This window comes from Phalangium opilio, unplaced genomic scaffold (genome assembly GCF_054372755.1).
Source record: "Phalangium opilio isolate 3A_F unplaced genomic scaffold, DU_Popi_V2 ptg000082l_1, whole genome shotgun sequence".
NCBI lineage: Eukaryota > Metazoa > Arthropoda > Arachnida > Opiliones > Phalangiidae > Phalangium > Phalangium opilio.
Window position 1 is genome coordinate 4748026 of NW_028324189.1, and position 1096954 is coordinate 5844979.

A 1096954-nucleotide genomic window follows, 5' to 3' on the forward strand; every position below is an offset into this window, starting at 1 on the left:
GTTATTTGAATGCGAGAAATCGTAATGAAGACTTTAAAGTAAAATTAAATTTAATAAGTGATGAATAAACGCATTTAAAGCTCTTTGCATTAGACAATGATAGAGTATAATCGGTTTTAAGGGGTTTCTCATTTTAATTAATGATTAAATTAGGAAATTAAAATGCCGAGATAGAAGAAAGTTACTTATAAAATTATTTTAAATGTGATTGTTGTGAATTTATGCGCTACATCGTTCGGTACAACTAGCAAAACGATTTGGTATTTGAAAACAATTTACTTAATTAGTTAGTTAGCTTTAAATAGGGTTTTTCTGGAAATTGCCGAAAGTGTTGATATCATATTTTACCGCCTGTTTTGGACAGCAATTTTTTCATTGTTTTCTATTGTTTTACGGCAATGGGGTTGCCATCTAGGCTCTAGAGTAGGCAACTGACGTGATTTTTGTAAAATGCCGAAAGCGGCCATACACTAATTTACCGCCTGGTTTTGGACAGCCATTTTCCTATTGATTTGTTTCACGGCGATGGGGATGGGGTTGCCATCTAGGCTCTAGAGTAGGCAACTGACGTGATTTTTGTAAAATGCCGAAAGCGGCCATACACTAATTTACCGCCTGGTTTTGGACAGCCATTTTTCTATTGATTTGTTTCACGGCGATGGGGATGGGGTTGCCATCTAGGCTCTAGAGTAGGCAACTGACGTGATTTTTGTAAAATGCCGAAAGTGTCCATACACTAATTTACCGCCTGGTTTTGGACAGCCATTTTTCTATTGATTTGTTTCACGGCGATGGGGATGGGGTTGCCATCTAGGCTCTAGAGTAGGCAACTGACGTGATTTTTGTAAAATGCCGAAAGCGGCCATACACTAATTTACCGCCTGGTTTTGGACAGCCATTTTTCTATTGATTTGTTTCACGGCGATGGGGATGGGGTTGCCATCTAGGCTCTAGAGTAGGCAACTGACGTGATTTTTGTAAAATGCCGAAAGTGTCCATACACTAATTTACCGCCTGGTTTTGGACAGCCATTTTTCTATTGATTTGTTTCACGGCGATGGGGATGGGGTTGCCATCTAGGCTCTAGAGTAGGCAACTGACGTGATTTTTGTAAAATGCCGAAAGTGTCCATACACTAATTTACCGCCTGGTTTTGGACAGCCATTTTTCTATTGATTTGTTTCACGGCGATGGGGATGGGGTTGCCATCTAGGCTCTAGAGTAGGCAACTGACGTGATTTTTGTAAAATGCCGAAAGCGGCCATACACTAATTTACCGCCTGGTTTTGGACAGCCATTTTTCTATTGATTTGTTTCACGGCGATGGGGATGGGGTTGCCATCTACGCTCTAGAGTAGGCAACTGACGTGATTTTTGTAAAATGCCGAAAGTGTCCATACACTAATTTACCGCCTGGTTTGGACAGCCATGTTGTTGTAGCGGGTAATTTGAATGAGATAAATCGTAACGAAGTCATTTAAGTATAATTAACTTTGGTAATTAATGATTAAAGGTGTGTCTTTACATTTGCATTAGACGATGATGAAACTTAATCGGTATTAAGCGAATTCTCTACTGAATTGATGTTTAAATTGGAATATTAATAATGATTAAAGTTAATTATAAAATTATTTTAATGGTCATTGTTGTCAATTTATGTGCTACGTGGTTCGGTACAACAGGCAAAACGATTTGGTATTTGAAAACAATTTACTTAATTAGTTAGTTAGCTATATATACGGTTTTTCTGGAAATTGCCGAAATTTAATTTTTTTTGCGTTAAATGGTTCGATAGAACCAATAGAAGTTTTTTTTTTTTTTCTTTTGGAAAATGCCAAAAATGAAGGGACAATTTCACCGCTAAGTTTTCGCGCTGTTATTTTATGAGAGTAAACGTTCGAATTTACGTTGATTAGTATTATTTAAACGTGTTTAAATGGCATTGCGTTAGACAATGGAGGAGTTTATTGGATTTTAAGTATAGTTTTCCACTTAAGTGATGTTTAAATGTCCGAAAATTTTGAAAGAGCATTATAAGATTAATTTAAACTTGTTTAAGTCGTTAATTAGCTTTAATTTTGTTTTGTTTCGAAAAATGCCGAAAATAAACACACTACTGTACCGTGTTTCGCAGGCTTTTTTGTTGAGAGAAAACGTTTTAATTACTTTGATTTGTAATATTTAAACGTATTTAAATGGTCTTGCGTTATTATATTCAAATGAAGTCGTTATTTAGCTTTAATCGTGGTTTTTTGGATTTTACCGCCTAGTCTTTTGATTTGCCGAATTACTACTCTATTTTACCGCTTAAGTCTAAAGCCAAGTCAATCTAGCCAAAGGGTGTTTTCTAGCAGACGACGCATAGTCGGAAAAGTACTATTTTACTTTCGGCAATTTTCGGCAGATTCCAAGTTGGCGGTAATTTAGGGATTGCCCTAATTATTTAGTGCCTTTGTAAACGGACGACTTTTTCTAAGCAGACGTCACGACCCATTATGGTGGTATAGAGATCGGCTTTTAATTTAATGATTTTTTTTGAAAGCGCCATCTACATTCAAATTATGAGACTATTTAAATTAATTAAAAATGTTTTTACTTCGAAATTAAAAATATCAAAAATTGCTTTAAAGGAATAAAATTAGTTTTATTAGTTTATAATTTAAATTTAAAGCAGTAAAAATTATTTATTATTATAGTTGAAGTATGTTTGCATAGATGGCGCTTTAAAGAAATTAACAATTTTAACAAGAATAAACAGTCTTTAGAAATGGAGTAATATACATTGAGACCCTGTAGCGATTACCAAAAGTACAGAATGGGAATTTTAAAATAGTTTAGGGTTGAAGGTAGCAGGCATGTTATTTCGTACCATGCAAATTATCAAAATTGCATTAGTTTCGAACCACACACATGATGGAGTCTGAAAGATTGAGTTTTTTGATCCATATCACTCTGTAGATAATTTAATGTCTTTGATAGGTTTTGAAGATAAACGTTGCTTTGGAATAAATTAGAAATTGACCCTCTGATTACGGATGGGCCTCTTCTTTGACAGTTTTTAAGATGTTAAGCCAGCCTAGCTTCCTTTCATATAAAAACTTAAATTGAGGTCGAACCAAATTGCCACCGGGCTATTAAGATGATGAGAGTAGAGGCATTTTATATATATATATATTTTTCTCATCTAGGGGTTATTAACGCGATCTCAATTTAGCCTCTGGGAATGAATATATACGAATTTGTTTCGGCCCTTAAGACGAAATCGAACCAAGGTTGATGTATAAGTCGGATCAAGGCCGTACATCTTATGAAGCCAAATTAATTGGATTTTTCTTTTTATTGTCGGTTATTCGTGGGAATAATTTTATCCATAATCCATACCTTTGCGTGTAGGCTTATGTCACCAGTCCACTGTTCTTGCCGTGTATATGTGTTGTATCGTAAGTTCATAAGAAATGTTCCATAAGTTTGTCACTGGTTACAAACTTGTCATGAAGTGACGTAGGTCATAGATTGTCGTAAAGCGACGCCTGGTGAGGCACTGTCAAAGGTTTAGTGCATACTAAATAGGAAGATGGATTGCAAACACCGAGTGTAGGCAATTCTCGCTTGTCGTTCTAGAACTGTAAGTTTCTAGCATTACGAATCGTATAGGTAGTGTCACAATTATGGAACGTACCTTATAAACTTATGATTTTAGTCATTATAGTAGTCTCTGATTAATATGAGTGACGGGCCCCTCGCTTAAATGAACAAGTCACCTTATTAACCTGGCTCGCGCTATGATTACACATACAGCGAATTATTACCTTATTTATTTTAATCTTATTCCACTAGAGTGTAAGACAGTATAATCAAATCCCCCCAAGGTTCGTGTAGACACCATAACCAGTTGTCAGAATTCAGACATACGATTCTTGGGATTGTTAAAATAATGCGGGAAACAAGCAGGTTTTTGGGAGCTAATTATGTAACTATATTAACTTCGTCCTGCGCGCGCAACAGGGGAAAAACCTTCATTTCAGGCCTACTACAAGCTCGTCAAAATTAAGGATTGTTTAAGCGGCGTTGGTCATGGACGAAACTAAATAAAAATCCGGGGAAATAAAATGAGAAGGGAGGGATGGTAACGAAGACCCGTTTCGAAAAGGTAGCCTCCCTGTAAGAAACTTCACTTGGCCTAAGATGGTACCCAGTGACGGTGTTTGGAACATTGGACCGCGAATGACTTAAGCGTGTTTCGTTGAATTCCTTGTGAAAATGGATTTACAAAGTTGCTAAAATCATCGGTCGCCTGTTAGATAACCACTCGGTCATCGTGGAAAGGTTTTCGGACTCTCTCTTGTGTTCAAAATCAGTGAATTTACGATGAATTTGATATACCGATTCGGAAAAATTCGATAGTCAACTAGAAGGTTTCCATAGCGGCAGGTGCATTTTCTGCTAACCGAGAAGAATATCTCTTCAGCGCCACTGTGCGGTTGAACCTTTAGCCGTCATGGCTACTTTAAAATACCATTGGAGAGGTACTCGATTGTTTTGTTTTCTGTTCATCACCGGTTTGTTGTCAATTGGTAAGTAATTGGAGTTATTTGGTTTTTGTTATGAATAATATATAGTATAATGAACATGGAGATTGTGGTTGCACTAAAGGGGCTAGAGAAATTTCCTCCCCTCGTTTCTTAACTTTAACCGTATGTGCTTCATGGTTGCCAGACGTTTGTGAGTGCGTCTCCTTCAGGTTTGGAACTGAACGGAACTGAAAGCTTTTTAGTATGTTGTAGATAGCCATTGAATTGTACTCACAAATGATTGGCAACACTAGTCCGCACACTATCTATTGAGAATGTACCTTGCACAACAACGGAAGTAATTAGGTTGGTTTACCATTCATACCATTTACACCAGGAGACCGGGCTACCTGGAGGACAAAAAGTAGACGGATTTCTGTCCTCCAGGTAGCCCGGCCTCCTGGTGTAAATGTTATGAATCCTCCATGTGTGAAAACTATCTATACACTATTATTGCGATGACTGTCTACTGTCTTACGTCAGACATAAATGGGATTTTTATTTCAATTTTCATAAATTCCTTAATTCATTGAAGTCCCGCGTTACACCGGAAATTCTTGCATTCTTTACCCATTTCCAAAATGCCGGGATCTTTCAGTTCTAATTTTCGAGTAATGCTGGAACTCTACCCAAAATCCTCCGCGCCGGATTTTGAGATTAAGGTGTAAACAAAATTTACACCTTTTCCTTAACTTCCATTTAATTTACTTTTTAAGTTGAACCGGAATGAATTGTATAATTACTTCCTCTTTTTAAAAATCATTACGATTCCCCCTATTTAAAAAATTACCTTAATTTGCATAAAAGATAGTTCTGTTGTTATCATAAATAATTCCATCGCAACTGGGTTAGAATAATAGCAAATCAAACATAAAAACTCAGGAGCTCTTCATCAAAAAACTTGTTTTCAAATTCATCTTAGGCTTCCTAACAAAGTTGAACCACTTTTTCATAGAACAATAAAGTATGTTAGGATAGAAAAAAGCAAGCCGGAACAGATCTTGAAGTTTCAGTTGGCCCCTGAAAGAATGAGGTCAACTTTAACTTCATATTTTTATCTTAGGATTATATTTAAAAACAAGGGATACGTATCCGTATAGATTTCAAAATTTTGTGATAAGTGATAATAACCGTGACCTTTCTTTTTTTTTTTGCAGGGCAAGGTTTTCCCGTCCAAAACACCCCACCCGTTTTCGATTTCAAGCGTGAATGGTTAATACCTGAAAATGAACCAGTTGGTAAGTTCTGTTTTTGATTAGTATTGTTAGTATATAGTTTAAATCGTAGTTGGTTTTAGAAGGTGAACCACTTTGGGTGCGGGTAGTCGTGGCATACACCCAAAAAGTTGAACAATCGTGCCTTCTCGCGCGACGTTACCTTAATTATATTTCCTGAAATTGATAATGGGGTGTTCACGAGGGTATTAAAACGTTAAAAACGTTGTATTAAATGCGTCACAGTTCGCACTTTAGCTGAACAAGTTTTGTCGCAGCTTGCACTTTAGCTGAAAGATCTATTGGTTGCAACTTGCAATTTACGTGAAGAATCTATTTTTCGCAACTTGCAATTTAGCTGAAAGAATTTGTTGCAAGCTTGCACTTCAGCAAGTATAAGTACAGCCGCAATTACACGAGGCACTTTAAACCGTTTTCAACCGTTTTGGGACGGTCAAACTGTAACATTTTGCTATTAAAGATAGAGGTATTTTATGTGAAAATGCTACTATTATTATTAAACATGGGTTAGGCCTTCCTAAACAGTGACAAGGTGTCTCGAGTAAGCGTGGGTTATTTGTCACAGCCTACACTTTAACCTAATAAGTATTTGTCACTTAAAACGTATCTCAGTGTCAATCCCAAGCTAAACAAAACTTAAAAATTTTAAAATATCCGAACCGGGTTTAGTTTGTTAATTACATAAAATGGTCCAAATTGAATGACCTTCAAAGGACGAAGAACTATACTAATTTTCACGAAAAATTGCGAGGTTTCATAATCTAGTTTACTCGCACGAAAACACAAGCTAAATATACTCGTTCAACACGATTCTTAACATTAAGGGAATCCCTGATTACCTAAACACTCGAAGAAAAATATTCTTCTTTTCCTAAGGCAAAACTTGCGAATCCAGTTTTTGCTCGCGGTTGCTATTTTCAGATAAGTATACTACTATAAAAGAGGTTCTACTTGTTGATGTATCCAGCCTCATTTTGGAATTTAAGACGTGATCGAATAACCCCCATAGCAAAACTGATTCCTCCATAATACTCGTTTCTCTCTCTCTCTACTTCACCGTGGATGACCCGCACGTTATGGGAAGAGAAACATCCCTCTTTTTTTAAGTTATGTGGGTGGAGAATGAATCCAAAACGAGGAAAAAGCCGGCAGGTAAGGCGAAAAATCCCTATAGCCAACCAGCTAGCTAGGCCGGTCGCTGACTCCAAATATGTGAAAAAACATTTAGTCGAACAAAATATTTTACTCTTGAAAAAAAATCACCAAAGCTTATCGAACTTGCTTTGAAAAGAAGAAAAAACTATCCGAGGTTTCTGGGGCAAACCTCGGAAAAGGAAATTTATGGTTGTCGATTTGAATGTGGGCTGAAGGTAATGGGTGCTTTTTCAAGGTCGTTGGTGCTTGACAATGACCAAGACGGACGGTACTAAAGGTCTTTTCAGGCGATACAGCATTTGATTCAACTAGATTGGTCAAAACGTTGAGTCGGCAAACTGACCAATTTTTAATTTGGTGATTGAACTTGTCCAACTTCTGTTCATACGTCCCAATTAGTTTACGCGACTCAAGTTGACTCATCTAAATGAGTCAAAAAATTGTATTATCTGAAAGGGCCTTAAGAACGTTGTCAACTTTGGATACGAAATATGTTTAATTCCATTCTCAGCATAGACGATGGCTGAAGTTGTCACCCTAGGTCGACTATTTTAGCAGACACTGTACTGTATTTTATAACTTCATAACAATCACAACAACAGTACAAATCCTACGGACATTAGGAACAGTAGCTACAATCCCCCTAAACCCCTGATTGAAATAAAGAGAAGCTAGCTATCATTGAGAAGTTTGGAGACTTAGGACCCAAGGTACAATCAAGAGCGTCACGCTGGACCGCGTGAGACAAAAACGGTCCCAACAACCAACTATTAAAAACTAACGATTGCCATCCAAGAAAATTAAGAATAATCGTTCCCGGTGATTATCTACACTTTATTTCTTTTGAGTCCGTAATTAAATCAGTCTCTTCTTCATCTAGGTATATAAATTTTCTTTTTTTTTACTTTATCTACGCGTTCATAAACGTAAACGTGTTGTTAAAAAATCTGAGGCGCCAATGTTCCATTCCTAAGTCTGGCTAAACCTCGCCTGTATTTCTTTTTTCGGTGCTAGGGGATGGTTGGTTGTATTTGGCGTAATATTCTTGCCCAGGGCCATTGGAAGGGAGAATATTTTCTTTTGGAGACTGTAACAGCCCCTTAATAACTTGTTGCGTGGCAGAAGGCTCGTTTTGTAAGAGGGGGAACAGGACATCGAGGTATCTAGCAATTAAATAGAGATCAGAACTGTTTTTTTTTCTTCTCTCTCTTCTTTCGAATTTTGCTTAGCTTCCATGCTTTTGAGGCCGGTTTCTTTTATATGGCATTTTTTTATTCGTAGAATATATTTCTTACCTAAGGTTTATTACTACTACTACTACTACCAAGAATGATATAATGAAATATTATAAAAACCAAATGGTAGCTGGGAATTCCAAATATTTCTTGGTCTTTAAGCCTTTTTATTTGTATCTTGTTTGAATATTTGGATGCATTCCATGTAAAATTCGATGCATTTCACGTGAATTTCGATGCGTTTCACGTGAATTTCGATGCGTTTCACGTGAATTTCGATGCGTTACACGTGAATTTCGATGCGTTACACGTGAATTCCGATGCGTTACACGTGAACTTCGATTAAAAAGTGGATTTTTGCAAGTGAAACAATTGTGGAGTCGAGAGAGGGCTGACTATTGGTTTATTTAAATGGATCAACTTTACGCTTCTCCTTGAGCGTCACTGTGCGATGGGGTAAACGTCTTACAGGGTTTAAATGACACTTAAAATACCCATAGGTCCTGTAGATTGGTTTCACCGCAGCGTCGAGCAAAGTTTTATCGAATTTCCACCAGTAAAAATTTAGGTATAATGTCAAAGTATAGCACACGAATTATGTCGCAAAGGTCATTAGATTGATTGTTCACAGATTTCGCGAATCTTTTGGGGCTATCCCAGATTTGACGCGTGACTTGCCATTGGAACGCTATTGTTTATAAGGGGACATTGCACGGGGGAAGAAACTTTAAGTTTGAACTAAGTTGCCTTGAAAAGGTCGTGATCTACTAGTATACGGAAATATCTGTGCCGGTGAAAGAAATTAGGGAATTTTTTTCTTCTTTTGACCGCGGTTAAAATGGAGTCTAGTCGAACGGGCAGGGCCTCTTTACACGCGCTATTTCGCCAGGTGAAGCGAAACGAGCATACCAGTCCTATCGCACCATAGATTTGGAAGCTAAAGGCATGATACAAGCGCATCTTTCAGAGATGGATACCACGATTAAATTTAGTACAACCGTGCGCCACAAAAATTCGAGTTAGGTTTAATTTTAAGCGAAACTTTTTCCTAGTATCATAAGTTCATAAGATATGTTCCATAAGTTTTTCACTGGTTACAAACTGGAGCTTTGCATGAAGTGAGAGAGGTAGGTCATAGATTCGAGGCAAAGCGACGCCTGGTGAGGCGCTGTCAAAGACTAAATAGGAAGATGGACTGCAAAAGCCAGTGTAGTCGATTCTCGCTTGTCGTTCTCGAACTAGCTCGAGCAGTAAGTCTCTAGCATTTCAAAGAATAAGTAGTGTCATATTTATGGAACATATCTTGTAAACATCTGCTAGTATAAAATGAAAAATGGTTTCTAAAAACTGCAGTTTTTGGGGAAATTTTAAATTTTTGTAAGAACGATCTGTCAATTTAAAGATTTAAATAGGCGTTTAAGGCGATATAAAACCCGGTGAAACTGGACGTGCGCAGTGGAGTGTGGAAAGCGCACTATCTCTTAAAGGTTTAAGTCATCTATTTAAGTGGACAAGTTTTTTTTTATTATTATTCTAATAAAATTGCCGGTTCAGTATACGGGGTATATATTTTTCGGAACCGCCCTTTTACCCGGGCTTTTTTAGTTCCGGGACCTTCCTATTTTGTATATAGGCGTACCGTACAAGTTTATAAAAAAAATCTTGCCACGTGGCGTACGTCTTCTGACTGTGTGCTATTATAAATTTGAACCTATTTTTCTTTCCTCACAATCTTACGTACAAGCTCTTGCTATACTCATATTAATCAACCTGGAGATGCAGTCAGTAACTTTCGACCGAAGATTATCTTGGTTGATATCTGAAATTGTAAAACCGCTATCCAAGAATCCTCTAGAAGGAAAAAAGTAATTTGAAAGAAAATTGCTCGCGCCTTCTTAAAATTGGAAGGTGGATAGATGGACAGGACCTACGCTGATTTTTTTCTTATCCGGGTGTGCGCTCGCTCGAGTTTGTGTGTGCTTTTGAACGTAATTTTAGCCTAAGGGTGACTTAACTTATACACTGTATTTTAAATTACAATTTAACGCAAAGTAAAAAGGGGAGTTTCGAACATGGAATTGTATTATTATATGCAAGGAGCTATATATCAGCTGTCACTGTAGATGTTATAGCTACTGATATAAGTAATGTAGTCGTCTATAAGTGTGACTGTAGTAATGAAATGTTGTGGTTTGTTTACAAGTATAATATGACTTTCATAAAAGCAAGGTTGTTGTCGGAAATTATGTCCTCGGTCCTGAAATGTAGCATTACTCATTGTAGCATTATTTATGCTCCTAACTTGTAGCATTATTTATGCTCCTAACTTGTAGCATTATTTATGCTCCTAACTTGTAGCATTATTTATGCTCCTAAGTTGTAGCATTATTTATGCTCCTAAGTTGTAGCATTATTTATGCTCCTAACTTGTAGCATTATTTATGCTCCTAACTTGTAGCATTATTTATGCTCCTAACTTGTAGCATTATTTATGCTCCTAACTTGTAGCATTACTTATGCTCTTGAAATATATTATTTAATTATCAAATGCAATGTAGTGTTTGTTGATTTGTGCTTTATTTCTTTAAAATACAAAACAAATATTAGGTGATAGCGAACCCATCTTCTTCACGGAACAGAATTTCGAAGCAAAAGTTTAAAAATCGTTCATTCGAAACGATAGAAGTAATATTACTGACCCGAAACGAAACTAACTACTGCAGGAAAGCGAATAAAAATATATTCATTGCATAGAAAATAGCATCATTGGGGTAAATGTAATCATGTATAGTTGTACATAGCAATCGGATTTGCAAGAATGTAGAAAAACTTTTGGTTTACCCGCTATCTGTATAAGTAACGTTGGCAAGGAGATTTCACCTTCTTTAAGTGGGAGCCGTCCCGTCCATTGAAACTGCATACGTTTTAAGAAACACCACCCAGTCGTCTTTCCGTCTAAATTTAGTTAGATTTCAAAAACAAACGATGCTCAATTTTTAGGCGACTGTCTCTGGTTGATCACCCACGCGTGAAACGATATAGTTTGGCGGGAAACATATCCTCTCTTTCAATTAACCTTTTGTTTTTTGGTCATTTTGAGTCATGACTTTTAAGTATCTATAGCCCGCCCAATTTTAAATTGCCGCATATGACCTAGAAAATAATGTCATTATCCTCGTTAAAAAGTAAAGTTCAAGAACTGGATTATCTCATCTCAAACGGTTTATATTACGTATTGCCTTAGGGGATATTAAATTAAGATTACCTATGTTTTCTTTAATTGCTGGTCTAAATTAATTATTTTATTTATTACAGGGAGTCGAGTTATCAGCGTGAGAACCAGGGATGAGGAAAGAGATCCAATTGAATATGGAATTGATTCAGCTGCCTTTCTGGATGGGTCCAACTTTTTCCGAATTAATAAAAAAACTGGTGACGTCTTCTTAGCAAGTCCACTCACCGGTCTTGTAAGTTCAATTATGTTTATTTATCAAATGTTCAGAGCCTAGCTTACAGTCTACCGCAATAGACCAACTCTTGTTGGTACCGAATTAACTTCGATTGGAGTTCGTCTCTACTTACAATTATTGAACCCCAGATATTTTTTAATGCGCTGGGTTGTCTTATAGTATTGTTTGCAATTTTGGGTTAAAATCTCCGGACAAAACGCTTAAACATTCTAAACTAAATTCTAATGAAAGAAAAATAAACCGTTTATCATAGGCTTTGTCTGGTTTTAAAATATCTCAATCCTTAATCCCCAGGCTGATCGATAAACCTTCGAAAATTCATGACAGCCAGACTGAGATATAGAGATTATTTAAACTGGGCATGTTGCCAGTAGAGCCTGAGAACTTTAATTAAAACACTGGACATTGACCACAAGACCAGTAGACCCCCCCCCCCCAGCATTTAATTTTTAATCTGGCCCAGCTAACTTATAAAGCGGACATGTGTACATGCCTTAGTCCTCATCCTGATGCTAGCACATCTGGTTTTTGACTACCACTTGAACTTGTTTCAAGTATTGATTGCCACTTTTAAGTCGCAAGGTCACAAATTGTGACTAATCACGAATAAAAACGCGTAGTATTAACTTATGCAAATATTTTAATCTATTTTATTATCGAATTCGCGCATCTGGAGACACATATTATGAAGGACACTTAAAATTTAATTTCGCCTAATTTTTTTTTAAAAAAAGTACCTCTGGTTTAATATTAATGATTCTAACGTCACGTATTTCCCCCTCGCGTCTCGACGACTCGTTCGTTATATTCCGCCCTAGCAACGCATAAATTGGCAATTCCAATTTGCGAATGTAATTAGCTGACCAGATTTTTCTCTATCTTTCTTTTTTTACTCATTAAAAAAATCTGGCAAGTAGAACCTCCCGCCGGGAATGAATTTAGAAAAGAGAAAACTCCTCTATCTCTCTCTCCCTTCGTTAATAAATTTTGTTGAGATTCTTGTTATAGGAGTTAACTGAAATGTAAGGGGGTCCATCGATGATGCTTGTCGAAGGTTTTTCTTAAGGGGGAGTTAATTACATCGACAAGTATTTAAAAGAACTCATTTGGGATGGTAACTAGCTTAACAAGTTGGTAAAATTCTTAAGGTTGTTACATGGAGGTCTTGCTCAACTTGTAAAGATATAATGAGAATTTTGCTTTTTAACTTAAGAAAGCTTAAGCTATGATGGTTCGTATCATTGACAGAGGTTGACATATTCCCCAATTTTACGTGTCCTTGAATGGGCCAAATACCCTCTCCCATCCTCTCTCTCTCCCTCTGCAAGATGTAGATAGTGTGTGTCTAGTTTTACATAAATATATATATATAGTTACATGGAATATTTTTTTAATAGATTTGAAAGCGTGCCTACTAGAATACCAATACTTATTTAAGAAAAAATAAATCTTGATGTGGCAGCATTCTTAAGTGACAACCTTATCAATTGATTTAATGTTGGGAATGTTTTTTCTTTAGACATGTGGTTAGTAATAGTATAACCACACCCAAGAATGTCGTGTTTAATAAAAGAAAACCTTCAAAATAATATAGACCAGATTCTGGTCTATTGTAGGCCCAGATTCTGGTCTATTGTGGGCCCAGACTCTGGTCGATTGTGGGCCCAGACTCTGGTCGATTGTAGGCCCAGATTCTGGTCTATTGTGGGCCCAGACTCTGGTCGATTGTGGGCCCAGACTCTGGTCGATTGTGGGCCCAGACTCTGGTCGATTGTAGGCCCAGATTCATAACATTTTCAAGTTATACTCGCCGATTTAAAGTAATAATCTTCAATTGAAACAAAGAGTTTGGAGATACATCTACTGAATAAATGAAATAATGCTCATATCGACTTCACATATTTCAACCCAGTGATCTTAAATGATAATAGAATCTCATTAAAACTTAATAATCAATTATGAAATTAAATTCTGCACTCTAGCCACAGCCACACCTGAGAAAGTCAAAACGATTGAAAGTTCCATCCTGGTGCTTCGCAATAACAGTCCCCTAGACGTTTTGTGAAAATTGTCCATTGTTTTAGTAAATTATCTTCATTTTCATTATGTATAATGAAAAAGAATCCTGCATGAAGGAAAAATCTTATAGAGATTCTAAGTCGTTAATAATTCTTGCGTAACGAAATTCTTATTTTCACGCATGCCAATTATTGGAACCTCCGGCTTCCATACTACACGTCTTTTCTCTAAGATATACCGACGCGTTCGAGAACACGCTATAATTAATAAACATCAAGAAGAGACAATAGTATTAAAAAAGGAAGGTAAAAAAAATTATAGTTAGGGTTCGGGAACTATGTAGAGGGGGGGGACGAGGAATCAGTGTATACTATACTTTCTCTTCACAATATAACTTAGAAATATTGCCTCTATCCATATCTTTAGCTCGAGGCAAAACATGAAAACCTTTTTTCTCGTTCAGGATGTAGTCTTAGCAGTCTATATATATAAGATAAAGTCAGTTAAGCCTTTTTGTGTATGAAATTTTAGCTGGCGGTTTCAGGGGAGCTTATAGTCCGGGTTCAAAGTAGACACGTAACTTAGGGCTACTTTCCCTGACCATTTAGATTGATGTTTGGCGCGTGTGTTGTTGGGCGGAGTGTAGAGCCAAACGTATCCTGGGGATGACCTTTAATAGGGGGAAAAGGTCAACGGGGAAATGAATCTTTATCTTTTTTAAGCTAGATTGATTTCGCATCAAATTTAATATTGATTTTTATTTTTATCTCCAAAAGGGTGCAATAAACGAGGTAGTCACGGTAAAACTATAGTTCAGTTCAGGAATGCATACAGCTACTTGGAATCATTACCTAGCGCATTTTCCCTTAACGTATATAGGCTTCTTTTGTTAGAAAAGCTAGACTATTCATTATGTATGACGAATTTTACCTCGCGTATAATTTATCTCGCTGCACGCAGCTGACCAGGCGTTGCTACAAACCAATGAAATCACAGTAAGAAAGGCGTCAGTACTCTAAGCCGGCCCACTAAACCCGCATAGAAATTATCATGGGCGCACAATGATTCCTTTTAGTTGTATGCATTCCTCTTCAGTCGAAATAACTTTCTGCAAGTATTAACCGGTTTTTTTCCATCATCGAATTTGATACTTTCCAATAACCCAAAATTACAATATAAATCAGTTGTTCGCATCATTTCGATTAGTTTCTTTGCCGAAATTTTAATGGTTTTGATATAATGGATTAATCCAGGATCTTATTTTACAGTCTTTTTATATGATTTTGAGTTTGGTATCGTGTTGCTTTTATAATGCGTCGTTTAATATACAGAAAGGTATATACCTTGAGGGGCGAGAATGGTTTTTTTGATATATACTATATCAAGATCCGGGGGGCCTCTAATATAAACTTGTAGCCATAAATTTAAAATAAAAATCATATCGGGCATTGCTTGCACATAAAATATGCAGAGTATGATACCGAAATACTTCTAAGTATGGCTATTTGCAGTAAAATTAAAGGGCAGGTGGGTGCAAAATTATTTGAAGTAGGTCAGAGGCACGTGACCAAAGAGGCGTGGTTGAAAGAAACCGTACTCTGTTTTATTTCAAAAATTAGCCCTTCATAGAATTGGAGCTGCAATCTCGCGAAAACAAGGACTAAGTGGCGTCACGTGGTGCTTGTGACGTATCATTTTTACCCACCCACCGCTGCCTTCTTTGGAGATCCTTTAATCTTGGATGAGACTGTAATGGATTGGAAAAGTTCGGTACCTAAGCTCGGGACACGTGATTGCGCAATATCGTTTTTATTTCGGTCGTCGTTTAGTGCTGCCATCATGGAGAAGAATTTTAAATTTGAGAAATTATTTCACCTTGTAAATGACGTAGGTTCGGCTAGTTTGAGCAGACTGCGTTCTTATCCCTCCGTAAATGGGATATTTCGTGAATGAAACTGTATAGTTTAATTTTGAAATGGATGAGGAAGCTTATTCACAAATTTATGAAGAACATAGTTACAGTTGTGTTTCGAACAAAAGCTGCCCAGATAAATAGTTATTTCTTTTGCACATAATTTGGTCAAGATCAAATTTGTCTCTAAGCCTTGAACTAAAAATCCTAACTCAGACTTAAATGTTCATCTACATCAAATTCAATAATTTCTTAGTACATACTGAAATGAATTAATATTTTATACCGTTATTAAGTTAATATCTCTTCAAACCTGAGACTGAGACAGTCTCATCCAAGTTAAAACCGTTAACACTTCACTTTTAAAAAAGATATTGTGTAAAAAGCAGACGAGTTTTGAAAAAATTCTACAGTAGGTGTCTCTCAAGTCGTACGACCGAACTAAAAACCCCCAAACAGCCCCCCCTTCTGTCCCGAGGTGAGGTACCCGCCGCCCGTGTTAGATGTATGCTATATTCCAATCCATTACAGTCTCATCCAAGCTTTAATTATTTACTTCACATTAGCAGTAACATGAACATGTGCAATTTACGTAACTGCCCAGAATGCAAGCTTTTATGCAAATTTTAAAAGCCTACTCCTACAGTATATTTTTACCCTTTGGGCCTTAACAAGGATAATTTGACATCTTTATTAAGATTTTTTTATAAGGAAAGTATTGCCTATATTAACTTCAAGTTCTTATTTAGATATTAGCTAATATTTCTGTGGGGATGTCGACTGCGTGTCACTTCTTTTAATATAAAAATAATTCCACCCTTTCGAAGTTTTGATGAACCCCTCAAAAAAAAAAAGAAGGGCCACCACTATTATATCATATAAATTGCTGCTCCCAAAGCTGTCAGACGCTTTGCCATTTGGCGCCAAAGGCTAAAAACGAGTTTATAAGTATTCCAAATATAAAAAGAACATTAAAATATATCCATCCTACTTAATGTCGCCTTGGCAAATTACTCGACATGAATATATAAAACTATTGGAAGAAGAAAAAATTGATATTAAATTTAGGCTTAACTGTTTTATAACTTCTTTATAGTTTCGCGGCATCTTTCTTGTTCTTAAAATGAAATTTCACTGCTGTAAATTAAGGTCTTAAGGTCTTTAAACTTATTCCAAGGTTCGCCTCTAAGTGCAAATGCACATTTTTGTGACTGGTAAATATGTTTATATCGAAAAAGCTTGAAATTAGCATCTGGTAGGGTGTTTTTTCTTCTTCTTATTCCCCAATTCCAATTTTCTGTACAGGTGACAAGTCAACTGCTGCACAGCGCATGGGCAATGAATTTTAAGATGCACAGCGTCTGTTAACTGTTAATATATGGAAAAACTTGCTCGATGTTTTAGGGGCGGTCTGTTGAAACTTTGGCAGCTTGCAGGGCGCACTAATCTTATTTCCTAAAGTATAATCAATAATCTTTCAAACCGTTTTATTTTCTTCAAGGGGAAGCGTATCATTATTAATAAGTTTTTGGTTCAAGCGGGTACGGTGTTATTAACTGTAGAGGGGAAGATTTGAAAGCAGGGCTGGCTATAGGGGTGTAACTCGTAACTACGAAGACTTAGGCCTATAGTGAAGGAAAATGTCCAGGCGGCGTTCAATTTTTACCATAAGTTTATGATATATGTTCCATAAGTATGACGTTACCTATACTTCGTAATGCCAGACTTACAGCTGGAGCAAGTTCGAGAACGACAAGCGAAAATTGAAGTATAGTACACTCGGCGGTTAATTTTGCAGTCCATATTCCTATGTAGTCTGTACTAAGCCTTTGACAGCGCCTCACCAGTCACCAAGCGTCGCTTTACCTTGAATCTATGACCTACGTCACTTCATTACAAGCTCTCAGTTTGTAACCAGTGAAAAACTTATGGAGCCTATCTTATGAACTTATGGTTTTACAACATGAGACTTCAGCTAGTGCCAGGGACGACGGTGTCTCGCCGTGTCTTCTGGAGACTTAACTATAGTAGCTGTACTAAAAGAAACTGCCTCCAGGCGTCAGGTGTGATTAAAACTACGATGGACAGGGTTTCGTTTTTAGTTTTTGCCCCTGTCAGCTATAGGCCTCACCGAAAAGTCAAGTTTTCTTATTTTGCTTCGACTAAATTGGGTGTGTGCTGCAAGTAATCGATGCCGTGTTTTTTTATTACGCTGCAAATGGTGCTGGATGCTTTGGATGTAGCAAGACTTGATGCGTGTAGTTCAAAAATAGGCCCCCAAAATGGTCTTCGTGGGTTTAAGAACGAACCTTTTTTGGTAATAGGTAATAGTTGCGTGTAGGTTTCTATAAGATATTTGATATTTTACGCTGATTATGACAGATTGTAAAATAGGTCTACTCTACTCTCTGTGTCTCTTGTCATTTAATGATGTAATTATGATAGAAATTTTATTTATAACGATCAAATTATATCGAAGCAGGGTTTAACCTTTCGTTACGCAATGCAAGCAATTTAAATGGGTTACAAAAACGTTTCTCCCACTTATTTAAATTGCATGATTTACTTTTTAGCGTAACATCCGCGTTGAAATATATACCATGGCTTTTGAGGGAAAATCCTGTAAGAAAACGAGATTGGTTTGCTAACCACAGTGAAAGTACCATCGCGTTCCATTTAGTCATTTATTATACAGCAACGCGAGTACCACTGCTAGAGTTGAAATATTATTATTTCAGAATAGCTGCGGAACGAGTGAACCAATTACATTCTGAAAGGAAAGAGTTCCTTAGTCATATTTTATTTCTTAATGCACACCGCCTTTTGAATTCTATAGTCAATATTTTGTAAGATATTTCTTTTGCGCTCATGCTCTGTTATTATAGAGTTCTTCAAGATCCTTTATTTTTTATCTTCGTGGTTCCGAGGGTAGGGTAAGCCAATGGGGAGCGATAAGGGTAAGAGCGTGCTGCCTGCCATGCAGGATCTGGGCATCGACATCCCTGGCTGGCAGATCCAGAGTTATCCAGCGTATTCAACCACTAATACCATCTAAAGAGGAGGCCAAGAGAGATGCGCGCGTTCCATGAAGAAGAAGAAAGGCGCCACCAGACAGGAGCAGGATCGAGCAACAGACACGTGCCATAACGCCACGCCCCTCCCCAGAACTAATTCTGCCCGGGTGGTGTGCCTTTAGCGCCTTCTAAGCTACCACTTTCTAAATAAACCCGGCTCTATCATTACCACCAATCCTTTCTAAGGTTGATCTACTGTATTACAAAACGCCAAGTGAAACAGGTTACTTCCCGTAATACGTGATGAAGGTTATATGGGTTGCCTCGACCACTTTCATTTTAAACTGACGTTACCAGCGAAACCCATTCCGGCTTCGCGTCTTGGCAAGGTCAAGGCATTGCTCCGAGATCTTTTTGGCGTTCTCGCTTCGAAGCCCTGGATGCTGTAGTTACTTACCATCCACCCTGTTTCTTAAAGTCCCCGTTCCATCGGGATCGTGCCGTGTAATAGAAGCTAAATAATTTTCTCCGAATTTTTTCCCGGTATATAAGGGAAGGTTTCATCCCACCTTACATAATTCTGAAGAAGTTAACCTACCTTAGTGTTTTGTACTAAAAGTATTTCTAAAGCTTTGAGAAGAAGAAAAAATGCGCAGTTTTTTTTATCTTCCATGAACATCAAGTACACGATAGTTTTCCGTATATCTTAGAGATGGCCCCTTGTTTATATTAATAAAAAGTGTCTTTGTACACAAAGACGCAAAAAAGTAAGAGATAAGTGTAGAAAATTAATTGTTTGAAGTAACAGATATTCAAATTTTCATTTTTGAAGACGTGATTATAAAACATCAATTATTTTAAAAAATTTCTTATCTTAGTTTTTTTCACCAAAAATTCTTTAAGTAATATATTTTATCCTTAAACATGTGCATCATTTTAAAAAAAGAAAACGTATGCATTTTATTTTTTTTTTTTAAATTTAGAGATAGTTAGAGTATTCGGGCCTATAAAGAGAATAAAATGGACAGAAAATCGTTCATAGCAGACAAAATAAAATAAGCATGAAAACTAAACAAAACGTGTTCGTTAATTTTAAAGTTTTCGAGTTTTCAAAAATTGACGTGTTGTATCTTTCTCAAAAGATCACGATCAAGCTACATATCCTTTTGACTCTAATAACTACATCACAGTCAAAGGGCGAATGTAATTTTCGGTTCGCAATATTTTCAATTTTAAAATAAAAAAATAAATTCTTTTAGCTCTATTTTCCAGATATCCGAGTATTGGAACTTTCTCGAAGCAAATGTTTCAAGAAAATAAACAGTAGTATCAAGGTAGTTTCTCTGAAATTTTTGTGAAAAAAACTAAGATAAGAAATTTTTTAAAATAATTGATGTTTTATAATCACGTCTTCAAAAATGAAAATTTGAATATCTGTTACTTCAAACAATTAATTTTCTACACTTATCTCTTACTTTTTTGCGTCTTTGTGTACAAAGACACTTTTTATTAATATCTGTCACTTCAGTCTTAATATGAGTTAAAACTGTTTAGAAACTAGTATTTTAAAACTTATACTGAAAAAGCAGGCGCTCCATTTAAGTCTTGTGGTGTTGCTCGTTTATTAGTTACCGCGTTTGAACTAACAAGGCCCTAACCATCTATTATAGAAGTATTAATCTTGATTGCTTCAACGCCCAGTCCAACTCAAAATGCCTTCCCGTCGTTTTCACGTGCAAAGCACAGTGGATGCAATAATACAAATAGATTCCGAAGACTTAGGCTAAAAAATTATTACGTAGACCTGTGTACAAAAACAATCTATACACCTGTGCACAAACATATTCCATAGACCTGTGCTGGGTGACCACATATCCTAAATTGTTTCTATTTTCGGATGTCTTCCTATTAGTTCCTATAATTTCGATAATTTCGATAATTTTCCTATATTTTCCTATTTTTTGAAATTGTAGATATTGTAGTACCTACAAGCACCCACAAGTACCTACAAGCACCTAATAGCACCCACAAGTACCCACAAGTACCTACAAGCACCCACAAGCACCCACAAGTACCTACAAGCACCCACTAGTACCTACAAGTACCTACAAGCACCTAATAGCACCCACTAGTACCTACAAGTACCTACAAGCACCTAATAGCACCCACAAGTACCCTAAGTACCTACAAGCACCCACTAGTACCTACAAGCACCCACAAGTACCTACAAGTACCTAAAAGCACCCACAAGTACCCACAAGTACCCACAAGCGACCACAACTACCCACATGTACCTACAAGCACCCACAAGTACCTACAAGTACCCACAAGTACCTACAAGCACCCACAAGTACCTTCAAGCACCCACAAGTACCTTCAAGCACCCACAAGTACCTTCAAGCACCCACAAGTACCTTCAAGCACCCACAAGTACCCACAAGCACCCACAAGTACCCACAAGTACCTACAAGCACCCACAAGTACCTACAAGCACCCACAAGTACCTACAAGCACCCACAAGTACCTACAAGCACCCACAAGTACCTACAAGCACCCACAAGTACCTACAAGCACCCACTAGTACCTACAAGCACCCACTAGTACCTACAAGCACCCACTAGTACCTACAAGCACCCACTAGTACCTACAAGCACCCACTAGTACCTACAAGCACCCACTAGTACCTACAAGCACCCACTAGTACCTACAAGCACCCACAAGCACCTACAAGCACCCACAAGCACCCACAAGCACCTACAAGCACCCACTAGTACCTACAAGCACCCACTAGTACCTACAAGCACCCACTAGTACCTACAAGCACCCACTAGTACCTACAAGCACCCACTAGTACCTACAAGCACCCACTAGTACCTACAAGCACCCACTAGTACCTACAAGCACCCACTAGTACCTACAAGCACCCACTAGTACCTACAAGCACCCACTAGTACCCACAAGCACCCACAAGTTCCCACAAGCACCCACAAGTACCTACAAGCACCCACAAGTACCTACAAGTACCTACAAGAACCCACAAGTACCCACAAGTTCCTAAAAGCACCCACAAGTACCTACAAGCACCCACAAGTACCCACAAGCACCCACAAGTACCCACATGCACCCACAAGCACCCACAAGTACCCACAAGTACCTACAAGTACCTACAAGAACCCACAAGTACCTTCAAGCACCCACAAGTACCTACAAGCACCCACAAGTACCTACAAGCACCCACAAGTACCTACAAGTACCTAAAAGCACCCACAAGTACCCACAAGTACCCACAAGCGACCACAACTACCCACATGTACCTACAAGCACCCACAAGTACCTACAAGTACCCACAAGTACCTACAAGTACCTACAAGCACCCACAAGTACCTTCAAGCACCCACAAGTACCTTCAAGCACCCACAAGTACCTTCAAGCACCCACAAGTACCTTCAAGCACCCACAAGTACCCACAAGCACCCACAAGTACCCACAAGTACCTACAAGCACCCACAAGTACCTACAAGCACCCACAAGTACCTACAAGCACCCACAAGTACCTACAAGCACCCACAAGTACCTACAAGCACCCACTAGTACCTACAAGCACCCACAAGTACCTACAAGCACCCACTAGTACCTACAAGCACCCACTAGTACCTACAAGCACCCACTAGTACCTACAAGCACCCACAAGCACCTACAAGCACCCACAAGCACCCACAAGCACCTACAAGCACCCACTAGTACCTACAAGCACCCACTAGTACCTACAAGCACCCACTAGTACCTACAAGCACCCACTAGTACCTACAAGCACCCACTAGTACCTACAAGCACCCACTAGTACCTACAAGCACCCACTAGTACCTACAAGCACCCACTAGTACCTACAAGCACCCACTAGTACCTACAAGCACCCACTAGTACCCACAAGCACCCACAAGTTCCCACAAGCACCCACAAGTACCTACAAGCACCCACAAGTACCTACAAGTACCTACAAGAACCCACAAGTACCCACAAGTTCCTAAAAGCACCCACAAGTACCTACAAGCACCCACAAGTACCCACAAGCACCCACAAGTACCCACATGCACCCACAAGCACCCACAAGTACCCACAAGTACCTACAAGTACCTACAAGAACCCACAAGTACCTTCAAGCACCCACAAGTACCTACAAGCACCCACAAGTACCTACAAGCACCCACAAGTACCTACAAGCACCCACAAGTACCTACAAGCACCCACAAGTACCTACAAGCACCCACAAGTACCTACAAGCACCCACTAGTACCTACAAGCACCGACAAGTACCTACAAGCACCCTTAAGTACCTACAAGCACCCACAAGTACCTACAAGCACCCACAAGTACCTACAAGCACCCACAAGTACCTACAAGCACCCACAAGTACCCACTAGTACCTTCAAGCACCCACTAGTACCTTCAAGCACCAACAAGCACCCACAAGTACCTACAAGCACCCACAAGTACCTACAAGCACCCACAAGTACCTACAAGCATCCACAAGTACCTACAAGCACCCACAAGTACCTACAAGTACCTAAAAGCACCCACAAGTACCTACAAGCACCCACAAGTACCTACAAGCACCCACAAGTACCTACAAGCACCCACAAGTACCTACAAGCACCCACAAGTACCTACAAGTACCCACAAGTACCAAAGGCAGTTGGTAACATAATTTATTAGTGTGGGGGACCTTTTCCAAGTTAACTTGTTAGCTCACACAAAGCTAGGTCCCCTTGTTTTTCAACCACCACGAAATTTGAACCAAATAGCTTTAAAAGTGCTAACATCATAGACTGACTCTTTACACTGCTTAAATATCGCAGATTGGAATGGTTTTGAAAATTTAAATTTAAACATACTTAGACTTAATTATAGTCAATGAAAATTGCTTAGCGGAATGTTAGGTGTTGTACCTTCCATTTAAAACCGTTGTCAAGTCTAACAAACGTGTAGTTTTTCTAATATCGGGGCCACAGGATCGTTTTTTTCAGAAAATTTCCCATGTTATTTCTATGGGAAAAATTCCTGTTTTTCAACAAAAGGTGTGATGAATTTTATGGAAATGAAAACCACCCTTAGCAACTTTATTTTTTATAAAATTAACTAATTAATGGATCTTTTTGAAATTTTAACCACATATTGTGGGCCAGAATTGTAGTTCTGTGGAATTTTTTCAATACAGTTAATGCAATACAAAAAAAGTTACATCCAACCAAAAAACCCTCCTTATACATTAAGAGCAGTATGAAGTCTTATCTAAGAGAGCTACCGCTCTCTCAGAATTTTCGCCAATGGCGAAATTTATTATTTATGGGGCCCATAAAATACATTTTTTATACTTTGTATTCCCGTGGGGCGTATTAATGTTGCATTAAATTTGATCGATTTTATTTTATGGAGTGTTAGATTTTTTTGCAGTGCAATATGGATGAAGAACTTAGAAACATCGTTATTCGAAACTGTTTTGGAAATCCCGGCATAGGCTGTTGGTTTAGTTTCGAGGCATAGAAAGTTTCACACCGTTAAGCGTAATAAACCTAGATATTTCGTACGATTTCATTCAAATGTGAAAATAGAAAAACCCAGTGCGTATATAATCTTTTCAAAATTGGGGTCAATTATTTTTGGTTTGTATCTCGGTAAAGAAAGTCCATTGAAATTTAACGCTGTAGGTTGAAATGAAGGGATATAAATTCAGAAAACGTATCAAGTTCCCCATTTGGATTTAAACGAAGAGAGAAAAAAAAACCTTTTATTATCTATAGAAACCTTAAACAAGTCTTAACTCAAGCGAGTTTATTACGAGAGTTTAGACAAGTCAGACTGTTTTCCAAGAAAGTACGTACTTTCAAGGAAATACTGTAGGTAATAACTGCCCTGCCCTGTCGGTTTTTCTCAAAATTTACAACTCACCGCGACGTAGCTAAATTTTTATCACTAATTTACTTTGCGGGCGTTTCCTTAAGCCGCCCTTAAAACTTTTAAGTTTTTATTGACTCGAGGGTAGAGGTTTCGGTTAACTGTCAATAAATTCTTACAGAACATAGGGGCCTGCAAGTACTTGAAAGAGAAAAATGAAAACCCAATTTTCCAACGGAAGCTTAGATTCTTTAAGTTTTTGGGGGAAAACGTCCCAGTAGACACAATTCCCCTGGTTTTACTTAAGTTCAAAATGTGTGGGTTGAAAATGTTTTCAGAAGCTTTCGTGAGTGAGAATTTGCGCGTGGTGTTGTCTTTACATCATCCCCAAGACATCGCCCATAATTACTGAATCAGTCGCTTTAATTTACACTTCAAGATTGTACCAATAGAAAGGTACCAACCAATGTTACCACAAACTCTTGTATCTCGGCTTTGGCATTGGTATTGTGTCAGTTTGAAAAATAAACCCTTAGCGTGGGGTTTCTGTGGAGACAAAATGTTAATCAACTCTTCACATATTTTGGGTTAAGGGAATTTACACTTGTAAAATGCAGGCACTCAAAAATGTTTTCTTTTGTTAAACTGCAGAGGTGAGAGTCACGAATGGTAAAACGAAAAAACTGGAGAAAGTTTCGTTCCTGAGAGAGAGAGAGGACATGACCTTTTTATTCTCACTTTACGGTTTTAGATCTTTTTCTTCGCCAATTTTGGGCGTGTTTATTTTACAAGTGTTTGCCGGCACGACGTTTCGGCGCATGGAGGTTTTCTTCCTAAAGCTATGTAAAGAATGAACTTTTCATTGTAAGAACCGGAACTAGCGCCCCTGTTACGGGTATTGTGTTGTTTCAGGTATATAAACAATGCCGAAATGACTCCCAAAAATACACATATATCTTTCCCCGGGTTCAATAAACGATAGAGCAAGGGATAGACGTAGTCCTTTAATTGTTTGTACTTTCTATGACATTCATATTGCGTTAGTTTCTTACGGACCACTGAACGGCATTCATGGTCACAAGGGCAGAAAAATGTTTTTATTTATAGTGACCTTATATATCTTGCAAAATGTTTTGTGGGGTTGGCCTAGGCTCTGAACATGACTGCCAAAAAGTTGTGTACTTCGTGTCTATCTTCAATTGCAAAATTGCCAGTCTTAAGGTAAAGTTTTATTTTTGTAGGCTGGAAACGATTACTACTTGTTCGTGACAGCCAATGATGGGCACCAAACTGTAAGTATTTAGAGGTACTTATTCGATTTGTGAGCGAATGACTGACTCGTCTTGGTAATTGGTAGGCCAAAATCGAAGTATACGTTCGGATTCTGGACCCAAATGGGAGTCCAGAAGAAGGGTTTCTCGATGTCCCTTTCAGTACCAGCCGTCCACCATCGGCCGGTGGGACCCGTTTACAGCCCTTTCCGATTCCCCCGAGGTCGCGTCCTTCCCACTTTCCCGCCGCACCTTACCCCCCCGCCTCCGCCTCCCCTGCCACCCCACCCCAACAGAAGGTACGTCCCGCCTCGAAGCCCCAGAACCCCGCACCCGCCGCCCCCGCTTCCACCACCGTCCCCAGCGATAACGGAGCCAATACGATACCGTCCGGATCGACGTCGGGGAATGACGGCGACGGATCAGCGTCAGAGGGAAAGGTCGGCGTACAGGATGGCGGTACGAAGGCGAAGGAAGGCTTCGATGTCACTGCGATGATCCTACCCATTGTCGCCGTCTTGGGTTTCGCCCCACTCATCGCCCTCATCTTCTGGCTTATTCAGAAGAAGTGCCACAAAGAAGAAAAACTAAAACCGGTTGGTACCACGTAACCTTGAACTACCAAACAGAACGGAACGGACACTAACTATTATTGGTTTCCAGTTGGGCAAAATACCCGAGAGGACCGAGAGTGACATTTCGGATGACATCAGCATTAGTCGCCACCCAAGTGCTTTGTACCTTCCACGATCCAGACGAGCTTTATCCAACAGATATGAATCTGCAGATTTTACTGGGGTATGTGACCCTTATCTTTAGTCCTCAGTTCATGTACGAAATAACACCACTTCTGTTTGAATATAGAAACCATTGACTGAGGATGCTAAATGGGAGTTTCCCCGACATCACCTTCGGTTTATTGGCATCCTTGGTGAGGGATGTTTCGGTCAAGTCTGGAAATGCGAGGCCATGAGCGTAGAGAAGAAAGATGGCACATCCGTTGTTGCCGTCAAAACATTGAAAGGTACATCCCATTGAATCCCTGGCCATCTTTGTAAATGACCATCCTTAATGTAAAATGATGCCGATTTTGTAGAAAATGCTTCTGAAAAAGAAAAGAAGGATTTGAGCAGTGAACTCGAAGTAATGAAGCTTCTTGATCCTCATCCAAACATTGTAACTTTATTGGGGTGCTGTACAGAACGTGGTAAGTGTCACGTACACGCTTAACATCATATTGTGGTTTCACGCTAAACCATTTGCGTCTTTCAGAACCAATTTTCGTCATAATGGAGTACGTTCCATTTGGAAAATTGCAATCTTACCTAAGAGAAACAAGAGCTGAAAGGTTCTACGGCAATTTACACGGTAGTAGCAAGAATCTTTCATCAAGGGACCTGACTTCATTCGCTTACCAAGTTGCCAAAGGAATGGAATACTTGTCTTCCAAAGGAGTAAGTACATTAAAACTGGAAATTGAAGCTTATTAAAAACCAATTGCGTCAATTAACAGATCATCCATCGTGACTTGGCGGCCAGAAACGTACTGGTCAATGAAAACAAGACCTGTAAAGTTGCTGATTTCGGTTTTGCCAGGGACGTGGTTGCCAATCACGTGTATGAAAGAAAATCAGAGGTACGCGACTAGTATTTTAAAATAAACAAATGTCCAAGTGCTTAACATGATTATGATTTCCAGGGACGATTGCCAATTAGATGGATGGCTCCTGAGTCCTTGTACGACAATATCTTCACCATCAAAACTGACGTTTGGTCATTTGGTGTTCTGATGTGGGAAATTGTAACTCTCGGTAAGATAACTCCATAATTTCTATACCGTGACACGGTAAGTCAACTTAACCATCAACTTTAAACACAGGATCAACACCCTATCCTGGTTTGGCCGCCGCTGAAGTTATGCGACGCGTTCGCGATGGTTATCGGTTGGAAAAACCAGAACATTGCAAACGAGAAATGTACAACATTATGTACTATTGTTGGGACAAAGACCCGGCCGAACGGCCATCGTTTAACGAATTAGTTCGTTTGTTGGACAAACTACTTATCAGTGAAAATGAATATATTGAGTTGGATAGGTTTCCTGATCATTCATACTACAACATCACGAATCTTTCCGGGGAAAAACTATAATAGAAACAACCAAAATCTAATAACTAAGGCAAAGTTAAACAACTAGTCTTCCAATGGAACGTTGTATGGAACCGCATCCTGGTTCCTAGACTAATGGTACCAAACGGTATACTTGTAAGAGAATAATGTACTGGTAATGCCAAAAACAAATTACAGAAATAATATTAATTATAAATACAAGGAGCTGGTAATTAAAAATAATATAGTCGTGATCTCAAAAACACGTATACGGACATTGAAAAGATAGAGGATTTTATGAATTACAACTTTAAAACCATGAATATTTTTGGTTAATACGCGAATATTGGCTCAAATTTAATTTTTCAGATTATCAAAAAAAACAATATAATGTAAGTTTTTCTAAAAATTTAAGAAGTTAATTTTTTTCTACATAGAGTGCGGTTAATGATATACAATTAATTAAAATTAAGGAAAAATTATTTTCTTTTTATTTAGAGAGAGAAAGTGAGAGAGATTTTTTTATTTATATTATATTTTTTTTCGCAAAAGAATTAATTAATTAACAAGATTTAATTTTGGAAAATTAATTGTATAAACTGAAATTTATTTGGTGAGAAATGGTCTTTTTGAAACTGTTTCATCATTTTTCGCGTATATTCTTTTGTATTTCTTTCTATTTTTGTAAATAAACACTTTGTACTGGAATTATAATTGTGTGGGTCACAATTATTCGCCATCAGAGTTTATTTTCTTTATTTTAAAACCTCTACATTGAAAGAATCAGTAAAATCGCTCTATTTTTCAAAGCGAGTCGAAATTTCAACGCGCCGTTCAAAGTTCGTGGTGCGGGGGAAGTAAATGTGGTGTAGCCTCGCCCCCCCTCCGAAGGAACCCGGCTCTCTTTTGTCTATTCTAGATGACTCATTAGTGCCACGTGTGAAATTGGCTGCAGCATAATTTTAAGTCGCGTTGAGCCTAAACGTGTCTTAGGTTAATTCGTCTACTTGCAAATACTTCGTTAGGTAATTTATATTTGTGGAAAGCGAAAGTTTAATATTATATTTAATTAATTTAATTTGAGTATTTAGTGAAAAGGTTATGGAATAGGTGAATTTGTATGATTACAAAAACTTTAATTGAACGTGTTTTAATTGTCTGCAGCATAGTTTCAAGTCGCGTTGAGCTAAACTTGTCTAAACGTGTCTTCAGTTAATTCGTCTACTTGCAAGCACTCCGTCAGGTAAATAATATTTGTGGATAGTGAAGGTTAATATAGTATTATATTTTATCAAGAGGGAGCTAACAACTGGCTAAGGGGAAGAGATAGTCTGACGTCACTCAGCCCCCCTCTGGTTGGCATTTTTGCGTGTAGAATACTGTTTCCAACCCTTAGGGGGATGAAACTCCAGTAAGAGATAGAAGGGTGTGACGTTTCAGGGTCAGAACTGTTAGCTCCCTATTAATTTGTGTATTTAGTGAAAAGGTTATGAAATAGTCGAGTTCGTATGAATATAAAAACTGTAATTTAGTATTAATTCACATTATCAGGCCTTGGCTTGACAAGAAACGCCCTTGAAGTACCCTCGTACCTTACGCCGTTTCTATCACGTCCGTAGTGTTTAATCCTGTATGTCCCTGGTGTAACATTTTCCTCTATATCCCATTCTACTATAGCTATACTTGTACCCATGAGGATGTTGTCTTTTCTCCAATAGAATCTATAGTTAGAATTAATTTAGTATAATTTCATGTTTAATTAACGTACTATTTATGCCCAAAGTACCTTGTTTCCCAACTGGCATCAGTCGCAATCATTTTCCAAGTACCTCCCGGCACCAAATACTCAACGCTTAGATAAGTCCATCCTAGTTCAAGATTGTTTCTTGGATCAGCACTTTTAAAGACCACCACGACAGTATCTCCCTGTTTGTTAATTATTAAGTGTCCAAAATTAATTTCTAATTGGGTGGTCAACGGTGGTTTTAACTTACGACATAGTACTCTCGTGCCGCATTCTGCTGCACTTGTCCATAGCTACTAAACAATCCGGGAAAGTCCAGAAAATTACCAGGTATCATTGACCAAGGAGACGGGTCTAATTGTGGTGGTTTAGGACCTGGAGGTAATTTGGTTCCGGACAGCATATTTGAAAGTAGTTTTGAATATTGACTTAAAAACGCGTCGAGAGTGTATCCGCCAAATATATTTGATGCCCCTTCGTATGATTGCACCTTTAAGTGTAGTTAATTACGTGAAATTATTAGAACTAATTAGGTTTCATTATTGAAAATTGTACTTTGTATTCTTCTAATGTATTGACGTAACTGGCGTATTCGTTGCTGAGAGATTGTACAATAACAGTCACGGGTTCGGCAAAAATGTTACTTAACCTGTAATCCTTTACTTTAATTGGTTAGTTTGAGCAGTTAATGAATACAATAGTATTATTACCATTTGGATCTTTTGTACCATCCTACGGCCTGCCATGGTACTTTATATAAAAATTTTAGGATGTGTCAAACGTTCATGCAATTTAGACTAAAGTATTTAGAAATACTTACGTAAACTCTGCAGGAACTGGGGCTATGATCAATTGGCCTATTTTAATCATTTGAGTTGGTAAAATTTCGGGGGCCCAGTGATTAGTAAAAAAATTCATCTAAAATTAAATTTATAGCTAGAGTTATCGATACTAAAAACTTATACTAAAATGGAAAATATCGATGAGTATAGATTATTACATTTGCCAATGGCAATAAAATAGGTTTATTTTTTTGACACTCTTGCGTTTCCTTTCTGGGATGGCCCAATATGTAATTTAAACCTTTTCCAAGAATTCCACCCAATGAGAACGTTTCTACGCGTCAAATACACTTGTCAATATGACGCAGGTGACGTTTAATTATTTTGAAACATGCCTTGAACTTGCTCGAACACTTCTCCCGCCAAATTTCTCGGCGTAGCAGACCCTTTATTTATATTTTCAAAATTTTTTAACTTATTAGTTGAAACCTTGGATTTTTTCACCCTAAGTGACTTACCATTAAAGATACGTTCGGCACTACCTACGGCAATATCAACAGCGCTTTTAATTATGTCTGGAGGATCCGTTGTCATTCCTAATTAAGTTTAAACATTAAAGTATCTTCATGAAATATAAATTTATACTCAAGTACCATCCATATACCTTCGAAAAACAATTCTTCCGCGAATGGTATCCCTTCTCCAACAACCCCAGTTCCACCTGCAAAACTAGATCCCAAAGCTGATCTGCACGTCTTGCCCTATATGATTTAAAATAGCTTATTATTCATCATTTATTAAGTTGGGGGCAAAATTATAACTTACCCCTAATCCAAATAGATTTAATAAAGACGAAGTGACATAGCCAGTGATGTTAACATGTTGATGAATGTACTGAATGTTTCCAGACAAACGTTCAGCTGGACTGTACAATAATTCCTTTGTGTGTATAATACATTTGAGTAATTAGATTATCGTTATGAGATTAAGTAAATTTACCAAAGCCTTCTCTGCCATTCTCCCTCCGATGACCACTATATCGTCCATGTCATTGTTCGTTGGTCCCTGAGCTATGCAAGGTCCGACCTAATTGAAATTTATGGCTGATTTATTTAACTAATTTTCCGGGGAAATTTTAATATCCATAATTAATTACCGAACATTTCTTGGTAAGACGATCACATGGCTCTCCTGTTTCAATACAAAGGTAACCTCTAACGTAGGGTGCCGAATCACCGTGGTTTGATTGAGGAAATGCGGCCACAAAAGGTCCCTAACATAAACCAATTAGAAACGTCTCAAAGCGTTTATAGAATTTGTTAACATACAATTCCTGGTAGAGATGTGTTTCCATTCATCGATTTTTCCAACATCAACGCGGCAAATCCGGAATTGTCAGTATTAATCAGTGTATTATAAGCATTGGCGCTTGTTGGATGCACTGGAAACCATCTACAGATAGTTTATATTTTAATGAAGAATGTATTTATTAATGTTTTCTATTCTTCAAAACATTAATTACATTATGGCCCCCAATGGGTTTAGTTGTAGATCCGTGAACTTTAGAACCGTCATTGTTTTATCAACATTGGATGGATACCATATAGTTCGATACCATGGATTATTTTCGTAAGCTACTGGACTTCTGTTTATGTTACAATCGAGTAACAATCCAGAGTTTAGATAAATGTACCCCGGTTTTAGATTATTATGGGCCTGTACTATGCTCTGAAATATTATTATATTTTATTTCGTGTAATTACAATATGGTTTTGTTAGATTTTATCTTACGTTATATACCCCTTCCACAGCCGCTGAAAACGCTAAGTTTGAAAAACCAAATGTCAATACAGAGTATAATGTGTAGTGAAAATATCCACCCGGAGCTGAATGTGTATGGGTTGCAGCCAAGACCACATTATCCATAGTGTAGAGTGACCCATACGTAGCGTTCAAACGTTCTAAAACCTATGTTTTTTGTAAAGATAATTACTAAATCCGGGATTACTTAGTCCCTAGCATTACGAAGTATAGGTAGTGTCATTCTTATGGAACATATCTTATAAACTTATGATAGACCCTTCTATAAACGAAATTATGTAATCACGTGATTCGATATCGCGTGTTCACATAACTCTCTTTAACCATAAACATTCTGGAAAACGAGAAACATGAAGCAATTTATAACACTAACCTTCATTTTCACTACTTCAGAAATTGCACCGATTTCTAATGTTACGTGTACAACTCGCACACCATTCTTGGCGATTATGAAAGCCCGGCTAAACTGTCTTAAACGTATTCCTTCCCCGGTTTGGTTGAATGTAACGTATCCAAACTAATTATTGAAATATTTAAGTGAAGTAATTAACTTGAATTAGAGACAAATTTTGCGATAATCTTGGTACCAAGGGGTTATAGGTCAACTATAATCTCAGTTCACTGTATGACTATCAAAATATTCTTTGAACTTACCATTTGAACTCCAACACACGGTCCAGTCATATCCGCAATTCCAACACCAATCTCATAATTACTCTGATCATCGTTATTGAAAAAATCAAAGGGCCAAAAACCGTAAGATTTTTGGACACAAACAAGACAGATTATTGCCGAGTAAAACCACCACGATAATCCTCTCATTACGTTATTTTCTGATTATTGAAAGCGAGAATACTGTATCGACCAGGCTTAAAGCATTCCAGCCAGATGTATTAGCGTTCAGTCAACAATCCCATCAGCGTTGTGTACTTCCGCTTTTACTCCATACGACCTATATACTGATGTTATCATTTCAGTTCATACTGTCATTCGTGTTAGGTTCAATTACATCGCATGACAAATCGTTAAAGAGGCCGATGTTGCCGATTTTTTCATCGGTTACCAATAATTTTAGACAGGATTTGTATTTTACAAAAACATAATTTTATTATTTTTAAAATCAATTTGCGTCACAATGTTTTCAACATTTATGTAAAATTTGAGCTATATTCAGTTTCAATTATTGCGATGCCTTTGGATATACTTTGAATGAACTAGAAGTTCCACTGTATTGAGATATCTTCTGGAAGACGCCTTTTTTAGCCCCAAAATGACGTATTCTATAAACACCTGGTTCAGTGTCAAGTGGGATTGTCCATTCAATGGTGGCGCGACTGTATCCAAATAACATGTTTGTCCTTTCCCAGTGGAATCTAAGAGAAAACAACATTAAAATTTACAGCTGTTGGACCAAATTAAATTCCAATTATAAACTTACTTAGTTTCCCAGTTTCCATCTGTAGCGATGACTTTCCAACTTTTATTGTCTTTGTTAAACCGTTCAACGGTTAAGTATGTGCTTCCCAATTTGAGATCGTTTCTAGGATGGCCACTTACGAATGTCACAGACACTGTTTCTCCCTGTTACAACAGCGCACGCATTAGTTAGTACTTGGCATTGACCCCAAGTGTCATTTCTGACTTACCGGCTTGTATTTGCTGGAAACGTCTTTCGTTACGTCACCAAATTGAAGTCCAACACCTGCGGAATCGTATACAACTCCAGGTTTAACTACAATTTGTTTTGAGAGTAGATTTGGTGGGTCTGGTCCCTGAGAGATTGGTTTCCCATTCAACATGTTTTCGGCCAGGTACTCGTATTGCTCAATGTAAGCCTCTAATGTGTGAGGACCGTATATAGTCGACGCTCCTTCGTACCTTTGAATCTGGAAAGTGGTTAATTGTTTTAGTCATAGCCATTGCGCAATTGGTCAAGGGAAACGTACTTGATATTCTTCAAAAGTAGCAACGTAGGAGGAATATTGGTTACTTAGGGATTGTACAAGAACTGTAACGTTCAAGTCGGATTCTTTGGCATAGATTTTCTCGATTGCCTTTACCATTCTTCTTCCAGACATTGTCCTAATATATTTCGGAATTATTTTACTTGATAAGGAATGTGCAGGGCCGTCGAGAGGGTTTGAGGGCCCCGGGGAAAATGACTAAATGGCAGAACCCATCAAGACAGCCCTAGAGGTGGATCGGGTGACGGCCCTGGTCGAACGTCTATTCATTACTTACGTAAATTCGCCTGGAACTGGTGCAATTACAAGCTGTCCGATTTGTACAAGTTGCGTAGGTAAAATTGCGGGTTGCCACTCGTATGGAAAGCTGATCTGTGTAGATAAAAATTTAGTGTTGTATTTGTAAACATAATTTGTGATGTAACAAAGTATACCTCTCCAGTTGCGAGTAGGACCGGTTTGGGGGCTTGACATATCTTTATGTTTTTCGATGGTTCTTTTATGAAAAAGCGAATGAAGTTGAAAAAAGCGTTTTCTTGGGTATTTCCTTGAGTGAATATGCTAGCACCAGGTCCATCGGTAGTTCCGGCAGCGAAGCTATACCCCAATGCGGGTTTACAAGTAATTTCTAGTTTTCCCGCATTTTTCGAATCCGGGTTGCTCGAGTTTAACACGTGGTTTGTCATATCGATGTGTTGGTGGATCACTCTTAATGGACCCTTTACTTCTTCCGTCGCTGTATTGTACAGTTCTATTGCCTTTTCGTATTGTCGGCTACCAATGATTTTCGTGCTTTCAAACATGTCTTTGCCTGGACCCATAGCGATGCACTTGTCGTTCTGTAGTATAATTTGAAATGAATGTAATAAACTTAATTGAAGTTTATTTTCTTCGCTTACTTTGCCGTTGCAAGTACTTGTTAAATAATCACAAGGTAGTCCAGTATCGATGCATCGCGAACCCAATATGTTTGGTGAAGTATCAGCGTGGTTTTGCTGAGGGAATACAGCTACAAATGGCCCCTATGTATAAAAAAATTAAATTTTATTAAACACTCCTATCGGATTGATAAAAGTGTTTCGTTTTAGATAATCTTACCGCTCCTGGTATGCTATCGTTTCCGTTAAATTCTTTTTCCATCATCATTGAAGCGTAACCTTTATTATCCCCACTTACAAGTTTGTTTGTGTTATTCATGCTTGTGGGATGTACAGCAAACCATCTGTAGATTTAGTAGGAAATAGATTTTTGAAATTATTCGTTACACTTTCATTATATTATATCTTACGAAAGTGCTCCGATTGGTTCCAAATCGGAATCAGTGATTTTTAAAACCGTCATTGTTTTATCCACATTATATTCATATCTGAAACAAATGAAATTATTTAAATGTTATTCTTTACGAGTCGGTTCTCTATTAAAATAATTACTTACTGTTTTCGTTCCTCCTCGGGGTTATTGTCGTAAGCGCTTGGACTTCGATTATAGTTAGAGTCCAGTAAAGTACCAGAATTTATAAACAGTCTAGCTGGTTTTATATTATTATGGGCTATCTCCAAACTCTGTTAAGTGTTTGAACGAACTATTTCAGTCTTGACTCGTAGAATTTATTTATCATTGATTGCTATCATACCTTAACAATTCCTTCGAGGGCCGCGTCGAACGTTTGTTTAATGAAGCCCTCGGATGGTATGGTGTAAAGAACGTATTGATGTAGGCCACCAGGACCCGAATGAGTGTGCGTTGCTGATAAAACGACATTGTCCATACGATATAGTTTACCATATTTTTCTTGTAATCTTTCTACAACCTTTAGGGAAGTTAATGACTATATTATGGCGACGAGTAATATTGGGTTCCAAATATAGTTAAAAATATTCAATTTAGTGTCAATGTTTGTGGGCGAACAGAGTTTAGTTTTTAATGTCTGAGCTTTTTCCGGCAGATGGTATAGCATCCTCTAACCATAGGCCGGTTTGCGACTTTATCTCCCTTTTCTCTGATGCCCGCAATACGTGATGCGTTTTACAGGTGCATAAATGCATCGTAATAAGTCTTTACTTAAATACATTACAACAAATATTTGCCAAATAACCTACAAATTCGAACCCCCTGTAAATCTGAGACTGATTGTAACTTAGCGCGGAATGTTTCTAGGGACTCTTCAAAATGGATTACTAAACCCTAAATCTCACCTTGACTTTCAAAATTTCGCTAAGAGATCCGAGATCCGTCGTTACTAAAGCGACTCTGGTATCTCCTTGAGTGACAATTACCGTTCGACTGTATAATCGAAAGTGAATACCACGTCCGGGTTGTTTAAAGGTGGCATACCCCCACTGTATGAAAAGGGAAATAAAATATTAATTTCTTAAATATGTCACCTTGACGGGGCGGAAGTGTTTGTTTAATTAATTAAAGAAATAATTTTCCTCGTTTATACGTACCAATTCGACTTCCGCGCTGGGTCCAGTAATGTCGGCGATACCTACGCCTACATTGTACCCTTGTTCTTCGGCCTTACATGGGACGTTATACAGAACAGCGACGCTGAGTACAAACAAAAACACCACCTCAGTCGTTAAAAACATGATGATAGCAATGACGGACAATTGGAAATTTCCAAATTTTCTTGTCGCTTTATATCATACGATAGTTTCGATTGTCAGGTGCAAATATTCTCACACTGCAAAAGATAGAGTTAATTGTATTATAGTTAAAATAATATGGCTTTGTTCTAATTCCTTTAACTATCTCAGATAACGAATGATTAGATACGCGAGATATTTATCGCGATGACCTTTACGCTAAATTGAAGGTTACATAACAAATATCTAAACGCCTTATCTTAACGTTATTTGCGAAACTTGACACACATGTTTTAATAAGTACATTAGAATTGGTAAAACGTTTTTCTTTACAACTTTTATCTGATTAAATACGTTTCGGTTTTTTTTAAAAAAATATTTTAAAGTGATTTGAAATGAGTAATGTTTTGTCTTACTTGCAAAGTTCGAAGACAGTATTTTCAGAGTATCGATGGGTGAATGACGAGTTTCGAAAGGGTTAACTCTAGCTCGACAATACCTCCCTAACTCGACCGCTCTATGTAGTTTGTAAATTGAACCTTTTAGAGTTTCAAATATATGAACTGAAATATATTGAAACCAGGTGAAAATCAGCGTCATAGGTCAATGTAAAAGCATTTTAAATCAAATAAAACCGAAACTGTGTCATATGAATAACTAAACATCAAAATATTATTTGTGATTAAGCAATTATTCAGGGTTAATCAAACTTTAAATATATGCATTAAAGTCAATGCCATCTTGTAATAAACAACAAACACTGGTCAATTAACATTGAAAATACTTAATTATATACTTTAACGGGAAACCCGACCGGTATAAAAAGCTAAATCGTTCCATTTGAATTAGTTATTTTTACACTCGTTTCCTGCTCTAATGAAAATACTGACATTGAAATTTTAATTTCCTTGTACTATGGACGGAGGTACGAACGTGATCGTATCTATAGTATTGTATCCATACAAAAGACATTAAATTTAATAAATTTACTCTAAAGGTTGCCATAGCCAAGCCCATTAAAAGCAAGAAGACGTAGAAAGGTTTATAAAGACGATTTTCTATAATTTTAAAGATAGTTTAATCAAGATGGTAGGTATTACCTTTCACAGCAGGCGAAGTTAATTTAAATCCTTCCGTGGCTACGCGGTACACATCACTGTAGTTAGTAAAGCTAGGCTTTGTTTTTTCAACAAGTACTCTATTACTTTTACATATAAACGACGTAGTTGATGTTGACAAGCATTCTAACTCTTTTTTTCAAATATGAGATGCATCCTCCGTACCCTTTAAAACACCTTTGCGCAACCATTTCGCAATTTCGCTCATCGCGAGCGCTTTCTGTTTATAACTAAAGTCCACACACAGACGCTGTGTAAGACAGCGTGTTGTTTTCATGTATGATAATACACTATTCTATACGCTCCAACGAGTTTCTTAAAGAAAAACATTTTGTTCATTTATTTCTTGTAAATACTTCCTGATCAACTGAGGCTTCGAAATCCATACGCAACTCCCGCCCCCCTCCTTAGTTAAAGGTTAATATTGAGGAGAAAGCGTTTTTTTATATTGTTTAGTTCGATAACTAATATATTTAAAACTCATTAAGAATACAATTAATTTAATTTATTTTTATTGTATGTTAATGAACTTCCTGCCCTTACTTGCCATGCGTGAAGGATTCAGTACTATGTTTTTTTAACACATGTCTAGGTTGACTAAGTACATACTCGAAAAACATTCTTTCAAAATAGGCACAATAATTTATCTAGTGATTGTTTAGAATGAATTTTATTATTTAATACAAGGGTTTATCATTTAGGTTTTATTTAAACGTGGCGTTAGATCTTGTGAAGTCATTGAAAATAAACGGTATTATATGGTAATTATATTAGAATAGAATACTTATTAAACGATGAATGAAACAATCAATTTCAAATTATTCTTTAAACCATAAGTTTATAAGATATGTTCCATAAGTATAACAATACCCACACTTCATAATAATAGAGACTTACTGAGAGCTAGTGCGAGAATTGACTACACTCGGTTTTGCAGTCCATGTTCCAATTTACTCAGTACTAAGCCTTAGACAGCGCCTCAGTCACCAGGCGTCGCTTTACAAGAATCTATGACCTACGTCACTTCATGACAAGCTCCAGTTTGTAACCAGTAACAAACTTATGAACATACTTTATAAACTTATGTTTAAACCTAGAAACGTTAGTTTCTACCATAGCCATTAATTGAATCCTTTGACCTTTGCACGTCACGTGATCACTCAAATGTATAAATGATTAAAAGTGTCAACTTTAATTGTTTACAATAGAATTAAAATCAAAAAGTGTCGATCTTTTGCTATAATCCTCTCTCTCTCTGATTTGGCCAGATGTGGAAGATAGGATGGGACGCAACCTGCGTCACATGACATGACGACTAGATAGAACTTGATAGGGACGAGAGATAGCAGGTGGGGAAGAGACCCTTACTATATTTCAAAAGACATAAAACTCTCCAACAAAGCTAGATAATAGAGGGTAAAAGCGACCCGGGGAGGAAATAAATAAATCGATGGGATGGCCTCACTCAAACTCTACTCTCTAGAATATTAAAGAGAGCCTAAAGAGGAGTGCGCTGGTTTCACGCCGGGATAGGATTATCGGAGGATAGGTACCCTCAGTGAATTTATTAAAAAATGTTGGCATAAACCCCCTCATTTCCCGATTTTCCAAAACCGTTGACCCTAATTCCTCTTTTTAACCCCATAGCTTCCGAAATACCCCCGAAGTAATCCTATAGGGGTGATCTCGTGGGGCAGATTACTACATTTTATTTATGATTAAGAACTCAACCCTTATCTCATTTTCAATCTTGACTTCTTGATAATGTCCAAAATGTTATTATTATCATAAGGTCATAAGATATCTTCCATAAGATTGTCACTGGTTACAAACTGGAGCTTGCCATGAAGTGACGTAGGTCAAAGATTCTCTTAAAGCGACGTCTGATGAGGCGCTATCATAGGCTTAGTACAGACTAAATAGGACCTAGATGGACTGCAAAACCGAGTGAAGTCACTTCTCGCATCGTTCTCGAACTGAGTATTAAGATTAGCATTGTTATGATGTGATGCTCATTCTACTGATTGAAATGCCGAAAACCATCTAATGAGGTTAAATGAAACTTAAAACGCGTTGAATTACCTGAGATTCCTTCTTGGTCTACCAGCGGGGATTCGCAGTATGCTATTACACCGGAAGTGATGAGCACCTCGGGCAATATCCTGATAGACGGATTTCACTTTCATCCGGGAATATCCTAGGAGAAGGAACTGACTCCGGGGGATCATCCCATTGTCATCCTTGTCTATACCGTCCGAAATAAATAATTGGATTAGAGATTCTATAATAGAATCAGAGTAGCGGACGAAAGCGGCCTTATGACGTAGCGACTTTGCTTATTAAATATTGGTCTTTTAAAAGTTATATCCGTTTTACATCAGGAAGGCCCAACGAGTTTATAGTTTAAAACCTTTTTTACGATGATCTTCTTATTATGATCGAGTTATTGAGGATGAAAGTAACTTTCTTCCGAGTTCTCACTCAAATTTTTCCGCGAAAGAAACGAGGTCAAATGATGATTTGGGTCACGGTTTTTGTATCAAACAAAATAGGAAAAGTGAAATTCGAGTCGTGTGGTTCGAATTACGCTAGCCTCGGTATTATTAAGGCAAGGAGGGACTTCGAGGAGTCAACTTTAGTGTAGTGAGCAGCCAGCCATTAAGGAATTTCTTAAACACACTTTTTTTTCCTCGTTTTCGTGAACTTCAGCTTTAATAGGACCTAATTTTTAAGAATGATAATTGGGGCTCAAACTTAAGAATTTCCATTATGTTTTGTAAGTGTTAGTTTATGTTACTTGTGCAGTGAAATATATCAATTAGAAATGTCAAAAGAGAATCGACTTGGATAGCGGAAGCTAGTCTATAGTGGCTTTTTCTTTGAGATCACAAATCATGGATAATTTGAGGGAAGTTAGTTTGAAGTTTTGGATAAGATCCAGCGCCTCTGTCGTGAATATAACGAACTAGTAACGATAACAGTCTAGGCAGATATTATATGATACAGGTTTCTTTTATATATTTAATGAAACTATACATAAAATAACAAAACTAGGGTTCCAATTTGAACAAAACATTTAATTTTTACCGTTTTTTTTACACAAACCATCCCTCTGAAATTTGAATAGATTCTGAAACAATGAAAATCTGGTCCCCTCCCTCTTGATACGAGGGTCTAAGAGTTAGCCAGAGCTGATGCCTCGATCATAAAGAAGCAATTGGGCCGCGGAGAGCGCCACTATTTTAAATTACATTTGGGCACATTTTTTTTCTTTCATGCATATTCGTTCATTCTTTAGCGAGACCCTCTCTGCTCGTTATTCGGAAGTCAAGCGCGATTACGGGATACGCGGACAAAAAAATTCTTGATTAATCGTCGATGGAGTCCCGTATAGCTTCTACCATAAGTTTATAAGATATGTTCCTTCCATAAGTATGACACTACCTATACTTCGTAATGCTAGAAACTTACAGCTCGAGCTAGTTCGAGAATTGACTACACTCGGTTAATTTTGCAATCCAACTTCATATTTATTCCGTACTAAACCTTTGATAGCCTCTCACCAGGCGTCGCTTTACCTCGAATCTATGACCTACCTCATTCACTTCATGACAAGCTCTAGTTTGTAACCAGTGACAAACTTAGGGAACATATCATATGAACTTATGGTGCTACGGTTCTAGGGCTCAGGGACCTGCAGATGCGATTATAATGAGAGCTATTGGAGCAAAAACCTCCGAAATATTTTTGGGCGATACAAAAAAATGTATAGACCCCTCTAGATCTATTCGATTGATTCACTCTTTTTAGCTGCATGATAAAGAAGAGGGGGAAAATAGTTTCCTAACGATCTCTCCGATATCTTTTGTTTGCTTTTTTGTGTGTAGTTTTGACCCCGTATATCCATAAATATCAACTTAGCCAAAAACCAATTCTGCATCAATTGTATATCACCTGCTAAATGTGTTGAGTCAAGTTAAAATTATAATATTAGATTAAATAATAAAGTGACAAAATGTATTTAAAGCATCTATTAATTAATATGCAAAATAATTAATTTCATAGCATCTCTTATGATTTCAGCTTCACCAATAATTCAGGCCTCAGCAATATTCTTGACGACACATACACTTATCTTTTACCTCGGTTCTGGAAACCATATTGGGAGTCGTCAGATCTTACAATAAGCGTCTTCGAAGTAAAAAGAGGGTAGGCAACTCTCAGTATTGGGACATAAAAGGGGGTTGACCCATAGCCGTCACTGCGCAAGCTCTGAACCCAAAAAGCCTAGAGCGCAGGCGCCGAAACCAAAAATGGAAGGCGAAGTTTTACCCCCGTGTCTTTCCCTCTTAGTTACATCGTAGAGGCTTATAGAATATAGACGTCACGTGATTTTTCTCCCTAGCTCACTGTATGCTCTCTTATCTTATTAATCTATCATTAGTTAAGAAGTGCAAAGATAAACACTTAATTGTTTACCAATTTATTTCTGAGACCCATTACTATGAAACCGCATTTAAAAATTGATAATAAAATAGAATATTTCCTGTAAAAACAAAAATAACAGCTCATCCGTATCATGATGCATGCACATCGTACTCGTTCCAACTTGTTTAATCCCCAAGAAAATCCTTCCATTCTTAAGATTCTAGGGAGACTTTTTTCATACTTTAAGAATTGGGGGCTCCCAAAAATACTTTCTCCGAGGGTTTTAAATAAGAAAGATATTGAAAAGTGCTTTTTCCGGCGGCAACTTATGGCGTCAGTTAGTTCCTTCCTTCCGTGATTAGTTACCTAGCAATTATAAAACCCTCCGCCAGATTTTATATAATGGTCGTGTTTTGGCTGGAGAGAAAGTTATGGGAAATTTATTTGATGGGCTAGCGATCTTTATGGCTGTAAATATTTTACGCTTTTATTATAAAATACTGCTTCTGCTTGAGTGAGTCGCCCGATTTTCTTGATAAGAAAGTGATTTAGATATTAGAATCTGAGAGAGAGAGAAGAGAGTATTTTCTTTGTAAGCATGCAAGCTCCTTTTTAAGGGCTTGTTCCGGAGAGATGTGAAAATATCTTGCAAAAATTACTATGAGAAATTGTGCTCAAAAATTAGGTCATGTATTTTCAAAAGATATTCTAAAGTCTCTCTTGAGAATTTCTCTTTATAAAAATTTGATTTACAATACACATAAAATATCTTTAAAAACATTGATCGGGAAGTTAATTTTTAAATCGTAAGCTGTTATTTTTTTCATTAAGAAATTGTTTGCAGTTCAAATCAATTAAAGTAATTAGGTGTGACTAATTATATTCATTCATTATGAACTATATGCCACCATTTTAATTGTTTTATTTACAAAAATTCAGTATGAAATGCATTTATTACAAAAACGTAGTAAGTTATATTTTGCAAGGCCTAAGCTAAGCTGAATTAGGATACATTTCAAAGGGAATACTGCATTTTGGCAATAAGAATGGTCGTGATAAACGGTCATTGGGGTATGAGGAAGAAATTCAACAAAATTCAGAATCAACACGAATTATTTTTCCCATTCTATGCATTGCTTGGTTCGCCCGTATCAAATCGAAACTACGCAATTTTTCAGGCCAAAAATGTTCAATATTGCATAAAAGCGTGTCGGAAAACACAAAAGAGTTGTAGATATTGAGTTTTATTATATTTGTACAAAACGATGGGGATGGTATCTCTTCTATTTCACGCTTATACTGGACTCCCAGTTACGTTACGTATACTTCCGAGGTTACGCTGCAGGGATTGCAATAGGCCGGTCATAGAGGAGGATAGTGTCCTGGGCTTATACACAAACACACCTGGTACTGCTGGTTCATCCCTCTCATTAATTCCTACTATTACGTTTAAGAGTATAATATTTCTGTTGGAAAAGATGCGCCATGGTGGAACTAATGGGATTAAAAAGTCGTCAATCGCGATTCGCGAATCCGTTTGAGGTTTGCTTTGACGTTATACATAGAATCATTAATTTTAAATTTTAGAATATTCAATTAATTTTACGTCATCTGGGTTCATTAACTTTAATTATCAGTGAATGCAATAAGCTTTTTATATCCTGGTCAAACTGGCACCTTTATCCTGGACCTCAGGATTCCGTTTGACGTTATGGAACTATTAATTTTCAGTATTGAATATTCAATTAATTTTACGTCATTTGGGTTCATTAATTTTATTTAACAGTGCCTGCAATAAGCTTGTTTATCCCGGTCAAACTGGGCCCCTATAGCTGGACCTCAGGATTCCGTTTGATGTTTGCTTTGACGTTATGTAATCATTAATTTACAGTTTAGACTATTAAATTAATCATAGGTCATTTGGGTTTATTAACTTTAATTATCAGTGAATACAATTAGCTTGTTTATCCCGGCCAAACTGGGCACCTATAGCTGGACCTCTCGATTCATTTTGAGGTTTTCTTTGACCTTATGGAATCATTAATTTTCAGTTTTATAATATATATTTAATTTTACGTCATTTCGGTTCATTAACTCTAATTATCAGTGAATTCAATAAGGTTGTTTATCCTGGCCAAACTGGGCCCCTTTTTCTGGACCTCTACTTAGATATAAGTAAACTACTATGTTACTTAAAAACCCTTGTGTGCATCTTATTTACCAGGGAATTTTAAAGGAATTTATATCTAAAAACGTCATATTTTCCCCCAGTTTAGAAAGCATGTCTATTTTGTAAACTAAAAGCTTCCATTGAAATGTTGTTTTTGTAAGTTATGTACGTGTATACAACGAGGAATAACGCGATATGAACGCCTGTCGTTTCTCTATTCAAATACATATTCGTGATATTATCGCAGCTGTCCTTCGTCGTCCGTGTCTCTGATATCGTGACACTAAAATGTATGGAAAATTGAGCATTAAGGAAAAATAGCAGGGTTCTTATCCTAAGTTCCCGACTCTCTCTCTGTACTCACGTATTTTCAAAGATGATGCATTAGCCTAAATATGATTATTCTCTTGTTAAGCTTGCCGGTGTAATGTGTATATGGGTATGCAGTGAGGGAAAAATTGTAAAATTTTGACAGATCAGAAAGCAATTTTTGCCAACCTTTAAGATTGTGTAAACTAGGCCTATTTGGTAGAGTTTAACCTTTGCAATTTCACTGAACATGGACGGAGGTTATATTTCATTGGTGAACACTGATGGTACAATTTCTTCTTCCCAAATTGTAAGTGTTTACGATACTTCTTTTTATCTTTGCGTTTGAAAGTGCGTCCACATCGATCACAAATGAGTAGGTGGTTTGACAATCTTTGAATGTGTTTCTGAAGCATAATTTTGGACGAAAAATTATTACCACACTGAAAACAATTGAAGCGTTTACAACTGGAATGATGTAAACAAGGCTTATCAAAACTCAGTTTTGTGCTAAAGGTCATATCGCAATGTTCGCATAGATAAGAGTCTGATTGCGGGTTATCTTCTTGCCTCCTTTGCAATTTGTAATTAGAAATATTTGCTTTGCTCTTTAAGTTTTGACACTGAAAATGTTCATAACTTTCCTCAACTTCGACACTTGGTGAGAATGATTTTATCTCATCAGAAAGAAGTTTATTGTTAGTTTCTATACCATTTCCGCACGTTTTATGTTCTAGCTTTGGGGTGGGCTGGATATGTATTTGTCTGTGATATTTCAGACTGTCTTTATGGGTAAAAGCACAAATACATCCGTCACATCTATACAGTTTAATCCGACAATGAACCAAATTGTGCTCATTGGGTATGGATTGAGAGCTAAAGTTTTCGAACTCCTTAATACAATCAAGTGATTTTCTGTACAAACCATTGGCAGTTTTTGAGTGAGGCTCTGCGGTCGATTCGTGCTGGACTTCGTTTCGGTGATCTGAATTAAATTTCTTATCTATGTTTGAGAGAAAATTTGTGGATTCTTGGGTAGAGTTAATCATGTCATCCATTTCATTTCTTTCAAGCTTCACTTCTACCCTTTTTAATTCAAATTTGGAATACAAAGTGCTGTTGAGTTCCATTTCAGATTTGGTCAGCTGTAATTCAAAGTTGTCGCTGATGTCTTCAAATGGTTCTTTTTCTTGACTAAAGTCGTTACTCTTCCGCACTATATCCTCTATCAGTTTACTGTCGCTAAAATCTGTCACTTCATTTGAAATGTTTGATTCAACTTTATCCAAAACTTCACCACAATATGGAGTCAATAATTCACATTTCTTGGTATTAGTGTTTTCATCCGAATCGTCACTATCTATGTCGTCTTCTCGATAAACCTCTCTTCCAAAATAACCATTTACGATGATTTTATTTCTACTTCCCCTTGAATCACATAATGTGTTAAGAAATGCATCCACAGTTTCAGACTTTTCTCGAATAATTTGACCTTCATCATTACATTCTTGGTTCACGTTGGAAGTTTTCACCTCTTCTGTACCATTTTGATGATTAGCTTCGTCCAGGAACTCTTTTATGAGGTCAATCTCGCCTTTTTCTGCATCTTCGAAAATACTTCTTGTCTGTTTTGTATTCTCACTAAATTCCGAACCAGATTCTAATAAAGAAGAGTCAGTACCATTCTCAACTGTTGTTGGCAACGCTCTGCCACGTGATTCAATCTCGTCACCATATTCTTTCGGAGGTTGACGCAAGTACTGCACTATCAAATCTATCTCAGATCTTTTCGTACCTTCTTGGTTGTTACAGCAATTCGTTTGCCAACCTATATTGGATGTGTTCGTATTATCCGATCCATTATGACGTGAACTTGACCTCGCGTTCATTTTAATATTCAAACCTTCGTTTGTTACTCCATTTTGTTTAAGTTTTACCTCGTGGCAATCAATGGCAACAACTGCTCCGTATTGTGTACATTCTAAACACATATTTAAAAGCGCGTACGAAAAACAAACTACCTCCCTTCTCGTTCCACATTCTTTCAAAACTAAAAATCCTTGTATTCACTGAGTAAACTAACAGATCTATATTGTACCTCAATATTTTTTGTAGTTGTAATTTTATTTACTACCTTTACTGCGCAAGTGTTTCGTTTACCCATACATTCTGCAACAATATCAGAGTGATGTTTGGTAAGGAAGTTAAAAGGGACGTATAGCCTTTCATGGTGGTGTTAAGCAACATTGACTTGGAGTGGGTAGCGTCATAGCGTTTAAAAGCTTCATATATAAGCAATTTTTCAGCTCGGTTGAAGCGTATCCTAGCTTCGACAATTTTTAATTCACGATATAATTAAGAGTATGAAACCTACTGAATAATTTGGTTTATTATTTTAATAACAAAATGTCTAATACAATACATAATGTCAAAATGGTAAATAAATCCTAATGGTATCAACTTTTTATTACTCGAAGGTCATACGTATAGATGTAAGGTCAACTGTTAGGGCTCTGATGAAGAATAGGGGAAATTGACTCGTCGATGTCATGGATGTTGACCTTGAAATATTTCAATATCGCGAAAGTGCACCCCAGTTTCCAATAACACGCAATTTTTGATTGAAGAAACGGCGTTAAAAATTGATATTAAAAAAAGGCGACGAATTGAATATATAACGTAAAGAGGGCCAGGGACAGTTTGATTTTCAAGGTGAATCGTCTCGGCCGCATCGGGGCGAGTGTGACTAAACATCTGCTTCGTAAATCACTTTCGCCGCGGAGCGACTTTCGATTTTTTGGCCAAATCTAGCTGACCTTTTGTCCGCGTCAAACGACAACAATAGGAAGACGCGGACACCATCAGTCCTCCCTCCCGCTATAATCCTCCTTTTGCCGCTGGTCCGTCGAAGTCGGTCTTTGAACCAGTTCAGTTCTAATGAAGGGATTCCCCCGACTATATGGCCTGCAAAAAGACACCGCGACCGTCTCTCAACTTGGCGGCTTATTTAGCGGCTCTGTGGACAGCTGCCCCGTATTTTTAACTCAACTTGGGGAGGAAATAGCGATTCAACCCACCCTCGTTTTGCTAGATGTCCTTTTTTTTTGAATGGACAATTGATAAAAAAGTATACGTTCAATGTCAAGGTCTTTGTCTACCTTCCCTCCTCCGCACGTGGTTTCCTCGTTATGCCATGCTTGGGAAATTACCCGGCTACTATTCAGGCACGTAAACTTTTCACGCGCAATTTAACAAGTCGTTATTAGTCACACACCCATCCCCTCCTTGTATGTAACGTGTGTTTTTCTTGAATGATTACGTTTCTGTTATTTCCGATTATGGACGAGTTGATTTACTTGTTGATGTAAAATGATTCTTGACCTTCCAAATTTACTATCGAACTTGGAAAAACACGTAAACATATTCTTAATATTATCAGAAGGGGATAATAGAAGAATACTTTCGTTATGTAACATGATTCTTCCCAGGCTCACCCTTTTTTGTTTGCACTCCTGCTCATCAAACTTCAGATGGCGAAGGAACTATTTATCGCGTATGTGATTCGGTTTAGTAAACTTGAGCACTCCAAATGTAAAATGATGTTGGGAAGAATCATATTAAAATTACTACACTTTCTGGTACATTTCTCTTGAAGAGAAGTATTATTTACTTCTAATATCATCAAGCTCCATATTGGGATGAAAACATGAAGTCTCTTTTCCATGATCTTTGCTAGTCAAATTTTGAAAAGCAGTGACCCAAGACATTCTTGAGCATTCAAACCTTGTGCAGGATAAAAATTCAGCCATACTCTATTCGCGTTTCTTTTAAATTTTAAAGAAGATCAAGTTCTCGTGGGTGTCTAACAGTCCCTGAAAGTTGCTCCGGTTTGAAAGAAAGAAAGAAAGTGAAATCTGGTTTCTTTTTCATCTTGCAAAGTCGCGCTAAGAATATCTGGTTAGAAAGTATATATAATTTTGCCTAATATATAAAACACGTTTTACCCCCGCATTCTTAAAGTGACATCCAGACCTATTTATAGAAAGAGTCTTCATTCTTTAATATATATAAAGTTAGGGGGGGGGGGTTATATACGTAAGATTATCGTTTCTGTCTAGCGGACTTAACTCCCCTATTTTAAGTAACAAATTTCGTAGGGATAAAAGAAATTCTGTTCCTCTTTTTTTCTATATAGACATAAAGGACCCCGGTGCCCCATTATGGACCCATGCAGGCGAGGGCCCAAAAACTCTTTTTCTCCAAAAGATGGAAGGGGGACACGCTATGGTTCTACTACTGATCACACCTGCCAAGACGCTAAGGATCGCTACTGAACTTTCAGAAGCCCCAGCGTGGGGAGCGAGACGACTCTCTCTCTAATCGGACAATGCGCTTGATATTCCTAGGGTAAGTTATATTCTTGAATTCTTCGCTCGAGCTACTGGATTGAAAAACATTCCTAGGGGGTATCACGTAATCTTAACCGTTCCTCGAAAAATGTTAATAGTTCTACCAACTGCCTTGTATTATATATACGTTTTCTAATTTATGGTCCGGGATTGCAACGCGGACTTAAATCAAACTTAAACGAAAGGGATGTGGTGGTGGTGGTACTACACTACATGTAGAAGTTAAAATAAGTACACTGGGGTATTCTGGATGTTTAAGGGTCCGGGGGGTAGCGAAAAAATGAAAGGATTCAACTCCTTCACATATTCCTCTGTCCCATTCGGTCGACTGGCTTTTTCAAACAAACTTTTATGCAACTCTTTGTTGTAAATCGCAAATGGAGAATTTTTCCTTCGTATATACCATTGTTATTTGAGTTCAGTAGTTCAACGCGTATCCTACAAAACCAACCTACCCCGGAGTGTAGTTCCACTTAGTAGTTATTTGAAATCTAGCGGGTGGGTTTTGATGTAGGTAAAAAAAATATGAAAATATTCCCCCCTGTACCGTACGCGGATAGGGGGACGGTGTCAACCAGAGAGACTTGTAGAGGTTGCTATTAAAATGTCTTGATGCACGTGCTCGTGCCCATTGTGGAATCTCCCGCGCTAAAAGTTGTTTTTTGAATAAAAAAAAAGACTTTCAATGAAATCAAGGGGTGGGTTACGTAGTAAAAATTTGGGGAGAGTAAAAAGCGCGCGAATTTGCGAGCGCGTTCATTCGTTGAAGCGGAAAACTTAGACCAGGGGGTATCGACTAGGACATTGTGTAGGAGTGTTTCCATCTCGATGGGCACGTGCCGTTAAAAAAATTCGCTCCGTACAAGCGAATCTGACTTTGAACAAACACCATACATCAGTGTCAACTCCGGTATTGGCAGCGCGAAGCTAAATTGACCATTTTTTACGCCCGACCTGTGTACGGTACATGGGCGTTAACACTGTATCGGACCTGCCGAGTTCTAATGATTTTCAACCAAATTATAACCATCCATAACTCAAACAATCATTTATAAATTCCGAAAACCATCAGTTTCTCATATTTGAAGTGTGACGATACTTATTTAGGATCATTTTTCAATTTTATTGTTGGATATCAATCATTACTTGTCGACTCCCTGTCCTAATGATGTCTCTAGAAGAATTTAATCGTTATTAATGACAGTAAAGTAAATAATTAAATTAGGATATCCAAACTAGTTATTTGTGGGTCGTGAAAGCACCGAGTTATACTTCCTGCTGCAAGTACGACTTCCATCTGAGTTTCCGTGTTGACCCAAGTTTCTTGAACCCGTTGTTGGTGTCAAAGGTCATATTTCTGTGTTTTTTTTTCACAAATTAAAGCTTTAAAACCAATTTTAAAGGATGCACGATTCTTTCTGTAAACATAATTTCTCAAAAAATTCTGATTTTGTTGTCTGTCCTTGGTCAATGAGAACGGATAGACGTACTAAGAGATATAAAGGTCCCATCATTGGGGAGAGGGAGAGAAGGTACAAGAAAAGGTTTCACGGTTTTCAATCATGCACCCTGGATTTAAAAAGGATGAGTACAGACTATAGGGTGACCCGTTGTAAAAATAACACCACGGGTTGTCCCTCGCTGGGTACATTGGTCAATGGCGTTTTACCGGAGAAACGGGTCTAGGGGAGAATAGTTATATTTGAATAAGATTCTGTGAATGACCATGCAGAGAGAGATAGACCAGACAAGGAGAAATAACGATCCAAATTTTTGGTGGCCACCAAAAAAAGTCCTATTTGTATCCAATTTATTATTGGATGAAAAGAAGTCGATCGGAATAAAACTGGGATTGGTGCTCTTGCGGTTTCTTCGGATTCATTGTATTTTTAGGTCAAACATTTACACGCGTATTCTTCAATAATAGCCAAAGGAACTGGAGTTTTCGTTTGGAAATATATTCACTCAATGGTCTAGATTCTAGAATATACAGTATACATAGTGTGTGTATTATTGGAAATCGTTTGGGGTTGAGAAAAAGCTATTCAAGATAAATTGACCGGAATTTTTACGAAAAATAAACATTTCTTTTGATTTGTTTGTTATTTTTCAATTCGTTTGTGAATGAAGTATTGTGTGTGAGGGAAAATTCAAATTATTCCGTTTTCTTCTATACATACGAGGACATTCAGTTTAGTTCAGTTTATTTTATGGTGCAGGTCAAATATTGGCGACGGCCGTAATATTTGTTAAGGTTCTTTTCAAGGCATCCATCTTTTTCAAAATATAATTACATGATGATAATGTGATCGAGAGTTCAGAGTTGTCAATTCGTTAGTTCAGTTTATTTTATTGTGAAGGTTTAATATTGACGAAAGCTGTAATATTAATATTTGTTAAGGACCTTCAATGCACCCATATTTTTCAAAATGATAATGTGATTGACAGTTCAGACTTCTCAATTAAGTTTAAAATTTCCCTGTTTTGGGGGCAATTATCCCCATAATGCTTGACCCTATAGCTGCGACTTGTTATGACAGATAAAACGGAAACTATCTTAAATAACACGAAAGATTACAACAATTCTGTATACACAGCTACTTGAATTGAATTTCTCAATTTTGGCCCCAAAATACACGGTGCTTTGATTCTATTGCTGTTCCATCGACCATAAAATTTTTCCAATATACTCCACTTCCAAGAAAACGGAAATTGCATATAATGAACAGAACCCAACTTCCATAAACCATAATTTCAAAATATATACACACATATACACTTCCCCTGAATTCTTCTACATATACTTAATACAAACCATATGGTGGGCATAGACCAAAACTCTTTCTTTGTGTTATACCACGGTATTATAGCCCATTTTACCCGAAACTTTTCCGTATTTCGAAGGCCAACGGTTAAACTCCATCCTTTTAAAAAATCTCTGGTTAAAAAAACGCTTACTTCCTTTAAGGATTATTCAAGAAGTTCATAATTTTTTCAATTTTTGAGGCTGTGATTTTTTATATTGGCCATCCGCTATTTATATTGTGAACGAGGCTTGGTTATATATTTTTTTTCTAATAAAAATTTTTTGACCCTTTCGCGATGCATGATGGGTTTAAAAAAACGTTCATGGGTTGGGGCCTGCGACCATTATAGGTTTCGGATCTCTGCGGACGTTTTTGGTTGGACAATGCAAGACGCACGCGCTCCCTTAGATATGAAGATATCAAATTCACCCCTTTTGATTTTTTTACGATGCTTGGCATTACTTCCTTTTTATTGGTCGTAAGATTTCACCTGTTCATCTTTTCGTTTGTATAATGAGCCCAAGGTTTTCTTAATGGCCAAAAATATGGCGTGATCCAGTAATAATAGCAGACGATGTCGTGTTTTGGAACACTTTTCTAACCAATTAAAAAATCGAAAAATTATGAAATTTGCAGTTGAACGTGCACGAGCTGCACAACAAAACTTCATGCGCGTGCAGAATATCTTCCTTTCTTTGGAGTCACCTTATCGATAATTGCTTATCTGTCTCATGGTTCTTATATCTGAATAAAAAAATCCGAACGGTTTTTTTACATAACCTTTTGTAAATCGGTATAAAAATCGAAATATGGGGGTCGTACGACCCTATAAGCTGGGAAGGTCCAAGGAGATGCTTATTGTAAAATGGGTCCCTTGATATTTTTTTTTTTTAACCTTTGGAAGGGAAAAAGGTCCTTTAATAAAATTTTTCGGGGATTCCGCTGCAGCAAAAAGGGGAGTAACTGCATGCGAGTGTCTCGTCAAAAAACGTCAAGAGAATATATGGGAATTATAATTCTAAAGCCTTATTCTGTAAGGTTTTTGACATTTTTTTCCATATATATAGTATTAGCGTTATGTAAAAAAAAATAAAGCTTTATTATTGACAATTTCTACCGGGCTTCCTTTTAAGTTTCGTTTCTGATGTCAAAGAAACCGAAAATTCATCTTTAGGGACGCTTTTTTTTGGTAAGGTACCGTTTGTACCGTCCCGTCCCTGGGTACCGTTGCTTTTTCTAAGGGTTTTCTACATCTTCTTGACTTGACGAAAGTGAAATCGCACTTTTTTGAGCTGTCCATCAAATTTTTTTAAAATTTTGCACTTACACGAATTCAGATGCTTTCACGTTGACGCCTTTATATAAACGCTGGTTTTGATGCTAAAACAGCTGCAGTTTTCACTAAGCCTTAAGTGCACAAGAAAATTTTAATTTCAATGGTTTGTTTATAAGAATTTCTCAGCGTGGTTTAGAGCAACCTTTTCACCAGTTGAATTATTATTGTCTGCCATATACTATATATCTAGTTACTCCATCTTTGTAACGAATTAGCCTACTTTTGTCATGGGTGTTTCACGATGCCATCATAAATCCTAAGCTTCTTTGTCCAATCAACCAAGTTCTGCATTTTTATCACTATATCTATAGTGTAAATGATACCTAGCATTATCACATTTTTATATCTAGTTTCAAAAAGTTCCCAAAAATTCGTAAAAATATACGGAAATTTTATTACAAAAAGGTAAATCTTTGACCCTTTCAAAATATTTCCTATATTGTGAACAAAATTCATGATGGCTTCGACCTTCGGATGCCGTATTCATTGGATATCAGTTCAGATCAGACGTTGCTTTCGTGCGTCAGGGTAAAAAGCGACGCGTTTCATGGAACTTTATCCAAGTACTTTCTCAAAAGACGTTAACAATGGACGTCGTATATTCTTTTTTACTTCTTGGACATCGGAAGTCTTATGTTCCTTAAAGTCGAGGACTGCGAACCAGCGGATGACCACAATAGAAGACCCCGACGTGGTCAACACGTGTTTTCGAGGTTACCCTTTCATTGTCCTTGCACCCTTCGCGAGAAACCCATTCAGTGTGTCACCCACGCCTGACCACAATCGCATTGTCCTATAGGTGAACCCTGGGAGATTTTTTAAGGTCTAGAAATTATCTTCCACCTTCTCGCTCTCAAAGTTTGAAAACTTCTTGGAGCAGCGGAACGAAACTGGACAAAAGTTGACAAAAGGGTGTCATTTCACGGTGCGGTAGTTTTCTTTTCTTCCAAGTAGCCAAGTAGCCTCGTGGTTTTCTTGAAGAAAGTTTTTGCGTTGCTCTTTTTTGGGGCCAATATTTTTTTCTCGCGGCGTGGCTAAAAAGAGGTTGAATATTTTCGTGGTCCGGCCATTGTTTGACCATATTCAAAGGGTTTCCCGTCATTGAGAACCTGTCGTCGGCACTTTTTCCATCAATCGCCCTTGTGGAAGCGATGAAGGGTGAATCCGCCCAGGATGGCCGCCTCGCCACTATCGTTAAACCTAAGGTATTGTCGTTCCAAGCTTAGGTTCGTGGTCAAATTTGCATTATTGTTAACGGTTTCGACGTATTTTTGAGAAACGCAAAATCTTTCCATTATGGAAGCGTGCGGCCTGACAGGAACTTGAATTATAACTTTCAGGGTTGTATGATAAAAGGGGTTGTCTAGACTCAATAGAAACAGCGGATTTCGGTGATACTTTTGACATATATACCTTGAAAATCACGCATTCAGTTGATGTCAGAGTTCCCGGTTTGAAGCAAAACGTCTAATTTTGAATAAATTTTATAAACCTTACTTCAACATAAGTCAATTCTGGCGTCTTTCTCGAACTAGCTCTCAGTATGTCTCTTGTATTGCGAAGTATAGGTAGTGTCATCCTTTTGGAACATATCTTATGCTTCAATTTATAAACACCGAGATAAGGTATATTTTCCAAGTTACTAAAACATCTTGTACGTCTAATCAGGTGTTTGATCTTGCATCCAAAAAATTTCAATCTTGATCAAAGAGATATTTTTCCTGTCTAATGTTACCCAAGAGTAAAAACTACGGTAATATTAAACCAAAATGTAACCACGCAAGTTTACCAAGGCCCCTAGGGCACAAACTGTACAATCACAAAGTTCTAAAGCCCGAACGTAACATGGCTATAGGTCATGTCACCCCTTGATGAAACACGATCCTTGAGTTAACACGGATAAAAGGATAGAACCTTAAACCCAATACTTGATAATGCATGGCAAAAAGCATTTTGATAATAGAAACCCAACAATTAACGCGAAGGGGACATTTTGTCCGAAAAAACTTAACTGAATAGTGTAGCATCCAGTTTCGAGGTAATCCCAATGGGAGAGTAGTTACGTTTAGCCTCACCAAGAATGCCAGCTCACACAAGTATACCCAAAAAAGTAGTTTTCCAACGCAAAAATAGGGTGCGAGAAAACGTAGGGAGTCGATCATGTAACTAGACCAGTTTACTTGATGGCTATCGGTTGTCAAAGACAAAAAATTGAAGTTCACGTGCGAGGATGTTTGGATTTGACAAAGTTAACAGTGGTAGAGCCGGGGTATTCTTGGGCATATGGTCGCCAAAACCGAGGTAAGAGATGGGAAGGTGTGACGTCACGAGAAAGTTCGTAGTAGCAGACTGTAAGCTGAGAGTAGATCCATGCCTTTCGTTTCCTCGGAAAGAGGATGCAATTTTACATATCACACCCTCGAAGTCTTTGTCCGTATATTATGACTACAAACGTTTTGGTTGCTCTGAAGTTTATCTATGCTCTGACCCACCTTGGAACTGAGGCCAAGGAAGCTAACCCTATGCATATAAAGTCTGTTTTGGTAGCCATCAACGAAAATTCTTGCATGTTGACTTGAAAAACAATTTTTTAGTTGGTGAGACCTTATTTTTGTTATACTTTAAAAAGGAAACATTTTCTTTTATATTTGAGGATCCTATATCCTATCCTAGGAAAATCCTTTTTTAATTTTACACGTAATTTTAATTACGGTAAAATTTAAGAAACGGCACCAAAACCCCTGTCCCTGTCCCTGTCCCTGTCCCGGACGCGTCCGCGAAACGAACGCTTACGATGAGAGAGAGAGGGAAACCGGTCGCGTCCGCGAAACGTACGCTTACGATGAGAGAGAGAGATCGCTAGCGTACGCGGTGGCGATACGAAGCTCCGCGTAGAGAGAGAACTGCCTGCCTGGTATATTAGTGAGAGGGGGAAGAGGGAGAGGGGGCATCCCGCTCGGAGAGAGAGGAAAGAAAGGTAGTTTAAATCTCGCGGGCTTTTTTGAGTGAAGGGAAACAAGATGATAATTTTCGTGCACTACTGCACTTTTTTAATTTTACACGGAATTTTATTCCGTTAAAATTTAAGAAACGGCACCATGCGCGTGATACATCAGAGATTATGCTGAATGGTTAGGTTAGGTTAGGTTAGGTTTCGTAAAATAGAGGGGACGGTTTACGGTCATAGTGATTTCTGGTTTAGGGGATCCAGGATTTGGTTTTAGATACATTATTTGATTCGTATGGTTTTGAAAAATTATACTTTAGTGGGGTGCACAATTTAGTTTCATTAATATTATTTGAAATGTGACGTTATTAGAAATTAAGGGGATACACGATTGCGTTTCAGAAATGTTTTTAGTTGTACGATTTATTGGAGATCAACTATACGGGGGGTCACGTGAGCCGTGTAAAATTACTATTAAGGCCCAGCCCTTGGGCCATCTTGTTTTTTCTTATTTTCATCTCGGGGTCATGGATATATGGTACAATATTTTTTACCAAAGGAGGAAGGGTCCTCATCTTTCTTCTTGTCTTCACTCGTACGCCTCCTCCTAAATCTTGTCCTATTCTTCACTCTCTCTTCTTTTGACTCTTCTTCCACCACCCAAATTCATCGATGGGAGGCCTTAGTACATCGTAGATCATTTTTTGTTCATTTTTTTTGGGCACCGGATGATTCTCGAATCATTCTTCCTGTTGAGTTTAAAGTCTTGTAACGTACGCGTGAGTTTCGTGTCCTTCTGGTGTCCCTTTTCTTAAAAAAAAAAATAATAATAATAAAAAAACTGAGGACAAGACAAGATAGCGTTTAACCTTCATTCGGGGCCGAATTTTTTAATTTTCATTCTAATAAACAGAAATAATTAACATAATTATGGTAGATATTTTTCATTAACAATATTGATATCTAGTCGCTGATTGTCTTGTACTGAAAAACTAGTCACCCATAATTTAGCATTCCGAGTAAAGTCTGTGTTGTTTTTATTGACTTTATGCAGGAATACATAAAACTAATTGGAATCATTTTGCAACGCATATCTGCCATGTTATTTTCCATGCGGGTTTTGTGGACCGGGCTTGAATAATATCCGTCACGTGTCTTAATTCTGACGTCTTTCTAACCGCGATTTCATTGGTCAGTAGCAACGCGAGGTCAGGCGCTCAAGGTTCAATGCGCATCGAGGTAAAATCCATCATGTGTAATGATTAGACTATAGCTCCACACATAAAATCCGACTAAATACGTTAATAAAATAGCTACACAATATTTTCTATTAGCATATACTTGCTTTCAGATGCATAAACTTTAAAAAAGCCCAAATTAGTTTCTGACCATTGGTTTGGTGGTTTTACACTTTTTAAATCCGGAAAAACCCGCTTTTAAAACTAAACTAACATAGAGTTACCTATCGTCTCTTATTGAAAGACATCTACCTTCGGTAGCAAAACCGCAAAAGTCCCTCTATATTTTTAACCATAGACACATCTTTCCGGGGAAGACTGGAGAGATCTTAGAGAATTCTTCTTTTCTTCCATCCCCCCTTGCAAATCTTACCTCGTGCACCCATGAGCCTGTCTTTTCTATTCAACTCGTTCCTTACAGAGCGTCTGGAATTTTGTCCGTTGTATTTTACTCGTAAATTAGCCGGCAACTTGGTGACACTATACTTGTTCGTTGAAACTAGTCTTCCAAAATCTTTTAATGGGCTTTAGGCCTACTGGTTTTTTTTTCTCTTGCGCAAAACTAGATGCGAAAACGGATTAGGAGAATAATAAGATATACTTTAATCTTGGTTTATGTGTTCGGGGATTTTTGTACTTAAAGGATTATCCGTCCTGAACAATAATTTTACGATGCTCTATATCATTTTTATTGCTGGGAAAGGGTTATTTGTTTAATTGTTATACATGCATTATTATACACGATGTTGGTTCTTGTATGTAAACATTTTAACCATATAATAACATGAATGTATATAATTTATTTTTATGGATTTTGCGGTTGTATAGATTGGATTATAAGTTAGATAACTGCTCGTAAGTGTGTGCAGCATATGGTTGGTGTCTGTGCCGTTAACATTATTTGATATTTAGGAAATAATGGATAACGTTTATACAAATGATCTAAGACACAATTTTAAATAAATGCCAAGATGCTTACGTTATTTACAATTTAGAAACTTGACCATATCGTGTTGTCACCAAAATTTCAATAGTTTATTCTTGGTACGTTTTACCCTTTTAAATCAAGAGTCATTTAACATGGATAGGCTGTTTACCCTGTTTAGACTCTTTAAATAAGCCTTCTTTTGGCGAATACTTTTACTTCCTGTCATTAAATATTATAGTTACTTGTTTCTTAACCAAAGAAGTACTTTTCTATCGTTATTAACAAAGATTTATTGCAAAATTCAACGTAATTCATGTCCTATTTCGTGAAATTCTTGACATTAAACCCTACATTCAGTTCGTACGAAGCACATTGATACGAAACTCTATAAAAAGAACCGGAATAGCCCTTGTATAAACCCTATTTTATAGGTTCATGAAAGCCTATTTCCGTTTGAGGACTTGACAGCATGTTGAAGAGATTAAAACCTATGACCACCCTCTCCCAGGCCCGCTTTTATTAAGGGGTGATGTTCACCAGTTATTTTCAGTTCAATAAGAAATTTCTCGACGAATATACGGTTTGACGCATGCAGGTTTTTGGTCAAAAATGGAAAAATCGCGGCGCTGAAAGGCCGACTGCCTTGTTCCCCAATACGTGTCACCAGTGGAAGTCGGGACGTATATACTCTTTTTGATTGAAACCTGTCGATGATACCGTTAGATAAGCGACCTTCCAGTTATGAGCGGCAAACAGGGATGGGTTCCCATGCAGGAGTTACATTTTGCTTTTGTTAAGAATAGATTTGATAATTTTTTTCAGTGATGGGAAAGGTTAGTTCCACGATGAGATGATTATCGTAAGTCTTATCTTGAAGCTACGAACTTTTGGAATAGGCCTAAACTTCCAGATTTAGCACTTTTTGATATTATTCAATTATGTGCTTGAACAGATGTGAATTAATAACTTTTAATAGCTTTCTTTTTTCTGTCGATAAAATCTGAATATAATTTGTCTATATTCATCACAAAGTTAGTGAAACATTCAAGAATAAGCGGAATTATAGTGGTTCATATCTTAAAAGTTTATAAGATGTTTCATAAGCATGACACTACCTATACTTCGTAATGCTAGAGACTTGTAGCTCGAGCTAGTTCGAGAACGACAAGCGAGAATTGACTACACTCGGTGGTTAATTTTGCAGCACTTCCATCTAGTCCTATTTAGTCTGTACTAAGCCTTTTTCAGCGTCTCACCAGGCGTCGCTTTACGAGAATCTACGAACTACGTTACTTCATGACAAGCTCTCGATAACCAGAGACGAACTTATGGAACATATCTTATGAACTTTGAAACTGAATATTGTAGTTCATATAAGAAAGGAACTCATTTTCCTTGGGAATGGAATACGCCTCTCATTTTTACCAATATGATCGTACGAACATTGAAATAAAAATGTATATTCGGTCTCTTTAAAGTAGGTCAGTATAAAATAAGAATGGCGCCTAACACGGGTAGTTTTGAATCAAAAATTCGAATGAAAGCGATAGAGAAGGTACATATAGTTATACATATACGACCCGAAAAAAATCTGATGCCATCTTAGAAGGTTTTTTCTACTTCTCCTTTTGGACGTGACGTCTCTGGTAGAGTCGAAAAATGTTCTATTGAAACTGGACTGAAGCGTTCACTTTCGATGCTATAGGAGTGAGAGAAAATGGTTCCCATTTGAAGCACCTGTTGAGAAAAACGGGGCTTCTTGGTAAAACGGCACAATGAACCGACCTAGCTACCGATTCGAATATATATTTGAGAAATTTCACCAGGTAGCCCCTTAGCTATGGGCAGGAAACAGATCTCGAAGACAAAAATCACGCCTACTTGAGCAACTTTGGCTCAAGAACGTATTCGTTCTAAATTGAATACAATAGATCGAGGGTTAGTTTTTTTTGTACGTTGACACTCTCTCCAAGACGTTTCGAGAGTTCTTTTAACGTTCTTCATTCGTCTGAGAATTCATCCAAGTGACCCTAGTCTACGCTATTCAGACATTGTGTACGAAAAGGACGCTAAGAAATTAGCACCGATTTACAGAGCGCTTTCTTTGAATTTGACAGTTTTTTTCTATGTTCCTTGTCACCTTCAGGGTAAACATCACGTATCTCGAGTTACCCCTAGTTAAGCTAAGTTATAAACTAAGTTATCATCTTGGTATTGGTACCCATTCTTAATAGAAAACAACACGCACGAATTTTAATTCGACTTTAATGATTCATTTTAATTGAAATCCTTAAAACCAGAAGTTCAAAAGGCCATGTAAAACATACGTGATTATGGCAGAAAGATTTATACTCAATGGTCTGTCGTTTTTCTCCATTACCGTCTTCTCATTGATGACAATAAGAAGGAAACGAAAAGTACAACTGTGTCCCTGGAACACTGTTCTTCCCATTTTTTAGCCATATCGTAGTATACGATAGGCTCTTAGTTTGACCCGAGCCGTCGTAGTAGTAGTAGTAGTAGTAGTAGTGGCCGGGGTTGTCGCTTCGTTATCGTCAGATTTTAGCTTAAAAGGAACTTTATATTACCACAACCCACCCATAGGGGTTACTGGGCTCGGTTAGAGATTTAATTTTAATTAAAATTTTTTCAGGTTAGACCCGGGATTCGAACCCGGGCCGCTAGTTTAGTAGACAAACATTCTACCCACTCAACCATAGAGACTTGATAGAAATCTCGAGTTTTCTAATATTTATTCTTATCTCTAAAATGTGATGTGGGGTGGGGTACCTCTTAATCTGTGGGGTCGGAAACTTTTGAATTTTTATCTGTGGGGTCGGATACTTATGAATTTGTATGTTTGGGGTTTTTATATTTTTTTTATGTATGTGCTAATTAAATAGATAACGATCTTCCCCGTTTCCTACCTCGCTCCTTATGTGTTTCGTTCTCGTTCGGTAGCTATTGTCATCAATGTTATGTTTGACTGGAACGTTTTGGCGGTTAATTCAAATGTGGGTTTAGATAGAGCTAACATAGTGTTAAATGGGCGTTATGCGTCTGATCATTTTAGCATTGCTAAAGGTAATTCGAGGGGATAATCACTAAAATGCGTAATCACTATAACTGAACTTTCTCTTTCAAAAGTTTCTGGGCATAAGTCTATGTTGTAAACTCATCGAGGGGATTATCACTAAAAACTATCTGTTCTTCGATTCGCCGGAATATTAGAATTACAGCATAAGTAAATTTATACGGTTATAATTTAATCACTGTTTAGAGTAGGGAATCGAGGGGCTATTCACTCTGATTTTATGCACGGTAAATCATTTAAGCATTGAAAAAGATAGCGCTATTCACTCATTAGGGTAAGGTATAGAGGGGTTATCCACTCGTTAGGGTAGGGTATAGAGGGGCTATTCACTCGTACGATATGGCTACTATTACGAGCCCTTGGGCCGTCTTGTTTTCTCTTATACGCAACTATTATACGTGACGGAGGAGTTACGGGTCTTTTAGCGCAGGCCAGCTCTTGAGATGAGCTCTTTTCTTCGTTTGTTGCTTATAGCGGTCGTCTCTTCCGAATCCTTCATTCGTACTTCCCGTTCATGGCTACAAGGCGAATTCTAGGCCATCAGATTCACTATACTAAGAATCAAATGTTTCCTTTTCAACTTATATAAATCGTAAGCTCCCTCTTCAAATCTCGGAGACGAAAAATATCAAAAGGTAAAAATCAGTAGAGTGATCTTTCCGCCCGTATGATCTCAAATACCATATAGAATTCCGAGTTTAGGGCGTTGCTCTAGGCCTACTTCAGAATTTACGTTACTCGACACTCCTCTTTGTATAAATAAATTAATTAATAAAGATAGGTAATGAAAGAATTAAAATACAGTATTTGGTCGACATATGTTGAAATAAATATTTTAAAGTAGAGAACAACCGCGAAAAATTAATACTAAATCACTTATATGGTTTATGGTATCGTCTGTTGCTATTGCGTCTACATAAATTAGAATTTAGGTACGGTTTGTGGCGCCTCAACCAAAATATTCCAATATAAAAGGTCTTGCAACTATAGAGAAGGCTAAACAAGCTTATTTAAATATTTTTTACGACGTGTTAACGATTTATATACCGCATTTTAAAACGCAGATATTCAACAAACCATTTCTTAAATATCTTTTTAAAAAAAATTTAATGGCGCTACAGAGTTTAGCATATCTTTAGTCATAGTCTGGGCAAGGTCTACCGTCAAATCGGTTCCTTTTTTTCTATCAATTTGGACGGGGTGACCAAAGCTGCAGCCGCAGAGTAAACTATGAAAGCATAAATTTCTTTTGAAGCGGTGTTCCAAGAAGCGTACAGATCCCAACGGGTATCCGAAAAAGCAATTTCCAGAAAGTATTTTTTATGTTTCGCCTGGCAGTACGCGAAAGAAAATGAGTAGGCTGATATTCCTTAACTTTTTATGGCTTGTCATCTATTGAAATCGGAATTAGAAGAACGTCCTCTATTATCGGAAAAACCGAAAGAACGTTTTTTTACCTATACTGAAAAAATCGTCCATTGGGGGACAATTTCTTACGGAGCCCAAAAAACAGGGAGCTTAAAAAATTCAATGGTCCTTTTTTATCCATTGTGACCTCACCGGACCAATTTTTTTCCTCTTGTCCCTCGACCCATCATTAACGCGTGTGGCTCACTCATGGTTCATACACTCTCTGGAATGGTTCATACCATAAGACAACTTCGGACGCAATCTTCTCTTCTGTAGTTCAACGTTGCACAAGCCAACCACTCAACCAGATAGACTATGCACCCTGACAGTACAGTGGCAAGGGAGAGCCATAGCCATGGTATACGTCTGGGGGTCATTTTGGAACAGTGACTACGGCCCGTTACCTTACGCGCAGGGGAGAGTTTTTTACCTTTGGTGGCGTGAAAAATGGCAGGACCTTTCTTGCGTAAGTCGCGATGGCACTTTATAGGTAGGCAAGAGCTAGCACGCAGGTTGAAAAGCTAAAAAACTTTATCGGGGCTTTGTGCATTATTGGCTCTCATCTCCCGCAAACGGGAAGGTATAACGCAAATTTGAATGAGTAAGTCAGTGGTGATTGTCAAACGCACGATGCCATGTCCGCTTAAGTCGGGAACTAGTGCAGAAATAACTACAGACAGGTTGTTCAGCACCGTCCTGGTGTATAAGGAAAGAAACAAGGCAATCTATCACAGGACGCACTGGGTCTTGGGTGCTATCCCCGAGGCGTCCAGTAGCAGCACCCATTATTACGAATATCCCCAAAAAGTCGGGGTTGCCACTCGCGCAGTAGCGATTTTCCGTCCTTTGACCTCTGGGTCCTATATATATATATATATATATATATATATATACCTTTCTTTAACAGTATTCAATCTTTCTATTGAAATCTCGCCTACTTTTTCCTCCTAATAGCCTGAGTCTTTTAATGGAGAAGCGATTTATCTCTTTAAGATATGCTTGTTATTTTTGCAGGCGTTATTTTTCGTTCGCTAGCTAGCTATCCAGAATGTAGGGCAGTTTAGCTATTACGTTATGGGGTAGGCTTGAGCCAGAAATGCCTTTTGCCATAATATAAAGCGCGTGCTATCAAAATTCGCGAATCTAATTTGACAATGGTTATAAACGTCGCGCGAACACACCTTGATTTTATACTGATACGCGAAATACTTTGGAAGTATTCTTATAGGGAGGGTTAATGATTGAAGACTGTTTTTGAATACGATGCAGACCTACTTTTTCTTTTTCTAAAATGATGTGAAGAAGTAGAACTTGAAATAACTACTTGCAATTAATTTTTAATCAATATTATTAAACCATACAAGGGGAATGTTATAATTAAAAATAAGCCTTAATTAATTAGCAAGAGGTGTATGCAGGTAGAAACATTTCTATAGGAGCTCATAGAAAATTTATGGAAATTTTTTTCCTGCATTCTGGCTTTTCCCTGAGCACTGATGTTATGAAGAGTAAACATTCCTACAGGGGTGTATTGTTTTAAGCTGTGATTATGTGATATTATTTTGACAGCGCCTCTACAGGCGTGAATCTATGATCTAAGTCACTTCATGACAAGCTCTCAGTAACCTATGACAAACTTATGGAACACATTTTATGAACTTACGTTTTAAACTGTGATTATATGATATTGGAATAACTATTTTAAATCAAATGAATTTCCAATATTTATTTTTTTAAGCGTATCTGTAACCAATTTTCAGGTTTTTTTAAAGTGAATAAAGTGGGTGCTGGTTCATTGTAAATTTATAGGGTAGTTTATTGCCTACCGTTGTGTTGGAGGTACAGTACGCGAGGAAGGGGAAGACCACAAATCCGTAGCAAATATATGGATGAATTTAGATCCCTATACTCTTTAATCCGTACTGCGCGGGCAGAGAGCCTACGTATAACCTAGGCTTCGGCTTCGCCTTTCGGATACATTAACCAATAAAATAGCAGATTTTCGGCCAACCTATTAATCCGCGAAGAGAGACGAATTATAATGGCCATAATATGAATCTCAATGAACTCTACTGTACTGGCTACCCGGGCTCTATTCCGTCTTTTGTTCATTACTGCGACCAACAATACAGTGAAAAGATTTTCAATAAATATATACGCGAATACTTTTTTGGAATTCTTTCGGCATTGTGTTGTTACTTTTTCATTTCGAGGATTATTGCGGTGAAATTTAGTCCTTCTTTTATATAAGGATTAAGCGCTTTTTTTCTTTCTATAAAATAGATTTGCAATGAATTTCATTATGTAGGCCTATATATACCGTATTGGAAATTTAATTCGATGTTAAAATATTAGCATATGAATATAATTCGATTTTATTTTTGTTGCTTATACATTATTCCAGCAAAATAATGTACTGATTTCATAAATTGAACTAATCAGAGTTGGATATCACTTTTTGCACTCGTAAAATCTATACGCAATCAATCTTAAAGTGAAATATTCGTCATCAGCAGGTGAAAGTAAAAACTAATCAAGATCTCCTTAACGCTTTTGTAGTATCCATAAAATTTACTCGGCCTTTAACAAAAAAGCAAAAAAACCGTGGCGATTCGGGTTACCCATTGTAGTGGGTAAAATGTGTGACAGCGAACATTGCACGGTCGTATAACCCTCCAAAAAATGTAAAACTATAGCACCCAAGGCTTAAAAAAACCCCACGACAAAAACCTTCATCAAATGGCCTTTTTCTCCTTATCTCCCACCACCTCGAACTTGGCCAGGGCGCAGTATGAGCTAGGACGCGTAGTGGGTTACCCTAGCTAGGTTGATGCGAGGGACCCCGCCATTTTTGACCAGGGCATCTGTATTACTACGGCCCTAGTTGACGGTGAAATGGGCCATTGGGCACCCTCTCTTTGGGTCTTTTCAGTGAACGGAGCAAAGGCTTATTCGATGAGGGTGTATCCGCAGCGTTTCTGTTTCCGAAGACCCCGCCAACTTTTGATAGAAGAGGGATAGGGATAGTCTATTGTGACGTTACGGAGGAAAAAGAATTGTATCCCTTAAAGCCGCGGTGGCTACAATGAGTGGATAACGAAGCTCTTTTGTATCGCAGCTGCATGCATACAGTGATGTCCCGAGAACGTCAGAGTTCGAGGTGGAATTCCTCATTTACGACCCGGTCTTGTCGACTCATTGAGTGATCGTGGCTTGCTCCTTGCGGAAGATTCGAGCGCTATCAAATACGAATCTCTCCCTATTTTTTAACCCACCCCCGTGTAACTAGTGTAGATACTTCCTCTATATTGTGTCACGCTTAATGCGAATTCTATGGTCGGTATGTACGATTAGAACACGTGGTTAAATAGATTTTCACGCTTTTTATACGGATTTACACTCAAAATCTTCATTAAACAATTTTCTTCTTATTCTTTTACAAGCTTCCATTTTCCTCACAAAATGTTTGGTTGCAGAGTGAGTAAGGTCTGGCTCCATGCGACGAAATATCTCATATCAATTTAGATAAAAAATAAAAACTGCGTTCTTGGTGGGAAAGTAAATTTTAGTTGGCAATTCTTTTCATTTCAATATTTCTATGGCACTTAAAAGTTACCTAACCAAGATCCAAAACGCCGTCCGCATATTGACGTAACTTCATCAATTTGCTTTCCCATGGAAAAATATTCATTTTATTCATCGGAAGTGTCTCCAATTAGTCAACAAAATCGCGTGTCGTCGGCTCATAAAGTTTATGAAAACCCCATTTCGTAGCTAGGCATGCATGCGTGCATTACTTCTTATCTGCATGGCGCGACTTTTATCGTTCCCAAACAAAACGCCTATCAAATATAAAAGCTTTCCGAGTGTTTCTCTATGAAGTTCTGGCCACGCGCCACCACTCTCTTGTCTTTTCCTCTTTAAAGATGAGGAACTCTTCGGCCTCGTGGCCTTTCGAGGCGTCCCCTTGATTCGGGAGGTTGGAAAAACCGGCACGCGACCATCCCGCGGTTCATTTTGCTAATGCACCTACCAGTCGATCGGGAGATGAACCTCAGATACCAAGCGACTCTCCATCCGCTGCTCCGTTATCTCCTGAGAGACGAAGCGTACGTATACATCACCCTTGTTCCCGAGTTACGCGTTTGATTTTTTTGAAATGTTGTTGGCCTAAACTCACATGCACCGAGGGGGTGGTTGGTCTATTTTTTTTTATCACGGAAGGAAAACTTTTCTTCCAGAGGTGTCAAGTTATCATTCTTTCTATTTGACGCACCAGAAGTAGTCGGGTTTAGTTCGCATTGTCTTTGAGTTTATAAGATGAAACGGAAGTGATAAGTTTATCGGAAGTCGGGGTCGTCTTTTGCAATCAAATTAAGTAATAACAGGAAGGATTAGAGCGGAAATTGTATAAAGTACCGCGAAATTGGTGCAATAAGGAACGTGAATAGGTTCAACATAAATATATTGAGAGAAATTAATGTTTCAAATGGAATCTACCTGTTACTGTTTTTCACGTTAAGTAATTATTCTTTCGACTGTTGGTCGAATCTCGCCAATTTGACTTCTCGACGAACCCAAAACTCTTCCGGGGTGTCAAGAGCGCCTCTTCATTCCTACTCTACATCGCACGTGACTGCGGGGTCCTTTTCTATAGAGAGACCACCGCTGACGGCAATTAATCCACCCTCGCATTAGCCTCACTTCCGCGGAACAGAACTATATAGGAAGTGTCCGACGCCACATTTACTTTTTCGGAAGAAATATTTTGGGGTTCCGTTTCAAGCAACGTCAATGGCTCGTGTCCTGACACCAGTCCTTCCACGTGACTCAGACGTCACATTTTAACGCCCTGTTAACCCTGACTTACTCCATGCTTTCATTTACGATTTTGCATGTGGTTTATGAATATTTAATTAGAAAGAGAACATTTGAAATGATCAGTTAACTTTTTAAACCCTTTGTTCAATGGAGTACCAAGGATAGCATAGCATACATTTTGTTGTCGTACTACTTGTAAGGTTTCACGCGATCTCCAATTTCTTAGACGCATACGCCGGAAGCGGTACTTCAAAAAAACAAAACTACATTTCCCACATTTCAAGGATGCAATGAAAGGAAAACCCTCAAAAATAGAACACTCAAAAGCGGTAAAAAAAGACATAAAAAGCACCCAACCTTCGGCAAATACTGACCGTGATTGGGATTTATGGAAGAAAAAAGTGTTGTGTTCCTAGAACTTGATTTTTTCTCACCCCGACATATCGAATTTCTAACAGCTACAAATTTCTGATTCTTCTGTTACGATTGTGGTAGGCCTATTCTAGAGCTAGAGAGTGCCAGGCTATTTAGAGAGCTTTTCTTGTGTACAGACCCACTCGACGGGCTGTATCTTTCCAGCCTTGAATAGGCTTTTTTCACACCATTTTCATCAGATGTAGCCGAATATAACTCTTACCCGATCATCTAGAAGACATTTGCAATGGAACTGGATATTCTATAGAAATTGTATCGAGATGAGAATTGAAAGAAATTGAATAGAAATGGAAAGGAAAACGTTAATATATTATTTCACCTTCAAGTACTTCTGGAGAGGAACAGTGGTATAAATTTTGACTTGGTAAAACGATCGGGAACTTTGGAAAATTTGTTCACCAAATTAAAACTTTTTATTTTAAGTTCTATTGCTACTTCATGGACTTATCTTTATTCTTTTCAAACAAATTAAAGATAAGTTCATGAAGTACCAGTTAATTTAATTAACCATGGAACAAGTTTTTAATATTTACGAAAACAATATTACCATCAAAAAATTACATAAAATCTTATAAAACTGTTAATTCGATTTAAAAAACCTAAAGATTCATTCACTGCATGAGCCATTCAACTACTTGATGGTACAGTATATCCCCATTTTAATCCTACACATTTTTAATGGAACCATGCAGCCAGCTATTTTTTGTTATGAACTTTCTTGGTCAAAATTCTGTTTTTTCCTGCTTTGGGACTAAGTTTTTTCTCACGGTCTCGCCTACGTCTTGGCCTGTGTATAGACGACCGAAAGGAGGTGTATGTATGTAGTATCAAAAGGAAAAGGTCCATGCACGGTTCCCTTCGTCGTCAACCTTAACTACACTTGACACGCGAATGCTCCTGGTTTCTTTCCTCCATCGGAAGAAGTTTCCGGTGTATTCTTTCCAGTACCAGGGCGTGAGTGTAAAGTAAGACCTACTCGAGACTAGGACCCATTCTAAGCCAGCCAGCCAGTAGCGCGCCGTACCTTAAAATCCCCCGCTTCAGTCTTGATTGAAAAGCGATTGATGGTCTATTTCCGAGGAACTTCTATTCCAACGACACTTCTACACCGTTCAGATTGATACAATCAAAAAAGGTATTGGCTTACCTTTGGGTGCCTCTGCGTGATATTTTTTTCTTACCATCATCCATTGTTTGACGTTATTCGGGCGACATTGAATGGCTTTAAGATGTAGGTTAAGTCGCTGTTGATGAAGTGACTGCTACTGTTTACTCGGGTGTCGCGCCCATTCTAACTCCTGAGTTTTTTTGACGTAAAGCTTGCGTTTTTAATGCACTGAACAATTGTTACCAATTCTTTGTGTAACTCGCGCTTCTAAGACCCATAAGTGCTTGTGCAAAGTCTGCGAGCATGACGGCGTGTCAAGAAATTTTAGGAAAAGTTAGTTTTTTACGGTGACAGACTGCTGTTGAACTCGTTGTTTGGTTTGTTAAATGAAAGCGAAACACTTTTGGCATTGAGGTCATCAAGCTTTACTTCGTTACTTTATAGGCTTACTTATATGTTTTTAATATCTATTTAATTTTAATTTTAATCCGAAATTATAATTTGGGATTTTAAAATTAAATATTTATTAGTTTAAATATTGTGCTTAAAATATATCTCGTGATGAAATACATTCAATCATTCAAAATTATAAAAAAAATTTATTCACGGGTTAACAATACGCGATTGAATTTCGGGGAATGATTAATAACCATAATTTTGGCATTTATTAAATTTTTAATTAAGTTCCAATCATACTTATAGAAAAAAATTATTCACAAACACATAAATAAATTGTTGAAGGTATAAAAATAAAAAATATTATCACATATACACTATTGGTTTTCCAAAAAAAAAATAATAATAAAATACAAAATATAGATGCCATTATTTTTCATAAATGTAGAAACTCGTCATTTATTTAATTCGTCATAATACTTATTAGATCTTATATATAAATGTATAAAAATATTATATGACTATAGTATTTCATTTACGGTAGCAAACGTTAAGTTTACGCAATCACTTTGCTGGGAGAAAGGCATTCTTTGGAATTTTCACGATACTGGTTTCTAACTTTTAAATGTACGTATACTTTTCCCCTTACTCTCGATTTCGTGTTAGGGAAAATGTTATAACATTAGTATCAAAAATATTATTGTCCATTTCTTTATATCTACACGTATTAAAAATTAGTACAAGTTCCGCTACTACGATTTTTCGTGTAGCGAGAGCTCCGCGCGGTTGAAAACGCGGCCAAGCGATACGAAATTTTTTCGCGAATTGTATCTTTATTTGTAGAATTCTTTCGTGTCCGACTTTCAACCCTCTTTGGAGAGCGTAGCACCGTACGAAAACGGGTTAGAGAAACGGTCTTTGTATTTATTTGTATTGGGCTTATAAGAATTTTTCAAGGCGTCTCCGGTCATAAATGCTCGTAAGTCGCGAAGCCGCTTTCGTCCGAACAACAAGAGGACTCGCTGTAGTCTTGGAAACTGCCATTGCGCGACGGAGCGTCTAACTTTCCATTAGTACTGGACCAAAAACCGGACGCGTTCGAATTGGGCGAATAGTAACTTCCGCAAGGCGAAGATGCGGAATTCACGCCGGATGGAGTCAATGACGCGTTAGAATGGTAAGGTACCACCGCGTCTCCGCTGGTGTCCATGGCGTTATCGTTAGGCTTCTCAACGACGGCCCGTCCGTCCAACATCTTTACCGTTTCCGATAATGCCCAAATATAATTATGAGCGAACCTGAGGGTTTCTATCTTGGTTAGTTTGGTTTCGTCGGGCATTGAGGGTAAAATACACCGAAGTCTTTCTAGCGCGTCGTTAAGGTTATGCATTCTATTGCGTTCCCTGTCGTTTGCTTTGGTTCTCCTGGTTTTTTTGACCCTCATGATGGCTTGCGGACTTCTGGCTCGTACCCGTGATTTGCTGTAGCGTTTCTTTTTCGGTCCCGACGTACCGTTGTTACCTTTACTTTGGCCTTTATTCCCCCGTTTTGGCGCGTCTTCCAACTTGGCGGTGATGGAGGGTGCGCTGAGGATGGAGGCGTCGGACGTCATAGTGATGTTGGAGTCATCCTGTTGTTCATCGGGTTCGGATTTGATGCGCGTACGCAACATACCGTTCGTATCTTGGGACGTATCAGTGTCCCAATCCAAATCGGCCACCGAGGTACTGTTGGAGGCGGGACCGCATCGACTTCCGAAAGCCGAGACGGGAGAGTCTACCGACCTCGGGTCGTAGACGGATACCTCCGAGGAATCCACGGTGTTTGAGGACAACTCCGCAGTCATTCCTATTTCGATTCCAACATACAACTGTGGAAATACAAGACAACGAAACACGACCATATGTTAATATTTTATTCGTTTCAGCAAAGACCAGAAAAAAGTTACACTAGGGATCTAAATATTTTTATAGGAGGCACTGTATCGAATTGTTCCAATCAGGTTTTTAAGGCGCTACCACCGTTTCCCCCCCTCATTTTTACCAATTCCCAATCGCTTGAAAAAAAGGATCGAAAAGTTACCATGTCGGGGTTTTGACTATCCCATCTTAAAGAAAAGAGACGAAGGGTTAGCTAGCTCGGCAAAAAGTTTAATATTTTCATTTGGGGAGGCATTAGAGGCGGGCCTCTACTAACCCCTTATGATGTTTTTTATTCCATGATTCAAAGATATACGACCTTGCAACGCGGTCTTTATCTTCCCATTTTCTTGTTTCGAGCTTCAACGCGGCCGGACAAGTAAAGATATGTCTGGTTTAATGAAAAAAAAATATATACCCTCGATACCATAGCCGCCGCATCGAGGGCGCTGAGATCTTTGGTAAATTCAAAGATCTCTCCTATAATAATATCAATTCCGCACCAGCGTTTTCTGAGTTTTTTAAAACCCGCGGTGGAGATCTCTTTTAAATCTTTGGGCTTGAGAAGGTGAAAAAAAAAGTTTGGAAAAATCTTTGAAAGAAGTTTTGGTTTCTAAGGGGGGAGACGTAATCCGGGCTTGGATTTTCACTTTACCATCCATTCCAATAGGCATTTACTTCCCAACACGAATGATCTAACGAGCTATGAGAGAGTGTAGGCTTTTCCAGGGTTATATCTACTGAACAATCAATGTGGTACAGTTTTCTAGACGCATCTCGCAACGGCTCAGCGGCTTTGGGCTTGAAGGAAGAATTCTTTCTTTGGAGCGCAAGCGGGACAAGAAGGTCGATCCGTCTCCCTTTCAGGACTTTCTTTTCTTCTTGATTTGATAAAGGACTGTCTGTGCTATGGATACCATGATCCTCAGTAGCGTTCCCATTATAACAATTAACCTCCATGAGAATCTTTGATTTATTAAGCTTACTAGGAAGTTTTGGAATGCAACGCTATCATGATATTCATGAGGAATTTTAATACGAGACCCTGATTTATTTCTAACTTATTTTTCTCTAGTATTTCTGTCAAAATGCAACTGTTTTTGGAAAGAATATTGTAAAGGATTTTCTAAGCTAAATTACAAGTAAAAATATGTGTGTAAGTCTTGAGTGAATTTTATCATGTGGGACAAAAATATCTTAATCATTTTATTTTAGTTAATTTAAATAACCCTTCACCCTAGAAGAAGAACGGATATATTAATATGATTTCAGCTTGGGTTTTAGGTTCTTTCTTAAAGAAGAATGAAGCTGCAGAATTGGGGTTAGGCTTAAGAATTATCGCTTTGATGTACTGGACAAGAATTATTTCAGAATGTCACCAAAACTTACTACGCATGTCAAAAATTATGACCTGTTCTTTAAGATCGGTCGTCTTTCAACAACCCGGTAAAAATGATCTATTTTTATCTGTAAGACGTACGTGTATACGCGTTTAGGTCTCCTTCCAGGGCGGAGGGTGAAAAGGTCAAAGAACCTATTCTGGACTTTCGAAAAGAGCCAAGGGTGACCGTTATTATAAGTTCCCCGTTCCTCCTATATTGAGCTCCTTATACCTCCCTAGAAAATTATCCGACGAAGCCTAAAAATCTTGAAAATCCCTTAGAATGAGAGCTATTTCTGAAAAAGCGCTCGCTCTTCTAAACATTATAAAATCTCTTCTCGGATGCTGCAAGGGGGGATGAAAAAAATTTCAGAATTGAATAGAAAAAGTCAGGGAACGGACAAAATCTTGTTTTAGATCCGACCATCCAACGTGGAGCTCATGAACTCTACTTCGTAAAGAGGGCTGAACTAAGGGCACGGCTCATTGAAAGAAATTCAGCAAGCGACACCCTAGTATCCACCCGAGCATAGAGACTCTCGTGACCCCGGACGGGTCAAACTTTAGCACCCCTAACCCCTAAGGTCCCTCTATGGGGATACCGGGGTATATCTTACCTCAACAACAAACACTCGAACCGAGTAAAGCTCCCTAAAGTTTCGCGTCAACCAAAAGGGACCCGAAAAGAGTTTTTCCGCCGGATTTTTAAAAAAGGGGTCCCAAAAATAAAAGAATTTTTATAAAAAGTAGTCTACTGTGAAATTCACTACGTCTTTTCTATTGGTAGTATGCTGGTTCGTAGGGTTACTGGAATGCATTAGGATAAGCTTGTACTTTAAGTTCTTTTAGATTGGGATGAACTATTTCGAAGTGATGAATCGAGAAGGGCTTATCCAAAGAGCGGGAAATATCTAAAAGGGTCGTGTGCCGGGCGGACAAATAGAGCTCACACTTTTCATATGGGAAAGAATTCAAAAAATATTGGTAAGTTTTTTAGTCGTAGTGGGGTTAAAGTTTCGCGTACATCGTGATACGGCAGAGGTGTGGGCTTTATGGTATTAGAGGCTAAGGTAAGATAAAGGGAGGTGCCGTTTTACCACTCTTATTAAAAAAAGGGTTGGCGAGCGATTAACCCCGCGCTGCTTCTTTCGAATCGGAGGCCCAATTTCTCCACGGATCTGGTATTAAAGCTCTGATAATTCTTAAGAATGGAAGATTTTTGCCTATAGCTATGACAGAAGGTATCGATGAAGGTTCGTTCGATTTTTTTCTTTTCACGCGTATCGTGAACTGTGGAAGAGGTTAATGCTGTTTTTACTCATAGAAAACTTGGTGAAATGTTTGACGTTTCAATAATTCCAAACTTGGTCTGTCAGTTCTCGATAAGGAAATGCTTTTATATATTTTTTAAAGACGTTTATCCGGATAGGTTTACTTGCGAAGACATTTTTTATATGGGAAGATTTTTCTGATTTAATTTTAACCTTTAGTTATCATGCTAGACTATGCATAAAAAGTGCATGGGTTTTTATTTAACTAATGGATGCATGCATTTTTTAATTTGGTTTAGTAATGTGATATATCAGAACAGTGATTAGGGCCATAAACAAACAATTGTACAATACATCTTTTTCAGACGAGGAGGATTAATACCATTTATCTGGAGTCCAGGCTACTTGGTACTGCACTTAGTTCGCCAAGTAGCCTGGCCTCCTGCTGTAAAAGTATAGATCCTCCTAGTCTGAAGACTATGTATACCTCCTATTAGTAAATGAGGTGAAAAGTCCCTCAATTAACTGGTCAAGATAATTTAAGACTTTTTGCAAATCTTTGAAAAAATTTGAGACTTTTTTAAATCTTTGCAAACAATTTCATTCACTTGTATTTAAACTTTCCAAAGCCCTCCATTAGTGAACAATTACCTGAATTCAGGTACATACAGCTTACCTACATTGATATCTATCTAACTACAAGCCTTACAAGTTTCATATTCTCAAACTAGTCCAGAACTCCAGATATAACATTTCCAAATTTTTTGACATTGCATGCAGCCTTTGGATAAAATATATTGAAAACTCGCTTCTCCGGACTAAAATTCTTTGAATGTGGAAATTTTCCGGGCATTATTAAGCCTTAATCCAATTTGATGGACCAATCTGCGTTTATTCAATGTTTATATAACACAGACGTCATATTTGACGTCTACGAGAAAGGTGTCTGATCCCTTAAAGGCGAAAATGAAAATCCCCTAGGAAGGAAAAAATGGATTTAAACAGAAAACTGGTTTCTTATCCTTTGCCTAAATGATCGAATACCTTAATCTACAACCGCTATTATATAAAAGGGCCCAAAAAGATGAAAAAAGGGGACACCTAATGTTAAAACGCCGACAGTTTTTTTTCTTCTACCGCGTTCCATCGTTCTCTTTAACCAAGAATTCAACTGGTCATCATTTAAACCCTTTTTTTAAAACCCCGAGCTGAATTTTTTCCCTCTCCCTCATTGTTGACTTTTCAAGTACCGGTCTTTCGATTGAAATTCTCCGCGTCAAAATACATAGAGCCCTCCTGTTCCCCAGTAGTTTGGCGCCCAAAATTCCCGCCTCAAAACGTATTACTCCTAGAGTGTTGTTTTACGTTCTTGAGCTTCATGTTTTAGGATAAGTATATTTACAGGGGATTACGATTGGAACAATTTTAGAGATAGATAAATGTTTTGGATTCAAAGTAAATTATATAAAAAAGGACTTGGTTTGCCCAAGCCTGAAAAACAAAACGATAAGAGTTTTTTCCAGTTGACTGAAGCGCGGATATTTTATTTTTCTATATAATTTTAAAGACAATCCGTATTTTACTACTCTTTAGAATTTAATTCAATCTCCTGATTTTACTGGTAATGTATTTATTTCCTATAAATTAATTGAAATAAAAAATTACTTATCTCAGATTTTTCATGATTAAATTTTACGAAAATGGAATTGTTGAAAAATCTGAGATAAGTAATTTTTTATTTCAATTAATTTATAGGAAATAAATCCATTACCAGTAAAATCAGGAGATTGAATTAAATTCTAAAGAGTAGTAAAATACGGATTGTCTTTAAAATTATATAGAAAAATAAAATATCCGCGCTTCAGTCAACTGGAAAAAACTCTTATCGTTTTGTTTTTCAGGCTTGGGCAAACCAAGTCCTTTTTTATATAATATCTGTTCCTTCAGTCTGCATTTGTATTAATCTATTATAAAACAATTTTTTGCCTGAAATGCGAAATTTTTCACTTCTAGGACGAGATACGGCTCACAATTCGTTTTAGAACCCGAGCTTAATAGTCAACTTCAAAACCAACATCCTGCCACGATTTTTAAACTATCAAATTCGTATCTTTTACAGTCCACTCTACGATTACAATTATCCATGACACTGCGTTCACTGCCCTTGTACGTTTACAGTGAGTGGCACCGTGGCCAGTTATTTTAATTAAAATACCTAGGCCACAGGTCCAGTTTTAAAAAAAATCCTTATTTCAAAAACTGATCCATCTATCCTTATGCCTTACTGAAGGCTACAGTGAAATATCCATGAAGCGTAAGCTTCTATTATAAATCCATGGCCTAAGTAAGGCAACTTAAGCCTTGGTCGAAACTAACATCTAAAATATAAATTAAAAAGGTATCTTAAGTATAGAATTTCAACCGAGACACATAATTAAACGAAAAATAGACCCGCCAGAGAAATTTTTAATAAATATAGTGTTATATTTATTGAAAAATATCAAGTTAAAGATTCAAGGCGGTGAAAGCCTGAAAGGGCAAATTAGCGTCGTCTACTGTAGAGTAATGAACAATTAGCGTCGTCTGCTGTAGAATAATCTTTTGAGGTACTTACATTTTTAATTAAATTAACATACTTAGACTTAATTAATTTTGATGAAACTTGAAAAAGGCACACCTTGAATAGTTACTTGTTAATTTGAAAGTATTCCGAAACGTAACTTCGCTTTAGTTTTTAAATGATTCAATGTACAGAAGCACCAAAAACCCCATGTTATTCCTATGGGAAAATCGGCGAAAATCTGTGAATTTTCATTTAACATTACGGGAGGGTGTGGGATCTTATCTAGAAGGGCCTACCGGCCCTCTAGAATATGGAAAACCATCCATGTGGTTTTGAGGCCCAATATTTGTTAGGCGTATTTTATTATGCAATGTTTTAATTATGGTTGCAAATGAACTTTTGTCTCTTTGCAAATCATTAGGATCAAATATTTTTTTTGTTCATTTTGCCATGCAAACTCTCAAGAAAAGGTCTTATTATACAAATGACCTCATATTGATATAGCAAGGGCAATTAAGATTGCAAATGAACATTTATCTGATAGCAAATCCTAGGGGTCAAATATTTGTTTTTGGATCATTTTAGAATGAACTTATTGATATGGCAAAGGCTACAAAAAAGACGATATTGTTTAATGCACATTACAACAAATACAAGGGGGTTTCTAACTCGAAGAACGGTACAACTAAACTTTGATTATGGTGTTGCATATTAACTACTACCTTACCCTTACAACTCCCAGCTCTAACAGCTAGGGTCAACCCTAGACAATTATAATTAAGCATTCAATCGCCCACGCATTAATTTTAAAAATCTGGCGCACGCTTACCTTATGGTATTCCGGAGTTTCCGTTAGAAATCCAGTCGGTTCGGGATTCTTGTTAATAGAGCCTACAGCAGCCTAGAGCCTGGGAAGTAGCGTGCCAACCCGGAACAAGTTTTCCACAATTTCCAACGGAGATTTATAGATTTTTTTCCTCTATCTAGTTTTCTATCGCGTCGATGCACGCTCGAGGTATAAAACTGACACCGACCGTCCCTGGTCGTGCTGCTATGGGATATGGTAGCACCTTTGGGAGAGAACTGGGGTCTACTCTATGTATATGAGACCGTGTCGCGAGGAACCCTCAGGCTGGGTCCTTCTCCTGATCAAGCTAGACTAACCTATGCCGACGGGACCTTACCGACGCCGTGCTATATGAATGACGACCCCCTTTATCCTATACGGACCCCCGTTCCGTTTATGGGAGGGATCTATGGGAGCGTGGATAAAAGAGAGAGACTTGTAGGAAAGTCTAGCCTGAAGGGGAAATACGCATGGGTTCGATTTGGCGCTTGCATGCTGCACTAGCGGAGGTACAACCTGCAGACCATCGGAAAAGTTGCCTTTCCGCCAGCTACCACGCGAGTGCTGGGCATGAACCAAAGTATATCAGTTGACGTTCTTGTTGAGACGAATTGAAGTCTTGGGACTTGGGTACTCATTGACAAACGAAAGATGATTAACATCCATAATAATCTTCATCTACGCCCCCACTGGGGTACCTAGAATCAAAATCTTCACCTGACTTACTGAGACAAGCGGGAACTATGACCTACGTCAAGCTCTCGGTAACCAATGATAAACTTATGGAACATATCTTAAGAACTTATATCAGCGTATTTTCTTTATCATCATTACAAGAACTATGATGGGTCCTTGCACTCCATGAAATCCACTTCTGGTATTTGCCCATCTCATCCTACCACGCGAATGGGAGATATTTTTTGAACTCGGGACGGCTTTTTGAAATCGGAGATGATGCCTCGAACTCCTTTGGTCTTTCCAGAGCACCCTGAAAAGAACGTAAAAATTTTGTAGGGAAATTTAATACGCCTTTTCAAAAATACAGGACCCAAGAGAAAAATTTTGGGATGGAAGGGTTCGGATCCGAGCTGTACTTTCATGGTTGGCGCATCATGCAGCAGGGGCAATTTGTATATATTTTCCAAAGGCTTTTGATAAGAAGTTTTAATTTTTGATGCCCACCTTTTTATCCGTTTATAAGGTCTCTTTTTCACCGGATTATCGAAGACTGGTTCCCTCTTGGGTCTAGTTTTTGTTTACGACCGTGAAATAGACGTATGTGGGCCTCCTAACTCTCTCTCTCTCCATAGCTCTTTTTGTGTTTTTAAATTTTTAATATTTTCTAAAGACGTTTGTACGTTGCCAGCGTACGTGTTCTTTGGAATCGAATCTTTTTAACAAATTTTTTCCAAGATTTTATAAATAACGTATAAGTAACAAGATGGCCCAAGGGCTGGGCCTTAATAGTAATTTTACACGGCTCACGTGACCCCCCGTATAGTTGATCTCCAATAAATCGTACAACTAAAAACATTTCTGAAACGCAATCGTGTATCCCCTTAATTTCTAATAACGTCACATTTCAAATAATATTAATGAAACTAAATTGTGCACCCCACTAAAGTATAATTTTTCAAAACCATACGAATCAAATAATGTATCTAAAACCAAATCCTGGATCCCCTAAACCAGAAATCACTATGACCGTAAACCGTCCCCTCTATTTTACGAAACCTAACCTAACCTAACCTAACCATTCAGCATAATCTCTGATGTATCACGCGCATGGTGCCGTTTCTTAAATTTTAACGGAATAAAATTCCGTGTAAAATTAAAAAAGTGCAGTAGTGCACGAAAATTATCATCTTGTTTCCCTTCACTCAAAAAAGCCCGCGAGATTTAAACTACCTTTCTTTCCTCTCTCTCCGAGCGGGATGCCCCCTCTCCCTCTTCCCCCTCTCACTAATATACCAGGCAGGCAGTTCTCTCTCTACGCGGAGCTTCGTATCGCCACCGCGTACGCTAGCGATCTCTCTCTCTCATCGTAAGCGTACGTTTCGCGGACGCGACCGGTTTCCCTCTCTCTCTCATCGTAAGCGTTCGTTTCGCGGACGCGTCCGGGACAGGGACAGGGACAGGGACAGGGACAGGGACAGGGACAGGGGTTTTGGTGCCGTTTCTTAAATTTTACCGTAATTAAAATTACGTGTAAAATTAAAAACCTGACGGATTAAAGAGGCCTTCATTTTGGTTTTCAAAATGTCACAAAAGATGTTATAGTGGCTAATTTTTTATTTCTTATAATCATTTTTGATTCTATTTTTATAAAATTATTATTTTTAATTTTAATGAATGATTGAATTATATCTGTATTCATTCACAAGCGATCTGCAACGCTTGATCTTTTCAGTAACCGTTTTTCCTTAACAGTTTATCATTTTTTAATAAGGTTTCCTTCCGACCAGTTTCCTGTACTGACGTATAACATCTTTATTAAATAAGGCAATTTTAATTGTTGGTTATTCGTACTGAAGCGTTTAGGAATTAGTTTAACGTCGAGGTTAAAGGTTAGGACGTAATTTTAAATCTAAATCTGAGATCTACAGAAAAATCAGAGGAAGTGACTCTAAAATTACTCTCAATATTTTCATTGTTAAAAAACGGTCAAACGTAAGAAAATCACGAAAAATATTTCGACTTGTAATATTTTCTGACATTCATTCATTCATAAGCGTATCTCCTTTAAATCTCTTGTCCAGAATTCGTGTTTTTCTCGCATCTTTTCGCGATATCGTAAGTAGCCTTCACAATTTGTTGATTCTAATCGGTTCAACTTCATCGTTTCAGCTCGGATTCCATAAGGTATCCCCTTCTTCCCTCCAATGTTCATTGAATATATCATAGAAAGAAGAAAAAAAATGATGTACGAAGACTAGCTCGAAGAGCACCCTTTCTTAAACGAAAAAGCGCGGGAACTTTTTATACTTAGGACGCGCTCATGGTTAGGCAGACTTTTTGTAAGAATGAAAATCGTTGGGAAGAAAAGAACATAAAAGGGTGGCCGGGCTCGCGACTCGGGGGTGGAGGTCAAACAATGGCTCGTGGCGCGCGCGTAAGCCATGGGTCCCCGGAAAAAGATTTTTGAGAGACTTAAAAGCCGGTTCCAATGGGACGCTATTCACCTACCCGGCTTGGGGTCTCTTTTCAAAGTCCTAACTATACCTGGGTGCATTTTTCCAGAGAAAAATGAGAAGAGAGAGAAAGAGAGAGAGAGAAAACGCTCAAGAAATCCCGCCTGCATGAACGAACTTCTTGTTCTCCTCGGCTTAAGCCAAAGCTTTTTTGGGAGCCAAGCCTTACTCCCTACGCGATTTTTACCTGATCCAGAAAACTCATTGAGCGTGGGTCCTTGTTCCTGGGTGTAGATGGCTAAAAAATCCGAGCCCGACCCGTAGCGGTTGCCCCGGTGAAGTTTTTTAAGCTTATGGATCTGGGTCACTCGGGTCCCTGAGTTTTTCGAATCGCTTTGGTGTCCGTTCGCCAGTGAACAAAAAAATTCTGACAGGGAATATTAGATACCTTGGTGTGAAGAAAAAAATCATTTGAATGAACATTTTGGACATAAATCTTGCCCGAGTATTTGCATAACTCTTGGGTTGTTAGATTATATGAGGCGTTATGATACGATGAAGGGTATTAGAGTATGTAGATAACTGAACTATGTATTGGAATTTTGTTGGTAAATAAGGTATTTGCATCTATTCCTGTGAATATTGAATTACACAGGGGTGAATTTTAAATTTCTTGTGGTTTTATTATCATCTTCAACTACAGTCATGTCACTGCTGGCAGAAATTCAGAACGACGTGCGTTGGTTGTCCGTAAGGACTATGAAAAACTTAAATAGAATAGCCTTTAGCTTCAGTGTCCTTTAAGATTATAAGTTTTCTACAGTGTTATTGGTTTCTGCCACTGTGCTAATTGGAAAGCCATACTTAGGAAACCTAGCAAACGACAAGCGACTGAAGGGCTAGAGAAAACCATCTGTTAAACTTGAACCCAACGTGCTTGAAGAAATTTATACTAGTACTTTCTTGTATGGGTTTAGATTAGTAAATTAAACAAGATCGCTCTTTAGTTTAATACTCTTTACTCGTAAGGGTCTAGCAGCTTGCACGGAGTTCAAAGCGAAGCGGCGACACGACTCGGATACGAAATCACAGGTGCGTTTTCCAATGCCAAACTGTCCCGCCCACTTGTCGCCTAGCGATACTTTGAATCATTCTTTACATAATTGATAATGTTAGACGCCATACACACTACTTAAAATATTATTTTACAACGCCTAATAATACTTATTTAAACACGGAACTTATAAAGTCAACTCTTTCGGTTCAAAGATCGAGTCCTTTTTATTTCTTCTCGAAATCAGTCCCTAATTTTTTCGCATTACACCGGGAAGTCGAACTCGATGGGCGAGAAAAAGAGGGGTTACCCGGGCAACCGACGGCGATAATCGAAGCCAACAGAAGCTAGGTCTAGGTGAGGGGCTCGTTGTTTACCTGGCGTTCGCCAAAATCCAGCCGAAGCTCTCCAAAATCAGGGTTCAATAGGGCCGCTCGTAGCAAACAAAGTCGCGCGTTACACTCCACCCCGTAACCCTATCCCGGAGTGATCAATGACTATAAAAATCGAGCCCTTTAAACCTTTACGACATTAATAATAAGAGAAGAAAGGTTTTCCAATGCCCAATCAAAGAACCGGTGCCAATGGAGCGCGCCGAATGGACCCCCCAAAAATAGATCTCGTAGTTGGGCTTTCCTCGCAGGCAGACACGTGCCGCAACTACTCCCGTATAGCAACGAGTGTAGAGGAGAGGATGACTTTAAAGCATCTTAATTCGAACCCCTGTTACTCCAAATACGTAACTCGAGGTGAATCAGGACCCCCAAAAAGGGTATGGAGCAAGTTCTTTTCATTAGGTAAACACGACTATTACAGACACGCGTTCAATTTTTTTCTTCTTCCGAAGAGTCAAAAAGAGGTGCTGAAAAGTAGCTGGGTCCTCGTGCTATTTCTTTGCTTTACCCACGCTTTTTCACGCGCTTCGACAGATGCCCTTACCCAAAACCCCTATCGCTTTAAATTTTTTGAAATACTCTTCATCAAATTTTAAATTTATTAGTTTGTTTAATGCGATGGAAATCGATGGATTGAGATATTCCCATAACTGTCAGTAACAGAGTACCTTGGCGTGTGCCTAAATTTACTTAGAAATCCTTTCAAACCCCATACTTTTAATAAAATATAGGCTTACATTCATGTGTCATATCCTTAAAACTTTCACCTATACTCCACTTCTCGTTATAGTTAGCTGTAAATTAATGAAGAATAACTGTTTGAATTATAAACAGGCTTTTAATGCAGTCAATTATACGCGAGTTGTTTCCCCGAAACCTTTTTAATTTGGAACGCTTGTAAAAAGGGTTTTTTCAGGTGTTTAGTCTAAGGAACATCAAAAACGTTTAATAGTTAGTCGGGGCTTGCGTCGGTAGTTTTATCCGACCTCAAAGTTGGCCATATGGCCTAGGGTTCACCGTCTCCGCTTCATTTTACGCCGAGGGGCTCGGATTTATACTGAATGAAACAGGCTATACGTGGATAATACTCGCGAGTACAGCACAGAGCTCGTGCAAGGTTCGCGCGGAGATATACGCGAAAAACACGATTTCGCGTGGCACAGGTTCCACTTTGCACGCGATCAAAATCCCCCTCAATCTCCGATTGGAAAACCCCATGGGTCCTCTACAATCCCCCCCCTTACTGGGTGCTCTGCCCCATTTTGATCGGAGGACCCTTTAGGATCCCTTCTCCATTCAGGCCTAATCGACGACCTTCTTTTAGCTCGGTAAGAATCGCCACTCTGAAAAATTCAATTTTCTAAATCTTTTGTTCGACAGAGAAATATTGAAAAATGAGGTTTTTTTTCATACTTTCATTTCGTCGAAATCGAATTTGCATTATTAGAAAATTATGCATTTTTTCCTATTTTCCTTTCACAATACCGATTTTTAGAACGTCAGGAAGTTCTTGTATGAAGTGCAACAGCGACTTCCATTTATATAAATTCAGAGTTCTATTTGAGTTTTTAAATAAACGTTTGCGTTTCGAATTTCCCTCCGAAGAAGGTCTGATTTAGATATGACTTTCATGTAGGCCTACTAAGTTTCTTCACTAAAATATACCTTATAATAATCTGAGTTGTGAAGAAAACGCATGAACCCTTAAACGTCATAATCCCATAACGTAATTAGGACCCTTAACCTCCAGGCACGTGTTGAGGCCCTTCGGGGTGAAACCCATCATCGACTTAGGCCCCAAAGTGAAATTGGCTTCTGAAATAACCAATAAGACTTATATAGCAAAGCTTCCGTAGTCCCGTGAGGTATAAAATATCGGTAATTCTAATGTCTCCTGGTCCTCGGTGCCCTCGCTCTTCTTTATGGATTACGCGGAGGGATGAACGATGTTCCCTCGGGGCTGTCTCTCTGTAACCTACGGTCCGTCCCTTACTACAAGCGATAAATTTAGTTAGCCCGGGTAATCACTGGACCTATTATACGCAAAATGACTTTACGGCATCGAAGACAGATGTAGCGTCGCTTGAACTCGGACATTTCGATTATAAAAGAAGGGCCGAGTAATTTTTGAACATTAGGACGATGGTCAAAATTACTCCCAAATGAGATTGACCTACGTCTTGTTAATGGTTATGGGGATTCAGTTGAATAATTTCTGCATCTACATTTGTGAATAACTCAACTTGTACACATAATCTTCACTCTCTTATTTGCTCTCGTAGCAACCTTCGCTTTACACGGAAAAGTCAAAAGATGCTCCCAGTATGTATGAATGACAGCATCATCCTCGATTATATTTGCGGTCTGATTCTGTTTACCCGCACGAGCGTCCGCTACCAGCACGTGCTTCTCTTGTCGTAAACAAGACAGGGAAGCTAGACGCAACAACTTATAAAGAGAATACCATGCGCGGTCAGAACGGAAATCTACAATACGAAGGGGACAACCTCGAACTTGAACAAAAGAGAAAATATCGATAATAGAAGAAGACTGAGTTCCGTGGGCGCGAGCTTGACTGGCTGCAGGGAAACACGCCCCTTTCTCTTTCTAGTTATCGTTTCCTATTGAAGGAACTGCCGGACCTTTTCCTTTGAGTGAACGATATCCGTAAACATTCGGTAAGGTAAACAAGGCCCTGACCCAATATTTGGGTCCCCTCTTCTTTTTCTTCTTCTTAGGGCGTTTTTTGGCTTTTCTGGTGATAATACCTTTAAGGGGATCTATGGGTGCGTGAAAAATGAAGGAAAATAATAATACAAAAAAGAAAAATGTGGGGAAAAGTCAAGAAATTCCAACCGAGAAAGATTCTATTTACTCTTATTTTATTTATTTCTTGTCCCTGAGTTTTTTATTCTTTCTATTTCGTAAATATCAAGTGCTGTATTTCTGGTAGTGGGTCACGATTGGGATCATAAGCTAATGTTTCATAAGCTTGGGTTTGGTTACGGTGAGCTAGCCAAGTGTAAGGTATCCTGCAGTAAACCGGCGCCATTTTTAATCCTCTTTCAATAAAATCTATTATTAAGCGTTTAAAGACTCTCCAGGGTTTTGAGTGAGGCCTTTGAAATCGAAGAATACTTTTATTAGTTTATAAACCCTTTTAGCAGCCCCCCCTCCTATACGCCCTTGGTAATTATGAATACCGCTATTCGTCATCCTATTTTGATCCCTTCTGATGGTTGAGTGTCCAGCATTTCAATATAAAATCGGATTTGCAGAGACCCACCGCGAAGCAACGCCATTGTTCCTCTCGATTTGAATGGGATAACCCTGGCTGGTTGGAAGGAATATAACAGTCTTCCCTTTTCTGTGTGCCCAAAGGATTTTTAGGGAACTGTATGAATATTGACAATTGATTTTGGCTGCATCCATTTTCGAATCTCAATCTAAATCTCAGTGATGCTGGAAGGGTCAAACGTATCTAGTGGTTTGCTTACTTGGTGAATCCAGAGGCAGGTGCTGGGACGATACAGTCTGGGCAATCCTCTAACGTTTTAAGCGAGTTATCGCAAGTGATAAGTATCCTCTAATGGGTTGGTGTCAACCTCGTGCGTTCTATGAGAGCGCGATATCTAAATTGGTGATTAGTCTTAATTAGGTGTCATCAAACCTTGAACGAAAAGCGGCGGATGTCTCGTGATTCCCCTCTTGACAATCCGTTTTTGCTCGTGCTAATAAAAATTAATGTGGTCAAAAGAGTGATAACTTAGCAAAAGGGTTAAGCTGCGGACGAAATTAAGGTTAGAAGCAACATCGAATTAAGACATCAATTAAGGAAAAAGTGCATAAGTATATCTGGCTTTAATATACAACGATACCTTACCACTTTTCCCATATATTACATCAATATTAAAGGTCCCTCTAATTCCTTTCTACGCTTTACTTGTTTAAAATTAATTCATATAGGAAACTGAAAACAAGAGTTTCGTTGCAAATGTTTTCATGCGAGACGTCTCCCATTGCCGGTCTAATTTAATAGGGTGTCCCACCTGCGTCGTAATAATCAGCCGCTCTTATTAATGTCGGTAATGCCCGAAATTTTCATAATAAAGGAAGCCCATTACTAGGTGGACGCCGTGTCATTAACGGGCCCTGATTTAACCCCAGCATATTCGTTAAATGTTCGATTGGAAATTCAAGCCGCCTTTTTCTAGCCCCGGTATAGCACCGGGAACACGGCTCTGGTTTCGTGACATCCGTCGAACATCGGTGTCGCTTACGGAAACTGGTTTGGAAAAAAATTCCCCTACCAGGATCGACGGATGGACGCGTGCCGACAAGGAAATGTTTGTTCCGGTTTATTCGACCGGAACCTAATTTGGCTATTTGAAATCGCGCCTAGTATATAACATTTTTGACCTAGAGCGACGGTGCTGGGAAATTTAAGCTCCAAAAATTTGATTTGACCAACTATAGACCCTACATATTTTTCAAGTGTGGGAAAATGCTTTCGCTTTCTTTTAGTATATAAATTAACAGCTCACGCGATTTGCTTTGTTTCTTATTAATTCTTGCTTTATTGGTCGTGGGAATTGCTCTGATGTTTTTTCATTAGGTTTTTTAGTTAAATTTCAGTTAAGCTTCATTGTGATATAATTTTGGATTGACATATGCTTTAATTCTAAATTGTTTACTCACGATATATAAGTTGCGGTTTCTCACGTACATTTTGAACTAAAACCAATTATGTATTCAGCTTTATGAAATAACTTTTAGTTAGTTTTAGTCTAAGCTATACGAGACGTTTTCGTTTTTCAAGTGCCTCTTCTTGATCCTTCGCTATCCAAACGCGAATAATGTTTAACAATACACTATCAGAAATTCCATAATCTCAGAGACAACAAGAATTAAGCCTTCTCTGTAAGGGAATATCGGAGAGGTCGGATATGATCTGGGAATCGAATAAATTAGGCATCTCAAGAAATATCTTTACAGTTAAGGGATCTTGAAATTTTGAGAAACTTTTAGGACTTCTTAATTGAACATCTACATGGCAACATTAACCAAAAAATTAAGTAATTATGTATTAAAACGTCAGTGATGTCCAGCACCTCTATTTCTAATCAGACGTATAGTGTTCAAACTTCCACATCTGCCTTCCCCTTGCAAAGAGATTCGAGTTTGTTTGGAAATACTCAACCGTTTTCGAGGATCTACGCGTGTCGTGCATGATGTGATTGTTGTTTCCAATGTCAAAGCCTTGTTAAAATTGTCAGAGACTAAGCTACCTAATTTAGATATAGAAAAGTTTTTTTTAGAATGACTGCCTTCTCTCTCTATACTTCAACTTAGAGATGTGATTTCCTCACTCGCCCACACCCAACATCCTTAGAACTAGTTTTCATGAAAAGTACTTGTAATATTTCTTGTTAAAAATTAGCGTTCAGTCAAGTTAAAAACCATGGGAAAGGTTGGACGGTTCGATGAGATTGGTGGGTTAGTTAATGCTTAGCGAGAAACCGCTTCTTCGTTACACTCCTGAGCATACCACGGTGGTTGGATGCTAATGTTGAAGGAGCCCAAAGTACAATACTCTCTCATTTCTACGCGATAAAATATATTTTTTGTAAACACTCGATGATCGAAACCCGTTTTTCGGGGCTCTTATGTTGACACCTTCGAACTGTTTTTCTCTTCATCACAAACTGTATGGGCGCCGCGCTCTCGAATATCTCTCGATCAAGATCTCTTGCCTCCCTAGAAGGAGGTCCCCGCTGAGGATTAGTACGGACAAAATGCTAGCTGGGATGTACTCGAAAGGCTAAGAGTACCACCACGTTCCCTGGGCCTCAAAATGTTGCCATCAACAATAACAATATACCCAACAGCGAAAAAAAAAAGAATCGGTTAAAAAATAACCGAACGCGATCGGTAAACCAGTTTAGGATTATAAGATGGACGTGACTACAATAGACCATTTTCACAATCGCGTAATTTCTATATTAGTTTACGGTGCACTGCTCGCAAGTTCAAGGAGAGTCATATATATATATTTCTGTGAATATGTATGTTCGTTTCTGGAAGACCAGATTTCAATTTCTTCCAAAAATTATACATAGTTTTCAGACTAGGAGGATAGAAACCATTTACACCAGGAGGCCAGGCTACTTGGTATCTGGACAAAGTGCAGTACCAAGTAGCCTGGCCTTCTGGTGTGAATGGTATCAATCAATGTTTTTAAGGAAACCGAGAAACTTTCAAGCCTCAAAAACCCAGTTTCTAGTGGAAGAAACCATTGACCACAATGAGGCTATTTTCGACCACAACAAGCATATATGGGGTATCTCCTTTCGTGGTTCACATTGTGTAATATCTTTTATACCAACAAAAATAAGAGAGGAGATATGACTGGGGATTGATCGGGTCTTTGTTGATAGGCCTATATCAGTTTGCGGGGGTGCAATTGAGTCACGTAACATTGTCCAATAGAGATTATAACAATTAGGATAGCTTGCCTTCATTGAAACTAATTCGTCAATAGAACCAATCAATATATTGGGATTCAATATAGGGTCATCGATGTATGAAAAAAAATAGATAACCTACGGAGTATGCTCCCCAAAAAGATTTATTTTTCTCTGATCTAAACTGTATGCGAAAAATGACAAAACCATGCTTGCCTTAAACGTGGAATGCGGGTGGGAAGGAAAAAATGGACCTCTTTTAATGGGCAACTCGTATAGTAAAGTACTTTATATACCCTAGATGACTTTCGCTCTCATTTCGATAACATGAACTTGGCTTTCTTTATCGCAAGGCCCGTTTCCGGCCATCTGTCCATCGCGGTAACGCGAAATATTTGGGGTGATTTTTATATCATTCCGCCCTCGCCCAGCCCCAATTTAGCCAAAGGTCACGATCATTGTGTCATAGTGACACCGAGTGTCACCTATACGGTTATAATCTCCTGTTTGTTTCGTTATACTCGGTATAGACGAAAACGCGCCAAAAACGGTATCACGAAATGCACCTGGTTCTATTTGATTAATCACGTTCTAAGTTTACACCTGTGACTTTGAACCGCATTTATGACTTAATTGTTAAGAGGTCATCTTGAGATTTCTTAATAAAATGAAGCAGATCCTATTGAGTTTGCCGCCATTATTTTTGCAATAAAATAATCGTTCGACTGTGAAGCGTGCTGGGCATGAACGGGGATGTAACGTCTTTAGGAACCTTTAAAAATAAAATCTCATACATGAACTCTTTCAAAAGTAATTAATGTAATGATAAAATGTTTTCGAGGAAAGGAATTGTTTTCGAAAAGAAGAGATAAGTAAATTTTTCAAATAACTGAGAGGGACTAAATTAATTACCAGTAAAATTAAGTTTATTAAATGTAATATCCGGCAACAGAACCTTTTTCTTACGCATGTCTCTATGTTTTAATTAAAGAAATTCAATATCTGACCCTTCAGTCAACTTTAGTCTTGGTTCTATCCAAGACACTTTTGATTGTTTGATGAATTGGGTTGGATAAACTTCATGAGAACATAGAGTCAATCTTCCTCCCACGTAATATACGTGCAATTCAAGCGGAATCGGAAGGTGTTACGAATTACCGTGTAATTATCGTAGGGGTTTCCCCAAATCAAAGGCCCCCGCACCCCAAGCCCCTCTTAATCGAGACACTAATCTCTCTACTTTTCCAATGAGTCAGAAATTCGGTATTATAAAATGCTACATAGCGAATCGAGAGTGCATGGGATGAGGATGAATATATCTTCTCCATCCTTCTTTGACGCGTGCCGAACGGAGATTCTAGAGCCCTCTTTCGCCTCCATCAAGAATGAAACGAATCAATTCACGACTGTCGACACGGGAAAATGTTTCCTTTTTCCAGTATAGTTTAAATAAGTTTAGAATCAAGCCGGTTAAATATTGTGTTAATTATAAATTTATATTCTTCTGTTTGCACTTGAAAAATAGAAACTGATATAATAGCTAGTGCGAGCTTCGGTGCTCAGCAGGCAAAACATTCTACAGGGGCTCGTAGAAAATAAAGGCAACAGATTCACCCTGTAAGTTGGCTTTATTTTTTCTAAATATTAGTGTTAAAAGAATGCAACTTTTTCACAGCCGTTTAAGGTTCGTTTTTTCTCAAAATGCATTACAAAGTACACTGAATTATAAGCCCTTCCGGTTCTATCCCCAAGAGGCTTTAACCATAACGCTATATTCAAATAATGCACCGTAATGACTAACACTAAGTATATAGATAGCATTGTTGAAAATATTAGAATTAAATCATTAGGGCACCAGTTACTCTGAAATTCTGATGTCCCCAGTGGCTTACAGGTAGGCCTATAACTAAGCAAACCATTCACCACCATAAAATATTTATAAGGTTTCTATTCTATACAATAATGACCCATATTTATGTCATACTGTAAACTAAATCGCATGGGATACCTAACGTCATGGAATATCCCACGGTTTTGAAAATCGTATACTGTTATATTCTTTGATATCTTAATTTTCCCTTAAAACCGAAACTAGGCCTAGCTACTGCCGGATTATATTGGGATTAAAGGCAACAGTTTTTGCTTATCGCGTGTCGAAAATGAATACCTAATTCCTAAAAAAGCCCCTATTTAAGGCCAATAAATCCTTGAAAAGTATTGAATGACAGAATCTTTTAAGCCTGCAAATGTAACTCGTTGGGAGGTTTGTGGACCACACGCGGACGGATTGAGCAACCAGCAAAATTAAGGGTTCGAAACCCATGCTAACGCCTTCGATTTAAAGCGGGGTGTGAGACGGCGTGGTTCTTGTAATGCCTACGCGCGTGGCGACTAGGGGTGATCTAAAATCCCGCGTTTTATGTTTTGGCGAGAACGCGTGGCCTCTCTATAGTGATTCTTACAACGGCACGCGGCCGACTTTATACGTCCCTTCCGCTAAAAAGTTCTGAAACATTTTTCTCGTCTCGACTCCAGGGATTTGTTACGGAAACGTAAATGTTGTAGGGGATTAGCGACGTTTCCGATTTGGGACGGAAGTATCAAGCTAAGGACACGTGACCACCATCCTCGTTTTTACGCTAGTTTGGCGCCTAATTTCGGCTCGTCATGCGAATATGCTAATGAAGATCGGTTTAAATGAAGTTTAGTCAATCGTGTAAAATAACTTGCAAGCCGAGTGCGTTGTACTTCTACTTATATGAGTTGCCAAAAAGTTATAAACATTGAACAGAAATTTCGGTTTGACTTTCATATTTTGAGGTGTAGGTCCGGACCGTCCGGTTTAATAGCAATGGTCACCTTTACTACCAGCTGCCCTTTCGGTCTATGTAACGGCTCGTTTCCGGCAACCATGCAGGGGGTGTCACGATTCAAAACCTTTATGGCGTCTGAGGGAAACGTTTTGAAAAATATCGATACGTTACTTCCTTCCCGGGAACAGTAGGGAAAAATCAATGCCCCATTAGCAGTTCAGGGAATTCTGTCACACTCAAATTGACAACCGTGGTTTTTTCAACCTTCCAGTACATTCCAATATATTTCTTATTGGTAATCGACGCTGAAAGGGTACCGCGTGAAGTTTGAAAGACATCGGCTTGAATCCCCTTTGGTTCACTCCTCTTCTTCACGCGCAATTTCAATACAGTTCATTATTTATAAATTTAAAGGGTTGTTTTACGAAGTATTGGCATCTTTGGTGGTCTGGCTAACGATTTAATAGATCAAAAAAACATACCCGCGAATCCCAAAACGCCAACTTTTCAAAACCCAGATAATTATAATTTATAATTTGACAAAACCAAAATATATCTACTTTCAAATGGTATGCAGGTAAGAAGTGATATCTAGTTTATTAGAGAGAAGTTATAAATTCGCCTCATTTCCAGCCTTATCTCCAGTCCAAACGTAGGTCCGGAGTTAATCCCCGCCTCTAAATTAAAACTAGCATCTCATTGGTTCTTGAAAACTCACGTCAGCGCGACGCCAATGACGAAAATTACGTACTTTCCGACTGAGGAGAGGCGAAATAGCCCGGCCTCCTTTTACGTCCCCCCTTGTATTTTGAAAGGGGAACTGGGACTATGGCGCGCGAATACTTAGGCATCTTATACCTTCCCCCTAGTAAACTGGATATCACTTCTTCATGCAGGTATATTTTCACGAATTTAATTTGAGAAAATTCGATATTTTAACAGTTGACCTAGCTGACTGTACAATACTGGCGAATTATTTAGATTTGACGTTTATAAATTTACCTTTCGCTTCAAACCATATATAAATTTAGAGTATAAATTTCACCTTTTGCAAAAAAGGTATTCATTCTATATATTAGTTGCGCGATATAAAATCAACAGAGATAATTATATTGAGCGTAAAACGACCTTCAGAAATATGATTGTTATCGGCGACATAACTGCGATTCGAGACAGTTTTCCCGATGTCCGGAAAAAAGATGGTTGCATGCACAAAAACGGTCTGAAAATTTATGAGCAAATACGAATAAACGGAAATAAAAGGTTTTTCTCTTTTTTTTTCACCCTTAACATTTACGGGGAATGATTTAACGACCGAATCCCCCTATATAATTTCAATGGCAAGAAATACGGACCTTTACATTCAGACCAATAAAAATAACTAGCCCTACAGTCCGTCCAACACCCACCTCCCTATTGCTGGGCGCAGCTAGTAGCATCTAACCCAACACTTTTATCGTTTCTAGTTGTTTGTTTTTGCCGTATTTGGACGAAACCCTGGCGTATATATGCCGATCTCACATCTGCCGCTATATCGCGAAGGACAACCCGAAATACGATTTATGGCTTCCAAATAAGCATAACCTACTGTTCCCGATACCGAACTAATTTGTCTCCTTGCGCGTTTTTGAAGGAAGGCACTTTGTCAAATTCATGATTGTTTTCTTATTTTTACTATATAAGTTCATAAGATATGTTCACCATAAGTTTGTCACTGGTTACAAACTGGAGCTTGTCATGAAGTGATTGAAGTAGGTCATAGATTCGAGGTAAAGCGACGCCTGGTGAGGCGCGGTTGAAGGCTTAGTAATGCAGACTAAATAGGAAGATGGACTGCAAAATTAACCGAGTGTAGTACTTCAATTCTCGCTTGTCGTTCTCGAACCAACTGTCAGTAAGCCTCTAGCATTACGAAGTATAGGTAGTGTCATACTTATGCAATATATATCTTATAAACTTATGTTTTTACAAAGGTCAAGGTTGGGTCGCTGCGATAAATTTATTTCGAGTTCAAATGTACCGGTAGAGATTCTCAAGAAAGTCAATAACAACTGTTTTCAATCGGTTTACCTTAAGTTTAACTTCATTTTTATTTATTCATTTATTTTTTTTTTTCAATCAAAATTAAGGCGATTTAGCAAAATAAATTTTAAGAATCCATCCTTAGAAGAGGTAGAGTAGAACGTAGGAAAAAGTATGAACCCAACAGGAAAATTTACTCTTTCTAAGGTTGTTTTATACTATAAAGGCACGTTTCCTAAAATTTCAGCTAGGAGGTCTTTCTATAGCTTGTAAGCACTTGAAACCTATTTTTCGAACGGCCATTCACATTTTTGTCGTCGGGTCAAAAATGTCTAGAACTTTCGTATGGCATGCCAGAGAAAGGTTTGAAGCATTGAATTTGGGTATAAAGCGACGACGCACTGACTGTTCTCTATTTTCATTTCCCCTGAAGTGATTTATGGAACTTCGATGCTCTTTTATACTTGCATCGGACCCACACATTGTGAAATAACCTTTTTTTTTTTTTTCACGATAAAGGGGTCTTTGGGGGGTCAAAGTATGCCCGACTACTCCCCTTTCTGACAATATTCGGAAATCAACATTAATCGTTAAACGGTTTTGACTTTAACCAAAAACATATCATGATATATGCCATGATAACAACGCTCGCTAAATTTTATGCAATTTTTAACAATGCTAGATCGTTATCCCTGAACGACAGATAAGCGATTAAACTATTTTTGGATGAACAATCAAGATATTTTTAGCAGCAAAAAGATAACGTCAAATAAGGAATATTCAGATATGGTTGTCCCACAAAATATTAATTAGTTGCAATGAAAATTGTTTATTTAAAACTACAACCACCCGTCAGTTGGTTTTAGGGCCGCCATTTAAAAAGATGGCGGAAAATCATAACACAAAAGCCTTATACCACGTCTATAGATTACAAGGAACCAATGTACTAAATATTAAATAAATCTGTCGAAATGCGCGGACGTTATTCCTAAAGGAATTATTTTTTACTTTTCAAGCCGCCATTTTGCAAGATGGCGGTAGATTAGAAAAAATCTTTCTTAAGTGTAACGTCCCTGCAAAATATTAGCCTTCTAAATAAAGCGGTTTAAGCTGGGTATTGATTATCAGTCAATAAAGACTCTGAATTCTATAGATATAGATTAATATATAATGTAGAAGATTCCAAATAATTATTTTTATTTATTTTTCAGTTGGCTGAAATACAATTAGATCCTTCGACCAGACCCCTAACCTCTACATCTCATTTCGCCAACTTTCCCCAAAACCTCTAAATCTCACTGGCCAAACTTCCATAACAGCGACGTTTCTCTCAGCTGAAGGAGCTGTCTGCTCTTAAGTAGATCTTTAAATCATTGTGAAATTAGTTCAAGGAAGGAACTGATTATTGGTTACCGTTGTTTTGGATGATACATATTCAGATTTTGGAACATAAAAGGTAAAATTTTAATTTAATAACATATAAACTTAATGCATGTAGTTTGTGTGTTGGATTGTGTCACATGTAACTATTATTCAATATCCAAAAACCAAAATAAATGATTAACTCTGCCAAGGCTTAGATATAATTTTGCCTTAAGTTATCAGCTGTTTTTTTCAAGTTCTCTTACACTGAAAAATCTTTATAACGATATAATTCGCTTATTCGAATCATCATTGTTCTTTAAATAATTAAATTGGATAAAGGGTCGAATTTAGTATAATAGTGAATAGATAATGTTGTTGGAATGCAGCCAAATTTTCTGTTGCCTAGCCCTTTATGTAAGGATTCTTAGGAAACAAGTGACGTTATTTGTTGTTTTGTCAAAGCTTCCCTAGAAATTATCTCGCGAAGGTCTAAAGAGCAATCAAAGAGAGGCAGATAAAAAATAGTTAATCATCACTAGAGTGTCACATGATTCTTTGTAATCAGTAGATTTAGAACAAAAACTGAAGTGGAAACTTGAAACTATTCATTCCTAAAGGAATTTTTATTACATTTCCTCGTGAAAATGGGGCCAATGTACGTTTTTCTGGTTGCTTCCTTAGCTCTGGGTAAGAAATAAGACCTTTCTTTCTTAAACAATATATATATGTTCTTTTACTTAAGCCTATGACTTCTTTTATTATAAAAAGTTACTTGTAAATCTGTACCATCGGAGATTTCCAATATCCCTGATACATGTAAAAATTTGAGCTTTGCCTGCCAAGATCTTCACATTGCCCGTAAATGTAAAGCTGTAACAGCTTGTATTGAAATATGGGAGACTATTAAAGTACCCAATGACAATGTAAGTTGAAAAAAACAATATATATTATTCTTAAACAGTGAGGGAATTAAGGTATCTCAAATATTAGAATGAAATTTGCGATGTTTGCCTTGAAATGGTTAAAGAAGCCAGAGATCAGCTTCTTAGTAATGAAACTCAAGAAGAGTTGAAAGAGGTTTTTGAAGGCAGCTGTAATTTGCTTCCAATCAAGGCTATAGCTGCAGAGGTATGTAAATTAATTATTTTAATTATTAATTTTTATTTAATTGCATTAGTTATTTTAATTATTAATATTTATTTAATTGCATTAGTTATTTTAATTATTAATATTTATTTAATTGCATTAGTTATTTTAATTATTAATATTTATTTAATTGCATTAGTTATTTTAATTATTAATATTTATTTAATTGCATTAGTTATTTTAATTATTAATATTTATTTAATTGCATTAATTATTAATATTTATTTAATTGCATTAATTATTAATATTTATTTAATTGCATTAATTATTAATATTTATTTAATCGCATTAATTATTAATATTTATTTAATCGCATTAATTATTAATATTTATTTAATCGCATTAATTATTAATATTTATTTAATCGCATTAATTATTAATATTTATTTAATCGCATTAATTATTAATATTTATTTAATCGCATTAATTATTAATATTTATTTAATCGCATTAATTATTAATATTTATTTAATCGCATTAATTATTAATATTTATTTAATCGCATTAATTATTAATATTTATTTAATCGCATTAATTATTAATATTTATTTAATCGCATTAATTATTAATATTTATTTAATCGCATTAATTATTAATATTTATTTAATCGCATTAATTATTAATATTTATTTAATCGCATTAATTATTAATATTTATTTAATCGCATTAATTATTTTAATTATTAATATTTATTTAATCGCATTATTTTAATTATTAATATTTATTAAATCGCATTATTTTAATTATTAATATTTATTAAATCGCATTATTTTAATTATTAATATTTATTAAATCGCATTAATTATTTTGATTATTAATATTTATTTAATCGCATTAATTATTTTGATTATTAATATTTATTTAATCGCATTAATTATTTTGATTATTAATATTTATTTAATCGCATTAATTATTTTGATTATTAATATTTATTTAATCGCATTAATTATTTTGATTATTAATATTTATTTAATCGCATTAATTATTTTAATTATTAATATTTATTTAATCGCATTAATTATTTTAATTATTAATATTTATTTATTTAATCGCATTAATTATTTTAATTATTAATATTTATTTATTTAATCGCATAAAATATTTTATTTATTAATATTTATTTATTTAATCGCATTAATTATTTATTTTATTTTGTTATTTCAGTGCCGAAGTGTTGTTGATGAAATTGTCCCTGAAATAATTGAAATGTTGGCATCCAGAATGGATCCCAATCAAGTTTGCTCCGTTGCTGGTCTTTGCAATAATGGTTTAATGAAAAGTCTCATTAAGGTAATTAAAATTTAAATAATTAAATTAACTATCTATATTTTTTTAACACAATATTAATATTTTTTACTCCATAGAAACAATATGTTTCTGCTAAACCCTTATCTCTACCTGATGTTAAAAACCCAGGAAAATGCAAAACATGCATCAAAGGAATGACATTTATCAGAAAAGCTTTGAAATTCATCCCAGAGGTACGTGTTTTTTTAATTAAAATTAATAATTAATTATTATAAAAACTAATTAATTTAGTATCATCTGAAATTTATAATTAATAATTATAGAATGACTTCACTACTCTGTTACTTAATTCATGTCTTGAAGAGTTCCAAGGAAATCATGCTCAGGTAAAGTAAAATAGATCTTAAGTCTATTTTAATTAAAATTAAAATTAATGCTTCATTCATTAAGTAGAGAAAATGGTTTTTGCTGGAATAATTTTAATTAAAAGGGTGGGATTTTATTTAATTTATTTAATTAATTAACACGCGTAACTAATTAATTAGTTTTGGGGGCTTTTTTTGTGCTTTATGGTGAAGTTTTCTTTAGTAATCTAGGATTCTAGGTGCTGCTGAAAGGTCAAAAGGTTAATTAATTAACCCCCTTTGCTTAGGTGAAAGGTGAGAGAGAGTTTGATGATTTACATTGGTTGGGGTATTTTTGCGCATGAATGGTACTTGCTTATTTTCTTTTCTTTTCTGTTTAGTAAAGCTTAATTCTATCCTATTTTTGATTTTTGTGGACCTTATTTATTTATGTTCATAAATTAACCCTGGCCCAAAAATAATCTAGATACTTAATTATAATTAAAATAAGGGACATTAAGTATTTGCCAATTTAATTTTATTATTATTTTTTTTTATTTTGGTTTTTATTATTTTTCTAAAATTTAAATATGAAACCATCTAACTCTAGCCTTTACCAGGGAGCCCTATTCCTTCTTAGAAGGAAGGAATAAGTTCCACCTCTTTATAGATTTATCTTCCTGCAAAATAGATTAGATTTCCTGCCTAATTTAATTTTTTTTTTTTTTCACTTAATTATAAATCAAATAAAGATGCAAAATATTTTCATATTTTATTCATTATTTAAAAGTTTGTTATCGTTATTCTAAAATTTATTATGAAACCAACTAATTCTACCCTTTTCTTAAAATAAAAGAAAGGAATAAATTCGCCCCATTTTTAGCTTTATTTCTTCGATTTTTAGCTTTATCTCCTGGATTCTTAGCTTTATCTCCTCGATTCTTAGCTTTATCTCCTCGATTCTTAGCTTTATCTCCTCGATTCTTAGCTTTATCTCCTCGATTCTTAGCTTTATCTCCTCGATTCTTAGCTTTATCTCCTCGATTCTTAGCTTTATCTCCTCGATTCTTAGCTTTATCTCCTCGATTCTTAGCTTTATCTCCTCGATTTTTAGCTTTATCTCCTCGATTTTTAGCTTTATCTCCTCGATTTTTAGCTTTATCTCCTCGATTTTTAGCTTATCTGCTCGATTTTTAGCTTCTTCTCCTCGATTTTTAGCTTTATCTCCTCGATTTTTAACTTTTATCTCCTCGATTTTTAACTTTTATCTCCTCGATTTTTAACTTTTATCTCCTCGATTTTTAACTTTTATCTCCTCGATTTTTAACTTTTATCTCCTCGATTTTTAACTTTATCTCCTCGATTTTTAGCTTTATCTCCTCGAATTTTAGCTTTATCTCATCTCAAAATAGACCCCGCCTCCTTTAATTACCCTTCCTACCGAATTTATTCCTTCCTTCTCTTTAAAGATATGGTTCCCTGTCTTCACTGAGTAAAAAAATAAATAAAATTATAAAACTTTGGGATGACAAATAGAATCCTTTAAGTCACCTGCGGAGTCGTGGACCCCACGTTGGGTCAAGAGTTGAAAAAGACATTTATTTTCTTTCAAATGACAGGCGCGCCAAAAGAGGCGTGGCCAACAAATTGCTACTTTTAGTGGTTAGAGAGGTTAAGCAAACGCGTATGTAGAAATAATTGGTCAGATTTTCCCCGACCTTCATGTTGATTTGTTTAACAACCTGTTTGACAGGGAGATAAGATAACCTTCGCGCCAACACGGGAATTTTAGGTGTGGCTTAAACTGTCGCTATTTTAACACAAAGAGCTGTTTTTAAAATCACTGCGAGGCACTAAAAATACACCGTCTATAGAGCTATCTCAGAAGCCTTAGTGTGACGTCACCCATGCTATTTGCCCGTAGAACCGAAGCGGTACCAAACATTACCGCCCACTGCCAAAGCTAAGCCTGTGACATTTTACCTAGGCACTGACGTCACAACTGATATAGCTCTATAGACCTTTACGATGTAAATAAAGGGGTAGGCAACCCTCAGTATCGGAACATACAAGAGGGTTAATACATTACCATCTCTGCGCAGTCTCATTATACAAAAAGACTACAGCGCATGCGCCAAAAAGCGAGATGGAAGGCAAAGTTTTACCCCCTTAGTTACATCGAAATGGTTGATTCTAAGAACGAAGCGCACTTTACGCAAGCAAGGGGCTGCTCACGCATTTGATAATTTTCAGGATATTTTTTTAACCATTATTAAAACCATCAAATAGTTAAGATTATCTATATTAATTTAATTAACTTTGATTGGGCCACGGGTTATAAGGTCTTAATTTTCCTAATCATATTTATCCGAGGGGTCGGACGTTTGTCAAAATTCCGTACACTTCGTTTGAAATCTGTTTAAAATCTCTCTCGAAAATCTCGAAATCCCGAAATCTCACGTCAAAATCTAAAAATCTTAAAATCTCGCGTCAAAATCTGAAAATTTTAAAATCTCGCGTCAAAATCTGAAAATTTTAAAATCTCGCGTCAAAATCTGAAAATTTTAAAATCTCTCGTCAAAATCTAAAAATCCTAAAATCCCTACCTTAAAAACTGAAAATCCCGAAATCCCTATTTTAAAATCTGAAAATCCCAAAATCTTCACCTAAAATCCCGAAATCTCACATTAAAATCTAGAAATCCCGAAATCTTAACGTAAAATCCCGAAATCTCATCCTAAAATATCAAAATCAGAAAATCTCCTCGAAATCAGAAAATCTCCTCGAAATCTGAAAATCTCCTCAAAATCTGAAAATCTCCTTCAAAATCTGAAAATCTCCTTCAAAATCTGAAAATCTCCTTCAAAATCTGAAAATCTCCTTCAAAATCCCGAAATCTCCTTCAAAATCTGAAAATCCTGAACAAAATCCCGAAATCTTCTTTGAAATCTGAAAATCGCGTTCAAAATCTGAAAATCTCCTTTAAAATCCCGAAATCTTAAAATCTTGGACTAGATTTCCAGATTTCTAAAATCTGAGTCAGAATCTCAAAATCTGGGGCAAAATCTCAAAATCTTTGTCAAAATCTTGAAATCTCAAAATCCCGTACACTAAAATGCCGAACGTCCGACCCCTCGTATTTATCTCAATTAAATCAATCAAATACATGTATAACTTAAGTGTTTTTTAATTTATTTTAAAGTGTGTCAGTTTCGTAAACAATATGGTATCATTCTTCAGATTTGCCTTAAAAACTGTAATTATTTTTATTTATTAGAATTTAATTACAGAAATTAATTTTAATTACTTATTGATAACTAACTCTCCTTGATTGAAGGATGAAGCGTCTTTGTGTGCGCCACTCGGACATTGCAAAGCCTATTTACCAGTAATATCATTAAAACACGGGTCTACATAATTAAAAGGCAAGATTGTAAACTTTTTTATATTCTTTGGGGTGTTAAAAGGGTGTGTCTAAAGAGGAGTGCCAATTATGCACCAAATTTATCGGAGCCGCTAGTGAAATACCAAAATCGGAAAAAACATTGGTAATTAGTTAATTTAGGGATAGATTTAATTTTAGAAGTAGGAATGGAGAACAGAGTAATGTGGGTGTGCGCGCGTCAAAGTCCCGAACCCACTTTCCCGGGACGGGGGGAGGGGGGTATGAAAGAAGAGGCGGGTGGGTCATAGCGACAGAGGTAAAAAGGAATTACGTATTATATTTTTCGCCGTCCCCGTCAGCAACGTCATCAAAACGTAACTTAAGTGAGCCAATAAGATAATTTAAACTTTTCGTTACGTGTTGGAGGGTGGGGCTCTATACTGGGATACGAGTCGGACTGAAATAAATACTAACCGTTCTCCATTCCTACTTCTAAAATTAAATCTATCCCTGGTTAATTAATATTAGGAATTTTAATTTAGTTATTAAAGTATAATTATTGATAGGGACGTGTTAAAAACGCTACATTAGTTTTATGTTCTAAAGTAACTTCGGATGATCAAAATCGGCAAGAAGTAAAATTATTAATGATTAATGACTAATTAATATTTATTGGGTATTGTTTTAAAAAAACGTGTTGTTGTTTTTGTAGTGTTTAGATGTAGTTAATAACGAATTTAACACCGTAATTGACTTCTTATGGAGTAACGAAGTAAATTACACGTTTTTATTTTAAAAGCTAGCATAAGTTTATAAGATATGTTCCATAAGTTTGTCTCTGGTAACTTAGAAACTGGAGCTTGTCATGAAGTGACGTAACCATGAATCTATATAACTATGAATATACAGCTGCGTTACGCTGTCTAACCTCTCGATAAGGTTTGGGCGGGGTTTCGCGAAAGGAGACATCAGTCACGTGTCTGCTAGTGTTAGGAGCGGGAGAAGGGAGGGGGGTGTGTAAATTCGAAACGTCACTTCCTCTTGTCTTGTGATTGGCTACGCAAAGCGCGTCAAAGCTAGAAGGGTAACACCCAAACCAAATCGACATGATAGAAGGGGCATATGATAGAGCTGTATATTCATAGTTATATAGATTCATGACGTAACTCATAGATTCGAGGTAAAGCGACGCCTGGTGAGGCGCTGTTGTCAAAGGCTTAGTACAGACAGACTAAATAGGAAAATGGATTGACACTACCTATACTTCGTAATGCTAAATTGACTACACGCGATTTTACAGTCCATCTTCCTATTTAGTCTGTACTAAGCCTTTGACAGCGCCTCACCATGCATCTTTTTAAGAGGATCTATGACCTACGTCACTTCATGACAAGCTCCAGTTTCTAAGTTACCAGTGACAAACTTATGGAACATATCTTATGAACTTATTATGATAGTAATTAAAATAACGTAAGTATCGTGTTCAGGATCCAAAAAGTGTTTGTGCTAAACCATGCGGAGTTGAAACTAAAAATTTACCGGTGTTGCACTCTGCAGATGTTGAGGTTAGTTAAGTTCAACGGGTATTAGCCATCATCCAACTTAACTTATATCAAATTAAACAATAGGGGGCTAAAATTTGTACCGTATGCGAGACAGTACTTCAAAATATTAAAATTGACGCCGAGTATCCAATTGTCAAGGTTAGAATTTGATCATTTTACCAACTTAAGTAATTCATGACGTGTTTACAAACGTTATACTATAATTAGGCCGAAGTTCAAAAGGAATTAACCGCTCTTTGCAACAAAACCGGCAACTTTCAATTATTGGTACTTTTTAATTAAAATATTAGCGTTTGTAGACGAGAACACAAAAATTACAGCTGCAACTTAATTCTTTAGTGCACTATGTTCATGGATCAATATTTTGAAATGGTTTACGATACTGTTATCAACAGCGTGGTAAATTTGTTGACAACAATTGAAATATAGTCCCGGTACCAAATAATTTAATGTTAAACAGAACCCAAGTGGTGTATGCAAAGTTTTACGCATGTGCAGTTCAAATTCAACATCGGATGAATTAATCCTGGACCCTAAAAGTGTCTGTGAATTTTGTAGCGTTCAAAAATCATTAGGGGATGACGTCAATAAGAAAGTGGCGCATAATTTAATGGTATATTGATGAAACAAACTATTTTGTTCATTTTAATTAAATTAAATAACTTTTCGTAGACTTCCTTCGAAAAAGGATTGCATAAACAATGTCAACCTGATTTTGATTTGTTTGACGTAAGATATTGGCGGGAAAATGTTTGGTTTTTTTTTTTTCATATCAGGGGTTAAAATTATCCAGCAAAACCATTTACTTTACATTTTTGAAAGTTTATGTATTTTATATTAGAGTTTTAACTTAATTTTACATTTGAACGTAGTGTAACGCGTTTGTGAAACAAGCCGCTCCAATTGTCTACAATTTCTTGAGGGTTGGGGTATGATTACTTTCGTAATTACCGTTAATTCTTTTGAGCGTTAATTGCATTTAAGTGGTTAAAAATGTGTATATAGGATCCCGGAGTATTTTGCAGTCACATGGAACACTGCCCCGCATTAAGTGTAAAATAGTGTTAATATTAATCGAAAATGCGTATAGGTATACCAACATTAGAATATTTAGGTACCACCCCCAACATTTGGTGACAACATGACATGCGAATTTTGCGAAGATTTGGTTCAATATGTTAAGAACATTGTCACTTCGAAATCAACCGAAGAAGAATTTAGAACCGCGTTTCAAAATATGTGCAAAGATTTGAAAGAATTCTCTTCGGAGGTAAGTTAGTCCGTCTTCATTTATCGCGACATTATGTTGCAATTGCAATATATACATTATTGTAGTGCACTACTTTGGTTAACGAATACTTTGACCAATTCTACGCTTTCTTGGTAAAAAACCTTGAACCATCGGCCGTTTGTAGTACATTAGGTCTTTGCGATAACAGCGCTGTTAGGGATCGTATCATGTTGCAATTATCACCCTTGAAACCGGTTGTACCAATTTTGTTAAGCAAATCAGAGGAACGTCAAAGAATGATGAATAGCAATAGACCAGTTGATATTAAGGCCACAAAGTTAACTAAATCAACCTCGGTTAAACAACCAGTTAAATTACAACCTGCTGAAAAGATTACTTCCGGAATTGAAGTTGAAGAGAGTCACAATACAAAGGATAGACGTCTTCATCGTATTCCATTGACCAGGATTGTTGAGTCGAACAGCATTGACGCTATGCCCGTTGGTGGACCGAATGCCTTTGTACAAAATGATATTGAATGCTCTCTCTGCAAAGCCGCCGTCATGTTCTTGGAACGAGGTTTGGAAAGCAACAAATCCGAGGAGAGAATCCGCAAAGCTCTGGACGAAGTTTGCACTTTGTTCCCATCGGAACTCAACGGCCAATGTCAAGATTTTATCAACGCTTACACTGAAATGTTTGTTGCTCTTATTATTCAGGAAGCGAATCCGAATGTTGTTTGCGCCATTGTCAAAGTTTGCACCGGTTGGTTTGTTGGTTTAATATTATTCAACTTAATGTTGAAGAAATTTACGCAATTCAACATTTTTAGTTGAAGATGCTCAATTACCCAGAGATTTTAACGAAGAGTATGTTAAGGAAAATAGAGTAAAATTTGTGCAATGTGAATTATGCAAGAAGGTTATGGAATACATTGAAAATTACGTTGGAAGCAATAAAACTGAGGCGCAAATCAAAGCGGCGTTGGAAAAGGTTTGTTCCGAATTGCCTGCAAGTTATAGTGACAAGTGCAAAGCGTTTGTTGACGAATATGCCGACATTATCCTGACACTTTTAACGAAAGAAGTTGCACCTACCATGGTTTGCGCCGCGCTTGGTCTCTGTCCTGGTGAAAATGGTAAGTACTATTTTTCTTATTGGGTTTTTTTATTAAGTGTGGGTTGCTATTTGGGTTCACGTTATGGTGTTGGTTATACGTTATTAGCACCTAAAGGTGGAGGTGACGTCGAATGTACCTTTTGTCAATATGCCTTGCATTATTTGCAAAATCAACTAATGGATAATGCCACCGAGGTGATTAGCTAAAATTGTTTTGCCAGTTTTGTTGATGTTGGGTTGTGAACTAGGGTTGTAAACTTTAGGAGGAAATTAAGGAGGCTGTTGAAGGAGTTTGCGAAAAGTTACCTGCCAGTTTGGCCGATAACTGCGAAGCATTTATCGAACAGTACGGAGCGTCATTAATCGTCATGCTTGCCCAAAAGTTAGACCCCAGCGTTATCTGTGTCGACTTGAAATTGTGCCCAGCCCCAGCCCCGCCGCCAAAAGTTGTGGTTCAACCAACAAGTAATGTGTTTTATTTTTTACTTTATTTGTGCATGCGAAGTAAGGTTAAGTTTGGGGAATTGGTTTCATAAACTTTTTGAAGGTTTTATTTGACAAAAATTAGTTCTTGTTACAGCAAGGCATAACGCCTCTATTATTTTGCTCTGAAATGCAATATTTTGAGCTATTTTTGGTTGTGCGCATAATTCCACGTTTACAATTCCATTTCATGCACTTTATTCGATGTTTGATTCCATTTCACGCGCATAATTCCATACTTCCAATTCAATTTCGTTCGCATAATTCCTCGTTTCCAATTCCATTACATGCACCTGCACATAATTCGATGTTTCCAATTCCATTTCGTGCTCATAATTCCACGTTTCCAATTCCATTACATGCACATAATTCCACGTTTCCAATTCCGTTTCGTGAGCATAATTCCACATCTATTCCATTTCCTGCATATTGTTCCGATTTTCGCACACAATTAAATTCATCGCAAATAATAAAATTCATGTGTTGTGTTTTTGTTTATTGAATTTACACGATGTGTTCAACATAAAATACATGTCATATTTTAATAAATGACTTAGCAAATCTTCCGAAACTGGGAAAATGTGACACTTGCGAAATGGTTGTGAATTACATGGATAAAATCTTGGAAAACGATGATGTTGACAGTGAAGTCACCAAATTGGTTGAAAAGATCTGTACCATTTTACCCATGTCTGTCCGAGAGGAGGTAATTACGCAATTTCTTGCGCAGTTCGCAAAAATTATTGTAAACAAAATGCGCCAATTTCCATAGTGCGCTGCCATTATCGATCTCTATGGTCCATACATTTTGCAAATGATTGGTCAAGTTACTGACAGCAAGGCTGTTTGTCAGGCTATTGATTTGTGCTCGCGGTCAGAGAAAGTGCAAAAACTTGGCGCGGAAAAATGTACTTACGGCCCTAGTTACTGGTGCCAAAGTACTGTTCACGCTGCTACTTGCAATGTAAGTTTACGAAATTCCTGTCGTTTCTAGACGAAGGAAACTCAAATATTTGGGGCTAATTTTGTTTTAGGCCCACGAGTATTGCAGACAAAAGGTCTGGAAAATGTAAAGCAAAAGGTCAAATCGAACAAATCTTTGAAAAATATCTACTTTTTTAAACGCTTATATCTCAAAAGATATGAAATTATCAAACCAAAGCAATACTCTATGGAAAACCTCTACAATTTTAGTGATTCTTTTTAATATCAACTCCAAACATTAGCAGCTATCATAAATAGCTTTTCGATTTTTGTTATCTAATATATCATTCATATAATTAGTATTTTGTAATAATAAAGAAACTTAAAATTTGTCTACAAATTTATTTTGAAATTGGTAAAATAACTAAAAACACGTTTTCAACACTAATTAAAACATTTAATATCATAAAAATAATTTTACACACAGCAACATTTAAAAATGTATAATACATAAAAGTACTTGCTTTCGTCATGACACCTTATAAAGTTAAGTAGTTCTTTTTAAACAATATGGGAATTTGCTATTAGTATCCAAGTACTGGGAACCGGTTGCTTGTGTTACGTCACTAAAGTACCCCATTCTTCCGCAAGTATTGTTCAAACCAGTACAAGCTTTGCATTGGTGGTAAGCGACTCGCGGTCCGCATGTGTTACTTCGAAACGCGCATGTTGACAATATGCTCTCCGTGAAGAGGTACACAGCTCGGAAATGATCGCAATAGAAACCGAATAGAAAATCTGCAACATGGTAACGAAAGCTACAGGTAAAAGCACTTTACCTGAGATATAGTTCTACTTACGGCAACCTGGCTGATTGTATCCACCATTTGGGTAGTAATCCACGTGTCCAATGGGTTTATTAATTCCAACACTTCCTGATAAAAGGTTATGACCGTAGCTTGTGTGTATGACGTCCACGTAATCGGCGTCATCCTTTGTTAAGTGAATGTCGTTCCCATATCCTATGAACAATGTAGCGGCTGGGTCTAAAGCTGCGAGGTTTAAAGTAATTGTAATTGGCAAGTGTCGATGGTTTGTCTAGATGTTTTTATAATACCGGATATACGGGCAATGGTAATTGAATCCCATTTTTTTAACTGACGTCCTATTTGTCCTGTTATATGAGCACCGAGGCTGAAGCCAATTGCGTGAATGTTTTTAGGGGAAAATTGTTTAAGTTTTATCAACTGACTGACGAAGTAAGCAGTTTGTCGTCCAACTAATTCGCTATTGACTGCGGCGTATAAGTAATTACTTAAATGAGCACCCTCTCTCCAGTCCACCATAATGACGTTAAAATCCTCTTCCTAATATACGAAGTTATTGATCAGCTTATTAAAGTGAGACTGGTAAACAAAGGTAGTTTCAAAAGCAAATAGAAATAACTGAGTGAGGTAGTAAGCAGAGCGTTGGTGATGTGTAAGCAAACCCAGTTACATTTGTATTTACCAATCAGGTTTGAAAAAAGAGTTCCATCATTACCAAGGACCAAAATTATTAGAATGTCTAGAGCTAGTTCAAGAACGACGCGAGAGTTGACTACACTCGGTTTCGCAGAGTGCTGTTTAGTCTGTACGAAGCCTTACCAGGCGTCACTTTACGAGTATCTGTGACGTTTCACCACCGTCACTTCATGACAAGCTCTCAGTAACCAGTGACAAATTTACGGAACATATCTTATGAAGTTACGATCATACTGTTCACTGCGAAATTCTTTCGTTCACTTCCTTTTACTTATATTTGCTTTTGATTATAAGTAACTTTCTTACCAGCCTAAGGAAGGCATTTTTCATGCTTATTAGTTTCTTTATAAATGAACTCTCGGCGTAACCGTGTATGATGATTTTAAGCTTATTCTTGGGTCTTAGATACCGGCTTCTTAGGATGGACTCCGGTTTCTCATAATAAAGAATTTCCGGAAGGGTCGGATTACGTTTTGTGTATAGTAGGAAACGAGTTCGTACTTGAGCCGGGGAATCAGGTAGCACGGACACGTGACGAAAAGTCTCGTTACGACGGAAACAACCCACGTAAGGGTAACACGCTGAACTGTCTCTCTTTAAAAATTTCAACCCCAATCTAATAATAGTGGCAGCGTTGAATATGAACAAACCGTCAACGGTTGTCAGCAAACTTGACATCAGCAAATAGCCCAAAGCTATGGATTTAAATTACTTAGCAAGGTTTTTAATTAGAAAGTTTAATCTACTTACGTATTAATTTTAATTGCCTGTTTAGTCGCACCATATTCTAATTATTATTATTAATTATAATAATTTTCTATTAACGAATTGAGACACGCTTTAGTTCAGTCAAATGCTATTTAAAGATAAGTCTCTTATTTAAATTAAAATGGCTAGTTTTCTTTTTTAATTAAACTGTTATAAAAACATAGTAAAAAGAAGTATTTTTTATTCATAATTGGAGACAAGATGGTAAACTCAAAAAATTAAAACTTCGGAAAAAAATAGCATAATTCATCAAAACTATGGTTTAATTTAGTTCAAATATTTACATTTAAAACTGCTGTTACATTATTATTTTTTTAAATAAGACTATTAACAAAGTTTAGAAATAGTTGTGTCATTGAAGACAATATGGACTAGCATTTCGTGTGGTCAAGTACAGAGTTCCTCTGCCCTTGGAAGTACGACTAGAATATCCCACAGTACCACATCCGGCACCACAATCCTTGCACTTGCCTTCTTTGTATGCCTTGTATCCACCAGAACATGGGAAAGCAGTCATTTGGCAGGTTTTTGAGGGTTGTAATGATTCGGTGAACAGCTCTACTGATCTTTTATGACTGCAGGCAATCGCAACTGAAATATAAATGAGTTAAGTATGGTTTATGACTTCACTTATAATAGAGTAGCTGCATACATAAGCTACAGCCAGGTTGATTGTTTCCACCATTAGGGTAGAAATCCACGTGTCCGATAGCTTTCTTTATGCCAAAATCCCCAAATATTATGCTAGTGCCAGCGCTAGTGTGAATGATGTCCACGAATTTAGCGTCATTTTTCGATAAATGAACTGTCGCGTCTCTGTCCTCGAAGCTTGGACCAGCTGGATCCAAACCGGTAATGCGGTCCATTTTCTTATTGAAGTTCTTGATCATGTTCTTTCCAACCATTCCCATTAAATGAGCGCCCAGACTATAACCAACTCCGTAAATCTTTTCAACTTTTAATCCTCTCTTTTGAACGAGTAGTGTGAGTATGACGCTAAGTTCTCTGGCAACCAGTTCCGAGTTTACAATGGATTGTCCGTAAAATGGTAGAACGGCGCCTCTGCCCCAGTCAACCACAATCAAATTACAGTCTTCCTGAAATTGACCACGTAATTTGAGACGCCGCGTTTATATCGGATCATAAGTTTATAAGAAATGTTCCATAAGTGTGACACTTCCTATACTTCGTAATGCCAGAGACTTGCTGGGAGCTCGTTCGAGAACGACAAGCGAAAAATTGACTATACTCGGTTTTCTAGTCCATCTTCTCATTTAGTTTGTACTTCATGACAAGCTCTCAGTAACCAGTGACAAACTTATGGAACATATCTTGTGAAGTATATCGCATGAAGTGAAGACTCGAATATCTTTACCTTTTGTAAAAAGCTGTCCTTCATTTGCTTCAACCAATCCTTTGTGGAATCTTCGTTAAATCCATGACTGATAATAACCGTTAGCTTATTGGCATCGAAGAAACCAGTACTTATGGTATTATGGTCCTTGTAATGGAGCGTTACCGGACTGTCCTTATTGCGTCTAGTATACAGGAAGAATTTATTTCTCAGTTTTTCCGGGTTTTCCGGATTCAGATCGATAAATCCAAAAGGCCCGGTGATTTTTGAAAAACATCCCAGATCTTCGTAGCAAACTTCGTCTTTGGCAGTTTTGGCATAATTGTTTAATAAAGGTTGCCCTTTCGAAATCAATTCCGTGTCCTTGGCAACGGCCAACGCTTCAGCTCTCTGAAGAAAACTGTCCTCGTTTTTAAGGTAAATTCCATTAGCGATGACCAAAGTAGAGGCTATAATATAGGTTATATGTATTTAATTCCTGGAATACTTCGTAATATTCTTCCAGAAAATTTATAAAACAAACCTAAAATAAACCCCAGGAGAGACGCGACTCGCATCTTTAATAAATATTACAAATTGCTCCGAACCAGCAGAAGATAAATGTCAATTTGTTCAACAAACACACCTGAACGCTGTATTTAAGTTTTCCAAAACCAGGATAATTTTTATAATTATCAGTTAAATTTATTATCAATTTACGGCTATTAATCCGGCAATTAACGCGGAACTTGATAATATTCTCTGGGGCTTAGCGTTTTAATATCACACCATCCATTGTATGACGTATTTTGTTATCTGTCATATGGATTTACCGTCTTATTTTCCCAAGGGACTTAGGATTAACGGTTGACAAAGACCTCGTTAAATAATAGTTAATTTACGAAGCGAAAATAATCGTTGACAGTTTCAGTTTACAATTTTCAGATAAATAATTTTATTATGTCATAATTTAGTTTACAGCCCACATAATTCCTGTCAGTTATAAAAAGACTCTTTAACCATGACCTCTGTATGGTTTTTCTTCATGGGGCACTTGTCCCAATTGTTTTTCTTTATGATATCGAAAACACAAGCGTATTACCATGGTATCAGCCCCTCCCAAAAAAGAAGCCTCTAGATTTAGACGAAAACTAATATATAAAATGTGTCCACACCCCTTTTCAAAGTACACGTATTATCGTATACAGAACACACTCGAAATATTCCTCATTTTCACCTCAAACAACAGAGACACCGCGAGCTTTGTGTACCGTTATGTTTGCGCAAGATAGAATTCGTCGCGGGTATTTCCGTATTCTATTGTTTTATGGAATGTCTCAAGGTATGTTGATCAGTTTTACGTTGATAGTCGATTCCCATTGAAATAACCAGAAGGGGATAATAGAAGAAGGGTGACACTCTGTATCCTCTTAATACTTTAGTAATGTAAAATGGTTCTTCCCAGGGCTCACCGTTTTTGTTTGCTCTCCTGCTCATTAAATTTCAGATGGGCCTGGCACCGTGCTAGGGGGGAATTCTATAACTGTTTGGTACTAAATCCTCAGCAATTAGCCAACAAACCTTGATTGTCTTAACGTGGGACAAAAATCCACAAGCGCATGCGTACTTGCAAATAGCGCTAATAGAGTATAATGATGAGGGAATTATTTATGGCGTATGTAATTCGGTTTAGTAACCTTGAGTACTCCAAATGTAAAATGATATTGGGAAGAATCAGGTTACAATTACCCCGCTTTGAGGTACACTTCTCTCGAAGAGAAGTATAGAATACTTCTGATATAACCTTTAATGTTAACGTAGCTGTCTTTGGTCAATTTTACTTCGATGACTATTTTAATATGACGGATTGTTTCACGTGCTTACTGGATGTCTCCCGCGAGCCTTATAATAAAGATCACCCTTGCCTGGTACCTACCGACGAAAAGGATTTGGCCCGATGCAGCAGGAATGCCCATTTTTGTCAAGTAAGCGGTAAAGACGATTATTTCCACTAGAGTGGATAGTTTTTTGTAGTTTCCGCTTCGTGAGTTTCATCCATTCACGAGTGTGTGACGGTTTCCGTAATACGTAATTTTACTTCTATTGACAACTACTCCACTTAATTTAATTACGTATCCGAAAGATTAATGATAGCGAACGTTGATTTTAATTATAACCTATTTATTATTTAACAGTAACGACAAAGATTTTTAATAATTGATCAATTGTAGTCCTACGAAAATGAAGGGAGTCGAAGCACTGATGGATTCAAAGTTATAGAGAAACTCGTGCTATGTAAACTATGTCCCTAGACGCAGTAAAACTCCTTTGAAATACCTCTGACCATAAGTTTATAAGATACGTTCATAAGTATAACATTTTCCTATACTTCGTAATGCTAGAGACTTAATTTACTGAGAGATAGTTTGAAAACGACAAGCGAGAATTGACTACACTCGGTTGACGTTGCAGTCCATCTTCCTATTTAGTCCGTGCTAAGGCTTTGACAGCGCCTCACCAGGCGTCGCTTTACGAGAATCTATGACCTACTTCATGACAAGCTCCAGTTTGTAACCACTGACAAACAAACTTATGGAACATATCTTATGAACTTATGGTCTGACAAATAATGTACAATTCCAGCTATTTTGGCTTAATTAATTCCAGTTTGGGAATAGTTTAAAAATCAAGCGTGCTAGTGAAAGAATATTGTTTTAATTAGATGCAAGGTAACGTTGTGAATAAATAGTTAAATATGTTTTTCCGTTTTTCCATGGAAGATAATTACTAATTCATACGCAGACGCTATATTCGAGAGACTTAACTTCGAAATGGAGAAACTTAGAAATTTGTCTCATCGGATTCAAAAGGGTTTTCGTTATTTTGAATTTTTCATTCGCTTTGAACTTAGGTTGACGTAACGAGGGTCGGTGGAGCTTTGGTATTGTTCGAAAGACGCTGCGCGACTCAATGCCAACCTGGATGTTTGGAAAAGGGGTTCGGTATCGTCCGTAAAATGTGTACGTTCTGTTGCCCTGACGACCCGGCTTGTGGCGAAGACTATTAATTCTTAAAAAAAAGGTACATATTTGACAACTCTAAATAACCGGCGCTACGCAACTAGAACCCGCAGTTAGAGAGGGTGAATCTTACTGTCTTTAATTATTCTAAGAAGAATTTTCACGCACGCGTTGCGCCTCGTTTCAACGTGAGTCTCCTGAGATATCTTAATCTCCCGCAATTTTTGAAAACATCTCCCTACATCCTACCCACCTTCACAAAAATAATACTTTTCAGTTTTAAAATTACGCGTCAAAAGCAAACTAATTTTCAGTGAAAAGGTAATTAAAACTTGACTCTAAATAAACAATCAACAGCGGTACTGAAATTTAGTACAACCATAAGTTCATAAGATATGTTCCTACCATAAGTTTGTCACTGGTTACAAACTGGAGCTTGTCATGAAGTGACGTAGGTCATAGATTCGAGGTAAGGCGATGCCTGGTGAGACTCTGTCAAAGATTTAGTACAGACTAAATAGGAAGATGGACTGCAAAATTAACCGAGTGTAGTCAATTCTCGGGTCGTTCTCTAATCGAACTAGCTCTCAGTGTCTCTGACATTACGAAGTATAGGCCTAGGTAGTCATATACTTATGGAACATATCTTTTAAACTTATGGTACAATTGAGCAGGAATATAAAGATAAATTTAGAATATGGGAAACTCAATTTGATTTTCTTTAAAATTTACTAATTATATTTATTTTAATTCCAATCAATTTCGTTATAAATTGCCTTGCGATGACGTCTTTGAAATAAAAAGACAAGAGATTTACAGTAAACGCGTAATATTTATTCATCACAAAACTTAAAACTCTTAGATTAATATATATACAGTACATATATAGTTTTGTTCATTTCGGCTAAATTCTATATCATCTTGTTGCGTTTTCAACAATATATATTTTATATTGTACAGTTTATATTACACAATATAGTTTTGCAATATGATATATTACCTGTATTTATATAGCGATTTTTCGTTGACTCCCGTGTTTATATTAAAATCCAATATTCCCTATACATTGATATACTGTCTTTAAAAGGGATATTTTAAATTCAATACAGTTCTGCTGAGTTCCTTTCCCGAAAAGTGCACACGAGTTTAAGAAAGAGAGTAAGAGAGATGTAGGTTTTCTTAGGATCGATATTCAGTTACTTTTAAAATATATACTAAGGAAAACAATCCTTCCTTATTTTTCTTTCCAAGGAAATCACATTTTGGAAATTTGGTAATGTTGTTTGTTCTCTTTTTTTTTTTGACCGAAATAGAGTTAAATCTTTTTAAAAATTTCGATTTTTTATCTTTAATATTTATTTTTAGCTATATTGTTGTATTAAGTATCGACACAAGTAAAAAATACTAAGTAAGGCAATTGTCCATTGTCCTGGTTGCACCGCATTTGCCGCTGTACCAGTACCATTATTGCAAAGACTGCCTCTGCAACATTGCCGGCAGAAGAATAATTTCGTTCGTTCTCCCAATGTAATACATCCGCTATCGCAATCTTTAGCGCAATTGCGTTCGATGGACCAAAATTTTCTAGATTTATCTTCACTTTCCAAACTGTATTTTACTCTAGTCACCTGGATAAAAAAACGCGACAATACCTTATTAATTTTTATTATATCTATTCAATTAACTTCTTTGAAATATTTAGTTCATTCTTGGCCTAGAAGAATAATTTTTCGAGTAAGCAAATTAAATTTTTATCTTTCGTCTTGTTGGGTTGAAACGGCTGACAGTGTCATTGGGAACTAAAAAGAACCATTAGGGAGGAGGGAACAAATAAACTTCTACATAAGGAGACTGTCTGAACTTTTAAAGAGGTGGAACTATAGAGAAGTATATATATACTGAAAGGATCGATGGGAAGGAAATAAGCCTAGACAGAAACGTAGACGTTTCCAATGTCAGCTGTACCCCTAGGGCAAGTCTTCAGATTAGTGCCAACAATAATAGTAATAAAATCCGCCTGTCTTATGCATTGGCTACTAGCATGGAGAAGTACAATAATATAATGAAATTTCTAAATGGAAAATGGCATTAAGCTATGGTTCATAAGTTTATAAGATATTTTCCATAAGTATGACACTTCATATACTTCGTAATGCTATCTTGAGATAACTAGTTCGAGAACGACAAACGATAATTGAAGTCCTACACTCGGTCGGTTAAATTAATTTTGCAGGACTTCCATCTAGGTCCTATTTAGTCTGTGCTAAGAATTTGACAGCGCCTCACCAGGCGTATTCGCTTTACCTCGAATCTATGACCTACCTCACTCACTTCACGACAAGCTCCAGTTTCTAAGTTACCAGTGACAAACTTATGGAACATATCTTATGAACTTATGTTATGACTAATATATTAATGATTAATTTCCCAAGGCGCTAGTCTGAATTAAATTCATAGATGAATATTCATTAGTATATGAATCTTTAGCTGGGCCGAACGTCTAAGCTTATTTTTAGTTGATGACTGGGAGGGCTTATTTTATAGGCAATTGGAGGAGAAAGTTGCTTATTTGGCAGCTACAACAACACAAAAGTACCATTAGCTAAGCCCCTTCCTTTTAACTCAATTATCGCTTCTGACTTCCCTGTCAATTAGTTCCAAAAAGGTGCTAATTGGATGATGAAAGTGCGATGACTTTTGGCAAAGAGGAAATAAACAAGATAAACAAAGGGGAACTTTTATTTTGGATATAAAATAATAAATCTATAGAAAAGGTGACTGCGTGGTTTCAAGTTTTCAACAAATTTTGGCCCCAAACCAAGCCGCTCAATGACAATAGAATTATAGTAGAACCGCCCTTGGAACAGGTAAATCTTCAAGTATATAACTTGTTTGTTCTGTAGTAAATTCTGTACTCATTCCAAGGTTGGTTTCTACTATATAATATATTGTCTCTATAGTATTTGAGCTGCCTTTAAAATTTCAATAAACTAAACCAATTTCTCAATAAAAATGACACCGCTGCAGTTTTATATATTTGTTAGTTTTGCCCATACCAATCTGCTCAAACGGTATAACACAAAAATCAATTTCTCAATAAAAACATTTAGTCAATTTTGCAGTTTTCATTGGGAATTTTTGCCCCTACCACTCTACTCAAACGGTATAATAAAATAAATAAGTAAATAAAATATCAATTTATCAAGTCAAGTTTTCACGTCACGCAAATGATAAGTAAATAAAATATGAATTTATCAAGTCAAGCTTTCACACAAATGATAAGTAAATAAAATATGAATTTATCAAGTCAAGCTTTCACACAAATGATAATTATCAAATTGAATTATCAATTTTCCAAATGAAGAATTGAACATTTATTTATTGAAACACTTACCATGCAAAAATCTTCTCCTTGTTTACATTGTTTTTCGTAATGACTGGAAGAATTTAGCGTTTGACAATCGCTGTGAGTGTTAGAACTGCACGTGTAACAGGTCAAATTTTTTGGATGGGTTATCAAACCACTCACTAAGTTTATCACTATACGCAAAAAGAAAAAAAAAAAATGTGTCGGATTCGGTTGGTCGAATTTTCCAAGGTAATATTATAATTTTCTTTTTTTAATATAATATACCTACCAAAAGGCGTTGCGACCAAAAGAAGAAAATGATTAAAGTTGAACTTCATTCTATAGCAAATTTTTCTAAAGGTCTATGGACCCTTACATTACGTATATATATTGACATATATATTTTAATCTAATCTAGAGAATGGAAAATATCTGCACTGCATTTATCGTCGCGATGCGCTATTCTTCATCTTTTCGTTGAATGAAAGGTGTTCTAAAACCCACGTTGAAATCAATCGCATCGTTGTTCAAATAACTAACTGAACTGAATTATATTTAAGTAATGGAGTGAGTTACCAGGTTCAACAGACAGGGACAGTGCCGGTCGACTTCTGAGAAATCACACTGTTATCTATGAATTCAGGTTTTCTGGCTCAGGCTCAAAATAATACCCTGCTTTAACAGAATCGATCCATGCTATTTATAGATTATATTCAAGCATTAAACGCCATCCTTCGTTTAGTTTAATTCCCTTTGTTATAGTAGTTGATTAGTTTAATCGGAATTAAATACAGTTCTTTGTTCGTTTGCTATGATACGTGTATTTATTGGTCTGTTTTTGTAAGGGTTTGCTGTGTCTAGACTCATGAGTCACTTCAAACACATGGTGAAGTATAATAAATAATGAGATAGGGTGACAGCCCATGTTATTTTCCTCTAAAATTTAATGTAGTCATAGGTAGGGAGTGCCGTTTCCGTACTAAAAAAGTTTTTCGTTACTTTTGAAACATTTTTACATGTTGAAAATAGGGAGGAATTTAACACGAGTTTGTAAAAAGAAGTTAATTGTAATGTTATCAAAGATTAGATATAAAATTATATTCCAGAAAAATCGGGAAACATAACGAAATTTCCACAAACGATTGCAGCGAGAATGAAGTACATTCATCCTTAATTCTACGCTGTCGTTTACCAATCCTTGTTATCAACGTATCTATGTGACACGTCAGCCAATAGGAAAGCGCCAACTAGTTTGACGTAGCCCAATAATAGTTCGCCACGAAATCACTAGCAATATACGCTACGCCGCCGTGTTCTTCTTCAAAAGTCAACGTGAACTTGGTATCTCGGTACATTTTCATTATACTTCGCTCTAGATTGTCGTGTTTAATTTCGCTATCCAAGTTTACTTAAAGAGTACAGTTATAACTCTCTACTGCGAACAATATCATCATATTTAAGCTGTGGTAATTATAAATTCATTTATAATTTTTTTCAATTTCGCGGAACTTTGACTTTACCGGTAACAAAGGCTTAGATGTGTAACTAAGAGTGACTCAAGTGACAAGGGTAGATTTGCCATCATCCTGATGAGTATCATTGTCAGGGGCGTCAGGGTAGCGGGTCAATTGGTTTGAGGGGTACAACGACCTATTTCTTTTTGGAAAGAACCAGAAATTTTTTCTATTAAAATTAGGGTTATATCGAAGGTAGAAATTGACTTCAAGTACTCTGGGATGTTTAGGTCTACAATTTCCTCAGGACATCAAAATCCTGGTTCGATGTATAGGCCTTAGGCCTATTATAATTAACTTGTTAATTTCATTGTGAGAATATGTTTAATTAGATATGTAAAATTCAAATTTTGATGATAGCTAATCTAGCACTAAGTACAACACTAATCAAGTATTTAGTCAACCATATGGGTATTGGTTATTGACCCCTATGAGTTGTTCATTAGTGAACAGATGTTTAGTCTTCCTTTAGCAATATTGCTTCAGGAATTATCTTGTACGTTCCAAATTCCAAAAATATGTTCTCATATTTTATCAGATTGAAACAAAAAATAAAGAAAATGGTGTGCAGCACAAAATCATTAGTGATTGCCTTGATGGTAATTACCTTGGCTTGGTCCAAGAAGGAGGAGGACAATAAAAAGGACAGTGTTGGTACAGTCATTGGGATTGATTTAGGAACTACTTATTCATGGTAATTTTAATTTAAGGTTTTGCCCATATGTGTGTAAGTTTCTAATGTAACCTCTTAACAGTGTTGGAGTATTTAAAAATGGCCGAGTTGAAATCATTGCCAATGATCAAGGAAATCGTATCACTCCATCATACGTAGCCTTCACCCAAGAAGGTGAAAGATTAATAGGCGACTCAGCTAAAAATCAGCTTACTACTAACCCTGAGAATACAGTCTTTGACGTCAAGCGTCTTATTGGAAGAGAATGGACAGACCCATCTGTTCAACATGATATTAAATACTTCCCATTTAAAGTCATAGACAAGAACAGTAAACCCCATGTTCGAGTAGAAACGTCTCAAGGAACCAAAACCTTTGCTCCGGAAGAAATTTCCGCCATGGTTTTAACCAAAATGAAGGAGACTGCTGAAGCCTACCTTGGAAAGAAAGTCACCCACGCTGTCGTCACAGTCCCGGCTTACTTCAATGACGCTCAGCGTCAAGCTACTAAAGATGCTGGTATCATTGCTGGTCTGAACGTCATGAGGATCATCAATGAGCCCACCGCAGCCGCCATTGCTTATGGACTTGACAAGAAAGATGGAGAGAAGAACATCCTCGTTTTTGATCTTGGTGGAGGAACCTTTGATGTCTCTCTTCTTACCATCGACAACGGAGTATTTGAAGTAGTTGCCACTAATGGAGATACTCATCTTGGTGGTGAAGATTTTGATCAACGCGTCATGGAGCACTTCATCAAATTGCACAAGAAGAAGAGTGGCAAAGATATCCGTAGCGACAACCGCGCTGTCCAGAAACTAAGAAGAGAAGTTGAAAAAGCCAAGCGTACCCTGTCTTCCGCTCACCAAGCCAGAATTGAAATTGAATCCTTTTTCGATGGCGATGACTTCAGTGAAGTTTTAACCCGAGCCAAATTTGAGGAACTCAACATGGACCTCTTCAGATCTACCTTGAAACCAGTTCAAAAAGTCTTGGAAGATTCTGATCTTCAAAAGAAGGACATTGATGAAATCGTCTTAGTCGGTGGTTCAACCAGGATTCCCAAGGTTCAACAATTGGTCCGTGAATTCTTCAATGGTAAAGAACCCACCAGAGGCATCAATCCAGATGAAGCCGTCGCTTATGGCGCAGCTGTCCAAGCTGGTGTATTGAGTGGAGAGGAAGATACCGGAGAATTGGTTCTCCTTGATGTCAACCCCCTTACCATGGGTATTGAAACAGTTGGAGGCGTTATGACGAAACTGATCCCGCGTAACACAGTCATCCCCACGAAAAAGAGTCAGATCTTCTCAACTGCCTCTGATAATCAACATACAGTCACCATCCAAGTCTTTGAAGGAGAAAGGCCCTTGACCAAGGACAATCATCAACTTGGAAAATTCGATTTGACCGGCATCCCACCAGCTCCTCGCGGAGTTCCTCAAATTGAAGTCACTTTTGAAATCGACGTTAATGGTATCCTTAAAGTAACTGCCGAAGACAAAGGAACTGGCAACAAAGAAAAGATCACCATCACCAATGACCATAACAGATTAACTCCCGATGACATTGAAAGGATGATCAAGGATGCTGAGAAATTCGCTGATGAAGATAAGAGGATCAAGGAAAGAGTTGAAGCCAGAAACGAATTAGAATCTTACGCCTACTCTCTAAAGAACCAAATCTCCGATAAGGACAAGTTAGGAGCCAAGTTAAGTGCCGAGGATAAGGAAAAATTAGAAACCATCTTAGAGGAAAAAATTAAATGGTTAGAAAACAACCAAGAAGCCGACATTGAGGAATTCAAGAAACAAAAGAAGGAAATTGAAGACATCGCGCAACCCATAGTTTCTAAATTATACGCTGGTGCGGGAGGCGCACCACCGGAAGAAGATTCTACAAAGGATGAACTCTAAATAAATAATTTTCCAAACCAAATTTTTTATAGAACTGATATAAATAATACTAAGGGACAGTTTTTCCTATTTAAAAAAGAGTCATGATGGCCTCGCGTTCCGTCAACCCATTTTCAAATTATTTTCCCCGTTACCGTTTTTTCAATTTCAAGAAATACTGCGAGTATTGAACACTTAACATTAAAAATTGTATCATACGTTTCTTAAATTGTCATTTTTGAAAATCTTTTTAAAATGGGTTTTAATTAAATTAAATCTGGTTAATCATGAGACTACCCCACTCCACCTTCCACCCCAAACCCCCAGCTCTACAAAAGACCTATTTTTTGTTCGCTGGCTTTACTTTAGTTAACGAAAGAAAGACGTAAATAGACTTAAAAAAACAAAGATGATGGTCGGTTGTTTTTAAATACAAATTTACTGATCGAACATTATCTTTGTGATCATCATTTTTGCCTGTTGAACATGGCACCTTCATTTTTTTGGAAGTTTAATGAAGAAACTATCTGTTAATTGATAGTATTTTGATGTACAGGTGTATGAAGTATTTATATTTGAGTGAATTAAATTTTTTTCAGAAAATATCTTCAGTTGTCAATTCATTTCAATTCATTTTATTTTAGGGTCTACAACAGTCGTTAATACAATAAAAAATAAGTACAAAGTGTAATTATTCAATGTTATTCTCCAAGTAATTCCTTTTCTTTAGTTTTTAACAGTTTGTCGCCTTCTATCATCCGTTGCTCTACCATAAATTTGATCTGAAATATTTTAATAATAATTTCTTCAGTGTCATATGGTAAATTATCTTAATTAGTTCCAATTAACAGGGTTCATACAACTTTTGGAAAACAAATTTCCCTGAGATTTCCAGGTTTTTCCCCATATACTTCCCTGAATTTTCCAGGTTTTTCCCGTATATGGAGTATCCTATGGAGCAAATTTTAACGAAGGAGGGGAGGCGGGGGCAAATATTACTATTACATAATCAAAGAACATCTCTGTATCCCTAGTAGAACCAGAGTTACGAGCCTCCAAAGTACAGTGTAATGTTAATCCTATGGAGAGGGTTGTTTGTTTAAGTTTTGCTTAATTACTTGGCCCCTGTATGTCGTAGCCCTAAGTTTTTAGTATGGTTAGATGGGTGACAAATTGGCCTATAACATACTCAAAGGACATCCCCGTATCTCTAGCAGAACCAGAGTTACGAGCCTCCAAAGTACAGTGTAATGTTAATCCTATGGAGAGGGTTGTTTGTTTACGTTTTGCTTAATTACTTGGCCCCTGTTTGTCGTAGCCCTAAGTTTTTAGTATAGTAGGATGGGGGACAAATTGGCCTATAACATACTCAAAGGACATCCCCGTATCTCTAGCAGAACCAGAGTTACGAGCCTCCAAAGTACAGTGTAATGTTAATCCTATGGAGAGGGTTGTTTGTTTACGTTTTGCTTAATTACTTGGCCCCTGTTTGTCGTAGCCCTATGTTTTTAGTATAGTAGGATGGGGGACAAATTGGCCTATAACATACTCAAAGGACATCCCCGTATCTCTAGCAGAACCGGAGTTATGAGCCTCCAAAGTTGGTTGTAATGTTAATCCTATGGAGGGGGGTATGTTCACGAACATTTTGCTTAATCACTCGTCCCTTGTTTGACGCAAATTTCCCTGATTTCCCTGAATTTTACTAATAATTCGCAATTTCCCTGAGGTTTTCGTCAACTATTTATTTCCCTGATTTTTCCAGGTTTTCCAGGTTTGTATGAACCCAGTAATTAAGATGAGACTTGCATTTTCTTGAATGTCAAAAATTAAATCCTCCGAAAATGAATCTTTCTTATTCCTGACATCTTTAATAAATTTATTCTGAATATTTCTCATGTCTTCTTTGGCTTGATTTAATAAGACTTTGGCTTTTTTAGCCTGTGTTTCACGGAATTCTCGCGTCACTCTGGATCAAGTACAAAAGTGGTTACCCTTTTAGAAATTTTCTATACACTCCATGGTCTATTTAATTCGGACAATACTTTGGAAGATTCATATAAATCATAGTTCCGTCTTGTTGAAGACTAGCGTTTACGCCTGATGATTGAATAGCTTGCATGGCTGCTTTAATAGCCTAAAAACGTTACTTTATTAAAATATTAATTTTTTATTTTTCTTAGATAGTCCGTAACTAACTTCTGGGAAGTTTATCATATTAACGACAAGAAGTTGCGGACTTTTCTTTAATATTTGCGCTAGTTCGTTTAACGGATATTCGTCACCTTCTACAGGGACCATAATTTTTTCTATAGTACCACTAGCTAATCTAGATGACAAGTGCTGAGAGTAATTTTCTTTTAATTTATTTAGGGATTGATCTAATTGATTTTTTAAAACGTCAACCCTGATAACTTCAGTCATTTCTTCATCAGTTAATTGCACTTTTGGTTTGGATTTACCTGAAATTGTAGTCCTGATTATTACGCGGGTAATGTCAGTGATACCTGACATTACCTTTTGATTCTTTACCCATTGAGAGTCGTTTAGCCTCCAAACAAGCTGTACTATAAATCCATCTGTTACTTAAATCATTTTTAAAGAAAGGTGAGTGTATTTTATTTGATATTGATAGATTTATAGCCCGGTTTTTTGTTGAAGTTGTTATTGTTCTCAGTAGGGCTAGTTGTCGGTAAGTATTGATGTTGATAATTAATTTTAACGATTTATTCATGATTTTATTTTATTAATTTTGCAATATTTTATGATTTATAGGCGTCTTGCAAGTTGCAAACAACACGCTATGGGCACGGGGCCGTCACCTATATCCTCTCCTAGTCGTCACTAGTCGCGTCACCGGCCACCCCCATTTTTTGCATAACTCCATGTTAGAAAAATCCGGGAAAACGTTGCCAAAAGTAATGGCATTTCCTCTCTGACGCATCCCATGTGCGAGTCCTATTCAGACAGGCCTATTCAATCGTTATATAATCTGCACCTGGCGGTGGCGGTTAGCTTTGATACCATTGAACCCTAAGCACGCCGCGACTCTATCTAGTGGTCAATTAGTGAAAAACAATATAGAATGATATAACCTGTATAGGAGTGGGGAGACAGGTGGAAATAACGTAGGCCGTAGATCGAGTGGGTGTAATAGTTTTTAATCTTTTTTTAATTTAACTTAACTTATTTGTGCCGTGTTTTAAATATTCCGTCGGTTTTGAATTTATAATTTAAGAAATATAAATTTAATTGCTGAAATGTATTTAGTATTAATTAAAAATGCGTTGAATTAGTGTGAAAGTGAAAGGGAGGAAGCCAAACCGAACACCGAAGCCAAGCTCGCTCGGCGAAAAAGAAGCCAACAAGGAAGCTATGCATGCCAAGGCTTAACGATTGACAGACCGTGCCATTGCAATGGTTAACTAATAATAATAATTTTAAACGGAATAATTGCGGAAGATTTCAAATATTAAGCAAACCGGACGTAATAAATGAGTTGCTCATTTTTATCTTGACATTTTACAATTACAAACAACTCCAGTGTTTGGAGTTTGTTTACATACAATAGACATGCGTCTATCTACAAATTTATCAACGATGCACTCGCTAACTTGTACAAAACATAGTTTTATTTATTATTGTGAGTATAAAAGTGTGTTTTTGATGTTTTCTGTTGGTGGGTTTCCTAATTAACACCTTCTCTGTACTCTTTTAGTTTTATGTACTGCCTTATTCCTTATGAATCATGTATTAACTCAGGAAAGAACGCCTAAAGAAGGATTTTTTAAAGGACCTTATTCCTACGCGTTATTACCCAATTCTATTTCATTGAACAGTCCGATTACATTTAGTTTTCGCACTTGTTCCTTCGGGGAGTTTTTATCGCAAGAAGGAAAGAATGGGGATTATTTAAAGATAGAATTAGCGGAATCGGGTCATCTTCGGTTAAAATGGAAAGTTGGTGGAGTAGAAGATACGTTGGAATACTCTTCGCCAAATTTAAAGAACAATTTGTGGCATAATGTGGAATTGAGACAAGAGTTTTCTAATTCCGTCCTACTTAAAATTGATCAACTAAGTTCCCAAATTGTGTCAAATTCTACAACGAGAACTAATTTATTATCCATTGATTTAAACAACGATTATCCAAACCTTTATATTGGCAAAAATTACACTGGTTGTATATTGGAAGGATCTTCCGTGCCACTTAATGACCCGAGAGTTAGGTCATCAGATGTAACGTGGGACAGGTGCCCATTACCAAATTCACGAAGTTGTGGTCAGTATTTTAAGGGGAATTGCGCAGGGGTGTGCGAGTACTCGACTCGATACTCGATAACAACACATTGAGATACTCGAGAAAGATTCGAGTAGCTTTTTAACATCTTAAATACTCGATTCCGAGGCTTATAACTATAGCAGACGATGAGTTCATGAGCATTTATTTTGAAAATCACCTGTTCAATGTTTAATTGATCACGAACAATCTTTTTGAACTAGTTCGATATTAGATAATTGAAAATCTTCGTTATTTTTAAGAAATTTACAAAATTGCTACTCGACAAGTCAATATTTGAGACTCGATAATTACTCGAAAGAACAAACAAAATTTGACCTATCTAAATACTCGATACTCGAAAGTATTTTTGAGACTCGGCTCGATACTCGATAAGAAATTAGTTACGATACTCGGACTCGGCTCGAAACCGAAAAAACGGGACTCGCACACCACTGGAATTGCGATTGCGACCAGTGTGTTGGAAATGTTTTAGAAATGGAAATTTCATATATGTGTAGATGGCTATGAAGCTGATTCCTGCTTTAGTAACCCTTGCCGCGCTCCAAGTACATGCGTATCAACACCTAATGGGTATAAATGCGAATGCACCGCGAGATACAGTGGTGAAAATTGTGATGTTGATGAAGGTACACGTAGTTTGGGGTAAAAAGGATCAATTGCAAATTGAAACTCATGGCGTTACATTGTAGGAGCACTTTGTTCGAGACCTGAATTCAATTTGTGCGAAAATAATGGGGAGTGTGTGGAGGATAGCGCGGGGAATTTGACCTACTGCGTTTGTAGACCAAACTTTGCAGGATACCATTGTGAAACTCCTTCCAATGGTAGTTTGTGTGAACAAAATACTTGTAATGGAGGGACATGCATTGCCAATGGAAACTCAATCAGATGCATATGTCCACCTGGTATGATTTCCGCAACATCATTTCAATTTGGGGGACGTCAATTAATTTTTAAGAGTGTAAAAATAGGTTTTGCTGGAGATGATTGTTCATTAAATATTAATGAATGCGAATCAAACCCTTGTTTGAATAATGGAACGTGTATTGATGAAATTGGAAGCTATTTCTGCGTGTGCAGAGACACTGGTTAGGCTAAATGCTTACTTACCCTTTCTCTTTAGAGCTATTCTATAACCAAGATATATATAAAATTTTAAAAGGATACAAAGGACCAAATTGCGAAGAAAACATTAACGAATGCGTAGAACAGAATCCATGTAGTTCAGGCAGTACTTGCTTCGATAACTATGGAAGTTACGTTTGCGTATGTCCTCGTGGTAAAGGAGGCAAAGATTGCGATGTACCACTCGACGATTGTTCTTCTCAACCGTGTCAAAATGGAGGAACGTGCGTTGCTAGAAACAGTGGATACGATTGCCGATGTCCTCTTGGTTTCGAAGGATATTCCTGCGAAGTTAACGTCGATGATTGCGCCATTGCAATGTGTCCACCAAACTCTCATTGCATCGATGGAATCAATAGATTCACTTGCGAATGCGATGAAGGCTTTACTGGGAATCCACCAAATTGTTCTCCGCTATTAAGTCGCATTATTGAGTCACCAAGTCCAATTTGTCACACGTCATCCTGCTTCAATGGTGGAACTTGTCTAACGGAAGATGGAAAGAATAGTACGACGTGTATATGCGCGGCGGGATTTACTGGACATTTGTGTGAAGCAAGGTGCGAGATACAGTGCAGTGAAACTGGAAGGTAAGTGCGATGTGTAATTGATGGATATGGAGGATCGCGTTAGTGAGACTAACTATTAATAATTAACATTATTAGTTGTTCTCCGTGTAATGCAAGTGCTTGCGCTTCTAATCCTTGTTTAAATAAAAGGGCTTGTAGAAGTACGGTAAGTTTTCGAACAACTACGATGACTTTATACAAACTTGTTTTTATGTTTTGTATGTTTTTATTTGAGAGATATTTTGGAGTTAGGTTTTTATATTGATTATTTCGAGCGTTACCTTTACCTTAGAACAATCATTCTTACATCTGCGATTGCTTGCCCGGTTGGAGTGGCCGTAACTGCGATATTCCTAGCGTTCGCGCATCTCGTTTAGAAGATTGTCAATCCCAACTGTGTTTGCATGGTGTTTGTTCTAATCAGAGATGTGTCTGTGATGTTGGATATATTGGTAAGGATTTGGTTTGGTTTTTATAGTGAATTAGGCTGATAACATTATGGTTCATGGTTATGGGTACAAGAAAACTTTGAAATTAATATGAACATCGATATATTACATATATACTTATTATTTCATGTATTGGTTTTGAATTTTTTGAATTATTGCGACATTTAATATGAACATCGATATATACTTATTATTTCATGTATTGGTTTTGAATTTTTTGAATTATTGTGACATTTATTATAATTGTGATGAATTTTATGTATAATTTTATGATTTTTTTTTATGTAATAAGTTTGATTTGTTGTAATGATTTTTGAATTGAATTGAATTGAATTGATTAACCGAAAGAAAGAAAAAAATAATAACAATAATCAGTTTATTAATACTTAATTAGTAATTTTGTTTTTAATTACTTTCTAGGTGAACGATGCGAAACTCCAATTTCATCGTGCGAATCATCACCGTGCTTAAACGGAGGTACTTGTGAAAGCCAAGTATCATCATCATCATCAGGTTACACTTGCAATTGTCCTCAAGGTTTTACTGGCGCAAATTGCGAAGAAAACATTAATGATTGCCTTGGTGTGACTTGTCCACCTTACCAAGTCTGTTACGATTTAGTCAGTGATCATAGATGCAGGTGTGTATTGTAAAACCACTTTCCTACTTGCTTTTCTTTTGCGTTATTAAAACCCGCGCGCCGGCAATTTTAGTTGTCCGGATGGATTTACCGGCAATGACTGCTCCGTAAGAGTTGACTCGTGCTCGAGTCAACCTTGCGTTAGAGGAGCGTGTTTAAACGGAGCAGGGACATACACTTGTCTTTGTCCTCCCGGTTATACGGGAGTACATTGCGAGTCGGAAATAAACGTTTGCGATCCGTCTCCCTGCGTATTTGGTATTTGCCAAAGCTCAAATGGCAGTTATAAGTGTTATTGTCAACCTGGATATACTGGTCACAATTGTAACGTTGAATTTAACGAATGCTTATCGAACCCTTGCCGCAATAATGGTACTTGCCAAAACCTCGTTAACGATTATAATTGCACTTGCGCACCTGGCTATACTGGGAAAGAATGCGAAATCGATATTGACGAATGCGCTTCGTCTCCTTGCGTTAATGGAGCCACTTGCTACGATACCATAAATCAATATACTTGCGCTTGTCAGCCAGGGTACAATGGTACGCGATGCGAGATAGATATTGATGAGTGCGAATCGAGCCCGTGTTTTCACGTTGAATTTGGTGCCAGGTGCATTGATAAAGTCAATGGGTTTTTGTGCGATTGCGAAGATTCGGGATTCACCGGAGAGTTTTGCGAAAAAAATATTGACGATTGCTTCTCGGATCCTTGCGTAAATGGAGCTAATTGCGAGGATCACGTTAAGAACTATACATGCCATTGCTTAAAAGGTTACAAAGGAATTAATTGCGAAATCGATGTCAACGAATGCGAATCGAACCCTTGTCAAAATGGCGCTACGTGTTTCGAAAAATCCAATTCATCACTGTATCAAGTTAACTATTTAGGGAAATTTCCTTCTTTCTCATACGCGGACGCATCAGGGTATTTTTGCGAATGTCAGTTGGGTTTTACTGGAGATAACTGCGAAACAAACATAGATGATTGCGAAAATCACGATTGCGTAAATGGTACTTGCGTAGATGGAATTAATAACTATCATTGCGAGTGTATACCTGGTTTCGAAGGAAAGGATTGTTCCATCGATATCAACGAATGCGAATCGCAACCGTGTCAAAACAACGCCACATGCGATAATTTGATCGCGGATTACTCTTGTAAGTGCCATTTCGGGTATGGCGGAAAAGACTGCGAGATTCAACTTCTCGGGTGCAGAAATGACCCTTGTGAAAATAATGGAGAGTGTATTCCGTACTTGGATGATAATCAAGAGCACCAATTTAAATGCCAGTGTCCAGTTGGATTTGCCGGACGTACATGCGAACTTATTACTATAGTATCCTTCAGAAATGGGTCATCAATGGACGTTTCCAACAGTTACAAATCCGACACCTATTTCTACACCTACAGTCTTAGATTTCAATTCCGTACGACGTTGAGCGAGGGAATTCTCGTCCATTCAACTGATTCCTATAACAACTTATTCATTATCATCTATCTGCAAGATGGTTCCGTTAACCTCGCGATTCAAAATTACGGAATTTTGAAAAATATTAAGGAAGATGAACGCGCCCCTACACGCAACGATGGCTTATGGAAAGATGTCAGTATTAACATTACTCCTAACAGCGCAAACCTTAGCGTTTCAAACTGGATTCAAACTGACGTAGTTAACTCTGAAAATATTGGAAATCTTAATGTAACAACCTTTGGAGGGGGATTGCTACCACGTAACTTTGCTGGTTATCAAACCTTCATTGGTTGTATGCGCGAGATATACCTCAATGAACAACTCGTTGTTCCTGACAACGCGACGTTAAAAGGAACTGAAATCGGATGTCATCGTGAAGAGCAATGCTTGGAAGATACCTGCTCAACAATTGGACACTGCAAAGATTACTGGTTTTCCTACAGTTGCTTTTGTCCAAGGCCTTACTTCGGATCTACTTGCCAGTATTCGGTCACACCAGCAACATTTGGCTACAAAGATGTTCAGAGTTACGCCAAAGTGGAAGTACCTGAGATAGAGAGGGTTGATTTAACACGTTCAACTAACATAACGTTGTTCTTGAGAACCAGGCAAGCTGATGGCTTCATATTTTACCTGGGACCGAATCTTTTCGGAGAGAATATGCCAGATCAGTATGGCTCCGAAAGTCACTCCTACAATAATACCACTTTTGTAGCTGTGTTCTTGGAAAATGGATATTTGAAAGCCACAACTGGATTGGTTGAAAATAAAATTATGGAGAAGAAATTAAACAATGGCGACTATCATTTCGTTAAGGTTTTTCGCAACGCTACTGTCTTGTCGTTGAGTATTAATGAAACTACGCAGCACGTCAACATTCCTGAAAATCCATTAAAGATGGACGTGATATTCATTGGTGGATTGCCTAAACATAACGGTGAAACGAGAGTGAAACGACAAATAGATTTTGAAAGCGAAAACAATGCCGCTGTCTATAATACTCATAGCTGGGAGAATATCACGTTTTTCAAGGGGATAATACAAGATTTTAGAGTAAATGACATGTTACTTGACATTTACCCAAGCGCGAAAAGTTACGGCTTCCAGGACAAAGCCCCCGAAGTTTTTCCAGCGACTGTTGAGGCTAACAGCGTTTCGGAAGGTGTACTTAGCGATAATCCTTGCGACTCTAACCCATGCACTAATGGTGGAACTTGCATTGACACGTGGAACTCTTATTCTTGCAAATGTTCCGAAGGTTATCGTGGCATTAATTGTTCCGAAAAAGAACCGTGTTTTATCCATCAGTGCCCCGCAAATTCAATTTGCCGCAATTTACCAATCGGTTACGAATGTCTGGCTGATGTGGCGTTGAAAGGAGATTCCGTCCTGAAGTACAAACCAAATTTTTCGTCCAATGTTACAAGCAATAGTATTAGTTTAAGGTTCCGTACTCAAACGCCTGGTGGGACTTTGTTACACGTTGTCACAAATGGATTCAACAATAACCACTTAACCATTACCGTAAGCGATTCTGTAATAATACAATGGAAGTTTGGATACAATGAAAATATTGGGACGCTACTTGTTGGCACTAATGTGACGAACGGAGATTGGCACAAGGTTACGATCTTTATGAATGAAACTATATTGAAAGCGGTAATGGATACGGATAATTCAGAGAGAATTGCCGAATATTCCAGCGTTATATCATTGATGCAAATTGTCCAAGACGCTGATTTTTATGTTGGTGGTAACACTAAACCCGATGGATTTTTCAGAGGTAATATAGTGAAGGAGCCCCGTCGATAGACAGTAGTTACCACGTACGTTGTTCGCTTTCAGGATGCCTTGATGAAATTCGTGTTGGAGATGTGTTGTTGCCATATTTTGCAAGAGATGCCTTACAAAATGACGAATCTCCTAATCATTTCGACTTGGTGTCTAGTTCAGAAGGTTTACACATCGGATGTATTGTGTGCTGGGATGACCTTTGTCAAAATCGTGGAAAATGCCTTAATGCCACAAGTGATTTTAGTTGCAAATGCTCTGAACAATATTCCGGACATTTCTGCGAAGAGGACGTGGATGAATGTCTAGAATCGCCATGCGAACATGGCGCTTGCGAAAACATGTATGGAAGTTTCATGTGCAATTGCTTACCATTTTATTCTGGCCAACTGTAAGTTTTCTTAAGTCGCGTTTGCAAAAGTGAGCGAAACTCGATTAATTTTTCCTTAACAGATGCAATTATGAAGTTAATTTGTGTCACAGCAATCCTTCGCCTTGTCAAAATGGCGGTCAGTGTATATCTAGTTTTGGTAATTACAGTTGCAATTGCGATGAAGAGTACACTGGTCCCAACTGTGAAAAACGAGTAAGTTATTAATTATCATACATTAAAACGCTACGCATTAGACTCATAAACAACAACATACATTATCAACTTTCAGAAAGTGATAAGATGTGACAATGAACCATGTGAAAATGGAGCCACATGCTTTCCTGTTGCGAGACATGAAAATATAGAGGTAAATGTTTAATTTTTCAGTTTTCTTTTGCATTTTCAGTGTTTCGCGTTGCACACGAGCCTGATACGGTGTTTTTACAGTTTAAGTGCGAATGCAACGATAGATACGAAGGAGAAAAATGTGAAAAAGTTATCGATTACTGCTCTTCAATTGGTCACCAGTGTGTCAATGGTACTTGCGTTAATACACCCACAATTCCTGATCGCAAAACTACTTGCAAATGTAACACCGGTTACGAAGGAGAACTATGTGATACGGAAATGAACCCGTGCCTTCCAAACCCATGCGAAAATGGAGCAACGTGCGAAAAAGTGGGATTTGAGAATTACGCGTGCATTTGCGCCATTGGCTTCCAAGGCACGAACTGCACAGACGATATCGACGAATGCCAGTTATATCCTGATCTGTGCAAGAATGGGGCGTTTTGCACCAATTTGTTTGGTAGTTACAAATGTAATTGCTCGGAATTGTTTGCACCACCGCATTGCATCGTGGAGAATCCGTGTTTGACCTACAATTGCGAGAATAATGGCGAATGTTTGCCGCAAGCTGATGAAAAGAATATGACGTCATCGCCTATATGTCAATGTGCGCATGGATTTAACGGAACATATTGCGAATTAAAAGTAAGTTTTAATTAATTATGATTTAATTAATAATTTAACTCGCGAGTGCAATAAATATTTCTTAAATTATGACAGTTGCAGGGAGCCCACCGGTCCTATAATTCCTATAAATTCCTATATTTTTGAACCAGTCCTATATTATCCTATAATTTCATGAAATGTCCTATAATATCCTATATTTTTGACTTAGTCGAAGTTTTCGTATAGTTTAGCATTAAATTTATCAAAATTTAGCTGTTTTTTATCGATATGACATTTGAATAGACACTGAAATTGCTTCAAAGGCTCGCTTAGGATTTTTTATATATTATATTATATTTTAATTAAGTTCTTCTGAGTTTTCAAAGTAAAATCCAATTAGTTTTTTTGTTCTTTTTTGAGATTTTTCTACATAGTTTAAGCCCAAAATTGTATTATATATGAGCATTTTTATCCCTATATTTTCCTATAAAAACACGTGATTTTTTCTCCTATAAAATCCTATAATTCCGGAAAAAAATTCCTATTTTTCCTATAAGGAATTTAAATTTAATAAGAGTGGGCTCCCTGCAGTTGCAAATTATTTCTTGTAGTTAAATCAAATGCAAATGCGTTTTATTTCAGTTGCCAGTTCCAAGTACAACAGATACATTAGCTCTCGCAGTTGGTCTGTCACTAGCCATAATTTGCGTAATTTGCATCATAGTTGCGATAGTTATTTTCCTGCGAATCGCTAAAAAGAAACGTGCCACTAGGGGAACTTACAGTCCCAGTCGACAAGAAATGTTCGGGTCCCGAGTCGAAATGAACCACGTCATGAAACCACCACCCGAAGAAAGACTTATCTAATAGAGAAAGGTAAATAACTTAAATCTAATTAGTAATATTATTATTATTATTAATTTCAACAACCAAATGCCGGAAGGATAAATTAATAAATATATAGTAATTGTATTATAGTTAATAACCCAGATTACGAGTACCAACCAAATTTATAGGTTTTTAAATATTTTATTTACCCCCAACCAATATCGTTGATTGTTTAAAAAAAACTAACGAAACGAAAAAGGAAGATAGAATCCGTCCCTTATTACAAATATCAAAAACGGATTTATGTAAGAAGAACGTTGAACGTAGCAAATTCACTACCCATCCTCGCATACTTTATTGAGAAACTTCGTCTGCTTATATTTTGACTCCACCCACAAATTCTGTATATAGCAATTAGCGGTCTTATTCCTGATCAGCGCCACCTACCCATAGCGGCGACTTTGAGAACTACTGTAAGCGGCAAGCCAATCAGATATCGCTAAAATCTGGTGACGTCACTGACTGGCACTCTCGGGTCTTACCAAAAATGACGTCACCAGATTTTAGCGACATCTGATTGGCTTGCCGCTTACAGTAGTTCTCAAAGTCACCGCTATGGGTAGATGGCGCTGATCAGGAATAAGACCGCTAATTTCGAAAAAAAAAATTTAACCGCGAAAATAGAGATAAGAATGACATTTGACATTTTCGATCTCTAGAAGTCGATATATACAGAATTTGTGGGTGGAGTCAAAATATAAGCAGACGAAGTTTCTCAATAAAGTATGCGAGGATGGTACTAGAGGCTAAAGCTACGATCAGACGTTCTTAGTACATAAATCCGTTTTTGCAAATATCTATTTTTTATAGAATGCAATTTAAGTAAGAAAGTAGTTTTTTAGCTAATGATGAAATTTAACGATGTTTTTCACAGCAAAAATTAGGTCTTTTTAACAAAATCCCACCGTGGTATTTAGACCCTATCTTTTGTATGTATGTTAATTGAATGCGTAATTAATTAATTAATTTTTAAAATTTTTATCGTGTGTTGTTTTTTTGTCCTTTATTATCTACAACAATTTTTTTTTAATTACACTCCCATTTATTAATTGGGATATACAATTTTAACATCTATTTAATTAATAATAAGTTATAATTTCCTGTTTAACTTAATTATGTTTTCTCTGTCCATTTAATTTTTTCACTTAAATGTATGAAACATTCCAATATCTATTTTAAATTCATTTATAGGTTTCGTTTCCTTGTCTTATATTCATTTTAATTAAAAAATAAATATGTATAGAAAACTGTGTTTAATTATTTGTCTTATAAATAATTCATTGGGGGCAAGAAAATTGCGGGTTTTGGCTCAATTTTACAGCTATGTTTAAATTTAGGCGCCTGGAAGTGACGTAAGTATAATTAGGATCTGTAATTTTAAAAGGGCGGGGGGGGGGGAGAAAAAGTACGATTTACTCCACCACCCCTACGATCTCTGAGACAATGGAACGCGCCGGCCGGAAATAGCTGCTTTTCTTGTCCTTTTATAAATGTAAAGTCCATGGTTTCAACTTCAAGATTTTAATTGCGGTTCTTTAAAGATTAGTTTAATTTTGCATTCAAAATTGGGAACAGTTTTCGTTCAAAAATTTCAATAATTAGTTTCGATAATTTTTTTACCGTGGATGACGTCACGTGGCCTAATAATTGGTACTTCTACATCGTTGAACTTGCACCATGAAATGATGACTCATCGGATTTCTTTTTTTCGGTGGCCCGAGTCAACGTGTTCGGTACGGAGCCCTGTATACCGAAAATGCAAAGTTCCTCGTAATAAGTAAGTATTTGCGCTAATTCTTGGTTCTTTTCTGATTATCTTAACTAGAATTTAAATACACTAGGCCAATATAAGAAATTGTAGACGTAGACTCAGTCAATAACCACGTATAATTAGTGTAGAAGTATAGAACCATAGATCTTACTGCGTAAATTGATCCAGTGTTACTCTAGAAATTTAATCGGTTATTTGAGAAATAAACTAAAGCAATTAATTTTTTTAATGATTTATTTAAAAACAAATGGACTAAACTCGTCAAAGTTCATAAAAACGAGTAGAAAATTTTGATCACTAAATCTTAGTTCATTTTTTCGGATGGTAAGGCAAAAATGTTATTAGATGTTAATGTGTTCCGTTTCAAGGCACGATCTGCAATTATTTTACATTCCAAATTTCCAAAATCTGTCGGGTTTTATTTCGTAACCGGGTTGGTACATCGACAAACGCAACACGATGGGAAAAGAAACCAATCCATGAAAATGCCCTTGCAGTCGTCATCAGGGTCGTAGGCTAGCAACCGGTGCCACTTGTACTTTTGTTCGCAGCTGCAATCGTTGTTGCATTTCTTAGTTTGAACGGACCTGCGGGACGAAGCATTTCTAGGCAGAATTATTAGGTATTCAAGCGAAGATACATAGTTTTTTTACAAAATGCCTTCGTAGCGAAGGTTTAATTGTTAGTAAAAATGATTTAACTTACTGGCATACTTCTTGCTGTATGGCTTGCTGTAGGTGCTGCGTATTAACTATAGCTCTTATTTTCCCCGCGCTATTTGATGCCCAATATGGGGTCACGATTTCCACCGCGGACTCGCAGGCGTCCACTCTAAAAAATAGGCCAAATTACAATTAGAAGTTTATCGATAATCACTTTATAATGTCATAGCGTCTAAGGTTATATAAGACGACAAACCAATTAACCATTCAGAGGACCATCCCATTTAAAACTTTGTTAAAGTTAATGGACTAGTGTCGTTAGAGAGGGGGTGTAGATTTATATTCCCCCTCTAGGCGCGCTCTTGTAAGAGGGGATGACACTGAGCTAAGAGATAGGAGGGTATGACGTTTGAAAACGTAGTACTGACACTACTCAGTTTGCGCGTGTTGAACGAATTCGATCGTAACCTGTTGATCGCCTGGCTCTGGCGATTGGGCCTTAACCTTGAATTTAAAAAGATGGTGGAAGAGAGAGAGGATGGAAGAACTGGCGTCGAGGATAAATGGTAAGGTAATCGTACGCGTATTTATTTTCTGTTTGCGCGCGGGGGCGTCTCGCTTTCTATCTTTTGGCTCGAAACTATAAAGGGGATGGTGGTTGTAATGAAGGCAGGTGGTCCCTTTACGCTTCCCACCCCCAGCTCTGATTGAAGTCGTGCCTCAGCTTTAATTGTTCAGCTCATTCGGTGGATCACGATTCGCGCATCAACCAGTTCAACTAGTCTTAGAAAGCCTACAAAAATTCCTTCTCCCTTATTATTTTCATGGCCCCTGTGCTTTACGTTCATTCGAGAAAAAGGGAAAACACGTTAATGGGCTGGAAAGTCAATTCCGATATGGAGCCCGTTTCCACTTAAATATAGATATACCTGATAATAAGATGGATACCTGACTAACATTCCACTATAGTTTGCCTAGGGACATAAGCTTTCTGTAACAATTCAACCGTAGGGACAAAAAATACCGTATAAATGAAACCTAGGAGGCGAATTCCTTGGGGTTTGACCCATAGGATAGAGCTAGCGCTAAGTACATTCCCTCATAGCAGAAGTATATAATACTTCTCTTCGAGAGAAGTGTACCATCCACAAAGCGGAAGGGTAATTGTAACATGATTCTTTCCAACCAACATCCCTTAACATATGGAGCAAGGTTACTAAACCGAGTCACAAACGCGATAAATAGTTCCCTCATCATTATTTGTTTAACTTGACTGGCATTAAAAACACTTACTTATTGGACGAAGTGCTGTAAGACGAAGATGACCTTGACCTCTCTGATCTCGTGTGTACCGTATGGCCATCGTACGTCTCGTAATGATCCCTGGGATAGGAAGACGCCATGTTCTCTTCGGGTGATAGATTATACTCCCCGAACATTCTCCTGATCAGAGCTTTATTTTCGTCTATGAACATGTCGATTTTCTCTCTGCCGATGAGAAAAGGTTAAATTTATTTAGTTACAACCCATGCAAAACTACTCCCCTTTTGCGCGAGTTACCTTGAAAGCTATTTTTACGAGACAACTGAAATTATACTTCTTTTTACATGTAGTTTATTATATTTATACATTTTCAATCGAGATTAGAATTATGGTAAGATCTCACGCGTAATACCATGGTAATACTTAATGCCCGGTGTACTATACCTTCTTAATATTGCTTGAAAACCTTGCTCTTTTGCTCAAAACGCTCGTTCAAACATTCCGTAACGATAAGCTACTTCTACACTTAAGTTTAGAGTCAAACCTGAACAGGCACATGCATTATAATTATCCCTATATAATTGTAATTAATATAATTTCTAATTGAAGCATTGCTTTAAATTAATGTTAGAATAATAGACTTAAATTTCCTCACCTTTTAACTCTTCTGGATCTTTTAACGCCATCCGTGTCAATGTATTCGGTGTAGTTTGAGTTAGTGGCAACTGTGAGGAACCTGCGCCAGCCAGCAACAATAACCCCCAGAACGGGAAACGATAAAAAAACAAAAAAAGAAAAGGAAAAAAGCAACCAGCTCAGTGCAAATTTCAAGCATATATACTCTAATTAGCTCATTTACATTGCCTGGAAGCTTTGGAATAAACACGCGTTTATCTATTTCGTGCAGTACTTAAAACAAGCTCTTCCCATTCCATGCTTCCGTGCAATGCAGATGTACTCATTTTGCGTACACCGGGCGTTTTTTTTTTATTAACTTTTCTTAACGTTAATGTACAATTTAATTCTAAATGTTTTACTCACTTGGGGTAGGTGTTACCCGGTGTTGGGCAATAAAGTTGGTTTAGTCTCTTTATGCAAGGATAACCTCTGATTATTTCTCCTCTAATTTCCAAACCAAATACTATTGATAAAGTTGTGAGTACTATCTGTTATGAGACAAAATGAAAAAAGAGATTTTTTTAGACCGTTTATAAGATTCGAAAATTCACATTCTTAGAGGAAAAAAAACTTATTGCGTAATGGTTTTAAGTCACGCTTTAATACCTCTTATATATTTAAATATTTTCTATAAAATTTACGGTTTGATATAAATTGTGTTCGCTTCGAACAATACTGATATAAAACTTGATATATTTTGGGTAATATATGATGTAAGATGGGGGCCACACACCTTGTTCGAGTAGAGAGGCTGTTAGATTTGCTAGGGAGGTAACGACGCCATTATAAATCTAACCATACTGCACTCTTAATTGATAATGTATACAGAATTTTGTCCCATTATAACCGCCCCTAACAAGTCGCAAAAATTTTTGTAGATCTTTTAGTAAATTTAGAAAAGCTGTTTGTGCAGGGTTTACACAAACCTGGAAAACTCAGGGAAATATATAGTTGACAAAAAGCTTAGGGAAATTTCGAATTTTTAGGGAAATCATGGAAATGTGTGTGGTTTGAGTAAGTTTGCTCTGAAGAGGTTGCTTCAACTATAAAGAAACCACTCCCGTTGTTATTACTCAATATATCGGGAAAAAAACCTGGAAAACTCGGGGGATATATGTAGGGAAAAAACATGGAAAACTCAGGGAAATCGGTTTTACAAGAGTTGTATGAACCCTGTTGTAGTTCTTCATGCAGCATGCCAGGAAAATCAAGAATGGTTTTAAGTTATGTCCAGTTTTGTTTCACCAGTTATAATGTCACTGTTTTTCAATAATAAGTAAAATAATGTTCATCGTAAATAATAATGCTAAAGTTCTTAAGATGTGCTGGGAAATACCCCCACTTAAAAGCTTCCCAAATCTATATTTCTTATTCTGTCTTTGCTCACGAGCTTCCACCCTTTTTCTAACTTAATCAGCGTCGTTTTTTGATTCACGACTTTTCGGCTTACACGTGTTGAAACGATGAAACGGGCAATGAAGACCCCTTAAACACCCACCTAGTAACGTAATTTTCTATCTTTGCTTATATATAGTTGAGACTATACCGATTTAACCGAAACACGTTCTTTGAAAAGAGAAATTGAGGGAGTCAAGCTGATTTACAATTCAACTTTTGACTCAACGTTTAAATTTATGTCAACTCTTTAAATTAAAACGTAGCTTTTTTCTGGTTAAAATCTGCGTAGGAGTATTGCTTTTTTTAACACGGCGGAAGGTGCATTGCCTCCCTCAAGGTCTTAATTAGTTTAATTTTCTGGTTTTAATTGAGCTGAAATATAATGAACCTTAGTAAAATTACTTAAATGATGAAAATTGTGGTTTCACCAATTTAATTAGTGGTTTTCTATTTTTTTCTGTTTTAGTTCTCGGGTTGCAAGCTAACACATGAAACACATCGAATAATGTGCAGCAAACACGGTAGGAATATGTTTCATACTTTTATGCGTTCCACAAAAGGGGTCTATAATGTTGGCTCGAAACATGTGCGATTTACAACTCCTATTTATACATGTTCAAGAGTAAATTAACTAGGAGTTAGGAAACCTCATAATGGGTATGAGAACAGTCGGCCGTCCACGCTTGACATTTACCGACCTCGCGAATGTCGAAATGACCTCGGGACTACTAATTCTAAAAGGTCGAGTTCATTATACTAGTTGACTTGAAATTGAGTTGAGGTATTTGTAACGGATTTCACTCGCTTCTCGGTATGAGCATAGACCAAAGCAAATTTGAATATTTCGCAGACTAAATATTACTACTTGGTATGTTTATGAGGGTATTAAGAGCCCATTAATGTCGTCTGCGATTTTACTGAAAAGCGATGCTTATAAATGGGTTTGAAGACGTTACAATGTATGTAGTTAATCCTTTTAAGGGGACTTCTCGATTCTCGCAACCAAGAATGTATCCTAAAATCTTTAAGTTTGCATGCGCCATTGATATTGTCATAAGATATATTCCATAAGTTTGTCAGTGGTCACTGGGAGCTTGTCATGAAGTGACGTAGGTGAGGCTTAGTACAGACTAAATAAGAAGATGGACTGCCAACCCGAGTGTAGTCAATCAATTCTCGCTTGTCGTTCCCGCCCGAACAAGCTCGAGCTGTAAGTCTCTAGCATCACAAAGTATAGGTAAAGTCATACCAAGAAGGGATATCTAGTTTACTAGGAAAAGTTATAAGATGCCTAAGTATTCGCGTGCCATAGTCCCAGTCCCCTTCTAAAATACAAGGGGGGACGTAAAAGGAGGCCGGGCTATTTCGCCTCTCCCCAGTCGGAAAATACGTAATTTTTGTCATTCGCGTCGCGATGACGTGAGTTTTCCAGAACCAATGAGATGCTGACCGTTGTAATTTAGAGGCGGGGATTAACTCCGGACCTACTATACGTTTGGACTGGAGATAAAGCTAGAAATGTGGCTATTTTATACCTTCTCCCTAGTACACTAGATATCACTTCTTGGTCATACTTATGGAATATATAACTTATAAACTTATGTATCGTCTACTACTGAGTTCCAGATAATCCGCGTTGGTATATATGTTTAACGTGACGTGTGACTCAAAGTGAAAACGTCACGAGACTCCCCGCTGCATCCCCTTGACTTCCGGCATCCGATAGTTATTAGGCAAAGTCTTTTCCGCTTCGGAATTCAATATTCATAGCGTATACGACGCGCTATATTAACATGGAGAAATCTATACCTCTATGTAGAGTATCTATTTCTTTATTGTAAGGATTCATTCAGAGCCGCGTACGTGACCGTCAGAGGCACTTACGAAACTCCCCAATGAAATACTTCTTTATAAATTAACGTTAATTCTGCCTGTTAATGAAGTCGAAAGAAGAAAAAAAGTCAAGGAGAGTATCTGCTGCAGACTCACGGCGCGTCTTGATAACTTCATTTGTTTAGACCAGGTTTTTTTTCCTTCTTGAAAACGCCGCCCCTCATCTAAAATCCAGACTCGTTCATTTACATCTGCATGTCTACATCAATGAAACGTTGATTTACGTTTTTAGCTCATTTGCATTTCGATTTACCGTTACTATATATTTAGTTTTGAGACATGGAATCCGCCATCTTGCTTTTAGAGAAATAATAGCAAACTTATGTAGAGCTCTGTCGTTTTTGTTAGAAACCTTATATTTTAATTGTGGAAATGGATATATGCCTAAACATCGAAGTTTGAAGTAATTTTTTTTAAATAATTTGTGATGAAATCAATTCAAATGAAAACGTTTCGGACAAAGTTACAAGTACAGTTTACCGGACACGTTATTAAATTGAAAATTTAGTTGATATTCGTGTATAGCAAACTTATGAAGCTGTCGTTTTCGCGTAGAAATCTGATATTTTTTATTGTGGAAATAGATATAAACATCGAAGTTTGAAGTAACTTTTTAAATAATTTGTGATGAAGTCAATTCAAATGAAACCAAAACGTTTCGGACAAAGGAACAAGTACAGTTTACCGGACACGTTTTTAAATTGAAAATTAAATTGATATTCGTGTACAGCAGTCTCAAATTAGCTAGAAAACAGCACTATCTTAACCTAACCTGACCTGAACTTAACCTAAATCAAAATTAAGATAAGCTAAACGGCTTAATAAAAAACTTCTGATAATTGTTTTTACTAACCAAAACTTTTCTCGACAAACAAGTTTCATTGTTTTTGACTAATTTCAGGGTGCTTAAGACGAATATCAACTTTATTTTCAATTTAATAAAGTGCCCGGTAAACTGCACTTGTGCCCGATCAAACATTTTAAAGCTTTTCATTATGGAGTTAATTCAACTCCAATGCACGATGAAGTTCACAGTGCATTTGTTCCTCAAATTATGATAGATATATTTAAGTTTAAAACTAACAACCATATCCAAAATACTGAACGTAAACTAATTAATATTCGATTATACAATTACAAATAAACCTTAGGTTTGATCTATCACTTTTAAACAAGTATTACATCATAAGATAATGTAAATGGGTAATTACATGATTACACTAACTACAAACTCGCGCGTTCAAAAGAGGCCAAAACCGAATTTACTCATCAATTGAACCAACAGTTTGTTATACACCTCTTCTTAACAAAAAATATATTTCCCAATTGAGCTATCCCCTGTTAAGAATGATGAATGGTTAAAGGCGCTATGGTACAAAGACACGCGGTACCTTTCAATTTAGAAATGAAAAGGTACAAAAAGATCTTTCGAGCGTGGCCATTAGATTACGTAAGGGAATTTAAAGAATAAAAAAAAGTTTAAAAAAACCAGTGCTGACCTGACAGACGACCCAAAAGGTGACGGTACCCGCTGTACCTCCAAATAGGCGAAAGGTTCTCCAGCGCCAAATTTTTGAGATGATTGACTCCATGAAGTTTGATTTAATTTAGTTATTGTTATATTTATAAATAAGTTAATTAATTATTAGTAAAATAATAATAGTCTATGAAGGGGGATAACTGTATTACGGTACAATTTTTCTGGGGGTTTTGGTCAGGGGGGCGGACTGTGGCGTATTAGGATAGCCCGGGAAGTTTCCGCGGTTTCCTCGATCGCTCGCCGGATGGTGATTCCGAAGATGTCGATGATGAGAAGAAAAGTCATTCTCTAGAAGAGCCCGATCTTCTAAACCCCCTCTCGGCCGTCCCACTGCTTTTCAAGAGACGCGCCGTCGAAAGCGCTCTTCGCCGCTATTAAAACGCCAAAATCTGGTTCCATCCCCCTTCCGACCAAGGGTTGGATACTTTCCAAAGTTTCACATAATTATCTATTCGCTAAATATTATGTTACTATAGTAGGAACGAAAGATGGTGGCATATTTTAAGCCCATACTACTAAATATATTATTTCTGTGGGCTATTTAGTGAAAAGGTGTGATTTGTTTTTCATTTAACGTTACGGAAGGGTGTCAGGTCATACTGGTCCTGTAGAATTCATATTTAATGTCAGAAGTTGAAACTTTCGATGCTAAACTGTAATAAAGGGTTTTTCCCCAAATCTTTGGCCGCCATTTTCCAAGATGAAAGCCGATTGCAAAAATATTTACAACAGAGTACCTCTTACTTATGGGTAACTTGCCTACGAAATTTTAGATTCGTAATTCAAGACTTTTCGTTGATTAATAACTTTTAGTTAAATAGATATATAAATACTTATAAAATATTTAATCAAGGTAATATGTCAAGTGCCCGACACCTCACCTTCCGCCCTCGCAATCCCACCACCACTACCCGAAAAAATCTTCATTTTCTCCAAGAACATTTGAAAAAAAAAATTATTGTAGAAAAATCTCTTCATAATTCTCCCCATCTTAAAAACGACTTAAGAGGCGAAATACTTTGGGACCACACAGCATTTTACGTCTTTGATTTTTCTTTTTAAAAAGTTTTTACCTTTCTCTTTCTCTCTCTCTCTCTCTAAGAAATGAGCGTAATTTATCATTTCGTTATGCATTATTGGAAAATGTTTCGCTTTTATAGCCCTCTTGAACAAAACCCCCCAACATGTTTTATATTTTACGAGGAAACTTGTTAGCGTCTTCTCATAGCTCTCCAATGAGTTTCAGCTCATCTCTCTTATTCCATAGGTGTGGGTGTTAATTTAAATGTTTCAAAATAATAAGGATCCTTTTGTTACACTGGCTTATTTAGTTTCTAATTTTCTCCTTAAACAAATAATGTTGCATTAGGCTACGAGATTTTTAACTTCTCTTAGATTTTTCTGTAAAATTATTGGACGATTTTGTAGGCCTATGTTCGCACGTGAAATCACATATTAAGAAATTAACCTGAAACGCGTGGGAAAGCGTCTCGCGCTCTAGACATCACGTGAGATGTATTTTAAAGTTTGGCGCGAGAAAGTAGCACGTGTTTTTATTTAAATTTTGATTTCAAATTAGGCTTAGCTCGTAAAATTATTTAACCCTAACGAAATTAAAATGCAAAACATCTAGGGGAAAAACTTTACTTTAGCTCGCGAATTCAAAATTCAGTTTTTCCAATAAATATCATTTCTTGGAGGTTAATTATGTGATAATCAATTACATTTAAGTCGCGGAAACTATTTTAATCAATATTTTCATGACCATAAAAACCCGACCAGTTCCTTCTTCCTAGCCACCAAATACCATAAAATATCTAAAAATATAACCTAACCTAACCTAACCAAACCTAACATATGAAGGATAAAATATAGAAAAACATGGAAAATATATATTTTAATTAATTTCTGCACCTTAATTTTAACTAATTATCCTACAATTAACCTTGAATTAATGATATTTATTGAAAAAACTGTATTTTGAATGTGCGAGCTAAAGTAAAGTTAAGCCCATCTGGGGAGCTACTAATCTTTTACGGTAAGTTTCCTAAACTTTCTAATTGTAAGAACTGGCATGCACTCAAGTGTTCGAATATCTCTTCCTATATTTCTATATTTTTAAATCCATTCAAGTTTATTTCTAAACATCGCCTTGGTAATTCAAGGCTACGAACACACAAGTAATTTGTAAAATTTTAAGTACTCCTTTTTAACAAACTAGTTCGGTTCAGTTAAAGTTAATTATTATTCATATTCGTGAGAGTATACTTATTAAACATGATTCGCGAACCAAGAGTCGCACCCCAGCCCTCAGGGACGTGAGAAAAGGGTAACATTTTTCAAATAGGATATGTTATTAATTTTTTTTTCTTCTTTTTGTTTTTTCACTTTTCATCAGAATTCTTTTTATTTTTTAAGAAGGGCGCGAGGACCCGGTAATCTATGGCCAACCAAAAACGGGAAAACACCCCTTATCTGCCCAGTTTTATAAAAATTACTTTTCTTTTTTCAACCAACCTTCTTAGGTAACCAGTAACGTGGGAATTTTAAAAGCGAGATTGTAAATTTCCACAGTCCAGTAAATTTTAACTAAATAGGTGGGGGTTTGACTATTTAAAATTAAGGATTGGGAGTCGCAACTTTGCTGCCAAGTTAGATTCCTCCACCCCTAACCAATTAATTGTAGTAAAGTGCTTTTAGGATATTTGTCTACATGAAAACAATTAAGGTATAACCAAAATGGGGCTCATTTTTAAAGGGAGGATAAGATCTATCTTCATAGTGAAATATCCAGGAAATACCTCCGAATGATTTTAAAATTCAAATTGTTTGATAATTTGAAATTTGCACCATGTTTGCACCTCCGACCAATCGCGTAACACCCTACCTTCTTGTTTTGATAAAAATTGCGCGCGATGTGACAATTATGACGCGAGATTTTGTTAACAAGGAGACAAGGCGTCACGCGATAGGTCAGAGGTGATAATTTCAAATCATCTATGAAAACTCAAAATAATTAGAATTTTAAAATCATTCGGAGGTATTTCCTGATTGTTTCGACCACTATATACAAATTTGTCTTAATAGAATAAAGAAATCGCTTGATTTTCCTTTTCACCCTCTCTTTAAGATGAGGACCAAGTTTGGTTATACATTGTTTTCAGGCGGCTATGAGGATCCATACAATTTACAAAAGGAGTAGAGGCTACTTGTAGGACAAAGTTGTCTGCACTATTGTCCTCCAAGTTGCCTCTACTCCTACCATTGTAAATGGTATGGATCCTCCTAGCCTGTTGTTTTAGAATAATCGCGTTTTCGTAATCATCACGGGATTGGGAATAGAGGATTGAAGCAGCGCACGTGCCTCGGTTTGATGTTAAGTCGCTGGCTGCGGAAATGGGCGCTGTTCCCCTCGAAAAGCTAAGGGTGAAAGCCGAGGGCCCTCCGCTGAGTTCCTCTCTTCGGGGGTTCCGTTTGTCGTGCCTTTCTACGCATTATCGAACCAAAATCGACTTGAATAATTGGCCGTTGTTTGAACCCCCAAAGAATGCGCCACCGACGCGTTCTTCATCCATTATGATGCAACGGATCAGCTCCCTACTTTACCCCATCGTAACCAAGCTACAGTTGACTTACGTAAAACAAAACTGACTTTTTCTTCTTCCTATAGGAATGTCGTTCCCGTAAATAGAACATGCAAAGTATTTTAACAAGCGAAGCTTATATATAGAAATGTTTAGATGTTATAGCTATAGGGGGCCCATATTGTATTTGGTAATTGTTATGGAAGATTTTCGTTACACCCAGAAGTTTTCAGACTATGATGCCAGTCTACTTGGTGGACATAGTGTGGCACCATAAGCTTATAAGATATGTTCCATAAGTTTGTAAGATACGTTCCATAAGTTTGTAAGATACGTTCCATAAGTTTGTAAGATACGTTCCATAAGTTTGTAAGTTATGTTCCATAAGTTTGTAAGATATGTTCCATAAGTTTGTAAGATATGTTCCATAAGTTTGTCAGATATGTTCCATAAGTTTGTGAGATATGTTCCATAAGTTTGTGAGATATGTTCCATAAGTTTGTAAGATATGTTCCATAAGTTTGTAAGATATGTTCCATAAGTTTGTAAGATATGTTCCATAAGTTTGTAAGATATGTTCCATAAGTTTGTAAGATATGTTCCATAAGTTTGTAAGATATGTTCCATAAGTTTGTAAGATATGTTCCATAAGTTTGTAAGATATGTTCCATAAGTTTGTAAGATATGTTCCATAAGTTTGTAAGATATGTTCCATAAGTTTGTAAGATATGTTCCATAAGTTTGTAAGATATGTTCCATAAGTTTGTAAGATATGTTCCATAAGTCTGTAAGATATGTTCCATAAGTTTGTCACTGGTTACAAACTGGAGCTTGTCATGAAGTGACGTAGGTCATAGATTCTCGTAAAGCGACGCCTGGTGACTGGTGAGGCGTTGTCAAAGGCTTAGGACGATGGACTGCAGAACCATCAATTCTCGAGTCGTTCTCGAACTAGCTCTCGGTAAGTCTCTAGCATTACGAAGTATAGGTAGCGTCATACTTATGGAACGTATCTTATAAACTTATGGTACCATTTATGGAAATATTTGATGGAACTTGTTGTAAGTAGGGAGAGAATTTTACATTTTCGATGCCCAAGGGTTTATTTACGAGGGCATGGGAAAGAGCACCCATCGAGAAATTTATTTTTATTAGTTATAGTCGTTTTTTTAACTTGTTTATCTCTCGTATCAATCGCCAATCAAAATACACCTTAGAAATTATATTTAATTGATGGGAAGAGACAAGGAAGTTTGGGTTCTCTCCAAGATTTTTCGCTCGCGCTTTTGCAAGCCAAGGTGAACTGTTAATTTCAACAAAACAAGAAATAGCGGTCGGTTTTTATTATTGCTAATGTCTCGAAACTGGTTAAACGTATTTAAAATTATTCTCGGGTCACGTCTTCACGCTTTTAATCGGATAAATTTCAAAAATGACAATTATTTATGCGTAGAACACTTCGAGAAATAAATAGTTGTAGTCCTTGGTCAAATTAAGATATTATGTTTTGTTAATCACGAGTTAAAGTATTTTTAATTAGTCATTTTAACAAAGGGATAGATTTAATTTTAGAAGTAGGAATGGAGAACAGAGTGATCTGGGCGCGCGTCAAAGTCCCGGACCCCCTTACTCGGGACGGAGGGGGGTTTGAAAGAAGAGGCGGGTCATAGCGACAGAGGTAAAAAGGAATTATGTATTTTTCGCCGTCCCCGTCAGCAACGTCATCAAAACGTAGTTTAAGTGAGTCAATAAGATCATTTAAACTTTTCGTTACGTGTTGGAGGGAGGGGCTCTTTACTGGGTTATGAGTCGGACTGAAGTGAACACTAACCGTTCTCCATTCCTTCTTCTAAAATCAAATCTATCCCTGCTAAAATTAAATCGTATTCAATCTTACGTGCGAACGGAGCTTGTTTAAAAAGTGAATTTTTGGCCACAGCAGCCTAATTTGGGATTCTTTCGGCGTCTCTGCCCATCTATATACTTAATAAAAATGAGCAAGGCCCTTAAGCATTTTTTTAGGGGGGAGTTATATAGTCAGATGAACTATTTTTTCTCGCTTTCTCTTGAGTCTTACGGATGGGGGAGGTCAAAGACTATGGTGGAGGAGGGGGTCAAGACCTTTGACATTAACGAGGTCAAAAATGCATGGGAACAGGTTGCAGTTGAGGTGGAAAATCTTCCTTACTTTAATATTTACATGTAAATGATCCCCGTAGATGAGTGAGATAGCTATAGCACCAGCCAGTGCTATCTCTGCTAGCCGCTCGCTCCATTACGATACAAAAAATATATATATATATAATGAGAATTATATGGATAAAAAAATAAACGAATTATTAGAAGGAGCAGCTATAGCGCTTTTTCTTGTGAAGGTAAAATTGCATGTGATCTCTGTGCCTGCCTGGATGTGGGCGTTTAGACTGGATTTTGTAATTAGATTTGCTGTATAGGGAACTGTTTCTGAACATTCTGTTTAGGGTTAAATATTGCGCAATTATGTAACTCCTTCCTTAAGTGATTGCGAGAAAGTTATGGAACTTGGAACATGATTAATTTTAAAACTTTCTTTTTAAAGATACGCTAGATGAATAGGCTGAATTGTTGATTTTTATCTTGTGGAAATCGAGCTTAATTTTTTAATTTTTTGTTTAAATGCTAGATTTTACAGGTGCCAATCTATAGCACCTGTAAAATTCAGCTTATTTTCTCCTAGAGCACCTTTGCACTTTGGTTTAAACACTAGGTTTTACAGCCAAAAATATATATATAATATTTATAATATTCTTAATGAAATGTATGGGGTCATGAATAAATACTCTGGACAATCTTAACTTGAAAACAGTGGCCCTGATGGCAAAATGGAGATAGAAGTTAACATTTTCGACACAAAATCGTACACCCAAAGAACATTCCTCTTAATTTATGGCAGACTTATCAGAAACACACTGTATAAGAAACCATTCCGGCGATTGAAAAAATAGTATTAAATCGTATATTTATTATAAAACTGCAGCCAGCGGTATATAAGATTATGTATAATACGGTCGTGACTGTTGGATCATTTTTTAAAATCATAAAAATCCACCAAATTTTTATATCCATCAGAACGCGCTCGGTTAAATCGGCTTATATCACAACAAAAGAATTGCGTTTTAAAAATTAATGGTCTTATATAATACCAAACCGTAATAGTATTTTAGAAAAATGAATTATTTATATAAATGGTTTTAAGGAATATACGCTTGCTAGCTATAAGAAGATTAAGTAACGCTCTATAACTTTTCGAACTCATTAGCGATATTTAAACTTTTCAATAAAAGCGCGGGAATAATAATTAAATCGGGCTTTTTAAGTACGCCGAATAGTCACACTCTCATTTGAATATTTTGCCCCAAAAAATGTGAATTATGTTACGTTGTAAAAATTAGGAGAGAAAAGAGATAATATTCATGCAATTTAGAAACGGATGGGATGTTAGGGGGAGGGGGGAGCATGACTTCCGCTCTAACTCTGCATACACATAGTGATATGCCTTAGTAACAGTGCATATTGAAACGACATTTTGTAACTGAAAAAAAAAAGAACCACTAATGGAATCCATCATTGTGTCGAATGCCATTACAAAATGAAATTTTTTTACAAGTTATTATAATTTAATAGTAATTTTATTCGATATTGAAATTAGATTATGGGTAATAAATTAAATTATTCACACGTAAATGTGTCTCCATCCTGGCGGTCTCTACGATTTGCGATTATCACTGGCGACATAACTCATTTGAATGACGCGTTTTATTTAATAGTAATTAATATTATATAAGATCTAAAACCGCACCCCCTTCTCACCCATACACAAACATTTGAGTGAAGCCAAAACACATTCAATTATTTTTTTTGCTCTAATGAACCAGCGGGTGACTTTCTCTTTTAAACCATTTTGCCTCGACGGCTTTACATATAGCGGCGAGCCTTTTAACAGATCCAACGGAAATTAGTTAGTTTCTTAATTTATTCATAATGGATTTGCATTGCAATGGGTTTAAGTATAGCGACTGAGTGTTCAAATAGTTTTAAATGCTTCAATGAAACGTCTCGAATCGCGTGCGACTTAGTTCAAAACGTTAAATTAGTGTTATAAAGGTCTGGAAACCTGGATTAGTTTCATGTCTATGCCCACAATAAACCCTATTTAGGCTTTAATTGTCGTGCCTATTAAATATCCGAATGAATTTGATTTTTCATCTTCAAAATTCAATAAAACGATACTTTGATTATAATATATTACTGTTTGTTAATTTGAGAATGGGATGTTGAAAATGCGTACTTTAATAACGCGTACTATTTTTAAAATGATGCACAAATTTCATAATAAAATATTTCTTCTAAAATAATTTTGATGAAAAATACTAAGATAATAATTTAATCATTTTTAAATAATTGGTTTTATATAACTAACCATGTCTTTAAAACTGAAAATTAGAATATCTGTACTTCAGGCACATTTATATTTTACTTTTTCGCGTCTTTATCTACATGCAAAGACAGTTTTTATTAATTGTTTTAGAAGATGAACAGGTAAAGAAAGGTGTGGTGAATTGCATGCTCAATCATTCAGTTAGTTATTCCTAAAATGGTTACCGATATAGGTGCGATTTAAGGAATGATTGGAAATTTTTTAAATTAAAATCGTTTGGTTCAGGCAAAATGGCTCCCTGGGGATCGTGAGAATCCGCTCGTAGGTGTTAGCTAGCGCGGATTTTTAGGTTTTTTGATGTGAGTCATTTTTATAAGTTACCCAATGTTTTTACGCTTACATCAAGGTTGGAAACTAAAAACTTTTAACCTTAACATTTATAGTTTAGCTTTGGGCCATAAACCAGTACCTAATTTTCTTTTAGTTTTTATTATGAGGCGTTAAAATGCTGGTTTCTGTTTATAACGACGTAACAATACCAGTTTTTTCCGGTAAAACTATACGCTTTTGTCTCGACACGTTATAAAGGCTTTTAGTAAACCCGTTGAGATAATAAATATATAGCCTCTATACAACATCAAGACCTAGACCTATATATGAAATTCCTTACGTGCAAACCCCGATTATGCAAATTTTAACTAAGCTCATATGGACTACTTTTTTTTCTATTAGGTCTATGACGATAAATTTCAAACTAAGTTGAATTTTAATCGACAGTTATTTAAATTGGCACAAAAAGTTTTTAGAATTCCTGTTTATTTAGTATAATATTTTCAATTAAATAAAATATAAAGATGATGCGATGTGTGACCCATTTAGTTTAATATAATAAACAGTTTTAGCTCTATTATTTAAAGATTTTCAAAAGTGTACTCACTTGATATTGCTGCATTTTTAAAGTGGTTTATATTTTTAAACTTTTTTTTTATAAAAGTTGTTCTCTCCGATTATTTTTTTTATACAAAAATTACAAATATTTATTTATTTATTTATTAAATAGTTTTATTATTTATTTATTTTTTTCGCGTTCTACGTTCTTCCACATTGACACTGCCGCATCACATAATCCTTTACGTAAACGTATTTAGTCCAATCAATCCCTTGAGTTTGAATACGAAACTTAGATAACGAGTAAATGAAGATGGAAATCAAATTGTGTGGTCACGGGATGCGATTGGATTTGGGATCTAAAACGAAATGATCATTTTTGAAGATGGTATGCTCCTTTTGTTGAAAATCGTAATTTTTTTTCTTCTCGTTCTTCACCTTAAGCCTGAAAATAAAAGGCCATAAAATGAAGGGGGTGGGGAGTAATAGTTCTTTAAAGAAAAATCTCTCTCTCTCTCTCTCTCTCTTAAAGGGGGGAGTAAGTTGAAAATGATGGTGAGGATGAAATCATTTTTTTTCTTCTTTCCATCCTCCGGAAGGGGCATAAAATCTGGCCAAAAGTAGCTATCACGAAGTTGCAAGGGAGTGTCCTTGTCTGCTCCGAGTTCGAAGGTAGTCGGGTCTGATTTAGCCGGCGGCGGTTCTCACGTGGTGCCTTATGGCCTCTCATCCACCGCGAGGTCACGGGGGTCAATTCCTCTCGCTCTTTTTTTTCGGTGATGGTGGGGATGCCACGCATCCTCGGGGGGGAAGGAAGGACTTTGGACTAAAACAGGTATATGTAATGGATGGTTTAGACGATGTTCCCTGGATGCGAGATTAGTACTTCATCCATTGTCCAGGTTGAAGTAATAAACGCAACCAAAGACCGCTGGTTTTCATCAATACCACAACTCTTCAATTGACATTTCCTTGCTCCACTATAGGGTGCTTTGGCTTTTGATCATCCTTTTTCATAGCCTCACGCTAAGACACCAAAGGCCGTAGCTTTCTTTTCAACAATAGACAAATTTCGATGTAACTAATAGGGAAAGACACCTTTGTATCACGAGAGTGCGCTTAAACTTCGATGTATAACCTCCGATACTGAGGGTTGTCTACCCCCCTTTTTACATCGAAAAGGTCTATACCAAGTCGATCATTATCTGTATCTATAAACTAACACTGCCCCCATGCTCAACTAGGGTACTCTTGAATTTTCATCCATGCTCAGGCTAACATGATAGCGGCGTACTATTGACATACATGTTGAACGATTATTAGCGAATTTATATTTGGGATAAAAGAATATTTATATGTAGCTAGGGAATATGTTTTAGGGGGAATTAAGTTTCAAATCTCGTTACTTTCATCTTGTTCGCATCTTGTCTCTCTCTCTCTCGCGATACTTAAGTTACGTGTCCAAGGGGATTGGTGCTGCCTGGTGCAGGTGTTCCATAGGTCATCAGGAAATATTACCGATTCTATATTTTATTTTGAGAAGAAGTCTTCTTCGATGCATGCTAGTTCTCGTATAATTTATTTGGATTACGGGATCGTGATTAGGGGGAGAGAATAAGGAATGTTGTTAAGTTGCGATGTCGATGCGCGAATTAGGCGCACTGCATTATGATATGGAATGTTGATTGTTTTAAATTCCTTTTCTGTTTTCCTCTAACATAATTATATCGAATATATTATACAGGGTGGTATTAACGAAGTACAGTATAGGGGGTTGCTATTGGGAATTCATGCAATTTTGAGTCTAAAATGTAACTTCTATGATTGATGACATTTTGACCTAAGGAACACAATTAGTACTGTGTTTTAAAGATGACCCCTTAAACTTTATTAAGAAACTGATTTAGACACTATTTGCTGATTTAATTAAGGGTCGTCCCTAAAACACTCTTTAGGGTGGCCCTTAAGGGCGCAAAATGTGATAGAAATTACGTTTTCGTCTCTGAATCGCCCATACAGTACTTTACACCCTGTATAATAGGGATTTTTATCCAAATGATTTAATAACACTTTCTGTAAATTAGGATAACTGGAATCTTTTCACAAATCCTGAAGGGGTTTTCACCTTTTTTTAAAGCTTATTTAGGTTGAGTGTCCGATATCCGTTTTCTGTTGAAATTCACTCAGTTTGCGAAAGGATTTTAGGTTATGGGTGCGTCTTTTTCCGCAAACTGTCATGAAGATTCTTGGGAATTTCTCTGTTGAATCTATCTTTCTTGTCTTATTTACTACTACAAAGAAATGATCTCATTGAGAAGCTAGAGGCGCTGCGCGGTGAAGACGAGGGTGGATGCTTAAAAGAGTCGTGCCACCTGCTCCTTCTCGAAGATTTCACGAAGGTTTCAATCCATTCCCATAACCTTCTAAACTCGATACTGTGTATACCCCGTCCCGTCCTCGAGCTTCTTATATTCCACTAATATTCTTCTTATAATAGAGATTTGCCGCCCCCGCCTTTTTCGCTATCCGCGCCGCTAACAGCTATTATCTTTCGGCACGACTCGACCGTCACTATACGGTTTTCCCCCAAAACAGACCCTTGCTAATACTGACTGATGAAAACGTGCCAAAGTTTTTACGAAAAACAACTGATTTTAGTAGATAATTACGTAAACCCATTCTTCTGCTGCGTATATGCCTGAAAGATGCCTAGTCATTTTCTCTAAGCGCGGGTTTCCCGATATTACAAAGATTCGAATGAAAATAAGTTACGAGTAAAATCTTTCTTCATCCATGATGAAATATATGTGAATTATTTTGATTCACAGGCTCGAATTAGACCTAGAAAAACATGCATGGCAAGATTTGAAAACAATCATTTGATTGTATTGATTTTACGACATATTATTTGACCAGTTTCACGTGATATCGTGGTAGACCAAGACCAACATAGCAAGATTTGAAAACAATCATTTGATTGTATTGATTTTACCACATATTATTTGACCAGTTTTGCGTGATATCGTGGTTGACCAAGATCAACATGACAACATTTGAAAACAATCATTTGAGTGTATTGATTTTACGACATATTATTTGGCCAGTTAACAGTTCCACGTGACATCGCAGCGACACTTGGCCAGCCTTTTCCCCAAGCAGTTAGTGTGAACAGTATCATGTCCGAAGGTGAACGGGTTCCCCGACCTCGAATTAAGATTTTGGTTAACTTCAAGATAAAAGAACTAAAAAAAAATCTTAACTCTGCATTCGCTATCGCGGGCTAATTCATTCGGTTTAAGTTTTTAACCCCGCAAATGTTGGAATATTTAGAAAGAAGCTATTATATAGGGGTTTTAGAAATTTTAGCGTCCCCCTGGTGGTGCGTTATGTACCAGCAGTCCATATACTCTATAGTGTGTGTAAAAGAGCGAAATTTGACGGAGCGGGTCGCGGACCGTAATTACAGGCTGCCGAGGAACGTCTATAACCTCGAGGGAGTATTATTTATTTCGCCAATGGAGTACCATACCGCGGGGGAAAGGGATGGGGGATGGGAAATACCACTCTACACTGGCCCGAGATTGCGCGGAGCTCAGCTCGTAGGTGGTGAAGGTGGCGAAACTGCCTGGGAAAAAATGTTCTTTCGCGTAGAAGAGAAGACCCCTGTATACTATAAGCATAATTTGTGGCGTCCGAGGATGAAAAAATACAAGACGGCCCAAGGGCTCGTAATAGTAGCCACATCGTACGAGTGAATAGCCCCTCTATACCCTACCCTAATGAGTGGATAACCCCTCTATAACTTACCCTAATGAGTGAATAGTGCTATCTTTTACAATGCTTAAATGATTTGCCGTGCATAAAATCAGAGTTAATAGCCCCTCGATGCCCTACTCTAAACAGTGATAAAATTATAACCGTATAAACTTACTTACGCTGTAATTCTAATATTCCGGCGAGTCGAAGAACAGATATTTATGCCCAGAAACGTTTGAAAGCGAAAGTTTAGTTATAGTGATTATCCCCTCGAATTACCTTTAGCAATGCTAAAATGATCAAACGCGTAACGCTCATTTAACACTATGTTAGCTCTATCTAAACCCATACCCCAAAGATACAAGTTCAGAAGTATCCGACCCCAAAGATACAAGTTCAGAAGTATCCGACCCCAAAGATACAAGTTCAGAAGTATCCGACCCCAAAGATACAAGTTCAGAAGTATCCGACCCCAAAGATACAAGTTCAGAAGTATCCGACCCCAAAGATACAAGTTCAGAAGTATCCGACCCCAAAGATACAAGTTCAGAAGTATCCGACCCCAAAGATACAAGTTCAGAAGTATCCGACCCCAAAGATACAAGTTCAGAAGTATCCGACCCCAAAGATACAAGTTCAGAAGTATCCGACCCCAAAGATACAAGTTCAGAAGTATCCGACCCCAAAGATACAAGTTCAGAAGTATCCGACCCCAAAGATACAAGTTCAGAAGTATCCGACCCCAAAGATACAAGTTCAGAAGTATCCGACCCCAAAGATTCAAGTTCAGAAGTATCCGACCCCAAAGATTCAAGTTCAGAAGTATCCGACCCCAAAGATTCAAGTTCAAAAGTATCCGACCCCAAAGATTCAAGTTCAGAAGTATCCGACCCCAAAGATTCAAGTTCAGAAGTACCCGACCCCAAAGATTCAAGTTCAGAAGTACCCGACCCCAAAGATTCAAGTTCAGAAGTACCCGACCCCAAAGATTCAAGTTCAGAAGTACCCGACCCCAAAGATTCAAGTTCAGAAGTACCCGACCCCAAAGATTCAAGTTCAGAAGTATCCGACCCCAAAGATTCAAGATCAGAAGTACCCGACCCCAATGATTCAAGTTCAGAAGTACCCGACCCCAATGATTCAAGTTCAGAAGTACCCGACCCCAATGATTCAAGTTCAGAAGTATCCGACCCCAAAGATACAAGTTCAGAAGTATCCGACCCCAAAGATACAAGTTGATTATAGTGATTACCCATTTTAGTGATTATCCCCTCGAATTACCTTTAGCAATGCTAAAATGATCAAACGCATTACGCTATCTAAACCCACATTTGAATTAACCGCCAAAACGTTCCAGTCAATCATAACATAGATGGCAATAGCTAGCGAACGGGAACGAAAAGGGGAAAATCGTTATCTATTTAATTAGCACATAAATAAAAAGAAAATAAATATAAAAACCCTAAACATACAAATTCATAAGTATCCGACCCCACAGATTAAGAGGTACCCCACCCCTCATCACCCCGACATTTTAGAGATAAAATAAATAATAAAAAACTCGAGGTTTCTATCAAGTCTCTATGGCTCAATGGTAGAATCTTTGCTTACCACGCCAACGACCCGGGTTCGATTCCCGGCTGCGATCCGAAAAAAATTTTAATTAAAATTAAATCTCTAACCGAGCCCAGTTACCCCTATGGGTGGGTTGTGGTAATGTGGAGTTCCTTTTAAGCCAAAAAATAACGATAACGAAAGCGAAAACTCCGGCCACATGTACTACTACTACTACTACTACTACTACTACTACTACTACTACTACGGCTCGGGTCAAACTAAGAGCCTCATCGTATACTACGATGTGGCTAATAAGTAAACGTAAAGATATGAAGAGGGGTGAAAAGATGACCTTTGCGGCGCGGTTAAGTCGTCTTCTTCTTCTTCTTCATCGTATGTTGGTTGGAAGGTATGGAGAAGAAACTTAAAAAAGTTTAAGTTGAGAAGGAGAAAGAAGAAAAAGAAGGTCTCTCTTATCAATTCACAAATCGCTTTCCGTTGGCTTTTGGGGGCGGATTTGTACCGAAAAGGTAGAAGGAATGGGCTCCACGGTGCGCAAGAACACTCGTAAAACCCTGTAAATGATTAGTTAGGAACGATTCTTCGCCGTATAATAGCCATTGGCTCTTTCTCATGATTAGACGACGTGAGGCGCATTAATGGCCTCATCGCGCGGGAAAAATACTTATTTTCATCTTCGCATACCTGCTCCTAAGGTGCACCGAATCTTAGCTACATAAGTAATGAAGCATATAATACTTCTTTTCCAGAGAAGTGTACTACAAAGCGGGGTAATTGTAGTATGATTCTTTCCAACTTCAGAACATTTGGATCAAGGTTACTAAACCCTAATGAGCAGGGGAGCAAACTGGGAAGAATGATATTACATAACTAAGAGGATACAGATTGTCATCCTTCTTCTATTATTCCCTTCCGATAAGTACTATTTACCGTAGACGGAATATAAATTAAGATTTTAATTCTGCTTAAAAAATCATAATTACGCGTGTTTTGTCATTGTCCAATGTTATGTTCAGATCAATAATCTAGTTGATATCCAAAATTACTTTCAGTTTTCCTTTTTTTTACCAAATTGCTTATAAAGCATGCGTATTTCCAAGTCAAGTTTTATCCGAGAAAGTATTAAAGATCTTGATATTTACTGGGAAGTATGTAAAGAAACTTACCTTGGGGAAAAGGTGAAATAGCTTTGAGTGTCTATGAGATATGTCGTGCCGAAGTGTGGTGAATTTTAGAAATATGGAATATTTCTTCTCTTTCTTCCTACCTGGTGAGAACTGCACAGTGGCACTCGAAACGAAAGGTCAAGAGGTGACCAAGATGAAGGGGGAGAGTTGGGTGAGGAGTGCCATAGCGGGGGTGGATGACGATGCTAGAAGAAAGATGTTTGGCGGGAAGGGAAAAAGAGAGAGAGAGAGAAAGTCGAGGTTGTGCGGGTTACGTTTTTTTCTGATCACCGAAGGGCGTGGCTTGTTCGGCGGCTTTTGGAAGGTCACTAGGGTCAGTCCTGTCACAGGTGCCTCCAGGGAATCGGCTCTATAGCGCGATTGAAGCTAGAGAGAGAGATGCTCGTCCAAGATAGTTAGTTGTCTGAACAAAACCTCCTGATTTTGCTCTTTTATACCGTGGTAAATTTCTTTTCAATTTTGTTCCTTATATTATACATATAAATATATATTTTTCATAAATCTCAAAAATATAGTCATTCAAATTTCGAAGAACTTAAAAAAGTGGGTATTATTTTTTTTCTAGTTACCTACATAAAGATAATTTATTTGGCCCCCAAATGAAACGATAGCAAATTTTTCTATTAAACAAACTTCTATAAAATGAATTAAATTGGAAAACTAAATTGAGTTTCTTTCATAGACTGCAATGCAAATATCTGTTTTTAGTCATGATCGTAGGCAGCAATCAAATATTTAAATGACATTAAAAATAACACACTCCCCCTACCTCTTTTACCAATCAAATGAAAAAGAAGAAATTTAAAAAAAAATCCTTCCATAATTTAAGCATTCCTTTGCATCAATGATGTAAGAAACTATCAGAGGCATCGCCATTAAATAAAGTCTAATAAATCGAAACATTAAAACCTTTAAGATTCTCGTATAAAATCTACAGCAGTAAATTAAGCGTTGATAAATCTGGGGAGAAGAAGAAAGAAATGTTGCTGAAAAAATGGCTTCCTTTACAAATAAATTTCGGACGTTCCAATGCTGCTGGGTCCCCCGTCCCCCCTCTAATGTCAGGCCTCTGTCGAGAAAAACTGGGGTATCGTAACATTAAACCACTAGTTCTTGTCGACAACGAGAATAAAAGTTAATTCGTCCCCCCCATCCCATCGAACATGGATGCCTTTATCTTAAGTATGTCGAGAAACAAATCAATCCGAGATAGTGTCTCCGTCTTGTTAACCCTTGTTACGACCACAAGGCATCATCGGTTTACCCCCTCTAACTAGTTTTTTAAACGGTTTTACGTCGTTCGAATATCTCTACCTGTGTCTTAAATCCATGTGGATCTTTTTTTTTTATTATTTCTTTAGTAGAGGTTTACCTTTTGATATCAAGTATCTCTGTATGAGCAGCGTGTGTGGTGTGTAATGTCGTAAATCAATCAGATGAGGCACTCTCTTTTTTACCCTTAAGCTATATCAGGGTCGCGATGATACCTTTAACGATATGTCGCGTTCGTCAACTCACCGATCCCTTTATCAATTAATATGCATTTTATCCTTCCTTAATTGGTTCTACGTCATTAGTTACAAGGTGCAAATTAATACTTCCCTTAATTTAATTGCAAAAATCCATTAGCACATTCTCTAATAAAACATGCATGGCATGCAGGATAGGTCACACGGTTTTGGGAGTATTTAATTTTTATTAATGGACAGACACCATGTCGGACAACACCAGGTTGCTTAATGTAAAGTTATATGTTCCAATTTACATTTACCCTGGAGTTTACGTGTACAAAATGCGGTTGATTTATTGGCTTGATCAAGATCGCCAGTAATAAAAAATTGCGACGGAGTTAAGGCAGTCGTCGTCTTGTGGTAAGAGTTAGAACCGTTTTTCCAAGGCGGCAGATGAGCGTCAGCGCCAGAACGTCCGAAATTCCGTAACGTCAACAGTGATACCTCCTCCTCAATCTTAATGTTAAGCCTATTTTCTACGCTATGAACTAACTAACCGCAGCTTCTTCGCTGTCAAGCCGTTTTTTTCAAGTGGGGAAAATTATGGAATTGAAGGTGGCTTCGATTTAAGCGTACACCATTTATGATTATCTCCATGCATGCCTTGCTCTCAAATGAGGAGAAAGAAATAACCGCGCCATTAAAGACTTTGTGAGAAATCTTAAGATTTATTCAGATGCTTCGGCAGTCGACTTATGGGTGGTCAGGTATGCGTATATACCGGTATACAATTCATTCGGATTTTTATTTTTTTTTTCTTCTCCGTGTCAACTAAATCATGGTAAACCTTAAGTCGATGATCAAAATTTGCTTCTATCTAGCTATAAATATAGTGTTTAATACCACAGCTAGTGATTCAGTAGCTTTACGGCACTCCTCAATTAAAAATATTCAAAGATGCCTATTTGAAAAGCTACTTGCATAGGTTTATAAGGTATATGTTTCATAAGTATAACACTAACTATACTTCGTAAGCTCGAGCTAGTTCGAGAACGACAAGCGAGAATTGAATGGCTACACTCGGTGGTTAATTTTGCAGTCCATCTTCCTGCACGAAGCCTTTGACAGAGACTAACCACCAGGCGTCGCTTTACCTCGAATTTATGACCTACCTAACTCACTTCATGACAAGCTCCAGTTTGTAACTAGTGACAAACTTATGGTGAACATATCTAATGAACTTATGCTACCTATAATAATTTAACCCTTTCACTAAATCAATTTTTAGGACTCTATTAGTAGGCAATTAAAAATTCCCGTCTTAAAAAATAAAAAAGGACTTCATTTCACCACTCCTTAAAATCCTATCCATCAATATTAAGTTACGAAATTTTTATGGTTGTTTGAAACGGTTGGAAACATTCCATTCCGTTTAATTTGTATCTTTTAGTAAGTAGTTAAAAATGTTTATATTAATTTAATTTGAATCTTATCTTGGCTGCATGGCTACAGACGAAAAAAAGGGGATCGTTAAAGACCTTGATTAAATCTTTAGGTGGTTGACTTTATCATAATTTTTAATTCAGTATTAAAATAAGTCTGCGAATTGTTTTTTTATTTAATATTTCGTAAAAGATCAGAAATGAAGACTGTTTCTCGATCAAATATGAAATTGAGATAATATTATTTTAGGATTTAAAGGCGCGACCCTTTTTTGATGTATTTAATAGCGCGACAAGCCCAAATTTTTTTATACTTTAATTAAATCTTTATATTTGCCATGTATGTCTCTTGCAAAAGAATGTTCCCACGTCTGAACAAGTGCTATAGCTGACCTTCGTATTTTCTAACTACAATGTAAATAAGAGCATTAATTACACCATCATATCTCCCATATTAACACTAAGGTTAAAATAATGTTCAATAGATATACCTATCCACTTCGTATGGGTTTTCACAAGTCCACTATAGGAAATCATATACCATAATCGAGGAAAATCTTTTAAAAGTGTTTTAAAAATCATCTAAGGCTGCTATAGGGAAGCGCTTAGAAAACAAGAGAGAGCACTGTGCCCACTGGAAGACGTTTAGCGGCTTTGAACGGCTTATGGGAAGATTTGGAACCATTTCAGTTTCACCCCTATTTTCAATTTCGTTTATACTACAAACCATCCAAACGGAGTGCAATATACGCAGTTTTTAGATGGAGTTTCTGCTTTTACTTCAAGATGAGGTGGTTTAGTTTATTACCTCGTCTAACAGCTTGTTTGTTAAAAAAAAAATCTAAAAGTTTTAAAGGTTTTTTTTTTTTCGTTTCTCCCATTCTCGGATTTAGTATTTTTTTTCCGAGGTACATTTGCGCACTTCAATGCTAGGGATCATTCAAATTCTAGAGGGTGGCTGAAATTTTTTTCTTCTTTCTTTTACCACCACCATCACGGTTGGTATTCGGATCAGGGATCACCCCACCATCCAAAATAACATCTCACTCTAAAGGATTATAGAATCTATTTGGAAAATTCTGAAAAACCCCCTTAGCAAGTACGGCTCGTTTTCCGACGATTGTAGAATGGGTAATGTAGCAAATCCTTTTAGGTGCATCGTGTCTTCTTTTAACCATGCATTTGCATTTCATTTATACTTTATTCGGTGAATTAGAACTAGTACGCTGGAAGGCAAGGAAACTTTACTATCCGCTTTTTATTCCCTCTGTTTTAAAGGAAGTGCAATAATACTGAATTGTTTCATCATAAATATGAAATAAGAGTTTAGATGCGTTGGAGGTAGTTTCGTGTACATACTTATTTCTGTTAAGAATGAATTTTAAACCAAGAAAGTTATTGCAATCGCGCTGTGAAAATTATTTCTTTGTGCTAAGTATCTACACAGAATAAAAATAAAAAAAAATTCAGGTGTAAACTTATGGTTAGAAATTTATATAAAAAGCCTTCCCCTAAAGGCTTTTAATAATGCTTTTAAAGAAGTTCGATTTATTGTAGCAGTTTCGACTGACTTTTATTCTGACGTACTTGAAGCAAAACCCAGCAAACCAACACCTGCAGTAAAGTGAACGAGTTGGTTAAGTCTCCACTGTGTGATAAGCTGGCTAAAGGGAAAACTCTATAGGCAACACCGGCTGCTATATGGAAACGTCCTAGTGTATCAAACAATGGACTCCTTGGCGAATAACGCGAAAAGTTACCATCGCGTTTCCTAAGTTGAAAGCTTGGCCGGCAGTAGCTTGTTTAATCAAAGGGGTATATACTAAAGAAAGTAAAAATCCCTGTGGGGTGGCGAATTTACTCAGCTAAAAGGTCTCGTCAAATACCTTTTTTCTTCTTCTCTCCTATAAATCCCGCTATTAGCGCCGAATATCTAGGCGCAAAAGGATTTCCATCTAAAGAAGAAACTTCAACATTGAAGCTATATAAGCCTAGTGAGGATGGTGAATCTCCATCGTGTTTGTCCACGAGGCTAAATGTCTATTTACTTCTTCACGGGCATTATACAGTCTTCTCTCGCTGCGGCTGCGGCGGCGTTCGAATTCCTTAATCGGATTTGGGTGGCTCTTAACGCTATTCGATCAAGCTCCCGCAACCGCCCCCGATTTCTATCCGCAAAAACCACCCCGAAGATAGAGAAAAGGATTTTTTTTAGAATGGAGAAAAAAGCCGGATTATCCTCTCGCATCGTCTTCTTTCCTCCTCCGATTCTTTAGCCCTCGTCTTTGTCAATCATAGCTGCTACCCCATCTTTTATTGGTCTGTTTCCCCTTAAAACCTTAACCAAAAAACGCGAAGAGTAAACCTTTGGGGACCCGGGAAAGAACACCGTTAGAATACTTTGGGATGTTTTGGGGCATTCGTTCGCTATCTCGAAACCGGGTTAGACGTATCAACACACCCATCTACATGGTGAGTGTTTCTATTTCTGGGAATGATAGCGATATTTTAATAATAAACAGCGTTAGTGCTTTCAAACGTAAGAAACCAAAGCCATCACTATGTAAACAATGATGAGATAGATTCCTTAATGGTATACAAAATTATAAAGTTATGATATTCAATACTTGTTACAGCAGCTTGTAAAATTGAACGTGTAGACATCATAGAGTTAGGCGAGGAAAACGACCCCATTTTGGGGCTTTTCATCCGCACCGAAAAGCTAAAAAGTCGATTTTTGATTTTGAAGAGCCGAAGCTGTTAAAGAAATTTTCAAAAGCGTTGTTGATGTGAGAGTCGACCCATTAACGCTTTCTGATCGGCCGCGGCCACTTGGGAAATCCACGCTGCTCGGCCAGCTTCTGCTCGTAACGTAACCCGATTCGTTCGGAAGCGATTCGACGACGACACAATTCGGTGTCGATGAGAGTTGTAGGCTAAGTATTCCATATCGTACGAGGTCGGTAATAAGTGGACCCTCTAACTCTCTTACAGAACTAACCTCAGTCGCATTACTCGTCGGTTAAGCGTAGCTCGCTTACCATATGACGCGATGGTAAGGTTCGAACGATGCGAACGGAGCAATCTGTAATCCGAGTATTTTAGGTTCTCCGAATATACCTTAAACTTTTCCATAAACGATTTGAGCTAGATCAACACTCGATTTTACCGTATAGCATAAACGTTGGCTTCTTGATACAACTAGCTCCGTTGTTAGCATTGTCGTATCAAATGTCGTGGGTTCTCGCCGTTGAAGTACCGGCCGCTTCCTTTACGTCCCTCTTATCCAAACAGTTCTCTTATGCACGCGAATCACTTTTTCGGTGTGAGATATAATTTTCAGAGTAGGCCTAAGGATAGCCAAACCAAACTTGTATAAATCTGGCAGTTTTTCTCGGCTCTTTCCTATTCCCTATTGAGCCAACATAATGTCAGGATCTCTATCTTTTACATCCTCAACTGATAATGGTGGTACGGCTTTTTCTCAGGACTTACCAGGAGGAACTGGCTTTTATCGACCATCTTTGCTACCTGTAGCCGATTTGTCCTCATCTCGGACATCGAGCTTGCTGTCGGACACCGTATTAAGTCATCAACAGAGTTTGCCTTTTGCGATATGTTGGAATTCACCTCATCAGTTACCATGGCACGCTCGGGAGAGATTATCAGGTACATTTCTAAAAGCTCCCGTGTTGAGAGGTTAGTGTAACTTACCTGAAATATTCCATGAAATTTAGCTGTAGCTGGATTTCCTTCCATGAGTTGGGCAGCAGCTGCTGCAGCGGCCGCCGCTGCAGCCGGTGTGGCCGTAAGAAAACAGAGACGTAGTCGAACGGCTTTTACTCATCAGCAACTGGACGCTTTGGAAAAAACTTTCGCGAAGACTCAATATCCTGATGTGGTCACTCGTGAGAGGTTAGCTTTATGTACCGCGTTACCAGAAGCTAGAATACAGGTACGTTTTATTGTTTTTAACGAGACCAGCCCAGTAATTAAGTAAAAATGTTTATTTATTTTGTCTTGTAGGTCTGGTTCAAGAATAGAAGGGCCAAGTACCGCAAAGTAGCGAAAAATAAGGATAAAGTCAAAATAAAACTTCAGGATGTATCCAAGAGGTCTCCGGTTTCTGTTCCAACCGAGTCATCTAACCGAACGGATGTGGAATCGAATAACACGAATCAGTCTCCAGCTGGAGAAGATAACCACAACGAAAAAGAGTGCTATTCCAACGCCGAATTTGACTACCAATCCACTGAAAGGACATCAGAAACGCCTCAAAGTAAGTTAATTTTCTTTATGTAAGAATCGCTATGATAAATCTCTTTGAACTGCACGAGAGTTATGCTATTTCTGGCATGAAACCACTTTGTGAACTTAAGGGAAATAGTTTGGGAGGTTATATAGACCTAAATGGAATTGGTCTATTGCACGACACGGCATGAACATCTTCGTTTATCTGACCAAAGTTAAACTAAATAAGCATGGCTTGGAAAATTTCGACTTGTTTTTTTACTCGCAAAAATATTTGGGTCTGGTTGATTTTAGAGCACCACCCAACATCGGAAAACTGGGACGGTGTAAACCCAATGACTAGTCGCTCCAATATGACGTCACTGTCGTATCAAGATGTGTCTTCCTGTTCTTCCCAATTGGGTGCGTTCCTTTATGGACCTTACCCCAAAATGGACACAATTTACGCTATGAGACTAGGTCCCAATTGGCCGACACTGGTGTCAACGTCGCCTACATCGCCCTTGACGTCTAACAGCGTTCATCCTTTTCCTTGGTCCTGCGTTCCATATAGCCATAAACCGGCTGATTTTAGTCCACCGAGTGACTTTCCATGGTGGTGTCCACCCAGAGTCTACGCCAGTGCTTCCGTAGCACCCACTTCGTGTTCTAGTCCAACAGAGAAATAAATGTTTTGTAAATTTCATATTTACACGAATTGTAAAGAAATTAAAATTTTATAAAAGTCTTAATTATTGGTATTGGGTCTTCCGCCGTGTCCGGTACGTAAAACTATGGGTTTTACAAACAGTTTACATTGAGAAAAATTTAAAAATAATAAGTTTAACTCAAAGTGGTTTCATGTGTAAAAGTGTTACATAAATAAAATGTGCGTCAGTAAAGAGTTTTCGCACCATTTGCCCAATTTTTAAGTATAAGAGCAATGGGCTTAAAAAAAGAAGGCGGAAGGCGGAGTTTCCCCCCCCCATGTTCTTCCCTCTTAGGCCTAGCGCAATGGTCTATTGGGTGAAACATGTTGATGAATTTAAACAACAGCGAGAACTCCTAAAATGACTTGGCAAGGATGATTGGTTCTAGTCCTCCTATTTGTACACTCTATGGTATCAAGGTTCTTAAACTCGCATCCGCTTATATAGGTTGGCTTATAATGGGGGGTAATTTTTCGGAGTTTTGGAACGGATGGTGGGGGGGCACGACACCTATGTTTTCCCTAGGAGAGACGTCACTGAATGTCTTAAAAAATAAAACAAGACGTAGCGTTTTTGCCCTCGATTTTTTTCCATTCTCCTCTCCTCGCCTCTCCCATCCTCTACCCGAGAGCATGCTGACAGTCTCGAGTAGAGTACCCATCAGCTTCGGGCCTTCGGCTCGGCCGCCGCTCGGGTTCATGTCCGTTGCATTTCAAATGTATTAAAATATAATGATTGACATAGTTTAACCAAGGTAAATAATTGCCAATTAGGCTATTATTTAGTATTTAAATAATTAGTTTTCACACTGTCCATGTCACGTTAATTTTAGACTGACAACCAATGTAATCTAATTTCTAAAGTGTAGTTAACCAAGGCTTAATTCTTACAGGTTGATATTTTGTATTTGATTGGGAATTTCCTAAGGCAAATAATGCCGGTTTACACTGCGCGGTTTAGCAAACCTCAGTTGAAGCAAATAAATTTTTAAAATATCCATGGTTGTGTTTTATTTAATATAGTAAGGTATCAATTCACTTTTAATATCTCAGTTGAAGCAAACACCCTTTTTAAGTCCTAAGTTCAATAGAGACAGACAAAGTCATACATACTATGAGCCCGCCTTACACGTTTTGGAGCTAATCCTAGACATTCAGCTACGTCACTCACCCCATGCAGGCTCGAGTGCGACGAATTTCGGAAGAAAGCCCAAAGTTTGAGAGAGATAGTCCCCCCTTGCTATGGTATGGCATACAGTGAAGCTCATGTTGGGCATGTTGCGTTTTATCCAGGGGCGTGCCAACCTTTTTACTGGAGCGGGGGCAAAATCCTACACTCGTAGAGAAAGTTGTGTAAAAAATTTTGCACTTGTGTAAACAACTTTGAGCCACCTTAACCTCTTTCCAAACTCATATAAGAGCAAAAATTATTTTGCAGTATTTCAATGTTGTTCAGCACTCATCAATTATCTAAGGCTATACAGTATCTCGCATGCGCTGTAAAGTTATGAAGAGGTCCGCATGAACGTGAGATTTAATGCCTGACCAATTCAATACTCGTGGGATACAGTGGCCACGATTCTATAAGGTGCCATTTCTAGAGTAGGATACATTTCTCTCTTTTCGTAAATCGTAGAAAATAGTAAAAACGCAAAGAAAATATGTCTTTATAGCCCTAAGTCCATTAAATTAGCCTAGGCTAATTTAATGGACTTCTGCTTTAGCCTACCTATTCTTTCCCAAAGTTGATAGCTACAATAATTTGAAGCGCGTATCGGCTACACGGTTACACCCTTTCTCTCTTGGAGCTGGCAGTTAATCAGCTCTATGATTAGCCACTGTTATATGCGAAAGAATTCGAACAATATACTGTATAGAAAACCGTGGTTGTTATATGTATGTGTAAAGAAAAAATGGTGGAAGTCTGGAACGACACATTCTTGAGACTGTCAAACAATGCGAAATTCTTCATTTCCAGGACTAGTTTAAAAATGATTCTACATTTCTACAAAGATACGACAACCTGAGCTTTATACTCAACTTCAAAACCGTCCTCGAGCGACGATTTTTGAACTATCAAAGCTGTCACTTTTACCAATCCCCTTTAGGATTGCAATACTTATGGAATCACGTGCAATATCTATTCGCATGCATCACACCAAATAACTGGGCATCAGCCCATACTCCATTGGTTATTACATAACTCCACGGAGTAAAAATTGAAGAACTTCAAATAATTTATTTATAAATATTACGAATATGTTAATGATTAAGACCTGTATTTTCTTAATCACTTCCAAAAACTGACTTCCTCTCACAACAATAGTACACTGGGTAATGAAAATTTCACTTTCAATGAAACTTTTTACTATTAAGACTCAGTCACCAGAGCGGGGGCCTTTGCCCCCGCTGCCCCCGTGGTTGGCACGCCCCTGGTTTTATCAAACTCGGAGACTGACTAAAACTCGAAAGCGCACGCTAAATTAATCGATTCAATAGATCTGATCCGAAAATACTTTCTATCCATTTAAGGTACTACTTTTTAAGCTAAACTATTAAGTAGGTTAAAAATGTATGCTCTGCAATAATCTTGATGTTGAAGTTTATGAAGATTAAATCACAATCGTATGCGAAACGTTTCACTCATAGAGGGCGCTATATATTTTCCCTTCCCAAATTTTTCTCCAAATCTATAAGACAAGCTTGACTTATCTATAGATCTATCTCTCTCTGGCAAGAGATAAAGATAACCAAGGTTTTCTTGATGTACAGATGCAGTTCTGCTCTCTAGCGGTATTTCTCGCAACTTCTTATAATTTTTGGTTGGGAAAGGCGCGCGGTTGAGTTTGTAATATATTTTCTTCACTCTTATAAACCTATTCCAAGTGCAATAAATTAAGCCTGACTCAGTTAATATTTTAGCAGAGTATTAAACTAATTAAACTATAAAATATCTCTCAAATATCCTCCTACATTTGTACGATAGATAAGAAATAATTTGTTCCCAGGACCATCCGTTGAATTATATTTATTGTCCCTCATATGGAAGTGTCGATGAAAATCTTTTTCTGACTCACTGGTGAAACGGAATATGACTTTCCATCGTCACAGTGCGCGTGCTAAGACACGCGCCAGTCAACAACCCTCGTAACCCTGACTGAACCCATGGTGCTACTTCTAAAGTAACTGGACCCTGCAAAGTTTGGATGAGGCAGAGATAAATTTTTATTTCGGACACTAAAATAAAGGGAGCCTCGAATATAATAATAGTTTGAAAGACTTAACAAATCTAAATAGTCGCGTTGGCTGTTCTTCCTTCCAACCACCCCTCGGGTTCTAAGAGTACCAGCAGGGCCAGTCAGGGTCGAATCGGGGGTAACATCCCCATTATATTTGGACGGGTCCAAGGGGATCGGTGTCACGATTGACGGCGACCACGTGCTCGCTCCTCTACGCACCCATCTCTCGCCCCCCCTACACCTCTCGTCTTTTACGGAGTCTCCCGTCAATTTTGTCTCGCGGACTTCTCCGTTTTTCTAAATCCCTTCTAATCCCTTTTCCGAAGGGGCGCCAGGATGAAAATAGGTCTAGAGTAGGCTAAAGTGCGAGAGAAATTTTCTCCCTCTTTCTATATGTATATGTATATATAGATATCTTGAGAGATGGGCTGAAAATTCGATGTTATAAAGGCCCCAGCTACAATTTTCCTCTTATATTTTTATTTGTTGGGTTATTTTCTTCAGATATTTCGCCCAGAACAATAATTTTTCCCGATTCCGAGTGTCTGTTCCCTTTTTTATTGGGACCGTGCATCTATTTAAAATATTAAACAAGATACAATCAAATGTGTGTTCCAGTTTTGAAATATTCAATATTTTACAAACTGTTCTTTCAAGCAAAATTAAAAGAAAATGTCTGGGTCTTACCTTTAAAATAAGTAGCAAGCTAGCTAGCGACTCTAAATTTTTTATATTCCATTATCTTTGTAGGTAGCTTAAGCAGCAGTATTAATGTATTTAAAAGTGACAAAAAATCTAGTTCTAAAATTGAAATTTTCTGCCAAAAGATACACGTCAGTAAAGCCAGCCGCATGCAGAAACGCCCATATTCTTGGCCTTATTAAAATAGCTACTACCATCGAGTTAAATTAGAAAAGCCTGCAGCAACATTTCGCGCTAAAAAATCTGTTAAAAAGTCATCAAGTCTTATCATTAGCGCCTTAATTGATTTTCACCCAGGGAAGGGAATTTAAAAATGCAACAAAGTGTTCCTCGGTCATGCAAATCTAAACGAAAATCTATGGTCCGCTTAATGCTTTAATATAGCAGTTCGGAGATAGACCCCTATAGTTTTAATAATTCAAGGTATTTTACCAAGGCCCACGGTACGTGTAGCTCCTTCCCATCTCCACCCTTAACGTTATGACTTAATTGCCTTTTATTAAAGCTTAATTAACCGCGAGAGTTGGCAGCTGGTTTCCTGACTGGCACGCGCCTCTCACTCGCGCTCGAGATCGTGGTGTCGGACCCATAGAAGGGCCACGATTGACCCGCCTACTTCGTCTATCATTTAAAGAGGACCATACTACTCAACATTACCACACACGAAGTTAGGCTCTGCTATTGAGATTCGTTTTTTATTAAGTTGATAGCCCACCTCCTCGATTTGTTGCTAACACCTTTTAAATGTTAAAACCTGATGGTTTTGTTATACTGCTGTCCGTTTATATCGGTTTTTATTACGAACTGGTCCAACTGCTCAATGAGCATTCGAAAATGCAATTCGTGAATGCGTTTTAAAGGACCAGACTACCTATACTTCGTAATGCTAGGGACTTACAGATCGAGCTAGTTCAAGAACGACGGAAGCGAGAATTGACTACACTCGGTTAATTTTGCAGTTTATCTAAGTTCCTATTTAGTCTGTACTAAGCCTTTGACAGCGCCTCACCAGACGTCGCTTTACGATAATCTATCACCTACGTCACTTCATGACAAGCTCCAGTTTGTAACCAGTGACAAACTTATGGTGAACATATCTTATGAACTTATGGATATCGTAACCCTTCAATGGATTAGAAAAGGATATGTGAACAGGGCACGCTTCGGAATAGTAATTGTTCCCTAATTGAGATGTATGCTGCCAATAATAACCGCCTGCCGTTTATTGAGGTGCAATGACTGTTAAATCTCCGGTTTTGCTCTTTTAGCTTGATACAAAAGCAGATGTTATCTCCAATCTCCAAAAAATTCCCCGTAATCGTGCCAATCAATTTCTCACGCCAACGCCAACTCCACCACGTGCCCCTTTGTTTTTTTTTATGACTCCAAATAGATCAAAGTTATTAAAACATTTGGTACTCGTTTAGACAAACCTAACATTCCACATTAAATAATTTTATATTTACGAAAATCACTGAAAATGCCCTAGATGCGTGTTTCTCGCTTGAACACTTTTGTTCAGAGGGTAAAACCTTTCTACAGGAGCTATGATGAAGTTGATATAATTTATTTCAAATTCCTATCATTATTAAGGCCTATTTCTTATTAAGAATAGTGCTAAGTATTCTACGCCATGTTTGTTACGATCTCCATTAAGAATATCTTAATTTTCTGTCTCATTAATTCTAAATATTTTGCGTTTTTGTAAGATTTCTCTGTTCACCCTGTAAGCAGGCTTCTCTCCCTAAAATGTTTCTATTATATTTTCTCTTATGTTATTCAGTTTATTCTCATTTAAATTTGTATTGATTTTAATATACCCCTGATCCAAAAGGGGTGCACTTTGTGCGGCTCACGATTAATTCTGTAAACTTCTAAACCTATTAATCGAGGATTTGGCAACGGACCCTCTCTCTACCTTAGGACGAAATCTATTTTGTAAAATTGAAAATTCAGACTGCTAGAAAATTTTATGTTAGACGACTTATTCGGTTGCAAAAAAGGGAGAAAAAAAACTGTATTTGGATTCCGAGTCAGCCAAATCCAACGTTGAACCGAAAAGCGTATTCATCAAGCGACCAGAGGGTTCCAAGAAAGATAAAAAATGGCCGAGAGAAGAAAAAAAAGACCATGGATAGAATACTAATCTTGACAGGGTATTTCTTCTCTTTATACCCGAATCTTCCCAATATTAGGCCGTGAAATGGATGGGGCATAGCGGCCAAGCTCGTGCTCTGGCCATTGGCCCGAGACGCGCTCTCATATCATTCATTCTTGGAGATTTTTCTTTCTTCTAACGTTCTAGCCCTGCGTAGATGGGGTCCCTATTACATATACATAGTTATATCTCGTACCTGCACGCTATGTTTTATATAAAAACCTTTAGCACTCTATCTTCTTTTACTAAATCTTATCACTCTATCTTGAGAAGGGACCCCTTTAAAGTATCAGAGTGTGAGGGCGGTTTTAGGCTCAACCAGGCTAGCTAGCTCTTCGGTAAAAAACATTAAAGCCGGATTTTCCAGCGATATGTCAGCGCCAGAATACCGTTTTAAAATGTGTTTTAAAGGGATTTAGTCCCGTATATTATTTGTTTTTTGGAAGTCGCTTGTTTCCAAGTCATACATTATTTTTCTTTTTAAATTACTAAACATGGATGGTGAAAATTTATACCTCGATACATAGACGAAAAGAATTATTGTACATTGTATACCCATCATGATATGTTTGGAAACCGAATGAAAAAAAAAAATCCCAATAATGTTTCAATGGCTTTGCTTGTTGTTAGGGGTCTAAGGATTTCAAAGGAAAATTGGGAATAATGTAGGAAGGGGTTATGAAAATCTGAGTGTACTAGTAAGGTGGTACGCGAGGCGAGATCGAATGGGAAGGTCCCCGATTACTGAGCCTAGCTAGCTCTTAAGCTCGGGCTAATACCGCGGTCTAAATCCCAGTCTATACGTGGTGTAGGCGTATAAGGGTGGTTGGTATATACGGTAAAAGAAAAGTAACCCACCCGGTTTGTTATTTATGATCATACGACTAGCACCGTACTCTGTTTTAACTTAAATTAAAGAGGAAAATCTGGGAGCTTTTCGCGGGCTATTGGGGAAACGATCCTAGCGCTGGAGGACTCGAGTTTGGTAGGTTTTCTCCCATTCGTTTTTGCCTGGATGGCGCCAGAGAAAAGAATATATGGTAAAGAGATTGAACTAGGCACGGGGTATCTGAAAGAAGAGATGGGAAAAATAGGGGGTGAGCGGGGGGAGGGGGTAGAGGGGCCAGGAAAGGACGTTGGAAGGGGGTGGATGGGGTCGAGTGAAAGCGATATGGAGTTCTCGAAGAGCCGCAGGTAGGCCTATTTCCGCAAACCAATACGGACACGGCAAATGGGAGAGGGCTCTGGCGAAATCTCGGAGGCTTAAGCGATTTCAAAAAGGCTTCTCTTTTCGCTTCCAATGGGCTTCGGTATCCCCCCTTTCTCTCGCCTTTTTCCTCGGTACTATTTTTACGGAGGGTTTTCTTCGTATGTAGAGAGGACCATCAGCGGGTCCGTTATAGAAACACAAACCCCTCGGTTCTTCTTTTCTCCCCGCAGCCGTTGCTGGGGTTTTAAAACAAGGGGACCCCTCTTTTCCAACTTCGTATTTGGCTCATTCGAGACGCTTCCTAGGTAAAAGACGGGTTTTCCTTTTTTCCCAGATACTTTCCCTTTTTCCCCGCATTTACATACGGACTCGAGATCTAGGCTTCGGACGCGGCACCCCTTACGCGTAAACACGCCTCGCTTCTTCTACTACTTTTCCCTTCTCTTTTTTTTTCGTATCAAGGAGGAGTTTGTTTTGATAGAAAAGTGGAGATAGCCCGGTAATAGACACTATATATCATTGCAGGATCGGCATCGTTGAAGAGGCTGGGATCTGCCAGGTATCGAAGGGCCTTTCCCAATCTCCCTGGAATTTAGAACGTCTCTTTTTGTTCTTCATCCTTTCCTTTCTCTCCATTTGAGAATGCGTAAAACAGACTGTGCTTAAAGCGATACTCCACATTCCGCATCTTGACACTAGAAAGGACATTTCGCGAAAAAGGTGCCGGCTTGTTACCCGACAAACGTCCCGGATTCGGTATTTCGAACCGGAAGAATACCGTACTAACTTTGAAGAAGACGTCATGACGACGACCAACTACCAGAGACACTGTCGTATGAGTGGCTTTGACGCGTCCACTTACCCCGCTGCTGCCGCAATCATTTTCTCTCGTTCATGGGCCAGGACTACCAATCCCAAGTCTCAGAATCCTGTTGTGGGTGAGTGAAAGTTGACTTCCACTATTTTTCTTAAAGATAAGGCAAGAATGTGAAATTTCGCCCATTTGAAAATTCGCGCTAACTCACCTTTTGAATTGATCGGTATTTGATATACAATTATTTTGGTGTATAGTGAAAGGCATTGAATTTTGGGTCGTTTATAGTTCTAATTGATGAGTTAGGTGTCTGAAATGATTCGGATTCGAATTGACTAATTTAGCCCTCAAGAAGCCCGCTATGGTATACTGTCAAACTTTATTAGTAAAATCGATTGACTAACATTAACTTAAAGTTAACTACCAAGAATAAACTTCCAAATGGTTTTTCCAAGAAACGGGGCGAATGAAAACTTGGCAAGACCTGTCGCCCGGAAATCTTTAATTGGAATAAAAGACCGTCAACATCATTGTTTACGAGATTAAAGAGGACGCGCAATTTCGACCTCTGGTATATACCAATATCTGAACCTAGAGCTGAGCGTCGATCTTATATAGAAGCCTATGAAGCTTTAATAGAGGTAGGGAGTGGTGTTGGTTGTAGCTTGTAGACAGAGGGAGCTACTGTAGTAGGTTGGGATTGTCGCAATCAGCAATCACGCCGTTTCTCCTCCGTCTCTCATCCATCACAACCGCTTTGCTGATTGTGTCATCGGGTCCCCTAAAGGTGATATCGTCCTCGTAAGGGGGCGCTGTTGTAATTTCGGATATAGCGCCACCTCTCTCGTTGCTGCCGATAATTGAACATTCTTTTATCGGAAAAGAGAATCACCAAATGGACGTCCCTAAAGATGGCAACCTCCCGTTTCCTCTCTTCCCGCACCCACCCCAACTTCTATCGCAATTATATCTAGCTATATGGACGCTGGAGACAATTAGAGTCTAGTGGTCGGAGAGGGGGGTTTTGACGCGCCTCTCTCTCTCTCTCTTCCCCAATTTTCGATTAAAGGGGGGAGGACAACGACGACGTTATGTCACGTATTACCATTGCCCTCTAGCGGTGGGGTTATCCGTCCCTTCGTAACTCCTAAGAGCATCTACTACAGCCCCTTAAATCGCTTCTAGGTAGGCCTACAGTGAATTATAGATTGGAAATTGTATCCCCCAACGTTAGTTTGGTGTATGTACGGATAAAGCGGGGTTCATCCCCTTCATAAATCTGCTTCTGCAATTATAGTAAACATAGAGAGAGAGAGAGTTATCACCTCCATCGGATCTACTGCAGCTATGTAAATTCGGGCTTGCTATAATTAATTTTGCAGGAAAATGTCCCGTTTGAAAAAAATTACGATTTAATCTCTCCATCTTTGATTAGAACAATTTTTAAATGTTAGTTGAAAACTGGACTGGGAGACGTGCATGGTTCTCACGCTGAGTGGATAGGGATGGTCAAGCTCTGAAAGTTTATTTTTATCGATTAAGTTTCAGTGATATTTACCTTTTATTTAGATGTTTATTGCTATGCGGGTTGATAGATGGCGTTTAAAAGTATCAGTCTTTGTCGTTGAATTTAGTTGAACATCCTCTCCAGTATATATATACTTTCTTGGCATTATTATCCAAATTTTCTGTTTTTAATTGCGTACTCGTCCTCAGCCGATAACTTGAGCCTAAAAATGCAACCCAAAAAAGTTAATAACTTAGCATTATTTTGGAGTTAAAACTCCTTAAATTTTATCGTTGAAAAATATTTATGAAAAAACTTTAAAAATGGAAGGTGCAAAATAAAAAAAATGTGAAGGCATGATAGATTACTGTTTTTGGAGGAAGGGCGAGCGATGTGTTCTACGCCTCATTAAAATGTAAATACTTTAGCAGCACCTAAACTAAAAGGGGCGAAAATATAAACGCCATAGAATGTGTTATAGAGGTTGTGGTAGGCATGGAGAAGGAAGGAGCTAGGGCTCTGAATGCGGAGCACACCTGCTCTAATCCCACGCCTTGGCCCGTTATTCATACATTCAGAACGCGCTTAACCCCCTCAGACCCATCCCTTCTTCGCCGACGTAATTTATGGTCCGAAAGAGATTATTGTTATCATATCGTCAGGAAGACGAGACCCGGCCATTGAGATGCGCTTTTCAGAGCAGCCCGAGCTGAAGCTTCTTTTAATATATTCCTGAGTTGATGGAGGCCGACAAAGTCGCCCTTTTCCCGCTCTCTTTCTCTCTAATGGCTATGGCGCCGCTAACTTCGGTTAAATACTCAACAGGGTGTATGAGTACATAAGGAATACATAGAGCTGTAATAGGAATTATTGTGTAGCCATTTCTTCATCATATCTAGGAGGGTTTTGTGGGAACATTAAGTATGATGAATTTTACCACGCAAATTATTTATCTCGCTACGCCCATCCGACCTCGTGTTAGGACGAATGATGGACAGTACTCAGGCCCGTATTGAAATTAACATGACATGTCAAGGGAACAATGATTCCAATTAGCTATATGCATTCCTGGTACATATAATCATCAAGACGTTTCTGACTATCTTGCACTATAATGTTTTAACTTAGCTGAAAGGGCATAAATGATCATTTAAACATTTCAAGTACAAACATTTAAATTCGAATGAAATATTGCCTAAAGATGTAGAGCAGAAAAAAAAACCTCCTAAATATTTCCTCTAAATACATTTCTTTAAAGTTTACGCGTTTCATGCATTGGAAAAAATCTTTGATTTAAAAATGATTTCCGTAGTTTTCATTCCATCGGAATAGTAAAACCGCATTAAAGATACTCTCCGTGGGAGGTCGCTTTTCACAGGGCCTGAAAGAGAGAGAAGGAGAGAGTGAGTGTTGCGATGCCTGTCTTGCCTGAGAGAAAAATGTAAATACGTTTATGGAAATGGGTTTGCAACCGTTCCTTATTTCTCCCGCCATTCATGCACGGACACCTGAAAGCTCGCCCCACGACACGCGCTTATCTCGTCGTTTGTCACGGGCACGAGTAAAACGCCATCTACCCGCGGATGACTCTCTTAATGGAGTCACCCCGTCGTCGCTCGATACATTACTAGCGGTGTGTCCTGTCCATTTTCTTTTTTCTTTTTTTTTGATCCGAAAGGAAGACATTTTTGAGGAGAGAGAAAAAAATGAAGTGGATAGGTTATATCTGAGCTAGGCCTTGGCTTATTAACACTATGAAGACTTTAAAAACCATCAAAGATATAAACGGAAAGAAAAAGTATAGTTTCTACGATTGATTATAGCATGCAGTCGATTTCGAAATCATTTAGAGGTCTTTATGCCCTTTCAAATACATTTTGTATAATAGATTTTTTTGCTAGCGTCTTTCTAGATGCGGAAAACGATTTTTTTCTCGCCTACTCTTAGGTATTTAACGCCACAGAATAAATGTATTTTTCCGCTAGAAATATTTTCACTTTAAGGGATTTACTAAAAGATTTCGTGTGGTGGTGGTTGGGATATCGATAAGTAGATGTTCGCTTTTCCTAGATTTGCTTAGTCCTAATGGTCCGCTCTTTCCGTATCTCCGAGTATTTTTCTTTCTTTTGGTTTTGTTGCTACGGGGAATATGGGTAATCCTTCTCTATACCAAATCATGGAAGTTATACTGAGCTCTCCGAATCAAAATACCTTCCAATGTAAACACATGGGTTATGTTTTGTTTTATGGTAGATAAAAACCTTTAGATTTACTTAGTAAATCCGCAGTATTGAATTTAGGGTTTTTCACAGATTTTAAGAGAGAAATAAGTAAACGAAAATGGTATCTAAAACTTTCAAGCAAAGCCCACTTTTAGGGGCAAACGATCCCATGTATTTCCTACGAGCGCCTGTAGAAATGTTTAACCCGCAGCACACCAATGTTCAGGGAGAAGCATCCCACCAGGGGCTAATATGTAAATATTGTATTTTAATAAGTATTTAGGAATTATTTGATAAAAATTAAGTTTTAAATAGTTTTAATTGACTTGTAGAATGTAAATTAGAGAGGTAAGCAACGATGTAAGTTTTTTTCATAAACTTACAAAAATATTCTCTTTTTTTTAACGTAATAAATACATTCTCCTTGGTTATAACTAACCCCCTTTTGGTGGTTGGGTTATCTCCATGATTGAAATTTTCTCATAGTCCAAATGGTAAAAGATAAAAAACGGTTGAAATAAGAGAGGGGAAGTAGGATTTTTTTTACGAGGAAAAATAAGAAAGAGAAGGCTGGAGTAAAATTGATTGGAATAAGGTACGTTTTGCCAGTGAAGCAATTTTCCGGTCTTTTGGGTCTCCCTTCCTCTCCATCTTTCCTCCTAAACTTTTTCTCTCTTTTTGTATACTCGACAGAAAAAAAAAAGAATCGAAGGAGAAGTAAGGGGGAAGAAAGAAAAAAAACTCGAATTTGAAGTCAGCCAACACGAAGGCAATCTCGATTTTCCTTTATTTACTTTATCCCTCCTCCTTCCCATGTCTTCCTTTGACCCCATCTTCTTCCTTCGTTGGAAATGTGTTCTACCCCCTGTACCCCCTCCCCCGTTATCCGCCCCTTACTCTACTCATTGTTCTTTAGAACTAGAGGCCCCTTAGTTTCTTGCTTCTTCTTCTTTTTTTTCTTTTTTCATTTCGTTTCTATTCCAGCACGTATACGTCTTTATGTCGCTACTGTCCTGGTATGTACGAGAGACTCGGAGGGTGGATAGGTTTGGGGAAGGTGTAGGTTACGTTTTACCAAAGAGAAAGCGAAGAGAAAGAGAGAGGGTGGGATGTGGAGGAGGAGAGAGAGAGAGAGAGAAATAAAGCATCGGCCGCGTTCCAAATCCAGTAGTTACGTCCTCAGTCTCAAGTTGAATTCCTCGGAGATCCCAGCAAATCCCAGCCTCTTTCGCCTCGAGCCCACCAAGCTGATTTATCCTTTAATTAGCTTCTAGATGCTGCGAGTTTCCAATATAATTAAGTCGTTTCATGCGGCGGCATTAGAAAAGCGTTCGCGGGGTTATATACCCATCCCAATCTACCTCTCTCGTCTCTACTGGAAGCTACGTACCTTCTCCGTACGTATCCTTTTGCTTTTCTCATTGCCTAGCCCCCCCCGTATCAAAGTCCCCCTTTTTGGAATGACTGGCACGCTCCCTCTTCTCCTATAGGATATTGCGCAGAAATTGTCGACCCACTAGGACGTACGGCCAATCTTATAGGTTCTTCCTTCGGCGATGCGGAATACGACTGGCGGTGCATGGAGCCACGTTATACTATAGTGTATATCTCGGAAGGCCAAGGCCTAAAATTGTTCTCGAAAAGGGAGGAGGAGGGGGTCTAGCTAGAAGGATGCGGGAAGAGGAAGGTTGGAAATGGGAGTCTATCCCGGTACGCCTCTAGCTCTCTCGTGCTCATCTCTTTAAATCCAACGGGGCTCATGGGCGCGCTGCGGTACCCGCTACAAACGACTTTGTCTAATGCCGCTTGTGGCTATTTGTCAAGGGCGGAAAACCCTTTCGGATTTCGAAGGTAATGCGCCATATAACTAAACAAAAGAGCGGGCATTAGGAGAGGCTTTTGTAGAAATGGGGAGTAAAACCCCCGAAAGAAAGCGCCAGGGAATGTACGTTGCCCGCGCCGCCCCGACCTTTCTCCTTTTCGGCCCGCGCTTTCTCTTTCGCTCTCGCCTCTCTTCTCCTACTTTGTTTAAGATTCTGAGCTGACCGCTAAAAGGCTAAAGCCCTCAGCAGGTATATACCATGAATAAGAAAATAACCCTGGCCCAGACATCATTTGTACCCTGGCTCAGGCTGCTTACCTCCTGGCTTTCCGGAACTTTACTATATGCTAGTAGAGACTTATTAGGGGATATCACAAAACACCTCTTGTTTTTTGGGTAGCGTTTTCATTCTGTTGTTTGAACCGGAATACTACATTAATATCTTAATAGCAGCTGAAGTTAAATTAACAAAATAAATATTTCATACAAATAATCTTAGGCATAAAACTGTTTCGCTTTATCGCTTAATTAATTTGAAGAATCAGATATTTAGATAAATATATAAATGTGGAATTATATGTAGAGCCTATCCCATGAAAAAGAAAACCGATTCCAAATTTGCAGAGCCAAAAAAGTCAAAATTTCTGTGTAGTCGCAGTTTCTTTCCGTTTGTGCTAGCGTAAGAAATTTTTGCTCGGAGCGGCCGTACTAGGGCAACGTCAAAAATAAAGCTAGGGATCTAGGGAACTTCTTGTATACTTTAAAGCCTATAAAGCGAGGAACATCCTCGGGAACGGCTCGTAGTCCTCGAACAAAAAAGAGTATACAATAGGAAATGGTATAAGAAAAGAAAGTTGGGTGCCTATCTACCATCTCTTCCTATAGCTCCCCGAAAAAAATGGGGCAAGGGTTAAAGCTATCCTTCGATTCCAGGCAGTTGAACCCCGACTCAATTCCACGGCTGAACACTCGCAATCTGATCGGTCATATTTTTGTCTTTTTTTTTCTATTCCTCTCCCTCCGATTTTTGTTTCGGCGCTCATGCCCCGAACTAAGGGTCCTTGCCCATTCTTTCAAGGTCCAAAGAAAGACCCGCGCTATCTGCCGTAGCGCTGGTTGGCCCCAGGAAAAGTCGGGCGCCCATGAAGATCAGAATGCCGTAAAAGGGTCGGTAGCAACTACGTCAAACTCTCGTTGCGACGACAAAACTCCATGGATCACCATTGGAGCGAGAGGAAGGATATATAGCGTGGAACTGGAGAAGACGCGCATGCAGTCAAAAGGAAGCTATTTTTCCTATAGGAAACACGCTTATAAAAATTCGCTGGATTTATTCTCCCCTCTGTTATAGTTCGTACTGCACTATGGGGTTGCTTCGAGCTGTACAGAGAGAGCTCGACTTTGGCTTCATTTATCTTTTATTAGGGTAGTTAATATTTGTAAGGATGTATACCAAGCTAGCTTGGCTTTTCCGCCTGGGCTATATATATAAGGAACGGACAAACTTATGAATTTGTTAGATTTTTCATGTAAGCTGTCTCCCACTAGCTAATCAGCCGCGAAATTGGCTTCCTACGGTTAAGTGGATTACGAGATATAAATTGCTTTTACTCGAGACGTGGACAGTGTATAATTTAAATTGTTTCGAAGCCCTGTTTTTGTTTTTTTGTCTTAAATCTTCAACACGCCCACTATAGTCTTATTCCTGGAAGAACCAAGATTCCAGGAAAGTATCCCTACGTATTTTAAAGAGAGTATGAAGTAGTTTGTACTTTGGCGGATAATGTTTGTAAGTCCCAATGAAATATATTGAACTGATAATTCATTCTCCCTTTGAAAAAACATCGCGCCAAAGTTCGGATTAAGAATGCGACCTGCGTCTCGTCACGGAAACTATATACGCTTATTTCCAGTCACTCCTGACAGTTATAAAAATCATCCTTCCCACTATTCCGTTCGCCTGCCTTCTATGAATGAAGAATAAGGTATTAAATCTAAGCGAAAACGCCCATTTTTAACTTTAACTCTATTAATCAATACCACGCGAACACCTAACCCAGTCTATGTTGTCATAATAGAACACCCGCTGTGATCTCCCATCTCTATCACATTCCATCCGGTCATGGTACGTCACGAGACGTGGTGGCGTTGGTCTCGTGTAGACGTTAACCCGCTGGTACTAGAGTAATTTCGACCCTTGCCCAGACTTTGAACATATAGTGTCAGGGTACAGTGATTTTTGCACCGGCATACTAAACCAGCGGGTTAGAGTGTTGTTCCGTAGAATTGGGGTGAATTTGGGAGTACGTCTTGGGTGCTTACCACGAGTGAACCTTATATTCTATCAGTATAAAATATAGACTTGTTTTTCTCTATAGTTTAAATGTATATATTTATTTATTATATATGAGTGAATACCATCATCCTGATACGTTACATGCGACCCATATAGAGAAGGATACCCTCTTAAGAAACCTTTTAGTCGTAAGCCGCGAATTTCAGCAAACCTAAGCTCGATATCTGAGACTTAAAAGGAGCGAAGGCTTTTAGAAGAAAGGTTCAACTAAAAGGATAAATATTTCAATATTACTTTATATATATATTTTTAGAATCTTTTAGTATTGTTATAACGTTTGTTTGAATACGCTGTAAATATCGTTTCCGAACTACAAAAGCGTCTATAGTGCATGATATTTCAAGTTTGGCGCGAGAAAAATTCCCTTTTTTAAAAAACATTAGGCCTAACAATTAAAAAACGAAATTGAATAGTCGGTTAATTTCTTAAACTCTGTATTGGAGTGTCTCATGAACTTTTGGAGTACAAATATTTCACCTTACTTGGGGTCATTACCAAGTATTTTATTTAGTACTTCGTTTTCCACAGAACATCGCTACTATTTTGAGATATTCTTCGTAAAAGGTTAACTGTAACTAACCCTAAAATAACACAGGGTAAAATAGCCCTTGAAACAAAAAAGGCGCGCAATCCTTCAATGAAGTGAAGCAAAAAAAAAAAAAAAGGTTCTGTACCATATCAAGAGCTAGTTATATTCTTTTGACATAATACCCGTTTCGCGACCCCGGCCGGGGAACTCGTGATCTTCAACTTCACATCCTTGGTTATAACAAGTGGCATAGAATACCGGGGGTTCTTGGACACCATTACATCCATGCATACGTAAGTACGCTTCAGAAAGAGTAGAGGGTGCGCGCTCGCGAAAAGGAATATCTTTCAAAAGAGAGAGAGAGGCAATCCCTCACGAACTCGAAAAAAAAAGAAGGGTGGGATGGTTTTTTAAGCAAAGAATATCCAGGTGTGCTTTTTCCCTGGAAAAGATATTCGTTCACCATGCGCGGGAGTAAGCCGTGAATGCGAAATTAACTCAGGGCTGACCAAAAAAAATCTGGCGCAAAAAAATATACAAAAACTTACCCAACATACATGGTGCGGTAGTGTCAACCAAGGGCGTAGAGTGGTACCATAAGGTCATAAGATATGTTGGCCATAAGTTTGTCCCTGGTTACAAACTGGAGCTTGTCATGAAGTGACGTAGGTCATAGATTCTCGTAAAGCGACGCCTGACTAAATTGGAAGATGGACTGCAAAAGCGAGTGTAGTCAATTCTCGCTTGTCGTTCTCGAACTAGCTCGAACTGTAAATCTCTAGCATTACGAAGTGTAGGTAATGTCCTACTTATCGAACATATCTTATAAACTTATGGTGGTACGTATAGCGATTACCGGCAATCATACAATGCAAACAAGTAGACGTGTTTGAGAGTATGTTGTCTTTGCTCCCTATGGCATCAACGGGATGCGCATTCTATAAGTGGTATGGAGGGGAGATTCGAATCTCTTTGTTTATGCAAGTCTTATATAGAGACACCGTTATATAGCTACTTAATCCTTCATACGTCCTGTGAATGGCGTTTTTTCTCTATTTTTTCCCCCACTTCGTGAGCGTGGATTAGTCAATTTATATATTGAAAAATCCCTCTTGATTATGCTTTTGCTTCTTTTCATTGTTATTTTAGTATTTTTTTGCAAGGGTAGTTCTTTTCTTGTTTGAGAGGGCAGGGATTGTAGCGATTAACTATAACTCTCAAGGTGTAACCGATTTTTTTTATTGCCTTAAGAGCAATTTTATGAATATTCAACGCCTGGCCTCCTCTTAATGAAAATTATTCCATTTTGTCAAGTTTAAAATTCTGTGTTTGAATAGAGATTTTTTTCGAAAGTCTACGTGTATATTCTGCCTGTTGGTTTAATTTATTTAAGGTATATACCCTTAATGACGTAATGCTTATATATTTTTTTTGGTATGGTATACATTTTTAACATTATGGTTCCCGTTAAAAATAATATCCCTGATAAAGAAATTCAGTACAAAATATTGTAAGTAATTTTAGGTTTTAGAATACTGTATTTTTCATTATCAAAATAACTTTATTTAGAACGGAAACCAGCTCTTGTCTTTTCTTGAATGAAAATCGTTTTCTTATCTAAAGGTTTTAAGCTTAACATCAAATTTTTTCTTCTTATATTTCTCGTTAATACCTTATCATACGTTATTGAATTAAAATGCTGCCGAAATTTCTTTTTTTTTACTGATAATGTATTTAATAACTGAGTAAACAGGGGTCCCGAACAATCCCCCCCCCGCATCATGTGACCCAAAATTCCCAGCCACCGGTGTGGTGCGCTTTCACTAGACTCAATGGAGTCACGCCACCATGATAAGAAACTAACTTCAGCGTTCTCATTAGGTATTTTTGGTTCCTGATCTTAGCTTTTCATACAGTTTCAATAATGTTTGAGATTAGTGGGAACAGAACCTTGACTGATTGGAGTTTCCATTGTTACTGTTTGGAATGTTTAATTTTATCGGTTACTTATGGTTCAACGAATAGAAATAAGGGGGAAAGAAGGTATTGATTGTGCAATAAATTGGCGCAACGCAGTCTCAAAAAGGCAAAATATCTAATACTCCTATCGCCGCCTTTTGTGTTCAATTAAAATTGATAAGCGAGTTGAGATATTCCTTCTCGCTAACAATTCGAGTAGTTAGGCTTAAGTATCGTTTAGAATTTTACAGTTTATTTTTTCACTTAACTTAACATTGATTAACTTCATCAAAAAATCTGAACTTATCTTTCATTTATTAGACCCATCCAATAATTGTATTTCTATTATTAGGTGGCCTCCCACATTGAATTAAAACAATACACGTAGCCTATAAAGAAAAAACGCCTATCATTGTAATTACGCAAAGTGAGCGCCGCGAAATTAGAAATGATAACGATAAACCAAGGTTGTAGGTCAAAGTGCTGATAATAGAACAGAAGCTTGCGCGCTGCCATATCTGCCAAAATTGAAGTTGAAAAAAGGAAAAACCTAATCGAGAGCTAGGCAGCGCTGTAAAGGTTACAGCGTTTACATTTTGCAGTTAGTTAGTTGTATAGTTTCATTTTTGAACGATAGCTCAAAGTTCCAGAATTATGACATGCTGCAGGAAATAGATCCTTACGAAGCACTCGAAACCAGTGTCGGCGGCGCGTTTGAATCGATCTATTTATCACTCTATAACCTAAGCCTATCGTTATTGGCGCTATCTCCCCCTTTTTAAAGAAATTGTTCGCGGATGCGCTGCCAGCATTAGCGAGATCGAATCTTTATCTAAATCTTTCAATTTTTATTTCGAATAAAACAAACCAATTGGGGTTGACGAGTCTTCCATTAAACTCTTTACCAAAAACACGTAGGCATCGATATCATGCGCCTATAATCGATGTGGCCTATCGGTCTATTGTCGTCTTTTTAGATATTTTTTATACCTAAACTTGTTCGATTCAAGCAGAAACCTCTTGAAAAAAAACGGCCACTTTACATTGTTAGAGGAACGACGATTAAAGGGATTAACTTGAGCCTAATCGCGCGGCGCGAATACTGAGGCTGTGATTGTTACCTGAATTTGTGCTTGCATCCCCCCAGTTTAACGAAATTTGTACTCGGGCCTAATCCCTAAATGAAATGAACGTTTTTCGAGGGGAGGCAGTTGAGAACAGGTGTGGAAAAGTATGGGTACTTGTGATATTATGAAATATTAAAGGAAAGGTTCACCATGTATAGAAAAATTGGTTTCATCATAAGTTCATGACCATGTTCCATAAGTTTGTCACTGGTTACAAACTGGAGCTTGTCATACATTCTCAAAAAGCGACGCCTGGTGAGGCGCTGTCATAAGCTTAGTACAGACTAAATAGGAAGATGGACTGCAAAACCGAGTGTAGTCAATTCTCGATCTAGCTCTCAGTAAGTCTCTAGCATTGTGTCATACGGAGCATTCGAAATAATGAAAATTTCAAATGTGGTTATCTGCAATATTAAATTGCAATCTGAGTCTTCGCGTTTGGTCATAATAATAAATCTTGGTGAAAATTAGGTCTATTTTAGGCAAGAAAAACATCACGATGCAGAAGACTATGACTCATTAAACTTTACAGAGCTTCAGTTCAGAACTGTTCAGAATTTGAGGAATACTTTCATATTTAAGAAGAACGTTTCTATTCCTTGCGTAGCAAATCGCAAACTATACACCTAAACCATAAAATTGAAATATATTTTCCAAACCGTCTAACCCATGCAGAAACTGACTCCTATGCATGCATGTCCAAGGTATCACGCGGAGGAACTAGGATACTAAAAGAATGACGATATAGAACCGGGAATAGCAACCCGTAGATGGATTAGGATACCACAATCCCTCTTATTTGTAAAAGGCACGGTAATCTTCTCATTATTATGCTAATATTTCCCAACCACACCGTTTGCAACGAAGTGAATGTGATACGGATGGGTCGCTTGTTGTAAAAAGAAAAAAAAAAGAACTGCGTTTCTTTTACCGTCGGGGGACATCGTCTGCGTAAATGACTTTTTTTCCAACCCATATACAGTATACTATAGAACAACATATATGGTATATATTTTTTTCTCTCCTAAATACGTGTGTGTAAGACACCAAAGTCAGCGTTTACGGGGACAAAGGCGAGGGGCCAACTGAGTTTTTAGCCAACGTTGTCTCCCTGTGGTGACCAACTTCGCTTGATGCATTTAGATGACTATTATTTGGAGGCGCTTTTACGGGCAACTGAAGTTCATATGATGATGTAATAGTGTTAGTTTTGTCCCCATTTTTTCAGAGCTTCCGGTTACACAGGGATTGTATAATGTAGACCTCTGATTCGTGCAAACCCAAGTGTTTAGTGTCTTTGATTTACTAGATTACATCCTCAAAGCATTTCCCCTTCACACATCCGACCAACTTTGACTCTGGTAGTCTGTAATAGAGTTTTTTCTTCAAATTGATTCAAGGAAGCAAGTCCAAGTATTTGGTATCGTTGCATAGAGAGGAACTTTTAGCTTAGTTCTAAACCCATTTGAATATACATGGAAGAATGGTTGTGTTGTTGATATTTATTTACACTTCAAAGAATGGTCTTTGTTGCGCAGCATTCTCCTCGCCTCCCACTTTTAACCATTTCATCCTTACCCAGCACACCTCCTCAATCTAGCCGTCACTGCTCCCGATTTTTCCTTAGGGACCATAAGGGAGAAGGAGGGCTAGACAGGGAAGACCTACTGCTAAATCCATCTATATATAACCCCTATACTGCGAAACGGGAGAGCTTGCTTTAGAATTTACCCATCTTCCTCGACGCTCTTCCTCTTCTCTTCCCTCTTCCCTCATCCCCCAATCTTTCCTTTTCTCCAACGCGACGCATGCGCCCCTTCAGTGAATACCACCATCATCCCTCTCGCCCTACCCCTTCGCCCTACTAAGGGCAGCAGATTACGGTGTAACGCGTCCGCCATCTTTGGATGCTGAGGCCGCCCTGTATCTTTTCCTTAAATCCGTCCGCCTATTTATTTAACTGATTTAGATACCATCGCGTCCATTGCAGCATGCAGCAACGACGCTAGAGCCACCCTTCCTTCGTTCGAGGGAAAAGTTGTAAATTATGTACGCTTGGTAATTTGGTAATTTATTATTTACACGAGGCTATCTGTTCTATAAATAATATGGAAAATGCCGCGGTAATGTATTCCCGTATAGGATTAAATGGATTAGGCAATGTAGGCAAACTGGTAGGTCAAACGTTCTGCGTCGTTTCCTCCTAAATAATATACTATTTTGGGACATTATAGTATTTTCATATATACTCAAACTTACAATAAAATTCATTTGTAAAAATTATTTATCCTTTATATCATTTAGATATTTGCTAAGAAACTTTTGAAACATTTTGCGCGCAATTAATTTGGTTTACAAAGTAATCAAAATGAACTTTGATATACTTTTAAGTATATATCTCTGAATTAACGGGCTTAAATGGATATATTAGTGGGGAGTTGTTAGAAAGAGCTTAGGGTACGTTATTGAGTTACTTTAACGAAGTACTGAACTCTTAATTCAATTTATTCAGAGTTATTAAAAGTTTTTATTTCATTGTGTATAAAAGTAAAATTTGAAAGTGTGGTAGGGACGTGGGTTTAACCGCAAAACCGCGACTTCGAAAATCCCGAGAAAAGGTCTTTATGTATTTGCTTGTCATATTAATCCCATAAGCAAACGTTTTACGTTCAATCAAAGCTCACTCTTTCACACTCGGGATTTAGCGGGCTTTCCGACGTACACCGCGTATTAAAGCGTTAAAAATCTATACGGGCGCCGAGAGCCGCTAGCGATTCTAATAGGCGCTTTCCCTTAGCGGCTGACAGCGTCTCTCGGCTACCTCGGTGTCCCTTCAGAAAGGTATAGTAGACGGGCTCGGTTTTAAAAGAGAGAAGCTGGCCCTGGCTTCTCTAGGAAAAATAAAGCGCAATACGGCGCTGAGCGACTAAACGGCTCCCGAGGATGTGTCCCGACTAATTACGAGGCCGCACCGCGCGCATCACCTTTTGATAACGTAAGCCTTTTCGGGGTTCCTACGGATTTAACAAACTATCCTTTGACTCGGGACGCTGAATCGTCCTAATCCCGGCCTAAGCTTACCCCCTTCCATCCCGCCTTCATTCCTTTTACTCTGGCATACCATCCTCTTACGGCACACACACTCTCTCTGTCTCTTTCTCTCTACTTCTCGACGCGTCTATTTTCCCCACACCTGATCATACTGAAAAGAAGCGAGCATATAGCCAAGGAGCCTCCACATCACCGAAGCTTCGGCTTCCTTTTGGGGAGAAACTGGCGCTCGAAATGTCTTTGCTCGTCTGTGTAAAGAAAAGCGAAAAGAGAAAGGCAAATAGAAGATCTCTTCTCCTCGTGAGACTGTCTCGCCTCGTTTCTAATTGGAAGCCTCTTTTACCCCGAGACTAAGAGAAAGGTTTGGTGCGAGAGATAGAGAGAGAACCTTGTTATATGGGAAAGGGAGAAATAGGCTTTTAGTTAACTTTCAAAAAGATAGACCTAAAGACTCGCAGCGGGATTCGGCTCTTACTTAACTAATGCCATGGTGGCCAGTCATATTTTTCTCTTTTCTTGCGGAAAATCTTCAATGACCGCTATATGTACAAAAGGGTAAATTAAAGGGTGTGTTCTTATAGGGTCAAACCGAGTTTTATATTCGAGCTTCCGTTAACCTTGGCGTAGATCTTCTGTGATTTACATTTTTTAACTTCATTAACTTAAAATAAAAGGGATAATATTTGGTTTGTTGATCATTATAACTATGATATAAATTATATTACACGCAGAGATCTGCCTACATGGTTTGCAAAATCTAATTTCGTATAAGGCATCCCCATTAGACTACAAGAATTCTCGAGTTATTTTCATACGAAGAAGCTTTGCTTATCGACAGCGTCGGTCGAACGGTAGACCAAGCAGCTTTCTCCCATACCCAAGTTGGATGGATTTACGTCCAATCTAAAGTAGGAAAGGACGAATGTTATGATGGCGTCTCAGTCGCCAGGAACACCTGAGACTCGCTGCTGCATGGGAAAGGGCTCCAAAGCATCTTCCCTCTATCTCTCTCTCTTCCTCGGCTTCTTTGTCTCTCCCCTCCATTCCCTAGCTTCTTCCGTACTCCTGAAGTATCGGCATGCACTCGAAAGTAAAAGCTAGCTTCCTTCCTTTGGCCGTTTCCGATTAGTTTCCTCTTCCGTGGCTGTAACGTTCGACCCTCCGACTTTGAATACGCGTTCTGGATAGAGAAATTTCTCTAGGATTGGGGCTTTCCCTTATATATATATTTCGTCTTGGCAATCTAATCTTATAGAAACGAACGTTATACTTCTCCGTACGTAATAGCTCTAGCCGCCATTCGTGTTCGCGGCTCACCGACCAAGATTAGATTTTCGGGAAGCTCAACCTCTAAATGGTTGCATTTGAATTTATAAGGATTTCAGATGGGCAAATATAATTTTTGGGTTATGATTACGAGGAAGTTTACTGCGAGTTTCTCATTAATTTCCTTTTTTTTCATGCGTTTCACTTTGGAATATAGTCATATTTACTACTTATATATATTAGATTATTTAATACTGGTTTCAGTCAAGATTTATATTATTAAATTATCATGGATATTGATGGCTTCATTTAGAATCTGAAATTGATAATCTCTAGCCCCTGCATTAACACTTTTTCGCACTACAATTGTGCTCAAGAAGAAGCCGATCTCAAGGAAACCTTTTCCAAAAAATTAAAATAGGCCAAAGTCAACGTCGAGAGGTATAAAAATTAATATTTTTTATTTCTTCAATTATCTTTGGTAGCTTTAAACTAAGGGAAGAAGAGCCTTATAATTGGCATTCATCGGTTATATTTTTATCTTTTAAATCGGGAGGAGGGAGTAAGAGGTTTCGACGGTATTTGGCCTATTATTTATCAGCGATAACCCATATCCATTAGAAACAATGCTTCCAGGGAATAGAACAAAAGATATAATGCCTTAATATATTTAGAAGACGAAGGGGATCTGGAGCTATCGTGTGCGGAAAATGCAATTCATCAGGAAGAAAAGGGGGGAGGAAGGATAAGAAGGGGGGGACGAAGTCGATGGGAGAAAAAGAAATCACTGTAACAGGGGCCTGATATAGAGCCCGTATAATCAGACTTACCCGGAAAAGGGTCTCTCCTTTCCTCCGCATCCTTCCCAATGCAAGCTCTTCCAGTGGAGAAGCCGCGCCCGCTCCGGATCACTCCTATTCCTGATAAGCCCATTCCAGTCTGGCAATCCTGCCTCCGGGCCACGACGTCACAGAAAGGAGGAGCCTGAATGGATCGAACTCGGGCTCCCTATCTTCCGGATAAGAGAAATAAAGGGGAGGGTGAAAGTGCCGTTTGGGGGTTGTGATGAATAATGTAGATAGGAGTCGAGGCGAAGAGGGTGGGATTGTAGAAACACTAGATATCGCCATATAGCTCCTCTGATATAGACCAGCATGGCCGACATCGCTCCGAAAAATTTCTAGTGACTCCGTCGGATTTAGGCGACGTTCAGCGAGAAGCCCTCTGGAGAAGGCTAGGACTATATTCCATTCCGCGCGACACAAGGTACCCTGCGCGAAACGCGTTATCACCCGGCGTCCGTTTGGGGTCGCTTTTAGCGAACATCGAGTGTACTTTCGAACAGAAGCGAAAAAGAGCAGCACCACCACCACCACCTCCACGTTTTTCGGTTGTACCGGTACGAATCGTCCCGGGTAATAGAGGGCGCGAAGAAACGAGTGTCAAATAAGGGGGAAAGGAGTTTTAGATAAAGGGGGTCTACGAGAAGACAATAACTTTTTGGTCACGAAATATATTTTACTGTTACAACTACTACTACATCTCTACGCACCGATATTGTCTGTATATCGCGTATATGTTTTGTATACCCGGGGGCCGATCCGTATCTTGTAACGTCATTTCGATACGTTTAACCTCATCGCGAAAGGCTCGGGTCTAGAAGCTAACGGGATCTAGGCGGTTCGGCTTTAACCCAAGAACTCGACATCTAGAAGGGGGATAGTAGTTGTAAATCTTGAAAGGACACGCTAGTCCGACTGGCTTTCTCCTCGAGTCCTTAACATTATGAGGTTGACAATCATGAAGTCGTCTCGGACACTCCGCGACACGACTTAAAACGCGTCATTCAAGCCGTCGTACCTTATCGAATCTCCTCGAGTCGCGAGACTAAAGAGCGAAACCTCGGTCTTTTCGAGGCTGCTTCCGAGATTATTAGGTCCGAAACGTTTTTTCCGTCTTTCTACGAGACCGACGCCGCTGTCTAGTATTACCGCCCCCTCCCCCTTTCGGTCCCTTTTGGCCAACTGGAAGAAGTATATAGCCGAAGAAAATCTAGGCCGGCTTTAAGTCCTAAGTCCATCGGATCATTTTCGCTCGATCCAACGCGCACGGCGTAACGGGACTCGGAAGACCGCTAAGCCGTTATTGCCCGAAGAGCTTAAACTCCTTTTCTTCGTTTCGACGTTAGCGGCGCGGGCCGGGCCTTACTTAAAGCCCCGATTTTATCCCTTTCGTAAATCCGGGATTTAGTTTTCGCTTGCAGCGGGCGTTAATCCCCCGCTTTATAATTGATCAATGGACTCATTAACGGATCCGTTGTGTTTGCAAGACTTGGTCGTCGGCGTGGGATCTCCGTCTCACCATCACCATCACCACCACGATACCGGAATGGGGCACCACGGCCTGGGACACTTAGGATCTTTGCACGGGCCCCCAGTGCCCGTTAGTTTAACGCACCCTCACCCGCCCCCGCCTCCGCCACATTCTGGCATGGCCCCGCTTTCGGGAACTCACGCTGCCGTCACCCTGTCCAGGAGCGTGGTCGAAACGGCTTGCGTTTCCGTCACCACGTTACACGACGGCCACCATCACCACGACTCGAAGAAAAGAGGTAGGCCCCAAAGAACCTTCCCAGTAATATACTTAATTCATAGCGTAAATTACCTTTGCATTCAGTATGAGCGCAAGGCCTAGCTAGTTGTCAAACTCGACCAACATGATTTATAACTCGAATGCGTACTTTTCTTTCAATAAGACAGTCAATGTTGATAAATATGACCCTAAGGTCCATAGTATGTCAGTCTATTATGCTTCAAATAATTGTTTACTTTATAAATAATGCGCTATTAATTTTCCATTATGTTTTAACCTTCTTTGCATTTGTAATAATATTTAATGCGTTTGCTGTATCGGTTTTCCTAAGGTAAATACTTAGAACGACTGCATATAGTCAACAATAAGAGGGAGTAAACCCCCTGGAGAGATGCTTTCTGTCATAATCATATAGTAATGCTGTAATATTCAACATTCATGAATCGTGACCATCTCTTTATAATTAAATACATAAATCACGGCATCCTTTTTGTCGCGCGAATAACGTTTATTAAAAAACCGAGCCTGGTATGATTGTAAGTTGACACGCGGCCCTTGGGGAGTGTTGGGTGTACTCCGGGAGCCACACCATCCTCAACCAGACCGTGAAGGTATCGTCCCCACTCTGTCCCCTCACCCAGCACCAGGAACCGCGCTAAAGGCTCCAAAATGCTCTTTGAATTGCCTTTATACCGTATAGGAGGGTGGAACCCCCGAAAAAACCCTCTTGGACGAATTTGCGGAAGCGTCGACAAGCCAAAGGGAAATGAATGGGTCCGGTGTCGGGCCGTGTTTAACGAAGTGATGAAACAACCTTGGGTTCCCCGACTTGACCCGAGTCGGCTACGGAGCCGTTCGGAGAGCGCGCCCCGGCATCGCATCCTTCTTCATCTTCCCTGGATTGAGAGGGGAGACACCCGCGGAATATCGCAATTTCGCGTCTGAACATACCATAGCCAGCTATAGAAACCTCTCTCCTTCTGTTTTTTGAAGAGAAACTAAACGATTCCGCAGTGCCTCATCGTTTAATTTCTGTCATATATTTAGAAAAAAAACCTCAAAATAAAGGGGACTTGCAGCTGTGATCAATGCGAAGAACTAGCAGAGATTCTCTTGTTGTTACAGGTTTCGCTTGAACGCCAAAATTATCGACATTTATTATCGAAGTCCATTTTTCATAGTTGTATCTCGGTGGTATCACCAAGCGTGCCTTCGTATGACAAATACAGTAAAAACCCCTAAATGGTGAAGTTTTCCATATAAGGAAAGCCGATGATAGCTTATGCATGGGGATGGAGATGTTTTGATTTGCTAGTTAGAGGGTGACCCTCAAAGTTAACCTCAAGTTGACATTTCGAAGCTGATACTTGATGATAATTAATATCCATTTCTTTTCAATCGTTGAAAGTGGGGGTATTTAGCATTCATTTTAGGTAATAAATACAAAACTTTAAAAATAAACATTTGGTAAGATTAAAATAAACATCTTTTGCATTTTACATTGAATTTATGACCATATGTTCGTGTGTTTTTGATTAATTTCCAAATATATCATGTCACTTGACCTTAGATTATAAGATACTAAACGTATAAAATTTAGATGAAAATATAACCCATTTCATAAGGCCTAAACTACTTTATAAAAATGTTTTGGTGTGGTTTTTGATGGAACCACTGATTTCGATTGGGTCTTTAAGGTGCTGACCTACAAACGTTAACCCTTGTGAGAAAAGGCGAAACATTGTAAAAGTCAATGTTGACAAGGCGAGAGAGAATATTGGCAATCTAACAAAAACATTGTAGGGTTTTCTATCTCCTACCTACGGGCCTTGCCGGGTAATCAAGAAGACAATCGTCTTGGGCAGAGAAGAACTAAAGTTCCCTTGGGATATGCTCTTCTCGCGCAAGCATTTTGGGAAAAACGCCTTGGAGACGATTGTCTTTCTTCATTCCCGTATTATCCCCCATTTTCTTAACGCAATTTCTTTGGCCTGCCTTCTTTACTAGGGATAAAACAAGTCTCTTGGGTTCACACTTTTGGGGTTGCGAAAACCTAATTTTTCACCCTCGTAATTGCGCCTTACCAGGTTTCTTTTTGTACCATGGTCTTTCTTAAAGCGTTTTGTTATTAACATGCGCGTTTTAAGAAATATTTAGTGTTAGCAAGTTTTAATTGAAATATTTGCCTATTTTTATGCAATTTTTGTAAATCATTAGGCCTCTTGAAAATTCCCCCAAAAACAAATGAGTCATTTACTCCTATGCGATAATTAGCATCATTAATAGTAGAGGGCGGAGCGCTCGGGCACGTGTCGTTGGGATTACTAGGCCTAGTGTTTACAGTTTGTGTCTGGATCACGTTACACGTAAGACAAAGGATATTTATAGTAGCTGTGCAATTGAATTAATTAAGTTTGCAATCACGATGGTTTTATTACATTTAATAGTAATTTAAATTAACCATTTCATTTTTGAATTATTGGCAAGAAGGAACTCTTAGAATTATTTAATAATCTTCTAAGATTTGCTTAAGAAAAATATGTTTATTAGATTATGTTTAATCCTTTTTTCAGATTCAACGTCGTCAGGCGACAAAAACGGCAACGGTAATCAAGATGGTCAAGAAAATGATGATGACCCGAAAAAGAAAAAACGCCAAAGGAGACAGCGGACACACTTCACCAGTCAACAATTACAAGAACTGGAAGCCACCTTCTCTCGGAACCGCTATCCAGACATGTCCACACGCGAGGAAATCGCCATGTGGACAAATCTAACCGAGGCCAGAGTCAGGGTAAGCCCAATTTTCAGGATTAACAAACCCCTACCAAAACGCTACCCCATTATCAGTAATAATTTGCCATTAGTGTCTGTACCAATTAAGAAATTAGACACAAACTCCCCGTTATCTGGTTAACGTAGCCCTAGTTTAAATTCTCATAAAGTATTATACTAAACAAACATACAGTCGGGCGTAATATGTTTTTTATTTGGACTATTACGTAAGCATCAGGGGGCCCTTTTGCTTAGTCATTTGTAGAACACATCTTAAGTCCATTTTTCTTTCAACGAAGTCTCGGGAGACCCCGAGGAACCCTCGAAAATGAACTCCTTATAGAATCTTGATCGTGTCACCGATATTTTTGGTTAATAAATTTCTCCTGGGAAGGGGAGGTCTATGTCAAGATTCACTAGAATCATGTTGCCGCTCACGTCGCCCTTGCAGCCTTCCTAACTTGAGGGAAATCCTCTTGGTTTCAAGAAGCCAATGACGACTATGTTAGGGTCGGTCTCTTAGTGTGGTTTTCAAACCACAGTTTTTAGGAACGTCTTACAATGAGAATGATTCAATTAAATTTTAGCTACCCAAGGTTTAGGTTCGTTGTAAGCTACATGTGGGACGGGGGTGTATGTCCTCATAGACGTACTTGTTGACCATTCCGTATCTTCGAGGTAGACAAGATGGCCCTTATCTAAGATTTACGATGGGACCGGAAGAGTGTAAGAAATCCCGATGACTCCCTAACAGAACAGGGTGGATTTGGGCGGAGTTTTTTTTCTTTCGCGTTTATTTCCTAACTTTTTGGTTAGAAATCAGAGAGACTTTGCTCCATAAATCTGTCCCCCTTAATTTTTCTTACGTCCCTTCAGACTGAATGCCGTAAATTGTCGCAAACTGTTTCCATACACTTCGGCTCGAGTTATCTCAACCCTTGGAGAATCCCTAGACAGTATCTTTCTTTAGACGCTCCCCATGAACTTTAGTAAATACAACTCATGTTCGTTTAGGGTGTTGATTTAAACTCAAGGAAAATATACTTCCCTTCGTTTTCCTCGAATTAAATGACATAACGTGAAGCAAATCAGTTGACGTTTTGCTGGTATACTACTTCACTTTTTAATGAGCTGACGTAAAACAGACTCATGGGATTCTTTTAGTCAAAGCATCGGTTCAAAAATAAGTGTCAATCATCTCAGTTCTTTAATTATTTTGTTGGTTGTTATAGTAAATTAGTTGTTTACAAACAAATATATTGAGGTTAGCTTCCTGATTTAACTTAAGTTCGAAAGTCGCTAATTTAAAATACAAAGAAGCGAGTCTGCGAGACATCCACTGTGTCCAGTGTATATTTAATCCTTAAGTTTAAAACCCCACCACATTCATTCCCTGTAAGGTTTTAATAATTAGCGAATCCATTCTAAGACATAAACCACAATGAGAATTCCCTTAAGACTCGGGTGGCTACAAAGGGTAATTTATTGTCTCTCTTATCGTCGTGGAAAACGTCCATAGTATCACGCTCCTATGGTTATGAGGTTAATAAATTCTTTGATTAAAACTAGAGTTTATATCGTAACACTGACGATAGCGGGCTCGTAGTTATAAATGATGAGCTAGAAGGGGAAATATTCAAGCTCGACTCCACGAGCCGTATCCCGGTCTGATCGTAAAGCTGGTTATTTTTTAGAAAGAATGGGAGATGGGTCTGGAAAAGGCCATAGATGCTCGTTGCGCATTCACGGGGGGATTCTGTTATTACGTATCGCCTCGTTTGCCATTTTGACACATTGATATAACCCCCGGTAAATGAGCGGGGAAGAGACAAAAATGCAAAATAGGAGCTATCATAACGCCCGATTTTCAGCTAGGGTCCAAATGACGTGTCGTCACTATTGCCCTTATGGGTAATGCGTTTTTTGTGGGTTTTCATTTTTGTACGCTGGGTACATTCGGCTATACGTAACCAAAGATAACTTTCCTGTAAATATTTCCAGACAATATGCTGTTAAAATTTAAAACAACACCGCATTATCATGATTCACCAATTAGTAGTCTATAATTATTAAATGCATCTTTTTACGTCATTTGTTCAACTAAATCAAATTGGTAGAACAATATCAAATGAATAATTTTATCGCTTAATTCGAGCCAGGCATTCGGTGCAAGTCATAGCTGTAACAAATTTGAAACACCCTTATCTTTCGACGTGTAATATTTCTGGTAGCATATCGGTATCACTATATGGTTAGCGGAAACGCGGTTATAGGTTATGCGTAACAAAGTAAATATTAAAACCCTGTCTTATTGATGAATTTACAACCTCCACGCCTCGGAGTTGCAACTTTTTCTTACTACCCACTGATGAGATATTTGACATTTGAAGGAGAGGCCGCCAATGTAGAGATTATCGCACCCAGAAAAGTTGTGATAACTTTTTTTAAGCAATATAGAGTAAATTTAACTGCGAAAACTTTTGTAATTAAGTTATTTTCTTAATTATCATTTGTTAGATTAGGCCTAAGGGTTAACAATCTTCAGGTGAAATTTGATGAAAATATATTTATAATTTGAATATTTTTCATCCATTAAGTTGCAAGGATATATTAATACAGAAAATTAACTTCATTAATCATTCGTAACTTATATTATAAATAACCAATGGTTAATATAATAAGATTAAGTTCATAATTGACCATTTGGGGCCCATGATATGATACGTGATAAAATTAAATTAAGTATTTCTATACCTTTATGGTTTTCGGGCAATTAATTAAGATTTAATTGCAATATCCTTGATTCAAGCAATATATAAAGGTGCAGCTGTACGTTAGAAAGTTCCCTATGTACCTAAATACATATAGTAGGCCTACGTGAATGTTTTACTATAATATCATTACTAATTTTGTTCGTATATGCATGGTTTTGTCCAAAACAATACGAACTTGTCAATCTCATTGCCATCGTACTTTTTAACCTTATTAGCGAGTGATTTATACGTTTTGAATAATAATTTATTGCCTTAGCTAATGGGCAGGCATCCCCCCTTTTATTGTAATAGCGAGGGAGTTTCTAATATCAACAGTAGCCCTTTTATGAAGCGGATTGTATGTAGTTATTAAGTTCGCTTCGATGCACAGAACCGTATTATGAGAACCAACGCAGCTTGCCACGAGTGCCTTTTCCCGTGTTCTTGTAGCTTCTGGATGTATATGTAGCAATCGAGAATATAAGTTTTATGACTTTATTTATTACTCGCGTACTACATTACATCCGCTGATAAAAATTCAGATAATTGACATAGAAATTAACACAGTGTGTGCTCGCATGCATGCTTAAGATGCATAATTAACGTTTGATAATTTTCATTCAATTTTGAGGCATGGATTAGACCGACAACTCTTAATTAAAAATCTGATAATTTTTAAAGATATAAGTGTTTTGTAGTATACCATACCGTAATCTCATGTTTTTGTAGCCAACATGACAAAAATAATTCTAAATATGAGCTCATATTGGTAAATTTTCACCTAAACCGAAAGACAGTGATTTCTCATTTAACTAAGGGGTTATCCCTAAAACACTCAAATCACAACTCAAAACAGTGTCATAGAAGTTACATTTTCGACTCAAAATCGAGCCCAAAGAATATCCCTCTTAATTTATGGCAAACTTATCAGAACCACCCTGTGTAAAAAGACTTCTTGTTAGATTGAAAGATGAAATTACAGGGGCCAGTGCAATTAAAAAGTGTGGAAAAATAATATTGCATAAATATTAATATTAGAACACAAATAAAATCACAGCATACAGTCAACTTAATTTAGCGTTTAATTTAGGGTTTTTCAAATAAATCTTTCCGATGGAAGTAGTTAAAAACCAATTTAAATTCTAAGGAACGCGTTAGTCTTTTCTACAGTTTATGGGTGGTGGAAAAGGAGTGAGGAATTAGTGAGCGCGAAGAAGGGTGTTTCGATAAGAGAGAGAAGGCTGTTGGCCGACTATTCATTAAACTAACAATCGCTAAGACTTCATAAGCCAACAAAGGCTTAAGAGGAATTTACTCTTGTGTATTTTAGCCTTTGCCATTTGTCAGAAATCATCGGGCTCAAGCCCGTCGGTTGCCCGCTACATGTACGAAAAGCAGGTATGAAAAGGCTCCGATTCCAATCACGGAGATTGGGGCTTAATCTTTCGGTGGTTTTGCGCTAGAAAAGGGCTTCTGCTAGTCGTATTAAGCCGCGTTCTAGCTATGGCTTTCACTGATCAATCTAGATCTCTATTGAGTGAAGGAAAAACATAATCATTTCTTTTTTTTTTCGACTCCCGAAAGTGATGATGTGTGAAATGTGTTGCAAAAACACGACTAGTATACTGTATATTTTGTTTACACTTAAAATACAAATATTTGTTAGGTAGTTTCATTGATAATGAACACCATTTTAAGTTATCTAAAGTTTATCTTAATTTATTCAGAATATATTTTAAAGGAAAAACTCAATCATATTTTTGAGTGATATCAAGAAATTCAAGGGTTTTCATACACTTTATTGTTAATACTGCAATTACTGAATTCTTTCACGTATCACGATATTTCCAAATTTTTAACAGCGCCCCTGCACACGATGTTGTTTTGAACTTAACCGCCTATTAGTATATCTTAGCTCTGAACGACCTTTGTCTATCGCGTACTTCAGTATTAGACCAAAAACTATAGATTACACAATATTTTTGTCGGATAGTTAAAGAAGGACCTAAAGAAAATTTGAAAGGAGCCGCCATCCTGTATCGAATCTTCCATAGACTTTCACTTGTTGACTAAATATGAAATCTCTCGAAAGGGAATCAGTTCAAGTGCCTTTTTGTTTGCGGAAAGCGAAACCGACTAACTTAACTTTTGACCGATTCTTATCATTTGTCGCCAGTTAACTTGACATTCAGACGTATGTTATATAAGTAGAAAAATATTATGAATTCAAAAGATAATTTTTTTTCCAAAGTCAAGGTTTCTTTGACAATATATAGTCGCACCGCAACAAGGTTTATTTTCGTGGTAATCAATACAGAAGTATGTAATACTTCTTTTTGAGTGAAGTGAAATTGTAACATGATTCTTCCCAACAATAAAACATTTGAAACAAGGTTACTAAACCAGATAAAGAGTTCCCTTATGGAATTTTGTACCACGTACGTCAGGAGTTAGTACCACCAAACAGTTATAGAATTCACCCTAGCACGATGGTTACCCATCTGAAGTTTGATGATTGGGAGAGCAAACAAAAAGTAAGTATAAGCCTGGGAAGAATCATGTTACAAAACTGAAGTCTGAACAGGATACAGAGTGTCATCCTTCTTCTATTATCCCCTTCTGGTATTATGGAACATTATAAGCGAACAAGTTTAGACGAAATATTTTTCTAAATATTTCAATGTGGCGCGTTTCACTATCAGTCGACTCCCAAAGTCTCACTATCAATATAAAATACCATATAACGCCCTATATAATGGTTTCTTTTGATAAAGGTGATGATTTTATTACTATATTTTTATCTACCTGTAGAGTTTTTTTCGCGATAATAATTGCTACCGATAAGCATATTCCCTAAGGCGGTCCGTTATGTATATATATATATATTTTTTAACGCTTGCATAATTTTGACCACTCCCATTTTGCGATTCAGGCTTTTTAACTACATCTTGAGGGAAAGATTTCCATCGTGAATTCAAAATTGATTGTTATTTCTTTTAGTAATTCTTTTTCAATATAACAAATCCATAACCTCGAATTTATTTCGCAAAAATCTACATCCCTATTTACAACTCTAAATCTCTAAGATTCACCTGAAATCCAAATACCATTTCAAGAAACCCATCTTTCGCTTGAAACAACTCGAAAGCTGCGAAAAGATACCATCAATTCCAACCCCAAGTGTAAACTTGAAAAACCAAATATTCTGGTGGTACTACTATACGAAAAAGTGAAAATACGACGAAAAACTAGAGATACGACTTTGAAATAAAATTCCCCAACTAGGCGACAAACCAATATCCGAAATCTGAAGAAGTATACCGTAGGGCCATTGGGCTACAGTACAGTATTTTTTTTTCTTTTTTTAAATAGGGCGCCAAGCTAGACGGACTCTAATATACTCGTGCTTTAAAATAAGATGGTACCCTCACCCTCGTGAATAGAGAGATATTAGGCTAGTGTGTGGGACCGTTTTCCAAAGTTATAACTTTTCCCGAAAAATCTCCCATAGGACCTATAGAATAGCGAAGGTATAAAACATTTTTTCTCTCGCTTACTCTATCTAACGTTCAGTTGGCTTTCTTTAAAAAGAACTAAAGTTCTAGTGAGGGAGCTGGGTTCGAAACTCGCTAGCAATGTCGACCCGGAGGCTATGCTTCCCCGCAGCGCCTTCGATCCTGACTGGGAAGCCAAAGAGAAGTTCATAAATTGAAGTTTAATAGGATGGGGAAACGTGTATTTCATTGAGGTACTGAATCTCAAAGGGTAGGGGAGCTTAAAATATCGGGGGTTTGTTTTTACGACAGTTTACGAGCTTCTGGTGGGGAAGTATAGTGGGAAGGATTCCCCGTCGAGTTAGTCGGTTCCGTAATCAGGCCCAAATGGCAGGACGCCGAAGCAATAACTTTGGGGCAGTGTCGGGGCTACATTTATCACGGGACCCGTGTCACTTCCAATCAAAAGTTAATATTTTTCTCGTCAGGTAGTGGCGTACGCCGAGGGGTGCTTTTCACTCCTCTATTTCCTCTCTTTCACACTTTTTGCTCGAGCCTTCTCTTTTCATCCGCGAACCCAAACTTTCCCATCTTCTTTCTCATCCCTATTCCAAACTGTTTTCAAAGGGGAAATAGTCTGGATCCCTACAATGGATAAAAGAAGGTAGAAGTACACGCGTAAGAAGAAGGGAATTTAATTTTGAGAGTCTGTAGAATGTTCTTTCCACAAATTTCAGCCCCTTTTCGACAAATACAGCTATTGGTTGTTGACAATCAATTTCCAATTAAATTCCAGCCATAATCGTGAGTTTAAAAACAAAATGACGTACGAAAGTTCCCACTCAAAAAAAAAGGAAGAGCCTTCACATCCCCTTAACCCCTGGATTGAATTAGCATGATAAGGACCTTTTTTTCTCTCTTCTTGCGCATTTTGTAATTTACAAAAGGGCAATAGCGTACGTTGTAGCTATAGTTCGCTTAGAAAGCATCTGCTCTTTCGGAGCGTGCCGTGCAAGCGTCGAAACGGGCGCGAGATAGGCAGTCCAAAAAGAGCTAGTCGCGTGCCATCATCCAAATGAAGGGGAAATTGAGGGAAGGTGGAAAAACTAGGAATGGTCCGTGCTGAGGGCGTCGCGCCGCTTATTATTTGAGTAGGTGTTGAATTACATGGCTATATAGAGGCAAAACACCGAAGCTCCAAATCGTGTTAAAGTTGCCAGAGATATTAGATTCCCTCACGAATAATAGAGGAGGATTCTTACCCATTTCTCGTCAAATACGTCGACCCCCTAATAATAGCCAGGGTCGAGCTAGACCCCGCGTGATACCGGTCATCGATGGGGAGAGGACGCTTGCCATATACCTTTCCTTAACGGATTGCGTGATCTCCGGGAAGATGCATGTTATTTTTATTTCATATATTGAATCTGATGTTGTCTTGTTGCCAAAACGTTCTATTGCCACTTTTTGATGGCAGGTGCAATCGGGTGCATTTTTCCTTCACTGAACATTTATTGATATAGTTGAGTGGTGTATTGTAATTCAAACTCAATTTTGAGCCAAAATAGACACTCAAAAAGTCATGACTCGGTCTTCTGTAAGTACGTACAACTCTAGAAATTTGTAATCCCGGTCAGCATCTGTCCGATACGTCCGTCCTCTTGACCATCAAATGACCACTCGTCTGTATTTTAATATTAATGGTTCTTCACTATCTCTTCAACCCAAGTGACCCTTTGTATCTATAGAAAAACCCTGGTGTTTTTGAAATTGATGAATGAACGTATATAGTAAATCCCCACAGTTGTCCTTATTAAACCCTTTCGGTCCCAGTACAACTGTTCAAGTCTAAAGTCGGATACGAGTCAGATATAGTCGATCGGTACAGGGTTGGAAAAAAAAGAGGGACATTTTCGATTAACCGCGGTCCCAAATTCGACCGCGAAAATCATTGTTCTTGTATACTCTCTCGTTACTTCCCCATCAATATAGTTGCCGAATATGAACCGTCAGTCGCGTATAATACAAGATGGGGGACCCTAAGGGAAAGGGGCCTTGGGTCTAACAGGGCCGAGACCTTCGATATATCATCGCCACTGTATATATGGGGGGACCCCGTGATATTATACGCGCTGGGTAACGTAGGTTTGATTAGTAAATAAGTATGATAAATGAGATCGGGTCGCGACAAAACCGCCCCGCGCGACTTTTATACCACCAACACTAGCGACACGTACATACACGTAGCAGAATTCAAACCCCTGACTTTTTGATATAAAAGGAAGATGGGTCCGAATTGGCTTGCCGGTCTGCCCCATACCAGGCGCCACGGGTGTCACGAGGGTGTGAGACTAGCTCGGCGTTGACACTCTCCTTTTTTTCTCGACGCGCGACGTCCCGAATTTTCGTCGTCGTAGTCGTAGTGAGATAAATAATGAAACTCGTGACGTTAACTGGTTTCACCAGCATCCGCTCTCGCTCTTCTTTTCTGCTTCTTGACATCCCTCGCTTGGGCTAGAAATCATTAGGAGAGCCCACCCGCTAGTTCAGAGTGTAGTCTGGCAGCTCAAGCGCTAATAAAAAGATAGCCCGGCCTAAATAGCTTGCAATTTTTGTGTCCGCGCCTTCCAAGGGAATGAAAATGCTAATGTCTATTGCGTATGTAGATATATTGTCTTTTCAGTTTAGGTTGCGTCTTGGCCGTCGCAACTGTATAATGAAATTTATTCTAAATTTACTTCACTTTATTAGTTGCATCATAAGTTCATAAGATATGTTCCATAAGCTTGTCACTGGTTACTGAGATCTTGTCATGACGCTTGGTATGGAGCTGTCAAAGGCTTGGTAGAGACTAAATAGGAAGATGGACTGCAAAACCGAGTGTATTAAATTCTCGCGTGTTCTCAAACTAGCTCTCAGTACGTCTCTAGCCTTACAAAGTATAGGTAGTAATCAATTAGCTCTGTCGTTATCTTCCAGTGAAACACAATAACAAGTGACTGCATTTTAAAGAAAATTTAAATTTAACAAGATATAGAAGTAATAAATCTTCCAGTGAAACACAATAACAAGTGACTGCATTTTAAAGAAAATTTAAATTTAACAAGATATAGAAGTAATAAATTGAATATAAGTAGATTTAAATGTTACTAAATAATTCCCCAAAAATAGTTATCATAAATGTAGCTTCATTTGAGTGTATATATACAAACAAGTTGGGAAAACCAAAATATTACCTCTCCGAGTCAAGAGGTCTACTACTACAAACTTATTTACCTAGATATGGAATTATTTCTCTTTTTTTGAAGTAAAATTTATGAAATATTGAAGCAGTATTCCAAGCATAGCGAATATACAGTAAAGCAGACGACATTTTACATCCAATAAGAATAAATCTCGGACACATGGAAATCAGTCAATGGGGAAAAGAACAGGAAATGAAGTCTACGCTTCAGCTGTTTACCGTTTATTCTGATAGCTACATTCACAACTGGTTTGCAGTGTAAACACTATCGTCTCGTCTCACCTCAACAATATTCTTAGTTTGCCAACATGAATGTTAATGTTAAATAACACCAAAGCTAAATTGTAGCTAGACGCACTAATGGTCAATGCGCACCATAAAGAGAATAAAAAGTCTGTAGCTATTACCCGTTTATCATTAGCCCTTTTACTATTCTAATTGCCACCATGATCTTTTCTTCTATTATAAAATCTCAACCTGATTATTTAAGAGTGTATTTAACTTTCGGTTCACTCTGAACCGTTAATGTCTCTCCATTATAGACACGAAAATCAAAGCCCAAAGTTTACTTCACCTCAGGCCTCAATTATTTACTCTTTGTTTCACTAAGCCTATTGCGGATAATACTTGATATACCCGCTGGAGTCTAGGTCTTAGTTTTCTTCATAAAATCACTAAATCAAGGATTATTCTATATACAGATGTAGTAAAGCTTAAGTAATATATAAACAGCCATTTCAAATAACAATATTAAAAACAATCTTTGGAATATCAAAATGAAACAGAGCTTTAAAGCTACAAAAGTATTAAACGCATCATAATTACGAAAAATACTTCCACATATTCACTTTATATTATGGAAAAGGGATTAGTAAGGTTCTGTATGATTTCTTAACACATCAACACAAGGCTAACTGCTAACGCGACGCAGCTTTAAAGCTACAAAAGTATTAAACGCATCATAATTACGAAAAATACTTCCACATATTCACTTTATATTATGGAAAAAGGGATTAGTAAGGTTCTGTATGATTTCTTAACACATCAACACAAGGCTAACTGCTAACGCGACGCACTAGTGTAACAATGGACGGACACACACAGACAAAAACATAAACTTCTACTTTACTCTTTCCGTATTAATTCTGAGTTGAGAAACAGGATTATCTCGAATACTAAGACAAGGAAGGATTATAAAATATGAAACATGGAGTGGAAGCTGTATCCTTATTACTCAGTTTTTTATTAACTAACGTTATCATTACTTGTCCGATATTAGCTTTGCAAAAGAGTTTCCGTGGTTTGTAATACTCGCTCTATATTGACTATGAAATGTGTATGGTGTTTCGACTTCATACGCAATCTTCATTACTCGTCCTATATAAAATTTGACTAGAAATTTTTGATTGATAGAGGTTTTTCTTAAACAATTTCTTAAATTTATTTGATATTAATCATTATCTTCGTCAGATATTTGCTTTAGTTATACTTACATCGTTTTAAGAAACTTTATTCGTAATATCGTTTGAACTTAAACTATTATTTTGGTTTCCCCGCTAGCGTACTGCCTTTGCCAAAGTTTTGGAAATCTAGGGTATATATAGCAATCGTCTCCCAGTAAATAATAAGAAAGTACGCAATTGCGAAAACCTTCGGTGGTGATCCCACCTTAGGGAGGCTAGACGTTTCTCGTAACCCTAGCTGATCGCCGCGTGTATCTTAACCCCAACGATGATGATGGAGATAAATAATAAGAAAATGCGCATTTGCGAAAACCTTTGGTGGTGATCCCACCTTAGGGAGGCTAGACGTTTCTCGTAACCCTAGCTGATCGCCGCGTAAATCTTAACCATAACAGCGATAATAGAGTAGAAGCTAGTGTTGCAGATTAATGTCTATGTGGTATTGATGAAAGACCAGTTGATGGTGATGTTAGAAGCCAATGTTGCAGATTGGTGTCTATGTGGTATAGACGGAAGACTAGTGCATGGTGGTGTTAGAGACCATCAAGTAGGGACAGTTTTCCGAATTTCTGTGAACTGCGAACGCAGTCCGGAAACTAACAATACGTTTGCTCCGATTTCCCAACTGCGAACGCGGTGACAGACACACACACACACCCACACACACACACACACACACAGACACACACGTTGAGTGTAATACCTCTCCGTGACATACGTCACTCGGAGAGGTAATAATGAAGGGTTTTCTGTTTATGGTTACGTTTCAACTTATTAATATGTTTAACTACACGAATAAAGTTATAAAAATGTAGCAGAACTCTTCCACTATTTCTGGTTGGATGAATCTGAGAAATATTTCTGGTAAAAGATGAAAAATCCCTAAAATAGTCTCTCGTGTATATATGTGAGTAAATAGGAATAGTGTAAACCCATTTTTGTAACCGCAAACACTTTCGCCCGGGGATTACACCTTAAACCGAGCGTAAAAATGTAAGAGCCAACTAATTGCCAGATATCGAAAACCCCTTTAAAAGAAAAAAGAAAAAGATCCCCTATAAAATTAGGGCGCTTGAATCGTAGGGATTGGTTGGGAATCAAAAGTCTTTGACGGGAAATCTCATAATCTTCTTCGGTAAGCCCGGAGCTCAACGGCCAAAAGAGAGAGAACGAGAGCCGTCTACTCCGTAGTACGTCGGCGAACGAAGCGTGTATCGGTGACTTCGTAGGTAGATTTAACACTGTTAGGCCATGCAGATTAGGGCTTTGAGAAGAGGGGTTGGGGGCGACCCTAGTCTGGCCTGATGCTATGACCAGCAAAAGGTGGCTGCTGTGGGCTTTATAATACCTTCGACGAAATAGCCCCGGGTTTCCACGGGTTTCCTAATCCCGTTAATGACTGTAACACGAGCGGCTAGCTTCTTCCTTATTAAGTCCCTTTCACCCCTTCTTTTTCGTGGCCCAGCGCCATATACCAGTATACCACTAGTCAGCGGGATACCTAAGCCCTCAACCAGCAACGCGTTTTTCCTCAGAATAAGCCCTATGAAATACCGAAAAGCTCACCTAAGCGTTTCTGCTAAACCCCTACATGACACTTTTTTCCAATTTTTTTTTCTGTTATGACTTTTGCTGAGTGTGGGTATTTTTAATTTCACCTTCTCCGCTCCGTGGGACGCTTTCCTGTAAGCTTTTTCTTACCCTTAAGGTGTCTCTTATGTTGGACAACGACGGAGGTAGAAACCTTAAATGGTTAAATACAGAAATACGTAGGTTTCTTCCACTTGGAGTCTCTAAGAAATTTTAATATCTGATTGGAGTTAAGGGGAAGGGCTTAAAGCTTCGTTAAATGGCGCGCTCACCGTTGATCCAAGGTCTACTCGTTCACACGACGCACAGAAAACTTGTTTGCATTCGGGTTCGACACTCGATAGGTTGCCGGAGTCTTGGCACAGATCACTAGCCTGGTCAATATCACTTGGATTTTAGTTAAAATACACTTTGTATGACGTCAGTTGTGACGATTTCTACAACTCCTCCCTTTTAGTTCAAGCAGAAAGAACCAGGAAATGACCCTGTTAAAGATTCCAAGTTGAAGAAATCGATGCATTCCTGTTAAAATCTAATTGTCTTAGTGTATCGGTACGGTACCGCAATTTAAATTTCTTTGAAGTTTTATAAACTGAGGCAGTCCTTTTCCTGAAAATCCTTTTGATAAGTTACGTATACTCTATAAGAAGTATTAGTTATCTGAAACGCAGGTTTCAAACCATCTACCCTAAAATAAGAAGGGTATGGTTGTCTTAACCTCCGTGGAAAGGGTCTTGACGCAGGCTAAATCCTTTGAGACTCAAATTCAACTAACCATTTATTTCAACACCCAGCAGTTTTTATATGTATTTCTCTTTTTGCCCCCAAATCCTCGACTATCTTCCCCCCCTTGCCTTTTTCTTAAAGCGTACCCTCAATATGATCCAGTTTTGGAGATTACGTTTTTAGTAAGTGCGGGAAAGATTGGTTAGGCTATGATGGGTATATAGTGGCGTGCGCGTTGTCGAATGGCTTTTAAGCCAAGGATTTTTTGGCGCTACGGACAAATCGCCAAGAGCTTCTTTACGCTAGGCTGAAGGGAGAAATGGAGTGTCACGCTAATGGGCGACTTTACTTCGAAGCTAGAATGGGGGAGGTAGTTGGAAACCCCCATAAGATCCTACCTGGATAAAATGCGGATTTGGACCAGCTCTCTAGTCTTCAACTTTTTTTTTCTTTTTTTGAAAAACTCCCTTTCAGACTACTAGGTTTTTTATATCGACTTTAGGCTTTGCTTGGCGTCTCTAACTGTAAGGGTCGACCCCCTTTACGAATCAGAGAGCCATAACGAAGGATTTTGGACGACACTCGTATAGCTTATGGTAGCTAATAATTTGCGGAAAGTAATGCTGTTGCTTTATCCCTACCTCCCACATTTTCGAGGATGAAGAGCTCGGGTGGTTCAAATACCAATGTCGAAAAACGGAGCTTTAAGAGAAGCTTATTTTAACTGTCGGGCTATAAGAGCCTATCTTGATCGGTTCGTCCCTCGTTTTTTTTAAGTGACATATCCTTCAATTGAGTAAAGGCTTTAGAAAAACTGATTTTCTTTTCATTTCGAAATTTTCTTATTTCAAAAAGATTGACGAAATTTTAATGATTTGTATCTAATTTAACTAAATGGAACTGCTATTTACTTTATTATTTATTGTCACTACATCTAATCTAAATTGATTATACGAAGAAAGAAATTTGAAAGCAAAACTTTAGTTTTTAAAATTGTGGTTTATTTTTGCGACGACGTGTATGAAGTATTTTTGGTTTTACTGGAAACAACTTCATTTTAGGTAATTTCCTTTGAATTTCTTTCAAGATAGCTGTTAAAGCAAGGGTCTTATAATCAAACCGAATGTTTTGGGTGGCCAAAACACAAAGATAAAAAAGTTACGAGTGAAAAAACAACACCTTATAATTAAATTTCACTTCAGATCCCCATGGGAGAATACTTCCTCGGTTAAGGAAAAAAAGAAAATAAAACTCATCGTGAAACTCCAAAAAGAGCAATTTTTTTTATGTAAGGAAGGTTAAAAATCTTCCAGCCCCATGACGTCAATCCTTTTTTCCATCCAATCAGAGTTCTTATTTTGTTCCTTCTTTCTTCATCGTCCCACGAATCCGTTTGACAGACAGATGGTTCGGACTTAAAATCCCATTAAAAGAGGGCCAGAGAAGATTCTATTTCGATTATAGGAAACCCGGAAGATTCGGCTTCGCGGCACGAAGCCACCATGGATGGTCCTAGCTCCTTCCCCCCCCCCCCCCAAAAAATAAAAAACCCCGCGGAGAGAAAGCTTTTTTCTTCTACTCTTATTCTCCGCTTACATCTAGAAAAAGTACTAGAAAAGTCTACTGTGAAAACGCCCTGAACTTATTTTTGAGTTTTCTTTATCTCTTTGGGGTAACCTTAATTTTACTCGGGATACAGGCCTAGAGCCCTAGACAAAATATGTTGAAAGTATAATGGTGTTCCTTCCGAAAAACATCATTCTTCGTTGAAAAATGAACTCTACATTAACTAAATTAACTTATTATATAAGTTTGGTTTTAATACACCCCTAGAATTGTACCATAAGTTTATAAGATATAACTACCTATGCATCGTAATGTTAGAGACTTACAGCTCGAGCTAGTTCCAGAACGACAAGCGAGAATTGAAGTCCTACACTCGGTGGTTAATTTTGCAGGTCTTCCATCTAGGTCCTATTTAGTCAGTACTAAGCCTTTGACAGCACTTAACCAGGCGTAGCTTTACCTCGAATCTATGACCTACGTCACTTCATGACAAGCTCCAGTTTGTAACCAGTGACAAACTTATGGAACATATCTTATGATGGTACTTATGGGTAATGTGATATATTGTGTTTACATCAACGTTTATGCTAAATTATAAAACCGTCTAGATGTGTGGTTGGTTATTCTTGCGGGGTAGAAAATTCAAAATCGATGTCGATCGATCGATAACCCGTATCTCATCATCTTTTAAAAATGTATTCATAAATCATTTTTGGGTGCGATATATTTTAAACTTAAAAAGGAGGGCGACCCTTTTTTATAATGGGGTACTTTTCCCTTTAGGTTGATTAAAAATTTACAAGAATTGCGAGTTGGGGCCATGGCAGTTTTCTCTCTCAGGAGAGCAATAAATAAGAGTCCCGATTGCCCGACCGCATTATAAAAAACTCATTGCTGTATCGTTGCTCTTGCAATATTTATCGCGTATTCATGGAGGACAAACTATAACTGATCCATACAGTACTCCCGAGACTATTTCCCATATTATTAATCGTTTTATTTGAAGAGACCGCGTTAAAACACTCCCTTTTTTCGTTAAGTAACGGCCCGTAAGAATCTGCGACAACAGTGGTCGTGTTATGATGATTAATTTTGTCTTTTAATTTACATTTCTTTTAGGTCTGGTTTAAAAATCGCCGAGCAAAATGGCGCAAGAGAGAACGGAATGCCGCCGCGGAATTGAAGAATGGCTTTGGCTCTCAGTTTAACGGACTAATGCAACCTTTCGACGATAGTCTGTATTCGGGCTATTCGTCGTACAACAATTGGGCAGCCAAAGTACCGAGTCCACTCGGAGCGAAGACCTTTCCTTGGCCCGGTTTGAACTCCGTCAATCCGCTCACTTCCGTCGTTCCTAGTCAAGGTATGACGTGTTTCAACGGTTCCTCACCTTCCGGCATCAGCAGCGCCAGTATCGTCCCTTCTGTCAGTATGCCCGTAAACAGTCTAAGCAATCCCACACCACCTTGCCCCTACGCCACGGCCACGCCGCCCTACGTCTACCGGGAGCAGTGCACAATGTCTTCCAGTATCGCGTCCTTGCGACTCAAAGCCAAACAACACACGGCTGCCGGACTCAACGGTTTCGGCTACACTCCTATGTCGCCCAGGCAAACGCCCACCTTATCTCCTTGCCAATACGCGACTGTGGATAGAACGAGTGTCTAAGGTAAACTAGTGATGGGAGCAAAATAAAATTAAAAACTAACACTCGAAATTAATAGTTTCTTCGAACGTTTAACGAAGTCCTTACTACTAACACTCCTGGATATTAACGCTCTATAATTATTTATGAAACAAACAAAGTACTACAACTACTACTACCCAAAACGGCGGCGTATCCTAGGAGCTCTCGCGTTGTGCGTGAATTGAACGCTTTAACGAGACATTTGAAATTTATGAACATCGCAGTCAGCCGGTGACTTGTAAAAAGGAAAAAATATAGTTTTTAGATCTTTATTCTTTTTCTGACATTTCTTCTCCTTCTTAAACCACACGATTTCTCCATTAAAACTTCGACTAACAAAAACTAACGCGATTTCGAAGTCTTCTTCAATCTTTCAGACTAATATATACGCTTTCTTCCGTCAACTTTTCTTTTACTATGTGTACATAAAACTCGGACCATTCATTTTCTGTCAATGTTTACTACCCGATGTTTTTTTTTAGTTCAAAATCTATAACGGGACACGAAAACGTCTCTATCTTAATAAGCACAATACGTTCTTTCGTAACTCGAAAGGAAGATTTTGTGATCTTTTTCAACACTGAACGCGCAAAAACCAAAGAAATTTAATTTAATGTTCGATCGCTTAACTTCATCCCCATAAAGACTAAGACGATTCAAATAGTTTCTAAGAAATTCTAGTCCTTTTTGAAATACAAAAAGTATACCAAAGTTCAATTATAAATAAAATCCACTGTATGAAGAATACGGAATCATCATGGATATGTAGGTCAAATAACCTAATCCCTAAAACCAAAATTAACTAATTAAAATATTAAACAACATCATTATGATGATTTCCGTTGATACAGGGTGCATTCAGCGGTTATATTCGCTGAACGCACTCTGCGGTGGACTGTAGTTCCTGGTGTGTTTCCGTAAATATTGTGTAAACATATTTGTCGTATCGCAATTTCAGAGTCCTAAAAAATTAACTTTTCGAGAAACCAAAAGAAGTATACCATTATATATAAAAAATGTCCATAAAATATTTAAAGAAATGCTCAAATGTGGCTGCATCTCTCTCATTGACAAAATCATTTTTTCTTTTTTTGGTAGAAATGAAAAATTAAGTTGTAGACCTAAAAAACTAACAATGAAAAATCAAACCTCATTTGAGAGGGAATCTATACTAACAGAAGCAATCACTTTTTTTGTTGTGAAACACATTTATTAAAAATAAAAATTCAGTTAGTGCAATAATTAGTTTTGTTTTCGATTTTTTCAAAAGGTTCTGCACGTTGCATGCATGCTTTTTATATCGAGTGTACAGAAATTTTGAAGACAGGACGATTCTATCAAGTTGTGAAAACGTCAAGTCTGGTCGACTAAAGAGGTAAGTAGATTTTTGGTTAAATTTTTGGGCGTCGTGCTAGAACGTTATAAAATGAATTTTGTGGGTACCAAACAATTTAACAGCAAGTATAAAACTTGTAAACAACATTATATAATGAACTTTAAGGATCCAAACTCCAAAGTATATCGATTCAAAACTACAGAAACCATAAATCAACCTGACTAAAGATATTCGTAACAGAGTTTCCAACGCGATTTGACAAACTAGCAGTAAAAATGAAAACTCAGTACAAAGCAAGCCGATGCTTTTTACTGCTATTAGCTATATATAACCTTACGATTTGATATAATTGGTATGTAATGGCTCTTTTACACAATCTTATCTAATAACGCCAAGCGTTATTACTATTAGGTAAAAATGGGCGGATTCCCGATAACACTTCGACACTCAAATGAAAATCGATTGTACTACATACGGGATCTTTAAAATTTTGCGCATCTGATAGAAAATATTTAAACAAGTGTTATGTTTAAATATTTGAAAAAGGGGAATCCTCTTTACAAGTTCTCATCTGTAGAGACAACAACGCATTTAATTACTTTCATCATTAAGTATGAGTTGTTATACTCTTTCTTTCCTTTTTGTCAGTTAATGACTAATTAAGACTAGGTATTATTCCGCTGGATATCATTTATAACCTTTTAATCTCGAGGACTATTTTTCACGGGAGTTTCTAGCTTCAGCAACCCCCCTTTTCGACCCCTTTCGGAGTCACATCCCATCCTATATACAGGGGAAGTTTGTGTTCCCTTAAAGGGGAAGGAATTTGGGAAACGTCTCTATTATGAGAGTTAATCTCTGTTGTGGCGGTATGTTATCATTATTTGGTAGGCGACAGAGGATTACGCAATCACTGGAGTATGCATCCCGAGTATTAAATCCAGGTGTCACAAAATGACATATCTCGATTTGACAGTCCTCATAATTGCCTTTGAAATCCCTTCGGAGTTTCGCGCTTGGCTACCGAACGTTCTCTTTCACCCTCTCTAGCCTTATCCTCTATTCTCCAGCTACTATCCTCTCCAAATCCTTCGCGGAATAGCTAGCAACCATCCTCCCCGCTCTTATTTCTCTCTCGCTCGAGATGGCGCCCTATTCCTGCAGTTCATTCAAACGCTAGCTTTCCCCGCAAGGCAGATGGGCAATGCCTGAAAGATGACTTTCCCTATAGAAGTTAGGCTAGTTTCGGGCCAGAAACTTTATTTTTGGGGACTGCGTGCCTTTTACGTCGGCTTTGCTTTAAAGGTGACGTTATCATCTTGAGAAATTCATTTCGTTTTCTCTGTCATTCTTTTAAATAGGGTTTTGTTAGATTAGCGAAATTGCTGGGAGGGGAGTGTTTCCTGCAAAACTTTAGGAATGTCACTTTTGATTACGAAGTTGGAAGGTTTGGGTTACGTTGCGAGAAATGTGATGGTTATTTATTAGATTTTTGGAACGGGATGATATTTAATTTAGATTTATACAAATTAAATTGAGACAAGCGAAGGTTATCGAACGGAATTTATTATGTTGAACGATGTAATTTCGGAAAGGACTCTATGTCTCTATCTCGAACGGTCTATTTTCTTCTAGAACATAAAATGTTGGATGGGCGATATTTCCGTATTATTTTAAGGGGGTCACTCTCGGGGTGCTTGGCTTGGCTACACTTTAATGATCGGGTCACAATTCAGGCAGAAAAGCTGCAACACGACCCTCTTTATTCGCTCAGACGTGCCCCGCTTCGGGAGAGGGTAAAAGTGTCAGAACGGAGGAAAAGGGGCACGAGGAAATACTATAGCTTTCTTCCTTCCAAACGAGAATTGTTTACAGTCGAAGGTTTTTTTGCTCCGAGAGAGAGAGAGAGAGAGTAGGGGGATACCCTAGAAACTGTCCAGGGTTACCCGAGTATTAAAATGTCATCGAAATGCCTGGAAATTCTCTCGCTCGGGTGAGTCCTATTGTTTCCATTGACACCACTTGACACCCGTGTTTTATTGGGCGACCGTTGAGAGTCCGTTGGACCGTGCTCCCCGAGTTTCTCCCTTCTGGCCACCGCGGAGAATATTTTTTGCCGGCCCGTCACGTCGCCTTTTTCTTGGTGGACCCCCGTTTCGGGGACCAAAACGTTGGACCCGACAAAATAAAATAGCGCCGAGTCGCGGCCAAGCGGCAGCGAGTTTCAGCCGAGCGGATAACGAGGCTATCCGGGCGTATTTACATCAGGAACTCCGTGGTCCTTGTAAAGGAAAAAGAATAAACACACATCATTGGACTAATACGGGACTCTCTCTTTTTCCTTCGGTACAAAAGGCCCTCTTTGAGGACTGACTGCCTTTATTTTTACAATGGGGTCTCCCATAATTCCACGCGTGATCGCTGACGCCCGTAAAGAATGATACTTCTCAATTACGCAGTGGCTAAAAAATAACAAAAGATGGTATGGGTGCCCCCCCCCCCCCCGAGAGGCTTCGGAAGATGTGGTAGCTCTAAAGGGAACGGAACACTCCGAATGTTATTGCAACCGATACGCGTCACTTACATTTTATTTCTTTATTGTTATTAGGCTTCTATTGTCTAGGCTTATTTTTTCCTTTGACAAATCGGCTTGAGGATGTATTCCAACATTTGTTCGATATTCTCTTTTTATCCAAGCCAGCTAACCCGGGGATAAACCTGCCTTTATGAATAAGACTATATCAAGCTCCACTTATTAAACTATCGGGCTAATAGTTACGACATTTCAGTTAAAAAAATAGGCCCGCACAATTGATAGCTTTTTCCTACGTGTATTTCTCCCATCTTGACCAATATCCTATAACTGATCGTTAGTCAATATTGAAATTTAGAAATTGTGTTTCCAAAGTTCTGTTTGAGGTGGAAAATATATAGTTTTAAATAAGAAATAATTAACAATTTACTAAAGCATATTTAAAAATACACGCGTCCAAGCTATGCAGACGACGTTCAGCCACTAAAAAGTAGAGTACTATCATTCCAACCCATTTTCCGTATCGCTCTCTACAATGGCCTTTAAAAAAAAAACTCGTTAGTAAAAAGGGAGTTCCCTTAATGGAAGTTTGCAAGACAATATAAAGACGGGTTTTTTTTTCTTTGCGACGCTAATACACCGCCAGTATCATTTATCAGCGTTTGATGGCGCACGTGAGACTAAATGTAAGCATTAGCCCCATCTCTTTCCACTAGCTATACAGCTTTAATATCGTTCTTATAGTATGATGGTCTTAATCCGCTCGAACCCGAAAGCGATTCGAGCGTGTTGCTGCTCTAGGAGGTTGGGATCCCTTTCCAGGGGACTCTCAGATCCTCGAGTAAACGATAAGAGAAGGGCTATTTCTGGATAGGGCGGAGGTCTTTGGGGTTAAGAGGGCCGAGGACGTCCATGATCTAATAAAGAACCTTTTTCTTTCGTTTAACGAAGACAGTTTGGCCTATCCGGCTCCCTAGCCTACCCTATGTAGTCTTACAAGCCCTGCGGATATTCTTGGGATACGTACCTAAGGGAGTGTCGCGATAGGGTCATCTCCCTATGGCACACGCCTATATTGTACGGCTTATTAAGCCACCTAATTCTGGGTCATATCGTCCATCAACTACCTTGTACCTCTATATCCTATCCCCTCCTGGAAGAAGCAAGCTGTAGGACTCAAGGATCAAAAAGAAAATTTGTCTCGCAAAGAAGGGGCGAGGTCTTGTGTTTTTCTTAACTCTTTTTCTTCGTATCAGGGGTGCGAAGTTACTTTTTTTCCTGAATGATTGATATATTTAACACAATTTGCAAGTGCAATAACTAAAATGAAGTTAACTCGTAAAATTTAATAGTGTGAACCCTTCATTATAGAAATTATTAAGTTTGGTCAAGTGCCAAAAGACGTACATAAAGATTTAACATTCTTAGCATGTCTATTTTAAAACCCGTGTCACCAATGAAATTTGTTATTATAATTCAATTAAAACTCAAACCCTCGCATTTTAGTAAATTTTAAAAGTATTTAAACGGATGGGTGGAATTTGGTAGAAGTCACTCCCTAAATCATTCTATCCGATAAGATAAAAAAAAAAACACTACCTTACTAAAGCCGATACGATATCTCAAAGCGGTGTAACGTACATGGTTTCAATTAGGAAACTTTTCAAGACTTGTAATTGTAAGATTTGGAGTTGGAAGGTTTTTTTTTCTTTGTTCGTACTATCTGTGTGCTAGACTTTTTCGTAATCGTATTCTTTTCGGCTTGACCAACTTCGGGTCGAAGTACAAACTGGTGAGGGATAAGGGTCCAGTCGTGTGGCACTGTAAAGAGAGACGTGATTTTTAGGGGTTCAAACCCTAAGCGAACCTGACACTCGGATTTCGGGGGTCCTGGCAGATATTCCGACCCAGTGGCTCGATTGACTCTGATGGCCCGGATTTGGCCATTTGCTATACAGGAGAAAAAAGAGGGGAAACTGAAGAAGAGAGATTTCTTCTTCGGACATAACTAAAGTCTGAAACAAGGTTGCTGCGTCTCGAGAAAAGACGTAAAATGTCTTGTCTGTGTACAGATATAACCGAGACAACCGCTAGGGTTTCTGAGCGGATTGATACATTCGTGGGATTACGATTTGAACTCCTTTTAGATTTACTTTGTCTTGCACGACGGAATCCGAATGTCATCTATTGATTTTCTTTTGAGGTTTCAAGGGAAAATGATATTGATTTTGGTAACCATTGTGGCAGGAATGTGAAAGTAATTTCATATACTTTCGATGATTCGGTTTGTTCCTAACTTTAACATTCTGAACAAAAGATTGGGCCCAATTCGAACCCCAATAGGGATTTTATAGTAGCTGCTAAATATCAACAGATTTGTTTGTGAAATGCGATAGCTAGTTGGGCCCATTTCGTAGGGTTATAAGAAGTAGGATGTCAAGGAGTACGCGAAAGGCTAAAGTAGTAAAGATTCCCGTAGCCCGAGCACGTTCTCTCTCTTCTTAGCAAATTTGAAGCCCTCGTTGACAGGACCTGCCACATAAACTGTCCACGCATCTGCCCTCTCGAGCAACAAGAAACAGTTGCAAAAAGTTTATAGTTTTTCCCCTGCTCTCAACATTTGGTCTCCTATTTCCGAGTTACTTTCTACCATTCCATTATATTACTAGAAAAATAAATCAACTTCCGCTCCTTTTCTCTTCACTGGCATCTAAGAATGTCGCTAGGGTTATCTCTTAAGTCTTTGAGAGTACCATTTTATCTTGAAAACAAAGTCCCAGCGCGTTTGTTCGATATTCCTTCGGATACTGTCGACTTCATTTGTCGGGGCGACATTTGAAGATAGTTTCACTAACAACGATTTAGGAGAAGTTGCGTAGACACGGCGTAAATCAAGAAAATTTAAGAGTGTGGCTCAAATTTGGATGTTTAAGTAACACGGACGAGATGAGGATTGGCTCTTCGTTGTAATTCACTGCAAAACTCGTTATTTGGCGAGTAAATGCGACACGCAATGGTACAAAAGCGTTTCCTGTTTTTGTCCCCGCATTTTTTAGGGGGTGAGAATGAGGGTACTTTCTTAATACTTAAATGACGTTAGAATCTAAATCCCTAGAAAATTATGACGCGGCTTGCGTTTTTACGATACTTTGATACCAGACAGAAGTTTATTACATAAATTTCGGAGAAAAAAAAAAGGTCACTTCATGTTTTCTTCATTTGATGTAAAAACTGTAGTAAATCAAAAGGGTCTTTTATTTTACTCATTTTAAAAGCTTCCGTTTTCTCTTTTCCTTTTAAATTACAGCGACAGTTAGAGGATGAGCCCTTCCATTTTAAGACCTAGAGATTGAGAGAAGTGTGTATACTTTTTTTCAAGGCCCTAGGACTTGGACTCGAGCTCGCTCCGCGCGCATCCGATAATCTCCGGGAGCTCTCGTTGGGCTCAACGCGCTAATCTGGCTTCCGCCTTTAATCCGATGCCAATAACTAAATCGAATCACGTAGTTTTACAATCAGGGTAATGGGGCAAAGTGTACGGGTAACACCCTGGGTCCTTCGAGTCCCTTCAACTTTTCCATTCAAAGCGGATTTGCGACACGAACGTGAAACCGTAGAGTGTCAGGATTAAAATGAGATACTTTTATTCGATTGAGATACACTTTCAGTGAATGGCCTCCTCTTTTAGTTATTCTTTCCGATTTCGATTAATTTAATTGCTTGGGTGTTAAGATAGCATTCGATTCGGAATCATTGCTAAATGATTCTGCTATCAATAAATATTACCATAAGTAATGAAGGGACTTACTGAGTGCTAGTTCGAGAACGACGCGAGAATTGACTACGTACACTCTGTATTTAGTCTGTATTAAGCCTTTAACAGCGCCTCACCAGGCGTCACTTTGCCTCGATTCTATGAACTACGTCACTTCATGACAAGCTCTCAATAAACAAACTTATGCAACATATCTTCTAAACTTATGATATTTCTCGCCAAATAAGTCTTTTTTATTTGGTTTAAATACCGCTTATTAAAACAGTTTAAACTGTATAGGCCACCTGTCGCGTTAAAAAACTATAACCAAGCCATAATAGACACCATAAAAAATCCAACAGAAGGTTAATATTTCCCTACATCCCAATAGTTTGCTCATGTAGCATTTTAATATCAAAACCATAACGGAAACGCGACATAAAACAAGTATTAATCCACTAGTCAAACAATACGGTCAGATTCTTTCCGCAGTCTTTATACACGGCGAAAATCCCTCTCTAGAATACGCATTATCTACAGTGGTGTCATATTTTGCTAAAGGGAGATTCCCTATTGTACCATCATATTGTAGGGTATCTTCAATGTCCTCTTAATAGTTACACCGTGTGCCCAAATAAACCATTTAGACGTGTATTATTATGCACCCCTTATCGTGTGCGGGCTTTTTCTGGACCCCATGGTCTATCTATTGTGGGACACTGACGGTCCCTATCCCGTTGCATGCATATTCATGCTTTCTTTGTACGGAAAGAATCGCATCTGCCTACAGCCTATATAGGCGTGGAATATATCCATATTATTTACAACCAAACGGGACTTGCATAAAATAAAACCTGTATCTAGATATTGTTCATAAGCCTTTGTACGAATTTTTCTTTCTTTCTTTTATAAACCAAGGTCCCTAAACTTAACTATATATTATAAAAAAAAGAAGTAATTTTTACACGAGCGGGCTCGGTCCCTATACCTTTTTAACTCTATAAATCAAGATGCCCGATTGTTGTCTGTTTTTAAAAAGAAGGACAGAAAATATTAGTGAATCGTGGACCCTTTAAAGTCACAAAGCGTGAGTTTCATATTGAACTTCGACGTAGTTATGTAGTTGTAGTTATACCTTAGTTATACCAAATAGTTTGACTGGCTTTTTTGGTATAAGTTTGTCACTGGTTACAAACTGGAGCTTGTCCTGAAGTGATGTAGGTCATAGATTCTCGTAAAGCAAATACGCCTGGAGAGACGCTGTCAAAGGCTTAGTCCAGACTAAATAGAATAGGAAGATGGAATGCAAAATTAACCGAGTGTAGTACTTCAATTCTCGCTTGTCTTTCTCGAACTAGCTCTTAGTAAGTCTGTACCATTACGAACTTGTATAGGTAGTGTTATATTATGGAACATATCTTAAAAGCTTACGGTTTAATTAACGTATTAATATTTTTAAATGAATGGATAATTCTGAAGCGCGTGGAAAACACCACCAAGCTGCTATCTTGGTATTAGTAGTTGTTACTATTACATGCGGACTTACTTGTTTCATACGCATACATTACCAACTATCCACAAAGCCTGTTAAAAACGTTGAATGAGAAAAAAAAACATCCTAGAGTTGGAGAGGAGGACGGTAGAAGGATCTTTTTAGAATATTTTTGGTTGGGATTATACCACCGAAAAACCATTTGTCTTGATTATTCCTCACTTTTAGCTAGCTAGCTATATACGTTCAGTCCCCATCTCCCCACAGAGGTTTTTTTGTTACCCTGGTCTTACACGTATTGCAGAGTCATTACCGGGACTTGTTTTTAGGCTTTAAATCTAACGTTGTTTAGTATCAAAAGAGTTTCATGTATATTTATGCAAGACAAAGGGATGAAAATTAAGAATTATGTACTAATTTACATATCAGTGAGCACTGTATTTAGTTTTGAACTGTAATGTATTGCACCAAGTAAATCATACTCTTCCTATGCATTTTCTCCTTCCTCTGTACATAAACGTTTCTTTATTCCTTGAAAATATGCCTTTATGAAACCGGAATGGTGGATGAGATGAGGATAGGCCTATTTTTCATAGGGCTTGATCGATAGAGACGCGAACTGGTGCAGGCAGATCCAAGCTCCGTATCAATCTGGACTTAAGGAAAAGATGCGGAGGATGGAGAATGGAGGATGCAAAAAAAAAGGGGGACCAGACAAAAGCACCTGCCTATTTCAAGGGGACGTAGATCCAGGCAATTTGTATTCCCTTAAAATTTAGCGCTTTCTTATACTACGTAGGTACTCTATTAAACTTATTCATTCTGCCTCTTACCATCAGCGTTCTTAGCTTCAGAAATATTTAAGAAGCGTTTATTTTCTTTATATATATATATTTATACACATACAGGGTATTCCTAATGGGTGGTAGGGCCGAAGTAAAATAAGTTCAATTTGATATCAATTTTGAGTCAAAATTGTAACTTCTATGAAATTTTGCTCCCTAAGTACCACCGTAAACAAGTTTTGATTGAATTGCTTTACGGATAACCCCTTCAATTTAATTAAGAAGCTGAAAGACAATTGATGCTAATTTAATTAAGGGGTCGTCGATAAAACAATGTAATCATTACTTGTTTACGGTGGCCTTTAGAGAAAATTGTCATAGAAGTTACATTTTTGACTAAAAATGCTGCATAGAACACCTTATGACTTATCACTTTACTTGCAAAGAAGTTGAAATGAGAGTTATCTTTACATGGATGATGTTTACTAGCTGCATCTAAATACGCCAAATACCCCATACCATTTTGTCTGCTAACCTTGGTATCGAGAATTTTCCATAGGTAAGGGGAAGTTTTTTTTATTTCTTCCCAAAGTTGAGGAGCGCGTTCAGGAGTGTATAACAACCCATTCCTCTTTCGCGACCCTCCCAACCTGGTCGTTTTTTTTTTGCCCCTTGATGAAGATAGATTTGGTAAAAGAGGCATCTTTGCTCGCCACCCACCCAACGGAATGCTAAGTCTTTGACGCCATTTTTCATCAACTTCTTTTCTACGAACGGGTGATGGGGCTATAGCTATAGTGGGTGGGAAAAAAAAGGGAATGTGATGCTGGAAGCCCAAGAGTTTCCATCCTTTTTCCACCATCCTCATCGAGTCCTCCGCTGCCTTTTCCTCTTCCTTAATCCCTCTTGATGCACGGTCTTTCAGGAGAATCGCAAGTCTCTCTCTCTCTCTCTTAGTTCTCTCTTGCGTCTCTTTCTCTCTCTCTCTCTTAGTTCTCTCTTGCGTCTCTCTCTCTCTCTCTCTCTCTCTCTCTCTCTCTCTCTCTCTCTCTCTCTCTCTCCCTCCCTCGCGTCTCTCCTTTCTCGTTCTATGATTTAAATGGGGAAGGAAGGAAAAAATAAAAAACAAAAGTGAATTAAATGAAAGAGCGATTTTTGTTCAACCTACTCTTGATTTCCTTCTAATTATTTTTGCTTTAAATTAAAGTACTTAGATTTATAATTGCATTATCACGGTTTCAGTAAATATTGCGATTCGATAAAGGCGTTTCCGTGAAATTATACTAACACATTTTAAGGTAATGAATTAAGTGTAACTGCCATTAAATTGTAAACAACTCCAATAGCAACTCTTTCTTTAAATGATGAGTGAAGAGTGTAAGCAAGAGTCGATAATCTAGCATTGCAAACCGTATTTTTATATTGATGGAGTGATGTAATGGCGACATCTATAGCTGGTGATGATAATTTAATTTAATGAATATGTTTAAATTCATCGCAATGAATTAGTTTTGCTGTTGAGAGTTAGGTCTATTTGGATTATTTTAATAATCAATTCATGAACTAAATTTATCTCATTTTAAATTGATTTATTGAGAATTAGACTTTGGGTTATTTAATTTAATTTTATAATCATTGCTTAGTTTCAAATTAATTATATTTCTTTAATGAAGAAACTTACTTATAGAGAATAATTAGCATTTATAAATCAATATTTGGAGTTAAAAATTGCCGTTAGAGATGGCGTTAACAACTGTTTGGTACCCGGATCTCTTATCATGCTCTGTTTCTTTAGCTAGATCTTCGATATGTCTATATATCACTTTCCGTTTATCGATTAGTACCTTGTCTAGCGTCAACTTTGGACCGATTTTTACATGATTACAATTTGTACTTATTCGTCAAAATTTATCGTAAATGATTATTTGTGGTCTATAATATTTTAAATGCACAGTGTCGCTATTTAATATTTGATTTCAATAATAATAATACATATTGAGTTTAGCTCTAGAATATTTCTTACGATGAATCGGTAGAAAAATTAATGTTTAATTTCTATAAACCAATAGAAATATAGAAAAGTATAAACCAATAATACAAACCCATCTGCACATCGAAAGTGTTGCTCGAAAAGTTTGTTTTAATTTACTAAGGATGGCGTAACATTAATACGATTTAGTCAAATCGATAATATTTGGAAAACAACCCGCTTAGAACACACAAAGCGATGATAATTAATAATTAAATTTCGCGTTAAATTAAATTAAATATTTGCAAACCAGGAAAAAAATAAGAAATATGCAAAACCTTCGATTATTACAGTTAATATTTTGATTGTTTTTAAGTATACGTGTAATTGATACCAAATCAGATTGATTACCGGTACAATTAAGTCTATGTATTCTTAAAGCGGAATTTCCTCGTTGGTTTTCAATCAACGTGATAGGTCAAAACTTATCATTTGTAATATAATAGCTAGCTTTGACGTTAACCGGTTTATTGCGCAACGTTTGCGTAAGGGACCCGCGGTAGTGCGTAAAGCATATCGTTTAAATATCTAAGGGAAAATATAATTGTGTGAAAATTAACCGAGCTTTTTGTTTCTATCCCTTTAAAAGCTTAAGATACATTAGACAATTTAGAAATAAATAAATAAAATGTAGGAGCATAGCGACAAGGTTTTCCTCTTAAATGTTAATGCATTTAAGATGGACGTTTTTAACCAATAGGATGTTTAATTCAAAGGGGCCTTGTCTAACGACGGACCAGGAGGAAGGGGGGGGGGAACGAATGATATTAAGTCTCTGTCAAATATTAACTCACCTGCACTTGGTTGGCAATATTTAGAATTCAGCATCGGTTTGTCTCTGTGGGAAATATTGTAAGAGACGTCCGTCGTACAAGGATATGTAACCTTTAACATTAATGAAATGGCTGATTTAATACGTAAGTTATGAATTTCAATATGAATTTAATTCAAAGATATACATATATGTTTATTAGGCTATATAGCGGTTCCCCTTAACTTAAGTCGGTCAAGAGGCCACTTTTATATATTTACTGTACTGAAAAGTGTCGGAAATAATACGAAGGTCGTATTCTAAGGCTCGTTTTTCTAGTATGACCCGGGAACCTTGGGTTTTAATGCTGTCTCACGAACCAATTTTCTTCTACATCAGAAAAAAAGTCTAGGATCAAAGAAGGATGAATCAGAGACGCTAAGTTTAAGAGAATATTTCAAAAATGATATTTGGCTAGCTAGATTTGGCCGGTTTAAGGGGGTATTCCCCGGAGTTTCTTATTTTCAAGATTGCTTCTAAACGAAGATATTTACTTAAGCAAAACGTGTAAACAAATTAGAACATATATACTCATAGAGGTAGCATTCCAATTTAAACAGCAAATATTAGATTTTTCTTATGTTTAAATGTAACCTACTTTAAGTTCTTAAAGAGTTATTTATACTATAATCACTAGAGTTATTGCTCCCCTAGTATTTTTCCCTGTATGAGGTAAGAAACGTCACCTAAGGACCCGTTCTATATGACGTCATTAGATTCCATCCGTGAGGATAGATTTTTACTTCAGGCATTACATAAACGAAAGTGGTGTGAATTCATTTTCTTTCTTGGCGCATTTTACAGTTGCCATCGCTTGAATGATGGTCAGCATTTTCGGGCCGGTTCAGACTCGCCGTAGTAATGGTTCCCATCGGTATCATCGCGGTATTTCTCCTCACACCATTGACCGCGACACGGATCTCTATCGAGAGACCAGTATTATATTTGCAAGGATCTGCCCGAGTTGACGGTAATTCACCCACGAGTTTTAAAGAAGGTTCCTTGCTGTGTGACAGTTCCACGAACCAATGTTCTTGTTACGGACAGACTTGTAAAGTCATTAATAAGAGCGTGAAATTGTGTAATATAACCGTACTTACAATGAAGGATACAACGTTCGATAAAATATCACCGTATTCATTTCTTGGTTTAAAGAGACTCGAAAAGTTGGAAGTGATGCAAGGAAGTTTGGTTCGTGTTTTCCCTAACGCATTCGCGACGCTCTCGAACTTGAAGGAGTTAAACTTGGCTGTTAATATGATTACTACGCTATACCCTCTTTCTTTCAATGGTTTGAGAAAGTTGGAACGAATTATTCTAATGAAAAATGAGATTAAGAATTTGGCTTTGATTATACCGTCATTGGTACCGAGTTTGTTACCAAAGTTGGCCCATATACATATGGGTGGGAATCCAATTAATGTTCTAAATGAAAAGACCTTCGAAGCATTATCCCAAAGCGATATCAAAACTTTGGAGGTAATAATGTGCGAATTACAATACGTTCATCCTAATACTTTATCGCCTTTAAGTAAACTCGAAGAATTTTACTTGGGTGGTAATGATAAAATGCGTACTGATAACTTAGTGGCTTTGTTCGAAAACCTCGTTAACACTTCCTTGAAACTGTTGGACATTTCCTCTATGAGCTTTTCCGATATTCCCGTATCTTTACTGGAGGTTGTAGGTCGAAGTAACGTTTCAATCTTAATGTTGGCCAAAACATCAATGCCAACTATCGCAAATAATCAGTTTCCTTACATGCCGAATCTGGAAACATTATTACTTTTCGGAAATCGAGTACAATCGGTGGAACAACACGCATTCGCTAATCTACCCAACTTGAAACATCTCTACATGCAAAAGAATGTTATGACCGTATTCCCACCTGGTTTGCGATTGCGCGGTTTGGAAGAACTTGACGTGGACGGATTCTCTCATTTCCCCATTCGATTTGAATTAAACGAATTTAGTTTCAGCGAAATGAAATCATTAAAAGTATTGAAGATTTCGTATAAGACGTTGCTGGAATTGAAACGTAATACTTTTAAAGGGTTATCGAGTTTAGAAGAACTGCATTTAAGAAGCTGTGGGATTACGTCATTGGAGGATGGTGTTTTTCAGCATTTAATTTCGCTAAGATTACTAGACATAAGTGAAAATCAAATATTGGAAACGAAAGCCAATGTTTTCGCCGGATTAAATACGGTACGACATTTAATTTATCAAAACGCCCAAGCGACAGACGTTGAGGCGAAAGTGTGGATGGACTTGCGTAATGTGGAAGTATTAGACCTTTCGAGAAACTCTTTCGTTCAAATTAAACCCATATTACTTCACTTGCAACGAATTACAAAGCTCAATTTAACCTCGAATAAAATTCAATTTTGGGATAAATCTGTTTTAAGAGAAGACAACACTTTGCAAGCATTGGATTTATCAGGGAATTACATCAGAAGAGTGTCACCGATCATGATACGAGACTTTGAGAAATTACTATTCGTCAATGTAACACGCAACCCGTTCAGATGCAGTTGTGATCAATTACCGTTCCTAAGTTGGTTAAGTACGACCAACGTGTCAGTGTACAAGTACGGGTACGCTCTCTCGGAGTATAACTCTTGCCACGAACCCACGGCTTACTCCTCCCTTTCCTTACGAGCCGCTAAAGAAAACTTAACCCTTACGTGCCAAATTACCGAAGAAAAACATCAAGCCCCATTGATCGCGCTCCTATTGACTGTGTCTCTGATATTAGCTCTGTTGTTCTTTTCCGTCGTCAGTTTTTACGTTTTTCGCCATAAAATTCTCGCCAAGATAATGTCGAGTGAAGTGAGAGTTTCATCGGATAAAGGGTTTTTGTTCGATGCCTTTGTCTCTTACAGTAATTACGATTCCGAATGGGTTTTCAATGTCTTTCTACCCGCGATTGAAAATTCTACCAGTAACGCGAAACTGTGCGTCTACGACAGAGACTTTGTGGCTGGGAAAGCCATCACCGATTGTATCGTGGACGGCATTAAAAAAAGTCGAAAAACAATTCTCATAGTTTCCAAACATTTTCTTACGAGTTCCTGGTGTAAATTCGAGACAAACTTGGCTCAAAGCGTACTTTCGGAAGAAAAACGAGAAGGTTTGGTTATGATCAAACTGGGAGACGTGGATATTTCGAAAGCCGATAGCGGACTTAGATTTTTACTGCAATCGAGATTGTACCTCACGTGGAGTAACGATCCAACCAGGTCGAAAGACTTTTGGAGAAAACTCGACAAGGCACTCGAGAAACCATCAGGAAAGACGCGACAAAAATCCATATTGTCATCTTTGCTATAAAAAAAATTGTATTTCCGAGCTTTCAACTAAAGTGCATGCACGCTCAAATTTCAAAGAATGAAGTTTTTTTTTTCGTCAAAACTTGTATTTTTAAAAAAATTAAATAGTTTTTATTTAAAATGTTACAAAAAAACAACACATTTTTTGTTCATAAATCACCACCTCTGTTAAGTATTATTAAATTAGGTATTTTAATTTACACGGGTTCTTTTAGATGGGGTTTTAGACCTATAGTAAATGGGTTACCAGTTCTTTCTCGTCGTAATAAGGAGACGTTTCTCCACCAGGATGTGTTGAAGATGAGGCAGCGCATCGCAGCTCGTGATAATCTGGGTTCTGTTAATTATAAAAGTAAAATTCGTTGTCTGAATGCTTTTGACAGTTTACTCTGTCTAAGCACACGTGCTTTTAAATTTTAACAGAAGTTTTAAACAGCTGGTGAAATATTAACCTTGTATATTAATAGGGAAGTTTACCCCATGTTATCTGTATATAGGCATGATAATAAATTTAGGACCGTATAGGGTAAAGTCACGAAATTTGGACACTGTCTCTATTTCTTCAACTCAATCTATCTCTAGAGTATAATTTTATTGCGCCCTTTAGCTCTGTATATTGTATACGTGAACCTTTTCTGTTTCTAGAAAGTGGAAACAAAATCGGTTTTGAACTTTTATCGAAATTCGCAATATATATTTTTTATTTTAAATTTTGGATTCTCATGACGGTAATAAAGGCTATGGAAAGGAAATAAAACGAAAACCGGGATAGATGTGGAGGTACTGTACTTTAGATGGGGTTTAAATACAAGTTAAAGTAAACTTTAATAACACGAAAACAAATGTTAAGAAAAAATGTCATTTACTTCCATTGGAGATTATAAATAGCTATTGCTCTAATTTACTCAGCTTTTGAATTTTTATTTTATTTCATTTTTCTCAATCAAAAACATTAAATAAAATTTAAAATACGACCTATATAACCGAGATACGTAAGTAAATATTAGATTAAACTCATGGGACTTTAATTATGTAGGATAATTACGCATTCAGTTCAAAGGTCTTGATTAAAAATTTAACTGAAGAACTTGAACGAAATTGAGATTTGAAGGCAATGATTTACTTTGGGAATACAAGATATCAGAAGGGGATAATACCCTCTTAAGGTTACAATTACCCCAGCTATGTGGTAAGAGAAGTATTATATACTTCTGAAGACACGCAATATTAACTTACATCCGAAGGTATTTGTTGCCTAGGGTGGGATGAAGATTGGTGAAGATCCAACATACTGGGTACCCCTTTAAGCGTGGCGTATTCGTTCTTATTATTCGTATGAAAACCATCCAAATGACTTTCCGCACCCATAATGCTATTGGTTGTACTTCTACGTAATGTTGCGTAAACTGCGCTTTGATTATCGTCTGGTATATGAACCATTGATTTGTTATCAACACCATCAGGTGCCACGCTCATGCTTAGTTCTTGTTCTTCGTAGAGTTTCACTTTCCTGTTTACCGAAAACATTGTTTTTGCAATTTGTCTTATATTTAAACAGTGACTCTCGACTTACTGTTCAGTCCATAATGGGTTTTCGCTACGCATTAAAGAATTGAATAACAATTTTAATTGTTTCTCGTTTAAAAATATAAAAGTATAATGGGATATTTACATTGTATTCTTTGGTTTGACTTCAGGTTTTGGGCAAGCAGCTGCTAATACGAGAAATACGTATTAAATTTTCGAATGTATTAGTTTAATCTTATTTGCATAGAATGTACTTACCATAAACCTTTTGTAATTTTACCACGTACCTGCACGTGAAAAAGTTAGTATATCAGCGCGAGAATTTGTTACGTGTATGGAATAAGCAATGATAACTTACCACGACTTTAGGCAGAAACAGCAGATTATCATGGTTATTAACCCCACTCCCAATACAACTAATAACGTTATTAAAACAGCCAATGAAGGGTCGAATTTATTTTCCATAACCGTGACGTAAGCGGGCTGTAACAACAAGTACCGTCAACTTCTGGTAAGAATTGTGTAACGGTAAACTAATTACCACAATGTTATGTATTTGTAACATATCATCTCTCATTTTGAGAAGTTCGGCGTTAATATCCACATTATCAAGTACTTTGTTCAATGGTAACATTCTGTCTTCGTCATCAGCAACGTAAACGTATAAGTCAGTCCATTTGCGTTCAAGTTTGTTACCATATCCCACATGATATCTAATAGTGTCTATTATCACCGTACCACCCATGGCATTCTTTAAAAGTCTGTAGTAAAAGTAATGTGGTTTAATGGTGGTTTACGCATAAGAAATAATCTATAATTACTTTTGTAACTGCTTCTTTTTCTTATGAACCTCTTCCGGTGAATGAGTTATCACTACTTTTACAAGTTGGTCAGGATGGTACACCCATACCTTGACAATGGCTTTGGCTGACCTGTGAGGGGCGCCAACTTCCGTGGCGGTGACTGCTATATGAAATCGCGATTGATCGTATTGCGACATAAACTCTGTTGTTGTGATTACGCCTGTCTGCGAAATGTTAAATGGTGATGGTACTGGTCGGACACTTCCCGGGATACCGACTCTAAACAAGTTAACGTATTCAATGGCGTAACTTAGGGTACCATTTTCGCCCTCATCATCGTCTTCGGCAATTACATGTTCGACCGTGTCTCCAGGTCCGGCCGTGTACCGTAGACCTTGAATTATATCCATAGAGATTTTGTTAAATACCCCAAATAGTTACAGACAGTTCAAACAGAAGTCACTTACCAACGTTAAATAGACCTTCTTTAAAGATTGGAATATTGTCATTCATGTCCGCAATTCTGATCTTGACTAATGCTAATGTTAGATCTTCCGATTTGTATGTCCTTACCATAGAGTAACTATTTCTTCCACTGTCAGGCTATTATAATTATAATTATAATATGTTTTATAATTAAATTCAGGTGAACTTTCACTAGTGACTTACTTGGTATTCCATATAGTCCGCGTTACTAGTAGCCTTGACGACAAATTCGTATTCTTTTCGGGCCTCCCTATCGAAAGATGTATTGGTGTAGATATCGCCATACATTCTATCAATTTTGAAGGCGTTTTCCAATACACTCTCTTCGAAAAATAATTATATTTACGGTCAGTAAACGGCTCCTATGATACGTTTAATATACAGGGTGTTTGTGAAAGGTCCATCAATAATGAAAGGGCGTATTTATTGGGCCATTTTGAGTCGAAAATGTTCTATGACATTTTTCCGTTCGGGCCACTGTTTTCAAGTTATGATTGGAGTAATTTACGGATGACCCCTTAAATTTAATTAAGAAATTGAAAGACAGCGCTAATTTAATGAAGGGGTCATCCCTAAAATATTCAAATCATAACTCGAAAACCGTGGCTCGGACGGCAAAATGTCATAGAACATTTTCGACTCAAAATGGCCCAATAAATACGCCCTTTCATTATTGATGGACTTTTCACAAACACCCTGTATAATTATACCCGTTATGTAATAATAAACGACGGAGTTATTGCCCTGGTCCAAATCGATAGCGTTCACTCGGCCTATTAGTTCGTTAGACCCTAAATTTTCTTGAACAGTAAAAACGTAAGGGTCGGTTAGTTGGGTTCGGGTGAATTGGGGTATGTTGTCATCGACGTCTTTCAGGACGATCGTTAATGAACTAAGGGTTTCGTAGAAAATTGGTTTTCCGTTGTCTCTCGCCACCAAGATTAGCTGTTAACAAATAGCGCTCCATTAATTTAGTTTTCCCTTTAAAGACCAAGCCGATAAATCGATGTTGTACCTTGTAGAATGGAGTTTTCTCTCTATCGAGTATAACTTTAGTTCTTAACTCGCCCGTTTCGGAATTCAGAACGAATTCGTCCGTTTCGTCCACATTCTGATCTCCGACCTTCAGAAAATAGGATACTCGACCATTTTCCCCGCGGTCATTATCGATAGCTTGTACGGTCATAATTAAGTAGTTACGTATGTTCTGGTTCTTTTGGGAAATAGAGGATTATATTAATTAAGATCCCCGGATCCTATGGGTTTACCAAATGACAATTTAAAGCTCCACGAGTAAAACGTTAATATTAATTAAGACTATTGATCCTAAGGGTTTACCCAATGACAATTTAAGGCTCTATAAGCGCAATACCCCTACATTGTATAGTAGCCATGAATGACACACAAAAAGACAAGTGCAGGTGGCTAAAAGGTTAACGTCAGTTTGTGGTGTAATTAATGTTAGAATAAGTTTATAAGATATGTGCCATAAGTTTGCCACTGGTTACTGAGAGCTTGCATTCAATTCTGGCGTCGTTCTCGAACTAGCTCGAGCTGTAAGTCTCTCAGTAGCATTACGAAGTATAGGTAATGTCATACTTATGGAACATACCTTACATACTTATGATGTTCGATTTTCACGTGTATAGTGAAGCTTTTAATTGTTTTTCCCATCGGTATTTACCTCGGGTATTTCTATGGTGGCATTAACCGAAGCCGGGAAAATGAATCTAGGTTTCTCTTGATTTATCTCGAGTACTTTGATCTTGACGTTGGCCTCGTCGAAATTGTGTCCATCGCCGGCTCTGTCACCAGCACGAACTCTCAACGTAAATTCTTTTAGATGTTCGGCTATGGCTTTGACCGGATATATAACTCCGCTATTGGGGTCAATTCGGAATGTATCTGTATGTAGAGGAAAGAAAGAATATATCAATGGATCGAATGTTGGGCGTTTATTTCCAATACTATTAAAGAAGAAAACCAGAAAAGAACGCGAACCTTCTTTATTTCCCGAAACCAGGGTATATCGTATTTTAGCGTTCAATCCTTCATCGTCATCGTTGGCTATTACTTGAGTTACTGAAGAAGGAGGATTCAATGAAACGTTGGCTACTATAGAAGCTTCGTATTCTCTTTGGGTAAACACTGGTGGGTTATCATTTTCGTCTTCAAGATCAATGTAAACCTTATAGAATGAAAATAGATCGTCGCTTAACTCGCGAATTTTTTTTATATAGCGAGTATGTGTTTAGGTACCGGAACCGAACGCGATCTTCTGGTTGATATATCCCGTCCTTGATCGGTTGCCACTATTTGTATGGTTATTCTAGGGCTTATTTCTCGATCGAGAACCACGGCGGGTGCAATCCTTATTGATCCCTAAATATTTTATGCGAGATTTGATTTTAAGCGCTTTATTTCACAAAGTCTCTGACAAATCCCTACATCTTGGTAAATTATAAATTCAGAGCTTCGTTCCCCGATGACGGTGTATTGTAACTTTCCAAATTCCCCAGCGTCGGCGTCATTAGCGCTAATTGTAGCTACTATTGTTCCCTCCAGTGAATTTTCGCGTACTTTGGCTTTATAAGATTCCTAAAACGATAATACGCATTTATATAACAATTAAAGCCATATATAGGACCATATCGAAAATATTGTTTAAGTTTTCTCTAATGGTTTAAGAGGTAATAAATTTTACTTCGGAAAACACGGGATCATTATCGTTCGTGTTAATGACGTTGCAAGTCATCAAAGCCACGGCGGACAATTGAGGAATTCCCGTATCGTACGCGACGATGTTCATTCGAATCGTTTGAATTTCCTCGTAATCGATTCTTCCCTTTATGGTGATAACGCCGGTATTTTTTTCCACAGCGAAATACGGGTTTTCAGGCATGATTTCGTAGCCCGCAATATTTGAATCGGCGTCCGTCGCCACCACGCTTCCAACGACGGTACCGATTGACTGCTCTTCCATAACGTCCAACTCTATGTTAGGATTCTCCGGCGTCCAAGGAGGCGCGAAACTAGGGGCCATGTCGTTACGGTCGATTATGGTAACGACGATAGTTCCTGATAAAACATAGGAAGATGAATTTCATTTCTGTCTCCTATCTTTTCTTTGGAGGGTTTTCTTTTCAACTTCCACAGCGGTTTTCTCCGGGATCCATTTCTACTTACCCGTTCCAGTTTGACGGGGCGTAGCACTTGTATCTGTTACCGTAACAGTCATACGAACCACCGCCGCGGTTTCTCTGGTTACTTCGTTCCCTACTCTAACCTCACCCGTTGCCGCCACGACATTGAAGAATTGCTAAATGGGTTGATTGATATAGTATTTAATCAACGTTTGTTCTAATTGGGGTTTTGGTTATTACTTTATAAGATTGTTCTGATAAGGGTACAGCCCGACCATCTTTGTCTAACGCGGTAATTGGCTCTATAACCGAGTATCGTAGTAAATCGGGTGAAGTAACATCTGGGTCCTTGGCAATCAGTTTGTAAAACGTGTAACCTATCACAGCTCCTGTTTTTTGTTTTACAAGATGAATTTTTCAGTTCGATATATTCAGAACAGGAAATCAATGAACAAACCTTCTGAAACTTCCGTTCTTTGAGTAGTTGGTGTAAAATATGGTGCTTTATCATTGTTATTTATTAATTGCACCGTTACGGTTGTAGTACCAGTGTGACTTGGAACACCAGCGTCAACCGCTACAACTTCCATTACATATTCCTTTCTTTTATCATAGTCTAATTTAGCACTTGGTGCAACAGTAATTTCACCAGTACTAGCATTGATGAAGAAATCATCAAAACCACCTCTATGTATCCTATATGTTAATTGGGCATTTACACCCGTATCTGCGTCTGTTGCGGATACTTGTTCCACAAAAGTTCCTTAACAGACAATAAACAACATTGAAATCTTCGAGTATGTTAACTTCTGTTAGTGTGAAGTACCTGGTGGAGCTGCCTCCGGAGTTGTAGCTAGATATGATTCTTTCAGAAATATGGGACTGTTGTTATTAGAGTCCTGTTTATATATTAAAAACATTTTACTGCTAGTTCGAAATTGAACTACTTAAGTAAGATACGCTTACCCGTACTGTAATCTTTACAGTGGTTGTAGCTACTCCTTGCCCACCATCTCTGGCTTGTACAGTTAAAACAATACTATAAAACGAAAGGGAACAATGTATATTGTTAAACCCATCAAAATATACAAACGCACTTACGTCTCTGTTGGTAAACTAGATACATCCAAATTATCATTGGCATTCGCCAAAGTAATCTCTCCTGTCAAAGAATTAATCGCGAAGAAATTCAGATTGTTTCCGGCTATTATACTATATTGGGGTACAGAAGTAACGTCCAAATCTTTGGCCTGAATATAAGGAAATATTCTCTTAGATACATTCCTCTTTGCCTGTATTGATTAATCGAGGGAACGCGGATTGACTTCCTACTTTGACTTGCAGTGGAGGCTCAAACTGCGATGATCCTTCGTTGATTACCGCCTGGTACAAACTCTGAACAAAGTAGGGTGGGTTGTCATCCGCGTCTTTTAACGCGATAGTAATGGGTACGACTGTTGTATGACCGGTTCCGTTTTCGTCGACAGCTTGGTATGATAGTAAATATACAGGATGGGCTTCGTAATCTAAACAATTTCCCGATCCTGGTGTTTCACAGGGTGCCACTGATATAACTCCCGTTGTTTTGCTCACTGTAAATCTACAAGTGTACTTGCGCATGAGAAACCATTTTCCTATGATCATACACGCTTTGCAAACCTGTCAGCACCATTTCCGAATAAGGAATACACTATTCCATTGACCCCGTGAACTCCAGAGTCACGATCTTGTGCCTGTGAAATAATTAGATGAATACACGTGACTTTTCACGCGTGGTTATCACTGTTTTACAGTAATTGTAGATACGACTGTTCCAGGTGGTGCAGTTTCTGATATAGTGGCTCTGTAATTTTCTTGGTCAAATTGAGGTGGGTTATCATTTACATCCATTGTAGTTATGGAAACAGTAGCGGTGCTTGAAAGTTTTTGGGTAGAAAAAGCCTCTCTCGCTATAACCAATAGTATAAACTTCCTTTGGTTTGGATTTTCATAGTCTAATGGTCCGTTCGCAATTCGAACACTGACTGATGTTGAACCAGTAGCTAAAGTAGGTTCTATACTAAAGATTCCCGATGGATCCATTACTTCCAGATTAAACACAGAGTTGGTTCCCTGAGTTTTATTACAACCACATTAGTATCTTTTAACGATTACCCCCGAAAACTCTTCATACTATATCCAAGTCTTGCACGAACATATCCAATCCAGGTAATGGCGTGCCATTAGGTAAATTTTCATTTACGTTTACGGAATAGCTCGTTAAGTTAAAGACTGGTGCCTCGTCATTAACGTCTTTTATTGTAATTGTAACTGTTGCGGTGGAAGAAGTTTCATCACTATAGTCCGGTTCGAAATTTACAATTTCGGACACTCGAACTTTTAAGGTCACAATTCCATTTGTGTCCAAAAATGCCTCGCGGTTCAAAGGTCGCCCAGTTTGAATTTCACCCGATTCAGAATCAATCGTGAAGTATTCACCCGGATCTTAAGAACCAACTGCTTTTAAGTACTTTCAATAAGTAATTGGGAACATATTGAACTTACTCGTTAACAATTCGTAATAAAGTTTTCTGGGTTTGGCCTTATCACCATCGACTGCTTTTACAGTCATTACTTTACTGCCCTAATTACCAACAAGCATTAATAAGGACACAGATTTGTATTTAACGCGTTACGCTTACAATTGGAGTATCTTCGCTAACTATGGCAACCATAGAACTGATAAAAGTTGGAGGTTGGTTTTGAACGTCACCAATAACTATGGTTAAAGAAGTTGAGCTAGTATGAGCCCCATCCTATATCAAATGTACTTGTTCATTAGTATTCAGCCCGCGTACGCGGTATATCGAAATTAATTACTTCTGCTTGTAATTGCAACTGGTACACGGAATTCTTGGAATAATCCAACTGTTTAGCTAAGACAACTGCCGCTAATGTATTTGTTGTTGATAATTTTAATGGAGTGACGCGAAATAAGTCGCAGGCATCTGGAAACTATTCAAGAGGAGTTACTATATTGAAACTCAACTCATTCTTTTTCAAACGTACATCGGCATTAAAAACACATTTAATTTCAAGGATTGATCCAACAGCGTCGACGTCTGTGACGTTTATCTTGTTGAATATTGTGGTTTCCACGGCAGTGTCCTGAATTATGGTTCAAACTATGATCAGTTCTAATCTCTATTGAATACGCGACACGTTCTAGGGAAAATTCTAACCTCGCTGACTTCGACTTCGTAAGGTACTTGATGAAATCTTGGCGCGTTATCATTTTCATCTAAGATGATGACCGTCACCGGAACCCGGATGACGTTATTATTATTGCCCCCTCCGACCTCGTCTTCGAGAGTGACCGCGAATGATAGGGTATCGTTGACCTCGCGATCTATGGCTTCGGCTACGGTAACGATCCCTGTATGCTTATCAACCTTCAACTTATCGGTTCCATCTAGCCCGTAAGCAACTACGGAACCTTCAGGATCGCGTCCCAATAATTGGAAAACCGACGCTCCTGTTTGTACGACAAAAGTAGTTACTTCGAGATGATGTATTTGGCTAATTTATTATTTTTTGTTGTATTTTTCTCACCGATTGGTGTATTTTCGGAAACAACCGCGAGATCGATGGAGTTAATTAAAATTGGAGGTGAGTTTCCTAGAACAACTACATAGCGAAGGAAATTAGATTTCTTTCTTGGGGTTTTGTTACTGCAATTCTACTCTCGGATGAGGGTATTTATATAATATAATTAATCTCACCTGTTACACAAGTAAAAGCTAGTATAGCACTGAGAAAATTAGTTTTGGCCATATTTTTATTGGCTTCTTTCTGTAAGGATATTTTTGGAATCTTGGATTTTAATATTAATTAAATATATTAAAGCGCGTGCTAAATTATATTAGACACTTTAAACGCCGAAAGATGTGACTGCTTCCGACCGGATTAAGTATAAATATCGTTTGGGTATATTTCAGAGCCTTAGTAAGTAATTAAAATTAAATTGGCAACCCGGGTTAATTTTTTTATCTTGTTATAAACGGGCATTGAGCAAACCGCTCAGACGCTACATAAACCAATCACAGTATAACCATATTAAAAGCCTGTGAAGGCTAAGCGAACTAGTGCGAGAAAAATGAAGTGGAACAGCCCGAGCGGGTTCCTTTAAATAACAATAAGACAATTGAACATCGCGACCTAATTGGTTAATAATTAAAACCTACATTAAATTAAATACACTAAAATGAACAAATTAACGTCTATTACTATGGTTTATATAATTTTACACGAATTAAAATAATTATTAAACTATAAAGAGAAGTTACTGTACGGACCAAAATAGCGGAAACGTCATCATTCAGACACGATAAGCCTTTTCGTTGCAGGAAGGTAACAATATCATACACACACACCTATACCCGCATACCAAACCAAGCATTACATCTACCACAAAACCTTCGTTTAATGCTTGGAAAAGAGCATTAATCTTAAAAAAATGTTGCGGACTTACTTGGCATAAATGAGCTGCGATGCAGATACTAATCATGATGAGCTAAAATTTGATATTTATCCTTTTTAAAAAAAGTCTAAAAATTTTCGATCATAATTCGGGCCTAACTCTAAGATCTTGGCGGAAGGGAAGGAGGCCCTCTTTTGCCAAGCTGGCTATGTTTCGAATAAAAAACTACCTACCTGTACAGGTATGCCAGTTACCGGTTATCCTCGGGGGGTGCCAGATGCTACGTCACCGTAAAAAAAGCCAGTCTGGTGGCTCGGAACTTGGCTTCTTAAAGAGACCCCCTTTGACGTTCAATGCACCTGGCTTCATCCTTAACGCTAGAAGACGTTTCCTCTTCTACAAGTTCTAGCGCCACTTTCACTCAGGCTGATGGCTAGGAAGGTCCGAGTTGGCTCGCCATAGAATTACTACTGGCTCTGGGTAAGCTTGAACATCTTTGTATTTGTATTTACCCGCGTTCATGGTATTGACGCACTTACACGCGTTGTGGTAACTGGTGCACAAGTGACTGTCTACCAATGCCTTCACGATCTGCACGCTGTGTTTGATTGTCCCGCGTGAAATACGCGTCATACCGAGACTAAAACCTAGATTAGGGAAACAATTAATATTCCCGGTTACTGAATAATTACAATATCGAAACAACGAATTAGATGAAATGGTATTGATAAAAATTCGACGCTAAGTGGTTTGTGTTAATGGTTTTTTTTCTCTTCTGTATCGGAATTATATGCACGCTTAATACCATTAACTCTCTCAAACACGTAAGAAATCGTGTGGTTTTCATTTTCATTTTTAAATGGGCGTATTTTGGGTGTGATATTCTTATGATCACCACGCCCGAACGTTATTAAGAACATTCTTTTTTATATATAAAGGGTTATGCCAGTGAACAATATAGGTTATTTTCTTCATTCTGCTTGTAAAGGATGAAGTTTTAAAAGTATGAAACCCTCCTTCAGAAGTTCAGAGCGCTAGATGAATTCCCATTCAGTTCATTTGCTTTTAGAGATAAAAATGTCTGTTGTCTTGGATTTGATCTGTATCACGTTTAATACCTTGCAATCAAAATATATACATTATTTTCTTTAATTGAGAAAATGCACCGATCAGTTAAGGGTGATTTAGATATAACAGAGTGATTTTAATTTTTATCGATTGACTCTTAAATTGTTACGTAACGATTCTCCTTGGGGCGAATACAAGGGAGATTGAACCCCGAAATAGTTTTGGAACTCAGGAAAGCCTGATAGCGTTTTAATTACGTGTTTTTAACATGGGACCACCGCTATCACGATTTACATGGCAGGAAAATGAATCGTGACTCCTGTAAAATGATACATCCTAGTGTAAAATATTTGGAAATTAGTGAACAAGGCGGAATTCTATCTTGAATAAAGTAAATCATGATTTTACTAAAACTAGAAGTTGATAAAGGGATGTGGCATTGCCCATCTTGACCGTGTTAAATCGATGATGAGAAAACTTTGATAATTTTTCGTATTTACTCGAGTCTTTGTTGCATTTTCGACTCAAAATCTCCCAAAGAACATTCCCCCGAATTTAAGACAGACCTTTCAAAACACCCTGACGATGCGTAACAATCATACCTTATTTTATTGTTCGTTACCTTATAAATTAATCTATTTTCCTCACATGAATTAACATTATACTAAATAGACTACAAAACAAATCATTACATGCCAAGGAAGTTACAAGTTTCATCGATGTAAACCTCAATAGAACAATCGGTATGGATCAGATCTAGTGACGTGACGTGAACCGGAAAATTTTCCAAATACATTGTGTGAAATGAATGAAAAAGTGTTTCCCGATATTTTTACAAAGTCTTTCACACGTTTCTAAATCGAAATCTTATCGTCTGTGGGTTCCGTTTAAAAATTGTCGGGGTTTTCCCCGATTTCTTTTTTATATTAAAAAAGGAGAAGAAAAATCATTCTTATTTTGGTATTAAAAGATTCATCTCTCTTTTTATAAGCTATTTAAGAGCAAAGCGGATAGGGGGTAAAGAAAGAAAGAAAGTAGTAAATGACAGATCGTGGCGAAAGAGTTATGGGTCTTTTTACTGTCAGGATTTTGATTTCTCTCGCCGCCACTGAGGGACAATGATAAACGCGAAGAAGATTTATATAAAGAGTATGGAAGACGCGATTAATCACTTCTAATACTTAACGCGAGCTTCGTAGCTGCGCCAACCATCCAATAAGAATGAACCATCCTAGAAATAAAGTTAGAAAAAGTCTTCTATAAAAAGCCGATTATTCAATCCACCTATTGATCCGGGCGAATTCAGTCAGTCAGTGGGGATTTCGGGCGAAATTGTCAGTAGGTGTTTGGCATTGAGCCCACTGTAAGCGTTTCTACCTTTTTTTTATTATTTTTCTAAAGAAAAATTTTGTATTCTTCACAAATGGAAACTGCCCAAAAATGTTTCTTAATTATCCTTCCAATGATGTTACGTATGTATGTACATCTACCATCTATATAAGAGATGTTCCATAAGTATGACGCTACCTATTCTTCGTAATGAGAACAACAAGCGAGAATTGAAGTACTACACTCGGTTAATTTTGCAGTCCATCTAATCCTGTTTGGTCTGCACTAAGCCTTTGACATGCAGTGCCTCACCAGGCGTCGCTTTACCTCAAATCTATAACCTACCTCATTCACTTCATGACACGCTCCAGTTTGTAACCCGTGACAAACTTATAGATGAACATATCTTATCAACTTATGGTATCACGCGTTCGATGCTTGCCGGATCTTAATTTAAATGCCAATATTCCCTGTTTGTGAGGCAATAATTTTGAGGTGTGATAGGCGCAATATGACGTTAAAGGTTTCTCCTTTGTTCTACTCTTTAATTTTCCATTAATAAGCTCCATTTGAAAAGATTTTTGGAATTTGAGCTTCGAAGTATAGGTTACCTTCATAATCTCATTTTTTGACGATCATCCCTTAGATGGAGGAAGGGTTTATGGGTCATAAGGGATACGTCTTTAAAGTCGTTAAGGTGAATTGATAGCTTTCTTTCTTTTCTTTTCTTGTCATTTGATCTATGTGAAATATATGGATCGAGATTGGTGGTCGCTTCCAAGGAACATTGTTTTTAAGAGACATTTTCAGAAGCCTCGGCTTATTCAGTTAGGCCATGCACGTAGGGTTAAATGGACGTCATTGAATGACCTGTTGACCTCCCATTACGCTACACTGGTTGCATTGATTTTTTTATATATATGCGTTGAAAAGACAATGCAAGAAGTTTTCCAGACATTATTCAAGCCATGGGCGTACATGTATTGAATTGATAGTTTCCAAGAAAGTGTAAAATATTGTCAGACCCCACGAGACCAAATTGGTTGGATCTTTCTTGAGTTTAGGCGTGAGATTTTTTTTCTTTTACATCCTTAGGACTCATTTTTTCCATAAAAGTGTCAAAAACTGAGGCAAAACGTCAACAACGCCTTTCTCGGCAAAAAGAAAAGAAAACTTTAAATATATTCATAAAAAAAACTCGCAGAAAAAGTTTCCAATAATTTTTTTTAAAAGAAAATTTAAAAAACCTCAACTTTTATAAAATTTTGACTTCAAAAATGAAAGAAAAATCCCCAAAATTTATACCTCACCTACACGTAAACTTCGGGAAACATTTCAAAGACGGGGGTACGCAAACTTATCAATCTAAAAAGAAAGTTAATTTTCATTTCTCTATAAAGAACTTCTCTGCTAAGTCTGCCATAAATTAAATGCTATGTTATCTTATGATATTTTGAGTTGCAAAATGTAACTTGTATAACGGGCCAATGATTTCGAGTTATAATTTGAGTGTTTTAGGGATTTTATAAAGCTTCTTACTGAGATATCTTGTTGGACGATCTTCAGTTCATTCGAGGGGCTAATCACTCAGCGTAGACGTACCTTTGACTGTAAAAAGGGTACGTATCCCATAATCTTTGTACAATGAGTTTGAGAGTGAGTAGCTCCTCGTATTCTATTGCAAATTTAGCCCTACTTATAGCTAGTTGGACGATCTTCAGTTCATTCGTGGGGCTATTCACTCAGCATAGACGTACCTTTGACTGTAAAATGGGGTTAGGTCTTAACATTTATCCCATAATCGTTGTACTATGAATTTAAGAGTGAGTAGCTCCTCGAATTCTATTGCAATTTTAGGCCTACTTATAGCTAGTTTCCAAAAATATATAGCGCTCAGCGATTTGTTGGGTGTAAGTGCTATAGAAAAATGAAAAATAAAAAATAAATTATCAAAAAATCTATACAAAAAGGGTGGGAGAGTATACTCTGTTCTGTCATGTTTGATATTTTACGACCTATTCAAATGTATTAGACTAAAAGAAAACGTCCTCAATTCGCCCCAATGTTTGACAGCTCGAATCTTATATATATTTTCTCTTCTTGTACGCATGTTCTTTGTCGATCTTGTAAAGACCTAGCCGGGATACTATTGTGACAGATGTTACTGATTAATGCCAGGAACTTCGGTGGGATCGTGAATACCTTTTTCTTGTTTTGGTGCATAAATTTTGTCCGGACAAAATCAGGGTAACTTTAGTCTATTCTGAATATATACAGTATCTTTTCTCTTTGGGGTATATCGATTAGAAGGACTAGTTTCTGGTCGGGTAACCAAAATAATTGAGCTTAGTTTCATAAATCTATATTAATATCCAATAATGCCTTAATATGCTGGAGAATATGAAAATATATTGCGTTGGCGTTGATAGGTCAGTTTTAATTTTTATTAACGTGAAAAGATTTTCTAGCATTTAAAAAAGAAAATTTTGAAAAAAGACTAAGTTCAATAATAGGCCTTGTTAACAGATGCTAAGACTGTATAGCTTAACTTGTGAATGGTTCAAGCAGCCCTGGAATTTTTCAAAGAACGTCTTTAGCTTTTGCCGTAGTCCTTGGTTACTTTATTATTTTGGGCATCTGAAAAGGATTCTTTATCTCTATATATATAAATTATTAATTTTTTGTGCGGCGACAGAAAGATTTTCTCTTATCATTAACATTGATGATGCAAATAGGTTTTTCCCCGGGTTATTTGTAGTTACGATTGAATAAGTGCTTCTGTATTGATTAAATCAAGTTATACTTGTAGATATTTTAGCTACGAGACCGTACCATACCACAAGCCACATTCAATTGCCGGCTAACAAATTGCAAGCCTCGAGGAAAACCTCTGCCATGAACTAAATAAGGAGATAAATCGAAGGAAAAAGACTCATCCTTAAGACAGGATTAGATGAAACCTATCCTGTATGTTAGAGTGTACAGGATATATTGTATATGTATCTGTAATCCTTAATACCATAGAATTAACGACAGCATGCTGGCCACAAGGCGGAGTCTATTTTATACCAAAGGCAAATATGAGTAAAGAAAGTAAGGCACTGGGGAGGTAAATGATATCACTCCGTCTCAGTGTAGGCCCAAGTCTGACTTTCTCTCTAACTTCTGTGATCAACCAATCAGAGCTCTACTAAACGACGTTATCTTTTTGATTTTTCCGACGAAAATAGCTATAGCTTATCTTATTGCACCTCACTTTGCGTTACATCTATCTGCGTTTGATAATACTATACGTTACCAAACCCAAATCTTTTAAGACTTAGAAATAACGGTCAGATGAAAATCAGACAAAATCGTGAGCTCCATGGACTGGTAATATCTTAAGTCTCCCAAAAATAAAATAAAATATATATATATATATATGTATACCTATATACAGGGTGTTTCTGATAAATCTGCCATAAATTAAGGGGATGTTCTTTGGGAATTCAATTTTGAGTCGAAAGTGTAACTTCCATCTCCATTTTGCAATAAGAGCCACTGTTTTCAAGTTAAGATTGCCCAGAGTATTTTACGGATGACCCCTTAAATTTAATTAAGAAACTGATTAAGACATTGATTTCTAATTTAATTAATTAAGGGGTCATCCCTAAAACACTCAAACACACCTCGAAAACAGTGTCCCTTGTGCAAAATGGAGATGGAAGTTATTCATTTTCGACTGAAAATGTATTTACCAAAGAACATCCCACTTAATTTATGCCATGGACTTATCAGAAACACCCTGTATTTCATGTCATTGTTATTGCCTTAAACCTATTTTTTTTCTCATTGCTAATTCGATATCACGAAAAAGAACGGAAGTTACTATTACTTATTTCTATTCATTACGACCGAGTTCGCTTTAGTCCGCAATCCTTATACCAAAAATGGACTTATAAAAAACCTTGAATTGTTTTTTTCGCGCTATTATTTTAAAATTCATTAGTATTATTATAAAATATATTCATATACTTTTTATTTAAGAAACTCAGGGTCGTATAAGAACGTTTAATTTAAATTTTATGAAAGCATTTTTCTAGTATATCAACAATACGCCATCAAACTTGTTTGTAATTTGTTTAGACGAAGTTTGATGGATAGATTTGACAATACGCCCCAGAAAAATCATTTTAATTATTAAGGATAAACTATTTAGGTTTACCTACCTACACGAAATGCTTGGGAAACTTAATATAACTTTCATATTCATAACAATTTCACACAAAAGGTATATTTTTCCTTCATCTATACGTGCCTCCACATAAATTCGGCTGCGTTATCCGAACTTTCGATCAAATTTATTATATGGAAAAAGTTTGTAACAAAGACCCCCACATCGCATTTGTGTATTTTCCCAAAAATTTACTTCTTTTTTCTTGCGCTCTAGTTTTGTTATGAATTTTTAAAACTTCCAAAATTAAACTACGCTACCTTATTTTTTTTATTATTATAGTAGCTAGCCCTACTCTAGAAATTTATTGTATTAAGCATTACCAGTGGCAAAATGTGTATAAATATATACCCCATATTATGCAATTTTTAAATTTCACGGTCAACTGTTTCATTATATATATATTGAAGTTGGCCGTGCCGTGGTTAACTCTACTAGTCGATAAAAATAGGAGGTAGGTTTGTAGATCATCCAGTTACAGGGCCCGTTTGTGAAGGGAGGTTGTTATTATTATATTTATCGTCTAGTTGCGCCTTTCAAAACTCTACATCGGAAACTAGCAGTGCTGCCAGCTTGAAAAATTATGTCCCTCAATACCCTGGTATCTTTATGGGGAAAGAAAAATGGAGTTAAAATCAATTAGGGCGTCGAATGTTAAGTGTTCTTGTTGAAAAGGATGTCATGTACCAAAAGAATCACACCCGAAACAGGGTTTTACTTCCAAAGACAATTCTCTGCTTTATAATAAGTGGTAATTTAGGTAATCTTCGATAAGTAGTGGTTAGATTTGACCGCCTCTATTTACCCCAAGACTTATTCCATTGTTCCCAATTCATTTTGTTGTTTAAATGCTATCAAATGAAAATATTTACAGCTTCCAAATAAAGTGTGGGATCTAGGTCTACTCCTTCATAATTTTTCGGAAGCATGGCACACCTACGTCTTAAAGATAAAGGAGAAGTTTATAGACTCTTGGCGATTCTTGAAGCTTTTCTTATTTTACTTATAGAGTGCATGCCTTATAACCCCTTTTTAGGATAGCGTAGTTTTTTTTTCTTCTTCTCATGAACACCTGAAATATTGGGTAGGTAGGGAGACACATAACCATTTAATTTAGGCCCGTCTAAGGGCTAAGTACTCTTTTTTTTTTCTTTCTTTCTCAATGAGGTATAAATTTTGCTTTATATTTCCATGCCATCCATGGGTGTGCTTATTTGACTCCTTCAATAGTTAAACTCAAGGACCTTGAAGGGACTAGACGGTTTTCATTAAAATAAAAGAGCGCCCATGGTGGCTTTCTAAATTATATCGGGGTCTTGACCTTAGTGGCTAAATTTTAGCGCTATCTAAACTGCTCCATCGGTTTTAAGTTTCTACGAAATTTCGGAAAGGATTATTTTTATGTCTTTTCCTATAACTTACCTTGAAGCGGTTAATTCACTGCTTTATCTGCTTTGAGAAGAGCTTTTTAGCTAAATATTATCTTTGGGCCTAACGAAGTCAGTGTAAAGTCATTTACTTCAGATGAAAATCTCCCCTAATATACGTCAGTCCCTCACTTAGCCAATAGGGCGTCTCCATAAAGCTCTCCGCCATTTTGAGGGAAAGAGTACGATCCATTCTCAAGCCGCTGTTATCTCCCTATTGATTGAAATCATTGAAAAATACGTCATGCACCAACTTAAACTTGACCTCAAAGACCTTTATATGTAAAAGAATCTAGACATATCATCACATCCTTCTTGTTGCGTTCTCTATTCAAGGAAGAAATTCAAATTTTCTTTTACAAAAGAAACAGGATGATGTATAATACATGTTGCGTATGCAAGACCCCCAAACAACGTTAGGAAGAAAAGAACTAATATTCTACAATATCATCTTTTGGGAAAAACCACATTATTTCATTTCAGAAAAAAGATTGCAAAAAAAGGAATAATAAGAAGAAAATATAAAAAAAAAATGTTTTCATCTGCCTTTCATTTTATTAAGAGTAGGTCAGAAAGAAATTTGAAAGTCGGCGAGTTTTTGGACGCGTTTCCTTGGAAAAACTACTTTGCATGAGGCTTTTTACAATCCGAATGTTGGTGGGAGATTGGTGCTCGTAACTGTGGAATACGATAAAGGCAAAGGCCTAAACCATCAGAATACAGAAGGGAAGTTCATGTTTTAAACATATATAAACGAAGCTTTCTCATCCCAGTGATATTGTGCATACCAGAAATTCATAAGTCAAAGGTGAAACGTCATAGATTTTCGTGCTGAGGCGCTTATAAAGGCTCAGTACAGACTAAATAGGAAGATGGACGGCAAAGTTAACACCGAGTGTAGGACATCAATTCTCGCTTGTCGTTCTCGAACTAGCTCGAGTTGTAAGTCTCTAACATTACGAAGTATAGGTTGTGTCATACTTATGGAACATATCTTATAAACTTATGGTTAAAGTAAAGTAATGCTAAAATGCCTGAAGTAATTCTTAACTTCAAACGATGAACTTTTGAATATATACCGCTTTGATCTGAGATAAATGCCTTTATAAAATGCCTACAACAACGTAAAATTTCTCCCATTTTTTTGAGATGAAGCGATAGTTCAAAGGTCAATTGCCCCGTGTCCCGCTTACGGTGTGTGCTTCTAGGAAGAATATGGTAAAAATCATATCGTTGTTTAGCTTATCTCGCTAGCTAGCTTGACTGCATTGGGAAAGAAAAACCGCTGACCAGAATTTGAATAAGATATTCTCTAGAATTATACGGGGTTTTTTATGGTCGTCTGCTTTGCGTTTGAACCCGACTAACCCATTAAGGAATGAGCGTGTTAACCTTGTATTTTATGTTGGTGGTGCTTTCTTAGAAACAAAAAAAACTCCCATCTCTTGCGTTCAATTAGTTTTATAACGAGACTTCATGAAGATGGTGTTTTTGCTAAGAAGACCAAAAATGTTTAACCTTGCAGTCATAAGTTTATAAGATATGTTCCATAAGGATGACGCTACTTATACTTCGTAATACTAGAGACTTACTGAGAGCTAGTTCGATAACGACAAGCGAGAATTGACTACACTAAGTTAAATTGCAGTCCATATTCTTATTTAGTCTGTACTAAGCCTTTGACAGCGCTAGAGTCACCAGGCGTCGCTTTACCTCGAATCTATGACCTACGTCACTTCATGACAAGTTCCAGTTTGTAACCAGTACAAACAAACTTTTAGAACATATCTTATGAACTTATGGTGCAATACAGGCAATTACTAAAATTTTATAAAATTAAACCTAACCTATTATAAAATAAACAAAAACACAATTTACTTGAAACTAGTTTAGAAAATGATCGTAGGTAGTAGTTGTAGTAATGAGACTTTATAGTCCTAGAAAACAAACAACCATCAATTCATAGTATAAAAGCTATCATATATATTGTTTGTATCTTTAGTTAGAATCTACAATCATCGTGTAAACCGCCTTCTTGCCAAACTTAAAAGTTCTATAGTCTGGAAATCATTTTAAATTAACCGATATGACAGCTAATCCACGCCTATTAACCGCCACCTTTTCTTCGTGTTTTTCTCTCAAGATCAGATCATTTTTAAGAAGAGAAGAACAAGAGATTTTGTAGTAAGACCAGAGTGTGTACACTTGTTCTTAAAATTGCTCAGGGGGAAGACCGAGTCGTTGATAGTTTTTGATCAAAGAGTCCTGTTCGCTTGATAAAACTTGTTCCCTAAAAAATTCCAGTATTTTATTTTTTATATTGGGATAGCGAATTATTTTTACAGTAGAGACGAACAGGTCGAAATGGAAAGGTGTTCATTTTAGTTTCATCTCTTAGTCTTAAACGGTCTTCAGGTATTGGTTGGGGATGATCAGTGAGTTGACGCGAATTTCTTCAAATTGTAGACAGTTTTTTCGGTACGACAGTCACAACCTTAGTTCAAGGTGAGTTGCGTTCAACCGTAAGCAAATTTTCCGATTCACGGAATAATATTTTCTTGTGTTATGTCTGGAAAGAATTATATATATATATTTAACTTTCGGTTTTTTTTTTTGAAAAATCTTTTATTTAAATGTAAATTACCGTTTTTGTTATCCATAGACACGCTTATTATATAAGGAAGTTTATGACTGGCGGAATAATATCAAAGATAAGATTTTTAACTTTAAATAAAAAAATGTGGATATTATATTTTCAATATGATATTTATGGAGGAAAATACGTGATTAAAATTAGAAATTGGATTAAATATGTTTGGGTTTTGAGATTCGGAAATATTATCACGTTTTAAGTTATTTATACGGCTGGTTGTGTGATCTCTCGTTAATTTCATCTATTTATTGATTATAATAGGGTTTAATTTATCAAATTAAATGAACTCTACTGGAAAGTTTCGGAATTTATTTTAAATATAATTTTAATCTGATTTTTAATTTGCTCTGTAGGAATTGCTAATGCGAGTATTAATTAGTTATATAATACACTATAAGAAATTTATTATTTTATAAATACTAACTAGGAAATAATTCTAATTAGCAATATAAAAAATTAACATATTTGTGTGACAGTCACGGTGCTATATTCATTAAAACCCCGAAGGTTTCTAACCCAAGGGTAAAGGGGAAAATGTGTTCTCTAATATTCAGGAAAGGTTTTAAATTCATAAAATATTTAAATCTCTTATACATTTAATAATTTAAAGAAGCATAACCTTAATGGATAACCAAATTAAACATTAATCTATCGTTAAGCCTCGTTTCGTTTCGTTCTCAACTGTAAATTAGTTCTCATTAAATATTAACTATATATGTATATGCTTCCCACACTTGAAATTTTAATTGGCAAAATAGACCTTTATAGTTAAGATAGGGTTCTTTCAAATGTTTTTTATATTTTTTAATTTTTAAAAAACCGGTATATTTTCAATTTAGTTAATGGACTACTGCAGCCATTTACTGATATAAATTCGATTAATCAAAGTTCACGGAGACAGTCGGAATCATTTTCTTTCCCAAAAATTAATTCGTGAATTTTTTTTCTCCCCATTTTTGTCTTATACAAGATGAAGACGAAATTTCTTTTTTATGTCGAAAAAGTGTTAAGGCGTTGTACAAGTTCATGTAAGGAAGCTAGAGAGTGAGTCAGATATTTCGACCCTGCCTTTAAGTTTCACGGGATTATTTTTTAGTATTAATTTAGTTAAATCTAAGTGTAAGGTAGAAATAAGAAATTGAGATACAAACCTTGTAAAAAGGGCGGTTTGGAAACGAACCTATAAATTTTTCCATCGATTTTGACGCCCTTGTGCCATCGGATCGCTGGTTAATACTTTACTTTATTATTCTTTCATGGATGGTGGGGGGGGGGAGGAAATGAGGATGACGTAAATTGTACTCGAGGGGCTATTAACTATCAAATTCCCCGTACACCAATTACGCGTTATACGTAATCAGTGTCAAGGCTATTACCGTTAAATATTACTCTTGATCCCTAAAGATACCAGATACGTCGATTATAGTGAGTGAGTTCCCCCTCGATTTTACTCTGTTACAAGCAAAGAATGAACCTAACTTCTCATAGAAAACCTGCATTTATTGGATAAAATATAACCCTTTTAAGACTTTAAATGAAACTCTAAATTCCAATAACTTGGTTTTAACTTTGATTTCACAATGAAATTATTTCGTATACTAATTATATAGTGAGCACCCCCTCGACTGTACTCAGTTACAAGCGAAGAATGAACCTAATTTCCCATAGAAAACTTTCTTTTATTGGATAAAATATAACCCTTTTAAGAATGTAAATAAATCTTCAAATTCCCATAACTTCATAAGTAGAATTCACAATGAAATTATTTCTGTTAGGGCCTCTGAGTTATTTGACCTTACCAGAAGCTTCTGACCTTACCTTTAGTTATATTTATAAATAGGCCTTCTTTGATAAAGGGAGCCATGTTTATTTCACATGGTCCATGTTTTTCATTTTTCAGTTAATAAACATCTGTTATTAAACAAAATTAAACACAGGGTTTTCATTTTATACTGAGGAGGCCCCAAAGTCGGAATTACCCAAGCTAAACACTGATGCCTTAAATGATTCACGAAAATTTTCAGAGGTCTCTAACAAACGCGAAGAGTATTTCTAAAATAATTTTGTCACGCTCGAATAAATGAACGCACGCGCGTCTCGATCCTCGAATTAAATGTTTTGGAAGTCGAAAGGATGTGTTTCAGTCCTCCATAATTTGCCACTACACTAGCGCCCAAATGGACTGCTCCTTTAATAAGAGGTTGCCACAAGGCGTCCGTCCATTTTTAAATCTTTAATTGTTAACGCTGACTAATTTTAAAAAGATTTCGGTGTCCATGCGTGAATTTAAACACTATTTTTAATTCATGATGTTGGAGAGTTTTGGCGCGTACTCTTTTATTGGCGTTTAAAATTGGGATAGTAAGATGTGGAGTTCAAAGTTTTATGACGAAGTTGTATTAGAAACAAATTTAACCATGCATGCCTTTGTTTTATGTAAAAACACCCTTCCCCGTAGTTCAAAGTTGATATAATAATATCATAAGGTTATAAGATATGTTCCATAAGTATGACAATTCTCATACTTCGTAATGCTATAGAGACTTACAGCTCGAGCTAGTTCTAATAGAACGACAAGCGAGAATTGAAGTCCTACACTCGGTGGTTAATTTTGCAGGACTTCCATCTAGGTCCTATTCAGTCTGCATTACTAAGCCTTTGATAGTGCCTCACCAGGCGTCGCTTTACCTCAAATCTATGACCCTCATTCACTTCATGACAAGCTCCAGTCTGTAACCAGTGACAAACTTATGTATGGAACATATATATGAACTTATGATAATATTAATAGAAAATGTATGACCTAAACCTTGTTGAGATTTTCTCTTTTTATCCTGAAAAAAAGTGATATTAGATCCAAAGCTATGCAGTATAACAATTCAAATAAGGTCGGAGCAAATAGTAAGATTTCTTCTTGTTCCTTTTTCATTCAAACCCCACTAGAATTTTGTCTGCAACAAAGGATTGAAACTGAAGAAAATTCATCTCCTATTTACCCGAACTAGTTTCTTTTATGTGACGGTTTACATTATGTATTAATGCGCCTTAACTTTCGCTTTCTGGTCAAGTGTTGGTCAACGCTGAAAGAAAGTAAACTCATTTGAAATGCATTAAAAAAACGCACTTGCTACAGTACAAAGCTTCCGCAAATATTTCCAATTGAAAAATATCCGAGATGGTAGGCCTACATGGATGATGGGGGATCTTAAGCTCGTTTGTTATTTGAAATGGTTTGAACCCAAAGGTTGCAACAAGAAAATTCAAATGTATTTCCTTCCCATTTCATTATTCTCAACCGGTAGTGGTTTGGTGTGTCGATGAACTTGGCAATTTTAAAATCTTTCTAAAAAATAATATCGTTTTTAATTAACTGTTTTTCGTACTTGTATATTAATAATAATTAGTTTAAAAAACCCTCTTAACGTTATATCGGTAAAAATTAAAGTACTTTATAGCTATGGGCGAAAAATTAATACTGGTAACTGGTTAGGCCTGATTCCCATCCCGAGAAGTCTAATTTTGTCAAAAGCTATTATAAGTCCGTCCTCCTTTTAATGGGTATAATTGAGGAATGATACGATGTGAAGAATGTTCTCAATTCACCCTTGAATAATTTAATTTTTAAGGAAATATAATCTTCTTCAATCGTTTGCAAATTCTTCTTTTGCTCTTACAATTTGAACTAAACATTCGTGAGTTTATGAAATTTATCAGTACATGAAAATAACATGTCTAACTACTTAAAAAAAATTATACAAGTTGAAAGTGAAATTTCGTTGAACCCCGGAAGAAAAAATGTGGATGGTAATGTACCACATTTTTTTCCATGATTTAGACTTGGGTTTTTCAGATCAAGAAACACATTATGATTAGGAATTAAATCACAAATCCGGTTAATGATACGTGAAAAATGATAATGAAATCATCTTATTATCAAAACAATCCTTGAATCTTGAGATGCGTATGGATGGATTTCTTAATGCCATCCTTTCGCTTTTTACCTCTCCGAGTGACGTATGTCACGGAGAGGTTCTAATTTCGACGTGTCTGTGTGTCTGTCTGTCCGTTGTTGCACCCACGTGACCGCGTTCGCAGTTTGCAAATCGGAGCAAACGTGTATTCAATTTCCAGACCGCATTTACAGTCCCGGAAATTGTATTCGACTTAAAGGATATTACTCCATTGCCTGTTTAACAACTCTGTTCATTTGTCCACCCCACATGGACACCAGTCTGAACTTATTGTCTTCTAAACACCACCATCTTCTAGTCTTTCGCCCATTCCACATGGACACCAGTCTGTACTTACTGGCTTCTAAACACCACCACCTTCTCGTCTTTGTCCATTCCACATGGACACCAGTCTGTACTTACTGGCTTCTAAACACCACCATCTTCTATTCTTTGTCCATCCCACATGGACACCAGTCTGCACACCTGGCTTCTAACACCACCATCATCCTTAAGGTTAAGACATACGCGGCGATCGGCTAGGGTTACGAGAAACGTCTAGCCTTCCATTGACGGGGTCTTCCGCCAAGGTTCACGCAATTGCGATGTTCTTATCCATAGCTGCGATTCGAAACCCTTATATACTACCTATTTTAGTAAGGCGAAGCAGCAGTCATATCCTTCAATTCAAACGTCAATATTAGTCAAGTCTCTCAAGGTTGTTTAATTTTTCTTTTTTAAAACGATGTAACGCACAATAAGGCGAACAACTAACGAAGAAAATATTTAATATTAATTATATTTATTTTAATATTTAAGATAATCTCTTTTCTCAATTCAAAATTAATACGGAAAGAGTTAAAAAGCAGTCTATTTTTTTGTCTGTGTGTGTCTGTCCGTTGTCACACTAGTGCACCGAGATAGCAGTTCGCTTTGTTTTGATGTGTTAAAAAATCCTACAGAACCTTAATATTCACTTTTTCCATAATATAAAGTGAATATGTGGAAATCGTTTTCGTAGTTACGATGCATTTAGTACTTTTGTAGCTTTAAAGCTCTGTTTCATTTTGATATTCCAAGGATGTTTTTTAATATTATTATTTGAAATGGCTGTTTATATATTACTTAAGCTATACTACATCTGTATATAGAATAATCCTTGGTTTAGTGATTTCATGAAGAAAATTAAGACTGAGACTCCGGCGGGTATATCAAGTATCATCCGCAATAGTCTTAGTGAAACAAAGAGTATATAATTGAGGCCTGAGGTGAAGTAAACTCTGGGCTTTGATTTTCGTGTCTGAAATGAATAGACATCAACGGTTCAGAGTGAGCCGAAAGTTAAATACACTCTTAAATAATCGGGTTAAGATTTTATAATAGAAGAAAAGATCATGGTGGCAATTAGAATAGTAAAAGGGCTAATGGTAAACGGGTAGTACCTACAGACATTATATTCTCTTTATGGTGCGCATTGACTATTAGTGCGTCTAGCTACAATATAGCTTTGGTGTTATTTAACGTTAACATTCATGTTGGCAAACTAAGAATATTGTTGAGGTGAGACGAGACGATAGTGTTTACACTGCAAACCAGTTCTGAATGTAGCTATCAGAATATACGGTAAACAGCTGAAGCGTAGACTTCATTTCCTGTTCTTTCCCCATTGACTGATTTCCATATGTCCAAGATTTATCCTTATTGGATGTAAAATGTCGTCTGCTTTACTGTATATTCGCTATGCTTGGAATACTGCTTCAATATTTCGTAAATTTTTACTTCAAAAAAGAGAAATAATTCCATATCTAGGTAAATAAGTTTGTAGTAGTAGACCTCTAGACTCGGAGAGGTAATATTTTGGTTTTCCCAACTTGTTTTTTTTTGCTAAACTAGATTTGAATGTGATTCTTTGTCATTTGGTTAGATAATTTTTTAATGTACGGTTAAGGCCAGGGTATGTATTTGTATATTATTATAATGGCGTTAATTGTTGGGAATTGAAGCGTGAATAAATCTACTATATATTTAAATTTAATATGAGGTAACTATTATTTTGGTTAATTTTGGGTTTCACACGGTTGTTCGAAAGATTAATTGTTAGTCGACGGAGCCCGGGTTCATGGACAGGTTATGTCAAGATTCTCGTTACGTGAACGTGTGATTTAAATAAGGATAAGTGTAGTTTCTTTCTAGTTTGGGAGGTTAAGGTTAAAGAGTTTATTTACCTTGAAATATCAGACTAATTCGAATTAATTCAATTATTCTCATGACAGAATTAGTCTAATTACAGTTCGGAAAATTTATTCATGTCCGATAGAGGTAGAAAAATAAATAAAAAAGATATTATAATCACCGGTTATTTCTGTTCACTCATTTTGAACGCACGATTTGTGTTACCAAAAATAACCGGCTATTTGAAAAATATGTTTTTTTATTATTATTATAGAGGTTTTTTTTTTTTAATTTTATTTCGAACTGAGGATTTCCTCGCGTGTACGAATGAATTACGGAAAGAATCAGGTCTTCTAAATTACATCATAGACTAACAATGCTTTGACTGGCAGCAATAGTTTAGAAAAAAATGGATTTTATTATCGTGTTAAGCCGGGATTATGAAGCTTCTTTTGTAAAATTGGCAGTCTAGGTGCGATTAGTCTATGGTTAAAATTCATAATAGAAAACGAACGGTGCATTTTTTAGGGTAAAGGTTTAAAATTCGCGAGCTTATTTATGTGATTAAATTATGCGCAAAATAGGTCTACCAAGTTGAAATCAAAGTCCTTTTGTTGTTGCGATAGCTTGGTTATATTTATGTTTTAGCTCTCAACAAATTAAGTTTAAATTTTGAAGTGAAGTGATTTGTGCGTTCTTTAGTATCATCAAAACCGTTCAGTGACGATCAAATTCGAATACTTAACATTCGCAAAAGGGTTCGTTCTATTTTTAATTATTTTGATTGACAATATTACCTAAACCAAGGCTTACTTACCATAGACTTTACAATCTTTAAATAATCCATTTAAATCCTTAGTTCACGGCGTAAACATGAGCAAATTTGAAGAACCAAACCCAATCAATTGTTCAGAGATAATTTATGATAATGTATTCTTAACTTGTTTTCTTTTCTTTTTATTCTACAAAGCGTGTGTAAATCGATTCTAGATTTAGTTTCCTTTTTTCACTAAACCCTTTTTAATTCATTAGAGAAGGTAACTTGCTCGCACTGTGTTTGCCTATTCTTAGAGATCTCGCAAAACGAAGTTAATAAGAACAGAAACCATTCTTCCGTGAAGCGATTGATCAAATAGTTAATCTTCTTTCTCGTATACAATACCCCAATGGTGTACCAACCAAATCCATATAGGCCTAGTTCGACTGCAGACCTCGAAAGGTCTACGATCTCTTGGACGCGCTTGTTTCTTTACGGATATGTTCTGGTTTATAATCAAATAGTAATTTAGCTACTACCACTACCGCTTGTGGAGAATGTTTTGCAAACAAAGTTAATAACCTTTTGAAGGGTCTTCTATTTCGAGTGACGTGCTTTTAAATTGACTGTAAAGAAGGTATCAGCGGGTGGGTAAATATTATTTGAAATACGTCACAGGTAGTTGTGGCACCACGTGACCCCGAGATACAAAGACGCAACATATATAGAGTGGTAGTGGAAACCTAGTCCAACTTGTTGGCATGATTTCAGTGGTAGTTTTCGAAATAAAACAAAGTAATGCTGTTTTACATTTGTTGCTAGCAATCTGCAACCATGGAGCAATATTAAATTAGACATAGATGAATTTAATGCAATTTTAAATTGACTTAAATTCAATCCAAGAAAATTAGTCAATAGAACCGAGTGTTTCCTCAGTCACATGACTGTGACGTATTTCAAATACTCTTTTAACCATGTTCTTCGAAACATTTAAAATTTCCAGTTCTCTTCATAGATAAAGTTGAAATTTAAGCTTAATTAACATTACAAACTTATCTAAAAGTATTTAATTGCATTTTAAAAACCAAGATAATAGAATTATTTTTGTGTAGCTGTTGTCATGGGAGGAGTTATGATATCCGCTGAAGCCTTAGCCGTAATTTTACAAGATGCAGCCGTAGTTTTAGAAGATACAGCCGTACCTATGGAACAACTAGATGAACTAATAGAACAGATAGCCGTGTTCTTGTCACAAGTAGATGCACAAATGTCACTATTAGATATACCCTCGGTTCAAGTACTTATATATATGGAAGAAGTTATTAATCCTATGGAACGATTAGATCTACTTTTGAACACAATGTCCAGGCCGACTTTAGAATTATTTGGCTTGAGGTCTCGTATTTGCGTACTAATTGGTCAAATATCTACGCTCTTCAAAGAAATGGCTATACTTACCGAGGAAAGGAGTGAACTTATGCATCAATTATCTGACCTAACGCTACAGAAATCTGCACTAATGGGGAAACTAGCTCATCAGTTTGAAAGACTGTATGGAATTAAAGGGAAAGTTAAAGTATTTAAGGATGTAATAAATATTCTAATGGAAAGAATAGTTCATATTATGGATAAAAATACTGTACTGAAGGACAATATAGCTTTAATTCTAAGCAAAAATGCTTTTTTTAATGAAAGAAATGAATATATTATCCAAAAACATTTTGCCCTTGTTAGAAAAAGTAGTTCACTTTTAGAAAAGTTAGAAATGTTTCTTAACTTGAACGGCATTTAATACATTTGAGTATAATTAAGCTGGATTAATAAAAAATACTTGTGAAATTTTGATTTATGTAATGTAATTCATCGAAAGGTATCAACGTGTAATTGTTTTTCAAATGAACAGATCGAAAATAGTTACATCGCGAACTAAATAACAGCCATAAAAGAAATAAGACTAGTCACCGTTAATAGAGGGGTTAGAATTAATAGCGGTTCCTAAATACGTCTTGTTGTCTAGTCCAGAGAACAAGAGCACTATTTCAATCCTTATTTATGTCGTTCCAATTCCTGGAATCTCGCCCACCACCAGACTGTGGGGTGCCGAAAAAAAGCATTGTCTTCGACTATAGGCCGCGTTACAAGACTATTTCCTCGTTCTTCTATACCTTGATACGTCAAACGTATTTCAATCAATTGTCTCTTCGCGTTTTACGACGGAATAATTTCATTTCCACAAAGTTACCAACAGTTATAAAAGAAAGGAAATAGAATAACCCGCCTATTTTCCGTTAACTTTAAGTATATAAATTTAAAGAAAAAATCGTAAAAAAATTAGTACTATTTGGTCGTGTTCCGTGAGGTTCAAATTTGGAAATATTAGAAGACTGGTTTTTATCGCCGATGGAGGTTAGAGACCTAACTAAGTTTTATGGGATCGAATAAAATTGTTTTATTTATTTTTTTTTTCTTGAAGAATTCAAACCGCTAGAGGGAAAGTGAGTCTTCCAGGTTATAGCTTCAGAAGCTAATTTACCGTATTCGCGACCTTTTTTATTGTCTTTTAGGAATTTGACCTGTTCCGCTACAGTGACAAGAATAGTGGCGAATTTGCAAAACTTCACTTTATGATTTATGGTCTTAAAAAATAGGTTTTGAAAATGGAACGTTAGAATAATTTATGCTTTTGCAAATTTGATATTATTTTATAATTGGGTAGAATCCAAAATTTTGCATCAGTCCTCAAAACCAATTAAACTTTATTACGTGTTTGCCCAAAATTGCATTGATTGTTTAAAATAGGTTTGAATAAAAAAAGTGGCAGAAATATAAATTAATTTAAGACGAACTTCTTATGCAAATTGCGCATACTATATTTACTTCATCAACATTATATAACGGTCGATGCGATGCGCTATCCAATTTACCTCAGATACGTCTACCCTTTATGGACAAAGGGACTGTCATTACATATCCTTAACTCCAAATTATCGTATCTCGCCCCTTTAACCCGTTTAACTATAAGTCACTTTTGAATTAAGTAATTTATTGATGGATGGCGCTTTTGAGCGATGAACCGTCAATATAGTGTTTTCCATACACTACGTTAGCCTTTACGGTTTACGTCAACTCCGTCTGTCCGCGAGTGTTATGTAAAACAGCCCTTGGAAATGGCCCAACTGATCCTGTCAATTGATTGTGACTTAGCGCTTGTATAATTGAGAAGTCTTTCAGGAGGCCCATCACCACTGTTTTCAATAACCCCTCTTACATCCGTTGGATTTTTATAATGCTTTAGGGAAACTTTAGATTCTTGCAAGCGAGAGTTTCTTCAAGGGCAACAAATTTATGTTCTCTTTGATGGTGGTATAGGGTAGGGTAGGGCGAAATTAAGAGCTAACTTTCGATCTTTGCCGAAATCGTCCAAGCAGGACGGAAAATGCCGATGCTATCCATTGGTATCTCCAAGGCCATTGACTTCCTTTTTTCCAGGGCTAGAGGGGAAGATAGTATTCTTTGAAAAGGCCAAGGAAGAAACTAAACGAGAAAGGAACCTTTACCAAATACTTCTAAATGATAGAAAAATGTTTGGGGAGCAGCTTTTAATGGCCTAGCCGTACCATGGGTCGTCTTTGATGGTATTATACATTCTCACTTGCCTCCCGCGTAAAGAAACCTGTTTCAATTTTCAATTTCAGTCATCTTTCTCTAAGAAAATTGCGTTTTAGATTAAAAACTTACGCAAAAAAATTGCCAAGCCACATGTGGTTAAATTAGAATGTGATTATAATTATATTGCATGGTGTAATGAATGTCTTACGCATCTTTATAATATTGATTTATGATTTAATATATAACATATTTCATATAATCTGCGGAAGTCAATACATAATGTTTTGGTTATCCCATAAGTTTATAAGATAAGTTCTGCTAGAGAATTACTGATAGCTAGTTCGAGAACGACAAACTATTGCAGTCCATCTTCCTATTTAGTTTGTACTAAGCCTTTGACAGCGCCTCACCAGGCGTCGCTTTACGAGAATCTATAACGTTCCACCTAGGTCATTTCATGACAAGGTCTCATTTACCAGTGACAAACTTTGGACCATATCTTATGAACTTATGGTTGAAAATATTTATAAGGCGATTCACGATTAAACGCCTTTACAATTCAATGCATAATAAAGCATTGAATCATATGTTGAAAATTACTACCACGTACTAACTTAATTGTCCTTTTGAAAAAAATCCAAGTCTTAATTTAATAAGGGTACGGTCCCAAGGAAGTTTCCCTCAAATTTAAATAATTTGCAACATTTATCGCGTCATTAGATTTTAACAAAAGCACCCTGACGCAAGGTGCCTTTGTTGCTTAACGTTTTGAAAGAACACCCTTTGTAAAAATTCAACTACTTTCTATTCGCAGATTTGTTTGAAAGGTATCACCCACCAACGAAGAAAGTCATTATGGAAACTCGCCGGAAGGAGTTAGTGAAGTGCAGCTGTTGATGAAATTGCCATGTTAGTGTCTGTGGTTGGTCAAGGTCATCATGCCGAGGTCACGACCCTACTCCAGTACAATCGGTCGACCCAACACAATTACGCCAGACCATACGGCGGTAGAAGAAAGGTCCGGTTTTTCCCAGTCGATATCGTCCGAAATTAGTGATGGCCGATTGAGTCAAGGAGCTAAAGGACACTTGAATTATTTCTACTTGAAGAGATTATGTCGCGAACGTGGTTTGCTTTTCGAAGATTTGGAATTTTTACCAGGAAATCGATTGTGCTTTGGTATGAAGCAGAAAACCTCGATTCCGGTAATATGGATGAGACCTCACGTAAGTCCTTAGGGGGTTTCTATCATTTAGTTGCGTTTTTCTCATTCCTAATCAATGTTATGTTTTAATCTTACTTTGGATTCGAGAGAAAAACTTCAAAAAATGTTCTTAGATAAATAATCACTATGGCCTTGACTTTCTTGAAACTTTGGTTTTTTTTTTTTTTTTTTGAGTTTCTTGAACTTGTGTCAGAATTTAGAGAAACTCTCCAAGGGATTTAGTGTATAGGAAATAAATTTTCAGAAGCGATAGGTGCATGTTACTTCTGATTTCTAAAGCACTGCTGATTTCGGAAGGTGAAATTGATCACTGATGGTCAACTAAGATAAACTGGTTGAGGAAAAGTACGCCATAAACACTTCCTTTTCCTATTTTAGCTTGGTACTTCGGATATAAAATGTTGTTAGTTCTGAATATATTTATTTTTATCATTGGAACCTCGGTGTTAATCTGGTAGAAAAATAGCCCTTGTGTGAATGAATAAATTTTTGAAGATAATTATGCTATAATATAATGGGAATAAACACAATCAGCAGTGTTGTCTAGATGAGAATTAATAATCGATAAATTATAACTTTAAAAACAAGTTATTTTAAATCAATACGCTATTGTAATTTAAGTATACTTTCATCTTTTACTTTTAAGATATTTTCGTATATTTGAAGTTGTTTTAATGATGAGTAATCGTTTCATTTCAGGAACTTAGCAGTCGCCCTAAGTTTATTTCGACCGATACGACAAAATTTGACGTTGAACAAGGTGGTCACGGTACGTATCAAACCGTTATGTTTATCTTGAATTTTTGAATTATAATGAAATGGCTTTCACTAATGCGTGAATTCTAAGATTATCAGGCAGGCTTTGTCTCACTGATGCGATGCTCAAAACTGTTTATTTTTTCCGGGTTTCGCTTTTTTTAGGCGATCACTATCTTCTCGCTGCCATATCTTGCCTAACTCTCACCCCGAAGTTCCTGGACCGAGTCGTTCCGCCCGATCAGACATTTAGCGGCGATTATTGCGGTATCTTTCGTTTCCGTTTCTGGACATTCGGGGAATGGACGGAGGTGGTCATCGACGATCGTTTGCCTTCTTTCAAAGGTCGACTCGTTTGTCTTCACTCTTCCGACCCGAACGAGTTCTGGTCTGCCCTACTGGAAAAGGCCTACGCTAAGTAAGTCAAAATTCTAAAGATAAATTTCTCAAATGTAAACATTGACCTTTTTGAAAAACACTCTTACTTTGACGTCACCGCGTTATGGGAATTCCTATTAATAATTATAATATTAAGAAGTTATCCAATTAAAAATAGACTACTTCAATGATAAAACGGGATAGACTTGGAAACCTTCTCTTCTACCACTCTTATCTTAGTAAACAGGAAGCTACGTGAAAGAGAATTTTCTCTTTGCGTCAAAATGGTCTATTGCGCGAGCTTTAAAACCCACGAGAATTTCTTTGCCCAAGAGCTTTAACCCATGAACCCACTACGCCTCGCTTGAATAACATTTAATGAGATAATGTTTGGAAGAAAAAAATCTTCATAAGTATCTTTCGTTAAAAATGACAGCGTGTTTACTGGTTGCAAATTCGCGCGCAACTTTAGATTGTTCCATTAACTGCTGACACCGTTTTCCTTCCGTCGAAAATTCAGCTGAACAAAAGTCTAGCTAGAGTAAAAAAAATAATAATTACATTTTTGTCCCTGGAGACCTAGAACACTATGAAACTGGTGATGCCATCCGTAACCACTGTTTTTCTTTTCTTTTCAATTGAAGCCTTCCTTGTGTAAGAGAAAAAAAAGTGAAAACACCCACGAACTAGGTTCATACAACTCTATAGCCATAGAAAATGAAATTTTAAGGCCCTAGGCTCGTTTCGGGGTTAAAGCTCTAATTCCCAAGTTTCACCATCGATTTTTACCTAAAGAAAGGTCCTTAGAGCTTATTTGTTGTAAAGTAATTTACGATTTATGAACCACTAACCATCATTTTGTTCACTGATGGGTTTAATGCTGGACTAATTCAATAATTGATGTTGAACCAATTTGTTTCTACCGTAGACTTTACGGTGGCTACCACATGCTCGAAAAAGGTAGCGTTGCCCGGGCCCTACAAGATCTAACTGGTGGAATTGCTCAAAGTTTTCATCTCCCGAAGCACGACCACCACGTGTTGTTCCAAATGATCAATAGCGCTGTTCCCAGCTCCACGTTGTTAGCCGCAGGAATAGTTCACGTAAGTAAACCACCGCTTTAAAAATAAAGACAAACAACGGATCTCTTTTGTTTTGATAATGGACGTAGTCGATCCCTTCTCCTTTTCACAAAAAAGCTTTCTTTGTTCCTTCAAAACAGGAGAGCAAGAAAACCACGCGTCTGCCAAATGGTTTGCTAACGAGACACGCTTACAGCATTACGGGATTAGCATGGGTAAGTTTTAACCTCGTCCTAATTTCCCTTCTGAATATCCAAGTCCTTAGACCGTAGAAATGGCTTTTAACCCCAACCGCATAAATAGATATTATCTAATAAGCCATTTAGCTAATGCTTAGTATATTAAGCTAATATGTCTGCCTGCCCTTTAGAGGGAACCAGGTAAAAGAAAATTCTTAGCTTAGCATCCGTGATAGCGAAGCGTCATACCGGTTTTTAATTCAGTCATCTTCCTTGTTTATCAATGACTCTTTTGTTTTGTTACAAGTCGCCGTTTAGGGAATCTTCTCATTTCGAAAGTTTTATTACATTTTTTTTTATCATTATTATTATTTCATTAAAAGGTACGGAACCGGTTTGGTGAAATTCCACTTATCCGACTGAGGAATCCCGCTGGTAAAGGCGAATGGAATGGTCCTTGGAGTGAGAGGTCCTGGGAGTGGGATTCCCTGCCTAGGAGAGACAAAGACCTTAATTTAAGAGTGCGGAACGAAGGAGAATTTTGGTACGTCAAGAACAAAAAAAATATATAAATGTTTTCCAGTCTCGTCCTTTTCTCGTAATTAGGAAAAACACATTAGCATAATACGATAATTAATAATTATAAAGGAGAGCTCTAGACTTTACGCGATAGACGTGTTAATGACCTTATGATATATTTTTATTCGTTTCCTGTTTATTTTCTGCGGTTTAATTGGATGATTGATTCTTATCGATTAAGGATGTCCTTCGACGATTTTATGAAAAGTTTTACTCATCTCGATCTCTTGCATATTGGTCCGGATGATTGGACGAGGGAACCCGCTTTGCATAACAAAAGACCTTGGAGAGCCGTTTTGGCAAAGAGACGATTTCGAAGGGGCTATAACGCTGGTGGTGGACCTAAGAATCCCGGTACGTCATCTAACGTATTAACATTTTAAACGTTATCCTAAATCATTCCTCGCATTTAACAGAATCTGTGCCTTCGAATCCTCAATTTCACATTCATATACCAAAGAGCAGTGCCAAGAAATGTCACATGGTTATCGCCGTGACTCAGCAATATACAAATCAACCCAACAATAAAAAATCATCGCTCTTCCCGATTGGGTTTATTATCTACGAAGTAAGTCCTGAAATATCACCTGAGTCCCCCCTAAATTTAAACCTAATATTATTCATCAATTACAATATTTAGGTTCCTCCGAATGTATCGAGACTTTCTTTGGAATTTATTACGTCTAATCAACCATTAGATTTGACAGTCTTCACGCCGTCAAGAGAAACTGTTACCTTTTTTACCCTTCCGCCTGGGGATTATGTCGTTTTACCTTGCACGAAAGACGCCAATTGCGAGACGGTTTTTTTATTGAGGATATTGATTGATGAACAGTGTAAAATATGGTAAGTGCTATTGATTTTGAATCAAAACAAAGCCTACTTCCCTACGAAATATCACTTCCTATTAAGTGTATTGTACAGTAAGATATATCCAATTTGTTTCAAACTCTGAAATTGCTATGCCAGCTTACATCAGAAGTATATAATACTCTTCTTCGAGAGAGGTGTACCGCACAAAGCGGGGTAATTGTAGCATGATTCTTCCCAACATCACTTTACATTTGGAGCAAGGTTACTAAACCGAATCACATACGCCATAAATAGTTCCCTTATCGTTAGTCTATTAGCCAAGGCGCATGCGCTTGTGTGTTTTTGTCCCACGTCAAGACAATCAAGGTTTGTGGGTTGATTGTGAGGATTTAGTACCAAACAGTTATAGAGTTCACCCTGAAGTTTGATGAGCAGGAGAGCAAGGATACAGAGTGTCACCCTTCTTGAATTATCCCCTTCTGCTTATATGCAAATTTATTACTATCTGCTTAGAATTTTGAAAGCTCTCCTTATAAAGTTGTATAGTTCTCCTTGTAATGAATTTCAATACCATTATTCTCAAAAGTTTATTTGGGTTAAGAATGTGTATAATGAATCTGAACTTGAATTTTATTAAAATGGAAGTTCTATTTATATTTGCAGGGAAGTGAATGAGGACAATACGCTATTTCAGGACGTCATTTACGTTCGTAATGGAGACGTAGGAACATTAAATGTAAAAGTAACCGATCGAATTTCTATTAATTATCTTCAATGATTTCTAATTAAGGACACATTAGTAGAATTTACATATTTTTACTTCCTTTTAACTTTCAGAATACCCGTTTCGTTTTATCAAAGATTCTTCAAAAGGTAATTAAAAACGTTTTACAAATTCTTTTCATGGACTGTCAGAACTAATTAATCGTATGAACCATGGAACGAAAATTTAACATATACGAGTATGAAAGGACTAATGAACCACCTCATTACTTATTTTAGTATGACTTCAATTTCAATTAATTAAATAAAATAGAGAGTATATTTATTTTTGTATTAGTCGAGCGAACGTTGGGCGGAATTTAATAATGCAACCCCATTTAGGACGAATCTAAAAGTAGCGTAGCTACATTGGAAATTAATTAGATTAACCTTTGACCCCGACCACGTCCATGAATGTTTAATAAAGGTCACTAATAGTATTTTCCCCGTTTATTCTTAGGTATGCTCTTCTCCCGACCCTTTCCAAATTCCCGCTGAATTGGACGCTCGACTTTTGCTGAAAGTATTGAAGATGTGTTGGAGACGTAAGTATATTAAAATTAAAATTAATATTAAATTAAATAAAATTAACTTAACGCCTTCGTATTTAATTGATCTTTCAGAACTGAAAATATTATCGGAGAAGCCAACGTTTGAACTGTCTCGTTGTTTACTTATGTTGAAAGATGTATCCTTTTTCAAAAGAACTATGCTAAACATTAAAATTAAATTGAAATTAGACTTAACTAGCCAATAACAGCCTAGCATTGCTGGCAGAATAACGGCTCATGACCTACAAGCTCTAATGACGATATTGCAAAGATGGAAGGTAGGAAATGATTTATTTTGGGTTTTAAGATAAACTTATATTTTGTAATTTTATTTTGTAGACAATATTTATAAAATACGACCAGAGTCACAGTGGAAAAACTAGTAGTTATCATCTAAGGTCCCTATTTTGGGATGCTGGTAAGCTTATTAAAAAGTGTTTTATAAAATCAAAACTAACCCTTAATTCTAACAGGAATTAGTACCAGCAACAAAGTACTAGAATGCATCGTTATACGTTATGTTAAGAATAGCAGTATTAAAATGGAGGATTTTTTCTTGGCTCTCGTGAAACTAAACCTAGCCCACGGTGAGAATTTACGCAGATGTTAAGGACGTTTCTCGGGTTCCCATCTTTGTGACTGACACAACTTAATTTTTTTTTTCTCTTTTAGAAAGGTACCGAGCTGCTGAGAAGAAAATGAAAGAAAATAGGCTATCCTTAGAAGAGGTTTGTTGTTATTATGAATATTTAAACATTTTATCTCTATTTTATGTTTAAATTTATTTCAGATTATATTAATGACGATATATTCTTAGAAAATTATTCATCGAACTGACGCTCATAATAAAAAAAATAATTCATCTGTCGTACAATTTAAATTATATTAATTGTACTTGTAAATACGAGGCGCTTATAGAAAGATGGAATATAAACTAATATTTGTTTTAAATTATAAAAAAATTATCATATTTACGCTTATAAAATCAATGTTTGAAGAAAATAGAAACATTGCAAGGCGTTCCGGGATAGATACGTTGTCTTTCAGCAACCTGGAAGCGACCAAAGTTCTCTTACTTACCTCGTATTCTGTCGATGTATATCGCCCTTAGTCTGATAATATCTTGAGCCCTATGGAAAGTATGTCCCCTACGCGAGAAATTTAGCTGCATACTACCAAAAGCGTTAATTCCATTGAAACTAATATTTCCCATAATTACAAATGAAAAACTTCGTGGAAAGATAATATAAAATGTTTAATACTTCATTTTAATAACGTCATAGTCATAGGCACTCGATATTTGAGGAATGAGATTATATTTCTCCCCAATTAAGCTTTTCGCAGGAGAAAAGGTAAGTATTTCCTACTTTAGGAAAACTTGTAAATTCTATTTGCGTGTTTCAGTTTGAAGCGGTTAATTAGTACGTCGGAACTTATGTTACCCAGCCTCTCATTTTCGAGGGTTAAAAAGGCCGAATTTGACATTTCCTCCTCAGCGGCAATTCTTTTGAAGAATTCTTTAATTCTAAAGCAAAGAGATTCGTGCTGATTCGATGGTCCAGTCTCGGGCGCTAACGTCACCACCGTTTGAAGTAGTTTGAATGACTCGTAGAAGGCTTCCTGAAAAGGGACCAAGTGTTTCACCATCTCATCGAGAGTCGTCGGAGAATCGCCCTTTTCTTTCTGACGATCTAAGAACCTTTGAAGTTGTTTGAGCTCGTTTTCTAGGTCCGATTCGTTGGCGTTGTACCATTCGGCGATGCCTTCCATCATGTTGTATTGTAAAAAATTGGCGCTCTTGGGATTAAAGGAATCGGAAGCGTGTATGAGCGACTGCGTTTCTTCATTGTACCTTTGGTTCAGTTCCGAGAGAACGCAATCTATATACAGGTTAAATATGCTTTCACGACTGCTCACGGAGGAATCTGATTCGGTTTTGAGACGGACGGGACTGATTTCGCTACGTAATTTCCCAGCTTCGCAGGCTTTATTTTTGATTAAGGCTAAAGACGTCGCTTCGGTCATCAAACTTTGAAAGACTTCTTCCGTTTTGATGCCGACTAAAGTAGAGTTGGCCACGTTAAGTAAATCGAACACGTTACTCATATCTTTATCTTCGTCTTGAAGATAATCAATCAGAAAATATAAAGGCTCGTTTTCATAGAAGCTAGAAAATTCGAAAACGCTCACGCTTCACGAGCTTGAATACGCGCGGTAATGTATTTTTTTCGAACGTTTCCGCTTTCGCTCAAAATTTTCACGCAACTCGCGCCTATGAAAACGAGCCTTAACTCTTCGTATATTTTTGACGCTAACGCGACGCTAAATAGAAAATCTAAATTCATAAGGCCAAGTACGCTTCTAGCTTTCAAGCTACTATTTTCCGCGGAGTAGTTTCTGGCAACTTCGACCAAGACTTCGACAATGGCATTGAAAGAACTTTTCAAAGCGACGCAGGAATGAGTTAGGTACGAACCAGGTTCTTGGTCAGGGTACTTGATAAGCGATTTTGGTTCGTCATCTGGGTAGTGACGTAATTGAGCTTGTTCTAACAAATTTTTGGCAACTGGGCAGGATTCGAAGAAGGCAACTATGCTTTTCAGCAGTGGAAGGAAATGCGTGAAGCTATGGACTTTTCTTACCGCGTCCATTAACAGATTGTCAATGTTCCTATAATTGGAATGGTAACACAACGCTTGAGGCGCGATTTGAGATATCATTTCGGTGAGTTTGGGTAAGTAATTCGATAAGGACGGAGCGAGGTCGTACGTTTGACCAATACAATTTTTCATATCGATGCCCCCTTCATGGAGGGAGTCGTTCAGAAAACGAAGAATATCTTCTTCCGTAGCTGATTGTAGTTGATGAAAACCGAGGAATGCTTCGACGACAGAGTCATCTTGAAAGTAACGAGCTACAAATGCAACGACTGGATGGTCATTTTTGTCTCTACATTCCAAGAACACTAGGGAAAAGTTGGTTTTCCGTTTAATACTTTGGCCTATGTCCGACTTTACCGAATCGGCCATAACTCCAATAAGCTCGACAAGGACGGTTTCGTTAATTCCAGTTTTGACTATCCTATTGACAGTTTCGTCAACTTTAGCAACCAAAGAAACTAAATTCTTAAAATAATTCATTTGGTGTTTGAAGAAATCTTCCTTGAATTGTATTGTTTCTATTTGGGTTCCGAAACGAATCGATTCAATCAAAGTTTTCAAGAAGCGGCAATAGTCTTCCACTTTTTTCTTGGGTTCCGACTGCTTATTCCACATTAGTGGTGTCACGGATGATCTTTTCCACGTGGACACTTCCGTATTGGCAATAGGGGCGGCTGTAGATTGAGCTATGACCATTTGTACTTGAGGATTAAACTGATTGAACGCCATCCATCTTTCAAAACATCGTTGATGGAATTCACTGCGACCGTGTTGACGTAAACCAGACTTTCCTTCCATAGCTCTTTTCCAGTTTCGAAAGCCGGCTGTGGTGAAGGCAGATCCTTTGGCGTTTTGACCTGGCATGGCGAAAAAACGGCAAGCGAAACAGAAGGCGGCGTCGGCTTCGAAACTGTACTCGAGCCAGGTATGGCGTAAGTACCATTCTTGTTTAAAGGCACGGGAGTCTTTGCCGAAGGATCGCAAAGGGAATACGACGTTTGTGGGTTGACAAGGGCCATGGTAGACGTTTTGGGATATGTCAGGCGGTCCTGTAATTAATTGAGAGACTTTTCGTTACGAAAATCAGTTCTGACTGACTTGGAAAGCCACAATATTTCCCATTTTATAAAAGTCAAAAAACTTTAACTTCTGTCCAATCTTTTCCCTATGTTTCACGGTTGATAGCCTTTTGGGAAACCATCTGCATCATCCGAATTGAAAAGGGGTGGTATTCTATCTCCCACCCTAGTTCAGAAGGGCATCGAGAGATGCATGACTGAGGCCAGGCCATTGAAACCCCAAACTCCGAAAACGTACCCTGCCCATCCCTCACGTATATAATCCCTTAGGACCTTAAGAGATTCAAACGCTCCCCCAAGCGGCGAAAATTGGGTAGGGTTGGTAAAAGAGAGGGGTAAAAGTCTCTATGTTTTGTTGTTCGTCTTATTCGTTTGCAACTACCACCCACTAGGAATGAACAAACAACCAGTTTTTTCATTTCTTCGAAACTCGAGAACTGCACCTTTAGAAGGCACACGTGTAGCCGTTAAATATTATTTGTGTATTAAAAACTTCAGCACAGCAAAAGAAAACAACATTTAAAGAAGCATAAATTAGAAAAAGGTTCTTCTGTACTGCCATTTGACACCGGTAATGATGCATTTTTGGGGAAATACGCGCGTTAAATGTAAGATAAACTCTGCCTAAGTGCGTAGCTTTGCCCCACATTTCACTGTACACTACATACTATATATGAAAGTGATACACAAGTGTTATAGATGTTTTTCTGATATACATATTTTTTGTTTTTGAGAAAGGAAACATTCTTTCATTATCTCTCATCACTTCCCCCTTTACTGTTAGCCCCGTTTTATCTCTCTTTCTAAAGCAATAGTACAGTTGTAAAGTATGTAAAAACTAGAAGTAAATTACCTGGTGGCGGATCTTTGTTGTTGGCAAAGTATTCGTACAACTCTGGAGTTAAGGAGGAAACGCTCTCTACGTTTTCCGGTTGTTTGAGAGCGCCTTCTTTGCTAGAAGCTCCTACTACTAGATCAGTTTCGGCGCTGACTTCGTAGCAAACGGTCGAAACGTCGTCAGACTCGGCTCTGGCGCTCAATCTTGACAAAGCTAGAGCGTCCGCCGTTGTACTGCCCTGATTCGTAATAGTTAGATATTGGTTTTCGAATACAACGTACCCACTTTGTTTCTTTTTCTTTGATTTTGGTAAGGCCACTGGGTCGTCTTTTGTACTAGACAAGACTCGTTTAGAGTTCATTTCCATCGAACGTTCGTTAACTTGAGCGATAGTAAGTTTTTAACCAGAACTGGTTAACGCTAACCTAATAAACAACCGCGAACGTCTAACGTGCGAAATATTCTGGTCTGGCGCCCCGAAACTCTCCGTGGCGTGGGGGATTTGGGAGGGCTAGAAGAACGAAGTAGAGTTAAACGTAGTAAAACGCCAGTGGGGAAGGTGGTTCGGTGGGCGACAGGAAGTCTGAATCGTAGCTCGGTGGGCGTCGGCCTACCCTCGACTATTCACAAACCACTCTCTCTCTCTCCCCTTAGATAGAAAAATGCACTCGTCTATACACCCCGCTATTTCGTCCCCGTTTTACTTATTGTATATAACCTCCTAGCTTCGGGGTGGGCTAAAGTCGGGTGGGGCATACCAGGAACGTCATATATCGCCCCCTCTTTCGCCCACCCGACATAGAGCTAGCTAAAGCTTTGTTAAGAACTTTGATAGCGCTGTCAAACTTCACCGTACCACTTCACTTCTGATAATACTGAAGAGTATCAGTACAGTCATTGCCCCCGTACCCCTCTTTTCGGTATAAATATATGCAGTTTGGGTAAAGAGAACATAAAAACACATTGTTTATGGGTTATACTCCCTTTAAACGTGTAGAAACTGGGTAGTTTCAAAATATTTTCAAATTTTCTTTCGTGAAAAGTAGGTCATTAAATATGCAAAGAAATTTTCGACAAAATTATTCGAGAAATGCTTCATTAAAGAAGAAATTTCAAATCATATTACGGAAACTTTTCATAGGTATACGGATTTAAAAATGATGCCCATTAATGACCATTTATTAACACTGCTCTTTACAGCCTCTAAAACTATCTCATATCTAAATTAACCTAAGTTTTAATGGAGATTGCTGTATATATATATGCAGTACATATAATATATATATAAAATATATATGCATCATCAAAAGCTGAAATATCCAAAACTCTCGTCTCAATAAATTAGCATAAAACTACAACTCAAGTGCAGATTTCCAGAAAGGCAAACGTGGATAAAATGTCTTACTAAGCATATCTCCCCTTTTTTCATAGAATATTTTTTATCATTCTCGAAACTCGATGTATCTCATGGAGGAAGAGTTTTTGGGGAATAATATTTTACTTCTTATCGTTGAATCAAAAACTCGCTAGGCGAAGATCAACCACATATGAATTGCTCTGAAGAAACGGAGGAGTTTTCCATTAGGATAGTTGCTTCTACAATATATGCTATAATACACAACAACTTTTGTAAAAAAATGTAGGCAGAATAGAGAAATAAATTCTATTACGACTCAATAACGAGTTCAGTAGGTCAAAAAAATTAGCATATATTCATGAAGTTCAAGAATACTTCTGTAACCTGAGAACGTATGAAAAGCTATCTTAGTTTTCCATGATCTTATACTGGGGTAAGTGGGTCGTTATAAGCTTGCCACTATGGTGGTGATGTAAAGGTACTAGACATTTCAGCACTACAACACAATTCCATCTTTAAACTTTCTTAGGCGTTAAATATGTTCCCGAGTCAACTGATGGCCAAATTTGTACATTACGCCTGTAAATTTAGTTGGGCCTGCAAAGTTTCAATGCGTGAGTAGAATCATGGAGACTGAACCTACATGCGCAGTAGTACCTGTTGAACTAAGGTTAGGGCTAAACTTGCCTTGTGAAAGTTTTTAAGAACTTATTGAAACGTCACGTGACTTTTCCCTACATATTCTTTGCTCATAAAGGTTCAGTTGGATCAAACACGAGATGAATTAGGCATTTTAAAATAGGTCTTATTTTATTGGGGGCGTGATTGAAGGTCATAGTGTAACCTTCCGCGAACGTTAGGCACTATTTTCTACTGCATTTCTTGAGTACGACTTCATTAGTGAGTCACGCGTATTTTAACGGGTCAACGTGGAATTTAAGCCTTGCCTACAAGCACGGGTTCAGCTTTCCAGCTAACTATGGACCTAGTACAGAACAATCTGTGGTACCCGAGTGTTTCCTCGACGTTGAAGTTAACAAGATTATTGAATTGGCGGCTTGAAGTGACCAACTTGATATTGATGATCTTTCACCTAGACCATCTAATTGGTATCGTTATGGGGTTTAGTTTATTTTGGGACATTATTGATTTGTTGGTTGCTTGGGTTAGGTTGGGTTCGACCGAGGAGTAAATCGGTAACCTGACTCCTCAGCGTCCACATTTCGTCGAAGGTTACTTAGTAAGGTATAGTTCTGATTTCTTTAGGGTTAGGTTTAGGTTTCGTTGCCTTCTTCTTGTAACTTTTGGACAGTATGGACATGTACAGTTTGCTTTTGCAATTGATTTGCCATTAACATGAGCTAATCAATCTAAAAATCTTGGCACCTACATTTTCAACCATAATTTTTGTAAAATAGGCCAACGTCATCGAGGCCTAAAAATAAAGTACGTGGTAATTTTTATGGACATAAAACTCGGCCTAAAACTTTAATCTTATCGATCAAAAAATAATTGACGTATTTTAGTCTATTTTTCACTCCCCTCCCCCAAATATAAATGATCTGAGTTTCAATTCTCGTATCTAAAGCAATTTTGTTACAAAAACGAACTTCGTTTTATAAAGAAAAGTCAAAAATATCTATCTATATTCCTTGAAAGAGACCGAGAGCATGGAGGATAAATACATGGAGAGGCAAAGAGGGTGCTCTTTCTATACCCATCCGACTAGTGGTAAAAATTCGAGGGCTTCCAACCTCCACATCCTCCCGCTGTTGGAGGTTAGAGTCTAAGTCATACTAGAAACGTTCCCGTATTTTCATCTCCATTTCTCCTCCATGATAAGAGTAAAAATGTAGTTGAAGCCGAAGATGGAAAATTTATATAGAAAAGATACTAAGGGTATTGAAAGGTTACTTCCAATATCCTAGGCTTAGATTTCTTCCGCTGATAAATTTCATCACCAGTTTTTTTGTCAAAATGTGCTTCTGTATTCTTTACGCTTTTTAGACTTGGTTTCGTTAAGATGAGCTTTGGAAATAGACTTTGCAATCCCAGAATGCCTGCCTTTCATGACGACTCTAGAAATATTTCTGATACAAAATTGGAAAAACCTTATTGACTTTCAATAAGGCAGTATAGGCTCGTTTATTCCATTTACTGGTATTGGAGATTTTTTCTTTAATCTGTCTTGAGAAAGCGGTAAAATAATTGTTGATTTATGAAATAAACCGGCTGTGGAAACCGGAGACAGAGTTAATAGATAGGTTTGGACACATCTTAGTGGTGAAATGCTTGCGTTAAGTCTTGGTTAAGACCACGTGTTTAGGACTTGTGCATAGTAGGCTCTTGCCAATTGATCCACAAAAGTTGCCCATAAATATTTAGCTTCGAAAGGGAAAACAGTTACTGTTACGGTTTTCCAATAAGATACTGGCCAAGATAGGCCTAATACTTTAGTGGTTTAGGCCTAGTACGTTCCATTTGTAAACCGTACCCATTCTGAAAACCAGTATAATCAAATCGGTGTTCGATATACCGGGTCGATACCACTTATACAAATGTCTTATTTCCAACGTTTGTTGAAACAAAAGAAATTTAATTTATTAGAGAAATTGTATAAGATAAAAGAGGCAGGTAGGCCTACTATACATTTTGAAAAATATCTCAAATTTTCTAGCTCTTAGCTAAAGTATGTGTTCTAGATTCGATCCTATTGATTTTTTATAATTTCGAGGGGTCAGTTACTATACACGCTGTATATTTCTTTGAAATCTTTAAAAGGCCTAAGCTTGGCAGTCATTAATCTTAATTTTTAATCGATGTACAGGAACTACGATAGTGATTAGCCCCTCGGTTATTAGAAACATTGGTCCCTACTTTTTTCCCAAGTAGTTACTTTGAGCTCGGTGAAAAATGGGATGCGAGAACTGGGTTGGAAATGGTCCAAGTTAACTTGACGTGAAAAATCACTTTTAAGGTAGGCCATGTCTACAAGTCATTCAACACCCCAACTTCCGCGCAGACTGTTCTTGGCGCCGGTATATATAAACCATAAACCTATCATACTCTCCGTAAACACGCGTCTAAAGTAAATTTGTTAAGAGCACGAATCCTTCTCGTCGTAGAAGGACATAGTCCCATGGACAACGCTGACACTAAGACCTTTACTTATACATTATGGGGCTATGATAGAACTCAAAAGTTTCAATTCGTGAAAGTTAGACGTGGAACTAAACTTAAAAAGTTGACTGCAGGACTTTTCAAGAAATAAAAAGAAAGGCATTGACAATGAAAGAAATAGCTTCGCTGAATTTCTCGAAAGAACTCTTTTCACGCGTTGTAAGTTTAGGCCTAACTAAAACCCACTAGTTGTTCGACCAAGTGGAAAGATAAGTAACTATTCCCATATATGTATTGTACATTCCATAATGATCCATCCACGTCTTTGAGCTCTTGGTTAAAACAATTATACTTGGACGTAGCGATACGAAAGCGAGTAATGAGCCAATGACCGGGAATTCTTCCTTTGTAACACCTGATGCTAAAATAATTAAGTGTATTTCCGAAGATTGTGCATCTCTCCAAGATATTATCAGACGCGAGTGTAATAATTAATTTTATTACAGACACTACAAATTAATTAAAACCTCCCTAAGGTAGACTTTTGTAGTGGATTAATATTGAACCAACCGTTTCGTACCATAAGTTCATAGGATATGTTCCATACATAAGTTTGTCACTGGTTACAAACTACAGTTTGTCATGAAGTAGATCATAGATTAACGTAAAGCGACGCCTGGTGAGGTGCTGTCAAAGGCTTAGTAATTCAAACTAAATATAAAGATGGAAATCCTGGAAGTCCTGCAAAATTAACCACCGAGTGTAGTCTGCTATTCTCGCTTGTCGTTCTCTAGTAACTAGCTCGAGCTGTCTCTATAGCATTACGAAGCATAGGTTGTGTCATACTTATGGAACATATCTTATGAACTTAGGCCTATCTTCGTTCTGTGTGTACTCAATAACAACATACATAAGGAAAGCCTAAATTTATCCATGGCTCCTTAGGTAACTTCATCGAGACTTTTAGAAATTTATAATTCTAGAGGTCTCTGTCAGTTTTGTATAAACCACGATTTTAAAGGATGACCTTAGCAACTGTTTAATTATGTCATCACCAAAGAGTGGGATAGATGACGCGGAAGCATTCGAGCGAATAGTACTGTTTGTCTTAAAAGATTAATACGAGATCGTATAGCCGAAACGAAACTTATTATTATAATTACATTTATACTTGTTGTTGTCCCATTCCTTTTGAAACAATCGAATGGACTCTTGTTAGCAATTTATATAGGCACTTGTTTTGCATAATTTTCTGAATATTAACAATTGTAATTAAGGAACTCTCGACGCTCTAGTTTAGAAACAAAGCTATCGAAATATATTCAATGAATTATATCGCTTTGGAGATTTTAAGTCAGGAACAAATATTAGAAAGGATTACATTTTAGTGAAATGAATTACTTAAAATTGTATATTGCAAATTAAAGATTGGTGTACGTATAATACCGAGTGTTGTAAGCCAGCCAGGTTTTAGGCTAGAAATAAATAAATATTAAAATTAAGCAGCTTTTCAAACTTTGTTTAACACCTTGAATTTAATTCAATTTAAAATGAAAACCAAATTAGTACTTACCTGAAATGTTAGCACAAATTCTTCAACATCTGTTTTAAAAATTTATATTATAAATATTATATAATGCATACACTAATTCAACGATTATCCAAAATATTTAATCACTTTTCGAGTGTTTACACTGCACCGGTAAATGAACCACGAGATTTCACTACTGAAATTTACAACAAATAGGGCTATTGAAGTTTTTTCATCCATTACTAAAACTACCAAATTTCCATTAATCTTTCAATTACTCGTAATTAACGTATTGTTCCAAATGATCCAACTAGAAACTGTGTTCTACCGTGTTTGGGATTCAAACTGCCAAATTAACTCCAATTAATTAAGGTAATGAAAATTGTACATAGTCCAATTTAGGTACTGAAACTTGTACATAGTCCAATTAAGGTAATGAAAATTGTACATAGTCCAATTTAGGTACTGAAACTTGTACATAGTCCAATTAAGGTAATGAAAATTGTACATAGTCCAATTTAGGTACTGAAACTTGTTCATAGTCCAATTAAGGCAATGAAAATTGTACATAGTCCAATTTAGGTACTGAAACTTGTACATAGTTCAATTACGGTAATGAAAATTGTATATAGTCTAATTTAGGTACTGAAACTTGTACATAGTCCAATTAAGGTACTGAAACTTGTACATTGTCAAAACGTTTTTCTTCATATAGATAATAGATTTTTTTTCACATATTTATTACAGTTTTTATGTTTTATTTATTCCATTTTTTTTAAAATATGATTTGTTTAGCTCAGGCACTGGCTTAAACTATTTTTTTTTTTTTTTCAATTTATTTAATGTCAGTTTGGAATTATATGTTTAAATGATAGCCCTTTATTTCATAAATATATTTAATAAATATATTTAATATACATTATTACTAACGTCAACATTTTTATCTTGGCATATGGGAGTAGGAAAAAAACGTTTATTCGTGCTTGGATACGGATTTCACGTTCTCACTAAGAAGACCATCCGAGAAATATTGGGGCATGTGCAAATATTTTGACAACGAAGACGTATACCGTTGAAACAAATGCCACTTGAAAATAAACAGGGAACTTGGCTCGATAATTGGTTTTCAGTGATCGTCCGCTCTGAGACTTAGACGTCCGCACCACCGTACGTGTATTTGAAGAGGAATTTCAGTCTAAACAGGGCTACTTTTGGCAAAGAGGAAGTCAAAAGTTTGATAAAGTAGTCGGTTTACCGAAAGAATAAAAAATCCGGAAAGAATCTTTTCCCGAAAGTTTTATTATCTTCCAGAAACATATTTTTCAATCCGCGCCAACGCCAAAATGAAAATCCAACAAATATTTATGGCCATCTCGGGAGAATAGAAACTGGATTTTATCCGGAAAAGTTTTCTCTTTAAGGGTTGGTTTACGCCCGGCTCGCGCGAGTGTCAATAATTCCGTCACATGACGTGAAGACTATGACTGTAGACCCGTTCGTCTACGTGGAATGAAGAGATCTTTGCACGCATATTGTTTTTCAATGCGCGTGTTGAATGAGAGCCGATATAAATAGTACCCTCGCCTAGGCCTGTCTGTCTATTCCCGATTCAGTTTTTTTGTCGTGAGCTACTGAAATAAATCAGACGGCAGAAGTTGATAAGTAATCACACTGCGTGTCCATTCGAGAGTTTACCCTGTAGGCTGAACGAAATGTCGTACTTTGCCTGGGACGCGTCTCGAAACGAAGCGTCCCGCAACATTCTCGGCTCTTGATAATGGCTCCGAAGCCCGTCCTAAATTTTTTATTGAAGTAGGCGTAGAGTATAGGGTTGATGCAGCTATTAGAGGCACCCAACCATTGAGCCACTGGTACCATAACGTTGAGTAAAGCGTTTTCCCAACTATCCTGCTCGATCCGACTTCCGACTTTAACTCTAGTGAAGATTATGTATAATGGCAACCACGACATGACGAAGATGACTACAACTACGACCATCATCTTGACAACCTTGAGTTTGGACCTCTGTATGACGTACTGCATCTGGACGCCTTTCGTCTCTCCGGGAATGTTTCGACGCCAGACTCTAATCCATATGCACAGATAACAGAAGGTGATGATGCAAAGTGGCAGCAAGTAACAAAGAATGAGATTGGCACCCAGGAAATATAGTTTCTCGTACTCTTCGGCCGGCCATTCTTCCACGCAGATTTCCATGTTGGAGTCAGCCGATTCGACGGGAATGACGTTGAAGAAAATTGCCCACGGTGAATAGATAACCAGTGAGAAGAGCCAGATGACGCATATTATTCTTCTGGTGGCTCTCGTTGACATTTGACATCGCAGTGGATAGCATATGGCCAGAAACCTTTAAAAAATAACGCCAGGAAATCAATATATACACTTCTTCAATATTATTCCGATAATTGAATCGTCGGAAAAAGGGAAGTTTCCGATACTTCGTGAGCCGTTTGCTTTATAACCCCTAAAGGTTAGGCTTTTTGAGAATATACTGGATTGTTTGCACTTGGGAAACCCTTGGAATATAAATATTTGACCTTATATATTGACTCTTTCGAGTCTCAAAATATGTAGCTTGTTTAGATTCTAACCGGGTTTTGCTTCATAAGTGAAACTGTGCGATTTCCAATTTATGCAAATAGTTCTTTGGTAAAATACGTAAAACAAAACTAAGGTTTTTATAGGTTATCCCCTGAAGAAAACGCAATTGTCAACTATGTAAAGACGACACTGGTAAACGTATACAGTCTTGGTAGAAATATTGTAAAAACGAATCAAGAACATGTCACTTTCTCCCTCGGTCCCTACTTGGGGAATCGCAAAGTGTTTTTTCACGAGCAAAATGTACCGAAACGCGGACCCTATAAAGAGATGCTATAAATCACTGCTAGCACCTTGGGTAGCGTAAACACTTCACTGTGAAAAACACCCTGGAGAAGTTACGCCTACTCTTTTCCCCTGGCTGTCCAGGGTAAGATTAGTTCGGTAAGCACGTCAACCCGATTTCCATTTGATAGAATGTCCCGAGCTCCCAGTTGTCAAGCCGTACGTAAGATTTTCAGTTACCCTTCTTCTTACTTCGTGCTCTTCGGAGTTTAAAATGGGAACTAGTCTTTGGGCATCCAACCATTAACGAAGTCTCACCGGTCATCTGATGACACTCAGTGTGTCATTTGGCTTCTCTTTTCGCTGCTGAATTGAGTTTACCTGTATAGTCTAAGCCTTACGTTCCGCTCTGCTTTTGCTTCTGATCAATAATTCGGCCCTAGCTCGTATAAAAAGGTCAGATAAGGAACCGAATTCCCGGAAGAGTTCTCTACATAGTTTTGCGCTTCCGATCAACCGTAGTGAACAATGGCTGGGTTATGTACTCTCCCCACGATCTGTTTTCTCCTTATCAGATATCCACCCGCCATTCCCGGAATATTCCTTATTAAACATGCCTAAAGTTATTAAAGGGAGGGTTCACTGAAAAGGTGAACGACACGAAGCCAATAACAGCGCGCACGAAATACGAATCGCTTTACTCTCCCTTTAAGGGTCCAATTATTATCCTGAGCCATTATTGCGTAGGGCCCGCCGAACTTTGTATTGTGGAAATGGAATATTTCGCCTCTAGGGACATTTCCTAGGAACTTCCGCTGAAATTATAGTTCCGCTTTTAACAGTTTTACCTTTTTAGAAGCTAGAAAGCGCAGCCGAATGGATTAGGAATTTCTAGCGCCGTCTGATACAATAGCCTACAACAACAACAAAAGACGTCATCTTTAATGATAGTCATAAACGATTTTGACAGCCTAGAATTTAGTGAGATTGAATTTTCTTGAAAGGTAGACAGATGAAAACGTGGTTGTTCCTTTGAGCATTATTATTACCGTATTTTTAATTTATAGCTTGTGTTATTTATTAAAACCTTCCAATCAGTTAAACCCTCCTAAGCCCAAAGAATTTAGAAAATTAAAATAAAAAAAAATGTTTAAAAATGCAAAATGCAAAATTCACAGTATGCTTTGCATTCCATTTCAAAATTACAAGCTGAAGTCATCAAAAATTAAATTATTTTCCTGTGATAAACAAAGTTAGCCTTATACTAAATTGTCGTTAAATTTATATTAAATTTGTGTGAAAAAAAGCTCGCATTTCTACCAAAATAATAAAATTCCTAGCGAATGAAGAAACGTCCAATGATGGCAAAAAGAATGCCTTAATTAAATTACCCAATTTAATTTCTATCTTCTTTGAATTTGTTGGAGAAAGTCGCAAAAATCTTAGAAAATAAATTTTCCTTTCTTTCTTTCCTGAAAAATATTCCTTTCCTTTTGTTTCATCAGCGAAATATATTATTTCGATTCAATGCGCTTTTACCCCTTTTTTTTGTCGCCAAAACTTTGGAGAGTCTACTCACTCTATCTCAGAACTTTCTTTTACCAGATTAAACAAGGTAGAAAGTTGGAGTATATCAGAAATCAGTATCTTCACTAAACGAATTGGAGGAAATCCAAGATTGACATCTTTCCTTCCCTAATGGTCGATATCACGCTTGATAAAAGAAAACCAATCGAATTTCAAAAGATTGTAACATCGTGAATTGAGATATGAAGCTATCTCATGCATAAATTGCAATCCATTCTTACATTTTTGTGACTTTCTAAGTTTCTTTTTACCCAATCTTAGATTGTAACACATATATTTCCAAAAAAGAAAATACTTAACAGGAAAAATGCAAACTTTTTTTTTTCAAACTCTATCCATCCCTCGGCTACATTTGAATCACGCGTAAAAGAATTTTCATCGATTCAAGGAAAAAGTAAGGGCCGCACTTCGGAATAAAATACGCTCTTGGGCCTGTCGTTTTACCTAATGAACATTTTCTAGGAAAAGGAATTTTACCTTTTTTTAAAGCATTCAACGTCACTTGTAAAATTGCTTAGGCGAGAAGAAAATATTCCCAGAAATTCTTAACCCCCAAGGCTCGGGAATTTTTAATAAGGCATTCGCTATGTAAAATGCCTAATCACTCATCCCACAATGCTCTTAGGGCAATTGTTGATTGTGATGTCCTTAAAAATAAATATGACGATGCTGTGGTTTCATATCGACATAATTTTGGGTGGGTTTAAGACTCTTACGTGGTTTTAGCTCTACTGGGATATTATATCACAGATACGCAATTAAGTTTCATGACCTCTTATATCATCTGATGTATAATAAAATCACTTTAAACTACCTACACCTCTCGGGGGTTGATCCATGCAACCAAATATCGGATCGTAATGCAAATATCTATAAAGTTTATGTCGTTTCAAAAGGTAATGGGGCTATATATGAGAAATAAATAGGTCTTCCCTTCCATATTGTTTATTAGCAAAACGGACACGAAACGCGCGTGGTAAACACTCGTAGTGCAAGTTGCGTTTAGTAACTAGTTTCCGAATTAGAAGCCCCGGTCGTGTATTATTAGTTCGAGGGACTCCACTGCAGAATTGCAAATGCGATACAAAATACTGGCTTTGAATTTGCGAATCTAATATCACCTAACGTCAAGAGGTGTGAGATAGAGGAAACTGTCAAATTAATGGGTGTGAAAATCCGAATTTATTGTTGGTTGCAGTTATCAGTTTAACAACGCGGAATTTACGCGTTTCGATCCACCCCGCCTTTTCCTAGATCTGATAGTATAGCCAAGAAGCGATATCTAGTTTAATAGGAGAAGGCATAAATTCGCCACATTTCTATCTTTACCTCCAGTCCAAACGTAGGCCCGGAGTTAATCCCCGCCTCTAAATTACAACCAGCATCTCATTGGTTCTTGACAACTCACGTCAACGCGACGCGAATGACGAAAATTACCTATTTTCCGACTAAGGAGAGGCGAAATAGCCCGGCCTCCTTTTACGCCCCCCTTATATTTTGAAAGGGGGCCTGGGACTATGGCGCGCGAATACTTAGGCATCTTATACCTTCTCCCTAGAAAACTAGATATCGCTTCTTGGTACAGCTAACTGCGCTAGATTTGGAACTTCCCAGTTCTCAACTAGACCAAACTTTGGGAGTTACGGCAATAACCTCCCGCATGGGTAACGTAAACAGAGTCCAGGAGGACTGCATGGGATGGGATACTCACCGATCCAGGGATATGGCTACCAAAGTGTTGATAGAGGCGCTGACGGAAACCCCTTGCAAATAAGAGACAGATTTGCACATAAACCAGCCGAGCATCCAAGCTAAAAATGAAATAAAAACAAATTATTCATTACCGGGGTGTACATAAACATAACTGGATAGTCGCTTGTTAACGAAAAATTAATTTTTAGGAAAATGTTTGGATAGATAACAAAATATCCTTGCATCTTTCGCTAACTCTCATGCTATGCGAAGTAGAGAAGAGATTTATGTACGTCGTTTACCTTCTCGTAACATAAAATAACAGTTTACTCATAGCCGAGTCTGAAACAGGCAGTAAAATTAATATTTTTCGTGCTTCGTAAAATCAATATCTCTTTGTAAATTTGCTACAACAACGGGGATTTAACAATATCGGCTCGTTACCTTGGATTAACGAGTATTTAATACATGACAGATATTTGTTTATCTTTTGAATTTAGCTACGCAACTTTATGAAGTCAAGAATTTATTGTGAACCCATCTTATTACCATGTTTAACAGATGTTTTGGAAAGTATCGTCAGTTACGTGTATTTTGCACCAAATTGCCATTTAATATTTTTATTTTTCATTAAAAATTTCACACTGGGTGGGCATAGCGGTATATTTAAGTGGTTGTGTCCATATTTAAAATTGGCATTATTTGGAAGTAGCGTAATCAATCAGGAAGTAGCTTGTCAAAATACACAACCCCTTCCTTATTTGACAGCTCAGGGTATCCCATAGGATGATGTACAACGCAAGGGCTAGCTATAATCGAATTGTAGAACAGAGAGAGAGAGAGAGAGAGAGAGAGTTCAGCTGGAAAATGCTCCAGGGTTTTAATATCAAATCTTGTCAGTTGAGACATGAGTAGTGACAGTCTTAGAAACACGAAATTAGCTTACAAACAGTTGCATAACTTTTATATTAATCAGCTGCCATCTTCATATTTTATAAATTTGAAACTCCAAATAGGTTCATTACAATACCTATCGGAATAAATCTCCATTCGTTACTGATTATCTATTTCAACTATAAAAAATATTAAATGACATGTAATTAGTTGTTGAATTCTAATGAACTTCAATAATTATTTCCTCTTTAACCGTAATGAGGTTAGTTAATTAATCCATTGTCAGTGAAGGTACTCGTTATCCAGTTGGCTAAACTTTTCATTAACATGAAACCATCAGAGCGGAATTTTGAAATTAACTATGCATATAATTTCGTTCATTCATTCTAACACGTAGACTCATTTAAACTTAAAAAAATGTAAATGTTTCAAAGTTTATGGGCGATAAAGGCCACAGATTTCTTGAACGATTCCTCTGAGACAAATTTGTTTCAACTACGAAATAAATTTTAATATTCGTTCTGTTAAAACAATTGAAGAATTTTGTTTCTCTTCTCAATAAATAGCAGAGCTCTGTTATACAGGGTGTTTCTGTTAATCTCCCATAAATTGAAGGGTGTTTACTGTTCAAACAGAGTCGAAGTGACTATGAAAAATATTTACTACGACAATATTTAGTTAATTAATTTATGGGCTCCCAAAGTATTGATTGACCCCCTAAAACAATAAAAGAGCCGCACATGCTCAGTAAGACATATCATACTTCTGTTGATTTCAATCTAAGAAAGTTATGTAACCTTCATCCTAGTATTGAATGGGTAGAAGTGTGCCAACGCTGGTAAAGTATAAGCTAACTACTCTACATGATTTGGGGGTCAATCAATGTTTGGGAGGTGTAATATCTCCGTTACTTAATGTTGCAAATGCATACTCCATGCATGTTCTTTGACATGCACTTTCCACTCAGTTAAACCCTAAAAACACACCCATTAATTTATGACAGGCTTATCGGATACACCCTGTATATGCTACAATCTTCTTTTAGTTTGTAAATTTTGTAGCGAAGAAAACTCGATTCCTCCATTATCAGCACCTGGTGCCGGCTCTTCATTTCCGTAGAGTATTATCCAGTAATAAATAGAACTGGGAATCCTTCCACGGTATTCGTTTCCACGGATAATTCGAAGACGCGTGAGATGGAACGATTTTCTGTTACATAAGGGATTTGAAACGCAGTTTCCAAGGCACAAATCTAAGGTTTATGCTTCTTTAAATTCATTGGGCGTTTTTGCGAAAATTGAGTAGAGTTTAAAGATTCAACGAGTTACGCGATTACAATATTCTAAAGTTTTAGTCCATGATGCTCCTCACGCGATGCCAAAACAGGAAAACATCAATTTTACTTTCCTTCCTATTTACCTATCGATTACTTCGATGCTAAACCGAAGCTGTTGTCTTTCTTGCCTTTATACTAACTCCTTATACTTTCAATAAACCCACAAAAGTTAAGCGGGGTATCCAATTTACCGAAAAGGTCTAGGAACTTCTCGGTCGTCGCAATTGCTTCAAATGAAACTATGAATTCTTGTTTATGGATTCGGTCGTTAAATTAAAGTTTCCCCTAAGGAGAGTTTCAAATTGATTTTGCCCAAATTTATTTCCTTCCTCTTTTAGCAACTCTAAACTCCATTAATTTTTCACTCGCTGAAAGTATAATAGCGGTGCTCTTCTTGTGTTTATATTAATGTGCAATAGGATTTTTGAAATATAAATATAAATATAAATATAAATTTAAATATGTATAAATATAAAAGTGCTAGGTTAATTATGAATTTCTTGCTTCGATATGCAGTGAGAAAAGAAACTTAAAATAATATTCTTTAAGTTTCCTTTCGAATAGTAAATCGGGTTCCACGGAAAGTATTAAAGTCTCTTCTAGAGTATTTTTGAAGTTGGAAACTTTCGCGGATTAAATATGCAAATCCAATGCATTTTAACCTGTATTACCTAGGGAAAATCGGCTTACGACGAATGTATCCAAAAACGGATTTAAATTTTAAAAGGGTTAATATATAAATACATAGTACTTCAAAAATTAAATCCTTTGAGATTCTACTCGCTAAAGAGTAGAAGCAACAAAGGGTGAAAGTTAGTCCTTTGGTTTTTCTTCGAAATGGAAAAATAATTCATCAGAAGATCTTGTGTCTCCAAGATATCATATTAATCTAGTCCAAAAACTGAAAGAAAGTGGATGCCTCAAAGGAGTGTTATTTTTGGCAATTCTTTTCAGAATTAGTTAACTGTTGCAGCTAGTTCCTCGTGCAATTAACCGAGGTGTAGTTTTTCTCTTTTGAATTTTATTTGCCCTTATTTAGTTCGATGGTGAGGAAGATTTCTCCTATGCAGTCTCAGTTTTATTTTCCTAGAAGACGGTATCCTTTCCTTCAAGCGGGAGTAATTGAATTTTTAATTGGTATACCCTCTGGGAGCAGAAAAGGAAACGCGTTTGCCCTTAAAACTTTACTAAGACTTTTGGGTTTTGCTTGCCTTAACATTACTGCTTCGAGCTATGGGGTTAAGTTGTGGGACCACAATGGAAAGAGATTGAAAACCACTAACAATTTTTTTTCTCCAAAGAAAATATCTTTCAGGATAAATAGGTTTTTGGTATCGTGGTTTTGCTTTTGTAAGAGAAAGAACAATAATTTTAGTAAAAATGTTTCTTTAATTAAACCCAATACGAAAAACAATAGAAAAACTAATTTGCAGTATTGTAAGTTATGCTATATAAATAAGCATAACTGTCAGGAGAATTTTACATGGGAGTTAATAACAGTAATGCTTTATATGTTGTGTTGGTCCTTTTTTGAAGTACACATGGGATTCTATATTGTTTCCCCTTTTAAAGTCGAGAGAGGTTAGAGAGAGGAACACATTTTTTTAATGTCATCTAATCTTAATAACTATATCCCATCATTATTAGAGTTTAAAACATTTACTAGCCTCTGCCTGTATCTTTTTTAGCCATATCGTAGTATACGATAGGCTCTTAGTTTGACCCGAGCCGTCCGTAATAGTAGTGGCCGGGGTTGTCGCTTCGTTATCGTCAGATTTTAGCTTAAAAGGAACTTTATATTACCACAACCCACCCATAGGGGTTACTGGGCTTGGTTAGAGATTTAATTTTAATTAAAATTTTTTCAAGTCAGACCCGGGAATCGAACCCGGGTTGCTGGTGTAGAAGACAGCCACTCTACCAATGAACCATAGAGACTTATTATTATTTATTCTTATCTCTAAAATGTCGGGGTGATGTGGGGTGGGGTACCTCTTAATCTGTGGGGTCGGAAACTTTTGAATTTTTATCTGTGGGGTCGGATACTTATGAATTTGTATGTTTAGGGTTTTTATATTTATTTTCTTTTTATATATGTGCTAATTAAATAGATAACGATTTTCCCGTTTCCTACCGCGCTCCTCATGTGTTTCGTTCTCGTTCGGTAGCTATCGTCATCTATGTTATGTTTGACTGGAACGTTTTGGCGGTTAATTCAAATGTGGGTTTAGATAGAGCTAACATAGTGTTAAATGAACGTTATGCATTTGATCATTTTAGCTTTGCTAAAGGTAATTCGAGGGGATAATCACTAAAATGCGTAATCACTATAACTAAACTTTCTCTTTCAAAAGTTTCTGGGCATAAGTCCTTGTTAGAAATTTATAAGATGCGATAAGTGTGCATCGGCATAAGTCTATGTTGTAAACTCATCGAGGGGATTATCACTAAAAAAACTATCTGTTCTTCGATTCGCCGGAATATTAGAATTACAGCATAAGTAAATTTATACGGTTATAATTTAATCACTGTTTAGAGTAGGGAATCGAGGGGCTATTCACTCTGATTTTATGCACGGTAAATCATTTAAGCATTGAAAAAGATAGCGCTATTCACTCATTAGGGTAAGGTATAGAGGGGTTATCCACTCATTAGGGTAGGGTATAGAGGGGCTATTCACTCGTACGATATGGCTACTATTACGAGCCCTTGGGCCGTATTGTTTTTAACCAGAATGATGTTTTCCCACGTCTATCTTTGGTCTCTCATTGGCTCTCAGATGAAATGACGACCTGCCCCTTTTAGTGGAACATTCTTAATTTTTTTGGCGGACTAGAATAAAAAGTTCCGCATAAGCGCGCTGCGGTCGCATCGATAGAAAATATCATCGCCTAACTGGGAGAGGCATCTGATGTGAACTTCGGTGCGGTTATATGCTTCTGCATCAACGTCGGAATAGTTAATGACAGTTTTAGAAAATCAAAAATGATAGAATTACCAATGCTGCTTTAATTTTGTTGATGGTGAAAGCCAAGCAAGGTTTAACAATTTTTTTACACTATTACTGGGTCGAGTAGAATATTAATCACAAATGCTGGAATCAAAATAATAATTTCCTTTTGTGGGTATAAGTTTCGCGTCGTTTCGGGTAAAATGATGGACGGTCTGCGGTAGCGGTTATGGCTATCATTAAAGAACAAGGCCATGCACTGCGATATCATTTTTCTAAGGCTCACTGACATAAAAAGGGATATTAATTTATAATCTGTAGAGTTTTGTTTACCATAATGACACTTTCCTATTGTTAAGGTTTGAAATCCGTTAAAATCAGATGTTGGTATTCTTTCAAGTGAAAAATATTTCAGAAATTAACTTAACAATACATCATAGGATTCAAAAATAGCCCTATAAGTATATCTATTCACTCACGAAATTAGAAATAGCCCTTATTCCATCAAATCGATGTCTTTATCCTTTCTTATAAGGCATTTTATAGGTTTGTCTTTTTCGCTCTATTTCACATTGTCGTTTGACGTTCTTTTTTGAAGGATTCTGTATTTGATAAAAGGATCTAAGGTAGCTTTTTTGTCCCCAAAGATTACAGGATAGCAATGAAGTACACAAGTTGCTTTCTATAGCTGTAATAAATAACACTAATGCAATGAAAAAAAAAATACTTAGGGTATGAAAAGCATTTAGGGTTGCCTTTAGTAAGAAATTTCCCAAATATGATTGAATTTTGGGAAGACGGGCTGCAGAGGTCCCACTTGTATCGATATTGATATTGCTGTGAATTCCACTAGTAATAGGCCTCACTTTTATTGGATAAAAGGTTTCTGGTCTAACGATAAGACTTTAAGGAGAAATTCAAAGGGAATATCTAATTATACTTCATATTAAAAAATATAATTAAATATCCATTCTTAACATTCTCATCTAATCAAGGCATGTGGCTCTTACCATATTAGACGTTATTAAGCTTCAACGAGGACAATAACTCATTCGCGCTTCCATTCTAGCGGTCTTGAACCATGGTATATATATGGATATATCAAGAACAAAGGGGTTGGCACCCGCGCTCTCGATACGCTAGACGTTAGGCGGACAGTCGTTCAGTTCTCCTTTCTTTCTCCGTGGTCATCCATCATGGTTCTAGGCGATACCATCTCCGGAGCCTATAGTGACCACATTAGGGAATCTGGTCACTCTTGAGAAGGGGGATTCTAGAAAGGATATCGCTTCAAGAGAGATATTGTCTGACAAGATCTCCACCAACGCGCCATCGCTTAGCATTCACATTTAATTAACAGGTTTTTTATTAAGAATACTACGTCTACATGAACCTTTTAACGTCTAACGCGTTCTCGAGATGAAAGGTACTTGCTTCTCATTTAACCTTCATCCATCCATTTGTTGGGAACATATTTATCACAAAGTATGACGTCAGATCCAAAGTTTTTGTGGGTTAAATAGACTTCACCATTTTTTCTACCATTTTATTAAGAAAGTTTGGAAAGTATGTGTAACCAAGACACTAATTAAACCCGCTCCTCTGCAGGGTGTATTCTCGTGTAACTCTTATATATTCTTTGTAAAGTTATTTAATTTCACGAAATTAGTTTTGATTATAATTAAATTCTTCAGTGAAACTTCACGCTGTCACTGGAATTAACTATTAAACACGAATTTTCATTGGTCGAAGGTACAGTCACGTGTACCTTCTTTCTGAAATTTCCCCGGGGTTTATAAGTAATTTCGATCTCTCATATTACAAAATATGAATAATAAAAGGGCTTAACTAAATTTCAAAATCGAAACTTTATAATCCTGAAAGTATATAAGCATGTTTGCTTAGAAACGTGATAGAAAATTTGGTTACAAACATCGAAGACTTATAGTTCCCGATAAACAAAATATGCAAATGACGTGTTGTATATAGAGAAATCAAAATTTCAATGTGATCTTGGGAATAACAATGAGTGAAAGTAGAGAAAATACCCTTCTCTTCGTGGCCCTTTCAGTGAAACATCAATGCTCCCTTTAACGTGGACTGACTTCGAAGAAGTTAAACATGCAGGACGTAGTTTGGCCTGAAGGGTTCACCTATTTTTAGTCGATTGCAAAGAACCAGTATGCAAAAAAGGGTATTCAATCGGGCCCCAAAACTTCTTACGCTTTCATATAGCGAGGGGCTAGTCACTCTCAGATTATCTGTACACCGATTACAGTTATCCATGTTTTCAATATACCACTGTCTAGAATAGTAAAGATTGCGCGTTATTCCCTTTAGTACCTTCGAAGATAAACCGATTAAGCTTCAGGAGTGACTGACCCCTCGCTTATTGGCGTGAATAAAATTGTATTAGGATAAGTGCCAATGATAAACGCCCATGTCATCAGCCAATAAATACGAGAGCTCTCGTATTTACAGGCACGAGAGTTGTATGCCAGTCGACAGATAGTCATTGTGTCAAATTTATACGTTGATTGATACAGCATCCGGGCGTCCTTCGTTTCACCATGGTTAAATATAAAGTATCTTGCATTGGCAATATCCCAATACGAAGCGATACCCTTCTATAGGACGTGCAAATAATGGTTGTTTATACAATATGGTGCGTTGGTAATATGGCCCAATTATAATGACACGCGTTGTTAGTCTCTATGCCGGATTAATAATAAATGCACGAAGGATCCATTTGCTTATCCAAATTAATGTTGTTGCTTGGCAAATTATTATGATACCATGTTTTTTGTGACCCGAGATGATACCCAAGAAATTGTTCAATGAACCAATGATATTGTATTTCATATTAACAAGTTTGCTCCTTAAAATACGTTGCGATGAAATACGCTATGACAGAAGGGGATAATAGGAGAAGGATGACACTCCGTATCCTCTTAATACTTTAGTTATATAACATGGCTCTTCCCCCAGGCATACCCTTTTTGTTTGCTCTTCCGCTCATCAAACTTCAGATGGGCATCGCACCATGCAGGGGTGAATTCTATAACTGTTTGGTACTAAATCCTCAGCAATCAAAACACGAAACTTGATTGTCTTGACGTGGGACAAAAATCTATGTAGACAAACGCACCTAAGATCCAATAGAGTAATGATGAGGGAACTATTTATCGCGTATGAGATTCGGCTTAGTAACCTTGCTCCAAATGTAAAATGATGTTGGGAAGAATCGTGTTACAATTACCCCGTTTTGTATTTGGTACACTTCTGTCAAAGGGAAGTATTACATACTTCTGGTTATAAATATTTCCCTCAGTTTCGTGGAAATAAATAATTTATTTTCCACGATCCTTTGCCTCGTGCCAAAACCTGTTTGCCAATTTTAAACATATCCCTTGTTATTCTCCAATATATAGTGTCCAATCTCTCTACGAGTGTATCCGCGAGATAAATTCTCTTATTGGTTTCAAGTTCGGTGGAATGGCATGCATGCATACAACAGGCGTTGGTAAAGGAGCGTAGAGATCTCCCAAGAAATATATCGCGTATCGAAATTTTGTTTGTTTGTTCTGGCAGAAAGACGTTTGCGGGGTCTGTGATTGATCGGCAAACCAAGCTCACCAAGGCTAGAACGAAACGATAGGAAATACGCGAGTGCCCATAACCCAGTGAAAAGAAAAATCGTAAAAAGAAAACTGAGATAAACCCTGAATCTCCGGAACGGTATATGACTTCCTTTCTCTATTATACGGTTTTAAAAAAGTATCTCCGCTTTGGTAAAAGATATGGATTTAAGGAAATTGTGATAAATATATAGGATATACTTTTTGTAATAAAGAAAATAAATCGAAAGTAATAGCCATTTGTGGATAAAGATTTACTTTTTAAGGGCAAGGGACGAAGCTTGGCTTCGATAGCCTATTCTATGAGATGAGGCTTGTGAATGGAAAGTCAGGATAAGTTTAGTTTAAGACACGTGACATACAGTGTAAGGAGTCGTCCAAGAAATAGCTTTAAACCTTTATCCACTTTGGAGGCCTTACCAAAATGAAGGTACTGTATTCTCGTAATGGCATCATCAAATGTGCTATTATGAGCGAAAGCCAGTTAGGGTTAAAGGTAAAAAAGAACAAGAGTGTATATCCCTGGGCAGCAAGGTTGTTCAGCAAAAATAACGGCTCTAAAGTCAACCTGTAACAGAAGTCGAGTTTACAGTAGAACAAAAATGCTGCATAGCATTTGAAAGCCGGGTTAAACGATAGTTTTGCTCTAGCCATCAGATTTTGAAACATTTTTAGCAAAAAACCATAATCTATATTTCTTTTCGGTTGTACTGGCCTTTTAGGGACCAAGGAGCTTATGGAATCTCTGTGCGGTTTCATATTCGTTCTAGAGCAATTTTCTTTTTGGAATCAGGATATTTTTGAGACCCAGGAGAATTTGAGAATGTATAGTCTTGTTTTTTCCTTCGCTTCCATTTGCCAGGGAAGCGAATCATTTTTTTTGGATGAAAATACTGTAATTCGAAGCATCCGAATGCTTGAAAGTTTTGTCAATACCTCTTAAATTTGTTTCTTTTTTTTTATAAATTCCCCAGTCTTATGGGTCTTGGCTTTCATTTTTAAAAAATTCTTAAAACTTTTAGTTGGAAAAGCTTCTTGTTTTAGAAAGACACGAGAGACAAAGTGGTGTCCTTTGATATTTGTCAAAGCTAAAGTCCAACAAAGCCACTCTGCGTGTGGTTAGTGAAAACATAAGTTTATAAGATATGTTCCATAAGAGTGACACTGTCTATACTTCGTAATGCTAGAGACTTACTGAGAGCTAGTTCGATTAGAGAACGACGCGAGAATTGACTACTCTGCAGGACTTCCATCTCCCCATTTAGTTTGAACTAAGCCTTTGACAGCACCTCCCCAGAATCTCTGAAGTTTCATCTAGGTCACTTCATATGACCAGTAACCAGTGACAAACTTATGGAACGTATCTTATGGTGAAAATAATTTCAAAGGCTACATACATCTAAGAAAGGCCCCATGGTAGAGTTAGGGAATACAATTTCCAACTCCAAAGAACCAATTAGAAGTCTTACGTAAAACGAATGACTTAATTAATGAAATATAATTAACTTTACACGCTATTTCGTAACTCAAGTGCGTTAATTTGTAGAGAATCGATATAATCCTCCAAAGGCGTTTATAACAGAAGACATTCAATTCAACCCACAAATTTTCAACAGTACCATTAACAGAAAAAGAAATACTTTGAGAGACATTTGAGGAATTTTAATGGGTCAGAATCCTGTAATGGTTTCGACTTACGAACCTTTTTCTCTCATCCTATACGACGAAAGAATGTATTGCAGCGTGTCTCGTTTAACTTCACACCCATAAGACAAAATCAGTTAGTTCATTCTGGCAGATCCCATTACCAGTAACCTCGGGATTTGTTCTAACACTTACGAAGTAGTCTTTCTCGATCCATTCGCCAAAGGATGATTTTTCTCACATCAAACTCTAGCAAGGAAAGGAGAATTTCTCTTGGATCTTAATCTCCACAAGAGCGAAGAGCGGAATTACGAATTGCGCAGGTTTTTTTTTCATGAGCGCGTTATTAAAAGCGCAATTTCAAAGAAGAGAAGGGTGACTCTAATTCGAAGTGTAATTTGAGGTGTAGACACATGAAACTTAGTTCTGAAGATTTTATCACCTGGGATCTGACAGCTTTAAACCTTCCGAAATTAAATCTTAGTTCCTCTTTAGGTTCTATGAAATTACCGAGGGGGAAACCACTTGTGAAATCAGGTGTACAAAATTTTTGAAATCACAATTGAAGTCCATAAATTGTTTTTGAAGTCTCTATAAATCGCAAAGTTTAGTTGAAATCTCGGAAATCTTAGGAAGTCCCTAGAGAATCCCTTGAAGTCATGCGAAGTCCTTGGAAATCGCTTGAAGTCAGTCGAAGTCTCTCGGAAGTCTCTTGAAGTCATACGAAATCGCTTTGAAATCCCTTTGAAATCTCTTGAAGTCTCTCTGAAGTCAAGAGAAGTCATACGAAGTCCCTTTGAAATCTCTTGAAGTCTCTCTGAAGTCAAGAGAAGTCATACGAAGTCCCTTTGAAATCTCTTGAAGTCTCTTGGAAATCTCTTGAAGTCTCTCGGAAATCTCTTGAAGTCTCTCGGAAATCTCTTGAAGTCTCTCGGAAATCTCTTGAAGTCTCTCGGAAATCTCTTGAAGTCTCTCGGAAATCTCTTGAAGTCTCTCGGAAATCTCTTGAAGTCTCTCGGAAATCTCTTGAAGTCTCTTAGAAGTCATACGAAGTCCGTTGGAAATCTCTTGAAGTCAAATGAAGTGGTAGAAAAATCCCTTGAAGTCTATTGAAATTCCGTCTTTCATAAGTGGAAATTTCCTTTTCTTCAAATTTTATCTTCAATAGTCTTGATCAGGGCCGGAAATAAGCACAGGACACTGGAATTTTAAAATGTGCCATAGTTTTGTTAAAAACTAAGGGGGTCACTGGACAGTTTGACCAATAAAATTTTGGAAGTTTTGATAGCTTGACTATGGAGATGTGATACTATTTCTGCACACTACAGTGGACAATGTCCTATAAATTTTCCAGTCAAACAGGGGGGCTGGTCTCTATCCCTCAATTTTCGGCCGTTTTCGGAGGTGCAATGCTACCAGACTCTTGTGCCAGACACTCTTCCCCAGAAATGTTTCCTTTTTGGACTTATTGTCGGCTGCTAATCATTCCGTTTTCAAGGAATATTCGTAAAAACGATATATTTTTGTTTGTGGCGAAGTTTAATTGGCTTAATTTAAACTACTATTTAACTAAATTGGGAACCTTCGAAATACAGCATACAAGCAGCCAATTTAAAAATTGTGTCTTCTAGTTCTCTGAACTATGAATTCGAGTATGAATCAGACGATAATCAGTTTCAAAAACCTGAGGGGTCGGAGGTTTTGGAAACAGTGTACGGGATTTCGAAATCCAATTTGATTTCTTCGGATTTCGTTTGATTTCGTCGGAATTCAATTGATTTCGTCGGATTTTGTTTGATTTCAAAATTCGATAAAATCCAACGGATTTTGCAATTTTTCCCGTGATTTCCTCGGATTTTTTCCATGATTTCGGCAGATTTTGGGATATTTCAATTGATTTCGTTGGATTTTGTGATTTCATTTGAGTTTGGATTTCGTGAATTTTGTAATGGATTTCGCGATTTCGTTACTGATTTTGTGATTTCTTTGTTGACTTTGTGGTATCTTTACTGATTTTGTAATTTCTCTACTGATTTTGTGATTTCTCTACTGATTTTGTGATTTCTTTACTGTTTGGTTATTTCTTTATTGATTTCGGATTTTTTATGAGATTTATTAAGTTGGATTTCGCGGGTAGCGTACGGGATTTCATGAATGACCGACCCCTTGCAAAAACTACTGCCCAAGCGCTCACTGGCGTGATTGAGTTAGCTATGCCACGACAAAAACTTCTTTCCGTAAATAGCGGCCGATCACGTGATCATATTTTCCCGCGTGAAACGTCGCAGAATTCTTGAGACATAAGCGACGATCAAATGGATCAGTATACTATCCGGGCTTGTATCTGCGCCATATAATCAAGAAGGAATTTACTATAAGAAGGCCTAAAAAGGCGTCCGGTGCGCGCGTGATAGTCGACAATCCCCCCTCATGGGTGGGGGGAGGCTGGAAAAGAAGGCGGGACTTAATATTTTATCTTACTCTATGTTTCCACCATCTATCTCTTTTACCTTCTCGTTAAGCCTTGGTTTGGTTTTTGGAACTCACGAAATCATAAGTATAGTACACTTGATTCGATTTTGAAACAATTATAGAACGAACGATTTTCACGTAGAGACAAGTATTCAAACTCCATTAAGTTAGGTTCAAAACCTTTAACTAACTTGTTAATGGCAATTAAAAACCATTCCCTAACCGTTTCAGCACCGCTGGCAGCCTCCATTTTCTGCTTACTTTGCTAGACGTTTTCTTTCTCTATTCGGAATACGTCAATCGCGTCTGTATGACCTATCCCCGCGGGATCCAATAGGAAAGCGCAGAGCAATGAGGGACATGAAAGGGGTGGGGCTTACTTGTCCACTAACACCGGCGTAAGAGTAGAAGCGTAAAATCTAGTGACTTAGGCATTCTTATAGTAAATTAATTCTTGATATAATTCTGCATAGATAATTGCTTTCGGTTGCTCTGCACCTTAGTACTTAATAGCGAAGTACATAGATATTTTTTAATTATTACAATTTAATGAAGTCTTGAGAAAAAAATAGAAATCGGCTTTAGTCTATAAATTCTATTGAAGTCACTTGAAGTCTTTAAATTATGTTGAAGTCACTAGAAGTCTTTAAATTATGTTGAAGTCACTAGAAGTCTTTACAAATTCTATTGAAGTCACTTGAAGTCTATAAAATGTAATGAAGTCACTTGAAGTCTCTAAATTATATTGAAGTCACTTGAAGTCTTCATAAATTGTATTGAAGTCACTTGAAGTCTTTATAAATTGTATTGAAGTCACTTGAAGTCTTTATAAATTATATTGAAGTCCCTTGAAGTCTTTATAAATTTTATTGAAGTCATCTGAAATCAAATACAGTTAGTGAAGTCTTTGAAGTCGAATGAAGTCTTTGATAGTTCAATTGAAGTCATTTGAAATCTGAAATCAGGTGTACAAAATTTTCTTAGTGGTTTCCCCCTCGGAAATTACATTGTTGCTGGACAGTTTAAATTAAATTCCATTTAGATTTTTTTTGAATGAGCTACTGTAATATTTTACATGATTAAGTCTTAGTCTTAGGGTTTCTTCCAGTAACCATTTATTAACGAAAAAAGACTTAAATATTACATTAGAGGGTTTACACGCCGCGTTACAAAGAAGCGGAAATTAGTTTTTTCCCTTATAGCTATTAAGGGAGAAAGAAATTATATTTGACATCTTATAGACTTAGAATATTAAGGATTTTTTCCCTTTTTTTTCCTTCTGCACAAAAATCAATCTAACATTCCAGTCAAAATTAATTTGAAACGTAAGTATAGAGCGCCTATAGCTTTGTACTTGCTCAAATTCTCGTCTGATTCCGACTGTATTTTGTTTCCATCATATTAAAAGAACATCGGGTTGGTTTCAGCACAGACCACCTAACCATGGACAGGCAACTGAATAGGGAGCTAGGTTTGCTTAGAACAACGCCTGACACCACGTATCTACCAAGAAACCGAGTGCTGGAAGTAGTTCCAAACATTTTTACGAGAACTGAATACAATTAACAACTGTCCACTCTACTCCTCTACTGTATATCCTCTATGGTTTGACACGGCTTTGCCTGTCCATGGGTAGGTGGTCTGAGGTTTCAGGTGAATGCCCAATGTGTTTTTGTCCCGTTACGAAAACGAGTATTCAGAAGTTGCGCGCATATGGCTTCCCCATCTCTCCAACAAATGCAATAAGTTGAAAACAACAATCAAAGAAAATGTACAGGGGCTTGTCCTTGAAGCTAACTGAAGGTTTGCCGAGTATGTAATTTGGTTTTTCTTTCGTATACCATCTACGTGATACAGTTATATAATGTTTTATCCGTATCCGGAAGAAAGGAAATGAATACTCCCGAGAAATTCCAGCCCGTTTTGAGACGGCTAAGAATAAGAACTAAATATAAGTCGAGAAGGAAAAGAAAGGTCATTATACAATATGAAATCTTCGTCTGCTTCCGTGCCCGGCACATACATTACCCCCAGCTAGGGTTACCCATTCTTCTGGACTATTTTCCCTTATTTTCAAAGATAACTGTGGTTAGGAAACTCAATGTCCCTGCAAAAAATGCATCGCTCTTCCCGATAAACAGAAGATAGCCAACGTTTTGACTTTTATTCCTTCTTGGGTCAAGTAGATTTTTTGACAACAGTATATCGTTGAGATGACTTGTGTGTATGAAATGTTATCTTTTGATGCAATGGTCCTGTTTTTAAAAGTACTTTGAAGTCGATCTAAATATGTTGTTTTTTAAGAAAACAATAATATGTACATGTGTGTGTAGAATTTGAGCTTGATGTTTAAGAAAAACAGTTTATCGAAGAAAACATTTTCGCTGCCAAGTTTCCCATTTAAAATGAACTCTTAAAAGTACTCTAGCTTTTCATTCATGCTTAAATGTACTACCATCCGTGTTAAACAACATATCAATTTGTCAACGACAAATGTCAAGTCGCGTAAAGGTTCTTGCACCCTCGAAAGCAAAAAACACGCAGTTTAAAAACCGAAAATATCCCATTACTATCTACCGTAACACAATGTTCCGGCCTTACTATTTTTGTAAAGCTTTAAAATTAATTTCATCTCACTTCCAAGTTTTTACGACGTTGCTCTACTATATATAAATAAGACATTCCTGGGAAGGTTTCTTATAGGAATGACAACAACTTTGCCAGAAGGAACGTCAAGTGCGAAAAGGAAAATGAGATTTCTCGGATGTGGAAATAAGAAAGATTCGGAATCTTGGCTAAGGATATACCTTGTTGAGGTTATAGCTTCAGGCACGGATAACTAAATCACGCTTTTTACCTCAATATTAACTAATAGAATGTTGTACGGAGCCAAGAAAACAGTCTTAGCAACACCAAGAATCCTTATCTTTCCTCTTCACTGTGTAAGATGTTTGTGGTAGTCTAACAAGCTTACAACGCTTGGACCATGGTGACGTCAATGAAAGCACCTCTAACATCAATAAGATCAATAAGCATCATCATGGCAACGCAAATCGTCCTAATTAAATGTATCGTTGTATTAGGGTAAGGGATTTCGATATTGTAAATCGTGTTTCAGCCACCGACCATAGTTCTTCTGGTTGCTCTTACCGAATCTGTAACGCTTCAAGTCATACGGTATGACTTCTTCACCTACCCGATAAAGGCTCCGTTACCCGAGAGTCTAAAAGTCCATTAGCTCGCTGCTAGGCGCTGCCTGAATTCTTGCTCCAAGGGGGACTCGATATGAACCCTCTAAAGACTTTTATATGAAGCTAAGAACAATGAAAGCCCTAGCTCGTACTACATTTTTTCTTTCTTCTACCGCACACTCTTGTGTGGGTTAAGACTCGCCACTTCTTCGCGCTCGGGTTAGCGCTTATTCTTTCAGATATAAAAGCTGGTATAGTGAATAAGTCAAGATATTTCCGTTGGTACTTTCGTTCAAATTGACACTGACAGTTTTATGTCTCGCTAGTCCCGCGAGGCAAACCTTTAACCCACATGAAATTCTTTCCTGAACTTCTCTTCGTCAAGAAAATAAAAATTATTTTAACACTAGTTTTGAAACAAGTTGTTTTTTGTTTTAGTACTTGTGTATACAAATAACCTTTCCCTTCATGTTGTACATAAGAAGATCTATCTTTATTGCAACCTTTCGTCCAAATATGAAGTCTCTACTTAACCAAAACTAAGTCTGTCTCAGCCTGTAATATTTATTTCCTTCATGCAAACTCAAATGGAATGTTTTCACTGGACTTTATTTTATCATTTTCAATTCTTGTACCACAACTATACTTCTTTTAGAAAGAGTTATGTGTTTGATACAAAAAAAAAAACTAAACGAGAAAAAACATTACTTTTACATTACATCAAGTATTGATGCATCAAAGTCATAATTTACCAGGCGAAATAACGTATAAAAACGTAATCCTAACCAGGCCAAAACATCATAAAAGATAAAAAAAATCCGCAATGAAATAAATGGAATTTATCTATATTTCAGATGTTTGGAAAAATATAAGAGAAGTAGACGTAAATTGACCTTAAATAAAATACTAAGCTGCGGTAACACGACAGTAACTTTCTCTCTGAACAATATACTTGATGGGGAGCATACTTGTACAAACGACACGCCTATGAACACTAAATCTTTGTAAATAGTACTGTAATTCAACCAGAAGTGAGATGAGACCAGAAGTACTGAGCTAACCAAATTCTTCACTCGGCGAAAGTGAATATTCTTGATAACACAAGAACGGTTGGCCCTCTAGTAGCGGTTTCTGAATTCCCCCTCCAAAACGTGAGACGCAAGCGGTGGTAGACGGCCGAACTAGATTCAAAGAGCCGCGTCCGTGTTCGGCCGCTTTAGGTTGAGGGGAAGGGGATAGGAAATGTTTTTGGAACTCGACCAATTTTTTTCTCAGTAGTGTAGGCGCGTGGGAAACGGCATAAAATCCTCAAATTTGTTCACTAGTGCCAGGATCTACTATCAATGCTAGAGCCCTTCACTTCTAGTCTCATCTCACTTCTGATTCAACGAATCAACCTACCAAAATATGGTTTTGTCCCTATTGAACATTATTTTGAGGATTTTAAGAAAACACTCTGTTGTTTGCTTCCTTAGTTTGGTTAGAGTACGACTAATGCACTTGAAGTACCTACATAAAATACAACTCTTGTAGAAAATTGCTTTTAAAAGCCCTTATTAAACCTCTAAGGAACATCAAAAAGAAAAAAAAAATAATCTATGCTGATATTTTCTTAGTAAAATTTAACATGGAAAATGCTTTGAACTCTTGTTCGTCATGTATTAGCGGTCTCAACGCTTTTAAAAGAACCGACTAAAGAAATCTAAAAGAAATGGAGGGAAAAATGTCCTTTAAAGTTGTATGGTCACTCAAGCTAAGTGGAGTAGCGGATCGGAGTGCAACCTCGAAAGCTTGAGGCATATTTTTGTGTATCGAAAAAAACTATATATGAAAGATTTAAACATACATTTGGCTAAGTCCTTAGAGGTACATACATACATACACGCTTTAAGATTTAAAAATATGTTTGCTTCATATCGACAAAAATCGTGGAATCATACACTAGAGACTAGAGTTTGAAATCTTAGTACTAATGGAGCATTTACTTTTTGGGAGTAAGATGTTTTTCTTTTTCATCCTAAATCGGTTTTATTAGCTACGGAGTGTAAAACTTGTAGAGCCGCTCTCTAGAGCCGGTGTTTTAATGTAAAATGATTGTAAGTTGTAAATGCCCGAAAGATTCTGTAACTTTATATACAATAGTTCTTTTCGAAAGAAATGTACCACAAAGAGGGGTAATTGTAACATGATTCTTCACAACAACAGAACATTTGGAGCAAGGTTACTAAACCGAATCACATACGCGATAAATAGTTCCCTCTTCATTACTCTATTGCCAAGGCTTGCTTGTGGATTTTTGTCCCACGACAAGACGAGGTTTTAAGAGTTGATTGCTGACGATTTAGTACCAAATAGTTATAGAATTTACACAAACGCACGGTGCAATGCCCGTCTGAAGTTTGTTGAACAGGAGACCAAACAAACACGTGCATGAGCCTGAGAAGAATCATGTTTGCAAAACTAAGGTATTATGAGGATACAGAGTGCCATCCTTCTTCTATTACCCCCTTCTGATGTGATATAAGTTTCGAATAAGCTCTATGAGAAGAAATTGCGAAATTCTATTCGTACATGATAAATAGTCTTAGCTGTTCCAAAGTATTTTCTAACTATCTATTTTTAGATTAAATAAATTGCGTTTTGATATCGGTTCAATCATCAAATTCTCACGATCGTGTGAAAATTCTACTGAAATTTTGCCCATTTTCACATAAGAATATAGTTGCACGCGCAAAAGAACTGTAATATAAAAGAATTCTATAGTAATGATAGGGCTAACTTTATATATTAACTTCCGAAAAACACTTTGAACAATTTGATTGATGTCTAACATCTTGTAATTTCCTGAAATGTATCGAAGTTTTTGTTGCTCGCGTTTTATTTTTATCTCCTACAAAATTTATTCCCAGAATATTTCAAGAAACTACCGAAGATTAACTGAACGTTTATCGATTTATATATTTTCTTCCTTTCTCTAGAAAATTCGTGGAAAAACGGAAAACTTCATCAAGTTTACACCCCCTCGATTTTTCTTAGATATTATTTAGAGCTTCCCATTCCCATACAGTCGTGCCTTTTCCCAAGAGAGTTTTGGGAAAGAGCAAGAGCCAAGAAGTCACAAAAATAAAATGGAAGGGGAAGATAATGTTGTTTAGTTGTTAAATTTTACAATCCCCTGAGGCCTAAAATTCACTTTCAAAAGGTTAGGCATAAAAGAACAATGGATATTTTCAATATTGTTATAGTTATTTTAAACTTTAAAGTGAAATTTTGCCTAATTCAAGATTTTGTCTGTAGGTTTGGGTTTTAGGCAATGTGGCTCATATTGTGCAATATTTTATTGTAAGTGGTTTCCTAATGGGAAATGGAGTATTCAATTTATTTATGTCAAAGTAAATAAGACCGGTTTCCCATAGAATCTTAGTGCTGGGGTTGAAATGTTTCAGAGCCGGAGCCCGTTCAGAGTCTCAATTCCTTCAGGGATCGTTTTTCAAGATCAGGCCCAAAATAAAGTCTGAAAGAATTAAAAGGAATCTTACGCTTTATTTTAAATGTATTTGCCATTCATGATTTTTATACTTGAATGGTTTTATAGCTCCAGGGATTTTAAAGGTAGAGCTCACTGCATCTTAAGAATAAAATGGTCGATATTCCATTTTCTCTTTTCTTAGATCTCTGACAGGTGATAATTATGCAAATTTAGGGAATCAAACGAAAAAAGAATTTTATTTTTTTTTTCTTTCTTTAGTTTTATTTAGAGAAAATAGTAGTGTGTAAATTTATGATAAATCGATTTGAATTTTATTCTTTTTTTATTCAAATAACTCTATCCTAGATTTAAAATAGGTAGTAGCCTTTTCTTGTTAGTGAACAATTAATTTCAAATGTTTAAAATAATTAAACACTTAAGTGGGTGTTTATCTTCAAATTTTAAATACAAATGTTATACCATGCAGGGTTTTCCTATAAGTCTGTAGTAAATTTTAGGGTGTGTTCTTAGGGTTAAAATTTGTCGGACGTTTCAAGGAACATGTGGTACACAAAATTCAATATGACATCATAAAATAGCCAATTTTCATAAAAGGCTGAATTTACTCAAAATAATATCAAAAAATAATATTACCAGACAATGTATCCTACACGTCTTTATGCATCTCGACACGCGTCACTCAAATATTGAGCGTAAAAAACATAATTTGATTGGTTTATACGAATACAAAATGCCATGGACGATGGTGAAACACCACACCCGGTGTCCACCCAATTATTTTAAGGGAAAATATGACAGAATGGGATATACGCGAGAAGAAACTTTCGTATAGTTTTGGGTGGAAATGTCGTGTTGGGAAAAGCTTTTGTCTCCTAAGGCTGGGGTGAATGGATAGATGTAGCATAAGCTTATAAGTTCTGCTCCTTAAGTATGACACTACATACTTCGAAATGCTAGAGACTTACAACTCGAGCTAGTTCGAGAACGACAAGCGAGAATTGAAGTCCTACACTCGGTTAAATGAATTTTGCAGGATTTCCATCTTCCTCTTTAGTCTGAACTTACTAAGCCATTGACAGCGCCTCACCAGGCGTCGCTTTACCTCGAATCTATGACCTACCCCATTCACTTCACGTCAAGCTCCAGTTTGTAACCAGTGACGAACTTATGGTGAACATATCTTATGTACTTATGAATGTAGGCTTAGGATCAGGCTAGGACGGCTTTGCCTTGGCCAGTATCCAAAAACATTGTTTTGTGAGAGAAACTCCGGATAACTAGATTGAAAACGAAACCTTTCCGGGCATCCTCTGTTAAAACTTTTGGGTCTTTCGGAAGTCATTCAATAAAAACCTTATTACGTAAATCCTGTTTGAAATATTCGCGAGAATTTTTGGTTTTAGTCCCTTTTCGAGATATTTTGTGGGAAACTTTCTGATATCCAAAAGGGGAGAAAAAGAGATTCAGAATAGGATTAAACTGGCTAATTAACTAAGATTAATTGGAATTGGGCACTTTAGACTCTTATTACTTTTTCGAACATGAAAGTAAACTTCTCGAATATTTCACTAGGAGCACTTAAAATATGTTCTATAGTAGTTTCCTTCTGATCTTATCCAAACATAGACTAGTATAATCCAACCAATTTAGCTTAATTAGACGGAAATTGTGTTTAAAACAGACACAATTAAGGCAATTTTCAGTTAGCGCAGAAATGGCGGAAGTGTTTCTCAAATTAAGATGAATGTCGCAAACTGTGTTACGTTTAAAAGAAAAGGTAAGGTTACATAACTTTATACCTTAAAATAGCGGCCTTTTTCCAAATACAAAAGGAATAATATAAAAAGAATTGTCTTATTACAAAATAATTAGGATTTAATTTGTCTTACAAACGAGGACTACTGCGCCATCCGCCATTGCTTTAGTGGCGTCTGCTAAACCGAACCGCTTACCACTACGGGAATGGTTGAATTCTCACAGGCTGAGAGAGGTAAGGGGTAAGAATTTCGATATAGCAGACGCCACTAAACTAATGGCGGATGGCGCAGTAGACCTCGTTTTTAAGACTAAATAAATGCTAATTGTCATGTAATAAAACACGATTTAATTTTTAAATATTTTTCCTTTTATATTTATAGGAAAAGGTCGTTCCGTTCTTTTAGTGTATAATATTATGTTACCTGAACCTTTTCTTTAAAATAAAATTTTGACGGTTGTCACCTGGCGACAGTTTAATTCAAAAATCAACAAAGGCAAGCTTGAAATTAAAAAGGTTAATTAATTACCAACAGTCAGAAACAGGGATGTACGCTTTAAACCCTTAACCAAATTCTCAGACAAAAGATAGGCGAACGTCCTGTCCGCCGGCCCTACGCGGATTTTCAGACAAAAGCCCAGGGTTTTTCAAAAATAGATCTCTAAATTGGGGATGGGCCTTTGCTTCATTTTTCACGGCGCGTTTCTTTTGTCTAAAAACGAAGTTGGAAAGTTACTTGGGTTATTTTTTTTATTTTATCTTCCTTCCGAAACGGATGTATCTCAGAGTTTCCGTTACCGTTTTGATATCTTTAATGGAAATATAACGCTTGTCGATGTCTTTTTCGATTTTATTTCTTTCAAATTGTTCGTTCACAGTTAATGCATTTGCCCTTACTAAAATCAATACCGATATTGGAAAGGTCTAAAAGTCTATTTTGGACGTTCGGAATTGACATGCGTTTCAGACTTTCAGTAGAAAAACGTAGGAAGTTTTTTTAAATATATGCTACCTGAATTTCTAACATAATCCTGAAGTTATTTTTGCAAGATAAAAATAATTACCTATAGCTTTCATAAGAAATTAAAATTATAATGAGTAATTTATGAATTTCTAGACAATATAACCCTTTTTTTATGAAATGTGACTTTACAAATAATTGGGAAAGTGCTTCTAGAGCTTCAAAAATATTAAACAAATTGGCCTTATTCCTATCTGGAAACTACTCCCATAGAGACTGGGGTAACTTACGAAGGTTCGCGGAATTACCACCAGGTGGCTCGAGTACCCCGCCATCCAACGGTGATTCTGCACTTAACAGTAGGAAGCATAAGGCCTATTGACAATATTGTGGGCAAATACTATACGGTATAAATTGGTAAAATACTGGTAAATTACTTACTTAATTACCAACGAAATTACCTAATAAATAAATAATTAACACCAAAGAAATGACTTTCTTAATGAACTATTTCTCCAATTAATTTTTAATTATATCGTATGGTATACAACAAAACAATTCTTAAATTTGGCTAATTACTTATTCCAATGATGGTAAAAAATTTTAAATAATAAATACGTATTGATTACTCTTGTCTTGTTTTAGCTAGCGCACTAGGTTTTAATTGGAAGTGAATCCTTACCGAGAAAAAAAAAAGATAATGCCAGAGATTTTTCTGTACATAGCTATATACTTTTGAATTAAAAAAAACGGAAATGGAAAAGTAACAAACTAAACTAAGCTCCGTGCATTAGCCTAATGAAGCTTAATTATATACTAGAAATGAAAGCTCAATCGTTGCTGCTAATTAAGAAGGATTAATTAGCCCCCAAAAACAAAAAGAACCAAAATTAAAACACAAGCTTCTTATCGCCTGAATGATCAACCGATCGAAATTTGTTTAAAGCTTTGTTTGAAATTTCTGTGTTGACATTGCGATGGAGTTATTTCCATTTCTGGACTGTATAGTTCTAGATAAGGTAATTGCGGTAATTGTGTTAATTCAGGATACCTTTACATCTATTTGACTTACAGTATAACTTGAATCCTTGTTAAATTACTTTAGTTAGACTCGTTTAATGCACCGTAATATGGGTCAATGGAATTCTTTACATCTTTTAGAATTCCGAAAACCCTATAAATCAAGTGTGGACTTTTGCTCCCGAGATTCAACTTCATTCAAGGATTTGGGAAATGGATCGATACCGTTCAATTGCATACTGAACATCCTAACCCTTCCTTTACACTAAAAGAAAGTTTAATCCGAGGGGTCTACCACTTCTTCTTAGATAGATATAATACCAAGTTTAATGTCTTATCATTTTTCAACATTTAATGTGTTTTCAGAAGAAAATAGTTTAATTAAATTTTATTCTAGTTGAAAAATAATTTCTAAGCTATTTCTAACTTAATTATTTCCTTTCTATGAGGAGTTCGTTTGCCATTGTTTAGATCCTTATTTAGATTAAATGAAATTAGCTTTTTTATTCCGGGAAACCAATCTTAATGATGATTGGATTAATTAGCAACGAAAGGACTAGCCTAAATATAGAAACTACTGAAGTGTATGATTTGCTTCTGAAGTCCAAATTTCTTTGGGCCCAAGTTGATTGGAGTGTTAGTTGAAACATAAGTTTATGAGATATGTTTCATAAGTATAACACTACCCATACTTACAGCTCGAGCTAGTTCGAGAACGACGCGAGCATTGACTACACTCGGTTTTGCAGTCCATCTTCAAATTTAGTCTGTATACTAAGCCATTAACAACGTATCACCAGCCGACACTTGAGGAGAATCTATGAAGTTTCACCTACGTTGCTCGATCATGTGACGGTCTCAGTAACGATGGGATGTTACTCGCAGTCAGAGAAGTTAATCACTTTATTGGATAATTATTATAAACTTCTAATTTAATTCGATCTAATGGTACCATAATTATCGTACTGATTATCCCACAGGGTTGTGAAACTACATGTGGTATCCTTACCGTCCTAAAAAACAGGATAAACCTTTCGAGCTATGCTTAAACAAGAACATAGTCTTTTTCGTAGTTAGGATATGTGTGTCCCTAGAAACATTAAGTAACATTACAAGAAAACCCTTTCGCAATTACTTCATCTAATGAAAGAAAAAGATATTGTCCAATTACATATCATTAAACAGTTCCTTTTACAAGAAAAATTTGTTCACGCGGTAACTTCTTTCAAACACACACACAGACATGCTGGCAAGCCATTAGTGTACCAATACATGTACCCAAAAAAAAATAAAGCTAAGAGGGGTAATCGAGTGATTACCGTTGGAGGAAAAAGAAATTGAAAGTTGCTGAGTTTCAGCTTTTTTGCACGCTTTCCTGCAGAATTTTTCTTCATTCAGTAAACGGTAGGAATTCGATCTGAATCAGTGTTATCTAAGCCTCGTAGGTCCTTTTTTAAGTTCCTATGTACAAAGTCTGCATGCGAATATTTCTAAGCTTTACTAAGGAGATGTATTCCGAAATTGGATAGGTTTTTTCCCAACACCTTTTTCGAGTGGTTGCCTCGTTGGACTTAAATATTCCGACAGCGTCCCATTGAAAATTTATCTTTATCTCGCATAGAGATCCTACAGAAAATACAAACAACCCATTAATACACAAGAGAACATATCGAAGCTTTTCTTCCCATATTGGTGTCGACAAGCAATATGTGGGTTCTTATTTTCTTCTCTGGTACACATGTCTCTGGGCGAAAACTTTTCCGAAAATTGAATGAACGTTTTCTGAATTTCTTTCATGATTCTAATAGAATATGTTCGATCTAACTATGATTCTTTCTATCTTTGAAATCACGAGGTTCCTGCCTTCCGGCGTGGTGGAACAACTGGACCGTAGGTCCTGTTCAAACCATGCTTGCTGACGCAATGATGACTTTAATACATATTATTGGACAAAACCTGAGTCTTTCATATTTAAATAACGTAAAAACACGTAGGCCTACTTCTATTTTGGGTTTCATGTCCCACTGCACCTTAAAATGAAAGAAATTTCTGATTCTTGACACTATAACCATGTAATGACACTCCTCATAAGTTTGGGTAGAAAGGATATTTGCAAAGAGATCGATGTTCAGATCAGAGCCTACGCTCCGTACGTTAGATCATTTATAAACGGTTATAGAGGAGTGTATCTCGTTGTAGTGAATTTCCAGTGGAAGGAGTTACAGAAACCATAGCCTACTCTGATCTCTATCCATAACCTTAACTAGACTTTACCATGGAGACACGCCTTTCTCTGTCCTGATTCGGTTTGGACGAGAAGTCTTTAAACGAAGATGACGTATAGCCTCAACGGCAGACCCTTACTTACTCACTATAGTTTTGTGATATCGCCTTACTGTAAAACTCCACCAACTATTTCCACCATTTGCATCGAAGCATTTAGGTTCTGAACAAAAGCTATTTATAAAAGTAAATCCCCTACATTTTTTCTTCTATACACGTAACAGTGTACATAGTCAAAATTTCTAGTATTTTCTTCTTGGAAAATCGACTTTTTTATTTTTAGAAACAGCGCGTCTAAAAACTTTCTTCTCCAATGATTTTCTTGTTTCTTGCATCAGAAAACCACGATTATAAGAAAGTAGCAGTATTGTCACGTAAAAATTTTAAAATAATCGAAGAAGGGCCAGTCGTTCGTGCATTGATTTTGAAATTGGATGGGAAAACAAAATAGGCAATGTAAAATAGAACCCGGTTTGATTCGAGACGTTGTATTTTATATAAGAAATCTATGGTTAAACAATTGCATGGTTGCTAATAAAAACGATCCACTTTGAAACTTAGCAAATAATTGATCTATAAAGTAAGCATGATAAGGGTTGATATAAGTGAAATCTTATTGGATTTTTTGGTCCTTGTTGGCTTAGATCGCTGTAATAACTATCTTTCGAAGCCTTCAGCGAAGAGATCCGAAAATAAAACTCATATCTCGCTAATAGTTTGGTATTGCTCTAACGCAATACATTATTAAAGCGCAACTATAGTGGAGTGTCTCATAAAATAAAGGTCGATGATATTAATAAAGCAGACGAGGCCTACTGAAGGTGGGGCAGACAAGATATAGAGAATAGTTTCGATAAAAGTGACTTTAACGGAGAACGACTTGTTTGAGTATCGAAGCTAAGTATTTTCTTGCTTGTTCTCTAGGTGAATGACCAAGGAACGTTTATACGTCTTTAGTGAATTTAAAACTAGGCATTACATACGTTTATAAGATATGTTCCATAAATAATATAGAGACTGACTGAGAGCTAGTCCGAGAACGACGCGAGAATTGACACTCGGTTTTGCAGTCCATCTTCCTATTTAGTCTGTACTAAGTCTTTGACAGCGCCTCACCAGAATCGATGACCTTTCACCTTCGTCACTTCATGACAAGCTCTCAGCAACCTGTGACAAACTTACGGAACATATCTTATGAACTTATAGAATTATCAATAAATATAATCAGATATCTAGTACATTCTCAATGCTATTTTACAAAACTTTTGTAAACAGGTTTGCTTCTTCTAGCATTCTTGGAATAAAGACTAACTTCATACTCTAAAAGACGAAAGTGACACTTGGCTCACACTCCCATTAATTAAAAGAACTTAAAGTTGGGTGACGTGGGCCAAATTCATATTAGAAGGGTGAAAAAATTACGTAGTATACTTAACAATCCCGGGAGCGTTAACTTCATCGTTACATCATAAAACAAATTACACTCTTGTTGAAAAAATACACCATTTCCTAGGAAATATTTTTTTCTCGCCTGTAAGACAATCTTTCCGTTAACTTTGCCAAAAAGTTAAAGATTGTCCCAGATTTTTTTTTTTTTGGTTAGCGGGAAGAACGGTTTCAAGCGCTCCAGTGCCTGTTGAAACATTCTTAGTGACTATGTTTTAGGTTACCACCGGAGGTACGCGGTCCCTGGAGCTAGCTAGGACTTTATGGAGGCTTCTTGAGAGCCTTAAAAAGAAATTGGCCTGAAAATGAGAAGACGTGATAGCCGTTTATTATACTTCAAGACAACCGAATATCTTAGCCTCTGTGTCGTCGTAGCTCCTATAGTGATGCATCATTTAGGAATCTGTGGGGACCAACTTTTCAAACTCTATGGGAAAGTTCGACCTACATGGGCCTAAGCGTATAAGAAAATGATGGGATATAGGCTATGCCATAAATTTTATCTCGTTTACCTTATGTTCCACTCCATTGTATATTGGAAGTAAAGTATTTTTCACCATTGACCTATGGTCAAGGCTCTGAAAGTTTCGATAACTCGCGTATTTTGTCTTTCAATCAAAGTTTATGTGAATAAAACCAACATGTGCTTTAGTTCTGACAGAAGTGAGATGAGACCAGAAGTACTGAGCTAACCAAATTCTTCACTCGGCGAAAGTGAATATTCTTGATAACACAAGAACGGTTGGCCCTCTAGTAGCGGTTTCTGAATTTTCCCTCCAAAACGTGAGACGCTCGCGGTGGTAGACGGCCGAACTAGATTCAAGGAGCCGCGTCCGTGTTCGTCCGCTTTAGGTTGAGGGGAAGGGGGTAGGAAATGTTTTTGGAACTCGACCAATTTTTTTCTCAGTAGTGTAGGCGCGTGGGAAGCGGCATAAAATCCTCAAATTTGTTCACTAGTGCCAGGATCTACTATCAATGCTAGAGCCCATCACTCATCTCACTTCTGGTTCTGATAAAGGGTATTGAAGTTTGCCGTCTATGGACAATTGCACATAAGGCTTTTTGCCTCTTGCATAACATACTTTTCCATTGGGAGTTATGAGTTGGTACATGTATCCTCTAACAGAAAAAAAATTTGGCTTTCGCTTATTTTTGGGAAAGAACTCTTATATATTTTTTCTTTTGTGACCGGATCAACCCTTATCCTTATAACTCTCTTTTTTATCGTTACTAGAGAAGGAGGGATTGGCTTCCGGATCAGATATAAGTTCGTTAGAACCATGCCAAAAACCCTTGAAGCTATCTAACTACCTTGGTTACCATTAGTTATCGCTGTACGCCTTTGCTTCATTATGTTACCAATAATTCTCCAACCAAACTGTTGCCTGAAACAGCGATTATAGAAAAAATCTTGTTAGAAATAAGTTCGAAGGATTTTGTTGAACGCGCGTGATGCGAGGCAATGAAAAAAAACCTTGATTGTATCAAATCTCAAATTGGCTGAAATTGGGGGGCTGATTTTGATCCAATTGGTATGGAATCTCTCTCCATCGTTTCTATATTAATCCCAGCGTAATAATTCAGGCGAAACCGACTTTGGTATCACAGGAGGGCCGGAATTAATCGCGGATCTCTCGGAAATGTCTTAAAGGACACGTACAATGTTTCTCTAATTACTAAACGGGGCGTGTTCTGGCTATCGTTCTGATTATTTAGTTCCCTTTTCTACTACCAGAAGGGGATAATAGAAGAAGGATGACACTCTGTATCATCATAATACTTTAGTTATGTAACATGATTCTTCCCTAGAGAGGGAGCCCTTTTCGTTTGCTCTTCCGCTCATCAAACTTCAGATGGGCATTGCACCGTGCTGGGTGAATCCTATAAATGTAATCAACCCATAAACCTTGATTGTCTTGACGTGGGCCAAAAATACACAAGCGCATGCGCCTTGGAAAATAGTTAAGAGTTAATAGAGTGATGACGAGGGAAATATTTATCGCGTATGTGATTCGGTTTAGTAACCTAGCTCCAAATGTAAAATGACGTTGGGAAGAACCGTGTTACAATTACCCCGCTTTGTGCCTGGTACACTTCTCTCGAAGAATACTTTTATATACTTCTGCCAGTACCTATTGCAGTATCACTTTCGTGGACAATACCTTGATCATGGTAATTAAATCTTCGTGGCTTCTAAGAATCTCGAAATCGAATTTCCGAATAAAATCTGCTAAGCCTATTTTCTTCCACAAACATTAGTTATTCGTATTATTCGGAAATGAACAAAATAATTCTTGTGGAAATAAAATTCAATTCCAATTTTAATATCAAACTCCGGAATGTTTTGCAGTTTATTATTTTCACCAGCCATATTAAAGTTTTTCAAATAGAAGGGTTAAAGTAAAACTCTATTTGAAGTAGCTTCTCGTTTTACTGGTTTTATTCCAAAGTTTCGTGATTTACCTCAAAATTTTATGCGAGTACTGTGTTAAAAATATAAATTCAAATAGCACGGGTCTGCAACACAAGAATTTCATTTCCGTACAAAATTATTATTCCTTTCCTGAATTTTTTATAATAGAAACCTTTCCAGAATTATGAGAAGTTTTGAAATAGTATAGACCATTTTGTAAATTACATACAGAAAAATCCACACTCAGGGGTGAGGCCACAATTGGGGTATTCTCCCTCGCGCCAAGAAGCAACACCAGACGGAGCGCGAGTTCACTACACGTGGTACAGGCTTTAGCCGTTCTTCTTGTCGAGACACCCCAATGGCGGTCTCGCCCCTGTGTGTTGATTTCTCTGTATGTAATTTCCGAATTGGTCTATATTTAAAATTTTTGTACAATTGTTTATTATTTTGAACCGCTTGGTAATGCAACAATAAAATTGAAAGCCTAATTGAATTTACAAGGTCTTTACTAAAAGGACCGTGTTTTGTTTTTGGGGGAAAGATACTGAATGTCTAATGGAGGTTTATTTCTCAAGATCAAAGTAAAAACTTCTTTGTTTAACCAAACAATGGGCTATTTAATCCTTTCCTTTCTAAAAATACAATTTTGAAAGAAAAGTTTTCTTTTGTAAACTTTAAGTAGGTGGATATTGTTCAATCTCCGTGTCGGAAGACTACTCGGAACTATCTTCCGTAACTCTTGAGACTTCTCCTAAATTTTATCTTTACCCTTTTTCATTCAATACCGTAAAAATTTTAAGCACCGTTTTTGGGGGGGGGGGAAGCTCAAGAACTTTTGAGTCTAAGTCGGAAGCTTGTTAAGATTATTCTTTTTATGTTCATTGTAAAGATATACCCCAACCCAAGCGTAAAATGATCATTTCATCTACAAAATTCCTCTTGAGTAAATTTCAAGAGAAATTTCGCACGTGTAATTGAAGAGCAATGAAGTTTAATAATCAAAGTTTAGTTTCTAGCAATATTCTTCCAACCAATTACGTTTTATGTAATTTTAGCAATTTGCACGCGTTAATATATTGCATTAATTGGCTTTCTTGCAAATTAGTGCAAACAACGGATAAAAATTGTCCCCTTTTCTGACGAAGTTTCGATACTAAAATATTTTTAATACCAGAATATTACGTGAGGGGAATTAGCCCGACCTAATTACAGTTTAATGTGTGAAATTTACGGTTATTATACACCCCTTTAATATAAAATTACTATGCTAATTACCAAAGCCAGCGTCAAAGTCTCGCGGTTTTTTTGATATAGGGCGAATTTTTTAAACAGTTTCTTAAAGTTTTTGAATATTTTACAACTAAGGTTCGTTAACGTTGTGGTTTCTTACATTCCTTTGTATACAAACTTCAAAAACACTTTGATGTGGAAAAGAAGAAAACTTTGCTTTAAACTATAAAAGTGGCATAACCTTATCAGGATTTTCTTAATTTTATTTCATAACTAGAAGCGCGTACCGTGATGTAATTTAAATATGAAAAACACTTTCCAATTAAGGTTAAACCTAGCGAAAGAGGTAAACATTCCACTCTCTGTTAACCTCACTTATCTAACCCTGTTCATGAGTGAAACATTGTGAATACCTGGTCTTAAAACTTTACAAAATATACGAAGCACTAAACTTTACGACTAAATATTTTTATAAAAGCACCATAAAGAAAGTTTGCCTGGAATGAACTTACGAAGGAAAATGTTGCCGACCAGCGTGGCGGGCAGACAGAAGAGAAGGACCAAGATATCAGCTAAAGCCAGGTTGACGATAAAGTAGTTGGTGACAGTCCTCATACGAGGCGATCTACACACGACAGCTACCACGAAACTATTACCGCAAATACCAACGAGAAAGACGATGGCGTAAGCGACGCAAAACACGGCGGAAACGCTTGTGGAATGTCTGAAGAGTGTTATGTTGTAACCGTAAAAATCGGAACCGTTCGTCATGAAGCTACTAACATTCTCGTTAACGTCCGTCAACTCCTTAAACATGATGGCCGGTAAATTAGTCACTAGTTCCGTCGAAGCTAAAGAATGTTCCGGACTGTTCGTAGCTGAACTCTCCCCCCACGGTGGAAGTAACTGAGCCGAAAGGCTCATTTCCGAGGCGGGTAACAAAAAAGCCTTGCTAGTTTGATTCATCGAAACTATTTAAGTAAAATTTTTATAATAGGTTAATTAGATTCGTAAAAGTGTTTTGGGCATAAGGTTTTATTAAACTTCCGTTCTAGTTCCGAGCTAGTCCCTACGGGTCTACAAGGACTTTGCTCTTGGAACCGGCTCCTACTGTTTCGGAAGAGGAACTGAGATACGCGCCACTTTCTCCTCTCACTTTCCAAGCCCAGTTTAGTTCCCTATAGGTCCTCATCCCAACTAGCGCCAGAAACGTTGGGTTGTATTCTGAGCGACTCTTCGATCAAAGAAACTTGGGAGCCGCTGGAGTATCTTCCAGACTGAGAATCGACCAAGACCAACCACGGTTTATCAGCTTAAACCCGAGCGTAATGCCTACCTTTCGTTTTAGTAGATTCTCAAATCGGAAAACACTCTTGGGCTCCTGTTCGGTATTGAGAGAAGAGGAGGTGCGCTCCAACTTGGAGGGAACGATTTCTCAGAGCTTGGTTGTTAATGGTTTTCTTTTTCTGGAATTAGTTTTCAAACTCAGTTCCAGGTGTCAACGGACATCCTCTCTTATCATCATTATTACTCTACGTGCGGTATTTAAAGCGTGTTGGAGCGAAACCACGCGTCTTCATTTTATTTTTACCCTCCGTTGTTCTTCGAATAGACAAATTTGGAAATTACGAACAGAGAAACCAACACGGAGTCGAGACCACCATTGTGGTATTCTCCTTTTCGCCAAGAAGCTCCGCCAGAGGTAGTGGGAGTTGGTTAGCCTCCCGCCTGTAGTGAACTCGGCGTCCGTCTAACGCGAGGGAGAATGAGTACCCCATTGGCAGTCTCGCCCCAGTGTGTTGGTTTCTCTATTCGTATTTTACGAATTTGTCTATTGGGCTAAGTTGGCCTTTTAAAGTTGTCTTCCCTGATGGTATAATAGTCGACGTTGTTGATAAAATTTACTTAGGAACATTTTAATGGAATGAGGTGTATTGTTTTCGGCATACTTAATTCTTAATGGATCTTTCTTAATTTGAGGGGCTACTTAGTTAAACCTGGGCGGGTATATGTATAAACATAAAAATTCGTTACCAAACTTTACCATGAAAGTAACTCATTTATAATTGGTTAACAATATTTTAATAGAGTAGTTAACACCTTGATTCTAAATGAATATAGATGCGTAGATGTAACAGTCTTTTGACAAAATACTTACTTCATTAGTGGAACCACTTTTCCCTTAATTTGTTACAACTAATTAATGAAGTTCTTCTAATTGTTAAATATACAACTGCTCTAAGTGCGATAATGGAGCCGTAACATTAACTGTAACAGGAAGGTCTTAAATTTACAACTTTGAGCTTGAAAATGGGGACCCGTATTTAATTACAAATAATGGATATCCTTCAAATCCAAGTAGATCAGTTGTTTCTTTGCAAATTGCTTTGATATATGGTTCCCATCTCTTAAACCAATTTTTTAAAATGATTTTCAAGATGTAACACGTGGGCCTACAGCTTAAAAGTCGCAATTCATCATAACAGTAAGCTTAATCGCGATATAAGTTTATAAGATATGTTCCATAAGTATGACACCTATACTTCCTAATGCTAGAGACTTACAACTTGAGCTAGTTTGAGAACCACAAGCTATAATTGACTACACTCAGTTTTGCAGTCCATATAATCCTATTTATTCTGTAGTAAGCCTTTGACAGCGCCTCACAAGGCGCCGCTTTACCTCGAATCTATGACCTACGTCACTTCCATGACAAGCTCCAGTTTGTAACCAGTGACAGACTTATGGCCAACATATCTTATAAACTTATGGTCCTGATATAGCCTATATATATAATAATGCATAAGCATGGTGTTTTTTATACTCATAAATAATGGTCGCATGAAATAGCATTTAGAAAATATTTAATTCAAAAAATGTTACAGACAAAATTAAATTACACATTAAATAATATATTCCCATTTCCCTTAAGTTATAATACACTGTACAACATCAAAATTAATACATTTTATTAACGCTTTTCTAGGGTTTTGAACTTTGACTCTGAAATGAAATAATAAAATTAAGGATTATTTTCGAGGAATTTAAATTAAATGAGGATTTATAAATAATTATGTATTCAAAAGTTATAAGCAGACATGGGAGTTTTGTACCCATTCTAAGACTGGCAATGCTGCCATCTAACAGCCTTACTTATAAAAACATAACTACTAATCAATAATATTGATTGATACAGCAAGTATTTACAAATTCCCCTACTTGTTATTTAACAAAATTTCATAAATAATATCATAGTTACAAATTTAAGTATAATTTAAAACTGATTGTTTTAAAATTTCCCATATACAAACCTAATTTTTTAGAGTAAATATCCAATTTATAAGCTGCTTGTTCTAGCTTGGCTACACTAGCTTCAACCTGGTCAATTTGGTCTAAATAGGGTTTTAGCGTTTTATCTATAAAGATTAAGAACAATTTTAAATTAATTTAATACATCTAAATAATGACTATATCTTATATACATTTCTCATTTAATTCCTTCATAGATTTTCCTATGTTAGTCGCAATTTGTTTCATATCAGAATATTTAGTTATAGTCACTCGGTTCATGTCCTCTAGAAGTTTGTAATCATCAACAGACGCTAAATAATTGACATAATTAAATATTATTAATACCTAATAAATTTATTTTAAGCTAAGCCTTGTCCAAAACTAACCCGACAGCTCATCTTTCAAGTATTCCGATGTTTTCCCGAACATATTGTTAGCCAAATCATTCAAATTGGGTTCAGGCTGCTCTTCGGCAAGTTCTCCAATTTCCATTTTAATCAAAATTAATTCAAAATTACTATTAATGAAGAAAATTTAAGGTTGGTGTTCGAAAGTAATAATACTTGACAGTAAAACCTCGGTCGGAGCGTCTGCTAGAGCTGTTATAGAAATAAGCCATATATTTATGCGCAGATTTGATAAGAATTCTTAGTATTTTGACTTTTCCAGAAAAAACAACTGTCTCTGCTCTGTCGTCTGCTAAAATTCTGGCGCTAGTTTCAAATTGCTCATTAGGAAATATTTAATCTAAACCTCCTGAACTTTATAGCAGAGTCTGCCCTCGTTGACACAATCTACTAATCTAGGCCTAACCAAAATTAAATCATGGTTCTGCCTTGAATAATATTTCCTTCTATTGTAAAAGCCACACAATAGCTTACTCTAGCTAACGTTTCATATCCAACCAAAAACAATATGACAATGAATGGAGGAAGAAAATTTTGATCTCTGTTTTTATCGTGGAAAGTCCCTTTTTTCCCCCCTATTTACTTTTAAGATTTTGGTGGGAGCTCTGAATTGGAGAGATCATGAAGATACCATTATGCCGTTTTGAGTTCTGACCCAAGAACGCAATGTTTGAAGAAACCGAGTAACCATAATTCGTAAAGGAGACTGAATTATTTCTTATTGGACAGAGAAGTTAGATTTTAATATCTCAACAACTTCACCGCATTCCACGCTTCGATTAGGTTTTTACGTGCCAGCACAGTTTTACTCGTAAATTAATGTATTGATTTTTGTCAAAACTCTAGTTTTACAATCGCAATACATTGAATGAAACCCAAATTTCTCTTTATATATATTATATATATAACAATGCTTGCCTTAAATTTTGTAATTTACATTTTTACCAATACAAAGAGTAATAAATAGAGGTCGACAGTGTGTGTACATGTATTGGAATAGGACTCGCGACTCGCGTGATGGTTTAAATTACCCCGTTGCACGAGTCTGTCAGAGTGACCGTAGTCTGTTAGAGCAACAAGAACGCCTGTACCATAAATAATGGCTTAACTAATTCTTAAAAATTGGTATAAAACTATTGAAAGGGTCAGACAACCAAAAGGAGCCCGGCGGTCCAACAATTCCTATAAAATTCTGCATTTTTGAACTGGTCTTATTATTATCCTATAATTTCGTGATAGGACCTATAATATCCTATATTTTTCACTTAGTCGAAGAATTCTATTTTTCCTATAAGGAAAGTTTTTTCTGGGCTTCCTGCAACCATTTTTAAATGCATTTAAAATATTGAAAGAACATCAATATTTACACGAAATCTTTATAAATCTATATCAAAACATCACATTTTATCAAAGGGTCTTTAATATATCTATAAATGCGTCTCATTTCATGAATATTGACTTTGTGACCAGCCACGTTAGTTCTATAACCACATAACGAGGACTTTATTCTGAAATGTGGGAATCCAGTAGCATTTAGTCTTTGAACTCCAATGGCCTCAGCGCAAATCCCCGTTACGAATATGTCCTCCATGTTAATATAATCCACTTTTCTACACGCGTCCAGTAATTTTGGAACCACGTCACCGGTAATTCCGTAAGCGGTTCCTCTTACGTAATCAGGGTAGAAATGTTTGGGATAAAGTGTATAAGGAACGTAATGCTTATGATTCGGGTCCCGTATGGGATTGGCGTTTTTGAACAGTAAACCGAATATTAAACTAGTTCTGGGTAATCCACCAGCAATGTTAAGTAAATTTTCAACGTTAATGTACATATCATCATCGGTTTTAAAAAGTAGATTACTATTGCTACAGAAATTAGTAACCCATCGCAGCATGCATATCGATTTTAGGGTTAGATTTTGGTAAACGTCAATGAATCCGCACTGTATAATATCCCGATTTTCTCTCGATTCTTTACGTATGTCTTCGTTATAATCTTTATCTTTTGACAAACCCAAAAGGAACACAAATTTTACGTTTTCCAATTGGACTTCTTGGTAAATGGCACCCCATGTCTCGCGAATTGTTTGCCGGTTCATGAAATTTGTTGGGGCACTATGAACAACGATGAGCAAATCAATGGGATCTATCGCTTCCCCGCAAAGATGTTTCTCGTTGATGATAAAATTTGAGTTTATTACCTCTTCAATTAGAGTTGAATGCGATATTTCGGACATACTTTGTTCTGTCTTAACTGATTTTGTTATAATTGGTAAATCATTTCGCCTCAAGTCGATATCGTAGCCATCTACAGTCAATTCATCTTGAGTATCAAGTACATACTGAAATATTAACCATATAATGGGGCACTGAAGGGCTATAATTGCGAAGAGTAATATTTTATTCATACTGTTCTTAACGCTATAGTGAAAATATAATATAGTTTGATATCATTCCTAGATTTTAGTCCAACTGTGTACAGGTGAACATAATAAAACAGATGTCATTTTACCACTCAAGCTGTACCAACAATAGGCTCTGAAGTTGCTTAAGCCTCTTAGTATTATTGGCACTATGGGGTAGACAGCCAATAAAGTTTGAAAATAAACAATCCTATTTTGAGAAAAATATTAATAAATAATGTACGTGGTAAACAAGTTGTTAAAGAACTACTACATACATGTATCCTTTTTTAAACAAAAATGAGGTATATACAGGGTGTCTGTCAGAAATTAAGGAGTATGTTCTTTGAGCAAATTCGATTCGAAAATGTTTCGTGACAATAAGCCGTCCGGGCCACTGTTTTAGAGTTATGTTTGGTGTGTTTTAGGGATGACCCTTTAATTAGAAATCATTGTCTTTCAGTTTCTTAATTGGGGTCATCCATAAAATATTCTGGACAATCTTAACTTGGCGGAAAAATGACATAGAAGTTACATTTTCTACTCGAAATCGCCCTAAATTTCTTACACACCTTTTTAGAAACAAACTGTATATTTTCATACGCACTAACTACGCGTAACTAAAGTCTCTTTTGGCTATAAAAATATTTACAGGTAGGAAGGAAGTGGACTTTGCATGTACGTTTTTTATTCTTCTTCCCTCGAGTACCGTTTTCCAAACAAGACCTTTTATCGTTGCACCCTTTAATGACCTACCTAATTTACCATTTCCCGTGACGCCAGGCTAATGGGGGTGGGTGGGGGTAAAGCTACCTGTATTACAAAGAGCGCTTTCTTGTCAGATGTTATCGTTTAAGACGTAGCCCTATGAAAAATATGTTTTTCGATACCAAAAACACTTCGTTCAAAGAATATATTAACCTCAAAAGGGCACGAAGTGTCGGAACGCGAGCGGGGAATGTTTTTAAGGTCAGAATCGATAAATACGTGTCATAAAGATAGTTGATTATAACGCGAAGAATCACCTAAACGCCGCCACTAGAAAGTCCACGACTCCATTTGGTTGCGGGAGTTAGAAACTTTCTTAAAAGAGTGACGATCCCGTGCATGCACGTTCTCATTTTGGATATGTTAATATTTAATTTAGCGAGACAGTTTTTATTAGAAGTAAGTTTAACCAAATGTCGAGTCGGTCGAAAGAAATGCTGGGTGTTTGTGTAAATAGGATTGTGACTTGTCTTTCATTTATTTTAATATTTCTTTCAAATGGTGAGATTTTATTTATACTATATCAAGATTGAAGCTTATTAATACACGAAGTTGGTTTCAGTTACTGAACAAAAACGGCGAACTAATTCTACTTTGGTTGAAATTCATCCTAGGAATACCGAATTATTAAAAAATGAATTGGTATTTATAAATTTGTTTTCAATGTTTTCAACGCGCTTTTACTACACGTAGAAATTACTTAATTCTCTAAATATAATTTAACTATTTCTCTTTTTAAATGGGGTAAATTAATTTCTGAGTTTGTTAGTTGAAGTTAAAACTCCGATTGAACAAATTTTATTTATTTAAATGGCTTTTTAAGGGGGGGGGGGTAAGACCTTTTCTTTGGTCCTAGCTCGACAATAAAAACGGAGCAAAAAAAAAAGTATATTTATACTGCTATGAAAGTTATTATGTATCTCAGTATCAGGGTATTCTTAACACTCAAAACGATGGCGCTTTTTGGACAAACCTCGATGACAGGCAACAGGTTACTATATTTGCTCCGCAAACTGCGGAAGATAAATTAAGGAATACAACATTGAAAATTGGATTAGTTCTTGTAAGGATTGTACCTTTTTATCGCGTATATCGTTTTCACCTATTATATATATATATACATATTCCAGAACTTTCCCTGCGCTAGTGAAGATAATAGTACCGCGTCCATTAATCAGACAAATGGAAAGAAAGAAATTAAAGGTTTTTGTTTAAGCGTTCTTGAAATGCTGAATGAATCCCTTGGTTTTCAGTAAGGTTAATAATATCCTTTTTAAATGGCGAATTCTTATCCTGAACGTCATTAGGTATGAAATTAAGAAGTTTGAGGAGTATAGTTCCAAATTAGACGAAGACTATTTAGAAATGGATGGGCTCGTTGGAGAATTAGCGCGATCTGTAATGTTTCCTTTAACTTAACCATAAGTTTATAAGATATGTTCCATATAAGTTTTTCACTGGTTACTGAGAGCTTGTCATGAAGTGACATCGTAGATCGTAGATATGAGGTAAAGCGACGCCTATTTGGGCGCTGTTAAAGGCTTAGTACAGACTAAATAAGATGATGGACTGCAAAACCACATGCAGTCAGTTCTCGCGTCGTTCTGAACTAGCTCTCAATAAGTCTCTAGCATTACGAAATTGAGGGACTGTCATACTTATGGAACATATCTAATAAACTTATGCTTAACATTATTTTACGAAATATTTAACAAAAATAGGAAATTGACATGGGACTCAGTTATCTTTTAATGACCCAAAAAAGAAAGAAATATGTGTCTTTCAGTCATCCTGTCGAAAATAGTCGTATATGTACAGTAATTAAACAGCCGGGCTTACAGGTAATAGCGGGAATTTATAAATAATAGCACGTAGGAATGGAACTAAAGGTTCCAACCAGAGAGAAATGAGTTCAGGTGGAGTGGAAATGATAGGTGACCTGCGACACTGAAACTCTCCCAGTGTACCTTGCGCACGTCCCTACCCTTCGGTAGGCGATTGTTAAGTGATGCCGCGTAGCACCATTGTAACTGTATCAGAACTAGCTTCTATTTTTAAGACAGAGGGGGCGTCCTTTACGGTTCCGTACTGTACGACTCTACTTAAACGCAGAGGATGCTGGGAAGACTTCGGTGTAGGTGGGGGTGCAGAGGCCACGTTATAGGTATGGGGGTTTCCACTCCATTCCTCTGGTCATTCCTAAATGCTACTATCTATAAATTCCGGGTAATAGAAAATAAATCGATTTCTAAGTACAACTACATTACTATACTTGCAAATTAAACAGCGAGGTCGAGGTGCTTTCGAGTCTTTCATGGCCTACGTGAACATTTTTGATTTGCCAATTTTGGAACTGATTATTATTTCGCTAATTACCTCGACAATAATGATTAGCACATGCGCCATTCACAGCACTAGCGAAGAACACAATAGTATTTTCCGGCAACGTGTTTATACATTTTTCACAACCTGCGGGATATTTTTTCAACAAGGTTAAGATTTATTGTTTAAAAAACATTTGAAGGGATTATTAAATATTAATATGATTTGAAATTGGTAGGAGTATCGCTAACTCCGAAGTCTATACCATGCCGTATCGCTTTCTGGACCACTTGGTGTACTTCCCTAGTTGTCTATTACAGTTTCTCGTCTAAAGTTACTTCCGTTAAGATAGCGGTGGCGGCTTCAAGTCCGTTTCATTCTCTGGATGATGTGATAAACAATAATAATTACCATATTCTTATACGTGAAAACGGCCTGGTCGAAGGAATTCTTCAGGTCTGTCTAAGAACTTAAACGTCGCAAGTTTAATTCGAAATCAACCATACTTTTGTTTTTCCTTCAATTGGTTAAATTCGCTTTGAACTTAATTCCTTTACAGGATGCGAATTCCACGGTTGATAAGAATTTTAGGGAAAGATTAGCTCGAAGAACGGCTTCTAAAGTGAAATCCTTAGACGAAGGATTAAACTGGGTGAAAAATAATGACTCGTTACTCGTCATGCTCGTGGAAGGATCTGAAGCTCTGTCAATTATTGATTGTTCCCTTTTAATGGGACCTGTTATTCACAAGGAAAATGTTCATTTTGGATTCCCGCTTAATTCTACGTTTAAAGATGTTATAAATAGCCAGTATGTTTATTTTATTGTTGCGCGTGAATAATGCCAAAATTAACTTTAATCTTTTTGCGTCAAAGAATTATTAATTTATCCGAGAGTGGACATCTCCGAAGGATGTGGAATAAACTTTACAAAGCCACTAAACCAAATTGCGTTAATATTTCTGATGTTTCTTCGGACATTCAGGAAACTTTGGGAATTTTCATCACTGTCATTATTGGCATCTCTCTTAGCTTGACAGTTCTCGTTAACGAGATACTACTGGTTAAATTTAAAGCTTCCAGGTGTCATTGCCCTCATTAATACAATACTTTCCATCAACAACTTTATAACTTATTAAAAATTCTATATGTAGCTTATATTAAGTCATCCAGTCTGTGATGTTTAAAAAATAAATAAATAAATTTCGTCTATTTTAATTTAACCTGATCAAAAATAATCATAGAAATAGGTTAAATAAATGGCCCCTGCCCGCGTATTTTTGGTGCTATATTTACAGTGGTGGTTTTTATTGGGATCATCCATAAAGAAAGGGGAGAAAAGGTCATAGTGCAAAACATATACGGTATATACGTTACCCTTCACCTGACTTTTATTTGTAGCGATCAAAAACCCATCCATTATCTTTCCAAAAAATGGATTACTCTTTATCAATATTATATGCATTTGTTATATAAAGTTATGCATGACTATAGGTATTTCTGTTACAGAAAATATAACTAAGATGTTGTAGGTTTGTACCATCTTAATATAGATGTATATTCGCCTGGGTTTGTAACAGTTTTCCCATAGATAAAATCGAGAACTCATAGAAGAATTGAGAACTTTAAAGATAGTGTTTTGCTACGGTGCCTTATCCCAGTTTTTACCCCGCCACTATTATCGGTTTCCTAATTCATCAACGCAAATTATTGGCAAGCTTATAACAAAGCGTTTGATGGATATTCAGACTTTCTCGGGTCTCTATTTGTTCTTGATAAAATAAGGTACGTTTTTGCGAAACCTTCAACTTTTAAACTGACGTTCTAAATTGCTAGTTATGGGAACGTGCTAGTTCCATGTATAAACTATTTTTCGACACCACCGAGTCTGAGCGTCAACTAGCAATTAGAAAAATGTCGATCCATATACGACTTCATTAATATAAAGTCCCGATAGTAGTATAAGATGTCAAGGATATTCGGGTTGATGATGATACTGCGGTGATGGTGTGAATGAAAAATAAAAATAAAAAATAGAAGGGAAGTAATTAAACATAACAAAATTTACGCTTTATTAGGCTTAATCGCTCCTAAACTTTTTCCAGAGAATTTCAATTGGGGTAGAAGTTTGTTTCCTTCGTTTCGTCACTCGCGCTAGCCAGCCAGCGTTTAAACCAATTTACCCTTTTCCCCTGTGTTGCTCTTTCTGTAAGAATTCGGCATCTATTAAGACGAGAAATGGCTTTGTGGGCCGCGACATACTAATTTTCACGTCTCTCCAGACCGAATCTTCCCACTTTTCTTAACTCTGACAACCACAATTATAATTTGTTTGTCGTCTCTTGCATCGTGATATTAAGACATCATTCGTTGGATTAAAAAATCGCGGTAGTAAAGTCAAGTCAAGCCTTTTTCAATATATTTTCTATAAAACATGCATTTTACAAGAAATAAATTAATATCTCTGTTTTTGGGTAAGTCATTAAATATGTCTAAAATTAAAATTCAACGTATAATTAATATGGTATATTTTAGTATCGTTTTACTGCCTAAGTGTCGTAATGGCGGAGGAAGAATGTTTAGGTGAACTTATGTGTTACGAATGTGAAAGCTGGAATGACGAAAGGTGTGCTGACCCTTTTAATACAAGCGTATCATACAGTCACCAACCACCAATCCTGCCTTGCAAAGGTTGTTGCGTTAAGATTGTCTACAACCCCAAAACCAGTGAGTAGATCTATAATATCTCTGCAAAAATAAATAATCGAACTCATTAATTACTACACTCAATCCCAATCAAAAGATGAAGAAACAATCAGAAGAACTTGTTTGTCAAGTCTTCAAATAAATTTGTTTTTGGTTGACCACGTTTGTATGTCCGAATCAAGAGGTCGAAGTTACATGTGTTTTTGCGAGGCTGATGGTTGCAATTCGGCCCCGAAGAACCTACAAGACGCGTTACTGCTTTCAATTGGCCTATTGTTTCTGTATGCCTGTCTCAAATGGCCTCTGTATTACGTGAATTGATTTATTTGTAAGTGGCATGTTTAATTTTATATTTTTTATTAAAATAATGAAGTTGATAAAAAAACATCCACGTACTAATGACTTCAATTATATTTTACATATAATGTAGAAATGAATATTAATATAATCGTTACGAAAATCATTATTTGAATTATGTTATAGTTTTGTTTCTTATGAAATAGCTCCGTGAAGGAAATCTGAAAAACCAAGATTTGTTTTAATTATTGTGCTAAAATGATAACCACAATTTATGGGGCATTTATGTATTAAATATTATACAAAATTAAATTAATTTTCTATGATAATTACCCATCCTCCTTGCTGAGATATCCAATGCGCCAAATTAAGCTCCACAAAATTACCAAGTGATTCAATAAGAGAATTTAAGTATTCCGTTTTACCCATTTTGATACAGTCTTTAGCTAAGGCACCGCATACGGCGTACATGGCTACTATACGTCCCCATGTTATATCATTACGGAACAGTTCTCGGCATAGTGATTGCATCAAGTACTCGATACCATCCGAGGTGTTTATCTCCTTAATGCCCACGTTTTTCAGCACCCCATCGTACAGTTCCGGACCAATCCGTTCAAGTTCCGCACCCAATAAACGTAGTTCGACAATACCTGGTGGTGTTTCTATTGAATTGTTTTGCAAAACACTCTTCAGCCTTTGTAGTCCGAGTTTCTTTCGAGAAAAGACGCAATTCCTAAGTTTTGTTCTTAAATAGAGTCTGCACAATGTTTTTGATTGATCAACAATTTCCTTGTGTCCTTTGTCCTTGTTAAACATGGCCCAAGATCCGAATTTGTTTCCGAGCTTGGCTTTCATGGCCGATAAGCCGTTGCTGCTATTTTTTCGCCGTTCATGGGCGACGTCGCGAACGTTATTGATAGAATCGGTATAATCTGAAAGAGACTGTCGAAGTAGTAGCGGTGGCATACTCATGTTTCTTTTTCGAAATCTAGGATGGGGTGGCAGCTGTAGAAAAGAATTGTTATTCGGGTTATTGTTCGCCATTTTAACACTGACTAGATTGATTACGCTACGCGACAAACGTTCGAAACAATCTGCACGTGGCTCGCCTAACCCCTAGTTCATTTCAAAATGTTTCCAACCGTACATTTTTTCATGTAGAGTAAATGTAAATTGTATGCTCCTACACACGCGTATTATACGTTTCCTAGCTTACAGTAACATCATCTAATGATTACGGTACGATAGTAAACCCGTCCTTTCCCCTAACATCTCCTTCAATTTCATCGCGAACAATATATAGTAAACGTACATATTGAAATTCTGAGCAAATATATGATGAATAAAGTTTATTGCCTTACCTGTATATGGTTACAAGTCTAACGTTGATATACATGTATAGTAAAAACCCTCGTAAAACTTTTTACGTGTACTTTTACGCTCTTTCGAAGTTGCACACCTGGTTTTGTTGTCACGTGGTAAGATTGCGGATGAAGTTTTGCTAACGTTAAACACGCGCTAGTTTTGGATTATTTTTAAAAGGTGATTTCCCTAAATATATGTATGTTTATTGTGGATAAGTGGAAATTTGCAATCAAAATTTATGCACACTTATGGTGGGATGACCTTTAAAGTTTTTCCTATATGTTTACGTAGAATTATCAAAAATAGAATTTGAAAATGTAAATGTCAAACCATTAAGCAATACATTATGGGAGTGGTCAGTTATAGTGGTTTACTACTTTTATTGGCACAAGAAAACGCCCTAGTACAATTCGTGTTGACTTATAGACCGTTCCATTATCTACTTACGAAGAAACAAACGTACAGGGGGCGAGGTAGTCAGACCGAGCCCGAGTTTAAAACACGCGAGAGGCTTGCCAACTCGCTCTGCCTCTAGCGCTGCTTCTTGACGCGGGTGAAATAACCCAAGAAGGCGCCCTCCCCTACTGTGGTGTTTTCTTCACAGCTGGAATTAATGTAATAGTCTATAAACCTATTCGCGTTGCACCTACCAAAGAAGCAAAAAATTACAGATCACAGAAAAACCATTTGTAGTTATATCTTTGACCCGCCAACATGGAGAATTCAAACTTGGTTTTAAAATTAGTTTTAAAATGTTTGGACTCATTTGGACTGGTGAAGAGTTCTATTCGAAACAGAAGAACTATGGTTACATTCGTCCTTGCTAATATTTTCCTTGCTTTATACATAGTCTCCACGATACACCACTACTTTCATTCCGAATCCAATGACAGGACGCAATACTTGTACAAAATTCAGTTTCTTGTAGAAATAGGAGCCATAATATATTTAGTGAATACTTCGATCTTTGGCAATAATATCGTCTCTAATTGCATGGATATATTAACATCATTGAACGAAAATCGGCTCGTCTTTGAAGATAACCCCAGTTCCGCAATGCTTAACTTTTGTCAAATCTCTATTGCCACCGTTTGGTGTTTGAACCTAATTTTGCGTATTCCACAGGCTTTATTATATGACGAAGAAAGTGTTAATATGATTATTAAGTACAATTACTGCGATTGGGAATACTTGCATTCAAATTATGTTCTCGCCAGAGTTTTGATTTTTTGCGAAAACTTTCGGTACTGTTGTATACGTACTTTGGCATACATGTTTCAAGCGGTTATAACGTACACTGCCGAGGCTATAAGACTTAAAATTAATAAATTGGAGGTACAATTGCGTTGGATCGCTTGCGACTTTGAAGCAGTTGTGAATTGTCACACAAACTTGTTGTACGTAGTTAAAAAGCTGGATAAAATCATTAGTGTCTGCGTATTTCTTTGGTTGGTGCAATGGATTGGTAGCTTCTGCTTTAACATAACAATTATATGGAGAGAAACTGATGGTACCATTACTATCTCGAAGATTACGCACTGCTTGCATGCATTTTTACCACTGTTTAGTACGGCAGTTTTATTCGTAGTGCTATCTCTACTTAGTGGTTGCAATTCAGGGTTGGTATTGGCTTGTCACCTCAGATCGCAACATAAAGTATATCACCGTAATCAAGCGAAGGAATTGTTCCTGTGGTATAAAATGAACTCCGGATGTCTCAATGTTACTTTTGTAAAAAGTTTAATCATAGATAATAATTTCGTATTTAGTATTTTTGGTGCCGCAGTGTCCTATTTGTTGTTTGTACTATCGATGGTTCCATTGAATGGCGAAAGGGCTTGTAATTGTAACAATAATTCAACTTTGTGGTAATTAAAGTGGAGATGGACGACACACTTTTGGGGACTTTCCTTCATTATTTCTTTTTCGCTAGAACACTTTATAATTATTATCAAAAACCGAATTATACATTTCGCCAATCCATAATTCAATAAATTATGGGAGTGGTCAGGTCCCATCTGTTTCAGTGCCATTTAATTTGACAAGGAAACGCCCCAATACAATTTATTTAACATATAAACATAGGCGTGTTATACCTGCCAAAAAATCCAACACTTAGAGATGACAAAAGCCATTTGCAGTTTTATCTTTGCTCTATTAAGATGCAAACTTCAAACTTGGTGTTAAAATTCATCGTAAAATGTTTGGATTCAATTGGATTAATGAAGGGTTCTATTCGAGACAAAAGAACTGTGATTACATTCGTCTTTGCCAATATGTTCCTCGCTTTTTCGCTATTCGGCACGATTAACTCCTACTTTCGATCCGATCCAACCGACAGGAAGGAATACTTGTACCAGATACAGTTCCTTCTACTAGTCGGAGAATTGGCGTATTTAGTGAACACTTCTATTTTTGGCAATAATATCGTCTCTAGTTGCTTGGATATTATGACTTCATTGAACGAAAAAGAGCTCTTTGAAAATCATAAACCAAATACTACAATACTAAACGTTTGTCAAATCTCCATTGTCACCTTTTGGTGTTTGAATCTAATTTTGTGTATTCCACAAGTTTACCAAAGTGACGAAGAACAGATTACTAGTTTTATCAAGTACATTTGCTTCGATTCGAGATACGTACACTCGAATCATTTTGTCGCCAGAGTTTTGATGTTATGCGACAACGTTTGTTACTGTTGTTTGTGTACTTCAACATATTTGTTTCAAGCGGTAATAGCGTACACTGCGGAAGCTATCAGGTTTAGAATTAAAATATTGGAGAAACAATTGCGTTGCATCACTTGCGACTTTGAAGCAGTTGTGAATAGTATTGGTCCATTTGAGCGCCGCATAGTTCTCAAGAATCTCGCGGCGTTTTCCGCGGGAAAAATAAAATCACGTGATCGGCCGCCATTTACGGAGAGAGGGATTTTTTTCGCATAGCTAACTCGATCACGTCCGTGAGCGGGTGGGCCGTGGTTTTGGTAACTGATTATCGTCTGCTTCATAATTGAGAGAACTGCAGGGCACAATTATAAAATGGCAGCGTCCTAGCCTTATTCTTTAATTTTTTACTATATTTTGTTCCACATTTAGAAATTGAGGTTTCCAATTTAATTAAATAGTATTGAAATTAAGCCAATTAAAGTTTCCGTGAACAAAAATTAACCTTTAGGGATGTTCTGTGTCCAAATACGGAATGAATAGCAGCCGACGACAATCAGTCCAAAAATACTAGGGAAATGTGTCTGGCAGCATTGCACCTCCGAAAATGGCGCTAGGTTTCGCCGCCGAAAATGAGCGACCGCCGTATCGGCGGCGTTACTTCAACATGGACCAGGACTATTGTCACACAAACATGTTGTACGCGGTTAATAGGCTGGATAAAATCATTCGTATCTGCATTTTTGTTTGGTTGGTGGAATGGATTGGGAACTTCTGCTTGAACATCACTATTTTATGCAGAGAAACTGATAATAAAAGTACCATCTTGAAGTTTATGCAGGGGCTGGAAACATTTTTACCACTATTTAGTGCGGCAGTTTTATTTGTGGTGTTATCTCTACTAAGTGGTTGCAATTCAGGGTTGGTATTGGCTTGCCACCTCAGGTCACAGCATACACTACATAATGGCAATCAAGCTAAGGAATTGTTCTTGTGGTCAAAAATGAATTCCGGGTGTCTCAATGTAACTTTTGTAAAGAGTTTAATCATAGATAATAATTTCGTGTTTAGTATTTTCGGTGCCGCAGTGTCCTATTTGTTATTTGTCCTATCTATGGTTCCTTTGAAAGGCGAAAGTTGTTGTAATTGTGCCGATAATTCTACTTTATGGTAATATATTGTTTTAAAACTAAAGCTGAGTGATTGCGTGCTTACTTTGGAATATGACAAAAAAATTAGATGAGGAATGTAAAACTGTAGTGTTGATAAAAGATTCAAGGAAGGAAGAATTCCCCACAACTTTTTAACGTTCAAATTACGCTCTCTTTTTATGTCATTGGCTCATTGTTAGATGTCCCTAGTTACGTTTTATGCGATGCCTGCACGTATTTCTGCTCGTGCATTTTAAATTAGGCTTAGGTGTTTGTCCAAATTTAACAGAAGATACATTTAAAATTCATTATGTCGAAGAGAAAACTGGACACTTCAAATGTAAACGCAGAATTTTGCGAGTTTCTTAATGGTAATACAGGATAATTTCAGTGCATTTGTTGTAGATTTGTATTCAAAATAAATTCCATGTCATGTAATGCCATAATTGTGTATAAATTAACAATAAATATAATCACTTCGTTCTAAAGAAGACAAATTTGCATTTTACAATTAACTATTCTTATTTTATAGAACTTGCTGAATACGAGAAAAACGTCAACAGAAATATTCACAAATACAATGTTTATAGAAAAGCATCAGGGGTATTAGCACAATATCCAACCAAAATTAAAAGTGGTGATGAAGCAAAAAAATTGGTAAATATATACATATGTATTGTATACACAAGCACTAGTTCTCATGCTCCTAAATGAGTTCTTGGTAATTTAATAATAAAATTTTTAATATTTAATTTAACAGAATGGTATTGGTGACAAAATTGGGAAGAAAATTGATGAATTTATTCAAACTGGAAAACTTAAAAAATTAGACAATGTAATTACAATAATTAAAAAAAATTAACAGAAAACTTAATTAAAACCGCCATATTTTTATTCCAGATTAGAGCTAGTGATGAAAATAAATGCATCACTGAATTATGTAGAGTATCTGGCATTGGGTATAATATTTAAATCCTTAATTTAATTTAATTGTATATTATATTATATTATATATTGTTTTCAAAATAATAATTAACTTAAATATTAATATTAATTTTAGTCCAGCAGCTGCCAAAAAACTTGCTGATGAAGGAATCTCAAACATTGAAGGTAATATTATATTATTATTTAAAACAATTAATTTTTAAATGAAATTAAATTTAATAAATTAAATTAATTAATAAATATTTGTAGATCTTAAAAAACATCCTGAAAAATTAAATCATCACCAAAAAATTGGACTCAAGTAAAATTAAATTAAACTTAATGCTATCAAATGGGGGCTGAATAATTATATAATATATATATATAATATATAATATATTATATATATAATATATAATATAAATAATATATTATATATATAATATATAATATATATAATATATAATATATATATAATATATAATATATATAATATATAATATATGTAATATATATAATTATTTAAAATAGATATGTGGAAGATTTTGAAAAGAAAATTCCCCGAGAAGAAATTCAATCTGCTGAGGTAAAGAATTAATTTATTTAAAAAAATTAAAATTAATGTTAAGTATTTAAATTTAATGGCTAATGCATTTATTTCAGGATAAAATTCGAAAATCGGTAACAGAAGTGGATCCCAAATTTTTATTAACAATCTGTGGAAGCTATAGAAGAGGTTAAAATAAATAATTATTATTATTATTATAATTAATTATCTTTAATACGTAATTAACATTTAAGGATTGAAATCAAGTGGAGATATTGATATTTTATTAACCCATGAAGATTATACATCAGAAACTAAGAAAAAGGTTGATATGTTATTTTAATTTTATGTTTTACCAGGAATTTATTTATTTTAAGGAAGCAGGAATGATTATTTATTTTATTAAATGGGTTGAAGTAACTGTTATTCATTCCTGCTTTTTTAAATATATAAATTCCTGGTTTTATTTATTGTACTTTGTTTATAACAGCAAGAGTTACTCACAAAAGTTGTTGAGAAGTTAAATTCAGAAGGTCTTGTGACTGATACTATATCTCATGGTGCAACAAAATTCATGGTAGATACGCCCATATATTAGGAAAATTAATGATAATTTCTAAATATAATGTTATCTTATCAGGGTGTCTGCATTCTTAAAGAAAACGCCCCATTTAGAAGAATTGATATCAGGTAAATTATTATATTTTTATTATTTTTATTTATTTTATTGGATTTAACTAATTAAATTAATTTTATTTAATTTAAAACAGATTAATTCCTCATGATCAATATTATTGTGGTGTACTTTATTTCACTGGCAGTGATATGTTCAATAAGACAATGCGAGCCCATGCCTTAGAAAAGGGGTTCACGTTAAATGAGTATACCATAAGACCTGTTGGTAGCACTGGTAAGTTAAAAAGAAATTCTATAATTTTCACAATTATAATTGTTTGTTTATTTATTTCCTATAATTTTCACAATTATAATTGTTTGTTTATTTATTTCCTATAATTTTTACAATTATAATTGTTTATTTATTAATTTCCTATAATTTTCACAATTATAATTGTTTATTTATTTAATTATTTCCTATAATTTTCACAATTATAATTGTTTATTTATTAATTTCCTATAATTTTCGCAATTATAATTGTTTATTTATTTATTAATTTCCTATAATTTTCACAATTATAATTATTTATTTATTAATTTCCTATAATTTTCACAATTATAATTATTTATTTACTAATTTCCTATAATTTTCACAATTATAATTATTTATTTATTAATTTCCTATAATTTTCACAATTATAATTGTTTATTTATTAATTTCCTATAATTTTCACAATTATAATTGTTTATTTATTAATTTCTTATAATTTTCACAATTATAATTGTTTATTTATTTATTTATTTATTTATTTATTTTCAGGTAAACCAGGTGAAAGTTTGCCTGTCACTTGCGAAGAGGACATTTTTGATTATATTGATTATCCTTATAAAAAACCTGAGGAACGATGCATGTAACGAACGAACTTTCTTTGTAACAAAGCATTTCTTTTTATTATTACTTTCTGTACAAAAATTTACTATAAACATGAGTCAGCATTTTATGTTTTTTCAAAATTTAAGCGTGTGTAACTGTAGCAACATTACAAAAACATTAACTACATTGTTTGTTAAGTCTATGAAACCAAATATAAAAGCATTTCGAAAAATAGATCATTGAGACTCTTATTATTATTATTATTATTATTATTGGGCGTACAAAGTTATAAGGGAAAACCAAAATAGCTGCACTGCTTAGTTAAGCTAAGCAATACGTGACGCGTAACAATGACGTAATCACAGAATCTATGACTAGTCCATGAGTAAATATAGATCAAGTAACTATTACTTGATTTATATTTACTCTGTTTTTCAAATGTTAATTGTTATAGTTCAACTTTGACACATTGACACGCCTCTTTTTGAGCGTCTACATATGCTTTACATCCCAATGCGCTGGTACTTAGGTGAAGAAGTTTTGATGTCACTTGGCAATCTAAAGTTGACACAAAGCAAAGAATTAAAAAAAAATTGTATTGAAATCCAATGAAATGGTCCACAGGGGATGAAAAAACGTTGCAGGGTTCCGCTGGGGGGGTGGGGGGGGGGGGGTGAGTAGATGAACTGTTGCGCTAAAGGTCACTGCGCACCGTCGCCAAAAACATACTGAGGTACAAAGTTCATGCTGGTGTGGTCTATTTTTGAAGGGGCGTATTGATACAAAGTTCATACTGGTGTGGTCTATTTTTGAAGGGGCGTATTGATACAAAGTTCATACTGGTGTGGTCTATTTTTGAAGGGGCGTATTGATACAAAGTTCATGCTGGTGTGGTCTATTTTTGAAGGGGCGCATTGATACAAAGTTCATACTGGTGTGGTCTATTTTTGAAGGGGCGCATTGATACAAAGTTCATACTGGTGTGGTCTATTTTTGAAGGGGCGCATTGATACAAAGTTCATACTGGTGTGGTCTATTTTTGAAGGGGCGCATTGATACAAAGTTCATACTGGTGTGGTCTATTTTTGAAGGGGCGCATTGATACAAAGTTCATACTGGTGTGGTCTATTTTTGAAGGGGCGCATTGATACAAAGTTCATACTGGTGTGGTCTATTTTTGAAGGGGCGCATTGATACAAAGTTCATACTGGTGTGGTCTATTTTTGAAGGGGCGCATTGATACAAAGTTCATACTGGTGTGGTCTATTTTTGAAGGGGCGCATTGATACAAAGTTCATGCTGGTGTGGTCTATTTTTGAAGGGGCGCATTGATACATACTTTTGAAGCCGTCTTTTCCCAGTTTTCGCTTTTGCTTCTCACACGTTTTTGCCAGGCACTTTTCGAAGTCCGCGTCACATTTGTCTTTCTTGTTGAAACACGTACCGTAACAAATGTCGTGGTAGTTACAACAATCGGCCATCTCGGAAACGGGTAATTCGCTAGCGCTTAACTGTTAAAAACCCGTAGTGAATTTATTATACCACTTCATGTCTTCATCATGAACCGTCACCCGACTTACTTGGACACCATAGCTTCCACAACCATTTGGAACAGGTTTGTAGTAATTGTTCTTTTTCATAACTTCACCTAGGTGACCACGGTTTTAGTTGTAAATCATTGAAAGACGTGACATATACTTAGAATTATCTCGCCGGGAAATTTTACTCGAAAGGAAAGGGACCGAACTGCTAGGGCAGCTGTGGCGCCATTATAATAATTAATACGTATACAGTTGTTAAGGTGTAAATTGCCACTACTTTCTCATTAACCACAGTATAATAAGTACTTGTTAATTGGTTAATTACCCCTTGGTTATGGTATTATTACACTGGCGCTACCATCGCCCTACCAATTCTCAAACCGTATCTGACACGTCTTCCATAGAAATTTACAACAAATATCTACCCTTTATTACAAATGTAAACAGTCCAAACCATGGCATTTTATTTGCTACAATAAGTAAACTCCCCAATAGAGTAGTGTCGGTAGAGAGGGGAGTAGACTGTTTATCCCTCCCTCTAGGCGCGCTTTTGTAAGAGGGGATACTGTACGCGCCTGGTAGGGGGGATGACACTGAGCTAGAGCTAGATGTCAGTTCTACGTATGCAAACGTCATACCCTTCTATCTCTTAGCTAAGTGTCATCCCCCCTACCAGGCGCGTACAGTATCCCCTCTTACAAAGGCGCGCCTAGAGGGAGGGATACACAGTCTACTCCCCCCTCTACCGACACTACTCTATGGTATGACGTTTCCATAGTAGAACTGACATTACTCTATAGACCATTTCAATGAAATTAAGGGGGAAAGACAAGGGGTAAAATTTCGCCTTCCCTCTCGCTTTTTGGCGCCTGCGCTGTAGCCATTTTGTATCATGACAGAGCGCAGCAGAGACGGCAATGTATCAACCCCTTTGTATGTCCCGTTACTGAGGGTTCCCTATCCCCTTTTTTACGTTGAAAAAGGTTTATTGTTGAAAGCAGTCTCTAGACTTTACCTAAATGTTTATTTCAAGTTATGCTCTTCTATTAGAGATATTATAAAAAAAAATAAAAATCCCAAGCTTTATCTCTCCTATTCTGTAGGCGATAGTCACGTGATAACAATTGTGGGGGGGGGGTGAGTAGTAAACCTTTGGCTCCATGCAGTTGCTCATGCTTTAATTGAGATTAACGCGGTAAGAAGGAGGTGGGGTATTTAACTTCTACCTAATAAACCGTTAGCAGTAAATTATTTAACCTTCACCTATTGCGATTATTTGCGAAATCATCCGATATATTCTATTAGATAAGACATATTAAAGTTTTATACGAACCTTTTAAACAAGTGTATTCACACGGCCCGTCTTTTGTGGCTTTATCAGCTACATCTTGAGCTGTTTTTAAACTAACATCTAGTTTTTTCAACCCGTAAGAAACTCCCTGTAGAAAATCCGTGGCCATTTTAATTCCATCTTGAATATTAGCGATAATTGATTGAGTCTTGCAGTAAAATGCTCCGAAAAACAACGCGCAAAAAAACTTCATAATTCTCCATTTTTCCATTGTTGATTGAATTTAGTGTGGCCAAGCCTTAGCTTAGACCTTTTAATGTCCTTAATATTTTGTCTGCTAGCTTTATTTAGCAGACGATTGAATAACTTGATTATTCTAAGAGTTATTGAGTGATATTATAGCGCCATATGTGAACAGTTCTTGAAATAGTGTTAACATTACTAAACGACTATGTGTTTAATGGCAAGTCTCCAGCTGAGAAAATATTATATTTAGAAAGGGCATGCGGTGTAATTTGCGAAAGAAAAAATATGAATCAGGCTCGACAAAAATAAATTCTATAATATTTTCTAAGCCTTTCAATTTTTCAAACGACATAACCTTGAGTTCTATACAAGCGGGAGGTTCCGTTAGCGTTTTGTGTATACCTTTACCATAAGTATATAAGATATATTCCATAAGTATGACACTACCTATACTTTGTAATGCTAGAGACTTACTGAGAGCTAGTTCGAGAACGACACTAGAATTTACTACACTCAGTTTTGCAGTCCCATCTTTCTATTCAGTCTGTACTAAGCTTTTGACAGCGCCCCACCAGGCGTCGCTATACGAGAATCTATGACCTACGTCACTTCATCCCTCATCAGAAGCTTTGAGCAACCGTAGTCAAACTTATGGAACATATCTCTTGAACCTATAGCTAAGATAGGGGGAAATTGAGGGTCGTGTAGCCTTTCTTAGCGCTGCACAGTGATGACTTTGAGCGATATCTAACCTATGATATTTTCAAGAGAGACAATAGATCTGCCTTTTCGACTGATATCACGAGTATGTAGGCGTATGAGGCTTGCAACGTTTCTCGCAATAGAAGACCTCACGCATGTTCAATTAAAAGTCGCTATGGTAACCGATAACGTCCTTGAGAGACTATATAGAATGTAAGCGCTTGTAAAATAGTTATTCGGGCGTTTTTCGTCGGTCGTAATGGCCGTACTATGGAAACACGTCCTCAGTTGGAACAAATAACGCTTACTTCGTCTGTCGGGGCTTTCTAGCCCTGACAATGGCTTCTCGTTTCGTGGACATTCTATAGCGGCCCCGCAATTGCTTAATTTCGAGCGCCATGGGGTTTGAATGTCTACACTTATGGGACGAGAGCCTCCTCGATCAAATCGTACGTTCAGTTGTTATATTTTTAATTATCGACGAAAGTCGTTTTGAAAGAGGAGGTTTCGTACATTACATCACTGAAAGCGTACCGAATGAGTAAGCCATGATTGATATTTATAAAATTGACTGTGTACTCTAAAAACCGTCGTAGCTCGACATGGGCATTTGAAGAGGACCGCGCAAAACTTTATTAATAGATTTTAAAGCGATTCTCCTAAACGTTTTCACAAACTCCCCCGCTAGCCTGTCTGCCTTTTAGTTCTCGGGAAATCCGCCAGTTTTAATACGACGCTAGTTTCCGCGAGACTAAGGGTAGGGTCCGGACCAGACTTAGAAATAAGGATAATTTTTAAACTAGTCCTTGGGACCAGTGACCCCCCTAGTGTTCTAAATAATAAACTGGTCTCCGGAGTGGTCCCAGCCTTTGTTCTCCTATAGATTTGCAATTAATAAACTGGTCCCGAGGACCAGTAACCCCCACTTTTTGAATTAAAAAACTAGTCCAAGCAATTAATAAACTGGTTTTTGACCAGTGGACGTGTGCTATTTCTAAGTCAAAGTTTTATGCGTTGAAAATTAGCAGAATTTAATAGTCCCGAGTTTAGCAGAGTGACCATGTTCAAGCCCTTCCTACATTATCCTATAATTGAATTATAACTCCTATATTTAGCTCCATAGAAATAGTTTTTATTTCAATAAAGAAATATGTTTTCACTTTGATTAAACATTACATTAATTTCGGTCTAACTTTCATCTCCACTTCTTTTAAAGAGTAATAATGAGTTTTAAAGTCGTACCAGTTTACTCCATCGGCGAAGCTTACATGTTTACCTCTTAAGTAAAGGCCGTTTAAGTTAACTCTGTGGCATTCGTTATACCACCAACCTCCTTTAAATTTTTGCACGCACCCTGCGCTGGTTCTGTCGTGGTCGTAGGTGTGGAATATTTGGTTATTATGGGTACCAAATGAATCGCCAGCATCTCCTTCGTAACCTTCAATTTTAAGTCTGTAATTTTCTAATTCAGGACCAATTCGAAAGATGTTGTAAAGAGCGTATCTTTTGGTTCCCTCAAAATCTTCCATGTCCACTCTCAAAACCATGGCTCGTTCGTTTGACAAAGCAAATATTGCGTCATTACCTGTAAAGTAGTGACATAACTGCAACTTTCCCCTCACTTCACATCAGTTCAACGCACCTAACCAGAATTCTTTCTTTATGTCACCAAATCCATCTCTATAGTCATTCCAACTTCTGTAGAAATTTTCCTGCTCGCCTGCCAAATCGGTTCGTCTTTGGATCACCTGTTATGACCAGCAAAAATCATTGGTTTGATGGTTTCAAATGTTTCAAAGTTTTGTTACGGGACATTTTAAATGTCACACTATTCAATCGCACTTACTGTCCATCCTCCAGTTGTCGTCTCCATGTCGCAATACACGTCAATAGATCTGTTCAGATAACGTGGCCAAACGCGATAAACTCCACTTACACGAAAGTTTAGTTTTTCCTTAATTTCGTAACAGTTTGATACCACCGAAGCGCATTCTGATTTCGATTTATCGATCTCTATTTTACTTTTTTGTTTCGCCGGAGACTCGCAAGCCAGATCTATAAATACATTTAACATGAAATGTTTCTTAATCAGTCGTTTAATGTAACGACGTCTACTTACGCTCTAGTTCTCCTAGTTTAACCTTTGCATTTTGAAGGAAATCTTTCAAAAGTAGTACGACGCTTTCCGTCGATTTCAAACTTTCTTTCAGGGTTGATACGTAACTACAAGTTTTGGCATCTTGAACAAATTCCACTATTGTAGTGTTAAATTCCACGGTTTCGTTAACATTTTCCACCTTTTCAACATTCAAAACTACTTCGTCTTGCCTATGTGGCTTTATTAAAGACGACAATAATATTAAAAATATGAACGATTTCTCCAGTAATGGCCTCATTCTTTATCGACTGAAAGCTATGAATTGCTCTTTGGGCAGAATTTTTATAAAATGATATTCACAACCTTAATGAAGGCTTACAAGACAGGCCAAGCCACTTTAAGATAGCATCTTATGAAGATTTGGCGTTGTTCTCGCCACTTAACTAATTTCGGGAAGCATAGATTAGATTAATTAGAATTCTATAGTCTCTAAGAATGGTTTCAAGGAGGTGAGATTAAGGAAAGCGTACCAAATGAATAAGCCATGACTAAACCGTCGTGGCTCGGTAGCTCGGCAGGACATTTGAAATGGACGGCGCGAAGCTACCTTAAGAGGTTTTATTTTTTTCACAAATTTCCCCCTAGCCAACTGCCTTTTAGTTTTCGGAAAATCTGGCAGGTTGAATACTGCCCTTATAGCTCACGCTGTCCAAAGGGAGATGTCCATACTTATAATGCGTTTAAAATTAGCAGGATGACCTAATGACTATGTTTAAGTCCTTCCTATATTATCCTATAATTAATGATAACTCCTATATTTTAGCCAACTAGGAATCGATTTTATTTCAATAAGTACATATATTTAAAATTTGATTAGTCCGGGAAACCCAATTGATTTTATAGATTAGTTTCTGATCTTTAAAAAAATGTTTAAACCATCAATGAAAAATTATTATTTGGCTGTTGCAGACTTTTCGAAAATATTTTTACCTTATTTGAGATCGTAACTCGTTTCATACCCTGCTGAACTATATCTATTTATTTGAATAGAGACAATTGGTACCTGATACTGAATTTAAAAATATTGTTCTGAAAACCTTGAATTACGATATTATGAGACTAATTATTATTGCCATAATAAAAAGCTCGTAAAGTTTAGTATGTATACACTAAGAGTTTATTTTCCAAAAATTCATATCCAGTTTTAAAACATATTGCGTATTGTTGCGCTCTTTGACCCAACACCAACAGTACTGTACATTTACATTATATAAGTTTTGTTTCGTTTGCAAGACCTAAACCTTACAGTAATTTCGGTCTAACTTTCATCTCCACTTCTTTTAAAGAGTAATGATACCCTTTAAAGTCGTACCAGTTTACTCCATCGGCGTAGCTCGTATGATTACCTCTTAAGTAAAGGCCGTTTAAGTTAACTCTGTGGCATTTGTCATACCACCAACCTCCTTTATATTTTTGCACGCACAATGCGCTGGTTCTGTCGTGGTCGTAGGTGTGGAATATGAAGTTATTATGACCACCAAATGAATCGCCAGCATCTCCTTCGTAACCTTCAATTTTAAGTTTGTAATTTTCTAATTCAGGTGCAACGCGAAAGATGTTGTAAAGAGCGTATCTTTTGGTTCCCTCAAAATCTTCCATGTCCACTCTCAAAACCATGGCTCGTTCGTTTGACAAAGCAAATATTGCGTCATTACCTGTAAAGTAGTGATTATTATATAACTGCAACTTTCCCCTCACTTCACATCAGTTCAACGCACCTAACCAGAATTCTTTCTTTATGTCACCAAATCCCTCTCTATAGTCATTCCAACTTCTGTAGAAATTTTCCTGCTCGCCTGCCAAATCGGTTCGTCTTTGGATCACCTGTTAAAACCAGCAAAAATCATTGGTTTGATGGTTTCAAATGTTTCAAAGTTTTGTTACGGGACATTTTAAATGTCACACTCTTCAATCGCACTTACTGTCCATCCTCCAGTTGTCGTCTCCATGTCGCAATACACGTCAATAGATCTGTTCAGATAACGTGGCCAAACGCGATAGACACCACTTGCACTGAATTTTAGTTTTTCCTTAATTTCATAACAGTTTGATACCATCGAAGCGCATTCTGATTTCAATTTTTCGATCTCTATTTTACTTTTTTGTTTCGCCGGAGACTCGCAAGCCAGATCTATAAATACATTTAACATAAAATACTTCATAATCAATCGTTTAACGTAACGACGCCTACTTACGCTCTAGTTTTCCCAGTTTAACCTTTGCATTTTGAAGAAAATCTTTCAAAAGTAGTACAACGCTTTCCGTCGATGTCAAACTTTCTTTCAGGCTTGATACGTAACTACAAGTTTTGGCATCTTGAACAAATTCGACTATTGTAGTGTTAAATTTCACGGTCTCGTTAATATTTTCCACCTTTTCAACATTCAAAACTACTTCGTCTTGCCTATGTGGCTTTATTAAAGACGACAATAATATTAGAAATATAAACGATTTCCCCAATAATGGTCTCATTTTTTATCGACTGAACGCTGTAAATTGCGCGTCGGTCATAATTTTAATTAAGGCTAGTAAGACACGCCAGGCCACTTCAAAATGACAACGTATGAAGATTATGCATTTTTCTCACCACCTAACTCATTCCGGGAAGCATAGATAAGAGTAATTAGTTGTTTATTGTCTCTATTGTTTATTGGAGGTGAGATTAAGAACCAGGTAATAGCACCTTTTAATTCGATAAAACAAAATAAAACTGTAAAGGTCATCACCATTAAAAACTCATATGAGATAATTAAAATGAACTAAAAATCCAATAAACTTAAGCACTAAATAATGTAAAGGGTTATACTTTTCTGAAGTAGGTTTTCTGCACATTTTCATGTATGTTTTTCCTATATATATAAACAAATAAAACAAATTCATTCTTAAATTTTCACTTATTTTATCAATCAAATTTCTTAAAAGGAATTTTAAATTTTCAATGGCCACCCATGTTTGACCAATGTCGTTAGCCGCTTTACTAATTTTGTGTATTAAGTCGCGAGATAACATAGTTCCACTCACAAAAATTGCCTTAGACAAGTAACATTTAGAAATAGTACAAAGAAAAGTAATTCCTCAAATTTTATTCAAGTCAAAATCACGACTAAATACATTATCAAAAATAAGTGAGGTCATTGATTAAGTTACTGGGGTAAATTTCATCTCTGATTTTTTTAATGAGCGATGATACCCTGAATGGTGTTGCCAACTGATCCCATCAGCGTATGGAATTTGACCTGGTCCAAGATATGGACCGTTCAAATTAATATTGTGACAAAATAACCAACTATTGCCAAACCACCAACCCCCTTTATATTTGTCATTGCAATAAGTGTGGTTTTCGTCAAATGTGCTAAATGGTTTTCCATTATGGTTTTTCAAAGCGTCACCTGAAAAGTTATTTTCATTGCCATTTGAAATAGAAACTCATAAGTGATATTAAAAGCATAAATGAACATACCGGCGTCACCAGTGTATTTACCAACGGTTAGTTTGAAATTGTCTGTTTTCGACGATATCCTGAACTCATCATAGTCCGCGAACTTAATCCCTCCGTCAAAGTCGTGCGTGTTTATTCTCAACCTCATGGGAGTTTCGTTTGTTAGCGCGAAAATGGCGTCGTTTCCTGGGTGTTTAGTTTATGTTGTCAAAAGTTTATAATACTTCTGTTCGAGAGAAGTGTACCATCCACAAAGCGGGGTAATTGTAATTTGTAACATGATTCTTCCCAACATCATTTTACATTTGGAGCAAGGTTACTAAACCGAATCACATGCGCGATATAATAGTTCCCTCATCATTACTCTTTTGGCGCTTAAACTATTTGCCAAGGCGCATGCGCTTGTGGATTTTTGTCCCACGTCAAGACAATCAAGGTTTGTTGGTTAATTGCTGAGGAAACAGTTATGGAATAATAATTCACCCTAACACGATGCGATGCCCATCTGAAGTTTGATGAGCAGGGGAGCAAACAAAAAGGGGTGAGCCTGGGAAGATTCATGTGACATAACAAAAGTATTAAGGGGATACAGAGTGTCATCCTTCTTCTATTATCCCCTTCTGATGTTATTTATTATATTGAGGGAACTGGTCCGATTGTTACTCACCTAACCAAAAAGATTCGTCAAGTTTCCCGAAACCCACTCGATATTTTTCCCAAGTTGTGTTGAAATTTACTGGTTCGTTGATTTCATTTTCGTGCCTTCTTTGGAAAAGCTAATAATTTAAATCTTAGTTTTAACCTGCTTTGCAATATTAGTCTTCAATATGAAAAGTGTATAAATTAAGTAATACTCACAGTCCAGCTTCCATTGTAGCTTTCCATATCGCAGAAAATCATAACAGCGTGATTTAGTAAAGTAGGCCAAACTTCATATATTCCGGAAGGAGGACTACCTAGTTTTTTTTTAATATCTCTACAGTTTTTGGCGCAATGATTCGCAGGGTTTTCTTTTGGCAATGTGCAGAATTTTTTCCGACTTGGGCAGATTTTGTCTGGAGATGGTGGTTTGGAGGGATTACTTTTTCCTGTTCCTGGTGTCTCTTTCTCTTTATCCGGCTTATTTTTTGCCCCACCCGGCTTATTTTTTGGCCCACCCGGCTTATTTCCTGACCCACCCGGCTTATTTTTTGGCCCACCCGGCTTATTTTCTGACCCACCCGGCTTATTTCCTGGCCCACCCGGCTTATTTCCTGGCCCACCCGGCTTATTTTCTGGCCCACCCGGCTTATTTCCTGGCCCACCCGGCTTATTTCCTGGCCCACCCGGCTTATTTCCTGGCCCACCCGGCTTATTTCCTGGCCCACCCGGCTTATTTCCTGGCCCACCCGGCTTATTTCCTGGCCCGCCCTTGTTATTTGGGTCTTCCGGTAGTCGCAGGTTCACAACGAATCGTTCTAAATTACGATCGTCTTTCGATATTTCTCTGGCGCGATTCCATTCAATATCTTTGGAAGTATCGCTTTTATCAATCCTAGTAACGTTGTAAAGAACCCATTGGTGAGGTACGGTCAGTTTTCCATCGTTCCCATCGTTCGCGTCTTCCGGTAGGTCATAATCGTCATACAGAACGTCGTTTTCGAAATCATAGTCAACTTCTTGTGACGCGTGTAATTTAAACTCCCCCAAAAGCAGAGTTGCGATAAAGAAGACTTGGTTAATTCTTGCCTTCCACATCACGAACCAAGCTGACGTCTAGTGCGTAGCTCATTTTATACCCTGCAGTTTAATACAGTAATTTGCTAAGCTGTGTTTTAAGATATTATTTTTCTGAAACCCATAAATTTCAACACGATTAGTTTTGGCTATTAATACCTTAATAAATAAAGCCTGTAATTTCATCTGTAGACACTGGTAATTTATTCGCAAAACAAAAATCGTATCAAGTTTTCAAATATATTGCACATTGTTTTGGTTAACGTAGAAGTTTTATTTCGTAAAATTCGTAAATTTACACTAGTTTTGGTCTAATTTTCATCTCCGCTTTTTTTAAAGAGTAATTGTAACCTTTAAATTTTAACCAGTTGACGCCATCGGCAAAGCTCGTATGATTACCTCTTAAGTAAAGTCCGTTCAAGTTAACCGTGTGGCAAGTATAATACCACCAACCACCTTTGAATTTTTGGACGCATTCTGTGTTGGTTCTGTCGTAGGTGTGGAATATATGATCACTATGGGAAGCGAATGAATCACCAGCGTCTCCTTCATAGCCTCCAACTTTAAGTTTGTAATTTTCTAATTCAGGTGCAACGCGAAAGATGTTGTAAAGAGCGTATCTTTTTGTTCCCTCAAAATCTTCCATGTCCACTCTCAAAACCATTTCACGTTCATTTGACAAAGCAAATATTGCATCATTACCTGTAAAGTAGTGATTATTGAATCACTGAAACGTTTCTCTCACTTTACTCGTCTTCCTCAGTTCAACTCACCTAACCAGAATTCATTCTTTATGTCACCAAATCCATCTCTGTAATCATTCCAACTTCTGTAGAAATTTTCCTGCTCACCTCCCATATCAGTTCGTCTTTGAATTACCTGTTATGACGAGCAAAAATCATTGGTTTCAAATGTTTCACAGTTTTGTTCTACGGGGACATTTAAATGGCACACTCGTTAATCACACTTACTGTCCATCCCCCAGTTGTCGTTTCCATGTCGCAAAATACGTTAATAGATCTGTTCAGATAACGTGGCCAAACGCGATAGACACCACTTGCACTGAATTGTAGTTTATTCTTAATTTCGTAACAGTTTGATACCATCGAAGTGCATTCTGATTTCGATTTATATGGGTCTGTACCGCCGCTTCGTATCATACCTGGCTCGCAAGCTAGATCTATAAAGATATTGCAACATTAAATACCTTTTATTAATTATTAATCGTTGAATGGCTTTTACTTACGCTCTAATTCTCCTAAATTATACTTTGCATTATGAAGAAAATCTTGCATAAACAGTATGGCGCTTTCCGTCGATTCCAAACTTCCTTTTAGCGATGAAACGTAACCACACGTTTTGGCATCTTGAACAAATTCTACTAAAGTATTTTTAAATTTCTCGGTTTCATTAGTATTTTCAACATTTAAAACTACTTCGTTTTGACAATGTGGCTTTATTAAAAACGACACTGAAATTAGAAATATCACCCAATTTCCCATTAAATGTCTCATTCTTATTCGATTGACGTTTCGCCTCTAATTATATTACTAAAACTTTAGCTGAGCTCTTTAGTATCTTATATCCAATTACGGTTTTAATCTACGTGTTGTTATGTAATAACCAAACGTAGCTTTAGTCCTGATGATTTGTGGTTGGTTTGGTATGGGATCAAATTCGCACCATGTTTCATCTCTGTGCGGTTTCACACGTAGCTTATAATTTACGATTGCGTATTTTTTGCGTAATCGTAAATTATAACTTTTCTATCTAATTGACGCTCAAGTTTTGATGATAGTTCTTAGAAAAGGAACATTTGATCTTCATTAGACCCGATGCTTTATATTGATTGTAAAGAGGAACTTAATTTATGTACTGGTAATAAGAATGTATATTAGATTTCTCTTAATTCAGAAATGTCGTCAATAAGTTTCCTCTGTATATTTAATTTCATTTGTACCAAACCAGCTTTACATTTTACTACATATAATTTTATTATTTTGAAAAATTATAATTAATAAAAATTAATTACCGGACTACTTGCGTATAAAATACTAGTATTTTGAAAAAGTTAGAAAAGTACATTTTTTATTCTTGATTAATTATTGTATGAAGAAAATTTAAGGCTAACTTTAATCTCAATTTTTTTTGTATCTAGAGATATAGAAAAGATTAGTTAAATTTTACACAATGCCAATAATTAAACCCATTTTGACAAATTATAATTAACAAATAACTTTGTTTACTAAAAGTTTTATTACACAAATTGAAATTCATTTATAATAAAAACTCAAAGCGTTAATTACGATATCATTTAAGCATACTTGAGATAATATTCAGTTAATGCGAGTATGAATACCGATCCGGTGACAATGATTTCGATCTAATTAGTTTAATTAGTGGTGAAGCTTCCCAATTAGCTGAGAATTTTTCCACACTAGTAACAACCCGATTGTTACTGAACTTTTTGCTACAGGCGCCTTTTCTTTTGTTAATTTCAATGGCGGTGTCTATAATGTTATTACCCAAGTAATAGTCACTCGCTATTATGTTAGATTTATAACCCCATTCCCCTCTAAACCATTCTGTAACATTTCGGTTAATAAGATCAGCAAAATATCTAAGTCCTAGCTTGGGTCTCAAGATGACGTCGGCATTGGTCGGGGTTAGTTCCGCCATTGCCGCCCACAATTTATTGGGTAAGACTTTTGAAAAGATCTTTTCAAAGTACTCCTTTAAAAGAGGTACTTTATTTTCTTCCCCCCATTTTTGGCTTACTTCTTCCCACAAGAGCTCGTGTCCTTCGCGAGCTTTGCTGTTGTAAGCCACTAAGACGCGTTTACCGCTATTCAAAATTTCACCTACAGTAGCGGAGTAGCCCATTGTGTTGGGAATCATGGCGTGTCCTAGTTCTTTCACTAACCTTTCGATGAGCAAAACGTGGACAGTGTTATCTTCGAAACCTTCGGGGAATCTGTGAAAGTCTAAAATAACAATTTCGTCTTTGGTCAAAGACAGGAACTTCTTGACGTCGTCAATAACTTTCGACAAGGGGTTTGGTGTACGAATAAAATCGTGGTTTATCCAGAATTTTTCATCACTTCCCTTGTAGTAACCGATTCGCAGATCGACGCTTCGAATTCCGAAACACAACTGCGTGAAAATGTCCTCGTCTTGAGCGTAGGTGAACCTGGTCAAGATATTCTCGCTTATCCAGCCTTTGTAAGCTTGGTAACTTCCGGAATCGTGAGTGCCTGGTATCATCAGACTGGTTATATTGAGACCCGCGATGTGCTCTTTAATTTCGGACATCCAGAAAGGTCTGGTGCGAACGCAAGTCATGGCAACGACGTCCATGTTTTTTCTGAAGTACGCTCCCCAATAACCTAGGCATTCGGACGTCAGTACGCTGCCATTGAAGTTTTGGACTGGAAACTGGACCTTGGATCGAAATACTGTGTCTTTCAAAGTATCGACTTGAACGGAGTCAACTGGAGGTAGCATGGAAACTCCTGGATCCCTGTCGAAAATGGCCACTAAGTCACCATCCTTTTTTATGACGTTAAACCAGTTCAGTTCGAGCAATCTTTGCGTAATAGTTCCTTTTATTGTCACGCTTGCCAGGGAACATACTGTGAAATATATTTCTGGACTTTTTTCATCGCCGCAGTAGACTTCTGAAAGTTTATGTATATTTAAACGTGGTTGTAGCTTAACATAGTAATTGTAAATAATAGGAAACAATATATATACCTTTGTTCGGAGGTTTTCCATGTTCCCACAGAATTCTGCCTGAGAAAACTGAGGCGTTCCAGGATGCGCAGGTTAAAAAAATTAAAACCGCGGATGCAATTCTCCTCGTAGTAGCCATCTGGTAAAATATTTAGATCCAATTAACAATTTTCTAAAGCTAAGAATATCCCAAAATGTTACCGTAACCGTTCTCGTTCAAACCTCTTAAAAGACTGTACTTAAAACGTTGTTAACTATACATATATGCATATCAATATCCACTGGCAGTCAAATTCCAATATTTACTTGTTTAAGCACAAACATAAGTGGGCAAAATAGAACCAGATACAGCCAGTATAAACAGTCTATGAACTTTGTCAAAGAATTCCACTTGGAGTTTTGGTTTTTCAACTTCTCTATGCTTCTGTTTTAACTTGTAGATCAATGATAACTACATATAATTAAACTAATATGTATTTAGTACTTGGAATTTTGCGTTTAAAAGAAAACAGTGATAACATGAATACATACAACTATAGTAACTATTTTCCCAGCGTATCTTGGCGGATTTTGTGGGAAGAGCTAGAATTATCATTATCTATGGCGAATTTTACCTCGCGAATAATCTATCTCGCTGCGCATTGTACCTTGTCTAGGAACTGTCTATGATACCAACCTATGAAATCGCAGTTCGACGTTAAAATTATGAGGCCCACAAAACCGCATTGAAATTAACATGGGAGATACGGCGGCAAAATTATTCCTAGTGGCTTTATGTATTCCCAATGATAATGAGTTCAAGCATCGATACCGTAAGTTCAAAACTTATCTAGAGATGAAATTGATAAACACACACTATAGTATCAGTATTTTAAATTTTTAAAAATTTAATTATTAGGAAACATTAGTTTTTGAAAAAAGATCAAAGGCAAATTTATTTCGCAATAAAAAGTGAACAGTTTTGAGATCATTTAATATACACGTATTAAATCTTTATCATAGAATAGTTTCGAAGATCCAATTTATGTGAATTCCATTTCCAATTTGTTCACTTCTTCGTACAGCTGGATAAAGAAAGAAAGTAAATAGTTTAGTAGCGATAATATCAATTCCTTGATACTGGACATTCAAAATTAGATTTTCATTTCTAAGGGTTACTTACATCGTTGTTGAAATATCTCGGAAACATAGTCTTCCTTCGTACGAAGAGATAAGTTAGGCCAGTTGCAAGAATCACAGAAATTATAACAAAGAGTACAATAGCCGTTATGGCTCCAACTCCCATGTGATATCCGTCTGTGTTTATATTTAAACCACTTTCCTTTTCATTCTTCACGGCAGAGTTGTTTAACTCAAATTCAATATTTTCCTTGCCATTTTGACGTGAATGAGCTAGGTTCTCTGAGCAAATTAATTAAAATTAAATATAAATAATTAATTGTTTATAATTACATTATATACGTTCTTACCTTTCTTGACTTCGCAAATAAATCCTTCATTTAACCCGCAATGATCGTTTTCGAACGTCATGGTATGCGGTTTTAAATGAACGCATCCGAAGAATATTGAATTTTGGGGATTGCCAATGCTCCACGGTGCGAAATTCACTGGACTATTATCTATCCACGTATAGCCACCTATAAAATTATAAATTTGAAATAATTTGAAACGTTAAAGAGTATAATACACATTAAATATTTTACCGAATAGATTTTGCACTAATCCTATCCATAAATTGGGGGTGCTCCCAATATTTATCTCTTTTATTTGTGACCTTAAGAGATCAAGTTCGTGTTGATTATGAAAACTTGCCAATTTTGCGTCATTCCCTGTTTAATTTTGAAATAAGTGTGAATTTTTAAGAAACTTTATAATATTAATTAAAGCGTACCCATTTCTGAACACGTATTAAGAGCATCTTGCCATGTACTACCACCTTTACGTTGTTCCAAGTGGTAACAGTAATCACTTCCCAAATCTACCCATTCTCTACCTTTAACATTCGATTTAGGACAGCTAACCGAACTCTTCGAAACTGCCGGTGGTTCATCTGGATTTAAAGTGTTTAGGAGATCATTAGCGGTAGACATTAACTAAAAAACCTCCTTAAATATGAGTTTCATACCATCGTTAATTCTGCAAATGAATCCTAATTTTGTTGAGCAATCAACGACGGACCACCGTGTGTCATTATTCATTGCTACACATCTTTTAGTATAGTTTGCTCGACTTGGTTCGTTTATGTCCCAGTTTGTGTAATAAGTTGGCCAACCATCGATCCAAGAAAATGATCCATTTGATTCCTGCGCAATATTAGATTATAAAGTTTTTCTTAGTTGTTGTTTTATTTATATTACCGGTGTCATTCCTTGGGCAAATCCGATCCAAATGTCAGGTTTTACTTCTAAATGCTGGCTTGTAAGTACACCAAGGAAAGCCTGGTCGAATCTATCGTTGATTGTAACCAAGTGTCCGTGATTTTCCTGGCACTCTTCTTCAGCGTTGATCCAATCAAATTTTGTTAATTCAATCTTGAAACAACTTCGACGGTAACGAACATAGCCATCAGGACAATTAGATGCTTGTTGCTTAGGCGGTGGTATTGCTGGATCTAAGAATTTAAACTAGTGTTATAATTCATGTCTTTGGCAGTAAACAAATTTAAAAATTTACCAATGTCCTTTTCGCAAATATATCCATTTAACACTGAGCATCCAGTGCGAACGCTCCATTTTCCAGCAAGGTTTAGCTCGTGGTGCATTTGCACGTTAATGCAAACATGGTGCATATCATTCTTAGAAATATTACGTTTAGTTTTGATACCCTACAGTTTAATATGTAAAGTTTAATTTTGCTTACAGTGTTTTTCGGTTCACCCAATGCCCAATTTTCAAAATCCAATTTGGTTTGACCACCCCATTTATGAATTTTGTGATTAAGTGTATCGATGGTGAGGTCAGTCCATAGGGATGTGTTCAACCCGACGATAATAGACGTTAAGAAATCTTTGGCAAGTTAGGAATTGTTAGAAACGTGTATTATGAAAAATATTTAAAGATATTTACCTTGTTGTTCTTTGGTGTGTATGCTCACTAAATTCGAATTCGTATTCCTGCATTGCTTTTTGGCTTTTACAAAGTATGTTTCCTCACCATCACCGTAAATTTTATAGCATTTGTTTTCTAAATTTTAAAAGGATTAATTTATTAAAAAGTAGATATAGTTTTTCTGTCGTAGGAATTTTACTGAATTTCAGCCATGACTCTGGACAATTTCCTTCCGTAATTATTGAAGGTAAAGTAGTTTCGTCCGTTGTATTCTTAATTTTGCAAACTAAATTATCCAGCATTATGTCACAGTCCGTTGGAGACCATTCGCCTAAGTATTCAAAGCCAAATAAGTTTAGTCAACTTCATTTACTTCTGGTTTAGTCGGTACCGTGTTACACTTATGGAATATATCTTATAAACTTATAGTATGAGTTATAAAATTGTGCGCACCATTTTCAAACAAAACCACGCAAGATGATTGGCGGATTAGAATTGGTTTCATTTGAAATCTCCAATTGTTGTAATCAAAAATGGTTCCATCAGACCATTTGAATGAGCTATCAAAACCAATTATTTTCAAACCAATCCAAGATATTGAACGAAACGAAGTTGTTTTCTGATTCTTGAACTTTAAGATTAAAACACATATTTAAACCATTCGACTCAAAAAATATTGAAATGAAAGTTAGAAACGTACTTCATTAAGAATAAATTTATTTTCTTCCTCATTTTCTATAGATACAAGATGTCCACCAAGCTTAGCGCAATAATCCTCAGCTCCTGCCCAACTAACGTGATTGTTCAATTGGACGAATTTGTAGCAATTACTGTTGAAGCGATACCAATCATCGCCTTCGAAACATTTTTCTAACTGCCCCAATACTGTAAGTAGATAATTTGTTTAAAGAACCCTTACCTTTACCTGGTGAGAAATTAACTTACTTTGAGGAACCGCAAAAATAATTAGGAGAAACTGTACAGATCTCATTGTAACAAGTAGGCGAGCTTATCCACACACAAAGCACTAATTTTTCAAATAATATGACAGAAAAACATATAGATAATTGTAAGTTCTTTTATCCACGATGGAATCTTTCAAAACTGTGATGACTCACGTTATTCTAGTTGCTACAGATTGAGGTGGGGGTTGAATTCGCGAACAATATTCAAAATTTTTTTTTGAACAAAACACATTTCAGTGAAGAGACTAGTTCGAAACGGAGGGACCACTGATATTCATCTCGGATATTAGATTTCGTAAATTGATACTGAATGATTTTCGAACCCAAACTCTCAATAAGACAATTATTTTTTTAAAACATAGGCCTAAATCAAAGTACTTTGCGTCTAGCAATTGTTTTCTGTAGAACAATGCTTCAATAGAATTGTATTCGCCTGCACCTTAAACTTTCAATAAGATTTTTCCACTTCACTCTTATCAGACGGGAAAACTCTTATCATGTTTTTGCTGATAGCGGCCATTAATATACCATGCGTGTCTGAGAAAATTATTTGCCTCAATTTTTACATGTTTGAATAAATATTATACAGTAATACCAAAACTATATAGGTTAATCTAAATACGTTCGGTATTAAGCTTTTGAAAATGAAGCGGCATTTATTCTGATCTAGAATCAAGGATAGATTTAGTTTAGAAGTAGGAATGGAGAACGGTTAGTATTTACTTCAGTCCGACTAATAGCACAGTATAGAGCCCCTCCCTCCAACACTTAACGAAAAGTTTAATTATCTGATTGGTTCGCTTGAACTTCTTTTTGATGACGTTGCTGACGGGGACGGTCAAAAATACGTAATTCCTTTCTACCTCTGTCGCTATGACCCAACTCTTCTTTCATACCCCTCTGTCCCGGGGAAGGGGGTCCGGGACTTTGACGCGCGCCCACATTACTCCGTTCTCCATTCCTACTTCTAAAATTAAATCTATGCCTGATGGAATAGAGTTATCTCAGAAGCCTTAGCATGACGTCACCCATGCTATGTGCCCATATAACCGAAGCGGCACCAAAAATGGAGGCCCACTGCCAAAGTTAAGCCGTGATGTTTTACCTATTCAATGTCGTCACAACTGAGATTGTCTGAAGTTCTAATTGGCGCACGCGTCTTTTAGGCCACCTTCTTTCTGACAGTGAGATAAGTTTTTATTCATGAACATGTATGTAAGTGTAAGTATAAGTATAAGTCTTTCAGTGTTTTCAATTGTTTATTTATCTATTTTTACATAAAAAATTTGAACTTGCAACTAAAATTTACAGCAAAAATTTCAACTTTGAAAAATTTAGTCTACATCATAATGAAATTTTTTGGCTCAGAATTTCAAACCGAATTTTGGCTACGTTAAATATATCTTCGGCTAGATCTTCTACAGTAGTGTACCGTACTTTATGGAAGTTAAAAATGTCCTGTATAAATCCTTCCACTTCATTCTGTACAAAAAAAAAGAAAGTTCACATTAATTTTTTTAATTCCCTGCAAATTAATTCTAAGATTAACTATAAACCTTAAAACTTAAGCAGACTTCTTTTAAGTCTTCATTGGGACCCAGGAAGCCCCATGCTAACACCGGAGTTATGTGTTCAGAAATGGCGTAAAAATGACTAGAAAAGCCATCAGAATGCTGAAAAGAATATTTTTTAACCAACAAAAGCAATTAACATTAATTAATTAATTAATTAATTAACTAACTTTTAATCTACGTCTCTTAGCTTGTAGAACAGACCAAACTGCTGTAGACAATGCCTAAATATTAAATAAAACAATTAAATCTAATTAATTCCCTAACTCCGAGTCCTAATTAATTAAAACATCCAAAAATAAATAAATAAATAAATAATTACAGATTCTTTAAATCCATTGGATAACCATCTATTTTGGATAACCGCCCTAACAGACGTCGGTGGATTATCCAAGTCTTCAAATGCATCCATTAACATATAGTCCAATACAATATCGTAAAATGACAAACATGGAACCTATTATAATTATAATTAATTACGCATTAATTACAGTAATTAACTATTAAAAACTACATTAAATTAATATTAATATTAACCCCTCTAGCTCCTAATTCCTCTTCCATAATACTCCAGTTCTTTTTAATTTGAACAAAGTTTATCATTTCATCGTAAGCAATCTGGCAATCTTTAGGATCCTATAGAATATACATAACTAGCTAATTATAATACTCAGTACATAAATTAATATAATTAATTACCTTTTCCGCATAAATAAGCAGATCAGTAAGTAATTGCCCTCCCACATTAATAAACCACGCGCATGGATCAGGTTTTTCAAACAAGTACTGGAATGCTAAGCGAATGCAATGTACTTTAGCCAAACAATCAACTTCATCCGGGCATTTAACCACTTCAGTTCTGTGATAAAGCTTTCAGTTATTTCCATTAACTTAATTAGAAATTAAATCATAATTAATTAACCTTAAGTTTCTTATAGGAACTTCTCCTTCATTGGCTGGTTTTAATGCACTGTTGTAAAGTATTAACTTATCCATATCAATCATAATTTCACCATATTCATCAAAATCTCTCATATCACCAAGCTAATATTGATATAATAATAAGATATTAATTATCTACAAAGTATATTTAAGTTAATATAAATAAACAAGGAGTAATAACACAGTTCTACTCTTGTATTATTATTATTACTCCTTGTTCTTTATACTAAATTAAACTTAATTAAAGCAGGGGTGTGCGAGTACTCGTTAAGTTCGAGTACTCGGTTCGAGTATCGAGCCGAGTACTCTACTCGATACTCGATAACAACACATTGAGATACTCGAGACAGATTCGAGGAGCTTTTTAACATCTTAAATACTCCAACAAATACTCGAGTCCGAGGCTTACAACTATAGCAGACGATGAGTTCATGATCATTTATTTTGAAAATCACCTGTTCAATGTTTAATTGATCACTAACAATCTTTTTGAACTAGTTCGATATTAGATAATTGAACATCTTCGTTATTTTCAAGAAATTTACAAAATTGCTACTAGACAAGTCAATATTTGAGACTCGATAATTACTCGAAAGAACAAACAAAATTTGACCTCTCTAAATACTCGATACTCGAAAGTATTTTTGAGACTCGGCTCGATACTCGATAAGAAATTAGTTTCGATACTCGGACTCGGCTCGAAACCGAAAAAACGGGACTCGCACACCACTGAATTAAAGTTATTTTCTTTACATCAGCTTGAGCAGAAACAAAACTTTCCGCTGCCGAACTGAAACTAGTCATGGTTCTTCTATCAGACTCCGAATATCGATCCAAATGCAAAGAACTTGCAGATTTTGATTGAAATATTATGGAATTTTCAAATAAGAATAACTGAGTGCATAATTTCTGCAGTTCATGGGCGTGTTCGAGGACTGCCTCTAATTCGTGAGTGAATTTATTCTCTTCAGCATTTGTAAGCGCAAATTGGTTAAGACCTTCGTGATTGTATGAAGCCAATGCATCTTCCCAATATCCTACCGCTGTGTCTAAAGCTTCCATTCCTCGTTAAGATAATTTGGTTAGAAAAGTCTTAATTATGTAACATAATTAAGGGGATGGGGGGGATGGGGGAATAGGTTTCTTAAGTACCCATAACTCCTAATTGTTGAGGTGTAAGTTGAGTGGCTCCAATAGCACCATTTTGGGTTATACTTGGGACACCCATTATGGTGGATACTTTATCACTATGGGCCAAACTGTATCTGTATGGAGTGCGAATTTCGCTACTACCTGGTGCAATGCTAGATTGACGAGTTCCCACTGAAATTATCATATTATTTAATTAATTTAATTAATTTAGTATAGTTTAATTACTTAGGAATTATTTACAGTTTCTGGAATATTTTGAGTATGTGGCATTGTCAATTTTTCGCGTTTTTCTTCTTGAACCAAAATATCTTGGTTGAAAATAATGATGTCGCCTAATTAATGCCGTTTAATTATGTTTATTATAGTACTTACCGCGAAATAAGACCCAAACATACAATTCCAACACTGACAGTTATCAATGTTACCTTAGCTTTGAAGGGAATATTACTTAACTGTTGTTGGTAGCCAGTATATAAAGAAGACATTTTCTATTAAGATTTAAGTATTACTTAAATTATTAAATATGTACTTAATTAATGCTATTTATCGCGTATAATAAAATTATTATTTTTGTGATAGGGTATTTCTATACTAGTCCATAATGAATTTACAAAAACATAGATTTACCTTAGTTTCAAGCTAAACTTTATGTAGAATATTTAAATTTTGGTTTAGATAATAATTAGACTTCATTTTTTAATTAAAAACAGTTGAATTTTGCTAATTTACCACATCAAAAAAATATAATAAACAAATTTTAAATTTAGGTCGACTCGCGATCGTCCTTAGATAGCAGACGACGGTTTAACTTGCCGGTAAAATTTCTCGGATTCATAACGTATACTGCGCATAAGTCCTACAAACCATTAAGTTTCACTTACTATATAGCGCATAAGTCCTAAACTCGGTAATCTTTTAATTTCAGTATTAAATACTATATTTATTCCGTTATGGGTATACATTTAGCCATTTATAGTAATTTAAATACTAATTTGTTTATTTCCCTCTGGTTGATGTTAATTTAACAGCGATAAATTAAAAAATATTACGTAAAACCCAACCCAAACATAGGAAGGAAACTACCACCCGGTGTGTTTTTGAAAAGTATTGATGTAAATAACTCATCCATTCAATCACAAACAATGCCTAAAATTAGCATTGTTACTTCTACGGATTAGTGGTCTCCCTCGATGATATTTCTCTTTTAGTTTTCGGACTGGTAATTATCTTAACTTGTCAAACAGAGAGACCCAGTTTTTTTTCGATATGATTTGAACACCTGTTCTTAAACTTCCATAGATATGGAAAGAGTTACACGCCTCTAAAATGTTTAGTTTCAGAGGCTTGCAAAAAGCGATCACGTGGTTGGCGTACAAGTTCAAAAAATACTTCTATACTATTAAGTCGCTTCGAAGCCGCGCGGTTCTCGTTTATTTGATTAGACTATACGAAAAATTGATGTTGCACCATAAATATTATACCGGGTAGGCCTGGATTGAATCACACCCTTTCAAATGCCGGTAAGTTGTTTTTCTAATAAATAAATAAATTGTCTGGTGAGTTGCTATGGGGTTTTCCTTCACTATAAAATCTGTATTTACATTATGACAAGTGCTTCTGTTCTCACCTGTCCACGTCATAAGGTATATTTCATTTATTTGCGGGTTTCAAATTTAAATGTACAGATGGAAAAGGGGCTTGCCCGGGACCTGTAATTTTGGAAAATAATTTATAAATAATTCAACCATTTCTGTGTTGGTGTTACGTGATAATAGGTCTCTATAGGGGTGTCACGTTATAGGTCCCACCATCCGCTTCTGGTCCCACTAGGTTGTCACAGGGTCAAACTACCCTGTCCCTGATGTTATTTACGCCGAACCCTGTAATAATTTTATTAATATACTGATCATAATATTGTTTATGTAAGGGTCCACAGAACTATTAAAAAAACTAATGTCCTTGGGTTTTAGTGGCCATGGTAAATTGTACGCTTATTTCGAATTGAAAGCGATATGAACCAATGACCCCAAAAGAATTAGTTCGATTGAATTGAGAGCATATTGCGAGTAGTTGTTTGAAAATTTCACACCTTTTTTATAGTCGTAGATATACGACAGTGCAATAAACAAGATAATTTATATACCATAGCGCGGTTGAAATTGACTAAACACAGACTCGCGATATGAAGAAGCTCGTGGCTGGACAATCGTTCCTTTTTACAAGCCCTAATTTATATGGAACTAGCTCGCTCGGAATAAATTTTTAATAATATTCAGACTTGTATCTAATCTAGACAAACAATTCTTATCAGCAACCACCTTAAAAGGCTGGAGGTTTTTCTTTCCTTTTTTAATATCTTTTAGTTTTTTCAGTTTGACATGTGGAGGTTCTCGGCGAAATGGTCCTGTGTTGTCAGGTACCTAGGTAAAGAGTTCAAAGATCGGAAAGTTATTGTGTAAAAGACCGCTTTGTTATCACCATGGCACAACAGACGGGACAGCAACTTGAAGGGTATCTCGTTTTGCGACCAAGTGGTAGTAAGTTCCTTGATTAAAAATGGTTAATTATTTTCAATACGAAGTTGTTTTATTTTTTTTTTAATTAATTAAGAATTTGGACGTTTAAAAACGAAGAAGAGATTATGGTACACTTACGATGAACAGAACCAACAACTTTTATACTTTCCAAATAAATCCGAATTAGGAAAAAATCCACCTTCTGGTTTTATTCCCCTTAAAAACCTTGCCATATCTCTCGTATTAGAGGAAACCAATAGCTTCGTTTTGCAGTAAGTTCAAATACCTTAACATAAATATCAGATTCACCATTTGTAATTGAATTGAAACGTACGTGTTCCGTTTCATTTTAGTTCCGATGGTAAGGAGTATTCGTTTTCAGCCGATAATCACAACAGTATGTTAAATTGGATATGCACTTTACAGGTAGGCTTAATTAAATTTTATCTGACGTGTATTGTATTGTATTATAATTATGTTGTGGTTTTGTAGGGTATAAGAGACAATGGTGCTAATAGATTTTTGGGTCAAGAATCGGTTAAAGAATTAAGAGAAAAATATTTATCGGATTACAGTTCACGAAATATATCATTGTTAAGGGTAAGTAGCAAATGTATAATGTTTTTTGTATCAGCCTTTAGATACATATATAATTTGTGAGTTTAGTATTCGTGTTAACAAACGCCTACAGTTTAATCATAATGTAGTTTCAATTTTATGGAAAAAATTTTATATCAGTATTTAATTAAATTATTTAAAAAACACAAGAAATATTAACAGAATTATACAGCGATTGTTTTCATAATATTTAGTCAAAAATTGCAACTGTTAAGGATAACTCAACTGTAGAAGGGACAGTTGTTTTAACGAAGTCAAAGAAACCATTAACTCGAACTCAATCCCTGAATGTATCACAAAATGCAAAGCCAAATTTACCAAGTACATTGTCTTTAAGAAGTAAGTATGTTAGAAAATGTTTTGTCTTAAGAAAAATTTAATGACTGTTTTCTTGCAGAATCGTCCTCAAATTCAAAAGTTCATACAAGTACTAATGTCCAAGATAAGGAAGAATCTCCAGCGGACCCCGATTCCAACAACAACGAGAAAGAGTCACAAAATGAAAAGAATACGCCATTATCTTCTATTGAATCGGAAGAATCCGAAACTTTTGATGGAAACTTTACCAGTTGCGCCACGTCCCCCATGACGTCGTCGGAAGATAATGACGAGAAGTTTGTTGTCCTCAGACACCTCAACTTCGCCAAGAAACAAAGAGAACAAATTGCTAATCAAGCAAGTAAAAAGTAAATTAGAGATGGGAAAACTTAACTATATTTTTTTGTATTTAGTTTAATTTTTCTTCATTTATTTTTGAAGAGAAACTCCTGAAGCTCCTAATAAGTCAGCTCGAAGCCATTCCAGAGAAACTTACAGTGTCAAGCGAATTCGACAATTGGAGACGGAACTCATGTAGGTATTGTAATTTGAGAGGTTTAATTAAGTTATTGAATTGTTATCGTTTCAGGGATGTAAAATGTCAGTTGGCCAAAGCGGTCAACAGGTCCACCATCTACAAAAATAAGGTGCTAAGCCAGGAAAAAGAACTACAGTTTCTTAGGGTTCAAATTTCCGAATTAGATACTGAAAAAATGTGAGTTGAGCGCTTATGGAATCTTGATTATCCGAATAGGTTAAAGTAATTAAGTACCACGGTTACACTTACTTAGGTCTGAAGTTGAATCAACGGGCAAGTACTCATCTGACGTATTAGAAAGTCACAACCGTTTTTTGAACGAGGAAGTCATAAAACTATCGCGTCAAATACAAGAACAAGAGTACAAGTATCAGACGCAACAGTTGTAAGTAATTATCAAAATAATTTGACTTAATTCAAAGTTAAAAATTATAGTTGTTATTATAGCCAGGCCAAGGAAATTGAAGCGGATTTAGAGCAACTGAAGAGAGATTACGTGTTTTTGATGCAGTCAGCAATGAGACCCACAACTCAAGAAGGTCCCGAAAAAATGGAAGTGTATCTTTATGGTGGATTACAAGTAAGAGGACTTAAACTTAAAGTTTTGTCCATAATAACACCTTATATTTTACAGCACAAAATTAGGGTTATCCATTTGCTGAATGAAGCCAGAGCTACCAATCCCACTTTACCTGTATATGACAAGTAAGTCATGCGTAAAATTTATTTTTGCAATTGCTAAAGAAATGGAATAACATTCCGTTTCAGCTCGTGCACTTGTCTTTGTCACGTGGACTCAATGGGTTTCCAACACTGCTACACTGAAGAACAACTTATACTGCATTATATATGCAGGCAACTGTACCATCATTATAATACCAGAGTCCGTACCTACCAATTACATCAATTAAGATGGAAGGAGTACTTGAAGAGACACGGAGTTGTTCTTAAACCAACTGTAAGTTAATTAATGCTGTTTTGTATTCCAGCATTATAATTAATAATATCTTTTGAACTTCAGAAGGAACTAAAAGAATTAGTCCGTGGTGGAATACCTAATCCACTTCGAAGCCGCGTCTGGTGTTACTTGTACCGTTATCGCGTTAAAGCCTTGATGGATAAGTCGGGACAACACTATTATAACAATCTCTGCTCATTAGCTCCTGATTCAAAAGTATACCATTCTTTGACATTGATCAGGAAGTCATCTTCACAAATTCATTTTGATTAATAGGTAGTGTCACAGAATAAGCGTCAAATATCCTTGGATTTATTGAGAACATTACCTAACAACATTCGTTTCAGCCATCCTAATGGAGACGGAGTAATAAATTTAATATCTTTGATAAATTAATCATATTTACATAATGAATATATTTATTTCAACCAGGTACGGAAAATGCAAGAGATACTGCAGTCATTTTGTATTCACAACCCCGAACTAGGGTATTGTCAAGGGATGAATTTCTTAGTGGCAATATGTCTCCTATTCATGGATGCGGAAAACTCGTTCTGGTAAGTTAGGGACTGTGTTTTTTTTTCATTTAACACAAAGCTAAAGTATATATACACAACGTTTCAGGTGTTTAGTGGCTATTGTAGAGCGTTACTTCCCATCGGGATATTACGACTGTAATTTAATTGGAGCGCAGGTGGATCAGGAAGTGTTAAAAGATCTGATGAAGGAAAAAGTGCCTGCCGTCTACCAACATTTGGAATCATTTGATATTGAGATCTGTACCATCACCTTGAATTGGTTCCTGGCTATTTTCTTCGACAGTGCACCGATTGAGGTAGGATTATTTTAATTATTTTCCGCGCTATCATAAGTAACACACAAAATCATTCCGTCAAATATACTTTATTATAAAGTATACTAAAAAATAATACAGTCTTAAAAATGTTTGCATAAAAAATTATAGGATTATATAGATCATTCTTCACATATGGTCTGGGACACAGAAAATAGCGATTGGCTTAGTTATTCACAAATAAATAAATAATAGAAAACTCTGTTAACAAAAAACTTTTCGCGTCTTTAAAACTAAATTTAAAGTCATTCCTTTTCAGTCCAGGGCAACGCGCGACGTATCTTTAGTTCAATTTATTTGGCACCGTTGAATTCTTAATATAGTTCTTCGCGAAAAATTATTAACAAAATATAATACAAAAAGCCGTCGCCATTTTGAAGTTGAATTCAGTTCAAATGGCTTGAGTTTTGGAATTTTAAAAAATAGGAACTTAAAATTTTTAATATACCTAGGGTAAACTAATGATTATGATGGCCTGGTCTAATTTTCATTTCGACTTTCGTTAATTGCACCCATTCGTGAGAGTCAATATCGTACCACGTTAAGCCGATATTATATTTACCGTTAATATTTACGTATTGGCAATGATTGTACCACCAACCGCTGGAATAGTACACTGCACAATGCGTGCTGCTCGCGTCATTGTCACGGTCCCGGGTACTGAAACCCATTTGACTATGGTATTCCATCGCGTTACTAGAGTTGCCGCGATAACCGCCGATACTTAATCGGTAATTGTCTTCCTCCGAAGATACTTGAAAGTGCGCGTACTCGGCGTACTTGTAATGACCCCACGTGTCCCACATATCGATTCTGAGAGTATAGTTGTGATTGGACGTCATGGAGTGAAGTAGTTCGTTACCCAACCAGTATTCGCCCGTAGCTTGACCGAAACCGTGTCTGTACTCTTCCCAAGTGCGATAGAAATCTTCCGAACCATCAAAACGTCGTTGTATGATGGTCCAGCTATCTTTAGGGTTAGCGCTTGAAATTTCGCAAGCAACTTCGACAAATGTGGGTGTGCCTTTAACAGGATGAATTAGGTAAACGCCGCTGGAGTAATTCTTTGCTATTTCCATGGCACCATCCATTGAGCAATCTGTCAAACAGATTAAAGATGTACGTGTTAGTTAATATTTATTACTAGAAGACAATGCGCGTTTCAAATGATATTTACCTCTGGGTAATCTTCCAGCGATCATGTTTAGGTATTTATTGAGCAATCGACTGTCGTTTTGCAACTCTAACACCCGTCTTGTTAGTACCAAGATGGTGTCGTTAGTGTATTGTTGAGCTTTTATCCACTGCTGACCTTCGGACGTTCCGACTTTGGAGGCCAAGTCGGCTTCAACTTCTTTCAACTTGTTCTGATGGTCCAAGAAACGACTTTCAATTTGCGATACGGAATACTCCAAATTGGACAACTTTAATGAATTTATGGCGTTTTCATTACGTTCCTTGCACTCTGTCAAGGATCGATTGAGCGCCTCATTCTGAAGAGCTAATAAACGATAATGGTCCCGATCGACCTCGCCTCTTATGACCTCCAGTTGTCGGGTTAGGATTCGCTGTTTCTCTTCTTGCGTTATCAAGTCTTCTCGAAGTACCTTATTGGACGATTGAAGCTGGGCCAAGTTGAAGTCGCATTTAGAGACTTCTTTTCTCATGTCACTTATGGTTTTTCCGTATTCTTCTTCAACGGCTTCCACGGCACGGAAGAGTTTGACTGAAGAATCGTGCAGCATGTTAATCGTCGAGGCCGTTTCGTTCACGTTGGATAGAAATTTAGAGTTGGACTTTAACCGTTCTTCCGCGCTCGTTACACGCTCGCTTAGGTCATGGACGTACCCGCGAAGATCACTCGAATCGTTACGCGAGGAATTCTTTACTACGGACAAATCACCCTGAACTGACGTGAGTGTATGATTGATGCTTCTGAAGGCTTGCACGACCGTTTTTAGATCTCTCTCCACTCGCTTCTGACGTCCTTGGCAAGACGTAACGCTTCGGCGTAATTCGAGCATTTCCAACTTCAATCGTCGCCGGTGTCTACTACGATGAACGTCTTGTTCTAAATCATCTATAAATAATTTTTAGTGATCAATATCCTGGATTTAATCACCGGTTATTACTCGGGGCTTAACACTTACAGGTAGAATCAGTGACGTGCGTTTCGTCCCCGCCTTCTCCTGATCCATCTTGATCGTCATTTACTAATTCGTCTATGATTGGCTTCAAATGAGCTTTCTATAGAGGTATAATGTCTTTAGTTACCTCGAATGATGCATTGTAATAAATGTTCAAACACTTACTCTCGTTTCAAATTCTGCGGGTTGGTGATGTTCTTTGCTACTTTGATCAGATATATCATTTTGAATCGAACGAACCTGATTAGAAAAAATAGAATCAATTAATCTCTGTCCGTATAACTTAATAATTATCATTCCTTTCATTTATTTGATATTGATCTTAAAATAATTAAGAACCAATCATAAACTTTAAACGCTCGAGTTACGCGCTAAATATTGTAGAGATCTGAACATAGCCATCTCACCCTGACCCAAGATACCAAACCCCGAACCTCTCCGCTCAGAGAGGAAAGTATGTTCAAATATCAAATTACGTTTGTCCCTAACCCGGAGAAGAGATTGAGGTATGACTACAACCTCTATAACGGAATCGTATGAAGCGGGCTGGGATTAGGTTTAGGCTTAACACCAATGAAACAGCCCCGTTGCAAGAACCCCGATTGAAAAAAATTTCAAGCTTGACGTACGCAGCTGTGTGAAGGGTCTGAGTCACAATGGTACGGCTGATGGGCCCCATTTATGCCCTGGCTTGGCGCGATTCATTCATTTAGGTATGGAATAAAAAAATTCCTACTATACTGGCGAGGAATCCGCCAAGGGTGAGACACAATAAACCATTAAGGCTGTACATTTATGAACGAGTTTTTTTCAACCCCCTCTTAATCCGCAAACCACAGCGGCTGGGGCCCTGGTTCCTTAAGGTCTAAGCATATTAATACACGTCGGCTATGGTCTAAGGCTTGTTGTTAGCATTGGAAATGTATAACAGTCATTTATTGATTATTGAAATGGGTTTCAATCTCTAGGGAGGATAGTCATAGGAAACCTAACGTCCCAACCTAGAACACTCCCCAATAATATTTCAGAATTTTTTTAATGAATTTTTAAATCTGAATTATAAATATATTGCGAAAACAGTTGGTCTATTTGAAGGCATGGACGATTTGCCTTGGGTCATGCATATTATCATAAGTTCATAAGATATGTTCCATAAGTTTGTCACTAGTTACTGAAGTCGCGTAGGTGAAACGTCATAGATTCTCGTAGCATTACGAAGTATAGGAAGTGTCCTACTTATGTAGGATATCTTATAAACTTATGATATTATAATATTTTGGCTATAAAAATTTTCTATTCACCGCAAAATTGGATACTGTAACAGTTTTATTAAGTTTGGATTAAAGACCATATTCCCCAAAATGCCGCCTATACTGTACAGGACAGTGGCTATGTAAAATACATGGGGTACTTCGAATTTTAAAACGATTTATACAGCTTAATAACTTTATTTCTAGCGTGTGTATAATAATAATTAGGCTTTGAAAACCCCGTATATACTACGCTTCATGTACAGACCAGACCATCAATTTGCATAGCAAAATAATTTGGGTTTCTAAAAGACCAATATAAAATTAATCAGCCCTATAATATTATTACTTTTTTTTATCATATCAATCATCTGAGAACCTGTAATTTAAATATTTCGACAGACACCGTATGCTAATCTCCTTTCCCCTAAGAACGTAAAACCTTCCCCAAAGAAAACTAACAGAAGTGGGGTAATGGTTTTATTTTTAATTTTTATCTAATAAGTAAAAATGAAAAACTTCTAACACTCCGTCTTCTGAATTTAAATCCCCCCATTTCAAGGCTGCTTTCAGTAATTTTGCTATTTTTTTCGTTTGCCGTTACGTTAATGTTACGTTATAACACGCCGAGGTCGACTTTATAAGCGATACGACAAATTTTTTCTTTAAATATTTACAAATGTCTCTATCGTTAAAAACCTTCGGCACGCTATCCAGGTAATCTCAAACTTAGATGAAATCAACTGCCATTTTTCTTACCATTTACGACTGACACCCTCCATGCATTTTCTGTTAAACACGGTGGCCATGAAGAACTTATTTAAAAGTACTTTTTCTAATTACGCGCGACTTAGTTTTGGACCCGCAAGCTATATACGTTTTATCATAAGTTCATAAGATATGTTCCATAAGTTTGTCACTAGTTACAAACTGGAGCTTGTTATGAAGTGAGGCAAAGCGACGTCTGGTGAGACGCTGTCAAAGGCTTAGTATGAAGACTAAATAAAAAGATGGACTGCAAAATTAACCGAGTGTAGTTATGCAATTCTCGCTTGTCGTTCTCACTCTAGTTCCCAGTAAGTCTCTAGTGTAGGAAGTGTCATACTTATGGAACATATCTTATAAAGTCTCGGCCTTATCTTCGTATCTATGAATACCCCGTGCAGGGAGAGAGAAAAATAATTGAACTTACTTCATTCGCAATGTCGTCGTGTTTTTTGGAATTAACTCGAATTATGGAGCCCATGTCGACGACTTCTTGCTTAAGTTGTTCCAATTGGGCCTCGTGTTTCGTCTCCATCGCTCTTAGTTCTTCCATTTCACTTCGGACAGACCTCAGATCCGAGTGGACGAATGTTAGGTTATTCTCTACAATCTGATTTTGACGATACGCGGCCGAAACATTGACCGATTGAGCAAGTTCGGACATTTCACTTCTGAGTTCTTCCACCGTTTTCTGTAGCCATTTTGTCGCCACTTGGGTGGTCTTGAAGTGTTTCAAAGCGTTTGAGTCGTCTTCGTCTAAGATAAATGGTCTTTCGTGAAACTCCTTTTTAAGTTTGGTCACTTCGGCTCGTAATGATTCCTGTTCGCCTCGCAACTCTCCGATGGTGACCCACGCTCTATGTTCTCGTTCCTTATTGTTGACCATCTCGGACAAATGTTGTTTCAAATCGGATATTTGACTTTGTAGTTGGGTTAAACTGTCTCTTTCCAATTCGAGGTATTTCATGGTATCTTCCGAAGAAGGAGAAACATCATCGTTATTTACTTCGGAAGATTCTAAGATTGCACTTTCATCTTTATGTTGCGAATGTTTCAGTCTTCTAATAATTGCCTGATCTTGTAGTCGCGCTCTTTGCAATGTTTTAACTTGATGTTGTAACAGAAGCAAGACGCGAGAGACATCGTCCGTTTTATCTTGCTCTTCGTTAGTCCTTATCGTGGAACAGTTAACTATCATTCCTAGGGAAATTAACGCCGCTATTGACAAGCACAATGTATTGAAGATATTCATTTTCGACATGGTTAAACTGGTGGTACTCATTATAGACAGGGTTTATTCCATCACTGTAACACACTATGTAAAACGATGCCAACGGTTTCTGGTATTCGATCCGAAAATGCGGCTGAAACCAACGACTTCTGTCCCAAAACTAAACTTGGCTAGCGAATGAGTAGAGAGAGACTGCCTCTAATATTCAGGGTAGCGGAGAAAACCCTCATCTCATTTTATAAAGAATGAGTACCCTGAGGGTAACTCGCGACCGACACAGCAGCTGCCGAATTCTCCTATCTTTTCCCCTCAGTTATATACCCTCCTAGTACACACTGTACAGAGTGGGGCGTTCGTGTACATGTATACTATATTATACTATCCAGAGAATGATCCCCTGATGATGGTGGCTCAAGAATGGAAGGTTATAAGAGTCCGAAAAAGCCGCGAAACGATTCGACCCAAACTGACAAGTTATATCGACGTTGGTCTTTTCAATTGACCTTAGCTCGTGTCTGCGCTATCCCTCTCACATCGTGCTAACGCCGTATTATTATAGCTGTTGGAATGCGTTTTTTCGGCTACTGTACTTCTTTTTCTCTAGCGGTTTCGACGTTGGACTTTGCTTGTATAATTGGCTTTCAAAGATGGGAGTTCTTAAATTTTTAACTTTCCCTCCATCCCTTCATCCCCCTCGTCTTTGCACCAGTAGAAGCTGACTTTGGACACGTTGGTCCCAGATGCGGAGAAACAAGAATATTACGTTCCCCCGTCTGACATACATCGTTTTAAGTTAGACTAAACACAATCTAGAGGCCTTGTTTTGAGTTATTTCCGACGTTGGTTTAGTCTGTCTATACCTATATAATATATATATATATAATATATAATATATATATAAAGTGTTTATTTAAAATAGGTGGATGTAAGTTTAAATAGAGTTGCGTGAGTGCGATAAGGCAAACGGTTTTAAGTTCCTTTTGAGTGCAAGGTTCGAAATTTGAGACTTGTAATTGATTCTATTTTAAATATCAACTATTCCTACCTAATGTTATGAACCTTAGTTTGTTGCTAAAGGTTAACCTGAATCAAAACTGAAGCGTGGGAAAATTTGTTTGAATCGTAGGGTTTTCCGGACAGGGTATATAAACTCTACGATGATATTATGGAAAAGATATTGACCACTTAATGATTTCTTTATTCATATATTTTATGAATGGCCTCATCGGAAATTCTAAAAACTAAATTTCCTCCTAACTGTATAATTTCTCAATAGAAATTTCAAATTAGATTATCACCGTATACTGACAAGGTTCCCATAGCTGCACCCTAAGTAACACCAAGGTAGCACTTGATTCAACTTTATTCAACCATCCATAAACAGGACAGGGTGCGTCAAGGCGTCAACCAAGCCCTTATGAATTTGAACTTTAGTAAAATTTACACGCACCACAAATATTATAAGAAAAGCTTTAAAAAATTTAAATAGACGGATGGCACGCGACCAGAAGAGTCCAATGAATGGTCGTATCCGGATAAAGGGACCCTATGGTAATACCTGGTACAATACGCCATGTCATTTCCAGAGTACCCAACCTTCGAGAGTTTCGGGGTAACTCAACAAAAACCTGGTGAAAAAGAAATAGTCTACCCAAGACGGCGCGCGTCTAAAACATCTGGCACGTGGATATTTCTTTTCTCAAACCTTCTGCCCAGCTATTCAAAGTAAAGAAATCTACCAGCTGCTCCAACTTAGACCCTATCACAATAGATCTGGCTCGCGCCAAGGGGCTTTTCATTTGATTTTCACCATCCAGGACCTAGGGTGTAGGTACTATAGGTATACGATCATAAGATACGTTCCATAAGTTTGTCACTGGTTACTGAGGCCTTCTCATGAAGTGAATGAGATAGGCCAGAGATTCTCGAAAAGCGACGCCTGGTGAGGTGCTATCAAAGGCTTAGTACAGACTAATTGGCAAGATGGAAGTCCTGCAAAATTAACCGTTTGTCGTTCTAGAACTAGCTCTCAGTAAGTCTCTGGAATTACGAAGTATGGGTAGTGTCATCCTTATGAAACATATCTTATAAACTTATGGAATAGTCGAACACGAGCCATGGACGCTAAACGTATTTTTCTCCAATTCAAAGGCGTTCTTTTTGTTATTTTTCGTCGTACGTACGTACGTCCAAAACCTAAAGTTGTTGGCCAGGCAGCCACGTGCCCAGTCGTCATGGGCCACCTGTTCAGCCACACTAAACTACCCTTAGTTTATTTTCCATTTTCCAGTCCTTGGCGCGCTTATCAAGAAGTACAGGGAAATATAGCTAGGGTTATGCTTGGATGGTTTCTACCCTCGGGTCCAGGGGCTGACGCGCGACCACTCCACTCCACTGTTCTCTTTTTAATAGTCGGGTTCATCTATCGTTTTATACCTTTTTTACCTGCTGTTGTTTACTGGAGCGAGAGCTTTTAAATTCGTTTTCTGGCAATAGAAGCCCCAAGAGTCAAGAGCGAGGGGAACGTTTAGTGTTTTTATTATTTAATGACTTGGGGATTCGGTCTATGGAAGCGAGTGCTTGTTTAATTGAACACCTGCTAGGGTTATAGTCGAATATAGATTTTATTTTTTTTTTCTGTTTGGGATTTTGATTGTTCAATTTAACGATGAAGTGCTTGGTTTTATGACGAAAGAAAGGGTCTGCAACCTTAGTTTATATGATATGTTCCATAAGTATGATGGCACTACATGTACTTTGTAATGCTTGAGACTTACTGAAAGCTAGATGGAGAATTGACTACACTCGGTTTTGCAGTCCATCTTCCTATTTAGTCTGTCCTAAGCCTTTGACAGCACCTCACCATGCGTCTCTTTATGAGAATCTATGACCTAAAAGCTCTCAGTAACCAGTGACAAACTTAAAGAACATATCCTATAAACTTATGCTTCAAGTAATCTAACGTAGAAAGAACTGGTCAAAAGTCCTTTTTGTGGATACCTGTTTCTATAACGAAATATAAAACAAGGGAGGTCATTTTTATCATAACTATATCACTTATGTTACCGGCATTATATTTTTCTCGTTACTATGTAATTATTGTTATCGTCATTGTTTCAACATGTCCGCGAGCGTCCGATGCCAAAATGTTACTATTGAATTGACATACGTTAATGAAAGTTGCTTGGTAATTACTACATTTAAGATACATTGTATCCTCTTAATGAATTTAAATGTTATTCTTAGTCATAATTTGCAATTGCCTTATCACAGTAAGAGTTGAAAGAAACTCCGAAACTGATTATTTGACTTTCTCTGTCACAATTATTTAGTGAATTTGATTAATGTTTCGCGTTATCTTTTCGTATATACCAATGCAGTTTTTCAAGGTAAAATTCGAAATATGCCAAGAAAAAGTGTTTATCGTGTCTCAAGGTTATATCTATAAGCTTTTAGTGTCTCGTTAAATGAATTTGAAACCAGTTATGAAATGACCATTAACACTTTGTGAAAAATACACAATGCCATCAAATTTTCTTCTTAACTAAAAACTCATCATTTTTTTAAACAATTAGAAATTAATCAAGAATTCATAAAAACGGTTCCATTTATGAGAAAACAATTGTCCGTTGAATTGCGGCGTTTTTTTTATTACTTATTAAAAGACTCCACGGCTTGGTTTGCCGTATTAATAAAAAATAAATGATGTAGAATGGCTCGTGCATTTTTAATGAAGTAAATTTCGGATCCTCTCGTCTGTAAGGAAAAAAGATTATATATTTAATCGGTCTCTGTGTTTTTTTTTTATTCCGAAAAAAAGAAAAAAAAGCCTCCAGGCCACTAATATCTTCAGTTAACGTATTTTAAATAGGTATAAAAAATGGGACGTTTTTATATATCGCGTGTTCTGTCTGTAATACTTCATATAAGCGAGCTATAGGCACCTGGGCCCGAAGTATCAAATAGGATTTGGCTATGTTAAAAAACTGAAAAACGAAATCTAAGAAGAAAAAAAAACGAACTTATTTTTCTTTAGTTTTCTTTGCCCTGTCTTCGGCTTATTTAAAATTGTAAAATGTGTATTGGCAAGTTAATTTGAATATTATTATACATAATCCTGCGGTGAGTGTAATTTTATGTGTATTGCATGATGATAGTATGAATCACATTCGTTTAAAATCGTTTTTGACTGACTGAAATTTATCTGTCAACTTAATGCAGTATACTTCATAGTGTAATGCAATTTTATATTTACTACACGCAAAATCTCTTTTGAAAATAGAATTAATTAAATACTAGAAAAGGGAAAAGCAAAAATAAGGTAAAAATCATCATTATTAACTTCGTATTAATTTCTGTATTTTCCGAAAGCGAATTCTGTTGCTGAGGGGGGAGCGCAAATATTCTGAGGTCCTAGAAACTTAAATGAAACTGAGAATGAAATAGTTGCGAAAGTCTATAATGTAAAGTAAATTCAGACGAAGAAACACCTCACGTAAGTTCTTCTTACTAACCCCCTGGCTTTGATATTTTAAGTCAACTGATTTACTTTTAGTTTCGGTTATAATACTCGGTGTTTAACGATTTTCACCCCTAATTTCCGCCACCGCGCATTTTTTTAATTCCTGTTCTTATTATATATTGTATTAAAAAACGGCCTTCGTATCAATATAGCCAAAGGCTAGAACGAAACCGCCGCTGAAGACTTGACAAGACCTACGCGTTCCATACACGCGTTGTCTTAAACGACAAGAAAATTTGGGATCAAGTAATATTAATATCTACGTGTGTTAGCGTAACTCCCCTCATATAGATTTGATGACATTACTAAGAACCTACTGTTGATTAAATTTTGCCTAGAAATTCGCTATAATTCAGCTCGGATATTAATTAACAAGTTCTCCAAATCAAACCCTAACAATAGTGTCTTCGGTTAGTGTCATAAAAGGGTGTCGTGATTTGGGGATGTAACAGTCTGACCGTCCTCTTCTGTTCAAGATTGCAGTACGGGATTAGGTAAATATTGAGCTACGTGACAAAAACCAGCTTAAACTCTATAATTATTACAACTCTTTCTTTCTCAACACAATCTTTGATCGGATCATTTCTTTAAGGGATGTAAAATGCGTTTTGTAGGGGCGGGGCCTATATCCAAAGCTTTTCTTCCATCAAATAGAACTCTACTGGGCATGTGTAATCAGTAATTTCGTAGCGTTATAGTGCATTGGGAATATGCTTACAGTCACGTTACATTACTCAATCACTACTCTAGGAAATAGTAAGGGTACTACTTCAAAATATAGTTCGTGACATAACGCATTGTAGATCCCTTCGACCAATTCATCGTCAACTTATTTTTCCATCCAATCTACTAACAAACCCACTAACAAACACTCAACGCCACACACAATACTCTTCTATAACCTACTTCATGTTCGTATATTAATGAAGGTAGATAAAAAGTGAGGAACGAAGGCCGAGAGTGATCCACGCGATCGCCGAGATAAAGAGGAGGGAGAGCAAAAGAGAAACGCGGATGAATAAGATTTAGAGCTCTTCTTTTTCTTTGAATATTTAACATTCTCTTTGGTTATGGATGTATGACGATAAAAAAGGATTTAAGGAGAATGATATTACGTACAGCGCTTCTTTGAATTAACGTAAAGAAGCGTCGCTTTTCGTTTTAATCATCTCGATTAATATGCTCCTCTAATTGGTTTAGTATACCAGAAAAAAAATCCTTTGGAATGCGACGTATGTATACGTGATCTAAATGATGTATTTTAAAGAGATACTAGCACCTAAAACCCTAACACGATAAAATAAACGTTCAATCTTAAGGAATGACTTGCGCTGAGTCCGAATATACAGGGTGTTTTTGATAAGTCTGTAGTAAATTAAGGGGGATGTTCTTTGGGAAATCAATTTTGAGTCGAAAATGTAACTTGTATCTCCATTTTGCTTTCCGGGCCACTGTTTTTGAATTATGATTTGAGTACGTGTTTTAGGGATAACCCCTTAATTAAATTAGAAATCATTTTCTTTTAGTTTCTTAATTACATTTAAGGGTTCATCCGTAAAATACTCTAGAAAAATGTGGCCCGGACGGCAAAATAGAGATAAAACATAGAGGTGTTATCCCTTTAAACCCCGAAGACTTATACACGGTTTTGCGTATAATATTAAACAATTTTGGTAGAAAATAAGTTTTTATACAAGTTTTTTTTCAGGCTAGGGGTGATTGAGACATTACCATATTGGTTGGAGTTAATATTTTTTTAATATGGTATGGCTTATACTTAATTTGAATTTTTAATTTCGTAGATACGTTTCTTAGAATTTTGTCTGATATATTACAGTTAATCCACGCTACTCGTGTAGGAATTTCGAAATGAGGAGATAAATATTTTTTAGATGTCGATGGTCTCTATATGTAATGCTATGCAATCTCTCATTTTGTATAGTTGAAATTGAAATTGAAGTTTACCATTTATTTTTATGGTATCTCTAAGATTGAAACCGAGTGTAGGTTATGAAACGTATTTACTTAAATTGTTTGAATTATAAACATTTGATGGAGAAACGCCTTTATTTCGAAATAACTTACTAATGTTGAAATCAATTAGTATTACACGTTTCTGTATTGAGTTTCTTAAAATTGAAAAGCAAAATATTTTTAAGTGGTATGAATAACTTTAGATTTCAAAATACTTCATGGGTTAGTGCCAACTTTATTTCGTAACCAAAATTTAAGAAAATATAATTATAATTAGGCAATAATTAAATTTCTAGGAAAGGCACTGAAAAATTCTAAAAAACCCCTAACCGGTAGTGATGCTAAGCATTCGCGCTCAATTCCCCTTAGTTAATCCCCCAAAAAACATCTGGTCCATCGAAAAATTTGTAGGTTTGTTAGAATAAATATTTCTTGAGGCTAAAAATCCAAGATCACGAGCCAGTAACGATACAATTCTCCAACTGCACCCCCTTATACCATGTGTGTGTGTCCATCCCTCCCAACGAAAAATACTCATACGCGTGTCTTGAAAGGTCCTTTCCCAAACACACTCTTTAAAATCCTATACTTACCAATACTATCCAGGAACCAAGTTGGTCCTCGAGCCCCAGCTTGGGGTGGAGTATGTACCCTTAGAGGGTAAGATCACGAGGCAGCTGGTTTTATTTGGAGGGTGACTTTGTTCCTGGATGGGCCACACGACTGTTGAAACAATTTGCCAAAAGCGGCACGGCGCATCTGCGCCATACCTTTTTTTTTCTCGAAAAGTCTTTAATAGGTGTAATGGCTCCTCCATCTCTCCTTCATCCTTTTGTTTGTCCAGGTGAGAGGGAACAGAAGGGGTCCTCTTATTTCTCTAAATATTTTAGAGGCCATTATGGGGGCAAGTCGAATTAACTTCTATAACTAAATACACGCGATTATAAAAATCTCCCATGAAAATTGAAACGAGGGAAATTTATCGTAACCTAAAATTCATTTTCACAATACCATTTTATTCTTTGGAAAATTGAATAGCCTGTTTTTTTAATTTGTAAAGAAGCAGATGTACTGTAACTATAGAATAGTTATGTCCTGGTTAAGTATACAGGAATAGTTTTGCAAATAAAACATCAATTTTTTTTACGTAATGGGTACAGGACATATATATATTTTAAATCGTTATACAATATACGTTAATACAAATTTTAGCCCCTATCTTTTTATGCTTATTGAATGTGGGTACCCTCACTTGGATAGATTTGCAGCTGTGACTGCTGAAAATTCAGGGTTTTTTTTATTGTAAATTGATTTAAAACTGGATATCAGATAAATATTGATTAATCTAATTTAATCTCTGTCCGGCCTTGATATCAAAGTCTAAACTTTAATTACGACATTTCTACGAAAAGCAAATACAGTTCCACTCGTCTTTTTTGTTTTGACTGATTAGTTCAATTTTAATTTATAAATTGATGCGTATTTTATGTTAATTTTAGACTCATTTCATTATATATTTATGTACAGCGAAGATTATCAAATTTATTTTACAATATTGAAGTTCAAGTTATGTAGGATGGTATTTTAATTTTAGGATAAATTAATACAAATTTGATCAAAATCATAATTTAATTATATTTTATGTTACACCTATGTAATTTGTATAATGTAATAATTTTGTCCATTTTGTTATTATAAATACCAATTACCAATGACTTTGCATAGAAATTAAGTTAAAAATGCGGAAACTTATAAAATAATAACAACAACAAACGTGTTTATTAATATTTAAACGTAATTCAACAAGGTGTGTACTTCCCCGCCCTTAATTTAGTGAACCGTTATAAATATTCATGACCATGCCTTACATTAGGGTAGGGTTTTCTGTCTCTTTACTACAAATCTAGCCAGCCAGCAAGCAAGCAGGATAAGAAATTTAAGATAGTAACAGACAGAAGCGAACAAAATGGCGTTACGGATAACACGGTATATCAATATAAATTTACAAATATCTTAACGTTCAAATTATAATTAATGTATTGGTTATACGCCCGGCTCGCTTTTGCACCTGGACCCGCCGGCTGCTAGTTTAGAAATTTTCTTATTCTTGGCTTTGAGATATTGGCAAGGAGTGCTAGTGTTTTCGGGATGGACATCGTTACATATATTTAACAGCTTCCTTGTATTCGAGTCCCTTGTACACCAAAAACCTCTGAATAATGAAGGAGGAGATAGGACAGATACTGGGACAGTTAATTGTCTCTGTCCCTGAGGAGGATCTGAATGAATGTGGCAAGACAAACCAATTGTAGTTTTGGTCTATGATAAATGTTTCTCATAATATATTTATGGATGAGACATGTTTTAATTAACCGTCCTGCACCTCGAGACTTCTAAATATATAAACACAAATATAAATAGCCAAAATATATAGGCTGCAACTACGAACTTCCTAGTGACGTCACACCCTACTATCTATTACCTCGGTTTTGGTATTGGGCGACCATTTTCGAAGTCGCAGCTCAGGCCACACAATTTAGATTATACCAATATTGACGAATGACGACACATCCCCGTAGCTCCTCCCCTTTCAGAACCACTCTATACTAGGCACAGATGTACATGACTTAATAATGACTTCTTCCATTCCCTCAATATGGCGGAAAACTTTATTGAGTGGAAGTCTAGTGGAGAAAAGACTCCCTATTGGATAAGAGAACCATCACTTTTCAAGTTTAGTTTGTCCTTTCTAGGCTACGTCTAAATATTCTTGGTGCCTTAATAAAGAGAACCCCATATAGATTATTTCTTATCAGTTTTCGTATGCCGATGTCGAAGAAAGCGTGCTCGCTGTCCAATTCTTGGAGGACGCGTGCGAGGACAGGTGGTGGTCGTACAGAAACGATTACCTCTTTCTTACCATTTTTTTTTCTTTTTCTTAATTCACCCGTGGCTGGCAAACGTTCCAAGATTTCGAATATATAATTATCGGTTTTCTTCGTAATACACTTTAGACGAATCTGAGGAATTTAATAGTTAGATTGCGGACTAGGGGTTTTTTATATCGCGTTTAAGTACGAATATATTATTAATTGAAATACAGCTGTTCCTTGCTTAACTTATAGATACTTAATAATGAATTCAAACTGCCGAAAGGGTTGGGGTGATTATGTAGAGTTTGCAAATAATTATAATTTATAGGCGCCACGGATACCTGGTATTTTTCGGCGTATTCTACTGTTCTTTTATCAAAAAAAAAAATATATAATGTTTAACGCATAAGTTCATAAGATATTTTCCATAAGTTTGTCAATGGTTACAAACTGGAGCTAGATTCGAGGCAAATCGACGCTTGTTGAGGCGCTGTCAAAGGTTCAGTACAGACTAAATAGTATGATGGACTGCAAAATTAACCGAGTGTAGTCAATTGTGGCGTCGTTCTCGAACTAGCTCGAGCTGTAAGTCTCTCAGTAGCAATACGAAGTATAGGAAGCATCATACTTATGGAACATATCTTAATAAACTTATGATAACACTATTAAAACTGCAGGAAAAATCAAAGGAAACTTACTTGACCATATTCCGAAATATAAATAAAACAAATCATTTATTTTTATTTTCGATAGACTGTTTTGCGAATATGGGACTGTTTCTTATTGGAAGGGCCAAAGGTCATATTCCGATTTGCACTTGCAATAATTAAAATGCAAGAAACAGTAATTCTATCAAAGAAGGACCCAGTATCCGTCATGAGGCAATTAAAAACGTCCGCTAAACTCTGTTTTGACGTTGATGATCTAGTGAAGGTAAGTTATTCATTAACATATTTATTAAACTGTTCAAGATAATAACATTCCGTGATAAAGGTTGCGTTTGTGGATTTGGAACCATTCCCATGTCGAAAAGACATAGCCGCAAAGCAATCTTACTATCTGAAGAGCATTACTGAACGTATTTTGAAACAAGAACGTGAGCGAGCCGTAAGACGTGCGCAAAGCATTCCATTGGTCAGTGGCCTTAAACAGTTTAAAGTTAAATGATCTAGAATTTATTAAAAAAAATTACTTTGCAGGACATAGACGCCGATGACGCAAAGAATATGTATATAGAATGCGCGACTCTATACGACACAAGTATTTTAATTTAATAATGTTAAGTTTGTCAGTAAGCTTACGATAATATATCTTTCAGATAAAATATTAATATGTTACGGAACACTGAAACAAACTAAGATTGCAAAAGTGAACTGTGAGGAAAACATTATGTACGACTTGAATTTAAAGGTACTAATTTAAATTTAGCGTAAATCGATGTCGTTTTAAAGGATTACTTTATTATGTAATGACAGTTCGACAGCAGAATAAAATCAATCCACGTACCCAACGATACCTTGGTTATTTTTGGAAGTATATCTAGTCAAGTTCACGCCTACAGCACTAAGACCAAGTATGGGTATAAATAAGTAGATATTTTCAAATGGATTTCATGCAAATTTAAATGTATCTAGGAAATATGTCTGGGAAGTTACGCTGAATGACTCTGTACTCAGCATGTCTTCCGCGGAAGAGAATGGTTTAATTCAAGTCTACGCCGGATTGGCTGATGGAACAGTGGCCGTTATTCAGAATCACAAGGACGTATCAAAACCCGAGACATTTTACGTGTCAGTTGGGTCATCTCCTGTCACTTGTCTTTGCCTTATCAATGGAAAATTATGGTGTGCCAGCGGAAACCGTATCGTTGTTGTAAATCTCAAGTAATGTGTATTGATATCTTTGGAATTCAAGTTATTTCTAAATAAATATACTCAACTTAATTGCAATTACAGAACATTCGATACTGAAGATAACTTTCAGACATCGACGAATGGTATGGATTACATATCCCTGGTTGTTCTCGGTTCAAGTGGAGTATGGATAACCCTACGAAGGTCATCAGTACTTCAGTTATGGGATCATCAAGAAATGTCGTGCCGACTGTTGTTTGACGTTGCTGGAAATCAAGCTACGAAAAGTAATCAAACGGTAAGTTTTAATTTAATTTTATGATACTTTTAAACAAATATTTGTTTTTAATATTACAAATTCGTAAGCAGGATTTGGATAGCGGTGGTTCAACCTTCGCAGTGTCCTCTCTGCTACAAGTCAACGGATGTGTTATTGTTGGAACTGACGAAGGTTCCATATTCTTTTACGATGTACTTTCAATTCTATCCAGAAGTTGCAGTACAGTGTACTCACCCGGAACTGGAAGGTCCATTGAAGAAAGTCCAGCCACGATAAATCCTCAAGTAAGTACGCGTACTTAAAACCCAAAATAGCACAAGTAAATAACATGTAATTCCAGCACCACGAGGTGAGTCCTTCGGTCCAGAATGAGAACCCATTCTTCAGGGAACGCAATGACAGCGGTTGCTACTCATCTACTACGACTACTTTAACATCTAGTAGACGAGAAAGTAGCAACGGAGGGGTCAGTGATAAAGCCGATATGTTTGAAGTTTGTTACACAACTCTTGAAGAACCTAACGACTATAAAAGCGGTTGTAATACACCAATTGAGGTGGAAAAGAATTCTTCAGTTGCTGTGAATTTTGCCGAAACTGATTACATTCAGGCTGCGAGAACTAGCAGTAACGCGTCAAGCTCAACCGTGGTAGACAGCGGAATTTTAAGTTCCGCCCCTAGTGCTTCCTCTCAAGTTGGGGACACTGTTAATCATTCCGAATTAGACTTAACGCATCAGCCAATAATACCAAATGAGCCTTTTTGTATCGAAAATCTCAATATTAATAGACGTTATGAAAATTGCGAAACATCGGATAGCGATCCGACATTCACTTCCTACGGTAAACAAAAGCAGGCTTTCAGTTTTAACCGAAATCTCTACACCATAACGGCCATGGGTAGCACGACGTTAGATTGCGCGTCGAGTAACAGACAAAGTCGTTCGTCGTTCGTTCAGACTAGCAGGTGGTCAAGAATAGTGGCTGAAGTTCACCAAATGAAAAGGCAACTCAAACGCAAGTACCGTAATCGCAGTTACTCTATGCCGGATTTGAACCAAATTCTCTATCGAAAACCATCTCTGTTCAAATGGAAATCGGTTAGCGCAGAAGGTATATTTCACTACGCGAGTGCCGAGACTCTGTGTTCTATTACAACCTGGGATAGTTACGAATACGATGATTTGTTTGTATCGTACACTGATGATGAGTTTGGTAAACCGTTGTCTAAGGCCCCAAGGACTTCATCTATGGAACTTAGGGAGTCAACAAACATCCTCCTGGAATCATTGAGGTTGCTCGATAGAGATCAAGGCATTTCCTTCAATGCGGAAGAATCCACGGAACAAGATGTAGTTGAGGACGAGAAACCAAAATCGATGGAGGAATCAACTATTGAGGATATCCAGTATGCACCAAGTGTTATAATTAACATCGGAGATGCCGAGGCACAGAATATAGACAACCAATTGACTGGATTGAGGCATAACAAGTACGTAACCATAAACAAAACCAAACTATCCTTAATCAAAAATATCTATCAATAGGTCTTGGACCAGTTGCGAAGGCTCCAAAATTGGTTCATCGACAAACGGTGAGAGTCACGATGAAAGTACCAGCGCGGCTGACTGTCCAATAAGGGACCGGATTCCTGGAGCCATTTCTCAGCTCGATTTCTTGCACCTTAAAGATTGGGGTGGTGGTCTAATCAATGGTTCAATGGGAGGCGCGAGCGATACTGCGAGTGTCCTATCAAGTACCAGTACCGAACAGCCCTATTCCCTAGATTTAACCTTAGTTGAAAAGATTAAAATATCGGACAAACCCATTAAATGTCTGTTGAAAACCAAGTAAGTCGTAATTAAAGTTAATTACTTTTTAATATAATATAGTAAGCCTAACTCTGGTAATCGATCACTTGGTATGGTCAGATGTAACGAAGAACTAACAGTTATAAGTTGTTCGGGATGCTACGATGACGACGAGGCTATTCTCAAATGGACAAGAGAAGGACAAGAGGTATGTTATTGTTATGAATATTGTTAAAAACACCGTTCTCCAAATTTTCACTGTTGATTTTTAGAAACTTTGGACAAATGATCCTATTGTTGAGGTATGTCCTTATACAAATAAGATGAGGCCCTCACGTTTTACCAGATCGAGGTTACCACGAAGGGCATCCATCAACATATGTCCCGAGGCAGATGTAAAACCATCAAAGAACGCGAAAGAAAAGGCCAAAAGAGTCAAATCGGAACCAAAAATGCTTACCAGAACAATGCGTTCATCGTCTGCAAGTCAAATAATACATAACCTATTTTCTAAGTCCAACAGTGATAAAAAGTAGGTCTACTTTTTTGGCTTATAATCGGGGTGTATTGTATAGGAAAATTTAACCTTGGAAAGGGTAGTATTTAACATAGGGGAAACGGGGTTTCTACAGGAATATTTAACCTTTCCAAGGTTGGATTATTTTTACATGAATTACGACAACTTTTTTTGACAACTGGTACTTCGTGAAAGTATTTTTAGACCTAATTGAGAACATTGTAATATATTTCAAGATAAATATTGTAAAAAATGTATTTAATAGTATATTTAATTAAATTCTACATATAATCGATATATAATTCTTTTAGCCATTAATTACCTCTCCGAGTGACGTATGTCACGGAGAGGTTCTAATTTCGATGTGTCTGTGTGTCTGTCTGTGTGTCTGTGTGTCTGTCTGTCCGTTGTTACACCCACGTGACCGCGTTCGCAGTTTGCAAATCGGAGCAAACGTATATTCAATTTCCAGACCGCATTTACAGTCCCGGAAATTGTATTCGACTTACAGGCTATTACTCCATTGCCTGTTTAACAACTCTGTTCATTTGTCCACCCCACATGGACACTAGTCTGAACTTATTGGCTTCTAAACACCACCATCTTCTAGTTTTTCGCCCATTCCACATGGACGGACACCAGTCTGTACTTACTGGCTTCTAAACACCACCACCTTCTCGTCTTTGTCCATTCCACATGGACACCAGTCTGTACTTACTGGCTTCTAAACACCACCATCTTCTATTCTTTGTCCATCCCACATGGACACCAGTCTGTACTTACTGGCTTCTAAACACCACCATCTTCTATTCTTTGTCCATCCCACATGGACACCAGTCTGCACACCTGGCTTCTAACACCACCATCATCCTTAAGGTTAAGACATACGCGGCGATCGGCTAGGGTTACGAGAAACGTCTAGCCTTCCATTGACGGGGTCTTCCGCCAAGGTTCACGCAATTGCGATGTTCTTATCCATAGCTGCGATTCGAAACCCTTATATACTACCTATTTGAGTAAGGCGACGCAACGGGCGTATGCTTCATTTCAAACGCCAATATTAGTCAGGTCTCTCAAGAATGTTTAATTGTTCTTTTTTAAAACGATGTAACGTTCAATAAAGCGAATAACTAACGAAGAAAATATTAAATATTAATTATATTTATTTTAATATTTAAGATAATCTTGTTTCTCAATTCAAAATTAATACGGAAATGGTTAAAAAGCAGTCTATGTTATTGTCTGTGTGTGTCCGTCCGTTATTACACTAGTGCCGCAGTGCGCTGCGTTAGAAGTTCGTTTTGTTTTGATGTGTAAAGAAATCCTACAGAACCATAATATTCCCTTTATCCTTAATATAAAGTGAATATGATGAAATATTTTTCGTAATTATGATGCATTTAGTGCTTTTGTAGCTTTAAAGCTCTGTTTCATTTTGATATTCCAAAGATTTTTACTAATATTATTATTTGAAATGGCTGTTTATAAATTACTAAAGCTATACTACATCTGTATATAGAATAATCCTTGGTTTAGTAATTTTATGAAGAAAGCTAAGAACTAGACTCCGGCGGGTATATCTAGTACTACTTGCAATAAGCTTAGTGAAATGTAGAGTAAATAATTGAGGCCTGAGGTGATGTAAACTTTGGGTTTTGATTTTCGTGTCTGAAATGAAGAGACATGAACGGTTCAGAGTGAGCCGAAAGTTAAATACACTCTTAAATAATCAGGTTAAGATTTTATAATAGAAGAAAAGATCATGTTGGCAATTAGATTAGTAGGGCTAAGCTACAGAGTTTTTATTCTCTTTGTGGTGCGCATTGACTATCAGTGCGTCTAGCTACAATTTAGCTTTGGTATTATCATAAGTTAATTATTTAACGTTAACACTCATGTTGGCAAACTAAGAATATTGTTTAGGTGAGACGAGACGATAGTGTTTACACTGCTAACCAGTTGTGAATGTAGCTATCAGAATATAGGGTAAACAGCTGAAGCGTAGACTTCATTTCCTGTTCTTTTTGCCATTAACTGATTTCCATGGGTCCAAGATTTATCCTTATTGGATGTAAAATGTCGTCTGCTTTACTGTATATTCGCTATGCTTGGAATACTGCTTCAATATTTCGAAAATTTTTACTTCAAAAAAGAGAAATAATTCCATATCTAGGTAAATAACTTTGTAGTAGTAGACCTCTTGACTCGGAGAGGTAATATTTTGGTTTTCCCAACTTGTTTTAATTTTAATTTTCAAAAAATTTTCTGTTAAGAAAAATAGACCTTTTGGTCTATTTCGATTTGGGTTCGTATGAGTAGACAAAAGAAAAGCGGAATAGGTCTTCGTAGAAAAATTGGCCTATTTTTTAGTCAATCATTTGATAATTTGCGTCATTTTTTCGGTGCGATATGGTTGAATAAGTCGCGTCTTTTTGCGCTCCGTGTTTAGCCTAATATTAAGTCTTTTTGGTTAATTTAACGTAAATATGTTAGGCGACTTTTAAATAACGTAGAAACTGTGTTAATGGTGAGATTTTAAATTTAAAATGGTGTAAAAAGCACCAATTAAACGGATATCCGTTTTGTCCACGTCAACCCTGGAAAAATGGCACTGACAGATGATGTTACCAAGCAACAACAAGTAAGTTTCAAAATTTTATTCCCAAACTGGAGAGTTTATTTTATTTAATCAAAAATTATACACTGTGTTATAAAATGATGTTAATTACAAAAGTATTAATTACGAACTCGCAAAAATTATACAGTTTTAACTATTTGAGGCGACGCGAGGTAAATATTAGAAATCGCGCTTTGTTTAAGGTAATCCCCTCCTTTTTCTTCATATTCTTGCTTCGTTAGGAAAAAGCGTCTATGGCCTTCATCCAATGACCATACGCGAGCACCATTCCACGAATCAAGTACACTGTCAACTAGAAATGACAAAACATAATGCCCCATTCCATTATTGCAAGAAATAATTTAATTGCAGCTAATGCGACTCTTTTAGCAACAACGCGCGAAAACATAAGGCGCAAATAGTCTTTAGTAGTTGCATGACGATGACGTCACTTAAGACTTACCAGCTTTAGTTACTTTAAACACGGATTGAAATGGCAGCATTTGTTGTAACTCTGCGTTTAAACGTGGTACAAGTCCAGGGATGGATGAAAATCCACCAGTTAAGAAAACATTCTGAAATGCGGGTAAAGACATTGTGTACCATGTGGTTTAAGCACGGCTTTACCAACCAGTTTAACTAACTTATTTATTTACATTGTAAAGTAAGGTTTGGTCCTCCTTTGAGTAATTCTTAAGGACATTATCTATAACTTCAGCAAGACCAGCCTGATCAATTCCAATCATAGAGGGTTGAAAGATAATTTCTGGGACTCTGCAATGAATTATTTTCCAATTTTACTATCTCTGCGAAAGGAATTCATTATTTACCGTGTTCTTTCGACTCCAAGGTGTAATTGATAATATTCAGCCAAGTTAAATGACAAAGAGCTTTCGCAACCAATTGCGTGTCCCCTTGAACGATAAATATTCAATCGAGTTAATGTAAGAGGTTTATATTACGCAATTACCTATTGAATTCGCCTTCGTATTCGTTTAAAATGTCCTCCAGTTCTTGGAGTTTAACGGGACCTTCGAATTCATCCCATTCTGTGCCTAAAATGTCAACATCCATGTCCTGAAACGCAACCTTATTTTAATTAGCATTTTTTAAAAACATGGTCGAGAAAGCGCACATTTTCAATAGCGACTGTAAAATCTTCGCTTTTAAACATCTTTTTCGGTTTGTTCAATTCTTCCAGTGAGAGTTCTCTATATTTCTGTTGACAAATGCATAATTGAGGTGTATTATCGTTTTACTAATGGAAAGTGTCTAACCTGCCACTTCTTACGAACAGCCAGTATCCATGTTTCAATATCAGGAAATTTTTCAAGTTCCAATCCATCCAACTGTAATTAAGTAAAATTAACGCGTGTCCCCATAAGTTTATAAGATATGTTCCATAAGTTGCTGAGAGCTTGTCATGAAGTGACGTAGGTGATAGATTCTCTTAAAGCGACACCTGGAAAGGCACTGTAAAAAGCTCAGTACAGACTAAATAGGACGATGAACTGTAACACCGATTGTAGCCAATTCTCGCTTGTCATTGTCGAACTAGCTCTCAATAAGTCTCTAGCGTTACTTATGGAACATATCTTATAAACTTATGGTGTAGGCGAATAGTTAGTTTTAAAATACTAACAGTATCGTAATGCATAACGAAAGAACCTTTAGCTCTTTGAATATACTTGCTGAGTTTATCTTTACCATTTTGTAAATCACTTAAACTACTAAATCCGAATTCTCGTAGCGCTCTCTAATAGAACATGATATATGTTATTCCCATGTTTGAAAGAAATAATAGACCAAACAAAATTTATTTGATGAACATGCATGTATGTACTTGAAACAAATCTAGGTCTCTTTCTTCGTATAGTTCTTGAATCATGTTTAATTGTTGCAGTTTCTCTTCTTTGGCGGACAGCTTTAAATTTCACACAATTAGGAGTCGGATACTTTCAAGTATGTTAAAGGGTTCCACAAAAAGGGAGGGGTTGCAAAGGGGTACGCGAGCGACTTGTGGAACCCTTTAATTAAGTAACCAATGGGGGAAAAATTATTAATACATTAAGACTCCGTTTTTTCATGTGAATATCTTTAAGTCTGTCAATCATGGCGACACATCTTTCCATTTTACCATAAGGTTTGTTTGAAACTGAACCAGGCAGCTATGAATATCCAAGAGAGTTATAATTGCATTGCAATTATTGCGTTGGGATTTAAAGTATAATTCTAGAAAACCTACTGGTGTATATGGTAATTGAATTTTATTAACTCTTTTAGAGTAAAATTCTTGATTATTTAGGCTATTTAAATCATCTTGGTAATTTTCTGCAAATATCATGTGTTGTTTAAGAAGTTCCTGCAATGTTTTTACATAAACATATATTTTATAATTCCCCATTTAACACTGAACTCTCTTATGTGTAATTACCTCAGCTCTACTTAAGGTAACTGAGGCAAAATGTGTGGGGTATTTTAGTTGCAACAATCGGTGTAAATAAGACACCATATGGTAACCACCAATATTGATTCTTTGACTTTTTGCTAAATCAACCTCGTTATTAACAATTGGTATTACGTGGGTTGTGTTGTAACCACAACTAATAACCAAACTTGATGAAGCTATTAAAAAAGTCGCGTTAAAAATGCGACCTTAATTAAATCAAGAAGCGATATCTAGTTTACTAGGGAGAAGGTATAAGATGCTTAAGTATTCGCGCGCCATAGTCCTAGTCCCCCTTTCAAAATATAAGGGGGAACGTAAAGGGAGGCCGGGCTATTTCGCCTCTCCTCGTCGGAAAATACGTAATTTTCGTCATTCGCGTCGCGCTGACGTGAGTTTTGAAGAACCAATGAGATGCTGGTTGTAATTTAGAGGCTGGGATTAACTCCGGACCTAAGTTTGGACTGAAGATAAAGCTAGAAATGTGGCGAATTTATACCTTCTCCCTAATAAACTAGATATCGCTTCTTGATTAAATTAATTAAATTTAAATACGTGGATTTGGTTCCTTATTTTTGTAAAGACTAAATAAACAATCCACTCCATACGCGACACTAGGGACTTGATATGCTTCAAACAGTAATTCGGACATTACTGAAACATTATATTAAGATGTAATTATCTTTAAATGAAGAAATTTGACTTAAAGTTAATTAAAAAAAATAATTACATTGTCTACTAAAGTTAGGGTTTGCAAAAGCTTCAGTCATAACTATTGGATGATCAACACTGCTCTTTGAAATACCCAAATGACTGAATATGTAATCAAGTATAGTTTCCTTAATATTGAATACATTAATTAATTTTAATTTTAATTTTTTTTTCTTTAGATCCCTAAATTATATTAAGTACTTGATTCTCAAATTGTGTTACAACATTTCGATCAAATTGATTTTTTAAAAGCCATCTAAATAGTTCAATGTTTTTTATATCATTTCCCACTTGAGTTTCAAAATCCTAAAAGATTAATTTAATTTTGTGTCTAATAGCCATAATTAATATCAGAATTATAACACAATTAACCTTTTTGCCTCTATTTCTAACTATGAGATTCTTAAATATTAATTTGGGTTTGTTAAAACACTCAAAACCAGCTCGGCATTCCCACGACCCTAAATATATTAATTATAAATATTTGTAAAAGGTGATAATTTTAATTATAGAACCATTATCAATTATAATTGGTGATCCTGAAAATTGATCTCTATATTCATGGAAATCATCTGGTTTAATTTGAACATCTGGCATATCGTATATCTTATTATCACCTTTTAATGAAACACATTTAATATTTATTTAGAACATGAACCAAATTTTGAATTTCCCGCACTTTTATATAAATTTATATAGGTTTATGACGTAACGCTTTACGCTTACCCAAATTTAAATCCATCGTTGTGACAAAGAAAATGGGGTGTGGTCTTTAAAAATCGTTTATAAAGCTCACCTAAGCTTTTAAATAACTAATTTCATCAGTTCAAACGCGAAAATACTGCTAATTAAACGATATATTCAATATATAATAGGTTAGGTTAGGTATAACCAAGGGTTAGCAAAAGTAAAGTACTACTCAATAGTGAAGCAGACGATGGGTATTTATTCCAATCGTATTACTACTCCAATTCGGTTTAACGTCTAATGGTCAATTAAACCAACAGTTCTAAAAATATAAAGGAATATTTAGTAGTATAATTAAATTTATTTTTTCCTGTATTAAATGCGGAATGTGACTATATTAATCCCGAAAGTATATATAAGTTGCTTTAGGCTTTCAAATAGAAATATCTCTTTTATGTGTATATAAATAAAATAGGCTAGGTAAATTGCCCAAACTACGGATTGTTTCAAGCCATACGAACCATAAATCAATGTCAGAAAAAGAAGCAATTTTTCCTCTAAGCTATACACTTCTACAATGTTGCGAAAAGAGAAAAGGAAAAAAAAAATAGCTAACCGTTCGAAAGAGTTCAGGAGAACGAAAGAAAGATTGTAATTTGCCGAAAGTGCGGCAATTTTTTATACTGTACATAGCATACATTCTGGGGAAGTTTCTCTTCTTTCTTCTCAACTTTCTAGAGATTTGAATAAGTGAGTTATTTCACTTCCAAAGCGCTTTTCTTTCTTTTTTATGTAAAATGAGCGCCTCATTAAGTATTAGCAAATCATCAGGATGGAAAATCATTAAGGGCATTTCTTCTTTATGACGTATAACTCGATTTGAATAAATGCGGTTGGAGAATCGGAGATTATGAGGCTAATTGATTCAAATATCGATCAATCTCGACTCTATCCACTAATGATCCACTAAGAGGAAAGAGATACTTTTTCAGAGCCTTAAAAGCAACGTTAAAATTATATCTTTCATTATAATGTTACTATGGCCTTATCTTCTTACCTAGTGGTTTAGTCGTGTTATTCCCACACTACTCTTAATTATCCTTGCATGACGTCCTATTTTAATCTGCATGATTTGCCATCGTTGATAGCTCATAACACTGCAGGGTCGTCCAGAGGGGGAAATGCCCCCATCAAGACAACAATACATGTGACCCAGGCCCCTAGAAGGAACAAACCATGAGAAAACTGACCTCCCACTCTCTCGACTGTCCAGCAAAACAGACCGATTAAGCTGCATCTTTCGTATTTTATAACGTCAGAAGGGGATAATAGAAGAAGTATGACACTCTGTATCCTCTTAATACTTTAGTTATGTATATACTTCAGTTTCCAATCTCTCGCAATAGATACGGCATTGCGCGTACCTCTAAAACAGTAATCATTTCGCGCGAAGTTGTATAGAAGGACACGTTTCTGAAACACGACACAGGAATCGGTACAATGGAGTATAGCGTTTCTTAAAGTACTCCCACCTTATTATAGTACAGTTGCTTTCTTCAGTTTCGGTATAGCGCGCGGTGTTTTTTTCGTTGCATTTTTGTCTTCGATTTCTGTGTGTGTGAGGGTGGGCAATTACCGAAGCGTGCAGCTCGTTTCTTCCTTTAACGTATTTCTATGAACAAGAGAAAGTCTAGGAAATCGATCGCCGCTATACGTCCACGCTGTACGCGGAAAAGCTCTCCCCAACAACCCTGTTGAATTCGGAAACTGTGTATTAGGAGAGCCCAAACATTCGAGGGATATACTATGGGGCTTCCGTGTTGGTTTTCAAAGGTAAATAAATGATGCTGAGACTAGATATCGGTAAATAGGTTTTTTTTAGAAACAACTCCGATATAGCCCAAGTCCAGTTTCATTAGTTTAAAAGCATCGAATGTATTTTTGTACACTTTAGAATTGGGGCAAACTCTTATACGAAACACGAAAGTTGTTGCAGCGTTTCCAAGTAATTAGGTCTCTCGACGTGTCAAACTGTCTCGAGGGAATTGTAATCAAAGTTTCAGAGGAGTTGTGAAAACCTAGCATTACAAAAAAAAAACAGGAAAGGATTTAAGCGACACGGGAAATTCTAGTGCATGGGTTCCACGATGATACCTTGAGATGTGGGTGGAATTTTGTTGACTGCACCTCAGACCACTTAACCATGGACAGGCAATCCCCGTTAGCAAATGGCAATGCGTCAACCGGCCGCAATTTATAGCCAAATTTTAATATTTTACTAGGGTTTTGTTGTAAAATTTGCGACACCTGCTGCCACAGTGCTAATGTTAGGCGTTGCTATAAGCAAACCTAGCTCCCTGTTCAGTTGCCTGTCCATGTTTAGGTGGTCTGAGACAGGACCATAGTCCATGGAGACGTAGAGATGAGGATATCCTGTGTCTCTTCTATTTTATCCTTTTAAAACACCTTATTAGAGGCTCACAAGTGGTCTATTTGTGATCAAATGAATGACTGATCAATTAACTACGCCCACAAGATTATCTTCTGAACTATTATTTGAATTGTTAGTATTTTTATTGTCTACATTCGTATATAGGTAATGTTACATTTGAACACGCTGATTGGACAGGAAAAATAAGTCTTCTGTTGGCCCTAGTTATTTAACCCTTAATCATTGTCTCATCAGATCCCTATTTATTAAGCCTTATATCCCCCTAAATCGTTCTAGCTGGCATTCTATTATTAGATTGGCTTCCTTCTGAAAGAAGAAAGTCAATTTCGCGAGCGGGCGACGGCCAGTCTGAGAGCCACCCACTGACTTAATCCATCGCGTTCCCTCTGATGCGATTTACATGGCGCTTTAAAGGCCCAGGTACCGCGAGTGTAAACGACATTGAGAATGCCACCCTATATATATATATCCTTTCTCGATGAACTTCCGGTGTTCCGGTTGAATCGCTCCCCGTCATCACGCGACCTAATTACGCGCCAATAAAAAATACTTCCGTCGCCTAAAAGTAGTTCCGCTACTTTGCCTGATGACAAAAAGGCGGGTGCTTGGGATGGGAACATGTACCCCTATAGCCACTTTATATATCTCCTTTCCATTATCGCAAACTATTGACTCGTGCGTATGTATATACGCTGTCAGTTTGCTGCTTAGGACAACACAATGCTTCCTTTAATTAAAAATTCCATTGTTAAAGTGTTAAGTTTGTTTTTATCGTTGGGATTTTTTGGAATATCGATGTCTTATTAGTGTAAGCATAAGTTTATAAGATATGTTCCGTAAGTATGATGACACTACCTATACTTCGTAATGCTAGACACTTACTGAGAGCTAGTTCGATTCGAGAATTGACTACACTCGGTTTTTACAAACCATCTTCCAATTTAGTCTGTACTGACCTAAGCCGTTGACAGCGCCCCACCAGGCGTCGCTTTACCTTGAATCTATGAGCTACGTCACTTCATGACAAGCTCCAGTTTGTAACCAGTGATAAACTTATGGAACATAGCATATGAACTTATGATGTAAGCTAAACAATAGGAGGAGACTAATGCCATGGATTTACAGAACTTAAGAGAAAATTGGTAGGGATTTTAAAGTTTCTCTCCTGCGCTTCAATTGGCACCTCTTTTCTGGTGCAACGCAACAAGAGTGTTTCTCGCCGCAAAAGAATTGATTTTCTATAATCCTTCGTTATGAGGACAAGCTCAAATCGTACCCCCTCTTTTTTTTAATGCTCGTCTAATAATATCGCCAAATAAATCAAAAATCCGATAGGGTTATTTCTCTTTCAGTCCAATGCTCTTTGGTTTATATAAAATAAGCTTGTTCCAGGGCTAACTTGTCTTTCGCAGAAGTCGATGATTTGTTTTTCCGTTCGCTCCAGTCATTCTTTTCATACTCGAAGCCGTTTAACGTCCGACTATAGCGTCAACGTTATAAAAAGACATTCGGAGAATGCAGTAGGTCCTTATCGCTGATCCTTCGTGTCCTTTAACGGGCTGTACTGTTAATGATAGTTGACTTTCAGCCCTATAAAACCTTCTATACACGACGAAGAAGAAAAAAAGAAATAGGTTACTTCTAATGGAAGCTCTAAATAGCGTAGTCGCTTGACGACGCCGGAAAATTAATGATGAGAGCTAATTAAGTCGCCGTTTTCTTTTATTTTGAAAGGGAGAGAGGGAATTGCTATCGTCAATGATAGAACGATATATCGAGGTTAATTTAAAAGGTTATAATACTGTTTTGTTAACTCTAGCAATAAATAAACCTTGGTACTGTACCAAATTGTCTACATTGATATGAGATCTAACTTTATTAAAGTAGACCCAATATAGACGATTCCAAAATTGACATGGGTGAAGAGAACTTTACAGGGAGTAGGGGTCCGCAGTGCCGGATCAACACCCTCAGGGGCCCCTAGGCACTAGGCGTGCTGGAGCCCACTACAATATGACAGCTAAGCGCTTAATGCTGATCATCGAGAGCCCCTAAGCACGTTCCTACAGTGCCTAGGGGATAATCCAGCACTGGGGGTCCGTCAAGAACCATGCCCGCTAGAGGCAGTGCGAGTTGGCTATCCTCCCGCGTATAGTAAACTCTGGCTCCATCTGGAGTTGCCTCTAGGCGAATAGGAAGAGACCCCTGCGCATAGAGAGCTTTCAGATGGGATAGTAGTACGTCACACCCTCCCAAGTCTTACCACTGTTCTGGTAGCCATATTGGGTGGTCTCAGCTTCATTCCTGCTTAAAACCCACCAATATGATAGCGTAAATTATGTCATGAGACTCAGCTCCTCCTCCAACTGAAAGCTCTCTATTGGTTTCTCTACAAGTAATTACAGGAATGGTCCATTATATCCAAAAAGGTTAAAGAACTCATTTTGCTCATTTTGACTTTTCGGTATTACAAAACGTCATTTACGTAAGGAATTTTTCATTTTTAATTAACCATTAACCTCGAACATAACCAAAGCGTAAAAGAAGTTACATACATACATACACTCCATGCCTGTGTTTCATCCCTTCTGGCTCAAAATTGATTTGCATATTTAACCACGACACGACAGGGCACGGCAAGCTAGTAAATGCCAGCTAGCCAGGTCTTTTTACACAGAAAAGAAAAAAATAATAAAAAGATCCTTTAAAATACATGGCCAGAAAACTTTGACGCGAAGTACGTACACGCCCATGCCATGGATTATGGTAGAACGTTATGAGGCGGAACTGAATTGCACAATGACTTAACACTGTGCCTGAAAAAAGGGATTATGTCCCTTAATTTAAAATAGAAGTTTCAGTGTATAAAGCCATTTTAACCGTAACTTTTCTAAAAGTCATCCATTTTGAAGGGTCACGCACCATCCAAAAATGGGGGAAGACCATGAGAAAATTAAGCGGATTGCTTTATAATTCCACTAGAGAACTTTGGAGACGTGCACAAACAATAAACCTTAAAGTACCTTTTAATAGTTAATGGAGAGGATAGTATCTTAAGTATTATAATTTATAGTTGCCTCTATAGTGTGAGTTTAATCCCGTTCTTCAAAGAGACAGAGTGCTTTTGCCTTTTACCAAACTTCAGGCAGACTTTCACCCCTTGCCTTTCTATGTAGTATACGTGGTAACTTAAACTTTACTGGCAGATCTGACAACGTAATAGTACAGAGCGTGTCCTTTAGGTACGCTAGACACTTAACTGCTTAAGAAAAGACAAGAAAGCTGTTGAAACTCTATCTCAAAAATCAACTCCTCTCTATGATGCAATTTAAAGAGGATGTCTATAGGAACATCCTTAGAAAGTTTCGATTAAACTGACTTAGTTAGTTAGTTTTAAATCACGTGTCAAGTAAAGCATCCCCTTTTAAAAAATTGCATTTGAGAAATAGACGTGTATCGCGATAAGGGTTTGGATAGTGTTAAAGCGGGCCTGACTCTCGACTTTGGGTGAGTAAATAATTCAACGATGTTATCCTTTAAGATCAATATAAATTAACGCTTCGGTGCATCGCTGCCTGCATTTAAATCGATGACGGAAAATCTCATTAATTAGTATTCCTTTTGAAAAACCAGGGAGCTATACTTAAGGGATTTCAAAGCGAATCGTAATTGGTTCCTGCTGCGATCTTGACTGAGGGGAGACTTGAAGCCCGAACCTTTGGAAATGGGTACGTGTGTTGGTGGGAGATGGGGCATGGATCTTTAGGAAGTCACCTAGGGAAGGGTATAAAGTCAAAGAAAACAAGAAAAACGGTCGAAAATCCGTCATTTAATCTTTGGGAAATAGGGTCGGGGTAAGGGAAAGGATCGGAAAAAACTCCGTCTATAGGCGCGAATTTCGATTTTTACCAACACTATTTTTTTAACACTTCCACCAAGATCTAGACATCGATTCGTTTACTACTAGATGGGTATAAGAAGAAAAAAAATCGAAGAAACTATCTTGCAGAATTGGGAATACAAGGGAACTTCTTTCATAGTGACTTCCTTCCTTATATTTTCCTTTTTTTTACCAACCTTTTTATTTTTATCCTCCGCTCACGGAGGTTAGTAAAAAACTAGCTAACGTAAGCGGAAAAGGTCAAATAGAGTTCGGACCGCTGAATGAGACATCTTTTCATTTCGGCGAAAGACCCGGGAGTCGTCGAAATGATGGCTCTTCAAAAGACTCCCAACGCTTTCGTCTTCCTAAAGGGGTAGTTTTGAAGGCACGTTTCTCTTCATCCATCCCTCTCTTTCTCTCTCTCTCTTTCACTATTCGAGAAGAGGAACCCCCGGGGAAACTAAACTTCACTTCCGAGGAGATTGTGTACTTCTCCTCGAGCTAGTATTTTTGGCCAGATTCTCAAGGGTCTCCCACTAATTACTGTCGAAAATTTTATAGAAAACTTTCAAACTGCGTAGGACTATAGGATAGTAACCAGTACATTAAGTTTCTGAATATATTAAACTCTCTCTTTATAACTTAACAGCAGTTCGAATTAAACTCATTATTATTTTTATTAAGAAAGAAATTATGAATTTAATCCCTAAACGCCAAATCTTTTACTATATCGAGCATTCAACCATTTCTGGTTTTCGTCTTGCCAAACATAATCTTCTTCCAGGGTTTTCAACAAATCACCGATTTATCTGATACCTGTGTTTATATCCGACGTACTTTCAGTTCAAGAAGCAGGAGAGGAGTTTCGCACCTTTCTAATATTTCTTTCTTTCCATCCTATACATTTTACTTTAATTGCAAGATGGCCCCTAGAAACTCTTAAGTTGATTACGATTTTTGCCGGGATACTTTTCAAGCGCTGCAAAAATTAAGGAACTAAATCAGTTCCACAGCTAATCACGCGGAAAGGGAACTTCTTTTCTTCAAAGGAAGCCGACGCTTCTTTCTCGTTTCAGAGTGTATATAAACCGAGTCGTGAAAAACATCCGTACTGACACTACATATTCTTCGTAATGCTAGACACTTACTGGGAGTTAGTTCAAGAACGACGCGAGAATTGACTGCACTCGGTTGATTTTGCAGACCATCTAATCCTATTTAGTCTATACTAAGCCTTTGACATCGTCCCCAGTCACCAGGCGTCGCTTTACCTCGAATCTACAACCTACGTCACTTCATGACAAGCTCCAGTTTGTAACCAGTAAGAAACTTATGGAGCATTTTTTATGAACTTCTGTACCGATCCTCCAGCTGACCAAATACATTTTTTACGACGCTAAGAAGGATATGTTTCTTTATTCGGTTTATATTTACTCCACACACACTTTCGTACCTGATGGCAAGCTAACTCTCATCCTGTGAAAGAACAAAGCCTGATGGGAAAAAGAAGTCTTTTAAGAAAATTGGCTCCAGAGATTCCTCGGATGATTTTTCTTTTGTGGCGCCGCTTTGTGTGTTAGGAAAAAGAAGGTATACACTTTTTACCCCGCGATGTCATTATTAATTTAGAGGGGAACCCTTTATGCTTCGCGAGTTGCATATTTAACGACTAAGTTAATGGGTTTTGAAGAACGGGGCTGCTTAGTCGGTCCTAATACAAACATTTAAAATTTTTGAAATATTTCAAAATATTACTTTAAAAATATTTAAATCCATAATTCATAAGGTATTGATAAACAGTGTCCCGAACCCCTGGCCCAGAGGTAAACGACAGTTTTCAACGCGACTATTTGGATGAAATTGATTTAGCCATGAAGAGAGGATATCCGAGAGAATTTTGGGTCCATAATTCCCTCCCTCCTCTCCTAGGGTCCACTATTGAATATGGTATGGCAAAAAAAATAGAGAGATAGAGAGAGAACTATCAAACACCTTTATACTCCGTTGACCGTTCCCTCCTCGCTGCAAGGAGAGGTCATTTGGCCTCTGACCAGAAGCCTCGGTCTATCACTCAAACCTTTCTAAATAGCCTGAACGTAAATACCATATATAAAAGGAATGGGTTCGTACTTTCGTTTACCCTTCCGGTTTCGCCCTAGCATCTTTCTGCTCGATTTTCAGTGATTTATCGGGGAAGGGATTTTTACCAGGGAGCTCGCGTATCGCCAACGTTCGGATAACCAACCAGAGAAATATATATATATATATTTGAGATTTACGTGTCTTTTACCCGCTTATGTAACCGTTCCAAGTCCAAGGATATCCCAGAAACAATGGATGGAAAGTATAGCGAGACAAATCTACCTTCACGTGTCTTAGGTTGTCTTGAGAGAAAAAAAAATAAAAGTAAACGTAAACCCCGGGTTATAATGATTTATGTTCTCTTGGGAGTTTATTGGAAACCTTTTTGATCGATAAACTTCGGATGAAAAATATGGATTTGACTCGATATATACTTAAACTTGTCTGACATCCCAGATACTCAAGAGGAATTGAAACTTTCAAATGAAATTAATTACTTCAAGCTAACGTTTATAAGATACCTTCCATAAGTATGACTCTACCTATACTTCGAGAACGACGCGAGAATCGACTACACTCTTTTTTGCAGTCCATCTTCCTATTTAGCCTGTACTAAGCTTTGACTGCGCCTCACCAGGCATCGCTTTACCTCGAATCTATGACCTACGTCACTTCATGACAAGTTTTCATTAACCAGTGACAAAACTTATGGAACATATCTTATGAACTTATGTTTTAAGTTTCAGAAACTTATGCTTGTTCCAGATGAAACTTCAAGCCCTTATTTGTTAATTTCTCACGATGTTTTGTTATATAATTTCGACTCAATTTTAATGAACTCAGACTTTTGACGGTGAGTGCCAAGGAAATTATTTTAATTGCCCAGGGTAGAGATACTGCTCCCTCTTACGCTCCTGTGTTCCACCCGCAGAGCTTCGATATTGATGTTCGAAGAGAAGATACTAAGTATGGTGCAGAAGCTCTTTTGATCGGAGAAGGTAGGCCTATATTTTTTCCAAAAACTTAGCCCCAAAAAAACCGAACTTTTGAAAAGGATATTTCAAGCTTTTTTTTAAAAAGAAAATCGATAAATAACTTAGAAAGTGTTAAAACTTTTACCTTTTTCGTAAAACCTGTCAAACACAGTTTAAAATGCAACTTACCCTTGGTATTTACACGAGCTAAACTTCGTGAAAAATAAAACTTCACTAGGCCCAGTATGTTTTATTTACTAAATCAAAAGGAACCAAATTACATTTAGTTGAGTAACTTCACTCTCGCGAATCGATTTCAGAAAACGAAGTCATAAAAATATAGACCAAACATCAAAGAGAACTCGGTTTTAAAAAATGTGATTTATTCGAATTCGTAGAAGCTATTTTAAATATTAAGTGAAAACTGGGTAAATAACACGTTTATACCGACTTCGGAAGTTTCCTATCTGGAAGCTAGGAAATAAAATATTATTTTATCGCTATAGGACTCTGCAGTCCTCTCGTAAAAATGTATCTCCGCTTTTAGGAGAAGCCACACGATAAGAAATCACAGTATATTTCGACGCACTCGTATATATTTTCCGAGCAAAGGTTATACAGTATGAAACAAAATATATTGTACCTCGAGCCACGGAAAATACCTTTTCGACCATTTTTACGTAGGCTTCCTTCGACCAGGGACTTGCGATGTTATTTTCGTTTTGCTTTATTTAAAAAAATGCCCCAGGACAGAATAAAGGTGTCGTACATAAGCGTGTTGCATTCTCTGCAAAAATGTTGTGAAAAGGCAGTTTTCTTGGTAAGAAGTCACTGGTTGAACTTCTGATCTCGGTCCAGGGAGAGTGAGAGTCAGAGGGAAAACACTGGACCGTTTGCTGGTTCTTTATGTAACAATTAACCAAGATGGTCTAATTTACTTAATAATCATAGGGGTGTCGGTTATGGTTATGTAGTGCTAGTTCATTTATTCTGGTTTGATTCATAATTGAACCCATGGACGTAGGCATGGTCCAAGGCTCGCCGTGCACTGTTCTAGGACGGTTATGGTCAGAATAAGGTGAAGGGCAAACTTGCAACGTTTTTGTTTTAAGTTAGATAACGGTAAAAAAGAATAAGAGTAAGAGTAAGCGCCAAGCTCCGCATAACGGCGAGAATTGGAAATAACGTCTCGTAAAGCCGTTCAGGAGAAAATCGAGACTAGCGGGGAAAGCCTGAATTCGGGGGTGTCGTTCAGGGCTGCCAGGGTTGTGAAAACCAGTAGAGCCAGATTGTTGGTCGGGAGCGGCCGGGAATTCGGTGCTCGCATGGAAGGCGGCAGCTCTCAGGGTGAGGATGTCGCTTTACGTCACTCTTTACGTCACGCTGAGGCCTCTTCCAAAGCCGGATCAACTTCGTTACCCGCTAGCCCGGTCAAACTCAAAAGGAAACGTTCCACAAGAAGACAACACTCGACGCTTTCCGCAGGTATATTTTTATTGGCATTTTCTTTCTTTAGTTTACCATCTACGTTAAGTACCCTTAACCGAGCGACGAAGAATGAAGTAATTTTCGGGGCAATTAGGCTTTTAATGTTAATTTTATCGCCTGTCTCTGTCTCTCTCGCCTCCGGAAGTTCCACAACCCACCCAGCCAACCTGGGTTGGCTAAATGCAATTCATAACGGTTGGTTGGAAAGGAATGTTAATCTGGGAACCGGTCTCAAATTTGTTCTTAGTTTCAAAACCACGCTGAATAAATTCGTAAAATTTAAGGGTCACTGTGTTAATTCGTAACACTTTGCACATCATAGGATGAATGGATCTTTGCTTTGACGCATTTCATCTTAAACTATTCTTAATTATTCCTCCTTCTCAATTTTACAACGCTCAAAATTCCACTCTTTGCTTAATCATCCTTGCTTTTTTTAATTGTAAATATAATTTATTTAAACGGTGTAGCGACAGAAAAATAGGTTATCCTGGTATTTTTCTTAATATTGCTATTATTGATGCAATATGATATGTCAGCTTGATAAATGTACGCAGAGATAAAGGAGGCTCTTTTGAGAAAAACAGCGTTGTAATCCGCTTTCGTAGCGGTAAATGAAACCTGCATGGGTAGAATCTCAAGATTAATCTTTGCCCGGCGACACAAATAGGATAAATTCCCAGGGATTTTCTGTTCCTATTTCCTCGGTTCGGTTCGGTGATGAGTAAATTGCATTCAGCGGTGTTGATTGTGTATAAAACTCGTTAAACCAAAACTAATAGAATTAGACTCACTCGCGTTGATAAGCTGTAAAATGCTTAATCCGTTTGTTAAATTAGTTTCCATTGGAACTTTCATTCCGTATAGGCTATACCGTATCAAATTTTATAATATTTGTCAATTCATATTTGAATATATTTAAAAGGTATTGTTGATAAGAGGTGACGGCGCGAAATACGCTTTCTAAAACGTATTTATTGTCTGCACCGTCAGGAAATTATAGAGGTTGCACTGAGAATTCTTATCTCCCAGGATGAAACTTCGTGATATTAGTGGGTACTTTAGTAGGAACAATGCTTATATGATATTAGATAATCTATAAGTATCATTGAGGCGAAATAGGGATTCCAGGTGTCAACTCTATAATTTCTATTTCAATTTTCCCGAAATTGAACTCAAGTGTCAAACTTCACGTACAAGAGTCGGCTTGTATCAAATATCTTCATTTAAGTACCGGCTTTTGAAGATAAGCCACTATCTCTTTAGTCTTTATATAATTATACCCAACCAAAGGTGACCAGCTTACAGCTTTAACCTAATCTATTCCCCTTAACCAAATTTTCCACGGCGATTTTAAACTCTAATTCAACTTGTATCACGCAATAACCTAATTAACTATGGATCAAATTATACACGCTGATCCTTATTCGTGACGAAAACCTTTATGGCTGACTACTAACGTATTTCAAAATTCCATGATGTATAAAACTAGTTTTGAAACCGCACGTTTTGATTTTATGAAACTCAAAAATAAAAAAAAAATGTTTTTGGAGAAAGCTATTTTAAAAGTTCACGTAACTTCTTTTCCATTTCTAGACCCTTTCCCCCTTCATACCCCCTTTTCTTTAAATTCCCATTAACTGTGAAAGGGCCGTAGGAAATGGGCTGGGCTTAAACAGTACTTGTTGGGGAAATAAGCTCATCTCGACCCACTCAAACGTGTGTGCGCGTAGACGAAAATTTTTGCTATACTAGACGCTATTTGAATATTTGATGAAGACCCGAGGAAAAAATATTTTTTTAATTATTTTTTCTTTTTCTCTTTGCTTTTCTGCTCATGCTCTCTAACAGACTAGTAACAGGATGTGTGACATAGCGATTTATATTGCCCCCCTTTTCGTTTATAGTTCCCTTCTAGTTTTCATTTCGAAAGCGCTTTTTGGTATTAAAAATTGAGGGTGGTTGGTTTATAGAGGGTGGGATGCAAAGCTCAGTATGGTATAAAATTCTTATCAAAGTTTTAAATACTTTTGCTCTGGAGAAAAGACCGACGGACGACTTATCGTTATCGTTACGTAAAAACCCATTCCTAAAAATTATTTTCCGCTCTCAGTTTTGTACAAGACAGTCTACAGTGCAGTGTTGTGGTGTGATTGGAGAGCTGTTTTTTGCTGAAGTTTTTAGTTGTTAGTCATTAGCCGTTATGGAAGATTTTTGTATGTATTATTTATTTCTTTTACGTTTTTGACCAAGAAATCTCTTTAATGAATTACTACGTAACTGCGGATTTAATTATTAAAGTAAAGGAACAAATTTAGAAAATTAATTTCGCTTTACAAACATTAATATTCATTTTGCGTTTACCACGGAAATTTTACTTCAAGCGAAATATAATTATAATTGTTAAAGCCCCTCCTTGAACCATTCTGTTTCAGAAAGCACTCTAAATTGGATTAATTAAGTATGAAGTTCACCGTGGTAGAAACTACAGTAACTCCCTCCTTCTCGCTTCTAACAATTAAAAATATATTTTTTAAAAAAGAAAGACTTAGGACTCTCGACCAAAATGTTTTCGCGCCGTCGCTTCGAGATGCTTAACTCTTTTTGATCCAACAAGGGATTTCTTGGACAGAAGTTCGCTGTTCTCACGTTCAAAAGCGTAAAGCCCATCGCAAACTGAACGTTTATTTACCCTTGCGTTGTCCCGGGTTAGGAGATTGCAAGGCGAATGTTTGTTCGGTTTGCGACGGGCTTAGTTCCTCTTTCTCTTTCTTAATGTCCGGTATTTTTATCCCCGCACCCACGTTTTCAGGCTCCTTGGGGTCGGATCTTTTTTCGTACACGATGATACCAAAATCGTTCAACGAAGAGATCGTGGTGACCGAACACGGTCCCAAATTGGAAGTGACCTACGACACGTCGTTCGTATTCGAAGGCTCTCGCCAATTCAAATCGGAAGTGGAATACGACCAGAGTTACGCGACCAAGCGTTACGAAAGCTCGTTAAGCCTGTGCCCCGAAACTCGCGAATACGTTTATCGCGAGTGCGTGGAATTGTCACCGAAACTACGAGCCCACACCTACAGCGAAACTATTTACGCTTTCCCCAAAACAGTCGATAAAGTTTACAAGACAACGTTACGGCACTGGGACAATTTCGTCGAGACTCGTTACGTCACCGGGGTCAAACTCGTACCCGCCGCTCGACTCAAGTCCCCCGGTAAAATGGCAAACGGAAATCATTTAGCCTACCGCCAATCTAAATCTCTGGACGACGATACTTTGTTGAAAGATTGCCCGGATAAGACCGAACAATCGTAATAACGAAGGCTTTGCCAGAAAGAAAGAAAATGACGCGTTACATTTTATTCCATTTCCATTTTTTATTTGCCTCTCAAATTCGCATCGACCAGTGGCACTATAATCGCGTGTACGGTCGGTTGCCAGCCACGAGCGTCGCTTTAGGAATTTATAATAACTTCGTCAATATTCCTTACCAAAGTTCCTTTATGGCTTTTGTTACGCTTTGGCGTCGGGCGACGTCAACATTCTAGGAAATGGATGGTGGTGCGATATGTATGCCCCTTCTCTCTTATATTATATCTTATACATTCGCGGGTGGCTGAGACATTTCCCTCTTTTAACGGCTATCAGGACTTCGATCCAATCCAACTCGCGCTGTTTTTTTTATTATTCAGACCAAAAAAAAAATGTACGTATATAATTTATCCCTAAAAGCGCAACGCAAAAATCACTGCCATATAGCTCGAGTATATCTTATATATTCTATAACATAAAAGCCTTTCGATAACACTCACACTACACCGGAAGTATATATAATACTTCTCTTCGAGAGAAGTGTACCACAACAAAACTAACGGGGTAACTGTAACATGATTCTTCCCAACATTTGGAGCAAGGTACTAAACCGTATCACGTACGCGATAAATAGTTCCCTCATCATTACTCTATTAGCGCTTAACAATTTTCCAAGGCGCATGCGCTTGTGGATTTTTGTCCCACGGCAAGACAGTCAAGGTTTGTGCCTGGTTGATTGCTGAGGATTTAGTGCTATCACCCTAGCACGTTGCGATGACGCCCATCTGTAGGTTGATGAGTAGGAGAGCAAACAAAAAGGGCTCTCTCGCCTGGGAAGAATCATGTTACATAACTAACGTATTAAGAGGATACAGAGTGTCATCCTTCTTCTATTATCCCCTTCTGCACTACACGTACTCTCTAAAGTAGATTTCAATATCTACCCTCACCAAGCAAGCACTGCCAATTCTACCCTATTTCCGGATACTGAAAGAAATAACGTTTCCACCTTCCCATATATAGTTGATCTTTAGAACCAGGGGGCCATCCAGCCAGCCCCTTTTGAGTTATAGTACAGAATTTATTGAGCTTGCAAAGATACAACAACTCCTTGTGTTAGTCAGTAATGATGATTCACTATTCGGATTTATTACATTTAGGCATCTTACGCATTTATACAACTTATTATAGCTACGCGTACATTTTGGGGAACGAGTATTATTGTTATTTATCGTTTAGCGTCATCATCACGCAACGCGGCCTAATTACGATTTAATGAATCTAAAGAAAGAATAACGTTTCAGAATTTTTTTCCAAAAGGTGGAAACATTTTTATTTTAACATCCGTAGGTACATCAATCCACAGAAAATCTCTTTTTAAGAGTTGTACTAAAGGGACTCCCTAAATTTGTATAATACATTTCATTCATCTTAACGTCATAAGTTAATAAGATATGTTACATAAGTATGACACATGCTTCGTAATGGGATGTACTAAGCCTTTGACAGCGCCTCAACAGGCGTCGCTTTACGAGAATCTACGACGTTTCATTCATTTCAAGCTCTCAGTAACCAGTGACAAACTTATGGAACGTATCTTATGAACTTATGATTATAAGATACATATATGGTCTATAGTCGTAAAATTATAGTTATAGTTATAGTATATATAAATACAATCAAAAATCTATAATGAATGTTAATTTCGAAACACAAAAGAAAAACAATTTCGTGAAACGTCGATACGTGGCGGCGTATTTTCTATGCAATAATATTCACGATGTACAACAATACATACATACATATATATATATAACATTCCCGAACAGTTATATAAATATAGAATATATAATAGAAGGCGGTTTCGACTGAGAGATGGTGAATTGTCGAGTTTAACTGCATTTCCCCGAAGGACGAATAGAGATAATCGTTTCAAACTCACAACCACCTGTGCCATAAACGATCATATAACTATACTATATAAGTTTTCTTCTGTGGTTCTAATTGATTTCCCATGAACTTTAATGTTCATTAAGCGAAAATGTTCACCACTCGTCTATCCATCTATTTATCTATCTCTGTGATGTTCAATCAATTCTTTTCCACGAGTAAAACATATAAAACCAATTTATATATATATATACGGTATAAAAATTAAGCAGAAAGTGATCTCCGACTATAATATACTGTTATATTACCACAATAGGAAAATTTTATATTTTAATAAATGAAGTCATTAATTCGTTATTCGACTGCAGTTATTTACATTTAATTAAGAAATTGAAAGACGATGATTTCTAATATTTAATTAATAGGATTTATCCTTTCGCATGCAGGACTTGTGTAATGGAATTTTGCATTCCAAGGACATGAAAATCAAGTAAGATCATAACCATATATTGCTTAGTATGCGCAGGTATAGATTTAATTTTAGAAGTATAGAGCCCCTCCATCCAACACGTAACGAATAGTTTAAATTATCTTATTGGCTCAGTTAACTACGTTTTGATGACGTTGCTGACGGGGACGGCGAAAAATACGTAATTACCTTTTACCTCTGTCGCTATGACCCGCCTCTTCTTTTATACCCCTCCGTCCCGTGGAAGGGGGTCCGGGACTATGACGCGCGCCCACATTACTCTGTTCTCCATTCCTACTTCTAAAATTAAATCTATCCCTGGTATATGCGTTTACAGTGACGACTTACTATGATCGAGTCGGATTTCGAGTGGAGATTGAGATCTCAGTCACAGTGGACCATGGTTTCTGTCTCTGCATTGAAAGGCGCCACCAGGAGATGCGCCTCTACTTCGATTACTCATACTTATGGAGATTATGACACCCTTATGGTAAGCAAGACCTTATCAGACTTTTTCTGTTATAATATTAATGCAAAGTGCAAGGGTTGGTGTGCAAAAACTTGTATATATATTTTTTTAATTTACTTTTTTGCGCTTGGCCGACGCGACATTTTAAAATGGGCCCCGATAAAAGATAATGGAAAGTCGATAGTAGTTAATTTAGCTTATAACTCGCTTTACTCTCTCTCTGTCCCTCTGTCCCTCGAGGCCACTTTTTATTGTTTTATCTCTGGAACGTCTATAAAAACATCCTCTAATGTCTTCTTCTAGCTCTAAAAGAGGCCAAGCTCATGGTTACTGGAAAATAGCTGAATAAAATGCCTTAATATAACACTTTAAGGTCCTATAGCTAGCTGTCCCTTCAAATTCCGTGTACCTTTTTAAAATGCAAAGGGTTTCGAGACTGGAATTAAGATAAGTATATAGAATAACTTAACTTACACGATAAAGACGTCGAAAAGAAATAATACAGAGTTTAAGAAACGTCTAGTGTCCTTGACGTTCTGGACTTCAATTTCGGTAAGTCCAAACCAAGAAGTGATATCTGGTTTATTAGGGAGAAGATATAAATTTTCCACATTTCCTGCTTTATCTCCAGTCGAAACGTAGGTCCTGAGTTAATCCCCGCCTCTAAATTACAAGCAGCATCTCACTGGTTCTTAAAAACTCACGTCAACGCGACGCGAATGAAGAAAATTATGTATTTTCAGAATTTTTTTCCGACTGAGGAGAGGCGAAATAGCCCGGTGGCCTCCTTTTACGTCCCCCCTTGTTTTTTGAAAGGGTGACTGGGACTATGACGCGCGCATACTTGGCCATCTTATACCTTCTCCCTTATAAACTAGATATAACTTCTTGTCCAAACCTCTTAATTTTTGGGCCTAACTGAAGTCCAAACCGCGAGTCGTTTATTGGACAATTTCGTATCTCCCTTCAATCCAATTTCCAGGTTTGACGACGGTTTGAGTATCTGTTTAAACCTGCAACATTTTCTGATTTTGGTTTATTTAGATCTATCCCGTGTGTTTCTCCCGGGATATTAATTAAATTCCAAATGTATTTGATTAGCAATCGTTAATTTGGTGCTGAAAATTGGAATATAGTTAAATGAGCGTCTATAGTTATAATTAGATTTATCTTAATTTAGCTTTATTAAGTTTGTCAGATGAACCTCAACTAAAGGGCGAGCTCAGATTCAATCGCTATTGATCGCGGATTAATAAAGTTTATTGATGTGTAGTTAAATCAAAGTGATATAGATGGGATTGGAATCCTTAATGAGTAATAGTTGATTGATCTTAATGATTGAATCGCCAAGTGTTTAATTCGACGTTAAATTATTCTATGTCTATTTAACTGACGGAGTTTGAAGTTGATTATCAGTAGTAATTATAAAATTCTAAGAAAGGATTTGTGGTAAATATAAATGATATTAGGAATGACAAATATTTGGCATATTAGTCACGTGCATGGATGCTTTTATGGTTTGGAAAATGCAACCTCTTTTTCATGCTGTTATTTAGAAGTAGAAACACGTTCTAAAACCATGTTTTTCCGTTAAAGAATCTCTCGGGTTTAGACCCACGAGTAAACCATTCTTACCCACACCATAAGTTTATATAAGGTATGTTTCATAAGTTTGTCACTGGTTACAAACTGGAGCTTGTCATGAAGTGACGTAGATCATGGATTCTCGTAAAGCAACGCGTGGTGAGGCGCTGTCAAAGGCTTAGAACAGACTAAATAGGAAGATGGAAGTCCTGCAAAATTAACCACCGAGTGTAGTCATTCAATTCATGCTTGTCGTTCTCTAACTAGCTCTCAGGGAGTCTCTAAGTAAGCATTTCGAAGTGTAGGAAGTGTCATACTTATGGAACATATCTTATAAACCTATGCCACACCAATATTGTATTTGGAATAGAAGTTTTGACATGAGAGATGCCAGGAAATCTTTAGAGCAACGTTGTTAAATACTTAGGCTTGAGTTTTAAGTAAAAAAAGAGGTAGGCAGTTGAGGGTCTGTTATTATACAACCATTAATAACTTTTAAATTGTTTATTAACCATTTCTGTTGTGTCATATTTCGTTATGCTATAAAGCGTTACTTTGATAAATGTTCTCGTTTATTTGAAGGGAATTAAATGTTTCCCCATTTATTATTCTTTTTAAAACTGTAACGGAAGGAAATTTTTATTTCCTTATAAATATTTGTTTGATCTTCTATTCTGCCATTCTGGATGTTTGCCGAAACAATAAACGAAGAATTGAATCTCGCTGTAAGCGTACGGGGCATGCACCGCCTTTACTTGGTTTCTAAGCAATGAATAATGCAACATCGAAGATGGTCCCAAAACCCCGTGAGATATATTACTAACGGTATGTTATGTTCATATTGCGTTTCTCGAGGTTCTTTTTAAGCCTCAAGGTTTTATGGCATTATTGGGTATAAACGAAATTTATGAAAAAGTTTATTAAATACACATTTCAAATACCCAAGCCTAATGTAAACATTTTCAAGATTTACAAGTTACTTTATTTTTCCAATGTATAACCTTTGACCTCGTGCCAACTCAGCTAGGACATTAAGCAACTGCAATTAAATACGTCACCGGATGATTTTTCCAACTTTCAACGAATCATCTATTGCGCGTTATGATGCCAAGTATAAATTTTATAACGCGTTTAAATTCAAAAATATCCGCGATATTCTATTAAGTATTAAATTAGACTAAGCTAGGGTTTCCAAACTTTGATCCTATAACGAATTTTCGTGGAAAACTGTATCAAATTTCTCATTACCGAGATAAGCATTTAACTTCTGGAGAGAGTTCGCTAAAATTATAAACTCGAAAGAATTCTCCCGAAATTAGAATATTCTTCTTTACAGTATTCCTCCTTAATTGTCAGCAACTACTTCTAACTCTAAGGGGTTTAGTATATAGTATCCCTGCGCTGTAAAATCCATAATACTGACATTTCAAACTAGAATTAACCATAGGTCATATTCTCTCGAGTTTGAGGGCAGAATTTGGTTTGAAATCTTACGAAACCCGGGCACGTCTGCGGTGTAAGTTCTAACCCCTCTTCCTTTCGAGCTATAGCTGAAAACGAAGAACACTATAATAAGAATCTCAGGCAATCTGGCACGCTTCCCTGACCTCTTATCTAGTTATTATATCAATAAAACTAGATATTAGAAGTGCCTGGCCTTTTATACCTATAGTGTACGTTACAAGGCCTAAATAGTTAAGATTAGCTATATAGGAAAGAGGGATGAGTTATATAGCATAAGTCAAGGGTCAAACGGTCTGGATATATTCTTTATATAAAGGATGAGCCCTGGCATGGGAGAGTTTTACTTATTGAGATCTTACTTATGGTTAGAGAAAAGAGACGGCCGGTCAGAATCGAGATGGGTCCATTCAGAAAACGGTCAACGAGCCGGGAAGCCGTCCCGAAGGTGTTTATTGATTTGCTCGTCCTTTTTTTAACCGTATACAGCTTAGTCTTTGGTGTGCGACGCAAAGATAAAAGCGACCCCAAAATAGCAGCATAATTTGAAAAGGGTGGGGTTCGAAATTGCTTTCGAATCAATTCAGTCTCCAGAGGAGAGGAGAGCGAATTCCCATACTGGCTCTAAAATACCTATTTGCGTGTACGTATTCGTAACTGGCCGCTCTTATATGGCGAGTCCGAAGGTAAATGGTCCAAAGCGATACTATTTATAACTTCGCGTATAGTTTAAGATATGAAGGGGAACGAAATAGTTACTATGGAGATGAAGAGAAATATTCTATTCATTTTCCAGTCGGTTATATATAACGATTTTGAATTTTTAGAGAACTGTAGGTATAGCAAAGTTGCACGGGAACGTTTTAAGTGCTTTAGTAATCAGGATGTTTTTGATAAGTCTGCCATAAATTGAATAGGGTGTTCTTAGTGTCAAAATGGGTGGAAAGTGCATGTCAAAGGACATGGGGTTGTTGCAGAGATATATGCTCCCAAACATTAATTGGCCTCTAAGACGAAGTCTTCAATCTGGGAACGTTATAGAACCTTTAGCTACCAAAAGTGTCCTGTTAAATGGGTAGAAGTGTGGGTAAGCTGTTATAGTAAAGGTAATTTCTCCATGTTGTAGACTACACGTTCTTTGATAATTTTCACTAAGTTTGACCCAAAGAACACATACAACGTTTAATTTACGGCAGACTTATCACAAACACCCTGTATCTTCAAATTTTACTTATTGATTAGGAATGAATTCATCCATTTTTCGTTGACACACTATAAATTCAAATTTAAAACCCTCTTTCCCAATTGGACGGGAAAATTAAATTTAAATATCACCTGTACCCTTTATACATATATTTCTTAAATCGCTTTTGTTGGAAAGAAGATTAAGTTTTATTCAGCTTTAGCTTTTTGGAATTAAGATTAAAGGCGTGTGTATTGATCCCTGGGGATGCTTAAAAAACACTACTGTTTTCCAGTAGATTAAACCGCAAAGTGATTTACTTCTTTAATTTCGGTTTTCTTTCTCGAACGACGCCCGAACAGAAGCCGCGTTTACACGAGACACTTTGAAACCGTTTTAAACCGTTTTGGAATGTACAAAAAATAATATTAAGCTGATAAAATCAGAGATCTTTCACGAGAAAATGCAAATATTATTTTTTAAAAAGTGTTAGGCCTTTTAAAAACGGTTGAAAACGGTTCCAAAGTGTCTCGTGTAAACGCGGCTAGATTGTAATCAACTTAGATAAGGGCCTTTCACACCAGACAATTACTATGACGTGGCGTATAAATGGCTCTGATTGGTCGAATTCTCGTAGTTTTCGCGACAAGTAATCTAGGGTCAGTAACTCACGATACGATTTCAATTTGACCAACTCAAATTAATCAAACTATAGTTGGAGATAAGGGTTGTGTGAAAGGCACTTCATTGTACCTCTCAATTAACCGAAAAAAAAAAGATAAATTGGAGTCCGTTTTTCAAAGCATCTAGCTTCCTAACTCGATTTTCCCCGATCATTCCAGTAACAAGATTATCGGTAAGGAACCATGATCATTTGAGATGTTAAGATATTTATTTCGACATTCTGTAAGAAATTAGTAACTCTTGTTTTAAGGGTAATTTTTTTTTTCCTTTAATTCTGTCTCACGTCTTCGAAGGGAGAGAAAAAAGGGACTCGAGTAACTTGAGGTTCGAGTTTTTAGCCTTATTAAAATGAAACGAATTCCAGCAATTCTCCGAAATACTCTAGAGTCTAGAGAATCTCCAATTTGAATATACTGGAGGCTTCTCACCCAATTTAAATATTTTTCTTGCCGGCGGAGTGCTTTCCTTTTCTTGCTGAGAGATAAAAAAACCTATTTTTAGAAAGGAAAAAAGAAAGAAAAAAAAATATTCCGAAAGTACAAATGGGCTTTCTTGGGATTTCTGTGAGATTCTGCATGCATGGAGTTGAAGAATGGAAATTTCTTTTCTATAGGTATCGAATAAAGGATATATAAATCCTAGATTATTACCGTTTGGATGTACATTAGAATTCGGAATGGTTGGTTTTGAACTATGCCATGTAGGGAAAAGTAACTTAAGCCTTGTCCTTAAGGATGGACAAAGAATTATATGGAACGTTGACATTAAGATATGTTCCAAAAGTTTGCCACTGGTTACTGAGAGCTTGTCATGAAGTGACTTATGGTGAAACGTCGTATATTATTGCCTGTACAGACTAAATAGGAAGATGGACTGCAAAATTAACCGAATGTAGTCTATTCTCTCTTGTCGTTCTCGAACTAGCTCGAGCTGTAAGTCTCTAGCATTGCGAAGTATATGAAGTGTCATACTTATGGAACATATCTTATAAACTTATGCTGCTTGCGTTATTCAAGTTCCAAAATGTAGATATTTGCATTGATTGTTAGTCAGCTTTCAATATTTAAGGATACTAAGAGTGACTTAAATAGTGTTTAATTTAATAATATGCACGGAAGACGTGATCTTACATTTAGGATCTGTTTTAATGAAGCAACCGGCAACAGGCTGCCTTAATAAGTCCTTATCGAAAAAAAAATCTGATCAAATATCGAAAGAGAGGCAATATAGACAGTCTAATCAACGAACTGAACGGGGTATTAACCAAGCCAAAGACTAAACTGGTGAAGCTTTTTTCTCGCATATCAATAAGACAATGTATCGATTGGAAATTTGATAGATACTCCATAAGTTTATAAGATACGTTCCATAAGTGCGCTCCAGTTTGTAACCATACAGTGACACACATATCTTATGAACTTATGACATTCGTAATATAAAACTGTAATCGAACGGCTAAAACCCCTTTAATGAAGACAGTGTAGTCCGTGTTTCAACTATATGTTGATTTTTTTATAGAAACAGACAGACTGAGCCTATAGATTAAGGGTAAGAACAAGTTTCCAAATTGAATAACCTGTCTGTATAGATTTACACCGTACTAAATAAACTCTAAGAGCCTGAGATTGTAGGATTGTCTGTAGATTATTTTCCAATTACCAGCTTTGGGCTTCTCTCTGTGTCTGTGTAGATAGTTTGTACAGCCTTTGACACGCATCCAAGTTAAGGAAAATCCAAACTTAACGACGCCAAAAAGAAACTACCACGATGTATTATCTGGTAGAAGAATCGATGAGACAGCTAAGGGAGCCAAATGTTGTCTGCCAATCGCAATGGTGCCTTACTATCCTGTCCACAGATTTATAGTCATGGAACCCATACTTCTTCAGTCTCTTTTATGTTTCTTACATAATATTTTTCCATCATTTACACCCATCATCTACAAGTTGTCATTTAAACTGAAGGACAGACGTAAAGTGTTTACGTCTTGATCTCAAAAACCTCGATCTAGTCGTGGATCACCAGCTTCCATTTAAGAGAAGGGAAAACTTAATCAGTATATGCACTGGTATGCAAATCGTAAGAAGGCAATAATTCGAAGTATTTTCAAATATTTCGAGGTAATTTCATCGTTGGTAGCATTATGTTTTGCTTTACGTTATAAACGTCTGGCGTTAAATGCGCTCGCTTGACGTTTAGGATTCGATTTTAAATGAGCGTACAACAATAGAACGAACAATGAAGGGGTTGGGAATGCGTCGGCTTAACACTGATCGCTCGGCTCGTTCCTCCGGTGCCATTATTCTAATTTCTGGGGTGTTTAGTGAAAGATGGAGAAAGGCATTCGTTTTCTTCGATCCAAAACGAACGAGGAGCCGATGATCGAAGAAAAGCCAAGTTTTGAGTAGCGGAATTGATGAAACAGCGTCAGCTTGCTTCCTTCCTATACAATTTCGGAAGGAGTTTAAGCTAAGGGATATCGATGGGGCAAAAAATTACTGGTCGACTTTCACTTTTTTTCCAAGTTTACGTGTGAAAAAATGAAAAGGTTTTAAGGGGCTAACGGGCCTAAAATTTGTTAAAGGCATGGTAGAAACACTAGCGAAGAGGTCTCCAACAATTTTATACTGGAATGTTATTATTTATTTTCCTATTTGGGTTCCTTGGATTTTAAGAACTTTTACTTGACCTTTAAACGATATTGCAATACGCTCACTGCAGTGTACCTTTTTCTTTACATCAATGTGTGATCGGTTGGAGATTGGTACAAGTACAGTGACACAAATTGACAGACATGACACATTTTTTTTGTCTTATTCCATAACTTAAAATGTTTTTCACAATTCCTTTAAGGACAGCGTTTTTTGGTACTTCTGACGTGCGTAGTCCTAACTGGCTTTTCGAGGAACACCCTGAGCTTTTCACGTCTTTTTACAGCCCCAGAAATTGAGTTTGTTTTTCTTATAAAAAAATCGAGGCTGAAGAATTTTTTCTTTTACCCTTACCAAGAAAAGTACTGATTATGATTCAATTTGGACTTGGTTGCTGCCTCCCCGCCAAGAAAATACTACATGTACGTGGTGGTAAACCTTCATTACGTGGTTTGAACTTTTTAGGGTTAGGGTTTGGAGAAATGCTTGGCTTTTGCCGGCTTAAGGAAGACGTCATTAATGAAAACAAGTTGGAAGCGTTGTACGGATACTATACGGGTTCTTTCGTACCACCAATGCGGACGGACAAAGTAAACGTGACGTAAGTCGTATGTGCGAAATAATGAATGTCTTTATGGTTGGTAAAGAACGTGGTAATGAGATTAAAAACTAGAACCCAGCAAATGTTGTTATTGATAAATTAGAGGCCACATTGGTGAATCTGTAAAACCAAACGTAATTCCTCTTGTAGGTATTTGGCATTTACACTAGTAGAGCTTGGTAACAGTAAGGAAACATTCGGCTATTGAAAGAGTATCGCAACGTTTCGTTATTAGCTCCGGAACTTAACAAAAGCGAAGGGAAACGTTTTCCACTAGGTTATACACATCGTGAACACAATAGACAGAAAATAGAAGGGCTTGTAGCTGAGCGAACCTTAACGACCGAAACCTTCATAATGCTCCATGCACGGTAGAATAAAGCGGATACCGTATATAACCCCTTATCTTTTACTGACCTATGATTTTCAACGTACTTGTATACAATGTTCCGAGAGACGGCTTGTCTCGTAGCTCGCTTATTAGAGTCGTGTAGAGATTAGGACCTTGCCGAGTACGACCTAAGAGGAGGAACACTGAAAGACCAGTAGGACAGTAACGGAAGTAAAGTGTTTGAAGTTTCGACACTAGTCCACAAAAGTTCTACTTGTTCTTTTATCCTTTCTTTTTACTGTTACTGTTACTAATCATGTTTTGTGTCGGAGTCTTATTAATAGAAAGATAGCCGGAGAAAGCGAAAGATTTCAAGTCATACTTCAACATACCTTCCTTATAAGGTAAAATTCCACAGTGTTTTATCTCAAGGGATTTTTCAATAAACATGGCTCGACACGAGACATTTTTCTAGTATTGTACTTTCAGCAATGTATATCTGATTGTACGCTATCCACGATGGTAGAAGTCGGCCGCTTCACCGCGGGTCATCCACTTTCCTCACGCTCAACGCTTTCCAGATTAATCGCTTTTTATTGCGGAGAGCCGAGAGTGTATATCGTCAACGTACAGGATCGCCTGGAATTCAATTTATCAAACTTTTACCTAACTTTTGGAGCGGAGACCGACGTCGAGCGCATTTTTTAAAAACTCCGGTGAAACTAAAGTATCTATTCTCTGCTCAATAAATTCTCCACTATGTCCTTTTATATTACGAGGCTTATTTTCTCCTTGTCAAATCGAGCCCCGATTTGCGTGGAAAAATCCAATTAACCTCTTTTATTCAAGGAACCACGTAATTAAGAGAGATCTGATTCCAGAGAAAAGTTGAGAAATTTAGATAAATAATAAAGTGCGAGACATGGGGCCAAATTCTTAACTAAGTAAGAACATTTAGGGTTATTGGTGCTCGCTCGAGTGACACCCTATGTCCATTTCACGTTTAATCATCCTTCATTAAACCCTTTAGGCATACGTTTATAAGATACAAGCTCTCAGTAACCAGCGACAAACTTAAACATCTTATGAAAGTACGCTTTAGATAAGTGACCTAGTGGATGAGCGCCTAGCTTGGCAATTACGAAACTTCAAATTTTAGCCGGCTGCAGTAAGTTGAACGATTAATTTAAACGCGCAGCGGTTCGCCTGTGCCTTCCAGAACATCGACCATTGTAAATTAAGTCGGCCATCTTTGTGGAGATCCCGTCTGTTAAGGCGAGTGTGGAGAATCGCGTTAATTAAAAAAAATATAAATTGAAATTTTAATTCCCTTTGTAGAACCTTTACGATTTCGTACTATATGACCCTACCTAAACGCTGAGGATGTTGGCAGGATTTCGGTGCCGAAGATGAAGTACAGAGGCAACGTTATAGGAATGGGGGTTTCCACTTCATCCCTCTATCCTTCAAGGTTGAAGTATCCATAAGCGACTTTTACAGTATAGCGTCCTGTGGGGCGCTGGTGGAAACAAAGCTTTAACCTGAGAACGGGGAGATCAATTCTGTCTTTGAACACTCTCAGAATTTAAATGGGTTCTTGGAGAAGGAATGATAATTAATAAAATAGTACACAGGGTGAACAACAAGGATGCGCCGAGTAGAAGTCTGTTAACCAGGTTCCTTCAGCTGCCATTTGGTCCAAGTTTTTGGTCCCCGACACCTCCAAGGTCACCCCTACCCATCTTTGAAGAGTTTATAGTATTGAAAATAAGTAAGACACTTGATGTGAAAACGTTCGTGGAAGCGATCCCTGGTAGCCGAAACTTTACCATCATATCAAACCCTTTATCTTTTAATAGCAAAGGGAAATGACATACTTGTCGCTGTTACGATAATAAGGTTGGTATTTTAACAAATATTTTTACTCAAGTCGTCCATAAACATAATAAATAAATAAATAAAGGACCTCGAGGGAAAATACATCTTTGTTTCACGGATTTTCCTAACTTTTGGAAGGGCCAATAGTTGAACATATTTTTAAATTTTATCGCGCGAAACACTAATGTATTGTTGTAAATGTTGTTGAATTAAAAACTCAAATGGTGCGCCCAATTGGTGGAATTTTCAAATCTATAAATTGTCCAGACTGACCCATTGTACTTCATCAAAGAACGTGTCTTAATCAAAACAACGCGTGCAGGTTCATTATTTATTAATTGTCGATTCTAACAAATTATTTGAATATTTCATGTTAATATTTAAAGTATATCTTCTGTCATATTAATTGAATTTTTCCGTTTATTTTCAGTTTCAGGAAGCAATATTCAGAAGTTACGCAGTTATAAAAATATTTTAATTGTTAATTTATAATAAAACCGAATGTATAAAATTTAATATATTTCAAAATAAACACTTGCATTAATATTTATAAGTCTGTCACTGTGTGATAAAATTAATTCTATTTATAAGCTCATTAAATATAGTTAGTAGCTTGATTTAAAGATTAATTAATTAGTATCTGGTGGAATATATTTCGAAATAAATAATTGATTCAATATTTTTAAGTCTGTGTGATAAAATTATTTTTACTTGTAAGCTTACTAATTATAGTTAGTTGCTAAGGTTCGTACCATCTGAAGTATGATTAAAGTACTTTCTCATCGTAATAGTGAGTCGAATATGTTAACATGACACACTAAACTAAATGACTTTAATACTGGTTACATAAAAGTGTATGTTTGTTTGTGTGTGGTAGTGAATGAATTTATCATACTCGGTCACGTGATATGACGTCATATCCGGTCGCGTCACATCAAACCCTGTCACGTGATATGATGTCATATCCGGTCACGTGACACGACGTCATATCCGGTCACGTGACATGACGTCACAGAGGTAATTGACTTGTGACGTCACGACAGATGTTTGTAATAGGTAATGATTATCCATTCAACTATTTCATTCATTTAGGCCTAACGTTAATTCATTTAGGCCTAACGTTCATTCATTTAGGCCTAGCGGTGTTCAGCTATTTGGATTTCGTGCCTAGGATACGTCACATCCGAGTCCGCGTATCGGCGCTTTTAGCGCCCCCGACGTTGGAAATTTTCTTCCAAGTTGGAAGTCGGGGTCGAGCGCATTCGGTACTTCGAAGCCGTCGATGTCACTCGCTTCGGAAAACCCCTCCCGCTCAGCTGATCGTAATCCCGGCTTTTGAGGTCGATTCTTGATAATCCCGTCATTTCTCTGATCGTTTTTGCCAAAGAGAGTCATTCCTTCTTTGTCTCGAAGCCGGCGAGGTTGCTTGGGAAAACTATTCCAGCTCAGCTAATCGTGATCCCGGCTTTTGACGTGGATTCTTAATAATTCCGCCATTTCTCTGATCGTTTTTGCCAAAGCCGCATGCTGAATTCGAAGCTCTTCAACTTACTTGGCAGCCATTGCTTCGCCTCGTGCTTCAACAGTCAGTAAGCTTAAAATTTTCAATAATCCGAACTCATCTAGCTCCCCTTAAATTATTTCATTTATTTCTAGTATTTAAATCAGTTAGGTAGTGTTAAATGTTAGTAAATTATATTTATTTATTGAAAATTAAGTACCATAAATAGAATTTTACAACGAGATATTGGACGAGGCTTAACGAAGACAATCCCTTGAAAATTAGTTTAGGGGCTATAATTATTACTAAGCTATTAATTAATTTAGAGATAATGTGAGAGTTTTCAAAAATCAAGTCCCATAGAGGTCATTTTCAAACACGAGGTTGCATTAAGGTTTTCCAAAAATTAGTTTAGGGGCTATTATTATCGAAGCTAATCGGCGTATGTAATTAATTTAGAGATAAGTTAGAGATTTTCAAAAATAAAGTCCCGCAGAGGTAATTTTATAACACCACGTTGCCCAAAGTTAAGCCTTGTCCCATATGAATACGGGTTTTATTTATGTGTTATGTGAGAATAGTCTTGATTTAAAATAAATAAATGACACGATTTCGGAAAACATTTTTCTTAACAATCATGGGAAACAATTAGCCAGAGTCTTAATTTAATTCAGGGTGCCAATCACGGTAGTCGAGCCTTTGTTTAATTCAGGGTGGTCGTAGTTAGTCTCTCTCAATAAATTTGGTAGCCAGTCTTTTAATTTTATTCATGGCGGGATATAATTATTTTAGATAATTAACCAAGGTTTTTATTTAAATGAAATCTAACGGGGCGAGATTAAGTTTATAATATTCTAACAGGGCGGGTACTAATATCTGAGCTTTTACTTAATGGGGTTATTAAAATTAAATTAACGGTGGTATTTTTAAATTATTAAATAAAGGGCTGGTTTTTTAAAACTATTTTCTGTACAATTTTGGGAAATAATTAGCTAGCGAGAGTATTTAATTCAGGCTGGAAATCACGGTAGTCAAGTTTTTCTTTAATTTAGGGTGCCAATTAGTTGGTTCATCTCACTTAATATATTTAGTAGCCAGTTTTTTAATTAAGGGCACGTTTTTTCTTATTTAAATCCATTTTGTTGGGCCCAAAAGTAGGCAATAGTTTAAGATGTATTATTAATGTTTTAATTTATAGATGCAGCTGATATTCTTGGATTTTTCTGTCGCTGATCATTATGGGACGTATCTTTCCCGACGAATTATCATTCCTGATGACATCCTTTGTTCCGATTGACGCATGACGAAGCTGTTCTGGACTTGCTATGTATCATTCCTGATGACACGCTTCGTTGGATTCACGTTACCTGATGTCTTCTGGACTTGCTCTTTCTCTCAGCGCCGACTTAAAGATATGGAGGAAATCATCGAAGCTAGAAGACACAAAATACATCATTTTTACTTGCAATTTTTTCATGTAACCACCTAACTTTATTTTTTTGCTTGCAAATTTTATTTGTAACTACTTATTATTTTTTTTGCGTTCAAACTTTAACTTACAAAACTCTTTAATATTTTTTTGTTCGAAATTTTTGTAAACACTTTGGTTTTTTTTTCTTTTTATTGAATAAATTTTGCCTTAAACCTCGTTCTTTCTTTTCTTTGAATTTTTACAATACTAGACTTGGTTTCAATTTTTTTTTATCGGGACTTAGGCTGATTTTTTTGACCCCTTTTTTTAAGCTTTTACTTAATAAAAAACATTAAAATAATTTTTTATATAAAAAAATTCATTATTTATTAAAAATTTGTAAAAAAACTTAATAAAAAACATTAAAATAATTTTTTATATAAAAAAATTCATTATTTATTAAAAATTTGTAAAAAAAATAAATTTTTTTTAAAAATATATAAAAATATGCAGAAAAAGGTCAAAAAAACTACCCTAAGTGTTTTTCTTATGTTTTTGTACTTTCCATAGTAACGAAACTTTAAATTTAAACTTAAGCTACCACCCCCAAAGTAAGCCTTGCGAGCCCAATTTAAATTTAACAAGTCCCTGTTCTACTCGGGAATTATTAAATTTAAACTAAAGCCCGCTGTGGAGCCCCCAAAACCAGGAAACTTCGTCCATAGCATGGGATTTCCAATGAAAGTCCACTCGTAGATTGAATTCCTCCACTCGATGATAGAATTCCTCCACTCGATGATAGAATTCCTCCACTCGATGATAGAATTCCTCCACTCGATGATAGAATTCCTCCACTCGATGATAGAATTCCTCCACTCGATGATTGAATTCCTCCACTCGATTATTTTAGTCCTCCACTTGAGAGAATGTCCCTGCGCAAGAGAAATTCTTATTATTATTCGGAGAAAATGTCACATGCATAATTTGAAATTAAATACCTTAATATGAAAATCCACTTGAATATTCTTGCATGATGTAACGTAAAATTTTCGGGCAGAAAACAAATTATTATTTGACAAATGGCAAATGCGTAACTTTAAACTAAATACTTTAGTATGGGGAAGTAAAATAATACCATAAAAACCTAAGCCTTGATTTAAACCCGCTTAAAATCGTGTTTACTTTTAAAGGACAAAGCGTACAAGCAACCTTCTACCTTAAACATAAATCATAAATTTATTTAGATCCTACAAAACTCCCTCAAAGAGTTGCCAAACGCTTTTCCCCTAAAAATATTTATAATTAAAATAATAAACTAGATGCCTTAATACCGCAAAGGGAATCTCATCCTTAAAATCCTGATTATGTTCATTATTCTTAAAAGGGAGGGCTAGGACCAATCTTTCACCTATTCCATAATTAAGCATTTTATTTATGTCCTGGCGCAAAAAAATCCCTAAATAGAACAGGACCTCAAGCACACTTCCCTTCTAAAAATAAATAGAATAATAAATAATGAACTAATTACCCTAATAATTGCATAAGATTTAAACATTGCCTAAAATGTTATACACGCTGTCTAAATAGTTTTCCTAATGAGATTCCCTTTCAACGGATAAAATCAAAGTGTAGACCTAAATTAAGAATGGAATTGACCTGGGGTTATTGACCTAATACTGCTAGAATTATTATTAATAAGATTTAATTATTGCTACGCGCTTAGTGCCTAAAATGTTCAACACGCTGTCTAAATAGTTTTCCTAGAGATTCAGTTTCAACGGATATAATCAAAGTGTACACCTGAATTAAGAATGGAATTGACCTGGGGTCATTGATCTGTCAATATTGCGTGCCATTTGTCAAATAATAGGTTGGATTCATTCTAGAATCCAACATAAATTGCTCCTTTCAAAACAGATATCTAAAATAAAATCTGTTCAATTCAAAAAATGAAATACAGTTTAAAAATTTTATCATCTTAAATGCAGAGCTGTGCTAATTAATTTGCAAATTAATTGAAGATGCTAAAATTACTTTACTACTAATTGGGAAGTAGTGGTTACTAATTAGTACGCATCGGAAAAGCATTTATCTAATCGAAAATTAATTAGGATTGGAAAATTAGCCAATTGGATTTTCAATTAATCCCTCGTAATTAATTTGTTTGAAAAATAAATAAGTTACTAATTGAATTTAATTAGCTTCTATATCTAATTGCTAATTAGCTAAATATTTCCATTTGCTAATTTAAATTCTAATTTAATTAGTTGCCAACTAATTAGAGCAGCTCTGCTTAAATGGCACAAGTATTTAGAATAACATTAATTTCACTTAGAAAGTTTAACTAAGACGAATCAAAAATTTAATAAGATTAATCTCAAATAAACGTCAATCATGAACACTGTACCATTTTACCGTAAAAGACTCAAGCTAAAAATCCTTAGGGCCTGCTAAACGTGAACAATTTGAAAGATTCCAACCTAATCTAAATCCCCAAACTAAACTTACAAATTCTTTCCAAGTACCCTTTTCTATACAGCTGAACAACTAGTAACTACACAAATAGTGCTGTTGCAGTGAAAACAGACTGGCCTGACACCCATACTAACACCAATAATTATGTATAGGTGTCATCAACCCTTGCTAAGCAAGTCCTAAATTAAGCCTGGAATTATACTGAGGTTCACGTATTAATGACATGATTGCCAACCTGAAATACAAGCGCCATAATACTTGGCTATTCTCCCTTACTGGGAGGCTAATAAAAATCATCCGCGGGTTTTCAACTTCTAAAAGTATCACAATATCACCGCTAACTTTACGAACCGCGATTAAAAACCATCCATGGACCCCCAAACGATATCATTCATTTATTTATAAGCTAATATTGATAGAGGGGAAAGTCTAACAAACTTACTAAAAAAAGGCTACTTGTACCAGTGGTTCACTTGAAATTATAGCCAATTTTTACGCTCAAAATACCGCAACATCCAATTTTTGCGTTCACACCCCAAGGCTGTAATTTGTACGGCTTGACTAACCATTGGTGCGTTAAAATAACGTCTAATTGAATTACTATGAGGTCGTAGACCTCGGTAGCAGAGCGTGGGACGGTAACCCAGAGGTCGTTGGTTCAAAACAACCCCGAGGTAGTGCACGGAATAACATCATTCGTAACTGACGATTCAATTTGAATTGACTAATAAACTCGTAACCCTTTAACTCTTGACATTGACAAAATTTGGAGTTTAAATGTTAGTACTTACTTTAATTACTTTGCGAGACGTACTTCCACATAAGCCTTGGCCTTCGTCACGTTCCTCACAGGCGCTAAGCCTAATCTCGTGGACGCAATTTACGAACTCGGAGTTTAGCATGATTTTTGCATATTTTCAGTGCCTAATTTACATAAAAATTAATGAACATGCCTTTTCACTTGAAATACGATTAAAAATTATGATAAAAAGATTAATAAATTACCAAATCCGGAGTATTTTAGCCAGCCTCGAAGAGAATCCTGAAGTCCCTCCTAAACGTCCTTTAGCAGCAGACGAATCATATTCTCAAGGTTATAGCCTACTCGATCACGCGCTCAACGAGGTGGATCGAGTATGCTATGACCGTGTCCATTATGCCACCATAGAGCAATATTATATAAGGCGTAGATATATTTAAGGCAATTTAATTAAACTTATGTTTTACTCCATTAAAACTACTCCACGGAAATATTACTTGCCACCATGGAGCAGTAGCAAAGGACATAGACGTCTATCTCCGATGGCAGCAATTAATAAACTGGTTTTGGACCAGTGGACGTGTGCTATTTCTAAGTCTGCCACCAATATGGCAGCGTAAATTATGTCACGATACTCAGCTCCTTCTCCAACTGAAAGCTCTCTATAGAGTGCTGTCAGTTGTGACGTCAGATCCAAGGTTAAACGTCACGAGTCTGCCTATGTTAGTATTTAGTAATAAATACTAACAGTCTATCCTATAGAGATATCTCAGTTGTGACGTTAGTGCCATATTGGGTGGTCTCAGCTTCATTGCTGCTTTAAACCCACCAATCAGACTTAGAAATAAGGATAATTTTTAAACTAGTCCTTGGGACCAGTGACCCCCCTAGTGTCCTAAATAATAAACTGGTCTCCGGAGTGGTCCCAGCCTTTGTTCTCCTATAGATTTGCAATTAATAAACTGGTCCCGAGGACCAGTAACCCCCACTTTTTGAATTAAAAAACTAGTCCAAGCAATTAATAAACTGGTTTTTGGACCAGTGGACGTGTGCTATTTCTAAGTCTGCCACCAATATGGCAGCGTAAATTATGTCACGATACTCAGCTCCTTCTCCAACTGAAAGCTCTCTATAGAGTGCTGTCAGTTGTGACGTCAGATCCAAGGTTAAACGTCACGAGTCTGCCTTTAGCAATGGGCGGCCATGACAGTTACCGTTTTTTCTTTATGGGGAAAACAGCATGGGTGACGTCACACTGGCGCCTCTGACAGCACTCTATAGCGTGAAAACAAATTTTCTCACGCGCATTCTTTATCGATGGTATCTCTGTCTCCTTTGCTAATGCTCCATGGTGGCAAGTAATATTTCCGTGGAGTAGTTTTAATGGAGTAAAACATAAGTTTAATTAAATTGCCTTAAATATATCTACGCCTTATATAATATTGCTCTATGGTGGCATAATGGACACGGTCATAGCATACTCGATCCACCTCGTTGAGCGCGTGATCGAGTAGGCTATAACCTTGAGAATATGATTCGTCTGCTGCTAAAGGACGTTTAGGAGGGACTTCAGGATTCTCTTCGAGGCTGGCTAAAATACTCCGGATTTGGTAATTTATTAATCTTTTTATCATAATTTTTAATCGTATTTCAAGTGAAAAGGCATGTTCATTAATTTTTATGTAAATTAGGCACTGAAAATATGCAAAAATCATGCTAAACTCCGAGTTCGTAAATTGCGTCCACGAGATTAGGCTTAGCGCCTGTGAGGAACGTGACGAAGGCCAAGGCTTATGTGGAAGTACGTCTCGCAAAGTAATTAAAGTAAGTACTAACATTTAAACTCCAAATTTTGTCAATGTCAAGAGTTAAAGGGTTACGAGTTTATTAGTCAATTCAAATTGAATCGTCAGTTACGAATGATGTTATTCCGTGCACTACCTCGGGGTTGTTTTGAACCAACGACCTCTGGGTTACCGTCCCACGCTCTGCTACCGAGGTCTACGACCTCATAGTAATTCAATTAGACGTTATTTTAACGCACCAATGGTTAGTCAAGCCGTACAAATTACAGCCTTGGGGTGTGAACGCAAAAATTGGATGTTGCGGTATTTTGAGCGTAAAAATTGGCTATAATTTCAAGTGAACCACTGGTACAAGTAGCCTTTTTTTAGTAAGTTTGTTAGACTTTCCCCTCTATCAATATTAGCTTATAAATAAATGAATGATATCGTTTGGGGGTCCATGGATGGTTTTTAATCGCGGTTCGTAAAGTTAGCGGTGATATTGTGATACTTTTAGAAGTTGAAAACCCGCGGATGATTTTTATTAGCCTCCCAGTAAGGGAGAATAGCCAAGTATTATGGCGCTTGTATTTCAGGTTGGCAATCATGTCATTAATACGTGAACCTCAGTATAATTCCAGGCTTAATTTAGGACTTGCTTAGCAAGGGTTGATGACACCTATACATAATTATTGGTGTTAGTATGGGTGTCAGGCCAGTCTGTTTTCACTGCAACAGCACTATTTGTGTAGTTACTAGTTGTTCAGCTGTATAGAAAAGGGTACTTGGAAAGAATTTGTAAGTTTAGTTTGGGGATTTAGATTAGGTTGGAATCTTTCAAATTGTTCACGTTTAGCAGGCCCTAAGGATTTTTAGCTTGAGTCTTTTACGGTAAAATGGTACAGTGTTCATGATTGACGTTTATTTGAGATTAATCTTATTAAATTTTTGATTCGTCTTAGTTAAACTTTCTAAGTGAAATTAATGTTATTCTAAATACTTGTGCCATTTAAGCAGAGCTGCTCTAATTAGTTGGCAACTAATTAAATTAGAATTTAAATTAGCAAATGGAAATATTTAGCTAATTAGCAATTAGATATAGAAGCTAATTAAATTCAATTAGTAACTTATTTATTTTTCAAACAAATTAATTACGAGGGATTAATTGAAAATCCAATTGGCTAATTTTCCAATCCTAATTAATTTTCGATTAGATAAATGCTTTTCCGATGCGTACTAATTAGTAACCACTACTTCCCAATTAGTAGTAAAGTAATTTTAGCATCTTCAATTAATTTGCAAATTAATTAGCACAGCTCTGCATTTAAGATGATAAAATTTTTAAACTGTATTTCATTTTTTGAATTGAACAGATTTTATTTTAGATATCTGTTTTGAAAGGAGCAATTTATGTTGGATTCTAGAATGAATCCAACCTATTATTTGACAAATGGCACGCAATATTGACAGATCAATGACCCCAGGTCAATTCCATTCTTAATTCAGGTGTACACTTTGATTATATCCGTTGAAACTGAATCTCTAGGAAAACTATTTAGACAGCGTGTTGAACATTTTAGGCACTAAGCGCGTAGCAATAATTAAATCTTATTAATAATAATTCTAGCAGTATTAGGTCAATAACCCCAGGTCAATTCCATTCTTAATTTAGGTCTACACTTTGATTTTATCCGTTGAAAGGGAATCTCATTAGGAAAACTATTTAGACAGCGTGTATAACATTTTAGGCAATGTTTAAATCTTATGCAATTATTAGGGTAATTAGTTCATTATTTATTATTCTATTTATTTTTAGAAGGGAAGTGTGCTTGAGGTCCTGTTCTATTTAGGGATTTTTTTGCGCCAGGACATAAATAAAATGCTTAATTATGGAATAGGTGAAAGATTGGTCCTAGCCCTCCCTTTTAAGAATAATGAACATAATCAGGATTTTAAGGATGAGATTCCCTTTGCGGTATTAAGGCATCTAGTTTATTATTTTAATTATAAATATTTTTAGGGGAAAAGCGTTTGGCAACTCTTTGAGGGAGTTTTGTAGGATCTAAATAAATTTATGATTTATGTTTAAGGTAGAAGGTTGCTTATACGCTTTGTCCTTTAAAAGTAAACACGATTTTAAGCGGGTTTAAATCAAGGCTTAGGTTTTTATGGTATTATTTTACTTCCCCATACTAAAGTATTTAGTTTAAAGTTACGCATTTGCCATTTGTCAAATAATAATTTGTTTTCTGCCCGAAAATTTTACGTTACATCATGCAAGAATATTCAAGTGGATTTTCATATTAAGGTATTTAATTTCAAATTATGCATGTGACATTTTCTCCGAATAATAATAAGAATTTCTCTTGCGCAGGGACATTCTCTCAAGTGGAGGACTAAAATAATCGAGTGGAGGAATTCAATCATCGAGTGGAGGAATTCTATCATCGAGTGGAGGAATTCTATCATCGAGTGGAGGAATTCTATCATCGAGTGGAGGAATTCTATCATCGAGTGGAGGAATTCTATCATCGAGTGGAGGAATTCAATCTACGAGTGGACTTTCATTGGAAATCCCATGCTATGGACGAAGTTTCCTGGTTTTGGGGGCTCCACAGCGGGCTTTAGTTTAAATTTAATAATTCCCGAGTAGAACAGGGACTTGTTAAATTTAAATTGGGCTCGCAAGGCTTACTTTGGGGGTGGTAGCTTAAGTTTAAATTTAAAGTTTCGTTACTATGGAAAGTACAAAAACATAAGAAAAACACTTAGGGTAGTTTTTTTGACCTTTTTCTGCATATTTTTATATATTTTTAAAAAAAATTTATTTTTTTTACAAATTTTTAATAAATAATGAATTTTTTTATATAAAAAATTATTTTAATGTTTTTTATTAAGTTTTTTTACAAATTTTTAATAAATAATGAATTTTTTTATATAAAAAATTATTTTAATGTTTTTTATTAAGTAAAAGCTTAAAAAAAGGGGTCAAAAAAATCAGCCTAAGTCCCGATAAAAAAAAATTGAAACCAAGTCTAGTATTGTAAAAATTCAAAGAAAAGAAAGAACGAGGTTTAAGGCAAAATTTATTCAATAAAAAGAAAAAAAAACCAAAGTGTTTACAAAAATTTCGAACAAAAAAATATTAAAGAGTTTTGTAAGTTAAAGTTTGAACGCAAAAAAAATAATAAGTAGTTACAAATAAAATTTGCAAGCAAAAAAATAAAGTTAGGTGGTTACATGAAAAAATTGCAAGTAAAAATGATGTATTTTGTGTCTTCTAGCTTCGATGATTTCCTCCATATCTTTAAGTCGGCGCTGAGAGAAAGAGCAAGTCCAGAAGACATCAGGTAACGTGAATCCAACGAAGCGTGTCATCAGGAATGATACATAGCAAGTCCAGAACAGCTTCGTCATGCGTCAATCGGAACAAAGGATGTCATCAGGAATGATAATTCGTCGGGAAAGATACGTCCCATAATGATCAGCGACAGAAAAATCCAAGAATATCAGCTGCATCTATAAATTAAAACATTAATAATACATCTTAAACTATTGCCTACTTTTGGGCCCAACAAAATGGATTTAAATAAGAAAAAACGTGCCCTTAATTAAAAAACTGGCTACTAAATATATTAAGTGAGATGAACCAACTAATTGGCACCCTAAATTAAAGAAAAACTTGACTACCGTGATTTCCAGCCTGAATTAAATACTCTCGCTAGCTAATTATTTCCCAAAATTGTACAGAAAATAGTTTTAAAAAACCAGCCCTTTATTTAATAATTTAAAAATACCACCGTTAATTTAATTTTAATAACCCCATTAAGTAAAAGCTCAGATATTAGTACCCGCCCTGTTAGAATATTATAAACTTAATCTCGCCCCGTTAGATTTCATTTAAATAAAAACCTTGGTTAATTATCTAAAATAATTATATCCCGCCATGAATAAAATTAAAAGACTGGCTACCAAATTTATTGAGAGAGACTAACTACGACCACCCTGAATTAAACAAAGGCTCGACTACCGTGATTGGCACCCTGAATTAAATTAAGACTCTGGCTAATTGTTTCCCATGATTGTTAAGAAAAATGTTTTCCGAAATCGTGTCATTTATTTATTTTAAATCAAGACTATTCTCACATAACACATAAATAAAACCCGTATTCATATGGGACAAGGCTTAACTTTGGGCAACGTGGTGTTATAAAATTACCTCTGCGGGACTTTATTTTTGAAAATCTCTAACTTATCTCTAAATTAATTACATACGCCGATTAGCTTCGATAATAATAGCCCCTAAACTAATTTTTGGAAAACCTTAATGCAACCTCGTGTTTGAAAATGACCTCTATGGGACTTGATTTTTGAAAACTCTCACATTATCTCTAAATTAATTAATAGCTTAGTAATAATTATAGCCCCTAAACTAATTTTCAAGGGATTGTCTTCGTTAAGCCTCGTCCAATATCTCGTTGTAAAATTCTATTTATGGTACTTAATTTTCAATAAATAAATATAATTTACTAACATTTAACACTACCTAACTGATTTAAATACTAGAAATAAATGAAATAATTTAAGGGGAGCTAGATGAGTTCGGATTATTGAAAATTTTAAGCTTACTGACTGTTGAAGCACGAGGCGAAGCAATGGCTGCCAAGTAAGTTGAAGAGCTTCGAATTCAGCATGCGGCTTTGGCAAAAACGATCAGAGAAATGGCGGAATTATTAAGAATCCACGTCAAAAGCCGGGATCACGATTAGCTGAGCTGGAATAGTTTTCCCAAGCAACCTCGCCGGCTTCGAGACAAAGAAGGAATGACTCTCTTTGGCAAAAACGATCAGAGAAATGACGGGATTATCAAGAATCGACCTCAAAAGCCGGGATTACGATCAGCTGAGCGGGAGGGGTTTTCCGAAGCGAGTGACATCGACGGCTTCGAAGTACCGAATGCGCTCGACCCCGACTTCCAACTTGGAAGAAAATTTCCAACGTCGGGGGCGCTAAAAGCGCCGATACGCGGACTCGGATGTGACGTATCCTAGGCACGAAATCCAAATAGCTGAACACCGCTAGGCCTAAATGAATGAACGTTAGGCCTAAATGAATTAACGTTAGGCCTAAATGAATGAAATAGTTGAATGGATAATCATTACCTATTACAAACATCTGTCGTGACGTCACAAGTCAATTACCTCTGTGACGTCATGTCACGTGACCGGATATGACGTCGTGTCACGTGACCGGATATGACATCATATCACGTGACAGGGTTTGATGTGACGCGACCGGATATGACGTCATATCACGTGACCGAGTATGATAAATTCATTCACTACCACACACAAACAAACATACACTTTTATGTAACCAGTATTAAAGTCATTTAGTTTAGTGTGTCATGTTAACATATTCGACTCACTATTACGATGAGAAAGTACTTTAATCATACTTCAGATGGTACGAACCTTAGCAACTAACTATAATTAGTAAGCTTACAAGTAAAAATAATTTTATCACACAGACTTAAAAATATTGAATCAATTATTTATTTCGAAATATATTCCACCAGATACTAATTAATTAATCTTTAAATCAAGCTACTAACTATATTTAATGAGCTTATAAATAGAATTAATTTTATCACACAGTGACAGACTTATAAATATTAATGCAAGTGTTTATTTTGAAATATATTAAATTTTATACATTCGGTTTTATTATAAATTAACAATTAAAATATTTTTATAACTGCGTAACTTCTGAATATTGCTTCCTGAAACTGAAAATAAACGGAAAAATTCAATTAATATGACAGAAGATATACTTTAAATATTAACATGAAATATTCAAATAATTTGTTAGAATCGACAATTAATAAATAATGAACCTGCACGCGTTGTTTTGATTAAGACACGTTCTTTGATGAAGTACAATGGGTCAGTCTGGACAATTTATAGATTTGAAAATTCCACCAATTGGGCGCACCATTTGAGTTTTTAATTCAACAACATTTACAACAATACATTAGTGTTTCGCGCGATAAAATTTAAAAATATGTTCAACTATTGGCCCTTCCAAAAGTTAGGAAAATCCGTGAAACAAAGATGTATTTTCCCTCGAGGTCCTTTATTTATTTATTTATTATGTTTATGGACGACTTGAGTAAAAATATTTGTTAAAATACCAACCTTATTATCGTAACAGCGACAAGTATGTCATTTCCCTTTGCTATTAAAAGATAAAGGGTTTGATATGATGGTAAAGTTTCGGCTACCAGGGATCGCTTCCACGAACGTTTTCACATCAAGTGTCTTACTTATTTTCAATACTATAAACTCTTCAAAGATGGGTAGGGGTGACCTTGGAGGTTTCGGGGACCAAAAACTTGGACCAAATGGCAGCTGAAGGAACCTGGTTAACAGACTTCTACCCGGCGAATCCTCCTTGTTCACCCTGTTTATTATTTTACTAATTATTATTCCTTCACTAAGAACCCGTTTAAATTCTGAGAATGTTCAAAGACAGAATTCTATAATCTATGTGGGAAGCGAACACTCTTCCGCTAAGTTATATTCCCTCGGTGAGAGTACGCAGGGATTTATCTGCAAATACTCATAGATTTGGACTAGAACTGCGAAATTCATATAAAACTGCAAAAAACAAAAACAAGTATAAACAGTACAACAGCAAAAAACACAATTAAACACTATAAAGCACAATAAAACCGTATAAAAAGACAATAAAACGGCACAAAAACACAATAAAACAGTGTTTAAACTCAATGAGGCACAATAAATCAGTGTTGAAACTCAATGATGCACAATAAAACAGCATAAAACACAATTCAACTACATAAAAACATAGTTAAAGTTAAACAGCGTAAAACACAATAGAATATAGCATAGAACACAATGACACAAAAACAGCATAAAACACACTGAAACAGTAACAGCATAAAACACAATAAAACAGCATAATGAAAAGTTTTGATAAATTTGTATATGTTGCGTCCGGATCCTAACAATGAAGAAAGTTTCTTTTATTAACAATTTTTAAGCGTCTTAGAAATATATAACTGCAAATGTAGCTCCTTTGAATGAAGTATACTTTTTGTTTTAATCTATGAACTTTTCATAGTGTCTACTTGGATAAAGAATACCCGTGAGGAAATTTTAATTTTCGTTGTTTTGATTTGAGCATGAGGTTGGCTCAGGTTGCCAAAGGATAGAGATCCAAGTTTATCTCATTAATATGTTTAATTACAATTACGTTTGAAATCGGTTTTATGTTAGGAGACCTTGATAATTTAAATGAAAGCGTTTAAAATGAAAAAAATTACCTTTTTTAGTGTGCCTAAGGGTGTGAAATTTTTAAGCCGTTTAATAATTATTCTAAATGTTGCATAGGGCTTTCCCCATCATGATTAGCCGTTCCGAATCGGTTATTTGACTTAATTTACTCATAATTAGTGAAAAAACGCAAAGTTTTCAAGCGGACTGAAGTACAGAATTTTTTGAAACCCCCGCTACGCAACATCAGCACTTCCTGTCGCTAATTTCTCGAAGTACTCTGGTGCCCAAGGGTGATTTTAATAAATAACCTCAAAAAGTTAAAAGGGGTGTTTTGATTAATACTATATGTTTATATTCAATTAGCAAAAACAATTAGTCGGGGATAATTAAAAAATTAACCGGGGCGTAAGCTGACTAAAGTGTAGAATTGTGAGCGGAGTATGTAAAACCATGAATTTATTTATTAAATAAATTCATGGTAAAACGTTTAATTTTGAAGAATTAGTTGTTTTCAATATTTCTCGTTGATCCCCTAGGTGAAAACGTCTATGAGGAAACTACTGTCGTTTCACCCGACTTCATTTTAGTGATTTTCGACCTAAGGCAGCCATAGGCACATTTGCTTTTTCTGTAAATTAGTCTTAACCTCCTAAGGTCTTTTAACAGAACCGAGTTATACTATCCTCTATGATGGGTGTATGAAATTCTTGGTTTTATTCTAATACCCGTCGTGTATTAAATAGAACACGTATAGCGGCGAGAAATATGCGCGAATGACAAATCGAAGGAAGGCAACTCTATAAGTCGTGAAGGAGGTACTGGGGTCGGGGAAGAAACGGTAGGGAGAAGCCGAGATTGGACAATGTGAGTTCAGTCACCATTTTTGTTTTTCACAATTTAATGATGTTTAAATTTAATTAGTTACACGCAGTCTACCAAAGACTTAGAATAATGGAATAAAATAAAATGTTTTCACAAAAAACACTCAGTCTTACATTTAAAGCATATATGATTACCCATACATTGAGTTGGTGATACGATGTTTGTGTAGGAGCGTGTGGGGTAACTAATGTTTGTTTGTTTATGGTAACGGTAACTTCATATTAATTAAAACGAATACAATTATACCTTAGGAGCTCGGCAAACATTTCTAGTTGAGACTTGAGAAAAAAGGAACCTTATAAAATGTGTTTCTGCATTACTAGAATATTTTGCGTTTGCATATTAGTTGGATTATTAGAATGCGGATGTTGCAGCTCAGCTTATAAACACAATCACGAAGCTGAAAAATTTAATTCTGTTAATGTTACGGACGAATTGATATTTTTGAAACGTATATTTTTAAAATACGGTAATAATGGATCTATGAACTTTGACGGTTTTCAAGAGCTTCTTAGCAATATCGGTTTGGTCTACCCATTCTCTTTGGAAAAATTAAATCACCCACACGATCATCATCGTGATAATGAAAAAGTTGATCATGATGAAAATTTATCGAAACCTTTACCGCATGAAAGTCACGATCATGATTCTGATCATGGTAAATTAAATTAAAACGTAGTTAACAGTAATTACTGTAAGAGTAAGAAGTACTCTAATATATTTTCTTATAGATACCCACCACAAAGAATTGGTCAATTTCCTAAACAATTTAGCGATGGAAGAATTCAACGATACTACTTTGTCAAAACTTAATTCCAAAAATAAGTGTCTTTCAGCAACTGAAGCCATTTACAACCAAAAATTATTGGAACATAAATTGCCTTTAACTTCGGATGATTTCTTACAAATTTGTCCAGCGATCATTTTTGATTTGGACCGTAGAAATTGTGTTTCGCAAAAAGATGATGAATCTCACCTTCATCCTATAGAATATGAACAAGCTGGAGCTGAAGGTATCCTTTCATTAGGTTACCATCGTTTGCGAAAACCTGGAATTTGTAATTTGATCGAACAAACTTTTCGAAAAGATTGAAAAAAAAAATAAAAATTTATGCTTTTGGGGGAAAAGATTCAAAGAAAGTGTAATTTTCCAGGTTTTCTGTTGAACAACGAATGAAATTCCTTTATTTTCCAATTTTCCCTAATGTGAATTGTACACCTTGTTTTTTAAGTCTGGCTCTTCGCTATTGGGGCCGTTGTTATCATCAGCTTATGTGGTTTATGTAGCGTGGCAATGGTACCTCTGATACAGAGGGTATTTTACCAATCGGTCCTTCAGTTTCTGGTTGGCTTAGCCATTGGCAGTTTGTCCGGGGATTCCTTACTCCACCTTTTACCCCATGTATGTACCGCCGACTGCCCCAAAAGCCAGTAAAAAAACCACCCGCGTTAATCATTTCCATCATGACTATCAGGCAATGGCGGGATTAAATCACCACGATCACCAAGGAGCCTCTAGTCATGGAGATGGTCACGGGGATCATTCTGAAACGGAATCTCACATGTGGCGGGGTCTCGTAGCTTTAACTGGAATCTACACTTTTTACTTAGCCGAGAGGTTGCTAACGAGATTCAGCAATTGCTACCGCAAAGCTCCCGTAACTTTAACTAACGTTAATTAAATTAACCAGAAATTATAGCGCGTTTTAAAATCTTTCACCACGCACTTAGAATGAAAGAAAAGACTCGATTCCTCGAGGATCAGTTAGGAAACTGGAAAAAGTGCCAAGGAAGTCTCCAGTTACGCATAAGTTGGATCCGGAACAGAGCCGTACAGTTGGAGAAAAACTATCCCATCACAAACAGGGTTCATATGGATTTAATTTCGACCAATTAGAAATGGAAGATATGCAAAGTACAAAGTTTAAAAATGAAAAATTTCGTACTAACATCTAATTGTTTTGAAAACGCCGCATTTAGTACGAAATCAAAAAATAATAATTCGCAAATATTAAACTTCATCACTTGCCTTAACGTTGCTAATAAGTTTGATGGGTCTGACGTAAGCGGAAATTTCGCCAATGTCAGACCCATCTCTAAGAAAACGTTAATCTATTACGCGATGGAAATAAATATAGCGTGATACCTTTTTCTTTTAAGAACTTAACGAATCGGGTAAAGATTCCGAAAACATCAAATCCGAATATCGCTCGGCTAGTGATTCCGAAGTTCTGGCTGATAAAGACGCTGAAGCCAATGATGAAATGCCGACTAAGGCATTCTCAACCAGCCTGATTGGGAAATCGGGAAAATTAGACGACAGTGACGCCAATGAAACTTTGGTGATGAAACGCAATGGGAAAGACCATAGTCCTATGATGATAGCGGTTCACGGTAACGTGGCTGGAGGTAGCGCGAGTAGCTTGCACTTTCATCATAGCCACCATCACCACCACCATCATCATCATAGTCACTTGGCTCCACCTGGAAACGGAACCATCTCCTCCGTGGCTTGGATGGTTATCATGGGAGACGGTTTACACAATTTTTGCGATGGATTAGCCATTGGTTAGTATCCTGGAACGAGCTGCGAATAATCGCGTTAACTTAATTTAAATACGCACCTTATAGGAGCCGCATTTGCAGCTGGCATCTCGAGCGGAATAAGTACAACTATCGCGGTTTTCTGTCACGAACTCCCTCACGAATTAGGTTGGATTGAGTGACAGCTTGTAGGGATCTGAAAATGGGAATGTCTTCGTTCGTTCGCGTTTTCAGATCTTCTACGAACCGTCTTGCAAATTAAAGGGCTCCTTCGGACCCTTAGACACATGGCCCCGCGGATTTCCATCCCCTCTTCATAGACGATCTTCCTCAACACTTTGAATCCCTCTGGTTAGGTAGGGGGGCTCGGAAATCCGCGGGGCCATGTGTCTAAGGGTCCGAAGGAGCCCTTTAAGAGTACGCGATTAACGATTTTTAATAGGTGACTTTGCGATGCTGATCAAAGCCGGGATGTCAGTCAAGCAAGCCTTGATTTATAATGGCTTGTCTTCGATCCTTTGTTTTGTTGGAATGATGGTTGGTGTCCTATTAGGAAATGTTGGCAGCGCGACCCTTTGGGTTTTTGCCGGCGCTGCTGGGATGTTTCTATACATAGCCTTGGTGGATATGGTAAGTTTCGTAACCATTTGCCCGAATTTAAAAATTAATTAAAAGTTCAATTCGCAGCTTCCCGAGCTGAACACGCAAGATAGTGAAAATGGAATCTCGCACCTTTTATTGCAAGCTTTAGGAATTATTTCAGGAATTAGTATTATGTTGGTTATAGCCATTTACGAACACGATCTGAGGCACTTACTAAGTTAAATCACGATTATGCAACAATTGAAAGAAAGAAGTGTCTTTTTGATTTTTGACGCAACAGTATATTAGACGCTCTAACAAACACTACTAACTTGAGTTGCCGTGGTTTTTCTGAAAAATTCTAAACTAGCTTTATTAACTATTTTTATTTGAATTTATTTTTCCTGCCAATCAAGTCATTATTTTTGAGTTATTTATTGGTAAAAAGTCCATACCAATTTTATGTGTCATTTGGAATAAAAATAAATCTGGATACATTGTTGTTGTTTACTTATTTTAAGTAGAAGAGTGCGGGTAGTCAATTTTTCAATTTCGAATCGGGTTTGGGTAATAAAAAATATGGTTTTCTTGTATCTGGGCGGGTACCTGAACGGGTAATATTCGGGTATCGGGGCGGGTACCCTAACGGATAATATTCGGGTATCGGGGCGGGTACCCGAATGGGTAATATTCGGGTATCGGGGCGGGTACTCGAACGGGTAATATTCCGGTATCTTGGCGGGTACCCGAACGGGTAATATTCCGGTATCTTGGCGGGTACCCGAACGGGTAATATTCCGGTATCTTGGCGGGTACCCGAACGGGTAATATTCCGGTATCTTGGCGGGTACCCGAACGGGTAATATTCCGGTATCGGGGCGGGTACTCGAACGGGTAATATTCCGGTATCGGGGCGGGTACTCGAACGGGTAATAATCCGGTATCTTGGCGGGTACCCGAACGGATAATATTCGGGTATCGGGGCGGGTACTCGAACGGATAATATTCGGGTATCTTGGCGGGTACCCGAACGGATAATATTCGCGTATCTTGGCGGGTACCCGAACGGGTAATATTCGGGTATCTTGGCGGGTACCCGAACGGGTAATATTCAGGTATCGGGGCGGGTACTCGAAAGGGTAATATTCGGGTACTCGCACACCCCTAAATTGATTATAGATTAATTTCAAAAATTATACTTACTGCAAGACAAAGAGTATCCGACAAGTTCCATTTTCCGCACGTGTGTCCAATTTTTGCGAATGACATAACCACTGTCATAACATAGTCCAGTAAATTTTGTACAGGTTTATTTTGCAAAATAAATAAATGGGTTAATAGTAACAACCTAAAACTTCGATAACATATAGCTAATATATTATAATTATTTTATATAATTAGATATTTTTTGGTTAAAAATTTGAGCCAAATAATACTTCCAATATAACAATCCTTAAACGTGTGGGGTTTTTTTTTTTTAAATATCCGCGAGATCAATCAATATTTTCACTTTAGTTTGGTTTTCTTCAAAGGAGGGGGATTAAAAAACACCCATAAAATTCACTAAAAGTATGTCAAGAATGATTATGATTATTTGTGCAAGAGTATAAAAACTTGGCAAGTTCTTTTTAGTTTTTTGCATATAAAATATAATGCAATTGACATAGGTTTTTTATCTCTGTTATTGCGGTTCAATTTTTTAAAAAATTTCGATTACCGCGTGTTGTTATCTAATAGGGGCTTGTTTCACTCATTCTTACCTTAGAAATTTTAAAATATTGCTCGCATTTATACCATTGATTAAAAGGTAATCCTGCTTTTTAAAAAAATACGAGCTCCTTGAAAGTTTTCTTTCCTTGTTAACGACAGTTGGTCAATGTCGTCTAATTATTTTAATTGCGATTCATAAACACTAACGAAACGAAATGAAAGAAAACTTCCAAGGAGTGTTGTTTTTTCTTGTTCGTTCTGCCCGAGCCTTTAACTGACGACTGACAAGCTAACTTGTTCCTGATAACATGATTTCTTCCTGTACTTGAATTGGACGTTTGGAAGATGTTCCGTTTCGGTTGAAACATTTAAAAACTATGAGAAACACTGATACCAAAGTCGCAAAGTATCCAAAAACCTGAAAAAACGTGCAATGATATACTCGAATCATAAGTTTATGAGATATGTTCCATAAGTATGACGCTTCCTACACTTCGAGAGCTAGTTCGAGAATGACGCGAGAATTGACTACACGCGGTTTTTGCTGCCTCACCAGGCGTCGCTTTAGTAGAATCTATGACCTACATCACTTCATGACAAGCTCTCAGTAACCAGTGACAAACTTATGGAACATATCTTATTAACTTATGGTGAACGTATAGGGCAGGGATGGAGGGTACTTACAGCTGCCAGTGCCAGAAGAGCCTTTGACCACGCGGGCATCAATTCATCAACATTTCTGATTATCTTTTTGATACCATCATCATCGTCGTCGTCATCACTGTCCCCGTTATCATCGTCGTCATCAAAAACTACTCTACCAGCGTGTAGCAGCAAAGTGGAAGATACAATGCATAGTGTTCCCAAGATAAAGCTTGAAAATATGTCCTTTGAAGAAAAAACGAAAATCATAAATCACTTTTGACGCATATAGCTCACCTATTGTACTTACCGCGAGATACCAGTTGATGGGCATAGATTTTGTCAATGAAGAGATTTCTAAGATGTAGATTAATGTGCTAACCAAAATGACGAATATGCAAGTGAATATATGAAAGCGAATTCTGCTAAAGGCAGGCAAATCCAATACATCAATGTCATCCGTACCGGCATTGGCCAGGCATACTAAGCTCAGAATGCAGCATAACTATATTGATACAAATGAATTACAATATGGAAACTTAAGTAAAGCGGTTGGGTCATCTTACCATAAAAACCAATCTGAGCAAACCAACGGATGTCTTGAAATATCCCAAATTCCAACTTAAAAGAATGGCAAATTTTGGCTTTCGTGATGGGCTCGCTTGGTTGTCCTCCACGGCGTTCGTTTTCGTTTCGGTATTAGTTGTCGGGCTATTGGTGATGTCCAAGGGTAGATCGGGGTCAACTTCCGCTTGCTGTATCGTGATGGTGGGGGCATTCGATTGTTCGGTGGGGCCGCTACCCGTATCCGCGGCGTCTTTTACCTCGGCCTGGCCGCTGGCCGTCGTAACCTTGGCGCTTTCGTTGCCCGCATTACTCATTTAGGATATTAAGAGATTCCAAATATGATGTAAAAAGTAAAAGAATGCGAAGCGTGGTCGATAATATCCAGGAAGCTAGGGTCCTACGGTTGCGAAGAAGGTGTGTCGAAAAGAAGAGCACGTTGAGGCATCGTATCAAATTCCATCTTGGGCTTTAAATGGAATTCGTCGCTTCCAATTGGCTAGAAAATCTTCTCCTACTCTCTACTACCGTCTGAGAAAAGTCTCCGAGTCTCCGTGGTTTCTCTCATCTCATCCATTCCAGCAACGTCCATCTATATCTAAAAATAAACTGGTTGTCTGGTACTTTGGATGAGGATCATCCGAGCTAGTGGCACTGGAGGATGCGCCGCGCTACCGGCTAATGCTGACTTGTAGATACAAGATACGCGAGAGCGGCGAGATATACTTATTGCAGAATTGCAACTGATGGAATTTATTCCTTTGCTAAAAATATGGAATTAGATTAAAATTATGTTTTACAAAACTTGTATCGCACACTATATATGTTCGAAGGCCCAGCTAATTTTTAATAAAGTTAAAATTGTTGTGGGAACCACCTTGCACTATTCATGAATAAAACTTCCCTATATTTATGCTTGTAGGATATTCATCTACAGGCTACCTATTTCTTAAACATTACATGATAAAACTATCGAGTAGGCTGACGATATGCGGCATCGACAATTTAAAATTTAAAGTTATTAATTATATTTAACATAAAGTATCTGACCTTTGCTAATAATAGTTCCAAAGTATTATAAATCAAGGCTATAGAATTAAAGACGTTGGAACTTAAGACGCCCTACTTTTTGTCATTCAGAAGCCAAAAGCGTGACTTAGTAAGTACTGGTGTTTCTGCCAAGTACACAACAAACTAGGCCTATATTCATTTCTGATGTTTCATCTCGACATTTGACCCAGACAATACGAGGGAGAAAGTACCCTTATCAGTTTAATTTTATTAGCATCCGAAGCCCCGATTAATACCCGTTTTGTCGAACCCTACTTCTATAATCTTGTTTGCTGGTCAACTTCGATTTGACCTCTCTTATGGAATAGCGCGTATTAGCCGAGCGTCCGCAATAAAAAGTTTCCTCGCATACCATATAAAAGCGGTTTTATCTCGATGGCTTAATCACTTTACTTGTGGGTCGTACAGATCTGAAATCGAGTAGTACCGTCCCTTCGTGGAAGGTACGAAAGTTGCAGACCTCGGACGAAAGCGAACAGTCGGGCGACAGTCGTAGCTTTTTCGCAATTACCTCTTTCGGTTGAGGATATCGAAGTTAAGGACGTAATGGAACTACAAAATAATTTCTCAATTCCTTTCGGAACTTTCCACGCCGAAGCTCTTCGTGGATCGCAAGATCTCGTTCAAGGATGGGAAGTGGAGACGGACGTCTTCATCAACCCATATTGGAAACAGTTCGAACCACCCAATCCTTACATCCAATACCTCTTGGGGACGATATACATCGGACTCATGTCCATCGCCGTCGTTGGAAACGGTATCGTCATATACGTTTTCAGCACGTAAGTGAAGATTTTAAACTTTCAAGTATTATAGTTAAAAATCAATATTTCATCTGGCAGGTGCAAAACCTTGCGAACTCCAGCTAATATGTTCGTCGTCGCTCTAGCGTTGACGGATTTCCTTATGATGGCCAAAACACCAATTTTTATATACAACTCCTTCCATCTCGGGCCGGTTTTTGGGCAGCTAGGTAAGGATTCAAAACATCCAATGCGAAGAACATCAATTGCAAACATAACAAAACTATTATGTTTATTGTATTTTGACGTTCTTCAAAGGTTGCGACATTTACGGCGCAATCGGAGTATATTCCGGTTTGGGGTCTGCCTTCTGCAACGCCATGATTGCGTATGATCGGTACAAAGTTATCTCCGGATCCTTCGCGTCCAGTAAAATGACGCATAAAAAGGCTTTCCTGATGATCATGTTCGCCCTGCTTTACATCACGCCATTCGCTGTTCTCCCCGCCTTCGGTTTATGGAATCGCTTTGTTCCCGAAGGTTACCTGACAAGTTGCGCCACGGACTACTTTCAGCATGACATAAATGGACGATCTTACATCCTATGCATCTGGTTTTTTTGCTGGTTCATCCCAATTTGCGCCACTTGTTACTGTTATTACAAAATCTTCCAGACTGTTCAAAACAACGAAAAACAGCTGAAGGAACAAGCTAAAAAAATGAATGTTGAGAGTTTAAGGGGTAACCAAGCTCAGGCGGACAGCAAGGCCGAAATCAAAGTCGCTAAAGTTGCTTTTGGGATCATCGTACTGTTTCTGTTCTCTTGGGTTCCGTATATCTTGGTCAACTTCATCGGAGCCTTCGCGTCGAAAGATTCCAAACTGATTACTCCACTTCTTTCCATGATTCCGGCCATGACCATCAAGGCATCGGCTTGTTTCGATCCATTTGTCTACGCTATCAGTCATCCGAAATACCGATTGGAATTGCAGAGAAAGTTACCATGGCTGTGTATACACGAACCCATTCATGACAACATCTCTATGGGTGACACTAAGACCCAAGTCACAATGTCCAAAGAGGCGTCTAAGGAATAAAAAAACGGGGTGTAATATTTAGTGTAATTAAAATTCTAATTTCCTTGTAAAACCCCGCTCCATTCTGTTGAATATTAAATAAAATAACCAGAGTTCATATATTTTTGTCGTGTGCATTATTAATTCACACACATCGTTACTAACTTCATAGTGTTTCCTATACAGGGAAGCCAACAAAATTCATTTCAATACTCGATGTTGAAGTCTCTAAAGGAATTATTAAGCGCTCAGACCATGTACTTTTATAAAAAGTTTTATTGCAATTGTTTTAACATTAAAGCATTCAGAGTATAATACTGCATACAAAATTTGTATCATAAATATATCTTTAACACAATGAAAGTTACAGATTTTTTTTAAGTACAACGTCGCTTGTGTGTATAAAAGGAACCATTTTTCGGTAAAAAATTAAAAAATAAGAAAAGCTTTGCAAGTTATAATTCATCGCTTTGTCGATTTTTGGTGGGCTGAAATAAAAAAACGTATTTGAATAACATTAGTTTTGTCTTACACAAGTTGACTTACAATTTCATCACAAAGACAATCAGTTTTCCCAACTGGTTGAGGAACTTCTTCCATGTCATCTAATTTCATTACGGGTCTAACCAGTCGTTGAGAAAACTCCTAAATTTTTAGAAATACTTTATATTGATCTGAACACAGTCGAGTTGACGAACTATAGACATACTTTAAGTAAATGCGCGTAGTAACAAAATATATTCGGAGGTAATAAGTTTTCATTGACAAAGTCTCTTGCATTTTGAGCAATTTGTTTCGCCTTTTCATCATGTTGACGGGCCCATTTTAATTTATCTACTAAATCCGATAGATCTCGTTTAAAAGGCACATAATGAACCATGGGTTGCAACTGATGATAAAAATGCTCGTAATAATCCGAATCTTGTTTAAGTACTAAACTATCACCAGCTAATAAATATGGAAATCTATAAGCAGCTACTGTGCCATCAATGTTGATTTGATATTTGTACTGAAAACAAAGATCAAATGAGGATCTAAGTGCGATGATGGTATCAGATCTTAATTACCCGGAAGAAGTCAAAAAACGACACGTGCGTCGCCTTGGGACCGTATTCTTTCACTTTGTCTTGAAAGAAGAAGAAATTAGTTAATGAAGCATTGATAAGATCAGGATTTTTTCTTCCCAAGGCTATTAAGTCAAGTCTCTCCATGCGACTGTCTCGCCCTCGCCAAAACCCTTGATCTATTTTATTATTCCACGGCAAGGGAGAATTTCCTTGCACCGATAACACATCCAACATCACCCTTCCCATCATCTCTAATGAAGATTCAGTCAAATCGTACGTTGGCATCACAATGTCTTTGGTTGTTTTTGAGCCACACCAACTAAAAATTGGTAATGGATTTTCGTGATCGGCTTTATTCTCTAATGGCCAATCGCCTAAATTTGATATAAATTCAACATCCGGTATCTGAGCCTAAAAATAATCAAAGCTACATTTGTTAAAATTGTTAAATTAAATTTAATTTAATTAAACTAGCCTTCCTAGTTAAGGATAACAAGGTTTCTTCCATAAACATACTAAAGCCAACATATTGTCCATAACATTTTTTAAAAATCTGTAAAGTGGTAAAGTGATACGTCAAGTACAACCATACGAAGCCAACCATCAATAACAAACATACGCGATTGTTCATAACACTATAATGGCAGAAACTGTACGCTCCCGGTATATTAAACCTATTCTTAGCTTCAGCTAATACTTCCTCCATATCGACATTTTGAAACGGTTTCAAATCTGAATCAATTTGGCTGTAATTTGATTCATAACAGCCCATTTGCTGAAACCAATCTTCATATGGTTTTGGGCAATAACACAGTTCATGGTTTTGAATGCCTGCAATAAATAAATGCGCAATTAAAACTCATTAAACGCGTTAAAACCTATTATAAATACCATTAATTTTGTAAGGTGATTTTGCAACAGGTACATCGTTATAAGTAATATTAATAACAAAACCTTCCATAGGTTGAAACAATTTAAATCTAACAATGTAAGTTCCATCTTTTCGATTAAGTATTTGGTTCCATATATGTGTTGATTTACTAAGTTGAGAAACTTTCACTTTCAATTCACCACTCGGTGTTTCTGTAATGCTATAAAACGTATTATAAAAGAAAATTAAAATATTTTTGGTAAATTTTGTAAATAAATTTGGTTTATGTACTATAGCAGTTAGTGACACACGTAATTCTGGACTCAATAGACCATTTCGGAAATTACACACAGAGAAACTAACATACATTGGGGTATTCTGATTCACGCTAAGAAGGACTGCCAGAGGCAGTGCGATCTGGCTTTAATTGAACTCGGCTCTGTTTGGTGTTGCTTCTTGGCGCGAGAGAGAATAGTATTAAAACCAATAGCGGCCCAGTGTGTTGATTTCTCTGTATGTAATTTATGAAACAGTCTATACATAGAATTACTATCATTACAAATGCACCTTGTTATAAAGCAACGAGTTAAATTATAAATAATTATATAAAATCAATATATATATATATTTATGGCCATTTGATATACCATTAAAATCTTGTTAAAACATCATTTATCTTTAGATAAATCTACTTTGAATTGGTTGCGGTCAATCCTTTTTTTTTACACATTGCTATTATAATAATACGCAAACCAAATTTAATTCCAGAGTACGCTACATACTTATTTCCCTCTTGGTCTACCAATTGAACAAAAAAATATCGCGCTGGTACTGTAAACCCTGTATAAAGCCCTGGGCCATATACGAGACTTTTCTCAGGAGAAATTGACGCTACGGACCCTGATGTCTTAACGTGGGAAGCCAAGGAACCACCACCACAGTCAGATTCGCATTTTCCACCACTTGCCGTCGAATCATTTTCGATTCCTCCGGCGAGGATGACAAGACCGAGGCTTATAATACCGAATTTATAGAAACTTGAAGCCATTTTAATATGGATTTTTATTTATTGGGGATCTATATTGGTTGCGCGGTACCCATTCTGGTTCATCTCTAGTACTACATAGAATATAATGGGGCCAACGCGTTCTTATCTACGAAAAACCAGCATCTCCAAACGCAAACAACTTCACCAAAAAAACTTATCGCTACTCCATGCCCTACTCTTTCTTAGTCTCACATTTACTTTCCCTCTCTCTCTAAAACGCATTCAACCATTAAGATGCTCGGCGTTGGAATCTTAAGATGCTGACGCAACGCCAGGGTCATCTTCTAATTTAGCAGCCATCACGCTAGCCATAAAAATCTGATACCAATTAATCTATACGTTGCTGTTTTGAGGAATAAATTTTAATATAATTTCTTTTCAATTAACTCGTGGGTTTAGTCAACCCTTTTTATTGAAATGTTGAATAAATTAAAACCTCCGATAGATGCTGATAGTGTATAGTACAGAAAATTTAATAGAAGTTTACTAGCGCTTAAAACACTTTTTAGGCATCTTGTTGAGATGATTGTGAGCTAGGATTTTGTTTGTATTTTTAGTTGCAAATATACTTCCTGTACTGAAAGCGAGGGGCCGGTCACTCTGTGTAATCGGTGTACACTTTGATTGTACTAAAGCGATTACGCGGAATCTTTAAAAGCGCTGCCCTTGACAGTGCTAAAATGACTGGGTAGTGGGTGTAGGGGAAACGACAGTGATTAGCCCCTCGTCTGAAAGTTTTTGTTTTGAACAAATTAGACTAAAATGGTTCGTCATGTTAGTATAACTAAACAACCAGATTAATTCTCGACTGTGTTCCATTGACTTGCTTAATTTAGGTCCTTCATAACTTTGCCTACGTTACTAGACGGTTAAATTAAATACGCGTCTTGTCTAGAGCGTGGTTCAGATCCAAAAACCCAAAAGGGTTAACGGAAAAAAGCGTACGTGTTTATGCAAAATAATATTGCGCCACTTCAAACCATTCTTCTCAACACTATAAACCTATTGCGCTTTTTTATCCAAACCACTCTGTACAGGGTAACATTCCAGACGAACAAACTCTAATTAATAATTGTTAAAAATTTAAGTTTTTAAACAAGATTACACGCTAATTTATATGAAGTTAAAAACGCCACGCGTTAAAGTGGGTTTAAGCAGTTATTTAAGTCTATTACGTAGTGTTTGCCCGAATTTGGTGTATGTACTAGAAAAACACAGAATTCAAGCTACATATACTAAAGTAAATAAAGACGAAGTGGAAGTATTGGCAAAGTTTCAAGTATATTATGGTGGAGGGGAGATTCGAACCCGAAAACACTTCCTCTATGACCGTCTTGAAAACTTTTGTGGAGCTGACGTGGCCAATTACTTTTACCCCTACTCAAAATTCTAAAGGAGGGTTAAAACAGTGGGCAAGAAAAATCATAATGGTACGTTAGAACAAAACTTATCCAGAGACCCCACACCTTGAAAAAGTCAATTCTTCACGGACAGGAATATCTTAAGAGACATACATATCCTTAGGGGATGGGAACTGAAACACTAGAGGGCTATAAAAATTTAGGAAGTTACTAACGAGGGGCTAATCACTGTCTGATTTCCTGTACACCGATTACCGATTGTAACAATTTTAGCACTGTCAAGGGCAATGCTTTTAAAGACTACGCATAATCAGTTCATTACAGTCGTGCACACCTACACCGAATGACCGGCCCCTCGGTTACTAATTACAAAAAAAATCTTGGCATACTTGATTACGCTTGTCTAGCAAGTTGTCTTGAAATTAAAGAATTAATTGTACAGGTAAACTAAACCTTAATTGTTTATCCCACGTAATTTATGTAAAAACATATTTAGGCGGTATCTAACCGAGATTTTGTTTTAAAGTTTGTCGAAGGCAACGCCCGCGCTTTTTTCAATGAAATGAAAACCCTAAGCTTGACCCCAACCAAGAGGGGAGGGGGACACACACACCAAAACGGGGGTTCTATAATATCTGAAGGCTGAGAAACTGTTAAGAGACTGAAGATTATTATACAGTCAAAGTAATATTTTTAACAGGGGTGGGTTGGTTTGTTAAGGCGGGGGATTTTATCGAGAGCGGGGCTGAAAGTTTGGTAAAAATTTTCTTCAGCCATCAGCCATCTCGCCTTCTTCTAACCTGACAGAAGAGTCGAAGAGGCTGCCCAAGAAGGAAGGACTTAGGAAGACTGGTTGGGTGAGTTTTATGTTTTCACAAATTATTATTACTCAACTGGATTGGTTTAGGTTAGGTACGCTAGACTGATGTCATGTCATTTGAAATCAAAATAAAAGCATGGGTTTTAATTTACTACTTGGTATTATTCTTTTGTCTTCGATGAAATTAGCGCTTGGGTTGCGTTGCTATTTAATTCATCAACCTAGTTATTAAGTTTTTGAATAATTAATATGAAATTAGCATCGTTGGTAATGCTAAGAGAATTTTGTCTGCTACGTAAGATTATGTATATATATTTTAAAATTATTTCTGACTTAATTTAAATTATTGGTTCGCATAAATTTCAATACAATCGTTGCTAAGATAATTTCGTCTGAGAGATTTACTAGAATCCAGACGTTTAAAGATTACTTCTTGTTTAATTTAAATAATTAGTTCGCATAAATTTCAAACCAAATACCATATCTCAAGTTACATATAATTATAATTATTATTTATTATAATAGGGGTCTAAAGTGTTATATTTCAATAAATCAAAATCCTTGTTACTATGGAGTATTCGTAAATCGGAATCTTGAATAGAAATCAGTTCTTAAATTCTTTTTAAAAAATATTAAGGCATCGCGTAGGTTTTTAAAAATTTCGAAAGACATACATTCGATATGCAGGCGGGAAAATATTCAAACCGCCCACGCGACTTTATAACTTTCCAAAAACCCCTTTCGCAGCTGTGTCGGGTGAAGGAGAAAGAGAAATATAAACAAATAATGTCCATTTACGGCTGAATGGATTCAATTCAGGCGCGTCTTAAGACGTCAACTTCCCTCTAACCCCTTTTTCCCCATCACTCATCGTTGAGATTCTAAATACATATGGTTTGCATTAAAACATCCGACAAAAGATATCCCAACTTAAAAATAATAGAACAGCTCAATCAAACGGCTCTCCAGAACGTCTACTTTCTACGAAACTAATTACAATTGCAGAACTAACCTAACCCCACCACCAATTATCTACATCGAAGCCAAAAAAATTGTATATTTCTTAAAAATATGGCCTCATCTGGGATGTTCCTGACTCTACCAATTATAAACTTCCCTTAATAGCGCCCCTAACGATGCTTAGAACTAAATTACGAACGAAAAAGCCAACTTCTTCCATAAATAAATTGCCTAAACATTTTTCTATACCGAGGGGCCTGTCACTCCGTGTAATCGGTGTACACCTTTGACTGTACTTAAGTGATTACGCGTAGTCTTTAAAAGCCCTCCCATTGACAGTGCTGAAATGATTACACGTAATCAGTGTACATGAAGTCTGATAGTGATTAGCCCCTCGTTCAATACCGACCGTGACCCGATGCGATCCGTGAATGGGTATATACTTTGGGTTGGTTTTTAGGGTACATTTTAGCAAGTGAACGAAAGACGTTGTTGAATAGGGCTCTTTCAAGAATTAAAAGATAAGAAATCTAGACCGAGAAATTAATAACTAAGAGGTTAGGGTTCATACGAAACCGAACAAAAAACGTCCTCTCGAAACTAAGATTGAAGTGGCGCAAAATTTTATATTAGGAAAAAAAAAAATAGGACGGCTTCCAAATAGACCCAAATTAGTTTAAGTGTCCCTGGATTTTAGAGTTTGGGGAGTAATTTATAATTAAAAAAATATTCAGCGCTGATACAGAAGTATCATATTACTTTTCCGGTACTGTTTTATAAACACCATTAAAAATATCTTTCATAAATTGAATTCACAAGGCCTCTTTGATATAGCTATAGATAATAACTTAGGGTCGAAGTATCGGATTACAATTCGTAGCCGATGCGAACATCCTTGCATAAGGAGACTATATTGGGCGGAGGAATATTTGTCCACGGTACATGACATCGCCTATAAACCTTTCTTTTTTAATTCTAGAGATTGGTTAATTACAACCATGAAAATCTCTGGGTTGACATTAATTTTCCTCGTGGTGCTTGTGGTGGATATTACATTTGCCAAAACTAGGGTATTTATAATTAATTTTTCTAAATTAATTTAATAACCGAATTAATGGGCGGGACTTAGTGCGGATTATCCAATGAACGTAATTTACGGCTATTCGGTAGCACCACATTGAACCTGGCGTATTATATTTCAATAATCCCTTATATTTATTAGCACACAAGAAGAAAATTAAAAAAAGAAGAAACCCAACCGAGAGATGAATTAGATTTGATTGCTGAAGATGAAGCTAAAGTTACAGAAAATGAAATTAAGGAAGTCGTTAAAGAAACTCCGGTTAAAGGTAAATTAATTTTGCTACCTTGCAAAAAATATAAAAGGTTTAAATTCTAATTGCAATAATTTAAAGTAGCCCCAGTAGATCCTTGCGGAAAACTACATTGTGGAGCTGGAAAGGAGTGTGTTATAAATGACAAAAACGAAGGTGAATGCCAATGTATCAAGTCATGCAGTAGCGAAGTAGATGATAGAAGAAAGGTACGCGAGCTAGCTAACTTTTATACAATTCCGAGTTGCACGATTAATGTATTTTAAAACAATAAAACCCCAACGTATAATTATTTTTAGGTGTGTACCAATCACAATCAAACGTTTGACAGCGACTGTCACGTCTACCGTTTGAGGTGTCTATGCACAGAAGGCTCGGACTTATGCGAAGATCGCAAATACGAGCATCATCACGTTAACTACTACGGAGTATGCCGAGGTAGTTTATAAGACACCCAGGGTTACAAAATTTCATATATTTTGGCTAAATAATTATACAAAATAAAAAAAAACCAAATAGACATACCACAATGCTCTGAGGATGAAATGAAGGACTTCCCACGACGAATGAGGGAATGGCTTTTCAACGTAATGCAGGATCTCGCTCGTAGAGCCGAACTTGACGAAGAATTCATTCGTCTCGAAAAAGAAGCAGAGAAAATGGATAAGAAATGGATAAACGCCGTCATCTGGAAGTTCTGCGATCTTGATACTCATCCTCATGACAGGTAATCGACTTCCCAGTTTCCATGCAAAAGAAAAACATAGAAATTAGTGTTAGCAAACTAATCTATATTTTACTATACAAGATCCGTATCCCGTCACGAGTTGTTCCCAATTAGAGCTCCTTTATTAGCGATGGAACATTGCATCGCGCCATTCTTAGACGGTTGCGACGCTAATGATGACCATGTAATAAGTCTTGTCGAATGGGGCAAGTGCTTGGGATTGGAAGAAAGTAAGTAGCATAGAGTTAAGGCCGTATTAGTCAGTACCAAAGATTACAAACATAAAATAAAACTTACTTTCAGATGAAATCGACGATAAGTGCATGAAATACAGAGGAAGTTTTAAAACAAGAGCGTAATTGAGCTCAACAAAATAACTGTAATTAATATTTTTTTTATATAAAATTTGTGCCTTAAAAATGGGTTAGTGCATATACGCTTTAAAACCAAACAAACCTGAAAAATTACGTGCGTGTACATCAAAATAAAAACCCTCGCTTAATCTCAATGTTCTTAAACACTGCCATGGTAATTAACTTACGCAAATTACAACCCAACAAAACCAAACCTGGAAAGTTAATAAAAGTTTTTTGACATTAACGAAATTGTTTCCTTAATTTTTATTTATTGTTTCATCACAACTTGTTTACCCCGTTGTAGTCGCGGCAATTTTAATATTTTTATTTAGCTTATTATTTTTTTTTGAGTTCACAAAAATCCCACTGTATGAAAAATATTCTGCTGAGAATGTTTATTGTTTTTTTTTTTTAATTATTATTGTTAATTGTTTTATCTGGCACTAAATTTGAAATGAATGATATCTTTTTTATCCCAGAAGTTAGTTCATTGTGAGTACGAAGAAGTTGGTTTGTGTGAAAACCAATTAAGGAACAATATATTGTTATCCCAACCATTGGCACGTGACCTTTAAAGCGAAAGTTAATTTACCACCTTAACTTTCCAATTTCCACATCCTTAATTACTCGCTATGTTGTTTTGTTTGTTTCAAACACAATTAACGTAATCAATTTGTTTACAATTATAAAAACTATAACGTCGCTTAGGAGTTTTAGGGGTTATAAGTCACGAGATCTATTCAATTCAATCGAATATATATATAATATATTATTTTTTCTTCTAGGTTTAATTTTACTTTTAATATTGGGCACTTTTCTATAATTGATCTTCGCAAAACCTATATTGGTATTGTATTACTATGACAAATCACAAAAATACAGCGCGTTACCAAAAAATTAGATATTTTCGCAAGCTCTATATGTACTTTAAAATTTTGAAGGCAGCTTCTACCATTTGCTTTTATTTTGTTTTCCAAGTTAAGTATTTATTTTTTTTAATCACAGACCACACACGTCAATTTTTATAGTCTGCGGAACAACTTTTCTTATAATCTTATATAATTTCTCTGTGTATAAAATTAGAATATGCATTTTTTTTATTACAATGATTTTTAATGGAATACCGGGGTTTTTGTTTTTATTTTCTTTTAATAATATTGCGCAGATATTGTTTTTATATTAACAAATTAAGGATAGGGGCTTTTTTTGATTTATTTATTTATTTCGGGTTCTTAAAACGTTAATTGGGTTGGTTATATTGTAATTAACGTTTTATTTAGAAACCCTAAAAATACCCCCAACTTTTACAGTCAATATAAAGATAATTTGATTGACGTGGCATACGTAAATAATTGCGTTTAAGGTGCATTTATTTTATTTATTAAAATTAAGTTTTCTGAACGAGCTTAAATTGAAAATATCTTTGAAAAGGTGCGAAAGTAATGCAAAAGAAACGATCGAATGCCATGAAAATGTCAAATATTTCAGAGTCGCCACGGGTCAAATCAGGGAAAAATCTGGAAGAGTAAGGTATTTGGGAAATAGACCAACGTAAAGTCAGGGATATTTCTGAACAAAAGATGATGTTAATAAGAAAAAGAAGAAGAAGAAATGCGTGGCAACCTTAATTGCTTTCTTTAAATTGACTGTAAATTATTACTTATCAGATATTTATACAAATTCACACTTCAGCCCTTTTGGACCAAAGTTAAGTTTTTCTCCAATTTTCGACACCAAATTAATAATTACCACATTACGTAGCCGAAAACCACGTCTATATTTACAGAAGTGTAGACTCGCTTAATTAACTTAAAATAAGGCCTTGCTGCTACTCGACGACGCGTTTGTCAATAATTATTGTTTTCTTAATTACAAAACAATTACCGCTATAATCATCTTCGAAAAGATCAGCTTTTTTATTTATTTAATGACTAGAGATATGCTTAAAAGCTGTCGTAGGTATTGTTGAATCCAGAAAATGGAAGATTATTCTAGTGTACACAACCGGTTAATTAATTTACAAAATAAAAAAAGGGGGGAGGCGATATTTAATTATTTTAACTTCTATTTTATATATATGATACAATTGTTTCATTTGTACACCTATACATAATTTAATGAAAGACTTATCTACGCTTTCCAGTGAGCCTAGTATACTTTTGTATGTAACGAGGGGAGTTCATTCAAATTCTTCATTCAAAGTGTAGATCGATGATATTGTGCTCGATGTTAAATAGGGGGTTGGTAAACTTAAATATTATTTGAGTTTATCTTTGTTAATTTTTGGTCAAAATTCCAAGGCCCCTAAATATGATGTGTCGGCAATCCGAGTATAATTATATCACTCATTAAATTGTTTCGTTTCACCGTAATATTTTCCTTCAATCCATGACAAATATTTATGGAAAAACAAATAGGCCTAAGAAATAAAATGTTGATTTCCTCACTGTCACCTTTCGGGATCAGTTTCGGATAAGGCTTTCGAAGTCATACGTTCGATTTCGGTAATGAGCTGTTCTGTTTCAGTGTCGAGGTCTGTTATATGGGTGCTAAAACGACCGTACTTTAATGAACATTAAGCGTGAAGCCAATGTTCGTTTTACGAATGTATACAACTGACCTGTTAAAATCCCCGTCCCATTCCAATTCATTACCGTTAGACAATGGGGTTGACCTTCTAGAAACATTACTAGGTGTGGATGTGATTGCCATAGAAGTTATATCATCATCATCGTCATCTTCGGTTACGGAAGCCGCTACGTTTGTAGGCGGTGTCAGGCCTAAAAGACCACACGCAATTTTTGGCACAGGGGAGCGTGGTAAATTAAAATTGAACGACGCGCGCTTCTTACCTTCTTCATTTTCCCATTCTAAATCAATGGAAGAAGGTGGCGTATTATTGGCGGTTTCTCTAAGGACACCGTTGCTACTTTGTGCGGGTTGGTCTAGTTTGAAATTTAGGTTTGAGTTTCTCGAAGGGTGCGACGTATGGGCTGCTGGGTACGTGCGTGGCTTACTTTGAGCAAGCCCATTACTTCTATCCACAAATCTCGCCTCTTGACGCGATGGGATACATTCCGCCCTATTGAAATATTTCCCGCAATTGTTTTATAAAACACCTCGATAATTGGGCAATTGTTCAATATTTCGCGCAATTGTTTATAAAACGCATCAACATTGCGCAATTGTTCTATAAAAAAACCTCTATAATTGCGCAATTGTTCTATAAAACACCTTGAAAATTGCGCAATTGTTCTATAAAAACACCTCGATAATTGGGAAATTGTTTTACAAAACACGTCAAAATTGCGTAATTGACCTTATGCGCGAGCAGGTTTGTAAGTACTATTGACATATAAGATGATGTACAACGCGCTATTCAGTTATGTATTCAAGAATTAGAGACAATAGTGGAATATTCGGGGTTGCAACAATTATGCCGAGAATTTGACGTATCTAAGTTAAAATCAGTTATAATCACCATTCGTTTCCATTTTCCGAGGTAACCCAGGAATGTAGATTGGTTGTAAATGCTAATTTAGTAGGGTCAATAATTTCGGGTGACTGAGCAATGCGAGCAACTCTGGCCGCTTCCCTTCTCGCTTCGATAGCAGCTTCCTCTTCTAGTTCTAAAGCTTCTTCTTGTTGAGCTAACTATAAAGAAAATACACACAAAAAATAATTAATTTTAACCGCATGGTTTAACGAGTTAAAATAATGCACTAAGCAAATGTTAATGCGCAAGGACGAATTCTGCAAAAGACAGCTGTGTTAGTGGACTGGTAAACATTCAGTAATAATAATCTGCGTATTGTAGTTTCATAATCTGCATGAGCTTAGATAATTTAAATGCTGTTTCTTTATAATCTTTAAACGCCTTATTTTGATCTGCACAGAGCATGTGTGATTAGGCTATTAAAATTTAATAGCAGCTCAAATTTAACAGAGGTTTAATTAACTTTCATAAATTTTATAAACGCAGTTAAGTAAAAATCTAACTGTTGAAACGATAATAAAACTTTTGTATTTAACATGACAAGAAATACGTAACTTTTACAAATAAATAAGGATTATAATAAGCAAATGCGATACTGATAAATATAACATGCAACAACATGCAATATAACATAGCTTATAAATAAAGCTATACCTGTTTAGCTAATTCAGCATCTTTCAAAGACTGCTCATTACAGAGAGCTTCGAATTCTCTGGATTTAAGCAGTTCTTTTTCACGTTCGGTTAAAATACTAAAAAATGTTTTTTTTTTAACAAAATAAAAAGAACCAAAAAGTGTTTGAAAATAAACAAAAATAAACAACAAAAAACTGCAAAATACACGAGATTCCCTATTTTTTATTTTGGCGATTTTAATTCGTGAATAAAATGAAATGTGCGTAAGGTATTGTGTAATCTACGCATATCAAAACAAAAATAATGTAAACATCCCCATGTGCTCTTCCCGCATTTAAGGAATTTGGACGGCACGTACCTTATTCCTACTCCTTCTGAAGCTTAGCCAAGATGATATACTAAAATGAAAGTTTTGAAAATTTCAAAAAAATTTACCTTTAAAAAGGTTTTTTTTTTAATTTGGACTAAATTTATTTTTTAAAAAATTGTGCGTAAAGTGTCGGTGACAAAATTTTAATGCAAACCAAAAGGGTTTGTGAATTTGTAAAAATAATATTTTTTTTCACATGCCAGATTGACGTATAGCAATCTATACAAATGGATAAATATGAAAAATTGTGCACTATAATTAAAGTATTTTAATGTTTAATTAAAATGTACTTTCGGTGTGGATATTTTAGTTCTATCTAATGGGGTATCTCATGCCATGCAGTTTTTAATAATAATACGATTTTTATTTTAAACATATTTTTTTCACTCAGTTTAATTTTCAACTACATCTTACCTAGTCGGTTGCCTATATTCTACCTGTAACAAAAATTAACTCGACTCAAATTTTAAAACATCCCTTCATCTTTTCAACCCATTGTAATTAAAAATTACCTCATCAATCAAGTTTTCAAACTGAAAAAATTTAAAGACGAAAATTTAAAAAAAAATATAGAATACGAGAATTCATAAAACCAAAATTTCAATGCTACCAAAACTATATAAATATATAAGGCATTCACGCTATATAAATTAAAAATACGAATCTATATAGATGTTAATTTCTTCATTAACATTATTACCTAATCATCTGCGCAGATCTTTACCTCAATAAAATATTTAGAAAGCAATAAGTTTTTAATTACTATACTAATTATTATTATTGTATTATATTATATTCTAAGCAAAGGTTTAAATTCTTTATAAAGAATGGAACAGTTATAAAAATTAAGCTTACCTCCACTAGGCTACCGGATTCGAAACGGTTTCTTCTTGTTGAGTGACAAACACTCCAGCATCTAAACGGTAAAACGTATGAAAAATATGGTACTATATTAAGAAAGCTTTCTTTAATTATTGACATATTTAATTAATCATAATTGCGCGAAATTAAGTTTACTACGGAAAAATCTTTGACGAACAATTATTTTTTCTTTTTTTTTTTGAGTGAATACATTATCTTATCTAAAATTATCTTAAATTTCACCGAAAGACGCTAACGTATGATAAGGGAAATAATACACAGAAATATTTTCAGTAGAACTCGGTTATATTCTATATTAGCTCGGAAGGGGGGCGATCGCCCCGGCATCGTTTTAATTAATATATAATTCAATTTTTAAGGAAACCAAGGCTTATTAATGTGTGAAAAGACTTAAAATCGCTTACTTCTGAAAGCTAGAGCAACCGCAGCAGCAGCTCAGATATTGTCCCATTATTTAGGGAATAAGTTCAATCATTTTTAAACTAAATTACGTTTAAATCTTAACTAACCGGGCCATTATTAATCATAATTTTAATCAATGCAGAGGCCCCTATGGTGATTTCTTTCCCTTAGATCATTAAGCAGCAGCAGCAAAGCCTCCCTACACAGGCCTTACACACTACACGTCGGGGAAATAACATAACCTCAGGCTCCCAATGACTTCTGTGACTGTGCCTAGTTTTGCCTCAATGCCCGAGCCTGTTCCCCCTCTATAGTATTTAGTCAGAGGCACAGCTGCTCTCACAGTTACTCAATATATTGATTTTTCTGCCTCTTTAATCCCATTCCTCCTGCTGAAGGTTAAACAGAGCAGAACCATAAGAGTGTGACAAGACCCGCGCCAAGCTTTATATGTTTATGTATTAAAAAAAAGACCTCGACGTACCTTACCTGAAATGCGTTTTTCTTTCATAAAATCACGTTAATCTCGATTTTACGTTTCGAGAATGAGTCGAAGAATTATAAGAAAACTCGAAATGTAATATATAATACTATATATTACGTGGAATGTGTTTAATTAATTGCCTTCTGGCTACGTTGCGTTGCGTATTACAGAAAACCTGTTTTGGAGAGTCAGCTACCCAGATATAATCCCCCTCATCCCGATGAAGAAGACGAGACACATACACTTAATTATGAAAATGCAATAAAACCACCGGAAAAGTTTGTTGACTAATAAATTAAATTCATTAACTACGCAACACACTTTACCTAAAATATTACACATATCTTTGGGAAATTATGTTCTTTATGCACTGTCACAATTTGTTACCTGAATTTGGCCCAACTGCAACACTGATATCAGCAATACTAGGGGAAGGTTTTGGATATGGTTTTGTTCAGTTACTCAAGGTTGGGCCCGAGAACCACTAGATATTAAGACCACAGAACGTCCTACACTTTAGCTTTATGAAAAACCTCTAATTAAGCATTGAAAATTTAAAAAAAAACGTCATGCTTCAGGAACGCGGGGTTGCATAGCTATTGCACTATAATTTTAACTTGCGCAATTGTATAGGGCAACCCCTTAGCTGCAAATCTTTCAAGAGCTTTTTTTTTCTAAGGTGTTCAAGAGCACTTTTTCAAGATTTTTGAAGATCCCTTTGATCAAAATTTATTAGGCAACTGCATTTTTTTAAAAGGGCAATTTCTGCTTAGCTTGCACATTGAGGCTGACTTGCATATTGTAGAGTAAGGCGTATTAACATTATGTATATAACGTAATCACGCCATAAATACGAATAAACGTTTTTAGCATAAGAATGACGCCACAACCCATGTTAAGGGAAGCCAGTTTTGGTTCATTATTATCAGACCTATCGGAAAATACTGACAGGTCAACTAGTTCACTTTCGTGGGAAGAGGTAACCCCTAAGATAAATTACGCTAAACATTTAATTTAATTTAATTTTTTAAATCAAAGGAAATTGACGCGGAAAATAGTGAAAAAGTGAAAGAAGCATTAATTGCCATAGAAGAATTTCTGTACGAAGAGAAACAACCCATAAATATAAAGGATGAATTAATAGAGGATTGTAAAACGTGGTCTTCGCAATTTCCACATTTAAGGTGCGCATCGTCACAGTTTTTTAAAATAAGATAATCAAAATCGCTTAAAACTGTGCTGTTAATTAAGGGTAACTGGTAAATCGCCTTCAGTGACGTATAGTACATGTGACGACATATTACAGAATTTAGACATAAAAGACGACTGTGATGAGTAAGCGATCGTAAAGGGACACACAATTGTTTCTTAAATCAAATTTTTCTATATATAAATAGAGATGAAGAAGAAATTATCGCTGAACATTACTCAGATAGTGAAAGGTTAATTGGCTTATTCAATTGTTAAAGTAAATATATTAATTTAAGTGTTTTAAATTAATATTAATTCAGCACAAAGGAAATTTCAACGTGTATATCCAAAGTACAAATCGACAGTGACTTATTAGACCTTAAAGAAAAAATCCTAGATGAATTAGTCAAAATATTATTGCCTAAAGTTTTAAATTGGCAAAATGCAATTAATAGTGCAACGACAACAAGTGTCAGACCATGTAAGATAGTTTCACTTAAGAAAATTATGTTTTCCCCTTCGTTCAAAATCACGAAATTATACTGACAGATTCAGCAATTCCAAGAATAAAACGTAGTCTTCGACCAATGACAGCGGAAGAAAATCGATTATACTTGCCACCCGTTTCTCCATTGTCTCAACCATTGCAAGGAATTTTAACCATTTCCAGTAAAATTTTGCAGGACCGAAAAATAAAGTACGTGTGTGTGCGTCCTAGAACTGAAATAAAGTACAAAAATAATTTTAAACGCGGCTGTACATTTTATTAGATCAACAGGCTCAATAGTACCTCGATTCCGCCCATCATCTAGCACATCGGGTTTTCTCGAAAACAGTAGAAATACGTTGTACAATAACTCTCAACGCAAACTCTCCAGACCGAGGCTTTCGTCGATTGTACCCGATACTAAATACATACTTCAAGACAATATTAATGTAAAATTTCCAACAAAAATTCGTTTTACCACCATAGGTAACTCATATCTGAAACTTATTACAGAACAAATCTATTCTTCCCGATATCACCTCACCAACGAGAGATTTGTCTCATAACGAAAAGGTTTGAATGAGATACTTATATTTTAAAGGTAACACACTAAAGTCCCCGAACGCATCTTTACAGGGTTTCAAATACAGACACATTTACACTGCAAATTCCCGACCAGGAACTGGTAGAATAAAAATTTCCGATATTCAAGAAGAAACTAATATTCCAATAATAGGAGTTAAAAGTCCAAGATCAAGTGCAGTCGCTAAAAGAACTAATTCCAGACTACATTTTGACCATTTATAGAAGAAAGAATTAATTTTTGTAGATGTAGTAGATATTTCATTCATTATTATCGAGTTGGCCAAAAAAATAAAATAAATAAATTTACCGTAATTTAAAAACCGTTCAGAATAATTAACAAATAACGGAAACATGGTTGGGGTGGGGAGGGCGTGTTAGTTTCGTATTTGCTAATGTAGTACAGTATATGCTAAAAAAGTATTTTTGCCTATCCAACCTCCACACACAAACCACAAACATACACAGTTACACAACTAAATATATATATATATATATATTGAAGGGCCAGGAGACGTTTTCAACGACAGCTATAATAAAAAGTAGCACGCCAACCTTTATACGGTGCCCTTTCCCCCTGAAACTACTGAATCTCTCATTCTAGCTACCATGCCCGCATTCAGTACCCCTTCCCAAGCTAACCTCAAAACCGGACTTTAGAGAAAATATTTCAATTCTAAACGCTTTTAACAAATGGGCTTCGCTACAGCTGTCCATCAAATTAACCCAAAATTTGGGGGTTTGGCCCGATAGAACAGGGTGAATTCTTTGACATGCCAATCTTATTTCTTTCTCAATACTTCCCAGAGCCCCAAGAGGGTCTTTTCTTTAGAAGGCTCCCGCCAAACTTCTTTTACCTTCAGGAAAACTGATATAATCTCATAAGATGTACTTTCTTTTGCATTACAAGCCACAAGATGATAGTGGACCTTGCCTAAACCTGTTTCTTTCTATCCACGCTTGTTTTTCGTGTACCCGGGGCCCGCCAACACACACACACACACACGAAACATCATCTTATTAAGCTAGGTTTGGTTACAAAACCATACCCAGCAAAAACATTACTCTGAAACTTTAGGGATAGATATTATTTTACTTATCAACTTCTTTAAATACCGCTACAAAGAAATTGCCTTAACAAATTACACTGGCAGTATTCTTTTTCTTTATTTTTAAATTCCAAACTTTCTTCCCGGGAAAAAAAAAATCATTAATTTAGCAAAAAAGTGATGTCTTAGTTTATACTTAATAGAATAGCTGCGAATAATATTTTAGCTTATGTCTGAACGTGGTCTAATTAAATTTCACTACTTTCTTCTTCATTATTTAATCCCTGAAACCTACAAAAACTCGCTGTATTCGTTACAGACATTTCAGCGGTAATTTATATTGAAACATGTAAATGTTTTATGGAAGAAAACGAATAAGAGCAATAAAATTGGCATTCGAGTTGAAGATTGAAGGATGAAAATTAAAAAGACAACAAAAGAAAGGAACTAGAAGTATAAAGATCAGTATGATTTTGGGGGTTGTTATCCTATTGTTTTTTAATATGTGACAGTAAGTAAGCCGACAAATTTTATTTTTCGCTAATAATAATGAACTCCAGAGATAAATGGAATCTCTTTATGCTTCGATGTCCAAACCAAGACCAAGTTTATGACCACCTTGGTTGATGTTCTTGCCTTCGATAATGGCTGACAATGTCAGTGAAACTCCTTTTGATTTTTAAAGGAAATGGATGAAGGGAGAGAAAAGGAAGGGTGAGAACAGAAATAATTACACAGACGTAAAAACATTTTGGAACAAGTTAAAATATCCATTCCCCATTGCCCTGTGTAAATTGGATAAATTAAGGTGCATATTCTTTTTGTTGTAAGCAGAAGCGAAGCGTTTTTGGATATATTCCAAGATTAAGTTAGATGTACACACGCAGCCCTTAATTTTTGGCTTTTCTAATATATGAAGTGAGATAAAATTGTTATGGCTAGCTATTATCTTGAAGTTTATATAAAAGAAGCAAAGTCATAAAATATATTGATTGGTGACCCTACATAAGTGTGTTACATAAAAGGGCGGGGACATATCCCATTTACAGCATATGCCATGCAACTTTTTTCAGTGCATTTAAAACTTATTTAGACTTTAAATGTTAATTTGGCTCTACAAATTCGTGACCTAATAGAAAATAGCGAATTTTACATAAGCATAAACATGCATTGATTTGGGCCCCATCTAGTGTACATTATAACTATTCTTTCCCAAAAAATATATGTACATTGTGCTTTTATAGCACAGCTTACAAAACCTCAATTTTTGTTGGCCTACATCTATTTGTTGGCCTAAATTGAAACAGCCCCAAAACATAATTACCATCTCTTAGCTTATGGCTGAATCCAAGTCCAACTTGGCTTGAGTTGTTAACTTTGGCCTACAAGTACCCAAGATGGATTATTTATTATACAGGGACAGATTATGATTCTTTGAGTAAATTTAGGGCCTCACCCTAACAGAAGTAGCTTTGTCGAGCTTATAAATGCAACCCAACCCAAAACGTGTTGCGTTGCTACCAGCTGTCCAATTTAGGAGAATGCCAGTTTCAAGTTGGTCATTTACTCTCTGGTAAACTGACCCTCCAAACTCTTGACCGTCATTCCTGAGCATAATTTTTGGTTTATTGTTGCAAGTCCATTAAGGATAAAGGGGGGGGGGACTTGAACTTACACATTTGTGTGTAGAACAAACTCTGGTGTTTGATAACCAACAGCAAAGTTGCTCTTGGTAAGTTTGCTCTTACCGGTATCAAATGAAAGCTGAGCTCCGGCTAACCACCCCTGGTAGCTTAAGTTTGAGCAATATGTTAGAATTTAACGATGCATGCGAGTCTTAAAATATCAAAAGTAAGTAACTAACTGGATAACTCCAGCACCGTGGATAATAGGACCAGCATAATCAAAATCAACATCGGTGTTCAAATTGATATGATCTAGTTTGTAAGAACTCTTAACAGTTCCAGTTTTTTTCCTAGAACGAAAGACACATGTCACAGAGAATGATTCTTTCATTTGTTTTCTTCCTCCTCCGTAGGTAATTCGAATATTTTTATCAATTTGTGGTTTAGAAGAAGAAGTTGTGGCTGAACTGGTGGTGGAAGTTTCTTCCCCAGTTCTTTGCCAGATTTTTAAAACAATAGATGGGTTTTTTAAAATAGGCCTAGATATAATGAAAATGTTTCTCACCCGCTCTGGGGAGCGAACGTAGCGTCAAATGCCAACTTTAAACCCTTGACTAGTTGATCTTCAACCGAGACTTCGGTCGCTAATGTGTTATCAGTGTTCCATTTTTCCTTCAATGTAACTCCTAATAACATTTTACACCTTTTAGAGCGTATTTCTTAACTATATTAAATGACTGGGTTCATGTACCATAGTCACTAATCTTGTATTTAGTCTCAAGAGATCCATTGACACGCCCTGTGTCGTTGTGCGAAGTTCCGCTAACTGCAAACTCAACTCCAGTAGGGGTCTTAGTTTTGCAATCCAACTTCACCAAACCAAAATCTACCATGCAGCAATTTAATCAGGTTTAAATTTAACTCAATATTAATGGTTTTAAGGGGAAATTTAATAAAACATACGATAGTTTTTGTTAAACAAGTCTTTGGCTTGTTTTCCCAAATCTGAATATGCTGGAGGTGCCATTTCAAATTCTGGAGCGTAATAATAACTAATTAACTTTAAATATGGTCTGTAGACCCTATCAGGGGTCAATAGCATTTAAAGGTTATTTAGTATCAAGGTCAAACTAAGGCTAAACTGAACACACGGACTACGTTATCTACATATCATTTTTATATACAATTATTTTTACTGGTAAGAATTATAAGCCTTAGACCACTTATATATATATATAAAACGCAGAATCTATAATTAGACTTTGTTCTCTTTACCGTTTTCTATATTTATGGCGGAAAAATTTATAGAAAAAGAGGGGCCTTGCCACATTGCCGGTGTCTAATAGTAGGCTTACTCACGCAATAACTTTAAATTCTTTTTTTCCTGCTCTTTTAAGTTATTTAGAAGAATAATAGTTTATGAAGGATAAAGGAAAGATAGTATAAATAAAGAGAATCACCTTTTAATTGGAATGAACTTTGACGCCTAATGGGGAAGTTCAAGTTTACGTTGACCACGTTCTTCTCTAGCAAGCGGCTCACCTTGGAAGGAAGGATACGTAAATGTAAAACTCTAACCGCGCAATTATGACGAAACGAGCCAACCTATTACGTCACAAGTGTACGGTCACACCATCCGATTCGAGCAGCGCTGTCGGACAAATCTCTGTAGCCCAAGTGGCTATAAATGATGTTAAAAAAATTGCGCATTATTTGAAAATAAATTGACTTTAACAAATCTCTTTGAACGAATCTAAATTAAGTTTAATTCCGGTTATAAGCTACGTATTTTAAATTTTAGTTACGCTAGTTTTAAAATTATATTAGGTATTTCAAATTATTTTGGGCGATATGTATGTTTAGTGTGCGCGAGAAATTTAATAAATTAAGTGGGAAAGTGGCAACACTGCTAATTTAAAATCATTAAACATTGACTGACGCACCCCTAAGAGAACCGTAATTAATTTTTAGCGCTAGTTTTGTCGTTAAAAGACGCGAAATAATTTTTTTTATACTTATAGTTTCGTTATAAATAACATAGTGGGTCATTTTATTATCCGAGTTGTCCATTTTTCTAAGGTAGTTAGCCTGAAACCCCATTGGAAATTTGGAATGCCTGTTCCTAAATTAATTGCTATTTATTTTTGCGGGATTCTAGTTAATTTGAATCTCGCAATGGGTTCGGCTGGAACAAAACCAATAAATCCGAATTCTCCGGTAGTTCTATTTATTCAACAAATAATCCAACAAAACTGTATTGTGATATTTTCAAAATCATTTTGCCCTTATTGCAAAATGGCCAAGGAAGTAAGTAATTCCGATCCTTGATTAAATATTTAAATTTAAACTTAAGTTTTGTAACTAATTAATTAATTAATGAAGGAAAAGAATGTACATTAAAAAATACCCCTACACTACACTTTAAACCTCCAAATGATTACATAAAAATTAATTAATCATACCTTTGCATTGCATTTTTTATTTAATTGCAGGTATTCGACAAAATGAAGGTCTCTTATAAAGCAATTGAATTGGATAGCAGACAAGATGGTGCGGAGATACAAGACACTCTTAGGGACATGACAGGCTCCAGAACTGTAAACAAATAAATAATAAACTGTTTATTTACAAGATTTAATACAATTTTCCCAAAAAGGTACCGAGAGTATTCATAAATGGACAATGCATCGGAGGTGGCAGCGAAACTAAAAAATTATTTGAAGAAAATAAACTGAAAGAATTGATATTGAATTGTGAGACGAATTCGGTGGAAAGGACTGATTTATGAAAGAAAACATAAATAAAATAATTAAAGAAAACTATGCCATAACAGTTTTAACGAAAAAACAAAAAAAAAACAAAACACAAAATTCATTATTAACCTATTTAAATCATGTTATGTTGCAGCTTCGATACTTTTCAACATAAACTTGTAATATTAAAAAGATTCTTATAACAACAGCGAACTGACTCTGGAGGCTCCTTTTCCTTACCTATTTCCTCTTAAAAAAAACATTAGCTGCATGTTGCACTTTGTTAACAGAATTATTTTAAAAATAATGTTGTAATTGTAAATATGTATTTTTAAGGTGTAATAAAAGAATTAAAAAAAAAACGAAAAACAGAAAATTCATTATTAACCTATTTAAATCATGTTATGTTGCAGCTTCGATACTTTTCAACATAAACTTGTAATATTAAAAAGATTCTTATAACAACAGCGAACTGACTCTGAAGGCGCCTTTTCCTTACCTATTTCCTCTTAAAAACAATTAGCTGCATGTTGCACTTTGTTAACAGAATTATTTTAAAAATAATGTTGTAATTGTAAATATGTATTTTTTAGGTGTAATAAAAGAATTAAAAAAAACTAAGGAAAACAGTAATTATTTCATTTTTCACACACAACATTTATGTTGCAGCTTCGATACTTTCAACATAAACTTGTAATATTAAAAGATTCTTATAACAACAGCGAACTGACTCTGAAGGCGCCTTTTCCTTACCTATTTCCTCTTAAAAAAAAAACATTAGCTGCATGTTGCACTTTGTTAACAGAATTATTTTAAAAATAATGTTGTAATTGTAAATATGTATTTTTAAGGTGTAATAAAAGAATTAAAAAAAAACGAAAAACAGAAAATTCATTATTAACCTATTTAAATAACGTTATGTTGCAGCTTCGATACTTTTCAACATAAACTTGTAATATTAAAAGATTCTTAACAACAGCCAACTGACTCTGGAGGCTCCTTTTCCTTACCTATTTCCTCTTAAAAAAACATTAGCTGCATGTTGCACTTTGTTAACAGAATTATTTTAAAAATAATGTTGTAATTGTAAATATGTATTTTTTAGGTGTAATAAAAGAATTAAAAAAAAACTAAGGAACGAAAAACAGTAATTATTTCATTTTTCACACACAACATTCAAAAGCGTTCATTTATTTCAAAAGTTATAATAGACAAAATTTAATAATAATTTATAAAAGGGATATTTTATGTTCGTTTTTTTTTATCGTTAATGGATATGCATTAGAAGACAAAAACAAACAATGGCAATGATTTTATAAGGAATAAAAAAATGGATTATGCATTTTAGATACTGGAATTTTGTTTCTGCTGGAAAATTTGTATTGCAGTATGTATTTTGATGCGTTGGAAATATTTTTTTTTTATCACAGAAGCTATATTAACAACAACCTTTTCGTGGATTTATAAACAAACCTTTTTGCCTGTATTTCGTAAATTATAAGAAAAGTTGACCTAAACCTTTTATAAAGATCAATAAAGAATGTGTTTTATTATAAAATTACTGGCACTGAAATATCCTGAACAATTGGTGATCGTTTTAACTGTAAGACTAGAAAGTTGAACGAACGAACGAACGAACATTTTTCGATACCCACTTCAACAAACAATATTATAATTTATGACGAAAATTTATGATGATTTTAAAGAAAATAATATAAATAATATCATATTCATCAAGGAATGTTTAAAATATGTTCAAAATGTTTAAGATTTGATCACCCTGTCTTATAATTGAGTAAATACAGCATATGTTTTTGTACCAATATACGTAGAATTTCTTCTTCTTCGGTAATTAACTAACTCATCAACTCCATTTTGAACAAAGTGTTTTGAGAAATTGTGGGGCTTTCAGGGGCCATTCGTATTCATTTGGCACAATTCCATCAACGCCTGATTCGAAGAAATAAAATAGCGGGAACCATATTCTGGTTCGCTTATTATCCTCTTGCAAAAGGGCTCGATTATTCGCCAGAGTATGGTAATATAGAAATAATCTCGTTGATATGTAGAAAGCGATAAAAACATCGATGGAATAATGTTCGTGAGCGGCCAGTATAAAGAATATTCCAAAGAGATTGAAGACCCATGTAAAAGTATGCAAGAAGTATAAGCGTCTTGGAGTATCTAAAGTGTATATAACACATTTACGTTCGCGCACGTTTTTCTTTTAACTATTTCTATATGGCACTTACATTCAGTGATAAAAAAATTCATCAACGTCAGGGCCACAGTATGACCACTGAACATGTAATCTCCGCACGTTCTAACACCCTGAATTGACATTCCCTGACCCTGCCATATAATAAATGCTTGCACAATTTTTTCGTGCCAATTTCCATAGGGCTGTTTTTTTTTGAGGAAAAAGTGTTTTTAAATCATTACAAGAAAGTTATAGGCCTAAACGTACTCTGGCATGGCACTGCAAATGTTTGCCAGGAACAGATAGAGAAGTAATGAGCATGGTCACGCATCTAAGTAGAAAAACTGATCCAAAAAGCGAAAACATTCGACGAAGAAGAATAAATCTTTTACAGAAAGAAAAAAAAACGAAAGAAAAACAAATGGAAAATATGAAAACGACTATAAATAAAATGTAGCCTACAATAAGTACTATAAAATTAGAGTATAAGTACTGTTCGTAAGATATGTTCCATAACTTTGTCATTGGTTACTGAGAGCTTGTCATGAAGTGACAACGTAGGTCATAGATTCGAGGTAAAGCGACGCCTGATGACTGGGGCGCTTTCAAAGGCATAGTAATGCAGACTAAATAGAAAGATGGACTGCAAATCCGCGTGTAGTACTTCAATTCCCGTGTCGTTCTCAAACTAGCTCTCAGTAATGAAGTATAGAGTGCTGTCAGAAGCGCCGGTGTGACGTCACCCATGCTGTTTTCCCATAAAGAAAAAAAAAACGGTAACCGTCATGACCGCCCATTGCTAAAGGCAGACTCGTGACGTTTAACCTTGGATCTGACGTCACAACTGACAGCACTCTATAGTTAAGTGTTATACTTATGGAAAACATATCTTATAAAGTTACGCTACTGCGCATCACATTATAAACAGGGTACTGATAAATTGTATAAAACGTATGCAGGAGGCGGGGCCAAAATGTGTTTTCGACGCGCTCTATGATTTGTCGACTATTGCAATTCAAATTCAGTTTATAATCTAAATAATTTCCCCTAAGACTTAAAAAAAAAAAGTGAAACCAAATGATTATCTAAGCAATTTCTAGGATGTATAGAAACCCTTGACACAGTTTAGCACAAGGATACGCGAGATTAGAGAAACTTATCTGTCAATTTTGAAAAGAGCAAAGTCTAAATGCGGGGATTCGTGCCAACTAAGTAAAAATAGTACAATACTACCCAGTACAAGTAAAAACTACGCTAATATTGGAACTAAAACCAATGTAATAAACCTGTGTTTATGTAGAACAAGAATGGCGACCCAAACGAGAAACAAGACCAATCCTGATAATTCGCACATGGCGAAAGCCCATGAAATGAGTGGTACATTATCCAGAAATATATCTGGTAATGGCGGATATGTCCTCATATCCGGTACCCGGTCATGAACTATAACCATGACGATTGCCGTAATCCATGTCACACTGATAAAATATAACATGGCCACACATGTTTTCCATACTTCCGGCTTCAGCTTAAATAAATAAATAAATATTAAAATAATATATAATTAATTTTAACATTAAAATAATAGTTTCTAAAATGGTACAAAAGATGGCGCCACGTCGCGGTAAACATCGCCATCTTTCCTATAAATTTAGGACTAGAGAGGGAAGAGTGCAACCTCTTATTTTATAAACTTATACGCCAGTTCACACCTCTTTATGTTTGCCAGAACTATGACTATCTTCGAAACTTCCATCACTAGTGCCATAATCTGACGAATCGCTATTGTAATTTTTTGATCTTTTCTTGTAAGTGTGTGTATGATGGTGTGATACTATTGGCCCATCTACAGTGTACGTCATAGACGGTGAAAGATTAATTTGACTCTTGTGCTGTAGTTCACGTATAGCGTAGGACAACCTTTTGATGTCTCCAAATACCTTTAATTATAATGAGACATAAAAAATAAAAAACGGGGACTTTATGTCACGCGGTTCCCCTACAAGTTGACTTTCCTTACCAACTCCAAACCTGGAGTTCATAAGGAAAGTCAACTTATAGGGGAATCACGTGACCCGCGCTTTGCTTTATAGAGTGCTGTCAGTTGTGACGTCAGATCCAAGGTTAAACGTCACGAGTCTGCCTTTAGCAATGGGCGGCCATGACAGTTACCGTTTTTTCTTTATGGGAAAACAGCATGGGTGACGTCACACCGGCGCTTATGACAGCACTCTATTATTTCCACAATAATACCTTAATTTCAAGAGGTGGGGCTCTGAGATCATTTTCATTGGTGGCTAATAAAGCCATACCATCAATTTCATGGATTTCGCAGAAAAGGTGTTTGTATTTCTTAAATCCATTTTTTTCCAACCACTGACCAACATTCTGCACTGTCCACTCTTCCACTTTAGGGCTCAATTTCTTCGACTTATCTCTAACCTAATTTATTTAATTAATTAAATAAAACAATTTATACTTCAAAAAAATATATTATAAACGTACTCTAACTCACCATTTTTATAAATTTTAAATGATTGCCACATATCCCTTATAAGTATTTAACAATCAAGATTAATGGTTCCAATATCCACCACACGTCATATGTTTCAAAAAAATGTCAACGCAATAGTCATGCTGGGTTAATTAACTTTTCCCAACAGAGCGACGCAAGTCGTCGACCCAACCACGGAAGAGAGCGAGTCTGTCGAGTGTCGACTATCGAAGCTCAAGATACTGACGGTCTTAGTGATAAACGAAAACAATAGATGGCGTTAACATCATTGTGTTTGGAAACGAAACCACCAGAGGGCAATACGGGTCGCATAGAAACTCTAATGTTAAAGTCCGAACGGTGGCATATAGGCTATTTATACACATATCGACATAAGCAACAGAAACGGGATTTTTTTTTTTGCTCCGTTTATTTTGTCGAGCTAGGACCAAAGAAAAGGTCTTACAGCTCCGAAACTTTTTGAAATTACATATATACACTTTACATTACAAGATATAGGGAATATGATACAAAAGTAACATTAATTAATGCTGCAGTGTTAGATGATAAGCAAATTTCGGCTACTGTAGCACCCTTAACATTCTGCCTGAGCCAATCAGAACTCGTCCGTGAGTTTAGAGGGCCAGTCAATTCCACCCCTCGATTATGTAAATTCTTGAATGAAAAAAAACCAAAGAAAATAAAAAATTAAATCAGTAACTCTTAAATTAATTTGAACAGAAAAATAAAGGGGTTCCATAGTCATTTGCCAAGATCTAAAGATAACATTGTCCAGCGGGGAGGGCGTGCAATGGGATGCGCAAGCGACTTGTGGAACCCTTTAAAATTCTTAATCTAATCCTCTCGCATAAGAGTTCTTATAAAATGAAATGAAATAACATATTCCTTCGTTGTCAAACTGTGTAAATACTCTCGTAGCTAGAGCAACATAAAGAAATAAAATATTTTGTAACCTTTATTATAGTTCCTGTTTTATGATGATGAAACTATACTATACTTAAGTCTCTTAACTAATAAAATGATAAGGTATATATATATATATATCTTATCTGGATTTTGAAACATACGTTTATCTTTAATCTATATCCTAATCAACATACGCAAATGGATTCAGTTATTTCAGATGCAAGTGAAACCAGTTCTTTCGCGAATTATGTTTTTGAAAGAATGTACCTCTAAATTATAATTAAATCATGAAAGCTAATATAGTTCTGGTAGTGTTCATTATTGGGGTATTATTGAACCAAAAATTAGTGAACGGTCAATGTTTACCTGATATAGTTATTATAACCGTAACCATTCCCGAAGATGCACCTGAGGGTGAGTGTGACAAATTAATAAAATAGCTAATTAAGACGTTAATTACCTAGTAATTTTTGAATCCTTCTCAATAAGGTACGATATACAAACCTTTCGAAAATGTTACGGTGAAGCCGGGAGCTAGTACTACTTTGGTAGCTAGAGGAGAGGGTGCCCAATACATCGACCCACTAATTGACGAAAATGGAAAACTTATATTTAAGGTTAAACTTAGCGTTCATGACATTCCCGATGGTGTAAGTGCATTTAAAAATCATAATAGAAAGGATATTCTAAATTTAATTGGTTTAAAAATCGTTGAATGTATACCGTTTATTTTCCCAGGATAATGCTAAAGATAAATTGGATATGGAAATTGGTTGTGAAGGGGTACGACTTCTGTTTTTCAATCGTGTTTGTGTTGAGGAATTTATATTATAACCGAAAAATATTTTTGTTGATTCAAGTAGAGCGCTGACAATCAATATACGCAAGTTATTATAACAATTACTCCAGTCAATGACCATCCACCAGTATTTGATTCTCCATTGTATACAGCAGAAATTCAAGAGGTATAGAATCACGTTGTTAATTGTGACAGAAGGGAATAATAGAAGAAGGATGACACTCTGTATCCTCTTAATACTTTAGTTATGTAATATGATTCTTCCCACGCGAGGGAGCCCTTTTTGTTTGCTCTCCCGCTCATCAAAATTCAGACGGGCTAGGGTGAATTCTATAACTGTTGGTACTAAATACCCAGCAATCTACCCACAAATATCGTCTTGACGTGGGACAAAAATCTACAAGCCCACCTTGCTCCAAATGTAAAATGATGTTGGGAAGAATCATGTTACAATTACCCTCCCGCTTTGAGGGTACACTTCTCTCGAAGAGAAGTATTATATACAGCTGATTGTAAAATAATTCTTTTACCAGATGATGGCACCAGGTTTTGTCGTACCAATGAAGGATATCATAGTTTCCGATCAAGACTCGCACGAGAGTGGATATCTTCTCACAGTTACAATTACAGTATGTTAAAACGATAGATATTGACTATGGTCGAATATGAACAGTAACGTTTTTGGTTGACTTCCCTTTCTGCAGGAAGGAGACGACTCAGGGGTATTCGATCTCAAAGTCGAGGACATTACAACAACCAAAGTTAAGAAACTAAAATTTGGACTAATAACTAAGAAGACAGTTGAAATGCCTGATGAGGGATACTACAACCTGACCCTCTACGCCACAGACAACGATGGCGAAAAGCCTTTAAACAGCACATCCATTTTAATAATTAATGTAAAACCTTTGGATATGAGAGACCCGATATTTGAACACGAAATATATAAAGGAGAATTATATTTCGAAGAAAACTCGGTATGAAATCTGAAAGATTTAAAATAGTTATAGTTAAATAACCAATTTTATTTTTTGGATCATTTAAGAATGGTGATATCCTTGTGAAAAATGATCAGCAAGCAACGCCGGTTTCGATTAAAACTGAACCATTAAATCTAACCAACATCAAACCCAAAGCGATATTTGCCTATGACCAAGATATTAAAATTAATGCAACGTTAAAATATGAACTAATTAAGTCTACAGGTAATAAAAACTAAGCGAGGAATGACTCTTGACTTTGATCCTAAAATATCATATTCCACGTTATTAGAAACCCAGGATTGGGCAAGCTATTTCAACCTTGTCGGTACTCAGTTAAGCCTCGTTAAAGTGGATGAGGACTTTCTCAAGGAAACATCTATTAATTTATTAATCAAGGTAAAGATCCCGGCTCTTCTCCCTGCCCCTCTTGTCTTTGATCTTGACCCTCTTCAATATATTTTTAATTAAAACGATAGGCGTCCCAAGAAGACGACTCAACGAGGATAGCGTTAGCCTTGATTTCTTTGAAGATACATTTACCCGAAAGCAAAAGACCCTACTTTACTCAAAGAGTCGAAATACTGAGAAGAACTGAACCGGACAAAGTGGTTTACAATATTGAAGTTGAGGATGGCGGAGATGTCAACATAAAATTGGAAGAGGGTAGGCCTGCGTTATTTATACCATCCATGAGTTAATAAACTAGCAGCTATGGGAACTGAGTGGGTAAAAGTACAGCGATCAGTTGACCAGTAAACACGTGGGACAAATGGTATCTCGAAGGAGCGAGCTTCTGAACGTGAAATTATCAACTATATATAAAATTAGACATACTTTAATTTTAATTATAGTTAACAAACCCTTTGTGTGGGATGGGTTTAAGCGTACCAGAAGCCCTGGAAAGAACAAAAGCTTCCCCTTTTGTCTCATAACTTTTTTTTTATTATATTCAAATCTTATCACAGAGCACACTTCACTCCGAATGACATTTATAATTATGTTATCTGAAATATATTCGTACGAAAACTGATAACGAGGAATTTTATAATATTATTGTTAATGCCAATTGTTAAGAAAATGTCATAAGTTAGCAATAACCAATTTAACCTATCAATATCTTTAATCAAATGAATTTGGTTTTCATTATCAGTACCAAATGAAGGCTACTTCACTCTGTCGGGGAAGAGTATCAAATTGAACAAGCCAATCCCAGAAAGCGTCGAAAGCTTGACGTTGAAAATCAATGTTGAAAAGAAAACAAGCCTGACACAAACTTCTAACAATGTCAAAGTAAGATGCAAAATGCATTTGAGATAACCGTTAGCGACGGCTGAAATTTTACATCGCGAAATATAAGCTTATAAATCGTCGCTCTCGAAAATCTAAAGGACTAAGTTTCCTCTATCGGTTTTCCAATTATATTCATCTTAAGGACTTTCGAATTTTCAAGAGACTTCACTAAACTTATTAATAATGCAATTTTAAAAAGAAAATACGCACTAGCTCCTTTTAAAATCAAAGTACAGTATAGTTTTAAAGTTTGCCAAAGAATCCCGAACTTCGATTATACATTTATAACTCTGAAGTTCATAATGTAATGAACTTAATCTTACGCTTGCTTACGCCCTATAACTTCTTAAACGGCCTCTGCTTTTGCGCAAATTGCTTACACAGGCTTCACGGCAGCACACTTAAAATTCCCAAAAAAAAAAACTGTGACAGGTTATATTTGACGTGGTAACAGTTAAAACTATTCAAGATCCATTATTTGAGAAGAAAGAATATAAATTGGACATTTGGAAAGATTTAAAATTAGGAGAAGAGATTTTCCAGCTTATTCCTTTAGAAAAGGAAGTAATTTATAAAAATATAAGTATGATAAATGAAACCGAGATTAAAATCGATAGTTCTTAAACCATTTGATTTTTAGAACAATCTCCGGATACTGGAACATTTAAATTCGATTTGAGTAATGGGAAAATTACCTTAACCAAAAACCCAGCTACCGTAGAATATATAATATCAATTGAAGGTCAGACAAGTGATTCTACGGATACAACGAAGGTATTTACAATAGATTATAGATAAAATCAATGTATATTATACCATAAGTATATAAGATATGTTCCATAAGTATGACACTTCGAAATGCTAGAGACTTAAAGCTCGATCTAGTTCGAGAACGACATGCGAGAACGACTATTAATTTTGCAGGACTTTCATGATCCATCTTCCTATTTTGTCTGTACTAAACTAAACCTTTGACAGCACCTCACCAGGCGTCGCTTCGCTTTAACTCGAATCTATGACCTACGTCACTTCATGACAAGCTCCAGTTTGTAACCAGTGACAAACTTATGGAACACATCTTATAAACTTATGATTATACTAAATATAATACACAAACGCGTAGATTTACATCAACGTAATAGAACCCAAACCAAAACCGGACGCCTTATTTAAAACTCAAAAGCAAAGTGTACAGATTGTATCTGATCACAAGATAAATACGGAATTGTTTAAAATAGATACAAACTTTCCTGGTAAAATCGACTTCGATTATGCGGGTAATGAAACGATTACAATTTTAACTACGATCGCCTTAAGATAAGATAAAATGACCATCGATATTATCAATCGGAATTTGCTTTATTATCAATAGTTTATAGAGTTATAAGAGCAACTCCTATTAGAGCAAATTCGGATTGACGTAATACAAGTCCTTGAAAAGCTTAAGAAAAACATCCCGTGCGAGCAATTAAACCCAGATTAACTTTGAGGCAATAAAATTGAAACCCTATTCTTAGACACAACGGACGAATCAATTAAGGCTATCTTCCAACTTGATAACAAAAGCGGAGTGTTACAGTTGATTAGTCCTTTGGAAAACAAGGAAGAAGAATATACTGTATTTATACGTGGATCATTAGTAGACGGAAATAACAAACGAGAAGAAATTAACGAGGTATTGCAGGCGATAGTCCAAGTTGCCACAGAATTGATTGCATGTTGAAAAATTTATATTCAACAGGTTGTAATCAAGGTTTTGAAGAAAATCGACCCGCCTACTTCTCTGTTCAAAAAATCAATATATAGGTTTGATATCGCTTCAGATACAAGTATTGGAGATGAACTATTTAAAATTGATACAATTGAAAATACCGACATCTCATTGAAGATTGAAAGTAAGTTTAATGCGAAGAGTCTAAAGTTGCCAAGGTTCCTGTTAGATGTGACGCATTATGTCAGAAGGGGATAATAGAAGAAGGATGCCACTATCTTTAGTTATGTAACATGATTCTTCTCAGGCTCACCCTTTTGGTTTGCTCTCCTGCTCATCAAACTTCAGATGGGCATTCAGATTGGAGTGAATTCTATAACTGTTTGGTACTCAATCCTTAGCAATCACACACAAACCTTAATTGTCTTGACGTGGGACAAAAATCCACAAGCGCACGTTGGCAAATAGTTAAGCGCTGATAAAGTAATGATGAGGGAACTATTTTTCGCGAGAGTGATTCGGTTAGAGTAGCCCGGCCTGCTCCAAATGTTAAGGGATGTTGGGAAGAATCATGTTACAATTACCCCGCTTTGTGGATGGTACACTTCTCTCGAAGAGAAGTACTTCTGATTATGTATATTTTTAAAGGTATTAAACCCAATGAAGGACAAGGCATTTTTCAACTGTCCACTAATGGACAAATAACGCTAAGTGGTGCCTTGGGTGATACAACTACTGACTACAAATTGATGATGGTGGCTTCGATTGGAAAACGAGAAGAGAAAGCGGAAGTATGGATTGACGTCGTTACCAAAATGGATCCGCCAAACCCAATTTTCAAAAAATCCATTTATAATCTTGACTTAATGTCGGATACCAAGAAAGGCACCGTTGTTTTCGATATTACAACCAATACTGACGATGTGAAAATGGAGGTTAAAAGTGAGCTTATTTGTAAATGAAACACGATTTCAAATCGCGGTTAATTGATCAATAAATATTTCAGGTTTTACACCTTCAAATGGCGGTTCGATTTTCACCTTCAGTGAAAATGGACAGTTAACTTTAAACGATATCTTACCTTCAGAAACTAAACAGTATAAAATTGTCGTAACTGGACACAGTAACAAACGAACTGAAGAAACGGAAGTTGTAATTAGTATTGTAGAGAAACTAACACCTCCTAGTCCTCTTTTCGACAAACAAGTTTATCGCGTTGATGTTTTGTCTAACACCGAGATAGATACGGAGATTTTAGAAGTAAAAACAATTACTGGTGAAGTAGTTACCATAGAAATATCAAGTAATTTTTTTCACTTATTTTACATTTGAATTAGAACCTAGACCTAAATATTATTTTTCATCCCAGCTGACACTGAAAATTCGATCAAATCTCTATTCAGAGTTGAGAATAATAAGATATTTCTTAATGGAAAATTGAATAGTGGTACTAAAGAATATAAATTGGTATTACTTGGAACAAGTGCGAATTTGCGTACAGAAAAAGCGGAAGTATTTATAACTGTGGTAGAAAAACTCAAACCACCAACTCCATTATTCGCAAAATCAATATATCGCACTGACATTTTATCCGACACACAAAAGGACAAGGAGTTAATTGAACTTTCAACCAACACCGGAAAAATTGTCACTTTGACAATTACAAGTAAGAACTACCACGCGGATAATGTACGTCACTTTAAACCATAACTTTCTTCACTAACTATAGACGTGTTACCTGAATCGGCTAAATCGTTATTCAAACTAGTTCAGAATAAAGTTGTATTAGATGGAGTACTGGAAAAAGGTACTAAAGAGTACAAAATTTTGGTGGAAGGAAGCGTAGATTCCCAGAAAGAAACAACTGAGGTTATAATAACAATTGTCGACAAGCTCAAACCACCCAATCCATTATTCACAAAGTCAGTGTATCGCACAGACATTTTATCCGACACGCAAAAGGACAAGGAATTAATTGAACTTACAACCAACACCGGAAAAGTTGTCACTTTGACAATTACAAGTGAGAACTACCACACGTGATGATGTACTTAACAAACCACTATAAAAAATAACTTTCTTGGCTTAACCATAGACGTATCACCTGAATCGGCTAAATCGTTATTCAAACTAGTTCAGAATAAAGTTGTATTAGATGGAGTATTGGAAAAAGGTACTAAAGAGTACAAAATTCTGGTGGAAGGAAGCGTAGATTCCGAAAAAGAAACAACTGAGGTTATAATGACAATTGTGGACAAGCTCAAACCACCCAGTCCATTATTCACAAAGTCGATATATCGCACTGACATTTTATCTGACACACAAAAAGACAAGGAGTTAATTGAACTTGCAACCACCACCGGAAAAGTTGTCACTTTGACTATTACAAGTGAGAACTACGATGCTGATGATGTACTTAAGTAACATGTCACTTTAAACCATAACTTTCTTGACTTACCCATAGACGTATCACCTGAATCGGCTAAAACGTTATTCAAACTAGTTCAGAATAAAGTTGTATTAGATGGAGTATTGGAAAAAGGTACCAAAGAATACAAAATTTTGGTGGAAGGAAGCGTAGATTCCGAAAAAGAAACAACTGAAGTTGTAATAACAATTGTCGACAAACTCAACCCACCCAGCCCATTATTCACAAAGTCAGTGTATCGCACTGACATTTTATCCGACACACAAAAGGACAAGGAGTTAATTGAACTTACAACCACCACCGGAAAAGTTGTCACTTTGACAATTACAAGTGAGAATTAAGTCACTAAGCTAAGTGACGACACAATTCACCAATCACAATTTTGGCTATTAAACTTATTGATTTCTACTTATTAGACGTGTTACCTGAGACGGCAAAATCATTGTTTAGACTAAATCAAAATAAAATTGTACTGGGTGGAAAACTGGAAAGTGCTACGAAAGAGTACAAAATCTTTGTGGAAGGAAGTGTGGAATCTCAAAAAGAAACGACTGAAGTTATAATAACAATTGTTGACAAGTTAATACCACCAAATCCTTTATTCGCAAAGTCAATATATCGCGTGGATATTCTGTCAGACACCGAAATAAACAAAGAACTACTTGAAATTAAAACCAACGAAAAAGACCTGACAATGAAAATTTTAGGTAAGAAACTTAAGAAATGTATAGGCATAGAGTGATTCGTTAAACAGAGACTGCAATTCTTCACAGACGTTTCCCCCGAGTCTGCAAAGTCCTTGTTTAGACTAGATAAAAATAAACTGATACTGAATGGAATTATAACTAAAGACCCGAAAGAGTTCAAACTGACTCTAGAAGGGAGTAACGCACTCATTAAAGAAACTGCGGAGGTTTTTATAACTGTAGTTGACAAACTAATAGCTCCAAGTCCTCTCTTTACAAAATTGGTATATATCGCGGACATCTTCTCAGGCAGCAAAATAGGCAAACAATTGCTTGAAATTGAGACCAACCCAGACAAAGCCGTTACGATTCAAATTACCAGTAAGTGAATTTCAAGTCTAGTCATTAGGCCTATATTTCAATATATAAATATATATGAAAAACGTAATTGCATAATTAAAGGCGTTCATCCTGACTCGTTCGCATCATTATTCAAACTCGAAGGAAATAAAATTATTTTGAATGGAGCCTTGCCCAAAGAAATCACAGCGTACAAATTAATAGTTGTTGCAACTGCTGAACCACAAACCGAACGTACCGAGGTTTGTCTAGGTTTATTTATAAGGACGCGTGTTAAATTGATGGTGTAGACATTTCTACCTCGTAACTATTTCCGTGGACATGTTTTTTTATTTTTTATTTTCAAAAATATGGGTCTAGCGTAGCTTACAAAGTACAAACAAACATCGTATACATAAATCTTCAAAGCTCACAGAGGATGACGTCGGAAACCATCATAAAATATCACACCTTATTACTAAGACTTAACAGGAATACATACTGTTAACGGGAATAATTGTGTAGACATTTTCTCAACTTATCTAGGTAGGGCGGATTTAGTGGGAGGAGCTAGAATTTTACCTCACTACACGTTCAAATTTGCGCGCGTCTGATCTCTCGTTGCTACAAACTAATGAAATCACAGACGTCGGTCCACAAAATCCGCATAGAAATTAACTTTGAAGATATGTGTCACAATAATTCCAACTAGCTGTGTGCATTCCTGGGTAAACCACGTACATAAAGTCACCATTGAAAATATTTTAGGGAATGGGTAACAACACCTAAACCTAGAGTGTAATTTTTACTTCCGATTACAGACTTCGCTAAAGTTTTAGATATTTGTAGAGAATAATACTGACTTTCTGATAATTTATTCGACACCCACTTCACTTAAGCAAGTTTAATAAGATGTTAAGTTTTTTGTAGACTTTCCGTTTCATCTTCGAGCTCAATGTCAATGTTTTCCAACCCATGAGATAAAATTTAACAAAACCTAAAAGTAAACTTTATCACCATCCTCGGGGTACGGAAATGAAGTAGCGCGATACGTGTTATTTTTAGCAATTTCTACAGACGAATGCTTTATACGATTATATGATGAAAAGAGTCGGGTTGACATATTCGGATCGATTTTGGGAACTTTTGGAAAAGTTCTATCAGTTTCAAGTTAAAGAATGTGTCGCCAAAGTCGAACTTCTTTTACAATATTAAAGTTTATCGAAAAAAAGAATTTGCCATTGAAAATAGGCCGGAAGAAAGCTATTTATCTCATTCCAAATGGTCAAAGGAATTGCCCTAGGAGGATATATAGTGTGGAGAAATAGCATTTTACCCCATTAAGTTCTATCCATTTATACGTAGCAATTCCGTTTGTAAATACTTCTTGGGTGTACAAAAACGTAAGATTTATCTGTCTCCGTTCTCTTGTTCAAGACACTATGAATCACCCAGCGAGTTGCGGAAAAGTCATATTTCTTATTCAACCTTTTAAAATTAACGCTGGTCGCCTGCTCTTTGCCCGCATAGAACACTTAGTATAGTCACTTTGCAAATTAGCGTTATTTGTACGTCGCTATACTTAAGTCTAGTAAAACAAAAAGCTTTATGCCACGGCCTTGCCTCGGTTTCTCAACATATCCACATATCTTTTGTCAAGTGATCCACTAGATCACGTGCTCAAAGGGCTTAACTATACAGTATAACTCTTGGTTGTGGTAACTTTTTCGCTGAATGCATCCTTTGCTCTTATAGTCTTAGCCATTGTCCTTAATGGGTCAGCGATGTCATTTTTCTGATTTAAGGAGGGTACTAAAAATATATCGCGGTGTTTGTCTCAGATCTTTTAATTCTACCATATCTCTATCTGTCTGTAGGTCATTTTTGAGGTGGTCAGCGCCGAAGACTGTAGTCTACTGGATCAAAGTAAAGCCGCCCATTTGGTTCAAGTTCCGGAAGAAAAGAAAATAGGGGATATCGTATTTCAAATAAAAGCCAACGAAAAGGCCAGTTTCAAAGTTGTTGGTAAGTACAATCAAACAAGACTCGACGTAAAGAAAGCGTACAAAACCACCCCGTGGTAAGCTGAACGTTAGAAAGGTCTTCGGCTTTGAGGATTTAATTGAAATTTGAAGGAGAGGAGTGAAGTGGTAACCCCATACCTAAAACGTTGCCTCTGTACCCCACCTACGGAACGGCACCGAAGTCCTCCCACTCCCAGCATCCTCTGCGTTTAGGTTGGGTCGTACAGTACGGAAACGATAAGGACGCCCCCTCTGTCTTAAAAATAGAAGCTAGTTCTGACACAAATACAATGACGCTACGCGGCAGCACTTAACAATCGCCTACCGAAGGCTAGGGGCGTGCGCGAGGTACACAGGGAGATTTCAGTGCACCGCATCATTTCTACTTCATCTTACCTCATTGAAATGTCAAACTTTAGTCTTAATAATTATTGGCAACTGTAGCGTAGTTTAGAAAATACTGGCACACAATTCTATCATGCATAATTTTGTTAAAAGCGATTCTTAAATCATTAATTGGCATCGACTACTTTTTCTTTACGGGATTAAGTATAGGATAAAACCTCCGCCATAGTTTCTTATCCGCTGTCAAGGTGATGCAGTATAGTTCGTTTCGAGCTTATTTTGTCAGTTTTTGGCAAAAAGAAAAAGAAAAAACTTTAATGCCTTACAAATAGAATGATTGAGTAAGCTGGATATCATACCAAAATTGTGGGTTGGAAGAAAAAACTGGCCGAAAGAAAGAACTAAGTGTTAAATTTGGAAACCCGTCACGTTTCGTACTTTCGCTAACGTAGTAGAAGCGTGAAAGCCCCGAATCAGATAGCCTTTACTTTTATTCGAATTCGCATTTTAAGGCGAATAGGGACTACTTAGAGTACAAGTCCATCTCATCCAAGAAGCTTGACCAAAGTTTTCGGACGGAAGAAAAGAAGCGATGCATTTTCCTCTAACAGGTTTTCTTCTCTTCCATGATACAAAAGGACAAGAAAATTGCTTAGGGAGACAGTTTTTCCGCTGCCGCAATATCACGCTCATTTTCACCGAGGGTCGCTTTTGACATTTTTTCGTAGATGAGATCTCGCGTCGTAGAATGCCAAGCTTCTTTTTTTTCCGTGGGGTTGTTTCCAAACCCCGAACAATCATATTCTTATTGTTATACCAACTGCTCGGCATAGAAGGAATGGTTATCGATTTTGTACTCACTGCCCCACTGAACGCAATCTATTCTAAAATTGGTAACGTCAACTCACAAGATATGGAGACTCTTTCGGGTGCATAATTCTATTTGAGAGCTTATATCCTACTTTCACTTTTTGATTGGTAACCTCCTCATTCGCGGTTACTAGGTTACGTGCAACGGTATAGATTTAAGTAAAAGGAGAAAGCATTAGAGTAGTTCAAATTGTCCAGTATTAACAGGATGGGTTGCTAATCATAAATTTAAGTCGCATTGCAACATCTCCAATAAAAACCATAAGTTTATCAGATATATTACATAAGTATGACACACATCGTAATGCTATAGACTTACTGAGAGCTAGTTCGAGAACTACGCGAGAATTGAGTACACAGTCCATCTTTATATCTAGTCTTTACTGAGCCTTTGACAGCGCCTCACCAGGCGTCGCTTTGCGAGAATCTTTGACCTACGTCACTTCATGACAAGCTCCAGTTTGTAACCACTGACAAACTTATCAAACATATCTTACGAACTTATGTAAAAACTAATCCATAATATAAGCAATTTTCTTTTTCACTTAGGAGGAGATTCGGAGTACTTCACGGTGAATGAAACTACTGGCGAAGTATCTCTCAAAAAAGAGCTTAAATCGGTGTACTATAATCTAACGGTTCTAGTCGAATCGAAAGAAACCCAGGAAAAAACAGCGACGGCCCAAGTAAGATGGATTAGGCGAAAATGAGAGGAACGGTGGTAGATTCTATAGACGTATACGGAAAAGGAATAAGAGTGAACGCGATCTGTCCATCATTTCTCTTAACTCCTACGCGCCTTCTCTCCTGGCGCAATTTTTTGGGGCAAACTTTGCCATTTATCGATATACTAGGGCGAAACTCTCATATTTTTTGGTGGAGAAGAGAATTTGACGACCCCTTACCAGAATCCCCTAGAGAATATAATCTAAAAGTAGATTCTCCCTAAAAGCGGGAGATATGTCTTGCTAGGTTAATTGCCTCCCTTCAGACTAGTTGGAAGCCTTTAAAAAGCACTTGACGTGATAGATTGGACAGAAAGATGTAGGGTTTGCCCCGTCCAAGAATTGTCGGTAACGCTTAGTAGATGACGGGCCCCTTTAATTACGCCATTACGTGGAGCGGAATTTTTTTAACGTAAAATTTCGTACTAAACCCCCCTTTGCTTGTCTTTCGTCAGCTACTGTTTGAAGTGGACTTAAAGAGGCCATTGGCCACGCTCTTTAAGAAGGATATTAATCAAGTAGATGTACCAGTCGATACTACCGTTGGAAAGGCCTTCTATAAACTAGAGATTGTCAAAAATTCAAAATTTAAAGTTCAACTTAGCGTCACAGGTAATTTTCCTAATTGGCTTTCTGATGATGAAATATCGTGTCTTGTATCACCGTTAAGCCGCAATAAAATTAAGTACACGCAAAAGTGATTTGTTTTGTATTGTGACACCTTTCGCTTATGTGTTTTCAATAGCAACCTATAAGCCCTTATTGGAACAGTTTAGTTTAGGGCAACATGTTCTTACGCACAAATTTTTTCAGCTCTTCACGTATAGTTTTAAACTTTGAATTATTTCTGGTAATTTTCGTTGAATCGTTCGACTCTGTCACACCAGGGATAGATTTAATTTTAGAAGTAGGAATGGAGAACGGTTAGTATTTCCTTCAGTCCGACTCATAGCCGAGTATAGAGCCCCTCCCTCCAGCACGTAAAGAAAAGTTTAAATTATCTTATTGGCTCACTTAAACTACGTTTCGATGACGTTGCTGACGGGGACGGCGAAAAATACGTAATTCCTTTTTACCTCTGTCGCTATGATCCGCCTCTTCTTTCATTCCCCTCCGTCCCGTGGAAGGGGGTCCGGGACTTTGACGCGCACCCACATTACTCTGTTCTCCATTCCTACTTCTAACAATAAATCTATCCCTGGTCACACGCCAATTGATTTTGTTATTAGGTGGTAAAAATAAAGATGGGTTTGAAATCACAAATGACGACCACCTATCTCTGGTAAACCCGATTGAAGCTGACAAAGAGTACGAAATTGAGGTTACAGCTACCGTAATTGAACCCGAACAACTGATTGACATAACCAAGGTAAAAAGAAATACATTTATAATCTTCAATTACATTAAAATTAAATTTAGGTTGTAGTTTACGGAGTTGACGTTAAAAGACCTTTAACCCCGATATTTCAAAAATCGGAAGTAAACGTGGATATAATTGAATGTACGGAAAAGGGAACTGTTATATATACTTTGCCACCAACTTTGATCCAGGACGTCACATTCCACGTCAAAGGTTCGTGTACTTAAAACGGAAAATCATAGAGAATAAAAGCTTTTCTTCTTTCTTTTTGCGAAAGCGTAATTCAATCCAAAATGAAATAGGAAATTCAAAAAGATAAAAGCTTATTGATAGATTTATTTTTATTCAATTCCTTTTTGTTTCGTAATTGATACGATGGGGGAAAAAACGTCAACGACCAGCCGTCCCGTTATATCGATTCTTTCGTCGATATTTTAAAAAAGTTAAACACTTTCTGTCTTATATAGGAGGGGATATCGACATATTCGAAATCGATGCTCTAAAAGGTGAAATTAAGCTCAAAGGCAACTTGAAAAATAACCAAGAGTACTTTTTGGATATCGAAGCGTCGAAAGATGAACTTAAAGATAAAACGAAGGTAATTTAAACGTCAATAAGATAAGCATTGTTTTAATATTTTACAGTTTAGAAAAGTTAATTAAGTGCATGTGTTTGAGAACCGAAGTTTATGATTTGGTAATTTAGTAGCAGGTTAGATTTATTTACATACAGGGTGTTTGTGATAATGCTGGCTTAAATTAAGGGGGGTGCAGACTTTGAGTCATGCATGACATTTTATCGTCCGGGACACTGTTTTCGAGTTATGATTTGAGTGTTTTAGGGATGAACCCTTAATTAAATTAGAAATCATTGTCTTAATCAGTTTTTAATTAAATTTAAGGGGCAATCGTCATCCGTAAAATACTCTGGTCAATCTTGACTCGAAAACAGTGTCCCTTGTGGCAAAATGGAGATAGAAGTTGCATTTTCGACTCAAAATTGATTTCCCAAAGAACATCCCCCTAAATTTACGCCTGGCTTATCAGAAACACCCTGCATTTGTATTCCTAATATCTGCATTATTATTCACCTATTTATGCGCATAATCTGTTACACTTCCCCGCGTTGGTTTGGGAACCTATTCTTTATTCGGTACATACATTTATAGTGTAGCTCGAATCTTCAGGTCTCCATTAAAATTCAGAACCTGAGCTAGCCTAGCTTTTTATGACAAAAAAACCCTCTATTTCTTTCGCGTTATACCAACAGGTCATATTTCAAGTCGTACCATCGGAAAAATGCCTTCTTTTTTCGGTACGAAGTCAATCCGTAGTTTTACCGCCTAACACCCAGCCTGGAACTTCCGTTCATACCTTAGAAACCAGGGAACCTAAGCGACCCGTCACTTTTGAAATAAATGGTAAATCCACCTTTAATACGGAAGATATCTCGTCGGGCCCATACTGATGGTTGGCATAGACTAAACATCCGGTGTCGTATTATAGAATGCTAATATTACCAAGACTATATCGTTTGTCAGCCAGCCGTCAGTATGGTGGTATAAAAGCCAAGCCAACGGAAATTCAATTATGTCTCATCGTTGTCTAAAATATTATACTGAAGGAGATAAATCCATATTCAATATTGAAAGCAATGGAGAAATTAAGACGCTTAAATTATTGGAACTGAAAGAATACGAAATTAAAGTGAAAGGAACGTCTCAAACTGATCCTGTCATTACTGACTTCATCATTGTAAGGGTGTTTTAAGCATTATCATAAGTTTATAAGATATGTTCCATAAGTTTGTCATTGGTTACAAACTGGAGCTTTTCATGAAGTGACAACGTAGGTCATAGATTCTCTTAAAGCGACGCCTGGTGAGGCGCTGTCAAAGGCTTAGTACAGACTAAATTGGATTAGATGGAAGTCCTGCAAAATTACTCGAGCGTAGTCAATTCTCGCGTCGTTCTCGAACAAGCATTAAGATGTATAGAAAGGGTTATACTTATGGAACATATCTTATATAACTTATGTTCTTATTAATTAACAAACAATCTAGTTAATTATTTTTGCTTTTAGGTAAAATTTTACGTTAAAACCTGCGTTCAAGAGAAAACCTCTCTCTTTACTAAGCCTGTATTTATTACGGAAGTAAACTCGTCCTATATTGCAGGAGATAAACTTGAATTAGAAACGATTAAACCGAATGAAGTTACGGCAAGATATTTTCTAATCGAAGAAAACGATGGTGAAATTCTAAATAAATTAGATTAATATCAACTGATGTTTATGGTTTAATCGTACTCAATAATTGCAGATTTTAACTTGACTGAAAATGGACAGGTGATTTTAAAAACATCGCCGGAACAATTACAAAAATCTATTTATTTTCTTATTATTGGAGGTGAAGAAATAGAGACCGATAAAGAAACATATTCAAGTAAAACCTTGTTTTAAATTTCAATCGATGTTACAAAAACGTAAATATTTTCACAAATCTTGAAGGTGATTTGAAATTGCCCGATTTGAAGGAAAACCAAGCCTTGATTATAATTCACAATAACATCTTAAATGTACAATCAAATTGCTCAAAGGAAGATGAAAAAGTTTCGCTATTCACAAAATCAGTTCACAATATTGAAATTGATTCATTTACTCCCACTAACACTGTTTTTAACCTGAATTCTATGATACCTGATGGAGTTTCAGCTACTTATTTCCTTAGAACGCACACAGATAGTAATTAAAGCCACAGAAATTAATTAATTATCACGAGAACAATCTTGAAACTAATTAAGAATTTTACAGAATTTAGTTTAAATGATGGGAAACTGATAATTACGGCTGATCCGAAGTCTTTGGCATTACCATACTATTTCCTCGCTGTTCGCGCTGCGAAATCGGTTGCAAAGCAGGAAATTAACTATTACAATGGTATAGTAGTTAAAGATTGTTAAACACCCTCTGCCGCAATTAAATCATAATGAATCTAAACATTTTTATTTAGACGATTCAAAAATACCCGATATCGAAGACGATGAAGCCTTAATAATAGTACACTCATTTAACTCCCCATCATCTCCCATTGTTAAGGTCATGTTACCAAATGCCACCCTTGGGGAATACGTTATTGATATCAAAGTAAGTACATGTCTTTAACCATGAATGACTCTTTCTCAACTTTTCCCATAATCACAGGCAATTTCACCAAAAGGACAACTAAAATTTTCAGTAAATGATAACGAGTACTTTGGAATATCTGAAACAGACGGACAATTATACCCCAAACAAGACGTAACCAAAATTGAAACTCGTCACTTTAAACTGACCGTTACAATTAAGAAGGATAATTTGAAATCCGAATTTCTCCTCGAGGTAGCCTATATGCCAAAATATATTTGTTACCTCATATAGCTCATTATATTTAACAATTTTAGATTATTCGATTAAAAACAGACGAAGTTATTGTTTTCAATTCGGAAATCGTTAGTTCCCAGGACTTGCCATCACTTGAAAAGTAATTATTTATAATACATATGGAGGATTGATACCATTTACACCAGGGGGTAAAGCTACTTGGCGGACAAAGTAGCCTGATATCCTGGTGTAAATGGTATCAATTCTTGTAGCCTGAAAACAGCCTAGTGATAAATTCATTTACTCTCAGAAATCTAGAAAATGCAACTTCATTGAAAATGTTTTTACTCGAATATGAAGAAATTCCTAATACCCAAGCATACCTATATTCGAATGGAGAAGTTAAAGCCAGGTTAACAATTTAACTATTCCTTAACTATTAAAACTTACACCAACTAACCCGCAGTGAACTTGTAAATATAGATATTCAGTAGCAGCGTTCGATAAGACTACCGATTTTAGGACACCCGTTACCTTTGAGACTTTCAAGTAAGCTCATCTTTACGAAGTTAAACATAATTGACAAGAATAATTTAACAAATTTCAGACAAAAAACAACTGAACAGAAGGACGAAATAACGACTGCATTTGGAAATTACGAACAAGCTAAATTCGACGAAATTAAATACGTCTACGTGCACCAACATAAGGACTCCGACAATGGTGGACTAGTAGCCGCGGTTGCTATGTTATCAGTAGTCCTTGGTATAGTCCTGATTTCTGCAATTGGATTTATGTACCTCAGGAACCACAAGTACGTTCTCTATCATATATTTTTTTCCGCAATGATTGTAAATCAAGTTAAGGGGGAAAAGTGTCGAAATCGCTTGAAGAAAAATTGAGTAAGATAAATCTGAATCTAGAATATGCCACTGCGTCTCTTAATAGCTTCTTTCAAGAGTCCCTACTGCGCAAAAGGATTTAACCTTCTTTTCAAATGAATGATACCCCAAGTATTTGGTGTATCGATTCGAGAATGGGAAGGGTATAACTGTGAAGTCTTTATATAGAACTCCCGGTGATTAGCTGATGGTCATGGAATCTTGGAACAAAGATAAAAAAGGAAAGGGTCGGGTAATGAAGCGAGTAACGATGAGATTTAACGGTTGGTTGATCTTGGCTATCTTTGGTACGAGGTTTCAATAGAAAATTACCGTCTTAGAAAATAATTATAATAAGAAAGGCACAGCTAGCTTAATCTCTCCGTCTATCTCTAAAATAAACATCTATCATAATATTTGCACTGAATCCTATAGACGAATGAAGTAAAGTAGATCCATTACAAATTATGCTTGTAAACACCTTTACAGTTTAAAACAACTCATCTTAGAAATTCTAAACAGAACAATACCCTAAAGATAATATATATGCATCGTTAATTAAACACAGAAACGAAATTCAACAATCATTGAAACTAATTGAAATTCGTACCGTATTATAATTAGTTCATAAGATTATGTTCTATAAGTTTGTCTCTGGTTACAAACTGGAGCTTGTCATGAAGTGACGTAGGTCATAGAAACACAGATTGGAGGTAAAGCAATGGCAGGTGAGGCGCTGTCAAAGGCTTAGCACAGACTAAATAGGAAGATGGACTGCAAAACTAACGGAGTGTAGTCAATTCTCTAATCGAACCAGCTTTCAGTAAGTCTCCCCCCCATAGCATTACGAAGTATACGTATTGTCATACTTATGGAACATATCTTATAAGCTTATGGTGTTATTCCTTCAATTACACACAAATTTCAAAGAAAAAAGGTACAAGCACACATCAAAACCTTTACGGTTTCAAAATATATATGTATATCAAGTTTCCAAAATATTTTCGAGGGCAATGTGTAAAATTAAACCCAATAGAAGGAAGTCATGTAGAATACCGCTATCTTATCCATCCAGTAACCCGTTCTCGCCCAGCTTAGTAGTTGATCCTAGTCCTTGAGAGAAAAAAATTATACTTTATAGTAAACACCACGTAAGGTAGACGCGCCATAGATATTCTCTCTTTTTAGGAATATTTAATTGAGTCTGTATAATTTTGCCATTGAAAAGAGAGGTTCGTTTTCATCGCCTACGCGAACGAAGTTGGTTCACCAAAAACGGTTTCATTTTCGTGCTAGTTTCGCGTAAGGAGAATCCGATAGAAATATCTCGAGTGTATCTAAGAAGAGCTAGGCAACAGATTGGGAAGGGACTTTCAGCAGTCTCTAAAGTGTATAATGAAAAGGAGACGGGTCTGCAGTCTCTCTTCTACTAGATTTTAATTAACAAGTTCGTTTTCGTTTTCGTTTTCACAGACCTCATATTTTGGAGAAGATCCGGACAAAGTTTCAAAAGGATAAAAGTACAGCAGGAAGGTAAGTGCTTTGATGGAAATTTATTAAGCTTAAGGATATTATATAGTTTAGTTCCGGTCAGGATATGTTATGATATTTTTGACGCGAATATATTAAAATTATTTTAACTTAATTAGATCGTTATAAACATAGTACATAAATACCTAAAGAGTTTATTACAGATAATGTTTACTACTAGACCTTAAGACGGTAAGAGAGGCTACCAATTTATAATAGGGACTTGGAAGTGCTACGTCATTTAACGTTACGTTAGCTTCCACTAGTGCTAGTGCTAAAAACATACCATGAGGAGGGGTTTAAATAGATTTCATTATTAATGGGCAAGTTCCTATTGTAGAAAAAGTTTAGGTAAAATGTTTGAATTCTTAAGATTGTTATTTGATTGCCTACAAAGTTTTGAACTTGAACCTCAGCCTGAATTATGTTATATGATAGTTAAACTCAAATTTATTGAACTAATTCGTGAACTAGCCTTACTTTAACATCAAAAACGTATCCTTGCCTCATCGTGTCTAAAGTTTTCTTACCTAAATTATATTTTAAAGCTCCGAAAAAAGGCATTCTGTGGAAAAGTTTATTTCGACTTATTCTAACTCGTACGAAAATTATGGCGGCGATTTGACAGATAGGTGAGTTATAGAGTATAATTTCAATTTAGCGTGATACTGCCCTGTCCTTGGTATTAAAGAACTTGATTGCTTGAAAGAAACGTTAGGCATAATATACATCGCCCAAATACTAGAGGATAAATAGGGGCGTGCTTTTTCTTGTTTTAAACGTCTAGCACGTGGGTATGTTGATTTATGTAGAGAGCTAGTCGCGATGGGGAAATAGTATAAACCACAACGGCTACCTCATTCACGATAATATCCGAGTGATGTCATATGGTTAGGTCATGGAGGATAATAGAAGGAGATGAAAATGGGGTGGGCTCTTTCTATACCCATCCAACAGTCCTAGGAAACATTAGAGAGGTTCGTTTTTCACGTGATTGCATTTTACCAGGCTGCGTACAATACATTTCCAATCCAATGTGGAGGTTGGCATCAACGCCCTGCCTTTTCGTCTCCTTTTTACTTTCCTCCATGATTCCGTTTAAATTCTTTCTCGTCAAGGATGTATAACGCATAAATATTTTAGAAACAATGTAACCGTTTATTAAAAACCAAGAAACTAGCATAGACAGTCTTCTCTTATGGCATTTTGCTTATACCCTTTCATCATGCGCGTATTTATTGACACATTTAGGTTTCCATGAAAAACTAGTTTAATTTCTTTACTGGTACCGTATCTATTTCCTCGTGCTTTAACCTGTAAGTCCAACACGTGTTAGAGTCTATGGAATGAAAGGCTTAAATTTAGGCGTGACGTGAAAGGTTACGTTCCATTTTAATTTTGGAAAATGGGTAAGAGATATATAGCGTAAGTTTTTATCCTCTAACCAAAACTTGATTAGCTAGATTCCATAAAAGTTTTACGAGTATCGCTCGGTATACTGATAGCAGTAAACTGTAAAGATTACGTAGGTCTCCAGTATGCATTCTAAAAGTTGTCTCCTGAGCCACAAATGGTCTGAAACAACGTAACCTTGAAGTAGATAGGGATGGAGTGGTAAGATTCCTCATACCACCGAAGTCCTCCCAGCATTCTCAGCGTTTAGAAAGGGTAGAGGACTCCCTCTGTGTCATAAAAATAGAAGCTAGTTCTCATACAAATACAATGGCGCTGCGTGGCAGCACTTAACAATCGCTGACCAAAGGGTAGGAGGGTGTGCAAGGTACACTGGGAGCTTAACCCCCTTCAGAGAAAACTATGTAATGTTTAATGGCGTCTTGTTTTAAGTCCTCAAAACCTAGATATCTTTGTCGCTTAACGTACCAATATTTTCGCAGATAATGTATGCTTATTCTGAAGCATATAAATGACTAATGAATATGTTTAATAAAAGATTATCGGTTTAACTCTCTCATCGAATATCGGATTCGATAAGTCCACTCTTAAATATGTAGGGTATCTGTAGATTGTAAGTAAATTAACGTTAAACAACGAGGTGGGGGAGATAATAGACCGGCGTATTATTACGTCGTTTTCTCCAATAAACCAATTTACAGAAAAACTCTGAAACAATAATAAGCCCCCTTCTAGGTTTTATAGTCGATAGATTAACTTGGAAAGAGGCCAGAATATTTCAACACGACCAAGTGAACTAGCGGTTTGGGATGAGTGAGATAGTGACTTAAGTACCGTATGGTTGCGGAGGCTTGTGTAAAATATATTTACTAGTATATCTAACGCTTACAGTCCTCCAGGCTTTAGATATCTAGAAAAATCTTATAGTATAAAACCTTTACCACGCATCTTCGCGATAAGACATACGACCCATTGTTCAATAAAACCTCGGGAAGAAATTAAGGTGTAGTCGCGTGTCGCGCTTTTGAACACTGAGAAACAGTTGTGGATTAACGTCAAGTATCGGTATGTAAAGTTAATTACTGATTATAAATTGGTTAATTTTGATCAGTGCCAAGTGTATGGGTGTGTCTAGAAATGCGTCACAGTATAAATGTATAATACTTCTCTTCGAAGCAAGGGGTTCTATAGTTCAAATATTTTCTAGTAATTGAAATCAGTGTTGTTTCGAAGGTATTTTAAAATACCATATGTACGCATTAGAATTTGTTAACTTAATTTACAATAACTAATTTTGTTTAGACGAACTTAATGAACGAAATGAGCGTTTGTTTTCGTATTTCAAAATAGTTTTACGCGTTATAGTTTGATTTTTATTGCGAAACGCTTTTGGGTTTTAATCGGCTATATTCTTTCACCTTTGGAACTACGCATCGTTTGATGTATAAAAGAAGTATCTATTACGATAGTTTTACGTTTCATATAAAATGTCCTTCGATTATTCTCGCTGCATTAAGCAATTTGATAACGTCAAGAGCGCGTCTCGTCAAGCTAGGATTTCAAAGACCCTGGTTCCTCCAATACGACATTCTTAACTGATAAAGAACAATTAAGATTACAGTCTTTTACCAATGCCCTTCCCTAACTAGGAACTTCATAAAAAAATAATAAAATTTGTTTTTCAGTGTACGGGGAAGTAAAACGGATGGTGCTTTCGTTGGAAGAAACAAAATAGTAAAAGAAACTAACTTCGAATTGACTAACGAGGTATCGACAATTCCATCAGTGCCACGTGAAAAAGAGACTAGTAATCTACAGGAGGAAACCAGTACACGTTTCACCCAAGACAGCGAACTTGGAACCACAAACCCTCGTGTCAGTTACCAAAATAGGCTCTTCATGGAGGATAACAACAAACCTACGGGGTCAGACACTACAATTCCTTTGCCGGTCGAAAAAGAAGATCAAGCTAAAACGGAAAGCCTGTTACAAGTACCGGTAGATCATCACCAACTACCGTCTCAGCAAAATACCGACCAAGTTCAAGAGGATTACGGTTCGCAGGCGGAAGCCTCTAAACCGGATGTAAAACCCAGAATTAAAGGTCTACCCAGAGAGGATAGTTTTGGGTTGGATGTGGACGATGAAGAGGCGAAACAGATGGTATTACCGGAACTTCCGGAAGCTTTTAACAACGACTTGATCGACGAAGAAGACGTAGATACGGGGGAACCAGGTGGAACACCCCACGTTCACAGGAAACACATTGAAATTCACGTGGAAGAAGATATTTCTGACGAAGAGGAAGAAGAAATGATACGTAAAATGGCCGCCATTCCACAGAGAAAGTCGGTTGTAACCTTCAGCGATAAAACTGAAGTGATACCGTAGACTTTGTCATTTTTTAAAAAAAAACTGGACTTGTTATAGAGCCACGATGAAATTTAGCCTTGATTACTGGTTAGATTTGATAATCAGTTAATTTTATCTTTTAAAAATTGAGAAAGTAGAGTTAAACGGTGAAAGAAGAAGAGATACTGCCTTTGATAAATAGTTGTATAACGTTACCACCATTAATGAAACTTACGTCACGAATTATAGGTGAAATCTTCTAATACTGGTTGATTTTAAAACCACCCGCCTATTTATAATTTATAAAGTTAAATTTCTAAACCAATAGCCATTAACTTAAATACTTATTCAATGGATTTAAAATTCTTTAATTAAATTTCCAATAAATATTCACTTCCGGAATTATTTAATTAAGCTAATTGGTCACTGACATTCTGAAATTACGCTCTAATTAAAATTTAGCGTTGATTCTTAAAATTATTTATGTCTACATTACGCCAATAAAGTCTTAATTAAATTATCTAGATTTTAATTAAAAAAAAAGAAAACTTTTTAAACGAAAATTACGATTCATTTGTAGCTAGTTTGTCAGAGACCAGAATGAAACTATTTAAATAACTGAAGCTCAAAGTAATTTTGTATTAAACCAATAAATTAGAATAATTTAAAAAAATAATGGATGCGGTTCAAAAATCTATATCTTTATCATTGCAAGTATTTTTGTAACTTTCAAAAACTGTATATATACATACAAAGTCTAAAAGAGTCAGACAATAAATAATGTAAATTATTTCCATAGAAATGCGTGGGTTTTTATCGCCTAGACTCTATAAAGGAATGAAGTTTCATCGAGTTTTATACGTTTCTCAAACTGGAGCCAATGGCAAAGACAATGACTTCCTAATTCTAATTCAATAAAAAAAAGAAATCAAAAGCCAAGCTGAGGAAGGCTCGTTTTACGCTTTCGGCTTCTGTTTACTTAGAAACCATAGCGTAAGAAAAATGTAAGAGATTTTGAATAAAACATGAGATCATCTTATTAGAAAGATCTTTGATCTACGAAAGTAGGCCAACCCTTTCCACAATCCAGACACCTATTTTTGGCCAAAATCTGATAGATATATGCAAATTCCATACCGCTATATTTGTCATATAAAAAACCCGGAAAGTACTCTTAGATAGGGATGGTATAATATCTTAATATTTCAAGTATGACGTAATAAACAGGATAATATTGAGTTTTTGTTTCTGAGAAAGTCCTGAAATCTTGGAAATGGGTTCTAAAATCGTTCCATGAGATGGTTTTAAGTAGAGTCCATTAATAGTAATGGACTAGGAACTAGCTAAAGTCGCCTGAAAAGTTCCAAGAACAAAGGATCGGAAATTTGCAATTTTTGGGCGAAAAAAAAAACCCCCTTCAATGTTTTAGGTATCAAAAATTTAGCTCCTGTATTTAATTAAACGAAATGAAATAGGCTATTATATGGAGACGAGTAAGCACATTCAGTATTTTCAAGGTTATGTTGAATGGAGTTAGCTTAGTACATATTGGCTTAGATCTAGTTTAAACAAGACGGCCCAAGGGCTCGTAATAGTAGCCATATCGTACGAGTGAATAGCCCCTCTATACCCTACCCTAATGAGTGGATAACCCCTCTATACCTTACCCTATCTTTTACAATGCTTAAATGATTTACCGTGCATAAAATCAGAGTGAATAGCCCCTCGATTCCCCACTCTAAACAGTGATTAAATTATAACCGTATAAATTTACTTATGCTGTAATTCAAATATTCCGGCGAATCGAAGAACAGATAGCTTTTAGTGATAATCCCCTCGATGAGTTTACAACATAGACTTATGCCGATGTACACTTATCGCATCTTATAAATTTCTAACAAGGACTTATGCCCAGAAACTTTTGAAAGAGAAAGTTTAGTTATAGTGATTACGCATGTTAGTGATTATCCCCTCGAATTACCTTTAGCAATGCTAAAATGATCAAACGCATAACGCTCATTTAACACTACGTTAGCTCTATCTAAACCCACATTTGAATTAACCGCCAAAACGTTCCAGTCAAACATAACATAGATGACGATAGCTACCGAACGAGAACGAAACACATGAGGAGCGCGGTAGAAAAATCGTTATCTATTTAATTAGCACATACATAAAAAGAAAATAAATATAAAAACCCCAAACACACAAATTCATAAGTATCCGACCCCACAGATAAAAATTCAAAAGTTTCCGACCCCACAGATTAAGAGGTACCCCACCCCATATCACCCCGACATTTTAGAGATAAAAATAAATAATAAAAAACTCGGAGTTTCTGTCAAGTCTCTATGGTTTAGTGGTTAGAACGTTTGTCTTCTACGCCAGTAACACGGGTTCGATTCCCGGGTCTGACCTGAAAAAATTTTAATTATAATTAAATCTCTAACCGAGCCCAGTAACCCCTATGGGTGGGTTGTGGTAATATAAAGTTCCTTTTAAGCTAAAATCTGACGATAACGAAGCGACAACCCCGGCCACTACTACTACTACTACTACTACTACTACTACTACTACGACGGCTCGGGTCAAACTAAGAGCCTATCGTATACTACGATATGGCTAAAAACTGAGCCGCGTCTAGAAACGCCAACAGCAATTTTCGGGACGTTTCTTGGTTAAATGAAAAAGGGAATTTCAAGGCATAGAGCTCTGAAAAATATTTGCTCAACGTGACACGACGACAGTCGAGGTATATAAGTGAATTAAATTGGAGGAAAAAAAAGGGGCACTGAAGTGATCCTTTTTATAAGTTTGTATACCATTTCTAATGTTTTTGGATTCACATACTGGGTGGTCAAACACTGGACTATTTTACCCCCAACCTTCGAAAAGGGTCTGCTAGTAAGCTTTATAAAATTGAAGCTACATTAGTCCCACAATTGTCCAAGAATTTCCCAGCCTTTCAAAGCCTGTAGATGTTGAGGTTAAATACAGAAAAATCAATCATCCTGTAAAGGTTGGTTTGCCCACTAGTCTCCAGTTTTCAACGAGAAGTTTGAGAACTAAAAACCCAGGGGAGTTTTTTTGTCTGTCATCAATAAAGTCCGATTAGATTTTGATCCGAACTCTCGGGTTCAACCATCCGGGTCGATTACCCGAAATTGAAATATAGACGACATTTCCCTTTTTTTTTTTTTGAAGAAATAAAAAATTACAGAAATAGAAAGAAAAAGATACGAGCTTTTTATTTTATATTTTAGATCCGCTTGTCAAATTACGTTTTTTGGAACAATAAGAACAACCATTTTGTCGTATAGATAACTCATTTGACGGTTTAGTACTAGACGCGAAACACGACAGAAGTGGCGGCTCAATTGCAATATTTTCCTTAAACATTGTATCTTTTAGAGTTTTTGATCCATTAAAATTTTAAGTAAATATTTTTAAAATCAAGTTTGGCATTTTTGCTAGACATATTTATTTTTTCGTAATGTTACTTAAAGGTTTCAGGGCAAAGATAGCCCTGACTGGTTTTCTTCACATAATGGTAACATAACCTCCGGTAGTACATAGCGTTTCGTAGATTAACGAGAAACGTATTGTACTTGCGACATAGGATACCCTCGGAACAATTTGTAATCACTAAAGCTTTTTTTCTACTTTTCCCATCGGTGGCTACGTTATATTACCAGAAATTTATCAATGCATCGTTTTGTACCTTTTTCTAGAGTGATATTAACTCTCACAGAAGAAGTATCGGAATTTCATAGCCATTTCTCTGTCGATAAATAAACTGAAAACAATCTCCAAAACATTTTCGCAAAACCGCACCACTCGAGGTGCCATATGGTGTATGTATCTCAAGAAATCCGTAGGGGTTTACAGTCCAGTCGACAGAACGAAAAAATATTTTGACAGAAAACTAAAAGGAAAACAATCTCGGTTGAAGCCTCGTAGCTAAAAACCTAGAATCGATGTTTGTTTTTGGATAAGTTATGGACCAAGAAAAAGTTTGGATTCGAAACGACTTTTAATTCCACGTGAAGGAGTTACTCTTTTTGGGACGTTTTGTAGTTGTTTTTAGACAGAAAGATCGATTATAGGCTCTCTTTATTTACTTTTTAGAAACAGTTCTCTACCAAAATCTATTGCATAAGCCAAGAGCTTAGTATAAAGCTTAGGGTTTTTTTTGGTTTTCTCATCTAGTTTCTGGTAGAAAAAGCACTGAAAAATCCCCTGGACTTCGGGGAAGAAAAGCCCAAAGATCATGGCTTAGGCCGACCTTTTCCATTTAAGGTTTTTTTCCAGATTTTAAAATAGAACAAACCCTTTCTTTATTTTCATCGATTTAAGAAACTAGAAAACTTTTAAAAGTAGTAGAAACGTTGTTTGAAACGTGCACAAGAGAACCGCACGTGTAGTTATTTCCACGTGGACATGAACCTAACTTATACTGACCTGAATAATACTTAACTATTTCTTTGCTCATAAACAGATTCCAAAGAACACCCCCCTTAATCTACGCCAGACTCATCACAAACACACTGTATAGCTTCAACTAATTTTCTACTCGAACGTTAGGCTAAATATTTGGCTACACTACAGGTCATCTCTTTGTAGAGCAGTTCGTATCTACGTTATCCTTCGTATTAAAGTCATATTACACGGATAATTGGGGCCTTATAATTGCTTCCAGCTCCCGGATAATTAGCGCTTAACACGACGTCTCGTGACCCAAAATTGGTGGGTATATAATTAAAAAAGGACGTACGTGAACTGCTAACTCAAAATCTATCTCCTATAATAAACTCTTATAGTATCATTATCAGGCGATAAGTATGCGAGCTGCATTTTCTAACGCTATCAAACTATTAATCAGAGTGCACCCTTTTAATTATGAGTATACCATCCCGAAAAATATATATAAATCCCCTTGGACCCTAATGATAAACAGTTTTGAGTTAGGAGTGTGATTAAAATTCACGCGGACTAAATACTTGTAAATTACTTCTTAATATAACTACAGAAATTACAATTATACACGCCACTGAATCCACAAACTAGTTGATATTGGTTTTCGTATATAAACACACCAATCTTCAGTCCCCTCTAACCTAGCTCTCCCTCGGATCGGTAGATTCTCTAGATTATCACCATTTAGTATCGTAAATTTCGCATTGTTTGTTACACAATATCTCTTGAGGTTCATCAAAATTAGGTTAACATCGCATTTGGGGTTTGTCTGATAGCGAGTAAAGTCAATTTTATCTCTACTAATGATTTAAACTGACTCAACAATTAGGGAACGACGCTCTTATCAGGTACAACGCGTTTGAAGTTTCAAGTATTAGGAAACGCTATGAAAAATACAAAGACTGTAAAAGGCTTAACAAGTCTTGGAAAAAAGAAGATTTCAAAAGGAAACTTTCAGAAAATTTGCCTTGGGCAGAATCCAAACATATTTAGTATAAACATCGACCAAACAACGCTCCACGCAAGGTGTTTAAATCTAAACTAAAAGGTCACCCCCTTACGAAAACAATTGCGTGTCTTTGCGTCAAAAACGGAATTGTTTACCGAGTTTAATTAAAATTTTCCAAAACCGCAGCCTTTTTCAAGACGAAATTTTACTCGCACTTTTTGTTTGTAATTAAATTTTTAAAGTAAAAGTATTAAACAAAGTTTGAACTTTTCTGGTTGTCCAAATAAAAACATTCTAATAGGCGGTTGTAAAACATATTGTAACTAATTGCGTTAAATTATGTACAGCTCTCTTACATTTCAACTGACTAATCAATATTCAAAACAAATCAGACAAAGCGACAACATTAATTAGTTTTTCTTGTATAAATAATTCAGGTCTAAACTTATCAAACTACGCTATGTTCAGATGCTTTAATGAATTTTCTTTAACATTGAATAATTAATTAGACATTAAGCACCGAACTTTCTCTCACAATCTACGCTTAATGATAATGACTGCGTATAAAAATAAAAGATAATTAAAGAATATTTAAATGCAAGTTTGTAACAAAATTTTTTACACTATTTGAACGATTTTTAAGTTACTGAAGTATAAAAATATTTTCAATACACGTTACAAAGTGGAATTGAAAAGTCTTGCAGCTTAATAATTGACTAGGTACCCTTTGGAAAAATAACAAATTGTGTCAAATCAATACTGTAACTTTCTATGAACCTCTATTACCCTGCTTTTGTGAAAGCAATAACCAAAAATATGAAAAAATAAAAATGAAAAAAATACAATCTTGCTTGGTTGAATTTTAAGAAATCGTCGCACGTATTTTTTGCAATATTCGGAAAAGAGCGTATTTTTATCCATCTGACAAGTACTTTGAATTGACACTGAACACCGTGACCGTATATCGGATGACGTAAACACGATTCAAGAAATAAAAATGCATTTCCTATATTTCCGGAAGTGAAATATCGCATGCGAGAATGATATATTACTTTGTTGTTTACTCGTAAATATAATTGTTTGTTTATCAACCCGTAAGTTTAGGGTTATGGAATCAAGTTTCTTAACTTCGAATCACTGTTTAGATCGCCTATAACCTTTTATGGACTAATAAAATAAAACAGAGCTAATTTCTTGTGTTCGGTGAAAGACAATATGTAGACGAAGAGGAATTTCTCAAAGGCTTTAGCCTACATATTGTTCAAATCAATATTGAGGACAAAGGGGTAGATATTGTTGAAACGTTTTAACCAAATATTCCAAATGTTATTTCCAAAAATGTAATTAAGTAAGACTGGTCTTTGAAGATGCAAGTGTCAACTTCAAAAGTCCTAGTACAGAAGGGGATTATAACATTGTACAGTTTCATCGCTGAATATAATTAATTTAAACACGTAGACGTTGGGAACGAACCATAAAAGTAAGGCCATATTGCGAATTAAGGGAATTAAGCAATTTAAAGGAAGTACGCCGCAATTTTCTCTCAAAAGAATTTAATTTTAAGAAACAAAGAAAGTGGGCGTGTGGAGCGACAGAGAAAAGCGAAGACAAATTCTCGCGGCTCATTTTAACCGAATTTGTTGAAGCGAATGCGCTGCTCCAAATGGCCAAGATCGTTGGCATTCCAACACGAACGACTATAAACATAAGTTCCCCCTCTCGACAGTGATAAGTAGTATACCGGAAGAAAGAACCGACCAAAGAAGTCAGAACGATATCAGAAAAAGAATTGAGAAAGCCGACCTTCTTGGGCACAAAAAAGAAGAAAAAGGGAAGTTAGAAAGACAGGACGGAAAGCGATTTCTATTTACGGAAACCCAACTGGTCATTACTGGGATCTCATTGTCAAGAAAGGCGTGTAATATGGGTCTGAAAGTACCATGACCCTTGGATATGAGACAATGACAAAGGCAGGAAGTTTTCCCAGACGTTTAAATTAATATAAACGGCGCATTTTCGCAAATTAGGAGTAAATGCTTTCAAATAACAATGTCAAGTTGTACCAACAGCTAATTCAACTTCCATTTTACCATAGCTCATAAACGTCAAATCACAATATCCTGTTCAAGAGCCACTTGAAAATAAAAATCATAACATAGTACGCAAAAAAAACTAATTTCTTAAAGATATTGTTTGATACCGAGTTTAATTTCGTCTATTTATAAAGACTGACTATCTTGAGACAAGTAGTTTCCAAGTCAGCTAGGATGACAACCATCGCGCACTGCCTGGTGTCCGAGAGACTTGGCAAAAATCGATGGTAGATTGTACTCTCTTTGTGGACACCAAGGAAACAATCAGCTTTCCTCTTTTAGGCCCGAGAGTTTGATCTCCTTTTATTAATAGGCGACAAGATGTTGACGAAAGAAACTTTCTTATAGGCCTAACAGACGGCAGCGACCCATATCTTCGTTTGCACAATCATTCTGGATTGATTTACATTACCAAAGGAATCGAGGTCGCTCGTTAATTAACTTGATAGATTAAATATCCGTTGTAGACTTTTGGGTACCCAAGTACTATAAGCCTTTGACAGCGCCCACCAGACGTCGCTTCTATGACGTTTCACCTACGTCACTTCATGAAAAGTTCTAAACAACCAAGAAACCTATGGAACATATCTTATGAACTTATGTTATTATTAACTGTTACTGTAGTTAAACAAAAATGTAAAACATTTATAATGTTAATGTTTTTAAAGAAAATATTGACCCACACGGTTAGGTTACATCTAAAGAGGTCGTTGTTTGCAGACTTAACCCCGTAAAAAACTTCGTCGCTAGAAAAAATGCTTAATTTTCGCTTAAATTCTGTGTATCCATAATTTTTCTTCATCTTTTTTTCCCATTAACGGGAAACTAATCCTGAAAGGGCGCTAGAAACAAAAGCAAACGTGAAACACGATACATCAGGGTCCCCTGAATTAATATTCCATCGCACAGCTGCGCCCCAAATCAGAAATTTCTAATGAAAAACTGTACAGCGGGGTGGTAAAAACATAATCCTCGTTACAACAAGACCTCCTGGGAACGAAAAAGAACCAAAACTTTTCTTCCCTTTTTTTCAAGAGGCCTTTGTCTTCTTAATTTTAAAAGAAAGTAAACCCATCAGAATAGTTCTTGTATGGTTTTAAAAATAGTTCTAAAATTAAATTTTGCAAGATTTTACAATGTTTTCGAGATGTTTCTCATGTCTCCCAGCTTTGGACGGATATGGTTTTATATACGTGGTGGTCGATATTAAAGTCACCAAGAAATTCAGAGGCCGTTAAAAGAAAAAAGAAGGTTTTAATACGATCTATAAAAAAGGTCCCTTGGTGACACTTTCTGGGCGAATGAGGTTTTTAAAATACATAGAACATAAGTTAATATGGTATTTTTTATAAGTATTACTCAGAGTTAATCTTTTAAGGGCAGATATTCTCGCTTTTGGTAAGGCAAGGTAAAACAAGGTTCACACTTATAGAAGGTGTATAGACTTATGATATACGTTATTATCATGTAAGGTTACGTCCTCCATCAGGACATAAAAGGGTTTTTGGGGTGATTCTATAAAATGTTCATAAAAAACTAAGCACTGAAGTATATGACTTCCTACATAATGGGTGAGAAGAAAAAACTATACGAAATGAAATGGCAGCGACTGTAAAAAAATGTGGGCTTTCTAGGACACGTGAAAAATAGAATACTGTTTCGTGAAGTGTTGGGTGGCGCCTCGTTTGGGAGAATTCGGAAGTAGAGATGATAGTTGTTGGCGTCCGAGGAACGTTGATGGTTGAGACTCTAAGATCACTTTGTACTAGTTTCATACTCCGTCTCGATTTAATAATCGAAATAAGAGAAGACTTCTCGCTTTGAAAGGTTTCCTCTAAGCTTCCAGTGTGCGCGCGCATCTTCCTCTGCGCCCTCTTATTGGCTGAAATACGATGAACCGGATATTTGGAGAAGAATATAACAAGAAAAGCAAGAGTTCAATCCTTAAATACCATGCCAAATTAAGGTGCTAGCTTCAACTCCCATTCTTTATACCCTCTTTGGTTGTGTCACCGCTTCATACTCTGTCTTGAGTTACTCCTGACCAAGCAGATTAGCAGCAGTGTATGCAAAACGAGCACATGTCAAGGACACTGTCTTAAGACGGACGACTTATTTCTCGTTTGATCGTTAAGTTTGGTAGTATAGGATCGTTTAGTTAATGGAGTGTTTCACAAATTAAATATTTAATGAGTAGATTAACTTAATTAAAAGTTAATGGCTTGTTCAAGTCGGAACTCAGGTAACTTCCTTCGTTAATATTTTATGAACCTTCGCAATACGATACTCATCATCAAAAGAATAAAGAATAAGAATTTTTTTATACAAACTAAGATTTGTTGTAACAAAAATTGAATTATTTATCAAGTTCTGAATGTTCGTGTATGCAAAAATAAAAAAAAAACAGATGGAAATCTTAAAGATCATCACTTTTACGCTACATTAACTTTCTCTTCTCTTGTCTACGCTAGGATAAATTTCAGCCTGGAAGATTTATTTCAGTTTAAAATGACAAGGGAAAGAAAAAAAGGCTTAAAAATGAAATAAAATATTATTCAGGGCACGTAAATGTCTCTAGCATGTTTTCTGATGGGCCGCCCCTCATCCTTTTTAAACGAGTACAATATATTCAAAAGCCCCCTGAAGATGAACGACTATCTATATGGAAAAATACATATCAGTGTAAGAGAAAAGGGATTTAAATTGAATTATTTTGGCATTCCATTGACACGAAGCGTGTAAATTGGTGTACCTAGCATTGAAGACATTTCCTTGCGATATTTGTTTGCGATTAAATTTGTTTATTGTTCCGAAAAACATTAATTTGCGAGTAATTTTAGAGTTTTTTAGTTACAATACCGATATTTTACATACATAGGCATTTGAATTCTTACCTACATTTCGGCAGAAAATATTTAAGAGTGATTTACAACGTGTTAACGCCGAATTAAAATGTTTCAGACCCACACTTCATAATTTAGACTAACAATAGACTATTCTGAAATCACACTATCTGATTTCGTTTTCGTTTCTCAAGTGTTTCGGCTGAAACGTCAAAATTTTACATCTATCATTCTCGTAATTTAATTTCTAGAATTTTACGTTTTATTTATATTGATTAAAGCAAACGTTTAAAAGGCATATTATTGTATTTGTACTTAAAGTTTGTAATAAAACTTAAAATTTAATTAAAAAAAATGAGAAATTTCAATCCTCGAGGGTCATTTATGTATAACAAAAATATTCGCAATTTTAACTTAAAAACTAAAGTCACGATGTGAATAAAATTTTAAAACTGAGAAGATATAATAATATGGATTGAGACTCTCCTTAGAAACATCTATGGGGGCAAATAATCCGTCAGATATAACGGGATCTTTTTGGAATGCTTATTCAAAGATTGATGATTTTCAAATACGAGTTCTTTTTTTCACGTAAAAGGGAAAAAATTGGAAAAAGCGAGTCCAAAAAAAGAAAGAGTTCTTTCCTATAATAGTGACTTTTTCACAGTCAGTAATCGATCCGCGATCAACGCGAAGAAACCGATTCAAGAAAAGAATTCACTCGATTCTAAATTTAGCACCAAATTATGTCCTTTTTTTATATAGTTTATGGCAACTTTTAGATTTCGGAAAAAAAAATCGAAAATCCATTTAGATAATATCACAACATTTAGATATTCGAAAGTTAGGTAATCCTTACGAGTCTGTTTTTTTTTTTATTCTTTAGTTTAAAATTTAATTTGCACTTCACTAGAAATGATGAAACTAACGTTGGACGCGCTATTCAAACTTTTGGAGATGATGCCGCAAATAGTACGCGATTGGTAAAACCATTTCCGGTCCAGGAGAGTTAGGCTTATCTCGAAAAGTAAGAATTAATTGAAAGAACACGTAGAGAGCTCAAACGTCTCCGCTTTCGGGCGATCGTAGCTCTTTTGAATTAGAGTTCACAACCGTAGAGTTGACAATCTGGACTGGGGCAGAGTTTCTCAGTTCCAAAATGGGTTTGCGCCCATTCTGTAACGAGGAATTGAGCGTAACCCTTAAGGAAGTCTGCGCCGACGAGAAGGACTTACGGAATTCGACCAAACGGCCGTTTTTGGTCCAGCTTCGACTACGCTGCTCATCCGGACCTCTGGTTCGACAGAAACATAAAATGTAGTGGAAATAACTTCGGAATCTGAATCAAAAATCAATCAATCAATTCCATTTCATTAGTTAAGAAGCTTTGTATGATGATGAAATGAATCGTGAGGAATAAGGATTTTGCGAATCCATGCAATCACTTTGATTACCCAAGAAATAAAGCCAAACAAAACACCAAAACTCCAAAACTCCAACTACGAATTCATGCTAATAAACCATAAGAGCAAAAAATAATATCGTCGAAAAATACATCCAAAAAATGACAAAAATTCCAGGCAATTTTAAGTAAAAGCTCTAAGAAGCGCAGCGTGATTTGAAAGCGTTTTACACGTCCTGGTAAAGCGCATCAAAAGCTCAAATTTATACAACCCAACATCTGAAAATAGCAAAGGACAACTAAAAAGATAAGAAGAAAGAATTGTCCAAAGAGATTATAGTTGAAGAAATCCAACATGCCGCCCGCCTGTGGATGCCAGCACCCAACCAATACTGGACATCCAGTAACAATCAATAACTATCAAAAATAAAGCGCAAACAATTGGAAATCCTTTCCTGGAGAAGCGTTCAATTTCGCAGTTGCCTTATACCAGTTGAAAGCCATAATGAAACAACGCCCAACTTCAAACAACCCAAAGATACACCGATTTTCCTTTCAACATAAAAAGATTTTCGAAATTCGATAGATACGTTTGTCACCATCTCGCAATAACTGGCCAAAGGAAGGTAGGAGAAAGATAAACCAAAGCATTTTGTTTGACATCTAAGCGAGAGAAGAAAAAATGTAATACATCTCCGGCCGGAAGCGAAACTACAAATCAGATAACAACCATGGCTGCGCGCACCAACGATTCCGGCTTTCATCGAAAAATATTAGTAACCTGAGTTATATTATTTGCCTAAGCAGAGTACATGCAGTCATACATGCAGTCGGTAAAATAATACTTCAATGCACCAAGTAATACATAAATGGCATAAAAGAAGCAAGCTACCATAAGTTCATAAGCTATGTTCCATAAGTTTATCAATGCATACTAAGAGCTTGTCATGAAGTGAGTGAGGTAGGTCATAGATTCGAGGTAAAGCGACGCCTGGTGCTGAGGCGCTGTCAAGGGCTTAGTACAGACTAAATAGGAAGACGGACTGCAAATCGTGAGTAGTCAATTCTCGAACTAGCTCATAGTAAGTCTCTAACATTACGAAGTGTCATACTTATGGAACATATCTTATAAACTTCTGACGTCGTTCTACCCTCGAAGGCTAAAAATACGTTCTCATTTTAAACAGGTCCCATATTGTTTATTTCAAAGATCCCTCAACAGGACGCTCTCTGGTAGAGCTTGTCAACCAAACCTTCTGACATGTCACTTTCACTGCCCATAAACCTAGTCCTTTGCATATAAAATAGCATTTTAATCCTGTATGCGACATAAATTATGCATATATATGTCTATATCTAAAGTTTTTTCATCGATTATCGAGAGCCTTTTCATACTTTGTAAGTAAATCACGATCGTTTCTCTTGAAAGCCTGATGTAGGTAGATGGGATTCGGGGCAATCTCAAGAAACTATTACATCGAGATTCGCGAATTCAATAAATTATATACGTTTTTTTTTTGAAAGGCCGACCGAACACTTTAAGAATAATGGCAATAAAAGCCCATCTTAAAATAGAATTTCATGTTGAAAACTTTACGCCTAGGCCTACATAAACCCAAATAACGATCGATTCTACTCTCCTGTATGGTTTATCCAGAACAGCAAATGTCGTTTACGCTCGGTCAGTTTTAAAAATGGAATATTAGTCTAGGGTTCTAGCTTAAAATTAAACTTTTGTTCTGGGAAATTTTTGCCTTTTCCATAACCTATTTAAATCCCCAACTTAATTAATTTAAACAGAAGCCTAAAAAATAAGGAACAACTACACATGATTGCGTTTAACCAACCAATAATTAAGCTCCGCAAATTGGATTATTTCGAATCACCACGGTTTTCAAATTTCCAATCATTATTCAAGATTAAGAATAAGAAAAATCACAGGACTAAAAATAAACCCTTTCCCCACTAGGCCTAGTTCTTTGAATTGATTCTCGTTCCATTTTTGAGATGGTAAAATCCTTTAGCTCCAGAAATTAGAAGCCGTAACAAACGAATTCCTACTAAATAACGATAATGATGGGTATACAGAGCTCTTTTTAAAGACAAAAGACAGTGAATTCCTTTCTTGGGGAAGAATGTTGGGCGGAGGAAATGGTTCGCGGTATGACTTGTAGTAAGTAGGCCTCTTATAGAGTGTAGCTCATTTCAAAAGGGTCAGAACTAAATATATCTAGCCCCTGGCGTTTGGCACCTGCGTTGCTATTACGATATCGTCATGGGTTCACGCCCGCGTTTGCTGAAATCCCGGGAAACGTTGGGCCCTATTTTATTGCTTTTTGGGGGAAACTACAGGATGATCCAATAAATAGGGCCAGCCCAACCAAGTACATTCGTTAAGTTCGGCCCCAGAACGCTCTCTCGTTTCCTCCCCTCTCCCCGATAAGCGGACAGGTATAAGGCGTTGTTAGAAGTTCATCGTATGAAGTGAAACTAAAAAGGCCCACCATGCAATTGATACCTTGAACTTACTGTACTTGCGAGTCTTACTTCAATGAACAGACATTGCTTATCTCGTACGTGTCTGAAACATGTATTTACACTATTTTTGGAACCATACGTAAGGCAATTTTTTATCGTTCTTTCATGGGGATTGTATACGGTTTAGTTATCTCAAGGCTTCGAAACAGCAATCTGCTCCACACGTATAGCATAGGCCTACCGCCGAAAGTTTGGTATTGGAGCGTTTCGTTATTGCTATCAGTCATAAGAAGGATGCTTCTTCATAGCTTTACCAATATGTCTAATCAATTTGTAATAGTTAAGCCTAGGTTCAAGTACTACATACTTAGCAGTAATTTTTGCACCATTTTGATGCAATAAGGTTATAATGATAACTTTTCGCAAATGGAAGTTGTAATCCCTAGAAGACACGTACGTTAACCAATACCTTCAAGTAACACTGTACTTACTTCTTTGGGAACTAGTCCAAATATTTAACTAGTAAAAAAAATATAATTACTTTCAAAACTTTAACTGAAAATCTCATTTCATTAAACTTCGCACGGGAAAACTTCTCTATTGAATTTTTGGCTCATATTTATATCGGATTTCTTAACGGTGGAAAAATTCACTTTCGCCTTTGGCTAAATGTAGAGTTTTTCAGGGAAAGTCCCTTCGAAGTGAGTATTAAAATGAGTTGGGCCCCTAACTTTTTTTTTACCAATTTGCAAATTGGATATTTTACGGGTTTTGCGAATACTTGTATATTAAAAAATATGAAGCCTCTGTGAAAACTTTAATTATGTTTATGGTTAATTGTGATCAATTTAATTTGATCTATTTAGAACTTTGAGTTGCCATTTTATTGTATTGAATTGTAATTGCGGTATATTCAATTTGTGCTTATTTTGTTATTTTGTTCATTAACTATAATTGGATATTTCTTAATATTTTAAGTATCTAAGTTCATGTTTTAAAAAATACCAGGTGTTGTTGTAAATTTGGTTGGTCGAGTAGAGGTAGAACACGTGGAATTGGAGAGTGAAAAGATGCCTAGATGAGAACGCGGTATTTTTCCATAAAAGCTAGAGATGCGCGCCTAAAAGCACCAAACCCCCGGGGTTTGTTAACCCTTTCTTCAAAAAGGACCCCCCAATAGCTAAGAAAAGAAAAAAAGAGAACCAGAATCGAACTTGTAGCGAAGGAGGCGAGATCTACGCGGTACCGATCTCGACTAACCAAATATAGTTCGCGCGCAAAACATGGAGTTTAGTATATTTTTTCATGAATTTAACTTTTATGTATTAAACATTTATTAATTTTCAAACTTGCGCCTTTTATTTACCGAAACTCAAGCCCTTTATCGAACTAACTACAATTAAAATTATAAGCGACGAAACCCCTTTTGTTTTTTCAGTCGGCAAAAGGGTGTTAATTTTAATTAGCTCTCCCAAATTGAGTTAGAGAACTTCTCACCACGACATATTGGTGCCGAAACCCGGGAGAAAGGTTGAGTTTTAAGGTAAATTAGTTTGGATATATTTATGTTCGCGGAAACGTTAGGTTAAATTCGCGCTAGTGAAGTACTAAATATGGCGGATGATGAGCGAAAAAGATTAGTGCGAATGCGCGGAGTAATTCGGGGCTCTGTGACCAGAGTGAAGAAAGTTATTGACGAGCAACTTGAAGAGGAAGAGCCGAACATAGAAACTTTGGAGCAAGCGGCATCCTTATTGGATTCAAAGGAGATCGAGTTGAAAGATCTGGACAAACAAATTGAACTTCTTTTGGCTAAAACGATGACGGAAGAAGAATTGGTGATGGAAGCGGAAGCAGCAATGTGTGAAATAGATAGAATCGTTTTGGCGCGAAGCAGGGCTAATCGGTATATAGATAAAGTGCAAAAGCCACTTCATACTACGATTCCTGTTTCATCTCGTGGTCCAACACCACCAATAGGGAGAAGCCCAGAAGAAGAGAGAGGACCATCTGTGCGACTACCGAAACTTGAATTGAAAAAATATAATGGTGAAATTTCTCAATGGCAGAACTTTTGGGGACAGTACGAGTCATCAATTCATCACAACAGGCGCCTAGATGATAAAGATAAGTTTTCTTATTTAAGAGGTTTATTAGAAGGACCGGCCGCTAGGGCTATAGCGGGACTATCACTGTCAGATGCTAATTACAATACAGCCATTGGCGTTTTAAAAAAGAAGTTTGGAAAAAGAGGTATAATTGTAAGCGAGCATAAAAATAATCTTTTAAAATTACCTAAAGTCAATGAAGCTAATGATATAAATGGTTTAAAACTATTATACGAGTCTTGTGAGGTAGAAGTAAGGAGTTTAGAAGCCTTAGAAGTTCCTCAAGAACAATATGGCGCTTTTTTAACTCATATTTTGGGAGGATTGTTGCCTAGGGAATTAGCCCTACAATTTACGAGGTCTAGGCCAGATGATGATGAATCAGAATGGGAAGTAGAGGAAATGTTGGAGTTCCTAAAAAAGGAAATTTCATGTTTAGAGAAAATTTCCGCCATTAAAAGGATTGATAATTTGCGTGAACCACCTTTGAAAAGAGCGGATAAACAAAGCGACTCCTTTAACAGAAATAACTTTAGCGCGGGAAAAAACAATTTCCCCACAGTAGCAGCTTTTCATGTAGGGGTTAATAATAATAATAATAACCATGGCAACAACACTCCTAGATTTTGTCCATTTTGCGATAGTGAATCTCATGCGCCTATAAACTGTAACCTTTCAATTACCGAGCGTAGGGGTATAGTTTTACAAAAGAGATTGTGTTTTATTTGTTTGCGCGGGCGTCACCATGCCACCACGTGCTATTTAAAATCTAAAAGGTGTGCTAAGTGTAGTAGAAAACATAATCTAGCGGTTTGTGACTACCAAGAAAATGGCGTCCCAATTCGCCCCCACCAACAGCAAAACGCAGTAATTAGCGAGCAAACGCAAAACCCAGAGCAACGTTCAAATAACGCGCAAACGGTACCACGTCAAATTAACATGGCAGCGGCGGTATCTTCAATGAGCAAAACTAAGCCTAGAGCGGGCGAAATACTCCTCCAAACAGCCAAAGCGAATATTATCGGCCCAAGCGGTATTCAAGAGAAAACGCGCGTATTTTTCGATAGCGGTAGTCAGGCAAGTTTCATCACGGAAGAATTATCTAGAAAACTAAAATTAGAGGTAATCGGCGAAGAAGCTCTCGATGTCCATAAGTTCGAAGGGGAAACGCCAATGCGCAGCGCTAGGAAAAAAGTTCGTGTTACTTTACACAACCCCAGAGACCCCTCTCGAAATTGCGTCATAACGGCTTTTGAAGCGCGCACGATTTGCGGAGCGATTTTCTCTGTACCAAGCGAAACCGTAGTCAACGAGATGACCAAGCGCGGTCTCGAAGTAGCCGACCCCCTACCCCCTAGCGGCGAATTCCAAAACGAGAGTCCGATAGAAATTCTCATCGGATCTGAATGTTTCTGGGAAATAGCGAGCGGAAAAACAGAGCGCCTTGGAAAGGCTTTAGTAGCGCTAGAAACACAATTTGGGTGGATTGTTCAAGGTCCTACCACGGTCACGCCCACTTCAACAGCTAAAGTAAATTCCGTCACTATCATGCACGTAGCGATAGAGAGCAATGTATTCGAAGAAGAAGAATTACTGTCGAAACAAATCAGTTCGACTTGGGAATTAGACGGAATGGGTATAATTGATGAAGAAGATACCCAGAGGCAAGCGCGTATTCCGGCATTTCAACAATTTGAAGATAATATCACCTTCAATAACGGGCGCTATCAAGTTAGTCTGCCGTGGAAAACAGAAAAAGAGAAACTGGGCGACAATTTCGACGTGGCGAGCAAAAGAACGGAAAATTTACTTAAAAGACTTCGCGAAAAACCTGAAATATTTGAGAGATACCATGGCGTAATTTTAGAGCAAATCGAGGCTGGTATTATAGAGGAAGTTCCACAGGAAGAGCTTATTGTCTCGGACCCAAACCGACCTTTATATTACATCCCGCACCGGGGAGTTTTTAGAGAGGATGAACAAGTCACCACAAAATTGCGAGTCGTGAATGACGCGTCGTCTCATGCTGCGGGCTTTCCGTCTTTGAACGACTGTTTAGATGCTGGTCCAAGTCTCTTACCAGACCTATTCGATATCCTTATCGGATTTAGGGAAAACCCTATCGCGCTGACCGCGGACATTGAAAAAGCTTTTCATCAAATTGAGATTAATCCGGAGGACAGGGACGCGCTGCGCTTTATATGGGTAAAAGGAACTAGTCCGCGAGAAAATTCTGACATGAAGATATACCGATTTACCAGAGTTCCTTTTGGAGTTAATGCTAGCCCATTCCTATTAACTGCTACAATCAAACATCATGCGAAGAAATACGAAAACATCTACGCTAACACGAGCGCGATTCTTCAAAAGAAGCTATACGTGGATGACCTTGCTAGCGGGGCAAAAAATACGGAAATGACCCTCCAATTGGGCATTGAAGCAACTGAAATATTGAAAGCAGCGGGAATGAACTTACGCAAATGGCGTAGCAATTCTAGAGAGCTGAAGGAGAGGCTAGGCGAAACTAGCGCCGAAGAACCCAGTGGTAGCGTGACCAAAAGCCAGTCAGTAAAGGTGCTGGGACTATCATGGAACGAAAAGGACGACCATTTACATTATGACGTAAGCGCATTACTTGACTTCATGACAAATAATTGCGACACCAAGCGATGGATCTTAAAGGCTGTTGCGCGCATTTTTGACCCTCTGGGGTTTATTACTCCCTTCACTATTCGCGCGAAGATGTTACTTCAAGAGCTTTGGGAAGCGGAGGCTCCATGGGATAAGAGCTTATCCCAGTCAGAAAATCACACTGAGGTGGCTGCCGCTTATGCAAAATGGTGCGAAGAATTACCTGACTTGAGAAATATCAGAATCCCACGGTTCTACTTTAAAGGCGCCCTGGAAGATTTAAGTACACCACCGGAAGTTCACTGCTTCGTGGATGCAAGCACTCGCGCGTACGCTGTTGTCATCTACTTGCGCTATGAAGACAAACAAGGAGACTACCGTACAGCTTTCGTCACGTCGAAGTCGCGCGTGGCTCCGTTGAAAAAGCTAAAACTTCCACGGTTGGAGCTCATGAGTGCTGTTATAGGAGCCAAGCTGGTAAAACGGGTAATGGAAACGTTCACAATCAAACCAAAGATCATCCGTATGTGGACCGACTCTATGGTCGCCCTCCACTGGATACGCGGGTCTGCAGATCGGTGGAAACCTTTTATCGGGAATCGGGTCAGAGAGATTCAGAGCATTAGCGACCCTAACAACTGGAGTCATTGCGCAGGAAAAGAAAATCCAGCGGATCTGCCAACCCGTGGGAAAACTATGGCGGATTTAGTCCACAATCAGTTTTGGTGGCACGGCCCAAAATGGCTTCAAGAGAAAAATAGGTACGTCACGGTTGAAGATCCCGCAGGGTTTGACGAAAAAGAAATAGAAAGTGAATTACGACCCAAGCATAAAGCTGTACTTGTGGTTAGCGCCAACCAAGACATAGCGGAGCCTGTTCTTAATTTGAAAAAATACAGCAAATTGATGAAAATATACAGGATAACTGCGTGGATGTACCGATTCCTTAACAATACCAAATCGGCCGACAAAATTAAGGGTCCCTTGACGGCGGAAGAAATTTTAATTGCTGAAAAATATTGGATAGCGCAAGCGCAAAGAGAGTCCTATAGCGCTGAGTTAAATGATTTAAAAAACGGTCATGCAGTTAATGACAATTCAGCAATAAGCCCCTTAACGCCCTTTTTAGACAAAGATGGGTTAATGTCCGTAGGTGGCCGTCTAACGGGAGCGCATCTCACCTATCGTGAACAGCACCCTTGGCTTTTATCTTCCCAGCATCAATTGGCAAAATTAATGGCCATGGATCATCATCAGCGCTTAAATCATGCAGGAGTCAGTGACACCCTGGGAGAGATACGAGAATATTTTTGGATTCCCAAGGCCCGTCAAATGGTAAAAAGGGAACTAAGTAGTTGCCAACGCTGCAAATTATTCCGCGCAAAACCCTCAGCAGCAATTATGGCTCCATTACCACCATCAAGAACGACTCCAGCGCCAGTTTTTGAAGTTTGCGGTGTAGACTTTTGCGGGCCATTGTTTACAAAAGAAGGAAACAAATGTTATGTGGCATTATACACATGCGCTGTAACGAGAGCGATTCACCTCGAGTTAGTGCCTAACCTCACCGCGGATAGCTTTTTGATGTCCTTTCGTCGCTTTATTGCTCGTCGAGGTTTAATAAAAATCATGTACAGTGATAACGCGAAAACGTTTAAACGCGCGGAAGCGGATCTTTGTCACCTGTGGGACAATCTAAGAAGTCAAGAAGTAGCGGACTTCTTTAGCGCGAGAAAAATCTCTTGGAAATATATTGCGGATAGAGCTGCCTGGTGGGGTGGATTTTGGGAGCGTTTAGTTGGTAGTGTGAAAATAGCACTCCGAAAAGTGATTGGGCTCTCTAAATTAACTTTTGAAGAACTTGGAACTATTTTAGCGGAAGTAGAAGCTACAGTGAACTCTCGCCCAATCACCTACGTGTATCAAGACGCGTCAGAGCCAGTACCACTTACCCCATCTCATTTTTTGGTAGGTCGCAGATTGACTGTTCTCCCTTCGAGAATATTTCCCCACAATGAGCCCCAACTAGTAACTAGATTAGCCTTAACAAAGCGCTGGCAATACAGGCAAACGTTAATGGAAAGATTTTGGGCGCGGTGGAAGCAGGCCTACTTACTCGAACTTAGGTCAGCTCACCACCGTACTAAGTGCCAACCAACTCCAGAACTTTCAGTCGGAGACATAGTTTTAGTGGAGGAAGCAAGGCTTCCAAGGTTAATGTGGAAAATGTGTAGGGTATCCGAAGCGGTCAAAGGAAGAGATGGGGTTGTTAGGTCATGCGTTGTTAAATTACCAAACGGGAAGAGCATGCGTCGTCCCGTTCAATTATTGTACCACTTGGAATGTTAAAAATAAGGTGCAGTTAGTCTTGACCTTCGTCAAGGCGCGGGAGTGTGTGAAAACTTTAATTATGTTTATGGTTAATTGTGATCAATTTAATTTGATCTATTTAGAACTTTGAGTTGCCATTTTATTGTATTGAATTGTAATTGCGGTATATTCAATTTGTGCTTATTTTGTTATTTTGTTCATTAACTATAATTGGATATTTCTTAATATTTTAAGTATCTAAGTTCATGTTTTAAAAAATACCAGGTGTTGTTGTAAATTTGGTTGGTCGAGTAGAGGTAGAACACGTGGAATTGGAGAGTGAAAAGATGCCTAGATGAGAACGCGGTATTTTTCCATAAAAGCTAGAGATGCGCGCCTAAAAGCACCAAACCCCCGGGGTTTGTTAACCCTTTCTTCAAAAAGGACCCCCCAATAGCTAAGAAAAGAAAAAAAGAGAACCAGAATCGAACTTGTAGCGAAGGAGGCGAGATCTACGCGGTACCGATCTCGACTAACCAAATATAGTTCGCGCGCAAAACATGGAGTTTAGTATATTTTTTCATGAATTTAACTTTTATGTATTAAACATTTATTAATTTTCAAACTTGCGCCTTTTATTTACCGAAACTCAAGCCCTTTATCGAACTAACTACAATTAAAATTATAAGCGACGAAACCCCTTTTGTTTTTTCAGTCGGCAAAAGGGTGTTAATTTTAATTAGCTCTCCCAAATTGAGTTAGAGAACTTCTCACCACGACAGCCTCAGGCATTTAAAGTCTTAATTCAAGTGAAAAAACTTAAAAGGGAACTTTCATTACGATTAGGTCATGGTTATGCGATAATAAATCACTAAACTTCGTCGCTAAGCGATTTAATATAACTTTCCTCAATTTTTCTTTTATGTTTTCTACTTAAATAATTTAGTTTCATACTTTCAGTCAAGGTTAGTAATTTGGCAAACTTTGACTAAGTTTGGGTTCTTTTCGTTTCTTATTGAAAATAACATTGACTTTGCCAACTTAGCTCTGTTATTAAGTCAACTAAAAGTGACAAACAGTACGGTAAAATGCATGAGATTATCTATTGAAGTTTATGAATGTTTTGATCACTATTTGTCGTTCCACAATCGAACGTTACTTTCTATCATTTCCTAATATTTGCCGTCCAGTTACTTCCTTAAAGTAAGAAGCCAAACACATGTAGGGTCATTTGCAAATTTAATTAAGAATATCCTATTCTCACTAATAGCCCAACTGGGTTTTAATAAGAAATACACTGATCATTGAAGTCCATTTGGGTATACCCTTGAAGAATAAGGAAATAATCTGATTCTCTGAAATCAGGAAAACTTTTCAGGACTTCTTTAGTTCTAGGAAACCTTAGTAATACCACGTTCGCTTATACTTGAACCAAAAACCAAATTAAAAACAAAATAGTGATCTTGAACATACTTGGAAAACAGGAAACAAAAATGGGCTGACTTTCAAAAAATTAAATTCCCTATTACACGGTCATAAAACCTTTCTGAGAAGTTTCTACTTTGGGAAGTCAAAATTCTCGGGATGTCTTCAATATTTCAAGAGGGTTAAATGTTGCAGCGCAGTAAAACCCATCTCTCTTATTTTTTAACTGCGAAGGTAAGGTTTTTACTTCCTAGCTTAAGTTTTAGAAAGCCTTTCTGGTATTAAATCGAGTATCTCCAGGGTTTTCCTGATATATAATCCAGAAAACCACAGAGTCTTAGCGAATGGACAATATGGGAAGCAGTGGTCAAAACAAAAGAAATAACTATCGTTCGTATTTTGTCCTGAAAGGGTTAGGCCTTGGGTCATATAAGGAAAGACTTGACCTCCCTTGCTGAAGATTAATCCCTACGCCTCTCTGTCTAGGGCTATTTCCTGTTTAGTCGCCCGAGCCCGTTTCCACAGTCATAATAGTGTTAATGTGGTTTTAGAAAACTTTATAAAATGAGTTTGGGGCCAAAGGAAATGAACAGATTTAGCCCTAACCCCTTTTGGGAATTGCTGAATTTTAATTGGGCATCGACTCATTTCGGCTTGACGTCTAGACTCAGTGGTAGTCGTATTATATTTAACTAGGTTTTGAAATTAACTGAACATTATATTAAAACCTTAATGAAGGGAGAAGTTAATTAATAGATTCTTTGTTCTTGTTTACATAAGTTTAACTGAACATTTGGCCTCATTGTAACAGACAAACAACCTAGGTCAAGTTTCACTAAGCTGAAGTTATTCAACACATTGTTTATGAATAGAAAAAACCTCAAAGCTTGGCTTGATTTTCAATGATGTTATTCTCTACTTAGCTAAACAGCTCAAGTCGAGCTACGTCCTTCAAGAACGTCTTTAAATTAAATTTTAATAAGAAATATAAAGCTTTTAAGACTAAAGTCAATATTTACGAAAATAGAAGAAAAACTGAATTTTTTTAACGAAATTCCCTAAAGATTTTTTTCAGTTCGTTTCTGATATTATTAAGCTGAAGGGTAGGAAAATTTCAAAATCTCTTACTGATTTAAAATTTCCATCTATAGAACTAACTGTATGCCAAATTTTTTTCGAAGACGTTTTTAATCGCATTAAATAAGTTTAGGGCAAATATAAACGAACCCCCAGAGTAAAAGATAAAATGGGAAGAAAATTGATTAAACTAAAGACGAATGTTTTGTGAGTGAGTTACTTGGGTACCTTAGAGTTAAATATATCATGATTGGACCCACGTTGAAGCTAAACGTTCAACTGGGTCTTATTGAAGACTCGTACGCGTGCGTGGAACGTATACTCAAACGCAAAACAGCTTTACAAGAAGATAATTAATTACAGCGAGCTAGCATCTCATTTGGAATAGACTTGTGTCAAAGCTACAAAACGTGCAATTAGCAGCAGCCGTCATTTGCATGCATATTTAGCCTGACGGGCGTTCAATTAGCAATTAAGAAAAACCCAAGGCAATTTCTTAGCGATCTTAAAGGTCCGCGGAAATTATTCAGTCGCATGTATGATGGGATCGAAGCATCAAGCAATAAAATTAAAAATGTACAGACCTGCTATTCATGGTGTAGTAGATGATGGGGTTGTACATGGAGTTTGACATGGCGAACCAGTATATGGCAAGAAAGACGTGTTGAATGTACTCTTGGGTGTTCACGTTAGGGTTATAGTAGACGTAGAGAAAATAGACGTGGTATGGAAGCCAACACGATGCGAAGATAACAACAACTGTAATCAGCATTCTAACAACCTAAAAACACAAGATTAAAATTAATTAAATTTGATACTTGAAACTTTGGTGTATTTAATCTCAACCAACACCACAGGAATAATGACAGAAAACGTTTCTAAATTACAGTAGGCTATATTTAATATACCTTTGGCATGCGTAGCTTTCGTTTGTAAGTGTTGAAACGCGAATAAACAGTGTGACAGACTAGTCTTAATTAAAATTTAGGCTTAGGGGGTAGACCCTCGCAACTCGCCTAGCAACACTGACGTGTTTTAGCACTTTTCGCCGGATTGAAATTCTTTAATTTTCTTCCCAGATTTCCGGATCTCAGTACATGCCGGTTAATATTGAATTTTCTAAATTATATGTTGCAACACGTATATTTAAGTTTGAATTTCACAAGAATTGAAAACCACGTGTTGTTTCTCTCGCGCCAAATTAGAAACAGTTAGTCTAATGACCCCAAGTGGCCCCGGCAGTAAAAAAAAACAAAACCTTTTATTAAAACTTTATTTACTCCGGTTTTCATTGATGTACAGGCCCAAATATATGGTAGTATCATTGCATCAATTTGAGCTATCAAAACAGCGAAGCGTTCCCCCCCACGTCGGTAAAACCCATTTGCCAATTACGGTGGCAGTAAAGCTTTAAACTAATGACTCACTTATGGTAATAAGGCTAAGAAGCTAGGGACGAATGGATTTCGCGATCCAGCTTAAACCGAGCCTCGCAAGCTCCCTATTATTTCTAGGCGCGTAAAACTACGGAGATGATTCTGACAATAACCTTTAACCTTTTATTCCTCAAGAAAAAAAAATTCCACCAAAGTGAAGGCGTTAGGATACTTTGGTCTAATAGAAACAACCCAAAATAGACTTAATTAACTTTTAAAGACAGTAAAATTAGGTTAAGAAAGGATTGAACAGTACAATTAATTAACAGAGGCCTATTTCTTTTAGGGTTAATGACTTGGCATTCTCCTGCAGTGAATATTTGTTTAACTTTTTTACCATCGATTTTTGGGGTCTTTAATTAAGTAACGCAGTGTTATTTAATAGAATAACGGGAATAACTTCGTTAGCAAACGAGCTCCAGTTCCCTTTTGATTATTATTAGACTTTACGTAAAACTTTTGAAAGAAGAGATGGAGCAAATTTTTCCCTTTTCTCTTACTTATAATATAATAATAATTCCAACTCACCCGTTGTTTTGATTTGATAGACTCCTTTTGACGATCAGTTACAACTCCAATGCCTTTGCTTCCCCATAACACTGAACACATAGAGATGTATGTAAAGGCCATACACAACATCGGAAGAATGTAGTTTAGTATTAGAATTAAAGTGTTGTATCTGTAAATTAAAAAGAAAAATTTATTTAAGATATTAATTTATCTCGGAAAGGTTAAACGGACAACCGAATGCCTTTGTTCTGTTTATAATGGTAGTGTTTGTTTAGCCAAATTAAATTTAGCTAAATTTATTTGGTACCGTTAACAAGGATGATTCTTATTTGCTTCCCTTTATATCTAGTTAATCTAATGAGGTATTATTACACAAAGACAGATTCATGGTTCAGTAATATAATAATAAAGCTGGGACACAATCGAATAAATAGTTATAGGTGGTTTTATATATAGGCCTATAAACGTACACAACTTAAAAAAATAGTTCTTGTTTAGAATGAATATAGTTTAAAAGCTTAAAAAACCTTTTTTTTTTTCAATTAAGTTTGTCAGGCTCTTGACATTAACAGGTCCCAAGAAGTGACGTAAATCGCAGAGCGAGAGATCAATGTAGCGCAAACATTGCTTTTGGGAAATGCACGGTACAGGGAATAAGACCAGACACGCAAAAAGAGGTCAACCACATTGCCTCACTATAAGTCGCTATACCCTATCAGTTTACTGTGTTTACAAACGCGTAAATAGGGTCACCCCGCTTTCGGGAATGATGTCAAGTAACACCCAACAAGTCAAGGGATGTATGGGGAATCCCGCAGCATCTTCCAACGCAAACAGATTGAATGAAAACTTTGTAGAAAGATTTAGAGATCGGATTTATTTCTGGCCTACAGCCAGTGAAAAGAAGTGAAACGACCCCGATTTTACTCAGGACTAGAGTCCCCAAGATGGGACCTGTTGGCCAGAAAATAAAAATTAACTACCAAGACTTTTTGACATGAAATACGTAAAAATAAGATTATCTTTCCACGATGTTATTTTTTTTTAGTCAATCTCCTTTGCCTTATTCTTAAAACCAGGGTAGAAATTTTCAGGAAGTAAACTCTCAGGCTCTGTCATTTCTTGACAAATTTCCACACTTTTTTAGCGTGATCTAATGTCTCAACGAGTTGATACGTCCCTAAATATCTAGGTCGTGTTTAACGAGTGTCTTGACAACTTGGTTTGACGGATGACGTCCAAGTTTAACTTCATACACCGCCCACCAAAATGATTAATTGCCGGTAGGTCAATCGTGAAAATTGCGTGGCATTTCTGAGATCGTTGGGGGAGTGGTAAGATAAATGTTGCGATTTCAAGTTATATATCACAGACTAAAATTAAACAAAAGATGCGTCAGTCTATTGTTATGTTTCTCAAAATAAACTTTTTAGCAAAGTTTTCTTCGCTAATTTATGTTTGTTTGCATGCCTGTTGACTTCTCTCAAATATTATGAAACATATTCGCAAATATAAACCCACAGGGGATTGTGAGTCGAATATAAAACTATATTTGGCTATGAAGCCATGCCAAAAAAATATATTTACATACTATATACGCTTGAGTTTTCTTTGTGACACTATCGGGGAATAAAATATTTTTAGAGAGGATGAAAAATTAATATTTATGAATATTTTTTTCATCCGATGTCTATAGAGCATCATCCATTTTTTGAGGTACTATATCTACCGGTATTTTCGTCAGTAAGCCTTTAACCAATGGTTTGTAGGTTCGCAGTCTCTACCAGTCATCAACCAATTAAAACTATGAGCTCGTTTTTGAACGTTTGCGTTCCCTTCGAAAACATTATCTTAGCCCAAAATGAAAACTTGATTTAATTAAAAACTTCAAGCACTCATTTAAAAATTAGCCCTCTGCTTATCAGAAGAAAAGCTTTCAATATAATAAACATTCGTTAAAACAAACTAAACATATTTTCGCTTATGACCCTGCCAAGAAAAACAAAAATAAAACGAACCTCGCGTTTCGCTTTAAGAGTTTGGATTTTGAAAAGAAGACAAATATTTGAAGTTTCGAGAGAGAAAAGCCTGAATGGTGAACGGAGCTGTTCTAAACGTTCACGATTAGCCTTCGTCATAAATTTAGAAATATGAAGGAAAGGAAAATGATAAAAGTAAGGAAAGCCGTGAACCTCGGAAATATCCGTGCCGTGTAGGAAGAACGCCTCTCAGGGGATCAGACCTCTGAGATGAATAGCTCTCCAGTTGAGTATTTGGATTTAATAAACCTAAGGATATATTCTCTATGGGTCGTAATTCTTGGAGTTTGCTCTGTGTGTATAACAGAGAAGAGAGCCTCGTTGTCTAACCCCCGAAAGAATTACGAACAATAAGGTAAAGGTCATAACAATGTTCCCCCATCTTTCGTACCACGATGCTTTTAGGCAAGGGAATATATATCGTGTTATTCTAATTCTGACTGGCATCTTAAGTAAGTTTGCTCCAATTTATTTCAATGGGTTATACCCTACCATAAGTTCATAAGATGCGTTCTATAAGTAAGAAACTACATTACTTCGTAATGGTAGAGACTTACAGCTCGAGCTAGTTCGAGAACGACAAGCGAGAATTGACTAGTTCATCTTCCTGTTTAGTCTGTACTAAGCCCTTGACAGCGCCTCACGAGGCGTCGCTTTACCTTGAATCTATGACCTACGTCACTTCATGACAAGCTTCAGTTTGTATCCAGTGACAAAATTATGGCCAACTTATCTTATGAATTTATGGCTATACTGGGGCAACAAGCAACCCTTTCCAAAATTTCACCTTGTCTAACCTTGAATATCGTTCAAGACAGCGATGTAAACTCAACTTTCTGAACTTTCGCATTATATGAAAAATTGGGATGAAGCTAAATAAAGTCGTTTTCAATAAAGTGGGACCCTTCCATCCGTTTTGTACGACATATTCTTATGACACTTTTCGCCAAAGAAAGGATAAATATTTCCATAGGGACGACAAGAGTAAAGTCAATAGCTTTCCATCTAAACTTTGAATAGATAACCATTTTTCAGGGACATCACTCCTTCAACTTTTGTTTTTAAAGGATAAAAGAGCTGGTGTCATCAACAAAGGGCCACATTATTTCTCTATTACACCTATTACGTCATGGTTTATTTTTATTAAGAGTGTCGGGTGAATAATTTGTATAAAAGATTGGTTTGCGTATCAGTAAGTTTAGTAAAGGATTTGTTCGATTTAGGCCTAACTATGTTTGGAAGTTCCAATGGACTAAAGATAAAATAAAACTAAATCCGGCAGAGCGTAGAAAACCATCCGGATATTGCTTTTTCTATTTTCCTTCACTTCTTCCTACGCTTTCTAAATCAGATTACGAAAAAACTGAGAAACTATAGAGCGGCAATAAGAAATCGGAACAGTAAATGAAGGTAAAATCACAGGAGTTCTAACGAAAAGTTTGCCTGCAAATTAATTAAATCAGATTCGACGATTGATGCATTTTTTCTTCTGCACTTCCATATGCTGTGCTTCATCCTTTCTAAGCTTTTCCCATCCAGAGAGGTGCATTTTTAATGTCTGAGATATTTCCAAAACAATAACTTAATTAATTATTTCGTGTTTACATTTAGGAACAATAAACAACCGAAGAGTTTCAACTCTTTATAAATTCATTAAGATTCTTAAGCTCGAAGATTTGTTTCATTATATTAAAATAGACAGTATAAAGGTCATTCTAGTTCAAAAATAGTTTCCTAATTTGAAACAATTCATTGCAGGGGCGTTACCAACTACAACTTCCAAGGGTTTTATGAATAATTCAACAGAGGTTACGAGCTTCGGCCAGGTTATACTTCCGTAAACATTTATTAGATCCATGTTGTTGGGTAGTTGAGCTATATTTATCTATAGTCAAATTTCGAATTTACGTTTAAACCTCAAAAAACTACTCTAGGATTTTCAGATGATCCCAATGCAACGTTAAACCTTAAGGGAACTTTTACGAATGTATCTCGTGATGGTGTTATCTTACATTAAAGAAAAAAATTGTATTTCAAACATCGTCCGCGGCAAATCTGAGGCGCGGCTTTGTCAAGTACAAACCATTGCGGGATTTCTTATGTTAGAATTGGGAATGAAGTGACATATCTGTCAAAAAAAAGTACCTCTGAAGCAAAAATAAAACATAAAAGGCTTGCTTGACCTGGAAATAACAACCAGAAAAAGCTCTTCGACAATAAGTTCTCCAGAAAGTAGATTGTATACGCCAGCAAAAGGCGCGCTTCTGGAGTCCACTGAACCATAAAATTGTTGACTATTAAAGGGAGGGTTGTTGGAAAGTAATGGTCAAACTGGGTCTTACAACGATGCGAAAAGTGTCCGTATATCGTCTGTCCCTTTGGCAAATGATAGGGTGAAAGGCAATTTTAGGTCCAAATGCATGGCGGGAAGAGATAAGATGCCATATGCATTTTTCAATGCCAATTTGAATTTCTTAAGCCTTGGTGGTAGATTTACAATACTACGTACGATGTTATTGACGGATAATCCAGACAAATATGGTTCTGCTTGGTTTACATCATACATGAGTAACCGCACTTATTGGTGGGTCCTTTAGACCACTTGTTTCCATTACTGAACTGTTTGGCTTCCTCAAGTTCCTCACCATCCACTATACCCTTCAATACATAGCTAGATACAAATGTATCATATAAGAGTGCAAATAAATCTAAGTGTATTAAATCCTACACAGAGAAAAGGAAAAAGAACCGCACCAAGTTCGAGTTACAACGAAAAAGCAGATACATGTAACGTTTTCCTTGATTTGCCAACGACAGTGAGTTGGCTGTACATGGTTTGGGATTCAAACTGATCGCTGAACCTGATGTCCATAAGTTAAAGTAAAGCGTGAGGAAAATGTTAAACATTTCTTTGTGTGTCACAGAAAGTTCAAGTGAGACCACGTAGAAGGGTATGGCTTGGTTTACATCAACATTTGGATTTCATCCGATGCTTTAGAGGCAAGGGAAATGGAAAAATATTTGGGTTTACTTTGGGAACTACCAAATAATAAATGAAGGGTTTTTTGTTTTTTGCTTTTTGACTTTCGAGAATTCTTAAGATTAGAAATTTGGAAAGTCAAAATTGCAATGGGAAATTCAAATTTATTATCTTTAGAAAAAACAATGCCGCATCAAAGTTTCAAAAGACAATATTTGCATAATTTCGAATTCATTTTGGTAGAGTCGTTTCAAAGCAATACCCAATATAGTTCGGTAACCAAACCTTGTCCTTAAAATAGTCTGAACGATTTCTCAAAGCTTTGAGAAATCTCGCGAGAGATATTGACACAATGATATTATTTCTGCATTGAAAAGGCTTAACGTAATCACAAAATCAATTATTTTTACGAGGAACATTTAATAGAGTGAAAAGCAATAAATAATATTAAAAAAAAAAGATATCTTCTATGATGTAACTATATGGAAATTTAAGATTATAAAGTAACTAGGTTTATAACTTTCAATCACTCAATTGTTCAAACCCCATATTTTTCAACCAGAACACGAAAATGCTTCTAAAACTGCATGGGGATTGTTTATCGCTATTATCATTTAGGACAAAAAGTCATTATGAAAATAACTTTGTATCGATTTAATAAACTATAATGGAGAGTAGACGTCTGTGGCCTTATTTACACGAAATATGAAACTGCGAGTTCTCGTGCTTAAAACTATTGAAACGATGTATGCTCATCTCTAAAGTCGATATTCTACAAATCTACTGGGCCTGACTTGACCAAAGAGGGTAAGAAGAAGAGGGAGTAGAAGGCTTGACAGTGCAACGTGAATGTCAAAACATTTCCAAGAATTTTAATAAAATATTAATTCTTAAACGATTTTTATTTAATTCTGAAACTTTCCTCCATAGATAGTAGACGTAAATAGCCATTGATATTATTAGCATGGGAACATCGTAAATGGCGGCATACTTCGAAGGTTTCTTAGTAAACATATAATGTAGTTGAATATTTATAAATACAAACATTGTTTCGTAAAACAAACATATCGTCGAGAGACTAAATTTAGTGGATTAAAATTTACGAAGCAAACTTTGAGAAGAGATAAGTTTAAAATCCTGTTACGTTAATGTAAACCAAGAGAGGTAAGTTATAATACAGGAATATTTAAAATGATATATAACCGATTAAAATATTGGGGAAAATTTAAATTAACATTTAATTTAATTTACCATTTACTCGTAGGATTTAGTTAACGTGTAGATTACGAAGGTAAATTACGGTATTTTACAACAGAACTTGTTAACGGTAAATTAAATAGTCACATCTTTAATTAGTTGTATATCATAATTAATATAATGCCCGAGACAAAGTAATTATAATAGACCTTGAATGTTAAATTCGGCCTAAATAAATCTCTTCCCTAAGCCTTTGCTAATTACAAAGGAACCCAGGAAGACATTGCGAAGTGATTAATAATCAATCCTCGGTTTTCGTGGTCATTAATGTTAATCCCTAGACTAGACGGCAAAGAAATAAAATAAATTTGACCAATTCAATTCAATCCAATCCTAGGGATTACTTCAGGGTCAAGCAATTAAATCAGTAATTAACCTAGTATATTATATCTTAAATGGCTTAGGAGGCAATATATTAAAACATGTAAATTAATGTATTTCACCTGTTTATACTAATTATATAACTTTTCAGAGAACATTATCCCGACTTAATTATCTCTGGAATCTCGTGTTCTACCACTATCACCTATAATTAGATTCAAAATAAGTTTAAATTAATATGAAAACGCCATTAAAAGGCTGAGACAAGTTTCGAATAAACTTACATAACTAACAACTCTCGATTAAATATTCTGTTAACAGCTTACACCAAAAATCGTTATAAAAACATTTTTAATAAAAAAAAGGAAAACTAATCGAAATTCCATACGAATTTGATTAAAATAATATTATATTAAAAGGTTTTGGTCCCCAAAACTGAATAAACTCCATGGCTAGTTTCATATTTCAATAAAAAAGGCCAAAAATGATTAAGGTAGCCTTGAAAAGCTGAACTTTAGTTTAGTGGGAAATTAATGATAAGGAAAGTGGGCAGAAATAACCTTTTTTCAAGTTAAACTTTATGATTACGTATCGACCAGGAAATACGCTTAGATAATCACTTCCGCATATATACTTCCCATGAAAATCACACAAAAAAAACGGAAATTCCCAATTGGGTAATGAAAAGGATGGAATAGGAAACCGTATGTACCCTTGCCCATTACCAAAAAGTGGGTGTAATTTTCCCAGAACTAACAAAAAGAGCTTAAAATGATACAGATATCTTTTAGTATAACCAGGAATACATACAGCTACTAAGAATGATTGTGTATCCGTTTTCTCAACTTATTTAGGGGGATTTTGAGGGAAGAGTTACGTATGACGAATTTTACCTCACGAATAATCTATCTGGTTGCGTCTTACACCTTGCACGTGCCTAGGAACTCGCGTTGCCACCAACCAATAAAATCACAGTTTGAAAGACGCCATCAGAATTATGAGGCGTGACAAATAGTACCCAAGCCCGGCCCACAAAACCAGAATAGAAATTAACATGGGATATATATTGGGGCACGATTATTCCAATTATCTGTATGCATTCCTGGAATAACAAAAGAATACCCATCGGTTAAGTTTGAGAAAGTAACTACCGGAGCGAAAAGGGTTTACTGATCGAGAAATAAAATCTACAGACTTGTACTAAACAGATTGGTAATGAATCGAGATTAAATTGTGACTCCATGTTACCTTTTTTATACTTAAAATAACCCTTAATCAAGCTAGGCTTGCTCCGGTAAGTTTTTAACCCACCCTTAAAAAGAAATTGAGGAGATAAAACTTCCAAACTGCACCATTTATCTAATTTCTGTCTGGATGTCCGAGGCTTCAGAGAAATCTAAAACTAACAACAAACTGATGGCCAGCCTGGCCTCGTCCTTCAAGATACCCACGTATTTAGAAACTTCGATTTATAATACCTAAGTTACAAGTTAGCGCCCATAAATATTGACCCGTTAAAGGTGAAAGGTCAATAAAATTTGTTTAAAAAGATTCCGTACTTGGAAAAGCAGCTTGCCTAGACGATCGTTTGATTTTATTTTTGCAGAACTAATAGCTTTTAAATATATTGTTAAGAAACACGGTCTGGTGGTTAGGTGAATTGCGAACCTCTAGTTGTAAAAGACTTGTTTTAAAATCGAGATTGTGTCTCGTTCTCGTAACACTCAATTACCTCTATCGAATTTAAATGGTAATTTACGAGGCACTGGTGTTGAAAGATATTTAGACGAAAAGAGCTTTAAAGTTTAAATTCAAACTATTTTCACGAAATATTCGATTAACTTCCGAAAATCGTAGAACGACTTTAAAGTTTCTGAACATTCTTATAAATGGCCTTACTCTGAATCCCTTTAAATAATGAGGGTGTATATTAAGCATTCTTCTCGGTATATAAAGTAATTTTGAAAACTCTAAAACAAGATCTAGATTTAAATCCCCATTCGGTTAAAACTTCTAAAGAGTGTACATTAATTTTTAAGCGCCTAACTGAAACCGAAAACACTTTCAGAGAGTACTCTACAGTTTGCCCTTTATTATTAAAACACCTATTTTTAGGTATTGAGGGAAAAGCGAATTCCACTTACAATCTAAAGACTAATGTACCTAGTATTTTAAAATTAAAACCAGTAGACCTGAAACTCGAGAAACCGCGGATTTCGGATCATTTCAGAAAACATTTCGTAAGAGAAATTTAGGTTTTCACCGAAATATGAAACGTTATTTCGTATAAATATGGGCTTAACCATAGACTAAATCTTTCGTTACAAAAAGCGCAATTAACGTTTGAAATTGCTAACAAAAACAAAAGTAAAATTAACTAAGACTTACATATAATCCGACCGTGATTCTCCCATAATACCATCAGGCCAATTCAGGTTACAAAGAGTCCTTAAGGATCCATCAGGATATCGAAAGGTCGTCGTGTCTGAGAATAACGCTGTAGGCAAAGCGAGAAGCGACGATCCCGTCCAGATTAGGCAAATGACAAAGACGGCGTTCTTTCGAGACATCCGAGGTGATAAAGGATATACAATGGCAAAGTACCTGCAAATTGAAACGGGGATGCCACATTAACATCGACAGTGTCGAAAACGTAGGCCTAATTCCGTTAAGAATAGGATAGAACGGTTTGACATAATGTTAATGAGGGATTCAGGACAATCCCTTCTTAATGAGAAAGTACAGGGACTTAACATGATGGCGTATTGAAATTCACTGAACCATTATTACAATCAAATAACAAATGGACCCGACGTCGGCCGAATGATAGCTGCAGGGCTTAAAATATAGACTTCCGTTTATGAGCAGTTACTGAACGCGATACACTAATCCCACTTCTATTAACCCCGAAAGTTAGTAAGCCGTGTGTTTATCAACTGACACTGAAATTTTAATGATATACAGGGTGTTTCTGATAAGTCTGGGATAAATTAAGGAGGATGTTCTTTTGTTCTACAACGTTTTCTCGTCCGGACCACTGTTTTCAAGTTGAGATTGTCCAGAGAATTTTATTTCTGACCACTTAAATTTAATTAAGAAACTGATTAAGACAATGATTTCTAATTTAATTAAGGGGTCATCCCTAAAACACTCAAATTATAACTCGAAAACAGTGACCCTTGTGGGAAAATGGAGATAGAAGTAAAATTTTCAACTCAAAATCGATAAACCCAAATTTATGTCACACTTATCAAAAACACCCAGTATATTCGAGACGAATATCGTGGACAAACGAAAGCTTAATAAGATAATATACTGTTGTTTGGTTCATTAAAATTGATAAGATATAAATTAAAACCACACAGATTTAACTACCTTTCATCGTCAGTGAATTTGGTGGTATTTGGTCACTACTGCTTTACCAAACCGCGAAAGCTTTTGCCATGGTGGCGTTTACAACATTAAAATTCAGATTAAATTTATATTACACGGGTTGTCCCTCAAACCAGCAGTAAAAACTGCCGTAAGCGTAAAATAAATTTGCATAATTTCGAAATAAACATTATAGACAGCGTTAATTTCGTAATAAAAATTTAAGATAAAAGCCTAAAATATGAAATTGCGAAATGCAAATAAATTAATTTCAATTCCTGCATCAATTCGTTTCGTATGTAAAGAAGCAAGTTGCCAAAAGCGTTGATAGACGCATTAATTTCCTAACACTAAGTAAAAACCAAAGAAATATATATCACACGGCTTTAAATTCATTTATAAATTATCACCAGAAAAAAAAACTAGATCTTTGATTATTTATGTATAACACACGCCGCCAAGATTGAAACGGTAATCAAACCAGTTATGGGAAACCCACACAGAAGAAGGCAAAAAAAAATTCTTGAAATTTATTAGTTTTTAAGATTTAATTTAGACATTTAGTAGAAATCATCGCCTGGGGGTTAATTTTTTTACTCCTAAAAAAAAAAGGGCAGACACCGAATCAAATTCAAACAAACTATTGGTACGTGGAAGTTATACAATCGATCTGATATCGTATCGATTATCGAGATGCTTGATAAATATTTGATTAACGGTTTTAAAGGTAGGTACTCTTAACCTTTAGCGTCTATCTTCGAGAAATGATGAGTTGCTCTTCTCTAAATATTTAACGCCCATTTTGTAATTTAGTAACAGGAAAATGAAGATAATAATTTATTTATTTACTTAAAATTATCCTTAAATTGGTCTTACGGAAAATTATTTTTTCAAGCTACGAATTAAAATAAAAATTTTAATTTTGGTAGAAAAATATTATTTCACGTGAAGCAACACCACGTGCCATATTTTTGAAATAAAACGTGTTTGATTAATTTAATAAAATCTGGAATAAATATAGCTCAGAGGAATTATTGCGCCCTCATATTTTCCATGTTAATATCTCTGCGGATTTAGTGGGCAGGGCTTGAGAACTTAGTATAAGTCACGCCTCATAATCCTGACGTATTTCTAACTGTGATTTCAGTGGTTGGTGGCACGTGCAAGATACAACGCCCAGAGAGATATACTATTAGTCTAGATACGTTGGGAAAACGGCTACACAAATATTCCAATTAACTGTATATATTCTTGATAAAATATATTTGATACTAATTAAGTAGGATCCATCTCTGTCAAAACATATTTTTCCATAGAAAAATAAGTTCTGTGATGACATCACTGGGCAAATCGTGATCAAAACAACATAGGGGGAACAGGACGATGCAAGATTAACTCTGTATAAGGTTTAAAACTGATAAACGTCCGGAACATTTAGGGTCATTTCGGATCGAAAGCAGCGTTAAGAACGCGGTTACCAACCGAGACCCACTTTCATCAATAATTAGAACCCGAAGCGAACAAGCGACCAGCTAATATTGACACGGTTAATGCGGAATGTAAAGTGAAAGCTATAGCTACGTACCGCCGTTGTGAAATACCATTTTCGGGGACGCCGATTTCTCAGCCTCAATCTTATTTAATTAATAAGTGTTATGAAGTATTTGGGGTTTATTTTTCGCCCAGACGTTAGTTAGATCTCACTTTCATTAAATCTTAACATAAGATAAGTTCCATAAGTATGAGGCTACCTATACTTCGTAATGCTACTGAGAGACTTACAGCTCGAGCTAGTTCGAGAACGACAACACTCGGTTAATTTATTTTGCAGGACTTCCATCTTCCTATTTAGTCTGTACTAAGACTTTGACAGTGCCTCACCAGGCGTCACTTTACCTCGAATCTATGACCTACGTCACTTCATGACAAGCTCCAGTTTATTACCAGTGACAAACTTATGGAATATATCTTATGGTGGCTGCTGGTATAACATTTTCGTGCAAAAATACCAAAATTCAAGTTTTGATATCGGGACAAAATTAATAGCTCGGGCCAAGGGAAGATAAAAAGAATTATCGGCACTAATAAAACCACTTTTTTTATCACTCATAAGATTAATAATAACGATATCTAGGAAATATGGCGAAATTTTTAGCGCTAATTATTAAGACGGTTTCGTGCAACGTCGAAGATTAAATAAATGAAAATGTGTTTATTTACACACAAATTTATCATAATTCGTATATTTTTATAAACAAATTATACTAGGCTAGGTTGCACACAAAGAATACAGTATACAGAACTGCAATAATGATCCAACATTAACATTTGCAACGAAAATCAGCAAAAAGAGCTTTGCTTTGTCTTTTTGAAAGCTTTAAGTTTTTTTTGTGCAACATTTTATCGATATCATGAAACTCAAAAATAAAAAGAGAGAAAAACACTCTGGCTTTTGCTTTTAGTAAAAAACAATTTTTTATCCATATCGTTCAAAGCATTTTATTTTTCGCAATTTTTACCATTCAACAAAAATTGTAAAGTTGCTTATATCGCGTAAAAACATATGGGAGCACTTAAAAGTCATCACGCAAACATAACCCTAACATTACGTATTTATTTTTAATCTAAAAATATACCATTATTTCAAAGCAAATAAGACCGTATAAATACGAAGTAATGTTTTGTTTAATGGTACTTTCTGCGCCGATTTAAAAATATTTAGCCTGAACATAAAACTAACCGCCTGTTTTAGTAGTTTATTTAAATAATGCATAAGCAAACCTTACAATCTAAAATATTAAACCTAAATCTTATTTTTTTTTCTTAAAAAAATAAATCAGAATATGAAAACGATATTGCTGATTAATGTTAATCATTAATACATTTTTTTTCGTTAATAACTTCAACGCGTATTAAGTCCTTGTGTGTAATTAAATGTTAATATTAGATATTGGGATTACATTCACGTGGAACTAAATTGGCGTAAGAACAAAAAACCATTAATAGTATTACATGTCGTTAGCTTTCACGAAAAAAGCTTTTAAAAAAGGCATTAAGTCTGTCGAACTAATAAGGAAAAATCATTAAGGAGAATAGAGTGATTTCCTCATATCTGTGTTGGTAATACTACTACAAAAGTGCTTGCCGACTTTTGTCAACGAATATTGCAAAGTTCTTTTATTCATGAAGATAAAAAGAACAATCATTAATCGTTATATCTAGGTTTAGTTAAATTGAGAGGTACTAACTCGTAAAAGAGGTTTATATTAAAATTCCAAATATTTTAGCTGAAGTTGACTATAGTAGTATAGCTAACTTGGATCTTTCTCGAGCCAGGATTGTTGTAACTCCAAGTATGAAGGATTGTTTTAAAGCGTAGGAGTATGTACATCTATTCGAGTCTATTACATATTCAAATGAATTATATTTATATCTTACCAAACGAGAGTAGGCCTCGGTAATTTAACGAATAGCAATTAAAAATATTTTGAAGTACAGCATTCTTAGTAAAATCCTAATTCACCACTCACTCTTAAGAGGGCTACGAACTATTTGAAAAGGCTTACACCATGGAGAAAATCCTTTAAAACAAACTTCAATTGGTTTTAACAAAGAAAAAAAAGAAAAGAAAGCTAGCGAAAGCGGGAAAGTATTGGCACATTCGACTTTCTTCGGAAATCTATTAAGTACAGTCTTTTAATTGAACAGAAGAAAGTTCCTCCTATAGTTCTTCACCAAACCGTAAATAAAAAAATAAAAGAAAATGGCGCTATGTGGAAAGAAGTTTCAGGAAAAAATTTCGTCTTCAAGTCACGACCGACAAATTCTATAGAATTCTTTGGACAAATTGAATTTTTTTGTTATGAATAAGGCGTGTAGACTTAATTTAAAAATGGATTCAAACAAACGAATAAGTTTGCTAAACAAATACGTAATAAAACAGTCTTTAGTACACGTGTTTCTCTTTTCAACCTTAAATAAAAACTGTTGTTTAGAACTTCAAAAATCTTAATAGTAAATTAAACAAAATTGTTGTTTAGAACTTGAAAAAATTTCAAAAAGAGTAAATTAAACTTAGTGTTTTTAGCTTTCGATAAAACTTAATGATTAATTACACAATAGAGATCTGATAAAAACGTAACTCCAACCCAAGTTAATATATCAATAAAATTGAGTCCAAAATTTTTCGCAATATGATAAAGCATCCTATCAAACTTTAAAAGGATATTTCTCAATTTCTTCTAACTGCGATTATCCCAGAAAGAAAAGAAAAAAACAAGAAGTTAAACAAGCACCCATATGATATAGTTTAATGTTCCTTTCATATCTGCTATCATCTATTAAATTTATTTATATATATAAATAATAAATTTCATTTTAAACAAACCAGGCCGGGGATATAGTATAGTAAAAAGAGTACAAAGCCATAAATATATCATGAAATAGAATCATCAATCCGTTATTATGCACATTATTACTGATTAAGACCGCACCATATCAAGCTTAACAGCGCGTTGAACCCAAACAAGAAACGTGACTGATGCTTTCTTTTGATATAACATAATCCGGAAGTCCATAAAGACAAATGGGACCCAGCTGCATGCCTTAATCATGAAACCCCCCAAAAATATGACTTCCCTCACGGGGTCCAAGATTATTTTCTTTTCTTTTTTTAATTCATTAGCGCATTATGTCATAACATAAGTTCAAAGCTGTAAGTAACACTTTCTCATAGAAGAAGTATATAATACTTCTCTTCGAGAGAAGTGAACCACAAAGCTAGGTATAACATGATTCTTCCCAACATCATTTTACATTTACAAGGATACAAAACTTAATCACAAACGCAGTAAATATTTCCCTCATCATTATACTCTATACCAAGGCGCATGCGCTTGTGGATTGTTGCCCCACGTCAAGACAATTAAGGTTTGTGGGTTGATTGCCGAGTTATAGAATTCACCCTAGCACGGTGCGATGCCCATCTGGACTTTGATGAGCAGGAGAGCAAACAAAAAGGCGCAGGAACCTGAGAAGAATCATGCTACATAACTGAAGATTTAAGAGGATACAGAGTGTCATCCTTCTTCGTTTATCCCCTTCGGCTTGCAATTACAATTCCTCAACTTTGAGTTTATACACTTATGGATGAAAAAGAGCGCGTCACAACAAAAGGTCAGGAGTTAGAACCGGACGCGTAGGAAGTTAACGCGTTCCACAGCATCTTTCTTCCATTCTTTTTTCTTAAATCAACTTAGAATTTGCGTAAGAAGAATGAAATGTATCGCTCTAGTTGTTTGGGACTACTTTACTTAATTTTCTTCTTTCACAAAAGATTTACTCGGTAAATATAATTGAATAAGATCGCGACGCGATGCACTTTTCAAGCCGTGAAAAATTTGTTTTTCGATTCTTGGGTAATAAATTAAGAAGTATACAATAGCCTTTTTTGTAACTTATTTACGTTGACATTTTCCGTACATCTTTTTCGTTTAAATTTAAGCCAATAAGATATGCTAAACCTTAATTTCCAACAGCAAGCTCAAAAGGTTAATAACAGTTCAATTCTCATCAGGCACATAAAAAAAATCCGATATGAATCACTATGTAAATTTCTTTTTAAAATAATTTTTTAAGAGCGAATGCTTAATTTGCACGTCCCATAAGCTTCCCATTCATTCAATCTCATGGTCACATCCAAGTGATAATTTGCGAATTTCGTCACAAAGAAAACCATTTATAGATTAGCATTTAACAAGGACAAATTAGCTTTAAAAGCGACTAGCTTAAACAATAAGCGCGATGAAATTTAGAAAATCGATGTTAAACCATCACCAAAATACTGCTGTAGCGGCATTTAAGAGAACCGTAGGATATCAGATTACATTTAGTTATTTCAGACAAATTCCATTTACAAATCCCAGCTTGCAATCAATATGTTTTTCCAAGTATTAATGGTTATCACGAAAATTTACATGTTTTGAGGTTGGATAAGAACATATAGCGTTATTGAAAACTTTCTATACTCAGAAAGGTTCAAACTCCAATCTCAGCCAGAGGTCAAATACACGTCTGCCACGCCACGCCAACATATCGTGTATCATTCTAGAAGCTTTCAAACATCACCCCTTCTAATTTTAAGCTGAGGCAGACAAAATAATAAACCATACGAATATATCCTCAATGGTAATTTGCATCGACCCTACAAGGTTTAATATGGCTTAACAATCCGCGTTAGCTTTGATTATATTGAATATTCCGATTGGAACAATAACATTACATAGATACGAGCTCAATATAAGCAAATGAGAAAATTCGATCCGGCCGAAAGATGTTTTTCTCTAACACAATTTTAATCGGCGACTTGATGTCGTCCAAAAGAGAACGTTGCTAAGTATGTTTGGGTTATACTTGCGTATAAATATACTCTCACTTATATACAGTTTGTTATTAGTATTAAGCTCGTCTCCTCATTTGTAAACATTCATTAATTACTAGGCTTACAAATTATTTATAATTCCAATCTAAACGAATTCGTAAATCTCGATTAACAGAATTTTTTCCTCTCTGAGTGAGGATGACGTCACGGAGAGGTATTACACTTCACGTGTCTGTGTGTGTCTGTCACCACTTTCGCTAACATGTTCCCAATATCTGGACCGCGTTCGCAGTTCACAGAAACCAATTTACAAATATTGTAGAAGTCAAACGATAACAATAGCTATGTTTAAAATGATTTAAGGAAAAACGTTTCTTAAAACGACTTAAAAAGAATCAATGTAAATTACTGACAATTAAAATAATAAATATAAATTATATTTATATAATTATTTAAGAAAAACCTTTTAATTGGGTAAATAGCCGTCGTCTCGACACGGAGAGGTTTATTTTGGTTTCCCAACTTGTAAAGGTTTATTTTAAAATTATAAGAACTAAGGAATTAGTATCTTCGAGAGCTACGTACTACGGCCTTTAGAAACAGATGGGATAGGCGATTAACAGGCTGAGATTAGAATGTTTAAAAAAATTTGTCCTTGAAATTCGAAAAGATATTAAATTGTTAGAAATAGACGTTTGGTAACTGCATGAAAACACGATTTAGGAAATTATTTCTTAAGGGTTTTCTAAATAGGGAAGTTACCAACTTTAATGTCGTTAAAATAAACTGTGCAGGATGCCAACATTCTCCTCATAAACATTAGCGATAATTAAACCATCGTGGTCACAGATGGCTAAGCCCAAAAACCGACAGACCGATTTATTGAATAACCCAGGCTTTATCTTGTAATGCACTAAATTATGAGAAGCGCGCTGCACCTTTGCAACATCAAATTCACTTTGAAGACCTCGAATTATATGAGAGTAGGTGCGAGTATGACTTGAAATTCCCTGACATTAACAAAAGAAGGTCATGTAACTTTCAAAAAGAGCGGTGGACTTTGGCTCGGTAAACTTTTCTAACTAAAGGATATCGAACTCTGCCTCTCTCTCTCTCCCTCGCAAAGTAATAAATAAAGATCGATATCTTTCTAAAATGAAACGTTTTTAAAGAAGAATATTGACCGTATTGCGTGTAAAATGGAACTTATTTTTTAGCGAAACTCAGAAAACAGCATTGCAAACATATGCGTAAATTTGGCCAAAATTTCTCAAAGCTTCAAGCCTAATGGATAAAGAAATCGTTATATTTTAAGCCTAGCTTACAATACCTAATAAACCCAATTGCCCGAAATAACCAAGTAACTACAGTTTTTGATGATATCTGGCTTCGGAAATAATTTTTCAAAGTTTAATACAGTTCCTATATGTTCTATATATCATTTCAATAGATAAATCTAATGACATTCTAAAAAAGAAGTCCGTTTATCGTTAAGTAAAGGAACTCTATTAGATTTGGCTCTGTTCCGATTTAAGCTACGATCTCGACCTTCGTGCATGAATTATTTTTTCATCTTCCTCATTTTATTTGATTGGGAAAACCGGTTCAATAGATAGCACGCTAGATTCTTTATGGTCGACTTTCATTAAATCAGGGAATATCAAGGCAAAACTATCATGGAGACTGATCTTAATAGTGATAATACGGAGCGAGAAAACCCAAACGATTAATTTAATGCCCTTGAATAAAGCCTAAGAAGCTGGCAAAAAATGTATTTTTTTTAAATAATCAAATTAGAAAGGCTTATCAACTAAATTAAGTTTAAAATTGAAATTTAGTAGCAAGGTTCTGTATAGAAATAGACCTAGAAATTAAAGTACCTCGTAGCTGTACATTTGTAGCAAATTTCAGAGGGTGTTGACTTAAAATCCCACTCGATGTACGATAAATTAACAGTTGAAAATGTACAAGTCTGTGCAGGTCAAATTATAAATTTCGTAATATAAACGTGCTTTCATTAAACCAAATTTCGAAATACCATAATCAGAGTTTTCATCTTTGGAGGTTTATAAATAAATATTTCTAAAAATAACTACGCGGAAATATATTTTGAAGTATAGGTTAAAGAGGACTGATAATACGTTAATTGTTCTTTGATTTTACAAACAAACTATAAACAGCTTATTGGAATTTGCGATATTACCGTCTATTATCCGCTAAGAGTCCCTTTGAAGCCATAACGGTATTACAGAAATTAAAAGGAATATTCTAGTAAAGTAGCTATGGACTTAAGCGTAGATTATGCAAAATATAATGAAGTACGCTGTTCATTTATCCATCGACCTTAATGCTTTCAAAGGCTTAAGGACGATGTAACTCTTCAAGAGATTTTGTATGAATGATGTCCAAGATCAAAGTCAAAGCCAGCGTTTTCTTGTAAGTTCAATACTATATAGCGTGTTTCTGGTAAGTCTACAACAAATAAAAGGGTGTATATGTTCTTTGGGTCAAACGGAATGGAAACACCCTGTATTTTGAGGTCATACTGGGGATGTTTCGCGGTGGGTGTTATTATAATAGTCTTATAGGAAATTGCTTTTGGTTCGATCGAATGATTTCATATAACGTTGGTGAACAGGATGTTAGCAATAAAGTAACCTAGAAACTAGGAAGAGCTTAGGTTTTTTCACCTCCTCAAATGTAGCGGGCATTACGTCGGTGTAATGGATAAAACCAAAACGAAACTACCACCGAAACTTTTGGGTAATTTGCGTAAAAACTTTGGGAAAATTTTCAAAATGACCCCAGAAATCGGTTCAAGGAATATGGGTTTTCTTTCCTTAGAAAACCTATAAGGCTTATATTTATATTTAAATTTAGGTTGAATTGAGTTTGAAAGTCCAAGCGTCGTGAATGCCAGGTGGGCATTCAAATATCCTGCCTTATTCAATTATATTCATTATAATATCCAATTAATACACTAATGGCATGATAATAATAAGTGTGATTTAAATATTTTTATGAGGCGACCTTGGTATTGATGCACCAGATGTCACGCCATCATAAGGCAGCTGAAATTCATCAAAGGAGAAATTGTTTTGCTTTTTGCAAAAGGTGCAAGCACATGTTATTGTTAATACTGATGATGGTACAAAATTGTGCTTGCTGTTAGCCACTATGATCTATAATCATCCCTGTCTGATAATCCGAAATTTGCATATTAGGCAATGAAAAACAGCAAGCGTTTCGCAACTGAACACGACCTAGGTTTATTGCGATAGCGCCCTAAGCTATGCTAAAGAAGACATCTGCTAGGGTTTGATGAAAAGGGTTATTCACTTCTGGTATTATAATTCGGTCCAATTCTATGGCTTTCTTACCCCCTAATAGTTAAAAGAAAAATGACCAAAAGTGCCCTGCAGCGTTCAAACTTATTTCCAGACATCGTCTCGATCGAGAAAACTGGTTTTTATCAGAAAAATGAAATAAAAATCAAATCATAACATCACTTACCTATCTACGCTCAAAGCTGATATCGAAAACACAGACGAAGAGATAGCCAATGTGGATAAGAAGCTATTGATGACGCAATACGCGGTACCAAACGTCCAGTCACTATTCACGAGATACACGAAGTTAAACACCGCGTTTAACAAAGACATTGATAAGTCCGCCATGGCCAAGTTAAGTAGGAAGTAATTGGTAACGTTACGCATTCGTCGATGAGCTAAGATGATCCAAATGACGATGGCGTTACCGATGGCCGCGACGGCGAGCATCATGGCGAAGACGACGCTCCACGAGACGCGTTGCCATAACGCCATTAAATAAGGACTGCTATACCACTCGGGCGGTAACACTTTTCGAAGACACGCGTGAAGGGACGAACTGGTATTATGAATGTCCGATTCATCGACCATATCCGCCATAGTTAGCGAGGCCGTCGTGTAATTGTCATCGTCTATCCCGTTGATCTTGCGAAGACAAGCGGTCATATTGTCGTAGAGAGTTCCATTGGCGGGCAACAAGTACCTCAGAATCAAGTCCTTGAACACCATGGTTCAGCTTGGTCGATTGCCAACCCGGTTCTGATGACGTTGCGATACGGCGACCGTTTAACAACTGCACCGGCTTGTCGCTATGTCCCGCGACAACTTCGGCGAACGGCACAAAAACGCGACGGGGTTCCACATTTTCAATTTTTACATCGCCCTAAAATATAGATCACATCATTAAATTAAATTATGATTAATATTACATTTTTATGGAAATTTTCTTGTAGGCCTAAGAAACCAAAACTTGAAACATAATCATAATATATCTTAGCAAATGCTGAAATTTATGGGAAATTACAAACTTCCGGCAGTTTTATGTTAATCATCTTATTAAAGTTCTATTTTTACAACATTGAAGAGATCAGAGCTTAAACGTCTATGTTTCGTTTAATTACCACGAAGGACGATTAAGTTCTCTTTCAATGTCAAAATTTCGTAGCATTTTCCTCAATTAACCCCTTGATGAACACTTTGTATAATTTTTTCCGCATTGTACGGCAATTTTCGATTGCTTTATAATTGGTTTGATTAATTTATAAAGTTACGTAATATACAACACGGACAAGTGCTTTTTATTAAAAGAGGAAAATAATCAACTTAAACGCTCAAAAATTAATAACTTTGCATCACATTATCTTCCGTCTCAAGAAAATGTTACTGTATGGTAAGATTGCCGAAAATTATGTAACTGTGACGTCACTATAATTGCTTATACCTCACAAAGAAAATTAACCCAGGTACGTCATAGATTTAGTGTGACGTATGAGGGTATTTCCGAAACGATATTCAAGAGATAGAAGTTTATAGACGAAATACAATCTGTGATTCTCAGTAACTTTGTAAAGACATCCTCAGTGTATTACTTCGGGCAATAGATTTCGGTTAAAAAACTAATTATGTTTTTGAATCCAAAATACAGACAAGGCCAGCTAGCAAATTCCAATATTACGTGTTATGTTTAACAAATTAATTTTTGTTTTAAATCACGGTTCACATTCCGTTATATTTTCAGGCGAAATTAATAAACAGTACAGTATAATATTTTTGTAACTATAAATTACTACCACACCTAAACTCTGTTTACAGTCATATCTCATAAAAACATCTATACTAGTTAGCCACTTAAACTTGAATTCAATTGACAATAAATTTAATAATATCAGAGAAGCCAGAGGTCATAGACATACCGCAAAGATTAAAGATTAAAAAAATGGGTATATACATTCACGATTTCTTGTATATATAATGCCTTGGGCTTTAGGGAGACAAGTTTCATCAAAACCCAAAATTTTCAAATAAGAAAAAGCAGATCTTTTCCCATTCCTAAAGCTTTCGTTAAACGCTTTCGAGGCAAAAAAATGAAACCTCAAAATATTTCAGCCTTTGCAACCTTGAGTAATAAAAAAGGGGGAACCCAGCAATTACCTTATACCACTAACGAAACTAAATTTTATAGAAACCGAATTTTACGCTACCCCTAATAATATTATGCAAATTTCTTTCTTGAAGGCATATTATAATAAGTCATTTCTATCCAGTGTAGGGTAAAGTATACATACATCTGCCAGTCTGTGAAACATTTTCAATAATTTTTTTAGACTAAGAATCTTGAGTCTTTGGGATCAGGTTAAAAAAGTTTATGATGTTAATAGACAGATAACCCGCCTAAAAATCTAAATTTACATAATATGAAAAATGTTTCAAATTCGTGAATGATTCTTGATTCATAATTATAATATGCTTCATTAAATATGTACGAACGTAGATGCCAAAAAAGGACAGATGCTATTACATAATAATCAGACTACGAGATTAGAAATTCAGAATTAACCAAATGAATTAACTAAGGTTGCTTACAACCAGACGCGAAAACCAGTAATTCTCGACATAATTACACGAGTTTTAAAGCCAAATTACAGATACTTACATCACAACGATTTAAAAAGTACGACAGCACCCAACTTGAACCTTGAACAACCTTCGTACAAAAAAGCTGCCCCTCAAAATGATTGCCAAACGCTAAAGCATATTTAATAAAAAAAACAAAATGGTCATCCCCATAATCATTCCCCTCCCTGATACCAACTATTAAAAAATATTTATAGAACTTTGGGATACTAAATAGGAAGGTAACACCGGGGGGGGGGGACTTTCTTCTTCATTTTATTCCCTATCATGCAGATGTAGGCGCAACCTAGCTAATATTTATCACTGAAGCATTTAAAGCAACATCCACACAGAAACAACCAATACATGATTTCTTACAATTAAAAACTTTCACAGCTTAATATTTCTTAATATTATTTTTTTTTTTAAATCGAGCAAAAAAATTTCGTTAGATTCTTTGCTTCTGACCCAAATTCCAAGCTCGAAAAGGAGTAGTAAAAAAATGAGCGTTTAATTAAATTAAACGCGATAGATTCGCCAGCGTGAATACACCACCCATTGTGTGACAATATAATTAAATGGGCTGAGCGAATTTAGGCTGAAACTGTTCTTGTTTAAGTAATCGGATTAAAAAAAGAATATTACTAGCTAGCGCGGGAAAAAATATGAAGGCCTATTCCATCGAGAAAATAAAACAGAAAATTGCTGTAGTTAATTTTCTCTGACATTCGAAATGAAACAAAAAATACAAAGGAGATAAAAAAGCGAGATTAGACGTCGAAATTAGGTGATTTTTCTGTTGAAATAGAGCAAGATGATTATTTTCAATCTTAAGTTGACACTGCGTGTTAAAGGCGGAAACTATAATTTTTTTTTTTAATTTGATGGTAGATCTAGCTACGACTTAAGTTGGATATTCCATGATATTGAACCTTGAAAGAGTCTAAATGGAAGACTACTTTTTATCCTTGTATGATAGCAGAAGGGGATAATAGAAGAAGGATCACACTCTGTATCCTCTTAAAAGTTCAGTTATGTAACATGATTCTTCTCAGGCGAGGGAGCCCTTTTTGTTTGCTCTCCTGCTCATCAAACTTCAGATGAGCATTGCACCGTGCTAGGGTGAATTCAATAACTGTTGGTGGTACTAAATCCTCAGCAATCAAACAGGCACAAACCTTGATTGTCTTGAGGTGGGACAAAAATCCACAAGCGCATCCACCTTGGCAAACAATTAAGCGCAGATAGGGTATAATGATGAGGGAACTATCTATCGCGTATGTGATTCGGTTTAGTAACTTTGCTTCAAATGTAAAATTATGTTGGGGGAAGAATCAAGTTACAATTACCCTCCCACTTTGTGGTTGGTACACTTCTCTCGAAGAGAAGTATTATATACTTCTGATGATAGTAATTACACGGGAAGCAGGGGATTTTCTTGGTAATTCCCTCCTTAGGGGGTTTTTTAGCCATTTCCGATATAGTGATTTGCTTTCCACGATTTCGGAAGTAAACAGTATGGGTTTTTTTTTCAAAGGACAATATCTATGTTACAGTCGCGAATAACGTATAACTTGTTCAGAAATGATCTCCTTTCGATCATATATATATATATTACTTATAAACAAAATCACTTCTAAGTGTTCACGCTTTCATGACGCTAGTACATGCATATATATAAAAAATCAATATGCACTTTCGAAGTTATGAATGTGACGTCAATGAGATAAGGGAAATTAATTAGCTTCGTTTAGAATGGAATTCGAACATATCTATACACAATTTTACGCGGTATTATTAGTGACATTTGACAACAAAGTTGATGTCGGGTTCATCTCAAAAGAGCTTATTTTGAATACAGAGAATCCATTTTGTGTTAAAAACAACCTTGTAGAACAAAACGTGTACGCTATTCCTCGTGTTTGGTAAAATTGGTTCGAAGCAAAAAAAAAAAATAGGAAAGTAATTAGGCATGCTGCACGAGGTTGTTTATGAACATCATTAGCATAATTAATATTCATATATAATGCAAATTACCATCTCGCGGTACATAAATGTTTTTAGTTTTTCTTTCATGTTTTGTCTCGATTTTATCGGCTCTTACCAACAAGGCCTACACATGAAGAAAGCCAATGTTTGGATTTAGTCCAATAACCACGTATAAAAACACGTAGAAATTCCGGGAAATCCCAAATTTTAGAGAAAAACAGTTTAGTTTCGTAATAAAGACACCTAGTTTGAGACGTAGCACATGTGCCCAGTATATTCCAATTAAAATTTAAACTAAAAGACCTACAGTGTATTCTTCCCCGAATCTCCTATTACGCAATAAATCAGAAAAGGCGTCTGTCGAGTGTCGACATGGCTCATAAACCTTTTTCTTTCTGAATTAATAATCATAAGACATATTTTCAAAACACTTGGCATCCATTATTAATCACAACAGACTACGCATTTAATTAGACAGCGCGGGAAAATAAAATATATAGGGAACACTTGGAAGGTTTGCAACTTTTAATAACAGAAGCCTAAAAAATATGGAAGCTCTACTCGACGTTAATTTCGATTCGTTGAAACTTAGGTTATTGCTGGAATTCGAAACTTTCTAACAATAATATAACATAAACTAAAATTTCTTTCGAAGTAACCGTTATTACGCTTTGTTTTAAACAAAATTACGAGGCGTTTGAACCGGCCTAGCTTACGTAACGAACGAGGGGTATATAAACTCCCCAAAAATTATAATGTATATACTTTACAGTGAATATAATAACAATAATAAGCCAAGATTTATTATTACAGGATTAGCATACTGCCGGCTATTGTTATAGTTTAGTTCAGGATCAGTTTGCAGACTTGCGAATTACGAGGCGGATTAACACGTAATGTAAAGGCTCATAAAGAGATAAAGTAGTCAGTTGCTTACTGAGCTTGACAAGGAGTATACCACGACCTTTCAATTAGTTTGCACTACAAGCATTCCATCATTCTAACGCGTTCTGTGTCATCGTGTCACGCACTTTTATCATGGGTAGCGCGTGCTTTTATAAATAGAAGCGAAACGTCTCTGGACGTCTTTACCTAACTAGAACTCGACAAAATGTACGGGCTTAATGCGGAGTATGGGCTTAAGGGCTCCTTACTTTTATAAAGTTTCTTCTTACGCCTTTGCGAAAAAAGGTTTTGGGTTATGTAAGACAAAGAGGCCTGCAGTTACTCGCTATCTCTCGCATTTTCTTACAGTTCAATATTTTTTTATTGCGAGTTAACATTGATAGGTGATTTATTTATTTAATTTTAAACCTCACATTGGTTTTATACGACAATCTCGAAACCGATAAAAACAGTTCGAAACTGAAAATTGAAAATATTTTCAGACAGAACTATTCGAAAACCTCAAAAATTTAACAAGTTCTATAATGAATAATTCAGTAAATTTTTGGCAAAAAAAAAATTTGTTTCGCAAAATTGAATAAATAACACCATTTAAATAAAAAACAAATCATCCTTAACACTCGGAATATGAAGCTTGTAGTTTACCTTTATATCATAAATGAAAAGTTGAAATTCCCAATCAATTTAAATCACGAAAAATTAATCCAAAAATTTGCGCACTGAGTTATAAAATATCCAAAAGTGTTCACGAGTGGTCATTCATTGAAATTTAACTCGGGATTTAACTTTGATTTTTTTAAATATAAACTCTGCTCAACGTCAACTCAACCGTTCTGGGGGATATGAACGACCCGACACGGAATGGACCAGGGAGCTAAGGAGCCGCTCCTTCGTGTCTTGCCCAGAGGACGGAGAGGGTGAGAATGAAGTGAACCACGTGCGGTGCTCCGCTCGACCAACTTTCCTTCCAAAGCTTTCCCTTGATTTCTCCTTCTCCGATAGCTTGCTGCTTCAGATACGAGAGTCGCGTTAGAAAATTCTCTCTCTTTTCTCTATTTTTGCTGCAGGGAAAAACTTCCTCCAAAACCTAGCTCTATTCCGAATCTGATACCAGATTTATCACAAGCTTCTCTTGATTCTTTGAATCTTCCAGGGGAACGGGATTATAATGCTTTTTTTTTTATTTGTTGATAAAATTGAATGTAGTTCTACTTCAATTGGAATCAGTGATTGTCTGTAATAGAACTTGCTCCCAACAGGTACTTGTAACCTTTGGAGATGATTATTCTAAACTTGTCTAGTACCTGAGGCAATTTTCCTTACCTAAATAATTGAGGCAAATATACAGTATTTATGTCAGAGCACGCGATTTGACATAAAGTTGATGAATTGTATTATAATTATCATTATACAAAGGGAGTTTTAAGTATTAAAATTTAAATGAAATCGTGGAGGTATAATTACTACGTGACAAATATAGTACGGTATTCATATTGAAGGGTTAAATTTAGACATAAAAAAATAGGCCAATGACTCCTGATGGAAAATATTTTTACGTCTTTTATTTGAAAGTCTGGAACTGATATGTCAGACTATTCGTGATAAAAAATTGCTTGGGTTTGACTGAAAGAGTTTTTCGACCGACAACTTATTTCGTTTTCTTTTTAGCGAAGATTTTCGGTGGCCTGGAATAACAGCTAGGTTATTCCTTTTCACCTGGATTTACGAATTCATCCAATAATCTCTTTGCGACGTTCTTGTCGGGATTTGAAAATGAAATTGAAAACGTTTTTCCGTGCACAAAACTCAAAAAGTTCAAAATTCTTCTTTTTTTTTTCTAGTTTATTTGCTATTTTTTACTATGAATTGTTAAAAATACGTAAACAAACTAAATATTTCACGAAAATCGCTGTTATTTTGGTAACTCTTACATTAGCTAAAAGCGTAACTGAATTTTTAAAGGGGAATACAAATATTTCACATGATTTTCTGTAAGAAAACACGCGTTTTTAAAAGGGTTTCATATCAGTTTACTAGATATTATCCAGATGCTATATAGATAAGTATTATAGATGCTTTCAAGGCTAATTATATATACTACAAGAACAAAGGTCTGAAAATGACCACTTGAGACGTGGGAGAAAGACATTGACCTTAAAAGTAATTGATACCCCATAACGACAACAAGTATACTTGCTTGTCTCAAGTTATTAAGCTAAAGTGTTAAGTTTCAGATGAGACAAGGTTAACAAATGGTTCGTCCAAAGGCAAAAGTTTAAAATATATTAGTTTGGTTCGGTTGATAGCTGTCTCGGTTTACAGCTAAGTCTAAAACGCGCGGCCAAAATTAAGCTGATAGCAAAACGTTTTTTTGTGAACTCATCAGTTTATGATTTTGTTTCCTTTGTGGTAGGATACTTGCGTAGAAACTTAGCTTTGTAAATCCAAAATTCAACAGTAATAAAAATGAAACTAACGGACCTCTTTCGATCGGTGTCATCTTACTAAAATTAAAAACTGAATTTTACAAAAACATACCATATAAAAACACGCGTCAGGTCGTCGGCGCAAATCACTCTGTAATTTGACGTGAGAAATTATTTTATCCTATATTATTTATGTCTGGAAAGGGTCTGGCAACTTTACGAGACATCGTTACGCGTCAAAAAATACTAGACTTATATATTAAAGTCGACTTAGTATTAAATTTCTCATTCAAATGCTCCCGAATCTAAATAATCTTTCATTTTCAATAAAATTGTCCAAATGGTTTTATAGTCTTGTACAGGCTAGGAAGGGGTTTTAGCTGTATAATTTGTTAAACCCATAGATCAGCTGTTCTTAACACAGAGAGTAGGTTACGACTGTGACACAAGCTACCGTTAATCACGATATAGAATTAGTCATTTCAGAGATATTTGTGCATTGGCTCTTCGTGAACTCAATGCCATCAAAAGATTTACAATCGAGCTAATACAAGGGGGAAAAATATAATTGTAAATTTGTCAAATAAATGACATCCATTGAAAATAAATTGTACTACGATGTTAAGGTTTGAGCTAAGTTCAATAGACAGTGAATGAAAATCGTGGGCATATAGCCAGACTTTTTTGACATAAGCTCAATCAATATAGTCGTTGGAGCTTTTCAAACAATTTCACACAGAAATCCATGCCATCATAAGAATGGTAGATGTTCAATGGCATGTATCATCTATGTATAAATCGATTTCTGACATTGAAAACCTAAATCCAACCCTTCCACTTGGCCTATTTTCTTTGATAAACGATCGACCTTGCCATTTGAAAAGATACACCATTAAAAAAAATGTCCAATTCTTTTTCGAATGCACAGATCCCCTATGTCCAACCCTCCCCCCCCGGCCTACCATTAAAGAGTGGGTTGAAAATTCCTGTGACCTTGATATAATAGATGCTAAACGTCCCGTTTTCGTACTAATGATATTTCTTCAGTCGGAATAATCGGTACTACCATAAGTTTATAACATAGTCTCGATAAGTCTTAATGGAGTATTATGTAATGCTCTTTCTACGGAAAACTAACCCTAAAAAGGGTGATTTTTTTTGGTTTAACAATACAAAGGGGTGTAAAGCCATATCTACAAGCGCCTACCAGACCTGTAGAATAACATATATATATAGTGCTGTCAGAAGCGCCGGTGTGACGTCACCCATGCTGTTTTCCCATAAAGAAAAAACGGTAACTGTCATGGCCGCCCATTGCTAAAGGCAGACTCGTAACCTTGGATCTGACGTCACAACTGACAGCACTCTTATAGCATTAATGTCAAAGCAGACTACAGCAGCACCTATTGGCACTTCCATGAAATAACTTTGAATTAAAATAAATTTGTGTACACATCAGAGGTTAAAAATGTAAATTTTATTATATTTGTATTTACATATATATTATATATTACATATATATTATAGAATATATTTTAAAATATGGCATATTTAAGAGAAAACATTCTCAATCATTTTTAATCAAAACTCGTGATTTAGAAAATATATTTATTCCATCTTCAGCCTTTTTTAAATGCTTTTCAATTTCCTCTTTACGATGTTTGGCTCTCATTGTATCTAATTGCACTGGTAAAGCTATTAACTGATGAAGCAGATCAGCTTGGGCTATCATAAAGGAAAGCCCAATTAATTAAAATTAATCCAAAATGATTCGAACCCCTGAAGGAACGGAGAGATTCAGAATAGGATCAACGCAATCATACTTTTTCTCAATAAAGCCAAAGTCTCCAATCTCTCCTTTTCACTCATTAAACTATGACCCGGGGGAATAGTAAGGTCACGTTTCATTGCTTCTTGTTTCTTATCCTCTTCTTCCTTCCACTTTTGCTTTCTAATTTGCAAGCTTTAATTATAATTAATTTTTAAGATTGCTTCATCAAGAAATTCTGGTTTTTCCGATATTCTCAAGATGAAACCCATCATTTAGGAACAATATCATTTTACAGGGAGCCCACTCTTAAATTTAAATTCCTTATAGGAAAAATAGGAATTTTTTTCCGGAATTATAGGATTTTATAGGAGAGAAAAAATCATGTGTTTCTATAGGAAAATATAGGACTAAAAATGCTCGTATATAATACAATTTTGGGGCTTAAACTATGTAGAAAAATCTCAAAAAAGAACAAAAAAACTAGTTGGATTTTACTTTGAAAATTCAGAAGAACTTAATTAAAATATAATATAATATATAAAAAATCCTAAGCGAGCCTTTGAAGCAATTTTGGTGTCTATTCAAATGTGATCTCGATAAAAACAGCTAAATATTGATAAATTTGATGCTAAACTATACGAAAACTTGGACTAAGTCAAAAATATAGGATATTATAGGACCTTTTATGAAATTATAGGATAATATAGGACTGGTTCAAAAATATAGGAATTTATAGGAATTATAGGACCGGTGGGCTCCCTGCATTTTATTTACGTCCCAAATGTTGGTTTATTATCAATCCAAAAATAACAATTTACTATTTGGGCACAGTTCCAAGTGTATGTGGTAAGGTTGGTGTTATTTGTGCGCTGGTTTTACTCTTAGCCTTCAAATCAATCAATGACGGTGATTTTTTTAAAGAATTATCACATTTTGGAGGCAGCTTTTGTTGTAGTGATGTTTGGGATGATGACCTTCTAAGACTAGAGGTGGGTCTTGAGCTTTGTAATTGATTATTATAGCTCTTAGAAGTGTTAGACTCATGTACTATTTGTGATTTTTCATTGGGATATGTGCTCTTTGGAAGTGTAAATGTATGTTTTGTTCTATTGCTCTGTAAGAGTGTAATTACGTTTATATCAAAGGCTTAAAATATATTCTGATTAATTTAAATACATTGCTTTTTAATGTAGATATTGGCACTGCTTTTGTAGGGGTAGAAACTGCAATTTCCCTTTTTTTACAATTTTCCTGAATTTCTTTTAAACGTTTTATGTTTTCTTTAGTGTAATTTCTCGGTTGTGAAACTTTAAAATGGATTTATTTATTAAATAATGGCTGATAATTCAATTTGAATATTAAATAAGATCGGTATGAGCCAAGGCTTCGCGTAACTTACGCAATTTTGGTTGACTTTTGACTGCTTGACCTTCAATTTCCAGCAAAAGACGTTCAACAGTTGGCGAACATATTGGTCTATTCGAATTTTTCATCATATTTAACTATTAAAAACCTTATTATTAACCAAATTTAACCATTCAATCCAAAAGAAGTGGCTTCCATTTTATCGATTCGTCTGCTGTGATATTTCCCACGGTAGCAGACAACGCGTACGCGAATCACGACTGATGGCTTATTTCCATTCCTGTCCCGATCGCGCCACACCCTCGACCTCCTCGAAAAACCGGTAGTGATGTCACAAAATTTTAAGTCGGCCGTTGAAATAGGTGAAGTTTGATTTCCAATGTAATTTTAACATGGGAAAATAAAGAATGCCTATTTCCACGTCAACTTAGGCACTTCCGAGATGAAAACGGTTTAAAAGCGCGGGAAAAGTGAGCGTCGGTGCTTAGCAACGGCGTCTGCTTTATTTTCAACGGTTTTTAAATGTATTTCGTAACTTGAATCACAGTTTAAATAATAATAAATGTGGAAATTTAATAATTCATACGTGTTGCAACATTTTATACCCAAAGTTTCAAGAAAATTGCGCCTAAATTAATAATTATTTGTCCAAAATGAGTGTGTTTACATTGAAAACTGGATCCCTCAAGTGTTCCTAAGGTTTGTAAAATTAATAATTTTATTTATATACATTATTTACAATCAAATAAAATATTAATTAAAGTTTATATAGCTTTCCCCATCAGCGGAATCTTGAACTACAAGGAATTAAATCACAGAAGCTATACTGCAATGAGGTCTGTGGGATTTGGTGAGAAAATTCAAGACTATCAGGTGTACAACCTCTTAGGGAAGGGTGGATTTGGCAATGTTTACAAAGCTAAATCGTTACAAAATGGGCAACTTGTTGCCATCAAAATGATAAACAAAGATAGCATGAAAATTGCTGGAATGGTCAACAGAGTTCAGCAAGAAGTTGGGATACATTCTAGACTCAAACACCCATCGATACTTGAACTTTATAACTACTTTGAAGATGATTCTTACGTATATTTAGTCCTGGAATTATGTGAAAGGGGAGAACTTCAAAACTACTTAAAAACTAGAGGCCCCATATCAGAATCTGAAGCTTGTCAACTTTTAACGCAAATTGTTCAAGGAATCTTGTACCTCCATTCCCATAACATTATACACCGGGATCTCTCACTGACCAACATGTTATTAACTGAAGATACAAAGGTTAAAATCGCCGATTTTGGACTCGCAACCCAATTGTCCCAACCAGATGAAAGACACATGACAATGTGTGGGACACCAAACTATATATCTCCTGAAGTAGCGAGCCGTAGTTCACATGGTCTTGAAGCTGATGTCTGGAGTTTGGGTTGCATGCTCTATACCTTTTTAGTTGGGAGGCCACCATTTGACACCGAAGCAGTCAGAAGTACGCTTAATAAAGTGGTTAAAGCGGATTTTCATATACCAGCCCATATCTCTCCATTGGCTACCGATCTCATAAACTCTCTCTTAAGAAAAAATCCCAAAGAACGCTTAAAACTAGATGAAATCCTTCAACATCCATTTATGTTGAAGTCTTCCAGATTATACGGTGGTTATCAGTCCATAGATTCTGATTATTACTCAGTTGATAGTGGAATGGGATTAACGATGTCCAGTAAAAGTACCAAATCAAGCAGGTTCTTAACACAACCTAATGGTTTGACACCAATATTATCTGGAATCTCTCTTAAAGAACACCCAAATGAAGATTGTGCAATGAAAACTTCGAGGTTTGATAAGGAAACCTGCGAAAATCACCCATGCAGTCATAACTGGCAGATATGCAACAGTAAATGCATTCATGCAATGGCTTGCTGTTGTAAAGTTACTGAGAACAATGCGGAATCCCGTCTAAATCAAGCCGTAGAAGAGCTTGAGGAGCTTAGAATAGAGTCTGTTAAGACTAAAAACAAACTTCAAACTGATAAAAGTACGCTTAAAGAGTTGACCCCACCTTTATCATCAATAAGACTAAAACCTACAAGACAAAAGACGAAAAACGCCTTTGTAAATATCCTTCAAGATGGTCAAGTTTCATTAGAATTTGTTAAAAACAAAAATGGAATTGAGAAGATCACAGACTTTTATCGTATAACGTCAGATGGAATGAGAATTTTCATTTACCATCCACTTAAAAATGAAGAACCATTAGTTTCATCCGAACCCTACCAACCTCCGGATGAATTTGGCCTTATCTACACTTATGACACCCTTCCCCAACAATACTGGAAGAAATATATCTATGCCGCTCGTTTTGTCAATCTGGTTCGAGCAAAAACCCCTAAAATCACTTTCTACAGTTGCCGAGCGAAATGTATGCTGATGGAAAATGGGCCTCCCAATGCGGATTTTGAAGCAAATTTTTATAACGGTGGGAAAATCTCCAGTTCAGGAGGAACTACCAAGATTGTGGAACCAACAGGGTCATCATGTTCCATAGATTCGTCTTCAAATGACGCTCCGTTAAATAAAGAAGCATCCTCGATGCTGTCCCATTTTAGATACTCTCATGACAACTGCTTAAAAATGGAATTAGCTCTCAGTTTGGTTGAAAAAGAAACGGGTGCCTGTGTCTTCCCAATTATCTCTGGAAGGAAACCTACTAGCAGTAGCAACAATGAAGCTAGGAGTAAATCTCCATTGGAGGAGTATAAGTTAAATCAACAAACCCCAGTGAAGGACAATTACCCTACAGATGACTTTGGAGCGTGTTCGGAATTACATGGCATAGATGTAATGAAAAGGGGTCTATCATTAAACACGGATTTCAATGAATGTCATAAAAAATCTAACAAGGACATAATACGCAGTGTGACAATACCAGGGTTAGGTTGGGCCGCGCAAATGAAAAATGGGGATATGAAAATTATTTTTAAAGATAAGTCGCATTTGTTAATTCCCCCAACAACATCAGAAGTTCATTATACTGATTCTTCCGGTTGGAGTCAAAGATTTCAACAAAAGGATCAGTTGCCTTCATTTGTAAAAGAAAAATTATCATTTCTACCAGTAATTATTGAACAATTACTTAAAAATAGTTTAAGTTCTTCTAACGCACCCTCAAGATTTTCAGTTAGCTAGTATTCTATTTATTGGGTGACTATGTAAATATGGGGGTTAAAAAATTTTAATGTGTATTTTTATTAAAGTTATTTTAACTTCTAAATTATATTTTAATTTTTGTAATATAAATTTTTTAACACCACTTTTGTAATTTAATAAAAATGTGGCTCGCATTTAAATTAAATAGGTCTGTTATTTCATTTCGAGGCGGATCAGAGATGGCAGGGAATTTTGAGTAGTTTCTAGATTAATGCCTAGGTGGCGATAGTGTCCTAAGATTTTAAACTCTGGCGGTAAAATTTCGCTCAGAGTCAAAAGTGGGCCTTCTACGAGTACGAGACCATACCCATCGATGACCTTGAACTGTTCTCTCAGGGGCATGATGGTATGATATAGAAAAGAGTATTGGCATGGGCCAGAACCACAAATTGTCAGTTCTTTCAATGCAAATGGCTCAATTCATGTTTAGCTGTGGCAGTAGGAACGTTAAACAACTTTTAGGGTTCCACAAGCTACTTGCGCACTTCCTTTGCTCAGAAAATACGCCAATGGCTTACGCGGGGGCGGGTAAAACAATTCTCCCCCGGCAAACGACTTATGGAACCTCTAAGTTACTTAAACCCCGAGACCCAACAATGTATTATTCTGGCGTACGTCCCAAAACCCCCATTGACCTAAAGTGATATCACCAATATTCTGGCAGACATAAAACAGGATCTGGGGATTAAAACTGATAGACCTTCAATTAGTCCGTTCCAATCCATCTATCACGTCTTAAAATCCTACTTACGAATGAAAGACACTAATTAATCAAAGGCTAAGTAGCGTTTAGATAGCTGGGGCAAAAAAAAACGTAACTTAAGGAAGGGGCCTTAACGGGGAACACAAACACTTAGTGTCTATCATATTGCGAGTCTTTTGGAGTGTATTTGGTTTAGATAAAAACCGAGACGAAAGATAAATCCCAGTACACAAAAATAATTTTCATCCCACCTGGGATGAAATAGGATAAAGTGGAGAAGCCAATGAAAGTTTCGGTTAGTTTAGGACGCGCCAATCAGAATGAAGGATGATTTTAATCTAACGAACGGATACGTGGGGAAGGAAATAAGTTAATGCATTCTCCGCATGGTCGTGACGGGAAGGCAATCTTTTTTTCTTTTTGAACCACGAATAACGGGGGAAGATTCCGGGGGAAGTTTGTTTTAGTAAAAATTCGTGGTTTTTAAGAAGCTATAAGGGGACGTGGGTCGCCCCGTAGGGGGTTTTCTTAAAGACATTGGTAAAAGATAAATTAGGGAACTTTTAAGTAGCCACGGTTCGTCCCGAAGTGGAGTGGGGCAACTGTGCATGGGATATCCGTGACCATCGTGCCTGGTCATTGTTGAAAAGACAACCGCGCTACGCGGTCATATTATATCTATGTAACGTCAAGTGTGGTGCGTCGTTCAATAACTCCAAAAAAGGATTACCCGCTTAGCTAACAACGATCATGAGATTTAACAGCCTTTTGTGTTTCATCGTGATTATCTTTGGATTTTATTACGTCAAACTGACAAATGGAGGGCGGCAAAGAGGAAGGAATCGTGGCAGACAGGGTTTGTACATTTTTTATATCATTCTGATTGACAGGCCACAGGGTATATCTTAACTTCTCCAAATAATTTCTTATCATCATCATATCTTAATTAATTTCCTAATTGCCTCTCAATTTTCCCGATAAAAAAGGCTAACTAAAGGTTAAAATATAAAGGTACTGAAGATGACTCGCTTGAAGAATCAATAAATTAAAAATAAGATTTCATGAAAAAAAATCAATATTAAATACTTTAACATAAATCAGAATTAATTAGAACTAAATATACTTTGAAATTTCTAGGATATTTCCGAATTAATATCACTGAATTGTAGCATAAAAAACCGCTTATATCATAAATAGTTTCGTATTATTATTACACCTGGCGTATAATTATATTTTTTCTATTCAGATAAGGTATACTTGGAATACAATTTCTATTCCGAGATACGAGTTATAAATATTGTTTTTATATTGGACTTTGGGGGTTATAAAGAAACGTTTATTACGGCATTATATGAGCAAACAAATCCCGTTATAAAACTATATCCAAGAAGAATCTTTTTCCCAGCGTTTTTTAGGGTCAGATAGGCGAGGGGGTACAACAAAATCTCTTCTAGACTGTAAAAACTTGGGATTTCTAAGTACAAAATCAACAAGAAAACCAAGGCACTGCTATTTTTTATTTTGATAAGAAGTGTGGGTTGATTCTTTACTCCTTATAGCTAGGAGCTCAGTAGCAACTATGGCTATGGGAATACACCCCGTCTATAGTAAAGTGCCACTTAAATATATTGTTAAGATAAGCACCAAAAATCGAGGTTTTTGTTTTAACAGGATTCCGAAACGCCACTTTCAAAAACCGAGATAAGAAACTATATAGTAGAAATAAGCGTTCAATCTCGTATCAATGAAATTAAAAAGGTATTACAGAACTAGTTTAGATAATAACCGCTGATAACAAATTACAGACTGCTATAGACGTATAAAGGCGGTCGCCCACAGTTAATTTAATTTAAAAATAAATATTTTTTCGCTTACCATTTTAAATATTATCGCCATTCGCAGTTGGAGATCTTTTCAGTTTTCGTGTTTGAAAAATATCTGAAAAGAGTACTTTATTATTAACTTGGAAAACCGACTGTATAAATGAATTAAAATGCTAATTAATAATTAAATTGCTTAGAATAATAATAGAATTAAATATATTTTATTTATGAAACGCATTTGAAATCATTTTCTAATGGTTTTCATAAGCAAAATTATACTTCGTTAAAATTGTAGAATCCAATCTTGGAATCGTTAAATCTTTACGTGAAGAATTGCCCTTTTCTATGTTAATATCTATTGTTTCTAGGGTTGTTTCGTCTATAGCGTTGAATGAAATAAACAAAAGCGTAAGCGGTGGCTCGCTCTTTGAAGAGAGAAACATCGCGGGACGCTCATTAGCGAACCAAAAAGGGGGAAAAAAACAAAAAGGTAGAAAGACCGAACATGGAAAAGCCATCACGCATCGTTCAAAGCCATTAGAATTAAATGATCGCGAAACAAATTAAATTTTCAAGATGAAATTCCCTCGTTAGACCCCTGAGGTCCTTTTATTATCAAACCCGGGCCACCTCTCCTAGCTCTCCCACGCCCACACAACCCCTCCACTTCATTCCTAATTGTATCAAGATATAACAAGAATTCGTTAAATTCCTCGGGGAATAATGAAATGAACTTTAAAGTTGCATCTAAAAAAGGAAGAGTTACCAACCCAACTATTTATCAACGTCTTAATTTGTAATCGTCAAAGATGTATATATTTTTCGCTAAAGGGGGCTTTACTGCATGCTTTTGTTGTGTTACTAGACCATTTTGTAACATCCCTAAAAGCCGAGCTTCTCCTATACTCCCCAACCATCTATGCCTTCAGGGGTGAAGTGTCCTATTGTGATCCTAGCTGGGGTGGTCCTTCACATGACCTTTGACCTCCAGGGCTGGAATTCCATTAGGCACTAATTGGCAGTTCAACCGTAACGAATCGTCTTACGGGCTTCATAACTTAGCGGAGAAACTCTCTCCAAATGGGTTTATGACAGGGTTGACTCGGGATTCTGTTGTTACCAATAATAAAATCAGTTCTATTTCTGTTATCAAAACAAAGAGTCTCCTTTTTTCTCATCTCCTACATTCCTTAAGTACTTTGAGATCCCGCTCGAAGAGAGACTTGTAACGTTATCACATATCCGGGCAACGTTAAAATTTGTAACACTTCAGTTTAAATCAAAGACAATTTTACAACACCGTGCTGAACTTAAGCTTAGATTTCTTTATCGATATTCATAGTTAAATTAAATATATTTACGGAAAGAATGGCGTAATATTGTCTTTATTTCGTTTCCCTCTCTAGGGGGACCAACGGTATACGAACATCACCTCCCTTTCGACTTCTCATTGCTTGGGTTATGAGAGGGCTCCGCGGGCCAGCAGAACCGACTATGGGTGGATGGGTGGGTCAGGATGGAAGTCATAGTACAATTACGATAAAAGCCCCAAAATTAAATTAACGATATAGCCCCCGAAAGTCCCCTTCTCTTCATTGTCAAGATGGGTTTAAGTATAAAGCAACTAAGTTTTGTAAAAGAGGCTCTACTATATGCGGGGGAACTTGAAACACGACGTGGTTGTATTATACGCATCTGAACTTGAAAGTAAATCTTGCATGATTCGTATAAATCCTTTACTGAACATGTTTGCGGGAAAGTCGTTGGTCAATGTCGAACAGAACCGAGCTGAGATCCTATTACTAATTGCATGGGTAGGGTATTAAGTACTTTGTTTGTGTCATGCACAGATCATTTCGGAAATTACATACAGTGAAACCAACACACAGGGGTGGCGCCACCATTGGTCCCAAGAAGCAATTAACGCCAGACGGCACCCTAGTTTACTACACGCGGGAAGGTAGCCAACTCTCACTGCCCTCTAGCGGTGCTTCTTGGCGAGAGGGTGAATACCCCAAAGGCGTCTATGTGTTTGGGTGTCTCTGTATGTAATTTCCGAAATGGTCTATTATACTTTGTTTCACTGCATGACGTGACCTGATTTGGATGTTTGGGAAAAATATTTGAAAATGCTCAAAACAAAAAGAAAGTTTTTCTAGAAAACTTTCAGAATATTCATGTCGCGCTGTACTAGGCATTGTCTTAAACGTGACTGATGTTGGCACGTGAATTTTAAGGCCTACAAATTTGCAGGTAACACCTAGGAAACTGAGATTTGTGCACGCCTATTTTCTTGGCGCACTTTTTCTTATAGAGTTGCGGGTAAAAAATGGCTTTGTCGTGCTCCCATAAATATATTGACTGTATTTATGGTTTTTGGCTCTTGAATAATGGATGTAACCACGTAGAAAGAGCCCCATATTCTTTTTAGAAAAGAGCGCAAATAGCAGAGAGAAATCTTAAAGAGTTCTCTAGCTAGCTGGCTCCTTGGAGTCAGGCTGTTCCTTCAATTCTTAGGTCTTTTTATGTGCCGGGGGGAGGGTTGAAACGGGACATGCCAATGCCTTCAGTGACGGAACTCGGGCTTTCAGAAATAAATGGCTTATTGCGATGTATTATAATACAAAAATCCAAAGACCCACTCTCACTCCTACGCTTCCTCTCTATGCATTCAACTTCTAGGTACTGACTTTTCTTCGGCTTTTCAACGCGGCTAGTAAAAATTAGATTGGAAAAATATTCAAATTCGTGGATTTTTGGGAATATTGCTCGTTTATTATTCGGGAAAAACTTGGGTCGTAAAGATAAATTTGGATGGTGTTAGAAAAATCTACAGTCGCAGAAGTAATCTCGAAATGGTCTCTGGAGATATAGTTTTTATCCATTCAGCTTGCCCGGCGTGGCTTGGAAGTAAAGAGGTTTTTCGCATACGTTTTGAAAATTGTCTAAATATAATGTTTAAAATAGAACGAGGGTTTCGGGCGAAAAAGTCTTTTCTTATGTAAATTCATAAGAAAATGTATTAAATAAAAGAAGGTGGATGCTGCTACACATTTCTAACATCATTTTTTAAAGTTATAGGGGAACAGTTTCAAAACAGCAAGATTACTGAGATATTATTTGATTGAGGTCATTAGCAAATAAAATCAATGGGAATGGATTCTAAATTAGTATAAGCAGAAGCTTCGTGCTGTACACTTCTCTAGAAGAGAAGTTTCATATACTTCTGGTATAAGATAATGAAAGTCAAACACGTTAGTTTGGACATCGTATCAAAATGAAAATATGATACGTATGAGATAAAATTATGCACTTGGACAAACATAAAAAAATAAAAACGTTTCGCGCTTTCCGGAATCGCTTTTGACCGTCGAAAATTGTAAAATACGTGTCTACCTTGAAAAATATGGATCTATGTCCCTTCCTTTCGGAACTGAACAGAATCTCTTGTTTGTTTTCAAGTGCATTTTTATTTGCGACCCCAAAAATGGATTCGTTCCGTTCAAGCAAGCGTGAAAAAGCATAAACGAAAAGAAAAAACTCGTGGATATCAGCAAAAAAAAATATATATGAAAATGTTTAACTATTCGGTTGCCATATTCGTCTATCTAAAACGTTTTTCTCCACCGAAGACACATTGTGTAATTCTACTTCTAGACTGTTTATGCTTTGGAAAACCTTAAACGTTTTGTATTCCACTCGTTTCTATTTTGTCTGCGCTGCCCCGTTAAAATAAAAAAGGGTAGCCACGGGGAAAAATCGTTTGCAGAATTTTAACCCGAGTTTCTAGTTGAAAAACAAAACCCAAAAAGAATTTATAATCTTAGAGAGTCACCAACCATACGTTATTCGTAACCTGTTACATTCGACCCCCAATGGCTCTCCGAGGAATTGGAGATCTTTGTAAAACAGCGTTTCACGTTTTAAAAATTGACGCAATGGGGATATGATCAGAGGGCTATGTATGCCCAGGTCAAAACTGTTTTAAAAAGCTTAAATTGGTTTTCCTTTAAATCTTCAAAAGGAAAGGGACAATTGAAATATCGAAGCCAAATTGGTTTTGTACCTTCAGTATTAGCTAAATATTTCAATTTAATTATGTACATATCAAACCTGTAGCTACGGGGAGTGAACAACTTCTTGGGAAGAAAGCCCAAATCATTTCTTTGAAATTTAAGACCCGAGTTTTGAATTTTTCACTGTACATACGCCATGCATGATGGCGAGTTGTTGGTGGTGAGGGGGGGGGATAGTATGAGGTTACCAAAGGGGCGGAAAGGTCGCCATTACTAATGCAAACAGTGTCCTCCACACTGCGGGGCTTCCTTTTCCTAGTGAATAATGAGTGTTTTTTCGGGGGTCCACTCCCCCCTGAGTTAAAATAGAAGAGCCAGTATTTCGTCGACTCCAATTTTTCTTCTTCCGCAACTTCCAAGATTCGAACGTAAAAATCTAATCATTTTCCTTATACACGTATATGAGTCCTTACGTCTTGGAGAAAAATGGCTGAAAAATGACCGAGTTAGCCAAGTAATAGGAAAAAGTTAAGCGAAAAGTTTTTAAGTATTACTTAACTTTAAGCTAATTGCTTCTAGCCACTTTCTAGCGAAATAAGAACTTAGGAAAAGAGTGTCAGCTTTAGCGGAAGTTTCATTAGGCCCCTTTTAATCCCCTGGTCGCCATATGGCCGCCCGGAACGGACTTGAAACTTGCCTAAGGAAGGATAAGGTTTCTTTTTCATTTACCTCGGAAAACCCTTTTAAAAGGGCTCTTCGCCTAGAATGGGTGGTGAGCTGGAGAATTTTTCAGGGGCTCTGAACCGAGCGAGCTTTAAGATGGATGAGACGCTTCGTTTGGTCATTTTTGGTTGGCCCGACGTGGGTTGGTTGGTTTACTCGCCCGTAAGCTTCGCACCTTTAGACCGTGGTTTGCGCGGTCAGTAAAATGTCCGTACACATTTTAAGACCCTTAATGGACTCGCTAAGCTCTTGCGCCATCAAAAAATCCAAAAGGATTTACGCTCCCGCCGAAAAGGATATCGACTCTTAAGTCGCTCTAGCCTCTATACTATGAAAGCTATAACCGAAGGCTGTACACAACCCATCCATAGCGAAAATATTTTAGGTGTGAATTATAAAGTTTAGGTGCGAAATTTAAGATTAAAATTTATTCAAAACGTATAGTTCCGCCCCATCAACTTTAATACTGCAATCATAAGTTCATAAGATATGTTCACCATAAGTTTGTCACTGGTTATAAACTGGAGCTTGTCATGGAGTGACGTAGGTCAAAGATTCTCGTAAAGCGACGCCTGGTGATGGCGCTGTCAAAAGGCCCAGTACAGACTAAATGGTCTGCAAAACCGAATCGAGTGTAGTCAATTCTCGCGTCGTTCTGGAACTAGCTCTCAGTAAGTCTCCAGCATAACTTAAGGAACATATCTTATAAACTAATGCTGCAATATATTGAATAGCTCAAAATTCGCAATTCCTACATAACCTCCACTATACTTTGATTTCATGGTATCCATCTTTATAGGTATTTCTATTTTATAATTAAAAATCATAGCCTACAGCCAGGTTATTGTACTTGTGCGGAAACGTGCTGGTTTCAGAAAAAAAATTAATAGTCTTAAAACGGTTTTACGTTTCTAGCTCTTGACCTTTTCCGGTTTTGAAACATTTGAAAGAGTTGGAGGCGCGCGAGTTAAGAGAAGAGGCGTCAATTTTAAGTGATCTTTAAAAGCTCGCCTCCGTATATTTCAGACGCTTCAAATCCGCGAAACTGAACGTTTTATCGGTCCTCGTTACCTACACGATCGGTTTTAATATCAACGGGATTATTTTCAGTTTCATCCCACAATTGCATGGTGATGATCTAATATAATTTTGGAGTAACGTAAAGGGATCATAAAGGCAATTTTTATTGATTAAGGGTATTAAAATCAAGGATAGGATAACTCACTCTAGAAGCTCTAAAAAACGCCATACAAGTAGTTTTAACTTTCGAGAAAGTGTTAAGTATCACTAAAAACTTTTAGGCAGACAAATTCGATGAGAATATATCGTTTCGGGTTCTGCTGTATCTTGTTTAATCTGATACCCATCCTACGTGAAAAAAATACATCGAGAAGGGTTTTTCGATTAATAAAACCTTCATAAGATTAATAGAAAACCAGCGCAGGTATCTGCGAAGACGCCGCGTACTGCATCAGCATCGCCTTCTTATCTCATCCTACTATCACGTTTTTTACAAGTTCCACTTAAAGGAATCGAAGATTATCTACCTGAGGCTGGGCTGATTAAAACACTTAAAAAATTATTATGATTAAGGGCGTTTAGATCGTCTTAAAATAGAAAGCGTGATATTTATCTCGCTTTAGAACCGTGGAATATGTAACTATTTTAGTAACAAATATATCTTGGACACTGTGAAACAAACTTAACTCCGACTCGGGCGATGAGTCACAAAAAGAAACGGACAAACTTGGTAATTCAATAAAGTCCAGAAGAAGCAGAAGTTAGTTGACTTTTCTTTTTCTCGCAAACTTCTTCGGGTGCTAACGTACTTTATTTATCGACTTAAAGATATACTATTGGGTTTTTTTGGGGAACCACGGAAAAAATCGTGCGTCTTTTGCTAATCATAGGACCAAATCCCAGTCGCTTCCGAGGTAGAAAGAACTTTTCTTTCTTTTCTATAACTTATATCGAACTTTGAAGACGTCGCAATTCTGATGGCGCAGGTGTAAACGGCCCACATAGAAGGGAATAGATGACTTTTCGAGACTAAAAGAAAACCAATTCTTTCTTTGGGCCCTTTTACTTTCTTTCTCCTTTTTTATCTTTGAGAGTTGGTTGGTTTCCCCAAGAACAAAATGGACAGAGCGAGGGAATTAATCAGTTTTGAAGGAAACATTTCATGTACCAATGCATGCCCCTTTTTCCATCTATAGCTCGCTCTTACTTCAGTATAACATTATACCGAATAGGAAGCCTTGGCCATGCGGAATTGGTTTCATTTAAGAAACACTGATTCCGCTTTTCAAACTAGTACCGTCTATTGTTGAAGTAAAAGAAGGTGGTTGGTTTCAAGAAGCGTTGAAGGTATTTGAAGCGATGCGGGCAGAGGACTCCGTTAAAAGAGAGAGAATATAGCGAAGAATAGAAATTTCATGAGCGTCTCGTATCGGGCCCCTTAACCCGGCGTTTGGTTCATCCCACAGCGACAGTTCTGCTTACCAAAAGTGGCCCACTTTCCAATCGCATCCAAGTTGCCGTCCGGGCTTCAGTCGAGCAAACCGAACTTCTCAACCATTTTTGCCAGAGGCCTTCGTGTTTTAGAGAAGTATTATGGTAAACCTCTATTCCATTTGCTATATTCTCTCCATCGTTAAAGGTTGCTGAGGGGTTAGGTATACAGGAGAGTCTCTCCCATCTTCATCCCCGGTCATTTCGCCCCCTTATGTAGTAGCGTTGAGAGCGTGGACGTCGTCCTTTTTGGAGGGGAGAAGTGGACGGACACACAGGACGATATACGAAAAGAAAACGGTTGGTAATGGAGAAGTCGTGTAATTATTTCCTAAAATAAGGGACTCGAGAGAGAGAGAAGGAAGGTATACGTATAACAGAGGGCCAAAAACGATGGCAATTATTCTTATTAGATCTGCTAAGATTTTATCGATAAAATTATCTAGGGACGGCAACGTCAGTACTAGATTACAAAGGCGGATAAGGTAATACGATACTCAAAGGACATCCCAATGAATTTCTATATTAACATTATCGTAAAAAAGGTAGAGAAAGGAAAGAATTGGAGGCATTGGTGTCTTCAAAAATACACATATTGTTCTGTAGACTGATATTTTTAAAACATGGGACAGGGCATGGCAGTCAGCTTCAAAATGTCTTTTCTCAGAGGAAACAAAGCTTCAATTTTAATTGACACAAGCGTAAGTTTTTTTCGAAGAAAAAAAAAATTGAGAAGAAAATCTCCTATTTAGAAATCTCAACTTGTCCAAAATAAGTGGCTACATACAAAAACGTTACGTGTTGTCTAGTGTTGAATACAAGAGGACACGCCCAATTCTTTAAAAAACCGCCAATTAGTAAGAAAATTGATCTCCCATGTCCTACCGCTATTACGCCATCCATTCCTTATCATAACGGAATATTTTGGATCGAATTCATTACTACAAAGGCCGAAATATTCCCTAATCCCGCAACTTTAACGCGGCAGCTCCCGCTTCGTTTTTCTATTAAATTAGTTTTTCAGCCATTTTATCCCTCCTCTTGCCCTCGGGTTATAAATCTCCAAAAAAGATTTTTTCCCTCCATCTAGAAAGCTTTCGTGAAAACGCAACTAGGGCCTCCAATTTACCAAAAGCCCCTCAGTCTTTTCATAATTTTCTTTTTTTTTTTTTCAAAAGAAAAGAAACAGCGTTCGTGTTTAAAAAATTCTCTACTCTCCGCTCCAATGATTCTAGAAACAAAATTGGTTCTGTCCCGTCAAAAACGTTGCCTACTGACATTCGTGAAGCCCGAGGGCCAACAAGTTTCTTTTCAACGAAGAAATGAAAGCGATAGATTCCAAGGTAGAAAGAAACCGTTGCTGGCGATTTTTCTTTGGGTTAAACAAACACCTTAATTTTACGTCAATTAGCATTCCATTGGTCTTTCTTCGAAACTGACGTTTCCCCTTCATTGGCAGCTTGATAAGTTGATTTTATACGCCGTACCTTTCATCGGAATCCAGTTTAACTTGAACGCTAGCGATACTACAGTTTCTCCTTCATCTTTATACTCTCAGCATTACCGTAATCTCCTCTCCCCATTTTCAAAAATCCACTACCCTGCAATTTGACGTAGGGGGAACGAAGACTATGAGAACCGAAATCGGAGGATTTCATCGGTATGGTCAAGACACATTAACTTGACACTAAAAGGGATACCATTATCCATAATAAAATAAGATAAAAATCTATAAGGGTTTGTATTGAAAGAACGCTGTTTAGTTGATCAGTCCCTTTTTTCTCAGCGGGACTGTTTTTAAAGAACGCTCGGTGGATTTGTAGCGTCCCAGTACTAGAAGACCAAACCAAATAGGCGATTCCGAAGTAAGATAACGATGGTATCTTTGGTCCGTCAAGGGACGCGAGGACGCCAAAGAATTTCGCGTCTTTCGCGGTGAACTAAACAGAGGGTATTGCTACGAATCCGGGACATATTCTAAAACGGCGCTGACGTATATTGGCGACGTCCAACTTTGACGGTCCAGGCATAAAATAACTCAAGCGAAGATACGATGGGAGAAGAGAGATAACAAACAGCGTCGTTTCCAAGTTTGACATACCCACGACCAAGTCGTCGCGAGGTCCCAATGGTAACGTTCTTGGAAAGTTTCATCTAGCAAAGGGAGACGAGACTGTCTCCAAAATCTGGCAAACAGAACGGAGAGTTAAGAGACCACGTCGGCAACGAACGTTTTTAGAGTGTATGAGCCCGGTTACATGGGCCTTCGAAGAGCGCTTTATCGTAGGACGGACGAAAGGCGCGTTTGCGAAAGGCGCTTTTGAAAACATGCTTACTGTTACATGCGCGCTCTTCGTGAAACCCTCGGTTTTCCCACTCTCGATTTTGGGGAACTTATCGCGTTTACAAATTGCCTGGTTTGTCAGTCGGTCCCAGCTCCTTGTGAGAATAGTTAGGATTTTTGAGAAAGCTTTAGGTATGATTATGGATATTTCATTACATAATTTAGTAAAGGTATTGATTTTGACAATACAATTTCAACTTCAAACTCAATTAAAAATTCGGTTACTATTTGATAAACTAATTAAACAACGAAGATCCGTAGTTGCCCAAATTTTAAAAAGTGGCATTCTTCCCACTTACGATTTCATTTATGAATCTGGACTAATTAGTTCGGAGAGAAATGCAGAAATCGCCAATTTCCAAAATTAAGATTTTAATTTTTTCTTAAGACTAGTTTGTAAAAAAATCCTGGCACACTTGGCGAAATACATTTCAGTACTGGAGAATAAGCCTCTACAGTAGAAAAATTCCCGCATAAGGGATTTCTTGTTTTCCAAGAAAATCGCTTTTGTAGTTACATGACTAGGGAAAGGCGGTTTAACCCCGCGGAAAGGCGCTTTATCAACAAAAACCGCTTGTCCGAGGTAGTTTTCGTTAAAGCGCTTTATCTCGAAAATTTTTCGTGAAAACCGGTTTCCAGGTGTTACATGAGGGCGGATTAAAAGCGCCTTTCGATAAAGCGCTCTTCGAAGGCCCATGTAACCGGGCTCTATGTCTCCCGATAGAATGTCTCCTCCGTAAAACTCTTATCTGATTTTCCTCAATATAGCAAAACGGCTTTAGTTCGCAATATTTCTCCGTTAAAAACAAGACCCGTTCCCAGATAACGAGACCTATTCTAGGAAAAAAAGTTTTCTTTGGAATTCGTGTTTCTTTTTTCTCCTATCCGAAAAACGTTCATATCTCCTCTGTCTTAAAACAAGATGTATGCAGGAATGTACCCAAATGTACTGTTCTACAGTCTCTCCTCATTGGCTATTTCAAAGTTCCCTTAAAAACCTCGCTTAACCATTGGACAATTAATGGAATCGTAACAACATTAATTTGACACCTACAACACTACTACTTTATCGACAACTATATAAAATATCCAAGCAATAGCTGTAACTAAAAATTAAACTAAGTCACGCTATGGGCTCCACATTATCGGGCTTTGAAAATTAGACGATATTTCAAATTGACAACTGAAACATTTTCCAGTTTATATCACTGAGAAAAATAACGATTTCTTGAGGAAAAACGGTAGAAAAAATAGCCGGATTCAAATGTTATTTCTATTTCTACACCGTTTCGCGGTTTTAGAAAGAAAAAAATATATTTAAAGAAAAACATATTAACAAGGATTAGCGTCGCTGTAATATATAGTCCTTGATGGATTGCCCTGCTGGTTTTTGGGACGTTTAGAAACTTTTGCCTTTTCGTAATTTATGTAGTGTTAGAGATAAAAAGGGGTATGGAAAAGAGAAACAGATTACATAAAATGCTGCAGTCGTGGGTGATACATTTAAGATGACAGAACGAAACCCGAAAAAACGCGTGGGTGCCTCGAAATAAGTTTGAAATTTGTCTTATTCCTAAATTATTAGGCGTAGATGGATAGAGTTAGTTTTATGGCTTCTGTTTGAGAGACAGAAATTAATAGTGTGAAATAGTTGAAGAAATAAATTAGCAACAGGTCCTTGCAGGAAAGCATTGCGAAATTGAAAAGGATTGTTAATTGTTTAGGTATGAGTACACATGGCTTTGGGAACCATAGTATTATTGCGAACTATGTAGGGTTATTGTTTACGTCTATAGAAACATGTGGCCACAACGTTCCTTCAATTTCAATATTCACTACGCCAACAAGTCCACAAAAGACCCGTGAGAAAACAATTTCCAAGAACATGGTAGGCTACAGAAGTAACGTAACCCTAAGCCTTATCAAAGCTACGCCATGGTGGGCTTTAACTCAAAACTCGCCAACTTTTAAAGGCAGAGATTAAAGAAGAGCATTTTAGAGAAAGCCAAGAGACAAAGATGATTGTAGAGGCGCCTATGCACTTACACACAGTCCCTTATCATCGTTTCCTGTAGGGTCTCAACTAAAGAAAACTATATATTTTTGCCCCTTGTATTTTATTCCACTGGGGGGAAAACTACAGCTTTTTCTCTCTAATCTCTCTCTCTTCCTTTCACATCTGGTTTTAAAAGTATTTTTCGTCCCAAAATTCAGTATAAGTTTTTTTCTTTGGCGGCCGAAATAAGCCAGAGTATAACGTCGCGCGATGACTAGAACACAATTGACCTTTCCACGGTCCGCTAGTGCTTTTATCAGTTTGCTCCATCGCAGTTTGATGGAGTTCTTCCATAGTCCCGAGACGAAACCTAAAACTAATTTTTTTCCCCTTTCAAAGGTCTAAAAATTGTGCCATAGAGTAATGACTACGAAGAGTAGAAAGTGTATGCATGGGGCTAGTTTTCTCCTATAGAGAAACGGGGTACAGCTATAAATCCATCAAGGTTTTCCCCATCATTCGTACATGGCAATCGAGGCTTTAATTCTTCCATTTGAGGTACGATTAGTCTATGACGCGTGGTTCCAAGATGGGCACTGTGTCCCAAGTCCCACATCGCAAGGAAAGTATTTCCCGAGCCTTATTCTAAACAAAGAGAGCACGCTCCTAGCAGCAGCAGTAGTTTTTCTCGGAAGCATTTCAGAGATTGAAAGATTAATTCTCAGTTCCCTCTTACCAGTTTGCAACCATGTCTAATGGTACATCTAATGGTTTCTGACGATATTTACACCCTGAATGGTCGTCTTTCTCTCGTTGCAAACGTCTTTTTGTTTTTCTCCAGGATTTTTTTTCCCTCGTCGTAGTAGGAACGTGTTTCTTTCCTTCGTTTACAAATGTATCACGGGATATCTTTCTTTGGGAGAACAAAACTTTTGTTGTTTGCCCTTCTCCTAGCCCTAACTTATTTAGGCGTTCGCTCCCTTGCCCCTGGAGCTGCTAGGCAAGGGTGTAATTGAAAAATGTTGCTTTCTGTCTCATTCTTTACGCTCAAGGAACCTTTTTTACGGAAGCCTAAGCAAGGTTTCCTAAAATGTACCATTTTCTATTGACGGAGTCGGAACCATTACGACGCGGGAAAGACCCAAACACCGTACGTTATTAGATGTACAGTACCTTCTTCTTCGTCAATTGGTTCTAACCAAAGGATACTGTTTACGATTACGAATAAATATATTGCGTATAGAAACGTTTACCAGCTGACACGTAGAAAATTAAAGGGTTAATTAATAGGTTATAGAAAGCGGAGGCTGTATTAATATTCGATATTTTTCCTTGTAATTTATTAAGTTTGGTATACGCGCCGAGACGTTTTTCGTCGAAGGAGGCGATAAGGGTCCTCGCGCCAGGAGGTTGGAGGAATTTTTTTTTGATCACGTAGAGTAAACATAGCCCCGGCAGTCAAAGGTTAGGGCGGAAGATGAAGCGACTCGGGTTCTTTGGCCGGGCCCTCCTCAGCAAGGAGCAAAACGGAGAGCCCTGTTAAAAGAAAAATTGCTCGCGCATAGAGTCGACGACGCGGGGGTTATTACTGGATCCTAGCGAGCCCCTTCTATCTACGGTACTCCTTGGCCACGTAGCGATGACATTTTCACCTCTTCGACAGAGATGAATGCCGGATGACCCTTGACCAGACATAAAATTGTCAACAAGGCGCATGCGTTCCTCTACTCTGTCGAGGCCATCAATGTCAAACCCCAAAAAGATATCCTTAATTAGTAGTCCCTTTCCAGATGGCTGTTGTATAAACCGCCAAATACTTATCTAGACATTTTGAAGTTTACTTAGATAATTAATATCCATTACGCGTTTCCTCCATATATTAACCATTGCGTTAACAGAAAAACTTAACCATCCTTAAGTTAACTGCTGGGCCACACAATTAGTTCACAAAAACGTAAGACAGCATAAAACAAATTTGTTTATCATATTTGTTTCCATTATCTTCGGGTAACCCCTTAACTGCGCTTCAGATTTTATATCTATGAAACCTAATGAAGCTCCAAATGCGAATTTCCAGCGTCATATGGCAACCTAAAATTAGACGAGGCCACATCTTACGTATCATAACCCTGGCTAAACCCATCCCCCAAAATTTCTCATAGGGAGAATGACATTTTGACGCGTATCAGCACTCGAAATCAAGCAACGTTATTGCGCCCTTCATCCGTAATTTTTCTATACGACAGATCCCATCCTCTTATAGTCCAAAATAGGCTATCGTATAACCAACTCGAACGCATCGCCGAAGTATATTACACTCTTGGGAGGTACAGTATAGCAGAATGTATAAAACAATCCAACCAACTCGGATTCTCGTTTCGCCAAATTTATGGTCGAGGTTCAGTTCGAATGAGGTTAGCTTTTAGTTACTTGGCCATATACGAGGGAAAAAAAATGTAAAATATTATACAACGCTTGTTCTCTAAGTTATTAAAAAAAACCGGCACTCCCAAGGTCCTGAAGAGGATGAGTGATATTTGGGGCAGCTTTTATAAGTTAGTTAAGAAGTCCTCTCTCTAGGGCCAACGGCTAAGAAAGAAAGATACGCAACGCACCAGGGAGGGTGTCACGAGGGGTGAACCCGTCCCAGGAATTTTCGCGAAGACGATGGGGTGCTCTTGTATCTAGCAGACTGCTTGGCGTACCATTTCTAAGCGCCAGATCCTTCTGGAATTTTATGTACGACAGTATACCAAAAAGGATTCCCGCGCAATCTACCCTCGTACAATTTTAGTCGCAGCTGCCAGAGCTAAGAGAGATTGTAACTCCTTCACCCATAAGCTGAAAGATCTTAAATATCCCGGGTCCTACGTTCGCGGGCTGCTGGGAATGTAATTCCGCGAAACAGTCCCGCATTTTCTATGGCTGGATGCAGTTGTTGAGGGAAATCTTTTAGCCTTAGAATCTTTTAGATGGGACGTGTACGAATCTACGAATCCCTTATAGCCTAGTCCGTGCCTGTTGGTTCCTACATAAAGCTTTGGTTTTTGAACCTACTAGCGCGGGACACGACCCTACTTTACGAAAAATTTTTTCCTTACTTGTTTTCCATTTTAGGCTTTCACAAACATTTATTTTTCCCTGCCTACTGCTAGCCCCGTTTAGTGTATGGGTGTACGTTTCCGCTTAACGTTTAAAAGTACGCGTGTTTCGTAATGAAAGATGGCTAAGATTATAAGAGGGAGGGTTTTAACTCGCTACAGTCAGTCTAAAACGTTCCGACGTTTTAGAAAATGCGGGATTCTCTCTCTTGGCCTATAGTGTTGTTTGTATAAAATGGAATGTAGAGTTTTCCAACCGCAATTGAAGCTGGCACCCATGGTTTAGTTTCCGCATGGGGTTATGCTCCCTAACGTTTAGGGTTAAAAGAATTATCTTTTCATAATACAGTTTATATTTTTGGAAAAGGGGTACCTTCTAGGATAAAATATTTGCGTTTGAGTTCGTTATATTTAGTATGAAATGCAGAACTTTGAATTTGCGAGCAAATTTTACTGAGCAATGCTTGTCTCGTGTAATTTAAAGTTTCGGTTACTTTCTAAATACAGAAAAGACTATTTCTCATATTTTAATATTACTTTTGTTCGAGCGCAATTAGCGAAATAGCGACTGAAAGTTGTAAAGCGTTAATATGTAACCTGGAAGAAAAGGTATCTTTTTCTTAGCGCGGTAGGATCACAGGATTATAATGAGAACAAAAGTCTGACCACCCACTAAAATATTCAAAAAAGAAGAGCGAACCCTTGGTAAATCCTCATTAAAACATCATAGGCAAAGACCCTTTCTTTCCATTATCCAATCCTTTGCTATGCTGAATCGAAAGAAGACCCCTGGCAGATATACATATATATCTTTAAAATTGGTTTCAGAAAAGTTTTTTCTTTCCTTTTTCTTCGGAATATCAAGACGAGCTTTATATCCAACTTTACAAGAATCACTTGGATCGTTGGGAATCCTGGGTTGGTTGCAGCCTTTTCCCATAACGCCACTATTTCTTCCCTTAGTATACGCTTGCTAGCTCTTTCGATACGAGTATCAATTTGGGGTCTTTCGTCTAAAGTTAGCTAGCCCTTTTGTATCGCGCAGACCTATATATATAAGGTTGAAGGGGGGCGTGTGCCATGGGTTCGAGAAGAGGCTTATAGTTTTATTGCGAAGAGCCATTAAGCGCTCAACCTCAGGAAATGGACGGCGGAAGACGTAAAGTTCGCTTCTTCCCCGCGCTCATCCTTTCGTCTTTACTCTCGTGGCCCTTTCTTTGCCAAAATCCTTTTCCTTTTCTTCTATTCTTATTCTTTCAGAGCACTTTTTTTTCCTGTTCTTATGCATATATATATAGGTCGAGATCTGAGAGCCATAATGTCATAAGTTCCAAATAATGCATCTTAAGGTTTAGTTACTATTTGGTAACCTACCAAAGAACTGAACTGAATACAGCTTTAGTTTTAGCTACAAATTATTACAATTGTATGTACTCAATTCCAAAACGGAATGAAAATATATGAATAAAATTGGCATACATAACGCTCTAACTTTAACCCATTTCGGTCTACAGTTAAGATCGAGTTTCTATGGATAACAGGGAATTCCATGACACTAATTTAGGGTTGTTACCATCAGATAAAACGTTATGTACTTCTCTTGAACAAGCATCGACGAAGTTACAATTATTTGCAATGAACTAGGGCGGTACTTCATAGAGATAAAGCCAAAAAGATTTTCTCTCTTTTTTTCCCATGCAGTTCTTTGAGAAAGAAAGAGAAAGTAGTACATTTCTTCTTCGATTTTGATTACTTATTCATTATTAATACAGGTTGACTTACTCTCTCTTTTCTTTACTTACTTTCTTTCTTATTTTTATACATTAAAGGCTTGCTTTTTAGTTTTACGAGTTAGGTTATAAAGAAAATGGTTTTTAGAAAGGTGTGGTAAGTTAATTTGTACAAAAGTACAAAAAGGCTTTTTACTTTGCTGTAAAACTATATAGAACTTCTTCGGAAAAACTTTTCCAAACTTAGGCGTAGATATAATTCGAAACAACTATACAAAATATCGACTTAAGTTAGGTACACTTACATTTACCTTAATGGAACCGCGAACCGCAGCTCTGTAATTGAATTTCTCAAATTCTCATAATATTATAAGGCGAATTCCGAAATAACCCAACGTTACGAATTTACGTTTTATCTCTAAATAACCGTGAAAAATCTAGAAAAAAAATATTAATTAAACCTTTGAACTTTAAAACTGTACTTGAAGTTCTGCACTAACGCTAAGCCGAGCTCTACCTATTTCAAAAAATTATTATTGAAGAAAACAAGTTTCGAAACGCAATACTGCTAACACGCATGCTCTGAAGGTTTAAAAAAAGTAATTTTTATAAAATCCTCCCTCAATATTAAAAAACATTGATTTTATCTTATAGGCTCCCTATTCAAATCAAATTATGCCATGGTAAAAAAATAAAAAAATCAACTAGAACAAAATGATAACACGCCGATATTCGTGCTAGTTTTAAAATAAATATTATAAACCTTCCTCCTAAAAGTAAAAGTTCAATCATAAGGTCATAAGATATGTTCCATAAGTTTGTAGCTGGTTACAACATGAAGTGATTGAAGTAGGTTATAGATTCGAGGTAAAGTGACGTCTGGTGAGGCGCTGTCAAAGGCTTAGTAATGCAGACTAAACAGGAATCGATGAACTGCAAAATTAACACCGAGTGTAGGACTTCAATTCTCGCTTGTCGTTCTCGAACAAGCTCGAGCTGTAAGTCTCTTGCATTACGAAGTATAAATACTTATGGAACATATCTTTATGGTTGAATTCATTCCGTTTTCCATCATGCAATGGGTTATTAAGGGTCGTTAGCGCTTTTTCAATCTGGCCTTGGACTTGTAGATATATTCCTCCCATCCTTAAATATTTTTCTTTTAAAATATACCTTTCTATTTTGTAAAGAAAAAAAGAAACGAAACGGAGTCACGAAATACCGTGATACGAAACTGAAGGGTCGAACCCCACTTATTATGATTACGTAAAAAGGTTTAACAAATTTGGTTCCAGGGTTAAACTTAAAAAGAAGAATAAAAAATTCCGTATTCTACTATAGCTTAGACTGCAAAAATAAATAGAACGTGCAGGCATATAGTTCTACGAAGATATTTCAGCGGGAACTTGAAAGAGTTTAGCGTCTTCAAGAGGGAATTGAGAAGGACTGTTCTTCGAGGCTTGAAAGCATTGTGGCTAGCTGTTTCGTACTCCAGATTGATTTGCTCTTGGCGTTTAGTATAATGCGTGTTTCTGATAAGTCTGCCATAAATTTGGGTCGAACTGAGTGGTAAGTATCGAAGAACATGCGGGGTCATGGGCTCCCAAACCTTGATTGGCCCCTGAACAAGGAAATAAAATTTGCTAGTAATTAGTAGCTAATAAATTAGGTTTAATAACATTCTTAGATTGAGGACTATTGAAGGCGGAGATGTCTTCCTAAACATGCGTGACTATTGCCTTGTTTTAGGGGACAATCAATGTTTGGGAGCCCATCTTCGTTCTCCTAACAATCTTAGACACTTTGCACTCAGTTAGGCCCAAAGAACGCATAAACACTTTAATTTATGGTAGACTTATTAATTTATGGTAGACTTATAAGAAGTACACCGTTTATACTAACGGTAGTATCATAGTTATATACTGAAGACTTAGATGGTACGGACTCTGATATATTTTTGGGATATTATAGAGAAGGTTGCGTGCGAAGGAGTCTTTCTTACACGGTTCGGTAGCCCTTGAGTCAGAACTTTTCTTTTTTATTTGAAAAGGGGGATATAAGTGGATCGTAGACACGAATCGGGGGGACTTTGAGAGTATCGTGATTTAGAATTTTCTTTGTTTTATATCTATAGAGTATCGTGTGGTTGTTGAAATTTTGTAAAAAGATTTATTTCAACATGATATGATAAGACGATTAAAATTTGGGTCTCGTACATAATCCCCCTGGACATAATCCCCCCGGACAAAATCCCCCTATTTTGGATTTGCCAAGACTTTTTCCCCCCAATTTTAGACGTGTTTGTACAAAATCCCCCCAGAGAAAACGTCCAGGACAAAATCCCCCAAAAGGAAAACTGTTCAACAAAATCCTACCGAAAGGATCATTTTATTGAAAATCCCCCAGATAATAGGCATTTAGAAGTAAAGGTAAACGGAAGCCCAAATCCAAAGATTATCTTTAATAATAATGCAAAAGTATAATTCACAAGAGTGAAAGGTATTGCAAACAATGTTCCTAAACCAAAAGAAGTAAACAACTGATTTTGTTTTAACTTATTTCCAAAATTCCAATATTTTGGAAAAGGCGGCATTTTATGGTTAGTCAGCAATATTTTGGAAAAGGCGGAAATTTATGGTTAGTCAGCGATATTTTGGAAAAGGTGGAAATTTATGGTTAGTCAGCAATATTTTGGAAAAGGGGGAAATTTATGGTTAGTCAGCGATATTTTGGAAAAGGCGGAAATTTGTGGTTAGTCAAAAATATTTTGGAAAAGGCGGAAATTTGTGGTTAGTCAAAAATATTTTGGAAAAGGTGGCAATTTATGGTTAGTCAGCGATATTCTGGAAAAGGCGGCAATTTATGGTTAGTCAGCAATACTTTGGAAAAGGGGGAAATTTATGGTTAGTCAGCGATATTTTGGAAAAGGCGGAAATTTGTGGTTAGTCAAAATATTTTGGAAAAGGCGGCAATTTATGGTTAGTCGGCAATATTTTGGAAAAGGCGGAAATTTATGGTTAGTCAGTGATATTTTGGAAAAGGCAGAAATTTATGGTTAGTCAGCAATATTTTGGAAAAGGCGGAAATTTATGATTATCAGCAGTATTTTGGAAAAGGCGGAAATTTATGGTTAGTCAGCGATATTTTGGAAAAGGAGGAAATTTATGGTTAGTAAGCGATATTTTGGAAAAGGCGGAAATTTATGGTTAGTCAAAAATATTTTGGAAAAGGCGGAAATTTATGCTTAGTCAGCAATATTTTGGAAAAGGCGAAAATTTATGGTTAGTCGGCAATATTTTGGAAAAGGCGGAAATATATGGTTATCAGCAGTATTTTGGAAAAGGGGGAAATTTATGGTTAGTCAGCGATATTTTGGAAAAGGCTGAAATTTAGGGTTAGTCAGCGATATTTTGGAAAAGGCGGAAATTTATAATTAGTCAGCGATATTTTGGAAAAGACGGAAATTTATGGTTAGTCAGCGATATTTTGGAAAAGGCGGAAATTTATAGTTAGTCAGCGATATTTTGGAAAATGCGGAAATTTATGGTTGGTCAGCGATATTTTGGAAAACGCGGGAATTTATGGTTAGTCAGCAATTCATACTATTTTCTCCATCATTGGTTCCGCTTTTTCTCGTAGGGGGAATACTACTATTTTTACTACTATCCTACTAAAAAATTTCCACTGTGGAAAACGACCTATAAAATAGGAATGACCCCTGAAGGGTTCGTCTCCAAGGTGGGGATTTCGTTCCGTAAGCGGGGGATTTTGTCTCCAATTTGGGAGGGATTTTGTCTTCAGTTTTGGGGGATTTTGTCTGCAAATGGGGGGATTTTGTCTTATGCCCATTTGGACGGGGGGAAATTTTTGGGGGGATTATGTCCAGGGGGATTATGGGAGTCACCCTTAAAATTTATCGATCGCTTATGCGTAGCTCTCGTTCAAGTTTAGCAGAAAAATAGGTATAAAGAATGTACACGCACGATATAGAACTTTTGCAATGATCGAAGCATTGACTCGCAATGAGCAGCATTCACCCAAGCTTGCTTTTAAAAGCATTTTAAAGATTAAACCCACAGTTCTTTCACATTAGAAAGAAATATTTTCTTAAGCACATGAAGTTAATTGACCAATCAACGTCAATCATGGCCATGGTCCTTATTGTTGCGGATCTTACTTAAAAAAATAATATAAAAATTTTTGCCAATGTTCGGCGTTAGTCATTTTCTACTCGGTTTTAAAGAAATTTTTAAAAAATTAGACTCTCCCAGTATTATTCCCGCACGCTCGAAGCAATTCTGGTTCGCCGCGGTGGGTTTAAGAAAAGGGGCACATCGCGTGAAATAATACATAATCGAATCCCCCTAACTCTTATTATCCACGGGCCCCTACCTCGTAAAACGACTTTCTAAAAGCTAGCGTACGAATCGTGATAGATGCTGCCGCACGAATTTCAGCTCGGAAAAGGTTCAACGCGAACTATCGCAATTATTTCTTTACGCCAAGTCAGCCATCATTCTCTTTCTTTTTATACTAAAGTCTAATTTTAGGCCGTCCTGTAAAATTGACCGTCTTCCCCCGTTATCAATTGCGGCCTCCAAATGACGTGGGCTTGAATCTCGAGAGTATATTTTTGCGCCAAAATCCTCACCAATGCCGGCTTTATAAAATACAGAGGCTATAGTCAGTCGCCGCCGTCGAGTCTACTCTAATGACTATAATTTTCCTAGAGGAAGCTGCCGGGTTAGTGCGTGACAACCGGGGCCATTCTTCGGTCCCGACCATACACTACCATGGGCTATTGTGGCCCCTCTCGAGGGAAACTTTTGGCTGTAATCACCGCTTTAAATTGATGCCGAAATCCGAAAATATTTAAAATAACGTGTTTCGTCCGCTTCTAATTATTAGGGTTACACGCAGAGCCAGATCATTCTCTTGGAATCTCAGAATCTGGTGGATTGTGCAGCACTAACGCGCCAAGGTCAGCTTAAATGAGACCTAGGTAAAAATTCGCCTGTTTGGTTGAAGGGTCTCAACGCTGAAGATCTGCCTGCCATCTACAGTAAATGGTGGTGCTATTAGTCAACGCCATCAAAGATATCATTTTAAAGAATAGATCGAAGCTAACCCATGACACTAATGGTCTTTAGTTCCGTTTGTTCCAATGCGAATATTTAGAGCAACACAAAGCTTTCAGGTATACCCGACACTAAAACCATTGGGGCTATGGTAATCTCGATAAAAATAGATATATATTTTTTAGTCATTTCGCTATGATTGTATTATGACTAATAGATACTTAGTCATCAAGGTATAGATGAGATCAGAATGCCCCTTCCCAGACAGGTACATGACACAACCCAACAACTCTGACACCGCATCCATATCACGCGAGTGTGATGCACCACATAACGAACGCTTAAACGGCCCTAACCATATTTCATAATGACACAATTCCACGTAACAAACCATCCAGCGTCATATCGTAAATTATTAAATACTTAATGAAAAAACAGTTGGTAGGGTTGAAAGAGAGAGAGGGGAAGGGGAATGAGATATAGAATTTTAACCGGACCATTTTTGTGGTCGGGGGATCCTGGGATTCTCCGTGGAACTTGCCACAAGTCGTTAAAGGCGATACGAAAGCGTGGATTCTTGACATTTTCGAAATGTTAACGCGAATCATCTGTACCGTTTCGAGAGAGACAGTGCGGGTCCGGAATCGCTTCGTGAATAAGTAATTTCATTTCCCAGGAGAGCCAATAACCCCCTAAAATTCTCATTCACGCGAGCCTGAGGTGCCAAAGCTGATTGGAATTGCTAATGCAAAAAAAGGGAGGCATCTCGAAAAAGTATAAGATGAACATTAACTTTTTTCTTCTTCTTCTTTAACGCTCGATTTGAGAGCATTCTTCTGGTTCTTACGTTCATACACCCCTTCTTCTCTCTCTCTCTCTTTTCTTTGTAAAAAGAAAAGACGAGGTAAGGTATGATAACTCGATTAATTTGACGATGAAGAATTGTTTCTCGGGCGTCACGGATAGCGTTCCTATCCAATTTGCATTAATTTATTCCAGTACGCGAGAGAGAGATTGCGGCTTTGACATCTTTTTTTAAAACAACAGGGGTGTAAAGCCGCTAAGAAAAGGCTTGGCTCTAAAATTTCCCTTTCTTTTTTCTTATCCCTTGCAGTTCTGGTTTTTCCCTACTTGTACACGTGCAATTAGGAGGGGTTCTTGCATCTAAAGTAGCAAGACTTCAGGTCGCAGGGCGTATTGAACGTTTATAAATATATATTAATGTGTTTGGGTTGCAGATTGCATCGGATTTCTTAATTTCGTTTTGATGCTATACAATTCAAGGCTTGATAACAATATTGGACCTTTGAATTTCAGTTTTGCAAAACTTGAATTATTTACAATGTTATTCAGAGACTGGGAGACCCTTATATATATATCTGAGATATGTGTGGTCTAAGTCTTCCCGGAATTGGGTCGAAGGCTCTTTACAATCGCAACTATCTACTTTTGTCTGAAGTGGACTTGAAAAATTCCTCATCCAAATACTTCTTTCTAGGCACGAAACTCGTGCTCCTTTACAAGGACATCATCCATTGGATCAGTTCGATCCTTAACCATTCTTTATACTTGACCCCCCCGAGCTTAAAGGGGGAAAACCAGAATCCTCTTATGGAAAACAGGCAAAAGGAAAACTAGCGCGAAAAGAAAAAAAACCCCCACCGAAGAAAAGAAATCACGAAATGGTTACGCTGTAATTTCTTTCGTTATTCGTCGGCCTTCTTTATGGGGAGATGGGTACTACTCGGAGAGATTGTGGAAAAGATGAAAAGAGCAAAAGTAGAGGGTAAGGGGAGCCTAATAACGGTGTGGCCGGTGGGTAATAGTGGCGTACAGCCTCGATATCCACCTTTTGCTTGGTTCGTGGATCTGACGGCTTTTGAAGGATTGGTGGCCTTCCTCCAAAGGGCATCGTCGCAATTATTACGCTGGAATGCGCAGCCTGTCCGAAACCGTAAAAGAAAGAAGAGATACGCGTGGGGGGGCGTGTAACGGAAGGGGGGCTGAGATCACCCACCAACTCTCTAGTTGGAAGAGGATTGTGGAGAGGAATCGGATTAATAAAGGGCCTCCATTATTGGCTCAAGGTCCCGGGACGAAATGGTTACCAAGTTATTACCGCTTATTCTCTTTTCTCCATGCAGCAACGGTAATCTCACTCGTGCATGGCCGTCCTGGTTCAAGCTTATACTCATCTCCCCCCCTTTTATCTTTATCTCTTTTTTTGGCCGATTTTCTACTCCATCCAGGATTGTTGTTTCTTTGAAGCTGGCGACGTAATTGACGCGTGCTAAGAAGAAGAGACAAATTCTTTCAGGATATTTTGGGTTTTCTTCCCCATATCTGAGGTTTTTTCCCTTTCTATCTAGTAAGGTGGCTCACTACTAAAGTTACAATTCGTTTTATTTCCATTAATATATAAACTGAATACAGTGGCCTGACTGTTCTTATCGTTGTTCTGAAGTAAAAAGGCACTTGCCAGATTTTGAATTTGTTCGCTATTAAAATTAGTATTCGTTCGCGTGAAGCCAGACGTAGCAATTTGTCGCGTGATTGGAAACAAAGACCTCGACCCTAATTCACCTTTTGACTCAAAATCGTTTAGGCCGATTGAGACTCCTCGTTTTTTTGGAAACGGTATCGTGCGCAAAGTCAAGCCCGACCTTTAACGTTAGAAAGATCGCCGGAGTGTCTAAAGAGCCTGTAAGCCTCGTTACCAATAACTAGCCTAATCGCTCAGGCTAATGGCCAGCGTGTAATTAGGGCAGTTCAGCCTCGTCGATAACGAGAAAGTAGATTGATCACGTATACCGTCGTTCAAGCAACGTCCAGTTCTTCCAAAACAAATTAAAACCCGAAAGAAAGTCCTTGCTCAGTCACTTTTAATGGGCCAACATTAATTTGCTGCAAAGTAGCAAAGGGTATAGGAGCGCAAATAAGATTTCTAAACTAATCAGGCTATGACTACAAACATTATTTAGAAAACGAGACTTTCCAAATATACAACTTCATCCTTCATTTCACGATTTAAAACTAACATCCATTATAAATAAAATATAGAGCTGTAAGAAAAGATTATGGAAATCAAATCGTACGGAGGATTATTGTCGGCGTGCGATGATAATTTGCGGGCGTCTCAACGTCTGCGGCCCAAAAATAAAAGAAAGAACATAATTTTAAGAAAGAGATCAGAGAGGAGAGAGAACATAGTCGGGCAGATTTGTAGAAACTCCGGGGTCTATGTAGCGAAGAAATAATGTTACCCTGTAATTTTAACAGTCCAAAATTACGATTTTGGCGCCAGCGAAATTCTCGTTTTGAGAACTGTGTAAGAAAAAATGTTTTGCTTCGCTTCGTGAATCGGGATAAACGCGAGGGGATGATGCTTGTTTTGTAAAGACAAGGAGAAAACATATTAAGGTTTTTTTCTAAAAAAGCAAATTGCCGTGGAACATTAGTAAGGTTATTATAATGGAGCATGCAGCACTACCGCACTATTCGAGGCGAGATTTTTTAGGATAATTTCAATTGCAGTCTGTGGAACATATCAGATGATTATGGGGTAGAGATTGATATTTGCGTATGGGCAAGCTCCGAACTACCTTAAATTTAAGCCGATTAACGTGAAATATGGTAAGAAGGTTCATTAAACCCTAAATTATAGCCGCCATCTTGTAAAATGGCGCCCATAAAAGTAATCAAAACTTCTCGAAACGATAACATGTAGCAAAATTTGAAGATTTTTGATTTAAATTCCACGTTATCTTGTAAAATTCTTATTCCTTCACACAGACCATTAATAAAATTGAAAGGACAAACGCAAAAACATTGTTAGTCAATTTTGTTTTTCTTTTTTGAAAAAAAAAAACCTCGTTATATTGTCGAGAAAACCGCGCCTGCTGGTCTCCTAATCTTTCTAGAGTGTTTTGGTAGGCTATTCGTTTTAATTTTTATTTCTTGAGTTGGAAAAAAAATAAAAAAATGTTAGAATTTTCGCTCTAAAAGATGATGGAAAATTACTTGGGACCGCATTTCTAGAAAGATTACAACGTAACGAAAGGAAAAAAATAAAAATGTAACGAAAATAAGAAGACGCTAGCTATAATCTATTAGCCTGAAGCAGAAACATCTGAGATGTAGAGAGAGAGAAAATGTTTCACGCACGACAGCCACTTTTCAAATTGCAATGCCTAATTCGAGTTACATTGAATGGAAAAGAAAAAATGTCAGATACTATGTTCCTTTTTTTTCGAAGACGAACCAAGATGGCATGTTTTTTTAAAAAAATAAAACAAACTTTGGTTCTGTTTTGGACTATACTTGGAATTTTTCAAGAAAAAAATAGTTTAATTTTGAATTAAAAATATTTTTTCCAATCAAAAAAGATAGCGCTAATGGATTTTAATTAATCCTGTATACGGAAGTTGCGAAACTATTCTTAAAAGTAAAACTTCGTGAATATTTTAAATTTTCCATCAGACGCAAATTGTAAAAACAAAACATATCGCTAAGTTGAAGTAATTTTTTTTACCAAAGAGTAAACTAGAAACATTCCCATGACTAAATCTATATTACTCAGAGAGTATCTTCTTTTCGACTAAGAACAAAATAAAGAAACCCCTGGCAAATATGGAAGAGAGCCAGACAGACATCGGTAATTACCATCGGGCGCAAAAGAGGATGGCAATTTATATAAACCCAGTGAATTTAACAAGAATAACATTTTCTTTTTCCGAAAGAATTTACGAGCTTAATTTTCTTTTTTTTTTTTTGCTCTCATTTCTAGAGATAGTATAAAAATATAAATCCACTCGTAAGATTGTATCATTTTTAAATTCTTATTCGATTCTCTTGATGGAAACAAATAATAGGGGCCTAGCTAAAAATTTATTAGATTCTAAAGAGAAATATTATCCTAGTCTAGTCTAGATTATTCAAATAATATACAGCGTGTTTCTGATAAGTCTGCATCCATAAATTAAGAGGGGATATTCTTTGGGAAATCAATTTTGAATCGAAAATGTAACTTATATCTCCATTTTGTGGAATTGTGGTCCGGGTTACTGTTTTCAATTTAAGATTCAAGGAGTATTTTATTGATTACCCCTTAAATTAATTAAGACAATGATTTCTAATTTAATTAATTAAGGGGTCATCCCTGAAACACTCATCAAATCATAACTGGAAAACAGTGTCCCTTAGGACAAACAAAATGGAGATAGAAGTTACATTTTCGACTCAAAATCGATTTCCCAAAGAACATCCCCCTTAATTTATGGCAGACTTCTCAGAAACACCATGTACACCATAACAATAGAAAATAAATCATCATTTTTATACTATATTAATAGAGGCGTAGACCAGACGCTTTGCCCCAATTTTAATTTTGAAAACGGCTGCTTGAACCCAATTTCCGAGGTCAAAAACGTCATCCCACATACTCCCGCCATTTTTCAGGGGCTCCACTATTAAAGTGATGAGCCAGATGCAAAGTATCAATTTAATAGAGTTACGATATAGTATAAAGACAACCGGAAATGAAGCTTCAATCAGATAAAAGAATAGGATCGAGCAGAATCTTTCAGGGAGAAATGAGGCTAGGGAGATTCTAATTGCACCGTGACTGATAGAGCAGGAAAAAATGTTCGTTTTCTGTCATTGCAAAACGAATAAAAAATGAGTTTGGATATGTAATATTTTTCATTTCATCTAGGAGGCCTCTGTTGTCTCTATAGTTAACGTATCCTAGCTCCGACGAACGCGGAATTCTCTTCACCACTTCCCCTTCTTCCACGCTTTTAAAAACCTTCTTAAAACCTCGTGTTGCCGTCTATCAGAAGATCAACTTTTGGGAGAGTTGAGAACATCGAAGTTTCAATCGTCGGCTCACTCTGTTATGTTCCTAACTAAGAGCACGCGCGTCTTCCGCCTCAATCTTGCTCTCGCGTTCATTCTTTCCGAATTTGACTTTCACAACATCAGTTCTGCATGCACAACCGCGTGCAATGATGACGCAAGGTTGCTTACACGTTTTGCTAAGAGTGTCCGTCAAGAGTGCAATGTGTCTATTCACACGAAATATCAGTCTTATCGGACTAATCAAGAGTCGAGAAAAATTATCTAAAACAATATTGTTAGGCTTCCCGGAAGTTGGTCAAAATCTATTTTGAAATCTCAAAAACCAATAAATAAGTGAATAAATGCAAATTCAAGTTAAACAACACTCAAATTTTGGAAAACTGTGGCAAATTATTAGTGAATGGGTCTGCACGATCGAAGGCCATAGAGTATTTTGGCAAACATTAATGGCTATTTAGAGATAGGGATTTTTTGGGATATCAAACAAAGTTTTGGCCCACTTCCGGCAGATGAATATTTTGTTTTTACTCTCGTGGTCAGGTAAGTCCATAATTTCGCGTGAATAGCTATAATGCAATTGCACTCAACAATATCAACATATCTGATTGTTTTCTACTTAACATATTGTCGAGAAGGGCTTTGTATACTCAAAATTCCGTGACATTGAAGTTATTTCAATTTAGAGATACAAATGATTATCTTTGCACTCTCACTCGACTTCTTGTTTTGTTAAGTTTTTAAAAACAACTTAGGAAGAACGGAAGAGATTTCAGTGTGTGGGAGCATGCAGGGAGTGCTGGGAGAGAAGAAGAAGAAAAAAACTGGCATCTTTACGACCCTCTCCCATATAGCATGCACGCGAGGCATCTTCCTGCAGTCTCGCTCGGTTCTCTCTTCTCGATTTTAGTTTTAGAAAACGCATCCATCAAAGGGCCCTCACTCAGCTGGTTTTCATCCCGAAGACTATCTTCCTTTTCCCATCTCCATTATGCGGTTCCTCTCGACTGGAGCCAATTTTAATTGCAACCCTCCCTCCGGCCAAAACTCTCCTTGGCCCTTGACGGACCGCGCGCTGACCCTAGCTTCGCCCCAGACTCTTCTACAAACTATGACCGCCCCCTGTAGTCTCCCCTTTCCATTTCTGAAGTGTTTATTCTAAACCTAGTAATGTTTCGTTTCTGTACTAGACTTTTAAAAACAGCCCTCAAAATGTACCGTAACTTTGAATTAAAGTCCCTGCCACAAAAGAGAGTAATATTTAACAAAGTACTCACCAACAAGAGTGGCCTAGCAACAACCTTTCTGACCAAAACAAAAGTTTCAAATAAAATATTTAATTTACACGGGTCTCGGTTGAGTTACGCGAAGTTTACCTAATGTAAGTAATAATCGATTATTAAAAATCGATAAAAGTAAAACATCACCGTTCAGAACTCGCAGACTAAAACAACCGCTCGCCGTACACCAAATACTGTGATTTATGTTAAAACTTAAATATTATAAAAACTTTTTTATATAATATTTGTTTTTTTTCTCTAACTTTGCGCCTAATCTTTCCACTCTACTTTAGTCTAGAATTGAAGAAAAAAAATTAATACCCTTAGTGGGAATAAATCAATCATGTTTTTTATAACGAAACAAATTTTCGGGCGAACCTGATCGCGAAGCCAATTCAAGCAAAACCTTTCTCACAAAAAACATAATGGTTAAAAAAAATAAAGAAACTTTTAAAATCCCCATCTCTAAATTACCTCACAAAAAAACCTCTGCAAATATGTTAGTAAAAAAAAAGTTTGCAACTACACTTATAAGAAAACTGTATCCCCAAAAGACATATCCCTTCGCGTAAAAAAACGTATTCTTATGGTTTTGGTTGCTATGAGGAGTAAAAAACCTCCCCACAGTTTTTGAACGACTATTAACGTAGTTCTTGTTCCAGTTCAATAGTTCTATCAGTGTAAAAACGAAGGGGGTAAAATCCGTGGCATGGAAGACGTAGCGAACGTATTACAGAAGGCGCACCCATACCATACCATACCATGCAACCCCTTCTACGCTATATAAATAAATGGGTACAGAGTTGCGGGGGGTGAGGAGAGATAGAGGGAGAGAGAGAGAGAGAGAGTTGTAGCTTTCTTCGAGTTACGTACGGATATAAGGTTGTAAGAAGGACCTCCGGGATTTGGGGAAAAGATGGGATGAGCGCTTGTACCAGAGTTTATGGGGTTTGCTGGCCACACAGACCTCGGGGGCTACACTCGTTTCTAAGACGATTACCCAGCTGGTCTACTACTAACGGGAAGATGGAGAGGTGAGAAGCTCCGAGGCATCTATACATACATACACACGTGTCTCTCACGCGTCCCTTACTCTCTCAGCGAGTTACCATTGGCTACCGCGTACTTTCTTTGTCTTAGGCTACATCATTACGGTACTAGTTCCAAGTAGAGGGGGTTGAATTGTCGAAGCTTAGATGAGAGAAGTGACGACTTAGAATGATGGGCTTTGTTCCGTGAATTAGTCCCAGTTATTGGAGAGTACAACCTTACCTCCAGACATAGGCAGAGTCTAGATAAAGCAACTTCATTTAACGATCTAAGGAAATGTACAGGTATTTTGTGCGCGTTAGATATTATTATATTGAAGGTTGTAAGTCTTCAACTTGTAGGCCTTAATGTCTATTTTAAGAACGTGTCTTTAATTTTTTCACTATGCTAATTTTCAGTTCCAGGGAAGGCTTAGAAGTAAAAATAAATAAGAAATTTTTAATTGCCCCTGTAAAAATGTTTCACGTGCCGAGCATACGTGGGTTGGGAAAAGCCACCATTTAGGAGACTCAAATCCAATGCTATTTACCATTGTAAGTACTTGCTCGTACCACCTCGCTCATTTACAAATAAAATAAGCAAAAAAAAAGAAATGTAATTAAATTCGAAATATTATTATAAACACCATATCTGTATAAATCGAATGGAAGTATTAAGGACTGAAATTATATTTATATTTAAGGAAAGGTAATCAACATTTTCGTTCAAGTCAATTGGCACAGTCGCGTATAGAATCTCGACTTTGACTTTCGTGTCGTTAATGAGTTTTTTCAACTCCCCTTCGTCCCTTATTCAAATAAAACTAAGTAAAAATATGCTAATGCAACATTTATCTACGTATACCCTATACCCACTAGCGTGTAAATCGAGTTGATGGTATTTCAAACCCTTTTTATTAATAAAATAAAGCTAAAAAATGCTGTATATTCCATATTTTCATTTTCGACGGTAAATAACAAGTCGGGGCAGACGCAAATAATCGAGCTGCTTCACCTGAGACTACACCGAAGTATCAAAAACCTCGTCTGAACCACTACATTTACGTAGTCTCTCGATATTCATAGCGAGGGAAGGGTATACTCTTTAAAAGGTTTTCCCGTAGGTTTTTCCAATGGTATTTTATAGCTTAGCGACCAGCATCTGGGCCTCCCCAAAAACCCCTTGATTTCCATTTACGACGTATTTGGGAGCTTACAAGGCGAAGGTGGGGCAGACTCGTTGATACAAGCGGGTAATTTATCCGGCTCTAGATCATTACGGTAAATAACGACAGTCAGACACGGTTCGCGAAACACATGGCCACTGGTGGAGCAAAGAGAACTAACAATGGGAGATAACCCAATAACAACAACTACCCAAAGGTTTGCGTTAAGTTAGCAACGCCTATCGATTATGCTCCTTGGTTCTGTATATTCTTGTATAAATAAGAACTTAACATTCTCTCTGTAAAGTAAAATAGCATAGAACTTAGTGAACCTGCGGGTTTAAGGCGAGGCAACCGATAACTTTGAAAATTAAGACAAAAGCTTGGTAGTAATACCAACGGTTGGTAAAAGGAAGCTTGCAGGTCCAGTAGCGCATGGCCAACCGTGTATCTTAATCGTTTACCCTTTATTTTAACTCATTATGTCTCGACCCGCCCGCAGTTTCCCGTGGGATCGGATTTCCTTATTAAAATATACAGCTTTCGGATGTTTTGGCCTTCTTTTCTAAAAGGTCCCCGAGCCTAGAGAACCTTGCTCGGAATTTCAACCAAAGGGGATCGACACTAAGGTGCAGACAACCTGACGCCGCGCATTTTATTCTAGATTTTTACGCGACAATTTACTTTTTGGATTTGGTGAAACACGTCGTCAGACGAAAGAACAAAGTATATAAGTCATTTGTTAGGCCTTTGTACAATGACTCCACGCATGCAGAGTGCATGAGGACAATTGTACTATATACTGAATAGTAAATAGCTACTTTTCGTAATATCGTAACTTATTAAAGATAATCGCGTCGCTTTTTTACTTTCAACGAAACAGAACGCGACTGGAATATAAATGACAGCTTTCAGAATTACGGACGAGTTTTGAAAACATTTTACATGACGTTTCTCGTTTATTGACGAGAAGTTTTAAACCTCTGAATTTTTACTGGACCTAGCTGGTTCAGTTTTCCACTGAAGGTCATTTAAAAATTGCAAATTAAGAGCCTTAATTCTTAACTGCCCAGTAGTTGAAACCCTAAATGATGTCCCATCAACTATAAGGCAGAAAAAAAGGCGAGCTTCGCAACTTAATGATGACACTGACGACGTTTTAACCCAAAGCGTAACCTTAAGGGGCTTAACTGGCTCACACCCTGTACTTTCATTTTGAAACTTTCATCTTCATCTCATTGTCCATAAATTAAAGCCGTGTTTACTAGCAGCTCCTCTTTTTTTCTTCGCTTTTAATATTAAGAGAGTTAACATTAAAAAAGAGGTCATCCCTTCGATTTTATCATTACGACGTACGCTTGGGTAGGCTAAGAAGCGGCAAGGGAAGGAGGGAGGCAGGCAGGAAGAAGAAACAAGTTCGCTGCGGAAATCTGCTTCCACAGAGACGAGACTCGGTGTTGCCGAAGGAAGCCGTTCAGAGGCGTTAGCGTCGACGCCAACCGAATCCACAACAGTTTCTTCCCCTTTGGACTAGTCAGTCAGATGGTGGGGAAAGGCATACTGGGAAAACTAGCCTGAAAGGAACGATCTCCACCAAGTCCCATTACTGGCAGCCAGTTTTCTCCAATGCTTTTGCGGAATACCAGACCAGAGAAAAGACCGTGCTAGCTAGCTAGCTAGGCAACCACGGTTATCGGTTCAGAAACACTCCGATCTTCGCAGAGCTCGGATGTTTAGTTTCGGAGGCTCGTGCGAGCACGTTTCTGCTTAGATACCTTTGACTCGTAACTAACGTTATGTAAGCTATACAGTAAGCGGATGGATTTTAGCACGTGGACACGATAAAAAAAGAGCGCCAAAAAAAGAAAGGGATGTTCTTGACGGCCAGCGGTTTTTAATACGAGTGCTAGGGTTATACCTGGCTTCTTCTTATCAAGATGCTAGCTTATTGTGCGGGCTGAAGGTGTTTCTTTCCGCCTTCCATCCGTTTTACGGCCTCTCTTCGTATATTGTGTGATATTTTCTTTTTTAAAGAAAGAAAGAATTTTCCGGCTAAGCTAAGCCACGCCGGCTATTTACTTGATGGATAAAAGGCTAGCCATGTCTTTCCGGAAGGCTGTTTGCCTTCTCATCATTTTCTTTCTAAAGAAACACGTTAACGGCTTCACGGCTCATGATGGTGAGAATATTTTTTCACTACTACTTCTTCTATACCCATACCCATAAGTAAAATGGGTTGGGCATATTTTGGGAAGCTACGCTTTGTTTACAAGATAAATTGTTACTATTCATCAAATTTTCCAATTAAGTTATTAATTTTTACATCATCCGTGCCTTCAAGGGCCATCTGGGTATTGTTGATCCTATGTTTTAACGTCTTTGGAATACGTATTAAAATTTAATAATGCCCGAGAGTGTACGTGAAGTGGTATTTAAAGTACCGAGGAGGTCAATAGGCTAGACTAGTTCCGTCTAGATCCTGTAATCCCACCACCGTCAACACTGAATGAGCTGCAAAATGACAGTAGATGAATTGTAAACTGAAGGAGTGATTATTGTTGAATATTCCATTATAGTCCCTTTAGATGGGGCCCATGTAAAGACATGCGGGCACATACAATGCTCGATCGAGATACCAAGTAAAAAACCCTCCTCCGGATACCATAGTCCTATCCGTACCCGCAGTTTGGTACAGTAAGATACGAATGGAACACGAACCCATCGCAATTTTCACCCCTCGGACCCCTACAGAAACTGTAGAAGAGCATAGAGGGCTATGGGCGGGACAACCAGCCCAGAGGGAGCACGGTATATTGCTCTACCATGAGATGAGATGAAAAATGGACCCGCAGCAACAGAATAAGCGAGCATGAGGGGGGACTGTCCCGCGGTAAAAGAAAAAAAAATAACATCCGATGGATGAAATTGGAGACCTCTCTCTCTAAGTGTGTCCGATGTTGGGATTCTTCGACCCATTTTTTGGGGCGATTTTTCACATTTACTGAACGAAATTACCGTTCTAACATAACCGCAACGAACCCTGTCCTGGGAACTCATTGCCAATGACGCAAGGGGTTGGATACGCTTACCGATTAAATAAAAACATTTACCATTATTTTGTAAACAAGGGTGGATATGGGTGTCCAAAGCACTTGGCTTGCCTATTTTTAAGTATAACCGCAGTATTTGCAATAGTTTGGGACATTGTTTTTTAAATATATATTTTGAACAAGTTCATAGAAGTGTTGGGTCCCTCTGGATGGCATGTATTCTGTCCAGGATGGGCAAGGAGCCAAGATATGTCCCATGGACGGTTTTTTTACGCTTCGTCGAACTTTGGGTCCTTCCCTTCCACACAAACCTTTGCTTTTTTATATAGGCATTCCCTTTTACTTTAACCAACGTAAGAGGTTGAAAATGGACCGTGCCTGCAAAGTCTATTCAATACATAGACTCGAGCGAGGAACGCAGCCCGCGTAACCCTTCACTATTATAAAGCGGTAATAGCGTTGCATTCTTTTGGCCATTGATATTTTCACGATAGAAAATGAAGGGTATAAAAAAAATTGAAACCCAATATATACGCACCCCCGATAGCGCCAAAAAAAATCGAAGAGAGTGTAGTATATCCTACAATATTTTATACACTTCATATATAAAAATCACGCATGCGTGAAAAAATATTAAAAAAATAAAAAAAAGTTTTCCAAAACTTCTTACCACCTTTCCGGCGTATGTATTAAGAGTATATTACTTTTTTCTATATATATATATATTTATATAAAGTCTATCACAAAACGTATATGAGGTACGTTGCTCTTGGTTGCTTCTTTGTGGGTCAAAAATTTAATATTGCTTATAGGTACATTGCGCAGGATAAAATTGTTTTTTTTTTTTTTTTTAGTAATGTCCCCTCTGGTCCCTGGGGTAATAGTCATTCTTCGATATCCTTTATCGTAATATCCTCGGTGAAAGTAATAAGCATTGGTTAAAGTGCCAAGTGACACTGTCCGAACCGTAAGGTACTAATAGATAGATGGATGCCCATTTTTCTCTGGCTATTTTCTCTTATCTAGCTTGGCCTCTTTTTTTTTTAGTAGTAGTTGTAAAAATCGGACAATTTCTTCTTCAATATTAATTTTTTCCCCCAACGGCAAAGATCCACGTACTACGATGGAACTGTGTTTGCTTTCTTACGTTAGGTCACAGACAAGTAAAGGTTGCACCAGGACCACTTGTATTTCTGATTCTTTCCCACTAACTTATCCAGAGTGTCACCGATTGACGTAAAGGTTGCGCCAGGACCACTTGTATTTCTGATTCTTTCCCACTAACTTATCCAGAGTGTCACCGAGTAACTTCGATACAACTTTTGAAAACCCATTTCCCAGAGTTTTCCAGGTTTTTTTTCATATATGGAGTAATAACAAAGAGAGTAGTTTTTCAGAGCAAACATACTCAAACCTCACAAATTTCCCTATTAATTTCCCTGAGTTTTTTTACCAGAAAACTCGACCCTTGCCCCAGTGCAATTTTAACTAGTCTTTGGTTAAATTCTGTTAGGTAATCATACCTTCCTAGCTGTATATGTTACCATATAGGCGGAAAAGTAAAGGAGACGTCAATTTTTTTATGACTGGATATTAGTTTAGGTCGTTTCCATGGTAACGACGATATATTTGAGAAATTGAAGATGATATTGGCTTTACCACCACCACCTTACCCCCTTGAACCGAAATTAGCCCAAGCTATATACGTGGAAACTATGATCTCTTCTCTTTGCTTGCTTAAGAAACGGGGGGTTACTGTCCTCGGAACATGATTAAGAAAGGATGGTTTTAGGCCCTAGCTGGAATCCATTCTTTCCGTGATTAGGCCTTTGCTTCCACGCTTAGTATATGGGATGACCGTATTTCAGAGAATAAGGAAGTAAAGCCGTATTAGAAGATTATGGGCGGATTTTGCTTATATATTTGGGGAATTATAGGTTAGGCCCGTATAAAAAGTCAATGCGTCATACTATGACACGAAGGTTTAAAAGGTTATGACCTCAAAATGATACCGTTAAGTATTTGCTTACGGGGAAAAATATTTTATCAGTATAGTCATAAGATATGTTCCATAAGTTTATCACTCGTTACAAACTGGACCTTGTCATGAAGTGACGTAGGTCATAGATTCGAGGTAAAGCGACGCCGGTTGAGGCGTTGTCAAAGTCTTAGTACAGACTAAATAGGAAGATGGACTGCAAAATTAACCGAGTGTAGGACTTCAATTCTCGCTTGTCGTTCTCGAACTAACTCGAGCTGCAAGTCATAAACTTATATGGGAAAGTTTAAACATAAATTTTTCAAAGAATTTGTTTTACTTATTAAAATGTACGAGTTACTATCCAAACACTTGAATATATGGTTAAAAATCTATAACTCCGTTCCCACGAAACTCAAGCTGAGGTCGTTTTAATCCCAAAAACACTTTTATTTAATATATATAAAGCAATAAGAGTATATTAAGCGAATCGGACCGGCGCCTGTTTGACTAGGAATGCGTCAAGCGCAAAGTAGAATAAAAACGCTAGCGTATAAAATCATTTGCGATTGTAACGTGTGTAAAGTGCGTAAGCAGGTTTTATCCATAGACGTTCAGGCACCGAAAGAGGCCAAAAAATATACACACTTAAAAATAATTTCTTAAAACCGGCATAAGACACCAACCGAAGTTAAATATCTTAAGAAGAATCTTATGAATAATAACATTTTGCTTGGTATTAACTCTTATACGTGCCTGTACGATAAATAAACCTTTCCCTTAAATTATTCTAGTGTCTTGACCCTGCGAAAATAATACCTGTATGTGGGACCGTATAACTTAGTATTTGAGTTCTTATAATCATAATAATAATGATAGGTAAGGTTCTTTTGGAGATCTGCAAAATTCGCGCGGGAAATAAAATGCACGGGCCATATAATTAGGGGGTATAAGAGAAAATAGCCGCCTCACCCTACATGGGCTCAATTTACGGGGGTACCACTCCGGGTCCGGCCAAGGGCTGGAAAAAAAAAGATTTAAGTATATGGCAGCAAGAAGAAAATGTTCTTTTTTTGACGATCGGTCTCTGTAGGGAGAGTAAATATATGTACCCATCTTCTAAGGTGACCTCTAACTGGCTTTTACCATCCCCTCCCTCGTATATCCCCAAAAGTCTCATCTGGATATCTTCGCCATCCTCAGCACCTGTGAGGGCTATAAGATCTCCCTGCGTGCCACGTAAAGGAAAGATGAGATGTCAGCTTTTTTATCTTATCCCTAAATGGTTTTCCTTTCCCCGAAGTAGTCCAAAAGAAGAAGAAAAACTTTTAAGACGTATGCACCCTACACACAACTCAATACAAGGTTATTATTTCTTTTAGAAGCATTAGGTGTATTAAAACGGTATCAGTAACCTTATCTAGTATAAGGTTAGATCAGGGATAGATTTAATTTTAGAAGTAGGAATGGAGAACGGTTAGTATTTACTTCAGTCCGACTCATAGACCAGTATAGAGCCCCTCCCTACAACACGTAACAAAAAGCTTAAATTATCTTATTGGCTCACTTAAACTACGTTTAGATGACGTTGCTGACGGGGACGGCGAAAAATACGTAATTCCATTTTACCTCTGTCGCTATGACCCGCCTCTTCTTTCATACCCCTCCGTCCCCTGAAGGAAGGGGGTCCGGGACTTTGACGCGCGCCCACAATACTCTGTTCTCCATTCCTACTTCTAAAATTAAATCTATCCCTGGTAATACGCTAGATTTTAGATTATACTCGATCAGATTGTGCCCTAATTTCTAGACATTATTAGAAAAGAACTTATTTTCAATAAGAGCTAGTGCCGCAAATGGTTTCTTGGAAAATTGACTGTATGATGGGGGCCCCCACTTTGCGTGTATATATTATACCATTTAGATATCGATTTCGTAGGTCTATTCCCTGAAGTTCTCTGTCTGTTGGCGGGCCTTACCAAAAGGAGGATAACCTATAGCAGCTCAGCTAACGAGCGACGTTTTCCTGGTAAAGATCGTCAGTAGACTCCCGTGTTTTTTGGGGCCGGCCGTTCTTTATTTTTTTTTTTTCGACAACCAACTGCTATCAAAATCGTTTACTTGGAAATTGAAAGCCTTTGTTTTTTTCCGGGAAAGCATACGTTGTTCCAAGATTAAAGGCGCTTTTATTGCTTTCCGTACTCTCTTTTTCTTTGCAAAGAAAGGAAATTCTTTTAGACAAGCGAAGGCAATAAGCCAACTTGTGTAAACTTTTAGCGAACCATTAAACCCTTGAAAAGTATAACATGTAGAATACTTGGTTTGATCGTTGAACTATAAATTATTACGTACACTTTCGCATTGTTTTATAAGCGTGTTGAAAATATAGATATTGATTAAAATTGACTTATTTGCTATAACAACGTTTGAAAAAATTAGAATATTTTCACGAACTAATATAACATTACGTGCACTCCGAAATATTTCGAAATTAGATATTACCCAGCTAAGTTACAAAACTAACTTATAACGATTACTAACTTAGAACTCAACTCTAAACAATCATAATATATGCAATAAAACGATCAGAGAAACAGCTGCTCTCCAACTTACGAAGAACAAACTTCCAATAACGAACTTCTAATGACAATATTGATTATAATTACTGTTTCATCCAGAACGCGACCGAAATATAAATTAAACCAGAAAACAAAACTAGTAACGAAACAAACAAATAAACTAACTGACATTACGCAAGTATGGTTTGCAACCCTTCATGAAGCTCGTTTAAAATTATATCGCGTCTGTAATCGTCTCGCTAGATTAGTTTATCTTCCATTAACTAGCTCGAGCTACTTCGTTCTCCCTCTCTGAGGTTCCCGGTTTAACAGTTAAGAGGGTTTAGTCATTGTATCTGTCTGCCAAAAAATTATGCCATTAGAAACGAGATAATAGGGCTCATTTACTCTTAGCTAGACGCGTTTCTGCCTTTTTTCAAGGCACGGTGATTAACCCCTAAGACCGTAACCCGAGGCCCGGATAGAGTTTCCGAGTATAATTTTGAACTCGGAGCTGCCTTTTATATAATATCCTTGAAGTCGACCCGTCATCTATCTCTCCTTTCGGTTTCTTCAAGCTTAAACAATGCTTTTCTTGTAATAACGACGGTTTTTTTGCGTCAGTGAAGTTGCGACTAAAACTAGGGTCGAATTAGTCCAAATGTTTTTGCCTTAATTCCAACCCACGTCCGCGATTAGGGTCCCGGCCGTGATGAATCCCCGGGCTTTTAGGGGGACAGTAAGTTGAGAATTATTACTGTTGTTTGGCCTGGAATGGCCTCTTGAAGAGTAGAAACAAGTAGTTCCTCCAAATTACGACATTGGATTGGACAAAACACGTACTTCCCAAACTCCAATAAGCGCATCGCGTAATAAACCACACTTCGCATTATGATCAACGCTTGTAACAACAACTTAATTCAAAGCCAATCATAAAATAATTTGAAATTCGGACAGACAAACACAGAATTAAATTCAAAAATCTTGAAAACATTTTCAACCGAGTTCCTAACTTCCAAGTACTGACGTTGGGAACATAGGCATACTTCAGACATTTTTTTTTAATAATAAAACTAAATCTTGCTCACCAAAAATAGAAACCACGCACCCTAACAGCGCATCTAGCATACATAGGCACTCGGGCGAAATTTTATATAAGAAGAAAATTATAAGGGCTGAGTTTTCACAGATGCCGTGTTTACAATCCCTGTCCTGGAAAATAACTCTCATACAGCGTGCACCCTTATCCAATTGAAAGAGGTGGGGAGTACAGTGGACGTCATTTTTGGCACAAAGTTAAACGGCCCGTGGTCCTCGGCGTGTGTTTTACGAAGCGATACGTATGTACGCCCAGTATAATATTTATAATCCGATGAAAGGGAAACCTTACAAAAGTTGATACTTCACCCCAATCCCTTAGGGGCGAAAACCGAGGCTAACATTTAATATCTCTTGTTTACTTATGGCGACCAAAAGTTAATTCGAGACGGCTTTCGTCGACGCTTCTTAATTATTGTCTGTATAGCGCGGGCCTCTATTCGGTTTCTTGTTTTAGTTTTCAAAGTCTAACACGAACCACGTTACTTAATGACTCGCGGGTTGATAAAACTTCGCAAGAAGAAAACTCGATTCGAGCCAGAAACGACTTGACTTTGTTTTCAATTACAATTTCGCTAAAGAACAAATCACTCGCATGGTATACGAGAAAAAGGCAATTAAAATTAAAGACGCTCGGATTCCGGGGTTCCCAGTTAATTAAAAGTTTCATTTTGTAAAAATAGAATTAGCCCTAGGATTTATAGCAACTATAGTGTTGGGATGAGCCAGTATTGCAGCTTCGCTAAACCTTGTCTTTGTACGCCTAAGGGAGTCTGAATTGATTGAAAATTTTACGTATCTCATTTTCGTAGTATACTTACTGTGAAATATATACCCCGAAGCAACGGAGTCATTTGTAACATTGTCTAATATATGTAACAAGCTATTTTGATAACATAATTAAACCGATACATCATAATATCCATATATTGGAATTTCTGAATGGGAATGGGGACCGTATATTTTGAAATAACCAAGCACAATTCTAATAATTTAAAATTAAGCTCGACATATTCCCAGTGATAAATTTTTGAACTTAATAATTAGATTAATTAAATAATTGAATTATAGACACCGTGCGTGTACAGGATAACCTTTTATATTAGGATGTATAGGTACGAGACATTTTGTTAATAGCTAGCTGGAGACGACGTTCTATACAAGCACCTTCAAAATGAATAGGACCCTGGAAATAGGTCACACTGGATCTCTCCCTATAGATTTAATCGCGTTAGGGCATACAGGTCTTGATGAGACAGGCGGAACACTGGGAGGTAAAGGATGGGAGGGGGGGGGGAAGAAATACCCTAAGCCTTGGTTGAAGCGTGTTTCAAGTCAAGAAGAGTGAAGAGAAGGAAGAGGAAAGCTTGCAGAGAGAATGGATAAGTTGGCCTTATACTCCCTCGATCCTTCCAAAAAGGTTCGGTTTCTCCTGGACCAGCCAGGGATCGTACGTGAGATGCTATACAATGTCAGTCCAGGGGCTATATAGAAGCTAAAGGCGAAAAGAAGGTTGGTTGGTTGTCTAAAAAAGAAAACCTCTTCTAACAGACTTAAAGGGATACGGGGGTGGATTTTATTGATTTTGGGCCAGGGATTTCTTTTTTATCAACTCTCGAAGCAAAAAGAAGAAAAAAAGAAAGGTTCCTTCTAGAAGGACCTGGTGCTCTCTTTCAGTTCGCCAAACTTTAGCCTGGTTTTATATGCCTTATTTCTCCATTGACTGTATCAGTGAGGAAGGTTTTTTTGGGCTCGCGACTCCTTTTTTCCACCGTTCCACGCCTTCCAAACTCCAATGGGCGATGGTTACTCGTGTCATTTCCCAAGCTTCATTCCATCTCCATCGCGAAAAACTCCTCGGGCAACTTTAGCCATCCAGAGCTAGACTGGATTTTCACCATGGCGCGTACGGTGTAACTCCACGCTTCCGTTTTCGTTTCTATCCCTTTTTTTTTCTTTCACCCTTGGTACTTTCTTCTTTATTTTTCCTATACTCGTAAAGCTTCAGAATTCAATGAGATCTCTCTACAGGGTGGGATGGTATACATTTAGTTGAGTAGCTTCGTATAGTCGATGAAACGAAAAAATGCCGGAAGGGTATACTGTAGGTATGTAGAAAAGAAAAGGTCCTTGCCTACTTGCTCTAGAGTCTGGAATCAATTGCCACCATCATGGAAAATCTGCTTATACTGTCTGACTTTGATTACGACCATGTATGGGTTGTTGAAGTCCATTTTTGTTTACCGATTGCAAATTTCCGTCAAATTTAAAAGTTGAACGCCACAATCTCCTCGGTTGTTCATAATATTTGCGATAGTTAGTTGTATATATATTGCAATGAACCCATTTTAAATGGATATATTTTTTCTGTTATGTTCACAGGAGGTTTACTACTACTGGATTCAATGGCCACCGAAGAACCAGAGTCATCAAACGCTAAACCAATTTTCGTCGAAGAACCAGCTGACAGTTTTGTAATTCGTAACAAAGCAGCCACTCTCTCGTGCAAGGCAAAACACGTCTTGCAAGTATACTTCGAGTGCAATGGCAAAATGCAGGAGAAGAGGCAACACAGCCACCAAGACTACGTGGACCCCATGACGGGAGTGCGTCAGATGGAAGTATCCGTCGACGTACCACGTGGAGACGTCGAAGAATACTTCGGCCTGGATGGCTACGGCTGCGTTTGTCACGCGTGGTCCTCGGCTGCCAGAATTAAAAGCAGAAGAGCCGTCGTCAAAGTCTCATGTGAGTCTTAACATTCGATATAACGGTGATTGGGTGACGTCACGTGACATATTTTGCATTGATAAAACCAACTGAGTGAGATACTAAATCGGACACCTGACGTCACCACGTATTAATGTTGTGTCAGGTTGATAAAAAATCATTAAGTAACAGTTGGTCATAGATGTGTTTAAAGTCAATGAATACAAAGGGAAGATTAGTTGATGTTTGTATGTCCAGGAAATAACATGTTAAATGGTATTTTCGAATGAAACATTGAGAAAATATGAACTTCAACCAATCTTTCCTTGATATTTCTGAGTTTGTCTATGATGTTCCTCCGCTATACTTCGTAGAAGTGCTTGTACTGTGTGTGCCTATACTCTCTATATCTTCCCAAAAATCTTTCACTAACCCAAGATTTTCTAAACTTGAGCTATAAATATAATATAAGTACTTACACTATTTTTGATAACCCCGTAAATGCTTTCCGTCAAACCTCACTATCATCAAATCAATGTTCGTTCGTGGTTCGTTCTATATATATATTTTTTGGTCCCCGCAATTTAATTAATTCTCGATATTGCTTTGTAACCCGTCGCCTAAAGACGGGAAACAACCCCCGGCCATAACCGTATACCGTCTTTTTTTGGCCGTGAGGCTCATTTCGGAAATGAAATTCTTGCCATAACTCCTGTAGCCTTAATAAAAAGATATCACCGTTAATATCTCGCCCCCTTGCTAAAGAATGCCAAAAAAAACTCGACGAGAAAAAAATAATAAAATAAAAACAAGTTTTAGAAGCTCGCCCTAGAAACTTCCTTCTACGATCAAATTTTCTAAAAAGGGATTGTTAAATGCCCTAGATGGAAAAAGATGGTATTCACCTAAAATAATCTCAAGCAAGCTATAAGATAGCGTTGCGGAAGTTGTATATTACAAGTGACTACAGACAGTCCGTAGTGTTTTAACAACGAGACGTAGCAAAACAGTACAATGCGGAAAATCATGATTTACTTTCTGTAATCGGCCATAGACATATAACCACTCGGTAATGAAGTTATTTAAATAGCTTGTAAATTAATCCATTTAACATGGCTATCACAATCTCAAAATTGTAATTTATCTTAGCATTAGTGTAAATAGACAAAACCAGAATCCCCATATAAACGCGTCAGTTTTTAATTCATCAATTTACCCTGATACGAAAAAAGTGGTTGGTGCAACATTTCTACCATCTTTTTTTTTTCTTCGCGAGAGGTTCTGAACATGTCAAGAGGTAAAATTTTGCGGTGTGGCCTCAACAGGTTGCTTGCTTTAACCGCAAGCAGTCATATAGCGCGTCCCTCAAGCGGATTCCAAAAAGACAAGCCATATAGTAGCTTCTCTATATCTTTCATTGATTCACTTGCTCCCGCAGTCCAAAACGTATACAGGGTGTTTGTGAAAGGTCTATCAATAATGAAAGGGCGTATTTATTGGGCCATTTTGAGTCGAAAATGTTCTATGACATTTTGCCGTCCGAGCCACTGTTTTCAAGTTATGATTGGAGTAATTTACGGATGACCCCTTAAATTTAATTAAGAAATTGAAAGACAGCGCTAATTTAATGAAGGGGTCATCCCTAAAATATTCAAATCATAACTCGAAAACCGTGGCTCGGACGGCAAAATGTCATAGAACATTTTCGACTCAAAATGGCCCAATAAATACGCTCTTTCATTATTGATGGACTTTTCACAAACACCCTGTATACTCGCTATATATATCGAGAATTTCCCCGCGTTCCCCCTATTCTCACGGTAAATCATGTTCTCTCCCAAGTAGTAGCGCCCCCTGATATACGTGCAAGGATGGAATATAATACGATTTTCCCTTTATCACACTCCCTATACCTTAACTCGTCGATTCCATTAAATTATCATAAGTGATTTGATACCTTAAAATGGAATTATACTATAACCAATGCCACCAACCTTCCTTGTCACCCCGCAAATACATTATCGCCTTTATGGAAAACGACATAAACTCGTTAGTATACAGTTACAGGTTGAATATTATTATCAAAAATCGGATTAAGTGGAAACAATATTTCACAAACATGGTTAGGCTATAGCCTGCGTGAGAGACACCTGAAATATTAGGGTTGGTAATATTATGTTCCATCCCTTCACCGTCCGTATAAGTTTGTTGAATTTGATCTGACGCTTCGTATTATCAGAGGTTTATAATACTTCTCTTCGAGCGAAGTTTACCACAAAGCGGGATGGTAATTGTAACATGATTCTTCCCAACATCATTTTACATTTGGAGCAAGGTTAGCCAAACGGAATCACATACGCGATAAATAGTTCCCTCATCATTACTCTATTAGCGCTTAACTATTTGCCAAGGCGCATGCGCTTGCGAAGACAATCAAGGTTTGTGGGTTGATTGCTGAGGATTGAGTACCCTAGCACGGTGCGATGCCCATCTTAAGTTTGATGAGCAGGAGTGCAAACAAAGAATCCAGTTACATGACTAAAGTAAGAGGATACGTTGTGCCAACCTTCTTCTCTTATCCCCTTCCGGTATTATGAAAAGTCAACCCAAAAAAAAGGTGCTCAACTGGTTTCTGTATCAATGAAGACATAAAATTTAACTGGATAACATTAGCTTAATGCCTTCGGATGCAACGTTAAAATGGTTTGCCATTTCGAATAATTCCGAAATGAAAACGTAAAACTTAAATTAGAATTCATTCCAAACGGTTAAACAAAGACAATTCCTTATCAACGCTGGTGATTTTCTTTCGTAACATTAATTCCGATTTTCATCGCGACCCAAACCGAAAGCATTTCAACCGAGCAACGGCACCATTATTAAATGTATCGTAATGAAAAGCGGTCGCGATGCGCTTAGACCGATCCTTTCGTCTCTAATGACGCAAAAGCCCACCCACCATTGCTTAGCATCGCATTGATTTCGGGCTATCCGAGCTTATAGCGTTATCTCAGTAGACGCTCGAACAAATCAGACTCGCGTTAAGCCAAATTGAACTAGAGTCCCGGGCCTAGCTGCGGACTTCGGAATAAATCTAATCTTCAATTAGGGCCCCTTTGCCCTTTTACCAAAGGCTATCGATAGGTGTTTATACTAAAAGAGGGTATCTACCCCCTATAGTTTTTAATACGTTTGCTTTAAGAATTATACTCGTTTGAATTGAACAAGGTGTGGAAAAAATCGCTAAATCCACATATTATTCATCATCCGATACGTGGGACGGTATAACCATTTTCCATCTTTAATTGACAACAAAGTCGAAGCCAGTATACATCCAAATTCGAGCACACTCTAAACACGTGAAACCCAGCTTTGGTATACATTATACGATCACATTCGGAAATAAATCGGGGGTTGAATGTAAGTACTATGTCAACATGAAGGGATTAGGCCTAACTGTATGGATTGTAAAAACTCTCGATCCATTATTGTTAAAATATGTTCCCTGTTGTACCGGGGAAGAAATCTAGAATCAATCCGTGACTCATACGATACGGTATTGAAATTTTGTACTCTGGTATAATCCACTTTATATCAGTGCTTGAAAAGCTCTCGAACGTCGAGTAGAAAGGCATACTATAGGAACCTATGGTGAAGGACAGAGCTAACAGGTTTCAAGTGGGACTCGAAGCTCAGGGATTACGGGACTGCGTAGTGCCTACTAAGGGAAATTGGGTTTTTTGGAAACGCAAATCGAATAAGAGGTAAAGGTGGTCTTGTTTTAAAAAAATCCAGATTTGAGAAACGCATTGTGCATTTACAAACTGAACAACAGAGTTTTATCAATTTGACTGAAAGAGATCTGTATGATTAACAAGCTTAATTGCTGTTTTAAATTAGATTACCCAATTCTTGGAAAGCAACTCAACTGTTGCTTGTTAGACACAAATACCACCACGAACTTTCGAAGAACAGTTGTGAAAAACTAAATCTTAGAAACCTAAAATTTCATCAGACTGGCGAGACGCAAAGCTTAGCTTAAATCCTTAATCGCTTACTGTTACAACACGATGCTAGGTCTCATTTTTCTCTCCACCCCTTAAGCAATTCCCTACAAAATTGTAGTGCACCATCCAGACGGATTAGAAATAATCTCATAGGGGTGCGAGCGGTACCCAGCCCTTCATACCCCTCCAAATTCACGCGGTGATTGACTAACCAATGTTATCCATGTAAAAACATTTCACGCTGCAGTTTTTGTGTGTCTACGCTAATCCCTTATGATGTATCTCGTTAGGGATTAGAGCTATATACGTTTAAGAGTCTGACTCAGTGCAATATATATACCTATATAAAATAAAGCGAAGTAATAATTAAATTAATTAAGAAAGAGAAAGACGCGTAGCTTATAATTAAATAAGATCCACCCTATATAAATTATTAAAAATTAACGAGGGAATCCATCATAATAATCCCATAACGTTAGCGAACGACAGATACGTCCGTCCGTCCAATCAACGTTTTCCACGCTTACTGATTTAAATAAATTAATAAAAGTTAATTACCGAGAACTCAAATTAAAACTAATTTCGAGAATACTTTTTTGGGAACGCGTAATTAGAAGCGAACCGAAGAAAATCCCTAATGAACTTTCATTACTAAAAAGAAAGCTATAAAAGGATGGAAAAGGGGTTGTTGAAAAATCCAGCGTCATATAATTTAGGAAGATTCTCAAGACTTAAATACCATATTTAGTCCCTTTCTAAGACGATATTCGTCCCCCCTTCGTAGTACTCGCTTTTCTAATGAGTCTCCCGTAGCGTCTTTACCAAGTCATCATTCCATTTGAAGAAGAGAATCAAAAGAAGGAGGGGGGGGGGCAAAATGAAATAGTATGGGGATTTCGGAATGTCTTTCTAATAATGAGCTAAACCTCGGTTAGCATAGATAGCTATAGCTACTTTCGAAAAATAATTTTTTTTTTTACGAAGGAAAGATTGTTTAATAGTTTCACTCAACGTCTGTCGAGCTCGTTTCGGCTACCTCCGTTCATTTTTGGGTCTTTGGCCCACCCTTATACTTTCCTATAACGAAATTTGGCTTCTCTTCTGCGACTATATTAAGCGTAAAGTATACTTAATACATTTGGGCGATACGGCAGGCAAGGCCGGGCTCACCGAAATTTCAGAGCCCCGAGGCTTTCTCCCTCTCCGCAGTCTTCATGAATATTTCATGAAAATTCTATCGCTTACGAAAGCTGAATTCGGTAGCCCATGCACTCGCTAATTTTATCCTAGCAAAGTAAAAGTGGTAGGGGGAAAGGTTTGAACTTCGGGGATTTTGGTTTCCAGTATAAGGAGAAGCGTTAAGGCGAGTCGGGGAAAGTTTTCCACAAATATGACTTGTCGCGGCTTGGTGATTCAAAGTTTCAGTCATGGTGTTGTTGCTTCCACTAGGACTCTTAGCTATAGGACAAAAGTGATTATAGACGCAGCGAGAGTCACTTAAGAGGGAAATAAAAGTGTACGTATGTACGGCGCGTGAAAACGAAAGGGGGATTAAAATCCGCCAAAATATTCAGAACGCCAAGGGCAAATATCAGAAAAGGGATGCTAGCTAGCTAGCTAAACTTCTAAGAAAGTTACACCAGTAGATTAACTACCCACCAAGCGTTAATTTTCGCTACTGTGATTTTGGTTTGGCAAATTGTCGGGGGTTCGTTTGTCAAAATTAAGGAATTGAATTCACCTGGGAAAGACGGGTAAGATACGCGACGACCGAGTGTCATCGTTAGAGGTTTAGTTACACTTACGATATGGGAATTGTGTAAAGTAGTTTTGCATATTGTTCAATTGTAATTGTAAGTTCTTGGGTTCAATACTCATATCTGCGAGGTATTATTGCGAAGAACATATTGGATTATTAAATAAAGCAAAAAAACCCTTGCTACGCAAACTTTCAACGAATTGCTGAGCTTGACATTATACCGGTCTACGTTACGTAATACAATGAAACCTTAATCGAATGTCACATTTTTTTTTATAAAAATAAAAAAGGCGAGCAAGCTAGCGGCGTGCGCGTGACATTTGGCGTCTCCAGCACGATAAAGGGGTCCTAGGATATAAGTCGCGTGCGGTTTTCCATTGGACGACGTGCCTTGTATATTTTGACATAGTTTATTGGCCGCTTCCTGTCTCCCTACAAAATCGTTTCCTTTCCTTTTGATGTCGCAGCCGCCTTTCGTGTTTGCTCAACTCGGCACTGTTAACACCCCCGCGTAAAAACCAAGTGAACGACAGAGAGGGAGACAGGTTCTCTTTTTTCTTCGTCGTCTTTCTCTAGTAATTAGAGAAATCATTTTGAAACTGTACGGGATAGTCGAGACTACACTGACTAACGTTAAAGCCTTCCGTGTCAATTCTTGGTGGAAGGTGCGTCGCCTCCTAAAGTAATTGCGTTTGAATCAACGGAAGCGAATACAATAATATCAATTTATAACGAGGAAGTAATAAATTATGAATCTAAATAAGTAAAAATGATGGGGCACCTCCACCTGAATTATTAATAGACTTCGTTCGCAATCGTATTTTATACCAAAAATGTCTAAATGTAAATAGGGTGTTTCATTGGGATCGAAGGGATGCATGCAACGTTGTTTTACAGTAAATTTTATGCGGGTTCCGCGTATTTAATATTTAAACGTGCATAAATAGGTTTGCCTTTCATCAAAACGCTCCTAGTTGAATATTATTTGCGTGAAACAATATTTGAAATGGAATTCATTTTCAGGGTCAAAGTTCACGATATAAATCCCAAACTAAACAATACTCAACGCAGACTTAATTTATCAATGTATACTCTATGAAAGCACGCAGTTTTAACGTTCAACAAAGTCTTGTTGTAGCTTGCAGGCCGTCATAGACAGCTAGAGAGAGGCCTCATTGGAATTCTGAACCACACGAAAGTGACTAATGATGCCGTAAGCGACCTCCTCGTATCTTTTGGTTCCTTTTTTTTCTGAGGAGGAGTGTGCCTCGAAACAACATTTCCTAAATTAATTGGTTTCGTTGAGATATTCGAAGTTTATTCTGTGAAAAAGTGGGTTAGGAATGAACGCCTCGGATTCATTCTGTTGGCCTTTTTTTATTCTTATTTAATATTTCAACGTCTTCAAGTATAATGGAGAAACTAAAGAGGCCTCCAACGTCTTTTTGACCGTTATAACAAACTATCCCCCGTATACATTTTTTTCCAAATGAAAAAAATATCTTAAAGGGAATTTTTTCTTTTTCAAACAGCTAGCACGGAAATGTTTTCTTGATTATGTCTTGTTGAGGGCACCTCCTCCAAATTCCGAAAAATACGTCTAAGTTATAACTTTGAAACCTAATTACTGTCAGCCTTATATAGCTGCAGGGTTTCCAAAAATCTACTTGACAGCTGAAGGAACTTTAAGCATTTAAATAATAAGCCATACTTGGCGGTAGATCGTAGGTAAATATATAAGCAGACTTGACTTAAAACCGTCCTGTATTTTTAAATGAGGAATTTTAGAAATATCTCCTTAAAGTTTATGTGGAATACAATGTCGAGACTGTTCAGTATACGTTTCATAATTCATTTCCAGGCTTTTTCAAAATTTTCACAAATTTTCAACTCATTGGTGAAGCTCGTACATTAGGTCCTTGGACCACTTTACCACAACTAAAACTCGTATGATCGAGCCTTAAATAATTGTCAAGCTAAATCAAATAAAGGATATAACTATAATTCAGTATCAAAACCATATTTTCCGTGCATTTTGCAGAAACATAACCATTAGTTTCAACACTCTACAGCATCACGTATCATATTTTGGAAACATGACTAACAACCTAATTCAATCCTATTATTCACTCACTGTTCCTTGTAATTTAATTGTCAGATTCAACTAACTAATGTATAATTCGCGCGCGCAAAATTCAACATTGGCCTATGGCATTTAAGACAAATTGCGATACAACGAAAGTCCACTTAATCAACGATAAAACCCACGCTGCTCCTTCTTCGTTCATCCTTAAACTTAGCTTAAACTCCTTTTCTGGAAGAATTGGGCAGGAAGGTCTTAGTCAACTACATATTTTGTCAAGGGGATAACCACTACAGAATTATGGGTACATCATGAAATGAATTAAATTGGAAATTCAAATCAGGTTGACGCTGTATGCTCAGGGTTCATACAACTTGTTACTTTTGGAAAACCGATTTCCTTGAGTTTTCCAGGTCTTTTCCCCCATAAACTTCCCTGGTTTTTCTCCATAAATGGAGTAATAACAACGGGAGTGGTTTCTTAACAGTTCATAACAAACTTACTCAACCTCACATATTTCCCTGAATTTTACTAAAAATTCTAAATTTGCCTGAGGTTTTTGTCAACTATTTGTTTCCCTGAGTTTTCCAGGTTACCCCTGTTTGTATGAACCATGTATTCTGTTACGGATTTAAAATTTTCTCCTTAAATCTTGAGTGGACACTGTCTCAAGAAGGTGAACTGCGCCTCGAATTCCCCCAAACCGTCCTCCTTCCCCACTTTCTTTTTCATCAACAGACTTCCAGCCCGTTCTTCACGATGTTAAGGCAGCAACTTATTTAATTAACCGCGTGAAAAGACTCGGGAACCACACCCATGAGACGGTTTCCATTCCTGGTTTTACTCGACTTGGCAACGCGGCAACAGATAATATACGCGAGCAGGGAAAGCAATGAAAATTTTCTTTAATAAACTCGTCAGTAGTCTTAACGCTATGGGAGCCTCTCGCGCGGTTTTTGCGGGTTAGTACCGCTTCGGAGCAAAAAGAGAGAAGGGGCCCCTTTAACCGACCGACTCGTAAAGGTTTCAGCCATTTTTAGAGTTGGTACCGTACGTGCGTGGTAATTTGACTACGCCTGACCATATTTCGAAAATCGTTCTTCATTTATACGGACTCTATATTTTTCAGAAACACCGTTGCAAAAATTAGCCGACACTTAGAATATAAAAGAGTGAATTGAACGTGATTTCGGGTATATATGTGGTTTTTTACCAAAAAGAGTGGGTTGCAATGTGGACCTTACATGTTTAACGGGACAGGAAATATAGTAATAAAATAAGTATCGAGTAATTTCCTCGTTTGGGAGGTAAAGTTTTTTGGATTTCCTCTACATTCTCAGTACCCTAAAAGAACAAGGACAGTGTCCAGTCCTTAGAGATGCAAACTATCCATGGTACAATGTCCAGTCCTTAGAGATGCAAACTATCCATGGTACAATGTCCAGTCCTTAGAGATGCAAACTATCCATGGTACAATGTCCAGTCCTTAGAGCTGCAAACTATCCATGGCACAATGTCCAGTCCTTAGAAATGCAAACTATCCATGGTAAAATGTATCCCCCTTCGAGGAAAATTACACCTTGTAAGTTTTAGAAACATTCTGATTGCGTTATCGCCGCCCAGAAACCTCTTCGTGCGAGTTGTTGGTACATTACTTCATGCCATGAGGGTGTTCTGGTTTATATAGATCCTCTGTCCATGTACGATTTTTAACAGTGGGCATGAACCACGTTTTCCAAATTGCTTCCAGTTGTACGTGCTCTAATATCGAAAATGGAATCGAGTTTTGCCTTTTTCTAGCTAGCTAGCGTTCTTCTATATACACTCCAACTTTCTATGTAGTTTAGCACTTAAATTCCCAGTGGCCAGGCACGAGACGGGCCAGTTATTATAGACCAGAAAGATTTATACGCGTGGACAAGATATGTACGTAACCAGACGACCTTGGTTCATTTTTAAAATTGACCCCTTGACCTTGGTTCTATCCTGAATTTCCAAAATAGGCTTTAAGTCGACACGACACGTCGCTTGAGACAAATCAAGGGTGAAGCTACGTGGACCATTAAATGGTGCAAGGAATGAGAAAATTCATATAATACGGTCTAACTCTAACAATTAGTATACCTATAAACCTCAACCTATAATTTAACACCATCGTCCTTGAAATAAAAAGTAACCAATTTTGTAAAGAAAAAAAAATAATTCAAACCCTATAATTAAATATCAGAACGAAGAAGGGCTGTACAAGTAAATGAAAAACCGCGGACCAAACCATTTTTTTTAATGTATTTTTCACATCAAGGGTTCCGTTTCCCATTAAGGAGATTCAAAACCATCTTCCCCATCTAATATGACGTCGAAGAAAGTGGTTTACGTTTAAATCGAACGCAAAATATATAAACCTAAGCCTTTTTTCTTTATATAAGGCAGGTAATTAATGCTCATGGTTGAGTAATTTTACGGTAGCTTATCCACGTATCTGATATCTTTGTTGACGATCCCCAAAAAATGGAGAACCGGGCCTATGTCTGTCCTTGAGAACAGCTGCTATGTAATTAGTGCTCCGGTGAATAAAAAAAAATGCTGAAGGCATATCCTAAAAAAAGAAAGAATGGATGGTTTTGGCCTGATGGCGAATGAAGCTTCTCGAGATCGTCTGACCCGTTTCCGAGCTGAAGTTTTTTTTTTTAAATTTCATCCCCTGCTCGAACAACTTTTCCATTATTAAAACCAGGCTTATTATTCAGGCAAAAAGATTGTTCGCCTTTTTAATTTTTTTGTGTAATAATATATATAAAAAATGACCTGAGTAAAGTGGCTGTTCCGGGCTGTTTCATGTTTTTATCCATAAAAAGTCTGTGATACGAGGTATTATACAATACCTGCGTGGTATAGTAAGATTTGTAAGGGAGGAAGCTGTCATATTCCTCCATTGTTAAAAAATGTTTTGACAAATTGTGTCTTTGTTAATTAAATACAAGTTTTATCAGGTCAAAATTAGTACGGTTTTCGAAGGGACTTTTTCCCTCATCCCCTGTAACTGGTTCTTCTCATAAGTCACAGTTCAAAGGTTAGAAAGGTTAATTCAATTGTCCAATTGTCATTGTAGTGGTCGATTTGAATTGAAAAATTTACTAGATTGGGCAGGAAATAGAAGGCGGGACTTCATTTTCTCCTTCAGTGCATTTATCAGAGGAATTTAAAAAAGCGCCTTGAACGTACGTGGGTGTTACTGGCACGGTTCTCGGTAACTGATAATGTGTGGAGATTGCCATATAGCTAGCTACTAAGTCGCGACCACTCAACTCTTCAAGAGAAGGGTATATTTTTTATTTTAATGGTCTTCTTCCTTTTCTTTCTTCTTTAATTTAGAAACCTCCCCAATTCTTTTAGATAAGAGAAAGAGACCGTTTTTTAGACTTTGATCTCGCCATCTCTCTCAAGAGCGTGTTTAAATAATCCAATTGAATTTATCATTTGAAGCTAGAGACGCCATTGTAATAGAAATGATGGAAAATCTTCAGGCGTAACCCAGCATAAGACTTTATAAAAGAATTATGTATTAATATTAACTTGTTGATAGTTTAACACCGTAAGGAAAAATTAACGCTACATTGATATGGTAGGTAATCATTATCTCCGAAGGGATTTAAACTTCAAGTTATTTCAACATTCACACAAGTTTTCAAATCCCTTAAAGATTTTATCACCTTCGCTTCAGATCCAACCTTTATTAAAAATGCTCCTAATCTTTCACGTATATAAAAGATTTAACGCGAAAAGTTTTGGGAACAAGTCGCTAGAAATTTTATCTATTACAGCTCGAGACTTTAAATTTAAAATCCGCGTAGTCCCTGAGGCGTTGGCGCGTGCATGCCGTTACTGGAATAATTTTCGCGTTTGACGTTTCCTAATCTCCCCGAGCATCTGCCTTGATTTACGTCCGAGATTAAAGTTCTCAACATTTTCAAAATAACGCCATTCTGGATTTTAATTTCCCGACCGAAAACTTTCAGAGGGATATACTATACTATACTGACAACGGTTTAAACGACGCTAGGGTGCATTTTTGACACTGTACAGCGAGAGCGAATAGGCTTGACTTGTTTACAGCTTTTCTAAATTCTAGGGTATTAATAAAGCCCAGTTCGTTTTGCAATTATGATCCCTTGTCGGCCACGCGTTTCGTACGTTACAAACATCGCTTGCCTTGTTTGCTTACTCAGAAACTTTCCGACCTAAAGGCTACAAAATTTGTTTAGACGAACCATTTATAAGTTTACGAACGTAAGTTTCCGTTCAACATATTCATCGCCCATTTGACAGTATGTGAAGTTATCGACTTATATAATCATACACGTATGTAAGACCCACCGAATTATACGGTAACCGGTCGCGATATTAAATATTTCAGTCAACAACTTATAGCATATTCGTTTTCACGCTTTGATTTTACATTCTGCAGTACGCGTTTAAAAGCATCGCCGAATTTATATTATAAACAAATTTTAAAAGGTGGATATTTATGTTCAATCAACGTTTACGACGCGCTATAAAAGATTCTAATTCTAGCGTTTGCGCCTCTGGGGATTTTACGGGTTAATGGCTACGGTTATGTATCTCAAAAGTTTGTTTATTAATATAAGTAAACCAACTGAAATGGTATTACGCTGTAATGTGTAAAATAGAAGCGAGAACCGGGGTTGTTCAAAATTTCATAGATTCTGAGATCGCGCCACGATTTGATTGTCGTAGCGAAATAATAAAGAGTTTGAAACATTTTCGCTCTTAACCTTTCACTCACATTGTCCATCAACTTTTACCGCGTCAATCCAGAGCAAACGAAACACCGTAATAAGGATATACGCGACTTTACAAAAGTAACGTCGTTACAAAGTATTACGAACTCGTATCTATAGTTAAGTATTTAGAATGAAGAAGATGTCAGAAGTAATATTTTGAAAGGTCGTTGAAAGAAAAATCGTGGTAGCTTATAAAGCGTGTCTCGAGAGCGGGCATGGTAAATAGTCCCTTACGTATAACTGCCGCAGATATTACTTACTCTTTGTACTTCCGTATTGTCGCTTTCATAAAAGGCATTATTCATTCCGCGCGGAGGCCCTATCTAACCCTGCTACTATAGAAAGAGGCTCGTGCGACGAGAGAAGACTAGAGAAGGGTCATTGTCACTTTTATTAGCGGCTTTTCTGTCTTTTTTTTCCATATCATTTTTGTCGAGCTCAGCGACAAACAGAGCCCAAATAGTCCGGGGCAGGCAAGCCTTACGACACGAGTTTATTTGCCGAAGCGTGCTATCCGGCCCGAAAGATGTTCCACCTAATTTAAAGCGTTCGTCGCCTAGCTCTTTTCCTATTTCAGTATTTCGCGCCTTTTGGAAAATCTTCCTCGCGCTCGCGGTGTTAATTAGATTCGTCGTTTATCTCGATTCCCGAAGCCGTGGACACGTACCGATCCCGATGCCATGCCTTCGCCTTTACCACTTTGATAAACGGCTAAAGACACCCGTACGGACAAACAGACCGAGAGAAAGATATAGTTCGAAATACTGAGGCTATTTCCTTGTCCAGAGTATTAGTCTCGATTGGACTTCTGTCCCCCTAACATCTAATTTACCATACTGGTTGGTGATGACCAACAATATCGTAGAGGGTTTTATCAGTAAAGATTTCAGAGCAAATCAATACTGTTAATAAAATTCATCGACCTCTGCGATTTTTATGAAAGGGTTTGCGTTTTTACCACTGTTATGTTTCCAAGTTTGGGCTCAACGTCCATTCCTAAACTCTTCGTATATTCAAATATGTTTACTCTCCAATGTGGATTCTACTGCTCTGACGTACTTGTTCCGTTGTTCAGGGGCGATTCTAACCTGAGTGATGGAAACTTTGGGTTACTTAGCTAAGACAGTCTTAGGCTTGATTTGACCTTTAGGAATTTACGCTATACTTAACATCGCGCTCGGAATAATATTAGATTGGACAGCGTAAGATTTGCAAATGTAGTGCCAGGGAAGTTGAGGGAACCTTAAGACTTATTGGCAAGAGAGGATGGGGTCTTAAGATGAAGTATACATCCGGTGTTTAAATAATACACTTCGGACTCCCGAAATCGCGGTTGTTGAATATTAATGTCGAGTAAGCGTGTTTACTGAAGGGCACAGTGTTTATAAATCTTGACCATTGAGGTCAGTTTAGTAAAGTGATGTTCTGAGTGGTGAAACGTAATAAAATTTGAGTCACTCGGAACTGTGCGTTGTAATGTAACATAAAATCTTTGTATGAAAACTCAATTTTCATAATGTACTATAGAAGACCAATATTTCTTGAAAAAATATATACTCCCACTAACCATTTCTATATCACTTCGCCAAGCAATATACTAACATCTGCTTTAATAACTTGTGTTTCGCTTGCTGTAGTTTTTCTCAATTAACCGCATAATTTTTGGGTATTTTATTGGTGACGGTATTTGGCTTAATATAGAGAAGTTAATATAAAATTAACTCGTGGCAAATGGCAACTTTCATGGAATTGAGAGAATTTCCTTCTATTTTGTGCGTTCATGGGTTCGTGTAGACTTGAGGAAGCCTTTTCCAAATCAGCCAATAAGTACTTCGGTGGAGATTGAGGGTCAAATTTCTTTGGCCTGTCTACCCCCGGAGGGTCTGCCCACGCCCGAAGTAATCTGGTTGAAGAATGGAGAACCCATCGACGTCACCAAAGAAACAAACTTCATTATATCGAGTGAAGGCAGTCTACTCATAAGTCAAGCCCGGCTAGCCGATATGGGCAACTACACGTGCACCGCTCGTAATATCGCAGGACAAAGGTTCAGCGAAACGGCCACCCTTACCGTCTACGGTATGTTCACACTCATTTTACGTTTTATTTTATTATTTTCAAGTTCTATTATATTTTAATTTGCCATGTTGACACCACGCTTCCGAAGATATCATAAACGTATTGCATTTTAGAATCAAGTTGAAGGTTTTTTGGATTATAGCAATGGTTCAGCGTAATTTTCCATAATTTTAAAATATCCTTAGACCATTTCAAACAGTGGTCTTTGGACAGTTCTCCTTCTGACCTCCGATAAATATAAAGTAAAGGACCCAGAGGCAAGCGTGGTGTCGAAAGTTATTTTTCAAATTATTTTACTCATTTTACCATTTGAAGTCGAATCAGGGTCTTTCTGATAAGTCTACCATAAATTAAGGGAGACGTTCTTAGGGTAAAATTGAGTCACTTTATCAGGATCGCCCTGTATATACCCAAGTTCATTGAGCGATCATTACTTTGAAACTATCTTCCTTCTAAAAATATTGGATTCAGAGATAATTTCTCGCCTTTTCCTGGTTTTCCATCAGATCAGTTAATTCTATTAGAATTCTGCAAAGCTATTGACGGTCGTTCTGCCGCCACCGTGTACAAAATCCAATCTGTTTCCCAAATCAGAAGCACTGTATGTGGTATACAACTCTTTCCCGGAAAGTTCCTCCGTAATATCCTTTAGCAGTAAAGGATTGGAGCGGTACGGCGGTAAGGGTGTGTTCCCCTTGAGAAAACGTTTATTAGTTTACCCACTTGACCGCAATGAATAGATTCGACGCTCTTATTCATTCGATTCGACCAAAAAGCTTTTCTTCAACAAGAACTAGCATTCAGATGCATCTATATACACCCAAGGAAGATTCTTTGATTTCCAGTCGTGATTTGCAATTCATTGCCCATTGGACAGAATATGGTGTGTATTTTGATTTGCAACCAAAGGGGCAATACACGAAACTTGTTGGAAATTTGGCGCACTGAAGTAACCAAGAATATATTCGGTTCTCGGTGGAATATTTAAAATATCCCCGAGACTGTTGCACGTTGCAAATTAAGTCGATGCGTGAAGCACGAAGAAAACTATTTTCTACGGTCAAACACAATCATACGTCTACCAAATATTGAATTTGCACAAAGAGGTAACTAACTATTCATGGAAATATACCGTTAATTCCACGGCGTATTATTCCTAGCAATACACGCACGAGAAATCTCTAGTTAACACTTAATTAGACGCTGAAGCAGTTTCTCAAGTACGCATTTCCGAATTGCACTTCAGAAGATACAATATGAGTGATGAAGGTTTCTACCCTACTCTGCGCACGTAGAGGTTCATGGCGGCTCGTCTGTCCTCTATTTTCTCTTGTAAATAGGGTGGTTCGCTTCAAAACTTCAAAGCCCTTTCTGCTTAAAGTGAATATTTGAACGTCTTATAAATTCATTCATGATGTTAAAACGCCTTGAGCTACGTTCTACAAGTATATTTTTTTTAAAGATTTCACTTCCGTTTGAACTGAAATTCCTCAGGATGTATTTTAAATATGGTTAGTGTACGAAGAAAGAAAGATAGATAAATATTTAAAGACTGATAGATTCGTGATCGTATCAACAGGTAGATAGCAATTACTACTTATATCAACGGTATAAATTTTAAATTGAGAATGGCAAAACATTATATAGCTTGTTAAGCCTCGATGGAGAATTTAACATATTTCACACCCAAAAATATCACTTTTCTAAATCCTCATGGAAAAGGGGTGGATTGTTATTCGCATCTTTGACATGACACGGGTCTGTCTTTCAATCCAGTCGTATCAGTCCACTTTAGAAGGTTTCGGTTCCCTTCACTCCCTTTTAAGTCTTATTAACAAGAGGGTCCCTTAACTCTAGCTGTTGGGGCGTTGTTTGTTTTCGCAGTTCGCGAAACGGCCCGTCTATTTCTACGCTTGTTTACCTTACAACCCACAAACCAAGGAATATAGCGTCAAAACGGGAAGTTTGGAAAAGCAAGCAAGCGAGCGAGCGCAAACCCGTTGGGTTTTATATTTAGAATCGGTTTTTATCGAAGAAGAAACCGAGAGTAAATGACGAGGGTTTTACTCGTTTTGGGACTAGATGAGAAAAACGACGGTCGTGTCTCATTCTAGACAGATTTCTCCGTCGTTCTTCGATAAATTGCTCTTGTTCGACACGCCGTACTTGAAAAGTGACACCCAGGATTATTTTTAAAGCTCTTCAAGACGCTCGACATCTTTCTTTCCCCGGCAACGTACCATCGCTTCTTCATCATCTTTTTCCTTTTAGCTCTTTTCCCTTCATCTCGGTTGACTTCTTTACTCTCTCACGGTTAAACTTTTACTATAAGGGCGTTAGCTCTTCTTGAGAAAGTGTCATTTCCAAGTGTCTGCGTGTTTTTCCGTTAATGGCAAATTGTCATTTCAATATTATATAAAGAATTGTGCATTGTTTAGCAAATTATCTCATCTGAAATAGCGTGCAAATACATTTTATATTCAATAACTTAAATATAGTCTTACTTACTTTAACACAGGGTGTTCCAATGTTCGTCTATATTCTGATCTAACACCCGTCAGTGTAAAATAAATGTTAGCAAGCTTCGATTGCATTAGACAAGCACGGATATTATTTGAAAATTATTTTATAAAATTATTAAACAATGGATCAACTGACAATCCCATGAACGTCTTGATATTTAGAACTATATACAAAATTCTCAAACGATAGCATTCCGAGCATTCCAACTAGTCTTATAGACGATGTTATAAGCCCGTTATGGCTGAACACCTGCGTGATATAAAGAACTATACACGGCGGCTTTTTGAGATGTTCCCTCTTATTGAGTAGGCCTATCTCACGGTACCAGCGGGATTCACTTTCTATAAGCGTAATCCGTCAGGGACCGCTATCCAAGCACCTTAAACTGTCGTAAACCTATTCCCTACGCGGAATCAAAGTCAACCTAACGCTAAACTATCCAATAAAGGCAATCAAAAAGTCTCATTCGATTTATATATAACATAAAAGCGCGTACAAACGCTCAGTCATTCATTGCTTCCATTTCGGAGGCTTGAGGTACGGTAAAATTTGGTAAATCTCCGTGGTTTTAGTTACGTTAACCGCAGAGTTGGCCAAGGGTATTTGGGGGATAACCGTTCGCATTTTGGATTTAGATGTAAAATAATAGAACCTTCCCCCATTCGATTTAAGAAAAAATCTCTTCACCCGCGCTTCTCCTTCGATAAAAAAAATACTATTGACTAAAATCCTATAGAAACAAGCTGTAGCATGATCAGAACCGCTATGATGAAAATAAACGGTTTTAGGAAACGCCAATGCGGTTAGAAAACTTAGAATGGTTCCTACGCCTATGTCCCTCTAGTATGTTACGCGTAATTATAACGTACAACAAACCTGCATATTATATAACAATTCCTTGAATATGGACATACATCAATCTAAGCATTATGGGTCGGCCTTAGTACCTTAGAGATGGAATAGAACGTCTTCAAGAGAGAGGGAGAGAGAGAAAAAAGAGAGCTTTTTTCCAGCAGGGGCCTCTTTCTAATCCTAAACCACAATTTTTTATCCGCAAACCTCTTGGGCTAAATAATGATCGTAAAAATCTTAAGTTTTTATTTTGTACTGCCTTTTGTGACGAAAAAAAAAAATATGGCGAAGAAGCTAGAAGGGCGTTTTTTTCCCGCACGTGAGGTTGTCTTTTATTCGATTTTTATGACAGCGAGTTGTCAATAGGGCTATTTGGCCCTACGCTTCTCTTCACTCTTCGTAGCAGAGCGCTACTCTTCAAAAGAAATATTTTTTTCCTCTCTACCGACTTTTATATATAAATAAAAAAAACTTGATTTCAGGTACTCCAACCAACATTGGAAGTCCTATGTACAGCACGCTTGAATAGCTTCGAAGCTTTTTACTTCTTCGCGCGCTTTTGTGTTATAAACTTCCACCCCGCGCAGCACCACACGTTGTTGTGAAGAAGAAAAGTTCATGTACATAACCGTCATCTTCATCTTTAGAAAAAGGCCTCCGTCTTTTGTTAAAATTACTTTTTAACTACGCGAAAATATCACGTATGCCCTCTTCAAATTAAGTATTGGGGGATAGACTGCTTCAAAGGTTGCGTACTTTGATCGTGAAAAGACGTTTCGTATTCGATGGTGTTTGTAATGATGTAATATAATTCAAGGACTACTTGCTAATTTCCTGATATTTCGACGTACTCACAAATAAATGTTGAACCCATCTTTACAAACTAGTTCTCTCTGTAAGCTGTGACGTATGTAGAGCTTGCATACACACCCTGAAGCAAAAATTCGCTAAATTAAATAATTCAAATTCAACTTTGGCTCAATGAACTTGACGTATAAGTACCACTTCGACATGCACTATTTATCCCGAAAACATTGTAGACTTCATGTACTATTGAAATTTTTATGATTTAGTCAATGGAGGCTGGTCAACATGGTCCCAATGGGGCGAATGTAGCGTTCGATGCGGACGAGGGGTCCAAACTAGGGTTCGAATGTGCTCTCATCCTACACCTCTTAACGGAGGGGAACATTGTCCAGGGGATGGTACGCAAAAATCAGACTGTTCAACAATATGTGCTGGTAGGTACCAATATATTTTTTACACTGGTGATGGCCTTATCAGAAGTACTTTTACTTCAACATTAACCTAGGGAAGTTTCCCATTCACTGTCAATTATACCTTCATTTATAACAACATCCTACATTACATACTTTAACCCGGTTAACATTATTTCCATATTTTCGTGCATTAACCCAAAAACATTCAATCAATTTCGTAACCAACAAGATCATAAAACGTTAATCTCAGAGTTTATGTTTATCGGCGAAACAGCTATAGCACACCAAGCGCGTTTAGTAAATCGAGAATTCGAGATAGCGGGGTTTCGCATACCTGACCTTTCCTGGAACATTTACCTTAATGTATTTCCGATAACTAAAATGCCCATTGCCCCGTGCGGCTCTTTACCAGTAAAATTTCAAGCAGTAAGAGCTAGATGCCCATTAGCAAAATATTTCGCATTCGAAACTACCTATTGCGTTTTGCGTAATATATATATATACTGAAATAAGTTTGGTAAAAGCGTTGATTCGGTCATTTTGTATCTACAAATCGATGCCACAATGTATATACGTACTATATTCAGTGGCGAAATGGAAGGTTATACGCGAGAAACTCTTTATGGCGTGTCTTGATCCGATTAAGGAACTAACGAGGGGAAGATGGGCCCCGAATCATATTCTATCGGCAGTTTTGTTTCGAAGACACGGAAAAGCTTCTATTTTGTTCTTAGCCAAGAACGGGGTATGAAAGTAGCCCTCAATAAATGCTCTAAGATTAAGCAACTGTACCAACGTCTAGCAAGCAACCCAAAAAGAAAGTTTTCTCCGACGCACCGTCCATGTCTTGATTCGACTAGGGAATCCCTCCCAATGCTGTATTTCGTTATAAAGGAGAATGGGTATCCAAGGAGTTAGATCAAAATGGGTATCCAAGGATTGTCCAAGATCAAAACGGGACGGGCACCATTTCGATTCGCTTTCGATTTTTTTTAATTTGTGGGCATTTGAGGAGTAAGTCACTTGTGAGTTATGGTCAAAGATGGTACTTAAAAAATTTTGGATGTTAGGTATATCTAGTCTTGTCGGGTGAATACCGTGAAATCAATGCGATTTGGGGGAAATGATCGCGAAATATGCATGGGGATCTCGTGAAATTTGAGGCGAATTTCACGGAATATCAATCTCACGAAATCTGAGGGAATCTCGTGAAATTTATCGGGAAATGGCATGTATTAAATAAGGAGAGGAAGACGCGTTATCATTCATAAAAAATCGCTAGAAATCAATAAGGAATTCACCACGACGCTCTGGAAAATCAATGACTATTAAAACTACTTGTAAGTGACTTGCCCCTTCAGTGCTTGGATGGATAGGGTTGAGAAAAAGTTGAGGAATTTCCTTTCCTCTAAAGATATATAAGGACCGTATATAAAAATGAGGATAGCTCGAACAGGGCCTCGTGTCGATCCAACATCCCGAGTCTAGTCTACCCATTTTCGTTTCTCGGCCACCGCGTATTGCTCTTGTTTATGGGGGCGCGAAATTTTCTGTTGATTCGGCGGCACAACGGAAATGAAAATAGATTTATTCCGGATGCCTTATTCGTGTTTTTGCGTTCGCGTTCACCGTCTTTCCTTCGACAACTCCGTCCGTATACGGTAGAGTAACAAAAAGAAGAATAAGGGGTACAACACGGTATAATGCTAAGGGAAAAAGGGGAGATTCATCAATTGTCTGTTTCGTTGTATATTTTGCCTTCTATATACGATTACGTATACAAACCCATTCGTTACGGCGTATTTATTCGTAAAGACAGTTACGAGTCTGGGATGCGTGGCTTTTTCTCTCTTTTTTTTGTGGCAAGGTAAAAATAGGCCTAAATCGTCTGAAGGGACTTGTTTAAATAATGGTGTGTACCTAAAGAAGTTGTTTTGGTGGGAATATACAAACAACTCCCGAGAATTAAGTAAACTTAACCAGTTCCAGACATCTTTATATGAATAATAGATAAGGTCAAATATAGGCCTAAACTTTTTCAAAATTACTATAACTCCAGACATTGAAAAACCGGCCTCAAGACGTAAACTTTTCAATCTTACAAGTCAAAACCTTCCCTAAACAACCGACTGAAGTTAATTAAGAAAACTATATGGAGCTCGGGGGAATTCTTAATTGTAATTAACACTAACAAATAATATACCTCTATTATACCAGTGGGCGAATTCTTCAGTCGGAAAACCTCTCGGTATTCGCTAGAGGTCTGCGTGGGAAGGGGTAAGAAGGTCTAATACAGTTTAGTACAAGGAACGATAGAATACGATGAGAACGAGGCTCGTGGGGACTAACGGCTCGGTGATTTTCATTAGATGGAGCGGCGACAGTAACTTTGTAACTTCCGGCCGGAGTCACCCTGGCGAGTGGCGCAGTAACTAAGATGAAGTGCCGGGAATATAGGGGGGTACATGGGGGTGGGGGCTCCGTACTCCGTAGATCGCAAACTTTATTGGCAATCGCGTGTAGCTGTATCTGGGCTTGACTTTTATACGCCTGGAAGAATTTCTCCACTTTGGAGTTCGGGGGTCCTTATCACTCTCTCTCTCCTTTCCTTTAGCCTTAGCCTTGGCTTTCTTCAGCGGCAGACAACTACCCTAGCGCTTTCTCCTTGTTTACTAAGATAGATGTTAAGCGTAAAATTGAATGGAGACTTCGCTGCCAGGGCACAGATTCCGTGACTGCTTTCTAAGATTCGGTCTTATTAACTTCCCATACGTCGAAAATAAGAAATAGTCTCTATTTTAGTTTGGGAAGCGCGTGGAGAAATAGCTATTTATAACTAAACCCGAAAATATTTCAAAGTCGCGAGACTTGAAAAATTTGTATGCTTCGGTGTATAGAGGGGATAACAATTTACAGGGGCTCGTAGGAAATACATTGGCTCGGTTACCCCTGCAAGTTGGCTTCTCTCTGGTAAAAATCCTACGAAGTGTTTAAACATTTTTAAGAAAAACACATTGAAATTTATTATTTTATACCATCACCCCTTTTAATTTAGAGTAAATTCAGACGTCCCTAAGCGAAATAAAATTAAGCTTAATAAACAGATCATCGCCTTTCATTAACCTTTCAGTTTCAAAAGGTAGTAAGGTTATCGGTAGCACGGGTCCAACTAACGTTTAATTTCCAATTATACGAACGAACCCTTTTTTATCCCCCCAACCCTAGCGCGGTCGTTAAAGGTTCCAAAGATAATTCATCTCTCCTGGATTTAATGATGGTCCTCTCCCTTCCCCCAAACCCATTGCTTTTAATTCTTTCTTTCAACTTTCGTCTTTCACACGTTCCCAGTCGACGATAATTGGGTCAAATTTATTCATTGTCAAATTATTTATAGATCCTTTCACAAGTAACGTAACAAACACGAATAAGAGTGCGAAACCGGTTTTTTAAAACCGAAATAATTGCTTGGAGTGCGAGACGGAATTTCATACTTATTTATAATTGTTAGGTTACTTATAATGGCGGTATTTGATCCTCAAAGCATAACGAAACCTCAATATTTATGAGAAGATACTATATAGTATAGTCCAGAATGGATCAAGGCACCACACACACAATAGATAATTAATATCGAATTTTATGCAAAGGCAAGGGCTATCCAGAAAGGAAGGGGAGTTGGGGGTGGGGTAGGGGTTATCACCTTAAGGCTTTGTCACGTCCTATTATAATTAGGCAGTATTGAAACACACAGGGCGCTGCTGGACGGTGTTGTTTCACTTCACAGCTTTCGAGAAAATACCTTAAGGCGGATTAATGATTAAAGGGTTGAATCCTTAGCTAATATTCGGAAATATATATAGGTTGATTTTGAAGCTGCTTTAGGCCTAGGTGATCTTTTCAAGGATAAACCTTTGGAACTTACAAACCGGAAGTGAATTAGTTATTTATAAAAGTTATAGTGCGGACGGACCGGTCATCAACGGTCAGTCAAACTGTTTTAATTTGTAATCTGAAAGACAACAAACTTCTAAGTCCGAAGTAAACCCGGGCCAATATCGACCTATTTCAGCTTGATTCCCAAAAATATTTTTAAAAATTAATTAAAAACGTGATATTTCACATAAAGGAAAATTGACTAAAGAATAATTACACTTGGCGGGTCACTTTGTAAAAATCACAAAAATATCAATACTTCATACATATCCACAAGTTCTCTCCCCCGTTGGTTGTTCCGAGTCCTTAAAACTCTTATAGCTTATTACAAGAGCAAAATCCAACAGCTGCGTTACGGGACCCCTCTGTTAAATCGCATTAATCTTCCTCACCTACGCCCTAATGTCATCGAGAGGTCCTCGAGTGGTGTGTGCCGTTCTGTACAAGCCACGTTTTACGCGCTAGCTATTTTCATTCAACGGCTGCAGACTTTATATATAACGGTGTACAATAGCCAATCTCGAACTGACATGAAAGGTATAATAGGCTTTCACCTCCGCTACCACTAGATAATCCCTGCCAAAGTTCTCAAGTACATGTCCAATATTTGAGTAGCGAGTCCGCTCGCTTTTAGCAGGAAATCGTCACTTTGAATATTACCTCTTTAGAATCTTTACAGAATTATCAGAATTGAACTTCCGTAGCGGAACGAAACCATTACCTTACAAGTAGTACAGTAAATGGATCACTTAATAACCGATAGAAGAGAGAAATATAATACCTTAATCTTTCGACAAAGAATTGGCTGACTCGCTACTAACGAGGGGTAAATCATCACTTGCGAAATGCATGGAAATGTTAGAATTGTTGAGGGTAAGAAAATTTAAATTTTTATTTTCAGGTGAAATCCATGAAATCAGTGCGATTTTGGGGGGTTATCTCGTGAAACCCGAGGAAATTTCACGGATTTATTGGATTTAATATAAGGGTAACGCGAAATCTACAGGGAATATCTCACGAAATTTGAGGATATCTCGTGAAATTTCAAAGGAAAAAATCATTAGAAATAAGGGGAAGACTCTGTAGATGCACGAAATCATTGAAATCACGCGAGGAAATATTTCGAGTCAAGATCATGAATTCGGTATATAGTACAACCATTTCACAAGTGACTTGCCCCTCTTTTGGTTGAGATCTTTTTTTCGGTCCAGTAACCGCCGCTATCAAAATTGGCCTACTAGTCCTTGATTGGAATCGCGGGAACTGTCACCTCTCTCTCTCTCTTTCTATCTTTTATAAGAGTCGAAGCGTAGCATATACATAGGTGGTTCCATTCCTTGGAAAGCTCCCAGGCTCTTTAGCGAGTTTCAAAACCCTCTTTCAGTTCAACCCCCTGTAAAGCCCGCTTTTCCTTAATGCCTGCAGGGTCATTTCATTGCGTAGTCTTAATTGGATGGTGTGGCGGGAAGAGAAAAGCTACAGGGGCTCGCGGAGATGTAATCGATCCCCATCTCACCCCCCTCCCGGTCTTACCAAGGCCTAAACTGATGCCGATTTAGAATTGTCTCCTACACTCTTGGCTCTAGCATCCCCATCTTCCATACACTGGGAGGATGCCTTTCAATTCTTTTATCCATATAGGGATCTGGTATAAGAGTTTATTTTCCTTTCCACGAGCGGTACACCCCATATAGCACATGGGAAACATACTGATGTTAAGGCTTATATAGTATAGTTCTATTTTGTTTTTGAGTTAAGTTGAACAATTATATCGATTGTTTTAAATGGAACTTGGGAATTTGAACATGCCCGTGTCCGTATTGACGAAATGGTTCAAGGGGATTATATGCTTTGTATCCGTGTTAAAAATGAACACGTTTCTCGCAGTGATTAAAAATTCATAGGGAAACAAATTTTGGGTGGGAAACTACAACGATAATTGTTTCTTCAAAGTCACTGTTAGAATAAATAACGAGTTAGACAATATACACATCTCTACTACTACTCTATCTTCAGAACTTTAGCCACCCATTGTGCAATTTATACGCTTTGGAAAGTATTTAAAAATGGGTAAGCCAATGGTGAAACTGGTTCATTTACATTAACCGGAAACATGACCTCATGTTGGTGGCCGGGGCCCGTACGCAGTCCCATTGTTTTCGCTTAAAGGGCAATATATACTTCATCTCGTATCAAATGAGGCAAAATATGTTTTGGTGCAATGACACCCTAGTCTGTTTCTGAAGGGCTTGATAAAAAGCGGCTATTCTCCCGCACTATATAGCTATCTATCCCGGGGGTGGTCCCCGAACTAAATTAGCATTTGAATGGGGAACGGACAAAGGCACATAGAAGAGAACAGAACACGGCGGCTACGGCGGCAACCTCCCTTATCCAAGGATGGTAAAAACCTTTTCTCGACATTGAATAATAGAGAATTCTAGTCGATCTCCCCCTCCCCCCTTTTTTTAAATGAAGAAGTCGACGTGGCGAGCTAGCTAAGCGATAATCCTGGTCAACCTCTTTCTTACGCAAATAGTCCCGAATAATGGTGGGAAGATAGAGGACCTCCACGAACTATATATTCGAATTAGTTTGACACGGTGTGGTCTAGTTTTTCAAAGAAACCTTTTTTGTCCTTTTCTACATTTTAACATATTTGATCCCGGAGATCGTTTGTTACGCTGGTTTTAACAATTTGAATGGTACGAGCAAGGCCTTGGTTCTCTCGTTTCTTTTTTGTCTTTAAAAATATATCTTTCATTGAAGAGTAGATACAGGGTTAAGGTAAATAACTCTATTTTAGACTCAATGCATAGAACTTAAATATAAACAGACTAATTAAGAATTCGTCGTAGGGTGAATTCCATCGTGCGATATATTAAAATTAGCGAATGACTATATCGGAATCTCGTGAAATCGCAGGATATTTCACGGATTTTGTTTTTGAATCTCACGAAACCGGAGGAAATCTCGTGAAATTTTTGGTTTAAGAGTAAAATAGGGGAAACTCGTAACTATTAAAATAAGATCGCTATAAATAATGAAGGAATCACCCCCGACGAAATTCATACAAGATTTTGTGAATTATTGCACTTTGATAACAATTAGTTACATTTGGAAGTATTTTCCATTACTTACATTAACCCTTTCTTATATACTGATCTATTAAATGTATAGAGAACCAATAGCCATAAGTCTATCGCACCAAACAAATTAAGTCCATAATAATCACAGAATGCCTTAATTACGAACCCCTTCATCTTTGATTCCGCCGAATTGCAATTCTTTACTATAATCAGAACCCATGTAAACTCTTACAAAACTAATCAAAGACGGAAAAACCTCCTTCAGACACATCTATCGATGATTGAATAAGAAGAAAAAGAGAGAAAAAAGCTTGCCAAGTACTCAGTTTTTGGGGAAAGGGAGGAAAAGGTGGTTACCATCATTTCCGTAGTACCATACTTCCCTAGCACGCAATTACGAGTTGTTTCATCCCAGGTTGCACCTATGGGGTATTATATACGTCGTCATTCTCACCTGACATCGGCGTCAACGTGGCAAAGAACGAAAGGGTAATCCGTCAGTTGCCTTAGCAAGTTAGCGGACTTTTCTGAGAGTTGGGAATGACTAAAGAAAAAAAAGCTTGGAAAACCTCGTGGTCTTTGGATGAAGAAGAACCACTACCAGCGTGAATTTATTCAATTGACCCATTAATATCGTTTTATGGTCACGTAATGATTTTTTTTAAAGTGTTTGGGTGAACTTTGCGAGTGGAGAAAGTACTCGTGAAAATTTCTTTACTAAATACGTTAAACTTAAAAAATTTTCAATCTGATGGAATTTAAGTATATAGGTGCAATCTTCAACATTGCTCTTGCAATCGGGTGAATCCCATAAAATGTAGGCGATACATTTTAATGGGGGAATCTCGTGAAATCGCAGGAAATTTCACGGAATGTAAGACCTATCTCACGAAACCCGAGGAAATCTCGTGAAATTTATAAGTAAATATACATAAAGGAAGATAAATAATTAATTTAAGGTAAATCGCAAGAAATTATCAAGGAATCACCCGTCGGGAACGCTAATAAATAAATAAATAAATGCAGAACATTTTCACAAGTGACTTTCTCATTAGTAACTTTCCACGAAAGGATTAAGAACGAATATTTTGGGGAAAATTGAGTAAATTCTTGCAATACCAGAAGCACATACATCCTGCAGTTTAAAAAAAAAGTACGAGAGAGAGTGCGGGAAAGAAGCCTTACTGGGGTGGAAGAAAAGGCTACGGTAATCAGAGGGTCTGCCAAGAGAGAGTTGACTTTTTCATTCAGCACCACGCGGTTCATCCATCAAGAATATCCAGAGCAGATCGGGCTAGAAGCTAGGCTTAAGGCTCTCTATACGTATGGGAGGAAGCAATCTCCCTTAACGTCTTCACGTCAATTTAGATAGGCAAGGTTACCGTATACGAGCGACCGCTATTAACCCAATGTCATCCCCGCTTTTAGGTAAGCTTGGTGTACGAACGTGAACGTAACGTTACCTACCATCCTCGGAAAGGGATGTTGGAGGAGTGAGAGAAGGTTGGTTGACTGGGATAAGATTTATAATGCAGCCGGATAATGATAAGGATCCGATATGGAGATATATATATATCTATCTAATATTATAGTATACATATAGTCTACGGACGGATTTGGTTAGCCGTCGATCTATGGATAATTTCGTAACAGGGGTGACTGCCTTTATAACTAACTATAAGGGCTTAAATTTTTGAGAGGGGGGTCAAAATTAATGGTATTTAGATATAATAATCTTTAGAGAAGATTATAGGGTGTAAGAGGCTCTATATTATGAAATTGATATCGCGCGATACGTCTGATAAGGTACAGATATTAAAATTATTTGCTTGTGTTACTTATGTGTAATATTTTATGGAGGTATTAAAGATGCGTCGCGTCTTAGTTGGAAACTTAACCACTACTGAAAGGATTTTCCCCGGGTTCTCTTATAACACCATAATCCCACGGTATAAATTCGAATTAATCCCGATATATAAATATCAATAAAAATACAAAACAACCCCTGGTAAATATTTACTCGAATATGATAAATAGGGGTAGATACAGGACAAAGCCCTTGTGTATATTATGAAAAAATAAACAAGCCTTTATATAGATAGGCATTCTTTGGAATATATTGAATGTATGTACGAAGTAGTACGGGGCAAAAATTAATCCACCAATTTTAGCCTTTACCTTACAAATCCCTTAATTCACGGAGAGTCCCCGAATAAAAACTCGACAAGTAAAAAAAGGGTTTAAAACACACGAAAAACAAAGGCTAACTTCCCCAAACAAAGATAAGGCCCCGTTATTGTCTCACTTTTATTAAACTCCATACAGGGCCGTTCATATTTCTTCTTTGGTGTTTTTTTTTCTTCTTCTTCTAAATACCCCTCCCCTTCCCCCACGTTTGGTTTATCACAAGTAATAAAACCATTATAAGTATGCCCTAAACTAAATTAGGACGGGGCTGCTTAGAGATTTAAACTATAAAGTTTGTACTTTGTGGGACAAATCTAAAATGGGGGAAATAAATAACTTTTGTACTTATGTCTGCGATGTTACCTGCGTTTATGGCACAGGATAGCGGCACCTAGCACTTGGGAAAAAAGCGAGGAGTATTTTACCAAGCGGAAGGAATTCAAGCTAGGGCTCTTTATTTTAACATTCCTCGTATTTCGCGGGCTGCCTTATAAAATCGAGTTTCACGGTTCTCCCAGGAATACATTTTTCTTTACTTTTTCCATTCCTTTCCCCTTTACTAACACTAACAAACTCGGTGCGTTCCGGTACCCGCGTCGGAGATAAATTCCAGAAAGCGGATTTTTCTTCACCTCCCATAACTATAAATTTTCCACGCCGAATACATCTATTTTACAGTTTATTTATATATAGAGCCAGGAAACTAGGCGTTTTAGGCTTAAAAACGAAAAAAAGTGTAGCGATAAAACCCAATACGCGTTAATTTGTACCATAAAATAAACTGCCTACCTCAGATATGAATAAAGTTTAAAATTAGTGGCTTGATATTATTTTATATTGTTCCATAAGTTTGACAATTGACAATGAAATTGTCCCCTGATGAGTATAACATTTGAGGACACTATTCCATTATTTAAAATGGCGCATTAATTTATCTTTTATTGAAATGAACATCGAGGATAAATCACTAATGGAATCCGTCGAATCAAATTCAAAATCCGACAATCTCAACAAATATTATAAATTTAAGAGAAACTAAAATCACGGATTTAGGCTTGGGTGAATCTCACCATGAAATATCTGGTGTGAAATCTCGCGAAATTTATAAGGGAATCTCGTGAAATTTGAGGGGAATTTCACGGACTATCAATCTCACGAAACCTGAGGGAATCTCGTGAAATTTATAGGGAAATATATCATACAGTAGATATAAAAAAGTTATAAATTGTATTTGCGAATCACACCGGCCAAAATCCGTGAATGAATCAGGTAAAATTTAAAAAAAATTATCATTATGAAAACGTTCACGAGTGATTCGCTCCTCGATTGTGAAGTAAATTCTCAAGTCATAATCGAACTGTAATAGCACTCAGTACGAAGCCACAAACTTATGGAACATATTCTACCTATGTCCCCCTAAACACTGATTTTTGGCTTCTCCTGAACCCCTCTGTGTAGCGCGTCAAACCTATTTAAAGGGGCTTGCTCTAGGCTACGTATTTTTTTCATAATCACCATAATTTTACTAATAAAGTAATCTTCAGGGTAAAAAAAAAACCGAACCCAAATTACGAGATAATGAGAAGCCAACCAAAAGAGCAACATATCTCGTTCGTTCTAAACGGGGAGCGGGGAAAACCGTTAAATCAAATTATCCTAATTACCATCAAAACCTTGTGTTCCTTCCTCCAAACGTCCTCCCCCCCCCTCATTCACTTTGGAATACATTAAGAATCAGTCCATTTCCGACCTTAACTCTCATCCACAACTTTATGGAAATTTACCCTGAATCTAAGTCTATTTTTCGAATTTTTGTTTACTATAAATAGTCTCAATGCAATATTTTCCTTTTTTTTCTACGAAGGGAGGTATAAAATTCCGATTACATAAGAAAAACCATCCATCCATTCCTGGAGGATCACTGATTGATTATTAGCTAGCTGCTTTTCGTAGATAAAGAAATGGTAATTTATTCTTGAAGCCATTTCCGATGGATGCAACCGATTCCCTACGACAAAACTTCTCAGAGAAGCAGTCAGTTTACGTACAGGGTGAGACCAGGGATTGATTTAATTTTAGAAGTAGGAATGGAGAACGGTTAGTATTTATTTCAGTCCGACTCATAGCCCAGTATAGAGCACCTCCCTCCAACACGTAAGGAAAAGTATAAATTATCTTATTGGCTCACTTAAACTACGTTTTGATGACGTTGCTGACGGGGACGGCGAAAAATACGTAATTCCTTTTTACTTCCGTCGCTATGACCCGCCTCTTCTTTCATACCCTTCCCGTCCCGCGGAATGGGGTCCGGGACTTAGACGCGCGCCCAAATTACTCTGTTCTCCATTCTTACTTCTAAAATTAAATCTATCCCTGGTGCGACGTTGTATTTTAAGATTTACAAGATTCTTTTGTGATAAAAACCCGCTAAAATTATTCTCTAACGCCATAGTCACGGGGGAAGCATTGAAACTTGTACACGCTGCGAATGCCTCACCCTGTACATATCATCCATAGGAAAGCAATGACGTTTTAGAATTTGAAATGAGAGCGCCCGGTCGTCTGTTTCTCGGCGATACGTCAAAGACTAGCGGTGAAGTCGGCATGATTTTACACGGGGCGCGTCCGGCGGATCCGCCCCAAGGACTTTGCAAAGCGCTTCTGTTCGGGACAGAGACGGATCGCCTCTTTTCACTCTATTTCCTCTTCAATCTCTTCGCGTATATCCTTTTCCACTATATATACTCATATAGTCCCCCTTCCCTCATGCCTTTATTCTTACACTATACCCCGAAGCAATCCCCCTTTTGTACAATGTTTAGCGTGATTCCTTCTCATTTCAACACTCGAGTTGGAAATGTTACGAATCGTCCTCTTTCATTCGTAATGGGGGTCCCTACATAAGCTATATACGTCTTGAAATCTCGAGATACGTACCACGCATTTCAGGTTTGACGTCTGCTCTTAATTTAGCAATGATAATTCAAGCTAAAGTTATTCTATAGCTATACTTAGACATTGTTTCCCCAATTATATCGACGAGTAAATCACGAATGAAATCTTTCTCAGTGCATACATTAGTTATTTCGAAATAAAGACAATCTTGATAATTTTATGAATTAAAATTTTGAATTTCGATCGAGTGAATCCCATGAAATCTCGCGAGAAATCGCGGTGGGGGTTTAGGGCGGAATCTCGTGAAATTTGAGGCGAATTTCACGGAATATATTACAGTCTCACGAAACCGGAGGAATCTCGTGAAACATAGGGGAAATATGTGAAATATATAAAAATCTTTGTAAATAGTTTAGAAATCAAATGGGAATCACCCGAGGTATAGTGAAGTATAACTAGAAAATGAAGTAAAATCCGATTACATCATGTGATACACGAGATTTTCATAAGTGACTTGCACATCGTATATATATTTTTAAACTAATATTTTTACTAAACACCCAATTTTAAAAATAAAATGGTCAGGACCTGAAATTGAGTGGAACCTCGGTTAAATGCATTAAGATTAGTTTTTCAATCTAGTACACATATGTAAATTTTGAGTACATATTAAAGCACAAAGTTTATAACTTATACTTCCAAATGGGAAAACGTTTCATTTAACCAACCAAACCAGAAAATGCCTGTAAGCCTTTTTAGCACCCTAACGCAATATTTTACAGTTTCAAAAACGAGGTTAAGAACTTATATATAACTATACCTAAATATATATATACACACACGTTATTTTCTTTTATTTCCTTTAACATATTTTTGCCTGAGCTACGATATTACATCCAAGCACGAAATCGTAAAATTTGTACCATTCGTTATAGGCCTAAATGATGCTATTTTTATTGAAAATGTCCCGAGTTGCCAAGGAAAACCCTTACGCAAACGACCTGTATATTTCTTTACATAAAAAAGGGGAAACGAATTTTCGGACGCATAATGTAAAAACTGTGTTTCGAGCCTAGTGGGGGTGTGTTGCAGGTTGTTTTTTTTTCTTCCTTTCTTTTGGGAGCCACTTTTCTGTTCTTTTCATTTTATTATTTTTTTTTAAATTTTTCGAAGAAAAACAAATTGTACTAAAACCTAGCAAAGAGTTTCGCACCTTGTGCTTCTTATAAGTTAGTATTTAACCACGACTTAATGTTAACTCAAGGGATTAATCTTTCAAAAAAAAAAAAGGTTAGCTAAAACCAAGAAGCGATATCTAGTTTATTAGGGAGAAGATATAAGATGCCTAAGAATTCGCGCACCATATTCCCAGTCCCCCTTCAAAATACAAGGGGGGAAGTAAAAGAAGGCCGAGCTATTTCTCCTCTCCTCAGTCGGAAAATATGACTTTAATTTTCGTCATTCGCGTCGCGCTGACGTGAGTTTTCAAAAACCAATGAGATGCTGGTTGCAATTTAGAGGCCGGGATTAACTCCGGACCTACTATACGTTTGGACTGGAGATAAAGCTAGAAATGTGGCGAATTTATACCTTCTCCCTAGTAAACTAGATATCGCGTCTTGCTAAAACATAATACTTCCATTAAGGTGAGGGACAGTTAGAAGAACCATTTCGTCATCTACTGCAAAAGCAGCTTTGTCAAATACAAAGACCACGCGATGTATAAAGATGCAGAAACTAAAATATGTTGTTCAAAATCAACTATTCGTAAGAAAAAACTAATAAAAAAAACCCTTTGCCTTGTCGATATAAATCCAAGAAAATAAAATAAAGGCGTTAGCGTTTCCAAATGGCTGTCGATTAAGGCTTAAAACGAAATGTCTAGGGGTATACCGAACTGAAGGAGGTGGTATATAAAGCCATAAGCTACCTGTTATATACTGGTCGATACTTCCAAAAGGGGGAATAACTCGGAATATTGCGCTGTAAATATAAAAGTCGCTAGCCTATAGAAGTAGAAGCTGATTTTTCCAAGTGAGAAACAGTGTCGACTAGGGGTTCTTATTCCCTTAAGAACGAACCGTGCGCTCCTGCATTGAGGGAGTCAGGCCGCGACGCCTTCTTTTCAAAACAGCACCCGTAAATTGTTTCTGACGCCGATATAATTGACTGCAAAACGATTGCGTGAAGGCTTCGAGTGTGTATAAAACTCGAACCTGCCAGAAGCGATTTCGACACCGGAACTTTATATATATATATAAATATAAAATTGTTCCGAATGGGGGCTTTTTAAATGAATTGCATTGTCCCCGTTGTCACCCGCCTCTTATCAAATTACGTATTGGTTTATCTTTTATTCAATCGTGTTAGAAATCATAGGGGTAAAAAATTATACGCCATGCCCCTAGCACGTACGATTCCACACTACGTCACCCATATCGTCCTACCTTACGAGTTACGAATACCATATTAAGCTTGTATTAAAATACAATAAATAATTTATGTAATTATAAAGCAATTATCTGCCATTAATACTATTTCGTTTCATTCGCAGCAGTGGATGGACGTTGGACTTCATGGTCATCTTGGTCAACGTGCAGTCCAGATTGCCGTCACAACAGGAGGCGAACGTGTACCAACCCTTCCCCTACTAATGGCGGACGATATTGCAATGGAAAGGATCTAATTATAACCAACTGCACCGGAGGAATGTGTAGAGGTAATTTAACCATTTCATCCTTTTATTATGGCCTTATGGGGGGAAATTAATAATATCGATAAACGGGTATGCGCGCGCCTTTACGCCTTAGCGTGGATCATCAATTTTCTAAGAACCCTTTAATTCTCGACTTTCATCAATTTTAGATCTCCCTTTTCAAATTCTCTCGAAGAATATATTTAGAATTTTATATCGCGACCCCCGTATGACCTCTTTTAAACGGACTTACATCCTCCCTCGCTGTTCTCTTCAAAAGGGGGGAGCTTCCTATTTCCAATTTGAATGAAATATTACCGCCAATAATAATGAAATACGGAATATAATCCAGAAGCGAGTTGGCCCGCGCTCAGCAACTGGTATACGGTGGTAATAAGTCTTTTGTTTCGAGCTATTTGGCGAGTAAGTTCCTAGAAGAATAAGTTCGTTCTGACTTTGGTGAAATCATCATGTGTGGGAAGAGAAGTTTAGTTTCCATCTCAAGCAAGAGAGTCGAGAGTCAGGGTTTTTGAAGGTTTCACATTCCATTCTTAAGAAAGCCTTAACGACAAAGTTAATAACATTGTCACGAGGGTATGCGAGTGCCAATATATAACTTTAAGCCTATCTGAGGCTATGGCTTATTAGATAATTAAATATCATTGGATATTAAAAAAAAACTCATCATTTTCGATTAGAAGTCGAGACGAGAGGTAAGTCACTTACGAAATATGTTACTACAATTCATAAAGAAATCTTTCGATATGCTGAGAAGCAATGAAATTGTTGATTAAGTTATAGTGGTGAATCCCTTGAAATCAGTGCGATATATAATTTCACGGGGGAAAATCAAGCGACATTTATTATGGGAATCTCGTGAAATCCGAGGAAATTTCACGAAATATAATTCAATCTCACGAAATTTGAGGCGAATCTCGTGAAATCTACAAAGGGGAATTAATGAAAAATGAGGAGAAACTCGCTACATCATTAAGAGAATCACCCCACGAGATTTTACAGTGTACACAACACTTCCACAAGTGACACTGCCTCAAGGCTGGACTTCTCATATATATATATAATTACAAACCACAAATATATAGTTTGGCACAAAATCGACGCTATAACCCAAGAACAATGTCATAATAGTCTTATCGATTAGAGAATTTTGATTCCGATCCCGAGATCTAATCCAATTTCCGACACTCCTCCAGAATAAGAACTCCCCTTTATATAGAATTTCAAAGTAGGGTGGAAAGAATGGTAGGCCTATATCTCTCTCTGCCCATTTTTCGAGAGTTACATTATATAGAAACTATTTTTCCACGTCAATTCCATCGAATCAATCCTCGAGGGTATTATTTTAAGAAACGAAACCGCTGAGCTCCGTGAGATTTTTCACACGTGTCGTTTTCAGGCGTTATCATCTTCCTCTCGACACCTCCTAGACTAAGACTGCAGTGCTACTAAAGGAGAGTGTATCGAAGTGAGTGAAGAGAACCTTTACCGCCTCCTTTTCTCTAAATGTCCCCCTGTACCATTATTCTTGGCTAAGTGCTTCAGTTTTTCTACCAACCGCGTCTAGGAGTATATAGCTTTAATTATCTTCTTGACGTATATCTTAAGATTATTTGCACCTAAGGCTATTTTTAGGTTATTCATATTTCGTCAAGGTACTTCGGGAACTTACGAAGCAGGTGACAAAACCCTATATATAATCGATCAATATTAATATCTGCGCTTTGAAATTATAATTTAAGTAGCCAGATTGGATTTTCAAAGAGCTTTCTACTATAAAAGATGGGCTTTTTTTTTTTAAAAAAAAAACTCCTTTACTAGCAGACGACGGGCAAATCACTCTTATGGGACAATTAAGAAACTATTATTATTATTATTAAATACTAGGGGTCAATCCTATGAGATCATCGGTGTCCTCTCTTTTTCAAAGGAAATTAAATACCATGGGAATCACGTGAAATTTGAGGCGAATCTCGTGAAGTAGGGGCAAAACTAAATATTATAAAGTTATATTTTGTGAAATCAACGAGAGAATAAAACACACGCAAGAAATCATTTAGGACTGACCCCCGACACAAACGAAAAACAAAGGAATTTAGGGATACTATTTTGAAAAAGTGATTTTTCCGATCTGCATTTAAGCCAATGAAACACGATATTCTAATGGTAAATCACTAATACAGCTAGCTATAGTTTAAGGTCATTTCGGACCATAATATTAGTTCTAATTTCCTCAGCCCTATCACTAATATAGCTAGCTATAGTTTAAGGTCATTTCGGACCATAATATTGGCTCTAATTTCCTCAGACCTATCACTAACCAATTAAAACTTAATCTGATCTCATGAATCGTATGACTATGCGGGTATTATACTTCAAATCTCCATTGCCAAAGTAGTCAAGTTTAAACCTGATTAAGAAAGATAAGTCTCGGAGTATGATCCAATTACAACGAAAGGCGAAGAAAAAAAAAAGCTTAAGTTTTTCTTAGTAGGACCAATCCATGAAGAGAGGGGGATGTTCCTGGTAATAAAGTTAAGTAAACAGCTTCTCTAATGATGCATGGACGTTTCCCATCCCTTGCTCCTTCAGTTCCAACCGTCCCGTTCGTCTGAACATCCAAAATAGCTAGAGCTAGGGAATTTTCCTTAATAGTTCAGAAAGGGAGGAAGGGAAACTTGGGAAAAAGGGTCTTTCTCATCTTGAAGGGACACGGGATAGCTAGGGTCTCTCCACGTGTCTAGCAGTTATTCTCGTTTTTCCGCCAGCTGGTTTAAGGATAGAAGCGGCTGTCGTTTAGGATGTAAACTTCGCCTTTTACCATGCAGGGCTATCCTGACTGTATAGTTACGAGGCACAGGGGTCAAACATTTAAGAAGCGTATACAATACTCGCACGAGGGCACATTGCGGAGCAAGGGACAAGTCACTATACTCCGCGTACAAAATAAAAGTACAAATTTTCAGAAATATCTGTTTGGGTTCCAATTTGCTTCTTGGGTGAATCCTTAATCAATGTGATTTATTTCCATTTGAGGAAACCACGCGAAATTTACAGATGGATCTCGTGAAATCGGAGGATATTTCACGGATTATGTTTAGGTCTCGTGAAATCGCAGGAAATTTCACGGATTATGTATGTTTCAATCTCGACCTTGGGACAGTGACGCGAAATCAATTTAGAGGATCACAAGAAAGGGAATCACCCAAGGTAATTCAGACGAAATTAAAGGGTAGGGTAGGGTAAGTAATTTTCAGAAGTGACTTGCCCCTTGATGCAGCCTCTCTGGATCTTATTTTTAATACGCGTCAAAATTTATCACTGCGAGTCGTAGACGCGAAAATGGTTCGTTTTTCCTCAGCGACCAACTAAGGAGTAATAAATTCCGCTCTTCTTCTTAAAAAAGTAGAGGGCGCCACGCATAGTTATTCCTTTTTTGGGCCGCCTTTTTAAGCTTTGTCGGGGACTGGCAACATTTCTCTTCCTCCCTCAGGGGACAATATTCATCCCGACAACCTACTTAATCACGCAAGTACTCTAGAAGTCTGGAATGTACGTCGTATTCGGCGAAAGGCGAATTACCCGATTGGCCATTTTAGGGCGTTAAGTTAAGCGACATCTGGCGAGCTACGCTAAGCAGACGCGGCCATTATCGTAGATTATAACATCAGCGAGGGACTATATACCTCCGTAGATATTTTAAGGCAAAAATAACGTTTGCATAGTTTGTAGAGGCCAGTTTCCCATTAAAGGAGGGTTAAACTGTTCTTAACTTGGCTATTAATTTAGTGCCTAATTTCTAATTTGCATAAAACTGTAATTAAATACTTTAACGACAACCCCACTTAAAAAAAAAAACTTAAAAGTCTTCCCTGACCGTTTAAAAAAAACCTTTCACCATGGCACCTTAAATCACATTTTAAAAGTACACATGTATTAACCATAGAGAAAAATATGTACACTCGGTAAATTAATTTTGAAGGACTTCCATCTAGTCCCATTTAGTCTGTACTAAGCCTTTGACAACGCCTAACAACCAGGCGTCGCTTTACCTCGAATCTATGACCTACCTCATTCGCTTCATAACAAGCTCCAGTTTGTAAACTTATGGAACATATCTTATGAACTTATGGTGTAATGAGAAATAAGTTTCACATTACCTTAACTATTTTTTTTTTTTTTTAAGGTTTGTTGTATAAACTTGTCAACTACGAAAAAAAAAGGCGTAGGTGGGGACGTAAAAACTTGGATAATTTGAAATACGACGGTTGATACGAAAAAGTAGAATAAACAGAGCCTGTCACGGGGGTATATTCCCTGGTTTTTCTAACGTAAAAGACAGTCCGAGGTTATTCGAGGGTATTTTCAGTAACGTTTTTCTCCCGTTGTGTCTGTGGACCCATGCAGGCTATCGTAATCCGGAGAACATTTCTTTTTCCATCTCAGAAAGGCAGTCATGTGCAATGGGCTCGAAATTCTTGTCAGAGAATCTCCGAGTAGCGGTATAGTGGGGTATATATCCAAGGCCCGTTGTTGATACAGAACCCCCAAGCCCCAAGTAAGAAAGAAAGGGGGGATTTTAGGAGAAGACGAGTAAAATTGAACGACATTGCGAGGAAAGCGGGAATAAAAAAGATTCACATTCTAATTTTTAGCTACATAACCGGAAAGTATAAGATCTTATAGAAACTGAGGTTTGCTTGGCATTAGGAGTGTTTGTTGTTTTGTGGAGTATGTGTGGTGGAGACCTTAGGATACAATACAAACAAGTGGTTAAGAAAAGATCCGCTACCAGCTCGTATCAGGAAATAATTCCCTCAATGTTGGGGCGATTGTGATTTTCTATTCATATTTCAATCTGAAGTTTCATCAAAATCAAAGAGAATGTTCACACGTAGCTATTAAAGTTACATAAGTCATTTTTCTTGTTTTAAGAATTGGATTCTTTCCTACGACTTTTTCTATCATCTTTAGGGAGATATTGCTAGGAAAGAGGATATTCTTGACGTCATAAGCTGAAAATCCAGAGAGAAGCCAACTTTCTTTACAATTTTTTTCCCGTTTTCAGAATTTCTATTTTTAGACATAACTTTTTCAAAGGACAATCTTAATATGAAAAGGACGTCATGGATACACAGTTATATTTTACGATTACGCTGTAGAAAATTTATGGTCTATTGAACGGGTATCAATTTGTTGGGTTCATATTGAACATATATTGAGATTCGTGGAGCGAAAAGATTTGTACTCAATATTTTACGATCTCTGTTGGTTATATCATCCAAGGGAAGTCACTAGTGAAATCATGTGTACAAAATAATCCGGACAATCTCGGGGATTATCAAAATCAGGGTAGATTAAGGTGACATTTAGCTTTTAATATCGGGTGAATCCCGTGAATCTGTGCATATGATTTAAGATATATAACTCGAAACTTAAGCAGAGGGATCTCGTGAAATTTGAGGCGAATTTCACGAATTTCAAGGAATTTCATCTCACGAAATTTGAGGGGAATCTCGTGAGTTATAGGGTTAGATAATGGAGGAGTAAAATACGCGAAATCATTGGCAAAATGCACAAGAAACCATTAAGGAATCAGCCGAAATCATTGAAAAAAATAATATTGCTAATTAGCAACGAAGTTAAATCTGAATTAAAACAGTTGTACACAATTTTCATAAGTGGCTTCCCTTCGATTCTCGTCAGTCGTTCGTGAAATTTAGTAGAAGATCTCCTTAAGTTACTTTCTCCAAGGAATAAGTCACTAGTGAAATTGTGCGTACAAAATAACAGAATAGACGTTCTTCATATTTTAGGGGATTGAATCTAGTTCTAAATTTTCGGGTGAATCCCATGAATCTGTGCATATGATTTTGGATTATATATCGCGAAACCTATGCAGAGGGATCTCGTGAAATTTGAGGCGAATTTCACGGAATTTCATCTCACGAAATTTGAGGCGAATCTCGTGAGTTATAGGGATAGATAATGGTAGAGTTAAACACGCGAAATCATTTGAAAAAAATGCACAAGATACCATTAAGGAATCACCCGAAATACATGAAAAAAATTATTTTGCTAATTGAACACGCAATTAAATCTGAATTGTACACAAATTTCATAAGTGGCTTCCCCTTCGATTCTCTTCAATCGTATCTGAACTTTTTACAATCTACTTAAATTATTTTTTCCAAGGGATAAATCACTAGTGAAATTGTAGACATATTCTCCATATTTTAAGGAGGTTGAATTTAGTTCTAAATTTTCGGGTGAATCCCATGAATCTGTGCATATATCGCGATACCTATGCAGAGGGATCTCGTGAAATTTGAGGCGAATTTCACGGAATTTCATCTCACGAAATTTGAGGGGAATCTCGTGAGTTATAGGGTTAGATAATGGGAGGGTTAAATACGCGAAATCATTGGCAAAATGCACAAGAAACCATTAAGGAATCACCCGAAATCATTGAAAAAAATAATATTGCTAATTAAACACGCAATTAAATCTGAATTGTACACAATTTTCATAAGTAGCTTCCCCTTCGATTCTCTTCAATGTTGTACGATTTTTATACGATCTCCTTAAGTTATTTTTTCCAAGGGATAAATCACTAGTGAAATTGTAGACATTCTCCATATTTTTAGGAGGTTGAATTTAATTCTAAATTTTCGGGTGAATCCCATGAATCTGTGCATATGATTTTTGGGGAATTATCGCGATACCTGTGCAGAGGGATCTCGTGAAATTTGAGGCGAATTTCACGGAATTTCATCTCACGAAATTTGAGGCGAATCTCGTGAGTTATAGGGTTAGATAATGGAGGAGTTAAACACGCGAAATCATTGACAAAATGCACAAGAAACAATTAAGGAATCACCCAAAAAAATAATAAATCGAAAATTAATATCTAAAATAAATCTGTCGTTAGTACAACAAATTTTCACAAGTGACTTTCCCTTGGAATCTCCAATGACCTTTTTCATAGGTTTATAACCTTAATGTTTGCTATTCAATAGACCATAAAATACTACATATCTTAATGCATAAATGGACAGTTATGTCTATTTGGTTCAACTTATCTCCTTGTCACAAAACAAAAATTATCCCTTGAATAGATAATGCCATAGATAAACTAGACCATTTCTTGATATAAATCACGATATACTTTGGAACTAAATTTTTCATTATTTTATATGGAAATAAATAACTCGCTCCAAAATAAGGAACTGCCTTTTTAGGAAATGAAACTTATTTTATACTTTCTTCTTCTCTATCTTTGAAGAAAGTCTTTTTATTTTATATTCTGGATCCCTCCTTGGAAATAACGGATAAAATATGGATTTTCTTTTAAAAAATTGCTTTTTCAAAACATTGAAACCCATTCTATTGGTAAGCCTCTATTTTTTTTCTATTTCAGTTATATATATATAGTAGTACAAAAGGGGCAGAGAAAAAAAAATCCGACTAAATTCCTATAGTTTTCTTGAGATGGAGGCCTTGGGAACTGACCCATCTGGTCAGATTAGACAGATTGGTCTTTCCCCGGGAGAAAAAAATGACCTTTATTTCCTCTCTTTAGCCCATCTTACTAACATCCCCATACCCGCTAACAACATCCGTAAAAAACAAGATGATAACCGACTTAGAGATAGTTTCTCTATATTGGTTCAACAGTAACCAACAATGGTCATTAGATGACCTTTAACCTTTACTATAGTTACCAATCACAAAAACCCTTACATTTTCCTTAACTTCTCTATATTGGTTCAACAGTAACCAAATATGGTCATTAGATGACCTTTAACCTTTACTATAGTTACCAATCACAAAAACCCTTACATTTTCCTTAACTTCTCTATATTGGTTCAACAGTAACCAACAATGGTCATTAGATGACCTTTAACCTTTACTATAGTTACCAATCACAAAAACCCTTACATTTTCCTTAACTAAGGTTTCCCACAGTTCAGTTCAAACAGTTCAGTTTTCGGTTCAGTTCAGTTATTTTCGGTTTCAGTTTAGGGACTAAACTGATTTGATTGCTTCAGTTCAGTTTCAGTTTGCACATCTCCAAACTGATCAGTTTTCAGTTCGGTTCGGTTTATTTCTTAAACTGAACTGATAAAAACTGAACTGAATCGATGGTTAAGTACTCTTTCGATCTATCGCGAGAAACGATATCAATACGTTCCCGCAAACATTAGTAGAACAATAGAAAACTGGCATCGTTTAGTATTGCATGCTGTATGATATTTTGGGGGATGTGTCGCGTAAAGTTACCTTATTAGAGTCGCGTATATTTCATCATTTATGTCGCGTATATTTAATTATGCATAGAAATAAGCAATTAATTTAAGTCCCGTGATTAGCTGGGACCCTCTGCAGAGAGACACAGGCTAAAAGAATACCAATAATTAGTAACTAAAAAGGGTATCATATCGTAGATATTGAATTTCTGATCCATGGTATTTTAATATTTCTAATGTTGTTAATTTCATTAAGAACTGCTACTCCATGAAGTAGCAGTTCTTATTTAAATTAACAACATTAGAAAAAGGGTATCATAATTAGTTAATTAGTCAAAGTTAAATTGTTCGATGTTAATAATTAGTAGTTTGTGAAATAAACATGACTCTTAAGGTATGGCACTTAACGATTCCAAAATATTTAGTAGTAGTAGAAAAAGTTAGCGGTTAATAGTTACAATCTAAGGTTTTCGGTTCAGTTCAGTTTTAACTGAAAACTGAACTGATCAGTTCGGTTTCTTGGCTGAACCGAACTGATAATTTCAGTTCAGTTTCAGTTCTTGAAAATCCTAACTGAAAAGTTTCAGTTCAGTTTCAGTTTTAGTCTAAAACCGATTTGAACCGAACTGTGGGAAACCTTATCCTTAACTTCTCTATATTGGTTCAACAGTAACCAAATATGGTCATTAGATGACCTTTAACCTTTACTACAGTTACCAATCACAAAAACCCTTATATTTTCCTTAACTTCTCTATATTGGTTCAACAGTAACCAACAATGGTCATTAGATGACCTTTAACCTTTACTATAGTTACCAATCACAAAAACCCTTACATTTTCCTTAACTTCTCTATATTGGTTCAACAGTAACCAAATATGGTCATTAGATGACCTTTAACCTTTACTATAGTTACCAATCACAAAAACCCTTATATTTTCCTTAACTTCTCTATATTGGTTCAACAGTAACCAAATATGGTCATTAGATGACCTTTAACCTTTACTATAGTTACCAATCGCAAAAACCCTTATATTTTCCTTAACTAATAACCAAGAGTGGTCAATGCATGACCACCCACCCACCTTTGAGTGTCCCAGTTCCAACAGAATCCTTTCCTGATTCTTGACAAGTAGCCAATCACAGTCATTGACCACTTACTTTTATAGGCTACTTGTTACGCAAGCTCCAGTGAATATAGTTGACCAGTAACCAACTGTGGTCATATAAGGTCAATACATGACCTTTCAAACTTACAGATTCCATAACTGTTGACCTAAAATGAAACACTGCCCTCCCTCTCCAAAATGGTTACTTAAGAGAACAGTACTTGCATATTTAACCATAGCTAATTGATCAGATGACTCCAAATGTTTACATAGTTTATCCCAAGGAGCCTCAAGTTGATTGAGATACAAATTATTTGTACTGTACAGTAGTAGGTGATCTAATTCCATCGTTGATTTCATCTTGATTTAGCTTTCTTGTCCAAATTTCCATCACCGTAAACTAATAGTCAATGTAAAGTTAAAAAATTAATATAATTCGAAAAATATTTCTAATTATCTGAAAATAACTAAGTAATTTTGCTCTATTTCTATTCATAATCAGTTTTTCTAGCTATTATTTAAGTTATTCAACAATTAATCGCAATTAAAACCGATTTTAATTGCTTAATGTAATGTTAAGATTGAAAAATTATTTTAATTCGAAAAATATTTCTAAATATCCGAAAATAACTAAGTAATTTTGCTCAATTTCTATTCATAATCAGCTTTTCTAACTATTATTTAAGTTATTCAACATTTAATCCCAATTAAAATCGATTTTAATTGCTTAATGTAATGTTAAGATTGAAAATTTATTTTAATTCGAAAAATATTCCTAAATATCCGAAAATAACTAAGTAATTTTGCTCTATTTCTATTCATAATCAGTTTTTCTAACTATTATTTAAGTTATTCAACAATTAATTGCAATTAAAACCGATTTAAATTGATTATAATTGCTTGATTAGCTAATACGGCTCTTCCGTCTTCTTAAAATCTTAAGCCTAATGTGAGAAACTCAGAAAAGCTGCGCAGATCGCTAATTTTCGTCCGACAGCTGTTCCTAAAAATATTTCATCCCCCCTCCCCGTCGTTGTCAAACCACGGTCGCCCTCAAACCTTTGACCTATTTTTTGACAGATCACCGCTTAGAAGTGGGTTTAGGCTTCCAGACCAAAAACAATTACATAATTTAAACCAAAAACCTGAATTAGGCCTACAAATTTTGTTTATTAAAAATATTATTGTGTTTTAATCGAAATAAAATGGGTAAATTTAGTCTAAGTTGACGAAAATGGTTTGTTATTACCAAGGCTTAAGAGTTTCCCTTACCTATTTCTATGGAACAGAGAAGAGAACGATCAGAACTTATTTTTTTAATTAATTGTGTTCAATTATTACTTGTAGGCAATTACCGCTAACTTCGATATTAATTAACTCACGAAACAACAACTTACAAGAAAGTTGCAACCGACTTGCAACTTTGCAGTTTGCAAGGGACCGTATCATGCGGCTTCATGCCTATTTTTAACATCACTAATTTGCAAAATTGTCCCAAATTCGCAACAGAGCTAATTTACACAATGAGCAAAATAGAAAACTTCTATGGAACAGAGCTAATTTACACAATGACCACCAATTTTAAATTCCTATAAGATAGAGCATGTAATTCCTAAATGAATTAAGTGTCGAACTAAAAGATTTGACTAAAGTACACAATTTATTGTATTCAAGTCGTAACTTTCTCTAAACCAATGGTTTCTAGCGACATTCTCGGTACGCAACTAAATAGATCATGTGATATAAAGCCCTATAATAATGGGATGACTATATATCATTTTATAAGCCCTTCCTTGTTGTGAACATCTTCGGAAATCACCCACTATTATATTTGTAGAGAAAAACATTTGGTTATATTGTTTCCTATATGCGCAAGGAAGCCTACATGATGGGGTGGATTCAAGTGTAGAAGCAATGAGAAAAGGAAAACGATTTATACTAAGATTTCTCCTTCCTATTTTCTTTTTTTCCAGTTTCAAGAGATAATAATGTGGAGCTTTATGGAAACAGCCCAGCTGAGGAAGGTATTTACATTTTTTTATATATTCTTTTACTTTCTAGGTAATTTTTTTAGTCCATCCTTTTCCAAAAATTTGCATTTAAAATGAACTTTGGAGAGATTTTTCTACCGTGATGGTATTAAGTTACCCCCTATGTTAACGTTCCTAATTTCATATCAAGTTTTTTGTGGTTTAAAAAAAATAAACCGACGATGGTTATCTTTTAAATTTGATAACTATAGCATTATACGTAGGTATTGGTTTATGTAAATAATATTCATAAATGTCATAATATAATCGTCCACACCTTATAAATAATTATTTGCACACAAATGTAGTCGCAACTGAATAAGTTTGCTAAATATTGCAATTTAGCAAAAGGGAAATTTAAGATCTTTAAAACCCTTAAAAGACTACTGGTAACAAAGCCATAGATACTTGACGTCTTATTCAAGCCCTTATCCTCAAACGACATCCCTCCCCCTTTTCACAAAAAAAAAATAAAAAAAAATATCTTTTCGACAGATTGCTGAGTCAGACAAGTTTCTGAGCAATTCCTTCTATACGACAGCTCTTACGGATGTCCTCCCTTAAGAAAAAAAATGGAAAAATCCCCTTGACTTTAGCCCACTTACACTCGGCCAATTTTATTGTCTTTCTACTTTGAAGACGAAAATTGTAGAGGGAGGTTGGGCATAGTGAAAATATGGAAAACCATTGAATATCGTTTCCGTATACCCCCTCGGTAGCTTTTCTAATGTTCACGCTGTTGTCGGAGTCGCTATGGCAAGCTATATAGTTCCATTTTCCTCCCCATTTCTAGCTTTGCAGGGAAAAACGACCAGCCCCTGCTCTAGATAAACTTTTAAGACTTGGGGTTTACAATAGAAGGGATGGGGAACCCGAACGAGGACGTCAGGAGAGGGACTTTTCTTCCTCCCAATCTTTCCTCATCCCGGTCTAAAATGCTTTTTCCTTCAGGAGATGATACCGCGTACTAAAGAAGGGTGTCACGATTCTTGAATCCTATTTAAACCAGTATGGATCTCGCCTTTAGGTTTAGTAACTTTTGTTGGTAGATAAACGCGTCCATCCTTCAGCATCCTTTTCTTCCGCATCCCTTTTTCCTCTTCCTCCATTTCCCTCTTCCAGAAAAGCCATTTGCAGCTTAGCAAGGCTGGCGATAAAAGCTAAGTTTCATTACAGTTCCACCCCTATCCTTGGGTATAACGTTTTACAGCACTCAGCGTTAAGAATATTATCCCAGGACGTCTTCAATTCCCCTCGTATGCTCGCTGTCGAAGATATACTTTTTTTTTCTTTCTTGTTCGAAATGTTTCAAATATACTGCGATAGAGTTTTATTTGGGCGTTAGGTTACAAATTGAGAACGGGTTAGGTCCTTCGAGAATATGTTTCTTTTTATTTTCTTATATGATTTTGCAGCTTCTTTTCGTTGAGGTTAGCATTTTTTCTTAGTTTCTTTGGAAGAAATGGGGTTTTATGGCGATTGCCACCACTGAAAATGTTGGGTTCCTATTGAGTTGATTGCTAGAAAAGTCTTTTTTTTTTCAGATCAAATCCTTTTATTTTAGAGGAATTACTTTCTTTCTTTATGTTTAATTCGGGATTTTCAGATAACCCCTTCCCTTTGTTAAGAAATATATTACAGACTGGGTAAATAACAAAATGTGATTCAACTTCTTGATATTATAAGTTATTTCCTAGAATGATATTGATTTTATATTAAGCAAAATGTACTTCAAAATATTAAAATAGGAAAAATAGACCGAATATATCTTCCACCAGAGTAATAAAATTTTCTATCCTGGCATATTATCAACACAATAGGAGGGGAACCTTCCCAAAACGTTAAATCCATATTTTTGCCACGTAATTTTTAAATAACCATACGTATATTTCACTCGCTTTTAACTTATTTCTAGAGTCTAGAGTCTGTAGCTTTTTCAGAAATCTGCTTTTCTGAATTATGAAGCTAGGGGGATGTTCTTCGTAGATAAAAATCACCCCATTGCCATGCCGCCGCGTCTTCCTACGAAAGAATCTAGAAGCTCGCATCGTCAATAATTTCAGACGCATTAAGAAGTGCACGAGAGGAAGAAGGCCCGGGGTTTTGAACACAAAAGAAACGGAAAAACTTTTCGGACGAAGGGGGCCCTAGCTTTCCCTCACTTTCGGATCTTCCTTCCCATCTTCGGAGGAGAAAGAAGACCAAGAGCGAGGGATCGGGATGCTGCGGAGAGTGAGTGAAGCGGGAACTGGCGCGAGTATAGTGAGATGTAAAAGAGTAGCGCGGGGGTGATGCGCGCGGATGTAACTTAGCGGGGATAGCGAGGGAACCACCAGAAACTGACGGCAAACTCATCCATCAGAAAGCGAAATTCCGACAGTCAAAAGACGCGCGTTCAAAGCATCGCGGATGGGAGAAATTGCTCATAGAGAGATGGGGCCGGGGTTTGGGGCGCCTGCCCAAGAAGAAGACATCGAAACCGACGTAATGGCGCGCGGACTATGAGTCAGCAACCAGCATTCCGTCACTGATATCGCTATACGGCGATTCAGACTTCAGGACAGGACATTGTCTAACAAGAGAGAAAGAGGGGGAACGAGACCCATGGCCATTATAACTTCTATCTTGTTTAGTTTCTCCCCCCTTAGCCGTCAATCTACAGACTACTTGGGTACTGGGTTTGTGTACCAGAGGGTGCGTGCACCCAGCCACCACCGTGTCACTTACAGACTTATTCCCCAGCAGTCTGACTCCTTATCAAATCGATCCCACGCGATTAATATTAGGCTTGCCGATCCCTTTTTGTATTAAATAGTTGTTTATTCGGTTCCCCACTTGTCTCATATCGCATAACTTTAGATGTCTATTGAGGGACCATTTCGAGATGAGTTTGACGCGATGCGAATGAACGAGAGGGAGAGGTTTTTATTCCCGCAGCATTTGTGGAGATTGCCTTATATATCTGTGATTTGATGATAAAATGTTATCAGGGGATTGTTTGGATCTATAGTGGCTTTGTTTTATTGGTGGGAGACAAATTCCTCGCATGGTCCTCTTTGGGTTTTTTATTGCATCATGTATAAGAACGCCTTGGTTTTCTTCCCTTGAGTTGAGCCTGAATTGATAAACATTTCAGGGATGTCAGTTGGCATTTTGGAGACAGTGGATGATAGTTTTCAAGTGTAGGGTCCTTGATGTTTTTATAGAAAACTGCTCTTGTATCCAATAATTTCATTTTCATGCGAACTGCATCTCATGCTTTTTCCAGAACATTTATTCCCTGAAGACGTTTGGGAATACAATGAGGATTTTTAGGATCATAAAACATAATTTAGGAGGTTCGAAGAACTCCTCTGTTTTAAAAGTTAGTAAGAAAAACAAGATCTTTTTCGGGGATGGCACATAAGTCTATATTGGTAGTCCATCATATGATCAACACGTTGTCCGAACTACCAGTCCATTTACTGCGGTAATAAGTCACACTTTAATCTATATAAAAAAGTAACACTGCCATCAATATTGGCTAGATTCTAGATTCAACTCGCGAAAACCAGTTCGTCTCCATCAAGTGTGGTGCCACGAAAGGCCTATTAGTTTACAAATAAAACGATTTTCCCTATTTTTAACCGTTATCCGAGCAAAGTTGGGATTCTAAAGTGACACATTGGAAAAGATAAATGAAGGCGTTTCACGGCTTTTTAATGACGGAATCATTACTCACTATTTGAGGCATTTTATTTTTAGGCTTAGGAACAAACTAACTTGTTTTTTTTTTCCTCCTTAAAAGTGGCGAACGAGGACCAGCTTAACTTAGCTCTATCCTATCTGATAAGACATTTCTCTTTTTAAATTTACGGCTTTTGGATTAAGAAATGTCTTTTTACCGGTTACCCGATATCTTTTCACGAATTTTAAGGTTTTTTTTTGCAAGCCAAAGGGGAACCTCTTGGTCTCTAGGGGTATTTAACCTCCACCGGATCTTGGCTTCTCGTCTTTCCCATATACTTTTTTCTTCTTTTTCTCTGGATTTGCAGCTCGTTTTTTCTTCTTTCCCTAGATTAGAGATGGGAATGCCACCCACAATTCCATAGGGGCCAAGCGGGGAAAGCTATTTTTTCGTCACACTGGAACATTGGACTCCTCTCTCGAGTATTTTTAAGCTTTTTCCAATGAATTTAAGCTGACTTTGCCATCGTTTTTTAAGTGCTCCAAAATAGTGAATTATTGAATATCCATGAACCCTGCAGAATCTTAGAAAGTGGAGAAATAGAGTTGTCTCAAAATCGATTGCTTTGAGAAATACGTAGGTTCTTGGCTTTGGGTTGCTTTCCTTTAAATTTCAATTCAAATACATTTTTAACTATTCTTAGTACATTCTTATAGCTGAAAATCTTTCTGAGATACCAAGGAAACCCCTTACATCATCTCAATTATATTATCAGTTAAAATTATCCCAAATTCCTCGTAGAAAATAAACATACGAGTAAACAAGTCTCAAAACCCAATCATTTACATGAACAAACAACCCCTTGTTTAGCCTCAAACCATACTCTTATCGTTCAATCTCTCATTGTCGAAAACTAAGCGTAAGTCCGAGGGATTTAGGGTTTGCATCATGGCTAGTATACGCGTACATACCTCGGGGAAAAGATTAGTCGGAATACACGCAATACCAAAATTTACATTGCATGCCACGGAGGGGAAACGAGTGTGATATCTTTATTAAGCCCTTATTACTAATTCACCAAGCAAGCGTCGAACCTTCGAAAACCTTTCGACCGGAATTCAATCGATTAAATGATTATTTTCCTTCGTACATCCAAACGGGACAACTGGAGGCAAAGCTAAATGATGATTAACGCCATCCAACCTTCTATAACCCACGCTGCCTATCGTTTCCTAATTTAACACCAAGCCTCCCACCCCACCCCCGTTTTCTATCTTTGGTATATCACTAGGCGCTAATTTATAATTATCAGAGACGCGCGTTGACGCGCTCCTGTTTACGTTATCTCGCTATTCATTGGCTAAAATGGAAATCGAACCCAGCGCTAATATCCTTTCTAATACTATTAAATGACCGATACCAGTCCCATTCCATTACATGGTTCAGACCTACGTCCACCTCTCTGCCCAGGCCCTACTACCGAATTAGGGGGGCACTGGCACCATCCTCTATTCACTTCTAGGTTTTCAATCTCGGTAGGACGGTTTAGCGACGAACCCATAGACCATTTATTGCTATACACCGGGACATTGCACCGATGGAGACTTCAGTAAGAACCCATGGAATTGTGCCTCTTGGTATTGAGCCATGTTTGTTATAACCCCAAGTATTTTATAAAGTTGGGATGGAGAGACATAGAGCTGAGACACTCAAAGGATTTTCCTGTATCTCGTTATGACCCTCCAAACTGGAATGTAAACAAGACTTAATTCTATGTCGTTGAGCATTTTTCTTATTTACTTGAACCCGGTTTGTTATAACACTAACTATTTAGCATCCTTGGAAAGGGGAGAAACAGAGCTCCATTTTCAATGAAAGCTCGAGGTACATCCAGTAGCGTGTAGTGGCCAGATGACGTTCGTATAGTTGTCTGTGACGAGACCTCCCTATCTTTCAACGCAAAGGGGACACACACATCCAACACAAGGGGATAATGAAGGGATAATACATTAGGAGGCCTAGCCCTGTATCCCCCTCTTGTAATCTCGGATTCAAAGACTATCTTGCAGGGATCGAGAGTTCTGGTGATAATAATCCCGTTACGCCCGCGCCACTCTATTAACACGCGAGTCCTATTTAGTCGCGCGAACTCTACATATAAATCTGCTCGATTCCCGAGAGAATTTATGTAACTATACGTTTTAAACCTTTCAGTAAAGTCGAGCCTCTATCGCGGTATAAGCAATTAGTGCACTCGGAATCAAAGAGGAAATACATAGCCGACAGCCGGCATTGAAAATTGAAATGATATTATTATAGTTATAAACATACATTTTGAATTTTCATTTTTACAAACTTTAATGGATTTAGTTTGTAGATAATGGCTTAAGTTATTGGGGACATTGGTAAAATTCAACAACGGAATTGAATTAATATTCCTTCCTAATTGAAGTCTTTTGGGATGGGTTTAGGTTAGATAACCTGACCTACATTTTCAATACGAAACGTTTAATTTCCGTATTAATTTGATGAAAATTAGTATTGGTAATTCATGGTGATAGAGGTTAAACGCGATAGAATTGCAGTTGTTACTTGAACTCTGTACAAGACCGTCATTCTCAGCATTAGATGCAAGTCTTTTGCGCTATAATTGCTTGTACATTCTTGGGTATACCCATACTTTACAACAGCGGTTGCGTTACCAAATTGCGGTTTGGTTTGAAGCAGACATAATGGAACAATAAAAGCTACGTTAAAAAGAAAAATCCTGGCAAACCTAGGTATAATTAAGTCAGGTGTTTCTGACAGATGCGAGTGAGAGAGCAGCCTTTTTGCCCATTCTTTTCATTCGTTTGTTCTCTCGCAAAACGCGTCGCGGAAGAATGAATGGGGAATAGATCTTTTGATACATTTTTCTCCCATTTACCAGAACACAAACCCTTTATGAAACTGAAACTAAAACCGTTGTTCTCGCGGGAAAAAGAAATATCCTTTGTTGATATTGTATTTCTTCTTTGGAAACGGTACCCCAGTATAAGAATGGTAAATTCTTACTTTCTGATTTCTTTTTAATCGTCTTTTGTCAATCAAAATTACCATATCAAACCTATTTAATTCCTTTTTTCAACTGGTCGTGTAATAGTAGACCTATTTATAGAAAGGAATAAATTTATTCGTGGCCCCCAGAATTTTTTGTTGTCTGTAAAACGGATGTTTGTTTTTGAAGGGATGGATCCCAGTAACGACAATCGCATGCAAACTATTCCTCCGGAACACGACACGAAACAATTCTTCCTCTTCGGTGGCTCCCTTGTCGGTGCCTTGGGTGAGGGAAGGGGCGGCTGCCCACGATGACGCCCCTAGTCCCATCTTCCCCAGCTTGAAATAGATCTGTTATTGATTATGTCTGGAATCGAAAGAGGAGAGTGCCCCACCCCCATCCCAAGCTAGTCGGTCGGTGGGGATCGAACCCGCGTTGCGTTACCCGAAAAACTCTAATGTTTTCCATCTCATTAAGCGGCGCTTGTACAAAAGGCTTCGTTGTTTAGAAAGAGACAAGCTATTTTTAAGGATGACTTTCCTTCTCACTCACTCACGAGGAAGGTTAGGAGGGCTGGGGTTTGGGTTTTACTGGCTTATCACACCCTCTTTGGGTTTCTTCTTTTCCCACTATAATAGCTCCATCACGTTAAGGTTATTTCCGATAATTCTGCCAAGCGTTTTTTTCTACTTAACTTTTCTAAAAGGCCCTAGTTGCCTAAATTGCGTGGATAGCGCCGAAATAGCTTTATTGATGTATGGCCTGAGCTAAACGAGCGCAAAGTATACCAGTAAGATATCCGGTCTTTGTTTTTACGCGTGTAAAATCCCCGAGAGCCTAATATAAAGAAAATTCATGACACAACAGCCATTTTCCACATCAACAATCTGATTGCTGGTCAAAATTAAAGTCTCTCCAAAGATTCCCACCCACAACGTGTCCATCCATAGGATCCTTTATATCACCAGGAATTTTCTTCCTAAATATAAAATACCGTTCTCTTTTTTCTCTTTTTGGATTTGACAGCTCCGACAACAGCGCAAACGGATATTGCTCTTTACGTTGGACTTTTCGTGGCCGTCGGTGTCTTTCTCGTTGTCATGGTTGTCATGATTTTTGTGGTTAGGAAGATGAAAAGCAGAGACCCTTCCATCTACCGAGTTGGAATTGCTGGTAAGTAAATTCTTCATTCATATTTCAAGTATTTTTTAAAAACCCCGTCCGTCACTTACACGTCCAAACTTTTCATCGTAAAGAAAAAGTTGAGGACATTTTGAAACGTCGACACCTCTCTCTCTCTCTTTTTCTAATCAGATTAAAACGTTCTCAATTTTATAACGCGCGCCCTTCGTGCTCTTTTGTGCGCGTAAGTAAAACGCCAGCGCTGGAAAATTTCTCAAAGCATTGAGAAGTAAGCGGCTACATTTTTATTGCCGCACTCTCTTCGATGAAACGGGCAAGTGGTGTTTTCCATCTAAGCTCCTGCCAAATTAGTAGGGCTGTAGAGCGTGTGATACGCTCTTTAAAAGTCCCAGCCTGTAATGCTTCAGACTGGGATAATAAGCACATTCAATGTAGAGTAACTAACTGAGGAGATTGTGCAACGATGCCTCACTGACGTTTATATACTCCAGCGCATTGCAATTTTGCAATGTAAATTAAACCTCTTCAGTTACTTACCTCTACTTCTTACAGTACCTTTACAGCATTTCGGTATTTGAGATTCCGCAGAACACTACTTTAAACGGGAATACGCGTTAAAACGGGTTCTTTTCGCGTTAAAATCATCGCCAACGTCTTCAATTTCTTTACTGGACTTTTTTTTCGGAAGCATTTTTAGTGATTCAACTCACGATTTTCCTTTTCTTTGGCGTTTCTTTTAAATAGAAGAAAAAGAATCTCTTTATTATTCCAATCTTCGGAAAGGAATCTCGCCTAGGGTATTCGAGTAACGTACATATATAGGAAGTGCCTTCATCTGAATTTTAAACGTATTAGCTCTTTTGAATGCAATTGAAGTAGCGCTGGATATGCTTCTAAGATATTGAAGTTGACGAGATGGCAGACGATTCTGAAGGGTTTTTTAAGATGGGGAATATAGTTTGGATCTCGTTTTTATGAATGCAATTTAAGTTTAAGGTGGTGTAAGGGTTTTGCAGACATATACAATGTATGTACTGAAGTTTTATCAAGCTGCGAGGTAATTTGAATAATCGAACTAGGTGGAAAGTTTTCAAACAAAATCATAAAATCATGAACGGTGGTTATTAAAGAAGCAGAACAGAGATTGCTACAAGCTTCATTTCTATTGAAGATTATTAATACATCTTCATGTCTGAACGACAGAAGGAACAAGCGATTCCGCAACACCAAACATATTTTATGACGTATCGTCATTAATTTTTCTTTGCAGAGGTGGTTTCTGTCCAGCCTGACTTGACGCAAAATGTCTTGAGTGTGACCAACCAGAGATCGGAAGGCGGTGACCTGTATCTGTCAGAGAAATCGGCCCTGTACGACTTGGGTCCTTCACTTTACCCACCGAATATTCCCCCGAGTCCGGCGCAAAGTCGAGTTCCTCTATTGCAGAGTGATGGTCAAAGGTCACAAACTCCAAGTTCGACGGACAAGCCTCCTCGGTCCGAATCTCCGGATTCCGCTCCATCCTCCGCCACCTCCGGTAAGGAAAAACTCTTTCGTAGTTTGTCCCACTTTTTCTCTTTCCTTGGGAACGTTGGTTAAAAAAAAAGAGAAAAGAACGAGAAGTCGCTAGGAAATTTCCTCGGGCTACACTACGCGGGACTTTGGCATCTAAGTGAGGTCTATCCGGGGGAAAAGAAGAATGGTCGTGGACCGATGTCGCGAAAGAATAGATTGAATAAAGTGACTTATAGCCGGTCAATCCCTCTATAATGGCTACATCCTATAAGGAACTTGTTCGCATTATAAGTTACCATGTCTGGTGTATTGTTATACGTAACGTGATTAGAGTACATTTATTTTTTTATTAAAATGTTTATTTTAATGGAATAAGTTTGAAAAGGGGACCTTAATGACTCGATCGATAAGTAGGCTTGGTCTATGACCTACATTCAGAAACAATAGATGCCTAGACTTTACCTAATTAGCTTTAGGAAAACTTTTATCCTCTAAAATTTAAAATCAATGCCCAAAACGATAGAATTTTAATTTTATCATGAATTTTGCATAGAGATTATTCTTTCATAATTAATTGGCTGGCTGGACGGAAGCCGGATAGTAATTTCCCACGAATTAAAAGTAGTTTGAGCTATAGGGGGTACCCCTATTCATAACCATGACCAATTTATAACATTTTAAAAAGCGTATCAAGTGGTTTGGATGTAAAATAGGTTTTTTTTTCTATTTCCCTCGTCTCCCCGCATCCTTTTTCCCATCAGAATGTCAAACAGGGTCATTGTGCGGATCGGACGGAATATCGTGCCGGAACTCGGCGGCTCTTCCGGCCAACTTGGACATAGAATGCGTCGCTTGGAGTACAGTCACCAAAGAAGGGGCCCGTATATCCGTTCCTAACTCTGGTAAAGCCTGGGGAATTTTTTCTTTATTTCTTTCTTTTTCGAAGCTCAAGCTTATATGCGGAAAAGAAAGTAGAAATGCAAGTAGATCCTCAAGGGGACTTAAAACCCAAATGATCTCGCGATGCGGCAGACGAAACTAGTAGCTCTAAATCTTCCGCTTTCCGTATTGACATTGGTCTTCGTTTTATGTCAATACTAAAAACTATATATATTAGGATTCTCGTCGAGAGGTCTTTTGGGATTCTGGGATTCATTTCAATATTTGGCTTTTACATGTTTGGTATCCTCTCTTGTGCAAAGCCAATAAAAGTATTATGAAACTTATTACGAAACTTTTTGGATTACCTCGTTCAGTTGAATTTTGAGTTCTAATACGAGTTGGGAAGGGCGTGCACGATTGTGGTTTAAATTTGGATGTCAGGGAGGGTCGTTCAAGGACTTTGCTAGATTGAGATTGGGATCGAGGCATTATTTTTGGGCAATTAAATAATCACAGTTAATTCCATTGGGTATTTAAGCGTAATTAGCTGACTAAACACAAGCAGGCATCTAATAGAAATCCGACCTGCGTATGGTATTCAAGTGGTATGCCAATTAAAATAGCAAATAGGGTATCATATCGTGAAATCTTTTTTTTTACTTTGTGGTCGGGGTCAAATGAGCTCGAAGTGAAACGAAGAAGTCGAGTACCGCGCCGTTTGAATACTAATGTTAAAGGTATCTTTTTCTTTGGTTTTTTTTTCCTCTTGGGTTTCCTGGCAGGCATCACTTTGACAATTCCTTCGGGGGCCGTTAAGAGAGGAACCAGCGAGGAGATTTACGTGGCGGTGTTGAGAGACGATAAGGACCGACCTCCTCTCCCAGGTAAGAAGATAGACGACCTTTTATTTAATAGGGTCGTCGTGAGGGTGAAAGGGGCTCCAATAAAAAACTCAACGTCACTCTGAGTTCCCCACCAGAACCAGAGAAGAAGACAAGAGTGGAATCTATCTTTTCTCTCTTCTTCAAGTTTTCTAGAATCTAGTCGAATCTGAGCTCAAACTGACGTAACTCGTATAGCAAAATCTCGCAAAGATACGTGACTTTGCATATAAATCCCACTTCATCAGCTTCTATCTAATACAAGGAAATTTGAGCCAGTCCGCTTCATTGGGAATTCATTGCTCGGATTAAATTTATTCGGCCGTTAAATTATTTTAAAAGCCAGGCTAAGAAAATGAATACTTTTTTTTCATCTCTATCTCCACGTGGATTTCGCCAGGGATTTCTTATCTCGAAACCTAATACTTTGGGATTTCATAGTTTGGGCTCGGGCTTTTTTTTTACTATGAAACCCCCAGGGCTTTATTTTTTGCCTATTTTTGAACACTCTTTATTATAGCAAAGAAAATTGGTGAAATTTGATACTTAAGAATACATAGTTTAACTTTTATGTTGACCTTTTTAAGGCATGTCAGTTCAAATTAAAATTATCCGTGTCTTATCGAAAAGAAAGCAGGCTCTATTCATTAGCTAGTTGGTTCCAATAACAAATAGGACTAAATTTACAAAAGAAATTCAATAAAGAAGTAATTGGAAACAGTTAAATATTTAGATAATTCCTTCAATTTTCTTGGCTTTCCAAGAATCAGAAACACTCAAGGACATGTTTGAGGGCAACTCGGTAAAACTTTGGCAATGAAAGAAAGAGAACCGTTACTCGGTGGGATTTAAAAGCAGTAACTGTATACCGCGGCCGGGTGGGCGAGACCGATTCACTTTGACGTTTGCTTTTATTATTTAACCGCAATTCCCCTTAACGGCTCTTTCCTTTTTCCCTCTCTTCAGATAAAAGTACGTTGTTGAGTCCAATCGTGCTCTGCGGACCACCAGGAGTACTCTTGAAGAAATCGGCCATCCTAACGTTCCCCCATTGCGCCGCTAAACCCGAGACCTTTCTGGTCAGCGTCTACACCAGTAGCAATCCCCAAGAGCAAGAAAACGCCGAATGGAAGGTAACTTTTACTTGAAATATTCACGCTTAAAATGAATTCCCCTTACCAAAGTTTGGTCAAATCCTTGATAAATAAAATAAAACTAGATACGTGATTTCGAAGAATATACCAAGGGATCTGTGCCTTTTTTATAGCCTGGTCTTAAATTTGCATTAGGTGCTGGTACCGTCTTTAATAATGCACAAAAGAATACGGTAGTAACGGTTGCATGTTGCTTAAATATGGATGAAATGGCTACGAATTCCCATACAACTCGCGCTGGCAGTAACCTTTATGACTCGGACGGACCTGAGTGTGTTTTGTAATTCCACTTTCTCCTAACTCGCGTGACTTCGTTTTTAACTTGACTAATTAGTATTTTATGCCTTTAACTTAAGCAAATGACAATGGTGTTTGCTTGTGTTTTTTATTTTTAGAGCAACGTTACGTTGGGTCAAGAGACCATCATTACCCCAATGTATTGTCAAATGGACACCGAAGTATGTCATGTTATAACCGATCAGTTGTGCCGGTACACGCTGGTTGGAGAATCTCAGCCGGAAGCTAAGGCCATAAAGTCATTGACGCTAGCGGCCTTTGTGCCGGCGCTTCACTCTTCTATTGATTACAATATTCGCCTCTATTGCGTTGAAGCTACTCAAGCAGCCTTGGAGGTAAAGAATCTTCAATTCATTCAAGCTATTTTCCATATATATTGTCTTAATTGATATTACATCATATTTTGGTTCATTATTCTCAGGGTGTTTTGCAAGTGGAAAGGAAGTTGGGCGGCAGGCTCTTAGAGCAACCTAAGACAATGCCCTTCCAGGACGGAGGATCTCACCTTTGTCTGTGCCTGGAAGACATTGGACCAGGATGGCGGTGTAAACCAGGAGCTAACTATCAAGAGATTCCTTTCCAGCACGTCTGGAGTGGAAGACAGAACAACCTACATTGTTCATTCACGTTGGAGCATGTGGACAGATCTCTACAAACGATACGTTGCCACATCCTCGTGTACCAACGCGGAGTTCAAGCTCACAGACAACTTCTTAAAATCAATACCGATCTCAGAGAAGTAAGTTTTCTTTTTTCTACGATTTAGAAAGTCGCGATTCTTTCAAACACTTAAATGTCGTGATTAGTTAATCGCCATATTTGATGATTATTAGAAAACGCCTCCTAGTCCTGCCATTAACTTGCCTCATAATTCGACTGTCACTTCCCACTTGAACGGGAGTCAAATGGTCGTATTGGACCCTCCGGCTCAAGGGTTTCGGTATGTACCCTTTCCCAATTTGACCCATTTCATAGAATAGAAAACTGTAGTTATTGAGAGAATGATTTTCAAGAGTGACACTAACCAAGAGGGTCCAGCGCGAATACCTTTAAAACCAACGCTGAACATTAAAAAACATCCGGGCCCAAATAATCTAGATATACATTTTTAATTTGCAGCCTATCACCAGACGTTCGTTCAAAGCTGTGTGCCTGTCTCGACCCACCAAACAGCAAAGTAAATGACTGGAGAGGTTTAGCCCAACGGTTAGGAGTTGATAGGTAAATATCTCGCTTTGTTAGTAACGCTATTTTATAGTGACATCTCCAACCAGTGAAGAATTACATTTCCACTTAACAAGAGCGACTCTCGTTATTATCTTCAGGTACATTAATTACTTCGCGACAAAACCCAGCCCGACAGATCAAATCTTGGACCTTTGGGAAGCGCGTCATCGTGAAGCGACAGCCGTAACAGACCTTCTCAATCTTCTACGCGTCATGGGTCGAACGGACGCGGCCAGTGTAGTTGAGAAAGAAGCAGGACCTTGGCTTTGAATGCCTTTTACGTAAATCGTTCGCATTACTTTCCAAACAAAAACAATATATCATTTAAAATCACGCTTGATACTTCAACGCCTAAAGTAACCAACGCGGTAACTAACGTGCGTGATAAATTTAATACAAAACAAAAGACAAAATTTAAGAAGAACGCGCGGGATGTGCCGGTGCCAAAGAAAAACATATTGTTCGAAGAAAATAAAAAGTATAAAAAATATATAAAACATTGTGAGCATCGCGTAAAATAATTTTAAACACTGTTTAGCTATGCACGGGGATAGCTCGACGTATTCGAGTACCCTTATACTAAAGAAAGCATTCGTACACTATTGTTTCAATACTAGTTTCCCTCCCCCCTCCAAAGTCTAAAGCAAATTGGTGAAAAACGGGACGTTATTACATACTCATATACGTATAAACTATATATTATTTTTAAGTTCTCATACGAATTCGAAGCCAGTCGAGAAAGAATTACGATAAGGTGATTTCAAAGTCTTTTTGTATAATTAATTTTTTCAGTGTATTTAGTAATGATATTTTTCAGTTAATTTGAAGGGACACTAGATATTGTAGTGTCCTTTTAAAATAATTATTGGAGATTTCAGAATTTGAATAAACTTTAAATCTGTTCTGAAATCACTTGAAAACTTTCTCAAAAATAATGAGTTTTGAGAATTTCTAATAGTTTATCTCAGGTTTAAAATTCATTAACTATAAATAGTTTTTAAAGACTGATTATTATATATTATTTAGTTTCGTCTTGTGAGTTGGTTAAGGATTGAGTGATCTATGTGGGTACCATATGTAAAGCTACATCGCGACTAAGTTGTTTCGCGTTTAACTTTAATTTAACTCAATTAGTTATCCCCAAATGTAAAGTTAATTAGAATTGTAGATAATGACGTAACAATGCCTTTAAACTAGTGTTTCTAGCATATAATTTATTTTTCTATTTGAACCAATCAGTTTAAAATAGTAATTTGCTGTCTGGCACAACTTTGATTATTTTATTTCTATTCCCAACTAAAATTCGAGTAAAAATTATTTTCTAAATTTCACAAAATTAAAAAGAAATATTCGCTAGAGACACTGGTCTAACGTAACACATTCGTTAACTATTGCACTTAAGTATTTTAACTGTTTTAATTTAGTTTCTAAAAATTATAGACGAGTCTTAATAAGGGAAAGAAAAGAAATTATTTCATGATCCTTTCTTTTTCATTTGTAAATTGATGTACAGTGATATTTTAGAGTAATATAAAAGATACGATCGATAAGCGTGTTTAATCCCAAAAAGGGGTAAAAATGATATTTGTTAATAAAAATAACCAATATTCGCATTGTACAAAAAATTATGCTGGTCTCGTTTTTATGATATTCATGATTGCCTGACTTTTATAACCTATATCAATCCCTTATCTAATAAATTGTAAGTTTATTACAGAATCTGTACGTTAAGCATACAATACTCATATATATTTCATGACCCAGGTTTACGACTATAATTTGCCTGATTATATAAACCCGCATGCATTACAAGATTAATTATGATATAGATTAGCCAACTATTTTGAGGCTTTCACTTTATAATGAAGAGTGAGTCCAGCTCAACCTAGATATACCGCTCTCTTGACCTCGAACTGGACCACTTTAGGGAAAATGTCTTTCGTGCTCTTTTTGGCGCGCGATCTCTTACAAGCGCTGAGGTAAACGAGTGGAGACGTTCATCCACTGAACGACCTCAGATAGGTACTTACAGGTATGACGCACTTATGTTCATATTTATTTATGTATAGATTATTATAATGTACATAAGTTTATAAGATACTACACTCGGTTAATTTTGTAGGACTTCCATCTTCCTATTTAGTCTAAACTAAGCCTTTGACAGCGCCTCACCAGGCGTCGTTTAACACTTTACCTTAGCGACGGATTAATCTTCGAAGATCACCAAATTAATGGAAGGAGAAAGTTTTCCCAACACGAACCAAAAATAATTTCGTGGGGATTAATTTTTCTTTTCCGTGGCGCGGGGTGCGATTGGCTCTGGCTCTAGCCGTGGGCAATTACTCAACCAAGCTGCTTATTTATAGATAAGTATTTAGTCTGATGAAAACTGTACCGCGGCATCGATTTTTTTTAAATTATGGTATAACGATGAGTTAATATAAGAGAAGTTTCATCAGCTAAGATGACAAAGTCTCATGGGGATTTTGCGAAAAAAACGTAATGAAAGCCTTCATGTAGATTGTGCCCCGCGAGTAACGAAAGTTTTGTTGGTTTTACCTTGTCAGTTAATATGTTATGAAAATTTCCTTTCATAACGTCACTTTTTCATTGCCTTACTGAATATATATATTTTTAATAAGAATTCGGTGATGTGAAAAATTCATCTCACGTGCGCTAAGAAGTTTAAAATTCCCCAAAACTAAAACCTTCCTCTAATGAACGCCTGGGGTTTGTATACAAACTAAAACACATCGCACGTTACCTCTAGGGGGTTAAAAACAATACCACTTACATTTACACTTACAGCGTGAAAGCAATCTGTTACAAATTCCGAAGCCCAACAAGAGATATCGCGAGTACATCCGTGATTCAAAAAAACGGGGAAAAAAATATCCGAGCCACAGATTTGTAGGCGCCACATCCGGACTAAAGCTATAGGCAAAAGAATGAAGAAATAACAAGAAACCTTACACACAGAAGCCTGTTGGAGTTTTACGTGTCGCCGAGTTAAAATATAAATCGATTTCGTAGGGCCAGCTTCCCCTGGAAGCTCCGATAACTTATCGATTATCGGAAGATCGTTTTTGCCAATTCTTTTTTTTTTCTTTTTCCTATTTAATCGAAACAGGGCCTCCAAAAGGGGCAAACAGAGAACCTGTATACGAAAGCCTACGACATCGGTTTTCTCCCTTGGCTATAGATCGTATCGTCGATTAAACTTCCTGACGCCTTTGGATAAAAATTGAGAGCTTTAAATACCGGTAAACAAGAAGATCAGAGCTTCTTTGATATCGACTCCTATTAATACCCTTTACTTATCAAATATAAACTTATGTTTGAATAAATTATAATATTATATTATATTATATTATAGATTATAAAGGCGTATTGTAAAATTAAATCAAATTTTTACACTTCGTATTAAAACTAGAAATCTGTGCATAACGATTTGGGTATGAGTAAAGAATGCGTAGTTTTTCCACCGTACCCACTGGATTGTCTCAATATCTTTGGGAAGCTTCTTGAAAAGGGTGCAAAAAGAAGGCAGCCCGGGCATTTCAAAGGGATGAATATGATCAATATTATACATTTTTAGGGGTTTGTGGCTTAGACGGAGGCTGCATGCGTCCAGGCTGGCTGGGACCTTCCGATGTTTCTATAGCCAAGGACATTCGATTTTCGATGTCATTCCGTCAGTGGGCTTTTCCCTATCTTCTTCTTCTTCTTTTTGTCGCTGCCTATTCCAGCTCAAACTTTATTATTGATTGGGAATAATGAAAGCGAGCCAATCTCGAGCGGCCCATCTTATTGGTTCCGTCGTCCGAAAAGGTGGCATTTCTTTGTCCTTCTTCATTCTTTTAGGTTTGGTTCTACGCGAAACAATCATTGGTTTATTGATCCTTCAAGACACTGTTGCATCTTCCTTCAAGGGCGAACTGACCAGGGTACAAGGGTTTTCATTGAATTATCAATATACATGTACCATATAGTTTACAAAACAACCTAACATCTTTTGAAATAAAGTTACTGAAAGGTCAGCCAAACACGAAATAATTTAAAAGATCGTAATCAGCTTAAAAATACTTTTTCCAAATAGTTAATAATACAATGGAAAGAAACCATGTCACAACATCCAAAATCCTTTCAAGGGAATTAAAAGCCATGATGAAAAGTCATTTAAAATTAAACAATACGGAAGTATACACTATTTAAGAAAAGGAACATTGGGTTTTCTTTCCTGTAAGGCAGGGCTATTTCTCTCATTTCTTATACATTAAGACAAGGCTTTTGGAGCCTGTAGTCAGCAGTATCGGTTAACGTAAGGTTGTCGAGCTCTTTATTTCATTAAGGTCTTAATCTGATCTTCTCTTAAAAGTAAAATGATATTTTTCGTTCGCAACGTAATTAAGGGTCTGTCCCCTTTCCCAAATAAAACGGGTGCTAGCTAAGTCTCTGGACAGAGAACAGACGTTTAGTCAATGTCTTAACTTCGGACTGAGGGCCTGGAAAGTTTTAAAAACTGAACTAAGAACGTTTATGGAGCTGAAAATGAAGTCTCATTCTATGGCGAACCAAACCTTTTAACGTGATTAAAAGACTGCTGCCTAGGTTGCATGCTGCTTCTGTATCGGATAAAAGTCCCGAAGCTGCAAAAAGAGTTTTGCTTTGCTGTTCTTAAGGAGATTGCATTGTCTTTCATGCAAGAAAAGTGTAATTACATTTATTTTTCCATTTCTAATCTCGTTTGGAGTTTACTTATTATAATTGAGTATTTTTTTGGTAAAATTTCAAATCCACTTAATTTATAATTAAAGTGCAAAATATCTCCATGAATGAAATGAAATATAATATCTTCAAGAATGTTTAAAATATCAGGTAATGTTCCTTGCTGGTATTTTTTCCTTTCCGTTTTTGTTGGAGAAAGCAATTAAATTCTAATTGTTTTCCCAGACAATTCAAAGCGTGCATTGAAGTTTTGCTCTTTAAAATACATTGTAATTAAATTATGTTAACTTTCTTTTTAAGTATTCGAATTTTAAATTACTTTTGTTGTTCTAAGCACAACGCATGTGATTTAATTTACAAAGTTTCTACGAGACAAATTAGAGTTAGTTAAAGATGGATAACTTCTCTTAAATAAATTTTTAAACCACGTGTGAAATTCGATTAAACCGCTTTAAAATACCTTTTTATAGAATAGTAATTGCTTTCAAATAGATTGCAAAAATTCCATTATATCATGAACCTGCATCCCAAAAAAAAAAAAAAAAAATTCTAACCAACCCAAAAAAATCATTTAAATAAAAAGCGCATTTAATCTACGAAGCGGGAAAAAGTACCGAATCAAAGTTTGTTATCTCCCCATGCTAGATTTTCCGAGCTCGTTTGAAAAAAGCAAACTTTTTTAATGTTTTAAACGAAATAGGGTATACGCCAGGGCTTTAGGTTGGGAAAAGGAAACTTTTTTAATTGTGGCAATTCTCATTTCCGATTCGGAGATTTTTCGGGGGAATATTTCCATTTCGCTGTATTTTATTGAACGTGGCGACTCGTCCGTTTCCGAAACGCAATTTTCGTTAGAAAAACCGAATTTTCCGAGGAAATTAAGAGGAAATGAGACTCGCCAGAAGCATTCAAATCACACTGACTTTTCCACGCAGTTTTTTAAATTACGAAATCCGGTATAGAATAATAGACCACAAAGAGATAAATAAATTATTCAATAAAGAAACTATTTTTTTTTTTCAAAGATTTGAAATTCAGCGAAAAATCGTAATAAGAAAAACTCTTTCTGTTAAATAACTCTTTGATAATCAAGATGGAAACTGCGAAGGATTAGATTTTAATATTAAACTTTAACACTCAATCGTGTAGAAAAATCACGTAAAATATTAAAAAGGAAAAAAATCCTCTCCTTCACAACACAATTTAAAGCGATACGTAATTAAATATTCCCGATTTGTATCAGTTTGTGGCGATGACAGCTAGGATGAGGGACTTTTCCACCTCTCATCGGAGAGGTTGGACGCTTACCACAAATTTAGACCTTCCTATCGAGTTTTAGTAAAACCTTTCAATAGTATTACAAGTTTCCGACCTTACAATCTATCCAATGACTGAAGGGTTAGGATAAGGCCCTTTTCAAAATTAAAATCAACGCGGCCTTCTTTTTTTAGGCACCAGTTTCACGGTTCACCTACAACCCTCAGTACTTGCACTTGCCAACATTCATTCTTTTCTCCCCAACCTGAAGCGTTGATGGGAGAGAGAGTTTGAAAGTTAAATCTAAAAGATAATCGGGTTTCCTCACCGCTCGTACAAGGCACGTGAGCCGCAGGAATTTTTATATCAGAACAGCTAGGGTTTGTGAGGAGGTGAATAAAATTATTTCGAGAAGAGGGATTGTTTCAATCCCAGAAAGTTTGATGTTTTTTGTGCCAAGGCTTAAGAGAAGGAAAGTGATATGTATTTATGTCGGTTTAAGTTGAGTTATCCAGAGAAAAATTAACGTTATCAGTAGCCAAAGAGCTACCAGGGATAGATTTAATTTTAGAAGTAGGAATGGAGAACGGTTAGTATTTACTTCAGTCCGACTCATAGCCCAGTATAGATCCCCTCCCTCCAACACGTAACGAAAAGTTTAAATTATCTTATTGGCTCACTTAAACTACGTTCTAATGACATTGCTGACGGGGACGGCGAAAAATACGTAATTCCTTTTTACCTCTGTCGCTAAGACCCGCCTCTTCCTTCATACCCCTCCGTCCCGTGAAAGGGGTCCGGGACTTCGACGCGCGCTTACATTACTCTGTTCTCCATTCCTACTTCTAAAATTAAATCTTTCTCTGGTAATAGATATTGGGTTATTGTCACAAAAACTAACCCATCCAACTTGACCTTTTGACCTAATGATTTAAAGCCGTCATTACCAGCTGTAACTGTTTTTTATTTACTAACAAATACACAAAGCTCATTTAAAACTAATGAAGATAGTAATACCATAGCCGGAACAAAAGGATTTTGGCCGCGAGCTAAAACAGACTCTACAAGTTCCGAACTATATATAGTTAACTTAAGAGTATAAAAGAGATAGTTCTATTAATATTGACAAAAGATACGGATCTGTGCTGGTCACTACTAGGAAACGAAGCTTTTCTTGCGAAAATAAAAATGAGAACTAAGTTGTCAAATGCAGGAATGGAAAAGGAGTTGCTCAGGGTTTTTGGGAAGGGGGGGGGCGAGCTGGTGTAGCGAAATTGGATGAAGTAGCTCTGTGGCATCGCCGTGGAGTTGGCTACGTAGGCGTACCGAGGAAAAGATAAAGGAGGTATCCCTCAGGGGCATTTAGAGCCCCTTTGTTCTGGCATCTTGCTTAATTAAAGCTGACACGGTACAGGTAAAAGCTATCTTGTCATCGTCTTTCCTGCCCTGCAGCGGAAATAGATCTTATTTCTCGACTTTTCTCTTGCTTAGGAGAGACGACTCTTATAATTAAAAGGCACAAAAACCCTCTTTATTGAACCAAAGAAGATTAGGTTTGTCAATGAAATTTCTTTTTGTGGAATGACTTTAATTTACCTTAAGGAACTCTGTGTATTTGACTTAGTCTCAACATATTTTACTTGGATAGCAACTGTAAATAAAGCCGCGTTTACACGAGACACATCGCAACCGTTTTGAACAGTTTTGGGAAAGTCTATTGCATTTTCTCATGAAAGATCTCTCTTAAGCCGAATCAGAAAACCTTCCACTAGAAATGTAATTATTGATCAGAGTTGTCCTTAAACAGCACTTAACCTTTTCCACGAACAACTGAAAACCGCTTCGAAAAAATTGCGCCTTACATGTCGTCTCATTTATCAGAACCCATTTTCTGACACAACCCTGCTGTCTAACATACAGAAAGCGTTCCTAGAAGAAACTTAGTATGAAAGCCATAACCCCATAATTCATAAGTATAAACCTGCCACACGAGGGCTTGTGAAACTAAATTGAAGAAAATGTTGCGTCAACTTCCTTTTAAGAAAAATACAGACATAACCAACTGTTATCCTTTCAACACATACTTGGGTTTTGTATGATAGACTTAAGAAGATAGAACTGAAGTCAAAAATCGACTTAAGGGAAGGGGAAAGAGTGTGACTCAGAGGAACCAAAAGACAACAGAGAGTTTAAGCATCCCCTAAACGCGTACGTGTAGCTACCTTCCACAGTGCATTAGACCAATGCATTGTCAAAGGTGGCTACACGTACGCGTATAGGGGATGCTTAAACTCTCTATTATCTTCGGAAACCCTGGTTCCGACATATCATCCCCATCCGTTCTTAAGGATAAAAAACGTCCCCATCTCATATCCCCTTTTGCATCTATATCTATTGTGCCTTACAAACTTGGTCTGTAAGTCGCTTATCAGATCGATATCAACGTTTAATTTAAGCCAGCTTTACTCCAAGACATATTAAACGCGGTGCGAGCGGTGCATGGACCCTTCTTTTCGGAAACATTCCCCTGGTTGTGGCTTGATGACTTCAGACACTTTTCTCTCGCCAGTCTCAACTACAACCCTGACTTCAGTATGGTCAGAAGTAGGATAAGGGACTAGAAGTACGGAGGTAACCAAATTCTTCACTTGGCGAAAGTGAATATTCTTGATAACACATTAATGGTTGGTCCTCTGGTAGCGGTTTCTAAATTTTCCCTCCAAAACGTGTGACGCTCGTGGCGGTAGACGGCCGAACTAGATTCAAGCACCCGCGTCCGTGTTCCGCGGCTTCAGGTAGAGGGGAAAAGGGTAGGAAATGTTTTTGGAACTCGACCTATTTTTTTCCCTCTAGTGTAGGCGCGATGAAAGCGGCATAAAATCCTCAAATTTGTTCACTAGTGCCAGGATCTACTACCAATGCTAGAGCTCTTTACTTCTAGTCTCATCTTACTTCTGGTACGGTATATTTCTCTTTTAGGGGAACCTTCCTCTAGATCGTATTTTTCAGCTTTAAACCATATGAAGATTAATGTTTTCCATTTACTATACCGCGTCTACGCTTCCCCCTTACGTACAACAGATCATTTCGCTAGGGTGCATGCCTAGACGCTTTATAAAATTGAGAGTTAATTCCTCCTTCAGTATTTGCGGTTTACCGTATACCGTACCGTACGTTGAACTAAACTGTAATACCGTGAATATGGCATATAGTGGAATGTTTATGGGAATGATATCCGGTGTTAATATTGGGATTACAAGTCGAGGTCTAACTTATTGAAGCTGTATTCTCCCCTCTGTAATATCACGCTGTTAGCAGAAGCAAATTATTATCAGTACATACAGTAGTTCTAACTTTAAATGGTAATGGTTCGATGTAAAAGTTAATAACGACAAATATTTAATTAAAATATAAAAATATCTTAATATAATTTAATGAAAAAAAGCCAACATTAAGGGGAAAACCACCCCGTGTATTTCGTACTGCCCCTGTAGAAATGTTTAACCCGCAATACACTGGTGCTCAATTATATTTTTTATTTTAAATGTAAAAATATATGAAAAAATATAATTTCAACTCCCCATAGGAGTGGTAAAAATACAACATAGTTTCCAATGTAATATGGTTATTGTAGCCTCTACTGCGCTTGTTAAATTATACAATAAATATGCACCCTTGACGTAATTGGCACGTGCCATCTTTATGGGCCTTCAGGATCGAAATATAATACTCTAGCTTTATTAAGGCTTTGTTATTCGACGCGTAAAGGGGTGATGAATACCAGTTTCATAAGAGGGATCCCCTTGGGAGTAAACCTACGACATGCAATATCGATTTATCGTAACAAAACGCGGCGGTTAATTTAGATTGGCCCCAACCTCCCTGGCTCTATTGTTTATAGTTCGATAAAAAGCTCTAAAACGCGACCTACCTGCTCGAAACAAAAAAAGGTTGCCCTTCCCCTAAATTCCTTTCAATCCATTCTGTAGTTTCTTATATTCTTGTAATAAGTCAGATTTAACCTCTTACCCCTATTAAGGATAGATTTAATTTTAGAAGTAGGAATGGAGAACGGTTAGTATTTACTTCAGTCCGACTCATAGCCCAGTATAGAGCCCTTCCCTCCAACAAGAAGCGAAAAGTTTAAATTATCTTATTGGCTCACTTAAACTACGTTTTGATGACGTTGCAGAAAAATACGTAACTCCATTTTACCTCTGTCGCTATGACCCGCCTCTTCATTCATACCCCTCCGTCCCGTGGAAGGGGGTCCGGGACTTTGACGCGCGCCCAGATTACTCTGTTCTGCATTCCTACTTCTAAAATTAAATCTATCCCTGGTATAATGTTATGTTACCTGAACATTTCCGTTTAAAAATCCTTCCAATGTTTTAAGAGAATAGAATGTACGTGTAGGTAAAAATCAATCGTAACTATGTTGAAGGCAAGCTTATCTTTAATTTGTTCCCCTGTTCGGAAAATTTTCACCCCATATTAATCGATAAACATTGAATTTCGATCTAGGTGGGAAAGTTACCTATACCTACCTTACTTTGTTCTTAAAGTTTGGTAGCGATTTTTTTTAATTAACGGTTCAACGAACAAAGTAAAGGTTTGGGGCTTGCTTCCCTTACACTGAATTTACTCTGTACTAACAACATTAATCTTAGAGGATAAAAAGAAAAGTCTTTTTGCCTCCCAATAACTTACCCTTTTCTAATATATAAATACTTTTGACACAATAAAGCTCAAGGAACTTTGAAATATGTATTCTTCTTTCTTCCTCTCGAGTAAGGAAATGTGGCACGCAGTTCCGCGGAAGAAGTCTCCTGAAAATTGAACTATGGAAGTGGGAAGGAGTATTTAAATAAAGGATGGAGAGAGACAGAAAGAGATGAGATGAATTTTGTAAGAATTATTATTTTCCGATGAAGTTCCACCCCTTTTCTTTCCGCGGTTTTTCTTTAAGATGAACAATGCATAACGCGATGCCGTATGCAGTTCTGAGAAGATATATGCAATAAAATATTATTTGAAATATATTTCTATAAAATATACAGTTAACATTTTCTTATTTTTGAAACGATACTAATTACTCGGTGTATAAGGGACATAGAAATCATCTTCAAAAGCTTCATGTTCGTACGCTACACATGTAATTTAGTTGACTTAAACAAATGTAAACAATTTAAATAAGTTTTATAATAGACATATTATAATTGCTAATATTTTAAAATAGTTTAGGCCTATTCTGTTTACTTTTAAACAATTCTTGTTCCCTATAGAGGATTTCGTTTAAAATTTGAAATTCAAAATGTCCTTTCTACTGAATTGAATTTATGCAAAAAGGGGATAAAAGCATTCATATATCTCTTTTTTTTTCTATCAGATCTTGGATAAGAATCGCCATTTATAGGGTATATTTGAATCAAGTCCTTTTACTCCCTTCTTGATAGAAAAATGGGTGACGGACTTTTTGAACGAAACTAAGTTTTCGCATAATACATAAATTTAAATCAGCTAAAGGGATGAACTCTCCGAGTTAAGTCTTTGACTTTAGTTTTAATCATTAAACAAATTTAGATAGTATTGGATTGGTTTTTTGAACTTGAAGTCAATAATAGTGTATAAGAAAGAGGGTAGCTACTATAGCAGCAAGCGCATCACCCTCTGGTCAAACTGGTTTCTCGAAATGTCCCCAGCTTGCCGCTCTAAAGCCCCCAAAGAAGAAAGTACTTAATTGACATTTCCAAGATTTTCCCATGCACGATACCCAAGCGACATCCCTCTAACAATAAATGAACTTTAGGTGACGCGTTTTGAGCGCCATCGCAGAATTTTAGAAGCTTAAAGTAACTGACATTTTAATTCGACGTAAATGAAGGCAAGAAAGTATTTCAAAAATAAAGATAGAAACAATTCTAGCAACAGCAAAATCATTTTTTTTTGCTCCGTTTTATTATTTCTGTACAATTACTGTTGCAATTTATATGAGTGGGCGTAATATGATATAAGATTGCCGTCCAAATCAATCAATAATATTAACACACCGTATCTACAAAGAATAGCGACATCCAGGACTGGTGAACTTATAACACCACAAAGATTAGCCCGCCATCAACGAATATAATTTCATTTTTAATTGCTACTTCAGTTCTATTAAAATACCTGGATTTATAAAAATTTACGACGAATAAAAATATGCAATTTCAGTAAATATTTATGTATTCTATTTATAAATAAGCATAATATAATTCAAATTATTGATCTTTGGAAAAGAACACGAAATCTATTCGATCGAATCGGTTGAATCGATTTGAATGCTACATACATATGTAATCTAACTAAAAGAGTTTAGGGTTTTTGAAAAAAGGGTAATAAAAACTAATTCATAAGTAATTAAAAATTGAAACAGATGCACTTAAAGGACAGTAGGACGCTAACTATTAAGCCATGAAATCGCAGATGGCGCTTACCCATCCAGATCGTTAGATCGACTAGTCGGTCGCCCGCGGGTAAAGAGGAGAGAGAGAGAGAGAGAGAAAGAGAGAGAGGTTAGAGTCTTCTGATGTTTGTTACCCGTCTTTCCAATCGAGGGACTCAGTCCTTCAAGAGTTTCTTCGCTTTACTGTCGAAATTTACGGATACCTTTTCTTAAATCTCCAAAAACAGTGACCAGATCTAAGGAAGAGGACTCCTTAAGGGGTAAGAACAAGCATTTCTCTACTACTTAAGCCGGAATTGTGAGCGAATTCGTCGGAAAAATAGCCCTCAATGGTTCAAATCCATTGTTCGGCTGACGCCGAGCTGTATTGGGTTTACCCAAACAGCGGTGCTTCGGGTTTTGATCAAAAAGCGAGCTGCACCGCATCTCGCTTTTCCCTCGGAGCCAGCAGGCCCCTGCGAACGACGTTTCCTAGCAGGGCTTTTCCAGATTGGACTTCCAGTAAAGGGCGCCACAATTAAACGGTGTGGGTTCCTTATTTATTTCAACCCCAATGGACAGTCAATTTGTTTTTGCGGAAATAATTGCGCGGATATGCGGCAACAAAATTATTAAGCGTGCCAAATACTTGTAATTGATGGGCAAAAAAGGGGTTCAAAATAGATTGATTGCTTTCAGTTGTTTTGGAAAATGCACCAAATTTAACTTCTATAAATGGACGTAAGCTTTTCTAGAGAACTAAATTGTGCGGAACGTTAAGGATATGAGCTTATATAGAGGTCCGGTTTCGTGCTATTAAACGGTATTTAAAGCAAGGTGCGGTTGATTTAACTACACTTACATTAACATTAAGGAATTTCGGCAAATGGTTACGAGAATGCATGCTTAACAGACCAATATCCCCTTCGTTAATTACATCGAGTCAATTCAAGAATTATAATCTAGGGGAATGTAAAATTACGTTATATCTTGTAATATTACAGAAAAAGTGCAATAGGTCCATAAAAAACTTTCAAATAGATTTATTTTATGTTTACACTCTTTGCAAGAGCGTAATTCGCATAGAAAAACCGGTTTTTAAGCCTGAATATAGCTTCAAAATAATATCCATTTTATTATTTGTTTTCAAGACACGTTTTAAATTTTAATTCAATTAAAATATATTCTAATAAAGTGGCATCATCAAATGTAGATGTAGTCCTCCGATCCATTGTTTAGCGAGAGCCAATGTTTAATAAAGAAAGAGATATCCGTTGTCAGTTAGCTAGGCAGCGTGCGGGTTAATGAAATGCCCGAAGGGTTCAAAAGCCCATTACGATTCAGAAGGGGTAGGGCTATGGACGTCAATAGCCTGGCTGGCCAGAGTTATCGGAGAAATTAAAATCTTCATCTACGTACGCAGTGCGGGGATTCTCTTTTCAATTATTCCCCTTCTATACCGCTCGAATAATATTAAGTGCGGAATGGATATGATCAATGCCACGTAAAGCCTCCATTGTATTTTAAAAGGGTTATAGAAGACTTTATACATTCCTAAGCTTCCAAACTTTTAAATTGGATCTTTCCTCGCGCAGCCACGTCAATTAAGTTTTTATTATTTGAATTCCAAAGATATGAAATTCTTCGTGAATATTTTTTTTATAGAACTTCTACGACTTTTAAATTAAATTAAATAACTTATGTCTCCTTCATTTTAAATTTATTTTTGAGAATTTTTAAAAAGTTGTGCCTTATCAAAATTTCGTTTTAATGCCAACGCAGAAATTTTTTGATGCCTATTGAGCATTTTATTGTGATAGGACGTAGTGAATAGTTTCATTCCACGGTGTTTTAAGCTTTTTAAATAAAACTGTGGCGTTGTCATATGGAAACCGTTAACATTCTTATAATGACAAATCAATATTTAGCGTCAACATATTAACAAAATGAGCATTATTTTGTATGGCGTGACTGCGATTATTTCTGTTATTTATTGCAACGTAACAAACCAAATTAAGGCACGAAAAAATCGTTTAGGTATACACAACCCTGGAAATAACAACTCATGACAACTGTTTCCCGCGCTTTTACTTTAATCGACTATTTCAAAACAAAAGGATCTACTTTTAGAATTGGGTATATTATGACGGCGGAGGGTTAAATACTCGCCAGGCGAAATGTAGTTCAACCTGACTGTCTCCTGGACTAGACAAACATACAAAAATTGGTCTAAAGTGCAACGTCAACCCACCCAGATTGACCATTGCAAGCTGTGCAATTCACGTTGGGGGATCGAGGAGTGTCGTTCATTGTTGTCATGGAAACGCGCGTGGTGGTGCAGTGCTTGCACCGTTTTCCCGTTACATATCATGCCCATAGTGTATAATTTCACGTGGAATGAATAGTGAAGTTAATACCACTATGGGAAGTTCTAAACAGCGTGAAAGATAGTGGTAATCACTTCGCTTCCAGTAGACGTTTAAGTTGAAATTCATACAATGAATGGGAGGAAACAGAATCTACTCTTTTCAGGGTCTAGGCTATAGGGGTTCACATAGAAGTAGTGCAAAGACTGGTAAGAGTGATGGGGTTTTCGGCGGCCCCCTTGGCAAATCGAAAATCATCTATAAAGAAGGGGAATTGCCCTTATTTCGACGATAATAGAAATAAGAATGGAAAATCCGTGTCATTTTACTTTTTTTCTATTCTATTCTAAACCAATTCCAATTGCGTTGTACGAAATGTACAAATGTACGTGGAAAGAAGCCTTTGTTAGGTAGTTGACACTTTTACAGCTTCTTCCAAAAAGTTAATCCTCTTTGATAGACCTCGGAGGGGCCCCCAATCGCCGCCATTTATAAGCTCTTTTGCAGTAGTAACATCTAAAATAGAAACGCTTATCAGACTGTACCTATACATTGATTAGACTGTACCGCACCACTACATGGACAAATGGATGATGCACCGCGACGGACACTTTATAATATTTTGTTTCCCAACATTGAAAGTTTCGTATTACACTTGTCACCTCGATCGCATTAGGCAACCAGAAACCGTTCGGAGATTATAAAGCGCGGAAAATTCTGACATGAATAATAAACTATTACTTCCGAAGCGTGGGAGTAATCAGATGATGAGAGAATTACATCATCGTATATTCCTTTTGAAACAGTTGAACTTCGCGCAAACGGTCCAGCTTTCAACCGAGATCAAAGCTCGTTGTCTTTGATTCGAAATGGAGCTTTAATAACTAAAAACCCTAAAAGTTCAAGACCCAAAGGAGTTGGACTCTCAAGCTAATGCTAATGACCTCAAGCGTTAAGCTGAGTTAGCTTTAGTCGAATATTCTTAGGGAGTTATGGAAAATTCTTGCAAACATACAAGTCACTTTATCGGTTTATGAAGTTTGTCCCCAGGGTGTACGTTCGGGTGTAACTTTTAAAAGTTAATTCTCCATGAAGTGTCGTCGAATATAAAATGAATACGTGCTGAATTATACGCGAGCAGTTTTGTCACTTCAATTTAAAATTTTAATATCATTATTACACATAAATAAAATATTTTAATAGAAGCAAAACTTTAAAAGATGTATCTAATATATTTGTTATTTGCATTTCAGGCAGAAACCAAAGATTCAGCATGGGTTGGATGAGGCCTTTATGGGCTAGTCTACTTTGCTTCGTTTTATTCAGCACAGTCTACGCCAAGGTAATAACTCTACTTTTACTTAGGCACGAATTAGATGTAGCTTTAAACAAACTTATAGCTTGATTCATAGTATAATAGCATATGAATATTTTAATTCACTACACTACTTTTAAGTATATTTAAATTATTTGTAAATAAATGATTCAGAAATACATCTCTAAACTTCAAGCCATAAACGTAGAGAATAACTTGGAGCTTTGAAGTCGGGTGTCTAACTTTAATATATTCATAAAAAGTAATTTTTAGTAAATATAATATTTGTAAAAAAGAAATAAATTAAAAACTAGATTTGATAATTAATGTTAGCACTTATGTGTTCAAACAAACTTAGTCATTAATGTAAAACTTAAATGTATATTTCTTGAAACTTACAATCGAAAATCCCTTACAACCTTCGCAAGTATATAAATATTGAAACCCAGTTTTTCAAACCCAAAACGATATGAATAACGATATAAAAATATAGTGTGGCTAGCATAGTCTATAAAGAAAGCGGCGTGACGGATAATATCTCATTTTACATGATCAAAGAGTCAACGACGGGCTATTTTTCAAGCAAGTATCCTACTTAAAAATCAATCTGAATCATTTTTTTCTTATTCTTTCGAAAAGCTTTCGGGGTTTTCTTTTTTTTTGTGGATGGAAAAAGTTACCTTTTTTTCGAACATGCAAAGCTATCCATCTTTTACTAAAGGATTCGTTTACCAATCAATAAATCGGGGGATGGAACGTTTTTAAAGGAGAGATCCACTCCTTCCCTAATTCAACTCACTGTTTATGTAACTTACCATTGAGTGGGTTCTGTACGCTACGTAGAACACAAAGCCTTTCTCTTATTTTCAAGCTTCACGCCGCATCAACGAAAGAGTTACCGATTTTATCAATGTGTAGTAGCGGGAATTTGTATTGCCCAGAAATTGAAATCTAAGATTGCTTTAAGTTATTATAATTATTGGAAAGTGTATGAGATGGATTGAAACATTTTACACTTTATAGTACCAGAAGGGGATAATAGAAGAAGTATGACACTATGTATCCTCTTAATACTTCTGTTATGTAACATGATTCTTCCCATGCAGGCTCACCCCTTTTTGTTTGCTTTCCTGCTCATCAAATTTCAGATGGACATCGGGCCGTGCTAGAGTGAATTCTATAACTGTTTGGTACTAAATCCTCAGCAAACCTTAATTGTCTTGACGTGGGACAAAAAAACACAAGCGCAAACGCCTTGGAAAATAGATAAGCGCGGATGGAGTAATGATGAGGGAACTACTTATCGCGTATGCGATTCAGTTTAGTAACCTCGCTCCAAATGTTGGAAAGAATCATGATACAATTACCCTCCCGCTTTGTGCAGGTACACTTCTCTCGAAGAGAAGTATTATATACTTCTGATAGCGGTGATAATACTTCTCTTTTATTTACCATCGTTTGAACGCGGAGTAACTATCCCCAAAAAAAAATCCCTTCTTGTTTTATTCCTTTTTTCCAAAGAAACTATTTTTACCGAAATTCTTTTCTCCTTCATACTTGGATCGGGACTTTCTGACAACCCTGTTAAAGATTTTCTCTTAGAGAATGAAGTCCCGGATAAAAAAGGAGTGAATCCGGATGAAGAATCTAGTTCGCTAGCCTCGCGAAACTGCTTACCTCAAACCAACGGTATATATATAGAAAGAAATGATAAAAATGATTCTGACCTACATATGGCCAGGCTACCAAAGGCTTAATGCACCAGTCTATATTCAGGAATGTACCATACCATACCATACCACACCAAAGGGCTTGGATATATACCAAGGTATCAAAGAAAGGTATATAGATATTCGATCGCAACGAGCTACCAAGGGATTTTTATTTCACTCTCAGATTTGACCGCGGAGTTACTCTGGGACCTTACTTTTTCAAAGCTATTTTAAATTGTGACTGTGAACAGTAGTTACCCTGCCTTTGACTTTGGTTCAATCTCGGGTTAAAATTGGGTATATCCCTAGCGCGGTCATTTCCTACAAGACTCCAGGGATCATTTTGGGTTTTTCTTTTCGAATCTTTCCACTCCCAGAAGAGCGAAGTGAGTCTAGGACTGTCGGAAGCTAGCGAAGAAATGTCCTAGAAATGACACTCGAACCGATTATTTTAAAACTCCAAATGGAAGTAGTTTATCTCGTATCCTCTTTCTAACTGCGATAAATCTTGATATTCACAGTTAACTTTCGCCTTGCCTCTATTGTGACGTATTTTTTTACAATGTTGTTCTGTTTAACCCACCTACTTCACTTCAGAGCAGAGCAGAGAGAGAAGAGAGTGCTTTTAGCTTTTAGCTTGGGCGATTTACGTGATAAATGTAAGTTATCCCGCATAAAATATGTAAATGTATGTAGATTATGGTGGATTAACAATGTATTTTAGGTTTGCACATACACGCTAGCCTAGCATGGGAATTTAGTTGAAGCTTCGTAATTTTGAAGTCATTTGACAAAGAAAAATCAACGAACGAGTGCTTCCAAAATTTCACCTATTTTTGTTGCTTGACAAAAGTGAATATTATTATTTAAATGAATAACTTCAAGTTACTTTTTTGTTTGCTAGAGTTAAAAATAGCATCGAAGAATTATATCTTTTACGTCTTTATTATGCATTTTCGAAGTTAAAATATATTTTCTAGTTTTTCGTAATACGTTTTGCTACCATAGTATATTCTTGAAACCGTGGGAAAGCGGCACAGTGAAGCTGTCAGACTTAAAAATATTTTTTTTACTCTCGCACTCTCTTGAAGAAATGTTTCCTTAATGCCCGATTTGCATAATCGTTCGTGCACAGCACGGCCAAGAAAAGCCTTATATGCTAACTTTTTCTGTCTCTCTCTCTATCCTACTTCCACAGAAATGAATGAAACATACATTTTCTCATTCGTGGAAGAGCCCGAACGATGCGAGCGCTTCATTCCAAAAGCACCGAGGGAATGCTTTTTATTTATCCTTTCTTTGGTTTTTCCACCGGTTTTTTTTATATAAATAAGAAAGATGACTTCGGATAGGCCCGAAAAAGCTACCGTTCTCTTATTTTCTTATACTAAATTCTCTCCTTCATTAAATGTTGCCAACATTCGCGGTGGAATTATTTAAAATCTAAAATTGTTATAGCGGTTTAAACGGTCGGTAGACTTTTGGATAATACAAGTTTAAGGCGAATTCATTTCATTTCATTAAATTTATCACTGTTAAAAATTAAATGAAGTCATTTTATCTTAAATAAGTTTAAGAAATTCAATATTGTACAGTTTACTTCAGTTGTCCGTTTGCATTGAACCTAAATGACCTAGAAGAAGACCTATACCAAAAGTTGAACTGCAGTGATTTTTTTATCCCCATATTTCTTTTCTCTCATACTAACTTTTGCACCTGTCAAACATTTCCCGAATAACCCGTATTTCTTCGCAAAATGCATTATCAAAAGAACGTACATAATTTAAGCGTAGAAAGGTACATAACAAAAACTTCTTTCCTGACCCCATATTTGGGGAATGACGCATTTCCGGGGCACGCACCCGTACCACCCCAACACGTCGCCGCCATCTCCTTTTATATACCTTTCTGTTTTATTTTATTTTTTTAGCGTCGTGATCTCCGGTGAAACTTTTACTTATTCCTTTTTGTCGCATGCGATACTATGATTTGTATTATATCCTAAAATACTCTTAAGTAGGTGCGGTGCAAGGTGACTTTTGGTTTCTTACTAAATTGCTCCTTCACATGCACTGAAGACAAAGACGATTATCCAAGAGGAAGTCAAACCTATTTCAAACGAACACACCGCCTTATTCCATATTCATTGGGTACATAAATGTTTACGAGTCTGCTGCCTAATGGCATCCATTAGATTTAGTTATTTTGAAGAATGACTTCAATCCTGATGTTACTACAGCCATGCACGTTATGCTCTTGGGGGCGCCGTGCTTATCAACTTCGAATACATCTACGAGTTAAGGTTAAGTAGACCGGAAGTAGATGGAAACAGCAATGGCGGTAGATGAGGGACGGAACTGAACCCAAGGCTTAAGACTTCCCCCCTGAGCTGCACCTTGTTTTCTTCCATTTCCTCTTTCTATATATACCTCCAGCCGGTGAAATAAATATATATTTCTTCTTCCTTTGCTTCCAGACAGTAACCGTGCTATACGCATTTTCTGGGGTCCCTTTTAGTCAAGAAAGACGAAAGACGATTTACGGGTGCCAAGCTCCCTAGTTTAGCGAACCCCAAAATACGCGGACAAAGGCCCACCCTTAAATAATACACCAGACGTTTGGCGCACCCAACACCTCGGAGAGGCCTATGACAATGGCACAATCGTTGTATCAAAGATGGAATAGGCCTAACGGCATCGATTTTCACAGTCAACTATCCAGAAATGACTCTTGGGAATAGTTGTGTATGTGTGCATTAGGTTAAGATTCCATCATTCGGAGTTTGCATAACGTTCTCGCTTATTGATAATCCATACGTTTGAGAATTCCGTGAATGTAGAATCAGCTAGCAAGGTTCGAGCTGGTTCGAGATTTAAACTGATCAAATCTAGAATGACAGTGCTAAAAACAAGACTTAGGCCTTTGCCTGAACGTATCACGTGATGCTTAACCCAGCTAAATTGAGAGCAGAAACGTTATCTGCGAGCTTTGTCATATCTGACCAGTAATTACTCTTTGTAAGAGAAATGCCATTGTTTTCTTAAGCAAGGTATGGTTGACACACGGGATGACTCGGATGAGTTTAGCTATCTAGCTAGAGATGGGAGTTTCTTGTAAGATGACATTCGGGTGCAGCATCAAGATAGCTTTAACAGTGTCAAACATAGCGTACATCCCCGGGGTGCTATTTAGTCAAGATGGTAAGGGAAAATTCTGGACTAAACTAACGTAAGTCACAAGTAACGCGTGTACTGTTGACAAAGGTGGAATCCGGCATTTACCCAATCGCATTACGATAGGCAAATACTAACAAGGATTAGTGGTACACGCTAAGACCGGGAGAGGGACTTTTGATAATAAAACGCCGTGTAGTATACACATTGACGCCCGGACCGTTCGCTTTGCCATTACAGAAGCACCGATATTACCAGAGGGGTGTAAAACGGATAATAAAGTACCGGTGGAATATTTGCGAGGTATCTACCATGCCTAGTGAAGCCGGATGCTAAGGCGAAACTCCCCACGGCTTTTAGCATAAGTTTAAAACAATAAGTTATGGAAAGATAACACAATATGAAGGGAAACTATATTGTTCCTCAAAATTGGTTCGCATTCTCGAGGAGATGAACAAGCAAGTTGTTGAAATCTTCTGAAATTTCGCCTCACATAAAAGGGTATCTGCCATGAACTCGACCGTGTGTATTTTATAGCGTGTTCAATGCATCGTGAATGTTGAATCTGCCGAGCAGTTGCACAATTAGAGTCACGTGACGTTGCTCAATCACTACCACAAGAAGTAGTAACACTTGTACTTCAAAATACAGTTTATGACACGCCCCTATAGGGATGTTTTCCAGCATTAAAATAGTTGGAAAGGGAAAATCGTCTTTTGAGACGTTAGTGCATGATTTAAACGTTTGTGCTGACGTTATCGACTTATGGGTAATAAACCTATGGGTTTATTTTATCGCCGAAATATTACTACTTTATAAGTCAACGCGGCCCCCTGTCTTTTTAGTCAATTGTTCCGGTAAGGGCGCGACGAAAAATATATAAAGGAGAAATTCTGGCGGGCCGTTATGTATGTTATATAGAACATTTAGAAATTCATTATGATAAAGAAAACGATTTATAGTAGGTGCGTGATTGTAGTGAAATATGACTTTTTACGCGGTCCGCTTCAAGTAGCTTTTACGGGGAGGAACGGTCGGTAAATAATAATGCAAAAGCCTAGATGCATTAATTTTTCACTTATATATCATCTTTCCCAGTTAGTTTAAGCGAAAATACTTTCCCCATACGCCAGTGACTGATATAAGCTGCTAATACTTTATGGGCTCCGATACGCCTCCTTCCATTGTCAGGGCCACGCGGTGAATCAAAGTACCGAGCTTTGTTTAAATATATAAACGAGTTATCGTCGTAATACATCATCCTGCAGGTCGTTAAGAAACAAAAAAAGAGTTAAGTGTATTGAATTTATCCAAATGAACCAAGGCTTATTCTAATTTAGTAAATTAGCTATAGTTCGAGGACTCGAGGTAAGAGAGTACAGTGGTTTCCTAATGAATTAAATTAAACTTTATGTACTTATACACCTTTTGGTTAAATTCGGAAATCACTCGCATATAGAGTCGTAGATTTGAGTTCAGATCTTCTTAAGTACTTTCATAAGTTTATAAGATATGTTCCATAACTATGACACATACACTTCGTAATGCTAGAGACTTACAGCTCAAGCTATAGTTTGAGAACGATGCCAGAATTGACTCCACTCGCTTTTGCATTCCATCTAATCCTATTTAGTCTGTACTAGGCCTTTGACAGCGCGTAACCACCAGGCGTCGTTTTAGCTCGAATCTATGACCTAATTCACTTCATGACAAGGTCCAGTTTGTAACCAGTAACAATCTTATGGTGAACATATCTTATGAACTTATGGTACATTATAAACCAAATTTTGTATCATTTTCCTGCATAATTTTTCTAAAAAATGTATCATTAATCAGTATTAATATTTAAATAATATTTTTTTCTCGTTACTTAAGTTACTTTAATCTAAAAATAAAGATCGTTAATCCAAGTTATACCGTCGATTATGGTTAATGTTCTTTATTGCCTGGCTGGCTGAACCCTGTTTCCCAAAGCGTATATTTCCTACTTAGCTACTTCTTCTGGAATAAAAACTAAGATATCCAAAGGAAAAGGTCTGAATATTCTCAACCAAAGCCCTTTTCTTTCTATTATGTCTTGAAGATTAATAATACGAAATCCGCCTTCTTGCATGGCAAATTCCAGCGGGAAGATGCTGTTTTTATCTTCTTCTTTTTTCTTTCTCTCTCTCTTCTTGTCCCTCGCAATTGCGCGAGGGAGAGCTACGGAAGGTAATCTGCCGTAAATTGCAAGTCATTTGTCGACACCTAAAACCGCCATCGGCAGACCAGACCCCGCTCAGTTCAGTGTCGAAATGGCCCTGACTGCTGCCTCCGCTATGTTAGAAGGGTTATGGGGAGTCTTTTGACCAATAGTCAGCGCAGTCCATACCATTTTCCCATTGGGAGCAGACTGTTTAATAGAAGATATAAATTTTCCTACCCCAAACATGCTAACATTAGAAAAAAGGGTAACTTATAAATTTGTGGATTTGTCTGTGTGCTTAAAATCTGTACTATTAATTTTGGTGATCGGATAGATTTGGTAATAGAGTGAAACGCATTGTATAGATTGTAAATCGTTATTCATGCTGCACCTAATCAATACATCTGTACTATAGAATGATCAATCATATTATCATTACTATTTATAATAGGACTTATGACCCCGAGGGTTTATGTAACGTCAAGTTGGGTAAACGTCGCGACTTCTTATTTGTTCGCACCTTTAACGCAGAGTACCAGGGAATGTTAGCTTTTCCTGGGGGTTCTAGAATATCGAACGAGAATACAGGGAAGGCCTATTTATCCTGATCGAAATAGGACGTGAAAAGGCGCCTCGGGACACACGTGCTCATCTATGCAGAATTCTATCTGTCGTATGACTCTAGTTTGCTCTCCCTCTATCTCGTTCCACTCCTACACTTTCGTGTTTTTCTTTACCTCGTTGCCCTGACGCTTCGGACGCGTCCAATATACAAACGCGCAACGCCAATACCGATCTTGACTTCTGCCTGTTAGAAGAACGAAGAGCGGCTTTGGCGTTACGTCAAATTGGATAGGCCCCGAGCTTTTATTAGAAAAGTCTCCAATGTAGTGTGCTGCTTGGCTAATGTTTGGTCTATGTCAGCTTCACGACACATTGTGATAGCTTTTGTCCACTCTTGAACAACTTTAACCATTATTTTCCCCAATGTTGTTCTTTCGATAGATGGTATAATGTTTACAAAGTAAAATTTGTGACGCGTTTGGTATCCTACTAAAATTATAAACATTAAAGTTTTTTATTTATTTATTATTGTTTTTTACCTTATCATACTTAATTTCCGCATTCCCAAATTAACGACAAATGATGCTATGGGTAACCTTAAGCTATAAAGTTCAGTTGTCCTAACGTTTAACGTTAGTTTATGACAAACCAAAAAAATGGAGGCATCATATTTTACCACCGCGGACGTCCAAGATCCCGATAATAAAAATTAATGTTCGACTACAAGAACCCCATCGCGTTTTGACACACACAACCGACCCTGGTTACTCCCAAAGGGAAGGACTAAAAGTCTTCAAAGAGGCTGATGTATATATAGGTTTAGTACATCCGTTGGGCCTTGTTCCGCTGTCAAGATTTGGTGTGTAATTCGCGAGCGGCTTTCCCAAAAAGGGGATCAAAGTAAAAAGTCCCATAGAAGGGCACGTTGGTCACGTATCGGGCTAAGGTGCGTAAGGATGGACCCAGTCACATTACGGAATACGGCGGGCGACAAAGGATTCCGTCTCTCCCATTCTTTTTCTCAAAGGGGTCATTAACTCAACGACCCACGACCATCGTTCCTTCACCATCTCTTATTGACCTAGACAATGTCATTTGTCAGTCCTGTTGACTAGGCAGACCCTCATAGCCAAGAACGCGCTTTTTCCCCGTCATTCGAAATCGTCAACGGGTATAGGGCCTTGGGACTATCCTCAGTCGAGGATGGGTTCCGTAGCGCGTGAAATGGATAGCTGGTGCTTGGGGCTAGCTCGTGCTTGGACTTTAATCTTGGTAATATTACTTTCCAGGGGCGCCTACCAGTTTCCAAAGAGAAATATCCCACATCGAGGTTTTTTTTCAGATTACTTTCGAAATTCGAAGTTTTCCCAAGTATATTTTTAGTATTTACGGTTCATTAGACTACTTCTTCAAAATTCCGCAATCACCTTGATAAGGTCCATCAAATACAGTACAAAATCAGAAAAAATATATAATAATAAAACTCCTGTAGGCCTGCCTACTTTCCTCGACTCTAGTTCGTATAAAACTTCTGTTAATTTCAAAGGCGTATACGTGGGTTTCGTCGAAGAAATTTAAATTATTCTCCCAAACTCCAGCTATAATTTAGTTTCGCGCTTACTTGGGTGCGTCTTGACTCCCCGACTCACGACAGATGTTTAGCGTACTTGTTTTTCATTTTTTCTTACACTCGCTATTCGCCAAGTTTTTGTTATAAACCTCCTAATTCGTTTTGGGAACGCGAACATCTGTTTCTTTAAAACGAAACTCGGTTCCAGGAATCAGAAAGATAAGTCGAGTGAAGAAGTAATGTTAATAATAAGGGTTACTAGACGAAGAAAGGGTTAGAATGACAAAATACAGTTTTGTTTGAAAGTAAAGACAGCGACTTATCAAAAAAATATAGTAAGAGACTTCCAATTTACTAACAGCTTTAGAAGATGAGTTGAACCGCCTTAATCTGACAATCTGATTTTTTTATCACATCTACAGAATGAAATAAATTTAAAATAAAGCTGATGCAACTTTACTTTCACCTTGGTTGAACTTATCAACATTATGAGTAACGAAAAACGAACTTTAAAAAGAACTATTTTTAAAATGAAAGTATTAAATATACAAAGCCATTCAGTAAACTATATTACAATAAGAAAAAAAACCCAATTTTTTAAGTAAACAATATCCGAAAGACATTATTAAACTTGCAACATACACGAACCCAAAGTCTGTAAAAGCAAAATTCATAAATATCCATTGTTTGGATATATATTTTAAGATGTATATAATATAATATTCACAAAAGACATCTTCCGCTACCGTTCTCTTCATTGTTATCCAAGAAGGCCCCCGGGGTAACCAAAAACCACGAAAATAGATTAAAATGCATTATTTGAAGAGAGAGAAAAAAAATTATATCACATATAGGGATGTCATTGTCTAAACGCGATACAGTATAGCGACTTCTTTTTATGTCTTCAGGCCATAGAAAACAATTCATTGTTTGTTCTTATCCGCAGAGGAATAAGGGACTAGAACTAAAGAGGGATGTCTTTTGTCTAAGAGGGTTCGGACACTTGTAAGTTTTACGGCGAGAATTGCTGCATGCAATGTCATCAGAACTTACCATAACCAATCGTGACTCTCGCCTCAGAACACATTAATGTCGAAAATACGGCCTTAGACTGATGTCTTTGAAACTGCATTCCAAAAAACACATACGGTGTTTTTTGGGAAAATATTTGTTGAGACACAAAATCCTCATCGCCATTTTGGGGGTATGAACTATTACGGATTGACTGTAATCACTGTCTTTTCCTCAAAATGGCGACTACCTCAAGCAAATGTCCAATCTCTCTTGGTCTTTCTACATCACGTGACGACCCCAAAATCTTACTTTTTGGATTCCTGTCGTCTTGAAGATTAAACGAAATAAAAAAGCGTCCCATGGTACCCGAAGCCAAAATTTCTGAACTGATTACCATAAGTACAATGAAAGCTTAACGAAAAGTCGGTTCCCCAGTACGACCGCACGACATGAATTAGTTATTAAAAAATTCGAATTAATTCCGCACGGGCTAGTTTTCGCTTCATTAAGAATTTACTATCAGCGCTGCGCTGCGAAGAATCCATTTCCATTCTTTTGTTTAACTGTCTTTTTGTATTAAGCACATATAGTGAAGACTTTACAGTAGATGAGCGAGCTAAAAACCGAGTCTTAGTTGAATACAGTAACTACTTACGAAAGGAAAAAAAGGGACTCAAGTTGGCATCTTTTGAATAATTAATTATTGCTAGGTTATCTTATATATATTCTTCCGTTTCAATTAAATATTTAAAGAGATGACAAAAGTCCTTAAGGCTACATTCTGTAAGTCTTTCCGTCTCTGCAAACTAATCCGATAAAAGTAGGTATAGCTACAAAAACTCTTGCAAACCGGCTATAATCATATTTTAAATGTAAAATCAAATGGATGCGTGGTGTAGTTTATTTAGAGTGAAATTCAAGAAGTTCTTTTTATACGCTTCTAAATAACCCTTTCTTTGTAAAGGTCATACAGAGTTAACACTTTTTTGCACGTACCCTTTGAGCAGCTTGGAAACTACTCATAATTCCTTTCCATTTTTGAATAAAAATATTGGTGATATTATTTCAGTAACCTCGTAAAAATTTAAATCCCTATAAATGTAAAGAGAAACTATATTTATTTGCGCTATGAAATCTTTATAAATAAAAGGATTTAATGTCTGGTCCTATCATAAGTTTATAATACATGTTTCATAAGTATGGCACTAGCTATACTTCATAATTCCAGAGACTTACAGCTCGAGCTAGTTCGAGAACGACAAGCGAGAATTGCAGACTACATTCGGTTAACTTTGCATGACCTCCATCTTCCTATTTAGTCTGTGCTAAGAATTTGACAGCGCCTGACCAGGCGTCGCTTTACCTCGAATCTATGACCTACGTCACTTTATGACAAGCTCCAGTTTATAACCAGTGACAAACTTATGGAACATACCTTATGAACTTAGGATATTATGGAGGTAACTCGATAAAAGTATTTAGCCAATAACTGTCCGGTTTTATGAACCGTATAAAATATAATACACATTCAAGGTAAAACAAGTGGATTAAGATACACTCAGACTGTGGATCCTATTTTCAAAATAATTTGAAACCACAATTCGTATTCAAATGTGTATGTTATTTAAAGTAAAGTCAACCCTCTGAACACGAATGCTTGTACAACTTACACGTTTTTCATATCAATTACACAACCTAACAACTCAATAGTTCTACACTATACTTAACACAAATCCGAGGTGAAACTAAAAATGGAGAAATGGCTTTCCAAAATATATTACCTTAAGTAAAATTGTTCTTTGGTTAAAGCATCGGGTGTCTTATGGTTTCGGTCTAGACTTTAACAACACTGGTAGGTCAGTAGTTCACATTTCGTGTCTACAAGCCCATAGAGACCAAAAGGGGCCACAAACTTTTACGAGAAACGATGCACATGTACGTTTAGAAATAAAGCTATGAATACATTAATTTTATCGCGTCGAATTTTATGAAAACCAGGGAAAATTGCGTACTTTTATGCAAAATACTTTACCCCCCTCATTCATTAATAAAACCGCCAGCTGCTGTGCAAAAACAAAAACCCATAATTAAAATTTGACTTTGGTTAATTGCTTTGAAAATATTCATTCGACTAGAAAAATGGTCACCCAAAGTCTTAAAAGTTTAATAAAACTCCTACACTCCTTTCCATGACAAAATAATGAAAGAAATAATATAAAAAATCCCTCTGTTTTGGCGTTTAATCATCCTTGAAAATACCTTTCAATCAATTTGTAGGAAAAAAGTTAGATCAAATGTCGTGCAATCGTCAGCACCCAGAAAGAGAAAATGACTTTTTTTCCAAGACCCCCTTCTTGGTACTACTATAATTTGACCTTAGCGCAGTGTTAGCGGTAGAAAAAAATGTCGTGTGTGGCTGACAAGACGCGTGTACATTAATCCTGCCAGGATGAAAGGGGGAGAGACATGGCGAGATCCCACATCTAGTTTCTTCATCATCTCGAAAATTCCGAAAGCAGAAGCAAAGACGTACAACCACTATACTTCTTTGCCCTTTGCACTATAAATATTTTCCATGAGTTCATCACTTGACGCAAACTATCCTATAATATTTTTATCTCGAAATTTTTTGGGTAAAAAATATTTGAATACTTCATAGGCACGTGACTAAGGGAAGGTGTGGTTCAACGAAAAACTTAGTTCGTTTCATTTGGAAAATTCGTGCTGCAATCTCGATAAACAAGGAGTATCCAGTCCCACTGCATGTGGAGTCCTTGTATCTTGGCATCACGTAGTACCTGTGACGTATTTCAAATTAATTTTACTCACCCTCCTAAGTCTTCTTTACAGTTCCTTCAACTTCAACTTATGAACTTCTGTTAACATTAAGTTTAATATCGGAGATAAGGATGACCATGGGAGATTTTGTGGCCCTCTTGCATCGCAAGCACGCAAGGGGACAATTAAAAATGGCTGCAATAAGGGGGCAACCTTAAACTTTGCTCCCCATTGGCTAGCCATGGATTTTTTTGGGGCCAAGTATACGCTAGGTAGTGGTATGATAGTAAGTGCGTGTTTCAACGCCATCACTCATCCATTTTCTATGGCTTCTCCCGTTTTGATTGCTTAACATCTAAAAAAGGTACCCCACCTCTTAACCCCGTCCACTCCGTAGCAAACTATGATGACGAGATAAAACAGAGGATGGCCCTACATATGGTGTGTTTTTGGCTCAAAGGTAAATGTAGCGGTTTTTAAACATCTGCCTGGGCGAGAGAAAATATTGTGTATGAGTATGGGATTAATATTGTAAACTTTTGAGTAAGAGCTAGGGCCCGGCCGGCTTATCGTGTCCTGACGCCAGGTCGTAAAAATGTTGAAACACTCATGAGCTGCATGGCTGTTTTAATATTTATAGAAAGCTATATTCACCTGCTTGCATCAAGTTCCTGACTTTAGAATAATAAAACTTGAACAATATAAAGTAGTCATTAAACAAAACATTTAAATATTACACAAACTTCTAATAAAAACCCTAAATTTACCTCAAAAGGGCATGCTTTCCTAACCCTACACTGGTCATACTTTGCCACTTTGCACCCCTGATTAACAATGTCACGTATTCAAGTGACCCGCATACATAGTTGACTGTTGCTTGAACGACAAGATTTACAATCTGTCCGAGGAACGAAGGCTTACAGCGATAGCAATTTTTCCCAGAGTAACACGATCCAAGAGGACGATCTGAAAATTAATTTTCGTACTCCCTACACAGTTCGGGTCCTCTAAAAGTCTTCTTATCAATTTTTCTCGTTGACAATATCTTTGGAAAACGTTCCAGCATGGGGTGAATATTTATCTTCGACGAAGACGTTCACGATGCCATCCCCCCGATATTTGTTCGAGACTTCCTTTTAAACCGAGTCCTTTCTCTCCCTTTTCTATTATAATTAATTTAGTCCCAACCCATTTAGAAGAGCTCTGCTTCGGTTCAGATCTCGCTGCTTTTCTACTGAACTTCCTCTTTGGAGATGCTACGATCCTGATATCCTTCAGTGTACCTTCTGTGATCCAGTGAGTAACTCCCCTTTTGCAGGAAGTAACCCAAGCTCTTTATCTTGTCTAGTTCCTACATCCCACTTTCCCCATCTATATAAGGGGACTTTTGCTCGTGCCTTTGCAAGTGATAAGCTATACCATTTTTATTCCTGGCATCGATTTAATCCTAACGTAGTGTACCCATCTATTTAGCACCTCGCTCAAATGACCCTCTGATCTTTGTCCCGAACCTAGGTAGGATGGTCAACGGAGATAAAGAATATTTTGACCCAGTTACAATATAATTAATATAAGGGAGTGACTCGGGGACGTTTTTCGAAAACGTGTATTGATTTTCATGTTTGGTATGTTGAAGTCAACGGTATTAGGTCTGGGTAAAGGCTTAATTGTCATTGTTGAAAAAACTAAATACAGTAGAAAGCGTTACTCTCTACAAAGCCAATTAATTCCTTACGATTTTAAAAAAGGCATTATGTTACTTAACCATTTCATGGGAAGAAAAACCGTTAAAAACATTTCATAAGTCATACAAATTCGCTAATTATGACGCTATATTGAAAATGATTTCACAAACAATTTTATGTCAGAAGTCTGACTTAAATATATTAGGCCAGTAAAACACTTCATTATGTAATGGTATATACATAATTGGCGTTGTATAACTTAAACGTGCCACTAAGTAGAACACACAAGAGAAGTCATTACGTTGAAAATTGATTCGAAATATTCCGCCTCTTTGTTGGTTTTTCTCTTTAAGATAAATGACACGTGATATTCCGTGCATGCCACAGAAATATTTTTAGTTAATTGACCCCTCTTCAACTACACAGCTTTCACTCAAGGTTTTAGAACACGAACTTGTATATATTACAAGTCGATTGTTCGAAGAATGGCTCTTCAATATTCGTTACAACGAAGGGGCCATTACTCATTATGGCAAGCTTGACACACCATTTTCTAAATAAAACTTAATTGTGTGAATTATTCGCTTCATAGTCGTACGTAATGTATAGCCTGGAGGAAATTTTAACCATACTTAAACTTCAGAATAATATATTTAAGTAACTATCACGTGTTTTTATAAGACTAGTGTAATCTTAAAATTTCATAAAATATGAATTTAACTACTACTTCAAAGACTTAAAGCAGTGTGGACGCAAAGTGTCACAGTTATGTAACATCGGTCAAATTTTATTTGGGAGCTTGGACTGTAAAGAGAAATGTACCCATGCATCTGGCCTATTTAAGGGATAATGGTGCACGTGCTTTAGGTATACTTCAAATAAGTTTCTTACGTGTTTATTGCTATACGTAAAGCTTATTAAATTCAATACACTCTTTCAGTAATGAATTTCGTGACGCTACTTATACAGCCATATTTTTATTTTTTCTTATTTTTTTTTTATTTTGTAGCGACGTCTACCAAAGTTACTTCCAGTCTCATTATCCGTGTCTTTATACTCCTAGTTTCGCTGCCTTTGTGGTTGTCTTTTTTATTTTCTTTGAAGTATGTAAAATACTTTTTAATGATAGTGAGATCCTTTAATACGTTTAAAAGCGTCTGATAATTAATGGTTTTTTGGCCTTAGCTCGTTTAGCATTTTACGCCGTAATTACGAATCGTTGAGTACGTACAATCTGGTGTGTTTTTCGACGGGACATCTAAGGCCTTTAGGGCTTTGAGTGTTTAGAAACGGATGGGGGACAAAATTTTAATTATTTATAAAGATTGTAGGGTTAAATTTTAAAAGAATATTTGGCATATTGTGGTAAAATTAATCTATTAAGTGTGAGAGCACTGTGCGTGCCTAAATTTTGAGCTTAAATTTATTTCAACTACCTTTAACAGTGCATCCACGTAAAACTTAATCTGAATATTATACAAAAACACTGGGTTTCAATTCTGTATACTCTTATAAACAAAATATTGTTTTCTAAAAACAATTTTGCAAATTGAAATTCAAAACATATATAAATATTATAAAAGTTGAAATTGAATAAACTTAAAAATAGATCTATTACATATTTATACCTGCGCAAAAGAAGTTTGATGGGTGGAGCCTGAATTTACAGTAGTTTCTAAATAAGGGCGTTGGGATTTTATGCATTTACTCATATAGAGAAAAAGTAGTTCCTGACAAGTGGTATTGTGTACCAGGAATCCATAATCAAATATGAAAATTTGTGCCCGATGATAATTTCTATGCGGGTTTTGTGGGCTGGGCTTTTGGTGCTCACAGTCACGCGTTATAATTCTTTCTAACTGCGATTTCATTGGTTGAAAGTCTGCTTATGGGCACTGGGCAATAAAGACTAGAGTCCATATAACTGTGACGTAGTAACGCTACGTTCAATAAATTACTCTTGACGCCAAACTTACCATACATATTGATTAGTGTAGCTTTCATTTAGCTTATGAATTCCTGAGTATAAATTTGTTCAACAATTCTTGATAACATAGTAAATATTAGAGTGAATAATTCACAATGTTAAACGTAGGTAATACTAAAAAAAAGTACGGTATGTTGACAAAGAGTAGAATTAGAAAAGTCGCTATTCAATCAATATCAATCAATCTTTACGTAGACACATTAAATACTACTTTAATCAAATCAAATTGTAGTGTATTCTTTCCACGCATTCGCTTCTCTATCGTCTAATTATTTGACTTACATTTTTAGTATTTTTCGTGGTTAGTTTATGAGAAGCATTAAACGATCTCTGAAAGGTACTTTACTTAATTGTTTGTTTTGGCGAAAATTTGGCTCGTTCGATGTTGTGTCACGTAACCACGATTAAAATTTAGCCCCGATCTTTAATAGAATACTTATAGCCGGCTATAAAGGACGCCGCGCATTTTCCCGATTAGTAACCCTTGACCTTTAACATCTTCATCAGGATTATTATGGAGAAATCAATTAGGCGAAGAACTCATTCATTCTCAAACATAACTTCAAGGAATCATTAGTCTAATATAAGTAATATTATCTCTCTTAAGACAAGCTAATCAGGCAAGCGTTAAATGTTTTCGATATTATACTTAATGATTAGCACTTTGCGGTCTGTGCCTTTGAAGAACAGTGTCAAATACCTAAATAATTGATTTTTGATTGGAAATCTTGTTTTAATCTTACTAAGAGCGTATGCGTATTTGCGTAGAAAAAACTATTTTTTCATGTCAAAGTCATAAAAACTAACCATGTGAAATTCTTTGACAAAGCAAAGAATGGAATGCTGGTTCCTAAAAAAAGAAGTCACTCCCATTCAATTCCTTTGTGTTTAACTCTTCCGTATATTTGTCTCTTTCGCAAAAAGTCTTTTGTATTACCATAGGTTTATGTGATATGTTCAATAAGTTGTGCTTCGTAATGCTAGAGACTTATTGAGAGCTGGTTCGAGAACGACAAGCGAGAATTGACTACACGCGGGTTCTCAGTCCATCTTTACTTTTAGTCTGTAGTAAGCCTTTGACAGCACCTCACCAGACGTCACTTTACGAGAATCTATGACCTACGTCACTTCAGTAACCAGTGAGAAACTTATGGAACAAATCTTACGAACTTATGGTTTTACGTGAAACCCGAATAAGTTCGCTCTTCGCCGTCTTAAAAGCTGACGTCAAATTATTAAAATAGATGGTGCCACTGGTATTTTTAACGCCAATCGTTCCCGCCTCTTCACACGTATTCAACCCCCTCTAAGGATCCCAAAAATCCCCAATACGACAATGACAGAAAAAAAACTGGCGCGGGGATGCGAAAGACTTCAAACAAGATCTGCTTAACGTACGTGTCTGCACCCAGAAAAAGAACATAAATTTTTTAAATTAAGAATGATTCGTCTAGCAAATTTTTTTCGTTTCGACGTTTTCTCTTGACAATATAACCAAACTGGGATGCGATGGATATTACCCGAAGCTTCCTGTTTGAAGTAAAACACATGGTGTTTCTGATAAAACAAGGAAATAGTCAAACATGTGGAGTAAGACATATCAGCCTTCAATAGTATTCACTCTAAGAATGTTATTGAACCTTTATATTAAATGGGTTAAAGTGGTCGTACTCGGTAAAGTAAAGCTAATTACTCTGCATGTGTTGTACTATTTCCTTGTTTAAAGGGCCAATCAGTGTTTGGCAGCAAAAATATCTGTAACTAATTGTTGTAGACCCCATGCATGTTCTTTGACATTTTGCACCAAGTTTCAAATACCCTCATGTTTAATTTTACTTCAGATTACGAATATTTGAATCTTACTCTTTCTATAAATATTATTTCACACTATTATGTCATACGAGTATAGAGTCTCGTCGACAGCCCATCTTTTAGAATCTCTGGGTAACTTTCTGGAGAACTTAGAGGCAAAATCACATAAATACTAAGCTTATCTCTATACAAGATTACGTGGTTCTGGATTTAAATGCATCATAAGCTTGGAGAAGGAAGAAAAAAAAGAGAAATTTCAGTTTTCACGGCCCAAACTGCCAAGATAAGACTTGGTCGGTATATAATATGTATTCAGAAATCAATATTTAATAAATGTATGCGAGGTTTGGCCGCGCGCCGTCTCCCCAGCAACGGTGTTTTTGTGGGCCCAAATTCTTTACCACGTTATTTTTCTTCTTCCATTTTCACCCTCTGCACTGCACTTCCGAGAAACCCGCCGACCCCTATCGTCTTTCTATCAAGTTATATTTTATTCGAAACACCATGATAAAAAAGAATCCAATATATTGGAAATAATAAAGAAATTTCGGTTCGAGAGGCAAAAAATTGTATAAGAAATGTAAGGAAAATATTGGCTTTAAGAAGTAGTGTACGTCTAAGCGGATTACAGATGGACAGATCTGGGGTATACGGACACTGGTCAATAGGAAAGGATTAAGTAAACTCTTCAGATCTAAAACAAAGAAATACCTACGTAAGTTTTACTTTCGCTCCACCATACCTACTGTGTCTAATAATTACTCATATGTTGGGTCTCTAAAGTATAATTAATAATCGATTCAAATATCTTAGTATTTTGGAAAAACGTATTCCAGGGGGAGGCGATACAACTAATATTTGAATATTTGGTGGGGAGAATGTCTAGACATTTGAAGTATTGATCTTAATAGACGAAAATAAAATAGAAAAACAAGTTTTAAAAACTTATTAAACTAGAAAATGATACGTCAAAGAGGTTATACAACTCTTCGGTAGCATTAAAAATGAAAAATACTTCGCTTTCGATGACAAGTTTTTCATTTTATTTTTTCATATTGGTTTGACAAATTCACTTTTAGGAAAGTAAGTTAAAGTTTACATAAACTCTCAAATGTCACCGAATATTTCGTTACGTTATTTTTACTTTTTTTTTCTACTGAAATTTAGTTTCTTATCTTTAAAAAGAGAAGCCGGGTACATTACGCGTAGAAACAGAGTAACGCAACATATGCTAATGGAAAAATTTAAGGTTCTTTATATAACCTGACTACTTTCAACTCACAGGGGGAATATATATGTAAAAAAATATCAATTCTCTTACGTCGTCATTAAGGGATCATTCAACAATAAAATATGCTAATTGCAGGGGAATAAATTTGATGCAATTTGAAACCGCATCCAAGCAAAAAGCCAAGTAGACAGCAAAAATTATTCTGATCATCGTAATTTTTCCAAGTGGCAGGCGATGCAGCTTAGGGAAGTTTTTGAAGGGTATCAAGAGTAGTAGTAGGTAAGAAGGGTTGGTTTTTATTTTTAACGCTTTCATTTGAGCGGCTAACGAGGGCCTGGACGCGATAATAGCTTCCCTCGTTTGAGCTAGCGTCTTTGTACTTCGTGCTGCACCCAAAATTGGCATTGGAATAAAAATTCCATTTTTTGACGAGCAAATTATGCGGGACCCTTCTCCTTCGCCGCCCATCTAGGACTAAAATTCTGGCGCTACTTTCGTGACCGAGCGAAATTTCGTTGGCTCCTTAAAGAGCTTAATTTGGGCGTCACCCTGCTCACACATTTCTTATCGTTATTTAACGATTGCGGCAATCGATTTATTTTCGACTTTTCCTACCCACTCTGAAATAAACGCGATCCTCCTACTCCCCATCTAGCGAGCGACACTCTGTACCGTACCACTCTTTTCTCGAGACAACCCTTGTTTTTTCGCCCATTTCGAGCTTAATGGCAACCTAAACCCATCAAGAATAGAAAACACCCCCAACCTTTTTTATCCCCCCTCTCGAGATTTCTTTACAATCTTCCGGAATCGAAAAGAAGTATTTATTGATGCGAAACTCTGATTAAATACCAAGTGTGTTTGGTATCGGGTTAAGGAGTAATTAAGGTTACAAATTATGTCAGTAAATAATTACAGAGTCAATAATTAACCCTTTGAATTTATTTTTGCGACTAACACATTCCTTGAAATATACTATATCGCTAAGTGTAGGAATAGTTCTCTTTTCAAAACGACTGCATAAGTTATCATTAACAATATTATCTAAAACAAGAAAAGTATACGGTTTTTAAATGCATTTGATTAACGTGGGACAATAATCCACAAGCGCATGCGCCTTGGCAAATAGTTATGCGCTAATAGAGTAATGATGAGGGAACTATTTATCGCGTATGTTCTGATGTTGGGAAGAATCATATTACAATTACCCCGCTTTGTGGTACACTTCTCTCGAAGAGTTGCATTATATACTTCTGATGAGACTAATTTATTCATGCTAATTCGTGCTAATTAAAAACAAATTTCTCTAACGTAATTGAAACCGTTACTAGGCCTACATATGGTTCAAAAAAAGACGTAATCTCGAATACGTCCTCAAAAACAAAACTGAAGAATGTACAAGTAAATAAAAAAATTACTTCGTCTGTTTGTATGAAACAAAGTAAATCTTTCGAGGGTCGCATTATTCCTTCAACCCACGTACAGTCTATAATTGCTTTCGCTATCCTTCTGTTAGAAAAAAAGTCGTTTCTAAACAATACTTCGAAACGGAGATCCACCAACGGAACATTACTAGAAAAAAGGGTGAAATGGGTGGGGCGTCACGTAATAGTGAAAAAAATAAAACTAAATGAAAGAGGGGGAAAGAAAAAAGAAAAAGGAGTGGTCCGAGAAGGCATCGTCCTCAAGCTCGATGGACAAGACTGTAAGGAGCTCGAAATTTATCGAATAAGAGGACAATTGTTTTTAGTTGCGCAAACAACCAAGGCCCCACACACTCTTCTCTTCCTTTCCGTTTTCTCCGCTCGCGCTCTTGAGCTTCGTCTATTTTTAGCTTCGCCTTGAAAGATTTTTGACTGAAATTGTACCCTTTATTACTGTAGTTGTGGTGGTGGTAGTAGTAGTAGTACAGTTGGGTGTGGCATATTCAGAACTATAATTAAAATCAGTCGATTGTAATTTAACGCCCATTGCAGGGTTTCAAGTTATATATTTAAATGCTGCATTATAATCCTTGAATTGTAAAAAAAAAGTATAGATATTTTTGGGTCGTTGAGCACCAGAGTACAGCAGAGTAAACATTTCTACAGGGGCTATGGGAAACACCGTGAGTTTATTCATCCTTAATGTCGGCTTCTCATTAAAAACCTTTGCGGCAGAAACAACATTTTGCAGAAGCCATAGAAACCGCTATTTCATCAATTCACAGAAAAAAACTGTAAAATTATTTCATTATGGGCTAGTTCATCTTGTTCAATCCGGAGGAGTTTGGTATATGAGAAAGGAGGGGAGGGGGTGATGCTTAAGATCGCTCCAATTGTTTTTCCGGAGTGTTGGATACTCGCCACCGCGACTAAAAACCCGTTCTACTTTATCGACAAGCGAGTAAAAAGAAAAAAAAAAAAATACTTCCTAAATCCGCTGGAGAATTGTTTCTCGGCGTAGGTATATATCGTATCGTCTTTGTATATACACCATTCTCTTTCCGGGGAAGGCTTAACTGGCAAGAACTTACAAGACAGAAAAAAAGGGTACCCCTTAATTCTGTTAAAGGTCTATTTTGGTCTGTCAAAGATGGTTTTCCGTCCATTTCCCGTTATTTCGAGGTTTGGATGTAACTAAGGTCTTTTCTACGTTCAATGATTTCAACCGATTCTTCTTTTTTATCTAGGTTAAAGTTAAGTACTATAAAAGCTACTTTATTTGGCATTGGTATAGCGCTTATCCCAATGTAATGCCACGTAATAGGGTCCTGAAAATGGTGAAATGAAATGCTAGCACGCCAAGACTCCCAATTTCTTTTTTTTTTCTATTTGCTGTCAAATGATACAATGGTGAGCGCAAGTACTTTTAGGCGTAACATTGATATAATAGGTACTAGTTCAGGATTCATTTGAATTAAGGCTTAAATTTGGACAAGCCACTGAAATTTTTGGAAATATTTATGGCTTCCAAGATACTCAAAGAATACATTTTCAATCATAAAAATATAATTTAAATTCTTTCAAATTTATAAATGGAAAGTTTAATTTAAAAACGTTTCACATTTCCTTTGTAAAATTTGATATTTTAGCCTTGGTAAATCTTTAAGCCTTCTTATGTTTCCAAGCTCTCTAAACTGTTAACCCCTTCTTCAAATATCTATACGAAAAAAAATCTACGCAAACTTTTCGGAATAAAATTCATCCCACTTTATTGAAGTACTTTACCTAAGCCACTTGAAATCAACCACCACTTGCTATAATGTTTAAAAGACATTTATAAAGACTAAAGAAAAAAACCGGGTTTAAACGAATAACTGGCACTACATTATAAAATATTTTTCAAAGGGTTAAGAAAAATGTCGTTTAAAATATTCGAGGCCAATATGTCGAGTTTAATTACGCGTTGAAGAATTCTCTCTCGACCGATAGCACTTAGGATACTCCGCGTCCATTTTGGGAAGGAATAAAGTAAACCCAGAGTAAAATGATTTATGCGTTACAGCCAATCGATACACCGTGTTGGAAATTGGTTTTTGCCTTCTTGGTGCTAGAAATTGAGGGAGAAATATCCCCTCCCCAGTACCCGAAACAAGGGGCGCTTGCTATCATGCAAATGGATCGTGTAATTAAAGCGAGAGAGAGACGCTTCTGGCTATTTCCTCTCCCGCTCCGGAAGAGAACGTCAGGCTGGGCACACTGGCGTCCCTTTTGGTTCCACTACCACCACCATGCGCCTGTGCCTTGGAAGAGTTATCGTCGACTTCGACCCAATTGGAAAAGAGCCAAATTTGGGCTAATCTCTCTTCCGACTACGACTGACGGTGTGAGAAAAGCTAAAACGATGGAGGGCTATTGTTTTTTGTTAGCATTTGCGTCCACGGTTATATTGTAAGGAAGGAGAATAATAAGCGAAATAGATAAAAAGAGGGGACGAACGATACATAGCTGGCGAAATAAGCCCTAGAAGAAGAAGAAGAATTACGGAGGGCTGCTTTTGTTTCCGGTGACAATTAGGACGAAGAAGAGGGCCTTTGTTTACGAATGATCCTGTATCCATCATTACATTACGTATCACGAAGGAAAGGGATAGAAATATATATATATATATATATATATATATATATATATATATATATATATATATATAGTTCATTGGGTTTCCTCAGTCGCAAACACGGCCCAGTGACCTAGAAGGTCATATATACGATATATAGAAATATAAGCTCAGTATCATTTTCCGGAAGTCCTGGGACCAATTGATACTGAAATACAATTTAAATCTTCTTTCCTTTGATTTTTATCAGTAAATTTTTGTGAAAATTTTTCTGATATCTCTTAATTAATTAATTTACAATATTGAATCATGACCCTTATCTCTAATTAAAAATTATGAAATTTGAGCTTAGTTTGAAACTTTATTCGACGCACGTATAAAATCTTTGAAACTTTATATAACTTAAATATTTTGATCGAAAAACTTCTTCAAACTTCTTGAGTTACAAACCTCCCTCCCAACTCACCCTTGGAAAAAAGATGGCAGAATATAAAAAGTCGATACTGAACTCACTAGCTAGCCACAAACTACAATAATGCAATCTCAAGGGATGTTGCAAATGGGGGTGATATGGTTTCCCAAAAATTCACCAAAAACGCCTCGTCTATCAAGGTAGATATTTCTTTTCTCAGCCTAACGCGTAATCTATTTTGTTTTTATTTTTTTTAAGGTATCAAGCTAGCTATTTTTCACGCTATTGCTTTGGCGAACAATGCAGACATCCATCATATCTTCGAGACAGTTTTGAATAAAAAACACGTACTGAATTTCTAAGAACCCGATAGCAAATTCTTATTTTTTTGCATTAAACTATTTTCAATTGTACGAAGGCAAATTGTCCAGAGGGTTTAAATAAAACGAATATATATATCCATATAGGTTTCTACTATGCTGAAAAAAATATATATTTTTATTTAAATTTCGAAGTATCCTGAGGAGGACACTGTTGTTTATTTGCATACACATACAAAGCAGGTTTTGTGTGACGCCTTAGGTAACAGAAGTAGGATAAGGGACTAGAAGTATTGAGCTAACCAAATTCTTCACTTGGCGAAAGTGAATATTCTTGATAACACACCAACGGTTGGCCCTCTGGTAGCGGTTTCTGAGTTTTCCTTCCAAAACGTGAGACGCTCGTGGCGGTAGACGGCCGAACTAGATTCAACTGTTCCGCGGCTTTATGTTGAGGGGAAGGGGGTAGGAAATGTTTTTGGAACTCGACCAATTTTTTTCTCTGTAGTGTAGGCGCGATGGAAGCGGCATAAAATCCTCAAATTTGTTCACTAGTGCCAGGATCTATTACCAATGCTAGAGCTCTTTACTTCTAGTCTCATCCTACTTCTGAAGATACTAAAGTCTAGGTAGTTTTTGTTCAATATTTTTTTTTTGTTGAAACTCAAGTATATGCCTATATAATTTCTTATCTGAATGTCGTTGTCTCAAACATTTCTCGTCTTTACGAAACATTTCAGAATCTTGTTTTCTTGTTTGTGTCTCTTTACTTTTCGTAAATAAATGTTTGGAAGAATAATGTATATACATATATCAAACTCTCGTTACAAGAGTTTCAACTTAAGGGCTTTTTAGAGATTTTTCTAGACACTGGAACTATTCCTTAGCTTTTAAAGCTTCGAATCCTTTTTATCCTAGATTTTGTGTCGCTACTTAGATATTCCTCGAGGATTACTTTTAAGTAGTAGCGTCTCTGATACCCTAATTTTTTACGGTCTTTCTGAATAATAATTAAATTATCACTAAGTAACTTGACTTCGCACAGCCCCCCCCCCAGTCCTCAGGAAACAAACTAATTAGGTCTACAGACAGTGAATATAATTAAATATTAAATAAATTAAGCTAAACCTCTCTTTGTGTTCAATATTTCAACTATGTTACAAAGAACTCGGATATCATTCGCCTAAACTTTTTCAATCGTTTTATTTTTCATTGACTGATTAACTTCAAAGAGTTTTATAAATCAAGTAGTTACCTTTTAATAACATTAAAAACTCAAGAGAGAGTAGTTAGTTACTAGAGTTAACCATAAAAAATTAAATTTGTTTATTATTAATTGAGGGATCCAAGACAAAATACCTAATGAAGGATTTACTTAAGTGAAGGCTATAGCTGAAGAGCTAACGGAAAAACTCTAAACATGAAACAAAGGAGGGGGAAGAAAGAAATAGATCGTCGTTGGGGCATTCAATGCTTCAAATAAGGATGAGACAAAGCCTAAGGCAAAAGCAAACCTTAAGAAAAAAGGAGCTCGAAAAGATTTTCTTGTTCACAGCTAAGATTAAAAATAGACGATAAAAGCTTAAGGATCGGGAAAAACCAAGAATAGATTCATTATTACCAATAATGAGCAATGTAAATTGGTTAGAAAAATGACATAAGCACAATAATGCACGAGACCTCACCCATGACGCTAGATTTTTATAATTTACAAACCCAAGTAGGTATGTCAATCTTGTTCTATAATTCAACACTCGCGCGAAAGTGAAGTAACTTCATGGAGGAACTAACTAAGATGAAAAACGACGTGTTGGTAAAGCGTGTTGAACAAGAATATTTATTAAAAAGTAAGGTTTAAGAAGAGTGACGCTATTGCTGCGGAGCAGAGAAAGACTTATCGACTTTGGCGTCCTCTTCAGAGAAGGTCACTCATCCTGGATTGTTCCCCCACACTTTGAGGACATTCTCTTCGTCGTGTGGTATACAAGGAAGAGGAGGTGGTGGTAAGAGTAAGGGGCTTCTTTAATTAAAGCTTAAACTCGCTTAGATCCCTAATTAGTCCCAGGGAAAATTTCTTTTCCATGAACTTATTAAGTATGCGAGAAAATCGAGCAAAGGCCATCATAAACGACCTCCTGGTCTTCCATACCCTTTAAGACGATGAGGGACCCTAAATTTCGTCAAGAGACAGTTCATTATGGGCGGGTGGTGAACTCGACGCATTTAAATTAAGTAAAAGGATATATCTAAATAGACCTAAACTCCCAGGGAATAATTTAGGTTAGGCTAATTAAAATTTGAAAACTTTACCCAAAAATAGAAAATAGTAGCTTAGAAAAGGGGGTTTACGTATTGACTATATGGAAATTTAAAGAGCTTGGGGATACAGACCAAATTATTAAAATTTTGTAAATATTGTAAATATTGTCAACATCATTAGTGGGCGGTCTCATATAATTCGCCTCAGAAAATTGGCTTCTTTAAAAATAAATAAGAAAGTTAATTTCATTATATTCGAGAACTACGCTATACGCAATTACAAAATTTTGAAAACAGGCTACCTTTAATTAAAGGTACTAAAATATTTTAGAACTCCGCATCATTCCATTAAATTAAAAGTAAAGTTTAATTCTACGATTATATTATCTACAAGTAGGCCTAGTTCCAACCTAAATTAAAGTTAATGGGTTTGCAGGCTCTGCAATTAACTATCCTGGAGACAAATTTACTACTTCCACATCTCTATCCGGTCTGTCTTATCTTGGCTTTTTAAAAATGACTCTTCTACTTCTGATCGACTTGCAAATTAGGTTTTCACTATCCAAATGAGGATATTCCACTTTCTTTTTCCCCGCAACGTACCCTTAGTGGCCTCGTTACACAGGGCCGTATACGATCCATCTCCGGGTAAGTTGGTCTTACGACTGATTTGACTATATGGATGTAGATCTAGCGTGCGTCGTTCGATGCGTGGGAAAAGAGAATAGTAGAAGCGAGCGAGCGCGTGCATGCGGATGGGATCCTCGACATCGCTTGGCAACCAACTAATGAGACAGTCGCCCGGAGACTAAAGCTGATTGAAATTTTTCCCTACCATCCTTTGCCTGCGAGAGATGAAAAGAGTTGTCGGCACGCGAGATTTAATTGTTGGGGACCGAGAACCCTTTTTACAGAAAGAGTTTGAAAAATCAATAGATGTTCCAAGTCCTTAATCGAGTTTCTCCCATCCCAACTTATATTCCTCATTTTATAGTTAAAAATCTGGCGAGGGATTGTGCATTTTCCCCCAAAACTATTCCAAGTCAAACTATAGATGTAAAATCTCTTAGTAGAAAAAGCCAAGTCTCAGACACCTCCGAATCGCGACTTAATTCTCGCGTCCGAAAGTTTTAACTACCTTTTTAGAATTGGCACATATAATTTGACGTCCGTCAGAGAGAAGTTAGAAATTTTATGATTTTCATACTTTTATACGACATAATTTTCGGGTTTCAAGATATTGTCAAAACCTGGGTTATACTCGTTTCTGAACATATGTAACGCGTAAAGGGCCTTCATGGGAATACGAAGTTTCATTTAACACGATGAAACATCTTGGAAAGTAATTAAATTTGATGTTTGAAAGTGTTGTTAAAAGTTAGATAGTAGCGAATTTCATTTATATTATAATGCAAGACGATGCGTGCGTCCCGGGGTATTTCAGATTGTTAAAATGTTACCTCGTTAAAGCACTTGTCTTCGAATGAACCGCAACGTAACGAAGTCTCATAAATTTTCATAAATTAACTAAATTCAGTTCAGTTCCATTTATACAACACCAAATACTTTAGTATTTTCTCCTTTGAAATGTTTGGCCATAGCGACAATACCAATTATATTATGTCTACCATTTGTATTACCACAACTAACACGTATTCACTCAGAACAAAAAAAAAACTGTATTACACTCAACTGAACAAAACCAGCTGTTAAGCCTAATCTCATGTTCATTTTTCAAACACCATTATCTGGCATTACGGTTCCGTTACTCCGTAGTGCCGAACAAATTCGACAGGAAGTTCGAAAAACTAAAACTACACGCTAGACTTAGTACGTGGTCGAAACTTTTAATGAAAAGGTGGAAGATGAGTTCCAACAATACATCAAAAGACACTCTAGCGACCGCGATGGTAAAGTGGGTAACACCTTTAAGACGAAACATAAATCTTGACGTTACATTCCGCGTTAGAAAGCTTTGGCGTTGGTAGGTGAGCGAGTTTGCTATCTATCCAATTGTCTCCGTTAAGACGAAACCGAGGGAAAAGGCGAGAAATATTCCAGAGAGTGTAATTAAAAATCTTCTCTCCAACGCCGCGTAAAGGTTTCGTTCCCCTTTAAGCGTTTCCGAGTTAAACCGAGCGACGTTAAAAGGCTAGCACGCTATCCAACTATCAAGCTTAAAATTAATGATGCCTTAACCGAAGGAACGCGTTCAAGAATGTTAGCCAAGAGAAAGTATGGATGGGTGAGTGGCTGCCTGAAACGGACAGTGTTAAACTTTACCGGAATGTTCCCCTAGCTTATGGCGATTTAACGTTTGTTCCGGTTCTCCTATTCGACTATTAGATTTTCTCTACATTTACCTTCATTAATCCTACTTTGACAAGCAAATTTGCATCGACATATATGTGTATATATACATAGTGAGAGAGAGAGTGACCGGAGAGAAAGGGGATCTGGTCCGGTAAACACAAACAATTTCCCTTAAGGGTATTGTTCCAACTCGCGGTGAGACGATCCAAGTGGATATTTATACCAGAGTGGTCACTAGTCTTTTACAATCGAAACGACTTTATCGATGCATTTCGTTCAACTAAATGAACAGAGGAAATAATTCAAATCGAATGAATGTTACTTAGCTAACGGAGTCTATTGTTTACTTAATAATACACGTTTCAAATACTTTCCATTTCAAAATACAGACTTTGTTGTCTGAAAGGTGAAGATTACCACACTGGCAAACAACGTTCGCGGTGGAAACTTGCATAGGAATTGCCAAAAATCTATTCATTCGACTTAAATCATTAATTCGTAAAATATGATTGATTTTCGGTTCATAATATGAATACTTCAAAAGCCAAAATTTCTTAGATTTTATGATATTGCTTCTGACTTTCACAGATTAAACACATTGCAATCAGCCCCTTAGTTACTACTATCTATACTATCATTTCCTCTCTTTGTACTTTCATTCAATTTCCCCTGGCAATTGGCTGGATTGGTCGGCAAGAAACAAAAGAAAGAGTGGGGAGCAGTGTTCTCGTTAATCCTGGTGTAGAAACCTCGCTTTGTTTGTTTCCCTGGGCAATAGAGCTTAATTATATACTAGTCTTACTTAATGTGTGCGGAAACATCGATAAAAGCATGACCGAAGAAATTACATTCAGTACTGCACTGGAACTCCTTAGGTTAGGAAATCCAAAAAACATAAAAAAACACTAAAATTCTGAATAAATTTTTAAAGTTATACACGCATAGTTTAAATCAGGCCTAGACAGAAGAGTGGGTTTTTTTCAAGTGTCATATCCATGGTAACCGACGTACGTTCTTCAGAGATACTCAAAACCCAATATAGTTTCCGTAACTTCTCGAAAAGGCGAATTTTAAGCCCTTACTTTGACATTTTAGCACGTTCACCGTCAGAACTTCAGTTTGTCAAAACTATTCAAGCTAATTGGAGACTCTTGTAGTGTTTCTTGAAGGGGAGACATACTTAAAACATTTTTGTCTTGTCACGTACTCGCGTGGCCAAGGGATTTGTCACCAAGTGGGGTCGATAACTGTCTAATGATATCTTACAAGTTAGGTTCCGCAGCAACAATATCAAAATTTAAACCTCTTTGCCCATTTAAGTTTCAGTAAATTCTTCAACTGTTTTGACCTAGTTGTACAAATATTCGTTGGGGAGTGTCTTCCGTACTGCAACGCGAAGAAACTTACTTAAAAGTGCCAAGGCATTCTAGCGTAAGATTTTTCCTCTTTGTTGGTTGTTAATTCCCAAAACAGGGCATTCCTTTTTTGAAAAAGCGTGACCCGAACTGTACAAAACCCCTCCCTGTCCCTCGACGTGGACATTCTTATTAAAACCAACAGGGCGAGGGACCAAGTGGTCCCTAGAGAACTCGGGAGCGTTTCCCCTTCATCCTTTAATGGAAAGAGATCCTTGGCTGTATACTTTGACGTTATTCGTCTATTCCTGAAGATATAAAGACTAGAAAGAGGAGACCCTCGCCATCGAGGGTGGTGACGTATGGCAGTAACCTCTTTTGGTAACGAGAGAACTTGGAAGAGCCCTCATTTGGGGTTCGGTTCGGTTCATGTTGAATAGCTTCGTTGGATAATAAATTGACGTCGTCTCAAAAACAATGCTGTTAGTTCAATAAAGCCTGTAAGAGGGAAATGACTAAGGGTTGCAGGGTCAAGGAACCAAATGGAGATCGACTTCTTTCAATGGACTAATGTTTATGTCACCTCTTACATATTCAGATAACAATCCATTAGGTTATTGCTTCAATAAAATCTTTCACTAAAACAAAGCAATTTAATTAGAAAATGGTAATACTTTTCTCAAGTTTTGAAGGACACTTATATGGCTTTTCTTAAGTTCTCAGAAACATTAAATAAAATGTAATAAATAAGTAATGCATCTTTGATGGAAATAAGAATACACAAAATCTTATTAATTAATAAGCGATTGTTCCATTAAAAAAGGAAACTAGGCTTGAAACACGAGCCTAAAATAAATAAAACACCGAGCCTCTTTTATTTAATCTTAGCAAAAATAGATCCAAATTTAGAACGAGGCCTAATTCAAATGGACGCAATCGCTTGAAGCTTTTCTTCTCTTTTATTTAAGAGTGTGCATGGGGGTAAGAAAAAACAGAATCTTCAGCAACACCAGTCGGGGTAATTTGTTTTCCCAAAGTACCAGTATGGAGAAACCATTCCCAATTTCGCAATTAGATCTCTTTTTAGTCTTCTACCGGCTCTCTTGAAACGTGAAATCGTAATTACACTAGAACGCCGTTATCCTCGCGAGAAAGGTTTCGAATTCCAAGGTAAACATAGTAAGAGACGACGGTACACTTTCTCTCTTCTCCATTTCGGACATTTTTATTTTTCCCATTCCTAATTTAAATTTCCATTACTCGCAAAGTGCTTTCGTATAATTTTTTTTTTCATTCTTATTTTCAGCCCTACTCCCTGTTGTCTCTAGTCGCTAGTTGGGGGCGAGAATGCATGCGTGCACGCATATATGACCGTTAAGAGGGTCAAGGCCTGAGTGGTGTAAAGCGTAATTAGGAGTCATCCCCTTACAATTTAAAACCCCCGTTTCCAATAGACCTTTTTGGTAGAATGTGTATGAAGATTCGGTTCATACTTTAGTCGGTTGATACTGAAGCCTTAAGACCTTTAACTCTTTGCCCTGGTGAATATGGCCAGTATTGGATAAGAGGTAGATTATAATTTAGTAAGGATAGCCTTAGGGGAGAACATCATTACGAAAATATCGGGAGAAAGCAGAAGAGAATTAACCCAACCTTCTCAATTAAAATATTCCATCATTCTCGACATTTCCACTTCCATCTTATTGTCGACACCCAGATTATAACGTCAGTTTAATGCAGCTTTTGATACGAGAAAGAGAGAGTATTCCGTTACCCCGTTTTCAAGACTACTCATTAAATGAAAATTTCATTTCCAGTATTGAAAACGGAAGTTAACTGTAACGATATACCGGAATACAGCGCAATCGGTTAATTGAAATTTGTTGCCAGAAACATAATACAACGGACACACCCACATTTTTCAATTTATCCTTTTCGATTTTGAAGCATGCGCCCACTCTATCTCTATTTTTGTACCCGGAAGTACAAAATAATCTGTTCTCGAGCTATACTGAGGATCCCTGTTACCTAAGCCTTGTTGTTTAAAAGTTAGAAAGTTTCCATGGACATTGTAAAAGCTGTCAAGCCGTTTTCGAGCGGTGTAAACAGCAACCTGTCAAGTATAGTAGCATGCCGTTGGGACATATAATCGGAATTCTTCTTAAAGAATAGTTGGAGTTGACCGTTGACAGTATCCCCGGGGTTTAAAATGTTTAAGGAACAATCTAATGTCTGGTGATTTGTTTACGAATCAAATACCCCAAAACTCGCCGTCCGGTAGGCAGGCCTTAAACACAATTGACGCGAATTTTCTTCCAAATCAAACAGGACATCAAAGATATTAGATTTGCGAGACGTTAGATTGAGATTTAATTGATTAGAAGTTATTCGTAGTGCAATTAATATTGATTCACTTCAAAGATCAAGAATTAGAGGTCATGTGTCACCAAGGATATGTGCACATCCAATCAGCTAACGAGTACTCTATCTCTACTCTAATCAAGTTCTAAACGGCCTAACATTAACATACACACGTTAGTTGTAGATTTAAGAGAGCCGAGACAATTTGCTGAAACTCAAAGGGGAAACTAACTGCGTTCCGGTGCCTTGGCCTACAACCAGGAGACCTGGCGATAGAGTTCAACCCCTGTTGCCCACTGGAATAGAGTCAATAGAGAGGAAGGCAAGTAGAACGTGAAACGCTTTGTTACGTTTCCCTGTCTACGCCTTTCAGAACACTGTCTCTAAAACAGTAGACGAATAGAAAGGGAGAAATTACGTCCCCAATTAAGCCTTGCCTGTTTCGTCTAATACCATCACGGTCACGTTCTAAGTGCGTGCATGGATTATGCATTAACCGCCAAAGCATTCGACTCCTGACTGGGTTGAAACTAACCCTTTCCCCCCTTCTCTCTCTCTGAAATCGAAATTAGTTTCTGAAGATTGCTTCTAACGTTTTGAGAACCAGAGACTCAACGGACGGAGAAGCAAAGATTATTGTATGGAAAAGACCGCTCGTTTTCCTGCAGAGAGGGATCGAAAGAGTGATTAAAACGCTGCCCTTTTCACTCCCTACGCCATATTTCTCCCATACTCTTATTGGTTTCAAACCCCGCGCTAGGCCTTTTTAACGTTTTAACTTACCCCCCTGTGTTTCTACTTTCTTGGCCCCCTGCAAGGTATCGCTATCACGTTTTCCGAAAGGGTTCTACTAGATAATTGGGATCAATTTTAAGGTGTGTAGAGGTACTAGTTTGTACACCAACCTTATTGGAAAATTATACGGTGGATTAGTATCACGGGTACTACCCATCCAACCCCTTCAAACTTGCCAGTCTAAATACCTTTTTAACAAGTTAAAATTACTACTATACATTCTAGAGAGGCACTTTGTACAAAATTTGCATGACATCATGCTTCCAAATCGATTTCAGGAACTAATATGTAACACTGCACTGTTTTCTCCTTTAAAATAAAAATATTGGTTCACAAACCAAAAACTGCATTGTACCGTACTAAATATTCATCTTTAACTTCAAATGCAGAGGAACAGCAACCAATTAGCGAATTCGTGATATTTTTAATAACAAAACAATTCCGTGCCATTATTAATTAATATTCCCATCGTTTCCCAGGTTCTTTTTTTAACAATATATCTATAAGAAAACCTTTTCTACTTTGTCTTTTCTAACGAGTATGGTAGGAATTAGAATTGGAACTTGATGTCGTAAATTATAACATTCGCAAAGAGAATTTCAGGCTTTGGGTAAATTGTATTAACTTTTGGGGTTAGCGTGCAAGGGTAAGAGAGGGGTTCAGTGTTGGGAATCATTTACGTTTCAATTTTGTAAGGGAAAGCCGCCTCTACTAATTGAATACCCTTCTTTTAACGTCCCTAGAAAGAGCAGGGAGCAAAGGTTGCCGAGAGAATTTCGATTGCATATAGCAAAGAGGATAAAAGAGGGGACTCGACTCATAGAGGAGAAAATGGGGGAGAGAATATCTTTTTGATGTTGCACTTATATCCGAATAATTGCTCTCCCCCTGCAGATTTTCTTTATGAGCAAGAGTAAGGGACTATAACGATGTCGGGAGAGAGGCCAGTCGATATTAGCGTTAATTAAATTGTTATTGACTCAGTAGATTTCTTTCTTTCCTTTAACGAACGTCTAGACTTATTCAAAAGTTAATTATTATTAAGCGTTTTGAAGTAAAAAAAAGTAAGAATTACTTTTAAGATTCAACTTCCTGAAGTATTACTTTGAAATTTACGGTTTCTAAAACTTTAATCTGGGTAATAATTTAATTAAGATGTCCAGACTTCTAAAGAAATATTTACATTTCGCGGGATTCTTCAAACTAAATTAGAATTTTAATTAATTTTAATGGTAATCATACCTTTAAATAAATAAATATTGAACCTTTACAGCTTTTAAAAGCACCTCTTATAAATTAAAAAGAGAAGACAACGTTTGATAGAACAACGATAGAACCGTATATTTTATCGAACTAAATTTATTCCAAGTTTTATCGAACTGTTACTGTTTTGCCTGCTTGGGAATCAGGGTCTAGTTGGTCTAATCCATAAAATGCTAGAACATTCTTTTTTGTCTTCATTCTTTCCTGGGATCCTGACTCTCTGATCAAGTTTAGCCTAGTCACTTTTTGGGCATCGTCCCAATCTCCGTAAGTACTTTGTAAACTTATTTGGTTGCGCGTTTAAAGCCTGAAGGCCGGGACCCATAGCCGACAGACTCCAAAAGTTGGGGAAACGCGTTGGTAATAAATGGTCACTTTAGTAAATGACTCTCGGTGGCAGTTTCTGAAATTGAAATGATTCCTTAATCGACCACTAGACGGCGCATTCTTTCTCACATGCCATTCTAGCACTAGCTGCAGTTACCGTATAAATTCACTTGAAAAAAAATAAGAAAAGAAGTAAATTGCGACTTCTAACTCTTACTGGTTATTATTTCTTTAGCATAAATCATTTCTGACGTGGTTGGAGTTTTTCGTATTGTACGTTGCTAGTTTGCAAGCAATTTTCTAACCAGGAGATCTAGGCCTAGTTATTTCCGTTTTCCCCCCAGCTTTCTAATCTTAAATAAAAACCAACACCGGTAATTTCTCATTCCAAATTCCGACCAGTTATAGGCTAGAATAAGATTACAATTTTTCATCGATAAATGGGGAATATCGTGCTTCAAATTACTAATGTCTGACGTAAGGTATCGCGTGATACCGCACGTGCAGGATAAAATTACAGGAAGTCAATGAAAAAACATTATAAAGTCTAATTTGGGATACAGGCCTACTTTTGCTCAAGTGAATTAAAGGAAACTAATTTGTCGGTTTCGAATATTAATCTTCAATTATCGTTAACTAATTGAATCTCTTTGCCTATTTTTAATCTACTTTTAAATACCTGTTTTTGAAGCAAGTATACTCCGTTCACTTTGCAATCGCAAAGAGGCAATAACGTATGATCTACGCGTAATGCTTACCCTACATCGCTCTGCATTTCACACTATTCCTTCTATGTCATTGAACGAACTTTAGAATGGATCAGGTTGAGACGCCTGTACTAAGAAAGCAAAGGCTTACATTTCAAGTGAATTCAGAGTGTGTAGACCCACTTTCTTGGATTTGTGGTTACGGCTCACTAACAAGCACCGAGCAACGTAATGCGAACTATGTCCCTTCTTTTTCCTAAAACCAGGCAACAAGACCAAAAAAAAAAGGTAACTTCAATAGCTTGTTACGAGATCTGATGGCGACTTCCCAGTTCGCGGTTCCTTTTGTTAGAGACCCCCTTTTGTGTTTTCGCGATGGTTTTTATACGCGGCGGGAAACTTATAACGAGCGACAGATTAAGAAGGAAAAAAAGTGCAATAGGGACCCATCGAAATAAGTGATATAGAGACAGTATAGCCATTCGGGTAATGTACCTATATAATTCATTCAGGTTAATTTGTCGCACCAAAAGAATTCGATATACTACATATCAGATTCGAACGATATAGACCGAGGCTTAATTGAAAACAGTGACCCAGGAAGTAACCCGAGTTCTTTTTTTTTTTGAGATCAAATGACGGGTACTCTAGCTAATTTCATAGAAAACAGTACAAAACAGCTCAGAGTTTGGTCTAAACAATAAAACGAGCCACTAAGATATTCATGTTCATGTCGAAGAAATCTGCTGAAACTTGAAGTAGTTCCCATGAAAACTCGCAGTTGCTCTTTTCAAACCCGTCATGCATGTTTATCCACCTTAGTTACAGCACGAATCGTTCCCCGGAACCCGTAAAACATCATCATGGTTATTGATTTCAAGTAAGGTACTCCATTTGAACACGCCCTCTCTTCAACACAATAAAAACTTGCTCACAATCGCATTGCACCAAATCTTCCAACAGAAAAAGAAATACGCGTAAGACAGTGACTAGCTTACATAACCATACTTCTCCATGCATTGAATAAAAAGGCTTTCTCTCTCTCCCCCATTTCTAGAATTTTCCATCACCAAATTTTATTTCACCATCCCGGCTCTCTTTGTTCCATCATCCACTACTGAAAATTCTCGGAATATGTATAGGGATGCGGGGAAAGATGGGTAAAGGGAATTTTTGTAAAAACAAATTCGGTAACAAGAAGTATAAATTCAATTTGCCGAAATATATTGGGCCTGTTTTCATTGAGACGTTTTGCTCGGAAGGATCAATCGTTGCTATTTATCGAGAATCATGTTATTGGACTATAGGGGATATAGCGTTTGTATTAGGGCTTAGTTGGTTGGAAGTCAAAGGATGTGGAAAGTTTGCTTCGATGCCCACTTCCGAGCGACGTCTTACTCATCCCTATGGAGTCATGCAGGCTTGTATGGTTGTACGGAGTTGCTTTCATCTTCAGACGCGGACTTATGATGGATTGAGGGCGAGTGTGCGCCTCCAAAGGCCATTTGCATATATGAATATTCGGATTAAGTTTTTAGATGCCGTAAGAAAAGCCACATTAGTAAGTTTTAAAAGGGCAATTTTATGGCTTCGTTGGTTGCATTTTCTCCTCTTTTATTGGGGGCCTTTCTCGTAAGCCTAATTCAAAATATACAGCGAATGGTAACTAGCTATGATGGTCGATGATTCTAGACCACATGGTACTCGTACATGATTGGCTATCTACAGTTACAAGTAGACATAAGATAGATTCGTAGGTACTGAAATTTCAAGCTCCGCAGCGTTAGTTGAAACTAAACTTCAAATTTAGACAAGAGGAGCGGATCTAATTTCCGTGGATACAAAGCAGCATACACAACTTAAACTTTACAGAAATGGTCGTATCAGCTCCTCGATATTTCCTAAGATCTTCAATGGTGCTACCATCTAAGTCTTTATATACAAGTAGCGGAGAGGGTTTGAGTTCGAGTTTGAATTACATACAAGGTTTAGTATACCGAGATTAAAGGTAGATATCCTCATTGTTAAACTAGGGCATCTCAAGACGGTTATAGCATCTCTGTAGTGAATGTAATATTACCCATTAATCAATTGATTGATTGATACTTGAAGATGACAATAGATTAGTTCCGCAATAAGCCTGGAAATTATTGGGTTCTATCGTCTTCAAACTTCAGATATTATGAAGGTTAAGTTCCTTGGTTTAAGGCTTTTGTGCAACTAGATAATATCAAATTATCTTTGCATGCCACTCGTGAGACACTTAACAGAACTCCCCGTACCTCTATATATCGTAAAAACAGTGCACTAAAAGAACTAGAGATATTTCCTTCTTAATTTTAATCACATTTCAATGTTTCCAGTAACTTGTAAGATCCTCTCAGGTTTGGAACTGAATGGAACGGAACTACTTTCTTTCATCCTGACACCGATTTTAAAATATCCCATAATTCATTATTTTTTCCGAATTTAGAAACCAAAAAGAAGCCTTTCTAGGCCTAATTACGGTACCACGTGATCAATAAATCCATCTAAATTGCTGATAAGGAATCCATTACCATAACTTTCTCTCAATAATCACATGCAAAACGTAAAATACCAAAAGGTAAAAAAAGCCAAGAAAGCGGTTTTTCTTTAAACCGTTACAAAAAAACCTGTGGGCCTATAACAAATTTGCTAACTTGGCTTCTTTACAATTTTCTAAAGAAATTTCTTCTTTTATTTTTCATATAAAGAAAAGAAAAATGTTAAAAAGCTTTAGATGCGTTTATAAACAAAGATTATTTCTAGCACCTCCCCCTTCTCTAGACCCCAGCCAGAATCGAGGTTACGAAAAGAATTTTCTATTCCAAAAACGTATAGGCGCTCGCTACCTTGGGACTTATATCAGCTTATGAACTAAAAGACTGAACGTACCAAGCTCGAAACTTGGGAGGTTTTTTTTCCGCTGCCTTTTTTCACTAACTTAAAACTCAATTTCTAGAAGGCTTCTTCCACCCATTTTTCTCATATTAAAAAACAGTCACGCGCCAGCTTCCCCTACATATTTTTGGCAGACTTTTTTTCTACTTCGTTTACAAATTGCGTGCTAGGATAGGTGGGTTATTCCTATATGTATAGAAATAAGGCGCATCGAGAAGAGGGGTTGGATGGAAACTCGAATAAAGGAAATTGAAAAAAAACAAAGCTACCTATTAAAGCATTCGCGCCTCTCCATAATCCCTCTTTTACTTCTTTTGTTTTCCTAAATTTATATTTCATTCGGTTTCGGATTCTAATATTTGCTTCGTGGGATGAAAGGGGTTTCTTTTCATTGGTGCGGAAAATATTTGATTTAAAATAAAAAAATATACGCTTTGTTTCAGATAAAAATCTACTACAAATATTACTATCAAAATATTTTTTCATTTCCTTATGTTTTTTAATACTTTATAATTTTAGTTTGCTAAAACTGTCAATTTTAGAATTATAAAAAATAAATAATAAGTGCCGAATTTACAGGGGTACATCATCTAATGCTTTTCCTATGGGCCCCTGTAAAAGTATTTGCTTACAATACATACATGTACGCAATTTTAAAATAATTTGTTTCTTTGTTAATTCTGGGCCGATTTAGTCCATTTAAGTTTCAATTTAAAGCTAATAACATGCTCTATATTAATATCTGACACATAATCGCCCTTGCAAGCAAAAATGTTTCAAATCTATATTCCCAAAAAACCTAATTTAGTAGCTTTAATTTTTTTATCCTTTGTCAGATTTTTAATGGCACGTTTCAAAAAATAAGTATTTTATGGCAGTAACTAACAGTAACGTGAAAGTTTCTTTATAGAGAAAGATATCAAAATATAGCTCATAAATGGGAGTTTTAAAGTTGAACAGCATTCAAGGAAAATTGAACCAAAACCATTACCAGAGAGAGATACGCCGGGAATGTTTAGACCGTAACCCCGTTCTAATATCTGATATATAGAAAATATTTACCAATAAACCACGGTAATCTAACCACAAAACCAATATAATAACCACGTGTATTTTGGGAAAATCCATGAACAATGACTGTTATACAAGGCCAATTCATTCTTAATGCGATAGAAACCAGAAAAAAAGGGTGTAAAAAGCAGCAGAAAGTGTAATATTATCAGAAAACGAGTACGAACTAATAAAAACCACACATTCCATCAAAGGTTTATGGATCGATTTGAGGAAATATATCCCTCCCTCAATTGGAAATGGTTGCATCGTTATTTCTCTAAATATTTATCCAAAGTACTTTTATCCATCTTACTCGTAGCCGTATAAAGGCCTTTTCAGACGGTACAATTTTTGACTGAACTAGATGGGTTAAGAATTATTCAATGATCAATTTATAATTTTGTGATTCAACAAGTCCAATTTCTGCTCACGCGTCCCAAAAGGTTTATTCAACTCAAGTTGAAGCATCTAAGTGAGTCAAAAAGTTGTATTGTCTGAAAGGGCCTTAAGTATAACCGCAATATATATATACGTTTTTCTTTCATAATCCAGTAGAAATGTAGACATAAAAAACGTAGAGAAAAAATAAAATCAGTATAAGATAAAAGTCTAGACTCTTATTGCTTAGATCGACTCAACACAAATAACACAATTTCGCTATCGACAAACCGAAGAAAACAGTAAAGTCGCCTCTATTGGACCGCATTTCAGTCTATTTCCTATAAATTTCGTATATTTTATCGGTGAAATAGCAAATAAAAAAACTTTTTACCACCATCGTGATATTGGGTTTTCTTTTCTACATTGGCAAACCAAAACTGGGAACCGCAAACGGCTCTTTGCACTCTGCACGCGAAAAGAGAACGAGTTACTAGAGTATTGGTTGATGTACGGAAAATCGCTTCGTTCGATGTTATTTGAATAGAGACTGGTTTTAAAGACTGCGCGTCTCCTGTCTTCTCCTTCGCATCGTGAGAGAAACAAAAGTTCGAATATATCTTCTCTCTTTAGTTCTTTCTCATCATCTCATCTTCAGCTTCTTTTTGATCCCTCTCCATCACCAACATCTCTCGTCTCTTTTTTCTTATCCATCCAACTCTTTCGGGGTTTTACGGTTTTTACTCTTTTTTCTTTTTCGATTTTCTTTTTACCGCTACTGCAGTATACCCCATGACACTGAGACCTCTTTTGTCGTTCGCATTTTTCTTTGGAATCTTGAAGAAACATCTACTCTATCCGTTCTCATTGTTTGTCTGTCTTAACCTCAGCGGGATTTCGTGGAACGTACACAAAGATCTTGAAGAATGATTTTTTTAAGTGCTAGTTCGAAACAGTTAGGCCTAAAGCTAGAGATCATCTTAAAAAAAGGTATTGAGAGGCTCAAACAGAAGTTTTGATTGATCAAAATATTTAAGGTTAAATTTCTATGCCTCAAGAAAGATGTCTAAATCCAATTTGTGTAACAAAACATTTTAGTCATCCAATTTGTTCCGAGCGTAATGTAGACTTCGAAGAACTGACTCAAAGGCAAAGGAATTTTTAAAAATAGTCAATCCTAAGAATTCGAAGCTGCATGAACAAAGAATTTTACTTATATTCAAAACCCTTGTTTCTCAGGAAATAAAGAATAAACGAGGGGCAAAGTGCGCGCCCCAGACTGGCTTCGCTTGTTGGTAAAGAGATTTTTCTTAGTTTTTTACCCCTTCCGTTCAGGATACGGTTGGTTAGTGGCGCTGAGCGAACTTGCTAGATGGTCTAATGGAAGAGTCCTGTCCCAGGTCACAGTGCGTCGCCGTGACTTCTCGATAAAAATAAAAAAGGGACTGACTCGTATATGTCTCCTTCCCTTTTCCTATACAAGTCAAGAAAAACCGAAAGAAAAGAAAAGGAGTGGTACTATCCGTCAGCGCCTCACATGGATAGATCAAATTCTTTGGAGAAACTCACTCTAGAAGGATATTTTTTTATACCCGATCCAAGCTAACCTTATAACAGGATGAAAACGGAGATAAAAACGTCGGACAACGATCCTTCTGATCACGACCGAGGGAAAGAGATTATCCCTGAACGACATCCCTTGGACTCTTGACTAAAAGTTCGACGGTTCACCTAACAAACTTCTTAAGCTGACGGACGTTTTTGTAGTCGATATCTCTCGTACCAGCTGTAGCATTTGACGTTCGGGTTTTTTTCCATTCCAATGTATCGTTCTTGTTTCCAGGGTCAAGATATCTTTCAACATTTCAAACGGAGAATTTCATAGCCATTGTATTAAACATAGAACCAAATTCTGTAGAAATTTTTGTGGTCTCACTTTTTAGTTGATTCAGAACTACTTTTAGGTGAGGTGAAGTAGCGAGTTAAATAATTATTAGAATCTTTGCATTCACTGTATTGTTATTCTCTCTTAATATTAGGAAAGTTGACCTAATAAGCATATTTTATTTAAGCGTAAATTTACCTCATTAATACATTCATTTACTAATTAATCCCGCCCACGTTCCGCCTCCCACGCGAAAACATACGTCCGTATACCGGATACACCAAGGAATATACTCACGCATCAGATAATCTTTTAAAATTAACATCACGCAAAACCCAGTTCGAGAAGGTAACAAAGAAATATTTATGGGTTGGGCCTGGGTCACTCCTTACTTAAACTCGCTTAAAAAAACTAATTGATGACTTCACCGAGAAAACACGCGTTTTCTCAACTGAGAGGTGAGGGCCGACAAGCTTATCTTTCTCTAATTAAAAGTCGTGTTTCGCATAAACATTCGTCGCGGTGCGGTAGTGGGTCGATGGGGTTGAATAGAGAAAAATACAATCTCCAAGCGATTACCATCTAGTGCCTTCTCACCTCCTCTAGGGTTAAGTGGTATACGCCTGTCGCGTTTCACTTGGCAATGAAACTGAAAGTGGATATGAGGTTCTCGGTTCTTGGAGTTTAGAGTAAGGATAAATTAGGGAAGCGCAGAGTACAGGATCACGAGGGTAGGACCATTTTTCCTACCCCGAGTCTTTTTCTTCATATTATTTGATTAACACCCTCTCTTAGGCGCTCGCTTCTAATTGCATTCCAGCTAGAAAACGAAACAATTCTTCTACTTAAGAGAGAGAAAAGAAACCGTTCTCGGATTCCGACAATTGAACGTGTCTCGAATTAATTCCTCTTTTCTCTCTACTCGCCCTACTTGGTTTTTTAGCCAGTGAATCATGGACGTTGTATTCCTAACAGGACAGGGACACTTGCGGAAGATAACCTCCCTTCTCTTAGGGGCAATCTTTGTGGAGAAAACTATTCTTGCACTGTATTCGCGTCCCATACCAGTACGGAGTTATTGTGGAACAACTTTCTTTTGGTGCAAGTCTAAAACGGTGGGGATGAGGAGGTTTAGGATGAAGAGGGGAGGTGACTGATGACTCCATCCTGAAAAGCGAACCGTTCTCGGCTTTTCCTGTTTCCCGCGTGGAAAGATTTCCCGCGCTTTCTTCTGCCATAGCTCTTCTATACTTTCTCTTCCTTTTTCTTACTTAACAACCATCTAAACTCGCGATGCATTCTGGGTTTTAATGTACTTCCTTTTTCCCCCGCTTTCTTTCTACCCGTTTCCAAGGGCTTCTCTCTGATACGCTCTTCTGGTCGCGTGCATCTTTTGTGTTTATTTTTGGTTGCGTGATTAAGGTGGTCCCATGTACGGTCTTTTGTAAAATATACACCAGGGCTGTGACACGAAGAACTGCATGAGCTTGAAATATTGTTTGGTGGCTTATGTTTGGAACCTAGTTTTACAACTACGTATGATTGGATGTAATAAAGAGTAAATCGTGGGCGTTACGGTAAATGTGGTTATACGAGAAAGAGGTCGATGTGAATCTATAAAACATTTTTCATGTAAAGGAGTCTTTGTACAAACAGAAATCTTCGTGGGTAGTACGGCAAAAGAAGTCAGATCTTTACAAGTCTACTCCATATCAACGAATTCTCTACGGCACAAAATTTGCCTGAGGTTGCGGTTTAATATAACCTCAGAAAGCTTTGTTCGTTAATGTTATAATTACGGAACTCATCCTTAACGACTTCATTATGTGCGAAAAAAGGCCTAAAATTATGAAACAACACCTTTAAATCTACAAACTTAAGCTTAGCTCGCCTACAAAGCTAGTTGTAGCTTGGTAAATCCCCAAGGATGAAAACTTAATCAAAAACGCCACGTTTTTACAAAACAAAATAGGTCCCTAAACACGAAAATACCCTATTATATTTTGACTTTTAAAAAACCCTGAATAATAAGGCGATAATTACGAAAAGGGTCTTGTTAAGAGCTAATCCTTATCACCGATGTCTGCAATAAACAACCTTTTCCATTAGGGACCTGCCGTTTCTAATTCCCGTAAAAGTTACCCAACGGTAAAGACATTATTTTTTATTCATTTAAGGTCGTCTTAGCGTAAAAATGCGTAATTAAGGTTCCGTTTTCCAGCACCGTGTTTCTTGGTATCCAGCTTTAGAGCTTGCGGACCATTTTTCCATCTTTTTTTTTTTCACTCAACCCTGCCTTTTCTTATCTTCCTTTTGCCGTCATCTTTGAAGCCTGCTGACACGTATGGTTTTATAAAACGAGCAGCATTCAACGCAAAAAAGCGATCCCGGGTATAGCAACCCCTCGTACCTTAAAAATAAAATACCTTTCCGATATTATCTACAGTTTCTAGACCCCTTTAGACAAAACCTAGAAGCTCAGCAATTTTAAAATATTTTTAGATCAAAGAGTGTTCCAACTTTTTTCCATAATTCTTGGGAAATTTAGTTCGTTAAGCAAATCTATTTAGGTTGTTGGCCAAACTTGATACTTCGAAGCCAAATACAGTAAAGTAATTAATTTCTTTGTCCGTTTGGCATCAAGAAAAGTTGGTCAACTTGAAGTGCAAGAGAAAACCCAACAGACTGAGTAAATTCTGATGAAAGTCTAGAAACAAACTTACTTAACGTGCAATTGGTCACGTATTTTGTAGAAACGTCCTGAATATAATCAAGCAGCGAAGTAGGCCAATCATATTCAATTTTCAATTTGACACCGCGTGGAAATTACAGTTCTGTGCGGTGGAGTGCGCTTCTGAATAGCCGCTGCTACTTGGACGTGACAGGAAAACGGGTAGCCCTCGTAATGCAAGAGTTTATAAGGCAAAAACCCCCTAAGGGAACTTGGCTCAATTCATGAAGGAGCTGCAAACACGATTTCATCTTTGAACCCTTCCAAGAGGTTTTTCCCCACCATGTCAACTAACGGAAAATTCGCTAAACTTAAACTTCTTTTCTCTAAGTAAATTAGGTTAAAAAGATGAAAGGGCTTTGCGCTCTATGTAATTCTATTGTTTGAGATATCGTGTACAGTATACACAACCAGCCAGCTTTATTTAATCTTGATAGGTTTTTCTTTTAACTTGGGAAAAAAATCTTTTCCAAAAACGTTAAAACCCCAAGGCATAGACTGCACTTTAAACTTTCCAGCCTACGATCTCGTTTCATAACCAAAATGTAGAGTCTATTAAAAAGTAAAAAATATCCTATAGGCTTTTTTATATTTAGCAAGGGAAGTTCTATCTATTTGAATCAACAGTATAACAGGTATCATCAATACATTTTGAAAGGGATCTTTCTACTTCATTCGAGTACACGAGAATCGATAATATTTTCCTTGCTTTTAAAAATCTGTTAAAAGCGAAAAATCCTTTTTGAAAATAACCCTCTCGAGAGAGGCTTTCCACTAATAAGATCTATTTATAACCAGTCAGAAAAGTCCCGAATCCAAAAGCTTTTATAAGGACTTTTACGTGTACATATCCTGTCTAAAGAAAAATTACCAAAGGGACTTAAGGGTATATAGATACTACGAAAAAGAATGATATAGCCCGAGTCGGTTTGTTTGCTAAAATGGTAATTGGAACTAAAGTCACAGTTTTAGTTTCATCCTTTTTATCGTCAGGTCGGCGCCGTAGTAGCCTGGTAACCTTAAACCTCCAACCATAAAGAGGTCGCCGCTTGGGGTATTGATCTTTTGTCTTCGAGACAGACCATTTTAACTTTTAAATTGGTTTCACTTGAAATTGGGTTTTTGGGTCCAAAATGGAAATTTAAATTTACTCATTGCATTGCTTAAAACCTTCCATTATAAATCAAGGAAAAGTTTAGAGGCAAAATGCTTTGTAAACAGAAAAGAAAATAAAAAACTGGACCAACTGTAACGTAAAGCTTCAGCTATCTCTCAGTGGTTATGCCAATCCCCAAATCTTTGTCATTTCATAACATTGTCGCTCAAAATATAAATATTCTATCTTAGTTACGGTATTATGGCTCCAAGGCAGGGATCTCGGGAATCTTAGCCAATCTGGAAGACGTTTCCGGTGAACAGCTCACCCTACTTCCGGTCGTTTTCCCTTGGCCCTAAAAATCCTTAGACGGAAGGGATTAATACGGGAAACCCTGGATAATTTATGACTATCTCCTTGAATTAGAAAGTACTATTGGGATGTTTCTCGGAAAGCCATCATAGCTATCTCGGATCTTGGGAGTTTTATTTTCCAAGTTGGGGTCTACGATCCATAAAATTTATCTACATTGAACCCCAGGTTGGAAAAGTATTAAAATATACCAGGAGAAAGAGATGTATAGAGGAGTCAGGTCCTAAGGGGGTCGGGGCTGCCCCATTTTATGTCGCGGAAGACCGAGTTTTGGGCAGCAAGATAAATTGCTTCGTCCCGATGTCTGCTTACTCGATGGGTCTCGATAGAAGATGGAGCCGACGCTCCAGGTTTTTATTGAGATGGGGTTTGGGAGATGTTGTATCCAAGGAGATGAGTCTGGGTATATACGGAGAGAAAAGGGTTTTAGATTTACCTCTCCCTTTCTGTTAAGTCTTGTCGCCAGCGACTTTGAGAAGTATTCAATCACTATCCGTCTCGTGTTAAAAGATTTAGAAAAGCCTAATATTACCACACAAGTCTAAAATTATTTAAATTCTTTCTGAAACGTATACGAGAACGTGCATGGCGTACTTAAGAATTTTCTACCCCATTTACACTGAGTTTATTTTTAATAAGGCGAGGGTCTAGAGTTGGTTAAGATTTAATCCTGTTTCCCGTAGTATATGCAAAGCAGCTAAATCGTAATATCCTAAACCAAGCGTGGTGTATATTAAATTAGGTTTAATTTTAAATTACATCTCTGATCTACGCAATGCAATAAACATCTAGCTAAAATATTCCAAACGGTTGTATTACCATAATAATCTCAGGCATATATAGCTTTGGGAAAACATTTTACCAGTGTCCTAGACAGTATAATCCTAGATATCTCGGTTTGCCGCAGAAAAAAAAGAGAACATTTTCTAGGAAGGTTTGCGCAAAGTGCAAAGTTTTGGATCTGAAACCATTACAAAACTGCGCCTGGAAACAAAAAAAAAAAAAAATGGAGTAGAATCCACGTTTGTTCAACAGCCAGCCTTGGTTCTATCTTTTTTTTCTTTCAAGATTGATAACGCTTCAGCTAACCCTCCCCATTTTCGTCCTGTTTCTAGTCATATACGCTCGAATTCTAGGTAATGTTTTTGGTCTCTCTCGCAGTGTTTGCTCAATCTGGAAAATGCATATATTTTGACTGGTTCCTTGGACCTAAACACTCCTTTTACGCCTTGCCAATTTCACTTTCTCCTCCCTTTCTTTTTGGCAGATCTAAATGTGATAAAACTAAATGCCATTTCCCGTTAAAAGGGTTTCATTCAGTTTTTATTCATTTTCTTAGCCATAATCATTGAAACTGAACTAAAAACCTTTTTGGAAATTAAGAGAAAAGTGCACATCCTTTTACATTAGCATAGCAATTAATAATTGTGAAAATAAATTCAGTACCTCATCATATTAAACTTTTAGAATATGTCGTCATTTTGACAGTATTATCAATAATAATATCTTAAAAAGCATTAAACTTGCTGTTAGGATTGGTTGAATGCTCCTTATGATAGAGCTATCATGCACCATACAATTTCTTGCTAGTTTCTATTTCCTGGGTTTCTGTTTCAATTTTGTTTTCTTTAGTTTTTCCACGGTCATCTTATCGGGATGCCTTTTCACGCACCTTAAGATTTTCTTTTCGTTTTCATCTTTTAACCCAGATAGAAACGAAACGCGTCATATCAACTACACATCAATGCCAAAGTGTATCTATCAGAGCAAAAAGAAAAGGGTTTTCGTGCAGGTTAAACTGTCGTAGATTGAAAGTTATTTCCTTGGAGCCGTACGTCATGAAACTGGGCCTGTCTTTCTTTCTAGCACGCTCCCCTTGCTCTTTTCTATCTACCTCTCCAATCTGCCCTTCCACTATTTTTATGGAGACAGAATATATCGAGCTAGCCCCGGTTTCATAGCCTCATAAAATTAAAGAGCGAATATATTTTTTATATATACCAAACATCATTCTCGGCGATGCGAAGAATTTTTTTCCCTCCAGAGCGGATGGTGTTGTAACTGATAAAAAAAACTGGTCCTAAAAGTAAGGTTTTCGCGATTGAAAAACCTTATAAGATATTATATCTTCACGCGAGTGAAATTAAGCATAACGGTTTATGTCTTCGTTTATGATGGTTTAGTTATGTAAGGCATTTGCCAGTTTAATGCTGAATTAATATTATAGAACATTTATTAAAGGGAAGGAAGCCTTTGTGGATGTGGAATGTAGCTAGATTAGTTACTTTTTAGTCTTTTTCAGTAAAAACAGATTGAGAGACAGTTTCGCAGATTAGATTGAACAGTAATCTGTACTTTAAATAAGAACCGCAAATGTTCATTGCCTTAATTGCAATATGGTAATTAGCAGATTTTACCATGCAACTTTACAAAATCGGTAAATTAAGATTAAATAATTCATCCCTAAACACGTGCAGCGATTCAGGTGTCCTTAACCTTTCAACCCCATAAAAATTCGAAACATTTTAAGGCAAAACGAAAGCCCCATGCAAATACGCAAAGTAACCATCGGCTTACTGCCATTGATGATCACCATTATCATCATCATACATTTCTTTAAAAGCCAGGAATTCAAACTCAGCTGTCGATGCAAAAATCCCTTCGCCTTAAAAGTTGTTACTTACAGATGGCATACACCCTAAAGTCTAGGCAATAATTCAAATTAATTTAATTTAATAACGTCGCCTATTAAAACTAGTAACGATTGCCTAGGGAAAGGAAGGCAAATCCAAATCGGAACTTAACTACTTCCTCCTCAACTTTTGAGGGATTCCTAAATACCGATATGAAAATTTCTCGATTTAATGTTACGAAGGAAAAATAAATTTTGGAAAGAGGATATTTCGTATATTCGCGAAAAGGCTAGCCTAGGGGGTGCAGTTTCACCATTAGCAATTTTTGTTCAGTCACGCCTACTTTCTATAATGGATTTTTAAAAGTAGTGTCGTGCTTGAGTATGTTTGAAAGGATTAAAGGCGTGTTTTGTAAGATCTTTTGTTCTTTCCCGCAATTACATTGAAGGTCAAGGATCGTGATATTTTTAAGAGCTTTATGGAGAAATAAAGACCTAAATTCAGGGTCTTATCTGGTTTCTAAGAGATTTGAAATAGGTATAATTACCCCCTACTCAACCTTCCCCGTATAGAAAGCGGCATTAGCATAGTATTTCAAAATAATTACCATTTAATTAGTCTTAAAAAAGGACTAATGCGTCGCTATTGGTTTAGTGGCGTCTGCTATATAAAACCACTTACCCTTACGGGATTGGTTGAATTCTCACAGGCTGAGAGAAGAGGGGTAAGAGGTTCGGTTTAGCAGACATCACCAAACCAATGGATGGTACAGTAGTCCTCATTTTTAAGACTAACTAAATGCTAATTATTTTATAATAAGAGTTAATTTTTTATTATTACTTTTATATTTAGACAAATAATTATAATTTCAGTAATTATCAACTTGTAATTAAATAATAGATTTCCTCTAAATTTCAACAACAAAGTTCAGCTGCGTTTGACATCGCATCGAGCTCTTAAAAGATATAATTACTCATAGCGTTTAAAATTCGTTTTAAAATCCAAATGAAGTTTAAATTTGTACCCCCTAAAGTCATTACACGATATTCATCTCAATTGTAAATGGAATTTCCCACAGCAAGATAAAACAATAATAACGTCATCCACCACCCCTCTCTATCCATTGTCCTACTATTGTCTTAGTAGGGGTAGGTCCACTATACTCAACGTCTACACGATTATCGGGGAAAGCGCGTCTTTTCCAGCGCCCCTTAATGTATCAAAAGACATCCCGTTGCTAAGAAAATGGGTTACAAAAAAAAAAGAGAGAAAAGGGGCCGGAGAGCGTGATTCACTCTCGGTTTCCATGGCAACTAGAGAAACTCCATCTCTCATCTCGTACCCAAACCGGAAGACTTCAGTTGAAAAGAAAAGAAAAAAACCGGTTTAAAACTCAAACGAGACTTAACCGCGGGACAAATTCGTCGACGGTCGAGACCAAAAACTAAAATATTCTTAAACTGATTTCATTAATAGACGAACCAAGGCTTAGGGGATACGACAGTCTTCTAAGAAGGGGTGTTAAAAGATGCCCCGAAGTTAAAAAGACAAATTGATTTTTATTTAGCCTCTACTTGAAGGTTTTGAAAGACACGAGGAGGATAAAATTAATAAGGGCTGCTAATTAGATTGCTACTAAACTCCTTAACGCTGAGGTTTTATCAGCGACAATTTTGAATAATTAATTATGAGGTATACATAAGTTGTCTTAAGCCTTGCACACTTACGCTGTATTGAAAATTTCAAAGATCACAATATCCTTTCTTTCTTTCAATTAATTTAGTCTGAACCGTCACTATATGAAACTGTATTTTTTTCTATGGATATTTAGTACATAAAAACCTTCCGCTACAGTTTTCTACCTACTGAAATTTCGAGTTGAAATAAACCAAATAAACTCCCAAAGCTATTCACATTAACTATACTTTTCGAGATGATTTCTATGTACAGAAGGAAAAACCCATGATTATGGATATTGACTTTACGAAGCTACGACCATACAGTTTTAAAGAACAAAATTAGTTTGCTATGTTGTTTTATAGTCGAATCAACCACATGACACATTAATAAACAACAAAAACGTACCACATTGGTTTAGTGAGCGAATGAATAAGGATTTTTGAAACATTAAAATCAAACCACAAACATTTCGCAAATATATTTACGCTGGGCAACTTTCAGATAAAGAAAATCTGATTCTGTCACGCATTATTAGTCGTATTGATTCGTGTTTCTCGTTTGCCAGTTGACCTATATTGGAAAAGTTATAGGAGAATATCATTTGCAGGGAACGTCAAGAAGGCAATTTCGGATTTTCAGGGCAAAGAGCACCGAGCCCAAATGAACAAAAATACTCCTTTCTCAGTCCCAAAAGCCTAAATCCAAGGCCTATCTCAGGACACGGATCGTTAGTCGTTTCGATTTCTGCTATAGAGAAAGCTAGGCTAGCTCCTGTCCTTTTCTGATACACTTTTTTTTCTTTCGTAAGAGAGCAAAATGATACTACAGACCTATTTATATTTTTTTGGTATATTTTTCAAGTAGAAATATACCTTGCATCATAAGTTCATAAGATACGTTCCATAAGTTTGTCACTGGTTAAAAACTGGAGCTGGTCATGAAGTGACAACGTAGGTCATAGATTCGAGGTAAAGCGACGCCTGGTGCATAAGGCACTGTCAAAGGCTTAGTATACAGACTAAATAGGAAGATGGACTGCAATTTTTACCGAGTGTAGGCTAGTCAATTCTCGCTTGTCGTTCTAGAACTAGCTCGAGCTGTAAGTCTCTAGCATTACAAAGTATAGACAGTGTCAAACTTATATAGCATATCTTATAAACTTATGCTTATATATGTATATATTTTTTGCTATTTGTTTGGCCAGCACTGATAAAGAATGAGTTAGGTCACTAGGTATTCATCTCAAATATTAGTATATATGTACATATATATCTTTTTTCCGTATCGAGTCGTATTTTTGAAAGAAAAATAGAGTTATTTAAATAACATTTTACGTTAAAATAGCAATAGTATATTTTAATATTGAAGTTTGAAGCTTTAAGCTTCCCCTCTACTCATTTTGTTTACTTCTTTGTCTTTGAGGTATTTTTCTGATGGAAAATCAGTTAAAGAGTGTACGTAAAAGGGGGGGCAAGAATATAATTAGAAAATTATCCTCTTTTAAAACTTCCCGTTAGGTGGCAGGCTCATCGACTTTCCGGTAGCTAATTAAAACGAAACTTTTTCTAAAACTTTTCATCAAAATAACGAGAAAAATATTGAAAACCTAGAGCCTAGTAATTTGAAGTAAAGATGGGCTTGTTATCGAATTTTTGGACAACTTCAATTATTTTTCCAATTTGTTTACTAACAAAGGGGAATAAAATTTTACGAAGAAGAGTTAATTTTCTGAGATTGAAGTTGTATACAGTAATATTTGGCAATAAATTCAGATTATTTGGGTCTTTCAAAATAGAGTAGCTAGTCCTTTGATAGAAGAGTTCTTTTGTGCGTGTGTGAATCATTTTATTTGGACTGACTCGAAAATCGAAATTGGTTCCGGTAGTGTTGAAGGATTGAACGATTACGGGGAAACTAATCCTTTCCATTGGTGGAAGTTTCTTCCGAATAATCATGAAGTACTTCCGTTCTTTTTATATCCTTTGGAAGTATTTTGGACAATGACTTCTAATATCCTAGTTGAATTTACTCAGTCGCAAATTAAATTAAACTAAATTGAATAGCAATCGACTTAGCGCGTAGAGAAAAAAAACTTCTTTAAATTTAAATTGAACACTATTAAGTTGATTTAATTACTTTTCAGCTATGTTAACAATGCAACGTTTGCTTTTAAAAAACCGATATGCGGGTAAAGAGACGGTCAGAAGTTAATACTCCTTGCTCGGCCCATTTTAATTCACTGATGCATTAACTTCAGGACCAATCACGGGCGCCTGACGTTGATTAAGTTTAGAATAATGAAAACTGACGCTTCTTCGACAAAATGAGATTTCCCTAAGGAGCACTTTTAAAGCGTGTCACATCACCTACTTTAGAAGACCCTAATTCTTTAAGAATATTCTAAGGAAAAACGTTTTTTCCGGAACTAATTTCTTTTTGGACAGCTTTTCTCCATCGATCTCCTTAATCTTAATTTTTCTTTTAAGAAAAGCTATCGACCTTGGTTTACCAAAATTTTATCTCATAAAACAAAATTTAAGATGGGCTTATTATGATACTCAATCGAGGACATCCAATTTTTAAAGTGACGTAAGAACAAACCACGCCCATTAATCATTATTTTACGAATTTATGACTTTTGAACATACGACAGTCATCGAGAACGTAATGGCTTACGACATGAAATTCAAACCTAATAAATATTCAGCGTAACTTATTTATAATGAACTCCAAACATCAAATACGAAACTACTTAAAATTAATAATAAATTATTATTATTTGCATTTTGAAAACAAAATTTTGCTTTTGTTTCCGCATGATAAATATAAAATAAAAGGTACTCCCTATCAGAAAAGCGATGTTTCGAAACTAACCGAAAAACACCAGTGGCAGTCCACAGGGATGGCCAATAGCTTGGTCATAAAAAAAGGGAAGTAGAAGGCGGACCAAAAAAAAAAACCAAGGGTTTTTTATATTCCAAAGGACTTGCCCTTAATTGGCGAGGCAATCTTTTCCCAGGCGATGCTTGGGCATGGCCCGCTCGTTTGTAAGCATTCCGGATATACATCGTCCTCAACTGACGATAGATGGGGAGTAAGGAGCTCTATCTTCTACTCTAGCTCAGCCTCTTCCATGGTGTTGGACACTTGACCAAAATCGTTAATTAACCAATAAACCTATTCTCCTTCTTAAATATTGATCCAACTGAAGTTAAAATCGCTCAGCTACCTTTGAGTGCTAAAATCTGATTTTAGGGAAAATTTACTTTAATTTTTGACCATTTCCTGGTTTGTCAAATCGCCTAAAACTACTTGACATATTTAGATGCAGATTTATGTTTATCGCGTACTTAAATCAATCAATTGGAAAACTAGTGACAATTGAATGGAACTAAAACGCTAGGACAGACAAAACTATAATTAGTTAAAGAATTTTAAAATAAGCTGAGCATTTTACTCATCGTCTATTTAGCCTTGATGCTTCACGTCAATATCTTTGCATATGAAAAGCTCACTTGTAGTATTGAACCTAGAATTTCACTGGAGTAACTGTCCAACCCCCAAAATTCTTGAAGCTGTGAGAAAACGAGCCTGGACTATCGATCTACTTGATATCTTTCGCACCCTCTTCAAAGCTCAAAACCTTTTTTCCACGTCTATCCAACCTAATACCGAGAAAAACACTCGGCTTCACGCTTTTAAACCTTTGGAATTAAGAGAGGGTGTGAAAATTACGGTACTTCGAACCAAGGGATTCTCATTTCTTCATCACTTTGAAGATAAGGTGACGGACGGTACAGAGTGTATTTCTATATATTTATAGATAGATGTATAGATATGTTTTTTTTTTCTTTTCCCGGAGGGTTCGAGATAGAAACGGTTTCTTACACTCATGATGATCAAAAGATGTTCGGAGTATTTTTTTCTTTAGGAATTTCCTATATTAAGGAACAACAAATATTTTGTTGAAATGGCTCTATAGGGTACGTTTCTCATTTTTCACATTGAATAAGAACCATAACGCTTGATATTACCAATTCGGTACTTGTAATGCGTTTTATATAATGGAGGACCCCACAAGTACCTTTGCAGTATTGAAAACTGTAACAAGTATATCAAAATATGTTCATGATAGCTGCAAAATTTATATTTAAAAAAATAATGCGAAAAGATGGTTTGTTATTTTAATAATAGTATGCATGGATGTAATGCGGCTGAGCTTTTCTACAGGGGCCCATAGAAAATACATTAGTTTGATTCAGCCTTAAAGTTGGCTTCTCTCAAAAAATTTAAAATTCCGGAAAATATTTTCTAACCTTAATCCATAAAATTATAATTAGTAGATATATAAAAATAGGTCCCTGATAGCTGCAAAATTTATATTTAAAAAATTATGAGAAAAAAAAAGTTTGTTATTTTAATAATAGTATGCATGAATGCAATGCAGTCAAATAGTTCTACAGGGGCTCATAGAAAACCCATTAGCTCGATTCACCCTTAAAGTTGGCTTCTTGCAAAAACTATATAAAAGCAAGGAAAATATTTCCTAATCTTTTAAAATGACCTTAATCCACTTTATAATTTCTCTTCAACATCTAAACAACTCCAAAGTCAACTTTTAATATTTTTATGAAAACTAGAGATTTATTACGAGCATGAGTTGAAAATAAATAAAAACACGAAAAGACAGATATTACGCGAGACATTTGTGCTTGTCTTAAATTCAACGGGAATTTTTTATCCTCCTAGTCGCGTTATTCGGATAAAATTTGTAGCTGAGATTTACTAACTGTAAAAGACGGTTGAAAAATGTAACAGCGTAAAAAAATATATATTATCCTAAAGCTCCTTTTCAAAAGACGTGAAAATTTTTGAAAACACTTTCTGATAAATTTCTTTGAAAGGCCAAAACAGATTGTAACTTTCATCTCAAAAATGTTGGTTTATTTTTTTCTTTTGAAAAGATTTTCTTTTGACTAATGCCTGACCCAAATATGTCTCTTACGCTAAAAGATTTGTTCCATATTCTGTTATGAAGAGAAATACTAGATAAGTTGTCTAAGAAATAAATATATAGATGCATATTTAGAAAAACATTGAGCTATTTGTCAAAAAGCACGTCAATCAGAGAGTTTAGTTTACAAAACATGATTAGTAGCAGCATACGTTCATAAGATATGTTCCATAAGTTTGTCACTGGTTACAAACTGGAGCTTGTCATGAAGTGACGTAGGTCATAGATTCTCGTAAAGCGACGCCTAGTGAGTCGCTATCAAAGGCGTAGTACAGACTAAATAGGAAGATGGACTGCAAATAATAGAAGAGCTATTTTTCATCACCTCTCTATCGCGCTCTTTCAAACACGCGGTATTATCATAAAAACCTCACATTCTTACATTTTTTCAATTCCAAAAAAAAATAAATTATTTTAAATCCATAATGAAAAATTCTATTTTTGCATTCATCCAAGAGAAAAATTCGATATTTTAAAAACCAAAATTTGAGAAATATACAGTATACTTTTCTGGAAAACTCATCAGCGTAAAAACTACATATACCCTCTAATATCCCTATATTTAATAAAAAAAATAAGACTTTAAAAATTTCTACCCTTACACGTAATGCGTGAATTATTTTTTTAAAGGCATGTACTGACTGACCCGCTTTAGTCAGTTTACGCATCCCAGAAACTCAATAATGTATTATAAAAAATTCTCTTAAAAAGCAATTACGTTATTTTTTCTACTCCTTCATGACTCTTCTACTCCCATCTTCCCTCAAAAACCCTCTTAAAGGGATGCAGTTCCTCTATTAAATTATCATCCATACATCTTCAGACCTTCGGGATAAGTTTTCCCGCTTTTTTCTACCCTCCCCCACCCCATCCACCCACTACCAGTTTACACTCTCATAAGTAAAGAAGTGGTGTTGGCGCTAAGCGACTCAGAGCCTATGAGTCTCAGAAAACGCGGCGAAAAACTGATGATCCCTTGGAGCAGCTTAATTCCATCGGTTAATTGCACCATACTCATCCCTCCCCTTAAAAAAGCACCCAATAGGGAGATGGATATATGCCTACCCCCCCCCCTAGTACGGGCAGGAAGATGCCAAAATACGTCATGGGTTTATACGCTATGCTTTTTCATCCCTCGGCTACTTGGCGCCTTCACTAGAAAGTTTAAGAAATTGACCAAAAAACACTTTAGAAGTTTGGCACGAGATAAAAAAAACCACTCGCACTTTGCAATTTTTCATATTAAAGTTAGGCTTAACTCGTCTTCAAGTATTTTGGAAATTTAACGAATTTAAATGAAATAACAGGTTTTTTAAGTCATTTTCTTAAACTCTCTACTACAACAACACTACCACCACCATCACGTTTCGCTCACCCGGTTTTGCCTTATATACATTTAATATAAAACTTTCCGCGCATAGGCCTACGGAGAATAAACTGGCATCCAAGATCGATATGACGATTTAGACAGACTTAGATAGCAGCGTACCATAGCGGGCGGCTATATATATGCATATACGCGGTTAGAGCCAACTAAGATTGACTGTACGTTAGACCTATGGAGACTTGGAAATAATGTATAGAATTCCTTTGGCAAAGGCTTAGCAACTTAGATTTATCAATACATCAACCTTCATTAATTACCAACTGAAATACGCAAGTAATTGTTGTAATTAAAACACAATATTTTTATATATAAAGTAACAAAGACTTCCTGAAATTTCACAGTGAATTATTTTGAGTGGAAAAATGTAAGAGAGAGAGCGAGAGAGTAAACCCCGTAACGTGAACGTTATTTAAACTTCAAGCTGGTTTTAAAATAAACAAAAGGCTGGAGTTAGGCACCAAGCTAAAGTCGTTTGAAATTATTAAAGGTTAAATTTTAGAGGGTACTATGCATGGTAAACTTACACTGAAAAGGCCGGGTTGAACTCATCCAACTGTTATCAAAGTTTTGTTTATTTTATACTAAGGGCCTTGGAACATATTTTCTTAACTTTATACTAAAATTGAAACTAAATACTTTTATCTAAAGATTAATAATTAAGTTGTCTAGGGTAATACGATATGGTTAGATAAATTAAACATGTTCTCATTGTGCTTAACGCATATAATTAAAACTTAAATTCAAGAGACCAGGTTCGACCCTTATTTACCAGGAAATTAGTGTTGTTTATTGGATAATATATAAAAGAATGATTTAGCGGTATTTCAAAACATTTAAATAACATTTAAGTAATAAATGGCTGGCTGGTTCACCCTTATTATCAAAATGGGACTCACGGTTAACGCGTGCTAGCATTTATCGGTTGATACTGGTTTCCACGCTGACTCATGATGAATTCTCCATCTCGTACAATTAGCTGGACAGTTTATTGGTTTGTACTTCTCTTCTTATTAATTAATATTTTTGTGGCACACTAGTGACTACAACGTGACTCGCGTTTTATCCATAAGTCTTTCGCGAGGTGCGGCTCACTCGTTCGGCCTCTCGGTCATTCCGTCCTATCTCTCCTCCGCTCCCTGCCAGAAACGTTCACCTCCTTACTCGGCTCGAACTCCAGCGTTGCCAGATTTTGAAACCGGAATTATAGTACCGGGACTCAAAAATTATGGTTTTTTCGTTAAAATTCTGGTACGCACTATTTTGGGCGGGAAATTTGAAATTTTGGGCGTGGAATGTGAATTTTTGGGCTGGAAATGTTAAATTTTAGGCGGGAAATTTGAATTAACGTCTTTTCAAGCAAAGTTTACGGCTAATACGATTTTATATCTTTTAAATACATAAATTTTAATATATATAAAATATATTTAAATTTCTATATAATTAGTAGTAAGTTTTATATATATAATAAATATTTTAAATCATATTAATTAAATATAAACGTAATATAAAACACGAAATTAATAATGTAAACTTGGACGTACTAGTTCCCCTTTTCCCGCCATTGCGGCCATTCCAACACGTTGCAGTAACTAACGCTGTGCCTACCCACGCGGCAGCGCCAGTATTCCCGCCACACCCACTCACTCGATCATGCAAAGACGAAAACTACCCCAAGGCGCGCGCCCGTATATACGTTTGAGTGAGGCAGTGAGCTGTGCCTAAGTGCTCGTTCAACTTTCTTCATCGCAAAAACCGAAAAGATGAAAATAAGATAGCCATGATGATTTTTCAGTAGTCCCAAAAAATATTTTGAAATTATTGTCAAATATGGTACACTTTGGTGAAATTATGGTACAAAAGCGTACCATATAGTACGCTAACGAAATTATGGTACAGCGATAAATTTAACTCGAAATTATTGTAAAGTACCATAATTATGGTACGTCTGGCAACGCTGTCGAACTCCAACTCTGTCTTCTACTCTCTTTTTAAATTATTCTCTCCTCTCGTCATATGTTGAGCTTCTCATCCTTTGGGGTCACGTGTGCCCCAAAGGGCCACTCAACGAGTTCATCCTTGGGTTTTTTAACTATCTTGCTCGGGCGCGAGGGTTTCAACCAGCCAGGTAGATTTTTACAAATAGGGGGGGGAAGTGGGGGAAAACCAGCCATAAGGATATTTCGGTGTAAAAGTAGGCTTTAGGCTTATCCTAAAATTTGCTCGTTACACTCCTCCCGACTTAAGTTTGAGCGTCCCCGCTCAACAACACTATTGGTAAACAACATTTGAGTGAAACTTGAAACAATTAACAACAATTTGGAAAAAAAAACTGATGCAAAAAAAATGTAAAGTGATACGATTTCATATCGACATTCGAACTACGTTAACAAGAGTTATACAATAAAACACGAAGGTTAGCTAGGCCTCTGGCTCATTGGAAAACACGTTATAACTAATTCAAATTAGAACAAATAACAAATAAAACTAAAATCATTACGTTAAGGGGATTATAAGGTAAGATACATAATGACCACAAAAAGAGACAATTACGTTTGTGGTTAAAAATAAACAAACAAAACAAAAAAAAATTTAATTATACGAGATCACCATGAAAAAAAAATTACTTTAGAGGTGAGTCGTAATGAAAATTTTTAAAACAATAATTCTAGGATAACACTAAAACTAAGCATGCAATAGCAATTAAATTTAACTGATAATTACAAAAAAAAACACTTGTGAGTTAAGAAAATTTTAAATTTAACATATTATATATGTACAAAAACTAGTGGTTTAAGAAAATTTAATCCTAACATATATTTACATTGCGCAATTAAAGTATCATGACACGATGGTCAGATATCGACCACTAAGGGTCCGTGAGAGACCCTCTCCCAGAGAAAGATATTCTTCCAAAACAAAATTTTTTAACATTTAACCCTACCGGTAATCGGGTCACGTGGCCGAAGGCAACGTACATTAGGGGGCAATTGTTCATTGTGGTTAATATCACTAATCTGATTGCTCCTCATTACTAACTACGCTAACGCACTATCGGGTTTGAAGTCGGCATCACGCACGACAGGGGTTGGTGATATCACCTCACCTATTACATTAGTCTCGGAATAACTCTCGACAGACTGTGGTACCTCAATCTTATCGGCATCTCGCTCTGAGTAAGATTTTAAATTACGGAAAAAAATTAAATTTTAATGAAGTAAATTTTGTTAGATTGCTCCCTGGTCGGTGTTTAAAAGATAGTTACTGCGGATACAGTAGACGTTAATCGAGCCTTAATGGCCAATTTAATCCCCAGGCGATGACGTTCTCAAGTGTTTGAAACTTACATTTAAGTCGAAAACTATCATAACAGAAGAGCCTGGGTCAACTAAAGTGTCACATACTCTAACACCGAAACAAAGAGCAATCCAAGCTAATTGGGGAAGATCAAAGTCTTCTCCCAATACGTAGTTAACTACGGGACCTATTGGTTGTGTCCGGTAGGGGCGCCCGTGTTTCGCCCTCCCGGTTGTACGTTTCCGTGCTCCCTGTTTTTCTTCCATTCAGGGCATTTTGGTTTAGCGTGCCCCTCTTTACCACACTTATAACAGGTAGGAACAAAGGGGGCTGCTTCTGCATTAAGGGTAGAAGCTGGTTGGTTCTGTGAGGGAACCGTACTTTGAACTGGGACTTTACAATGAAACTGGTAATGTCCAGTTTGACCACAGTTCATGCAAATTACGTCAGCCCTCTTTGAACTTGCGGAATTTTTAACATGGGATGAACTGGGACGTAGTTCCTGAGATGCGTTAGAAACCTTTACCGCATCGCTAATTAATTCCCTAACACGGTTATATGAGTTCGTGGACAAGAGTTTTTTGGTTTCTGGTTCTAAGCCTCTGCGTACTAAGCGCACTTGTTCCTTGTTGGACGGGGCTTCAGACAATTTTCTAATTAGGGCTAAAATTGCTTCACCATAAACTGCTGGATTTTCGCCAGATCTTTGATAACGACTATCAATTTGATCATAAATATGGTCATCGTCAGTTTCTTGCTGAAATTCAGCTCTAATAGCGTTAGAAAAATAGGCGAAATTTCCAAACGCACCCTGACTTTCAAACCATTCAAACGCAGACCCCGTGAGCATATTAGGAATCCACCTTTTAATAAAAATATCCTCGGGGCAATCCCTACTAACGAAAATTTGGCGGGCTTTTGTTAGGAAATCTTTAACACCTAACCCTGTAGTGGACCCTGAAAAATTTGGTAATTGGACTGCGGGAACCCAAGAATTTGGAAGCCCCCCTTGATTATGTGATTGGGTTGTACTACCCAATGAAGGAATCGGTGGTATTAAATGGGCTGCACTAACAATGGAGCCAGGGGGAGTTGGGTTTAAATTCAGTTGCGGATTGAAACCGAAATTTTGATTTCCCGCCAAAACACTACTTGCCCCACTTGGTAACAAAGGAATAAGTGGATTTGCAACATTAGGACTAATTGGATTAACATTAGCCGAGGGAGCTGTACTAATTGTAGAGACTACGGGAGTTGCTATTCCTTGAGTGGGCGGTAAGATAGCGCTTGCAGGTGTACTTGAGACAGGTGTGTTTGAGGTCATAACAGGTGGTGTGGGCAAATTATTTTGAGCTTGTAATATTAACTGATTAGACTGATGCACCGCAACCACTTGATTAGTTAAAAATGCTACATGTTGCATTAAAGCTTGCATTTGGGCTTGAATTGCTAGCATTGGGTCATTAACCGAAGTTGTGTTCGAGGAATTCGCCATAGGTGGCGTGACCTGATTACTTGACAAGGGGTTATTGACCATAGATACCATAGTAGTGGGAGCGGTTAAGGTCGCACTCGTATTTATTAAACTACTTTGGATTGAGCTAAAGGGCAAGCTACTAGTATTCACCATTGTCGAAATGGGCAAAGGGGTGTTTACTCCCAAATGTAACAAAGAGGTACTGCACGCAGTACCACCTGAAGTGGGGGGAGTTTGCGAACCTGCTTGAAGGCTAGCACTGGTAGAGCTAGGTAGAACAGGGTTAGCTTGGGACAAGGGGTTGATAACACTATTCGAAGGGGTTAAATTATTTGACGCCATTGTAAGGCGTGAAGTTTTGGGGATTTTAGATTTCAGCTTAAAGCTTCTCTTAACAACAGGGACAAGATAATTTTTCCCGTGACGACGCTTTACTCTTTCTTCCCTCTCAAAATTTTTCCACGATCTATAACACGTGTTACAACTCGTTTCCCTACTATACTGGGGTTGGCAAATATCGTGTTCTGGACGAAAAGGCATAGGCCTTACAAAGGGGATTAAAAATAAAATTCGCAGAATGGAATTTCCCTCAAAAATAAAATTTGTCACGTAAATAAAAGATTTTTAAAGAAAGGAAAAAAAACTTTTTACGTGAAAAATAAGTGACAAACAAAAAGCTAAACTTTGACCCTCAAAATTTATACTCTTGAAACCAGGACCTCTGGGCATGAAAAACAAAAGAACTCATCGATTAAGCTAGAAAAATCACCGCCGTACCCTTACCCAAAGGAAATACGTAACCACATAAATTCAAGGTGTTACAGTAGCTAATCGAGAGAGAAATTTAAATTTCTAACTTAAACTAATTTCATATTAAAATTTTGGTTACAATGGTAACCTTGAGATTTCAGTTTCATGGAAATTTTCCACAATGAACAATAAAAATTTTAACCGATCATAGTTGATCAAAAATGGGCCATAATTAAAATTAACACTAATTTTATCTCTGGGAGAGTCTTTTTTGTGATCCCGGACGGACCCCCAAAATGGAACATATTTTCTTAACTTTATACTAAAATTGAAACTAAATACTTTTATCTAAAGATTAATAATTAAGTTGTCTAGGGTAATACGATATGGTTAGATAAATTAAACATGTTCTCATTGTGCTTAACGCATATAATTAAAACTTAAATTCAAGAGACCAGGTTCGACCCTTATTTACCAGGAAATTAGTGTTGTTTATTGGATAATATATAAAAGAATGATTTAGCGGTATTTCAAAACATTTAAATAACATTTAAGTAATAAATGGCTGGCTGGTTCACCCTTATTATCAAAATGGGACTCACGGTTAACGCGTGCTAGCATTTATCGGTTGATACTGGTTTCCACGCTGACTCATGATGAATTCTCCATCTCGTACAATTAGCTGGACAGTTTATTGGTTTGTACTTCTCTTCTTATTAATTAATATTTTTGTGGCACACTAGTGACTACAACGTGACTCGCGTTTTATCCATAAGTCTTTCGCGAGGTGCGGCTCACTCGTTCGGCCTCTCGGTCATTCCGTCCTATCTCTCCTCCGCTCCCTGCCAGAAACGTTCACCTCCTTACTCGGCTCGAACTCCAACTCTGTCTTCTACTCTCTTTTTAAATTATTCTCTCCTCTCGTCATATGTTGAGCTTCTCATCCTTTGGGGTCACGTGTGCCCCAAAGGGCCACTCAACGAGTTCATCCTTGGGTTTTTTAACTATCTTGCTCGGGCGCGAGGGTTTCAACCAGCCAGGTAGATTTTTACAAATAGGGGGGGGAAGTGGGGGAAAACCAGCCATAAGGATATTTCGGTGTAAAAGTAGGCTTTAGGCTTATCCTAAAATTTGCTCGTTACAGCCTCTAGCGCTATATATTTTAAACTATGGCTATGAATACGTTACTTTTATGACCCCTGGTCTTTTAAAGTATTTACTAGATTACTCGCTCGTAAAAATCGTCCTCGGTATTGCGAAAACGTTTTCGGAAAGCGGTATTAAACTTTCATTGCATGGGATAGATTATTGGAAACTATACACGATTCAATTTTATTGGAATTACATTACTAATTCTCCAAACATTTTGACCTTTAAAAGACACGGACTATATGATAGTTTATCATATTATTAAGATTAAGAACTTTATATTATTCAAAAATGATATAAGATAAGATTTAAATTACATAAATTATTACTATACCGGAGTGTAAAATTTCTGCTAGAGTACTTTTACTTGCTGTTAAAATTAGTACCATTATTTTAAATTATATAAAACAACGTAATAAATACCCAATCAAAACAACTATACACAAACCCAAAACAATACTGCACCCCAAACTAACTGATCCTCAGTTTAAAACTAATTTTTGTAATTCAGAATTTGAAGTTTCATTTAATCATCAATTTCAACTTTAAAAAATTTAAAAATAAGTAATCGGAAAAAGCTTTCAGCGAAGAAGATTTAAAATACTTCATTCTGAACAGAGTGCAATTTCCTAGCGTAACTAATGACTTTATCCCAAGAGAAGATCAAATGTAATATGTTACGTTGGGAAAACCAGTAGTTCGAAAGATCTCCCATCTTGTTTGTCCCACTGGTCAGTCTATATCTAGTCTAGAATTGTAGGAATGAGGGCCCGCCGTGTATAGTACAAAATAGTAGGGAGCCAAGGCCTATCGCTATTACACAGTGCGAGAACTAACAAGCATAGGAAAAGACTACCAGCACGAAAAACGAATTGGGAGAATCCCAAACAGAGTGTATTTAAAGATGTCAGGGCAATACGCAATGCGTTTGGAATCCAATGGTTCTGCGCAGCAATCACGTTGGGTTGGGTACAAGAGAAAAAGACGTCGACACGTCCCGATGACTATTACTTGGTCTTTGTGATCAGTGGGCTCCCTACGAACCATAGGACGGACAATCCCCGGGCCTATTATCTCGGGGCTTTACCCCCGACTCTTTTACAATCCGGGAACAGGATCGAGAAACTCGTGTACATCTTACTTCTTTCTACCCTCGTGATGATGTTAAATTTAGAAGGCTCAACCTCCAGCCCCATATCCGGATTTAAGTATGTCTGTCCGGATATCAAAGGTTGAATCGCGATCAGACATCCCCTACCACACACACACACTCTCTCTCTCTCTCTCTCTCTCTCTCTCTCTCTCTCTCTCTCTCTCTCTCTCTCTCTCTCTCTCTCTCTATCTCTATCTCGATTTAAGCGATTCCTGCCTGCTTCGTCCATTTCTATTCCTCAACCATAAATAGCAATCGCAGAGGGTGGGTTTTGATGTTTTTTCAGTTGGCCCACCTCCTGTATATGCGAAGTGTTTCAAACTATACACGTATTCCGCACCCTCTTTTCTCGTTGGTTAGAGTCTGCCATACTCTTTTACGATTTCCAAGGCCTAGCTGCAATAAAAGTGGTAGTGGACGTTCGGACCTTGGTCAGATCACGTTGCCACGTGCACGGGCAGTAAAGATTAAACGAGTGGCGCGAGCTATGCACGCCTGCCTCTTGGCTGGACTCTAAAATCTTCGGCCAAATCGATTGGTCTGTTTCTTTCAAAACGATCCCTACTAAACCTAAAAGAGGCAAGGGGGTCTTATCGTCGCTCACTTTTTATATAGGAAAGTCGAAAAACAGTTTCTTCAAGAATGTAGTTGAAAGGAAAGGAAGGAAAAAAAGATTATTTTAAAAGATTTAAGGCAGTTCGATATATTTTTTCTTCCTTTTTCGTATCCTTAAAGAAAAGTATTTTCAACTTAGTTAAAATTGATTTATAACTTTTGAGTATTTTTCCGTCAGAGTTTTTAACTTCTATCCAATCGATAATGTAGTTTTAAACAAGAATTTGAGAGTCACATGTCGTCGCCATAGGGTTGGTTTTTTGATGGCAAAATCACGTTTACCGTTTCCAAGGAAAACTGTAATTCACGAGTGTGTTTAAAAGGTTAAAACCACCCACACAACGTAGTTCTAATTGACTCCATGATTAAGAAAAAAAAATTAATTCCCTTTAGTGGAAGATCAGAGGATCCAATTAATTTCCTAAATAGAAGCGTACGGTACAAGCCTTACGTGTCCTAAAACCTCCAAAGCAAACATAATTGATCGAAGGTAATTAATCTTCCAAAGCCCAATAAAAAGTCTATATGATAACAACGTAGATTCCAAGAACGGGGTAAATTGTATGTACACGCCTACAATGATACCGAATCTGGGACACCCAATGATAGAATGATATATATATATCTCTATCCTTTCTAAGAAACATATCGAATCTAATGGTAAAGACTTATCAGGGACTCTGTATCACTGTTGGACCTGTTGCATCATCTTTGTTATAAATACCCAACGCCCAACATTGCTAAAACTAAAAGGATAAGAATTAGAACGTTGTATATATATATGCTCTTTTCCCAAGGTGGCGCTTAGGTCCGCCCGCGTTTCTTATTATTGTTTCTGTAAGCGTAGACCTGCCAACGGCTGCGTGATGAAGTAGGCAGTCTCTGGTGTCAATATAAAGTACCCGATGTAGCTCAAAGTGCGCCGAGCAATTAGAACTGCAGTTCTCTACGCCAATGGTACTCCAGCGCACACCAGTGCATGCTAGAGTTTCACAGGCAATCTAGCATAACAGGCGGACGGTTGTGTGCCTGCCTTTAATATTAAGAAGGCTCTTCCACTAGAAGTACAGCCTCCTTTGGCATATATACGTCTGTCTGCAAACAGAATGATTCGACTTTTCCCGCCATTCGACGAGTATATAAGACGCGAGGGAAGATTCCATTATTTGTTCAGGACGCGGCATCACAATCCACACGCGAGCAAGTTACCACCACCACCACCCAATCGATCGGCACTTTGCCAACTATTTAAAATAATACCAGAGCCTTGGGCTAACGTTCTGTCAGATACTCAAAGATTAGTAAATAGATCGATACAGAAGCGAGCGAACGAGTGAGCTTTTGTAATTGCAAACGCATAGAATTTCGCAATATTTTGAAATACAACGCGCGAAATTTGGTATTTACCTCATTTTCAAGTCTAATGATGACTTTATTTAAGTCAATGGGGAAACGTTACGTAATTTCGAATTTCACAATTTGAAAACCCAATTAAAAATCACGCAACTTATGGAAATGAAACCCAATATATTCGTTTCGACAAACTTTTCACCACCAATAAAACGTTCTCCATCAACTTCAAATGTAGGCGGGGTTTTTCTTTATTTTAAAAAATACTCTCAAGAGGGTTCTTTCCCGCCCAAACAGTTTTAAAGGCGGTGAAGGCTTTCCTCCTCTTTTCCTTTCAAATATTGAACTGAAAACTAATAAATAAAACTCCGCTCCGATTTCCTGGAAGTTGATTTGAAAGCGTTTCTGCAATGGAAAGGAGAGATTTATTTGTGTCGCTAGCTGCAGTAAGCCTCGACTACCAAAGAGCTAGACGAGAAACGAAACAGGGAACTGCAAAAACAAATATTTGACTCCTGATTTCCATCGCGTATATGTAAAGGTAGACGAAAATTGGATTTCTAGAAGTGGTTTCTGATAGCCAAAACGTCGTAGAAACGACTTAGAAAGTGTTAAGAGTTACTTGAGTATTCCTTTCAAACGTATCCTATGAGTAAATCTACGGGATTAACTTTATACCTGGAAAGGGGTTATATTCAGGAGCCTTCTGGTAAATATCCGTTCTTTACCTGATAAGAGAAGAGCTAGCGCTATTTTTTGCAAGGATTATAAAGTACTATTCACTCTTTTTGGGCATGCAGGCCTACCCACGCTTTACCTTACTTTAATATTGCTGCCGAGCTTTGTTCTCGGTCGATTGCATTCAGATTTACGTATAAAAAGGAAGTTTCGCGTGATTTCGAATGAGTGTTTTTATTTGCGTCTAGCTTTATTTACCGTTTGTTCTCGTATATTGTATATAAACTAAGATTTAAGGCTTACCTATACTTTGGGTTTATTCATAAATTGAATTGACGTATTATTCCGAGTATTATTTACTAGCTTATATATAGTCAAGTATAAGTAGTAGTTCTTGTTGCTATAACCAGGTAGCACCCAAATCTTATGCCCAATCTAAAACCGGTGTACTATGGGTAAATTTAAGGGCCGTGTACGGGAAGGGTCATGCCACACCAGTATAAACTTCCCTCCTCAAAGGTCAAAGGATATAATACCTGCTACTACTAGAAACATAAGATATTTACTTTACCATTAACTTAAAATAAACTTAGGAGTTTGAGAATAACAAACTCGTTTCAGTAGCAGTTCAAATATTGCAGTATTCGCTTTTGAAGTGATTCTATATTTCTAATTAATTCTAAATTAATAAATATCGTACATTCATTTATTTTAAAGCTAAGGCAAGTTGGTTAGTTTTTGTGTGTTTATCCTAAATAACTTGTTATGGGATTATAAACTTTCGGGATTACGCAGCTTACAAAATTTTAACACGTAGTTTCCTTATCTTTGTTTACACAGTCCCGACACACGGCCTATTTGGATGACGACGAGGACCATTTCCTGGGTTTGGATTCCGCGGGTCACGACGAGGACGATTACACACCGCCCAAAGCACTCCCAGTAGAAAGTGGTAAGTACTTTATCCACATAGCTCTTTTTATTAAAAAGGCTCCACACCCATCGACCTATAATCCAAGCTACACACTACAGAACGAGACGAAACCCTCCGCTCTTATTAGTCATCATCGGTCTCCACCCTGACACTTCCAACGGAAGTTCTCGCTGCGTCCGCGTTAAACCCAACATGGTCTCGCCATAGATTGTTAACCAGACTGAAGCCCCATTCAGATTACAGAGAAAAATATTACGTTCAAGTTGCTTCCCTCGTTAATTTTGTTTCGGTCGCGTTGCTACGTTCATTTCCCCGTTCACATGTGAGAGCAGACAACTTAACATTCAACAAAATGCGTATATTTAAATTATGGAATTGAAATATTTTTTTGGAATTTTAACCTCAAAGTTTTCATAATTCAAATTCCATAACGCCTTTGCAGTCGTAACTAGTAAATTCGGTGCAAATGAAAAGGCGTCCTAGTACTTAACTAGATGAGAGAGTTTTCCATCGCCTCTTTATTTTCTTTCGGTTAAAAAAGCGCCAATCCCATTTAGTCAGAAACGGTTCCGCGTCCCCCATGAAACTCTTATCTGCGCAGTGCCACGCTAGAAAATTCGGATGAATCATTGCCCGCAAACTATACACGTTAAAGAGTAGGGTGTCCACTGAAGCGGTCACCCCATAGCCAACGCCATGCCCTATAGTCGCATCGGTCGTCGCACCCATTCAGAAACGGCACCGCTGTCACCCAAATTTGCCTTTTTATTGCGACCATGTATATCCTATTTGTCATTCCAATTTAAATTGCATTCCCTTCCTGACGCTCAAGAGCACCATATAAATTTGTAAGCTCCTAACAATTATTTCTCAAAAGGGGGCCTGATGTTTCCCAGCATGTTTCCTTATAGTCTAGCTTAAATTTCTTATAACAAAACCCCATTTTCACGGATGTATCAATCAAAACTGTGCAGTCAAAATTCCCTTGAAGTTTAGAAACAATCTACGCAGAGAAAGAAATTTTAGAATAAACCTTGAGAATATCTTATACTCTAAACATAAGTTTATATGATATGTCTCATAAGTATGACCCTACCTATACTTAGTAATGCTAGAGACGACGCGAGAATTTTCACCTACGTTGTCACTTCTTGACAAGCTCTCAGTAAACAGTGACAAACTTACGCAACGTATCTTAAGAACTTATGTTTGAAGCAAATAACATTCAGAAACCGAAAACAGTCAAACGCGAGACAAAACCACTCTTAGCGCCGCAAAATGCAGACTATTCCTAAACAGTCACAATAGCTTAATCTTCAAACATAATCATGAAACGCTAAAATGTACACACATACGATTAAGTAAGGCCCAAATGTATACTAAACTAGAGGGCTTAAAATTTTCTCACCCACTTCTAAAGCAGCAATTGGTTTTGCTATAATTCTGGAGCTTAATATCGCCAGACTCCGATTAAGGCCATAGAGAACGTTCGACGATTCGTTATCTGGAGATTATTGAGTAATTTTAAGCCTATTAATAATAAGGGATGAATTTAAACGCCTTCCAAGTGAAACCTCATCTTTGGACCCCGAGCCTTACTTTACCCGCTTCGATTCCTTGGAGCTCGTAAAATTTGGCACGGGCATAATTATCTAGATTTATTAAGGCATTTCTCGGCGACCGCGTGTCCCCGTTAAAGATTTTAAGTTCATACTCATTTCGTAGACGTTAATAATGCCTAATTAGTTACACGCGCTATAATTACGAGAAATTAGCGGCCTTGACGCGTCGTATAGAAAAGCCATGTGCTCCGAGCAATATTTGACACGTGATTTAGCAAAGGAATTTGCATATTATTAATTATATAAAAAATAACCCGAATTAATTTTGCATAACAAATCAAATCCATGCATTTATCTTTACAACTAACTTATAAGTAAATCAATTCTCACTCTGCATTATGTTTTCAAAGTTTTATAAGCACCAAAACTCATTTAGTTTGTTTGCTCTTAAATTATAATGTTGTTGCCTTGGATATATTTGCAACTTCAAGTTAAGCTGTGTACCGGGCCGAGTTACATACCGGTACATTTGCGAGTTAAGTTTAATAATGATATGCAATGTAGTAAGTAGTTCATTGGTATGAATTTCTAATGAAGTGTTAACTTTAAATGGGGGCATACACAATCCTTTATGAGATGCAAATACAATTATGTTGCTTTAAAACAATATAGCAAACAAATATTGGATACTTTGCATTTAGATATTTCCAGACAGATTCTTGAATACACTCAATAGCGCAAAGAATTTATAAAATTTGAGTTTGAACTTCTTTCATATTCCAGAGTGATTTATAAAAAAATACTAAGTAATATAAATAAAAAAGTTTTGGAAAATTCGTAATTTCAAAATTAAGCTTTGAAACAACATGTTTAAAATTTCTTAATCAAAATTTTATTAACAATGGATGACCTACATTAAATAGTAGTCAGAATATAGAGTCCCTTTCCGAATTTATGCCTATAGAAATCGGGATAAGGCATGGAATAGCATAGCAAACAGAGACAAACTGAATAGACGTTCCAGGAAAATAACTGAAAGGAAGAGGTCTCTTGCATACTCTTCGGCTAGGACCATAGAAGCAAGTTATAAATCCAGTTTCTCCCAAGCGACATAAAGAAGAAACCCATATATCCTTTTATAGAAATATCGATAAGGAATTTCCTCCAAGAACAATCGAAAATTTTCGGTCGTATAGAAAAGCCCAGTCTGTTAATTAACAAGAGAACAAAAGAGAAGATGGTTCCCCTCTTGCTCCTCTCTAACTAAATCTACTTTTATTTTCCTCCACGAGTTTTATATTCTTTAAAGGCTCTTCGCCGGCCGAAGAGCTAAACTCGCGCTAGGATATCTTACGTTGTTACGAATAAGGTCGAATAAAAGATCATCCCAGAGTTTTAAGTTCGTTGGATGGGAAAAATCCTAGGGATCAAAAATTGGTTTGGTCCCAACCAACCGCGAGGGAAATTATTCGCTGGCGCTTCTCTCAAGGGGGATGGTGTCCCAGCCCTAAAGATTTCTCGCCCAGTGCTACGTAACCGACTCTGCCATATCTTTAGCCCTTAAAAGGTTAGAGACGTCGAGTCGATTTCGGGAATATAGCCACGACAGCCGAGCAGCTCCTTTACCTTTCTGAGGCGAGAGAAATCTCCAAGGGTTATCCGCCAACATGTTGGTCTGTGGACGTCTCTTAAGGAAATGCATTGCACCATCCAACTTCCCCCAGACACTTTTCGTTATATAGAAACTTTAACTCGTTCTTGGTTCTAAGAGAATCTCCAGGAGCTAAGTTGAACCAGACCTATATGGGGGTTTATCTCTGTTGACCAAACACAGGTCTTATATTTATATATATATATATATATATCTTAAGTCCCTGGCGTTGTTCCCCCTGGCTTTCTTTCACGAACCGCGTGAAAGATATTTTCCTAGGGATTTTCACCTCCTCTAAGAGACTGGGAGGGACTAAAGCTTCACTATTTATAGTATTAGAGACGTCTGATACTCTACTTTAAATTCCTTATCACATTTCCTGGACGGATAAGTTTAAATTATCGAAAAGAGACACGTACCAATAGTTGAGTCTCTTTATTTGTTAGTTTCTTTCTTCTTTGTGCTTTGATAAATACAATTAATACTAAAATTTTATGGCATAGCGCAAGTATTACCAAAGCTAACCACTGAGTCACGTCACTTGGTATTGCCAGTGACATTTGTGTGCCAATAAAAGAATTGCACTTGTACAAAGCAACCCAAATAGAACAACTTTACAATCCTCTAATTGCGTAATTAAAATGCAATTGCATTGTTACAAAATAACATTTGACAGAATTCAATAATTGTAAAAGTGCCTTTCCGGCTCCCATCCAAAACTACAAGTCTCTGAAAACGAAGCAATGGTTTTACCTCGAAAAAAAAAGAAAGATTCAGACTTGTTCTTTTACCCAACCACAGAAAATCACCTTCTAATTTAATAAAGAACATGGCGTAAAAAAGTAGCGCTAATTCACCTAATGACTGGCATCCGCGATGCGTAAAAGAAGTCTAAGCGGAAACGGGGGAGGAGGGATTCATGCTTGGTAACTCGGTCTCGTGCGGAAAAGATGGTCGAGTAATTGGAAATGCAAACATCTTTTTGTCTTTGTCGCTTAACTTGATTAAAGCGGCCTACCATTCTTAGCGTATGTACGGGGTACTTATTAAAATAATTATCCACTTTGAATGAGCGAATGAAGGGAGGGGAGATAGACGAGAGGGGGGACGAAACCCCAAAGAGAACGAAAAGATTATAAAAGAATAGAGAAAGGACAAACCGGGTCCTTTTGTATTTACTCCTCGTGAAAAGGTACGCGGGCTACCACCAAAAAAGGATATCACGAAATGACGATGCTAACAAAAGATCGCTCTTGTACCGCCGTACTGTTAGTCCCACGACGATCAAACCAGAATTTTTCCTATTACTTCCTCTAGGTATTCTTTAGTCTGTAGAGAACTACGTATTTTTCTTATTCTCCAAGCCGACAAAACTTTCTTCGCTTCGCTCTGTCTCATTTCTCCGGGATGCAATTTACTCTTTCGCATTTGTACGTTCGCGATGCGTCATTGAATAAAGCGTAAGTTTCCAAGTCTATAACAGATTTATGTATGATTGCATCAGGGTATCGCGAACAATTCGATTCATCGTACCACTCCCGAGTCTACATAACGTGCAAAGTTAAACTCCGCTAATTTCCCATTCGGAGTATAACTAGTTACATTGCAATCTTTTCAAGAGATAGATCGTACCAGATTTTCTCTTTTTCCGGAGCCCAGAAGATGGAATAACGAAGCCAATTTCTTCATGACAAAGGAACAAAATATCCTATCGCTGAAGGTTTGAGGGTACATACAGAATACTTCGGCATCAGCACCTTCATTCTTCGGTTCTAAATGTTTACAACCTTGAGTCTAATGATCATCTTCCATCTTTCCTCTTGGCATACCGTAAGGGAATAGCCGGTATAGATTGCCAATTTAGCTCTTTTCGTGGGACACCCCAGGGACTAATTATGGAAAATTAATCCGATCTCGGAACCAGAAACTACAGAGCTATTGGGAATCGTTAAGTTCATTTTCTCTTGGACAAACGAGATGTAAAATATATATCATACAGTGTATTAACTATGGTATCAAGTTTAACTTAAATTAATTAAAATTACTCAAACGCACGTTACTTTATTGAAAGTCTAAGAATAGCCTGTTTCAACACTGTTCCAACAACCTTGCAGCTTTCAAATATTAATTGTTATTTTGTGATCAAATCAAGGGAAATATTGTCAAACTTCCTGTCTTTTTCTAAAGAAGGCGTGAGTAACTGGAGGTCGAAGTGTTTCTGAAACATTTTTGGACTAACCTTGGCAGCGAAACTAAATCTCCACTTAAATTCACCTTACATTGCCTTTAGCCGATGCTTCATAAAATACAAAAACAAAAAAATGCCCTTGTTTTCTTTTCAGAATGGTAGCAGCCGAAATAGACAGTTTTCTAATGGGCATCAACAAAGAGAATCGCTGCTAACATGCTAAGCCTAGTTCCTTTCTTAGTACATTTACTTTACCATATCAAAAACGCGTTGCCCTTCACAAGACTTGGCGCCGTTGGAAGATGAGGGGCTCGAAGCGTTTAAGACAAAAAGGCTCATCAGAACCACTACACGCTTTCGAAGCTGGTATGACGCCACTAGAACTACGAAAGCCCCTCTTTAGCTCAATGATCCGCCATTTTAGGAAATCGTCAGAGACGTCATCGCGATCTCGGCACACATTAATTTCAAAAAAAAAGAGAACAAACGTTCGGAGAAGATGGAAGGAAAGAGCAGAGAGCTTTAACGTTTTCCGATTTAGCCCCGGGAAACCTCGCCGCTCTCTACCAAACTTCTTCCTTCTTTTCTTTGATGGAAAGGCACCCGTTTCCCTTAAAACACAACTCTTCTAGCACATAAGACACCCGAGATGATTTAAGGTTGAAAGCAAACGCATGCCAAAGGTCAAGGAACTTTCTTCATTGTTTGGGCCATTTTCCTAACTTATTTTTGTTTAGGCCTAAAACTTGAGCAAGAATATTTCAAATACTTTTACTAAACAACATACCTCCTTTCGAGAAGAAGTTTTGCATCATAGCGAAGCACAATCTATTGATAATAACAAAGTATTAATTGGACCATAAATGTTCCATAATTTCGTCACTGGTTACAAACTGGAGCTTGTCATGAAGTGACGTAGCTCATAGATTCGAGGTAAAGCGACGCCTGGTAAGGCGCTGTCAAAGGCTTAGTACAGACTAAATAGGACCTAGATGGACTGCAAAATTAACCGAGTGTAGTCAATTCTCGACCAAGTCGTTCTTGAACTAGCTCTCAATAAGTCTCTAACATTATGAAAATTTATGGAACATACCTTATAAACTTATGACTGAACCTCTTATTAGCCACAAAATTATTATTTTCTGTCTTTGCGAAGTGAAGGATAATTTTGTACTGACATATATATATATAAAAATTGAAAATTAGTAACAACCATCATTAGGCAAACATTTTTCTGTCACCTTCAATAATGAGCTTTTCGCTAGGGGTAATTCAATCAAAGAGCACGCGTCGTCAATGCAGTGTACGTCACGTTCCTAAAATTGCCTTGCGCGATACCAAAGGAAAGAAGTTATACATTTACATGAGCAGTCTATATTGGTGGTTAGGCCCAGTTAGCGATCGAGGAAATGAGAGAACGCTCCACTTCTAATGAGATTAGTAGGAAGACATTCCGCTTACCGGACTGAAAGAGCCCCCAGGAGTTAATTGTATTACATTCTCTCTAGGGGGAATACTCGAGCGTGTTTCCATATTAAAAAGAAACCGATAAAAACAGCCAACCACGATCGTCCATTAGTTGCAACTTGAATTTCCTATAGGTCAGTTCTAGGATTGAATTACCAGTACACCCAAGAAGACACCGTATTTTTATTAAACAGTTCCACAGTTAAACCATGGAACATTGCAAATTTTCATTTTAACATTACGAAAGAGTGTTTCATCTCATATATAATTAAAATAATTCCCAACATATTTAAATTGTCCATAACTTTTAAGCAAGATCTTAATTGCATTCAGAATCACACGCATGAGGTATGCTACAACGGTTTTTGGTCTTAAAGTATGTTAGATTTATATTTATTATTTTTTTAAAAGTCGTTTAAAGTGTAGATAAAAGTTTAAAAAAAAGTGGTCATCAGAGAGTCATTCCCTCTCAAAAACCTATTAAGGTAGATTATCATTTATGGCTTTTAAGAGACATAGCGTAGTGCCATTCCAGAAACCTTCTGCTCTATCTAGATACCTCCACCACCAAAAGCTTTGAACGCGTTTCGTCCAGAGTATATTGCATCACTACTATCATAAGTTTATAAGATACGTTCCATAAGTATGACTACCTATATTTCGTATAACGCTAGAGACTGAGAGCTAGTTCAAGAACGACGCGAGAATTGACTACACTCTTTTTTGCAGTTCATCTTCATATACTAAGCCTTTGACAGCGCCTTACCATGCGTCGCTTTACGAGACCACATGACCTACGCCACTTCATGACAAGCTCCAGTTTGTAACCAGTGACAAACTTATGGAGCATACTTATGCTACTATATATACTAAAGACCTCTGTTAATGAAGTATCTCGGAGAGAGATGGGCCCGAGATAGGCTAGCTCGCTTTTAATTCAATTACACTAGCTTGTTTCGCTCCTATGGATGGTAGGCAATCCCGGGAGACACTTAAATGACGGCAAAAAATACTAATGTTGAAAAAAAATATATATCCAGAAAAGCTTTCCGTGTTGGTTCCCTGGATATTAGTCAAAGCACCATCAAAAGGATGGGTACTCTTGAGCTAGGATAGTAAGTAGCTATTTCTATATAGCTTGTTACTATGTTGATGAAAATAGAACTAAAAATCGTTTCAAGGTTATCATTTTAATTGGAAATTAACCTTGAGAGTAAGGTTAATCGCATTTAGCTGAAAACTTAATACTATGTTTAGTCGGGGATATAATAGAGTCACGTGTTTGACCACCGTCTTTTGATAGTATTTGGACAACAAAGAAGTTATACATCTCTTCAAACATTAAGCTCGTATCTTGTTCCCGATTTCAAGCAAATTATACTGCAGAACCCCTTTTAGTAGAATGGTCAACTGCATGAAGCTTGTCCATTTGCTTGACCATCTAAATTTCAATATATTTCTGCATCAGCGTTTGATTGCCTAATGCCTATACTCCAACGTTAGAGTTCCTGAATGCCTGATGGTGACGCGAGTTTTACTTATATATTGATGGACATAACCTTAAATTTCACTTGGTCCAAAAATAGATCATAAATTCTTTTTCGAAATTTATGGGAGTTGAAAAGCGTTAATAATGGATATATAGCAACAAAGAGTTCATATTCTAACGTACCTATACCGCACTGTCATTTCTGGCCCGATATGGCACGGAAAAGGGGTATTGTGTTAGAAAAACCCAATGACTGTGCACTGCCTTAGCTACCATAGCGACAAAATGGAATTTTTTCTTTTTGCGTCTTTTCATTTTTAATGGTCCTGGTGGGCCCTTAAAAAACTAGAAATGAAAAGCTTTTTTTAAAAAAAGTAGGAAAAAATCGTTCTCTGTCAAAACTAATGTCGCTAGATGCGCATTTTGGCGGCTCTCGCCCTCCATTCCCCCTTATTTTTCGATACACTGAACCCTAGTAATAACTAATTCTCTTTTTCTCGTTTGTCCCCAATGGGATATCAGCGACAGAAACAAGACCTTCCATTCCGAAAAAGTGACAAAGCTTTTTCGGCTTTTCCCTGTCCCTTATTTATGTCATGTAGCTGTAAAAGTCGAGCTCCAAAATTATACCGAATAAATATGTGACGTTAAGCTAATATCAAAAGAGTTGATGTGAAGGTATCACGTATAAGAGCGGGAATAAATACAGCTACTAGTAATCATTGTGTCCCCATATATAGTCATTCGCCTAGATAAGTTCAGATTATTTCTTTTAGCTTTATTTATTCCTAATATAATATTAAACATTTTAGTTTCATCTAGCTATATTACAGTAAAAGATTCAGAAACGGTTTGACCTTTCATTCGAAAAACGACTTTGGTAAAAAATTTCACTTAGAAAAATAGAATTTCGGCGCCTAGCCACTCCTCAAATTCAATTCAATAATGGATGTCCCAAAAAACCTTTTTTCTTTTCTGTCTCAACTCTTTGAAGTCTGTGACCCGTTCCATACTTCCAACTCAGTCACGATCAGTGCATGAGCGTGTACAAGTACATCAAATACATGTATGTATAAAGATGAAACAACGTTTACATCGAATCATATATTAGGGATCCAATTGCACCACAGAGTCTCTACTATAGCCTAGACATGAAATAACATAACAGTAATTGACAGAGAAATATTAGGTCTTAAATGGCTATCGGGTGACATCTAAGAGGTACTCTGTATAATATTTGTTCCTTTACGAAGGAAACAGTGACCATGGGTTCGGTCCGGGGTTGGTGCCCGTTTCGTGACTGAAGCGCATTAGTATGAAATGTGTAGGAATAAGAGTAAAGTCATCATTCCCTTATATAATATTTAGCAGTTTTCAGGACTTCGCGTTATAAATCCTGTTGTAACTTCAATATTGACTATTTGACTTTCAAATGAGAACTTGAAGATTTTCTCCAATTAAAAGTTATCTAAGGAATAAATTTTCTCCAGGCTTTTAGTCCCCAACTTTAAGTTCTGTATTTGTCTTACTTGATTCCTAAGATATTTCATCAAATATATAAACTCAAAGATACTTTTGAAAATTTGAAGTACCATGCATGTACATGCACTTTTATATCTGAACTATTTTGGAGGTTGCGGCGTGTGTGGACCTATTTTAGAAAAGGCATTTGTTGAAATCCATAGGTATAGAGTCCGTGATAAGGTGTTGGTATTTCTGGGGAATATATATAGAGATTGGAAAAGTACCACCCTCGAAAGATGGTGCAGGCGCGACAGATTTGGAGTGGAACAGGCTTGATGGATGAACCCTCGGGTACTACTAGCTGTTAGCATTCTGATAGCTCTAGGACATATCCCTCTCCTCTTTCACGATTCGATTTTCGGACCACTTCAAGGATGGAATCTGGTCCAAGGCGTACAAGAGTGTCGCTTAAAGACATCCGCTCTTTCATATAGTATATGGTAATAAACGGAAGAGGTTCTAGCCCTTTAGGCTTAGCGAAGAGAGGACCTATACCTATATTTACCAGATTCTCTGATTGAAGAGATATAGTCGTATCAAGTCTCCATCCATAAGATCATTACGTAATGTCGACAAGACTATCAGATTACTGTTGCAAAATGCTTGGTCAAAACTTTTCGCTCTTTACCACTTTGAAGGGTCATATGTCATAGCCCCCATTCTGGTGCAGGAAACTCCATTCAGACTTATGGGAACTTTGCGCAGTAGGCTTATGATATGTCTTAACTTCAAGTATTATCCTGAATGGACCTACAAGAACCGTGAACCTTTGGCGCAACACTAACTTTAGGACGTCACACGTCGCAACTTCCACAAACTTCTATTTTTAACGTTACTTTTTAGACATAAATAATAACGATTGCAATTCAAAATTCGGGCCTGGAAAATAGTTTGCCAAAAAGTGGAAGCTTGGCAATATGATCGTTCTCTTTTATACGATTTTTCCCGCTTGCAGAAGATCATGAGAAGTAAGGTCCCAGCTGCTACAGATTTTCAGCCTTTAAGGAATGGGGTCTAAAGGAAATATATTTGACCTCACTGGGTACATTGCGGAAGAAGTTCAAATGAATCCGTATAGTGAAATAGCAAAAGGGTAGGAGAAGAGAGGTTAGCGGAAGCAAAAGCAGAAGAGCCGGGAAAACTTTGAAAGAGAAAATTCGAACTAGGGTTACGTGAAAAAGAGAGAAAAGAAGGGTGGTGGCTGGAAACTTTAGAACCTTTTTATTTTATTCTAGCAGGGGCTATTTCTTTTATTTTTCTACTTCAGTGAGATTATCCGGTCTCTGATGTCTCTCCCTTCAATTTCAGGGGTATTCCCTCTAAACTTCTCTTCGCGCGTGAAATTTGCTTTTTATTTCAGTTTCCCTCTTCACTGAATAGACCAAAAATAGGCCTATAGAGATATAATATAACAGATTTTAATACTTCAAATGTAACATAGAATATAACCCGTCCCCTGATGGTTGGTACATTGAAATATTAAGTTACACGAATGTTAAACCGTTTCACGTGAAGAGATATTTCACGAACGTGAAGTCAGACAGGTAAATAATAAGAAGCCATTAAATAAAGGGTATCTAATCACGTTAAGTAGATTAAAAATGGCGAAAGGAATTAATACCTTCAAATGTACAGAAAATCGTGGTCTTTGAAGACGTTGTAGGTGTGGGAACTATATTGTTTTCACTTCTCTGAATTCTACACCATAAATGCACCAAAAAAACAGCAGTTTTGTTATTAGTATGCCAGGCGTACGTAACAAAAGAGTTGCCAGAATATGATAACGTTTTAAGGTCTATATAGACGTTGATATATATATATCCTTTCTTTACAAAAACTAGGGCGTACAAGCTTTAAAAAGACAAAGGTCTGCAAAACGTTGATTGTGTACGTGGAATCAATGCTGAACAGTTTTTAACGGCATTAAGAAATAGCGAGTCATGACATTAGAGTGCAAAATCATCTTAACTACAATATACTAGAGTCCGTTTCGACTTGCGACGTTGTGCATTGCAATACCCTCCCTTGTCTTTGGTATCAATAGCTTAGATAGCGAGTTACTACATTTTAGCAATCATACTGTATAAATATACATTATTCCTTAGACTGAATATAGAGAGATCTAGATGGTAATGTTGCTTCTGGTGGCTTCTCATCCAACCCAAAAAATATACGCCTTTAAAAATTGCATACAACGCCACTACCGGAGAAAAGGCTAAAGAATGTGGAATCCTCTTCCACGGAATTTTTTTATACACATTTCGTTTGGTCAAGTCGTAATTTATCTAGATTCGTTTGGGTAGGAAACAAAAGCTGGAAGTAAAATGAGTAGAAGTAACGGAGGGTGATGGGAAAGTTTTGCCGCCGCATTTCCTCCGCCCCCCCCGCCTTTTGGCCCACCCTTGGCAGAAGTAAAGTAGCTAGAAACTATCAAAGTTGGAAATTAAGAGCTATTACCAAGTTCAAAGGAGTAGGTGTAATCAGGGAACGTATTACGCCCTTGTCGTAATTAGAACTTATTGGGAGGCATTGGGGTCCAGCAATCGCTTGGGGCTCGAGCACCCCTTGCACACCATGGAAACAGGTCAACAGGATCATAATTAAGCTAATTGGTTTTTGTTTTTATTTTTTAAACAATGAAACCCCAACTCAAATATAATGCCCTCCAGGTTCTCGTCCCTATTCATGGCAATGAGAGAGGTTATCTTCGTTAGGTTTAGTTCGTTTGTGAATGCGACGATGCAAAGAACCTTTCCTTATGATAATAAGCTAGGCACTAACTAACTTTGGCTTACTTTACTTCTATAGCCGGGCAGCTAGGCTCTTGCGTAAAGGTATACGCGCCGCATATTGTTTGCATTGAGGGGCTTTCCTATATGTATACTTTTATTTTGGAAGGCTGGGGAGTTTTCTGGATTATTGATTCTGGAATGAAATATCGAAACGTTTCATCTTTTCTTTAGCCTTCTTATAAAGCCGACCAGCCTACCACCGACCTAGATAGCAAAAAAAAAAAGAATAAGCCGAAACCCTAGACGTCTTAGCCTATCTAATAAGTTTCCCCAAAATTCAGTCTCGCAGCTATAGCCACTCGTGTGTAAACCGATTTGGCTAACTTAATTTTATGGCAATGTCGATGTGTAAGGGTTTTGTTGGGAAGCTTAAACTCATGTTCAATTTAGTATAAAAACACGTAAGGTTTAGTCTATAAATGTTAGATGTGAACATGAATCGGTTTCTAATTTTATTTTTTTTTTTGGTTTTCTGTCATCAAAACTCTGTCACCTATCCTCGCTACGGAAGCCACGACAAATACTGGATTAATATTTAAAAATTTTGTCAGTCCAATATTGATTTACCTGGCTTTGTTTACCCCGTTATAAAGCAGCTTTACCATGCTATCGGGATATTGGGATTTCATTAATAAAAATTTCAAAAGGTAAATATGTTCGAGGCCATCCATGGTTAGAGGGAAAGCATATTGAAGACGTCAAATTCGTAAAAGTCAAATTATGAATATAAATGCATTATAATTAAGTATAGTTACTTTTGACATTTAGGAAAGATAAAATAGTAAAGGGTGTTGAATTAAATATAAATTTCCTGGCATCCCAGCTACCAGGCATACATACAGTTTATAGGGAGCTAACAACTGGCTAGGGGGAAGAGATAGTCTGACGTCACGCAGCCCCTCTCTGGTCGGCATTTTTGCGCGTAGAATACTGTTTCCAACCATTAGGGGGGATGAATAGGGTTCTAAATCGGTAAATTACCATGGTAATTTACACGGTAATTACCGTTTTCGTAATTTACCCGAGAAAATTTACGCTGGTAAATTACCACGATGGTAATTTACCACCGAATTTTCATTTCTAACACTTGGAAAATGGTCTAAAAGCTCCATATTTTGCTCTACCCGTGCATACACACTTATTTCTTCCCATGATATATGAGTAAGTCATAAAAGGTTGAACGGCAAGCGTGGGAAAAATTTGATTAAGGAAATGAAATTTGATTTTCTCGTCTATTCTTGTTGTCGAGTTCGTTCGCTTTAGCTGGAAAGCTGTAGTTGTTAGAATTTTCTAGAGATGGGCCCATACCGATACCAATATCGGCACCGAAATTTGACTAAACCGATATATCGGCACCGAAATTTGACTAAAATGTTATCGGCCCTTCTCTAGAATTTTGTTTTAAAAACGTGAAATAGCAAAAATTCGCAAAATTGGTAAGAAGAAGAAAGTGGATGTTGCTGTTCAAAAGTATTTTGAGCTGCAAACATCAAAACTCGGTGTTTAAATATTGTAAAACACTATGCTATAAAAAGAATAGCTGTGTTCAAGTGATAGTTTCATTATTTAGCTTAAAAACGATCAATATAATTTAATTTTTTAATATTCGTAAATTACCATGAACGGTAATTTACGCGGTAAATTACGGCGTAATTTACCATTTTCCAAAATTACGGTAATTTTCGAACCCTAGGGATGAAACTCCAGTAAGAGATAGAAGGATGTGACGTTTCAGGGTCAGAACTGTTAGCTCCCTATAGGATTTATTGTGCTACCGATTTCTCAATGTATCCAGCAGGATTTTATGGGATAAGCTCGTAGACTAATCATAATGCATGAGGCAAGCAATATATTTCGGTGCACCTTGCACGCGCCTAGGAACTTCCGTTGCTACAAACCAATGAAACAACAGTTAGGAAAGACGTCAGAATTATGACTCTGGAGTGACGGACAATACTTAAGTCCCGCCCACAAAACCCGCATAGAAATTAACAAAGGAGATATGGGAGCACAATTATTCTTATTAGTTCTATTTATTCCTGTAGTGACAAATAGAACTAGGCCTTGATACCGATGGCAGTGTAGTTCTGCTAAATTTCATTTATATCAAAATTATTGAAATTTCTGGATATATTGGTATATTAAAAAATTTACACTTATACTGGATATCAACCAACTGTGAAAGGTTACGAAAAATTTTGCAATAAATATTTATTATATCGCGTGCATGCAAATATTAATAAAATACTATACTCATAAAAATAAACAATTCTATAAGCTAGTGGGTGCGGATTTAACAAAAGGAAAGCTATATGCTGCTTTTAATATCCTTAAAACGCACTAGATAAATATTAAAATTCTAGAATTGAATCACGCACACGATGCAGCTACTGTAGAATTTGACATATGGAATGCAATAAAAGAAAACCTTTTCCAGTTTTCTCGGATATTCATTAATCTCGATTTTTTTTTCCCCAAGAAATAATCAATAACTTTCAAAATAGATTTTTTTTTTATTTTCCCTTTTCAGAAGCCACTCCCAATCTTGTGTCTAAAGAAATATTCCCTTTAAAAAGTTACTTGTATTGACAGAAGCTCATATAGCGATGTAGTGAAAGCGAAAGACTAAACATTTTGATTCATATTTTTATCTAAAGTCATTTTAATTTATTATAAACTAGTAAATTTTGCTACTCGGCGTTTCCCGGAAACCCGGTATTTTTGGGGAGAGAAAACCGGGAAGACTTTCAAGTCTATGTTGACAAAAAACACTAACTAGTCTCTGGACACACTCCTAACAAATATCTAAATGCTGTTGTCTTTTTAGAAATAATATTTTAAATATTGTGAATTCAATAAAACGATTTTAGGGATCAAGCATAAAGGTCAGATAGACCGATCTTTACAGCCGTAATAACTAGGGGTTCGCGGACCCCACTTTGAGCAGTTCAAAGTTTCAGAATAGCAATCTGAAGAATGGTATAGGAACATGTAATGGTGGGAACAAAAAAAAAAAAAACATTTATTTTTACATATACAAGGAGAATTAATAACATTTACACCAGGAGGACATGCTACTTAGCGGACAAAGTGCCCCACCAAATAGCCTGGTCTCCTGGTGTTAATGGTATCAATCCTCCTAGTCAGAAAACTATGTATATATTATAGCCCCCCCTTTCACATAGGTTGAAATTGCCATTTTTATTGGCAAACCGCCTTTGGAAAAGGCTTATTTCCAATGCTATACCCTTAACCTATCTCAGATTCTTTTGTTCAAGAGGTTTTTTTATTCAAACCTCGTTCAATCTTAGATGAAAAATGTGATTATCTTATTTCCTGCGATTGAATTTCTTTTACCAGGTCTCCTTTGAGGATTTTTTTTATTATTTAATTTATTATCCCCCGCCCCCTCCTCTCACAAAAGCGAACACGTGCATAAAAAGAGATGGGAACGATATATAATTAATTTCCAATCCGTTTAAGTAATTTTAGGAAAATTAAAAAAATATATCAGTAATTTTTTTCAGTGGCATTAAATGCATTTAACCGAATTAAGTACCAGTACTTAGGTACAGTCACGTAGTGATGAGGAGAAAAAATATTAGTGTACTTACACGTTATGTTGAGAACGAGATGTTTCAAGTCCAGTCCACATTGTAGTTAAAATTTGTTGACGTTTAGAAATTAACCTTTATAAAAATATAAACGGTTAATTAAAATTGTAAAAAAATTAAAAGAAGTATTTCAAATTAATAAAAATTCTAAAAAATTAAAACAAAAATTTCAAATTAATTAAAATTGTGAAAAAAATTAAAATAAATATTTCAAATTAATTAAAATTCTAAAAAAAATTAAAATAATTATTCAAAAGCTATTTAAACAAGTTGGGAAAACCAAAATATTACCTCTCCGAGTCGGGGAAAAGACTAGTATAGGACTCAATATCGAAATACTAGAGCAACATTTTTTCGCTTTGTTTTGTCTAACGAGTCTTAAGTCATTGAAATTTGAATAGTTATCTCTACATTGTCAAAATATATAATCATCCGCTAATCCTAGGTTTCAAATCATTACTTACAAAGAATATATAAGTTCTATGTTAAATTTTATTCTCTGATGCATACCACTAACCCGATAACGATTATCCCTTTCACTGATCTAATTGCTACCATAATGCTTTCTTCTATTATAAAATCTAAATCTGATTATTTAAACGTGTATTTAACTTTCGGCTCACTCTGAACCGTTAATGTCCCTTCATTACAGACACGATAATCAAAACCCAAAGTTTAATCCACCTCAGGTCTCAATTATTTACTCTTTGTCTCACTAAGCCTATTGCGGATCAAACTTGATTTACCGACAGAATCCAGGCCTTAGCTTTCGTCTTGATATAACTAAACCAAGGATTATTCTATATACAGATGTAGTATAGCTTAAGTAATATATAAACAGCCATTTCAAATAATAATATTAAAAAACATCCTTGGAATATCAAAATGAAACAGAGCTTTAAAGCTACAAAAGTACTAAATGCATCGTAATTACGAAAAAGATTTCCACATATTCACTTCATATTATGGAAAAAGTGAATATTAAGGTTCTGTAGGATTTCTTAACACATCAAAACAAAGCGAACTGCTAACGCGGCGCACTAGTGTGACAACGGACAGACACACACAGACAAAAAAATAGACTGCTTTTAAACTCTTTCCGTATTAATTTTGAATTGAGAAAAGAGATTATCTTAAATATTAAAATAAATATAATTAATATTTAATATTTTCTTCGCTAGTTGTTCGCCTTATTGAGCGTTACATCGTTTTAAAAAAGAATAATTAAACAATCTTGAGAAATTTGACTAATATTGGCGTTTGAAATGAAGCATACGCCGGTTGCTTCGCCTTACTTAAATAGGTAGTATATAAAGGATTCGAATCGCAGCTGTAGATAAGAACATCGCAATTGCGTGAACCTTGGAGGAAGACCCCTCCATTGGAAGGCTAGACGTTTCTCGTAACCCTAGCCGATCGCCGCGTATGTCTTAACCTTAAGGATGATGGTGGTGTTAGAAGCCAGGTGTACAGACTGGTGTCCATGTGGGATGGACAAAAACAAAGACCGGAAGATGGTGGTGTTAGAAGCCAGGTGTACAGACTGGTGTCCATGTGGGATGGTCAAAAACAAAGACAAGAAGGTGGTGGTGTTTAGAAGCCAGTAAGTACGGACTGGTGTCCATGTGGAATGGACAAAGACGAGAAGGTGGTGGTGTTTAGAAGCCAGTAAGTACAGACTGGTGTCCATGTGGGATGGACAAAAACAAAGTCGAGAAGGTGGTGGTGTTTAGAAGCCAGTAAGTACAGGCTGGTGTCCATGTGAAATGGGCGAAAGACTAGAAGATGGTGGTGTTTAGAAGCCAGTAAGTTCAGACTGGTGTTCATGTGGGGTGGACAAATGAACAGAGTTGTTAGACAGGCAATGGAGTAATAGCCTGTAAGTTGAATACAATTTCCGGGACTGTAAATGCGGTCTGGAAATTGAATACACGTTTGCTCCGATTTGCAAACTGCGAACGCGGTCACGTGGGTGTAACAACGGACAGACAGACACACAGACAGACACACAGACAGACACACAGACACGTCGAAATTAGAACCTCTCCGTGACATACGTCACTCGGAGAGGTAAAAAATATTACCGATAATGCTAATTAGCTAAGGTTCCACAATGGCGGCTTCTTGTCCTTCCACGAGGCCAGCAAGAAGAAGCAAAAATGGCGACTTCAAAACTAACTTAGAAGACGAAAGCAAATCTCGATCGTTTTCGAATAATTAGACTGCCTTTAAGTGTCCATTTAAACTAACAAATTACCTCGCATATAACAGCGTAATAATGGAGATATTAATTAGATAATAATTCAATATATAATGTAATCCACGACGCGTTAAAAATTACGATTATAAAATTCCTTTTTCTCCATAAATTTCCGTCAATTAAGAGCGATTAACCTCTGGCTTCAATCACCGATAAATTCTAGGAAGCCTAATGAGTCATCGTGGCTCGTGCCGGCGAATGCGCGCGCACCCAAAGGGGCGCATATCCGTCTTGTACTTTGAACCCAGCTTCGAGCACCCAGCGTTTTCGTATAAAAAACCCGATAGATCTAATTTAACCTATTTTTGATCTAGTTATTTGATGCCTACTATATGCAATGTGCAAAATGGTTAGATTGAAAAATTAATAAATAAAATAAATAAAATAAAGGCGTACTGTGTGTTCAGACACGTTTCTTGTAAATTGGCGGGGAAAATAAATTAAGAAATAACAAAAGGTTTTTAAATAAAGCTAACATACAAACTTTTACTCGCACTTCCGGTCTTTGAGACTTTGAGTTTCACCTACCTTTTAAAGTACATACTGGTACGACATATCTATGGCCGAATGAGTTTCTAATTAGATGAAATTCATTTAATTCTTATTGGCATTCACAAGGACCATACATTTACAGAAATTCAACAGTTTCCCGTTATAATTTCACACAAATACCATATTTTTGTAAGCCTAATCGTGCCACCGTGGAGCCTTTTTACACAAGTCCAAACCCAAAGCAATCGCTTAGTAATAAGACATTTGGAAACTAATGTTTTTGACCGCTATGGTCTCTAATCCCCAGATCCCTGTGATAGTACAGTATGTGGTCGTGGTCGACAATGCGAAGTCAACCAACTGGGGGAACCCGTCTGCGTCTGTCAGAGATTTTGTAAAAAAAGAAAGAAGCCAGTTTGTGGCTCCGATGGAAACTATTACATCAACCACTGCGAACTCCACAGAGCCGCCTGTTTGGCCGGTCGACCCATCACTATTGACCACAAAGGAGCCTGCCTTAAGAAAAAAGGTACAATTTTTTTCTCTCCCTATCTCTCTCCCTTCATCATAATCGATAGCCAAACCCTCATGACCACCCACTTTTCTTCGTATACAAGTACCACGATATAAAAATCCCCAACTTCTCCAACTACAAAAGATTCTAGATCATTTTTTGCGCCTCATTTATACCAATAACACTTAAAACAAAGAACAAACTTTTATTTCTTGGCGCGAAAAGCAATTGCAATTACTTGGTCTTGTGTGGGTCGGTCTTACACCCGTTTCTTTTATTCTTCAGGTCCAACGAGTGATACCACGACGGAGAAATTAGAGATTACGACGCAAATGAAAAAGACGGAAGTCCCTCCGACACTATGGTCTAACATTCCTCAACCGGAAGTTAGCGTTTCGACTTCCCCAGATCCGACTATTGACGTATTACAACGCGAATGTAGTCAACAGGAATACGATTTTATGAAGGAGAACCTTTTGCTATATAACAACGCGAAATTAATGGATAGTAAGAAATCAGGTATTGGTCATGATTGTTGTGACGTAATGTAAACACACTCAGTCAAAATCTCTTCACACTTTCTTACACTATCGCTACTATCTCAAACGTTACACTGATTTCAAACCTACATGTCACTTATTCCCGTTTAAGATCGACTTTATGTGTGGTAGAAGACCGTCAAAGTAACTTTTAAGTCATCGCCTCTTTATCTAACTGTCTTAGGTAACGAGTACTTGGTCAGCATCATGTTCTCACACTACGACCAAAACAACAACGGTCTTCTGGAAGCCGAGGAACTATGGCAAGCTGCCGAGAAAGACCATCTTGGTCAGCTTTCGTCGTCGTGCATCTTGGCTGACATGTTACTCTTCGACGATTCCGATCACGATGGCCGACTGAACATCAACGAGTTTTACGTTGCCTTTAGTAAGTTATACAGTAAGTTGTCATCCTTCACGTGCTTCACTAGGTAGGCTTTTACTACTTTTCCAATTTTTAAAACAGATATATAGTTACGTGTAGATAAAAATAGAATCAAGTTATATAACGAATGTCATTAAATTGTCCGTTCGTATTGTTCCGAAAAATCACCTTAGTGCTAGTTTTAGTCGCTTTGAATGTTGCGTAAAAAAATATCTACGAGATTTATCTTGGAGATACGAGTGTTTCAGCTACTACTTAACCTTAATTTTCGTAGTTACCAGTTAAATATGTTCGTAACTTTTACCACTTTGAAGGCGTGTCGGTTGTATCGTTGGATAAGGCTTTAGAAGTCAATGACGTCACTGCCAGGGTCGGGGATAACGTCGAGATTAAGTGCGACGTCACCGGAACACCGCCTCCTCCCATCGTCTGGAGGAGAAACGACATGGATTTGTCAGCCCTCAACGAAGAAGATATAAAAGTAAAAACCCTGGACAGTCAAAAATAAATAATGTTCTATTTAATAGAAAGAGACTTTCTAAACCTTTTCATTCCGTCAAAAAGGTTTTTATAGATGGTTCGCTTTACTTGACCAACGTCCAGCTGGTCCATGGAGGAAATTACACCTGCCACGCGCAGAGAAATAACGACGTGATTCAAACGCATATTCTTCACGTTCATAGTAAAGTTCCCTTTTTTCTCATGGCTTATATTTTTCGAGGACTGGCCGTCTTTTCTTCAGTGACGGATCATTAATAATATGGTGGTTTTTTTCCCCCCAGCCGTTCCGGAAGTGCACGTAATCCCTAAGCTACAATCGAGGGCACCGGGAGAACTAGCGGAAATGGAGTGTCACGTGGTAGGAATGCCCTTGCCTCAAGTAAGCTGGTTAAAGAACGACGAAGAATTGAAGATTACCTCCGAAAAATACACAGTCATTGGTTAGTACCTTGTTTTATTATTAAAATAGATAATTTACTTACGATTTTACTTCAACTTTAAACAGGAAATGGTACAGCGTTACTTGTTGGAAAAATCACCTACAGTGATACCGGGGCCTATATGTGCGTCGCGAGCAGTTCCGCGGGGTCCAGGCGTGATATTAGCTCACTCGTAGTTCAAGACCAACCTACACCAAGTAATAAGCAAAATAATTAACATTTGTTTTGATGACAGTGTAATTAAGAGTAATTGTCGTTACCCATAGTCGCACCATCTCAGGAACATCGTTTCTTTGCCTTCCACGATTGGGGCATCGCCGTATACGATCCAGATAATTGTCGACTGTATCATCAAGTTCAAAGCACGGATATCATTCCAGGAACTCAAGAATACGTTTGCGGAGATCGAGGTATCAACTGCTCTTGGGGCAAAGCCATCAATGTCGCCGATCGATATATCTACGTGTCGCAACCTACGAAAGATAGAGTGTTAATCGTGTCCAGAGTGCAAATGGTCGTGGTCGACGTAAGTATCTCATTTTCAAAGCTAATTCCTCGCTTAATCATCCTAACGACCATTCGCCTAAAAGGTGGTAGTTACCGACAAGTATCCGGTCGAATTACATTACGTCCCGCACTTTGATCAAGTATGGGTTCTTTGTTGGAGAGGTCCGGAGAATCGAGGTACAAAAACCATCCAGATCATTAGAGACGCCAGTCAGAAGAAAAAACATCACACCGTTCATCCGGAACCTGTTGATGGACATTTTGATTTGGTAGGCAATATATTTAAGCCAATATTCGCGAAAGGTCATACTGAAAGGTTAAAATTCAACAGGTGAGCGGCATATTCATACCACCGCATCAAGATCTTTCACATCCCTGGAAATACGGTTACGTCGTTCACACTAATCAGCGAGGAATGTATAAATTGGACCTGAAAGGCATGAAATATCTTAAGACTGTCGATTTAACTCCGTACAACTGCGTTCCACAGAGCGCGGACTTCGCCTCCCTTGGTGAGGAAATATGATTTTTAATTAGGACCCTCTAGAACCAAGTGAGGTTCTCTGAGGGCCAATTAGCTTGTTGTTATCCCGTCAATTATTTAAATAAACAAATGCAAATTACATTAATTTCTGTTGTTTGCAGGAGGGTACGTTGTCCTGGAATGCGTCGAACCGGTTACGAGTCGTCCAATGGGTCAAATTCTCTTGGATTACTTGACCGATACAGTTCTGGCACACAAGACTAATTTATTTGGTGGACCGATGGTATCACCCGATTCCAGATACGTCGTTACTTTAGAAAAAAGTAATACGAGCGTTGTAATAGTGGTTCAACAAATCAGCGAAGAAGGTAAGTAAAACAACCACCACCACCCCCAAATTACCCTTAATTATGAAAGAAACGTTCCATTTTAATCTCGGTTGGAATTCGAGAAACAATGAAATTCATTCAAAAACTTCAATTTAATTTGGACTTCAATTAAACTAATCTGTTCTCGAAGGCAACCATGCGTGATGTGAACCATCTTATTGTTAGAAATATTCCCCAAAAAATTACTTATTTAAAGAAGTAATCCATGTTGGTGAATTTTACCTTCATTAGCAGACTTATTATGCCAAAAAAAATCTAAACAGATTTTCCCCTCATAACGGTAATTTTTTTTTTGGAAATATACGGTGCGGTGCTATGTCTTTTAGTAGTTAACCCTAATACCAAATGGGGTATGGAGTTTATTGCTGTTCACCCAACCCGTACGAACAGAACGGTACATTTTATACAAAAAAAGGTAAAAACTGCCTCAGGGAAAAGTCTTTATAGATGGATATATACTTGGTAATCATTCTAGTAACAGTCCAATGAATATGTCGTTGTAAGACATTGAACTTGTCACCGCGTGATATCTGTTGATATACCTACAGTGTACCCGTATCTCTAACAAGAAAGTCTTTGAAGCTTATTTCAAGTGTAAAAGATTTCTAATAGGGCTCGTTTAGGATACGTGAAGGTTGAATTTTCCTTGTGTGGTTAGTTGGTGGTGGACTTTCCGCGAATGCATTAAGGATGTATAAAAGACCCCCGTTATTATGGACTTAAAGAACAAAGACGTTACAGAAGTTTAACTTAGGAGGGGAGACATTAAAAACTCATTTCGAATTGTTCAGGATACAAACTTAAGAAGCCTACATTTAACATAAACGGTTATATTTTTTATATTAAAAAATTTACTTTACGAAATAATATACTTTGAATTCAGTGACGCGTACTAAGACACTTTCTACCCCTTTCCTTCACTGACGGGTTGAAATTTTCCGTAATTTTATACGTACACCTATCTTAAAATGACATTGAATCGAAGCCAAGGATATATTTTCCCTCGCCTATTGTCTCTTTGCCTTGCCTAGCTAACTTCGCGTCTTTGGGCTATGGAAGATACACTTCAATGCTGTGACCATGAAAGCCCAACTCGGTTGATAGTGTAGTGTAGTTGCTATGGATATGTTAATGAGAAGGGGTTGCATGGTTTAACCTGGCCCTAAGTAGTCATCCATGCCAATGGTTTCGAATTTAATTTCTGACGAAATATGAGGCCAATTCGAGTCTAGGGTTTAATAAGGCTTACATCCTGATATGAATTTAGGCAAGATAGGGTTGAAAACAAGTTTACGGATGATTTTAGATTTTAAATGAACTTACATATTTACAGGCTTGAGGTTTCTGTTCGACGTGAAGACAACCCTTCAGATCAGCGACGTGACGTTCTTTCCGTCTAGAACGACTCATAGCTACGACCTGTACGCCAGCTCGGCCAATAAAGAGGATATCCTCTTCGTGAACCTGGCTGATGGCAAGGTCGAGATGATCACGGGGATTGGGAGGGCCATGGAACCCCGTGTCGCCGAATGGAGTAACACCAACAGGCCCATTTCCAGCGCCGGGGTATTCGGAACCTACATGGTCACCATGGCCAACGAAGCCATTTTCGTCGTCAATGGCAAAACACGAACTGTTAACTGCGAAATTGGCAGTATCGTCCATCCCAGAATGGCCGTGTGGGTCAAATCACCCTGAGAGAGGAGCGATACGTAATTAAGGCCTCGATAAAAAACACCCCTGATATTAAAATTTAATAAAAAAAAAATAAATTCCAAAAGAGTTGTAATGAGAAAAAATGGACAGGTTTTTCACTCAACGTGTTGATATTATTTTGAGGAATTAATAAAAAGCTACGCTATAAAAATAAAGAGCGAGAGGGCATGTCAGTAAGTAAGAAAGATTGGTACCGTATTCTTTTTAATTTTCTAGTCCCGTTAAAATTAATTTTTCCACCAATCGAGTGTTTAACTGTATTTTTAATTAAAGTGATAATTAATAATTAAGTAAAATAAAAAATCTCCCTCTTTCATGATGACATGATAAAAATAAATGAATAAAAAAAAAGAAAAAATTTCCCGAATTTCCAAAACTAAAACTATACAAAACTTTCACATCCTTTACGATAATAGTGACTTTTACAGAAACGCTTTTTTCAAGACAAATTAAAAATTTATAGTAACGTCAAGAAAGAGTCACAATAAAATAGCTTTAGTAATAAACAACTTATTTTTATTACATATACCTAAGGATAATAATAAAATAAAAAAAAATAAAATAAAATGAAAACCAATTTGAAATAGCTTTTCTGTAAATGTCACTGTTTAATAAAAATCAATGGAAATAATTTGTGCCAATTTCAGTTTTGAATTATAATTTTAAAGTCGCCGGATTAACAGCGGCAGTAGGCAGCCACGCGTAGCTCTTTACACAATCTTAGATACCACGACGTTAGTTTGTGTAATAAATAATATAGTTACATAATTCAGTATGTAATGTAGTTATCGTAAGAAAACAAACCTTTATATATTATATATAGGATCTCATCATCCAAAACCTATACGCATCTTGTCATAAATTCATTATTAGTTTTTTTGGGGAAATCTAGAATTAAAATTAAATAAATAAATAAATAAAAGAAGAAAAAAATTCACTATTTGGGCTATTATTAAAAACAAGAGACCAAAAACTGCCTTACTGTCTTCTGCTGCTTAATTACGAGGCAAATAAAGTAAACCCAATCTGTAATGAAATCCCAATTGTTTTAATTTCTCTCCATCGAGGCAAAGTCTAAATTAGAATTTAGTTAGTTGAAAAAATATTAATTAAATCTTGTATACAGTAGGGCATTTTTACTAATTGATGAATCAATTAATTTCACCCATTAATTTTCAACACTATAGGCTAATCCTAATTTTGATAATTGATGGGTGAAGCCGTAAAAATTTCATGATCTAATATGAATAAATAAAAGAAAACGCGTTGATTACAAAGGGTGAATTAAATACCAAAAATTTTCTAATAATTTTTGTTTTTGAAATAAAATTAAAAATAAGTGAGATACCAACTAATTAACCCTTTGAAATTTCAACTACGTTCTCTTTAAAAACAAGGCAGTCCATAAAATATTTGAAACATTTTCCGATTGAAAACTATATGCAACCTGCTTATATATAAATATTTGAAAGAAAAACAACAAAATGATAAAAATTATAGAAACGTAATGTTTGTGAAAGGACAGAGCTCTTGTACCCAATTAGGTTGAATCTTATGTGAAGTAAAAATCTAATTAAAAATGATATAAAATTAAAAGAAAGACTGTCTATTTCTGTTAATAAAAAGGACTTAAAATTATAGCCAGTGACATCATGAAACCAAAAATAAAAAAAAATATAGCTTCGATACTTCTGAAAAAAAATTCTTATATAGATGCAGTGTGAAAGAAATTTTTAAAAGTGCCAGAATTAATAAAAAAAAACCAACCGATTTTGGGTTAATTTGGTAAATGTCGTCATATATAAAGCTCTCTACATATAATCTCTGTACAGGTTGTAATAATACAAAAGAAAAAGAAAAAAAAGGTAAAAACTACCAAAAAAAAAATTAAATGTTCTACATTTTTTCGACCAAAATGTTCATAATCACTTACCAAAAAAAAAAAAGCTCCGCTTATTCATTACGTGCAGTATTTTTCATTTTATGTTTTATTCCGTTGTTTTTTCAAGAAAAATAAAAAAAAATTCTTTCCAACATAACTTTTGATCAATACATACCCACATGACCGTTCAGACTCCATTTTGTAAATGACTTCACTTTGGTTATGGGTACAACACTTGACCTTCTAGCAACGGTACAAAGAACCAGTGCCACAGAAAGGGACAGTGAGAAAGGTAAGGACATTAATATGAAAGTCGATCTTAACAGGTTTCTGAAATTTCACTAAGAAGAACCGAAACTAATTATGGTAACTACGCAAGACTGGTATTTAAATCGGTCGCAGAAAGGATGTTTGTTTGCCCTTTCGTTGTACTTTCTTTCACCTAAATTTAGTAGTAGTTGCGTATATATTACGTTTAATATCCCTTAAGAGCCATCATTAGTGTTTCTTAAAGACCATATTTAACTTCAGAGAAAATTTCCTTAGACTCATTACCCTCCACTGGTTGTACCAACTCGTACACTACCGTTAAGGAATGAATCTAAATTTGGATAATTATTATAAGAAAAGTTCTTTATTGTTTTGCAAGGAACGAAAACAAAAATAGAAAATATCTTTTCGTTTAAACGAAACGAATCGAAAATAAAAGGAGGAAGGGAGAAACTTTTACAGATATGTTTCTGTACACGATTGATTTAATTTGAAATTCAGCTATATCTTTCGAAGTTTTTCAACCGAAAGAAAAAATATCACAACTTGAATTTTTCGACATAGGTTTCTTATGTACACTTAAAAGGTTATTTTTTCTTATTTATTTGTTTCAACTCACGCACTCGTCATCCTTGTTAAGGATTCATTTTCACAGTAATTCTTCGTCAATGGATAAATCCAACAATTGGGATATGTTCGAGGGTTCTTCGCGATGCCTATTGGCAACGCGTTTTCGTTCCAACGCGAGATACCTTTCAACGTTCTGATTGGTGCTAGCGTATTTTATTTTGGGTCGAGAAGCACCACCGAGTGTGGCCCTGGACGAAGCTCGCGACAAATCTTTGGCAGGACTAACGTTGACGTCGAGGGAATCCTCGAAATCAACCTTGGACCCTTTCTCGTCTTCGGCGCTTTGTGACAAAGGGTCGAACTCGCTGCAGATGCTCTCCAGGTCGACGTTGGACGGTCGGATCGTCGTAGTTTGACTAGCTGTAGCGCCTTCCCTTAGGAACGGGGAAGGAAGATATTTCTTTACCTTACGCGTCGTAACGTCGAAAAGGTTGTCGTCATCTTCGCAGGATTCTTGACTCAAATCTAGATAACCGGCTTCGTTTGACGCGAATATATCCTTCAGGACGCGATGGTTGGGACCTCCGGACGAGTATAACACCGGTGGTAACGATAAACAACCGTTACTCTTATTCTTGGTTGACAGTTCCGTGAAATCGATAAAACTGGCGGTGGTCTCGGGTTCAATTTCACCAACACCCAAAAACTGATCCGAGCCATCAGCCATATCCGAATATTGGTTCAAAGCGTTCAAGTCCTTTTCCAATCGACCGACTTTACCCCTGGCACTAGTTAGATCTTGCCTAGCTAAATCCAACTCGCGTCTCTTGCTATCGTAAAGCTTACCGAACTCATTCTTTTCCCTGACGAGTTTGTCGATATTCCTTCTTAGTTTAGCCTGAGAAATGTCCGACTCCTTGACACTGACGGCGCGCGCTTTCTCTGCTTCTTCCACTTTGGTGACCAGCACCTCGTTTTCGAGAATGTACGCCAGCAGCTGCCTTTGGAGTTCCAGCACGTTCTTCTCTTTCAAGATACTGGACATTTTACTTTTACTGTCTTCCAGGCTTCGTGGACGATCAGTTTTATCTAACGGCACCGTCAATGGTTCCGCGATTGGGGGTTGAAAAGATACACCACCGCCCGCCTTCTTGGGAACCGATGTCATCTGACTTTTAACGAATTTTTTGTGCAATTCGTGAATGGTACTTTCCAGCTGTTTCTTTTCGGTTAAAACTAATTCCATTTTGCTATCCATTAAAGACCGATCGAAAGTTAATTTTTCAACGTATCTTTCAGCCAATTCCGCTCTCTTCCTCAACGTTTCATTTTCTTTTTTGACATCTCGTAATTGAAGTTGTAAACTACGACAAGTATGAACTAAATTGGTTTTATCCTCGGTAACTACATCCGAATCCGTCAATAAACGTTCTTGGTCCGCGATTTGTATCCTCATTCGTAAACTCTTTAATTCAATTTCGTCGAGCACCCTCATCAATTCGACCGAACCATCGATTTCCGGTTTACTGGTAGCCCCTTGACTCGTCCCGGAGACGTGTTGGGGGGCGGGGTTTAGGCTCATCTGGATTTGACAGTCAGAATCGACTCCGCTGTCTTGTTTATTTTCGGGGTCATTTTCACCGCCGCTCTTAACGAACTCTTCCTTTTTCTTAGAGGTGGAGGAGGTGGTTACGGCGTTGACTGGCACGGTCATATCCGAGAACCTTCTGTTGGCGTTATTGGCAACGTTTATTTCGACCAGACGATTCGATTGTGGCACGCTCGATTTCCGGTTAGTACCGTACATGGCAGAATTAGGGGAAACGAGGCCTGGATAGGAGGAGGAGGCCTCCCTCAAGAGTCTCGACTCGGAATCCAAGCGCAGCTCGTGCACCGCTTCGAACACTTCTTCCTGTACGTGCTCCAGATTTTTAACTCGATCTTTCAGTTCCTTTACGAAAAGGAATACATAAAAAAGACAAATATGACGCCAGTGAAATTGTCCAAAATCAAAGCCAATAAACAAGCCCTATATCTAAATTGTCACACCAAGTTAAAAACAATTGACAAATACCACAAAAAATCTATAAAATATCATATCAGTATCAATCACATCCTTAGGAAAAACAACGACTATATCTTGAGAACTTGACTAGAACCACTTCACGCTTCGAGTTAGTACTCCATAATGGAGATAATTCCCCATGTATGGGGCTTCACCGCGACCTAATTACTAACAACCATCTACACCTTACGCGACAAAGGTAATCCCTTGGCCTAGAGATACGGTCACACGCAATTCGATACAATCCTTAACGAAACAACTACTACGGTTCCAAAGTTCACCTAGCTTCTTCGAAAACAAAACTGATAAAAGAGAGAGAAAACATACTACTCACTTCCTAGGCCTAGACTTAATAAGGCGAGATAAATTAAATATTAACGTGTAACGGGTAAATCAAACCGTATACGACAAAACTCTTTTAAAAAGTCTATTTATCATAATTTACACGCTCGAATTACTCGAGTCTGACCGCAACCGGTACTTTAAACGTAGAAAAAAATCCCCGAGATGTGGCCAAGCGTGCATGCACTAGCCAGGAGTGACGGTGCAATGTACACGATGGACCGACAGTCCGGAACCATTTAACGATCGAAAACGCTTATGGATTTCCGCAATATCAGTTAGGTAGCGAGGAAGTAAACGTGAAAAGCATGTTATATACGTATACATGACAGTTACTATCGCTAGACCTAGCCTAAATCGGCCTAGCGTTTCATAAAAAATAAAGGAAAAGACTATTACCCGGGCTAAAATTAGGTAATTTAATACACCAGTCAAAGGTTAGCTCGCGTTGGATGACCGCCAAAAATTAAGTTTGACAAAACTTACTTTAATAGCGACGAGCGATTTGGCTTGTTCCCGTACGAGAAAATAGATAGGTCCTGGTATGGGCATCGCGTTGGTCACTTGTCGAGTTTTCTGAAGAGGCATCTTGCTGTTGTTCGGCGGCGACACTGATGTACTGAGTCGGTTCTCCGCCGTCGGCGACGTGCCATGCTGCCTTCGTTGTTGAGCGTTGATACGACGCTGCTGTTGCTGACCCTACACGATTAACGAAATAAAAAATATCCCGTTAGAAACACTCTCTCGTATCTCATCTGAAAACCGCGTGAAATACATTTAAAAATCCACGAAATTTAATACTTTGAGAGAGGCCTCGGGGAATTTCAGGACAAATGGCATACATTCGAGTCAAGTCTAAAGTCGTTTCTACAAGACCTATCTGACATTTTTTTCTTTACAGAATCCATGCACGCTTTCTCGCATAGAAAGATGTTAATATTTCTTGACGTAAAAATGCTTTTTCATAATTTTTTTATACACTTTTCGAAGCACAAGGGAAGGGAAAGAAAATCTAGAACGGCTGATAACCGTCCGTCCGGAACGTAACGAATATCTCGCGTGTGTGTCCGTCCACGACTGCTTGCATAAGAGAAATGCGAGCAATCGAGGGGGCTACCTCGAGGTTGGCTAACGAAAGCTATATACATCTATAACCATTCCACCAAAGTAGTAGAGGAACCGAAAGGGAGGGGGGGCTGTGACTTTTAAAAATCCATGGGGGCTGATGGATTAGTATAAATCCGGGGAACGCTTCTATACCCATCATGCATAGAGTTTCGGATTTCCGTCTTAAGTAAATAGATCGTACTCAGTCCGTATTACTTTGACTCCCCCTCGTACTGGAGAAGAAAAAAAACAACACAGAACTAAACATACAGCCTGCCTGGATGTTTGTAGAAGAAAGTACTCAAAAATCAAATGATGGTTTGAGTTTTTAGAAAAACAAAGTATAGACGTGGATTGAACTGTACCATAAAGTAGGTTTATGGTACAGATTGGTCATTCAAGTTGGTTTTATGACCGGAGCCTATAAACAAGACTGTAGATCGAGTAGAGGAGAGGAGAGGTACAGTTTAAAAATGAGGGGGAATGAAGTAATTCGGAACGATTTTTCTATATACAGACAATGGTATTTAAGTCCAGGGACTCTAGATACGATCTATATCCTAGATAATATTAGTTTCAAATCAATAATTAAGTCTTTTAAACTAGTTTCTATCAAATTATTTCATCACACGTTAAACCCAAACACGAGGTAATACTCGACTTAACCATGAAATGTCAACAACTATCGATCGCGCCAACTGTTAGCTAGGAAATGGGCGTTTTCCGTTTATGACGTAATCAATAAACGTACGTCACATTCAAGTTCACTAAACTAAATTTAAGAAAGAAAGAAGGAAAGATCATTTACTCAGTCATAATGGTGTAGTACTGTACCTAATATCCCTAAATAGAAATTTTACGTTCAATTGGTTCCATTAGGTGCAAGCAATCTGCAAATATGGATCAATATTAAAGGGATGTGCAATGTCGTTATGTAGGGGGCGTGTCGAGAACTATACTTTAAAGTAGTAGTGGTACTATTTCCCGGAGTAGTGATTGGGCAATGTCACGTGACTGTAATAGCATTGGGAAAATGCTACGAAATTCACTCGAGTGCAGTTGAGGTTTATTTCATATAAGATAAGGTTGATATAGGCCACGCCCCTACACAATACATACATTGTACATCCCTTGATTAAACTTATTTTCAATCCTGGAAAATGACAATGATTTACTATGGGATTAAGACCGAATTAAATTGTTTTTTCATCTCTCGGACTCGTCGTAAAAAAATCAATACAACCCCCAAAAATACATCCAATTTGTGGTTCCTTGAACCTGGATGATTCACTGTAGCTATGCGAGCTCTTCCGATAGTACTTAAAATTATCTAATTACGGGGTTGTAGAGAATGACTCTATTCATTAACGAAGTAAATTACCATCCATTTATTATCAGTTACACAAAATCATTCTCGACCCGCAAGTTATTAAAAGATTCAAGTATATTACATCAAAAACTGTATGTAGTATAATCACCATATGTTTCGGAGATGTAATTAACAAACGTATAGAACGATGACTAACCAAGGTCATAATAAAATTACACCTACCAGGATAGCAAACGTTGAGAAAAACAATCATGATACTGTTAGTAACTACTTAATTTCCCGTATTCAGGAAGTAAATCTTGATAAAAAAAGTCAACGACGTTGGGTCACCTTCTGCCTACACTAATTCATCCGGTAATAGATAAGGGACTAACTATACTACACACACAAGGGCGTAGGCTAAAGGAGGGGTCCATATTTAATTTCGTTAAGATTGAGAAATTACGATTTACGACGCCCTGAATTTGGCACAATTTTGGGTTACAAAACTTAATAATTAATAATAAAAAATAATAAAAAGAAACGTTCGCGAATTTCAACTGATTTTGAAACTATTTCAAGATTGAATTGGGAAAAACGCACCTGCCAGTAGGATTGCGACTATATCTATGTATGTATGTATGTAGTCACGTCAACTAATATCCAGTGCACAGGTAAAGATAGAAGCAGCTGTATTATCTAAACTTTATCATTCTTTCATAGCTCTCTGTATAAATGTATTTTTCGTATCGTAATGTATATTAATTACAGGGTGTAAAAAAAGGTAATGGGACCGAAGAAGAAGTACAATTCGATTTTGAGTACGAAATTAAATATGATCAATGACATTTTGCCCAAAGGGTTACGTTTAAAAGTTATAATTAAAGTTCTTTAGGTTAGAGATGACCCACTTAATTAAATTAGCATTAAATTTAAATTTAAGTTTTAATCCGTAGAACACTTCAATCATAACATATTTATGTTGTCCCTCATAGGTAAAAAGTCATACAGTCACATTTTCAACTCAAAATTTACTTCCCATAGAAAACTCCCACTGTACTTTGGTCCAACCATCTTTTTTTAAAGCACCCTGTATATATATTTCTATAAAATTTATTTTTCTTATTGTAATATTTCGCCTTAAATATATATATTTTTTTCAAAAATTTACTTGGATCATTTTTGGCTTAATTTTATTTTTTCGTAACAATTCGTCACGGATTGTAAACCAACCATGTTAAAATATGTGTAAAAATAGTGCAACGCTTATTCCTATTGCAAGGATTTAAGTATTTATCGTGAAAGAAAAAAGAAATGGCTTAAAAATATATATATGAAAAAGTAAAGTCGATTGCAATAATAATAAAAAATAAAATACAACAATAATCCTATGCCGAATACATTTAATGGGGGGTGGAAGTTAAAACAGATTTTTACTTGGTATTGGCCGTGTTTAGATTTCCTTGTAGTTAGTTTTATTATAGTTTTATTCCCCTTAAGGCATTCCGTTTTTTAAAAGATATGTTATTAAGGTTATAATGATGCAATTCGTAAATTTTTGATTTAATATTTTGTTAATAGTTAAAAAAAAAGCTAAAAGAAAAATAAACCGTTGTTTTTCTAGAATAGCTACGCTTCTATTTTTAGGTAAATTATTATAAATTAGTTCACAGAAATAAATTAATTATAATTTATGTTAATAAATACATAATAACGATTCAACAGAGGGGGAAAGTAATTCAATTTTCCTGTATCGAAAAACATTTTAACTATGCAGGACGGTAAAATTCAAAAATCAATTAAAATTTTACTGTTAATCATTTTAATAACCTGCTAGCTTCAAAACCGGCCGAAATTAATAAATTATAGTTTAATTAAAAAATGTACGTTGGAGATTCAAGTTAATTAGAAAATTTCCAAAAGATTAAATTAACATAAATTACGTAAGTCTTCTTGTATAGCGAATGCAGTCATATAAAGAAAATACATTTTTTTCTTTCTTTTGAAAATTAGCCGACGGGAATGACGCCATTTTAGCACCTTGACCTATACCGAGACTCGACCGATAAGACTGGATATTATTTGAAAACTCACCAAGGCTGAAACGTGTAAGGCCTGGATAATGATGATAAAAATCATTGAATGTGGAATTTTACCTACAATAATAGCTATAATTGACGGGCTAAAATATCACATCACGAAATATATTGGTATAAGAAAAGTTATTTCATCATGATCATGACCTAATTGCTTTCAAACCCACGTGACCTCATATTTGTTGTTTCTTATTTTTTCAATTTAATTTAAACAAAAACGTTATATTATTTATTGAACTTTTAAGAAACATTAATATTATTTAAAACAATTGTGTTGAAATTTATGGATTAATCTAAACAAGTATTAAACACCACCCTTTTCGGCTGCTGTTTTAATTTTTATTCTAAAACTAATTTTTGATTATATTTCTTTTTCAAATGTATTTGGTAAGTTTCCATTCTTTACCAGGCTAAATAATAATTTCTTAAAATTTAATTAATCATTCCCAAATTATTCCCTCGTGATGTTGAATTCTTAGGAGTGGGAAGAATGCTTCATACCAGCGCATAAATTACTTTTTAGGGACTCCACGAATATGCTAATTATTGTTTTTGGAAAGCTTACAAGTTAATTATTTTTTAGCTTGTTAAGACAAGTATTTCAAAAAAAAAAAAGTATAAACTTCATCAGACACATATAGAAACCCGCGATTTTTATATATCTATGTATATATTATCATAAGTTTATAAGATATGTTCCATAAGTATGACACTAGCTACGAGAATCTATGACCTACGTTGTCACTTCATGACAAACTTTTTTAATAACCAGTGACAAACTTATGGAACATATCTTATGAACTTATGATATTATAAGTAAATGTGTAAAGTTAAAAATGTGAAAATGGGTGAAAATTAGCTTTGCTACCTTAACTTACGGACAAGTAAAAACCAAACTTAACCTTACAGTTGGCAACGCTAACGAATTTCAAAAACAAAAACCAGAAAAAATTTATAAACGTTAAACAATTGCATAATATTTTACATTACGCTAGAAGAAAAGAAAAACAATCTTGAAAGAAAATTAGCTTTTCTAAATCCTTTACCTTCATAATATGGGAGAGTACCGCTTCACTTTCATCTTCGGCAGCCCGTCGTGACGTACCACCGAAACAAAATTGACCACGACACGGTATTAAAACCCGCTTCTACTTTAACATTCGGAAGGCACGATCCAGTCGTATTATTCCACTCATCTTACTAACAACGTCGCGAGATCAGCGATACCACGTGAGGGGGAAGAAAAACTTAAGAATAAGAAAAATCACGAGCGAAGCAACGAAGAATCAACGAAAGGGCAAAAGCCGTTTAGCCCTTTCAGTCCGCCATAAAAGAAATACTTTAGAAACAGCTAGGGGACTTGAAATTTACAGCTTACTCCGAAACCTCACGAACGTCCTACTTCGCAGACTCTCGCCAAGAGACTGAGGATGCATACACCAGTCCGGTTCCCAAACTCTCGACTTGACGTCACGCGTAATTAAAAATAGGCCCGTGTTATATGTGTACAGAATCAGATATCTATCTTCTTTCGGATAAATTTTTAAAATATAATATAAGATGTTTTAGTCGTGCACTTATGTGGAAAGAATTTGTTTATAAACTTTCACGTTTTCATTAAAATATTCAAATTAGTATACACTTCTTTTTTGTTGTTATTTCCGATTGTGTATACACATGATGATGTAAGGGTTAATGAGTCATTATTATATTTGGTTATACTGTAGTAAGGCTAATAGGTATGGCACAAAAAGGGTGGAGTTGTTTTGTTACACACGTTTTCTTTTTTAGCCATATCGTAGTATACGATAGGCTCTTAGTTTGACCCGAGCCGTAGTAGTACTAGTAGTCGTGGCCGGAGTTTTCGCTTTCGTTATCGTCAGATTTTAGCTTAAAAGGAACTTTATATTACCACAACCCACCCATTGGGGTAACTGGGCTCGGTTAGAGATTTAATTTTAATTAAAATTTTTTCAAGTCAGACCCGGGAATCGAACCCGGGACGCTGGCGCAGTAGACAGTCATTCTAACCACTAAACCATAGAGACTTGATAGAAACTCCGAGTTTTTTATTATTTATTTTTATCTCTAAAATGTCGGGGTGATGTGGGGTGGGGTACCTCTTAATCTGTGGGGTCGGATACTTTTGAATTTTTATCTGTGGGGTCGGATACTTATGAATTTGTATGTTTGGGGTTTTTATATTTATTTTCTTTTTATGTATGTGCTAATTAAATAGATAACGATTTTCCCCGTTTTTCGTTCTCGTTCGGTAGGTATCGTCATCTATGTTATGTTTGACTGGAACGTTTTGGCGGTTAATTCAAATGTGGGTTTAGATAGAGCTAACATAGTGTTAAATGAGCGTTATGCGTTTGATCATTTTAGCATTGCTAAAGGTAATTCGAGGGGATAATCACTAAAATGCGTAATTACTATAACTAAACTTTCTCTTTCAAAAGTTTCTGGGCATAAGTCCTTGTTAGAAATTTATAAGATGCGATAAGTGTACATCGGCATAAGTCTATGTTTTAAACTCATCGAGGGGATTATCAATAAAAACTATCTGTTCTTCGATTCGCCGGAATCTAGGGGCTATTAACTCTGATTTTATGCACGGTAAATCAATTAAGCATAGAAAAAGATAGCGCTATTCACTCATTAGGGTAAGGTATAGAGGGGTTATCCACTCATTAGGGTAGGGTATAGAGGGGCTATTCACTCGTACGATATGGCTACTATTACGAGCCCTTGGGCCGTCTTGTTTAAATACATTTTGAAGGTTTATATTATAATCTCACCCTGTTTTCTGTAAAACCTTTGATATTATTGGGCCAATTTTATTGTTAAAATGTTCCTAATAAGTACAATTTAGTGTAAATCAATTATTTTATAATATAACCTAACCTATATAATTTAGTGTCAATTAAAAAGAAATATATATATAAATATTTTTCTTATTTAGTAATTCAGGGTTTCACAGACCCGGTTTGTTTGTCTATTAAATCCCAACCAAATTAGGCCAAATATTATTTTCGTAAATGTATACAGAAGGCCGTGAGCTATTCGGCATTCCATGCCCGCATACGAGATGATTTTAATTATTCTACAAAAGATAATTACAATTACAAAACCCAATGCAACGAACGCTTTGCGATAAAAGAAGATTCTTTCGTCGTTATAACGAGTATTATTATTTGACAATTATCTCATTATGATAGCGGTATATCGTAACAAGATATATATATATCTATACGATATCAAAAAATATGAGTGAAACCAGTTCCTGGATCGAGGGATAATCCCATAATCTGTGTTAATGAAATGATATGAGTTATTTGTTTTTTGTCGCAGATTAATCTCGTGACCCTCTATGTGCGTAAGCTCACTAAATTTTATTTATAGATATGTTAAATGGGGTTAATTTAAAATTTATCAAACAAATCTATAGCAATCACAATAATAAATGCTAATTTTGTTTAGCCTTAACTGTAATTAACTGCATAATTTAGTTGGATCCCAATAATAAACGTATGAAAATAGACTATACCAATTTAAAAAATATTTAGCTGTAAAAATTTATTATTTATAGATTAAAAATATTTGTTTGTTTAGAAGTTTTGTTTGGCAATTTAAGATAAATAAATAAATAAACGAATAGGTAGTATAAATTATGAAAAACTTATAACTATATGGTGTTATCAGTTCACAATTCAACTCGCGTAAAATTCCATAATTTTCACCATTAAACATCTTCGTTTATAAGTTTTGTTTAACAATCTAAGGTAAATAAATAAATTAACGAATAGGTGGTCCCAATTATAAAAAAACTCATAACTATATGGTCTTATCAGTTCAGAATTCAACTCGCGTAAAATTCCAAATACTTTGAACCATTTTAAACCTCTTTGACGACGACCCCAGCCGGCATTTATGCAAATTTTCTAACCAAAAAGTTTAATCACCTTCCCATCTTCAGACAATTGAAAAATTATAATAATTCCAGGCTGGAATCTTAAGTATCTTCGCGTGCATCAAAGATCATAGCAATCAAAATTCCTTCAGTGGAATTCCCTTTCAAAAAGAGTTCAAAACACTTGAAGTGGAATTAGTCAAACCTTTATCGGTTATTCTCTTCAACCATTATTAACAAATGAAAATTTCAAATATATAATTAATCCTTTAGAAAGGTTTGATAAACCTTCAAAAAACCATTAATTATATATTATGAATCAACTAGAAACAAAAGAAGTTCAAGGGACTGTTTTCAGTAAGAAATTCAAAACCAAGACTGGAGAATATTTTAATTCATTTATCATAAGAGACGGAATAGAGGAAGTCCGTCAATTCAAAGTTTAATATCACCGGAAGTAATTGGCATTAGCATATTACGTAGAAAAAAAAACGCGAAGGGCATCCAAGTGGAACATTTCTGTTGTCCATTTAAAATAAACTAAGCGATAATTATTACCTTGAAAATGAAACCAACCGCTATAGTTTTGAACCGGTCTATCTTTGTATCAGAACTTCCTCGGTTGAAGTAAGTTGAATTACGGTTACATCCGCGGAACTATATATTAATTTACTTCCATACCACGTTAAAAAAGTGTTTAAAAGCAAAATGTTTTTACAGAAATGACTTCTCTACATCAAATTACAAACTTCTAATTCATAAATACATACTTCAGATGGATATTATCTCGAAAAATGGCGTCACTTCAACCCCTATTGTGTCAAGGAGTCTTACGTACGTGTAAGGTTAGCTAGCTATAAATTAATAATGGCTGATTATTGTGTAACGCGTCATAAGAGAGGTTGGCCCTCGGACCCCAAAAATCTACCAAGCGTATTAAACCCCCCAAGCTAAATCACTAAAAGACCGTACAGGAAATATGACTGGACATCCCATCTCCCCGGTAGCGGAAAAAACTGTTATACAGGGTGTTTCTGAATTCTGATATAGGTCTGCAATGAATTAAGGGTGAAACTGATGGCAAAATGGCAACAGAAGTTGCATTTTCGATTCAAAATCCCATAAAGAACATCCACCTAAATTTATGCCTGACTCATAAGAAACACCCTGTATAGCATGGACAAATTTCCTCTGTAGATAGTATTAAAAAAGCTACTAATTTTTCCACCAAAAAGTTTATGGGTATGTAAATGAAACACTTCCGTCAAAACACTGCGGTATTCTAACAAAACCAAGAGGGAATTTTATGTGTTGAGTTTTGTATACTGTACACCATCTGTTTTTATTTTTAAGAATTATTGAGTCTAAACATCTGCGATACACGTGAGATATGAAACTCGTAACATATTTAACATTCAAGAAGTTAAGGAGGAAACTAGCTTATATAAGTCAAGATACTAATCACGGAGGTTTACAGTTAAGAATATTAACTTTTTATTTAAGTATTACCAGGTTTCCTGCAGCTCTTCTTGAGTTGTTAGCAGTGCAGAGATTTATTTTGTTTTAAAACTATCGTGTTTCATGAAATGTTCAAATTAGGTATGCTAAAAATGGTATAATCTCTACGGCATATTTTGCTGACAACTTATAACAACATCTGGTTGTTTATCTCAATTTAAAAACCAGATACAGGTCAGGGCTCCCACCAAAATCTCAAATATAAATAGGGACCACAAATTTGAAAGTAGGAAACAAAAATGGGAAGGGACCACTGGTAAAACAAAACGACATCTTTAACAGATAAAAAATGTCTTAAACTGACACGTGTTTAAGTAAGAACATTTTATCACTCATGACCTCTTATAAAAAATACCAAGAACAGAGATGTCCCTCAAATAGCAAAATCTAAGGTGATTTTAAGGTACTGAATATAACCTCCCCAAGGGCTACAAAAGCATGACGTACCACTTGTTTATACAGCCTTTCAAGGTAGAATACCTTTACAATGACTAACTAGTTCCTTACACAGACGTTACAAATAAAGGCAGCAACCCAACGGTCCAACCCCTTTTAGGACTTTGATATAGTCAAAATTTAGCTGGCTCCTTTCATGGCTGACGTAGTTCAGGTATAAACCAAAATGGTGGGCGTTATTTGACACGTATTGTCTTCATAAAAAACCCTTTGTCGTGACTTATTAAAGCGATGTAATCGCGCCCAGTTATTATTACCAAGAGAAAAATAAAATGCTTATATAACTAGTTTCCGGGTTATTGAGTAACGAAGTCGGCGAATAAACGCCTCAATTCGAGCTCTAGAAAGTCGAGAAAATCGATTCAATCTTGATTTGAACTCGATTCTCGCCTTTTATTTTATAGAGGGAGGGTTGCATGGCAACTCGTTTTAAAATAACGTAGACCAAAATGGGGGTCAAAGTTCAAATACTGCACCATTGGTTAATACGAAATGGGACGTGACAAAAAGCCCAATGCGCAGGCGCACTTAGGCTTAGAAAAAGACCAATACAGGGTAAGGGTGTGGTGTTCTTTTGGCGATTTTGAATAGAAAATGTTCTATGACGTCCTGGCCACCGTTTTCGAGCTATGTTTGTAGTATTTTACGGATGACCCCTTACATTTAATTAAAAAGCTGAAATACAATGATTTCTAATTTATCCCGAAAACACTCATCAAATCTTAACTCGAAAACAGTGACCCTTATATCAAAATGGAGATAGACGTTACATTTTTTCGACTCAAAATCGATTTCCCAAAGAGAACATCCCCCTTAATTTATGCCAGACTTACACAAACACCCTGTACATAGAACCTCTCCTAAATAAAGGTTTTAACTATACATACACCCCTATATTTTTAAATTCAACTTCACTTGATATCAAGCTGGGTGAATAAATAAAATTATTCTAGATACCATTGGGATTACCATGATAATAACTTAGGATCTACAGGCTTTCTTAAATCGTAAGTCTTTAGCGATTAAGGAACATTGTAACATCGTGACATCCTGAAGCCGTCCGCCGTCCTCTTACTGAATAATTTATGGGTGACCCAAAGCCAGCCCAAACTCCAAAAAGAGCTTACATTAAACTGACAAAAAAGGTGCTAAAATTAGAACGTCTTCCTCCCATCCGAGCCCCCTCTCTCTTTGGAGACTGATTCGATCTATGTCGTGACCTCACCTCAGTTTCAAATAATATTGGTAATAAAAAAAACTAGGGTTCGATAATGAAACTCTTATCCCCCCCCCCACCTTTTTATTTATAAAAATTTAGGATCTGACGTCCGTTTATATAGACACCGGTGTCGTCATTCGCGGTGTGTTTTAATTATACTACACCAGATTTTTATCTCATGAGAGGAAGCTCCCGTGATATTGAGAATTATCCTAATTTCCTGTCGTATATTATTGACGTACGTGTGATGTGAAGCAGTTTTTTTTTATTTTATTTTTTTTTAGTTTTATATTTGTTGTAATTAAGAATTACAATAAAATTATTAAAAAAAAAGTTTTACAAAACCGGCAGTACTTAATATAATATAATCAAGAAGTGATATCTAGTTTATTAGGGAGAAGGTATAAAACGCAGCATTTCCAGCTTTATCTCAAGGTCCAAACGTATAGTAGGTCCGGAGTTAATCCCCGCCTCTAAATTACAACCAGCATCTCTTTGGTTCTTGAAAACTCACGTCAGCGCGGCTAGGCGAATGACGAAAATTAAAGTCATATTTTCCGACTGAGGAGAGGCGAAATAGCCCGGCCTCCTTTTACGTCCCCCCTTATATTTTGAAAGGGGGACTGGGACTATGGTTCGCAAATACTTAGGCATCTTAAACCTTCTCCCTAATAAAATAGATATCACTTCTTGATATAATATAAAATAAAATTACAATGGAAAAATGAAAACCGAGTATAACAGCTCGGTTTAAAGTTCAAACATCATGCAAAAGCTTCCCATTCAAATTATGTTTTAACAACTACTATTGTTGGACAATTTCGACAAATAAACATACTAAAACCATGGCCAGTTAGTTCTTATCGACAAATTTAATCCCTCTACATACATTTACTCTCTCTCTTCAGTTCACTTCCTCCTATTGTATTTCGAAAGAATTGCTGATTCAGTGTAATAAACTTTGCTTTACAACACTGGCTCTCCAGGCAAAAAAAAATAATGTAACCCTTTCCTGACAAGGAGTATTGGTACCATTTACACCAGGAGATTAAACTACTTTTTACAGCGCTTTACCTGACATCCTGCAGTGTAAATGGTATCAACACTCCTTGTCTAAAAACGATGTATATAAATTCGCCCTGGAGCCCAAAGAAAAAGTCAAAGGATTATGGATCGCTTTTATCATTTTTTGGAAGCTTATAAAATTGCCACGAAATTGATTTCAAACGTCCGTTACTAAGGCAGGATATACCTTCCATAAATAGTAATTTCTGATATAATAATAAAAAAAGGTGCCCAATTCAGCACGTGTCCCAAAAGGTCCAAATATAGCCCACCTCTTTTCACGTAAGACTATTTTTCATAAAGTATCTTTTCTTTAATGATTCGAGATCACGACATCCGAAAGGCTAAGGTAATTCATCTAAACAAGAGGTCGCTTAGGGAGAGATAATTAACTCCACCCTGAAGACGTTCGTTAGGGGCGTTACCATCTCGATCCATTTAGCTTTTGGGATTTTTAAAGAGTTAACGCGTGTTTCCTTTAATTTCTCGCTGGCTTACAGGCAAAGTATTGTAATTTTGGGTAAAGAAGGGTGATAAACATGATATATTTTGGGTTTAAGGTGATATTTTGATGGGGTAATATCAAAGTCACGTGAGGTTTAAGGAGAGAAAGGGGGTAGCTAGGTTTAATGGCATGGTAAGTGCTCACGATGGGAAGGAGAAAAACAAGAAATTGGTGCAAAAATCGGCGTGATAATATAACCTTGAAAATCATGGTTAAAAATTTTTTAAAAAAATCTAAACAGAAGTTGAAATTCAAGTTTAGGTTTACCTTTCAAGTATTGCGAATTATTTTTATCAATAAAGTTGATATTGTTTGAAAATATATCGAGAACGTTTATGGTTTAAACACAGCATTGCAAAGTACAGACAAACATCCGTTATAAACAAGTAAACAAATCTCCTCACAAAACAATAGCAAGCTCCGAAAAAAAAAAAAAGAATTAATTTTAAAATTCATAAAACGGGATCAAATAATACTACTAAAGCATCAAAAATTGGTTTTTCAATGGGTCAGTTAGATCATAAAAACTTTGGCTCTCGGCCATTGCAAAGTTTTACTAAGGGCAGCTGTTTTTGAAGAGATAAAGCCACGAGGGCCGAAGAAAAGGTCACGCGTCACTTAGCCCAATCTGGTTCACGCCCTTCCTACGCTTAATACAATGCGTCGATGTATATATACATATATATATGCCTACTTGTATTGAATTATACAAACATCAAAAGCATATTCGTTACCGTTAAGGTCATATTTGTATAAAAAAAACTTATACTTATCCAGTATAAAAAAAAATTATATAATAGAAAAAGTTGTTTGTTAAACAGGCGGGCCCTGTTGGATATTGTTAAAACTTTTGATACAATTTTGATGTATTACTACGTTTATATACACACATTGTTTTCTGGCAAGGACGATTGATACCATTTACACCACAGGAGGCCAGGCTACTTGGCGGACAAAGTGAAGTACTACCATGTAGCCTGACCTCCTGGTGTAAAAGGTATCAACCCTCTTAGCCTGAAAACTATAATGAAAAGAAATCTATACTGCTTTATAAACAACATTACGCTTTGGTGATTCGACGAAATATATTACTGAGATCATATCATCACGCAAAGCTTTGACATTTAATTCTTTTGAAATTAAATAATTAGTTATTTTCTATTTTTTTGAAAGGCTAGCTAGGGTTTACGAGGTAATATGTCCACCGTTACAAGCCAATATTATAGCTTAAATCCTGACCAATCAAACGCAGAGACCTTGAAACTAATTAAAGATATATAATTAAATTATTTCAATATATATATATATATATATATATTAGTTGAACCTGAACCAAAACTCGTATAAACAACTTCTGTAGTAAACATTTTCTAAAACCATATAGTCCTAGGTCTTGCAATACTTAAAAAACATTCTCAAAACAAATATACAATTCCGAAAATTCAAAAACAATCTTTTCGAACATGAATAAAAGAATATGTAAATAGCTTTATTATTAAAGTTTTTTCTTTCTGATGGTTTAGTAAACGTTAAGAAATTTCACGGTTGAAAAAACTCGGGATTTTAAAATCGTCCTATATATATTCCCATGGAATATTTTTCCAAAAATCGGGGCCATTTCATCGTAAAACATATGCTATAGACTTATTACACTATTACCAAGAAGTGATATCTAGTTAACTAGGGAGAAGGTATAAAGTCGCCAGCCACATTTCTAGCTTTATCTCCAGTCCAAACGTATAGTAGGTCCTGAGTTAATCCCCGCCTCTAAATTACAACCAGTATCTCATTGGTTCTTGAAAACTCACGTCAGCGCGGCGACGCGAATGACGAAAATTACAGTCATATTTTCCAACTGAGGAGAGGCGAAATAGCCCGGCCTCCTTTTACGTCCCCCCCCCTTGTATTTTGAAAGGGGGACTAGGACTATGGCGCGCGAACACTTAGGCATCTTATACCTTCTCCCTAGTAGACTAGATATCCCTTCTTGATATTTAATAGACATGGGAGAAAAAACATAACTCTAAAAACACGTTAAGAAAAAGACAATTCTAAATTAAGGTCACTAAATCACTGGTAGTGATCTATATGGGCGTCGGTTGCCTAAACTTTGACCTTTTTGCCAACACACCACTCTTTCTTTATGCCAGGTTTCGTGCCTGACTAATTTTAAACCCAGAAAAACGGATACGTTTATAAAAGGAAAGGGTTTATATACCCTGAAACTCTTTCACGGTTCTATGAAACTCTTGGAAAACTATTTCTCTTTCTTTTTAATTAGAAGCCAGTCATTTAGGAAAATACCTTGAACTCGCGTTGGCGTGTCGGAAGGTCCTTTACAAATCTGATAGATGTATTTTTAACACCCGGTTATTTTAAGAAGGGCGTGGAATTGAAGATTCGAAGAAATCTTTAATTACAATTTTATTAATTATGAGAAATGATTTGTATAATTAAAAACACACCCTCTAATTTATTACAGACTTATCAGAAACACCCTGTATATCTCTTAACATAAATAGAACCTTAAATATCTTCAAGATAAACGACATTAAATCTAATTATTTGCTCATACTTTATTGAACAAGTATGAAGTGCTGTTAATCGATTATTGTCTATAAGTATAAGTACTTAAAAATGTCTGTTAAAGAACCTTTCATATATACGAATCTAAAATTAATATTTACCGAAATACTGACCTAATGATTTGCTTCTTATCATATTTTTAGCTGCGTTAATCATTCACAAACTTCCACTAGAACAATTAATCATTAAGAGCTATACTTTATTGAAGCCCAAAGTTAATATCTTAAACGAGTTTCTATACCAAACTTTTAAAAATTATGAACTAAGTTGCGTCGAACGATATTAAAAAATAATCCCAATATAAACTTTGAAAGTGTTATCTATCAAATTAAAGTTTTTTTTTCAAAGGCAGCTAGCCATATTTGGTTGGTTATTTTAGTCATTAAAGCGGCGAACCAATAACTCGAACCTGAAGATAAGATTAAGTATCTTATTTTTAAAGATAAATTGTAATTTCTAATAAATCAAATTGAAGATTTAAAAGATTACGCGTATATTTGCACGAATATTATCATAAGTTCATAAGATATGTTCCATAAGTATGACACTATCTATACTTCATAATGCTAGAGACTTACAGCTCTAGCTAGTTCGAGAACGACAAGCGAGAATTGAAGTCCTACACTCGGTTAATTAATTTTACAGTTCATCTTAATTTCTATTTAGTCTGTACTAAGCCTTTGACAGCGCCTCACCAGGCGTCGCTTTACGAGAATCTATGACCTACGTTGTCACTTCATGAAAAGCTCCAGTTTGTAACCAGTGACAAACATATCTTATAAACTTATGATAGGCTATTACCAACAACAAAAACAGGCTATTGTGTGTACAGGAATTTCCCAATCCCATTAATTTTGGAGATGGATTTACCCTGTACGCCTAACATACACCCATATTGGCTACGGCTCTAGTTCATAATCCATTATCAAAAACACAACTAAACGGATATGAGTATGCCTAGAAAATATAATTCTCGGGTTTTGACACAAAGAGGCGTAAGCATTGGTGTGGAACGCATCCCGTAAATGTATATGAAAGGTTTGTTGTTAAAGGACAACCCGAACGCCTGCCTGCCTGCCAGGGACGAAAGCGCAATGAACAACACCCAAATCAATTCCCCAGAGGAGCAATTAGAAATCTGATGATGAAATTTACATACGCATATTATTTCAGATATGACAAAATGGAAAAGAACCCTTACTCCGTATGGTACGGTATACATTATACCAAAATATTTATTATGCAAGTTATTTGGCTTTGTATGATGATTGAGTATTAATTTTAAATATGAAATTTGTCGGCAAGGCAAAATGGTATGGTTTAAAGCTTAGGAGTGTACTTATCACAAATACAAATGACAACAGAGAAAAATTAATTTCTGGTAAATATGGTGGTTTTTTCCCCCCATTAAATAAAGCCAGTGTTTTCTACTTAACTAATTGATAATGATTAGTTTAAATTTGCACTTGAAATATTTATCCGACGTATTCTAATTGCCAATTCAACGCAGGATGTTACACAATATATTCAAAATTAAGCGTGCAAATTTAAGTTTAAATTTAGTAGCTACAATAATGCAATTGCACTTAGTTTAAAAGTTCACGTTTAACGGCGCTTTTCACATCGTTACGCCGAGTTATAAATACAAAAACTGAAAAATAAAGGTTTTAAATTGAAGACACGAGAATATTTCACCACCATACCGTTTCTCTTCTGAACATTAACCCCTCTATAGTATTTTTAACACTTTCCTAACTCAGGATACAGAAATCCTTGTGTTTTCGCTTCACGCCGAATTTATTTGTTAAAGAAACTAGGCTAAAGTTAAAAAAAAAAAACGTTCTCTAGCGGACGCCAAGTTAAAAGTTCGTAGGATTCGTTTTTAAAAACTTCAAAGAAAATTCTATAATTTCTTTTCTACGGTGTTGGGTGGTAGGTATTGTTGTTTAATTCTAATGATAGCGTACGTAGAGTTTGTAATAAAGAAAAAGACAACCAAAAGTAACTGCCTACAGGAGGCGTAAACCGAAGATTCGCAAGGATTTTGGGGAAATAACTAGGTGGATCCATGGTAAGTAAACCTCGTGGCCGCACAAACGAAACGTCAAATGATGCCCACAAATGCTAAGAATTCGTTTAGGAATACCGGAACAAAAAATTCTACGCGTGTAACAAGGAGTCCCTTCGAAAGGTTTTCCCCATTATAATACCATAATTTCATTTCTAGAAACTTATAGGCCTACAGTACGTTCCAAAAAGGTCAAGTGGGATCTATGGTCATTTTGTCGTCCGGGTCATCGTTTATAAGTTATGATTTAAGTGTTTAACGTGTGTAGGCAACCCTCTGTATAGAGACACACTAGGGGGTTGACCCACATGCGCACTCTCTGAACCCAAAGCGTCTAGAGCGCAGGCGCAGAAAAGCCAAATGGAAGGCAATGTTTTACCCCGTGTCTTTCCCCTTTTAGCTACATCGAAGAGGCTTATTCATTCGGCTTAAGTTTTGAATAGAAATCAAATATTTGATCTCATCAATCATAATGCAAATATTGAACTTTATTAATGAAATATCGTAGATGGTAAGTCTATCCATCTACCACCCACAAATCATTCAGTAACGAAAGAAGTTTGGGTCTTTAACCTCAAATAAGAGTTCAGTAAAAGACTGGACTCGTAAACCTCCAAAAACCAAACCGACAGACATTTACGACAAACGAAATAAGTGGGAAGTAACGAATAACCACGAAGTTTCAGGGCGTAGAGCTTTATCCATAGATTTCTTTGTCTTTTACCTTCAGTCGTATGCTAGAAAAGGCTGTCATTTTCAAGCAAACTCCCACACCATTAGTCCCTGAAGTCACACAACCACGCGGTGGTCAACGGACGATTCTTGTCTATTGAAAAGTGAATTATTTAACAGTAATGAAAAGGTAAATCTATTCAAGGGTCCTTCGCCCATTCGGCTACATACGTACAGGCAGATCTAATTGAGCTTGAAAAGTTTTACGCTTTCTTGCGTTCGGCTGTATATTATTTTCTGCGTAATTTCAATACAAGTTCCAATCTCTTAGAGGACATTTTATTTTATTTTTTATTTTATTTAAGTGTTTTTCTATTTGACAAAAATTAACGGGCTGTTGAGTATTGAGAAATGTCTTGTCGTGACCCTCGAGTATCGCTTATTTCTACGCTAAATACGCGAGGGTTTTAAATATGGAACGTCTGTAGATGTGAAGCAATAATGGGTTTGTTGCTGAACTTTTTATTTCATAAATGTAAATTTCATCCATGAATGTTAGTTATAAAATTGAAAGATTCTATAATATATTTCTGAAATGGCCAAGGTCCTTATATAATGTAAGGGTGGAACTTCATTGTTAATTCTTTAGGTTAAATAACAGTTTTCAACTTGTATAATAAGACTTAAGTTTACAGTATATAATGTTTCGAATGATACGTTAAAGGCATAATTGTGCATACGGAGCTAAAATGATAGACTATCGCAAAGACATATCAATACATATCAAAACAAACATAGTTAACCTATAAAAATTAATTTTTAAATCGAAATAAACCAGTTAGTTACACGAAACAAAACCGATTATTAAATAAATAAAATAAAAAAATAACTGATAATCAATTTTCTTTTTAAATAAAAAACTATCACTCTCAACGTTATCTGTAATAGTTTCAAATTCAAACTAGTTAATTGGTTAACAAACACCCACTTTTAAAGTTCATTTAGCGTGAAGTGGCCTTGTTTTCGAATTTTTTATATGTAGGCATATACAGTATATAAAATGTATAACGCGTTATATATTTTTTTCTTAACACCATAAGAAAGAAAGCAAAAAAGCAAGCGGGAATACTTGAAAATGGAGTGAGTAATTTGGCTAAGGCTATAAGTACTGCGAAATGATTGTACTTAATGTAGTGTAATTACCAGCGTTACAAATGCATCAATTGATAGAACGTACATTCAGATATATGGCCTAGATTTTAAACTAAATCATATGTTTTCACCTTCCCTCTCGTTTAAAACTATAGAATGCATCCCCAAAAATATTCCACAATAAAAAAAAGAATTTTAAATTATATACTTTTCAAGCGGCGTTAACAGTTTATATGAGAAATATATTATTCGGGAAGCGCTCATCGCCTAAAAAAGAACAAAGAACTTTTGGTAAAAGAATACACCGAGAAACTATAAATAACAATTTCTTTCCCAAAATGAGGTGATTTGTTTTGGGGTTTTTTTTTTCTTCACAAAGGAAGTCGTAAAAATTTAGATAAAAAATACGTTAAGTTATATAATTTAGCGCTCTAATACGTTTTTGGTTATATTACAAAAATAAATAATACAAATAAGTTAAATTACACGATGTATGTTTTGACTGTACAGGGTAAAAAGTTCTACACGAACCAGTCTATTATTTCAAACGTTTCAATCCAAATTTCAAATACAATTTCTTGCGAACTATGTCTAAATGTTTTAAATATTAAAATTAAACTAACTTTCTTCAACCGGAGCCTTTATATAACAAAGTTAAGTAAAATTCCCTGATCTGAACTATGCTAATACGGTCAAAAATCTGCCAAATTCTTATCTTAATTGATTACATCTGTAAATTCCGGACCCAACTGAAATGTACCTAGCCTTTCATCTATAGAGAAAAGGTTTCCACCTTGTACATTTTATTGAGATCACAGAGTTCAACTTTAAAAAAACATCCCAGAAGTTCCTATATAAATTTAATCCCACTATCACACCAACCAAAGAAAAAAGAGAGATAAAGGTTTTCAGTTTTATGTCATACAGGTACGTTTAATCGCGGTGAAATAAAAGCTGTTTTATGTGGAAATTGTGGCTCTAGAGAGGAAGCCAACGATCTGCTTTTTAAAAGCAAAGTAGTTTTCGGATACTTATCAACTATAAAAGCGTTAACCGTGAATTGAGGTTAAATCCCTAGAGATGAGAAGGTACGTACGTACATACGTACACGTTGTTTTGAACAATAACATAAGGATCCAACATAGAAGCCCCAAAACATTGGCTTCTTAAGCCAATTTAGTTAGCGGTAGATTTTTTTTCATAGTCAGATAGATTTTAACTCCTAAAATACTTTTTATTTTTGCAACGTGACTATCGGATTACTTTGCGTATAGTTTTAATACCAACGTCAGACGACTTGGAATCAAATAATCCGATATAAATATAGTGGTAATGTGTCTTTTTCACTACTGACACAACTTTAAAACAACTATTACAAAAACACGATGAATTAGTGGGCTAAACCATAGAAAATTCATTTATTTTCTATGACTAAAGCGAAACTCAAAATTTTCTTAATTCATTCATAAATGTAAAACGAGAATTTTTGCAAGAAATTGCCCAAACATTTCACGTGAATTTTTGGCGGAAATTGGCCAAACATTTCACGTGAATTTTTGGCGGAAATTGGCCAAACATTTCACGTGAAGTTTTGGCAGAAATTGGCCAAACATTTCACGTGAAGTTTTGGCAGAAATTGGCCAAACATTTCACGTCAATTTTTGGCAGAAATTGGCCAAACATTTCACGTCAATTTTTGGCAGAAATTGGCCAAACATTTCACGTCAATTTTTGGCAGAAATTGGCCAAACATTTCACGTCAATTTTTGGCAGAAATTGGCCAAACATTTCACGTGAATTTTTGGAAAAAATCGCCCAAACATTTCACGTGAATTTTTGGCACAAATTGGCCAAACATTTCACGTGAATTTTTGGCACAAATTGGCCAAACATTTCACGTGAATTTTTGGCACAAATTGGCCAAACATTTCACGTGAATTTTTGGAAAAAATCGCCCAAACATTACACGTAAATTTTTGGCAAAAATCGGCCAAACATTACACGTTAATTTTGGCAGAAATTGCCCGCGCTAATTATGGGAAAATATGGCATTTTATATAATAAATCATTATGGCGAGAATTTTGGGAATACAAAACACATTTTGAGCGGATTTAGAAAATATAGAGGGCGGGATAATTTTGATTGTTCGGAAGAAAAAAAAATTGGCCCCCTTTTCATATAGATTTTATTGCAAACCACACAATAACTCCGTGAAAAATTCGTTAAAATTTTTTTTTTACCAGCAGACAAAGAATCGGAAAAGCTGGTCGAAAGAATAGACTTTTTTTCCTTCTTCCGGCATCAGTTGAAAAATAAAATATAAAAAATATATTTTACATTTTTGAAAAAAATATTCTTTAAAATGAAATCCACTACAACAATTTCAACAAGCCGTAAAATTAAAAAAATATATATAAGCAGATTGAAAAAAGCCGTAGCGGTCATCGTGGCGGGTTGTCTGTAATATATTTCTTTAACATTTCGAAAAGGTGACAAATATGTGTCATTAGAACATACCCGCACCTTTTGACAATTACTCGGATTTAATTTGAATTAGGAACAATTAAAATGAACGCTAATTGCTTAACGCTTCAGTGAACCGTTAATACTTAAGTCAAAACTGTTCATTAACAATCTTTAGCTCGTTGACACATAAGACTAGTGTGTTTAGTTACTCTGTCGTTCTAAAAGGTTACTAATTTAGGACATACACTGATGACTGCATGAATAGTATAATTAATTATAATAATTATAAGTATTAAATGTAATTAAAATTGAGATTTTATTTTCTATCATAATTATGAATAGATCAAAATCTAATTGTTTTTAAAGTCTTAAACCCATATTGCAAACAGACAGTTGGTAAATTATATTAATGCATAGATCCTTCAATGACCTTGCAAGAAATTTAAATAACAATTTAATTTTTAATTTTAAACGTGGGCGCAGATATGACCTAAACAAACTATATATAAAAGGAACTCACCTTAAGTAAAACAAATCAACCCACACATTAAGGAAGCCACAAAATGACCCCTAGCTGAGTGCATTAATTGAAAAAGTACGTGTCATAAACAGCATCTCGAATTAAAAAAACCTACCCAACCATATTTTATATCCGTCATTAAGACAAAGGAATTTATTTTTCTAACTTCTCTATAATATACCGTACGGTCTAACACTTTAAGAGCCTAAGGGGATTGTTCCTGTAAAGAAGACGTTTGTATACGGTTCACGGATCATTTGAGGCCCCCTCTATCTTCATTTAAAATGCAAAAATTTCTTCTATCAAAAGTATTTGACGCTCGCACGAGCACTTTGTAATCAAGATTTCAAGAGGAAGCGCGGAAATACGCGTAGGAACCAATATGAGCTAGCTAGCTTCTCCCGAGTCCTGAGGGGGCTAAAAAAAACTGGCTTAAAGGTTTAGAATTTTAAGGAAGAAATGAAGGATTTTCTTATTCTTTCGTCAAGAAACAAGAAGAATTACAATTAAGTAATAGCAATATCTACGTGTGTTAGAGCAACAATGCTAGACTACAGTTTATAAAGAAAGAATTGCATGACGCCATCAAAGCTATTATTGTATACCAACTCTGAGCCTTTCCCATTACCATCTGCTAGCGCATCTCTTAGCACAATTTTACATTGAGGGGTCCAAGTCAACCATTATACTTATCTCTGTATTCCAAAATAACGTTAAAATAATTAATATTTCACTAAACATTGTAGTTTATTGAAATAAACTGCCAATATAGGTTTGGTTAGGTTTAGTCAGATTGGTTAGATTATATTTTGAATGCATATCCCTGAAGTAAAACATTATAATATCATGTTTTAATTTGTTTGTTACAATTTAACCCATCTTTTTTAATTAATTCCTCAAAAAAGCTTTCATTCCGTGTTCCTGAATTTAACACAAACACAAACACAGAGACAGAACAAAACCAGTAGCAAACCTACAAACATCCAGCCTATAACCTAGGTTGTATTTATAAAACCACACACGTAGATAAAAAATTGAAATTTCAAATTTCTTCAACCTTCGAGGTAAGAAATAAAAATAAAACATTCTCGACGTTTTTTCAGGTATATATAATTGTTACAGTTTAAAAAGAAACGTTACCGCCGGACTCCTACTCAAATTTTCAGGTAATTCTATGGAAATCAGTTTGGGTGAAGAAGTCACGATTTGCATTGCAAATTAGCATTTCCAAGGAAAAGAAGAGCATAACACTAAAGGGTATGATCAAAATAGCTACATCTCACTCATGGAGGCGTGTATGGTAACACCCTTAGTATTTCTCTATTAAAAATAAATATTTATTCACGTGGGTATATAGATATTGTTCGGGGTTAAAGGTCAATTTGTTTTTGTATAAAAATATTAGTACATAACGAGCGAATACATCTAGGAAATAAATCGTACCTTTTCAATTTCCTTAATAATAAAATATAGCCTGGGCCAAATATAACAGGGCGACAAAAATTAATTCCAAGATTAAATAACCATATCAAAATATAAATTTGAGTAAAATTAGAAATACTGAAATTTCCTACATCAGTTAATCCTTGCTCTATAATTATATAAGCTCAAAAACAGGTAGAATAAAGTGACTAAAACTGTTCATGCAAATAAACTTTAGATAAACATGCCAGAAACTTCAACTTATAATTGAATTTTTTTTTATGAAAAAAAGTCGCTTGCCGACCTTTAAATAACACATATAAGGAAAAAAATTATAAAAACCTATAGTATCGTTTCAGGAATCCAAGGGCATATCAGACATAAAATGTTAAAAAAAATTACATCCTTCAATTACCAAAGAGACAGAAAAAAAAGGCAATTTTTGAGAGATATTTAATGATTCCTTATATACCCAAAAACTAAAAATTAACATTTAAGAAGTATATTGAGATCCGAAATTCGATTACGTATTTTTAGGCTTTAAAAATTCCCAGAATTTTTCCCTACAGAACTTGTTTTTATCGATTGAAGAGTGCACTATGCAAAGGTGTTCACTCGACGGTGCGTGAGTTGAACGTATCATTAACGTACAGTGTTCACGTACGAAAATTGCGTTCAATGGCTCACTCACGTGAGTTTAGGGGAAAAAACATTACGCGAAATTTCGATCAATTTCCCACTTCGGAATAAGTTTAGTTTAAGTTTAGTAAAGTTACCAAGACTATACTTATTTTGAAAAACAAAAGTTTTGGTTTTATAATAAGGTAATAATACCAGACTTGACAGAAACACCCTGTATGTTGCCGATAGATTACATAAAACTCAATACGGAATTTGATCTTACCTATTATGAACTTTGTAATCATTTTAAGTTTACCGCTTTTAATAAATATATCGATTAAAAGTGTTTATCTAATTGTGGCATAACAATCAAGCAACTATACAGTATGTTTATCTTGAATTGGTTAAAACGAGGGTTAGGTATTGAAACGAAAGGTATAAAGTTTATAAACACTCGAGTTTTATCTTTTTTTATTCAAAATAACATAAAAAAAATAATAATGTATATTGCAACATAGTCATAATTTTAATTTCAAATATGCATTATTTCATTTGCTATTTTTAATTAAATAAAGAAACAAATTCTAGCATGATATGTTTCCTTCTAAAAAAAAGGATTAATGGCTTTGTTAAAAGGCATTTAAACATTTCGGTAGTAAAATAAATGCCAGATATGGCAGCCAAGGGTATAAATTTAGTTTGAGAAATAAAGAAAATTTAACAGATAAATTACTTAAGTGTTTAAATATATCGCTATAAATCCAAAACGTATCATATAAAGAATTAGGGCAGATTTTAACGTATAAATAAAAATTAAAATAAGCTATAATAAACCTAGTTATTAAAAAATAAGTTCTTCATTCACTTAAAAATATTTAAGGAGCTTAAAATTCAATTTAAAGTTTATTTAGGGAGCAAATAATAATTTTAAAATACGGTTTCATACCAATTTTTTTTAAATTCTATGGCCATAAAACGGTATACTGTAGTAAACAAACATAAACCTATCTATTTTGGAAACCAGAATGTGATGAAAAGGTTAAAAATTGTATACAGTATCCAATAAAAACACTTAAAGTGGGACAACTAATAAATTATACAAATTTTACCTTAAATACTGAAAAGATATGTCATCCCCAATTTAAAATAAACCATACCGGAAACTGATAGTGGTTTTAAAATTCAAAATTACAGTCAAGAGAAATGTATGCCTAAAGAAAAGAAACCCGAATTTAAAATTCAGTGAATTAAAGAAAAAAAAACGGGGTAGATAATTTAGAAGAAAGAAAAAAATAAATTTCCGAATTTGGGGGAGTATTTGCAAATTGTAATTTCACTCGAAGCGCGGGTGGATTTTCTTCTCAGGGTTTCTTTGAAAGATTTATTTCAAATAAAAGAAATTATGGGAGAGTACATATATACGCATGGCTTGCTTTCATTATAAGTGTATACCTAACACTAACACTAGAATTTGGGAATTAAGAAGTTCGTTGGCCGAGATGTTATTCAAACTCTCTTAAACACTTATTAGCGACAAAGAGGGCCCCCATCTGAGCGTAATGTTGAATTAAGCTAATGGTGAGAACAAACTTAGCTATCGTAGTAAGCAAACACTCACTCCATCGTCATCTGTGTGTTTGAGCACTATAACTTATCTTCGGGATTAAAATGAATGGACTTTTGCCAAGAAGTAATATCTAGTTTATTAGGGAGAAGGTATAAATAAATTAGCCACATTTCCAGCTTTATCTCCAGTCGAAACGTAGGTCCGGAGTTAAACCCCCCCCCCCTCTAAATTACAACCAGCATCTCATTCGTTCTTGAAAACTCATGTCAGCGCAACCCGAATGACGAAAATTACCACATATTTTCCGACTGAGGAGAGGCGAAATAGCCCGGCCTCCTTTTACGTCCCCCCCCTTGTATTTTGAAAGGGGGACTGGAACTATGACGCGCTAATACTTAGGCATCTTATACCTTCTGCCTAATAAACTAGATATCACTTCTTGTTTTTACCAGAGTATTTTATTTGATTTTTGGAATAGAGAGAGCTATAGACCAATGGTAACCTAAGTCACCTGCAAAATCTAGAGTTCATGGGAGGAAGGTTCTGTTTCTTAAAGAGAATCACCAGATTTTGAAGTAAAATAGAACTTTAATCGACCTTTTCGATGTGAAAAAAGGGGTAGGTAACCCTCGGTACAGGGACAAACAAGGGGGTGGTTGGCAGAGTCTCATGACACAAAAAGACTACAGCGCAGGCGTCATAAAGCGAGATAGAAGGCAAAGTTTTACCACTGTATTGATTTAGAAACTTATTTTAAAGTCTGTGTGTCCACATACACAATCAATGTTCTGCCATAATCCCAAATCAAGTACACGATACTGCACCCCTTTAAAAGGGTCCATTTCGTCTCGAAATTTATATAAAAATATATACATATATTTCTTATATAAGAATATAGAATTCTTTAATTTCAAAGCGATCTTTTTCCTCGTTATAATTTAGTAGTTGAAGAAATTATAGACCATGAACAAAAATAAAAAGAGAGAAATCGGGAGGAAAACAGATGTGATGTTTTTTGGAAAGTAAAACATTGGGAATTCGTATAATATAAATATATATATAGGGGTAACGACCCAGTGCCTACCCAAAACTCCGTGTTTAAATTTCCAAAATACAACACAACACCATACCATACCACCCCCGCACTAGCTGGCTTTTAGACCATAAAAATAAAACAGCTTTCACCACCATTTCGTCGTAGTCTTATGGAATGGAATGGGAAAAAAGAGAGAGGGAGAGGGGGGGACAGTACCGAAAAACGTAGGATATTTCTTGTCTATTTATAAACAACAATGAACAGTTTTTCTTATCGTCAGAATCGCTCCCGTGAGAGAGATAACAAGAAAAAAATTGCATTATGAAATAGGAAACTTATTGTTTTCAACGGCCAGGGGAGGGGTTGGCTTTTTAAATTCGGTTATAGGAATTTTCTAAATTTATAAGTTAAGTAATGAGCCATTTTACGTTTGGTTTTACCGTACCAATTTAGTTCTTTCTTTCAAAAAAACCCCCCATAAGTTTATAAGATATGTTTCATGATAAGTATGACACTACATATACTTCGGTAAAGCTAGAGACTTAAAGAGACCTAGTTCGAGAATAGACTAGTGGCGGTAGAGAGGGGTGTAAACTGTGTATCCCTCCCTAGGGCGCGCTCTTGTAAGAGAGGATACTGTACGCGCCCAGTAGGGGCATGACACTGAGCTAAGAGATAGAAGGGTATGCCGTTTGCATAGGTAGTACTGCCATTACTCTATTGACTAAAATCGGTTAATTTTGCAGTGCACCTTCCTATTTAGTCTGTACTAAGCCTTTGACAGCGTCTCACCAGACGTCGCTTTACCTCGAATCTATGACCTACCTCACTCACTTCATGAAAAGCTCCAGTTTGTAACCAGCGACAAACTTATGGAATATAAACTTATGAATTTCAAACGGTAGAACTTATTGGACTCGCTTAAGTTCAGGGAGAAATCGTTACTACCATATAATTAGTATAAACTATATAAAGTAAACATATATTTAATTGTTTCAATTTAATTGCAATAAACTATAAGTTTAAGGTAAGGTTTAAAAGAAAAGGTCGTTAAGCAAAGAAAGGTGTATTTATACTATATCTTCCTTTTCAACCCCTAAAAATATACTTATATATACTTTTATCCGTTATACGGATATTTTGTATTAAATAGTGTTTTAAAATTTTTTGGCAACATTAAAAAAAAGTTTTAAGGGTCAATTTAAAGTAAGAAATCCTTTTAATAAACGTCAGCAGGGGGCAGACGTAACGCTCAAGGACATGGGGGTCGATGATGGATCGAGTTCATCGTTTCATTTCGTTCTGTACAAATCCAAGATCTATCCACGTTGAAGAGGTCGAGGACGGGGGGCCCTGTCTATATATATACATAAACCGAGATATTTACCAGACAATCTTCTTATAAAAGAGACGAACCCAGTAAAAGCCTCGCAGCTGTTTCAAGCAACCGAATTTTTCTTATCTAACCTTTCCTATACTACCCTTTTTTATATCACCTTATACTCGAGATCAATAAATTATAGCCTATAAAAAGAGTATTACAGTTTCTTTTGGGGACATTTTTGTGTCATTTTTCACTGAAATAAAGGTTGAAAAAAAAAAAAAAAACCCAGTATTTTCTGTTTACATTTTTAGGGAAATGTCTATTCGACATTTCGAGGACTTTCTTTTTATAAAATAAAGATATACTAACAAGGAAGAGTTAACTTAATCTGTTATACTCCATTTGGTACCAGAGGTTACGAAATTTAAGGTGTTATACACGAGTAAAGTTCAGCATATAAATAAAATTAACGTTATACATTTGCATTTTCTCTTTTGAAATCTTTGGGGGCAAAACGTGCGGGCACTTATCTCGATTGAGGGGGTCACATATTTTTAGGAATCTAATCTCTAAAAATAATCATTAAAACCGCTCCTTGAAAACGGGGTTAAAGTGCATATTTTGAGGTGCAATATGGTAAGTAAATAACAAAAAAATTTCAGTATCAAGGGTAACAATATAGTTTTGATTCTGCGTGGAAATACGAGAAAAAATAATGAATAGTGTGATCTGTAACAAATAGCAGCTATCATTGGAGTATTTCATTCATAATTATACAAGTGATTGACGGTAGATATTACGTAAGTGTATGTATATTTTTATGTATATTAACATACAGGTTTATGGACTTATGCTAGTGTGAAAAAAAAAAATTAATTCGTTATAGTTTGACTTGGGTCAGAATATTGGTTAGGTAACTTTGGAACGTCAGAACTCTGTCTGGTTAAGAGATACATAGAAATTCCTTAAGCAGGGTGAAAGGTCAAACTGTCCTGTATAAAATTATATCAAATACTTGGCCTGCTACCAATTAGGGTTCGCGATAATTAAGTTTAAAAAAAATCACTTTTTCATAGAAAGTTCTTGATTAAAAGGTTGCTTTAACCGCAACTTTGAAACGTTATAAAACACAGAGAAAAATACATATACATCGGTATTTAAATTACAATGTACATAGAGTTGAATTGTAGCCCATCAAATTTTCAATTTACTCAGGAGGCGAACCTGCTACCCGTCATAGCGTATCATTACTAAAAATACGTTAGAACATGTCCCACACGATTTAGCAACCCGATAAACGTTTCAGTAATTAACCCCAACGGGATGTGAATACGAAGCAGGTGAAGTTTTTTTTTTCTTCTCCTTCTATAAGACTAAAACAGAGGAGGGGTCTGTGTGGTCTGCTAAGAAAAATATGGGGGTCGAACAGTTGACAATATTCGTAAAACACGCCATAAGTTTATAAGATATGCTCCATAAGTATGAGAGACTTACAGATCGAGCTAGTTCAAGAACGACAAGTGAGAATTGAAGTGGTTAATTTTGAAGGACTTCCATCTAGCTCCTATTTAGTCCGTAACTGTACTAAACCTTTAACAGCGCCAAAACCAGGTGTCGCTTTACCTTGAATCTATGACCTACGTCACTTCATGACAAGCTCCAGTTTGTAGCCAGTGACAAACTTATGGAACATATCTTATGAACACACTATGTCAAGTGTTAGACTCCTCGATAAAACCGGTCCATCATAATAACGAATACCGTAATTCTAATTATCCGTCGCGAAGTAATTGTAAAATAAAAAAAAAATCGCATTTTTGCATTCGTTCATCAAAATGAAGACGGTCTCAACTGGTTTTTAAAGAAATTGTTTAGGCGCTTTTGAAATAATGGCTTAAAAGTTATTGCAAATATTTTTTTGCGGTACCCGGTGCTTCCGTGTCTCGAGACACGATGAAAGTGCCCAAGGGAATGACCACCAAAAAAGTGGAGGGTAGAAAAAAAAAACAAGGAGACACAATACAATCATACGTGTCTATGAATCAACCCTTATTAACTCGAAGCCCTCGTTCCATTTAAATTACTATGTCATTAAGGGGCCTTAAAAACTGTTTTTTTTTTCGTGAATTTTCAAGTAAAAGAACGATTTCTTTTTTAGCTTTTTAACGAAACATGCAACGAAAAAATTGACGTAATTTCTCTTACTTGCATATTAGGTAATCCAACACAGGCGATGTCTTTCTAGCTAGTCTCATTCTATAGTCCAAAACACAGAGATCACCTTGTCGCAAAACGGGTGTAGTGGTATTTCCAGGGTCCGTTTGTCTAAACGCATTAGAAAATTATCGATTAAGTTGAACAATAAAACGAAATCCTACGCAGCGCCAAGTCCGCGAGGTACTAGTCGACTTCGCAGTTAAAATTCGTCGCGAACAAAAAGGCGTTAAATAAATTATAACTCGATTAACGAGGCCAGAAATCTTCTTTGATTCATGAGTAGCGTGTAGTTCATTTAACGTACGTTCTTTTTTTTTTTTTACGAAACTAACTAAAATCCTTCACCGTTAAGCCGGAAAATAAACCACAGCGTATAGTAATAAAAAAACACCTGGGCAACCAACTGAAACAAGCTTAGATCGCCCTACATGATCACAGAAGCGATTATTTACCTTTTAGTGACGAATTTATCAACTTTTAAACGTAATTTTTACAAGATACTTATTCAAGAGTGTGAAATTTTAAAACCAACCGTATCGTAAAAATATTTATTACGTTGTCCGTTACTAAACCCCCATAATTTGTCTAATTGCAAAGCTTAATTTTTCAAAAATTTATTAGGGTATAATTAATTATAAATTAATAAATAACTCAAGTAGAACATTCGTAAATAGTATTTAATTTGAAAGATTTAGTTCAAAGCTAATTAAAACGAAATATTAAAAGAATCATGTGTGTGTGTGTGTGTGTGTGTAGAGTGCATAATTAAATATGGTGCAGTTAGTTCTATTTTTGGGGAACACGGGCCCACCTTTGTTCCTGGCCCCCTCCGGAAGCAGCAGTACGTGAGCACAGCTGCTGCATGTTCCTCTCCCTACACCTCATGGGTATGCAGGTTCAGACTTCAAAACCCAGACTTCGTCGCACCCGAAAAACGGGAAATAAAACTAGCCTTCCTAAGGGTGCCTCTTACTATTTATTACATCTAATCATATCATAAATTTTATATATTAAACCATAAAATTAATTTTAACAATATATGGAAATGAAAATTGAGGTACTATTCTTTAATTAAAATACACCTCATTGAGCGATATTAAGGGTTTAATGTGTGAGATAAGCGTATATTATTAATCTGAGGGTGAACAACAACAGGCCAATGCCGGGACCGCGAGTATTTCGCAACAGCGTTAATCACATCAAAAACTCGATAAATCCTTTCTGTATCGATACAACCCAACCAAGTGTTAATGAAATTTACCTTTATAGACATCCTAGGTATCCATATCCAACGCAGAATCGTATTAAACTAATTAAAAATCATACGCGCAATTACTTTTTACGCGATTTCCGATATTTAACGTAGCTTTTAAGTACCAAAGATTGTAAATCAAAGGAACAGATCAGACGATCACCCGTACTGATCTGTCAACAGACCTTTACTAAAACACGCTTGGTTTCTGATTGGCTTTAGCATCTTATGACGCAAGATAAAGCCATATAACAGACTGGTAAATAGACGAGTAAAAATCCACCTAGCGGTTGAACACGAAATACATTAAAGACCCTTTTCGTAAACGCCTTTTTTAACACTATAGGGAGCGGCCATAATGGCGCTTCGGTGTTCAGTTACGTTGACGAATGCTATTACTGTTGAATAATGGCGATTATGGGTGGTTACCTTGACGAATGCTATTACTGTTGAAAAATGGCGATTATGGGCGGAACCTTATCTGAATTTGTGAAAATGGTCTTTAAAAAAGGCTAACCTGTTTTACAGGGTCTTCCGGAAAATAAAGATTTTCACCTTTTAAGATCGACGCTTAGGATGAATTTAAAAACTCAATATATATATTTTATAATTTAATAATTTATATATAAAGCTATTGTGTTTTAATATTACTATTATTCTTGTCGCGTGAGGGTCTGCCAAAAGTTATCTATTTGTTCTGGCTGGCATTTTTGATAAATTCCAAAAATAGGTGCTATGAACTTTTGAATTGAACAAAGGATTTATTATGATTTTAGCGTAAATCTGCGCGAAATAATATTAAAATCATGTTGGGGATGGGAGACTCTAGGGAAAGGATGTCTGCAGCTGCAGCTATGGCTGAAGGGTATAACACTATAATTAATTTTAATATTTATATTTGAAATTAACTTTATATATATATTTATGTATGTATTTTTAGTTCTGATTGTTTTGGAATAAGCCACGAGGTATCGTCAAGGTTGAGCTCCATCTCAGTGGCGTAAGATATTTCATATAATAATTATATTAGTTACTGATAAACGTTAATTAGTGATGAAGATACTTCAAAACATCAAGAACTTGCCAGGCATTGCGCTGGCAGTAGCGGTGAGAAACCACCCTACAGAAATCCTCACCATACACCAAAGGCATTTGAAGCCATGAATATTTTAAGGAAGTGTGTATTGTATTGTATTGTGCACTATGTTAACAATTGAAAAATGTTAATCATTACTTTTAACACATTAGGCAAAATCTTTTATGTGATGTCATATTATGTGCTGAGGGAGTTGAAACACCAGCCCATAAAACTGTTTTAGCATCATGTAGTCCCTATTTTTATGCCATGTTTACAAGTTTCACAGAAAGTAAAGCTGAAAAAATCACACTTCAAGGAATAGATGGCAATGCCTTGTTGTTATTGGTAGATTACGTATATTCTGCTGAAATACAAGTAACTGAAGATAATGTTCAGGTGGGCAAAACGTCACTCCCCTCCCCTTTTCACGCGCCATTTTGAGGGAATGAGGCGGAGCCTTCTTTAATCAACACCCCTCTCTTTATTATTCTCCCCTCCCCTTTTCCTCCGCCATTTTGATGGAAAGAGGCGGGGCCTTCTTTAATCCACACCCCTCTTGTTATTATTCTGTGCCCCCGCTTTTTCCTTCGCCATTTTGAGGGAAAGAGGCGGGGCCTTCTTTAATCCACACCCCTCTTGTTATTATTCTGTGCCTCCGCCTTTCCCCCGCCATTTTGAGGGAAAGAGGCGGAGCCTTCTTTAATCCACACCCCTCTTGCTATTATTCTCCCCTCCCCTTTTCCTCCGCCATTTTGATTGAAAGAGGAAGACCCCCACACACCCCTATTTTTATTATTTACAATATTTAATATAAAGACGTTTTATCTTTCAGGTTCTTTTACCAGCAGCTAATTTGTTACAATTAACAGATGTGAGAGATGCATGCTGTGAATTTTTACAATCACAATTGCATCCATCAAATTGCTTGGGAATTAGAGCATTTGCTGATTTACATGGATGCCTAGAACTCTTAATTGCAGCAGATTCCTACACAGAGCAACATTTTACGTAATTGAAGATATGCAATTTGATTTTCAGCAACTGCAATTACCGTATCTTAATAATAATACATTATTCAGGGATGTTGTTGAAAGTGAAGAATTTCTAGCTCTATCCTCAGCGCAAGTCTGCAAATTAATTTCCAGTGACAAACTAGCTGTGCCATCAGAAGAAAAAGTACTTACGTCAACTCTGATCATTAAAGTACACATTAAAACACGACGATTCACTAATTGCAAATAGGTTTTTGAAGCCGTTATGACATGGGTTAACCATGAACTTGACAATAGACAAGAGCATTTGGCTCAACTGATGGAGCACGTCAGGCTTCCTTTACTTTCACAAGAATTCCTAGTACAGCGTGTGGAGGAAGAACCTCTTCTGAAATCCAACCACGTGTGCAAAGACTTCCTGATAGAAGCCATGAAATACCACTTGCTCAAAGGAGAACAGAAACTCATGTATAAAACACCAAGGACAAAACCTAGAAATCCTATTGGCAGGCCAAAGGTAAGTACAGTTGTTGATGCATGGTACAAGTGGCGCCGGATTTACCACCAGACCCACGAGTTGAACATTCTTTTATAGATTCTGTTAGTGGTCGGTGGTCAAGCCCCTAAAGCCATAAGGAATGTGGAATGTTATGACTTTAAAGAAGAACGTTGGTACCAACTGGCGGAACTGCCAACAAGAAGGTGTCGAGCAGGGTTGGCGGTTGTTAATGGTTTTGTTTACGCTGTCGGAGGTTTCAATGGTTCCCTTAGGGTCCGAACTGTAGACGTGTATGATCCAGTCCGGGACCAGGTTGGTTTAGAAAAGTCCACCAGGGGAAGGATATTGCTTAATTCACTACCCGCTTTAACACAGTGGACCCAATCACCTTCTATGGAAGCCAGGCGTAGCACATTGGGAGTCGCTGTTTTAAATAATCAAATCTACGCAGTCGGTGGATTTGATGGGTCCACTGGTTTAAATAGTGCAGAGTGCTATGATCTCCGTAGTGGTGACTGGAAAACAATCGCTCCAATGAGTACTAGAAGAAGTAGTGTTGGAGTTGGAGTTCTAAATGGTAAGAAAGAGAAAACGGCACACCAACTGTAGACGCGGAGCTCCATTGTCTAATTTACCGCAGACCTGCTTTATGCTGTGGGAGGATATGACGGCGCGTCAAGACAATGTCTAAGCACTGTAGAATGTTACAACCCTGAAAATGACACCTGGTCAATAGTGGCTGAAATGTCCCTTAGACGTAGTGGAGCTGGAGTTGGTGTCCTAGATGGATTATTATACGCTGTTGGAGGTCATGATGGCCCATTGGTTAGAAAGAGCGTCGAGTGTTATAGTCCTGAGACAAATTCGTGGACGCCTGTCTCTGATATGATGATGTGTAGAAGAAATGCGGGTGCGTCTAGCATTGCAAAATGTGACTCAAAAACGTTATTATTTTGTTAATTTAATTGTATTTATTATACCAGGTGTGGTGGCTGTTGATGATTACTTATACGTGGTTGGCGGAGATGATGGTTCGACGAATTTAGGTTCGGTTGAAGTGTTTAACCCGAAAACTGATACTTGGACAATGCTTCCATCATTCATGACAGTTGGTAGGAGTTACGCTGGTGTAGCCATTGTAGATAAACCAACGTAAATAGGGTTTAACTATAGGGATAAATAATTAAAATATTAATATGGTTATTGTTAAATACTATCATTATATGTTAGTCTAAAAACCATGATCTCTTTTTTTGCTATGTTTGTAAAAGTTAGTGCTGAGTAAAATAATGTAAAAAAAATGGTATTATCATTTGTTGATTCCTTTACATCTGTAATTTATTTTTTAATGGTACTTATTGTAAATATATTTCTCTTACTTATTAAATGTTTGCTTAATTGATATAAGACATCTTATTGGCTTACGTAACTTACAGGTGTACACAAAGGGTTTTCAGTGATCACCTATTGATTTCCATTATTGTCTCAGATAGTCACTACAGGTATCAATTTCTTCATTAGGTTGTTTAGTGTCAAATTAACTAAATAAATAGAATTAAATGCTAGGCATACATCTAAGACATTTACTGAAGGTCATAATACAAATCTTATTGGCTTACGTAACGTACAGGTGTATACATATGGTTTTCAGTGATCACCTATTGATTTCCATTAATGTCTCACATGGTCTAGGTATCAATTTCTTCATTAGGTTGTTTAGTTTGAAATTAACTAAATAAATAGAATTATTTTAGGCATACATCTATTTTTGACTTCAGCACTTTACTGGAAAAACAAATTGGTGAAATATGCAAGTCATTCTCCGTATTCCGAAAATTGAACACCGCATGAATTCATATTATCTGGAAAAGACAAAAAATTAATAATAGTCCTGCAACATGTACTTATGAAATAAAGACAGAAACTTCGTAAAAATTAAATTATCTTTTATTAAAACTTTAAAAAAGGCATAACAAAAACCCCTTCTATGAACACACGTTATTTATTTCACTTATTAATACAATTAACACCGTATTTCTTCGTGAACCGGCAAAATAATATATGCTGCAATTCCTACTATAGTTAGTATACGAAACGACACGAAAAACGTAACAAAAAAAAAAAATTCGCGCAAAATATATTTACAATATGTATGATTTTTTTGTTTTTTTTTTTCTTTCTGTATTTAGTTCAGTTTGCATATTTTTTTATGTCAGCTTCAATCTCTTCTTGTCGTTTAAGAATCGCAGCATTAATAGCTTGTATTTCCCGAATTTTGGCATCCAGTTGAATTTCCTTAACATTGTTTAAACCTAATAAAATATTACCAGTAAAAGCAAACGATAAAAAAAAATAAGAGAAATATATTGCTAGCCTGTTTTCGAATTCGAATTCGTCGTAATGAAAATAAACGAAAAACTATTACGTAATCAAGATTTCCACGATTAGAAAAAACATAAAAAAAAAAAACTTAAAAATAAAATTTGATACCTGGAAAACTACTGTAAAACATTAAAATTAATAATTAAATATACGGTAAGGTAAAAAGGTTAATATTAAAATTTATATGGTAAATGGTAAAAAAAAATAAAGCGCTGAAAATTAAAATTAAATATCCTAAAAAAATTCTAATATGGGGCAACTGTAGGATAAAATTCGACTGGGAATTTAAGTGTTTCGTTTTGCTTTTTTTTTTTTTTGGATGTACAATACAGTGCAAATATACACCCAGTCACGTGTGTATACAAGTTTCAGTAACCTGCCAAATGTAATAACAGTAGAAAAGGTAAGGCACACTGAATAGAGACCAAGATATTTGTAAGAAACAACGGCAAGCAAGCCCCCATTTTTTTTCATTAATACTTTCGTTCGAAATTACCGGTTTAAGCACACTTACTAAAATGTTTAATTCAACGTAGTAAGATATTGATCGCGTCGTTACCTAGTGTAATCTAATTAGTTAATTATTTGCAAATAAGCTCATTAAAGACTCGATTGGTTGATTACATTAGGTGAAAGCTTACGAAATTTCCCGTTAATTACGTTACGACATCAAAAATTAAATTAAATTAAACCTCTTATCAATTTCATTTTCCGTTTTGTAAAATTAGATTTCATGCAGATTTGTACTTTTGTAATATTGGATGATTGATTGATTATAATTTTTAAGTTGTTGATGTTGTTGTTGTTTTTGGCGATGAAATCAATACGTTTTCGTTTAAAAAAATCTATATACACTACTACCATAAGGTCATAAGATACGTTCCCTTAGTTTGTCACTGGTAACTTAGAAACTGGAGTGCGTCATGAAGTGAGGCAAGTCGACGCCTGGTCAGTGGTGGGCAAATTCGCGAAGGACGCGAGAGACTTTTGTACTACCAAGCGGGGGCGAGGGAGCGACGTTTCCCCGCTTGGTAGTACAAACGTCCCTCGCGTCCTTCGCGAATTTCGCCCACCACTGCGCCTGGTGAGGCGCTGTCAAAGGCTTAGAACAGACAGAATAGGAAGATGGACTGCGAAACCGCGTGTAGTAAATTCTCTCTTGTCGTTCTAGCTCCAACTAGCTCTATCATTACGAAATATAGAAAGTGTCAGACTTATGGAACATACCTTATAATCTTACGCTACTTCAAAAAAATTAGCCTTAAAAATAAATAGGTCTTAAAAATATATCTTATATATATATAAAAACAATTCAATCTTAATAAATATTTACACACTTCGCGAATATTAAATATTTACATATAAAATGACTCGGAGAAGAAATTTTTTTTTTTTTTTTTGAAAGAAGATATAGTGGTGGGAAAATTTGGGATTCTTTTTAGAATTTACCTGATTGGTGACCACCTTTTCTGCTGCGTCTTGATGAATAAGAAACTCTTTTAGAAGAAGAAGAAGACGATGTTGATCGATGCCTACTAGATGAAGATGACTCGGACGATGATCTTGAGTTTCTTTCTTGATCAATGCTGCTACTTTTTTTCGAGGGACTATGACCACGTTTTGTAGAAAAATTTGGACTAACTACAACAGTTCGAGATAATCTACTACGGGTATTAGATTCTCTTTCTTCCGTCCTCAAACTGGCGCTGCTACGAGTGGTATTAGCAGCAGCAGCAGCGGAAGCGTAGGGTCCCAAACGCTTGTGCACGGAGCTTTTCTTCTCTTCACGATCATTATCTGATATTAACAAGTTACGTGAAAAGAATAAGGGTTTTTTTTCTATTTAAATCTTTAAATCTATTTTCCAAATTCTCTCACTCACTAATTACTAAATATATTAATTATACGGGGTTATTATATTCTTTAGGTATTAATAGAAAGTTGTGTGTAAAGAGAGGAAAAGTGTGTGCGCACGGTGATGGTCGTTCTTTGGGGGTACAATTGTAGTAGATTAAAAATTTTCATATTGCCACATACATTTTCAAAAATACAGACTAGATACACAATTATTGCGTAATTATAATCCAAGCCTTTTTAAAAGACTTATTTGTATTTTTCATTTCAATTTATGACAAAGACTGTTGCAATTCACGAGTAGTGATGTTGTATTGACACATGTATCGATGTGCGCATGAACTATCTATTACAATTATCTTAAATTAAATTCCTTCATTAACCATTAAAATTGTTAATTGCAACAACCTAAATCTAAAAAGGAAAAAATTGCAGTACTAATACGTAATTCAATTTTTTCTCATTACTTTAAAGTTTATACTTTAACACCAAAGATTGTTGCAATCCAAGAGCGATGTATTAACACAATGGATGTGCGAATGGACTACCTATTACAATTATCTTAAATTCCTTCATTAACCATTAAAATTGTTAATTGCAACAACCTAAATCTAAAAAGGAAAAAATTGCAGTACTAATGCGTAATTCAATTTTTTCTCATTACTTTAAGTTTATACTTTTAACACCAAGATTGTTGCAATCCTGCAATCCAAGAGCGATGTATTAACACATTGGATGTGCTAATGGACTACCTATTACAATTACTACGATAAATTCCTTCATTAACCATTAATATTGTTAATTGCAACAACCTAAACCTCAAAAAAGGAAAAAATTGCAATACAATGTGTAATTCAATTTTTTCTCATCACTTTACACGTTAACACCATATTGTATAATGTTAAGTTATACAATTACCACAGTAAAAAAAAACAAATTATTTGTAAACATAATATAATTCTATAGTAAACATCTTTCTTCAAAATGTGAATTAATTAAACTTCAATTTTAAAAAACAGAAAACAACTGTATTACCTGTAACAACCGTAACTCTGGCACTATCAGCCTTCAATTGAAGAAGTCGCACTTTGCTTCCACTTCCAGATGCAACGGAGATCGTTCCATCAAACTTCTTCTTTCTCCTATCTTTGTTATCTTCATCTTCCAGATCCTTACTCTTCTTCAGAGGTTTTACCACACTTAAGACTGACTTAACAACTGGACTATCTGGACTGGAGTCTCTACTCTCGTGATCGGGAGAGCTTTTTTGTCTCCTTTTAGCTTTAAGTAACAAACGAAGATCAACTGGTGCTTTTTCCTTCGAACCACCGTTAACACCCGTTTTCCTTTCATCATTTAAAACCTCAGATGATTTAGGACTTTTCGAAGAAGGAGTTAATATGTCTTGAGCACTTTTTGACTTATTACTACTTTTCATAGTAATTTTAACCTTAGGTTTCTTTTTAATAGGTTCTGTTAGAGTTTGGGCTTCAATTGCATCATAATCTGGATGTTCTAATTCAATATTGATGCAACTACCTAAATCAGAGTCTGATAAACTACCACCATCATCTTGCTGCTCTTCTTCCTGAATGCCTGTGTCTGTGTCTGATTTGAGTGTTTCTTCATCATGATCATCATCTGACTTGCGTGTTTCGTCATCGTGATCGTTATCAACCTCACTTAGTCCTTCCTCTAATGATTTTACGCTACCATCGTTACTCATAGAACTATCTGGTCTATTATCATCCTGTTCCTGAGGCTGATGATCCTGATGATCATTTTCTTCGGGTATTTCCACACTTTGGGCAACAGAGTCCACATCTTCAGGAGTTTCAACATCATCTTCCATATCATCCACCGGTTCAATGACGGGGAGATTTAGTTCATCCTCTAATAAGGCAGCGTCAGGATCACTAGCAAGATTGGCTTCTTGAGAATTGTCAAAGTTAATCTCTTCTTCACTGAGTTGTAGAGAACCACCTTCATCTTCTAAAGAGGCATTAGTATCATCTAACATATCATTTTTGTCTATTATGTCACTGTTAGCTTCAGATTCTGAATCATCATCATAGTCACTTTCACTATCACTGTTTGAACGGATACGGCTGAATTTTTTGGGTCCTGAGTAAGTTAAGGTTATTAATAAGAGTGTTTTCAATAAATGGATTGTTGTAGAACATGAATTTAATGAACAAATGAGCGTTAAGTTACTTTTTAGACATGTGGTTATAATAATTACCTTTTGGACTTATGACCTCTGTTTTCACTTGTGAATTGTCAACAGGACACCACCTATCTTGAGGAAGCAAAAGTTTAGGAACACTGTTTTGCACCATTGACTTCTCTTCCAATGGAACAGTATTTATGACTATTAGGTTTGAGTTCCGCCATTTTGGCTATAATTAATAATCATGCTTAATAACTAAGATTCAAAAGGAAACATATGAAACGTTTCAATAACAAAACTTACTTTATTATAACCTAGCCTATGAGGAGGAAAGTTAGTTACATGATGTTTATCATTGAAGTAAGTATATGGGTTTTTCTGATACACTGGTTTAACTGTACCAATGTTTTGTGACCCATTGATCTAAAACAAGAAACAGATCTTCAGGTTTTGGGGGATTAAAAGACAATAAAGCTTGGCTAAGAGTAAGTTAAACAGGTCAACCTGCCAATACCCATAGTAGTAGGAAATTATAGCACATACCTCTTTGGTTGAAGACTTCCTAGACATTAATGCTGCTTGACGTAAAGCGGCTAAATCGTCATCATCTTCCTTGTCAACAGCCTAAACAACATATGGTACCGTTTAATGCAATGTAATTACAATCAATGACTTTATTTTAGGCCTAGTAACAGCGAACATCCCCTTCTATTTTGGGCCTCATTTTTTGTGTACCATTTTTTGAGCCAAGGCTTCGCGTGACAAAATCTGTATACGTATTCAAATATAGGAATCTACTATCTTATAAAGATATTTACCTGCTGCATGGATTTCAGAGCCGATGCCATCTTACTTGGCAGTAATTTTAATTACTTTAATATTAATTATTTTCCGTTACTAATAAAAAGTTGTAAGTAACGAACAACGATACACCAAAAAACTGGAACGGACCTCAAGTTCACGCGTACTGTCCTCAGTGGACTGCCAATAATCTACTTTCTATGCTCTTTGTATTTTGTTACTTGTAGGAAGCGGCAGACCAGCCTTCGGCATCGAGGATGGTGCTGTGGATAATTTATAAAACTAACTATTTCAATTGAACTGATTCTGTAATTTCAATAGTTTTATTGAAATTTATTAATAGTTATTAACTGTTTGTCTCTAGAGCACTTGAAATAGTTTCTGCAAAAGGTGAAACGTTTGAACGTCACATTACCCCTAGGTCTGTTTAAATATCCCGCGAAATTCAAATGGCTTAAAGTCTAGGCCTACATAGTTTTAGAACTGTTTTATGATTAGCTTTATATTAAATAAAGGATGTTTTGGGCCCACAATGCCTCATTATTTCTGCTTTGCCATCGCATAGAAAATAATAAAACCCTAGGAAAGGGATTATAGAAAGAACAAATTAACAACAGAAACTATCTTCGAAAGACAAAGGATTATTGATTCAAAGAAACTTAATTAGAAAAGTCGAAAATAGTACAAAGCTGAGAATAGAATGAAGAAAAAATATCGAAATTCAATTAAGGGGATGACAAAATAGGATTTGTCCGACTCGTTGCTAACAGCAACCATTAGGAAAACAAACGTGGGTTGGATTATATAAGCCGGGACTTAATTCAAGAGTGTATAAATCTGAGTCTTTCAAATATATACTAGTCCTTAGTTGTGGTATTTTGAATTTAGACGCGATTAATTACCTACAAGTTAATAACCCATACATTTGTCGTCTCTAAGGAAATGACAGCGTACATATAACGTAGGTATAGAGGTAACGTTAAACGGAATATTTCAAACGTGTCTGTCTGATCGGGCGCGGGTCCTTTTCCCGCCTCCAGGTTTTTGCGACCCCTCTTCCTGTTGCTAGCTTCGATGCCTCCTGCTAGTCCTGCTGGCTTCTCTTTCCACAGTTCGCCGCCACGAATCTAGTAGAGAGTACTCACAACTCAGGTGCGTTCCGTCTCGGCTGGCGCGAAATTCTGGCCCGCGAAATAGTTACGAAACTTCCTTTGGGAAGGGCGTAACCACCCCCTGAAACTTTTTTGTTCAGTTCAACTTTTCGGACATTGAATCTTCACTTTTGTATAAATGAAGTGTACCAAAATATAACAAAAGAACAGAAAAAGTCGGTAGAAATGTTGGAAGCCAAGTGGTTGGCGTCGTTTTGTTTACTACTTAGCTACGTGGTTTCAGGTAAGAGTAAAATATTTTCTCGCGGTGGTTCGTAAAACTCGAATTTTAGTTTTGTAGGAGTTGGGGGAGAGGGAGGTTGTTAAACATGGCGGCTCGCATAGGAAACGCCTTGAGCCGTTAACATTTTTATGTAAATTTAGCGAACTATGTTTGAAAACTACACATTCAAGTGTTAATTATTGCCTTTCATGTATGTAATATAACTCCCTTACACTTTGAGTATGATATTGTTCATTATTCAAAGGTTTTTGCCCGAAATGGGAGGCAAACAGATGAGCGAAAACATTATAAATTGTGAAACACGTGCTTTTAAATAATTATAAAACACGTCTTATCGTGTTATAGAGTAACCTTACATCAACATGGATTAACTAACGCTAGCGTTAGTTAATCCATGACATCAATAACAGTTTAAGATTATTTGAAATTAAATGAAAATTCAAATAAAACTAAGTAGCGACGTAGCTGGTGTGAACTTTACCTTATCCACCAAATCTGACCTCTCTAGCCTATATATATACACACACAGTGTTTGATCAAATCCACTAAAATAGCATAAACCCCCGAAATCTTGATTGACGTTTCGATAAAACCGCGCCCAATACGACACGACGGGATATTGAGGCATGGTCTTAGCAATCCTTCCGCTATGGCCAAGTTATTTGACTTATGTTAGACGGATATAAAAAAATAGTTCCTCCCCTTTTTCTATTCTTTCTCGGGTTTTCCTTTTTTCTTCCTCTCTCTCTCTCTCTCTCTCTCTCTCTCTCTCTGTTGGGAAAAGAAGGAAGCGTCTCGCTTTTCCATTTTCTCATCTTCCTTCGAAAGGAATTTAATCCCTTTTTTATTGTGGATGCTAAAAACTAGGCAGCGCAATCCAGGAAATTGAGATCCATCCCTTGAGCTTCCACATACAGCTAGCTTCTCCAATATCTCATCTTCCTTAGGTTTTTCTATTAGATATCATACTCGCGAAAAGCATTATTCCCGTCTCACTAGAAGGGTTGTTGTCCTTTAAAAAAACCTAGCGATATATTGTCCCGTAAATCCCAATAATCTTTCTTGGATCGAGTGGACTAAAAATAGAACAGTATTATGAGGTATTGTGATCCACCACCCACGAAACAAACTTGGATGAAGAAATTTTATGGATCATAATGCGTTTTAATCCCCAATAGACTTTCCCAAAAAACGGGATAAAATTCTAACGTTTTTGTAGTTATAGTGCTATAAATAATTTCAGAAGAGGATAATAGAAGAAGGATGACACTCTGTATCCTATTAATGCTTTAGTTATGTAACATGATTCTTGCTAGGTTAGGGAGCCGTTTTGTTTGCTCTCCTGTATGCTAATGAAACTTCAAATGGGCATCGTACCGTGCTAGGGTGACTTTTATAACTGTTTGGTATTTACTAAATCCTCAGAAATCAACACACAAACCTTGATTGTTTTGACTTGGGAGAAAAATCGACAAGCGCGTGCGCCTTGGAAAATAGTTAAGCGCTAATAGATTAATGACGAGCGAACTATTTATCGCGTATGTGATTCGGTTTAGTAACCTTGTACACTCCAAATGTAAAATGATGTTGGGGGAAAAATCATGTTACAATTACCTTACCCCAGCCGTTTTGTGGATGGTACACTTCTCTCGAAGAGAAGTATTATATACATCTGATAAAATCAAGAGTAAATCAACTTGGAGTAAGGAACTCTTAACTACTTTCAGAACTATAGCTGAAGTTTACTTGGTGTTAAATTTTTAATCTACTCTATCTGAAGTTCCGAACCAAGAAAAGCTCATTATTCTACTTCACCTATTATGATCGCTATACCCTGTAGGTTGTAGCCAACTTCTATTCCTTCAGGCCCTACACCTAGTATTACAAGTCCAAAGGCGGGTTTCGGTTGTTTTAGTCTCGTAGACCTAAACCCCCATTAAAATATTTTTATATTCTAGTTTAAGCATAGCGATAAAAACTAAATTAAGAATCGATACCTTCCTTAATACAACTTCATCCACCAGGGCTTCATAAAAAGAATGAATTTACATGTTAAATTTCTTCGTAATTGAGTTAGCTAAGTTCTTTAGATAGCTATACCCTTGATTAACGACTACTTCAAGACAAGTCCCAACTCGCAAGGCAGATCGTTTTACGAGTTTAAGACATTTTCTTCGTAAAGCCCCGCGTATAGGTTTCTTAATTTAGCGGACTTAATATGGTTCCCTTAAGATTTGAAAGATATATTATCTTTGTTAATTTGATTTTGGGTATAGTATAGAAGGGTTAAATTTGTAATCTAGTGACTTGTTATTCCCAAAAGAATTCTAGACGCGTGTATAGAAGATAAAAGGATGGTTAGTATAGGCTATGCTATTTCGAATTCAAATTCGGTTGCCTGACACTTTGAGGGGGTGGTATAGGGTCATTTGAAGAAAGTGTCGTCAGCGATTCTACAACACAAAGGGAGTTAAAAAGACTAGAATTTAACGCCACCACGTTCACTCCTTTGAAAAGTTTCGAGACAAACGGTAGTTCCTTTAGTAAAAGGTGCAATTTCTTATCGACTAGATAGATTTCTTCTGAACTATGCAGCATCAATCAAAGTAGGGAGATACTTTCTATTCTCGCCACAAACTTTGACGTGTAACGACCTTTCGAATAGCCGAAGCGAGTCACGTTTACGCGGTATTTAAGCCCAAAGGATCGCGGATGGGATAGAGTCCAATGCAGTCTCGATTCTTCGTTTTAGCCTTAAAAGCTTTCCTCCTCTTTTTGACAAAGAAAGAAAAGAGAAGAGAAGAAACCAGCAACGAATAGCATGCAAAAACGAAAGGGTGATTTCTCATCTGGAAGTTAGTTCTTTGATCAAAACGATAGAAATTTTTGCGGCTAAGGAAATGAAGATCTTGGCATCAGTGAGCTTTTTTTTCCTTCTTTCCTTTCCCTCTCTAGATCGGTTTTAAGGTTTTTCGGGTTTGCCTTATGATAACGCGGTTTTTGTAGGTCCTTAATAATATATAGTAAATCATTTGTGATTTACTCCGAAGTCAGTGGTCGAATCAGGGTCATTTTGATTAAATTCTACAAAATATCAAATGACCCAGAGGCACCGAAGTTTCGCTAAATTAAATGAAACGTTAACGTTTTCCCAGAAGTATATAATACTTCTCTTCAAGAGAAGTGTACAGCTCATGATTCTTCCCAACATCATTTTACATTTGGAGTGTATACCTGGTTACTAAACCGAATCATATACGCGATAAATAGTTCCCTCATCATTACTCTATTTGCGCTTAACTATTTGCCAAGAATTTTTGTCCCACGTCAAGACAATCAAGGTTTGTGGGTTGATTGCTGAGGATTTAGTACCAACCAAACAGTTGTAGAATTCACCCTGCACGGTGCGATAGCTACCCATCTGAAGTTTGATGAGCAGGAGAGCAAACAAAAAGAGGATGAGCATGGGAAGAAGCATACTAATGTATCCTTCTCCTATTATCCCCTTCTGCTTATACTCATTTCTCCATGGCACTTTTCAGTCTAAACGCGACCTCTTATTCCGATTTTGGTGACCTTAATGCGGGGCTGATTGGAACATCGCTTGAATAAGTCTTCTTTATAATATCTAAGTTGATTAAGGACGCGCTAGAGCCCGTAATCGAACACTTCTCCGAGCAAGCTGAAGTAAAACCCCCAAGATAATTAAAGATAAGCCCTATAGACTAGCTAGAAAAGGGGACATGCAAGCTGGAAGTCAATTACACGGTTACCTCCGAAGGTGGAACCTAAAGTTTAGTCTTCCAGTCATAAAATTGATGTAAAACCAAGCTTCCATTAAAATCAATAACCCCCAAAAAGTTTTCTGATGGATGAATAGAGTTTAATACGTCCGATCGATCAATCTCAAAAATCCTTTCCTTCCTGTATGAACGTTGGAAAAATTTCACTTTCCCTAAAACCACTACAGAGGAAACCCGAGCATACACCCATCAATTTCAATTAAGACATTTTTAAGACCCTAAAACATATGCTGAAAGCCATTGTTTAGAAACTCGAGATTCGAGGATGTCCGTCAGTTTTTAACGGATTTACATAATATGACCTTTAAAATTTATTTGGTCAGCAGTTTCGTTATTGGTTATTGATTCAATCATCAAAATATACACATTTTAAGGGATTCGTCAAGTGACATATTGACGCTCTTTTAATATGGTTCTGTATGCTAAGTAATTCCCCAATGATATATGAAGTTCATAGTTAATGGCATGCAGAAGCGCTTAATGATGTAGTTCGAACATAAGTTTATAAGATATGCTCCATAAGTAGGACACTACCTATACTTCGTAATACTAGAGACTTACTGAGAGCTAGTTCAATTTTGTAGTCCCATCTTCCTATTTAGTCATAAGCCTTTGACAGCGCCTCACCAGGCATCGCTTTACCTCGAATCTATGACCTGCTTCATTCACTCCATGACAAGCTCCAGTTTGTAACCAGTGACAAACTTATGGTAGGAACATATCTTATGAACTTATGGTTCGGGTGATAGTTTCGACGCTTAGAGCCTATAAAATGGGGGGATACATCTATCTAGTCCCAAGCGGTGTATCTTTGGAACTTCCCGCGACCTTTTAAAAGCCTTTCAGAATTTTTCCTAATCTATTTACCCTCAACTTCACTTCGGGAATGACTCTATGGAAATGGGTTCTCGATTTTGAATACATTACGTTTACTTTGCTTGCCTTATACCCGCGTCTTATCGACCCTCCAGTTTACACTCTTATGAACCTATTCATTGCTTTAGTAAAAAAGAAATTTCGATAATCTGCATATTTTCCTCTTTACGAATACGAAGTACTAGTGAGAAAATCCTTAATTCACTGTATATTTTGGGACATTCACAGCCCAAGTAAAAAGTTTATTGCATAAAAAGAAGCTTAGAACAAGAAAAACATCAATTCGGGCTTTTGGACGTCTTGTTTGCTAGTAAATCTAGTGCCAATACTAGAATCGCACGTAATCTACTAGCGAGTTATACATCATATGATCATAGAGGATATACAGTAGAGGAGTAGACACTTTAGCCTTTACCAATGCGTAAGGGAATATCTTGCGAAAGTTTTACTACTCTTGAGAGTTTTTTCTCATTGGCTGTACAACTGTACAAGAGAGGCTGAGTAATAAGGATTTGTTTTAAACTGGACATGTGGCTAGTAGAGCCCAAGCACTTTAATTAAAAAAAACTGGACACTCGCCACTTAAAATGAATAAAAAAAAGTGGCCACAAGGTTTTGGACCACTAAGCACTTAATTTTTAAACTGGCCCAGCTAATATTTAAAGTGGACATTTGTCCATGGCCACAGCCTTATTTCTGAGCCTGGACTACAAGACATATCATTATTGGTTGAAAATTGTCGTCCGCTTTACTGTATATCCTCTATGGAAACGAGGTAACCACGCGTCTACCAAGAAATCGAGTAGCTCCAAAAAATTTAACGAGAACTGAATACAACAACTGACCACTCCTCTATTTATTATCCTCTGTGATATGATCGATGAAAATGATTCTTGAATTCCAGCGTGATGTAGCTAAGTATAGCTTTTATGGAGCGTGCTTTTCCAAGGGACCAATATGGTCGAGATAAGCGTCGTCGGAGAAAATGACCTTTTGAACCGTATAAATGTAAAGAGGACGAAGTGGAGCGTGTTCCATTTAGTTCTAACCTTTCTCTTCAGCCCAATAATACGCTGGACTCGCGGGGTCTATAAATAATAGGCGAATTGAACAATATTGCTAGGCCGCGAGACTCCGAGAGAGATATAGTCGGAAACACGGAATCAGCTTATCCCCGAAGGCTAAATTTCGGACTAAGGAGGGCACGGCACATCCTTTGTACCTTAGAAAATGACTTTGCTCTTGAAAATGCCTCGATCGCATTCTACTCACGTATCGCAAGTTAATCTATATTCCTTTTATGTTAGCTTACCGAGCACAAATATCGGTTTTTAAAAATTCATAAGCCATTGACGATTGGAGAGTCAGGATTTGTCTTGAATTGAATTGAACTGCGCCAATGAGAAATGTATCATGCCGCTAAATAAACATTATATCTTAATCTTATACGCGAGAAATCTTTAATCGACCCGATTTTTTAAAAACTTTGCTCGAACCGATATATCAGTTAAAGGGGCTGTTCGGACCCTGGGACAAACGACGATCTTCCTTATAGACCTTAGCATAGAGGGTCGGTAAAAAAGGAGAGGGGGTCGGTCAGCCCCTTTTAGTGCCCTATCGGTCACCGATACCGATATCTTATAGGTTGGCCCCCATCACTAGTATAAAAACTAAATCCCACACCGAGGATTTTAAAAGCTTATACCTATAGTATTGGGAGCAGGTGTGTTTCTAGGGTTGTAATGTATAAGAATACATGAACAAAGGTGACAATAATCGCGCTTGTCAAGCGCAGGCTCCGTTTCATTCAAGAGATCTTCTCCTTTGTAACCATGGTAACGAGGAACTACGAACTTTAGTGACATAAATAAAATTTTTGGGCCATTCCAATAAAGGGATGTAGTGGGTATTAGCGCCGAAACTGAGTAATCATAATGGGATCTACCGCGAAAAGCTCTTAATCCTTACAGACCTCGTCTCTTTATATCTCACCATCTCACGTAGAGATGATTTTTTTTTTCTATTTTTGCAGCGTCAGCTATAAACTGCTACCAGTGCAAATCGAATGAGGACATTTACTGCGCCGAGAAGTTTGACGAAGTTTACTCAACGTTACAAGCGGAGAGCTGTGACAACATTTTCGAAGCCCGATATTGCATTAAAACCTCGGGGATGTATGGTGGTTAGTTGGTTCTACACTTCAAATTTTCCCTAAGGCGTATTCTAAGTTCAGGGAAAATGATTTTCGCGATCCAATTTACCAAACACTCGTGTAGGATGTTTGTAAATTCAGAGTGATTAAAATCTGTAGATGGTTTAATTTGGGGTGACGTGTTGAAACTTGGATAAGACAAGTATCAACAGATATATACAAACGAATCTAGCTTGGGGGTTTTATAGAGGGATGTAGGTAGTTTTCATTGTTTAACAAGATGTGGTATACATATAATTATTTCTGGAATTCTTTCTTTTCATTTCTTCAAGGTGAAATAGGTACAAGGAGGTTTTGCTCAGCGAGAGATCATGGAAATTACTGCGAGTACATAAAGCGACCTGGGGATGAGTATGAATACCGATCATGCGTCTACACTTGTCGAACTGACGGGTGCAACGGTGTTCAGTCCAATTTATTAGTTGCCAAATGGCTTCTTCTACTTCCCCTTGTGGCCACACTTATGTATTATCTCCATCTTCCAAGGCTATGATTAGTCTATGTTGGCCAATACTAATATTCCTAAACTTTTCATCATGTTTTTAACATTTCCTCCATTCCGATCCACCATTATCAACATTTAAACATTTTTATAAATATTTTAAATTGGAAATAAAGTTGTTTTTATCTTCAAAATAACTTATTGTACTAAGATAAAAGATAACGCGTTCAAATATCCATCCTAGTATGCATTTATTACATACTGACAGTCACAGAGTGTCAGTGACAACTGAGAAAGCGCACCTGCTAAGCCTTTGTAAGTAGAAACAATTTTATATAACTACTTACATCGTGCTTGATTCGTACTCTTCTGTAGTCTCTACGTGTGTTTTAGGAAATTAGGGTTGTCCAGAATTATTTATAATAAATAATTATAAAATAAAACATTTTACACAAATTATTTAACTTATTATTTGAAAAAAACCGTTTGATCTTACATGTCGACCGCAAATTTAATTTTCCCTCTTAACTCTGTGGGCGTCTGCTAAGCTAGGAATGATGGCCTCCTGCACCAGGCCTATTCAAGGACTCCTCATTCTTGGCCTGCCATAACCCCCGCACCATCGCAGTTCAAGAAATACGCTAAATTCGCTAATTCCTGGTCTGCCATAGTCGTCTGCTCTAAACCAAGTCTTACGGTTACGGTACGGAGAACCGAGAAGGCAAGTTAGGCAAGGCCCGCCTGGCATGGTACTTGTGCATTTTTTGTGAAGTAATTAATGAGATTTAATTAAGATAAATATTAAATCAAGTTGCAAAATTCGAAAATAACAAATATAGTACGACATGAATATTCGTTGCGCTAAAGTAAGTACTTGAGCGTGATAAGTGAGATTCTTGATTTAAAAGCAAGCTAAGCCTAATTACCTTTTAATGGTAGCCAGAGGATTTGATGAACATGCAGCATTGCAATCTGCTATGTTTACCCGAAAATTACCAAATGAAATATTACTTTTATCATGGACTATCATGGCCACAACTATCTTACGTTGCGGAAGATTGTAAAGGAAATATTGTAGGATATGTACTTGCTAAAATGTTAGTATTTTATTTGTCTTCTTGTTTGTGACCAAACTCAGTTGAAACAATGTAACCATTAAGAACCCATAGGGAAGAAGATTCGGATGATGACCCTCATGGCCACATCACTTCTTTAGCAGTTAAAAGATCACACAGGAGATTAGGATTAGCTCAGAAACTAATGGACCAGTCATCAAGAGCTATGGTTGAATGTTTCAGTGCCAAATACGTATCTCTTCATGTCAGAAAAAGCAATAGAGCTGCTCTTCATTTGTACACTAACACATTAGGATTCACGTAAGGGATTTAACTAACCGATTAGTGATACTCAACCTGAATTAATAATTTTTTGTTCACAGAATAAGTGAAATTGAACCAAAATACTATGCAGATGGTGAAGATGCCTATGCAATGAAAAGAGATTTAGGACCCTTTTCGGTAATGAAAGACATGGGCCTTTTATAAATCTTATACCCCTTAACTAATGAACTCTTTCACAGAACAAGGTGCCTGAAAATGCTGTACCAGAATTGAAAGGATCAAAAAAAGATGATTGAAGTGTTATTGTATATTTAAATAAATGTTTTAAGTTCTAATTGACTTGTTCATTATTGTGTTTTCCTATAAACTTCTGATACATTTCAATAAACATACTTTAATCCCTAATACGCAACGAAATCTCCCATTCAATTGCTTTAGAATAGATTATTAACACACGTGTAACCATACAAAACAGAAGCCTTTATTTTTAGAAATAATAAATGGAATTTTCCAATTCAAGATAGCGTTGCAGTGTTTACGTTTACAAAGAGCATAATAAGAATTTTTGTTCAATCAGCAATAGGTTCTTCCTCATCAAATTCTCCATCATCTTCGACAGTAGCTTCCTGATATTGTTGATATTCTGAGATCAAGTCATTCATATTGGATTCAGCCTCCGTAAATTCCATTTCATCCATGCCTTCGCCAGTATACCAATGCAAGAAAGCTTTGCGACGGAACATAGCTGAAAGAAAAGTTGGTGGATGTTATTATCAGGGCGAACTAAAACTCCTCTCACTCCTTCCTTGAGTCAATTACCAGTAAATTGTTCAGATATTCTTTTGAACAATTCCTGAATGGACGTATTGTTTCCAATAAATGTCGCGGACATTTTGAGACCACGTGGTGGAATGTCGCAGACAGCAGTTTTGATGTTATTTGGTATCCATTCAACAAAGTAACTACTGTTTTTATTCTGGACATTAAACATTTGGTCATCAACTTCTTTCATGCTCATCCTTCCTCTGAATATAGCTGCAACTGTCAAATAGCGACCGTGTCTAGGGTCACAGGCTACCATCATGTTACCAGCATTGAACATTTGTTGAGTAAGTTCAGGTACTGAGACATTTCTGTATGATTGGCTTCCACGAGATGTAAGTGGAGCGAAGCCAGGCATGAAGAAGTGGAGACGCGGGAAGGGGACCATATTTACAGCCAGTTTACGGAGGTCAGCATTGAGCTGACCAGGAAACCTTAGGCATGTTGTTAACCCTGACATGGTGATTGAAACCAAATGGTTCAAATCACCATAAGTAGGTGTGGTTAATTTCAGAGTACGGAAACCAATATCATATAGAGCTTCATTATCAAAGCAAAAGGTTCCATCAGTGTTTTCAACCAACTGGTGCACTGACAATGTGGCATTATAAGGTTCCACAACTGTGTCAGAAACCTATTGAAAGACTGTTTAGTTTACATTACCACTATTTGTCAGATAACTCGTTTACTTTTGGGGATGGCATGACACTAAATGTACTCATAATTCTATCAGGGTATTCTTCACGAATTTTGGCCATCAAGAGTGTTCCCATACCGGAACCAGTTCCACCACCCAAAGAATGGCACAACTGAAACCCTTGAAGGCAGTCACAGTTTTCAGACTCTTTTCTGACAACATCCATGACACTATCTACAAGTTCAGCCCCTTCTGTGTAGTGCCCCTTAGCCCAATTGTTCCCTGCACCACTTTGACCTAGAAATTCCAAGATTACAATCTAATCCCCAGGTTTTAAACATACGCTTTCAAAAAGCATTGTGTACCAAATATGAAGTTATCTGGTCTAAAAAGTTGCCCCAATGGTCCAGATCGAACAGAGTCCATTGTTCCAGGTTCCAAATCAACCAGGACAGCGCGTGGAACGTAATTTCCACCTTTTATCAATGTCAACCAATTACTCCCAAAAAATACACCCCCAGTCAAAAATAAGTTTAATCAATACCAGACGCTTCATTGTAATAAACATTAATTCGTTCTAACTGCAAGTCAGAATCTCCATGATATTCGCCATTAGGATCAATTCCATGTTCATCTGAGATCACCTCCCAAAACTATTTACAAATAACACAAATTGTTTCTTTAAAACTGATTAAACTGAGCTTATTAATTAATAACATTTAATTGCTATATTAACTGCGCAAGAAAAACACTCGACAAATTTCCTTTAACAGGTATCAGTATAGAACTCTGAAAGAAAAGCATTCCAGGATTCCCAAGGATATAAGAACAAAAAAGGTATACATAGTTTACAGGCGTGGAGGATTCATACCATTTGCACAAGGAGACCTGGCAACTTAGAGTGTAAAATAGCAGACGATTTTACACTCTAAGTCGCTTGGTCTCCTGGTGTTAATGGTAGGAATCCTCTACGGCAGTAATCTATGTATAGGTGGATTGGATTTTGTGGTTAAATAATTAGTGGTGTAAACAAAGGGTGTTAATGTCATGCTTTAAACAAAGATTAGTAGGGTGGGAGGTTTTTGCAAGGGTTGCTGGGAAGCAGGCAGAGGATTCTACTGTTTCAAGATAGTCAGAAACATACCTGCTGTACTTACAGCTTAGGAAAGATGATACCTGCTCCTTTACAATTTATTCCCCTTAATACCCTGATTTTGTTGCATATTAACTTAATGAATAACTGAATTTTAAAATATTTATTTTATTTTATTAAAGTTTGCCTTAAGAATTTTTCTACTAAGAAATCGGGAAGCCATGTAAGTCTACTCTTAACAGGGAGGGGTCCACATGACACACCCTTACAACAATCAATATACAAGACGTCAATATGTCCTTGGTCTTGATAACAAATTACGACCGACATAAAAACTACAGTTCATAGATCCAAACGTTGACGCTCAAATGCTAATACCCTATATTCTTAATTAATTTACAATCATTACATGGCTTCCAGTAATACGTGTACACACCGTACATCACCAAACCCGTCAACCGACCCGACCCCAACCCACCCTCCGTCTTTCCGGCAAACTAAATAAGCCTAAGCCTTGCACGGCGTGTGCCCTTTATCATACTTGGGCTTTTAAGTATTTAAAACAATTAAAATCATTAACATACCTTCACTCCTATTTGATTACCGCATTGGCCAGCTTGAATATGAACTATTTCCCTCATAATTTAACAAACTATTTTATCTTTAACGACGATAAAATTCGGTAACGTTCAAGTTTCAACGGTTTATCGCCCAACGTTGATAATAGAATGAATCTGGGTCTGGGAACTGCGACAGAAGTCGGTTAGGGTGTGATGTCGGACTCGCTAGGAGGCGCAACACGATTTAAATCTGGCCAATCAAAAGTGCGGGTCTGCCGCAGACCCCGTGTACGTCACGTAGAAGCGGTATGAGCGACTAAAAAATTTTGAATTATTTATTTTTAAAAATAAAATTATCACGATATCCAACTAATTTTTTAATTTATTATTAAAATTAACAGAAAATGATTGGGCCTTTAAGAAATAATTTGTCTCAAAAATTAATTATTCTCGCGAGTGGTTCACCAAGAAGATCAGAAATTCTGAAAGGAATTACACTTAATTTTCAAATAATTCCATCAACTTTCGAAGAAAATTTAAATCCTAATAATTTTAGTAATCCTTACGATTTCGCAATTGAAACTGCGAAACAAAAAGCTATTGAAGTATTTTTTCGACTCACAACAAAGGGCGCTTCTGGAGTGCCAAAAATTCCTGATTTAGTAATAGGTGCTGACACAATCGTTACCTTTGAAAACAAGGTATACGGTAAACCCAAAAATAAAGAAGATGCGTTTGATATGCTAACGAAATTCAGTGGAAAAAAACACAAAGTCTATACCGGTATCGCCCTAGTCACACCTTCAAAAAATTTAGAATTAAATGAAAAATATGATGTCAAAACGTTTTATGAATGCACTGAAGTCTTATTTGGAACTTTAACACCAGATGTAATTCATGATTATATTGAAAGTGGTGAACCTATGGATAAAGCTGGAAGTTACGGCATTCAAGGTTACGGAGGTTCATTAATAGAAGGCATTGTTGGCGATTATTACAATGTAATGGGATTTCCCTTGCATAGATTTTGCAAGGAATTGTTGAATGTAATTTGAATTGAATTGAATAAAATAACATTGGCAATATGTTATCGAAATAAATTATTCAAATAAATAAATACGACACATCTTTATTTACAAAATACAATACATAAATCAATAAATTACTATAAAAATTAAAAATTATCATTAAATTATATATTTTTCTACCTTTTCTTTATGTAACAACACCACAACTTTAATAATCACAAATTGAAAATTCACATCTTCAATACAAATAAAAAACTTAAATATTTGGTCCAGTATTTAAGTTAAATACTTAAATTCAACAAAATAAATATTAAATCCCTTTGATAAAATTTAATCTATATAGCCTTTTGAGCATTTTTTTTTTAACTATAAGAATTAACAAACTGACGCTTGATCCGAGCATCTGAGCGAGCGTTAAGTAACCAACCATATGCACCATCCATAAATGTAGTAATAACCCCTTAACTAAACTAATTTAAAGTACTTTTAAAATACTCACATATTTTGGGCATGAAGCTTAAGCTCATTAAAAGTGTGCTTGGGGTTTACTTTAAATATTTTAAATACTTCATGGCAAACATTAATTTATAATAGAGATATGTAAGAGTGTATGTAAAGGTTTCGCTCATTCGGTAACTATCTATCCCTAATTGGAAAGGTAGCAAAACGTTTCGTGTAAAGGTATCGTTCATTCGGTAACTATCAATCCCTAATTGGAAAGGTAGCAAAACGTTTCGTATATATATTCGAGTATTTAGGAAAAATACTATTTTGTTTCTTTACTTTCTATACTAATGTAAAATCTCACAAATATTGGTTTGGAAAATCCGTTAATATATATTAAATATTTTGGTAAACGTAATGTAACTAACAACGTTAAAGTGCTTTGAATAAAATATATTAAATTTGGAGATCAAAATTAAATTAAATTAAACTAAACTAAACTAACTCGCTTCTAAGTACGTGCTGCAATTAATTAACAGTAACACTCTTGAAAATATTTTGTTTTTGTTTTTACCCTGTAACCTTTACTGACCATTAATACTTTTAAGTTGGTTTTTTTGTTTTCGGTAAAGGAGTTCAGTAATTAAGGGAAGACAATCAAGGTAATATAGTTAAGATTCTACCATAAATGTATTTTTGGGATGGATTAACAGTTGTACAATAGGCGCTGTTTAGTAATATATATACGTATAATAATTTTCGCCAACCAATTCAGGAAGGCAGAGTATTTGGACTTTTCGTTAAAAGTTTGGGACCCGCTATGGCAATGGCTAATGCGCCTACAGGTGCCGTCAGTAAAATGGATAATACTGCCACAGTTAAGACCTTATATGTTAAAAAACAAATATATATACTAATTAGTATGAATTTTACATTTTTCGGTGCAGAAAAGGTCATCTTAAAAGTACACATACTATTGTGCCCCATTCAATATCTAATGGTCCTGTTTGAAGTCGTCGTGCCAAATCCAATGCTACTGAGCCAATTGCAGCCTGAAAAAACATTAATATTAGTAGTGACATAATGGATACGTATGAAAAATAATGTACTTGAACAGTCGCTTTGGGAATCCACGCGAGAGAAATAAAGATACACTCCTTGAATGAGAATCCTCCACCCAAAACTGCCGTAAAAGAAGCTAGTAATCTCATTGATAGACCAATTCCCAATACAGCCAACCCCAACACTATAGTAATAGATTGACTTATAAACTGTCTGTTGAACAAGATACAATAATAACTTTGACAAGTTTTTACGTATAGTATTTGGGTCCATTTGATTTATATCAAGTTCAGCACCAATCAGACCAAACAAAGCCGGTTGTAATAGCAACCATAGAATATTAAGAGCTTGTACGACTGTATTCTGAAATTCGAAATATTACCATTATACGTTTCTTTAAACAAAAATGTTATAAAACTTATTCACATCAGCAGCTTCTGTATTGGACCAAGCCTCTTCTTTACGCCACTTAAGCGCGGCTACAAATGACAAACATAAACAACCCAATGCCCCAGCACCCGCGATTTCAGCCTGTTGACTACCGAACATGGCAAAAAGTCCCCCGAATGTCATAAGGGATGCTCTGAAAATTCCAGCATTTGCCTGTCGGTAGTTAGCTATAAATTAGTCCATGATCGATAGAATTGTCCATCAACTGAAACACTTCAACTTACAGATGTTGAATGCGGAAAATACCAGCACATACCACCCAGAAGGGTTCCAAATACAATACCAATAAGAGCCTCAACTGGTCCTTTCAAAATAGTCCATGTCATGTTGCCTGAAGTAAGATTTATATTGTAGTCAGCAAGGGGCCGATCGACACTCCGCAACATGAGCAATTATTTTACCTTGTGAAAAGGTAATTCCCAACAATACTCCAAAGCCAGTTATAGCCAATACGTCATCCACACTAGCCGCGGCTATTACCAATGTCGGTATGCCTTTATTAACACCCAACCCCTTCTCCTCGCAGTTAAGCATCGATGGAACGACAACAGCCGGTGAGACGGCACCCAATACAAATCTATTACAAATCATCGCGTTGAAATTTATATATTTCTTCAAAGGAAATGCAAGGCGATAACATAACATTACACCTTAAAAGAACGGCCATTTTCTAAATATAAAAGTAAAAATATTAAATGATCTCTTATTACAAAAACATTTGCGTTTAATTAGCCTTATTCCTGATCAGCGCCATCTACCCATAGCGGTGACTTTGAGAACTACTGTAAGCGGCAAGCCAATCAGATGTCGCTAAAATCTGGTGACGTCATTTTTGGTAAGACCCGAGAGTGCCAGTCAGTGACGTCACCAGATTTTAGCGACATCTGATTGGCTTGCCGCTTACAGTAGTTCTCAAAGTCGCCGCTATGGGTAGGTGGCGCTGATCAGGAATAAGGCTAATTAGAAGCCATTGATGATTAAAGTTAATTACGGTCTTTAGGAGCCAAAGATGTTGGTTATCCCTCAGTTACGAGTGGTTTATTTGTTAATGGGGGTGTCGATCTTGTTCACTATTTTCACGCAACATCTAATGAGAAATTAGAAGAGGAATTGAAGAATTTAGTCTCGTAATGCTGCATGATTATCTTATTTTTAAAATGATTAGGATTAAAGTTAATTGACATTTTTAGAAGTGATGAGAGGATTAGCGATAAGGTTGTAATTAAAACTGCAATCGAAACTAAGTTACAAATGATTATTCCTTATTTAAATAAGTGGCCACAAGTAATTCTAAATTTAATCTGATTCCGTAGTTTTACGACGTTTAACACATATATATTTTAAACCAGGCCATGGCTTTGACACTCTTACCCCAAAATTTACCCGAGTCAACCACTCGTAACTGAGGGATAACCAACATCTTTGGCTCCTAAAGACCGTAATTAACTTTAATCATCAATGGCTTCTAATTAGCCTTATTCCTGATCAGCGCCACCTACCCATAGCGGCGACTTTGAGAACTACTGTAAGCGGCAAGCCAATCAGATGTCGCTAAAATCTGGTGACGTCACTGACTGGCACTCTCGGGTCTTACCAAAAATGACGTCACCAGATTTTAGCGATATCTGATTGGCTTGCCGCTTACAGTAGTTCTCAAAGTCACCGCTATGGGTAGATGGCGCTGATCAGGAATAAGGCTAATTAGTCTTAAAAACGAGGACTACTGCGCCGCCATTTTGTTTAGTGTCGTCTGATAGCCAGAACCACTTACGCCAACGGGATTGGTTGAATTCTCACGACTGAGAGAGGTAAGGGGTTCTGGATAGCAGACTCTACTAAAACAATGGCGGCGCAGTAGTCTTCGTTTTTGAGACTAATTAAACGCAATTTTTTTGCAAATAAGAGATCATTCATTGTTTTAATATTTTTCCTTTTATATTTAGACAAAGGCCGTTCTTTTAAGCTATAACGTTATGTCACCCCCTTTTCCTTTAAAGTTCGTAGAAAAAATCTAACCCTAGCATAAAGCTCCACATCCAAGGTAGGTCTAAAATGAGATGTCCCATAATACCAATAGTTAGAGTTTCAACTAGGCATGGGAAAAATGCCAGTCGACAACAGACAAAGCTGAGTTTTCGAAGGACATCGGGGTCTAAGCCAAGCCCAGCTCTTAAGAGTATCACTACTAACGCAGTGCTCCTAAGAAATTATTCGTCGTTATTAGACGCGAGTTGCGAGTTTAAAGAGGTCTGAAAGGGTAAACCTTAGTGAGGAAGACATGTTTGCATCGATATTCTGCGCAATATTTATCACTGGGATATTTCTTAATGCGAATCCCATCAATAACATACCTTCAAAGGTACATTATTATTATTAGAAAAATAAATACTTTGAATAGATAGTTTACACGGGTGGAGCATTAATACAATTTACACCAGAAGGCCGGGCTACATGGTCCATTGGAGGACAAAAGAGACGGGTTTCTGTCCTCCTGGTGTAAATGGTATGATTCCTCCATGTGTGTAACGAGGTATATTTTTTTTACCAAGAAGAGGTGGCATTTTAAGGAGAGCGATGAATTGACCCCCAATATAACTAAGAAATATAACGAGTATTATAGCGAAGAGTTCTCTATCAGGTAGTGCAGAGTCACCATAGAGGCCCCATAACGTTCCCCATACCAAAAGGAACAGAATCGTTATGGCAGCGTATGAATGTAAAACTTGAGGTCGTTTCAAGCAACTCTCAGCGTTTTGTTCTTCAGATAATACCGCCTCCGGTGTTTTCATAACTTTAAATTATTCATTAACTAGTTAATCAACATTGAACAACACAACACAGTTATCAACCTAATCGGGGTTAGACACACTTCAGTAGAATTATCTTGATACCTGTGCAAACTTGACCGAGTTCAAGAAGCCCAGCTAAACCTAACTCCATGTTAAATGGTCCTGGTATAACGCTAGTAGTCATGCGAACTAAATCGTCACAAATCATGCGGGCTTAATTATAGTGCGGAGAGTTCATGCTGCAGCTGCACTATTTTCATGTAAGCATGCATGGTACCGGATATTTTACCTTGTGACCTGGAAAGGGCCATTTGTTCCATTTGTCGTCTCTGATCTTCGTTAAGTATATCATTGTCATCATCCAAGACAATTTGCGCGATACTTAGTCTCTGTGGTTTATTTGACATATCTATTTCCATTTTGGCAACGAACTATCTGAAAATAATTAAATACTTGAGAACTGATCCACAGTTATTATTTTTTATTTCGTAAACAAATTTACTGGCAATTAGTAAGAAACTAATCAAATTTCAAAAGTAACACAACTTACCTACCTAATCTAAAGACCCCACCATTAGAGTTGGTCCAGGGTAGAGTTGGACAGATCACCCATCACCGTGCACCGAGACACCGACCGTATCAAGCTGGAGGTACTAATTTGCAGAACTTCTTTTTCGCAAACTATTTTTACAAACTTACAGAACCTTCGGGTACCGTACCCCTCAAAACGTTTGCAATTCTACACCCTAATTTGCAAGACCTTTTTTACAAGCTTGCAGAACTTTTTGTTTGCAATTTTACGCCTTAATTTGCAGGACCTTTTTTACAAACTTGCATAACTTTATGTTTGCAATTCTACACCCTAATTTGCAGGACCTTTTTCACAAACTTGCAGAACCGACTTCCAAAGCTTGTTATCTTTAATTTTTTTTAATTAAAAAATAAAACGATGAAAATATAACCGATCGCGCCCATTTGGTCGAAATACTTAATGAAAAATCACATCGAAATAGGGAGGGAACTTTAATCTTATACTTTTGTACGATTTCTGTACTTCTTCCCTTATTAACCATACCATAAGTTTATAAGATATGTTCCATAAGTATGACACTAAATAAATCGAACGACGAGAGAATTTACGACACTCGGTTTTGCGGTCAATCTTCCTATTTAGTCTGTACTAATCCTTTGACAGCGCCTCACCAGACGTCGCTTTACGAGAATCTATGACGTTACACCTACGTCACTTCATGACAAGCTCTCAGTAACAAATGACAAACTTATGGAACATATCTTAAGAACTTACGACCATACTAAATACTTGGGAGTTACAAATAACATGTCTTGAAAATTAAGCATATGGAAATTATCCTAAAGATGGGTCGTTTTCTCTATTAAAATCGTTATTTACATCTCCACCATCTTGGAACGTCAGAACTTCGGTTCTAGTTTTTATGCTGAAGCATAAATTATTTTCTTAGAGTAGTTATTCTGTCAAAAAGGGTGAAATATCGTAAAAAAAAACGAGTGACATAAAAAGTGGAATTACCTTGGTGATAAAACCATAAATTAAACCTACTTTAAAATCCTTTTTTAAAGCTTGTTAAGCTCAATAAAACTTATCTCACGCTAGCTGCCTCGTAAAACAGCGGATTTGCAAAATTAACAGCTTCCTTTTAGTAATACCCGAAAAATAGTCAAAGTAAGGGTTCATCCATATGCTATAGAATTCTGTTGACGCCGACCATTAAATAAATGCATCCATAAGTAACGTAAAAAAGGAAAAGTATGACACGCCCCATGCCTCAATGCAGTCTGTCACACACAGAGAGACAGACAAACGAACGAACCATGAGCGCAATATTCCGTTTGGTTTTTACATAATTACCCGGAGTAAAAATGGGATTGGAAAGTTGAGAGCAACTGTAAAACTATATTAATCCTTCGTGTTTATACCTATTGAGTATTGACTCTGCCGCACCAGGTATCGCTTATACGAAAGTTTTGATAAATATGAAGTTGTTGTTCTTCTCGGAAACCCCTTCGTTAATGTATTTCAGTCAGTGCCATACTTATAGGGCTTAGGTTACTTATGTTGTAACCTATTTTTTTGTTGTCGAAAAATATCACGAAATGATAGTAAACATAAACAAGGTAATAGAGAAACGTTTTTCCATCTCTATTATTTTTTAAATTAATCTCATCACAGTGGAACGTGATTATTTTACTAATAGTACAGGCGGCACGAATAAATAATATTACTAAAAACATAAGCGAATAATCCTCTTTAAGTGGTCATTATTAGGTCTTGGGGTTTGGTTTCCTGCCTCCTTCCTCAGCACCTAAAATGGATAATAGACAAAAATGTTTATGCAAAGAGGCAAAAATGTGTGTTTACATTCTTTAAGAATATTAAAATCATAAAACCAGTAGTTTATAATTATATAATTGTAAACTTCTGATAAAACCCATTTTAATAGCTTCAAGGATGAGGGGGGAGGGGTGGATACGAAATGTGAGAGAAATACGAGCCGTAGCTGCGGAAACGATTGGGTCTGGTGGGACGCTAAAAATGGGGGAGGAATACTCGGGACGAAAGGCAGGTGGGCTACTTCAGAACTAAACAATTTTTAACACCATCGTGTCGGCATAATTTTGCATACATATGCCAAAGTTATTTTAAACTGTTTTGCTCATAAATAAAATTTGCAATTGAAACACAAAATTTTATATATAATTAATGTTTAATAATTATTACTTCGAAATTGTTGCTAAAATAATAGTGTACGTAGATGACGCTGCAATAGGGAAACGCCGGTAGGGATTTATTTGAACGCGCTAGACGCGTCTGCTAGAGTTCTTACTTCTACTTTCAAGGAGGATTGAAAAGATTATAAGATTAAACTGTTCGTTTAATTCTATATACTTTTGCTAGTACCAAATATAAAGGCCACGGACAGGGATATTTTTTCTGGGACGTGCGGGGATTTCATTGGTGCTATAATAGCCCCTTCCAAAAAGTTTGACTGCCTTGTGCATCTTGTTGTTTAAGTTCTTCGCGCATGCGCACTTGGAGCTAAAAAACGTCATATCTAGGTTGTGAACTAGGCTATGCGGGGAAACTACTTCCTGTTTGTAGGAAGAACTGAACTGACTCAGACTAAGAACATTTTTTCAAAATTTTTTGGAAGGGGCTATTCCTATAAAATCTCATAATTGTCCTCTGATAACTTCAAGAAAAGGTATTTTTAATATTAAGTTTTATTTGAAATTTCGGGCTGTCAGTTGACACGTCGGTTTAACTTGAAGTTTTTGTCTGCGTTGGGGAATCGGGTTCGTGGTCAGAATATTTATGGCCGTAAATAAGCATTTACTTTGAGTTATAAGTTAGTTCTTACAGGTCGAATGGCGATAAAAGGTCCAAAGATATAAGTTGAAATATGGTTGGCGGGTTTCCTTCGAATAAAAGGACGCATTGACACTCAAAAGATTCAAAAGAGTCATTCTCTTCCAAAAAATCAGATTTACGATTCGAGGTGGCTTTAAACCCTACGGTATAAAAAGCAAAAATACGAGATGGCGCTATCTTGCGGAATTAAAAGTTTATCAGTTGAAGTCTCGGTTTGAATTTTGTGTGATACGTGATTCCTAAAGGTTTCGGGCACTAAGTACCTTGTTTCGCAAAGGATTTACTGTTTTTGTCAACGTCATACCACTTTTTGGGCCGCCATTTTAAAACATGGAAGCCAATTGAGCCATAAAGCCCGGATAGTGAAGCAATGTACTACTATCTGTTTCAAATATCGTGCGTATGAATACTAGGGTGAGTACGCGGGCAAACCGAATTACATTCACTATCACTAGGTTCGCACTACGGAATTTATCGTCACGTAGAAATGACAAGTTGGGAAAACCAAAATATTACCTCTCCGAGTCAAGTGGAATGTTATCTCCCCATTTATTTTCCCTTAATATGGAGTAGAAGCAAATGGGACAGATTGGTGTTTGTGTGGAACAGACGAATGTCCAGTAGATGGTGTTGTTGTTAGAAGCCAATGTGAACAGATTGGTGTTCAAGTGGGCTTTCACCCACTCTATGACTCATTTTCTGTTATTTCGAATGGCTTTGATATTACGGGACAACTGAAACCCGTTCATCACATAAACGCGCTACAGGAATTAATTTCAGACTTACTTTAGTCGATGCTCTTCTGTCGCTCAAATGCAGTTTAGCTAGGGGATTAGAGTTCCCGCTAGCTTATTTCTGTATATGGGCGAAACGCGGTCTTTTGTGTCTTGAATTTGTTTGGTCATACGAATTTCTGGGAGTACATTTCGGAACAAGTACGGGAAAGACGACCGAATTATACCAATAAAATACATCAAGATTCTAAATAAATCATTTCCCAGATAATAGGACTTATCTTTACACTCTTGAGCAGTGCATGCCAAGTGATAATGTCAAAAATGTAAGACGTGTTCAAATATACGGGCGAGAAAACACCTAATTGATTTTTAATTAAATCGGAATGCGTAGTATCATTAGTAAAAAAAGTTTTGTTTTATATTTGACTTTTGGGGTTCGATTTGTCGTCATTTTTTAAAATGTCCGCCCGAATAGTAATAATAATGTTCTGACATTTGACTTGCTGGCAGGCGATGTCGGGTACCTTTTATTCTAGCATTACATGTTTCATGTTAAAAAAAGCATAGCTCTTCTCAGTTATGGTCGTAATTCTAAGTTTGTGGTCGTTGTGACATTTTGAAAGTTTGTCATGATCACTGGTTGATTACCTTTATATAGTTTTGGGTGTCGTGAAGTTCGCTAGCAGAGTCCGCCAGAAAAGATAAATTGCACACCTTGAGGTAAAGAATTACTTTTCTTAAGGTTGTACCATTTTACTTAAATGGGCCTTGAAAGATTTATTTCGGGTCAGAGCGAGTATTGTTGCGCCTGCTCTGGTTGGTAACTAAAGTTGAACAAGCAAGTCTAGTTTCTCAGTTTTACAGTACTGCCCCTACATCTGAAGATTCGTAGCCAAAAGCACGGTTCTCAATAGGCCTTATCTTAAATTGTAAAGTATCAACGGAACGGTAACACTTCTTCTGTAATGTCATAGTAATGAAATTTACTTTCTTCAGCGACTGAAATAATAAATCGGAACTATAAGCTAAAGACCAAGTTAAATATTTAAAAAAAAATTTGAAAGCTTTCGATTTCAGTCTCAAAGTATTAATAAACTACAAATCTACAATCTCTATTATCTTAAAACAATAACTATAACTACACTCTCACTGCGTGGTCCTTCCCACAATAAATCATTGGTAAATTATCACGAAATATCAAGAGCAGACGAATTTTAATGGCCACGTGACCGGTTGGATTGATGTATTGCAGTTCTCGACACATGAAGATGCATTCTCCTCGTTGCCAACATTTGGAAACACGGATCTAACACTAGCCAGTTTCAAAAGAATATTTTCCTCTGTGTGTGGTCCTCGCAATAAATTCGTTCGCTTAACAGGTCGGAATTCGCGGGCCCAACTTTGAGGAACTCAACCAAACACTTCAAAAAACCTTCCCCTGGTACCTCACCAGGCGTCGCATTACGAGAATCTATGGCGTTTCACCTACGTCACTTCAGGACAAGCTGAGGTTTGTAACCATGCAGTGACAAACTTATGGTGAACATATCTTATTAACTTATGTTTGCATAAAGTGCGAACAAGCAACTTTCTGAAATAAACATAAGATATGATGCCGCCTTTAGAGAAATGAAAGAATGTAGTTAGCGACATAAAATGTCTTTTTTTTAATGAAATTTTAAATTTGTGGCCATTAAGGAGAATATGTCTTTTCCACTTTTGGTTCTAAAAGAAAAGTTAGCGTGGCGGTGACAAATGTTTGACAGAAATTTGCCGATTGGGTGAAACCGTGGAAGGCCAGCGAAATTTAAATATTAGGGTAATTAGCGGGTGGCCCTTGCTATAACTTCAAACCCATCCGATGATTAATGATACGTCCGCCTTTACCGCAAGCTTTCTCAAACTCGCCCTGCCTTTTTTATCGTTTTTTTGTAAGAGGAAATTCTTTCTTTCCAAGCAAGTGATCGTGTCATGATTTACGATCTCCATTATCCAAAACTTTGCAATTTACCAACATTTGGTACATAAATTGTTGACAAAAAACCTTTAAGTGAAAAGCTGAAACAGATATCTGCATATCCTGCCAATGGACTTCTTGAGTTTAATATTATGTATGCCTTTTGTTTTGACTTCAGTACACACGAGTCTATTTTTGGTACTCTTTTCTGGGTTGATTTCACTGCCAAAATACGATTGTTTGGCACACATGTATGAGGGCTTCCCGTTTAATAGAGTAATGGCAGCAATCCACGTTTGACTGTATTATACTCAATAGAGAAATAACATGGGCTGCCACTAGTCTATTGTGGTTGAATTCAAAACATCGCAATATTCATTTGATTGAGGGTGACTATAATGATTCCCAATGGGCGACTATTTGGGCTTGACTTTGTCCAAAATATAAATATTTTATTTGGGGTCGACTTCTCGAACATTATTATTCTATATTTTATTTGGGGTCGACTTCTCGAACATTATTATTCTATATTTTATTTGGGGTCGACTTCTAGAACAATATTTTTCTATATTTTATTTGGGGTTGACTTCTCGAACAATATTTTTCTATATTGGGGTTGACTTCTCGAACAATATTTTTCTGTATTGGGGGTTGTCTTCTCGAACAATATTTTTCTATATTGGGGGTTGACTTCTCGAACAATATTTTTCTATATTGGGGGTTGACTTCTCGAACAATATTTTTCTATATTGGGGTTGACTTCTCGAACAATATTTTTTCTATATTGGGGTTGACTTCTCGAACAATATTTTTCTATATTACACTTGGGGTTGACTTCTCAAAAAATATTTTTCTATAATATATTTAGGGCTGACTTCACTATAAAGTGCCCTTGACGTGTTAGGAATAAGTGACTAGGTAATTTGACGTATAAAAAATATCAATCTAGTTTGCTATGACAGTAATAGTTTTACTAAATCGAAACAAATCTAGAACGAAATTTGACACGATGACATTATCACTAGCTGTCACGTTTACCGTTACAGGAAGTCGAGACTCAGTTGAATGAAGCCGCCCAAATTAGTGATTGCGTTCGTCTGGTGACTTCTTCCGAAAGGGAGAAACACCTTATTATCAGGCGAAATTAAATCGTTATTCGGCCGAATGAGGCTTCTGCTTTTGGCCTCGCTTAATTATCTAACAACCAAGCTCCAACTACAAAAGAATTCCGCTCCTGAAAAATTGATCTTTCATTGAGGAAATTGGGCGAGACGCGAAAAAACGAGTGCGACAACTAAAAAGAACCTAAATTAATTATGATTCTTCTAATGTTTAAGCATTTTATTTTTAATTAAATTAGTTGAGTAACAAAATAGATTTAAGTGTGACAAAAAAGGTTTTCAGTGAAACATGAATCTCTATCATAAGTTTATAAGGTATGTTTCATAAGCATGACAATACCTTTGCTTCGTAATGCTAAGGACTTTCAGTTCGAGCTAGTTCGAGAACGACAAGCGAGAATTAATTACACTCGGTTTTACAGTCCATCTTCTTAGTTTGTTTGTCCTAAGCCTTTGAAAGCGCCTCACCAGGCGTAGCTTTACAAGAGTCTGTGACGTTTCATCTACGTCATTTCATGACAAGCTCTCAGCAGCCAGTGACAAACTTATGGAACATATCTTATGAACTAATGCTATCACTAAAAGTTGTTTTAGTGCACTTTTGGGGATAAAAGGAATCAAGCTTAACATTGGTTGTTTAGTCGCTTAATATGGGGCTCTATGGGCCGTCATCGATATCTTCAGTATTGGTTCGTCCATGTATCGTAATAACACAAACTTTGAGACTGAAAGAATTAAATATTGAAGCGGATCGAAAACACGAAAGAGGGAAGTTGTGAGAACTGCTCCTTGTTGAATTTCTCCAAGCTGGTTTTAGGGGTGGGAGACTGCTAATTAGTATCGAACGAGACGCGCGGCGGTATTATTGAAGACTTTGCACCACTCGGTTTTGTCCCCAGTTTTGGCTTCTTCACCCAAATGTTTTCTAAATTACATTTCCGATACATTTTTCATTTTTGAACGAAGAGGAAGTTTCAACGCGCACTGTTGGACAACAAAAAAAAATTCTCGGGGTTTTTGGTTTGTTGAAGCGAAAATGTTAAGTCAAAAGTTACGTAACAACTATAAGTATGCAGCGCTGTAAAATACGTTAATGGATGAGTGATTGTGAGTAAAATATGATTTACACCAAGAACGAATTCCGGATACCATAAGAAAATCACTCGATTACCACTTCACCCTCCCTTTAAGGAATCTTGCATTATTGCAATGAAGAGTTTCATACTTATTGTTATTACGTTACTTATACTTAAAAATCAATCACGTTTATTCTTTTCCCTAAAATCAGGCGAATTCCGTTTGGCTTTAATTACCTTTTAATCAGAGGTTGAACCCCTCGCGGATGGAGGGGTCCTTCCTTTTATTCGCGAGTCGGGGCATGACGTAACGAAGCGTAATTAAAAAGTATTTTAATAACTAATTAGACTTCACCCCCTTTCTATCATTTTCCACTTCCTTCGAGTCGAAGACTGATTACTACTGTCCACACTCTGTTCAATTAAAATTGCTAAAGTTTACGCCAAGCGGCAAATATTCAGGAAATTATGGATTTTTTTTTTTCATTTTATATAAAAACACATCAGTTGAAATCACAGTACACGCAAATATAAGTAACAGAATGTGAGGCTGTAAGTAGATCGTAGGCGACGTAGCAAACGAAAACAAGTTGGGATTAAACGCAAACTCCATCTTTAGCATGGGAACTAACCTTACTTACGGCAATAGTAATTAAGTGTCATACGTAATGTTATTACGTTACTTATGAATGGGTGGGGGCGGAAAATTATTTCTATATTTACGTGTGATAATTTTGAAAGAGATTCAAATCGGGAGCAGCAGAAACGTTTCTCGGTCATTCATCAAAGCTCCATAAGAAAAATAAAAGACGTTTCGAAAATAGACAAAATCGTTGTTAGCTCTTGGTATGTATGTACAAACATGTAGCGTCCACTATCAGCCGCCGCAAGTAGCGCCTTCCTTTCGATGTTGTAAAACACTGTTATGACGACAATAAAAGAATACGTAAACAATGGCTTGAAAGGAAACCGACGTTCCCTCTCAAACAATCTTTGATTATGATTCATTCTTATAGTTATGTTCAAATTGGACGAAGTGTCATCATGATGTATCGGCATTAATGGTAAATTGGTCATATTTAAAAAAACACTTCAACCACTACGTAGTATTTATGCATATCCATGCTGGTACCATGAACTCTCATTTTTCTGTTGAAAATTGTGACCTCTTAATTTCTAGGTAATTCCTTCAAGCGCCATCGCAAGGCTACAAGGTCAAAGAGAGCTTTTTTAATTAAGGTAGCCCATAGAGGGCGCCTGTAAAGTATCAAAATAGGCTCCTCCCTTAATTATGAAAATTACAACATCAAATCATCAGAGCTGGCTATACCTTGTTTCCACGTTCTTAAAAAGGTTTTTCGTTTAACATTGGCCAATTTCTACTTTGAGAAATTTGAACCTGAACACCATCTCGTACGAAGTCTTTAATCTGGAGCACTCGAAGTTGTGTGCCGCCGTCTTGTGTAGAAGCCGCCCTTGTTTCGAAGAAAGGCAGGGGGACTCTCGTCTTATTCAAGATTTACTCATAAAAGCGATAAAACTTTGTATCCTGACAAGAAAATATCCGGCGGCCATTTTTAGGAAACATTCTATAAATGTTTACAGCCTCAAAAATTTACGAGCACAGGGTGCGGGGGTCAGAAGCGCTGTCTTTAAAGAAAATAACGAAGTGGACGCGAAGTGTAGGAAACTTTCCATGATTATCCTATCAGATATGTATAGTACTTAAAATTGGCAAAGTGACGCTGCATGTTGAAAAACAGAACTTGCCTTCTATCTGTAACGTGAGAACAAGCCGAGGTTCAAACATTTGTTATTATTAGACATTTTTCAACAAAAACGGGTATAAACGCGGCGTTTCTAAAAATCTCTGGTCAGAATTGTCGCGCGTCTATTGGGCTAAAGGTTCGTTACAATCATATACTTAATAAGTACTACGCGATTAACGTAAATAGCAAGATGGCCTCCATTTTTCAAGATGGCGGCGGATTTCAAAAATATTTCTTAATGATCATCTACTAGTTAAGAATAACGTCCCTGCGAAATTTCAACTTCCTAAGTAAAGCGGTTCGGTCTGGGCGTTAAATTATAAGTCAGTCATGACGATATAATTGTGGATGGAGCTAAAAAGGAAGTGTTACGTAATCTTTCCGCATTCTATCTCGTCTGTTTCCGGTACCATTTTTCCGCATTCCCAAAATGGCGGCTTCTATTGTGCCTGTCTGGGGAATGCTACATTCTTGGGGAAACCCCTTCTGAAGGGAGTTCCCAACCCGTTGGTATGTAGTATCTGCACTGTTAAAGCGGCATCCTTGAAGTTTAGCCGAGAGACTCGCAGCTGGGAAACCCCACCGCGCTTGCGCCCAGACTTCAAAGCTCAAAGGTGCCGCCGCGCGCGCGCGTTCCCCTTCCGAATATCGGGGAATCCCCGTGGAGTATATATTTGGAAATATTGTTAGTTGACCGTAAAACCCTATAAGAAGTTTATGATTTAGGCCTTCGCGTTAGAGACAAGTTTAACGGGAATTTTGAAAATAAGTATATATATATTTTTTTTTTTTAATAAAAATAATAAATTTTTATCATAATGGTGGAATCCATAAACGTTGGACGAAACGAAATTTATTACTATATTGCGCGCAACGCTCTGACTTGCCTGTACTAAATAAGTGTTCTTATCTGTTCCACCCTGAAAAATTAAAATGCTAAAAGCTCATTTTGTATTTGTTCGCCTTAATTATTTGTCACGGATAAGTTTTTACGTGAAAATCTAAATAAATCTCGAAACTCCGCCGCATTTATACCCGTTTTTGTTGTAAAATGTTTAATCATAACATATGTTTGAACTACGCGATTAAAACCAAATTTCCCATATCGATTAAACTTAATTTCAAACTGCAATACGTATAATAATTTCTAATTTCTGCCCCCCCCCGTTTTGGGTTTGAAAAAGTCTCACCAAGGATTGTGTATAAATGCAGTTTTTTAAGGACTGCGAAGCAAAACTCGTTTTTATCGAATCTTTGTGTTGTGTGAACGAATAAATCTGGGGTGAATAGCCAATGAAACGCAAGGAAGGAGGAGTGGGCGGTTTAACAACGTTTTAAACCCTTCCCCTTATCTTCAATCAGATAGGGTCTATGACTATTCCAAGTATACGAAGAAATAGATGTATTCCTAATGCTAATGCTAATGCTAAAGGTAACGTTTTAGCAAAACTTGTTTCAGCTTCGTAATTAAAGGGGATTTTTGAAATAACCAAATATTTTAATGAAATCCACCAAAGTGCGCTGCAACAACGTTTTACAGAGTGGAACAGATCAGACCTACCCTTATTTTGAGTACAATGTCGCTATCGTGAAACCATGTGTCCCTCACTCTTATTAAAGGGGCTGGCCGGAGCTGTTGGGGTGAAGGGGGGGTCAAACTGTTGGTTAGCATATTGCTTACCCGCCCACCGCGACGGTGGCGCCATTCCTTATGGCCAAAGAGCTGGGTGTTTTCCCCCTGGGGCGGTCTCCCCCCAACAGCGCCGGTGAGCCCCTTGAACAGCTTTTAACGTATAGTGTCATAGGCCTGACATTTAAATAAGTGTTCGCCTAATCTGTTCCACTCTGTGAAAAGGAAATAAATCAGTCGCTATCAATCTGTAAGTAATTGCGAGAAGGGGCAACGTGACTCTTTGCCAAGCATTTACTTGGCGAAACGCTGTTCCATAATTTAATCTTTATTACCGAAGATTTACGGCCTTTAAGTAGCTCTTTTTATAGCTTTTCAGATAGCGTCTTTCGGCTTTTTCCGAGTGTAACTAACCCAACAGATTGCGCGCGTTATTTATAACATTAAGATCTCGGGCTTAATATATTTCTCAGATACGGGAATTAGTTTTGCATTAGTTATCGGTTCTCTTTATTTCTTGTAATTTTAATCTCGAAGGTGGCCTACACTTGTCCATGAATGTAACATTAACCTTTTTGCAATTCAATTTCTTCTACATGCCTTGCCAGTTTGCGGGAAATTTCCTGTTTTGCAGAATTTTTCGCGGCGATTTTTTGGCTTTAGCGCGAAAAAGGTAACTTTGATCGATAGACCTATTCCACGTAAAATGGGGGATAGGCAACCATTGGTATCGGAACATACATTGCCGTCTCTGCGAACTTTCATGACACTAAAAGACTACAGCGCAGGCATCAAAATTTCATAAGCTATGTTGGCCATAGGTTTGTCACTGGTTACAAACTGGAGCTTGTCATGAAGTGACGTAGTCATAGACTCTCGTAAAGTGACGTCTGGTGAGGCGCTGTCAAAGGCTTAGTACAGACTAAATATTAAGATGGACTGTGCACAACCGAGTGTCGTTCTCGAACTAGGTCTCCTAGTAAGACTCTAGCATTACATATCTTATAAACGTATGGTGTGACGAACTGAATTCTACTTTAATATTCATGATCGAATTGAATTGATTCATACTGGTGTTTATTCTCGAGGCCGTCGTTTCGCGCACCGATTTTCTTGTCGCTTATCGAAATCTGGGCTCTGGTTGTTGCATCGCCGCTTTCATTTTATTAGCCTATATCTTTCTTAACAATTTAATTGCCTCTCGTAAAAAGCCGTCAAAAAGCAGAAAAACGGCAGCCTTTGATAATACCGGCTTCCATAAAACAACTTCTCTAAAAGTTCTGCTCAACCATCTAAATCCTGACTTCGCCCATGTCTTACAAAATCAATATACAGCAACAACGGTGATACTCTAAGGAATTGGAAGCTATAAGAGCAGTTTCCGAAAGGGCAGACAATTTATTCTGAGAAATTTGCACAACACGTGTCATAGAATGTTGCACAAAAGCGAGTCATGATATCTCAACCAATCAGAGAACGCTTTTGGACTTCAAAGATTTATAGAAAATAGTACTCTAAATAATCTAGGAAAGTCTTTCATCCACTCTCACTTCCTATTTATTTCTATTTGCCTTTGGTTAAAGCTTTACTTTTAGTTTAAAATTTTAAATGGAACACGCGTGAATCTTATTTTACATTACAGTAATAACGTCGCGCATGAGTTGACGTCCGGTGTATCTATTTAAAAAGGAGGAGGCAATTACTGTCTGGAAGTCGTTATATCGGCGCCAATTCATCATTTGGAAAATTATAATGTTAAAAATATAAGATTTCTCGAATGAACAATGAGATTATCGCGTGTTAAACACCCAATACAAATAAAATGAACGAGCACATTTCGTGACATGACTGACTACCAGGCTAAGGTGCGCGGTTGAGGACTCAATAGTAGAAAAATATAAAATTAACGTAAATTTTATTTACTAAGCAGATTACTGGTAAATTACCCACTCAAATTGCCTTCTTTTTCGGCGCTAACTATCCTCTACCGAGTTATGTAATTTCCATTGAAACTAAGTAATTTTTAAGATTATATCAAGGAGCGATATCTAGTTTACTAGGGAGAAGTTATAAAGTGCCTAATTATTGGCGCGCCATAGTCCCAGTCCCCCTTATCGATTTGACTGGGGATCTATGGAAGCTCTACGTCACAACTTTCAGACCTATTGCGAAAAAAAGTTGGTACCTTGGAGTTGTATTTATTTTGTGGTTGAACTTATCCTAAGCCATAGTTTTTTAGAAGTTTCTCAACCATCCCATTATTTGAAAATGATGGAGTTGTTCCTGTCACGTACAACGTCGTGTTTTTCAAATTGTCGTTAGCAAAGTTTCTTGATCGGTGAAGAGAGATTAGTTTTAGCAGACCACCTGCACAATTAAAGGCAAAGCGTCGATTTAAAAATAGAGTTCTATATACAAGTATTCATTAAGTTAGTTACAAAAACTCAACCAGGTGGCGGTAAATGCACTAAAGGGCACAGAAGATCCAGATAGCTTTATATTTGTATTTGATAGACCGCGACATATATGCGCTATAGTGTAACAATTTTGAAAGGAAGCTATGGATTTCTTTACTTGTTAAATATTTTGAAATCTCATGAGAATCCTACTGGAGGAATATTTTGAAAAATGGGTTTTGACTAGTGGGAACATTACTAATAATAATACTAATAGTTCCGTTTATTAGCGTGAGATGGCGGGACGCTCTCTTGTTTTTTCCACACAAATTTTATTATCGCCTAACTTGAGCGTTCGAAGCATGAACATTCTATATAAACATTTCTATATTTGCCTAAAACATATTCACCAATTGACTCTTTCTCACCAGGGGTCGCTGGTTTGACAAATAACTACTTTGCTGGGGGATATTAATTTTACGCACCTCCAATAACGTATTACATTGAATGTCATACTTATTTTTGCTATGTTTCTTGAGCTGTCAATAAATTTATAATTTGTTACGTGGTAGGGGGAGTTAAGGAGAAGGCGTTTTTCAAAAACAATAAACGTAAAAGTGTTGTTTGTGAAATTTATGGCATGACAATTTATTTTCGTAATGAAAATGTCAGTGAGAGATTGGAATCTTGTTTCTCGTCATCCATACTAATCAAAGGCGTCCGTCCCTTATTATATAGAGACGACGGCAACGACTATTAAAAGGACGTTGACGCGTACACGCTACAGGGTGTAGCGCACCACCGCAGCTAGCCCTGACCAGAGTTGTTGAGGCGCGCAAAATTCACGCGTAATACGTGTGCTGCTTACAAATAATACTAAACCTATATTGCTTTAGCTCGACTGAAAGTGAACAGCCAGGGATCGTTTATGTTTGAAAAGGGACAGGGAAAAACAGCGTTTACTGAGCACCTTTTTTTGGCAGCCAATGAATTCACAAAAATAGTTAGGTTTCGCGCGTATAGGATTCCCGCGCTTTTTACTCACATCATAGTGATGTCATAAAACGGGCAAACAAGCTCGACAAGACAAAATTGTTGATATATCGAAACTGAGTTTTCGTGATTTTTCAATGGATTTTAAAAATAGAAACTTTGGTTCAATTATATTAAAAACTTGATATTTTGTAAGTAGAGACTTGAAAGTGTAACATATTACCACCTTCGTGGTAAAATATGATATGAAATTTTAAATTCGCATACCCTTTAAATTCTGCACGCTTTTGAGAAAATGTGCAATAATGGTATCTGCACTTTTGGTTTTTTTGCCGAAAATGTACGCGATTAGTATTAAGCGACATCTGACATCCGAAATTAAACTCCTCAGATTGAAATTGCACATTATATCCAGTCCCATGAAAGATATGAGTTCCGTGTTCTAACGATCCATTCTGTCAGTTCCCCGCTCTTGTATCTGTCATCTGTCTACATTTCATGGCCTCGCTCCTATTATAAACAAGTGGTTATACGCGTTTGATAGTCGTCCGACCTCCATTGCCGTTGTAATGAACTCAAACATTGTCCAACAGAGAGATGTCAGATATGAATCGAAATTTAAGCAAATTAAAATTGGTTTATGGACTACCGAGAAATTAATAGCGCAATGTCTTCATCTAATGACTACTCTCTGAAAAGTATTGGGTGTTATGTGTTGATCTAGACCAGATCACGTTCATATTTTCGTTTACCATTTACCACTCATGATCTCGGCTCGAGATCCGATCGCAAATACTTGTCACTCGTTAAGTATGTAGAGATAATTTGGCGGGGAAGAAAAATTAACGTTCCAGAGCAATCTGTGAATGATATTGTGCTCTGTGTTCGATTTTGTGTTTTAATTTTTTCCAACAAACTTATTATTTGCTTTAATTATCAATGTTTAATTATCACATAGTGTGTTCAATATTTTTAATACAAAACAAAAACGTTTCCTAGAATGTGGGTCGCCAGAAAATGGCCACAAAACACTGCTTTGATTTAGAAGGTTAAAAATTCACGTGTCAAAAAAGCCTTGCCAATCTTGTTTCTTAACATTTATTTTTTATTCGTGGTGGTATTCTTTTTTTTCGATCAGCGTATTAAACGTCAATATAAAATCAGTTCTGGATTGGGCGTAGCAAACGAATTATCGACTCTGACAGGTTAGCTAGAGCGTGATAACGCTTCCTCTATAGGAACTTTAACCGAAGTACATTCATCGATGTGCAACAACTGGTGGTGGTGAATGTCTGATACTCGGTGGATTCGAAGCAACGGACTGCATGCCTCACTCTCTGAAATTTCTATTTGCGTTTGCTATTTTCGCACGGTATATTTTCATTTATGGTACAAATGAGGTTGATTTTTATTTTAAGGTGAAGACCTAAACTTCTGAAATCGTTTATTTTTAATTTTTTTTTCTGAGATGAATTTGATCGGATCCGATAGAAGGGCGAGGATGATATGACAGGAGCTACTTTTCAAGTATCGTATTACAATTGCTTATATTAGTTCACCATAATTTATACACTGTCGAAAGAAATACGCCTGGAAACACATTTACGAACTCGTGCTCTAAGAATAACAGTCATCTCTGTTATCATGTTGAACGCTTGAAACTGTTTGACAGAGGCTTTATACCTGTTTGAAGCATATTTATTCTCAGGATCAACCTAATGCACATCATTGGGGTAACCAAATTAAATTTAACCTCAATATATGAGGCTGAAAAAGTACTTCAGGCCTTGGGAATCAGTCAAATCTGGAGCTTGCTTATACCTAACTATAAGCTATAGTCTAATACTGAATTATATTACTTTAGGTCACTAATTCATAAAATTTTAACCAAGGCTTAGAAATGTTTTGTAACTTTTTCTTGTACAATCAAGTTTTAAATCATTTCCTGTAAAATTTCAGCAAGTTTCGAAAGACCAAAAAAAATGGCGCCTCCCAGCAACTTGCTCATCCTTGATTTTTCAGTAATTTAGATGGATTTCGGCAATGGGAGTGGTTATAATGAATGTTATTATTTCAATTATTGTTTTAAAGAACATTAATTTAATTATAATTGGCACTAACTATCTTTATTTAAGTAAATAGGACTCAGGAATAGTGCGGTATCAGTATTTTATTTTTAATTAAATACTTGTAGAGAAACTAACGCACAGGGGCAGAGCTGCCTTAGGAGGCTATTTTCATCACGCCAAGATGCAACACCAGATGGAGCCAGCGTTCACTACACGTGGAAGGCTGTCCAACTCGCACTGCCTCTAGCGGTGCTTCTTGGCGCGAGGAAAAGAGCCTCCGGTGGCGGTCCGCCCCTGTGGTGTTTGCTTCTCTTATGGCATATATTATTCGATACGTTGAAGAAAGGAACTACACGCTCGTCATACTGTACAATACTGTACACTCTCAGTTTTATTTCGTAGTTGGTTTTACTTCTATTCACGCTCTTCTGTCAAACTACGATTATAGAATATGTTGTCGTCGTTGTTCTTTGTCCGTCCGGGATGTCGTTGTCAAAAGGTGGTCTATACCGTAATGTCCCATCCCTCATTTCACGATAAGGATCTCCTCTGTCGAAAAATATTCTTGACATTGCCTACAGCCCATAGAGCTGAAAGGCAAGCGAGTAGGCAGGCAGGCAGGCAGGCTAAATCGTCACTTTGATGCTCGCCGCTTCATTGTTCCAAACGTCTCCTATTGAGATGTCAGCCATTTTCAACACCACGTTCGTTTCGCCATCCCGTACAGGCGGGGAGGGTAAGGTACTTTTAGTGTGGCGCTCGACCCCCGACCTCTCCGAATGATTGATAACCACCATTTTGGTCCGACAGCTTCCTTTTTGAAGTTACCCGCAACAATCCCCCCTGTACTTTCGCCTCTTTATAGTCGATAGGCGCCGGGGCCTCCAACCAGCCAACTCTAGTGCCATTTACGAGCAAGCACGGCCAGCAACGAATAAAAAAGCCTTTTCTTTTTATTTTTTACTGCCCTGGCTCTTTAAAGGGGTAGTTGCGATCGCCAGACCGCTACTCGCGAATGATTTATCGGTAGGCGTTCGAAAAGGGTAAATTACCATGTGATAGGTCATGGCGGTCCATCGCTCGTTTCAAATGGCAAATATTTAAACGTTTGTACTTATATTAACCCAACACTCAGCTTAAAGGGAGTATAAATACCGAAATTTAAGGCGGAGGAAAGTGGCGCTAGTTACGTTAACAAACAGCCGGTGCAACTTCTTTACGGTGTCCCTAAGTGGAAAATGTAACAAAACATTTTCGACCCAAAATCGCCCATGGAACTCACTTTATTTCAGTCCTACCACGCTTTTTGGAACACCTTGTATTTCTGGAATATCAAGGTCACTAAAGATATCAATGTAATCACGGTTTAAAGGTAGGCTTGAGGAAGTAAAAGATACCCCCCTCACTTCCCCTAGAAGCTCGCTGTACACTGGTCACGGGGTTGCCTGTCATCATTACAGAGTCCATGGACTTCATTTCTTCTCCATAGATGTAATTATAAATTTGTATTGTTTTTATTGTGTATTAAAAGTGCATCAAAAAAATTGGAACGGACGTGGGTATTTTGTTGGCGATGGTTGTGAGAGACTGTACCTTTGAGATGAGTCGAGCCGCGGTTGAGTATGGGTGAATTAAACAAGTATAGGGAAATGACAGGGAACACGGGGGTTGAAGGCCGGGCGCCACAGGGAAGAATTGCCGCTTTGCTTTACTTGACGGACAAACCCTTATACACTCGGACGCCCCTCCATAACTATACCCCTACCCGGCCGACTGCTGTAAGCAAAGACCGCGCGGCTATTAGCCCCAACGACGCGTCACGTTCAATTAAAACGAAGTGCCTTTCAACATCGTATCGCGGACCATCTTACGGTGGGATGATGAGAAATGCTCTTTTAAAAATGCGCATATGGCTATTTGAAATTGAAAGTCCCAGGGTCGTCAAGAGAGCTTGCGGGCCCCCACCAAGACAGCCCTGCTGGTGGCCCGCGCCCCATAGAAGGTACGGGCTCCCGAAGAACTGACCGAATTGCCCCCTCTCTCGACTCTAGATTTTTTTTTTCATTTTTGTAAATTGCTCAAGCTGCAACTAGGATAGATTTTTATACTTCGAAAAATGCTGAAACTGGCTTACTATTCTCTCATTATAAGTTAAATTGCTTCGGTACTGCGATTTTGATAAAATGGGCAAATGAGAATTAACAGCGCGTATAACACTTGGAGGTTAAGCTACTTGGTAATGCACTTTGTCCCCCAAGTAGCTTGGCCTCCTCGTGTAAATGATATCAACCCTCTTAGTCCGTAAACTATGTCTTGTATCTGCAGGACGTGCTTATTGTATCTGTGTGGCACACATTTTACTCACCTGTTGAGTAATGGTTAGTTTCGCCACTTCCGTCGAGTTGAACCATGACCATCTAATGGGTCGTAAAGAATCGGACTAAGAAATGGCGAAGGGTGGAGGAAGTGGTGGGGGGATGAAAGTAGTTTGAAAAGCGGAATGAAAAACCGTTGGTAGATTTTTCTTCTTTCCTTTGACGCTCGAAAATTACTGCTACTTAAAAATAAACAGCGGGCCTCGGATAAAAGCCTCCGTCAATCTTCCGAGACAGTTAAATCCGTAAGAAAAGAAAGGCGCCGATCGCCATCGCCAAATACCACAAACCGGTACTAGAAAAAAGAAAAGGGAACCCAAAGAAGAATCCTACAAAGATATTCGCTATTCGACCCCTTCGGCTATTCAACAATCTATATTATTTCTTATCAATTCATCAATTCCTTTAATGGATATTACATAAGTATGACCGACTATATTCTTTTCGATCAAGGTGCAATTAACCATTTGATCGTATTTAAGGTGATCGAATGCGGTTCAATATATGGGCATGAAAGAACAGCTTGACCCCCCATTTTAAATGTTATGATAGTTTAGGTAAAGCTATGTTAGGTTAGTCTTAGCATAAGATATGTTCCATGAGTATGACACTACCTATACTTCGTAATGCTAGAGACTTAGCTCGAGCCAGGGGTAAATAACGAAAGGAGTTAGAGACGCTAGCTTCCGTAGTGTACAATACAGTGGGACTTTCAAACGTAGACACAGAAAAGAGAAAACGCCTCGGTCGCGCCGTCTATAATTCAAAATAAGTATGATATTTTCCAACCAATAGCGTGGCAGCAAAGTTTCGAAAGTCATGCTGGGATATCGATTTTCTCCTGTCTGCGAGTTTTCGTCTGCTAGTGTTCGTCTGCTTACGACTAAGTGACAATTAGGCTTAGAGTAAAGTTTATTCATTAAGGTGCACTTGAATTAGAAACATGCAACTTTAAAGTTGGTAAATTCCTTAGTCGATAATGAAATGGAATTAAATGTCGTTTTTGCATCCTTCAATACAGTTTTAGTTGTTTTAATTTCTTTAGTCCCAGATACAGTCGATGATCCTGATCCCTCAGTTCCCACTGGCACTGACTCGGAAAAATCACTAAGCCTTGGCTCACTGGGCCGACTCTGTAACCGCGCACTTACGGCAGAACAAGTTTGAACACATTTTGAGGATTTCCCCGGCTTCAAATTGCAAATTGATGACTTATCTTTCTTCTTTAAATCGCTGTTTACTCGCGATTGAATATAATAATTATATTGGGTTGATTTATGAGACGACTTCACAACATCGACACCCGCCATTTTACTTTACCCAGAATACCTTGCGGCGCGAGATTTTAAGGCAAAACTCTTAAGGTTCTGATCTTATTTACAATACAGTTCCAAAGATGGCACTACGTTAGTTACAAATTCTATGACGTTTCAAGGTTCCACTGTATTCTACACTACGGAAGCTAGCGTCTCTAACTCCTTTCGTTATTTACCCCTGGCTCGAGCTAGTTCGAGAACGACAAGCGAGAGTTTACTACACTCGGTTTCGCAGTCCATCTTTCCTATTTAGACTGTACTAAGCCTTTGACAGCGTCTCACCAGGCGTTGCTTTACGAGAATCTATGACGTTGCACCTACGTCACTCCATGACAAGCCCTCAGTAACCAGTGACAAATTTATGGAACATATCCTCTGAACTTATGGTCATAGGTTATGTTCAATTGTGGGTCAGGTTTACCGTCCTGGATAACTGAACGTTATATTTCAGAAGGGGATAATAGAGAAGTATCATATACTTCTGGTTATTTATATGTAAACGTTGTCAGCAACAAGCGCTATTTTCATTTTCTTGACAATTTAACTTCACGTAGTGCGAACACAGCTACTTATTTGGCTCTCGAAGGTCTAGATGGCGCTACCGTCTTAAAGCAGGGGGCTCAACTTTACCCGCGCGGACCCGAGTCACATAGCGACGCTACCTCGCCTGCCTGGCACTGGTGCTACTGATAGTGCTAGTATTCGTATTGTGTGCCTTGATCGGTGATATTCCATTCAATATAGTCGGTAACAATCTTCGAAAGCGCTTGTTTTGCATTGAAAAATGAGAGCAATTCCGAAGTTTAAGGTAAAACAGCGTCGTTAAACTGAATACTTGCTTGGAATTGTAAAATCTAGGTATTAGCATCATCGGAAAGTTACATAGAAGTAAAGCAACATGAAGTACAAGTAGCACGCGGTTCAGTTCAATCTTAGGCAAACTTAGAACGTTCAACGTCTGTTCAAGCAGAATATATATCACCTCACTGTGGTGAAATTTCAAATGACCTTGATGTAATTCTAGAACCCCAATCGCCCTATGTTCGTGCCACCATTTTTGGATCGACAAATAATTGGTTTCCTTCCCTTATAAGGCTTACGAGAATCATGATACAACTAATCAAGCGATAGTCACACGAATCACTTTAAATGTGTCGAAGCCTATTTTGGTTTGTTTAATATATAAAAGGAATACGTGACGTTACAAAAACCCTTCCCCTCCCCCTCTTAGTCACACCGTCTCACACATTACGCTTTCCATGGACGGAGTGAGAATGTCATTAAAAAGCATAAATCGCAGCTAGAGGTCTCCTGTAATATTGCTCCATGGTGGCACATTGCAGCCTCCTACCCCCATTAATTATATGACGTAGTTTATGAACGGACACTTTCCGGTATTCTTTGTGACCATACAAAATGATTAACCTCTTCATTACAGACGTATCAACTCCGAGAGTGGTAGCGGTAGCCAAGTCCCAGACAGCACGGCACGGTAATTTTAAAATTGATTCTAGTCGATTCGGTCGGTCCTTAATAAGTCAGTACATTGGTAGCGGGAATTGTCTGTCTTTCGAGATCATATCATTCAATCCAGCGTAACCTCTTTGGTTAGGGGGCAGCCAGCCCCGGACGATTGCAGCGCCCCTTTCTGACAAGCTCGCTGACATAAATCAAGCTTGATTGGCGTTTTTGACAGCCGAGTGATTGATAGCGTTGTGAAGCGCGTGACGCCTGGCGGCTTGCCAACTCATTAGCTCCCCCTTGTCCCCCCACCCAACAACACTTCCCCCTCCCCACGCGAAACGATCTCTCATTGGCTGGTGATAAACTCTCGCCAAAAATCCACCTTTCGCCGCCACCGCGACCCCTTTCTATGATCTCGCGCTGCGCTCTTCGAACCAAACCTCCCTTCCCTTCACAACCCGAATTGAAAAATTAATCGGGTGGCGGTGACGTCACTCGCGGGGCCGTCCGCCAATAACAAGCAACTTATTCTCGGAGTCGCCCCACCCGTCATCGCCTTGCTTTAGTGCACAACCGCCGTAATTGAAAAATCTGTCGAATTTCGACTCAATGGGTATTTTTATTGAAGTAAATGTGAAGGTGGCTTAACCTTTCAATTTAACCTCTAAGGGTGTTTTACTTCATAGGATTGCCAGCGATTTTCGACCAGTTTCCCAGTTCTATTTCTAGAAAATTCGCGATGACTAGTACCATGAACATAAAACCCTGGGTTAGTGTCATTGATGGTTTGGTCAGATTACCTTTTTCTATCATTGTTGTGGATCTTAGATTTGAAGTTATCAAATGTTATGGACCTGCAATTATTTTAAGGAAACTCGGATGTCCGCGAAATGCAATGATTTTGTTTAGTGTGAGATCATTGAGGCTGTAATTTGGTTTCAATTAGTAACGTCACAGTTGTGGTTAGTGCTGTAATTCTAATGTGGACCAATAAATGAATAATTTTCTGCAACTCAAGCACTGTGAGTTTTGGGTAATACATCGCATTTACTTCCTCCCGAACGCCAGCTTTGAGCAGTGTTGTGAAATTTCGAATAACCTTGGGATACTAGAATCGTAATCTTCACTTTCTCGTGCATCCATTGGTTTTTAATCCCCTTCTGCCTATAGGGTCTTTTCTTTGCACTACATTTTGAAATCCTCATCCTGAACACACGTGTTCGACCGTCACAATTTTGTGCAAGCGCACTTGGTAAAGTCGTCGGTTGCATACGCATTATTAAATCTCATTGGATATAAAGTAGATCAATGCACCTGTTGAACATGAGAACATTTCTACCGACGTATGTTTACGTACCAATTAGCAATTCATTCAAAATGTCGGTTAGAACATATTTGACCTTAAAGCGTCATTGGTTCTCGCGGTTCTGTTCGGGGCACTCTGTCTTTTCGCTCAGCGCGCATTCCGACTGCCGACGCGACTCCTGGCGGGTACCAGACGGATTTCTTCCGTATCACAACCCCCCCTCTCATTTACCGATAACTCTCGTCTTTGCCGCCGCGGTTGAAACACGCCAAAGCCTCGTGGAGTCGGCAGACGCGTTTCTGACTCTGTACGAGTCGCGTGAGATAGTAAGCCGTGTCCACGTCCCATTGATTCTTGGATATCCTCTGAACTGCCGTCGGTTGCCGCGGACTTCTCCGGGAGCCGGGACAATTCTTCATCCGCGCCGTGGCTCGGCCGCACTAACGGGTGAAAGCCACGCCATGTTACTAGTTACTCTTCAATTTTGGATTTACTAGTTTCAAAACAGTGCTATAGAAAGTGAATTTGTTAAGTGATTACTTTAAAAACTACAGGATTTTGGATTTTTAATTCAAAAATGCTCACTTCGGGTAATCAGTATTTGAGGCCCGAATACCTCTCACCATTGCCAACTACGGTAAGTTTTTAATTATTCAATTCAAATCTATCTAGAGTCCGCAAATTTATTATGGGATGGGCCACCACATAACACTGTATTTAAAAGTGTAACGAAAGAAGTCAGTGAAATATCTGGGAATTTGAAGTCGGGAGATTTTATAATGTGGCAAAATGGTCAGGGAAAGTCAAGGAATTTAAAAAAGTTCAAAAAGAATTAACATTTCTTGGGTTCAAGAGAATCCCAACGTTGAACGTCACAGCATTGCGCTGTACAATAAATATGTTTTGAATCTGAAAATTCTGCTATAACCGTGATGGAGAATTGGAGATAGACTTAGAAAACATTGAAAGAACTATGAAACTAATTTTGCCTTCTCTCTCGTGTTATTTTACGTACGTCAAACAGGCGGTCTTCCCTAGTACAGTTTACCGCCTCTGTGTTTGTTGAGTTCTATGAGGGCCACACGGAAACCTTCCCGCGCATATAGGCCTAGTCTCCACAAAATAAAACGTCACATGACGGGAAAAGACTAGCATGTGTAGGGGCTTGACGAATGATAAACTCGAGACTCTCCGAATACCAAATTTCTGGTGCGTGGAATGCTGGATATAAAAAATCTGAGCAACTTAGAAGTTGGACTTCATAGAGTAGCTATTAAGTCTTTTCACTGCCGTCATGTAAAGAAGCAACTTACTATTTTGCCAATGCGCAACCACAATTCATTAGCATCAAAAATATTGGTATTTATATAAACGAAAACCTCGAATCGCGTAATTAAGCGTCATATCGAGATCGAGTTTTCTAGTATGAACTAGACCTTGCACTTGTCAAAGCCACCGTACAGTATCGCCGCACCGCGGAATTAATTCGCATATCGTATGTTATAGCGACTTTGCGGCGCCGTTAACTTCGCAATCATTATCGAAGGACGAATATAGACGCGGAATTAACAAGTGTTTGTCTTCTTAGTCGTCGTCGTAAAGAGCTTGAACGACAAAACTTTAGCCAAACTTTAATCAAACTATTATGGTAAACTCCCGCCAATTTTCAACTGAAGGCGCGAAATAGTTGAAGCGCATGCTTATATCGCATCGAGTGTCATTTATTGTTCTATTAATATGTTAGCAAATTATTAGGGAACCGTTAGAAACACCTTTTTAATTGCCAATTTCATGCCTTAACCAGAATATATAGCGCCGTCCGGAGTTTTTATTTTAAGTTTTAAATATTGATATTAAAATCAGTTACTTAACTTTAATGCTGATATTTTGAAGAAGATCAGGTTAAGCCATTCATCACCATACAGCTATGATATCGTCATATGTGAGGCGATTAATTTCAGAAGGGTAGCTTAGTGGGCCGCGTGATAAATATTGGATTGCTGTCCGTATAGGGCCGCTAAGGCGCAGACCACCCATATTGAGGAATTTGAGGGCAACTAAAGATGTGACTTCCGATCTATTACCATAATATTTCCATTTACCCTTTATATTATCTGTGATAATTTACCCTTATATTATCTGTGATAGTTTACCCTTTATATTATCAGTGATAGTTTACCCTTATATTATCAGTGATAATTTACCCTTATAATATCAGGGATAATTTGCCCTTTATATTATCAGTGATAATTTACCCTTATATTATCAGGGATAATTTGCCCTTTATATTATCAGTGATAATTTACCCTTATATTATCAGGGATAATTTGCCCTTTATATTACCAGTGATAATTTACCCTTATATTATCAGCGATAATTTACCCTTTATATCACCAGCGATAATTTACCCTTTATATTACCAGCGATAATTTACCCTTTATATTACCAACGATAGCTTACCCTTTTATAACACCGGCGATAACTTACCCAATATATTGCCAGTGATAATTTACCCTTTATATTGCAAGTGACAATTGATAACATAAGCAAAAATTTCCTTACGTCAAAAATGAAAAACGTTTTTGATGATTACTTAAATTTTGAAAACAAATTTTAATTATTTAAATTATGTAGAACGAACGACTCGAGTGATTTATCATTTTACTCATATTGAAGCTAGACAACGCTATATGTCAACATTGCACGCATACTCGTACGCCTCCGCTCCGCTCTGCGTTGAGTTTTGAGTATATGATTCAAAAAACAGTACATTACAGAAATATTGTAGGGATACTCGGATACTTTATTCAGTGATTATTATACTTTATTAGGCATTTTTAAATGATTGCGCGTCTAGAGTAAAATCTGCTCTCAAAATAACGTTCATATAAGTTACATATTTTAATAATATTAACAAAAGGGTTTCAATAATGAAAGCTTTGCGACGAACTCCACCCAATTTAGCTTAAGGTAACAAAATTAAATTTTTAATGTTTCGGCAGGTTGCATTGCAATACACGCGTATTGAGCGCTTTTATATTCAGCATACTAGTTCTTTATATTCTATAAACGCGTTTTAAAAATTTTGAGTTGAACATGACGACATCTTTTGAAATGTCGACTCGAAAACTATATATACACTGATAAACCAATGATGATCCCTTTGCTTCGATAGTTCTATAGTTAATTTCGGCTCCGTTGCAGTTTTGACATTCGCTGAAAGCCTGTTTTGATAAGCTGCCGTCGTTTAGAATTAGGCGTGTTTTTAATAAACGTTAAAACTAAAAACTCTACAGACGCGTAATTATGTAATATATTTTTTGTATTAGCCGTATATTAACAAACATCGGAACCAATATAATGTTATTTAAAAGGGTTTACGTATTTCGATTTTTTGAATAGTTTACTGTAAAGTAAACGACATTGTAATTATAAACCAAACTGGGCGCTGTAGTTGACAAATTCGTAATTTTGCAAGTTCCTCTCATTGCAAAGCTAAACAGATGTTTTTAAAAATATAAATTTTCTAGAACTATATTATCCTATGAAACCAAGTTTTTTAGAATCCTATATTATCCTATAAAACCAAATTTTGTAGAATCCTATATTGTGCTATAAGGCCCTATATTAAACTCAAGTTTCCATTTTGTATTTTTTTCCATGTAGTTGGATGCCAAGAAAAGTCCGTTGGCTCTTTTAGCTCAAACGTGTAGCAATATCGGAGCGGACAACCCAAACAACAAACCAATCATCCCTGGATTGGAAAAAGCCAAAGATCAAGACAAGAACAAGGATAAATCGCCTTCCACTTCCTCTTCTTCCTCCATGTCGTCTATGGGCAGTGAGGACAAGTCCTCGTTTAAACCCTACGACAAGAAAGAGGACTCTTCGAACCACTCAAACTCTCTCAACGACCTACAAATAGTCAATTCTTCGGGTGGTAAGAAAACGCCTTCCTCTAAGTCGGGCTCGCCCGCTATCGGAGTTCATTCCCCGCCGGTCAACCCACCGCATAATCCCAACGGAAAAATATCTCCGAGTGGCTCGGACAGCGGTCACGGAAGTAAATCGGACAGCGTCCCTTCGTCTACGGATTCGACGCAAACATCCTCGTCGTTAAGTAGTCAGAACACTTTAACCGGACTGGGTTACGGAACGACGCTCGGCTTGGACTTGGGACCGTCGAAGGATTTGTCTCATTTGTATAAAGGCGCTTTAGGGTCTCTGGCCAATTGCGCCGGGTGTTCACCGGTACCGGGTCACGTCCCGGTAGACGCGGCATCAACGCCACACTCGTTCCCGTCGAGCATCTCCAGTATCGCGATGACTCAAAGTACCAGTCCGATTAAACCCGGGTTTTCGGCCATATCGTCGCTATCTCCGTACGTCGGTTACGCCAGGGTTAAGACCGCGGCGGGTGGTACCACGTTAGTCCCCGTCTGTCGGGACCCTTACTGCACGAACTGTCAATTTAGCATGCAAAGCGCGCAGCTTTCCGCTTGCCCGAGCGGTTGTACGCAGTGTGGTCACGATAGATTACCGCCTTTACCTCCGCCAACGGGTTTGCACGGTTTGGGCCCTAGTTTAATTCCGGGATTGGTACCCGGACTGAACTCGTCGCTTTATCCGCATTCGATGTTGCCAAGGCCCAACGTTTGTTCTTGGATGGTTGGCGATACGTATTGCGGGAAAAGGTTTACAACGTCGGAAGAATTGTTGCAACATTTACGGACACATACTAATTTATCGACGTCCGATACGTCATCCATGGCGTCGTCGATGATGTCACCGGCAATGAGCGTTCCGTCAACGTCGGTGGCGGCTTGGAACGCGGCTTGTCATATGCATTACACAACGGCGGCTAGTCTAAGTAGTCAAGCCGCGGGGTTACGACGCGCCTACCCTACCAGTCTAAGTCCAGTCAGTTCCTTGAGTCGATATCACCCGTACAAACCGCCTACTTTACCGGCGTTTCAGGGCGCACCCATACCGCCTCTTCCTCACCCGGGACTCGGCTTGTACTATTCACCGTACGGACTTTACGGACAAAGATTGGGACCGCCCGTGCATCCGTGAAACGACTCGACAGGCACGTGACCTTTTTTCTCTTAAACCACCAGTCTCTAGTAAAAATGGCGCCAAGTTTTCGTGGAAAGAATATTTTTAAAGTGTTTAAATATCCAAGTACACGAAGCCATTATAATTATTTAAATACGCCTAGCGGTTTTTACCGAGTCTGGTCGTTTAAAATATATCGTAAACTCTATGGCTTATCAATTAAGCGGAGTTGAAAATTGAAAATATTTCTTTTTAAAATTTTACTTAAATCGCGCGCCTAAGCCTTAAATCGCAATTAAATATAATATAAAAATTTAACGGCCGACCTGAACTGAACTGGCTCTTGTATTATAAAAAAAGGAATTTCGAGTCGATGTGAATAATAATCATATATTGTTATTTGTAAATATTTTTTCCGTCATTTGTACAGCTACTTATAAATGACTGATGATTTTTGACAGAGGGCTGTTTCGCCCTAGCAATTTTTGAAAAGACCGGTTTCAAGGAAAATTGTAGCTTTTAGATAATTACATGGCAATTCTTAACAAAGGCCACAAAATCGTTAAGATTCCGTTTTAAATCTAAATTATTTAATTTTTTTTCCCGTAATATTAATTACTTTTATACTCGAGAAATTATGAATTATTTAATCAAAAATTTTATTATTGATATTTTAAAATCCAATCTTAATTTCCATCTAATTAAAAATTTATATCAATGGAATAATTAATTAACTTCTAATCGTGCATAGTTACGTATGATTTAAACTGAAACCAGTGCTTAAAAATTAAATCATCATTGAGTAATGATTTTATAATAATTTAGTCATTAAATAATGATTTTTATCATAATTTAGTCATTAAATAATGATTTTTATCATAATTTAATGATTAAATAATGATTTCAAAATGGAAACAATTTAATGATTAATTAATGATTTCAAAATGGAAACAATTTAATCATTAATTAATGATTTTAAAATGGAAACAATTTAATCATTAATTAAAGTTTTAAAATGGAATTAATTTAATCATTAATTAATGATTTTAAAATGGAAACAATTTAATCATTAATTAATGATTTTAAAATGGAAACAATTTAATCATTAATTAATGATTTTAAAATGGAAACAATTTAATCATTAATTAAAGTTTTAAAATGGAATTAATTAAATCATTAATTAAAGTTTTAAAATGGAATTAATTTAATCATTAATTAATGATTTTAAAATGGAATTAATTTAATCATTCATTAATGATTTTCATAATAACTTAATTGATAGTTAATGACTTTATAATTATTTAATCATTAATTGTTTATATTACAATTTTAATCATTGACTAATGATTATTTAACAATTTAATCATTAACTAATGTATTTATATTAATTAATCCATTGATTATAAACTTCTCGTTAACATGACAAATTCATGGTTTTTGGAACACCTGGTGAATTCATGATTAATTCCAATTAATTCAATTGTTATATAACTTTAAAAATTCAAGATTAAATCATAATTTTGTAATTATTTAAAATTATAATTTTCCCTGACTGGTCCAATAAGAATATATCAGAGGTGAAATTTCGCGAATTTTTTCAAATAAAACAAATTTCAAATAGTTAATCTTAACTAACCGTGGTTTCAAACTTGATATGATTGTCTCTCCTCAAATTACCGTATGCCAAAAAAAAAAAAAAATAAATAAATTAATAATAATAATAAAACAAAGTTTAATGATCATCATAATTAATATTTGAAATTAAATCTATACATATATAAATAAATAATTGCAACCGAAGTCTCAAATTCCTTTAATTATTTCGTTTAACGAGCTTTAACGAGGAATTATAACGTTATTCTAGAAAAATCGAAAAACTCAAAAAATATGTTCGGTTTTATTCAAACTAAGCTTTAAGATTGAAAAGAAAAATAATTATTTGGTTTTTAACAACAAAAATTACAAAATTAATAAAATGTTTTATCCATTTCAAAAGAATGTGTTTCATAATTTATTTATTTATTTCAGTATAATCATAAGATATGTTCCATAAGTTTTTCACTGGTAACTTAGAAACTGGAGCTTGTCATGAAGTGACGTAGCTCATAGATTCAAGGTAAAGCGATTCCTGGTGACTGGGGCGCTGTGCAAGGCTTAGTAATGCAGACTAAATAGGAAGATGGACTTAAAAGTAATAAAAATGTCCTGACGGGCTGACGGGCAACGCCGAGTACCTGCGCTCCTAGGGTGCTACAAAAATATTAGTCATCTACCCATTCTTTATATCATTTTGATGGAAGTTCTTATCACACGCGAGCGACGCCGCGGGTAAAAGCTAGTTTTATATAATACCAGTTATATTAACCAATAAAATAGTTTAATGGAGGTGTAAAACGATCATCTTGCTATTTGCCAAAAATATTCTTAACTAAGCTTAGAGAAATACGGGTTTAGAGTTTGTCGCAAACTTGCCCTTACCGTTTTAACAGCATAAAGCCTATCAATAACTGGGGGATAGGATAGGAGATGTCATATTTATGGTTATTTAGTTATTTATGTCAATGCTATTTACGTCTTGAAAATCCACATCCACAAATTGACAAAGTATAAGAGCGTTGTCAAATGGAATTTGTTGGAATTGTGAATCAGAACTTAATGAATATACTAGCTGGCAAACGTCAAATTTTTGACAGTAAACAATTTAGTTTGAACAAGCTTATTTCCTCTCGATCTTTGTATGTTGAGGAGGTTTTTAAGTCAAAGCGTGTTTCCTTCCTTTTAGGTTGTGGTGGTGCTTCGAGTTAAAGCGAGACAATTCGAGGCCACATACGGAGGGGGTACGGCCCGCCCATGCACCGTGCACTCTGTTGTAGCCGAGCTTTAAGCTCCTATTTACTCGTATTATTTAAACTGGCATCCGTTTCGATGTCAAACGGCACCGAATCGATCCACTCGACGGGCGTATCGAAACTTTTTGGGTGGGCACGCGTAAAATGATCGCCAAGAAATTATTTCCAACTTAAGATGGTTAAGGAAACGTCCCGTCTGACTCCACTGACTGATAGTGAACGCCCAGACGAATCAAGCTTAGATTCTGTATTTTTTGTAAGGATATTCCTCTGCTCGAGCGCGAGCAGATTGCCTTGTCCAGTGCGTGATCGAGTGGGCTATGGTTTCGGACATAGCATAGATCCACAGGTTGAAAATCAGTTTAATAATTTTTCGCGCTAGTTTCTAAATTATTTCCAAGAAGTTTGGTAATTAATTTAAATTTTTTTATTTAAAAATTATGGAAGAAGGTGAAACAGTTTTTTAACATTTCAATTCTCAGGATATACACGTAACTTTCAATAGTTCAAAGCTAGAATCCCGAGTTTCCACTCCCTGTACGTGAATATTTCTCAGTTTTTGACCCTACCAAAAAAAGCGCTGTCTGCTAGAGTAGAGTCATCTAGAAGGTCAAGGTCGCGCGTTTTTCATACAATCTTCGCAATTAATTCATGTCATTTCTCCAATTTCTTAGTTAATGACCCGTTTTAAATTGCTGGAAAAATTAACTTAATTCTTGATCATTTTATATTATTGAAGTCATGAATTGAAGCTTTAAGGTAAGTGTTAATATTAATTATCTCTGAGCCAAGGCTTATTGCCTTTCAAAATTAAGATAGGACCGTGGTTTTTGTCCCCGAAACCCGGGCCAGTATATAGCGTAAACATTTTAAAACCTTAATCTTAATTCTCTGAAATTTGAACACAAAACTCGCTCTAGTTCTAATAATTTCATAGAAGAATTTATCCCGAATTTGTCTCACACGTAATATCAAATTTTGTCCAATGAGAAACGCCCAAGTTGCATAGTTTTAATAGGCCCTTACCAAAAGCAGTATTCGCTATTTTCGTTGAAGAGAGGGAAAACGTCATACTGGGCGATCCACCTCAACGTCTCACTTTCTGGTTATCCCTATTTGCCTTTTTTAGATCTCACCCACATCATCTACTATAGTTTTTCTATAATATTAAGAGAATCTTTCAATCTTTGCAAGTAAAATATTATGAACGACGTCGGATTAGATTATGATGAAGCGAAACGTCGAAATGCTTTTTCCCCTCAAACCTCGAGGATTTTCAATGGGCGGAAAATGCCAAGTTAAAAAAATGCTAGATAATGTTTTTTACAAACCAAACTGCTGCACACGCAACCAAACATAATTAAAGTTTGTTATTTGTTATTCTTCAGTAGTAGTAGTAGTCGTATAGCGCTCGTCACATGACGTCTGATCTTTATACACGCATATTTTACTATACTCTAATTGCCATTCTCATTTATTCTTAAAACTTTTACCTCTCCGAGTGACGATGACGTCACGAAGAGGTATTATTACTGGACGTGCCTGTGTGTGACTGTCTATCTGTCATCACGTTCGCAGTTGGCAAATCGGAGCAAACGTATATGCTATATCCGGACCGCGTTCGCAGTTCACAGAAAGCAATATTGACTTCTCCGATTTGCCATCTGCAAACGCGGTGACACACAGAAACGTCCAGTGTAATACCTCTCCTCGGAGAGGTAAAAAGAAAAAGACAACAATAGTTGTGTTTCTTATAATAATAGATAGTTTCCACACATGGAGGATTCATACCATTTACACCAGGAGGCTGGGCTACCTGGAGGACAGAAATCCGTCTTCTTTTTGTCTTCCAAGTAGCCCGGTCTCCTAGTGTAAATGGTATGAATTCTCCATGTGTGAAAACCATCTATTATTAAAGAAGAGGTATTACACTGGACGTATCTATGTGTGTGTCCCCAAAAGATTATCGAGATAAAATTTAGGAAAGTATTCGACCCCTCTGACTGATGCACTGTGAGCCGATCTAAGGCCATCTAATCTTTCTTCCTCTCGGGTACATTTGCGAATATTAATACAAATGCAATACTGAAAAGTGAGGGTACAAAACGAAGAATAGATTTAGATGGGTATAAATTTCAGGGTAATAAATTACCAGAGCGGCAGCGTCGGCTCCTTGTTATATATTATCAAAGGGGAAAAGCATTTTTAATACTGGAAACAAACCATATCCTATAGCTTGCTTGCATGCATGCGAGGCTTATCACACTCTCAATGAAGAACGCTATATGCTGCAACCCATACACGAATACATTCTGGCGAGCCCAGAGTTAATGGTACATTCTGTTGAATCGTCTATAGCGCGTGAAGCATGTGGACGTACGCCATTCACAGCCGTATGAAATATCTGCAGAATATTCGTGGTTCAGAAACAAAATTCCGCACGCTTTAACAATTCATTGATGGAATAAGGCCACGTGATTTGTTAATGCGGTCGGTTGGACGTTAGGAAGAACCGAATTTTATTTATAAAATGTCACGTGATTAGAGAATACTGTCGGTTGGAGTTCAGAAAGAAATATCACGTGATTAAGGTCTTAGGGCGTTAGCGTATAAATTTTTAAAATTCGACAAGCCTTTTTTTTTTTGATTTTTTGAAATTTTGCGCGCTCTAACGAATAACGGTTGTAATGTCACGTGAGTGTAGGGACGAACAGGGAGTGACGTTGTAGGACGTCATAGATGAGATGAAACCTCACTTCATTTAAATTTCGCATAAGTACTGGTGCATCTATTAGAGTCGAAGTGAAGTAGGGGGGGAGGGGAGGATTCGTGCCATTAAGTTTTGAAAAAGCAGATGGGAGAAGCCAAGCAGAAATGATGGATTCGCCTCTTTTGCCATCCGATGGAAAACCCCAAATGTTTTTCAAGCAGAGAATACACCCTTGTCAAAGGGAGGAAGCCCCATCTATAAACCTTACTTTCTTCACTTTACTTCTTGGCATATTCTGGTCTTAAAAATTAAATCAACTTCCAGCACTTTCTCCCGACGTTCTTTTCCCATATTCAGTAACAACCCCAGAAGGGACTCGCGCAGTTCGTTGTAAAACTCGTTTTAACATAGGAATGGAACGACATTTTAAGGCTGTACCTGACTATAGTTTTATTTGAGATATAGCGTTTGTAGTTTTATCGCGAGCGTGTTCTTATCGCCCATGAATTTTTAAAAGTAAAGTCACTAAATGAAGAAAATGTTTTATACACAATTACCTTCATTTTAAGGTCACGTAAAATTAATCGAGTTATCAAAGAATTAGATTATTGAATTGAATTTATTATATATTTTAAATTTAGAACAAGTTCAAGTTCAAGCGTTTTATATATTAAACAATTAAATAGATAAAAATTCTAAATAATAATTACTGAAAAATTTCGAATAAATTAAATTGATTTCAATTTTCATAAATTTTTAAATGTTATTTAAATATTTAATTGATTAAAATTCTAAAAATTCGATTAAAATTCTAAATATTCGATTAAAATTCTAAATATTCGATTAAAATTTTAGATAATCGATTAAAATTTTAGATAATCGATTAAAATTTTAGACAATCGATTAAAATATTCAATATTCGATTAAATGATTAAATATTTGATTAAAATTGTCTGAAAAACTAAATCGATTAATATTTGAAATACTTCAGTAAAAGCCTCCAATGAAAACGGAATTTAAATATTTCAGTGAACTATTCATGTTTGAATTTTGGGCAATTCTTTATATTGTATATGACCCGGAATCTCGACTATTTCTGCGGAACTCTTCTTGTTAAAAAAGTAATTTTTATTCCCGGCTCTTTTCGAGTATTAAAAGGGGTCTGCCCCCCATTCCCCCACCCCACAATTCCTCCCCAAGGGGGAGCCAGGGGCGCCAGCGAGTAGAGATACGAGACCGAGGAATTTGAAGCATTGTAATATTAGATCTGGTTGGAGTTTTATCAGGGCTCCCCCTACCAACGTATATACGAATGAATGTCGGCCCGCACCGTGAATCGGAAAATATATATTACACGTATTGAGGGGAATGATAAATGATGCCATAAGTTACATTATAACACCCAAGTAAAGCCCCCCCCCCCTTATCCATTCAAATATGATCGTTGCCAAAACACGATTCAAATCATTCGATCCTGCTGTCTTGGTAATGTAATAGTTATAAGTATGACTTTTTCCTTTACGGTATAGGGAGCTAACAACTGGCTAGGGGGAAGAGATAGTCTGAGGTCACACAGCCCCTCTCTGGTTGGCATTTTTGCGCATAGAATACTGCTTCCAACCGTTAGGGGGGATGAAACTCAATGTTGCCAGTCTAGAATAATACATTCTTAACAGGCTTAATTACTAGAGGTTCGTGGGTCCAACATTGACTAAATATTTTTCTGAAAAAGCTCCTCCAGATCGAGAGATCCGTTGGAAAACTCTTTCTTGGAAAATACTTCGAAATTACCAGAAATGTTTTTTTTAAATGAATGTACTAAAGAATTCTTATGCGTGTATTTTACATAGTTTTTGACTTACTGGCCACTGACCAAAACAATTATGAGTAGGGGGGTGGACACAAACGCAATATTTGTACCCTCTTGTGGGGGTCGGCACAATATACCCTTGTCTACCCGTTCCACCGCCATCACTGCAAAAGACGTATTATTTCATATTATCACCATAGAAGAGGGTTTCGAACGCGTGGACTCGTGTATATCACGTTGTCGTGACTTCCGGTGCTCGGGTGGTTCCGCTCACTTAGAAGCGTTTTAGGACGCCGGTCACGTCTTAGACGAGCCAACTTACGAATCCATTCTTCAAGCACGGATTTAACTCAGACGCTTCATTCCTCGTAGACCTTTTTGATCGAGACCCTCTTTTTATGTTTAACCTCTGTTGTATTTTTCAAGGGGGTGACTTTGGTAAAGGCGTACGTTAATATATCACGAAGTTAGAGTTGAATTGGCCCATAGCGAAATGTTTATTGTTCGTATAATTTCATTCGAGTCGTTTTGTTAAGTCCAGCGCAACGATTATGACGTCGTAAAATCCAGGAGGGCCTAATCCTGTATGATCGTAACGCTCGTAATTCTCTGTTCTTATTGTTATAGTTCAAGGCGTTTTCAAAACCATCGTTAAAGGACTAGCCTTGACTAAAAAGCAGGTTTTCGGTTTCAAAAACTATTATTAAAGGACTACCCTAAACTAAAAAGCAGGTTTTCGGTTTCAAACAAATTGTTAAAGGACTAGCCTATACTAAAAAGCATGTTTTCGGTTTCAAAAACCTTCATTAAAGGATAGCCTATACTAAAAACCAGGTTTTTGGTTTCAAAACTCTGCAATAGAGCTTATTCTGGGCTTAAAATTGGGAACACGCCCAAAAAAATCTGCTTATCAACGATTTTATGACTTGTGGGTTTTTTTAAACTAGTCAATAAAGTGACTAGCTGAGTTTCGGTTCCCATTACTTGGTAATGAGCTTCAAATTGTGACCATGCAAAAGTGTTGGATTGAAATAAGGCTTATTGACCCAACCGTTAATTATTTTTCAATTAATTACATCTTAAAATTCTTTCGAGCCTTTAACAGTAATGTTTAAACAGAATTTAGAGCGATCTTGATATACTTGATCCTAAGCTCCCCTCGGTCGTGCAAACCGCAAATTACTGCTCAAAACGGCCGATTGTATTTAACAACTGCCAGCAGATGGCACCACATACTCCGTACGTCTTATCAGAATGTTTTCCAAACAATGGCAAATTGTGGAGGAACCGACCGATCGACCCCAGAGCCCCATTTCAATCGGGGTTTATATGTATAGAAGCTCATGAAAGCATCGTTCGAAGTGTACTATTTAGAGTCCTTCCTCGCCCGTTTCGAAGCAAAAACCCAAAGAAAGGATGAAGAGGAGCTTTTGTATTGGTACCGTTGACTACAGAGACTTAATGTATAAGGATGGAACTATGATCTATGAACTCGCAACAGTGGGGACTTAATGGCATCATAGCAAATGAGTTTCTTTGGTCGATCAATTAGGCAATTTATAGCGTGAAAGCAGTAAACATGTTTTTCGCTACGTGACACTACCTCAAGTTGTTATTTCCATTTTTTGTTACACATCTAAGTATCATCGTGCACATCAAGAATTTCTGGTAGTAAGTAATGCACTTCAAAGATGTTTTCATACACTTCGGTTCAATTTTCCTAAAGCTTCGTAATCTGCTATATTTCAACGCCGCGACGACAAACTTGATCGTTTATAATATTCTTGGTTTGAATCTCGATTTGAGACGTTTTTGATTTCACGCAATTAATCAACGTCTTAATTATCTGTCGATTTAGCGGGTCGTCTTTGGAAATGAAAGCTCGCGCTATTCCTTATCCCGCGCTATCGTTTATTAGCGAGATTGTCTCGAGTAAATGGCGGGCGAGAGAACGAACGATTGGGGTTATCTAGAGCTGTCGGACAGATAATATTGACGATTGATTCGAGCATCAAGATGGCGAATCTATTTCCTCGTGACGCGTCCCCCAGGGCCAGATGTCGTGGCCCTAGCCTTAAACCCATAAATTTCACCCCGTTTTTGGCAACAAGTCGACGACGAGCGCAATATCCTCTAATCAAGAAATGAAACTCGAAACCACAGACGAGAAAACCGACAACCCATTACAATAACTTACAGCCAAAATGCGATAACTCCGTGTTTTAAAAAATATTGAAAGGAGTCGACTTGGACTCTTGGCACTAGCGTTTCAGGCGCGATTAACGAAATTAAATTGACAATCAAACAGCAGATCGAGAACATCCAAAAAATGTTATATATACAAATTGTTCCAAAAACGGTCGTGTGACCGAAGTTCTATGGGATATTTTGACCCGCCTCTTCTTTCATACCCCTCCGTCCCGTGGAAGGGTGTCCGGGACTTTGACGCGAGTCCACATTACTCTGTTCTCCATACCTTATTCTAAAATTAAATCTATCCCTGATTTCACCACCGCTATAAATACACATTTGATACGAAAGTACGTTCTAACTATTTTAAGCATCTCAAGACGTTACGGCATTTTGGCAATAAGAATTATCAATCGTCAGAATTGATTTGTGACTGGTATTATTTACAAGCCAATCTAAAGTTTATAAATGCCGAATGTAGTGTTGGGACGAGTTGAATCTTTGATATATTGTTTTTCACTCGACGCGGCAGCGATAACGGGATAACAAGCCGCCAACAGTTAATATTATTATCGGACGCCAGTTAATTTGAAACATCAACTACCAATCAGGAAATATTTTTGACAGTTTCTGCAATTTAATATATCCGTATATAATAACAGGATTGATAAAGGCAATTTTGCTATTGAGAAGTCTTTTAAACACGAGAGTAATAAAACGTGATATTCTCGTGTGCAAATGCGCATGCGCAATCGATAAAGACCACTTCCTTTCTTATGAGAATTAACATTTCGTGTTAATACGTCTTCGGTTAAAAGTTAGTGTCCGAAAATATTGGGGTAAATAGGCTAGTAAAGGACAGAAGACCTCATGCTGGGCTCTAGGTATAGACCAAGGAGGATGTATAAGAAGGGAGACTCGGAGTCAGACAAAATGCACGTAGTTCCCCGGTTAACACGGTTACTGGTACCACCTCAAGGAAAGAGAGCGTACATTGTCGAGCCTGAGTTCAAGCCTCCTTGCTCTAGCCTCTTGAGCTTGTTTATAATTTTCAATTTCCCTAGTTTCCAACAACGATCACGTCACGTGCGCCTTTACAAACGGCTTGCGCGTCGAAGTTGCGCGCCTCTGCCTAGTTTTTTTACCTCCCCGTTTCCAGAGCGAGCCTCTCCTCTTATACATCCTCCTTGGTATAGAAGTACCCCTAATAGGAAAGAGCCGTTTCGTTGCTTGTTATACGCGTCTAGTAAATTTTTACTAATTTTTATCTACGGGTAATTATTATCACGTTGTTTATAAGAACGGTGGCCTTGTGTGTTTCGTGTTTGTGGAAATCAGATACCAAGAACTGCTTAAAGACAAGAAGAAAGACTCGCTACCAAGTTCGAGCTCGTTATTCTAAAGACAGAGTTGGTACGATTATGAAGTTAACTTTGGCCTTTGTGGCTTTGGTAAATTTTTGGGTAATGCCGCATCTACTCCAGCACAAATAGTGTGCTCACTGGCAAAACCTCTTAAGTACTGTTTAACAAGGGAACAAATCTTCGATTAGAAATTTAGCATTATGATGTTTACAATACACAATTCGTCAAAGAGCCAGCCATTGGGACGAGTCGTGTTATTTTAAAATTGGTTCCTTACGTTTCAATTTTTTTTTTCTTTTTTCGTTAAAGTAATAAGTCATTCGATTGATGTTCCGATTAAGAGATTGAGGCTATTTCCTCGGTAATACGTCAAACGACGTAGTGGTTGACAGCTGCAACCTAGAATTAGCCCATCTATTAAACATACGTTGAAGAAATACTCCCACGAATGTGGAATGTTCCAACGCACGATAAGGTCGCATTGAAGAAGAAGTTTCCTTTTAAGTTCTCAGTTGGGCAAGGAATCGGTAATAAGCGAATTGGGTTTAAAGGTTTAAGCCACGTTCACACTTACACGGGAAACAGATTCGAAGCGATTCAAAATGCTTCCGAAGTTAAGTGTGAACAAAACTGATTACAAACGCGGTTTCTTGAAGTTGCATGGCGAACAAACTTAAAGCGGCTTTGGAGGTTAGTTTCTAGTTTTTTAGAGATATTTCACCTGGGATGAGACTAGTCTTTAGGGTATTTCACCTGGGATGAGACTAGTCTTTAGGGTATTTCACCTGGGATGAGACTAGTCTTTAGGGTATTTCACCTGGGATGAGACTAGTCTTTAGGGTATTTCACCTGGGATGAGACTAGTCTTTCGTACTGACTTTGGCGAACAGAATCAGTAGTCGAAACATGTCTAAGAAATCTTTCCCAAATGTTCAGCATCGTAGACAACTGCTCGCTTGTAGAAAAATAACCCATGATGAAACAAATAATACATTTTTAAAACGTAGATACAGAATATTCCCGGAGGAATTAAATGAACGCGTGATGATATGAAGATAAGTAGATATAAAAAGCCATAGACCTTTTTCACCGAAATGGCGACCCCCGTTAAACCTGTCTTTATGAACATTTTCAAATGATATAATCTGAAGCTAAATCAGTCCCCGCATTGAAACGGCCCATTTAGATTGGGATAAAATTGACATAGACATTTTCAATGATAAACCCTCGTAATTTTCTGGCCGCGAGGCAAGATATTCTTTATGAAATAATGTCAGTCTATTAAGGAAGGGAGACGACGTGGTTCTATCGAAGTACTCTATCGTTAATTTGACGGTTTTGACAATGGGCGCTTCCTTTTCTATTAAAATCCGTGACGGATGGCGAAGAACATTAAGGCACGCCGTCGAGCGAGAAATTGGCGACGTGATTTACGAGAATTAGATTAATAATGGATTACAATAATTATATTCCACATAATCTTTAGCCAATCAAATAGACAGCGTGATTACCTTAAGACACAACAAGATTGAACAACTGCACTAACGTATTTTATCGCATTGTTGAAAATATCTGCTATAAGGTTTCTTTTTTAAAAAAATCTGAAATGGGATTTTTCGTGAAATCTGCTATAGACTTATTTTTGTGAAAATACCTGCTACAGGCTTATTTATGTGAAAATATGGGCTTATTTTTGTGAAAATATAGGCTTATTTATGTGAAAATATGGGCTTATTTTTGTGCAAATATGGGCTTATTTTTGTGCAAATATGGGCTTATTTTTGTGCAAATATAGGCTTATTTTTGTGAAAATATAGGCTTATTTTTGTGAAAATATAGGCTTATTTTTGTGAAAATATAGGCTTATTTTTGTGGATATATAGGCTTATTTTTGTGGATATATAGGCTTATTTTTGTGGATATATAGGCTTATTTTTGTGGATATATAGGCTTATTTTTGTGGATATATAGGCTTATTTTTGTGGATATATAGGCTTATTTTTGTGGATATATAGGCTTATTTTTGTGGATATATAGGCTTATTTTTGTGGATATATAGGCTTATTTTTGTGAAAATATGGTCTTGTTTTTGTGAAAATATGGTCTTATTTTTGTGAAAATATGGTCCTATTTTTGTGAAAATATGGGCTTATTTTTGTGAAAAAATGGACATCCTTGCGAAAATATAGACATTTTCTGTGAAAATATGGGCTTATTTTAAGAAAAGATAGACATATTATTCCAATTACAGTGGAATCATCTGAATTTTCATATTGATGTTCCATTACAGCAGTTCGTCATGTGTTAGTTTCACATTACCACATTTCTAAGTTTTTGAAACTAAAAATTATATCTTTACGCTTGACTTCATGTTGTTGGTCGGAAACCTCGGCTTATTGTTAATTTATTGAGTGACATGTAAAGGAAATCACGTACCATACAGCTTTTGGCATATTCCCTAAAAATACTCTTCCTGATATCAAAACAGAAATAACAATCGTTAATCACGAAATTTACCAGGTGTGTCGGTTCAACGTCGATTATTTGCATAGCGCAAATTGATTGAGCAAATAATTAAAGGATAGATTAGGTTGAGACATTGATAATTGATTAGTTGGTATTTTGAACAAAAGGCTATTAAGTATAGCAATAAATGGCCTGTTGAAACTCGTAATGGCCAGTATGCCACTTTTCACGTGTTGGCGTCACTTTACAAGCATTTTTGTGTCTACCACAACCCTCCTTTTTTTTGAATGATAATAGTATACAGTTAGAGGCCATCTGATGAGGTTTTTCTGAACTTGTAGTTTTTAATGCAATAAAAATATGACATTGTTCTAAGGACTCAATGTTAAACCTTTGTCAGGTCAGTAATGAAGTTGACAAATCTACAATCTCCAATATCTTAAATCCATAAAACTACTTTTAATCCCAAAAATTAAACATTATTTCATAATTACTATCTTAATTTTTTCGGAAACCTAAGAAAACTCAATAAGGTGCAAACGTGCTGTTTTTAGGATACTTGGCTGGAACTTGTCTGAACCTAAACTACACTTGACTACAGGCCAGCGTGGGAAATAAGGCGGTGGCACAGGACAAATGACCAGTTTAAAAATTGCCTGGCCCAGTTTAAAAATTAAATCGAAGGGGGGTGAAACTCCAATTTGACTGTAAACAAACTGAAATGGTACCCAATGTGATATTATACTACAATATAGTTGCACTCAAGCTACTTACTCGGCAAGTATGCTTCATGGCCGTTTCTTGGATGGAGTTTGCAAATCTTATTGACTGGAATATGACTGCAAATGCATGGCCAATTTTCGACTCAAAATTGGGCGTACGTCGATCGAACCACCCTCTTTGGATAGAACTGTAATATCCGATACGCAAATATTGCGAGTGTTCGATCCCTCTGAAGATATTTGACATAAACCTTTTTAAATTAGCGTCGGCACGTTTTTTGACAACATCAGAGGGAGAGCGAGAGAGAGAATTGGGAAAATAGTTATCTTCGGATGGATAATTTATTTGGCAATTATTTAAGTTTGAAAGGTCCTTGGGCCTTCGGGGTGTAATTATATTTCTTGGAAATGGTCTTAAGTTGAAAGAGAGCGATCCATTAATCAATCTACACGTCGAAACAAGCCCAAACGCTTTTAGCACCACCATAAGCGAAAAAGACCATTAAAAAGTGGCGTTCACGCGTCGTTGCCAAATAAGCAACATCGGTTCATTGCTATTGTCAATAAAAAGTCATAAATTTCTCGTGACGTCCATATTGTTCACGGAATGGCGCCAATTTTAGAATCAAGGAACTTTTTCACATACAAGGTTATTTTAGCGAAGTTAGGTCAGCCAGAATGAAGCTTGCATTTTCGAACAAGTTGGGAAACCAAAATAAACCCCTCCTAGTCGAGACCCAATTAAGAGGTTTTTCTTAAATAATTAATTAAATATAATTGATATTAATTGTTTTAATCGTCATTAATTTACCTTAATTCTAGTTAAATCATTTTAAGAAACTTTATTCGTAAAATCACTTAAAACATTGCTATGGTTGACGTTTGAATTCAAGCGTATGCCTCTTTAACAGCGATTGATTAACAGTAAATGATTTACTATTTATATTCAATCCGAAATCTCATCAAAATCTCTATGAGGTGGTTTTTGTCAATACACTTAAGCATGTAGATAAAATGTTAGGTAATGCTAACATTTCTTGTTAAGTGGGTCTGTCAGCATCGTTTGATGTAGCGTGACGGAACAAGGATATACACATCATATTTTTCCAAACCCCTAGCTGCATAGGAGGGTTAATTTTAACTATTTCTGCACAACTATCAGCAGAATTTCGCTTATAGATCCGTCCATTAATTCCAAAAGTGAAAAAAAAAAAAAATTCCACAGCAAAGAGGATGCATAAGAGGAGAGGTTCGGAGTCAGTCAAAAAGCGCGTAGTCCCCTTTCGCAAAACTGTTCCTCAGTTACCATGATTACCTCTTCCCTCTCACGGCGAGAGACCGTACGTTCTCGCGCATGCGTTCAAGCCACCTTGCTTGTTTATAATTTTGTATATCCCTCGTTTTCAACAACGATCCCGTGATGCGCGCCACTACACCCGGTATCTGCCTTGTTCTTTACCTCCCCTTTTTCCAGAACAAGTCTCCCCTCTTTTACATCTTCCTTGACCACAGAAGGGGGGTCGCTTTCTTGGGTTATTTTACTCACACCTAGAAGCACCGCTAGAGGCTGTCCGAATGTAGCCTCTTGGCGTGAGGTAAATAACCGCCTGTGTGTTGGTTTCTTTTCAAGTAATTGCTGGAATGGTCTATTGTTTAAATACCAATACAGAAATTAAAAGGAATTCGTTTCTGCTTCGTGACGCAATAGCTATGACAAGTTCCTAGTAGCCATTGTCAAATATATGATAGAAGACATGTTCATGGATTCGGGGCGAACTTTGCAAAAAAAAAAGCTTCTAATTTTTTGAAAGGTAAAAAAGAGATTTGTTGTAAGCGAGATTGTATAGTTATAGTTGTAGGCTTACTGGCGGAGTACGTGTTTTCAACGTCTTTAGGCGTCAGTGGTGAATAAAGAAAGAAGCGGAAAGCGGCAATCACTGTCAGTCAGTCATTCTGGCTTCGGGGAAAGGGTCCGTTGCCGCGGACAGGTGGGCTGGCCCCGGAACGTCTTTCCACCCGTCAAACCTCCGCTTTTTTGCGCCAAATCAGTTTCTTAATAATATATTCGTGGTTATTTCTTATAGCGAGGTAACGTAAAAGCTGGCCAAGGCCTATCATTTCGTGCCATTGAGTCGCCGCCACTGTCAATCTCACGTCTTTAACGTATCATTTTTGACGGCTCACCGAATACGCCGCGTTCGCGACTAATTGCTTCAAAATTCAGGATATGCATCCAAGGTATTCTTGTATAACGTGTCCTAATCATAAGTTTATCATAATCCGTATTCTAAGTCTACCTTTACTATAATATTAATTTAGTGCTTGAAATATTGAAAACTGCACGATTTGTCTTAAAATTAAAGGGAAAAATAATTAACTCGCCATACAATTTTTCAATCAATTTAGACAAATGAAAGAACATAAAAACCTTAAAGAAGTTGGGGAATTCGTGGGAATTTATGAAATTCGTAAAATGTACTTGAAAATTTCTCTAAATTCGCATAAAGGCCCTGCCATTGGTAGGCTAGACGTTTCTCGTAACCCTAGCCGATTGCCGCGTACTTCTTAATCCTAACGATGGGAGTAGAAGCCAAAAATTGCTTTCTGCGAACACGTTTGCTCCGATATGCCAACTGCGAACGGCATGAAAGACCGACAGACACACACAGAGACACGTTCAGTGTAATACCTCTCCGTGACGTCATCGTCACTCGGAGAGGTAACGAAAACCTAGGAACAAACCTAATCAAATTTAACATTAAGAGAAGGGAAAAATCATACTTATTGCAATTATGTTGCTTATGGTAAAGAACATATATAAATATATTTTAGTGTTCAAAAGTTATTTTTTTCGAAAAAAGTTAAAAATCCAAATGTAAACATTTTTTCCATTTAGCAATGGCTGGCAGCGATCTCGAGCGATATTTGAGGAGACAGCTGCAATGTGAATAAATTTTTTTAATGAGTTTGTATTCAATGATAAAGGATAATAATTTTTCTTCGTTGTAAGATTTGCGCGGAAAACTTAACGTCATCCTTAATTATATGCGTAGGCAATTATGGAATTTTCTGTCAGACCAACGTTGGGAAACAATCGTGGTCTCTTTGCTTGAACTGTCAAGAAATCACGATCTTTTCAAATGGTAATTATTCTAATTTAAAAGGCGTTTTCCGACTTTAATTTTTTTGACTGCTAACTTGAAAAATATTTCCTTTCGCGTTAAATAGTTAATCAATCAAACTCCCTATTCAACCCTCCCTTTTCAAAAGGTGACGTAACGTACCATTATACAAATATCAGTCTAAGAATGTAGCGCGCGTTAGGTTATTTTAAACGCGATTGAAAATGTCGCCCTACGCCCTTGTACTCAGTATCAGCTTGAGTTGTACTTCGGCTTAGACAGTTTCGATTGAAAACATAAGCTAGAAATATTCCGCCTTTACTGGGAGCTAAGGCTAAATTGATAAAGGTGCGAAGAAAACGTTTTTTGAAGTACTTCATCTGTGAAGCTGTTCGGGCAATTTTTATTGAGGATGTGAGTTAGTTCCTCCCTGCCTTTTGTAACATGTTATTGTATATATTTGGTAATTTATTATAAGATACTACGAAGTTTTTGAAGGGAAAGGTCTATGAAAACGAAGAGAGGTGGATAATTAGGGGTTGGGCTCTAAAAATCCTACGGATTTAAGAAAAACAGCGAAAAATCACGGAACGTCTATTCACCGTCCATGTTTTAAAGTTGAATTGTGTCGAAGCTTGAATTATGTTCCTTTAAAATTATACTCGAGTATAATTTGAACCTGAAATGGTGGATTGTTTGTTTACGCCTTAGTAAACGCACTTTTCTATTAGTTTTAAATTTGCATAAACACGATATTTGTGTTCGAGGTTAGATAATGAGACACTATAGGCCTAGTTCTTTGATATGGTAAACAAAAATCTTAAACCAAGGGAAATGAACCTATGGGTGTGAAGATAATGTCTTTAGGGAGGCAAATATAAAGGTGAGAAGGTGAGGCAGTAAGAAGAGCGTAGTCGACAATCATGTGATTTACATAGCAACTCGCGTATGAATACAATAGTGAGTGCGCTGGCAAACCGAATGACATTTACCAGATCTGCACTACTAAACCTTTCATCAACAAGAAACGCTCCGAATGCATCTTGAGTCAAACTGATCAGTGAGCACAAATAAAAAGGAGTTACAAAAACGTTACCAGTGCTGTGGCTCTCTAAGAGCGTGCCGCACATGCGAAATCGGCGCAGCGGAGAGTGAAAAAAAAAATCAGATAAGTTAGTTTACGTTTCGAGGTGTTAGCCTCTAACCGTGGTTTCGTGTTTACCCTTTTTGATTTTCTTTCTCAACGGATCACGTGACGTCTTACTCCCCGGTTGTGCGCCGAGGTAGGTGCGCGTGAGAGCCATGTTGGCCAGCCGTTATAGTTACCTTCCCCCTTATATCTTTGACTCTCCTTTCTATTTGTGCTCACTGAACTAATTTGGTTAGAGAGAGGAAAGATAACGTAATATTAAAGAAGGTCGTCAATTGGTCGACCAAAGAGAGGAAGCTGTCGCAAAAATAACAGTCTTCGTGCAACTCAGTCTCTCACTTCCTGAAATTTATATTTGCCTTTGCGTTTGTATTATTATCTTTTGAATTCAGCTTGGGTGAGTGGACCAAGTTTAACTCTTCGTAATTGAAGGTTGAGGTATGATAGGGCGTAGGATGAAAACAAGAACTTATATTTTTACCTCGTGTGTAAGTGATTACAAGAAGGTAAAGATAATATTGAAGCATAAACTATTGACAGTGATAAATGGAACCATTAACTCTTCATAAGTAACATAAAAACACTAAGTATTACCATAAGTAAATCATCCTCTTTAAGTATCTATCAGTGGCTGTTTATTAGAACCTACCCTCCCGTTTTCCTTCCAATTTACAACATAGTTGTCAGAAATTATGTTTGTTTTAGTCGGAAATACGCTTTCATTAATGTTTGTTTTCATGTTACTTACAAATTGCAATATTCCAATAGCAAACTAATCTTTTCATACTTGTCAAATTTTAATCAAGTAAATATAATTATCGACAATCTCCAATTTAGAAAAAGGGTTGGCATACCACGATTGGGTTTTCTTTTTTAATAACCTTTTTAATTATTTTATATCTTTGCTTGCTTTTATGTAAAGTAAGAAAACTTTTTTTGTTGGGTAACGGGTTTTGACTCAGTGCTTGATGGTGTGTATAGTGGTGGTGGAGGGCGAGGTTGTGTTTTTCCTGGTTGGCCGCCATGCAATGTGCCCTCGTAGCGTGGGCCGCCAAAAAGGGTAAATGATTGTTTAATTTGAGCTGTCAAGAAAGAGCGATTTCCACAGATAAGCGCGCCACGCGGCACATTACCCAAAATCAAGAGAAATGGATCTTTCAGCTTCACGACAACAAAATTGCATTTTAAAGGGCAAATTAAACGCGCATCACTCGACGGTTTTGTGAAATAAGCGAAGCTTATCGATAAAATGTTGATGTCACACCACCACGTTCGAAAATTTTCCAGAGGAGAAGCGTCACGTCACGCTCTATTTTGAAAACAGGATATGTAATGTGAATATAGACCCTTTTCAAAAAGGGGGGAGCGAAAGGTCGTCTGCTAGATATTGGGTTAAGAAGACTGAACATGCAGAGTGGTTCAAAGTTAACAGTCCACCAAAGTTCTCTTGTTTGATGCAAAATCTAATGTCATTGGATCCACATACCTGATATTTTTGGTGAATATTTTGGATATGTACAAATCCAAAAAAAAATGTTTCTTTATGCAACTTGAAATAAATTCGAAGCTGGAATGCAGTGACATCTTCTTCAACCACCTTTACCAAGAGTGAATCAATTTGGAGTAAAAACACTGTAAAACTGCTTCGCCCCTTCGCATCACCGGTCGAACCTGGTTAAGGTTACATTTTTGAACGGTAATTATTGCAGCGTGATTAATCTTCCACTTTTTTCTACTTTTTCCTAAAACCTTCGCCTGTGATTTCCTGTTAATTCTTATGTAACAAATTATTAGTCGTCATTATAAATGACGTCACGAAACGAATGCCCAATGAAAGAACCTTCTCTTCCACCCGTTTGTTTAGTTGACGATCCGATTAGCAACGTGACATCAAAACCCAAAGTCTTAAAAAGTAGTCCATTAAAAAATCGAACTCCATTGCGCTCAGCGCTACGTTCGTTGCTAGTTATTGGACGCAGCCCTTGTTGATTTACTCTTGCCACAGAGCTTGAATATGAAATATTGTAAATCTATGAGTTATAGCGGTACACGCGCGTATTCCATGCTGGGGTTTTTACATTCTCTGGGATTTGAAATATTGGCGACGTCAAGTTTTGTTCCCTGCGAAGCGTCACCTCATCTTTTGACAAGAAAACTAATGGGTTGAGTGCCAGAATCCATCATTTTTTCCCATTTCCCCTCACCATCCCCATCTAAAGTATTTTTCAACTTGCAAATATGAAAAGAAGCGAAAAATTTAAAACCAGATATAGCCATTTCATAGACCTTGTATATCAGATAGTTGAGGAACATTACTACTCCCAGTTACTACTTTTTAAATATTGGCTTATTTTAAGGATTTGATTAGCGATAGTGTCCGTGATGAAGACAATTGAAATTTGCGTAGCACCAGAAGGGGATAATAGAAGAAGGATGCCACTCTGTATCCTCTTACTTAAGTTATGTAACGTCATTCTTCCCAGGCTCACCCTTTTTGTTTCCTTTCCCGCTCATCAAACTTCTTATGGGCATCGCACCGTAAGGTGAATTCTAAAATTGTTTGGCACTAAATCCCCAGCAATCATCCCACAAACCTCGTCTTGACGTGGGACAAAAATGCACAAACGCGTCTTGCCAAATATTTCAACGCTAATAGAGTAATGATGAGGGAACTATTTATCGCGTATGTGATTCGTTTTAGTAACCTTGCTCTAATATGTTCCGATGTTGGGAAGAGTGACGTTACACTTACCCCGCTTTGTGGTACACTTCTCTCGAAGAGAAGTATTATAGACTTCTGGTAGCACCAATTGAATTAAGGATTGGTTTTTCAAATGAACAAAATTTCTAGGTTAAGTTCCGGTGCAAGAAACATAATAACCATAAGTATGATGTTTCCTTTGTTTAAAGCAAGGTATGTTCCTTCGTTATAGTCGGATTCTAGCCTGTAAACCGGATATAGACAACTCTAAAACCATATTACCAGAAGGGAATAGTAAAAGAACGGTATGGCACCATGGTATTAAGAAAAGCTCTACAAAAAAAAGCAAGTGATGCGAGAACAATTATTGGACGTTCGTCAACTGTCTCATCTAGACCGCTTTGAATAGGTATTGGAATTAGGCAGAAGGGGTTGTTTCAAAGATGGTGATGGCTCTAACATTGGCATTTTTCTCTCGGCAACTTGTCTCGCTCTGTGTTCTTTTTTCATTCAGGAGCTCTTTCTTCGTACTTAAAAAAACTATGAAAAACTTCCTTCGTAATTCCGTTTTACATCTCGGTGATGGATTGAGCCTCCAAAAGCTATCTGGGTTATCTCTCCCAAAAAAATTCCAGAAATCACCGTCGAAAGATTGTGAAGGTCCCGTCCATCCCGCGTAGAGTTTTCCATAGGATTTAAAATGTAAGGAGAATTTACATTGTGTATCATTACGCAGGGTTTCCGTTATACTGCATTTTACAAATGGAGCTAAATAATCTGGCATGGAGGTTGCGATAGAATTATTAAATATGTGGATAATTTATATTAGGTATCACTACCTGTTTTGATTTGTCCATGGGACCTCTAATGAATTTCAAAAGCTGCCTTCTCCAGCTCAGTAACTCTTAACATATCTAGGCTCGATTATCTCCAGCCTAAAAAGTTAATTTACATGGGAGAAAGGCTAATCTGAATTAAATACAACATTAATGAAATTAAAAAATTCTTAGGATGAATTTTGTTAAGAAGAATAGAATGCTTTATAACAGACTTTTGACGTCAAGACTCGCGCCACTAGAAAACTGGGTTCTATACTTCAAGAACACTTGGTCAAGACTACTTTTTTCTTACGAAGTTTGACATTGTGTATTCATACGCCGCCGCATTCCCTATTTTAACAAATACGATAATACAAAAATATATAGAAGTGTATATGAAAAAAGGGAGGGAAGGCAAGCACTCCTAAAATAGTGTCGGAAAATGTCAAAATGTCGAAAAAGTGTCTATTCGGAATTATAGTTTTCCATATGGTCGGACCAATGCCTCCATATCCCTGTCTGTCTGTCATTTCCAACGATATTTGTTATTAAAAATGTCAATTCTGTAGACTGTCAAAAACTGCGTCACTTTGCAGTGAACTTAAAGATATACCCTCTTCAATAAGAGAGGTTGGACATTAGATCGTTACAGGAAGTTCTGTACATAACAATGCATATGCAAGAACAATTCTTTATCTACGTATGATTATACTGTGCAATACGTAGATTTTAGTTAAAGGAGTTTGGTGGCCTTGGGTGTGTGTGTTTGTGGTGATGGAATAAACAAAGAACAAATTTGGTGAGGACTTGTATAAAAAAGAACCGCTACCAGCCCCGACCTCGTGTTGATGAAGAAAGAAAGAGAAGATTCAACGGAGAGGTTAATGGTAATAGTTAGTATAGGGCGCTGTCGGTTAGCTATGGCATAGGGGTTAGCCACCAACTCCGTCTATGCATTGTAATCGTGACCCATTGAAATATTGCACCCTGGGTGTTATGTACACGCAATAAAGCAAGATTATAATAACAAATCCACGTAGATATAACTTATGATAATGATTCTTGTAGTGCGTAAATTATTGGTCATTCAATTTTGAGACAATACTGTTTTAGTGGCTTAAGTAGGTGGTTACAAGCTATAGGCTAAGAGCTCTGTCACATTTGGATAGGCGCAAAGTTCATATCGAGTATTTTTGGTAAATGTCCAGCCTCACACTTTACGTTCAACTGCAATTCGTCAATGAGTATTTACTTGTGGTGATATATTATCTGTTACTGGATTTCACCTTCCGTATCATTCACTCTTTTAAGTAGGACACACTTTATTTCAAACTTTGTACGTTTTGTAATCTCGGAGAGTTGCTTTGTATGGCAAGGAGAGTTTGATGTCATCGACACGTCAATTTATAATGTCGACGGGAGCGTCCCCGCGCTGTTACAGATAGACAATTAATATTAAATGACTTACCCAGAGCCTACTGTAGACGACCGCTTGAATTAATCGATAGAGGATATTGATATATCTTTTATTTTTCATGGTGTTTTAAAATTTAACTCGCAAGGGTTGGTGAATTATGTTTTTACCTCTCCGAGTGACGTATGTCACGGAGAGGTATTACACCGGCCGTGTCTGTCTGTCTGTGTGTCTGTGTGTCTGTGTGTCTGTCTGTCTGTCAGACCCCACGTGACCGCGTTCGCAGTTTACAAATCGGAGCAAACAAATACCCGATTTCCGGAACGCGTTCGCGGTTCACGGAAATTTGGCCATTCATCTACCAACACCAGTCTTTACTAACTGGCTTCTAAGACCACAATCTGCTAGTCTTTGTCCATCCCACATGGACACTAGTTTGTACTTGCAAGCTTCCAAGCACAACCATCTTCTGTTCTTCGTCAATTTCACCTTGACACCAGCTTCTATGCACCACCATCTTCTGTTCTTCGTCAATTCCACATTGACACCAGCTTCTATGCACCACCATCTTCAAGTCTTTGTCCATTCCACATGGACGACAGTCAGTCCATTCTGTCTTCTTTTCCTTCGTCATCGTTTGGTTTCAAGATATACGCGGCGATCGGCTAGGGTTACGAGAAACGTCTAGCCTCCCAATGGCAGGGCTTCCACCATCGGTTCACGCGAATGCGTTTTTATCTATTATTATAATGGAAACGAATCGTATATATACCCCAAAATTTGAAGAAAGCGGGCAGGAGGGGCACCCTTCACTTTAAACGTCAATATTAGCAAAGTTTCGAAAGATAATAGGAACAACTTTATTTTAAACGATTTAACTATTTTTAAAGTTATTTACTGGCGATTAAAATAATTAATATCATTTATATTTAATTAATTATTTAAGATAAACTTATTTCTACGTACTGACACAAGTGAGAGTTAATATAGAACGAGTAATGAAGATTGCATCTGAATCGAAACACTACACGCATATCAAAGTTAATATAAAGCGAGTAGGATGAAAAGATCTCTTACAAAACGATAACATTTTCTTTTTGCAGAATATTAAATGGAAATACTTAAATATTTTTCGGCATTACGATTCATTTAGTAGTTGTGTAGGTATAAAGCTCTGTTTCATCTCAATATTCCAAGAACATCTTTTGATATTAACATTTAAAAGTTGGTGTTTACTTTTTAATTCATTTTTACTACATTTATATATAGTGTAAATGTAACTTTTAGCTTCATTAAATAATAAGAATGTTAATACTTCATCTCTCCATACGTGTTGAAACGACTGGGTTTATGAGATAAGATAACCTAGATTTTAACCAGAATTGACCTTGTTTCATGTCCTCTTATAGGAGGTCTTAACGGTTCAGAGTGAGCCGAAAGTTAAATACACATTTAAGTGATAGATATTAGGTCCTCATTAGAATCATTGAGGATGCGCAGGAAATTATTAAACGCTTTAGACTTTACAAATGATCATGGCAATATTTCGCCGACTAGAACTCTGTATTTCCGGTTTGTCTCATTGGCTGGCGGATCTGTGTTTGGAAAGTAAATTCGTCTCGGCTCGGAGAGGTTTATTTTGGTTTCCCAACTTGTTTATCTACGTGTTGCTATGCAATATCAAACGAGGACTTGGTCTAAGAATGCGTGTCCTGGTATGCTATTTTCGTAAAGGTTCGTAATAGAAGCGTTTTTCTACGAGGAACAGAATAGTTCCTAAATTAAGTTGTATTTGGAGGGAGATTACAGCTGACTAAATGTGGTGTTATATCCTAACGTTTATTGTAATTGTCTAGCATGCACTTGTCTTTGTACTATAAATTAGTAAAAAAAACGTCTTTAACCTTCTAATATTAATAATTCATTAGTTTATTTTTAACATCACTTCACCGGGAATGACCGTCAGAAATAACGTATTACAATTCAAAAACGAATAATCAATCGTATCAACCCGACTAATTACAGAAACGCTTTGTCACATCCGCTGAAACCCCGACCTTTGAAATATCGCCGTTCTATTAATAAACTCTCAATCTTTTAGTATGAAGTTCAAATTGAACAATAACAAGTTTGATAACCTATGAAAGTAGCATGTTTTGTAACACAACAAAAATAAGTATGATATTTTAAATTTCTTAAAGGTTGCTTCCCATGTCGTAGTTTGGAAATAGGTTAGATATAGGGTTGTTTCTCCCATAGGTTATTGTTATTATTAAATTTTATGAATTAGGTAAAAAATTTATAAATAAGAAGCAAAAATTGTTTACGTATCAAAAAATACATTACTTCAAATGATATGCTTTATCTTTATGGGCCGAATTGGGTATCGAAATTCTTCTAGATATGACGGAGAAGACTACATTTGTGTAATACAGACGTGATATTTATTTCTACGAAAAAAAAAGTATAAAAATGACTCCATTAAAATGTCAGAACAGGTGGAAAGATTCGGGGCCCGATTTTCGACGGCTTGTCTGCTGCGACTGACAGATATTGACGCGCGCTTCCACGCAACTAGCAACCGTCCCGGACCAACCCTAGACTCGAAAAATGCGTGTCATTCTGAAGTCAACGTTGTGGAAGGCTCGGGAACCATTCTCTCTCGCTTCTTGTGTAGTCAAATGCCATTGACCGGTTAGTTACTCTTAAAGGTGGTTCTCATAGTGCCGGAAATGGAATATAGACACGGAACCCCAACATTAACAACGCCAATGAAAGACACACGACGGCTCGACTATATTTTTGGTACAAGTTCAACAGCGTTAAAGGGAAAGTACTTGTACTCATTTTCACAGGTAGCTTTGCCATACTATAAGCATAAGTGTCATTATTAAACAGGAAGATGGACTGCAACACCGCGTAATTCGAGAATGGCTGCTCAAAAATGAATAAAATATGCTTGTGCCTAATTATGAGCTAACTCAAGACTGACTCTCTCTATATTAATCAGAGTTAATTCGAGAGTAGCTCCGTCCCACAAGCACTAAACTGATGTGTGTTACGACTATACTCGGAATTCGTTAAATAACTCCTCTAGACTCTCGGATTACCGAATGTGTGACGCTGGCTTATCGTTCAATGTCCCTTGGCGACGTCCCAATGCTCGTGGGAGGTAGGCGTGGATGTATCGGAAACCCAGGCCCTAGCTGGATAGTAGCGGCCATTAATGTCCGAGTCCGCGGCGTTAGAAAACCTTGGAGTAAAACTTATTTGATTCTTTTAAAATTTATCACGCAATAACTCTCGGACAAGGCGTTAAAAATCCCGAGCGCCGTTTTCCGGCCAGAAATATCGCCCCTTATACTCTGACGCGTTAGTTTCATCCGAAACCGGGAGACCGTTAACGCCATAAAAGAACAAAACCCCAAAAACAAGACCACTATGTTCATCACTCGAGAGTATTTCGCTTTCTCTCCTTATTTTGAAAATTGGATCTGAAACTAAATGGAAGCGGGAATCCTCTCTTCTCACCCCGCTGTCTAACTCGGTTTCTCCTTTCCACCAAAAACTGCAGAGGTTAATGGTAAAAGTTAGTATAGGGTGCTGTCAGTTAGCTGTGGCATAGGGGCTATTCACCACCCGTCTGTGCATTGTAAAGGAACCCACCTGTAAACAAGCCACAGACTTAGTGTGACCATCCCTTCTTAGATTGCATGTACTGCAGAATGTTAATAATATTACAGCTAAACATTCATCTAACAAAACTCATCTTGACTACCACTACTACAACTACAGAACGTTAATAATAAAGTAGTTAGGTTGTTTTTTCGTTGGGCTATTCTAAAAACGTTGAAGGTAGTTGAGGGAGGGAATGTCGGTCGGGTTGAGAAACGATACGCGATCGTATTTTGGCTGGATGCAGTATAAAAACCATTTCGCGCCGCGATGCTCACACATCATAAAACGTCCTCTTTCACTTTTACAAGTTTGTCGCGAGGGGACAACCCACACGTTTGACAGATAAGCTGGTTGAGAAAAAGTTCAAGACGACATTCCCTAAAGAAATCAAACTTAAATTTAAAATATTATGGGGAAACAATCGCTGTGAAATTCTAAAGGACCCGGTTGGCCCTTGTCGATATGACTTGAAGGGATATACTGTGGACTAGAATTTTTATTTTTAGTCGAAAGAGCGTATTAAATAATGAATATATCATTTGGAACCATGCTTCCATCTACAATATTAAAGAAGATGCAAGCAAGGTACACTGTCAGTGCCGCAAGCCGCCCATCATCAGTGAGCTCATATAGAAAGGAGAGTCGGAGAGACCAAATTCTCCGTCAACCCCCTTTCAAAAACGTCACCAGTGCTGGGGCTCTCTAATAGCGTGCCGCACATGCGCAACGGAGAGGGGAAAAAATCAGAGAAGTTCGTTTACGTTTCAGCCAGTATTACGGCCGATGTGTAAGCCTCTAACCCTAGTTTCGTGTTTACCCTTTGAATTACCTTCTCACGGATCACGTGACGTCTTAATCCTCGGCTGTGAGAGCCATGTTGGCCGGCCGTTATAATATATTACCTGCCCCTTTCTATCTTTGACTCTCCTTTCTATTTGTACTCACTGCCATCATCAACTTCCACTCCATCTTGCCTCATTCCTCCCTGATACTTCTGTCCAAAAAAATATTCTTTTGACAAACTTTTTCCTTGACTCATACTGGAATCGTCTGAACGTACCTAAGTTGTCAGTTTTCTTAACCATTTCATCTATTAAATGTGACTGGCATACGTAACGAAATCCCTACTGACTATCTGGTTGTAAGAGGGTGGAGGCGTCGCTGGCCTTATCAGCGTTTTACAGTCAATATTGCAGGGACCCGAGACCCGGACTTCACTCGTGGCCGTTTCATTTTTCGCTCGTTTTAATACAACGCGGTTAAAGCCCGTTCCACTCACAGTTTACAACGGTGCGAAGATAATACCCTGAATGTCACCCTAGTTAAAGTTTGGATCTCATAAAGGGTACAGAAACCTTGCGTATGCTACAATATCACATTATCATCATTTCGGGTGTTGCTAACAAACAACACGATAGCAAGTAACACGCTGTTTATTTTTAATATCCTATCGGAAAAATTATTTAAATATTATTTGTTAGTTTCTCAAATACTACTTGTACCATAATTTAAACGTGGTAATTTACCACATAGTGAAAACTCGCATTTTACTACTACTTTTACGAATTCCATCGAAAACATTATTATTAATTTTAGATGGTAATGCTTATTTACTAAATATAAACCACTGTGAATTATCAATTTTGCCAATGATATTTTTTTCTATTTTTGTTGCATGTAAAGTTACTGTAATCTACACCTACCAAATCAAAATTATTGTTCGTCCATGTTGTCTATACGTTAAAATTGAAGCTTTTCTTAACTTCAAAAATTGCTCATGTCCTACAGTTGCTAAATTTGTAATGGAAACTTAAGTTGTCTTGATGAATGATTTTAGCTTTATAATTGAAACATCGACTCATTTAACAACCCCCCCCCCTACTCAGCGTAACACCGAAATGTTTAGGCTTGTCAGGCTATAGTTCAATTTCAATCAGTCCCTAGTTGAACTAACATCTAGACTAGCACTAGCTTAGTGACAACATTAGTGCGAGACCTTTCCTTTGTACGTGTAAAAGTCCCTCGTTGCAAACTTTGAGTGGTACAGAATAGCAGTGACTTTTAGGAGGTTTCATTCCGGGTCTGAAAAACGCCTGAAATAAATCCCGGATATGGTTTAGCTGCCTCCGAGAAGAGACTTAGCTTCTGATATAAATTTAAACAGAACATAAATATGTCCTACGTCCAGCGACGAACCCTCACCATCTCCCGTTTTTATTGCCCAGGTTTAAACGTTTTAACGCCGCTTTCCCACAAATCTGTTTCAACTATTATACTTTTTAGTGCATGCTAGCGCACTTGATAAACACTACTTTATTTCGTACGAGCTTTAATTTGGACGTATTAATGCGCCTCCTTTTTGTGGTTTCTTCAAGAATTTGATAAAGTTCATAATTTAAGGGGGATGTTCTTTGGACTATTTTGAGACTAGTCGAAAAGTTTCAATGACATTTTGCTGTTCTGACCACTGTTTTCGAGTTATGATTTGAGTGTTTTAGACTTTTAGGGATGGCCCCTTAAATTTAAGTAAGAAACTAACTTAATTAAGGGATTATCCCTATAGAACTCAAATCATAACTGGAAAACAGTGGCCCGGACGACAAAATGGAGATGGAAGTTACATTTTTGACTCAATGTCAATCCCCCATATAATATCCCCTTAATTTATGCTAGAAATATCAGGAACACCCTGTATATTGTTGATATGATACTTATGACTTTAGTTGTTTAGATTCTTATTAATTAATTCTAATTAAAAGGTTGCTACCTTCATACTAAAACAATACACGAGAATATGATATTTTAGAACTCGTTAAATATTTTGAACGGTTAACAATGTATTTATTAACATAATTAAAACGATTATCATTAATATGTAAAATAGAACGCGTCTTTAAACGGAGTTTGTAAGTAATTTTCATAGTAAGCCTTTTATCAAAGGGTCAGAGAATGACCAGCTTTCAAACGAAGGACGAAACGTTGGTTGGCCTTTATAACGACCAATCGTTTCACGCTTCGACGATATCTAACAAAATTTAAAGGATAGATGAAACAGTACGATGATCAAATACTTTTAGAGCTGGGCTTTCAATGAGTATAACTGAGATAGGAGACACTAAGAACCTACATGCACTTACAATAAGAATTTTGTTCATATATATGAGCGTGCACCGTTCCCGTGAACACAGCCCATATATTAACGTGTTCTTCGAATCAAAGCTTATAAAAGCCTTCAGTTAGTGTCAGGAAATGTTGCAGGGAATTATGGGTCGAATAGTATAAGTGTGATCCCTTGATGTACAAGCGTAATTCGAGCTGGCAATGAAGGGGGGTACGGTATTAGTCAAAAATTGAGTGACCCGATAAAAATTCGCATGATTGCTATAACTGTACCAATAACAAACGTTGTTCTGATCACTGCTTGTCCAGCTGGTTTTCATCAAATTAGTACCGGAGTACACCTTGAGTTGGGCGAATCCACAAAAACGGTCCCCATGATTGTACTAACTCTTTCTAAACATGTTCCTGGTCAAACTTGTTTTTTTTGTATTGTATACCCGATCTTATTAAACAAACAAACACACACACCTAAGGTCACCAAAATTGCCTCTTCTACATGCTACGTTTAAATAATAATGACACGTAGCTAATAAAAACCTATAACAATTGATCCCCGATAAAATGGTAAAGTCGCGAAAAAGAAATGTTTCGTTTATATATTTGGAACGTTTCATCCTTTCTTTATAGCCCTAGAAGTCATAACGTAACCTGGGTCCATCGTGGTAACGATGCCCGCGAGATGGCAGCTCGGTATATTTCAGTTTGGAGCGCGCGTGACCGCCCCTTAGCCGCGTACAAAATTTATTTGGGCAATTACTTGGACCAAACTGGGCGTGTATAATGTCTGGACAAAGTTAGCCTGATTTACACTTCTCTTTCACCCGTTTCTCTTACATAAGCGACCTTTTTACGAGCGCCTCTTTTCCCTTTGTTATAGACTGGATATATAATATACAGTATATACCGGTTCAGTTGTAAAATGGATGGAAAGATATGAGATTTGTTTTTAGGGTACCTCTGTTATATCACCTTCACGTTTTGAATTTAAATCTAACTTATTACGTGTACACCCATTTTTATTGGTCGGACATTTATTACATTGCTTTAGAAGCTTGAATAGTAACCCTCGGCGTGGTAGGGCCTTGGTTTGATTTGATCAGGATTTTTACTGCAAATTTAGTGAGGAGGACTTTTCTCGTCGTTTCTAAAAATAAAAGGTCAGGAAAATGCGTTCAGCGAGTGAAACCAATCGCGTGTAATATTTTTGGTACGTGTTACTGAACGCATCTTCATAATACAACCCTCCATAATACAAGTAGGATGGTGCACCTTGAAGGAGAGAGGGACGTAGTGCCTCTTTAGCCCATGCACCTACTGCAAAGAAGTCCTCCCAGCATTCTCAGCGTTTAGGTAAGGTCGTATGGTACGGAAACGTCGAGGACGCCCTCTCTGTATTAAAAATAGAAGATAGTTCTTATATAAATACAACGGCGCTACGCGGCAACACTTAACAATCGCCTACCGATGGGTAGGGGCGTGCGCAAGGTTCTGCAAACTGGGAGAGTTTCATCATCATTTCTACTCCACATTACCTCATTTCTCCCTGGGTGCACAAACTATTTTAGGAATCACATATTATAGGTTAAGTTAATTATTATAACAGTTTTTTTCTGTAAGTAACTTGCAGGGTTTCCACCATCAATCAATAAATAGATTTGTATTTGATACCCAGAATCGCAAAGAGAAATTTAACTTGAGTTCTGAAAATTATCACGAAAATTCAATGAGAAGTCATAAAAGTCTATCGTTTCATAGAATAACAACTACCTAAAGTGGTGAACACTTTTGTTAGAACTGGTTTTGATAAAAAGGGGATCGGTGTCTTAGATGAAAATAGAATTTACAAGAAGATCAATTTCAAGTTCCCTTAATCAACACGATTAGTTAATTTAACCTATCTTATTGGCTATCGTCCCATTAAACCTATCTTATTGGCTATCGTCCCATTAAACCAAAATCCATTGTAACTTTTCCCATTCGACCGAATATTTCAGATTTCTATAGCCCAATGCTTAAAAAATTTTTTTTATGGATTTGAAAATGTAAATAGAATTCTGCCCACTGGGATTCGGTTCAGTGTGCCGCACTATATTAGATCCAATATTATATATTAGATCCAATTAATGGTACTGAAGCATCTTCATGGTGGTATAATGGTTTAAGAACTTTCCTCTCAATGTGTGTTTGCTAAATGATTTGTAATGCGAGGTCGAAGAAAGATCAAGGGAGTCGGACAAAGTGCTGCAATCTGAAATAACAAAGAAACCGTACAAATTAATAGCTGGAAATTTGATACATGTGCCAAAATCTAAACCTTACATTATACACATATATATAACACTATTAGAAACATAATAACGATAAGTATGAGAGTAATGTTAAAGGAAGGCTCATAGGGTTTTTATGTTGGTACTTCTTGGCTCTGACTCACCAGGCTACCAAAGCCAATTTTGAGGTGTAATAAGTTGTTTTCCCTTAATTATAATTAATCGGAAATACACCTCCAGTAACGTATTTCATTTATTGTCATTTTTATTGTTGTTGTGTTGCTTATAATATCTTTGAAAGAGTTAATGGTAATATTTTGGGGGTGAAACCTTTGGTGAGCAAATTTATTTCTTAGTTTATACACCTTACGGCGTAGAAGCAGAATACACGTAGGGCTCGTAAATAAAGTTAAAACTGGTCTTAATGAAATATAATTCAATTTAATTCCGGGATCTAGTGTGATTTAAAGTGCTTTCCCGAACGCTATCTGTCAATTCGTTCAACCTACTCGAAGCAACGAAGTTACAAAGAAGCAGGGAGACTATATAGAGGGATTAATCTTTTCAAGATCGTTAAGTTTGATGGCATAGTTTTTTTGGCACGCCGTTCTGAGAGAGAGAGAGAGAGAGAGAGAATTTGAAATTCGTAAGTCAGCCCCTGTTTTTTTCAACATTGATTGAACGCCAATGGACAGATATGAGAAGCTTCACAATCTTTCCACATACAACCATTAGCGCCTATGGAAGATATTGAGAGCAGCACCATCTATGTTTTTTTCCATTTTACGAAAAGTCTCTTTTTAAAACAATAGTGACCTGGACACAGACTGAATTATTCGTCTTAAAAAATTATTAAAATTAAACTGACTGCGCATGCCAAGCAATCGTTCCGACTTTTCTTTTACTTCTTTACGCTTTCCACCAACGATCCCTGGTAAACAAGGGATGATTAATTTGGGCTTAAAAGGACATAGTAAAACCAACCTTACTCCACATGGGTCATTGCTCATACCCTTTCCAGCAACTATCCCTGATTATCTCCGCTATTGGGTCTCCCTGGATGGAGAAGCAGTATGTACCTCTTTGGCGTTATGTTTGGTTCTCATTGACTGATCTAAGTTGAACGTCGAAGCAATATAGAATCTCGGCTGTCCGTTGAGTGACTTTCCGCTGCGATATCTCAATAAAATGCGAATAAATCTTGGAATCTTCTCGACATATCGGAATGATAGTAACGTCTCAATAAAGAAGCCCACGGATAAAACGAGAGAGCATATTAAACAAAGTCGTTCCTACCCCTAAATCGCAACTAAGCCAAAATTTAATTTAAAAGTTCTTTAAATAATGTATGTATTTAGGTTGAAAAGCATTCGTTGTCTATAATTGTGACTTTTTGTGTTCAGTGGCAGTACCAAAAGTGCAAGCTCAACTTTATTTTTAATTACTGCGCAAGAGCCTAGAAGGATCATGTCGCCACCAATATGGCGGTTAAGACACCATTTCGAAGTAACTAAGAGGGAAAATATTTCCTTTGCATCTAGCTTTTTGGCGCCTGCGCTGTAGTCATTTTGTACCATGAAAGTATGCAGAGACGACTACGTATCAACCTCTTTGTATGTCCCGATACTGAGGGTTGCTTATACCCCTATTTTTACATCGAAAAGGTCTATTGAGGTGCCTTTCCTGCACACATCATTGAGGGACTTAAAATTTGTATTATGCGCAGTAGAGACCATGCAGCATTGGATTTTGAAATTCGACCATGTTACGTTGTTACCTACCCTAGAAAAACAAGAAATAACTTCTGCGTCATATTCCTGGTGATAGTTCCTAGTGTCAACTTTTCACTCCTTTTTTCAACTCTCTGTGATAGAGCGTTCCTCTATCTCATGGAACGCCATACTTTGATATCAAACCTCTTCTTCGTGGCAAACTGGGTTTATTGAACTCCATTCATCTTGACGCATCCTACAACTGTTTACTTCATGCATTTCCCAAAGAACACGTGCAAGATTGGATCGAGTGAAAGATTTTATTCGGTCATGTGTACTAGATGGTATAATTTTTTAAATCCAAAGTATAAGATAAGTCAGCACTACACATACGTTGAAGCTCGTCATAACAAAAGCAAATATAAATATGAGAAAGTTAGACCTCTGAGCTAACGAAAAACTATTGTCAGCGCACCCAGTATAGTAAAGAGAAAACTTGCAGCATGAGGGCAAAACAAATCGTATATTTATAATTTTTGCATTATACATCCCGAATGCTTGAGAAGCAACTCTTCTCGTCTGAGAGTGGAAAAATAACACGTTAGGGATGTTTGGATCGACCAATGAAGCTATAGCTGAGAGAATGCGAGACTTGGCGTCGTACTGTACACTAAAATAGGTTTTTTTTTGACCCCGAGAGTTTCGCTTTCAATCATTGTTGTTGCCCATACCAACTATTTTAGGGATTTGGCTAGCAGGTACTTGGAACTTCGTGACTAATTAATATCTGGCCTAAGTTGATTTTTACGAGCTTGTCACAATATTGGATTCTATAACGAGTATGAAGATATTTTAACCAAGGGGGTAGCGTACAGAATATAAATAAAGAACTGGTATGAAATTCATGTCAGACGGAAACAGCTGAAAGCTTACCTCGTCACGCCAAATTTCACCTTCAAGAAATCTATGATAGAACAAGATGATGAGTTACATATTATTCATACGCATCTACTTAAATACTAAGGTGGATTAACCAACCAAATTTCTGTAGGTTTAGTGCCAAGAGTAAATGAAGCAGGGGTGACGTGGTCGTCTAATAATTCTCAGACCTATGACACTGCGTTTAAAGCTAGTAATAAAAATGTCGGATCTGATTTCACGTGTAATTCAGGGATACTTTACTCAAAATCAGTATTTACCTGATATATTCATCACTATATCGAAGCCTAAATTCTAATCGAGAAACATTGTTTCTATCCAAAATTTGTTTGCAAATAAGATACGAAATCTTTAAAAGAAGTGTTATCCCCAGGAATGAGTGAGACGCGACTAAAAGCGGAGATTGTATAAAAAAGGGCTTGACCGCAGCTGTGAAATGTAGGCCTGCCCTTACTCGAAGAAGACGGGAAAATTATGTGTTGTTAAAGGAAGCCAGTTTCCATCATCAATCTAAACTCGAATCCCCCCTTCTAGCTAGCTGTAGGCGATCTCTTCCAGGACGAATCATAATGGAATCGAATTGTATCAAATTTGTTTTATTGGTTGTAAACAGAAATACATCAAACCTTCCTTAGAAGTTTATTACTTCAGTGAAAATGTATTTTACATTGAAAGGTAAAAAATGAGGGAAGGTGGTAATGCTTATTAATTCTCAATGTTAAAGCAAGTTCCGGCTGTGGTTTAGTTTAAAAAGATGCCACTAGATGCTCCCATAGTCGAGGGGTGGAGTTGACTGGCCTAAGGTTAGCAAAGGCTAACTCCGCCCTCCTGAACGACTTCTGATTGGTTTCTGCCTTCGGAAAGGTTAAATTGGTGAGTGCCAGGATGTTAGGGGCACCACGGGTGCCGAAATTTGCTTTAATTAACGAGGAAAGAAAATCGTACATAACTAAAATTAAACAACCAAAACATCATTAAATGTATTAATTAAACTTACAAAAAAGGCTTCGTTAATACGTAGACATTATAGTATTTTACTCTTGAAGGGTTATCATAAACCTTTTTTCTTTTCTCTGTTACACGGTACTGAGTTCATTCCATGATGATTTGTCTTAGTTTTTTCTTTGAATAGTTGCTTAGTGGTTGGAGGTGGGTGGGTTGGCAATGTAGTGCTTATCTTGTCACGCTCTCAACCTATAACGTATGATTAATTAGCTTTAAGTATCTTCTCATTCGCAAATTCTATTAAATAAGTCTAAGAGGAAATCTCCCCGATTAAAGACAAAATGTTTCGAAGATAATTTCAAAACTCTACATCCTTGTACAAATAAAGTCTTCCATCAAACGCAAACCTTACTCGCCATGTATAAAACTAATGATTCTACTCGACTTTCTCAATGTTTCTTTTTAAGAATGAGAAACGCCATTTCGTAATAATATAAATTATTACACCATTAATCTTATCGCGATTTTATGTGCATTGGCAAATCTCTAATTAATATTTTGAATTAATTATATTTAATAATGAAATTAAATAATCTAGAAGGAAAAGTTACAGTGAACCAAAAGCAAATAGAAGTAGAACTTTTGTAGTGCACAGAATGATGCTTACGGCATTTGGATAGCTTTCTTCGTCCACCATACACCGCCCTACATTTTATCTCTCCGAGTGACGATGTCGTCGGAGAGGTTTATTTTGGTTTCCCAACTTGTTTCATCCACTATACAACGCCTTAAATTTTATCTCTCCGAGTGACGATGTCGTCGGAGAGGTTTATTTTGGTTTCCCAACTTGTTTCGTCCACCATACAACGCCTTACATTTTATCTCTCCGAGAGACGATGTCGTCGGAGAGGTTTTTTTGGTTTCCCAACTTGTTTCTCATTCCAACGAATATAATTCGGCTTTTCAATAAATAGAACTTAGAATGCAATTAATTAAATAGTTGACTTTCACTTATATGGTCATGTACAGATTGTAACAAAGGGAATGCGCTCCCTGGCGCTTTGTATTTCTTACAATATTTTTGCATTTTATTATAGTCCTGATCGATTATCTTAATTGTTTCCAAAAAGCGATTATTTTCAATTAATGAGGGTTTGTGTTTTGAATTATGTCGCACGTGTCTTGAGCCATAATTGTTTTACTTTGATTCGATAATTAAAGCGATATCGTTGAACGGAACATTTATTTCTACGTAATTTCCTCGATAAAGCGTGAGTGTTTTCTGAAGTGAAGGAGAATTTTCTCTCTTGGCTTTTGACACCGACCAAATTTCTCTCTCAAGCTGGCTAACTAATGTTCGAGGAAAGTACACTTCAACCTCCTAAGCTGTGTCTCTATTTCTCAAACGATCTTTGAACGGGAAAACATACCCGAAAGACTTACTGTACCCTTCTATTTGTCCGTCCACAATTTCTTATATACATTTGAGAACGTGTTTGTTCTTTATGCGCAGTTACAATATTATACAGAATTTCAGCTTCAGAAGTAGTTTGGTTAAGTTCTTCTCAAGGCTGAGCCTGAACTAAATTCCTATTAATACGTGTTCAATTCTAGACTGGTAACATTTAAGGTTTACAATTAACCCCATGGTTATATTCAATTTGAAACTTCATGAAAAATTAACATCATGCATAAAGATTATTCAGTGTTTAGTGTCTACATAGACAGGAAACACTGAAAATCCAGGTAAAAATAGGCAAAAGAAAACGCCGCATCTAAGTAGAGAGCTTCTTCATAGACAATACAAAAAAGGGATTGTTGTAAGAACTTTGAACATATTTCCTCTCCATCCTCGTCTACTTTGTACGTTTTGAAAGGAGTGGCTTATATTTTCAAAGCTCGAGATCGCCATCTATCGGCCTTTAAAGAAGCTACTGAAAGAAAAAAAGGCAAATAGTTTCTGTGTCAGATACACATATTTTTAAAACAAGGAACATTTTCTAGGTTTAAAAGATTATTTACAAAGATGTTCTACTAGATTGGCTTACTGAGATTTTTTCGCAAATTGTTTTCTACTATTACTGATGATTGTACTAAGTACAATATATATAAATTAAAATTAATCATTATTAAAAAGTAATAAAACTAATTTACTCGGTAGTAGAAAAAGTGATCATAGCAATTAATAAAATATCCAATTATTCGAAAGGAAATTCCACCACTCCTCAAAGTAGCTATAAACCCGTTTATTATCTCAATTTATAAGTAATTTAAATCCAAACGACCTATTTGGTGTCGATTGGAGAGGTAATAAAACATTTTGACAGTTATCGTTTCTGTTTATTTATTTACGTGGAAGTTTCCAAGATTACCGCAGATTGAAAAATATTTGAAAGCGATCACCAACCATCATGGTTACGTAAAACAGTACATTTTCGTCTATGTACTGCCACGCCTAAATTTCTGTTGGTAGCTAGCGCCACCTAGAGAATATTAGGCAATTTAAAAAGTCGTACAAGATGGCAGCCTCCATGCTCAAAGAGATGGATTTGTTAAAATGAAAAAATTGTAAATTTTCTTATTAATATAAATTATAATTTGACCCATTGTTTGACGTAAAAGCACTTTTTTGTTTGCCATCGCCAAAGATTTTATTTCTACCCGTTAATAACGAATTTATCAATACATTAATATTACTTAAGCCTTTGCTTTTGAACTTCATCGCGCTTTAAAGATAGGCTAATATCACACGCTTTGGTATCTAATATTTTATCAGCAATCGAGTCTACATCCGAAACATATCCATATGAGAAACTCGTAAGTACACACTGATACCATACAGTCTTGTTATAGTTATCTGATTCCGATATTACTTTCAAGTTAACTAAGACGTTTTTTTTTCTTTCGAAGCTGTCCTTCATGTCATGTCTTGTATATTATAACGCGATATCTTATTTGGCGAGTTTCTTAAGTTTTGTAGTTAGGGTGGCATTGCTGATTCTTGGCACGTTTAATGGGGGAAGGTGAGGCAAGAAGGCGTTCTTTTTTAATGGAAGGAAATGCGCCAACCGACTATTTATTCGTGGAATGAATAAATTGGTTTCGCCCTCGTCTTTAAAACACTGCTTTCATGAAACTTTAAACTTTTCTCATGAATTTTGAACCGAACAACATGAACTAGTGTGTATGCCACGAGTTTCTTTCGCGAGACTAGATTAAATCGAAATTTTTTCGGACACCAAGCCTAGCATGCACCTCGTTTTAGAATGGGTATCGCGTTTTTTTTTCGATGTAACAAAGCCGCGTTCGGCCTAACGCACCGAAAACATATTCTATTTACAATTAAACATGTTCAGTTTTTGTCATTGAACGCATCCACAACGTCATCAAGTTCGTTTCGCACTTCGACTTCAACTTACCATAGTCTTGGGTTAAAAGGATGTTATTTGCAGTTATGGTGGCACTCGTGGTAAGGATCCAGTGCCGAAAATGTTAAAATCACGTTCGGATATTATTTAGCTGACCATAAACTTCCGAAAACATGACCGTAAACTTCAGGAACCATGACTGCAGTTTAATCCGAAAGGAACGAAACGATATAATGTTATCTAGTAGAGTTTTGAGAATCACATTTTTTTTCATTTGATTCCAATATAATTATTACGCAACTAAACTTAAACACGCAGGATAACATAGATTCTTTACAATTTTCAAAATAAAATTCATGTTTATTCTCAGGAAGATTTAGTAAATTCTTGGTTGCATTTGCCGAGAGCGGCTGCCTTTATAATAACGTATAGAGACGTGACTCCTTCAACGATAGAGAGTGTAAAATAAAATAAAAGCCACTTTTAAAGGAATTAATGTTCGTCATGGTTTAAAAAGCGCCCAACAAGTAATTTACGAGCGCTCATTATACAGACGCGGAGCCAAGAGATAGTCTCACAAAATACAATCGAAATCACAGATTTATTTTATTCCAAAGTAACAGTAATTCGTTTTTACCTCTGTCGCTATGACCCGCCTCTTCTTTCATACCTTCCCTCCGTCCAGAGGAAGGGGGTCCGGGACTTGGACGTGCGCCCAGATTACTCTGTTCTCCATTCCTGCTACTTAAATTACATCTATCCCTGATTAAAGAAAATATTTTAAATTCTATTCTGCCATAATGATTTCGAAAAAAATAAATAAGATAAATGAAGAAGTCGTGAAACTATACCTTTTTGCTAGTCAATTACTGCGGGGCCGACGAGATATTTAACAAGTTTTCAAATTAGGTTTATCTCGTAAAAAGGTCGATGTATAGTTAAAGGGGGAATTATCTGGCTTTAAAACGATATTACCAAATCATGTTCCAACCATCAAAATTCTCTCGTGCAATAAATATCGCGCGCGGATGGCGTGATTTCATTTAAAACTGAAAATTACAAGTCGCGGCCATGATTTATCGATATTGCTAAATGTACGCGCGTAATTGCCTTCAAATATTTTTCTACGAATGGATCTTAAGAAAAACTGTGATAAATGCATTTTGTAATTAGATTTGTTAGCGTATTTTTAAAACAAACGAACTTAATGTGTCACTCGTTAAGCTACCGTCACAAACTTTTGGTGGCGACGGTCAATACAATACGTCACTGTTTTGCAGTTGCCCGGGGATTAATTGCCCATACAGTTTTCAATTACAACTCTTTTTCTTAACATGAAAAAAACCTTTCTTATGAAATTTCGCAGATATTCATATTAAGTAACTTATTGTCTGCTTCGATTTTGAGTAAATGGCTTAACCAGAGATTTTAAGAGCCAATGCAGCTGCGAAGGCTTGCAATTCCTTTTACTTTGGTTGATTGAACTATCCATGTGCCGTACACCAGCTTGCTATTTTCAAAACCGGTTAACGTATTTTATGAACGGTCCCTTTCCCATGTGGAATGTTGTCCTTCCTTTTGTCGAAAACTAGGGGATTATTATATGAATAGTAAGTGGATTGTAGGAAGTGGGAAATATTTAATATGCCTAAAGCAAAACTCAACAGCGAATGAATATACCATGCTAAATGATGTAGGATAGAAAGTAGTGTGGATCAAGTGTGCCTGCACACGAGTTTAGTATTTTGTCTGAATGGGTGGAGTTACGCATATTACATGGGGAACTCTTTTTTAACAGGCTACTTATAATCCACCATTCTTTGTCTTGCCTGTGATTGGCTATCCTTATATTGAAATCACCCTGACGACTAATCTTGTTTGCGCGATATTCCCTGGTTTTAAATCTATTTAGTCTGAGGCCTCGTGTGAAACGCAGACGAAATGAATATACTAAAAACTCACAAGAAATATTGAGTGAAGATAGTCATAGGGCCTATCGCAACAACTCACTTGTTTAACACTCGATGAAAACTCATATAACTTAGCAGGTTAGTTTCGATGTCGTCATGCAGGGTAGAGATGTAAGTTGTTAACCCTCAATTTATCCCACATTAAGTAAATGAACACTTAATTTCATTTTTGCATGATAGATTTTGGAAAATGAAGTTGCGGAATGCCATTGAGTGTTTGTGTGTGCGTGTGTGGAGATCGGGTACCCGAAAAAGAAGTTTGATGAAGAACTGGTTGAGAAAAGATCAGTTACCAGACTCCGAGCTCATATTGGGAAGACATAATTGGTATAATTATCGCGTTTGTTGGGGTATAAATAGACCTAAAATAGACTAAGCAATAATAGGTCAATAATAGACAAACAAACATGTAAAAGATAAACCTAGATAAGGCAATGTAATACATTGGGGGTATTAGGACGACGCTCGTAGACTGCGACAGAGGAGATTTTAACATAACCAAGAGTCCGGGATGTCTTCTAAATGTGTAGTTATAAGCCTAAAAACGTTCACCCATGGCTTTTGTGGCATCAGGTACTGACTGTTCGAATAGAGAAAGAAGCTTAAACTTACACTGTTCAAGGCTATATCGCGACAATAGCAGAAGTTTTTTGCCTTTGATTTGAAGAACATGTTTTGTAGTGATGCGACAGTTCAACATTCAAGCCTTCGTTGTATAAATTCATTCCGTAATGAAATGCAGTCGAGACTTTTGTGTAACAGAAAGACTTCAGAAAGTGGCGGTGTAATACGGTATTGGAGGCAGCTGATTGCAGCCATTCTCATGCGGCCTCTCTCGCTTTGCAAATACGGAATGCCAACAATTAGATTTACGATATTTGAATATTTTATGGAATACCCTACCAGGAAGGAAGGTTCAAAGTGTGACTCAGTGTCAATCTAAATGTATGAACGATTACGAGCCAGTGAACATTCCGAATGAAGGTATTTATTCATCCAATATGTAATTGTCGCTATTTGTCATGGTTTTCTTCGTGGTATATCGAGTACTGTAAATTTGTGCTCATCTTGAAACAACTGATATGTTCCTAGATATTAGGTGATAAAAAAACTAAAACCTTAAGATAACAATGGAAAATGGAAGGATAAGCCAATGGTCCATGTTGTATTAAATATAAAAATGAAATTATTTTAATTCTACCAAAGAAAATAGGCTGGTAGATAGAAGCTTAAAAGTCACTCAATCAACTTTCGTTGTTTCATTAAGTTTGTATTGATTCAGTTGAGTAAGTAACTCCGGAATGAGAAATTAGATGTATAATGAAAATGATGTAGTATGTCTTCAGCTCTATCAATACCCTTTAGGCCTGAGGTAGTTTGTGGGCGTGTAAGAATGGGTGACTTGGGGTCCGTCCTTGACGTGTGACGTCTGTTTCCTTTTTCGCAGGCTCCGTCCCTGGAAAGACTCGCTCCCTGAGCCTTAACTGACAAGCTGATGCGCGAGCTAGCAAGCAACCGAGGATTGGGAGCATCGAGTATTCCCATTTGGGCGAGGGTCAACACGAGTCCATTCCTATTTCCTAATAAAGAATCCATCCTCCCGGATAAAGCGGGAAACGGGTCACCGAGTCCTCCAATAAGAATCTATCCTTTCGACTGTAATTCTTTCCTAGCCAGTCCTTGCACGAGCGCAAAGTAAATACGAAACCCATGCCTGTTCCTAATTTCCAAACCTAGAAAGACTTGGTTCGTTTCGAATTAAGTTCCCCCAGGAGATATTGGTAACAGATGGTTGAGGTGGCGATGTCAATCGAATTTTTTAGTTTGCTAACGTTACATTTAAAACATCGCTCGATATAATTAATAAAAATTGGTTTGACCAAAAATAATACAGTTCCTATAACTTATATCAAACGCCCAAATCAGTCCCGAAGCGTAATTACATAAAGCATTCCATTATTTGAAGAGTAGACTTGTTATGTTTGAAGAAACACAGGTTCGCAGGTCAAAATATCCATGCTTTTAAATTTACAAAGTGGTGTAACTATCCGTAAGAATAGCTTTGGAATTTCGAATTTTTATGAAAATTGTTGGGACCAAAGGGCTTTGAATCCTAAGGTCTAGTATGTCACGATGACTTGAAATTTCACAGTATGCTGTTTACAGCTAGATTGATGAAAAGAATTATTTAATGGGATTAGAAGCAAAATGATTAAGGATAGAGCTATTGGTACTAAGGAAACGTTTGTTAACAAACACGCCAAGGCTCCCTTGCACAAAATACTTATTTCCAAGACTGGCATCAACCATGTCATCATGCTAACAGTAGTCCAGAGAGAAAACCTTTGAACTCGTAATGTCTTTAGTTGATATCGGTCTTAGAATGATCGAAAATAACCACCTTTGAAGCCGTTATTCAATCAAAACGTGGTATTTCCGAGATAGCGATGACTATAGTCTTAGGACTGACAAGGAATCGTGGAATCCAAATAGAGATATTTTTTGATGAGAAAGCTGTGCAAACAGTGATCACGAACGTCTATGAAAACAGTCTACTCAGAAACCCTCTTAACCTTGTAATATTGAGAGAGACAATTGTAATTGTCTTCAAGCTACTTTTACCAATTTCCATGACGTTGTATTTATGGTAAATGAAAATGAGTGCCAAAATCAGCGCTGATCCCATAAATTCGACTCTCGATAGTGTGAATCAAGTGCGCACGACGCTTTTGAAGAAAAAGTACTTTCTTTACAGGGTTTAAAATACAGTATCATTCCGCAGCTGGTTTACAACCCTAAGGTTAAGATAGTCACTGTATAGTTTCTCATTTAGGGGTACTTTACGTTATGGTCTTACGGTATCGTTCACACCACCTTACATTGTAAGAAAAAAATACTTTCTTTACAGTGTTTATAATATAGTATCATTCCGCCGTAGTTTCGTACCTGGTAACAATTAATCATGGGATAGACTTAGTCTCTGGTTTATAGAGGATAGGGAGCGTTGGGTCTCCCTCGGTGCATGCCACCCATGTCTAATTTCGTCGAAGATTTATGATGGCGTCAAAAGAGAGCGAGTCGGTCGGTCTTTTTTCTCGGGACAAGAAGAATTAACGGCTATTATATGCCATTAAATGTCAGCCCCCTCGCAAAGCACCGTTCGTGCAGAGCTGGGAGAGAGGGCGGGCAAAGTGCGCGATCGTAACTCGTCCTAGCCGGCTCGTTTTATTTTTATGGCCAAACTCCGGACCATTTCTCGGTTGAGACTGAACAGAGGACCATTCGTCAGAGCGTGCCACCCGACAGCGCCCCCTGCCCTTCAAACCCCTCTTTTTTTATAGCCCACTGTCACGTGATGACCCCTCTCCACCCTTCTAGGAACTAACAGGGTTCCTACAGAAGCTGGAAGATTAACGATAAATTCACAATAAGAAGGCATGAACAAGGGTCACAGAGGTGTTACACTGGACATGTCTGTCTGTGTGTGTCTGCAGATGGCAAATTGGAGCAAACGCGTTCGTAATTTAAGGAACGCATTCCCAGTTCCCAGAAATTCTGATTACTCATTAGCTATTTTACTTCTATACAAGTAATATAATCATTGGTTGAAAAATGTCGTCTGCTTTACAAATATACGCTATGTAGGCGGGGACTGATATTTAGACACCAGGTGACGCTTTACGAGAATTTATGACGTTTTACCTACGTCACTTCATGACACGCTCCCAATAACCAGTGACAAATTTATGGAACAGATCTTATGAACTTACATGTTTCTGATATAGTTCCGAATCCACGTTACCATAAACAAGTTTCACAGAAATCAGAAAAGGTTAGAGAATAGGTTCCCAGACATTGTAGGAACCATGAGTTTATCTGGCAGGCTATAAAAGGTAGATAGGCTTGGCCATAAAAGAGGTTCCTGGCCCCGCTTGGAGATCGTTTGGGATGAACGTTTATAGCGATGTTCGCGAGAAACAACGGTTAACGATTATACGCCTCCATCTATAACCAAGGATTAAAATAATATATTTTACTGCCAGAGGATTTGGCGCTATATTTGGCTCCATTTTGCAATTTATAGCAGACCCTATCAATTATTTTCCATTCACTCTCTCGGAATTACAACGAACCTTCTATGTTGTTAAAGGCAGAATCGCCCAATAACGTTTCAGGGAAGTAGGATTTTGGAAAACATCCGTTTTGCACATTTTCTTGACCTCTTTGTATATACTCAATGTCTGGGTAACCAATCACATCTTCAGGTCTTTCTCGAGTGATCAAGTGCAACTAATAAAATTAATTCGATGTTAAAACGAACTTCTTTAGCACACCATGTTTTGAAGAAAAAAACGTGTTAACTTCCCCAAATATATTTGGGGTTGTTATCTAGTTTTTGGAAAATTTCCCTCTTTGTCAGCGAGGTTGATGGGGATCTACGCGACCTCTGGTCACAACGTTCGGAACTAAAGTCTATGGCGATTAGAAGGCGCTGGTTCCTTTGAGTTGTATTATTATCTGGTGGTGTAAATGAAAACTTATTGCACAGATGAATTTTTCACATTGGAGTACTTGATTTTTTGACGACACTTGTCCTTTTGTGTATGGTAGAAGCGTGGAATTTGAGGAGGAGAGAAGCTTTTGGGATTGTTTACGACGCGTCGAAATGGGAAAAATTAAAAGCAGCATTTTCCGGTCGAGAGTGCAACAATGTTTTAAGGGCCCATAAACCGCTGTCGCTAACTCAAAAGAAGGACCCGACACACGCGGCTAATAAAATACGCTTCTACTCTCGTAAATTTAACGCATTCTTTATTTACGTGAGTCAAAACACACAGACTTTATACACAACATATACGGGAATTCACAAATGCCATAGAATACTGAAGGCTGTGAATTTCAAAGTGCCGCCTTTTAAAATTGAATTTTCTTCTCAAAATATCCTAAGATTCGTCGAAGCTTAAGAAATATAACAACTGTAAGTATGACATTCAAAGTAATATGTTAATGGAGGCTATTTCCGTGGATAACAATATTTCCACCAACCATCTTGTTATTTGTCAAACTTTTCGTAGAAGCGATATACTAGTGGAAGAGTCAATAGCTCTAATTCCATGGAAATATGTTTTATTGTTGCCCTGAACTCCCCAAACTATAACTTGGGAGAAGCATGGCGCAGGCAATGCACTTACAGCACTCAATCCGTGTATTTACAAACTGCCAACTTGTTGAGGAAGCACTTTTTTCCTTAATTCGTGCTTGGAACTAATTGAAGGCAACCTTCGTAAATTCAGTGAGTCAGTGCGATTTAGTTTCGTGCCTTCTGGTTGAGTGCTTGACGCGTAAGAAACGGAAACCCTCCTCCATCTCCAACATTGACTGTCATTTATTTTGTGTCATCCCACGTTCAACCTCTTCTTGTAAATCCAGTTCAATCGAGGGATGCTGACTGCTGAGCAACAGAAAAACCTGAAGGACACCGATGCTTAGATTTTTTCGGAATAAACGTTGGTTTAAGAGAAACCAGACGGTTCAATGGTCGGGAGTGAAACCGAATTGTTTTTCTATAAAGCACACGAAGCATTTTCAAACAGCATTTAAAATACCACGGTTTATTCCATAATGCAGTTCATCATGACCCTAAGCGAATAAATTGTACAGTTTTTAAAAAGCATTTTGGACAGGCCAAAATATGGGTGTCACTCGACACCGGCTAATTTGTACGACGAAAATAGTTCCCTTTTGAAGCATTCGAGTCGTTTTGAATAATATTATTTATTTCGTAGTGCAAACCTGCTAAAATGCTAAATGCTAGTATACCCGTGTATGGAAGAAGAAGGTACATGTTACCAAAAACGGATTTAAGGGATAAGAACGTCGGATCATAGCTTTAGCCTCTAGTACCATCCTCGCATACTTTATTGAGAAACTTCGTCTGCTTATATTTTGACTCCACCCACAAATTCGATCTCTAGAAGTAGCTATATACAGAATTTGTGGGTGGAGTCAAAATATAAGCAGACGAAGTTTCTCAATAAAGTATGCGAGGATGGGGAGTGGATTCACTAACTCCGACGTTCTTATCCCATAAATCCGTTTTTGATGTTACCCAAATATACTTCATGAAGTTCATGTTAAATAATTTTGCATTTGTTTTTACTCCTTCGTCTTCCTTCTTTGTTCTAAAATCCAGGGAGCAGTAGAAACGGAGCTGTATTGTGGGTTGAACTAGTATTCTACACTGAGTGCACGCTCTCTCAGTCTCTATGAGAGTAGTTTCCAGACCCTTCGCCAGTGGCGCTGAATAGGAATAAGGCCAATTGGTTCCATCTTGTCGCGTGAGTTGCTGTTTGTATATTGAGTTACTATTTTGCGCCCTCTCTCCAACACAAAGTGTACTATATTCAGAAAAGTATCATACTGATTGCGCAATTACAGCCAACGGAAGCTTTTTCTCTTATTAATATTGTCACGAGAGGGCAGGTTTTCCCTTTCTCCCATTGTCGGAGTTTAGTCTAAAATTCTCACACAATTCTTCTCCTGTTCAAATCCTCCCTGATATAACTTTGGCAATTTTTTAATTTTTCGAAGGCAAGATTTAGGTTTCAGCAGCGGTTGACACTCGACAGAGCCTCTAACCGTTTTGACACGGAAAAGGCTAACGGGATAGAACCGCTATTAATAACTTCGTAAACTTTTTGACGCTACAAGAAAAAAACTGCTCGCCGCAGTAAAAGATTTCAGATTCACACCTGTTTCGTTTAAGTCATGCCGCCAGAGACCCTAAAAGAAAGACTTGTCCGTTTTCATGGAAGGCCCTTACCCGATGTGGGAATTTCTTTCATTCGGTGCGATTTTTTCGTTTTGATAATCAAATTTAAAGCGAAGCTAGACCAACTGTGCTGATTTGAGTAAGTTAAAAAAGATGTATCAAAAAAATGTTGTTTAAACTTTAATATTTATACGGTCAATGACGTTCAAAGACCGAACTGGGCTGTAGTGCTATGATCTCCATCTTTGGACCACAATTGCTGGTTCTTTCATGCCTCACCGCCATATGGACAAGCATAGTACAGCCCAGTGCAAGAAGATTGAGCTCATACGTATTCAGTCAGCTCATGTATTTGTTCCTAAGAATGAAGATTTTGTTATAAAATGGCAAGTTTTTTATCATTAGCCACAAACAAATTTATATCAGTCACCAGCCCCAATCACGGAGCATTTGTTTAAGAAAAGCACCTATATTAGCGCTCTTTAGAATAACACAGTACATTATAACGGCTTGTTGTCTCATGGAAGGCTTGCGAAAACTCGTTGTCGGGTAAGATAGAGGAGTTGGTCGGGCCATCACTTGAAATCAAGAAAAGGAATGTTATATTTGAAAGTTAGGAATCATCTAATGACAACGCGTTTCGACCTTTATCCATAAAGCGGAACAGACTGCAAAGAAACCCGTATACTATCTTTCTTAAAGTCGCTGTCATCTAAGATCACTGTCAAAGGCCAGAGGACCCATCTATCTTTTGCCTTCCGAGGTCAAGTAACATTGGCCGCGTGTATATATTATGTCCTTGTCACTTTGCACCATTGTCGATGCTTACGGGGTTCCTTTATGTCCCTTCTTATAGTTACCAGTTTTTTCCATTCAGTAGCTAATTCGAGGAGAATTTGGACGTCGTCACCCGACTGTCTTGTCGTTCGCGGAGCGTGAAGACTCGCGCTTAATTTGCCGGCGCTCGTTGACGGAATAGTAACATTCGTACTCTATCCGAAGAACTAAGTCCCTTGTCGAGACACATCTCGCTCGTTAATTCTAGTTGACGCGTTTGAAAGGAACCATCGCTCTTCCCGTCCCGGAAATAGAACAACCTCTATATTCTTGGCCCAGTTAACAGCTTTTCCACGTTACATCGCTGCTTTGATTGAAAACCTCGACAATCTCAAAATACTCATCTTGCTAAGTTTCATTTCAAGGGTTGCTTTTTTGCTTTTCTTTTGATGCGAAGCTCAGTGAAATAAAATTTCATAAGGCTGTAGCAGTTTTGAGTTTATGTAAAGTTGTTTTTTGGGCTATTCGTTTAAAAAACAATGAGTCAGAGTTTTTGCTCTTATAGATTTATTAGCAGAGAACGAGCGATAGAATATTTGAAATACCTGAGAAATGAATGATGAATCGAACGAAATAGTTTTCCCTGAATTTCGAAAATAGCTATGGTTTTCCGTGATTTTCGAAAATAAAACCATAATTTTCCATCTTTTTCGGAAATAACTTTGATTTTCCATGTTTTTCGAAAAAAACTATGATTTACCATCTTTTTCGAAAATAACTATGATTTTCCATATTTTTCGAAAATAACTATGATTACCCATCATTTCAAAAATAATTATAATTGTCCCTAATTTTCTTGCTCTAAAATTATTTCTTTTATATTCAGTTTTTCCATGTTTATATGATCTTAATTATCGGTAATATAAAAGTTAGTGAAAAATTTTAAATTTATTAATCACATAACAATATTACATAATTTTTTGTATGAAGCGAACACCACCGATATAGGGTGGTGTGATACTTAATATCGTCGTTCCGGTAGATTCTGCTTCTATTTCTATTCGGAATACGTTAGCATCAGCGACAAGCGTCGGATTTTTGCTCCGTGACAGGGTATGATGCGTGTAAGACGGGGTAGCATAATCAGGGGATGTTTCTCGCACGGAGTATTAGCGAGCCTGTCGACTAGTTTGTCACTGTCAAGTCCGTCGTCTCCCTCTGCTGGGATAGAAGACATCACTACGCGGGAAAAAATAGTCACTCTCTCTGCCGGTATTAGATCTCGTCTTGGATGGAATACAAGACGTGTCGTGGCAGCTGGAAGCTTTAACTTGAAAAGCGCTTTTATTCCTCTACCTTCTTTAGCCCGTCCGTCTTTCCATATATCACTGATTTTATCGGGGACGCGTGTTCAAACACGAACACCTCGTGGGTCTATGGGTCTATATTCTGGCTGGCTGGATGTGCTCGCAACAGCTAGTTTCACCCCAGTAGCTACGAAACAAAGCTTGGTTTTATTGAACTATATTAAGAAAATGTCTTACAGATAAAGGCGAATGCTAATTCTTTGTCTTTTGCCGCTGTGTTGATCGTGGTTCGAAAACCGAAGGATGCGAGGTTTTTCAAACACTTATTGATTAGTTCTTTTTAGTTTTTATTTTTCATTTAGCGATCTTAAAAGCCAAAACTGGACAAGAATGGCGAGCACTGAAGATGTGTGCTCGTCTTGAAAACAACAAAACCCAAGAACACGATTCAGGATTCCGGAAATTGTTGCTTGGGACTCGTTAAACAGCAGTAGCCTGATTTATAAGGTAAGAACCAACTTGACTGGAACGAAAGGTCTATACCCCTTTCAGATAGGTCCTGCACCCATGGTCGGCAGTTTATAACACGCAGCATACTTTGCGTAAGCGTGGGTCTACTCCTCAGGTGGCATCTAAAAATGTTCACACATACGATGTGGTTAAAAACTGAGGCACGCCATAGATGTCACAGCAAGTAAACTAAATCATAGTGGGTAACTTATGCTGACGAGCTACACGTGACGAATTTACATGGGCGCCACCATTACATATTGGCTCCCCTTAGCGGCGAACATTTCCCATCGATCTACACCTTTGACAGAAGAATTCTTAAAAAACGAGAAGGCAAACTTCTAAGTTACCTATAGATGCAAGCACGCGCTGTTGTCTGCGATATTTCTTTGTTTACCAGAATGCTTTAAAAGAGGATTTTGAATAATAAAAAGCTTGTGTGGTTTTGTGTACAAATGCACATACGTAACAAGTAACATTCTGGTCTTGTTAGAATATTGGAAGGCAGTTCTCGGTAGCTGACTTCGATCACGCGAACGGGAGAGGAAGTACTATGACTTGACGGCGCTCGTAAAAGTCTCGAAATATGTCGCGATATAACGCACGCGATACGCTTTTCGCTAGCTGACTGAGACCCATAAGTCACATTCTTTCTCCCCTCGACGTTCAACCTAGTTGAATTAATGATATAAAGCTCAGGGATTGAAGAAATCTGGTAGATATTAAACTAAATCCTTCAGTTCGTCCAACTTCGTAGGTGTTGACTCTAATACGTTGAACGGATTTGGGTCCATTAACTGCTAAGATGTGTCTCGTTCCGTTTTCTCTAACAGACGACTCTCAAGAATCGAGCACATTATTCATTCGTTCCAAGTAGGCAAGCCTAGAAGTACTGTACCACTGTACGTATGAAAGACTATGATGCGATTTAAAGAGACTGCCTTCGTCTCTTCTTGGACCAACTCAGTCACATTGAACACCAAATTTCAGTGCCAATTTCTCATAGGAGTATTACTGAATGGATTTTATTGAGGATATTTAAGAAACTTTAAAATTTACTTATTATGAAGAAACGTATCTACGTAGCGTTGGCATTCTATAGTCTTCGGCCTCCCCTAAACTGCTGCAAAGAGCTTGTCAAAACGTTAGGCGTTCGTTCTACCGAGTATCAAATTAACTTGGAACGTAGTCGAAAAGACCACCACTTAAGTGACACCCATGACATCATAATGGTCATTGTTAAAATAAGGAGATTAAAAACTTACTCTTTTACCTCAACATAAAAAACCAGCGCCGCACCTGCCCGAAATAAAACGGGTAGAAATGCATTTGATTTGATTTGGGTTTCTCTGCAGCACGATGTTGGGATAGAAAAGACATGCATAAATCGCGCGTGTAAGACGCCTTATTTTTTACTTATTGCCTCTTAGTATAAACTTATGGTTACACTATAGAAGATATACAGTAGCCGTAACTGACGTCTTATGGAAAACACCTGCAGAAGAATCATAGCCACATTTTTCTAAGAATTGGGGGTTCGGTATTCAGTACCTTCCCATCGTGGTACTTTTCCACGAAGGGCCCCTCCCGAAGAAGGAATTTTTCTTTTGAACTTGACTACAAAGAAGACAGTTTTCTTTTGGTATTCGAGTGGACTGGTTGTTTTGCATTCTCCAACGGAGCCAATTCGGTAAGCCTTAAAACTTAAATATTCCACTGTTATATAATAATATATATAAGTTTTAACTGTTTAACTCCACGCAATTAATTTATTGTAAAGTCTGAGTCTATGTATAACAGTTTTAATATTAGGAGGTTTGATACTATTTACACCAAGTGGCCAGGTTACTTCTCGGACACAGTTCAGTATTAAGTATCTTCGCCTCCTGCTGTAAATGGTATCGATCCTCCTAGTCTGAAAACTATGCATAAAGGATACTACAGTTTACAGTGTTTTAGGCCAAATTTTTTACCCGTAACAAGTACTTTTTTGGAAATAGTGATAAAAAAACTCATAGGTTAATGCTCCTAATGATTCGGTTACTTTATATCGAGTTTTCACAGAGGTGAGTTCGTGCGATTCTTGTAGGGTAAAGACAGTTCATGTTAAATAGCCGTTGAGCTTAATACATTCAAAGTCAGGGAGTTTCCATTAATCTATTCAACCACTGACCAGATTAGTCACGAACGAATCGACTTCGATAGCCATCACAGGCTACGCTGGGGTAAGTTTTTTAATTATTTGTTCTTCAGTTATAGTGAAATTGGCAACCTGGTCATTGTAAGTTTTTGACAACGCATCTCCGTTCTTTTCCCCGCGCTAACCCTTAAACAATGTTGAGGAAAAAATAGGAAGATAACGCGATGAACAATGCCATATATTAATATATCTATATGGTAGAGAGGGGTGTAGACTGTATCCCTCCCTCTGGGTGCGCTCTTGTAAGAGGGGATACTGTACGCGCCCAGTAGGGGGATGACACTGTGATAAGATATAGAAGGGTATGAAGTTTGCATACGTATACTGCCATAAACATAGTTTACGCTCTGGGGGTTTTTGCCGTTCCCCCAGTGTTGCCAGGCCCTTGGTGAGTCGAGAGATTGCTGATAGATATAATTCTAGTGGTAGATACGGCGTTTTCAGTCCGCCCTGTATCAATGGCGGAATTAAGTTCTCCCTGTTAATCTCGGGTATATTTACGTGATCACAGTGCTTTGAAATTTCGAGTGACCTTGTGAGACCATTCAAACAGGTGCTTATTTACGAGCCCGCCAGGTTATCTTCAAACAGAGCTGTGAAATCTCATATGACCTTGATATACTAAATGTGTTGTGGTCTATATATCGACAAAGGCGCAGTTATCCTATCCCCAATCAGTGATCCCCTTTTCAAAACTGGTAACGAGCAGGGTTTCGGTATCAGAGTTCCGCACATGCGCAAAAGAGGGGGGAAAAAGTCAGACGTTTGTTTACGCCCAGTGTTACAGCCGAGTGATGATCTCTGCAGGGTGAGCCTTCAACTGTCATTTCGGATTTATCCTTTTGAATTTCCTTCTTAACGAATCTCGTGCCGTCTGGCTTCTCGGCTATGCGCCGAGGTACATGCGCGTAAGAGAGAGACTGGACTTTGCCGTTAGTTAGTTTGACTCCTTTCTATATGTGCTCACTACCCCAATATTGTTTATATTGGGGCTTTCGTTATGCTGATTATGTCCGATTCTTCGCCTTTAAAATTGATATCGCTGGAATATCTCTGGGAAAGTTTTTGTTTTGATTAATAAGAGGGACGTACGTCGTCCGGCCACTTTGGCGTCTTAGAAACACAAACAAAATGTGGCATTTGCGAAAACACAACTCCTTTTAAAATTCTGAAAAGTGGTCAATATTGGTCCGACATTTAAAGCAAACATCGTGGTGTAAAATCTTGCGTCCCACTCTTATCACTGACTATTTCGGCAAAGTACTTCAGTAGTTGGGTAAAGGGTCGGATTTTTGCTAAGTTGCAGCTACACTGAGGCTGGATTTAGGGTAGCGCGAGGCTTTTGGGAAACTGGTCCATGGTTGTCGTCACCCCTGGGTTTTAGCGCGTGAGACACTTGTTTTGTCGACGTTTCAAAAATGATTCGTGCTTGGGCCTTAATCAGGCTATGTTTGCTTTACACCAGAGAGAACCATGTCCGTGCCTAGCGGCTATTATATCAGTCACCATCCTCTTTCATTCTCTAGACAATTAGTAGGAAAGGTAGTTGAGCAACTTGATAATGAAATCAATTGAAAGGGTTACGCAACACCTTTTCAAATGATTTTGGCGTAGTGTAATTTTTGACTAAGAACGTACTTCCTCCGCTGTCAGTTACATTACTTACACTGATCAATCCGTATTTTTCGATAAACTTTCCCAACACTACCAGAAGCCTTTACATATTCAGCCATAAGTAAAAGTTTGTGTTCATTGGATTAAACAGATTGGAAAGTGTCAAAGAACATGGGAGTCTACAACATTTAGTTACGGAGATATCGGCTCCCAAACATTGGTCCCTAAAAAAGGACATTGCAACTCATGTAATTAACTTTACTTTACCAGGGTACGACCACTTCTACCCATTTAATAGTACACTTCTATCAGATGAAGGTTAAATAACGTTCTTAGATTGTAGATAATTGAAGGCTGATATGTCTTACACCACATGTGTGACTCTTTCCTATTGTAGTCCATTGTTTGGGAGCCCATATCTCCGTGACTAAATGTTGTAGACCCCCATGTTTTTTTACTCTTTCCACTCGGTTCGACGCAAAGAAAAGACCTTATAGTTCATGACAAACTTAGCAGAAATACCCTGTATATTAGCTGAATCTTGAGAGGTTAAACATTATGAGGTGGTACTTTTTAAATTATGCATAAAAACGTTTTTGTTTTAACGTATGAGTTGAAAATGTATCGTGACAAGCAAGTCACGGGGAAACTGCCGTTGGATGTATTTCGGGACAAACAAAGACCTTATCACTCATCTAAGTGTCCACACTGGAAAAACATTATTTCAGCCTTCACTAATACACCTAGTATTAGGGTAGGCAGAGCTTGTGTTTTGCAGCATTTAGTCACGATCAGTTTGAAGTCTCCCAACTGTCCCATCTAGTTGGTGGATTTAGCGTAGGGGTCGTTCTCCGGTTGAAGAGTACACTGAAGCACTTTGTCGGCTCTTTAGCGAGCCATTTTTCAGTGTTGGCGCGATCCTTTTGAAGTTGGTCTTCCGTCTAGTGCATCGGTATAGAGTCCCGAATCTTAAAGGCCGGATTTTCTGCTAGAGGGTTCTCCTGGTGCAGAAAATGACTCGCGACCGAGTAACAATAGAGAAGCGAGTCGTCTAAAAAATACGGTTCTCCTGGTACAGAAAATCGAGGGATAGGGGTTCTACCGGTGCAGAAAATTGAGATATGGTAAAGTCACGTTAAAATTTTGGACCCCCCCTTTTCGCCCCTAAACTTGGGCGCCCAATATTTCCTAAAGTACGGTTTTTCGGGACGGGTACAGAAACCCGAGCACTAAACATGCAGCAAAAGTAAACTATAGCTTTGAAGCTCAAGCAATAGCTAATTTAATAATCTTCTAAACCACAAATGCGTTTTGTTGAATACCATGGGGGTTAGTCTCGCCAATTGTTAGCCAAAGCAACACCAAACTGTCAAAGAATCAGTGGCGAAGTGTACTTTTGAGCAGAGGTATAGAATCTGAATTCAGTATAATAAACTAGTCTTTGAAAACCTTAAAAGCCATTGAGTGAGGGCTATGGCTATATCACTATGTTGAGAAAATTTTTAAAAGAATTGTAGGCACATGCAACCCATAAGATAAACTTGAGGATTTTTGCCTACAGGAGTGAGCAAATTAATTCTGCACTTCATTGCAATTGTTTAAAAAAGTACATTTTAAATTAAAAAATAGAAGAAATTTTTTAATCAATCGGCTATATAGATTTGGATTCAGCGGAGTATTTTCTTTCAAAATCATATTTTTCCATCTCAGTTTTAAAATAAAGGGAAAGAGTTTTAGTAACATCCGAACTAGCACATTCGTGTAAGTAGTTTTTTTCTGAACCATCTAGCGTTAGTTGGTTTCATGAACATTCCATGGCAAAGTCTTATACGAAACAGTTTCTAATGAAACGATGGAGCACTATACTAAAATATTTCGAACCAATATCGTTAAAGCCGTACATTTGGGTAAAACTTCTAGTTTTACTGTTAAAAATCTCCCTCTCCCAGAGAGCTATATGGTTTCTAGAAACGTTTGGACATCCCAAAGAAATACTCTATTATGTGACTCTAAGGGTAAGCAAATTTTCTGGTGTCTACATATTCTTAAAACTCCCCAACCCCTGAGGGGGTTGTACTAGTAAAGGTGAAAATCATCACTATACTCCCGAGAATATAGAAAAACTATCCAACTTCTTCAAGTCACGAGGTTTCACTTCTGTTAAAAATCTACCTTCCAAATATCCAGTTCGAAGAAGTAGTAAAGTCAATGTTGTAAATTTTAAGAATATAACGGGACTTTAGAGGTTACCGCCCCCTTTTCGGAGAGTTGTTCTGCCAAGGCTACTGAGCGCGTTCGACGACAGGGAATGTCAGCCACTATCTAAAGGCCGCCGACAGGTTATGGCAGCGCTCACAGAAATACCTCTCGTAAATCCCGTATATATAACAAGGACTGCGCCAAGCTCGGGACCCATTTAGTGGTATTTCTAGAAGGTTTTTGTCATTGCACTGAAAGAGCATCTCCCAAAAATTTCTGGGGTCCCCGCTACGAACAATTGTAGAAACCCATTAGCGACCGTGCCATATTACTTTAAACCCCCGCGGGCGGTACCGATACTGTTTTGACCCATTACTGTCACCCTCCTTTTTTACCTCGACAACTTTTCCCCGTATATCTTTTGTAATGAACGTATAGATTATAGGGAGCTACAGTGCGAGAGAAAAGCCATGTGACGTGACGTCATTTCTGGGGTCTTAAATTGTATTGCCAAAGCTGATGACTTCCAATATGGTTGCCAGAGCCAAGGTAAGAGATAAGAGGGTGTGACGTCACGACAATATTCCTAGTAGCACTCTACTGGCTTTCTGTTCTTAGACCTTTGGCACGGGTAAAATTTCAACTGACTTTCTTGTTCTTCGCGAAGTGGTCTCACAAAACTTAGGACTGCTGAACAGATTACTTTGAAAATGAATTCCAAAGTGTATGTATATGTTTATTGCTCGGGTTTCTGTACCCGTCCCGAAGAACCGTACTTTAGGAAATATTGGGCGCCCAAGTTTAGGGGCGAAAAGGGGGGTCCAAAATTTTAACGTGACTATACCATATCTCAATTTTCTGCACCGGTAGAACCCCTATCCCTCGATTTTCTGTACCAGGAGAACCGTATTTTTTAGACGACTCGCTTCTCTATTGTTACTCGGTCGCGAGTCATTTTCTGCACCAGGAGAACCCTCTAGCAGAAAATCCGGCCTTTAAGAGGCTCGTAGGTCGGGATGATAAAACACGGCTGCCTCCATCAAGAGGACCGCTCACAGTCTCCCCATTAAATATACCATACTCTTCTTAGCGCGGCCCCGAGCTCTCTTATTCCTTGACGTCCGCAAATCTAAAGGGATGGGCAAGGGCACTTTTTACGTTATCTGTTGACCAGATGTCTCCCAGGCCAGGGGATCCTTGTCAAACCAAAGCAAACCTTAGAGGCCCGTCTTATTTCTTCAACCCGACAAAGTTTTCTATTTTAACCCGATTTTAAGGGTGAAAAATTAAATTATTGTGAAAAACTTTGAATTCAGAAGACTGTGCCGGTCGTTCGTTATTCTTACCCCCTCATCGTGGTAAATTCTAATGTCCCTGGTGAGGTATAGCCAACAGGTATAAACACGAAGGAGTAATAGGGTTTTAGATTTGCATGAAACTTGGCCATTCAGTATCACGCAAAACCCTTATTTTATATATAAATATCATTCTGCGCACGAAACAACATTATAAACGGCATTGTACAGAAATTGATATATTTTAGGGAAACTTGGGCAATATTCGTTACATTCCCCAAGGCCCATATCTAAAGATAGCCAGTAACAAGCTCCGCTTTATATTTATGTTACATTGCATAATTGAAAACTAAATGTACTTAACTATCTATTTGTGCTCAGTTCAATTGTTCAACATTTTCATTTCACTTCGGAAATTGGTGAGCATGTTTGCTTGTTTGACCAAATAATGGGCTGACTATTCGTACCGACGAATTCAAATATCTGTTTTCACTATTCTAGAATACCAAATAATGACCGGGGGCTTTTTTTTGGGGCCTCCATAACAAAATTTGGACCAAATTATTTGGTATTTTGCCTGTTTTGCCACTATATGAGGGCGTTAACTAACGTTAGTACGATTTTATGAGCTAGATGGCGTTGCTTTTTCATTCCGATAATTTAGTATACAGTAGAACAAATTAGTCTGAAATGGTACTTGGTACAAATTTTCAAACCTACCACTACTTGGTCATTATCAAAATTTGCACCGATAGATGTCGTTAAAAAAACTGAAAAATTTAATATTCGACGAACAGTGAAAAAAGTACTATTCGCACAGCCCTAGTGTGTGGCACAACTTTTAGTAAAATAGTCCGCGCAGTTAATTTATAACATTTTATAGTTTATAGTTGGCGGTATAAAGAATGATAAGTCGTAGAGTTTCGACGTTGAATGGAAAATAGTGTCATTAATCAAAACAAAACTCGCTATTCTCCCTGTATTGTATTCCAAAGACGTTAGACGCATTGCGTTCAAGGTGTAACAGCCAACGAAGCTTTGTTAGGGGAAACGGCAACGCGAAGGGACTACGTTCATTCGAATAGAATGTCTTTATACACGTTGTTTCTGTTATGGTGAACACGCAAGGAACGAGAAAAGAAAAATGTCGGGGTCAAATGAAAAATGATCTCGAAACGGGCGAAATTGTTTCCTAGGGATGCTATTATGTCATTGGGAAATGAAAGAATGATCCCCCATTGCAATTTACAACCGACAAAAAAATATACAATGCAGCTCCTTATTCCTATCCCAATACGAGTACTTGTGAGCTTGCATGTACAGAATGTCTTAAAGGGATGGTGTGCATGTTGGGTTTTTGGGTTTTTATTAGAAAGCGTAGGACTTTAAACGTCTAGCTTTAACGTTTTTAAACTTTGGAGCGAAAAATAAAATACAGAAAAACCTGGAAAACTCACTGAATTTAAAAATGGGTCAAATGACTATGAAATTAAGGGAATTTTAAACACAGCCGAGGGCTACATTATAAAAAGGAAAATTTCTGTTCATGAGATTGAACGTTAGTTACAATAAATTTCTTTTTAAACCTAACGTGAAAAGTTGATTAAGAGTTTTTTTTAAATAATTTTCGGTAACTTTGACAAATTTTGGCAAAGTAATTTCACAGAATATTTTTTATAATCCTTTACGATTAAACTATCTTAATTTCAAATTACTTTAAGTCAACGCTCACAATTCGTACTGAAATTAAAATTTGTCTTCAATTGTCTTAATTGCGTCTCGACTTGGAGAGGTTTATTTTGGTTTCCCAACTTGTTGATCAGGACAAGAGATACGTCCCAACTTGGAAAACATAGGGAAATTATTTCCTAGACATTAAAAAAAAGTTATACCACCTTGCTGCCGCGGGTCTCTGTTTTATCAAGGCTAGTGTTCTTCTAGAAATGTGCCTTGTCAGTACAAAAATTTCAGGACATAAGTGAACTATTCCTTTAACGATATGATAAGGAAATTTTAAGGGGGTGTTTTAAATTTTTCGTGCTAAGATGAGGAGGCGCCATTTTTATGGTCGGTTCGTCTAAAACCATTTTTCATCTCGGGGAGAGGTACAATTATTCTTAATCACGGTGTTTACGCGAACGGAGAAGGGAACGGCAATTGTTATAATTTAAGGGGAGCTCGAATATTATTCATTTTCCAAATGTAGTTTCGTCGATCTGAGCGAGGACCAAGTACCGCTTTGGCCCATTCTATAATCCCGCGCCCCGTGCCGACAAAAACCTGCCACTTACAATAGGGACGAGCTATAACCATATTTTATAAGATATTCTGAATTTAGGCCAAGGTTCAGCCTCGTCCCGTGCAAGTATTACGTGCAATTCGTTAAACTAACGCCGATGTTGTAGTAGTCACCTTTTTCTGTCGATGACTTGTGATATGGTCATTATAATAAGGCATTGTGTTTGATGGGCAAATCGCAAAACATAACCAAATAACATGAAATAGTGGCTCGATTTTTTCCGGGTCTGATTGGTGACTGACTTTACATTGACCGTTTTCCGAATACTTTGAATTTTGAAGCGGTAATTCCATATAAGACAATTTTTCTGAATCGATGATTTCATGAGCCACATTTTTCTGAAGAGATAAATAAGATAATTCGAACTGATTCAGTAACTCCACAAGAAACTGTTGTAGTGTACCCTTGGCCTTCTTGATTTTAGGCGTTCATTTCGTGCTAGGTTGTCTCGCGAGCAGCCCGTTAATGATATTTTATAAATCTAATCTTTCCATCACGGTTTTTGAGTTACGACTCGGCGGCCACTCTATTGTGTCTTCTCCTCTCCATCGACTATTGCGAATGAAGACAAGTTTTGTTGTGGAGAAACAGACGGTAAGGAGGCGCTTTAAAACCACCGTTCTGCAGCCTCGTACTCGTTAACTCATCTAAGTTGAACGATAGTCGTCAAATGAGAAGTATGATTGACGGGCTTCTACCATAGTTATTTCCTTTCCCAAGAAAACAAGCCGTTTGTCTCGCGAAAGATCATTAATAAAAATGTACGCTTGAATAAGAAAATAGATAGATGACTATTTCCATTATTATCATTCTCCCCCTCTTCAATTGGCCAATAATGCCCCGCCGCCGAGCGGTGAATACGTGCTTTTAAATCAGATGTATCTTCACTCAGTACACGAGGCACCATTTTGAGGTTCAATGCCATTTTTTATATACGAGTGTGATATCTACTGATTCGTGATGGTGGTTTTGGCTTAGGCACTCTTTAGAGCTGGCAAAGCAATGGTATTACGCTTGCTGCTTGAACGACTTTTTCTGTGGCCTGAGAAAAACATACTAAATAAAGTGTATGCCATGACTTTTGTTAACCTTACAAGAACCCTTTTCCGAGATAGACGACACTTTCGAACCTTCACCAATTAATGATCAACCGTCACCCATTTCTGCACTGTTTTCAGTGCGGATGAATCTGCACGGTGGATTTCACGCACTCATTGGCTGTACATATAAATTTCATCATTGTGTACTTGAACAACTTCTGGTCTTACCAAGGCAACTCTAACTTCGTATCAACCGAATTCCCGATAACACGGTGTTAACGATAATAATTGTCGTCTTATACTCGGAGGTCCACAAAGATTTAGTCGAATTCCTCCGAAGAGAAACGCAGTACACACGATTGTGAAAAGTTTACAAGAGCCCGAAGTACCTGAAATTTATGCGTCAAATACAAATATGGAGACATTGCGGGTACGCGCCTTTGTATTTTGCCGACACACATAAATAGCACTCGTGAAAGAACCTCCACGGATTCTTTAGCGAAGGATTTAGTAGAATGTACTACAAATTATAGTAGAAACTACATTACATCTTGGTGTACTGGTAGAAAGCGACTCAATGGATGTGGTGCCCCGGTGAGAAGGGAGACTAGTCAAATCCGTTGTAGGTGCTGGGCCCCGACACCTTTTCGCGGTGGGCTCTTTTCCGGCACCCTGCCAGCACCGCTCTTTACATCTTGGACTCCCGTGCCGACAAAACCCATAAATTTATCCCAGTTTTTTTTCTCTTCTTTTTTTGGGGCTCTTGAGCAATACGCAACTTCCTTTCAAAGGGATAGTGATACCTAGGATAAGCGTTCTACAAGTTAAAATTGATGGTGACAGAAATTCCTTTTTGTAGCCTTTTCTAAAGCCATCTAGCAACGAAGTATAGTATCCTTTTCTAACCACTATTTTTAGAGAAGATCTGTAAAAAAGTGTTTTATTTACTTTATCTTGCACAATTTGACTTTCCTGGAAATATTTTTCCCTTGAGTCTATTTTCCACTCTATTCTTAACTACCCTTTCATATAAAATTTATGACGCCCTTTAATCATCTATTTGTTTCGCGAACCACTTTATTATCACTTTAATCTTTTGAAAGCAATCACAGCGGTTGAAAATCAGTATTTAAATATTTAAATACGATACTGGCGTATCTCTTTTCCTAATGAAATTTGGTGTTTGGGGTTAGATTTGGAATATTGCATAGAATTCTTGATCTCGGTGCGTGAGAATGCTCATTGCGACAAAAATGAATATCAAAACAGCGAGGTGCACTACTCTTTTCTTTAATTCACCGGTAACTTGAAAGCTGACTGACTTCACTTCAAAGAAATTTTCCGACAAGATTAATAAACAATTTATTCGCTCTCCTCATGAGTCTTTTTCGAATCGATACATCATATTGAATTTCCATTTCAATTTAAAGTATTTATGATGTAAGTATGATTTTGAAAATTGTTCGATCACTACCTGGCTAGTTTTACGATGTGTTTGATCAAATTTTGGTCGACGCCATAGAGATGTGTTCAGGTGTACCTATCGAAAGGCAGGGGGTTCTGGAAAGTGTGGTAAGCCCGAAGTACAATGAGTCGGATATGTTCTATGACCTGTTGTCCTATGATCCACCGTTAACAAGTTATGATTGGAATGACCGCTTGAATTAAAGTGAGAAACAGAAACCCATTGTTCTTCGGTGCTACCACCCTTTTTGGAACACCCTAATTATTTGTGATCGGTTTAGGAGTAATATAATTTTTAATTTTAAACAAATTGCACTAATCCCATGAGATCAGATAGCATTTTAACGTTTGGACTAATATGTCGCCTAATTTCCTAGCAAAACATGTCCGACCTATTATTTAGTTCGGGTCAGTTAAACATTACGTACCCAATTGTTAGGATCGTTGGTTCTAAACACGGTAGGTAACTCGTCCCCAGGGTTTTGAAATTACCGTAACGAACTAAATCACTAGTTCTTCGTAATGAAACCAGATGGCGTTTTATAATTTGGCAAATAAATTTACAACAACGTGCACGCGTGTGATAAGCTATTCTAGTCAAAAGTTTCCTTCTTAAAATCGTGTAATAGTCGTTTCGATGGAATTCTAATTTATACAGGCGAGGGGTTAGAAGATTACAACGTTGAATCTAGTAATTACCTACGACACGGAGTTGAAGACTCTGTAGTTATTTCTCAAATAATTGGAAAGCTGTCCGAAACAAATTGTAATCGTAAACTTATTTTCCCCTAAGATAATAAAAACAAATAATATTAGGGTATGTGGCCCTATAGCAGAAATACATTAGGAAAAGTGAGCCCACAAAGATAATTTATCTCATTTTCACGTTGAATCTTGGATTAAATACGAAGTCCTACGTATGGATATAGCACTCTAGCTTTCGGTAAGGCAATCACCTCTGGCACATCAAAACGTACGGAAAACCCTAGGAGGGAGAAGGGGAAATAATTTTGTTGTGACAAGAAGTATCGTCAGTTAGAAGAAAAAAATTGGCAGTTGTGTTTGAACCACGATTAAAATTCAGTAATTATGTCAGAATACTCTAATAATTTGTTAAAGCAAGCGGAAATTGAAATTACAGTGGTTTTACGACGCGAAAATTCAAAATTCAAAAACAGCCTTGAACAAATGTTCGGAAATATATTTTTTGTAGTTTAAAAATAGGGAATTTTATATAGATTTTTTAAAAATTCTACCTACATTCTCATTTCTTACTATATATTTCTGTTATACAGATAGGCATCGCTAAAACAATCACGTTTCAATTTTTTTTTTAAGAAGTTGAATTTTTCCTAGTTTAATTAACCTCAAATTATCCGAACAATAACGTGCCATCCATCATTTTAAATCGCCCTGAACGTCATTACCCGAGTAGCCAATTAAACAACGCCGAGATCCAAGATTGATCAGCTACAAGATAAATATCTCCGCCAGAGTAAGAAAGAATTATTAGATTAAGACTGCTTTTGAAGCGCGACGTTTCAAACACGCCAATCACGTGACAAGTCTCCTTTGTTTGTTACCTGCTCTTTTCGGAGTGCTATGTAAAGTAAGGTAATTTCGGCCAGTAACAAAGTTGTGCCGATAGCTTATGTTGCCTCCCATTTAAGAAAATGGTTGTAAACACTGTAATTACGTCATATGACGCAGGGCCCCCAGGGGTCCTACAATTCCTATATAATCCTATAAAATCCTATATTTTTGGCAAAACTCGTCAAAAATCCTATAATTTTGCGAAATTTTTAAGCAACCCATCGGTTAAACCAGGACTCGCATCTAAAAATATCGTTTGCTCCGATTTTCCAACTGCGAACGTGGTGACAGACACACACACAGACACGTCCAGTGTAATACCTATCCGTGACGTCATCGTCACTCGGAGAGGTAAGAACCATTGAGCCCAAGGCCACCCAAATCCCGGTTTCTAATAGCTACGTGTTATATAACCACACGTAGATAGAAACGAGCATAAATAGGCCGCTATTGAGTGATATCTGAAGTTGCCTTGATTGTAGGGTGAAGGGAAACGTGTAGCATGCGATGTTCGATACCTGTCTTGGCCAAACTATTCCATGTACTCAGTACCATTTTGCCGCAATTGATTTTCATAACATTCTTAACTTTGCAGTTAGAGGTAATTGTTCCAACATCATTATTTTTCTAATTCTGTAGACGAAAATAGTTTGCGCGTAGTGTAATGTGGTTCCACAACTATCAGTCTTGCGTAATAGTTGTCTTATCGTGAGAGCGTGAGGGTCTTTTATTACGTTCGCTCAATTATCATAAGCTCGGCGGTCGAAATGACGTGAATTGGAAATTCGTGCTATGATTAAAATTGATAATGGAGCCGGCGCGAAAATCCATTTTTCATCGACTCGATATCAGCGCGCGTGGGTTAGTTGCAGCGCCCATTACAAATTTTGGGAGGAATTTATGATTATTCTAGCCTCAAAACTACGGATAATTGCCCGTGACTCCCTCTCCAGGGGCATAAACCATATCTAAAGGCAAAAACATACTATATCATACTTTTTAAAATCATTTACAACTAAAAGCTGTTTAATTTATAAAATACGCGTTTTACGAGGAAATATTAATGGGAGTAGCCATTGCTTCTTAGCCGTTCAAAGGAAAGAATTACAGAACCTTCGTGATTTAGAATTTATTTTTTGCAAATTTGCTGCAAGAAATTTAATATTTCAAAATAGTAATTTTTAATTCCATTCTTGGGATTAAAAGTTGAAAGTAGATTTGTGAACTTCATTCTTGGTCTCACACGTGGTCCAAATTGGGCCCCGCCCTTACAACGCCGCCATTTTAAAAAAATGACCGGTACCCTGGTATTAACCGAGCTAAAAATATTTGTGAAGTAAATGACCGAAAAAATATTAAATTCAACTTTTATTTTTAACTTTAAAATCACAACAAAATAACAAAATCAACGCAAACTAATACGTTACATTTGTTGATATATTTTTTAACAAAGTTATTGGAGCATAAGCTGCTCATAATTAGAATGAATCAAGGTGATACTTATTTGAATTTTGTCACATGCTTGGCTTGTCTAAATTCATCTCTCTCATAACTGTGTCAAGTTTTTTGTCATCGATCAATGAATCTTCGTCAAAACTGTTTATCAAATTAAAGTTAAATTATGATATAATTTTGATCGATATGTGAATGCAATTAAATTTTAGAACCAACTATCATCGACAAATTTACAATTCAAGGTTTGAGAAAGTTCGAAGTGAAAACCTTTATGAAAACGAATGAAAAATGGTCATATTTTGAAGTTACCACTTCTTCGCATTCGAAACATTTAACCATATAGTAATACCCCGAAAGGGAGTTTTGTTGATGTTAATCTCGTAAACAAGGTATAGCTTTGCGGCGCTTAGAGAAATGTATAGCCCGGGTATATCTCAATTTGAAAATGATTGTGATGAAAACTGTGGTGTTGGACATTACAAATTCTGTTCCTATTTCATTTCGAAGTTCATTTATTAAAAATTAAAACTGATCATCAACCCCTTGAATTGGTAAATTATTTTCTTCTTTACAGGAATTAATAATTAAATATCATTATACTGTCTTGTTTACAAATCTGTCGAAACTCCAAATAGAGCAGGCAACCTATGATTTTTGGATCTTCAAATAGCAGAGTTTTCCTATGCCGAAAGGGTTATTTTTGCTCTATTATAAATTGAAATGGAAAATATCCGACACTTCTGTTCGAAAGGTCGGTCTCGCCTATTTAATTTATATCCAGTCGGGAATGAAGCCTTGGATAGTTGAATTAGTAGCGAATGGCTTTATATCAAGAGGCAATTTTCCCTCGGCCGAATCATTACGACGATATCATCGGCTAGCTATTCATCATTTCGGAAAGGCCTAGATTTAAGATACGGCTCGCTGAAAGTCTGTGTTTTAAATTGAGAGAAATTTAAATTTGCACGAGGAGGGGCTTAATCTATACCCATATTCAACAAAATTGCTATTAGTGTGAAGTAATCTATCTACTTTTCACACGCATTACATCAGAATTTCACCTATTTTTGAAAGACAAACTGGCAACGAACAACTCGGTAAATAATGAACCAATGATACCTCGGTTTTATATTGACGTCGAAACAAACTTGGGTTTTAAGCTACGTGCGGTTGTGTAACATGTAGTTTATAAGAACGGAGTTTTTGGGTGTCTGTTTGACTGTTTCTTGTTTGTGGAAATCAGATAGGCGAGAAACAAGTTTGCATGAAAGCGACACGTCAATAGCATTATTTAACAATTAAGGCATGAAAGCGACACATGAATTGCGATAACATTTAAATCATGAAAACGCCAGCAAATTTCGATTGAAATAACAGATATCTAAGGAAAAATAACCAATTCGAATTTTATGTTGATGTAGTATCATTATTTTTCTATGAGGACTATATGTACATTACTATAATATTTTCAAGTAACTAATATTTATTGCACCTCGCTTATGGCATTCTTCAACTTGTTCTCTAAACACTTCTTAATTGTTATCTAAAACTTAATAAAAAAAAGTTGTAACTTGTTATAAGGCTTTTGAATTCTACGAATTCTTTTAACTTCCGATGGAATTATTATTATTTGTCAAATATCGCTTGATTTGCGGCGAAATGACGACTAAAGAGAAATCTTACGTAAGTTCCCATCCAAATAATGATGGCGTCGAACACCTGGCTTGTCGGTTTCTTTTTATCCGAATGTTTGAAACGACATCCGGTAGGTTAATGGTTAAATCGAGTTGTACAAATGACTTTGGGAACCGGTTAGACGGCCGGGGTGGGCGCGTTGAAGAACACGCGCTTTTAACAGCCCGGAGACGACGTCATTAACACATTCGACCGTAAGAACCTTTCATTTACCCGACGAACAACCTTTCTTCCCATCCCATTATAATCGAAGATACTATTTCCGTACCTAATGTAGTGATGCTAATGAACCGAATTACGCAAAGTCCAGAGTACCATATGAGCTACCTACTAAGAATGGAAATGAGTTTTTCACAGTTTGTTTACTATCTGATAAGGGTGCGTTCTTTGGATCAAACTGAGTGGAAAGTTTCATCAAAGATCATGGGCTCTAAAAATGTTTAAAGGGAATGATTAGCTTCGTTTGAAAAACCTCTGATTTATATAACAAAAGATAGAATTAATTTCTGTGAATTCAAAATTATCAAACTTTTAATTCTCTGTTTTATGCTTATTTAGCAATATGCATTTGAAATGCTTCGTATGAAATTATTTGAAATCCACTTTTTATGACAGGCTAAAACGTTTCCCGTAGGCTGACGTCACAGATATATTTTCTCTCTTTGCTATCTGGCCCAGAGTTTAGACTGACGAGAAGCTCGAGACACGTATAGGATTCCCGCGCTTTTTTCCTCACGTCATAGTGATGTCATAAAACGGGAGAACATGCTCGACAAGACAAAATTATTGATATATATCGAAACTGAGTTTTCGTGATTTTTCAATGGATTTTTAAAATATAAACTTTAATTCAATTATATTAAAAACTTGATATTTTGAAAGTAGAGACTTGAAAGTGTAATGTAATACCACTTTCGTGGTAAAACGTGATATGAAATTGTAAATTCGCATTCCCTTTAATTACAGAGATGTGGGCTCACAAACATTGATATGTCTCCTAAAACAAGAAAATAGTTAAATATGTGGAGGAGGACAGTTAGTGAATGTTCTCGAAAAATAGATATTGAGAAGGGTTACACTGAAGTTTGAACAAAAAACGTGAAAGGTTTTATGATGTTACTAATAATATTTTGCGAACTAAACAGTGTTAGAGATTTTCTAAGAGTAAGACAGATTATGACACATTTGAAATTATTCATTATTTTATATGCTCTTTTGAATTTAGAAAAAAAGAAAAAAAAAAACATTTTCTTCAAAGTCTACCGTTTCAACCCATCCCTTTTCGACATGTACGCGATGAAGTAATATAACGAGATTGTAGTTACTCGACAAGGTCGACTGGGCTTGCATGGGTGAATATTTTAAAATTGACGTTGAATCTTGAAATAAGTACCTTATTATTATTTCTTGAAAGTTATGATTGAAATGGGAGGTCCATGATGTAGAAATGTTAATGATAGGGAAAGACGGCGAAGGCAGATTAGAAATAATAATTAATGACCATTAAAAATCTTTAATGACTAACGCCGCGTAGCCCCTTATTACAAGCAATAAAAAATAATTACATAGCGACTATGTTAAATATAATAATGAGATAAAGACAGGAGAGAATACGGATAATCCTCCTCTTACAGTCTTAGAAAGAACATATATTTCCATGATCAATCTGGTTTTTCTATGGAAATTTTCTACCTTTCAACAACGTTACGTTGTAAGTTCAAACGAATGCGTACCCAAAGATAGTTCATATTCTTTATTTGTTTTTTTTAGGATGAAAAATTGTAAGCTGTCAACTTGAAACTTGCGCAAGATTTTATCGTGTTTGGTTTAGGTGCTACAACCCCTTCTAAGGGAGAATGAAATGGCAAGACTAATCGATTAAGTCTAATAAAAGACCATTAACATTTAAAGAAATTACCGAAAATTATAGGGTACTTTTATATTCATTTTAAATATTTCAACAGGTGGTAAGTTTAGACTAACACAATTTTATTTTTAAAGAAATCCGTCATAGGAATCCTTAACCAATTAGCGACAGCGAAATCACTTGAGCCTTGTGTTGTCGTAATAGATTTATAAAATGTAAAAATCATTTTCGGACAATGGAATTTTGGTTTAAAAAAATGGAGTAATCTTTTAAAGTAAATTTTTTAAAGACAGGCAACTGAATAGAGCAACGCCTGACTATAGCGCTGTGGCGGTGGATGTTGGAAGTTTTTCACCAAAACCTAGTAAAATTCGAGCCATTTTGTTTTTTGAGGAGTAGAGTTCTCCAGTCACCGATATGGGGAGAAAATCTGACTAAATTATAAAAGTGAGTTCAATTTTATTATTTATTTATTTTAGCCTCTCTCTCATTAAATATTCATAAACGATCTATCAAGTTAGTTTTTGTAAATATCACTCTGGTATTGCTTATAAAGTCTGTTTAAAATTAAGCCTTGGCTAACCATTACAGATTTGTTAACGCGGATTTAACATAGCTTTGCCTGTCCATGGGTTAGGCGGTCTGAAAAAAACGCTCATACTTTTATTATACTGATCTCCAAACCTCGAGATCTTTCCTCGTTTTCGTATTGTCAATCGGTGTAATTGTTCGCGGTGAATCCGTTTCTCGCATACGAATGACCAGTGCCTCGGGGTGAGACTCGTTTTAAAAATATTGAACTTAAAGGTGTCCACGCCGCATTGGGAATGAAAAAAAGGGAACCGATGACAAAAGATGTTAGACGCGCTGATACCAGTAAAAATCTTAGGTATACACTCGGCTTCCATGGGAACCCTTTGAAAACCCGAATCGAAAAGCGATAAGGCATCTTGTCGAACCAGTGTTGTTGAGATTGTGTTCCTTACCTGGTCAATAAATACGCTCCTATAGTGAAGAGATTGTCATCTTTTCCACGGGTAAAAGAGTTCCTTAGGCAAGGATATACTTAGGTACCCATCCGAACTGACAAGGGTTTTCTAACAATAATAAAACGCTGAATCGTCGCGACAAGAAGTTCCCCATCGATGCTTTTCCACACCACTCAGGGACGCGAACGCTTGACTAGAGGTGGCATTGGATCCACATTATAGGAATATAATATGAGATATTGGTCTAAGAAGTATTCGTGATTGATAATAACGAAGTGGCTGTGCATGATGGTTTGCGTAAAAATATTAGCATTTATCAACGCCGTCTTTTTAATATGAGAAGATAAAAGCAAAACATTGTAGATATGCCATTGTACAAGTTTCAAATTGAATGAAATATATGGAATCTATAGTCAGGGACCAAAATTTAGACTCTAAACGAAAACGTTTTCTTGTCTAAATACGCGTCATTTCTCACTCGGTTGGTCATTGAAATACATATTATGGTTTGAAATTATCTTCATGACATATGTATTTATATAAAAAAGAATAATTTGAGTTTAAGCAAGCGTATGAGACTTTTAGAAAATTGAACATAATCACTCTGTGTAAGAATCTCCTGACCCTTTCAGATGTCGTGTATTGCCTAAAAAGGTGCCTTGGAGGCTGACGCTTATATGACAATACTGGGACCCAAATGCTGCCCGGGATATAAAATGGCCCCGGGCAGAACTAACGTTTCGACAGCTTCGAATTTCGAACTTAAAAGTAGCTCGTCCCCTTTCCACTAAAACGTCGAATCCCCCGCGTATCAATATGTCCGTCAGCTTTTAAAAATACTCTTCAACGTAGGTCTTATCATTTAAAGGGATAGCATCAATAATTTAAGTTAAAAAGTATTAAGGACAAATTCAACAAAAAAGCCTTTTCTGAGTAGTGATTTAAATATTCACGGTTTGGCAGTCTGTCTTCCTGTTTAGTCGCTTTACGAGAATCTATGACGTTTCACCTACGTTGCCACTCCATGACAAGCTCTCAGTAACCAGTGACAAACTTATGAACTAATGATCCAACAATCTTTAATAAGTTTAATTCTTTGGTCAAGAACAGCAATTGTTATTCGATGAAATAATACAACAGTGTCTTACGGTACAGAAGCTTATATATTTTTGTGTTTTTATTGCAAATACTGATCCTGATGAATGTTACGACTGACTAATAATCAATGCCCTGCCCAAACCGCTTTAACGAGAAGGCTTAAATTATGCAAGAACGTTAGACAGAGTCCGCGGCCATCTTGAAAAATGGTGGAAAGAAATTCATAAAAACTTTCCCAAGGAAAACATCCATGCCTTTCATCCATCTGATTTCATTGATATGCTCTGTCCAGCATACGGCTTTTTGGATATAAACATTCCATCATCTTTTAAAATGACGGTCCTAAAAGTAAGCAAAATGCACAGTACTAAAGGGTAACGGCGGGTTCTTTCGCGGCTGTAATTTAAGCCTAATATTGGTCTACATCGAATCTCATTTAATTGATTAAAAAGCCTCTCTAAAGGCTTCCTTCTTCAAGCCAGTAGTAAAGAATATTCTGCTCTAATGTTTTAGACTGCGCCTTTAACGTGGCAAGCTTACTCAAGCATTCTATGGCGGTGAAATCCTGGAACGACTGTTGGCGAGCAAAAATACTTAAAAACGACGCGAATAGGGCCCCCGAGGCTGATGTATGCCGCGTAGAGCGCCACCTAATGACGAGCTGACAACGCCGAAGTACCGATGACGTTTTTGTTCTTTCCATTTGATAGCTGAATGTCCAAGAAGACATTGCGAATACGCTTAATAAAGGGGAAGATGGAGAAATCCGTAAGATATTTGCTTCTTCGTAGGTTCTACTTCATTCGGCTTTGAAACTTAGTTAAGACTATAAGGGTATAAGCTGTCCACCCAAAATACGCGCCATCATCATTTTCGAAAATAACGCGTGGTTCTGCATGGGAAGGGATAAGTTGAAACGTGTCAAAAGTGAGATTAGAAAGGCGGTGGCGTGCACTTCTTCAACCATCGACGCACGGTGGCTAATGAGATACACATCTCCTATCTCAAATCGAGACAAAGTACAAATGTTTTTAGTTATGCATAGGTTGGAGAACGAGCTTGTAGTTCCTGATTTCTTTCAAGTTTGACACGCGTATAGTAGATTTGTAAAGTATATCTGCTGCTGCGGGTTTGATTAAGCGAAGTCGTTGACAGATACCTTCAAAAATGTATTTCAAGAAAACATGCAAGCTGCCGTATTTGCTATAATACCAAATGATTGAAAAATATTTTATTTCGTCGGTTTGGATTTTTGTGTCTGAATAGACCAATTCGAATATTACATGCAGAGAAACAAACTTCCAGGGGCAAGCCGCCATTCTGAATAATTTCTCTCCCGCCACGAAACACCACTAGAGGGCAGCCCAAGCTCACTGCGTGTTAGAGGCTAGCAAGCCCGGTCATGCCTCTAGCGATGTCTCCTGGCGTGAGGGAAATTATTCAGAATGGCGGCTTGCCCCTGGAAGTTTTTTTCTCTGCATGTAATATTCGAATTGGTCTATTAATCGAATGTCTTATCAGTCTTATCGGACTAACAAAGAGAGTCAGAATATGTTACACTAAAGAAAAATGGAAATAACCTCGATGAAACATGAAAGGCTTGAATACTATTATGATTACGATGCCAAGTTGATGTCGAGAATAGTTCAGTTTTTAAGGCATTCGGGGTTATAGAATATTATTCATTCTTGGTGATCATAGGATTGGTCGTGCAAACCTGCCAAATGTATTTTGGCTTTTCAGTAATTTGCTAACGTCGCGCATCTCTGCGTAAGATTGAGATTACGGTAAATCAAAATCTCATATGGATAACAAGGATACTGTTTGACTCTTTGTTAATCTGTCATTTACAAAAAGGCTTATGACGTTAAAAGTGAGAGCTTTTCTATGAAGAATTAACGTTGAGCTTTTGGTAATGGTCTTAGGTGACATATCGCGAGTGTAACTATACTCGGTGTCTTACTAGGCCTTTTTGTAGAAGGTTTGAACTTGTTTCTCGGAATAATCCGTGTGATTTGAATCGTTGCTCATATCGCTATATTGTGCATGTATCTGTTGGACTTGTAAGCTGTAACTTAGAAGCATCAACACGCGAAGCGAGGCGTGAGGAAGGGATTTTAGGTGCGTGGCTGAGCGTCAAAGGAGATGATTAATTGCAGGTCGGTGCCACCTTAAAGCCAGCTTGATCAAGCGACGATAAATTGCATGTTAGACAGCGCTCTCCCCTGCCCGAATGGACCAGGGAAGATCGGGTACAAGTAGAGGGGCTTCTAACTAGCAAAATCGCTGTACATTCTAGGATGTTTTCAATGGAAATTTCCCCACAAAGAAGACTGAATTGTACTCGTTAGTTTAATTAATTCTATGAATTTAAAAATATATCCATGAATTTTGGTGAATTACAATGAGTTCAATATGGTTACCATGAATTTAGGTCAATTCTAATGAATTTATTAATATTCCCATGCAGATGAAATCCCATGAATTTCATATTATTACAATGCATGGAAAATGGCGCCCAGAAAAAGTACCATAAATTTCCATTCTATCATAGTACTTTTAATTAGTGTTCCTTTTAGAAAGACTTGATACAGTATAGTAGCTCGTGCAAATGGCATATTAGAAATTTAATTCACCCATCTCGGTGAAATACGACCGCAAATACAAGTTCATTACAACCTATCGCTTGACGCACGTTTTAACATAAGTAAGGTAAAAACAATAAATAAGACACTTTCCATATGTCACAGCGCTACATTTTTAACGGGGGAAAGGACTTCGTTTTTTTTCCCAAAAAAGGGAATGGGCAAGTTCGGGACAACTCTAAAATCATATTGCATATAGCTATTTGTTCTGCCTCACTTCTGCGAAAATTGGTCTTGACAAGTTAATGGAAATCGCGTTTAACGGAGAGACACACCTCCAACAAGGTATTTAATTCAGTGTCATACTTATTGATATTACGCTATTTATGGTTTACTGAATTATCTTCTTTGACATTAATTTTACAAAGTTTGCCTTCCAATCAGTTAATTTACGTTGAAACGAGTCAAGGACAAAACAATATGTGTATAAATTGGATAGGCGGTCATAATCTATAGAAAGTGATACTATAAAGGTATCATCGAAAGGAGCTCGTTAATTTCAGCGACTGAGTGATCCAACGGAGCGAACATTATGTCATCGGTAAATCACGTAGTAGGGGAAGGATTGTGAAAGTATATTTTCATTAGGTCTTTAGTCTTTCCACTCAATTTCTCCGAGTGAATGAATCTCTTTTAAACATTATTCGAGTTTCGAGTCGATGGTGGGATATAAAGGGCCCTTCTCGCCTTTCGCCTTTAATGTCGTTTAACGATAATTAGCCGGCGCAGTTGCTCGACAAGCGCAACGCAAAGCGGAGCCATAGATACACGAATGTACTACCTCAGTTTAGGTCCGTCTACAACTAGCGGGCAACTATATTTTACTATTAAAACGCCATCTATCGTTTACATATTGAAATAAAATAGAGTGAAAACAGAGGAAAGATTAACGCAAATGCGGCTTAGCAACTTTTATCATTTTAATGTGTATACATAGGTTATAGACAAGGAGGACTCATACCATTTACAGAGGGAGGCCAGGCTTCAGGTGTTACACAAGGAGGCCTGACTCACTGGGTAAGTCTAAAGCCAGGCCTCCTTGTGTAAATGTTATGAATCCTCCTTGTCTGTAAAATATGTATAGGTATGGTATAATTAAATATATCTTATCAAAACTACTAATTGGTTTTAATTTAACCCGAATATTGAGATTATAAAGAGATATTGCCTAATTTAAATTAGCCTTATCAAGGCTACTAATTTTCGAACCACATGTTTAAGAAAACGTTTTAAAGTGAAATAAATATTATTTAAACTTCCGAGTGTTATAAAATTAAAAATGTATTCAATCTTCTTCATTTTATAATATACCGATAGATGGCGCACTTAAATTCTTTCCTTAAGAAAATCACGTCGACCGCTAACTATTGCTAGATTCGGTAGGGTATCTAGACTCTTTATGGGTTCATATATCTATGAGTGGAGCAAGGCACCTAGTTCGCTCGGTTGGGCCTTGGTCGGGTTGGGTGGGCGCGAGACCGGCTGCCGAGTAGTACGCGTCATTTATTACTCGCTGCCTGAATACAATATAATGAGGATAAACTCGGCCAGCGATATCTGTACGCCGAGCGCTTTTCCTAAATACTAATCTAGGCGATTGCCTCAAGAAGTCAGTTAGCGCCTTGAATTGTACCAATGAGTTTCCCTTTTAAACCTTGTACTAGCAGTTTATAGTTTGCTAATGATTTGCAACAATAAATGATCTTAATTTTTGTAAAAGATTCCTAAATTTGTTCCAGCACCAACTATACTTTTTCACGAATGGTTTACGGTTTTTGGCGATGTCTGAAAGACTCTTTCACCCGCACAAACCGAAACAACAGATTATGCTATCGTGTTCTCCGTCTGAACGCAACGAAAAACGCCATTAATGTTAATTTTAAACTTTCAATCGCCATGGCTTAGGCTCTAAATTGAACCAATCGCTGAAATTGAACCCAAGCACGAAACCGTGGAAGAGAATTAAATTATTTTACGAATCACCTATTAACATTAATGTGCGTTCCTTCTCCTTGGGATTAATTCTCATGAGCTAACTAATTACAGTACTTTTGTGTCATTTTCGTGGATCTCAACGCGATTTACAAACATTCAGAGTTTCGGAGCCGATGAACTATACGTTAACGATTCGGTTGCCTTTCGAAAACGCATCGCAGTTTTGCCACAATAGTCGCGCGTTAAGACTGACGAAGGAAATTAGTCATTGTCAAACGCGGTTTAACCAACACCCGTCCCACCATCGTGCCCGTGAAAATACGCCCACTGATTAACGAGCATATCAAAATGTGCAATTAATAATTTATCATAAGTTCATTGTACGGTTGCTTTCATGGACTTCTTACTTCAAAAGAGGACCCGGAGAGAAGTTATTTTTTTACAGCCTGAGCACAGTTATCTTGCGCAAGGTGCTACTCATTTCTCAATTCTAATAGAATTTAGGTAATTTACTGACGGTTAAAATAATTAATATCAGTTATATTTATTTATTTAATTATTTAAGAAAAACCTCTAAACTTTGTCTCGACTCGGAGAGGTTTATTTTGGTTTCCCAACTTGTTTAAATGACTTATAGCAAATTTCACTATTGTTGTTTTTGCTTGGCTGCTATATTTTGGAACCACGGAGTAATATTGTAACAAACCGAACTTAATTTTAAATTAATTATAATTATCACTCCAGGATAGTTATTCTAAGTAAAATCTCAATTGAAAACGGCGTAAAACGATCAATTAAAAATATGAAGGATAAAACATCAATCTTGTAAGATTTAAATTGTTTGCCATCATTTATTGGCGAAAGAGTACTTAAGAAAGAGAGGCGGCGCATCCGGTCCTTTCACGAGATGTCGCGTGAAACAGGAAGTGACGTCGGATAAATCATTTAAATCATTGCAGATTCGAATCGCGTAATAAAGAGGCGGTGATTATTCTCTTTTACATTTTATCCTCCGTCGAGTAATTAATTTTTTCTTTAATATACATTTTGAGAAGTTGATTTATAGACATTAATTATAGCCCCGAGGCGACACTATTCGGCGCGCTCCGTGTACACGCATAGCATCGTCCCGTATAACCGGCTGAGTTTTTAAATTAAAAATTTTCAAAGATATTCGTGATAGTGCAAAAGTTAAGCGCTTAAAAAATGTTGCCGTTTTTCGACAGACGAAATAATTTTTCATATTAATTAAAGAGAAGTTTTTTAATCCGCGGAGACTGGACGACTTTACCGGTTTTGTTGAGGTGCGTGCACATGGACGGATGGAAGTTATTATAACATAATAGGTGTAGCGGGCTATGTAGCTTTTTAATTAACGATGAGGGTAACCTGAACTAGGCTACAAACATTTAACTGAAACAGCAGGTTCAAAAGTATACAAAAATTCATTTATTTTCAGAATAAATTAAACAGGTACATCCTGATGTTTACGAAGAGACCAAATAATGGCGTCACATAAAAAGTCTCATTCTTTTAAACGTTTTTAAAGGAATAAGAGGAACCACAACATCAAATATACAGGTGCGTCAGGTAATTATGATATAACATGTTATCAGAAAAGTTATTTTAAAATTTGAGATTAACTTTATCATAATAACAAATTGAGGAACCAGTATGATATTTATGACACGATGTCTCGGTTTCGCCCTAGTATATTCTGTTGTTTACCAATTTTTGATCTATTTAAAGTTATTGCCTTAACACTCTCGGACAAAAATGTTAGGAATTTGAGGTGTATGATCGTTATAATTTTCATGACTCTTAGTGATTACAGATTTCGTGGTGCTAACCTGGTAACTTTGAGTTTGACTGCGTACTTGTGCTTGAAACCATTCGTCAGTTTTGCACACAATGCCTCCTGACAAATCTACAATTCCCAAACTTCTTCCTGACATTTGACTCACATTTTCAAAAACCTTTCTCACTTTCCCAAGGGCTGTGGCAAAACCTAATTATTTTGATACGCTATACTCAGCAATGTAGAAAAGTAGTTCTTACCATCACTGGGTTTTCTTTTTAAGAACATTTTTAAAACATTGTTTCGAGTAGAAAGGTTTTTAGTTTGACTTGTCGCTCTTGTTTGAGTTTTTTTTCCTCCCACCTACCTGGGTGGGAGATCGAGGCAGTTTTGAGAAAAATGTTTGGTGGTACGCGCGTGGAATAAAGTAATCCGTTTTCGGGCTGCGTGTGTGTGTGTGTGTGTGAGAGAGAGAGAGAGAGGGGGGAGGTGCAGTGGGGGGAATCGCCGTTAATTTATCATTAGCCTTTCAAAGAAAAAAGTGGAGAAAACGGCGGGACTTAATAAATGAATGTTGGAGCGCGCTACCCTAACTTCAACTTCCTCGTGCTTTTTCTTATTTTACGTTCTCGGCCGCGAGCTCGATTGATAAATGACGCCACCATAAATCTTTCCTTTCCGAGTTTCTTTGGAAATAACCGACGTCCGCAATTGGCAACGCAATCTTTCTTCGTCAAAGGTATTTCGCTTCTCCAAGGAACAGTCTCAGACAAAGAGCATTGTGTCTCTTTAAAGTGATCTTGAGCGTAGCATAGTTTCCTCTTTGGTTTCAGGCAAAACTAAAGACGACTATTGTCTACGACTCTTAATTCTGAATGTTATGGGTCGTACTGGAAATTGCACTTTCAATGCGATTTGCTTACCTAGCACTGTGTTGTAAGTTCTCCAGGCCGTATCGTTTCGTTAAACCAAGCCATCTGCGCACGATAATCTCAATCGACGTACTTGAACTTTACACCCGCCAATAGTTCAACCCAATTGCCCGACAGATCACGATCTAAAAACCATAATCCCAATTGCCCGACAGGTCAAGATCTAAAAACCATAATGCCAATTGCCCGACAGGCCACGATCTAAAAACCATAATGCCAATTGCCCGACAGGCCACGATCTAAAAACCATAATACCAATTACCCGACAGGTCACCATCTAAAAACCATAATCCCAATTGCCGGACAGGTCACTATCTAAAAACCATAATCCCAATTGCCCGACAGGTCACTATCTAAAAACCATAATCCCAATTTCCCGACAGGTCACGATCTAAAAACCATAATCCCAATTTCCCGACAGGTCACGATCTAAAACAATAATCCCAACTGCCCGACAGGTCACGATCTAAAAACCATAATCCCAATTGCTCGACAGGTCACGATCCACAAACGAAAATCCCAACTGCCCAACTGCCCGACAGGTCACGATCTAAAAACCATAATCCCAATTGCTCGACAGGTCACGATCCACAAACGAAAATCCAAAGACGTCGCGGTGTAGAAACGATAATTCCAATTGCCCTACACAGTATATAAATCTTTTTTTGGCGGTTTATTGCGATTCGTTTTGACGGGAACGTTTTTCTATTTAGCTGAATTCCAATTGCTCGAGAGGTTGCCATTTAAAAACAATAATCTCAATTGCCCGAACGTTCTTGATCTACAAACGATAAATCCAAATGCACGACACAGTTTTGGTGTTTTTCTTTTAGGGATTCTGTTATATGGGCCATTTTCCGATGAATGGTTTTTCCAAGCCTCTCGCAGCAGAGTGTACTTAGACGGTTCTGCTCTTCTAGTCGGTTATGCGTACCAAAATTTCTGGACATTTTTACTTATTGAATTGTTTTTGATGGGAGACTTGACCTTTGCGAAAATGAGCTCTTTCTTTAGACGACCGCCAAAAAGCAGTTTGCCCGGTTCTGGTACGTCGTTCAATCTTTTCTCGCGTCTTAAGTCCGGATCCGTGGCGGCCGGTACGTCATGCGTTTTCTGGGGGCGCGAGGACTTGAAAAATGAATCGAGTTGACTGGACCAAACCCAACCAACCAACAGACTTAATCTTTCATCTATATAACACCGTAATTAAATTCTCGAAATTAAACCTTTTCGTTCAATTTCAATGTCACAACAAAATACCAAACACGCATTCCGATGGTAATTTTTGACTTGGAAACCAATATCTTGATTTAACTGTATTAACCTGGGGTTTTAAAGATAGCGTGGTTTGTAATTTTTGAATGAATATCAGATTTCGAAGGCGGTTGAAAGACCAGTGATATATGTCCTGTATGAAAATAAGCCGGTTTTGTCATTGAAGAAAGGAACAAAATAAAGCCATGCACTGTAAATATGGGTCATATTTTTCGATGGTGTCCAGGATGGAGTCAACAAATTAATTAATATATTTTTGTCTCATTTGCTTGGATCTCTACGCGATTTACAAACGTTCAGAGTTTGGGTGCCGATGAACTATGTTAACGATTGAGTTGCCTTTTAAAAATGCATCCCAGTTTGGCTACAATAGTCTAGTGTTAATAAGAAGACAACAAAGTAATTGTCAAACGCGGTTTAACCAACAACCGTTGAAAACTCGACCCACTGATTATTGAGCATATTTGTTTTTGGTGTAATGTTGCATTTGAATTTTGACAACACGAAGGGACCCCCTTTACTGTTGAAGGTGATTATTACGTGTACTGTTTATAAAAAGGTGAATCGGTAAAAAATTATCAGAAAATAGGAGAATTACCAATATTTTTTTTGGAAATTTTTGGCTCGAGACCAGAGCGTAACTACAAATAAATAAGACACGGCCAGGTAATTTTTTCCCAAAATTTAGATTCCTACAGCTTTTTAATACATATTGTTATATTAAAATCATCCTGGTGCGGTATAGCTTAATCGACATAAATCTTGTTAGGCAGCATTTTTTTTCTGGCGCTCAATTCTCTTGTCGTAATGGATGACGCGGATCGGTACAACGTACAATTAAACACTCGGTTTAAATTGACACTCTGCGAGGGGGTTTCAATATTAATGCAGGGGGACGGGACGCGTCAACGACCGTTTAGACGATTTATCAGCGGCGGGACTGGCTTCACATTTAATTAGCAATGTAATCTAACAACTAGCCGCGCCTGCCTTCTCTCAAACTAGACTGAACTCGCTCGGAGTTCCACTCGCCCAAATATAGCTGATGCACCCGCGATGACAAATGATTACTTTGCGAGTGAGGTTCGATTAACGCGCCCGCCTAGTTTCGCTTCACCGACCTTCCAGGCAATCTTTCATTCCTTGTTTCAAACTATATAACTTATTATTAAAGTCCAAATGCAAACGAAAATTGCTATATACTTCGGTTTTGTTGCGCAAACAAATGTTGTTCCTTTTGACACTATGTTTTTAAAGAATAATTATAAAATAACTGCTGACTTTTCGCGATATTTAAATTTTATTGATGCTTCTGTTAATTTTTAATCACTCAATAGCAAAAGTATATATAATAAAACCAAAAGTTTCATCAAACCTGCAAAAGAGCGCCAGGTCATATCCGCTCTCCCCTGTTTCCTACCCCTTTAAAGTAGTCCCATAGAGTCGCGGGAACAGACCTTTTTACTGTAACTTCGGTTTCTTGTATTTTTAATGTCTAATATTTAAAATTTTAAATCTAATAATCACGATTATTAATTTTTTTGGTAGAGTTTGTTTTTAAATAGAAGTTACATTGCATTTCCGTCGTATTAAAGCTACGAACATCTGTAGATGTTAAGTGCGAGCCTTTGAAGTTGAATCGTTTACGTTTAAAGTAAATAATCGTCAATGTTACAAAAACTCTTAAATTTTTATGTAATGGTCAATTAGCCAGCCGGACATGATGGGTCGATATTGCTTTAAAACTATATCCTTACCCTCAGATATACAGCCATAATTGAAACTGTGGCTGTAGTTAAAAAGTTGTTCAACCCTGTGGGCTAAAAGAGGTTTGACGTCGGTGAGTGCATAGGCGGCCCTGTTATAGTAAACGACACAATAATTTACGAAGCCAGAAGGTCTTCTCATGCAAAGCCATTCTAAACACGAACCGCCTCGATTTTTGGAGCCTGAAAGAATAATAAATAACTTTAAACGATTCCCTAATTCATTATACCTCTTCTCGTCTCGTGACTGAAGCGACTAAGCCTTGCAACCTTCATTATTCACAAGCTGCAATACTAATGCGAAACGCTTTGAAAAGTGGCTCGACTTTCACGTAACATTTTTGGTCCCCATAGGAACGAGGGATTTATTTCAATAAATCGCGCCAACGAATTAAAATTTAAAGAACGACCATAACAAAGGCAAAAATGAATAACAGAGACTTTGCCTCTGCAATTTTTGCAACGGGAAATACTCTCTCTAGACCAGTCAGAGCTCTAATTTTAGATCATTGCCAACAATATCCCTACTGTCTCACTTTCGGTTTTTTCAATTTGCCTTTGACCTTACTAACCCTACATAACTTTGCCAATCCATTAACGATAGAAACGGTAATCAATCTTCAAAAAAATATATCGTTACATGATAGTATTTCTATAAATTTAACATTAAATCTTCGGAAAACACATTCTAAAACATCTTCGCCCACGCATGAGAGAATATTTAATGTTGACTTAAATTCAAAATTAACCTTTATATTTATTACGGTTCTGTACTCTCTGTAGTTGGTATAAGTCTGCTTTCTACCTCTCCGAGAAACGATTATGTCACGGAGAGGTATTACTCTGGACGTGTGTGTGTCTGTCACCGCGTTCGGAGCAAACGTGTTCACAGAAATGAACTTTTGGCTTCTACTCCCATCGTTAGGATTAAGAACTACACGGCGATCGGCTAGGGTTACGAGAAACGTCTACCCTCCCAATGGCAGGGCTTCCACCAAAGGTTCAGGCAATTGTGGATATTCTTATCAATTATCGTGAATCAATCACCTTATATACCCTAAATTTCCAAAAATTGTTAAAGAAGTATTGTTAGAAGTAAACGTAAACAATAGCTATGTTAAAAATATTTTTAGGGATAAAGTTTCTTAAAACCTTTTCTGGAATCAAGGTAAATTAATGACGATTAAAATAGTTAATATCAATTATATTTAGTTATTTACTTATTTTAGTAGATTCTCTTAATTGCGTCTCGACTCGGAGAGGTTTATTTTGGTTTCCCAACTTGTTTCTAATATTTTTAAAGAAAAATATATTGCAGAAAAACTTTATGCTAGATTGGTTGCACTTTAGCATAACGTAGCGTAATTAATTGTAAGGCCAAGTATGGGTATGGCATGACGGGCGAGGAAAAAAGTAATTACTGTTGGGTAAGGAAAGGAAGTTGGTTGAGAGCCGAGGCCATAGCTGAAGAGATTTATTGGGCGGCCGAATAAATATTGCAATAAATATTTTGTCGCTTATGGCGAAGGATCGCTTTAAGAGGACGCTGGCCTCTGTGGCAAAGCTCTACTCTTCAGCCTTCAGTCTTCGCCCAAATTGCGGCTCTCTACCCCTACTAATTCATCAAGTCTTCCAAGACCGTGCCAGGGACCCAAAATCGACCCGGACAGGAATCGCCATGAATAAAATGAACTGAAACTGACATTACATTGTATCAAAGAGTGTATAAAGAGGGGGAGTTGAAGCTAGCAGCCTTGGTAAGGCTTTTTTTGAGTTCTCGCTTTTCTTTTTTATTTATACCTTCCCTAGTAAACTAGATATCACTTCTTGATGTGACTTAAGAGTAACATTTCAGAAAAAATAGTTTCACCTTCATCGGTAATGCGGTTTTCCCAAATGTAGAATTTGATATCTTGGATTTTCTTTTGTAGATTCAAGTCCCTCACGAGACAAAAAGTCTCTGATTTTACCGTTTCTTAACGCACTTCCCCCTGCGAGACCAAGATGCTTTCTTTCCACGGTCGAATGGTGCCTGGAACTATTTTTCTTTCAACTCATCTTGGCTGCGGAAGAAAAATGGCTTGTTGAGTGACAGTTCGCGTTCGCGGAACCTAATTCCCGCTTTCCAAAGCCTCAGTCATCGAAATCATCATTTGCTAGAATGAAGCCATCTATATATCTACGAAAAGAATTTTCTTATTTTCAAATAAGTTAAACAGGTTGAACAATGCGGGCCTATTTTGGGCTATCTCTGCACAAAATAGACGTAGTTGACTCGCTTGTAGATTTAAGGGAGAGGAGGTGGCGCAGTATCGTCTTCAACTTTTACCAGTCCTTTATTTGAAGCCATATCTAACGTCTTTGGATCCACATACTGGTTGTTCTGTGGTACGAAAACAAGGTGGGCAAACACCGGACACTTTTTGAAACGAGTCTATCACAAGGTAGTTAGATAATTCAAGTTTTTCAATATTTTAACTTTCATTTTATCAACTCAAATCTTACTTGGCCATACAATTTTCTGTCAGTAACAACTACATCGAATTTAATGAACCATAAGATATTATCGAATTTACTGCCGTAACGAAAATGTGTGGTGCCAATTTTATTTTTCGTTTTCAGAAAGTTTCCAAATATTTTCGATTTTAAAATAAGAACAAGGGCAAAAATCCTTTTGCATTACTCCGTGTGGTTATCAATGGTTCTGGTGGAAGTCGGGGACAATATATACTAACAAGAGACTATAAAAAAATGCGAAATTATTTATTTCTAGGACGTATTTAAAAATGATTCTACACTTCTAGAAACTCTAAGATACGTTTTAAAACTCCTTTTTGAACCTGGGCATTATACTGAACTTCAAAACCGTCCTCGTGCCACGATTTTTGAACTATCAAAGCGGTTATTTTTGCCAGTCCCTTTTACGATTTCAATATCCATTGAATCGCGTGCATTATACTAAAGAACTAACCAACTAGCTAAATAACTAACCAACTAACTAAATAACTAAATAACTTACCAACTAACTAAATAGCTGGGTATCAGCGCATTACTTCGTTGGTTATTACATAACCATACGAGGTAAAAACTAACGCTCATAATACGAAATAATTAAGTACTTTAAATTAATCAGTCTGATATTACTGAAAATTAAACGCTACCATCATTTAAATTTAAATAAATAAAAAAGGTATATCTCTGTAAGTTCACGATTGTTGGAATTGTTTACACTACAGGACGGGAAATTCGTGATTATAAGAGGACTGGCCATGCTCTTCTTCGCTCCACCTGGTGTCACGGTAATAAAATCTATCGTGTAAATTGAAACTGAGCTGATGTGAAAAAAAAATTATCTTTCGCAATAGTTTAGAACGTGGAGGAATTGGGGTCTTCACGTAGTTGTCTATTAAAAGATCCGGGAAATATAAATCAGAATGATAAAAGCTTATCTTTTACTTTTTCGGATAAAGCTCTAATCTAGTTCGATTTATGCGAATGGCGTTAAAGGTTTAATTTGCGAGGATTTATAGCGAGACACACTCTTCTATCTATCTCTTGAATTCGTGGCGTATAACTAAGGGAAGGATGATCTTTGTAAGTGGCAGCGGCGGCCAACATTAAACGCAAACAGAATCGTAAATCTCCAAACCCCCTAGAACAGCCTGTGTAAATAAAATTCTTCTAACAATAAATTAAACGTTTTTTGGCGGCCAAAGTTCTTCTCGTCAAGTGACACTACCAGCATCGTATCGTATCTTAACAAATGGCAAATGTTTCGCCGTTGTTTCATAAAGATAAAGACCCAGTGTGGTAGAATATCTTTGACAATTTCTCTAGTACAATTTATTAGTAACTTCAGATGATAATAATACAACTTCAAGGGACCAGTTCTTTCTTTTTTAGTGATAGACTGCAGTTCTGAATGTTCTCACGTAGAGCCTTGCGCAGAAGAGAGGAAAATTTCTAAAAACTTAGTTTCAACCAAGACCGTTTTTATCGAAAACGGTCTCCGGTCTCAAGCGGTGGAAAATAATAAACAACTCAGCCCGGAGGTAGAAATTTAAAAAGGTACAGGGAAGGCCTTGACATTTTAATTAGAGTTTACAATTCACTAAAATTGTTTTAGTTTAAACGAAGCTCTCCGCAGAAGAAGCTAGTTGGCGCCGAGAAATGCTACAAATAACAAGATTTTTCTTAGACCTACTCCTCCAAAAATGAACCCCCCCCCCCAACTAAATCCCCTTTTACATTCGGCGTTTACTTGGGTTGTATAACTTATAAACACTCAAAATAAGACGTTCGGACACACGATACCCTCAGTCGTGTAGCAAAGTTGGTCCCTTGTGGTAACATCTGTGAAATTTGACGGATGACAAAATATATTGGCTTCTTCTGTTAGATTTTAATTGTTTTTAAAAATTAATGGCGAATGAAAGCTGACCATTTCCTTGAAGCAAAGCCCACTCGATCACTCCGGCGGCTCGAGAATCAAGCTTGATCGAGTGCGCTCTGCTTAAAATGAAGAGTTACTTAATTTCTGTTTAGGACTGACTGAAGCTAGTGGATTATCTGCTTTTCGCGATCGCGAAAAACCGCTAAGCCTTGGCTTGGCTAGTTTACTCACATTCATTTTAAAGTTTCAGTAATATAAGGAATGTAAATTAGTGTTAAATTTTGTATTATAATTAGTTTATGATGATTATGTTTCTCGTTTGATGTGGCGCCTTCCAAAAATTCGACGACAAAGGCTTAGACTAATCAAGGTGACTGGCCCCTAAATATTTTATGTAAACGGAAATGCTACCCTGCAATACATCTAGGTCACGTGACTTATAGACGAAGCAATATTCAAACAAGATTGCCAATACCATAAGGTAATTATTATTCAAATGACCTTTCACAATTTTATAAATAGGGTTCTACTCTTAACGTTATCATTATACCTGCCAATACATGATCATGTCGAAAAACGCGTCTAGCTTGAAGTGTAAAACGCGTTGTTGGTGAGATCATTAATAGGTCCTAGTAGGGCGTCAAATTCTAATAATGGCGCGAGGTGTATGTGACATTAATAAAACATCGAATACAATTTGGTCGTTAATCATTCGAGTGGTACGCGTCGTGTCTTTAACGCCGATAATTAAGGACGCCAATTTAAATGCGAAAGTCATCAACGAGGACCGAAAAAACGAGAAAAATAATGAAACAGCGGAGCGTTGCGGTTAGCTGGAGAAATTAATGATCGCGATGAAATGTTTTATTAATGTTTCCCTCGGTAAATTAAAAGTCAGACAGGTAAAAATGAACCGACTCCCATTCCCCATGCGCAAAACCTAAAATACTCCCAGACTGTAAAAGACCTAGGAGAAATTCATTAGAGATAATGACTTTTTCACAAAACACACCGAGCGTTAATAGCGAATTCTTATACCTATAGTAGAGGTAGCGTAATAACATTAAGTATGACTTGAATTATGCAATATCATATCGATTCCCATTCCCGGTACAATGTGGAATGATGGCTTCATTTTCAATGAGACTGTACTAGTAGATAAGAGATTTTTCTCCTTTGCTACAAGTAAGGAAGGACTAAAAAGGAAACGCGAATTATTGGACGAATAATAAGTAACGTAACGTGACGTGAAAATAAGAATAGTACTCTTCGGAAAGCTTTGTTCCCACGTTACATATAACCTTGGGTTTTGGCTGATACTCTAAACTATATTACTCCTATGTTTATAATGTTGGATCTGCCTCACCTGGGATCGCTTATCCCAAAGTTCTATCAAATGACATGTCGGTTGGCGAAAATCACGCTTTACTCGAAAACGCATTGAAATATACGTATGACCTGTATACTATAAAATGTACTATACATTAGCGCGTTTTGAAGCGTTGCGTAGCGTGTACGTTTGAAATATCGCACCCAAACCTTGTGTTACCGCAATAGCGACATCTGACGACGCTATTCACGCGGCAAAACGCTTCATAAGTTCAAAACGCCTTAATGTGTACATGAACCTTCTATATAATGAACCAGAATCTTAATGGCGGAACCCATAATAAAGTTTGCTAGCTAAAGTGTCCCAAAATAATAAAGAAAATAAAGCTAGCAGACGACAAGGTCTTGGAGAAAGATGGTACAATGCAAACAAGTAAAATGGCCGCTTGGTCTCATTTTGCTAAGCCTTTAGACTAATATTAATTTTTTTCCTCTATTTAAAAGTAAAGTTTAATAAAGTGATTGAAAATAGGAAAAGATAAAGATTTGCGCGTTTGGCAATTGTGAAAGTTATTCAAGGATATTCAAATGTAAAAGCGGAAACGTGCTTTCTACTGGTTGCTTTCTACACACTTGGGAATATTTTATGCAAATATTTTCTTGAACTTCAAATCAGTATCAAGTAAAAATCATGCGCGACTATGCCTTTATTTAATTAAAATTGCAATTAGCAAAATTTGATTTAAAAATCAAATGCACTTAAGGGACCATGCGCTATTATGGTAAGAATTTTATCAGTCGGCTCCGTTGAACTTTAAAAGCTCGCTTTACTGATTTACACCATAGAAATTAAAATAAAGGGAACAGAAGGCAGGCTCAGTAAGGATCTATTTTAATCTATGGTATAGTTTCTCTAAACTTTTATAAATCAAAAGTGTACATTTATTGAAAGTAAGTTAATTGAAAGTATATACGCTGTTCTTAAAATTTATGATTAATTAATCAAAAGTATACACATTTCTTTAAAATTATAATAAATTAGGTAAAAGTATTTATTTTATTAAAATTAAAAGAAATAAATTAAATTTATACATTTCTTAAAATTTAAAATATATTAATTTAAAGTATACATTTCTTTCAATTAAAAAACATTAATTGAAAATATACATTTCATTCAAAGTTATAAACTTTGCTAAGCCAAATTAATTAGGCCGCGCTCTTTATCGTCTCTTTTTTTTGCTGATGCTATTTTATTTATGTGAATGATAGATGGCGCTCTTAACAGAAAAATATAGTTGTCATCTTCGCTTTTTATCTAGGGCCCTTCTAAAGCAATATATGTATCTATGTTAAAAACTCGACCGACCAGTATCTCTAAATTTCCCTTTCCTTTTAACATATTTTCCATGTTTACGCAGCCATTTTCCAAGTTGGAGATATTTTAAAAATCGCATCCAAGTGCGGGAATTCGTTTGTAGAAATTATCCTTTTAATTTAACTAAGAATGCTAAATATTTAGATTAGGTAAGATAGCGCACGAGAGTAAATATAGTCAGTGATTTTAATTACCAAATTAAAGAAATTAAGGTAGAACTGGACAATTATACGCGGTCCACGCAAAATTCTCTCAAAGTTTCCTTCATCTAGCGAAGGTATGTTACCCATTTAAATTAAAACGTTACTCGGCTAATATAGACCTCTTCGACGCGATTAGCGGGGTTGCGCACCCCTGAAGTATAATATCGTTAGAATTTTATCTTGGCACCTGCTCTGGGTTCCGTTACTGAAGGCAAAGGTCTTTGTGCGAGGTTTTAAATCGAAAAGGTTCATTTTTATTAAAAAGCACGCAAAATAAACCGGCAGTCTCTTTGATTAATTGTCCCCATTTTTGACGTAAATGGTTCGCGAGCTTTCTAGCCAGTAAGATTGGCAAGCCAGATACCGTGTTTTGGTTTTAAGAAGTGCTGTTATAAACCAACAGCATTCCAAAGGGTAAGTTACACACTTAAATCGCTGTGAAAACAGAAAATTCAGCGTGAAATATGCAATGACATAAATTGAATTTTTCATGAATTTGTGGTAAATATGACTAGGGTGAATTCTCGTAATTGCAATATTTGGACGAATCCACGTTAAATATTAATTGATATCACTTAAATATACAATGAACTTAAGTTCATTATGTTATGAATTTAAGCTCGATATGCATCGAATTTAAGCTCGATATGCATCGAATTTAAGCTCGATATGCATCGAATTTAAGCTCGATATGCATTAAAAACTTTAATAATTTAATAAACATTATTATTTAAATTCATTGGATACTTCACGACCTGAAATTAATGTTTTGATTGATATGAAATTTCTCGATTAATTGATATGAAATTTTTCGATTGATTCAATCGGGTTTTGAATGGGCAAAAATAAAAATTAATATTTGAGCACCCATTAATAGATAAATTTTTTTGGTTGATGTTTGATGACTTCTAAGCAGCACGTCATTAGCACTGACTCGCCCATTAACATTAACCGAGGTTAGTTTAGCTACTTGGGCAATTTTTAAATACATCATAGCCTGTAAGAGGAGTTTGTTTTCTGGCTATTTGAAAGAACTGCCTGTTTCGATGTTGAAAAAGCATTATTCGCGAGAATTTAAATAGTGTTTCCGAAATTAATTGAAAGCACGAGGATCGCGCTACAACGTACAAATGATACTTCCAAAAACCTCCCACAACCAAAAGGAATCTTAATGATTCCCGAGGTGTCAGCAAACGCAAGGAGTACTAGAAACAGGAGTAGAATTACGTTATACTTCATTCGCTTCCAAAATAAAAAATAATGTAGAGAAGGGGAAAGGTAGACGCGCGATTTAAATTTTAGTGAATTAAATTTTAGAATCACAATTAAGAAATATACAACTTTCTTATATTATCGCTCGATCTGTTGCGAAATATTTGAAGAAATCACGAAATTGGGAAAAAAAGAGGGAATTCCAAAATCTTTGGCTAAATCGCGAAATCAAAGATGAAATCACGAAATCTTTGGTGAAATCAAGAAATCAAAGAAGAAATTTTTGGCTAAACCCCGAAATCAAAGAAGAAATCTTTGGGAAAATCGCGAAATCAAAGAAGAAATCCGAAATCTTTGTCCAAATCAAAGATGAAATCCGAAATCTTTGTCCAAATCAAAGATGAAATCCGAAATCTTTGTCCAAATCAAAGATGAAATCCGAAATCTTTGTCCAAATCAAAGAAGAAATCCGAAATCTTTGTCCAAATCAAAGATGAAATCCGAAATCAAAGAAGAAATCTGAAATCTTTGTCCAAATCAAAGAAGAAATCCGAAATCTTTGTCCAAATCAAAGATGAAATCCGAAATCAAAGAAGAAATCCGAAATCTTAGTCCAAATCAAAGATGAAATCCGAAATCTTAGTCCAAATCAAAGATGAAATCCGAAATCAAAGAGGAAATCACGAAATCCCGTACGGTTTTTTGGGAATGTCGGACCCCTCGGAATTTACCCTTTGCCCACTTCTAAAAACCACTAACCCAATACAATCTGTCTGTATTCTGACAAGAAAAATTCGCTTTCAATTTATGTAACTTCGGAGAGAGTTTTAACAAAAGGAAACACTTTTCAACTCTTAACTAAATCCTCCTTGGTAGTGTTTGGGGAATTCTTACTTTCTTTTAAATATATAAGAACGGCGGCGCCCTCTGGAGAGAAGCGATTTTTATATTCGCTAATAGTAATAGCGAAAATATTTTGCAAGCCGAGAGAAACTGTTACTACCCCAAAATCATTAATTATCAACACTTAAAAAACGGAAATAGTCACGCGTGTTCAAGTTATAGCGTGCAATACGTATAAAGCTAAATCTAGGCAATTTCTCGCATCCCCTATTTATTGTTTTCCCCGTCATTTCTCCATTGAATCAAATGATTTAAACAATGTCAAGCTCAGAATGCACGAAATTTCTCGGCAGTAATATTGTTTCTTATTTGTTGGGTATTACCTTTCTAAGATAGTAACTTACTATATTTTTAATATTCTTCCTTTTGCGGGCGACGAATGTAAATGAAACTCTTCGGAATGGTGTAGCCTCGCTTGTGTGTAGTGGTCTTTTATATGAAGCGATAGAATTATAAGGGCTGAGTCTCCATAGACTCTAATTGTGTTAAAAGCAGCGAAAGGTCATTACTGCATTCATTAAAGCCTTGAAAAGGGACCCGTTGAAATACGCTACTACCCTAGAGTATTTTGTTAAAGCATAAGTAACGGCGCAATAGTAAGTATAACATTCAATGAAATACGTTCATGTAAGTAAAACACGATTTCCAGTAAATAATTCTGTATTGTAAAAAAAGTGACCACTGGGGAATTCGTATGTACCCAAAGGATTAATTAATAACATTTCCGAGCTTCCCAGATCGTGAACATGCCTTTTCCAAGCAGAATTTCTATCATAAATATATATTAGGTATGCTCCATAAGTATGACGCTTCCTATACTTCGTAATGCTAAAGACTTACTGAGAACTATTTCGAGAACGACGCGAGAATTGACTACACTCTGTTCATTTTGCAGTCCATCTTCCTATACCATGCGTCGCTTTACGAGAATCTATGATGTTTCACCTACGTCACTTCATGACAAGCTCTCAGTAACCAGTGGCAAACTTATGGACATATCTTATGAACTTGTTAATCTATATGCATAAGTAAATGTACTGACTGACTGACTGATAATCAATGCCCAGGCAAAACCGCTTTAAATAGAAATCTAATAATTTTAAAGGACATTAAAATAAAGTAGTAGGCCTAGGCACAAAGAAATATTATTTGAAAACTGCTTCCCTATATCCTGCAGATGGTCTTTATGGTTTTTGGGGTTCTATTTCACGTTATCGTTATCTTTTAAAATTGAGGCCCCGAAGTAAATAAAATTGTTCCGACGGGCAATGCCTGGTGCATTTTCTGCTATTGTTAAAGAAAATAATCTTTACGGCAATGTCATACTTATGGTTATAATGTTATTTCTGGGTAAACGGAGAATGAAGTCGAATAAGCGGGTTTTTTTTGTTGTTGTTGTTAAAATCGTCAACAAAATGTTACAAAAATATATTTGAGTAGCAAATCCTCGTACGTCCCTGGTGATAGTTTAACCAAATTATTAATGATTATATAAGTTCAAAACTACAAAACTTAAACAGAGAGTTAAAGACAGAATATCAAACATATTAAAAGCAATATATGATGCATACAATTATATATTAAATGGTTTAGGAATAGTCAAAATTGAAAATTTAAGGGATGATGGAAACCAAATTCTATTAATCGCCTATTAAACTATTAATAAATTCTAAAACAGTATCTTATTGAATTGAATTAAATTAATGAATAAATTTAAAAAAATGCTATATATAAAAAAAAATTGTAAAAATTAAATTAATAAATAAAATTTAAATAAAAAATGCTATAGAAAAAAAGAAAATTATCAAACTTATTTCAGGATCATAGTTTTCTTGTTTCAAGCATTGTAGATGACAAAACATGACCTATAAGATATATTTGTCGTTTATTTTCACCCTTAGTTAATAGATACCGATCGCCACGTGTTTTCTCAGAAAGAATTAAAAGTTCTTTAACCATATCCTTATCGTTCATTTCGCAGTTCATGTGAATCTCACTTGTCGAGGACAGCTGTCTCGTCACTCAGCCGTCAGGAATAGTGAAAACAAAAGAGTTACAGTTTATGGTATAAGAGAACGTTTTTTTGCACGGTGTACTGCGCATAGTCGAGCTCCTTCAAGCGCCTGTCCGATCTCTGTCAGGTGGATTAATGACTACTACGGACAACACAATGAATCTCATTCATTTCGATTTTTAGCCTGCTAAGCCAAAAAACCTTACACGGGCTGTGTGTGTGTCAGTGAGTGACTTATGCTAAATCGCTCCTTCAGAGCTTGTCGAAAAGGAACCACGCTATTTATGAGTGTTAGCAATTCCTAATAAATTCAGCCGCACCCCTAATATTCTAATGTTGGTTTTCTATTAGAGTGGACGTGGTTTTGTAACTCATTGCTACAAAACCGAGTAAACCTTTAAGGATGACCGAACACGTACCGACAAAAGCAAAAAGAAATGCCATTGGCTTTCAGTTACACTTAACATGAAATACTAGTGATAGTACAGCACTGTTTGAACATTACCTTATGAGAAACTGTACATTAATGGGAGCCTTCTTGTTGCGTATATTTTATCGAGTGCGGATGTAGATTTGTCGACACAGGCAACGTAAAATATCTGGAGATCATCTTTCACTTTCCGTGTAGCATGCTCCCCAATCCGTCACGTCGAGAGAAAAACAGGGACCCTCTTGAAGAACTCGCCGCGGCCAAAGGATTTTTACAAATACAAAAAAAATCAAGCGAGAAATTTGCTGCCTCGACTGTTATTAATCTAGCATTTAGTCATAAGTTTATGGCCGTACGTCTTCAACGCACCCTAGTCCAATGATAACAGCGTCTTACGTAAAATTACATTTGTTGGAGGCTGCAGTCTCGCTCGGTTTAACTGTACACCGAGTATGCAACCTAATTCCTTTAATTGTACAAAGTGTACACCGATTACGCTATCTGTTCTTAGACTGGATGTACTTTTCTATCTAGTACTTGTTCTGCTTTTCTGGTGTAGTATATCGAGCCATAAATGTCACATGGATATCCAACGTTACAGAAATCTCCCATTTGAGAGTAAAAATAATACCTGTAGCGTAGTAGGGGTTTTGTGGCTTCATCTAGCATTGGCTAATGAAAATAATGGGGTGTGTTTCAGTAAGTTTTATGGATGCTGTGAAAACTTGACTATACGAGTGCTGCAGTCTGCTCTGTTGGTTTTCTGCAAGAAATGCTACTTATAATGCAAAATTCCTGTTTAGCTATAGAAAAATCTCGATTGCCGGAAACTAGCTTGAAATCTATACTCTTAGTTCTGAAAGAACATCGAGAAAAAGACGGAAACTGCTTCAGAAATCTGGCAAGGTACAATGCGGAAGAGATCAAAGCAATACTTGGTTTTTCTCTGAAAATTTCAACAGATCACTTTGAAATGTCTAGAGGTAAAATTGAGTCTGGTGTTTGGCCACTTTGTTTCCTTGCGACGAGTTATCCGGTGTGTGGACCGGAGACGTTAGATATGGCTTCAAAGAAAAGGTTTTTGGTGGATTGGATCGTCTTTGGATTCACATGCTGGATGTTGCTCTTAACCTCATATCAAGCAGTATCCCTCCTTTGAAAAATTCTCTACCACCTACGCTAAAACATTCAAATTGCAATTATATGCAATTAAAAACAAGCATGGAAAACGATGTTTATTTTTATTGACTTATAACTTAAATGATTAATTCGATAATTAGTAATCAAAATTAACACATTAAAAAAGAAGTTACCGATACATATGTAGAAGAGAATTACTACTAAAAATGCTTGGATACTACAACCCAAGACATTGAGAATACTTAAAGTATGGTTTTAGATAAATCTAGCATTTACCCGTTTACAAACCTATATTTTGATAATTCAACAGGGCTGAAATGTTTTCAACCTTTCGAATGGAAACTTAAATTCATAAACTTATGGTGAAAACTTGGAATGAAGGGTTTTGTTTTTTCGTCTTGATTTCCCTTTCGTCTAGTTACGATAACACGCTTGTCAAGTCTCTTCGGGAAGTGGATAGAAATCTCGTTTCCTTTCTAATTCTTCTCAAATGAAGATGAACAACAGTTGTTTCTTAATTCCCCAGACATTGTCACAGACCTTGCGACAAATTCCTTTTTTTCCCCTAAGTTTTTGCGCGGCTAAGAATGGCTTGGCGATAATATATTTTCTTACTAATTATAGCGAAAGTAGACCAATAGCAACACGGCTCTTGGAGATGAGGCCTATGTTTCCTACTTAAAGATGTTACTTAATTGTGTCTAATATTAATTCCTTGTCTTTCTTAATTAAATGCTGTTATTAATATTTTGAAATAAGGAACTAGTGAGATAAATTGCCACCACGAGAGATAATTCAGGGATATTACAAAGCTACAAATGTGTAATATTTATGTGATCAAATACTCCTTCATCACTGGAACTTTAACCGGTTTTTCGCAGATTTGGTAAGGAAGATCTAGCAAGGGAAATCTGGTGAAACGCTATAACTACTATTGCCCAAAAGTCTCTAGACGTCGGCGCCGATGCTCTAGTGCGCAAATTTTTTGGTGCATCGTACTGAGGCAGACGACAATTCGACTAATGCTGGCGATTACGTATGAAATGACGTGTTGCACTCCGGTCATGCTCAGTCGAAACTAACGTCGAAAACTAGACACGTGACCGAATACGTTTCACGAAGAGAGACTTCTTTCTATACGAGGCCAAACTTTCGTCGCTTTATCTTCCTCGCATTCACTGTATTTAGTAACTGGAAACCATTGGTACTGTTACTGTGACAAATTAAATTTAGTGAAACTCAACATTCAGAAGTATAATAAAGATATCATAATTTCAATTCTTTTTTAGGAAGGGAACTTTGGTTCTTAGGGACATATTTAACCGTCGTCTATGATCCCAAAGTAGTTAAAAAGTGAATAAAAAAAGGGGTGTAAATTCTAGAAGAGTGCTGGAGTTGTCTGGGGGGGGGGACGAGGGGCTGTTTTCGACGGAAGCCGGAGTCATTTATCACTGACGATGCCAAAAGTCTCCCGTTACCCGCCAACACCCGACAAGGGCCGCCAAATTCCGGGTCAACTCTATACCGTAAATAACTGAGAAACCTCAACGCCCCAAAAAATGCTGACGCACCAAACACGTCGTTTTCTTACGCCATGAAACCGCATACAGGGTGCGCGCAAATATTCGACCAAGAAACACCAGAAGTTGACGAAAAACAACCTTGATGGACTATCAAAGGCAAATATATATAACAGAAATTGAGGAAGTTAAAGTACGCTGGCGATATTGTGATTCACGTTGCCTCTGAGGTAACAGAAAAAAATACTTGCTCCCCGCAATACACTATAGAAATACTCTCGAATTAAAGGGGCTTGTCAGACCGTGGGGCAAACGACGATCTTCCTCACAGAGCTTAGCATAGCGGATGGGTAAAAAGGAGAGTGGGTCGACAGCCCCTTTAAAATAGTACTCAGGATAACCTACTTACCTTTACCAAGTCTGTACTACAGACAATAATAATAATAACAATAAAGCCTGTGGCTTGTTTGCAGGCGCGTCCCTTTTTCAGTGCATAGCCCATGCCGTAGCTAACCGACAGCACCCCCCAAAGATGCTAGAAAGAAAGTGAGATTCGGCGTGTTGTTACAGCATTAACTTTCTGTTATTTGTGTATGCCATTTTTAATAAGTTTCATTTCTGCATAAGCAATTACATTAGTTTTCAGACTAAGAGGATACATAACATTTACGCAAATGCCAGGGAGTCTGGCCTCCTACTGTAACATCTGAAGCCTGGTCTCCTTCTGTAAAAGTTATGAATCCTCCTTGTCTAAAAACTATGTAAAATGCTTAAAATAATAAAAATACAACTAGATTATAAAGTATTTAGTCCCATCTGTTGAAACTCCCTGTACTTGTGAATTTTGAGTGTGGGGTCATTTCAATTCGTAATGCTGCTTTATATAGTAGGTATTTCTTTTTTTTTCAGGACTGAAGTTGTCATTTGACTTCTCCGGAAGACGAATGAAGGCCAAAAAAGGACCCCCGTAGTTCCATAAGGAACTCCTGGTTTCGAATTACCATCCAACGTAATATATCAAGGCGATCTATAACATTCCCGAGAATCTCAAAATATGACTGTGCGACGATGTTCAACTCTTGGTGGAATTAACCACCAAAGCTATGTTGACAAATGAACCGCCTGTTTTAAGTATTTTAATGTTGCTTGGTTACTGTTTATTTGTATTTGTATATCATCTTAAACCCATAGGGTGCTATGCAAGCACTTTTGTCCTCGGGCCACCATATCCTAACCCGGATGCTTCGGTGACTTCATTTATTAGTTACACCAATTTTTACGCTGTTCAACTTAATTAATACAACGTCTGACAAGACGGGGAGGATATATTCTTGAAGATACGAATCCACCAAGTAACTTCGTCTTTGGTACATTACGGTATGTATGTTGAACATTGAGATTGATGGACAGACAAGGACTTTGTCGTTCCAGATCGACTATGCGTAAAGTTGTAACCCTCAATTCTGATGACAACCTGAATTTATCCTCATTCTACATGAATGTTCAATTGTAATGCGGATCTACCAGTTAGGGTACAAGGTGGAAAACCTCGCAGGCGACAATCCTAGATACTTCTCCCAAGACGTTGATGTTGGACATAATACTTAATGGATTCGCAGCAGCTAGTAAAATTAAACACTTGCAGAAAAACGTTCACAACACTCTGGAGACTAGCCGACTCGCACTTGGATACCCCGCCCCTATGGTGTTTGTTTCTCTTATGGCATTAATGGAATGGTCTATTTGAAGAAACCAGATAAGCTGAATTCATTGGTTACTGAAGTTACAAAGTAAGTGTTTGTGACATATTTTTAACGATATTCTCCGGCTTAATTACCACGAATATTGAACGTTTTTAATCGCAATATTCAGTACATAAATAATTCAATTCCCGTTGTCATGTCGCCTATCTCGCCTAACATCGCGTACTTGAATTATGTACAAAGGAACAATGAGTTACTCTTGTCATCGCCAGGAATTTCTGATATTTTTGTTTGAGAGTTGCGCTCACAAAGATAGGCTTACGCGAGTATGGCAGACGTTTGATAACATCAGTATTTAGCTTTCACAGTTAATTCGCTTGTTTCAAATCAGCAGAAGTATCTTGCTCGATGTACTTAGACCCGAATTATTTTAAATCATAACCCGAGATCAGTGGCCCTATCGGCTAAATGTCATAGATCATTTTTCTATTCTAAATCGCTCAAAGAACATACCCCTTAATTCATGGCAGACTTATCAGAAACACCTTGCATATCCATGGACGCTAGGAATCCGTTTTTATACACTGTAATGCAAAAAATGTGTATAACATAGACATTATAACATACTATTAATGTGAAGTACTCATGACGCAATTTATTTTCAGCCAATAAAAGAGTTGCGCACCATTTTCGAAAAAGAAGTTGCAACGTTTGCCTATACGCCATTCAAAACACCTATAAAAAACAACGATTTTCAAAAACGAAATATGCCTAAAGTATTTTATTAATAGTTATTGTATTTCTAATTAGTTTATTATTATTAGTTAACGCGTTTCTTACGTAGATTATAATTAGATAAGGTGTTTCTTGTGTAGTTTATTTTTAATTATTTTATATATTGTTTTATTTGATGATTTATTGTGTTTTATTATTGTTTTATTGCATTTTTATAAAGTAGCTTAATAAATTAATAGGCGGATATTGTATCATATTCCAAAATTAAAACAAAATGTGACAGAACCGATATTTTATTGCATTAACCATAAGTTTATAAGATATGTTCCATAACTATGACACTGCCAATACTTCTTAACGCTAGAGACTTACTTATTATCTAATGAAATTTTTTTCAAACATTATCAAAGTTATAATGAATGATAACACATTTTCGAAAAGTATTTTAATTATTAATCAATCTGAATGTATCAAATGGAATGTATTTGGAAATAAAATATTGCATTAATATTTATAAGTCTGCCTGATAATTTTTTTTTACTTGTAAGCTTACCAATTATAGTTAGCGGCTGAGGTATAGAAACTTGTTTCATACCCTCTGAATTAGAGTATGATGAAAGTGCTTTCTCAACATAATAGAGTCGAATATGTTGGCATGACACACTCTTAATAGACAGAATAAATGACTTTATCCAATGAAAATTTTGAATACAGTATCAATGATATAATGAATGGTTTTATTCAAAGTGATTTGGACTGATGCGTGACATAGCAGCCACGCAAAACGGTACAAACTAATGTTTAATTACCTAGTGTTGGTTACATAAAAGTGTGTGGTATTGAACGGGTTAACCATGCCCGGTCACGTCAATTATGACGTCAGATAACGTCACTTATGACATCAGTTCACGTCACTTATGACGTCAGGTCACGTCACTTATGACGTCAGGTCACGTTACTTATGATGTCATGTCACGTGACTTATGACGTCATGTCACGTGACCCATGACGTCATGTCACGTGACGTGATCTGACATCACGTCACAGAGGTTATTGACTTGTGACGTCACGATAGATGTTAATAATAGGTGATGATTATCCATTCAATTATCATTCATTTAGGCCTAGCGTTCATTAATGTAGGCCTAGCGTTCATTAATGTAGGCCTAGCGGTGTTCAGCTATTTGAATTTCGTGCCAAGGACACGGCCCATCCGAGTCCGAGCGCATCAACGCTTTTAGCGCCCCCGACGTAGCAAATTTTCTTCATAGTTGAAAGTTGGAAGCCGCACTCATTCTTTACGTGGAAGCCGCCGAGGAGGTCACTTAGGAAAATCTTTCACGATCTGCTGATTGTGATCCCGGTTTTTGCGGTCGGTGCTTGATAGCTCCGTCATTTCGCTGATCGGTTTTCGCGAGGACGCATGCTGAATTCGAAGCTCTTTAACTTAGCGGATATTTGGAAGTTACAGCCAAGTTCATTCTTTGCCTGGAAGCCGTCGAGGAGGTCGCTTGGAAAAACCTTTCCCGCTCAGTTGATCGTGATCCCGGCTTTTGAGGTCGATTCTTGATAGCTCCGCCATTTCGCTGGTCGTTTTTCCCGAGGACGCAAGCTGAATTTGAACCTCTTCAACTTACTTGGCGGCCATTGCTTGACCTTCAACAGTCCGTAAGCTTAAACTTTAATCCAAATTCATCTAGCTCCCCTTAAATTATTTATTTTATTTCAAGTATTTAAATTAATTAGGCAGTGTTAAATGTTAGTTATTTTTATTTATTTATTAAAAGTCAAGTACCACAAATAAAATTTTACAACGAGATGTTGGACAAGAGAGAATCTCTTAATAAATAGTTTAGGGGCTATTATTACAAGCTATTAAACGGGGTACGTAATTAATTTAGAGATAACGCGACAGATTTTCGGAAATCAAGTCCTGATGAGATAATTTAAAGACACGAGGTTGCCCTAAGCCTAGGTTTAAGCCTTGTCCCATTTAAACCCTAAATATTTACGGGGTCTGTCTATGGGAATAGTTTTAAAATAAAAGCAGGTTTTCCTAAAATTAGGCAAGGGGATATCTTAAATTAATTTAGAGATAAAGCGACAGATTTCGAAAATCAAGTCCCGAAGAGATAATTCTAAGACACTAGGTTAGAGATAACGCGATAGATTTTCGGAAATCAAGTCCTGCCGAGGTAATTTTAAGACACGATGTTGCCCTAAGCCTAAGTTTAAGCTTGTCCCATTTAAACCCTAGTTATTTACGGGGTCTGTCTGTGGGAATAGTTTTAAAATAAAAGCAGGTTTTCCTAAAACTAGGCAAGGGGATATTTTAAATTAATTTAGAGATAAAGCGACAGATTTTCGAAAATCAAGTCCCGAAGAGATATTTCTAAGACACTAGGTTAGAGATAACGCGATAGATTTTCGGAAATCAAGTCCTGCCGAGGTAATTTTAAGACACGAGGTTGCCCTAAGCCTAAGTTTAAGCTTGTCCCATTTAAACCCTAGTTATTTACGGGGTCTGTCTGTGGGAATAGTTAAGCAGGTTTTCCTAAAATTAGTCAAGGGGGTATTTTAGAGATAAAGCGACAGATTTTCGAAAATCAAGTCCCGAAGAGATAATTTAAGACACGAGGTTGTGCTAACCTAAGCCTAAGTTAAGCCTTAAATTTTTTAAATCTAAGAGATTATTTCTTTCTGCCCAAAAATAGGCAATAGTTTAAGATGTGTTATTAATGTTTTCATTTATAGATGCAGCTGGTATTCTTGGATTTTTCTGTTGCTTGTCATTCCGAGACGTATCATTCCCGATGACTTCCGCTGTTCTGGACTTGCTATGTATCATTCCCGATGACTTCCGCTGTTCTGGACTTGCTATGTATCATTCCCGATGACTTCCGCTGTTCTGGACTTGCTATGTATCATTCCTGATGACATGCTTCGTTGGATTCACGTTACATGATGTCTTCTGGACTGGCTCTTTCTCTCAGCGCTGACTTAAAGATATGGAGGAAATCATCGAAGCTAGAAGACACAAAATTAATCTTTTTTACTTGGAAATTTTACATGTAACCCTTATTTTAATTTTTGTTCGCGAATTTTATTTGTAACGACTTATTATTTTTTTTTTGCGTTCAAACTTTAACTTACAGAACTCTTTAATGTTTTTTTTGTTCGAAATTTTTGTAAACACTTGTTTTTTTTTGTTTTTTATTGAATAAATTTTGCCTTAAACCTCGTTCTTTCTTTTCTTGACTTTTTTTAGATACTACACTTGGTTTCAATTTTTTAAACTCAACACTTAGGGAGTTTTTTTTGACCCCTTTTTTACACTATTTTACTTGAAAATAAAAAAATAATACATTAAAATTAAATTTTTTTCAGAAAAAAATTATTTTTTTATTAAAAAAACAAAAAATAAGCATAAAAAAGGTCAAAAAAATTTTTTTTTATTAAAAAAACAAAAAATAAGCATAAAAAAGGTCAAAAAAACTACCCTAAGTGTTTTTCGACTATTTTTGTTCCTTCTCCAATATCGAAACTTAAATTTTAAACTTAAGCTACCACCCCCAAAGTAAGCCTTGCGAGCCCAATTTAAATTTAACAAGTCCCTGTTTAACTCGGGAATTATTAAATTTAAACTAAAGCCCGCTGTGGAGCCCCCAAAAACCAGGAAACTTCGTCCTTAGCATGGGATTTCCAATGAAAGTCCACTCGCTGACGTCCACTTGTTCCTGCACAAGAAAAAATTCTCATTATTATAGGCAAAACTACCACATGCGTAACTTGAAATTAAATACCTGAATATGAAAATCCACTTGAATTCTCCCATGATGTAACGTAAAATGTTCCAGCATAAGACCAATTACTATTATTTGACATAAATAGCAGAGGCGTAACATTAAACTAAATACCTTAATAGGGGAAAGAAAAATAACAGCATAAAAACCTAAGCCTTGATTTAAATCCGCCAAAGTCCCGATTACTTTTAAAGAACAAAGCGAATAAGCAACCTTCTACCTTAAACATAAATAAGAAATTTATTTAGATCCTACAAAAGTCCCTCAAAGAGTTACCAAACGCTTTTTCCTCTAAAAATAACTATAATTAAAAACATAAACTAGATACCTTAATACCGCGAAGGGAATCTCACCCTAGTCCTAAAATGTTTAAAATCCTGATTACGTTCATTATTTTTATAAGAGAGGGCTAGGACCAATCCCATACCTATTCCATAAGAAGCATTTTATTTATATCCTGACGTAAATCCCTAACAGGATCAGACACAAGCGCTTCTCTTCTAAAAATAAATATAATAAAAACTATAAACTAAGTACCCTAATAATTGCATAGGGGATAATGACCTGCTAGAATTATTCTCAATAAGATTTCTACGCAACTAGTGGCCAAAAGTTTTCACACGCTAAATAGGTTTTCTAATGAGATTCCCTTTCAACGGATAAAATCAAAGTGTAGACCCGAATTAAGAATGGAATTGAATTGGGTTCATTGACCTGATAAATATTGCATGCTATTTTGTCAAATAATAGTTATTGATTCTCGAATCCAACATAAATTGTTCCTTTGGAAACAGATCATAGCTAAAATAATATCAATTCAATCAATTAATACAATTTAAAATTAGTATCATCTTAAATGACACAAGTATTTTAGAAGAACCTTAATTTAACTTTTAAATTAAGTGATAAAATAAATATTAAATCACCATTAATACGGTTTCGGGTCAGTCTTGAAATATTTATCAATTAATAAATAATAATTTTGAATTACTTTTAAACCGACTAAAAAAGATTGAATAGTAGGACCACAAATTAATTCATGAACTAAGACGATTCAATATTTAGACTACATGAACGTTAATCATTGTGTCATTTTACCATATTTACACCAATAGATTTGTTAATTGAAAACATCTTAGAGAACTACAGTCTACACGAGCGAATATAAACCTCATTTCAATGTCAATAACTATACACCTGCCGCCGATACAGGTTTTCGACTTGCTTCAGTTAAGGGCAATATAAAGCCATTAATTTAGGCAAAGAACGTGCGTTAGTTATTTAGAACTATGCAGTTCTAAATAACTGCCATAGTTTCGTAACCAAAATATAAAATCAACTAAGGCTTAAGTTTTCTTCAAAAAGACCAAGGTCGTAATTAACAAATCTACGGTTAACCAAGGCCTAATTTCCATTCAGTTGCAATAAAACTTTGGTGTTTAATAGAAATTAACCCTTAAGATATAAATAAAATCAAAATATTTACCTGGAAACGATCTCTTTAGCCTTGCACTGAAAAAGCAAGCTTCCAGTTCCACTGCATTGATCGGCAAGGCATTAGGCATCCGCCCCAAAAGACAAAACGGGCCTTGGTCTCAATTAAGGCAAATATTTTCGCACGGAAAACCATGAATTTTCCACTTTCAAGGCTTAATTTCCATTCGGTTGCAATAAAACTTTGGTATTTAATCTAAATTAACCCTTAAAATATTAATAAAAACAAAATATTTACCAGGAAACGATCTCTTTAGGCACGCACAGAAACAGGCAGCTGCAATTCTCCACGGCAAGTCCCAAAATGACCCAGTATGAATGGGCGTATTGGTATCACACATGGACCGCTAGATGGCGCTACTCACAACAAACGTTAAGCACACTAGGCTGGAGCGTGCGTCTCAATTTAATTGTTTCTAACATAATTAATAATTTAGTTAATATAATTCGTAATGAAGAAAGAAGATGCTATAGGTTTAGCCGCTCCACAAATAGGATGTCCTGTAAGAATACTCGGAATACTCGGGTTCCGATACACGTCAAAGAGGCTATCAGAAATTCCCCCTGAAATGGTTCAATCGCAAGAGACGCGAGACTTTCCTCTTAAGATATGAAATTTATAAAACCTGAAGAACTGCCCCAAAAAATGTGTTATAATTCCTAGAAACCCCTCATCTTTTTAAAATTGAAAAACACTAGTTTGGCCTTAACGTTTTTCCCCTCAGCTTAATAAATTTGGTCAGATGTTATATAAATTTGAATACCTTGAAGTGGCCGCAGTAACGTCATTTTTGAAAGTACCTCATGATACATTTTACTGATTTCTTGAAAAACTTTAAATTTAATTTTAATTTAGCATACCTTTCAAGTATCCACACTAAAACAAAAACAGTACCCTACGAAACAGACTGACTTATGCAGTCGACACATATTAGCGTTTCACGGGGCCGGAAATAAGCAGGTTTTCCACAAGGAGAATGATAAGACATCCTCCTTGGTTTCCAACATACCTTCCGGTAGAACGAGTAATGAAGATTGCATCTGAATCGAAACACTACACGCATAGCAAAGTTAATATAAAGCGAGTAGGATGAAAAGATCTCTTACAAAACGATAACATTTTCTTTCTGCAGAACATTAAATGGAAATATGTTAAATATTTTTCGGAATTACGATTTTTTTAGTAGTTATGCAGCTATAAAGCTCTGTTTCATTTCAATATTCCAAGAACATCTTTTGATATTAACATTTCAAATTTGGTGTTTACTTTTTAATTCAGCTTCACTACATTTATATATAGTGCAAACGTAACTTTTATCTTCATTCTTTAATATCGATCGATGCTAATATTTAAGCTTTGCATAAGTGTTGAAACGATTGGGTCTATGAAATAAACCAGAATTGACCATGTTTCGTGTCCTCTTAGGAGGTCTTAACGGTTCAGAGTGAGCCGAAAGTTAAATACACATTTAAGTGATAGAAATTAGGTCCTCATTAGAATTCTTGAGGATACACAGAAAATTATTAAACTCTTTAACCTTTACAAATGACCTTGGCAATATCTTGCCAATTTGTTCTATGTATTTCCGGCTTTTCTCATTAGCTGATGGACCTGTGTATAGAAGGTAAATTTTTGTTAGAAAATGTAAGCCCTCGTCTCGACTCGGAAAGGTTTATTTTGGTTTCCCACTGTAATACATAAGATGTGTACAACATAGACATTATAACATACTATTATATATACTATTAAAATATACTATTAAATATCTCTATGGTGTACAACTTACAGAAAGTACATCAAAATGCTTATTTTCTTAAATTGTTCACATATTACATATACTGCTACTAATTAGTAGCGTAACATCTTTAAATATGACACTTAAAGAGTTTCGTTAATGTTGTTTCTTCGAGTAAAAGAGAATTTTGACCAACCCTACTTGTTCTTTCTCAAATGAAACCCGTTGTGAAGCAGTGCCAATAGGTATAAACACCAAGGAGAAGGAGTAATTTTGTTTTGTATTTTCAACATCAGTATCTATAACATGGGAACAAAACTTGCCTGTGGGTTTAGCATCACGACATTGGGGTGTATTTAAGCTATTGTTTTTATGTTACATAGAAGGCTTTTCATTTTAAAACCATGATACAAGTTTTGAAATTCTGTATGTTCCACATATTTGGCTTCCACCATATCAGAGTTCTTAACTTTTTAACTTTTCGAAACATCCCTATCTTCTCGAGTCGTCCGCTTCACTTCCCGTATGTAACCTAAGAACCATATAGATATATGAAAGATAGATATTGAGAATTATATTGAGAGTTTAAAAATGATGAAGCATGAAAATTGCGTGTTGAAACAACACCGCCCATTGCTTGGGGAGGCGAAGAGGGCTTGGATTTTTCTCGAGTCTGCGAGTCTCATGGCGGTTTTCGACAAGACGTTAAGAGTTAATTATAGTCTTCCGCCTGTCATTAGCTTCGAGAAAAAATACACACCAAGGAGGGTGAATGATTATCAGGGAAGGAGACGAGCTAGAAACAAATACAAGACTGACACGTCAAGGAAAAAGAATTCATTTGTTAAATGTCAGAAATTAAAAGCTAGCCCAAGACCAGCAACTAACAATTTTGAAATAGAAAAAAAAAGATACATGCCAAAATTGATTGAAAGCAAAAAAGCAGTAACTCAAAATAAACTTGGAATTCCAGTGGCATTTTTTTTTCTTGGTTAATCAAATACAATAACAGACTTTATTTTTTATTATTGTAAACTTTTGTCGCTGTTTACACAGTGCTAACAGGGAAGAGAGGGACAGTTGACTTTTGCGGTGCCGCGAAGGTGTCAGTATGTTCTTGACGTCACCATGGTCCGATCGTCTTGATTACCCCATAGAAAATAAATTAATTTATTTTCTATGATTGTACTAAGAAATCTACGATTGCCAGGAACCATAAGTAATCCAATTACCCGAATGCCGAATTATTTTTGTACGAGAGAAGAAGAATTCAACGCTATAAATTAGTACTCTAATTGATCGACCAATGAAGCTATAGTAGGAGAGACTTGGCACTACCGTAGGCTTTCCATTCATCTTAGTGCCTCAATTTTGGTTATTCTATTTGCCTTTGGTGCTCCCCTTCTGAAACGAATTTGTAACCTCTAACAGTTAAAGTTTTTATCAGACAATGTTGCGTGTTTCTTTTTTAATGGGATTTACGTTTTCTTTGCAGGCACGTCTTGTAAGGAAATAATATATTTTTACCTTGACTGGGGGAGCGCGTGTAAAAACGCGACGACGATATAATAACAAGTTAACTAGTCTTATACGAAATTGCTTTATCACGAGGAAGTCTTCAAAAAGTTTGAAAAGTGCCGTTGGCTTCGTTTCGTTATAAATAAGAGAGAGCCTGTTATCATTTGAAACGCTTTTTGACGGCGAACACTAAATGATATTCAACAAGACAGCTACAGATAAGAACGGCAACGACGTTTCCAAGAGCGCTGGCTCGTCGTCTTTAACAACCCGCATTTACCACGTCCTCAATTCCACTTTTACATTTATACATTGATAAAGGACAACTCTCATTCTCAAGCCACAACTTTACTTTTTATCATTTTCTGTAATAGAAGTTTACGAAATTCTTATCTAATATGTATTTCCAGAGGTTCGCGTGTCTGTATCGCTAAAGGCAAAGAAAAAATTTCATTGTTATTTTAATGAGACCAATATTGGTTTTTGAATCTTAGTTCAAGTTGGAATCCGAGCACTGTAAGCTAATATTTTTAAAATCCAAGGCATGGGTGGAATAGTTTGTACCATAAACCTGTAATGTATAAACATGGGTCTGTCTAACTAAATTGACCGCTTCAACATCTTCATTTAAATGTTTCTCCTTTATACCCGAACACAAAGAGACATGGATTAGTGTGATATCCTTCCTAGGACAAGTCGGATTATGGGTAGAGATGCGTATCACAATAGACGACGTCCCATTATTATGGTGTTTCGATATAGTGCTATTGTTTCACACATGCTAGATGGTTAAAAATATGAAAGAAAATAATATAAAGTATTTTCACTAGATCAATGACACAATTTTAGAAATATTTTAATTATGTTAAGTGGAAATATTGGCCCACTATACTGTTCTAAGAACTAACAATCGGTTTTTTTGGAGTGCAAAGTGGTAAGAGCTCAGTTTTTAACGTGATCTAATTGAACCTCGCGTATCCTCTTGAAAGAACACCATTCCTGTTTACTCTTTTTAGCCAATCAATTGATTTGACCACTGTTATTGAAATCTTTACAGTTCGCAGTGTATTAAGAACTCGATTTCACGATACTGTGCCTTGTTTTTCTTAGTTTTTTATGTTGAATGGCGGTTGACGTTTCTAGGTCTTTTTTGTGTGGCAGGCCTCTATCGGAGTTGTCTTCGGAAGGCGATCGAGATTAAAGCGTCGAGAAGTTCTCTTGGCAGATAGGCATATCTTCCTTATTTCGAACGAGCTGTTAAACCCGGCTATACTATAATTGTCTCGTCACTTGTTGAGATAAACTTTTTACTGAAGTGGATGATTGACGTCTACGAGGATTCGCGTTTGGAGTGGAAAATGTAAAGGAACAAATATATACGCTAGTAGCCAAGTGTTCTGTTTAGACAGAGAGAATAGAACTGGAATAGAAGGTAGGGCTGAGTGCAAAAGAGCCAGGACTAAGGTTGTGTCCAACCACTCGCAATGGCCGAAGTGCTGTGTGCAACAAAGTGAGATTTTTTGTTAAACAATTTAATTTTCACTTCACGTTGCTAATCGAATCGTCAACGAAGTAAATGACTGGAAAATCAGATTCATTTGTAGTTCATCCGTTTACTGAAGTCATTTGTAGTTTTCCAAATTGCAAGAGATCTATTGTTACAAACAATCATCTAATTTTACTTGAAAATAATTTTAGCTCATTAATTTCTGAAATTTTAATGAAACCATTAAAATTATATTTATTACAATTTACAAATTATTTTTAACCATTTTGGCAAGTTATAACGTTTCCCACAACATTATCTACAAGCTTCGCAACTCTTCAGTGACCAAATTCTCCTACCTTAATTTTTTCAAAATAATACATATTTTCATGGAAAATTGAAATTCCATGAAATACAATCTTAATTTTTTTTAAATAACGATGCCAAAGTATTTTTTGTCATTTTCGCATCGTATGATAACTCTTAATATTCCAATCCAGTTTTATTTTTAAGTTTGGTCCTCCATGGGCGTTAACAAAATAGAATGAAACCAAAAATAAATAGGATAGAAAGTGAGGGACTATAGAAAACGTAGGCGACGTGATATTCTCGTTGCCTCTGAGCCACGGAGAAATATATTTCCTGCCCCCCGCGGTATTCTGGGGGACTCGCGTATGAATACTGGCACCGAGCGACAAGCCCCGACCAAATTGCATGTAACGGATACGAATGCGCAGTGTAAATATAGTTCACGCGGCGTGAAGTCGTAAGCTAGCCGCCCGCTAGCCTCTTAAGCCCGGGACGGGAGTCGGGAGTCGGGACTCGGGAGACGGCTTTTTAAGTTTTGTGTTAGGGTAGTTTAGAAAAAAAAAATAAAATGTCCATACAAGGCCAAGGGTTAAGCGTTTCGTCAATTATTGACAAGTATGAAAACGACACTTTCTTCACAACAGACAGATCTGGAAAAAGGAATGATATAATTCAATATTTAGTTAAAAATGAAAAACTGGATCCTATTTTAAAGGCTATGTGGGAACAATTTCACGTTTTGAAGGATCAATTTCAAGACTCTAAACGCGAAGATTCAGGAAACTATTCGGGCTTCCAGTACTCTTTTTACCAATGGATTACTAACTAAACAATACTTGCGTTATCACTTAAAAACTTAACGCGACTTAGTTAAGAGCACAACAGTACGATTTTCAGTCGTCTGCACTCTGTAGCAGGAAAAATAAGGTTTCGTCATCTATGGCGAAAAATATTTGAGCATCCCAGAGATCCTCGAACGCTGAACTATTTTGCAGAAAGATAACGTCATAAAGGAGAGCGCTGATTGGTCGGCCAAAAGCGCCAGAGAGAAAACGAGAATTTGCTTCGTAAATATCATAACACACGCTGCGGAAGGCTTTCTCTCCCTAGAGTCCCTCACTTTTTATCCTATTTATTTTTGATGAAACTAAGGTTTTCTTTTTTTTTTCGTTTTGATTTTTCGTCCTTATGACGTAGTTGAAGGGAGCTAGCGATAGGGGCTTGTCTCTTAGCCGTCACTTGTCAAGCGGGGAATAGGTTGATATCGAGAAGGCGCTTATTACGAAACACGCGTAACAACATGTTGACCTTAACCTCAACTAGCGCCGCTACAGTATACGAGACAACTGCTCATACTCATGGTTCCCCCATTCTATCCTATACTACGCCCCTATAATGCCAGTCACAGACAGTTGTAACTCCATGGCAAGCTAGAACTGGTTTGTCACGTATTTGCTATAAACTAACGATCATGCTAAATTATTACAAGGTGGCAAAATATGTTATATCATGTGTACGCTACTTTCCATTGTGTAATGTTAGCTTCAGGAGAAAACTTAGTTTCAGCAGGAACTATGATAACCGAGGACAAACAAAACCGTTCTAAGACTTGGTTCCTTCAACAAAAATTTATAGATTCGTGGTCATGACCAAATAACCAATGTCATCTAACTAAGATGGTACATTATTAAAGGGTAGTAAAATATGTTATATCGTAAATAACAATCTACATGTGTATGTAACTTGCCACTGATTTAATGTGTGTTTTCTCATGTGACCCGTTTATAAGGGTGTAATTTTACACCGTGTGGTTATGTAATACCCAACGGAGTTATGCTCTGATACAAAGTTAGTTAGTTAGTGGGGTCGTTGGATGCACGCGATAAACAAGGGGGGCTAGAAAGGTGTTCAGAAATGATCCACAACCAGATTGTGTTAAATGTGATGCCCAACAACGAAAAGCGGTCTGTTATTTTAAAACGGCTATGCTACTCCATAATAAAACTTTCCTCCTCCTAGATATCTCTGTCAGTAAAGGAAATCACAGTAGGCCAAAAGATAAACCTTTAAACGAAGATGTCTTTCTTTTAAAATTTGGATTTAGTATTTCGTTCAATTGTCTAAATAAAGTTAAATTAATGAATGATAAGGCACATTTAATAAATAGAACACGATTCACGGTTCGTCAAGCGCGGTGCCTATTATATCCATCTGGCGTGGCAATCTATCTCTTCTGGTAATTGAGTGTCTGTCTTTAGTTATTGATTGGATAGGAGTTGAGCAAAGATCTGTCTCAATTGATTTCGAATAATTTAACTTTTAAAACTTGAGTGGTCCCGATTGGAAAAACGGCGCGCGAATTTCCTTATAGCTTTCATTTTATTTCGTTCTTGGCAGATAGAACTTCCCTAGCGTAATCGACGGCCGCCGTAACTTCCAATATAATTGACAGATTTAGGTTCGATTTGATTAACCGGAGAAAAATAACCTCGTGATTTATAGCCTATAATCTCAGCAACTCACAGAAATAAGGAAATAATCTGAAGCTCATCAATTAAGGTATTTGAATCCGGCTTATTCTACAGAGAATGAACATTTCTTATGAACACTACTGAAAGAAACTGCTACAAAGTACCATCAAAATAGTAACTATACCCTTGGTGTTGCATTATTACCTTGTGTTGGATATTCAGTTATTCACAGCGGATGCGAGTTTAAGAACCTTGATTCACAGGAACCCACAAGCAAGAGGGAAAATATTTTAAGGACTGGGCGTTCTACAGCGCCACTTTTGAGAGAAATACGAACTATGTAGCTTTCTTAGAGACAGGGAAATTAAACTGGCATTTGAACTAAACAGGAAAAAGCAAATACTTAAGTTACGTAAAATATCCACCATTTTCAAGATATTCTTAAGAATGGGCTTCTGATGAAGCGAGATGTTTTCTGCTATATAACCTGACATTCTTAAAAGAGATGAATGAGCTCTTGCACTTTTTCTCTCTTTATCGTGAGGAAGAATTATTGAGGGAGATAGAGACCATGAAAATATAACTTTAACGGCGGGCTATTTTAGTAACAATGCGCTCTTTTTATAATTCTTATATTTATTGGATAAGAGAAGGATGATCCTAGACCAGATAGCTTTCATGCGTAATCAAGAGAATAAAATAAGTAGTATAACCACAATAAGTAAGACGTTCAGTGAAAAAAACGTTAATCGAGAAAAACATCGCCACCCAACTTGTTATTTGTCAAATATTTTGTACATGTGACCCCTGGTGAAGCAGAGTGGCCAATATGTAAAACTAGCAGGAGTTGATAAGAATTTAGATTTGCCCAAAACTTGCCCACCCCGCAAAATTCCATTTATAACGCGAGAACAAACTTTACTTGGGCAATGTAGCACCAGGGATCTATGTACTTTAGAAGCAGGAATGGGGAACAGGGCAATTTGGGCCCGCGTCAAAGTCCCGGATTCCCTTCCCCTGGACGGAAGGGGGGTATGATAGAAGAGGCGGGTCATAGCGACAGAGGTAAAAAGGAACTACGTATTTTTCGCCGTCCCCGTCAGCAACGTCATCAAAACGTAGTTTAAGCGAGCCAATAAGATATAAAAATATCGTTACGTGTTGGAGGGAGGGGCTCTATACTGAGCTATGAGTCGGACTGAAGTAAAGGCTAACCGTTCTCTATTCCTGCTTTTAAAATTACAGGAATCCCTGCATGGTAGCACTGTTTCTAAATTGTAGTCGGAAGTGTAAACCATACTTCTTTGCGACAAAATTTAGGGTATACGACATTGGTCGTACGTTCTACCCTATAGGTGCTGACATCGCCGTGTCCAACGAAGGTGAATGTACCCCCACATCCCATCCGTCACCACCCAAGTAATGCTCATTCCTGCCCTGATTAATCACTCACACTGCAACCTGAGTATAATCACATCCTGGCCACGGCGTCTCGCTCTCTTCGCCTTGAAACCTTTTGATAAAAAAAGATTGTACTTGTGCAAATAGTTACTAAATTAAGTTTGAATGTTGAGATTAATTTGCAGAGATGTTAATTATCTCGATAACCGTGAACTGGTACTGTAAACGGTTGACTCAAATCACATCAGTACATTGTAGTTGTTACTTCACAATTCACTACAACAATCGGCATTAATGAGAAAAAATGACTGCTATGCAATCACTTGGCAAAGTCAACTACAACTTGAAAAATCTAGCAGAATCTCCAAGAAACAAAAGGGAATAGCTAAGAAAGGCGACTAAAACCTCTTGGAAACCTTCGTAGAATAAATGTGAAAGTCGGGTACAATTAGATCTAGTGTGAAAAATCAGTTAGAGTTAGAAATACCGTGAAAAAAATCAGATTTAGAAATGTCGAGAAAAAATCTCATTTAAAAATGCCGTGAAAATTGCTTACAAATACCGCGAAAATCGAGAACTGTCACAATGAAAATGGACTGGACTCGCAACGTCGTCGAATACATCGTTAATCGTCGACTTCAATACTCACGGGCCAATTTGGAAAATTCACAATTTTAGTAAAACTCGTTTGGGAAGCAAAAAATATTTTCGATCAAGGATTTTGCAATATTTCTTTCTGGCTGTATAGTATCGGGATGAAGGATGACGGGGTGGCAAGGCGGTTTGGTGTATAGTGGGCTCAGGACCCGTGGTTTCGGTGACAAGCCATGAGAAATGAGTCCGTCGAAATAGGCCTTCTTATAGTTTAGTATATTGTATAGTGGCAGAGAGTAGAAGAGTACAGAGGTGGAAGCTCGGCTTTCTGGTGTTGATGCGGGCTCGTTAATCACCGTCAAAGCGCGTCTAGTGACAGCCGCCCAACCTAAAGAGAGGCAGCCATTAGTCATTCTAGCCGCCATTTGTGACAGCCGCGGCTGACCCTGAACACAGCGCCCTCTATACCTAGCTAAACCATCAATATAGATAGGGTGGTTACGAAACTAAGGGTGTACCTGAATCTCTTCCACTCCATACATTCCCCGCTGTTACTTCACCATGAACATGGATTCAAATCATACATGATGAATTATTCAAATTATGCAGATATGACTTGGTGACAATTTCTAATCCTCATTATCTTGAAGGATTCGCAGCTTCTCCAACGACCACTCTGGATACTTGTCCTTATACGTGGCGGTGTTACAGCTGCTTGCAGAAAAGTTAAATGAATAGTCGCCATATCCTTATTGTAAGAAGACAAATGAAAAAGAGTCATTAGTCACCACAGTCGGCAATGGATCTATTTTGATAAACAGCTATATGAACATAATAGTTCGGGACTTGAACATATGATCAAATGCTTTGTAAGTCCTTTTACCGAAGATTTTGGTTCATTATGTTTCATCAGTGAAGTGTTCAGAAAAGAAAAAAAGGTTTAAAATTTGAAATGGTCACGTTCTACGTTGTATAATATCGACAAATCATTTCATTAATAAAATAAAATTATTAAAATTAGTTCAAATTAATTCAAAGACTTCTTGCGTATAAAATACAGGATTCTATTTAGTTTCATCCGTTGATGAACCTGACGTGCTGACGAGCCTGTAAGACGCGAAACTAGTCGTCGGAGCTCGTGTAATTATTCCGAGTTTTTAAAATTTTACTGCGCAAAGTTGTTTCATTTCAAAATCCTGAGAATGAAACTACTTAGATTTCGCATTTTTGAAGTATTTTAAGTTTCCCAACCATCTGTTATAGCGTTGGAGTCTTCACCCCCTGGTGAGTCTGCCTCTTTCGAACGACTTCCTATTTCAACTTGACGCTATATTTTATGAACTGTATATCGTCGCTGCGACATTATAAAGAGGAGGCCGAACCGAAAAAGAATCTCTAATCTTTTACACTTTCTCGTGCATAATTTTGACTTCGACTTACGTTTTTCAAATATATATTTATAAAGTAGATTTACTCATCGAACAGAGATTACATAATTACTCGATCATTCCCATCCTATAATGACACCGAATGAAACTTTTCTCGCCTGCAAAAATTATACAAGAATCAGTTGGATACAATTATAATAATACAGTGTAGTTGTTTGTCCACTGTGAGGTTATTGAGGTTAAAAATTGGGTCATCATATCAAAGGTGTTGTAATTTTGGATAGGCTTAAAACAAACAATTGGAATGTACAGCTTGAACAGTACAGATATAACACTATTTTCTCTATTCGAGCTGTAAATAGTGAAGGTACGCCATTAACCACCGTTAATGCGAGATAGATTTTTGCGACACCACAAGAACCGAAGTAAACAAGTCTCTCTATGCCAACCACACTTTCATGATGCTCCTTAATTTTCGTGTTCCACGGCAGCACAACTTCAGTTACTGTAATCTACGTTATGGTCCACTCACGAAGACAAAAATTCTTCAAGGCTGGATCAACGGCTTCTCGCAATCATTTCAATATTCATGGTGGAAATTAATGAACGCATTTTCGCCACGAAAGACAGGCTGGTAAGATGTTTACGTGTGTATGGAACCCAGAGCACTATAAACATTTAAAGGCACATCGGGCCATTCGTAAAACGTCTTCTGAACGGTAAGATGTGTCTTGGAAAAACGCTAACAAAACGCGTTTGAATCTCACAGTCGTAAAAATCCCTAGAATATAAACTGCCTGGCAAAGCTTTAAATTACGAGCGAACAAGGAGGTTTCCTGTCAACTGTTCACGCAGTAAAAGTAGTAGTAGTAGTTCTCCTCTTGATTCGGAGAGGTATCGTTTTGGTTTTTCCATCTTGTTTATATGTTTACTCGATCCCGCAAGCCAAATTACTTTCTGCCAACTGCGAACGTGGTGACAGACATACACACAGACACGTCCAGTGTACTACCTCTCCGTGACGTCATCGTAACTCTGAGAAGTGAAAATATAATGGAAATCGATGAAGAAAAATAAAATTAAAAATAAACTAACACTGTGTAGACCGGGATAAAAATTAACTCAGAATAGTTTAAAATACTATGGATAAGATTAAAATATTTTGGATAATGCGTGTATTATTTTAGTATGGATATTAAAGTATCTCTTTAGATAATCGAGCACCCCAAACTACGGACATATTAACTGTTAGCATTTGAACGAAGGTTGCAGTTGAAGGGCAGTCGTCAATCGGCATTGGCAACAGCTGACTTTAACTAGCGTCTTCGCTGGGTCTTTGTCGGTCTTGGGCTGTATAAAACGCTGCCAACATAAATCTGTCACCTCACTCGGGAAGCCTCATCCGTTCAAACAGCGCCGCCTATCTCCATCCCGCTGCGGAAAGAGTTATACTAGTCAGGTGTGAACACTCACCCCCAGGGGTAGAAAGTACAGATTCGTTTTCGACTCCGTGGCCTGAGCTGCAAGAAGAAACGTTGTAACAGCTGCTCGACCGCCTATGATACATGAACCAGACGTCATGTTAAAGTCATGGCGAAGTGATAAACATTTGTCACCAGGTTTTTTGAATATTCGGCAATTCTCTACTTACGCAAAACATTTTAAAGAAATACTTGGTTGAAATTGAAAAGTAAATGTTCTAGATCCCTTGTTCTTTGACATTTTCCACTCTGTTTCACCCAAAGGCACACATTCAAATTAGTAACAGACTTGTCGGAAACACACTTTATAGAATAGACACGAGAAATTCAAAAATCAAAAGCATCTACTTCGTCAAATTATAACGCCATCGCTAGTTAAAGTTTGATACATAACACATTCGTTCATTGTCAAGGAATTAAGCGAAAAATCTAGCACGGTATCGATAAAGAATGAGAGTAACGCATGCTGAAGGCAAATGCCGATTTTCCAATCGCTATAACCATGAGCCGGATCCATAATGTATCCATTATTCTCAAGCCGCACCACTGCACTGTGTCCCTTTCCTTCCTTGTTCGTGGTAATACCACTAAAATTCCACACTACAAGCTACAACTAACCACTTTACCATGCAGGTTTGGTAGATAAGCTTGTTGGGGAAAGTTTTAAATCCTATTATTCGCTATAAATTGATCACAAGTTTAGCTTTGATTGAATTTTAAGTAACTTAATAACAATAAGCATGACACTTTCCATGACAAGACCTCATGTAAGGAAGATTTGTTTCCAAGTTACAGTTATGTCGTTTTGTGTGAAAATCTGATGGCGAGTTCCGAAAACTTCAGTGGTGTGCGAGTGCTCTTATAATAATTCATATCGAAAACCGATCAGGGTATCGAAAACCCTTTCGAGTATGAAGGGTCATAAAATAAACGGTCATATGGATAATCCTTAGTTTCGATCGACTATTTGCCGAGCATTATCATGTTTAGAAGCGACTCTAGTGAAAATTGCACTAGTGAAAAGGTATGTTTATAACCGTGCAAAGATATGTCACAACTCTGAAACCTTTGGGAAACACTTTTGGATATACAACTATGAAATTTCTGGTCTTAACCATCTATCCTACGTGTTTAATCTTGTACCCCTGTTGTGTTATATGGTATAATTCAATTGAATGGGGTGAAATTTTATTTATAGAGGAAGTGTAGATTGCGAACTTACAAGGGATTATGGGTGTCCTTATAAATCCGGCTTATCATTGCCGGAATTGGCTCGGGATTAAGTCGTACTGCAATTTCGATAGCGTATTTTCTATGTATTGCCAATTCACATCGGATTCTTTATTGTACTACTTTACGAAATCTTAGAGCCGAGCGACCATAAAGCTATAAACCATGTTTCCGAATTCAAAAAATAAGTATCAAGCTGCTTCAGCTTTCTGTACATAGCAAATTACTAGTGAACAAGATCAGTATAATATAAAACAGATATTTAAATTATGGGAGGTTAAGAAACTAACTAAAAAAACGGGTTCTTATTCACCGTGTAGCACTAAACATGAGCATCAAAGTTTCAAACCCCTATCTCTAACATGAGAACCAACATTCTTTATAATATCGCAATTAAAAGTATCTGACTTGTTGTTATTATATTACTCATGATATCATTAATTAAACTTTAAATCCCACGAAAATCTTTAATTTCAAGAGGCTTCGAATTAATTAGCGCGAATAAAGGAACGTTTCCTAATTTTATTTAAAGGTAATATCACCATGATGGTAGCTATTAATTATTTCACCTTTAGATCAACGACCTTTTCGTTTAAAAAAAATCACTTAGATCAATTTTACAGCCACATTTCTATGACAGGAATAAAAAGGTAGATAATAACTCAAAACATTCGGTCGATAAATAATCTTCAATATAAAAGAAAAATGGTTTGTAAAATATGCGCATTATAAGCGACTATAAAACAGCTTTTGAAGTATATCGTTTTTCATGCAGATACGAGTTTTCGAAGGCATAGTAAAAACCCGCGCTATCGTTGAATGTTTATGTGATAGATGTTCCTCGGAAGGATGTAAGTTGGTGGGTGCCCCAGACATTCGCTATTTTCCAAAATTGCCAATTCTTTACCTTACTTCTTGAAATTTATAGTAATTTAGAGAAGTAGAGCAGGTGAAAAAGCAATTATAATTTGACTCTGGCTTAAATAGAATCGGTATGGTTTCTCATTTTCAGATTTCTCGCATCCATTTACAACGAAGCGTAAGCAGAAGGGTGATGGCTAGTCCCTATGCAACAGCTAACCGACAGAGCCATATATTAATTAACTATTACCGTTATCATCATCACGTTATCCTAGAAAGGTGAATCCGAGTAACAACGAGGAGAGTACTTTCAAACTCTACGCTGAAGGGTTTGTTTCCAATTTTTAACCGATGTCGGGACCCTCTTGGTACACCACACCACTAGTTTAATAGATCCTTATATCCAAGACCACGTTGGTGATCCAGGGCGTTACAATCGCTATAAATCGACTAACACATTTCGAATGCCTTTTTCCCTTAAAAAAGGCTACTAAAAACAAAGAACTACCTCTCAGGCAAACTCGGTTAGAGTAGGAAAGCACGCTTCCAAATAGAATGATAAATTGTTTCTTGGTGGGGTATCGTTGCTCAGTGACAGACCGATAGCGGAAAGTTTTTTTTTCTCCCAGTAGACTTCCCGGGCTGTGACTTCATTTTTCTTTCACTATTAATGGACCTTACATAGAGAATGTTGACCATCGTACATAACTCGCGCTTCACGTCAACGATACCCAAATGGACAGGGTGTTCCATCAGACCAGTACCAAAGACGGGCATCGAGCGCCCTATACCTCAAAATGATAATATTACGAAAGTCATTGCAAGAAACGCACACAAGTAAAGCGGAGATGCGAACGTACAAAATGTGTCAGTCTGGACAGGCCTTTAGAAGAGAGTGCCCGTCTAATCTTGAAGGAGAGAGCGATGGAGTGGTAACCACCATATCTATATCGTTGCCTTTGTACCTCTACCTAAGGCACCGAAGACCTCCCAGCATCCTGAGCGTTTCGGTAGGGTCGTGCAGTACGGAATCGTAAAGAACGCCCCCTTTGTTCTAAAAATAGAGGCTTCTTTTCCTTCAAATACAATGGCTCTTCGCGGCAGCCCTAAACAATCGTCTACCGAAGCGTAGGGTCGTACGCAAGGTACACTGGGACAGTTTCCGTGCCGCACGTGGCCCATTATTGTGTCCACTCCATCTTACCTCATTTCTCCCTGGTTTTATGTTAGCTGTTGGAAAGTCAGAAAAGAAGGGTAAGTAAAGTGCACCCTTTTTTCCTCTAACACTGACTTACCCTTGGAGTAGTCTCCCTGAGCCAATATCGCGAAAATACATTCGTTGGTATCAGAATTTCTGACGAATAATTTATGAAGTAGACAGAAAGAATCTCTGGGAAGCCCCGAGATAAAGAAAAATTCGCGAATAAAAATTAAAAATTGATCGTGCTGCGATGAGCCGTAGAGATGACAGCGGGATATTCAGGCAGAGATGCTATACTACAACGCGATATGGATGTCTTCAAAAACAAGTTGTTCAAAAATAGTTGTTTGGCAAAGCAAAGTTGCAAGTGTGTGAGTTTTCTCAGATAAAATATTTGCGTCAATTAGGAAAGTGGTCTTGAGTTTGTCTGTCTTTAATATTTCATTTTTTCAATATTTAGAAATGTTCTACTTGGGATTACCTGAAAATAAAATTATTGCTCTTAATACCAATAGCTTATAAATTACATTTAAAAATTCAAGAAGGCACTAAAGGCGTAAAGCATTTTTCCACTTTTATAAAGTAATTTTTAATTTAATTCCACGAAACGTTGATTAATAAATTAATTATACAACGTTTGCTGCAACTCTAAAAGCTCCATTTGAACTCTTACTTTAACCATAAGTTCGTAAGATATTTTCCATAAGTTTGTCATTGGTCACTGAGAGTTTGTCTTGAAGTGACGTAGGTGAAACGTCATAGACTCCTGTAAAGCGACGCCTGGTGAGGCGCTGTCCAAGGCTTCGTACAGACCAAATAGAAAGATGGATAGCAAAACATACTACTTCTACTTTTAAAGTTATCTACAGAATGTTAGAACTACGCTGGCTGGAGACCTAAGCTGATAAAAGTATTGCTGTAATTTTGACATATTTCCTCTATTGGCAGCTTCTTTAAATTATTACGATATCTTGGAGGCTTCCTTCGGAACGTTATAACAACTATATCACTCGAGAACGAATCCCCAGGAATTATTGCGGTGGTAGCGAAACCCGGAGTGTAGAGTCAGGAATTGAAATATGTCATCGGGATAGCGTAATTCTTTCAACGACTTTTTAAATTATTTATTATAGGCGCCCCCTGGCGGTTTCCAAGTCGAAAGAACATTCTTTCCGAGTTTAAATATATTTATAAGAAACAACTGCTACGCAGTCGTCTTCTTAACCAAGAAGTTGATAATTCGAAGACAAGATATCATCGATGGCAAGCGTTTTATTTTCAAGCAAAGCATTTCGAAACTTCCTTCGTGTAATCCAATTAAATCTAAGTTGCTCCAGACATGTTTTTCACTTAAATTAACAATCCTATTCCAATCCACTTTTCTGAAAAGAACACAAGATTTCTCTATGTTTGATCATATATCAAGTAGTTTGTAAGCACAGATTATGTGTGGAAATCAAATACATGTCGAAACACGGATTTGGTGAGGAAGGGGATGAGAAAGAATCCACTAGCAAGTCTGAGCTCGTTTTGGAAAGTAAAGATCTTCTACAATTACTAGCGTTCACGCGGGCTTCTGTGACGTCATAAAGCTCTTAACTAACATACCAGCTGCTCCACTGACAGCTTGAACAGAGAATAAGTGACAAAACTTATACTGATCAACAAGTAATTCTCGAAAACCTTCCATAAAAGTACAACAGGAGGCTTTATTTTAAGGTATTGTCAAACCTTGGTTTGCAAATAAATTTCACTGAAAGCAATTTCTAGAATGGCGCATGACAGAATTTTCGAAAATGTGGATTAGATTATAGAATTTTTTTACCTGTCTTGATTTTTGGTGATGACCTTCCATGGTAAGCACACGTTGAATCTAACGTCGCTTGAGTCTTCAAGTATGCCTTTGGGACACGATTCTCTATTGCCATCTATATATAACCTTTAATATTGGATTTTTGGGAACATCTCCGAGAATTGTAAGAAGGATTAATAACTTCCAGGATATGGTACTATTCCGTCATATTTTATGCAAGACTTGGTACGATATAGGATGATGAAACATTGTTCATTTTGAATGAGGAATATGGATTGGCCAACTCAAAAGTAAATCGTACTTGTGGATTATTGGCCGAAGCAGAAGTATAAGAATAACAATAAATAATGTGACACGACTGTAATGCTAAATTTCTTAAGGAAGTCTTGCTCCCTTATTATAGACTATAGTATCAGCGTCACCTTTCAACCCGTGTTGAAAACGGCCATTTTTAAAGGTGGCTGCTAGTTGATCCGCAATGTCTATGTGGTACGATATAGGATGATGAAACATTGTTCATTTTGAATGAGGAATATGGATTGGCCAACTCAAAAGTAAATCGTACTTGTGGATTATTGGCCGAAGCAGAAGTATAAGAATAACAATAAATAATGTGACACGACTGTAATGCTAAATTTCTTAAGGAAGTCTTGCTCCCTTATTATAGACTATAGTATCAGCGTCACCTTTCAACCCGTGTTGAAAACGGCCATTTTTAAAGGTGGCTGCTAGTTGATCCGCAATGTCTATAGGATATAAAGAACCAGTATGCTAAATATTGGTAAAATCATAAGTTTATGATATATTCCATAAGTATGACTTCTTCGTTATGCTAGAGACTTAACGAGAGCTAGTGCGAGAACGACAAGCGAGAATTGACTACACTCGGTTAATTTTGCAGTCCATCTTCCTATATAGTCTGTACTAAGCTTTCGACAGCCCCTCACCAGACGTCGTTTTACGAGAATCTATGACGTTCCACCGACTTCACTTCATGACAAGCTCTCAGTCACCAGTGACAAACTTATGGAATATATCTTTTGAAACGTGAGGCCGATATTAAGCATTTTCACATTTCTTGCCGTCATTTTAAAGACCAACGCGGATTCTGGAAATCTGTACAGAATTTCCGAACACAAAAATTGTTGTGCTTGTGACTTACTTGTAATCGAAATCAGTCTTGAAAAATGGCTGTCTCAAAAATAAATTCTTTCCTATGCTATTAACGTTTACAATGCTGTGAAACACCGTTTATCTTTGGCCTCTGTACATTTTCACCACTGTACAGATACTATTTAAACAACATTTGCATCCTAAATATTCTTCTACGTCATAGATTTTTGCGTTTTGAACCTTTGGCTAAATTCCGATAATAACTAGCGGTAAAAAGATGAAGTATTAGATGGGAAGAAGAATTCACTCTCTATCTCTTCCTCAGGATGATATATTTCCCGCCAAAAACTCCCCGGCAGTACACCATACCATCGTTTGCGATAAGAGAATCGTGCATACACAATATTACATTTATAGATGGGATAGGTGAGGACTAAGACTCCAAAAAAGACATGTTTCTATGCCTAATGGCGTGAATGCGAAACTACTATTGACTTTTAGGAAATTTGTGGATGCGAACCCATAATGGAGTTGAAACAACTTTTATGCAATCTATGCACACTTTTTTTTTTCACCTACTCACACTAGTGCTTAGCCGTTAGGCCTTTAGCACCAGGAAGAATTGAGCGAGAGACCCTACGCGGCCCAGCACTGACGAGGGCCGCTAGGTCGTATGTGTAGAAGCAGGGAAGGATTGAGGTTTACTTGGGAGGTGACGGAAGGTGGAATTGGGGTAAGTCACCTCCGGCGGACACGGGACAGTCGGCACCTATAGGGTAGGATCGCCGACCTGTGTCGTATTTCCTCAAACTTTGCCGCCCAGAAGCTTGGCTTACAGGAGTGCGCCACACTCCCGGCCCTATGCACACTTTCCTCAAAAGTTTTAATGAAGCGAACCGTTAAAACGAGTTGAATTTTACTATAATTTTTTACCTCTCCGAGTGACGAGGACGTCACGGAGAGGTATTACACTGGGCGTGTCTGTGTGTGTGTCTGACACCGCGTTCGCAGTTGGCAAATCGGAGCAAACGTGTTCTCAGAAAGCAATTTTTGGCTTCTACTCCCATCGTTAGGATTAAGAAGTACGCGGCGATCGGCTAGGGTTATTTATTTAATTATTTAAGAAAAACTTCTCAATTGCGTCTCGACTAGGAGAGGTTTATTTCAGTTTAACTCCGTCGCCAGTCCATATACACATATCCGAAAAGCTCGGTCCTACAGTTCCGCACATGCGCAAGCAGCGCAAAAGAGAGAGAGAAAAAATAACAAAATTTGTTAGCAACTTTCGACTTTGCGTGTGAGAGAGAATCTACTTTGCAGTTCAACTTTATTCCTTTGTTGACTCTCCTCTCTCAACCTCCTCACTGCTGAGGACGACCATCGCCAATGTCGATTCTTACGCCCACTACTAGCGTCGGGGTTGCAATTTCTTAACCATCTCACCGACTACGACGAAGAAATAGTCTGGGTGTAAATTACATATCTCTAGGCCGCTTTCTGTGTTTAATATCAAATGCTAATTTGGCTATTTATTCAGGGCAGCTGCGAAACCCCGCGAATAGAAGAAAAAGTCGGGAGATATTATTTGGCGCACTGAAAAAGGGATACAAATGATTTAATTTGCGAGTGTTGCCTAATCTCCAGAGATTTCATTCAAATTATCCTCCTTTTCCATTCTAGTTTAGATATTCCGCTTCAGATCCCCTTCACCTTTCTCCGTACTCGCACGGCTTCTTTGAACTCTCAAGGCGGTGCCACACATTTTTGCAATTTGCCGACAGAGCTGTAACTCGAACATTGACTAGGTGTCCCAGTGTTAGTTGGATTATCTGTTTTCATGTTGCAAGGAACACTTTTCGCCTATTCCCAAAGTAATAAATATTTACCTTTAGTTGCTCATTAGCGAAATCAGAATTCTAAGGCAATTTTGAGACACTCCTACCTGTTATGTTTCGTGTTTAGTAAAAGTCACAGGTACTTAATTAACGAACATACTTTAATACTGATTGAGTTACAACAAAGATATTGAGAATGATTAATTCACGACTTAGAAAAACGTCTATATAGCTTAGTCTCTTCATTCGCTCTGTCACTCTACATCACTCTATCACGTGATGTTCATCTTGGAGCGCCGCCTTGCGGTCAATACACAACACTCCTTCCCCCAATAATTGATGGACGAAGTCAGCAAGATATTTCGGAGGGACCCGGGGACGTAGGGAACGGCGAGGAGTAACGGCGGTTGACGCGGAAGATTCGGCATTAGTTGACGCGTCGGATTGAGCAGGTTGAGTATCGCGGGGCGAGTCGACCTGTTGCGAAGGTGATGGTGATCGTGCTGTAGTTGGGGGCATGGAAGGCGTTTCATGCGCGGTTGAGTCAACCCGTTGTCTAATCTGGTCCGCATGTCGTCGAATAACGGTACCGTCCATAGTGGCGGCCCGATATGAGAGAGGACCCGTGGCGTCTACTACGGTAGCTGGGGTCCAACGAGGGCCGGTCGTATAGTTGCGAACATATACTGGATCGTTAGGTGAAAACGACCGAATCTTTGTGTGGGTCTGTGCCGCAGAGGTTACCTCCTGTTGTTTCTCACGCATAGCTTTATTTAAATCAGGGTGAAGACGATCCAATAGCGAAGTTAAGCGGCGATTCATTAATAATTCGGCCGGTGATTTCCCTGTCGTAGTGCATGGAAGTGTGTGCTGTGAGTATAGGAAACGGGCTAATCTGGTTTGCCAGTCGCCACTTATGATTCGTTTGAGAGCCTCTTTGGTAGTTGCCACCATGCGTTCGGCCTGTCCGTTCGACGATGGGTGGTATGGCGCGACGAATACTTGTCGAATTAGGTTCGATTGTAGGAACGTGCGGAATTCTTCCGAAGAAAATGTGGTTCCGTTATCTGAAGCAATGGTGTCTGGTAAACCATGCGTAGCGAAGAGAGTCCGTAGTTTCGCTATAGTGGTCTTGGCGGACAAAGAAGTCACGGGCATAACTTCTAGCCATTTAGAGTGAGAGTCCACAACTAAGAAGAACGTCTGGCCTTGGTAGGGACCGGCAAAGTCTATGTGTAATCGAGACCATGGTTTTTCAGTCCATTCCCAAGGGTGAATTGGTGCCTTCGGAGGGTTCCTACGCGTTTCTTGACACGTGTTGCACGCTTGTACGGTAGTTTCGATCGCTCTATCCAGATTTGGCCACCATACATAACTACGGGCTAGACCCTTCATTCGAACGATGCCTGGATGGGAACCGTGTAAGATTGTAAGAACGTCGCACCGCAGATCCTCGGGAACAATGACTCGACAACCCCAAAGGACGCAATCACGATGGACGCTTATTTCGTGGCGTCTACGGTAGTACGGAAGAAATCGCTCCTCTGGTACGGTAGGTGGCCATCCATTGAGAGACCACAAGGCCACGCGAGATAAGGTGGGGTCGGACTTGGTCGAGCGGGCTATGGTAAGCGCGTCGATGCGGTCGACAGGGACGTTCTCCAAGAGTAGGACTTCGGAGAGTTGCGGGACCTCAACGTCTGGCGTCGCGGCCGGCAACCGACTAAGAGCGTCAGCATTAGCAATTTTGGTTCCCGGACGGTAAACAAGTTCATAATTGTAAGCCGATAAGAGGAGACTCCATCTTATAACCCGTGGTGAAACCATGGGCGGAAGCGGTTTAGTGGGAGTTAACAACCCCAATAGTGGCTTGTGATCAGTGTAGATTCGAAAGTGTCGACCATAAAGGAATTGATGGAACTTCTTTATGGCAGCCACTATGGCCAAAGCTTCCTTGTCGACTTGACTGTAGTTCCGTTCCGTGGGTGTCATGGTGCGCGAATAGTATGCGATCGGCGCTTCCGAGCCAGTGGGAAGTATATGGCCCAAAACGGCACCCACTCCATAGGAGGATGCGTCGCAGGTAACAGTCAACGGCAGATTTGGATCGTAATGAACGAGCAAGTCATCTTCTTGTAGAAGGGCTTTAGCTGCCTCGAAAGCTTTACTATGGCTGTCTGTCCATGACCAGGGCGCCTCCTTTTGCAGGAGCCGGTGTAGCGGTTCAAGGGTCTCAGCTCGATTTTTTAGGAAACAGCCGTAGAAATTCAACAACCCCAAGAACGCTTGCAAGGTCGTCTTATCGTGCGGTGCCGGTAAGTTATGTATGGCGGACACCTTTTCCGGGGTAGGCTGTATACCATTCGCATTGACTTTGAACCCTAATAGTTCTAATTCGGTTACGGCGAAATTACATTTCGAACGGCGAAGCTGAATACCCGCGCCATCGAAACGCTGAAGAACCTGTTCGAGTCGGTTATTGTGATCTTCCATTCCCCTTCCCTGGACGAACACGTCATCCAGGTATGGTATGACCCCGTCAATACCAGATAAAAGTTCTTCCATTCTTTTCTGGAAAATGGCCACAGCAACCGAGATGCCAAAAGGTAGTCGCAGGACGTTAAATAACCCTTTATGAGTGTTCAAGGTCAGCATTTGCGATGTAGGTTCATCGACTGGGAGTTGTAAGTAGGCGTCCGTTAGGTCCAGTTTTGAGAAAATTGTTCCGCCATTGACAGTGGTCAATATGTCCGTTACCGTGGGTAGCGGGTAAACAAATTGAATTATAGCCTGATTAACCGTGCTACGGTAATCACCACAGACCCGGATACTTCCGTCCGGTTTAATTACGGGAACTATTGGTGTAGCCCAGTCGGAATATGAAACCGGGGCTAGGATACCCTTTTTTGTCATCTCATCCAGTTTATCCGAAATTCGATCTCGCAACGCGAAGGGCACTGGGCGGGCCTTTAGAAACCGTGGCGGACACCTCTTCTCCACTTTTATGGAAATAGGTGGCCCCTTGAAGGTACCCAGCTTGTTTTGGAATAAGTGGTCGTACTTTTTTAGGATTGACTCGGTAGAGACCATCTCAAGTCGGTTAAGTTGTGGGTCCTGGATAACAGATATTCCAAGGCGTTTGAACCAACTTCTGCCGATGAGAGATTTACCTTTGCCTTGTATGACAACCAGAGGTAACTTAGCTTCCACCGACTTATAGGATACTGAAACGTCAGTATAGCCTATAATTTCCAGCTTCTCAAGAGTCCAAGTGCGCAGCAGCTGATCGTTTACAGGTAATAAAGCAGGTGGTGTGACAGGCCAAAGCTTTACATAAGTGGCAGAGCTGATAATCGAGTGCATTGAGCCACTATCGACTTCCATACAATGAGCTAAGCCATTTAGTTTGACTGTGAGATCGTACGGTGGCGGGTCTTCATAAGATGATAGACTGTATATATTATGAAAACAGCTAGGTGTATCATATTCAGGTGCATGGGAAGTAATGGAAGTAGAACCAGTGACTTCAGGGGTAGTTGGAGTAGCTTCAACGTTATGCAACTTGCGGTTATGTTTAGGCTTCGGTTTCTTCATATCATGAGCTTTACTGTGGCATACTTTAGCGATATGACCCGTTTTCCTACAGTAGTCGCAAGTTACCGATTTGAATTTACAATGGTCAGCCTCGTGATTATCGCCACATCGATAACAAGTGAACTTTCGAGTGGGTGCTTGTTTCTTTCGGGAAGAATTGGACTCGTTAGGTTTGAAATAATTCGTGTTACTTGCTTGATGTTGAAGTCCGCGAATTTCCAGGGTATTGTGCGTAGCGGCTTCCCCCGCTAAAGCCTGAGCAGTAGCAGTGGTTAAGGTGAGCGTAGCATCAGCTAAAAGGCGTCGTTGAATCGCGTCATCGCGGAGGCCGCAAACCAAGCGATCCCGGAGCATAGAGTCCAAGTGTGTGCCGAAATTACAGTGTTCCGATAGACGACGAAGGTCGGCGATAAATGTGGCCACAGTCTCATTAGGGAGCTGATCCCTTTTGTGAAACTTGAAACGAGAAAGGATCTCGCTAGGGACAGGAGCAAAATGACCGGAGACCGTAGCGATTAAGTCGGTGTAGGACACGGCACTCGGAAGGGCCGGCGAACGGAGAGAGCGAATTATCGAATATAGGGCAGGCCCACAAACCGATAAAAATATGTCCCGTTTCTTTGCAGCATCAGTAATGGAATTCGCGGAGAAGTATAAGTCCAAACGTTCCTGGTATTCAGGCCAAGACACGGAGGCATCGGGGCGAAATTCTTCTATATGGCCAAAAGTTGCCATCGTATTGCGCAATTCTAAGTAACACGTACCGTCAGAACAGTAACCACAAGAGGGGCCTACCGGAAAACGAGAACGGCGTAGGAAGGCCTAAGCCTCGGCTCGCGAGCGGTAGCGTGAAACGGAAAAAAAAACGGACCCGCGAAGGAAAGAAAGACTCCGTCGCCAATGTTATGTTTCGTGTTTAGTAAAAGTCACAGGTACTTAATTAACGAACATACTTTAATACTGATTGAGTTACAACAAAGATATTGAGAATGATTAATTCACGACTTAGAAAAACGTCTATATAGCTTAGTCTCTTCATTCGCTCTGTCACTCTACATCACTCTATCACGTGATGTTCATCTTGGAGCGCCGCCTTGCGGTCAATACACAACACTACCTCAACTTGTTCAACTTTAAATTTTGCACAAATGCATAGTTCCGATGACAAAACTATATTTTCACATCATGCCCCATTATTTAACTTATTCACTTGTTAGAGTGAATTTTTCTAACATAATTTTGTCCCATTTCCGCACTCATCGACCTGAAACTGCAAGCGTAATTGGGATGAAACGTTACAGTTCCGAACTTATAGAGAAAAGTGTTAACCAACTTATGAAAGTTCCTAGCGAAAGGCCCATGTTTTGAATAAGCCCGTTCTTATGGAACCATTAATCATTTTTTTACCTCGAGAAAATAACCGTTGACGGCCACACAGACTCCAAGTTCCCTTTATAAGCCTTAAAATCATCGGGTCTTTAGCTAGACCTGGTTTTCACTGAAAAAACGGTATTGATATGAAAAAACGCCGATTATTCTTAGAAGTTCCACTAAAAAACATCATAGGGTTACTATTTGGTAATCATAGAATGGTCAGTAGTATACTTTTTGCAGTAATTTAAATAATTGAAATTAAGGATTTATTACATACCTTAATTTTGACTTAGCAACTTACCGGGTACATTACCGGTAAAAAGCCAATTTTATTATTTATGGTACACAGAACCTATGAGAGTATGACAGTTATTGTAATTTAAACTGCTATTTAGTATTCAGTAATTTACCAGGTATATTTAGTGTAATTAGTAATCCTGAATAGCTTTTGGTGCTCAGAACCATTTTTTTACCGTAATTTAAACTACTAAAATTTACTAATTAAACAGTAATTATGTTTAAAAATTTCTTTGGGTAATTTAATATTTAAGTTAATTTAAATATACTAAAACATTAATTGTTCCCTGCTTGTGCCATCCGTTCAAAAATAGAGGGATTATCTGCATACGAAAATAGGTGGGGCATTTTCAATTGCATTTTTTTATTCAAATGCGCAACTTGAAAGGGAGCGCAAAAAATCTTGGGAAAAAGAAAGCAAATTAGGGGTGCGAAGCATATCCAATCAGGAAAGGGGAAACCAACCCTTACGATTCAAAAAGCACCCTAATCTTTCTCACCCCACCGCTAGGATTATATAGATGAGATAGAAGGGCTACTATAAAAATTTACTTTCGTTTCATCTAGACATTTTTACCACAAATATCTAGCATTAAAAGTATTAGATATTCGGTGAGTTCCGAGTCACTATTTGCCGAATCATGAGCGAGTAGTCTCAAAGCGACCACATGTCACTCCAATGCTCAGCAAAGTGTGTTTCTGTCTGCTAGCCATGGTTTTGAGACCAATTATACGAGTAGATTTAGAAACCATTTTTCTCAACCACATCATCTTTTCGTTTAACTTAGGTTCCGGAAGTTGCTGGAAGAGTATTTGGCGGTTCTTCTAAGCCTATTTAGATTCACTCTTTTTGCCTTCTTTAAGCCCACTGGGAAAAGAATGAAGGTAATCTAGAATATTACCAAATTTTAGATGGTTTCTTGAAAGGTTACGTATTTTCATATTTCTCATACCATTTGCCAAATTTTTCATTTCCTTCTTTCAGGCCCACGGAGGAAAAATACGTTTAAATAGATGGATGCGTTGTGTCAGGAATAAATCAAGCCGAGGAGTAAGCCGGAGCCACACATTCAGTATTCCGGAAGTCCCGAACGACTACTGCCAAGTACCGAGTATTAGTAAAGGCAAATAAAAGCAAAAGCATATAGATATAAAAACAAAAAGTACACTTTGTTGAAATTTGCTGGCACCGTGTAATATGAGAAGCCCTTATCGGGATCCACCTGGCAAACGCACATCATCATTTTAGTGCTAGTCTGTTCCTGTTTAGTATTAATGTTTATAATAACATCGAATGAAAGTCGATGCTCGGAAAATAGGCCTACCCAATATGTGAGGCAGCCTTAAGGTTAGATGATGGTGAAACTAAACTAATTATAAGATGTAAGTGCACTACGCCATAAAATGGCGTTATCTTCTATTGCCAATAAAGACCGTGCAAGTTGTATTTCGTCGATAGTTTATTTTCCCAAAGTTTCAGTTTGTCTTTGGGGTCAGAGTTTTCACCTCGGCTGGACTGCATCTGAGAATTTGCAGAGAGACTCTAATGTAGGAGCATTATAACATTGAACAAATAAAAATTAATGAAAGACGTCAATGTCGACCTTTTCCAATTATAACACTATTTAATAAATGTAGATTTTAGCTAAGTACTATATTACTCATGGTATCGTTAAAGAAAGTTAATATAAGTACATGATTCAAGTAGCTCGTCTTACGCGCATATCCTTCGGTGTATTCCGTTACAAGAGAGAAGGCTTCCGTCACGTGATTATTTATAACTAATTACAGGATTAAGGTAACACTGCAATACAATACAATAGAGTACATTTACCCCCTCTCATTGAAGCTCCCTGGAAATAGTTATCCAAAGGCAATTCATCTTCCAGAGGATCGAGAAGGCTCTAGCTATGGGAGCCATCCACTTTCGATCACCGGCCGCCACTTGATTGAGTGGCCATAAAATGGACGCCCAAGATGCCCACACAAGAATTGCGAGCACTAAACTTTTATTCTCGTAAAACCAACTAGGGGTCTCTGTACGTATGTACTTCAAAGGGACAGTCACAGATACCCTGTTGATAAAATTTCCAGTATGGTATAGCAGGCTTTGTGACAAATTTGGATTTTCAACATGAGTATTTTAATAGCCGGTAAGACATACACTTACGATGTGGATAAGCGTCAGTCAACAATACTGCAAGTTCCAGCTCTGATTCCCGACCAGGACGGTGGGCGATTTGTTAAGATACCATAATATAGTTATTACGTTGTTTTTGTATGAGAACTAGCTTCCACTTTTAAGTCAAAGGGACCACCGTTAACGTTTCCGTACCGTACGACCCTTCCAATTCGCAGTGCATGCTGGTAGGTGGGGTGCAGACTGCAACGTTATAGGTATGGAGGTTTCTGCTCCTTCCCTCTCCACTTCAAGGTACTAGTTGCGTTATACGCCGTCTGAAAGGCAGCTGAAACAGCCCACACAGAGATCGGGCAACGCAGCTAGTGTGTAAATAATCCTCAAATATCCCTTTGAATTGTGTAATGGCGTGATGTTCTGTTTTGACGGTATTCGTCATTCTATACCAATCTTCATATTGGATCTTCGGATTTGACCCGAAATCTGCCCACCACTATAATAACGTTAGTAACTTTTAGAGCGATTTACGAGGCTTCACGGTGCTCTTTATTGGACCTGCCAATTTGCTGGTCCCTTTTTATCACCAACCTGCTTCATCCCTTAAAGGGAAGCTGCAATAACCTGATTTTCATTTCGAATCATGAAATTTCATTGCAAAATACCCACCACACTTGTGGAATAATTGAAAAGGAAAAAATTAGATCTCATCAACTTGATAATAGCGTAATGACAGTATTTGCCGTAATGCTAAGGTTTCTTATAAATAGGTGTATGGGGTGAAACCGATGAAATCATGCTTCATTCGAAAACACTTTCATTAACGTATTTGTCCCAGTTCTGTTTTTTTTTTGTGGTTATGCTCTTATGATCTGATTTGTTAGTTCTAATCAATTTTCTGGTACGATTTCTTGACGTTTACCCAACCTTTATCTGGTAGTTTTGGGCTGTAAGGAAGTGGATTTAACTGCCTGGGTCGTTCGTATAACGAGTAAACCATTTTACACCGGGAACCCTTAATATATTTTAAAGGTTACTGATGCTAGTTCGCTTTCCAAGAACCAATGCGTACAAGACTAATAGGAAATAAAATCGGGTATATTTTTCCCTCTCTCTTCAATCCCCATTATCCATGTAGTGGTTGAAAAAGACGGAATGAACCCTGGAATCATCAATTTTTCGACGGGGTCTCAATGCCATAGCCATAAAAAGCCGGTGCTGGTCATCCAACGATAGTAAGAATGTGCTAAATCTTTGTACGAAGCAAGCGACCATCCTATTTCTATTGAAGAGTTCGGGTTACTTTATCGGCCATCGTAAATAAGCGCCCTTGAGATCGACTCAAGTTCGGGAAAGTCCGAAACATAAATCTCCCATTTCTTAGACTGCAACTACAATCTCTCTTTGAGGTAGAAGACTATCACAAGGTGTAAATCATTCTGAACAAGTGAATTTGAAGTTACTCGCCTTTAAATGGAATGTATCCCCAATGATGCGTTCAGTGGGACTGACCAAATTAACCGTTCCATAGAAACTATAAGTATGAATCTATACCAGAATTTTTGCAATAGGGGGATAATTCCGTATGGGCAAAATGACATTTAGGCTTCAGACCGTGTCGGCGTGCTATACTGCAGACGTCAAATAAGTGACCTAAAAATTGGATTTTGTGGGATACAGCTCGCGATGGAACCTCTCTTGGATTTAAAAAAAATGGCACCCAGGTTACTGCCATAGCCAAACAAGAAATACTTCTAGAGTGTTCTCGAGGCATCTTCCTCACTCCTTCATGCTGTACCGTACAGTAACTGTCACACTTTATTGAGTATTTTCTGGAGGATAAAATATTTTCTTTCAATTGGACAGTTGTTGATCAGTAAATAAAACGCGAACCTTACGCTTGATTTGTCGATAGACCTTTACGCGCTTTCAAAATTTATTCTTGTGTCATACAATTCGGTCGGATAACTTCTAACGAATCGTGAATATTGAATTCCCCGTTGAACAACAAAGCGAAAGGATCTTTGTACAATATTATACGCATGCGAGAGCTCGAGGTGTCGGGATAGCTTATTTTCGAGCTCGTATTATCGCAGCCAATAAGAGTCAGGGTTCAAAAGGTTGTCCTTAGTTGGCGGCGAAAGCGTAGGGTCAAAGGAACATATTTTAAGCCAATTCTACTACAAAATATACTAGATAGGATAATTGAGATATATATCTCACGAAGTTGCGCATGCTCAGCGTATTATTTTTCAAATATAGATCCCAGTTGCTTAGCGTCAACCTGAGGTAGAGGTTTGTAATAACAACAGAAAAAGGCAATGAAATGCTCTCCACGTGTTTAAGAGTAAAAATCGAGCTGCTCAACCATCCAGCCTGGAAGTTGTAAGACGCGTCCCGGCCCGTCACGCGGACGTGGGTCCTCGAGGGATCAAATCCATTACTCTTGTAATAGGGTGAAAACTGACAAAATTTTAAGCTCCGTGGAATGGGGTAGAAGGCTTTTATAAAATCCTAGGGTCGGTTGAACATCAAAGGATACGCGGACCGAAGCTCAAAGGCGGACAGCCGAGCCGAATTAGGGCCAGAAAATTAAATATTTCAGGTTGACACGAACGAAAGGTGTCGCTAAAAGGATCATATACCTCTTTGTCGGCGAGCAACCAGCTTGAAGCGATACCGTACAAAAGACGCGAGTCCTATCAGAAGAGGCTATGGAAGTAAGACCAATCTTGAATATTAAAATAAATCCTATTGCTACTGACTCACTCAGAAATGTGGAATTACTGAACATTTTGGTGGTAATTTATAGTAATCTAAGCAGAAATGGTTGTATTTCCAAGAATACTATTAAGCACTGACAGAGTTTTGCTTATTGAGTTTCCAGTATTCCAGGATTTTGTCAACATGAATGACTCAAGTTTGAACATAAACCATAAAAGGCAATTCCATACTGTCCATAGGAAAACTGATTGCAAATGTGATTAAATTGAAATGAACCGATTTAATTATTAAGCAATGATGGAAACAAATATTACCTAAAATTTGGGTCAAAATTTAAAAAAATCGCGCGATATAAACATTAGGCACCATCGTGCGGTCAACTGATTTTACATTGAGTAATGTTTTGTATTTGCTTCTCTCCGAACATTTAACGTACCTTACAAAGCTCGGCCATCTTGTTAAATATACTTTGACGCATTTTTGGGTACTCGCAATAAATCCGTCTATTGTACGACGTTACTGGGTGTCGGGAATATTGGAGTTGATAATAAAGGGGCGAATAGGTCGGCTTTTAAAAGGTTCCATGGCCATATTGAAGAGGCGGCGGTTGAAAGGTCGGCAAAACGACAAGCTTCAAGCTGCGACTTTATATTATCCCCGACCTGAAATATAATAAAAGGTCGGCGGTGTCGAGCGGGGATAACACCGTGTAATCCGTCGCTCCGTACAAAGCGTCGCCTGAGAGCCCAACAAGATACCACTAATAATAGTCAAAGCCACAGCAACAGCCACACGAACCCAATGAAGACTCTCTGCGCGTAAAGGGCAAGTTGGGAATAATGTTGAAAGTATATGGGGGTGCGAAAAATGAACATGGGTATCGGACACTGGACTCTCGGTCAGATTTTATATACATACGGGGAAATGTATCCCTAAATTCTGTAAACATGGATGGTTAAATGAACTGTATGTGAGAAGTAGAGACAATGGTGTAATGAAGCATGGAATTAAGGATTGGGTGTGTAAGATTAAAATATACATTTTTGAAAACGTATGGGATTTTTGAAAAATTAGTATATTTCGCTGCGAATTTAGATACCTTTTTCAAAAATACAATTTAATCTTGATAAAAATTCTTCGATTTTGTAGTATTAATGTATTTTTGTTAGTTTTGAGTGATTTTTATGTGTGTTAAATCGTTCTCACATTTTTTGTTTTATTTTTAGACATCTTTGCATGTGTTATTTTTTCAGTGATTTTAATGCATGTGTTACTTTTTGAGATATTGCTTATATTTGAGATTTTTTTTTATTTTGTATTTATTTTTGGTGGATTTTAGGCTTTTACCAACATTTTTGATTGTATTGTTGACTTTTCCTTCTGATTTTTCGTAATGCTCGACCCCTCGAGTTTAGGACTTAAAACCAAGATGGCGTCCCAGGGAGGTTTGCCCTTTATATAGGTATCAAAACTTTCTGGGCTGTAATGCAAGTTTCTTTGAGGAGAGGTTATCATCCAAGTAGATGTGTACTATAAGGTACAGCCATATAATGGTTGCCACCTTCATGGCTGATCTTCTACACATACTTTGCTTGACAATAGGGGACCCAGCAGATGTTTCCACGAGAATCAAGTCGATGCAGATTGGTTGGTACACACTGAAGTTTATTCGTACAGTTCTCGATAGGTATAACACGCATCCTAAGCCTTGGCGTTGTTGCAAAATTCAAGGAGTGTGTAATGACGGTATAATACTCTAGTCTTTGTGCGTTCAACTACTAAATGATTCAGACCACACGGAACACCCCAAACACTCGTTTAACATAATAATGGCAACAGAAAAAGTATGGTAATACGTGGATACGCGCATGCCGTATAGTGGATCTTATTCCAATTTTCATAAGACTCAGGGAGATTATAATTTACATGTAATCTCTTTCTTTGTATCATCAACCGTGAGATTTTGCGGAGATAAAATATGGCCATAATACCTGAATTACTTGGGATTTAAAAAATGCTGCAACGATAGTGTGGGAATTTGTCCAAACTTCTGAAGTAATCCATATTTCATTCCCTTTCGTTTAAAAATATTAGAAAAAGAAACAAACACCTCAGTCTGTTTCTTATAACACTTGGTCTGTAGCACGAATTTCACTTAGATGGTGGTCTACTACTTCAAATTATAGTCCTTGACACGCCCATTACATAATGCATTACATTGTACCTACATCCAATTATGAAACCAAAAATTACTGCTAAAATTAAAAATTGTCTTCAAGTTGTTGCTGTTGAGCCACAGATTATTATATGTGCCAGTTCCAGGGCGTATTATGGATTTTGTTATTTACATGTGGTTATAACGCAAATAATAACTCCAACTCGTTAGTGTTCTGTCAGTGTGTCTGTGCCTTGAGGAACACGAAATCCAAGTTTCCTTCAGTAAATAAATGGTTAAAAAAGAAAAGTATGGTTCTGGAAGCTATCATTTTAATATTTTAAAAAGGTTTCTAAGACATTTCAATAGTCGGAAAACACCCGTGTTGCGAATTGGTAATTTTCTCCTTATCGCCATTCTATTATCTCTAAGCCAGCACCATATTTGCGGTATTTATCAAATATAGTGCGTACTATTAATTTGCATATTGGTAAAGATGTACAATTGTCTCTCTTTCATCCCATAATAAAACGATGCTTTCCCAAGTTCAGTTGCGGTTTGATTGCCCGGAGTGCATACCGTGGCTGCTAAGGGGAATATTCGCTATTCGGAAATAGCGAATGTGGGAAGTCGTCTTAACATATATGATGTTCATCCGCAATTTCTTCACTCCTTTGAGTTGCTGCGTATAAAAATACCGCATTCGAAATTGAACGTGATAAGTTGAGGGAATTGGGGAAATTGTAAAATAGAGCCAATCAGTTGCATGTAGCCGACGGCTGGACTAAAACCGCCTTTATTCTTAGTCAGGTTTGTCGTTCGCTATTGTCTCGTATATATTTATAGGCAATGTCAACTAGGCCATGATAGGAGACTCGCAATGGCCGTTAAGACTTTGACTGTGGTGTAAGGTGATAACGGGAACGGACTTCGAATTTGCTGTATAAATCCGTTCAAAACTATATATAGTAGATATCTAGTTCGGGGCTTTGTTTCAGGGGAACGCGTCTCATCGTCACTCTTTTAAAACGGGAAGCGAGAGTTGAACGAAACGCCAGGGAAATCAAAACGCGTCGCTCGAATCCCCGCAAATTTGGCCGAACGAAACGAAACAGTCACTGGCTTAAAGTAGCTCACCCGGACCCGCCGCGACAAGTAACTGGCGGCAATCGGTACCGATATGCGTTTACAATATATACGATGATGGAAGCTGTTATGTTCAAAATTTATGAAGTACAACATGTTTCCAAATAGAATTTTAGTTGTTAGATTTTTAAAATCGCAGAAATCAAAAATATCTTCTGCGCATTCTCGCGCGATATTCCACTCTCTTCCCTATTGTAATTATAAAAACGTTCAAGCCCCTTAGTGGTTTATTCTTACTAGGTGTTTCTATGTGTACATGAGACATGAATTCACAAAATTCAGATTTGACAGTGAGTTGTGAGTTGTCACTTTAATTTGACCGATGTCGTCTTGTTGTAGATCGCATAAACGATACAAACGATAGTTGAACAAAAAACGGAATTTATCGAAGTAAGAACATTAGCACTTGCCGCGCCCATGATGCGACCCCCTTTGAAACCCCCGGTTGCGTTGGTCCTAAGCCGTAAGCAAAGTCGAGCTAGGATTTTTGATCCGTCCCGTATGTCCTAGGGACATTCGTCAGGTTCTATAAAGCGTAGTTTTGGTTCTCTGGGGGGATTTCTGAGATGGGATTCAGAGGCTAAAGCCCCTCGTTGCGGGCTTTTCTCTCGCAATCTATCTTCTAGCTCTATTTCTCATTCTGGGTTGCCCCAGGATTTTCCGCCCGCGCGCGAGTTTTGTTTCGCAAAATTGGATAGATCATCTCCGACAACACTACCCTGTCCTCCGAATATTGTTATCTAGACGAACAAGGTACTCAGGACACCCTAATACCCATCTCTCAATTTTTGTACCAATAATCAAATGTTATTCTCGTATGTAATTGAGAAAGAGTACAACATGCTTATTAACCGCCCAATTAGACTTAATTACTAACAGAAAAGATTTATAGTGAAGAATACCATGCAACTTCTTCGTTCAACCCGGACTCTAGTTCTGAAGGTTGTGACATCGATACCCAATCGTGCACTTTCCCGAGATAAAACAAAAGCTTCTAAAAACTTAGCTTTATCAATAAAACTAATGAAACTCGCCCTGGGAGAGGGGGAGCTTGGCGTCCAATTGGGCTTAGTCCACAAAGCATTCATTAGACAGAGAATCCCACACAATATTTCCTTAGCCCTGAATATGAAGTTGGTCCCATGGAGTTCTATATTTAATTATAGCGTAAAGAAGAAAAAAATATTTTGAAATTAACTTAATATTGATATTACGTAGAGATTGTGACCAATAATACCAAGCTAACAACATGTTTCCTCTATCATTTCACGCAATATGTATAGTTTCGTTTTGTTCAGTTAAATAAACACGTTGCCATTGCTTTTCTGTGAGATATAAAAGTGGATAAAGCCGAATGCGAGGCGGACATGGAATCAAGGCGAAGGGTGTGAGAGACTAAGTCGGTGCCCGATCCAATTGTCGACGACCTAAACGAACGGAAAAATATACGGGTTCGGTTTGCTAGGCCAATTTTTGTAACTGCAATGCCGTTCAGTCCGCGGGGATTTAAAACGCAGCTTCAACAAGATGTGCCCGGCTGGGCACAGAATACTTTTGCACGGCAACTGTCGAATTACTATTATTACTATCAAAAATGGCCCAGGGATGGACTCATAATATTAGCCACAGCGTACCGAACTTAAAAGGCGTATAGAAAATTTACGTGAATAGCCGTAACTATGCTAAAACGATTACCCGTAATTCTAACGTTAATTTATTTACTTCTATTATTATTCTAATAGTGCAACACAGTAATAGAAGTGAGTGAGTATGCCCTCGTTGCGAATTCTTTAACAGCGCAATCATTCAAATAATTTACTTAAGTTATAATTTTCAAACTTTTTCCTTATTATCTTAAGATGAATTTCGTCCCGAAACATCTTTAATTAAAATAAAACGTGAAAAAAAAAAAAATAATTTTCTCGTGTGGAATCGAACTTGCGACCCATGGTTCTGCCGAGCAAAACTCAATATTTCTAACCGATATACCACCTATACCACGCGCCCAGCCTGAGCGCGCTCCCCCGAGAATTTTTTCGGTACCTTTTAATTCGCCGAATGCCTAAGTTTTTTTTATCTCATTTTAAAAACAGAATGTTAAAACAGAACATTAATTTTTATTACGTAAGTCAAACAAAACTGATTCAGATTATTTTAAAACATTTTAAAACTAGTATTAATATAGTGCCACATTAAAACAATAATATTCCTATTTTTAAAATGTGAACAATTTTATTCCTATTTTTAAAATGGGACTCTATTTTATTCCTATTTTTAAAATATGACTCTATATTATTCCTATTTTTAAAATATGACTCTATATTATTCCTATTTTTAAAATATGACTCTATATTATTCCTATTTTTAAAATATGACTCTATTTTATTCCTATTTTTAAAATATGACTCTATTTTATTCCTATTTTTAAAATATGACTCTATTTTATTCCTATTTTTAAAATATGACTCTATTTTATTCCTATTTTTAAAATATGACTCTATTTTATTCCTATTTTTAAAATATGACTCTATTTTATTCCTATTTATAAAATATGACTCTATTTTATTCCTTTTTTAAATATGACTCTATTTTATTCCTTTTTTTTAAATATGACTCTATTTTATTCCTTTTTTTAAATATGACTCTATTTTATTCCTTTTTTTAAATATGACTCTATTTTATTCCTTTTTTTAAATATGACTCTATTTTATTCCTTTTTTTAAATATGACTCTATTTTATTCCTTTTTTTTAAATATGACTCTATTTTATTCCTTTATTTAAATATGACTCTATTTTATTCCTTTATTTAAATATGACTCTATTTTATTCCTTTTTTTTAAATATGACTCTATTTTATTCCCATTTTTTAAAATATGACTCCATTTTATTACAATTTTTAAAATGTGGCAATATTTTATTTATATTTTTAAAATTCCTCAATCTCAAAGTTTTGCTGGTTTTAAAAATTCGCGGGGTTTTTGAGATTTGAGGTTTTGAAAAGCGACATCTATGCGTGGTGCCCAAATACACCTTGACTGGCTTCCCTGAGATAGTGCGCTTAGGCCTGTATTAATAATAAATTTACTTTTGTTAAAACTTTAAAACTTTTTCGTCGTTAATTTAAGACGAATTTCGTCTCAAAACATCCTTAATTAAAATAAAACTTAAAAAAAAAAATTTCGTCGTGTGGAATCGAACTGCGACCCATGGTTCTGCCGCGCAAAAGGCAACTGCTTTAACCACCATACCACGAGCCTAGTTATCCAAGCCACTATGCGTGGTGACCAAATACACCTTGACTGAATTCCCTGAGATAGCGCGCTTAGGCCTGTATTAATAATAAATTTACTTTTGTTAAAACTTTAAAACTTTTTCCTCGTTATTTTAAGATGAATTTCGTCTCAAAATATCCTTAATTAAAATAAAACTTAAAAAAAAAAAAAATTCGTCGTGTGGAATCGAACTGCGACCCATGGTTCTGCCGCGCAAAAGGCAACTGCTCTAATCACCATACCACGAGCCTAGTTATCCAAGCTACTATGCGTGGTGACCAAATACACCTTGACTGCCTTCCCTGAGATAGCGCGCTTAGGCCTGTATTAATAATAAATTTACTTTTGTTAAAACTTTAAAACTTTTTCCTCGTTATTTTAAGATGAATTTCGTCTCAAAATATCCTTAATTAAAATAAAACTTAAAAAAAAAAAATATTTCCTCGTGTGGATTCGAACTGCGACCCATGGTTCTGCCGCGCAAAAGGCAACGGCTCTAACCACCATACCACGAGCGTAGTTAATCAAGTTCATATTCTAGGGGTATTTTTTTATAAAGCTCGCGCATGCGTATCAGATTCTTGGTTACACCATGACGTCAGCAAACCACCGCCGGTATTCCACTGGGGAATTTTTCATCGTTTCCCTCTCGTGGGCCCGTATATTTCAATTGACACCCGAGCGTGCTCGACGGGCTTTAAGTCTTCCGTTTATAAAAATATAACTTTTGAACGCCATCTGGCGTGCAAAAGTAAAAACGGATATATTCTTACCGATGTAGTCGCATTTCTATCATCACCTTGTACTAAGAGGGATGGTTAAGATTTGCTGAGATCTACTTCTTTGAATTCATGTAGCTAAAACGTTGGCATGTCCCGACTGGTTGTTGCCTACGCAATTATTTCTTATTGAGTTGGCAACGGACTGGTTCATCAACTCCGAGAGAAATTATACCGTGACGTTACTCTTCAGCAAAATGTACTCATTTGGAATTTTTCTATAATTCCAGGCCATATTGTAATCGACATTTATAAGGATCAAACCCTTAAACTTATCTGTTATTAAGATAGTTTTCGCAGATTCTTTACAATAAGACCTTGGTAAAAGTAAAAGGCATGCTAATGCTACAATGCTTGCATTGCCAAAGATTCAATGTTTTCACTTTACTAGTACACTGAAGGATTTACTTAAGCTATGTTCACACTTGCACAAGAGCCGACTGACAACTCCTCAAGAAGACTATCATCGCAAAACCCATTTTCGGAGTTTTGTAACGACATTTGTGGCCAAACACCAGAACGGTGTAGTTGTCCCTCAATCATTTCATCTAGTGCATGGCCGACTTTATCCTACCACGCTTTTGTTGTAAGCGAATTAGGATACGCGCGAATGTTTTGTCAAAACTCGACGAAATCTCATTGCATTTCGCTTTTGAAGTCGCGAGCCCGATTGCATATTTTAATAAATTTCTTAATATACAATTCTCTTTGTTCAGTTACGAAACAACATTACGTAAAATATAAATGCAACCAACAAACAAGGAAATTGGAACAAATTTCAAAATATTTTAACTTACGGTCATAGACAATGCAATCTGAGAGAATTTGCATTTGTTGCAGCATTGTCATGGGTCATGGAAATCTGCAAAAATAGGGGAAGTTAAAAACTGACCAAAAAAGGTAGAGAATGTCGAGGAATTTTATGAAGACAGAATTTAGGCCTATTTTGGAGTATTGCAAAATTATTTCTGCTCTTGTTTATAGATGCAGAAAACATCGAAGTCACCAATGACTTTATATTTTAAAACATAGCCTTATCAATATCGTATTTATTCAAGGTATATATCTTGGAGAGTTTTGCCATAAATATAAAGGAGTTACTAGCAAACACTCACACTAGACATACAGTAAACTATTTTCTTCCAGTTGTTGAAGTTTACGAGGTCGTTCATACCCTTCAGTATATTTAGACTTTCAATACTTCTCATGAAATAACGAAATTATTATATTGAATAGAATTGTATTGAAGTAGATGAAAAATATATGACGATGACTTCACGGAGAAGTATTACACTGGAGGTATCTGTGTTCATGTGTGTGCCTGTCACCGCGTTCGCAGTTGGCAAATCGGAGCAAAGGTGGTGGCTTCTACTCCCATCGTAGATATAAAACATGCAATTTAGTCAAATTTCGTAACGAATTACGACTTTGCATAGTGAAAAAACATGAAAACCAACCATTTCTCAAATATATATAAGATTTAGCACCTGGTAAAACCCCGAGATATATGGAAAATTACTACCATCTCTAGTCGCACTGAGTTGAACAACTCTTATAACATGGCGTTCATCTTGTTAGGGGTTTTTTTTCAACGCTAAGCGTAACCGTATTTTAGAATTAAATTTATGGGCATTTAGCAAAGGCGAATTTACTGCGCTTCACTGCCAAATATCCTAAATATTATACACTCTGTTCATTTAAATCGAGCCAATATATAGCCACGTCTAACCAAGGTGAAATACCTCGTATAATATAAAATCAAGTAGTTCGGGCTTAAATAGTGTTGGCTCTAATATTTCGAACTTGGGAACGTGAAAGTGGGTAATTTATGAGCAGCCCAGCTTGCTGGCGAATCTAGCATTACTAAACTGTTAAACTAGACCATATATTTCGCGTTGACGTCATCAAGGAAAATTGTTTCAGGAACAGAAAACGTTCATACTGCAGAATGTGCTGAAAGTGAAACTGATCACAAATTTCAGAATTTTCATTTGAAATGTAAATTTTAGATTAAAATTTTTGTGCAATTCTGTGTGTGGGGTCTTATTTAATTTCACTGATGCAATAGATATCTATGGAGGTTTGGTATGAAGGAAAATAATTTATTCACACCAAGGTAAATAAAAAAACAGAATGTAAGGCAAAGGGGTAGATAAAACTTTCGATAGTGTTGAATATGATGTTTACGACAAAAATAATTGGTTTTAATACCAAAGTATACAATCACCAAGAACCAAAAGTACACTAGGATTTAATGAAGTATTGTCATCCGAGAGAGGAAATGGATAACGACTTGAAGTAGCGCGCTGATTGGTTGTCCAAAAACGCTATATGGCCGAAGTGCGAATTGACCCTACCAGGGCATTACACTGAACTTCGGAAGGCTTTCATCCAAGCCAGTGTTTCAATTGTTATTTTTATAAACCATCGATTTAGTGCTGTTTTTTTTTTTCAGGTAGAGTTTCCATTCTTGGAGGTTTTATCTTTGAAACCATGGTTTCTGAGCGCGTGAGACGAAACACGAGAGACACCCCCCACATAGTCAGTGTGGTAAAAGAAAAATGGCTACCCATAATCATCCCCCAAAGATGTCCCCATATAATATTACGTTAAAGGAAAAGCATCGTGTTCCTTTATGGCATTTATGAAAGATCTTAAAAATATTATCCCAAGTTCATATGAAAAGCTTCAATGTTGGATAAACATGTCGAGAACCCGAGATGTATTGGATATCTACAGTTAAAAGATTAAGTTGATTTTCATTCGGAAAACACGAATGTGGATTTAAGAATCTTTCACCTGGACCTAAACTGTTCCAGTGTGTCTGACGTATTCCAAATACATTTAACCCTCCCACACGTCCCTTCTTTCCAATCAATTTATGATCATTTGTATTCGTGATCCTAGCTACGAAAGCGTTTAGTCTAGAAATATTTACCGTTAACTTTTCCTTTAAGCGGGTTCTCGAAATAGTCATCGTATTTTTAGTGCCTGCTCGTAAATCCAGGTCCAGCGTTTCGTTCGGCGTCTTGGCTATAGAGGGCCCATAAAGATTTCCGTTTCTAACCCGGATATAAGTCAAGTAGACGAGCGCCGCCTAAGAATTACTAGCTCGAAAAGTATATAACCACTATGTTTTTAATATAGAAAACTAAAGAGGAAAAATTTATGGGGGCAGCCATTTCTTGTATTTTTTGCTTTCGCCATCTAGCTTCAAATCATAAAACTAAAAGTCAGGATTTTTGTCCATAAAAAGCCGCTTGCTTGGCCATCTAGCGATTAAATAGAGAACCGTAGTCAGATTTGAAGTAAATTTTTAAGCTTTTCAAGGCATTAAATTATGTTTTTTTAAATAATAACATTTTATTGCTTAAGAACTGGTTGGGCATAAGTTTTAGGTGCCACCTGGTTATAGAAAAATAACCTTTTTACTTTGAGGCAAGATGGTGTAAGCATAAACTTATGTTTATTGCATTTACTTCTTTTTAAGCAAGTTGGGAGGATTGTGCCTATTTTTGAGAATTTGAAAAGAATTTTTTGATCTTGAAGAAATATTAAATTTTTTAATTCAGAATTAGAGTTCAAATGGTCATATGCAAACTAGAATGCAAGACTTGCTTCTGGATTATATAACAATGTTGAAGCATTTGTAGAAATGGTTCGATAACTAGAAGGTGGACTGACACCCCCCTTGCATAACAATAGTAAGTGTGACATTCAGTGGCATAATAATAATCAAAGCTTTTTCTGAGAAAGGATATTAACACTAAGCCTGTGGCTTATTTACAGGTGTGTCTCATTACTATGCATAGATTATTGGTGGCTATGCTCTATGCCACAGCTAACCAACAGCGCCCTATACAACTACCATTAATCTCAGCGAGTTTTGATGAAAAGAAGAAAGCTAAGGAATTTATGTACTTCCCAGTAAATCAGGACTTCAGCAAAACAACATGCTATTTGAACCATGCTCGTATGGTCTTGAAGTTGTAGTGAAATTGACAATCTCGTTTTCATGCTAAACCCAAGAAGCATACCTTTCTTTAGAACAATTAAGCAATTGAAAGTGTAATTCTTATGGTTATTATGTTACTAATGCCTTTACGTATAGTTATAGCGGAGAAATTGGTAATCCTCTCCCAGTAATAAACCCGATATTGTTTGGGCAATGCGGTGATAATCGCGAACAGGCTGGCCTGCTACCTATGCTCACTTCAGTAGTAATGGCGGGACATTAATATTGTTCAAGCCCCTCAATTTGTAGCATTGCCTCAATAAGCACCGCCACGAGAGTAATTGGCATCGCAGATCCATACGCGCCCAAAGACACGGCCGGTCATACCCTTACGACTGTACAGATAACATTAAATGGATAATGCAATGTACATACGCAATTGTGCCGTTGTATTTCGCTAGGTTCGCACCATAGGCCCATGGGTATATAATTCAAAATGTTTAGAGAACGGTTTGCACATGCTCCTTTGTATTATTTATAGGTAAATAAAAATCCATTAGTGATATTCATTCCTACAAAGCTAACACCATATTTTAGTAGGAAGCGACATTTGTTTAGAATGGTCGTAATGAGATTAGTTTACGTTGTTCCAATCTTGTGGTTTCACAAAACGAGCACTAGAATTAGATTTTTTTTTTTCGAAAATGGGCAATATTTGTTTGAACGAGTTCTTGATTCGAATTTCGAATGGCAGATTTATTGTTAGGTTCGTATTCGATTCGCTCTAAAAATTCACTATTAGTACAGTCGTTTTAGCTTCCACAAAACAGTTTAAAACTCGAAAACACATTTTCATTAAAGTAGTAGATTGCTTTTCATACTTTGCAGTTACGTTACTTACGCTTTAGAATGAATGTCTTGAAAGAGGAAATTGATATAAATGATTACCAATACGCTCATCAGCTTGCATGCGATATAATTAAGCAGATTTCATATTCCCTTCGTTGAAGCCTTTCAGTTATCACGAAATAGGGGTGCCATCTTATGGTTGGTATGGGAATACTGCTAGGCTAAATTATATTTAGCCGTAGTTTATCGAGGTGGAGGAACGCCCGCTTTTCGGCTCAAGCTCCTGTAAGAAAATGAATGGTCTATCGTAAGTCTAATTTGAGATGCGTAAACTTGCTAAGATCAACGACATCGCCTAATAGCAATTGACTTTATAGATAATACCACTCGCTAATTGAAGGGGCTTAATTGGACAACCATATTCATTAAGACAACTCAACCAAATTATACAATTAATAAGAGAAGCCTAACTTATTAATGATGCTAACGATAAAGTCGAGGAAAACTAAGTTTAACGCAATATTTTGCAGAAAGCAAATAACTACAATTTACAAATCAAGTAATAAAGTTCAAATGTGGAAGGAGTGACTTATTAAATAATTACTATTGATTCTACTGGATAGGATAGCAGCGTTAAATGTCGATAGTTTTAGATATTATATGAAGAAGAATATGTTAGTTGTTATTTTCAAATCGAAAATATTTCGAAAAACGAATGACACACAGGCGACATTGACTTATTTTGACAATTACTTGCTAAGCAATTTGAAGCTCAAAAGTGCTTCTACACAATTTGAAGCTCAAAAGTGCTTCTAGATAATTTGAAGCTCAAAAGTGCTTCTAGATAATTTGAAGCTCAAAAGTGCTTCTAGATAATTTGAAGCTCAAAGTGCTTCTAGATAATTTGAAGCTCAAAGTGCTTCTAGATAATTTGAAGCTCAAAGTGCTTCTAGATAATTTGAAGCTCAAAGTGCTTCTAGATAATTTGAAGCTCAAAGTGCTTCTAGATAATTTGAAGCTCAAAGTGCTTCTAGATAATTTGAGGCTCAAAGTGCTTCTAGATAATTTGAGGCTCAAAGGGACTCCTTGACATTTTTGAAACTCTAAGTGCTTTAGATAATTTGAAGCTCAAAGGGGCTCCTAGACATTTTGAAGCTGAAAGGGGCTTCTAGACAATTTGAAGCTCGATACGTTTCCAGGCAATTTGAAGCTCGATACGTTTCCAGGCAATTTGAAGCTCAGTAAGTTTCCAAACAATGTTTTATTTAGGAAATGTAAATGTGACGTCACAAACATAGTACCCATTTTCGTCACACTCAGTCACTCCGCGGTGAGTCCCTTCACCTCTAAAATGTATGCCGTGTTTTATGATATAACGGTCGTTACATTCGTCGTTACGTTATGGGGCGCATGCCTTGGTAAAAATACACATTTTGTGGATAGAGCGAATTGTAAGGCCTTTATACTCGAACCCTTAAATGCGTGTATAAAAAAATATGGAAAGGGTTTTGCAATTAGCGAGGCTAGAGCGAGAATGGGGAGGTACTGATGATCCCATCAGGGTCTAGTCCGGCGCATAGTTAAATATTAATGATGTTAGTCGGCGCGTAAACAGCGCTCTCCTATCGTCATTAACTAATTAAGCGAAATTAAAGCCTCTTCTAGAAGACAGAAATTGCCTCGAAAAGAATGTTTTTAAGTGGATTATAAGAGATTATTTAGGACAAACAGGGAGCCCAGGAAAAAATTAAAAACTACCGTATAAAGAAGTAGATTTACACGAAGTAATCAAATGGAAAAATTAAAACAAGAATACCTAAGTGGCGATTTTTTAAAGGAAAGTCGTGAGCTAAATTGTTTTATTTGAACATGAGCTGAAATTGGAAATAACTATCCATCTACAATTTAAAAACATGTGTAATTAAGGGCAAAATGGACGGAAGAACTAGAAAAATATCAATTAAACTTCAAGTCAGTCAAGGGTTATTTAACATGGATAGGCTTCATTTTTCTTGGGTTTTATCCATAGTAAATAATTCTTGACTTGAATGCACAAGAAAATATCGAGCACAAATTTTTTTGAACCTTTGTTTACGTAGCTTGTGCTATCATATTCGTCAGCCCGAAATTTAAAATTACTTCTATTTAATTTCTTTCTGAAGTATAATAATCTTCGCGTTAAAATAATTGTTTTAACGAGTGGCCTCCCGCGTGGCTCGACGGAAGAAAATTAAATATGGTCCTTTCAATTCTACTGGGAACCATTTTCTAGGAAAAATTTGCTAAATACGTTTATGACAACTACTGTAATTTAAAGTCCACACCATGACTCTTCCCCGAGAAAAAAACTGAACAAGTTGGTGGTCAAAGTTAAATCAATTTGCCAGAGGAACCGTTTCTATGCTCTATTTTGAATAATTTATGATTGTGATTTCTGGCGACTGATTGTAACTTACAAAGAGCAGGATTGATCGATGGCTGTTGTTTATTTGTTGTGTTTGATATTAGCTGTTACAAGTAGTTGATCACCTGCTTTTTGGAAACAATGTCACCAAGAAAGAAAATTGGTCTGTCACTTTGCGCCCTCGAGAAACTACTTCCATCTATCACATGACTCACCCAAAAATATCAACCACCAAACTGAAAATTCGGTCGCACTGTGAACTGTCCACCGGCGTATAGTCCAGCGTAAGTCGAGTGGGAATCTAACTTTAGGGATCGGAAAAATTAACCCTTTATCGTGGTTATTCTAAATATGACAGCTCTGCAGGTGTAATTTTTCACTTATATTAAAAACTTAAGTCCGTTTTAAGTTTAATTTTTCTATGATGTGAACCATTGCTCCTCGGCGAGACGTTAGAGTATATTCCACGGGACCCATTTGGTAGCTTTTCATAAGCTTCAATATGTAAGCATTACAAACGGAGCGAAAAAATTGAGTGGTGAGGCATCTTACGGCAAGGAAAAAAGACTGAATTCACTCTTTCGTTTTAAGGGCCACTCATTAATTTTATCGCCATTTGGGATGCGCTAGCATAAAAACCAGCAGTATTCTCTTTTCTTCTCGCCACTTCACCTAGGAACGCTTTTTTGCGTCATCTATGCTTTCCATCCCCCGTGTTTTGCTTAAGCGATTGTGTCGGAGCTTTTCTCTCACTACAGTGACAAAATGAATTTCATAAGAGCGTTTCACGCGTCTGTATAAAGATAAAACGTTTTCATAATTTTCATCTCTGTTAATCACAAATTATGCAATTGTGAAAGAAGTAAGTGGTTTAAATAAGTTTTAATAAGTTGATTAGGAGAAAGGGGGATGTCTTGATGCGTGCTCTTTATGTCCATACTTAGTGAGGGTATCATACTCATGACGAAAGAGTAATAGGATCAGTTGATAAGTTTTTTTTATTTATTTGGCAACTGGCGATGTGGTGCGCGGTTAAGTCTTAGCACAGACCAATTAGGAAGATGGACTGCATAAAGACGTGTAATCAATTCTCGCTTGTCGTTCTCGAACTAGCTCGAACTGTAAATCTCTAGCATTACGAAGTAAAGGAGGTGCCATACTTATGGAACATATAAACTTATGTCAGTTAGCTCTGCCAAAAACCTGACGCAAAAACTAAATAAGGTTTTCCATTCCACGCGGTTTGTATAAAAATTTAGTCCCCAAGAAACTTAATTTTGTCACCTCATGCCTTACCACTAAGACCGAAATAAAGCAGAATTTTTTTGCATATTTTTTAAGCCACTTCCACCCATCGTCATCTACCCATCTATATTCTTTATGACCGTTTTTAGATCCACCCAGGGAGGCATTTTTTACTCCCGGACCTAAACGCTTAAGGAAATGGGTAATAGATTCAAATGGGAAACCCTTAATATATCAATTGAATAACAATGCTACGCGAGACAATATAGTTGTCGCTTTTTGTCAAGTCACTTGGGTCTACATAACAGTTTACGATAGTTCTTGAAAATTTCTCAAGAAAATTAAGCAGGCAAATTTTTTCTTTGTTAAAACAAAGACTGATAGTTGACTAAATCAAGTGGCAAAATGTATTCACCGATTTGTATCCTGACAGACTGACTGCTAATCAACGCCCAGCCCAAACCGCTTGTCCTAGAAGGCTAAAAATTTACAGGAACGTTACTCATAAGTAGAGACGCGTACTCAGAAAGATTTTCCAATCCGCCGCCATCTTCAAAAATGGCGCCCAGAAGTGTAAAAATTCTTCTCTACCACACAGAGTATTGCAAAATGATTTTTGACTTCTACTGAGATCATATAGTCATTGTGTCCTTAGATGACACGCAATGCATTACCAAAACAAAGAGTAACTGTGCAGTTTTATGAAAACTAAGCATGCTCCAGCACCATGTTTTACAGTTCAACTTCAAGTAATAAACTTATGTAAAATGCAGGCACGCAAGAAGTTTCGTCAGGTGGATTTCTGGCAGTGGGGATTAGTGGGCTCTTTTCTTCCGATAACCCGAAAGGACTTCCGACTTTAAGAAGTCAAGCGAAAGACATAACGAGTCTATGGCCGAGGAAGTAACAATGCTTTATTTTGTGTAATGCACATGTGGCTTGCACTGTGAGATAACTGTTGTTACGCCTGCCCACTTTAAGTCTTACAACGCAAGATCAAAATCTGTCCATTTCAACATTCTATTTTTAAGAATATTTTTTTTTTCTGAATCAACTTTTCAGGTTCAGTATCAAAACGTTACAATTTTCGAATTGAATCCAAATTCCATATCTTTTTATCTCTCCTAGTGACGATGACGTCACCGAGGGGTATTACACTGGACGTGTCTGTGTGTCTGTCACCGCGTTCGCAGTTCGTAAATCGGAACAAACGTGTTTTGGTTTCAACTCCCATCGTTAGAATTAAGAAGTACGCGGCGATCGGCTAGGGTTACGAGAAACGTCTAGCCTCCCAATATATACCCTAAATTTCCAAAAATTGTTAAAGAGGCATACGCTTGAATTCAAACGTCAACAATAGCTATGTTTAAAATGATTTTAGGAATAAAGTTTCTTAAAACGATTTAACTAGAATTGAAGTAAATTAATGAAGATTAAAATAATTAATATCAATTACATTTATTTAATTAATTATTAAATAAAAAAACCTCTTAATTGCGTCTCGACTCGGAGAGGTTTATTTTGGTTTCTCAACTTTTATTAGGGCCCATTTGAAATTCCCCGAGAATCATATCATAGCAGATGAATTTTCAGAAGGAACTAGCTTTAACATCACCAGAGTTTGTACCTTAACCTTGCTCGCCTTGTATAAAAGGGTGTTTTGAGAAGAAGATTTTGCTTCTTCCGTTTGAGTGAGGGAAGTAACGACGGGGTGTTCCCCCAACTTTCCCCGCAAGCTCTTGGTGTCACTTTCAGCTTGGTGAAAGGGCGCAATAGAGGGAGAAAGTGCTGTTTTCCTACAGCTATAGACCTGCCTCGACGGTGGTACGAAGATTGTCGCGGGGAAGGAGGTCGACTCGTTAAAGAGGTAATCGTTACGTTAATGAGGTGATTAGTAACCTTGGCGGACCTCTTTAATGAAGCGCGGCTTTAAGGCTCCCGCTCTTAAACTGCTAATACTTCACGGGCTAATTGTTGCTCGCTTCGCGGGCCAAGGGCCCCCACTATAGTCGCCGCTTCATGCTCTCTAAAAACCAAGTCTGCCTATCACCAGAAAACAGTGTCCTCTTTACAAAGCCTTCGATTAACTAACTAAAGGAGTAACCAGGAAGATGTTTCGGGGTCCGTAGCATGCCTACCGATGCATTTACAGAAACTGAACACGCATTTCGATTGGTTTACTACTTCTTAACTGATTTAACCTTTTACTTTTCATTAATTGCTAATACACATATATAACATGCAAAAGCGTGGTCTTCTTTACATTTGTTAACGCGCGCCGAATTTCAGAATTCAAAAATAAAGTTTGCAGTATGAATTACATTAATTATATGCAGAGAAACCAACACCCAGGGTAGGACGCCATTGTAGGTTATTTCGTTCGAGCCAAAAGGCAATGCCAGACGAAGACCGAGTTCACTACACGCGGGAGGTAAGCCTACTCGAAATGCCTCTAGCGGAGCTGCTTGACGCAAGGGCAATAACCTAAGATGGCGGCCTCCCTTCCTGCGTTTGCTTCACTGCAGGAATTAGAGAACGCCTGTGTCATAACTAATTGTTAAAAGACGAGAAATATCAAAATTCGACAGAACGCAAACTTGTACCTTATAGCCCGTCATAGTAGCCGCAACTAGTTGCTATGTAAATTACTGAATTCTTCATTCTCTTGACTTAAGTTTACAGGCCTGACATTTAATACCTATTTCAGTTTTAAGGCTAATTTAAAACGGTAAAAGTACGGTATTTCGAAATCAGTAATTACCGACTCGAATCCCTAAGTGCTACACTAAGATCAGTGTGGGTCTAAGACAGAACGCAAGATCTCCTTCTATTATATGTCTTCACTGCACTCTTTTCAGTTCCCTGATGTGACGCGCACGTCATTTGCAGTTTGTTCTGATCGAGGTGATCCCTTATATTGGCGAAAAACAAAGGGATAAGCCGTTCCATCTTTTACGAGCCCATTCTCATTAAGGTTAGCCTCCTAGGCGCCACTATCAACATCAACACACGCATAATTTAAAATTCTTCAATAAACTTTTTTAATGTTTTCTCATATTGAAAGAGTACTTTTTCAGGATTATTTTTGGATTCAAGTACGTAATAAAATACATTGAACTGTCGAAGGAATTAACTAGGAACCTCATGTAACACGAAAAATAAGGATCTTTGAGCAACTGCTGAGTAAATTTCAGTTTCACTCGATCTTCTTCGTTTCAAAAGGCTTTATTCCGAATTAGCTTCGGTTTTTAAAACACAGGGGGCATTGTCTACGTTTTCGTACCGTACGACCCCACCAATACGCCACTGAGGATGCTGGGACGACTTTTGTTGCCGTAGATAGAGGTAGAGAGGCTACTCCATCTCACCTTTGAATTAGGTACTAATATCAAGACATACCTTATACGTGTATACTATTAAACTTTTTAATGTATTAAAGCCCCGAAAACAATATAGACCGAGGCCTAATAATGATTTTCATATATTCTCTAATGAGGCGATTATTATCTTCTCAGGGCAAGCAATTATTACACAGGCGTTCATTAATAAAATTCCCTTACGAACAAAATTTTAACGAGCGAATCTCTGGCGTAGTCTCCCTTCGGCTTGTTCGTATAGTGGGCGCCATATACTTAAATTCCAAAATGGCTCCCATTAGATTTGCCTCGTAAATCACCCTTAAAACGGGGTGAACCATGTATGGGCGCATTATACGCCCTTATCAGAAAGGCAACCAAAAGAGGCTCCCCTTTTTATTTTTAGTGGAAAGGTCGGAACCTAAAAATTGTTTAGAGCCGTTTAACGCCGAATATATTCCTCAGGGGGAGTTACCCCATTTTTACTCTGAAAACTCCTTTTTGGGAAATAATAAGCTACAGCAAAGAGGATTAAATACGGGATTCGACGTATCTTTAAGTCGGATTTATAACTTGCCTGCTCGCTACTTTTTCCGTACTCCGTTACACCTTTCGCTGTAGCTATAGCTATAACGAGTAAAAATCGTAATGATAAACACATCTTAACGTAAGTTAGAACGTGCATCAACTAACAACAAATTAAATTATATTGTTTATAAATGGTTTCAAACTCATGGTGTCGAAACAGACTGGATAAACACCATTTTTTGGTATGAGATTTGGTATTGCTTTTTCTTACGAATCGGCTTTCCCTGTGCTATCAAGCGCTCAAGCGCTCTTCTACGAAGTTCTAAGGACTAATGTTGATGTTTACTTTATAAGTGCTACCAAGTGCGCATGTTATTTACTAAGGGTTGAATTACCACGTTTCTGCGTATGAAGATTTCCCAATGTAATACCAGGACAAGTTTCATACTGAGCTCCACAGAGTTTTTCACTGGTTTTTCACAAACACAAATGGCCTTGATTTAATGTTTAAGGCGAATAAGAATTAAGTCTTGAGGCGAGTTAAATCCGATTTCCGTCCAAATTTCATTGCGCATTAGGGAACGAGATCATTAGAACTCCTATTGTTTATTCTCCTTGTTAGGGTGACGCCATAATGATCTTTCGCGGCGGGGTTAGTCGAGCTGTTGTATACAACGCTTACGTAGGCTCGAGGTATGACTAATGATTATTTCCAGTAAAATAATTATAGCTCTTTTGGAGGCATTTTAAAAGGCGACGCTCTCTCTACGCTAAATTAGATAAGCTTATTAAATGACGATGAAATTAACGCGTGTCGAGGTCGCGACTCATATTCGCCCATTATTAGCGCACTTGCCCTCCAACGACACCACTATGTCAGAGGCGCGAGAACCCTTAATTTTCAATAATTATTTTCATCTCACACGGGAAGTAATACTGATAAAATTCTGGTGCACCTCTAGGTAAAACTGCAATAACAGAACTTGATAGTTCACTAACTCTTAATTTCGCCAAAAATATTTGCACTATACTAATGGTGTTCGGGAACAATAGATAAAATGATTTTTAGTAGGTAAAAATGTTGGAGCAGAAAAAGTGGAGGTAAGAATGCCTAATAGTAACGTTTCTTTTTAAACGAATTCTTTGATAAGTGAATGGGTTAAATTTTTTTCGTGATAATTCTAATCGAAATACTTAATATGAATCTAACAAACTTTAAACCGAAGCGCAATAAACGGTTCAAACTCAGATACGGAAAAGGAAAATAAAATCTTATTCATTAACTTTTATTACAGAAGACAAACATGCGAGACACAAACCAGATGCCCCTGCAAACGATTTTGGTTTAAAGAGAATAGAAGTTTCAGTTCGAGATACGGCCATAAAATTCGACTAGCTTTCTTTAAAGAATAAACCGCTTATTCGATATTTGCCCATTATTGAACGATTGCCTTGCTGATAAATAAATAGACCCGAAATTTTCCAAGCATCGATTTATTATTAGAAGCACGACACAATATGTCAATTATTCGTTGACGACTATATTGTAGGTTGTTTAGTCTAATTGGTCGAGCTTTTAAAGAAAATTTGGATCCTGTGGCACCCCAAACATTCTGGTTGATCTTATATACACAAATTTCACCTTGCCAAAGGCAGGAACCATTCAGAACTTGTCCATGAGAGCGGAGCTAAAACTAGCCTTTGCAAAGCTTAGAGGGCTAGACAACTGCACTCCTTGATTATGGGATCATCTAGTGGGATTTGTTTAAACTAAATCACAGAGGGGACTTACTTTAAGTCAAAAAATTTGTATTTGTACTGTAGGCAACAGTGTTGCTACAATATTATGGCTATATATATTTATCGACGTTGTTGAGACATTATAGGAATATTAAAAAGATGACAAAGATTGAAAAAGTAAAAAATAATTGAACTAAACGGATTGCCTAAAGTCCAAGATATTAAAATATTTTCCATTATTTCTCGAGCATTGCTCCAACTTTTCTTGGTAATATGTGCTCAAACGACCTTTACTACGCTACCATTTCTTCAATATATTGAAAATACAATTTGAAAAGTCGCTCAGCAGATGGCTGTAACCAAAAACTTCTAACATTGAAAAAATGTATGGTATACCCTCATAAAACTGGTATAGTTTTCTCTTCCGCGTTGTATTTTCGTTGCACAGGCTTTGGGAGTAAATGTTGGAAAGTAGATTGGTATTAAGGAAAAGGAAGGGATCTGATTTGAAATTCATATTTTGTCGGCTGGGTTATCTCACCCGACGTGTTAAGGTTAATTAGAGGGAACACCCCCAATCAGACCAGAGAGAACGCAGACAAAGAGAACTGAAAGCATCCACCCGCGCTCCATCGTCCCTTCCCTCTTTCTAGCAACGATAAAATTCAATTCGAGTCCATACAAGGAGGATTAAAAAGAGGAGAAAGTTCTACCCAGAACGAAATGTATCTGTATAAGACTTCTAATGCTATACCTAGAAGGTTAAACAACGACAGTTGACAGCGCCTCACCAGGCGTCGCTTTATGAGTAACTATGACGTTTCACCTACGTCACTTCAGTTTTGTTATTCGATAACTCAAAAATATTTCGAAAACTGCTACAGTTATAACGGTGCATGTAGGATTTTGGTGAAAAAGTTATTTATTATGTGAACAAAGATTTTTCATTGCGCAATTTTTCAAATTGGTTTATCAAAGCTTTTGTTTAGTTATATTATTTTCAGAAACAATGTTTCGACCCAAAACTTAATGGTCGATTGATATTCTACTAGCCATTTAGTTTCGAAACTATGGTACAAGCTATAAATCGATATTTTACAGACGACTAACTGCCCTTGCTCATAACTCTCTGAACACCGAATATATGTCACGGTCGTAATGGACGATTAGATCTCGGAAGTTTTTTATGAGCTCCAGTTATAATGTTCGGTATTGCAACTTACTCATCGCGTCTCCGTTAATAAATTCTCCTTGTTATTTGCCAAGGGATATATAGGTTCATTTGCTCGCTCCGAACAGCGGCGATCTTGATAGGAAGATATTTGTGGCGCATGCTCGGATGGTTCGGCTTGGAGCGAAAAGATTTGGACTTGATCTTTTCGAGGCTTCATTTAGATAATTGACCAGGACGCTCATATCCGCCCCAACAAGGATTAAACCAACATTTTTACGCTAATTTTTCCGCTTCCCGAACTCGAAAGGAAACACTCTTGATCAATTATCTACAAAGTTTCACCATACCACCAGTCTCGCGCTCTTGGCATCAATATAAGGGATGGTGAATATACCACTCGGTAATTTTCAAATGAAATTACTAAAGTATATTTGCTCAAGCATAATTGGTATAATACTGAAAGTTAAGAACAGTGTTTTTCACATACTATTACCGCGAGCCTTTCAAACCAACTTTTAAATTTCAAGTGAAATAAATTAATATATTCTTATAACAAGTTGGGTAACCAAAATAAACCTATCCGAATCGAGACGCAATTAAGAGGTTCTTCTTAAATAACTAAATAAATATAATTGATATTAGCTATTTTAATCATCATTAATTTACCTTAATTCTAGCTAAACAGTTTTAAGAAACTTTATCCCTAAAAATATTTTAAACATAGCTATTGTTAACGTTTGAATTCAAGCGTATGTCTCTTTAACGATTTTTGGAAATTTAGGGTGTATAAGGCGATTGATTCACAATGAACGATCAGAAAACCCAACTTACAAAACACACGTTCGTAATCCATCGTGCAATGATTATGAGTTACATGAAACATATGTTTGACAGTTCCCAAGTCAATTAGAGGTATTGCGAGTTCCCATTTAATTACTCTACAAGCGCCTGTAAATCCCATGCACATTTCTGGTCACAAACGAAGGTTTCCAGCCTCTATAACATTTCCCTCAAGGTATCAACTGCGTGTTGTTCAGCTTTTTCCCTGACACTGGGGAGTTTCTTCAACTGGTAAATTAATTTTATCAGCGAACGACGATATAAACAAGAGTTCTTTTTTTCAAAGGGGGGAAAAAGCTATAAAAAACGACATAGACTAATTACTTAAAGAGATTACAGAGATCGATGGTTAAATTCGAAATGAATTCGAAACAGTTTCTATTACATTGAAAAACAAGATGGCCCAAGGGCTGGGCCTTAATAGTAATTTTACACGGCTCACGTGACCCCCCCGTATAGTTGATTTCCAATAAATCGTACAACTAAAAACATTTCTGAAACACAATCGTGTATCCCCTTAATTTCTAATAACGTCACATTTCAAATAATATTAATGAAACTAAATTGTGCACCCCACTAAAGTATAATTTTTAAAAACCATACGAATCAAATAATGTATTTAAACAAAATCCTGGATCCCCTAAACCAGAAATCACTATGACCGTAAAGCGTCCCCTCTATTTTACGAAACCTAACCTAACCATCCAGCATAATCTCTGATGTATCACGCGCACAAAGTGCAGTAGTGCACGACCCTCTCTTATCGTAAGCGTTAATTTCTAATAACGTCACATTTCAAATAATATTAATGAAACTAAATTGTGCACCCCACTAAAGTATAATTTTTAAAAACCATACGAATCAAATAATGTATTTAAACAAAATCCTGGATCCCCTAAACCAGAAATCACTATGACCGTAAAGCGTCCCCTCTATTTTACGAAACCTAACCTAACCATCCAGCATAATCTCTGATGTATCACGCGCACAAAGTGCAGTAGTGCACGACCCTCTCTTATCGTAAGCGTTAATTTCTAATAACGTCACATTTCAAATAATATTAATGAAACTAAATTGTGCACCCCACTAAAGTATAATTTTTAAAAACCATACGAATCAAATAATGTATTTAAACAAAATCCTGGATCCCCTAAACCAGAAATCACTATGACCGTAAAGCGTCCCCTCTATTTTACGAAACCTAACCTAACCATCCAGCATAATCTCTGATGTATCACGCGCACAAAGTGCAGTAGTGCACGAAAATTATCATCTTGTTTCCCTTCACTCAAAAAAGCCCGCGAAATTTAAACTACCTTTCTTTCCTCTCTCTCCGAGCGGGATGCCCCCTCTCCCTCTTCCCCCTCTCACTAATATACCAGGCAGGCAGTTCTCTCTCTACGCGGAGCTTCGTATCGCCACCGCGTACGCTAGCGATCTCTCTCTCTCATCGTAAGCGTACGTTTCGCGGACGCGACCGGTTTCCCTCTCTTATCGTAAGCGTTCGTTTCGCGGACGCGACCGGTTTCCCTCTCTTATCGTAAGCGTTCGTTTCGCGGACGCGTCCGGCACAGGGACAGGGACAGGGACAGGGGTTTTGGTGCCGTTTCTTAAATTTTAAACGGAAAAATTCCGTGTAAAATTAAACAAGATGGCCCAAGGGCTGGGCCTTAATAGTAATTTTACACGGCTCACGTGACCCCCCGTATAGTTGACAACTAAAAACATTTCTGAAACACAATCGTGTATCCCTTTAATTTCTAATAACGTCACATTTCAAATAATATTAATGAAACTAAATTGTGCACCCCACTAAAGTATAATTTTTAAAAACCATACGAATCAAATAATGTATTTAAACAAAATCCTGGATCCCCTAAACCAGAAATCACTATGACCGTAAGGCGTCCCCTCTATTTTACGAAACCTAACCTAACCATCCAGCATAATCTCTGATGTATCACGCGCACAAAGTGCAGTAGTGCACGAAAATTATCATCTTGTTTCCCTTCACTCAAAAAAGCCCGCGAGATTTAAACTACCTTTCTTTCCTCTCTCTCCGAGCGGGATGCCCCCTCTCCCTCTTCCCCCTCTCACTAATACACGGCTCACGTGACCCCCCGTATAGTTGATTTCCAATAAATCGTACAACTAAAAACATTTCTGAAACACAATCGTGTATCCCTTTAATTTCTAATAACGTCACATTTCAAATAATATTAATGAAACTAAATTGTGCACCCCACTAAAGTATAATTTTTAAAAACCATACGAATCAAATAATGTATTTAAACAAAATCCTGCATCCCCTAAACCAGAAATCACTATGACCGTAAAGCGTCCCCTCTATTTTACGAAACCTAACCTAACCATCCAGCATAATCTCTGATGTATCACGCGCACAAAGTGCAGTAGTGCACGAAAATTATCATCTTGTTTCCCGCGAGATTTAAACTACCTTTCTTTCCTCTCTCTCCGAGCGGGATGCCCCCTCTCCCTCTTCCCCCTCTCACTAATATACCAGGCAGGCAGTTCTCTCTCTACGCGGAGCTTCGTATCGCCACCGCGTACGCTAGCGATCTCTCTCTCTCATCGTAAGCGTACGTTTCGCGGACGCGACCGGTTTCCCTCTCTCTCTCATCGTAAGCGTTCGTTTCGCGGACGCGTCCGGGACAGGGACAGGGACAGGGACAGGGACAGGGGTTTTGGTGCCGTTTCTTAAATTTTACCGTAATTAAAATTACGTGTAAAATTAAAAAGGGCCTTACTAGTTGTTAATTTTCACATTTTCATTTATTTAAACCAAAGGTAAAATATTCTGTTCAGTTCGAGATGTCAGTGGAAGAGCTATTTATCAGCATTGTGATGCCACAATGCACAGTTTGAACGTTAGGGTATAAGCTCCTAATATGAGTTGGCAGCGTAGCTATTCTTAACTTCTAATTCTTCTCCGAATTAGTTTTCGTGCATACAATCGAAAGAGGTTTTAAAATAATGAATATATTAATTAGAACCTTGTTTCTATCTAAAATATTAAAGAAGATATACACAACGCGTTCGACTTCTCCGAGAACCACTGGGGAGTAACACTATTGGAACAATCTGTCAGGTGGTACTAGTTGTCCAATAAGGATACTCCTCAGTACCTAGAGGGGAAGTCGAACGCATTGTGCATTAAAGAAAACTTATTTGATTGTATCTTCTTTAATATTGTAGATAGAAACATTGTTTCAACTGATGTTTTCATTATTTAATACACTTTTTCAATTCAAGAGAAAATTTCTAATACGGAGTATACCTTCAAGGTAGTCAACAGAAGAGTTTAACGAAAAAGTTTATGAATATGCTAGACGAAGAAACAAACACGCGTAGTAAACGTTCCCGCATATTTCGTCCATGGTCACGTAATGTACGCAGGTAGACCAAAGAAAAAATAATAAAGAATGGAATGATTTATAGCACGCGAATTATTCCCATAGGTCGCCAACACAAATGAAGTCGCCGCTTTCCCCTACGACTCGACACGTAAACTAGTTAGCAAAGGAACTCGGCACGAAAAATAGTCATCGTTTCCGTTTCAATGAGCTCCAACACTCGTTCAGGAAAGCAACTGAATAAGTGGATAACCAGAATTAATATTGAATATTCGTGAAGTAGCCAGACTTTCCTAAATTTTTTAAACTTTCATTGGAGTGAGAAGAAAAAAAAATCCTGATTTTTTAAAAAAATAAAAAAGCGTTAAATCGGCGTTTTCAAAATCCCTCACTTTCCTGCCACATTTTAGCCATTTTCAAAATTCCCCACTTTCCTGCCACATTTGACAGCCATTTTCAAAATTCCCCACTTTCCTGCCACATTTGACAGCCATTTTCAAAATTCCCCACTTTCCTGCCACATTTGACAGCCATTTTCAAAATTCCCTACTTTCCTGCCACATTTGACAGCCATTTTCAAAATTCCCCACTTTCCTGCCACATTTGACAGCCATTTTCAAAATTCCCCACTTTCCTGCCACATTTGACAGCCATTTTCAAAATTCCCCACTTTCCTGCCACATTTGACAGCCATTTTCAAAATTCCCCACTTTCCTGCCACATTTGACAGCCATTTTCAAAATTCCCCACTTTCCTGCCACATTTGACAGCCATTTTCAAAATTCCCCACTTTCCTGCCACATTTGACAGCCATTTTCAAAATTCCCCACTTTCCTGCCACATTTGACAGCCATTTTCAAAATTCCCCACTTTCCTGCCACATTTGACAGCCATTTTCAAAATTCCCCACTTTCCTGCCACATTTCACAGCCATTTTCAAAATACCCCACTTTCCTGCCACATTTCACAGCCATTTTCAAAATACCCCACTTTCCTGCCACATTTCACAGCCATTTTCAAAATACCCCACTTTCCTGTCACATTTCACAGCCATTTTCAAAATACCCCACTTTCCTGTCACATTTCACAGCCATTTTCAAAATACCCCACTTTCCTGTCACATTTCACAGCCATTTTCAAAATACCCCACTTTCCTGTCACATTTCACAGCCATTTTCAAAATACCCCACTTTCCTGTCACATTTCACAGCCATTTTCAAAATACCTCACTTTCCTGACAAATTTCACAAACATTTTCAAAATCCCCGACTTTCAAGGTCTATCAGAACTTCCAAGTATTGTTGCAAGCGCAACTGCTGAAACAGCAGGCCAACATTGTGCACTTGGCAAATAAGTAACGACCTTTTAACCCTAGATAAGTACAATTTCGTTACCACGTCGGTGAAATTCAACGTAATCACTCGTTGATTTGAGGTCGAGCCAGATCCGGTAGAGGAGGTTTTTTTCTATCTGTTTGAAAAGTACGTTGGCGATAATAAAGGGGCAGTAATCTATCATCTCTGACAGTCAATTTGATAGATGGCTAAACGCCACGCCATACCGCTAAGTCAATTAATTATATATATGCCATTGTGCGGCGCTCCCCGAAATATTAAAATAGACTCGGACCTTTTCCATTTTTATAAATATTTAAGTATAAACTCTAGCAAAGAGAAAAGGAGTCACGCTACGAGAGTCACTTGAGTGATGGGGCTGTTGACCAACGTTTAGCAGTCAACCGACACAAAAGTACGAAGACGCCCTATGCAACCATACTGCGTGGCTACGTTATGATTTCCCTGTCCACATTAATGACGGATATAACCAAGACAGTTATACTTATATTAAAAACTATAGGTAATCGAACCGAACTTACATTTACGCTTCTTAGGTGTTAATATTCAAATACTTGTTCAATTCAACTAGCTGATTTTACCAAGACATAAAGGTTCATAAAAAATCTAATGAAAACTTTATTTAAATAATGATATTCCATCTTCCTCGAAAAATCAGATTTTGTGCTCATTTTTGAACTTTTTACATTTTGCTAAAAAATATGTAAAGGCCGACTTATTTCACATTTATACGTCATTTCAGAGCCATTTTCAAAATTCCTGACCTATAAAGTCCTTGAGAAAATTTAGCAGTAGGTTTAATTTCTTACGTACCAAAAGCAACATTTAAAAACGCCAAGGATGGATTTGCAGAGTTTTTGGAAATCCCGAAAAATTAATAGATTTCGAAAATCGGTGTGTAATGCCACGAAAAGAATGGGATTCGTAAAATTATCATAAAAGTCAGAGGATTTCCAATGGGCTCGGTACTTTTCCTATAGTATAACTTCATACCACATAATTCTGAATTTTCTACGAAATAGGTTTTCAACAAATTGTAAAATGTGGGCAATTTTAAGTTAAAAATTTGTGTCAACACTTTTAGATTTATATCGGTATTTAAAACATAAAACGCTATCATAGATTTTCAATGAAGTCCCATATAAAATAACAGCGTCCAATACCGCATTACAATTCGTTATTAAACGGAGTCTGAAAAATTACAAGTAGTTCTACAAACCATCTATGATGTGAAATTTAGATTATTATTCTTTAACATTGTTAATTCTTGATATTTATTCGGTAGATTACATTGTGCTTCAATACTAAATCGTACGCTTTTACATTGATTGATAAAATTAATTGAATGATTCCTTTTCTATTTGCTGACAAGATATTTATCCAATGAAGGAGTTCTCTTTTTTGAGAAGTCATTAGAGATTGCCAGAAATCAATACTAGGTGGATTTTGTGAGCCGCCGGCTGACCGTTCAAGCACTGCTGTAGGCGTTCCGCTTTCACGCGATGAAAGATTGGACCGATGGCGCTCGGAAGCGGTCACCCACCGAGGGTCGTCCAGGCAAACACGCGGAGCCCCACTCTAAAATCTAGCACGCGATTGAGCCATTAACACCAACTCCTGTCTGGCAGTCACGAAACTTTTAATCGCTACTTTTAGACTTACACTTACCATAACTCATACATTATATTCAAAAGTGGCCTGTTTACCTATGACCGTATCTTTCGTAAAGTTTTCAAAAAATTCTCTGTTCCGGCGCTGTTGTGGAGGCCCAACTCAATTACTATTCACCTTTACTCTACTGATTAGTGTGGTAAGTTTTTGTCAAACCGACGGTCCGTGTCTATAGGTTTAACTCAGTTGGTGTCTACTGACAGTAGTAAAACTCACTGAACTTCTCACAGTCTCCTCGGCTACTCCTGATCATGACATTTTTGACTAGGTCGTTACTTGTCCGCTGTTCAACACCATTAGTGATTAAAGCTTTCAATTTTGTTTAAAAACCGAGCATATCTTAAACTGCTAACCCTGTAAGTGGAGACACTTTAAGAAGATTAGTGGAAGCGAACCCAATGAGCATATGAAAAACCTTACTAAAGAGTGAAGTTAAATAAACATTTGCTTATACGTTTTGCGCTCTTTAGAGCTCAAAAAATTTTGTTCCTATCCTGGCTGGCTGGCTGGTTTTGGTGTGACCAGGTGCTTTTTGTTATAAATAAAGCTCCCCGTAAATCAAATATCCAAATCTCAATTACTCCCTCAGTTCACGTTTAAAAACAGCTAAGTAAAAATAAACCGGGGTCACTTTAAAATAAATTATATTATGGTAATGAGGCCTCGCAAAACTGTAATCTGGCCGGAGCCATCATGATTGATTTTTAATTTTACGATTTCTTTTCCGTTTGATGGCGATACTAACAAGGAGAATAATTCCCTTAGCATAATGAGTGCCTAGCGTGATATTTGACCATTGGGCTCTAATATTGACACGATATGTTTCTTTGACTACACGCCGCTTTCGCCACCAAAACTTTGTTAAACTGAGCAACAGTCGACGCTTTTTGCGAGAAAAAACTACTTTTTTCCTTCATTATTGTTGTAACGCATATAGAAGATGAATTATTAATTTTTATGACATTTAAAGTTAGTTCCTTAGAGTAAACAATAAACATTGACCAAGCTTCAATATTATTATAAGTGAGTAAATTTCATCCTCTTGACCAAAAGCCGTCCAACAAAATTAATGATTCAAAAGGTCGTCAACCAAATTATGACCCTGACTGTTACAAATGACAGCTGACTTCATCCATGTATAGGCTTAGAATTTTGACACGACGCTCTTAACTGCTACTTCATAATCGAAGCGTGAGCAGTTTTCAAGCTTGAATGACCGATACATCAAAGAAATGAGAAAAACATCCGTTTGCATTGCATCGTTAAGGAGAAGATCCAACAAAGAAAGCTAATGTTGGCCACCCTTTCAGTCTTCCCGAGATGAATGTAGCTGGCCATAAAATGACAACTTAGTGGTTTCATCCCTACCCTAGCTACCCAAGGACCTTTTCATCCAATATTACCTCAGACAGAATTTTCACCCACACTATACTAGCTGATGGAAGTCGATCACCAGAAGTAAGAAACTCGTGAACTTTCGCAATTGATAATACACGTTTTGCAAGGGTACCTTCCACATTTTAGAAGTTCATAGTTTTTGGAGACAGACATCTTGTGAGCTACTTTTCAGCATGTTTACTACAATGTATTGAAAATTTGATTCGTAAATTGAAGAAGTAAACTTTCAAGCGCTAATATGAGAGGTCCTTCCTAGGCATGGTTGTAAAGTTTACATATGATACCCCGGTTTTTGGTTGGGCATAAGCTTCTTCCTCTTTTTACAAGTTACTTAGCTACTAAACTATTTCCACCGTGATCAATAGATGGCTGCAGATTCAGCTAAATCTGCTATGGTTTCATTCCTAAAAAAACTAATATTTCGGAATTTTGGTCTCCAGAAATGGACTTCTGATGAGCAGTGGTCATTGAATGGAACTGGTTGCGCGCTCGATTCATAAAGATACAATGAGGGCCGATGGGAAAAGGCGAGGCGAGGGAGATCGGACATTGTGAAAATGTGTAAGCGCTGGAAACCGGCGGGAGAGCACCCTCCGCAGATATGTGGATTCGTTTGTGGTCTCGGGCAATTGATCGCCAAAACTCCCCCTACCCCCCTCTAGGGAGTCTATATGATATGAAAGACAACATGGAGCATAAAGTTATTGGGACTGGAAAAGTCACGCCTTTAAGAGTCAACCACTAAATCCATAATTGAACAACCCCGCTCACATCCTTTCACCACTGAGCATCTCTTGATATTCTCCGTGGAATAACGGCTAAGACGCTCGCCATCAAAACTCGAAGACTGTTACTCCCTACATTTCTATTCCTGATTTCGTTATCTGTAACAGTTCCTGTACGAACATAACGTCCATGTAGCCGGGCCCCAATGGAGCGATGGTCTTAAATCCATTAAGAAGATCTGACTGGCGTTTTGAGTCGATCAACTCATTCGTCTTATCTCTTCTTCGTAAAGAAAAGCGAACGGGCATTGAGGCGCCTGACTACTGTACCTTTTCTATTTCATTTAGGTTGGGCGGAAAATAAATGCGCTAAAGCGTTAAAAGCTCCAGCCACAGTCATTCTTCAAAACTTTTCCATAAACAGCAGGAGGTATTGTTGAGAAAAGTTTTGCTTGGCGCAAGATGGTTCGTAGTCTGCACTAGACATCGCTTATTTCATCGAGAATCTGAAGCCGGCGCAAGACGTTTGGTATTGGTGGACAGTTTTGAGCAATATTTTACTGAACCGCTTGTAGAGTGAGCACCGAACCTCTGGGCGTCTGTTTTCACCTCTGCCACATGGGGTGAATCTCATGACGAATACCGTGCCAACAGTTTAATAATCGGGATGGTGCCGGCTTTAGTTCAGCCAAAGATTTGGGTTGAGCGTTTCGATTTCGTTAAGACAATGCACTCTAGTTTGGCATAATCGTAAAAACTTTATTGACATGAGCGAATAATAGGTACTGTCTTTGATAAGAAACCGCAATTAAAGAACCTAAAAGAGGGATCAATGATTCAAAGGTGTGTTGTTGTTGTTTTAATTTAAGGTTTGTTGCGGTTTCTTTTCCCAACATACAAGAGTATTTTCCAATATAGAACACATGCTAGTAGGAACAGGTAACAAGTTGGGAAACCAAAATAAACCTCTCCGTGTCGAGACGCAATTTTGTGTGAACCTTTGGTGGAAGCCCTACCATTGGGGGGCTAGACGGTTCTCGTAACCCTAGCCGATCGCCGCGTACTTCTTAATCCTAACGGTAAGAATAGAACCCAAGAATTACTTTCTGCGAACACGTTTGCTTCGATTTGCCAACTGCGAACGCGATGACAGACACGTCCAGTGTAATACCTCTCCGTGATGTCATTGTCTCTCGGAGAAGTAAAAACTAGCCTTCGGGAGAATAACCCGCCAATACTCCATTACACCTAAAATCGCTCACGACTCCCCGCAAATTTAATGAGTGTATGAAAAAATTACTCTTGTAGTCAGCTTATCCATGGGAATTTCTGTCCTCTCATTCCCCCGTCATTGAATTAGAATCAATACAAATATTTCTGAGCGAGATATTCAGTTGCCGAAAGTTAATAAAACAGAATGGAGTTTCGTTCATTCATCAAAGCGTACACCAAATGGGCCTTGTCATAGTTTCGTTCCGGTCCTTTTAATAGCGAAGAAGTTTAACCCATTGATTTCGAAAGGGGTCGGTTGTTCCGTGATACTGTTGAAACGATAATCATTAATCATTTGTCGATAGTAGAGTCTCATCATTCGATAATGTGTTTGTTTGCTTGAACAACATTCAGTCTCATAGTTCGATCGGGCAACGAAGACCATTGTCCGTTATTCCTTTTGCGAGGGGACCAAACGACGTTAAAGGAGTCAGAAAACGACTGGTCGAGAAAAATATATCTTATCACTCCCTTCTGGTCATTTTTCAACTCTGAGGGACCTTATGGGAGAAGCGCAGCCTGGTTGGGGAGTAAATGGGACCCCGGCTGGGAGTTGAAGCGATTTTGGCGAGGAGAACGGGAACGGTCAAGTCAAATTGCAAAGTGATTGAACTGATTTATCGTCTTGTCCAGCCTAACTGCCAATTACCGTCGGCCCTCAAGATTTATAGTCGCTAATGCCAGCCACGACCCGGACGGTGGACGCCGTTCGGCCATTCTTAAAACCTACGAGAAACTTCACGAGGCCTCTATTCCAAGGAGGCCTAAACTTGAAAAATTTAAAACCTTGAAGTGAAAAGACTATATAGTTTACATTCGGTGTCAAATTTTATTCACGATTTCCAGGTGTGATGGCAAGAATATCCTACTACCATCTATCTTTATTTATGGCAGACTTATAAGAAACACCGTGTATATAAAGAACAAAAGGTAATGCGATTTTAGAGTTGATTGCTTTCAAGCGAACTGCCTATCAATAACATGGTGACAAATCTTCCTCGAGAAATTACTCATTAATATTATGTTACTTATAGTTAAACTTAAGAACGAACCCACTAAATCCATACATACGCATTTACCAACTTGGTTGACGTAAGTTTATCCCACGTATTTTATGAAGAACCCATAAAGTACAGTCAGTCCCGTAATATAAAATGTCCTTAATGGTTGTTGGGTAAGAGTAAGGTTTCGGGTTGGTATGATACGTTCCCGAGATTCGGCGGGGAAAGGATAATGGTTTGAATGGGTGCCATTTTCGGATATACTACACTATACAGGCGCCATAACACGTTTCCCGGGATCAGAACGTTTTTCCTATAGCCCTTCTCATTAAAACCTCCCTTTCCCCATAGACAAACTAACGTAGAGTTCACCGATGCATCTATACCATCGCTTAGACAAGATAATGACTGAACACTTCACTGAATCTTCATGACTAGAGAGCCAATGTGATTGCAAAAGTCAAAGCAATGACCTCTGGCGCTATTTTGGTTCCCGGGTTAGTCCTACTAGTCTGTACTACGCGTTTGACAGCGCCTAACCAGGCGTCGCTTTACCTCGAATCTACGTCCTACGTCACTTCATGACAAGCTCCAGTTTGTAACCAGTGACAAACTTATGGCCAATTATCTTAAGAACTTATGGTCAAACTTAGCTACGCGGCTTGGGTCGCCAAAATTACTTTGTTGCTGGGTATCTCTAGATTCACGAAGTTCATTTTTACGTTTTAAACTTCAAGAAATGCGCTTCTATTCTAAAGAAGGGGGGGAAATGCGAGTAGTACGTGGAGCGGGATAACGATTTATTTATATGGCAGAAAGAAAAGTGAGAAGAGTCTGCAAGAATCGGATCGTGACTTCTGAGGACGAACTGATATTTTAGGGTTAGCGAACATCCCACGCTCTATCCATCTCACCATGAGAATACGCGAACTCTTTTTAGTACTCGAGCGACTACATTATGTATCATTCCGCAACATATTCGAACCTGCATCATTTTTACTATCGAATAGTGTACAATTCCCTATTCTCGCTTATGGAAAATCACGAGGTGCCGGCAGAGAGTCTAGCGACGGACTAAAAGTGCCCGGACAGAGTTATGGGTTGTTTAGAAGATTTAAAGCGTCCCTCGCGGTCGTAAAGTCAAATATGCCCTTTCCCTATCTGCCAAAGTACTGTACATATATTAAAGCGCTGTGGTAGCCTCACTATTTGTATTACCAGGGAGCATTATAGGATGAAAAGTACATCTTTCGAAGTGAAAGGTGCCTGGGAACAGCGGAATGTACGAACTAGCAGTCCCATGAAAATTCGACCTCGCACCTTAACCTTACCTTTAGGGGCAAATGCCTCAAGATCGCTACTTTTTAATACAGGAGTAAATTTTAAAATATTGTTCATTCTGGTACTAATTAAAATGTGTCTGCGCCCAAAACGCTTTTCCAAGTTTTCATTGGTTATTTCATAACTACCTACGCCTTCTCTGACGCTAGCTATCCCACTAATAAAGATTTTAAATAAATTAGCTTATCTGTCTCTGAGAGTTCTTGGTCTCCTTGGTATTGTCCCCAAAATCGCTGCCAATCGTTGAAATCACCGTTGTACATTTTGGATATCGAGCTGTGGTAATTTCACGTTTCTTCTGCTTCTTGGAAAGTTTTGCTCTTGGCTGGCTAAACTCGGTGTGGAACTGCCTCTTTGCTGCCCTTGCTCCACCTTGTCCACGTAACGCTTCGCTCTATCCTTCCAAAGGGTTATTTCGTCCAAGAAATCTTCCACCTCCATAGTTTCTCCATACAACTCGTCAGGATCTTGCAGCAGGTCAAAAATTGCTTGGTTGAGCGTCGAAAGTTCCTTTTCTCTAGCACCGATTTTAGCTAGATCGTCTTTAAATTGTTCCGCGTTTATCACGTGATTTTGTAGCTCGTTTCGAATATCACTCATTGCCAATTTCATACTGTTTCTAACCGCCTTGCGCCTAGCCAATTGTTTAGCTAACGCGTCCATTTTCCTGATCTACTTCAGTTCCAAAACCTCGATCGGTTTCGGCACCAAAATATGTACCGCAATATAGCTTGGGATGGCTTTTTAATAGCGTAGATCAAAGGACTGAAAACATCGAGTACGCTCGCGCAATTAAATGCAGTTAGTTAATTCTAAAATAGATTTAGAGTTTTGGATCGGTTAAAGTAAATAAAAGATAAGGATCACGATAAGTTTTTTAAAATTCAACAAACCACGGTTTACTTCCACAATTTAAAGAAAATACTAAGAAAAGAGAGGCTAAAAATAATTTGCCTTTTAAAAAATGATCTCACGCCCGACGCACTATAGTATTTTTAACCTTTGTTAGCTCTTGAGAATTTAAGGTTAATAGCTAAGTTTTTTTTAATACTCCGCGCTTTTAAGTACTTATCTCACCGCAAAATTAAATCCTTTTCGGAAAGCACAATTACTCCTTTTTTGCCGCAATTAATTTACTAAGGCGCTAAATTTTCTATCCAAACTCGCACGATTCTAAGTACATTTTACTTAGGTTTTATTCTTAGCGCTTGGCACGCACTATCTAGATTGCCCTTTTCTAACCGCTCATGAGAACTTGCTGTTCAAGACTAAATTTTTATTTTTTATTATTGACCAATTCAACTAGCGCAAATTTCAGATGTTTTTTTACAAAATCTTGAAAACAACCTCTGTTTTCCGAAAATAGAGCGCGGAAAAATACCTTTTACAAATAAAAAAAAAAGAAAACACACTTAAAATTGAAAACAACTATAAAATAGGCTAGGCCTAATACAAATGAAATGGAAAATTACTAAACTTAAATATTCGACGGAAAAGTCAATTTTTGAGTTGAATTTTTTAATTGAAAATTATTGTTCAGTGGAGGTATGAAAGTAGAGGCGGGTCGTGGATTCGATTACTGAAGAATCACGATTACCTTTGAACGTAATCTATTGTAATCGAATTCTCTAAGTACTATTGTGACGTAATATTAATTAGCCTTGCAGTTAGAATTGAAATATGCCTTGCCTATTTTACGTAACTTAATTAGCTAATGGTTCGAAATAGCAATCAATTGGCGTATATATAATCTAAAACACATTATAAGATTATAACATGGTAGAAGTTAAGCCTTTGTCAATCTCATTCCGTATAGTGCAAACAAAGTAAAGGATATTAGACTCGAGCGCATTCGTAATTTCGTATTGTGTTATTAATAGTCTTTAATAGCGATATAATGACGTTGAAAGGAGAGGGTGGTAACAAAGTCGCCATTAAGGGTTTCCAACTCCCAATGAGTCAACGGCAAAAGGTTGTTTAATTAGAGAACGCCTAATTAAATTCATCGAGTGTAAATGGCCGCGGTATATATTTGAAAACGTACGTTATTAATCGCCCAGTTGTCTCGCCCCGCGGCCATAATTACCTTTTAACGTATTTTGAAATTCGGCCATACCGTACTATACTGCAAACCAAAATCCGTCATGAACCAACAACGGGCATAGAATAGAAAGCGAGCCTCGAGAGGGTAATAACTCGACCAATCCCATTGTATTCTCTATATTCCCATGTAAAATTTGGGTTTTACAGAAAATCTAGTCATATCGATTGGAAACATATTTAGGTGAAATTCAGGGTTTCTTTAAGTAAGTTTTACATCGGAGTTCTGAAAGCCAAAAATCATTGAAAATGAGTGGTAAATTATCGGTTAAAAGACAATTTTTAAATTACGGTAATTATTTATTTATTCTTCAACACAAATAATTACAATACATTTGAATATGGACTGTAAATTATCGACTTACACAATACCGAAGAATTTTCTTAATTACAAAAGTGTCCCAATGTATTAAGGTAAGAAATTAAGATTGGGAAGTGGTAATCTAAGTTAAATAGTTTAAGTTCTGAAGCTTCCCAGTTGTTAAGATAATATGTAAAATTGTTCAGATATTTCAATTGTTAAAGAGCTCTTGAAGAACATCCGCGAAGCATTTTCTAACTTGAAATGTGAACTAGCTTCAACAATCAAGGTCTATCAAACGACATTGATGAAAAGTCAAATGCAGAATTATATTTCGATTCCACCATTTTGAACCGTTCAAATAACGACTAAAAGTGCTGATCCAAAAATAGGGCAAGCTCAAGCAGGAACCGTTAATTCATTTTAATTTGCAATCAATTTTAACGCGCAATGTCATGGATTCGGAGTTGTTACCTCCTCGGCTCGAGTGTTCTAGAAAGCAGTTAGCAGAGGGTATTTGGATGTGGAACTTGGAAGTGCAATATTGATGACACCATCCGAGTCGCCTACTCGGGGCTTCTCTAATTGAGGGCGCTGTTCTCCCGCCTATTATCATAGAGCAACTGTTTTCCACACCAACACAATACCCCGTGCCACACCCCTACGTCCATCTTTAACATTTAAAGGAATCATGAATATCCGATACTAATATGTTGACGTATCCTTTTACAGACATTTTGGTGGCTTACAACCATTCAACTATAACTATAGAAATCAAATGCAAAATAAAGTTGGATTTTTAAATATCGATAAAGGCAATTGCTAAAATTCTACTTGGTAACGTTTTAGTGTTTTGTTCTTTCGGAAACTGCAAGACCACCATGTTTCCAGACGTTTATTCATAATAAGTTTGGTGGGTATAAAGATTAATCTGGTTCGCACGAGATTTCGTAAGTTCACCAAAGATTTCTTGATTTCACGATTTCGCTAAGATTTCGGAATTTCTACTTTGATTTTGCAAATATTTCGGAATTTCTTCTTTGATTTCGTAATTTCGACAAAGATTTCGGGATTTCTTCTTTCATTTCGCCAATGATTTCGTGAGTTCTTCGTTGATTTTGCCAAAGATTTCGTCATTCCTTCTTGATTTCACGATTTTGTCAAACATTTTGGAATTTCCTATTTGATTTCGTAATTTCGTGATTTTGTTTTAAAGATTTCGCGGTTTTGCGTGAAGCGTACGGGATTTCGTGTAAATGTCAGACCCCTCGGAAATCACCTATAAAAATGAAAATGATCTAGCCTTAAATTTTCCTTTATCTATGGGTTTTCGTGTCAATTCACTGTACCTTGAAAAGGGGAGCAATCATTAGGTGGCCCAGCGTTATTCAATTCATTAATATTAGAAGTCGCCGTTTCGAATTATATTTGGAGCTTGGCTTCTAAATAAACCCTGATTTCCGCTTATTCGCCCTCGATCATAATAGATTGTCCTCCGGGTTTCGTTACCGCGGGTGTTCACCCCCCACCCCTCTTTCAAACGCCATCTAATACCTAGTTAAAATTACCCTATAGACTTAGCCAACGTTTATATAATTGATAAGCTGCGAGAGAAATCCAAACATTATCTGGACGATTGAACACGTCGTCTTTATACAGTATACAACAGAATAATATCTTAATTACACAAGATGGCCCCGGCCAGATTACACTTTTGCGCGCCCTCTAGTGACTAGAATTAGTATTACTATATTCATTGACCCCGACAAATTTATAATTTTCAGGTTTTTTTCCATTGTTTATAAAATAGCATTCCGATTATGAATAAAACCAATCTAGTAAGAATTTGGTTTACAGTTTAATTAAATAAGTAATTAACTGTAGTGTTCAAGTCTTGGTGGATTAATTAGGCTAGATATACTAATCAATATCCAAGATTTATTCTACCATATGATTATGGTCATTCGTTACATTGGGTGGCAAGGATGCCGCTTGAGTGCGGATAAAGAAGCGAGGAGTGTTCTCTCCTATACGCGATGTACGAGGTTACCTCCCATTTTTAAAATGTGAGTAGTTTTTGGTAATCGCCATCTAATGAGCGAATTCTGTACTTTGATTTTATTCCGTATTTTAAAAATGGCCGCGGACAACAACAATCTTTATGACACAGAGTTAACCCTTTGTCAGGTCCCGAATGAAGTTTGCAAACCCATGATCTCCACTCCCTTAAATCCCTATCACTACTTTTACAGCCAAGAACGGAACATGTTCTACCCCAGCTTGCCATTTTTACTTTTCAAAACTTACTAATTACCAATGAGAATTAAAAAATATGTTCAAATCATCGGATTCACCGAGCCAAAGGATTTCAGACGAAGGTTTTGAACTTCCTGCTTTTGAACGCTAGATGGCTTTAAACACCGACGTTTAAAGAGACAAAAATACCGAATTTTACGCTTTACTTCGACGCTAGATGGCGGTATCAAAAACTACTAAGACGCAATGGCAGCCCCCCTTGAATTTGCCTGGTAAACAGACAATTAGAAAATGGGGGTTACAATCAATCGATATCTGAGGATGGGGCGCCATCTAGGTTGTGTTTGGAATAGGCGGGAATTACGAATATAGCAATACTCTCCCGTGAGATTAAAACCCAGTGACTGTATGAGTCTTAAGATAATGTGAGGGTTTAACAATAAAATTCGAAGATCATTGGCAACTTGTAATATTGCGCTATGCATTTGTAACAGTTTGGTTGAGCTTAATGAGGTAGATTGTAATTCAGATTTAACTTTGTTTAAGTCACTATTTTATACTGTCCTTTATGAGGTTATTGTTATTGTGGTGAAAAGTTTGTTTAAAGTCATTATTTATACTGTCCTTTATGAGGTTATTGTTATTATGGTGAAAAGTTTGTTTAAACTCATTATTTATACTGTCCTTCATGAGGTTATTGTTATTATGGTGAAAACTTGGTTTAGCTGCTGTCTCATAGGTTGAGCCTTTCAGGCGCTCGTCTGTTTCGGAGTGGGTTGCGGCGAATTGGTGTTGCGGATGTGGTGGTGGTCCTTGGGACCAGTGACCCTCGCATTAATTATTATTTTACCGGTCCCACTATAAATTAAATTTCTAAAATGGTGAGAATAAAAAGCACGTAAAGACACAAAAGTAAAGAAGCTGGAAATTCTAATTGAATTTGAATTTTTTACTGTAGGAAAAAGTAGCATATAACAATCCATAACAGTTAACTTTTATTTCTTATCACAATTTTTCAACTAGTTGCCACTAAATATCAATCAACATGTCTAATGATATTTGAAGTTCTTAATCCTTTTCTGAACTAGCCTTATTCCTTATTGCATTTTCCATAAATTCAGCGGCAATATCTTCTCTCGCTATCAGTAAGCCAGATCAAAATCTTGTAATGTGACCATGCACTACTGAGAAATACGATTACTGACAACTAGTACTGGCTATGGTCTAGACTGTCGACTACAAGAGACTCATTCTAGAGTATAGACGCTAGACAAGATCAATAGTCAATAGAATACAAAACTTTTGTAGGGAAGTTGTAGCCAAGGAGTACTAACTACCTAGGAGTAGAATTGGTAGAAAATGAGTTGAGATAGAAAAATTCTAAAAAGGAACCCCGAATTTATAAACTGGTCCCACCGTCTATTTTTTCCAAAAACCCTAATTAATAAAGTGCTCCCTGATACCACTGACCCCAACTTTTGGAATAAATAAACTGGTCCGAGCAATTAATAAACTGGTTTGGGACTTGTAAACCTGTCTTATTTCCTACCCTGTAGTGACGAGCCCATGATGTAAACAATAAAGATGGCCGCGAGCTACGAGGTTTAAGCCTCGGTCTTTAGTGTATCGGGACGGGGAGTCGGGGACTCGGGGTCCGAGTAAAATTGTCCATGCCCATGCCTTTTAATAATTATCTTAATGTTCTTTTTATTGATGATTGTTTATGCCTATTAATATTTATCTTAATATTCTTTTTATTGATGATTGTTTATGCCTATTAATAATTATCTTAATGTTCTTTTTATTGATGAGCTTAAGTTGTAAATTTTTAATTCGATACTTTCAAAGTAACGTTAATTAAACCTTCAATACCTTGATTTAAATTTTCATTTATAATCCTTATTTAATTTAAGGATGATGTCAGTTTGTAAGTCTCGTTAATTTAATTCCCCCTTTCCCACAGAGAGGGTCTGAAAATTTAAATCACTTGGCAGAGACTGGAGATCTTCAACATTCAGTGACAGACTCTGAATCTCAATGGGCATTTAAAAAACTGTATAAATTTAAATTGAAATTCCAAATTATAATTAAATACTTTTTGTTTGATATGTTGATATTAACGTAATCAATCCTTGAATACTCTATTGGTACTATCAACACCATCGTTAAATTTATTACTTAAATAATATAATTTTTTTTAAATATAATAATCAAATTAGCGACTTATAATTAGTTAACTTTAAATGAGTATGTTTCACTGATTAAAATTACATTTCTAAAAATTGTTAGGTTGATAGCACTTTCATGTTTCATGTAGAAATTTCATATTTCCGTGGATGGAGAGATGAACACGTTGATTCCGTTTGTCGTTGATTGAAATTAGATTCATTTTGATCATAAATTTCATTTTATATTTTGAGTTGTTGATTTTATGAGATTGTTGATTTTATTTTTATAATTATCACTTACGTAACTGTTATTAGTAGATGAACCCAGCGAGAGCGGAAACTGCCAAAATGATTAGTTAATTTTGCAAAGAATCTGCAATTTAATTCTGCAAAAATCTACCTATTATTTTATGTCAGTTCCGTTAAGTGATCATTTAATTTTAAACTTGCCAAACAAATAGTGAGCAATGGTACCTCCGTCCCAAACTAGTTATAGTTTTAAAACGCTGACTCGAGTTTCATTTTGTTAATACATTTAATTTTATTAGTAAATCAACCTGCCTAACTTTTAAGCAGACGAGTCTTAAAAAACGATATCATTGGTGAAATTAGAAAACTCTCTCTGCTTAGCGCGCCTTCTGTCGGGGAGAACCTTAATTTCTTTTTTGATTAATATGATAATATTAATTGTAATGTTTAAGTTCCCAAGTAGAAATCTAATCTTGCCTAGGATTAAAAAGATATATAATAATTATAAATTGCAAAAAAAAATTGCAAGCAACTGTCTCTCCTCCTCTAGCGCGATACAATATATATTCGACAGCATCCAGTGGCGGGCGTCGGGGAGGTGGGGGGTCCATACAGTTGCACAGTTCTCTCTCTCTCGTCTCCCGCTAAACCCACGCAGTAAGTGCGGGCGTCGGGGAGATGGGGGGGGGGGTCCATATCCTAACTCTCTCTTTCTTCTCTTCAGTATAATTTATCTCGCTTTATATTACAAGCAAGCGTGGCTTCGTGGTAGAGCGCGCGGCCGGGCGTCTTCACTGACGTCTCGTATGGATTGGGATATCGCGGGTTCGAGGCCCGGCGCCGACGGGAAAATAATTTCAATTGAAATTAAATACGTTACGCCACCTATGAGGTGTAACGTGAACTACGGATGAATTTCGAGTCGAAAATTCGCGGGAAATTTGAAATTCAAAAAGTTTATTTATGAAGAATCTTATTATGCGGTTACACCAAATCCAGCCAGCCGACCAGCCAACAGAGGTCGGAACAATACTTTCGAGCTCTAAAGAGCGCAAAAGTAAAAACACACACCTAAGCAATAATAGGAGAAAGGGTACATATGGCCACAGTTCGGACCAACCTTCAAAATACCCTGAAAATTCGCGCATCTACACAGCGTAACACCAGCACCTTATACATAACCTTCTATTCTGGGAATCACATAGGTATTTTAAGTAACCGACATGGATCCTGTAGAAACTATAGTGTTATACTTCAAAGGATGAAAGTCATAAACCTCTGGTTATACCCTAACATGCATGTACTTTTATGTGATTTATGGCTTCTTCATAATTACTTATATTCGTCTAAAAATTGCTACTCCTACCCTAGGTCCAAAAGCATTTCATAAAAGATGGTTCGTTTTTCTCGGAGCATTCGGGAAAAGATTATTAAGGAAGAAAATGTAAGAAAAATGTCGTTTACGTTCATCCATCTCAATTATTGAGTCCCAGTTTTTTGGCGAAGATGGGAGTCCCGAAACAATTCTTTCTTTTGACAGAATCTCCGTAGATGAGTAATGATCAGACGTCCTTGCCAAGATCCCGTACCATCATCCCGAGGACTACACTATTACTCGACAACCTCCTATACTTTCTACTCTTACACTAAGTGGATCAGTACTAAAACACGATGCACCTTATGATTCCAAACTGACGGCTGGATGTTCGTACGTTACTTTGTTTCTATAGATCTTTTTCACTTGGTGATGCTCTGAAAAGTCACGTGACGCTGACGTCACAGCAATAGCTTTATAACGCATTTTGAAGGATTTTCGTCACATTGTTAGACATGAAATAAAGCGCTGATTGGTCGAAAAAAGAAGCTTGACTTGCAGGGCGTCGCGAAATATCATACTGCGCAGCACGGAAGGTTTATATTTAGCCCAGTGCGTCACTTACTTTTGTGTTTCAATTTCTTTTTCCTACATACACTACCTTTGCTGAGAAAGTTCTTTTTCGTATCTTGTTTTCCATGGCCTGATAAAGCGTGGGGCTTTCTTTTCGGATGATGGAGGGGGATCTTGATGGATGGTGTTTGTCACGAGGCGAGAATTTCACTTTTCTAGAGCGTCATTTATAAAACGAAGGGATATGGCGTGACACTATTCTCGGTTATAAATGATATATTTCCACCAAGGATCGCGCATTGTTTCAACCAACTACTATCAAGCCAACGCTAGCCATATACGAGCCTCTTTTTTAACCATACAATTTTTGATTCTCAAGCGAAATATTTCTGTTAAATTATGAAATTATTTTATGGAAACATCAGTTTAAAATTACTCCATAATTATTAATTACAACTAATTTGTGGTCCCAATTAAGCCATTAATTCCAATGATAGACAAATATTCTTCACCCATAATGTTTTACATACAGTTTTGAGCCATATCCCATGAGTGCACATTCGAACGAAGAGTGGTATATGTCCCTATTCAATGTTGCCAGGGAGTGTTATGGATCTGCAAACAGGGAAGAGTTTTACTGACAAGACGCGCCCCTGTGTGTTAGTTTCTCTGTATGTTATTTCCTAAATGGTCTATTGAGAATTACAAATAAAATGTTAGCCATTCGTGATTTTAATTGTTTTTATTCTTTCTTTAGTTATCGACTTCAAATTCAACGAAGATTTGGATTATTTAGGAAGAACGCATTTTTCCTTTACGTCTTTTGCACAATCCTGAAAAATATCATAGGATTATAGCACTAGCAAAGCTTTGTAGTCTTCCTTAGCATATGCAGATATAAATTTGGTTGATTACTTATCAGCCAAATTTATATCTTCATTTAATTTTATGTCTACCTTAATTCCTTCAAGTACAGCTTCTCCGCCGAACTTCATCAATTTATCGCAAACACATTTTAGAGCTTTGGAGTTAGCCTGTAATATTTTTATAACAATTTAAAGGCACTAGAAAAAAAATCGAAACATTATCCCCAAACACACCCGCAATGTTTTTTAGCGCGACTTTGTTCTAATATCTGTTAGTATCGTAGATGGAATAATTATTAACTAATTTATAAGATCTTTTAAATAAACAAGGAAAAATCTAACATTGAAGTTTTGTTTAATAGCTTGATGAAATTCAAGTAAATTTCCTTACCTCAGTCAAACCCTTTTTACGATCTTCGCAAAATCCTGAGAAAACCAAGTCTTTGTTCTTTAAATCCAAATTAGTTTCTGTGGAGCAAATTCCGAAATGTGTCTGTAAATTTAAAAAAATTGCGTCTGCTGTAAGCGTTTTACAAGGTTAAAACCCTTCTTTGAAATGCAAGTAGTTTTTGAGAACAGCCATCTTGTGGGCGAATTTTCAACTTCTATTTTTCAGTTTAATAAAAAAACAAGTTGGGAAACCAAAATAAACCTCTCCGAGTCGAGACGCAGTTAAGAGATTTTTCTTAAATAATTTATATTCCATGAATTGAAAATTTTACTGCAAATTTAAATCACTAATCCTAAATCTAACAATTCTTAGCTTTTCAAAATATTAAATGAACGTCTTTGAAAAGTTAAAATGAAGTGGGTGGGGAAAAATTTCACACGATGGCCTTAAAAGTGAAGGAAAGCGAGACTTTGCAGATTTACTTTGAGAATAAATTGTGATATCAAAATGGCATCCCCAGTAATTTTTTCATCGTAAAATGCAAAAATAATAACAATTTAAATAAAATCGATTACGTACGAATAAATCAAATTTGGCCGCCATGCAAGCTTGAAATACTTGAATACAAGCCTTGTTACCAATGGTGTCTGAAAAAAAAATAAACCTCGCGTTTATTTCAATATTAACAGATATGATCAGAATTAGTTAACCTAATTACCACAAGCTGCGTCGTTGATTTTGTTTCTAATCTCTTCGGTGCTTTCAGGTATTTTATCTTCGGCCAAAGTTAAACCGAAGACAAGAATCATGACGCCAATTGCGGCAAAATCCTTTCCATACGTGATCATTTTTCAAACGACTTACTTCTTTCGTGCCACTGCAATATTGATTTAAGGATTCACTGATGCTAATTTATATATTAGCAGATTTTCCTTAGAATAATGCTCATAATTTAAACATCTGTGTAAATTGTCCCATTTTAAACACATATGATCAAACTTTCTAGTTTCTTCTATTGTTACCATTTAAATATATTGTTTCAGTATCTGATTATCATTTTGCACGCCACCAGAAAGATTTTTGACAAACATTAGTGCTACTAAATGCAAATATTAAAGTGGTGCGTCCGTTCAATTGAACAAGATGGGAACGGCCAAGATACACTTTCGCGCTAACTGCATCATTATGATTGTCAGTGCATACAACGACCAAAAGCTTCTCAATTACCTACAACAGTTTCTTCAAACACAATACTAAATTTATGTTTAAATCCTAAACCTTTCATAAATGGTAGGTGTCTCGATTTATTTTTTCAGAACAACGTGATATTTGGAGACTAGTTATATAGTCAGAAAAATGTAATTATTAAGCTCATCGAACCACAAGTTGTTAAAAAAAGCTTGTCATTCTTCACTCTGAACCAAGACAGTAAATTTTCATTTTGTCTCAACTCTCAAAGGTGTTAATTCATGGAATGATTGAATAAATTCTCGTATAGATTAAAGTAAAATGATTTTCCGTTTTAAATATTTGATTAGATGTTTGTTCAGTTAACCTTAATTTATAATTATCCACGATAATAATTATGATAATGAGTGTTATATAAAATTAATTCAGCAACGTTCTATTAAAACATGCTTTAACTGTGGAGTTTCTTTTAAATATTATTATTGTGTAAATATAAACTAGAAATGGAAAGAATACTGATCAAACAATTCTAATTTTGCTTAATTTTCAATTAATGCTATACACGCAAACGAAGTGAGATACGGTTGCGCAGGGCCTTCGAGAGAGTTTGCGGGCCCGGGGAAAATTAAGAAATCGCGGGCTCCCATCAAGAAAGTCCTACAGGTGGCCCAGGCCCCCTACAATGTACATCAATTCACAACATCAATAAATCTTGAAATATCTCTGTAAAATCTACTCATACCACTATAGTACGTGTACCCTCGACTGAAACCCGTACCAAAGAATATTTTCACTAGAACAGTTTTTAACATGGATTAAACCAGTTAAGAAGGACCTATTCTACACCAGTATCAGGAACCGTTCCGTTATTATATAGGTTAGTTTTGCTAGTTCAAGATATATCTCAAAATATTTCCAGCTTTATACATTTTACCATCTTTCAGCACTGAATCTCATTTCAATTATCTAATTATTTCTTTTTAAAATTTGTTTCATTGAAAATACTTCCAAGAACGTAATATGATAACTAAGTTTTTACATGTTTTCAATTTATTAAAATTCTTAATAAATTAATGTTATCTTGAGACCCGCGTCGTACAAATATCTGCTTATCTCAGCAGTAAACTAATTTAGTGTGTGCATATGTTCACTGTTTTTGAAAAACATCAGAGTTATTATTAATTTTTAATCTGTTCGGAGAAATGAGAGAGTCGGATTACTACTACTGCTTTAAAATATATAAATTCAGATGTGAGCTCTTAACGAGCATTAAAAGATAGAGGGATTCCTTAGAAGCAAGTAGTAAGTATAGACAATTATGTTTGCTCTGTTCGATATTCTGGAAGTAACTAAGCAAAAGAAATGAAATACTTCGCAATAAAACAAACGCTATTGGCTATAAAGGGTGTTTCTGAAAGGTCTATCAGAAAATGGACGATTTCGAATCGAAAATGTTCTATGACATTTGAAGTGATTTAAAGATGACCCTTTAAATTTAACATGAGAAAATGAAATAAAATGCTAATCCATGGTGTACTATCACACTTTTTAATTTTTATAGGTACTAAATCATAAACAATACCATGATGGCGCTGCGCAATTTTATCTTGGCATTAGTATGCGTTGGAACTTTAATAGCAATAACTTTGCCAACTAGTGACGCTCAAATACGATTATGTGGCCAAAGATTAATGGATATTATTAAGTTTGTTTGCAGATGCAATTTTTATGAGCGTAAGTATTTCATGTTCTTGTTTATTTTAATATATGTTATTTATTTATATAATCATTAAATATATGTAATGTAACGGTAGGGCTGACTTATGTCCGACCCCTCGACAATCGCGGATATGGCCGAACCCTCGGCTGGGGAAAAGTTCTCTTAACAACACGGATGGAAGATCGACGTCACGGGCAAAACCCCAGGCTTGCCCCACGGGTCTCGAAAAAGGAAGAGAGAGCGAAAACCAAAAAAGAAAAGAGGAGTCGAGAACGAGTGCGCCTCGTGAGCAGGTACTTGGTACCTATAGCCATGAACTTTATAAAAAGACTGGAATAATAATTCGTGTGTGTTCGCGGCTTAAAAATAAATACGCGGCCAATAAAACAAAATGTTACCACGAGGGTGATCACCCATGAACAAGCGTAATGAGGAAAGCATAACAACAGAGACAATTTGAGTATCTTTATTATTAATTATAAATTGTATTACCGAGAGTCCACAAGATTGAATTGTATAAGATTAAATATTGCAATGACCAAATTAAGATGTTTCGAAATTTGGAAAACACTGAACTAAAGAAATAGCAAAATGAATTGATACGTGCTCAATTTAATTCAGACACCATCCCACGATTCGACGCTTGATAATTACGAGCCTAAGCCTACGACTCAATTAAAACAAAAAATGTGAAGCGAGCTTTAGAAATAGTAACAAGCTTGTGTATTGTAGCCGTTAAGAGATAGATCCTGTCAACTGCGGGTCAAAATGAAGATATAGACGTCGTTCAATCTTAACCTTTTTTGACGTAAAGACCGTGACATGAATCATTCGGATATTCAATCATTTCGACTTCAACGAGAAAGAAACGCGGCAAAAATTCGCTCAAGATGAGAACTTCAAAAAGAAAGAAAGAATGAAAAAAAGTTGAAATATCGACATCTTGTTCGCACTCGCTTTTGGAAACATGACGGATGAGCCTAAAATATTGGCAAGCGTGTAACGAGACTTTGATGCCAAGGCTTCGCAACCGGGAATGTGAGGGAGAAATGGATATAGAACAACTAGGCCATGTACCAGAGAAAATGAATCTTAGAAAGCTTCCTATGAATAATGAACTTTAACTTAAAATCTAATTCAAAATCTGGCTTATTTTAAATTTAAATTGTACTCAAAAAGTCAGTATTCTCCTCTAAGAATGTCGTGCGTTTGTTACAACATTTGTTAAGTGCAGGAGAAGCTGATAAAATAGAGTACATATTTCAAGAAACATGACATGTTTCTAAAAACTTAAATAAGATACTTAATTGTTCGCAACGAAACTTAGAAAAGGCACCAATTTGAACTTTTGTAATAAGTTTCTTTTGAAACCCATCAAAAGTGTAGTTATCAAGTAATGGTGGTAGGAGTTCTACTTTTGAACAATTTTCCGTAGAATATGCATGGGAAATTTTTTTCCCTTTTCAACAAAAGTCTAATTTTTTGATTTCGGAAACTTTAAACCACTTATAGCAACTTTGTTTTAATACTCCCTTTTCTTTTTGTTCTACCGAAAAAATGTGAAAAACCATCGTATAACTAACGTGTTTGTAACGCCACTTTAAAGGTTTATCATACCCGTAACACTTGCTGGTTTTCTGATAAATAATATTGATATTGTCCAGTGGAGGTGCAAGGAGGTTCAAATAGAATTTTATAACCATTTAACATACGGATTGTGAAGTGTTTGGGTTCGTTTCACCTAGATGTATCTACCTAAATAAATGTATGGCATCCACTATCAAAGGCAAAACGAAGTATTACAAAGAGAAGTGCAGGTGAATTAAAGCCTCATATTGCACAATATTAAATTTGCGACGATAATTATCGACTCATCTGTAGCTTTAGAACTTAAATTGGTTCCGTTTTTGAGCCACGCGGGCCTTTACAATATTTTTGGTTCTGAGTGACCATAGATTTCATCGTGCAAACTTGGTAAATGAAATTCGGTTAACGAGTTTTTCAGTAGTATGCTAGAGGAGTCTGCACTAGATATTATTACGTTGGCCAAGAGGCAAGTTGATCTGATCCACTCTCTTTACTTTCTGTTTTTTCAACTTGCCTTTGCCACTACCATGGGTAAGATCGCAAATAAAAAGGGATTTCTGAAGGAGATGCGGAATGAAGGCGAGACGTTGTTGAGCAATCTGGACAGGCGTCCGGGGTCGACCTTGATTGATGAGCCTGGAATATGACAGTAATGCAAATACCAGTCGTGAGACAAGGAAGAGGTCTTTTCTATACCCAGAAAGAACCAGTACCATGCTATGAAAGATACGCTCTTCATTCACGAACTTCTTTGAGTTACTGAGTGAATGAAGCCCATGCAGATATATGAGACCGTAAGACCAAGAGTAAACCAAGAAAAAGTATAATGCGCATCAAAAGCTGTATTTTTAGATTATTGGAAAATTCAAAGTTCTTGAGCAGGGAACTCCTAGCTATCGAAGTTTATGTTATATTAAAGTAAAGGGAATCAAGAAGAGTTACTTTAGGTACATGATGAATGATATTCATTTTTTTGGTGAAGTCAGGCATTCTTCGTTAATTGGAGGATGAAAAGAGAAATAAAGTAATTTTATCGATTCTACTAATTATAAGACCAATCTGCATACGGGATATATCTCCAAATGATTTTTTTAATTCATTTGAGATTTCACAGATAATTTGAAATATTAGTACCTCCGATCAATCGTGCAACGCCCTGGCGTCTTGTTAAGAAAATTCTCTTGGTACGCTCCATGTCGAATGAAATTAACGCGAGATTTGATAAAAATCGAATGTTTCAAATAATTACTACTGCCCATTGTTCTAACTGCAAAGTTCTTACAATATTTCACACTCCTGGGCTTCATTAACTCTTGGTAAGACGCCGATTATAGTAGACCCATTATAGGCCTTCCCATGTATTGACAAACTAGGATTGAACAGAGTGCATGGCTGTCGAGGCGAGTGATGGAGAAGTTGGGGCGCGACGTGCTCGTTTATCATTATACGCGCGAGCAGCGGACGACATCCATCTCTCTTTCTCTTCTTCGTCGACATCCATTCGAAGCCTATCCCTACTATAAGGTACTACTACTACCCCATCTATCTAGTCAGCAGCCTCACAGCGCAACTAGCTGTTTCTTTTTTCGAATGTAGGCATACTTACGCTTCTCTACCTAAAATGCTTTCAAAGAGATAGTGAAGACTAAAGTATAATGATAATATTCACTATCCCTTAGAGAGACTTCTCCCCGAGTTGAGCGCACGTATCGTCGCCATGGCTTTCGACTTGTGGGTGGAAGAAAAAGGACATGGATTACGGACAGTCCGAAGCCTGGGACTCCCACGAAACATAATAAATGGGCTTTTTAGGCCGACCGTGTCATTTCCTCGCCACCGCCAAATTATGCCAAACTCGAATACGTCCTCCATTATTCTTCCGTCTTTAATAGAAGCGCAAGGGACGATTGAAGAGGAACCAACGTGAAATTAACGACTTGGCTCTCAATATGTTAGAAGAAAAGAAATGGTCCTAAAGACTATTTTTTTTTCTGTCCGCGTGATGAAGTCTATACGGTTTTGTCCTGTAAGCCATCCGTGGTTTACACTATAGGTAGTACTTTCTAACCTATAGGCCTAGTACACGAGATGAGCAGCGTTGGTTACGTTTTAAATGTTTTTGGAGAAGATGTTTGTGATATCATTACATGCATTTTTATTATTTGTTTCTAATAAATCGGTTCCCGAAAATGTATACATAGAATATTCTGCAAGGCAGGTTTTGCTAAGTTTGTGGCCACTATTTTCCAAGATGGCCGCAGATTGAAAAAAAAAACCCCTCGGTTGTTGTGAGTACTTAATACTTAAGAGTTACGTCCTCACAAAACTAGAGTTGATTATGGGTTGATGAGTTATTTATATATTTAATATTTGACAATGTAATTGGCTAGAGTTATTTATAATTTAACCCGCTAGGACATTATAAAAGATGGCGCTCGTGCTGACGCTTCAATAGAAATGATGGAACTCAGAGGAGAGAAGGTCAGAAAAATATCAGAATATATTTAAAGGGCTCGTTGCGTAGGTGAGCAGGGAAAAGGGTATGAAGAACAAACGAAAGTTACTAGATAAGCATGAATTGGTAAGCATGAAACTGCAGCTTCGACATTTTGTCGATCAAACTTTTGAAATTACGTGTAAGAAACAAAGTGTGTCAACCATCTGATCTATGTTTGTCTTTGGTAGAAGCTCTGAGAATCGAGATGGAGTAAGAGGGATAGGTAAAGACGGAGCCGTTAGTGTAAATTCGAGCTTGGCTTCGTAAATGTCCTTGCAGTCATCGCGGCCATATTTTACAGTCATTTGCTTCGACGGCCATTTGTAGGAAAGCGACATCTACCACCCGTTTCTCGCCCCGAACAAAAAAATAAAAGAGAAATCGTTTCGAACATCGAAGCGAATACATAAAGTTGCTACCGAGAACCCTCATCCGAGACGAAATCCGTTCGCATTACACGCATTTTGTGGGATTCACTCGACAATTTTTTTTTGCCTTTGATGTCTCCCATCACATAGTGATACAAGCTAAGCTTAAGGTTAACTTTTAACTAATCAGCTACCACGGCACCACGTGAACAGCCAGCAGATTGCACGTTCTCTTTGTTTCTGATAGAGTCTAGTGTTGCAATTGGTTACAGGTCCCTAGTATAAAAATGAGAATTAGGCTTGACTCATCAACTTCGAATCTTCTGATAATGATATCAAACTAAATATTTTGAGTTCTTCAATAATAATAATAATTTTAATAGTCTAAATCGATTAAAAATAATTGTCTAAAGGAACCTTCGTATCTTCAGTCTTATCTGACCACGTGCCATTACGACTTCATTGATATTCCGACGAAGTTTGCGAGAGTGTAAACGCAACCCAGAAAAGCCATAATCGTTGGAAGAAAAGTCGAAGTGTAGAAAAAAGATATATACGATGGGAATGGCTCTACATTGAGGAAAGCTAAGGGCAAATGGAAAAAATGTCGCTAGTGAGCAAAACTGCCTTCCATATTATCAGAGAGTGAGTGAAAGCTAGAGGATCAGTAGCGACCGTCAAAACGGGGCGGCATCGTGCAGCTGTCACCGAGAACCAAATGGAGCGTGCCCCGAACTAACTGCCTGTGTATATCCTTTCCAGGACCATTAACAAGCGCTCCGTGGCCCCAAACTATTGCCACTAACCCTAACGTCGCCGACTTTACGCTGGCCATCTAGCTTTGCCGAATAAAGCTACGTACAACAACTACAAAATCATGGACTTTGTAATTATAAAGAGGACCAGTAAAGAAGTTTTCTTTTCCGACCCACGACTTAGGCTATTTCACATCTCACTTACTATTTAAAAAATGTTTTGAAATTGAGAATGACTTTCATTAACTATAACAATACGCATCCTTAATTACGTCTCCTTGCTAGACTTTAACGAGGGCATTTAAATTTAAAACGACATTGATACGCTAGACTCCTACCCTCTGTTTGTTCGTGCCATCGTTTCTGTATCGATGAATCGCCCACGCGGTTTTCGTATCCCTTATAGTTTTACAAGTTCCATGGGAGAAATCACTTTTTCCTTTTTATTTCTATTCGTTTTAGCATAGTGTTGAGTCGAAGTGAACGGACTATATAGCCTCGAAGCCAAACGATGATAGCCATAGCAGAACGAGAAAGATACAAATCCAGTAAAACGTTCCAGGGTTTCGGCCAAGTGTATCAGCCGAGTGATTACGTTAGATTCTCACGATGCTGCCATGCTTCAATATTTCTTCTTTAGCCATGGATATATTATGTTTAAAGATAAACTTTTCTCTTTCATAGTGCACATAAATCTTGCGAATTTTCTTAGGGCAACATAGTAATACTACAAAATGAAGGTTTTAGTGACTTGAGCATTATGAATTTTACAATAAATTGAATGGTAACTGGTGACAAGGTATATTTGCATAAACTGAGCGGTTCCCGATTTCAGTTTCAAAGAAGTGCAGTTTTGATTTTAGCGGGTTTTTTTCATCAGGTATTGTCATGTAAAGAAATAATAAATATAGAAGTTGACTGCGGTTTGTGTTTGGTTTATGTTTCACCCATGATGGAGAGAGATAAGAGTGCTCCGTTTTCCACTGCTATGGATCTTTTGGATAGCTATTTTCAATTGCCATAAAACTTTTGTATACCTATTTTGAATTGCTATGAATATTTTGGATAGCTATTTTCAGTTTCTTTAAATCTTTTGAATAGCTATTTTCAGTTGCTATAAACATTTTGGATAGCTATTAGCAGTTTATAAACATTTTGAATAGCTATTTTCAATTGCTATAAATCTTTTGAATAGCTATTTTCAATTGCTATAAATCTTTTGAATAGCTATTTTCAATTGCTATAAATCTTTTGAATAGCTATTTTCAATTGCTATAAATCTTTTGAATAGCTATTTTCAATTGCTATAAATCTTTTGAATAGCTATTTTCAATTGCTATAAATCTTTTGAATAGCTATTTTCAATTGCTATAAATCTTTTGAATAGCTATTTTCAATTGCTATAAATCTTTTGAATAGCTATTTTCAATTGCTATAAATCTTTTGAATAGCTATTTTCAATTGCTATAAATCTTTTGAATAGCTATTTTCAATTGCTATAAATCTTTTGAATAGCTATTTTCAATTGCTATAAATCTTTTGAATAGCTATTTTCAATTGCTATAAATCTTTTGAATAGCTATTTTCAATTGCTATAAATCTTTTGAATAGCTATTTTCAATTGCTATAAATCTTTTGAATAGCTATTTTCAATTGCTATAAATCTTTTGAATAGCTATTTTCAATTGCTATAAATCTTTTGAATAGCTATTTTCAATTGCTATAAATCTTTTGAATAGCTATTTTCAATTGCTATAAATCTTTTGAATAGCTATTTTCAATTGCTATAAATCTTTTGAATAGCTATTTTCAATTGCTATAAATCTTTTGAATAGCTATTTTCAATTGCTATAAATCTTTTGAATAGCTATTTTCAATTGCTATAAATCTTTTGAATAGCTATTTTCAATTGCTATAAATCTTTTGAATAGCTATTTTCAATTGCTATAAATCTTTTGAATAGCTATTTTCAATTGCTATAAATCTTTTGAATAGCTATTTTCAATTGCTATAAATCTTTTGAATAGCTATTTTCAATTGCTATAAATCTTTTGGATAGCTATTTTCAATTGCTATAAATCTTTTGAATAGCTATTTTCAATTGCTATAAATCTTTTGGATAGCTATTTTCAATTCCTATAAATCTTTTGGATAGCTATTTTCAATTCCTTTAAATCTTTTGGATAGCTATTTTCAATTCCTTTAAATCTTTTGGATAGCTATTTTCAATTCCTTTAAATCTTCATGATAGCTATTTTCAATTCCTTTAAATCTTCATGATAGCTATTTTCAATTGCTATAAATCGTTTGGATAGCTTTTATCAGTTGCTAAATAAACCTAATAACCTTGCCACTTCCCAGAAACGTTATCACCAATACTGAATCGCCAGTTTTATGGTCGAGAAAGTTACAAAAAAAAAGAAAATCTGTATAAAATGTAAACGTACATCTCAGCAAGATCTGCTTGTGGCAGACTGTGAACAAACGCAAGCGATATCAGCCGAAGTTGATAAATAAATAAGGTCGCACAGTTGGCTTGACCCCATAGCACCACACTCGGGTTACAAGGGTAGCCAGCATTTTAACGGCTCTATGCATAATGTGGAATAGGAAAAACTAAAGTAGCATAAACAGTGATGCCAGGAAGAAGTTTACATACCGAATGTTTCAATCGCTGCACCGTGTAAGCTAAAACGTCAGGATTACTTAAGTAAAAGTTGTTGTCAGGTTCTGGAAATCCGTTGTACAACCTCTTATTTAAGACGTTCGCTTGTTAAAGCTAAACTCCACGTAATTAATTAGAAACCTTTCACATATTCGTAAATCTAAATCTGATGGAAATTAAATATTTTTCTCTGGGAGATTCAATAGTATGTAAAGAAGGTAAAAAAGCAATGCATATAACTGGTTCAGTTTCCAAAAGCTACGTGTTAAACAACTGCACTTTGATAAAAATGTTTCACGCGCAGACTTAACAACTGATAGTAACGAGGAGTGATTTCAGCTCCCAAACCATATGGCGGTCTCTTAGTATTAGACCGACAAACTCTGTTCCTATGCTATAGGCCTAGTAATCGAATGGACGTTGAGTGATAAATTCCAATAACACAAAGTTAAATAATGCACTGTAAAAAAAAATGTGGCGGAAACGCTCCTATAAAGGTATTTTCGACCCCCACCCCAGACGTACCATATAAGGTATGAATTCGCACCCTTCATATAGGGTATTAATGTGAACCCCTAGATAAGGGGCGTTTTTTTATACCATTGGGTAATTTTTCGCTCCTTAATAGGTACATATTAGTAACATAGTATTTGTCTTTGAAGCAACAGAAGGGAATAAATATGTACCCTTCTTGAGTGATTGGGGTATAAATAGACTCCATATATGGTGCTTTTCCGGACAACAACAATTTGAATTAGGGGTGCGAAAAAGCGCCCTTTCTCCATTTAGGGGTGCGTTTTCAGAACATTAGAGGTATTTTCTTGGATATCAAAAATTTGGCTCAGGGGTGCGAAAAAGCACCCTTTCTCCATTTAGGGGTGCGTTTTCAGACCATTAAAGGTATTTTCTTGGATATCAAAAATTCGAATTAGGGGTGCAAAAAGCGCCCTTTCTCCATTTATAGGTGCGTTTTCAGACCATTAAAGGTATTTTCCCGTACCTTAAAAATTTGACTCGGGGGTCCGAAAATATTATTTTTCTCCATTTTAAGGTGCATTTTATTACAATTAAAGGGGTTTAAAAGTTTGAGCAAGGAAATGTGATTATTTTCGACGAAATAGTTTTATAGCCATGAGGTATCTATTGTGATAATTCTTTAAAAGAACTTCAGTGTATAGTTAACTTTATCGGGGTCAATTAAGATTCGGACTAAAATACTTTAACACTTTGATTTATTTTTAAATTATTTATACTTCATTAATAAAAATTAAATTTTTATTGAACAAATAGCTACTTTAAAGCCTATAAATTAATTTCACACTACAATATAATTATTAGAACATTAAGCTTAAACCTGATAATCTAAATATTTAGTACTATGAAAAACTAAACACTTACCAGAAACTATTTCTTAAGAAACCAGATATTAAAAAACTAATGATATCTCACCCCTATATAAAAATTTAATTAATTTATACCATAATTAATCTTCTCTAGTCAAATCAAAAACAAAGATTTTTAACAATATTTTTACAAAAAAAATATTTGATTAAAGAAAGATGACTTTGTTACATTTGTACTAAAATTTCCACCACAGAAACAGATATTATAAACCGCTTGAATAGTTGGTCGACCTTTTTTGACTTAATAAAGATTATTCAGTCGAAGTCATCACGATTAATATAACCCTGCAATGAAAATATTATAGAACTGATTTAAAATTATCTTAAAATATCAAACCGCCGTTTTTAGACATTTTCAAACTCACATTTAAATTTAATCCTTTCCTGTTACAACACTCTAGAACATTACACAACAAGATTCCATTTTAAAGGCATGATGTTATGACTGCTATTTACTGTATTTTTCGTAAGCATTCCATGAAATTTTACATATCAGGTTCATACAAACCTGGACATGTCAGGGAAATAAATTTTTGACTAAAAACTGAGGGAAATTTTCAGTAAAATTCAAGCAACTTCGTGAGGCTAGAAGATTACTCCACTCTAAAATACATCCTGAAACTATTACTCAAAAAAAACCTGTGGAGTTATTTGGTGGTGCCAGAGAAATATATGGGGAAAACCTGGATTTGTCAGGGAAAACGGGACTCCAAAAGTCTTATGGATGTACTTACAACTTACCTAAAACTTTATCATTTTTGACCAAATACCACAATTCTTTTCATTCACATCTTACGTGGAAAATACCTAAATTCATACCAACCTGGGTTTTAGCTGTTTCAAAATTTCACATCACTTAAGTTGTGATTCATGAACTAATCCATCAGTAATGATTTTTTGTAATGCTAAGTGTAAACGGAAAAGTTGCCTTCTGATGGCTGAAAATAGAGAATAAATTAAAATTAACTGGCCAAAGGCTTGCCTTACTTTAAAGGATGAGATCCGTTAGTCAGAACTTTAGTTTTTATGGCTCCTGATTCAAACAAGTCTGAAATAGGAAACATTTTTAAAATTCACACAGTTTATATTAATGTATTACACATAATTATTACCTTGGTTGGACTTGTGAGCGTAACTAATTTTCAAATGGACGTAGTCGCTTAAATGAGTGTCGCTAAGCCTAGTTTGAAATTTTTAGGGTTAAAAAAATATGGCACGCGACGCGCGCGAATTTATTTCACGATGGCGCGTGCGCACGTGACTTTCAAGTAAAAAATTCCTTTTGAGGTATAAATAAACACCCTCCACAACATAAAATATTTACAAATGGTACAAAAACACACCAACAGAGAACCCTGAGGCTTGTTTTGACACCCTATAGGGTTAGAATAAACACCTTAAGGTGTTTTTTTAAGAAAATACCTTTAAGGGTACAAATACACCACATCAAAATCCAATTTTTTTTTACAGTGTGGACGTCATGCACCATCAGTGGGAGAACCGTGGCGTCATTTGAAAATGATGTCTCTGGTCCGTTCGCTGTGCTTGCTTGCAGAGGGTGTCGAGCTGTCATTTCGAAGAACGAGAAAAGCGAAAACTCTTGTCAAAACGAGGAAAGCTATTTACGATTTTCTGACCCAATAGCTCCATCCCAATCCTAATCACGCGTCATTTGTCAAGAAAAGCGTCCATCCAGACTTATATTGCCAGACAGACCAAAGTACCCACAACAAAAATACCACAACTACAATTTTGACTGTTTCATTTCAACATAGAAATTTTCTTTATCATGAAGAAAGTAGCTAAATAGTAGTCAAAAATATCAAATTACTCTAATATGATATTGCTAACAATTGATCTTGTAACTAAAGTTCGTAAGGGGTTAAATATTAACCGGGTCGAGGTCTAGGTCAAGGAATCACCGAAAAAAAAACAAGACGCAATAACTTTTTGTCTGTGACCATATTCCAAGTTTTGGGTGTGAAAAAATATATATTATTATTTATCTATAATATTATATATTGTCACTGATCGAATAAAGATAGAAACAACGAAGTGTATTAATTAAAGGAATGCAGTGGCTTTATTTTTAATCGAAAGAGCGTATAAAATAATGAATGTATAAACTGGAATCATATTTATATCTACAGTATTAAAGAAGATACGAGCAATTGTGTTTCTGCAATGGACACTACACGTTTTGCTTCTACGCTAAGCACTGGGAATTACCCCTTTTGGGAGAATTCGTCAATTGGTACTAGACGTTCAATAATGACAGTCCCCAGTGCTAAGCGAAGAAGCCTAACGCGTAGTGTCCATTACTCCCCTTAAGGTAACTTAATTCTTTGGTTAAAATTGATATACTCATAATTTTACACGCTGTATAAAAAGCTTTTCACTATACAGCAAGCATATTTATTTCAACTTTGTAGACATCAACAAATTTAAGTTGCGAATTCAATAATAATCGACGAAAATATTGAATGAAGACGCTTTAAACGCCATCTCTGGTTCATCAGTGCGCCACTCCGAAGAGAGAAAGAGAGAGTTGGTTTTGACGTCTGTTAATGACAAGAATATGGATTTTTGGATTGAGTCGATCAATCTCTGAGCGCAAACGGCTGCCAATAAATGTCAGATCCTTTTCCACAACTAGCGCAAGCGAAAAAAACGACAAACGTACTTCATTGCCTACTATGATCAGTATCAATAACAATGACACTTCCCATTTCCTATGTTAGGTTGGTTGCCATGTAAGGTTATACCTATTGGCTCTGAGTTAGTAATTTTGTCTAGTTCATAAAATAATTTTTTTAGAAAAGAGAAAAAAACCCATTTAATTCTTGTCATTAACCCATAAAATATAATTAAAATCATTTGTTTTCACTATGTAATTACTCTTTTAATTTTAAATTTAGAGTTACCGAACGTGATCTTTTTCTTTAAAACATGTGGGATACAAATTTGGCACAAGTGGTCTTGTTCGTTAAAATATGGCTGGCTCTTTTTCATTCCAAAAGGGGGGGTTAAAAAGTGGCTGAAAGCGAACTCGGGGTATAATGGAAGACATTAATCAGAGTTTTAAAGCGAAATTCTTTTTTCCCCTCGCTTCTTTTCAGTCCTTATTCAAATTGTTAGGGTTAACTCCGTCGTACGTATAAAGGGGTGGATTCCTGACTCCCAATAAGCAACTGCCGCTCATTCGTGCGAGGTCACTGTATTGTCTGGAAATGGTCGAACACGAAGCGTGGGAGTCGGACTAATTTATTATACTTTAATACGAGCTATTTAAAAGAGGAAAGACTCGATATTTTGCGCTCCAAAAATTTGGAAAGCCCGTTGACTGCGGCGTCAAGAGAAATGAGAGCGACCAGGCGGCCAATTTGTTGAAAAGGAAACTACTTATGTACAGCATCGCGCCATTTATTGTCAAAGGATTTATACTCAGATTTTGAACATTTTTCAACTCATAAAACCCAGAATTTATTCATTTTCTCATGAATGTTGACTTGACGACTGTAAGTTTGCTCTCAAGTTTAGCTTAAAGTTTATTATAACTAGTTCAATATCCTACTGCAACTAATACAATGGGTACTATTATCTAAATTTTAAAAATTCGTTGAGTCTTGTTTTGAACTTAAAATTTCCGACGCATTAACACATTCGACAAATGTCACGTGATTAGTTAACACCGTCTGTTGTGAGGATATATTTCACAGCTCTGAAGCAAAACACGTCTTCAACAGGTAATAACAATACAAGGATTCATACTCAAGTTCTAATATCGTTTTGAACATTTTACTTCGTGAAGCCACACGTATTACAACAAAAAGTGCATTAAGGTTGTCATGCTGAGAATAACAAAATTTCGTTAAACAATTTCTTATTTGTCACATTGTCTGTAGAAATAGCCCCTGTTAATAGGTATCCTCCAACACAGGATTATGCAAAAACCAGTGGCATTTATAAAATATGGTTTAGGATTACGGCAATAGGAAGTGTCATACTTTTGTTGACCATGTTACTTACGGTTGAAGGGATTGTGTAAGCCCAAGTGAAAGGGTAAGTGAACTGCTACTTCGACAAAAACCCTTCGACCTAAAAGTTTCATATCGCAGATTCTAAATCCTGGGGAACTGTGTTAGTAATGTACGTTTCTAAGGCAAATTACGGGCATTTGCGGGAAAAGGGTTATGACTGTGCATCGAGGCTTAGTAAAGAAAAACGTGTAAATCTTTTTTATATTAAACAGACGAGCGAGAAAGTGTGGGTGCACAGTATCGCCCGCCGTGGTGCTTCGGACGACGTTAGAGGGTGATGTATGGGCGTGGGTTGGCGTCAACGTGTCTGCCTTAAGCCTTTTAGCCGATGGGAAGCCGTCGAGAATTACGGTAAGTGGCGAGCCCCAGCCAGAAAAAACGCTTCCAATCAAATTTCATTCCGCCGCGAAACGGAGCGGACAAAAGCTGCTAAGCCCGAGCTATGGCTTCCCATATTTCTTCCCTTTCCCAAATACACGAGGAAGTGCCAATGTCGTTTTCTTTCGAAGGTATAATATTAGCAGTTCATATGTAAAAGAATCAAAACCTGGTCAACGTGAATTTCATCAACAATGTGATTTTACATTTCATGTTGGGACCCCTTAGCTTTCCCATTTTACTAAACTTGAGAGCAGTACTCTGCGCACCGACTCGCTCGTACCCAAGTAGGCACCTATAAATTGTGTAAAATGTCAGGGAATTTTCAAATGAACTTAAAATGTAAGGGAAATTTAAAATTCTATCGAAAGCCAGCATATTTGAAATGGTTTAGTAATTTACCTATAGTATACTACCAAGAATATGGTCATTATCACTCATCTGGCTGGAGTCATAGAGCGCAATCCTAACAAAAAGGATGTAGGGATGCTTGATCCTTCGTTGGAAAGGGCTACAGCTCTTTATGGCGGCGGTAAAAGCGTACGAATAGCCCATTAAACATAGCAGTCTTCCGCGCCTCACATCGACCATTACTTTCCCGAGTTAGAGACCGGCACAAAGCGAGACAACTAACACCCACTGGATAAGTTCTCATTCAAATTGCATATGTCCTTCGAAGTAAATAAACAAAACTTTTCTAACCATGGGTTGCACCAGCGACGGAGCCACGAGCAGGCTTGGGTAGGCTGCAGCCTACTTGAGATTTTAAGAAGGGTTCTAGAAAAGTTTTAGAAAGACTGCAAATTTTTGTCATATGGACCTATAATCTCCTTCAAAAGACGAAAAAATTTGTAGCAACTGAACTGAACTGGACCCATTGGATAACTGCGCTTGAACAAAGCTCAGCTCTAATTTTGAAACAAACTGCTCGCAAACTTCAGCCATGTTCACATTTCACATTTTAAAATAAAACCAGTTGAAAGCGATTCCAAGCTTCAAAGTTAAGCAGTTTCTTGAAGTTGCTTGTTAGAACTTTGGAGGCTAGTGTTTGACGTCACTGCGGTTAAATTACGTTTTCTCTTTTTAGTGAGGTTGAAAATTTACTCTGAGAAATAAGTCTTTACATTTCAGCCAAATATATACACTCAAGAGCGTGAAGTGACTAATATTCTAACATTATGGGCTTCGCTATTTTTTGAGTAGGACGGACAACATCAAAGTAGTTTTTCAGCCTCAACAAAAACATTTTGGATCTCTTCGTAGGGCCGTCGAATGGACGGGGACAGTTTGGTTAGTCTTTCCGGGGCCCGTACTTTCTAGGGGGACAGGACCGACTTTTGGGCTGCCTTGACGCAGTCCCTCAATCCCTTTCAACGGCCCTTTGTCTTCGAACCGATAAGGAGGAAGGTTTGAAGGTCAACCAGTTCTAAAATGTGTCTGAACGAAGTTATAGACACATAATTGTACTATATTCGGGTTAAAAATGAGTAGATTCACACTTATGGGTGCAGGATACGATGGAATGGGGTTGCAGGTATTTGAGGAGCTGGGAATGAGTAGGACGCGTGGCTGAGGCGTGCGTGACAAGGAGCGCTCCGGCTAATTTGGAGACAAAGCCGAGAGCGGCAGGCGGCGGCCATTCCGCCAAATTTATGGCCGCTATTCTTCCTGACGCTTCATCCATCATGCGCCAAATGACCGCCATAAATCACGTCGCCCTCCTCTCCTAATCCTCCCTCTTGCAGTAACAGTAACACACCGAAACAGTACCGCCATGCACCCAATCTCCGTACAGACGAGGCTTCGACTATAGCTCTCTAACAGAACTCCTAAAGCGAGAATCATTATTGCCTACCAGGAGGAGATCTCAAGGAGTTAACCATACCTTCGAGTACATTTTTCGTGACCTATCGCAATACCTAAATAAGTATTTCCTGCAACTAAAGTATATCTCATACAAATAATAATTAAATCATTCCATTAATCAGTGCTCCCTAATATTAAATTCAATTTGATTAGTTAAGTTTAGTTGGAAAAGTGCTTGAGTTCTAAACAATCTAAATGTCATGATGACACATATGCCAGAGTTTATAACTTCTTGGCCATCCATAACCATTTATTTCTCATATAGAAGAAATTGCATTCGTAAATGTTTATAAGCCTGCCTGGTGTGAGTGAAAGAAAGATTTGTGACGTTTAAGTGTTAGCACTGGTGGAAAACGTCACTGCACATTGGTCCAGACTCGGGTTCGGGGAACGAAACAAGTCCTGAGTTTTACTTTTACGATCTTTGGATCTGCAAAAGTATTGGTCAGACCCGTTCTAGCTTTTTGCACTTAATGACTGGTTTTTCGAAAAAAAACTTCAAGGTTTATGAGTTGTCTTGTTTGTTGTTACGTTTCTATAGGCTTAATCGTGACCCATTGAAATATAGCCAACTGGGTGTTATGGACACGAAATAAAGCTGGATTATTATTATTATTATTATGATATTATAGATATGTATTTTTTTTGTGAAAACTGGAAGCCCATTTAAATTCCGGGCAACTCTAAAACCCTGTTTTTCCTCAGTGCTTATAGCTCATCAAGGGTTGGTGAAAATCATGTTTCACTCGAAACACACGTTTACTAACAAATTTTATCGAGTGTCATACTAATGGCTGTTACGTTACTTATGACTTAGTGAAGCGCAAGAATTTGAAGCGAAAATTCACCACTCCTTTAATTATTCCTCTAATAATGAACTACGACTTAAGAGAAATTAATTTCGTTCGCATTAAAAGAGTACGACTTTGATCAAAAATGCAAAGTCTCTTCATTTATCATTCTCGGGGATTCGCGAGGATTCCTCTCCGTGTAACCATCAGAAAGAATTCAATTCGTATTGCACTCTCGTCCCTCCTTCCCCCCTCCTCCGTGTCCATTAAGGTAATTAATGGAGCAAACCCCCTAGCTTCCTCCTTTCCGCTAAAAAGACAATTTATGGCTTATCAGTGATCATGTTGTGTTTTGGAGAAGGGTTTCAAGAAAATCCTCTCCAATTCGCGGCCATCTTGAAAAATGGCGGCCACAAATGTAAAGAACATATTTTATGAAATTTTTCTACATTTCTACCGATTTCACTAATATGTAGACGGGCCTTATGACTTTTGGGGTACAAAGGTAGTTCGTTCAACTAACCTTAAAACTAAAAACAAAAACTAATTCAAAATGAATTAGGAGAATCTATAACTTCAAAATCGTGTATAATATAAACTTAATGGCACTGCTTTCAAAGTTGATTGTTGGCGACTGCTCTAGAACCATAAACGAATCTAAGGATCTGCCATTAGAATGTTTCACTTCTTTTTTTACAATTTGTAAAATGATATCGATACATCATTGAATGGTAACACGAACAAGGGTTCGGCTTGAAATGTTTTATGGGGTAGTACGTGAGATGCCACTAATTCCAATTCTTGGCGATGGTGGCATTAGCCTCGCTTAGGCTTAAAGAGTGCTAACCAAATGAGGGGTGAATTATCGTTAGATTAAACCGTTCAATTTGTCTCCATTCCCGCTTTTGCTTTTCTTCGTCCACACATTTTAGTCTATCTCTTTCGACCCAAGGCATATGCTCGCAAGACTCTTTCGAAATGTCACATTCGCTTACAACCGCGCGATCAGGGATGGAGTTGACTGTTTTATGCGACAATTATTCCAGATATTTTGCTAGCAGTTGAGCAAAAATGTAATTGCAGGTGAAGATAGTGAGCGTTATAACAATGAGCATGTATAAGAAAGGGGGTCAAAGAGAGAAGGGGAACGCAACGCCACTATAACGGCACAAGAGATAAATCTTAAGGGTGAAGACAAAGCTAGAAATTCTAGTGTATCAGGGATACATATCAAGGGTGAAGTAAAAACATCCAAGTGAAGCAGGGATATATCTGGATAAAGACATCGAGTAAATAAAATTCTAGTTCAGTGATATACTTCAAGGGTAAAGACCGTAAAGTATAAAATACTTTTTTCTAAATAGTTTTAATATTTATATGCCAAAATAAAAAAATATTCATTACAGGGGCAAAGTGAAATTGATAAGGGGGCATTTAGGATATTTTTGAGAGGGCGTTGCTCCATGGTGCCCCCCTGGCTAGAAGCCTGCACGTGGGTCATAGGGGTGACATCACTGAAAAGGTTGAGAACCACTACTTCTTTTGGACACGAAGAGCTCACGAATACAGAGAGCATAGACACAAAGTAATTCTGAATGCCATATTATTAAGTATAGTCTCTATGTACATTACGTACTCTGCTTATAAAGTACCCTAATTATGTTATCGCTTACAGCGATCTTCATGGTTAGTGAAAACACCTTTTATGGGTTATATAGGCTTGACGAGGAGAAGGAGTTGGAACCATTATGGATAATGACTGGCTCTTAATTATAAGACGCTAATGAGCTTGAAATGTTCCGGATTTTAGAACGCGGGGCCTTTTTAAGACCCGAAAATCTATTCCCCCTTTCACAACGCGCAAACGTCGGTCTATAATAAACGCATTAAGATAATTTGAATATTTAAATTTCTGTCATTAACAAGGAGCCTAAGAATAATTTGCTTTATTATTTTAGAATTTTACCATCGTTTATTATAGTTAATGGCGACAACGTGACGCCTTTAAAGTTTCACGAAAAAAATAGTTTTATTATTTATTTCGAATATTAATTTTTTATGTAATAAATAAAATCACCCCAATTATGTTTTCAGAAAATTGTTCATTTCGATGTTTGTTCCTTATATAAACAGTTGCAGTTCGTTGAAAGTTTCGCCAACTGCGTGATTGATATCTCGAGGGTTTAGAAGTGGTTTGGATGAGTTGGTCAAGTTTGAGTCCGTTTTGAACGTCATATTCTAGACCTATATAATTTTAACCCGCATGATAAAACTACAACTCCAAGGGACGAGTTCTTATTTTCGGCACAGACTTTGTTCGAGTTAGTTTCATATTGTGGATTTTCACTTTTTTATGGGTAAGATCTTTGGGAGATTACTTTTGGGGTGTTCGAATTTTCAAATCATTGACGGGGTCTCTGGAAACCCTTTGCCGAAGTTCATCCTTCTACCTCACACGGAATTGGGATATAAACAATTAAAGAATAACAGACTAACATCCACCTCATGGTTAGATTTCTGTCTTGGTCCAACCATATCTCCATCAAGAAATAAATAATTAAATTAAAAAATAAATAAGTGAAAAGACGTTTTTTCTTTCGTATTTCAATTCACACGTGAGTGAAGTTGTGCCATTTTGCCCATATAAATTTACTCGCTTCTCAACGTACGCTATTTATTTCTAATCCTCTGGGCTGTTTTAAGCGCGGTCATCCATCTTGTTTAGCCTATTCGTGGATCTTTTCGCTCGGAAAAGAGCGATCATTTTTCATCGAGCTGCGGCAGCCGGGAGCATGACGTATGGGCCGAGAACGTTCTTATACGTTTCTCGGTCTGAAAAGGATCTAGATCCGAAAAGAAAGTAGTTCATTCCTCGAACGAGGAATCGCGGACTCCAGTCAGTCTGCGTCAAGCCGCCTGTGCTAGGCCACCATTCTATGTATGCCAGTTGGAAAAATGATGGTTAGGCGCGCGGAGCTGTCAAGCGAATTTCTAACAAACGGTTTCTTCCATTAGATCTATGACCGCCCTAATGCCCCATACATCTTCGTTCCAACAGCCACTACTTTTTCTCGCGGTGAATTCCAACCGCCAGCCTCAACAACACGAGATGGTTGAGTCGTCAATCGGTAATCCAACCTCATCAACATTTGAACAACGCGACTTCTATTTAAGTACAATAAATCTATTGGGCCAAGTAAGGTTATTTGCAAGGTTTCTTATGTCCCAGAATCAGTTTACTAAGTTTCTGACACTTTATAGGCAAAAATACAACTGCACGGGTACGGCTGAGGGTATAGCGTCGAGCTCTAGCAGACAAGCGTGTCAATTCGAATGTTTACAAACATTGTACGGCTTAGACAGGCCGAATGTATAGTTTGTTTTTTAGGTCTCAATGTCCCCGCCGCACGTTTTTACATTCCCCCTTCTCGGACCGAGTTCATTAGTTGCATTCGCCACGGCTATGGAGAGTAATTGAAAAAGCTGCGTACTGCATACTCTTCACGATTTGGGATCTATGCTCAAGATCTCTGCTCAACCACCTGGTATATAAAGATTCGGAAACGGGTGCACGTGTGCTGGCCAGAAATGTATGAGGGGGGTTTAGGGGGTGGAGAAAACGAGCATTAATCATTCTGGCGGTCGAGTAGAGTCGCCAGTGCCATCTATATCTTAAGCGGACGGACAGGAGGACGGGAGAGCTACTCTTGTCTTCGCCGGCGCGAAGACTGATTGCCTGACTATGGCCCGCCGATTGATCATCGGCAACTTGCTCTGGACCTATGAAATTCAACCGAGAAATCGAACACGTACGCGTTACTACGTCTATAGCCAACTTGCGTTAAACTTACACGCTGTCTATTTGGCTGCTTTAATTATATTTGTCAAATATGATAGTGATCTAGCAATATAATCGTGCACTAGTCCTTTGTTAATAAATTTCTACTAAACTTAAATGGTTTTATATGAAGTTATTATAGAACATTGAAAGTAAGTTAGTAATCTGACATGTAACATGTTCGAACCAGTTCTGATATATGTTGAAAAATTCCCCAAGTATATCAACCAACCTTCGAAACCTTAGTAGTAAATGTCTCAGAATTGGTTCCGCTAAACCTTTTATTAGAAGGAATTCAAGCATTATGTGTACTCATGTATAGTCAGTCGTGAATTTCATACCGCATGAAAAAGTAAGCTTGGGTCGCAACAGCAAATAATAAATGAAGTTTCTAGTTGCATAATTTGAAGTTGAATATCGAGTTAGTTTTTTGTTAACTTTACCAAGCTGTTATTTTCACGACCAAAAACGGGCACCAAGCCTCTTTGTTATAGTTTAAAGTTTTATGTGGGTCGTTCTGATCATTTCTTGGTCTAATCAGACCATTTGGTAGGACAAACAGGAAGGATCTAAATACAAATTCAAAAGAAAAAACTGTCGTAATAAAATTCGGGAAAAATCCGTGAGATTGTACGTAACCAGAGGGACGACAACTCGGTGGTCTGTCTGCTGGTAGCTTCTATATAAGCAGGATAGTGGCATAAATAAAGGATTAGACGGATCCCCTTGCTACTCTCTAAAATTTGAACCTAGAAGAACGATTGGCAAAGTACAGACGTCACCTACGTCATAAAAATAAATGTAACATGAAGGTTGATTGGGTGAAGTCGCGACGCTAATCAATAGAAGTAAATATGAGGTAAAAAGTCTTGAACAACTTAAAACAGTCTGATGAATTATTACTAAGAAAGGACACGAAATGTCCGAAATTTAACGTAACTGAGACAGCAACGCCATCTTTCTGCACGAAATGGAAGTAATCCTAACCTTCTTTTAGTTGCTATAGGAAAAGAGCTGAAGAAACAATGAAACAAACAAAAGAAATCAATGTGAACACGGTTGGCCGCCACGCATGGAACCGAGGGAAAAAAATCATTCCGGCTCGCCAAACTCTCAGTCTTTCGTATCCCAAGCCAGAGAGTAAAACAAATGTCCTCGGCAGCGAGTCACACCAGATGGAAGCTGATCCCCGATATTAAGGCCAGATAGTTCCTTCTTTCTCTCAAATACCAGAAGAGAATAAGTAAAAGGAGTGCAAAGGATCTAGTGTGAATGCGGCACTTCACATTCGCTGATTGGCAAATGCTCATGTTGATGAGGACCAGAGCTTGGCATTTTGGCTAAAATTTTCCGGATTCTCCAATGCTTGGTAGTATAACTGTTAGAGTTACGCTGGGTCAAACATTCGTTATTCGAGAGCTTATTCGCCATATTTCAAGTATTGGAACTAGGATACGCGAATGACAGTTATCACAAACCTGCAGTGGACAACTCCATCCTTGTATTGTTGGTATCGATGCTCTTCAAAGCACTCATTCATGTGTTCTTCTCTGCTAGCCATAGGGCGAAAATAACTCTGTTTGTTTATTAACACGGCTTTAGGGAAATAATTCCCTCGACTTCGCAGGCTCGATATCATTTACTCCTTCGATGCATTCTCTCTTGTCGGAAAGCCCGGGTAAAAGCGAGTACGCTGCGGAGTTGACAAATGAGGGTCGTACTTAATAGGGGAACGGCGATCGCGGAGAGAGTGCTCCAGGATTTGTTACGTTTAGTGGCGCGACGTCGCCAAATGACCTTTTTTGTCACGAGAGTCCTACCCCGCTACATGTCACATACATAGTAGAGTTGTAGATGCGAGTTCGTGCTAATATATCGCAATTCAGGAAAGAGGGTGACACTAACGCCTTCCAAATTAAAGATCTGGACAAAGAGAAGAAAGTGTCGAATGGGATGGAAACGATTCATTCCACCATGGTCCAAACAAAGGACCTAGAATATTTATCTTGCGTATAGGTTACAAAGAAAGATCAAAGGTCAAGATAGGAATTATAGTTCTTTGCAAGCTCTCTTCGAGAAACGTGTATTAGTACCTTGGAGGAGAGATGGTGATGCTACCAAAATATACAGGAGGTATAGCCTAAAATTAGTTTCTAAAACCTACGATTTTATTATCACACATAGATACAAATGCGCCACTAAAATATAATCTTAACCACGTCACTCGCTAACTGATGCAAAATCGAATTCATTTGAAATGATCTCATAAATATCGACCCCACTGAACCAACCTTACGTTTTGTGACTTCAATTCAGTAGTGATGATCCATTAATCAGGTTGTCATGCGCGAAACATAGTGGAAATGCGAAATATGTTTGAAAGCGACTTTGAGCGCGCGGGAAGCCACACACTCCAGGCTGCGTAATAAAGAACTCATCGTTTCTGGCCCCAAATGTCGACAAGGACATAAATTTTGGGTCTCCACGTACATTCATTGATAATGGGACCCATAGTTTGATGTTTATATCGTAGGGGTCCTGCATTAAGCAGAATTTGGCATTTTTTCGATTTCAGGTTAGGTATTAACAAAAGAACTAAGACTGTCGCATTTGTTTGGATAAATCTGAAAATAAAATCTTTTGAACTTTCGAGAGGGAAGGAGCTTCAGAAGTTATTGAAACTTTAATTTAAGTGAACATGTTCGGAATAGAGACCAAGTAACTGATTTTTACCTAGAATTGTCGTGGCATGCGAGTACCACGATTATTTGCTACTTTATAACAAAACTGAAACATTTTTCTTAGTCAATAATTTTGTAGGTATTTTTTGGAAATTATAGTTGGATATAGGATAGGTTCAAAGTTTTTATAAGAATTACATGGCCATTGCGGTTCCCTGTATAATTAGACTGAATATCTGACCCCTGCATCGTTATTAATAGATGTTTGACACTTGGCACCTGCGACCGTAAAAACCTGAACAAAACCTTGACAAGGCCATTATTAATGGAAGTCACTTTTATTGGTAGATTTTTATTCGCTGCAAGGATAAAAATGAAATGACGACAACAAAGCCAGAAGAGAACTGCGAAAGCTTTTGGGCTCTCTAGTCGGTGGTCGCAACCGATCGTTAACTCGAGCGCGAAACAGGAAAGGATCGAATAATGCGGTTGAAAAACCGGTGAAAGATTAAACATCCAAGGAAGAGTCACCCAGCCACAACAGACTGAATATTTTCCAACAAAATAACCCCCTCCGTTTGAACCAATACTGACTTCTCACAATTGATTATCGTTTTTAGTCCCGTCCCCAAAATTGAATGAGATGCTGTTCAAAATAATTCAGCTGTGGTAATAAAAAGTGAAAAGAGCTATAGGCCGAGCCCGAGTTTTGCAGCGCAGGGTGCATAAGTAGCCGAATTAAATCAGGGATTTGCAAAATAGGTGGAAGTGTCAGGGATTTGTTTTGGACTATTAAAGCATATTTAGAAACATGGGCCGAAACATTTACACATTTTTATCAATAATTCTGATAAATATTAGAGGTATCGGCATAGTTGAACGTCGTGGTAGAATTGAAGAACTATTTTATAAATGAAAACTTATTCCGAATTCATCCATTCATGAAATAAATTTACATCTGACCAATCGCCTTACATCAAAAAAATTAAACCATAAATTTCCAAATATATCATTATAAATTTCAACATTTATAATATTAGAAAACAAAAAACTTAAATAACATTTTACTTTCGTGCAGTTTTTTTAGTGAAGTGAAAAAAAACCTGAATTATATTAAATTATAAGGAACATACAATTATTGACTGCGATGAAATTTTATTTATATTTTAGTAAATTTGTCATCTTGGTCATGACGGGTCGCTATTTCCCTAAGAATTCATTGATAGCCACCTTCACACCTCTCCGAAGTGCGAGAAAATGATTATCGATGTTATAAAAATAACTCGGAATAAGCCTGGCACGAAATTGTGAAGGTCTCGGAGCTGATTAATGCGCGCAGTCCCACTTGTTAGAAGGGGTCCTTGATTATAAGTTTAAGAAAGAGAAGCTCAGACAAATATATATCGGATCTGGTGTTCGGTTTTTTTTCTAAACGCAATTCGAATAGTAGTGTACTTACGACGTGCAGATGTTTGCAAAGGGGACGAAACTTTCCTTAAAAAATTCGATCGTTTCGTTTATTTCGATTATTCTTCACCGACTTTGAAACTACACACCGAAGTTTCCCAAGGAGCTACGCTACTACCAGCAGTTCCTTCCTTATCCATTCACCTCCGACAGTTTATCGGTTTTAAGAGTGCATCATACAGAGTCAAAACGTTGCAGTAAATATACGTAAAAACTACGTAATTGTTCATTACAATTTCTAACGATGACATAAATAAGCTGTTTTACAAAAAATTTTAAAAACCTTTCAGAAATCTCAGGACACAAGATATTTCAGAAGGTTTAGTATCATTGAAATTTAAAATAAAATCTTCAGCTTCGCTTTTCAGTTTGAAATTGAAATCACTTCTAAAGCAAGTAGTCCACTTAGCCATGCGAAACCGTATCGTTACCGTTTTAAGTTCGTAAATCATCCGAAAGAGGGCGCCCATTACATAAGTCCGAAAGCATAGTTTAAGAAACGTTATCAGATGGCGTTCTGTTCGTATTTGGATGCGTGACGTTACGTTAACGATACGGTTTCGTAAGGCTTAGTGGACTACTTGCTTAAGGCAACAGTCGTTTTAAATTTTTAACTTTTGACTCTTGTGGCGACATCTACCGTATTTCATGCAAACCAATATTTTTAACACAGATAGGTGTCGCTTAACTGTAACGGACAGAATGTTCGAGCGATTTTTCTACCGACGTCAGTATGTATTCCTTTATCAGACAATTTTTCCATTTGATATATACTCCCTTTAGAAAGCGACTCTAATGAAGGAATAGAAGGGTTTTTATAGTTGATCGTATTTGGGAGAATATAAGAGAGAATAGAACGGTCCCGGGGTTAGGCAGAGAATGACCGAACGGGTGTTGTTATGATAAGTTAATGTAGCAGAACGCGGCGGGCACCGTCGACCGGCGGGAGGGGGGGAACAATGAGGGGACGCAGTGAGATTGATGATAAATCGGTTATAACGCGTCGTTGGCGAGTGATGATTTTCTTCCATCGCCCCTAATCATCTTTCCGATTTCGGTCCAAGGGGTCGCTAGGAGCGAGGGGGATACTAGAACGCTGCACCCCCTAGTCGCCTCACGATATTAGTAAGATTACAAGATGAGATGACTGAGGAGTAATTACTGGTGTGCTTCATTAATTGGAAGCTTGAACTCAAGCGCTAAGTTAATGTTCCTTAATGCGTAAAACTCAGAAATCCTCAACCATCCAATCATTTCGTCCATACGAGTATTAGTAGGGGAGACGGAGGGGGTTAGGGCGCGTGAGAGAAGTTAGTCTAGATAGCGAGCGAGGCGCGCAAATTACAGTCGGGCCCGACGTTGGCAGCCGACACAATGGCCGATGAAAAATGACTAGTGGCTCCCACCTCTTTTGTATCTGTGTCCCAGATTATATCTATTACAGACTCCAAAAGTGAAAGTTCTCGCCATCATTCACCCCCGGGCCTCCCCCCATGCTTTCATTCCCCCTCCCTAAGATATATAAGTACCATGATTTAAAATATTCAGAGCCAAAGTTAGCCGTAATCAACCAAAATCGGATGGGTGAATTTCAAAAATCTTGAATGTGGCATAAACAAAATCTAATCACCAAATGCGTGTTTAACTCTCAAAAATAGAGGGTGTAAGAGAAACATATTTAAGCAAAAGCACATAATATTTCTCTTCGAAAGAAGTGTACCACAAAGCGGGGTAATTGGGGTAATTGTAACATGATTCTTCACAACATCAGCTAAAACATTAGGAATGGAGAGGGAAGAAACCAGAGATCACGGTCCCACAGAAGACAAAGTCTGTTCTTTATTTTTCAGGTCTTATTGGTTCCTCACTTCTTACACTATTGATAGTATCAATTGCAAATAAAAGTAACAGTAATAACTTATCAGGCGTAGTAAATAAATATTTACTACAACTACGGTGATAGGATAAAATTTGTTTGGCAATACTACCCGATTATGCACTGAAACGAATTACCTTTACAAGCATGGCACTACGAAATTAGTGACCAAGAAGAACCAAAAATATTCTAATACCTCAAGCATTGAGCACTACAGAATGTTTCATCCACCAAATTGTGCATGTTTCTGTTACACATATTTTCCTTTAGATGTACGAACATCGCCTTTTCTATTAGAAGCCCTAATCAGTTGATCGTAGTAGCCTATCATGATTTTTCGCAACATTGTCAAGCAGGTCGTGAGCTTTTTCTAATTCCCCAGAAATAATGATTGTATCCTTCGTCGCGAGCTTGGTTATTACAGGCTACATCATCAATATGTGTTATGGCGCGTTAAGTAATCTGCCATCTCTCGGCCGCGACTTCGTATCACCTCAACGACACTCGGTTCTTTCTTCGGAGGGTTGCTTCTATCAATTTTTTCCAATCTATTGGTATGCGAGTCGTTTCGCGAAACCATCAGTCCATCAGAGGGCGCTCAAAAGCCAGGCACCCGAAACGGAAGCCATATACATATACTTCGAAGAAACAAGTAACGTAAGTTGGCATTCCCGATGGTTACTTGTCCACATCTCAACTTTCACAAATTTCACTTAGTTGCAAAAGGTTGACTAAATTTGTGGAAGAGCTAGTTTAAGTAGCTACGTCTAGGTAAAATGAATTCAGATTTACTGGTAGAACCGTATAAGTGTCACCAAGCTATATCTATTCGATTTGGCAGTGAAGAGCGTACCGGGTTAGCTGAGAATTGAAACACGCCACAAAAGCCCCCGTAAACTCTATAATCTTACCAATTCTTTCTTTCACAATACGAGCTCGAAACTGATAGCGAATCTCTTTTAACCATTTCATGGTAAAACGTTTTGTTTGCACATTCTCTCTTTAAACATAGACACACAGTCAAGTTCACCCCAAACTCCGCGTTTAATAATTACACGTTGGTTAAGACAGTTTGTAACAATACCTTGGTATGTGATTGTGAGGGAAGACGTACCCATTAAAGGTATTTTTCTTTATAGAATGGTTTTTCGTCACTAGGCGTCGCGGCGGGTAGCGAGAAGCAATACTCTGGATGCAGTCTATCAATCGGGTTTGGGCGATCCATCCATCATATGGCAATCCACCCCTAATTCACCGCACCGCGTGCACCCTGCATTAAACGGAATTCCATCACCCCGTCCCATTTCAAACCCCGTTCCTAAGTTCAATATATCATAATACCATAAGTTCATTGAATAAGTTTAACGCTGGTTTCTGGGAATCGGGAATGGATTTATTTATTAATTTTACCTCCAACAGCAGGAAAAAAACCAGCATCACCAATTCTAACGTTATGGCCAAGGCTTTGCACTTTACGAACAGTTTTCAGTTTTAGATTAGGAAAAACATTGCACGTAATTTCCTTTAAAAGATCAATATCACCCTCAGACATCGTGTAGAGATATTTATTCAAGTATCGGCGATCATTTTTAAAATTCATTTGACCGAAAACTGTATCCCTCATGCAATTTTATTATACAGATCGTCTGCTGTTCCAACTTCCAGGTGTCGCAATTTTGATTGGCTTCCGCGATAACTTTAAACGCGTACTTCCATCCCTAAATAACATGATAGCTAGGCCAATGATACACATATATATAGTCATGTTAATGAATAAATTCATGGTTAAACTAAGCCGGATGTACAAACTAAACAGGGGGAGATGAACGGAAAACATTGTTTTTAACACGTTCACCTAGTTTATAAGATTCATAATTGAAGGCAGAGAGATTAAGAAGTGCTATAACTTATAGGAAGTTATGTAATAGACTTACGATGATACATATAGAAAGTATCGTTCGTTGGCTGCAGAGCTCTTATCCTTTATAGACAATGCATGGACGGCCGGTTGAAGGGAAACCCTCATCATTCATAGTTTGGCGACGGACGTAACGCGATATGAAACTACCGAGTTTTTATGCCATAAAACGAAGGAACCCCCGCTTCTCTTGGCTTTCACAAGCCATCCATAATCGATAGTCGATTCCTGACATTCTGAGCTAAAGCTTCGTTCACACCATTAACGAACAATGCTTCCCTCGCACACGAAAGGCGCCTAAAAATAATGATAAAACTTACGGAAAGGTAAGTAGTGTGTTTTTCAAGCGGTCATTTTGATCATGATACTAGTATTGATATCTTACATTTATGCTTAGAAAACTGGGCATGGTAAACCATGATTTAAGTCAGGCAAATCGCTCATAGAAGCGACCCCTGGTGAGGCGGGTCCAATAGATATAAACACTGTAAGGAGCTGTGTGGTTTTAGAGTTGTTTTAGACGAAGCCCATATCTTACAACGAACCTTTACGAAGTAATTTACCTTTATGGCAATGGTAAGTGACATACTTATCGTTATTAGGTTATATTTGGTCCGAAGCAGATTGTACTATCTATGCAGAACTGCAATTGCTAACTATAAGCCAACTGTTATTTGAACAAAGTTCCTACTATTATTGGAACTAAGTCCCTACTGTTATTGGAACTAAGTCCCTACTGTTATTGGAACTAAGTCCCTACTGTTATTGGAACTAAGTCCCTACTGTTATTGGAACTAAGTCCCTACTGTTATTGGAACTAAGTCTCTACTGTTATTGGAACAAATTATTACGTTGAACAAATTTATCGGCACCCATTTCGCACTTGTTAATTCTTATATTTCTTATATAACATATATAATTTTTTTTTAGTTTTCAATATTTAATCTTTGATAAAGGCCAATGTTGACGTGCTTGGAATCAACGCCCAATAAGGTTGTAATCTAATCAATACTTCATATCCGTGTCAAATATTGTTTTCAAATTACCAAAAATCTGTCGTTCTACCCATAAACCACTTCTAAATGTCAATCACTTTTTAGCTCTAGAAACGGATACTTGGAAATGTTATTGTTTTAGATACGAACAGAAGTATTTACCCAACTTATTATTTATCAAAATTTTATTAGAGGAGATGCAGCTGAACCTACCCAATCTTTTTTCATTCGAAAGGATTTCTATACCTTGGAAACAAACCTTTGCAGCAACTAAAAGTGACAACTTACCGTAATAATATTACTTAAAGCATAATCAAATTCCAAATCTTTAAAAAATGTTCTATTTTTCTTATATATTTTAAAATGCCTCGGGCTTTTCCATTAAATCTGATTTTCAAAATCTTATTTGTGATCATTAATTTTGGTTGAGCCTTTAATAATTTAGGCAATTAATATCGAATGGTTTTTAATTTTTCATCATACGCACGTAATTCGGAAAAGAAATTGATATTTCTGAATTATTGCAAAATGTCAGATTAATAATTAAAGCTGAAATACGAGCCACACCTATAATATTCTCACGCTATAATTAATTAAGACGTAAAATGAAACGATACAGGTTACGAAGCTGAAAAGGGATAGACTCACAAAATAATTTATCAAAATGTGTCTTTCACAGATTCTGGTTTTTAACCACCTTGTTAGGGAAATCCTTGTAGATAGGGTTCCAAACAAAATGAATTAGGTGCATGCTGGTTACTTTGAAGCTGTATCTAACGTTTATCCACATAAGCATGGAGCAATGATGTAGGATGGAGTGGTAATTATTTTTTTTTCCTTTTTTAAATTTTTCTTTAAGCTCTTACTAGTGAGACTATTCCTTTATATTAAAAACACTATCCAGGATCGTGAGATCAAACCTCAGAAATTCATTAATATAAAAGCGGGTAAAAAACCATTAATTTTCTCTTTTACAAACTTGAAATTTTAGAAAATCTAACGCCCGTTCTTGTGGTCCAGCAGCTAATACGTTGCTGGCCAAGTATATATCTCTTTATGTACAAGGTGTTTGAAAATAAATGGGATTGTTTTGAGTGTGAAAAAACGTGTAGCTGTTTTTTGTTGGAACTTTTCAATAACGTTTTTTCACATCAGGACTTTAATACTGATGGCATTCTAACCTGCATTATGGTGCAAATAGCAGCAAAAGGGGCCGGTATTGCCCATTAGACCGTAAGAGCTCTGTAGTGTATTTTCTTCTGGCCACCATTTTAAAAGATGGCGCCACATTCATATTCAAACCCAAATCCTATCAAGCCCGTCTATATGTATAATGAACCATTAAACTAAAAATTATTTATCTTTTAAATGACCTGATCACGTTAAGAATTGAATAAGACTTATGGTTATAAACTTTGGCATCACCCTGTATATTGTATGGAAAACGTGTGTTGTTGAGATAATATTGGGCTATACCTAGATGGATGGAGGGCTTATAATAAAAAAGGTTTACTTTTATCCGTTAATCTTTTTTTCCTTGATGTGTAGCGCCGGGAATATTTTAAGTAATTAACGCGTATGTAAATAGCAGATAGCAAGAACCATCATAAATATTACCGCCATTAGGGATATTCCCGCCACCAGGGGAAAACATTCAATAACAAGCTGCAGTAGTCCAAGGCTTCGGGTTTGAACGCAATAATAATATGTGGGGAGTCCTTTGCAAGGTAAGGTAGATAGCGCTTCAGGTGGAATAAAACACGACGTGTGTTATACGATTTTTTAAATGTTAGTAGTGTTAGGAAGATCCATCTGGTGAGAAATTTCTGAACCTTTTCAATATATGTAAAAATATGGCAATATGACGAGCACAATGCAAACCTTTTGTTGTAGCTAAGACCATTAAACACGGATGAACTGGAATGATAAGCTAAAACCCCTGTTATATACTTCAAGTCACAGTGGGACAAGGTTTCTGACAATGCATCGGCTGACCGCTAGATGGCTTAAAAAGCGGCGTAATAACGACATATGCTTTACTTTGAGATACATGTTTTAGGATTTTATTAAATGTTTATTGTGTTGGGAAGAGCCATCTGGTGAACAACTTCTGAACTTTTTCAATATAGTTAAAAAAATATAGGCATCGGACGAACTTGGATGGTGTATGTATAGAGGTCACAAATTTGACATTTTCTCTGGTATATCCCTGTCACTACTTTTGATACCAAGTAGTGATATTTTCTACCCCAATTGTACATTATTGCTTAAAAATAAGAACTTCGTGCCATCGAAAACTTGAAATATACTTCAAGTCACAGGTATAGGGACAAGTTTAAAGAAAATGCTTCTGCTGAACGCTAGATGGCTCAAAAAGAACCGTAATAAAGACATCTATGCTTTACTTTGAGGCTAAATAGCGATATCAAAATGTAGTTAGGAGCAATGGCTTCCTCCATTATTTTTACCTTGTAAAAGGCCTATAATGTGATAAACCTTAAAATGACGAAAGTGGTATTTTGTGTGAAAGAATGATGTTTATGATCATAAAACTCTTTAAGAATGAAAATATTTCGGTTGATGATATAGGCACAGTGTAACAAACTACCATTCCAAGAAACCTTCCCAAGCTAGATGAAGCTTAAAGGCGGATTAATAAGCTGTGTTTAACCTTATAAAGATGAGAGTAGTCTCAAGAACAAGAGGATGTTTGTGGATTTATGTCGGAGCCGCTGCAAACTCGTTTTGAGGAATGAGGGACTCGACTAAATGATTCGGAAGAAATATGAGGTATGCGTTAGTTGGGGGCACGTGTCGGTATCGGGCCTTCAATTTCGGCTCTCGCAAATCTTTAAAATATCATCAGGAGGTAGACAAGCTGAGGGCTCATAAGATTAATGGAGAAACTTCTTCGGGAAACGCCTCGCCACTATATACAACGATGAAGTTGTTTATTAAGCCCAGATCTACAGCGGCCGTCGACTCCATGCATCTCCGACACCCTAACAGTTGTTCATGATACGTTGACGTAAAGTGGCTAAGTCAGTATGAATTCTAGCCTAAGGAATGCCAATGTTCCGACCAAAGAAGTTAAATTGAAAGTGAACCTTGCAGTCGTAAATATAATACTATGGATGGCTTTGACACACACTCCTATGTCTTTGGTATTATCTGCCTGTAAGTAAAGGCATGGGCTTCAGTAATTAAACATAGCTGTTCATTTCATCTTTAATGTTAGCAGAGGTGAGATGAGACTAGAAGTGAAGGGCTCTAGCATTGATAGTAGATCCTGGCACTAGTGAACAAATTTGAGGATTTTATGCCACTTCAATCGCGCCTACAATAGAGAGAAAAAAATTGGTCGAGTTCCAAAAACATTTCCTATCCCCTTCCCTCAACCTAAAGCGGCCGAACACGGACGCGGCTCCTTGAATCTAGTTCGGCCATCTACCACCGCGAGCGTCTCACGTTTTGGAGGGAAAATTGAGAAACCGCTACTAGAGGGCCAACCGTTCTTGTGTTATCAAGAATATTCACTTTCGCCGAGTGAAGAATTTGGTTAGCTCAGTACTTCTGGTCTCATCTCACTTCTGATGTTAGTAACTTCGCGGAATTTGAGCACGATTAAAAGGCTCGACTTAAAGAAAATCGCTAGCAGGAAGGGAGAAGGGGTGCAGAGGCCGAGTATTTGTGATTTATGAGAGACGTGCCACTTGTTAATTGGCTTCTTAGTGGGTCGGCCCCGTAAGAGGAAGAGAAGACAAGGAAGAAGAAGAAGCGGATGCGGGCTGAAGGATGAGTCTTTTCCGAGAGCTCGTCATGCGTGGGATTATTAAATTAGATTTTTAAGGGCCCGCTTTGTCTTCACTCGCCATCTCTCTCAAGACCCCTTGATAAAAACCCCAACACACACAAGCTCTGACGGCCAAAGTTGATTTTTTTCTCCTCGTGTCTTTTTCACTTTGTCCGTTTAGTTTGGTCTTAAGAATAGCAGGCAATAGCAAATTGTCGTACGCTTTCCTCACTAGGCATCCCTGATCTACGATGAAATTTAGTGACAATTTTCAACCCTCACCGATAAAGGTAATTCAAGTTTTTAATCAACCTCTGGTGTATATTTTAGTCCTTCTCCTGGTTGAACTGTTATTTACAAACATAATAGATATGGCTTAAAACAATAGGACTATGGTGCTCTGAAGCCCAATCTAAGGTCTTTGTTGTCCACATACCTTCCTTCTTAACACTGTTTCACACCTCAGACCACCAAACCTATGGACAGGCAAAGCCAAACAAATGACCATGCGTATCACGCGCCCTCACATTTGTTAGGTCACGGTGGTCTGAGATACATACGACTGTCTATTATACATTCGCGATTCTTAATTTAATAAAAATTTACTCAAAATTTTTAACTTTTAATTTCCTTTTAATTACGTAATGAAATTATTGGAAGAAAAATTGAGGAAAAAATTATTTTTAACAGATTTCGGAATGAAGTTGCAACCAACAGAATCTAAAATCAATCTTCCAAAGTATATTTCTTATAAAGTATTTTTTTGAATTACGCCATATGAGCGAGTGAAAATGACTTTCCAAGCAGATACTGGTTCATAATATTACAGTTAATGAGCGCAACGCTGAACGTAAGACAAATTATGGGCAGATGTTTCGGAGAGCGCTTTAGCTTAATAATTCATTCAATGGAATAACTTGAACGGGGCTGTACCTGTTTGGGAGTTGCTGTTGGCAGCAAGATGAATGACTGCGTCGACCTGACAGAGCTAGTTTGGCCTGAGTCTGTCCAACTACCATGCACCACCGAGAACATAATACAAGGGGATATTCACCATCAGCCGAGGTAACCTCAATAGCAAAATGAAAAAAAAAAAAAAAAAGAGCCCAATCAACAAGAAAAGCTAGAAAAATATTGCAGGAGGGTTGCCACAAGATTGTAATTTTTGTGATTTCGAGGTTTATCTTGATTATTTTCCGTGATTGCCCTGCGCATATTGGGTATAAGTTCTCAATGTTAAGAAGTTATTTTTAAGAATATTGCTTTTCTAAATAAACTCATAAGAATATGTTGTATTGTGCAACATTATAACTTTAATATTTGGCCAATTTTTAATTCTCTGAATTTTCCAGATTTCCCCTGAACAGTGGAAAACCTCAACACATTCTAAACATGACTGCATTGTCAAGTAAGACCATAAGCTTATAAGATATGTTACATTAGTATGACACTTACTATACTTATTAATGCTAGAGACTTACACCTCGAGCTAGCTCGAGAACGACTAGCGAGAATTTACTACACTCGGTTAATTTTGCAGTTCATCTTCCTATTTAGTCTACACTATAAGCACCCCAGTTACCAGGTGTCGCTTTACAAGAATCTGTGACCTACGTCACATCATGACAAGCTCCAGTTTGTAACCAGTGACAAACCTATGGAACATATCTTATGAACTTATGGTAAGACTAATCATAAGTACGGGTTTACTTTGGCGTTGGTTTACTTTCAAGAATATCAAGAAAGGACACTTGAAGTAGCGATTAGCCCCTCGTCTTCTCGCCTTTTCCGGAAAGATGAAATTTCTGGCCAAATTGGGTAATGAAGACAATTTTTCACGTTCTTGTCTCGGGCTTTGAAGGAAGGGGCATTTGGCGCTTATTACGTTGAGAGGCAATCTCAGGGTATAGCGTGTACATCCGCTTTTTCTACACCGAGAGAATTTCATTTTTCGACTAGATTATTCTACACGCCGAGTTACGCCGCCTCGTCCGTCTATTTTGATGTTGATGGCTCTCTTCACACAAAATATAATAACGCAAAGCGTCATGCTACTTTTTCATATGGTACTATTTTCGAATTACGACCATGCACTTTCTTCTTCTCACCAAATTTGAAATACCTTTTAAATTGGTAACGACGATGCTTTCTTCATCAGTTGACAATTATTTATAAGTAATGTAATACTCTCTCGAATTTTGATTATATCCAAACAAGGTAGTCAAGATCATCAGGTTTATGTGTTGGTGAGTAACAGTCTAAATCTATAGTTCACCTCAGGTATAATGTGTTTATGTTCCATAAATTTGACATTACCTATACTTCGTAATGCTAGAGACTTATTAACAGCTAGTCCGCGAACGACGCGAGAATTGACTACCCTCGGTTTTGCATACAAAGGGTCATCCCCAAAACGCTCTAGAAGTTCAATAGGTAACAAACCACCCAGAATATGCGCCATGAGTTCTCCGTCAATAGCTGATACTTTTACAAGGGCTTCTAAACTTCGTACCTCGATTTGACAAGTATCATGCAAATGCCTTAATCCCTTTATGTCATTGAAACAGGTGGTAATTGTAAAATATTGTTAATGCGTGTACTAATAATCATACTTCTTCGTCCAAAACGCTTTTCTAACGTGTGAATGGCTAAGGCGTAGTTACCCTCGCCGTCAATTACAGTAGTTATGGCTTCCTCAGCCTCCCCTTCCAAAAATGAACGTAAATAAATCAACTTATCGGTATCAGAGAATTCTGGGTCTTGGTCGATGGTTCCACGAAACTGTCCCCAGAAACGTTGCCACTGGTTGCTGTCTCCATTAAACTTCTTTATCTGGATCCGAGGTCGTTTGACATTCTTCTTGCTCGTGGAGTGCGTTGCATTGCTGGATTGTCTCGAAGTCGGTCCTAATCCTGGGCCGGAGGTTACACTGGCAGCTGAGCTGGCGTTCCGTTGCATCTTATCCATATAGCGCTTTGCTCGACCCTTCCATAAGGTTATTTCGTCGAACCAATCTTCTACGTCGGCTAGCTCAATTTTCAGTTCCGCTAATTATTCCTCGTTAACCACAGGGTTTTGAAGTTCATTTTTAATGTTTTCTAACGACGTTTTAATCCGACTTCTCACTTAGCCAAATCTTTGCTCGACATTGTTCTATCTCATTAAACCAATCTGAAGTCTCATTGTCGGCACCAAAATATGTAGGTAATTTAGCTTTGGGAGAGCTTAAAGTTTTAATTACGGGTTCCGACGGACTGAAACATCGGTTCCATAAGCGCGGTTGGTTCGTTTCGGTGTTGGTAAGTGAAAAAATTGGATCGGTACAAAAAACGGGTAAAATTTAACAATTCGTTCTTTAAGAGTTAAAGAAATCGCACTTGAGTTATTTACTTTTGCTCTAATTCACGCACAGTCTATTTAAATGGTTCAAAAGTTTCTTGTTTAAATCGCGCAAAGTTTCTTAGTTTAAAATAGCACAAAAGTTCTTAAAATTTTTCTGTGGCTTTTTAGGGCTAAGCTCGCTCATATTAATTAACCACTTACTGGTTGCTCAGTTCTTATCTAGTATTCCTTGGGCCTTTTTAAAGGGGCCTAGCGCGCACAAATTATTCTTTTCAACTTATTGGTTTCACTGCTCGAGAGGATCTGAATTTTTATTTATTTTTTAGTAGGTACCTTTTTTTTCTAGGCCCATAATTCCTTTCTACAAAGGGCTTGAATCTTTTTACCTACTTTTTTTACTATTATCAAACAAATTCAAATGAAAAACATGTTTACAAAAAATATCTAAAACAACTTGAAAGGAATGTACAAGAAAATGAAACCGTGACAAAAAATTTTAAAATATTAACAATGAACATTGCTTAAAAACTTAATGATTACAAGTTTAAATATTAATTTGAAATTAACTACAGAAAATTTTACAACAAAATACTAATAAATCAAACACTTAAATTTTAAGCTAAATTATTCAATTATGATTACAAAAAATAATTTTATAAAAATTGTCCTAACTTCTAGGTCACCCCTAAAATATCTCATTATTTTACAACGACTCTCCTCGGTCAAATGCCTCTGATGTATTTAAAAAAAATCCCACCTACCGTGTAATATGGGTTTAAGAGTAAAACATAATTCCCTATTTTTTGTCCAAACTTTCGTAGAGGTTATGCCTGGTAAGGCACAGCCCACAGAGTTGCTGTGAATTTGCCCCTTTAGTTTTTAGACAAAACCCTCTATAAATAAAATGTGAAAAACCTTTCAAAAGAAATGAAGAATTTGGTAGCTCAAAGTGTCATGCTTACTGTTACTATGTTACTTACGCCTAAAGCATTTTTTAAAAAATTAATTTAAATATTTTGTTTTCCCTTCGAAACCTAGTTTATATACTGTCAATTAAAATATTTTTAATCATAAAATAATTGACGTATAAATTAGGTGTCTGCCTAGTTTTCTTTATTAGTACATAAATTTTATTTTGTTCAGTTTTCCTAGCTTTGCGGGTTTGGCGTTGACGTAACCTCAATTTCTAAGTCAATAAATCGAGGAATCTGACTAACGAGTAAAACGAGTGTAACGCTGGCACGAAATTCCAAAATAAATTTAACAAGCTGTAGCTGCCTTGCGAAAACAATCAATTAATGTCAAAAATACGTTTCAAAATATTGGCCCATCCATCAATTAAAAAACGAGAAAAACCAATCTCTTTTAAACTGTTATCTTGTCAGCCAAGGGAGGTCCCGCTTGAACAGTCAACTTAAAGGAATAATCGCACTATATTTAATACACATTAAAAAATTTTGTTTCATAGTCGTACACGGAAATAACCTTAATATGTTAAGTCTCAAGTATTATACTTTGTTTAGATTTTTGACCGATGTGGAACTACCGTTATTTAAAACAAGTTGAGAAACAAAAATATTACCTCTCCTTGGAGAGTGGAGAACTACTACAAACTTATTTACTTAGATATTTTGTTTTTGGTCCATATTGATAAGCAACTGTAGAAATTAAAATTGATGGGTTATTCAAAGCTCAATTCGTAACTTGCTTGGCGTGTAAAAACTATCCTTTTGTTACACCTCCACGATATTCAAAGTTTGCCAGCATGGCTGTTAATGTTTATCAATACTAGCCACACTGATAAAATGGAGGGTCCGAAGCTATAACCGGAAATCTATGAGAGTCAAAGTAACCTTCTTTGAAACGTAATTAAGAAGTTATATTAATTCTAATACATAGTTTTCAGACAAGGAGGATTGATACCATTCACACCAGGAGGCGAGGATACTTGGTACTCCACTTTGTCCGCAAAATTACCCTCGCCTCCTGGTGTAAATGGTATCAATCCTCCTAGTCTGAAAACTATGTATAAGGTCTGTAATCCAGATCTTCTAATAACAAAGACGTAAATAGAGGTGCTCTTCAGCGATTTATGTTTCATCATAAAGTTATACAAGAAAAATTAAAGACTTGATTAGGAAATAACAAGTTCTATTAGACGAAGTTATTTTTGTAAGGCTAAATGTCATTAAGTATAGTCAAAAATGATTAGCCATGGATTAGAAAAAGGTCGTTATAAAATTTACAAAGCGTAGGAATTAAATTTTTGTTTGATGTATAAAAGGGAAGATGCGTTGTTTAACTTACCACTAAGATTTAATAATAGAGTTTTTTATTTTTCAGTGTAATTTGAATACGATCGTAAGCTTTCATTGTGAGTCTTTTTTAAACGTAATTTTTTCGTATTGTTTAACGAGATCTTCAGTTTTTTCTACTAAAGTTCTGAGAATATTAACTTCAGCTGTTTGTTTCAATGATTCGTAATCAATTTTTTCCTCCGCTTCCAAATTTGCACTCGTATCCAATGGTATTCCATTATCGTTACGTGGACCAAATCCTACAGTACAGAATTATAAGACTTTCCATTAAGAATAAAATTGAAGTCCACGAACAAGTCTTACGAAGAAATCGTGACATGGACTTCACGTAAAGTTCGCGTGAAATTTAATGGAATAGGTCAAAGTACTTAACATTTGACCTTAGATGAAAAGCTTGCGCGAGCTTTACACCTGACTCAAAAAATGACGCGGTCCTACTCTTCAAATAGGGCCAATTAATTGGATGTTAATCGTATTTAGTCTATTTTTTAATATCGATTTTGATATCTTTTAAGTCAGGCCTTACATTTAAGGTCTAATGTTAGGCACCCTGATCTTTTCCATCAGAAAAAAGTAGAGAAGACACTGGACATTGTTGTGGTGCCGAGATGATGGTTTCTGATGTGGTTAGACCTATTATCATACCTCTTTATTCAATTTCTATTCAAGCCCACAAAGCGAGATGGGAAGAAATATTTCCTGTGTCGCTTCTATTACTTTTCTCGCAGTTAAAAAATTTGTCTTACTGACCAGTACACTTAGTACTATTTAGATCCATTTTGAAGCCTTCAAAGCACGCGCATGATGCCATATCATTCGGCCCCAAAAGACACATCTGATCACATTTGCTTCCATCGCATGAGTTATTTACTTGAGTGTAAATTTGTGGTTAAGAGTATGAAATGAATGGTCAGCGAAAGGCGTATAATTTTACCCGAGGTGTAATGTACAGCATATGAGTTACCTACTGTAACTCTCAAAATAAAGGAGCTCTCTTTCTGGACATTGTTTATTACATTGTAGTTCCTTTTATTTGCAGAATATATATCAGATGAGTTAGCTTGAGTCCAAAAAACCTGGTCTTCAAAAACGTGAATTGACAGTGGTTCTGTAAAACATGTATAAAATAACAAATTTAAATGGAAAAATTTGTTGAATTTCAATACGACTATTGGTATTTGGAAAAACCGCTCAAAATAAGATCTTAAATTAACTTTTGCATGAACATAAAGAGCACAGACAGCTTGTAGGTCAACCAATGGGTGACATAGCAAATTATTACTTATTATGTGGGAGGAACCTATTGAAATCAACATGTCTTAATACTGTCCCCGACCAAGCGGATATTTCATTCTTAACTAATTAAGACAGGAAGAGGAGAATTCCTCAAAGTGTGTCTAAAACATTCATATATGCATCAATGGAAATATGAATAATTTAACTTAAAAGCAATCAGAACATTCATTACCTTTAAAAAGATGATTTTCTGATGTAGACAATAAAACTCGTCTGGTTTTTCCATCAAGTGACGTCATCTCTATAACGCTGAGACTGGAATCAACCCAGTACAGCACTGACGTCGTTTCATCTAGAAACAAATCTATCGGACGCGATATTTCTGACGTTATGAAAGGTTTGCAATCTTTACCGTCCATTTTGGATTTATATATTCCTTTGTAACGTTCCCCCAAATTAGCGTAGTAGAAATATCTGAAACAAATATACATAAATGTGGGTTTCTTAAAAGTATTATTATTATTTTTTTTTGAAAATTGGAATAGTTTTTGGTTTCAATATTTTTTTTTAACTTTCAAATCCGCCCTTGAGATTCAATGATTTCATTAACCCCCGTCGCCCCGTGTATTCCTCCTGGTTACATCGAAGTGGGGTATTCCATGCACCCGTGTATTTAAAGATAAAATTAAGAACAACGATACATACCTATTTTGAGCGTCAATCACGATACTAGACGGGAAATCCGCTACAATTTTTAATAGCGTTCTTTCATTGCTTGAAAACATATTGTAAACTATAACCGATGATTTTTGGGAATCAGTGATGTAAACTTTCCGACTAACGTAATCTATCGCCATATCTTCGGGATTTCCTCCTGTTACTTGCAACAAAGCCGTCGGTGGTGTCTTGTTCGACAGAGGAATGCTTAGCAGTGTTCCACCAGCAGGATACGTTTCCAGAACTAATATTCCATCAGTTAGTGGATCAAACAAAATAGTTTTTATAACGGTTTTAAGTCGACTTGTTAAATAATATTTGCTTTCGCTGATCATAACTTTCACGTAAATATCGTTGTTTTCCGTCAGATACACTATTTTAGTGTTTCCATCTGAAAGAATACAACGACCCCATAATGTTTTCTTATCACGAAGGACATTTTTCGTTCACTTAGTAAATAATAAGCAATATTTTAGTGCAAAACACTCCATTACATCAATGTATGTCGTTGACTAAAACTCTAAAATAATAATGGTATCACTGACATGGTCTCGTCTATTTTGTAGAGCTCTGCATAGTGGTCTCATGGTTATTTGGTTATGGGTCAGTTTGGTCTCGCGATGCTAAAAACTGATTTGAACCGAACTGTGGGTAACCTTAGTTCTAATACAAACGGTAAACATATGGCTTTCATTCATACATTCAACTTCGCAACTCGGTGCCTCTTCATTTGTTGAAATATATCCAGATATACATTCGCAAGAGTAATTTCCAACATTATTTTTGCATGTTTGACTACAAACACGAGGAATTTCCAAACATTCATCAATATCTAAAAGTTCGTGATATTATTTAACAATGCTTTAGCTTTGCGATATCCTTAGCAGACAAGATGTGTTTTACCGTTGCATGTTGAATTATTTATGTTAAGTTGATAGCCACTATGGCAGGAACAAGAATATGAACCTTCACTGTTCGTGCAAATTTGCTCGCAAGTGTTCAAAGTAGAACTACCGCATTCGTCAATGTCTGAAAGTAAAACCATAAGTTTATCATGCCTCTAAGTAGAGAAATGGCTGATCCTCCTATGGCAATAGTGTTTGTCTGGCTCCCTTTAATGAAATCCTATACTTTCTCCATATCATTTATCACCTCAACTTCAATACAAAATTGTACCGCCTAGCCTAGAGTTTCTTTTATCCCTTTTAGAATGTTTCAGGACCGAAACCGCTTCTATCTCACGAGAGAGAGGGATTTTGGGGTTGCTTAAGTAAAATTCGTTCCCCCCAATGCCTGCCTATAGGAAACGTAAAAATCTCCTTTATTCCATTGGAGGATTTTTTTTTTCGTGAGACCAATTTAGTAATCGTCTCGACCGCTTGGTGGCTGCACCGCGACAGAAATTTCAAAATTTTCTCTCTTCGGATCTTAGCGCTATACGAGTTCTGACGTCACAGTAGCCTGCAGAAGATGCCCAGTTGTAGCCCATATTTGTGTACTTAGAGGCATGATAAACTTATGGTAAAACCGAACATTTCAAAAACTGACTAAGATGAAAAATAAACTTTTCATTTTTCAAGTGCATGATTGTTTTGTACGGTGTCATTAATTTAGGTTGATATTGATTACGTAAAGGTATTTTAGGTTTCGTTTGATTTACCGTCTATTTGCAAATAATACTTAACCTTCACACTTTGATTGATCTTCAGAAAGTGTATAGCCAATGTAACAGGAACATTTGTAAGTACCAATTAAATTGGTGCAAATGTGATCACATGTACCAAATTCTTCACATTCGTTTATATCTAAAGATAAAAATACTTTTTTTTTTTAAATTTGAATGTGTCGTGAGAATGTCGGACATGTAATTGGGGAAGAATTAAATTAAATTTACCAGTGCAGTTGAAAAGATTATGAACTTTATAACCGGTTTGGCAAAGGCAACGAAACGAACCCTCTGTGTTCAAGCAATAATCACTACATGGACTTCTCGGGCTTGCACATTCGTCTATGTCTACGAATACACTGCATAAATTTTCATAATTTAATATGTATTTCTTAAAAAAAACCTTTGCAGTATGGTACAGTTCCCGTGTAAATGAACCCTGGTTTAAGGCACTGAAATACGTCTTCCTTTGTATCATATCGCAAGCCTAGTTTTTCAACAATGGTGTTTCTGAATTTGGCCCGTTGTGCAGATCCGGTCCAAGAATCTAACAGTTTTTCAAAACAATGAGCGAAGAGCATATCGCGGTTAACATCTATCTATTCAATTCTCGTTGGGTTGACACGGTGTATAGGCTTGTCCTCTATTGAACCCATTTAATCATAGGTACTTTAAGTCTAATACACTTTTGGTAGCATTAGACATTGAGAAGTTGCTTAGTTTTATTTGATTTGGTTAAGCTAGATTTGTCTGATTACGTGAAGTACAAAGAAAAACAAGTTGGGAAACCAAAATGAACCTCTCCGAGTCGAGACGCGATTAAAGGGTTTTTCTTATATAATTATATAAATATAATTGATATTAATTATTTTAATCGTCAGTAATTTAGATTATTTCTAGTTAAATCGTTTTAAGAAACTTTATTCCTAAAATCATTTTAAACATAGCTATTGTTGACGTTTGAATTCAAGCGTATGCCTCTGTAACAATTTTTGGAAATTTAAACCTAGCCGATCGCCGCTTAAGGGGTCGACTAATCTGCAGGTACTCTGAATGTCTGAAATGCAGTCCACGGTAGGAAACCTACTATTTATAGTATGCAGGTTCGGTTCACATTTACAAATATAAGAAAGCAATACTATAATTCATTGCCTAACATACAGTCGAACAAAATTAGAGTTTCAACTCTGAAATCGGTTGACTAAAACGCAGTACTCTGAAATGCAGTCCTCGAAAATTATTATATAAACTCTGAAATCTTTTGACTAAAACGCAGTACTCTGAAATGCAGTCCTCGAATATTATTAATTTCAACTCTGAAATCGGTTGACTAAAGTGCAGTACTCTGAAAAGCAGTCCACGAAAATAATAAATTTCAACTCTGAAATCGGTTGACTAAAACGCAGTACTCTGAAATGCAGTCCTCGAAAATTATTATATAAACTCTGAAATCTATTGACTAAAACGCAGTACTCTGAAATGCAGTCATCGAAAATTATTATATAAACTCTCTATTGACTAAAACGCAGTACTCTGAAAAGCAGTCCACGAAAATAATACATTTCAACTCTGAAATCTCTTGACTAAAATGCAGTACTCTGAAATGCAGTCCTCGAAAATTATTATTTTCAACTCTGAAATCTATTGACTAAAATGCAGTACTCTGAAATGCAGTCCTCGAATATTATTATTTTCAACTCTGAAATCTTTTGACTAAAACGCAGTACTCTGAAATGCAGTCCTCGAAAATAATAAATTTCAACTCTGAAATCTATTGACTAAAATGCAGTACTCTGAAATGCAGTCCTCTATACTATTAATTTCAACTCTGAAATCTCTTGACTAAAATGCAGTACTCTGAAAAGCAGTCCACGAAAATAATAAATTTCAAATCTGAAATCGGTTGACTAAAACGCAGTACTCTGAAATGCAGTTCTCGAAAATTATTATTTTCAACTCTGAAATCTTTTGACTAAAACGCAGTACTCTGAAATGCAGTCCTCGAATATTATTAATTTCAACTCTGAAATCGGTTGACTTAAGGGCAGTACTCTGAAAAGCAGTCCACGAAAATAATAAATTTCAACTCTGAAATCGGTTGACTCAAACGCAGTACTCTGAAATGCAGTCCTCGAATATTATTAATTTCAACTCTGAAATCGGTTGACTTAAGGGCAGTACTCTGAAAAGCAGTCCACGAAAATAATAAATTTCAACTCTGAAATCGGTTGACTCAAACGCAGTACTCTAAAATGCAGTCATCGAATATTATTAATTTCAACTCTGAAATCGGTTGACTAAAGTGCAGTACTCTGAAAAGCAGTCCACGAAAATAATAAATTTCAACTCTGAAATCGGTTGACTAAAACGCAGTACTCTGAAATGCAGTCCTCGAAAATTATTATATAAACTCTGAAATCTTTTGACTAAAACGCAGTACTCTGAAATGCAGTCCTCGAATATTATTAATTTCAACTCTGAAATCGGTTGACTAAAGTGCAGTACTCTGAAAAGCAGTCCACGAAAATAATAAATTTCAACTCTGAAATCGGTTGACTAAAACGCAGTACTCTGAAATGCAGTCCTCGAAAATTATTATATAAACTCTGAAATCTATTGACTAAAACGCAGTACTCTGAAATGCAGTCATCGAAAATTATTATATAAACTCTCTATTGACTAAAACGCAGTACTCTGAAAAGCAGTCCACGAAAATAATACATTTCAACTCTGAAATCTCTTGACTAAAATGCAGTACTCTGAAATGCAGTCCTCGAAAATTATTATTTTCAACTCTGAAATCTATTGACTAAAATGCAGTACTCTGAAATGCAGTCCTAGAAAATTATTATTTTCAACTCTGAAATCTATTAATAATATTCGAGGACTGCATTTCAGAGTACTGCGTTTTAGTCAAAAGATTTCAGAGTTGAAAATAATAATTTTCGACGACTGCATTTCAGAGTACTGCGTTTTAGTCAACCGATTTCAGAGTTGAAATTAATAATTTTCGAGGACTGCATTTCAGAGTACTGCGTTTTAGTCAAAAGATTTCAGAGTAGTATTTAATAATTTTCGTGGACTGTTTTTCAGAGTACTGCATTTTAGTCAACCGATTTCAGAGTTGAAATTAATAATTTTCGAGGACTGCATTTCAGAGTACTGCATTTTAGTCAAGAGATTTCAGAGTTGAAATTAATAGTTTTCGAGGACTGCATTTCAGAGTACTGCGTTTTAGTCAAAAGATTTCAGAGTTCGAAATATTAATTTTTGAGGACTGCATTTCAGAGAACTGCGTTTTAGTCAACCGATTTCAGAGTTGAAATTTATTATTTTCATGGACTGCTTTTCAGAGTACTGCACTTTAGTCAACCGATTTCAAAGTTGAAATTAATAATATTCGAGGACTGCATTTCAGAGTACTGCATTTTAGTCAAGAGATTTCAGAGTTGAAATTAATAGTTTTAGAGGACTGCATTTCAGAGTACTGCATTTTAGTCAAGAGATTTCAGAGTTGAAATTAATAGTTTTAGAGGACTGCATTTCAGAGTAGTGCATTTTAGTCAATAGATTTCAGAGTTGAAATTAATAGTTTTAGAGGACTGCATTTCAGAGTACTGCATTTTAGTCAATAGATTTCAGAGATGAAAATAATAATTTTCTAGGACTGCATTTCAGAGTACTGCATTTTAGTCAAGAGATTTCAGAGTTGAAACTCTAATTTTGTTCGACTGTATGTTAGTCAATGAATTATAGTATTGCTTTCTTATATTTGTAAATGTGAACCGAACCTGCATACTACAAATAGTAGGTTTCCTACCTTGGACTGCATTTCAGACATTCAGAGTACCTGCAGATTAGTCGACCCCCCGCTTAATTCTTAATTGTGAGTAGAAGCCAAAAATTTCTTTCTGCGCACACATTTGCTCCAATTTGCCAACTGCGAACGCAGTGACTGACACACACACAGAAACGCCCAGTGTAATACCTCTCCGTGACGTCATAGTCACTCGGAGAGGTTAAAAGAAAGGATATTGCGCTTTATACTTTGGCAATTGTGAGTAACTACCTATTTGCCAACCACGCTTTTTAAACAGAAGTCATGTAAACCATAACAAGAAAGAAAATAACTCGTTGCTGCTTAAAATCTCTTCCATAAGCAATTCAGCCTATAACCAAAAAATTCCACTTTTAGTGGTAATATGTTTACGTTGACAATCATATAATCCTTCATCCGATCCATCTCGACAATCTCTATTACGATCGCAAATTTGCAAAAAGCCTATGCACTTGTCTTCGGTAGTGCATTTAAATTGAGAACTTGGACATGTAAATTCGCAAACTCCAACTGAAATTAGAAGTAATTTCAAAATATCACGTTTGTTATTTTACACAATTGTGAAGTTGACAGGCAGACCAATCAAAAATGCACTTAGCTGCGTCAGTGTTAATTTTAAACTATACCAAATTCAACTAAACCATACGAACCTATCACGCAAGAAGCGAGAAACACTGTGTGTATTTTCCACATTCTAAAGTCAAACGGAGTTAAAAACCCTTGAAAACTTCTTAGTTTAAAGAATTACTTAATATATATGTCGACGAGAAGAGAAATTTAGTTGATCGTGTTAAAACTTAAACTAAAACTAATAATTACGCTTATATGTAAAAGCATTATTATAATCGCATCCGGAAGTTAAGATAACACGCAGGCTAAACTATTTCCTGAAATATATACGGGATTTACGAGAGGTATTTCTGTGGGCGCTGCCATAACCTGTCGGCGGCCTTTAGTTAGTGGCTGACATTCCCTGTCGTCGAACGCGCTCCGTAGCCTTGGCAGAACAACTCTCCGAAAAGGGGGCGGTAACCTCGTAAGTCCCGTATATGGACCGAAAAAATGTTAATCTTAAATAATACACAAAGGAAACGCGATAAAACTTTACGCTCTTTCAGTACAGTCAAGAGAAAGTAGAATTAAGGCTATGCATTTTGATGCTTGTCTAGCCATTTCATTTTCCATTCAACAATCACTTATAAGTAGACGAAAGGTCAGGATTATTTATAATTATCACCACGAGCGACTTTTAGTTCGATTGCTTTTTATTTTCTCCACAAACCTTCGTCTTTTTCTATGTCATCTTGGCATTAATTAGTTTTAGCTTTCACCGGTCTCATTTGTTCTACACATTTGGTTTTCAGAATAAAATTTAAGACATGCCAGTAGTTTAAGCTGGTTCAAATTTCAATACTACGACGACAAATGCAAATGCAGGCTAATAAAATTAGATATGTATAAATCGGTATATTAAAGCGATATTTAGTAAATTAGTAATTTACGCAATATGGCGTTAAATTACTGTATTTGTGCTGTGATAAAATAACTGTTAATTAGCATAAATACCATTGAGATTAGGCATTTTTAGCATTCTATATTTCAATATTTTTAATTATACACTGGTAATATCCCAAATACCGCCTTAATTAGTGGCTTTACAATGATTTTTAAACACTCAATTAGCTGCATATTTCGATGTAAGGCTGTAAGTTACCTATTTAAAGCATACCATTTTTATCAATGAAAATGATAGGCCTAACATAAAATATTTACAAATCAAAATTTCCATTAGCATACCATGAAAAATATCGATTTTATACCACGGTACTTTAACCAACAACAAAAGGTTTAAACACTTATTTGATTATTTTCAATTACGCGATAAATTAAAAACCGAACGGTACTGTAATTAAATTGATTTTTGATAAATGACGTATTATCATATGGTATCAGTAAACCTTTAATGTTAAGCGACAAACAAGCAGCTGCAGTGGGAAAAAAGGTAAACATAATGAATCATTTATTTCTGACGTGAAAATCGTTAGTGGGCCAATTTATCGGCTAGACACGAAAACGCCTCGTTCACGCACCAACGAATATCTATCTCTAAGCCCTCCGGATAATATATTATTAAGCCATCTATGTACGTATGTACACTTTCTAAACCGGCTTAAAGCCAAATTTAAACCTTAGAGATGATCCTAAATTAAACTACGTTTAAGAAGAGGCTCGAAAAGGGATCGCGAGCAAATATTTATGAGTGTTTGGTTAAGAAACTATAACGTAGATTATGAGGCCGGTGTTGGTTAGTTGGTTGGTTGGTTGGTTCGTGTGAAGTCGAGGAACACAAAAAACCAGGTTCGCTAATGTACTGTTTAAGAAAATGTAATCTTTTGCGTTTGTCTTTTTTGGTTTTGTTCAATTATTCTGCCAGGTTGAATAGAGTAAGAGGGCTTCAGGGCGATATTAAATCGCAAGAAATTTTCATGACAATAGCTGAAGACCAACTTTATGGTTTCATTTTAAGAACAGTTTATCATATGAGCTTATAAGCTAATTTATTAATTCTAAACTTTAATCAAATCTCTATGAGGTATAAGAAAATTCTTAATTCTAAAATTTTATTAAACATTTAAAAGTAAATGTAAGACGCACGCAGATTGTATTATTACCTAATCGAAGGTTTATGCTTGTTCTTAGTCGAAAAAGGGCAGTGGGGAAACGTTTCTCGAAAATTTATCATCACGATTTTGAAAACAATTTTACAAGCATGTATAATTACAGGTTAACTAAAATTCTTCAAGAGTTAATATTTAATGATAGCTCTTTATGAACCAAGTTATAGGATTACTACAATATTCGCCGTCATTTGTGGGACCTTTGTTTTTACGAATCTAGGTAAAAAAATCCAAAGAAATAAAATCTAGCCCTGAAAAGTCCATGGTAAAAAAATCCAAAGAAATAAAATCCAGAAACTAAAAAAGTAAGGGAAAAAAAATCCAAATTTTTTATTGTTCCATACTATTTTATCGAAACCTAATATTATGCGAAATCGCTTTTAAAAAATTGGGAATGTCTCGCGTTCCACTAACATATTCTTCACACAGTAGTTTCAGCTTTGCTTGTAAATCCGAATATTTTCGTTTCTTCTTCGGTGGTAAATTCCCCAACACACGTTGGGCCAACTTGGTTTCGTCGGAGGAGAGTTCTAATCGCATCTTCTCTATAAGGGTCCAAATGACGGGATGTTTCTGGCAAACTAAATTTGAAAATCGATGGTTCCAACCCTCGCATTCGTTGTTAGTCCTGTCGGCGTCATTTAAAGTGGTTTCGTGGACGTTCCAAAGGTTTGGTGGAAACATTGGTTTAATTTTTCGAAGTTTAAAAGTCGCAGCAGAGTCTTTATTACCTATTCTTCGAAACGATCCATTGACATAAGTAGAATCAAAATACGTGAGAAGATCGGTTGCTTCTTCTGGCATAACAGACTTTAGGTAATCCATGCCCTTTGAGACGTCCAATACTGGTAAAAATGCAAGAGCATCAAGCTTACCAACGAAATGGCTAAATTCCTCGTCACGTCTGTAGGTCGTTTCTAGCCCGAGTGATTGAATCTTCCTATGAGTGCTTTGTGTTAAATGGTAGAAGCAGCCGCGAACCTCAATATCTTCGCCTAGAACAGATTTTGCCGCTTGTATAACTGCTTTTTCGAAATCTACGTTTATGAAGATTGGATTAGGGCATAAGTCTTTCGCGGCACATTCGTCGAGAAGGGTGACAAACAATTCTTTATAAGTTCGTTCTGATTTACTTTCCAGCAAACAGTAAACCACTGTTGTAAAAACTTTGTTCACTTGAACTCGAATAATATACATTTGTAAAAACTGCTTCGGAGCCAAAGAAAAATTTCCGTCCATAAACCATGCAGAAGCACTACAAAGATTGCGAAGACCGTCATCCGTGGCAAAAATTAAGATTCGTTCATCCGCATCTTGACCATTATCGCTTAGCAAAAATCTTTCACGTTTCGGCTCCCCGGTAGTGCACCAGATACCTTCGATCTTCAAGTCTCTGATAGAGCTTGGATTATTTGGATGGTTTGATGTTCTTTGGTTTCTGATGTTCCTTTTAACAGTGTTTTCAGGTGGCATTACGGCTTTAGTTTCATCATCCAGTTGTGAGACGGCTTCCGCAAATAACTCCGACGGTTTTATACGAGATGCCTTTGCTTTTTCTTTCACCTTTCCTAAGCATTTGGCAACCTCCACAGCTTTCCTATCCGATGGGTGATTGTGACAGTGAATTACTTTGGGTTCCTTGACGTCCAAAGTAGTCTTCATAATCGTCTTGCACTTTAAGGAACTGGCTTTAGCACAACGCCAACGTATTTGGGTGCGCCCGCGAACCTGAAGAACGTACATATTCCCTTCAAAACAAATTTTTTCCTTGCCCTTGTTTGATTTAATAATCTCCATGACAAACTGACAATGAGAACATCGAATAGCTTGCTATTTAATGGAAATTTCATTTGAGATTTTTTTGGCGTAGTTTTTTTTACCAATGGATTTTTTTTCCGCTGGATTTTTTTTTTTAGATTTTTTTTCCGTGGATTTCTTGGTTATTTACACGTTACTCGGCGGTCTAATTCCCATACTCTATTCTTAAACATCCTCGCTTCTGTATAAAATTAGAACAAAATATTGTAGATATTAGATAGATATTATAGATAACAATTGAATGAATCATTTACACCCATTGCGGGATTTTCCTTTGTTGCGGATTACCTAGAAATAATGCTTGGAAGGTTCTGGCCATTGATCTACTCTCTTTTGGTTTTTGTATTGTCTGAACAGAGAGAAAAGCGATTGGGAACTAAACAGCAATTCCCTTTTAACGGAATGGGTCCCGTTGATCTACAACCGAACATTCTTCACGTGTAATTGCGACCCTTCCTTAAACACTACACCGCGGCTAGAAACTTAGGATAGCTCGTCTGAAATATTAATAGCGGAAACCTGGGGGAGCTTAAGAATCGCCGTCCACGTCGTAAATTGCAATTTATACGGCATGAAATGACACGGACGATCGTGCTTAACCGAAAATGCCCATATCATTCCATTCGCTTTCCACAAAGAGTACAATGCTAAGTCAAACCCGTAATAGACCATTTCGATGTAACTATAGCAGGGAAAGACACGGCATAAAACTTTGCCTTCGATCTCGTTTTTGGGCGCGTGCGCTGTAGTGCTATTGAATGAAATCGAAACGGTTCATTCAGAGCCTTGGCGAGTTCAGTGACAAGATGGGCACATGTATTCTTGTCAGATGAGGCCTTGGTATTTTGTCAATGACGTACCTATTGAGCAAACAGAGATGTTTTCTAATAATTCAATTATTAAGTTGGCGTTTACCGTGGTGCTAGTCGTGGTATTCACATCATCGGGAGCGAGGGTAACAGATGGATTTGCCTTTTGCCTAGAATAATTTTTGTATGGAGAACGGAACGAGACAAATATTCGTTCATTCATTTCAATTCGGGAAAAGGCGAAGAATTGAAACTGGTCTATGCTCGCACACAATAAATGTGTCGTTCTTCTGACAATTAGTCACATTCTCGGTGAAAGTCGTATCCAATTGCATGTGCTTGCCATAAGGGTATGTTTACTAAGACGTAGTTTATTATTTAAAAAACAAAACAAAAACCGCTATGAGAACAGGTAGTTTTAGTAATAGATATGGATGGACCTGCCTAAAACGTTTTGATGGATTCCAAGGCGCTCAAAGACTATTTCGTTTTATGGTGATTGAGTGTTTGGAAATTGAAATGGTGTATAATCTTCTTGAATTTCTTTTAGAAAAAAAAGACAAATAGATAAATCCCATTTAGATGGAGCTAAAGGAACATCCGAAAGCTTTTTCCTACAAATTCGAAAGGTGTTCCCCCCACTATAGCCATCACGCCAGATATCGTGCACACACAACAAACGCTTAAAGAACACGAACCCTTAAAGGCTCCATCATATGAAAATGTCAGGTATCAGAGAAGTGACTGACGGAAAAATGGATGGATGAAGCTTTTCACAGCTGCGTATTTAACCAAAAGGAGAAAAAGTGATTGTCCATCGCTAAGTATGACAGTCAATGAGATACGATAAATTAAAAATGTGTTTTCTAGTAAAATCTGTCTGTTTATTACATGGAAATAAACCTTTCTTAAGAAATTAAGAGTTGCGGCAATGGAAATTTTAAAGTTATCGCTATTACTCTGACAAGTTGATTGCTGGTTATGTTTGATTAGTTTTAAGTTCCTCCGATGACGTGCATATAAGTAGCTAAGTGAAATGATCATATATTTTGAAGCACGTGTACGGTTTCAAATCAAAGTGATTATTTGCAAAACTATAATATAATTTTAATAAGCAAAACCCACGTGCAATTAGTTCATGAAATAGTTCCAGTTTATTTGATTGCCTGAAGCAAATGCGTGCAAGTCAAATCTAATCAGCCATTCTACGAAATTACTCCTATGGGAGCCGCGAAGAAGTAAATTTAAGAGTGATACATCATACAGTAAAAGGATTTCTGAAACTTCACTTAATTTCGGCATTTCCGATGGTTAGGTAAGGCGATGAGTGAGAGTGTGCCATCTAGCGGAGGATAAGTTGGTTGTAGCCGGATCTCTGATAAATGCCCGTATTGGTCAAATGAAGATCAATTGCCGGTAGGTCGTGGAATAGGAAGCTTGGCCCATTATGGGCCGCGCTCCCACCAACAGAGAACAGAGAGTTAGAGGGGTTCGAGCCCATTTTTTACGCCAACTACAATTTATTATAGCGTGGCACGCATAGTGCATAGGGGCTGCTTAGGTAAGGGACTATAAGTGGCTGGCCATCAAGCTACGAGCTAGAAAGAGAAATGTTCTCTAGATCCGTATAGAAAGACGGCGCAACATAAATTTTGCAAAATGGGAAAGATTAATTCCAGGGTTCCGTTCCTACTTGCTGCACCAAAAATAATCACGACAAAGAAAGAATTTTAAAGCACCTATATAACGTATCAACAAGAAGTATGACACTTTACGAGTAAAATATGAATCTCCATTGAAACCAACTTGTTATTTTGCTACGCTTTCGTAAAAACCGACCTATGATGGAGAACCAGTATATGAAGCCACCAATGTGGTGATGCAGTGCTCGTGAACATATTAAATTTAAAGCCAATAGTTTAAAAAATAGTAATGTCTCATTTCTAGAAGAAATATTCCTATATCATAAAATGGCCTATCAATTTAACTCAACAGTCCCTTATTAATCCTAATTATAATTAGATACGCACGAATTTATTAAAACGTTGATATATAATTTGGATTAATAATTATCTTTAGGTTCTTATTTTAAAAAGCAATTCGTTTTTCAAAGCTTTCCATTATCATAATATAATACTCGATAAATCAAGAATAGTTCCGAGTATTTATCGCTATACCTATAAACTGAGCGGCAACGAGATTTCCATCCAAAGGTCGGACAGTCGCCATTATTATCAAAGTTACTAAAAGCAAAATGAAGCGTTTTATCATCAACTGTCCATCCTGAAAGTAGGTTTGTGATGCCAGAACGAATTAAAGGAGGTTGAGTAAAGTCATCCATCGTAAGTGACGGAGCTAGTTTTGTTTTAACTTTTAATCGGATATTGTTGATAAATGGCTGCTGGGGATACACGCACGCGGGGAACTCGTTTGTAGATTCGCGGCGTGGGGGACGCACCCCCTAAAGCGCCAAAAAATTAATATTCTCAGGAACGATCCGATGCCCCCAACAATGAAAAATGCTCTTCTCCTCTTCACACCACTCTCAGTTGTATCAGAAGGTAGTTATTAGAAGTTTCAATCTTAAACAAACTTTTACTTAGCTACACTTGTTGGGCTATTTAATTTGAAATCATCCGCATATTGTGTAATAGAAAAAGTACAAAGGATGACCAAATAAAATGTGAAAGGTTGGCATATAATCAGAAGTTGAAGGGTCATGGGGAAGCCCAATAACACGTGTGCAATTGCACTGAAACCCTTGCGCAAACCCTCTCATTGTGTACCATACATATTGTTGTTACGTTATGAAGTTTGTATCTTTGTTGGTTATATTATTTATGGTGATATGCATTAAGCTCAATTTTAGCCACTTGCGCATTGATATGATCGACATACCCTCACAGTTTCAAAGATAATGTAATGTTTTTAAGACAATGACCATTCAATTTATTTCACAGTTAGTTTCTTATACTGTGATTGAGATTAAGTTAGAGCCATATCCACTTGCAATTGATCATCGATGACATCAATTTGGAACTTCGCTGATATACCTTCGGAATTCCCATGATAATAAAATATTATGAAGTCTTCAGTATTTATCTAATTATCAAGACCTTTTGTGTTAATAATCTACTTCCATCGAATAGCTTCGTCTACAAGTCTACGGGCCAAGAATGGGGAAAGTTGTGGCACACAATCTCTGTGCGTGTGGCTGGAAGTCTGATCGTTTTAAGGAAAATTTATTACTCGTCATATTTTTACATTTTTCTGGTGGCCTTTGCTTAGTTGGGTGTGTGTACGCGGCGGAGGGCGTGGTTTGGCGCTAATCGTTCCAGCCAAGATTAATTATCCCACCGAGTAATTATTCACCGCATTGGTAATGAATAGCGCTGACCCCGAGGGGTCCGATATTTACACAAAATCTCATATAAATCTTTCACACAAAATCATTAAACTTTTAAGAAAATCTCAAAATCTTCGAAGATCATGAAATCCTCTACGCTTCAGTTTCTGGAATATTGGACCCCTCGGTTGATAAAATTGCAGCGTTTGTTCTAAAAATTAAAGATTATTAAAAACTTGTCACTGTACCTAATCTACTTTTTACTCCAAAAGCCTTGGAAACTGAGACATATAAGATTTGGAACCTATCAGAGAAAATCTAGTGTCAGGACATTCACATTCATGTTTTAACCCTATCTAATAACAACAGCTCCGGTCTGTCTTTAAAATCACGATGAATTAGGGTTATGATTACATATATTGTCCAATCATTGAATTGCGATTATTCCACTTATTTGAATGAAACTAAATCTTATTGGTAAGTGATTTTACACTTACAAAAAATTCAGTTCTTGCAAATGGGAGCAAAGGCAAATAATAATAACATGATGTGCGACAGTAATGAGAGAAATGCAAGGTGTGATTCAAGATCCAAATCAGGGATTTAAAATATTTACATATTCTCTGTCTCTCCCTCGCTGTGTAAGGGAATTGTTTTTGACAATACCGTTTTGCTAAATCTCAAAGCATATTGCGTCTTGCACCGTTCTAGTAATTTTTTTACTTTACT

The 1096954-nt window shown here is 36.9% G+C and overlaps 65 protein-coding genes and 28 long non-coding RNA genes across 182 annotated transcripts; 40 read left to right on the forward strand and 53 right to left on the reverse strand.

Annotated features, from left to right (window-relative positions):
* Window positions 1-4153: 4153 nt before the first annotated feature.
* On the forward strand, window positions 4154-28591 carry Cad96Ca (tyrosine kinase receptor Cad96Ca). Its single transcript, XM_089847866.1, has 12 exons — window positions 4154-4574; window positions 5729-5809; window positions 11512-11663; window positions 25745-25795; window positions 25861-26370; window positions 26438-26572; window positions 26639-26798; window positions 26871-26981; window positions 27047-27228; window positions 27288-27410; window positions 27474-27585; window positions 27654-28591. The coding sequence occupies exons 1-12, from the start codon at window positions 4499-4501 to the stop codon at window positions 27923-27925; spliced, it is 1965 nt and encodes a 654-aa protein (XP_089703992.1). The 5' UTR covers window positions 4154-4498; the 3' UTR covers window positions 27926-28591.
* A 779-nt stretch (window positions 28592-29370) lies between these two features.
* LOC149651083 (putative neutral ceramidase C) lies at window positions 29371-32914 on the reverse strand. Its single transcript, XM_089847201.1, has 19 exons — window positions 32885-32914; window positions 32604-32747; window positions 32210-32377; window positions 31932-32137; window positions 31738-31861; window positions 31566-31682; window positions 31409-31495; window positions 31235-31348; window positions 31074-31170; window positions 30928-31005; window positions 30805-30855; window positions 30628-30743; window positions 30448-30545; window positions 30338-30377; window positions 30183-30284; window positions 29878-30117; window positions 29670-29809; window positions 29476-29604; window positions 29371-29404 (listed from the first exon to the last, which is right to left on the reverse strand). Exons 1-19 carry the CDS (start codon window positions 32912-32914, stop codon window positions 29371-29373), a joined length of 2115 nt encoding a protein of 704 aa, XP_089703327.1.
* A 403-nt stretch (window positions 32915-33317) lies between these two features.
* On the reverse strand, window positions 33318-36785 carry LOC149651084 (neutral ceramidase-like). Its single transcript, XM_089847202.1, has 13 exons — window positions 36642-36785; window positions 36390-36533; window positions 35828-36004; window positions 35629-35756; window positions 35483-35560; window positions 35293-35416; window positions 35094-35216; window positions 34629-35033; window positions 34472-34566; window positions 34177-34312; window positions 33877-34116; window positions 33669-33811; window positions 33318-33603 (listed from the first exon to the last, which is right to left on the reverse strand). The coding sequence occupies exons 1-13, from the start codon at window positions 36783-36785 to the stop codon at window positions 33411-33413; spliced, it is 2130 nt and encodes a 709-aa protein (XP_089703328.1). The 3' UTR covers window positions 33318-33410.
* Window positions 36786-69840: 33055 nt separating this feature from the next.
* tap (Basic helix-loop-helix neural transcription factor tap) lies at window positions 69841-78232 on the reverse strand. The gene is made up of 2 exons (XM_089847868.1): window positions 77700-78232; window positions 69841-71606 (listed from the first exon to the last, which is right to left on the reverse strand). Exon 2 carries the CDS (start codon window positions 71580-71582, stop codon window positions 70704-70706), a length of 879 nt encoding a protein of 292 aa, XP_089703994.1. The 5' UTR covers window positions 71583-71606; window positions 77700-78232; the 3' UTR covers window positions 69841-70703.
* A 16664-nt stretch (window positions 78233-94896) lies between these two features.
* Sap-r (prosaposin) lies at window positions 94897-106806 on the forward strand. Of its 3 annotated transcripts, none has more exons than XM_089847871.1 (28): window positions 94898-95052; window positions 95530-95648; window positions 95730-95884; window positions 95952-96089; window positions 97272-97397; window positions 97472-97588; window positions 97679-97741; window positions 100902-100955; window positions 101037-101087; window positions 101167-101247; window positions 101651-101719; window positions 101797-101856; window positions 102572-102649; window positions 102713-102787; window positions 102857-102916; window positions 102989-103048; window positions 103110-103262; window positions 103322-103378; window positions 103522-103578; window positions 103655-103702; window positions 103764-103919; window positions 103985-104645; window positions 104713-105018; window positions 105106-105194; window positions 105263-105464; window positions 106040-106188; window positions 106255-106446; window positions 106517-106806. In XM_089847871.1, the coding sequence occupies exons 2-28, from the start codon at window positions 95606-95608 to the stop codon at window positions 106553-106555; spliced, it is 3339 nt and encodes a 1112-aa protein (XP_089703997.1). In that variant the 5' UTR covers window positions 94898-95052; window positions 95530-95605; the 3' UTR covers window positions 106556-106806. The 3 variants fall into 3 exon arrangements, with proteins under 3 accessions (XP_089703999.1, XP_089703997.1, XP_089703998.1); XM_089847872.1 differs by having other exon boundaries at window positions 94928-95052; window positions 95527-95648; XM_089847873.1 differs by lacking the exons at window positions 105106-105194; window positions 105263-105464 and having other exon boundaries at window positions 94897-95052.
* Window positions 106807-106953: 147 nt separating this feature from the next.
* On the reverse strand, window positions 106954-109214 carry LOC149651087 (inactive pancreatic lipase-related protein 1-like). Its single transcript, XM_089847203.1, has 6 exons — window positions 109074-109214; window positions 108680-108716; window positions 108236-108624; window positions 107533-107773; window positions 107267-107458; window positions 106954-107204 (listed from the first exon to the last, which is right to left on the reverse strand). Exons 1-6 carry the CDS (start codon window positions 109212-109214, stop codon window positions 106954-106956), a joined length of 1251 nt encoding a protein of 416 aa, XP_089703329.1.
* A 109-nt stretch (window positions 109215-109323) lies between these two features.
* Window positions 109324-110608, reverse strand: LOC149651088 (pancreatic lipase-related protein 2-like). The gene is made up of 3 exons (XM_089847204.1): window positions 110575-110608; window positions 110073-110500; window positions 109324-109794 (listed from the first exon to the last, which is right to left on the reverse strand). The coding sequence occupies exons 1-3, from the start codon at window positions 110606-110608 to the stop codon at window positions 109324-109326; spliced, it is 933 nt and encodes a 310-aa protein (XP_089703330.1).
* On the forward strand, window positions 110325-117211 carry LOC149651089 (uncharacterized). The gene is made up of 3 exons (XM_089847886.1): window positions 110325-112015; window positions 112942-113111; window positions 116818-117211. The coding sequence occupies exons 1-2, from the start codon at window positions 111890-111892 to the stop codon at window positions 113095-113097; spliced, it is 282 nt and encodes a 93-aa protein (XP_089704012.1). The 5' UTR covers window positions 110325-111889; the 3' UTR covers window positions 113098-113111; window positions 116818-117211.
* LOC149651090 (uncharacterized) lies at window positions 113863-116831 on the reverse strand. The gene is made up of 3 exons (XM_089847885.1): window positions 116689-116831; window positions 116445-116590; window positions 113863-114678 (listed from the first exon to the last, which is right to left on the reverse strand). Exons 1-3 carry the CDS (start codon window positions 116735-116737, stop codon window positions 114412-114414), a joined length of 462 nt encoding a protein of 153 aa, XP_089704011.1. The 5' UTR covers window positions 116738-116831; the 3' UTR covers window positions 113863-114411.
* Window positions 117212-117698: 487 nt separating the features above from the next.
* Window positions 117699-121088, forward strand: Hsc70-3 (heat shock protein 70 cognate 3). The gene is made up of 3 exons (XM_089847874.1): window positions 117699-117865; window positions 118452-118607; window positions 118669-121088. The coding sequence occupies exons 2-3, from the start codon at window positions 118474-118476 to the stop codon at window positions 120500-120502; spliced, it is 1968 nt and encodes a 655-aa protein (XP_089704000.1). The 5' UTR covers window positions 117699-117865; window positions 118452-118473; the 3' UTR covers window positions 120503-121088.
* mRRF1 (mitochondrial ribosome recycling factor 1) lies at window positions 121089-123270 on the reverse strand. The gene is made up of 5 exons (XM_089847878.1): window positions 122999-123270; window positions 122681-122943; window positions 122527-122618; window positions 122291-122450; window positions 121089-121263 (listed from the first exon to the last, which is right to left on the reverse strand). The coding sequence occupies exons 1-5, from the start codon at window positions 123213-123215 to the stop codon at window positions 121183-121185; spliced, it is 813 nt and encodes a 270-aa protein (XP_089704004.1). The 5' UTR covers window positions 123216-123270; the 3' UTR covers window positions 121089-121182.
* Window positions 123271-123414: 144 nt separating this feature from the next.
* crb (cell polarity complex component crumbs) lies at window positions 123415-134295 on the forward strand. Of its 2 annotated transcripts, XM_089847870.1 has the most exons (16): window positions 123415-123625; window positions 123778-124124; window positions 124200-124763; window positions 125282-125410; window positions 125474-125689; window positions 125756-125872; window positions 125947-126499; window positions 126575-126644; window positions 126771-126930; window positions 127348-127567; window positions 127641-130825; window positions 130888-131224; window positions 131287-131419; window positions 131496-131573; window positions 131654-132199; window positions 132803-134295. In XM_089847870.1, exons 2-16 carry the CDS (start codon window positions 124055-124057, stop codon window positions 133025-133027), a joined length of 6603 nt encoding a protein of 2200 aa, XP_089703996.1. In that variant the 5' UTR covers window positions 123415-123625; window positions 123778-124054; the 3' UTR covers window positions 133028-134295. The 2 variants fall into 2 exon arrangements, with proteins under 2 accessions (XP_089703996.1, XP_089703995.1); XM_089847869.1 differs by having other exon boundaries at window positions 123415-124124.
* Window positions 134296-134459: 164 nt separating this feature from the next.
* Window positions 134460-140049, forward strand: LOC149651094 (uncharacterized). Its single transcript, XR_016371050.1, has 3 exons — window positions 134460-134825; window positions 139287-139341; window positions 139893-140049. It is a non-coding gene; the product is annotated as an uncharacterized LOC149651094 (long non-coding RNA).
* LOC149651095 (protein spaetzle 3-like) lies at window positions 135036-151571 on the reverse strand. 6 transcript variants are annotated; one of them, XM_089847881.1, is made up of 6 exons: window positions 151192-151565; window positions 137786-137910; window positions 137400-137480; window positions 136775-136969; window positions 135525-135650; window positions 135036-135424 (listed from the first exon to the last, which is right to left on the reverse strand). In XM_089847881.1, exons 1-6 carry the CDS (start codon window positions 151204-151206, stop codon window positions 135238-135240), a joined length of 729 nt encoding a protein of 242 aa, XP_089704007.1. In that variant the 5' UTR covers window positions 151207-151565; the 3' UTR covers window positions 135036-135237. The 6 variants fall into 6 exon arrangements, with proteins under 6 accessions (XP_089704007.1, XP_089704006.1, XP_089704005.1 ...); XM_089847880.1 differs by lacking the exon at window positions 151192-151565 and adding an exon at window positions 142213-142571 and having other exon boundaries at window positions 135036-135406; XM_089847879.1 differs by lacking the exon at window positions 151192-151565 and adding an exon at window positions 142213-142570.
* An 11192-nt stretch (window positions 151572-162763) lies between these two features.
* LOC149651096 (uncharacterized) lies at window positions 162764-165688 on the forward strand. Of its 2 annotated transcripts, XM_089847877.1 has the most exons (6): window positions 162914-163028; window positions 163306-163611; window positions 164045-164225; window positions 164294-164511; window positions 164583-164835; window positions 165102-165688. In XM_089847877.1, exons 2-6 carry the CDS (start codon window positions 163609-163611, stop codon window positions 165473-165475), a joined length of 1029 nt encoding a protein of 342 aa, XP_089704003.1. In that variant the 5' UTR covers window positions 162914-163028; window positions 163306-163608; the 3' UTR covers window positions 165476-165688. The 2 variants fall into 2 exon arrangements, with proteins under 2 accessions (XP_089704002.1, XP_089704003.1); XM_089847876.1 differs by lacking the exon at window positions 163306-163611 and having other exon boundaries at window positions 162764-163028.
* Window positions 165689-174065: 8377 nt separating this feature from the next.
* LOC149651097 (uncharacterized) lies at window positions 174066-190395 on the reverse strand. Its single transcript, XR_016371051.1, has 2 exons — window positions 190288-190395; window positions 174066-175348 (listed from the first exon to the last, which is right to left on the reverse strand). It is a non-coding gene; the product is annotated as an uncharacterized LOC149651097 (long non-coding RNA).
* On the forward strand, window positions 190153-212589 carry Ptx1 (pituitary homeobox homolog Ptx1). Its single transcript, XM_089847887.1, has 3 exons — window positions 190153-192068; window positions 194623-194843; window positions 210780-212589. The coding sequence occupies exons 1-3, from the start codon at window positions 191753-191755 to the stop codon at window positions 211326-211328; spliced, it is 1086 nt and encodes a 361-aa protein (XP_089704013.1). The 5' UTR covers window positions 190153-191752; the 3' UTR covers window positions 211329-212589.
* Window positions 212590-223888: 11299 nt separating this feature from the next.
* LOC149651099 (uncharacterized) lies at window positions 223889-227556 on the forward strand. The gene is made up of 2 exons (XM_089847894.1): window positions 223889-224193; window positions 224892-227556. The coding sequence occupies exon 2, from the start codon at window positions 224949-224951 to the stop codon at window positions 227418-227420; it is 2472 nt and encodes an 823-aa protein (XP_089704020.1). The 5' UTR covers window positions 223889-224193; window positions 224892-224948; the 3' UTR covers window positions 227421-227556.
* Window positions 227503-238065, reverse strand: LOC149651100 (cadherin-87A-like). 2 transcript variants are annotated; one of them, XM_089847893.1, is made up of 35 exons: window positions 237889-238065; window positions 237140-237209; window positions 236970-237044; window positions 236600-236892; window positions 236427-236525; window positions 236238-236372; window positions 236060-236173; window positions 235923-236001; window positions 235552-235862; window positions 235170-235490; window positions 235038-235111; window positions 234711-234978; window positions 234480-234628; window positions 234345-234417; window positions 234205-234277; window positions 233836-234141; window positions 233619-233767; window positions 233422-233554; window positions 232940-233313; window positions 232684-232833; window positions 232495-232617; window positions 232237-232423; window positions 231920-232140; window positions 231251-231448; window positions 230946-231180; window positions 230419-230558; window positions 230217-230352; window positions 229768-230143; window positions 229488-229707; window positions 229305-229429; window positions 229205-229233; window positions 229092-229131; window positions 228993-229016; window positions 228656-228929; window positions 227503-227756 (listed from the first exon to the last, which is right to left on the reverse strand). In XM_089847893.1, the coding sequence occupies exons 1-35, from the start codon at window positions 237922-237924 to the stop codon at window positions 227649-227651; spliced, it is 5718 nt and encodes a 1905-aa protein (XP_089704019.1). In that variant the 5' UTR covers window positions 237925-238065; the 3' UTR covers window positions 227503-227648. The 2 variants fall into 2 exon arrangements, with proteins under 2 accessions (XP_089704019.1, XP_089704018.1); XM_089847892.1 differs by having other exon boundaries at window positions 229092-229134.
* An 88-nt stretch (window positions 238066-238153) lies between these two features.
* LOC149651101 (calpain-9-like) lies at window positions 238154-266314 on the forward strand. Of its 4 annotated transcripts, none has more exons than XM_089847895.1 (19): window positions 238154-238317; window positions 259830-260241; window positions 260940-261009; window positions 261162-261414; window positions 262303-262477; window positions 262597-262671; window positions 263019-263179; window positions 263396-263568; window positions 263631-263782; window positions 263855-264060; window positions 264691-264769; window positions 264865-264900; window positions 265250-265334; window positions 265413-265477; window positions 265550-265618; window positions 265680-265758; window positions 265814-265927; window positions 266013-266068; window positions 266131-266313. In XM_089847895.1, the coding sequence occupies exons 2-19, from the start codon at window positions 259954-259956 to the stop codon at window positions 266155-266157; spliced, it is 2163 nt and encodes a 720-aa protein (XP_089704021.1). In that variant the 5' UTR covers window positions 238154-238317; window positions 259830-259953; the 3' UTR covers window positions 266158-266313. The 4 variants fall into 4 exon arrangements, with proteins under 4 accessions (XP_089704021.1, XP_089704024.1, XP_089704023.1 ...); XM_089847898.1 differs by having other exon boundaries at window positions 238155-238317; window positions 264691-264763; XM_089847897.1 differs by lacking the exon at window positions 238154-238317 and adding an exon at window positions 248232-248379 and having other exon boundaries at window positions 266131-266314.
* Window positions 266315-267511: 1197 nt separating this feature from the next.
* On the reverse strand, window positions 267512-270628 carry LOC149651102 (uncharacterized). The gene is made up of 2 exons (XM_089847900.1): window positions 269933-270628; window positions 267512-269049 (listed from the first exon to the last, which is right to left on the reverse strand). Exons 1-2 carry the CDS (start codon window positions 270282-270284, stop codon window positions 267527-267529), a joined length of 1875 nt encoding a protein of 624 aa, XP_089704026.1. The 5' UTR covers window positions 270285-270628; the 3' UTR covers window positions 267512-267526.
* Window positions 270629-271569: 941 nt separating this feature from the next.
* LOC149651103 (DNA polymerase beta-like) lies at window positions 271570-333353 on the forward strand. 4 transcript variants are annotated; one of them, XM_089847901.1, is made up of 14 exons: window positions 271570-271707; window positions 271804-271888; window positions 330690-330814; window positions 330918-330992; window positions 331058-331116; window positions 331218-331267; window positions 331352-331403; window positions 331613-331667; window positions 331745-331817; window positions 331883-331953; window positions 332119-332205; window positions 332269-332318; window positions 332399-332538; window positions 333064-333353. In XM_089847901.1, the coding sequence occupies exons 2-14, from the start codon at window positions 271813-271815 to the stop codon at window positions 333156-333158; spliced, it is 1008 nt and encodes a 335-aa protein (XP_089704027.1). In that variant the 5' UTR covers window positions 271570-271707; window positions 271804-271812; the 3' UTR covers window positions 333159-333353. The 4 variants fall into 4 exon arrangements, 2 of the variants coding, with proteins under 2 accessions (XP_089704027.1, XP_089704028.1); XR_016371054.1 differs by lacking the exons at window positions 271570-271707; window positions 271804-271888; window positions 330918-330992; ... (8 more) ...; window positions 332399-332538; window positions 333064-333353 and adding exons at window positions 319410-320290; window positions 320574-320711; window positions 320779-320900; ... (7 more) ...; window positions 324505-324696; window positions 324773-325003; XM_089847902.1 differs by lacking the exons at window positions 271570-271707; window positions 271804-271888 and adding an exon at window positions 330372-330528.
* Window positions 276612-314369, reverse strand: LOC149651104 (neuropeptide SIFamide receptor-like). 2 transcript variants are annotated; one of them, XM_089847889.1, is made up of 4 exons: window positions 314115-314369; window positions 313291-313749; window positions 282071-282170; window positions 276612-278293 (listed from the first exon to the last, which is right to left on the reverse strand). In XM_089847889.1, the coding sequence occupies exons 2-4, from the start codon at window positions 313742-313744 to the stop codon at window positions 277567-277569; spliced, it is 1281 nt and encodes a 426-aa protein (XP_089704015.1). In that variant the 5' UTR covers window positions 313745-313749; window positions 314115-314369; the 3' UTR covers window positions 276612-277566. The 2 variants fall into 2 exon arrangements, with proteins under 2 accessions (XP_089704015.1, XP_089704016.1); XM_089847890.1 differs by lacking the exon at window positions 314115-314369 and having other exon boundaries at window positions 276612-277553; window positions 277647-278293; window positions 313291-313911.
* Window positions 294034-295977, reverse strand: LOC149651105 (uncharacterized). The gene is made up of 2 exons (XR_016371052.1): window positions 295024-295977; window positions 294034-294958 (listed from the first exon to the last, which is right to left on the reverse strand). It is a non-coding gene; the product is annotated as an uncharacterized LOC149651105 (long non-coding RNA).
* Window positions 315626-316658, reverse strand: Blos2 (biogenesis of lysosome-related organelles complex 1 subunit 2). Its single transcript, XM_089847891.1, has 4 exons — window positions 316456-316658; window positions 316261-316380; window positions 316090-316194; window positions 315626-315781 (listed from the first exon to the last, which is right to left on the reverse strand). The coding sequence occupies exons 1-4, from the start codon at window positions 316559-316561 to the stop codon at window positions 315750-315752; spliced, it is 363 nt and encodes a 120-aa protein (XP_089704017.1). The 5' UTR covers window positions 316562-316658; the 3' UTR covers window positions 315626-315749.
* Window positions 317793-318886, reverse strand: LOC149651107 (beta-1,3-galactosyltransferase 1-like). Its single transcript, XM_089847159.1, has one exon. It carries the CDS (start codon window positions 318884-318886, stop codon window positions 317861-317863), a length of 1026 nt encoding a protein of 341 aa, XP_089703285.1. The 3' UTR covers window positions 317793-317860.
* Window positions 333170-336711, reverse strand: GXIVsPLA2 (phospholipase A2 group XII). Of its 2 annotated transcripts, none has more exons than XM_089847903.1 (4): window positions 335992-336711; window positions 334698-334765; window positions 334457-334628; window positions 333170-333675 (listed from the first exon to the last, which is right to left on the reverse strand). In XM_089847903.1, the coding sequence occupies exons 1-4, from the start codon at window positions 336218-336220 to the stop codon at window positions 333566-333568; spliced, it is 579 nt and encodes a 192-aa protein (XP_089704029.1). In that variant the 5' UTR covers window positions 336221-336711; the 3' UTR covers window positions 333170-333565. The 2 variants fall into 2 exon arrangements, with proteins under 2 accessions (XP_089704029.1, XP_089704030.1); XM_089847904.1 differs by lacking the exon at window positions 335992-336711 and adding an exon at window positions 335084-335135.
* A 1310-nt stretch (window positions 336712-338021) lies between these two features.
* On the reverse strand, window positions 338022-339315 carry LOC149651109 (techylectin-5B-like). The gene is made up of 4 exons (XM_089847089.1): window positions 339017-339315; window positions 338744-338952; window positions 338540-338645; window positions 338022-338482 (listed from the first exon to the last, which is right to left on the reverse strand). Exons 1-4 carry the CDS (start codon window positions 339291-339293, stop codon window positions 338070-338072), a joined length of 1005 nt encoding a protein of 334 aa, XP_089703215.1. The 5' UTR covers window positions 339294-339315; the 3' UTR covers window positions 338022-338069.
* A 975-nt stretch (window positions 339316-340290) lies between these two features.
* On the reverse strand, window positions 340291-341527 carry LOC149651110 (techylectin-5B-like). Its single transcript, XM_089847205.1, has 4 exons — window positions 341251-341527; window positions 340978-341186; window positions 340774-340879; window positions 340291-340710 (listed from the first exon to the last, which is right to left on the reverse strand). The coding sequence occupies exons 1-4, from the start codon at window positions 341525-341527 to the stop codon at window positions 340298-340300; spliced, it is 1005 nt and encodes a 334-aa protein (XP_089703331.1). The 3' UTR covers window positions 340291-340297.
* Window positions 341528-342123: 596 nt separating this feature from the next.
* LOC149651111 (uncharacterized) lies at window positions 342124-344467 on the reverse strand. Its single transcript, XM_089847911.1, has 4 exons — window positions 343353-344467; window positions 343162-343270; window positions 342516-342680; window positions 342124-342444 (listed from the first exon to the last, which is right to left on the reverse strand). The coding sequence occupies exons 1-4, from the start codon at window positions 344229-344231 to the stop codon at window positions 342194-342196; spliced, it is 1404 nt and encodes a 467-aa protein (XP_089704037.1). The 5' UTR covers window positions 344232-344467; the 3' UTR covers window positions 342124-342193.
* LOC149651112 (techylectin-5B-like) lies at window positions 344461-345724 on the reverse strand. Its single transcript, XM_089847912.1, has 4 exons — window positions 345457-345724; window positions 345182-345390; window positions 344984-345089; window positions 344461-344912 (listed from the first exon to the last, which is right to left on the reverse strand). Exons 1-4 carry the CDS (start codon window positions 345722-345724, stop codon window positions 344506-344508), a joined length of 990 nt encoding a protein of 329 aa, XP_089704038.1. The 3' UTR covers window positions 344461-344505.
* LOC149651113 (PI-PLC X domain-containing protein 1-like) lies at window positions 345651-348300 on the reverse strand. Of its 2 annotated transcripts, none has more exons than XM_089847908.1 (3): window positions 348144-348300; window positions 347964-348081; window positions 345651-347887 (listed from the first exon to the last, which is right to left on the reverse strand). In XM_089847908.1, exons 2-3 carry the CDS (start codon window positions 348079-348081, stop codon window positions 346551-346553), a joined length of 1455 nt encoding a protein of 484 aa, XP_089704034.1. In that variant the 5' UTR covers window positions 348144-348300; the 3' UTR covers window positions 345651-346550. The 2 variants fall into 2 exon arrangements, with proteins under 2 accessions (XP_089704034.1, XP_089704035.1); XM_089847909.1 differs by having other exon boundaries at window positions 348165-348283.
* Window positions 348301-348850: 550 nt separating this feature from the next.
* On the reverse strand, window positions 348851-352266 carry LOC149651114 (macrophage mannose receptor 1-like). The gene is made up of 15 exons (XM_089847905.1): window positions 352108-352266; window positions 351935-352016; window positions 351690-351874; window positions 351443-351620; window positions 351189-351320; window positions 351008-351124; window positions 350802-350947; window positions 350616-350736; window positions 350300-350553; window positions 350068-350245; window positions 349834-349992; window positions 349646-349771; window positions 349412-349579; window positions 349105-349343; window positions 348851-349006 (listed from the first exon to the last, which is right to left on the reverse strand). The coding sequence occupies exons 2-15, from the start codon at window positions 351978-351980 to the stop codon at window positions 348965-348967; spliced, it is 2091 nt and encodes a 696-aa protein (XP_089704031.1). The 5' UTR covers window positions 351981-352016; window positions 352108-352266; the 3' UTR covers window positions 348851-348964.
* A 157-nt stretch (window positions 352267-352423) lies between these two features.
* LOC149651115 (uncharacterized) lies at window positions 352424-353340 on the forward strand. The gene is made up of 2 exons (XR_016371055.1): window positions 352424-353175; window positions 353266-353340. It is a non-coding gene; the product is annotated as an uncharacterized LOC149651115 (long non-coding RNA).
* On the reverse strand, window positions 353195-356403 carry Miga (mitoguardin). 2 transcript variants are annotated; one of them, XM_089847907.1, is made up of 12 exons: window positions 356247-356403; window positions 355992-356107; window positions 355860-355927; window positions 355620-355790; window positions 355221-355522; window positions 354448-354569; window positions 354225-354384; window positions 354063-354161; window positions 353848-353982; window positions 353696-353749; window positions 353511-353627; window positions 353195-353436 (listed from the first exon to the last, which is right to left on the reverse strand). In XM_089847907.1, exons 2-12 carry the CDS (start codon window positions 356102-356104, stop codon window positions 353299-353301), a joined length of 1479 nt encoding a protein of 492 aa, XP_089704033.1. In that variant the 5' UTR covers window positions 356105-356107; window positions 356247-356403; the 3' UTR covers window positions 353195-353298. The 2 variants fall into 2 exon arrangements, with proteins under 2 accessions (XP_089704033.1, XP_089704032.1); XM_089847906.1 differs by having other exon boundaries at window positions 355221-355531; window positions 356247-356402.
* Window positions 356404-356419: 16 nt separating this feature from the next.
* LOC149651117 (uncharacterized) lies at window positions 356420-380931 on the forward strand. Its single transcript, XM_089847206.1, has 29 exons — window positions 356420-357139; window positions 357992-358156; window positions 358230-358407; window positions 358489-358561; window positions 358628-358735; window positions 358948-359092; window positions 359151-359439; window positions 359513-359605; window positions 359661-359786; window positions 359863-359994; window positions 360057-360189; window positions 360244-360314; window positions 360378-360567; window positions 360631-360783; window positions 360844-360933; window positions 361000-361124; window positions 361192-361402; window positions 376936-377115; window positions 377176-377316; window positions 377382-377442; window positions 377501-377592; window positions 377658-377755; window positions 377817-378065; window positions 378138-378333; window positions 378405-378599; window positions 378656-379806; window positions 379862-380164; window positions 380246-380333; window positions 380398-380931. Exons 2-29 carry the CDS (start codon window positions 358099-358101, stop codon window positions 380659-380661), a joined length of 5193 nt encoding a protein of 1730 aa, XP_089703332.1. The 5' UTR covers window positions 356420-357139; window positions 357992-358098; the 3' UTR covers window positions 380662-380931.
* LOC149651118 (uncharacterized) lies at window positions 361455-367098 on the reverse strand. The gene is made up of 5 exons (XM_089847913.1): window positions 366010-367098; window positions 363733-363807; window positions 363571-363667; window positions 362598-363500; window positions 361455-362519 (listed from the first exon to the last, which is right to left on the reverse strand). Exons 1-5 carry the CDS (start codon window positions 366862-366864, stop codon window positions 361879-361881), a joined length of 2571 nt encoding a protein of 856 aa, XP_089704039.1. The 5' UTR covers window positions 366865-367098; the 3' UTR covers window positions 361455-361878.
* A 2353-nt stretch (window positions 380932-383284) lies between the features above and the next one.
* On the reverse strand, window positions 383285-387341 carry Arp5 (Actin-related protein 5). The gene is made up of 18 exons (XM_089847914.1): window positions 387143-387341; window positions 386932-387033; window positions 386789-386877; window positions 386618-386722; window positions 386436-386544; window positions 386261-386359; window positions 385694-385884; window positions 385505-385621; window positions 385326-385427; window positions 385103-385183; window positions 384902-385015; window positions 384537-384608; window positions 384395-384478; window positions 384230-384336; window positions 384090-384173; window positions 383916-384033; window positions 383723-383834; window positions 383285-383572 (listed from the first exon to the last, which is right to left on the reverse strand). The coding sequence occupies exons 1-18, from the start codon at window positions 387156-387158 to the stop codon at window positions 383400-383402; spliced, it is 1875 nt and encodes a 624-aa protein (XP_089704040.1). The 5' UTR covers window positions 387159-387341; the 3' UTR covers window positions 383285-383399.
* Window positions 387342-396631: 9290 nt separating this feature from the next.
* Window positions 396632-403545, forward strand: LOC149651120 (uncharacterized). 3 transcript variants are annotated; one of them, XM_089847916.1, is made up of 3 exons: window positions 397846-397979; window positions 400096-400198; window positions 400795-403545. In XM_089847916.1, the coding sequence occupies exons 2-3, from the start codon at window positions 400186-400188 to the stop codon at window positions 401301-401303; spliced, it is 522 nt and encodes a 173-aa protein (XP_089704042.1). In that variant the 5' UTR covers window positions 397846-397979; window positions 400096-400185; the 3' UTR covers window positions 401304-403545. The 3 variants fall into 3 exon arrangements, with proteins under 3 accessions (XP_089704041.1, XP_089704042.1, XP_089704043.1); XM_089847915.1 differs by lacking the exon at window positions 400096-400198 and having other exon boundaries at window positions 396632-397979; XM_089847917.1 differs by lacking the exon at window positions 397846-397979 and having other exon boundaries at window positions 398022-400198.
* A 12240-nt stretch (window positions 403546-415785) lies between these two features.
* LOC149651121 (uncharacterized) lies at window positions 415786-417651 on the forward strand. Its single transcript, XR_016371056.1, has 2 exons — window positions 415786-416090; window positions 417201-417651. It is a non-coding gene; the product is annotated as an uncharacterized LOC149651121 (long non-coding RNA).
* Window positions 417652-417861: 210 nt separating this feature from the next.
* LOC149651122 (uncharacterized) lies at window positions 417862-420975 on the reverse strand. The gene is made up of 4 exons (XR_016371057.1): window positions 420894-420975; window positions 420680-420812; window positions 418412-419346; window positions 417862-418345 (listed from the first exon to the last, which is right to left on the reverse strand). It is a non-coding gene; the product is annotated as an uncharacterized LOC149651122 (long non-coding RNA).
* A 1201-nt stretch (window positions 420976-422176) lies between these two features.
* LOC149651123 (uncharacterized) lies at window positions 422177-425290 on the forward strand. Its single transcript, XR_016371058.1, has 4 exons — window positions 422177-422258; window positions 422340-422472; window positions 423806-424740; window positions 424807-425290. It is a non-coding gene; the product is annotated as an uncharacterized LOC149651123 (long non-coding RNA).
* A 210-nt stretch (window positions 425291-425500) lies between these two features.
* On the reverse strand, window positions 425501-427366 carry LOC149651124 (uncharacterized). The gene is made up of 2 exons (XR_016371059.1): window positions 427062-427366; window positions 425501-425951 (listed from the first exon to the last, which is right to left on the reverse strand). It is a non-coding gene; the product is annotated as an uncharacterized LOC149651124 (long non-coding RNA).
* Window positions 427367-428094: 728 nt separating this feature from the next.
* Window positions 428095-430282, reverse strand: LOC149651125 (uncharacterized). The gene is made up of 2 exons (XR_016371060.1): window positions 428630-430282; window positions 428095-428220 (listed from the first exon to the last, which is right to left on the reverse strand). It is a non-coding gene; the product is annotated as an uncharacterized LOC149651125 (long non-coding RNA).
* Window positions 430283-430456: 174 nt separating this feature from the next.
* Window positions 430457-434236, forward strand: LOC149651126 (zinc transporter ZIP10-like). 2 transcript variants are annotated; one of them, XM_089847918.1, is made up of 11 exons: window positions 430457-430597; window positions 430655-430795; window positions 430867-431273; window positions 431347-431628; window positions 431848-432017; window positions 432091-432273; window positions 432347-432530; window positions 432776-433183; window positions 433247-433327; window positions 433602-433789; window positions 433847-434236. In XM_089847918.1, exons 3-11 carry the CDS (start codon window positions 430919-430921, stop codon window positions 433982-433984), a joined length of 1989 nt encoding a protein of 662 aa, XP_089704044.1. In that variant the 5' UTR covers window positions 430457-430597; window positions 430655-430795; window positions 430867-430918; the 3' UTR covers window positions 433985-434236. The 2 variants fall into 2 exon arrangements, with proteins under 2 accessions (XP_089704044.1, XP_089704046.1); XM_089847920.1 differs by having other exon boundaries at window positions 432347-432482.
* Window positions 434237-435034: 798 nt separating this feature from the next.
* On the reverse strand, window positions 435035-437192 carry LOC149651127 (uncharacterized). Its single transcript, XM_089847940.1, has 4 exons — window positions 436660-437192; window positions 436404-436598; window positions 436136-436339; window positions 435035-435869 (listed from the first exon to the last, which is right to left on the reverse strand). Exons 1-4 carry the CDS (start codon window positions 436972-436974, stop codon window positions 435741-435743), a joined length of 843 nt encoding a protein of 280 aa, XP_089704066.1. The 5' UTR covers window positions 436975-437192; the 3' UTR covers window positions 435035-435740.
* A 576-nt stretch (window positions 437193-437768) lies between these two features.
* On the forward strand, window positions 437769-439642 carry LOC149651128 (opsin Rh3-like). 2 transcript variants are annotated; one of them, XM_089847925.1, is made up of 4 exons: window positions 437769-437816; window positions 438327-438510; window positions 438571-438701; window positions 438790-439642. In XM_089847925.1, exons 2-4 carry the CDS (start codon window positions 438461-438463, stop codon window positions 439566-439568), a joined length of 960 nt encoding a protein of 319 aa, XP_089704051.1. In that variant the 5' UTR covers window positions 437769-437816; window positions 438327-438460; the 3' UTR covers window positions 439569-439642. The 2 variants fall into 2 exon arrangements, with proteins under 2 accessions (XP_089704051.1, XP_089704050.1); XM_089847924.1 differs by lacking the exon at window positions 437769-437816 and having other exon boundaries at window positions 437988-438510.
* A 163-nt stretch (window positions 439643-439805) lies between these two features.
* LOC149651129 (protein O-glucosyltransferase 2-like) lies at window positions 439806-442903 on the reverse strand. Its single transcript, XM_089847921.1, has 8 exons — window positions 442268-442903; window positions 441506-441705; window positions 441234-441445; window positions 441090-441167; window positions 440615-441025; window positions 440257-440556; window positions 440094-440192; window positions 439806-440035 (listed from the first exon to the last, which is right to left on the reverse strand). Exons 1-8 carry the CDS (start codon window positions 442531-442533, stop codon window positions 440003-440005), a joined length of 1599 nt encoding a protein of 532 aa, XP_089704047.1. The 5' UTR covers window positions 442534-442903; the 3' UTR covers window positions 439806-440002.
* A 1691-nt stretch (window positions 442904-444594) lies between these two features.
* SPARC (secreted protein, acidic, cysteine-rich) lies at window positions 444595-448340 on the forward strand. Of its 2 annotated transcripts, none has more exons than XM_089847935.1 (8): window positions 444595-444751; window positions 446654-446744; window positions 446897-447023; window positions 447090-447217; window positions 447308-447446; window positions 447528-447735; window positions 447817-447965; window positions 448039-448340. In XM_089847935.1, the coding sequence occupies exons 2-8, from the start codon at window positions 446673-446675 to the stop codon at window positions 448092-448094; spliced, it is 879 nt and encodes a 292-aa protein (XP_089704061.1). In that variant the 5' UTR covers window positions 444595-444751; window positions 446654-446672; the 3' UTR covers window positions 448095-448340. The 2 variants fall into 2 exon arrangements, with proteins under 2 accessions (XP_089704061.1, XP_089704062.1); XM_089847936.1 differs by having other exon boundaries at window positions 447093-447217.
* LOC149651131 (AP-1 complex-associated regulatory protein-like) lies at window positions 448338-454281 on the reverse strand. Of its 8 annotated transcripts, XM_089847928.1 has the most exons (10): window positions 453879-454281; window positions 453448-453508; window positions 453105-453125; window positions 453007-453029; window positions 452581-452620; window positions 452242-452502; window positions 451573-451745; window positions 450944-451173; window positions 450712-450871; window positions 448338-450640 (listed from the first exon to the last, which is right to left on the reverse strand). In XM_089847928.1, the coding sequence occupies exons 1-10, from the start codon at window positions 453923-453925 to the stop codon at window positions 450541-450543; spliced, it is 1116 nt and encodes a 371-aa protein (XP_089704054.1). In that variant the 5' UTR covers window positions 453926-454281; the 3' UTR covers window positions 448338-450540. The 8 variants fall into 8 exon arrangements, with proteins under 8 accessions (XP_089704054.1, XP_089704057.1, XP_089704052.1 ...); XM_089847931.1 differs by lacking the exon at window positions 452581-452620 and having other exon boundaries at window positions 452242-452338; XM_089847926.1 differs by having other exon boundaries at window positions 453448-454281.
* A 30-nt stretch (window positions 454282-454311) lies between these two features.
* On the forward strand, window positions 454312-456944 carry LOC149651132 (uncharacterized). The gene is made up of 11 exons (XM_089847923.1): window positions 454312-454453; window positions 454531-454638; window positions 455231-455339; window positions 455399-455544; window positions 455612-455695; window positions 455758-455802; window positions 455872-456032; window positions 456101-456248; window positions 456322-456487; window positions 456552-456611; window positions 456675-456944. The coding sequence occupies exons 1-11, from the start codon at window positions 454422-454424 to the stop codon at window positions 456843-456845; spliced, it is 1230 nt and encodes a 409-aa protein (XP_089704049.1). The 5' UTR covers window positions 454312-454421; the 3' UTR covers window positions 456846-456944.
* A 749-nt stretch (window positions 456945-457693) lies between these two features.
* On the reverse strand, window positions 457694-460896 carry LOC149651133 (non-selective voltage-gated ion channel VDAC2-like). Its single transcript, XM_089847939.1, has 9 exons — window positions 460755-460896; window positions 460258-460329; window positions 460046-460180; window positions 459860-459980; window positions 459534-459644; window positions 459345-459461; window positions 459126-459276; window positions 458994-459051; window positions 457694-458338 (listed from the first exon to the last, which is right to left on the reverse strand). Exons 2-9 carry the CDS (start codon window positions 460319-460321, stop codon window positions 458247-458249), a joined length of 849 nt encoding a protein of 282 aa, XP_089704065.1. The 5' UTR covers window positions 460322-460329; window positions 460755-460896; the 3' UTR covers window positions 457694-458246.
* Window positions 460897-461031: 135 nt separating this feature from the next.
* On the forward strand, window positions 461032-462423 carry LOC149651134 (glutaredoxin-2, mitochondrial-like). Of its 2 annotated transcripts, XM_089847942.1 has the most exons (5): window positions 461032-461250; window positions 461316-461373; window positions 461453-461601; window positions 461787-461891; window positions 461951-462423. In XM_089847942.1, the coding sequence occupies exons 3-5, from the start codon at window positions 461470-461472 to the stop codon at window positions 462080-462082; spliced, it is 369 nt and encodes a 122-aa protein (XP_089704068.1). In that variant the 5' UTR covers window positions 461032-461250; window positions 461316-461373; window positions 461453-461469; the 3' UTR covers window positions 462083-462423. The 2 variants fall into 2 exon arrangements, with proteins under 2 accessions (XP_089704068.1, XP_089704067.1); XM_089847941.1 differs by lacking the exons at window positions 461032-461250; window positions 461316-461373 and having other exon boundaries at window positions 461380-461601.
* A 775-nt stretch (window positions 462424-463198) lies between these two features.
* SMSr (Sphingomyelin synthase related) lies at window positions 463199-466979 on the reverse strand. Its single transcript, XM_089847922.1, has 7 exons — window positions 466763-466979; window positions 466501-466689; window positions 465960-466187; window positions 465534-465775; window positions 464515-464632; window positions 464300-464450; window positions 463199-464231 (listed from the first exon to the last, which is right to left on the reverse strand). Exons 1-7 carry the CDS (start codon window positions 466763-466765, stop codon window positions 463912-463914), a joined length of 1251 nt encoding a protein of 416 aa, XP_089704048.1. The 5' UTR covers window positions 466766-466979; the 3' UTR covers window positions 463199-463911.
* A 902-nt stretch (window positions 466980-467881) lies between these two features.
* Window positions 467882-491587, forward strand: LOC149651136 (uncharacterized). Its single transcript, XM_089847943.1, has 31 exons — window positions 467882-468082; window positions 468158-468318; window positions 468407-468451; window positions 468532-468633; window positions 469001-469096; window positions 469172-469444; window positions 469513-469672; window positions 469740-469846; window positions 469927-470113; window positions 470601-470740; window positions 477782-477929; window positions 479693-479829; window positions 480324-480480; window positions 481098-481237; window positions 481288-481441; window positions 481696-481826; window positions 482498-482648; window positions 482852-482982; window positions 483310-483478; window positions 483548-483670; window positions 483736-483969; window positions 484039-484164; window positions 484238-484371; window positions 484429-484605; window positions 484668-484747; window positions 484898-484999; window positions 485071-485136; window positions 485195-485401; window positions 486942-487001; window positions 487547-487630; window positions 490097-491587. Exons 1-31 carry the CDS (start codon window positions 467956-467958, stop codon window positions 490800-490802), a joined length of 4815 nt encoding a protein of 1604 aa, XP_089704069.1. The 5' UTR covers window positions 467882-467955; the 3' UTR covers window positions 490803-491587.
* A 9135-nt stretch (window positions 491588-500722) lies between these two features.
* LOC149651137 (tachykinin-like peptides receptor 86C) lies at window positions 500723-640167 on the reverse strand. Of its 8 annotated transcripts, none has more exons than XM_089847960.1 (8): window positions 638673-638888; window positions 553028-553090; window positions 536363-537061; window positions 525487-525702; window positions 516520-516670; window positions 515140-515336; window positions 502360-502463; window positions 500723-502300 (listed from the first exon to the last, which is right to left on the reverse strand). In XM_089847960.1, the coding sequence occupies exons 3-8, from the start codon at window positions 536905-536907 to the stop codon at window positions 502224-502226; spliced, it is 1290 nt and encodes a 429-aa protein (XP_089704086.1). In that variant the 5' UTR covers window positions 536908-537061; window positions 553028-553090; window positions 638673-638888; the 3' UTR covers window positions 500723-502223. The 8 variants fall into 8 exon arrangements, with proteins under 8 accessions (XP_089704086.1, XP_089704080.1, XP_089704082.1 ...); XM_089847954.1 differs by lacking the exon at window positions 638673-638888 and adding exons at window positions 638922-639096; window positions 639969-640167 and having other exon boundaries at window positions 500724-502463; XM_089847956.1 differs by lacking the exon at window positions 638673-638888 and adding exons at window positions 612168-612378; window positions 612436-614381 and having other exon boundaries at window positions 500724-502463.
* On the reverse strand, window positions 545568-547591 carry LOC149651138 (uncharacterized). Its single transcript, XM_089847961.1, has 5 exons — window positions 547283-547591; window positions 547060-547190; window positions 546702-546997; window positions 545936-546075; window positions 545568-545837 (listed from the first exon to the last, which is right to left on the reverse strand). Exons 1-5 carry the CDS (start codon window positions 547377-547379, stop codon window positions 545680-545682), a joined length of 822 nt encoding a protein of 273 aa, XP_089704087.1. The 5' UTR covers window positions 547380-547591; the 3' UTR covers window positions 545568-545679.
* On the forward strand, window positions 547598-550594 carry SAK (polo like kinase SAK). Of its 3 annotated transcripts, none has more exons than XM_089847952.1 (2): window positions 547598-547947; window positions 548034-550594. In XM_089847952.1, exon 2 carries the CDS (start codon window positions 548080-548082, stop codon window positions 550426-550428), a length of 2349 nt encoding a protein of 782 aa, XP_089704078.1. In that variant the 5' UTR covers window positions 547598-547947; window positions 548034-548079; the 3' UTR covers window positions 550429-550594. The 3 variants fall into 3 exon arrangements, with proteins under 3 accessions (XP_089704078.1, XP_089704076.1, XP_089704075.1); XM_089847950.1 differs by having other exon boundaries at window positions 547599-547947; window positions 548012-550594; XM_089847949.1 differs by having other exon boundaries at window positions 547599-547947; window positions 548021-550594.
* Window positions 551625-656157, forward strand: unc-5 (netrin receptor unc-5). Of its 5 annotated transcripts, none has more exons than XM_089847945.1 (16): window positions 551625-552008; window positions 594871-595236; window positions 609643-609927; window positions 614376-614543; window positions 629184-629345; window positions 640670-640720; window positions 648460-648606; window positions 649847-650113; window positions 650853-650993; window positions 651756-651857; window positions 652821-652987; window positions 653404-653640; window positions 653727-654044; window positions 654139-654245; window positions 654425-654526; window positions 654631-656157. In XM_089847945.1, exons 1-16 carry the CDS (start codon window positions 551903-551905, stop codon window positions 654800-654802), a joined length of 2898 nt encoding a protein of 965 aa, XP_089704071.1. In that variant the 5' UTR covers window positions 551625-551902; the 3' UTR covers window positions 654803-656157. The 5 variants fall into 5 exon arrangements, with proteins under 5 accessions (XP_089704071.1, XP_089704074.1, XP_089704073.1 ...); XM_089847944.1 differs by having other exon boundaries at window positions 551629-552008; window positions 629181-629345; XM_089847946.1 differs by lacking the exon at window positions 551625-552008 and adding an exon at window positions 585328-585983 and having other exon boundaries at window positions 629181-629345.
* A 10902-nt stretch (window positions 656158-667059) lies between these two features.
* LOC149651141 (follistatin-related protein 5-like) lies at window positions 667060-764944 on the forward strand. 3 transcript variants are annotated; one of them, XM_089847964.1, is made up of 15 exons: window positions 667060-667222; window positions 670561-670649; window positions 738941-739052; window positions 758381-758602; window positions 758873-759094; window positions 759311-759526; window positions 759826-759992; window positions 760076-760193; window positions 760294-760452; window positions 760518-760649; window positions 760719-760978; window positions 761043-761228; window positions 761291-761471; window positions 761605-761811; window positions 763166-764944. In XM_089847964.1, exons 2-15 carry the CDS (start codon window positions 670581-670583, stop codon window positions 763528-763530), a joined length of 2616 nt encoding a protein of 871 aa, XP_089704090.1. In that variant the 5' UTR covers window positions 667060-667222; window positions 670561-670580; the 3' UTR covers window positions 763531-764944. The 3 variants fall into 3 exon arrangements, with proteins under 3 accessions (XP_089704090.1, XP_089704088.1, XP_089704089.1); XM_089847962.1 differs by having other exon boundaries at window positions 667061-667222; window positions 758873-759106; XM_089847963.1 differs by having other exon boundaries at window positions 667062-667222; window positions 758873-759106; window positions 759311-759514.
* Window positions 764945-766042: 1098 nt separating this feature from the next.
* Window positions 766043-800998, reverse strand: LOC149651142 (uncharacterized). 3 transcript variants are annotated; one of them, XM_089847966.1, is made up of 4 exons: window positions 800779-800998; window positions 799506-799625; window positions 769164-769376; window positions 766043-768221 (listed from the first exon to the last, which is right to left on the reverse strand). In XM_089847966.1, the coding sequence occupies exons 2-4, from the start codon at window positions 799509-799511 to the stop codon at window positions 766350-766352; spliced, it is 2091 nt and encodes a 696-aa protein (XP_089704092.1). In that variant the 5' UTR covers window positions 799512-799625; window positions 800779-800998; the 3' UTR covers window positions 766043-766349. The 3 variants fall into 3 exon arrangements, with proteins under 3 accessions (XP_089704092.1, XP_089704093.1, XP_089704091.1); XM_089847967.1 differs by lacking the exons at window positions 799506-799625; window positions 800779-800998 and adding an exon at window positions 774236-774615; XM_089847965.1 differs by lacking the exons at window positions 799506-799625; window positions 800779-800998 and adding an exon at window positions 769479-769814.
* A 315-nt stretch (window positions 800999-801313) lies between these two features.
* kel (kelch protein) lies at window positions 801314-804745 on the forward strand. Of its 2 annotated transcripts, XM_089847970.1 has the most exons (11): window positions 801318-801634; window positions 801710-801769; window positions 801821-801946; window positions 802018-802243; window positions 802680-802855; window positions 802927-803023; window positions 803090-803356; window positions 803435-803650; window positions 803714-803915; window positions 803979-804248; window positions 804322-804745. In XM_089847970.1, the coding sequence occupies exons 1-11, from the start codon at window positions 801576-801578 to the stop codon at window positions 804492-804494; spliced, it is 1872 nt and encodes a 623-aa protein (XP_089704096.1). In that variant the 5' UTR covers window positions 801318-801575; the 3' UTR covers window positions 804495-804745. The 2 variants fall into 2 exon arrangements, with proteins under 2 accessions (XP_089704095.1, XP_089704096.1); XM_089847969.1 differs by having other exon boundaries at window positions 801314-801634; window positions 803435-803915.
* A 522-nt stretch (window positions 804746-805267) lies between these two features.
* On the reverse strand, window positions 805268-810754 carry LOC149651144 (uncharacterized). The gene is made up of 7 exons (XM_089847968.1): window positions 810563-810754; window positions 810288-810368; window positions 810048-810167; window positions 809817-809973; window positions 808610-809698; window positions 807170-807517; window positions 805268-805650 (listed from the first exon to the last, which is right to left on the reverse strand). The coding sequence occupies exons 1-7, from the start codon at window positions 810590-810592 to the stop codon at window positions 805529-805531; spliced, it is 1947 nt and encodes a 648-aa protein (XP_089704094.1). The 5' UTR covers window positions 810593-810754; the 3' UTR covers window positions 805268-805528.
* An 890-nt stretch (window positions 810755-811644) lies between these two features.
* On the forward strand, window positions 811645-819470 carry LOC149651145 (UPAR/Ly6 domain-containing protein bou-like). Its single transcript, XM_089847978.1, has 3 exons — window positions 811645-811940; window positions 818652-818801; window positions 819104-819470. The coding sequence occupies exons 1-3, from the start codon at window positions 811883-811885 to the stop codon at window positions 819322-819324; spliced, it is 429 nt and encodes a 142-aa protein (XP_089704104.1). The 5' UTR covers window positions 811645-811882; the 3' UTR covers window positions 819325-819470.
* A 485-nt stretch (window positions 819471-819955) lies between these two features.
* On the forward strand, window positions 819956-820948 carry vnc (GNAT family N-acetyltransferase vnc). Of its 2 annotated transcripts, none has more exons than XM_089847976.1 (5): window positions 819956-820139; window positions 820213-820370; window positions 820434-820649; window positions 820712-820790; window positions 820853-820948. In XM_089847976.1, the coding sequence occupies exons 1-5, from the start codon at window positions 820119-820121 to the stop codon at window positions 820907-820909; spliced, it is 531 nt and encodes a 176-aa protein (XP_089704102.1). In that variant the 5' UTR covers window positions 819956-820118; the 3' UTR covers window positions 820910-820948. The 2 variants fall into 2 exon arrangements, with proteins under 2 accessions (XP_089704102.1, XP_089704103.1); XM_089847977.1 differs by having other exon boundaries at window positions 819957-820139; window positions 820443-820649.
* Window positions 820949-821074: 126 nt separating this feature from the next.
* On the reverse strand, window positions 821075-823890 carry LOC149651147 (tubulin beta-4B chain-like). The gene is made up of 6 exons (XM_089847974.1): window positions 823750-823890; window positions 822617-822725; window positions 822438-822548; window positions 822125-822369; window positions 821433-822069; window positions 821075-821358 (listed from the first exon to the last, which is right to left on the reverse strand). The coding sequence occupies exons 1-6, from the start codon at window positions 823804-823806 to the stop codon at window positions 821183-821185; spliced, it is 1335 nt and encodes a 444-aa protein (XP_089704100.1). The 5' UTR covers window positions 823807-823890; the 3' UTR covers window positions 821075-821182.
* A 25-nt stretch (window positions 823891-823915) lies between these two features.
* LOC149651148 (uncharacterized) lies at window positions 823916-824815 on the forward strand. Its single transcript, XM_089847975.1, has 2 exons — window positions 823916-824031; window positions 824127-824815. Exons 1-2 carry the CDS (start codon window positions 823939-823941, stop codon window positions 824778-824780), a joined length of 747 nt encoding a protein of 248 aa, XP_089704101.1. The 5' UTR covers window positions 823916-823938; the 3' UTR covers window positions 824781-824815.
* Window positions 824816-824838: 23 nt separating this feature from the next.
* On the reverse strand, window positions 824839-831274 carry LOC149651149 (sodium/hydrogen exchanger 9B2-like). Of its 3 annotated transcripts, none has more exons than XM_089847972.1 (13): window positions 830053-831274; window positions 829788-829933; window positions 829601-829687; window positions 829255-829500; window positions 828973-829060; window positions 828726-828908; window positions 827111-827286; window positions 826934-827040; window positions 826686-826862; window positions 826514-826622; window positions 826307-826443; window positions 826172-826249; window positions 824839-826082 (listed from the first exon to the last, which is right to left on the reverse strand). In XM_089847972.1, exons 2-13 carry the CDS (start codon window positions 829915-829917, stop codon window positions 825969-825971), a joined length of 1632 nt encoding a protein of 543 aa, XP_089704098.1. In that variant the 5' UTR covers window positions 829918-829933; window positions 830053-831274; the 3' UTR covers window positions 824839-825968. The 3 variants fall into 3 exon arrangements, with proteins under 3 accessions (XP_089704098.1, XP_089704097.1, XP_089704099.1); XM_089847971.1 differs by having other exon boundaries at window positions 830049-831274; XM_089847973.1 differs by lacking the exon at window positions 829601-829687 and having other exon boundaries at window positions 830049-831270.
* On the forward strand, window positions 827574-828104 carry LOC149651150 (uncharacterized). The gene is made up of 3 exons (XR_016371063.1): window positions 827574-827836; window positions 827900-827993; window positions 828059-828104. It is a non-coding gene; the product is annotated as an uncharacterized LOC149651150 (long non-coding RNA).
* Window positions 831275-853610: 22336 nt separating the features above from the next.
* Window positions 853611-860172, forward strand: LOC149651151 (zinc finger protein Noc-like). The gene is made up of 2 exons (XM_089847979.1): window positions 853611-853753; window positions 856783-860172. The coding sequence occupies exons 1-2, from the start codon at window positions 853694-853696 to the stop codon at window positions 858190-858192; spliced, it is 1470 nt and encodes a 489-aa protein (XP_089704105.1). The 5' UTR covers window positions 853611-853693; the 3' UTR covers window positions 858193-860172.
* A 28949-nt stretch (window positions 860173-889121) lies between these two features.
* LOC149651152 (uncharacterized) lies at window positions 889122-890296 on the reverse strand. Its single transcript, XR_016370868.1, has 3 exons — window positions 890056-890296; window positions 889751-889988; window positions 889122-889677 (listed from the first exon to the last, which is right to left on the reverse strand). It is a non-coding gene; the product is annotated as an uncharacterized LOC149651152 (long non-coding RNA).
* A 5907-nt stretch (window positions 890297-896203) lies between these two features.
* LOC149651153 (uncharacterized) lies at window positions 896204-898728 on the reverse strand. Its single transcript, XR_016371066.1, has 3 exons — window positions 898371-898728; window positions 898157-898281; window positions 896204-897962 (listed from the first exon to the last, which is right to left on the reverse strand). It is a non-coding gene; the product is annotated as an uncharacterized LOC149651153 (long non-coding RNA).
* A 1094-nt stretch (window positions 898729-899822) lies between these two features.
* LOC149651154 (uncharacterized) lies at window positions 899823-903415 on the reverse strand. Of its 2 annotated transcripts, XR_016371065.1 has the most exons (3): window positions 900848-903415; window positions 900393-900577; window positions 899823-900327 (listed from the first exon to the last, which is right to left on the reverse strand). XR_016371065.1 is itself a non-coding variant. In XM_089847980.1 (2 exons), the coding sequence occupies exons 1-2, from the start codon at window positions 901083-901085 to the stop codon at window positions 900510-900512; spliced, it is 306 nt and encodes a 101-aa protein (XP_089704106.1). In that variant the 5' UTR covers window positions 901086-903415; the 3' UTR covers window positions 899823-900509. The 2 variants fall into 2 exon arrangements, 1 of the variants encoding a protein (XP_089704106.1); XM_089847980.1 differs by having other exon boundaries at window positions 899823-900577.
* A 6929-nt stretch (window positions 903416-910344) lies between these two features.
* On the forward strand, window positions 910345-957488 carry LOC149651155 (uncharacterized). 28 transcript variants are annotated; one of them, XM_089847983.1, is made up of 18 exons: window positions 921388-926606; window positions 926676-927420; window positions 927480-927640; window positions 927711-927791; window positions 927866-928023; window positions 935703-941182; window positions 941244-941276; window positions 941333-941441; window positions 941543-941771; window positions 941946-942458; window positions 951411-953260; window positions 953324-954217; window positions 954303-954763; window positions 955007-955124; window positions 955443-955664; window positions 955725-955910; window positions 955965-956323; window positions 956902-957488. In XM_089847983.1, the coding sequence occupies exons 8-9, from the start codon at window positions 941409-941411 to the stop codon at window positions 941708-941710; spliced, it is 201 nt and encodes a 66-aa protein (XP_089704109.1). In that variant the 5' UTR covers window positions 921388-926606; window positions 926676-927420; window positions 927480-927640; window positions 927711-927791; window positions 927866-928023; window positions 935703-941182; window positions 941244-941276; window positions 941333-941408; the 3' UTR covers window positions 941711-941771; window positions 941946-942458; window positions 951411-953260; window positions 953324-954217; window positions 954303-954763; window positions 955007-955124; window positions 955443-955664; window positions 955725-955910; window positions 955965-956323; window positions 956902-957488. The 28 variants fall into 28 exon arrangements, 4 of the variants coding, with proteins under 4 accessions (XP_089704107.1, XP_089704110.1, XP_089704109.1 ...); XM_089847981.1 differs by having other exon boundaries at window positions 921374-926606; window positions 935703-941771; window positions 951411-952572; window positions 952677-952779; window positions 952855-953260; XM_089847982.1 differs by having other exon boundaries at window positions 921389-926606; window positions 935703-941441.
* A 791-nt stretch (window positions 957489-958279) lies between these two features.
* LOC149651156 (uncharacterized) lies at window positions 958280-960212 on the forward strand. The gene is made up of 2 exons (XR_016370870.1): window positions 958280-958639; window positions 959726-960212. It is a non-coding gene; the product is annotated as an uncharacterized LOC149651156 (long non-coding RNA).
* A 163-nt stretch (window positions 960213-960375) lies between these two features.
* LOC149651157 (uncharacterized) lies at window positions 960376-962701 on the reverse strand. The gene is made up of 4 exons (XR_016370871.1): window positions 962507-962701; window positions 962261-962423; window positions 960775-961575; window positions 960376-960708 (listed from the first exon to the last, which is right to left on the reverse strand). It is a non-coding gene; the product is annotated as an uncharacterized LOC149651157 (long non-coding RNA).
* A 1225-nt stretch (window positions 962702-963926) lies between these two features.
* On the reverse strand, window positions 963927-966080 carry LOC149651158 (uncharacterized). The gene is made up of 2 exons (XR_016370872.1): window positions 965237-966080; window positions 963927-965145 (listed from the first exon to the last, which is right to left on the reverse strand). It is a non-coding gene; the product is annotated as an uncharacterized LOC149651158 (long non-coding RNA).
* Window positions 966081-971701: 5621 nt separating this feature from the next.
* Window positions 971702-973145, reverse strand: LOC149651159 (uncharacterized). 3 transcript variants are annotated; one of them, XR_016371094.1, is made up of 3 exons: window positions 973035-973145; window positions 972572-972979; window positions 971702-972494 (listed from the first exon to the last, which is right to left on the reverse strand). It is a non-coding gene; the product is annotated as an uncharacterized LOC149651159 (long non-coding RNA). The 3 variants fall into 3 exon arrangements; XR_016371095.1 differs by having other exon boundaries at window positions 971702-972171; window positions 972302-972979; XR_016371093.1 differs by having other exon boundaries at window positions 971702-972979.
* A 5-nt stretch (window positions 973146-973150) lies between these two features.
* On the reverse strand, window positions 973151-978879 carry LOC149651160 (uncharacterized). 2 transcript variants are annotated; one of them, XR_016371092.1, is made up of 4 exons: window positions 978039-978879; window positions 976994-977973; window positions 974418-974901; window positions 973151-974206 (listed from the first exon to the last, which is right to left on the reverse strand). It is a non-coding gene; the product is annotated as an uncharacterized LOC149651160 (long non-coding RNA). The 2 variants fall into 2 exon arrangements; XR_016371091.1 differs by having other exon boundaries at window positions 973151-974901.
* LOC149651161 (uncharacterized) lies at window positions 976529-976988 on the forward strand. Its single transcript, XR_016371096.1, has 3 exons — window positions 976529-976590; window positions 976658-976741; window positions 976895-976988. It is a non-coding gene; the product is annotated as an uncharacterized LOC149651161 (long non-coding RNA).
* A 3205-nt stretch (window positions 978880-982084) lies between the features above and the next one.
* On the reverse strand, window positions 982085-987791 carry LOC149651162 (uncharacterized). Its single transcript, XR_016371097.1, has 3 exons — window positions 987707-987791; window positions 987417-987569; window positions 982085-982812 (listed from the first exon to the last, which is right to left on the reverse strand). It is a non-coding gene; the product is annotated as an uncharacterized LOC149651162 (long non-coding RNA).
* A 44940-nt stretch (window positions 987792-1032731) lies between these two features.
* LOC149651163 (uncharacterized) lies at window positions 1032732-1034159 on the reverse strand. The gene is made up of 2 exons (XR_016371102.1): window positions 1034023-1034159; window positions 1032732-1033942 (listed from the first exon to the last, which is right to left on the reverse strand). It is a non-coding gene; the product is annotated as an uncharacterized LOC149651163 (long non-coding RNA).
* Window positions 1034160-1034853: 694 nt separating this feature from the next.
* On the reverse strand, window positions 1034854-1036191 carry LOC149651164 (uncharacterized). The gene is made up of 2 exons (XR_016371101.1): window positions 1035688-1036191; window positions 1034854-1035623 (listed from the first exon to the last, which is right to left on the reverse strand). It is a non-coding gene; the product is annotated as an uncharacterized LOC149651164 (long non-coding RNA).
* A 353-nt stretch (window positions 1036192-1036544) lies between these two features.
* On the forward strand, window positions 1036545-1040277 carry LOC149651165 (uncharacterized). 3 transcript variants are annotated; one of them, XR_016371106.1, is made up of 3 exons: window positions 1036545-1036930; window positions 1037027-1039595; window positions 1039675-1040277. It is a non-coding gene; the product is annotated as an uncharacterized LOC149651165 (long non-coding RNA). The 3 variants fall into 3 exon arrangements; XR_016371105.1 differs by having other exon boundaries at window positions 1037027-1037194; window positions 1037315-1040277; XR_016371104.1 differs by having other exon boundaries at window positions 1037027-1040277.
* LOC149651166 (uncharacterized) lies at window positions 1038081-1039479 on the reverse strand. Its single transcript, XM_089847987.1, has 5 exons — window positions 1039350-1039479; window positions 1039211-1039278; window positions 1038632-1038733; window positions 1038331-1038408; window positions 1038081-1038207 (listed from the first exon to the last, which is right to left on the reverse strand). Exons 1-5 carry the CDS (start codon window positions 1039477-1039479, stop codon window positions 1038163-1038165), a joined length of 423 nt encoding a protein of 140 aa, XP_089704113.1. The 3' UTR covers window positions 1038081-1038162.
* Window positions 1040278-1040288: 11 nt separating the features above from the next.
* On the forward strand, window positions 1040289-1047667 carry LOC149651167 (uncharacterized). The gene is made up of 8 exons (XR_016371103.1): window positions 1040289-1041553; window positions 1041634-1043513; window positions 1043663-1043920; window positions 1043979-1044150; window positions 1044241-1044442; window positions 1044510-1044650; window positions 1044806-1045707; window positions 1045812-1047667. It is a non-coding gene; the product is annotated as an uncharacterized LOC149651167 (long non-coding RNA).
* A 2773-nt stretch (window positions 1047668-1050440) lies between these two features.
* On the reverse strand, window positions 1050441-1052283 carry LOC149651168 (uncharacterized). 2 transcript variants are annotated; one of them, XR_016371099.1, is made up of 4 exons: window positions 1051927-1052283; window positions 1051323-1051862; window positions 1051180-1051269; window positions 1050441-1051099 (listed from the first exon to the last, which is right to left on the reverse strand). It is a non-coding gene; the product is annotated as an uncharacterized LOC149651168 (long non-coding RNA). The 2 variants fall into 2 exon arrangements; XR_016371098.1 differs by having other exon boundaries at window positions 1051180-1051862.
* Window positions 1052284-1055135: 2852 nt separating this feature from the next.
* LOC149651169 (uncharacterized) lies at window positions 1055136-1056300 on the forward strand. The gene is made up of 2 exons (XR_016371100.1): window positions 1055136-1055363; window positions 1055461-1056300. It is a non-coding gene; the product is annotated as an uncharacterized LOC149651169 (long non-coding RNA).
* A 4396-nt stretch (window positions 1056301-1060696) lies between these two features.
* LOC149651170 (uncharacterized) lies at window positions 1060697-1061837 on the forward strand. Its single transcript, XR_016370873.1, has 3 exons — window positions 1060697-1060827; window positions 1060905-1061085; window positions 1061151-1061837. It is a non-coding gene; the product is annotated as an uncharacterized LOC149651170 (long non-coding RNA).
* Window positions 1061838-1069800: 7963 nt separating this feature from the next.
* On the forward strand, window positions 1069801-1071069 carry LOC149651171 (uncharacterized). Its single transcript, XR_016370874.1, has 2 exons — window positions 1069801-1069995; window positions 1070067-1071069. It is a non-coding gene; the product is annotated as an uncharacterized LOC149651171 (long non-coding RNA).
* A 1980-nt stretch (window positions 1071070-1073049) lies between these two features.
* LOC149651172 (uncharacterized) lies at window positions 1073050-1075543 on the forward strand. Its single transcript, XR_016370875.1, has 3 exons — window positions 1073050-1073454; window positions 1073531-1074747; window positions 1075148-1075543. It is a non-coding gene; the product is annotated as an uncharacterized LOC149651172 (long non-coding RNA).
* Window positions 1075544-1079869: 4326 nt separating this feature from the next.
* On the reverse strand, window positions 1079870-1088818 carry LOC149651173 (uncharacterized). The gene is made up of 12 exons (XM_089847091.1): window positions 1088225-1088818; window positions 1087947-1088084; window positions 1084140-1084283; window positions 1083965-1084084; window positions 1083756-1083875; window positions 1082974-1083099; window positions 1082771-1082902; window positions 1082059-1082461; window positions 1081586-1081827; window positions 1081052-1081225; window positions 1080868-1080987; window positions 1079870-1080356 (listed from the first exon to the last, which is right to left on the reverse strand). The coding sequence occupies exons 1-12, from the start codon at window positions 1088265-1088267 to the stop codon at window positions 1080169-1080171; spliced, it is 1950 nt and encodes a 649-aa protein (XP_089703217.1). The 5' UTR covers window positions 1088268-1088818; the 3' UTR covers window positions 1079870-1080168.
* Window positions 1088819-1090558: 1740 nt separating this feature from the next.
* Window positions 1090559-1093223, reverse strand: LOC149651174 (uncharacterized). 2 transcript variants are annotated; one of them, XM_089847092.1, is made up of 2 exons: window positions 1092133-1093221; window positions 1090559-1092055 (listed from the first exon to the last, which is right to left on the reverse strand). In XM_089847092.1, exon 2 carries the CDS (start codon window positions 1092047-1092049, stop codon window positions 1090601-1090603), a length of 1449 nt encoding a protein of 482 aa, XP_089703218.1. In that variant the 5' UTR covers window positions 1092050-1092055; window positions 1092133-1093221; the 3' UTR covers window positions 1090559-1090600. The 2 variants fall into 2 exon arrangements, with proteins under 2 accessions (XP_089703218.1, XP_089703219.1); XM_089847093.1 differs by having other exon boundaries at window positions 1090690-1090880; window positions 1090984-1093223.
* Window positions 1093224-1096954: the final 3731 nt, after the last annotated feature.

Coding starts and splice junctions, on each gene's coding strand:
- Cad96Ca (XM_089847866.1), top strand. CDS start 4,499: ATGGCTACTTTAAAATACCATTGGAGAGGTACTCGATTGTTTTGTTTT. Junction 11,664..25,744: donor CAAGTCCACTCACCGGTCTT/GTAAGTTCAATT, acceptor TTATTTTTGTAG/GCTGGAAACGATTACTACTT. Junction 26,799..26,870: donor TGCCGTCAAAACATTGAAAG/GTACATCCCATT, acceptor CCGATTTTGTAG/AAAATGCTTCTGAAAAAGAA.
- LOC149651083 (XM_089847201.1), bottom strand. CDS start 32,914: ATGACTGGACCGTGTGTTGGAGTTCAAATG. Junction 32,138..32,209: donor TTTCAGCGGCTGTGGAAGGG/GTATATAACGTA, acceptor ATAATATTTCAG/AGCATAGTACAGGCCCATAA. Junction 30,378..30,447: donor CCAGTTCCTGCAGAGTTTAC/GTAAGTATTTCT, acceptor TTTTATATAAAG/TACCATGGCAGGCCGTAGGA.
- LOC149651084 (XM_089847202.1), bottom strand. CDS start 36,785: ATGTTTTTAACGACTGAGGTGGTGTTTTTGTTTGTACTCAGCGTCGCT. Junction 36,005..36,389: donor GCGAAATTTTGAAAGTCAAG/GTGAGATTTAGG, acceptor ACTTCCCTAAAG/GTTGTAGAAAGATTACAAGA. Junction 34,313..34,471: donor CCAGTTCCAGGCGAATTTAC/GTAAGTAATGAA, acceptor GAAATATATTAG/GACAATGTCTGGAAGAAGAA.
- tap (XM_089847868.1), bottom strand. CDS start 71,582: ATGACTGCGGAGTTGTCCTCAAACACCGTGGATTCCTCGGAGGTATCC.
- Sap-r (XM_089847871.1), top strand. CDS start 95,606: ATGGGGCCAATGTACGTTTTTCTGGTTGCTTCCTTAGCTCTGG. Junction 102,788..102,856: donor CCGAGTATCCAATTGTCAAG/GTTAGAATTTGA, acceptor TACTATAATTAG/GCCGAAGTTCAAAAGGAATT. Junction 103,263..103,321: donor AAGTGGCGCATAATTTAATG/GTATATTGATGA, acceptor AACTTTTCGTAG/ACTTCCTTCGAAAAAGGATT.
- LOC149651087 (XM_089847203.1), bottom strand. CDS start 109,214: ATGACTGCTTTCCCATGTTCTGGTGGATACAAGGCATACAAAGAAGGC. Junction 107,459..107,532: donor GGATTCAATTACCATTGCCC/GTATATCCGGTA, acceptor TAAACCTCGCAG/CTTTAGACCCAGCCGCTACA. Junction 107,205..107,266: donor ATACAATCAGCCAGGTTGCC/GTAAGTAGAACT, acceptor ACCATGTTGCAG/ATTTTCTATTCGGTTTCTAT.
- LOC149651088 (XM_089847204.1), bottom strand. CDS start 110,608: ATGCGAGTCGCGTCTCTCCTGGGGTTTATTTTAG. Junction 110,501..110,574: donor TCTCCTGGGGTTTATTTTAG/GTTTGTTTTATA, acceptor CCTATATTATAG/CCTCTACTTTGGTCATCGCT. Junction 109,795..110,072: donor AGGACAGCTTTTTACAAAAG/GTAAAGATATTC, acceptor GGTCAATTTCAG/GAAGACTGTAATTTGATTGT.
- LOC149651089 (XM_089847886.1), top strand. CDS start 111,890: ATGACGGATTGTTTCACGTGCTTACTGGATGTCTCCCGCGAGCCTTAT. Junction 112,016..112,941: donor GGAATGCCCATTTTTGTCAA/GTAAGCGGTAAA, acceptor CTTTGAACTTAG/GTTGACGTAACGAGGGTCGG.
- LOC149651090 (XM_089847885.1), bottom strand. CDS start 116,737: ATGAAGTTCAACTTTAATCATTTTCTTCTTTTGGTCGCAACGCCTTTT. Junction 116,591..116,688: donor TTTGGTCGCAACGCCTTTTG/GTAGGTATATTA, acceptor TTTTGCGTATAG/TGATAAACTTAGTGAGTGGT. Junction 114,679..116,444: donor AAGGAGAAGATTTTTGCATG/GTAAGTGTTTCA, acceptor TTTTTTATCCAG/GTGACTAGAGTAAAATACAG.
- Hsc70-3 (XM_089847874.1), top strand. CDS start 118,474: ATGGTGTGCAGCACAAAATCATTAGTGATTGCCTTGATGGTAATTACC. Junction 118,608..118,668: donor TTAGGAACTACTTATTCATG/GTAATTTTAATT, acceptor ACCTCTTAACAG/TGTTGGAGTATTTAAAAATG.
- mRRF1 (XM_089847878.1), bottom strand. CDS start 123,215: ATGAATAAATCGTTAAAATTAATTATCAACATCAATACTTACCGACAA. Junction 122,944..122,998: donor AATGGGTAAAGAATCAAAAG/GTAATGTCAGGT, acceptor CTACAATTTCAG/GTAAATCCAAACCAAAAGTG. Junction 122,451..122,526: donor ATTTATATGAATCTTCCAAA/GTATTGTCCGAA, acceptor TACTTGATCCAG/AGTGACGCGAGAATTCCGTG.
- crb (XM_089847869.1), top strand. CDS start 124,055: ATGCGTCTATCTACAAATTTATCAACGATGCACTCGCTAACTTGTACA. Junction 127,568..127,640: donor GTCAGTGATCATAGATGCAG/GTGTGTATTGTA, acceptor CGGCAATTTTAG/TTGTCCGGATGGATTTACCG. Junction 130,826..130,887: donor ACCCGATGGATTTTTCAGAG/GTAATATAGTGA, acceptor GTTCGCTTTCAG/GATGCCTTGATGAAATTCGT.
- LOC149651095 (XM_089847879.1), bottom strand. CDS start 142,305: ATGGAGTCAATCATCTCAAAAATTTGGCGCTGGAGAACCTTTCGCCTA. Junction 136,970..137,399: donor AGATCCAGAAGAGTTAAAAG/GTGAGGAAATTT, acceptor TCTCATCGGCAG/AGAGAAAATCGACATGTTCA. Junction 135,651..136,774: donor TACAGCACTTCGTCCAATAA/GTAAGTGTTTTT, acceptor CCTATTTTTTAG/AGTGGACGCCTGCGAGTCCG.
- LOC149651096 (XM_089847876.1), top strand. CDS start 162,963: ATGTTTTGGGGCATTCGTTCGCTATCTCGAAACCGGGTTAGACGTATC. Junction 163,029..164,044: donor TCAACACACCCATCTACATG/GTGAGTGTTTCT, acceptor GCTTTTTCTCAG/GACTTACCAGGAGGAACTGG. Junction 164,226..164,293: donor CGCTCGGGAGAGATTATCAG/GTACATTTCTAA, acceptor CATGAAATTTAG/CTGTAGCTGGATTTCCTTCC.
- Ptx1 (XM_089847887.1), top strand. CDS start 191,753: ATGGACTCATTAACGGATCCGTTGTGTTTGCAAGACTTGGTCGTCGGC. Junction 192,069..194,622: donor CCACGACTCGAAGAAAAGAG/GTAGGCCCCAAA, acceptor TCCTTTTTTCAG/ATTCAACGTCGTCAGGCGAC. Junction 194,844..210,779: donor TAACCGAGGCCAGAGTCAGG/GTAAGCCCAATT, acceptor CATTTCTTTTAG/GTCTGGTTTAAAAATCGCCG.
- LOC149651099 (XM_089847894.1), top strand. CDS start 224,949: ATGGTTCCCATCGGTATCATCGCGGTATTTCTCCTCACACCATTGACC.
- LOC149651100 (XM_089847892.1), bottom strand. CDS start 237,924: ATGATTAGTATCTGCATCGCAGCTCATTTATGCCAA. Junction 235,491..235,551: donor TCGTGCAAGACTTGGATATA/GTATGAAGAGTT, acceptor AATAAAACTCAG/GGAACCAACTCTGTGTTTAA. Junction 231,181..231,250: donor AGAAAACTCCATTCTACAAG/GTACAACATCGA, acceptor ATTTGTTAACAG/CTAATCTTGGTGGCGAGAGA.
- LOC149651101 (XM_089847895.1), top strand. CDS start 259,954: ATGCCGAGGTCACGACCCTACTCCAGTACAATCGGTCGACCCAACACA. Junction 261,415..262,302: donor CTGGAAAAGGCCTACGCTAA/GTAAGTCAAAAT, acceptor TTTCTACCGTAG/ACTTTACGGTGGCTACCACA. Junction 265,759..265,813: donor GTCCCTATTTTGGGATGCTG/GTAAGCTTATTA, acceptor TAATTCTAACAG/GAATTAGTACCAGCAACAAA.
- LOC149651102 (XM_089847900.1), bottom strand. CDS start 270,284: ATGGAAATGAACTCTAAACGAGTCTTGTCTAGTACAAAAGACGACCCA. Junction 269,050..269,932: donor CAACAAAGATCCGCCACCAG/GTAATTTACTTC, acceptor AATTAATTACAG/GACCGCCTGACATATCCCAA.
- LOC149651103 (XM_089847901.1), top strand. CDS start 271,813: ATGTTCCCGAGTCAACTGATGGCCAAATTTGTACATTACGCCTGTAAA. Junction 331,954..332,118: donor CATCAGAAACTAAGAAAAAG/GTTGATATGTTA, acceptor TGTTTATAACAG/CAAGAGTTACTCACAAAAGT. Junction 332,319..332,398: donor TTTAGAAGAATTGATATCAG/GTAAATTATTAT, acceptor AATTTAAAACAG/ATTAATTCCTCATGATCAAT.
- LOC149651104 (XM_089847889.1), bottom strand. CDS start 313,744: ATGAATCAAACTAGCAAGGCTTTTTTGTTACCCGCCTCGGAAATGAGC. Junction 282,171..313,290: donor GGTCGGCAACATTTTCCTTC/GTAAGTTCATTC, acceptor TTTCATTTTTAG/CTTGGATGCTCGGCTGGTTT. Junction 278,294..282,070: donor GTAGCCATATCCCTGGATCG/GTGAGTATCCCA, acceptor TATTTTTTAAAG/GTTTCTGGCCATATGCTATC.
- Blos2 (XM_089847891.1), bottom strand. CDS start 316,561: ATGGAAATTGGAGAACTTGCCGAAGAGCAGCCTGAACCCAATTTGAAT. Junction 316,381..316,455: donor CTTGAAAGATGAGCTGTCGG/GTTAGTTTTGGA, acceptor TCAATTATTTAG/CGTCTGTTGATGATTACAAA. Junction 315,782..316,089: donor TATTTACTCTAAAAAATTAG/GTTTGTATATGG, acceptor ATTTCATTTCAG/AGTCAAAGTTCAAAACCCTA.
- LOC149651107 (XM_089847159.1), bottom strand. CDS start 318,886: ATGAATAAAATATTACTCTTCGCAATTATAGCCCTTCAGTGCCCCATT.
- GXIVsPLA2 (XM_089847903.1), bottom strand. CDS start 336,220: ATGGAAAAATGGAGAATTATGAAGTTTTTTTGCGCGTTGTTTTTCGGA. Junction 334,766..335,991: donor TGAATACACTTGTTTAAAAG/GTTCGTATAAAA, acceptor GTGGTCACCTAG/GTGAAGTTATGAAAAAGAAC. Junction 334,629..334,697: donor GTGGAAGCTATGGTGTCCAA/GTAAGTCGGGTG, acceptor GGTTTTTAACAG/TTAAGCGCTAGCGAATTACC.
- LOC149651109 (XM_089847089.1), bottom strand. CDS start 339,293: ATGAGGCCATTACTGGAGAAATCGTTCATATTTTTAATATTATTGTCG. Junction 338,646..338,743: donor CGACAACTGGAGGATGGACA/GTAAGTGCGATT, acceptor TGGTCATAACAG/GTGATCCAAAGACGAACCGA. Junction 338,483..338,539: donor AAAGAAAGAATTCTGGTTAG/GTGCGTTGAACT, acceptor ACTACTTTACAG/GTAATGACGCAATATTTGCT.
- LOC149651110 (XM_089847205.1), bottom strand. CDS start 341,527: ATGAGACCATTATTGGGGAAATCGTTTATATTTCTAATATTATTGTCG. Junction 340,880..340,977: donor CGACAACTGGAGGATGGACA/GTAAGTGCGATT, acceptor TGGTTTTAACAG/GTGATCCAAAGACGAACCGA. Junction 340,711..340,773: donor AAAGAAAGAATTCTGGTTAG/GTGCGTTGAACT, acceptor ACTACTTTACAG/GTAATGACGCAATATTTGCT.
- LOC149651111 (XM_089847911.1), bottom strand. CDS start 344,231: ATGTGGAAGGCAAGAATTAACCAAGTCTTCTTTATCGCAACTCTGCTT. Junction 342,681..343,161: donor TGACGAATCTTTTTGGTTAG/GTGAGTAACAAT, acceptor CTAAACACCCAG/GAAACGACGCCATTTTCGCG. Junction 342,445..342,515: donor TAAATACACTGGTGACGCCG/GTATGTTCATTT, acceptor ATAACTTTTCAG/GTGACGCTTTGAAAAACCAT.
- LOC149651112 (XM_089847912.1), bottom strand. CDS start 345,724: ATGAGACATTTAATGGGAAATTGGGTGATATTTCTAATTTCAGTGTCG. Junction 345,090..345,181: donor CGACAACTGGGGGATGGACA/GTAAGTGTGATT, acceptor TCGTCATAACAG/GTAATTCAAAGACGAACTGA. Junction 344,913..344,983: donor AAAGAATGAATTCTGGTTAG/GTGAGTTGAACT, acceptor ACTACTTTACAG/GTAATGATGCAATATTTGCT.
- LOC149651113 (XM_089847908.1), bottom strand. CDS start 348,081: ATGGCTACTACGAGGAGAATTGCATCCGCGGTTTTAATTTTTTTAACC. Junction 347,888..347,963: donor TGGAAAACCTCCGAACAAAG/GTATATATATTG, acceptor ATAAACTTTCAG/AAGTCTACTGCGGCGATGAA.
- LOC149651114 (XM_089847905.1), bottom strand. CDS start 351,980: ATGAGATCTGTACAGTTTCTCCTAATTATTTTTGCGGTTCCTCAAA. Junction 351,621..351,689: donor ATAAATTTATTCTTAATGAA/GTACGTTTCTAA, acceptor TTAATCTTAAAG/TTCAAGAATCAGAAAACAAC. Junction 349,772..349,833: donor TAATACGTGTTCAGAAATGG/GTACGCTTTAAT, acceptor AAAATTAAACAG/GGAATGACGCAAAATTGGCA.
- Miga (XM_089847906.1), bottom strand. CDS start 356,104: ATGTCTTCTTTATATACTGGCTACCAACAACAGTTAAGTAATATTCCC. Junction 355,928..355,991: donor TGTTTGGGTCTTATTTCGCG/GTAAGTACTATA, acceptor TTTTCAACCAAG/ATATTTTGGTTCAAGAAGAA. Junction 353,983..354,062: donor AGGAATTAGGAGCTAGAGGG/GTTAATATTAAT, acceptor TAATTATAATAG/GTTCCATGTTTGTCATTTTA.
- LOC149651117 (XM_089847206.1), top strand. CDS start 358,099: ATGGCACAACAGACGGGACAGCAACTTGAAGGGTATCTCGTTTTGCGA. Junction 360,784..360,843: donor CATTAGCTCCTGATTCAAAA/GTATACCATTCT, acceptor TTTGATTAATAG/GTAGTGTCACAGAATAAGCG. Junction 378,600..378,655: donor CAGCCACGATAAATCCTCAA/GTAAGTACGCGT, acceptor ATGTAATTCCAG/CACCACGAGGTGAGTCCTTC.
- LOC149651118 (XM_089847913.1), bottom strand. CDS start 366,864: ATGAGTACCACCAGTTTAACCATGTCGAAAATGAATATCTTCAATACA. Junction 363,668..363,732: donor CCGCAGAATTTGAAACGAGA/GTAAGTGTTTGA, acceptor ATACCTCTATAG/AAAGCTCATTTGAAGCCAAT. Junction 362,520..362,597: donor CGCTGGAAGATTACCCAGAG/GTAAATATCATT, acceptor TCTGTTTGACAG/ATTGCTCAATGGATGGTGCC.
- Arp5 (XM_089847914.1), bottom strand. Junction 385,622..385,693: donor TTACCTTAAGTAGAGCTGAG/GTAATTACACAT, acceptor AAAACATTGCAG/GAACTTCTTAAACAACACAT. Junction 383,573..383,722: donor GTTTAAAGTAACTAAAGCTG/GTAAGTCTTAAG, acceptor TGTCATTTCTAG/TTGACAGTGTACTTGATTCG.
- LOC149651120 (XM_089847915.1), top strand. CDS start 397,820: ATGGAAGGCGGCAGCTCTCAGGGTGAGGATGTCGCTTTACGTCACTCT. Junction 397,980..400,794: donor ACACTCGACGCTTTCCGCAG/GTATATTTTTAT, acceptor CCACGTTTTCAG/GCTCCTTGGGGTCGGATCTT.
- LOC149651126 (XM_089847918.1), top strand. CDS start 430,919: ATGTGTTTCTGCATTACTAGAATATTTTGCGTTTGCATATTAGTTGGA. Junction 432,274..432,346: donor ATTGCTACCGCAAAGCTCCC/GTAACTTTAACT, acceptor CCACGCACTTAG/AATGAAAGAAAAGACTCGAT. Junction 432,531..432,775: donor AGAAATGGAAGATATGCAAA/GTACAAAGTTTA, acceptor TTTTCTTTTAAG/AACTTAACGAATCGGGTAAA.
- LOC149651127 (XM_089847940.1), bottom strand. CDS start 436,974: ATGAGTAATGCGGGCAACGAAAGCGCCAAGGTTACGACGGCCAGCGGC. Junction 436,340..436,403: donor CCATCAACTGGTATCTCGCG/GTAAGTACAATA, acceptor TTTTCTTCAAAG/GACATATTTTCAAGCTTTAT. Junction 435,870..436,135: donor CTCTTCTGGCACTGGCAGCT/GTAAGTACCCTC, acceptor ACGTTTTTTCAG/GTTTTTGGATACTTTGCGAC.
- LOC149651128 (XM_089847924.1), top strand. CDS start 438,275: ATGGAACTACAAAATAATTTCTCAATTCCTTTCGGAACTTTCCACGCC. Junction 438,511..438,570: donor GTCATATACGTTTTCAGCAC/GTAAGTGAAGAT, acceptor TTCATCTGGCAG/GTGCAAAACCTTGCGAACTC. Junction 438,702..438,789: donor GCCGGTTTTTGGGCAGCTAG/GTAAGGATTCAA, acceptor CGTTCTTCAAAG/GTTGCGACATTTACGGCGCA.
- LOC149651129 (XM_089847921.1), bottom strand. CDS start 442,533: ATGGCTTCAAGTTTCTATAAATTCGGTATTATAAGCCTCGGTCTTGTC. Junction 441,446..441,505: donor ATCACCTTACAAAATTAATG/GTATTTATAATA, acceptor TATTTATTGCAG/GCATTCAAAACCATGAACTG. Junction 441,168..441,233: donor ATAGTGTTATGAACAATCGC/GTATGTTTGTTA, acceptor ACCACTTTACAG/ATTTTTAAAAAATGTTATGG.
- SPARC (XM_089847935.1), top strand. CDS start 446,673: ATGAAAATCTCTGGGTTGACATTAATTTTCCTCGTGGTGCTTGTGGTG. Junction 447,218..447,307: donor AAGTAGATGATAGAAGAAAG/GTACGCGAGCTA, acceptor AATTATTTTTAG/GTGTGTACCAATCACAATCA. Junction 447,966..448,038: donor GTGCTTGGGATTGGAAGAAA/GTAAGTAGCATA, acceptor ACTTACTTTCAG/ATGAAATCGACGATAAGTGC.
- LOC149651131 (XM_089847926.1), bottom strand. CDS start 453,573: ATGTCAATAATTAAAGAAAGCTTTCTTAATATAGTACCATATTTTTCA. Junction 453,030..453,104: donor TTGAAAACTTGATTGATGAG/GTAATTTTTAAT, acceptor TTTTTGTTACAG/GTAGAATATAGGCAACCGAC. Junction 452,621..453,006: donor GAATATAGGCAACCGACTAG/GTAAGATGTAGT, acceptor CTTTCATTTTAG/TATATCATCTTGGCTAAGCT.
- LOC149651132 (XM_089847923.1), top strand. CDS start 454,422: ATGAGTCGAAGAATTATAAGAAAACTCGAAAT. Junction 456,249..456,321: donor TTGCAGGACCGAAAAATAAA/GTACGTGTGTGT, acceptor ACATTTTATTAG/ATCAACAGGCTCAATAGTAC. Junction 456,612..456,674: donor ATTTGTCTCATAACGAAAAG/GTTTGAATGAGA, acceptor GCATCTTTACAG/GGTTTCAAATACAGACACAT.
- LOC149651133 (XM_089847939.1), bottom strand. CDS start 460,321: ATGGCACCTCCAGCATATTCAGATTTGGGAAAACAAGCCAAAGACTTG. Junction 459,462..459,533: donor CACGGTGCTGGAGTTATCCA/GTTAGTTACTTA, acceptor CTCAAACTTAAG/CTACCAGGGGTGGTTAGCCG. Junction 458,339..458,993: donor CAGCCATAAGCTAAGAGATG/GTAATTATGTTT, acceptor AAAAATCAAAAG/GAGTTTCACTGACATTGTCA.
- LOC149651134 (XM_089847941.1), top strand. CDS start 461,407: ATGCCTGTTCCTAAATTAATTGCTATTTATTTTTGCGGGATTCTAGTT. Junction 461,602..461,786: donor ATTGCAAAATGGCCAAGGAA/GTAAGTAATTCC, acceptor ATTTAATTGCAG/GTATTCGACAAAATGAAGGT. Junction 461,892..461,950: donor ACATGACAGGCTCCAGAACT/GTAAACAAATAA, acceptor TTTCCCAAAAAG/GTACCGAGAGTATTCATAAA.
- SMSr (XM_089847922.1), bottom strand. Junction 465,776..465,959: donor GTTCTGGCAAACATAAAGAG/GTGTGAACTGGC, acceptor TATTTATTTAAG/CTGAAGCCGGAAGTATGGAA. Junction 464,633..465,533: donor CTTGTTCTACATAAACACAG/GTTTATTACATT, acceptor TTTCTGTAAAAG/ATTTATTCTTCTTCGTCGAA.
- LOC149651136 (XM_089847943.1), top strand. CDS start 467,956: ATGAAAGCTAATATAGTTCTGGTAGTGTTCATTATTGGGGTATTATTG. Junction 468,319..468,406: donor TTCATGACATTCCCGATGGT/GTAAGTGCATTT, acceptor TTATTTTCCCAG/GATAATGCTAAAGATAAATT. Junction 469,445..469,512: donor TATATTTCGAAGAAAACTCG/GTATGAAATCTG, acceptor GGATCATTTAAG/AATGGTGATATCCTTGTGAA.
- LOC149651137 (XM_089847954.1), bottom strand. CDS start 536,907: ATGGTGTTCAAGGACTTGATTCTGAGGTACTTGTTGCCCGCCAATGGA. Junction 525,703..536,362: donor TCAGCTTTGAGCGTAGATAG/GTAAGTGATGTT, acceptor TTCAATTTGCAG/GTACTTTGCCATTGTATATC. Junction 515,337..516,519: donor CTATCAAATCAAAACAACGG/GTGAGTTGGAAT, acceptor TTGTGTTTTTAG/GTTGTTAGAATGCTGATTAC.
- LOC149651138 (XM_089847961.1), bottom strand. CDS start 547,379: ATGATGAAAAATTCGAATAGACCAATATGTTCGCCAACTGTTGAACGT. Junction 546,998..547,059: donor TATCTACATTAAAAAGCAAT/GTATTTAAATTA, acceptor ACACTCTTACAG/AGCAATAGAACAAAACATAC. Junction 546,076..546,701: donor CTTGGAACTGTGCCCAAATA/GTAAATTGTTAT, acceptor TTATAATTAAAG/CTTGCAAATTAGAAAGCAAA.
- SAK (XM_089847952.1), top strand. CDS start 548,080: ATGAGGTCTGTGGGATTTGGTGAGAAAATTCAAGACTATCAGGTGTAC.
- unc-5 (XM_089847944.1), top strand. CDS start 551,903: ATGAGATTTAACAGCCTTTTGTGTTTCATCGTGATTATCTTTGGATTT. Junction 650,114..650,852: donor TCCATCCTCCGCCACCTCCG/GTAAGGAAAAAC, acceptor TTTTCCCATCAG/AATGTCAAACAGGGTCATTG. Junction 654,045..654,138: donor TCAATACCGATCTCAGAGAA/GTAAGTTTTCTT, acceptor GATGATTATTAG/AAAACGCCTCCTAGTCCTGC.
- LOC149651141 (XM_089847962.1), top strand. CDS start 670,581: ATGGGTTGGATGAGGCCTTTATGGGCTAGTCTACTTTGCTTCGTTTTA. Junction 759,993..760,075: donor TCAACGAAGAAGATATAAAA/GTAAAAACCCTG, acceptor TCCGTCAAAAAG/GTTTTTATAGATGGTTCGCT. Junction 760,650..760,718: donor TCAAGACCAACCTACACCAA/GTAATAAGCAAA, acceptor CGTTACCCATAG/TCGCACCATCTCAGGAACAT.
- LOC149651142 (XM_089847965.1), bottom strand. CDS start 769,517: ATGCCATTTGTCCTGAAATTCCCCGAGGCCTCTCTCAAA. Junction 769,377..769,478: donor TCCCCGAGGCCTCTCTCAAA/GTATTAAATTTC, acceptor TTAATCGTGTAG/GGTCAGCAACAGCAGCGTCG. Junction 768,222..769,163: donor AATCGCTCGTCGCTATTAAA/GTAAGTTTTGTC, acceptor CTTTTCGTAAAG/GAACTGAAAGATCGAGTTAA.
- kel (XM_089847969.1), top strand. CDS start 801,576: ATGTTGGGGATGGGAGACTCTAGGGAAAGGATGTCTGCAGCTGCAGCT. Junction 801,770..801,820: donor TTGAGCTCCATCTCAGTGGC/GTAAGATATTTC, acceptor AACGTTAATTAG/TGATGAAGATACTTCAAAAC. Junction 803,916..803,978: donor TGGAGTTGGAGTTCTAAATG/GTAAGAAAGAGA, acceptor AATTTACCGCAG/ACCTGCTTTATGCTGTGGGA.
- LOC149651144 (XM_089847968.1), bottom strand. CDS start 810,592: ATGGCATCGGCTCTGAAATCCATGCAGCAG. Junction 810,168..810,287: donor GGAAGTCTTCAACCAAAGAG/GTATGTGCTATA, acceptor TTCTTGTTTTAG/ATCAATGGGTCACAAAACAT. Junction 805,651..807,169: donor AAAAGGTGGTCACCAATCAG/GTAAATTCTAAA, acceptor ATATTTTATTAG/GTTTAAACAATGTTAAGGAA.
- LOC149651145 (XM_089847978.1), top strand. CDS start 811,883: ATGTTGGAAGCCAAGTGGTTGGCGTCGTTTTGTTTACTACTTAGCTAC. Junction 811,941..818,651: donor ACTTAGCTACGTGGTTTCAG/GTAAGAGTAAAA, acceptor CTATTTTTGCAG/CGTCAGCTATAAACTGCTAC. Junction 818,802..819,103: donor AACCTCGGGGATGTATGGTG/GTTAGTTGGTTC, acceptor CATTTCTTCAAG/GTGAAATAGGTACAAGGAGG.
- vnc (XM_089847976.1), top strand. CDS start 820,119: ATGAATATTCGTTGCGCTAAA. Junction 820,140..820,212: donor TGAATATTCGTTGCGCTAAA/GTAAGTACTTGA, acceptor TTTTAATGGTAG/CCAGAGGATTTGATGAACAT. Junction 820,650..820,711: donor ACTAACACATTAGGATTCAC/GTAAGGGATTTA, acceptor TTTTGTTCACAG/AATAAGTGAAATTGAACCAA.
- LOC149651147 (XM_089847974.1), bottom strand. CDS start 823,806: ATGAGGGAAATAGTTCATATTCAAGCTGGCCAATGCGGTAATCAAATA. Junction 822,726..823,749: donor GTAATCAAATAGGAGTGAAG/GTATGTTAATGA, acceptor ATTTGTAAATAG/TTTTGGGAGGTGATCTCAGA. Junction 822,370..822,437: donor ACCAGATAACTTCATATTTG/GTACACAATGCT, acceptor TGGAATTTCTAG/GTCAAAGTGGTGCAGGGAAC.
- LOC149651148 (XM_089847975.1), top strand. CDS start 823,939: ATGTCGGACTCGCTAGGAGGCGCAACACGATTTAAATCTGGCCAATCA. Junction 824,032..824,126: donor GTGTACGTCACGTAGAAGCG/GTATGAGCGACT, acceptor TAAAATTAACAG/AAAATGATTGGGCCTTTAAG.
- LOC149651149 (XM_089847972.1), bottom strand. CDS start 829,917: ATGGAAATAGATATGTCAAATAAACCACAGAGACTAAGTATCGCGCAA. Junction 829,688..829,787: donor GGCCCTTTCCAGGTCACAAG/GTAAAATATCCG, acceptor GTGACGATTTAG/TTCGCATGACTACTAGCGTT. Junction 826,623..826,685: donor CCAATACAGAAGCTGCTGAT/GTGAATAAGTTT, acceptor TTCGAATTTCAG/AATACAGTCGTACAAGCTCT.
- LOC149651151 (XM_089847979.1), top strand. CDS start 853,694: ATGCTCACTTCGGGTAATCAGTATTTGAGGCCCGAATACCTCTCACCA. Junction 853,754..856,782: donor TCTCACCATTGCCAACTACG/GTAAGTTTTTAA, acceptor TTTTCCATGTAG/TTGGATGCCAAGAAAAGTCC.
- LOC149651154 (XM_089847980.1), bottom strand. CDS start 901,085: ATGGATTCTTTATTAGGAAATAGGAATGGACTCGTGTTGACCCTCGCC. Junction 900,578..900,847: donor AACTACCTCAGGCCTAAAGG/GTATTGATAGAG, acceptor CCTAATATCTAG/GAACATATCAGTTGTTTCAA.
- LOC149651155 (XM_089847981.1), top strand. CDS start 952,326: ATGCAACCTAATTCCTTTAATTGTACAAAGTGTACACCGATTACGCTA. Junction 952,573..952,676: donor AAATAATGGGGTGTGTTTCA/GTAAGTTTTATG, acceptor ATTCCTGTTTAG/CTATAGAAAAATCTCGATTG. Junction 952,780..952,854: donor TGCTTCAGAAATCTGGCAAG/GTACAATGCGGA, acceptor TGAAATGTCTAG/AGGTAAAATTGAGTCTGGTG.
- LOC149651166 (XM_089847987.1), bottom strand. CDS start 1,039,479: ATGATCACGTATGGAAAGGATTTTGCCGCAATTGGCGTCATGATTCTT. Junction 1,038,409..1,038,631: donor GTAAAAAGGGTTTGACTGAG/GTAAGGAAATTT, acceptor AAAATATTACAG/GCTAACTCCAAAGCTCTAAA. Junction 1,038,208..1,038,330: donor CTGTACTTGAAGGAATTAAG/GTAGACATAAAA, acceptor GATATTTTTCAG/GATTGTGCAAAAGACGTAAA.
- LOC149651173 (XM_089847091.1), bottom strand. CDS start 1,088,267: ATGTGGAAAATACACACAGTGTTTCTCGCTTCTTGCGTGATAG. Junction 1,084,085..1,084,139: donor AACTGTACCATACTGCAAAG/GTTTTTTTTAAG, acceptor GTGTATTCGTAG/ACATAGACGAATGTGCAAGC. Junction 1,080,988..1,081,051: donor TGCTGTACATTACACCTCGG/GTAAAATTATAC, acceptor TTTACACTCAAG/TAAATAACTCATGCGATGGA.
- LOC149651174 (XM_089847092.1), bottom strand. CDS start 1,092,049: ATGGAGATTATTAAATCAAACAAGGGCAAGGAAAAAATTTGTTTTGAA.